This window comes from Jaculus jaculus, chromosome 5 (assembly GCF_020740685.1).
Source record: "Jaculus jaculus isolate mJacJac1 chromosome 5, mJacJac1.mat.Y.cur, whole genome shotgun sequence".
Classification (NCBI taxonomy): Eukaryota; Metazoa; Chordata; class Mammalia; order Rodentia; family Dipodidae; genus Jaculus; species Jaculus jaculus.
This window is the reverse complement of record NC_059106.1, coordinates 119,755,634-120,909,066: the sequence shown is the minus strand read 5'-3', so window position 1 is coordinate 120,909,066 and position 1,153,433 is coordinate 119,755,634. Positions and strand designations below refer to the sequence as shown.

Here is a 1,153,433-nt window from a genome sequence, read left to right as displayed (position 1 = left end):
TGGACTGAATGCATTGTATTTTACATCATATATGGTTATCAGTTTATGGGGGCCAGGGGTGGAATGTGGTGGTTTGATTCAGGTGTCCCCCATAAACTTAGTTGTTCTGAAGCTAGGTTCCCAGTTGATGGAGATTTGAGAATTAATGACTCCTGGAGGGAGTGTATGGTTGGGGGCGGGCTTATGGGCTTTCTAGCCAGTTTGGAATGCTCTCCTGTTGCTATTGTCCAGCTTATGTCAGCCAGGGGGTAATGTCTACCCTCTGTTTATGCCATTGTTTTCCCCTGCCATCGTGGAGCTTCCCCTCGAGCCTGTAAGCCAAAATAAAACTCTTTCCCAGAAGCTTTTCTTGGTGGTGTGATGTCTATCAGCAATGAGGACCTGACTGCATGTATGCATGGCTAATATGTTCCAAGCCCCACAATGCATGTCCAAAAATCAAAGAATATCAAACTCTATAAATACCACAAGTTTTCCCATATATGAATTCATCAGATAAATATTAATTTATGAGTTACATACATTAAGAGATTAATAGCACTTATAACAGCCATTGTGATAGTCCAACAGTGTGCTAACCAGGACATTTACTAAGTAGATACCTGTACAAACAACAGCTGACTCATATCCTGAACAGGACGGATATGTATGGTAAAAGATTTCATCATGATTTTCAAAATGATAGAGAATGTATAGTCTGAAATGTTTATTTATTGACTTTTCATTAAATAATGTTGGAGCACTGATGACTATGGTAACTGATATCTGAGTAAGGAAAACTTCTGTACTGACAGCTAACAGGGTAAAGCAATTGTCTTACAAGCATGAGAACCTGAGTCAAATCCCCAGAATTCACATAAAATAACAGGTGCTGCAGCACACATTTCCTTGTCTTACTAGCCAGTCTGTTTAGCATGCTTGATGAGTTCTAGGCCAATAAAAGACTTTCTCTCAGACAAAGGATGGATAGCACCTGAAGACCAGTACCTAAGGTTGTCTTCTAGACCACATACACATATGTGCTCCCATGCCCTCCCCCACAAAGGTAGATAAAAGACAGAACAAAAGAATATCCCTAATAAGAGGGCACTACCATGAAATACATTAAATGACTTGACAACAAACTGATTGTTTTGTAGTTCTGAGATGAAAGTTTGGTCAGGGGTGGCCTCTTCTGAAGGTTCTGGGACTGTGCTCCCTTCCACTCTCCCAATTTCAGACCTCTGCTCCTCATTGCTGGCATCACTGGCTTTAGCTGCATGGCCTTGGCCTCCATCATCACAAGGCACTGCCCCTGAATGTGTGCCTATTTCCAACATTCCCCCTTTTAAAAATATTTTTGTTTGTTTATTTGTATGCTGAGATACAGAGAAGAAAGAATGAGAAAGAGAGAGAGAAAAATACTGGGCACAACAGGGCCTCTAGCCACTGCATACAAACTCCAGATGTATGCGCTACTTTGTGCACCTGTCTGGCTTCACACAGGTAATGGCAAATCAAATCCAGGTTGTTACACTTTGCCAGCAAGCACCTTAACTGCTTAGCCATCTCTCAATCCCACAAACTGCCTTTCTTATAAGGGCAAACTTCACGTTGGATAAGATATAATGCTAATCCAACTGGCCTCATAATATATTAACAAGTTATGTTTTCAATGATACTATTACAAAACAAATTAAGGTTGCAACATGGTAGGGGAGACACCATTCAATGCATAATTTGAGGAACTTACCATTTTACCCAATTGCCTGAAAAATCTTACCAACCTGATTAGATAACCAGTAATTTCAGTAGAGACATGTTTTTGATAAATGCATTCACATCACAGGAAAAAACTGACATGGATATATACAAAGTTATGCTTCTCCCTATGTTACCCAAATACTTCACTTGTATATTGTTAAGTATACTTGCTTACCAAAAAGGAAAGAATCATTTGTGTGTGTGTGTGGGGGGGGGGGTGTATGTGTCTAGGTAGTGATCTATAGAAGGTCATAACAAAAAGGAAACACATTCTATTCAGCTGTCATTGGGGGACACCTTTACTAGCTCCCCACTGTCATAAATAGCAAGAGTCAGAGATAGCATTTACCAAGAGAATGTTCTATATTATATAATGTTCAAGATCTGTGAAAGTTTATTCTTGTTCCTAAAGATGTTAGCTGTTTCAAACACCAAATAAAATTGGACATCAGTAAATAACATGGTTTTCGGTGTGACAAATTCAAAGAAATGGTATCTGCTCCTTCTGCTGCTTGACTTATATTCAATTTTCTGAGAAAAGGACATAGTCAAGAGCTAAGCATGTATAGTGTTCACAGAAAGCAGCATGGTGGTGTGGTGGACTGGATGATAAACTAGAAGGAAGAGAAAATGTTCAACTACAATTACAGATAAATGTTTCATACCAAGAAGAAACATGGAAGGAATATATGTAAAGCAAGGGCTTTTCTACAAAGTCTATGTAATACAAAACTGTGCTATGGTGGTTTGACTGTAAATGGCCTCACATAGCCTCAGGTGATTTTGATTAAGATTAAGCTTCCTATTTAGCCTTTAGCAGACAGAGCCCTGCTGGAAGAGGTATGTCACTGTGGGCTGGATCTTGAGCCTAGTCCTATAGGTGTGTGTTCAGAGTCAACATGTGATTGCAGGCACTAGCTATTGTCTCTCTGCTATGGATGTGTGATGAAGTAAGCTAACCTCTCCCATCATAATGAAGCTTCCCCTGGAATCTGTAAGCCTGAAAAAGACCTTTTCTTCCCACAAGCTATTTTTGGTAGAGTGTTTGCCCCAGGAATGAAAAGGTAACTGCAACATTTGTGTTTTATCCACAAAAGTACATGAACATAGAAAGGGAGTGATTTGGGGAAAGGAGGAAGACTAATAATGGAGAGTTAGGAAAGAGATTGTAAAGGGGTGAATATGGTCAAATTAAATGATATACTTGAATGGAAATCTCTTTATTAAATCTATATCAGTGTATACTGAATATACAGTAATCATAAAAGAACATTTAAAATATGAAGAGTAAAGCTGGGAGTAGTGGTTCAAGCCTTTAATCCCAGCACTTGGGAGGTGGAGGTCGGAGGATTGCCATGAGTTAGAGGCCACCCTGAGACTATAGTGAATTCCAGGTCAGCCTGAGCTACAGTGAGACCCTACCTCAAGAAAAAAAAAAAAAAAAAAAAAAGGAATAGTTGTAAGGTGAGGGTATATTATGTGAAATTCTAGGTCACTAGCCATTCATTCCCACACAACCCAGGATAACCTTTAAAAAATTTAAAAAATGTGGATCATGGGCTGGAGAGATGGCTGAACAGCTAAGGCTCTTGCCTGCAAAGCCTAAGGACCCAAGTGTGACTCTCCAAATCCCACATTATCCAGATGCACAAAAATGAGGTAAGTGCAAGGTTGCACATTCACACTAGGTGGCACAAGTGCTTGGAGTATGATCTCAGTGGCTAAGGCCCTGGTGCATCAATGCTCTTTCTCTCTCTCTCAAAATAAAAATATATATTTTAAATGTTGATCAGAGCATGCTGCCTTCCTGACTGACACATGTCAAGTGTTTCTAATTATAATAACAAAGTTCAAAGCCTGTACTCAAGCAGACCCTGCCTGCTTCACTAACCATTGTGTTGTAGTAGGGAGGGAAGCTGCAAAATCCCAGCCCTTAAAAGAACAGTGGCAGCCATAAGGGTGCTCTCTTCAATTGATCCAAAGAATCTTACTATTACAGGAAATTTTCATCACAAAAGAAACAAGAAATTACTCATCAAGAGGAGTCTCCAAGCTTTTCTTGAAAAGAATGAGGCATCCATGGCGCAAATATCAAGGGGATTCTCAGCCCCACAAGTGTATTCCCTTCAGAGCCCAGCTTCTCAAACCCATTTTGAGGGTTGTAAAAACCTGGGCAACAGTGAAAGGTTTTGGAGTGTGCAATAACCAAAACTTAATTCAAACTCGTGTTTAATGAACCTAAGATGTCTCTGACAATGTTCACCCAGCCTTGGTTCTAAACAAGAGACATGTGCACTTGGTATTGTGGATTCTGTTACACCACACAACACCAAACAATGCTGCCTGAAACACTTCAGCTCTGATTGCAGTATTTTTGCTGTATATGAAAAATTCTCTTCCCGTACAGAAACATACTAAGAGCTGGCAAGATTGCTCAGTGGGTATAAGTGTATACTTGCAAAACCTGATGTCCCAGTTTCAATTGCCCAGTACCCACATAAAGCCAGATGCAGAATGTGGTGTAATATGTGTCTACTAGTGCAATAGTGGCATATCTGCTATAGCAAAAACCAAATGCTCTCTGATTGCATTAGAGGCCTGCTCCATGGGAGAGAAATCTAGTCTGATACTAAAAGTCTAGTCAAAAACCTATGGCTAGAAAGGTTATAAGCCCTATTGGGGAAACTACTACTATTATTTGGTTAAATGGATATGTTATGCCAACCCAATTGTCATCTAAATATTTATGCCCACGTATTATTGTTGCTCTCACTTTTGGTTAAGAGAAGCTTCTCTTTTCAGAGGGTGGTAACTACTTGGATGACTCAAAACTCATCAAAGTACTGAGAAGAAGTTACAGTTGACTTTGAAGTACTAAAAACATTTCTTTTAATACCATCCAAGTCCCAGGGACTAAGCCAAAAGATGTGGGAGAAAGAATGTAATTATTAGTAAGTATAAATATGTAATGCTGCTTTCCAAACCTAATGTGGTTGTTGCATTTATGACCTCAGAGAGGCTGCAATAATATGAGGGGTGCAGGGGGAAGCCAACAAAATAGAAGATGGAGCAGAGAGAATGTAAGAGCCAAAGGAATGGTAGTATGCTTACAATGCTGTCTTCCAGACAGAAAATGCCCTTGATATTTATGCCCTCGCTAATACTATCTACACAAGACCTGGATAATAGCACGGAAAAAGTAGTGACATCAAAATAAAAGAGAAACTAAATGGAAAGAGGAAGGGATTCAATAGGGGGTATATTTGAGAGGAAAAAATGGGATGGTAGGAGAGGACCATCATGGTTTATTGTGTATACTTAAGGAATTTGCCAATGAAAAGTTTACATAAAATAGAAGATGTTCCATTTGGAAAGAATAAGGGATTCAGTGGAGGAGAGATGGTGGAGGGAGGAAAAAGAAGGTAGGTGACTATGATAAGGGCACCTTGTGTATATCTATGGAAGCTGTCAATAAAAAGTTTTTAAAAGTTTGAATGAATTTTGATTTGGGATAAGGACATAATTTCCAACAATTTCTCACATGACCCTGGACACAGTGCTGACATTTTTTGGACTACATATTTATGCAAAGTGCTATTCTCAGAGAATGGGTACACCAGGGCCTCCAACTACTACAAAAGAACTCCAGATGCATGCACTACTGTGTGTATCTGGCTTACATGGGTCCTGGAGAATCAATCCTTGAACCAGGGTCCTTGGGCTTCACAGGCAAGTAATTAATCACTAAGCTATTTCTCCAGTCCTAAGATTTATTTCTCTATGTAAAAATAAACACACCTATCCATCTCATTACTATGGAAATTTGATTTCATTTTTAATAAATGGTAGAATTTTATCAATACTAAAGAATTGTTTTAAATGCATGTATTGGGCTGGAGAAGTGGCTTGGCAGTTAAGGCACTTCTCTGCAAAGCCAAGGGACCCAGGTTTGGTTCCCCAGGACCCATGAAAGCCATATTCACAAGGTGACACATGCATCTGGTGTTTGCTTGTAGTGGCTGAAGGCCCTGGCACACCTATTTTTCTCTCTCTATCTGACACACACACTCTCTATCAAATAAAATAAATATTTTTTTTAAAAAGAGAATATTGCATTTCTCTATAGTTTATAGTTTTTATAATTGGTTATTGGGCCTTGAGAGGCCTGGACATGAGGCCTAGTGGAACTTCCTGAGCCTAGCTAAAGTTTGGCCAGCTATGACTCAGCAGGGCAACAAATTGCCTCTGGCCTGCTCCTTCTGCAAAAAAAGTTAGAGTTCCCACGCACTTAGAACCAATAACTTCAAAAGTCACAATATGCTATTGGCCCTTACACCTCATCTTCTCCTGAGATCCCCGCCTTAGTTCTTAATGCTATATAAACACCTGCCTGTTACAATGAAGTGAGATCCTGCTTTGACAAGTCTCCTGACTCAGTGTGGTTTTTATCTGGTGCCTAGGAGAGGGACTGGGTCATTGACACTCACCATCCAGCTCAGCCCCAGGAAGAGACTGGCTGAACCAGCTCTCCTACAGCCCTACCTGCCGGTGAGCCCGGCAGACCTGCACCCAACAGTGGGGCATCTCTCTGACAGAAGAATGCTGACAGGCCAATCAGTCTGCAAGTGAGTGTACCCTCATAAATTATGGGGCAGTCCTCATCCAACCCAAATCCCCGACATCACCTGAGCCCTTGTATCCATCTCTAAACCCCTTTGGAAGTGCTCCTTGGCCCTCTAAGGGTCTTACACCCTTAGATCCCCCTACAAATCCTTTTCAGACAAATCCTTTTCAGATCCTCTCTGCACCTCCTCCAACAATGGGGATGGCAACCCCAGGGAGAAACAACCAACCTCTTCCCTGTCAACATTAACCCCAGTGGTACCCCTGGGAGGCTCATGATCTAAAGGACCTTAAAAAGGCTGTGTCAGAGGATGGACCTAATTCCCCCTGGGTGGATACCATCCTCCAGGGTTTGGATCAACATCAGTGTACCACCCAAGATTGGAAAAACCTTGCTAAAGCCGTTCTTTCTGGCCCCCTGTACATAAAGTAGTGTGCCTTCTTTCAGGATGAGTGCTGTACTCAGGCTTAGTGAAATCAGGCCAGTCAGCCACCAGTCACAATCACCTTCAGCATGATCTCAGGCACTGCTGATGTGTTTTCCATGGGCCTCCAGCAAGCTGCCATCTCTGCTCTTCACCAGGATCAGGTGCAGGCTTTAGGAATGGCCACATGGAGGAAACTGGAAGAAGGCCCATCTGAGCCACTCCCCATCACAGGAATCACACAAAAATCTAGTGAAGATTTGGCTACCTTCATAGAGAGGGTTGAAAAAAGTCTACAAAGAAAATTTCCCCCTGGCCCCCTGCAAGACCAGTTTATTAAAATGCTGGTCTTGGATGGCATGACAAGTGACCATAAGTTGGCCTGCACTGTGCTAAAAGATCACTGTATGAGTAAATGGATTATAGCCACCAAAGACATGGGATCCAGCTCCCATCAAGCGAGGGCCATGGCATCTCCTTACAGAGCACCTGCCATGAGGATATGGCCACTCTGGTCTGTGACCTCCAACAGACCTCAGGGGGAATGGGGATATCTTGTTTTGGGTGTGGCAAAGAGGGTCACTTTAAAAGGGAGTTCCCCAATTGAACCAAAAATACCCCAACAGTACCTGTGGCCCCTAACGTGCCACATACTCCCTGCCCCAGGTGCAAGAAAGGTTTTCATTGGGCCAAGAATTGAAAACCCAAGTTCAGCCTTCAGGGTGAGCCTTTAAACTCCCCCAGGGGCTAGCCCAAGCCCCGTTAAGTAAGGGGAAGGAGGTGGTTAGGACACACTGGACCATACCCCTGATTCTGTGACTAAGGCCAAAAATGTCCCTGAGGGTCGGTGAAAAAACTTTCAAGTTCCTCATTGACAGTGGGGCTGACCATACTATAATTAGAAAGGAGGAAGTCCCTCCTTCATGGCAGTTAGTTCCTGGTCTGTCTTTACTTGGTGTGGGAGGACAGTCATTGTCCTGGGAAACAGCCAGCAGCCCTGGACTGATCTTGATGGTAACCGTGGGAAGGTTCACCCTCTGGTGGTGTCCGGTCTAACGACCAATCTCCTAGGTCAGAATATACTTGGAGAAGCTGAGGCTTATATCACCACTGATCACAAGGGCTTCTATGAGGGGATACTAGACCAGGAAGAATATGAACAACAGTTTGAACAAGGATGGGCCAGCTTCCCGAACCACAGAAATGACCCTCATTTTGAAAAGATTAGACAAAAACACTCTCGGGTCCAACCCCAATTCTAAGGGCCACTGCTCACCCCCAGTGCCAAAAATTCGATGGGTACCTGGGGGCCCTTTGTTTTTTGAGCAGTGGCCTATACCTACCCCTAAACTCCAACGTCTTCATATGTTAGTTAAACAACAGCTAACTTTGGGACATAGATGGCCTTCAATAAGTCCTTGGAATTCCCCTGTTTTTGTTATTAAAAAAATAAAGCCTAATGGCTCTTGCAGACTTTTACATGATTTAAGAAAAATGAATGAGAGGATGATACCTTTTGGGACCTCCCAGAGAAGACTCCCTTGGATTCTGGCCATCCCCAACATTTATTATCTAACTATTATTGATATTAAAGATTGTTTCTTTTCTATCCCATTACATCCAGATGATGTTGAAAAATTTGCATTTTCTATACTCTCAACTAATTTTTGTGGGCCAGACTTGAAGCCTGAATGGACCATCCTACCCCAAGGCATGGCCAATAGCCCCCCTATTTGTCAGTACTATATGTTATATATCTTTTCTTCTTTGATTGGCCATTCTGATCTTCTATTCTATATTTATATGGATGATATAATCTTAGGTTGTTCCAACCCATCTGATCTCCAAGACCTTACTGCCAAATGCCTTGCCATTTTACAGGCCAATGACTTTAAGGTAGCCCCTGAAAAGATTCAGACTGTCCCTCTCTTTAAGATTTTGGGCTTTGTACTATCCCTTGATACTGTTTCTCCTGTCAAACCCCACCTTCATATTCAGGATTATTATACTCTGCCCCAGCTCCAAAAGTTATTGGGAGAAATTAATTGTATGAGGTCTTGTATACCCATAACTAATGAAGACCTGTCCCCTTTGTTTGATGTCCTAAAGGATCTCAACTTCTCCTTTCAGGTAATTTTGTCCCCTTGTCATCAACAAATTTTTCATAAGGTCCAATAGGCTATAGATGCTGCGGTCCTAAAGAGGTTCATTCTTGATTTACCCATCTTTCTCTACATTTTCTCTGTGGAAACATTATGCACCACACTGTTGGCCCAGGAAGGTGAGCCCATCCAATGGGTTCACCTCTCAATCAGTGGGGGTCCCCAGAGTTTATTCTATAACCAACCAGGTTGCTGATTGCATTATCAAGGGCAGAGACACATCTGTCTAGTTATTTGGCACAGAACCTCATCTTATTGTCACTCCCTTTAAGATAACAGAGTTCACCTGGCTTTAGAGAAATAATAACAGAGTTGCTACAGCTCTTGAGGGGTGTCTAGGTAAAATTTATTGCCATTATGGCCCCCACAAATGGATGAGCTCTTTCTCCAGGTTAGAATTGAAACTCCTCAGGCTTTTCCTATCTCAAGCTAACCCTGACTTTCTTACCATGTTTACCAATGGAGGGCACCTGGGAGCTTCCCTAGTCGTTTACCCTCCCTTAAAACAGGAAAAAGAGCCTATGCCCATAAAGGCAGTCTCCCATGAGGTTGAGGGGTCACCACAATTCAAAGAACTAGTTGTTTTCATTCTAGCTTTGGGCAGTATTCAAGAACCTTTTAATTGTTTACTGACAGTCTTTATATTATTAATTTTTTACCCAAACTGGTTGAGGCCCATATAAGACTGGACTCCAATCCTATATCTCCTCTGATGATTCAAGCTCTTTCCCTACTCAAACAAAGAATTAACCCCATTTTTCTTCAACATCTCAGGGGTCATCAAAACATACTGGGATTTCTTTCTCGAGGAAACAATTTGGCTGATAAAATGGCTTCTATGCCTCAGTGTAATACTATTACAGAAGCTACACGCTTTCACTTATTGTCCCATGTCAACTGGAGAGGTCTCAAGCACAGGTTTCCACAGGTACCATTCAAGGACCTTAAAAAAATTGTCTGGACTTGTAAGTCCTGTCAGGCTTACCTCCAAGTACCCCCCCCCCACAAACTACAGGAAGCAATCCTTGAGGGCTCCGCCCTAATCATCTTTGGCAAATTGATGTTACACACTATTCTCCATTTGGAAAGCTTAAATATATTTTTCTTTCAGTTGATACCTTTTCCCGCGCATGCTGGGCATCTGCACATGCCGGGGAAAAATCTAAACATGCTATTAGCCCTATGCTTCAATGCTTTGTCACCCTTGGACTACCTGATGAAATTAAAACAGATAACGACCCCTGCTTCATAAGCAAGGCCTTTGTAGATTTTCTCCAGACCTGGAAAATCTCACATTCCCATACAGCCCCCAGAGCCAGGCTATCATTGAAAGATATAATCAGACTCTCAAGTCTCAATTACAAAAACAAAAGGGGAAATCCTTACCCCCACATGACCAACTTAAAAAGGTATTATTTACCATAAATATTTTAAATTTTTCTAAAGAAGAAAAACAATTATCCCTTTTTTAAAAACATTGACCCTCATCCATTACCTACAGTTCTATTTGGGTAAGATGGAGGGACCCATTGAATGGGGCCTGTCGAGGACCAGACCTGCTCCTTACAGCAGGGAGAGGGTTTGGATGTGTCTTCCCTCAAGATGAAAAAAGACCCATTTGGGTATCAGCGAGAGACCTAAAATATTTGTCCCAACAAGGGGACACTGACAATCACTTTTCCAGGGTGTGTCCCACCCCTGAGGGCTGTTCCTAAAATGGTCTTCACCCTGCTAAACCAAACAACTTCCTCTCTTGTGGAGGATTGCTGACTTTGCCTCTGATCTGGGCCTCCCTGGCTGCTTGCAGTAATCACCAATGATACAACTACAGCTACCCATATGACCCTAAAAAATTGCTCAGCCACCTTTCCCATCCCCATCCAGATTTTCCCAATGTCTTGCATTTGGGCCCTGCCTTCCCCTAATAGCTCCAATACAGATGTGGAATATATTCATCCTTCCTTCGGTACTTTCAACACAACTGAGCCCAGTGCTCAATGCTGCCCACCTTCAGGAATGGTTTATGTTTGTGGAGGCAGGATGGCCTATAACTTTCTGCCCACCAATTAGACAGACCTTTGTGCCCTAGCCACCTTGATTCCAGATGTGGATATCATTCCTGGAGATGAATCCCTCTTACACCCTCTTTTGATTATATTGGAGGGAGACCTAAGAGAGCTGTACAAATGATGCCTTTACTTGTTGGGTTGGGAATAACTGCAGGCATGGCCACCGGGACATCCAAGATGAGTATGGCAGTCCATCTCCACAGAAAGCTCTCTCTCTAGTTGATCAGGGACATAAAAGCCAGGTCCAACACTATCCTTGATCTCCAACAACAGCTAGACTCTCTGGCTGAGGTAGTCCTACAAAACAGGAGGGGACTAGACCTATTAACAGCTGAAAAGGGAGGCATATGCTTGTTTTTACAGGAAAAATGCTATTTCTATGTCAATAGATTGGGAATCATTCAGGACAAGATCAAAAGGCTTCAAGAGGACCTGGAGAAGAAATGGTGGAACCTTCAGGACAACCCACTGTGGACAGGCTTACGTGGCTTCTTACCTAACTTCCTCCCTCTACTTGGGCCCCTCCTTCTCCTTCACCTTATCCTCACTGTTGGGCCTTGTGTAATTAACAAAAGTGCACAATTCATTCACCAATGGCTAAAGGCAATAAAACTCCATCAGGTTGAGATATATTACCATAGGCTTGCAACTCAGGAATTAAGTTCCTCATATGACCCACTACCAGCTCCTCTGTCCTCCATGTGACCAATGACGGGTAAGATCTCAAACTGACTGAGACAGGCCATGGAGTGTGTTCTCTGTGAGCTAAACACATGGTACCCAGTGACAGGTAAGATCCCCAGAGGAGGACAACCTAAGACAGGGACCATGGTGACTAATGCTCTTACAAAAACAAAAGGGGGAGATGTTGGGCCTTGAGAGGCCTGGATGTGAGGCCTAGTAGAACTTCCTGAGCCAAGCTAAAGTTTGGCAACCTGTCTCTGGCCAGCTATGACTCACCAGGGTGCCAAATTGCCTCTGGCCTGCTACTTCTGCAAAAAAATTAGAGTTCCCGTGCGTGCGTAAAACCAATCATGTCAAAAGTCGCGATATGCTATTGGCCCTTATACCTCATCCTTTCCTGAGATCCCTGCCTTTGTTCTCAATGCTATATAAACACCTGCCTGTTACAATAAAGTGAGTTCTTGCTTCGACAAGTCTCCCAACTCAGTGTGGTTTTTCTCCAATGCCTAGGAGAGGGACTGGATCATCGACATTCACCATCCAGCTCAGCCCCAGGCTGAGACCAGTGGGACGGCTCTCCTACAGCCCTACCTGCCGGTGAGCCCGGCAATCAGTAAATATTTGATTTGTACACACACACACATACACATATCTCCAAGATTGTGTAACAATCTCTCAAGTGAACAAAAAGTGGCTAAAGTACTTCAAAGCCTGACTTGGAGTTTTCATAATACATGGCTTTGCTGCATTTTAGCCCTTACTCCCTCACATAGCATGGAGATCTTAAAGTTACTATCACTGGATCTAGATCAATTGCATCCAATGGGCTTCTGGTGGGGCCTGGACCACCCTTTGCAAAAACATTGAGATAAATAAAGGCCAGAAACTTAACTGAAAAGGTTATAGTATCATAAGGAATATTTGCTTAATACTCAGGACACCATGGCAAATTCTCTAACAGAGGTACAAGTGGCCCATGGGGTTGACATGAATAAGAAAGACTGAAGAAAGTTTCATGTGGCTTCCGACAGGACATCACAATGTGAGGGATGCTGACTGAAAGATTTCCTCCCAGAAGAAAGAAGAATATAAGCAAAAAAGTGACATAAGAGTAGGTTTAAGGGGAAAATAATGCATCAAGTAAGAAATAAAAGATTTAAAGGGCATTTTGATCTTAGCCTGTGAATGTCTAGAAATGATCTAAGTACACACAGCTTATAAAGCCTGACTTTACTGTCATTTTCTCTCTAATTAGTAGAGGAGCTAAGCTCTCAAACCTTAATTTTATTCCTATGCCTGTGCTAATGACAAAAGTGGTGATTAGCTGATATAAGAGGTGATTTTCTTCCACATAGGCCATTTACGCTGTGCTCAGGGTTAATTCCTTCATCATAGACTAAAGGAGAACTTCTTTATTCAGACCTAATGAGACTCTATGAAGAAAGGTACTGGGCTTTCTCACACAGTCCAGAGGATTAAATGCACTAATTAAAATGTGATGTGGCCCAAGCTGCCCAGTTTCCAAAGATCAGCAGTGCCAAGAAGCCAATGAGGCTAAAAGTTCAGATTGGCAAGTGGAGCAAAGCTCGGGGCCCCCAGGAGTGAGGACCCTGAATAGCAGCTCCAGCCAGCCAGGCAGTTCTCACTTGGAGAGACGAAATGCTTTCTGATGGCTGCATGTAACTCATAATAACATAATTTTATTCTTAGAAGCAATTTCCATTACAGGCCCTGTTTATTATCACATTATTTTCTCAATAGCAGCAATAAACACACTAAATTCTCCCTGTTTGCTCACATTTTTATTACTGTTCACAGTCGTAAGGGAAGGGTAGCTGTGAAGAATGGGCTCATTATACAGGAGCCCCTGTGTGACTGGCATCACCAGCAGCCCAGAGAGCCTGACTTTGCAGCCTGCAAGCTGGCCAGGAGCCTATGGCCTGGCCTCAGGACCACACCAGGATGTGCTATCCAAGACCATCAGGCCTAAGGCTTCCAACAGACACTTTGTTCCCATCTATTTGTAGTTTTGACCATGTAGAAAAGATTTAAATACTAAAAGCAAGTGCCTGTGCATGGTATTGGGGTTCTTTCAAACTACAGGACACGGTCCTTCAATGGCTTGGTAAAAAAAGTAGTGCACAAGAAGGCACACACATCTGTAGTTTGGTTGCTAGATTCTTTCTCCCTCATGTCCCCCACCCCGCAAAAAAAAAAAAAAAAAAAAAAAAAAAAAAAAAAAAAGGTCTTTCTGTTTGGCTTGCCTCACAACAAAACAAAACAAAACAAAAAGACCATTATGTCCTAAAAGTTGAAAAGGAACAAGTTTGAATCCTGGCCATCTCATTCCTGCTATCTGAGGCTGAGGGCAAATCACCAGCTCATCAAGGCCCAATGGGATCAGTAGAAGGAGCATCAGGGGTAAAATCACATTGGAGCAGCGACTTAGGTATTTTCTGATTCATTCAGCATGGTGGGTAGAGCACTTATCTTTGCTGTCATCGATCTCTTTGTGTGTAACATGTGGGTGATGACATTTATTACTTAGGCTTTCTGTGAGGATTAATGAGATAAAAAAAAAATGTGAGTGTGTCACACGAATGGAAAAAGAACCTCAGATATAAGGGTTTTGTTATTTCTACCTATCTACTGTTATACATGGGCAGTACTATTTTTTTTTAATATTTATTTGAGAGAGAGAAATAGTGGGAGAGAGAGAAAGGCAGAGAATGAGAGAGAACAGGTGCTGGGCCTCCAGCTACTGCAAACGAACTCCAGACACATGTTCTCCCTTGTGCATCTGGCTTAGTGGTTCTTGGAGAATCAAACTGGGATCCTTTGGCTTTGCAGGCAAACGCCTTAACTGCTAAGCCATCTCTCCAGCCTTGGCAGTACTATTTCGAATAGACTCCCTCATCCTTTCTCAGGAGCTGCAAGCTATCACCATAGGCTCTGTGTAGCCAGGTATTTCCTATGATAGTGACAGTGTATCACACAGAAAATCAGGAACTACATGTCTCTCTTTGAGCTTCCTTTATTCTTAAAAGAACTCAAGGAGTTTATATGTGCTTTAATGAACTCCTACTATCTAGGCAAATGAGGCCCCACAAGGAGATAAACAACATCAAACGGAGGAAACAAGCAAGACTCCATCTAAAGTCTCAGGTTACTCAGCTACTGTGTATCCTCTCTGGTGATCCAAGTCTTCCAAAAATAATCTAGTTCTTCTACCTTCAGAACTACAGAGCAGTGCTTATATTCTAACACAAACTAATACAATGTTCTTAGTCTATATGAAAAACTGAAAATGTGAATTAACTAAATAGGATAAATTTAGAATTCCCTGTATGTGTCATCCATTGCTGATAAAATTCATAAAAACCAAGGACTCACTATTCAGTGACCACGGTTGGATAAAAATGAATCCTACCAAGAAATGCCCCAGATTCAGACTATCAGAGCTGAAAAGCACTTGAAATCTCTTCCTTTTGAGGAAACTAAGGCAAAGAGAAGGACCCACCATTGAGGTTACTCATGACCCCAAGTCACTGAAAATTCACTTCAATAAATCTGGATGATGGATGCCTGCCATATTTTTTAATGTACACCAAAGATCCAAGAATAAATATGATGTCTTTGTCTTACAGGAACTTAAAGACTAAGTATGTAGGGGAGAAAAACTGGGAGAGTTTTGATTGCATGGTGAGTTACTGAACAGTTTTCAGCCAAGAAGCAACCTGAGATTACAGAATCATGATGTTAGAGCTGAAAAGAATCGCAGAAGTGCCTCTCAAATGTCCCGATTTTCTGAACTGCCTGAGGAATCTGATGCTTGAGGCTCAGATGGTACCTGATGCCATATTATAGAAAGTACCTCATAATATATGATATTTCATGCTATTCTTAGTAGCAATGTTAGTGTACATGCTAGCCTAGCAGAATTAACCCTGAAGACTTACTGGCATCACCAGAAGACCTACTCATGCCTGTATCCAATGCAGAAAGCCAATGAGAGAAAACTACTTGGAGTAACACATCACTGATCATTCTAAACACTCTTCAGTAATTTTAGTTGGCAAACAAAGCTGAGATTTTAGTTCCAATTCAACCCTTCAGTGAAAAAGAATGACAGCCAGAGGAAGAAAGTGACATTTAGGATCACTCATTGCATTGAAGAGACTAAAAGGACCAGAAAGAGGACCATGCCCACCACCCTTCATCCTTACTCAGAGCTGCCCCACTCTGTGCCCATGTCACACAGGCAGTGGTGCATCCATCTTACTAAGCTCCTTAGAAAATACCAGGAAGCTGAAAATATTATCATGTGAATTTTTCTATCAATAGCTTTTGATGGCACCTGGAAGATTATCCATACTTATTTGTTTAATCTGCATGAATAAGGAATGAAAAGAAAATCTTATGAATTCCCTTTCCTTTCAGGTAGTTTGGTGATCCTATAACAAAATGTGAAGGGAATTTCATAAGAAAAATAATACTCATCTGGCTAGAAATTGAGCTCTCCAATGCATATTTATTTGCATAAGTGCAAATAAATTGGAACTTGAAGCAGTTGGAAACTAGAGTTTTCATTTAGGAAAACTGAATAATATTCCCATTTAATTATTTTTCTTCTTGCTTGGAAGTAATACAGGACAGAACACTGAGCTGCAATTGTACCACTTGAATCTATAGCTCATTCTGTGGGCATGGGCAAGAAGCTACTCTTCAGGTCTCTGTTTTCTCACCAGTAAAATGCAGAAATAGAATGATCTACTCTAATTTGACTACTCAAAACTTCAGTGGTTACAAGTAAAATGGAATTTCATTGGGGGAAACAGCAACTTAATTAAAGCCTGCAAATTATGAATTCATTAGTGGTTAATGCAAAACCTGACAGCTTAAATTCAATTCCCCAGTACCCATATAATGCCAGACACACAAAGTGGCACATGCTTCTGGAGTTCATTTGGAGTGGCAGGTAACCCTGAAATGACTATTCTCTCTCAGCTCTTTCAGAGAAACTGCTTTTTGGTTTTCCAGTGTACAATTTCTCTTCCTTTGGCTCATAACTCAAGTTATATTTATATTTGAAAGACCCAGGGTTGGGCCTAAAGAACTATATTTCCTGCAAAATGCTTTTAACTAAGGTTGATCATGTGATATAATTCTGGCCAATGAGAGGTAAGCAAAAGTCTGCTGAAAATTTTTGGAAAGGCTTTGTTTTCATAATTTAGTGCTCTCCTTGTCACCTAATTTAGATAACTTTTTGTTTCATGATTATTCTTCTTACACATAAAAAGACATTTATAGAATTCCAAACCATGTATCATCAAGTGTCTTCAAGTAGTCATCGTCTACAAATTGGGTATAAATTCCCAGTAAATCCACAACTGCATAGTTACTGGAAAGATCACTGTAACACTACTATAGACAACTTTGGTTAAAATCACAGTCCACTAATTCATCACTAATCATTAGCTCAACAATTTTCCAAGTAACCAATTGCTAAATTATTGGTTCACTAAAAATGTTGTAGCAGCCAATTATAAAATTTACAGAAGCTTTAAATTTCTTTCACAATGATTCATGGTAAGCATAATCTGGAGTTTCAATGTCGTGTGTATTTTGAATTTCACCTGCCAGGCAGGTCACAGAAGTTAAATATTATATAACTGAAACAGTAGGTTATGTCTCCTTCACTCACTGGTTACTGCCACTTCTACTTCATTGATTTACTGACTTGTTTTCATGATTGAGAGAAAAGAGGTGGTAGCAGGTAGAGAGCCAAGATTGAAAATATTTAACTCATTTATCTCCTCATATTACCCACCAAACCAATATATATACAGCCAAACTACACAAACACATATACACCCTCTACATAGGCATGACACCACAGACTACCCATACGTAATAAGCTACTCAAAAATAACTAACTTGGCGTTTTTTGTGATACATAAATCATATGGATAATACTAAAGAAAATGATAAAGATGTAGCATATTAGTGAGTCATATCTGACGAGTGAGATGAAATATAGTGATGCTGTTATACCTATCATAAAATAATTGTAGACCATACAATATATAGAACATTCAATAAATATAAATGTAAACCTCAAAAAGTGTGGACACACAAGTGTTTTACTGAAGCATGGACACTATGTTTGAAGTCCTTTGTGCAAAGTCACTAGACAAAGTGATTGGGAAATCATAAAACCCTAGTATATACAACTCAACAAAGAAAATCTGGGCTGCTGAGATGGCTTAGCAGTTAAGCGCTTGCCTGTGAAGCCTAAAGACCCATGTTCAAGGCTTGATTCCCCAGGACCCAAGTTAGCCAGATGTGCAAGGGAGCACATGCATCTGGAGGACATTTGCAGCGGCTGGAGGTCCTGGCATGCCCATTCTCTCTGACTCTCTTTCTGCCTTTCTCGCACTGTCTGTCAGTCTCAAATAAATAAATAAATAATGAACAAAAAAACTTTAAAAAAATGAAAGAAAATTTGTGGTGTGCTGAAAAAAGTCGGGATGATGGGAGCTTGGATTTAACTTACTGGAGAGAGAGATTGCACCCATTTATTTACAACACCCTTGACCTTCATCCTGTGCATTATAGTGAAGTTCAATATTCATAGCATATGATGGAAAATGCAAAGAACATTGCGTCAGCCTGAATCAAACACAAATAACCACTATTTTTATTCTTTGTTTCATTTTATTTTATTTTGGATGAAGTGTTAAATACATAGGTCCTTCAGAAAAATTCTCCAATGTTCATTTGATATTGGAGAACTGGAGTTGGAACATGTCAAAAACTAGTCTATGATTGAGACTTCTGGCCAAGATGGTGACTGCATAGCTGTGCTGCAAATCCCGGGGAAAGAAAGGCAAGACATTAAGGGTTTTCTAGATCTTCTTGTCAGTGGGAGGGCACAGAGGTAGGGAAAACAGGGAATCACAGATCCCCTTGAAGGCAGGCAGACAACTCCTCCCTCCAAATAGCTGCCAGGCACCACCGCCGTGGCCACTGTGCTCCGATTGGCAACAATCACACACCAGTCACATGCCAATTGCATGCCATTCAATCCCTTCCAGCGGAAGTTTAAACTGCTCTGCGCACTTGCCCACATTACTGCTCCTGCCACTGCATATTCAGTGAGCCCAGCTCCTCAGCAACTACCACACAAGTCCAGACTGTGTCTCTCACTTGTGCCAGCTCAAGTGCCTTTTCTACCTGTCTTCCATGCCGGCCATCCCCCATTCTCCAGTGGCGGGGGAGGGCAGACTGTTTCTGGGTCCCAGTGTTCCCAGCCAGAGTTTGGGCTGCTTCAGGGCTTGGTACCTCAGTCCCCCTCCAAGCTTAAATGCAGGCAGCTTTGGCACATTAATTCTTGAGAACTGAGGCAATTTTGGCACCCCTGTCAGGCAGTAGATATGTGGCTTTGGCAAGTGGGAGCCAAAGCCCAGGCTGCTTGGCAACTGTCCCAGGCTGCCTCAGATTCCTATTGCGCTAGAGCCCAGGCTGATCCAAACACCTATGGGTCCATAAACTGTCATGGGCAGACCATAGTGCCAAAGAAATAACATGAAAAATCAAATGCAATAAAACCCAGTTGGATCACCCAGTCCTACAATGAATACATCTAACCAAAACATAGAAGAGTCATTATGATCAGAACATCAAATTGAAGCTATGAGCAATGAAACCCTGACCAACCTACTGGTAGAACTTGCAGGAAAGCAACAAAGGACCCATAATCGTGTGGATGCTACCATCACTAAGTTAGAATAATTTGATAAGACACTGGAATGAGTTCAAAGAGATTTAAGAGGTTTGAGGCAGAGTGGACAAAAAGAGGACCTTAAAAATCAGCTGGCCATGCTAAATAAAGACAGAAAGAAAAGCAAGGATGAAATCCAAGAATCATCAAGAAAATCAGAAAATGATGTGAAAAGGGAGCTTGACAGAGGGATGGAAACAATACATAGAAAAGTAGTAGAAAATGCAAAAAATAGTCACTCAACCAATGGGATCACATGAAGCTGAAGCGTTTCTTTACAGAGAAGCATACAATAAGCAAAGCCAATAGATTACCCACAGAATGGGAGAAAATATTTGTGGGTTATCCAACTGATAAAGGCCTAATCTCTAGAATCTACAAAGAACTCAAAAATCTAAACAGTAAGAAGTCAAACAGCCCACTCACAAAATGGGACAAAGAGCTGAACAGGCAGTTAACAGAGGAAGAAATACAAATGGCAAACACAAAATTAAGAAAATGTTCATCATCCCTAATCATCAGAGAAATGCAAATTAAAACAACTGAGATTCCACCTTACCCCAATAAGGATAGCAAACATCAAAAAACCAAATGAAAATAAATGCTGGCGAGGATGTGGAGAAGTAGGAATACTCATCCACTATTGGGAGTGTGGGATGGTACAACCACTTTGGAAAGCAATATGGAGACTCCTGAAAAAGCTGACTTTAGAGATAACAACAGACCCAGTTATTCCCTTACTGGGTATGCACCCTAAAACCTTCAAACCAAAGGCCAGAGAGATTTGCTCAACCATGTTTGTAGCAGCTCAATTCATAATAGCTAAGAGCTGGAATCAATTCAGATGTCCATCACTAGAAGAATGGATAACTAAGATGTGGTATATCTATACAATGGAGTTCTATACAGCAGTAAAAAAATGACACAAAGAAATTTGAGGAAAAATGTTTGAACCTGGAACAGCTCATTGGCAGTTTACTTACCTAATCACAGAAAAAAAATGGCCACATAGTCTCACCCATCTATAACACCTAACCTGAATCTACTCAAGATACCTTACATACCTAGCAATCATCTCATGGACTAGGCACTAGGATGGATGGGGATGGGCGGAGGGTACCGAAGGGGTGGGAAACACTAATCTAGACCCAAATGGCAATGTTACCATAAAATTCTACTTCCTAAAAGGCAGACCAAATGGCTGAACCTGCACCAGGCCCTCACAGGAAACACCTGAACCACAAGACACTGGAGAGGGTAGGACCAAGTCTAACCTAAATCTTCTACATCTTCCCTCCTTCCCTCTCCCTGTCCCTCTCTCTCTCTCCTCTCTAACTCTTGTATATTAGTTATCTTTTTCCTCAATGGCAATGGGCAATGACTTGTAACCCCCCAATACCAGCATGGGGCTATCATACACAATGATATTTTGATCAGAGAAACCTACAAGATTTCCTAAAAGAATGACAAATTTTTGTAGGAGTACTTGATGACCCTGCAAAGGTTAGTGGTAAGACCCTATTGCTAAAGACACCATATGCAGCTGACATGTAAAATGGAACAGCATAGTTGGAAACCAAGAGAGAGTCAGTCCCCAGACAGTCAATGTGTCTAGTGCCAGAAGGTGCTACATGGGAAACTGGGGGAAATGACCAATATCTGTCCAAACAACTCATGGTCCAAACTACTTTGCAGAAAATAACCTGTTGTGATGCCCACACAAGTGCAATAGTGGCACACCGCCATGGTGGGGAACCAACTGCTCTTGATTTGGCTAACTTATCCCCTCAGTGGTACAGGACCCATAGCTGGAGCTGAGAAACAAGTCAGAACCATATCCAAACATAAGCCCATTCTCCAATATCAAGCTACCACCAATCATGGGCTACAAGAGAGCATACACCTATTAAACTCTCTATTAAAAAAGTACGTGTTATCTCATTTGTCCTGGTGCTAACTTACTCTCCATTGGAGAATCTGCTTCTCTTTTTCAGATAGATGAAGATCCTAAGGAGAGAGCCACCCTGTCATACCTCAAAAGGGCCCTGGCTGAAACTAAGGAAAATTGGCAAAACAATCAAGGGTGCTGTTTTCCTGATGAACCGCATACCAGCACAAGGGGGAAGGAGACCAACACAGAGAAAAATCAACTCCTACCAAATCAGAAAGCCAGAGCCTCAGAGGCCCCCAACACCTCATCACTGAAGCATACCAAAAATGAACCCAACATGGCTCAGGGAAATTTTGAGAAAGAGCAGGCAGAAAGGCTGTTAGAGCCACATGTTGGGCCATGATATGCAGAGACATTTATCGTACCAATAACTGTGGGCTAACTCCACAATGCACGACCCATATACCTCAACAAGAAGGGGCCAATAGGGAATGGATAGGTCATGGATGAGCCTAATAATGGTACCAAACTGCCTATAATTGCTGAATAGAAAACTAATAAAAAAAGTCTATGATTACAAATAATCTCATTTAGGCTTTGGTATGATATAATTACTATCACTAATAGACTATTTTTTAAGAATTATAGACATTTTCTATTATTACCTATGGCACTATCATTTAAATGACTATTATGAAAACAGTGTCTTTTTTTTTTTAATTTTTATTTATTAGAGAGCGTCAGACACAGGGAGAAAGACAGATAGAGGGAGAGAGAGAGAATGGGCGCGCCAGGGCTTCCAGCCTCTGCAAACGAACTCCAGATGCATGCACCCCCCTTGTGCATCTGGCTAACGTGGGACCTGGGGAACCAAGCCTCGAACCGGGGTCCTTAGGCTTCACAGGCAAGTGCTTAACCACTAAGCCATCTCTCCAGCCCCAGTGTCATTTTTTGGTACAACTGGTTGTTTGATTCCAGCTAATTGGTAATGTGTTTTTCATATTGGCTCATTATGTAGACCAGGCTGGCTTAGAAATCCTCTTAGGTTATATTGATAATCTATAGCTAAAAAACAAGTTTTCTCCTCTCACTCTTTAGATCCAGCAGGTGAGTTCTTATATGTTTATTCCATTTTTTGGGGGGGGGGGATTTTTTTTTTTTTGGAACATTGGAATTGCTCTTTAAGAAGTATTTTGCTTTCCAACTGTAATTGTATCCAGTTTACATTTTATGTAGTATTACAATCAGGTACCATTTTTGAATACAGTCTTTGTGATGGTAAACACAATAACTTATTTCAAAGAGGTCACATGGGAAGAGTACTCTCTGGGCACTGTATAGTATATACAATGTACACTGACCCTGTGAGCTGCCTCGTAGTGATACTCATGCATGTACACATGTGTGTGCAAGGTAGAATGAAACGGGAAGTCATGTTCTTTCTAATAGTAGTAGCAACACTGTAGTTGTCTTCAAAATGAAGTGAATCTCCCAGTATTCTAAAACAAAATCCATCGCCCTCTCTGTATTAGAGTTAGTACCCTTTAAGCTGTTTGTACCTCTATCTCTGGCTCTACCATTTTGGAAGTGTCATAAAGGGGATTATAAATTGTCATTCATCTCTTCAACATCCTCTGGTACTTTCATTGCCTTATAGGACTCCCTGCTTCCCATGTTACTCTTTCATAGTGTTCAGAACTCATTACTCTAAATTTGAAATTTAAATTTATCACAATCCTACTTAAAAATCTCTGACAACTCTCTCCCCTACATAGAAGGCAGACTTCTTTAAATAACAGATCATGATCTGGCTATTTTTGAGACCATCTGAAGATACCCTCTACATCATCCTGACCTCTATATGCCCCACTGTTTGCGGCTTTTTGTGCCTTTGCACAAAAGGTGCCCTGTCCCTGAAATAGTCATTCCATTTCTCCAGGAAGCTCTCTCTTTTTCTCCATTCTCCCTTCTCATCTGTTTAAGAAAGCACCTACTCAGTGGAAGTTTACAAGCAGAGTTTGATGCACTCATATTACAAATGACCATATGAAGTTTAAAAGTGTGTTCATCTATTGGAATTTCAGCTGTATGATCTTTATAGGCATCTCAAAGCTAAGCCTCTAGGTTGCAGGATGTTTGGTTGGTTGGAAGTTTTGTTCTTTGAGACAGGGTCTTAATATATAGCCTTAACTTGTCTGGAATTCATTATGTAGACCAGGCTCGCCTCAAGCTTGCAGTAATCCTCCTATCTCTGTCTCCTTAGTGTGGGATTACAGGCATGGGTTATCTATGTCTAGCCTCAGACTGTGACCTTTAAAATAAGGATAATAATACAATTGGCTCACTGTCTGTCATAAAATTAAATAATACCCCACCCATTAACACATATTAGCCCGAACCAGTCACCATTTCAACAGTATCTCACCCAGATTGGTCTCTATGGTTTCCTTATGTTGAGAAGTAGTTGCCAAAGAACCTTAGATGAGAAATTATTTTTAAGGGAGCACTACAACCTCTGTCCTACCAGGATCTAGACTCATTATAGCCCCATCATGTCCATCTTTGCCTCTAGGTATTATTGGCTCAGTCATTGCCAAACATACAGATGCTGCCTCTGAAGTCATTAGGAAGCCTCTATCATGCCCAGGAAGGCCTAGATGTATCCATCTAGGCCCTGGAATGTGTATGAACTACCAGTTCTACTGGTTTTCAGAGCCTTCCTCCAAGGTAGATGGCGCACTCTGTAGATGCTGGCTGGCATCTCCTTAGTAGTAAAAAGAAGATGGTCACAGAACCCTGTGAGACCCAGTGAAGCTCTTATTCGTTTTTGCACAGCCTCTGTCATGCCTTCCCTTTCATTTCTGTTTACTTTTTGTTATATTTTGCATATGTTTGTGGGTACTGAATGTGTGTGCATGTATGTATGCATGTTCACATGTGTGTGGGTGCATGTGTATTGAGGAGGTATACATAAGAGTGTATGTACAGGTGGAGGCCAAAAGTTGATGTCAGCTGCCTATCTTAGTCACTCTCTACCTGATTATTTTGAGGTCTCTTGCTGAACCTAGAGTTTACCTATTTGGCTGCAGTAACTAGCCAGAAAAGTCCAGGTGTCCTTAGATCTCCATCTCTACTGTGCTAGTATTAAAGCCATGTACCACCATGCCTGGCTTTTCATGTGGTGGCTGGGGATCAGAAACCAGGTCCTCCAGCTGTGTGGCCAAATATGGGGTTGATAAGATGACCCACTAAGTCATCGCTTCAACCCCATATTTTATTTATTTTTAAAGTTTTTTTATAATTTCCGACATGTATTTTAATCAAACTCATCCTATTACTATTTCCTATACCCCTCCTACTCTTATTGAATCCCTTCTTCCCAAACAGTCCCCTTCCTTCATTACAATCATGTCTTTAAATCATGCCTCATGCATGGTTGGGCACATAGTTCCTTATAGAAGCTAATCATTGATATTATCATAGAATGCAAGTTCTTTTAAAGCAGAAATTGTGGCTTGTCTCTTTTTATTCTAGTGTAATGTGAAGACATACATAGGAAATAAGAGCTGAAAATTCTTACTAAGCCAAGGCAACATGAGTTGTGGAATAGAAGTCATACACTGTTAAATTCCAGAGTTTCATGATCTGGTTAATTTTAACTTTTAATTGCTTCTAGTTAGTTCCTTGCAGACCTACTGGCACCATTAGCATAATAAATAACTTGAAGAATGCCTTGTTCCTGCTTATCACAATTCCTCCCTAAAATTATAACAAAGTATGGGACAGCCTGTCAACATGCTAATCTGTTCTTGACCCACACAATTGCTGTAACTCCCTTTCTGTTCTCTTTTTATAAAATAAAGCTCCCTCCCCATCCCCCTCCTTCTCTCTGACATCATTTTGGAACACTTACTCTGTGCAAGTATAATTTGTGATTCCCAATTGCCACCCTCACTTTGGCTTGAATACACTTTGTTCCCACACTTATTGTGCCTCAACTTGCCTTTTTGGTTGACAAGTGCTAACACAATACTTGGTGTCAGAAAGCCCCAATTACCATTGCTTGAGTTAGCAAATTACGATTATAATTAGCAATAGCATAGTAGCATAATACAGAGCTTGGAAATCCATTCTCTTAATTATTTTCAAAATGATGTCGTAGCATAATTTGCCCCGTCTGCACTGAGGACTGTGAGAATCAATGGGGAACAAGCTTTGCCAAGGCTGCAGAATAAATGGCAGAGTCAAGATTCAAACTCATGTGTTGTTTTTCTCTGTTTCCTCTTTGTTGGTGTTGTTCCTGTCGTTTAGAATTTAAATTACTTGGTCTTTTCACTGCATGATGATTTGTTGAATTCATTAGGTAATTTTGACATGGGAATGTTATTCAGACATGTGCTGCCCAAAGAGAGATTTTTGCATTCCCTGTCTCACAGGCAACTCCACAGATGCTTTTCTTAACCCAGAAAATCCCACATAACCATGTTCAGGGTCATAACTAATCTGTAAGCTGTAGTGGCAAGAAGGCGAACACAGAAGAACACAGAAGACAGTATCTGCAAAAAGGGACAGTCTAAAATCACATCCATCAGTGCAATGCCAGTAATCTCAGTTTAATTTCTAGAGGAGCATATGTAACTGGACAGATAGTTGCCAAGAACATTCAAACTTATAACACTTCCAGCATTTAATATATAGGACTGTGTTATTCTTTCAGTAAATTCTAACTGTATTAGAGTTTCAGATGATTAATGTGTACAATGAAAATATCTCTGAATACCCCTTGTTATTTTACTACTTACCCACTCCAGCAAGTTTCAGTCAGGTCATTATTTTGCAGTTTAAATGTCCTCATATACTAAAGGTTCCAAAAACCCATGCCTCATTTTCAAGAACATTCTCATAATTTAGACACAAGCGTTTTATTAAATGTGTAAGGGTGTGAAATTTATAAACCTCATAAAAACCTCCCCACTTCTGTGCTCTAGGTGTCTGACTTGCTTCAGCCCTCTTCATAGTAAGCTATCATTAATGCTGCTTTACATAATGGGGCCATGTAAAAGGCAACCTCTGTGATTTAAATATTTTAAAGCCTCTTTTTAAAAGAGGAGATGTATCCTTTTATGTGTCTAACCAGTGACCTTCTAAGAATTAAAATAAGGACAGCCAGCTCCCTTCACTCTTACATATGGTTCAGAAGGAGTGCACAAGGACTGCCAGATTTCAGTTTGTAGGTCGTTTCTTCAAGTAATGGCTTTTTCTTCCCTTCCTTATTAGCATCTTAACAGCATATGGATTCAAGATAATTGAAAGGCACAGCCATAAGGTCATGTCAAAACTGTCAATAAAGGGACAGATAACTTGATGAGAAATTATGCTACTGTCCTCTGGAGTGGATGGGAAAGGCAGTCACCTCTCAAATATTCCTCCTGCAAGACCCCCTCCAGAAGCCTCAGAGGAATCTTTCCATCACTTTCTGGGAGAGAGTTTGAGAGTTACTATTGCCAAACAGGTTCATATAGCTCATTAGGTGAAACAACATGTGCAGAAACATTACTTTAAAGGTCTTTTCATATTTATTTTTATTTTCACAGATGTAGAGAACTTTTATAAGATTTTCTTATTTATTTGAGAGAGGGAGGAGAGAGACAGAGAGAGAGGAAAAGGCAGAAAGAAAATGGGCACTCCAGGGCCTCTAGCCACTGTAAACAAACTTCAGATGCATGTTCCACCTTGTGCATCTGGCTTATATGTATACTGGGTAATCAAACCTGGGTCCTTGGGCTTCACAGGTAAGTGCCTTAACCACTAAGCCATGTAGAGAGATTTTAGAAATCTATGAACTGTTACATGAATTAAAAATAATTGTCTTATAATAGGAACACTGCCCCTGTTTCCCAATGTTCACAGAAGGTGGAGAAATACATTGTTAGAGTTATACCCTCCTGCTTACAGAGCCTTGGGAAGAAGGAAGGCCATACTAAAAATTTGATCCAGCCCAAAAGGAAGATAAAACTGTGAATTAAAAGCACACTCTTATGGCTCATGCCTTTAATCCTAGCACTCAGAAGGCAAAGGTAGGAGGATCACCATGAGCTCAAGGCCACCCTGAGACTACAGAGTGAATTCCAGGTCAGCCTGAGCTAGAGTGAGCCCCTACCTCTAAAAAAGAAAAAGAAAAAATACACACTCCTAGTCTCTGTGAGAGTGATTAGGGATAAATGAGAACTATTATATGTGTAAATAGATCTCTTGTTACGAACCAATGCATGCCAAGAAAAGGGTTAAGGAAAGAAAGGAAATACAAATTATGTCTTTATCGAATTATTGCACTGGCCTTGGAAGCTAGAACAATCCTTACCGACTACATATATCTTAGAGTTTCTCTTGAATTTATTAAGCCATGTGCTTTGAGAATTATTTTGTGTTTTGAGATTAGTGTGAGATATGAGGACAGGGTTCAGCCCAAGGTTTATTCTCATGCAAAGAAAAGATGAATGAAGATGTGTTTATTTAATTCACAGTAGTTGGTTAACAAATCTTCATGTGTAGATATCTGCCCAGAACTGTCCCCTAAGGTGAAGAAGGGAACATGCATATAGAGGGAAACCAATAAAATAGACATGGAGTCTTCCTGATAGGGCCTGAACCCCATACCATGAAAGGTTGAAAAGAAATGGGTATCTCCCTGAAGTAGATACCCATACTTGTACCCCTGTAATTGATATGGATTGTTTTCCTCCCTAGTTTGCTAAAAACAGTTTACTTAGCATGTACTATTAAGCATGACTTACATTGTTGTAATTAACTTTAGTTACCCCTTACCAGACTAAAAAGACTGAGGTCAATCAAAAAAAATTACATTCATAGAGTTCTGCAGAGTAAATGTTTAGGCAGTAAGGAAGAGTGGTCTCTGTGTGGAATATCTTTCATGAGGTGAGTATGGTAGTTACATTAACTCAGGGAAGGAAAACAGTATCACTGAACTGTAGGTAATGAGCATGAGAAAGTAAGCCTAGGCTCAAAGAAGTAGATCAAAGTTGACTGTCTAGAGGACCAGACCCTCTTCTCACAAGTATTCTAGAGAAAGTTTTCCCTTGTTTACATTATTATCAGTAACTAGGCTTCCTATTATCATTAAAAACTTCCATAAATATTTGTGGAATTGGAAAAATGGGATAATTTGTTCATTCTACAAATATTTGCTTAATGCTGATGCAGAAGATATATAGTATTTAACCTAAAACATGTACCAGCACTCACACTTTCACACACACACACATTTCCATACCCCCATGTTGAAGTCTGTTGTACATATTCATGTATATGCACATATCTACAATCACTCAATGTGCACATACATGTCTATACAGCAGGAAACACACTTCAGATAATTCCATCTCAGACAACATGTGCTGGTGGTCACAGATCCCAAACATTCTTCCCAACAGGAGGAAGAGCCTGACTTCATGTGGTGTGCCTCCCATTCTGTGCTCTGGCTGGGGCACTCACTGCTGTGCTTCCCTGGTAGCATCAAGGCTCACTTAGTCAGGAGAGGTCCTGAGCCAGGATTTTTGAGTCCAAAACTCACTCACAGTAACTTAAAAAAAAAAAAAAAAATCTTATGAGGGCCCCAAAACAAGACAGGTTTCTGTCAAAGCACTCGGTTACCCACCTGAGGATAAAGGTAAGGTCCTATTGCTGAAGAGACCATATGTTGCTTACACAGAGCATGGAGAGATCTGGCTTGAATCTGGAAGAGAGCCAGTCACCAGACAGTTAGCCCAATTAGTGCTAGAAAGTGCTACATGAGCTACTGGTGGAAACTGATCAACAATGATCTAAGCAACCAGAGGTCTAAGCTACTTAGAAGTAAATACCCTGACAGGATGTACATACCAGTGTAATAGTGGCACACAGCCTTCATGGGTAACCAATAGCTTTCTGATTGGCTAACAGATCTGATCAGTGTAAAGGAAATCATATCTGGAATTAGTAACCAGATCAGAATCCTATGGAAACAAAGATAATGTTCTCCAGTGTCACATTCTTACTAGTCTTTGGCTAAAAGAGGGGTTACATGCATCAAATTATCCCTAAATTAATAATGCTTATCCCATTTAAACTCGTCTGACTGCACTCACCATTGGAGAATCTGTTCTTCTTTTTCAGAGACACAAGGAGATAAAGTACCCCTTGCACTTCAGCCAAACCACAGAGGAAATGGGGAGACAAACAAGAGTGCTGCTTCCATGGTGTGCCTGATAATCAGCACCAGAGTGAAGGAATCAGACACTAAGGACACTCAAAACCTACAAAAGCAGAGATCCAGAGGTTTGTAAGAGCTCATCACTGAAGTAAGTTTAAGACTCATCTACCATGACTGGTATCTCATTGTGGAAGTGGTGATGGATAGATTGTAAAAGCCAGAAGTTGAGACATCATGCCCAGAGGCATTCCCTCCCCACAAAAATAACTGACTACTGCTCCTACAATGCATAAACCACAACTCCAAGGGGAATACCTGCAAACCCACTGAAGAGGGTCCCCAGCAGAATGGGGGCAGGGACAAAGGAAAAGAGGGTACCAACACAAGATGTATCCATACAAATTATCTTGTTAATAATAATAATAAATATTTTATATATTTATTTTTAAGCTAAGAGAGACAGAAATAAAAAAAAAAAAAGCATGCCAGGGCCTCTTGCTTCTACAAACTCCAGATATATGTGTCACTTTGTATATCTGGCTTTTCATAGGTAATTGGGAATCAGAGCCAGGCTTTTAGGATTTGCAAGAAAGTGACTTTAATCACTGAGTTATATTTCCAATTCAAAAAAGCTTATCTTTGTCCAAATAAGTTACATTCTTATTTCTGGAACAAAACACCCAACCAGAAGCTGCTGGTGGAATGAAGAAGTTTATTTCAGCTTACAGTTTCAAGAGGAAGCATGTAAAAGCAAAGCGCAAATTAAATGCCTGGCATCTGGGACCTATGATGAAATCTCTGGACTACTGTCGTAGTTACCTTCTCCTTGCTGGGACAAACACTGACCAGAAACACCTTATGGGAGGAATGGGTTTGTTTCAGATTTGCAGATTCTAGGGGAAGCTTCATTATGGCAGAGGAAGCTGGCTCACATCATTATACATCCACAGCAGAGAGACAGCCACCTGCATCAGCAAGCTCAAGCTGACTCTCAACACACCTTAGGGATAGACTCAATATCCATCCCCAGTGACACACCTCTTCCAACAGAGCTCTGCCTGCTGTAGACTTAAGTAAGAAGCTTAATCTTACTCAAAACACTTGAGCCTATGGGGGATGTTTACATTCAAACCACCACAACTACAAATTCCACCCCTATAGCCTTAGCTGCTAGCATTGTGGGCAGATCCACCAAAGCCAGAGTGAGCAGCTTTCCTTGATGGTCACCCCATGGACTTGATGTCTCCAAGATCCAGGGCTTTCCCCTGCAGCCCTCAGTTCATCTTCACAGAGCCATGATATGGCCCCACATGTAGGGATCAAGATCCTGCTCCATACTGACTAGCGGCCTCTCCAAAAAAAATAAAAACTTTTCTGAAAATCCAATGATTCTCTGTCTCCTCCATTTGTTATTCTTGAAAAACAAGTACTAGGTAGGCTACCAAATTTGTTAATCCAGTGAAGAGTAAAGCCAAGTTTGAGGCTCAAGATGCTGCACCAGCATTTTCCTTTCACTGTACCAACATAGAGTAGCTGGTCCAATCTAATGGTGGTAGACTCTCAGACAACTGCAGCCAAAGGAAATGCTGTCTTGGTCCTGAAACCATCCACATTTCTTTCTGTGCCACACTTTACATATTTCAGATCCTCTGCTCTGTGTTGTCCTCTGCCAACCACACCAGTCCACTATTTCTGAATTCAAGTTGCTCAGGTTCTCAGGAAATAGACAGAACTTCATAAGCCAAGCCTCCACAGTCCACATTTCTCTCTGCACTTAGGTCTTCTAAACTCTCACCAGAATGGCCCAGCAAGCACTACACATGGCACCGCAAAGATTCTCTAGTCCAAAGTTCCAAATCCTTCCATATACATCCTGCAAATCAGTTCTAAAAGACAAAAAATACAAAGTCTGTCTTAATGTAGCAACTGCCCCACTCCTCAGTACCAATTTTCCTATTATAGTTACCTTCTTATTGCTAGGACACAATACCTGACCAAAAGGAGCTTGTGGAAGGGAAAGGTTTACTGCAGTGTTCAACTTAAAGGGAAACTTTCACCATGAAAATGAAAGAATGGCATGAGCATAAAATTGCCATATTTAGTAAGTTCTGGGCTTGGAGCTAGGCTAATAAAACTCAAGGTCTGCTTCCAATAACATACCTCCTCAAGGAAATCTCCACGTCCAAAATTACCATCAGTTGGGGATTGAGAATATAGCTCAGACACAAACACACAAGGCTCTGGGAGACACTACATTCAAGCTACCACAGTGACTCAGTCAGGGTTGGGCCCTGTGAGCTATTATGAACTTTTCCTGCCTGCAGTTTCTAGTGCATGCCATATGGTTAGTCATGGATAGTGTTTCCCTAAGACCTGTGAAGGCACAGCTGGAACTAAACAGAGATAAAACTTCAACAAAAAGGAAAATACAGATAAAGTTAGGTAAGGATGCATCTGGAAGAGTGACTGAAAGATCTAAAGGGGAGAGGAGCAATAAGACAATTGTTATATCCAATGAAATGGAGATAGACCCCTGAGTGAATTAAGTAAAAGGTTTAGTATTTGCTGGTAGATGCTGAGAATGCACTGGAGGCATGCATACTTTTAAACCTTGGTGTGTCTTGCCAAAATGGAACTATTTCCTTGAAAGCCCAATAATAGTTTCAACTTAACTGTTTTTAAAAATAAGCATTTGAAGGCAATTAAAATATGTTCAGTCAACAATTTCCCTGTTCCCATTTGTGCAGATACTAAACAGCTAGTGACAAGAGTGAATATTTAGCTAAAACATTTTACCTTCTTTGAGATTGGGGGTCACACAGGCCCAGTATCCATACACCCATTTACTAGGAAAATTTCATACTTGGGAAACCACAACATTCAACCAAATAAAAGGAATGAGGTTTCTGAAAGAGATGAAATTGAGGCTTTGTCTTACAACATACAAACAATATTACTTGAGGAGGAGTGGTATTTGTTCCATTTGAGAGAACAGCAGCATTTCAATATAAGGTATTATATAGGTAGAGGCTCTTTCCACTTCAGCTTCCCTTTACTTGAGGAATTTCCATGAATATGAAATCATTCTTTATTTCTCTGACTCACAGTTCTTTTTTACAATGAAAACTTGTGGTAATTCTCCTAAGGCTACACATATAATCAATGAGTATATAAATGTAATATGACTATAAATAATATGTGACTTAGCTTATGAGATGTTTTTTAACTTGTTTCAACACCTTTTAAACTATTACCCATTACCAGAAACAATTGAGTCCTAACCATTTAATCTGTCCAAACTAGCTTTGGAATGGCTATCTGTTGGTTTCAGAAAATTCTGGTGACTAATCACTTTTAATTATATAGGAACAGGAATATAATAGCCCTGCATTTATTTTCAGCTCTTCAAAATACTTTATAAATGTTATTGTAGATATAGGGAAAAATAGTCCAAGGAAGTCTTGGTTTGTAGAACCAAATTCATAGAAATTATAGGATGATAAATTATGGAAAGCTTACAATCTGTGGGAAAAAAGGGTTCTTTGGATCAATTTTTTCAAGGCTTTTCAAAGGGATGTATACAACAAGCTCTGATTTACTGAAAGCTAAATAATGGAAGGTAGAGAAGTAGAAGAAGCTGAGAGTAAATAAAGAAAGCAATTCATTTTTTATTATATAGTAAGAATTATTTTTCTTTCACTTATTTATTTGCAAGAAGAGAGAGGGGTGGAGAGAAAGTGAGGAACAACAATGAGAGAGAGAGAATGGGTACACAAGGGCATCCTGCCACTGTAAATGGAATGAACACAGATCATATGGCACATTGTGCACCTGGATTTACATGAGTACTGGAGAATGGAACCTGGGTCATCAGACTTTGTAGCAAGTACCTTTAACGACAGACTTATCTCTCCAGTCCTGAATAGTAAAAATTTTTTATATATTCTAGCTATATGTATTTTCCTCAAATGTGCATACTACCAAAAAATCTCCCAGTTTATGATTTGCCTCATTTTCTTAATATTGTCTTCAAAGAATTTTAACTTTGGCATAGTTTCATGCTTTAATATTCATTTATTATTTGATTTTTGACATTTTCATAGTATATTACAGTTTGAGCATAAGTACCACATATGACCCTCCCTTCACCCCTCAGTCCCACGGTACTCCTTCTTCTCATCACCTCCAGTGGCTATGCTGTGAAAGGGAATGACTACTTGTTTCACAACCATTACTACTTTATGACTATATCAGTTAGCACAGTCAGTGTCACACTGTGGTAACACACAACACTGAAGTGGATAGGTCTTAACGTTTCTCACACAGGCAACACATTCAGCACAGGTTGGCAGGAGGCTCTATTAACTGTGCACAGGTACCTTCAGCCCACTGTGTCTTGACTACAACATGCATCTTCACTCACATATGTTTTCTCCATCAGGCTTTCATGGCCAGGACAACCAGGGTGGGATCACAGCTGACTACTTAACCTAGAAGAGCCACCTCTGCTCCTTCATTATCAGAAATATGTGTGACCTGCATCACAATCACCACAGTGCTTGGCTCTGAGGAGCTGTGTGTATAGTCATTCAATTAAGTCTCTTTCACTAGATTACATGTCTTAAAATTGAGAAATCTCATGACCAGAATTTTTATTATTCATATGCAACAGCACACATCTAAGTGTATTTCAATCCAAAGTCATTGAGATCCCCCGTCCCATCTTGCTTTAAATAATCCTACATACACTAAAGGCTCAGGAATGGAGATGACAGATGGCATTGCATATCATCAGCAGACATCACAGAACTGAAAATGTCAGGAAACTGTCTTCAAATAATCAGAGGGCTGAAACAAGGCCTTGATGGATAAAATTATGACAGCTGCTAACCCAGTGCATGCCATCCGCAACTTCAAATCACCTCCTTCTTCACTGTTCTCTTCTAAATTCCAAAGAGTCTTAGAGAACTGCCCTAGAGAAAATGCTGACAGGGAGGTTGAAATGCCTCTAATCTTTTGGTTTCATAGGAATTTAGAGCTCAACAGGTAGCATTTGCCACTATAATCAAACAAGACAACCCTGAGGGAGCTTCTACTGCAGGTCAAATGATAAATTGATACTCTACACACATTATCCCATGCAATTCCATAAACAGACCTATGAGGTAGTTTCTTAGGACTTGATTGGGGAAAAACACTGACTAAAATTTTCTCAATGATAAATTTCCTCCCATAACTTTTCTAAACTTTTAGCTCTTGCTTTTGCTTGTCTGCTGGCAGGCAATAAATTAAATGAACACTGAGCTGATTCTATCTCAACTGATATCAAATGTCTCTGCTCAACAAGACAGGCTCATCTTTTACTGTGCATGTCACACATAGGACTGGGTTATTTTTAAACTGCTCACATGTGGTTTTTATAAGATATTTCATGTGGTATTTCCGGTTTTTTAGAAAGATGAGTATAAAAATAAATAAAATAAATATAGACAGGGGGATTTTTTTCTAGAAAAATCTTTCCTGTTGATATATAGGAAGTTTGAAAGTTTCATTGCATTTGAGATAAAAGTAACAAAATGTCATGTTGTTATAATAGCCAAGCACATCTGAGAACACTATTCTGCCCCCAGCCTTTCATTTAAAGATGAGGAAAGCAATGTTTATAGAGACAAATTAAATTAATGATAAGCTAGAGGTAATTTAATATCAGAGACAAGATCAGAACCCAGTCTTGTCCTTCTAGAGGTTTGCACTCCTATGGCAGAGAAATACAATATTGAGCCTAAGTGCCTAGAATTTATTTTCTCTTACATTTTTTTAAGCACTAGCAATGTACTCAAATTGAATTCTAGAAAAGAAAGGTTTAGATAGAACTAATATAAAATAGATACCACAGAGATACTTACACATCAATGTTTACTGCTACTGAATTATGGAACCAACCTAGATGTCCAACACCATAAAAATAAATAATGAAATATGACACATAAACACAATGAAAATTTCCACAGATAAAGAAGTTGTATCATTTACAGAAAAACTGATGCGAATGAAAATAATAAAAGTAAAGAATTAAATCATCTCAGAAATGTAAATATCATATAAGTTTTCCTTTCTTTGGGGTTCCTAGATTGTATAGAGACATCATTATGCATATGTATATGTATATATATATATATATATATATATACATACACATATATGCACATACATGCATGCATACATACATACATACATACACACAAGAAAATAGAGGTAAAATTGTCTATGGGGCAAAGGGACAATGGGAGGGTAATGGATGAGGGAAAGGAGGGTATGGAAAATGTGTTTAATGTGCAATATATAATGGGTATCCATCTGCAGAAAAATGAAATTAGATCTATGTCTTTTATGCTGGACATATAGCAATTAAAAGGCAATCAAAACCCTTTACCTAAAACTGCTAGATTAAAAAATAGGAAACATACTGCAAGGTACAAGCATAGGCAAAACTTTATGAACAGAATTCCAATAGTGCAAGAACTGACCCCAAGGATTAACAAACGGGACTACATGAAATTAAAACTCTCTGCACTGGGCTGGAGAGATGGTTTAGCAGTTAAGCACTTGCCTGTGAAGCCTAAGGACCTCGGTTTATGGCTAGATTCCCCAGTACCCACTTAAGCCAGATGCACAAGGTGGCACAAACATCTGGAGTTCATTTTCAGTGGCTGGAGGCCCTGATGCACCCATGTGCCCATTCTCTCTCTCTCTCTCTCTCTCTCTCTCTCTCTCTCTCTCTCTCTCTCTGCCTCTTTCTTTCTGTTGCTCCCAAATAAATAAAAGTAAACAACTAAAAAAAAAAAAAAAAAAGCCTGCACAGCCTAAAGAAACCACTAGCAAAGCAAATAAACTGCCTACAAAATGGGAGAAAATCTTTGCCAGCTATACCTCATAATCAGAAATGACAAAAACTTGCAAAAAATTAACCCCTCCTAAAAAATAAAACTACCAATTATCATGTGGCCTAAGGAAATGAACAGTTCACAAAAGAAGAAATGCAAAAGGCTTGTAAGTTCTTAAAATATATTCAACATCCTTACCCATCAAGGAAATGCAAATGAAAATCCTTCTGATATATGATGTTACCCCAGCTAGAATGGCTATTGTCAAGAAAATTAACAACAGCAGGCTGGGAAGATGGCTCAGCAGTCGAAGTCACTTGCTTGCAAAGCTTGCCTGCTCAGGTTCAATTCCAAGCTACTTATGTAAGTATGATGCAAAAAAAGTAACACAAGCATCATCTAGTGTTTATTGGTATGGGCAAAAGGCCCTGGTGCATGCTTATGCCCACACACACACCCACACCCCCCCCCACCACACACATACACAGATAAATTATTTGTCTAAGGGCTGGAGAGATGTGTCAGTGTTATGGAGGTTGCCTACAAAGCCTGAGGACCTGAGTTAGATTTAGGAGTACCCACATAAAGCCAGATGCACAAGGTGGTACATGTATCTGGAGTTTGTGTATAGTGGCTGGAGGCCTTGGCACATCCATTCTTTCTCTCTTTAAGTGCTCTTTCTTTCCCTCACTCTCTTTCATATATAAAATAAAATAAAAATTTCAACAATTGTTTTAAAAACAACTAACAGCAAATGCTTGCAAGGTTGTGAGGAAAGAGAATTCCGCTGGTGAGAATGTAAACTAGTACAGCCATTATGAAAATCAGTATATGAGCATCAAAATAGATTATAACACATATGACATAGCTGCCTCACTCAGGGGCATATACTCCAAAGATGCCATATTCTACTACAGACATTTGCATATTCATGTTTAATGCTTCTCTACTTATAATAGCTAAGAATGGGAATCAGCCAAAATGTTCATTGACACATTAATGGATAATGAAATTGTGGCTCATATAGAAAAATACAAGTATGCAATTTGCAGGAAAATGGATGGACCTGAAAATAATCATATTATGTGAAGTGACCCAAATTAAGCAAGGGTGCTGTTTTCCTGGTGAACCAGGTACCAGCTCAAGGGTGAAGATCAACACAGAAAACTCAACTCCTACCAAATCAGAGAGACAGAGAACCAGAGGCCCCCAACACCTCATCACTGAAGCAGACCAAAACTGAACCCAACATGGCTCAGGGAAATTTTGTGGAAGAGGGGCCAGAAAGAATGTCAGAGCCACATGTTGGGTCATGATATGCAGAGACATTTATCTTGCCCATAACTGTGGGCTAACTCCAGAACGCATGACCCATATACCTCAACAAGAAGGGGCCAAGGGGAGGAGGGGTTAGGTCACGGATGAGCCTAATAATGGTACCAAACTGACTGTATTTGCTGAATACAAAACTAATTAATAAAAAAGAAGATGAAAACCTCCTGTGCTTTCTGATATTTGGATTCCAGTTTTTAGTCTCTGTAAGTCTGTGTATATAAGGGGAAGAGGAAAGGTATTAGGGGGAGTGAAATTGGAGGGAGGAGAAGTAGTTTGAGAAAAGACGGAGAAATGAAAATCAACTAAAATGGTATATGAAAATACCAGAATAAATGATACCTAAACCTCTGTATATATCAACTAAAAATAAAATAATAAAAAATAAATAAGAAACCAGAGAAAATATAATAAAATTTCTTTCAAACTACACAAGAAAAGGAAAAGAAATGTGAAGTACAATTTGATGAATGACTGGTAGGAACTTCATAGCATCAATCCAAAGATTTTGATGTCATTCTTTTTGTCATGTATGTAAGTGAAAACCAGCCTGCTAACAGCATCACCAGCCCACAGAGGTGGGTCACTGACTCCAGCAAGACACCCACCTTATGGAGCAGGAACAGCACATATAGGTAGCATCAGAAATATGGCAGCCCTTTCAGCTAAGCTTAAGGTTTTTCTGACTCATTCATGTCTCTTAAATTGGACATCAGGCAACTCAGCACTCAGTACTGACAGTGAACATGGAAATGGATGGAAGTGTCTGGAGGAAACGATTTCTAACAGTCCTCATTTCAAATTCAGACGTGGAACACTAGGATATTATTTGGACATTACAAACTTCAACTTTTAGAATTACTATGAGATTTAGATGGGTAAGATGTCAGCATCTGGCATGATACTCTGGGGTGTTCAGAGATTTCAGCTATCTACTTTTACTTGTCCTGGGTGTGTGACCCTCATCTTACATCCCCCATGTCACATTCTCTAAACTACATTTTGGGGAAAGTCTTGTTGTAGAAGCAACATTATTATTCCATCAGGGATACCACCCCCCTTAATAATGCCCTGATAAACCATTAAGCCAATGCTGCAATTAACAAAACTACAAGCAAAGTTGAAAGCTGACTCAGGAAATCTCAAGCCTTCTTCCCTGGGTGCAACTGCTAGAGCAGAAACATCTATTAGAAAACCCTTTATTTCCCCAAACCCAGAAATCTCACCTTCTGAAGCCAGAAGAAAAGGCTGATGAGAAATCAATAGCATTTGATTGTAAACCTGTCAAAATGATAGGGATGGGAGTACATTAATGCTGGCTCTTACATATCGATCACTCCCCCTTCCTTTCTCCATCATCGCCCATCACCTTCATACTAATAACAGATTCTTTTTTCTAAATTAATCTCTGAACCAAGAAAATCAATAGCATTTACCATGCGTAAATTTTCCTATCCTCAGAGCCAGCAGTTCCCACTGCTTTGAACTTGAAGACAGTTGCCTCTTCAGAGGTTTCTTATGAGAGCAGATTCTTGACCTTCTGAATGTGGGCTAGTTCCTGACCACAAAAGCTGAACCACTGCAAGCAAATAGCCGAGGGAAAGAAGCAAATTCCATGGGTCCCATGTGTGTTTTAAAAAATAGAAATTCAATCTTCACATAAAAAGTACTTTGGAGAGTTGAAAAAAATAGTCTAATCCCAGTCTAGTAGTTTTTCATGACAGTAATTAGGCCTGGTCGAGCATTCCTTTCTCTCAAATGCCACAGAATTAGACCACAACTTATATCTGGAAGGAAAATGATAAAATTGTAGTTCTCTAAGTGCCATATTTGGGTTGTGGTTTAAAGATGATTTTGCCAATAAATGCCTGTTACTTTGAATACAGTATTTAAATCACTTTTATTTTAAAGTTTACAAAAGAAAAATATGGGCTGGATAGATGGCTTAGCGGTTAAGTGCTTGCCTGTGAAGCCTAAGGACCCTGGTTTGAGGCTCGATTCCCCAGGACCCACATTAGCCAGATGCACAAGGGGATGCATGCATCTGGAGTTCGTTTGCAGTGGCTGGAGGCCCTGGCATGCCCATTCTCTCTCCCTCTCTCTATCTGCCTCTTTCTGTCCCTTTCTGTCTCTCTCAAATAAATAAACAAAAATAACAGAAAAAAAAAAGAAAAATATGAACTTGTTAAAGTAGTGGAAGGGTTTGTGAGATGACTTAATAGTTAAAAGTGTTTGGTTATAAACCTGCTGGTGCAAGTTCGATTACCCAGTACCCATGTGTACCTGGATACAAAATAGTACAAATGTCTGCAATCCCAAGGTGCTGAAGGCAATGGGAGGCAGAAACCAGGAGAATCCAGAAGCTCATGGGCCAGTTAGACTGGCAAACAAGCCAGCAGCATCAACAAGGGAGACCCAGTTTAGTGCAACGTAGAAGGAGAGGACAAATATTTCGAGACTATCCTTGGACCTCCAAACGCAGGTGTGCATGAGCACACACGGGCGCATGCATGCACGTGCATACACACACACAGACACACAGACACTTTTAAAAAAAGGAAGTGTGGATGTCACTGCTTTGAAATCATTTGAAGAACACTGATTTAGTTCAACTCCTCAACCCAATAATGAGGTGTTGGCTTCAGCAGAGTGAGTCCTAAAGTTCACCCTAATGGAAAGTGCCAATCATTTCATAATGACACCAGTAGTACTTAAAACAGCCACTGTAATTGATTGAACATGGACTTCTATCACTACTCTGGAAAGGCTCTTGTTTTTCTAATCCTCAGAGAAATCTCATGTGGTTACCCTTTCAAGCTGTGAAAACAGATCTCTGAGATATAAGGCAATTTATTCGTGATCATGTAGTGAATTATAAGAACCACCACAAAAAATATTACCATAACTTCACCCTCCAAATAATTCATGTACTGTGTCAGGATTGAAGATTGCCTAAAGACAGATTTGTTGGGAAATAAGAGATGATCATACAAAAATTACATAATGTAACACAAATATTTAGTTTCCCATTGAATGTGAAATTAAAGTACATAAGAGAAAGCTTTTAAGAAAGACTGGAGGGTTTGGGGAAGGAGGAAATAAAGTGAGATTATTTCAAATAAAAGTGGTTAATATAAACCATAAAAATAAGAAAATATGAGACATGGTGAATGACTACAAATAAATTCTGGAAATATGACCTCATACTGAAACCAGAAGAAATGAAATTGGCAGAAGAGGATGTGATTGCATGAGGAAGGATTTCAATTGTTCAGTTAAGATCTTACAATAAGAGCTAGAGTGGAGAACAGGGGATCCAGAGATAAAAGAAAAGACTCTAAAAGCTATTTCAATGCCTCTAGATTTTACCAGAAAGACCTAGACTGCAGTGGCTAAAAGACAAGCGGATGGGAGACTATGAAAGGAAAAATGGAGTTTGTACATATTACAATCCCACCACACAGAAGGCTAAAATATAAAGTCCAAGTTTAAGGCCAATCTAGGTTATATAATAAGACCTTGTCTCAAAAGACAAACAAAAATCTTAGTTAGGATCAGGAAAATTTACTATTGGAGTAACAGGATAACTATAGTTGTAGATGCTTCATATGCTCATAGAATATGGGTTAACATAACATCATTAAGGAAATAAGAGTAATATTATAAAGTATATAAAAGTCACTAACTTGTAATGTGTTTTCACTGAGTTTACTTCATGTAAATCTCCTAGAATGTCTCTGAAAATTGGCAAGTTTACTACTCTTATCATCCCATAAATCAGTGTTTAGAACACCAAAGCATTCTAGGGACTTAGGCAAGACTACTCTTTACTCTGGAGTCTGGATTCCATTTTGGTGCCCAGGTAATAAATGTAGTTATGTATGAAGTATGAGGAAATAGCTGAAAGTGTATGTGTAGGGGCAAAAGGTGGAACACAAGAGGCTGGGAATCTTCTGGACAGAAAAACTGAGGTTTGTGATGGGATCATACATCTTGTCTGACAAATAAGCATTTCCACCCATTGCATCACATCTCACTTCCTTTTAGTAGCACCTGGGTACCTCTCAAGTCTTTGCTTCAGTTCTTGCCCCTTCCTGTCTCATAACCATGCAACAGACAGAGGAGCCTGATAACATGCAAGCTCGCATTAGTCCTATGCTCATCAAGGTAGCCCAAGGTTGTTGGGCCTTGAAAGGCCCAGATGTGAGGTCTAATGGAACTTTGTGAGCCTAGCTAAAGTTTGTCGATCTGCCTCTGGTCAGCTATGACTCAGCAAGACGCCTAATGGCCTCTGGCCTGTTACTTCCGCATAGGAGTTGGAATTCCTGCTCACTTAGAACCAATTATTTCAAAAGTCACGGTATACTATCGGCCCTTACCTCTCACATCATCCTAGAATTCCCACCCTCGTTCTCAACACTATATAGGCAACCACCTGTAACAATAAAGTGAATTCCTGCTTTGACAAGACTCCCAGCTTGGTGGTATGTTCCTGGCTGTCCACACTCATCCTCCTCCTCAGCCCCTTGGGAGGAAACAGCCGGCCTGGTCCTTCCTCAGCACTACCTGCCAGGGGAGCCCGGCACAAGGTCAGTCCCACCAATCTGTCTTCTGACTCTGCAACCTTCCTTTCACAGAACTCTACCTTTCTCCTTCTGCCTGAAAACTGGCCCCTGCTGGACTCAAGCCTGCCAGGATGTCTTCCACTTCAGTGCCTTTGATCTACCTGTTCCTTCTGCCTAGAAGTGCTTTCCCTGGAGGGCTTCATTTCTGAGGGCCATTTATACTTCCCTAACTTTACTTAAATAAAAATATCCGTGCACCCTACAGAACTGGCAACGGCAGGGTTCTATACAAAATTCATCTTGTCTATTGTGTCATAGTTATGTGTGTGTTACTTGACCCCCATTCTGGACTGTTTCCTAATGAGAGAAAATTTTGCCATTTAGTTCACTGATATATCCTAAGTGCCTACACTGTTTCTGGTGTGTCACAGGACCTTAAAGCATAGCAAATGAATACTGAATGGATGATTTCTACAGTATTATGGGGATTTTGTTTGTGGCTTACTTTCATAGCAAGAGGGTATAATACTTGCATGGCCAGAAGAGTCCATTTCTTTGTCACTGTGGTACTAGCCAGCACTTAATGATCTCACAAGTGCTAGTCATGGTAACTTCCAAACATCACCCACCTCAGTGTCCTCCTTTTCCTACTGTACCTGTGGTACACCTGGAGGGTAGCAGAAATGAAAGAGAAAGAACAATTTCTTCAAACTCAGACTTAGTCTTGCCGACAGAGCACTAACATGCTCCCAAGTCCAGAAAGTAAAACATAAAAAGCCTCAGTAAAATGGGGACAATCAAAGCTTGGGTACTAAGCTCCCAAGCTTGGGTACTAAGTGGTCTCATGTTTAATTGTAATATGAAAAGCAGTTTTTGAATAAGTGCTGCCTACAGGTTTATACTTCAAATTCAACATACAGAATACATCCAGAGCCACTTCTCTCAGTCATGAAGTTGCTCTCCATGTGGCAGTACTGAGCATGGGCCTGGAATTCCATCTAGTTATATATCCTCTCTATTGCCCTACAAATGAAATTCGAGGAGAAGGATTTTGCCAGTCTCTGGTAAATCAGGCCTTTATTTACTTATTTATTACTTTTTCAATAGCTGGGAATTTCTAGGATGGTATTGTGCATGCAAGCATGACTATAAATTGTCTGTGAAATCAGCTAGCTATAATGATACCTTCTCCTGAAATTTCAAGTTCTTTGGGGAAGGATGGCTATTTGGACCTTTCTCAGGAAGTTTGTTTTCATCAAATTGTAAGCCACTGTTTTCTAGAATCCTGGACTTCTTCAAAGGACAATATAGAGCTCCCCTACTCTTCCCGATAACTCAGGGGAAGTCTTTTGGGTTTAACATACCTGAAGCCAAATCTGGACCATGCCTCACTGAAATGACTACCACAAGTATTTCCTCTGTTAGGCATAAAGTCCTTAGAAACAGAACCTGGATTTCTCCACTTCTTTGTTACTAATTATGGATGACATATAGAAACTCAAAAAATGATCGACGAGGGTAGAAACAGGAGAGAAGGAAGGAGGGGAGTAGAGAATGACAAAAAAGAAGAGAGGAAGGGAAACAGCTGGGATTGATCTTACCTTAAAATTTTAATTCAGCCATTTTAGAAAAAAAAAATTCCATGAGACAATCTGCCTGACTGGAAATACAAGGTACACTGCATATTGGAAAAATTGCAGAAAAAGAAATGAAAAGTACTAGCTGCCATCCCCTTGTGCTGAAAGTGAAAGGATGTTGCCAACAGTTAGAAAATATGTTTGAATTGGGAAGCTTCCTTGGTATTCCATGAGACCTTTCCTCTAGTTTGAGCAGACATCAATAACATGGGAGCGTCTGTCCCTGCAGTGTCTTTACAATTTAGCACTTGTAAAAATGAGACTTTCCAGCTCATTAATTAGTTTAGGCAAATAGAACACAGAAACAGTTAATCCCAGAACACAGCCACTCTATTTTCATCCTTTAATGATGGTTTCATGCCTGGACTTCAGCCCAAGGTAGGGAAAGGCTATCCACAGAGGCTTATCACTTCCCACCCAGGCTGCTCAGGTGGATTTGCAGAGAAAAAAAAAAATCTAACAGAGCATGGCACGTTTCAGGGCACTTTTTTTCTGAGAATGACAGAGGACATCATTATTCAATGTGAAGGCAAGGCTGTGACAAGCAGGTCAAACCAGTTATCAATCAAGATGGGGGCACAGCAAGGTACTTCCTCACAAGATGACATTCCTCACAGCCACAGTCAGATAGGAATCTGTCCCTTATGATATGGATATAGGACCTTCCCAAGGACAATTTTATAAAGTACTCTTTTGTTAAGGGCTATCATGGCAACAGAAACTTGATATTGTATAAACATCATTACTTTCCCTGTCCCTTAAAATGCAGAGATGGAAAGAAATAAGAATTGACACTAGTAATGACTAAAAATTTGCCCTTGAAAATCTCACTTTATAATACCCATTCTGTGTTTCCTGTAGCAAGAAATTCAGAGCCCATCTTCTTCAAAATTATTCTCAAGGCTGCATTGTTTTCATTGCCAAGCAAGACATCTTCTTCTTTACCTCCTCAAATTCATGTGCCAGCCATTCAAGTTAGGCACTATCCTTCACTCCTGCCCACCACTAAATACTGCCTTTGAAGGAGGGTGCTAATTTAGCATACTGGTCATCTCCCATGTTTGCTGTCCAAACCAAGGTTGGAGGGCTTCCATGGTCCTGGAGTAAAAAGTAAAATTAACCACCACTTCTGCTTTCCCACACCATTCTGTTTCTCTCATAACACATGGTTTTTCTTCTCTAAAAGTATTTTTATTTATTTGCAAGGAGGGGATATTCCAGAGTCTCTTGCCACTGCAAATGAATTCCATATGCATGTGCCACTTTGTGCATCTGTCTTTACATGTGTACTGAGGACTCAAACCCAGGCCAGCAGGCTTTGCAAACAAGCTACCCCCTTAGACCATCTTCTTCTTGAAATAATTAATCAGAACCTAGAATTTTTATTTTACCACCACTTAACTGTCCAGCCTCAGAAGGTGCTGATTATTCAGGAGGAGTTCCTCCAGCTTCAAAATCCTTGATCTTGTGGCAGACCCAAAGGCATTTGTTGAAGTAAACCTTTTACTACCTTAGAAATTGTTGACATAAAAGACAGCTCTCACCTCAAAGGGGATAACAGATAGCTTATTTTGAAGCCAAATATGAGTGATCATGGCCTGGGAACACAGATTCTGGTTGCCCCAATTCCATCTTCCAACATGTTAATTTCAGGAAGGTTTTAGTTACAGAACAAAAGAAAGTCAGAAATCAAGGCAGTTTTCAAATACATTGGCTTACCATCAGGTAGGCAGGTTATAGAAAAGCAGGAAAATCACAGGCCTCACACGCTATGTGATGACATTCTTAGCTCTTGGGTTGGTGGAAGCTGCAATCTGTTCTTGCATTCCAAAAAGCATTACATCTGATCAACTGGTAGTCACCAGGATGTTAGTTTAGACATAGAGGTGGGCAATAAATGGGTATTAAGGGGCTAAAAGTAGCCCAAGGTAACTTGGCTATGACTTAGAACATTCCTTCTCTCTGTGATCACAGGAGCTTTATCAGTCCATTCAGCCTTGCTGGAAGTAGAAGCAGCAGTTAGAGCTGTTTTCTGGAAACTTTAGTTCACAAAATCATCCTGGAGAATGTCGGAGCAATCAATTACCCTATAATCATTCACTGCTCATGGTCAATGCAGGAGACTATTGGACCAATCAATTACTATATGTATCAGTTTGAATAGATGGCCCCAAATATATTCAGTGTTGTATTACAGTTTGTCATTTAGATCTGTAGCCACCTGGCTGGAGGAGGTGTCACTGGGCTAGATCTTATACCCTGAGTTTGATGGTGTATTTGAAATTCTAATATAAAATATTCAAAGTGCCTAGAGTTCCTGAAGTGTATTTGTGGTGTGCTTTTAGGGATTTGGTGTGTGTGTGCGTGTGTGTGTGTGCGTGTGTGTGTGTGTGTGTGTGTGTGTGTGTGTGTGTGTTTCCTCTCTCTCTGCTTGGACCTGTGGAAGCAGGACGAGCTTCTTCTGCCATTATGGAACATTCCCTGGATCTGTAAGCTTCAGTACATATACCTTCCCCATTAACTGTGCCTGGTTTGGAAGTTCATCTCAGCAAGCCTGAAGCTGTCTACTACACCATAGATGCTAATAGACAATGCATGTAGGCTGAGACCTAGTGAGCACATGAAAATAAATGATAGTTTCCAAGATGGAGAAACACTTGCATTCCTCTGGTCTCCACATCTAAATCATGTCTCCAGCCTGATCTACTTGTTTATGGAGCCCCTACCTCCTGAGAGAGCAAGCTGAATGAGGACAAAATAGACTTCTTTCATCTATTTTTTTTCTTTTATATCTTTATTTATTTTTTTTTATTTTAAATAAAGCAAGAGTGAGAGATGCAAAGGGAGAGAGAGAGAGAATTGGCATGCCAGGGCCTCAGCCACTACAATGATACTCCAGACATTCGTGTCACCTAGTGGGCATGCGTGACCTTGCACTTGCCTCACCTTTGTGCAACTGGCTTACATGGGATCTGGAGAAAGATCAATCATGAGTCCTTAGGCTTTGTAGGCAAGCGTCTTAACTGTTAAGCCATATCTTCAGCCCTTTTTTATTTTTTTTAAATGGAATTCTTACCCATCTCTCTGTGTCTATAATCCTATTATAGTCAGGATATTTTTAAGGAAGTTATAAATGAAACAAGAACATGGACTTAATAAAAGTAGTATACAACTTATTTGCCAAAATGGAGTCTCAAGTCCTGTGAACTAAAATTTAGTAGATCCTGGCATGGTGGGAGTTGCATCAAAATGATATGGGAATGCAGGATGCCTTTGAGAGCAATGGAGCTTCTCAGCTCTTGGTTGGGCTGTAACTTGGAAGTTGGGGTGTTGGATATTCACAACCACACAAAACTTACACAAATTAAATCCACAGATCATAGAGGGTGAAATTTAGAAAGATTCTTATATAGAGATTTTAGAGATAGAGCTTATATCACGGAGAGAAGGAAAGAAGACAGAGCTCCTGCAAAGAGGCAGGAGTTAGTGAAAAATCCCACTTTGAGACCCTGAATGAGGCCTTTTATGAGAGTTTCATAGATGGGGCTGAGCTGGTCAGGCTATCCCTCACCTAGGGTGTTCAGGTGCCATCAGGTTTCTAGGAAAGGGAATCACCACGTTTGTATTTCTAGGAAAGAAAGAGATAAGGAAAATAAAATGTTCAGATACCTAGTAAATGTATTCATATCCTCTGGTGAGATTTTAGGGGAAATAAGATCAGCTGAATAAAAATAACTGATTTCCCCTTAGAGGCTCAAGGACATTCATCACTGACTTTTGGGGATACCATTTGCACTAAACTGCCTCATTACTATTGCCAGGTCATGAGCATATGCTATCAAAATGTCACTGAAAAAATAATAGACAAAGTAAGGAATTTGTATCTAAAATCATAAAGCTGGGAAGCAGTAACACTGGGATCAAGGGTATATACTTAACTACTATGCCACACTTCCATTTACTGCCAAGTTCTTTGTGATTTTAGACAAACCATTTACTTGAAATAAATCCCACTTTCTGCATGGGTAACATAAGAGGTTTTGGAAGAGCTGTTCTCAAATGTCTTCTCCATTCTCATATTATACATTCCTATCAACTGTAATTAAGGAACATTTGCTTCTGAGCCAACCTCTGTGACAAGAGATAAAATAGTTACCCATTTATGGATTCTTCTCATACCAGCCAGAGAGCCTGTTTTGCAATGTAAAAGCTTGACACTTCTTTTTGAAACCCTTCAGAACTCTTTTACAAAAGCCCAAGCAGAGAGGAGGCAATGATTTTTCTTGCTTAACCCTCAAAAAAATGAAAAAACAAACAAAACAAAAAATAGACTGAATGATAGAAACAAAGGCAACTCAGTAGAATAGAAAATTATATCTAAGCCACTCCCACTTCTATGAAAGCAGAAAAACCCATGTCTTTTATCTAAGATCTTTAAGAGGCTAATTTCTACTGTGCACTTGTGCAGACAGTGCTTTAAGAAGACAATAAAAATTACTTGCCATGTGCATGTTGCATAAAGTTGTGAGGTATAACAACAGCAAGGAGAAGAGAAGGTGAAATGTGTGTGAATAGGGCAGGTGTGAAGAATTGGAAAACAGGATCAGTCCCTTGGAAGCACCTGGATCCAGAAAATACCTGGTTTCATGGATTTAAAATTTTCCCATTTTCCTCAAATTCCTGGAAAATCCTGGGAAGAAAAATCATCAGTAAAATATCATACCACATTCTTACCCAAAAGAGTGACACCTGCTGACCTGCCCTAGGAAAATCATCTAGCCAAAACCTACATGCAAAACCAAGTCAGGTTAACTGTAGATGAAAATTTTAAGTAGAAGCCAATTAACAAATAAAGTAACCATAAACAAAAGTTGACAAGAAAGGGTAATTATGGACCAAGATACGCATGCCACTGTGCAATAAGATATTAGAATTATCTAGCAAAGTTGTTAAAAAATACTAAGAATTGAATTACATCCTTCCAAAATTATTATGCTAATGCTTAACACCCTAAATAACTATGTTTAGAAATAAGGCCTTTATCATTGTACCTATAAATTCACAGCTAAGACTTGAACAAGATAGGGCCAGTCACCATTCAGTCATAGATGAGGGAGGGGCTGTTGAGCCTCCACCAGTCCCTGAGGAGCTGCTGATAGTCAGTGGTTTCTGGGAAAGTGGAAGTCAATACCTCTATTCAAGCAGACCACTAGTATGTGAAATTATCAAAGAACAAATAAATTTTTTAAAAAATTTAAATACAAAATTTTCAATTAAAAAGTTTGAAAAAGAAATAGAGCCTTTATGAAAATCAGGTTAAATAAAGGGCTGGGTCTTGACTTGATAGAATTAGGGTTCCTGCATGAAACTCCCAGGGCTCTTGCTCTTCCTCTCTGCCTGGTAAGATCATAGCAAGAAGAAAGCCACATACCAGCCAGGAAAGGAGCACTGAATCACCTTGCCCTTTTACTTAAGAACCCACCTCCAGAACTGTGAGGAAGTAAATGTATTTGTTTAAACTATCCAGTACATGATAATTTGTGCTGGAAGATCTTCAAGCAGGAATAAGATTGTTTTTTTGTAGTAAGCAATAATCATTCAGACCCTTTACAATCTATAAAATGTTCTCTTGAAACAAATATTAAAAAAAAGAAATTTCACCAATGTAAAAGAAGTGATGAAAATCATATCAAAATATAAGCTAAAAAGACAACATTCTAAATTTGAAAAACTGGATAGGCTCACTGGTAGAAACATGGTAGATAGATCATGGTAGATGTAGTAAATCTTTAGTCAGAACAATAGAATAAACCCAATCTACACAATACAGAGAAGCTAGACTGAGGAAACCATCCAGGTTGAAGACATATACAGAACACCAAACAGACAGGACCAGGGAAGAGATTTCCATATCACATTATAATTAGAACACTAAACACAGAAAACAAACAGAGAGTACTAAAAGATACAAGAAATAAATTAGCTTGTTACATACAAGGGAAACGCAGTAGAATCCCCTCAGAATTTTAATGGAAACTCTCAAAGCCACAAAAAAAATGTGGAATGAAAATTTCAAAAGTGAAAAGACCATGGCTGCCAACCCAAACTGCTATACCCAGAAAAATTATCACTCAGAAGGTGAAAAAAAAAAATTTTGTGATATAAGCCACATTTATGAATATATTAACACTAAGCCAGCCCTACAGGGAATACTGCACAGAATTCTCCACAGTGAAGAGATAAACAATCATTCACATGTGGCTACATGGAGAGAAAAAAAAAAGTCAAAACTAATTACAGATATTAAACTATACAAAGATTAACACAACTTCAAACTCCACAAAGCATTCAACATTACAGGTATTAACACACATTTCACAATCATAAACGTTAACATTAATGGGTTCAACTCTCTAATAAAAAGGCACAGGTTAGTAAGTTGGGTACAAAAGGTGGACCTATCCATTTGCTGTCTTCAAGATATCCATCTTATCATTAAAGACAGAAATCACCTTAGGATGAAAAGTTGAAAAAAATATATTCTAAGAAAATAAGAATATGAAAAAGGCAGGTAAAGCTGTACTAGTATCTGAAAAAATAGGATTTAAGTCAAAGTAGTCAAAAGAGATAAAGAAAGACACTTTATACTTGTAAAAGGAAGACTACAACCAGATCATATTGCAATCATTAACTTATATGCATCAGAAAAGGTGCACAAAAAATTTACAAAGCAAAATCTATTAAATATTAAATCAGAAATAAATCCAAATGCATTAATAGTGCAAGGCATTATTATTTCACTAACAAGACTAGACAGGTTATCTAAGTAGAAAATAAGTAGAGAAATATCAGAGCTAAGTAGAATCAATAGACTATTTGGACTTAACAGAAAATCTACAGAACATTCTAACATAATTCTACAGAATATACATTCTTCTCAGAAGCACATGGAACCTTTTTCCAAACAGATCATACACTAGAGCACAAAGCATATCTCCATGAATTCAGAAAAATTGACACAACAGCTACAGTATATCTGACCACAATGCAAAAAGCTTGAAATCAATAACAGTGACAACAGAAAACACACCACCTCTTATAGACTGAATAATTTACTACTAAGCAATACATGGCTTGTTAAAGAAATTAACAAATTTATAGATTTGAATGACAATGAAGACACCAGATACCAAAACTTATGGGGTGCAATGAATGCATTGCTGAGGATAGCTTATACCATGCCTATATTACAAAAGCAGAGAGATCATAAATAAATTAACTACCCATCTAAAAGAATTGGAAAAACAACAACATTCTCATCCCAAAGGCACCAGATGGAAAGAAATTAACAAGATCAAAGCAGAAATCAATGAACTGGAAATAAAGAAAACAATTTAAAAATTGATGAAACAAGGTGTGTTTCTTCAAAAAAATAAATATTGATAAACCACTGGCAAATTTATGAAAAGACAAAAAGAGAAGACACTAATCAGTAAGATCAGAAATGAAAATGGAGATGTAACAACTGATACCAAATAAATTGGAAGAATCATTAGGACATATTTCAAAAATCTACATTACACAAAACTGGAAGAGCTGGAAGACATAGATGAATTCTTTGATATATACCACCTACCAAAACTAAACCCAGAATAGATAAATCAGCTAAACAAACCTATCACAACTATCAAAATTGAAAAAATAACTGCCCACCACATGATGTTCTATGTCTAACACCTTACCTTGGGCTCAGGAGACACTGCAGAGGAAGCAGAAAGATGAATAGTGCTCCTCACTTCTATATTGACAACAAGCACCAGAGAGGTAGTGACAGATAATATGGATAACCAAAACCCATCAAAGTAGGAACCCAGAAGCCACAGAAAATTCAACAGTAAATCAAAATGATGACAGGCCCACTGTGGCTCAGGGAACATTGCATAAGAGGGGCATAAAGATTCTAAGAGCCACAGAGTGGGTAGGAATATGAGGCATAGTATCCTACATAGAAGGAGACCTTCATGACCCCACAATGACTACCAAAAAACCCCAAGGAGGAGGGCCCACAGGGAAATGGGGTGGGGTTATGGAGCATGAGGGAATCTAGAGTTCAACCATTTATAAAGTAAAAATAAAGAAAAAGAACAATTCCATTTCTAGATTAATACTCAGAATAAGTTAAGCATTGATTGAAGCCAGGTGTGGTGTCACACACCTTTAATCCCACTAAGGAGGCAGAGGTAGTAGGATCACCAAGAATTGGAGGCCAACCTGAGACTACATAGTAAATTACAGGTCAGCCTGGGCTGGAATGAAAACCTACCTCAAAAAATAAATAAATAAATGAAAACCCATTAGCCATTTCAAATAGCTGGGGTGTGGGAACAGAAGTGACCAGGTGACCTGGGAGATAAGGGAGCAAGAAACCAAGACCTGGGATATTATTAGGCAAGGAAGGGATGGTTCCTTAAGGGACGTGTACCCCTCCTGCTGCCTTCAGTAACTCTATTTTTGGGAGTCTGTCTTGACCTAACAAGAACCATTGATCTAACCTCTGGTCACAAAGAATTTCTCCTACATATCATACCAAACTTTTTACTTTTTGTTTTTTAAGGTAGGATCTCATTCTAGCTCAAGCTGACCTGGAATTCACTATGTAGTCTCAAGGTGGCCTTGAACTCTTGGTGATTCTCCTACCTCTATCTCCCAAGTGCTGGGATTAAAGGTGTGTGCCACCATGCCCAGCCATACTGAAGTTTTAAAACTTTAGGTTTTACACTCAAGTCTGTGACATTGCTTGAGTTAATATTTATATATAACATAGCTAGTGTTAAAATTTGTTAAGGAGTATACATGGATGTTCAGTTTCTCCACTATTGGCTACTAGAAATTTGTTTAAGGGTCTGTTTCTCAAGTCACAGTAATATAAGGCCTTCAATTTTGTTCTTCTCTCTCAAAGTTATATAGGTTACTATATCCCTTTGTCCTTCCATTTAAATTTTAAAATCATGTTGACAATTAAAGTGCATGCTGGTGTTGTGACTGAGTTTGCCTGGAATTTATAGACCAATTGACATCTTAGCAATGTTGAGTTTTCCCATTCTGAAATATCATGTATCCCTCCATTTGTTTATAACTTTCATTTACCTACAAACATTTTGTAATTTTTAGTAGATAGCCCTTGTATATATCTTTCCAGATTTATCACACATTTAACATTTCTGTACTTTTATAATGAAATTTCAATATCAAGCTGAAATATTTGTTGCTGGTGTATGAAATACAGCTGATTCTTATATACTGACCACATACTCCACTACCTTACTAATCTTATTTATTGTTTCTATTTTTGTGCCAAGACATCTAGTTTTCTACATAGATGATTATGTCATCTGTGAACAAAGAAGACTTCCTTCTCTCTTTCTGCTCAAGCATGTTTTATTGATTCTCACTTTATGCTACTGGCTAGAACCTCTAGTTAAGTGTCAATGGAAGTGATGCAAATGAAACCTGGCATTACCTCTCTGTCAAGAGGAATGCATGCAGTCTGTCACTTTTCAGTGTGGTATTAGCTGTAAGCTTTAGATAGTCATCACTTATCACATTCCCTTTAATTCTTAGTTTTCTGAAAGTTTTATCAAGAAGACACAGTGTATTTTGTCAAATTCATTTTCTAAATTTGTTGACATAGTCATATGACTTCATATATAAGACATCAATGTAGGTAACTACATTGATTGATGCACAAATGTTAAGTCAATCTTATCTTCCTAGGAAAAATCACACTTGTTCATCATGGAATTTTTTCATTTTATTTTTTATTTTTAATAAATTTACACATGATTGCATATATTCATTATACATTTTTAAAATATAAATTTTCAATAAATTTCTTGAAATATCATTTATCTCACTCTGGGAACCAAGCCAGATTCCCTAGAATAGGAAACCAATAGGTTCCAGAGAAAGCTCCACTGCTCCTTAACAGAGAGTGAATATACATATCAATACATCTCTCTAATAACTGAGCTTATCCACTTTAGTTCAAACTGCTCTCACATTTAGTTGGAGAATCTGTTCTGTCTTACAGATGGAGGAGAACACTGGGAGGACCAGGATACATCAATACATCAAGAAGCAAGAACTGACTGTCTACCATGAGATGGGTCACCTCTACCTCAATTGCCAGACCCAGAAATCATTATAGAGGAAATAGTGACATGATTATTTGTTCTTATGGCTATCCTGAAAATCAGTTATAGAGAAAAGGCGACAGATAGTGTAGTCCTTAAACCTCATCAAAACAGAGATTCTGAGGCTACAGAGAAAGAAACACTGAATCAAATCCCTATCTTACCTCGCAAGGCTCAGGAAGAGGAGGCAGAAAGATTATAAGAGCCTCAGGGTGGACAGGAATAGCCTGATGTACCATGTCTCCCCTTCAGGCACTACAGAGACTCACAGAGGCTTCTTGGTCACCACAATGAATACCAATAACCCCACCAAAGAAGATCCTTAGTAGAATTGGGGCAGGCTACAGGGGGATCTAAGAGTACAACCTTTTCATAGAAAATCAATAAATAATAAATAAAATAAAATTTTTGCAGCTATTAATGAGTGCTATATTATTTATTTTTGTCATTGCTGTGACAAAATACCTGACAAAAGGAACTTAAGGTAGGAAAGATTTATTTTGGCTTGCAGGTTGAAGGAAGGTATGGCAGAAGCAATTCTACCTGTATTGACTCACAGGCGCATGAAGCAGCTGGTCACACGGACTTCACAGTTAAGAATCAGAGAGAGAAGAATGCTTGTGCTCAGCTTTCTTCATCCTTTTTTTCTGTCATTCAGGACTTCAGCCCATGGGATGGTGCCATTCAGCATTAGAGTGGGCCTTCCCACCTTAGTCAACCTAAGCTAGAAGCTCTTTGTCAGGCCAAGATATTTGTCTCCTAGTTCATTCTATATCCAAACAAGTTGACAACTGAGATTGACTACTGTAAGTGCTGTTGGTTTCTAATAATATTTTTAAAGATTTTTATTTGTTTATTTTCAGGCAGAAAGAGGTTAAGAGGAGAGAGACAGACAGAGGTATGGGTGCACTAGGGCCTCTAGCCACTGCAAACAACTCCAGATAAATGTGTCACTCACACTTTAACTGATGAACCATCTCTCCAGCCTAATATTTTTTTTAATTTTATTTATTTATTTATTTGACAGAGAAAGAGGGAGAGAGAGAGAAAAAAAAATGGGAATGCCAGGGCCTCTAGCCACTGCAAACAAATTCCAGACACATGCGCCCCCTTGTGCACCTGGCTAACGTGAGTCCTGGGAATCGAACCTGGGTCCTTCAGCTTTTCAGGCAAACGCCTTAACTGCTAAGCCATCCCTCCAGTCTAGCTAAATATTTTTAATATCTATCTATCTTTCAAAATATTTCTGGCCTTATAGATAGTAATGAAATATTCATTCCTCTTCTGGTTGTCTGGAAAAGTTTGTCTACCAATGACACTATTTTTTTTTTCTTTAAACATTAGTGGAATTCCCAGTGAATGCATCTGTGCCTAGAGCTCTCTACATAGAAAAAATTATACCAGCAGTTTGTGTTTCTAAAATATATATTTAATTCTACTTCTGTGAATTTGATAGCTTGTGTATTTAAAATTCCTATGTCTCACCTAAGTGGTTAAACTTATTGCCATGAACTTGTTAATGAGTCACTAATAATTTAAGATTTGGAGAAACTATAATGATACCATATATATATATATATATATATATATATATATATATATATATATATATATATATATAATTTATTTGAGAGAGAGAGAGAGAGAAAAAAGTGCATGCAAGGGCCTCCAGACACTGTAAAAGAACTTCAGACACATACATTCCCTTGTGCATCTGGCTTACACGGGTCCTGAAGAATCCAACTGGAATTCTTTGGCTTTGCAGGCAAATGCCTTAACCATTAAGCAATCTTTTCAGACCCTTATACAACCTTTTTTTATTATTACTACAGACAATTTGTGCCATGTTCCCCACCATTCTGACTAGAAGTTTAATAATTTTGTAATATGCTTATAGAGAATTTTATTAGCTTTTGGTTTTCTGTTTTTCTTAATTATTTTCTATTGTATTGGCTGCCTTTTCTCCTATTTATTATGTTTCATTTAGTCTTCTCTTAGTTTCTGAACAAATAAATTAATTGGTTTGATACCTATCTTTGTTAGAAAACTGTCCAATAGTACTGCTAGAAATTCACCTCAGAATCCATGTAATAGTTAAATCCTATCACTGTAGATATCAGATTTTGGTAGGTTTCATGCTTAGGTCAATGGATTTAAAAATACTGCCTGCTTTCCCTTCGCATTTCCTTTGGACCCACATGTTATTTAGAAATTTGGTATTTAGCTTCCAAATGTTTAAGAAATTTCCAATTATCATTCTTGTATTGGTTTCTAATTTAATTGGAGTATGATCAAAGTACTCAATTTGTCATAGTTAATTCCTTGTAATTTATTCTAATCATTTTGTGAGCTAATGTAGTCTATTATACAAAGAGTTTCATTTTAACATAAAGAGAATGAATATCATGCTTTTCCTTTTCTAAACTTCCATTGCTTCAAATTGGCCAGCAATCTTTAATTAAGTAATCTGTGTCCTCACCAAGTTTCTACTTACTGATCCTCTCAATGGCTGAGAGAAAAATGCTGAAATTTTTCATAACATTTGCATGCATATCAGCTTTCCCTGTGGTTTTATTAGTTTATATCTTATGTATTTCAGAACAACTTTATTTGTTTTACATTGCATCTTCTTTTAACTCAACAACGCTTCCATTAAAAACTTGCATTTTCTCCTTGTTATAGTGTTCACTGCAAAGGCAACTACAATGACATCACAGCTACTCCAGGAATCTTTTATTTAGCATTAATTTGGAGCAGGATTTACCATCCTTATTCTTATTCATTTTTTCCCTTTATGTCTTCATATTTAACATGTGTGTTTAAATTAGTCAACAACTATTATTATTTTTAAATAATTAATTATTTATGCATTTGCAACCAGAAAGAAAGAGATACAAAGAATGATATAGAGAAAATGGTTGCAGCAGGCCATCAAACCACTGCAAATGAATTCCAGATGCATGCACCACTTTTTGCATATGGCTTTACATGGGCAATGGGGAATTGAACCAAGGTCATTGGACTTTGCAGGCAAATGCCTTAACTTGTAACCCATCTCTATTATTATTCTTGTTATCCAATCTGACAGTATCTCTTTCTTTCCTTCCTTCTTTCTTTCTTTCTTTCTTTCTTTCTTTCTTTCTTTCTTTCTTTCTTTTTTTTTTTTAAGTAAGCCCAACATACTGACCTTTTTATATGGGGGGGGACATGTAGAATTTCATGCCAAGGCCTCGAGCCACTGAATCGATCTCCAGCTGTGTGTGCCACCTTGTGAGCAGGTGCAACCTTGCACACTTGCATTACTTTGTGCATCTGGCTTACATGGGATCTGGAGAATCGAACCTGGGTCCTTAGACTTCATAGGTCAGCTCCTTAACAGTCAAGCCATCTCTCCAGCCCAATATCTGTTTCTTAAGTGGAATGCTGAAACTTTTACTTTTGTTGTTGTTGTTGTTTTGAGATAGGGTCTCAGTCTAGCTCAGGCTGACCTGGAATTCACTATGTAGTCTCAGGGTGGCCTCACAGCAATCCTCCTACTTCTGCCTCCTGAGTGCTGGGATTAGAGGCATGTGCCACCACTCCTGGCTATTTTACATTTATTTATTGATTGATGTTTTGGACATAAATTTTCCACTGGTAATAATTTATATTAGCCTCATTTTTGTGTTTTATTCTTCACTTGTATTCTGTCATCTTTGGATTGAGTATTTTATATGTATTTATAAAGAATGTGGCTCCCTGCCATAGTCTTTGTTGGCCTATCAGCTTTGATATCAGCTTTTGGCCTATCAGTTATTTAGTACTTGGTTTGTGTGTGTGTGTGTGTATTTATACACACATATGTGTGTGTGTGCGTGTGTGTGTGTATATCACCTTCAGATCAGCACCCACCATTATAATTTATGAAGCTAACTACCTTATGTTTCCTCTTATCTTCTCCTATTCTATGTTCTACTACTTTTTATGAATTCTGCACTATATTATTATTATTTTTGTTTAAACAATTGACTTGTTTGAATATATTTAAATTACATGTAAATGACATTTATGTTTACATACTTAACAATCTTTTCTGTGTAGATCAGGATTTTTCCTGGCATTGTTTCCCCTACTCTTGAATTATTTCTTCTAATGCCCTCCATAGTTCCACTCTCCATACAATAAATTGGCTTAACTTTTATATGGTTAGAAAAATACTTTTTCTTTCTCTTTGAAAACTATTTACACTGGATATAGAATGATATGTCATTTTTTAAATTTCAGTACTTCCAACTTGCATCATGTCTGACCATAAACCTGCTTCCACCCTTATCTTTATTTCTCTGTGTTGAATTCCCTCACTACTCACCTTTTGTCATGATAATATATTCTTTAGTCCTGATTTCAAGATATTTGATTACAGTTTCTCCTCATTCTTTTGTTCTGTGGGATAAGGATATTTTAGTTGAGCTTGAATTTATTGTTTCTGCTGCTAGATTTTTTAAGCTTGTTTGAGATAAAGTCTTGCCATGTAGCCCAAACTGGCCTCAAAAATCAGTGTATCCTAGTATGACCTGAAACTCTTGGTCTTTCTGCCTGTCTCCTGTGTGCTAGAACTACAGGGATGCACCACTATGCTGGGTCTAGATAGTTTTAAGGGTTTTTTTTCTCTCCTATTTTCTTTCTCGTACCTACTTTTTACTATTTAGGACTTCAGCCACACATGCACTTAGTTGCTTGAGATTGCTTTTGTAATTTCTTCAGTCTTCTGTCTACAATTAACTTTGAATTAATATTGTGCTTTGACTTTGAATTCACTAATCTTTTTTTCTGCAATGTTTAATAATCTCTTTTTTTTAATTTTTTTTTGTTCATTTTTATTTATTTGAGAGTGACAGAGAGAGAAAGAGGCAGATAGAGAAAGAGATAGAGAGAATGGGCGCGCCAGGGCTGCCAGCCACTGCAAACGAACTCCAGACGCGTGCGCCCCCTGTGCATCTGGCTAATGTGGGACCTGGAGAACCGAGCCTCGAACCGGGGTCCTTGGGCTTCACAGGCAAGTGCTTAACCACTCAACCATCTCTCCAGCCCATTGTTTAATAATCTCTTAAACCCATGCAGGATATTTGTAACTTCACACACTGCGGTTTTTACCTTTATAGTCCTCTTTTTTTCTTTTTTGTATCTTATATGTCTCTAATGTTATTAAATGTTTATCTGCTTAAACCAATGGAATATAGTCTCAGTAATTGTTGCAATTAATTTATCTTTTGAGCATTTGGGGGGAGGGCTAATCTTCATTGATATATGGTTTTATTTCCATCAACAATCATATATTTTTCTCTCGTGCATTTCTGGTAGTTGTTACTATATTTTAGACACTGTAAATATTATTGTAAGAAATACTGGTCTTTTGTGTTGAAATAAATATTTTACAGCTTTGTTTTATAAACGATTATTTTAAAACATTTTAACACTTTTAGGTTCTGTTTAAACTATGTTAGTAAAAGCTATTGCAGTATTTAGTTTAGGAGTAAATTAATTTCTTACAAATTACTTCTGAATACATTATTAATATTCATGAAATATGAGAGTTGCACTGTATGTAGCTCAAGGGAGCAAACACTATTACTAGACCAATGTGCACTGGAAAGACTATTCTCTGAGAGTCTTTCAGTGCTTCATTCTTATTTCTCAAAGTTCACTCATATCCTGTGCTAATAACTAGTAGAGTACATGAGGCAAATTTCTCCAGGTCTCTGGGTTCTCTCTGTGCAGTTCTACTCTCTCTAGTCCTTTGTCCTAATACTCCATACTCTATATACTTTGGCTTTGCAAGACTTTAATGTCTTTTATGTCTTTGGAGAATGCTGGCCCCTTGCTGACTTTCTTCTCTGCATCATCTCCTTAAAACCTTCCACAGAATAGTAAGCTGAAACAAGCATAGAGCTCACTTCTTGGTTTGCCATCACTCAGAAACCACCATCCTTTCTTGTCTAAGGTTTAATATCTTTAAAAATCCCTGTTCATATGCTTTTTAAAAAATTTCTGATTTTGAGTTGTTACAGATGAGAAGAGTAACTAACCATGCATCTTTCCCCTTCATTTTGGTAGATATATGTGAGTATGGTGGTGGATTATGGATTCTGTAATTGTGAATTCACCTACTCATTAAGTACATTTCCAACTCTAAAATGAATATGTATGACACATGTATAGATATACACAGAACAAATTGGAGAAAAATTTGAGTGCCCCAGTGATGTAAATATGCTTAGCCAACACAAATAAAATGTCACTCTTCCTTCTTACTTCCATTCTCATGCTACTACATTCCATGGCCTGTTCAGGACCATGTCTTTCACATATTTGTTCTCTGTCTTGGAATCACTAATTTGCTGCTCAAAATGATCCCAAGCATCACAATGAAGGTTCTCTTGGGTTCCTATCACACCCAGGCTATGATACACTGCTTTATGTAAAAAAAAGAAAAAAAAAATTAGATGAGCTTTCTTCAGCAATGAGGGTAGTACTTGCCTGTGAGTTTTATGCTAATGAATCAATGAGGTATAGTGTTATGTAAAGTGTTATTTTTTACTCAAAAATAAACATTGAAACAAGGCAATGCATCAACTTGTTGGCAAAATTATTGCAACCAGCAGTGCTTCAATACTTAGCACTTCAGAGTTTCTAGTGATTTCATAGTATATGACTATAGCCACACAGAATAATAGTACAGAGTCTCCTTTATCTACAATGTAAAGGGAATCAATATCTACTCTCTAACTGAGGTTTCCGATGCTGTATTCAGTCTGGTGGAGGGAAGAAACAACCAAGGGTAGGTAGATGTAACTGTATTAGTGTTAAGAACTTGGAAAGGTTAAGTAGCAAGAAAGAAAAAACAGACTGAAGGGTATTCAGAATTGTGCATTTGCTGCAGTATTACTGATCCTCCATATTGAAGGACTTTATCTATTAGAAGAGAAAAGTTATTCTACTGGAGTTTCCTCACAAGTTCTTTGGCTAGAAATGGAAACTCCTATTTTGTCCACTCAATAAACATGCCCCTTACCCTTCTTAAATGTCAAGCCCTGGACATAGATTTGAGGTTATGAGACAATAACTAATATTTTATTCTTCACCCTCCGAAGGGTAAGAATGAGGTGTTGTAGTGAGGGTGGGGTAGAGAAGCAACCCTGGTGTGCTGTGACATATCATAGATATAGGAGATGTTCCTAGGGGGTCATAGAAGTGCAGAAAAAGAAAAATCTCCCTGCCAACTTGGAGAAGTGGAAGGCTAAGAAAGAGAACGGGGAACATGTTGAAGGAAGAAATATTTGAATATGTTAAATAGGAGCTTCCCCCAAGGGGCTGTGAGTCCTGAGGAAGCAACATACTGAAGGTGGAGAGGAGTATTAGGGGCCAAAGACAATGGAGCACAGAAGGAAGCAAGCAAGATTATGCAAGAATTTTTATGTCAGGGAAAGGAGATTAGATTTGATGTTGCAAGAACCCAAGTCAGGAAAGAATTTCAGGAAGAAGAGTAATTTAGCCAGATTTGTAATTCTGAATAGTCTTGAGTGTTGTATGGGCTACAAACTTGATGAGGAATAATTCTGGAGGTAAACACAAGGAGAGAGGCTGTAGCAATAGGCAGTAGGTGGTATAAAACTGGACTGGACCAGAAGACATGGGCCCACAATCCCCATCCATTCATCAGTACTTCTGTTGTACAAAGCCTCTGCTACACCTCAGAGGTCATGTCTTCCATGCCTTTTTGGTCTGGTATGCCAGGTTTTTCCTTGCTCACAACTTTACTTCCTCCCTTTTTCTGGTTAGGAAACTTATCTTCATCTTTAAGTGCACTTCTACTTTTCAGCCTTTGCCCATATCTACAAGCAGAGTCCATCTCTTCATCAGCTCTGTTCACCTTCATTATAACACCCTTCAAAATAGATAGTACTTGTTAACTATTTTATGGGTGCAAATAGACTGAAGCCTGCCTGAGGATAAGTATTATATCTTGGACAGCTCCTACATGAGTGAACACAGATGCTGCTGTGATTAGCTGATCTCAATCTGAAAGTGTGCCATCCTTTCCTGGGGATCTGGATAAAACACAAATGCATAGCCTGCAGAGTTTCTTAGTAAGTCTGAAGAGGGCATAGGAAATACATTTCTTATTGGTTTTGGCATGCAATGTTCACATGTGTATGGGTGTGTGTGTGTGTGTGTGTGTGTGTGTGTGTGTGCATGTGTGCATATAGGTGCTTCATAATGATATTATGTATATTTCTCACTTGCCCTGAACTTTATGTACTGAAACAGGGTCTCTAGCTTGAACCAAAAACTCACTGATTCATCTAGTCTAGCTAGCCAGCTTGCCCTGGGGATCCCATCTCCACCTCTTGAGAGCTGAGATTACAGGTGGCCTACCATACCCACCAGGCGTTTGCATAGGTTCTGGGGATATAAACTCAGGTCCCCATGCTGGTACATCAAGCACTTTTCTGACTGAGCCAACTCTGTAGCTCCTAGATTAATTTTTATTGATTTCTCAGCTGATATAGATGCTGCTGGTACAGGCACTACACTTAGACAAACATCACTCAAGACTTGTACACTGTGGACATCTTTGGTCATGAATGTTCTCATCTGCATCTCTGCATAAGTCATGAGAGTCCATCATGAACATGTGTGTTTGTGTATATGTGTACAAACACCAAATTATTCTGTTAGTTACTTTCTCATGGCTCTGATCAATGTCTGACAAGAAGCAACTTAAGGAAAGAAAGGCTCAGTTTGGCTTGTGGCCTGAGGACATAGTCCATCATGGTGAGGAAGGCATGGTGGCAGGAGTTTCTCTTACCTGGGGAAGCAGGGGCACAAGGCTATTTGCTCACATACCAAGGGATCAGGAAGCAGAATGGGGGAAGGAAGCAGTGCTGAGCTATAATTCTCAAAGCCTATTATACTTGCCCACTTCCACCAGATAGATACTTCCTTACAAAGTTCCAGAACTCCCAATTCAGTGCTTCCATCTGGGGACCAAGGGTTTAAATACACAAACCCAGAGGGGATACTTCTCACCTAAACCATAGTTGTTAGGACTCACGTACTCTCCTTCACTTCTTTCCTGTAAGTGCTTCAACATGTTACCCTTGAGAACAAAACTCTTTGGCATAATTTGCTATTTTGATTCTTTGTGTCATTACACTTCAAAAAACCCATTTCATGTGTTTTCTACCACATGCCAACATCTGTTCTGACCACTGAGTTTCCTATAGAGTCCCTGCCTATGACCATGCATCTTGAAATTATACTCATATATTTTCTGTATTAAAAATAACACTAATCACACATCAAACAAAAGATCATTCCTACCTTTAATCAATGAAACATATCACTTATTTTTTTTATTTTTTTTTTGTTTTTATTTATATTTATTTATTTGAGAACAACAGACACATAAAGAAAGAGGCAGATAGAAAGAGGGAGAATGGGTGCGCCAGGGCCTCCAGCCACTGCATACGAACTCCAGACATGTGTGCCCCCTTATGCTCCTGGCTAACGTGGGTCCTGGGGAAGCAAGCCTTGAACCAGAGTCCTTAGGCTTCACAGGCAAGTGCTTAACCACTAAGCCATCTCTCCTGCCCCCTTATTTTTGTAACTAATATTTCTTTATGTATTTACAATTTCATATATAAATATAATATATTAGGTCATATTAGCCCCCATTATCTTCTCTTGTTCCCTCCTTTAGAAGTAGAAGGGGTTCCATGGGAAGGAGACAAAATAACATATCACTTATTTTTAAATTTTTGAATTTTAAAGGTACAAAGATAACCATCTAGAAGAAGCTGCCTACCAGAGTTAATGTCCATACTCATATACTAATGTTAATCTTACTTCTGGTTAGAGAAGCTTGTCTTTTCAGATGTTGATGACCACTGGGATGACCTGAAAAGCAACATAGTACTGAGAAGAAAGGACGGAGGAATGTCCAGCACTGAACCATCTCATACCTTCCAAGAGTCCATTGTTGAAGAGGTGGCGGAAAGAATGTAAAAGCCAAAGGAAGGGTACCATTCCTTACATACAACTGTCCACACAGAAAATGCTCTCAATATCCAAGACCTTGCAGTGCCTAGCAATACCCACACAAGACCCTCATAATAGGAGAAAGAGATGATGACATCAAATTAAAAGAGAGACTAATGGAGAGAGGAAGCGGATATGACAGAGAGCAGAGTTATGAATGGGAAAGCGGGGAAGGGGAGGGAAATACCAGTCTGTAAGTATAGAAATTGTCAAATATATATATATATATGTACCATATATGTATTAAATATATATGTATATAGTACATATATATGTAGTAAAAAAATAAATAAATAAAACAGATAAAAACAAAAGGAAAGGACAAGCATCGTGGCAAAAACTCCTAACTGACCAAGAATTTACTTGCTGCTTTTTTTTTTTTCTTTTGCCCCATGAACAAGTGCTGATCATCGCATTGCATCAACAAAACAGTTCTTTGTAAAATCTATTCCGTTTCATTTTCTGTTAGTTCTCAGATCTCCCTGGGGTACATGTTCTACTCAGTTCATTTATTTTTGTGAAATTCTACATTGCATTTTCTTTTATTTTCATTGTAATCTTCTGATAACCTCATAATTTCTCTGCAAATAATAATAATATTAACAAACACCTATACTAATGAAAGGAATGATTTACATGGTTGTTTGGTTTACTTGGGTCCTGTGAGTGGCCCTGAGGCCCATTCATGTAAATATCAGGGGGGGGGGTTGGCATGCCTACTACTTTCATGAGTCCAAATACAACTTTTTAATTATTCAATTATAAAATGCCCTTTTTTTATTAATTAAAAATATTAAAAATTATCTAGGGCTGGAGAGATGGCTTAGCAGTTAAGTGCTTGCCTGTGAAGCCTAAGGACCCCAGTCTGGGGCTCAATTTCCTAGGAACCACGTTAGCCAGATGCACAAGGGGGCACACTCGTCTGGAGTTCGTTTGTAGTGGCTGGATGCCCTGGCGAGCCCCATTCTCTGTCTCTCTCTATCTGCCTCTTCTCTCTCTGTCTGTCACTCTCAAATAAATAAATAAAATTTAAATATATATATATATATATATATATATATATATATATATATATATATAAATTAGACAGAGTGAAAAAGGGAAAGAGAGAAAAAGAGAGAGAGAGAGAGAGAGAGAAAGAGGAGAGTATGGACATGCCAGTATCTCCTGTCACTGTAAATGAACTCCAGATGCATGTACCACTTTTTATGGGTACTGGGGAATTGATCCTGGGCTGTCAGGCTTTGAAAGCAAGCACATGCAGCCTTTGAGCCCCTTCTCCAGCCCCATTTTCTTATTTTTAAGTAAACATTTTAGAAAGGATGACTACAAAGTCATCAGTCAGCTCAGGGCAACCTTCTTATGCAGCTTCTTTCCTTGGGCTTCTTTGGTAGAGTTGACTCCACGAGGGTGCAAGGTTCTTGCTTACTTAGCAACTTCTAATATAACTAATTATTCATGGTGAAAACTGAAACCCACTCCATGTCTGCTCCTCTTTTGGGTATAAATTGAACTGTTACGTTCATTGTTTCTATAGGATGCTACTTCAGGTAGTACAAGCTTGAATGTCTATAGTTTTTTTTGTTTCTTTGTTTTTTGTTTTTTTTTTTCATAAGATCACAGTTTGACTTTATTGTAAACATAGTCTGCCAGGAACTAGCCATGTGATATAAGCTTCAACTTTTCTGAGGTTTGATTATCTTAGAAACTAAGTGGAGATAATAACAACTGCATTGAAGACAATGAAATAATTCACATAAACAGTGGACATATATTGAATGTCCTGAAAGGTTCATATTGTTTTGTTCCCTCTATCTCTCTCTGTTGGTAAAAATCATGAATTACAGACCATGCAAGATCACACTCTGAGGCAGGAAAAAAACTTTATGTTGGGGGTGTGAGCTGATGGACTATATCACAGGAAGGAGAAAGACAGAACAGTGAGGGCAAGGCTAGATAGTTTGCTTTTTTAATGCAGTTTTTATTTGGGGGAGGGGGATACAGAAGAAAAAGGAGTGAGGAATTCAGGGGAGAGCAGGGACCAAGCTGTGGAGGTAATCAATCAGACAATGGATTGCCACCAGAAGAGAAGCCAGCTTGTCTCTGAGATTATATCAGCGAGAAAACTGTGGTGGAGGGCATCATTAGGTCAGCGGAGTAAGGGTTAGGCAATGTAAACATCTACAGTTGCATCAATCAGGCTGCTGTCATTCTCCTCCTTCGTCTCTTCCCCATCTTGGGCCTCGTCCTATGTAACACTGTCTCTCATAAACACTTGAAATTTCTCAAATTTTAAATATTATATGTTGTTTTACAGTTTTAACATCTTTTACTATGCACATCTTCAATTCTTAACTCATGAATGTAACAGATCAAGTAAAAATAACATATAGAGATACGTATCTCTATATGTTAAATATGTTAAAATAACATATATAGAGCTATATATAATAAAAAACGGTTGAATTAATTTTAGCTGTGTATCTACTTAGTGCTAGACAATAGATTTGCATCTGAAGCAAGGGTTGCCTTCCTCATTTTCATTGAAAAAGAAACAAAATTCAAGGAAGCAATTAGCTGAGCTGTGCATGCTGTGCAAGCACACAGCAGTGCTGCCTGAGAGCAAGCGCAGCGTTCCACTTGAGCTGGAGCCACATCATGCTGCACGAGGAAGCTCACAGCTCCAGAGGTCTTCCAAATCTGGACTCTGGTCAGTGTTTCTTATGCTATTAGGGAAAGTGACATGATTTAAATTTCCTCACTGGGAAATAAAAAATACAAGTAGTGCTTTTCTCCCAAGTTTTTGTGAGGATTAAATATGACAATGCCTCCAAAATGCTGAGTTTGGTGGTGTCAGTACCTAGTGAGGTCTTGAAAAGTAACATCTATTAGCAAATGTGCAAAGCCAAAGAGAGGTCATATCTCCTGTAGAAAATGGATGTGGTTCTGACAAAAAAAAAAAAAAAATCTTCTGCATTTTAACATAAACACCTTGATATTTCTGGTTTTCTCTGCACAGTAACAGAGACATGAAGCAATTAAGTAAGAAGTCTTTATTTCACATTAGAAGTGAAGTGATAACATTCAAAACATGATTCCAACTTTCTCACCTTTCCTTCTGGTAAGAAGAGAATCACCTAGGAAAAATACAAAAGGTACGAGGTACCTTCACAGGTTTTTTTATGCCATTTTTTTCTTTATTAGTTATGTACATACTCAGTGTGTAAACAGCACATGTTGGTACCATTCTTACCCTCATCCCTCTTGCCCCATTCTGCAGGGACCCTCCTCATCGGGGATGCCAGTTATCCCCATGGGGATTGTGGGTTGTGCATTGTGGGGTCAGCCCACAATGGGGAAGAGGCAATGTCTCTGCACATAATGTCCCAAATTGTGTCTATAGCAATCTTTCCACCCCCTCTTCCGCAAATTTCTCTGAGCCACTTTGGGTTTATTTTAGTTCTACTCCAGTAATGAGGTCTTGGGAGCCTCTGTGTCTCTGGATCTCTGGTTTGGTAGGAGTTGAGTGTGCTTTGTGTCTATTTTCTTCACCCTGTGCTGATACCAGTTTTGCCAAGAAAGCAGCACTCTTTCTCATTTCCCCAATTATTCTATGGTTTCAGCTGGGGCCCTGGTGAGGCACAATGGGCTGATTCTCTCCTCAGGTTCTGTGTTCATCTGAAAAAGTGAAACAGATTTTCCAATGGCGAGTGAAGTCAGCACCAGATAAATGGAATACCATTATTAATTTAGAAATAATTTAATAGGTGTAGGCCCTCTTGTAGCCTTCACAGGTATTTTTACAGGAAGTGATGGAGCTGGGTTTTGGATAAAGTTTTAGATAGATGTTCTCAAAGAGAGGAAGTTTTACACCCCAAGGGATACCTAGGACTGTCTGGAGACAATTTGATTATAATAATTAGAAGAGAGATATTGGTATTTTGGTAGATTCTAGGATGGTGGTGAATATCCTACAACGCACAAGATAAAACCCTATCACCATTTCCATAACAAGGACCTGGTTGTGGTAGTTTGAGTGTAAAATGTTCCCATAGAATTATGTGTTTGAATATTTAGTCCCCATTGGTGGCACTGTTCTAGAAGGTTGTGAAATCTTAAGAAGGTAGAGCCTTACTGAAAGAAATGTGTCACTGTGGGTGGGTCTTGAGTTGATATGACCCAACTTCACTTGCCATTTCTCACTCAGTATTTTCTCCTTGCTCATATTACAATACAACACAAACTGCTCCTGCCATTCCTTCCATAGCATGATGAAACTTCCTTTTGAAACTGTAAGCCAAAATAAATTATTCCCTTTCCTAAGATATTTGTGGTTGATTATTTTGTCCGAGTGATGAGAAGCCAATTGATACACTAGTCCAAAATGTCATTAGTATCAAGATTGAGAAACATAGACCTAAATGATGCACAAAGAGTGTCACAAAACAGCAAAGTCCAGAGGAAAGGAAACAAAGTGGCAGTTGCAGTAATCCAGGAAAACTTCAATGAACCAGGTTATGTAAATGACAGAGTGTAGCAAGAAGATATATGGGAGTGAAGGTAATAGGCAAGGGCTTATGTGACTTGGTGAATGATTGATTAGTGGTGAGGAAGAAGCAGCAATTTGAGACACTTTGGCAGCTGAAGTAACCATAAGCAAGAAGTTAGGAGCCCTGCTTCCCTCATCTGGAACAATACCAAATCTTTATTTATCATGATTCTGTTTGTTGAACACTTGTTCTTTGGATTCATAAAACACTGGCTGGGGCACAGGGCAGAATAGATGATGTAAATGGTGTCATTCACAAGGCTGATGATTAGCACTAGTCTATTCATGTGGCTACTTGATCTGACCACAGAAGAGTGGCCAGATTATAAAGGAACACTGCAAGAAGACAAGATTCAGTGTACAAGTGCTTAGCAAGCCTTTGATTGTGCAGTTGTTCAAAGCTAGACATAAACAAAACCCAGAGTTAGTCTGAGAAAAGAGCATCCAAAGATTGCTCATCACAGAATACCAAAATAATGGTCTATCCTAAAACTCCTAGAACATAGCATTTCCATGTCTATTATCCTGAACATTTCTGAGCAGTTATTAATTTACATTATAATATTCTCTAGTACACTACCTTCCATAGAGGGTCAGGACTATGCTGTATTTATAAGACCTCCCACAATAGTATCCGAGATATAGTAGGTATGCTATTACTTATGCAGTGAATCATAGGGAAGGATAGAAGAATGAGAAAAGAAACTGAATGAGGGAAGAAGACTAGGAATCCCAAATGTTCTCATGCCTTTTATTTCTGAGGTACAAAGAAAGGACAAGTTACTTGGTCTCTAGTTACTGTATTTCCAAATGTTAAAATTCTAATTTGTATCATAAGAAACTCTAGAAAAAAAAAATGACAGACTCATTCAAATTAAAACAGGTGGCTAACAAGAAGGCTTAGTGCATTCATCTACATCTGTGATCCATAGCTATTTCACTCAAAAATTTAGTGTGGCATGTCGGCTCAAATGTCATTTAAACTATCAACTTCTAAGAGTTGTTGGAGACTGAACATACGTAGTCCCACTCTGAGTCAAAAATCCCTTGCATTAGGAAAAATTTTCTTAACAGATTCTATCCAACTTCTGACAGTCTACCATGTACAAAAGTCTGCCCATGGGGGAAAACATTGGAAAATTGTGTCAACAATTAATGAGATCTGCAGTTTCTGACTTATAATTTCAAATAGTGGAGTGAATAAGCAACTGTCCAGTCCTCTGGCAGGTAGGGGTGTAGGAGAGCCTTTCCTTGGGGCTGAGCGGGATGGTGAGTGTCAACAACCCAGACCCCCTCCCAGTCATCAGAGAGAAACCACACTGAGTTGGGAGACTTGTTGAAGCAGGATCTCACTTTATTGTAACAGGCAGGTTTTTATATAGCATTGAGAACAAAGTCGGGGATCTCAGAAAAGGATGAGGTGTAAGGGCCAATAGCATATCACGACTTTTGAAATGATTGGTTCTAAGCATGCATGGGAACTCTAACTTTTTTTGCAGAAGTAGAAGGCCAGAGGCAATTTGGCGCCCTGCTGAGTCATAGCTGGCCAGAGACAGGTTGCCAAACTTTAGCTAGGCTCAGGAAGTTCCACTAGGCCTCGCGTCCAGGCCTCTCAAGGCCCAACAAGCAACTCTCTCTGTTCATTTGGCTTTAGAAAACTCAATTACTTCTCTCCTCAATGCTTCCAACTACTTTTTACATATCAGTAATGCCCAAATCTTAAACTCAAGCACAGAAATCTTTTCTCAGCTACAGAGCCATTCTGCTTTATTTACAATGCAATGATCCTTAGGACAGTCTGACCTAGAGAGCAAACCTAAACCTCAGTTTATCACACACACACACACACACACACACACACACACACACACACATGCACACGCACATGCACACACAAAGAAAGCTAATTCATTATGTCTTACTGATCACATACAGCATAAAGACGATTTGCATAGGTAAATAAACTTGAAATTTTGAGATATGCTCTACTTCTTCCACATACTACTGCTCCTCCAACAATCCATCATTGATTTCTTCCTCTGATAATGTCCTTAGTGTTCTTCATGTGTTTCCCAGTGTACTGCCACTATTAGACAACTGGTCTCCCTGTGTTCAAAATCCCCCATCCCATCTCCATTTCTTCTTCTCTAATGTAGACATATGCTTCATCTAAGGCTAAAATCTCAATATCATAAAAATAAAAAATAAGCGGAAATTCCCTGAAGCTTTGGAGGTTTCTTAGGATTGCTCTCCTCTTTCTTCAGCTGTACCTTTATTGCCTCATTCATCTTTGGTCCAGACCTCCAAGCATTTTCTTATTTCCTGTATGAGGAAGAGGTCCCTTCTCTTTGTGTCTCTCTGGCTCATTCTTCAATATTACATCTTAGCATAGCCATATTAAAAAACCATTTGTGTCTCAGCACCCTGCATTCCTGTCCAATAGAATGTATTCTACTGCCTTTTGTCCCCTTTGCATTCATTCTTTCCCACATGACTCTACATTCCCAGAGAGCAGATATCATGTTAAATAATCTTAGTATGCCCCAAGAAAAAGATTCCAGGTCAGCCTGGGCTAGAGTGAGACCCTACTTTGAAAAACAAACAAACAAAAAAATATATCACTTTGGCATTTTAAGAAACTATACCATTATTGTTGTATGCAGATGTATGGATTCAATCATAGCTGCCAAAGTTTAACATGTGGGGGGAAAAAATCTGTATCCTTCACACATTTGAATAAAGCAGAAGCAGCCACAATCCCAGTAGCATCTGGTGGGGTTTCAAAACATAGAAGTGATTCCTTATAATAATTAGTCTCTTTCCTGAGAATAGGAGACATTATTTGCCTTGGGATAAAAGATGGTAGGTTTTTATCCTTTCCTTTGTCACCTTTCACATGGTTGAGACACAATGTTTCCCTAAATCATTTATCAGGGTTACTGTCTTATCATTTAATCACAGGCTGTCACATATTGTCAGGAAAGGGTTTCTATGCCTTGCAGACATGAAGACTCTACTTATCATCACAGGGGTATTCATTACTCAGCACTTAAATCCTTCTCTAACTTTTCCCTTGAAAACTAGTTTCCTTCCAAGACCCTCTTCAATAACTATTATCTTAGATGCCTTCTCACCTATTTCACATTTTATATGTGCTTCATTGTGTATGTTTAACAAATGATATTTCATATGCCTGACTGTCTGTCTGTCTTCTATACTGCACCATGAATATCTTGAGCCAGACAAAATCTTGCTTATGTTAAGATCCCTATTTCCTTGTGTGGTGCCCAGAATATGAAAAAAAAAAAAACCTTAGTGGATATATGTTTAAATGACAAAAAGGGGACTTGTGAAAAAATAATTTGATTAAGAAGAAATATTAGTAGTTTATATCAATGATAGGTGGTTGAATCAAACAAAAATAGACATTGGTAATATATTTGTAAATATATCCTTCTGTGAATTTTAATCACTATGGGTAAGATTTAATTGTTAGACTCACTGTTCCCACCAGGAGAGTGTTAGGAGTTAGGAAAACTCAACAAGTGAAAACCAGAATTCAAAAGTTGGAATGCCAGTTCTGCAGCTGACCCTGGTTATGACTAGAAGCAAATTTCATACCCTGATTTCCTCACTGGTAGGGTACATATGTGCCTGTTGACATCTATCTGGAGTTTTTCTTGCTATACACATTTCAAAACCCATGATCCCACTGTCCCTTTCACACACTGCTGCTGCCACCCATGCAGCCTACATGTCCCAGCTGTCAGCACTCTGCCACCACTTCCAATATACACCTCCACTTGTCCTCCCTCATTGTCTCTGCTCCATCTGTTTAGTCAGGTGTATCTTAAAACACACTCATCTGTATCCACCAACACCATGGAACTGTGATTTCTCTTCAAATCACCTCCTACTTCACACCCAATGAGCTGTCTTCTCACCTTCCTTCAGAAAGTCCTTCAAACTCCTTTCCTCCTAGAAACTCAGATTGGTTCTGAAATGGCCTTGCATATGTAAAGGTATGTGGGAGTATGCATCTTGTAATAATAGCAACACACATTACTAAATCCCAGCCCTTCAAATAGTGACAGCATCCTTCACCTCATTCAGGTTCTCCAGTAATACTATAGCAGTTAGTATTATTAATCATGACTTTGCAAGAAGCTGAGATTCAGAACAGAATTTGGGTTAGGTTATGGGAGGATCAGGACTTAGTTTCAGGTCTTCTGGTTTCAGATATTGTTTTTCTTTCTGCTCTTCTCAGATTCCCTCCCTGCAAGCACAGTCCTCATAGTCCCACAGAGATCTGCCTGTTAAACCTCTGCAAAGCAGATAGTATAGAAATATTACCCCGTAGTATGAGGCCAGATGTCAAAGATGCTTTGGGGTAGCATCCAGAAATGAGCAATTAGGACTTCTTTGTTCCATGGTACTGAGGGAGTTTTGTACTTTTATGAACTTAGATAACATCTGTATTTTTAGGACCAGAAACATCTGCATGTTTTGCCAAGAAATTCTCTACTATAGTCCTTACTTACTAGAAAACTCCCACAAAGTTTTCTCTAAACAGCCTATGTCCTGAACATTCCATATGACTCCACTGGGCTCTTGAGCCTTTCCTCATTCTAACACTTACACTTTTCATCTTGGGCTGCAATTGTCTCTTGTTATTACCATTTACCCATTTGATCCTGTGCTCCACAAGAGCAGGAGTACTTGGTGTGTGTTCTGTTAACTCAGAAATACCTGGAACAACTGAATTGATCAGAATGTGCTTGCAAATGAATGAATGATGCTTCTGGGAATATTCACACAAATCCTCATCTTCCTTTAGAACCCTCCCAGCCCAAACAGCCCAGAACATTGAGTTTTACAGCTGATATGTCAGCTTGATCAGACATGAATATCTCCTCCAAGGGATCTAGGATTTCTACTTCATTATTTTGTCCAAAATCTAGACTTGATTCTTCTGGTTAGTTCCCCTTCCCAGATAATTCCATTAGGACAGGATTTTATCACAGCAGAGGCAAAAAAAAAAAAAAAAAAACACTGGTCTACTTAAAGGAAAGCAATTAAGGATATAACTTAATCTAAGATTTTGCACTCTTCACTTGTTATAAAACTCTAGAATGACATACAAAACTGTTATAAATGTAATCCTACATTATGTCCAAATCTTGACTAGTAATTCTAAAATATAATCATTCCATGAAACTAGTTAGACAGTATTTATTCCATTGAAAGAGGGACAAATTGGGTCCTATGTCAATTAAAACTATGTCCTTTATATTTCTTTGTTATTACTATTGCCATAAGGAATATTCAAAATACTAATTTTGCATTTTACTAGGGAAAGACTTCAGTTATCAGTTTCCCCAAGTTATGTCACTGGCATTCCAATGTTCTGTAGCTGTAGAAATGTAGAGCCAAGGGCTGGAGGGATTGCTTAGCAGTTGAGGTGGTGCATACCTATGAAGGCTAAGGACCCAGGTTTGATTCCCCAGTAGCCATGTAAGCTAAAAGCACAAGGTGATGCATGAGTCTGGAGTTCATTTGCGATGGCTTGAGGCTTTGGTGTGTCTATTCTCCTCTCTCTCTCTCTCTCTCTCTCTCTCTCCCTCCCTCCCTCCCTCCCTCCCTCCCTCCCTCTCTCAAAATAAATAAAATATAAAAATATCTTTAAGAAGAAATGTAGATCCAAAATGAAGGTAAAAGTCATTAATATGGGATGTTCTCAACATTTTCTTGTCTCCTCGAAGAGTCTGATGAGTTGTACATTTCTTCACCCTAGAGAACTGTATATGCACAATATTTGGCATATAATTTTTAGTCTATTTTTGATACATTTCAAAACAACCAAGGACATGAATCTCCAATTAGTCAAATCTAACTTAATCCAATCTACTTTTCTATTTATGGATGAAAATAACATAATGAATATGTGTCTTGTCTACAGTGACAGTTGTTTATTTCTGTGTTCACTTTTCCCTGTCACACGGTGTTCTCAATGAAAACACCAATAAGTGAAACAATTTAAATAGACAAAGAAAATTTTAATGATTAATTTGTCTAGAAATATAAGAATGTACTTAGACATAAGATTATAGACCTTACTTGGAATAAGTCATGTTATAAACATAATCCTATGAAGCTATCATAACATGACACCCAGTAGGCATCAGGAAGCATTCTAAATTTAACCTTTCACATAGTCCTCGTTACTTCCTTCTGAGGGGACAGTGGTGAAGCATCTTCTGACAAGAGGATGTTTGGCTTGAAATGACTCTCCATGAGGTCAGGGCAGGGATTCAAACCCAGAGTCATGCATCAGCACCCAAGCCCTCAACTACCATGGGACACATGACTCTGCCCCAAAAGCAGACAAAGTTACAATACAAGTGTATATTGTAGATATGATTTTTTGAATTAAATATGCTTTGTTCCTGTCAAATATCTACAGGGAGTTAATTTAAGCAAAGTGTGTTGTCTGATGTGTATTAATGAGTAGTTAAGAATGGTTTGCAATTAGTCAATCAATTTTTTGTACCTAAATCCAAGCTCTTCAATTGCTTCAAATTACTGGAAAGTGTTCTATCAAGCATTTAAAATATCCCTCTCTATAATTTCATTTACACTGTTCATTTATGAAAGTTACAAAGAACTTGTTTTACTTGACTGAAGTTTTCATTTCCCCAATATTGGTAACAAAGTTAATAAGAATTATAGTTGGCTTTTCTTTTCTTTTTTTCAAGAGTAGAAATGAATCTCATGGATCATTTAGTCTGACCCATTCAGTTTATAATGAGGAAACAGCTAAAATACCTTGCAACTAACTTTTATTATGGTCTCAGTAAATTGTTAGAAGAATCAGGCCTAAAACACAGATCTGCTATTTTGTAGCAACCCAGAGGTCTACTCCATATCCCATGACAGCTCTCTGGGGTTTTAAACATTTCCAAATGATTCCTTCATACTGTGTAAAATAAAAGCAAAGAGAAGTTATGATTGTAAACGGAGTTGAAATAGTAGCAGGTTTTAGTGCTGAATTCACAAGCATTAACAATAAGGCCTGTGATTTCCCCCTTTTTTCAACCTACAAAATGCATGATTTTTCTTAAAGTTGAGTTACCAGTTGACCACCTTTTCTCATAGAATCATTTAAGTAAAGTTTCAACTTGAGTAGCAGAGCTGAAGAAGACAAAATTCTCTCAGGCTTTCTCTCCTGCTATTTTGCCATAAACTTGAACTCCCAGGATTTGTGGGGCTGATTAGTATTGGGAACACAGGAGATCTTGGCACTTCCAAGATCTAATGGATTCAACTCCTGTACTAGGCAGGCACTCTACAAGCTGAACTTCTTACCATGAGCAAAACACCCATGGCTTAAGTGTCCAAACTGAGCCACAGACCCTGTGAAACTTTCCCAAGCCTCATATGTACTTAAAAAGGGATGGGGCAGGCTGGGAAGATGGTTTTGTGGTTAAAGGCACTTGCCAGCAAAGGCAAAGGACCAAGTTTCAAGTCTCCAAGACTCACATCAGCCAGATGCACAAGATGGCACATGCATCTGGAGTTTGTTTTCAATGGCTAGAGATCCTGGAATGCCTATTCAACTTCTCTCTTTCCCTTTTTCTCTCTCAAATAAATTTTAAATTTTTTTAAAAAATTAAATGCTGAGCCAGGTGCAGTGGCACACTCCTTTAATCCCAGCACTTGGGATGCAGAGGTAGGAGGACTGTCGTGAGTTCGAGGCCACCCTGAGACTCCATAGTGAATCCCAGGTTAGTCTGGGCTAGAGTGAGACTGTACCTCAGAAAACAAAACAAAACAAATTAAATGCTAAAAGTTGATTATCAGTAATTTAAAAAAGAAAAAAATAAGAAGGATGTGTATGGGACTGGAGCGAAGATTTGCTGATTTCAGTGTGTGGGCTCTCTTCATTACAAAATGCTATTTAAGTGTCATAGGTAATTGTCTACTTTCAAGGAGGTAAGGATTAAAGAAAAAAGCTGTAAATCTAAACGTCAATCAAAGTACAAATAAATATCAATGCAAATGAAGTTTTAACAGGTTATTTTTGTTGCTTCAATGCCAAGATATGACACTAAGTATAAAATATAGATGGAACCCAGTAAATATTTTTAGTAGGCAGAAAGAAAGGTAGAGGTAAAAACCAGACTCTCTACCCTTGATATTCAAGTGAGATCCTTGGACCAGCTACAAAGGCATCCTCTGGGAGCTTTAAAAATTCAGACATTCAGGCCCCACTCCAGTCCTGATGAACCAGAGACTGCTTGCTAACAAACCTCCCAGGGCATGTGCTGGCCTAGGGATGTCCAGGAGATCTAGTGTCTGCTAAGCACCAAGCAGCAGGCACAGATGGAATTTCATAAAAGGAGAGAGCATGGGAGCTGGAAGGATCAGAGAAAGAATTGCAGGCAGTGGAACTGTCTGATCTTCTATGAGGGGATGGGTGGAACTGCTCTGAGGAGGTATTTAGAATTCCCCTAGGCAACAAGAAAAATAGGAGAAAAGGAAAAGACCTGATGGAAATGTAGTATTTGAAGATCCATGAGGAAACCATGCTGCCTGAGACAAGGGTGTCTGGAGAGTAATGTCTGGTGTTTTCTTTTTTGTGTGTTCATTCTATGTCCTGTTTACATATTACCACATAGAATATTTCAATTTTCAGAAAGAATCATTAAAGTATAAACATTTGCACCTGGGAGCAATGGGTGTTCATGTGAGTAACCACCAACTAGAATCTTCTGCTCATCTGTATTGATTCAGCCACTTATGCCCCTACCCCAAATGAACACATGGTCACTGCTCCCTGGGGCAATGGTCTAAGCAGTCACATATAGGGGCTCTGGTTACCTGCTGGTGCCACTCACATGAGAATGCTTTCATACTTCAGACTGCATAGGAAGGTGTTCTGAGCGGAGCATCAACCTGCTAAATGTGGTTGTTACCAGTACCATATGATAACTGAGGCTGAGGGCTTGCCTATCTTACGTCTTATCTCTAGACAAAGCAAATTTCACCAGAAGGGAGATGACTCTCTGGGGCCCTAGTGATTTGTTAGATCATTAACTAAATGCTAACCATCTAGAAATCCAATAGTAGATGGCCTTTGAAATGTGCCCCACCCCACCTCTCTGAAGATAGAGATCCATGTGCTCATGAAAGAACCACAGAGATTGGTCTCATGTCTGAGCTTTGCAAGCTACTATGGATTTGGGGCTAGAAATAAATGTTTCTTATATTCAGGACTTTTTTTTTCTTAGCTTTTGGCGATAGACTAACTCTAGTCCAAGCTGACCTGGATCTAACTCACTCTGTAGCCAAGACCGGCCTTGAACATACAGTAAGCCTCCTACCTCAGCTTCCCAAATGCTGGAATTCTGTTTTTATTAATTAGTTTTGTACTAAGTGAATACAGTCAAGTTAGTACCATTGTTAGCCTCCTCTGTGTCCTATCCTCTCCCCCAGCCTCTCCTTGTTGAGGTATATGGGTCATACAGGCAATTTCTCAATAACCTTTCAGATGGCAATTAAAATCCCATGGATAAATGGAGGAAAGGTGGTGTTTAGTGGGAGTTTAGCTAAATGAAAGCTGCACTAATCCCAGAGAATTTAATGAAGCTGCAAAAGGTGAGAATTAGGAAATCAGTAGGACTTGTCAGGTGGGCACAGAGGAATCCCAAGCAAATAGAGCAGTTTAAACAAATTTGCAGGGCTGTGAGTGAGCAAGAAGTGCTTATCCCCTATAATCCATGCTGCTCTTACCCTTGGTTAAAAAATCTAGTTTGTTTATTTGTTTGCTTTTTTGTTTTACAGACATCAGCAAAAACCAGGAAACACCCACATCCATCAGGATGACAATAAAAGATACCCAATTGCCTAGCATAAGATGGCCCACCTCTAGTATAGCTGCCAGGGCCCAGAAAGTCCAGAATTCGACATGAGTGCAACTGTAAGAAGATGATGACAAACACTGAGGACACTTAAAATGTATCAAAGCAGAAGTTCAGAGGTTGCAGAGAGCTCAACACTAAACTAGACTCAAAACATACTCATCAAGGCTCAAGAGACGTTATGGAAGAGGAAACAGAAAGATTGTAAGAGCCAAGAGTAAGAAGGATTATCTAGTCTATGGTTGAGGATAAATACAGAGACTTGCCGGTGATCTCTCCCCTGGGTCAGCTCCATGTAGAACTCTTTCCTCACCATCTCATCAAGTAGTGGAACTCACCAGATGCTGTATCATCCCTCAGTAATGTCAGCGTCATGAGGAGATTATCACGTCACGTCCTCCAAAACGTTCTGTTACCACCTCACTAGTCTTTTCATGGAATCCTGCTGCCTATCAGTCAACTCCATCTTCCACCTGCAATTTCAAAGTGAGATGCCCCCTGACCCTCTCAGGCCCTCAAAATCTGGTACAGTCCCTGTTTCATAATACTTTCCTACTGAAAGCACTTGCCCTCACTCCCAGTGAACATCACAGTCCAACTCATTGTAGACCTGTGCTGGACACCAGCGACAAATCCCCTTCCAAACAAGCCTGCAGCAAGATGACACTGCCCTCATTTACTCTGTACTGGAGTTCAACACTGCATCTAGGAGCAGGATGCACTCAGAGAAGGTTAGTGAAAAAAGACCAGAAGTAGGTATGCTTCCATATGTTATGATTATTTCAATTATATATAGCTCAGCATGATATCAAAAGCAAGGTATGTAGTAGAAACTCCATAAAAAATTTGAGTCATAATAAAACAAAATAGTCCTATGAATTTTTTAAAAAAATCTTCATTATATGCTAGAAGCAAGTATAGGTAGAAGGCTCATGATATTAACACCAGTCTGGACTACATAGAAAATACCAGGTCAGTTTCAGATACAAAAAATACCCTGGAGTTTTGGGATTGGAAACAAATGCTTCTTATATTCAGGATTTTTCCCTAGCTTTTGGGGATAGACTCACTCTAGACCAAGCTGACCTGGAACTCACTCTGTAGCCAAGACTGGCCTTGAACATACATTAAGCCTCCTACCTCAGCTTCCCAAATGTTGGAATTTAAAGGAATTTCTGACCACTCAAAAGCAATCAAACACTAAGCAACAGAAAGAATATTCACATTAATCAATGTTATTCACATGAGTCATGATTAGGTCCCACAAAACATCATTTATTACATTAAGTAGATATAGTTAGTTGGAATTTTTTTCATTTTGTAACTTTATTTGTATTTAGTTGGTAAATACATTTAGATTCTATATCCCTATAAGAATTGTAAACTTTTCATACTTGTGTATGTAGGAGGCAATACTTGGGGATTTTGTGGCTACTTCTTTCTTTTTTCTTTCTTTCTTTTTTTTTGAGAGATACTGACTTTGGTAAGTAATGATACAATGTACATGAACCTCAAGATTCTTACACACCAATATTTAGACTGTAGAGAAACACTAAATGTTTATCAGTAATTAATGGATAAGGAAAACTTATGTGTTAAATGAAATGTTACACAATCTTTAAAAGAAGGATTTTGCCTTATGCAACAGGATGAGTGGGACTGAAAGATGCTATGCTAAAGGAAACAAGGCAATCACAAAGGGAAAATCCCTGTGTGATTCCACCTGTAAAAGGATTTGTTTCAAAAGCCAGGCATGGTGGTGCACACCTTTAATCCCAACAGTTGGGAGGCAGAGGTAGGAGGATCACCATGAGTTCAAGGCCACTGTGAAACTACTGAGTTAAGTCCATATCAGCCTGGGCTACAATGAAACCCTACCTCTAAGCACAAAACAAGACAACAATGACAAAAGATTTGTTTCCATTTTCTCTATATATACCTCTTTCTATGCTTGCAAATAAAAAATAAAAATATTAAAAAAAAATAAAAGAAAAAGATTTCTTTCAAATGACTGGATAGACTCAGAATCTTAAACACCTAATGTAGTCAAACGTGTAGAAACAGAGCACAGGGATGAATGAGGAACTGTTTGTGTAAGATCAGGGAGCTATGGAGAGCTGGTTACAATACTTCTTGTGCATAACAGTACTGGATTTGTAGTTAAACATTTAAGAAAATAAAGTTCACTTCACCCGTTTTCACCAAAATGTAAGTTTTTATTTTGGAAAAAAAGAAATGTAAAGTTTTTAACAGTATTTTATTTATTTATTTATTTACTTGAGGGGAAGCAGAGAGAGAAAGAAATAGATAATGGGTGTGCCAAGGCCTTCAGCCACTGCAAATGAATGCCAGATGCATTTACCACCTTGTGCATCTGCCTTATGTGGGTCCTGGGGAGCTGAACCTGAGTCCTTCGGCTTTGCAGGCAAGTGCCTTAACTGCTAAGCCATCTCTCCAGCCCATAAAGTTTTTGTTAAAGTTAGATATTAGCTTAACATGGAAAATTTATGAAGAGTCACTGTGGCCCCAGCTTTCTTCCTTTCTTTCTTCTTTCCTTTCTTCATTCCTTCTTTGAACCATTCATTTATCCACTTAACATATATTCATTAAGTAATGATTGTGTGGAGTCAAGAATTACCTGTGATGCTGGGTAGATTAATAAGTGAGTTTTTTAGTTGTTCTTCTGCACCTTACCTTTTAGAAAAAGATGGTAGATAAGTAAACTGCTTTGAAAGACAGTTTTAGGGTATAATGTATACATAGAAGGAAGTAAACCAGGTGGTTTATACATGACCAAGGAAGTTACTGTTGCAGTGAGGTTCATATTGCTGGCAGAAATCACCTGACCAAAAGCAGCTTGTGGGAAAAAAAGTTTATTTTGGCTTATAGACTCAAGGGGAAGCTCCATGATGGCTGGGGGAAACAATGGCATGAGCAGAGGTTGGACATCACCTCCTGGTCAACATCAGGTGGACAACATGAACAGGAGAGTTTGCCAAATGCTAGCATGGGGAAACTGGCTATAATACCCATAAGCCTGCCCCCAGTGATACACTGCCTCCAGGAGGCATTAATTCCCAAATCACCATCAGCTAGGAACCTTGCATTCAGAACAACTAAGTTTATGGGGAGACACCTGAATCAAACCACCACAGTTACCTTGGTAGAATGAACAGAAAAGTTTTTGTCACAAAAGGAACATTAGCAATGACACAATCTGAAGAATCAATCAGCCATAAGCAAAAGTCAGGGCAACAGGAAATGCAAGGTAACTGGGGTGACTATCTAGAAAAGCATGGGCAAGGAGGAGTGAGGGGAAAGGTACCATGGTGAGGCTCACTGAGCCTTTAAGCAATTTGAAAAGAATCTATATTTTGACCTAGGTTCAGTGAGCAGTATTTGGAGAGTTCTTTCAAAGAGAACAAAATTGGATTAGCATGTAGGAAAACCACCATAATGGCTATGTGTGCAAAAAATAACATGAATTCTACAAAATGAAGGTGTAAACAAGATGAGTCAAGGAGCTTATTGGAGCCAACCAAGTAAGAAATGCTGATGGCAGCAGTGTTGCAAAGGAAAGGTGCAAAGGTGAATCTGATTAGCAATTGGCAGAGTTGCTCTCCACAGGGCTTGCTGGTGTTTAGTACATAAAAAGGGGAAGACAAGGTAAAGAATCACAGGTGTTTCATAGGTTTGAGGGTTGAGATGAAATGAACCAGCATGTTAATTGAATGAAAGATAGAAAAACATAAGAATTGAACTTTGGATGGTTGTGTATTGGTTATTTTTCTCATCACTCTGAAAAATGCCTGCCAGAACCAGATTAAAGGAAGAAGGGTTGATTTGCAGTCATGGCTCAGGCAGTGCAGCCCTTCCTGGTCGGGAAGGCACATCAGCAGGAGGATGCGGGCACTTGTTCATATCAAAGCAGGTAATGAAACAAAGAGCTGGGATATGAACCTAGGCTGGGCTATGATCCTAAAATACTATGGCTGGCATCTGGGTTCCATGTCCAAAATGTTTCATAATCACCCCAAATAGTGCCACCAGCTGGCAAGCAAGTACTCAAACTCATGAAACTGTGGAGAACATTCCACATTCAAACCAAGACTGGTATAACTAATATCTTTTAGATGCTAATATTATTTTTTTAATATTTTATTTATTTATAAGAGAGAGAGAGACAGATAGAGAGAGAGAATAGGCATACCAGGGCCTTCAGTGACTGCATACAAACTGCAGACACATGTGCCCCCTTGGGCATCTAGCTTACATGGGTCCTAGGGAATCAAACCCAGGTCCTTAGGCTTCACAGGAAAATGCTGTAACTGCTAAGCCATTTCCCCAGTCCCCAGATGCTAATATTATTTTTATATGAAAATGCATAATTAATACTTTACTTTGCCTGGTGACTGATATCATTTTCTTTCTCAAAGAATTAAGAGTCAAAAGGACCTGAGGAAGTCACAGGTCTGTGTTCAGAGTATGACAAGGCCAGGCCTATAGTTGAAGCCAAGGATGGGGGCTTGGGTGAATGGAAGGAATGGGTTCAGTAGCATAAAGGAAAATGACACTTAACTCAGATGGATGTCAATGTCTACATAAACTGCTTTTAACAGTTAACACCTATTTGTTTGTGCTGAACAATAAGAACTTGTAGGAATATGCTTATTTTCTGGTACTGTAAGATGAATGTAAGTACCACACAAAGTATAAGGAAGAAAACGCAGAGCAAGTTGGCTAAGAGTCCACAACCAATTGTCACATTGTTTCCTCACTATTTTCTATCCTGACTACTAAAATAACTACTTTTATGTAATTTTATAGAAAACAAAGCTAAGAAACAAATAGATAAAGTGCTTTTTAGAGAGTTATTACATTTATTTATTTATTTATTAGAGACAGGGAGAGAGTGAGAATGTGCATGTCAGGGCCTCTAGCCACTGCACATGTACCCCAGACACATTCTTCACCATGTGCCTCTGGCTTATGTGGGACCGGGAGAATCAAATCTGGATCCATAGGCTTCACAGACATGCACCTTAACTGCTAAGCCATCTATTTAGCCCCAAAGTGTTTTTTTTTTCTTTTTTTAAGATTTCATAGCTATTTGGTAATTTATCCCATTATCTTCCCACCACACTATTAAAGCTTTACCACACGTAAAAGCTGTTAAATTGATAGAATGCTGGGACAAATGACAAGGATGCTCATGGCCTGATACAGCTCCCTCATGGGCTCTGTTAGCCTCAGCACTGACTTGAGTGTACAAAAACTGAGAGGGTAAGAAGAGAGCTTTGTAATCATTTGGGAAATACTTAGAATATGGAATTCCGCACTCTTCTGAACATATACTGGCTAAATTGCTTTTACTTACAAGTGTTAGGGAAAGACTAAGCAAAACACAGAAAGTTTACAGATTGCTGGAGAAGTATCATATTGAATGTTGGTTAAATCACTGGCTCACCTGTGGCATCTGGGACCCACATGTTATTTTTGTGCAGTCCCATTCTAGGTGTATCAGTGTCTGCTTCATGATGACTCCTCCCTTGTCCAAACATTGCTGCAGCAATTCCTGGCACTAATAGTTTCCACTATACAATATCCACCAAGGCACCTAGGAAAATCGTGTCTGTATATCTTTCTGAAAGTAGGAACTTCTCAGTAATGTTGCCAGCAGCCTGGTATAATTAGTTTAATCAGACTCGTGCAATTAATCACAACTGAGTCATGATCCCACCCTGAAACAAATCAGGGATGATTACCTTGATTGCTTTATGTGACTCATGATTGGTTCCTGGAACTGGAATCACCCTCCCCTGAATCAGATAAAATTGGGTTTTGCTAATGAAGAAGAGTGACATTATTGGATGCCCCATAAACCAAAGAAAAAAAAAATCCTTCAGAAGTTCTAAATCTACTGTAGGATAACCAGGGAGACTTGGAATCATCCCTGGACTAGGGATGGCCACTAGCCCATTTGTATAGCCCATGTATAGAGTAGTGGAACACACTCTCTTTAGGTTACAGAGCCAATGCATGCACTGCTGTACAGAGAGGGTAGCTCTTTTGGAATAAGTAAAGGAACCTGTGGTAGACAGCTCCACAATGCTGGGATGAATATCTTACCAGACATAGTTTATGGGAAGAATGGGATTGTAATGGTTTGATTCAGGTGTCTCCCAAAAACTTAGGTGTTCTGAATGCCAGATTCCCACCTGTTGACAATTTTGAAATTAAAGCCTCCTGGAGGCAGTGTATCTTGAGTAGCAGGCTTATGGGTGTTATAGCAGCTTCTTCTTGCCAGTGTTTGGCACCCTCTCCTATTGCTGTTTTCTACCTTGTATTGGCCAGGGATTCATGTCCACCATCTGCTCATGCCATCATTTCCCCCTGCCATCATGGAGCTTCCTCTGAAGTCTGTAAGCCAAAATAAACCTGTTTTCCCCCACAAGCTGCTCTTGGTCAGGTGATTTCTGCCAGCAGTGCAAACATGACCATAACAGGGATTTATTTCAGGCTTACAGATTCAGGAGAAGTTCCATCAATGTTAAGAAGGTGACTCCCCTTCATAAATCCAAGCTAAAAAACCACCCCAACCTCCTAACAGTCACCCATTAGAACTTATCTAGAAGAGGAGAATAGAAGGATACAAAGAGACCACAGGCAGGACAATAAGTATAAAAACCTTACCATCATTATTACTACTTTTATGTGCAAAGATGATCAGTGTATCTGTACCAGGTAAATAAAAATCGGCATGATATTGTTGCTTTTGTCCCTAAATGATCTGAATTTTTATGTATTTATTATAATTCTTAGGATAATAGGATAGATCACTGGACTGGTAGTCAGGACAATAGATTCTTGCATTGATCCTAATTAGCTATAAACATGTAATAAACATGTGACTGTGTCACCGGGCCTCTCACACTGTTTCACCATGTGGTATGTGATAGATTCAGCCATGTGATAGACAAGATATTTTCACTAAATTGTCTAAATGGTTCTTTCAATTATGACTATAATGATTTAGTCTTTGAATATATGTATATAATAGGGCCACCTTCTACAACATTTAAATAATAGCCATCTCTAATATTTTTGTGAATTGATAAAGAATTCAAATTAGAGCTGTAAAAATCAATAGCAAGTCATCAAATATATATGATAGTTAACATGTCTTAATTATTTCTCTGCATGACCAAGAACTTGGATTTAAATATGCATGATTTCATAGCCAGTTCAGAAATGTGGTCCTTCCAACATACCCTGAATAAAAATCATCAGTGGAAAATAATGTCTCCCATCAGGCTCCAGGCAAATTGGATGCTAAATAGCCTAACTGCAGACACAGAATTTTTTTTTTTTTGAAAAAGCAATCTCCCAACATGAGACTTAAATTTGTAAATACTTAACTAGTCCAATTCTGCCTCTATACCTGTCTATGTGACATTCCTCCATTGTGAATGCTCCATCAGCATTCAAGTCCCACTGCAAATGAGTCATGACATCTCTGGTACCTTCTCGCAAGAAGTGACACATCCTGCCTATGAATTCATTCACCCAAGAATATGCATTATATGGTTATTAAGTTCCTAGTCTACCATATTCCCTGGAGCTAGGAACTTGGTGCAATACTCTATGAAGGGATTTCAAGATGCTATAGAGAGCTGATAGACCAAGGTCAGGATATACATGTAAATGTAGGCAACTTACACAGAGGTAAGTTAGAATTAAGGTAGGTAACTTACACAGACAAAAGAGAAACAGGGGAAGCCATCATTTTGTTCTGGCTACAGCATTTCAGAATCATTGCCCAGAATTGAGAACAATTTATAAGCCAATAGAGAAGGATTAAAAATGATTTGTATAAACTGGCATAAATCTGCCTAAATTTAATGAGTGGGTGGACATGATCAGATTAGTATTTTAGATGCAAAGTCTGGCAATGGCAGGAGGGTTGGATAGAGAAATTTAAGAATACTTCAAGCCAGGCATTGTGGTGCATGCCTTTAATCCCTGCACTTAGGAGACAGAATTAGGAGGATCACTGTGAGTTCAAGGCCACCCTGAGACTCCATAATTAATTCCAGATCAGCCTGGGCTCGAGTGAGACCCTACCTCAAAAAACCAAAAAACAAGAATACTTCAGAGCAAGGAGAAACAGAAGGCTGTGGAATTAATATAGTTTAAGTAAAAAAAATAAGTTCAGGAGGAAGAAAGGAGGAGAATGGACAGAACAATACTCAAAATAAGATTAAGAGGAAAGGACTCAACAATAAAATATTGATTCTTGGCTTGAAAGACTAAGAAGATGAACATACTCAGGGAATCAAATCAGTTAAATCTGAGGTATGTTGAGTTTGAGGTGTCAATATGAAAGTGTGGAAGAGTCCACAAAACATCAGAAAAGTAAGTAGATGCTCAATAAAGTGATGCAAGCTAAAGATGTAGATAGCGTGAGCATCTTTTTGCAATATAAAGACATACATAGGGCAGAAAGAATGTCAGAGTCACATGTTGGGTCATGATATGCAGAGACATTTATCGTACCAATAACTGTGGGCTAACTCCACAATGCACAACCCATTTACATTAACAAGGAGGGTCCAATGGGAGGGGGTAGATCATGGATGAGCCTAAACAATGGTCCAAACTGCCTGTATTTGCTGAAAAGAAAACTAATAAATTAAATTTAAAGAAGACATACATAAAAGTACATGAAAATATATATGCAACTTAATTAATTATTATCAATCAAACATTCATGTAAATAATACTCAGGTCAAGAAACAGACCATTCTTAAATTCCATAAAATAACTTGCCTAAAACATGATTTTATGCTAATCATGTCTTTTTCCTATTTTAGCAACCAGATATACATTCTTAAATTCAGCCTATGTTCACCTTCACCTGAATGGGACTGTATAAAGTATGTTTTCACATGCCTGGTATATTGTTTTCATGACACAAAATGCATCCTTGTTTCTATGTGTTGGCATAATTCACTTGATCTCAATGGAATATGGTAGCTCTATCAATATTGCTGATGAACATCTAGGGTTCTTCAAATCATTTTCTATCATGAATCAAGATGTTATGAGCACACACTTCTCATCTGTACCATCTGGTAGACATTTTTGTCAGATAAATAGCTTGGAATAGAATTGCAAAGTTAGGGGATTTCATGTCATTCCCAACTAGAATGGAAAGATGTTAACAATTTACATATTTCCCAGCAATCAATCTGATCATATTTGCATCATAATTGCCCTTATACATATCAGTATCCTTCTATTCTTGCCATTTTTGATGGATACATAGGGGTCTCACTAATGGAATTTCACTAATAACTTACAAAACGGAGACATTTTCCATCTGGGTATATCAATCATTTGTGGAATTATGGTTTCTGATGTCCTGCCTATTTTTCCACCAGTTTGTATGTCTTCCTTTTGCTGACATGGAAATAACAGCTCTTTGTTACTTACATGTATTCTGACGCTACATACTGTGTTTTGTTTTTAATCCTCTAATGGTGATTGCTAATGATCAAAAGTCCTTACTTTTACTGTATGAAAATTACCATTTTATTTCTTAAGGTTTATATTACATTTCTTGCTGCAATAAATATCTGACAAAAATAACTTGAAGACTGGGTTTATTTGATTTTATGGTTCAAATTTATCACATCAGGAAAGGTAAGCATGATAGCAGGGAAGTCATGATGACAGAGGTGTCATGATGACAAGGAAGTTGTGATTGAAGGAAAGTCGTCGTGATGACAGGGAAGTTGTGATGGAAGGAAAGTCGTGATGACAGGGAAGTTGTGATGGAAGGAAAGTCGTGATGACAGGGAAGTTGTGATGACAGGTAAATCGAAATGGAAGGAAAGTAATGATGACAAGGAAGTTCTGATGACACATAAGTCGAAATGGAAGGAAAGCCATGATGACAGGGAAGTTGTGATGACAGATAAGTCATGATGGAAAGAAAGTCATGATGACAAGGAAGTCATGAAGACAGATAAGTCGTGATAGAAGGAAAGTCAGGATGACAGTGAAGTCGTGATGCCAGGGAAGTCTTGTTGACAGGGAAGTCATGGTGGCAAGGAGAATAAGGCAGCAATCAGGAAGAGGAATCGAATGCTGCTGCTCAGCTTTCTCTCTCCTTTTTGGTCTTCCAGGTCCCCAGCTCATGGGTTTGTGCTGCTTGATTTTAGGGTGGGTTCTTCCCACCTCAATTAATTTAATAATCTAATAAGTCCCTCACAGGCATGTCCTGAGATTGGTTCCATAGTGATTCAAAATCCAATCAAGTTGACAATGGAAGTTAACTATCATAGGGTTAATACTTTTCATTAAAAATTATCTATCTTAGGAGCTGGAAAAATGTGTCAGTAGGTAAAATATTTGCTGAAAGAAGCATGTGGGGGGTCTAAGTTCATGTACCCAGCATCCACCTGGTAGAATGCACCTATAATCCCAGTGCTGATAAAGTGAAGACAAGAGAATCCCAGAGGCTTTCTGGCTAGCTTGTGTATGTGAATAGTGAGCTCTAAGTTAAGTGAGCAACTCTGACACAAAACTAAGGTGAAGAACAATTGAAGTAAATAACCAATGTTTACCTATAGCCTCTACACACATGTGCATCCTCACACACATGCATATACACAAACTTGCACACACACACCCACCACAGAAAATTATCTATCATAAAAATAGAAGGTATTTCTCTAATTTTTTATCAACAAATTTGATTGCTTTGACTTTAATATTAAGGTCTCTGATTTACCTAGAATTGATTTTGTATATGGCTTTAGCTTTAGATAGCTAATTACTGCAACTCCAACAGTCAGGTACTTTTTTTGCATTCGGGTTTTCTTTTCTCATTGTCTATTTTGTTACATTTGACTGTTTGCCAGTGTTTTGTCCTATCTGATATTAAATCTTTAAAATAATTCTTTATGTACCCAAGAGCAAGTTCTCTTAAAGATACTTTAGCTATTAGGAAGTCCTTTCTGAATACCGATAAACATTATAATTCTGTAGGCACACGGACATTGACTCTGGCAGGAGGTTCACATTGAGGTATAGCAATATTTAAGGAAAATTGATAGTTCTATTAGATTGAGTCTTCCAATCCATGGACATGGAATACATCTCCTTTTACTTTACTTTTCAGTCTTTTCCCCAAATTTATCTGTACAAATATCTTACACACCATAGATTCAATTTAGCTCTAGACATTTATTTTCTAGCAACAAGTAGCAACTTTCTCAGTGTTATCTTTCATATAAATCTTTATTATAGTATGTAAAGACTAATTGCTTTTTCTTCTATTGATCTTATGACTAGAAATATTATTAAATTCATTCTTTAATTTTAATAATTCATCTTAGAACATCTTTGATGTGCTGTATAGAAAATCATTTCACTGGAAAATAATGACAGTTTTATTTCCTTGCTTCCATTCTTGTAACTTTATTTATTATTCTCATTTATTTCTGCACTGACTAAAGGTTTTGGGGTGAAGTAATTGAAAATAGTAAGTGTTCTTTTCCTCAAAACTTGAGTGGAGAAACTTGGTCATAGAACAATATGCAAAATTATAAATAAAATATGAATAAATGAACCCTGTATATCAAGATATTCAAAAGGTTAATGCACTATGCTCAAATTGGGTATTTTAGAAAACCATTTTTCTTTGTTTTTTAATGGACACAAGGTCTTGCTATGTGGCCCTGGCTGACCTGGAAAACTCATGGCAATCCTCCTGCCTCTACTCCAAAGCATTGGGATTATAGATGTACACTACCATACCTGGCCAAACAACAAATTCTTGAGTGATAATGGGATTAGATGCTTCTTTTTATAATGTCCTCTTTCAACTCTTTTCTTTAAGCTTTGCTGAACTCCTATGATGACCACTGGGGAAATTTTGTTTGGCTTTGCTCTGGAGAATTTCATGTAATATTCCTACCTTCTGTGCTTGATAGAAATCATTGCAGAAGTCATCTGAGCCTGGAAGTTTCTTTGGAATGTGTGGTTATATGAGTTTATGGCAGTAATAACAATAGAACTACTAATTAGATTCTCTTTCTGGAAGCTTATAAATTTTGTCACCATATATGCTGCTGCCTTTTTTGCATCCATCCCCCTTTGATAATTTTATACATTAAAAACATTTAAAAATATCATTGATATTTTTCAAATTCAACATTTCCCATATTTTTTCATGTAATTTCTTTCAACATTAAAAACCTCTAAATTTTCCAGGACATGAACAAAGCTCTTTTGCCTGAAGAATCCCTTGTATTATTTCCTTCCATATTTACATGGCCTCCTGGTGGGAAATTGTTTCTGTTATTAGACTGAATATGCCTTATATCACTTTAGTTCTCAAAGAATCTACTAGTCTGGTTGTAGAATGTCACATTACCATCTTCACACAAGATCTCAGTTTACCTGAGATAAATGACTGAGATGTAGTTGTGCTTGTCCTATTTTATTTCAACTCTTGTATTTCAATGTGTTTTGCATCTGTGGCCCATGTATTTTGGAAAATTCTCCTACATTGTTACTTTGAATATTTTGCTCCTGCCCATTCAATCTTTTCTCTTTCTCACACCTAAAATACGCCATTTCCTTTCATCCCTCTTAAAGGTCCTCTGTCTCAATATTTTCCATCTAGTATTTTCATCATTCTCTGATCTGGATAGTTTTCTATGCTATTCTTATTATCTCATTGGCTATAGCTGTGTTTAATTTGCTATTAATCTTATTGATTGAATTTTAAGACAGAATGTCACTCTTTATGTCAGGCTAACCTTGAACTCACAATGGAACTCAGGCTGGCTTTGAACTCCTTAAACATTCTTATATGTCAGCCACCCATGTTCTAGGATTACCAGGATGAGCCACCTTACCTTTAAGACTTTATAAAGTTCTAGAACTCATTTTGGTTATCTTTCATACTTGTTTAGCCTTGTATAATTTCCATCTGACTAAAAAGAATTTCTCATTTCTTTTATCTTACAGAATGTACTGAGGAACATCACTATTGCATGTATTTTTCTAATTATTTCAGTGTCCGCAGTTCTTATAAATACATTTCCCAAGTCTATTGCTTTGGCTGGATTTTCTGAGGTATTTTGTTATATTCAGTTATGTGCCAAATTTTGTTTAAAGAGTATTTGTAGAAATATTTGGAGTCCTTAAATGACACTATGTGCTGCTAGAGTTTTTTGTGGGATTTTTTGGTGTGTTTGTCCATATACCTACTGGCATTAGCCACATTAGCTCATTTCAGTATAATATCTAGACACTGGGCTTTCTCTACATTATAAAAAAAAACTTGAAGATAGATCTGAAAGAAGTGGAAGAGTAAAAAGAGAAAGAAGGCTGAGCAATAAGAAGAAGAGAAAAGGAAGGGAAGGTAAGAAGAAGAAAGGAATCTAACATAATAGCGATTAAAATGTCCACTGATATGGCAAATAGAAAGAGAAGGAAGGCAGTATCCATAGAATAGTTTAAAAAATCAGGTTTTAAGTAATTAAAGAAATACTATTAAGATTAAAAGAAGGAAGAGGGCTGGGAACTGTGGCACACCCTGTATTTTTAGCACTTGAGAGGTAGAGGATGATCAGGTGTTCAAGAGTAGCCTGAGTTACTCAAGGATAAGGCAAGCCTGACCTACAAGATACCCTGTCTCTAAAGAAAGGAGAGGACTTGAAAGTGCTTCTAGACTCTTGTCTTTTATGAGAAGAAAAGAGGTAGGCAGTTTGGGACTAGGGACTACAACTCGGTTCAATTGCAATTCCTTTCAGAGATTAACACCATTGAGATTGGACCAGCAGAAAGAATGCTGACTCTTGAACGTAGGAAGTCTGAAGAAAGAATATTGAAGGCATTTTCATGATCTTTCAGTGAATTAACAATTTTTTTTTAGCATACCTGCTACTATAGAAATATAACAAATGCAAGCTAGAGACTAGAAAGAGTCATTGGATTTGTAATGTGGTATTTTGGAGGTAGCCTCTAGTTGATATGAGGCAAGATTGTTCCAGTTCAGAATGAAGACCCAGTGGAGTCATGAGGATAAACTGTGGGTGGCAGTGTAGACATCAGGAATTTTGAGAAGCTAGGACTAAAGAATATTCACTATGAGAGCTACTGACTTGGAAGGGAGTTTTCCCCAAAATACAGGCAGCCTAGGTATGGGGACAGAATTAGAACCTCCCAGAGACTTCATTATAGGACCCAGTGAGCATAGAGCTATAGGATTTGATGTTTTCCCTAATTATTGTATATTTTGCATTTGCTCATTCTTTCCTTGCAATATCATTGTTTGTAGTATAAATGTTTATTCTGTGTCATGATATGACTTTGCTTTTACAGTCTCAGTTAAAAGACCTGGGACTATGGGGATGTTTGAACAGTATAGAGATTGATAAAATATATGAGACTTTTAAAGTTGGACTGAATGCATTTTACATTATGGATGGTCATCAGTTTATGGGGTCAGGAGAAGAATTTAATGGTTTCAATCAGATGTTCCCCATAAATTCATGTGTTCTGAATGTTTGCTGCCTACCTAATGGCAAATTGGGAGGTGGATCCTTGTTGGAGGAAGAATGTTATTGGGGGTAGAATTAGTGATATAATCGCCAGCTCCCCCTTGTCAGAGATCATCTCACTCTTCTGCTGTTATTTTCCACCTCTTGTGGCAGAGGTGATGTCCAACCTCTGTTCATGCCTTGCTTTCCTCTGCCATCCTGAAGGTTCCCCTCAAGAATGTAAGCCAGAATAAAACCTTTCTTCCCTTCAGCTGCTTTTGGTCAGGTACTTAACTCAGCAGTGAGAAAGTAACTACAACACAGGCTACTAGGTATATGTAAGCTATTCTATAACTCTTCAAAGTATGCTTATGTAAAAGCTTACCACCCTACTAGTATATAATCTCACTACCAATAATACAATCTTTATGGCCAGAACTTTGACTTGTATGTACTCATAACTCTAAAATACCTCTTAGAATACAACACATTACAAATGAACTATTAATCTATTTGAACTAAGTACATTATTCATTAGGGAGCCATTGTAAATACTTAATCCCAACAAAATATGCACGCATTTTGTTTTGTGATCTTTATTTATCTCATTGATGCTTATGGGGAAAGTTAATACATTCCCCAAGGACTAATAAGAGCTTAAAAATTTATGAGCATTCTCATGAAGGCACACCTGCAGCCTGGATGTTAGTGAGAAACAGAGGAAAAGGAAGCTGTAGTGATCTATTAGGGGAGCTTCCAGTAGTGCAGACAAACATTCAGGTGTCAGTTTAGATAAACAAAACATTTGCTTTCTAGTTCTTAAAAAACACAGACTTTAGATCACAATATTGCTTTCAGCAGTTGTACTGAACAGACATAGCTCTTTGGCAAGTGCTCCTTTGAGAACTCTCAGGATGATGCCTCCCCTAGATAATTTACATGTACTATTATGTGGTAGCCTATGCTTTACTGCTAGGTTTAAAATTTTATATTGGATTCTTTAAGAGCTTGGCATTGCATTGCAAAATAGGCAATGTGAAATACCTTGGAAATACTTTTATAATATAAGCATTACTCTCTTTCCCTCATGGGAAACTATGGTTGTCTCAAAGATTATAGACTTTTAGAAAGACATTAGCATGTGATGCTTTCCATGTTCATTGATCTCTATGTTTGTAGTCAAAATAGTGAGACCAGGACTACAGAGAAGACCTGTAAGAACATGACTATCCCAACAGGAAAGAAAAAAAATGCCCCAGAGTTAGGGCCAATATTAAAAACAATGAGTAAAGAATAGTGAACACATAAAAGCAAGGAGTAACAGATCCAGGAACAATCCAAGAAGGGATCAAGGTGAACTGTTACCTAACATTCTAAGAGTGAACCATTTTTCTTTAGAGAATCTACATTCAGAGAAGTAGCCTTTGGAGGGTATGATGATTTGAATGTTAAGTGTCCCTCTATAGCCTCTATTTGGGATTGGGCCTCAAGCTTCACCCCTGTCTGATGAAGTTTTTGGAGGTGGAGATTTGGAGGAGGTATGTCACTGGGAACTGGGCTTGGAACTTTGTAGATCAGCCTCATTTATAGTCTGGCAAGTTTACTCTTGCTGCTTTCCTCCCAGCTAATGTGACAAGATGTGATGCCCTAGCTGTCTTTTTTGCTATACTTTATCCACCATGATGAAGCTTCCTATTGAAAGTATAAGCTGAAATAAACATTTTCTTTGCAAAGGCTGCTTCTGATCATGTGTTTTGTCCCAACCATGAAAAGGTAACTGCAACAGAAAGTGTGATGGCATAATTTCTAAAGTCAGAAATAATGAGTTTCCATCTTACTCAAACCTGTTACTAATTATATGGTCTTATGAAGTTAAAACAGAAATGAATAAGAAGTATGTCACCTTTCTAAGTTTAAGTTCTTTATCTGTAAAATTAAAAATGACCAAATTTCAAGGCTGTCCCCATGTGTAAATGAGATAATACATGTAATATTACTTACCACCATGTTGCAGGTAAAATAAACAATCAATTAATGCTGTTTTCTCATTAAGAATAATATTAAGGAAACAGTAGATGCTTTGAAAAATAAATCCTTAACAAAATAAAAATTCTTCACTCAAATTACTGTGGCTGAGTGGAAAGCTTCTCACAAGGTAACTGAAGGACTCACTTCTACCTTGCAGGTTAACCCTAGGTTATGGATGTCTCTCCTATTTGGCCAGTGAGGGCAAAGGAAGGTTATGGAGCAAACAAACTTATATAAGTCTTGTCAGGATCAGTTCCATGCTTCATGAATGCTTGATTTGGGGGCTGTGTTCTTGTCTAACATTCTAGAGCACTCTACTTGTTCCTCTGTGCAGACATACTACATTAACTTCCCTCAAATATGGAAATATATCCTGGGAAGGAACAGGAGGCATCTCTACAATCCCATGTATCAATTATCTACTGGAGACACTGTCAATATCTTTCCATGGCCATTGATCTATTTAAATAAACATTCATGAAAAGATAGACTGAAACAAATGGACTTTAAAAAATTATGAGTGAGAGAAAAAAATTGGTGCACCAGAATCTTAGCCACTGCAAACTAACATCAAACACATGTGCCACCTTGTGCCCATGTGACACCTGTGTGCATGTGTCACCTGCATCTGGCTTATGTGAGTTCTGGGAAGTTAAATCTCGCTCCTTAGGCTTTGCAGGCAAGCACCTTAACCAGCAAGCCATCTCTTCAGCCCCAAATTGACTTTTAATAAATGGATTGTGAACATGAAAGATTTGAAGCAAGTTATATATAAACACTTAAAATTTCTATTTTTTTTAGGGAGGGTCTTGCTCTAGCCCAGGCTGACCTGGAATTCACTATGCAGTCTCAGGCTGGACTTAAACTCATAGCAATCCTCCTACCTCCACGTCTCAAGTGTTTGGATTAACAGTATATGCCACCACACCTGGCTCTAAAATTTCTATTTTTGAAGCCAAGGAAAGTGCAGTTTAAAGAGTTGACCAGGACTTCCAGTTAAGATGGCAGCATAGGTACCATGCCAAAGCAGCCTGGGGCGGTCGGGGGGGAAGACCAAAAACCTCAGCAAAATACACACTTCTACTAAAAAGCAAGGTGTATAGGAAATTGAAGCATCAGCAGAGTACTAGAAGAGATCCAGAGCACCCAGAGCCTGCACAGGCCAACAAAAGTGGCCCTGGCAGGTTTGCTGACCGCAACTGCAGCAGTACACCAGAAAGCCGCCAGGCTCGGCTCGAGCTGCAGGAAAAGCCAAGTGAGAGGAGCTTCCACTCACACTGGCGCAATCTGCAAACTCTAGAAACGTGAAGGGAGAGCACAGTGAACAACTGAGGAGCAGATCACAAGGTAGAAAAACACATGGGCCAGTGAGAGAACTAGAGCAGCTGCAATTCCCTCCATTCCAGCGAACAGAGCAGTGGTCCCTGGACCTGACCACGCCAACTTGAGCCGATAGTGGGACCCAAGCAGGAGCAGAGTCTGGCAGCAACATCAGTGGCTCCGGCACCAACAGCGGCAGCCCCAGCAGCGGCAGATCCAGCAGCAGCATCTTCAGAGGCAGCAGTCGCAGATCCATCAGCAGCAGGGGATCCAGCAGAGGCAGCTAAAGCAGCAGCAGCAGGAGTGGACCCAGCAGAGGCAACAGACCCAGAAGCAGCAGCTTTAGCAGCAGCAGCAACAGATCCAGCAGTGGCGGTTCCAGCAGCAGGGGTGCCAATCTGCAGGGCCACAGTTGCTAGGCTCAGTGTGCCCCACAGGAAAAGCCAGTGCCCAGATCCAGAAATCAAAACAGCAGCCCAACGGCCAAGCCAGCAACTTGACTGAGACCAAAATCATCCAAAAACATAACTGGGATTGCACCACGAAAGGGTCTCACTTGGTCACAAGCTCACTTGGATCCCTCAACAGACCAGAAATCTTAACTTCTTTGTTGAGAGAGGATCTGGTTGTTATAATAACTACTCTTGCATAAATACTTGGGGCTGTTTTTGATTGAATGTGTACAGTGTTCAGTTAAATTTTAGAATCTACCTGTATTTTATTGCACTCAGCCTACTTGAATACTCCCATAGCAGGCAAACTCAACCCCTAAGAACACCTTTGTAGATACTCTGAGAGTCTTAAGAGCCACACCTAACACCTTAAGCTCCTACCCTGATGTTATATACCATCAAATCAATTGATACAGCTAAGAATACCCAGCTAGCTAGAAAATCCAAGCATTAACTTAATCCAAGATGCAAAAATATATACATTATAACAAAAGGACACTAAAAAGCAAGACAATATAAATCCACCTAAAAGTATTAATGTATCAGAAATGACCACCAGTGAGAACGAGTTAGAGGAAATGTCTTTATATTGATTAAGGGTACACTCCAACAGGAGGACATTACAATCCTAAACATATATGCACCTAACATGGGGGCTCCCAAATATATCAAACACTATTAGAACTAAGGTCACAGATAACAAAACACAGTGGAGGTGGGTGACTTAGCACCCCACACTCATCAATTGACAGGCCATCCTGGGAAAAAATAAACAGACAGGCATCTGGACTAAATGAGGTCATAGAAGGAATGGACCTAACAGATATATACAGGACATTTCATCCAAATGCTGCAGAATATGCATTCTTTTCAGCAACACATGGAACATTCTCTAAAATAGACCACATATTAGGACACAAAGCAAATTTTAACAAATTCAGGAAAATTGAAATAATTCCTTGCATTCTATCTGACCACAATGGAATTAAATTACAAATCAGTGCGAGAAAGGCTATAGAGCATACACAAAATCATGGAAACTAAAGAATACACTACTAAATGATGAGTGGGTCAATGAAGAAATCAAGAAGGAAATCAAAAAATGTATAGAGAGACGGCTGGAGAGATGGCTTAGCGGTTAAGTGCTTGCCTGTGAAGCCTAAGGACCCCAGTTCGAGGCTCGGTTCCCCAGATGCACAAAAAATGTATAGAGTCAAACGATAATGAGAACACAACATACCAAAATCTCTGGGACACAATGAAGGCAGTACTAAAAGGTAAATTTATAGCCTTAGGTGTCTATATTAAGAAATTAGAAAGGTCGCAAGTGAACAACCTAATGCTTCACCTTAAAGCTTTGGAAAAAGAAGAACAAGGCAAACCAAAAATCAGTAGAGGGAAGAAATAATAAAGATCAGGGCAGAAATTAATGAAATAAAAACAAAAACAATCCAAAGAATTAATAAAACAAAGAGTTGGTTCTTTGAAAGGATAAAAAAGATTGATAAACCCTTAGCAAATTGTACCAAAAGAAAGAGAGAAGAGACTCAAATTAATAAAATCAGAGGTGAAAAAGATAACATCACAACAGATTCCAGAGAAATTCAAAAAATCATAGGGATATACTATAAAAGCATATACTCCACAAAACATGAAAATCTGAAAGAAATGAATGATTTCCTTGATTTATATGACCTACCTAAATTAAATTGAAATGGATTAATCACTTACATAGTCCTATAACAAGCATGGAGATCCAAACAGTTATCAATAATCTCCCAACTAAATAAAAGCCCAGTCCCAGATGGATTCACTGCTGAATTTTACCAGACCTTCAAGGAAGAGCTAACACCATTGATTCTTAAGTTTTTCTGGGAAGTAGAAAAAGAAGGAATTCTACCAAACTGCCTCTATGAAGCCAGCATCACCCTGATACCAAAACCAGGCAAAGATAGAACAAAAAAAGAAAATTACAGACCAATCTTCCTCATGAACATAGATGCAAAAATTCTCAACAAAATATTGGCAAACAGAATATGAGAATATATGAAAAAGATCATTCACTCTGACCAAGTAGGCTTTACCCAGATATGTAGGGATGGTACAATATATGCAAATCTGTAAATGTAATACATTATATAAATGGGTTGAAGGACAAAAATCACATGACCATCTCATTAGATGCAGAGAAAGTGTTCAACAAAATCCAACATCCCTTCATGATAAAAGTCTTACAGAGACTGGGAATAGAAGGAACATAGCCCAATATAATAAAAGCTATTTATGACAAGCCTACAGCCAACATATTTCTAAAAGGGGAAAAATTGAAAGCATTTCCCCTAAAATCAGGAACAAGGCAAGGGTGTCCACTGTCCCCACTTTTATTTAATGTAGTTTTGGAAGTCTTAGCCATAGCAATAAGTCATCACGGAAATTCAGATTAAAACTACCTTGAGATTCCATCTCACTTCTGTCAGATTGGCTACCATCATGAAAACAAATGATCATAAATGTTGGCAGGGATGTGGAAAAAGAGGAACACTTCTACACTATTGGTGTGAATGCAATCATGTCTAGCCATTGTGGAAATCAATGTGGTGTTTCCTAAGACAAGTAGAAATAGATCTACCATATGGCCCAGTTATAGCACTCCTAGGCATATATCTTAAGGACTCATCTCATTACTTTAGATACACTTGCTCAACCATGTTTATTGCTGCTCAATTCACAATAGCTGGGAAATGGAACCAACCTTGATGTCCCTCAACTGATGGGTGGATGATGAAGATGTGGCACATTTATTCACTAGAGTTCTACTCAGCAGTAAAGAAAAATGAAGTTATGAAATTTGCAGAAAAATGGATGGATCTGGAAAGGATTATACTAAGTGATGTAACCCAGGCCCAGAAAGCCACATGTTCTCCCTCATATGTGGATCCTAGCTACAGATGATTGGGGTTCTGATTGAGAAAGAAAATACTTAGTAGCAGAGGCCAGTAAGCTAAAAAGGAGATATAAAGGGAAGAGAAAGGAAGGGAGGAGGGGTACTTAATAGGTTGGTATTGTGTATATGTAAGTACAATGATTGAGATAGGGAAGTAATATGATGGAGAATGGAATTTCAAAGGGGAATACGTGGGGGGGGGGACATTACCATGGGATATTTTTTATAGTAATGGAAAATGTTAATAAAAATTTTGATAAAAAAAAAGAGTTGGACACTCTCTTATAGGCATCTAGTGCCATGCAGTATGTGGACAAATCAAACTGGAAGCAAAATCCTGGTCTCTGGTCTTAAGACAGTATTTTTCCCTTCCAGGAAGAAGCAGTATTTGGGGGCAGGTGGCAATGTTTACCAGTGAGGAAAAACAACATTTCATCAGGGGTCAGTTACTAAAGAACAAAGCTCAGACTTGAACCCATGACTTCCTTATACTTTATTCACATCATTGTATATGTGGTAACATCAGATAATAGCACAAGGACATAAAATGCTAATTCATGGAGTGGGATTATTCAGGTACCTAACCTATAAGATACTACTTGAGTGACCTTGAATGATTTCCCACCTCTTTGACTCAATGATAAATCTTTACAAAGGTGGTAGTAATGATTTCTGTGTCCTAGTACTCTAGGGAAAAAAATTCAATAAGATAATACACAGAAGGCACTAGAATAGTAGCTGGCATATGGTAAGGACTCCAAAAGTACCATATTTCACTATTATATTGAGTATACATTTGGATTTCTATAACTATTCCATCAATTCTGCTGTAAGGAGTCTCTCTGTTGGAAGACAAACTCTGGAAGAGAACAGCAAACATGGAGATCCTTGGTCTCATACCATACTTTGCTCAAGAAACTTAACATTTACCTTTATTATTCAGCATCTCTTCTTAGATATATTTCCACCAGTAATGGTTTCTGTGTTAAAAGTAGATGGAACCCACCTTGCTTTTACTTGCTGTTGCTTATCACTCTGCTTTCTGCATAGTTTCACTGTTCCCATGTGCAAAATTGTGGGAATTGGTAAGTTGGTAAGAGGCACCTCTAACTCTTATTATAACACTCAAATTATGTGCCCTTTACTCATTCCATTATTTTTTTTTCTTAGTAGCTTCCATCTTTGTGTAAATGAAAGTTGGAGCAACGAGGGTAAAAGACCTAGAAGGAGAAAAGAACAACATAGGAAAACTATGGGAGGTAAAAAAATGCATCCAACCAAAGGGTAGGTATGCAAATAGGAACTTCAGAAAGGAATCAGAATATGAGCAACTAGCTTCATGGTCTAAGTCACACAGATCCTTAGTTACGAAAGAGAGGGGCAACTTAAAACTGTACTCAAAAAGAAATCTCTTATAATGATGAAAAGATCAGTATACTTTAATATTTTAACTTCTCTGAAATAGGAATTGTTTAATCTACTTTATGGTTATTTATCCCTATTTTGACAAGTGTTGGTACTAAGTTAACAAGATACCTTGAAGTTAAAGATGTACTGGAACCATAGAACATATATGTTATATCTATAGTGTGTCTAGGGTTTTCATGCATATTTTCATGGTTTTCTCACAACAATCCTGTGAAGCTTGTTGTATTATCAGTATTATCATCATCATTATCCCCATGATTTTGGGGAAGCTGAAGTTCAGAGACTCTGTGAGTTGTACAAGTTAGCAAGACAGTAAAGAACAAGATTCAGATAGAAAGTTCACTTCACTGTACATCTCTAACTTCTTTTATGAGCTAAACATAGCCATGGAAGAACTTTCTTCGAAGTCTCCTATTTTCAGATGAATATTTTTTTCAGAATCACAGTAGCTGATTCTCAGTTCACCCTTAGAAGGTGAGGTTCTAGTCTGATTAGGAAAATGTCAGAGATTGGTACCTGTGGGTCACCTCACTCTATGTAGCAGGTGAGTTAGGAATTCAAGTTCCCATTCCCATGTGTTCCTTCCTGCATCCCTCTGTCACAGCAGCCATCCTTCACTGGATACAGACCAAGCCATGTTTTCCAACCTACATGCACGAGTAATATGTATCTCACCATCTGTAACTCTCCTCCTCTGTCTGCCTCTCAGGTTATTTGCTGCACTGAGGCAGAAAATATTTGGTTATTATTCTTATATAAATTGCTAATACAAATATGTCTAGAATATATCACAATATCAATAGTAATAACATAATATTATCTTGTACATTCACATATTTACCTAGAATTTCCCCTGAGTTTCAAATGTGGGAATCAAATCCCAGAGATGCTTAGTGACAGATGCTCTCTACTCTGGTCTAAAAGAAATAAGTAGAATTCATGCTTCCAGTTGCCTCGGCAAATATTCTTTTCACTCATTCCATTTAATTATTTACTGATTAAAATATAATGGTCAAATGAGTTTATGTGGTTGAAACTGACCACAGAGGGTATAAGATTTTCTCTTGAGACACGTGGATCATTCTAAGAGATACTGTTAAATGGAATAACTACAAACAACTGCTATCAATATCTATTTGCACTACCAAAAGAATAGATTATCCAAGATGGGCCTAGTCTTGGCATCTCAGCAATATCTACATAATTCAAAAATGGCTTTGCAAAACTATAATGCTAAGAGACTACTAATGAGTCACACATCTAACTGCAACATTCTGGACTAAAACAGCAATGTACACTTGACTGTTTTAGTCACATAAACATCATGCAGCTTTATGCCAAAAGATTGTGAATGGCTTGTAAGCCATTTCAAAAAAAAAATGAAAAGCAAAAGAATAAACTGTATGAGGTTATGAGTGAAATATAAAACCTCCTATTGGGTAAGTGAAGCAAGCTGATACATCGTTCAGTGAATTTATAGGCTCGTCGGTGGTAGGTCAGCCTTTCTGGCCACAGTTCAGGAGTCAGTAAAATCTGCATTGGGCAACAGTAGTTTTCTGAACAGCAGGCAATCTAAATCATTTCTCAACAGCTTCATCTCTGCATCCTACCTATAGGGGGTTGACAGTCTACAGACAGTATGCCATTATTAAGGAATGTCTAAGCAACTAACAGAATAATAGGTATATAAAGCTGTTCTATCTCCAGACCTAGCCAAGGGTAAGCATCTTCAATAGGCGGGGTCTCTAAGAGCCCGGTGTGTCTAGGTGCTGTCCTGGCTCCTCCACTCAATAGTTCAGCAAGTACCACTGATCACTGAGATGCATGTGGACATGCTCTGCAAACTGCAAATGGGTAAGTACAAGTGTGGTTGTCATCAATTGGAATGTTACATAGGCCAGGCACATACTTGTTTTCAATTAACTGAATTTCTCTGCTTCCTCTGTGGCCTCTGAAAGGTGAGCATTTTTAATTGAGTCTTTTAAATTTATTTGTTTGAGTTTTGTTTTTGGAATATTTGCTGTTCTGAAGGAAGATCACCCTTTTTGTTTACAATGTTTTAAAAGTGTTTTCCCATAATAAAAACATACATGAGAGTTTAGGTGAATAATGCTCACTCACAGATTTCAGGAATAATGGTTTCTTTCTGCATGTTCTTTAAAGCTAATGGCGACAGGATATGAACTAAGCAAGAACTAACAAGCAAATTAGATGGAATATTAAATGTCTGTCTGCCGGCCCCACACCAGGCTTAGTGAGTGAGATTTTCTCTCCTCTGTTGGTAACTCTTCTCTGCACTTGGAAAGAGCTCAGCCTTGGGCTGAGCTACACAGAAGTGCTAATATATATATATATGCGCCCAGAGCAACCATCAACTCAAACCAGAAGCCAGCACTCTGGGAAATATTTCAATTTCTTCATCCTTCAGGAAGGTAGTGGAAATAAGTACATTCTGAATGATTATTTGGAAACTTTCCAGAAATTAAGCAAAAGTTACCTATCACAGTAACATGCTCATAAATACATCCTTCCTGCCTCAACTTCCCCTTTCCCTCTCATGTTTTAAGTAATCCAGGACTGTTTTGATTAGTGGAATAAATTATGGTTCCAATCTTTGAATCTGCTTTCAGTGCCACAAGTGGTCACTGCATCCTACTTCTCTACCAATCCTTCTCTGTCCCTCTTGCTTCAGCTAATACTGCTCCTGGTCACCATAGCCTTGTCAGATGCTGTAGTTAACCAATTCCTACCAAACCAAGTCCCCCCCTACAAAAAAAAAGTAGCAAAAGAGATCCGACTTGGTTTCCTAGATATCTGTAAGGTCTTCTCTCTGAGTAGCACTTAATTGCATTGATATAGATCAGTTATCCAAGTCAGGGTGACTTATCTATAGGATTTGTGATGGTTAAGTTCTTTTATCAACTTAATCACATTAGGAATCAAGAGACACTCTTCTTGAGTGAGTCTGTGAGGTTGTTTCCAAAAGGATTAATGGAGGGAGGAAGTCCTTCCTCCATAGTAGATGGCCCTTCCTATATATAAAGAAGCTCTGAGAGAAAGAAAGTAAGAGACAAAGGATAGGGAGGAGTAGTTGGAAAGAATGAATGTGATGGAAGGGAGATGGGTGACAAATGAAAGCAGTGCGAGGGGATTATGATCAAATTACATTATGTGTATGTATGGAAGTTATTAGTTAAAAATAAAAAAAAAAGTGTTGTATGAAAGGAGAGAAGGTTAGCACTCCGCTTGACAAGAATTTTCTGAGGAGCAGAGTTGACCTTCTCCTCGCCCCGCCTAGGACTGTGCTCCAGGTCCTCGGGGTCCCCAGCACATCGTCCTGGGCCCTGCCGCGGAGGGAGACACCACGGCCCAGGCGCATCTGACCAGGATCCGAAATGCCCAGCCATAGGCCCACAGCGAGGACACGAGGAGGAAGACGAGGGGAAGAGGAAGAGGAAGAGAGAGAAAAGAGTCTCATCGTGGAAGGCAAAAGAGAAAAGAAAAAAAGCAGAAAGGTGAACAATGCAAGTGTCCTCTTTACAAAGAGAACTATTTACAGTTGCACAAGGGAAGGGTCAAAAACTGTGTGAAATTGAAAGAATACATTTCTTTTGTTATGCCCAGTTCTAGGTCCCCCCCCCCCCCCCCGTGAACACCAAGGAGAACCAAACAGTATTTAAAGGCAAGGAGCTTTATTTCCGGCTTAAAGTTGGACTCTTGACTTCACCAATGCAGTGGATCCGTGCTGTAGCCCTGAGCAGCAGGGGGGCAGGTTTTTTATAGGGATCTGAACAAAGAAGTAAGGGAATGGTTACATGATTGCTTCTAAGGTGGCGCCCTTGGGGACATCGAGGCCATTTTTGGTTACTTGCTTAACTCTTGTCATCAGACCTCTAGTCAGCAGATTGTTTGCAGACTCTTATCTTTTGCAAGAAGCCAGATGTCCTGCGGTTAGGTATTTCTGAAGGGTTCTGGGGTAGGGGCTTCCCAGAAGTCTGAAGTCTGGGTGGGGGAGTGCTGCAGTTAAACAAGCAAACAAAGTTTACAGAAGCAGAGGTCAGCATGTTAGCCAGTTAGTTCCTTATCTAAGTCTATTTTAAAATGTCTGTACTGCTGTCTGGCTTTAAGCAAGGCTGTAGAGACCAAGTATATATATTTTTAGTCTCTCACTTTCTAAGTAAGAAAAAACGGATGAATTTAGAAATCTACACAAACTGCTTTTCAACAGACCAGGTACAGTGTCCTCATGAAAGAAGAATGTGGGTCAATTCAGTGGCTTTTCATTTGAAAAAGGAAGTACACAATATTAAAAGAAGGAAGAAATGTTGAAGAAATTCAAAAACGTCAGGTTAAAGAGCACCTGTGAAGTTCTTGATTTGGAGAGATCTTGTGTAAATAGTGAGCTAGTGAAAAAGATCTTGAATTTTTTTAATGCATCCAAGGCCTTCTGGAAAACCATTGCCAAATTCTAAAAAATCTTAAACAAAAGCAATAAAAAGGAACAGAATAGTTCTGGGATGGCAAGGAAGGCAAAGCAAACCATGTGTCCTGAAATTCTGTAAGATGAATCTAGTAGTGATGAAGATGACAAGAAAAATAAGGAAGAGTCTTCAGATGATTAAGATGAGGAAAGTGAAGAGGATACAGCCACCAAAAAAGACAACGAAAAGAGAAAAAAACTAAGCAGAAAGCTACTCCTAAAAGTAAAAAGTCTATAAAAAGGAGCACCACCAAGAAGAATCAAAACAGTTCCAAAAAGAAAACTGAATCTGAAGATAGTTCAGATGATGAGCCTTTAATTAAAAAGTTGAAGAAGCCCCCTACAGATGAAGAGTTAAAGGAGACAGTAAAAAAGTTACTGGCCAATGCCAACCTGGAGGAAGTGACAATGAAGCAGGTCTGTAAAGAGGTATATGAAAATTATCCTACTTATGATTTAACTGAGAGAAAAGATTTCATTAAAGCAACTGTGAAAGAGCATATTTCTTGAGATGGAGTGTTCTCAGATTTGAAGATCTGATTTATCCCATTATACCAACAGAGAAGTAATTTCCAAATCCATTCTGGTGGTATAACTCACTGCTGACCTTGAGTGTTATGTGACCTTGCTGTTTTGCATTTCTATGCCATTTTTAAAGTCTTGCATGGCAGCTAATTGTCCCTTGCTTTTATAGATGTGTTTTGTACATTTTGGATTTCTTTATATACAGTGATAAATTCCTAAACTATTGTGGGGTTTAGCACACTTAACATGAGCTTGTTTAATACATACTTTTAGTCAGGTAGAACAAAAACTGTTATAACAGGCATTTAAACATGCAGAGAGACTACTGCAGTATTTAGTATATGACATATTTTGAATACACCCCTCTTCTGTCAAGTGTGGAAAATGAGTGGCAGTGTTATCACACTAGATGACACAAGCTGTGGCTATCCAGGTGATGGCTGGCATTGGAAATCCGCATGTGTACATATGTCAGAATTGTCCTCATGACAGAAGTGACAGATGTTATTTTTATATTTTTAAGAACCAATGTTTTTGTATAGAATGGTTTTTATTTCTTTTTGTGCAGATAAATTTTTAAACTCATGTAGGTAGTTATCTTTATACTTGTAAACTAAGGAATGTCAGTATTTTTAGCCAGTGTGACAACAGTGAAAGTCAGTGATGGGAACTCTGAAGGAACTAACTAGTACTGCTTTGCCCTGAAAGTATCAGCAATTTAGTTGTAGTGTTAACTTCACAAGTGTCATAAATTTTATATTGAAGCACCAAATCAACACATCAGATATTCAAAAATATTGGGAAAGGTGGAATTAAATACAAGCATATCTTGTTAATAGTAAGTGAATCGATAATTTATTAAATGCTTTGACCCACAAAACACACTAATAACTATAGGACACCTGGCTACCTTCATTATTATGATAAGTCTTGAGTGCAATGCCAGAAGGTAATGTGCAAAGTATTTCTCAAAAATTATACTTTTTATATTAAAGAAATTGAACATATTTGTTAAATCAGGGCTGTTGGATTCTACATTTTGGCCAATTAAGACTCGTAAGTGACAAACATCTTGACCACCCCTTAACTTAAAAAACTGTTTTACCTTTTAAGTTGTCTTAACCAGCTTATTAAATAACCAATGTATGAATTGTAAAACATGTTTCTTGACAAAATTAGACATTTGATACACCAACTGAGTGCTTCATTTTTGCAACATGGAACAGAAACATTAAAATGATGAGTGTTACCTGGTTTTTTAACAGATGTAATTTGTTTTATACAGTTAGGGGATTATGGAAAGTTATTCTTAAGAATAAATTGAATAGAGAAGAATGAATTGAATAGACAACTAAGTGAGAAATATAATTGGCCCCTTTAAATATGTTTTTGGCAATAACAATAAAGGATGCCTAAAATTCAAAATAAATAAATAAATAAAAATAAAAAATAACAATAAGACAAGAGGCTGGAGATATGGCTCAGCAGTTAAAGGTGCTGGCTTGCAAAGCCTTCCAGCCCAGAATTAATTCAGCACCTACATAAAGCTGGACAAGCATTTATTTGCAACAAGATACCATGTTGTGCATACACACACACACACACACAAATAAATAAATTTTTGAAATTTGAAACAGAGAAAATGAAGAGACTGAAATGAAACCATCACTTAGCAATGAGGTAATACCAAAATACCTGGAGATTGTGAGAAGAAGTAAAGGAGAGAGGGGGGATTGTTTCAAAGGAGAAAAAGTATCCATCTAAACAAAGCTAAAGTTGGAGAAACAAGAAACTCAATGAGCCTAATTAAGAGGAAAGTCCATCCACTGTTAGTGGAAATACAAATAAGTATAGACATTATGGAAACCTGTGTATAGGTGTCCCAAAAAATTAAAACTTGACCTCCCATTCAAATCTACAACACTCTTGGGCATATACTCTAAGGGCTCTTTACTACAAAGATGTTTACACATCCATGTTCACTGTTGCTAAGAATTGTAATCAGTCTACATACTCATTGATAGATAAATGGATAACAAAGTACATATAAAAATGGAATTCTATTCAGAACTATAGAAAAATGAAATTATAAAAAGCTTGCAAGAAAATGGATGAATCTATAAAGAATCATATTAAGTGAAGTGATTCAAACTCAGAAGACCAAAACTACATGTTTTTTCTATGGAGTCTTATATTATTATCTATCTATCTATGTACCTATCTCCCTCCCTCCCTCCCCACCTCTCTCTCTCTCTCTCTCTCTCAAATGTGGACAAAACCTATAAAGATATAACTGTTTTTGTAACCAAAATCAAACATAAAGAACAGAAGGGAAGGCTAGAGAGATGGCTTAGCAGTTAAGGTTCATGTCTGCAGAGCCTAACGTCCCATATTCAATTCCCCAATACCCACATAAATCCAGATGCACAAAGTGGCAGATGCATCTGAAGTTCATTTGCAGTGGCTAGAGGGTCTGGCATGCCCATTCTCTTTACCCTCCTTGTTAATGAATAAATACAATATTTAATAAATAAAAGAACAGAAGAGAGAGGTATTAGGGGAGTAGACTGGGAGAGACAGAGGTTTAGGGACAGGAGGATGGGGTATGCACAAAAATTGCATTTGAAAATGCCAGAATACCTAAGTCTCTGTGTACAAATTTTAAAAATTTAAATATAAGAAAAAGAAACTTGAAAACTCACAAATGCCCATCATCATCAGGTTGTTAGACACAACACAGAAAGAGAAAAAAGACTACAACTAGAGAGTAGAAAAATACACACAGTGGGAATGGAGATTAGAAAACAGCATTTTTCTCAGCAGAAGCAATACAAACCAGTAAGGAGCAAAGAAACATCTTTAAAATTACTGGAGGGAAGAAACCATCAATTTCAAATTCCACATCCAGCAGAAGTATTTTCCACTCACAAAGGTGAAATAAAAACTCTCTTAGATATATATGACATGTGAGAAAACCCATTGCCAGAAAGCCAGCACAGGAAATAAAACAGTAAAGATGTTAGAAGGAAAATGGAGCTTTTTAGATTATTTTGATTTATACAGAAACAATACTAGAAATATAAATGATGTGACTAAATATACTATTATTTGCCTACTATTTTAAAATTCTTTAGAGATGCAAGCAAAAAATGGGTATAATATGGTAAGGATTTATATCAAATATAGAAGTAAAATACATGACAAGACCAATGAAAAAGTCCAAAGAAGAGAAATGAAAGTATCTTGCTCTGAAATACTTATGCAATATATAATAAAGGGTAATGTCACTCAGATGGCCATCCACAAGAAGTAGCTAAACACACCCAAAAAATTATGATCAAATCCAAAAAGGAACATTAATGCAATTGTTAAAATACATAGTCTAAAAGAAGCAGAAACAGACAATAAGGGGGCAAAACAATGTAGAACAGACAGAAAATTTAAATATTGTGGTAATTCAATCCAGTCATAGCAATTATCATAGTAAATGTGACTTACTAAAGGCAGAGGCTCACTGGGGATGTAGCTCAGTGGTAGAACATTGGACTAACATGTGAATGGCCCTGGGTTCCATCCCTAGCTCAACAACAAAAAAAGACATTTCAGGCTGAATAGAAAAACAAACATTATGCAAACCACACTCACAAACACACACAGGGATAGACACACACACACACACACACACACACACACACACGCACTTGTGTGTATAGACATGTACCCACGTTTTTCAAAAACAAAGATTGGTTAAATTGAACAGATAGGCATATAATATAATAATTATAATATATATAATAATTATAATAATATAATAATTATTATTATAATTATAAATATAATATAAAGCAAAGAAAACCTAGGGGGGTTGTACTATATTAGGGGAAAGAAGATTATTTGAGGATCAAAAGGGTATAATAATTCTATATACAAATGCCTAACAATAGAGATTCAGAGCATATGAAGGCAAAATGGGTAGCAATAAAAAGAACAAATCTCCCAGCCTTCTTTCAATGATTGATGGAACAAGTAGACATAAAATCAGTGAGCATACAGAAGTCCTAAGCAAAACCAAGTGATATTTACACAGCCCTCCAGACAACAAAATCAGAATGTATATTCCCTGTCAAGTGTACATGCAATGTATACAGGATAGACTGCACTCTAAGCCATAAATAAGACAAAGTAAGTTTGCTTTCCATGGCAGAAGACAATTAGAAAGTAATAGGAGAACTACATCAAGAAGATCCTTGAATGCTTTGCACAAAAATTAAATTCAAAATAGTTTGTGAGTCCATAAAATAAAATATATATTGAACTAAAGAAATGAAAACATGACATATCAAAATATGTAAGCTACCAAGCACGAGCAGTAAAGAAGGATATACAGAGTTAAATTATCCTGTTAGAAAAGCAGAAATTGATCTAAAAGTAAAAAAACAGGAAAAATGGGAGCAATGGACTGAGAAGATAGTGCAGAGGATAAAGTGCTTGCCACATAAGCATGGAGATCTGAGTTCAGATTTCCATTTCCCAAGTGAAAATGCCAACAATGATGGCCTGCAGCTGAAAGCCCTGCACCAAAGGCAGAGACCAGGAATCTCTGGGGCTACTCGCTAGGTAGCCTAGTGGAACTCGTGAGCTCCAGATTCAGAGAGAGACCCCATCTCAAGGAACAAGATGGAGCATAATTGAACAAGACCCCCAACATGAATAAGCACACGTACACATGTGGACACATGCATCTGCACATCTATGAGCATTTATATACACACACCACACACAATCATATGCTAAAAGTAAAATTCAGAGCAAATTAAACTATAACTGACTGATCAGAAGGCTAAAACAATATATCAAGATAATTTGCTGATAGAAAAAACTGAGAAAGATTACACATCAAACAAAGAAAACAAATCTGGTTCTTTAAAGAGAGGGATGAAATTTGTAAGGCTGGTGGCAGGGGGGGGATGGCTCAGTGGTTAAAGGCTCTTGATAAAATGTACAACACTCCAGAGCAGGTAGGGGGAACTTGAGTACTGTCAGCTGCTCAGTACTAATCGCCAGGGACAAAGCTACTGTCCCTTTAAAGCAATAGCTAGCAATCCTTTAGTATGGTCTGGTTTGGTTTCAGATGTGCTCTTCAGAGAAAAACCACAAGGGGCTAGCCAAAGATTCAGAATTGTTGAGTTACTCTTGCAGGTGACCTCAAGTAAACTTTGCCAATTGCAATCTTATTGTAATGCCAAGGCACTGGCTTTGGAGTCTGCTAGTTTTGAACATTCATGTGTAAAGAAGCAGGATCTTTAAATGAGCATGTTCAGGAATGTGCATACTTCTACAAGTGATATCCAGTCTTTCCAATATAAGCATGCATGAGTATCTCCATTAAAAGCCCTTTGCAATCTTAGCATGAGAGACACTGCTTTGAGAGTTATGTCCAAAGTGCTTTGTACTGCAAGAGCAACTCTTTATTTACTTTGTCTCCCCTGCACTTCCCAACTTAGCTTTCCCCAAGGGCTAAACCCATTGTGTTCTGCTATCCACCAATGTTAGACAAGCTGTGGGGAATTTCTATATAGCTAAGAGATGCTAAAAAGGATAATGCCAGAGTATCAAGATGTTTGAGTCAAAAAGAAATAAAATTTAGTTGAATAATTTATTCAAAGATAACAACTCACTCAAGAAGAAGATAAAATTTAAGGTGACATATTAATTCTGAGCTAGAAAGATAGCTCAGTAGGTAAAGTACTTGCATCATATACATGAGAACCTGAACCACAGAATCTCTGTAAAAATGCTGGGCTCTGGTGGTGTACAACTGCAGTCCCCACACTGGGGAGGGGGCAACAGGATATCTCTGGAGTGTATGTGCACACACATGTGCCTACAACATGCAAACACACATTCTCAAAAATAATAATTCTGTATACTTTTTCATGAAAAATTACTGAGGGAATCCTGCACAACACTTGATGTTAAGGTAGAACTACAATTATAAGAAAACCTAAAGGAATATAAATCTTCAAAATAATATATTTGATGAGCATAAGATAGAAAACACCTCATTAAAATTGGCAAATAGGCTGCCACGCCTTTAATCCCAGCACTCAGGAGGCAGAGGTAGGAGGATCACCATGAGTTTGAGGCCACCCTGAGAATGCATAAAGAATTCCAGGTCAGCCTGAGCTAAAGTGAGACCCTACCTCAAAAAAAAAAAAAAAATTGGCAAATAGAATCTTAAAAATATTTTAAAGTAGTAAGTACTGTATTAATTCCTTTCTCATCATTGTGCCAACATACCCAACAGAAGCAACTTAAGAGAGGAAAGGTTTATCTTGGCTCATAGTTTTAGGGAATACCAGTGCATCATGGCAGGAAAATCATGGTGGTGGGACCAGCTCAGTCTGTGTCACCAAGAGCATGTAGCAGAGTTTCTGGTCACATTTCGTCAACCAAGAAGCAGAGAATGCAGGTCAGAACTGGAGGTAGATATAACCCTCAAGACACACCTCTAGTAATTCGCCTCCACCAGCTAGAACTCACATCCCAAAGGTTCCATAACTTCACATTACAACATGACTACCTGGAGATCAAGAATTACAATGCAGGAACCCATGGGGGACAGTTAACATTAAAACAAAAAACAGTCATAATCAGGAGAGATTGTGCTAAAAACATGTTTGGCTTGGCCATAGAAAATAAGTAATATAATTTATCTAATTAATAAACATTTTAATAAAGAAATCTCATTTCACCATCTCAATAAATGTACAAAACCTCTTCAACAAAATTCATCATCCACTCATGAAAGAAATTCACAGAGAATTAGAAATAGAAAAGAACTTTATATTCAATGGAATGTCACCTACAAAAATCTCCAAGGTGGGCTGAAGAGATGGCTTAGTGGTTAAGGCAATTGCCTGAAAAGCCAAAGGACCCAAGTTTAATTCTCCAGGACCCACATAAGCCAGATGCACAAGGGGCCACATGAGTCTGGAGTTTGTTTGCATTGGCTGGGGGCCTTAGTGTACCCATTCTCTGTCTCCCTCTCTCTGCTTTGTTCTTTCTTTCTCCCTCCCTCTCTCTCTCTCTCTCTCTCTCTCTCTCTCTCGCTCTCTCGCTCTCTCTTTCTCCCTCTCTCTCAAATAAATAAATAAATAATAAAGTTTTAAAAATCTGCAAGTAGGGCTGGAGAGATGGTTTAGTGGTTAAGCACTTGCCTGTGAAGCTTAAGGACCCCGGTTCAAGGCACGATTCCCCAGGACCCACGTTAGCCAAATGTATAAGGGGGGGCGCACACATCTGGAGTTCGTTTGCAGTGGCTGAAGGCCCAGGCATGCCCATTCTGTCTCTCTCTGTGTCTCTATCTGTTTCCCTCTGTCTTTCTCTGTCACTCTCAAATAAATAAAAATTTGAAAATAAAAAAATAAAATAAATCTGCAAGTAACATTATAGTTAATGGTAACAGGTTGATTCAGAGCAAGGATATATTCAGAGCAAGAGATCTTAGACATGGAAACATAGCTAGAAAAAGAAACAAAACACACAGAAATTAGAAAGATTGTGTGCTTATCTATGTAGGAAATCCTAAGAAATCTGCAAAAGCTAGATCAGTATTCTCACTATGCAAGTGAGATTCAAAAGATTTCAGGGGGGTGGAGAGATGGCTTAGCAGTTAAGCACTTACTAGTGAAGCCTAAGGACCCTGGTTCAAGGCTTGATTCTCTAGTACCTAAGTAAACCAGATGCACATGGTGGCACATGCATCTGGAGTTTGTTTGCAGTGGCTGGAGGCCCTGGTACTCCCAGTCTCCCTCCCTCTCCCTCTCTCTCTCTCTCTCTCTCCCTCCTTCTTTCTCTCTTTCTTTCTCTGTCTCTCTCAAATAAATAAATAAAAATCAACAAAAAATTTCAAAATATTGCAGGATACATGATCAATAAGTGAGCAACCAACAGTTGAAATTAAAAATACATTTTAAAAGGTATCAAAAATATGAGTGAGGGGGCTGGAGAGATGGCTTAGTGGTTAAGGCACATGCCTGTGAAGCCAAAGGACCCCGGTTCGATTCTCCAGGTCCCACGTTAGCCAGATGCACAAGGGGGCTCATGCATCTGGAGTTTGTTTGCAGTGGCTAGAGGCCCTGGCACACCCATTCTCTCTCTCCCTCTCCCTCTCTCTGTCTCAAATAAATAAATAAAATCTTAAAAAATATATGGGGGAGGGAGCTAGGAAGATGGTTCAGTCTGTAAAGTATTTGTGCCCAAACATGAAGACTTGAGGTCATGCTCCTTACACACATAAAAGCCAGGTGTTGTGGCATACATCTGTAATTCCCAGCATTGGGGAAACACAGAAATGATGATCCCCTAGGCTTGTGTCTAGCTTACTAAATTGGTGAGCTCCAGGTTTAATAATATACATTCTTAAAAACATGAGGAGGGGGCTGGAGGGATGGCGTAGCAGTTAAGGCATTTTCCTGCAAAGCCATAGAACCCCAGGACCCACATTAGCCAGATGCACAAGGGGGCACACAGCAAGGGGGTACACACATATGGAGTTCATTTTCAGTGGCTGCAGGTCCTGGTGCACCCACTCTCTCTTTCTCTCCCTGTTTCTTTGTTAAATAAATAAAAACAAAATATTAAAAAAAAACATAAGGAAGCCCCTGTATCCAATCCCAGTCTTGAATTCTATTATTTATATAAAGATAGAATAAAATAATATATATAATTTCATTATGTATGCATATAATTATATTCTGTATATGTTATATAGTATATGCATATACGTATAGTTCTATTTTATATACATAACTACATGCATAAAATATAGGCACATAGTTATATAATTCTAATACATATCCTGGCTAGGTCTTGCAGCTTTTGTGTTTCTGGTACCTACATCAAGTCCAGCATTCCTACATTAGGCTATGTCATAATAGTGGTAGGAAGAGAGGTGTTAGTAGGCTCTAAGAAGAAAATGCATTGCTTATAAGACAAATATTACTTTATATCTTCAAGCAGATGGAATACTAACCTTTAACAGGGAGAAGATGTATTTGGATTCTGGAACAGGAGGTCCAGAAAAATCTGAGTCTTCAAGGTTTCTAGTGTATTAACCCAGATATCACCATCTCAAGTCTCAGAGCACACCTTTTCCTAAACAGAGCATAACTTAAGTCTAAGAGACCTTCTAAGGTTGAAGATTCAGTATTCATAGGCAAACTGTTGGGTTTCTTCTACAGTTTTCTTGGTCTCTTGCTGTAGGAAATGGAAATCTTTATGCTGTTAAGGATATTTCCAACTTCATATTTGACAGGCAATAGCAATCCTCCCTTAGCTTTTGTTGTGCTTTGGATTTGAAAGGCATCCCAAAAATATCATATGTTGAACACTTGGCCTCCAGTTGGTGTTTCCAATCTTGAAATGTGCTTGTATCAAGAAGGATATAATCTAACAAATAAATTAATCCACTGATGCATAACTTGATCACACTATTGGGAGATGGTGGAAACAAAGAGGTAGGCCTGGTTAGAGTAAATAAGTCATTTTGAACATGCCTATGACAGGTATGCCTTTTCCCTGATCTCTCCCATCTCCTTCTCTGCACCTGGCTGCCAAGACAAGCAGCTGTCTTCCATAAGCCCCTTCATCATAATATTCTGCCTCACCATAGGCCAGAAATACAAAGTCAAAGTTATTTCACATATGCTGTCACAGCAACAGAAGGCTGAGTTAAAGAGTCTCTTGCTGTCTCAAATGTACCAATAATACTCAGCAACAATTATCAGATACTACTATCCTTATGATTCTGTTCACCTGAAACTTCCCAAATGCCTATGATATTATACCTTTCAGTGCATTTCCCTAAATGCTACTTGATCTTAGTTCACCACTGCTTAATGTTTTTGAGGTTGTTTAGCTATAGCATTCCAGGGTCTATCACTGCTCTAATTTAGTGCTGACTGTCAGGTAAGTCACAATAAAAACCTTGTTTCATGGTCATCCTCTTTAGGCAGAATAGTTGTCTTAAGTCACCTTTCCCAAAAAGAGACTTCAAGGAGGAATTTTTTCCTACATATAATTTTTCTGGAAATGTTCTTAAGAGAAACATGAAAGGATAGAATTGAAAACAGGGAGGGGGGTTGGTATGCAATGATAGCTCCACAGAAAGCTGTGGAGTTGAGATGTCCTTCATATTTATCTCAAGATTTTCATGAGCTTACACACTCACAATGGACGGTTGTGAATGTGGGAAACAGTATTGGATGGTCAGCTTCCTTTGGCCAATGGTAATTTCCAGGGAGATCTTTTGCTGCATCATCAGTATCCAATATGTCTGGCAACTAGATGAATGGATGGATAGATAGGTCTCCTCTAAACCTGGGGGTCTGAGTGGCACAAACAGAATGAGGTTTAGAACAGTTTCAGGTCCACAGCAAACTGTAGAGAAAACCCCAAAAGTCCTCATGTTCCTGCCTTCCAGTTCTCTCCTCTACTCACTCAATCTCCCACCATAGTGATAACTTTTGCCATTAAATCTGCATTGAGACATCATCTTCACCCCAAATTCACAGCTAACTTTATACTTTACCTCTTTGTGTTATATATTCCTCAGGCTTGGACAAGTGTATAAATGATTGTTATCTGCCACAAAGAGTGTAGTACAAAATAGTTTTAGTGCCCTAAAAATGTCCCATGATCCACTTATGCACACTTTCGTCCCCACCAACCCTCAATAACTATAGCCTGTTGTACTATATACATAGCTTTGCCTTTTTCAGAATGTCATATGATTGTAATTACCAGCATGTGAGCATGTGAGCTTTTGAGATTAACTTCTTTTACAACTTTTTTTTTCATAATTTTGACTATGTTTTTTTTTTTTTTTTAAACACAAAATCACATCAACTCGACATAGCACAGTTTACTTCACCCATGCACTTACTACAGGAATTTTCGGTGCTTCCAAGTGTTGTCAATTCAAAATAAAGCTTTATGAAAACTTTCATGTGTACATTTTTCTGAGGATAACTCAGTGATAGTCAGAGTCTGCAAGGCCTCAACTAGCATACATCCTTCTAGCAAATTCACTCTCCATATAAACAAATTCAGTGAAAGAGGAAATTACAGATCCAAATTACCAATCTCTACCACCATTAGTGGTAATAGTAGTATATTTCCTTTTTGATATCATTTTCACATCTTTTTGTCAAGATAGGAAGAAAAGTAAAAGACAGAAACAAATTACCAACATACTTGACTAACAAAATACAGGGAATATTGTAGAAGAGTAGGGGAAAAGAATGTGAGGAAAATGGGAAAGCATTCTAAGGAATGCTGTCTTCTGGTTACAACATGGCCATTACAGTCATGAGCTCACAGCATCTGTGATTTCCTACACATGATGGAACCTGTCCAACTTCCATCATTGCCAGGCATGGTGGCACATGCCTTTAATTCTAGCACCTGGGAGGAAGAGGTAGGAGGACTGCCATGAATTCAAGGCCACCCTGAGACTACATAGTGAATTCTAGGTCATGGGCTAGAGTGAGACACTCTATCTCAAAAAAAAAAAAGCAAAAAAGCAAAAAAAAAAAAAAAATTCAGAGAGAGATTCCATCATGGATGAGGGAGGGGCCCATAAGGCCACCCCTCCTGAAGGAGATATTGGCAGTTAATGGCTTGTGCTGGGAAAGAGAAAGTCATGCTTTTTTAGTAAGTTAGCCATTGGTAAGTTATTATGCTCCAATGAATTGTCTCTTACAGCACACAGGTTTTGTAACTAGGCTTAGCTTAATTGAAGAAACCCAGAGAGACATCAAAAGAGATACAAATGAATTGAAAGTGAGTTAAGAAATAGAGGAGCTCAATAACAGTTGAAGTTAATTAAGACATGATCCAATAAAAGAATCAATGCCAGGAAATATACTTCTATCTGAAATGGGACATCAATAAACAGATGGACATGACACAAAAGAACACAACAGAAAAGGAAAATCAGATAAAGCTTTTAAAAACCTCTTTAGAAACCCTTAATAACAGTTACTCATGTGTAAGACAGAACCCCTGAACTGGAAGATAAGTCAGAAGAAATTGATCAGGAGTCCAAAAACTTTGCTAAATTCAAAAAATCATGTGAACAAAATACAAGGGATCTGTAGATACCCTAAAATGACCAAACATTGAGATCATGAGTGTACCCAAAGGAGAAGAAATCCAGGTCAGAAGCATAAAGAACATATTAAATAAAATTATTAAACAAAACTTTCCCAATCTTGCAAAGCAGATGCCAGCCCATTACAAGAAGCTCACAGAACACCAAACAGATAGGAACAAAGAAGAAACTCTCCAAGGCACATCGTAGTCAAAACCCTTAGCAATGGGTCTTCTGGCCAAAATGGAGACAGCCTAACTGTGCCACACATCCCCGGGAACGAAAGACAAGGTATTAAGGGTTCTCTGGGTCTTTTAGGGGAGAGAAATCTCTAATAGACCACCAGTGGTAGGACACAGAGGGAAAAGAAAAGGGGATCACTGATTATCTCACTTGTGGGTAGCCCACCAGTCCCCCAATCCCCCCAAGAAGCTGCCATACTCACAGTCCCAGTTTCAGGATACCCTGCATGTACTGTAGGAAAGGGGACCCAGGCCAACATAGTTCCACTTGCCTCACTGCACAGGGGTGATCACCCTGCCACCCCCTTCCACACATGATCTTGGGTAGGCTCCACCAGTTGGCCACCTGGAGCTCAGGCTCCAATGGTCCATTTGCCTGCCAAAGGCACACTGCTGATCCCCCACTTGTGCAAGCTTAGCCTCCTCTGCCCATTTGCCCACTTACTGCTTTGGCCACCACCTATCCACACACAAGCTCAGGCCCATTCCAGCTGACCAAATGAGCTCAGGCTCATTCTGCCTGTCCACTGTGCCAGCCACCTGACAGTGTCCTGTTGTGTGTCAGCTCAGATTGCCTCTGTGGCCCAGTGTCCCACCATGCGAGTTTAGGCTGCTTCAGTGCTTGGTGCTTCAGGTCCCTACAAGCACGAGTGCAGGCAGCTTTGGTACATCATCATGTGAGAGCTCAGGCCACTTTGGTGATGCTGCCATGCAGGAGCTCAGGCTGCTTTGGCATTCTGCCATGTGAGAGCTCAGACGGGCATCAGGCTGCTTCAGCTTCCCACTGTGCTTGAGGTCAGGCTGAATAGCCTTAAACGTCCTAATATCCAGATCATTGGAATACCAGAAGGAGAATAAATTCAGACCAAAGGCAAGGAGATTTTATTTAAAAAGAAATAATTGAAGGGCTGGAGAGATGGCTTAGTGGTTAAGCGCTTGCCTGTGAAGCCTAAGGACCCAGGTTCAAGGCTCGGTTCCCCAGGTCCCACGTTAGCCAGATGCACAAGGGGGCGCACGCATCTGGAGTTCGTTTGCAGAGGCTGAAAGCCCTGGCTCGCCCATTCTCTCTCTCTCCCTCTATCTGTCTTTCTCTCTGTGTCTGTTGCTCTCAAATAAATAAATAAAAAATTTAAAAAAAAAGAAATAATTGAAGAAAACTTTCCCACTCTCTCAAAAGAAAGGCCCATTAAGATTCAAGAAGCTGATAGAACTCCAAATAAATTGGACCAAAGGAGAAACTTTCCAAGACATATTGTCATTAAGACTTTAAACATTGACACCAAAGAAAATCCTAATAGCAGCTAGGAAAAACAGCATAACACTTTTAAAGGTAATCCCATCAGAATTACTTCAGACTTCTCAGTGGAAACCCTGAAAGCTAGAAGAAAGCACTGCAAAGTCTAAGAACCTATGGCTTCCAACCCAAACTACTTTACCCAGCAAAAGTATCCCTCATACTAGAACGTGAAAGAAAAACTTTCCATGACAAAACTCAGCTGTACAAATATATGAACACAAAACCAAACCCACAGAGAGTATTTCAAGAAATTCTCCACACAGAATAATCAAATAATCAACCTCAAATGCCTACAAGAAGCAGATCACAATAACCAAACTCAGAGTAGGCACAAAAAACTTCAAAGTCCATGAAAACACCAAAAAGCATATACCAACACAATATGGCAGGGATCAAATCAAACCTCATTGTCATTACCCTAAATATTAATGGCCTTAATTCACTCATCAAGAGACACAAGCTAACAGGATGGATCAGAAAATTAGACCCTTCAATCAGTTGTCTTCAAGAAACCCATCTCGCCACTAAAGACAGACACCTCCTCAGGGTGAAAGGTTGGAAAACAATATTCCAAGCAAACAGGATTAAGAAACAAGCAGGCATAGCTATATTAATATCAGATAAAGTACACTTCAAACCAAAAAATAATCAAAAAAGAAGAAGAATGCCACTTCATACTTATCAAGGGGATGATCCATCAAGAGGATATTACAATCATAAATCCATATGCACCAAACACAGGGGCACCACAGTTCATAAAGCAAAACCTACTTGACAATAAAACAGAAATAACCACCAACACCATCATAGATGGGGACTTCAATACACCATTATCAGTAATAGAAAGAACATCCAAACAGAAATTCTACAGGGAAGTAAGAGAGCTCAACAAAACCATAGATCACTTAGACCTAACATCTACAGAACTTTCCATCCCAAATCCACAGAAAACACATTCTTCTCAGCAGCCCATGGAACATTCTCTGAAATAGATCATATACTGGGTCACAAAGCCTTCCTCCATATATTTAGGAAGACTGACATAATTCCCTGCATGATATCAGATCACAGTGCTATATTGCTAGAAATTAACAACAAAAAACCCCACCAAGAATCCCATTGGCACCAGGAAACTGACCAGCACACTTTTAAACAATAAATGGATAGTGGAAAAAATAAAAAATGAAATTGTGAAATTTCTAGAAATGAATGATGATGAGAACACATCGGACCAACACTTATGGGACACAATGAAAATGGTCTTTGGGGAAAATTCATAGTACTAAATGCCTTCAAAGCAAAGACAAAGAGATCCCAAGTCAACATCCTAACCATCCACCTAAAGGCACTAGAAAAGCAAGAAAAAATCCAACCAAAAACCTCCAGAAGGAAAGAAATAATTAAGATCAGAGCAGAAATTAATGAAGTGTAAACTAAGAAAACAATTAAGGAAATCAACAAAAGAAAGAGCTAGTTCTTTGAAAAAGTAAACAAGATTGACAAACCCTTGGCCAATTTGATGAAGAAAAAAAGAGATTCTTCAAATTAACAAAATTCAAAATGAGAAAGGAGAGATCACAACAGAAGTAAGTGAAATTGAGAGAATCACCAAGACTTATTTCAGAAACCCCTACTCCATAAAAATGGATAATGTGGAGGAGATGGAAAAAGTTTTGGACACATACCATCTATCAAAGCTAAACTCAGAGCATATTAATCTCCTAAACAACCCTATCATACTCTTTGAGATTGAAAAATTAATAAAGAAATAAAACTCCCCATAAAGAAGAGTCCAGGACCCGATGGCTTCTCAGTTGAATTCTATCAAACTTTCATGGAAAAATTCAAACCAATCTCTCTCAAACTATGCCACACAATTGGAGAACAGGGAAAGCTCTCCAACTCCTTCTATGAAGCTAGTCTCACCCTAATTGCAAAACCAGACAGAGCTGCCACAAGAAAAGAAAACTACCAGCCTGTTTCCCTGATGAACTTAGATGCAAAAATCCTGAACAAAATCCTTGCAAACTAAATCCTACAGCACATCAAAAGCATTATTCACCTTGATCAAGTGGGATTCATCTCAGGAAAGCAGGAGTGGTTCAACATTTGGAAATCTATCAATGTAATATACCACATAAATAAAGTTAAACACAAAAACCACATAATCATTTTGATAGATGCAGAAAAGGCTTTTGACAAAATACAACATCACTTCATGACCAAAACATTGCAGAGAATGGGCATTGTTGGATCTTATCATAACATTATAAAGGCAATATACAAAGTTCCTAAGGCCCAAATAATACTTAATGGAGAGAGAGTGGAGGAATTGCCATTGAGATTAGGAACAAAACAGGGCTGTCCACTCAGCTCTGCTCTTCAATATAGTACTGTAGTACAATAAGTACTACCTCAAGAAATATGACAGGAGAAAGAAATAAAAGGGATACAATTGGAAAGGAAGAAGTTAAGTTAGCTCTATTCGCTGATGACATGGTTTTATGCATAAGGGACCTGAAAAACCCCATGCCAAAACACTTGAAGGTGATTAACTCCTATAGCAAAGTAGCAGGATACAAAAAATCAATGCACAAAAATTATTATCCTTTCTATATGCAAATGACAAAGATACAGAGAAAGAAAGAAGGGACATGGTCCCATTTCCTTTTTTTGTGTGTGGGAAAAACAGATTTATTTTGGCTTACAGACTTGAGGGGAAGACATGATGGCAGGGGAACATGATGGCATGAGCAGAGGGTGGACATCACCCCCTGGCCAACATCAGGTAGACCAGAGCACCAGGAGAGTGTGCATGGGGAAACTGGCTATAATACCCATAAGCCTGCCCCCAACAATACACTGGCTCCAGGAAGCTTTAATTTTCAATTGCCATCAGCTGGGAAACCTAGCATCCAGAACACCTAAGTTTATGGGGGACACCTTAATCAAACCACCACAGGTATATAAGACCCCTGAGTTTTGGCCTCTGCCCACTGCTCCATTTTTTACCACTCCGTCCTTGCTCTCTCTGTCCAAAGAGAATTTCTCTTCTTAAGATTCTGCATGTTCTAACTGGCCCTGTGTTGAGCCGGGCCTCCTCTTGTGCATCTTTTCATGTCAAGTGTTTCCTGTGGAACATCTTTTCAGCTTTATAAAAGTTGCACCTTGATTTTTACTTCTAGGAATGTGTCCAGCCACATGGCTTGGAAGGAGCATGCCAACACTCCAGGTCTTGGCCGTGGTGACTCTACTCAGTAATTGATTATAAAACATGAACCTGGCCTGTGAGCAGAGCCCAGGGTGCTTGCTGGAACTATCAGGAAAGACATTTTTTTTTTCCTCTTTCTCCTGGATAGTCAAGGTATATGCATGCAAGCAGCAATGACATTTTGGGAGTCTTCTTGGTCACTCTCTGACAAAGGCAGCCTGAGAAGAAACCTCACACTGAGGAAAAGCTAACGTGGAAACAGAAACTGTTCACTGCAGTGTCTTTTCAGCATCTAATTCTAATTATGCTTGAAGCAGGAGTCCTGCCCTGTAGTTACATAAGCCAGTACATTCTCTGTTTTATCTTGGTCCTTGACAGTTCAGGTCTCTGTCGCTTGCATTCAGAAGGGACCTGTCCAACACTCTAGTCTTTCTAGTTACAACATAAAGCTCCTCCTTTGAGCCTAGTTTACATCTGCCTGGGTTACAGCTCCCTACCATCTGAGTCATACTTACTGAGCCCCCATTTACTATTCTGTAAGTGCTGGGGACACACAGTGAACATGACAGGTTCCCAAATTTCTCTTCTCAGGGGAGGTACATTCTAGAGAGAAGTAGCCAACAACATAAATAAAATATATGGCTTAGCAATGGTGATAAGGGCTGAGGTGGGGGGGGAACCCTAATAAAGAAGGACTTGCAGCTGAGTGGGAGGGTAGGTGAGAGGAGATTTTGTGCAGAAGGTACAGGGAAGACTCCACTGAGATGGCAATGCTTGACCAAAATCCTGAGGGGAGTATGTGAGGGAATGATCTGGGAGGGGGAACTGTCTGTTTTCCAGAAAATGCAGCAGCTGGTTTAAGATCTGTGATAGAAATGATGAGGAAGGTTATGGTTATGTCTCCATAGTAATTCTTCTTCATCTTTCAGTTATCTGTTGCCTCATTAGATATTCTCTCTCTTTCTCTCTCATTTTCTCCTCTGTGTTTCAGTTTGGATATTTTACTCAGATCCCTATCTGTGATGATTAATTTGCTTTGTCAACTCCACTGGCTTTAGAATCACTCTGTGTGTGAGGGTGTTTTAGATGGGATTAAGTGAGGGGAGAGGAAACATTTTGAATATGAACAGCCCCATCTCAGGGGCTGGAGTCATGGATGGAATTAAAAGGAGAAAGTGAGCTGAGGACAGCATTTATCCACTCAGCCTACAGACTCAGGTGAACTGGGACCAACCACCACATACTCTTGCTACAATGGGTGCTCTGCCATGATAAATGGTACCCTTAAACTGTGAGCAAAAAATAAAAATCCCCCTTTCTTCCTTTTTATCAAGTATTTGGCCACAGATAAAGAAAAACAACTATTGCACTCTTGGAGTTCAATGGTTCTTCTACTCAGCTCTGTTTACCGCCCCTCCCATCTACATCCATTCACTGAATCCTGTCAGTCTCGGAGCACCCTTCTCCTTTGAACTCAAAACTGGAGTATTCTTTTTTAACATTTATTTATTTATTAAACTTTTTTTTAATACTTAAAGCATTTTCCATGATTATAAAAAAAAAAACCAAGGAAATATCCTCCCAGCCCACCCCCCCAAAAATATTCCCCTTTGAAATTCCATTCTCCATCATATTACTTCCCCATCTCAATCATTGTACTTACATATATACAATACCAACCTATTAAGTACCCTCCTCCCTTCCTTTCTCTTCCATTTATGTCTCCTTTTTAACTTACTGGCCTCTGCTACTAAATATTTTCATTCTCACGCAGAAGCCCAGTCATCTGTAGCTAGGATCCACATATGAGGGAGAACATGTGGTGCTTGGCTTTGTGGGCCTGGGTTTCCTCACTTAGTATAATGATTTCCAGGTCCATCCATTTTTCTGCAAATTTCATAACTTCATTTTTCTTTACCGCTGAGTAGAACTCCATTGAATAAATGTGCCACATCTTCATTATCCACACATCAGTTGAGGGATATCTAGGCTGGTTCCATTTCCCAGCTATTATAAATTGAGCAGCAATAAACATGGTTGAGCATGTATTTCTATGGAAATGAGATGATTCATTTGGATATATGTCTAGGAGTGCTATAGCTGGGTCATATGGTAGATCAATCTTTATCTGTTTTAGGAACCTCCACACTGATTTCCACAATGGCTGGACCAGATTGCATTCCCACCAGCAGTGTAGAAGGGGTTCCTCTTTTTCCACATCCCTGCCAACATTTATGATCATCTGTTTTCATGATGGTGGCCAATCTGACAGGAGTGAGATGGAATCTCAAGCTAGTTTTAATCTGCATTTCCCTGATGACTAGTGATGTAGAACATGTTTTTAGATGCTTATATGCCATACGTATTTCTTACTTTAAGAATGTTCTATTTAGCTTCATAGCCCATTTTTTGATTGGCTTGTTTGCTTCCTTATTATTTAACTTTTTGAGTTCTTTATATATCCTAGATATTAATTCTCTATCAGATATATAGCTGGTGAAGATTTTTTCCCATTCTGTAAGTTGCCTCTTTGCTTTTTTCACTGTGTCCTTTGCAGTGAAAAATCTTTGTGATTTCATGAGGTCCCAGTGATTAATCTGTGGTTTTATTGCCTTAGCAATTGGGGTTGTATTCAGAAAAAGTCTTTGCCAAGACCAATATGTTGAAGGGTTTCCCCTACTTTTTCCTCTAGCAGTTTTGGAGTTTCAGGTCTGATGTTATGGTCTTTAATCCATTTGAACTTAATTCTTGTGCATGATGAAAGAGAAGAATTGATTTTGATCCTTCTGCAAATATATATCCAGTTTTCCCAACATCATTTGCTGAAGAGACTGTCTTTTCTCCAATGAGTATTTTTGGCACTTTTATAGAATATCAGGTGGCTATAGCTACCTGGGCTTCCATCTGGGTCCTCTATTCTGTTCCACTGATCTACATGTCTGTTTTTGTGCCAGTACCACACTGGTTTTGTTACTATGGCTCTGCAGTATAGGTTAAAATCAGGTATGGTGATACCACCAGCCTTATTTTTATTGCTCATGTTATTTTAGATATTCAAAAATTTCTTTAATTCCAAATGAATCTTTGGGTTGTTCTCTTTCTATTTCCATGAAGAATGCCTTTGGAATTTTGATAGGGATTTCAATAAATGTGTAGATTGCTTTTGGTAAGATTGCCATTTTCACAATATTGATTCTTCCAATCCAGGAACAAGGGATGTTTCTCCACTTTCTAGTGTTTTCTGCAATTTCTTGCTTGAGTGTTTTAAAGTTCTCATTGTAGAGATTCCTTCATTAGGTTTATTCCAAGGTACTTTATTTTTTTGGAAGCAACTGTGAATGGAAGTGATTCTCTGATTTCATCCTCTGTGTGTTTGTTGTTAGCATATATGAAGGCTACTGAGTTCTGTGTATTTATTTTGTATCCTGCTACATGGCTGTAGGTTTGGATCAGCTCTTACAGTTTGCTAGTAGAGTCTTTAGGGTCCTTTATAGAATCATGTCATCTGCAAATAATGAAAACTTGATCTCTTCCTTTCCAATTTGTATCCCTTTTATGTGTGTCTCTTGCCTTATTGCTATGGCTAAGACTTTCAAAACTATGTTAAATAAAAGTGGGGACAGTGAACACCCTTGTCTTGTTCCTGATTTTAGTGGAAAAGCTTACAGATTTTTCCCCATTTATTAATATATTGGCTGTAGGCTTGTCATAAATAGCTTTTATTATATTGAGATATGTTCCTTCTATTTCCAGTCTCTGTAAGACTTTTATCATGAAGGAATGTTGGATTTTGTAAAATGCTTTCTCTCCATTTAATGATCATGAGATTTTTGTTCTTCAACCCATTTATATAGCGTATTGCATTTATAGATTTGCGTATATTGAGCCATCCCTGCATCTCTGGGATAAAGCCTACTTGGTCATGGTGAATGATCTGTCTGATATAGTCTTGTATTCTGTTTGCCAATATTCTGTTGAGAATTTCTGCATCTATGTTCATGAGGGAGATTGGTCTGTAATTTTCATACTTGTTCTATCTTTGCCTGGCATTGGTATCAAGGTGATGCTGGCCTCATAGAAGGAATATGGTAGAATTCCTTCTTTTCCTATTTCATGGAAAAGCTTAAAAAGCAATGGTGTTAGCTCTTCCTTAAAGGTCTGGAAAAATTCAGCAGTGAATCCATCTGGGACTGGGCTATTTTTAGTTGGGAGATTATTTATAACTGTTCGGATCTCAATGTTTGTTATAGGTCTATTTAAGTGATTAATATCATTTTGATTTAATTTAGGTAGGTCATATAAATCAAGGAAATCATCCATTTCTTTCAGATTTTCATACTTTGTTGAGTATATGCTTTTATAGTATATCCCTATGATTTTTTTGAATTTCTCTGTAATCTATTGTGATATTACCTTTTACATCTCTGAATATTATTAATTTGTATCTCTTCTCTCTTTCTTTTGGTCAGATTTGCTAAGGGTTTATCAATCTTGTTTATCCTTTTGAAGAACCAACCCTTTGTTTCATTAATGTTTGGATTGTTTTTGTTTTTATTTCATTAATTTCTGCCCTAATATTTATTATTTCTTCCCATCTACTGATTTTTGGTTTGCCTTCTTCTTTCTCCAAGGCTTTAAGGTGAAGCATTAGGTTGTTTACTTCCGACCATTCTAATTTCTTAATATAGGCACTAGAGGGTATAAATTTACCTCTTAGAACTGCCTTCATTGTGTTCCAGAGATTTTTGTATGTTGTGGTCTCAATATGGTTGGACTCTATAAATTTTTTGATTTCCTTCTTGATTTCTTCATTGACCTATTCATCATTTAGTAGTGTATTGTTTAGTTTCAATGATTTTGTGTACGCTCTATAGCCTTTCTTGCTACTGATTTGAAGTTTAATTCCATTGTGGTCTGATAGAATGCAATGAATTATTTCAATTTTCCTGAATTTGTTAAGATTTGCTTTGTGTCCTATTATATTGTCTATTTTAGAGAATGTTCCATGTGCTGCTGAAAAGAATGTATATTCAGCAGCATTTGGATGAAATGCCCTTTATATATCTGTTAGGTCCATTCCTTCTATGACCACATTTACTCCAGATGCCTCTCTGTTTATTATTTCCCAGAAACCTGTCAATTGATGAGAGTGGGGTGTTAAAGTCACCCACCACCATTGTGTTTGGTGTTATCTGTGACCTTAGTTCTAATAGTGTTTGTTTGATGAATTTGGGAGCCCCCATGTTAGGAACATTTATGTTTAGGATTGTAATGTCCTCCTGTTGTAGTGTGCCCTTAATCAATATAAAGTGACCTTCCTTATCTTTCTTGACCAACATTGGACTGAAGTCTACCTTGTCAGATATTAGGATAGCAACCCCTGCTTGTTTTCTAGGCCCATTTGCTTGAAACACCGTTTTCCAACCTTTCACCCTAAGTTAATGTCTATCCGTTGTAGAAAGGTGAGTTTCTAGGAGACAACAAATTGTAGGATCCACCTTTTAAAACCAATCTGCAAACCTATGTCTTTTCTTTGGGGCATTGAGGCCGTTGATATTAATAGATATTATTGAAAGTTGTGTATTTATGTTTGCCTTTTTTTTTTTTTTTGTGGTTTCGGTTCTACCTTTGCTTTCTTGTGTTAACTAGTATTTGAGTATAGCTTCTTTTTTCCAGGATCCTTATATGTGTGCTTTTCCTTTTCTTCAGCCTGGAGGATCCTATCAAGTATTTTCTGTAGAACTGGTTTTGTCTTCAAATACTCCTTTGACCTGCTTTTGTCATGGAATGCCCTTTTATCTCTGTTTATTTGAATGGGTATCTTTGCAGGATAAAGTTACCTTGCTTGACAGTTGTTATCTTTCAGAACTTGGAATATATCACTCCAAGCCCTTCTAGCTTTTAAAGTTTGTGTTGAATAATCTGCTATAACCTTGATGGTCTTGCCTTTGTAGGTGATTTGATTTTTCTCTCTAACTGCTTTCAATATTTTTTCCTTGGTTTGTTTGTTTGGTAGTTTGATTATAACATGAAAAGAAGAGGTTCTTTCCAGGTTTTGTCTGACTGGTGTTCTAAAGGCTTCCTGTACCTGCATTGGCACCTCTTTCCCAATTTGGGTGAAGTTTTCTTCTATGATTTTGTTGAAGATGCCTACTATGCCTTTGGAGTGGAATTCTTCAACTTCTACTATACCCTGAATTCTTATATTTGATCTTTACATAGTGTCCCGAATATCTTGAAATTCCCACTCATACTTTTCTATAAGTTTGTATTTCTCTTTGTTGGACTGTATTAAATCTGCCACCTGGTCTTCCAGCTTAGATATTCTGTCATCTCCTTCATACATTCTATGGTGAGATTGTCAACAGAGTTTTTTATTTCATTAACTGTGTTGTTCATTGCTAGTAATTCTGACTGGTTTTTCTTTATTATGTCTATCTCCTTATTTATGTCTTGTATTGCCTTCTTTATTTCATTAAATTGGTATCCTGCATCTTCTTTGATTTCCTCTTTGATTCCTTTGATTTCCTCTTTGATTTCTTATTTGATTCCTTTGATTTGTTCTTTGACTTCTTTGTACATGTTTACAATCATTCTTTTGAAATCTTTCTCATGCATTTCCTCTAACTCGTTCTCACTGGAGGTCATTTCTGATGCACTAATTCTTTTAGGTGGATTTATATTGTCTTGCTTTTTAGTGTCCTTTTGTTATAATGTATATATTTTTGTATCTTGGATTAAGTTAATGCTTGGATTTTCTAGCTAGCTGGGTATTCTTAGCTCTATCAATTGGTTTGTTGTTATATAACTTCGGGGTAGGAGCTTAAGGTGTTAGGTGTGGCTCTTAAGACTCTCAGAGTATCTACAAAGGTGTTCCTAGGGGTTGAATTTCCCTGCTATGGGAGTATTCAAGTAGGCTGAGTGGGATAAAATGCAGGTAGATTCTAAAATGTAACTAAACTCTGTATACATTCAATCTTAAAGAGCCCCGAGTATTTATGCAAGAGTAGTTATTATAACAACCAGATCCTCTATCAGCCAAGAGGTTAAGATTTCTGGTCTGTTGAGGGGTCCAAGTCGGCTTGTGACCAAGTAAGAACCTTCCCTGGTGCAATCCCAGTTATGTTTTTGGATGATTTTGGTCTGAGTCAAGTTGCTGGCTTGGTCGTTGGGCTACTGTTCTGATTTCTGGAGCTGGGCACTGGCTTTTCCTGCGGGGCACACCGAGCCTGGCAACTGTGGCCCTGCAGATTGGCACCCCCACTGTTGGAACCACCACTGCTGCTGCTGAAGCTGCCCTGCTGGATCTGTCACCACTGCTGCTAAAGCTGCCGCTTCTGCGTCTGCCCCCTCTGCTGGGTCCACCGCTGCTGCTACTGCTGTTGCTGCTGCTTTAGCTGCCACTGCTGTATCCTCCACTACTGCTGCTGGATCTGTAACTGCTGCCTCTGAAGCTGCTGCTTCTCGATCTGCCACTGCTGCCACTACTGGATCTGCCATTTCTAGGGCTGCTGCTGCTGGTGCCAGAGCCTCTGATGTTGCTGCTGGACCCTGCTGCTGCTTGGGTCCCACTGTCAGCACAAGTTGGCATGGCCAGGTCCTAGGACCACTTCTCTGTTCGCTGGAGCTGGGCACAGGTGGTGGGGGAAGGGAGGGAGCCATAGCTATTCTAGTTCTCTTGCTGTTCCACGTGTTCTTCTACCTTGTGATGTGCTCCTCCGTTGCTCACTGCCACTCTCCCTTCATGTTTTTTGAGTTGCAGAGAGCTCCAGTGTGAGTGGAAGCTCCCCTCAACTCTCTTTTCCTGTGGCTGGAGCCGAGCCTGGAGGCTTTCGGTGTGCTGCCGCCGCTGCAGTTGGTGGACTTGCTGGGGCTGCTTTTGCTGGCCTGTGCAGGCTCTGGATCTCTACTACTTCTCCACTGCCATTTTGATTTCCTATACACCTCACTTTTTAGTAAAAGTGTGTATTTTGCTGAGTTTTTTTGGTCTTTTTCCCCCCTAGGCTGCTTTGGCGTGGTACCTAAGCCACCATCTTAACTGGACCATGGTCCCATTTTCAATAGCAACAAAAAAATAAAATAAAATACCTTGGAATAATGTTAACCAAGGAAGTAAAAGATCAATGCAATGAAAACTTAAAACATTCCATCAATAAATTGAGGAGGATTTGAGAAAATGGAAAGACCTCCCATGCTCCTGGATAGACAGAATTATCATTGTGAAAATGGCAATCCTACCAAAGACAATATACAGATTTAATGCCATTCCAATTAAAATCCCAATAGTATTGTTCACAGAGATAGAAAAGATGTTTTCAAATTTCATATGGAAAGACAGAAAGCTTCAGATATCCAAGCATATCCTCAGCAAAAGAAATACCTCTGGAGTCATTAACATACTTGATCTAAAGCTATATTAGAAAGCAATAGGAATAAAAACAGCATGGTACTGGCATAAGAACTGGAGTATAGATGATGGAATAGACTTGAAGACCTAGACTTGGGTCAAGCAACTACAGTTACTTGATATTTGTCAAAGGCCCTAACATTATAGGCTGGAAAGAAGATAGCATCTTCAACACATGGTGGTGGACAAACTGGATAACCATATGCAGGAAATTGAAACATGATCCACACATCTCACCATGCACAACACTCAAGTCCAAATGGACCAAATACCTCAAACTCGGCTATTACTGGAAGGAAATATAGGAGGAACTTTCCATGATACAGGATTACAAAAAATACATCCTGAAAAAAAAACCAGTAGCTCACGATCTTAAACAGTCACTGAACCAATGGAATCATATGAAGCAGAAGACTTTCTTTACAGACAAGCATACAATAAGAAAAGCCAATAGATAACCCACAGAATGGGAGAAAATATTTGCTGATAATTCAACTTACAGAGGCCTAATTTCTAGAGTCTACAAAGAACTCAAGTCCTAAACAATAAAAAGTAAACAACCAGACTGGAGAGATAACTCAGCAGTTAAGCACTTGCCTGTGAAGCCTAAGGACCCTGGTTCAAGGCTCGATTCCCCAGGACCCACATTAGCCAGATGCACAAGGGGGCGCACTCATCTGGAGTTCATTTGCAGTGGCTGGAGGCCCTGGCATGCCCATTCTCTCTCTCTCTCTCTATCTGCCTCTTTCTCTCTCTGTGTCACTCTTAAATAAATAACAATCAACAACAACAAAAAAATTTTAAGTCAAACAACCCACTCACAAAATGGGGCAAAGAGCTGGACAGGAAGTACAAATAGGAAGAAATACAAATGGCAAACCCACCTGTAAGAAAATATTCATTGTCCCTAATCATCAGGGAAATGAAAATTAAAACAACTATGTGATTCTACCTTACCACAGTAAGGATAGCAAGCATCAAAAAGTCAAATGAAAATAAATGCTGGAGATGAAGTGGGGAAATAAGAACCTTCATCCACTGTTGGTGGGAATGTAAGATGGTACAACCACTTTGGAAAGCAATATGGAGATCCTGAAAAAGCTGAATATAGAGTTACCAACACACCCAGTTATTTGCTTACAAGGCATGCATCCTAAAACCATTAAACCTCAGTCCAGAGAGATTTTATTAACCATATTTATTGTTTTTAATTTTAATTTATTAGTTTTCTTTTCAGCAAATACAAGCAGTTTGGTACCATTGTTTAGGCTCATCTATGATCTACCCCCTCACATTGGACCCTCATGTTGATGGAAATGGGTCGTGCATTGTAGAGTTAACCCACAGTTATTGGTATGATAATTGTCTCTGCAAATCATAACCCAACATGTGACTCTGACATTCTTTCCACCCCCTCTGCAGCAAAATTTCCCTGAGCCATGTTGGGTTCAGTTTTGGTCTTCTTCAGTGCAGAGGTGTTGGGGGCCTCTGAGGCTCTGTATATCTGGTTTGGTAGGAGTTGATTTTTCTCTGTGTTGGTCTCCTTCCCTTTTGTGCTGGTATCCAGCTCACAGGAAAAGGTCACCCTTGCTTGTTTTGCCAATTGTCCTTAGTTTCTGTCGGGCCCCTTTTGAGGTATGTTGGGGCAGCTCTCTCCTTAGGATCTGCATCTATCTGAAAAAGAGAAGCAGATTCTCCAACGGAGAGTAAGTTAGCACCTGGAAAATTGAGATAACACTTACCTTTTTGATAGAGAGTTTGATAGATGTAGGCCCTTTTGTGCCCCCTGATTGATGGTAGCTTGATATTAGAGAGTGGGCTTGTGTTTGGGTATGGTTCTGACTTCTTTACCAGTTCCAGTTATGGGTCTAGTACCACTGAGGGGAACCATTAGCCAAATCAAGAGCAGTTGGTTCCCCACCATGGCTGTGTGCTACTATTGCACTTGTGTGGGCATCACATCAGGTTATTTGTTGCTAATTAGGTTAGACAATGAGTTGCTTGGACAGATATTGGTCATTTCCCCCAGTCACCCATATACCACCTTCTGGCACTAGACACGCTGACTGCCTGGGGACTGACTCTCTCCTGGCTTCCAGCCATGCCATTCCATCTTACGTGTCAGCTGCGTATGGAGTCTTCAGCAATAGGGTCTTACCACTGGCCTTTGGTGGGTCATCGAGTACTCTGACAGAAGTCTGTCATTGTTTTGGGAAACCTTGTAGGTTTCTCTGATCAAAAGCTCATTGTGGATGGTAGGCCCAAGCTGGAAGTGGGGGTTACAGCTCAGTGCCCACAAAGAAAATGAGGAAAAAGATAACTAATATACAAGAGTTAGAGAAAAGAGAGACAGAGAGTGAGGGAGAGGGAGAGGGAAGATGTAGAAGATTTAGGTTAGTCTTGATCCTACCCTCTCCAGTGTCTTGTGGTTCAGGTGTTTCCTGTGAGGGTCTAGTGAAGGTTCAGCCATTTGGTCTGTCTTTTAGGAAGTAGAATTTTATGGTACCATTGCTGTTTGAGTCCAGATTACTGTTTTCCACCTTTCAATGCCCTCCCCTCCCTCCCCATCCATCCTATTGTCTAGTCCATGAGGTGCTTGCTGGGTATGTAAGGTATCATGGGTAGATTCATGTTAGGTGTTGTAGATGAGTGAGACTATGTGTCGATTTTTTTTTTCTGTGATTGGGTAAATTCACTGAGAATAATCTGTTCCAGGTTCAACCATTTTTCTTCAAATTTCTTTGTGTCATTTTTTCTTACTGCTGTATAGAATTCCATTTTGTAGATATACCACATCTTTGTTATCCATTCTTCTAATGATGGACATCTGGGTTGATTCCAGCTTTTAGCTATTACAAATTGAGCTGCTACAAACATGGTTGAGCAAATCTCTCTGGCCTGTGGTTTAAAGGTTTTTGGGTCTGTTGGTATTTCTATAGTCAGCTTTTTCAGGAGTCTCCATATTGCTTTCCAAAGTGGTAGTACCATCCTGCATTCCCACCAACAGTGAATGAGTGTCCCTGCTTCTCCACATCCTCGCCAGCATTTATTTTCATTTGATTTTTGCTATCCTTATTGGGGTAAGGTGGAATCTCACAGTTGTTTTAATTTGCATTTCTCTGATGATTAGGGATGATGAACATTTTCTTAAGTGTGTGTTTGCCAATTGTATATCTTCCTCTGTGAATTGCCTGTTCAACTCTGCACCCCATTTTGTAAGTGGGGGATTTGTCTTCTTATTATTTAGACTTTTGAGTTCTTTGTAGATTCTAGAGATAAGGCCTCTATCAGTTAGATAACCTGCAAATATTTTCTGATTTCTGTGGGTATTCTATTGGCTTTGCTTATTATATGCTTGTCTGTAAAGAAACTCTTCAGCTTCATATGATCCCATTGGTTGAGTGACTGTTTAAGAACTTGAGCCCCTGGGGTTTTGTTCAGGAAGTCTTTTCCATTCCTGTATCATGTAAAGTACTTCCTAAATTTTCTTCCAGTAGTATTCAAGTTTCTGGTCTTATGTTGAGGTCTTTGATCTATTTGGATTTGAGTGTAATGCATGGTGAAATGTGTGGATCAAGTTTTAGTTTCCTGCATGTGTTTATCCAGCTTGTCCAGCACCATTTGTTGAAGATGCTATCTTTTGTACAGCCTATATTGTTTGGGCCTTTGTCGAATATCAAGTAGCTATAGTTGCTTGACCCAAATCCTGGTCCTCAAGTCTATTCCATTGGTCTATACTCCTGTTTTTATGCCACTACCATGCTGTTTTTATTACTATGGCTTTGTAGCATAGCTTTAGATCAGGTATGGTGATGCTACCAGAGGTATTTCTTTTGCTGAGGATATGTTTGGATATGCGAAGCCTTCTGCCTTTCCATATGAAATTTGAGATCATTTTTTCTATCTCTGTGAAGAACACTGGAGGGAAATTTAATTGGAATTGCATTAAATCGATATATTGCCTTTGGTAGGATTGTCATCTTCACAATGTTAATTCTGCTTATGCAGGAGTATGGGAGCTCTTTCCATCTTCTCAAATCCTCCTTAATTTCTTTTTTGAGAGTTTTTATATTTTTGTTGTATAGATCTTTGACTTCCTTGGTTAACATTATTCCAAGGTATTTTTTGTTGTTGCTGTTGCTATTGAAAATGGGACTCTGTCCTTTATTTCTTTTTCTGTATCTCTGTCATTTGCATATAGAAATGCTACCGAGTTTTGTGCATTGATTTTGTATCCTGCTACTTTGCTATAGGAGTTAATCACCTTCAGGAGTTTTCAATGGAGTCTCTCGTGTCTCTTACATATACAATCATGTCATCAGTGAATAGAGCTAACTTAAATTCTTCCTTTCCAAATTGTATCCCTTTTATTTCCTTCTCCTGCTTATTGCTTGGGCTAGGACTTCCAGAACTATATTGAAAAGCAGAGGTGACAGAGGACATCCCTGTCTTGTTCCTGATCTCAATCAGAATTCCTCCAGTCTCTCTCCATTAAGTATTATTTGGGCCTTTGGAGCTTTGTATATTGCCTTTATTATGTTAAGATGTGAATCTGCCATGCCGATTTTCTCCAATGTTTTGATCATGAAGTGATGTTGTATCTTGTCAAAGGCCTTTTCTGCATCTATCGAAATGATCATGTGGTTTTTATGTTTAAGCTTGTTTATGTGGTGTATTACATTGACAGATTTTCATATGTTGAACCACCCTTGTGTTCCTGGAATAAATCCCACTTGGTCAAGATGGATAATGCTTTTGATGTGTTGTTGGATTCAGTTTGCAAGTATTTTGTTCAGGATCTTTGCATCTATGTTCATTAGGGAAATAGGCTGGTAGTTTTCTTTTCTTGTGTCATCTCTGCCTGGTTTTGGGATTAGGGTGATACTAGCTTCATAGAAGGAGTTCGGTAGCATTCCCTGTTCTTCAATGGTGTGGCACAGTTTTAGAAAGATTGGTTTGAGTTCTTCCATGAAGGTTTGATAAAATTCGGCGGGGAATCCATCTGGTCCTGGACTCTTCATTTTGGGAGGTTTTTTTTTTTTTATTATTACTTTTTCAATCTCCATGAGTGTGATGGGTTCACTGAGGTGATTAATCTGCTCTGAATTTAGCCTTGGTAAATGATATGCATCCAGGAATTTATCCATCTCCTCCACATTTTCCTGTTTTGTGGAGTAGAGGTTTTTGAAATAAGTCCTGATGATTCTGCCGATTTCACTTATGTCTGTTGTGATCTCTCCTTTTTCATTTTGAATTTTGTTAATTTGGAGTCTCTCCATTTTTTGCTTGATCAAATTGGCCAGAGGTTTGTCAATTTTGTTTATTTTTTCAAAGAACCAGCTCTTTGTTTTGTCAATTGCCTTAATTGTTTCCTTGGTTTCCAATTCATTAATTTCTGCTCTGATTTTAATTATTTCTTTCCTTCTGGAGCTCTTTGGGTTGGATTTTTCTTGTTTTTCCAATGCCTTTAGGTGGATTGTTAGGCTATTGATTTGGGATCTTTCTGTCTTTTTTATGAAGGCATTGAGTGCTATGAGTTTTCCCCTGAGGACTGCCTTCATTGTGTCCCATAAGTTTTGGTATGATCTGTTCTCATTGTCATTCAGTTCCAGGAATTTTGCAATTTCATTTTTTATTTCATCCACTATCCATTTATTGTTTAATAGTGTGCTATTCAGTTTCCAGTTGCTGTTGGGATTCTTGGTGGGGTTTTTTGTTGTTAATTTCTAGCAATATAGCACTGTGATCTGATATCATGCAGGGAATTATGTCAGTCTTCCTAAATATATGGAGGAAGGCTTTGTGACCCAGTATATGATGTATTTTAGAGAATATTCCATGGGCTGCTGAGAAGAATGTGTTTCCTGTGGATTTGGGATGGAAAGTTCTGTAGATGTCTGTTAGATCTAAGTGATATATGGTTTTGTTGAGCTCTCTTACTTCCCTGTAGAATTTCTGTTTGGATGTTCTTTTTATTACTGATAATGGTGTATTGAAGTCCCCATCTATGATGGTGTTGGTGGTTATTTCTGTTTTATTGTCAAATAGGTTTTGCTTTATGAACTGTGGTGCCCCTGTGTTTGGTGCATACAGATTTATGATTGTAATATCTTCTTGATGGATTGTTCCCTAGATAAGTAGGAAGTAGCCTTCTTTGTCTTTTTTGATTGTTTTTGGTTTGAAGTAAATTTTATCTGATATTAATATAGCTACACCTGCTTGTTTCATATTCCCATTTGCTTGGAATATTGTTTTCCACCCTTTCACCCTGAGGTTTCTGTCTTTAGTGGTAAGGTGGGTTTCTTGAAGGCAGCAGATTGAGGGGTCTAATTTTTTGATCCACCTTGTTAGCTTGTGTCTCTTGATGGGTGAATTAAGGTCATTAATATTTAGGGTGATGACTGTGAGATTTGATTTGATCCCTGGCATGTTGTGGTGGTAGAGGTGTGCTGGCATTTCCATGGAATTTGAAATTTTTTCTGTCTACTCTGGGTTTGGTTGCTGTGATCTGCTTCTTGTAGGCATTTGTGTTTGGTTATTTGTTTCTTCTCTGTGGAGAATTTCCTGGAATACTTTCTGTAGGTTTGGTTTTGTGTTCATATAATTTAAATCTGAGTTTTGTCATGGAAAGTTTTCCTTTCACCATCTATTATAAGGCAGATTTTTGCCTGGTAGAGTAGTTTTAGTTAGAAGCCATTGTTTTTTAGAGTTTGGAGAGTTTCATTCCAGGCCCTTCTAGCTTTCAGGGTTTCCATTGAGAAATCTGAAGTAATTCTGATGGGGTTTCCTTTGAAAGTGGTATGTTGTTTTTCCCTAGCTGCTTTTAGGATTTTCTCTTTGGTGTCAATGTTTAGAGTCTTAATGATAATATGTCTTGGGGAGTTTCTCCTTTGGTCTAGTCGGTTAGGAGTTCTGTTTGCTTCTTGAATCTTGATGGGCCTTTCTTTTAAGAGGCAGGGGAAGTTTTCTTCAATTATTGTGTTAAGTAAGTTCTCCATGCCTTTGGTGTGAAATTCTTCTCCTTCTGGTATTCCAATGATTCTGATATTAGGACGTTTAAGTGTATCCCACAATTCCCTCATGTTCTGTTCACAGGAACTTTTGAAGTGACTGAAAGTTTTGGACTCTCGAACTGTTTCTTCCATCCTGTCTTCCAGATCAGAGTTTCTATCTTCCACTTCGCTGACTCTATTCTTGAGAGCCTCTAGCAAGTTTTGGACTTATTCAATTAAGTTTGCCTTTTCTACTACTTTCCTATGTATCACTTCCATTGCTTTGTCCAGCTCCCTTTTCACCTCATTTTCTGATTTTCTTGATGATTCTTGGAAATCATCCTTGCATTACTTTATGTTTTCATTTAGTGTGGCCAGCTGATTTTTAAGGTCCTCTTTTTTTTCACTCTCCCTCAACTCTCTTAGCTCTCTTTGAATTCCTTTCAGTGTCTTATCATATTGCTCTAGCTTAGTGATGGTAGCATCCACACGATTATCTGTCCTTTGTAGCTTTCCTGCAAGTTCTAGCAGTAGGTTGGTCTGGGTTGCATTTCTCATAGCTTCCACTTGATGTTCTGATCCTAAACACTCTTGTATGTTTTGGTTAGATGTAATCCTTGTTGTACTGGGTGATCTGTCTGGATTTTCTTGCATTTTATTTTTCATGTTATTTCTTTTGCGCTGTGGTCTACCCATGTCAGTGTATGGCAGGAAGGTCGGTGGAGCAGCCTGGGATCTAGGTCAATGAGAATCCAAGGCAGCCTGGGGCAGTTGTAAGCAGCCAGGATTTTTGCTCTCTCTTGCCAAAGCCACCTATCTATTGTCTGACAGGGGTGCCAAAGTTGCCTGAATTCTCACCCAGTAATGCACCAAAGCTGCCTGCCTTCAAGTTTGAAAGGGGACTGAGGTAGCAAGCACTGAAGCTGCCCAAACTGTGGCTGGGAACACTGGGACCTGCAAACAGTCTGCGCTCTCCCACCTCAGGGGAGTGGTGGATGGGTGGCAATGGACAGGTAGGGGATGGCACCTGAGGTGGCGCTAGTGACTCAGTGTGGGCTTGTGTAGCCCTTGCTGTGAGACTGGGCCCGCTGCATGTGTAATTGTAGTGCAGAGGCAGCTGATGCAGGCATGGGATCAGGACACAGCAGAGGCTGGCCAGTGGGCAAGCGATTGGAGCACAGCAGCAGGGAGTCTGGCAGCTGCCTAATCACGGCAGAGGTGTTCCCCACGGGCATGCAATCTGAGCACAGCGTGGCTGGCTAACGCACAAGATCAGAGCACAAAGGTGGAGGTCCCCGCATCAGTGCAGCGGGCTGGCGGGCGCGCAATGGGCTGGTGGGTGCGTGATCAGAGCACAGCCACACGGCGGGGGCGTGGGGTGCGGGGCGTGGCAGCTGTACATGTGGGGGTAGACTACCCACCCAAGGGGGGATGCATGCTTCCCTGTTTTTCCCCACTCTGTGCCCTCCCACTAGCAAGAAGACCCTGATAACCCTTAATTTCTTGCCTTTCTTTCCCCGGTATCTGCAGCGCAGCTAGGCGGTCGCCATCTTGGCCCTCATCTTCTGATCAACCATATTTATAGTGGCTCAATTCATAATAGCTAAGAGCTAGAATTAAGACAGTTGTCCATCACTAGAAGAATGGATAACTAATATGTGGTATATCTACACAATAGGATTCTACACAGCAGTAAGAAAAAAGTGACACAATGAAATTTGAAGAAAAATGGTTGAACTAAAACAGATCATTCCCAGTGAACTTACCCAATCACAGAAAGATAATTGTTCCACAGTCTCACCCATCTATAGCACGAAACCTAAATCTACCTGAGACAATGACATACCTAATAAACACTTTGAGGACCAGGACAATAGGCTGGATGGGGCAGGAGGGAAGGGTAAGGATAGGGGTAGGGATAGGTGACACAAAATTGGACCCAAATGGCAATGGTACCATAGAATTCCAGAACCTAAAAGGCAGAGCAAATCGTTGAACCTTCACCAGGCCCTTAGAGGGAACACCTAAGCCACAAAGCACTGGAGAGGGTACAGTGAAGACTGTCCTTTCCACCCCGTCTTCCGCAAAATTTCCCTGAGCCATGTTGGGTTCATTTTTGGTCTGCTTCAGTGCTGAGGTGTTGTCATTTATCATACCAATAACTGGGGGCTAACTCCACAATGCACGACCCATTTTCATTAACAAGGAGGGTCTAATGGGAGGGGATAGATCACAGATGAGCCTAAATAATGGTACCAAACTGCCTGTATTTACTGAAAAGAAAACTAATAAATTAAATTTTTTAAAAAAAGACTGTCCTTAATCTTCTACAGCTTCTCTTTCTTTCTCTTTCTCTCTCTCTCTCATTTCTCTCTAGCTATTTTATATTAGTTAGCTTTTTCTTCCTTCTCTTAGTGGGCACTGACTTGTAACTCACAGTATCAGCATGTGGCTATCATCCACAGTGAGCTATTGATTAGAGACACCTACAAGTTTTCCTAAAAGAAAGACAGATTTCTGTCAGAGCACTTGATGACCCACAAAAGGTTTGTGGTATATCCCTATTCTGAAGACACTATATACAGTTGACAGGTAAAATGGAATGACATGGCTGGAAGCTGGAAGAGAGTCAGTCCCCAGACAGTTAGCAAGTCTAGTGCGAGAAGGTGCTACATGGGTGACTGGGGAAAAATGACCAATATATGTCCAAGGAATTCATGGTCTAACCTATTTAGCAGCAAATAACCTGTCATGATGCTCACACAAGTGCAATAGTGGTGCACAGCCATGGTGGGAAACCAACTGCTCTTGATTTGGCTAACTGATCTCCTTAGTGGAATGGGACCCATAGATGGAGCTGGAAAACAAGTCAGAACCATATCCAAACATTAGCCTACTCTCCATTATCAAGCTACCACCAATCGTGGGCTACAAGAGGGCCTACACCTATTAAATTCTCTATAAAAAAATAAGAAGCGTTATCCCATTTGTCTAGTGCTAACTTTACTCTCCATTGGAGAATCTGCTCCTCTTTTTCAGATAGATGCAGAACCTAAGGAGAGAACCACCCCATCATATCTCAAAAGGGCCCCAGCTGAAACTAAGAATAATTGGTGAAACAATCAAGAGTGCTGTTTTCTTAGTGAACCAGGTACCAGCACAAGGGTGAAGGAGATCAACATAGAGAACAATCAACTCCTACCAAATCAGATATCCAGAGACATAGAGGCTCCAAACACCTCATCATTGAAGCAGACCAAAAATGAACCCAACGTGGCTCAGGGAATATTGCAGAAGAGGGGACGGAAAGACTGTGAGAGCCACAGGTTGGGTCATGACACGCAGAGTCATTTCTCCTACCTATAACTGCACTAACTCCACAATGGTACCAACTTGATTGTATTCACTGAGTACAATTAATTAACAAATAAATTATTTTACAAAACTCTTAGCAACGAAAGCAAAGAGAGTGCTAAAAGCAGTAAGGGAGAGATAACTCATCACATAAAAAGGCAATTTTGTCAGAATTACCTCAGATTTCTTAATGGAAACCCAAACCATGAAAGTCAGACGGGCCTAGAATGGAACACTTCAAAGTATAAAACCTTATGGCTTTCCAATCTACATTACTGTACCTAGTGAAAGTATTCCTCACAATAGATGAAGAAAGAAAAACTTTTCATAATCAAATCCAGCTCTATGTTTACATGAACACAAAGCCAAACTTATAAAGAATAAATCAAGAAATAGACCACACAGAAAATTTTAACAACCAACCTAAAGAGCATACAAGAGGATCAACACAAGAACCAAAACTAGAGCAGCTATGAACAAGTTCAAAGCACCAAACCACACAAACCTTCCATCATGTCAAGGATTAAATCAAACCCCACAGTTACAATGCTAAGTATTAATGGACTTAACTCACCCATAAAAAGATACAAGTTAACAGGGTGTGTCAGAAAAATGGACCCTTCAATCTGTTGTCTTCAAGAAACCCACCTCACCATTAAATAAAGGCACCTCCTTAGGGTAAAAGGATGGAGAATTATTTTCCAGGCAAATGGAAATAAGAAACAAAGTGGGTGTGACTATCCTAATATCTGACAAAACAGACTTTAAACCAAAAGTTACTACAAAGGACAAAGAAGGCCACTTTTTACTTATCAAAGGAATGAAAGGACAAGAGGAAGTCACAATCATACATCTACACTCACCAAACACAGGTGTACCACAGTTTTTAAATCCAAACCCACTTGACAATAAATCAGAAATAAATCACAATACCATCATAATAGCAGACCTCAGTACCCTACCATCATCATAAGACAGATCATCCAAGCAGAAAATCAATAGGGAAATAATAGAGCTCAGCACTACCATATGTAAAGTAGATCTAACAGACATCTATAAAACATTCCACCCCAATTCAACAGAATATACATTTCTCTCATCAGCCCATGGAATCTTCTCCAAAATAGATCATATATTAGGGCATAAGGCATGCCTCCACAAATTCAGGAAAATTGATGTAACTTCCTGTATCAATGCTTTGAAGCTAGAAATTAATATGAAAAACAATAAAAATTGCACCAGCTCCTGTAGACTGAATGACATGTTACTAAATAATGGATGTGTTGGGACAGAAATGAAAAAGGAAATTAAAAAAAATTCTTGAACTGAATGATAACAAAAATACAACATACCAAAAATTATGGAACACAGTGAAGGCAGTCCTGAGTGAAAAGATTATAGCACTAAATGCTTTCATAACAAAGACAGAGAGATCTGAAAATAATAACTATCCACATAAACAACATGTTGCAGTCATGTTCATATTGCTGGCAGAAATCACCTGCCCAAGAGCAGCTTTTTGGAAAAAGAGGGGTCTCCATGCAGGCATCCAGCAAACCTGCTTCACATTGCCCATGGCCATTTCCAAAACACAAGACCATGTTGCAAACTCAATGATGCTCTCTTTCTTGCATTTCTTGAACTCCACAATATCAGGTAGGGTGCCAATTTGTTAACTCAGTGGGGAATAAAGCAGACTTTGAAGAACAAGACACTCCTTGAGTACTCAGGCCCCTTCAAAAGAGTCTACATTTTTTCTGTTGTCCCAACATGGGTCAGATGGCCCAATCTCAAAGGTTGTAATCTCTCAATTGCAACTAAATGGGCACCAGTTCACCCAAACATTTTTTTTTTTTTTTCTGTGTCACATCCCTCTGTTCACACCAGTTCATTTCCATGCAAAGCAACCCTGCACAGCTATTCAGGACATGGGCATAAGAGCAAGCTTCTCAAACAAACTGCTAGTCCAGTCTAAGCAAAGCACCTTTTACCCTCATCAGCCAAACCTCACAGTCCATAGTTCTTACTGCATTCAAATCTTTCAACTCTGACCAGAATAGTCATCAAGGTATATTTATAGCACTGCAAGGCATCTCTTAGGCCAAGGTTTCAAATCTTTCTACATTTCTCTTGAAAATCAGCTCCAGAAGGCCGAAGCTACATAGTCAGGTGTCTAGCAGCAACCCCACTCCTGGTACCACTTTACTGTTACAGTCAGGTTCCCATTGCTTGCAGAAATCACCCAACCAAGAGAAGCTTCTCGGGAAAAGAGGTTTATTTTGGCTTAAAGGCTTGAGGGGAAGCTCCACGATGGCAGGGGGAAACGATGGCATGAGCAGAGGGAGAACATCAGCCCCTAGCCAACATAAGGTGGACCACAGCAACAGGAGGGTGTGCCAACCACTGGCATGGGGAAAGTGGCTATCACACCCACAAGCCCGCCTCCAACAATACACTCCCTCCAGGAGGCATTAATTCCCAAATCTCCATCAGCTGGGAATCTAGCATTCAGAACACCTAAGTTTATGGGGGACACCTGAATCAAACCACCACAAACAGCAACCTAACCCTAAGAGTTCCAGACAGAGTGAAATAATTAAGATCAGAACAGAAATTTATGAATTGCAAACTAAGAAAACAATTAAGAAAATTGAGGAAACAAAGAGCTGGGTTTTTAAAAAAATAAACAAGATTGATAAACACCTGGCCAACTTGACCAAATGAAAAAGAAGTATAAGTCTCAAATTAAGAAAATTAGAAGTGAAAAGGTGGAGGTCACAACAGACATCAATAAAATTGAGAGGTTTGTGGGAACATATTTCCAAAACCTCTACTCCACAAAACTGGGTAACCTGGAGGAAATGAACCAATTCCTAGGCACATGCCACCAAACAAATTTATGTCCAGAAAACATAGACCTTCTACACAAACCCATTGCATCCACTGAGATTGAAAATGGAATCAAAAATCTCCCCCTCAAAAAAGTTCAGAACCTGATGGATTTTTGCCAAATCTCCATTGAGTAGCTGAAACCTCATTTTCTCCAGCTAGTTCACATAATCAGAGAACAAGGAACCTCCCAACTCCTTCTATGAATTTAGAATCATCTTAATACTAAAACCAGAGATATAACAAGAACATTATAGGCCTATATACCTATTGAAATTGAATGCAAAATCCACATAAATAAACACAAGAACCACATGATCTTTCAACAGATGCAGAGAAGGGCATTGACAAAATACAATATTACTTATGGTAACTGGAGAGACTAGGCATGGAGGGTTTATATCTCAACATAATTAAAGCTATACATAAAGCGCCGAATCCCAAATCATACTTAATGGAGAAAGACTCAAGGGGTGCCCACTAAGATTGGGAACAAGACAGTGGTGCCCACTCTCACCACTGCTCTTCAACATAGTACTGTAAATCCTAGTGCAAGCAATAAAGCACAAGAAAATATAAAAGGCATAAAAAATGGAAAGGGAGAAGCAAAACTAGCCTTACTTGCAGATGATATACATGACCCAAAAGACTCTACTATAAAACTTCTAAAAGTGATAAATTCCTTCAACAAAGTGACAGGGTACAAAATCAACAGACAATACATTAGTTGCCTTCCTATATGCAAAAGACAAATATACAAAGAAGGAAATCAATGAGGCTGTCCCATTTTCAATAGCCACAAAAAATCAAATACCTTGGAATAACATTATCCAAGGAAATGAAAGACCTATATAATGAATACATAAAATCACTCAAGAAAGATATTCAGGAGAACATAAGAGAATGGAAAGACTTTCCAAGTTCCTGCATAAGTAGAATTAATATTGTGATAATGGCAATCCTGCAAAAAGCAATAGATAGAGTCAATGCAATATCAATAAAAATCCCAGCATTATTCTTCACAGACACATAAAAATAATCTCAAAATTTATATGGAATGGCAGAAGGTGTCAGATATACAAAAGTATCCTCAGCAAAAGAAACACCTCTGGAGGTTTCACCATAACCAATCTAAAACTATACTACAAAGCCATGGTAACAAAAATGGCATAGAACTGGCACAAAAACAGACAAATACACCAATGGAACAGAATAGAAGCCCTAGCCCTTAATTCAAGTAACCATGGCTAATTGATCCTTGACAGAGGAGCCAACAACATTCACTGGAAAAAGAACAGCATCTTTAATAAATGGTGCTGGTCAAATCGTATAATCACATGTAGAATTGGCAAGATGAACAGGAGTGGTCCTTTATTAGAGAGCCTGTAAACCAGTGCCAGGGTCATGGAGACAGATACTAAGGTTACTCAAAATGCATGAAAGCATAAATCTAGAACCTGCTGAGAGCACAACACTAAAGTAGACTTAAAAACACACCCACCAAAAATCAGGGAATTTTGCAAGAGAGGAGTTAGAAAGAACATAAGATCTATAGAGTAGAAGGGAATGTGAAGCAGGTTTGCTGAGGCACAGCCCTCCCCCTGCCGTAAAATGACTAATGCTCTCACAGCTCATAACTCACAAATCTAGAAGGAATACCAGCAATTCCACTGAGGAACAGAATGGGGTCAGGGAGGAGGGAAATGGTGCTACTAACATATAATGTATCCATACAACTTTATAACTTTCTACTTAATAAAAAAAAAAAAAATAGGGCTGGAGTGATGGCTTAGTGACTAAGGCATTTGACCGCAAAGTGAAAGAACCAAGGTTCGATTCACCAGGACCCACGTTAGCCAGATGCACAAGGTGGTGCATGCATCTGGAGTTCATCTGCAGTGGCTGGAGGCCCTGGGGCTCTTTCTCTCTCTCTCTCTCTCTCCCTCTCTCTCTCTCTCTCTCTCTCTCTCTCTCCTCCTCCTCTCTTCTCTCTCTCTCTCTCTCCCTCCTTCCCTCCCTCCCTCTTTCTTCCTCATGCTTCAATAAATAAATAAATATTTTAAAAAGTAAAATAAAAATAAAAGAATCTATAGGGAAGATCATCTAAAAACTAAAGTGAAACTCAAAGAAATCTATAAGCAGTCCATGTCTATAGTCTGCTCACAAGATAACTAGATTACTTCTGAATATAACATTTATGAGAGGGATGAAATAAAGATCCACAACCAACAGAAACAGTATCAGGGCTCCTCCTAGATCAGAGAAGAGGAGGTAGGCTTCACAAAAAATGGAGGACAGCATCTCCTACTCTGAGTGATGCTGATAGCATCTGCTCAGAAAGGATTCACTCTAACTATGGAAATGCCAGGAGCATGTGTAAAAGAGCTAGGCAAGCTTCTGGAGAAGTTAGAGGAAACAACTGGAAAGTATTAAGTGTGTAGGTGGTTGTTAGGGGAAAGCATGAACTCTGGGACTGAAGACCAAACTAAAAGTTATTCCTTCAGAACCTGTAAACTGATTAACAGAAAACAGTAAAGGATGTTATATAACGAGGAGACACTACCCAACTGCACATATACCTCAAAAGAAAACTTCCATTAATGTTATAAAAACATACACAGAGAGAGAATCCTTGAAAGGACATTTAGTATATATCCCAAATCTCCCCAAAATTTTTTCACATATATACTACTTGATGCTAATCAAAAAAAAAAAAAAAAAAAAAAGATCCCATTGCAAAATCTGTATGAAATCACCCTAAGGTGAAAATAAATTGTGAGCTCAAAAATGTTTTAGCTCATTAAGTATACTATAAACTCGACTTAAAATAGAGGAAAACCCTAATACAAGATACCAGCATGGAGTAAATGAAATTAGCAATGGTTAATTTACAATAAGACAATAAGATAATGAGTTTAAATTCAAACTGAAGATTAAAATGAACATATGAAACATGAACAAGTTAAAAATGAAGAAAAAGCCCAAAAAGATAGAAATAAAGGCTAAATTATTATGTTAAAAAGAACATGAGATTTTGCTGAAACTATAAGAGAGATTAATGTAAACAGAAAAAAAAATGATAAGTTTGTATGCAAAATGAAAATAAGAGATGTTACAAATGACCAGAGTGTATAGCATCCATTTAATTCACATCTTATATATGTATTACATACTGTATGTAAATTACATATGAATATATAATGTAGTTTCTGAAGGAAAGAGAACAATTTTAGAGTTAAGCAGAAAGAACAAAGACTGTGGGGCCCAAAAAGGCTAAAATATCCACTAGTTTCCATTTTATCAGGAAAATAATAGGTGGCTAACTCCTGTCCCAGAGAGTCCATTAAACAAATAAGTGATGCGTTGTGAATGTGCTGAAATGTCTAGTGGTAGAAACAAATCAATATAATACTAAATGTATGAGTAGAAAATGATCAAGACAAGGTTGAATAGATTGCTCATCAGTTAAGACACTTGCCTGCAAAGCCTAAGGACTCAGGTTCAATTCCACAGTACCTACATAAAGCCAGATGCACAAGGTAATGCATGTATCTGGAGTGGCTAGATGCCCTGGCTTGCCCATTTTCTCCTTCTCCCTCTCTCTCTCTCCTTCTCTGCCTTTCTCTCTTTAAAATAAATAAAAAATAGTTTATAAAAAGAAAATGATAAAGACAAAGTGGAAGAAGGGTATGGAAACACTCCAGGTTCAGAAAAGGTAGTATGTGAGAGGGGGAAAAAAAGAGGGAAATGATTCTACTAAGTACTTATTCCCACATATGCATGTGGGTAGAATGGAGAGAGGTGATATCCTCTTGAAAGGACAGAGATGAGATGTATAGAGAGTGATTGGCTCTTTTGCAGCTCCTGACCCATGGTTCAGTTACTTTATGTTCATGTAAACTATGCTGCATCCCCTAGTGCTAATACTTGCCTACATAAGCCTAATATTGGGTTTCATAAGAGATAATAGCAGATGTAAGCACAGTGGTGACAATGAGCATTACTGGTAATATGGTGTAAGAAATGTATCAGCTAAAGTATTTGCCTAATTTCACATTTACATAAATATAAATGAATTTCACATTTACATAATAAAACAGGCATAATAATTTTGTGCTAAGTCCAGAGAAAGAAAATAAAAAGAAGACACAAGGTGTACACATGTCTCTTGTTGACAGGCATTTTATTTAGTCTTTACATTTGTCCTTATTTTTTCCCAAATGAATTTTCATTGTATTTTTAATTGACACTTCAAAGGTTGAATAATATGAAATGGATGCATCACCATGCCATTAATACAAATGTTCCCATTGTGCTTTGTTTTCTTAACCCAAATAATATATTTCAAAGACTTCAATTCTTTTTGTTCATAAAAGCCTTTGCCTACATTTAAGTTGTTCCATATACAAAAAAAAAAAAGCAATGCATCATCTTGGATATTTATGTCATTGTGCTTTACACTTAGAAATTAAAACAGAATTAACCTCTTCCTCATACCCATTGGGGTGGGGATATAACTTGGGAAGAGATTTACAAGGTATGGAAAATGGAAATGAGCAAAATGTCTCACCAAACCTCACTAAGTTTTGGAGATAAGAACAAGAATCCTAACAATGAGTAGGTCCCATATCCATGGATGAATGGGTCAACCTCTCTGGAAATGGCCACCCTTCTTCCAAAAAGCTGTTGGGTATAAAATAAAAAATTTCAATCAGATGTGTAAAAATAGAATGCTGATATCCACTCAGTAACAGGAGAGCAACCTCTTGGTGGCAAAAAAAAAAAAAAAAAAAAATTATGTTCCTAAAACTCACAGCTACCTTGGTTCAGATAATCTCACAATGACGAGTTCACTCAAAAATGTACTCAGTCTACCAGTTCACATGAAAGTGGGCTTCGTGCTCATGCTTCAGAGCAGAGATGAGCTGGAAGTGAAACTGAACACAAAGTGCCCTAAAGGGTTCTGGGAAACCTAAACCCCTCCAACACTAACATCACCTCCTGAGGTTGGTGCACATTTCCACTGACACAGCAGGAGAGCTGTCTATAGTAAAGAGTCACTTTATGTGCATGGCTTTTCATATGCTCCCAGTCACCCAATCAAAACTCTGTTACTTCACCTCAGAGTCACTGAAAAAGAGGATGGGGTGAAAGATAAGCCAAAAAGTAGAAACTCTGTCCTATGTCATTTTTCCTCTTAAAAATATGTCACACAGAATTGAGTGCCTGACATTATTTTGTATTCATGCATGGGACCAAAACACTGCATCTGTGTCCTAATCTAGCTCTAGAGATACTGCAGTGAGCAATATAGCCAAGAGCTCGTCGTCAAGGAGCTGCTGCCATGGGAGGAGTCATCAAATAAGAATGAAAACAAGCTCAGATGCTAATAAGAACTATGAAGGAAATGGAGTGACTCGATGAAACTGAAAGATCACACTGAGCTGTTACTGTAGAAGGTTCCTCAGAAGAAACATTATTTGATCTGAAAGGTGAGAGGATACAAACATGAGGAAACCATGCAGGGTAAAGAGAGGTCAGGCAGGTGAAGCAGGAAGTGCTAAGGTGAGAGAAGGAAGGGTGATTAGAAAGGCCAGAAGAGAGGCAGAATTTTTAATCTTATAAAGGGCCATGTCTGCATGCAACTTGGTGTTTTATGCTTAATGGAAAGTCATAAAAGAAATGTGCATTAGTCAGGATTCTCTAGAGGAAGATAACCCATAGGATGAATGTTATAAAAAGGGGGATTTATTAGATTAGCTTACATAGTTCAGGCTGGGCAAGCCATCAATGGCTAACTACAGGCTGGAGAGTCTGAGAAGTTGGTAGCTGTTTGGTCCATGAGGCTGGATGCTCAGCAGTCCCAATCTGGCACTGAAGACCTGGAAAGCTGTTGTCAATGATGGAAGGCTGGTGAAGCTAGGTCCCAATGTCCAAAGTCAGCAGCAATAGGATAGATGCCTGCACCAGCAAGTAACATGGAAGGGTGGCCAAGAAATAGGTTGTGGCTTCTCTTGGAATTTCTTATATATGTTCCATCAACAGAAGGGCTGCCTACTCTGAGGGAATATCTTCCTTTCTCCTTCAGTCCTTCCTGGAGATGCTTGATTCCTGACTTGATTCCTGACTTGATCAAATTGATAACAGAATTGAATCAACATAATATGTATAATGAGAAATAATACAATATTATTTATGTATACAAATATTGCTCATACTGTTATATGCAGAATGTATTTGTGATGGTAACAAGCCTAAAGATTCAGAAAAAATTCAGATTTTTAGGTAAGAGATAATGGTAATATGTTCAGGAGTATTGACACAAAGAGAAATGGAGGGGGGCTGGAGAGATGGCTTAGCGGTTAAAGCGCTTGCCTGTGAAGCCTAAGGACCCTGGTTCAAGGCTCGGTTCCCCAGGTCCCACGTTAGCCAAATGCACAAGGGGGCACACGCGTCTGGAGTTTGTTTGCAGTGGCTGGTAGCCCTGGCACGCCCATCCTCCCTCTCTCTCTCTCTCTCTCTCTCTCTCTCTTTCTCTCTCTCTCTCTCTCTCTCTCCCCCCCCCTCGTTCTCTGTCTGTTGCACTCAAATAAATAAATAAAAATAAACCAAAAAAAAAAAAAAGAGAAATGGAAGGATTTGAGGTATTTTAGAGTAAAATTTGCTAATGGAAAGGAAAAAATGAATGAGAGAAGAAAAAGAATCAAGGCTGATACCAATCTTTTCCATTTTGGATTGAGTGGTAGTATAGATAATAATGCTCTTTCCTGAAACATAAGATCTTGAAGCATGTAGATGTATGAGTGAGGATGCAGAATCCAGATACTTTGTGATACCTGGGGAGGGGTCTCCTCACTGTCCATTTATTTCCTGTTACAGGGGCTGAGTGTTTTCCATTCTCTATATGTTATATATAACACAGACCTATAGTCCAAAAGTATAAGTGAAATAAGTGAATTTACCAATCAATGTGACCAAAATTACTCAAGGCGCCAAGTTACCCTATTGGATGTCCACCCTACCTTCTATGTTCATTGGTCCAAACTCTAACACCATTCTTTTTGCTCCTCATCTTCCTCTAAAGAGAACACCCAGGGTAAATGAAATGGAAAAGTCAGCTAAACAAAAGCAAAGCAAAGAGATCTGTGCTGAGCAGAATTTCAGGACTGAGTGGATGCAGTTGCCTCTTCATCATTCCCCATGTCAGCAGTTGGGCGCCATCCTCCTGTTTCACACAATTCACACCACACAAGTCCAGATCATCATGAAGTCAATGTTTCCAAAATCATTGAAGAAAGTAAACTATACAAGAGTTAAGGGTATGATTCCTATTTTATTTCAAGTAAAGTCCAAGTTGATAAATGTGATCTCAAAAGAAATTTAATCTTCTTAAATTGATTGACAGGAAAAAGCATGTTTATAGCATACTTCCTTAGAAACCCCATGGAATTTCATAATCCTTTCTGAATATAGTTCTATCAATTGACGTGTGTTTTTTTAATGGCAGGCATTTTAGAATGTTCCCTGTTTTCCAAGATGTCAGTAGGGAGAAATCTGTGGGAAGCACAAGGCAGGGAAGGCAGCAATAAGAAAATGAGAAGCTGTTGTGGCACAACAGATCATGTCACAGCATTGCCTGTTCCATGTTGTCACACCTGCCTCCTGGGAGGATGAGGCCATTTCTGTGTACCCTCTCCCTTTTTCCCAACACCTCAGTCACTCAGTATTCTTATCAGCTTCAAGTTCCATCGGTAGAACACAGCACTTTCTCTGCACAAGTCCAAGCTCCTGTGAGTCCTTTTGTGCACTCCCCTGCCAGGTTCATACCCCGTCTCTGTCCTGAGCAGCTAACAAATCGTTACTGCCTCTTAATGTGAACTTACCTCCTATTACAGGCCTTCCACAGTCTAGCATGACTTGTTTCTGGATGTTACTTTTCTCAAAGTTACAACTGAAAGAATATTAAAGTAGCCATTCCTTCCTCAGCACACAGCATCTTTTCATATCCACACAATCTTGTCCAGAAGAACTATAGTGAGGCCTATGCAAGCAGCACCATGAAGACTTATGCTGAGCTACAGTATTCTGGAATCCAAGATTGACCCAACAAACTGTTTTCTAAAATGCCCAACCTATGACTCTATAAAGGAGTCTGAAGTGTGTGACTGAGGAGGGTATTTTGTTATTGAGGTCAAACATAGATAAATGTAGCTGGCTATCAATCCCAAAGAGAAAAAGTAAAGATATGAGCAAGCAAGCCAGTACTAGGGTCTGATGCCATGACTAATAGTAGAGATGTGGTAGTAGATATTATAGTCATGGGATATATGTGCTTGCTCCTCACTGGCCCTAGTCCACACTTCCCTCATCGTGTACCTGTGATTGGGCATTACTATCTATCCTGAACCTCCCTTCATGCCCTACCACCTCCTGTTCACTTCTTGCCCATAAGGTTCATCCCAAAGCTCTGCTCAGGTAGGAATATCTATTACCCAGTAATTCCCTATGACATCCCATGCTTGTCTCTTGGCCTCCTTTGATAAAATGATGGTATATTCCACTCTTAAAATTAATTGATTTTATTCACAATAACTAAGAAACAGAATTAACTTATATGTCCATAAACAGATAACTGGATAATGAAAATGTGTTACATATACATCAGGGAGCATTACTCAGCTGTAAAGAAAAGTGAAATTATGAAATATGCAGAAGTAAAAAAACAATTACTAAGTGAGGTAACCAAAGCCCCAAAACAAAAATCACATGGTCTGTCTTATTTATGTGGATTCTTACTTTTAGTGTTTGTATATATGAAATATAAGATATGGGACTGGAGAATAGGCTCTGAGACAATAAGAGGGGAAAAAAGTGACAATCAGGAGCAAAAAGACAAAAGGAAACATGTAATATGAATGCATAAAGGAGGCTAAATTGGGGGACAGGACAAAAGCAGGAAATGGAAGAGATAGAAAAGGGAGAAAGGAGATAGAAAGGATATAAACAAAAAAATAGTTTGAAAATATAAATAAACCTAACTTGTATGCTAATAAACATTTTAACTAGTTTTATTAACTTCTTCATATTTTATTTATTTATTTATCTATTTATTTATTTATGAGAGAGAGAATAAGGCAGAAAGAGAAAGAGAAAGAGACAGATAATGGACCTCTAGCCACTGCAAATGAACTCCAGACACATACGCCCCCTTATGCATCTGGCTTTACATGGGTACTGGGGAATAGAACCTAGTACAGTCTTGTGCTCGTCACCCAGTGGTTGGCTTTTATAGTGATTTGTTGAATCTTGAGTGTGTGGTGAATAGAAATGATGGAATTCTGCTGAGCTATGCAGCCTGCGTCTGTTATTTCACACACAGTAGTTGCTCAACTACTCAAACATTTGCTTCATTCACCACTTACACTGACACAGTGCCTCCAACAAAACAAACAAACAAACAAAAAAGGGCTTGGTAATATTTTCCACAAATGTTATTATTGGAAATATTTGTCTGAACTAAGTAACTCAACACATTTTTTTGAGCACAAAAACGCAAAGGGATAGTTTCCAAACCTAAGGCAAGGAAGTATGAAGATGAAAAGAGCTCCTTGCCACCAAAATAAGGCCTCAAAACTAACCTATGATTTCCTCAGATCCAAGGAAAAAGCACAGACTCCCTCAGATTCTTGAAAAATAGAGAGTTTGAAAAGCAGGTGCATAGGCTTGGCATTTCCAGACTTTCCTGAGAAGTTAATGGCAGTAAGTGGTGGCTGGTGGAAGATGAAGACATTGTGGGTGTGGCCACTGACAAGTTGCATGTACTCTGGTAAATATTCCCCCACTCAAGCTCATGGAAGCAACTTAATTAAACTTACTGGGTCACACAAATATACAAAAAAAAAAAGAAGGTGTTAAAGTAGAAGGATGACTAATTTGTAAGTTCAGTGAGAGAGGGATGGGAAGAGGTTACAAGAGAAGATAATGGGAGGGGATTGTGATCAAAATACGTTATATACATGTATAAAACTGTCAAATAAAACAGAAGTTAAAAAAAAAAAAAGAAGTCTTTCCAGACTTAATGTCTAAGCTTGTTAGAGGAGAGGCACTGATTTAGCATGAGATTAGGAAGCAGGTCTTTGAGGGCTGGAGATGTGGCTCAGCAGTTAAGAGCACTTCCTGTGCAAGCATGAGGGTCTGAGGAGACCTGAGAAATGGCTTGAGTTCCAATCCCCCAGGACCCACATAAACATCTGGGTGTGACCACATGCAGACAGCAGAGAATCACCTGAACTTGCAAACAAACAAATAAATAATAAACAAATAAAAATAGCAAGTTAGGGATCAGTTAAAGACTCCAGCTCAAACAAGAATGGGTGGAAGACCACTGGAGTAGGACATCCAACATTCAAATCTGCTACTGCATGCAGGCAAGTATACCACACTGCAGGCAAGTACATGGGATGCCACATGGAAGCATACACGTGCGTACACCACATACACACACACACACACACACCAAAAAATACATACAGGGGGAGAAGCAGGTCTTATAATTACTTGCTGTGTGGATTTGACTAAGCTTGATATAGAGCCCTTCTAAGGTTTATAATCTGTACAAGTTAACAGGCATTTCACTGATGACACCATATACCCCCCCCCCCCACACACAATGACTAAACTAATACTTTATTTAAAATATATATCATAGTGATCTATAAGTATTAATTGTACATATTCCTAAGAAATTAAAATAATTCCACAATATGTGCTCTCAAATAATTACTTTTAGCAATTTATTTCAAAGGCAATGGTGTCTAAATTCTTAACCTACTATTCTTACAAAATTATAGATGTTTTGTCCTTAGGAAGCCTACTATTTGTAAATGCTGATACCTATCTTTTCTGAATCATTTTCCTTCATTTGGAGGGACCGTGAAAAGAAAACTTTATTTTTCATTTCTAAGGATTTTAGATTTTGTTCTCTAGAGCCTAAAGACTCATTTTACAAAGGAGATAATGAAAGATTTTAGCCAAGGAAGTGGAATGTATCATGATGTAAGATGTAAATTTCCATATCTTACACACAGCAAAAAAATAACTTTATTTCAACCCCAGCAAATGGTCTCAGGAAAAAAAAAAAAAACAACAACATACAATGCTTAACATATGGCATATTTCACAAGGTTTAACTTAGCCATACTAAGCACTTCTGCTGATAAGGATATTACTTATGTATTATCTACAGACATTTTCAAATTATTTTGCTGACGCTAAAAACTTACTAATGATAATGGTAATCTTGTCCTCTTAGAATAGCAGGCACCTAAATTAAAGTCTCTATTGTCTTAGAGTTCAGCATCAAAAATATCCATTGGGGCTGGAGAGATGGCTTAGTGGTTAAGCATTTGCCTGTGAAGCCTAAGAACCCTGGTTCAAGGCTCAATTCTCCAGGACCCACATTAGCCAGATGCACAAGGGGATGCACGCATCTGGAGTTCGTTTTCAGTGGCTGGAGGCCCTGGCGTGCCTATTCTCTCTCCCTCTCTCTGTCTGCCTCTTTCTCTCTCTGCCTGTCACTCTCAAATAAATAAATAAAAAATTTAAAACCTTTTTATTGAAAATATCCATTGGTAAATGAAAAAGATTCTTAGTAGCAAATCCTTTTTAGAATAAAAGGATTAGAGTTAGTAATTTTTTTTAAAATGTAAAATTACTCCCTTCTTTCTTGTCAACTTATTCCTTAAGAAAAGAATGATTCTAAAATATCTATAATAGAATTAATATGTCATGTCTATTTTTTGTCAATTGTTCGTGACTCCCAAAATAGAGCAGAAAAAAAGGCAGAACCTTAATAGAATGGAGGACTGGGGAATAGAGACAGGAGTAACTATTCTGTACATAGACGACCCTACTGGGAAAATATTTCCCACGGAATTGATTTAGCACAAATAAAATGGAGAAATCCTGGAAGATGGAACTCGAGATAAAAATGCTTTAAGGCTGGAGGTTCAACTCAGTGGCAGTAAGTTTTCTTTCAATGTAGAAGCCTCTACATTGTGGCCCCAGCAACACATGCACAGAAACTTTAAAATGTTGGATGGTTTTGCTAAAACTGAAATAATTAGGTTAACAGAAAATGTTTCAATTTTCAACATTTCTTTTCCACATGTAGGTATTGAATAGCCCTTAGATATGCATATATAAGAAATATGAATCCTCCTTCATTGAAGGAAAAAAAAATGAACCAATATTGAAGATCACTAAGTGAAGGATTTTGCCAGACATTGTGATTTTCCTCAATTCTCAGAATTACCTGTGCAATGTATACTGACATTCCCACTTAAGACATGAGGAGATGAGTTGCAAGAGCAAGCATAACATCCATACAGCCACACCCAAGAACCAGCACAATTGTGGTGGGACCCTAGAACTGAATTCCCATGCCCATACTCTTCCTGTGAGTCGGCAGGCTGCCTCGGTCCTCTCCCAGTTCTGCAAGCAGACCTGCAATGTGTCATGCCCATCCTCAATCAGCACAACCCAGAGCTTTACCTACTTTCCTTCCAACTCTCTGAAGTCACTGTGGAGGAAAGATGATATGGTATGAAAAGTACTGGGCTTAGTACCAAGTAATTGGGATTCAAATCCAGGCTCTGACTATTACATTCTAACCCAAATCATTTACCCTTCTGTATATGTAACAGGAATTTTTGAGTTGTTTGCCAATATACCACTATGTCAGTATACCAATAAATTTAGAGCACCCAGGATTCATGTCTTATGAATGTAAAAAAATTAAAATCTATAGACCAGAGGGGAATGTTTAGAGACCTTATTAGAATAACAGAAATAAAGAGAAGAAAGTGCATAGAGTTTCTGACTTGTTGGAGGGCAGGAGGGGGTAGAGAGCCTATGTGGAAGTCAGGGCAGGTTCGTGTCCCTTCATCTTGGCCCCGCCAGGCCAAGACAAGGAAGCTTACCAGAATCCGGATGTCTGAGCCAGCCAAGAGAGAGGCTGTCCCCTGGAACACATCTATTTATAATCTTATTGTGGTGGGTTTTACCTTCCAGCTCAGGTGAGCCAGAGTGAGGGCTGATTGGTCTAGGCTAGGGAAAGGACAGGAAGAGGCCAGCCATTATGTCAAGTACTGGGAGCTGAATGTGATCATTCACAATGTCAGGAGGATTAGATTTAAATTTTAGGAAAGGGGTCCTCCCTCTCAGGGGAGACTTGGGTTGTTTATGGAAAAACAGATCTCAGGAACTCCTTTAGGCAAGCAATAAGAGCTCAGCTAATCCTTTGATCTCTAGCAAAGTGGAGATTGTGAGGACAGACAATCCTACCTTTACCTACCTAATAAAGCTACCTGACTCCCTCTCATATAAATTTTTTCCAGTTTCTGAGACAAAATACATAACCAGAAGCAGCTTAAGGAAGAAAATGTTTTATGTGGGGCTTATAGTTTTGAGGGCAGGAAAACCATGGCAGAAAGGGCAATAACTGCTGAATACTCGATAGATAGATAGATAGATAGATAGATAGATAGATAGATAGATAGATAGATGATAGATAGATAGATAGATAGATAGATAGATAGATAGATAGATAGATAGATAGATAGATATAGATATAGATATAGATATAGATATAGATATAGATATAGATATAGATATAGATATAGATATAGATATAGATATAGATATGGAGAGAGAGAGAGAGAGAGATTGGAAGAGGCAGAGGGAGAGGGAGAGGGAGAGGGAGAGGGAGAGAGGCAGACGGAGTAAAAGAATGGGTGTGCTAGGGCCTCTACCACTGAAAATGGAACTCCAGTCACATGTGCCACTTGGTGTATCTGGCTTACATGGGTATTGGGAATTGATCCTGGGTCCTTTGGCTTTATAGGAAAGTGCCTTAACACTAGGCCATCTCCCCAGCCTGAGTTCTCTTTTCTTTCTTTCTTTCTTTTCTTTTTTTTTTTGTAAATGCAGTCCTGGACCCCAGGCCATGGTCAGTGCCACCTAGTTAGAGTAGATCTTTCCACTTCAATTAATCTAATCTAGAAAAGCCATAACTGACATTGCAAGAGATTTGTTTCCATGGTAATTCTAAATCCTGTCAAGTTGACCACCAGTCATCACAAATCCACCCCATCTCAATTTGAAACTCAAAGAGAAACTTTTAAGCCATGAGTTCCTACCTCTTGTCTCCATTATCATGGTTCATAGTCATCACTTCATGCAAAATTCATTCAATCCACTTTCCAAAGTCTTCATAGTTTTTAACAGCTCCAATATGGTTCAAAAATCTAAAAAGTGTCAGATGAGACCTAAGGCAATCTTAATTGTGAGTTCTGTAAAATCCAAACACAAGTTATATTCTTCTAATATATAACTGTGCAGAGCCAGAATTTTCATTTCAAAGGGCAGGAATTTACACACAACAAGGAAATATTGGATTAAAACAAGACTGAAACCCAGCAGGGTAAAAAACAATGTTGCAGCTCCACATCTGGTATCTGTGAGTCCTAATGTAATTCTCTGGCTCCACCCCTACAGCTGTGCTCCCTCTGGACTCTGGCAGGCTGCCTCTGACTGGTCCCCAAACCAATAGCTTTTCTTGACATATACCCAAGGATCCTGACATCCCTAACACCCTGAGATCTCCAGTTAAACAGAGGGTTTGCCTTCACAGCATCACACAATGAAGTCACAGGGCCTATTTGCAGAAAGTCTGACCCTGTTTCACAGTGCTTAGCAGCTATCTGAAATGATGGTGCAATACATGGCCCCTTCCATTTTGTATTTTTCATGCTTCTAAAACTAATATAGCCGAGGCCATACTGCCAAGTTCTGCCACCAGATCTGGGTGCAGTCTGGCCTTGGTCCAAAGGTGTAGTAGTCTCTGTATGCCGACCTTGAAGAGAAGAGACCTCCTTCAGGATTCTCCCTTCAGGTCTTTTCCTTCAGAAGAATTTGTAATGGGTCGAGTCTTGCCCTTCAGGCATCTTTCCTATTACTCCAGTGTGGTAATCTCATTAACAATTACAGCCAAAGTGGTTGCAATCTCAGAGTCTGGAACCTGAAATTTGCTTACATTTCTTTCCATATCAAACATAGCATGTTTTATATCTTTCTGTTCTGCATTTTCTTCTCATTAATTGTAAATCTAAATTGGGGCAACAAAAAGAAGCAATTTTATACACTAAATACTTTTCTCTCTTAACTTTCCTCTACCAAACATATTAGACCATTACTTTTAATTTCAAATTCAGTAAATTCCCTGGGATATGAACAAGATGCAATGAGTTTCTTTACCAAGATCTCATAAGAAGCATCTCTATCCCAGTCCCCAGTAAAGTAACCCCCTCACCTACCATAGCTCTATGAGCCAAGCCTTTATAATCCACATTTCTTTCTGCATTCTGATTTTCCCAGCTTCCACTGGAATAGGCCATTAAGCTCCACTTATAGCATTTCAAGGCTTCTCTAGTCCAAAGTTCCATACTCTTGCACAATTCTCCTGCAAAACAGTTCCAAAAACCTGGGAACCACATGGTCAGGTTTATCTCAGCAACATCGTCATTCATGTTAGTTCTTTTCTATATTAATTTTGTTGTTATTGCTGAGGAAAAATACCAGAAGCAACTTAAGGAAGAAAAGGGCTTATATGTGGCCTATAATTTTGGGGGAACTCCATCAGGGAAGGGGGAGCATGGCAGGAACAGAAAGCCTAAATCATATTGTTGCATCTGCAAGGAGAAAGAGAGAGAGAAATGCTGGTGCTCAACTATCTCCTTTTGATGCAGTCCAGGACCAGTCCAGGCTCCACCCACAGTTAGGATGTGTTTTCCCACCTCAATTAAGCTAATCTAGAAAACTTCTAACAGGCATGCCAAGATATTTGATTCCATGGTGATTCTAAATCTGTCAAGTTGACAACCAGAGAATAACCATCAGACTGCCTACTTGGGCAGCCTAGCCCTGAATTTCAAAGACTAACTCCTAGACTTTTCCTATCCAGAAGTGGGTAAACTGTTTCTAGGAGAAGAACCTGAGAAACAGGCTAATTCTTGGAATTTTCCTACCCCAAGGGTGGGCAAACTGCTTCTAGAAGCAACTAGGGGGAAAGTGAAGCAGAAGAGTAAGCCTAAGTAAGTCTTTAGTAAATGTGCCATGTCTCTGCAGTCACTGCAGTTCTGGTCTTACAGCAGCTGTAGCTTCCTCTGCAAACAGATGCTCATTGGCATTTTTATTGAACAGCCACAAACCAGTATTTGGAATTTGGATAATTCTTAAATACTTGTTAAAGGAAGGGATTTGGGGTTATGACCTGCTGGACTCTGCTGATCCAAAACCCATGTACACTTTAATAACAAATGCAATCACATGAAGGCCACATGCTGTCTTCAACAGATCTGTGGGCCTTTAGTTACTAACCCCATTGTCTTCAACACTGTGGTCAGCACTTTTTTGCATGTATGCTTTCTCTGAGTAGAGTTAAGATTAATTAGTATATCTGAACATTGCTTGTCAATATTGGTCATCTGTGCTATTCAGGCCAAAAATGCACCAAGGCAGAGGAAACTTAGTCACAGTGCTTTAAGTGGGTGGATTACATATGTGTAAGAATTTTAAGGCAAATTACAAGTCAAGAATTTATCATTCTATAGCAAAAATCTCAAAAAAGTTACTTGTAAGACCCATATAAAATATTCCCACAGTTCTTTCCCATCATTCATTCTTATAATTCATTCCCATGTTTGTTCTTATAGTTCATTCCCACAGTTCATCCCCATATCATGACATCATGTCATTAAACCCAGTTTCATCTTTTGTGAAATGAGATTTATACTTTCTTTTAATGTCATAAAGAGGCAAACTTACCAGTATATGCTATCATTGCTTCACATGACAGCATCTAGGAACTGCCCCAATCAATACATTTTTATAAGAGTATGGGGTATAGCTCAATGTCAGAATGCTTTCCAAGGATATACAATACTCTAGATTCAAACCCTAGTCCCACTGAAATGAATGAAATAGAGTAAATAGAAAGTAAACTTAGGCTTAGTAACTGTTCTCAATGTGTGAGTCAGTGTTCAGATGCAAGCAGTTCTCCTGCATATAAGAAAGCCCTCAGTATAGCCAATGTCATTTAGATGGACAGAGTAAATAGAAAAGAAAGAATAATGGACAGAAATCAGTGATGACTTCATGACTCTTCTAGAGGGGTCAGTCACTGATTTTCCATCTCTTTTGCTCTAATCTAGACCCAAAAGGCAATGGTACCATAAAATTCTACTTCCTAAAAAGCAGACCAAATGGCTGAACCTTCACCAGGCCCTTACAGGAAACACCTGAACGACAAGACACTGGAGAAGGTAGGATCAAGTCTAACCTAAATCTTCTACATCTTCCCTCCCTCTCCCTCGCCCTCTCCCCCTCTTTCTCATCTCTCTAACTCTTATATATTAGTTATCTTTTTCCTCATTTTCTTAGAGGGCACTGACCTGTAACTCCCAGTACCAGCATGGGGCTATCATCCACAGTGAGCTTTTGATGAGACCTACAATGTTTCCTAAAAGAATGACAGATTTCTGTCAGAGTACTTGATGACCCACCAAAGGTTAGTGGTAAGACCCTATTGCTGAAGACACCATATGCAGCTGACACTGTAAAATGGAACGGCATGGCTGGAAGCTAGGAGAGAATCAGTCAGTGTGTCTAGTGCCAGAAGGTGCTACATGGGCGACTGGGGGAAATGACCAATATCTGTCCAAGCAACTCATGGTCTAACCTACTTAGCAGGAAATAACCTATTGTGATGCCCACAAAAGTGCAATAGTGGCACACAGCCATGGCGGGGAACCAACTGCCCTTGATTTGGCTAACTGATCCCCTTGGTGGTACGGGACTCATAGCTGGAGCTGGGAAACAAGTCAGAACCATATCCAAACATAAGCCCACTCTCCAATAACAAGCTACCATAAATCATGGGCTACAAGAGGGCCTACACCTATTAAACTCTCTATAAAAAAAAAGTAAGGGTTATCTCATTTGTCCTGGTGCTAACTTACTCTCCACTGGAGAATCTGCTTCTCTTTTTCAGATAGATGTAGATACTAAGGAAAGAGCCACCCCACCATACCTCAAAAGGGCCCCAGCTGAAACTAAGGAAAATTGGTGAAACAAGCAAGGGTGCTCTTTTCCTGATGAACCAAATACCAGCACAAGGGGGAAGGAGACCAACACAGAGAAAAATCAACTCCTGCCAAATCAGATAGCCAGAGCCTCAGAGGCCCCCAACACCTCAGCACTGAAGAAGACCAAAACTGAACCCAACATGGCTTAGGGAAATATTGCGGAAGAGGGGGTGGAAGGACTGTCAGAGCCACATGTTGGGTCATGTATGCAGAGACATTTATCGTACCAGTAACTGTGGGCTAACTCCACAATGCACGACCCATATACCTCAACAAGGAGGGCCAATGTGGAGGGGGTAGGTCACGGATGAGCCTAATAATGGTACCAAACTGCCTGTATTTGCTGAATACAAAACTAATAAAAGAAAAAAAAATAAAAAAAGAAATAAATGACTAATTAATAACACCTTTTTGCAACTTCTCACTGCTGAAATTAAGCACCCTACAAAAGCAGCTAATGGAAGGAAAGTTGCTTATTTTGGCTTACAGTCTCAAGGGGAGTCTTCATGGTGGCAGAGGAAAGATGGTAGAGCAGAAGCTGAACATCACCCCCTTTGCCAGCATCAGGCTGACAATAGCAGCAGAAGAGGGCCCAATTATATCAAAGGGGAGCTGGTAAACATACCCCTAAGCTACACCCCCAAAATAAACCTCATCCAGCAAGGCTTCACCTCCCACACTGCTATCAGCTGGGGAGCAAGGATTCAGAACACATAGGTTTATAGGGACACCTGATTCAAACCAGCCCATACCTTAAAATCACACCAAAGAAGTCTTACAACCTGAAGCCAAGAGACAAGCAGAATTAAACCCTACAATTGTGCTGGAGTGGCCACTCAGTGGAGACCACATAGGAGAACACCTGCACTCTCATCTATACAGTGATACACTTAAGCCCTTCTACCTCTGTCTTGGTTATTGAATTTCAATGTTTTCTTGTCACTAATCATCTGTCTGGGATCCTATTGTTCTTCCTGGATAGAACTTTTGAGTAGGTGACAGGAAGCTCTCCTAGATCTGAGCCTTAGCAGATGCTGCAGTGATTTTCCATTGTTGAGAAAAACACCTTAATAGAAGCAGCTTATGGGAGTAAAGGGTTATTTCAGATTTCCAGAATCCAGGGGAAGCACCATCAATGGTGGAAGAAGCTGGCTCACTTCCATAGACACATACCACAGAAAGACACCACCAACTTCCAGCAAACACCAATATCTGGAGCTCAAACTGCCTCCTTACACACCTTAGGGCTGAACTAAAAGATCTGTCCCAGTGACACCTCCCCTAGGAGGCTGTTGTTGACATAAGTTGCAAACTTAATCAAAAGTACCTCAGACTATGGGGGCACATATTCACACTCAAACCACTATAGCAGATTTTGTATCCTTTGCCATATGACAGCAGCAATTTACCACAAGAATCAGCCAGGACCAGCAACTGGTGGCACACTAGTATTCCAGCTATTATGCAGGTTCTATGAGGACCTTCAGCCAACAGGGACAAATGCCAAAACCCTGGAGTTGGCTTAAGAAGAGTCAGGGCTCTCCAGCCTTTGTCAGGAGGAAGCATAGCACGTGCTGTTATCCTATATCCAAGATTCTTGGCCCTTAAGTAGGGTTGTTTCTGCCACTGTTGCAGTTGTCACAGCTACTGCTGCTGCCTTCCTGGAGTCCTTGGTCTGCTTCTCTTGTTACAGTTCCTCCTGTGCCTCAGCCATTCCTGTGGTCCCACTACTGCTACCATCTCAGCCACCACTGTTCTCACTCACAGCAGCAGCAGCATGTCTGCTCCTGTCCAGGCTGCCAAGTCCTCCACCACTCCCCTCTGCTGATACACGCCCCTTGTTAATGCTGCTTCCTCTTTCTTTGTTTTGTGACTAAACTCACTCTGCTAAAAGTGAAGATCACAAGTAGGGCATGGAGGGGATGGAGGGAGCTATCATGGTTTATTGTCTATAATCATGGAAGGTTTCAATAATAAAAAAATAATAAAGTAGGTAAGAAAAGACAACATAGGAGAAACATTTTATTGAACCTAATTTTGCAATGCTAGGGTACAACATGAAATAATGTCTCTCAGCCAGCTCACAAAGTTGAGCTTTGTGACCTATATATAAACTGAGTAAGCTCTCTTCAGACCTCCATACAAAGAATTGTACTTATACCCATCATAGTACTGTTCTTCTTATACTAGCTACAACAGTCCCTCCGCTAGCACACCAAGGGAAGTGTTCTCCCTCAGTTTTGGTAGAAATTGTTGCTGTGAAAATCCAGGTCTACTTGTTTGAAACAGCTATGGCTAGAACTGCACCTATAGGAGCCAAAACTTGTTTCAGCAACAAGTAGCTGCAATTGTCACATAGCCACCTCAAGGCCATCTGTGTTGGTAGTCCAGCTGAATACCTGATTGACAGTATTTTGCTCAAACCATTCAGGTACCAGAGAGGGTCTAGACATGTCAATTAGGAAGTCAAGATGTTCCATTCCCCAACAGCCCTGTTTATTTGCAGAAGAAAAAAAAAACATCATAAAGGATGCTTACAATAAGAACTTATCATTAATATTAGTAGTTACTTTTAACAAATGGGCACTCCAGGGCCTCTAGCTCCTGCTAGCTCTTAACTCCAGATGCATGTGCCACCTTGTGCATCTGGCTTATGTGATTACTAGGGAATTGAACCTGGGACCTTAGGCTTCACAGGCAAGTGCCTTTACTGCCAAACCATCTGTCCAGGCACCTACATAGTTTTAAGTAGGAAGTTCTGCATCTAATATGTTTGGCTATATTCTGGAAGGATATGTTGACAAGTTATGAAAATATGTGTCAGGTCTTTCCATAATTAATAATATGAAATAAATAAGTGATGGTGAAAGAAAAGTGGAAAACTGTACAAAGAAAAAAATGTTGTACATTATGTGACTCATCTGTAAGCGGTGAGGGTATAGCCAAAATTATCTAAATACTAAATATGGATTTAACCAAAGCCTGGAGTATCATATGATCAGGTACGATGAAAGACAGGAAACATAACCTATAAACATAGAGAGGAGACCAAACCCTTTATTCCACATGATAAAGTCAATGCATGATACATGAATTGACCAATTAAAATATAGCATAATAAGTATAGTATACGGAAATAGAATTAATAACAAAATAAGTAGCTCACAAAATTGAAATAGACTCATTCTAAGAAGTAAGATTTCAGTGTGGGGGAAAGGGTAAAGAACTGTTGTATAGCTGTTATATGCCTTATTATACTAGTTAACTTTTTAAACTATGTAAATGTTATTTTGATAAAAATGTTAATGTTGGGCTGGAGAGATGGCTTAGCGGTTAAGCGCTTGCCTGTGAAGCCTAAGGACCCTGGTTCGAGGCTCGGTTCCCCAGGTCCCACGTTAGCCAGATGCACAAGGGGGTGCACGCATCTGGAGTTCGTTTGCAGAGGCTGGAAGCCCTGGCACGCCCATTCTCTCTCTCTCCCTCTACCTGTCTTTCTCTCTGTGTCTGTCACTCTCAAATAAATAAATAAATAATTTAAAAAAAAATGTTAATGTTGGGATGAAGAGATAGCTCAGCACTTAAAGGCACTTGTGGGCAAAGCCTGATGGCTTGTGTTTGATTCCCCACATAAAGCCAGATGCACAAACTGACACATGCATCTGGACTTCATTTGCAGTGGCAGGAGGCCCTAGTGTGCCCATCCTTATTTTAAAAAGTTAAATGTTTGCAATAGGAGAATAAGAAATTCAGCTTTCTATTGCCAGTAAATCTGGAACAAAATAATTCTCAGAAGAGTAAAACCATTAACACCATGGCCTAACTTGTATAAATTGGCTTCTGTTTCTAAATCTCACAGTGTACTTTTGCACATGTAAGAGGGTATAGCTTAACCCTGACCCTCAAAAAGCCATTATAACCCTAGCTTCAAACTCTCCAAAGATGCTATGTTGTATATCAATGTTCATTGTATTTGAAATATAAAATTATAGTGTATGACCAAAGCTCTTCAAATTTGATAATACACTGCTTGAAATTGAGGAGCAGTGTTATTCTGTTTCTCATAGCAATTTATTTTTTCCCTTAGTCATTCTCTCTCCTATACTCCCACAGTTAACAAATTTTCCTCAGGGTTATGGGGGAGGTTCCCATATATCTGAAAGCTCATCCCAAGCACAAAAAGCCAATTAGTTGCTAAGAAAAACTCTGCCCATTACTCTTGCCATTTCTTTTGACTCAAATCTTGTATATGAATCACAGCCCAGCCTAGAGGAAGTATTGACTGAGTATCAGTACTGCAGAATCCACAGCTTCCAGATTCGCAGGGTCTTGGACAGGGTGGGGAGGGTAAGGGGTGGTCTGTGGGTGATGGTTTGCAGAATTCTGAGGAGGTGGAGGAGAATGGACCATTGTGAGCACCTCTCCTCAATGATAATGTTGTGGGCAACTAATTAGTACTTCACTACATATGTCCCGTGCTTATATAAATTCATACAAAATTTTCATGCAACCCAAAAGAAAAGGAATTTCCTCCAGTTCAGAGATTTCCAAGAGCCCTTTCAAAGTCCCTGGAGCTGCAAGGAAACCCTTCAGGGTCTCTGTGGTTATCTGGGGAGCTAAGTTGGGGACCTTGTGACCTGTGAGCACCGCAATCATGGGATCTTATTTTAAATCGTGGGTATATGTGTATTGTGTATGAACATGTTCCTATGTGTGCATCTGTTATGTATTTACACGTATGTGTGCATGTGGAGGCCAAAAGACAACCTCGGTTGTTCCTTTCAGGAACTGCCAACATTCTTTTTAATTCTTTTGTTTATTTATTTTTATTTATTTGAGAGTGACTGAGAGAGAGAAAGAGGCAGTTAGAAAGAGAGAGAATGGGCACATCATGCAATCCAGCCACTGCAAATGAACTCCAGATGCATGCGCCCCCTTGTGTATCTGGCTAACGTGGGTCCTGGGGAACTGAGCCTCTACCTGGAGTCCTTAGACTTTATAGGCAAGTGCTTAACCACTAAGCCATCTCTCCAGCCCTACCCACTTTTTTTGAGACAAGGTCTCTTACTGGCCTGAAATTTACCAAGTAGACTACCCTGCCTGGTAAGTGACTCACAGGGATCCCCCAGTCTCTGCCTCCCTGGTACTAAGGTTACAAGAATGCAGCTGGGGTTTAATTCACAAGGGATCTAGAGATCAAGCTCAGGTTTATGATGCCTATAAAGCAATTACTTTACCAACTGAGCCTTCATGTCAGCCCATTTCCTCACATTAGAAACAAAGGCCTCTAGGAAGGAGGAAGAATGCCACTCAATTGCCAGGTGCCAAATCTAGAGCAAACAGGTCTCCTCACCCTGGGCTCAGTGTTTCCCCCACTATCTTCTTCTGCCTTTCATATTTTTGGCCCTTGCCTACTTATGGAAACTAAAAATGGATCCCTTTCTAGAGAATTATGGAGATGTTACTCTCTGCATTTTCCCCAAGGAAAGAAGTTTGATAAATTATTTAAATATCCACTTTTTCTCCACCAAAATGTACACTGTTTTTCTCTAAAATGTGAAAACACTTATTTTGCCAAGCCATTTATGTGTTCCATTTTTCTTCTTAAAAGCTTCTCTTCTCCATATCCATAGCTTTGGAAATCTCTGGAGATATAATGAGGTATTGATTGCCCTTTCTCTCATCTCCACCCTAGCTTAATGATTCTTCAACTTCAGAATAATTATTTTTGTCCAGGAAACACTAATTCAGAAGTAGTTTCTGTGCTTTCTTAAGGCTAGTACATGACATCAGGCAGGAAATAGAGCATCAGCATTTCTGCACATCACCTTCTGTTTTCCAGCTCTTCTGTCCACACATAACAACAGCAGGAATGTTGAATTACAGCCTCAAACAAGATCTTCCAGTTCCCAAGGGAGGCCATAGTATGGAAATGGTATAAAAGCAGACTATCAAGTATCCCTTCCTCTCACCCTCCCAATTTCTCCTCTCTCCAGCCCTCATTTTAGCTTCCTTGTCAGTACTACTGATACTATAAGTCAAACTGTTCCATGTCAGGAACCACATATGGGAGAGAACATGTGGCATTTGTCTTTCTGAGACTATATAACCTTACTTAGTACAATTTTTTTTCCAAGGATGAGAAGAGGGAATAGTTGATAAGCAAGTGGAGAGACAGAGTACAGGGCTTTGGAAGGGTCTTGGGGGCACTGGGATAAGGGAGAGTGAGGGGGGGAATATGCAAAGCCAATGATGCCACAAATCAATACCATAGAAACCTTCCTTTTGGTTAGCTAATTAAAAGATATAACTCTTATTAAGGAATGGGGGGGGACGGGTAGTGTGGGCGGAAGTAATCTGTATGAGGAGGAGAAAGCTTTATTCCTAAACCTTAGTTTCTAGCTGATAAATCCCAGCGCCAGAACTGAATTACCCTTCACAATGAGCTGTTGGTCAGAAAGGCCCATGAGGCCCTAAAAACAATGTCATCTGTTGCCAAAGAACTTGGTTACCCACAGATTTAAATAGTAATACACTGTTCCTGAAGATACCACAGGGTGTAGTCACAGGACATTGATAGATCATGCTAGAACTGAAATGGAAGCCAACACTTTGCTGGCTAGCCCCCATAGTACTGGAAAATGCTATGCAAGCTACTGAGGGATAATGGTCACAAATAGTGTGAACAGGCAGGGGATCCGGCAAATGAAAATAAATCAACCATCCAGGCAATATGTATACACCTGTGCAATAGTGGCACGCAGGCTATGCAGATAATCAACTGCTCACTGACTGGACATGAAGCTTGCTCAATGGGTGGAAATTCATACCTGATATTAACAGCCAAGTCGGACTCTTAGGATAGGAAGATTATAGAGTCTGTAATAATACTTCCACTGTTCTTTGGCTAAAAAGATAGGATTTGCCTATAAAAAAAAGTCTTCTAAATTTCTATGATTATACCATTTGACCCATAATGTTCTCACTTTTGATTAGAGAATCTGCTTTTTACAGATGACAGAGAAAACCAGAGAGACCCAACACCCATAAGTACTATAATAAAAGAAAGCCAATTGCCTAGAATGAAACAAATCATCTCTATTACATCTATCAGGGCCCTGAAAACATCACAGAGATCAGTTACTAAATATGAGCACTTCTCTCACCACTAGCTTGAGAAACTCCTCCAGGAAAATGCAATAGAAGCTGAGGAGACTCAAAAGTCATCAAAGCAAAAAGCCAGAGGCTGTTGAGAACTCAACACTAATGAAGTTTAGCATGCCAGTTAAGGCTCTGGGAACTTTGTAGAAGAGAGGTCAGAAAGAATGTAAGAGCCACAAGGTGTGAAAGAGTATCCTGAGGAATTTCAACCCCAAATATACACACATATTGACTGGTGAATTCATGACCCCACAGTGAAAACACATGTCCCCACTAAAGAGTGGTCAATGAAATGGGAAACAGGGGAGAGGGAACATAAGCATATGACTCAAAGGGAATCTGACCAACATGTTACATGTTCATACAGTAAAGATCTCAATTAATCAAAAAAAAAATCAAACTTTTCATAATCTGCACAAGATTCACACAGTACTGGGCCCATCAATATCCTATTATGGGTAATGGAATAGTGAATAATGCTCCCAGTGGAGTAGCAAATATCCCTGAGTAGTTATAGACAGTTAATGGAGGCTCAGGAGAAATTTTCCGCAGTGGTATAGCCCCTGGTAGAACCCAAATGCAGAAATGAATAAGCCCTCATCTGTACCAATGCAGGCAACCCTTAAACTCAGTTAGTAATACCCACACACAATAAAATAGAAGTAGATATCAAAATAGAGGAGGGGCTGGAGAGATGGCTTAGCGGTTAAGCGCTTGCCTGTGAAGCCTAAGGACCCCGGTTCGAGGCTTGGTTCCCCAGGTCCCAAGTTAGCCAGATGCACAAGGGGGCGCACATGTCTGGAGTTCGTTTGCAGTGGCTGGAAGCCCTGGCGCGCCCATTCTCTCTCTCTCCCTCTATCTGTCTTTCTCTCTGTGTCTGTCGCTCTCAAATAAATAAATAAAAAATGAACAAAAAAATAAACAAAATAGAGGAGGGTCTATTTGTTAAGAAGAAGGGGTTGTCAGAAGGGAGACAAATAGAGGGCTCAAAAGAAGATAATGCTATTATTTTATGATCAATATATATTATATACATATATACACATGGTCAATATGTTTAAAAAGTTTTAACAAATGGGCTGGAGAGATGGCTTAGCAGTTAAGAGCTTTCCTGTGAAGCCTAAGGACCCTGGTTCGAGGCTCCATTCCCCAGGACCCACGTTAGCCAGATGTACAAGGGGCGCACACATCTGGAGTTCGTTTGCAGTGGCTGGAGGCCCTAGTGTGCCCATTATCTCTCACTATCTGCCTCTCTCTCTCTCTCTCTCTCTCTCTCTCTCTCTCTCTCTCTTTCAAATAAATAAGAAAATAATAAAGTTTAGCAAATAAGACTAGGGGGGATAGATCTTTCGTGTGTCATACCAATGTGTCATAAGCAAATACTCTCTCCCCTTAAGGTCAGAAGATGAAATAATATGTGTTATTTCAAAGCAGAGATGAGCAGCTTTTCCCATGAAGACTCAGAAAGGGCTCAGAACTCAATGTCCACAGATAGTTATCATGAAGTTATAGCAGTAGAAGTGGCAGATAGTGAGAGGGTTCAAAAAAAGAAGTTACCCTAAAATTCTACTGCTACCTAAGAAGTCACCTTAAAAAAGTCAATGATTTATACAAGTTGAAGAGAAACCAGTGTATAGAAGTCACCTTAAAAACCAGTAGCTTAAAACATTGGTAACATTATATTCTCTTGTGGTTTTGTACTTGGGGCTCAATAGGGATGTTCTCTAGGTCTCACTTGGAGTCTCACAGGGTTAAAGGCTAAATGAGGGGTCACCCAGAGGCTATACTGGAAAACTGGGATGACTGGACCTTTCACCCTTTTCCTGTGCTACCCAGCCTCTCCTTCCACATGGTCTTTCTGGAGGAAAGCTAGACTTCTTCCACAAAGAGGTGCTCCAGGAGGGAGAGAGCAGAGGCTTTAAGGCTTTCTTGCTGCTTCCACACAAAGACCAGGAATGTTTCTTCCTCTGTATTCTGTGGCAAAAGTCCCAGGCCTAGACCATATGTACCAATGGGAACAAAAGAACTTCCTGAGGTCTCAAAGGTCTCTGCTTCACTATCTTAGTGGCTAGTGTTCACAGAGCATTTTCACTAAATAAATGTCAAATGGCTCTTGAACACATAAGTGATTGCCCTTAGTCTTGATGTTTTATTTTCTGTTTTAGTTCTTGGATCAATAAAATCAAGAAGGGTTCAGTCTGTGGTTTGCTCATCTGTAGTGGTTGCCTTTCAAATGCTGTCAGGATTCAGAGTGCAGAATCTTTAGACAACTGATTTTCCATACTGTGTAGCCAGCAACTGTACTATGGGCCATTCACAACCTTCTGAAGGAATCATCACTGAATTTTCCACCCAATATTCTTAAAGTGAGTAAGTCTTGATATAATCACAGCCATCTTATCTTGAAACTGGGTGCTGCTCTCAAAATACACCAAAAACATACATACATACATACATACATACATACATACATACATACATACATACATGGATACATATGCTTATGCCTGTTCTTTCAGTGCCCTTTGTAAGGTAAGATCATGCCTTTCTTCCTTTATGTATATATGAATTTATTTGTTTCCTTTACTTTCTTCTTTTCTTCCTCTCTTTCTCCCATTCTTCTTCCTTCCCTCCTTCCTGTCTCCCTTTTTTCTTTTATCCCTTCTTTTCTTCTTTCCTTCCTTAATTTCCTTCTTTCCTCTTTTTATCCTTTTCTTTGCCTTTCTACTTTCTTTCTTTCCTTCCTTTCACCATCCCAGTGGAAATGTAAATGCTGACTTGCTCTCCTCACTCCTTCTTCAGTCTAATAGACAAGAGACCCCCCACATTCTCTACAAACCATCTTACCTTCCTTGGCTCCTGTTAAAGATGCACGTGCATGATGAGCAAATTAGCAGAAGAGAAGAAATATTTCTGAACCTCTTCATTTATAAAGAATTTTTCTCTTCAAATCAATTCATTAATAATTCTAAAGTAATAGCCTTATATCCAGTGTTCTCATTGATTTGACAAAGTTTTCCTTTATGGAAAGCTGTGCCCCAGGAGATATCAATGCAAAGTCTACACACTTTGGAGAGAAAGAGAGAAACTTCTCAACAGATACAATGAGGTTTGATGAACACAGGAGCCAAGTATATATCAGGCACAGAAAGTAACACAGAAGAAGAAAAGAATAAGAAGCTGGGGAGATTGCCCAGTGGTTAAAAGCTTTTGCTTACAAAGCCTGCATGCCTGGCTTCAATTTTCCAATACCTACATAAAGCCAGATGCAAAGTAGTGCAAGTATCTGGGGTTTGCTTACAGAAGCAAGAAGCCTAGACTTAATCAATTCTCTCTCTCTCTCTCTTTCTCCCTCCCCCCCCTCTCTCTCTCCCTCCCTCCTTCCCTCCCTCCCTCCCTGCCTCCCTCCCTCCCTCCCTCCCTGCTTACAAATAAATTTTTAAAAAACTGTTTGCTTTTTCAAGGTAGGGTCTCACTCTAGCTCAGGCTGACCTAGAATTCACTATGTAATCTCAGGGTGGCCTCAAACTCCTGGTGATCCTCCTACCTCTGTTTCCTGAGTGCTGGGATTAAAGGCATGTGCCACATCTGGCTAATAAAAGATATTTTAAGGAAGAAATTTGCAAAGCAAACATCAGAAGTGTGGGGAAAGGAGGCAGCTCCAGATCAAGAAAATGGGAAGAAGCCTTCCATGGTGTACACAAAGTTCTGAACCTGATACAGTGCATGGCTCAGAATAGTGTCTTGTGGCAGAGATCCATATCAGGTCAGGGCTATGATCACCGACTGCTTAAAGGATTAACTCAGTAGCTAGAATTTGCCAAGGTCAGGAACAAACACCACTGTCCAAATCATATGCAGAGGCATGGCTCATTTCCTGTTCATCTTTAGGGATCAGCAAACATGGTTCCTACCTGGACATCACAAAAGCCATGTGGGCATATATTAAGTGCTTCCTGTGTACCCAACTGTGGCAGTCACTTCACACACATTAGATAGAAGGTACTCAATAAAAGTTTATTTCCTGTGCTAGGAAGATGGCTCAATAGATAAAGTGCTTGCCATACACCTAAATTTGGATGCCAAGCACCCACATAAATGCCAGGCGGGTGTGGTAGCCTGCCTGTATGTAATCCCAGCATGTGGACAATGGCGAGTGGAGACCAGGGATCCTCGGGCAACCTGACCCGCAGGACTCTGAATCAGTGAGTTCTGGGCTCAAGGAAGACATTTGATATCAACCTTTGGCCTCTACTCACATACACACACAAGTATTCCCACACACCTACACACATGAATATACATCGCTCACATATACACATCCCAAGAAAAAGTTTATAATAAAAATTAAGTTGAATTTCAACACCATGTGATCTAGACTAAGTAAAAATAGAAATTTCCAGTATAGCTTTGATAGCAAATTAGAAAGTTATAAGCTTAAAGAAGTCTAAAGAAGTTCAGTATTGAAAGAGGATTGCAACAAAGGAATTTGATTCCCTCTCAGCTAAAGGCCAATCCAGATAGACTCGGGTAATAAAAGAATAGGAAATACTATGTTTTAAGTGGTAAAAGAGCTAGAGAGGATTTTATAAAGACTTTAGGGAAGAAAAAGATAAACCACAGAGGAAAAAAAAAATGGGTCTTCTAATAAATGAGCATGAAAAGAGAATTAACAGTAAATGAGAAGAGTTGGAAAACTAAATTCATCCTTTGCAAGAAAAATGAAAGGAAGTAACTTAGATACTTAGCAAGCAGTAAAACCTTGCAAAATACTTAGTAAGGGTAAAAAAAAAAATCTAGAGAGGGAATATGCATTAAATTTAATTCATCGTTTTTTAAATAGAGAACCCCCAGCTTTCACAAGGTGCACTTGCACCAGGAATCAGATCTGAGTTCTCTCCTTTATCTTCTGCTCCTGAAAGCAATATCCTTGAGGACAGACTAAATGTGCTGTGGAGGAGCAGTGCCATCCTGATAATGTAGCCTTGGGCTGTGGGGAACACAGGAGAGACCTGGCTGAACTCTCACTGTTTTGGCCTCCCCCAAGACAATGCCAAGGGACCCTTTGAGTCACTCAGACTCTGCTCTGAGGCTATGTGGCTGTTTCTGAATTAATTTTTCTTCCTTTTGTAATTTGAAAGTGCTAAATAGTGCAGTGATTAGTTCTGTTTTTTTTTTTTTTCCTTCTCATTCCCACATATCTCACATTTTCTGTGTCTGACATTTTCTGAAAAGATAATGAAAGGAGGAGTGGAAAAATGAATAACAGAAGAAAGGATGGGCAAAGAAAATAACCAGGAGATGATGTAGAGTAATCTAGATTGCAATTAGTAAGCAGTCAATCAAACAAGACAGAATTTCCAAATCAGAAAATCTGAGGGGAGTAGGCTCAACAGAAATAACTCTTCTAGTAGTAAATTAGTAGAGTGGGGTTTGCCAGATAACAATCAGTCACATGGTGAAAACACCATGATATAGCAAAACACAAAGGAGAGAGGACGAGAAGATAGAGTTCCAACCAGTGACAAGCCACAGTCCCAGGGAAAAGCAGTCACTTCAATGGGCTCTGATGAAGGGAGGAAAGAAGGAAGGGAGGGGGAGGGAGGAGAGAAGAATGGTGGGAGGGAGACAAAATAAGCCTTCAAAAGCATAGTCTTGGCATCTTCTTACTAAATTCTCTTCCATAAAAAAAGAGCAATCACTATATTTCATGAGCTGTTTTCAGTGTGGGCCAGCCTTTAGATGAGTGTACAGCGAATCCAGCTGCAGAAGGTGGCTAAATTCAATCTTGGTAGGCACGATCCGAGTGTGTAATAGAGCTTACCTTGCTGTGCATGTTGTGTGTGTAAGTTTTCCAAACATTTAAGTCATAAATTAGTAAAGAAAAAAAAAAAAGAAAAGAAAAGTACCAAGTGATTTCCCAAGTGTTAGTAAGGACTGCATGTATGCAGAAGAAAAGCCCCAGGTGATAAAGTGGACTTGGCACAGATGTTTGAGGAACAGCTACTTCCATGGGACTCTGATCACTTAGAAGGAGTGTATGCTTTGGGTATATAGTTGAAATGTGTGACGCACACAGCTTTGTGGAACCATGGTTAATAGCACAATCCTCAGAGCCAGTGAAAATGAGGCATTTTTAGGAAAAAGTTAAAAAATCATGTACAAAAATCATGTCACTATTTTCATGACAACAGCATAATGATCTGAGGAAATCAAGGAAGAAATGTCTATGTTGGAACAGTGACTTTACAGAAGAGAAAACCAAGAGTTAGGGAAGAATGTCTGTCTCCTTATTGGACATTAGATGGAGCACAGAAGGAGGAGAGAGGATGAGCTACCGACTGCTGCAGGAGAAAGGGAAAGAGGTGCCCAGAGTAGACAGCTGCAAGAATTCCCTTCCTTCCTTCCTTCCTTCCTTCCTTCCTTCCTCCCTCCCTCCCTCCCTCCCTCCCTCCCTCCCTCCCTTCCTTCCTTCCTTCCTCCCTCCCTCCCTTTCTTTCTTTCTTTTTATTTTTTCTTTTGAGGCAAGCACAAAAAATTGGCCTTCTTTTATGTGAGAGAACAAGAGTGAGAATAAGAGAGACCGAATTGGCATGCCACGGCTTGCAGTCACTGCAACCAAACTCTAGACATGTGCACCCTTTTGGGCACATGTGTGACCTTGCATCACCTTGTGCATCTGGCTTACATGGGATCTGAAGAGTCGAACATGAGTCCATAGGCTTCGCAAGCAAGTAACCACTAAGCCATCTCTCTAGCCCAAGAATTCCCTTTCTGTGTCCCCTGCTGAACACTAGAGAATCACAGGCCTTTCTCAATTTGTTTGCTCAGATTGTTTTCCAATACCTAGTCTTTTATTCTTTGTTCTAGACCTGTGAAAGCAAGGACTACATCCTAGTAACTAGTGGGACTGCACAGAGTACTCAAGAAAAACCCTCGGGTACAAGCACAGACTGTAGACTCCAGTAAGTATGTCAGGTCCCAGACATGTAAAGCCGCACCTGCAGCAGGAACCAGGAAGACAAGTGTGGCTTCTATGGGCAGTATACACCCACAGGGAAGCAGACAAGGCCCCAGGTATCCTTGGTGGCCTTGCTGTGCTCCCTGTGGGCTCCTTGGAAAGTAAGGAAGGAACTGGCCAGCCAAGAAGTAATCAAGATCTGTAACATGTTACACATCTATTTTTCTTCCTCCTTTGTGTGACTTCAACAGTGTCACATGGGGGAAGAGTGAGCCAGCAGGAGTGTATTAACACTAGGAAGATTAAAACAAGGCAAATCTTAGTAAAAGCAGCACTGACTGCACATGACTCATGTGGGTGGGAAAAGGATTGCTAAGAGTGTGCTGTCTCCCCATAGAAACCTTTCTCACTCAAAGCTTGTCAAGGCCCAGTGGCAGAGACTTACTTAAAGATGCAGTCTGAGGCACAGTCCACATCTATAAGCCCTAGAGGCCCTCCCTTAGACTCTCTCACAGTCAGTCAGCGCTGCATACTGATGTGTACACATGTTTAGAACTGTAGACTTTTTTCTTCAGACCCATTTTTTTATTCCTGCTCCCTAATTTGCTTCCTAGAACACTCTGTAAGTCAACTTCTTGCAAAAGACCTGAAGAAGAGTTTATCAGCAGACAGTTTCAAAGGACAGAGTCCATCATGCCCAAAAAGCATGGCAACAAGAGCTGAGCACATTCAGTCCATTCAACAGAGAGGAAGCAGAGCAGAGTGATCAATGCTGCTATACAGCCAGTTCCTTCATTTTTATGTAGTCCAGCACCCTGTCCAGTGTTAAGGTGGGTCTTCTTAGGTGATTCTACTTCCCGCCAGGTTGACAATCAATATAAACCCTCACAAAGATAGCAGGTACTCTCATAGTTGTGAGTAGCAGCAGAACTACCAGCAGCAGTAGCAACACCACAGCTGCCCTTAGCTGAATGCCTGGTGTCTTGTCAGGACTTGTGCACAGTTTCCTGTTTTCTATCTACCAGTTTTATCCACTCCTAAAAGCAACTCTAGACAGTAGGTGCTTATTATCCCCATTTTCAGTTACTCACTTACTAGTTAGGGGAGTGGATGCAAGATCAAATGCCTGGCTTGCAAGAGGCAGAGGCAGGATTCATGCCCATTTCTCATTGACACCAGTGTCACTTCTACTAATTGAATGAATGCACTGACCTGGCTGTGGTGTATGCGGAAACACTGATACTCCCTGCTGTGGAATTAAATCCAAAGACACACGCTGTTCCTGGAAGCCCACCTTTTTGCTCTACAGCTCCAATGCTGGCTGCTTTGTCATAGAGAATTGTGGGATTCTAGATTCTTAAGACATCAGAGATGACCCAAATGGGACAGAAGCCCAAGATAGCATGACCCATCCAATAACCCTGAGTGAATGCAGGGCAGAAATGGGCCAGCAGCCTGTGGCCTGACTCCTGGGTTCACTACCTTTCTGTTGGTTTCTAATTTTTCTTATGTTGCAAAAACTGGCTCAATTCTCAATGCAGAGACCCTGTATCCCCACACAAATGTACAAAATAACTTTATTCCATCCTATCCCAAACACAAAGCTGGGGGAACCTCATAATTTAATTAGTAAGGGAGAAGAAAATGACATGATCCTGGCCCATATTCCTTATTACAGTATATCTCCTGTCCTCTCTCCAGAAACTGTTGTCAAAATAGTTTTAAAGTCCCATCCTTCAATTAAAGGCTCTCCATATTATACTTTCTGGGAGCTAAGTATATTAGTTTGTCTTCCATTGTTATAACAAAATATCTGACAACTTATAAAGAAGAGAAAGTTATTAAATACAATTCTCTCTTGAGAACTAAATGGAGACACATAAGAATTACATTAATCCCTTCTCAGAGCAATGTTTCTTTTGGACTGCAATTTACCAGTAAGCCCCTCCTATCGAAGGTCCCACCATCTCTCAATATCACCCCAGGGGAGACTAGCTTCCAGCATAAGAGTTCTAGAGGGAGAAACCATACTTATACCCAGAAAGAGCACAGGACCTGTGTTCCTCCCATGAGACTTGAATGTGACATTCCATCATTGAAAGAAACCAGCGAGGCTAAATAGTCAATACCCATGAAGGAGCCAGTACTGCATAAACACACACTAGAGTAGGTTACAGTTTTTCTACACTTCAAGCTTCCTTAACAAAGCTCAAGTCTAATCACTTTCTCAAGCCCTTCCTGAGTGCCTCCCTCTGCCCCAGTCCAAACTGCGCACATTCCAATGAGCATTTGCTAACCTATCTCTGTATCTGAACACACTGACGTATAAAATCAGGAGAGTGACACAAGAAAAGGCCTTGGTCCCAGAGCAGCATTCTCAAAGCAGCCATGTCAAATCAGTATTGCTAGAACACCTGAAATTTTTGGAAATGCAAACCTTCAAGTCCATTTCTAGACCCAGGGAGCCAGCGACTCTAAACTCTAGGCATGAGTCCCACTCTCCATGTCTGAGAATAGCTGTTATCAAAAGTACAGAAAACATCAAAAATACACGCAAAATCCTGTGTGTAACAATGACTTTTTGTGTGTTCTTTCTGAAGAAATTTCATTTAGCTCTTATTGTCTTCTTCTTAGCATGACAAAGAGACCAGCAGCCCTGAGGAAGCTTCACCCGCTGCACAGCTTCTTTTTCATATAAAATGTCACAAAGGCATTTAATATGAAGAAAAGGACCATGTGACAATTACCATAAACATGGCCTAATTTCCATGCTGAATGAATAGATGAACACAGGGGCAATATGCCAACAAGGAGTCCAGCAGGGAATACCATTTGTGTGAGTCTACCAACTCCTCTGAAGATGAAATTAAATCAGCTTCCCAACATCTTAATGCCAGGACCCCTCCCCAACCTGAAAAGAAAAATCATAGCTTCTCAGAGTGAACAGGCCCAGCAGAGTCCATGTGAGACCTGGATATATGTAGATCCTCTGTGGGACATTGGAGAAGGTAGAGGCCACTCCCAGACTTTCATAATTGGTCTCAGATGGAACCTGATCATCTTGTTCTATAAGTTGTAAAGTAAAGCCAAAACTGAGAACCACTAAATCTACAGAATATTTTTCTTATAGAATAAATAATCCTCTCTGTCCTGGGATGAAATCAGGCCACTTGCATGCTTCTAGTCACCTGTAACTATAGTGAGGTATGCTAGAAGCTCAAAGAGTGACTCTTTTAAGTTAGGTTAAAGTCAGGGACTCTATTTTCTGGCTCTCTTAGCTTATCAGAATCCCATGATCAAAGTCGTTTTCCTACTGTAATCAAACAAACAAACCAAGGTAATTCTGCTTTGGTGAGAGGGAAGGAGATAGTGCTATGAATGGGCCTTTATAAATGACAACCCACCAGATCAAGGTAAAGTCATAAAATAATATGCCTGGGAGGGAACTAAATTACAGAGAGTGGGAAGTTTCTGCTTTCATTGACCCCCTAAGTAAAGACAGCAAGAATGAAGCAGCAGTGTTGGAAAGGGAAGATGATGGTCGCATCCACATGTCAAGCAGCAGGTGTGCAGACAGCCCAGTTGAACTTGGTTTTTCTCCAGCCCTTTGGAGTAGGGGCCACTAAAGAGTTAACTTATTCTACAATTGCTGCTAGTGGGTATTGCCAGTTTCTGGCAGAATTGTTGTTGTTTGTACTAATTAAAAACAGGTGCATTTGCCTGATACTTGCATTTGGTAGTCTTTGCTGTGTCGGGTTGCCCTAGAGACTTCCATCTCCACAGGTAATCAAGTTAGGAGAAGAGCTCTAGCTTCATTTGCATAGGAGAATTTGGGTTTCACCTGAGGTTCATAAAAAGAACAGAAAAATTATATGTGCTTAGTTGTTCTCCAAAAGAGAAAAGTAGCTTGATGGAAGAATTTTTGGCACATGAAGTAAAAAGAGAAGTAAAGGATGAAGCTGACTAGTCAGGGGCTAGGGAAGGGAGGACAATGGCTTTGGCTAAGCCAGCGGCTTGAGTTCTGACTCCAAGGCTGACAAAATGCTTCCGCTGTATGTTATGTTTGCAATCTCCTCTAAACATATGCTTTTAAAAGTATTTTTATTTATTTATTTATTTGCAAGTAGAGAGAGATACATGACAGACAGAGAGACTAGGCATGCCAAGGCCTCCAGCCACTGCAAACGAACTCCACATGCATGCACCACTTTGTGAATCTGGCTGTACTGGGTACTGAGGAATCAAACTTGGCTTATAGACAAGCCCCTTTACAGCTGAGCCATCTCTCCAGTCCTAAATATATGCTTTTGTTTCCATATTAAAGATATGAAAACTGGGGCTTGGGTGGACCTTCGGGTAAAGTGTTTTTTGTGCAAGCATGAAGACTTGAGTTCAAATTCCCAGTACCTCCACAACAGCCTGGCATGGCAGAACATATCTGTAATCCAAGCACTGGGAAGGCAGACAGGATGATTTGTGGGGCTTTCTGGCTAGCTAGTGCAGGTGAGTCAGTAAGCACCAGATTCAGTGACAGCATGACTAGTGGACTTGATTAAGGAAGGCACCCAACCTTGACCACTGGCCTTCACATGTACATGTACACATGTTTACACCCACATACATATAAACACACATACAAATGGACATGCACTCACATATACATACGGACTCGCAAAAGGTTGTGAAACTTAGTTGCAAACAGGAACCATTGTTTCAAGTGTTGCCATTAGATAAGGATGAGCATTCAGTCAGATTCTCCTGAACTTTTGCCCCTGCACCATGTGCTTTTTCTGCTTGGAACTTTGCAATCTTGCACAAAATTTCACTTCTCTAAGCATCTGTCTTGGATCTATAATGTAAGTTCATTTTTTCCTGTGATGGAAGAAAGTATTTTCTTTTCTTTTCTTTTCTTTTTCTTTGTTTTCAATCTCAACCTTCCTTTTAAGCTCAGAAGCACAGCTCCTTAGCAAGTCCAAGCCTGATTTTCTAGCTCCCAACAAAGGATGGAAGCACGGCATAGTGGAGAGACAATGGGGAGACAGAGGGAAAGCCCTGAACAACTGTACTGTACCGAATGAAGGTTTAATTTGATTTTGAGCTTCATGGTTGGGAAGATTGGAGGCTGACATTTGGAGTAGATGATCAGGATGTCAAAACAAAGCCAAAAACTTGATTTATAGTGGTTAGAATCGGTGCCTAAGGACTTAAGATCTGATCCCCCCCACATACTTTTTAATTTACAACTTTCAAGTCAATTTAATTGGATTTATCTTCAGTGGGGCTAACTGTTTATTACCACTTGAGAAGGCAGGCTTTCAAAATTATAAAACCCTTCAAAATTGTATTGGGGGTAGTGAAGAATCAGAAGATAAGAATTCCAATACTCCCTGGTAATTTACCCACACAGCATGCAGCAGCAGAAGGAGGCTATGTTAGTATATTTCCCAGAATGACTTGGCTAGATTACAACTTTGGAAAAGTTCAGCAAAATCAACTTCTCTTCCCCAAGTCAATTACTTGAGGATTTGAAAATGTGTCACTCCTTTGAACAAAGAAACTCAAAGTTACCTTTCAGAACCTTCCCCTCACATTCAGCTTTTAAGATGTGGAAGTAAAGTTTTCAACAATCTAGGAGCTGTTCAAGATCACTCAACTTAGCTGTCACTCAGCAGCTCAGAAAGAGCTATGAAGAACTGGAAATCTCACAGGTCTTGAAGAGTAAATGCAACTTTTGTTTCATCCCCAGACCATTTGACCTTGAATGAGTAACTTCTCCATTGAATTCAAGCATTTGCTCCCCTGTAACTGTAAACTGGTACTTCTTTTCTGCCTCTGGAATCCATAAGCATTCCTTGAGATCATAAAGGTTTCAAGGATGCAGAAGAGAAAAATCTACATTGCTAACCCTTACACAGATGGTACCAGGAGGCAATGACTCCCTCAGAGAGGAGCATGGCTTGTTCAGTGGTGATATGGGACAGAGCATGGCTTGTGGAGGAACACACATGGAGGTTCATAGCCAATTTATACCCCTGGCAATCCTCCCATAATCTCTGTGCCAAAGCCACTTCTACTGTAAAATAAGAGAAAGATAAAATCCATTAAAGCAGTTTAAACACCAATAGTTAATTCTCAGTGAGAAGTCAGTGAAAGCTCTTTCCACAGTCTAGTGGGTAAGCACCCAGATTCTTGAGCCAGATTATCGGACTCAAATCCCAGCTATACATCTTTTTACCTGTACTATAATGGGCAATTTTCTTACCCTCTCTGAGTCTCAGGTTCCTCTTCAAAAATGGAATTTCAGTACCTGAAACATAAAGTTGTCATGAGGATTAGCTAAGTGTCTTGCTGAAAAGTACGTGGGAAGTTGCCTCTAAATAAAACACTCTTATTGTCAGCATTATATACAATTCTTTGCTTCCCTCAAGCAGCATGAGATAAGGTAATAAATTCTAGGGAAGGATGACCCTCAATGTCACCCTTCATTACATCTCATCACAAGTACAAACTTGGGCTGGAGAGATTGTTTAGTGTTTAAGGTGTTTGCCTACAAACTATAACAACCTGAGTTTGATTCCCCAGTACCTATGTAAAATCTGATGCACAAAGTGTTACATGGGCCTGGAGTTCATTTGCAATCAATGGCAGGAGGCCCTGGCATGTCCATTCTCTCTGTCTCTCTCTTTCCCTCTCTGTCTCTGTGTGTGTGTGTGGTTATTCTGTCTTTCTATCTGCTTGCAGAGAAAAGTTTAAAAAGCACAAAGTCCCACTTCTGACCCCAGAAAGAGAGAAAATAAACAAATAAATAAATAATAAAAACTATAAACTACTCTACTTGGGAAAATCTGGCTTTGATGTGCACATGTGCAAAAAGAACAGAGAAAGAAGAGTCCCATCAAGTGAGTACCATGTCAAATGATCCAGGGCCTTACAAGGGAAAGAGGGTCTGGGCTTAGATGGACATGACACTTCTAACTCTAGTTTATCTCTCTCCTTTCCCATTAGTCACTGCAGGGACTAGAAATTCATCCCATGCCAGTCCAACTTTCTTCATATATATTATAGAGTTCTTCAGCTTGTATTCATTTAAAAAAATGCCTCATTAAGGTAATCCCAGGACTCCACAGCAATCATTTTTTACAAGAGAATTTTTACCTAAAATAATGGTATCAGTCAATGTTTTGTTTTGTGCCAGTTCCATATTCTGGTCTGGAGCTATTTTATTTTAAACAACACAAGAGAAACAGACTGAAATTTCCCAAGAGCATTTCAAAGAGCAATTTCTCATTTCCTGCCCCTATAAATTCATGTTCTTAAAATAGAATCGGGCTAAGCGGTTTGTTCTGAAATCAGGTTAATATAAGCATGAAATGGTGGGGAAATAGTTTAAAAGAAAGACATGAGACCTTTGACAAAAGCTCTTCATAAGAAGCTGCACTTCATTCATGAGAATGAAAACAAGACTTTCATGAGCACTGGAATTAGTTAATTTCCATCCACTCATCAATTCACAAATATTTATTGCACACATTTTATTTGCCAGAGGCTGTGATCAGCATTAACATTTGTTGTCTATCAAGAGAGGAGGGCACAGAAAGGAGATAAGTGGACTTGCTGCACATAAGCAAGTGAGTGCAGGAGATGGTTAGAGTTCAGAGCTTGACATCTCTCATCCCTGTAAAAGGATCAAGGAGGAGTAGCCCCAGAAGAAAGTCATTAGGGATGAGTAGGTGTTAAGCATAAAAGGGAAGGGCCTCAACCAACAAGAAAGAATTCAGACCTGACACCAAAAAGATCAAAAGATGAGACTAGAAGGCATGTGTATAAAGCAGGTAGGAGAAGAGTGATCTATGAGGCCAGCCAGAGAAGCTAAGACTAGAGACAGTCATGTGACTATTCTTCACTGAGAGCTCTGGGAAGCCATGAATGGTTGAAGCAGAGTAATATTGTTGTGGTTTGGATGGGACCCCAACAAAATATGCACCAGAAATTTGATCCCTAGTGCATCAGCCTTGAGGGGAATTTAAGGTCAAGAAGGTTCCATGTCTATAAATGAATTCATTTCTACTATCAAAGCAATTAAGGATAGACTTCTTTCTTTCTCTGTTCTGATCTCTCTCTTTCTCTCTCATCTGTCTCATCCAAGTTTACCAGAGGATTATCATTAAGAAGGGCCTTGTCATGGTACGTCCTTCAACACTAGACTTCCCAACCTTCAGACCTAAGAAAACTAAACCTCTGTTATTTATAAACTACCTGGTTTCGGGTATTATGTTACAGTAGCAGTTAACAGACTAAGACAGGTGTTCATGTTTGTATTTTTAGAAACTTAGCCTGAGAGCTATCTGGGTAGTTGAATGTAGACTCAGGAAGAGCTCCATAGGAATCCAAGCTCTGTTCCTCCTTCATGATCTGTGTGACCCAGGGCAGGTTATTTAACCTCTCTGAGATTTGGTATTTCCATCTGTAAAATGGAAATGCTTGTTATGCTATTGTGTTGCTGTAAGGATCAAATCATGATTTATGATACAGAGGAAATCCAGACATCCCCATCCTTCCCACCTGACCTTAGTTTCCCATTTGCTCAACAGGAGATCCTAAACTCATGTACCATGAGTTCTAGGAACATCAAGGACAAATGCTTTTCAATGGTCAACACCTACCAGGAAAGGACATTATATAATTGTTGTAAAAGCATTTAAATAAACATACTGTATATGTATAGAGAATTTCCATTTCTTTAGTTTGCCTTCAAAAAATTCAGAAAGCTACTTATACAATACTAAGATAAAACATGTTTCATTTACATTATATTGTATTGACAATGTGATATAGTGTATGTAACTATAATGCTTAGAGAAGATGACATTCTTTTTTAAAAAAATATGTATATATTTGGGTTGATGGAGGCTGAGGAGTGATTTTTCTCACAGAAACTACTGTAATGTGGCTCAGAAAGCCTCCCTGACAGACTGCTGTGTGATGGTTAGTTGCAAAGTCCTGTTTGATGATTTATTGGCAATTCTTTGTTGTCTCAGCAGATCCTTCATGTGTTCAAACCTAGCTAAGCCCACAGTCTCAGAGTCTGAGGTTACAGTCTTTTCAGTTGTCTCATGAAATGCAGATAGGGCACCATGTATATAGTAGTCATGGATCTATTCCCAGTTTGTTCTCAAGTCCCTGTCTATAAGGTGAGCCAGATTGTAATATCATCCTTCTTTGTCATCCATGAAGAACATTAGAAAACAGACACTTCATGTGTGTTTTTTCATGTGCCTACTGGAAATAAACTATTTCCTTATTGGACCAGAGATAAGAAGCCTATGGATTTGATGTACATATAAAAAGGCAGAAAATTTAAAATGAATGCATTAGATATGTATTTCTGCATCAAAAAGACCTTAAACTCACCAACTAAAAACAAGGTGTAGGAGCTAGCTAGATAGATGAGTAGTAAAGTGCTTGCCTTGTAAGCATGAGAACCAGAGTGTGATCTCTGGAAACTACACCAAAAAAAAAAAAAAAAAAAAAACATGAGTGCTAGCATACACTTGAAATATTCACACTGGGGAGGGAGAGATAGGAGGATCCTTTGAACTCACAAAACAGCCAGATTAACCTCCAGACCAATATGAGACCCTGTCTCAAAAATATAAGGTGAATGGCATACCCGAGGAGCAACACTGAAGGATGTCCTCTGGCTTCAAAACAAATATGGACACACACTCAAGTGCACAGCACACACACAAACATGCACAATGCATGCATGCACACTGTGGTAGTTTGAATTTGAAATGTTCTCCTTAGCCTCATATGTTTTAAATGCTTGGTTTCAAGCCAGTGGTACTTTCGGAGGTAGAGCCTTGCTGGAAGAGGTGTGTTGCTTGAGACCTTGGAGTTTATTAGCCCAGGCCATTGGATGTTTAGAGCTCATTCTCATTGCTTCTTCCCAGCATATATGTGACAAGATGTGATGCCTTCATCTCCTATCATGCTTTTCCCACCATGAAGAGATGTGCCCTCAAATATGTAAGCCAAAATAAACCCTTTCCCTCTTTATGCTACACATGCCATACACATACATAAAAATTGCATGCATTACCTCAGATGCTATGGCTCAAGTATTGAGTGTCATTTAGGTGCTTCCTGAGGTTCATAGTTTTTTATGATCATCAACTGAGGCTAGAGCTCCATCTGAAGGATTTGTAGGGGAAAATCTGCTACAAGGCTCACATCCAAGGTTATTCCTCAAGAGTTATTTGCCCTGAGAGCTCAACTTTCCTCTGAAAGAGAGATTGGTCTCTTTTCCTCGCCTCATCACCATGGCAGCTTGCCTCATTATGTGCCAGGGAGAAGGTCTATAAGCCAGGTGGAAGTCATAACCTGTTGGTACCTAATTATGGCCTTTGGGATACTCTACTAGTTAGAAGGAAGTCAAGGGAGGAGATTATGACTAGTACGAATAGCAGGAAGTGGACATCATTGAGGACCATCTTGGATTTTTACGTATCATGATGAGTACCAAAACTCTGCCAAGGATGGTTAGGTGGTGAGGAATGAAAGGCTATCAATTGCCCTGCTCATCCATACCCAGGAAATCGCAGTTCTTTGGAAAATTAATAGCAGATCTGGGTACCAGAGGGACATTAAAAAATGTAAATACTCCTGACATACTCATTTTACTTAGCAGTCAGTCACCTCAAGCAAACCATGTCCATTCATTTATTTATATGTTCTTCATTTGCTTAGTCATTCCTTCAGGTACTAATTCATCACTACATACCAATCTTGTATTGTTTTGTGTCTAGTCTTGAAATACATACATGTGGCTTGTCTCTGCCCTTTCTGTGAGGAAGCAAAGAGCAGAGGACATGTGTTCACAGCTTGTTCAAATGCAATGGAAATAAAGTGGGCTGATGTGACAGGTGAGTTCACAGGAAGAAATGGCATCTCCTTTACCTATCCCATCCTCTTCTAATGCCCTGGGACAAGGACCTGTTATGCACTCAGCAGTCTTGTGGAGAGATGAACAAGGTCCTTGCTCATGTGAGGCTTACTTTGTAGCAGGGAAGCTTAAATCAAAGCCCACATGAAAGGCAGGGGTTTATCTATGAAAGAATGGCAAGTGAGACTTTCTAGAACAGAAGAACGCATGGCTCAGAATGTGAAAGGGATGTGGTCTATGAGAGCTTACTAATGACCAGGCCAGAGCATAACATGCGTTCTGAAAACTGAGTTCACATGTAAACAGAGCATTCCTCCCTTGTCAGACTACTCATGTGGAAGGAGTTCTCTCAACTTAGCACAGGCAGGGATCCCTCATTATATTTTCATTTATGTTTGCATGTACAAGTGTGTGATGTACATGCAAGTTTGCATGCATGTGGACATACATGAGTGTGAGTAAATGGTGCAAGTACATGTGTGTCAAGGCCAGAAGTCAAAACTGGGTATCTTCCTCAACTCCTCTTTCACCTTTGTTTGTTTGTTTGTTTGCTTGCTTGCTTGCTTGCTTTAGAGAAAAGTTCCCTCATTGAAGCCCAGAGCTCACTAGTTCAGACTAGTTACCCAGCATGCCCTGGATTCCTCCCATCTCCAGCACTATTACAGAAACTCAACATGATGCCTGGCTTTTGTTTGCTTGCTTTGGTTTGACATGGATGCTGAGGGTCCAGGTCAAGTTCTCATGCTTATATGGGAAGGATTAACTGACTGAGACATTTCCCAAATACCTAGGTGTGGTGGTTTGATATAGCTGTCCCCCATAAACTTCGATGTTCTGAATGCTAGATTCCCAGCTGATGGAGAGTTGGGAACTAACACCTCCTGGAGGCAGTGTACTGTTTGGAGTGGGCTTATGGATATCATAGCCAGTTTTCCCTTGCCATGGTTTGGCATACTCTCCTGTTGCTATTGTTCACCTGATATTGGCCAGGAGGTGATTTTCACTCTCTGCACATGTTATCATTTTCCCCTGCCATCATGGAGCTTCCCCTCAATCCTGTAAGCCAAAATAAACCTTTTTCTTCACAAGCTCTCTTGGTCATATAATTTCTGCCAGCAACGTGAACCTGACTGCAACAGTAAAGTTAATATATAGAGTGGGATCATTTACTGATAGACACCTAAACTGTGTGGCTTTGGCCTTTCAGAGCTGATTTTCAAGAAGAATGTGGAAGAATTTGAAACCTTGGCCTAAGAGATGCCTACAGTGCTGTAAGTATAACTTGATGAACTATTCTAGAAAGACCTGAATGCAGTAAGAAATATGGACTGAGAGGTTTAGCTTATGAGTGTGAGAAAGAGGTTTGCCTGGAATGGGCTAGAAGCAGTTTGCGTGAGAGACTTGCTGTCATGCCTGTGTCCTGAGAACTTGTACAGGGTTGCTTTGAGTAGAAATGGGCTGAAGTGAGCAGAGGGATATGCCACAGAAATGAAGTATTCGGGCTGAAACTTCTGCCTGTTCAGCTGCAATTATATAAGAGAGTACAGTCTTTGAGTTTGGGTCGGCTGACCTATATTGGGACAACAGGAAGAATGTATTCTCTTTTGAAGGGGCCTGAATGTTAAAGGAGTGTCCTGTTGTTCAAAGTCTGCTTTATCTCCACCCACACACACCTGATTAACAAATTGGCACCCAGCCTGGTATTATGGAGTATAAGAAATGTAGGAAAGAGAGAGGGTCATTGAATTTGCAGTGCAGTCTCATGTTTTGGAAATGGCCAGGGGTGGTGTAAAGCATGTTTGTTGAATGCCTGCATGGAGATCTGATGGAACCATGAGGATGGACAATGGGTTGCAGTGGAGACCCAGTAGAGATGCCAGGACCATGAGATGGCTGCTAAGGAGAGCTACTGGCCCAGGATGAAGTTTTCTAGGACTATGAGTAGCCTAGCTAGAAGGGTACAATTGGAACTCCAGAGACTTGTTGCTGGTTAGAGGTATTAGACTTGGAGATTCATCACTGACTAGAGTTGTTGGACTTGCAGATACAGTTTGATGTTTTCTCTGGTTGCTTTTTAAATCTTGTATTGGTTGAATATTTCTTTGCTATGCCCAATGCCGTCTTTTGCAGTGTGAATGTTTATTCTGTACCTTTATGGGTATGGTTGGGGATTTTTTTTTTTTTTTACAAGGTAGGGTCTCACTCTTAACTCAGGCTGACCAGGAATTCACTATGGAGTCTCAGGGTGGCCTCGAACTCATGGCAATCCTCCAACCTCTGCCTCCTGAGTGCTGAGATTAAAGGCAGGCACCACCACGCCCAGCTGGGGGAGGGGAATTTTTTGTATTATGGCACAATTAAAAGGTCTTAGACTCTGGGAATGTTTGATCATTAGGATTGATAAAAACTATGGGGACTTTTAAAGTTGGGCTCAATGCATTACATTTTACATCATGGACAGTTATCAGTTTATAGGTTACAGGGATAGAATGTAGTGGTTTGATTCAGGCATCCACGTTAAACTTAGGGGTTCTAAATGCTGTTCCTAGCTGGATTTGGGAATTAACACCTCCTAGAGGCAGTGCAGTGTATTGTATGGGCAAAGCTTATGGGTGTTATAGCCAGTTTCCCCTTGCCAGTGTTTGGCACACTCTCCTGTTGCTATTTTCACCGTATGTTGGCCAGGGGTTGATGTCCACCCTCTGTTCATGCCATCATTTTCCCTGCCATCATGGAGCTTCCCCTCAAGCCTGCAAGCCAAAATAAACCTTTTTTTTTTCCCCACAGGCTGCTCTTGGTCATGTGATTTCTGCCAGCAATGCAAACTTGACTGCAACACTAGGTGTGAATATTTGTAAAAATTGGGAACAAACCAACTTAAAGAGAAGGCTCCAGAAGCAGCAAGGTTTTACATTAATATTTGTAGAGTCTCTATTTCTGCCCTCATCTGGAGCTTTCCTTCACTTAGGCAATTATTTTTCCACATTACACTGAGACATCTCTCTCTAAATCTTTTCACTTATAATGCATTGGTTAGGCTAAGCTATATCTTTTTCCCCATATTCCCAGGATTCTGCACACAAATGTGCATGAAATTCAAGAGGAAAGAGATGCTTGAATGACAAAAATTAAAATCAGTCTAAGAACAACACAATCAAATAAAGTTTGTCAAGGGGTTCTTTCAGAACCTTTATGAAATGTTAAATGTAGATGATTACTATTGAGACAATGGAAGAGATTTCAATGTCCCAAAAGTATATTCATGAATATATGATGTACTAGTTGGTGCCCATTGGAAATTCTTCTTTGGAATAAATGGCTAGAAAGAAGTTGTTTTATATTCATTTTACTACTAGTGCCTCACAATTGAATTCACAGAGCCATGGGCTTGCCTGCTAAATCTGCTCTTGAGATACATGGAAAAAGACTTCCTGGCATGCATTAAGTGATCAGACTTCAACAGTGAAATGTGAGCAAATTTAAGGCAAATCCAAAATGCTGTCCTGGTGTAGCTGAGACATTTTGGCACTGACCTCTCAGAGTCTCAGTGATTTCATATGTAACAATGCCCCTGACCATCTGTGAAAACCAATTCCTATGGGTTTCTTTTGACCAGAAAAAAAAATGGCCTCTTATGAACTTCAAGTTTCATTTTTGTCAAATAAAGACCTATTAATTGAACTAGTAGTGGGCCATTTTAGGAGAGCAGCCAAAGATTTATTTTTTCTGGGGTTCAGAATCGATGGGTTTCTTTCCTCAAATCATTTCTACCTCCTCAACAAGTAACTTCTCCAGTGAAAATCTATGTAGATTCAGAGATCCTTTCTTTCTTTCTTTCTTTCTTTCTTTCTTTCTTTCTTTCTTTCTTTCTTTCTTTCCTTCCTTCCTTCCTTCCTTCCTTCCTTCCTTCCTTCCTTCCTTCCTTCCTTCTTTCTTTCTTTCTTTTTTTTGATGTAGGATCTCACTCTAGCCCAGGATAGCCTGGAATTCACTATGTAGTCTCAGGCTGGCCTCAAACTCACAGTGACCTTCTTATGTCTCCCTCCAGAGTTCTGGGATTAAAGGCATATGCCACAAACCTGCCCAGGGATACTTTAAAAATGCAGTTATACCTACAGAGGGTGATGTTTCTCTAGTCTTCCGCTTTAACCTTAATCATTTTTACTCTGTAATTCTTGGAGGCTTGGCTCAAATGTGCCCTTTCAAAGACTGACAATTTGGATGGTAAAGACATATACAGAATTCAAATAAAAAGAAGGGTTTTTTTTTTTGCTTTTTATTATTCTCATTTATTTATTAATTTTATTAGCATACAAAGTAATGGTTTCACTGTACTATTTGCATTATATTTCATTCTTATTCAACCCACTGCCCTCTTTTATCCCCTCCCTCCATCAACACTAGATCTTCCTCTTTTCATGCCTGATAAATTCCATCCTCCTCCCTGTACACCACTTCTTCCCATCTCATAGTTCCCGTTCTTCTTTCATGTCCTGCACACACACACACACACACACACACACACACACACACACACACACATATATATATATATATATATATATATATATATATATATATATGGAGAGAGAGAGAAATATGGATATATATATATAAATCTACATTTCACATATGAGAGAAAATATGGTATTTTTTCTCCTATTAGAGTCTAGCTTATTTCAGTTATATGATTGTCTCCAGCACCATCCTTTCTAGAAATGATACATTTCTGTCTTCTTTACAGGTGAATAAAATATTATTTTGAAGAGAATTTCTAAAAAGCAACTCCTACTTTCCCAAAGTTTTGTGAAATTAGAAGTTCATTCTCAAAAGAACTTTCACCAATATCCAGTTTCACACTGGGAACCTGATGCCCTGAGCCATGCAGATCAGAAAACATTATGGGGCTCGTGCTAAGTTTGTCACAACCATGAGACCATGATAGCTCCTCAAATCTTTTTTTTAAAATATATTTTATTTATTTATATGAGAGAGAGAAAGAGGGAGAGAGGAAGAAAGAGAGAGAATGTGTGAGCATGCTAGGGCATCCAGCCACTGCAAATGAATTCCAGATGCTTGCGCCCCCTTGTGCATCTGGCTTATGTGGGTCCTGGAGAATCAAACCAGGATCCTTTGGCTTTGCGGGCAAATGCCTTAACCGCTAAGCCATTTCTCCAGCCGACTCCTCACATCTTTACTCCCCATTTCAGTGTGCCAGATTTTCAAAAAGATGACCTCAAGTAGGCTCCCAAGGATCGACTCATTCAGGTATTGTCATTCATATACATATATATATATATGTATATGAATATATATATGTATATATATATATACACACACACACACATGTATATATTGCTCATTTTCCAACATCAGATATTTTTCTACAAATTTCTCAACTAGGAATATTTACAAACCATATATCTCCCTTTTCCTCATGGCATTTGCCATCATAAAACTTGGCTACCAATTCCTACTTACCCAACTATTAATTAAATTATCTGATTGAACCTTGTTTTAACCTATAAAATAAATTCTTTATGAACATAACTCATGAAGATTTAAAATTAGAAGTGTATAAAAGCACTTCATGCACTTCATGGGTTTAAACAACCTGTGCTTTGGCTCATGCAATTCGGTCTTTTTGTTTTGTTTTGTTTTGTTTTGTTTTGTTTTGTTTTTTCAGTAGTGTCTTGCTTTAGCCTAGGCTGACTTGGAATTCACTATGTAGTCTCAGGCTAGCCTCAAACTCACAATCTTCCTACCTCTGCCTCCTGAGTACTGAGATTAAAGGTGTGCACCACCACACCAGGCTAGTCCCATCTCTTTGGAATGGCAAAATCGTATTTACTGTTCAGCATCATTGTGTCAATGAACTATATTCTGACTCCCGCTCACATGAAATGGTTTCATCACTCCTCCCTTTGTGATTCCCAGGTAACTAATTCTTGTGAAAGTTTTGGCTAGGGTATATGTTCCTATTTTCAAAACTACATTATGAACACAAAAGGACAAATATACCTTGTTCCAAATCATCATATCATAAAAAATTAAATTAAATCAAATCTAAAAACTCAGCTAAACTAAATAAAGAATGGGATTAAATTTATTTACTAAAAATTTTAGCCCCTCTTTAAATCATTTTGCCACTGGAATATACTTCTATTACTAGAAGTCAGAGAAGACATAACATCTATTTGTTTGGACTCACTAAACTTTCAGCTTTTTTTAATTGTTGCTTTTTGTGATCTCATCTGGTCTGGGATGCCTCCTAGTGTAGGAAGTCTGAAATGTCAGTGTGTTTAAAAATCCCCTCAAGAAATGGAAGAGCCAAAGGAAGGTTTGCACCACTGCTTACAATGTACTCTTGCAGATACAACATGGTCTTGATATTCATGACCTCATAGTCTCTGACACGACCTACACAAGACCTTCATAACAGGAGAGAAAATTGGATGACATCAAAAGAGAAGAAAGAATAATTTGAAAGAAGGGAATCAATGGAGGATGGATTTGGGAGGGGGAAAATGAGAGTTGTTGGAGGGAATTTCCATGGTTTATTGTTTATACTTATTAAAGTGATCAGTAAAAAGTTTATAAAAATGAATTCTTCAAGAATATGAAATTCTAATTTCTGGGAAGAGGGTAATAGAGCCATAATATTAAAAATATGCTCATTGCAGGCAGGTCCTGAAACAGGGTATGGACTTACACTTGGGGAAGCACAGTCATGGTAATGTGAATGTAGGCCTCGCCTCCAGCTTCACTGAGACCAGACAGCACTGTACTTACCACTGATCCTGTTCTATCCAGCACATGTTCTGTTTCAGGTGCTCTTGGAAAGTGCAAGGCCTGTAAAGCAATGAGCTTCCATGGGAGGGAGAATGACTTTGAGTGACTTTTTTCCACTATTCATAATGTACTGCCATTGGCTCTCTTCTGGAGTATGACAATAAAGCAGAATAGCATCATTCCAGTTGTTAGTTGTATAGATAAGTAAAAATGTAGAGAATAGTCCTTGGTATAAAATTGGTATTCAAAAAGTGAAACTTTCTTCCTTTTTATAAATTGTGGTAAAATATACATGACCTAAAAATTGCTAGTTGGGCCAGTTTGAAATGTACTCTTCTGTGCCATGAGGTGCACTTACACTGTTCTGCCACCATCACCACCACCCATATCCAGAGCATCTCCATCTTCCCCAGTGTATACTGATTCCTCACGTTACCACCCCTCAGTTCCTGGCAACCATCGTTCTACTTTCTATCTCTGTGAATTTGACTACTCTAAGAACTTATGGAAGTGTGTGTTATGATTCGGATACCTGTTCCCCAAAGACCATGTGTTGAAGACTTGGGCACCAACCTGTACTGCTTTTGAGTCGTACAGGTGGGACCTAGAGAAAAGAAGTTAGATCATTAGGAATGTCTTCATACTTCCTCTCTTTTTCTTTCCTGACTGTCATGAGTCATCAGGCTACATGCTACCATCATAAGGTGCTATGTACCTCAGACCCAAGCAACAAGACCAACCAATGCTGGGATGAGAATGCTGAAACTGTGAGCCAGAATAAAGCTTTCCTTCTTTTAGGTTGATTATCTCAGGCATTTGGACAGAAACTGACTTAACTCAATAGGGTTGATACGTGAAGGTTAATATTATGTTTTAAATTGTTTATACCAGTGCCCAAATATTTAATCAAGTGTTATTCTGGATGCTTCTGCCAGAGTCTTTTTGAATGGAATGTTTTACATTCAAATAAATGGACTCAGAGTAAAGCAGTTTGCCCTCCATGATGTGGGTGGGCTTCATCCAAACCACAGAAAGCCTGAAGAGAACAAAGGTTAACCTCTCCTGAGCAGGAGGGAAGACTCCAGCAAACTACACTTGAACTTCATTTGCAGCATCTGCACTTCCTGAATTTCCAGAAGGGCTTTGGACTTAAGCTGCAACTCTTCAAGGTCTCCAGACTGCTGGCCTCCCACACCAGATCAAATCCCTGTCTTGCCAAGCCTTCTATTACAGTCAGGTTCACATTGTTGAAAGAAATCATGTGATCAAGAGCAGCTTGTGCGGGGGGGCAGGGGTTGATTACTTTGGCTTACAGACCCCAGGGGAATTTACATGATGGCAGGGGAAAACAATGGCATGAGCACAGGGTGGACATCACCTCCTCACCAACACCAGGTGGGCAACAACAACAGTAGAGTGTGCCAAACACTGGCCAGCAGAAACAGGTTATAACACCCATAAACCTGTCCCCAACAATAAAATACCTCCAGGAGGCATTACTTCCCAAATCTCCATCAGATGGGAACCAAACATTCAAAACACCTTAGTTTAAGAGGGACACCTGAATCAAACCACCACACCTTTCATAGTCCTTTAAGCTATTTCCTTAAAATAGGTCACTTCCTATACAAATATGTAACTTGTTGGTTCTATTCTTTGGAAAATCCTGATAAAAAGAATTATACAATACAAAGAAGAGTTATATAATATTTGTGATTGGCTTGTTTCACTTAGCATAATATCTTCACACTTTATCCATAATAACAGGAGCCAATTTTTCTTCCTTTAATACTGGAAAACACTGTTTTATCATATTTGTCTTTCCTTAAGGGATACTTGTTTTTGTTTTTCTAATTTAGGGTAACTCTGGATAATAGTGCAGTGGGGCCAGACATGGTGGCTCCTACCTTTAATCCCAGCACTTGGGAGGCAGAAGTAAGAGGATTGCTGTGAGTTTGAGGCCACCCTGAGACAATGCAGTGAATTCTGCACCAGCCTGGGCTGGAGTGAAACCCTACTTTTGGGGAAAAAAAAGTTATTTAAATAATACTATAGTGAATATTAGTGTATCTGTTACTTTCTCATTTCTGTGCCAAAGCACATAGCCAGAAGCAGCTTATGGAAGGAAAGGGGTTTAATTTGACTTAAAGTTTCAAGGGTAAGATTCATACATAGTGGGAGGAAGTCATAGCAGATCAAAGTGGGAAGCTCATGGCATATGTGGTGGTTTGATTCAGGTGTCCCCCATAAACTTAGGTGTTCTGAATGCTAGCTCCCCAGCTGATAGATATTTGGGAATTAATGCCTCCTGGAGGGAGTGTATTGTTGGGGGTGGGCTTATGGGCTTTATAGCCAGTTTCCCCATGCCAATGTTTGGCACACCCTCCTGTTGCTGTGGGGTGATGCCCATCCTCTGCTAATGCCATCGTTTTCCCCTGTCATTGTGGAGCTTCCCCTCAAGCCTGTAAGCCAAAATAAATCTCTTTTTCCCAGAAATTGCTCTTGGTTGGGTGATTTCTACCAGCAAGGTGAACCAGACTGCAACAGTAAAGTGGTACTGAGGAGTGGGGTTGCTGCTAGACACCTGACTATGTGCCTTTGGCCTTTTGGAGCTGATTTTCAAGAGGACTGTGGGAGGATTTGAAACCTTGACCTAAAAGATACCTTACAGTGCTGTAAGTACAGCTTGATGGACTGTTCTGGTCTGAGCTACAAGACCTGAATGCAGTAAAAACTATGGACTGTGAGGTTTGGCTTATGAGGGTGAGAAAGAGCTTTGCCTGGACTGGGCTACCAGTTTGTGTGAGAAGCTTGCTCTTATGCCCATGTCCTGAGAAGTTGTGCAGGGTTGCTTTGTGTAGAAATGAACTGGTGTGAGCAGAGGGATATGGCACAGAAAGAAAAATCTTTGGGTAAACTCTTGCCCATTCAGCTGCAACTGAGAGATTACAACCTTTGAGACAGGGCTAGCTGACCTGTGCTGGGGCAATAAGAAGAATGTAGACTCTTTTGAAGGGGCCTGGGTGCTCAAGGAGTGTTCTGTTCTTCAAAGTCTGCTTTATTCCCCCCTGGATTAACAAATTGGCACCCTACCTGGTATCGTGGAGTGTAAGAAATCCTGGAAAGAGAGTCATTGAGTTTGCAACATGGTCTTGTGTTTTGGACATGGCCATGGGCAGTGTGAAGCGGGTTTTCTGGTTGCCTGCATAGAGACCCCATGGGGCCATGAGGATGAACCATGGCTTGCAGTGGAGACCCAGTGGAGATGCTGGGACCATGAGATGGCTGCCAAGGAGAGCTGCCGGCCCCGATGAAGTTTCCCAGGTCTGTGAGTAGCCTAGCTGGAGGGGCAGAATTGGAATGCCAGAGTCTTGTTGCTGGTTAGAATTATCGGACTTGGAGACTTGTCACTTACTAGAGTTATTGGACTTAGAATTTCAGTTTAATGTTTTCCCTGGTTTTAAATTTTGTATTGGCTAAATGTTTCTTTGCTATGCTCAATGCCATCTTTTGCAGTGTGAATATTTATTCTGTGCCATTATGGGTTTTTTGAGCTTATTTTTTGGTATCACGGCTCAGTTAAAAGATCTTGGACTATGAGCATGTATGAACATCTTTGGGATTGATAAAAACTATGGGGACTTTTAAAGTCAGACTGAATGCATTGTATTTTACATCATGTATGGATATCAGTTTATGGGGGCCAGGGGCAGAATGTGGTGGTTTGATTCAGGTGTCCCCCATAAATTTAGGTGTTCTGAATGCTAGCTCCCCAGCTGATGAATATTTGGGAATTAATGCCTCCTGGAGGGAGTGTATTGCTGGGGATGGGCTTATGGGCTTTATAGCCAGTTTCCCCATGCCAATGTTTGGCACACCCTCCTGTTGCTGTGGTCCACCTTCTGTTGGCCAGGGGGTGATGTCCATCCTCTGCTCATGCCATCGTTTTCCCCTGCCATTGTGGAGCTTTCCCTCGAGCCTGTAAGCCAAAATGAATCTCTTTTTCCCAAAAACTGCCTTTGGTTGGGTGATTTCTACCAGCAAGGCAAACCGGACTGCAACAGTATATCTCACCAAAGTCAGGAACAGAAAGAGAGAACAGCAAGTGGACTAAACTATAAAACCTCAACATCCATGCTCAGTGACTCAATTCCTGCAGCAAGGCTCCACCTCCTAAAAGTTCCATAACCATCCCACACTGTCACCAACCAAGAGACCAAGTATTCAAACACATGAGCCTATGGGGACATATCACACTCAAACCATCGTAGTCAGTGTACAAGTATCTGCTTGAATCCCTGGGTTATACACATCTCCACATTGCTGGGATAAACTTGCATACAGACAGTTAGTGGGAGGAACAGGATTTATTTCAGGCTTTCAGATCCAGGGGAAGTTCCATAATGGCAGAAGAGGCTGGCCCCCTTTCACAGATCCAAGCAGAGAGAAACCACCAGCAGCAGCCAGCACCACAGCATCACCAAGCACAAATGGAAAGTAAACAGCAGGGACTCGGGACGATCTTGGATTGTTCTACATACCTTTAGCCTAGAACTCAGATCCATCCCCTAGGTATGGACCCCAGGATCAGCCCCCAGTGACACCTCTTCCAGACATGGGGCTGGAAATCTATTTTAATAAAATATCTGGGTCTATTGGGGGACATCCATTTAAACTTCCACACCTTGCTTCCAATTCTTTTAAAAGTTTTTATCTGGAAGTAGCATTTCTGGTGCACATATTAATTCTATCTTTAATTTTTTGAGATATAAGATACCATATTCCATTGGCAAAGCACAGTTTCCATATCTTTACCAACATTTCTTATTTTCTTATTTTCATGATAGTAGAAAGCCCAAGGGTGTAAAGTGCCTTGTGGATGTGATCTGCAGTTTCCTGTGATACCCAATTCTCATGTGCTTATAGCCCCCTGTACATCTTTTCTGGAGAAATGCCTATTTCAGACCTTTGCACATTTGTTCTTGGTTGTTAGTTTTATGTTTGTTGTAAGAGTACTGGAGAGACTTCATTATTAACAATATTCTGATTTTTCCATGGTATACTTCATCTAAGATTTACTCGTCCTTTCATCTTTTTCATATTAACTGTTTTCCACTTTATTTATTTTACCCTTTGTCTTTTTTAAGGGAATCAGTAGCCTCAACACTGAGTTTTGTGGGCAATTAGTCTCTTTCCAATAATATTGTGCTATAACTGAGACATACAAATCAGTATTCTTGTTTTCTCAGAAAACTCTTCTAGTTTCCTATTCTCTCTAGTGACCTGCCATAAAGAATTAAGGGCACAGCCCTCTGCTTTGATTCCAAATAAGGTCCAGGCAATACAGCATGCTAGGAATCCCAAAGTGATTATATGTAGCTCTAAGCAGATCACCTCTCATAGCACATGGGAAACAAGTAGAAATCCTTTCACAATGGAGAGAAAATATAGGAGCTAAATATATTTTCATTTGTTATAAATTCATGTCACACTGGGGAAGAGCTTTGGGTATAAAAAATGAAAAAGAACATAAGATCTAGTTATACAAGAGAATGATATAAATAATATGTCTTGGGGGCTGTAAGATGACCCAGCAGTTAAAAAGGATTCCTTGAAAAGCCTGCTGGTCTGGGTTCAACTCCAAGCCATCCATATAAAGCTGGATGTAAAGAGTGGCACAAGCTTATGGTGCTTGTTTGCAACAAGAGGCCTTGGTATGCTCATATATACATAAGTAAATAGATGCATTTTAATACAATACTTAATAATATGCCTTAATAGAATACTTATACATATATAATTACTTATAATATAAATTATGCAATATTTGTATATCTATATATAGAGAGAACATGTAATAATATATTTTAAGATAAAGGAAAATGATCCTTTTATAGTCATACTTGACTATTGATCCTTACCTAAAAATAAACAACAATGAAAGGCTATTTGACTTAAGGAGACAGGCATGTAAAGGTTTTAATGGCTACAATCCAAATCATAAAGTTTTAGGAATCTTATGAGAGTTGGTAAGGACCAAGGGGCAACAAGGCCTCCTGACAGACAGCCATTAAAAGAATCGTACATGGGGAAGAGCTGAGGCTGGAATCTCAGTCATTGCAGGTTCACAAGTGTCCTTCCCATCTGTCCCTTACATCTTCTGGGAAGACAGATTGCATCCAAGAAAAGCATTGATCTCAGCAGAACTTGGCACACATTTGTGCCAGAGCTCTCAGTCATCTTAGACACCTGAAGCGCAGTAGAGACCCTTGAAGCCTAGCCCTGAGAACCGCCTGTGGATGAGGTTCAAAGCAGGCCATCTTTTGACCCAGTCTGCCCTTTCATCCTCGGTATGGCAATGCACTAACCTGGACCCCCACCTCCCTATAAGCTGGAGAGAGCCAGAATTGTATACTGGACTATTTTTGGAGTAGCCAAGGACTAGCTACTTCAGAATGAAAGAGATGAGAAGATTCTATTTAGCATGCAGATTCCCGTCCTGTCCTAGACCTGCCCAGAACATCTGACAATGTTCTGAAGCTGACCCTATCCATACCTATACGTATCCATGTGTGATAATCTCACACATGTGTGTTCCCATTCACATGGTCAATAGCTTTCCTATCATAACAGAGTTCATATGAGAATGAAATGTTATTTTTCTTCCATTTGGATAAAAGACTTAAACAGACTTCTTTTTTGTCAGTTTCTGCTGAAGTTCCTATGCTGAGAACCACAGACAAATACCCATATTTCTTATAGAAAAGCTCTGAGACCTTGCCAAGAGATAGTAACATTAGTTCATCAAACCTCACTTTGTCTTTTCTTTTTTTTTCTTTCTTTTTTTTTTTTTTTTGGTATATCATGAAGTTTTATTGGTCAGTTAAAATTAGTAAATACACTGATATTATTCAAAAATTCTCCATGGCATTAACAAGCAATAAAAAGTTATCAGATGTATATTTACAAGGTGGAGGAGGCTGTGTGGCAGAGGAAGCCATGAAGCAGGTGCTGAGGAAGGAAAGTAGACATGCTGGGTGGAGGACATGGAGAAGAGGGTGTTAGGGAAGAAAATGGAGCTACTCAAGGATATCAGTGTTCATCATTAAAGCTGTTCTTCATAGCACTGTGTACAACAATCTAAGAAAAAAATGTTTACAACAATGTACTATTGAACATGAAATTATGTTATGATAAATTGTTATTCACAACTTTAAAATTCAACAATTCTCAGTGTTACACTTCAAGATTATTTCTTTGTTCTTTTTGATCTGTTGTCTATTGCATGGCATGCAGGAGTCCTGTATGTGGTCAGAACACCAACTCTTATCTGTAACACCCATGTTGGGAGTGAGTTGATGTGACCTGGGTATTTAAAATTTAAGAGACTGAGAGAACTATTCCCTTATAAAAAACTTTTTTTTTCTATTTTGAAATTTATTATTTTAATCTTTTTTTAATAATTAGTTTTACATTAAGCAAATACAGTCAGTTTGGTACCATTACTAGGCTCATCCATGACTTACCCCCTCCCCTTGTCCCTTGCTTATTGAGGTATATGGGTCATGCATTATATAATTACCCTTCATTTATAGGTAGGTTAAATGCATCTGCATATCATGACCCAACATATGGCTCTGACATACTTTCTGCACCCCCTTCCACAAAATTTCCCTGAGCCATGTTGGGTTCATTTTTGGTATGCTTCAGTGATGAGGTGTTGGGGGCCTCTGTGTCTCTGGATATCTAATTTGGTAGGAGTTGATTTTTCTCTGTGTTGATCTTCTTCCCCCTTGTGCTGGTATCCATTTCACCAGGAAACAGCACCTTTGCTTGTTTTGCCAATTTTTCTTACTTTCAGCCAGGGCCCTTTTGAGGTATGATGGGGTGGCTCTCTCATTAGGATCTACATCTATCTGAAAAAGAGAAGCAGATTCTCCAATGAAGAGTAAGTTAGCACCAGGACAAATGAGATTACCCTTACTTTTTTTATAGAGAATTTAATAGGTGTAGGCACTCTTGTAGCCCACAACTGGTGGTAGCTTGGTAATGGAGAGTGGACTTATGTTTGGATATGGTTCTGACTTGTTTCCCAGCTCCAGCTATGGGTCTCATAACACTGAGGGAATCAGTTAGCCAAATAAAAAGCAGTTGGTTCCCCACCATGGCTGTGTGCCACTATTGTACTTTATGGGTATCACAGGTTATTTGCTGCTAAAGTAGGTTAGATGCTTGAAAATATATTGGTTATTTTCCCCCAGTCCCCCATGTAGCACCTTCTGGCACTAGACATGCTGACTGTCTGAGGATTGACTCTCTTCCAGCTTCCAGCCATGCCATTCCATTTTACATGTTAACCACATACAGAGTCTTCAGCAGTAGGGGCTTACCACTAACCTTTGGTGGGTCATCAAGTACTCATACAGAAATCTGTCTTTCTTTTAGGAAACCTTTTAGGTCTCTCTGATCAAAAGCTCATTGTAGATGATAGCCACATGCTGGTACTGGGAGTTACAGGTCAGTGTCTGTCGGGAGCCATAGAGCAAAAGCCTCTCCATTTTGCCTGGGCCTGATCAGAAGCTGACTCATTACTCAGAAAGTTGGGCCATCCAGCTTTCTGTTAGGTACTTCTGGAATGTCAGTCAGCAGACTGCTTACAGAATCCTATCTTTTGCAAAAGGCCAGTTTATGGTCAGGATGTGAAGTCTGGTGTAGTCAGGATGTTAAGCCATTGAGGCAAGATTAGATGAACACCTAATTACATCCCCTCTAGGTTTCCTGACAATTCTACAGCCCTAAATCATGTCAGCCATCTTATCCCCCCCCCCTTTCTTCCCCTATATAACCACTGGGTAAACAATAAAGACTCTGAGGCCTTGACAAACATCTAGCATGGTGTCTTTCTTGTGTCTGTTTGCCTTTTTTCACCCAGGTTAGCTTCTCCTCAAGTCCTTGTTCAACTCCCCGCTGGCCGGGGCAAGTGGTGCCCAATGTGGGGCCCGAGGTATGAAGTGTGACCTGGGCATCGCTCGAGTGGACGGCCATCCTCTCCATTGGATTGCCACCCCACCAGGGTGAGTGAAGATCCACATAAGATCACTACAGGCAATACACCTGTAAAACAGATCTGCTCCATGGTCACCACAGAAGAAACCCACCTGTGATACAGACCCGCTAAGGTAAGACAAGCAACACAGACTTCTAGGCAAATCATTTAAGACTATTTAGTCAGATTTGCGAGATAAAAGAGCTGTAGGTGGTCTTTTTGCACTTCTTTTTCTCCTTTTACTTTCAGTTGGCGCCATCGCATGGACTTGCAACATAGTGACAGGGCAACTGAAGCCTCTTGGCCAGGGCCACCCTCTGGCATTGGCTGAAGTTCCCTAGCTCCCTGTGTGAACCCCAACAGCCCATTCGGGCATTGGCAAAGACCTCCTATCTAGCCTCTCTTCCTATCAACAAAACTGGGTATGCAGCAGCCAGTAAATGCTCTTAGAGCGGCTGCCAGTTCCTAGAATTGCAGTCAGGCTCACGTCAAGCCCATCAGGGAATCCTCCGTGCCATTTCTCTGACTGGGAATGTTGCCCTTTGGTCTTGCCATTTCTCCTCTTTCCTTTTCTATCATGGGACAGACCCTAAGTAAGCATAAATTGTTGAAGGGCTTAAAACTTCTCTGAAGACACAAGGAACATGGGTTAAGAAAAAAAAAATTAACAAACAGTAAAAAGGAGCTAATTGCCATAGTAAGAGATATTTTAAAAACACAAGGAATTGAGACTACTTCAAGTTCTTTAAGCAAATTTTTTATTTTATCAGGAGGATTTGTTCTTTTTATGTGTGTGTGTATGTGTTTATGTGTGCTCATTGTGCTTGCTAGTCGTGTCATGTTTATGACTGTTTGTGACTAAAGAGATGAGACGGATGCAGGTGACACCCTTTCTCATTTAGAGAACCATTTCAAGGAAATCAAAGACCTAAGCATAGGAACTAAAAAAGAAAAGTTAAATGTCTTTTGCAGGAGTGAATTTGCCAGATATTTGTTCTAGGTCAACTTCACCTTACATAGAGGATTATTAAAAACAACAAAACTTCCTCTAAAGAGGTAACTTATAATTTGTCAGATATTTTAAAAAAGATTGTAATGTCCTGTTACTTAAAAGGAGGAGGCAACTGATCTGACTTCTGAGCCAGCCTGCCTCAAGATTACAACACAATTTGCCTTAGTTACTCCTAATAAAATCATCTCCAAGTGTGTTATTGGTATTAATGATATCAATTTGTATTAAGACTACTTTCTTTTTAGTAATAGGATTAATCAATTTGGTATAATTTTTTTAATAGCCCTATAAGAAAGATAATCGCTTCTCGGCCTTTTGGCTAAGATCAAGTGTAGTATCTTTTCTTATCAGTTTAATATCTGGTACGTCCTCTATCTGAGGACAATATATAAAATGGATTTTTGGAGCTTGTATTTGGAATAGGAGCTTGCTTCATCCACTCCATGCATCGACCTGGTATTGCAGTACTTCCAGGAATGGTGCACCCCCTCAGGGGAATAAAAAAAATAAAGAAAAGATAATTAATGATGGGGTAAGATGAATTGATTGAAGGAGCTGGGAAGGAATTTCTCAATGATTACTTGTTAAAAATGCCTTTTGAGTGGTACTTAGATCACAATCACAATGTTAAAGTATATAAATAAAAGTGTGCGGATGTAAAAAAAGAAAAAAAAGAAAGAAATTTTCAGGCCAAACCTAAACACCATGCCAAAAGTTAACAGTTTTTAAACTTTTTACCAACTTTAAGAAACAAACAAAAAGAAAAAAACTAATTTTCAGGTTAAAATATGTTGGAATAGGTTGCTTAAGTTTTATCAAATTTAAGTCATGGATAAAACATAAAATTGTTTTATGTTTATAAAAATTTCTGTGGTACATAAAAGTCAATAGCTATCAAGTTTAAGTCAAAATCATTGGTTGTCAAGTAATGTTCTTTTCTTTCAAAAATTTATCAAGGGCTGTTTTGGCTCAAAAAAGACCAAATTCTACTCTATTGTATGTAAAGTAACTGTCTCAATTTTGGCACCATGATAACATTTTGTTAGATTTGGTTAACTTACATTAAAAAATTCTAACTATACAGAACAGTCATCTTGATTTTGATGCTACTAAGGCTGCTAATGATTTATTTACTACAATTAAGTCTGTGTTGCATGGTTGGAACTCTCTAAGTTCCTGGATAGGCAGCTTTACATCTGTAGGAGTTTGCCTTCTGCTTCTCTTATGCCTATTGCCTTTTTTCTTCAAGTGTTTAATGAAGTCTATTGTAAATGTTCACACAGAGGCCCAAGCTATACACTATAGGACATGTCCTTGGCTCTCTCAGACTTTCTCCTAGTACTCCCTGAATTTTGTCTGGCTGGTGGCCAGAGATGGATAAGTAGGGAGAAGGAAAATCTGAAACAAAGAAACCTACTGGGTCAAAAAACACTGAGGATAAGGTAATCTCCATTGTGATGGGCTAAGCAAACAATGGTACTTTAAGACTTTTAAAATGATAGGTTTATCTAAACAGGTGGTCGGAGGCCAGAGGCCCCCGCAGTGGAATGTTTCTGGAATGCCCTTAAAATGGAGATTGCAGAGACTTCCAGCCAAGATGGTGACCACCTAGCTGCGCTGCAGATACCAGGGAAAGAAAGGCAAGAAATTAAGGGTTATCAGGGTCTTCTTGCCAGTGGGAGGGCACAGAGTGGGGAAAAACAGGAAAGCACGTATCCCCCCTTGGGTGGGTAGTCTACCCCTACACATACAGCCGCTGCGCCCCGCACCCCGCGCCCCGCGCCACATGGCTGGGCTCCGGTCGCGTGCCCGCCAGCCCATCGCACGCCCACCAGCCCCCTGTGCTGATGCGGAGACCTCCGCCTTTGTGCTCTGATCATGTGCGTTGGCCAGTCCCACTGTGCTCGGTTCACACACCCACGGGGCCCACCTCTGTCGTGATTAGGCAGCTGCCAGACACCCCGCTGCTGTGCTCCAATTGCTTGCCCACCGGCCAGCCTCTGCTGTGACCTGATCCAGTGCCCACATCAGCTGCCTCTGCACTACAATTGCATGTGCAGCAGGCCCAGTCCCACAGCAAGGGCCACACAAGTCCACACTGAGTCACTACTGCCAGCTCAGGTGCCATCCCCTACCTGTCCATTGCTATAGTCAGCTTTTTCAGGAGTCTCCATATTGCTTTCCAAAGTGGTTGTACCATCCTGCATTCCCACCAACAGTGAATGAGTGTCCCTGCTTCTCCACATCCTCGCCAGCATTTATTTTCATTTGATTTTTTGATATTGGCTATCCTGATTGGGGTAAGGTGGAATCTCATAGTTGTTTTAATTTGCATTTCTCTGATGATTAGGGATGATGAACATTTTCTTAAGTGTGTGTTTGCCATTTGTATATCTTCCTCTGTGAATTGCCTGTTCAACTCTGTGCCCCATTTTGTGAGTGGGGTATTTGTCTTCTTATTGTTTAGATTTTTGAGTTCTTCGTAGATTCTAGAGATAAGGCCTCTATCAGTTGGATAACCCGCAAATATGTTCTCCTATTCTGTGGATATTCTATTGGCTTTGCTTATTATATGCTTGTCTGTAAAGAAACTCTTCAGCTTCATATGATCCCATTGGTTGAGTGACTGTTTAAGAACTTGAGCCACTGGGGTTTTGTTCAGGAAGTCTTTTTCCAGTCTTATATCATGTAAAGTACTTCCTAAATTTTCTTCCAGTAGTATTCAAGTTTCTGGTCTTATATTGAGGTGTTTGATCCATTTGGATTTGAGTGTAGTGCAAGGTGTTGCCACTGAAGACCTACCACCTGCAGTTGTCGCTCTCCCTTGAACTTACATTCTGTACTCATTTACTATACTGTGTACATTATGCACTCATTTACTATACTGCTGTCCTCTACACCTCTGCTATCCATGCAGTCTACCTGTCATGGCCATATAGCTACCCCTCCTACGGGAGCTGCATTAGGATCCAGACATATGCATGTCAGCTCACAATGAAGTGAATGCAATATGGGCACCAATGTGGGTGCGAGGCAAAGCACCACAAGGGAAGGTCCCTTTCTGACCACTTCCTAATTCCCAGAGAGAAAAAACTTACTTACATGGAGGTTGGTACCATAACTGTTATCACTAAGGCCGTGCCTCACTCTCCGGCCACATAGGCCCTGCCTCCCCTCCCCAAAACGTACCAAGGGCCAAAGATTGTGGGAAAAAACACATCCCATGGGAGGAGTCTAGTCCCTACTCCCCCAGTTGGTTAATACCCACTGCTGCAAAGCAGGCCTCCCCCTCTTTTTGTATAAAAGAAGGGAGGAGATGTTGTGAGCTATGAATCAAACCTCAGCCATGTTAACAGAAACTGCCATATAGCAAGTTAAATTTCTACTTCCTCACCTAATATTCAATTGGCTGAATACTCCCCCATGATGTCGGTAGCTGATGAAGAAACAAAGGCATTGAAGCCCACCGCTGAATATGGGCCACCCCCCCCCTTTTGTATAAAAGAAGGGAAGAAGTGCCCACTAAGAAATGGAAGAAAAAGATAACTAATATACAAGAATTAGAGAGAAGAGAGAGAAAGAGAAAGAAAGAGACGGGGGGGGGGGGAGAGGGAGAGAGGGAAGCTGTAGAAGATTAAAGTTGGTCTTTATCATACCCTCTCCAGTGTCTTGTGGCTCAGGTGTTCCCTGTAAGGGCCTGGTGAAGGTTCAGCCATTTGGTCTGCCTTTTAGTGAGTAGAATGTTATGATACCATTTCCATTTAAGTCTAGATTTATGTTTCTCACCACTCCATTGCCCACTTCTCCCTCCCCACCCAATCTATTATCTAGTCCATGCAATGCTTGCTGTGTATGTAAGGCATTTTGGGTTGATTCAGGTTAGGGGCTGTAGATGAATGAGACTATGTGGCTTTTTTTTTTTTTTTTCTGTGATTGGGTAAGTTCACTGAGAATGATCTGTTCCAGGTTCAATCATTTTTGCTCAAATTACATTGTTTTTTTTGTTTGTTTGTTTGTTTGTTTGTTTTTTTTACTGCTGTATAGAATTACATTGTGTAGATATGCCACATCTTAGTTATCCATTCTTCTAGTGTTGGACATCTGGGTTGATTCCAGCTCTTAGCTATTACAAATTGAGTTGCTACAAACATGGTTGAGCAAATCTCTCTGGCCTGTGGTTTGAAGGTTTTAGGATAGATGCCCAGTAAGGGAATAACTGGGTCTGTTGGTATCTCTATAGTCAGCTTTTTCAGGAGTCTCCATATTGCTTTCCAAAGTGGTTGTACCATCTTACCTTCCCACCAACAGTGGATGAGTGTTCCTACTTCTCCACATCCTCACCAGCATTTATTTTCATTTGATTTTTTTTGATGTTTGCTATCCTTATTGAGGTAAGGTGGAATCTCATAGTCATTTTAATTTGCATTTCCCTGATGAGGAATAGGGATGATGAACATTGTCTTAAGTGTGTGTTTGCCATTTGTATTTCTTCCTCTGTGAACTGCCTGTTCAGGTCTTTGCCCCAATTTGTGAGTGAGGTGTTTGACTTTTTACTGTTTAGATTTTTTAGTTCTCTGTAGATTCTAGAGATTAGGCCTCTGTCAGTTGGATAACCCACAAATATTTTCACCCATTCTGTGGGTAATCTACTGGCTTTGCTTATTGTATGCTTGTCTGTAAAGAAACTCTTAAGCTTCATTGGTTGAGTGACTGTTTAAGATAGTGAGCTACTGGGGTTTTGTTCAGGAAGTCTTTTTACATTCCTATATCATGGAAAGAACTTCCTAAATTTTCTCCCAGTAGTTGTCAAGTTTCGGGTCTTATTTGAGGTCTTTGATCCATTTGGATTTGAGTGTAATGCATGGTGAGATATGTGGATAAAGTTTCAATTTCCTGCCTATGGTTATCCAGTTTGTCCAGCACCATTTGTTGAAGATACTGTCTTTTATCCAGCCTATATTGTTCAGGCCTTTGTCAAATATCAAGTAGCTATACTTGCTTGACTCAAAGTCTGGGTCCTCAAGTCTATTCCATTGGTCTATGCTCCTGTTTTTATGCCAGCATCATGCTTTTTTTATTACGATGGCTTTGTAATATATCTTTAGATCAGGTATGGTGATGCCTCCAGAGTTATTTCTTTTGCTGAGGATATCTTTGGATATGCAAGGCCTTCTGCCTTTCCATATGAAATTTGAGATCATTTTTCTATCTCTGTGAAGAACACTGTAGGGATTTTAATTGGAATTGCATTAAATCTATACATTGCCTTTGGTAGGATTGTCATCTTCACAATGTTAATTCTGTAGATTTGGTTTTGTGTTCATATAATTGTAAAGCTGAGTTTTGTCATGGAAAGTTTCTTTCACCATCTGTTATGAGGGATAATTTTGCTGGGTAGAATAGTTTGGGTTGGAAGCCATAGGTTCTTAGACTTTGCAGTGTTTCATTCTAGGCCCTTCTAAATTTCAGGCTTTCCATTGAGAAGTCTGAAGTAATTCTGATGGGGTTTCCTTTGAAAGTGGTATGTTGTTTTTCCCTAGCTGCTTTTAGGATTTTCTCTTCGGTCAATGTTTAGAGTCTTAATGATAATATGTCTTGGGGAGTTTCTCCTTTGGTCTAGTAGTTTAGGAGTTTTGTTTGCTTCTTGTATCTTGATGGGACTTTCTTTTAAGAGACTGGGGAAGTTTTCTTCAATTATTGTGTTAAATAAGTTCTCCATGCCTTTGGTCTGAATTTCTTCTCCTTCTGGTATTCCAATGATCCTGATATTAGAATGTTTAAGTGTATTCCACAGTTCCCTCATGATCTGTTCACAGAAACTTTTGAAGTTACTGAAATTTTTGAACTCTCAAACTTTTTCTTCCATCTTACCTTCCAGATCAGAATTTCTATCCTCCACTTCACTGACTCTATTCTTGAGAACTTCTAGAGAGTTTTGAACTTGTTCGGTTAGGTTTGCATTTTCTACTACCTTTCTATGTATAATTTCCATTGTTCTGTCAAGTTCCCTTTATACATCATTTTTTGATTTTCTTGATGATTCCTGGAAGGCATCCTTGCATGTCTTTATGTTTTCATTTAGGATGGCCAGCTGATTTTTGAGGTCTTTTTTTTTTTCACTCTTCCTCAAATCTATTAACTTTCTTTGAACTCCTTCTATTTTCTTATCTATTAGTTCTAGGTTAGTGATGGCAGCATCCACACGATTATTGGTCTTTTGTTGCTTTTCTGCAAGTTCTACCAGTAGCTTGGTCAAGGTTGCATTGCTCATAGCTTCATTTTGGTGTTCTGATCCTAATGACTCTTCTATGTTTTGATTAGAGATCTTCATTGTAGGACTGGGTGATCTAACTGGTCTTGCATTTGATTTTTCATATTATTTCTTTTGTGCTGTGGTGCCCATCATGGTGTATGGGCATTTGGGTGGGTGGATCAGCCTGGGCTCAAACACAATGGGAATCTGAGGCAGCCTGAGGCAGTTGCCAAGCAGCCTGGGCTTTGGCTCTCACTTGCCAAAGCCCTTGATATAATACCTGGCCAGTGTTCCAAATTTGCCTGATCTCTCAAGTGGTAATGCACCAAAGCTTCCTGTGTTCAAGCTAGGAGGGACACTGAGGCACCAAGCATTAAATCAGCCCAAACTCTGGCATGGGAACACTGAGACCAGGAAGCAGTCTGCGCCCCACCCCCACCACAGGACAAGGTGGACAGCCAGCATGTCAGACCAGTATGGGGTGGCACCTGAGCTGGCGCAAGCAACAAACACAGTCTCAGCTTGCATGGAAGTTACTGTGGGCCTAGTCTTGCTTAACGTGTGGCAGCAGGAGCAGTAAGTGAGCGAGTGTATGGAGGAGTCTAAGCTTCCACAGGCAGAGATTTATTGGTGAGTGGCGGTGCTGTGGATATAGCAGCTACTTGGGGGGAGAGGTGGGCTACCCACCCATGAGGGAATCAGCAATTCCCTGATTTCCCCCCTCTTGGCCCTCCCACTGGCAATCTATTGGAGATTGCTCTCCCCTAAAAGACTCAGTGAACCCTTAATGTCTTGCCTTGATTTCTCTGGCATATGCAACAGAGCTAGGTGGTCACCATCTTGGCCAGAAGGTCCCAACCTCACTTTATCTTTACCCCCAGTGTATATACATGAAGATGAGAAGATCTACAGAACCCACTCAGTGTGGGTGCTGAAACATTGTACTTCCCCTTCCCTTGGGAAATTGCTTCATACCCCAGTCTGAAGCTGTGAAAGATAAACATCATCCCAGCACTGCATGTTTGAACTGCGTAAGTTCATTCCATGCCTCTATAGAAGAATTTTGACCAATTAATACTAAGGAGAGGCTTGATAACTGTTCCTTATAGTTTGTAGGACATAATGACTGACATCTGATTCTGCTGCTCAAGTCTGAGTATAAGCAGTTGCTTGGAACAATCCCAAAGACACATCTTGGAGGCCCAATTCCTTCCATTGTACCAATCTGTACTTTGGCTAGCACAGGGACAAAAAGGATGTTTATCAAAGCCCCAGCTTAACCAGACCACCAAAAATGATTGCTTGGAAGGACAAGGAATTTTCAGAAGATGGAGATTTTGGGGGGTAAATATCTAGAGATGAGCTAAGAGGGAGATTCACAAATTGGTCAGGGATCACATTGCCTGGGCCAAGGCATCCCAATAGGAAAGATAGGTGGTTCTTTAAATATTACCAAGGGAGGAATTCAGCACCTGAAAATCCAGTGCAGAGCATATGCATTCCAGATGTGATGACATCAGTCACAGAGACTATGCTCTTCCAAATTCTGAAAAAATAGAAGCAGTACAGGAACAATGAAAAAGTATCAAAAAGAAAGACACAGGCAAAGTGAAAACACACCTTACCAACTTGATGGGACTTCAAATTGCAATGGTAACAACCCACTGGACTTGCTAGGAGGGAGTTTCTAGACAAAGTTCTTGAGGTAAGAAGATACACCCTAACTAGAGGTGGCACCATGATATGGGCTGAGTTTCTGGACTACGTAACAAGAATGTACAAGCTGAGCACCAGCCTCATCACTGTCTGCTTCCTGACCCTCTTGCCACCATATGCCTCCACCATAACACATGGCACGCCCTTACCTGTAAGCCAAAGTCAACCCTTCTTCCTACATTGCTTTCCTTAGGGCATTTTGTCACAGTAGTGAGGCAAGTGAGACAAGGAGATAATAGAATGCTGTTGTGAGGCTTCAGACCCAGTCTGAGCAGGGCACAAGAGAAGCATGGACCAGAAAGAGTGATGTGTGTCTTGCCTCACATGGGACTGGACTTTTCAGTGCTGAAAATCAGACTGACCTTACAAAGACTGTTATGTCGAACCCTGCCATCAAAATCACCAAAAGGTAAGGAAGCCACACCTGATAAGATAGGAATGGAGAACAAAATGCAGTAAAATAAGTGCTTTTTTGCTTCTCTGTCTTGAGTCTTACATGTTCAGATGCAATTAACACCCTGTGGTCACCAGAGGCTCACATACAGTTCTAACCAACAGCTTCTGAATACACAGACCTGATTATTGTCTGTGTTGTCACCACTGCATTGGGCAGGTATTGACTTTAGCAATGAAAAGACTTGAGAGAGATATAAGTCATTTTATTGACCCATTCCCTGAAAACTATTGCTATTTATTTATTTATTTTAGTTCTGGTGATTGAAACTAAGGCCTCATGTATAGTAAGCACACATTCTACCATTGAGCTACAGACCCAACAGTCTTTATATTTCTCTTTTGAGACAGGGTCTCAATGCATTCCCTAGGCTAACCTTGAGCTCACTCCATAGCCCAGGTAGTCCTCTAACTTGCGATCCTCCTGCCTTCCAAGTAGCTGAGATGATAGGCCAACTGAAATATTAAATGTGTTACTAATACCAGACCTTTGTAGTTCAAATTGCTTTGTTGTTATTAGTAGTCATATTATCACCATTATTGTAAAATAAAGTTGTAAAAACTGGGACAAAGGTAGAGAGATGAAGGTATATGATGTTTTTATCTCTAATTTCATAAGCTTTTCTGCTAATTAGCTTGCTTTTTTCCAAAAGAAAGTAGGGCATGATCAACTCCGTCTTAGAATAGGGCTTTGTGATACCAGTGGTTGGTACAGGGAATTTTTAAAATATTTTATTGATTGCTATATGAAAGAGACAGAGAGAGAGAAAAAAAAATGGTATGCCAGGGCCGCTAGCCACTGAAAAAACTCCAGCTGCATGTGCCACCTTATGCATCTGGCTTACATGGGTACTGGAGAATCGAGCCTGGGTCCTTAGGCGTCACAGGAAAAGTGCCTTAACCAGTAAGCAATCTCTCCAGCCCAGGTAATTTTTAATTGCTGGCAATGATTTTTGGTGAGGCCAAAGGAGTTCAGTAAATAATGGCTGGCTGGATGCATGGACAGATGGATGTAGAGATGGATAAACAAGCAAGTTGATACCTACGAAGGAAGCTAGGGAACTAAGATTTGTGCATGAATCTGAAGAACCAGAGACCCAAGTAAAGGCAGAACAGTCAGGAGCCAGGAGACAGGAGCAGGGCAAACATAAAGGTCCTGGCCTGGAGCAATTGACTGCCTAAATATTCTTGCCATTTCTTTATTGAAATTGTGAGGGCAAGGTGTGTGCAGGCATCTGGGGGTTAAAAGACCAAGGATAGATGAGCAGCTGTGTCTTTTGACCATTATTACTTCCAGACCAGGCTAAAGTAGACAGAGGAAGCTCCACAGTCCACAGCATTTTATCTTACTATGTGCTTATATGACACTGATGGGTTCATGTGTAGTTGGTTAATTGAGAATGGGATCAAAATAATGAAAAAGTTACAGTTCATAGCAATTTGGCTCAGCACATCAGTTTTCTGTGCTAGAAATAACAGCAGTCAAACACAGCTGTGCACAGCAAGTTTTAAAACACCTGAGAACTCTGCACTGTGTCTGTGGTTTCCTTCCTCATGGTACAGTTTGTCCACATGTTCTTTTGTACAAGACTGCCATGATTCCTCCTAGTCTGTGTACATTTTTTCTCTGTCTCCTGAAAACAATAGCCATGACCTATCCTCACACTCCCTTTTATCAGGGTACGTTCATTGTTTTCTTATTTTAAAATACAATCCTATATAGCCTGCATTTATTTATTAAAAACCAAAGTGACACTACTGTTTTGATTTGCATCAAGGCCACAATTACTTCCTCTAGTATTATAACAATACAGGTAACTCAATATCCTTAGTGCAGTTTTGTAGAATGTGCAATGCTTAAGGATGTTGTGTGTTACCTTACAGTAGAAATCTCTCTTCCTCTGTTTATCTGTTTCCCATCACTATTATAAAATACCTGATTTGATCACCTTATAAAGTGGAAAGTTTATTTTGGCTGATAGCTTTAGATTACAGTTGTTGGGCCATGCTGCTCTGAGCTTGTGGAGAGACTCAGCATGTTCTGGCAGGAGCACACAGCAGGACCTAGTTCAAAGCAGAGCCACTCACCTCCACTGCCAGGAAGTAGAATCAGAGGAAAGGCTGGAGTCCCACAAGCCCCTTCAGGGACATGTGCCCAGTGACCTACAGTCCTTTCTCTTGGTTCCACTTCCTTAAGGGCTCACCAGTTACCAATAGCACCACATTGGGAACCAAGATTTTAACATGTGGACCTTTTGGGAACATTCTAGACACAAACTATTAGCACTTCCCTTGTGCAGAATGCTGGCCAAATGAGGGGCTGGGGAATTTGACAGCACCCCAAAATCATCTCAATCCTTTCAGATGTAGGGAGTATGAGCCTTCACCCTATGGTTCTCGCCCCTGTCCTTGTCAGGAGCTGGCTTTGTGACAGGGTTTGTGTGTCAGGGGCCGGGGTTAGGGTGACTTGACTCCTGAAAGTGAAAAGGCAGGAAAATTTGCACTTGCTAAAAATCCAAGGTGATCTAATTTCTTATCTCTTGCCTAGTTCCAAATAACTGTTTTTACACAAACAGTTAGGACCCCTCATGGGAAGAAGGTCTTTTTTTAGGATTTAAACGTTGTGGTTGGTCAAGTTCAGCTCCCCTAACATGGTGCAGGAGCTACTCTTCCTGAGACAGCCCCTAGCCCTAACCAACCAGCTTGCCCTCTGATTCACCTGGGTCAAAAGACAGCCCACCACCCTAAGGTTAGGAATACCTTTGCAAGGGGAGAGCAGTGGCTCACTCTCTGATCACTTGGAAACTTATAGCAGCTGTGGGTGAGTTTTTTGTCTCCCCCCCCCCCAACCCCAGCTGGGCCTGGGCCCAGCATGGAGGGCCCCTACCCCTTATTCTTTGCATGGGTTATCTCCTCCAGCAGGAGCTCCTTGAACTTTCTTTTCTCTTTTCTTTCCATGCCTTCCCCCAGATCCCTATCTGGTCACTTGGACTCCTGAGCTGCATGTGACCCACCTAGGCTTTTGGGCTCCACGTAGTGTACTTCTCCCCACTTTATCTCCCCTTACCACCCACAGCCTTCCCCTTTCTGCACTCTTTTATAAAACCTGAAAAAAAAATGTGGTATTTTAAAAATCATTCACTTGAATCTGAAATTGCCAATTCTCTAGTTTGTAGATATGAACTCAGGGCTTGGGGTTCCAGGAAGCACCCCAGAACCCCAATTTCTCCATCATAAGGGAACTTATAGCTGTGTTAGCAGCCACCTCATAAAGGCATCATTGGCTGGAAAGGGGAGCAGAATAACAGACAGAAATCCAGGGTCCCTCTCAAATGGTCTGCTGATAGAAGCTTTACTTTGATATCATTCATATAGTGGGGAATCTGAAAATAATTCCAGGTTCTCCTAATTTTCTCATTAACCTCCACTGTGGTGGCATCCTTTCATTGCACAGATGAGAACCACAGGGCATATAGTGAGCTGATGTCTGAGCCAGAAGAGCCTGGGCTCTGACCTCTACCTCCCCCTGTTTCCCTTCTGCCTCTGCTTTACTACTGTACCTTCAAACCTCAGCTAAGAAGAGAGCTGAGGCAACTTGCTGGGGTTTGTATAATATGAGAGGTAACAACAGGACTGGAGCAGCAACTAATTTCCTGAACTGAATCCTTAATCTACATAATAGAGAGACAGGAACTTTCCACTGAGGCTGTGGCCAACTAAGGCTGCTGAAAGTGAAGGCAGTTGCAGAAAAGCCATTATTTATTTCTCCGCCTCTTTCTTTGTTGGTTTGTCTCTAAACCCCTAAAAATGTTAAAGACTCCTTACAATAACTACTGTCACTGTGGTTTCTATAGTTACTTCTGATAATAAAAAAGGCATGTTACCTGAGATTGGAGACATTGTAGGCATGGAACTAATATTCCACTGACTATTATGAAGGCAGGCAGGTGCCTGAAAGCTGTTGTGAAAAGAAGCATACGTTCAAGAACAGCTTCATTCCTGGCTTACTTTACACAGGAGCAGTGGGAATACTGGGGCAGTTTTTCAAGGTCTTCTTGTATAATCCTGTCATTTTACAGAGGAAATGGTTCCAAAGGGGTTGTTTGCCAGATAACACACAACCCTAACAACTGTTTTGGGACTTGCAACTAGTACACAGATCAAAGATTGTCGTACTGGACCCCTAATTGAAGCCACAAGGAACAAAAACATTTTGTGTGGAATATTACCCCTCAAATACCAACAAGTCTATCAAAAATCATCTAGTTTTTCCCTACCCTAAATCAAACTAAGCAAAGAGAAACAGCTGCTTTAAAAAGTGGAGAAAAGCACACTACAGAAACCTGCCATTCAATAAAATAATGAATGGTCTGGGGCGACAAGGTAACTAATTATTAACTGTAACATTAAACAGGCAGTTAATGAGATTAATCTTCCAGGCTGTGTGCAAAGTTCACAGATAATTCATTTATTTGCTAACTCCTCTTAACTTTTTTCTAGTGTCCTGAAGAAATGACCCGGTTTCTAAAAGGAGAAGAAGTAAGGAAAAACCACATGGGAGGGTTTAGCCAACTGGGAATGAACAGCCATCCTTAAAAGGTGTGTAAAGTGAGCAGATGCCATGGAAACCACTCGAAAGGGAAATCCAACTTGGAGCTTTTTTTCTCTTTGTAGGAAAACAAGGCCACAAACCTTATGAGGAGTATGTACTTGGACAGTGTGGAAGCAAACTTTTATTTAAACCCAAATTCTAGTGTGGGACTTTGCAGAAGAAAAGTCAAGCTCATTTTGAATTAAAATGTGTATATTATCAAGTGTTTCTAAAAAATGACACCCAGTCCTATAGGCAGCAACTTTTAACAGCTTGTGGTTAAATCCTTGTGATGTATTAAAATATGATTTAGCCTCTTTTCAATTTTAGACAATCTTTTGAAATTCTAATCTATGGACATAAATGATAAAGAAAAATTAGCCCACTTGTCAAACGCCAACATTTTTTTCCTTTCCCTTCATCCTCTCTCTAACTAGCTAATTAATATTCATACTTTACCAAGTTTTATGGCAGGTAAATTATTTTCTATAACTTCTGTGAGTCATCTATATTGAATTTGCAGGATCATTCAAAAACAAAACCTAGTATGATTTTACCTACAAAGAAGACAAGAGTGTCTGTTACGTAAGTGAGAATTTCCCAAGCACAAGTTCTAAAGCAACCTCTTTTCATTTGTAGGTCTCTCCTGTTGGGCTACACAAAAAGCATCTTCTCTACTGGATACTTTTTATTCTTCTAAAAGATTCCCTAACATCATTTTTTTCATGTAAAATATATGAAAGCAAAACTCTGAAATATTTGTCTAACAAAGTGTTGTATTTCATTTTTATCTTGATAATGATTTGACGATTTGTCTAGATACAGAATTCTAACTTCAAAACTATTTTCTCTCAGAACTTTACAGATATTATTCTGCATCAGTATGCCCAGAACTGCTAATGAAAACAATCTATGTTGGAATTATGCTTGTTTCCTTGTGGAAACATTCTTAGAACCTATAAGATTTCTTTTCATTCTCAGGATCTGAAATATATCTAGTCCACTAATATAGGACGTACCTGATTTTACTAATCTCCTTCAGCCCCCAGTAAGCCTTTCCTTGTGAAAATTCAGTTCTCTCAGCTCAGAAAATTGTTTTTCTGCTTTTATTCTGATTTCATCAATTTTGATCTTCCCTTGGTTTCCTCCTTCTAGGATTCCTGAATGGATGTGGAACGCCCAGATCCAAGCCCAAATGCAGGGATCTTAATTCATGCCTGGGCCTTGCATCGCTTCTGTGCACTGGGCTCAGTCCCTGTCTTGGGTATCTGTGTTTAGCTTTCTTCATGTACTTCTCTTTTTTAATATTTATTTTTACTTATTTATTTATTTTACAGAGAAAGAAGAGGAGGAGAGAGAGAGAAGGAGAGGGATAATGGGCATACCAGGGCCTCCAGCCACTGCAAAGGAACTCCAGATGTGTGTGCCCCCTTGTGCATCTGGCCAACATGGGTCCTGGGGAATTCAACCTGGGTCCTTTGGCTTTGCAGGCAAATGCCTTAACCACTAAGCCATTCCTCCAGCCCTTCATGTACTTCTTTAGGACACTGGTGAACATTTTTATTTTCACATCACATTTTTAATAAAATTTCCCGTGTATAGTGCTCATTTGCTGAATAGCCACTTTGTATACCAGAATGTATTTGATACATTAAGTTTTCACATATAAAGATAATAGTAAGTACTTGTGTTGGTTCATCTGTATCTTAGACAGAATTTTCTGTCTGGTCTGTCATGGTCCTTCTTTGTGCTACTTGACTCCAAATATTTAGTAATTCTTAGTTGTCTGATTATTCTTATGCATTAAGGATAATATGAACTTCTTAACTGGACTGCTGTGGTTTCCCCATAACATTTATGCCAATAATCTTTATTCCTTAAGCAAACTTACAGGCCCCATCACCCACTAAGATGGAATGTGTCCCCAAAGGTGCCCCAGGCACAAGAGATCTGCACTGTCCACCCCAGGCCACTTCTACTACAGGCTTCTGCCTCTATGGGCAGGCTCCTCTCTGCCCACTCCTGGGTTTCAAACTGGGGCATTGGACAAAACAAGAATTTGTTCTCAGTTCATTACTGGACAGTTCAACCTTGTGTGAACAAAGAAGCTCAGACAAATGCACAGACATAACATATCCACTCTACCAAGCCAATTACAGATGATCCTAACTTTGAAATACTTCCAGGTTGTAAAGACCTTGGATTCTACATAAAATATCAGAAGACATAAAACATCTACAGGTACTAAATTGCACCAAAAATAAATAAATGAGCATGTCTCACTATCACTGAAGCAAACATGGGTGGGAAAATCCAAGGCAGAATTTTGGACATAATTCCTGTAGCCCTAAGCAAAATTCTACCTGCACAAACTGATCCAATGTCAATCAAACTCTTACCTGTATATTTTTAATCTTTGGCTGGGGTAAGACTAGAAACCATGCTCCATTAGAAAGCATACTGCGGCTGGACCAGTCAGTGCCTCAGGTGTAACAGCGAGCTTTGGACTTCTATGCCAGGACTTTTGCAGTGCCTCTGTGAGAGAGCTCTGCTTCCAGCATGCTATGAGTCCACTTGGCTTAGTGGCAGACCCTATGGAACAAAGCATGGTGGGGGTACATGGGAGCACCAACTCAGATCCATGGCCACTCACTGCTCCACCCCAGCATGCCCAACTTGAGCAGGGAATTCGTCACTGGATACCACCCTGATAAGTATATTCTTCTCTGCCTCTCATCTATGTCATCAGCAGTAGGACAGATACACAGGAGGATTGATGTAGGGAGGGTTAAGGACATCTTAGAAATAGCCACAGAAGAAGACATTAGAGTGATCCATTTGTCTCTGATAAGTAGTAGAGTCCAGTAGTAGAGTCCAGTGTCCTGGACACAACAAGGCCCAACCTGTCCCACAAAGGTGTGGGGAGAGCCAGCATGGGACAATGTATTATTCCACAGACACCTAGAATGTAATTTGTAGAATCTTGACAATTGAATCTTAGGGCTGTGTGCAAAGATCCATGGCATAAGGTGTTATGAAAATTGTGAGTGGATCTCTTAGAAAAGGCTGCCAGCCTAAGACAAAACTGGCATCTAGTAGATTGTTCATTAAAAAAGGAGACCACATAACCCAGGCCCAGAAAGCCCAGTGCCACATGTTCTCCCTCATATGTGGATCCTAACAACAGATGATTGAGCTTCTGCATGAGAAGGAAAATACTTAGTAACAGAGGCCAGTAAGTTAAAAAGGAGATTAAAGGGAAGAGAAAGGAAGGGAGGAGGGTACTTAATAGGTTGGTATTGTATATATGTAAGTACAATAATTGAGATGGGGAGGTAATATGATGAAGAATGGAATTTCAAAGGGGAAAGTGCAAGGGGGTATTACCATGGGATATTTTTTATAATTATGGAAAATGGTAATAAAAATTGTGAAAAGATAAATAAATAAATAAAAAGGAGACCACAAAGCAACAAGGCAGGGAGGTAGTATGGATAAAAGGAAGAATTTGTAGAGAGACCCCAGCTTGAAGAGTTCATCTTTATATAGAGAGGGAGCATTTGATTTGACTGATTGGTTCTGAAGTAGAGCAGTTAAAGTGCAGATTCCCTTTCCACAAAAGAAATCCTAGTTCTGCCATTTACACTGAAGTGTGATGTGGGTACTTTGTTTTCTGTGCTAGTACTCCTATTGCTGTTAATGCTAAAAGCCTTATACATATACAATGGTTACCAAGCATTATTATAATTATTATTACTAATGAGTATTTATAATAAATGCAAATTTAAAATTCAGCATGAAAATATTTGAAGAATAATCATAGCCATATAAACACAGATTATTTATTGCTGCTATTTATGCAAATACCCTCCAATTTTCATCCTCACTTGATTTTCACTGTAACCCTTAGAAGCAGGGATTATTAGGCCCAGGAGAAAACTGTGGCTTAAGGAAATTAAATGGTTTCATAACAGTTGTTCTTCTCATGGGTTTCTGAATTGAAACCTGATCAGCTTCATTCCAAAATCTCCATTCAATCAAAGAAATAACAAGAGAAAATAGCAAGATGCTTGCTTGGGAATTTAACACGAGATTTCACACTGCCTTGGCCACTGCCAGCCACACATTCTTATTGACATTTTCATGAACTGCCACCTGCATGTATAAAGTTACAAAGCATCTGTGTCCAGGTCACCTTCCTTAACACTGCCAGGCAACTGTAAGTGTGACCACTGTGGTGATCTGTATTACACAAAGAAGTAAGGTTCAACCAGGCATGGTGGCACATGCCTTTAATCCCAGCACTCACGAGGCAGAAGTAGGAGGATCACCATGAGTTCAAGGCCAGCCTAAGACTACATAGTGAATTCCAGGTCAGCCTGAGCTACAGTGAAACCCTACCTCAAAAAAAAAAAAAAAAAAAAAAAATCTTCAATGGGACAAAGAAACTAAGGTTCACTGTGTCAAAGTCCTGAGCTATTAACTCTGAGACCCTTTTAATGCAGTTGTGACTGCTGTAGCCACTCCAGTGATTTAGAAATCGTGACACTGTAGTTCAGTAAAAGCCTCTCACCTTGGCATAACAGGGGAATCCACCGCAATAATAGTTCAGAGAAGCCATATGTGGTCTCACAAGCCCTCTAGGTCCTGCCTTCCACTGTCACTTGTAGTACCACACTGTGTACAACAGACTCATGATTTCCCCGCAGGCCCTGACACTTCAATCCACTGACCCATAGTGTGCAGAAGGCAGAAGTTCAGGAGCCCTGGAAGAGTTAGACGTACTACCTGGGTGCCCCAAATGGAGGGCAGAGTTCTGTCTCACTGCCCTCATGTGTCCATGACCAATGGTTCTGAGTAAAACTGCAGGATCCTGGTAGTCAAGCTTCTATCCCATTACCTGTAAAAGCTGCTGCCTTTTTTCCAACTTCTTATCCCTCCAGGTTCCACAGCTCTGTTTCCATTGCCTGTTTCATTGCCTTTTTCTATCTCTATGTCAAGAAGACATGAAAAGGCATGCTTTATAGTATTTTAATAATTTAATAACTCATTTCCTACTATGTAAAACCTTTCTTTAGTATTCTGATAGTACAGCTAAGAAAGACAGAGTAAAGTCTTAAATAAAAGTCTTCTGCCTCCAGGCTTCACAGACTGTTTATTCATCTGCAATGTTCCAAAAGGAGTGACTCAAGTAATCCTAGCCCAGAGTCTATAGATTAAGGTGGAATTCTTCAGAGGGCTTCATGGAACGAACACTTAAAATAAAATAAGTGCATTTTCCTGGGAAAATGTATAAATTTTTAAATTATTCTCAAATTCCCAAATACCAAGTCACTTTTAGAAATTATAGCCAAGGCCTTGCCTGGCCCTCTCATTCTATAGAAGGGCACAGATAACCAGCCTGAACTGGTTTAAAGTTAGCTTTAGTATGGAACATAGGATTTGGAGGGAAATTTACAAATTATCTCACTCCATAACTAACAACAACAACCAACAACAAAACCTTTGAGACAAATCTTTGGCTAAAATGAAGTCTATCCCATGTCCAAAATATCCAAAACATGGGGCCAGGTCTTGTCCTTTGTCTTTGTCTTTGTATTATCCAACCAATAACCTATAAAATGAACATTCAGGAAACTAAGTTTGAAATCTCTAGAGCACCATGATCTGCCACATTTCCAGGTGCTTTCAGAACCTCCAAAGAAAAACTTGCTACCTTAGAGATCTGACTTATAGAAACTTCTCACTGATATTGAAAAAGGATATGATTTTCTGATGGCTTAGCAGCTATACCTGGTTCGGTCTACTGGGAAAAGCCACACAGGAAACTTATAAAATCTCTTTGCATGACTACTCACTGGGTTTCAAGTGGCTTTCATGTTTGCTTGAGTCAACAGCATGGTGTTTCCTACTGGCCTGGAAAGACATGGTGCCTTGCCTTAGTCTCTTCCTGAAAACTTGCTCTGGTTTTCCAGACTTTTTCCTCATGCCCAGAATTCAATATACATATCATTTTAGAAACATCTGGAATATCACAGAAAAGGCCAGAATTTTCATCTCTCCCATATATCCATCCCCGATCACCATCCACCATGCTGCAATAAATATTTGTTATACAGCAAAATCCTCAAGATAGGAATGAGTTCCCTATTTCTACCACATCTCCAGCACATAGCCCAGTCATTCTAAACATGACTCTACTCTGTTCCAGGTATATATATATATAATTACTAGAGATTCCTCTGTTAAAAAAATCTGACAAAATATTTTCTTTTCTAAAACTTTCATTTCTGAAAGGGATGAGAAGCTAGGAAGAAGAAGGTAATGTTTGCCACAGAGTAAATATCTAATAAATGAATGGAGTCAATCCAAGAGAAAGGAAAAGGAAATTTCATATCTCACAAGAAGGTCATTATGTTCTTTCTATAAAAATCCATGTACCTATGGAAATTATGGAGTGACTAAATTTGCATGAATGCCTCAGAAGGCTCTTGGAGAATGACAAGCCTCCTTTCCACCCACAGCAGAGATGGAGCCTCACTACATGGGCCTCAGCAGGCTTTAGAACAGAAGTGTTGCTTCTTCTATGACTAAGGAAAAATTAAAAGTACTTCTTGGAAACTACTGAGCCTCATTGATGTGGAGAGGGATCCTAGAAGCTTCTAGCATATCCCCCTGGCCTTCAGCCCTGGAATATTTTTGCAGATCAGCTTCTAAGGACGGAGCAAGGCGGAACAGATGGCTGGTAGTGTGCTGGTGCCCTCACAAACACTTCCTGGAACACCAAGAGCAGGGAGGCTACTGTTCATGCTGCTGCCGAGTGTCACCCACTCCCACAGAGAATTGCAGTCAATTTTGAGACTTTAAACTAAGTTGTCATAGCAACAGATTATTTGATTGTCAATATTTTCTGCTGATTTTACTTAGGAATTGGCCTCTTGTTTTGAGGCACAGATTGCTATCAGACTGAATATTTGATGTCTCCATTCCTTTTAGCAGCCTTGCTTATTCACTGCTTTATAGACTCACTTTTCCATATGCAAACATAAAATCTATAGATTCTGCTGGTTTGCAAATGAGCTCAGTGCCCTCACTTCTTTGATTCAATTGACAGCTTTGCTATTTCTCTCAGGCTATTTAGTAGGCCATCCAACAGCTGCTCAGATAATCCCAACCCTAAACTAGTAAGCATCATATTGGGACATGTTGCCTCAAGAAATATTCTTTAAAATCTCTTATTTTTTTAATACAGAGACTAAGATCCAAAAAGAGAAGGTGATTTTGCAAGTAACCCAGACATTGACCATGAAGCCATGATGCGCTGTGCCTCACTGAAGACTGTTTTTCCCAATGTTCAAGAGCCACTGCTACGTTGAGGAGACTCCAAGTTCCAAGTCCCTGCAGGGAAGTGTGCAAGATCACACACTACTATTGACACCTGAAGAAGCCAATGTACAGAAAAAAGAATGGAGAGCAAAGTGATTGAGACCTGGCCCAAGCATATAGCAGGTATTTTTTTTTTTATTGTTGCAGCAAAACACCTGAAAAAGCAACTTAAGGAAGAGAGGTTTCTTTTGGCTCACAGGTCCAGGTTACAGTGCATTGTGGTAGGAAAGGCATGGGAGCAGGAGTGTGCAGTATCTGGTCACATTTTTCTACATTCAGGAAGCAGAGAGCAATGAATGCTACTGCTCAGCTTTTTTTTTTTTTTTTTTCATTTTTGTGTAGTATGAGACCCCAGCCCAAGAAATGGTGCTACCCACAGTTAGGGTGAGTCTTTCCATCTCAGTTAACCTATTAAAGAAACCCCCTCACAGACATTCCTGGGATTTGGTCTCCTAAATTATTCTAGATTCTGTTGACAGCATTAACCATCACAGGGCTCAATTCATAATAGCTAAATCTGACCCTAAGGGAAAAATGACTTTCTCATGTGCTGACGGTGTTGATTGAGTTGTGGTCCTTTGATTTGTGACTTCAAGCAAGCCTCACACTGAACACAAAGGCCTCATTTCTCCTACTGCAAAGCAGAACCAGGGCTGTGTTCACATCAGAGCTGTCTTCTTCACTGAATACACCTCCTCATGGTTTTATTATGGTTAATGAACAACATGTTCTCTTTTTACTCATTCTCAGCATGAGGCTATTCACCCTCCAAACTTTGAAATGCATGCATAAGTTATCAAATGAACTGTTCTAAAGCAAAGCTTCCAGTCATGTTGTTCCTAATCAGAGACTCTCAATGACTCACTGAAGCCTTCTGAATGGAGAGCCACCAGGTATGCTTGCAGCAAGCCTTACTACACCTAATCAGAGAGGCACTTATTCCCTCAATTCCATGCATGAGCAGAACTAAAAAGGCCACTAACAATATAATTTCTTAGCAACTTCAAATTTATTTTCATATTAGAGCCCAAATTAATCCCAGAGGCTAGAAACATTCTTTAATAGCAAATACTGAGCGTATCTGTTGTAAAATTAACTGCTGGTCTTCATTTCTAAAAGCTGCATGACTCCATGGCAGTATCAAGCTGTAACATTCACAGGACCACAGCATATAATATTTGAAATGAAAGGTTTAGGTTAATCTAGACTCACTAATGCACCCCCATGGTAATTAACATAATTCTTTGCACATAGCAAATGTTCAAAATATCTTTCCATAATTACTAATCAATAATCTCCACCCAATTTAACATCTGTGGAAACTGAAATTAAAGTAGTGATTTTCCATGCTCAAATGTGTGGAAACTAAAATGAAAGTAGTGATTTCTTATTCTCACATGTGTGGAAACTGAAATGAAAGAAGTGATTTCCCATGCTCACATGTCAGTTACAACAGAACCCAGGGGCTCAGAGTCTCGGGAAGTATGTTCAGTGGAATCCTATATATTTTTTATTAATTTTAAGTATCATAAGAGAGGATTATTCTCAACTAAAGAAAGTGAAATAGGGACCTGAAAACAATAGGCCCAAAAGAATTAATCTTACCCCAAGAATCCCAGACTCTGGCAGAAAAAGGGCTGGGTGCCAGAGAAGAAGTTTACCAAGAGAAAGAGAGTCCACAGAGTTTTGACAGCTGCTTCACAGCTAAATTAGCATATTCATATGTATATATACTTTTGTTTCATCTTTTCTGTAACATTTTTGAGAATGCTACAGCAAGGCAGGTAGAAACTAGAGTCAGTCTCCCTCTCTCTCTCTCTTTAGTAAGCAAATCCATTTTCCCTTAACAATTTCTGTTTCATAAGCTCTTTTGAAATACAGAAAAACTGAGATGGTGGCTTTGGTGACTGTTATTGTTTCAGTGTAAAATATTCCTCACAGGTTTGTGCATTTGAACACTTTGTCCCCAACTCATAATGCTGCTTTAGGAGGCTATGTAAATTTCTTTGGTACTTTATTTATTAACTATTTTACCTTCAGGGTCCTGTACAAAATAGAAACTCAAGAATATTAGTTGTCAATAATATACATGAAAAGGATTCCCAACTTCCTTCACTGTAACACCAAGGATACATTCTTCCCTTGTGAAACTCCTATATTGACAGGCATAACACCCTTTTAAAAATTATTATTAGTTATGTACACCGTGTGTATACAGTCATGTTGGTACCATTGTTAGCCTCCTCCCTGTCCTCTCCCCTCCACAGGGACCCTCCTCGTTGGGGAATATGGGTCGTGTATTGCGGGGTTAGCCATCAGTTATGGGGAAAAGGCAATGTCTCAGTGCATAATGACCCAACTTGTGGCTCTAACAATCTTTCTGCTCCCTCTTCCACAAAGTTCCCTGAGCCATGTTGGGTTCATTTTAGGTCTACTTCAGTGATGAGGTCTTAGGAGTCTCTGTGTCTCTGGATATCTGGTTTGGTAGGAGTTGAGTGTTCTCTATGTCAATTTCCTTCACCCTTGTGCTGGTACCAGGTTCATCAAAACAGCAGAACTCTTGCTTATATCCCCAATTACTCTATGGTTTCAGCTAGGGCCCTGGTGAGGTGCAATGGGCTGATTCTCTCCTCAGGTTCTGCATTCATCTGAAAAAGAGAAGCAGATTCTCCAGTAGAGAGTGAAGTCAGCACCAGATAAATGGGATAACCATTTTCAGAGTTAGTCCAAGCTAGAGAAGGAAGGTCAATAGTTTGTGGCCTCTAAGTGTTCTATAACCTGGCCCTGCTTCTATCAGAGTCTTTTTGCTTACTTCTGGTTGAGATGTTAGCAAGCAGCTTCATCCTCCCGCCACTACAGACAAATGCCCCATGCTCCATCACAGTGGACTGTAACTGCAAACTGCGATCCAAGATAAAACCTTCAACCCTCAAGTCACTTGTATCAATCATTCTGTCACAGTGATGACAAAAGTAAGTAATGAATGAACCTAAAGTACCTAATGACAAAAGAACAGTGCTTACTCTCTTGCAAGCACAGCAAACAAAGAATGGATACCAGTCACCCAAGTCCAAAGGGAGGAGCCCTGTCAGTTTGTAAAACTCCATTTGTTTCTTCAAGCAGCTAAAACAGTGGATTATGATGCATTCATTCATCCAAAACTGCAAAAGTTTCTGAGAGGAGGATATAGTTAGGGTGACTAGATCCCTGGAAGTAAGAAAGTGTTCACTTGCTAGAAATCAAACATGATGTGACTTCTAATCTCTTGCTAGTTCCTTAGACCTGTTTTTCCACAAACAATCAGGACCCCTCCTGGGAGGGAGGTCCTTCACAGAATTTAAACATTGTAGTTAGTCAACTTCAGAACTTGGGGACACAGCTTATCTCTTCCTGACAGAGCCCCTAGCCCTAAACAACCAGCTTTCCCTCTGGTTCACCTGAGCCAGAAAATAGCCCACCACTATAAGGTTATAAATACCTTTGCAAAGGGAGGGTAGGCTCTCTGACCACTTGGGAACTTCCAGCTGTGGGTGAGCTTTTCCTTCAGCTGGGCCGGAGACAAGGCCTAGCTGGGGTGAGCTTGGAGGACACCCTATCCCTTACTTTCCATATGGGTTCTTTATTCCCACTAGCTCCCCACATGGCAGGAGCTCCTTGAACTTCCTTTTCTCTCTTTTCTTTTGGTGTGTTTTTTTCTCTAGCTCAGCCTTTCGAGTGCTGGGATTAAAAGCATGAGACTTATTATTATTATTATTTTAACACCTTCCTTAGTTATAGACAATAAACCAGAATAATGACCCCACTTTCCCCTTTGAAACTCCACTCTCCATCATTTCCCTCTCCCTCTCAATCAGTTTCTCTTTTATTTTGATGTCATCATCTTTTCCTCCTATTATGATAGTCTTGTGTAGGTAGTGTCAGACACTGTGAGGCCATGGATAGCCAGGCCATTTTGTGTGTGGAACAGTGCATTGTAGGGAGTCCTACCTTTCACTTGGCTCTTACATTCTTTCCACCACCTCTTTCACAATGGACCCTGAGCCTTGGAAAGCGTGATATAGATGCTTCAGTGTTGAGCATTCCTCTGTCACTTCTCTGCACTATGGTGTCTTCCAAGTCATTCCAAGGTCATCTCCATCTGAAAAGAGAAGGTTCTCTAACCAAAAGTGAGAGTATCTTTAATATATGGGTATGAACATTAAGAGAAGTGCTTACTGGGCCGTCTGGTGATGATAGTATATGCATTTAACCATACACTAGCAAACATTATACCCCTATGGCTCATGACTTCCACTTTCATCGATTTCCAGTATCAGGCATGTATTCTATCCTGTGGAGCAGACCTCCAATCCAATTAGAGAACAGTTGTTTTCCCCCATCATGGACATGCCACTATTGAGCCCACTGGCTCATTTGGACTGACTGGCCAAATTTAAGGCTTGCAGTGTCCACTGTTGATTATCTCCAATGGTGATTTCTCTCTCCCAGTGAACTGCATACAGCATAGCTTTTCCAGCTTTCTGTGAGCTGGTTTACATGGAGGAGGTTTTCAGCTCAGCTCTAGCAGGATTTCTCAGTGACCTTGCAGCCCAAGCATGTGGAGTCTTCAGCAATGGAGTTGTACAATCTATTCCTGAAACCAAGAGCCTCAGCAATGGGCTGTAATGTTTTAGGGGCATCAGAGACCTCCCTGGTCAACAACTCACTGGAAGGTATCCCATCCCTGGCACTGAAAATGTTTAATTTTAATTTTTTTTATTATTTATGGACATACTTGGTATGTAAACAGCACATGTTAGTACATCCTTACCCTCATCCCTGCCCCCTCCAAAGGGACACTCCTCATTGGGGATGCCAGTTATCATCATGGGGATTGTGGGTCACACATTGTGGGGATAGCCACAAGCTATGGGGAAGAGGCAATGTCTCTGTGCATAATGTCCCAACTTGTGGCTCTAACAGTCTTTCTGGCCCCTTTTCCATGAAATGCCATGAGCCATGTTGGGTTAGGTTAGGTCTGCTTCAGTGAGGGGCTCTTAGGAGCCTCTGGATCTCTGGTTTTGTACTTGAGTATGCTCAATGTCTATCTCCTTCACCCTTGTGCTGATATCTGGTTTTCCAAGAAAGCAGCACTCTTGCTCATTTCCCCAATTCCTCTACAGTTTCAGCTGGTATCCTGGTGAAGTGCACTGGGACATTTAACCATTGTTAGTATAGAGAGGATTTAATGGGTGTAGGCCCTCTTGTAGCCCAAGATTGGTGGAAGCTTGATGTTGGAGAATAAACCCATTATCTGGATATTATTCTGGCTTGTTTCCCAGTTCCAGATATGGGTTCCTTTCTACTGAGTGGATCTGTTAGCTAATCCAATAGCAGCTGGTTACCCACCATGGCTATGTACCACTACTGCACTTGTGTGAGCATCATGTCAGTTTGTTTGCTTTTGAGTAGCTTAGACCTCAAGTTGCTCAGATAGGCATGGGCCACTTTCCCCCAGTGGCTCATGTAGCACCTCCTAGCACTAGACAGGCTAACTGTCTGGGGACTCACTCACTCCCAGGTTCCAGCCAGGTCTCTCCATGTTCCATACTGATAGAATATGGTGTCTTCAGCAGTAAGGTCTTACCATTAACCTCTGGTGGGTGATCAAGTGCTGTAGCAGAAGTCTGTCTTGTTTTGGGAAACCTTGTAGGTCTCCCTGATCAATAATTCATTGTGGGTGTTAACCACATCCTGGTACTGGAAGTTACAGGCCAGTGCCAAGCAAAAAGAAAAAAACAAAATAAAAAGAAAGAACGAAAACAGGAGAAAATTAAGGTTAGGCTTCATTTCACCCTCTCCAGAGCCCTTTGATCCAGATATTCCCTATAAGGTCCTGATGAGGGTTCAACCTTTTAGTCTGTCTTCCAGGATATAGAATTTTATGATATCAATTCCACTTGAGTTCAGTTTTGTGACCCCCCCCCCCCCCGCCTCCCGTATCCTCCCCTCAAGCCCTACCCTCCCTATTGTCCAGTCCTTGAGATGCCTATTAGGTGTGGCAGCATCTCGGGCTAATCCAGGTTAGGAGCTGCAGATGAGTGAGATCATGTGACAATTGTCTTTCTATGATTATGTGAGTTCACTGAGTATATTCTGTTCCAAGTTCGACCATTTTTCTACAGATTTCATTGTGTCATTTTTTCCAACTGCAAAGTAGAATTCCATCATGTAGATATAGCACATCTTGATTATACATTCATCCAGTAATGGGCATCTGGGTTGATTCCAGTTCTTAGCTATTATGAATTAAGCAGCTATAAACATGGTTGAGCAAATATTTTCTTGCAACAATCTATGGCTTCTGGGTCTGTTATTGTCCAAAAATGTAGGTTTCCATATGACCTATTCATACCTTTTAGATTTTGATTAAACCTCCTTCACCTTTCCTTTACTCAATCTCTTCCCCTGAACTCACTTTTTCTTTACTCAGTCTCTTTCCATGAACTCACTTAGGCCTTTCTACCCCCAAGTATCCTGTTCTTTTATTTACACTATATGCAATGCCATCCCCTCAAGTGCCCCTTTCCTTCCTCCCTTATATCCCCTTTCTAGATTACTGGCTTCTGCTACTGAGTTTTATTCCAACTTACACATAAATCCAAATATTTGTAGCTAGGATACACATATATAAGAGAGAACTGATCTAAAGCCACATGGGTGCCTTTCCTTTGTTCTGTACTTCCCTCAATAAATATAATAATTTAATAATTATCCTTCTCAATCTTTTTAATTCAGTTCTTTGATTAAAATTAGAAACCTAGGGTTTGGTGTTCAAGGACTTCCCTAAGCCCATAACACCCTGTTACATTTGTAATACCCTACTATGAATCAAACACAGTATAAGATGTATCTTATCATACCTGTATCAGTTACTTTCTAATTGCTGGGACATAATACCTAACTAAAAGCAATAAATGAAAGAAAGGGCTTTATTTTGGCTTACAGTTCCAGAGGGTAGAGTCCATCATGGCAGAGAAAGCATGGCAGGAGCAAGAAGGTTGCATCACATTAGCAGGGAAGAAGTAGAAAGAAAGGGAGAGAGAGAAAAAAAAAAACCAGCAAATGGGGCTGGACTACAACATTTAAGACAGGACTAGAAAGATGGCTGAGCAGGTAAAGGTACTTGCTGGCCCAAATAAGCTGGGCACAAAAAGTGGTACAAGTACCTGGTGTTCATTGTTCATTAGCAAGGGCCCTGGTGCTCCCACACTTGCGTGCACACACAAATAAATAAGAATTAAAACAATCAAACCTCAAGGCCTTCTCCCAGTGACAGACTTCCTCCAGCAAGACTCTACTTCCTCTAGGTTCCGTAACCTTCCCAAACAGTATCACCAACTGGGAATGAAGTATTAAAATACATGAGCCTAAGAGAATCATTTTACATTAAAACCACATAGTATTCTCATCTCAGTTCGACAAATTGAATATCATTCTCTCCAGAGTACAATTGACAAAATTGGTAAAAGATATAAATGCATGACACAGCCCATGGCTGGCAAAGCCAGGGCCTGAATCTAGGTCTGAGTGACCTTCTGTTATATGGGTTTACTTCCAGTTTAGTTACTTAAAGGGGGCTTGTGTGGGAGAACTTACTCAAGTAGGGATTATGCAGGTAATGGGTGATTAGAAAACAGCATGCCACATTCTAGTTTGGAGGTAGGTAGGAGTAGAATGCTGTATGAAACATAGAGAAGGTGCCCAAAACTGAAAGCTGAGCCTGGGTGTTAGAGGGTGAGTGGTATAGGATTGTGGAAATCTTTCTGGAAAGGTGACATTTGATTTGAGTTTCCTATATAAAAATAAAGAGACATCTTTCTACTTTAATTGCTGCCCTAGTGAATATCCAAACACAGTTCTGGAACACAATGCATTTTGACTGTCATTAACTTTATTAGGCATGGAGAATTTTAGATGTTTGTCTCCATACTACTTACAGAGGCAGATACTCCTCTGACCTCCTACATAAAGTCTCTGCAGGCATGGAAGTAAAGGTCATTTATCATTGATTAATGTTCTCTGTAGCAGAAAGAACTCATTCTCGTCCTATTGCCAATATGAACTAAAAAAGAATACTCCATTTATACTGGAAAGTCTTTTTCTTTGTATCTTGTTTTCATTTATTTATTCGTTGTGTTGAGAGCTTTAATGTATAAACATAAAGGAATTTGATGTTGTTTCCATACCTTTAAACTTCTTTGTCTCTATCCCCTTTCTCCCATTCCCTGAGAACTTTCCTCTTTCAAGGTAGTCCTTCCTCTGTTTTGTTGGCTTGTGTAGATATTTATAGCCACCGGGATTACTGATGCTTCAGATAGTTTATATTGGGAGGATAGCACCTTCAAGTACACATATGCACCCTGTGGCTCTCACATTCTTTCCACTCCTCTTCTGCAGTATTCTCTGAGCCTTGGAGGGCATTCTCTTTTAAAAGCTCTAAAAGCCTCTTTTTCTCTACTTGGATGAGTTTTGAGTCTCCTCAGTGTCTGCCACCATCTCCACAGAAACATTTTCTGGCTGCAAGTGAGAGCAGCACTCACATTCTTAGCTCCTCCTCCTTCCCTTAGCCCTAGAGGGTGTGATAGAGATGATGTGTTCAGTGCTAAGTCATGAACTTTCTCTTTTTGTCATTTTGATGAGTCTTGGGTCTATCTCCCTGGTATTTTCTTTTTATAAAAAAAAATTTTATTTATTTGAGAGCAACAGACAGAAAGAGAAGAGGGAGATAGAGAGAATGGCACGCCAGGGCCTCCAGCCACTGCAAATCGAACTCCAGACGCATGTGCCCCTTGTGCATCTGGCTGACGTGGGTCCTGGGGAACTGAGCCTTGAACCTGGGTCCTTAGGCTTCACAGGCAAGTGCTTAACTGCTAAGCCATCTCTCCAGCCCCTCCCTGGTATTTTCTGTCATCTGCCAAAAAAATGTTCTCTAAACAAAAGTGGTTAGCACTAATCAAAGGACTTAAATATGCACACTTAGAAGGCTGTTTGATGAGCATAACATTTATGCTTAGCCAAAGGACAGTATAAGCTTTCCTCTGGGGTCTAAGCCATAGGATTTTGACTTAATTCTCAGTACCAGGTGTGAATTCCCTCCCACTATGACAGACCTCTTATCCAATCAGACAACAGTTGATTACCCCTATACAAAGTCTACATATTGATATTAATTCCATTTAATTTCACTCATAAAATCATACCATTTTATATATAGTCATGGGATTGTGTTGCATCCTCAGTTTACCTAAGACAGAAGGAGAAGAAGGCAGAAAAATGTTTCTAAATTATCTTTACAGTAGGGCAGAGTTCCAAATGGGGAAAAGAGTGACCCAGAGATTGAATGAACTACAACATAATCAGAATTCTCTGGTTTTGAGCCAGGACTCCAACCTTGGTACAACCAAAGCCATGGTTGACCATCCTTGCCCACCCACTATCCCAGCCTTCACAGACTTCCTAGTTAAGAGTTTAGGTGTTACATGTCCCTCAAAAGTAATAGTGATTGCTTCCTGTGAAGCATACAATGCAGCCAGCCCAAGATTAGAATCAGCCTGAGGATGCAAGTGCCATTATCCAATGGTTCATAAGTCATCTAGCTCAGTAACCCGTGGATTTAATTTTTTCCAAAATTCAGTATTTCCTTTATTTAAAAATAAACCATTATAGTCTGTATTAGATGGGCAGAAGGCCCCTTCTTATTAAGCCAACCTGTCAGGTGTACCTCTGTAGTAACTGTCTTGTATTGTTACATTTCATCCACAAAGCTACCCAATGAGGTTGAATTCCATAATATAGAGAATGTTAAATCATTAAGTAATTGACCTTACAGCATATAGAAAGCTGCAGGAATGTTTAATGTCTCTTTGGGATACTTTTGAGCCCAGATAGTCTGGCAATAGAACCCTTACTTACTTTTCTATGAGACTGCTCTCACCATACATATTCTGGATATTCATGGAATTCAGTTGAGAGAAAAACATCTCCATCTCATTGCAGTGAACTGTCAACCTTACAACCATCTGATTGTTCACACCAAATGTCAGAGACATCACTATCTGCCTCTGGGAACCAGACCATGCCTCTCACCCATCCCCAGTAAAGTTAATTTAAGGTCTAGCCTTGATCCAGAAACCAGAAACCAAAGTACATTATCAAAGCCTCTGTACTGTTTCTGAAAAGTTGTATGATTGTTGCTCTCAGTCCCTGGAGTTTTGAGTGTAGATACATGATTTCAGGAGAGACATTTTACAAAATCCCTGAAGGTCTCCATCTTCTTTGTTTCTTTTGCCTTCAGGCAGCAGATGTGGGGAGGATAGAGATGTTTGCCTCCTCTCCCTCTGGTTCTATGAAAATTTAATCATAAAAATGTTTGTTTAGCACTCACATTCCAGGCAAGAAGAAGAAGAGGGGGGAAGAGGAAGTGGAGGAGGAGGAGGATAATAAAAAAAGAAAATACCTAAGGATAATTCTGGATCTGGTCAGAAAAAGAGTAGAAATCAGAAAAGTAGACGCTAATCATGGGGTAAGAGCTGTGATGACAGACATCTAAAGTGCTCCAGGTACTTAGAAGAGAAGATAGTTCAGCTAGCCAGCCAGGTTAGAGGTATGTTTTGCAAACCACACCATCCCTGATGATATTGGTAATGCATGCTTTTAAGCAGAGAAATGACATGGGCAATTGTGTTTAGGATGATCTCCTCAGCACTATGCATTTTCATAGTCAGAAACAGCCAGCACCCAGCAGAAAACCTGCCAGAGAGTTCGCTGATTCCAGTAGCAAGTACGAAGTACCTGCTGTGTGCGAGGCTGTGGCCGTATAATGTACAGCAGTGAGTCCCCACCTTGGGAGTTCAGGAATCCAGTAAACAGGTGATTGTTGAACAAGAAGGTGCACTTAGGAGGCATCACTCACCCATCTGGAAGGTGTCAGCCCAGGTTGCCCTGACACAATGGAAAGGGATAGGTCTGACTGGGAAGGGTATTCTGGACAGAAGACACTGTATAGACAAATGCCAAGCAGTCAAGAGAGAGCATTTCAGTTGGGGACTGGCCCTGTGAGAGAGGCTAGAGCTGTCCTGTAATGCTAGAAGTGGCCAGGCCACATTAATGCCACTGAACTGTAACAGTTGCCATGAGATACAAATGAGAGCAAGAGGCACAAAGGTACAAAAGCCATCTGGACTGGAGCAGGATAGATTTGAGCAGGAATGGAAGATACGAGCAGGATAAAAGCAATGAGAGTAGAGATGGAGAGAGGACATCAAACCAGAGTAGGTGTTTGAAGATGGAGTCATCAGGACACTCCAATAAAGGGTTCACTCATTTAATGAACTTTAAGTAAAGGCAGATAGTATCACAAATGCATCTCTACAGCATTCTCTACACTAATGGTGCCACTCACCCTTATGTGTCCAGGTGCTAGCCAAGATGTCACCTGGTCATGAGACTTCACCTGAGTGACCATCCACTGTTCAGTGAAGTGTCAAGTGGAGCTGCATCTACCTTCCCAGAAAGTCTGGCTCAGGTTCCAAGAAGCAGCAGGAAACATTGACCATGGTTAAGACAAATATTTTTTCTGGTATATGCAGACTTCATGCTAGCCTAATGAGAGTCTTGTGAGGAGGTGAGGGCAGTGAAGGAAAAGAAAATCACATGAGCATGAGTCTTTTGAGTTGTTCCGTCAAAGAAGAGGGAAGTACAAGTGGCAGAATGAGATAGAGAAGATAAAGGGATAAAGTTATGGAAAAGCAGATGCCCTCGGAAGATATAGCCTTGGAAGGCAATGCTTCATGGAATATCACATTTTCCCATGAATTGAACAGAGATGGACAAGTATCTCAGTGACAGGTGTCCTGTGCTAAATAAGAATAGTTTATTTCCCTGAACTATAGAGCCCTCATGAATAAAATACAACCAGTAATCCCTACCCTGCTTCAATCCCAAGACTGTCAGAAGAAATAAAAGTGACATGAAGAAAAAGAAAGTGTCTTGTGCATGTCAACCCCATGTTGATTGATATAAAGGCAGAAATTACCTCATGAATCTGTCATCGCTAAGAAAATAGCTACTGAGAAAGTAAAAGTTGAATGCCATAAGTAGAAAGCCTATGTGTCAGGTACTTTACTAGAAATGACTACAATGAATTAATTAAGTCTTCATTTTATGGAATTATGGGAAGTGTTAGTATGTGTATGCACCAGTATGTGTCTGTGTATTATGGAGTGGAGCAAAGAATGCAGAATACATATACAAAGGCAATTACAGCATGAGCACCCGCCATGCATGGGGGAGGGCACCATGGTAACCAGCAAGCAGGATGCTGACTTCTCCCCTGGAAACATTCCTGTGACCTGTATGAGGAATAAAATCTTAAGTATCATAGAATAAATTGTGTCCTCTTAAATCTCATATGTTAAGGGTTGAGCAAATGTCTCACTGGGTAAAGTGCTTGCCAAGAAAGCATGAGGATATGAGTTCAGATCTCCATAACCCACATAAAATGCTAGGCATGGTGGCTTGTATCTGTAATCCCAGCACTGGAGTAACAGAGAAGGGAATTCCTGGGGCTCACTTATTACCAATTCTAGAGGAATTGATCAACTCTAAGTTCATGAGAAGAGCCTTTCTCAAAGAATAAGGTGGAAAAAGACAGGAAGACCCCTAATACTGACTTCTAGTTTCCATGTACAGGTACACACATGTGCACATATTTACATTCACATACCACATACATATGTTAAAAAATTCATACAGTGAAGTCATACTTCCCTATACTTCAGAGGATCACCTTATCTTCCAATAGAGTCTTTGTAAGGGTTCCCGAATTACATTGAGGTCATTAGAATAGACTAATTCAATGGCTAACATATTTATTAAAAAGGGAAATTTGAACACAAAAGTGCTCATAGAGGAAAGATGATCAACTCTGACAACATTTTCATGTCAGACTTCCTGTATCCATAACTGGGAGACAATACACCTAGGTTTGAAGCCTGAAATAAACCCCTCCCTCTTAGAAGCTGCTTTTGGTCCAGTGTTTGTCCAGCAATACAGGTAACTGCAACACAATCTAAGAACAGAAGCCCTGGATGAAACCTCTAGAGACCTGTGAGGGTCACATGCTCCTTTCATCTTGAAGAGCAGCCAGAAGAGCAGCTTCATGCCGACATACCTGTGGCCATGGGAAAAGGAAGTTGTTTGGGAGGCACTTGTTTTTCTGGATGACATAGATCTTACTTGTTCTTCGATAAATACATGTATAATATAGGATCAAATGAGTTTTTAAAATGAAATGTTCTTATTTCTTCCTTGACAATTCACTATAGACTTTAGTTTTTGAAAAGAAGTTCTAAAGAAAAAACATCATTTAGCTTTGTTAAACCTAGGAATTTCCCAAGCTAGTTTAAACAGGAATATCTGTGACCCTGGCATAAAACCCCAGAGGAACACAAAGTTCTCTTCACTAACCAGGACCCTGCATTTTCTTTTAAGTCCATCTAAGGCTAGCATCCTATAAATTAATGGGCCTAATTTCAATAATTTCTCATGGAAAATTCCAAGCCTTCCTCAATCATCCTTACCAATCTTATAGTCACACTCCCCAACTCACTCACTAATACCTTCCCTATAATCATGCTGGCTACCCTTTGAGATCAAACCCAATTTTCACTGCTCCTAGAATCTGACATTGGCCACCTATGAAGTGACCTAACCTCCATACCTGTGTCTTGACTCTGGCCCACCATAATTCTCTTGATGAGTTTGTCTTTTAAACTAACATGTTTTAACAATTTTATCCAGTAATGCTGTGAAATAACAAACTGTGGATTGCACTTCTTGTCATTGCCTCAAAGTCACATTTAGTTTCAATTAATATTCTATTTGTCAAGACAAAAAGCAGAGAAAAGCAGAAAAAAGATCAGAGCAGAGGAGAAGACCAAGGCTGAAGTCAAATGCCATGTGTTCTTGGACCTCCCCTTTTCGTTCATGGAGTCTTTATTTCTTCATTGCATAGGGTAGACCACAGAGGTAGCTAATGTTCCTTGTGATCTGTGATGACTAAATTAGCAGCAGCTCTGAGACAAAAATCCCAAAGGACACAAAAGCTGATGTGCTCACAGACAAGTGTCACAAAACCAGGCAAGTAGCATAAAGCAGGAAGGAAGGAACAAAAGAGAGCCAAATGGTACTTATTAGATGAGTTTTTCTCTCAGTTCTGAGATTTACATAAAAGGAATGAAACATGACAGATGGGAACCAGAAAGACAGCAGACTTTTTCAGGAATAATGCAGCATGGGAACCTGTTATATATCATTCATCTTTAGTTCTTCCTAATGGCGTTTATAAAATATGACTATAGTGATTCTCTTTGGAGAAAATAGACCATGTATAAAGGTTGACAGTGCACAGAGAATAATATGGGAAAGTAGTCAAAGGGATACACACCTACCTTATCTTTTAAAAAGAGCTCTCATTTAAAGAAAAAAAAAAGTAGTCTTCTGGATTTATAAATATTATGGTTTGTGCTGGGGAGATGACTCAGATGGTAGAGTGATTTCTATACCAAACATGGTGGTATGAGTTTAGATCCATAGCATGCATGTAAAAGCCTTGCATGGTAGTAGGTGGCTATAACCTAAGCACTAAGGAGGCAGAAAAAGAAGGAACCCTAAAGCTTGCTGGCTAGGTCTGGAGTTTGTTTGTAGTGGCTTAGTGGCCCTGCCATGCCAATTCTCTCCATCTCTCTCTATCTTCCTATTTCTCTCTCTTGCTCTCTCTGTCTTTCTCTCCCTCTCTCTTTACCTCTCTCTCAAATAAGTATTTTTTTTTTAATTTATAAAAAGGAAAAACAAGGTGAGGGTATTTTCCACTCACATCAGCCTCCCCACAAAGTGAAGAAACCTGAAGGAGAAGTCAGCAGAGACCAGCTGATTAGCTGCTGAAGGAGAACACAAACAAGACCAGCCAAGCAGCTCCAGTGCAACTCCGGGCACCCTGTAAAGTCTCCCATACCCCAAGCATCAGGGCCATGAATAACCAGAGAACTCATTCACTGCTGATCACCTGGCACCAGAGAGATCAAGGTGGTCTCTCAGCACTGGTGAGATTGGAAGCCATCCCACAAAGTAACAGGGCCTACTTATATAAAGCCAGACACATAGGCCTGCACTAGAGATATTAATCTCTCTTCCCAGGTCAGGAAAGGTTATGTAATACATTTGAATGATATATTATTGGTTGGATTTACCCTTCTCAAATAAGCTGTATTTTGGTGTTGACTATTGTTACCTTTAATATTTCTTTTTTTTAAATTTTTTTAATTTATTTATTTGAGAGTGACAGACACAGAGAGAAAGACAGATAGAGGGAGAAAGAGAGAATGGGTGCGCCAGGGCTTCCAGCCTCTGCAAACAAACTCCAGACGCATGTGCCCCTTGTGCATCTGGCTAACGTGGGACCTGGGGAACTGAACCTCGAACTGGGGTCCTCAGGCTCACAGGCAAGCGCTTAACTGCTAAGCCATCTCTCCAGCCCACCTTTAATATTTCTTGATTGTCTTTTTCTTCTGTCATTTTTGGTGGCAGGGACTGGCCCCAGGCTAAATTGGAACCCATTTCAGATGAGAAATCTCAACCTCCTTGTTGACAGGATTAAGGGTGTAGGGTAATACACATTCTCTGGGACTTTGGCTTTACTAGATTATTTGTTTAGTTTAATCCCCATGCTTGTATAAACACTCTGTACTGAATTCAGTCCAATGTCTATATTGCTCAGTTGAGTTTTAGAATTTGCCAGGAATTTGCTTTACCCAGTCTACTACAATATATGAATAGTGGACAGACAACACCTAGGGTCACTTCTGCTGTTTCTCCTGGAGTATAAGAGCTACAACTAGCACCTTAAATTTCTACATTGAAGATAAATATAGTCAGATTTACATGGCTAAAAACACTGCAGATGATTAGAAAATATAAGCATCATATTAATTCAAGACCCAAAAGTCTCTACACTATAATATAAGAAACAAAAAAAAATCAAGACAATGCAATCCTACCAAAAAATAGAAATCCATCAGAAATGACCTCTAGTAAGATTGCTTTAGATGCAATGCCTGACAAAAATTTTTAAAAAAATGATTATATCCATGTTCAAAGAAATCAAACAAGAAAACGACTTTCTGAAGGATAAAACAGGAAATCAACTTAATGAAATAAGGAGGTCATTACAAGACATGAGAAAGGAAATAGAAACACTGAAAAAATGCCAATCAGAAATACTAGAAATGCAAAACAAAGTAAGTCAAATAGAAAATTCTGTAGAAAGTCTTACCAGCATAATGGATCAAAGAGAGGACAGAATATCTAAACTAGAAGACCAGGTGGAAGATCTATTACAGACCAATGAAGAGAAAGACAAACTAATAGGAAGGGATGAAAGGAAATTTCAAGGTATTCAGGACACTATTAAGAGATTGAACATAAGAATTCAGGGCATAGCAGAAGGAGAACAATTTCACTCCAATGGTATTTTCAACAAAATCATAGAAGAAAACTTACCCCAAGTAGGGAAAGTGATGCCAATACAGATATGGGAAGCCTACAGAATGCCAAATAGGCAAAATCAGGAAAGAACTCTCACCATCACATTATGATTAAACTACAAAACATACAAAGCAAAGAAAATATATTGAAAGCATGTATAGACAAATCTCAAGTCACATACAAAGGCAAGCCCATAAGGATAACAGCAGGTTACTCAACATAAACCTTAAAAGCCAAAAAGGCTTGGAATGATGTATTCCAAGTTCTGAAAGATAACAACTGTCAATCAAGATTATTTTATCCCACAAACTATCCATTCAAATAGATGGAGAAATAAGGACATTCTACAACAAAAGCAGGCTAAAAGAATATATTAAGACCAAATCATATCTACAGAAAATACTTGAAAGCATCTTCCATATTGAAGAGAAAGAAAAACACATGCATAAGGAACCTGGAAATATCAAACCATACTCAAATACTAGTTAATACAAGACAGCAAAGGTAAAACTGGAATAACTACAAAATAAGAAAAATGGCAAAAATAAATACATACCTTTCAATAATAATTCTTAATATCAATGGCCTGAAAGCCCCAAACAAAAGACACAAGTTTGCAAACAGGAAGACACAAGTTTGCAAACAGGGTTTAAAAAAACATATCTTTTTATTTGTTGCCTCTAAGAAACTCACCTTTCCACAAGAGATGGACACTATCTTAGGATGAAAGATTAAAATTTGCTTCAAGCAAATGGGTCTAGAAAACAAGCGAGTATCACTATCCTAATAACTGACAAGGTGTACTTCAGGAAAAATAAGGAAGGTCACATTTTATTGATTAAGGGCACACTCCAACAGAAGGGCATTGCAATCCTAAACATAAATGCACATAACATGGGGGCTCCCATTTCATCAAACAAATACTATTAGAACTAAGGTCACAGATAATACCAAACACAGTTGTAGTGGGTGACTTCAACACCCACTCTCATCATTTGACAGATCATCCCAGCAAAATATAAAAGAAATGCATCTTGATTAACTGAGATCATAGAACAAACAGAACTAAGTGATATCTACAGAACATTTCATCCAAGTACTGCAGAACACACATTCTTTTCAGCAGCACATAGAACATTCTCTAAAATAGACCATACATTAGGACACAAAGCAAATCTTAACAGACAGAAAAATTTAAATACTTCCTTGCACTGTATCTGATCACAATGGGATTAAACAACAAATCAATAGTGAGACAAGCTGTAGCGCATACACAAAATCATGGAAACTAAACAATACAACACTAAATGATGAATGGGTCAATGAATAAATCAATAAGGATATAAAAAAATTCATAGAATCAAATGATAATGATAATACAACATACCAAAACCTTTGGAACACAATGAAGGCAGTCCTGAGTGGGAAATTTAGAGCTGTAAATGCCAATATTAAGAGATTAGAGGGCTGGAGATGGCTTAGCGGTTAAGCGCTTGCCTGTGAAGCCTAAGGACCCCGGTTCGAGGCTCGGTTCCACAGGTCCAACGTTAGCCAGATGCACAAGGGGGCGCATGCGTCTGGAGTTCGTTTGCAGAGGCTGGAAGCCCTGGCGTGCCCATTCTCTCTCAATCTATCTTTCTCTCTGTGTCTGTCGCTCTCAAATAAATAAATAAATAAAATTTTTAAAAAAGAGAGATTAGAAAGGTTGCAAGTTAACAACTTCATCTTAAGGCCTTGGGAAAAGAACAATGCAAACCAAAAACAAGTAGGCAGGAAAAAATAATAAAGACTAGGGCAGAAATTAATGACACAGAAACAAAAAAAAAAAAAATCAAAAGAATCAATGAAACAAAGAGTTGGTTCTTTAAAAGGATAGACAAGATTGATAAACCCTTAGCAAATCTGACCAAAGAAAGAGAGAAGAGGCACAAACTAATAAAATAAAATAAAAATGCACCATTAAAACAGATAACAGAGGAATTCAAAAAAATCATAGGGATGTACTATAAGAACATATACTCCGATAAATTTGGAGATCTGAAGTAAATGGATGATTTCCATGATTTACATGACCTACCGAAATTAAATCAAGATGAGATTAACCACTTAAATAGACTTACAACAAGTATGGAGATCCAATCAGTTATTAAAATTCTCCCAACTAAAAACATCTAGGCCCAGATGGATTCACTGGTGAATTTTTCAAGACCTTCATGGAAGAACTAACACAACTGCTTCTCAAATTTTTCCATAGAAGAAAAAAGGAAGGAATCCTTCAAACTCCTTCTACAAAGCCAGCATCACCCTGATGCCAAAACTAGACAAATATAGAACAAAAAGGAATTACAGACCAATATCCCTCATGAACATGGATGTAAAAATTCTCAACAAAAGTCCCCAGACAGTCAGTGTGTCTAGTGCCAGAAGGCGCTACATAGACGACTGGGGGAAATGACCAAGATCTGTCCAAGCAACACATTGTTTAACCTAATTAGCAACAAATAACCAGATGTGATGCCCACACAAGTGCAATAGTGGTACACAGCCATGGTGAGGAATCAATTGCTCTTGATTTGGCTAACTGATCCACTCAGTGGTACTAGACCCATAGCTGGAGCTGGGAAACAAGTCAGAACCATACCCAAACACAATATCAAGCTACCATCCATCACGGGGTATAAGAGGGCCTAAACCTATCATACTGTCTATCAAAAAAGTAAGTGTTATCTCAGTTTTCCGGGTGCTAACTTACTCTCTGTTGGAGAATCTGCTTCTCTTTTCCAGATAGATGCAGATCCTAAGAAGAGAGCTGCCCCAACATACCTCAAAAGGGGCCCAACTGAAACTAAGGACAACTGGCGAAATAAGCAAGGGTGATGTTTTCCTGTGAACCAGATACCAGCACAAAGGGGAAGGAGATCAATGCAGAGAAAAATCAACTCCTACCAAATCAGAGAGCCAGAGCCTCAGAGGCCCCCAACACCTCAGCACTGAAGCAGACCAAAAATGAACCCAACATGGCTCAGGGAAATTTTGTGGAAGAGGGGGTGGAAAGAATGTCAGAGTCACATGTTGGGTGATGATTTGCAGAGACATTTATCATACCAATAACTGGGGGCTAACTCCACAATGCACGACCCATTTTCATTAACAAGGAGGGTCTAATGGGAGGGGGTAGATCACAGATGAGCGTAAATAATGGTACCAAACTGCCTGTATTTACTGAAAAGAAAACTAATAAATTAAATTTTAAAAAGTATTGGAAAACAAAATACAAGAAATATCAGAAAAATCATTTACCCTGACCAAGTAGGCTTTATCCAAGGGATTCAGGGATGGTTTAATATATGCAAATCAATAAATGTAATGCATTATATAAATGGACTGCAGGACAAAAATCACATGATCATCTCATTAGATGCAGAAAAAGCTTTTGACAAAATCCAACATCCCTTCATGATAAAAGTCCTACAGAAACTGGGAATAGAAGGAACATATATCAATATAATAAAGGCAAACCTACAGCCAACATAATACTAAGTGGAAAAAAACTAGGAGCAAAAAGGCAAAGGTATACACTGTCCCTACTTTTATTTAACATAGTACTGGAAGTCTTAGCTATAGCAACAAGGCAAGAGACACACATAAAAGGAATACAAATTGGAAAGGAAGAGATCAAGTTACCATAATTTGCAGATGATATGATTCTATACCTAAAGGACTCTAAAGTCTCTACCAGCAAACTGTTAGAGCTGATAAACACATAGCAATGTAGCAGGATACAAAATAAACACACAGAAATCAGTAGCTTTCCTATATACTAACAACAAATATGAAAAAATGAAATCAGGGCTGGAGAGATGGCTTAGCGATTAAGCGCTTGCCTGTGAAGCCTAAGGACCCCGGTTCGAGGCTCGGTTCCCCAGGTCCCACATTAGCCAGATGCACAAGGGGGCGCATGCGTCTGGAGTTCGTTTGCAGAGGCTGGAAGCCCTGGCGCGCCCATTCTCTCTCTCTCCCTCTATCTGTCATTCTCTCTGTATCTGTCGCTCTCAAATAAATAAATAAATAAAAATTTTAAAAAAATGAAATCAGAGAATCATTCTCATTCACAGTTGCATCAAAAAGTAAATTAATAAAGTACCTTGGAATAAACCTAACCAAGGAAATGAATGATCTCTACATTGAAAACTTTAAAACACTCAAGACAGAAATTACAAAAGGCATTAGGAAATGCAAAGACATCACTTGTTTATGAATTTAAAGAATCAATATTATGAAAATGGCAATCTTACCAAAAGCAATCTACAAATTTAATGGAATATCCATACAAGTTCCAATGGCATTCTTTATGGAAATAGAAAAAAAAATTCTAAAATTCATTTGGAAGCACAGAAAAACCTTTAACAGCCAAAACAATATTGAGCAACAAAAATAAGACTGATGGTATCACCATATCTGATTTTAATATATATTATGGAGCTATAGTAACAAAAACAGCATGGTACTGGCACAAATCCAGACATGAAGATCAATGGAAAGAATAGAGGACCCAGATGTAAGTCTGGGTACCTTCAGCCACCTGATCTTCAGCAAAAAATGCTAAAAATCCTCATTGGAAAAAAGGTAGCCTCTCAAACAAATGGTGCTGAGAAAACTGGATATGTATCTGTAGAAGGGTGGTGAAATAGATCTTTATCTCTCTCTATGCACAAGAATTAAGTCAAAATGGATCAAAGACCTTATTATCAGACCCAAAAACCCGAGATGAAAAAGCAGTGGAAACCCTTCAACATATTGGTATTGGCAAAGTCTTTCTGAGTATAACCCCAGTTGCTCAGGAAGTAAAACCACTGATCACTGGAACCTCATAAAATTACAAAGCTTTTGTACAGCAAAGGACACTGTGAATAGAGCAAAGAGGCAACCTACAGAATGGGAGAAAATCTTTGCCAGCTATCCATCTGGCAGAGGATTAATACCCAGGATATACAAAAAACTCAAAAAACTAAATAATAAGAAATCAAACAACCCAATTAAAAATGGGCTATGCAAGCTGGGTGTGGTGGTGCACACCTTTAATCCCAGCACTTGGGAGGCAGAGGTAGGTAGATCACTATGAGTTCAAGGCCACTCTAAGACTACATAGTGAATTCCAGGTCAGCGTGGGTGAGTGAGACCCTACCTCAAAAAAAAAGGGGGGGTGTAGAACACTTTTTTCAGATGTTGATATGCCATCTATATTTCATCTTTTGAGAATTCTTTATATAGTTCCATTTTTAATTGGGTTGTTTGATATCTTATTATTCAGGTTTTTTTAATTCTTTGTATATCCTAGATATTTATCATCCGTCAGACATACAGTGAGATTCCATCTCACTCTTGTCAGATTGGCTACTATCATGAAAACTAATGACCATAAATGCTGACAAGGATGTGGAAAAAGAGGAACTCTTCTACACTATTTATGGGAATGCAATCTGGTCCAGCCATTATGGAAATCAGTGTGGAGGTTCCTGAGACTGCTAAAAATAGATTTACCTTATGATCCAGCTATACCCCTCCTATGCATATATCCTAAGGACTCATCTCCCTACCCTAGAGATACTTGCTCAACCATGTTTATTGTCATTCTATTCATAATAGATAGGAAATGGAACCAGCCTAGATGGCCCTTAACTGATGAGTAGATAATGAATATGTGGCCCATTGACACAATGGAGTTCTACTCAGCAGTAAAGGAAAATGAAATTATAAAATTTGCAGGAAAAAGTATGGATCTGGAAAGGTTTATACTTAGTAAGGTAACCCAGGCCCAGAAAGTCAAATGTCACATGTTCTCTCTCGTATGGATCCTAGCTACAAATGTTTGAACTACTAAATGAGTAGGAATAAAACTCAGTAGCAGAGGGCAGAAAGCTAGGAAGGGGATATAAAGAGAATAGAAAGGGAGGGAGGGGGAATTAATAAGATGGTATTGTATATATGTAAGTAGAATAGATTAATGGGGCAAAAAGGCCTGAGTGAGGTCAGGGAAAGAGATTTAATAAAGGAAAGGTAGAGGGAGGGCTAATCAAAATCTAAAAGGATATAAATAAGTCATATGAAAACTTACCTTTTTGGACAATGGTACACTCAGAAGCCATAGATTGTTACTAGAATTCTTTTTCTTCTCTTTCTTTTTTTTTTTTTTTTTTGGTTCATTATTTATTTATTTATTTATTTGAGAGCTACAGACACAGAGAGAAAGACACATAGAGGGAGAGAGAAAGAATGGGCGCGCCAGGGCTTCCAGCCACTGCAAACGAACTCCAGACGCATGTGCCCCCTTGTGCATCTGGCTAACATGGGACCTGGGGAACCGAGCCTTGAACAGGGGTCCTTAGGCTTCACAGGGAAGCGCTTAACCGCTAAGCCATCTCTCCAGCCCTAGAATTCTTTTTCATTTCCAGGGATATGATACCTTCTAGTGAGTTGTTGGTCAGGGAGATCACTGATGCTCCCAAAACATTGCAGGCCATTGCCAAGGCCCTTGGCTTCCCTCCAGCAATAGATGGTAAGGCCCTATTACTGAATACTCCACATACTTGGACTTCAAGGTCACTGGAAAATCTTGCTGGAGCTGAGCTGTAAACATCCTCCATATAGAACAGCTGATAGAAAGCTGGAAAAAGCTACACTGCATACAGTTCCATGGGAGAGAGAGAGGAATCACCAGTGGAAATACTCATCAATGGACACTGCAAGCCTTAAATTTTTCCAGCCAGGCCAATGGGTGCAATAGTGGCCTATCTGTTTGGGGGAAAACCAACCACTCTCTAATTTCACTGGAGGCCTGCTCCATGGGAGAGAATACATGTTTGATATTGAAAATCTAGGGCAAGTATAGTCATGAGTCCTAGGGGTATAACATCTGCTGGGGTCTGGCTAAATGTATATACTGTGCTCAACTAACTGCCTGGTAAGCACTTCTCTTAATGCTCATACCCATGTATTAATGCTACTCTCACTTTTGGTTAGAGAAGCTTCTCTTTTCTTATGGCAGTGACCTTAGGATGACTCAGAAGGCACCATGGTGCTGAGAAGAAGTGACAGAGGAGTGTTCAGCACTGAAATATCTCTATTACACCTACTAAGGCTCAGGGTCCATTGTAGAAGAGGTGGCAGAAAGATTGTAAGAACCAAAAGAAGTGTAGGACTCCTTACAATGCCCCCCTTCAGACATAGAATGGCCTGGATATCCATGACCTTACAGTGCCTAACACTACCTACACAAGACCATCATAATAGGAGGAAAAGATGATGACATCAAAATAAAAAACAGACTGGGGAAGGGGTGTGATGGAGAGTGGGGTTTCAAAGGCGAAAGTGGGGGGAGGGAAGGAGTTACCATGGGTTATTGTCTATAATTATGGAAGTTGTCTAATTAAAAAAATTAAATAAAAAAAGCTTACTGGCTAGTTAGTCTAGCCCAATCAGCGCACTCTAGTAGAGAGGGGCTAGAAAGACATCTAATGTCAACCTCTGATCTTCACACAAATATGCACATATAGAAGCATAATGGCACACACAGATGTATACACACTAATACAAACACAGATATACACATGCATGCATACCACACATAAATACATGCAAAAAGAGAAAAAGAGAGAAGAGGAGGGAAGGGGAGAAAGAAAGGAATTAAAAAATAATGAGGCTGTATAAACATGAAGCAGAGGAGCTAGAGCATTAGGAACCAATAGGGAAATAACAGGGATACGTAAGGATGAGCAGGAGACTGGGTGGAGGGATGTAGAAACACTAAAGAGTCTTGGGTAGTCTGACTTTCGAATCTCCTTTCATGTCTTTCAGAATTGTAAAAATCCCTAGCTGGACACATGGTAAAGATCACAAAGATGAGACCCCAGATACCTGTGTCATTGTCCTTTCCCTCTCCACCCCCACCAGTTGTTCTGTGACCTTGAACAAGCCACTTCAACTCTGTAAAGTTGTTCTTCATCTTCAAGGTGAAGCATATAATTTCTTCCTGTTCCAACTGAACTTTCCCAATGCAGGTACAGCCCATCACACACCAAGGAAGCTAAGATTTACTGAGCAGGAAGGAGATGCTCCTATTTACCCTCAATTACCCATCCCTTACCTTACCTTAGTGCAACTGCTTCACATTTTTCAGTTTGACCAACTACAACAGCCATTCCAAAGTGTTCAGGGCTTTTCCTTTCTTGGCATCTCTAGATTGCTTTTAAAGCTTTCTAGGAATGCAAACAAGACCCATTATGACCTGACTAATGACCAGACTTCATGGCTAACTACTCTTAAGCACTTGCTACTGCAATTTCTTTCGCAGTCAAGTTGAACTGTTTGATGTTCCTTAAACACACCTTGCCCTTCATGACTGGGACTCTATACATGCTTGCTCCTTTCCCTGAAGTGTCCTTTCCCATCTGAAATATTCCAACTCACCCTTCTAAACCCAGTTCAAACACAATCAATGCCAAGTTTAAATACAATCTTCCCTGGGAAGCACTCTCTAAGTCCCCCAGGCAGTTAATGTTTCTGTTACCTTTGATTTTTTTTTTTACCAAAACATTTATTTGTTCATGCTGGAATTTCTACTGTTTCCCTTAAGGGGAAAAATATGTTCCATAAACTGTTCTTTCCTTGGTAGCACATAAAATTCTACTTTTTTTGGCAGCTCCAAGGTCAGTGTTTTGGAAATTATATTTCCTTTATCTTACAGGGCTCTCTAGGACTAAATTGTTCTTTAAAAAAATGAATATAATTTGTAGGTCATCATCTTCCATATGGAACATTTCTGTAAATGTAAGCAATTCAGGGGGAAATTCAATTGCATTTGTTAATTTGAGACTCTTAACATCTGAATGAGAATTCCTTTCTGTGCCCACACACTGCTCCAAGCACAGCTGTAGCACATCTTCCACCCAGCGTTTCTCATCTTCATCTCCTTCCCAGCTTCCACATAAAACCCTCCATGCTTTATGACCTGAGAACGTAAATTCATCTCCATATTCCCTAGCAAGAAACTCAGTTTATAAGACATACTACCACTCAATTCAGAAATAGTCACTGAATAAATAATAACAGCCACAGTTATGAATTACTTGCTGTGCATCAGGAACTGTGCTAAACACCACATACTATGTGAGCTTATTTAATTCTCACAACAGCAGAGTGAAATAGGCATTAGAATTACTGCCACTTTGAAGATGACAAAACTGAGATCTGAAGTGAGCATAGAAGTCTGATTTAAACCCAAGACTCTGACAAGAAAAACCCGATACCCACCACTATACCACCCCTGCCTTTCATGTTGAATAAATTAATCACACATTAATCCCGTTCTAATGGAGCTCATTAGTCTTTTACCCATTTTGAGAAAGAGATAAGACAAGTACATCTAAGTGCTGAGTTGCTTTATTCAGTAAAACTTCATCAAATGAGTGTTATACCAAATACATGTCCTGGGTTCTATAAATCTAAAATGAGTTAACCCTTAGTCATGAGCAGAAATATAACCTTCCTTCCAACACTCCTCCAAATCTGTATTTCCAAGTCAAAGTTATTGTGCACCAAGTACGCCAGCCAGAGGCCAACCTTCCAGAACCAGCAGATCGTCTTTCCAGGAACAGATCTAGATCAGTGGTAGCACACTTGCCTTGTATGTGCAAGGCCCCGAGTTTAATTTCCAAAGAGGAAAAAAAAGAAGAACAGAACCTAAGAGATTAATAACTCATATACAGAAGCTATCAACCATCAACACCCAGGACAAGATAGAAGAAGCATCATTCAAAAACCTGCCCAGACTTCCTCTTTGGCAAGTTTTCTTTAGAGGAGTTTAGTCCCTGTGGTATGGTTATCAACTGACCCTCAGTTTCCATAGAGAATTATTGAAGAGGAGAACAAAAAGTTGTCAGCAAACATGAAATGGCAGTGATGAAGAAGGAGGAAAAGAAGAAAACCTGGAAATAGTAAATATAATGATTTTGGTCCTTACAGCAACTCTCTGGCATGGGCACTATTATCTACTTTACAACAGAAGAAGCTGAGACACAGAAAAGTTAAATATATACAAATCTATTTTGCTTAACATGATGACTCAGAAAGACAGTTTCTCTCATATGTGAAAAAGACATGAAAGGAGAAGAGAAGCAGAGAGACTTCTTGGGGAGAGGACAGGATGAGAAGGAGGGGTAATGAAGAATATGAGAGGGCAACAAGTTGCTGAATATGATCAAAGTACAATATACCCATGCTGGAAAATATATAGGGTAATAATTAAATAATTAAATACAGTAAAAATTAATAAGTGTTACCTAAATTAACAGTCCTATGAAAACATAGCCACACTCCCTTGTTATGTGTGGTCAGCTGCTTAGCACAGCAGTGTTGAGTAGTGGAGTCAGGGACTATTTGGCCCACAAAGTTTATTGAATCTGGCCCTCTACAAAAAACAAACAACAACAACAACAACAAAAACCTGAGTGTCAGCACACACAGATGCTTCTCTGTCTGCAGTGGGAGTACACCCCTCAAACCATCATGAGACAAAAATATCTTGTCAAATATGCACTAATTCTTCTGATCTATTTATCATCATAGCTTAGCAACACAGCACACTGAACAGAATCAGTTGTTTCTCCTCAGGAACACGTGGTTGACTTCAAGCTAAAGCTTTCCCTGCTGCCCAGCATCATGAGAGAGTGTTTGATTGTACATCAGTAGTCTGAGGAAAAAAGCACAATTTAAAATTTGAAATATAGTCTCTACAGAACTTGTATCATGGATGTACCATGGAAAATTTGAGTGAATATATTACTAGTCAGGATTCACTTGTACTTGTTAAGTCATGTTGTTTCAAATTATATTTTTCAACAAAAAAATGAAGGCAGACCAAAGATTGGCTTATGATAAACACTTGCTTTCCTTCTGGGAACCTGGAGTTTTGCTCTAGCAGATGACATGACCAGCCCTCAATTAAAGACTTCGATGCTGAGCCTCTGAGCCCTTGTAGGTCTACTCTGAACCTCACTATGTGCGCTTTTTCCCCATGCTTATTTTGCTTTGTGTGGTTCTACTCTAACAAATCCTGGCCGTATGACAGTATGCTGATCATGTGAGTCCTCCTACCCTACTGCTGCCAGCCAGTGTACCACATAATTCATACACACTGGGAAGAGTCCTTGGACAGTAAATGTCTCAGGTGTGGGGAATAATTGGCCCTAGACTAAATAAAAACTATTCCATCTTAGCAAATGAATCTTAAAAACAAGACACAGAAGAAATCAAACTGTTCCTAAGCAACTTAACTGATTCTAACAGCAAAAACCAAGAATATTTATAGGTATACAACACTAAGGTAAAAGCCATAATGTCTAGCATACAATTAAGTTGCAGTACATTTAAAGATGCATGGAAACAGCAACCATCTGATCAACCAATGCAATAAAGCCATTCAGAACTGACACAGCCATTAGAACCATTATATTATTAGAAAAATTATTATAACAATTATACCCCATTATACCCAAAAAGTTAGAGACAGGGGCAATATTAAAAGGAAGAAAATTAAACTTTTTGAAATGAAAACCTTGATGTCAGCTCAAATTAATGGCATTAACCACAGATTGAACTTTACATAAGAAACCACAATGACATAGATATATTAATAATGCAAAATGAACTACAAAAAATGATCAGTTCAACAAGAAGACATAAAATACTAAATATATATTCATTTAATAACAGAATTAAAATACATGAAAGAAAAACTGATGGATTTATAAGGACAATAGAAAAATACACATTATAGTGGTATGTTTCAATATGTTTTCTCAATAATACATAATTAAACAATAAACAAAAAGGATATAAAATATAATAATGATATTGATGACTTGAAATTAAATAACTTTCTCCAACTGACATTTATTAAGAGTGCTACCAAACAACAACACAGTAAACATTTTTAAAATATTTTATTTATTTGAAAGAGAGATAAGTAGAAAGAGAGATAGGATGAGCATACTAGGCCTCTAGCCACGGGAAACAAATTCCAGACACATGTGCCACCTTGTCCATTTGGCTTGCATGGGTACTGGAGAATCAAACCTGGGTCCTCAGGCTTCACAGGCAATTAACTACTAAGCAATATCTCCAGCCCCAGCACACATATTTTTAAAATTACATATAAAAACATTGAAAAAATAGGCTATATTATAAGCCCTCAAAAATATCTCAGTAAAGTTAAAAGACTCAAAGTCACATATTTTCTCTAACTCTTACTGTTTGACTCTGAAATGACTCTCCCAGCCCACACAGGCTCCTGCCTGGATGTTTGCTTCCTAGCTGGTGGTACTATTTGGGGTGGCTCTGGAAATTTTAGAAGGTGGAGCTCAGCTAAAGGATAAGCGTCACTGGCTATGAGTCCTTAGGTTACTTACCCTTGACTACTTCCCACTGATTTCCCTCTGCATCCTCTGTACTATGATGTAAACTACTTTGCTCTGTTCTGCACCATGACAGACTTAAACTTCTGAAATCATGAGTCAGAATAAATCCTTTCTCTCCTAAAGAGGACATGTCATGGTGATGCAAAACTAATGTGAAAATTGGTACTGAGGGAGGAAGAGCATGGCTGTGACTGAAACTAACCTTGTGCTTGTTAGTCCTTTGGAACTGGTTTGGAGGAGCAATTTGGAAGAGTTTGGAGCCATAGGCTAGAAAAGCCCTAGAATTCTATAATCAGAGCTTAGTGGTTGATTGTAATGGAAGCCAGGAAGACTAGTATGCCCATAGTAATGTAAACAGTAGAGATCATGAGATGGAAATAAGGACTTTACTGGTAATTGAACCAAAGGCCATTCATGTTACATCCTAGCACAAAAAAAAAAAAAAGTTTATATTTTACCCATGTCATCAAATTCTTAGCAATGCTGAATCCAATGGTAATGGACTAATTAATTTGACAGAGGAACATTCAAAATTGTCTAGCACTCAGGCTATGGCATGGTTATTGCTGATTGCTTTCTTAGGTATTTATTTAGTGAGGATTGGGATCAAAAGCAGAACAGGGCCTGGTTAAGGTGTTTGCCTGAAAAGCCTAAGGAAACAGGTTTGATTCCCTAGTACCCACATAAGCCAGATGCACATGGCGGTGCTTGCATCTGGAGTTCATTTGCAATGGCTAGAGGCCCTGGCATGCTTATATTCTCTCTCTCCCTCTTTCTCTTTCTCTCACTCTCTATTTCTCCCTTCCTCTCTCCCTCCCTCTCTCTCATGAGTAAATAAAAATAAAATATTTCTGAAAAGCAGAACAGGAAAATGGGAACAACCTACAGTTTGATCAGAAAATGAACCCATTTAAAGTTTCAGACAAAGAGGCCACAGTTATTAAAGAGATTGATTCCATTAAAGATATGCCAAGAACTTTGTACAGGTGCCATAGGAAAGACAACAGGAGAACATTTGAGAAACTGGTTAGACTATTCTCATCAGGGTGTAAAATAAGGATAAATTTATTTGAGAGATTTCACTTTGACAAGATAGCACTTCCAGAGTGTTCTGATCACATATACTCACCTAGGGATATATTTTCCAGGGTTCATATGCATAGGCATTCAGGCCACTACACCATGTTCCATGGGGACCTGGCTACTACTAGAGCTGGTAGCAAGCCATTATTATTGTTTCTGGCTTTTCAGATATGCAGTGATAACTATAGGAAGTGTCCCTCAGAAATTTCCAAAAAGAACTGGAAATGCAGGCAATCTATAGCACAGTCAGATTCAAACTTCTGCAAGATCTAAGGGGGTGAGGTTTGGGAAGTGGGACATAAGCTGAAGTGGAGGCCCCAGAATGACAGAGATATTGTCAATGCAGAACTGTGTCAAAGAAAGCTGCAGGCACTATGTGGAGCCAGTTCAAGAGAGATAGGAAAAAGGGTACAACAAGCAAAAGGCAAGGGCAGGAGTGCTCAGTCCAGCTGGAGTTCAGTTGATGCCACTATGTGATCAGGATGCTGGACACAGAGATACATGATTTAATATTTGCCCTACAAAGCTTTGGTCTTATTTGCTCTGATCTTTCTTTGCTATCCTGTTCTTCCCTTTGGAATAGGTAAGTTTACTCCTTATCATTGTATATTTGAAATATATAATTGTCTGTTTTATAGAGACTCAAAGCTAAGACGTTGCATTTAATCTTAGAAGAAACTTTGGATATGGCCTTTTGAATAGTTTTGTAACTGTTAAAACTATAGGGACTTTTAAAATTGGACTAAATGTTTTGATTATGAGATGTCCATAAGTTTATGGAGTCCAGGGCAGAATGTTGTGGTCAAATATTAACTGTCCCCTTATAGGAAACACCTGAACCACAAGACACTGGAGAGGGTAGGATCAAGTCTAACCTAAATCATCTACATCTTCCCTCCCTTCTTCTCCCTCTCCCTCTCTCTCACCTCTCTAACTCCTATATTTAGTTACCTTTTACCCTCATTTTCTTAGGGGTCACTGACCTGTAACTCCCAGTACCAGCATGGGGCTATCACCCACAATGAGCTTTCGATCAGAGAAAACTACAAGGTTTTCTAAAAGAATGACAGATTTCTGTCAGAGTACTTGATGACCCACCAAAGGTTAGTGGTAAGACACTATTGCTGAAGACACCATATGCAGCTGACACATAAAATGGAATGGCATAGCTGGAAGCCGGGAGTCAGTCCCCAGACAGTCAGCGTGTCTAGTGCCAGAAGGTGCTACATGGGCGACTGGGAGAAACGACCAATATCTGTCCAAGCAACTCATGGTCCAACCTACATAGCAGCAAATAACCTGTTGTGATGCCCACACAAGTGCAATAGTGGCACACAGCCATGGTGGGGAACCAACTGCTCTTGATTTGGCTCACTGATCCCCTCAGTGGTACAAGACCCATAGCTGGAACTGGGAGACAAGTCAGAACCGTATCCAAACATAAGCCCACTCTCCATCATCAAGCTACCATCAATCATGGGCTACAAGAGGACCTACACCTATTAAACTCTCCATAAAAAAAGTAAGGGTTATCTCATTTGACCTGGTGCTAACTTACTCTCCGTTGGAGAATCTGCTTCTCTTTTTCAGATAGATGCAAATCCTAAGGAGAGAGCCACCCCATCATACCTCAAAAGGGCTCTGACTGAAACTAAGGAAAATTGGCGAAAAAAGCAAGGGTGCTGTTTTCCTGATGAACCAGATACCAGCACAAGGGGGAAGGAGACCAACACAGAGAAAAATCAACTCCTACCAAATCAGAGAGCCAGAGCCCCCCAGAGGCCCCCAACACCTCATCACTGAAGCAGACCAAAAATGAACCCAACATGGCTCAGGGAAATTGTGTGGAAGAGGGGGTGGAAAGAATGTCAGAGCCACATGTTGGGTCATGATTTGCAGAGACATTTATCTTACCAATAACTGTGGGCTAACCCCACAATGCACGATCCATATACCTCAACAAGGAGGGGCCAATGTGGAGGGCATAGGTCAGGATGAGCCTAATAATGGTACCAAACTGCCTGTATTTGCACAATATAAAACTAATAAAAATAAATAAATAAAATTTTTTTAAAAAAAGGTTCAGATAAAAAAATATATTTGTTGGGCTGGGGAGATGGCTTAACAGTTAAGGCACTTGCCTGCAAAGCCAAAGGATCCAAATTCGATTCCCCAGGATCCACATAAGCCAGATGTATAAAGTGGCATATGCATCTGGACTTCATTTCCAGTGGGTGTAGGCCCTAGTGTACCCATTCTCTCTATCTTCCTCTGTACTACTCAAATAAATAAAAATAAAAATATTTTAAAATATTTGCTTATTTATTTACTTACTTATTTGAGGAAGAAAGGCAGACAGAGGGATAAAAAGAGAAAGAGAGAAAGAATGTCTATGCAGGCCCTCCAGCCACTGCAAAGGAACTGCAGACACATGCACCACCTTGTGCATCTGGCTTATGTGGATACTGGGGAATCGAACCTGGGTCCTTAGGCTCCCCAGTCAAGCACTTTAATAGTTCAACCATCTCTCCAGCCGTAGATCCTGTTTTGATCATGTGTTCCCCAATGAGTGGTACTGCTGAAGGAGGCAGTGGAGCCTAACCAACAGAGGTATATTACTCGACCCAGGCCTATTGATGTACACCTTTACTTCCAGAAATCAGGAGGCAGAGATAGGAGGATTGTTTAGGCCATCCGGAGACTACCTAGTGAATTCCAGGTCAGCCTGGGCTAGAGTGAGGCCCTACCTAAAAGAAAAAAAAAAAAAAGAGTATGCTGCTATGTTACTCATGGCAAGCCTTCGATACTTAGAGCCTAGCCCCTGGTTGGGGCCTTGCTCCCTTGTTTCCTGTCTGCCATGATGTGAACAGCTGTGTTCTTCCATATACTCCCACTATCATGATGCTCTGCTTGACACAGGGGCTCAAGGAATAATAGACTGCAACCCTCTGAAATCATGTACCAAAATCAATCTTTCCTCTTAAGTTGTTTCTTTCCAATATGATGGTTGCAGTGACACAGAAGTACTTAACACACCACTCAAATGCAATTAAGTTAGAAATCAGTAACTGTCAGATCTTTAAATCCTCAAGTATTTGGAAAATTAAATGAAACACTTTAAATTCTTTAAGTATCTAATAACAAATCAAAAGAGACATTAGAAAATATCCCAAATAAAATGAAAATAAAAGCACAAAATGCAAAAATGACTTATAAACTGATAAAGCAGTACTTGAAAATTTTACAGTTCTTGACACAATTCACAGTACTCATCACAATCTCAGATCAATGATCTCAGACTTAAGAAACTAAGGATGTGATGAGCAAACCAAATGTGAAATCAATAAAGGGAGAGCCAATAAAGATTCTTATAGAGACTAATGAAATGGAAAACAGAAAAATAACTAGTACCAATCTATGTAACTAAATCTTGTATGTAAAAAGCAAGGTATGGCAGCATGCCTCTGTAATCCCAACAATGGGGATGCAGAGACATGAGACTCCCTGGGACTTGCTGGTTAACTAATCTAGCTGAACTGATGAGCTCTAGGCCTAGTGAGAGACCCAGAAATAAGGTAGAAAGTGATTAAGGAAAACACCTGTTGCAGTCCGGTTCGCATTACTGGTAGAAATCACCCAACCAAGAGCAGCTTCTGGGAAAAAGAGATTCATTTTGGCTTACAGGCTCAATGGGAAGCTCCATGATGGCAGGGGAAAATGATGGCATGAGCAAAGGGTGGACATAACCCCCTGGCCAACATAAGGTGGACCACAGCAACAGGAGGGTGTGCCAAACATTGGCATGGGGAAACTGGCTATAAAGCCCATAAGCCCACCCCCAGCAATACACTCCCTCCAGGAGGCATTAATTCCCAAATATCCATCAGCTGGGGAGCTAGCATTCAGAACACCTAAGTTTATGGTGGACACCTGAATCAAACCACTACATTCCGCCCCTGGCCCCCATAAACTGATAATCATACATGATGTAAAATGCAATGCATTCATCTCATTTTAAAAGTCCCCATAGTTTTTATCAATCTCAAAGATGTTCATACATCTCCATAGTCCAAGATCTTTTAACTGAGCCATAATACCAAAAAATAACCTCAAAAAACCCATAATGGCACTGAATAAATATTCACACTGCAATAGATGGCATTGGGCATAGCAAAGAAACATTCAACCAATACAAGATTTAAAACAACCAGGGCAAACATCAAACTTCAAGTCCAGTAACTCTAGCCAGTGACAAATCTCCAAGTCTGATAATTCTAACCAGCAACAAGTCTCTGGCATTCCAATTCTGCCCCTCTAGCTAGGCTACTCACAGTCCTGGAAAACTTCATCAGGGCCAGCAGCTCCTTGGCAGCCATCTCATGGTCCTGGCATCTTCACTAGGTCTCCACTGCAAACCACGGTTCATCCTCATGGCCCCATGGGGTCTCTATTCAGGCAACCAGAAAACCCGCTTCACAGTGCCCATGGCCATTTCCAAAACACAAGACCATGTTGCAAACTCAATGACCCTCTTTCCAGCATTTCTTATACTCCATGATACCAGGTAGGGTGCCAATTTGTTAATCCAGGGGGGAATAAAGCAGACTTTGAAGAACAGGACACTCCTTGAGTACTCAGGCCCCTTCTAAAGAGTCTACATTCTTCTTGTTGCCCCAGCACAGGTCAGCTAGCCCAGTCTCAAAAGTTGTAATCTCTCAGTTGCAGCTGAATGGGCAAGAGTTTATCCAAAGATTTTTCTTTCTGTGCCATATCTCTCTGTTCACACCAGTTCCTTTCTATGCAAAGCAACCCTTCTCAGGACATGGGCATAAGAGCAAGCTTCTCACACAAACTGCTAGCCCAGTCCAGGCAAAGCTTTTTCTCACCCTCATAAGCCAAACCTCACAGTCCATAGTTCTTACTGCATTCAGGTCTTGCAGCTCATACCAGAATAGTCAAGCTGTACTTACAACATTGCAATGCATCTCTTAGGCCAAGGTTTCAAATCCTTCCACATTCCTCTTGAAAATCAGCTCCAAATGGCCAAAGGCACACAGTCAGGTGTCTAGCAGCAACCCCACTCCTCAGTACCATTTTACTGTTGCTGTCAGGTTCATATTGCTGGTAGAAATCACCCAACCAAGAGCATCTTCGGGGAAAAAGAGATTTATTTTGGCTTACAGGCTTGAGGGGAAGCTCCACGATGGCAGGGGAAAATGATGGCATGAGCAGAGGGTGGACATCACCCCCTGGCCAACATAAGGCGGACCACAGCAACAGGAGGGTGTGCCAAACATTGGCATGGGGAAACTGGCTATAAAGCCCATAATCCCGCCCCCAATAATACACTCCCTCCAGGAGGCATTAATTCCCAAATATCCATCAGCTGGGGAGCTAGCATTCAGAACACCTAAGTTTATGGGGGACACCTGAATCAAACCACCACAACATCCAAAATTAACCTCTAACCACCACATGCATGAACACACTTGTGTACATGTACCCCCAAACACACATACATACCTGTACATACAATCTTGCACAAGCACACAGCACACATATATGCATGCAAAAATAAAATCTCCGTGTGATAAGCAAGGTGTTCATCCTTGGGCTCAATGAGACACTGATGTTTCCAGAGCTCATCATGACCTCTACAACAAAGGGGGATCTGTCTATACCAACTGCATATTTTTCATCATACCAAACGCAGAATTATGTTCACAGAATAAACATCACTCATCCTGTCAAATGGTATGTCAAGTCTGTTAAAAAAAAAACAAAACAAAACAAAAAATATTTTGAAAATAAAAATTAACATGTTTTCTGGCAGAAATGAAGCCAAATGGCACCAAATATCAGAATATATATGTCAGGGCCAGTCATTTTCAGATGTGATATCTGATTTATCCTCATACAATGAAAGAAATGAGGTGATTCCTAAGCTAGTAAACCGCATGCAACATGGAGCCACAGTTCTCTATAATTCTGAAAGTTTCATTGCTTTCATTTAGAGTCTTCAAATGGAAGAGACAGGCAGTGGGAGGATGGCAGAGCAGTGGGATGATGGCGGAGAAGCTACAGTTCTAGAAACCCAACATCATGTAAAGCTTGTGCAAAAATCAGCTGTCACTTGAGCCCTTGACCATCTCCAGGGATGACATATTCTGATTTACCAACTCTGAACCCTGTGTGACTGCTTTGGGATTTTGCATGATACAAGTAGGACAAAAAAAAAAAAAATCAGCTGTTACAGTCATAGGAATGACAACCTGGAAATACTTGAACAATGCATCGATTTAATTTGATTTTTAGAGGCATTTTAAAACCAGCTTTGAATATATACATTCCATGAGATTTGTAATATGCTTTTGAAAGACCAAGGTACAGATGCTGAGAAAATAAAATAAGAGTAGAATTTAAAGTGTATGCTGGTTTTGAGACATCACACAAGCTTTATTGACAAACACAGAAGAGGAGTTTCAAACTGCAAACCAGAAACAATGAGAACCAAAGATGAAGGAAATGAGCATGCAGAATACAGCTATTTGGGTATCCTCTCCTCCCTCCCAGGAATATGCTTAGTTTAATACCTGTTGCTAAAGTTTACTATGCACAGTGAGTGACAATCCCATGCCTGTGTTCTTTATAAGTATTTGAATCACCCTGCTTTTGAAGGTCATCTTCATTGTGACACACATTTAGCAGCATGTTCCCTGCTGCTATTGAATCAGAGGCCAGGGTTCACTCTCTTTGGAGTTCTTCCATACAAAAGCACTCCAGAATATTTCTCCAGATTTGTCCCCATAGCACTCTGCCTAAAGTTCCCCCATCACTACTGACCTCAGCACTTCTCGTCTTTCAGGATTCAGAGCAAGGCCAACACCCCTAAGAATATTTCCTAGGCTCACCCAGAAAAGGAAATTATTTTCTATCTTCTTTAATTACCAGGCATCCATCTTATTTGAATACTAATAACTTGTTTTAAATGCCACATATGGCTTTATATAATAATTATGTGTCACCTACTGCTTCCCCTATTACTCACTGAGTTTCTGGAGAGAAGGTAATATGACTCTTTTGTCCTCAGAAACTTTAAATTATCTAGGAACAAAAAGAATTTTGACATAGAAAGTAATGATATAGGAATCGTGGGTTCCTTGTATGCCAACACAGCAAAAACTTGGGGTGTTTCCAGACACTTGTCCTCTGAATTCAAAGAATAAAATCCACAGATTAGAGTATAAGGTTCAGAAAGATTTTATCATAGCTTAAAGCTTTAGTAAGACAAAGAGCATGAACATAAGAGAAGGAAGCAAAGTGGGGCTCTTGCCCAGGATTTTCAAGGGGCGTTGAGAAAGCCCCATGAAGGAAGAGGGCAAAGCTCTTGCCCAGAGAGGCAGAAGGGGGTTTGAGAAGCCCACCGTGGTACCCAGATCTGGGTTTCTATGGGGAGTAGGTACGTGTGGCAGGTTGCTATGGACAAAGAGCAGATTTTACAGCTTTGCCAATAATGTTAGGTAAGGATGAGAGTTTCTGTCTAGTAAGGGAGCAAGCTTAATCTAGAAATATTTCCTGGAGGCTGGAACATCCAGGTTTCTGCAAGTTTAGTGACATTTCCTGCTTTTAGTAAAGTAACTAAAAAAAAAAAAACCATTCACTTTTGGGGTTCTGATACCCTGACTGCCTAACCAATTTCTTTCTCCTGTCAGTAAGGAATTAAAATAATGAATGGATGAAGGCTGTAAAGGTTTGGCTCTGTGATAGTGTTTTCACTAATGCAGCAGAATACCTGAGATAATTTAGAGGCAGGCAGGCTTATTTCAGCTCACAGTTTGGGAAGTTTCCCTTTTTTCTTTTTTTCAAAATCTCTTGGCTTTGAGTGGCTTTTGACTTCAATTCACCAACACATAAGAATGGCCTACTTTATCTTGGTGGTGAAGTGAGGTAGTCACAAACAGAAGTACCCCTTGTAGATACTGCACTATCCCTAAGTATTTTAGACTGTCACCAACAGCCTCGGTTCAGTGCATGTAGATAACTGTTTAGTATCACATGATGGATTATCTTCTAAACTCCAAAGAGACTAACTACTTTCATATTTCTGGTCAGAGATTATTCTCTCATACAAGATAGGAATAAATGTGTAAAGAAAGTCTACGATTTTAGATTCCAGTGTCCTACATGATGCCTGCTTGTGAAGAAACATACCCTTTGACAATGATGAGGTGACTGGCAATAGAATAGCCATCCCACTGCAACCATAGATCTAGGAAACATATACAAAATCACTCTCTTAAGGCATTGACCAAATAAACAGCACTGGATCCGGATTCTATTTTTTTTAACTTTTTTTGTTATTTTTGTTTATTTATTTGAGAGAGACAGAGATGGACAGAAAGAGGCAGATAGAGAGAGGGGGAGAGAGAATGGGTGTGCCAGGGCCTCCAGCCACTGCAAACGAACTCCAGACGCATGCATCCCCTTGTGCATCTGGCTAACGTGGGACCTGGGGAGTCAAGCTTTGAACCGGGGTCCTTAGGCTTCACAGGCCAGCGCTTAACTGCTAAGCCATCTCTCCAGCCCAGGATTGAATTTTTTAAATATTTTAAATTCATTTTTGTGTAGTTGATATAGTACAACCATTATGGAAATAAATATGGAGGTATCTCAAAAAGTTAGAACTCTACACTGTATAACAGAGATACTTGTTCATCTATGTTTATTGGACCAGATTCAAGAAAGTAAGAAATAAAGGGAAATGGGCCTAGTTTGAGGCCTAGCACTGAAGAAGACAGCTTTAGAGCTAGAAGGAAATTAAATTAACAAGTGGAATATAGTTTGAGTCTCTTGATTTTCCTAGTTTTCTTCTGAGAACTGCAGGCTGCAATATAGAAAGATCCCAGTCGAGGCATGGTAGTCTGGCTGAGTGAGGAGATAAGAGATAAGGGTGTAAGACTGGTGAGTTATCCAGAAGGTTCAGGCTGTGATATCATAGAGGAGGAAATAGCAGAGAGAATGATGTACACATATCTGCATAATGGGTTTCCTAAGTCTCTGGATAAATATCAAGTTTTGTACATGAGCAAAGTCTACCAGAAAATAGTTCTGAGGAAAGAGGAACATCTACTGACCATGGTTCACTGAGCTTCCTGAAGATTGCAGGCATTCACCTTGGATCCCACTATCACACTTCTACTTGGGACTATTATAGGCACATCGGTGGTGGAGTGAATTGTTCTCACTCCCCACACGCAAAACAATATGTCTATATTCAAATCTTCATAACCTCTGAATATTACTTTATCTGGAAAAATATTTTTTAAATATTTTTTGTTCATTTTTATGTATTTATTTTATTTGAGAGTGATAGACACAGGGAGAAAGACAGATAGTGGGAGAGAGAGAGAATGGGCGCGCCAGGGCTTCCATCCACTGCAAACGAACTCCAGATGCGTGCGCCCCCTTAGGCATCTGGCTAACGTGGGACCTGGGGAACCGAGCCTCGAACCGGGGTCCTTAGGCTTCACAGGCAAGCGCTTAACCGCTAAGCCATCTCTCCAGCCCCGAAAAATATTTTTAAAGATGCGATACTTTTGCAGATTTGGTCATCCTGCCATTAAGTGCCATTACAAGAGAGACAGAGGAAGAGAAGGGACTGACAGAGAAGGCCTCATGAAGATGAAGGCAGAGGTTGGACATATATGTCCATAAGAGCCAAGTACCAGGTAGAACCTCCAGAAGCTCTAAGAGGCCAGGAAAGACTTCTCTTGGAGCCTCCCAAGCAGTCCCAGCATGGTTCCATCTTGGTTTGGGGCAGGTCAGATTGCTAAGTGGGTAAAGTGTTCATGTGCTCACAGTCCAAGCATGAGAACTTGAGTTCAGATCCCCAGAACCCATGTAAGATGCTGAGCATGGTGGTGCACACTTGCAAACCTAGTGTAGGGCTGGAGGAGACAAAACTCCTGTAGTTCAGTGGCTAGCAGAATTAGTAAGTTCTGTATGACTGAAGAAGACCCCCCAGAGTAACTATCTTACATACATACAGGTGCACACATGTACAAATGGGTATATGCACCCACACATGCACATGCAGCCACATATATACACCCATGAATAACACACACACACACACACACACACACACACACACACACACACACAAATTATGTTTCAGAAATTTAAGACTTGGTGTGTGTGTTTTTGTATTACTACTTTTTGAATTTAGGAATAGTGAAACACTCAAAAAACAAGTGGCTCTCTGCAATTATCAGTACCTGCTGGTTTGTTGTTTGACAGACACATGATGGCCCCCATTCATTGTTTTCTCAAATGTCAATGATTATATGTTGTGGTTCAAGTATGACATGTGTTCTATAAGCTCATGTGTTTAAACAATTGGTCCTCTGGTTCTGTCTGGAAAGGATGCAGAAGCTTTTGGAAATGGAGCTTCATTGGGGAAAGAGGTTATTGGGAGGCTTGAAGTTTTCTTCAGCCTATCCTCACTTGATAGGCACACTCTGCTTCCTGCCTGTGGCTGAAATGTGGCCAACTGGTCTACTCCTGCCACCATGGCTTCCTGACCACAATGGAGAGTATCCACTCCAGTGGTAAACTGAAGAATACCCTTACTTTCTTAAGCTCTTCCTCATCAGGTATTTAGTCACATCAGTGAGTAACATTACTTTACACTATATCACATGTCAGTGCAACTAATCCACACAGAATGCCTTTCATTCCCTTCTTCTTTTACCAAAGTTTCAGGTATTTCTTTGCTGTTCAGTCTAGAGGCCAGCCCTATGGACAACTTACCCTGACATTTTCTAACCAGTAACCCTATTCCTTACCACACTACTCTAGAATTCATCAACATCTTTCATGGCATGCATCTATATATGACTTATGTTAAGACAGCCTACGCATCTGCCTTCTCCCTGGGACTGTTACCTTTGGAGGAACAACAACTGCATGTTTATTCATTTTTGAAACCCTCATTGATCCTGCCTAGGAAAGCAATGCACATAGAACAGTTGTTCAATACTTACTGAATGCAATCAAATTTCATATTAGGAAAGAATAATCTCAAATACTCTTATGTATGTCCACATGAGAACTATAGAGAAAGTTAGAAGAACCAGGGATTTTTTTTCTAAGTTAAGCCCAAAAGGTAAAAGATTGATGGCCTTGACCAGCAAGTACTTTAAAAAAGTGTTTGACATCACTAGCCATCAGGGAAATGCAAACAAAAACAATTTTGAGACACCATCTTATCCCAGTCAGAATGGCTATCATCAAGAAAATAGACAACAAATTCTGACAAGGATAAAGGAGAAAGAGAAATTCTCATTCACAGTTAGTGAGAGTTCAAACTTGTACTGCCATTATGGAAATCAGCTTGACAGTATTTCAAAAATAATAAAAATAAATTTCTCCCATATTACCCAGCTATACCATTCCTGAGCATATACCCTAAGAACTCCACATTCTACTATAGAGATATTTATACATTCATGTTTATTGAAGCTTTATTTAGAATAGGTAAGAACTGAATAAGCTTAGAAGCCCATTGACAAATGTATGATGAATACACGGTACATATACACCATGAAATTCTATCCAGCAATATGGAAAAATAAGATTTATGAAATTTGCAGGAAAATGGATGAATCTGGAGAGAATCATATTAAATGAAGTGACCCAAGCTCAGAAAACAAAGCCACATGTTCTCTCTGATTAACATGTCTTACCTTGTAATGCCTACATGTATATAAAGGGACAAATGTGGATAAAACCTATAAAGATAGATCTGCAACCAGAAATTAATGTAGTCAGATGAACTGGAAGAGGGGTGAGAAATGGGAAAAGGGAATCATGTGACATAAACAAAAAAAGACAAGATACTGTCAGGAGGAAACTGACTGGGGGAGGTCTGAGGAGAGGTGAGGGATTCAACAATACAAAGTGTATTCAAAAATGCCAGAATGAATGATACTTACATCCCTGTACGTCAAGTAAAAACAACAAAAATAAATATCAAGACACACACAGACGCCCACACACACAGAGTGATAGACTTGAGTGTAGCTGGCATATAATAAGTAGACAATTTTCTCTGCTAAATTAGATGGTGAGATCAGTACCCTGACTAGTAATGAAAAGAGTCAAAGACATGTAATTTAGAGAACTGAGGTTCAGAGAGGTTGAGCAATTTAAGTCACATGGCAAATGTTAGCAAGGTTCTCTTTCTGTTGGATACATTTCTTATTTGCAGCTTTTCCTGTGTGTGCCAATAAAATCCAGTTTTCACAACAGTCCATTCCAAAGATATTCCTTCCAGCTTCCTTCACTCCCTTACCCCATTGCATTCAATCCAACACCCTATATCTTTATGAGAAGTCTCCTCTTTAATGTCCCTTTCATGCCACTCTCAGGGTACACAGAGGGATTCATGCTGCAAAACCTGAATATAAGGTTCACAGAGGTGTGTAGAGAGCTATTTTGTGCCAGATTCCATTAGCCATAACCAAGGTTGTGAGAGCAAGTTTTCATTTCTGTGAGTCACTGTTTATCTGTCTATAAATTTAGTAATGAAATGCCTGTGCCACAGGGATGTGAAGAAATTTCATTTTGGCTTATAAAATCCTTAGGGCATGTTTGGATACAAAATGCAATAACAGCATAAAATATTGCCTGATATTGCTACCTCCAAGCCTGGAACTCATTTCTGCATTATGAGAAGCAAAGAAGAAGATTTATGGGAAAGATAAGGAGTGAGCTTTGCTGAGTATTTAAATGAGGTTTTTCTTTAAATAGCCATTGTCTGCTAGCATCCTGGTGTTTGGAACTGACAAAGAATATTTGCTAATATCGCTAGAAATGGTCTGGTTTTCTGCTAGTCAAGACAATGCTTCAATAAGAATAAAAATAAGCTACATTAACAAATAGCTACAACTTACTAAGTCTGACCATGAGATCACTTTCTTTGAGCATTACTTCAAATCCTCAAAATGCTTTTTGTGGAGTGCTATTAGTGTCCTATGAATAAGAAAACTAAGGTTAAGAGAATCTATGCAAATGCTTTTATGTCACACAGCAAGTCATGACAGAGCCAGAGTTTATAGCAAGATCTTTATGACTCCAAAAGCTTGGGCTTTTTCTACTAGACTTCTACACAAGACCAAATGACATGAACCTGTAATCTACTACTCAGTCAACAACTCCTTACTGGTTTAAAATAAATACAGACAGAAGAAAAATGCTCACAGCACATAGTGTGGATGACAGCAAACAGCACTTCTGGCTTAAACTTAAGTGTTTGGGGAAAACACTTAGGCTTGTAGTTATACCCCATAGATATAACCAGAGAGCTAACTTGTAGGTCCCTTCTCATTTCTTTCTCAATACTCTGCTAAGTGATGTTGAAAGAATGACAAGCTATACTAGCCACAAGTGCAAACTAAATAGAAGAGGGGAAAAAGCTATATACAGCTACAAGTGCAAATGGAATAGAAGATAGGATATCAATGTGTAAAGTAGTCCAAACACACAGAAAGGTGTGAAGCAGATGGAAGAGTGATGACAGTATTCACAGCGTGAAGGAAAACACTAGTCACAGATGGGAATACCAACAAAAAAACAAGTGTTTGGGGGAACTACTAGTTGTCCAGAGCAAAGACCTGATGAAAGAATCCTAGGCAGGCTGCTGGCCCTGCTCATCAGCCCTGAGAACACAGGCAATGACCACCTCACCTATACAACTCCAAGATCCTGAGATTTGTCTCTTAGAGAAATAAAACTACAAATCCCCATGCATATGGAGACAATAATCAGATATAAGGCAAATGAAGCACAAGGCTCATAATAGACAGACAGCCCAATCTCAGCCCTCTATCTATGGACTGCTCGTAGAACTCCAGCGCCCTGCTAATCAATCAAGGGGACTAATAGAATCACCTCAGAAGGATTTCCAAGCCCTGGCTTTGGGGAACTTCACAATACTGATGCAAGATTTTGGAGTTCAGGGAAGGTTAATGAACCCCAACTTTCAAGTTCTTATCTCTTTTAACAAAGAATTGAAAAAACACAGTGAGAAGATAAATTATAAATTATTCAATTTATCTAGGGAGAAATTATGACATTTTTTTAGGGAAAATCTGTATCTAGGGAAAGCCTGGAAGAGTTACTTATACATGTGGAAGACAGACCTTTCTAACCCAAAGATGCTGAAAGATTTAGGAGAAATGCTCACACACTCGTGCAGGAACAAAGCATAATGGTACCAGCCCTGTGCCTCCACGTAGAAGAAAGCTAAGGGATTAAAAAGTGAAGGACTCAGAGTTTAAGTAAGGATAACAAAGAGAAAGCACCAAAGCAGGGACTGGAAAATTTAGATGCCTGGGAAATAAGTAGTAAAGAAAGTCAAGAGAGTTGTTACACACACGGTAGTCCCAGGGTGTAGAGGAAAAATCTTAACAAAGTGAAAAGGGTATCTGGCCCGAGCCACAAGGCACTGGAGAGGGTAAGATGAAGACTGACCTTAATCTTCTTCAGTGTCTCCCTTCCTCTCTCTCTCTCTCTCTCTCTCTCTCTCTCTCTCTCTCTCTCTATATATATATATATATATATATATATATATATATATATATCTGTCTGTCTTTTCTAACTCTTTTATATTATTTATTTTTTTCTTCCTTCTCTTAGGGCACTGACCTGTAACTCCCAGTACCAGCAGGTGGCTATCATCCACAATGAGCTGTTGATCAGAGAGACCTACAAGGTTTCCTAAAAGAAAGACAGATTTCTGTCAGAGTACTTGATGACCCACCAAAGGTTAGTGGAAACACCCTACTTCTGAAAACAGCATATGCAGTTGACACATAAAATAGAATGACATGGCTGGAAGCTGGAAGAGAGTCAGTCCCTTGACAGTCAGCAAGTCTAGTGCCAGAAGTTGCTACATGGGCGACTGGAGGAAAATGACCAATATCTGTCCAAGCAACTCATGGTCTAACCTACTTAGCAGCAAATAACCTGTTGTGATGCTCATACAAGTGCAATAATGGTGCACAGCCATGGTAGGAAATCACTCTTGATTTGGCTAACTGATCCACTCAGGGGAACGGGACCCATAGCTGGAACTGTGAAACAAGTCAGAACCATATCCAAACCTGAGCCTGCTTTCCATTATCAAGCTACCACCAATCATGGGCTACAAGAGGGTCTATACTTATTAAATTCTCTATAAAAGAATATGGTTTATCCCATTTGTCCTGGTGCTAACTTCACTCTCCACTGGAGAATCTGCTTCTCTTTTTCAGATAGACACAGATCCTAAGGAGAGAACCATCCCATCATACCTCAAAAAGGGCCCCGGCTGAAACTAAGAGAAATTGATGAAACAAGCAAAGGTGCTGTTTTCTCGGTGAACAAGGTACCAGCACAAGTGTGAAGGAGATCAACACAGAGAACAATCAAATCCTACCAAATCAGATATCCAGAGACACAGAGGCTCCCAACACCTCATCACTGAAGCTGACCAAAAATGAACCCAACATGGCTCAGGGAAAGTTTGCGGAAGAGTGGGCAGAAAGAATGTCAGAGCTACATGTCGGGTCATGATACACAGAGACATTTCTCCTACTCATAACTGTGGGATAACTCCACAATGCATGATCCATATACCTCAACAAGGAGGGGCCAGGGGGAGGGGGTAAGATATGGATGAGCCTAACAATGGTACCAACTTGACTGTTTTCACTGAATACAAAACTAATTAATAAAAAAAAGAGAGAGAGAGAGAAAAGAGACAAAGAAGAAAAGGGTATCTGGAAATGAAGAACATATAAGGAGAAGAGTGTCCAGACAGGTCATGAGAGTTTTTCTTCTCCATGAGCCAGCTGGAAAAGGGAGACACTGATTATTCAGATGAAAGTCTGGTTGCCAAAGTGGACAAGAGCCCCCAGCCAGGCTGGGAAAGGGGGAAGATCAGTGCCCAAGAGTCAGTGCCAGGAGCATTCTGCTGAGGCCAGCCACACTTAGACAAACCTTTTATAGTTCATTAGGACCATTTTTGTCATCAGACTCAAGTATACAAGTGGAGATCTGATTGGTTCTCAGGTTCAGGAAGCTGAGCCAGAGGTCATGCTAGACTGGTGAAGAAGCAGGGGGTGCTACCTCCAGGGTGGAGGAGACCACCTCACTCTGAATTCCAGTTCTGCCAGGACAGGTAGGGTAACATCTCTTTGTTTTCCTTGGTCTTGTGTCCCTAACTGTCTCTGAAAAGCTATCTTTCTCCTGTTTCTCCTTCATTAGGACATTTTGCTGCCAGACTCTCCTACTAGAAGGCTCACCAAAGAAAGTTTCACCAAACCAAGGTCCACAGTGAATTTTTAATGACCAACTTATCAGTTAACTAAGTGTAAATAGGTAGAGAAAAAAATACTACATATTTAAACAGGGACTAAAGTAGGGTATGGAATCTGGGAAAGTATAGAAAAGAGATAAATAAATGGCTTTTAAACATATGATCAATGGGGGGCGGAGTGATTTCTTGGGGTTAAGGCATTTCCTGCTAAGCCTAAGGACCCAGGTTCCATTCCCTAGTACCCACACAAGCCAGATGCATAAGGCAGCGCATGCATCTGAAGTTCGTTTGCAGTGGCTAGTCTCTGGCATGCCCATTCTCTCCCCCCCCCATCTCTCTCTCTCTCCCTCTTCTCTCTTACATAAATAAATAAATAAATAAATAAATAAATAAACAAACAAACAAACAAAATTTAGAAGTTGAAAAATATGATCAATATCTTCAGAAAGATAGTACAATAGGAGTAGTAAGAAGACTGTATTGAAAAGTAAAACCCCTAAAATGAGTGTTTGTTGAAATTCAAAGGGTGATAACAGTTACCTATGAAATCTAGAAAACTGCTGAGACGATTACTTCCTGGGCCCAAAGGCTTATTAATGCCAATAGGGACATGACTGGATTCAGAGCAAAGAAAGTGAGGAGTGAGCTCTGAACATCTAGTAAGAGGAAGGAAAGATTTTTAAAGTCTTCTTATGAAGACGTAGCGTGGGGAGTGTCTGTCCCCTGTGTGGGTTGTCTGTTTCACATGGGGAGGGAATCTCCCTGGAGTTACAGGTAGGAGGTCTTTAGCAATTGAGCTTTGCTGTCTTGTTTTGGGTCTACAGGTGCTAGTTTGAAGGGAGGAGCTGTTTCCTCCCACTCAAGTACAGAAGGGTCTAGGAACTACCGTAACAGGAGGTCTGAATTCCAGGATCGCAGACCAAGCCTGAGTTTACTTACAAGGAGGAATAGAAACAACTCTCTGAAACCTCAATTTCCATAGTAGAAGACAGCATCCTCTGGGAGTTAGAGCAGGGCCAGAGTGGGTGGGGACAGTGAGGGTGAAAGGAGACACTTCTAAAATCTTTAACATTTTTTTTTTTTATTTCAATGAACATGTTGAAAGTAGACCTAAATGTCAAAGAGAAGGGGAAGGTAAGAAAGACAGATAAGGACTTTGGACATAAAACACCATGAGAAGAAATAGCCAGGAAGCTTTGGTAAATAGTCAGTTAGACAGGGAAGGCCTGAGCAGAAGCACTGGAATTCAATATGGACTCTCACCCAATGAGAGCTCTCTCTCTCTTTCTCTCTCTCCAGCACACACCCCACCCAGGTGTGGGTGGATCCTTTCCCTGAGCCTAGGCCAATCAGTTATCACACCTCACAAAGGTATGCCAATCCTTTCGGGGACAATTTCCTGACTCCAAATAAATAATCTTCCCTTTCTAGATCTTTGAACATTCACATCTCCCTCCTCTCTCTGGCAGCCAGAGAGACAAGGGATTATTATATTTTTTTGATATTATTTTTGTGGTCTTTTACTTCTTTGAATGTGCATGCCTTTAAAAAAAAATCCCTTTTCACATTTTTGTTCCCAGGGTCCATGTTTGTTTGATTCCCATATGGGGCTCCAGAACCATATGGGGTATCCATCCCCTTTCCTCAGTTTGTGAACCCTCCCTGTCCCTCATATCCCTGATATTTCTGAATAAAAATGTACAAATTATCCTCCTTAGTCTTGCTCTATCCCAAGTCTTTAGTAAGAATAGACACAAACTCAGAGTTTGGAGTTTAAAGACTCTTTCTGAACTCCTAAAGCCCCATACAACCTAATAAGAGCACAAAAGAGAAGAAAAATTATAAAAGAAACAATACTGACAAATTTATCAAATAAACTACTGATAAATGTATGAAAGAAACAGTAGTGGGCTACAGAGCTGGCTTAGCAGTTCAGCACTTGCCTGAAAAGCCAGAGAACCCAGGTTTGATCCCCAGGACCCACATAAGCCTGATACACAAGGTGACACATGTATCTGGATTTCGTTTGCAGCAGCTAGAGACCCTGGCATGCCTCCCTTTCTCTCTTTCTCTCTCTCTCTCTCTCTCTCAAATAAATAAAATTAAAATATTAAAAAAGAAAAGAAACAGTACTGTATTTTTTTTTATAAATGGGGCATATGTGTCTGAACACGTAAGTCCCCACCCAGTACCTCAGCACACCGGATGTACAGCTCATGTTAATTACTGTAAAATGACACTCAAAAGACCAAACCTCAGTGGATGATCTTCAAAGCATGCACAGAAAGCAAACAAAAGTCATAAATTCTCATCCATTCACAAAGGTTTTCTTGGGCATCTACTACCTGGCCCGGAATTACTGTTCCTAGACTCCTTTGTGTCTGGTTTGGTCATATAACTGGTTATGGACAATAAGATGACAGCAGAAATGATGTGTGACCTTTTGTTCAAAAAGAATAGATAAAAAGATGTTTGCTATTATTCTCTATATACTCTAGCTAAAACAAGTTGTAGCACCCTAGAAGATTGTTCCAGCATGCGAAGGAAGGGAGCCCCAGCATGAGTGGGAAAGAAAGCATGATTGTACTAATAACAATAGTGATGCTGGGGTTCACTTATGGCAGCAGATTACCTGAATGCAGCAGCTAATCTCAAACATGGATCCCAGCTGTTCCTTCCCTCCCCCATTTAGCACATACTGTCTCTCAGAGCAGATGTCTATTCCTTGGACTCTGTACTCTCTTAGTCATTGTGTTAGCCTCCTTTCCATTATTATAATAAGATGCCTCATGTGATAAATTTATAAAGAAGAAAGGTTTACTTAGGCCCAGGTTTTTCAATTTATGGTCAGTTTGCTCCATTGACTTTGGGCCTGTGGTGTGGCAGTATGTCATAGTAAAAATGTATAGTAGAAGAAGATGCTTACCTCCTGGCTTCCAGGAGAGAAGAAATCAGAGAGAAGAGAGAAAACAGAGGCAGAGACAGGCATGCGAGAGATCAGGGCCCCACCACCTGTGAGGACATGCACAGTGACATCAGGCTACCCTACCCACTTCTTAGTTTCCACCCCTCCCCCTCAGCAACACAAACTGAAGACTAAGCCTTTAACACATGGGCCTTTGGAGCACATTACAGATCTAATCTGTACTAGAGTTTTGCTGGAAGACTAGTGTGGAGATGTAGGACTTCCACAGCTAGCAAATGAAAAGGCTTGCAGATGTGTCTGGGCATCGTATGAAGCTCATTCTTGGAATGCTCCCAGTTGCCCTGCTATGGAAAGCCCAAGCTGCACAGAATCCATGTTCAGGTGCTCAAATTTGTTGCTCAAGCTGAGCACCAGGCCAACAGACTGCCTTATCTCCCAGCTGTGGGAGAGCCATCCTCACTCTGCAGAACATACAAGCCCTGTGGTGACTTCAGTGTCATGGCACCCAACCACTGGACTATGTCTTATGACATGGAAGAACAACCCAATTAACCCACTGAACAGTGGGGATTGTGGTTAGCTGGCAATATTTGGGTTGGTTTATGATGCTACAATGGACAATTAGTATACTTACATAACACAGCAAGGGTGCTACTCCAGAAAATGAAGACATGAGATCCAGGACATACATTCTAAGGACATTTGTGGGATGAAAACAAAGGGACACTGCTGAAATGAGACAGTGGAGAAAGATCTGGAAGTGTGGGCTTGCTGCATTACCTCATATATTTGTTCCAGAAAAATAAGAATCAAAGGAGAAAGAACATGTAATAATTACACATAAACCCATTGACAAAATCAAAATTGGAATAGTTACAATAAGGTAAATGCTGATGAATAAGAAATTCTAAGACAACACTTTAAGAATGCGAGGGAGGGCTGGAGAGATGGCTTAGCGGTAAGTGCTTGCCTGTGAAGCCTAAGGACTCTGGTTCAAGGCTCAATTCCCCAGGACCCACGTTAGCCACATACACAAGGGGGAGTACACATCTAGAGCTCTTTGCAGTGGCTGGAGGCCCTGGCACATCCATTCTCTCTCTGTCATTCTCAAATAAATAAATAAAAATAAACAAAAAAAATTAAGGGTGGAGAGATGGCTTAGTGGTTAAGCACTTGCCTTTGAAGCCTAAGGACCCCGGTTAGAGGCTCAATTCCCCAGGTCCCACATTAGCCAGATGCACAAGGGGGCGCACGCATCTGGAGTTCATTTGCAGCAGCTGGAGGCCCTGGAATGCCCATTCTCTCTCTCTCTCTCTCTCTCTCTCTCTCTCTCTCTCTCTCTCTTTGCATCTTTCTCTCTCCATCTGTCTCTCTCAAATAAATAAACCAAAAAATTTTAAGAATATGAGGGAGGAAGCAAAGAAAGAGGTGGGCAAGATAGGCTAAGCACATTTCACATAGAGAAGCTCAGTAGACAATGTCTAAAGGTAGTAATAAGCATATATTATTTAGAAACATGGAGATAGATGTCATAAAAATATGTATTAAAGAATGCAAAGCAGTTGTCTCTGGGAAGTAGAGCTGGCTGTGTGGAGGAGCAGGGCAGAGCCCTACCACATCCACTGTACTCAAGAGCAGGGACCCAGAATCTCTGTGCACACTGCCTGTTCGCTTCACAGCTCTACCAACTACAAGCTCTGTGAGCTCAGGCAACTAAGTATCCAGTGTTCCATCAGTAAGGCAGAGAAAAGTTGTTTTAACTGCTAAACAAGTTTATAGAAAGCACATGTTACATGTGTAAGTTCATTCTATGTGTGTGCGCTCACAAGGACTTCTAACATTTGATTTCAACTCATGAGTAAGAATTACTTTGATAAAAATAAAAATTCACTTAAAAAATAAACATAGATCTAGAGATATCCTGCTTTCAAATCATTCCTATATTACAGCAATCAGTGTAAATCCACAGAAAAGCTCAGATCCAATTTTTTCTTTTATAAGAAGGACATAATAACTTGCCTCATAGGACAAGAAAGAATCAAATAAGGGCTCAACAAACAAAGTCTCCACCCCATTATTCAATTACATAACATTTTGTCCACAACAACAAATATGTACATGTAGAAGAAAATATGTATATAATGAAGAAAAGCTGAATACATTACTATTGTCTTGCAGGGAAAAGAAAATTTGAGGGAGAGAATTAAGAGCAGTCAGATTCTGTATACAGACAATTTGAGAAATCGACAGCTCTCTGTAATCAGAGAAGGTGGCACATGAAACCACACAGATGTGAGAAAAGGAAGTCAGTGCTGTTAATGGGGGCAAGAAGTACTGACAGGGATGGTGGAAGGAGGTATAAAGAGTCCCTTCTTGGGAAGACGTTTCAGGAGAAATTTAGTGGGGAGCTGGTAGACAGAGCTCAGACCCATGGTGTAAGGTGTTTTCCAGGACTCGTGACAACTCAGCAGCGATGGACACTGAGGTTGCTGCTACCAGGACTCACTGAGCACGAACAGTTCACCTGTACAGGCTTTCCCAGAGCATCTGCCATCATTGGGACTGTGATGAGCTAGAACTAGACATGCTGTGCCCTAGGAGCTGATGGTCTTGTCATCCACCCAGGACCTTCTTCTAAGGCCCCCATGAATGTCCGGCTTACTGTCACTTCACATCTCCTCTCCAGTTTGATCCCCAACTCCAAGCTCTGGCTATGGTCCTTTCTACTGGCCCTTCTTGAACTTGGCTTTCCCTCCCCACAATGAGATATTGGCAGTGCTCTCTGGCTGACCACTACTTCAAGGGAAGTCTTTGTATTTCAGCTAGAGGGACAAATCATTAGAAAGTGAAATAATGGCAATGTTTAAGTCAACAACAACAACAAAAAAAAAACATTAAAAAGTACATGCTTGGACTGGAGAGATGGCTTAGTAGTTAAGCGCTTGCCTCTGAAGCCTAAGGACCCCGGTTCGAAGCTCGATTCCCCAGGACCCACATTAGCCAGATGCACAAGGGGGCACACATGTCTGGAGTTCGTTTGCAGTGGCTGGAAGCCCTGGCACGCCCATTCTCTCCCTCTTTCTCCCTCCCTCTCTCTCTCTCTCTCTCTCTCTCTCTCTCCCTCTTTCTCTCTCTGTCTGTGGCTCTCAAATAAAATAAACAAAAACATTTTTTAAAAAGTGCATGCTTTTTATCTTACCCATAACTGTGGGCTAACTCCACAATGCACAATCTATATACCTCAACAAGGAGGGGCCAATGGGGAGAGAGTATGTCATGGATGAGCCTAATAATGGTACCAAACTGACTGTATTTGCTGAATACAAAACTAATTAATAAAAAATTTTTTCAAGTGCATGTTTTCTGAAGGCCTTTGAGTAAGATGCTAAACAAGTGAACTGATGTAGAATTGAAAAGACTCCTAAATAAACTTTTTTGAAAGTAGAAAACATCTCATAGTACAGGTAATAAAATGCTAGGTGGGGGGTCAGGGCCCAGATTTCCTTCTAACCCTGCACTAATTCTCACCTTCTCCCCTTACCTCCTTCCTTGTTGTCCACCCTTATTCTTCAACCCCAGGAGAGTTGATTTGATCACCAAATTTCAGTTTCCACCATGGCTGATCAACTACATACAGCATATATAAGTTCATTAGCAAGGACATAGACATCTGCTCAGCTGCCTCCTTCCAAGTGATGGATGCATAAGTGGACTCATGTTTTAAGATGTGAGCCATCACAGAGGGTGTGTATACTTTTAACAAGGAGAAAAACAATGAGGGCAGCTCTTACAGTATTAGGCATAGACCATCTTTGGGAGTTTGAGATGGTGGAAAACTTCATGAAAGTATTAGAAATCAGGATAGATTGAAGTCTATAATTGGGTAGTGGAATGGACACTGTGTCTGAATATGATAGTATAAAACTCAGCTTTATCAGAGTCAGAGGTAAGCCTATAGAGAGAGCTCCAGAGTCGGTGCATTGACATAACACTATTGATTGGAAAGGAAATATCAGAAACAGGACAACTAGATCAGGTTTGGAAAACATATTTTGTTTCACCTTATAATAAATATGGGAAAACAAAAAAGGAGGGGTGGGGGCATAGCTCATTGGAAATAAGGGAGAGAGAAAGGAAAGGAAATAAAAGGAAGGAAGAGAGGAAGAAGGAGAGAAAGGAGGGAGGGAGGAAAGGAAAGGAAGGAGAGAAAAAAGAAGGAAGGGAGGGGGGGAGAGAGAAACCATAAAACTACATGGAAACACTTTCACTCCTCCCCATAATGTAGAAAAAATAAAGGCAACTGCAGAAGCAGGTTGAAATTTTAAACATACTTGGATCAGCCTGGAAAAACAATAGGAAACAGGAAGAAATGGAGTGCTAGAAACATATTCATTGCTGTAAGAAAAATAGAAGTAATAGAAAAGCTTCTAGTGACAATAACCTAGAAGAAGACAGATAATCTCAACACAACTAAACAGCTAAGAAAAGGCACAGTTTTGGACAAGAGAATAGAACAGGATAAATTGTTTCCCTCTGCACTCCCAGGAGCTCAGATTAAGAAACAATGGCTGTTTCAATTCAGAAAGCTGTGGAGGGAAGTCTCTCTCCCTCCCTCCCTCTCTCTCTCTCTCTCTCTCAATCTCTCTTAAACCACCTGTATTACAGTATTTGTGATTGTTGATTTGTGATTTTTCATTGGCAGAAATTACTAAATTCAATGAATGTTAGATGAATACTGAATGCCTATGACATAAAAGACTTCTGGTGTTTTTGTTGATTTTTTTAAATTTGTTAAATTTTTATTCATTTGCCATCAGAGAGAGAGAGAGAGAGAAAGAGAGAGAGAGGGGGAGCACCTGAGACCTCCTGCTAATGCAAATGATCTCCAGATGCATGCATCACTCTGTGTGTTTGTCTTTCCTTAGGTACTGGCGAATTAAACCTGGGTCCTTAGGCTTTGCAAGGAAGCACTTAAACTGCTAAGCCATCTTTCCAGCCCACCTTCTGTTTTAAACTGCTGAGTCTATTGAAGTTGAGACAAAATAAAAAACAAAAAAAAAAAAACCAAAAACTGCAATGGAATTAAAATCATATTTTAAATTCTGAAAGCATGTATATAATTAGCATGTTTCATATGTGTTTACATACAATATCTATATATTATAAGGGCATTCTTAAGTGTACTGTTGATCTCAAACATTTCTGGCATTATCTATGCAATCTCCTATGATATATAATATTCTTTGGATAAATATAAATGAAACTATAGCCATTCACCTAGGTAATCAAAAAACTTTTTGAATACTGGGCATTTAGGTAGAATTCACATACAATTTACACATGTAAAACACTTTACTAATAAGATACTATTTGAATGTATGTATTAATTAGGCATGATCTTACAAATATCCCAGAGTGAAATAAAGTGGCTCATTTTCAGAACTTTATATCCCTCACAGGTATATCTTGGGGCAGCATAATACAGGGGAAAGCTATTTTCGACCCTCTAAAAAGATATGGATTGGTATGTTCCATTATAATTTCCATAATGGTACCTCCTGCCAACATATAGAATGGCCCATTAAATTCACAACAGTTCAGAGAGAGAATACCTTTAACATTACCAAGTAGAATGTTGTTAAAAAATTAATCTAACACATTGAGCCTTCTTCCCATAGGATACATCACATAAAGTCTACAATTTGCAGAAAAATATCTACAATCAATGGAAAGAAAAGGAGGTTTTGTGCTTAACATAATGGGGAAATTAGGGTTCTGGGGTACTTCCTGGAACCTCAAGCCCTGAGTTCATGTCTCAAACTAACCAAAGAATTGGCAATGCCAGATTCAAGAGAATGATTTTTAAGATACCACATTTTATTTAAATTTTACAAAGGAGTGTGGAAAGGGGAAAGCTAAGAGGTAAGGGGAGATAAAATAGGGAGAAATACACCACGTGGAGCCCAAAAGCCCATGTGGGCCATGTGTAGCTGAGGAGTCCAAGTAACCACACCCATCAGGGGGAAAAAAGCATGGAAAGAAAAGAGGAAAGAAAGTTCAAGGAGGTCCTGCCATGTGGGGAGCTGGAGGAGATGAAGAACCCATGCAGAGAGTAAGGGCTAGGGGTCCCTGCCTGGCCTGGGCCAAGACACTCCAGGGACAACTGAGGGAAAAACTCACCCACAGATGATCAGAGAGAGTGAGATCATGCCCTCCCCTTGCAAAGGTATTTTTAACCTCAGGGTTGTGGGCTGTTTTAGGAAGAGATTAGGAGTTCAGAGGCTGTACAACCACAGTGTTTAAATCCTATGAAAGACCTCCTTCCTAGGAGGGGTCCTGACTGTGGAAAAACAGTTTTTTGGAACTAGGCAAGAGATAAGAAAATCTTTCCTGCCCTTTTTACCTTTAGGGGTCCAATCACCCTAACTCTAGCCACCCCCTCAATTCTATTAGATTTCAATCCCTCATCATTTCATGATTTTTCAAAGGAATCTAACAGAAGTGTTTCTATCAAGACTTTTGTTATGTGCCAGTTTTCATGCACACATGAAATTGAAAATAATTCACTTAATTTGAACAAAATACTCCACAGCTTATAATTTCAATTTATTCCTTCAAATTTGCCAATGAGGTAACCTTAGTGTTTAGATAAACAAGAACTCTTCCTCTGAAAGCAATTTTTTTAAGGTAGCTATTTTAACATGAGAAAAAGAAAACACAAGATCCATTCAATACAGTGAGAATCTTCAATTTACCCAACAGTAAAATATGCCTTAGAAAGGTACAGTTTGATCAATACAGAAGCCTCAAATTCCATAATATAGACCTTAATCAGCTTTAGATTGTATAGATCTATATTTTTATTCTAAATCTTGAAATACCTAAATCAAATGCAGAAATGGCTCCAAGGAAGCCATTAGTTTATTGCTTTGACTACTGGCAAGTTAATGATCTAATTATTCTTTAAATGTAGATGAAAATAGAGATGACATTCTTTCAGACATACCTCTTTAATCTCAGCCATCTCAGATTAATAATGACAACTGATAATAATAATTGATAATAATAATAAACTGGCCAATGAAGTAATATCCTTTAAAATAGTATGTGCATAAATTAAATACTACTTTATCAAAGTGTAGTTATAACAGATATTATTTGATTATTTATATTTTAGAACAAATTGACTTGATACATAGCAACTGTATGTGCTTAAATGTCTGGAGTTCTTAAGTGTGTTAAAGCATAGACTTCAGGTAACACTTCCTGTGTTGACACAGTAATATTATTGATGACTCTTGCTGCATTCCATATAATACTATGTTTTCTGCTTTTTAATTCAGATTTGTTTAGGGACATAGCATGGCTTGAAACCAACAAACATTTAATTTTATGAAAAATATATACATAGATCATGAAAATCTCAGACTGTAGAGCTGGAGGAAACCTAATGCATTAGTTTTCATCTCTTTTAAGAAAGTTATTGTCCAGAGAAATAAGAATGGAGAAATAATTGTACCATACAAAAAAGAAGAATTAGTTCTTTTAATATAACATTTTTTACTTGGTATTTTAAGTAGATGGCTAATAATGAAAACTGGAAAAGGAAAATATGGATGTAAAAGACTCCCTTAGCCATAATTTCACTGCATAAATATTTCCTTATATCCCCAGAGCCAAAATGACAATTCACCTAAATTCTAAGAGTGGGAAAATATTTAAATGCATTGTGATATCTCTCTATACAATACTTTCTATGCACTTTTTACAGTTTGTACCTCGATTGTACCTAGTCCCAGTATTCAAATTTTGATGAATTTTTAAGTGGCTTCCCAGTCCTTTTTCCTTTCTCCTCCTACCAGTTCCACCTCCATGTCTATTAGAATATAACTCGTCAATTCACATGATGAAAGCATGCTGTTTTATACCCGTATGCTCAGACTTGTCTGCTATGGTTCTGAAAACAGGAGTGTTTTGAGGCATTGGTGCCAATCATTCTGAACCATTGCCATGGAAACAATGTATCTGTCACCTCACCCCTCAAATTTTCCTTCAGAACTGGGGGAAAGAACAAGAAATTTTACCCAAGAAATTTTCTAAATTCTTCTCTTGATTTTGCCTCTATCACACAATGTGGTATTCCACTCTGTCAAATGATATAGTGGTCTATGTCCATCCATAAGAAAGATGTCCTTTAATTTCAGGGACTGTATCTACCATTTCTTAACATTTCATTTTGAAATGTAACATATATTGTAAGGTAGACATAGTTACCTACCAAAAGTACCAAGACCATGAACACTTGGAAGTAGGGGCAGTTCTGTCATTAGTGAAAAACAACCATTAAAGAGGACATAATGCTATTTCCCTCTTGATTCAAGAATAGTCATGAAAAGAAATTGGAAATCTATCTGCCTCATTCTCACTGATCACAAGAGTGGTAACAAAATAAGACACAGAGGGATTAAGAGAAAAGTTAAGTAAACAAAAGACAAAAATGAAGAGCAAATTCATAAAAGAATAAAGACAATTGACAAACAATTTTTAAAATACTCAGTTTACTTAGTTATAGATCACATATAAATTTTAAGCATAATATGCACATTTCTACCTGCTAAATTAATAGAAATTTTAAAGTTTAGTTCACAGTGTGTATGAAAATGCTCAAAACAGTAAGTAGCCATTACTGGTGAAATAATAACTTTGCAACATTCATCAGGAAAAATATCACACATATGACATGTAAGTTAGACCTAACAACCTCATTTCTATAAGCTTCTTATAAGAAAATATTCTCACTAAGGAATATCACAGACCAAAATAAACAAATAAAAGTCACAATCGGTATAAATGTCTAGGCATTCCATTGTGCATTTCTTAGTGGACCCTCAACATCTCTGCCACAGTCACTATTAAGACCAACAACTAATATCTACTTGGGAAACAAGTAGATAATAAAATTGTTTGTACAGTATGACTTCAACTGTACAAAAGATGACTCTGTTGCTTTTTGTCTATTCACAAATCAGATAATATATAATTTTCAAAGCAGTATTAAGTACACTAATATATTTTAATATATTAAGTAGAAAAAGTTTATCATTCATGGAAATATTATATACTATCCTGTACATGTACAGAGAAGAACTGGTGTTCACAGGCTGCTTATTAAACAAGACTCTGTTTATTACAGAACCACAGAATCTGACAATAGAAAAAGATATACACTAGTGTCCCAGAAGGTGTTTCAAAGAAAATCTTTTAAAACCCAGAAAAACCTTTAAGCTATACTAAAGTTTGATACTTTGATTCTTACTTAAACTGTTCACTAGTCAAAGACACACAAACTACTGTGAAACAACATTTTTCACCTATGGAAGCAACCATGACTTAAAACTGTATAAGAGAGGAGGGCAATAGCATGGTCACTCTTACACATTGTATAAGTTTGTTTTGTGATGGTCACAAAATGATAAATGATTAGCAATGTGTAACAATGTGGTCAAATGAGTAGCATACGTTTGGGGTCTTACCCACTACAAAAAAACATATATTGATATCAACTCAAGAAATAATTCTTAATTCAGAAAAACAAGACGTCAGCATGAACCCTCACCTTAACACTATTCACTATAGAGAAAAAGACCATAACCTAAGGCTCGGTTGTATATGCAAAGTGTGGTATGCACACTTGAAACAGGGTTATAGGGCCACCAAAAAAAAGATATTCAGAAAAGTAGTAAAGATGGGAGGAAATGATTATGCTACAATTGCAAATAAAACAAGGGCATAAATTCTACACAGATTGGATCATAATTCAGCTTGAACAACACTATGCATAAAACAGACCTGAAAGAAATGTATCAAAAAGTACTCATTGATATTTGGGTGAAGAGACTATGGGTGTCCTCTTTGTCATCCTTTATTCCTTATCTTCTGATGGATTTAATTAATTTGACTAATCTGATTAATTTAAATTAATTTCTCACTAAAATCCTTTAATTCATAAAATAGCAAGACTAGTTGTTGCTCTGTTAATAACTGTAGGACAAATGCATGAACAAGTCAATATTTTGGAAGAACAAACTAAAATTATACTGTGGTATTGCTTAACCATGGGGATATGCCCTAAACATGACTTTTAAAATGCTACATTATTTTGTAAACATCACAAAAGGTACTTACACATATTAACATGGCTATTATATCACAAGATTTCTATGACATATTTGATCCATCATCATGATGTGGTATATGACTATAACAATGACTCAAATGACTATAATAGTATAACAGAACCATCAATGGACAAAGGCAGTATCATGCTTCCAATTTTTCAAAGTATTTTTTGATCATTTGTATTAGCTACTTTACTTGTTTACTCATTGCTTGAGCAAATGCCTGACAAGAACCAGCTAGATGAAGCAAAGGAGCTATTCTGGTTTAAAGAAGTACAATCCATTCATTATGGTGGGGAGCACCTGTTGACAGGAACCAGAAACCAGCTCATCACAGTGTAGTCAGGAAACAGAGGATAAACAGGGACTAAGACCAGGCTACATAAACCTCAAGGCCCAACCCCAGTGATTTCCTCCAGCAAGGCTCCACCTAGTAAAGGATCCACTATCTTCCCAAACAGCATCACTAGCTGGGGATCAAGGGTTTAAATACATGATCTGGATGGAAGGTATTTCACATTCAATCCAAAACATTTCTTCAAAGAAGATGGAGTTATTTCCATTCTTTTTCATTCATATACCAAACCCCTCTTGTAAAGGACACTGTAGTGTGTGTAGTGACAATAAGAAAGGAAAAAAATGGCTCCTGGAGGGAAACTGATCTCAGTCTGGAAGCATCAAATGAAGAAGACAGTGGTGATTACTACAGAGGTGGGACATAGGAGAAGTTAAACCTGCCCAAAGGGAACAGGGCCTTGAAGGCTGAGTGGGAGTCTGGCAGTTGGAGAAAGTCAGTAAGCAGAGAATACGGTGTGCATATCCACCTAGCATGTAGAACTGTAAAGAGGAGCTAGAGGCCACATGCCCTGATAGGGTGGTGGTCTGTCCATGGTGTGAATGGGGGGAGGGAATATGGTGAAAGTGGGTGATACTCATATCAACTTTCAGGTCTGGGAATAGAAACCAGAACCCATGACCAACTGAGATTTATCCATGAGGGGTGGGGAATAAATTGAAATAAAATAAAATCCATACCTGGATTCATATCACAACTCCATGAAGGTCACCTTGGAGAGTGTACTCATCTGAAGAAACAAAAGCCTCCTTCTCAGGTTATAAGCAACTAATGAAATGATAATGAAGTCTTTTGTCAACTCAAGAAATATGAAGTACCATAACACAATTTTTCCTAGTTTTATAGGGAACTATACTTACTGGCCATTTGAAAGCTGGACTGCCATGATACTTGTTCTTCAAGCTTTGTTAAATTTCAGAAATAGTCAAGCACCTTTAACACTGCTGCTGCCCGGTGCTTCTTTCACAGCACCTTGGAAACTCTACAGGTGTGGTCCAGATAGCAAACTTCCTCTGAGATGCCAACTTGCCCAGCCACTTTTGAGTCCTCATGAGAACTTTGACCCCGAAGTGTATAAGCATCACCTAGGTGCCAAATACAAACCCATCCCCAGACCTATGCTGTGAGAATTAATTTAACCAGCTCTCCTGGCAACTGGTGTGCATATTAAAGTTGGAGAAGCACATTTTCTATCCAGATTTATTCATGAAATAAAACATTCTCCAAGTTCTTAGCCCTTTGGCTTTCAGAGAGGAATAAATCCCAAGTGCACCCTCACTCTTAAGCAAGGCATGAAAGCATGTAGTGCTCTGCAGTTACTGAGGAAGGACTTCTTCCTGCAGGAGGGTGGCCATGGTTGGTGGAGGTCAGTGAAGGTCTCCTGCGGGAGAGGAAGGCGACTAGAACATCACCCACAGTGTTGCCAGGTTACCTGTCAAGAGCAGCAGGCTTGTAGTTTGGAGGTTTGAAGCTTAGGAAGGACATGCAGATTGGTGATATAATATGTGTGAGCATGTGTTGTAAGCTGTAAATCATATGCAAATGGAAGTATTTATATTTTCTGTATTTATATTTTCCTTCACAAGTCCCAGAGGATCTTCCTATAGGAATCTTCATAAGATTAAACTTATCCATAGCTAAAAGGCAATCAGAAATTGGGATGGTTACTCACTCATGCTCAATCCTTAAAAATGAGGAAAATGATGCTGGGCCTCACCAGCTAATGTCTGCTCTCCTCTGACCAGAATAGCTGATCAGGGTGACTACACATCCTGCTTTGCTCAGGAAACACTTAATTATACCTGTCATCCCAGCTCAATTTGTTATGGTGCCTTCACTTGCTCTCAGAAATGCCATGCTTAGATGATTAAAAATGTGGTCACCTTCTTTGAACCTAACAGTGCTTCAAAAATGCAGATGGGACTTCCTTACTTTCAGGAGATGGTCCGGTGCTTCAGGGACAGTATTCAGGTTCACATGGAGTTGGCCCTGAAATATAGTATTATGGGCTGGAGAGATGGCTTAGCGGTTAAGCACCTGCCTGTGAAGCCATGAACACTATGTCCAGGGCTTCTTGATGGGCATGTGTCTTCTAGGTCTCCTCTAACCATTGTAGATGTAGAATTGATGAGCAGTCCACATCTTCTGTCTGCCCCTCTTCTCTAGCTGCACACTCTCACTCTTCCTCCAGGTTGTTCTCCCCTTGTGTGGGTTTAGCTTCTCCCACACCCACCTCTGTGGTTATCCAGGTGTCTATTTCCTCATTCGCGACTCCCAGACTGAGACCAGCCCTCTTCAGGAACCAAGCATTATTTTCTCATCTTCCCTACACACACTGCAGAGTCCATTAAAAGAGAGGCTTGGTATATGTGAATGAAAAGGAACAAAAATAACTATCTCCTCTAGAGAGAAGTTTTAAGACTAAAAGTACTTGAAACATCTAAAAATAGCTTGAAAGGGAGATAAAAGAGGAAGAGGTGGACTTAGATGCATTGCTGGGTTCATCATACCAAATTCCTTAGACACCCTCAAAGCTGAGCAGACACCTGGAGAAGCTCGAAGCTGCTAAAATATGGGAGAATTCATCTGCAGGTGCCTGGACTGGATTTGGTGAGGATGGAGCTCCAAACATACAGGATCCCAAAGGCCTCTCCTAGAGCAGGAGGCCTTGTGCAGCTGGTGCTCCTCTTCTAAAAAGATCTATGGAGAGCCACAGCCTGAGAACAACTGCACAGCCATGTCCCCGCATACTAGGAGTGCTACTTCCCAGGCATATCAAAGCCTCCAGCACCTGACATGATGGCTGTTCCTTGCTTTATCTTATTTTCCCAGTCTTAACCAGCACTTTGTCCCACTGGGATCAAGGCTCTCCAGGATGGGGACAGAGGCTCTCCTCCTGATTCTAGGCACAGGCTAAGGGCACTTCACTCCTGAGAACTTGGCATTACCCGGGCAGCAGGCATCCACTCAGAAGAGTTGCTTCATCCCAAGATCTTCACTTGATGGCTACAGTAGTGAGGACCAAACCCTGATCCCCATAACCTAGAGCTGACTCACCACAAAGAATTATGGGTGTACCAAAAATGCTTGGCTCCCATTTGTCCTTTGGGTGTCCCACACATGTGGCAGCAGAATCTGCATTGCCACAATTCTCCACAGACTGTAAGAAGCAAGCAGGTTTTGAGCCTCCATTCCTGCTGAGTGATATTGTACTGCTTCACATGATGTAAGCCCTCTGACCAGGCCCACCCTCATGACTGCTCAGCCTCCCTAGTGAGATGCATCATACTGAAGAGGCTTCCACGCCTCAGCAGGCCACCCCATGCCACACCTGTGCAATGGCTGACGTTTCTCAAGGTGGTGCTGCTCAGCAAATGGGAAACATGCCTGAGCTGAAATAATAACATTTGCCTATCCTCCTGCCCTTACGCAGCTCTCAGCTGAGCTGTGTTGAGCTAGGGACCTTTACTGTCATCTTTGATGCCCAGCCTGACAGCCTAAGTTCCATGTACAGCTCACATCATGATCCCCTCACATCATATTATATATCCATTGCCAGGCCTGTCTTGAAGTCAGGGACATTTTCTGCTATCCTCATCTGGTTAAAAAAATAAGATATAATCTAGGAAGATGGCTCCATTAGTAAAGCATATGTTGTTGGAACATGAGAACCTAAGTTAGAATCCCAGTATTTCCATCAATTCTGTGTGCGCAAGACAGCCAACCTGTAATCTCAGTGCTCAGGAGGCAGAGATAGGACAAGCTGACTAGCTAGCCTAGCTGAATCAGTGAACTCTGGGTTCAATTAAGAGACACTGTCCTAATAAATAAGGTGGAGAGTGATGCAGGAAGATACCTGGCCTCTGTGTCCTCTGGCCTCCACATTCTCATATATGTACACACCCACATACACACATGCCTATATACCACACACACAAAGATAACATGTGTAGTTAAGACCCTGTCGCAGTGTGTGACACATGGTAGATCTCCACTATACATCTTTGGGGTCTGGATTTAAAGAAGGTAGAAGTGACCCTGCTTGCTCTCTCTCTCTAATGATTGGATTCATTGGGACACTTCCTTAGAGGGAAAATAGCTGCTGTCATTAAGTGCTCCTGTCACAGATATCTTTGATGATGTCCCTATGCCTCAGCTTATGGTATCCTGTAGCCTCTTTTTTAGCTGAGTACCATTCTGATTCCAATTTACAAACGGGAAAATGGAGACTGGAAGGTAACATAACAAATTCAGGGTCACAAAGCAGATGAGTGGTGGAGTCCAGATTCAACCTAAGTTGTCCTTACCACAGGCTACAAGCAGCACCAGGCTGATCTCCAAGGTCAAACTCCCTTCCCAATAAGGGGACATCTGCTCCTGCCTTGCCCACCTGCTCATCACAACCCAGAGGGAAACACTTCCACCATAATTGCTCTGAGCTGTCGGGAGATGTTGCTGTTTCCTTGTGATGACAGACGCCCTCGGGTGCTAGGAAGGACATTAGAAACCTTGCCTTGTCAGGGCACAAGTTAATATTGTGGGAAGTAGCTGTCTGCTAGGGACCTCAGAGCCTTGTCCGCGTTCTGAAGGGCAGGACAGCAGATACTGTTCTCATGGGAGAATCACTCCTCAGATAAAACAAGTGCAAAATGTTTCAAGGACTCAGAAGAAAAAAGGGTGTCACCACCCACACAGTTTCTCTCCAGAAGGGCTGTGTGGAGTGAACTTCCCTCTGCTCCACCCCAAATAGCCTGACAGGGGGACAGGAAAATTTTCAGAAAGATACTTATTGAAGCAACAGAAAAATTAACCATGTGGATTTAAGAATGAAACAAAGGAAAAAACAAGCCTGTACTTTAACTTACAAAGTCCAAACTTCAGACCCTATAACAGCAGTATCTCCTTATGTTTATAAAACTTACATGGAAACAAATGATTCTTAAAAATTAAATTGCTTCTCTTCTCTTTCTAATCTAGCACATGACCTTGGTCTTCTGCCAAGTGAATTTTACCCGATTCAGTTCAGTTCATCATTATCCCAATACTAAATAGCCTTCTTGAGCTTTAATTGACAAAAATGTATAAATTTAAAGTGCAAAGTGTGATAACTCGCTGTGTATTGCGAGAGTCACCATAGTCACGTTACTTAACATATCCATCACATCACATAGAAGCCTTTTTATTGCTTGTGTATGTGGCGTACATGCAAGTGTGTATGCAAGTTTGCATATGTATGGGTGCATTGTGTGCACATGTATGCGGAGGCCAGAGATTACTGTCAGGTGTCTCTCTCTCCTCAATAACCTTAGTTATTGTGACAAACTCTGTCACTGAGCCCAGAGCTCATAGATTTGGCTAGACTAGCTAGCCACATTGCCCCAGATATCTGCCTGTCTCTGCCTTCCCAGTGCTGGGTTTACAGATGCATACCTCTGGGCTTAGTACTTACGTGGGTGCTGGGATTCTAAACTCAGGTGCTCATGCTGATGTAGCAAATGCTGTATCAACTGAGCCATCTCCATTGCCCTAGAAGCCTTTAAAAAAAAATTGCTGGCATTATCAATGGTCTACAGTGAACTACAGCCACTATAATATGCATTAGGCTTCCAGTGCTTGACAAAGAGGACACCTTATCAATGTTCCTTGTTCCTTTCCCTCCCTTCCTCCTATCCAAAAAGTCTCCTCTCCAGTCAAGCTATGCCTGGTGGTTGGCTGCATCAGCTTACATGACATTTTACCTTCCAGGTTGTGGTGGCCTCTGGTCCAACTGGTGGATTTGCTGTTTACCTACAAGCCCCAGGGAAGGACAAAAACTCAGAGCCCTTCCTTTTCTTCTAACTTTCCCCCAAATGTGGCACAGCATCCTGTAGTAGTGTTATTCTCCCTCTGACAGAATTGTTCAAAACAAAAACAAACATAAAAGTAAAAAGAGGCCATAGTCAGGTAAGGGAGATGCTCAAAATCATAGAAGCAGTAAGTGCAAGCTGGGGCCTAACCCAGTGTGTCTACTGACAAAGCCAGGTCCCGTTGTCTCCAGGGTCTGGTTGGCTGAGCAAGCACCGGGGGGGGGGGGGGGGGGGGGGGGGGGGGCGGGGGGGGGCAAATGTGGGCATGAAAGAGACTTGTTACAAGACCCTTCTTCATGTAAACCATCTGCCTTGTACTCAGTATCCCTAGACAAATTATCATCTTGCTTACTTGAGGCTAAGGAAAGAGAAATGTTCAAGGAATACAGTTTGTCCCTGCCAGCATGAAGAAAAACTATACACATTAAGAGAAGTAAATCCAGCATCGAGCCTCTCTGAGGGACTTGAGGTACTTTCATCTTCCTAGTTCCATATTTTTGCACACTAGGTTGAGCTTCTTTTTCTCCTCTTATGTATAGGTTAAATGCACAATGAAGCACACACACACACACACACACACACACACACACACACACACCCACACACACACACAAAAGCTTCAGTTGCTATGGAAACCATCCTGGAGAATTTTCTGCTTTTATTCAATTAATATTTTACCCCCACATTCTCTTGAAGTGAAATACACGCACATTCACAGGAGGAGGTGAGGAAAGCAGAGCTGGAGCATTTCATATCAAGCCAAGAGGCTGAATTTCTCCAAATCTGATCCTCTTCCAGGACATTCACAGCATGCTGGCAACCATGGTACCAGCCCTGATTAATGTTCAGGTGAGCAAGCACAGCAGGAACGCTGAGTGAGCCTCCCCTCCTTTTGGCTCTGGGGACAGAAAGACCTCTAAGAACAAGGCTCCCCCACCTTTATTCTGTGGCCCTGAGTCACTTAACCTCCCTGACCTTTTTTAGCCATCTGTGAAAATCTGGAAAGAGGGAGACAGCAAACACCATTAATTCAGGGCTTAGGAGTTTTATTTGTGATGACGCTCTCACCAGGGCTGCACTGGGTTTACCTCCCTTCAGCAGAGGCGGCAGCCTGTAAGTACAGCGCAAAGGGGCCATTAGTGTAAGGTGGCCCATGATGCTGAGGTACCTCAGATGAGACCATTTACTTGTTCACCTGGTAACTGCCAAATAGGCAGATAGGACGATCACTTGAGCTAGAGTGCAGATACACATCATGTTTATCTCTACATTAAATCACTGGGTTGGGAGCCAATAGGCTGGACTTTTTCTCTCATTTCCAACATTTACTGCTTGTATGCATCACCACAAATGTCCTAAATTCCTTGAGCCATACTCACTCATCTGTAAAACAGGGCTAATAATGCACGCAGTGTAAACCATATGATGAGGTAAATGATAAATAAGAACTGTGTGAACTTTGAAAATTGCAAAATGTATGAGTTCACTGGTTTTATTGTACTTATTACCAATGAGGCCACACTTAAGAACAACTTGCTTGCCAAACTGTGAGTATCCATTACGCTGAAGATGTTTTTAGTAAGTGACTAAAATCAGTACCTAGTTCCATGTAGGTAGTGAGATTGGCATGAGGCAGGTCTCAGGTGGCCTAACCTGGTCTGAGGTCATACCTTTCTCATCACTCCATTATAGCAGGACTGCTCCCAGGAAGAACAGTTTTGCTCTAGCTCCTGACTTTCATAGCAAAAGCCATGCACTGAGTGATGTGCTCCTCATTAACTCTGGGCCAGTCAGCATTCACTCCATAAAACCATCCTTCCTGCCACTTACCCCAGCCTTGCAAAGAGCCTCAGAAATGAGTCAGTGCCCTAGAGAAGGCATGAGACTGATGGCTCCCAAAAAGGCAGGGACATGGGCAGTCTAATGAGAACATATAAACCTATATAAAAGCCTATGACAGCTCCTGAGGACCTAGCCATCAGTGATTGCAATTGTTTCAACCTAAACTGAAGCTGATTTTTTTCCAGGGTTTATGTCTTGCTTGCCTCCTTTGAGCTTAACTGCTCTCAGGTAATAAAACTATAATGAATGCCACAAAGAAACTGTGAGGGAGCTGATAATGAATATTAATAAACAATGGTGGAGAATAATAAATAAGCTACATTTATCATTCCATCTCGGGTCAAAATATTCTGTGACAACAAGGAATGTGGGAGGTATTGGAAGAGGCTCCACCCCAGTACAATGGACCAGGGACCTGCAGCTGAGAACCCATTATGCATCAGGCTTCACACCTGGGATCTTGACTGCCATATTCACACACCTTTTAGAATGTCTGAGGAGGTGAGGATTCCTCTCCTTGTAACTTTTGGATTTGCTTCATTGTGAAAAATACATGTGACAACTACTTAAAAGGTGGAAATGTTTGGACTAATGACTTCACAGATTCCAGTCCTTGGTAACTGACCTCATTATTTGAGATCTGTGACAAAATCAAACATTGTGGTGAGGAGCATGTGGTTCAAAACTGCTCACCTCATGACAAGTATGTAGGGGAATGAGTAGAGATGACATTGATAGATTGGTGTTAATGATAGACATATTAGATAGATAGATAGATAGATAGATAGATAGATAGATAGATAGATAGATAGGCAATAGTTTGGACACACAGAGGATACAAAGAGGGGATTCTAATGCACTTCAACCAATTATAAGACAATCTTCCCATGATCTACTTCCTCTAACTAAGCCACACCCCTAAATTTTCTACCATGTTTCACTACTGTCATCAGCTGGGGACCAAGCTTTCTAAGGATGAGATCCTGAAACAATTAAGATCCAAACTATATGGAAATGCTAGCTGGTGTCACTGCTACAGATATCAATATAGAGGATCCTTATAAAACTAAAAGTAGAACTACCCTATGACCCAGATATACTACTCCTGGTTATATACCCAAAGGACTCCAGGTCATTATGCCACAGAGATACTTGCACATCCATCTCATTCATATTTATTCCCGCACTATTCACAATAGCTATGTACAAAACTATCATAGCTGTCAATCAATAACAGATTAATGAAGAAAATATACATAATGGGGTTTTATTCAGTCATAACAAAAAGTAAATCATGACGGGCGTGGTGGCACACGCCTTTAATCCCAGCACTCAGGAGGCAGAGATAGGAGGATCACCATAAGTTCGAGGCCACCCTGAGACTACATGGTTAATTCCAGTTCAGCCTGGACCAGAGTGAGACCCTACCTCAACCAACCCCCAACAAAAAGTAAATCATGACATTTACAAGAAAATGGATGGAATTAAAGATCATTATGTTGAGTGAAATAAGCCAGACTCAGAAAGATAAAAACTGCATGCTTTCTATGATATGCACAGTCTAGATTTAAATTTATATAAATGCATATATATACATACATGTATGACACAAGTGTAGAAAGGGAACTATGACAAAGGAAGACATCTAGAGAATGGGGGAGAGAGGGAGGGAAGAGAGAATAATGGAATATATGTGAAATGGAAGCAAAAGACGATTATTCAAGGAGACCTATAAGACCACCAAGAGAGGGGAGTGTGTGAGGAAGGACAGTGCAGAGGAGATAAAGAACAAAGTATAATGATATATATTATTAAAACGCCACAGTGAATCCCGCCACTTTGTGTTCTGACTGAAAAATTTACATACAAAATAAGAAAACACTTACTAAGAGACCCAGCCCACAACATTAACTAATGTTAAGAGATGTGGACTAATAAATCAGGGAGAAAGCAAATGCAAAATGACATATGTCTGGTGCTAGCACAGTGACCCTTCTAGCTGAGCAGCTAAAGAGAAGAAAACATGCCCTCAATGTCACTCCAATAAAATAGACATTATGACATATGATTCCTGAGAAGGTTAATAACTTTATGAGCATGACAAAGTGGACAGAAGATTCACCAAACAATCTGTCAGCTCCCAAGCCATTAGACAGATCTTCTTCTGTCCAGACTTTCACATCTATCTTATCACACAATGTTTTATAGTATGTCTACTGTATATAATGGAAGATATTACTCATGTTAGATCATTAGAAGATAATATCACTCAATCCTCATCCTCAAGACTTCAGAGCCTAATAAGAGGAGACCTACGTAGTTATAGTGGAAATATAGTTACATTGTAATGGGTTTATTACAGTATAAAATAAAGCTATCACATAATGCCATGTGAAAATTATACTTTGTTTACATATATATATCTCCTAACTGAAGCTGTTCTCACTCTTATTTGGAAAATCTGATTATTTTACAGATGACAAAGAAAATGAAGGAGAACCAAAATCCATCAATAAGACAAGAATATAGCAGACTGCCCACCATGAGACATGCCTCCTTTACCACATCTGCCAGGACCCAGAAGTTGCAAAGGAACTGATGACATAACTACTTCTCTTACTGCTAGCATGATGACAGGCTCCAGTGCAATGGTGGCAGATACAGTGGTCAATCAAAGTGCATCAAAGCAGAAATCCAGAGGCTACTGAGAAGTCAACACTAAATCAGACTGCCAACAGGCCTGCCATGGGTCAGGGAACATTGTAGAAGGGGCGGCAGAAAGATGGTAAGAGCCACAAAGTAGGTAGAAATATCCTGAGGCACAGTCCTCCTACTATCCCCCAGGGGCTAACTGGGGCTTTCATGTCCCCACAGTGAATACTCAAACCCCAATAAGGAGGGCTCCAGGGTAATGGGAGCAGGGGCAAGAGGATAAAGTAATATAACTTCTTATAATATATAATTAATTAATTAAAATTAAATAATATAAAATAATTAAATTTTTAAAGAGGCTGGTGAAAGTCTTCTTCTCCCTAAAAGTAAGCCATTGTAAGGGTTCCATAAAGGGGGTTCATAGAGCCCCCCACCAACCTCCCTCTCCAAGGTTACACTCCAAGCTCATTTGACAGAAACTGAGACTCCAGCTTCCCAGAAGTCATTACCACTTTGTCACTTTTCTGAATTAGGTTCTAAGCAACCAGGACTGAAATATTTATGACAAGATAGTCTTGACTGTTAAGAAGCAAATCACATTATAGCACCTGATATTTCAAAACCATGACTGGATTAGTTTTAATTAGAATTCTCTCCCACTCCTGAATGAAAAACATGGGACATGGTATCAGAGAATCAGCTTTCATCTTGTGACTCATGAAAGATAAATCAACTTGAGAAATTTCCAGTCATTTCCAGATATCCATTTTTCATGCTATAAAAAATCATGATATACTTTAAATTATTTTTAGGGCATTGAAATCTATAATATCTAACAGTATATTTTAGAGCTAAAGATTAGTATGCACACTCACATGTTACCTTCACAAATTAGAGGTCTGAACTCCAATCACTAATAATCAGTCCCTTTAGATATATAAGTTTCTTAAGAGACAACCTTGGGTTATCCTCCCTTGTCTTCTACCTTGTTTGGAAAACCAGACTATTTGGCTTGTGAATTTTGGGATTCTCCTGAGTCCACCTACCACTGACATAGGCTCATTGGGATTACAGATACCTGTAGAACTTTATGTGAGTATTGGAGATCCAAACACTAGTAATCAGGTCTTCAGAGCAAAGTCCCTTAAGCCACTGAGCCATCTCTCCTCATTCCCAAGGTATAGCTCACACTGCCCTCAAACTTCTGCCTCATCCTCCTCAGAAATTGTCTACCAGCATATACCACCACAACCTGCTACATCCCATTTTATGTATGTTTTCTGGTGTGGTTAGACTTTTTCAAAAAGAAATGGATTTTAAACCTAAAAAAAAAAAAATTGGATACAATTTACAACTTTTGAGTATTACAAAAATGACTGAGAGATAAAGAAAGTTGCTACTCACAAATCATATTCTTACCATATTTGTTATTAGATTGCCTTGATTCTTAAATTTGTTTCAACATTTCAAGCAAGGGTTGATTGCTCATGACTAAAATGTTTTTGTTTTTGTTTTGTTTTTTGGAGGCTAGTCCAAAAGACTGGCCTTTTTTATGCCAGAGTGAGAAAGAGAGAACTAGTGTGCCAGGACCTCCATCCACTGCAATCAAATTCCATACACAGACGCCATATGTGCACATGTGCAAGCTTGTGCTTGTGCCACCTTGTGCACCTGGCTTGTGTGAGACCGGGAGAGCTGAACATGCACCCCTGGGCTTCTCAGACAAGCTCCTTAATCACTAAACCATCTCTTCAGACCTAAAATGTTTTATCTATAAGCCAGAAACTCTTTTTTGACCTGTCCCCAACATTTTATTTGTTTCTATGCATATATATTATTTTAGATACCTCATATTTTAAAGAGTGGAAGAACTGTTTACTTAGAACTATTGATTTACTGACAAGCTACTGTATGTCAGTACTAAATCCTTTTGCTTTCAATGTTTCATTAAATCTTTATATCATCACTAAAGGCTGAGCATAACTGGGAAGTAGGTTAAGTGCCACAAGATTGGAACCTAGGGAGGTTCACCTCACACAGAAGGCTTGTCCTTGCCCAATTGATTATGATGCATGCGAAGGAACAGTGTCATAATATTTCTCTCATCTAAATCTCTAAGAAGCCTTCTCTGTCCACCTGCTAGAATTTGAAAAAGAATGTTGTTTTAATTGTAAATGTGTGCGCGCATTATGTTGTGGGGAGCATGTGCTCATGTATGTGCCCATGCAGCACCCCATGTTCTCCCTTACAGCAGGGTACATTTGCTTGCCGTGGCTAGAGTGGGACTCCAGTGTTCTGCTCCATTGCTCTTCCATCCTTTCTTATTTAATCCCAGTCACTTACAGACCCCAGAGCTTACCATTTACACTTACCCTAGTGCTCCACTCTTGTGAGCTCCTGTGATTCTCAGATCTCTGCTACCCTACAGAACTGGGGTTACAGATGCTACACCCAGCTGTTTATGTGGGTCCTGGGGATAAAATTCAAGCAGTCTCTCAGGCCTCCTCAGGTCTTCATGCTTGCACAGAAAGTGATTTTAACTGCTGAAACATATCTCCAGCCCCATCATGGTATTTTAAAGAGAGTTGAAAATAAAATCAAGATGAGAAGGCATAGTTCATCATGTTATATCATATTTAGGGTGTTAGAAGTTTGTTTTTTGTTTTTTGGTTTTTCTACGTAGGGTCTCACTCTGGCCCAGGCTGACCTGGAATACCCTATGGAGTCTCAGGGTGGCCTCGAACTCACAGTGATCCTCCTACCTCTGCCTCCCCAGTGCTGGAATTAAAGGTGTGCGCCACCACACCCGGCCTGGTTTTGGTGTTTTGAGGTAGGACTAGTCCAGGCTGACCTGGAATTCAGTATGTAGTCTCAGGATGTCCTTGAACTAACAACAATCCTCCTACCTCTGCCTCCCGAGTGCTGGGATTAAAGGCATGCACCACTATGCCCGGCGTGTTATAAGTTTTAAGATATATAATTATAAAGATAGTTTCAGAGGGCTCAAGAGATGGCTTACCAGTTAAGGCACTTGCCTACAAAGCCCAAGGACTCATGTTTTATTCTCCAGATACCATGTTAGTCAGATGCACAAAGGTGAGGCAAGTGCAAAGTTGCACATGCCCACTATGTGGTAAAAGTGTCTGGAGTTTTCAGTGGCTGAGGCCCTGGCACTCCAATTCTCTTTCTCTCTTGGTCTCTGTTTGTCTCTCTCACTCTCTAAAACAAAAATATAGCTTAAGAAGGAAATTGTTTATAAAATAACATAGATTCTATACACAACTTTGCTTTAAAAATAAAACCATAGTAGAATAGGAAATAATTACATAGAGGCTAAATATTGTTTATGTTTTGTGGCAAGTCTAGAACTAGTACTTTATTATTCTTTCTATAAGATACAAACTTTCTTTAATAATTACTGCTTATTTTTAATAAACTGTAATCTTTCAAATATCTTTTTCAGCTTGCCAAGAACTTTCTTGGAAAACTCAGATGTCCAGAGATGCCCCTAGCCAACATCAGAACCTGGAACATGCCAACAAATGCTTTCAGGATTGCCCATGTTGTAGGACCCAGGAGGTTTCTGTGTTTTACCAATTCTTTCTGCTGCAGGAGGTGCTCAGTAGTGATGATTCTACTTCTGACATTCACATGTGTTTTCCCTGGGCCTTGATGTTGGTCATGAGCCTCCATTTAGGATCTACTTAAAACATCATTAAACACCACCAGTCCTTCTTTGTCATCATTAAAGTGAGCATTAAACCAGTTAGGAATTCTCAACCACCCCAGGGGTACCTTGGACAAGATGCCAAGCAAGGTCACAGAACCATTTATCATTTCAGTTTACTTTCTTCCAAAAGCATTTTCAATACATGTGCTGATCTTAATTTTCATAGAATTTGAAGTGATTTTAAAACTAAATTATCAGGATACACTAGGTGAGCCAATTATCTAAGGCCAGTCTCTGAGTGCTGCCCTGACCTTTCTTCCCACATAATGGGCAATTTTACTTAGAAGCCAGCAGTGGTGCTGAGACTCATTCAGCCTCATGTTGTGAGATGGGTGGGGAGCCAGTTCTATCAGCAGATCCGACTTTTGTCTTTCAATACTTGTTTCATATATTTGTGATTTTCAAATACATGTATATCTTATAATTGCCCATCTTTGCCAGTGTGATGATTAAACTTGTGCTAATAATTTAATATAGATGGAGATTTCATTTTACATATTGTGGTCATATTCCTTATTAAATTACTTCCCTTGATAGTTACATGTTTTGCCAGGAATCATTAGGTAAAGTTAATGAACTTCTAAAGATTGTTTGGGAGAATTTGTGGTTCTTTTGTTTGAGAGTATGTATGTATGTGTATATATACATACATATATATACATATGTGTATGTGTGTATGCATCATGTATATTAATAAGTACATATAAAACTTCAGATATTAAGCACAACTCTTGATGGGATAGCAGTACAGTCTGAATATCATTAAGTTAAAAATTGAAGCATTGCAAATGAATATAGCTCATGCTTTGGTTTTGATATACATCAAATCCAAGCTCCAACACTTATTGAACTTTATGCCTTTCTGGGTCACCTGGTATGGGTTTCTTTCTCTGTAAAAGGCAGATGATAATACCTGACTTGCATGCAGGTTTTCTAAATTATGTTTTATAAGTATGAAAACATAGTATATAGTTGAATTGCCCAACAGGCAACAGATGTTCCTGCCTTGATACCCATTGACAATTTCTCTATCGGCCCCAGTAACCCCTTCCAACAATTAGGGCACAGAGGCTGACTTCCAGACACAAAGACAATGAGCAGGGGCAACTGCACTCAGGAACAGTACTCTCCCACAGTTGTTGTAATTAAAGAGTCTTCATGGGCCTCATCATCTCCTGCTTCTTGGTCACAGAGACTCTTCTCTCTATCTCTGGGAGAACAATGTACCATTGACTCACGCTGCAAAAGATTCCATCCTATAGTGGATAATTCACTAGAAAAATATTGATTTACCCCAAACTGTCTCCCAGATTTCCCAATGGCAATTCAATTTCATGACAGTTTCATCCTCCCAACAGCCTCTCCCAGGTCTATTCACTCCTCCTGGAGGAACATTAACTATCCCATGAATTTAAATAGCTAGAGGCTTGACCAGAGCCCTCTGAGTTTAATTAGACTCTGTGGCTAGTGCTGTGCTCAAAATATCAATAACTGAGAACATTAAGCTACCATTAGGAATGACCTTTGTTAACTGAAAAACATCTTAAGCAACAGCAAGTAGTCATGTCCCTGTTTCACAAATATCTGTGGATATATACAAGAAAAATGAATATCTTTCCTCAAGCAGGTTCTAGCCATCCAAAACACACATACATGTTCATCTATGTCCAAAGAAATTCTGCAATGAAGAGATCAATGACTTGCAGACTAGTGAATGTGAGTCATCTTCAATATCAAGCTTTGGTGTGTGCTATGGATAAGGGTCCCTATATGAAGCCTGATTTCCAAGTTGAGGGTAGTGAGAGATGCTGTGGAGCTTTTACAGGTGGGATCTACTGGGGTATACTTAAATCATTGCAGGCTGTGCTCTCAAGAGGGTTTGTGAGACCCTAGTCCATGACAATTGTTTTCTGTCAATCTCTCCCTCCAACTCTCTTTTTCTCCCTCCTTTTCTTCCTCTCTTCCTCTCTCCCTCTCCTTCCCATCACAAGAGGTGACAAGTAGCTTCAATGTACTCCCATTATGCTATACTTTCCTCACTAGAAGTCTGAGCAAATATGCCCACCTGATCTTGTACCTGAGCCTCCATGACTATGAGCCAAAATAAGTCTCTCTTTCCTTCATAAATCACTTGTGAGAGAAAGATTATTACAACGAAGTGCTGACTAACACTGTCTAATAAATACTCATTAGGAAAAGATTTATATGTTTTCTAAAGACTGCTGAACAGCAACAACAAAAAGAGTGTCAAACTCTTATCTAAGATTCCTAAAATGAATTACTAAGTATACTTACATATATGTATGTGTGGATATGTGTGTGTGTGTGTGTAAGACTACTAATGGATCACTGCTGGGATAAAGCACCTGAGCAAAAGCAGCTGATGGGAGAAAAGATTTTATTTTGGCTTACAGTATTGAGGGGAAGCTTAATTTTTTATTTTTTTTTTTTTACTTTTTATTATCGGCAACTTCCATAATTATAGAAATAAACCATGACTTCCGGTTAAGATGGCAGCCTAGGTACCATGCCTGGGGGGGGTGGAAGACAAAAAAAACTCAGAAAAATACACACTTTTACTAAAAAGTGAGGTGTATAGGAAATTAAACTAGCAGCAGAGAAGTAGAAGAGATCCAGAGCATCCAGAGCCTGCACAGGCCGGTAAAAGTGGCCTTGGTAGCTCCGTCAACTGCGGTGGCGGCGGCGGCGGCACACCAGAAAGCAACCAGGCTCGGCTCAAGCCACAAGAAAAGCCAGGTGCGGGGAGCTTCACTCACACTGGAGCTCTCTGCAATTCAAGAAACATGAAGGGAGAGCGGCAGTGAGCAAGGGAGGAGCAGACCACGAGGTAGAAGAACACGTGGGACAGCGAGAGAACTAGAGCAGCTGTGGTTCCCTCCCCTCCCCCACCACCTGTGCCCAGCTCCAGCAAACAGAGCAGTGGTCCCGGGACCTGGCAATGCCAACATGAGCCAACAGCGGGTCCCAAGCAGGAGCAGAGTATGGCATCAACATCAGCGGCTCCAGCACCAGTAACAACAACCCCAGCAGCAGCAGATCCAATAGTGGAAGCAGTGGCAGACCCAGCAGCAGCAGCTTCAGCAGGAGCCGTGGCTCCAGCAGTGGCAGCTACAGCAGCAGCAACAGAGGCAGCAGCAGAAGTGGACCCAGTAGAAGCAGGTTCAGCAGCAGCAGCGACAGACCCAGCAGAGGCAGCTTTAGCAGCAGAAGTTCAAGCAGCAGGAGTGCTGATCTGCAGGGTCACAGTTGCCAGGCTTGGTTTTCCCTGAAGGAAAAGCCAGTGCCCAGCTCCAGAAATCAGAACAGCAGCCCAACAACCCAGGCAGAAACTTGACTGAGACCAAAATCATCCAAGATAACTGGGATTGCACCAAGGAAGGGTCTCACTTGGCCACACGAGGACTTGGATCCCTCAACAAACCAGAAATCTTAACCTCTTGGATCATAGAGAATTTGGTTGTTGTAATAACTATTCTTACATACCTACTGGGGGCTGTTTTTGATTAAATGTTCACAGTGTTTAGTTAACTTTTAGAATCTACATGTATTTTATTCCACTCAGCCTACTTGAATACTCCCATAGCAAGGAAACTCAACCCCTAGGAACACCTTTGTAGATACTCTGAGAGTCTTAAGAGCCACACCTAACACCTTAAGCTTCTACCCTGAAAATATATAACATCAAATCAATTGATACTGCTAAGAATACCCAGCTAGCTAGAAAATCCAAGCATTAACTTAATCCAAGATGCAAAAATATGTTCATTATAACACAAGAAACACTAAAAAGAAAGATGATATAAATCCACATAAAAGTATTAATGTATCAGAAATGACCTCCAGTGAGAACAAGTTAGAGGAAATGCATGAGAAAGATTTCAAAAGAATGATTGTAAATATGTTCATCGAAGTCAAAGAAGAAATCAAAGGAACCAAAGAGGAAATCTAAAGAGGAAATCAAAGGAATCAAAGAAGACACAGGACACCAATTTCATGAAATAAAGGAGGCAATACAAAACATAAATAAGAAAATAGAAATAATAATGAAAAAGCATCAGAATTACTTGCAAAGAAGAACACAGATAATGAAATAAAAAACACTGTAGAAAATCTCACCAGTAGAATGGATAAAGGAGAGGACAGAATGTCTAAGCTAGAAGACCAGGTGGCAGATCTAATACAGTCCAACAAAGAGAAAGACAAACTTATAGAAAAGTATGAGTGGGAATTTCAAGATATTTGGAACACTATGAAAAGATCAAATATAAGAATTCGGGGCATAGTAGAGGGAGAATTCCACTCCAAAGGCATAGTAGGCATATTCAACAAAATCATAGAATAAAATTTCCCCCAAATTGGGAAAGAGGTGCCAATACAGATACAGGAAGCCTTTAGAACCCCAGCCAGACAAAAGAACCTCCCCTCGCCATATTATAATCAAACTTCCAACACACACACCAAAGAAAAAATATTGAAAGCAGTTAAAGAGAAAAATAAAGTCACCAACAAAAAGCAAGCTCATCAGGATTACAGCAAATTATTCAACACAAACTTTAAAAGCCAGAAGGGCTTGGAGTGATATATTCCAAGTTCTGAAAGATAACAACTGTCAACTAAAGTTACTTTATCCCGCAAAGCTATCCATTCAAATAGATGGAGAAATAAGGACATTCCATGACAAAAGCAGGTTAAAGGAGTATTTGAACACAAAACCAGCTCTACAGAAAATAGTTGATAGAATCCTTCATGCTGAAGAAAAAGAAAAGCACAATATAAGGAACCTAGAAAAAACAAGCAATACTCAAATATGAGTTAACACAATAGAGAACAGGTAGAACCAGAATCAAAAAAAAAAAAATGACAAACACAAATACACACCTTTCAATAATATCTCTTAATATCAATGGCCTGAATGCCCCAACAAAAAGACATAGGTTTGCAGACTGGGTTAGAAACCAGGATCCTACAATTTGTTGTCTCTGAGAAACTCACCTTTCAAAAAGGATAGATATTATTTTAGGGTGAAAGTTTTGAAGACAGTGTTTCAAGCAAATGGGTCTAGAAAACAACCAGGGGTTGCTATCCTAATATCTGACAAGGTAGAATTTAGTCCAACGTTATTGAAGAAAGATAAGGAAGGTCACTTTATATTGATTAAGGGCACACTCCAACAGGAGGACATTACAATCCTAAATATATATGCACCTAACATGGGGGCTCCCAAATTCATCAAACAAACAATATTAGAACTATGGTCACAGATAACACCAAACACAGTGTTGGTGGGTGACTTTAACACCCCACTCTCATCACTTGACAGGTTATCTGGGTAAAAAATGAGCAGAGAGGCATCTGGACTAAATGAGGTTGTAAACAGAATGGACCTAAGAGATATATACAGGAGTTTTCATCCAAACGCTGCAGAATATACATTCTTTTTAGCAGCACATGGAACATTCTCTAAAATAGACCATATATTAGGACACAAAGCAAATCTTAACAAATTCAGGAAAATTGAAATAATTCCTTGCATTCTAACTGACCACAATGTAATTAAACTACAAATCAGTAGCATGAAAGGCTATAAAACATACGCAAAATATTGGAAACTAAACAATACACTACTAAATGATGAACGGGTCAATGAAGAAATCAAGAAGGAGATCAAAAAATTTATAACATATCAAAATCTCTGGGACACAATGAAGACAGTTCTAAGAGGTAAATTTATAGCCTCAATTGCCTATATTAAGAAATTAGAAAGGTCACAAGTAAACGACCTAATGCTTCACCTTAAAGCCTTGGAAAAAGAAGAACAAGGCAAACCAAAAATCAGTAGACAGGAAGAAATAATAAAGATGAGGGCAGAAATTAATGAAATAGAAACAAAAAAAAAAAAAAAAACAATCCAAAGAATTAATGAAACAAAGAGTTGGTTCTTTGAAAGGATAAACAACATAAATAAACCCTTAGCAAATCTGACCAAAAGAAAGAGAGAAGAGACACAAATTAATAAAATCAGAGATGAAAAAAGTAACATCACAACAGATTCTAGAGAAATTCAAAAAAATCATAGGGACATACTATAAAAGCATACACTTCACTAAGTATGAAAACGTGAAAGAAATGGATGATTTGCTTGATTTATATGACCTACCTAAATTAAACCAAAATGAGAATAATCACTTAAATTGACATATAACAAACATGGAAATCCGAACAGTTATCAATAATATCCCAACTAAAAAAAGCCCAGGCCAGGATGGATTCACTGCTGAATTTTACCAGACCTTTAAGGAAGAGCTAACACCATTGCTTCTTAAGCTTTTCCAGGAAATAGAAAAAGAAGGAATGCTACCAAACCCTTCTATGAGGCCAGCATCACCCTGATACCAAAACCAGGCAAAGATAGAACAAAAAAAGAAATTTACAGACCAATCTCTCTCATGAACATAGATGCAAAAATTCTCAACATAATATTGGCCAAGAGAATACAGAGTATATCAAAAAGATCATTCACCCTGACCTAGTAGGCTTTATCCCAGAGATGCAGGGATGGTTCAATATACGCAAAAGTATAAATGTAGTAAATTATATAAATGCGTTAATGGACAAAAATCACACGATCATCTCATTAGACACAGAGAAAGCATTTGACAAAATCCAACATCGCTTCATGATAAAAGTCCTACAGAGACTGGGAATAGAAGGAACATATCTCAATATAATAAAAGCTATTTATGACAAGCCTACAGCCAACATATTACTAAATGGGGAAAACTGGAAGATTTTCCACTAAAATCAGGAACAAGAGAAGGGTGTCCACTGTCCCCACTTCTATTTAATATAGTACTGGAAGTCTTAGCCATAGCAATAAGGCAAGAGACACACATAAAAGGGATACAAATTGGAAAGGAAGAGATCAAGTTATCATTATTTGCAGATGACATGATTCTATACATACAGGACCCTAAAGACTCTACTAGTAAAGTATTAGAGCTGATCAAAACCTACAGCCATGTATCAGGATACAAAATAAATACACAGAAATGAGTAGCCTTCATATATACTAACAATAAACACACAGAGGATGAAATCAGAGAATCATTCCCATTCACAATTGCATCAAAAAAAATAAAATAAGATAAAATAAAATAGAATAAAATAAAATAAAGTACCTTGGAATAAACCTAACCAAGGAAGTAAAGAATCTCTACAATGAGAACTTTAAACCACTCAAGCGAGAAATTTCAGACCACGTTAGAAAGTGAAGAAACATCCCCTCTTCCTGGATTGCAAGAATTAATGTTGTGAAAATGGCAATCTTACCAAAAGCAATCTACACATTTAATGCAATCCTATCAAAATTCCCAAAGCATTCTTCATGGAAATCGAAAAATCAATCCAAAAATTCATTTGGAATCACAAAAAAGCCTCGAATATCTAAAATAATACTGAGCAACAAAAATAAGGCCAGTGGTATTACCATACCTGATTTTAACCTATACTGCAGAGCAATAGTAACAAAAACAGTGTGGTAGTGGCACAAAAACAGACATGTAGATCAGTGGAAAAGAATAGAGGACCCAGATGTAAGCCCAGGTAGCTATAGCCACCTGATATTCGATAAAAATGCCCAAAATACTCATTGGAGAAAAGACAGCCTCTTCAGCAAATGGTGTTGGGAAAACTGGATATATATCTGCAGAAGGATGAAAATAGATTCTTCTCTCTTACCATGCACAAGAATTAAGTCCAAATGGATTAAAGACCTTAACATCAGACCTGAAACTCTGAAACTGCTAGAGGAAAAAGTAGGGGAAACCCTTCAACATATTGGTCTTGGCAAAGACTTTCTGAATACAACCCCAATTGCTCAGGCAATAAAACCACAGATGAATCACTGGGACCTCATGAAATTACAAGGATTTTGCACTGCAAAGGACACAGTGAAAAAAGCAAAGAGGCAACCTACAGAATGCGAAAAAATCTTCAGCAGCAATATATCTCTTAGAAGATTAATATCTAGGATATACAAAGAACTCAAAAAGTTAAATAATAAGGAATCAAACAAGCTAATGGGCTATGGAGCTAAATAGAGCATTCTCAAAGGAAGAAATATGAATGGCATATAAGCGTCTAAAAAATGTTCTACATCCCTAGTCATCAGGGAAATGCAGATTAAAACTACATATCACTCCTGTCAGATTGGCCCCATAATGAAAACAAATGATCATAAATGTTGGCAGGGATGTGGAAAAAGAGGAACACTTCTACACTGCTGGTGGGAATGCAACTGGGTCCAGCCATTGTGGAAATCAGTGTGGAGGTTCCTAAAACAGCTAAAGATTAATCTACCATATGACCCAGCTATAGCACTCCTAGGCATATATCTTCAGGACTCATCTCATTTCCATAGAAGTACGTGCTCAACAATGTTTATTGCTGCTCAATTTAAAATAGCTGGGAAATGGAACCAGCCTAGATGTCCCTCAACTGATGAGTGGATAATGAAGATGTGGCACATTTATACAATGGAGCTCTACTCAGCAGTAAAGAAAAATGAAGTTATGAAATTTTCAAAAAAATGGATGGACCTGGAAAGGATTATACTAAGTGAGGTAACCCAGGCCCAGAAAGCCAAGTACCACATGTTCTCTCTCATATGTGGGCTTCTGCGTGAGAATGAAAATACTTAGTAGCAGAAGCCAGTAGGTTAAAAAGGAGACATAAAGGGAAGAGAAAGAAGGGAGGAGGGTACTGAATAGGTTGATATTATATATATGTAAGTACAATGATTGAGATGGGAGGTAATATGATGGAGAATGGAATTTCAAAGGGGAAAGTGTGTGTGGGTGGGAGGGAGGGAATTTCCATGGGATTTTTTTTATAATCATTAAAATGCTAATAAAAAATTTTTTAAAAGAAATAATCAATGATAATTCCTTCCCCCCTCACTTTCCCCTTCAAAACTCTACACTCTATCATAACCTTTCCCCCTTTCAATCATTCTCTCTTATATTTTGAAATCATCATCTTTTTCTCCTATTATAATGGCCTTGTGTAAGTAGTGCCAGGCACTCCATGGTCATGGATATGCAGGCCATTTTGTGTCTGGAAGAGTGCATTGTAAGGAGCCCTAACTTCCCTTTGGCTTTTACATTCTTCTGCCATCTCTTCCACAATGGACCCTGCCCTGGGAGGTGTGATAAAGATATTTCAGTACTCAGCACTCCTCTTTCACTTTTCTGTTGGGTGTCATAGAGCAAAAGCCTCTCCATTTTGCCTGGGCCTGCTCATAAACTGACTCATTACTCAGAAAGCTGGTCCATCCAGCTTTCTGCTAGGTACTTCTGGAACTGGTCAGCAGACTACTTACAGAATCTTATCTTTTGCAAAAAGCCAGTTTATGGTCAGGATGTGAAACCTGGTGCAGTCAGGATGTTAAGCCAGTTGGGAAAGATTAGATGAACACCTAATTACAACTCCTCTAGGTTTCCTGATAAGTCCTTGCCCTGGCCATGTCCCCTTTCCCCTACAACTCCTTGCCCTGACCACGTCCCCTTCTCCCTACAACCCTATATAAACCTACATGTAAGAATAAACTCTCGAGGGCATGACAAATGTCTAGCATGGTCTCCTTCTTGTGTCTGTTTGCCTACTTTCATTCAGGTTGATTTTCACCTCACTTCTTTGTTCGATTCCCCACTGGCCAGGGCACTTTTCAGCACTATGGTGCCTTGTGAGTCATCCCAAGGTCACTGCAATCTGAAAAGAGAAGTTAATCCAACCAAAAGTGAGAGTAGCGTTAATATATGGGTATTAACATTAAGAAAAGTACTTACCAAGGAATTCTGGCCAAGATGGCACCTGCCTAGCTGCGCTGCAAATACCAGGGAAAGAAAGGCATGAAATTAAGGGTTATCAGGGTCTTCTTGCAATTGGGAGGGCATAGAGTCAGGAAAAACAGGGAATTGCGGACTGCCCTCGAGTGGGTAGTCTACCCCCCCATACAGCCCCCACACCCTGAGCCCCAAGCTGCTGTGCTCTGATCACATTCAGACCGGCCTGCTGCACTGTATTCTGATCACACACCCACAGGGACTTCCACTGCTGTGCTCCATTCACACACCAGCGGGCACCTCCACTGCTGTGCTCCATTCGCACACCCACGTGGACCACGTCACTGTGCTTTGATCAAGTGCCTGCCGGCCAGCCTCCGCTATGCCCCAATCCCATACCCGATGCAGTTGCCTCTGCACTATAATTGCATGTGCAGTAGGCCCAGTCCAACAGCAAGGGCCACACAAGCCCAGACCGAGTCACTCAGCTTCGGTGACATCCCCTATCTATCCATCACCACCCACCCCCCACATCCCTGTGGTGGGGGAGCACAGACTGTTTGCAAGTCCCAGTGTTCCCAGCCAGAGTTTGGGCAGCTTCAGGGCTTGCTACCTCAGTCCCCCTACAAGCTCGAAGTCAAGTAGCTTTGGGCATTACTGGGTGAGAATTCAGGCAACTTTGGTGCCCCTGTCAAGCAGTAGATAGGCAGCTTTGGCAAGAGAGAGCCAAAACCCAGGCTGCTTGGCAACTGCCCCAGGCTTTCTTGGATTCCCATTGAGCTAGAGCCCAGGCTGGTCCACCCACCTACCTGCCCATACACTGTCATAGGTAGACCATAGTGCCAAAGAAATAACATGAAAAATAAAATGCAAGAAAATCCAGATACATCACCCAATCCAACAAGGATTGAAACCCTGACCAACCTACTTCTAGAACTTGCAGGAAAGCAACAAAGGACCGATAATCGTGTGGATGCTACCATCACTAAGCTAAAGCAATATGATAAGACATTGGAAGGAATTCAAAGAGAGTTAAGAGAGCTGACGGAGAGTGAAAAAAAACAGGACCTTGAAAATCAGTGGTCCACACTAAATGAAAACACAATGAAATGCAAGGATGAATTCCAAGAATCATCAAGAAAATCAGAAAATGAGGTGAAAAGGGAGCTGGACAAAGTGATGGAAGTGATACATAGGAAAGTAGTAGAAAATGCAAACTTAATTGAACAAGTCCAAAACTCTCCAGAGGCTCTCAAGAGTAGAGTCAGTGAAGTGGAGGATAGGAATTCTGATCTGGAAGACAGGATGGAAGAAAACGTTTGAGAGTTCAAAACTTTCAGTAAGTTCAAAAGTTCTTTTGAACAGAACAAGAGGGAATTGTGGGATACACTTAAACGTCCTAATATCAGAATCATTGGAATACCAGAAGGAGAAGAATTTCAAATGAAAGGCACAGAGAACTTATTTAACAAAATAATTGAAGAAAACTTCCCCAGTCTCTTAAAAGAAAGGCCCATCAAGATACAAGAAGTGAACAGAACTCCTAACCGACTGGACCAAAGGAAAAACTACCCAAAACATATTATCATTAAGACTCTAACCATTGACACCAAAGAGAAAATCCTAAAAGCAGCTAAGGAAAAACAGAGCACCACTTTCAAAGGAAACCCAATCAGAATTACTTCAGACTTCTCAGTGGAAATCCTGAAACCTAGAAGGGCCTGGAATGAAACTCTCCAAACTCTAAGAAACTATTATTTCCAACCCAAGCTACACTACTTGGCAAAAGTCTCCCTCATAATAGATGGTAAAAGAAAGACTTTCCATGACAAAAACAGCTTTACAATTATATGAACACAAAACCAAACCTACAGAGAGTATTCCAGCAAATTCTCCACAGAGAAGAAACAAATATCCAAACACAAATGCCTACAAGGAGCAGATCACAACAACCAAACCAGGAGTAGACACAAAAAATTTCAAATTCCATGAAAACACCAACACACATCTACCACCACAACATGGTAGGGACCAAATCAAATCACACAGTCATTACCCTAAATATTAATGGCCTTAACTCACCCATCAAGAGACACAAGCTAACAGGGTGAATCAAAAAATTAGACCCCTCAATCTACTACATTCAACAAACCCACCTTACCACTAAAGACAGAAACCTCCTCAGAGTGAAAGGGTGGAAAACAATATTCCAAGCAAATGGGAATAAGAAACAAGCAGGTGTAGCTATATTAATATCAGATAAAGTTGGACTTCAAACCAAAAACAATCAAAAAAGACAAAGAAGGCTACTTCCTACTTATAAAGGAAACAATCCATCAAGAGGATATTACAATCATAAATCTGTATGCACCAAACACAGGGGCACCACAGTTCATAAAACAAAACCTACTTGACAATAAAACAGAAATAACCACCAACACCATCATAGCTGGGGACTTCAACACACCATTATCAGTAATAGACAGATCATCCAAACAGAAACTCAATAGGGAAGTAAGAGAGCTCAACAAAACCATAGAGCACATAGACCTATGGACATCTACAGAACTTTCCATCCCAAATACACAGATATCATGTTCTTCTCAGCAGCCCATGGAACATTCTCTAAAATAGATCATATACTGGGTCACAAAGACTGCTTTCACATATTTAGGAAAATCGACATAATTCCCTGCATGATATCCGATCATAATGCTATATTTCTAGAAATCAACAACAAAAAAAACACCAAGAATCCCAATGGCAACTGGAAACTGAATAGCACACTCAAACAATAAATGGATAGTGGATGAAATAAAAAATGAAATTGCAAAATTCCTGGAATTGAATGACAATGAGAACACAACATACCAAAACTTATGGGACACAATGAAGGCAGTCATCAGGGGAAAAGTCATAGCACTCAATGCCTTCATAAAAAAGACATAAAGATCCCAAATCTATAACCTAACCATCCACCTAAAGGTACTGGAAAAACAAGAAAAATCCAACCCAAGGAGCTCCAGAAGGAAATAAATAATTAAAATCAGAGCAGAAATTAATGAATTGGAAACCAAGGAAATAATTAAGGCAAAGAGTTGTTTCTTTGACAAAATAAACAAACCCTGGCCAATTGGATCAGGAAAAAAAAAAAAACAAAAAAGAGGCTCCAAATTAACAAAATTCAAAATGAAAAAGGAGAGATCACAACAGACATAAGTGAAACTGGGAGAATCATCAGTACTTATGTCAAAAACCTCTACTCCACAAAACTAGAAAATGTGGAGGAGACGGATAAATTCCTGGACACATACCATCTACCAAAGCTAAACACAGAGTAGATTAATCACCTCAATGAACCCATCACAATCATGGAGATTGAAAAAGTAATAAAAAACCTCCCCCAAAAGAAGAGTCCAGGACCAGATGGATTCCCAGCTGAATTTTATCAAACCTTCATGGAAGAACTCAAACCAATCTTCCTAAAACTGTGCCACACAATTGAAGAACAGGGAAAGCTACCCAACTCCTTCTATGAAGCTAATATCACCTTAAATCCAAACCACGCAGAGATGCCACAAGGAAAGAAAACTACCGGCCTATTTACCTAATAAACATAGATGCAAAGATCCTGAACAAAATACTCGCAAACCGAATCCAACAACACATCAAAAGCATTATCCACATAGACCAAGTGGGATTTATCCCAGGAACATAAGGGTGGTTCAACATACAAAAATATTTCAATGTAATACACCACATAAACAAGCTTAAACATAAAAACCATATGATCATTTCGATAGATGCAGACAAGGCTTTTCACAAGATACAACATCACTTCATGATCAAAACACTGGAGAGAATAGGCATGGTCGGATCACATCTTAACATAATAAGGCAATATACAAAGCTCTAAAGCCCCAAATAATACTTAATGGAGAGAGACTGGAGGAATTCCCATTAAAATCGGGGACAAGACAGGGATGTCCTCTCTCACCTCTGCTTTTCATTATAGTTCTAGAAGTCCTAGCTCAAGAAATAAGACAGGAGAAGGAAATAAAATGGATACAATTTGGAAAGGAGGAAGTTAAGTTAGCTCTATCCACTGACGACATGGTTGTATATGTAAGAGACACAAGAGACTCCATTGAAAACTCCTGAAGGTGATTAACTCCTATAGAAAAGTAGCAGGATACAAAATCAATGCACAAAACTCGGTAGCATTTCTGTATGCAAATGACAAAGATACAGAAAAAGAAATAAGGGACATAGTCCCATTTTCAATAGCAACAACAATAACAAAATCCTTGGAATAATGTTAACCAAGGAAGTAAAAGATCTATACAATGAAAATATAAAAACACTCAATAAAGAAACTGAGAAAGACTTGAGAAGATGGAAAGACCTCCCATGCTCCTGGATAGGCAGAATTAACATTGTGAAGATAACAATCCTACCAAAGGCAATATATAGATTTAACGCAATTCCAATTAAAATCCCTACAGTGTTCTTCACAGAGATAGAAAAAATGATCTCAAATTTCATATGGAAAGGCAGAAGGCCTCGCATATCCAAACATACCCTCAGAAAAAGAAATACCTCTGGTGGCATCACCATACCTGATCTAAAGCTATATTACAAAGACATAGTAATAAGAACAGCATGGTACTGGCATAAAAACAGGAGTATAGACCAATGGAATAGACTTGAGGACCCGAATTTCAGGTCAAGCAACTATAGCTGCTTGATATTCAACAAAGGCCCGAACAATATAGGCTGGAAAAAAGACAGCATCTTCAACAAATGGTGCTGGACAAACTGGATAACCACATACAAGAAACTGAAACTTGATCCACACATTTCACCATGCACTACACTCGAATCCAAATGGATCAAAACCTCAACATAAGACCAGAAACTCGAATACTACTGGAAGAAAATTTAGGAAGTATTTTCCATGATATAGGAATGGAAAAAGACTTCCTGAACAAACCCCCCATAGGTCAAGATCTTAAATAGTCACTCAACCAATGGGATCACATGAAGCTGAAGTGTTTCTTTACAGACAGGCAGACAATTAGCAAAGCCAATAGATTACCCACATATGGGAGGAAATATTTGTGGGTTATCCAAATGACAGAGGCCTAATCTCTAGAATCTACAGAGAACTCAAAAAGTCTAAACAGTAAGAAGTCAAACACCCCACTCACAAAATGGGGCAAAGAAATGAACAGGCAGTTCCCAGAGGAAGAAACACAAATGGCAAACACACACTTAAGAAAATGTTAATCATCCCTAATCATCAGAGAAATGCAAATTAAAACAACAGAGATTCTACCTTACCCCAATAAGGATAGCAAACATCAAAAAATCAAATGAAAATAAATGCTGGTGAGGATGTGGAGAAGCAGGAACACTCATTCACTGTTGGTGGGAATGTAGGATGGTACAACCACTTTGAAAAGCAATATTGAGACTCCTGAAAAATCTGACAATAGAGATACCAACAGACCCAGTTATACCCTTACTGGGCATCTACCCTAAAACCTTCAAACCACAGGCCAGAGAGATTTGCTCAACCATGTCTGTAGCAGCTCAATTCATAATAGCTAAAAGCTGGAAACAACCCAGATGTCCATCACTAGAAGAATGGATAACTAAGATGTGGTATATCTACACAATGGAATTCTATACAGCAGTAAGAAAAAATGGCACAAGAAATTTGAGGAAAAATGGATGAACCTGGAACAGATCATTCTCAGTGAACTTACCCAATCACAGAAAAAAAATCGACACATAGTCTCACTTATCTACAACACCTAACATGAATCTACCCAAGATACCTTACATACCCAGCAAGCACCTCATGAACTAGGATGGACGGGGATGAAGGGGAGGGCATCGAATGGGTGGGAAACACTAATCTGGACCCAAACGGCAATGGTACCATATAATTCTACTTCCTAAAAGGCAGACCTAATAGCTGAACCTTCACTAGACCCTTACAGGAAACATCTAAACCACAAGACACTGGAGAGGGTAGGATCAAGTCTAACCTAAATCTTCTACATCTTCCCTCCCTCCCTCTTCCTCTCCCCCTCTCTCCTCTCTAACTCTTGTATATTAGTTATTTTTTTCCTCATTTTCTTAGAGGGCACTGACCTGTAACCCCCACTACCAGCATGGGGCTATCATCAACAATGAGCTTTTGATCAGAGAAACCTACAAGGTTTCCTAAAAGAATGACAGACTTCTGTCAGAGTACTTGATGACCCACCAAAGTTCAGTGGTAAGACCCTATTGCTGAAGACTCCATACGCAGCTGACACCTAAAATGGAACGGCATGGCTGGAATCCAGGAGAGAGTCAGTCCCCAGATAGTCAGTGTGTCTAGTGCCAGAAGGTGCTACATGGGAGACTGGGGGAAATGACCAATATCTGTCCCAGCAATTCATAGTCTAACCTACTTAGCAACAAATAACCTGGAGTGATGCCCACACAAGTGCAATAGTGGCATACAGCCATGGTGAGGAACCAACTGCTCTTTATTTGGCTAACTGATCCCCTCAGTGGTATGGGACCCATAGCTGGAGCTGGGAAACAAGGCAGACCCATATCCAAACATAAGCCCAATCTCCAATATTAAGCTACCATCAATCACGGGGTACAAGACAGCCTACACCTATTAAACTCTCTATCAAAAAAGTAAGTGTTATCTCAATTTTCCAGGTGCTAACTTACTCTCAATTGGAGAATCTGCTTCTCTTTTTCAGATACATGCAGATCCTAAGGAGAGAGTTGCCCCATCATACCTCAAATGGGGCCCGACTGAAACTAAGGAAAATTGGTGAAACAAGCAAGGGTTCTGTTTTCCTGATGAACCGGATAGCAGCACAAAGGTGAAGGAGACCAACACAGAGAAAAATCAACTCCTACAAAATCAGAGCCAGAGCCCCAAAGGCCCCCAACACCTCAGCACTGAAGCAGACCAAAGATGAACCCAACATGGCTCAGGGAAATTTTGCAGTAGAAGGGTGGAAAGAATATCAGAGTCACATGTTGGGTCATGATATGCAGAGACATTTATCATAGCAATAACTGTGGGATAACTCCACAATGCATGACCCATTTACATCAACAAGGAGGGGCCATTGGGAGGGGGTAGGTCATGTATGAGCCTAAACAATGGGACCAAACCACCTGTATTTACTGAAATGAAGACTAATAAATTTAAAAAAAAAAAAAAGAAGAAAGAAAAAGAAAAGTACTTACCAGGCAGTTGGGTGAGCATAATATATGCATTTAGCCAGACACCAGCAGGCATTATGTCCCTAGGGATCATGTCTTCCCCCATCATAGGTTTTCAGTACCAGGCATGTATTCCCTTCCATGGAGCAGGCTTCCAATCCAATTATAGAGTGTTTGGTTTCCCACATAACAGACATGCCACCATTGCACCTATTGGATCATTTGGCCTGACTGGCCAAACTTAAGGTTTGCAGTATCCACTGTTGTTTATCTCCACTGGTAACTTCTCTCTCTCCCATGGGGCTGCATGCAGCATAGTTTTTTCCAGTTCTTTGTTAGCTGGTGTACACAAAGGAGGTTTTCAGCTCAGCTCCAGCAGAATTTCTCAGTGGCCTTGTCGCCCAAGCATTTAGAGTCTTCAGCAATATGGTCTTACCATCTATTCCTGGTGTTAAACCAAGAGCCTGGGCAATGAGTGTAATGTTTTGGAGACATCAGAGTCCTCCTTTCCCAATAACTCACTGGAAGATATCCCATCAATGGCACTGAAAATTTTCTAGTGTCGATCTATGGCTTCTGGGTGTGCCATTGTCCAAAAAATGTAGGTTTCCATATATTTATTTTATTTATACTCACTTAGATTTTGATTTACCCTCCCTTCCCCCACCCTTCCTTTACCCAATCTCTTCCCCTGACCTCACTTAGGCTTTTCCAGAGGGGAAGCTTCATGATGGCAAGTTAAAGTATGGCATTAGCAGAGGCTGGACATCACCTCTGTCAGAACAGTTGGAAGATAGCAGCAAGAGTGTGAGCTAGTCTCTGGCAAGAGGGAGCTGGCTACAACATCCCTAATTCTACCCTCAATAGCACAGGTTCTCCAGAAAAGCTCCATTTCCCAAATTGCCACCAGCTGGGGACTAAACATCCAGAACATATGAGTATATTGGGAACACCTGATTCAAACCACCACAAATACATACATACATACATACATACATACATACATACATACATACATACAGAGGTAGATAGGTAGGTAAGTAGGTAGGTAAGTATATAAAGAAAGATTAGTAAAAGATTATATTTTAATATTCAGGAATACAAACAGGAGAATAGGGGAAGAATAATAAAGGTAAATGAAATTATATGAGGGAAATGAAATGAAAAGGTAACTATAGATTTTATCTTCATTGCCTCCAGAATGGTAACAAATGTTCCTGTGCTTGGAGACTAATAAAGGAGGAGTGTGAGCTTGAGGGCAGGCTGGGTTATAAAATTAGACCCCGTCTGAAGAAGGAAGGAAGGAAGGAAGGGAGGGAGGGAGGAAGGAAGGAAAGGAAAGGAGAAGAGGAAAGGCGGAAAGAAGAGGGGAAGGAAGGAGAAAGAAAGAATGATATCTGGCTTTGAAAGAAAGAGAATAATTTCTGTTGTCATTGCTATGCTTAAAGAATGTTTTTCTAGAGCTGCAGAGATGGCTTATCAGTTAAGGCACTTTCCTATTTGCCTATGAAGCCTAAGGACTCAGGCTTAACTCCCCAGAACCCACATAAGCCAGACACACAAGGTGATGCATGACCACAAGGTAACACATGCACACAAGGTGGTGCACATGTCTGGAGTTTGGTTACATGGCTTGAGGCTCTGGCATGCCAATTTTCTCTCATGCTGTCTCATAAAAAGTTATTTAAAATATTCTGAAAATAACTTTCTTCTAAAACAGTAACACAACACTATTAGTATTGTGAGGAACTAAGTGCTCTGCCTTGACATATGAATAAAAGGACTGCTAGGCTTTTATCTCCCCCATCTTACTGATGACTTAATCAGTTAACTAATTCTATCAGTCACTATGCAAGAATATTTATAAAGTTTTCTGTTAATGGTATCAGTTTGAACATTATCTCTATACATGATAATTTCTACACACATCCACATAAATCAACCTTTGTTTCTGAGAGTTAGATAAGAAAAAAAGATCTCCTTTTCTGAGTTCACTGAAATGAGGATGGGGATGGGGAGGGAGAATTAGTGAGGGTAATGGAAAGGAGTTATGACCAAATTACAGTATGTTCATGAATAAAATCCCAATAAAAATAGTGCTGCAAAAGTGCTCTTTTACCAAGTAAAAGGTTGTTTTGCATAATATTTTCCTGTTTTTTTTTTAAACATACCCAAATTTTAATAATCTCTCACAAAATATCATGCACATCCAGGAAGGTATTTTATGCAAAAAGTTTTAGCTTTTGAGTGTTGTAAGTTTATCTATCAAATGTGATTATGCATGTAAGGAAATATTCTTTCTGCATTTCAATAAGCTGCAGAATGGTCCAGTCCAAAACATGCAGCTTAATGAACTGGTAATGATTTCATTAATGTATCAAGCCATGTCTAATTCCTTTCAAGGAATATAAGACAATTTACATTCACTCTGAATGCATAATAAGCAAATAGTCAAATTGGCAACCATTTAAATGGGTTCTCTATAATCAGAGTCCTGATGCAGATATTGTTGCAAAATCATCAGAAATTGTTGAGAAAAGCATGAATTGTAGTATAATATTAAAATACTAGAAAAAAAATTTCTGATCATAATTAAACATGAGGTAAACAATTAAGGCAAAATTCATGATCTTATCCACTGTTTTGTATTCACAGCTGCATGTTTGATTCTGGCTCAAAGGACAGAGTAGTTCTTTCTGTGCCTTCATATAACTCACCCTGCCAGTGTGTAAATAAAGGAGAATAATCTAGGGTTGGAGAGACAGAAGGGAATGAGAGTTTAGCAGACATGGAAGTCCAAGGGGCCTGATAAGGCAGTTATGTGGTCTGAAGGCCTCTGTGCTAAGTAAACCATAAATACATCATATTTTTAGCAGATTATCTGTGGTGAAGTGAAAGCTTCACCCTCCTCAAAGTTCACACATTGAAAACTAATAATTGAGGTGACACTGTTTGGAGGTAGGAGCTTTAGAAGTGGATTAGCTTGTGAGAATGGACACCAAAGCGCTTGCTGACCTGATGCTCTGAGAATGGGAGAAGTCTATAGATTGCAGGCCAGGGGTGGAGCTCACCAGAACCAGTGACTGTGCTGGAGATTTGGCCTTGGAGTTTCTACCTGTAGAACCATGAAAAATAGATCTCTGCTATTTATAAACCATCTTAGCCTGAAATATGACTCATCCAGTGTTGCACTTACCTTCTTGTTGCTGGGGGAAAATGCCTGGCTGAAAGCAGCTGATAGGAGCAAAGGTTTATTTTGGTTTACAGTCTCAATGGGAAGTTTCAGCATGACAGGGAAAGGATGACAGAACAGAGGCTGGACATCATCCCTTGTCTCAGGAGCTGGCAAATAGCAGCAAGAGTGAGCTGAACAGTGACAAGGGGAAATAGTCCTAAAACACCCCTAAGCTTGCTCCAAGCAACACTCCTTTTTCAGCAAGGCACCACCTCCCAAATTGTCAACAGCCTGGGACCAATCATTCAAAATGCATGTGCCTATGGGGGACATCTAATTCAAACCACCACATCCTATGTAGTCTTTACTATTGTGTCCCCATTTTAAAGATTAGAAAATAAAGGCTTAGAGAAGAAGCTGTCCAAGGTCATACAGCTACTATCATAGAACTGTAAGGTAAATTCCATTTTATTTAACTCCTAAGATCGTGGTATAGTATATATGTAAGTAGAACAGATTAATGTATGTGAAAAGGCCTAAGTAAGGTCAGGTCAGGGGAAAAGATTGAGTAAAGGAAAGGTAGAGGGGGAACTAATAAAAATTTAAGAGGGCATAAATAAGTCATATGGAAACCTACTTTTTTGGACAATGGAACACACAAGAGTCATAAATTGTTACTAGAAAATTTTCAGTGCCAGGGATAGGCCACCTTCCAGTGAGTTGTTGGCCAGGTAGGTCTCTGATGCCCCCCAAACATTACATGCCATTGCCAAGGTACTTGGTTTCCCACCAGGAATAGATAGTGAGACACTACTGCTGAATACTCTACATAGTTGGACTACAAGGTCACTGAGAAGTCCTGCTGGAGCTCAGATGAAACCTGAAAGAAAGCTGGAAAAAGCTTCACTGCATGCAGTTCTATAGGGGAGAGAGAAATCACCAGAGAAGATAATCAACAGTGGACACTGCAAGCCTTATATTTGGCCAGCCAGGCCAAATGAGCCAACAGGTGCAATAGTGGCATGTCTTTTATGGGGTAAGCCAACTGCCCTCTAATTTGACTGGAGGCCCACTGCATGGGAGGGAATACATCCCTGATACTACAAACCTACAATAGGGAGAGTCATGAGCCGTAGCGGAGTAACATGTACTGGTGTCCAACTAAATATATATTCTATGCTCGCAAAACTGCCCAGTAAGCACTTCTCTTAATATTCATACCCATATATTAATGCTACTCTCATTTTTGACTGTTTTTTAATTTTTTTAATTTTTTTTATTAACAACTTCTATGATTATAAAAAATACCCTATGGTGATACCCTCTCTCCCCCCACTTACACCTTTGAAACTCCACTCTCCATCATACTTCCTCCCCACCTCAATCAGTCTCCCTTTTACTTTTGATGCCTTGATCTTTTCCTCCTCTTATGATGGTCTTATGCAGGTATTATCAGGCACTGTGAGGCCATGGATATCTAGGCCATTTTGTGTGTGGAGGGAGCATGTTGTATGGAGTCCTGCCCTTCCTTTGGCTCTTACATTCTTTCCGCCTCCTCTTCTGCATAAGACCCTGAGCCTTGGAAGTTGTGATACAGATATTGCAGTACGGAGCACTGCGGTCCTTTCTTTCCATCACTATGATACCTTCTGAGTCATCCCAAGATCACTGCCATCTGAAAACAGAAGATTCTCAACCAAAAATAAAGGTAGCATTAATATAAGGATGTGAACATTAACAGAAGTGCTTACTGGGCAGTTTGATAAGCACAGTATATACATTTGGCCAGACAAAAGCAGACATTACACCCCTAGGGTTCATGACTATCCCTGTATTAAGTTTTCAGTATCAGGGATGTATTCCCTTCCCATGGAGCAGGACTACAGTCCAATTAGAGGGCAGTTGGTTTCCCCCATAACAGACATGCCACTATTGTGCCCATTGGCTCATTTGGCCTGGCTGGCCAATTATAAGGCTTGCAGTGTCCACTGATGAGTATCTTCACTGGTGGTTTATCTTTCTCCCATTGAACTGCATGCAGAATGGCTTCTCTCAGCTTTCTGTCAGCTAGTCTACATGAAAGAGGTTATCAGCTCAGATCCAGCAAGACTTCTCAGTGGCCTTGCAGTCCAAGTATATGGAGTCTTCAGCAATAGGGACTTACCAGCTATTCCTGGTGGGAAACCAAGGGCCTTGGCAATGGCCTACAATGTTTTGGGGGCATCGGGGATCTCCCTGGCCAACAACTCACTGAAAGATATCCCATTCCTGGCACTGAAAATTTTCTAGCCACAATCTATGGTTCCTGAGTGTTCCATTGTCCAAAATAGCAGGATTACATATGTTTTATTTATATCCTCTTAGATTCTGATTAGCTGTCTCTCCAATCTTTCCTTTACTCAATGTTTTCCCCAGACCTCAATTGGGATCTTTTCACCCCCATTAATCTATTCTTCTACTTACATATATACAATTATTAAGTGCCCCCCTCCCTTCTTTCTCTTCCTTTCTATCTCTTTTGTAGCTTACTGGCCTCTGCTACTGAGCTTTTTCCTTCTCACACAGAAGCCCAGTCATATGTAGCTAGGATGCACATATGAGAGAGAACATGTGACACTTGGCTTTCTGGGCCTGGGTTACCTCACTTAGATAATCCTTTCCAGATCCATCCATTTTCCTGCAAATTTCATAACTTCATTTTTCTTTACCCTGAGTAGAACTCCATTGAATAAATGTGCCATATCTTCATTAACCATTCATCAGTTGAGGGACATCTAGGCTGGTTCCATTTCCCAGCTATTGTGAATTGAGCAGCAATAAACATGGTAGAGCATGTACTTCTAAGGAAATGAGATGAGTCCTTTGGATATATGCTTAGGAGTGCTATAGCTGGGTCATATGGTAGATCAATTTTTAGGTGTCTTAGGAACCTCCACACTGATTTCCACAACGGATTGACCAGATTGCATTCCCACCAACAATGTAGAAGGGTTCCTCTTTTTCCACATCCTCGCCAGCATTTATGGTCATTTGTTTTCAGAATGGTAGCCGATCTGACAGGAGTGAGATGGAATATCAATGTAGTGTTAATCTGCATTTCCATGATGACTAGGGATGTAGAACATTTTTTAAACGCTTATATGCCATTCGTAATTCTTCTTTTGAGAACTCTCTACTTAGTTCCACATTCCATTTTTTAATTGGCTTGTTTTATTTCTTATTATTTATTTTTTTGAGTTCTTTGTATATATAAGATATTGATCCTCTATCAGATGTATAGCTGGCAAAGATTTTTTCCCATTCTGTAGGTTGCCTCTTTACTTTATCCACAGTGTCCTTTGCTGTACAAAATCTTTGTAATTTCATGAGGTCCCAGCAGTCAATGGATGGCGTTATTGCTTAAGCAATTGGAGTTATATTAGAGAGTCTTTGCCAAGACCAATATGTTGAAGGGTTTCCCTTACTAGTGGCTCTAGCAGTTTCAGAGTTTCAAGCCTGATGCTAAGGTCTTTAATCCATTTGGACTTAGTTCTTGTGCATGGAGAGAGAAAAGAATCTATTTTCATCTTTCTATAGATAAATATCCAGTTTTCCCAGCACCATTTGCTGAAGAGGCTGTTTTTTTCTTCAATGAGTATTTTTGGCATTTTTATCAAATATCAGGTGGCTGTAGTTACTTGGACTTGCATCTTGGTCCTCTTTTCTGTTTCATTGATCTACATGTCTGCTTTTGTGCCAGTATCATGCTGTTTTTGTTACTACGGCTCTGTAGTATAGGTTAAAAGCAGGTACAGTGATACCACCAGCCTCATTTTTATTGCTCAGTATTATTTTAGATATTCATGGTTTTTTGTGATTCCAAATGAGTTTTGGGATTATTTTTTTCTATTTCCTTGAAGAATGCAATTGGAATTTTGATGGGGATTGCAGTAAATGTGCTTTTGGTAAGATTGCCATTTTCACAATATTTATTCTTCCGATTCAGGAACAAGGGATGTTTTTCCATTTCCTAGTGTCCCCTGCAATTTCTCATTTGAGTGTTTTATAGTTTTATTGTAGAGATCCTTTACTTCCTTGGTAAGGTTTATTCCAAGGTACTTTATTTTCTTTGATGGAATTGTGAATGGGATTGATTCTTTGATTTCATTCTCTGTGTGTTTGTTGTTTGCAAATAGGAATGCTACTGATTTCTGTGTACTTATTTTGTATCCTGCTACATGTTTGTAGGTGTTTATCAGTTCTAACAGTTTTCAGGTAGAGTCTTTATTGTCCTTTATATATAGAATCATGTCATCTGAAAATATTGATAACTTGATCTCTTCCTTTCCAATTTGTACCCCTTTTATATGCATCTCTTGCCTTATTGCTATGGCTAAAACTTCCAGTACTATTTTAATAAAAGTGGGGACAGTGGACACCCTTGTCTAGTTCCTGATTTTAGTGGGAAAGCTTCCAGTTTCTCCCCATTTAGGAATATTTTGGCTGTCATACATAGCCTTTATTATATTGAGATATGATCCTTCTATTCCTAGTCTCTGTAGGACTTTTATCATGAAGGGATGTTGGACTTTGTCAAATGCTCTTTTTGCATCTAATGAGATGATCATATGATTTTTGTCCTTCGGTTCATTTACATAATGTATTACATTTATTGATTTGCATATGTTGAACCATCCCTGCATCTCTGGTATAAAGTAAGCTTGGTCTGGGTGAATGATCTTTCTGATATATTCTTGTATTCTGTTTGCCAAAATTTTGTTGAGAATTTCTGCCTCTAGGTTCATGAGGGAGATTGGTCTATAGTTTTCTTTTTTTGTTCTATCTTTGCCTGTTTTGGTATCAGGCTGATGCTGGCTTCGTAGGAGTTTGGTAGGATTACTTCTTTTTCTACTTTATGGAATAGCTTAAGAATCAATGGTGTTAGTTTTTCCCTGAAGGTCTGGTAAAATTCAGCAGTGAATCCATCTGGGCCTGGACACTTTGAATTTGGGAGATTTTTGATTACTGCTTGGATCTCCATACTTGTTATAGGTCTATTTAAGTTATTAATCTCATCTTGATTTAATTTAGGTAGGTCATATAAGTCAAGGAAATCATCCATTTCTTTCAGATTTTCATACTTAGTGAAGTGCATGCTTTTATAGTATGGCCCTATGATTTTTTGAATTTCTCTGGTGTCTGTTTTGATGTTGCCTTTTCCACATCTAATTTTATTAATTTGTATCTCTTCTCTCTTTCTTTTGGTCAGATTTGCTAAGGGTTTATCAATCTTGTTTATCCTTTCAAAGAACCAACTCTTTGTTTCATTGATTCTTTGGATTTTTTTTTTTTTTTTTTGGTTTCTATTTCATTAATTTCTGCCTAATCTTTATTATTTCTTCCCATCTACTGATTTTTGGTTTGCCTTGTTCTTCTTTTTCCAAGGCTTTAAGGTCAAGCATTAGGTAATTTACTTGTGACCTTTCTAATTTCTTGATATAGGCACTTAAAGCTATAAGTTTACCTCTTAGAACTGCCGTCATTGTGTTCCAGAGATTTTGGTATGTTGTGTTCTCATTATTGTTTGACTCTATAAATTTTTTGATTTCCTTCTTCATTTCTTCATTGACCCATTCATCATTTAGTAGTTTATTGTTTAGTTTCCATGATTTTGTGTATGATCTCTAGCTTTCCTTGCTATTGATTTGTAGTTTGATTCCATTGTGGAAAGATAGAATGCAAGGAATAATTTCAATTTTCCTGAATTTGTTAAGATTTACTTTGTGTCCTAATATATGGTCTATTTTAGAGAATGTTCCATATGCTGTTGAAAGAAATGTATATTCTGCAGAATTTGGATGAAATGTCCTGTATATATCTGTTAGGTCCATTCCTTCGATGATCTCATTTAGTCCAGACGTCTCTCTGATTATTTTTTCTCAGGATGACCTGTTAATTGATGAGAATGGGGTGTTGAAGTCCCCAACTACTACTGTGTTTGTTGTTATCTGTGACCTTAGTTATAATAGCATTTGTTTGATGAATTTGGGAGCCCCCATGTTAGGTACATATATGTTTAAGATTGTAACGTCCTCCTATTGCAGTGTGCCCTTAATCAATATAGTGACCTTCCTTATCTTTCTTGACTAACGTTGGACTAAAGTCTACCTTGTCAGATATTAGGATAGCAATGCCTGCTTGTTTTCTAGGCCCATTTCCTTGAAACACTGTTTTCCAACCTTTTACCCTAACATAATGTCTATCCTTTGTAGAAAGGTGAGTTTCTTGGAGACAACAAATTGTAGGATCCTGCTTTTTAACCCAGTCTCCAAACCTACGTCTTTTTGTTAGGGCATTGAGGCCATTGATATTAAGAGATATTATTGAAAGGTCTATATTTATGTTTGCCCTTTTGTTTTTAGTTCCGGTTCTACGTTTGCTCTATTGTGTTAACTACTATTTGAGTATTGTTTGTTTTTTCCAGGTTCATTTTATGTGTGCTTTTTCTTCTCTTTGGCATAGAGGATTCTTTCAAGTATTTTCTGTAGAACTGGTTTTGTCTTCAAATACTCCTTTAGCCTGCTTTTATCATGGAATGTCCTTACTTCTCCATCTATTTGAATGAATAGCTTTGCAGTATAAAGTAACCTTAGTTGACAGTTGTTATCTTTAAGAACTTGAAATACATCTCTCCAAGCCCTTCTGGCTTTTAAAGTTTGTGTTCAGTAATCTGCTGTAATCCTGATGGTCTTGCCTTTTTAGTTAACTTAATTTTTCTCTCCAACTGCTTTCAATACTTTTACTGTGGATTGTGTTTTATGTAGTTTGATTATAATATGGTGAGGAGATGTTGGTTCCAGGTTTTGTCTGGCTGGAGTTCTAAAGGCTTCCTGTATCTGCATTGGCACCTTTTGCAAAATTTGGGGGAAGTTTTCTTCTATGATTTTGTTGACGATGCCTACTATGCCTTTGGAGTGGAATTCTCCCTCTACTATGCCCTGAATTCTTATATTTGATCTTTTCATATTGTCCTGAATATCTTGAAATTCCCACTCATACTTTTCTATAAGTTTGTCTTTCTCTTTGTTGGACTGTATTAGATCTGCCACCTGGTCGTCTAGCTTAGATAGTCTGTCCTCTTCTTCATCCATTCTACTGGTGAGATTTTCAACAGTTCGTTATTTCATTAACTCTGTTCTTCATTGCTAGTAATTCTGACTGGTTTTTCTTTATTATTTCTATTTCCTTATTTATGTCTTATATTGACTTCTTTATTTCATTAAATTGGTGTCCTGCATCTTCTTTGATTCCTTTGATTTCCTCTTTGGTTCCTTTGATTTCTTCTTTGACTTCGATGAACATATTTACAATCATTCTTTTGAAATCTTTCTCAGGCATTTCCTCTAACATGTTCTCACTGGAGGTCGTTTCTGATGTATTAATACTTTTTGGTGGATTTATATTGTCTTGATTTTTAGTGTTTCTTTTGTTATAATGTATATATTTTTGCATCTTGGATTAAGTTACTGCTTGGTTTTTCTAACCAGCTGGGTATTCTTAGCTGTATCAATTGATCTGATGTTATATATCTTCAGGGTAGGAGCTTAAGGTGTTAGGTGTGGCTTTTAAGACTCTCAGAGTATCTACAAAGGTGTTCCTAGGGGTTGGGTTTGCCTGCTATGGGAGTATTCAAGTAGGCTGTGTGGAACAAAATACAGATAGATTCTAAAATATAACTAAACATTGTACACATTCAATGAAAAACAGCACCAAGGATTTATGCAAGAGTAGGTATTATAACAACCAGATCCTCTATCCACAAAGAGGTTAAGATTTCTGGTCTGTTGCAGGTTCCAAGTCAGCTTGTGACCAAGTGAGACCTTTTCCTGGTGCAATACCAGTTACCTTTTTGGATGATTTTGGTCTCAGTTATGCTGCACTCTGCTTCTGTCCCTCTTTGGTGCCCTGTGGGTTCAAGTAGGCTGGCTAGATCAGGGGACTGCTGTTCTGCTTTCTGGAGCTGGGCACTGGCTTTTCCTGTGGGGCAAGCCAAACTTGGCAGCTGTGTCCCCACAGACCAGGCACTGATGCTGCTGGAGCTGCCACTGTTGAAGCCCATGCTGCTGCTGCCACTTCTAGATCCACCGCTGCTGTAGCCACTGCTGCTGTAGCCCCTGCTGCTACTGCTGCTGGAGCTGGAGCTAGAGCTGCTGATACTGCTGCTGTATCCTGTTGCTGGAGCCACTCTTGCTGCTGCTGGAGACAGCACTGCCATTGCCTGAGCCAGAGCCACCACTTCTGCCACCACTGCCACTGCCAGAGCACCTACTTCCAGAGCTGAAGCCACTGCTGTGGGAGTACCTTAGGCCTGCCTGTGTGGGCTCTGGATGCCTTGCATCTCTCCCATTTCTCTGCTGCCATTTTAATTTCTTATACACCTCACTTTTTAGTAAAAGTGTGTATTTTGCTGTGTATTCTTTGGCTTTATCTCCCCTAGGCCGCTTTGGTGTGGTTCTGATCCCGCCATCTTAACTGGAAGTCTCCCTACTCTCACTTTTGATTAGAGTACCTTCCCTTTTCAGATGGTAGTTACCTTGGCATGACTCAGAAGGCACCATGATGCTGAAAAGGAATGACAGAGGAGTGCTCAGTACTGAAATATCTCTATCACAGCTTCCAAGGATTGGTGTCCATTGCTGGAGAGGTGGCAGAAGGAATGTAAGAGCCAAAGGAAGGTTAGGACTCTTTAAAATGTGCTCCTTCAGACACAAAGTAGCCTGGATAACCATGACCTCACAGTGATGACACTACCTATCAAGACCATCATAATAGGAGGAAAAGATCATGACATCAAAATAAAAGAGAGACTTATTGAAAGGAGGAAGGAGTACAATAGAGAGTGGAGTTTCAAAGGGGATAGTGGGGGGACTGAGGGGATTACCATGGGATATTGTTTACAATCATGGAAGTTGGGAACTAAAAGATAAAATAAATAAAGAAAATAATAATAATGAAACAGTACCAGAGGTGTCCCCAAAAGAAGAACCTTTTCCCCCACAACAAAAAGACCATCTGTTTTAAATGAAGACAAAACTTAGAGAGTTACAAATGAACCAGGTATATGAATTTTGAGTGAACAATTCTTACTGGAAAATATGGTAGGAAGAATAACTGGAGCAAACACTCAAGTCATTCTTTCAAGAGTTGTGTGGGTGGCAGCTAACAAAACACACAACAGAAACTGAGAGGAGAGCATAGTTGAAAGAAGCTTGCTTCAGGGAGGGAACAAAGATGAAAGCGATGGAAAACATTGTGAATTTAGGGAGATTATAGGGGAAGGGCAGTGGCCCTGGCTGGGAAGCTTGCCCTGAGGATAATAGGGGCAGACAGAATAAAAGTGAAGTGAAAACAGTTTGAGATGGAGGGAAAGGCAGAGAGTCCTCCATTCCTAGAAACAAGTTCAAAAGAACAAGTCCCAACCATCTTGGCTTAGAGTTTCCAGAGCTAAGAGATGAGAAGTGGCTTTTATCAGTAAAATAACTGTCAGATGGTTATCTCCTTCATGTTGAAACATCGAAAACAAACTTGCTGACAGCACTGGGGATATAACCTCACAAGCCTCCTAGTATTGGATTGTGAAACTATGGAACTTTGAAGTAGAAAGTTACTCACTACTCATCTTTTGTCTACCACAGAATAAAACCACTCACCACTTACCCAGAACTTACTCTGCTCCAGATGCTGTTCAAATCTGACAACTGGCTGGATAGATGCATCAGCTGGCACAGTATTTGCTTGCATTAAAAGTAGGGAGACAAGTTCAATCCTCAGAACTCAAGTAAAAAAAAAGAAAATGCCAGGTTTGTTTAAGGGCTTGTAACCTTACAGCTGGGGAGGTGGAGAAAGTAGAATCACTGTGGATCATTAGCCAGCAACTCTAACCTAATAGTGAGCTCCAAAACAGTGAGAGAGCTTGTGTCATGAAAAGGTAGATGACACCTGAGAGGGAAAAGAGACAAGGTTGTCTCCTGATTTCTTCACGCACATGCACCCACGCACCCTCAGTCACACACACATGCCTGCACACACACATACTCACACACAAACATCTAATACTGTTGGGCCTTAAGAGGCCTGGATGCGAATCCTAGTGGAACTTCCTGAGCCTAGCTAAAGTGTGGTGACCTGTCTCTGGCCAGCTATGATTCAGGAGGGTGCCAAATTGCCTCTGGCCTGCTACTTCTGAAAAAAAAAAAAAAAAGTTAGAGTTCCCGTATGCACTTAGAACCAATCATTTCAAAAGTCGTGATATGCTATTGACCCTTACACATCATCCTTTCCTGAGATCCCCACCTTCATTCTCAACACTACATAAAAACCTGCCTGTTACAATAAAGTGAGATCCTGCTTCAACAAGTCTCGCGACTCAGTGTGGTTTTTCTCCGGTGCCTAGGAGAGGTCCCAGGTTATCGACACTCACCATCCCACTCAGCCCCAAGGAGAGACCAGTGGGACTGGATCTCCCACAGCCCTACCTCCCAGTGAGCCTGGCAGACTCCCACTGCAATGTGAGGCATCTCTCTGACAGAAGAACACTAACGGGCCAATTGGTCTGCAGGTGAGTGTACCCTCATAAATTATGAGGCAGTCCTCATATCTAATGTGCTGACCTTTGCTTCTGCAACTTGTGCTTGCTTGTCAACATCTCTTCATTCCCTTTCTCTTTCCTTTCACTTTAGGTTTGCAGGCAAGCTGCATTTGTGGCGTCTGTATTTCTAAACGGGTCATACGTCCCTGGTGGGCACACCATGTGGACAGACCTGGAGGAGACTTGAGGCATATTGACCCCTCATTTGAGTGGGGACTCCATCCCAGAAAACAGAGCAAACAAACTGGGTAGATCTGCTCCCATCAGTACCATGTTTGGTATCATCGAGCATCCCCTAAGAACAAAGACTTGTCTGGCCATCATGGATCTAAATCTGAACTTAATTCTGTAGCATGTTTAGCTATTTTTTGGGTCCTTTGTGTTTGTGTTGTACTCTTGTGTCTGTGTGTTGCCCTAACCAACCTCTTCACTGTCAAGGTTAATCCCAGCAGTAATCGACCCACTGCCTGGTACCCCTGGAAGGCTCATGATTTAAAAGACCTTAAAAAGGCTGTCTCAGAGGATGGACCTAATTCCCCCTGGGTGGAGACCATCCTCTAGGGTTTGGATCATCATCAGTGTACCACCCAAGATTGGAAAAACCTTGCTAAAGCCATTCTTTCTGGCCCCCTGTACATAAAGTGGTGTGCCTTCTTTCAGGATGAGTGCTGCATTCAGGCTGAGCAGAATCAGGCTGCTCAGCCCCCAGTCCCAATCACCTTTGGCATGCTCTTGGGCACTGATGATGCATTTTCCATGGGCCTCCAGCAAGCTGCCATCCCTGATCCATACCAGGATCAGGTGCAGGTTTTGGGAATGGCTTCATGGAGGAAAATTGGGCCCATCTGAGCCACCCCCATCACAGGAATCACACAAAAAGCTAGTGAATACTTGGCTACCTTCATAGAGAGGGTTAAAAAAAGTCTACAGAGAAAGTTTCCCCCTGGCTTCCTGTGAGACCAATTTATTAAAATGCTGGTCTGGGAAGGCATGACGAGTGACCATAGGTTGGCCTGCACTTGTCTAAAAGATCACTGTATGAGTAAATGGATTATACCCATTGGTCAAGGGCCATAGCGTCGGCCATACAGAGTGCCACTATGAGGATATGGCCACCCTGGTCTATGCCCTCAAACAGACTTCAGGGAGATCTTGTTTGGGGTATGGCAAAGGGGGTCACTTTAAAAGGGGGTGCCCCATTCGGGCCAAAAATACCCCAACAGTACCTTTGGCCCCTAACATGGTTTGTGCTCCCTGCCCCAGGTGCAAGAAAGGTTTTAATTGGGCCAAGGATTACAAATCCAAGTTCAGCTTTCAGGGTGACCTTTAAACTCCCCCAGGGGCTATCCCCAACCCTGTTACACACTGTACCATGCCCCTGATTCTGGACTAAGGCCCAAAATGACACAGGCCGACCACACTGTCTCTCTCGAGGAAACAATTTGGCTGAGAAAATGGCTAAGTAGAAAAATAAAATTACTAATTAGAAGTCCCTCCTTCATGGCAGTTAGTCCCTGGTCCACCTTTACTTGGTGTGGGTGGACAGTCAACATCCTGGGAAATGGACAACTGGCAACCCTGGGCTGATCCTGATGGTAACCATGGGGAGGGGTGCATGCTAGTGGTGTCTAGCCTTAAGGGCAACCTCCTAGGTCAGGATATACTTGGAGAAGCTGAGGCTTATATCACCACTGAAACTACAGGAAGCAATCCTCGAGGGCTCCACCTGAATCATCTTTGGCAAATTGATGTCACACACTAATCTCCATTTGGAAAGCTTAAATATATTTTCCTTTCAGTCAATACCTTTTCCCATGCCTGCTGGGCATTGGCACATGCTGGGGGGAAATCTAAACATGCTATTAGCCATATGCTTCAATGCTTTGCCACCCTTGGATTACCTGATCAGACCAAAACTGATAATGGCCCCTGCTTTGTAAGCAAGGCTTTTGTAAATTTTCTCCAGACCTGGAAAATCTCAGTCCACAGGCATCCCATATAATTCCCGTGGTCGGGCTATCATTGAAAGATATAATCAGACTCTCAAGTCTCAATTATAAAAACAAAAGGGGGAATCATTCCCCCCACATGACCAACTAAAAAAGGCATTATTTACCCTAAATATTTTAAATTTTTCTAAAGAAGATAAACAATTATCCACTTTTCAAAAACATTGGTCCTCATCCATTACTTATAGTTCTATCTGGGTAAGATGGAGGGACCCATTGACTTGGGCCTGGAGAGGAACTGACCTGCTCCTCACAGCAGGGAGAGGGTTTGGATGTGTCTTCCTTCAAGATGTAAAAAGACCCATTTGGGTACCAATGAGAGACCTAAAATATTTGTCCCAACAAGGGGATACTGACAATCACTTCTCCAGGGAGTGTCCCACCCCTGAGGACTGTTCCTAAAATGGTCTTCACCCTGCTAAACCAAACAACTCCCTCCCTTGTGGAGGATTTCTGACTTTACTTCTGATCTGGGCCGCCCCGGCTGCTTGCAGTAATCACCAATGATACAATTACAGTTGTTCATATGACCTTAAAACATTGCTCAGCACCTTCCCCATCCCCATCCAGCTTTTCCCAATATCTCCTTCTGGAACTTGCATTTGGGTCCTGCCTCCCCCTAATAATTCCAGTATAGATGTGGGATACATTTATCCTTCCTTATGTACTTTTAACACAACTGAACCCAGTGTTCAATGCTGCCTGCCTTCTGGAATGGTTTATGTTTGTAGAGGCGGAATGGCCTATGACTTTCTGCCCAGCAATCAGATGGGCCTTTGTGCCCCAGCCACCTTGACTCCAGATGTGGATATCATTCCTGGAGATGAAGTCTTCCCTATATGCTCTTCTGATTATATAGGAGGGAGACTTAAGAGAGCTGTACAAATGATACCTTTACTCATTGGATTGGGAATAACTGCAGTTATGGCCACTGGGACAGCTGGGATGGGTATGGCAGTCCATCTCCACAGAAAGCTCTCTCTCCATTTGATCAGGGACATAAAAGCCACATCCAACACTATCCTTGATCTCCAACAACAGCTAGATTCCCTGGCTGAGGTAGTCCTACAAAACAGGAGGGGACTAGACCTACTAATGGCCAAAAAGGGAGGCATATGCTTGTTTTTTACAAGAAAAAATGCTGCTTTTACACCAGTAAATCAGGAATCATCCAGGACAAGATTAAGAGACTTCAAGAGGACCTGGAGAAGAGACTGCAGGACCCCCAGGAAAACGCACTGTCGATGGGCTTACATGGCTTCTTACCCTACCTCCTCCCTCTACTTGGGCCCCTCCTTCTCATTATCCTCATTGTTGGGCCTTGTGTAACTAACAAAATTGCACAATTTATTCACCAATGGCTAGAAGCAATAAAACTCCATCAGGTTGAGATACATTACCACAGGCTGGCAACTCAGGAATTAAGTTCCTCATATGACCCACCTCCTCTGCTCTCCATGTGACTGATGACGGGTAAGATCTCAAATTGACTGAGAGAACCTAAGACGGGTCATGGAGTGGGTTCTCAGTGAGCTAAACACATTGCACCCAGTGATGGGTAAGATCCCCAGAGGGGGACAACCTAAGACAGGGGCCATGGTGACTAATGCTCTTACAAAAACAAAAGGGGGAGATGTTGGGCCTTGAGAGGCCCGGACGTGAGGCCCAGTGGAATTTCCTGAGCCTAGCTAAAATTTGGCGACCTGTCTCTGGCCAGCTATGACTCAGCAGGGCACAAAAGTACCTCTGGCCTGCTACTTCTGCAAAAAACAGTTAGACTTCCCATGTGCACTTAGAACCAATCATTTCAAAAGTTGCGATATGCTATTGGCTCTTACACCTCATCCTTTACTGAGGTCCCTGCCTATGTTCTCAATGCTATATAAACACCTGCCTATTACAATAAAGTGAGATCCTGCTTCAACAAGTCTCCTGACTCAGTGTGATTTTCCTCCAGTTCCTAGGAGAGGTACTGGGTCATCCACACTCACCATCCTGTTCAGCCCCAAGGAGAGTCCGGTGGGACTGGCTCTCCCACAGCCCTACTTGCAGGTGAGCCCAGCAAATACTATAGAGGAGATGACAACAACAACTCTGGATGATTCAGAGTCCAGAGGTAGTAAGCAATACAGATAACCTGTGACATGCTCTGAAAGAGGAACAATGTAGAGGATGAACAAGGAGCTAGCAGTATTATACCATCTTCAGTGTCCATTACCTCAAGAGCTCTGCATTGCTTTTTGCTGGCTGATTCATCAATTCTACACAGAGGAAAGCTTTAGAGAGGAAGTGGCAGGGCCTAGGCTGTGAAGAAGGCATAGTATCTAGCTAAGCAGAGATGGAGGGCAGGTGTGGGCTATATGTAGTCTGCTCAGGGAGGCTTCTGTAGACCCATAGTTCTTTCCTTTTAATAGTTTGATTTAATTATTTGTGCCCATACACACAAAAATATGCTAATTTTGGAACTAATTTAAGCAGTCACCTTCCTTAATCCTGACTGAAAGGACACAAAGGCTTCCTGAAGATCAGAGATGTCAGTCATGTCAGTCATAGAGAAATACACAGTGGCTCAGCTCCTGACTTCTGGTGTCTGCACAAAGGCTTTGAGACATAGAGGATGGTCCACAAATAAGGACTTTCTGAGAGTTCTCTCAGGCTTTGAGAAAGAATAGTCACCTTCTTCTTCTCCTTCTCCTTCATTTATTTTGAGGTAGAGTCTCATCTAACCCATGCTGGCCTAGAATTTATTTAGGTTTTTGGATCCTGAAGCTGTTATTGTCAAGTAGAGGATCATCATTAAGGAAAGTCAACTACTTACATGAAAACAATGGAAGGATGCCTGAGATGATTCCACCCAGGAAACACCGGATGATAGAAATGCAAACTCTTGTGAAAGGAAGAAACCTGCTTTTCATAATTATGATTTATTTCCTCCCTGGATTGACAATATGATTGTGTCTCTACATATCTATCTAGTGATGATATTGCAAGCATGAAAAATGCATGGAAGTGGGTCATGAAGTACACAGAGTTCCAGAAGTACTGCTGAGATACAAAATACAAAGTAGAGTATGATGTCACTGATAGAGGGACCAGCAAGGTAATTGAAAGGAGGACTTTAGTTTGCAGTGAAGACCCAACAATGCTTTGGATGTACCAGGACTGGCAAAGGCTATGATGGAGTGCTGTTGGGTCAGGATGGAAGATTTCCCCTGGCTACTCAGGCCAACTGAAAGGATGGAAATTGGAAACCCAGAGACTGTCATCACTGGTTATGGGTGCCAGAATTGAACAGCAGAGGTTTGATGTTTACCTAATAGTTATTGATTTTGCTTTGGTTCACTCTACTTATTATGTGTTATAGTGATCAAATGTTTGCTCCATGCCATTATGTGCTGGAAGTGTGTAACTTGTTTGACTTTATAGGACTCACAGTTATGAGACAGTCTTGAATCTCAGATGAAACTTGGGACTTTGGAACAATTTTAAACTTGGTAAAGCTTATGAGAACCTTTGAACTGGGACTAAATGCAATGTTCCGTGTGAAATGGTTGAATTTATGGTGGCCAGGGGCAATATGTGATAGTTTGAATATATGTCCCTCACTGACTCTGGTGTTAAATTAAACTGGTGACTTGGATCTCCAGCCACCTGGCTGGAGAAGGTGTTACTGGGGGCAGATCCTGGAATCCAGCCTGAATTGTGTTTAGGGGCAAATCTGAATTTCAACCCAAAGGTATGCAGAAAGGTCTGAGCTCTTGGGTCCTGCTTAATACCAGTTTGTGCTTGCTGCTTTTGTTTATGGCTGGCAGTGTGCTTGTTTCTTTTTTCATGGATGCATGGAAGCATCTTCTTCTGCCATTGATGGAACTTCCTTCTTGATATATAAGCTTGAAATAAACCCATTACTCCCATAAATTGTGTCTAGTTTTGATGTTAATCCCAGGAACATGAAGCTGTCTGCTAAAATTATGATTTGGCAACTGGTATTATTTGTGGAGGTTTCTCTACATGTTATACACAATGCTTTAATTTCTTTTTAATTTTTTTTTATATTTTAGTTTTATTTAATTAAGAGAGAGGGAGAGAGGAATAGAATTGACACTCCAGGGCCTCTAGCAGCTGCAAACAACCTCCAGAAGCATGTGGCACCTTGTGCATTTGGCTGACATGGGTCCTGGGATTCTAACTTGCGTCCTTTGCCTTTGCAGGCAAGTATCTTAAATACTAAGTCATCTTTACAGTCACAAAACATTAATTTCTAAATATTCAGAAACAAACTCAAATTCTTATACATCATTAGGGTTGTAAGTTTTCATTCAGGAGGCATTCCAAAGCCCTATACTATACATCTAGTTTTATAATTTGTTGGCATTTAACACTATAACTCATCTGGATTATATCTTCATGTGTGATACGGACTAAAAACTAGTTTAAGTTAGGATTTACTTACTTTCTTTCAGATAAATAACTGCATGTGCCATTATCATTTCTTAAATACTAAAATCTCAAAAATATTGGGACCTACTTATATATTCTATATTTTATATTTCATTGACATATTTGTTCACCCATAAACTAACTTGATCTTGGTTCGATTGCACTGACCTTTTCGCATAATTATATTTTATAGGTAAAACCTCTATCCCTGGTTCTTTTAGGTATATCACTTGGATAATTTCTCTCAGACTTTTATTCTTCAACACAAACCTTAGAATCACTGTTTAAATTCTTTTCATCAGAAAAATGAGGAATTAAAATGGTGTGGTATTAAAATTTAATATTAATTTGAGGAAATAAATGGTGGGGAGATGAAGAAATGGCCCAGTCAGTAGAGCACCTAATGAGCAGGTTGTGAACCTCAGTTTGAATCCACAACCCCACCGAAATGCCAGACATGGCAGTGTGTGCCTAATGTCCTAAGGCTGGGTAAACAAAGGTTAAAGATCTCTGTGGCAAGCTGGTTGGCTGGCTATACTAGCTGATTCAGTAAGTTCTCAGTTCAGTGAGAGACTGTATCTATGGTGGTTTGATTCAGGTGTCCCACATAAACTTAGGTGTCTTGAATGCTAGGTTGCCAGATGATGGATATTTGGGAATTAATGCCTCTTGAAGGCAGTGCATTGTTAGGGGTAGGCTTATAGGCATTATAGCCAGTTTCCCATTTCCAGTATTGCTATTGTCCACATGACGTTGATGAGGAGGTGATGTCTACCCTCTGCTCATGCCATCATTTTCCCTGCCATCATGGAGCTTCCCCTTGAGTCTGTAAGCTAAAATAAAACTCTTTTCCCCCACAAACTACTCTTAGTTGGGTCATTTCTGCCAGCAATGCGAACCTGACTGCAACAGTAAAGGTGGCACTGAGAGTGGGGACATTGCTGCTTGAAACCTAACTGTGTGGCTTTGGCATTTTGGAGCTATTTTCAAGAGAAATGTAGAAGGCTTTGAAACCTTGGCCTAAGAGACAACTTCCAGTCCTGTAAGTACAGCTTGATGGACTATTCTTGTCAGATTTGAAAAACCTGAATGCATTAAGAACTAAGAACTATGAAGTTTGGCTTATGAGGTTGAGAAAGAGCTTTGCTTGGACTGGGCTAAAAGCAGTTGGTGTGAGAGGCTTGTTGTTATGCCTGTGCCCTGAGGACTTGTGCAGGGTTGCTTTGCATAGAAACAGACTGATGTGAGCAGAGGGATATGGCACAGAAAAAAATGAAATCTTTGGGCCAAAACTGCTGCCTGTTCAGCTACAATTGTATGAGAGATTATACCCACTAAGACTGGGCCAGTTGACCTGTATTGGGACAACAGAAAGAATGCAATCTTTAGAAGGGGCCCAAATGCTGAAGGAGTGTCCTATTCATCAACTGCTTTATTCCCCCCCTAGATTAACAAATTGGCACCCCATCTGGTATTACGAAATATAAGAAATACAGGAAAGATGGTCATTGAATTTGCAATTCAATCTTGTGTTTTGGAAATGGCCATGGGCAATGTGAAGCAGGTTTACTGGATGCCTGCATGGAGACCAGATGGAGCTGTGAGATGGGCCATGGGTTGCAGTGGAGACCCAGTGGAGATGCTGGGACCACAAAATGGTTGCTAAGGAGAGCTGCCAGCCCTGGATGAAGTTTTCCAGGACTGTGAGTAGCCAAGCTGAAGGGGCCGAATTGGAATACCAGAGACTTGCAGCTGGTTAGAATTATTGGACTTGGAGATTTGTCATTGACTAGAGTTGTTGGACTTGGAGCTACAGAGTTTGATGTTTGCCCTGTTTAAATCTTGTATTGGTTGAATATTTCTTTGTTATGCCTAATGCCATCTTGTGCAGTGGGAATGTGTATGTTTATTCTGTGCCATTATGGGATTTTTGGATTATGTTTTTGGTAATATGCCTCAGTTAAAAGACCTTAGGCTATGGGAATGTTTGAACATCATTGGGATTAATAAAAACTATGGGGACTTTGAAAGTTAGTCTGAATGCATTGCATTTTACATCATGGATGTTTAGCAATTTATGGGGGCCAGGGGAAGAATGTGGTGGTTTGATTCGGGTGACCCCATAAATTTAGGTGTTTTGAATGCTAGGTTCCCAGCTAATGAAAATTTGGGAATGAATGCTTCCTGGAGGCAGTGTATTGTTGGGGGCGGGTTTATGGTTGTTATAGCCAGTTTCCCCTTGCCAGTGTTTGGCATGCTTTTCTGTTGCTACTGTCCACCTGATTTTAGCCAGGAGATGATGCCCACCCTCAGCTGATGTCATCATTTCCCCCTGACATCATGGAGCTTCCCCTTGAGTCTATAAGCCAAAAATAAATCCTTTTTCCCACAAGCCGTTCTTGGTCAGGTTATTTCTGCCAGCACTGCAAACCTGACTAAAACACCATCTTAATATATATAGAGTGATACCACAGTGTAGACAGCTGGCCTCCACATGCATGTGCACACAAGCTTCTGTGCACTTGGTCACACACATTCAACCATGCTTACACACGTGGCCCACACATGACATGCAATATAAAGGTTTGTGAAGAAAATTCTTCATTTGTGGAACTTCTTGTTAAATACATCGAAGATGAAGTTTTTTTCACTCAAACTAAGGTTCTGATTTGAAGATTGTTGTCATTTTTTTAACTTATAATGATTCTTCATTATATGTATAAGATTAGTTCCAGGACTGCTGTGAATGCTAAAACCCTGCAAATACTCTAGCTCCTTATATCCTCTGACATAGAACTTACAGGTAATCTATGCAAATCCTTCTACATCCTTTAAATCAATACAATGTAAATGTCACTGCATTCATTACTTTCTCATTGCTGTGACAAATCCCTGACAAGAAACAGCTCAAGGAAGGAAAAGGTTTCTTTTGGCTTATAGTTCATAAGGATACTTTCCACCATGGTTAGGAAGGCATGGCAGCAGGAGTGGGAAGCAGGATACTCACAGTATATCCACAGTCAGGAAGCAGAGAGAAAGCAGAAAGTGGGGCTGGGCTATAAAACCTGAGGGACTGATTTCAGTGCCCCACTTCCTCCAGCAAGGCTCCACCTCGGAAATATTCCACACCCTTCTTCAACATCACCACCAGCTGGGGACCAAGAGGCATTTACCACATGAGCCTATGGGGGACATTCCATATTCAAACCTCAGCAGCAATGCCAATAATTATTACACTGTATTGCTTAGGAAGTGACAAAGGAGACAAAGTTTGTACAGACAAAAGTTCCCAAATAATATTTATTCATACTCAGATGACTCTTTTTTTAAATTTTATTTATTTATTTTTTTATTTATTTGAGAGTGACAGACACAGAGAGAAAGACAGATAGAGGGAGAGAGAGAGAATGGGCGCGCCAGGGCTTCCAGCCTCTGCAAACAAACTCCAGACACGTGAGCCCCCTTGTGCATCTGGCTAACGTGGGACCTGGGGAACCGAGCCTTGAACCAGGGTCCTTAGGCTTCACAGGCAAGCGCTTAACCACTAAGCCATCTCTCCAGCCCTCAGATGACTCTTAAAAAGGGCTGATCATAGATTTACTGCATTCCCAGTCCTATTTTTATGCCATAAGTACTTTTTATGTTTCAGTACTATATATGAACTTCTTCCCTATCAAATGAAAGGTTATTTAAGTTTTTAAACAGATTCTATATCCAGCTCTTTCATCATAATATTTGTTTTGTTCTCTTGGTTTTGTTTTATTAAGATAGGTCTTGTTCTGCAGCCATGACTCATACTACTTGCTATATAGCCCAGCCTGGCCTCAAACTCTTCGCAATCTCCTTAGCTTAGCCTATCAACTGCTGGAATTACAGGTGTGCACCACCATGTCCAGCACCATGATATCTTAATGATTTTAGTAGTTTTAATAGAGACTTTTGAGCTTTCACATATAAAACATACCATAACCTTAAAAATGTCATTTTATCACAATTATTTCATTTGATGATATTTTACACTCACTAAAACTTCCACAATAATGTGAATAAAGATAACAAGGGTATTTCTCTATATTATTATTAGTAGTAGGCAGGGTGTATCTATGTAACCCAGACTGGCCTCAAATTCATGATATTTCTGCCTCAGTGTCCTATGCTCTCAGATTACAAGTGTGTATCATCTCAGCCAGCTTAGTTCCTGATTTTAACTGATTTTTTTTCCCATTCAGAGTAAAATTTTGCCCTGGTTTCTCATTTCATTATTGCCTAATGGTTTTGTTTGGTCTTTATGCAGTTATATTGGGTTCCTGTGGGGAAGGGCAGGGAGGATTAGTAGGAAATGCTGTTGAATGATGTCAAATGTTATCTAAGCATTTGTGAGAACTGCACAGGTTTTCTCACTTTGTTAACATCATGGCAATGTTTACATATTTCATTGACATTATGCCTAATTTACTGGAAAGCAACTGCCTGTCATCACATATCACTTGCTAGAACCAATTGACTAATATGTATGATTTTTGCATTTATATTCATGAATGCAGTTGTTTTCTGGTTGTGTTGAATAGATCGATCGCCACAGAAGAGACTGGAAAGACAATTAAAGGACTAGCATTGGAAAGTCATCAGGAACTGAAGTGCTCACAGCTGCATTTTATCCAACCTTTAAATAGCAGATAATTGCATTGCTTTCTGACCCAGTGATTTTCAAAGTTTGGTATGAATAAGAATCATTTAGAAAAGTTGGTAGGAAAAACAAAGCAATAACAGAATCCCAGACCTTACTGTAATTCAGTGTAGCTGGGTCTCAGTGCTCTCTATCAGCTTTCCAGGTGACTCTGACACACGGAACAATCTGAGAACTATTGTTCTAAAATGTTCACCAAGCTCCCAGTTCTTTCTATGAAGCCAAAACAAATTTAACACCAATGCCTGATTAAGCTAGACTTTCTTCATCTTTTCAAAGCATAAGTCAGGTTGTATCATCCCCTTCTAAGAACTTTTAAGTAGTTTTGTGTCAATTTCATTCTCTGATCTATGAGAGGCCACCTAGGGTACATAATGCAGTATGCTGTGTTCATCTGACCTCACCTTGTTTTCTAAGCCACAGCTTTTTGGACCTCAAACCCAACAAGTTCTATATAATTATGACCTTTGCAGTTTTCCTATCCTGGAATCCCTTCTTTCAGATGGCAGTGCGTGTACTGGCTCCTTCCTGACATTCCAGGACAAACAGGCCTTCTGCCACTCTTGCTTGATAGTTAACCCCTACTCACTCCCATATTGCCCAGCACATACTGGGTACTGTTTGCAGGGCACTTAACACTGTCTGGTGTTTTCTTCTTTTATGTTCTTGCTCATTTCTCTCTCTCTCTCTCTCTCTCTCTCTCTCTCTCTCTCTCTCTCTCTCTCTCTCTCTCTCTCTCTCTTTCTTTCACCTATCCCACTAAATTCTCAGCACATAGAACAGAGCCTGACACATGGAGTGAATTTATTTCCTCTTGGATCTACAGATTTGTAGAAGATACCACTTGGTCCCATTCAACATCTATAGGTCCAGAGACTGGTATAAAGTATGTGTTCAGGAAATACCTGCAAAAACAGTATGAATATTCATTGATCTTTACTCAGTACCAAAAATGATTCATAAGAAATAATTACTTAAAATATTCCTTTTAGGGTTATGGGGAACTCTCTAAGAAAGAGGTGAGCCTGGCCCAAGGAAGCTCCCATTAGGAGGATGCAGCCACCCATTCTAATTAAAAAACCATCTTCCAAAGGACATATGGTAAACTTTATACCCAGATGACTTGTAAATGGCCACCTGGCTTAGACACCCTGCCTCTTGGGTAGCTCACCATCATTACAAATTTACACATAGAGCTTGTTAGTAACAAAAAGGAATGTGACATTATAAATGGAGAAAATGAAGAAGGAACTAGAGTAATTTCAGTACACTGCTGAGAGAGAAAATAATCTGAAGAAACAAGCTTAGACCACAGGGGCACATGTCAGTGTGTGTTGTGGTAAGATGTAGACACGAAGAGTTACTGCTCTCTAGTCAACAATGTTCTGCTTTGCCAGGCATGGTGGCACACACCTTTAATCCCAGCACTTGGCAGGCAGAGGTAGGAAGATCGCTATGAGTTTGAGGCCGCCCTGAGATTACATAGTGAAATCCAGGTCAGTCTGGGCTAGAGTAAAACCTTACCTTAACCCCGCCCCCCCCCAAGAAAAAACCTGTGTGTGTGTGTGTTCAGGTAATAGCTCACAAAGCAATGTGGCAACAAAGGAGGTGTGAAAGTGGAGTCTGTAATGGAAGAGGTGAAGGAAGGAGGAGGAAGCAGGCCTTTGTGTTCATGAAGGCCGCTCAGGAAAGAATGCCACATGGAATCACCACCTTGTTTCTCCTTTGAGTTTTAAGCATATCAAATGAAGAACAGAACAGGTAAATAACTCCATCAACTCCACAGACAGAGCTGAGGACAGGGAGGAAGCTTCCAGAGTACAGATCTGTCATCCAGCCGGCTTTACCTCCAACCACCTAGCAGACAGGCTGGTGACTTTCCAAAGTGTTCTGTCAGTTGAAGGAGTAGAGTGGGAGGAAGCTGTGTCAGGGGCTCTCAACTCAGACTCCCAACTCAAAAATATGCAATGTTTTCTTAAATGAAAGCTGAAGGGTTAAAGGAAGACATTGCTCAAAGGGACCCATTCTTTAAAAAATGTTAGTAATTTAGCCCTCTGAAAAGCAACCATTTTAGCATGAAAAAAATAATTCCAGCTCACTAACTCCATAGCTCACAAGGGAAGATATGCATCCTCACACAGTTTTTACTCTTAATTAATTTAAGCAGCTGTCTGTTGTCTTCAGAAAATCATCTTCTGGGGAAGAGGGGAAGTTGATAATTTTAAGCCCTTATTTTTCCCCTCTAAGAAACACATAGGATTAACTCAATTGGCAGATGACACCCATGACCAGACTGCTAAAATTTCCATGGACTCAACTCAGGGTAGTTGGATAGCAGCCATCTAACAAGGTGGATGACAGCAGGAAAAAGGGAAAAAAACCCACTAGTTTGAGGCTAGAGATGTTTCTCAGTGGTTAAAGCACTTGCTTTCAAAGCCTGATGGCCCTGGTTCAATTCTCTGCTACCCATGTAAAGTCAGATGCATAAAGTGGTGCATGTATCTGGAGTTCATTTGCAGTGGCAGGAGGCCTTGGCATATCCATACTAACTCTGTGCCTCTTTCTGTCTCTCTCAAATAAATGAAAATATTTAAAATACTAGTTTTCTTGTCAAAGAAAGAAAGAAAACTTTTGGAAACATCTGGGAGAGAGACCCCAGGATCCCACTATAAGAGAGTAAAACTGTGAAGGGTTGGATCCATGGCTTAAGGCAAAGAGAAAGCTTCAGAAAATTTGCATGGTCTTTTAGTAACAGTTAATTTAAAGGAGAGAAACAGAGAGAGAAAGAGATCCCTGTAGCAGCTGCCCTGTTAGAAGGAGGAGTAGTATTCTGGGAAAGTCCTCTAATCCTTACTTGACCAAAAGCCATTTTTAAAAGACCCTTGCTGAGTTGGCAGTGAGGCAGTTGTGGAGGCATTGCTCACTCTGGGAAAGCAGAGCAAATGGTATGAGACTAGATTGTGAGGCCTGGCATACAGAATACCTCCAAGCTAGAATCAGAACCATGCAGTGTTCCATAGTATAGCGATCTGAACAGAGGTACCATCTGGAGTAAGCTACATAGAGGCAAGCCCTGTATCCTGTCTCTGGAAATCACCACACAGAGGCAAGCCCAGTTCCTGTACTCCTGGAAGGGGACCACACAGAGCTAAGACCAGGCATCCCATCAATGCAAAAGACTGCACAGGAAGAGGCCCAGGCCCTGTGCCCAAGTGATTATGAAAAATCTTCACCCCACACAGTTCTCTTTCCTTCATTTGTTCAGCCTTCCCTGTTCTCTTACCTTCCCCACTGTCTTGGACACTCCCAAGGAAAACTGGAGGTCTCTGTGCCTTTGTCTCCCAAGTGTTGGAATTGTCTTCAGTTGTCTGGTTGCTTGTCTTTACGTCTTTCTCTTTTCATGCCTCCTTCAGCTGGACTTGCCTTATCTTAGTCTTTATTGTTCCCCCTTTGATTTGCTTTCCTTTCTTCTACTTTATCTCAGCTGCTCTTGTACTAATCACTAGTCTTACACTACTTATTTCCTTTCTATTGTCATATTAACAGCTAATATCTTGGTACATGCCGTACAATGCTTATTATTTACTCCCCCGCCAAATTATTAGCATTGAAGAAGGAATTGGTTATAATTAGCTATTGCTATGGTGTCATAGCAAGCCCCTGCCATCAGCTGTGCCTGCTTCTGAAGATAATATTCAACTGTTAAAGTATTCTAAACACTGAGCCCAGAGTACTGAGCATGAGGGCTAAGAGTTTAGCTACTGAGCTACAGCTCCAGTCCAGTGGGGGAAAACAACACCTCAATCCTATTACAACTCGGTGCTACTTGAACATTAAAAATATGGTCACTAAGGGCTGGAGGGATGGCTTAGCGGTAAAGGCATTTGCCTGCAAAGCCAAAGGACTCAGGTTCGATTCCCCAGGACCCATGTTGGCCAGATGTAGAAGTGGGCGCACACATCTGGAGTTCGTTTGTAGTAGCTGGAGGCCCTGGTGCACCCATTATCTCTCTCTTTCTCTCTTTCTGTCTCCCTCTTTCTCTGTCAAATAAATAAATAAATAATAAAATATTCTTAAAAATAAGGGGCTGGAGAAATGGCTTAGCAGTTAAGCGCTTGCCTGTGAAGCCTAAGAACCCTGGTTCCAGACTCAATTCCCCAGGACCTACGTAAGCCAGATGCACAAGGTAGTGTGTGCATCTGGAGTTCCTTTGCAGTGGCTGGAGGCCCTGTACACCCATTCTCTCTCTCTCTGCCTCTTCTTCTCTCTGTCTGTCTCTCTCAAATAAATAAATAAAAATTTAAAACAGTAAAAAATTTTAAAAATAATAATATAGTCATTAAAATAATACAGGTGAGAGGCTTAGAAGATGGTTTAGCAATTAAAGGCACTTGCTTGAAAAGCCTACCAGCCCAGGATTCAAATTCCAAGCCACTCACATAAGTCAGACACAAAAAGTAGTATAAGTGTCTGGTACGTGTTTGCAGCAGTGAAAGGCCCTACTGTACACATACACACTCATGTGCACATGTGTGCATGCACACACAAATAAACAAATGAATAAATAAGAAATAAGAATACAGATGATTACAAAAAGAAATCCAATCAACAACCTAATCTTGGATGTATAAGCACCAATGCTAAACCACAAAAAAACATGAAAAATCAAGGAAATGTGACTCATCTAAAAATTACAAATTCTATAGTAATGGAATCCCATGAGAAGGAATTATATGAATTCCTAGACCCCAATTCAAATAAAATCAGAAGAATGATTATAAGTCATTTAATGAAATTAAAGAGCATATGAATAAACTGAATGAATTCAAAGAGAATACAAATAGATCAATGAAATAAGGAAGTCATATAGAATATGATATGACAATTCAATAAATATAGAAATACTGAAAAAAACAAATTGTAATTTTGGAGATGAAAAGCTCAATTAGTCAAATTAAAGAAAAAAACCTCAGTGCAAAGCGCTACCAATAGATAGATCAAGCAGAATACAGAATATCAGAGCTTGAAGACACAGAGAGAATAAGAAAGCATGAGTAGAGCATTCAAGAGATTCAAGAGCTATGAGACATTATTAAAAGAAAATTGTGCAAATTAAGGATATAGAAGGTAGAGAAGATATTCAAGGCAAAACGTATAGCAAATATACTCCCTAAAATCAATGTATGCTAGACATATGTAATTTATGTTCTGATTTTATAGGGACTTATAGTTAGGAAATTGCATTGAGTTTCAGAAGTGACTTTGAACTTTGGACTTTTGAACAATGTAGGGACTGCTAAATAGTATGGAGACTTTTGAAATTAATCTAAAGTATTTTGCATCATGAGGTGGTTATGAGCCTATAAGGGTGAGGGGCAGAATGTGATTTGAATGTAAAGTGTTCCCCATAGGCTCATTTATCTGAGTACTTGCTCCCCAGATGGTGGTGCTGTTTGAGAAGAATGTGTTACCTTTAGGGAGATGCACCATTTTTTTGAAAGTAAGTCACTTAGGGTAAGCCTTGAGGCTTTATAGCCTGACCCTACTTCCTATTCTCTTTCTGACTGTATGCAAGGTGACCAGCTGGTCTCCTGCCGCCATGCCTTCCCTACCACAACAGAAAGGATCTCCTCTAACTGTAAGTCAAAATAAACCCTTCCTTAAGCTGCTTCTTCAGGTCACAGCAATGAGAAAAATACAGAAGGCTTCCTGAAAGTTGTAGAAACACAGATGGAAGAACCTAGAATTTCACCCCTGAATGGCTGAGGACTATAGTACAAGTCTTCAAATGGTTAGCCAGAAAAGGAGGAGAGGGAGCACATTGAATTCACAGTGTAGATCTGAAAGAGCTATGGTGGAAATGAGCCCGTTGGTTCCTGGGACTCCTAAATTAGAAGCAGGAAGTGGCATGCTAGGGTGACAAATACTTGAAAATGTGAAAACAACTTTGGAGAATGAAAAGAGTTTGGGGATTCCAGTTAGAAGACATAGAGAGTTCTGGGAAGGAACTTTTAGAGGCCTTTACACAAGCTGCCTCTTTGTTTTTTTTTTGGTTTTTTTTTTTTTTGTTTTTTTTTTTTTTTGGCTTTTCAAGGTAGGGTCTCACGCTGGTCCAGGCTGACCTGGAATTAACTATGCAGTCTCAGGGTGGCCTCCTCGAACTCACGGCGATCCTCCTACCTCTGCCTCCCGAGTGCTGGGATTAAAGGTGTGCGCCACCACTCCCTGCTAAAGCTGCCTCTTTGAATTGGAGGAGGGTAGAGGACAGCATCTCATTTATAGCAGGCCAGCCAACCTCTGCCCAGAGGTACTGACACCAGGCTGCCAAATGTCTTGAGGACCTGACTCTGCCCAGTAAAACCTTCGTAACTGGACTTCTGCTTGGCAGAGAGCTTTGAGGGTTGAACTCAGTAGGCCTGGATGGTTGATTATTAGACCAAAGTGGACTGTTCTTTTAACAGAAACTTTAATGATTTGGGCCTGTTAGGTTTCAGATTGAGTTGGCACCCATCACTCTTGTCTTCTTTCCCATTTCTCCTGGAACATGAGGTATATGCTTGATGACCTTTGCTCTCCGAAAATATCACCTGTTTCATTTTACAGTTTCACAGCCAAAGAGAAACTTTACCTCAGGTTTATTGTACCTTGAACCTCACCTAGAAATGATTTAAATGGTAGTTTTAAAAAGACATGAAAGAAGCCGGGCGTGGTGGCGCACATCTTTAATCCCAGCACTCGGGAGGCAGAGGTAGGAGGATCGCCGAGAGTTCGAGGCCACCCTGAGACTCCATAGTAATTCCAGGTCAGCCTGAGCCAGAGTGAGTGAGACCCTACCACAAAAAAAAAAAAAAAAAAAGACATGAAAGAGCCAGGCTTGGTGGTTCACATCTTTAATCCTAGCAGTGAGGAGGCAGAGGCAAGAGGATCACCACGAGTTCAAGGCCAACCCAACACTACATAGTGAATCCCAGGTCAGCCTAGGCTAGAGCAAGACCTTACCTTGTAAAAGCAAAACTTATAAATATATATATATATATTAGGGCTGGAGAGATGACTTAGCAGTTAAGGCATTTGCCTGCAAAGGCAAAGGAACTCAGTTTAATTCCCAGGACTCACATAAGCCAGATGCACAAGGTGGTGCATGCATCTGGATTTGTTTGCAGGGACTAGAGGCCCTGGCATGCCCATATTATCTCCCCCCCTCTCTTTCTCTCTTTTTCTCCCTTTCTCTCTCTCTTTCTCCCTGTGTCTTTCTCTCTCTGTCTCAAATAAATAAATAAAAATATTTTTTAAAAATTTAATATATAAAAGTAGGAGAGGGACTAGTTGGAAAGAAGTGGTTTATTGGGAATATGAGGAATATAAGAGTAAAATAAGTGGGGTGAATATGATCAAAATATATTGTATATATGTATGAAATTATTAATAAATAAAAATATTTTAAAACTAAATGTTGCAGTCAGGTTCACATTGCTGGCAGAAATCACCCAACCAAAAGAAGCCTGTGGGGAGAAAGAGTTTACCTTGGTTTATAGACTCAAGAGGAAGCTCCATCATAGCAGGGGAAATGATGGCATGAGCAGAGGATAGACATCAACTTCCTGGCCAACAACAGATAAATCACAGTAACAGGGGACTGTGCGAAACACTGGCATGGGGAAAGTGCCTCTAATACCCATAAACCCACTCCCAACAATACACTGCCTCCAAGAGGTGTTAATTCCCAAATATCCATCAGCTGGGAATCTAGCATTCAGAACACCTAAATTTATGGGGAACAAGTAAATCAAACCACCACATTCTGCCCCTGGCCCCCATAAACTGATAACCATCTATGATGTGAAATGCAATGCATTTAGTCCAACTTTAAAAGTCCCCATTTTTTCCATCAATCCTAATGATGTTCAAACATTCCCATAATCCATGCTCTTTTAACTGAGCCATAACACCAAAACAAACAAACAATAAGCATAATGGCACAAAATACACATTCGCACTACAAAGACAGCACTGGATATAGCAAGGAAATAGTCAGCGAATGCCAGATTTAAACAGGGCAAACATTAAATTCTGTAGCTCCAGGTCCAACAACTCTAATCAGTGACAAATCTCCAAGTCCAGTAATTCTAACCAGCAACAAGTCTCTGGAGTTCCAATTCTGCCCCTCCAGCTTGGCTACTCACAGTCCTGGAAAACCTCATCTGGGGCTGGCATCTCTCCTTAACAGCCATCTAAGGGTCCCGATATCTCCACTGGTTCTCCACTGCAATTCACAGTCATCCTCACAGCTTCATAAGGTCTCCATGCAGGCATCCAGCAAACCTGCTTCACAAGGCCCAAGGCAATTTCCGAAACAGAAGACCATGCTGAAAATTTAATGACCCTCTCTTTTCTGCATTTCTTATACTCCATAATACCAGGTTGGGTACCAAATTGTTAATCTAGGGAGGAATAAAGCAGACTTTGAAGAACAGGAGACTCCTTCAGCATTCAGACCCTTTCAAAATAGTCTGCATTCTTTCTATTGCCCCAGTGCAAGTTAGCTGGCCCAATCTCAAAGGTTGTAATCTCTCATATAATTGCAGGTGAACAGGCAGAAGTTTCAACCCAAAGATTTCATTTCTGTGCCATATTCCTCTGCTCACACCAGTCCATTTCTACGCAATGCAACCCTGCATCAGTTCTCAGGACACACACATAACAGCAGGCCTCTCACACAAACTGCTTCTAGCCCAGTCCAATCAAAGCTCTTTGTCAACCTCATAAGCCACACCTCACAGTCCATAGTTCTTACTGCATTTGGGTCTTTCAACTCTAACCAGAGTAGTCCATCAAGCTGTACTTACATCACTGCAAGGCATCTCTTAGGCCAAAATTTCAAATCTTTCCACATCCCTCTTGAAAATCAGTACAAGAAGGCCAAAACCACACAGTCAGGTGTCTAATAGCAACCCTACACTCAGTACCAATTTTACTGTTGTAGTCAGTTTCACATTGCTGACATGAATCACCAGACCAAGAGCAGACTGTGGGGGAAAAAAAGTTTATTTTGGTTTATAGATGCAAGGGGAAACTCTATCTCGGCACTGGAAAACAATGGCATGAGCAGAGAGTGGTCATCATCCCCTGGCCAAAACAGATGGACACAGCAACAGGAGAGTGTGCCAAACACTGGCAAGGGGAAACTGCCTATAATACCCATAAGCCCACTCCCAAAAATACACTGCCACCAAGAGGCATTAATTCCCAAATCTCCATCAGCTGGGAACATGGCATACAGAACACCTAAATTTATATGGGACAGCTGAATCAACCCACCACACTAAACAAATTTTAAACATAAAAAGTTGAACTTTAGATTTGAGTTGACACAGAACATGTTAAGATTTTAGGATTATTGGAATAAAATAGATATAATGGGCTTGGCATGATGACTAATGCCTATAATCCTAGTCCCCTGGAAGCTGCAGTAGATGGATTTCATGAGTTCAAGGACAATCAGCACTTTAGAGTGAATTCCAGGTTAGCCTAGGATACAGTGAAACCCTGTCATTAAAATAGAATATATTTGGGGGCTGGGGAAATTGCTTAGCTATTACGGTTCTTGCCTACAAAGCCAAAGGACTCAGGTTGGATTTCCCAGGACCCATATAAGCCAAATGCACAAAGTAGTGCATATGACTGGATTTTGTTTACAGTGGCTAAAGGCCCTAGCACACCCATTCTGTCTGTCTCTCTCTGTCTCTCTCTGTCTCTCTCTCTCTGTCTCTCTCTCTCTCTCTCATTCAAAAACAAAATAAATTAATATTCTTTTTTTTTTAAAAAAAAGGAACATATTTTGGGTGTAAAGAGGTCATAGATTTAGGGGACCAGAGGTGAGCCAGTGTTTATGTGCCTAGAACCTGCCCAATTACATGTTTTGGCATCTAATCACGAATGTGAAGGTATTTGTAGGTGCAGCCTTGGGAAGTAGCCATGGCAGCATAGAGCCCTAATAAATGAGACTAGTGTCCTTATAGGAATAAAACAGGAAACATTCCTCATCTCTCTGTTCTTTCTGCTCTTTCTACTGCATGACAGCACAAGAGGGAAGCAGAAATCTGCAACCTGGAAGAAAGCCCTTACCAAACTCAACACACTGGCATCCTCATCCTGAACTTCCAGCCTCTGGAGTTCTGAGAACTAAGCTGCTGTTGGTTTACTAGTTACTCAGTCTGTAGTGCTGTTACAGTAGCCTGAACAACTGCAACACACCTTAGCAACAGCAAAGAAAAATTCCCCACTGCAGCCACTGTCCCATATACTCAGAACAGCTTCCACATGTGAGCCTATGCCCTAGGCATGTAAATAATTAGAGCAGAACTCCAGAGTGCCAGTGAACTACTCCTTAACCTAGTATCATCCTCCTCATCATCTATTTATTGGTTCAGGTAATGCATGAATTTGTAGAATTATTAAAAGTTCAGTGTTGTCTAATCAAATACTATAGGTCTCTTCCAACCACCTCTGTAATCCCAGCCAGTTCTTAGGGGGATAATTATGCCAGTGTTTGATGGTTTCTGTCCACCTGACTCACTGTACATTTACATCCATAGAATCCAAAAGCTTTCAGCTCTGTAGAGGTATGTATGTATGTGGACATGACATCTGCTGCATTTTATTCCATGCTCAATAGAATTACCGCAAGGTCTCTTCATGTCAGCATATATTCATTTTAGTTGCTTTATATTTCACAGTGTGGTTGGACATTGCTGATGAGTGTCTCATGTTTTATTTTTCCAATCTTCCACTATTATAAACAGTGATGCAGTGAAAAACCTTATAAATGCCTCAGAAATTAAACATATAAATATTTAAGTTAAGATAAACACTAGAGTAGAAATGCTGGATTAAAGTTCATGCACATTTTAAATTTAAGCAGAAATTGTGAGAGCAGGGTAGTGGCCACATCAGTCATCCTAGTATGCTGAGGCAGGAGAATGGTGAGTTCAAGGCCAACCTAGACTAGTCAGGGAGACTATGAGTCAAAAACCAAAAATAAAACAAAGAATAAGAGGAAGGAGTTGTGAATTGCCCCCAAAAATCCAATTTATAATCCCACCAACAATGAGAAGAGTAACTCCTCAGTCCTCTAATATTTGATAGTATTAAAATTTTTCAATAGGTCATATTTTTATATCTTGTTTTTATTTTTATTTTCTTGATAACCAGTGACTTTTGAGTCCAGTTCATTCTTTGAATTTTTTATTTTATTCATTTTATTTTTGTTGTTGTTTTCAAGGTAGCGTCTCACTATAGCCCAGAATGACCAGGAATTAACCATGTAGCCCCAGGCTGGCCTTGAACTCATAGAAATCCTCCTACCTCTGCCTTTGGAGTGCTGGAATTAAAAGCATGCACCACCACACCCAGCTCATTCTATGAATTCTTAGTGCCTAGCAGTGCCACTGATATGAAACAAATGCTAAGTACATTTTACAGACTCCCAAAAACAATTATAAGAGCAGAAGACTATACTAAATGATGGGCCAGGAGGTATATCAGGTGCTTTATATTCATGACAAATGTTCTCAAAAATATTCATTATTCCTTCACATATTATAAGGAAGAGATGGAAACCTGAATGATTAAGAAAATCATCAAGGTCACATAGATAATATGACAATATAAAATAACAGTCCACACCCAACTCCAGAAACTGAGCCACATTCTACCCTATCACCTCCAATTCTTGATGGGGTATTCTCTCAGGGCAGAGCTGTAGATCTCAAGATCATTAACACTGCACCCACTCTAGACAGACCAGGAGGATTTGACTAAACACAGAGTATCAGCACAATGACATCTATCACCATAACTACTAACTTACAGCTCCCTAAGTGCTTTTTTCCTCTGTTGCACACTGGAACTCTAGGCAGCTCCTTAAGTACACAGGGCAGGACTGAGGCAAACACTATACATCCCTTTTATGTAGATTTTGAACCTGATTTACACAGGGGTAGTGAGTTGCCCAAAACCACACAGCCAGAAGATGCATAGATGAAAACATTGCTGAGTATCCAACAAGAAATCTGGGCCCAAAAACAATTCAACTACCTGAGGAAGATACCTGTCATCTGGGTATAAAATGAAGGTTCTAAAACAGGAAGGACTTGACTAGAGTGGAAGATGTGAGGGCCTACGGGTAATAGTAGTAGGAGGAAGCACAATGAATCATATGGTGCTTCAAATGTCAAAGGAGCGGAGCATCACTATTCTTTGGAGCTCAAATAGAAACTCTGGCAGGATCAGGATGCTCCAAACATGGAAGAGACTCATGTTTTATTTTTCTCTGTCTCCTTTCATGAGGATGGCTTTAGTCCCAGCCTTGATTTGGCTGTACACAAGAATACAAGTTTCTGAAATATTTCATTTCATATGGTGCCCATGTAACAACAAACTATGACAAACAGGATTATGAACAAATGAGGTTGTATATTGTACCTGCATGTCATTGTCTATATTTTTTTCAGAAGAGAACTCTACTCGACTATTAATGAAAACCAAACATCTCACTAAAACTCCTATTTCATAAATATCTTGACTTTCCCAATAACTAGCTCTGGATCTATACATTTCACACCTCTTTTCTCCTGCTCCACCTGATGGCTGGTGCAACTGGACACCTTATAGTGATCCATAAGCCCTGACTCTGGGCTTTAGTGTCTTGATACCATTTAAACAATAAACACTGAGAGGGTTTATTAAAGCCCTTCCACCACCAAGCCATGGGGCCATAACTGAACTATCCCCAACAGTGAACAAAAGCCATGCTAGTATATCCCACTGAGCCCAAGCAAATTTACCCACATTAAGCCTCATTTGGTCAGTCCCAGAAGGGCCCACAACCACTCCAGGTACCTGGTCTGGGGCAGGAGGAGTGAAAGGGGAAGTTAGAGTGTAACAAGATCATGTTCTTCACCAATTACATTCTCAAAAACTTACAGATTATTTAGGCAAAGTTAACAGAAGGGCAGGGTCATGTTAGCATACACTGATCCCCTACAGCAGTATATCCAGGGTAAATCCTTCTGCTCTGCCTTCAGGCATGGTCCTGGCTCCAAAGAACACCCTAGAACTATGTGTGTATAGCAGCAACCACCTTTATGCGTACAGACTTTGTGAGAATAGGTCTGTTTGCCCACCGACATTCACTCTGTCTGGCCTAGTGTCTTTGTACAACTGACATACTTGCTTTTCAAACTTGACTTTGTAACTTATAAAATGGAAATCATGGTACCAATCCTATAAGACCAGTCAAGTGCAAAATTTGTGGCTATCTGTTCCAGTGCAGTTAAGACTGAATGAACAAGGGGAGATGGAGGCCGGGAACCTTGCTTCCCCAGCTAGCATCTCAGGTGCCTTCAGCCAAGGCATAATGATCCAACATCCTCCCAAAAGAAATTGTAAAATCCCATTTTTATAGGCTAATCTGTGGCTCTGTGTGGGTTAAAGAATATTAAGGGCTCCCAGAAATTCAAAGGCTGATTACCTCAAATCCTATCTCAGGAGTCCTGAGGAGGGGTACCCTACTGCTCAGTTCTCTGTGCACAAGCTAGGATCTTTCAGATAAGCATTTCTGAGGAAACTGATAGAAGGGTTTTCAGAAAGCTGTGACTTTATACAAATCCACTAACTCCCAGAGGACACTATTCTGGCTTCTAAACCAATCAGCCCCTCCATCAGCAGTGCCTGGTTAGCTACATAAGGCCTTTCTGAAAATAAAGTCTCTCTTCAGCCCCTGAAGATTAGGAGAACTGAGACTGGACAGCCCTGAAGGCTGGTCATCCCCTGACTTCTGATTTCCCTAACTGCACCCCCCATCAAGCTCTGCTAAAGGTAAGGAGTGTCTACACTTAATGGGAAACAAATTAGGTGGAAGCTTAGCTCTTGTCAAGTGGGTAGTAATGTGAATGATGTGTCCTGAGCATAGTGATCCATCTTCTCTGCCTGTGGAGGGACACAGAGGAACAGAGAGAGTAGACTGTGCAAGTGTGGACTCAGAAAGAGATTAGCCTGCACTGAACCTGCTCAAATGCTGCTACAGGCTTGGAGTTCCTGCAAAGGATGGGCTCCTAACAGGCCAAGGAGCCCTCCACTTCTAGACTACTGTTGCAGCTTTAGAGAGCAATGAAGCCCTTCTTGGCTCTGGACGAGCTTAGCTTAGGGGTTAGAGTGCCAGACACTCCACAGTCACTAAAATTCCCCAAACCAGTGGCTCCTGAGTTCTTGTCTTGAGATCTGTGAAGAATGACCAGTGCAGACACAGTAGAAGGATGAGCTAAACAAGAACTTATTAGAATGCAATTTAAAAAGTAAAAGTAAGGCAGGGGAGCTCCTGAGCTGGTAGGTGTCCCTAGGAGGTAGCCAGTTAGTGACTTGGAGTGGAGTGTTTTATGCCCTCGCAGATGTAAATTAAGAATCAAGTTGAGGTGGACAGGATTGGTTACTTGGAATCCATGTGGGGACTTCGGATAAACTGATAATTTGATACCCTTGAGGATGTAAATTAGACATCAAATTGGGGTAGATTAAATTGGTTACATTGAGTGTGTGTGAGCAGCTTCTAATGAATTAGACAGAGAACTGTTTATTTTGTATAGGCTAGCTGATATCCTGGGGGATCAGCACAAGTCGGGGTTGTTTTTTGTTGCATTTCTTTGTTGTTTTATTTACTGTTTTTTGTTTTGGAGTTTAGTTCTCAGTCTGATTTCTGGGCCCATTATATAATCCTTGTGCATGTTGGTTCTATCAGGTCATATAGGTATCTGCTTATTCTTTTTGGATATATAACCCCAACTAGCCACCCACAAAGTGGAGCTACCTTACTCCTAATGTTATCACTACCATTCCCAACTGCATGACCATACTGATTGCCAACATTAACTGTGTTCCTTTAATGGGTTGCCCTTGATCCTGTCTAATCACCACACTCTCAACATGGGAAGTATTGGTACAGGAGGGAAAAGTGAGGCCCAAAAGCTGCAGTGACTCAGGCTGGAGAAACAATTCATCCAATAAAGTGCTTGCTATGCAAGGCAACCATATGGACCTGAGTTAGGATCCCAACACCCACGTATAGCTAGATGAGGTGCACTTGCCAATAATCTCAATGCTGAGGAGGCAGAGACAGTAGGACTTGCTAGCTAACTATACTAGCTGACTCTGTGAATTCCAGGTTAGGTAAGAGACCTGTCTCAAAAAACAATGGTAAAGAGAGATTGACAAAGACACCAAACATTGACCTCTGACTTTCACATACATGCATACAGACGTGCATACACACCTGCACACATACATGAAATATGCTCCCACACATATACATGCACAGATACACACACACACGCCATAAACAAGATAAAGTATAAAAAATGTAACACACACACACATGCCATAAACAAGATAAAGGATAAAAAATGTAACAGTGAGTTAAGTTTTCCTGGGTCACGTAGACCTTCAACAATTCACAGATAGGCAGGATCGCTGATGCCCACAAGGCTTTGGCTTCTATGCTGTAATGAAAGAAGACCTTGGGACATTGTGAGGATATATTGATGGAATTGTACACACATGACTAATCCAGACCCACCCACAATTCTCTAATATAAGAGCAACACTTTATTCCAGTAGTCACATCACTTTGTTTGGGCCAAATTGAGCTTCCTTGTGATCTCTGAGCAGAGGACAGGCCTTATCTGTTCTTCTCTATGCTCCCAGGTGGGAGACTGAACCTGGGTGAGAATAGAGAGGTATTAATGGAAGAAATGAAAATTGAGACTCCATGGTGGGAGGTTCAAGGTTCCCCTTGGGAACCAGAGAAGTGAGCAGGTAACATCTGAAGTCCATCTGCAGATAGAATGAGCACCCACAGACCAAGACAAAGAATTGGACAAAGGCCAGGACATGGCAACAGCTGATTTTACCACATTGATTGTGGTGGCTTGAGTCAAGTGTCCCCATAAGCTTAGGTGGTCTGAATGCTAGGTTCACAGCTGATGGATATTTGGGAATTAATGCCTCCTAGAGGGAATGTATTGTTGGGGGCGGGCTTATGGGTGTTATAGCCAGTTTCCCCTTGCAAGTGTTTGGCACACGATCCTGTTCCTATTGTCCACCTTATGTTCGTCAGGGGGTGATGTCCACCCTCTGCTCATGCCATTGTTTTCCCTGCCATCGTGGAGCTTCCCCCTCGAGCCTGTAAACCAAAATAAATCTCTTTCTTCCACAAGCTGCTCTTGGTTGGGTGATTTCTACCAGCAATGTGAACCTGACTGCAACACTAATTCCTTGTGTCCTCAGCTTTTTCCTTTACAACGGAAGCAGCTATAGGGCCAGCAGGATAATATGGCACTGGCTGACTCTGTAGCCCCTGGAGACACAGGGAGATAGCAATTGTCTAAAGAACAGTGATCCACTAGGTCTAGGGCATGGGGGAGATTATAAATTCAACCAGAGACCAAAACAGCCAAGTTACCTGGATGCAACAGGGACACCCAGGGTGAGAATCAGCTGAGAACAGGGCTGTGTGTTCTTCGACTACACAACAAAGAAAGAAAAAATGAGTCCTGAGCAAAGAGAGAAAACCTCCCCTGTACACACACACACACACACACACACACACACACACACAGAGAGAGAGAGAGAGAGAGAGAGAGAGAGAGAGAGAGAGAGAGAGCTATCTAATGGCAGTTGCTGTATGAATAAGTAAGTAAGCAGGCACATCTGGGGTGTTCTACCATCTGTACAGTGAGAGACACACACTGTCTTGTGTGCATGAGTTCTGCCAGCACTGATGTCTCCTCCTGCACCCCCCCCCCCATGCCCACACACAACTGCTCTGATCCCAAATGGAAATAAGGCTTGGGATGGTGGGGTGTTTGTCAGATGAGCTTTAGAACAGGTTTTATTTTAGTGTGTAAAGTAGAGTGAGAAATAAAGGTGACTTGTGTTTAGGCTTCACGTGTCTCACTAAAAATTTACTTTAAACATAGACAATATTTAATAGAACATGCCACTTCTAAATTCTCAGAATGCTTCTGGAGCTGAGAATTGCTAGAGGCCTCACATAAAAATTTAGTTTAAATTGGTTTCCTTTGTAAGAAAGAGAATAACAAGGAAGGAGGCAAACCTGGAAAGTTGTGCCTTTCCCTCACTTCTTTTCTGCTATAAATGTATAATTGCTATCCTCAGAGCTAGAAAATGCAAAGAGATTTGAACCAAAAAAAAAAAAAAAGTAATATTGTCATGTGCTGGCTAGAGCTAAATGCTGGAGTAATAATGACCATAATTTACTTTGTTTCTATTTGTTATTACAGAGGTCATTAATTGGAATAGAAGAAAGAAAATTGCTGGGTGAAGGAAGTAGAGAAACAAAATGACTTCAGGAAACTGAAATGAGTGAAATGACCAATAATCAGGTTTAAATTACTACCAGCCAAGAACAGAGAAGAACAGATTTTTTTTTAATGCAGGAATTCAAAGGAAATCCCCAGGCTATGAAGTCTTCCTGACATCTCTTCTGAGAGATGCTTCAGACTGAAAACCCCTAAGAGGTCTCCATTTGAGAGGAGTGTGCTGGGTTGCAAAGCCACTGAGCCCCCTTCCTTATAAGAAAGCATTGCAATTCTGGTGGAGATGCCCCAACCCTTTGCACATAGCAGTTAATCATAATGTAGGGAACTATTCTGGAATCTTCACATATCAATTCATAATTAAATTTGGCAAGACCACAATCCATAACTTAATTGAAAAATACACTACTTCCACAAAAGGCTAATAATAATAATAAATGTCAGATTTTGAGGGCAGCAGGCTTGCTGGGGGGGGGGGGTGGGTCCACACTGTGGCTGACCTACAAAGACACTGGTGGGAAATGTACGAACACATAAGTGTGGACATGACCCAACAAGAACTGATTGATATAGATAGTCAACCAACTAGCTGCATTTGGTTCCTGGCCCCTAGTCTTTGAGCCCATCCACGTTTTAAATGATAACAGAAAAATCTGTCTGTAATTCTCTGCCACTGAACATTGCTCTCCTTGCTTCATTCCAGGGTCATCTCTGTAATGAGGAAATAGGGTAGAGATCACCAGACTGATGTGACAGATGAGTTAAGTTTAGAGGGGAGGTGTCACAGAAAACAAGTGTATTATACAAGGCCACACCAGGGCAGGAGATGCCCATGCTTCTCTGGCCTGCTTCCTAGTCCTGCCTCCCCTCCCTGTTCAGCACCTCTTCTGGAGCAGCTTGTCTGCATCCCACACTCCTCCCTGGCCACCTCATCTTTCATGGGATGCTTGTTCTCTGCCTCTTCTGACTCCCTCTGGCTGTACCGCTGCCCAGACTCAGACCTGAGCACTCCACACTCCTCTAGAAGCTCATCAATAGCTCCCCACGGCCTGCAGGGGCTCAGGACGCAGGGCTGTCTGAAGCCTCGCCCTACCCTGTAGTCCTTACATGTGCCAGACCCCATGAAGGCTTAAAATATTTAAAAAGTTACCCTGGAACTAGAAAACTGGGGTTCTAAGTCTGGCTGAGCCTGGTAGCCCTCTACTGGCTAGCTGTGCCTCCCATACCTAGCTGAATTGTCTCAGCTGCAGGATACTTTGCAACTCCACTCCATGCTAGGTCTCCAGCGCTAGCTGGATTATAAACCCTACATTGCACAGTCTTCTTCTGTCCATTATCTGAGAGCTTGATCCATTGGGACAGAAATCCTTTGGTTAACCTTTCCACCCTCCAGACAGTGGCAGGTGCCTGAATAGAACAGAGCAATGAGTGTTGATTGACTGAATGGCTAAGCGACTAAATCAGTGAAATGAAACTTATTAAATAACAATACCAAAAGGCTTTGAAAATCTAATTCTTTTTTTTAAAAAAAATCGTATTTATTTGTGAAGGTAGGGAATGGATGAACCGGAACCTCTGCACACCACCCAAGAACTTGAGAGGCATGTGCCACTTTGCACATCTGGTTTTGTGTAGATACTGGACAATTGAACCTGAAGCTGGTAGGCTTTGCAAGCAAGTGCCTTTAACCATTGAGCCTATCTTCCCAGCCCCTGAAAATGTTTTTCTAATTATGGTATTAGTTACTTTTCTTGTTTCTGTGAGAAAAATATGTGACAAAAGCAACTTAAGGAAGGAACGTCTTGTTCTGACTCACAGTTTAAGGATTGTCTACCATGGCCAGAAGATATGGTAGCAGGAACATGAGGTGGCTTGTCACATACATTCACAGTCAGGAGCAGAGAGAGATGAATGCTGGGCTCAGCTTGCTTTCTTTCTCCTTTTTATTCAGTCCAAAACCCCAACCCATGGACTGGTACCACCCACATTGCAGGCCTTTCTACCTCAATTAACTCAATCTAGAAACTCCCTCACAAACATGCTCAGAGGCTTATCTCATAGGTGATTCTAGAATCTGTCAAGTTGATAATCAATATTAACCATTACAAAAAGGGTTAGGCTAAATGGGATACACTCCTTTGCTGACACATAAAATTGTGGCAGTTCCAAAACTAGGGTTTTCTAGAAGTTATGGTTTGAATTGTTTAGACTCTAAATGACAGAATTAACCTTCTGTGATTGCCTGTTCATATGCTGATGCTGTGTGGTTTGCAGGTAAGGGGGAGGGACGCTCTGCATGCTGCATGCGTGAGTTCGCTCACAATGATGAAGGACCAGTGACAGCTGACTTAACAATAAACTGCCGGCCCAGAACTCCCACAGGCCAATTATTTCTGCTATATTCAAGCCTATTGACATGCTCACTCAGAAGAATCAACAGCAAAACTGTATTAATGACGTTTTCCACAAGGTAGAAAAATAAAGACAAGCTGCTACAAAGCATGCTAACAAGGAACTCTGCAGAATCTAAAGCTGAGATGACAGAATAACCAGAAGGGCAGTGTTCTTTCCTGTTATGGCCAGGTAATGCATGGAGAACCTGTGAGTTAACTCAGGTTTTGTCCTGAGTCAGAGGTGCTTATTGAAGACTCAGTTTTTCTGCATGCACAGTAGGCATGGTCGTCTATATACCCTTCTGCCTTACAGAGTTCTTGAGAGCATCTAGTGAGATGAATATCTGAATGGTAAGAACTATAACTAGTATCTTTCATGCTTCTATTCAATCTTGCAATTGTTTCTCACCAAGGAACAACACATGCTTCCCAGGCACACACTTTGAGCACTGAACCTTTGAAAGTTTGAAATAAAACACGAATGTGTTTGCTAGCACCCAAGCACAATTAAAGAAAGGCTAGCACGTGACAAGGAAATGTCACATGCTAATAAGAGCACCCTGAGGGATGATGTATTGAAATCAGATTTCAAAGGAAAGAACCCACTCTGCCTAATTAGCAAAGACTGATCAATTTCTAAATATTATCTTCACCCAAAGTAAATATCAGAATCTCAATCATGTATTTTTCAAGATTCCTGAAGCATTCAAATTAGACAAATCAATCCAGAGAGTTCTAATTGACCATCAACATTACATGGGCCACTGTGTTAGGAGTTAGAAATACAATATGGCATGATCCTGAGCTCAGAGTCTAATAGGCACTGATTGAAAATAGAGCATTCTAGAAGTGTAAGAGAAGCTCATGCTGAGGTCTGAGCAAAATACTGAGGAAGACAGAGAGGAAAATCAGTCTCGTACAGTGGGGACAATAATTTCCCAAACAACAGTAGCATACTGTTCATGGTAGGGGGTGGGGGTCTGGGTGGGTTTCATTTTGCCATCTAATACCAAAGACAGCTGCATCTCTCTCCCTACTCCTCACTCAGGAATTCCTTTTCCAACTTGGAACACAAGATCCTAAAGCCTCTCATAAATGAACACACAGAGACATTTCTGGGTTTTACCATCCTTTCTCAATGGGGCTGAGAGAGGAGGGAAGGGCTGTTTCTTGCTCTGAGCCTAACTCCACTCTATGCAGCACCATCTGCATGAGCTCAGTTAATCCTCATTCCTAGACTGTGATACAGGTGATTCTGATACAGTTACAGAGGACTTGAGCTATGAAAGGTTAAGGGGCTTAGCCGATGAGGCACCTCCAGAAAAGTTAAGGGACTTTACCTCCGAGACACCTCTAGCAAACCCTGGATACTTTGCCCTAAAGCTGGTCTTTCTGTGAACCCTACACAGGCTCAAGTAACAAGCATCTTTTTCATAGGGGAGAAGCAGCTTGAAGAGGTTTCTAGGGTGCCGGCTGAGTGAAGCAGACCTAACATGGAAGCCTTGGTGATATATGAGTGCTTCCAGACAAACCAACTGACAAAATTGTGTATAATAGAGGTGCACAATGGGGTATTTGGATATATGTATGTGTTGTGAAATGACCACCATATTCGTGAGTAAGCACGTCTAATACCTGTGATTGGTGTGACCTTTTAAGATGTACTCACTTGATTAGCAGATTTCAAGTTCACAGTACAGTACTGCAAACATATTCACCAGGCTGTAACTTGTACCTCCACAACTTATTCAACTAAGACCTGAAAGACTGAGCCCTTTGACCACATCTCTCCATTTCCCCTCCTGAGACCTGCCCTACAGCACCTGGAAACCAAACATCCTCTTCTCTCTTCCTGTGAGTTCACCTCTATTTGATGCATGGATCAGTGAGATCATACAGCTTTTCTCCTTAACTTCCTTCACTCAGCTGAGGTTTACCCTGAGGCTCATCAATGTTCTCTAAAGTAGCAGGATCTCCTTCTTCCTGCTGGCTAAGTGATTTTATGCTGTTTGCATACATACACCAAACTTTCCTGATGTTCATCTTCTGTTGATTATTTAGGTTTATTCAATGTCCTGGCAAATGCAAAAACTCTTATATTGAACAGGCTGGTGTCTCTGTGAAGTCCTGGTGTCATTTCCACCCAGAAGTGATTGATGGGTCATATAAGGTTGTTCTAATTTTAACTGTTTGAGACATCTCTATACTTGTTTTGATAAGGGCTATATTAATTTACGTTTCCACTAGTAGAGCGCAAGGAGTCCCTTTTTTCCACATCCTGTTAGATTTTAGGAAATATGGTAAAGGGTGGTTTGAAAGAAGCAAAATGAATTCTCATCCCAGAAAGAGGTTTATTAACAAGGGTTCTGGAGGAGAGTATGAACAGCACCCACCAGACATAGTGATATGTTTGCTTTTCAAAGTGTCTAAGGAAAGGGGGGTCTATAGTGATATGCCTACAGTCAGATAACGTCTGATTTCCCAAGAATGGAGAGTTTTGTGTGAGGGCTGTGCGGGGAGCAAGAGGGAGTAGAGTGTGGCCTGGGTGTGGAGCCTAAAACTGGCCAGTACATACCTCTTGCTTTTTTGATGGCATGACAGAAACCATGCAAGCCAGAGTGGGATGACGTTTCACTTTCCTGGTGATTAGTGATGTGAACACCTTTTCAGGGTGCTTGTTCATATGGCTTTTTTGGAGACTTATCTATTTGAACCATTTGCCCACTTTTAATCAAATTATCTGGGTCATTTTGCTATGGAGTCTACAAGATCCTGATGGAGTTTATAAATTTAGAAATTTGCTTCTCCAAGTGTATGGTTTGAAAGTATTGCCTCCAGTGTCAAAGCTTGCCTTTCTATTTGGTTTTTATGTCCTTTTCTGTTAAGAAATACTTTCCATTGATAAAGATCTTGATGAACAAAAAGAAAAGTGTTCTTGCTGGGCTTGGGATATAGCTCAGTAGTAAAAGGTGCTTGCTTTCAAGTACTGGCCTGGGTTCAGTGCTCCAGTGCCCATATTGAGATTTTAAGACAAAGCCAGGCATGGTGGCGCACGCCTTTAATCCCAGCACTTGAGAGGCAGAGGTAGGAGGATCGCTGTGAGTTCAAGGCCATCCTGAGACTCCATAGTGAATTCCAGGTCAACCTGAGCTACAGTGAAACCCTATCTTGAAAAACAAAACAAAATAAAAATAGGAAGATATTGGGGCTGGAGAGATGGCTTAGTGGTTAAACGCTTGCCTGTGAAGCCTAAGGACCCCGGATCAAGGTCCCACGTTAGCCAGATGCACAAGGGGGCACACACGTCTGGAGTTCGTTTGCAGAGGCTGGAAGCCCTGGCGCGCCCATTCTCTCTCTCTCCCTCTATCTGTCTTTCTCTCTATGTCTGTTGCTCTCAAATAAATAAATAAAAAATGAACAAAAAAATTTAAAAAAATAGGAAGATATTAAGACAGATATACAATGTGGTGTATGTATTTGGAGTTCAGTTGCAGTGGCAAGATGGCCTGGCATGACCCTTCCCACCGCTGTCTCTCTCTTTCCCTCTCCCCTTTTCTTACTCCATTCTCTCTCACAAATGAATGAATTTAAAAAAATACACCTTGGAGGGTTGAAGAGATGGCTTAGCAGTTAAGGTGTTAGCATGCAAAGCCAAAGGGCCCAGGTTCAATTTCCCAGGACCCACATAAACTAGATGCACAAGGGGCACATGTGTCTGGAATTCATTTGTAGTGACAGCAAGCCATGGAATGCCAATTTTCTCTGTCTGTCTCTCTTCTCTCTCTAACTCTCTCTCTCTCTTTCTGCTTGCAAATAAATAGATTTTTAAAAATAAATTTTAAAAAAATAAAAAATTCTTGGAATCCAAGATTAATTTAACATGACTGCCCCTTGGAGGACTGAGGGGTACAGAATTTTCACAAATTCTAATGATCCAAATCTAGCAAGTGCTGTGCTCACAACCTGAGGTGGATATTCATTGAGTATATTACCATCCTATAAACATGTTCACTCAGCTAAGCCTCCCAGACTACCCACACCTCATTGTGACTGTTCTTAATTACATCAGAGCTGCCTTGTAAGTCATTATTTTACAATAAGAGATCTGAGGCCAGAGCAATAATCTCAGTTACTGAAACCTGAAGCCCTAGCCCCTTCTATCACTGGTGTTTTGAAAGAAAAGGCTGGGAATTCTGGCAAGTTCCTGGTTCAGAAGTGCTTCCAGTTTCCTGAAGAATATTGTAGAACTTTTTAAAGACTTATTTAGCCTTGCCTATAAAATGGGGGTCTCTACATTAACTTAGTTTTGCATGTGTCTGTGTGTGGTGCACGTGCATGTGCACATGCTCACATGTGTGGGGGTGCATGTGGAGGCTAGAGGTTAACATTGGGACTTTGGGTGTCTTCCTTGATCACTCTCCCCCTTATTTATTGAGGCAGTCTCTCATTGAACTCACAGCTCACTCAGAACACTGGCGTTAGACAGAGGTCCATAATATCATGTACCTGACATTTATGTGAGTGCTGGGGATCCAAACTCCAGGCCTCATGCCTACACAGAAGTGTTTTAGCCACTAAGCCATCTCGCCAGCCCCTGTTAAATCATTTTTAATACAAGGTGGACAATAATAAATTGGTATAATCATTGTGAGAATTAAGCACACCAATTTTATCAAGATATTTTGGTGCTACTATAATACCTACTATGGTTCAGCTGCCTTCTGCAACAAGCTCCTTTAATGGTAATGAAGAGCCTCTGAAAGTATTCAAAATGTGGGTGCAGGACATAACTGGAAACCCAGATCTGGGGCTGGGGTTCCCTCGCCACTGGGATGTTACTGTTTCAGGCTCTCTCAACAGACAGAGGTAAGAATCTGAGTCTGTATATACTGACAAAGAATTTCTTGTATTTCTTTGTTAAAAATTTAGTAGCATTTCTAATGAATCCACATGAGCCTCTGCATTTTACTCGTAGTTCTGGTCATTTCTTGGCCTCTTGAGAGTGTGTTACTTTTTTAAGCCTTTCTTATACTTCATCACTGTTTTACAAAATCAAAACATTGTTTTAGAAGCTGAGATAATAGATTTTATGTTTGGACATGAACAATGTTTTCTTTTATGTAGATCCTTTGTGTAGATCTGCCTTTATCTAGTCAGGTGTTGAGCTGGACTGGACACATGCTGGTAGAGTTACCTTAAATGTATAACAGTCTTCAAATTGCTCCAGAGATAGCTTTTATCTTGTGTTTGCCAGACCAGTATCTACTGAACTCTAAGTTTTAGTCTTCCCATTGTGCTGTATTTCAGAAAGGGTCCCTGTCAGTATTCTTGTACCTTTTCTGACCCCACTCACAACCATCCTATTGCTAATTTTTTTAAAATCATCTTCTTGGTTGTGAAGCTAATGTGGGGAAACATTAGCATGTCTATAATTCTAATCAAGGCGTTCCCTCAGTCCTGGGCTTCCTCCTGGGTCCTTGGAGTGTGGGCTGGCAGATTCTCGGCCTCTTCTGGACCTGCTATTCTGGGATCAGCACTAGATCTTCCCTCTTCAAGGAACTGCAGTACTCCCCCACCCCACCACCACCTCCTTCCAGTCACTAGTGAGAGTTCACCTGTGCTATGGCCTGTGATGCTACTGCTATAGCCTTGCAGATCAGGGAGGCTGGTCTGCAGTGGAGATCTTGGAGGATGGGATATCTTGTCCTTTCACTTAGCTGCTGTCCTGTCCCCAGCCCCACATTCAGATATTTCACATGAGCTCCCTCAGAGGGTGAATAAGGCTCAGAGGATTCGTAGAAAAAGCCTTTCAGCAAACCCAGTAGTTAGTTTCCTCCTGTCCTGCTGGTCCTCACTCAGTCTTCATCCATTTGTCCATTTGTTAGCTCTTCTTTCTGAACCTCTCCCATTTATGAGTGTTTGCCCCAAGTGAGCTCAGAGTCACATATCTCCCACAAGCAGGCACTATCTCTCCAGTATTTCTTTTGCTTCCTACTTCTATAAATCTCTGAAGGGTTCAAAAAAAGTCATGAATTTGAAATATGCTCAGCTTTTTCATTGCAAGGTGGTGGTGATATTCCTCCCAGCTCTCTGCAGTCTGGGATGGAAGCTGAAGTAGGAATATTTTTATAGCTAATGTTTATTCTAGTTCTTGAGGCTTAATTTGAATGAGCTAAAAACCATCTTAACTGAAATGTCTTATTGCAGTTCATATAAATCCTAAAACTTTTAAGAACACTTTTAAAACTTTCATCATACAGCTAACTCCACAAAATGTCTCTTAACCACCATACACACCTAATTATGGAATTTCAAGGAACTGTCACTGAGACTCAACAAAGTGAACATTCCTTTCCTCTTTAGGCTTCTGCAACAGCTCTATAATGAGGATAATTTGGAGGAGGACAGAAAGAAAACTTCCCTTCTGGAATCACAAAAGATGGTTGTTGTGATGTGAAAATGGAAAGTCATTCTATTTTTATTATATTTATTTTTGCTACTTAAATACTGAAAGTGGTTTTATTTTTGTTCAGTGTACAGAAGAGAATCTGAGTCAGTTCAGGGAAGGGAAAAAATCATTTTCCTCACTAACTTCCTACTAACTACAGTCTGGTAACTGGTGAAGAGATTAACTTTAACTAGTGGCCAGCTCCATACTTGGGGGCACTCACAAATGTGCACTAAGGCAGTTACTGGGTCTTAACACATTGGGTTCTGTGGTGGTTTGACATAGACTCAGGTGTTTGAGAGTAAGCCTCATGTTTAACACGAAGTTGGGGTCTGGGGGAGGTGGAGCATTATTGGAGTCAGGCTTTGGAGTGCTACAGCCCAGCCAGTCCACTTGCCATTCAACTCACTCTCTTTACTTCCTCCCTGCTTCTGTGGAGCTGTGATGCTTGGCTATCTGCTCCTGCAATACTTTCCCCAAGATGAAGCTTCCCCTAGAAATGGTAAACCAGAAAGAATCTTTTTTTCCATCCATAAGCCGCTTCTGGATGGGCTCTTTGTTCCAGCAATGAGAAGGTAACTGTTACAGGATCTGAGCATCAGAATCACAGCAGGGAACTACAAATAGACCCAGGAACTGGCCAAGTGAGTCCAGGTAGTGTGCAACAAGAGAAGATGGGGCCTGCTGGAGGCAGCATCTACAGATCTGCAAAAGAGAGGTTCTTAGTTGTGAGAGTGGGAGAGCTGCTTTCTCAGGCTGCATGTGTTGAGCGAGAGCGATGGAGGTACAAAGAACTCAAGTGGGAGCAACAGAGTCAAATCTCCCTGCAGGCGTTGGCAGTGAACAGGAACAGACAAAGAGATCAGGAGGATAACTTATCTAATTACCTGAGAACAGTGAGCACAGGGGAAGGGTCAACATAGCTACAGTGCTAAAACTCAGCCTGTTCCAAAGATCCAGTCCTAACAAGGACAGATGACTGAGGCAGGCAAGCAGCAAGTAGGGTTGCCTTGCCAACAGCAGGCCTAGGTTGTGTTCCCAACTATGCTACTGATTCTCTGTGTGCCATCAGGCAAGATACCAAATTTTTCTACCCCAAGTTCCTCAAAGCCTAAATTAGGAAACTTGTGTGAGATGCTCAGCATGCAGCTTAGCTCATAGTATGCAATAAGTTGTAATTCTTGACATTTGTATTTAGCAAATAACTACTATAATCTTCACTGTGCTAAGTACTCAGCAGTGGAAAAAGATGCACAGGTTTCTGCTGACCTCTTGAAGATTAAACACACACACACACACACACACACACACACACACACACCCCAAACACTAGAGGGGACAAGATCAGACCCTGCAGCAGGGAGGAGAAGGCTGAGGTGAGGAGGGCAAGAGAAGGCCCTGTGTGTAGTTTCCTTTCAGGTCCATTGAAGCTTGAAGCCCTGTTCCTGCCTTTAAAGTCCCTTATATGTGTGACCTGCCCAGGCCTACACAAAAATAGCCCCATCTTCGCTGCCAACCCTCTCAAAACTCAGACTTTGCCCATCCGCCCAGGCCCAGGACTTCTCACCAGAGACATAGTGCTCCACTATAGCCCCCAACCTAGTGCATCACTGGATCATTCTCTCTCCTGACCTTTAGTCCTAGATCAAGCCCTAACTCATGTTCCATCCTAGAGCAGACTGAGGCTGACCCTGCTCAGCAACCATAAACCACAACCAGTATAGGCTGTGCCCCCTTCAGACCTAACACGGGGTTCCCACCGAACAGCAGCAACTTCTTAATTCCTGAGACAACACTCCCTCAGCACATTAGGATCTGGATCTGAAACATCCCCAGAGGTTTGTATTTGTTCTCTTTGGACTGGATGAGTTCCCCTACGAATGGATTGTTTAAAAGTGAGTTTAGTTAGCATCCTCAATGTTCATATTCTATTTCTCTCTCTCTCTTCCTCCCTCCCTCCTCTCCATTCCTCCCTCCCATGCATGTGCCTTTGGCATTTGTTTCATGTGGTTGTTTGCCTTTCTTCTTCTCAGACTGCCGTGTCACATCTGAGGAAGCCCTGGCTAGATACCATGTTGTTTCAGCTTGTTAAGAAATAAACTTTATTTATGAAGAAGGAGACACAAAAGGAGCAGATGGGAGAGGAGGGAAGAGGAAGGAGGCAAGAATGGAAAGCAAGGAAGGAAGGCAGGGAAGGAGGAGAGGGAGGGAGGGAAGAAGAAAGGGAGGGGAAAAAAGAAGAGAAGGAAGAAAGAAAGGAAAGGAGGGACAAAGGAAAAAAGCCTGATAGCCAGCCTGCTGTGCTACTGGGAGATGATGGTCCTTTTGAAGGTGAAGCCTAACTAGGTAGAATGGACAATTGAGGTTGTGCCTTTGTAGGAGCCTCTCAATCTCCACTTTCAGCCACCATGAGATAAATAGTTCCGTCCTACCATACCCTTCTACCAAGATAATCTGCCTCACCTAAGATGCAGAAACAGTGCAGCCAGCCAAGTATGACCTAAAATCTCTGAAACTGTGAACCAAAATAAACTTTTCACCCTTAAAAAAAATTATTTGCAAGGAGAGAGGGAAAGAGCTAACTACAAGGCCTCCAGCCACTGCAAATGAACTCCAGACTCATGTATCCATGTGCCACCCTGTGCATCTGGCTTTACATGAGGACTAAAGAGTTAAACCAAGGTCATTAGGCTTTGCAGGCAACTGTCTTAACCACTGAATCATCTCTTTATCCTCCCTTTACCCTTTTATTTTATATTTATTTGGGCACATCAGGGCCTCCAGCCACTGCAAACTAACTCAGACACATGTGACACCTTGTGCATCTGGCCTACGTGGGTCCTGGGGAATAGAACCTGGGTCCTTTGGTTTGCAGGCAAGCGCCTTAACCACTAAGAAATTCATCCAGCTCCCTTTTACCCTTTGAAATAGCTTCTCTCAGGTATTTTTGTGACAGAAGCAGAAAACAGGTGTGGTAGTTTGAATGCAAAATGTCCCATAGACTCAGGTGTTTGAAATACCTAATCTCCAGTTGGTGGTACTATTCAGGAAGATTGTGAAACCTCGTGGAGGTAGAGCTTTGCTGGAGGAATTGTGTCATTAGGCATCAGACCTTGAGGTCCCACTTGCTCTCTCTTTACTTTCTCCCTGATGGCATGGCCATGTAATGCCAGCTCCTGCTCATGCTATGCTTTCCCACATGATGGAACTTCCCCTGGAAACTATAAGCCCAAATAAACCCTTTCCTTCCATAAACTGCTTCTGGTCAGATATTTTGTCCCAGCACGAAGGTAACTGATATAGCTGGCCAAACATAGCTTTTCTGTCTTGGTTTCCTGCCCTGTTGGGATCTCCTATTCTTATAGCTCCAAAGCCCCATGCTGCTTAGTTACTGGCCTATTCATTAGGGCCCAGTTGCATAAGCCACTGCCTCCTTCAAGGAGCTGGGAAAGTGATAGCTCAGTGTCAATCATGTAATAAAAAGAAGTGGAGCCTAGGGAATACTCAGGAGAGGTTCCCAACCTGACCAGTAGGGAGCCACCTTAAAGGAGTGGCATGTAGGTGGACTCTCCCAGGAGGAGGAGTTAGCCAAGTATGAAGGCTTTGTGGGAAAGTAAGGACATAATATACAGGCAACTGTGGTTGCTCCATGTGACTAGACCCAGGCCCATCCACTATACCATGCCTGTACCTACAGCCAGCTGCCTGAACTGTGGCTCCCTGCAGAGCTCATGTGTAACCTGCTGCCAGGTTCCCCAGTGCCAGGCTTCAGCAACCTTCAGGGCCACCAATGTCTCCCTCCTGCCAGTCCTCCCACACACAAGGGCTCCCCAACAAAGGGCTACCACTCCTTTGCCACTGTTCATTCTCAGCCTTGTTTGCTACATTCCTTCTAATTTCCAGAGTGTTCCTTCTACACCATGAGTGCTCTGGCTTCTCATCCCAGGACTCAATTCCCAGGATGTGGCTCTTGTGAGTTCCAACAAGGAGAGGAAGGCTTTGCTAGACTACGGGAGTCCAAGCCGGGTGTCAACCTTCCTCCGAGCAATGTCAGCACCTCCAGCTTATGCATCTAAAACAGGAAATTCAAAGCTATTTTTTCTCTAAAATGGTGCTGAGTTACTAGCAGCCATGGGGGTGTGAGAAACAACTAGTTGGGGCTGTTGTCAGGAGAGAGACCAGTGTGCGCAATGCTTCTAGAATGAGTACCCCAGACCAGCTACATGCTCCTATCTTCAGCTGCTTCTGGGGAGAGACTTGTAAACAAGTTGGTGACAGCAATGGCCAGACCAGCAGGTGCCTGGGGAGCTGACAGAGGAAGAAGCACACAAAAGTCTAAACATACCTCTGTCTCTGCATGCATGCCAAGCCCTGATGCCCTAGCTGCAGGTGTTGGCTCTTGGCAGCCCAGATAGCCCACCCTAAATGGAGATATACAGATGGGGAACCTCAGGGGCCCTGACCTTGGAGCCTTCAGACCTGAATTTTAGCCCATCCGCAATTCTAAATGAATATGTGACCTCAGGCAAATTCCCTCTCCTTTCTGAGTTTCAGTGGCATTCCATGTGAATTATCTAAAACTCCAGCTTTCTTCCTCATCTTGATGTCTCTGACTTGCACCCCATTTCTGCTAAGGAGCCTTATCATCTTAATTGTTTCCCAAACCAGAAAACAGCCCTCCTCCTTCCAATTCCTACTACATTAGATATGTTTTAAAAAATCTTTTCTTTGTCTAACCAGGAATACCTGCTACAGGTCTGTTGCAGTCAGGTTAACATTGCTGGTAGAAATCACCCAACCAAGAGCAGATTGTGGGGGAAAAAAAGAGTTTTAGTTTGGTTTACAGGCTGGAGGGGGAAGCTCCATGATGGCAGGGAAAGCGATGGCATAAGCAAAGGGTGGACATTACCCCTGGCCAACATAAGGTGGACAACAGCAACAGGAGAGTGTGCCAAACAGTGGCATAAGGGAACTGGCTATAACACCCATAAGCCTGCCCCCAGAAATACACTCCCTCCAGGAGTCATTAATTCCTAAATCTCCATCAGCTGAGAACCTAGCATAAGTTTGTGGGGGACACCTGAATCAAATCGCCACAAGGTCCATAATGCAAAACCAATGGCTCTTCACAATTCAAACTTTCTTGGCTTTAAAATGGAATACAGTCTATATAATATATACCATGCAACAAACACCAAGCATGGTCTTGAGTAGCATCCACCATCAATCATATGAGCAACAAAGCTCTGCAACAAAGCTTAGGACTGTGAATATGCACCTGAGATGGGCAAAAAGATGGCTCAGATCAGATCGGGAGAGTCGAGCAGGGCTGTGATACTGTGGCAGACAGTGGTGGTCCCCACAGCACAGCAAAAGATGAGTCATACTCTCCTTCAGAGCCTCAGAGACAGGCCACAGGCCAGAATGGATAAGAAGTAGTGCAAGAAGAGTGGAAGCCCCAGCCTTCCCAGTGTATACTGAGACTTTTCTCCCCATATTTCCAGTACCCAGAAAAGTCTTACAAATAAGATATAATAAAAGGTCATTGAATAAACAAATGACACAATGCAATATTGAGGGTGCTCACCAAACTTACAGATATCAATAAACAGTGGACACATCCTACATCTACCTCTGGCCCCAAGATAGCTGCTCCCTGTTTAGCTGGCCCTTCTCCAAGCATCTACCCCCCAACCTGTTATCACCGCCACTGTGATAGCCACAGAATCAGTCACACACAGCCTGAAACCTTAGCAGAATTGTGTAGAGGGAGCCTGTGAGGTGAGAATTTCAGCCACATTGGTGTCTCAGGGAGATGGAGAGAAGTGAAGGAGAAAAGCCCCAGACTGCTGGCAGGGGAACAGAATTCTGAGTCAGACACATGGGGTTGTGAACTTAGCTCTATTGGTTACAAGCTATGGTACTAGCACAAGAGAGCTAGCCCTCCAAAGGTCCTAATGTGTACGTATGTCTGTTTGCATGGAAGCATGCATGTACATATGCATGCAGGTGTACATGTGTGTGTTACTGTGGGTGTGCATGCATGTCAGAAGTCGACATTGAATGTTATATATAACCACTCTCCTCCTCATCCTCTGAGTCAAGGTCTCTCACTGAACTTAAAGTTCACAGATTTAACTCCGCTAAGTCAACCAATGAGCAAGCAGTGAGGATACTCCTGCCTCCACTCTCTACTACCCAGGACTAAGATTACCAGCACCATCACGTCAAGCATTTTACACAGGGCCTAGGGGTCTGAACTCAGAGCTTCATGCTTCATCCACTGAGCCAATGTCCCTGCCCCTCAGTGTCCACTGTGGTATGAACTCTCAGGTTCATATCAGGTTAGACAAAATATGCATCCAGAAGAAAGTTGTTGCCATTACAACACGTGACAGATGATTGCTCTGTAAAACAATGTAGTTGTCCATCAGCTCCATAATTTGGTCCATAGCTTTACTATGTGCTCCTACTAAAATACTTGTATTTATGTCAGACATTTTATTACATCAGTTGATGCCAATCCGAGTCACTGTGAGCTGTGTTTCAGTGAGTGATTGCACACACCAAATGAAGAGCAACCTGGACTAGTTTTTTTTTTCTCAATTTTTATTAACATTTCAATGATTATAAAAAATATCCCATGGTAATACCCTCCCCCCCACCTCCACTTTCTCCTTTGAAATTCCATTCTCCATCATATCCCCTCCCCATCTCAGTCAGTCTAGTTTTATCATTTGGGCATCTTCCTAGAAATATTCTTTCTTATTTCAGAATTTCAATCCTTACTTTTTAAATGACATCTTCCTCATAATAACTTTCTTGTCTCCATCTGTCAAGGCTGTCCTCCTTCCACACCCTAAAAGATCCTGGTCACTTTTGGTAGTTTCATCTTGTTTCATCCCCCTTCTTGAATATGAGCATCTGGGGGATGGAGACCCCATATTCCATGTCTTTGTGCCTGCTGTTCAGCACATAGACTGACACTTAACTTTCATATTTGTAAAAAGAAAAAAAAAACAATATTTATTTATTTGCAAGCATGAAGAAATAAACAAGAGATGGACAGAGAGAATGGGTGCACCAGGGCCTCTAGCCACTGAAAACGGACTCCAGATGAATGCACCATTTTGTGCCTCTGGCTTGACAGGGGTACTGGGGAATCAAACTCAGGTCATTAGGCTCTGAAGGCAAGTGCCTTAGCCACTTAGCCATCTTTCCAGCTGTAGACTGATATGCAAATATCTCCAACAACTAAGTGATCCTGTTACATAAATTTGTGGGGGACAAAAAAGAGACTGCTTCACAAAATGGTAGAAGAAACAAGCAATAAATACAGGTTCTCTGGTACCTCTAAATTTAGTGGGATGCTGATATGATAGGACCACACCCACATGCTTTCCTCAACTCTGATGGGGCAAGAAGAAGGTGATATGCTGGGGAGACACCAGGAGATGTTCCCAGAATGCCCAGAACATGAGGAATAGAGTTGATGTGATCTGCTTCTCAATTCTGCACTTCTCAATACATTTTCTACTATTCTTCCCAAGAGTATTCCTTGGTGCTGACATCATTGAGGCAAGTAAGCACAGGATAGAGCATAGCCACCTAGGACTCCACTTGTACACACAGCCTTTTCCCAACCAAACACCTGCAATCCGTTAGCAACCTGAGACCCTCACCTGCACATTCTCCCCTTTGTATACTTTTACTTCACTTTTTAAAATTTTTATCCCTCTGAATGTGCAGATGTGCATTACATACCTGGAATGCATGCATATAAAGGAAAGCCAGAAGAAAACATCAGATCAGGTGTCTTTGCTTTTTGTTTTTTTTTTTTTTTTGTTTTGTTTTTTTTTCTCTTCCACTTTATTTCTTGAGACATTTGAGACAGAATCTCTCATTGAACCTGGAGCTGCTGTTTTTCAGTCAGACTGGCTGACCAGCAAGCCCTAACAATTTTCCTGTTTTAGGCCCCTCAGGACTAGGTTCACAAGCATGCATGGTCATTCTTGATTTTCTACATGGGTGCTGGGGAAGTAAACTCAGGTCCTCATGCCTCTTCAGTAAATACTCTTACTTACTGAGCCATCTCCACACTCCTGTGTTGCTTTCTAAGAAAATTTCTGGCTGTTTTGTTGTGCGTGCTTCTTCAAGTCTTTGAGTAAAACACCAAGAAGCTGGAAACACCCAAACAGAGACATCCAGTAACAATATGGTTATCATCATGCAGCTCCCAATTCTACAGCCATCCTTCCCTTAGTCTACAAGAATAACATGCCCCTCTCCCATATCAAATATTCCCAAACTGCATTGCCTCTGGAGCACATGGAAATCTTTCCAACAACGGATTCTCAGAAGCATCCAACTCCTGATACTCTGAACCACCTGATCCTCAAGGTATATGTTCCAACACATTTATGTTCTACAGTTAGTAGGTGCACAATACATGAATTTGTGTTCTAGTGAGTTGCATATAAAAAATAATTGCAGGGTTAGAAGGATGGCTTAGTGGTTAAGGCATTTGCCTACAAAGCCAAAGGACCCAGGTTTGATTCCCCAGAACCCACGTTAGCCAGATGCACAAAGGGATGCATGCATCTGGAGTTCATCTGCAGTGGCTGGAGGCTGTGGAGCACTCTCTCTCTCTCTCTCTCTCTCTCTCTCTCTCTCCCTCCCTCCCTCCCTCTTTCTCTGTCAAATAAATAAATAAAAATATTTTAAAAATAAAATAACACAAATAAAAAATAATTATAGGAAAGGAGAGAAGGCTTAGCAGTTAAGGCACTTGCCTATAAAGCCTAAGGGTCCACGTTTGATTCTCCAGATCCCATGTAAGCCAGATGCACTAAGATGAGGCATGTACAAGGTCACACATGCCCATTAGGTGGCACAAGCATCTAGAATTTGATTTCAGTGGCTGAGGCATTAGTGTGCCATTTCTCGCTCTCACTCTCGGTTTCTCTAAAGTAAAAAGAAATAAATAAATAAATTTAAAAATAATTGCAGAAAAAAGTAAAACAACATAGGAGCTTCATCACTGAAGCCACTGGGCTACTCCACTGGACTGTCTGGTAGAGACATTCCTGAGATCTTCTCCACACTGATTTCTGAACATGTAAGAACCTTTCTGTGATCACCTCTTAAATACACTATCTTCTAGCCCAAAGTAACAACAATGGTTGAGAAATACAAATTAAACAAAAAAGGTTGACTATTGCTTTGAATGAAAACAGTATATTAATATCAAAGTCCTACAAGAGGGCAGCTGATGACATTTTATGGTCTTAACCAGAGGTAGGACTGAGTTCAGCCTCTGATTATCAAGTCCAGCTATATGAGCTCATCATGCACACTCAGCTTGTCTGGCTTCAGGCAGTTGTACACAGTGGGAGGTGGGGAGGTCCTTTGGAAAGGAATGACATGGCTAATAGGAAGTAGTATGCATATCAGGGTTAAAGGGACAATATTTAACTTGTGGTTTATTGATCATTACTTTCACAACTGATCTGGCACACCTGTCTTTCCCCATCTGCAAAATGCGGCAAATGTCCTTAAATTGTTTGTCAGTTCCATCCTTGGTCTGATTATTTAGACCTGAACACTCCAAGTCAGGAGACATTAAGGTAGACCTGGGAGACCAGCATCTGATTTTAGCAACAGCCAGATCCTACAGGTTTCCCTGCTCTTTAATATTCTTGTTCCAAAAGCCCTTGCTTCAAACAGCAGCTCAAGTGTCTGTATGCTTCTAGCCCTTCTGTCTGAGCAATGTTTTATCTTTCCACTAACCTTTCATCCTCCATGCCACAAATGCTTTCAGTTTGGCCTCTGTCTTTAGCATCCTCCTGTTTCCTAGACCAAATCTGTCATTAGACTGGGGTCAAAGCCAATTCCCATCCTGCTAAAGGACCTGGACAGTGGAGAGATGATGGGTGTAGAGACAATTTGTAAACTTGAATGTATTCTCCCAATTAGGCTGTTATTAGGACAAGTAGTGTCTCAACCTTGTACACAATTGGTATTCAGAAAATATTCCTTACTGCTGATGAGCTTCAGAGACACAGTATAGGGCAGAAGGGACACAACTAAAGACACCGTGCCTGTTCTTCCAGAACTTACCCACAGAGAGGAAGATATGGTGTCCCCTGAAGCAGCAGAGAGCATGTTGGGAAATTTGTACATGTGTGATAGGCGCATATCCTCCCTGGGCTGCCTCATCTAAAGTTCAGGGCAATTACAATACCTGCAGAACACTTCCTGTCTCCTGATCTGATCACACTCCACTCAGGGTGTTGGGGTTTGCTCTGCATGGGCAAAATAGAGGAAGGTAATCCAGGCCAACACTAGACTGCTCTCCAAGAGCACACTGCATCAAAGATGCTGACCCTAACAAAAAGGGGACTTGCTCTGCAAATGTATTCTTTGAATCTCAGAGACCTGAATTAGAATGAGAAACTTTTTCTCTCAGTTGATGAAAACAAATATCTTCTCCCCCAGATAGGCCACAGATAACAGACCAAAGGATGATTACACCAAAACCAGTTTTAATGAACCAATGAGTTTATTGGAGTTACTTGCACAGCAGGGTTACTTACAGGAGCATGGGTACCTCCAGGGCAGCACCACAAAGTCCCACCCCATCTGGGATGGCAGCCTCATGGAAGCTGCACCATGGAGTCCCTTTATGTGGCTGCACCATTGAGAAATCTCATCTCATCCTGGATATTGACTTTACCATAACCACTTAGCCACTTAGGTAGAGCTTCCTCTGTTGGGATTAATCCTGCAAATGCTCTTTCCTCTGTCTCAGGGTAAGGACTTTTTTGTAGCGCATAGAGACCCAAAAACAGCTAAACCATCAAGAAGTTTCATTTCATCCTGCATGATGACTTCATGGAAGCTACATCATGGAGTACCACTTCTAGTTAACCTTCTACCTCTTAAATAATCTAGCTTTTTCCCAAGATCATTTGCAGCTGTTAAAAAGTCAGGTGGGAACAATTTCTGTGACTTCAGGTAAGAGTCTTTTGACCCTACCTTCCTCTATCTACTAGGGAGTTGTCAATAGCTCTGTAGTGGTTTGATTTAGGTGTCCACCATAAACTTATTTGTTCTGAATGTTTAGGTCTCCAGCTGGTGGCAATTTGGAAATTGAAACCTCCTTAAGGCAATGTGTTGTTGGGGGCAGGCTTATGGGTGATATAGCTACCTCCCCCTTGCCAGTGTTTGGTACACTCTCCTGTGCTGTTCTCCACCTGATATTTGCCAGAAGGGAATGTCCACTACTGTTTTTCCCTGTCATCATGAAGCTTCCCCTCAAGTCTATAAGCCAAAATACAACCTTTCCTCCTACAAGCTGCTCTTGTTTCTGTGTTTTCTGTCAGTAATATGAACTTGACTACAACAGCAAAATTGGTACCAAGAAGTGGTACCATTACTTTTGGAAACTTGATTCTGTGGCTTTGGTCTTTTGGAACTGCTTTGCAAGAGGAATGTGGGCAAATTAGACATGTTGGTCTAGCGACACCTTGTAGTGCTGTAAGTACAGCTTGATGATTGACTATTCTGGTCAGAGTTGAAAGACCTGAATGGAGTAAGGGCTGTGAGGTTTGTCTTATGAAGGTGAGAAAGAGTTTTGATTGGTCTTGGCTAGAAGCAGTTTGTGCAAAAGGCTTGCTGTTATGACTGCATCCTGAGAACTTGTGCAGGGTTGCTTCACCTAGAAATTGACTGATGTGAGCAGAGGGATATGGTGCAGAAAAAATGAAATATTTGGGCCAAAACTTCTGCCTGTTCAGCTGCAATTGTATGGAAGATTACAACCACTGAGATTGAGCCTGCTGACCTGCACTGGGACCACAGGAATAATGTAGTGTTTTGAAAGGGCCTGAATGCTGAAGGAGGTTCCTGTTCTTCAGTCTGCTTTATTTCCCCACCCCCCCGGACTAACTAACTGACAGCCCACCTGATACATAGTGTATAACAAATGCAGAAAAGTGAGGGTCAATGAATTTGCAACACGGTCTTGTATTTTGAAAATGGCCATGGGCAGTGTGAAGCAGGCTTATTGGTTTACCTGTGTGGAGGCCTGATGGAGGAATATAGATGAACAATGGGTTGCAATGGAGACCCAATAGAGATGCCAGGACTATGGGATGGCTGCCACAGACAGCAACTAGCACCAGATGAAGCTTTCCAGGACTGTGAGTAGTCTAGCTGGAGGGGCAGAATTGGAACCTCAGACACTCATCACTGGTTAGAATTATCAGACTTGGAGATTTGTCACTGACTAGAGTTGTTGGACTTGAAGCTACAGAGTTTGATATTTTCCCTGTTTCTTTTAAATCTTATATTGGTTGACTATTTCTTTGCTATGCCCAATTGCCATCTTTTTCAGTGTGAATGTTTATATTCTGTGCCATTATGGGTTTTTTGTTGTTATTGTTGATCTCTTTTTTTTTTTTTTTTTTTTTTTTTTTATTACAGCTCGGTTAAAAAACCTTGGACTATGGGGATGTTTGAACATCACTGGAATTGATAAAAACTATGGGAACTTTAAAGTGGAACTGAATGCATTGTATTGCATATCATGTATGGTTATCAGTTTACAGGGGTCAGGGGTGGAATGTGGTAGTTTGATTCAGGTGTCCATCATAAATATGTGGTGGAAATTTGGTAAGTGGAGCCTCTTGGAGGCAGTGTAATGTTGGGGGTGGACTTATAGGTGCTATAGCCAGCTTCGTCCTACCAGTGTTTGGCATAATCTCCTGCTGCTATTGTCTACCTAATGTTGGCCAAGAGGTGATGTCAACCCTGTGCTCATTCCATCATTTATCCCTGCCATCATGGAGAGTCCTCTCAAGTCTATAAGCCAAAATAAACCTTTTCCTTGCACAAGTTGCTCTTGCTTGTGTGATTTCTACCAACAATGTGAAGTTGACTGCAACAAGCTCCACTGTCATTACTATAGTCATTATATCACAGTGTTGTTCTGCTCCAAAGTTGCCATAGCTATCTAGCCAAAACAATTTTTACCTCAAGAAGACTTCATGTTGTCTAGACAAAAAGAAAAAATAAAACATACAACATAGCTGCAGAAGCAGAGGGAGGAAGACAAGACTTCAAGTCAGGGATACAAGGAGCATCCTCTGGATATCTGGAGCCTTGTCATTGGTGACTTATGACAAATATTGTAAACTCTTTTAGCCTCAGTGTTTCCCAAATATACAGTTGGGAGAATATAATAATTCTTTTCTCAGAGGTAGTGGAGGAATTTAAGGAGATAATGCTGGATACAGACTTAGTAATGAGAGTTTAAGCAAGGAACAGGCTACACTCCCCCATCTTCCTGGTAAAAAAATTAAAAGAAAATAAAAAATAATTTTAAAAACCTAGTAAAATGTCAAACACAAAGTGGAGTCCTCAACAGCTACACAATTGATGACAGATAAATGGGTTAAATTGTCCTATAATAATTGCAGAAAAATAATCTTAGTGTTTCCACTTATACAGAAAATCAAGACAGTGAAAAATCTAAAGTAGTTTCTTTCAAGGGAAACTGCACCAAGGTCCAAAGCTGAGCCTGAGGTACTTGGAAACAATCCTACAACTCATTCCCATGATGTAATACATGAATATTTTCCATATATGCATATACTCACAGGCATGTGCTCATGCACACACACTCATGCATGCAAATGCACACCTTGTATATGCTTACACACTCACTTCTGAATTCCCATGTCCAAAATGTTAGCTGAGAGACAGCTGGTTAGGAGAAAGGGCAAAAGTTTTTGAGCCCAAACAACATCCTATCTTGGGGCTTTTGTCTTAGTTTTGTGATTTTAGGCAAGCTCCTTCTGATCCTTATGAGACATTTTCAAAGCTCTCATGTAGCTTAAATCATAGCTGTAAACTGCCCAATATAATTCTTAAAACACAGTGAGTACTCAGCAAATAAGTGTTTTAAGCAGGAGCCATTCTCTGTATTAATGCATGGGATGACATTAAAACGCTTTTGTATAGGGGTAGAAAGGAGGCCCATTTGGCTGACACCCTCAAGGTCACTTAGGTCATGGAGGGTGAGGTAGGTAACCCCTGTTCTGTGTTCCCTTCAACTGTGTGTGGCAATTCCTGTCCCCAGAGAAACATAAGCAGGAGAGACTTCCAAACCCCTCACCCAGGACTCCAAACAATGCTCTGGAAAGCTGTCTTCCAGCTCATCACAGCTCACTGGGTGGTAACAATCCAAGAGAAACCAATATCATTGTTTGCTTATAGGAACCATTAGTTTTCCAAATCCACTTTTTAATACATTACTAACATTCTCAATTTGTAATTATCCAACTATGGTTTCATAGGGGAAGGTAACATGCCTTAAAGAAGAGTGTTACTTTACTGGACCTGTAAAAATATATTGTATTAGCTACTTTCTCATTGTTAGGATGAAATGGCTGATCAGAAGCAACTTATTGAAGGAAAAAGTTTAATGCAGCTTACAGTTTCAGAGGGCATGGTGGGGAAGCATAGCAGGCTGAAGTAGGAAGCTGGTGTCATTTCATACAAGGGAAGAAGCAGAGCAAGTAAAACAGCATGTAGGGCTGGACTATAAAACCTCAAGGCCAGTCCCCAGAAAGCCAGACTTCCTCCAACAAGGATCTACATCCTGAGGGCTCCACAATCTTCTCCAACAGTGCCACTAGTTATGGATTAAGTGATCAAATGCATTAGTATTTTCCAGGGGATGGGGGAGATTTTACATTCAAGCTATATCACAGATTCAGATCAGGAAGGCAGGTAAGAGGAAAAGACAGGTCTTTTTCCACAAAGCAAGATAGAAATCCCCAGGCCCTCCATGATAAACAGCCAGTGAGACCCCAGAAAGCACACTCTAGACCTTTGAAAGGAATCAAGTGCTATAATTCACCAGGGCCATCATTAATCCAGGCAATATTCCCATCATCTTCCACTGAAAGACATGTCCTTCTGGATTCACTACACAAGAATGAAGATGTTGAAGCTGGAGAAATGGCTTAGTGTTTAAGGCATTTGTCTGCAAAGCCTAAGGACCCAAAGTTTGATTCCCCAGGACCCACTTAAGCTGATGCACAAGGTGGCACATGTTCCTGGAGTTTATTTGCAGTGGCTAAGGGCCTGCCATGCCCATTCTCTCTCTCCCTCTCTCTCTTTCTCTGTCTCTGTCTCTCTCTCCTCTCTCTGCCTATCTGCCTCTTTCTCTTTCTCAAATAAATAAAAAATACTTTTAAAAAAGAATGAAGATGTATAGCTTGCCCAAGTTGGAATGATAGCATTTCCCAAGACATGAGCTTTCTTTATACCCTTACTTTGGATAAGAAAGTATGTCCTGAGCCTGGCATGATGGCACATGCCTTTAATCCCAGCACTTGGAAGGCAGAGGTAGAAGGATTGCTGAGTGTTTGAGGCCACCCTGAGACTACATAGTGAATTCCAGGTCAGCCTGAGCTACCGCAAGACCCTGCCTTGAAAACAAACAAAAGAAGAAGAAGAAGAAGAAGAAGAAGAAGAAGAAGAAGAGGAGGAGGAGGAGGAGGAGGAGGAGGAGGAGGAGGAGGAGGAGGAGGAGGAGGAGGAAGAGGAAGAGGATGAGAACGAAAGTATATCTTAACTATCCACCTTAAAGGTTACCACTCAGATGATAATCTATTATTCTGTATTACCACCAAACAGCAAATGTACTCTGTCAAGCTGTAAAAAGCAATGAGATGCCTGGGCTGCCAGTGGGGTTATTCATACTGGAGGAAGAATATGTGAAAACCACATCTCAGTATCTAACCCAGCATGATCATTTTATATGCAATTATCCCCCAGTTTGGCATGAAATCCAAAAAAATGTTTAGAAATGCTTCAACATCCAGATGAAAGCTATAATTAATGTATCAAGGATTTTCTTCTAGAGGGCATACAATCAAAAAGAGGAGCCAGCATATTAGAGCAGTTAATGGAAATTATAGAGAGTGTTAGGAACAATGAGTTTGCATTCTGGTTCCAAACATTGTGAGGATTTAGACACCATTGAGTCAAAAATCTGTTGTGGCTAAAGCTAAAATTCTGATTAGCATTCATGGTTTATGAAGGGCATCACACATACAGGCTGAACCTTCAAACAGTGAAATATGAAAGACAAGGTCCTGCCATATAGATCTTGAAGTCTAAATAGTACGTAAACTAAACAGCAGGTGGAAGCTAGGTGTCCAATCAAAACACTGTGGTCAGAGAAGGAACTGTAGCTTATGCAAGGAGAGAGAGGTTCATAAAAACCGGAGATGAAGATAAGCCTATAAGGCTATGCAGTGCCCAAGACCCACCAATGAACCCTGAGCTATAAGCATGGCTTGTGGAAAACACAGCTGTTCCCCACAGAGAAACTGCAGCCTACTGGTCTGTATTGTAATCTTCCCTGTCTTTCTGATATGGATTCAGTCCTTGACTTACTCTAATGTCACCCTTCTACTGAAATGTGAGCAACTCAGGGCAAAAGTTTGTATTCCCATCTCTCAGCTTGATACTATGAAGAGCAGTTTATGGGATGGAGAACTGGTTTCTCATACCTATTAAATGTTTAGGTAAGATCTTTTAATTTCTGGAAATGCATGAGCATCTCATCCCCACCACTCACCCAAATATCAGTGCATTCAGAAGCTTTCCTTAACTGCTGCAGTTCTCTGCTGAGGCCTAGAATCACTCACTATCTGTTTCTTTCCTTAGGAGACCTTCTTTTATCAGAAAAGCTACTCAAAGATGGAGTCAATGCATCTTTCATGATTGATTTTGTAATATGAAAGTCAGCATTAGTGCTAAATTGCATCTCTTTATAATTCACATGTTTAAGCCCAAATCCTAGCATACCACAGAATGTGACTATATTAAAAAATAGAGCTTTTAAGGAAACAATGGAGCATAAGTAAACTCTTAAAAGTAAGACCCTAATATAACAGGATGGTGTCTTTATAAGAGAAAGAGCTCCCTAAATACTGAGAGAAATGGTTAGGCAAAGACCAGAGAGGAGATGGCCATCTGCAGTTGAGGAGAGACACCTGTGGCAGTTTGAACGGATGTCTCCTAATAGAATCAGGAGTTTATTTCAAGCTTGTAACTTGGTGTCACTGTGGGTGGATTGTAGGGTCCAGCCCTAAGGTATAGGGGTGGATCTAAATTCCAGACTAACATATATAGAGTGTTTGAGTTCTGCCTGGAGGTCCCTAGAGTGTGCTTGCTTATGATGCTGGTTGTATGGGGACCTTTGAATTTGGACTGAAAACAATATACAACGTAAGATGGTTATGAGTCTATTTGGGGCCAGGGGAAGAATAGATGTCCTGCAATAGATTCAGGAGTTTTATTCAAGCTTGTAATTTGGTGGCACTGCGGGTGGATCCTAGGGTCAAGCCCAAAGGTGTGGGGTGGATCTAATTTCAGCTAAGATATGCAGAGTGTCTGAGCTCGTCCTGGGGATCTCTGGAGTGTGATTGCTTATGGTTCTGGTAGTGTTTTTATCTCTCTGCATGGATCTGTGTAAAGAGGGTCAGAGTCTTCAGCCATTATGGAATTTCTCTTGGTCCTGTTAGCTTCAATAAATCTGTTCCTCCAATAACCTGTGCTTGGTATGGAAGTTTATCCTAGTAATGTGAAGCTGACTACAACAATGCCTGAGGGGAAAAAAGTAGTTACTTGGAGAATCTGTTATATTTTATAGATGGAGGAGAATATGGGGGAGAACAAGCATACATCAATACATAAAGAAGAGAAATTTTACTGTCTACCAGGAGATAGGTCCCCTACCCCTCATCTACCCAGGTCTAGAAGTCATTACAGGGGAAGTAGTTAAATGAATACTGTTCTCATGGCTAGCCTGAAAGCAAGTTCCAGGGAAATGGTGACAGACACAGTGGTCACTCAAACCTCATAAAAACAGAAATCCAGATTGTACAGAGAAAACAATACTAAATCAGATCTCTATCTTGCCCACTGTGGTGGGTTGATTCAGGTGTCTCCCATAAAGTTAGGTGTTCTGAATGCTAGGTTCCCAGTTGATGGAGATTTGGAAATTAACACCTCCTGTAGGGAGTATATTGTATGGGTGGTATAGCCAGTTTCCCCTTGTCAATGCTTGGCACATTCTCCTGTTGCTACTGTCCACCTTATGTTGGCCAGGGGGTAATGTCCACCCTCTGCTCATGTCATCATTTTCCCTGCCATCATGGAGTTTCCCCTTGAAGCTGTAAGCCAAAATAAACCTTCTTTTTCCCACAAGCTGCTCTTGGTTGGGTGATTTCTACCAGCAATGCAAACCTGACTGCATTACCCACTAAGTCTCAGGGAGCATCGCAGAAGAAGGAACAGAAAGATTGTAAGAGCCTCAAGATGAGTGGGAATAACCTGAGGCACCATATTACCCCCATCCCTACAAAGACTGACTAGCCCTTCTTGGCCCCCACAATGAATATCCATAATCACACCAAAGACCCTCAGCACAATTAGGATAGGGGAGAAATGGTCTATATGTGCAACTTTTTATTAAAAGAAATCAATAAATTTTATTTTTATTTATTTAAATATTTATTTATTACTTATTTTTTATTTTTGGTTTTTCAAGGCAAAGTCTCACTCTAGCCCAGGCTGACCTAGAATTCACTATGTAGTCTCAGGGAGGCTTTGAACTCACAGCACTGCTTTTACCTCTGCCTCCCAAGGGCTAGGATTAAAGGTGTGTACCACCACAGCTACCAAAAAAAAAAAAATCAATAAATTAAAAAAATCTAGCACTGCAATAAACACTAGCACTACAATAACTTAATCTTTAACTTTTCTCTAGAAATGTGTAAAAACATAGTCTTGTTGTGCATGCAACTTAGTTTGTGGTATTTTTATGGCATCTCTAGCAAACCAATACACAAGTTACTAAGTGCATAACCACCTGTTATTTGTCCTCTCTCCTTGATATAGTTGGTAGTTAAGTGGGGAAATAGAAGAAAAAGTGAAATTCAATGTTGTGTGTATCTGTTAGGCCCATTTGGTCTGTAGTGCTGTTTAAGTCAGATGTCTTCGTATTGATTTTCTGTCTGGATGTTCTGCACAATACTGAAAGTGTGGTATTGAAGTCTCCAACAGAGTAAACCTGAAGTTAGCAGAAGGAAGGAAATAATAAACATTACAGTAGAAATAATTGAAGCAGAGAATAGAAAGATAATAGGGAAAAAAATCAATGAAACTAAGAGTTGGTTTTCTAGAAAGATAAATTTGATAAACCAGTAAACTAGATTAAGAACAAGAGAGCAGACTCAAATAAATAAGAAATAAAAACTGAGAAAGTAAAAGTGATGCCATAGGGGAAAACATTGTAACACCTCATGTCAAAAAATAGGTACCTATAAAGAAATGGCTAAATTCCTAGAAGACTACAACCTACCTAGAAGGAACGAGAAATCATAAAAATCTGACAGAAAAGTAAAGAATAAGGACATTGAACTGGTAATCAAAAGACACCCAACAAAGAATGTTCCAGAGAAGATGGTTTCACTGATTATTTCTACTAGCCTTTACAGACTAATTAGCATCAATCAGTCTGCCAAACAATTGACAAAGAAGGAATATTTTTCAAATTAATGTTCTGAGGACAGCATTATCAAAGCTAAAGATAATACCAAATAATAACAAAGTACAGTCCAACATATTTAATGAACATTGATGTCAAATTCTTTAATAATATACTACAAACTAAATTAAAAATAATCATCATGACCAAAAAAGATTTACTCCTAGCATGCAAGGATGGTTCAACACAAGCAAATCAATTATGGTAATATAAAATATTAAAAGGGTGGAGGTTAAAGATCTCAATAGCTGCAGAAAAGGCCTTTGGCAAAATTCATTGGCCCTTCATGAAAATACCCAACAAATTAGGTTTAGAAGAAATTTACATCAACATAATAAAGACCATACAAAATAAATTAGCTTGAATATCATTATTTCATAATGTATACATGCATTATAATATCAAGTTTGATAAATACATAATTTTATGTTAATGATATCTCAATAAGGCTATCCCAGATAAAAGTCACATATGAAAAGCCTAGACTTAACATTTAATAAAAATAAATAAATAAAACTGGAGCTGGGTATGGTAGTCCATGCCTATAATCTCAGACCTTAGGAGGCAGAGGTAGGAGGATTGCTGTGAGTTCAAGGCCACACTGAGACTACATAATGAATTCCAGGTCAGCCTGAGCTAGAGTGAGACCCTACCTTGAAAAAAAGAAAAAGAAACAGGGACACATTCAGGACTTCCATGTAAGATGGTTGCCTAAGAGTCACACCAATCTTGCCCAGGGAGGGATTTGAGCAAAACCACAGCAAAATACACACTTCATCTGAAAAGTAAAGGTGTATAGGTTTTTATCCACCAAAGCAGGGAAACAGGAGAGACTAAGATCTGTCAGAAAGGAGGAAATCAGCCAGAATCAAACCAAGGAGCTTAATCCTTAATCCAAGTGGACTCATGCAGATCTGTGTGCCTGCCCAGCACCCAGCTGCAGGAGCAGAGACCAAACAAAGGGATTTTCCAACCTCATCAGCCTTTTCAAAGGCAAGAAATCTGAAGGGGACACAGCAGAACACAGGCAGAACCAGCTGAGCAGTTCCAGTAAAAATCCAGGCTTCCTGCACTTTCTCATATGTCAACCAACAGAACCACAACCCTCTGAAGACTGCATTCAGCTCCCAGTGGCAGAGCATCCAGCACAGATGATCAGTGTACCAGATTCAGAGCAAAACACATGGGGATCAAGGTGAGCACTCAGCATTGGTGAGATCTGAAGCCAAGCCAAAAGGTAACAAGGCCAACTGACAAAAATGCAGGTACATAGGCCTGCACTAGAAGTGCTTATCACTCTTTCTACATCACAGCAGGTTATGGGTTACATATTATTGGTTGACTTTACCATTCTCAATTAAGCTGTATTTGGGGTTGACTATTGTTGCCTTTAATGCTTTCAGATTTGTAAGGACTTTGTCTTTTTCTTCTATCATTATTGGGAGCAGGGCCTGTCAGACCCAAGTTGACCTGGAAAATGTTTCCAGAAATCTCAACCTCCCAACTGACAGGATTAAGGGAGTAGAGCAACACACATCCTTAGGGATTGTGGCTTTAAAGGTTATCTGCTTGTTTCAATCCCCACACTTCCATATTCTGGGCTTCATTTTATTGAATGCATATATTGCTCAGTTGAATTTTAGAGATTTCCAGTAAATTGCTCCACCCAGCCCCGTAGAATACTTGAATAGCAGGCAAACTCAACACCTAGGATTACTTTTGCAGTTGGATTAGAGTAAAAGAGCTGCACTTGGCACACTAAACTCCTTCCCTAAAGGTACATAAAGTTGGATTTCCAAATCAAAAGCACCACATATTATTAGAAAACCCAAGCATCAAATCAACTCAGGATGCAAAAATCACAACATAATACAAGAAACACAAAAATCAAAACAATACAATCCTACCAAAAGTTATAAATCCATCAGAAATGGTCCCCAATGAGACTGTTTTAGATGAACTGCCTGAAAAAGATTTCAAAAACAAGATTGTATCTATACTCAAAGAAATAAAAGAAGAAATCAAAGGAACCAAAGAAGTAACCAAAGGAATTAAAGAAGAAAACAAACTTGTAAAGGAATTCCAAGGAAACATAGGAAGCCAGCTTAATGAAATGAGATCATTTCATGACCTCAGTAAGGAAATAGAAATATTGAAGAAAAATCAGGCAGAAATTCTAGCACTGAAAAATACAGTCAGTCAAATAAAAAACTCTGTGGAAAGTCTCACCAGTAAAATGAGTGAAGGAAAGAACAAAATATCTAAACTAGAAGACCAGGTGGCAGATCTAATACAGTCAAACAAAGATAACAAGCTAATAGGAAGGTATGAATAGGAATTTCAATATATCCAGGACACTTTGAAAAGATTAAATATAAGAATTCAGGGTATATTAAAATGAGAAGAATTTCAACCTAGAGGCCTAATAGGCACTTTCAACAAAATCGTAGAAGAAAATTTTTCCCAAATTTGGAAAGAAATGCCAATGCAGATACAAGAAGCTTTTATAACACCAAATAGACAAAACCTGGAAAGAACCTCTCCTTGCCATGTTATAATTAAACTACTAAACACACAAACCAAAGAAAATATATTGAAAGCAGTTAGAGAGAAAAAGCAAGTTGCCTATAAAAGCAAGCCCATCAGGATCACAGCAGATTACCCAACACAAACTTCAAAAGCCAGAAGGGCTTGGAATGATGTATTCCAAGTTCTGAAAGATAACAACTATCAACTAAGAATACTTTATCCTGCAAAGCTATCTATCCAAATTGAAGGAGAAATAAGGGCATTCCACAACAAAAACAGGCTATAGGAATTTATAACAACTAAGCCAGCTCTACAGAAAATACTTGAAGAAGAATCCTTCACACTGAAGAAAAAGTAAAGTATACACATAAGGAAACAGGAAAAAATAAACCATGCTCAAATAAAACTTAAAACAAAACCATGACGGGAAGCAAGAAGCACTACAAGAAGAATGGTAAGAATAAACACATACTTTTCAATAATATTTCTTAATCTCAATTGTCAGACATAGGCAAGGCTTAAGCAAATCTAAGCTGACTTACATGAAGGCCCCAGGCTATGGAGAGATTGCAGCAGCCTGAACCACCACTGACCACTGCTGGTCATATTGCAGGTATGGGACCAGCAAGTGAGTTCCTCCCCCCCATTCTCAGGGGTTTCAGTGAGCCAGGATCCTCCCCCCATTCATGAGCCTGGACCCCAGACAAAATCTCAGACCCCAAGATTAGCAGGAAGTAAGGCCAAGCCCTCTCCAAGCATGGGATACTTAGACATGCAGGTAAGACTTAGGCTTTGCCCATAACCCTGTGGCATTTGGCCAGTTGCCTAGGAAACTCCTTATATGGTATCATCCAGCACCTTTGCACCCCATCCTCCAGCCATTGCCCCATTGCCTATGTGCTGGAATGAATGTCTCCATATGCTAATTAGGTATTAGCAAGCAACCTTGTATATTCAATCCCCTTAGGACCCTCAACTGCTTATAAACCCATTTTATCTGATAATAAACTGAGAGCTATTCACCAAAACTAACTCCTGGCAGTGATACTTTCTCTTATCATGTGCACACAACCTTGGTCTCCATGGTTGCCTGGGACGGCTTCAGAGGAACCACTGCCAGGCCCCAGAGAACCCACATTCAATTGCCTCAATCAAAAAACAGGCTTGAAGACTGGATTAAAAGGTAGAATCCTGCTATTTGTTGCCTCCAGGAAACTCATATCTCAATAAAAGAGAGACCCTGTCTTAGGGTGAAAGGATGGAAAATGGTATTTCAAGCAAAGGGGTCTAGAAAACAAGCAGGGCTTGCTATCCTTATATTTGACAGGATAGACTTCAAACCAACATTAGAGAGGAAATATAAAGGTCACTTTATACTGATTAAAGAAACACTCCAACAGGAGGACATTACAATCCTAAATGTATGCACACCAAACATGGGGTGTCCCAGTTTCATCAGACAAACACTATAAGACTTAAATTCACAGATAACACCAAACACAATTGTAGTGGGTGACTTTAATACCCCACTCGTCAATTGACAGATCATCCCCGCAAAAAATAAACAGAGAGACATATGGATAATAAGATTTCATGGAACAATTAGGTCAAACAGATATGTTCAGAACTTTCCACCAAAGTGCTGCAGAATATACATTCTTCCCAGCAGCACAACATTCTCCAAAATAGATCGTATCTTAGGACACAAAGCAAATCTTAAAAAATACAGGAAAATTGAAATAATCCCCTGTACTCTATCTGACCATAATGGGAATAAACAAATCAGCAACAAGAAAAACTTAAGAGCATAAAGAAATTCATGGATACTAAGCAGTACACTACTGAATGATGTATAGGTCATTGAAGAAATCATAAAGAAAATCAATGAATTAATAGAATCAAATGATGATGAGACTACAACAGACCAAAACCTTTGGGACACAATGAAGGCAGTCCTAAGAGGGAATTATACCTTTAAGTGCCCACATTAAGAAATTAGAGTTTACAAGTAAACAATTAATGCTTCACCTTAAGGCCTTGGAAAAAGAAGAACAAGGCATGATGGCTCAACATACACAAATCAATAGATATAACACACTATATAAATAGACTGAAGGGCAAAAATCATGTGAACATCTCAATAGAAACAGAAAAGTCATTTGAAAAAAATCTAACATCCCTTCATGGTAAAAGACCTACAGAAACTGGGAATAGAAGGAACATATTTCAGCATGATCACAGCTATTTATGACAAACCTACAGCCAACATAATACTAAATGGAGAAAAACTTGAAGATTTTCCACTAAATTCAGGAACAAGACAATGGTATTCACTGTCCCCATTTTATTTAATATAGTACTGGAAGTCCTAGCTATATCAGTAAGGCAAGAGACACTTATAAATGGGATATTAACTTGAAAGGAAGAGATAAAATTATCATTATTTGCAGCTGGTATGATTCTATACATAAAGAACCCTAGAGATGCTACCAGCAAACTGTTAGAGCTGATAAACACTTTTAGCAATGTAGAAGGATTCAAACAGATATTAGTAGCTTTCTTATATACTAACAACAACTATATGCAGCATGAAACCAAGGAATATCTCCCATTTACAATTGCCTCAAAAAAATAATAATCTTAGAATAAACCTACCCAAGGAAGTAAAGTATCCTAAAAAGAGAACTTTAAAACACTCAAGAGAGAAATCACAGAAGACACAAGAAAATGGAAAGACATCTGATGTTCTTGGATTGGAAGATACAATATTGTGAAAATGTTAATCATACTAAAAGCACCAAAAGCAATCTGCACATTTAATGCAATCCCCATTAAAATTACAATGGCATTCTGCACAGAAATAGAAAAAAAAATCCTAAAATTCATGTGGAAGCACAAAAATCTTAAATAGCCAAAATAATATTAAACAACAAAAATAAGGCTGGTGGTATCACCATACCCAATTTTAACCCATATTACAGAGCCATAGTAACAAAAACAGCATGGTACTGGCACAAAGACAGACATGTAGATCGATGGAACAGGCTAGAAGACCAAGATGTTAATCCAGACAGCTACAGCCATCTGATTTTTGCAAAAATATTCATTGGAGAAAAGACAGCCTCAAGGCTGAAAATAGATCCTTGTCTTTCTCCATGCAGAAGAATCAAATTCAAATATATCAGGGACCTTAATATAAGACATGAAGCTCTGAAACTGCTAAAGGAAAAGGTAGAGAAAACCCTTCAACACACTGGCATAGGCAATGACTTTCTGAATATAATCCCAATTACTCAGGAAAGAACTCCACTAATCAACCAATGATACCTCATGAAATTACATAGCTTTTGGACAATAAAGGACACAATGAATACAGCAAAAGGCAACCCTACAAAATGGGAGAAAATTTTTGCCAGCTATACATCTGACAGAGGAATGATATCAAGAATATACTAAGAACTCAGCTGGGCATGGTGGCACATGCCTTTGATCCCAGCACTCAGTAGGCAGAAGTAGGAGGATCGCCATGGCTTCAAGGCCACCCTGAGATGACAGAGTTAATTCCAGGTCAGCCTGGAACAGAGTGAGATCCTACCTTGAAAAACAAACACACACACAAAAAGAATATACTAAGAACTCAAAAAACAGAACAATAAGAAATCAAACAAACCAATTTAAAAAATATGGGCTATGTAACTAGGGAATTCCCAAAGAAAGAAATACAGATGTCATATAAACATCTAAAAAAGTATTCTACAGACCTCCCAGGTGTGAGTTCTTGTGAGACCCATTTCTGGGCCTCTCCAACTTCCAGGGACTGAGTTCCTTGCACAAACCATGTGTGGCAGGCACAATGCTTTGGAGTGAGTAGGCCAGACCCATTTCCAGATTTCTACCACCTCTCTGAGTTCCTTGTGGTGAAAGTATGTGGGTAGACATGGAAGTCTGGGGTGAGTAGGACAGACCCATTTCTGGGCTCCTCCAACCTTCAGGATCTGAGTTCCATACTCAGGCAGTGTGTAGGCAGGTGCAGCAATCTGAGTGAGTAGACAAGATGCATTTCTAGGCTCTGCTCACCTCTCCAGTCTGTGTTGCTTGCACTGGTCTGTGTCCTGGAAGGTGCAGCAGGCAGTAGGCCAGATCCCTCTTCCCTTGTTGCTCCCAGGCCACTGGTCCTGGTAGGTCCCATTGTGCCTTCCTTGGGGAGGCCTGGTCTCTGTGAGTTGTAGAATCAGGCGTTTTGCTCTTGTATCCTGACTGGCCACTAGGTATCAACATACCTGTGTTCACCTGTGTCAGAGGGTTCATGGGCCAAAGGACAAAAACATGCTTCCTCCTCAATAACATAGAGTCTTCCTAAAATGGGTAGACAACAATGCAAAAAAGGCAACAACCAATGAGACCCTAAAAAATAATCACTGAATTGGAAGCAAACTATCAAAGAATCAACAATCATATCAATGAAATTGAAAATAATCATCTCCTAGGTCATTCAACTTTTGACAGTAGGCTTAACTTGATTGAATAAAATGCTAGAACCCTCCAAAGAAATATGAATAAACTGAAGGTAAGTCAGAAATGGAAGACCTCAACAACCATTTGATTAAGCTTAATGAAGATTTAATCAAGTGCAAGAATGGACTATAGAAAGCATCAAGAAAATCAGAATTTGAGTTGAAATCATACATCAAAAAAGACATGGGGCCAGGCATGGTGACATAAGCCTTTAATTCCAGCACTTAGGAGGCAGAGGTAGGAGGATCACCATGAGTTTGAGGCCACCCTGAGATTACATAGTGAATCCATGTCAGCCTGGGTTAGAGTGAGACCCTACCTTGAAAAGAAAAGAAAAAATTTAAAAAGAGATGGACATGATACATAATAACACAGCAGAAAACAAAAATCAAATAGAAATTATACAAACCTTTATAGAAACACTCATCAACAGAGTTACTCATATGGAAATCATAGCCCCTGACCTGGAAGACAAGACAGAAGAAATTGATTGGGAGGCCAAAAAGTGCGCTAAGTTCAAAAAATCAAGTGGACAGAATATGAGGGAACTGTGGGACCCCCTAAAATGAGCAAACATCTGGATCATGGGCATACCAAAAGGAGGGAAATCCAGGATAGAGGTGTAGAGAAAATAGTCAACAAACTATTGAAGGAAATTTTCTCAATCTTGCGAAAGAGACACCCATCCAGACACAAAAAGCCCACAGTACACCAAACAGACAGGAACAAAGAAAAAAACTCTCCAAGACAAATCAGACTTAAAATTCTTTTTTTTTTTTTTTTTTTTTTTTTTTTTTTTTGGTTTTTCGAGGTAGGGTCTCACTCTGGTTCAGGCTGACCTGGAATAAACTGTCATCTCAGGGTGGCCTTGAACTCATGGCAATCCTCCTACCTCTGCCTCCCGAGTGCTGGGATTAAAGGCGTGCACCACCACACCCAGCTTAAAATTCTTTTTTTAAAAAATATTTTTTGTTCATTTATTTATTTGAGAGTGAACAGAGAGAGGAAGAGGTAGACAGAGAAAGAATGGGCACACCAGGGCCTCCAGCCACTGCAAATGAACTCCAGACGCATGTGCCCCCTTGTGCATCTGGCTAACGTGGGTCCTGGAGAATAGAGCCTCAATCCAGGGTCTTTAGGCTTCACAAGCAAGCTTTTAACCACCAAGCCATCTCTCCAGCCCAAGAGTTAAAATTCTTAACAATGAAAAACAAGAGAGTTTTAAAAACAGCAAAAAAGAAGCGATTCACAACATACAAAGGTAATCCCATCAGAATTACATCAGATTTGTCAATGGAATCCCTAAAAGATTGAAGGGCCTGGAATGGAACACGACAAAATCTGAAAAACTATGGCTTCCAACCCAAGCTACTTTACTCAGCAAAAGTATCCCTCATAATAGATGGTAAAAGAAAAACTTTCCATGAAAAAAGTCACCTTTGTGAGTATAAAAACACAAAGCCAAACTGACAGGGAATACTTGAAGGAATATTCCATACAGAACAAACAACCAATCTCAAGAGCCCACAGGAAGAAAATAAGAATAAAAGAATGAACCAGGCTCAAAACAGTACATAACATAAGAAAACACCAAACTCCATAAAACACCTCATCATGGCAGGGATTAATTCAAACCTCACAACTAATAACCTTAAATATTAATGGTCTTAACTCACCCATCAAAATACAAGTTATCAGGATGGGACAAAAGACAGGACCCTTCTATCTGCTGTCTTCAAGAAACCCACCTAACAACTAAAGATAGATACAGTGTCAGGGTGACAGGTTGCAAAATGATATTCCAAGAAAATTAAATTGAAGTACAAAAATAAGCAGGCACTGCTATATTAATAACTGATAAAATAGACTTCACACCAAAAATAATCAGAAAGGACAAAGAAGGCCACTTCTTACTCATCAAGGGAATGATCCAACATGAGAACATCACAAGAATAAATATATATGTGCCAAACAAAGAGATACTACAGTTTATAAAACAAAGTCTATTCAGCAATGAAACAGAAATAAACACTAATACCATCAGAGTTGGAGACATTAAAACTCCACTATCATCAATAGACAGATCATCCAAATAGAAAATAAACAGGGAAATAATAGAGCTCAAAAACATTATATATCAACTAGATCTAACAGATACCTACAAAACTTTCTACCACAACTCTACAGAATACACATTCTTCTCAGCAGCCCAGGGAACCTTCTCCAAAACCTTGACCATATATTAGGCCATAAAGATTGCCTTCATAAAGTCAGGAAAATTGAAGTAACTTCTTGCATCATGCCATGAGATCACAATGCTTTAAAGCTTAAAATTAACAAGAGACACATCTGGATCTCCACCAGCTCCTGGAGGCTAAACACACTTTTTTAAACAATGAATGTGTCATGAAAGAAATCAAAAAAGAAGTTGTGAAATTTCTAGAATTGAATGATAATGGAAACACAACCTACCAAAACTTATGGGACACAATGAAGGCAGTCATAAGGGAAAAATTCATAGCCCTAAATGCCTTCATTACAAAGACAGAAAAATCACAATTCAATAAATTGACTGCCCATCTAAAGGCACTGGAAAAACAAGAAGAATCCAATCCAGAGAACTCCAGATGGAAAGAAATAATCAAGACTAGAATAGAGCTTAATGAATTGGAAACTAAGAAAATAATTTTAAAAATCAATGAAATGAAGAACTGGCTCTTTAACAAAATAAATAAGATTGACAATCCATTGGCCAAACTGATCAAGAAAAAAAAAAAAAGTTACACATTAATAAAATCAGAAATGAAAAAGGAGAGTTCACAACAGACATCAATAAAATTGGAAGAGTCATCAAGGCATACTTCCAAAACCTTTATTCTACAAAATTAAATAATCTGGAAGAAATGAATGAATTCCTGGAAACATACCACCTACAAAAACTAAACTCAGAGCAGATTAACCACCTAAATACATGTATCATATCCATAGACATTGAAAAGGTAATCAAAAACCTCCCTAAAAAGAAAAGTCCAGAACTGGGTGGCTTTTCAGCTGAATTCTATCAAACCTCCATAGAAGAACTGAAACAAATTTTTCTCAAACAACTTTGCATAATCAGAAACAAGGGAATCCTCCTCAACTCCTTTATGAAGCTATCTTCACCCTAATACCCAAATCAGACAGAGTTTCCACAAGGAAAGAAAATATAGGCCTATATACCTAATGAAGTTAGATGCAAAGATCCTCAACAAAATCCTTGCAAAGAAAATTCAGTAACACATCAAAAGCATTATCCACCTTGATCAAGTAGGCTTTATCCCTGGGATACAGGGCTGGTTCAACATACAGAAATAGGTCAACATAATACACCACAGAAATAAACTGAACCATAAGACCCACATGATCATATCAATTGATGCAGAGAAGGCCTTTGACAAAATACAGCACCACTTTCTGATCAAAACACTGGAAAGAATAGGCATGGAGAGTTTATATCTCAACACAATAAAGGCAATATATAAATCTCCTAAAGCCCAAATAATACTTAATGGGGAAAATCTCTAGGAGTTCCCACTGAGATTGGGAACAAGACAGGGGTACCCACTCTCATCACTGCTCATGAACATAGTGCTACCTAGTACTAGAATTACTAGCCCAAGCAATAAGACAAGAGAAAGAAATAAAAGGGATCCAAATTAGAGAAAGAGAAGTCAAGTTAGCTCTATATGCAGATGACATGATCCTACATATAAGTAACACAAAAGTCTCCACCTCAAAACTTCTAAAGGTGATAAATTCCTTCAGCAAAGTGGCAAGATACAAAATCAATGCACAAAAGTAAGTAGCTTTTCTATATCCAAAGGACAAATATACAGAGAAAGAAATCATTGAGGCTATCCTACTTGCAATAGCAACAAAAAATAATAGATACATTGGAATAACACCAACAAATGATGTGAAAGAACTATATAACAAAAACATAAAAACACTCAAGAAAGAAATAGAGGAGGAATTGAGAAGATGGAAAGACCTCCCATGCTCCTGGATAGGTAGAATTATTACTTTGAAATGGCAATTCTACCAAAAGCAGTATACGGACTTAATAAAATACCAATAAAAATTCCAACATCATTCTTCATAGAGATTGAAAAATTGATCTCAGAATTCATATGGAATGGCAGAAGACATCAGATATCCAAACAACCCCTCATCAAAAGAAAGACTTGTGGTGGTATCACCATATCTAAGTTAAAGCTATATTATAAATCCATAGTGGAAAAAAAAAACAGCATGTGTAGCAGACAGCTTCAGGTTCACTAAGATGAACTTCCAGACCAGGCACAGTTATGGAGGAAGGGATTCATTGAAGCTTACAGATCAAGGGGAAGTTCCATAATGGCAGAAGAAGCTGACCTGCCTTCACATACCCAAGCAGACAGAGAGAAGCACAAGCCAAAAGCCAGACAGCACACTTCAGGAACTCCAGCTAGGCACACTTTGCTTATCTTTATATTGAAATCTGAAACCCACCATCACACCTTAAGATCCACCCAGTGACACTGCCTCCAGCCAGGTGGCTACAGATGCAAACCACAAACAAATAAAAAACTGAATATATTGGGGGCCATCTATTCAAACCACCACATTCTGCCCCTGGCCCTTAATAGATTTATAACCATCACACATTGTAAATTGTACTCAGTTCAATTTCAAAAGGTCCCCACAGTCTTGACTAATTTAAGAGAAGAGTAAGTCCTATAAAATCAAACAAGTTAAACACTTCTAGTAAACATTTTTTCAAATGGTATAATGCATAGCAAGCAGAGACTAAAACAATGCAAACTCAACCACAATCAAACAAATATCAAACTTCTGCAGTTTACATTCAATATAACCAGAGACCGCCAGTCTCCAGATTTTCCAATTCCACCCCCCAGATGGGCAGATTTGCCAGGGAACACTTCCATCCTAGGCCAACAGTGAACTCTATGGTAGCCCTTGCCTAGTCCTGGTATATCCAAGATAACTTCTGGTCTTCATGCAAACCACAGTCCATCTTCCAAAGGCTCTTTGAACCTATCAGGGCATCAGGCTCTGCCTCATGGCACATCTCAGCAGCAGCTCCTGGAACCATGTGCAATTCATGACCACTCCATACATTTTTCATGCTTCTGAAACCAATACCAGGTGTACAGGACACAGCCATATTCTTAATTCAGGGAATAAATAAATTATAACATTGAAAAGCAGATTCCTTCTCCAGTCAACTCTTTTCAAAAGTGTTTACATTTCTATGGTAGTCTTTCCTCAGGCATTCTTTCCATTGTTTTAATGGAAACATCTTACTTAATATTGCTAATGTGTCAACAATAGCAGTTTTAGTAACCTAAAACCAGTCTCAGTGCCTGTAATTTTAACATGCTTGAGGTTTTCCAACTTAAAAGCTTAAATCTCTGTCCAATTTAGTGAAGCACATCAGTCCATAACAACTTTAACCTTGACCAAACTCTTTGGGCCTCAGCAGCAGAATGCAGCCAGCCCTTATGCCAGTAGCCCAGTTCCAACAAAGTCCTCTACAGTCTTTCCTTCCCCTTAGAAAGCTCATAAGCCAAGCCTTGAAGTTCAATACTGTCTGCACTTAGAATTTTTAAACTCTCATCAGAATCGTCTATAAAACTTGGCTTACCACTCCAGAAGTCATCTTCAGTTGCAAGCACCAAATCCATGCCTCCAAAACAAAGGTTCTGAAAGATCAACACCCACATGGTCAGGTTCATTTCACCTCACTCCCGATACCAAGTTCTGTGGTAGACAGCTTCAGGTTCACTGAGATGAACTTCCAGACCAGGTACAGTTATGGAGGAAGGGATTCATTGAAGCTTACAGATCAAGGGGAAGTTCCATAATGGCAGAAGAAGCTGGCCTGCCTTCACATGCCCAAGCAGACAGAGAGAAGCACAAGCCTAAAGCCAGACAGCACACGACAGGAACTCCAGCTAGGCACACTTTGCATATCTTTATATTGAAATCTGAAACCCACCATCACACCTTAAGATCCACCCAGTGACAGTGCCTCCATCCAGGTGGCTGCAGATGCAAACTACAAACAAATAAAAAACTGAATATATTGGGGTCATCTATTCCAACCACCACAGCATGGTACTGGAATAAAAATAAAAACATAGACCTGGATCAGCCCAAGTTGCTGACATAACTGAATAGTATCTTGAAGTTTGGAAAATAGGGAGGGTAGGGATTGCGGAAAGGGAAAGGGTGGTGATGGGATACAAAACTGAACCCAACATGAACTGGTACCATAGAATCCTATATCCTAGTCGTCAGACTAAAAGTTGGAAACCTCTTCCTTAGATGGAGCATCTGAATTGAAGTCCATGGAGAGAGTGAGACAAAACCTAACCTCAAATATCTCCTTATTCTCTGGCTTTTTCTTTTTTTCTTTTCCCTTGGTGCTGCCCTGTAATTCCCTGTTTCAGGATGTGGTCTATATCCACAATGAGCTGTTTTTCATAGAGACCTACTAGGTCTCCCAAACAAACAAGACAGACTTCTGTCAGAGCACTTGATTACTCACCAGAGATTAATGGTAAGCCCTACTGCTGAAGACACCAAACACTGTTGGCATGGACCATTGAGAGACCTGGTTAGAATCTGGAGGAGATCCAGTCCCCAGACAATTAGCCCATTTAGTGCTATAAGGCACTACATGAGCTACCAGGTGCAAGTGGCCAACATCTGTCCAAGGAACTCAAAGTCTAAGCAACTCAGAAGCAAACAACCTGAAGTGATGCTTGCACAAGTACAATAGTGGCACAGGGCCATGGTGGATAACCAACTTCTCTTGGATTGGCTAACAGATCCACTCAGTGGAAAGTAAACCATATTTGGAACTGGGAAATAAGTCAGAATCATATCCAGATAATGATTCTGCTTTACATTGTCAAGATCCCACGAACCTTAGACCATAAGAGGGTCTAAACCCTTTTAATTCCCTCTAAGTTAATAATGGTTATCCCAATTAACTGGTGCTCATTCATTCTCTGTTGGAGAATCTGCTTCTCTTTTCCAGATGGGAGCTGGACCTGAGTTGCTAAATGATCCACTGTGCTCCACCCCAGCCCCAGTTAAAACCACAGAGGAACCGTGGAAATGATCAAGAGTGCTGGTTTCTTAGTGAATCTGATATCAGCACAAGGGTGATGGAGAAAGGTATTAAATACACTCAACATCTTACCAAACCAGAGATCCAGAGGCTCCTAAGTGCCCATCACTGAAGTAGAATTAAAATGCTCCCAGCATGGTTCAGGGAATTTTGCCAAAGAGGGGGCAGAAAGATTGTTAGAGCCACAGTGTTGGGACATTTTGCACAGAGGCATTGCCTCTCCCCCCTCCACAATGCATGACCTATAGTTCTAATGGGTTGACCTTCATCCCCTGTGAGAAAGGCTGCTTTAGAAAAGGGGCTGGTAGGAGGGAAAGGATAGTACCAAAATGTGTTGTTTACATACAAAATATTTCCATATCTAATGAAAAAGATTAAATAAATAAATAAATAAAATAATTTTTTACAAAACTAAGTAAAGGGCTAGAGAGATGGCTTAGCACATAAGGCACTTCCTGCAAAGCCAAAGAACCTTGGCCTGATTCCTCAGGACCCATGTAAGCCACATGCACAAAATGGTGCATGCATCTGGAGTTCATTTGCAGTGGCTAGAGGCCCTGGCATGCCCATTCTCAAAAAAATAAAAGCAGAAAAAAAGAATTGTTTTAGATGGATAAAACTATTCACTATAGGACTTCCGGTTAAGATGGCGGTGTACGTACCACACCAAAGCAACTTAGGGGGGAAAAAGACCAAAAAAAACCAACAAAATACACACTTTTACTAAAAAGTGAGGTGTATAGGAAATTGAAGCAGCAGCAGAGAAGTAGAAGGGATCCAGAGCATCCAGACCCCTCACAGGCTGGCAAAAGCAGCCCCGGCAGCTCCAGCAACCGCAGCAGTGGTGGCAGCGGCACACCGGAAAGCCGCCAGACTCAGCTCCAGCCACAGGAAAAGCCAGGTGCGGGAGCTAACCCAATAACCGGTGCGCTTCGCAACTCAGGACACATGAAGGGAGAGCAGCAGTGAGCAATGGAGGAGCAGACCATGAGGTAGAGGAACACGTGGAACAGTGAGAACCAGAGTGGCTGCAGCTCCATCCCCTCCCCCACCACCTGAGCCCAGCTCCAGAGAACAGAGCAGCGGTCCCGGGACCAGCCACGCCAACTTGGGGTGACAGCGGGACCGAGCAGCTCTGGCACTGGTAACAGAGGCCCCAACAGCAGCAGACCCAGGAGCGGCAGCAGCGGCAGACCCAGCAGCAGCAGCTTCAGCAGCAGCAGTTGCTCCAGAAGTGGCAGCTACAGGAGCAGCAGCATCAGAGGCAGCAGCAGTGGTGGGCCCAGCAGCAGCACCTTCAGCAGCAACAGCTATGGAACCAGCAGCGGCAGCTTTAGCAGCAGCAGTTCCAGCAGCAGGGGTGCTGATCTGCAGGGCCACACTTGCCAGGCTCGGTTTTCCCTGAAGGAAAAGCCAGTGCCCAGCTCCAGAAATCAGAACAGCAGCCCGAAGACCAGGCAGCAACTTAACTGAGACCAAGATAAACTGGGATTGCCCCAGGGAAGGGTCTCACTTGGTCACAAGCTGACTTGGATCCTTCAACAGACCAGAAATCTTAACCTCTATGTTGATAGAGGATCTGGTTGTAATAATAACTACTCTGGCATACATAATTGGGGCTGTTTTTGATTGAATGGGTACAGTGTTTAGTTAACTTTTAGAATCTACCTGTATTTTATTCCACTCAGCCTACTTGAATACTCCCATAGCAAGGAAACTCAACCCCTAGGAACACCTTTGTAGATACTCTGAGAGTGTTAAGAGCCACACCTAACACCTTAAGCTTCTACCCTGAAAATATATAACATGAAATCAATTGATACAACTAAGAATACCCAGCAAGCTAGAAAATCCAAGCATTAACTTAATACAAGATGCAAAAATATATACATTATAACACAAGGAACACTAAAAGGCAAAATGATATAAATACACCTAAAAGTATTAATGCATCAGAAATGACCTCCAGTGAGAATGAGTTAGAGGAAATGCCTGAGAAAGATTTCCAAAGAATGGTTGTAAATATGTTCAAAGAAGTCAGAGAACAAATCAAAGGAGTCAAAGAGGAACTTAAAGAGGAAATCAAAGGAATCAAAGAAGATGCAGGGCACCAATTTCATGAAATAAAGAAGGCAATACAAAACATAAATAAGGAAATAGAAATAATAAAGAAAAACCAGTCAGAATTAATAGCAATGAAGAACACACTTAATGAATTAAAAAACTGTAGAAAATCTCACCAGTAGAATGGATGAAGGAGAGGACAGAATATCTAAGCAAGAAGACCAGGTGGCAGATCGAATACAGTCCAACAAAGAGAAAGACAAACTTATAGAAAAGTATGAGTGGGAATTTCAAGATATTCGGGACGCTATGAAAAGATCAAATATTAGAATTCAGGGCATAACAGAAGGAGAAGAATTCCACTCCAAAGGGATAGTAGGTGTCTTCAACAAAATCATAGAAGAAAATTTCTCCCAAATTGGGAAAGAAGTGCCAATCAAGATACAGGAAGCCTTTAGAACACCAGCCAGACAAAACCTAGAAAGAACCTCTCCTCATCATATTATAATCAAACTACCAAACACACAAACCAAGGAAAAAATACTGAAAGCAGTTAGAGAGAAAAATCAAGTTACCTACAAAAGCAAGCCCATCAGGATTACAGCAGATTATTCAACACAAACTTTTAAAGCCAGAAGGGCTTGGAGTGATATATTCCAAGTTCTGAAAGATAACAACTGTCAACGACGGTTACTTTATCCTGCAAAGTTATCCATTCAAATAGACGGAGAAATAAGGACATTCCATGACAAAAGCAGGTTAAAAGGAGTATTTGAAGACAAAACCAGCTCTACAGAAAATACTTGATAGAATCCTCCATGCTGAAGAAAAGGAAAAGCACACATATAAAGAACCTAGCAAAAACAAGCAATACTCAAATACTAGTTAACATAAGAGAGCACAGGTAGAACTGGAACCACACACACACACACACAAAAATGGCAAACATAAATACACACCTTTCAATAATATCTCTTAATATCAATGGCCTCAATGCCCCAACGAAAAGACATAGTTTTGCAGACTGGGTTAAAAAGCAGGATCCTACAATTTGTAGTCTCCAAGAAACACACCTTTCTACAAAGGATAGACATTATCTTAGGGTGAAAGGTTGGAAGATGGTGTTTCAAGCAAATGGGCCTAGAAAACAAGCAGGCGTTGCTATCCTAATATCTGACAAGGTAGACTTTAGTCCATTAGTCAAGAAAGATAAAGAAGGTCACATTATACTGATTAAGGGCACACTCCAACAGGAGGACAATACAATCCTAAACATATATGCACCTAACATGGGAGGTCACAAATTCATCAAACAAACACTATTAGAACTAAGGTCACAGATAACACCAAACACAGTGGTGGTGGGTGACTTTAACACCCCACTCTCATCAATTGACAGGTCATCCCAGGAAAAAATAAGCAGAGAGGCATCTGGACTAAATGAGGTCATAGAAGGAATGGACCTAACAGATATATACAGGACATTTCATCCAATGGCTGCACAATATACATTCTTTTCAGCAGCACATGGATCATTTTCCAAAGTAGACCATATATTAGGACCCAAAGTAAATCTTAACAAATTCAGGAAAATTGAAATAATTCCTTGCATTCTATCTGACCACAGTGGAATTAAATTACAAATCAATAGCAAGAAAGGCTATAAAGCATACACAAAATCATGGAAACTAAACAATACACTACTAAATGATGAATGGGTCAATGAAGAAATCTAGAAAGAAATCAAAAAATTTATAGAGACAAACGATAATGAGAACACAACATATCAAAATCTCTGGGACACATTGAAGGCAGTTCTAAGAGGCAAATTTATAGCCTTAAGTGCCTATATTAAGAAATTAGAAAGGTCGCAAGTAACGACCTAATGCTTCACCTTAAAGCCTGGGAAAAAGAAGGACAAGGCAAACCGAAAACCAGTAGATGGGAATAAATAATAAAGATGAGGGCAGAAATTAATGAAATAGAAACTAAAAAAAAAAAAAAATCCAAAGAATTAATGAAACAAAGAGTTGGTTCTTTGAAAGGATAAACAAGATTGATAAGCACTTAGCAAATCTGACCAAAAGAAAGAGAGAAGAGACACAAATTAATAAAATCAGAGATGAACAAGGAAACATCACAAGAGATTCCAGAGAAAATCAAAATATCATAGGGACATACTATAAAAGCATATACTCCACAAAGTATGAAAATCTGAAAGAAATGGATGATTTCCTTGATTTATATGACCTACCTAAATTAAATCAAAATGAGATTAATCACTTAAATAGACCTATAACAAACATGGAGATCAGAACAGTTATCAATAATCTCCCAACTAAAAAAATCCCAGGCCCAGATGGATTCACTGCTGAATTTTACCAGACCTTTAAGGAAGAGCTAACATCATTGCTTCTTAAGCTTTTCCAGGAAATAGAAAAAGAAGGAATGCTACCAAACTCCTTCTATGAGGCCAGCATCACCCTGATACCAAAACCAGGCAAAGATCGAACAAAAAAAGAAAATTACAGACCAATCTCCCTCATGAACATAGATGCAAAAATTCTCAACAAAATATTGGCAAACAGAATACAAGAGTATACCAAAAAGATCATTCACCCTGACCAAGTAGGCTTCATCCCAGAGATGCAGGGATAGTTCAATATACGCAAATCTATAAATGTAATACATTATATAAATGGGTTGAAGGACAAAAATCACATAATCATCTCATTGGACGCAGAGAAAGCATTTGACAAAATCCAACATCGCTTCATGATAAAAGTCCTACAGAGACTGGGAATAGAAGGAACATATCTCAATATAATAAAAGCTATTTATGACAAGTCTACAGCCAACATATTACTAAATGGGGAAAAACTGGAAGCTTTTCCATGAAAATCAGGAACAAGACAAGGGTGTCCACTGTCCCCACTTTTATTTAATATAGGACTGGAAGTCTTAGCCATTGCAATAAGGCAAGAGACACACATAAAAGGGATACAAATTGGAAAGGAAGAGATCAAGTTATCATTATTTGGAGATGACATGATTCTGTACATAAAGGACCCTAAAAACTCTACTAGCAAACTGTTAGAGCTGATCAAAACCTACAGCCATGTAGCAGGATACAAAATAAATACACAGAAATCAGTAGCCTTCATATATGCTAACAACAAACACACAGAGGATGAAATCAGAGAATCACTCCCATTCACAATTGCATTTAAAAAAATAAATAAAATACCTTGGAATAAACCTAACCAAGGAAGTAAAGAATCTCTACAATGAGAACTTTAAAACACTTCATGTGAGAAATTGCAGAAGACACTAGAAAGTGGAGAAACATCCCTTGTTCCTGGATTGGAAGAATCAATATTGTGAAAATGGCAATCTTACCTAAAGCAATCTACACATTTAATGCAATCCCTATCAAAATTCCAAAGGCTTTCTACATGGAAATAGAAAAAACAATCCAAAAATTCATTTGGAATCACAAAAACCTCGAATATCTAAAATAATACTGAGCAACAAAAATAAGGCTGGTGGTATCACCATACCTGATTTTAACCTGTACTACAGAGCCATAGTAACAAAAACAGCATGGTACTGGCACAAAAACAGATATGTAGATAAGTGGAACAGAATAGAGGACCCAGATGTAAGCCCAAGTAGCTATAGCCACCTGATATTCGATAAAAATGCCCAAAATACTCATTGGAGAAAAGACAGCCTCTTCAGCAAATGGTGTTGGGAAAACTGGATATATATCTGCAGAAGGATGAAAATAGATTCTTCTCTCTTGCCATGCACAAGAATTAAGTCCAAATGGATTAAAGACCTTAACATCAGAGCTGAAACTCTGAAACTGCTAGAGGAAAAACAGGGGAAACCCTCCAACATGTTGGTCTTGCAAAAGACTTTCTGAATACAACCCCAATTGCTCAGGCAATAAAACCACAGATTAATCACTGGGACCTCATGAAATTACAAAGATTTTGCACTGCAAAGGACACAGTGAAAAAAAGCAAAGAGGCAACCTACAGAATGGGAAAAAATCTTCACCAGCTGTATATCTGATAGAGGATTAATATCTAGGATATACAAAGAACTCAAAAAGTTAAATAATAAGGAATCAAACAAGCCAGTCAAAAAATGGGCTATGGAGCTAAATAGAGAGTTCTCAAAGGAAGAAATATGAGTGGCATATAAGCATCTAAAAAAAATGTTCTACGTCACTAGTCATCAGGGAAATGCAGATTAAAACTACATTGAGATTCCACCTCACTCCTGTCAGATTGGCCACCATCATGAAAACAAATGATCATAAATGTTGGTGGGGATGTGGAAAAAGAGGAACCCTTCTACACTGCTGGTGGGACTGCAATCTGGTCCAGCCATTGTGGAAATCAGTGTGGAGGTTCCTAAAACAGCTAAAGATTAATCTACCATATGACCCAGCTATAGCACTCCTAGGCATATATCCAAAGGACTCATCTCATTTCCTTAGAAGTACGTGCTCAACCATGTTTATTGCTGCTCAATTTATAATAGCTGGGAAATGGAACCAGCCTAGATGTCCCTCAACTGATGTGTGGATAATGAAGATGTGGCACATTTATACAATGGAGTTCTACTCAGCGGTAAAGAAAAATGAAGTTATGAAATTTGCAGAAAAATGGATGGGCCTAGAAAGGATTATACTAAGTGAGGTAACCCAGGCCCAGAAAGCCAAACGCCACATGTTCTCTCTCATATGTGGATCCTAGCTACAGATGACTGGGCTTATGCGTGAGAATGAAAATACTTAGTAGCAGAGGCCAGTAAATTAAAAAGGAGACATAAAGGGAAAGGAAAGGAAGGGAGGAGGGTACTTAATAGGTTGATATTGCATATATGTAAGTACAATGATTGTTATTGGGAGGTAATATGATGGAGAATGGAATTTCAAAGGAGAAATTGGGGGGGGGGAATTAACACGGGATTTTTTTATAATCATGGAAAATGCTAGTAAAAATTTTTAAAAAAAGAAAAAGAAAATAATATATTCACTATAAGTTATGTTTCTATTGAATTTATATCCCAAATTCTTTCTGAAATATTGTTTTTCAGGGGTTTCAAAGAGAGAAAGGGAGAGAGAGAATGTTCAGTATTAAAAAATGGTGGATAGATAGAGATATATATGTGGTTTAAATTTTCATTCTTGTATTTTTGTAAGTTATCCATTAGAGTGAAAATATGCTTGACATAAATCAATTTGAGAAAGTAAAGAGTTTGTCTCACAGTCTTAGCAGTTTAACAGTGCTTCTAGGCTGTTACTAAGACAGAAGCATATCATGTGGAAAACAAAGAGGAATGTGCTGTCATCACACGATAGAGAGAAGAACGGTGTGTCCCAGTATCCCCTGTAAGAATGCAAGATAGTATCACGTAATACTGACAGTAGACCACCCCACTGAAATGTACAATCACTCAATAGCACAGCAGCCTGGAAACAAAGCTTTTTGTATAAACAATTAATTTATGCTCCAAACACTGTACAAGAAATAATTATTCTGATTTATGCAACCCTTTATGTAGATGGGGTACTAATGCAAAAGGGCAACAATCTGTTTATTGGAGGATTCTTTTATTTTACACAAATATTATTCTCTTCATTCTGAATTTCATTAAATCCAGAACTGAAAAATTGTGAGCAATTTTATTTATATAGCTAATAAAATGAAAATGGTTTCTATGGCTTTTATTTTTAAAAAGTGTTCTACATCCTTAGCCATCAGGGAAATGCATATTAAAATTACTCTGAGGGCTGGAGAGATGGCTTAGCAGTTAAACACTTGCCTGTGGAGCCTAGGGACCCCAGTTCAAGGTTTGATTCCCCAGGACCCACATTAGCCAGATGCACAAGGGGGTGCATGCATCTGGAGTTTGTTTGCAGTGACTGGAAGCCCTGGCATGCCCATTCTCTCTCTCTCTCTTTCTATCTCTGTCTGTTGCTCTCAAATAAATAAATAAAAACAAAACAAAAAAGTTTTTAATGAACTACTTTGAGATTCCTTCTCACTCCTGTCAGAATGGCTATCATCAAGCAAACAAATTACAATAAATGTTGATATAGTCTGGTACAGCCATTATAGAAATCAGTATGGAGGTTCTTGAGATAGCTAAAAATAGATTTACCATATGATCCAGCTATAGCACTCCTAGACATATATCCTAATGATGCTTCTCACTACCTTAGAGATACTTGCATAATGTTTATTGCTGCTCTATTCACAGTAGCTAGGAAATGGAACCAGCCTAGATGTCCCTCAACCGGTGAATGAATAATAAAGGTGTGGTACATTTACATAATGGAGTTATATTCAGCAGTAAAGAAAGATGAAATTTGCAGGGAAATGGATAGATCTGGAAAGGATTATACTAAATGAGGTGACCCAGGCCCAGAGAGCCAATGTCACATATCCTCTCTCATATGTGGATCCTAGCTACAAATGTCTAGACTTGTGTATGAGCTAGAACCATTTATTGGCTCTGATTATGGTATGTTTGTCTGTTTAGCTTCATGAAATCTCATTGGTTGAGTGATTACTTAATCTTGGGCTACTGGGGTTTTGTTTAGGAAGTCTTTTCCCAATCCTATATCACGAAGCATGCCTACTAATTTTCTTCCAGTAGTTGAAGAGTATCAGGCCTTATACTGAGGTGTTTAATCCATTTGGACTTGATTTTTCTATATGGAGAAATGAGTGGGTCTAATTTCATCTTTCTACATATGGTCATCCAATTTGTCCAACACCATTTGGTGAAGATGCTGTCGTTTCTGGGTCTTCATTTCTGTTCCATTGGTGTATGTTTCTGTTTTTTCCAGTACCATGCTGTATTTGCTACAATGGCTTTGTAATATAGCTTTATATTGAATATGGTGATATCGCCAGACATTGGTTTGATTGATTTTGTTAAGGATATGTTTGAATATCTGAGGCTTGCTACCATTTCATATGAATTTTGAGGTCACTTTTTCATTCTCTGTGGTATTGCATTAAATCTGTGTATTGCTTTTGGTACAATTGCCATTTTCACAATATCAGTTCTACCTATCCAGGAGCATGGGAGGGTATTCCATATTCTCAAGTTCTTCTCAACTTCTTTCTTTTTTTTTTAATTTTTTTTAATTTATTTATTTATTTATTTATTTGAGAGCGACAGACACAGAGAAAGACAGATAGAGGGAGAGAGAATGGGTGCGCCAGGGCTTCCAGCCTCTGCAAACGAACTCCAGACGCGAGCGCCCCCTTGTGCATCTGGCTAACGTGGGACCTGGGGAACCGAGCCTTGAATCGGGGTCCTTAGGCTTCACAGGCAAGCGCTTAACCACTAAGCCATCTCTCCAGCCCTCAACTTCTTTCTTGAGGGTTTTTTTTTTTTAATGTTTTTATTGTATAGGTCTTTCCCATCCTTTTTTTTTTTAATTATTTATTTATTTATTTGAGAGCAACAGACACAGAGAGAAAGACAGATAGAGGGAGAGAGAGAGAATGGGCGCGCCAGGGCTTCCAGCCTCTGCAAACGAACTCCAGACGCGTGCGCCCCCTTGTGCATCTGGCTAACGTGGGACCTGGGGAACCGAGCCTCGAACCGGGGTCCTTAGGCTTCACAGGCAAGAGCTTAACCGCTAAGCCATCTCTCCAGCCCCTTTCCCATCCTTTGTTAGTGTTATTCCAAGTTAATTTTTTGTTGCTATTGAAAATGGGACAAACTCACTGATTTATTTCTCTGTATATTTGTCCTTTGCATATAGAAAAGCTACTGATTTTTGTGCATTCATTTTGTAACCTGCCACTTCATTGAAAGAATTAATCACCTTTAGAAGTTTTGAGATGGAGACTTTCAGGTCACTTATGTACAGAATCATTTCATCTGCAAATAGTGTTAACTTGACTTCTTCTTCTCTAATTTGAATCCCCTTCATTTCTATCTCCTGTCTTATTACTTGGTCTGGTACTTAAAGTAGTATGTTGAAGAGCAGTGGTGAGAGTGGGCACTCTTGTCTTGCTCCTGATCTCAGTGGGAGCTCCTTGAGTATTTCCTCATTAAGTATTAATTGGGATTTAGGTGCCATATATATATATATATATGTCCTATATATATCCTATATATATATATATATATCCTTTACTGTGTTGAGATTTAAAATCCATGCCTATTCTTTCCAGTGTTTTGATCATCAAGTGGTGTTGCACTTTGTCAAAGGCTTTCTGCATCAATTGAGATGATCATGTGGTTCTTATGGTTCAGTTTATTTATGTGGTGTATTATGCTGACCAATTTCCATATTTCGAACTATCCCTGCATCCCTGGGATGAAGCCTACTTGATCAAGGTGGATAATGCTTTTGATGTGTTGTTGAATTTGGTTTGCAAGGATTTTGTTCAGAACCTTTGCATCTATGTTCATCAGGGATATACGCCTATAGTTTTCTTATTAGATCTCTGTCTGATTTTGTTGTTGGGTAATGCTAGCTTCATAAATGAAGTTTGGGAGGACTCCATAGTCTCTGATTATGTGAAACAGTTTTTTAAAAATTGATTTCAGTTCTTCAATGAAGGTTTGACAGCATTTGGCTAAGAAGCCATCCAGTCCTGGACTTTTCTTTTGGAGGAAGTTTTTGATTACCTTTTCAATCTCCACAAATGTGATAGGTTTGTTTAGCAGATTAATCTGCTCTGGGTTTAGTTTTGTTAGGGGGTACATGTCTAGTAATTCATCCATTTCTTCCAGATTACTTAATTTTGTGGAGTAGAGGTTTTGAATGTATGCCTTGATAATTCTTCCAATTTCATTGATGTCTGTTGTGATCTCTCCTTTTTCATTTCTGACTTTGTTAATGTGAGACTTCAGGTGTGTGTGTGTGTGTGTGTGTGTGTGTGTGTGTGTGTGTGTGTGTGATCTAATTGGTCAAGGGTTTGGGGGTTTTTCAAACTTGTTTATTTTTTCAAAGAATCAGCTCTTGATTTCATCAATTTTTTTTAATTTAATTTATTAGTTTTCATTTCAGTGAATACAGGCAGTTTGGTACCATTATTTAGGCTCATCTGTGATCTACCCCCTCCCATTAGACCCTCCTTGTTAATGAAAATGGGTCGTGCATTGTGGAGTTAGCCCCCAGTTATTAGTATGATAAATGTCTCTGCAAATCATGACCCAACATGTAACTCTGACATTCTTTCCGCCCCCTCTTCCGCAAGATTTCCCTGAGCCATGTTGGGTTCATTTTTGGTCTGCTTCAGTGCTGAGGTGTTGGGGGCCTCTGAGGCTTTGGCTCTCTGATTTGGTAGGAGTTGATTTTTCTCTGCATTGATTTCCTTCCCCTTTGTGATGGTATCCGGTTCACAGGAAAACATCACCCTTGCTAATTTCGCCAGTTGTCCTTAGTTTCAGTTGGGCCCCTTCTGAGGTATGTTGGGGCAGCTCTCTTCTTAGGATCTGCATCTATCTGGAAAAGAGAAGCAGATTCTCCAACGGAGAGTAAGTTAGCACCCAGAAAATTGAGATAACACTTACTTTTTTGATAGACAGTTTGATAGGTGTAGGCCCTCTTATACCCCGTGATTGATGATAGCTTGATATTGTAGAGTGGGCTTGTGTTTGGGTATGGTTCTGACTTGTTTCCCAGCTCCAGCTAAGGGTCTAGTACCACTGAGTGGATCAGTTAGCCAAATCAAGAGCAACTGATTCCTCACCATGGCTGTGTACCACTATTGCACTTGTGTGGGCATCACTTCCGGTTATTTGTTGCTAATTAGGTTAAACAATGTGTTGCTTGGACAGATCTTGGTCATTTCCCCCAGTCGCCTATGTAGCGCCTTCTGGCACTAGACATGCTGACTGTCTGGGGACTGACTCTCTCCTGGTTTCCAGCCATGTCATTCCATTTTACGCGTCAGCTGTGTATGTAGTCTTCAGCAATAGGGTGTTATCACTGGCCTTTGGTGGGTCATCAAGTACTCTGACAGAAGTCTGTCATTGTTTTGGGAAACCTTGTAGGTTTCTCTGATCAAAAGCTCATTGTGGATGGTAGGCCCAAGCTGGAAGTGGGGGTTACAGGTCAGTGTCCACTAAGAAATTGAGGAAAAAGATAACTAATATACAAGAGTTAGAGAGGAGAGAGATAGAGGGGAGAGGGGGAGAGGGAGGGAGGGAAGATGTAGGAGATTTAGGTCAGTCTTGATCCTACCCTGTCCAGTGTCTTGTGGTTCAGGTGTTTCCTGTAAGGGTCTAGTGAAGGTTCAGCCATTTGGTCTGTCTTTTAGGAAGTAGAATTTTATGGTACCATTGTCGTTTGGGTCCGGATTACTGTTTTCCACCCTTTGATTCCCTCCCCGCCCTCCCATCCATCTTATTGTCTAGTCCATGAGGTGCTTGCTGGGTATGTAAGGCATCTTGGGCAGATTCAGTTTAGGTGTTGCAGATGAATGAGACTATGTGTCGATTTTTTTTCTGTGATTGGGTAAGTTCGCTGAGAATGATCTGTTCCAGGTTCAACCATTTTTCCTCAAATTTCTTTATGTCGTTTTTTTCTTACTGCTGTATAGAATTCCATTGTGTAGATATACCACATCTTTGTTATCCATTCTTCTAATGATGGACATCTGGGTTGATTCCAGCTTTTAGCTATTACGAATTGAGCTGCTACAAACATGGTTGAGCAAATCTCTCTGGCCTCTGGTTTGAAGGTTTTAGGGTACATGCCCAGTAATGGTATAACTGGGTCTGTTGGTATTTCTATAGTCAGCTTTTTCAGGAGTCTCCATATTGCTTTCCAAAGTGGTTGTACCATCCTGCATTCCCACCAACAGTGAATGAGTGTCCCTGCTTCTCCACATCCTCGCCAGCATTTATTTTCATTTGACCTTTTGATGTTGGCCATCCTTATTGGGGTAAGGTGGAATCTCATAGTTGTTTTAATTTGCATTTCTCTGATGATTAGGGATGATGAACATTTTCTTAGGTGTGTGTTTGTCATTTGTATCTCTTCCTCTGTGAATTGCCTGTTTAACTCTGTGCCCCATTTTGTGAGTGGGGTATTTGTCTTCTTATTGTTTAGACTTTTGAGTTCTTTGTAAATTCTAGAGATAAGGCCTCTATCAGTTGGATAACCTGCAAATATTTTCTCCCATTCTGTGGGTATTCTATTGGCTTTGCTTATTATATGCTTGTCTGTAAAGAAACTCTTCAGCTTCATCTGATCCCAATGATTGAGTGACTGTTTAAGAAGTTGAGCCACTGGGGTTTTATTCAGGAAGTCTTTTTCCATTCCTATATCATGGAAGGTACTTCCTAAATTTTCTTCCAGTAGTTTTCGAGTTTCTGGTCTTATGTTGAGGTCTTTGATCCATTTGGATTTGAGTGTTGTGCATGGTGAAATGTGTGGATCAAGTTTTAGTTTCCTGCATGTGGTTATCCAGTTTGTCCAGCACCATTTGTTGAAGATGCTATCTTTTTTCCAGTCTATATTGTTTGGGCCTTTGTCGAATATCAAGTAGCTATAGTTGCTTGGCCCAAAATCCGGGTCCTCAAGTCTATTCCATTGGTCTATATTCCTGTTTTTATGAAAGTACCATGCTGTTTTTATTACTATGGCTTTGTAGTATAACTTTATATCGGGTATGGTGATGCCACCAGAGGTATTTCTTTTGCTGAGGATATGTTTGGATATGCGAGGCCTTCTGCCTTTTCATATGAAATTTGAGATCATTTTTTCAATGTCTGTGAAGAACACTGTAGGGATTTTAATTGGAATTGCGTTAAATCTATACATTGCCTTTGGTAGGATTGTCATCTTCACAATGTTAATTCTGCCTATCCAGGAGCATGGGAGGTCTTTCCATCGTTTCAAGTCCTCCTCAATTTCTTTTTTGAGAGTTTTTATATTTTCGTTGTATAGATCTTTTACTTCCTTGGTTAACGTTATTCCAAGGTATTTTATTTTTTTTGTTGCTATTGAAAATAGGACTATGTCCTTTATTTCTTTTTCTGTGTCTTTGTCATTTGCATACAGAAATGCTTCCGATTTTTGTGCATTGATTTTGTATCCTGCTACTTTGCTATAGGAGTTAATCACCTTCAGGAGTTTTGGGATGGAGTCTCTCGGGTCTCTTACATATACAATCATGTCATCAGCGAATAGCGCTAACTTAACTTCTTCCTTTCCAAATTGTATCCCTTTTATTTCCTTCTCCTGCCTTATTGCTTGGGCTAGGACTTCCAGAACTATATTGAAAAGCAGAGGTGAGAGAGGACATCCCTGTCTTGTTCCTGATCTCAATGGGAATTCCTCCAGTCTCTCTCCATTAAGTATTATTTGGGCCTTTGGAGCTTTGTATATTGCCTTTATTATATTAAGATGTGAACCTGCCATGCCGATTCTCTCCAATGTTTTGATCATGAAGTGATGTTGTATCTTGTTGAAGGCCTTTTCTGCATCTATCGAAATGATCATGTGATTTTTATGTTTAAGCTTGTTTATGTGGTGTATTACATTGACAGATTTTCGTATGTTGAACCACCCTTGTGTTCCTGGGATAAATCCCACTTGGTCAAGGTGGATAATGCTTTTGATGTGTTGTTGGATTCGGTTTGCGAGAATTTTGTTGAGGATCTTTGCGTCTATGTTCATTAGGGAAATAGGCCGATAGTTTTCTTTTCTTGTGGCATCTCTGCCTGGTTTTGGGATTAGGGTGATACTAGCTTCATAGAAGGAGTTGGGTAGTTTTCCCTGTTCTTCAATTGTGTGGCACAGTTTTAGGAAGATTGGTTTGAGTTCTTCCATGAAAGTTTGATAAAACTCGGCTGGGAATCCATCTGGTCCTGGACTCTTCTTTTTTGGGAGGTTTTTTATTACTTTTTCAATCTCCATGAGCGTGATGGGTTCATTGAGGTGGTTGATCTGCTCTGAGTTTAGCTTTGGTAGATGATATGCATCCAGGAATTTATCCATCTCCTCCATATTTTCCAGTTTTGTGGAGTAGAGGTTTTTGAAATAAGTCCTGATGATTCTGCCGATTTCACTGATGTCTGTTGTGATCTCTCCTTTTTCATTTTGAATTTTGTTAATTTGGAGTCTCTCTTTTTTTTGCTTGATCAAATTGGCCAGAGGTTTGTCAATCTTGTTTATTTTTTCAAAGAACCAGCTCTTTGTTTTGTCAATTGCCTTAATTGTTTCCTTGGTTTCCAATTCATTAATTTCTGCTCTGATTTTAATTATTTCTTTCCTTCTGGAGCTCTTTGGGTTGGATTTTTCTTGTTTTTCCAATGCCTTTAGGTGGATGGTTAGGTTATTGATTTGGGATCTTTCTGTCTTTTTTATGAAGGCATTGAGTGGTATGAATTTTCCCCTGAGGACTGCCTTCATTGTGTCCCACAAGTTTTGGTATGATGTGTTCTCATTGTCATTCAATTCCAGGAATTTTGCAATTTCATTTTTTATTTCATCCACTATCCATTTATTGTTGAAGAGTGTGCTATTCAGTTTCCAGTTGCCGTTGGGGCTCTTGTTGGTTTTTTTGTTGTTGATTTCTAGGACTATAGCATTATGATCTGATATCATGCAGGGAATTATGTCGATTTTCCTAAATATGTGGAGGCTATCTTTGTGACTCAGTATATGGTCTATTTTAGAGAATGTTCCATGGGCTGCTGAGAAGAATGTGTAGTCTGTGGATTTGGGATGGAAAGTTCTGTAGATGTCTGTTAGGTCTAAGTGCTCTATGGTTTTGTTGAGCTCTCTTACTTCCCTGTTGAGCTTCTGTTTGGATGATCTGTCTATTACTGATAATGGTGTGTTAAAGTCCCCAGCTATGATGGTGTTGGTGGTTATTTCTGTTTTATTGTCAAGTAGGTTTTGTTTAATGAACTGCGGTGCCCCTGTGTTTGGTGCATACACATTTATGATTGTAATATCCTCTTGATGGATTGTTCCCTTTACAAGTAGGAAGTAGCCTTCTTTGTCTTTTTTGATTGTTTTTGGTTTGAAGTCAACTTTATCTGATATTAATATAGCTACACCTGCTTGTTTCTTATTCCCATTTGCTTGGAATATTGTTTTCCACCCTTTCACCCTGAGGAGGTTTCTGTCTTTAGTGGTAAGGTGGGTTTCTTGAAGGCAGCAGATTGAGGGGTCTAATTTTTTGATCCACCCTGTTAGCCTGTGTCTCTTGATGGGTGAATTAAGGCCATTAATGTTTAAGGTGATGACTGTGAGATTTGATTTGATCCCTGTCATTTTGTGGTGGTAGAGGTGTGTTGGCATTTTCATGGAATTTAATTTTTTTTTTTTTTTTCTATCTACTCTGGGTTTGGTTGCTGTGATCTTCTTCTTGTAGGCATTTGTGTTTGGTTCTTTGTTTCTTCTCTGTGGAGAATTTCCTGGAGTACTTTCTGTAGGTTTGGTTTTGTGTTCATATAATTGTAAAGCTGAGTTTTGTCATGGAAAGTTTTCCTTTCACCATCTATTATAAGGGAGACTTTTGCCGGGTAGAGTAGTTTGGGTTGAAAGCCATAGTTTCTTAGAGTTTGGAGAGTTTCATTCCAGGCCCTTCTAGCTTTCAGGGTTTCCATTGAGAAGTCTGAAGTAATTCTGATGGGGTTTCCTTTGAAAGTGGTGTGTTGTTTTTCCCTAGCTGCTTTTAGGATTTTTTCCTTGGTGTCAATGTTTAGAGTCTTAATGATAATATGCCTTGGGGAGTTTCTCCTTTGGTCTAGTCAGTTAGGAGTTCTGTTTGCTTCTTGAATCTTGATGGGCCTTTCTTTTAAGAGGCAGGGGAAGTTTTCTTCAATTATTGTGTTAAATAAGTTCTCCATGCCTTTGGTCTGAAATTCTTCTCCTTCTGGTATTCCAATGATTCTGATATTAGGACGTTTAAGTGTATCCCACAATTCTCTCATGTTCTGTTCATAGGAACTTTTGAACTTACTGAAATTTTTGGACTCTCGAACTGTTTCTTCCATCCTGTCTTCCAGATCAGAATTTCTATCTTCCACTTCGCTGACTCTATTCTTGAGAGCCTCTAGTGAGTTTTGGACTTGTTCAATTAAGTTTGCATTTTCTACTACTTTCCTATGTATCACTTCCATTACTTTGTCCAGCTCCCTTTTCACCTCATTTTCTGATTTTCTTGATGATTCTTGGAATTCATCCTTGCATTTCATTGTGTTTTCATTTAGTGTGGTCAGCTGATTTTTAAGGTCCTCTTTTTTTTCACTCTCCCTCAACTCTGTTAGCTCTCTTTGAATTCCTTCCAGTGTCTTATCATATTGCTCTAGCTTAGTGATGGTAGCATCCATACGATTATCTATCCTTTGTAGCTTTCCTGTCAGTTCTAGTAGTAGTTTGGTCAGGGTTGCATTGTTCATTGCTTCCACTTGATGTTCTGATCCTAAACACTCTTCTATGTTTTGGTTAGTTGTGATCCTTGTTGGACTGGGTGATCTGTCTGGATTTTCTTCCATTTTATTTTTCGTGTTATTTCTTTTGTGCTGTGGTCTACCCATGTCAGTGTATGGGCAGGTAGGTGGGTGGAGCAGCCTGGGATCTAGCTTAATGCGAATCCAAGGCAGCCTGGAGCAGTTGTAAGCAGCCTGGGTTTTTGCTCAGTCTTGCTAAAGCCACCTACCTATAGCCTGGCAGGGGCACCAAAGTTGCCTGAATTCTCACCCAGTAATGCACCTAAGCTGCCTGCCTTTGAGCTTGAAAGGGGACTGAGGTAGCAAGCCCTGAAGGTGCCTAGATTCTGGCTGGGTACACTGGGGTCTGTAGACAGTCTGTGCTCTTCCGCCTCAGGGGAGTGGGGGCTGGGTGGCAATGTACAGGTAGGGGATGGCAGCTGCGCTGGCGCTAGTGACTCAGTGTGGACTTATGTGGCTCTTGCTGTGGGGTGGGCCTGCTGCACGTGCAATTGTAGTGCAGAGGCAGATGATGTGGGTACGGAATCAGGACACAGCAGAAGCTGACTGGTGACAAGTGATGTCAGCACAGCAGCAGGGGATCTGGCAGCCACCTATTCACGACAGGGGTGGCCCCCACAGGCCTGTGAACCAAGCACCACGTGGCTGGTCTACTCGCAGGATCAGTGAACAAGGGCAGGGTAGGAGGTCTCAGCTTCAGTGCAGCAGGCTGGCAGGCGTGACTGGTGGGTGCCCGATTAGAGCACAGCCATGCTGGATGTGCAGAGGGTGCGTGGGCAGGTGGGCAGAAGGGGGCGCAGGGTGTGATGGTGTGTATGGAGCAAGTGGAGCACGCGGCGGGGGGGTTCGGGGTGCACCGGGGCACCGGGCAATCAGGGTGGGGTGTGCGGTAGGTGCCAGGGCTCAGGGGGCGCGGGGTGGGGTGCCCTGGAGGGGCGGGGGGGGGTGGGGTGCTCTGATTAGTTAGGGGGCGAGGGGCGCGCTGTTGGTGTGGGGGGTTGCGCATGCAGGGGGGGTGTGCGGGGCGCGGCAGGGTGCGGGGCACGGGGGGGGGGAGCGCAGGGCGCACAGGGGGTCATGGGGTGTGCAGGGGGGCGTGGAGGAGCTTGCGGGGCTAGGGGCATAGGGCACGTGGGGGGTGCGCGGGGTGCACAGGGGGCGCAGGGTGCGCGTGGGGGAAGGGGGTGCCAAGGGATGCCGCAGGGTGCTCTGGATGTGCAGGGGGGGGCGGGGCTTGCGGGGGGGGTTGAGGGGGTCGTGCGTGGGGTGCGGGACGTGGACGGGGGGCGGGGTACACTCAGGCACTCCGGGGCGCAGGACGCGTGGGGGTGGGCACAGGGGCCACGGGGCACGCCTGGGCACGCAGGGATGCGCTCTGGACTATGGGGGTGCCTGGGCTGCCTGCGGCAGGGGGACGAGGGGCGTGCGGGTTGGGGGGCAGGAGGCGCCGGGGCGGGGCGCGGGGGGGGCAGGGCGCAGAGCACGTGGGGAGGGTGGACGGCTAGTAGCGCGGGGCGCTCGGGTGGGCGCGGGGGGGTCGCAGGACGCTGTGGGAAGCCGCGGGGTGCTCTGGACTCGCGGGCGGGTCGCGCGGGGGAGGGGTCAAGGGGTCGCGGGTGTTGCAGGGGGTGTGGAGCACGCTGAGGTAAGATAGAGCGTGGGACGCTGGGGGATGCTGCAGGACACCGCAGGGCACTATGGACGCTCAGCGGGGGTGGGGTGCACGGGGGGGCGGGGGGCTCGAGGAGCGCGGGGGTGGGGCACGGGGGCTCGGGGCACGCGGGGGGTGCGGGGCACACCTGGGCGCCCGGGGTGCGGGACGCTCAGGGGCACTTGGAGAGCGCCTGCTGCATGTGGGTAGGGAGCGTTGGGCGCGCGGGGGAAGCGGGGGCGGGGGTGGGGCTCACGGGGGGGGGCTCGAGGCGCGTGGGGGTGGGGCGTGGGGGTCTCGGGGCGCAGGGGTGCGGGGCACGCCTGGGCGCCCGGGGCGTGGGGCACTTGGGGCGCGCCTGCTGAGTGTGGATAGGGAACGTGGGGCGCGGGGGGGGGGGGCGCGCGGGGGTTGGGGCGGGGGGGGTGTCTTGAGGCGCGTGGGGGTGGGGCGTGGGGCAGGCCTGGTCACCCGGGGCGCGGGAAGCTTCGGTTCGCTCGGGCTGTGCCTCTGCGTGTGGATAGGGTGCGTGGGGTGCGCTGGGGGGGAGGGGCACGCTTGGGGCGGCGGGGGCTGCGTAGGCGTGGGGCCTAGGGGTTGTGGGTGCACGCGGGTCCCGGGGCATGTGGGGCTTGGTGCGCACGGGGCGCCAGGCCGCTGAGGCGCCGGGCCGAGCCCAATGCTGCGATTCGCGGCGGGCGGGGTGGCGGGGCGTGGGTCGCGGGGGTGTGTGCTTCCCTCTTTTCCCGGATCTGTGCCCTCCCTGTTCAAAAAGTTCCTAATTTCCCTTGAATACTTACCTTTTTTTCCCCTTGTTGTTTGTAGTGCAGCTAGGCGGTTGCCATCTTGACCGGAAGTCTCGATTTCATCAATTTTTAAAACTGTATTCTTAGTTTCCAATTCAATATTTTCTGCTCTAATCTTAATTATTTCTTTCTGTCTGGAGCTCTTTGGGTTTCATTCTTCTTGTTTTTCCAGTGCCTTTAGGTGTGGACAGTTTGGTTATTGATTTGGGATCTCTCTGTCTTTATAATGAAGGCATTTAGCACTATGAATTTTACCATTAGGACTGCCTTCATTGTGACCCATAAGTTTTGGTAGGTTGTATTTTCATTATCATTCAAATCTAGAAATTTTACAAATTCTATTTTGATTTCTCTTATGACCCATTCATTATTTAAAAGTGTGTTTTTAGTCTCCAGGAGCTGGTGGATTTCTTGTTGTGAATTTCTAGCTATTTAAAGCATTGTGATCTGACATGATGCATGAAGTTACTTTTGTTTTTCTGAATTTATGGAGGCATGCTTTATGGCCTAATATATGGTCAATTTTGGAGAAGGTTTGGCTGCTGAGAAGAATGTATATTCTGTAGAAATGTGGTAGAAAGTTGTAAATGTCCATTATTTCTAGTTGATCTATGATGTTTTGAGCTCTACTATTTCTGAGTTGATTTTCTGCTTGGATGATCTGTCTATTGATGATAGTGGAGTAGTGAAGTCTCTCAATATGATGGTGTTGGTGTTTATGTCTATTTTGTTGTCAAGTAGATTTTGTCTTACAAACTCCTGTGCACCTCTGTTTGGCACATATAGATTTGTGATTGTGATGTGCTCATGTTGGATCATTCGCTTGATGAGTAAGAAGTGGCCTTCTTTGTCCTTTTTGATTGCTTTTTGTTTGAAGTCTATTTTATCAGATATTAATATACCCACTTGCCTTTTATTTACATTTGCTTGGAATATCAATTTCCATCCTTTAACCCTGAGGAGGTGTCTATCTCTAGTGGTGAAGTGGGTTTCTTGAAGACAGCAGATAGAAGGATCCAATTTTTTGATACACATTGAAAACCTGTGTCTTTTGATGGGTGAGTTAAGACCATTAATATTTAATGATATTACTGTGAGGTTTGAATTAATCCCTGTCATGATGAGGTGTTTATGGAGTTTGGTGCTTTCTTATGTTTTATACCAAGTTGATCCTGGTCTATTTTTGGTTATTGTGATCTTCCTGTTGTTGGCTCTTGAGATTGGTTATTTGACTGTTCTGTGTGGAGTATTCCTTCAAGTATTCTCTGTAGGCTTGGCTTTGTGTTCATATGCTCACAAAGTTGACTTTTTTCATGGAAAGTTTTTCTTTCACCATCTATTATGAGGGATACTTTTGCTGAGTAGCATAACTTGGGTTGGGAGCCATAGTTTTTCAGACTTTGAAGTGTTCCATTCCAGGTCTTTCTGGCTTTCAAGGTTTCGATTGAGAAATCTGATGTAATTCTGATTGGATTTCCTTTGTGTATTGTCAATTGTCTCTCTCTTGCTGATTTTAACACCCTCTCTTTGTTTTCATTGAGCAATTCAGAAAATTTTCTTTGATAATTTTATTGAATATGGTCTCTAAGCCTATGGCCTGGATTTCCTCTCCTTCTGGTATACCCATTACCTGGATATTTGTCTGTTTTAGGGTATCCCACGGTTCTTTCATATCCTGTTCACTTAATTTTTTAAGCTTAGCAAAGTTTTTGGCCTCCCGATCAATTTTTTCTGTCTTGTCTTCCAGGTTAGCAGTTATGTCTCCCACATGAGTAACTCTGTTGGTGAGGGGTTCTAGAGAGGTTTTTTTTATAATTTCAGTTTGATTTTTTTTATGATGTGTTATTTTACATCATGTCCATCTCTTTTTTGAGGTATGATTTCAGTTTGAGTTCAGATTATTTTGATGCTTTCTGGAATTCATTCTTGCATATGATCAAGTCTTCATTAAGCTTAATAAACTGGTTGTTAAGATCTTCCATTTCATTACTCACCTTCAATTCATTCATATCTCTTTTGAGGGGTCTAACTTTTTCTTCAATGAATTTAAGCCTATTACCAAAAGATAAATGCTCTAAGAGATGATTCTATTCAATTTCATTGGTATAGTTGTTGGGTCTTTGATAGTTTGCTTCCAGTTCAGCAATTCTTTTGATTGGGGTTTCATTGATTGTTGTGTTTCCATTTTGAGAATGAATTTCTGTTGATTTCTCTATGATTTCATTAAAGGTTTCCATTGTTGGACTAGCCATCCTTGGTGAAGATCTCTCAGTTTTCTGCCTTTTGTTGGCTTTTCTTTGCATTGTTGTCTACCCATTTTAGGGAGACTGTTTATTTTATTAAGGAGGAAGCAAGTTTTTGTCCTTTGGCCCATGCACTCTCTGACTCAGATGAACAGGAATGTTTGTACCCAGTGGCCAGTCAAGATACCAGACAAAAGGCCTGATTCCACAGTGCACACAAGGACCAGACCTCCCCAAGCAAGGCACAGTGGGACCTACCAGGACCAGGGAACTTGGAGTAACCAGATAATAAGGATCTGGCCTATTCACCCCTTGCCATGCCTGCCCATATACCCTCCCATGCAGTGTACCTGGACCAGGGAGCTGAGAGGATCTGGAAACAGGGATGTGGCCTACTCATTCCAAGCTGCTGTGCCTGCCTACACACAGTCTGGCATAGGGAACCCAGACCATGGAGCTGGAAGGAGCTAGGAAGCAGGAAAATAGCCTACTCACTCCATGCTACCTTGACCAGGCCATGCGCTTTTGACCTAGGTGAACTACTGTGTAGACCTGCCCTCCATCAAGATATCACGCCTGTGGAGAACCCTGACAGCGCCCTTTCTTCATTCATGTTTAGAAGAGCCCTGCTATCTTCTGCCTTGCTATCTTCCATGGGCTTCCCTGAAGGTATTCCTGTACATATTCTCAATCTAGGAGGAAAAAAGTCCATGAAAAGTAGCTATATAATATGTTCCTTAATGCCATCTCCACTGGTCACAGCTGTTTCCTCATTCAACCATTGATAAAACCCTTAATATGACTAGGATGGGCCACAACTCTTCTTGTTTGTACAAGATCCATCCTTGCCCCTTTTGTACCAAAAATAATTTCAAATCCTTCATAAAAGGCTAAAGGATTCCATACTTCTTGCCCTGCAGCTAGAGCTTGCTGCTGCTTTGGGTGAAAATCAAAGTAATCTGGACTTGGTCCTTACCATATACCACCAGCAGCTCACCTGCAATGGCAGAAGTATTGCATGGCTCCTCAGGTCCTTGGAATCCAGGCCCATCAGGTCAAATGTCAATCAAGTTTCCTGCCCTATGGCTAACTGCTTCCTTCAAGATTTCTAATTCCTTTAGATTGACAGCCCCATCCACTCTCATTTTAGAAATGGTCCTTACCTTTAGTGTTCCACACAATACCTGTCACAGAATAGCATCATTAGAACACTATGCATTGTCACATTGTTGCAACACTTATTTGAAAACCCAAAGTATAAAACCAATAAATTTGAAGCTTCTTTGGGAGAGTAAAATGGGTGTCATTTTCCTCTCTGGCTCTTTATCTTTTAGCATCCCTTGTACCACTCTGGCAAGCTCTGTGAAATTCATGGATCCAAAATCAAGTTCTTTGCTTTTTCATTTTGTTTTGTTTTCTTTTTTCAAGGTAGGGTTTCACTCTATCTCAGGCTGACCTGGAATTTACTATGTAATCTCAGGGTGGCCTCAAACTCATGGCAATCCTCCTAACTCTGCCTCCCAAGTACTGGGATTAAAGGCATGCACCACCACGCCCAGCTTCAAGTTATTTTTTAAGATGGAAAGATTGATTCCCAGAGGAGAGAAGAACCACCACACAGTAGGTCAGCAGCAAGCAAGTATGGCAGATGGTAGTGTCAAGTTGGCCACTGAAATATAACCCACTTCACATGTTGCTCACACTATGTCCCATGGATACACAAGGAACATCTATGTTCCTACCCAGGTGAACGTGTAACCCTTCCTCTTAGTAAAGCCAATATTTGAGACCAGTGTTTCTCTACAAGGAGCAATTGGCCTACCCAAAAGGGCCACTGGAGAACATCTGGAAATAATTTGCCTTTCTTGTAGGTATGTCACTGCAACAAAACACCTGAACAAAATCAACCAGTTGGAGGGAAGGGTTTATTTTGGCTTATAGTCTGGAGAGGAAGTTTCAGCATGGCAGGGAAAGGATGATGAAACAGAGGCTGGATATCATGTCCTGCCACCACAGCTAGAAGGCAGCAACAAGAGAATGAGCTGAGCTCTGGCAATGAGGAAGCTATCTATAACACCCCAAAGCCCACTCCTAGCAACATATCTCCTCCAGCAAGGCTTCACCACCCAAACTGTCACCATCTGGGGACTAAGCATTCAAAACACATGAGTTTATGGAGGACATTCCACATTCAACCCCCCACAGTTTTTCACCAGTATTTAAGAGGGCCAGGGATACTACCACCATCCTGCAGTGTACAAGACATACCCAGAACAAGGAACCATCCAAACCCAAATTTCAACAGCGTGAATGGTAAGAAACCAATACTTTAAACCATTTCAGACAATAGGTCAGCCTCAAGCAGCAACAAGGATGGACAAATATCCAAGTAGCATTAAAGAGAGGACAGGTATTTTTCCTGAGTGGTTCAAAGGGCTTGTTTTCCTTCCTGAGTAAATGAGCCTTTCTCATCTTTTGACTTCTAAAGATGCTTGGTGGTATGTAGTTTTATAAGTATGTAATTACATAAATATTTAAATATTGACACAATGTGGTAAGGCAAATGATAAATTTACTGTGCTAAAAGGAGTCACAGATAATAGAAACTAATGAAATATAACATCCCTCATCTGAGAGTGAAGATACCTCCTTATTTTATGTATGAGTTTTGTCCTCAGTCGACTTTTTAATTAAAAATAATTACCAACATCTAAGACATACTGATGAGTACAAAGAACATGATAGAGCTAAGTCTCTTATATCCTATCTCTAGAAAATCAGTCTCAGGAGAGGTGAAAGAACATATGTGTACCCCTCCCTTGGCTGTATCCTCTCTCTCAGTTACTGTGAGCAACGAAAATCCTATATTATGCTCTTGCCATTCCACTTAGGTTTTTTTTTTTTTTTCATTTTTACTATCTGTATATGTATTCATAGTATTTCATGTTATTGACACATAGAGATACAAACACAACATAGTCATCCTCTGTCATATATTCTTTTTCTTTATATTAATCTTGGAAGAATCCTCCTGGTGCTACAGAAAATACCAAAACATCTTTTTCCTCAGCGCACTTATATATATTTTAAAACATCATTTTATTAGTAGTATGGCAAGATCTGATGTTTTTAGCCTTTATATACAATGCTGCTATTAATATTCTTGTACCTGTCTCTGCCAAAAATAATTTCAAAAATCAGTCAAAATTTCAAAAGAACATCAGAACAAGTTGTGATGGTTTTCCAGTTTATGAAAAAGAAACACTTTTAAAAATCATGGAAAATGAGAAAAATATTGTAAATGATAGGTAAGACTAAGATCAGTTAGCAAAATATAAAGTTACACTAATGGAAACAACATATCATTGATTCAGGACTAGACAGAGCTGCAAGATGGCTCAAAAGCTCAATAGCAAATTATGTCCATATGAAAGCATGTGTAATGTTAAAAGAGATACTGTAAATCCATGATAAAAGATGGCTTCATCAACACTGCTATCACAATCAACTAGCCATTTGGCAAAATTAAGCTGGGTTCATATCATGTTCCCATGTAAAAATTAATTTGAAAGAAAACCAAGAAGTCTATTTCAAGCACCACATAGAGACACAATTAAAATGGTCTATGAGGGCTGGAGAGATAACTTAGCCATTAAGGTGCTTGTCTGTGAAGCCTAAGGACACATGTTCGATCTCTTTTCAGATCCCATATAAGCCAGACATACAAGGATGAGACAAGTGCAGGGTTGCACATGCCCACTAACTGGTGCAAGTGTCTGGAGTTCGAATTCAGTGGCTGAGGCCCTGGCACATCAGTTCTCTCTCTCCTTTCCCTCTGATTCTCTCTCTGCGTGTGTGTGTCTCTCTGAAATAAAACTTTAAAAAACAAAGAAGAAGAAAATGGCCTATGTACATTCTAGAATGGCTAACTTAACTCACAGTAAAAGAAATACAATAGATGCATGGTTATCTATTAGAATGGTAAGGATATAAATGATTCAATGTTGAATGATGCTAGATCAGAAAGTTGTTAGTAGATTAAAGGGTTTGGTAATCTGATAATATTTATTGCCATTAAAATACACATCTTCAAATAAATAATTTACTTCGATTTAATTTTACTGGAAGACTATTAATGCTACAAGAAACTTTATCTACAAGAAGGTTCATTGTAGAGAATTGGGGAGAAGTCTCAGCAGGTAAAAGTGCTAGCCGTACAAGTATGAGGGTTTGAGAGGTCCTGAGTTTGACCTCTAGCACCTATATGAGAAGCTAGACATGGCTACACATGCTTGTAACCCTAGTCCTATCAGGGATGGACAATGGAAAATTGCTAATACTCAATGGTCAGTAAGTCTGGCCAAAAAAAAAAAAAAAAAGAGGCAGCTCCAGGTTCAGTAAAGATTGCCTCAAGGAAACAAGACAGAAGAGCAACATAAAGGGCCATCAGACACTCTACTCTGGTGTCTGCATGTATGTGCATAGGGCACACACACATGCATAAACAGCACACACACACACACACACACTACATCTACACATGTCAGAAAAAAAAAAGATTTCTTGTGTCACTGTTAGGTATTATATTTAAAAACTAGAATTAATCCAAATGTTTGTAGTAGACAACTAGATAAACAGTGCATGGCAGAATTAAACCAATCATACTTAATTTATTTTTTAAATTAAACCACAGTTGGTATTCAACTAATGATGGGATTTTGTATTGCTTAACCCTAAACTGAAAATGTATTTAATACCCCTAACTTAACATCATAGCTGTACTAGCTACTTTCCTTATTGCTGTATCCAAATACCTGACAAAAAGCAGCTTGAGGGAAGAAGGAGTAACTTTGGTTCATGGTTTCGTAGGGCGTAGTCCACCATGGTGGGGCACGCATGGCAGCAGGCATGGAGCAGGAGCATGGGACTGCCTCACACTGCTTTTGAACCAGAAGCAGAGAGGTGGATGCTGGTGCTCAGGTGGCTTTCTCCTTTTATTCAGTCCCAGAACCCAGTCCCTGGGAAGGTGCTGCCCACATTCAAAGCACTACTACTGTCAGGATAGTTAATCCTCTCTGGAAATACCCTCAACACATGCACAAAAGTGTGCCTTAGTTAGCTTTTTATCATATAATCAAATCAACAATAGGAATTAACCCTTACAATACCCTAGCAACCATAAATGTACTCAGAACACTTTCATGAGCCCACAGGTAGGCAAAGTTACCTAACCTATTTTGTAATAAAGCATTCTATATTGTGTAGAATTTATTGAATATGGGTATTCAAACACTAGAACCCTTATTTTCTGACTGGGAGCTGGGGTCACTGCTACCATTCAGCATTGTTCCATACATCAGTAGCCAAAGGAAAGATCAAGTTTCAAAACTCAAAATATGTTTTATCCCAAATATGTACCAATTGTACCACTGTAAACTTCTAAAACCATAAGTTGAACCACCTTTACATCTATAAACCTATGGTAAATTGTTAAACTTAAAAACCAAGCTACAAAATATCATATTCCCTAGAGGTCCATTCTTTATCTTCTGCACCCCACATTCCCCTCCATACATTCAAGCTTCCTGTTCAACTGAGCCACTGGTGTCCTGCAGAAGGGGAAGCATTTATTAGCCTGGTTTTCACAGCAAGGCTGCTTCAGGCAGGATGTGCCTCTCAGGTAGCAAGCAGCATTCTATTCTACTAGACCCTCCCATCATTCCAGGAGACACTCTGTTCCCCATATTTCTCCAGACAGAGTTGCTAACATCCCTGAGCCCCCAGCTACAGTTTCCTGCTCTATCCTTTGGGACTCCAAGATAGAACAAATGGCTGATTGAGGTTCTTTTTCTCTATTTGGATAGAAATTTGAAAGAAGCAAAGAGTACCCCACTTAGTGTTAGCAGCCCTGAGCTTGATATTCAGGGCCCATAGACTTGTTGATGCTTGGATATGCAGTATTCCTCAAAAGGTAGATGTTTTAAAGACTTTATTCCCAGTTGGCCACATTGTTTCTGGATGTCCTGCAACTTCAGGGATGGAATCTAGTTGGTGTAAATAGCGATGTGTCCTTGGAGACTGTATCTTGTCCTGGCTCGCTCTCACTCTCTCTCTCTCTCTTCTCTCTCCCCTTCCTACTTGACATCAGATGAGTAGCCTCTGCTATATGCTCCTACAAACATAATATTCTTCCTCAACACAGGCCCAGAATCAACAAAACCAAGCACTAAAATAAATCTCTTTTCCCCTTACTCTCTTATTTATGTCAGGTATTATGCCATAGAAATAAAAATCTGACTCTAATACAGGGATACAGGGTTGAGGTGATAAACCCCAGGACATATAGCTCCAGACCCTGAGACCTAGAGATTGTGGCTACAGGTGTTAATATCCAGAGACTAATAGCTTGATGCTAAGGTTTTATCAAGATCAAGACAAAGCCAGAAGCTTATAGTTCCAGATGCTCAGGCAAGAGATTTACCACTCTGAGTTATTAGTGCCAGCAGATTTGCACCCCTCCAAGCTGCAAGTATCAGGACAATTTCTCTTTTATAAAGAAAACTTACATGGACAACTCCCATATTCATAGCTAATACATCATAATCATAATCCCCTTCCACCACCCTTTTTTCCCTCCCCCTCCTAAGTCCTCCTTGCTTTAAATACTTATTTTCCATCTAATGTCTCTTCTGATTTGATGTCATCATTTTTTCCTCCTATTATGCAAGTCTTATGTCAGTGACTGTGAGGTCATGATTATCAAGGGCACCTTGTTTCTGGAATAGAGCATTGCAAACACTCCTCCCTTTCCTTTGGCTCTTACATTCTTTCTGCCACCTCTTCTGAACAGCAGACCCTTTCCCTTAACAGCAGCTAGTTTCACTATTCCTGAGCTTCAGCTGTGAGGACCCTTGGCTCTTAACCCTTGGAACCTGTATAGCAGGCAGAGCTCATGAGTTTGGATTTTGGAAATCTCACCTTCCCTGAACTACTGTACTCAAGGCCACTATATGGAAAGGCTTCAGGTACTGTTGTCCCTGCTGCTGCTGAAACACCAAGATCTTGTCTGCATTTTTTGCAACCAGCACAACCTTCTCTATCCATGTGGTATGGTTTATACTGATTGCTGACTTGAATCATCTGTAAGAGTCTATCTAGACTAGGTTAGCCTCTGAGCATGCTTATGAAGGATTACCTTGATTAGGCTAGTTGAGATGGGAAGACCCACACTCACCATGGGTGGTGCCATACTATGGGCTGAGATCTTGGACTGTGCAAAATGAAAGAGCTGGCTAAGTACCAGCATTCATCACAATCTGCTTCTTTACTGGGACCTGAATGTGATGAGCTGTTTCAAGCTCCTGCCATTATGTTTTCCCTGATGATGAACTGAAACCTGGAACTGTAAACAGAAATAAAAACTTACTCCCTTAAACTGATTTTTGTGATTTATTTTTTCCCAGAAACAAAAAGATAACTAATACACTATGGTAAAGACCATAAGTAGGCAAAGATACCACTTGAAAGAAGACTTTGAGGGGGGGCTTATGTTGAAATATTATGTTGAAAACAGTATGCTTAAATAGTCAGGAGAAGGATTTGTTACACTCATGCATAGATTATAATTTCACCACAGTACACAGCTTCTAGATCCACTAATCACCAGCCTCACATAAACACCAATCACATCATGAGTGAGAATAGCTATAAGATGATCAAGGTCAACTCAGGTTCACCAAAGCCAGTAGCTGTGTAAGTTATCTGAAATAGTAATGACTGGAGCAAGGCCCGCGAAGGCAAAGTTGTGGCTTCAGCAGCAATTCTGTTTGCAGTGTCCCTTACAACTGTGGTACTATAAGAGTTCTCATAGAACATTCAAAGCAGCCACACTACCTTGAGGTCAGTATAATCAGTTGCCAAAAAAAAAGAGTATCTTGGCTGAAAGCTTCTCTCTCAAAGCAGCCAAACATAAGACAAGGTCTGTCAGCTGTCAGTCAATATGCCAAAGGTCCTACTCTTAACAGTTTCTCTCACTCATGAGAAAAAAAAAAAAAAAAAAAAAAGTTAAAAAGGCCAGCCTGGATAAAAAAGAAAAAGAAAGAAACAAGGTCAGCTTGGAGCTACAGAGTGAGTTCCAGGTCAGCCAGGGCTAGAGTGAGACCCTGCCTTGAAAAAAAACCAATAAATAAATAAATCAGAATATAAAATAAATGTCCAGCTTCAAAGAGCACTTTAGTAAAGTCTTACAAAATTAACATTTGTAATATATTTAGCAATTTTGAACCATTAACCATATGTCTTTAGAAAGAATTGAGTCCATGTGACCTGTCTCATTATCTCTGTAGATAAGCTCATTGTAATTAACTACAGTTTATTCAAATTACCCTAATTCAGAAGTGTCACTGAGACACTGATACCTCTCTATAGGATGCTGCTACCGGTATACCCCCCCCCCCAAATTGCTACATGCTTGCATGGATACACACAAACACATGTGTATAGAAAATGCCTGAAATGACACACAGAAAACTATGAGTTATTACCTCTAGATGGTAGAGTTGATCAATAAAATTTAGGAATAATAGGTGCTTTTATATTTTACTTTAAGGAATTGGTGCTAATTGAAGTTTTTCCAGACAAATAAATATATATTACTCTGGAAATATAGAGAGGTATTGACGAATACAGAATTGAAAGTCGGCCACTCAGGCTTCAGTCTCTACCCTGCTAGTTGAGATATGACTTTGGGTATTCAACCTCCACGGTCATGAGCACTTCTATTCTAAAAATCTGTCTTCTGATAGCCTTTTCTGTTAGACACATAATTTTGAAGCTTGCAGCCAGCTAGTCTCTTTGCTCCTCTCCACACCAAAATAAAAATTGCAAAAATGAGTTTACTTAATCTCAGGAGTCTGGTCATGGCATATTTAAAACATCAGAAGCTAAAGACTGGGAATAAGACTATAACTCAAGGGTAGAACGTTTGCCTGGCATAAGTGAGACCAGACATGGTGGCTCACGAATGTAAACTCAGCACTTGGTAGACCAAGGCAGAAGTACTTTTATGAGTTTGATGCTATAATTTTTAGAATTTATTTATAGTACCCCTTATCCTGATAATGCGCCTTTTTAGCAAGACTAATTTAGAGAAAACTGAAATTTTGAGAATATAAGGAAGATCAGCCTATATATTAAAAAAAATTAGTAAGTCTCCCTGAGATTAGTCCTAATCTGGGGCTGGGCTGAAGTCTATCCCAAGAGAAAGATGGGACCTGAAAACAGAAACACAAAATTCATTCCAGAAACTACAGACACTATTCTCAGTGTTCAGAGAACCAGATTCTCATCTGAAGTTACCTCCTGCAGTTTCTAAACCATTGCAGCATCAGTTCTGAGACATCTACACACAAGGACTGCTTGGGAAGAGAAGAGTTCTCAGGAGGATGGAGGTGAGGTAGGCAGACAGCAGAGAGTAACAGGACAGAAATGGGATCAAATTGCAGTGTGTTCATGTGCTAAAACTTTCATGAAAGGCATTTTTAAAAAATAATATTTTGCATATTGGGGAAAAGTTATTTTCAAATTAAAAAAAAAGATGCACACACAGAAAACTAAAGTAGGGTCTTTCAGTTAACCTCCTGGTGATGAATTTTTCTATTTTCCATATTTCTAATCACATTTGTATTCCAACATCAATTCTAGAGAAGATTAGATCTCCTTTTCTAAAATTAATGATTTTTTAAAATACTGTTTGACGTCCAACGAGATGGCTTAGTGGTTAAGACAGTTGCCTGTGAAGCCTAAGGACCCAGGTTCAATTTCTCAGCACCCACATAAGCCAGATACACACCGTGTCACATGCGTCTGGAGCTCATTTGCAGGGGCTAGAGTCTGACGTGACCATTCTCTCTCTCTCTCTCTCTCTCTCTCTTTGTCTCATGAGTAAGTAAATAACTAAATAAATAAAAATTTTTTTAATTTTATTTATTTATTTATTTATTTGAGAGTGACAGACACAGAGAGAAAGACAGAGGGAGAGAGAGAAAATGGGCGTGCCAGGGCTTCCAGCCTCTGCAAACGAACTCCAGACGCGTGCGCCCCCTTGTGCATCTGGCTAACGTGGGACCTGGGGAACCAAGCCTCAAACCGGGGTCCTTAGGCTTCACAGGCAAGCGCTTAACCGCTAAGCCATCTCTCCAGCCCTAAATAAAAATTGTTAAAACTAAAAAAAGCACTGTTTGAAAAAAAATCAGTAAAATATCAAAGTAGAATAGAGACCAGTTAGAAGAATGTATTCATTGAAGGGAAGGAGGAGAGAGGGGACAAGAGAAGGTAACACAGAGGGGATTATGATCAACAGACATTTTATACATGTATGAAAATTGTCGATACAAAAAGTTAGGAGCTGTGAAGAGTACTCACTGGTTAAAGACACTTGCTTGCAAAGCCTGCCAACCTGAGTTTGATCCTCCCCAGCATTCACATAAAGCTTGACCTAAAAATGTAGAAAATATTTAGTCTACCTGCTATGCCCACCACTAGGAATACTAGGCCACTTGGCACTGGTCCAGTTCTCCTGTACACACAGCCCAGACGTGTGTGTACAGCACCTGGAGCAAGAAGGAATAGGCCCCACTGAGCCCTGCACAGGTCCTCAGTACCTAAAATCACAGGTACCTATTAGTCAGCTCTGTGTTGCTGGGATGAACTTCCAAACAGATACAGTTTATGGGAGGATTTATTTCAGTCTTACAAATACATGGGAAGTTACATTAATGGTGGAAAATGCTGGCTCCCATTCATAAAGCCAAGCAGAGAGACACCACCAAGCAGCCAGCACCACAAACAAGAAGAAAACTGGCAGCGAAAGCAGGGAACTGCAGCAAACAGCAGGACCCTGGCAGAGGTCAAACTGCTCTCCACACCTTTTGGCCTGGAATTCATATCCACTCCTAGTAACACCTTAGGGCTGGACCCCAGGGTCCATCCCAGTGATAGCTGGAGACAAGCACCTGAGTCTACTGGGGGCATATATTCAAAGTACCACAGTACCATAGGCTCACATCTGAACCCAGCCCAGACCCACATGTTGAACACTTCCTACCTCCTAGAGCAAGATGGACCAGGTCCTTCAATAAAGGTCTCAGTGGAGCCATTGTTGCTGCATTCTAGGCAATTTTTTATTATCTCCATATGGGCAAAGCAAATAATACAAGAAACCCCTACCAATGATGCCTAACGCCATAGTTGATGCCTCCAATGAGAACCATTTAGAGGAAACTCCAGACAAAGAATTCCAAAAGGCATTTATAATAAGCATTAACAACAAACTTAAAGAGGACGTGAACAAATGGCTGGATGAAATGTAAGATAATCAGCTAAAAGAACTCAGTGGATACCTGAATGAACTCAAAGAACACAAATGCCTGAATGAACTTCAAAAAAGCACAGCCAACTAAATGTAATGAGAAAGTCAAATCATGAAAGGAAAATGAAACCAATGAAGAGGTAGAGAAGCTGAAGTGAAACCCAATGAAAATCAAAACTGAGATAACTGGGCTGGAGTGATTGCTTAGTGGTTAAAGCACTTGCCTGTAAAGCCTAAGGACCTATTGGATTACCCAGTACTTACGTAAGCCAGATACACAAGGTGGTGCATGAGTCTGGAGTTCATTTGCAGTGGCTAGAGGCCCTGGTGTGCCCAGTCTCTCTCTATCTGCCTCTTTCTCTCTCTCAAATAAATAAATAAAATATTTGAAACACTAAAATAATTTTATTAAAAGGCTCCCAAGAACACAATATGAACAGAATAGATCAAGTGGAGGACAGAATATCAGGGTTTGAAAACAAGGCAGAGGAAATAGATCAGGAGGCCAAAAATCAATGACAAGTTCAAAACAGCATATGAACAGAAAATGAAAAAAAGTTGAATCATGGGCCCATAAGAAGAGAAGAACTATAGGTCAAAGGCATAGAGAATATCCCCAATAAATCTATGGCAGAAAACTTTCCAAATTTTGTGCAAGAGAGGTCCATCCAGACATACAGAACACTAAGTGAATCAGGACCAGATAAGAAATTCCCCATATCACATTACAGTTAAAACACTAATCACAGAAAATGAAGGAAGAGATTTAAAAGCTGCAAGAGGAAAAAAAGAAAGACAGACCATCACTTACAAAGGCAAACCCTTCAGAATTACAACAAAATTTTCAGTGAAAACTCTAAAAGCTAGAAGATCTTAGAATACAGTATTTTAAATATTGAAACATCATGGCTGCCAATCCAAAATACTATGTAGCAAAATTATCCCCCATAACATAAGGTTAAAGAAGAGCTTCCACAACACATACAGCCAACTATATGAATATATAAGCACCACAGAGAATACTGGACAGAATACTTTGCACTGAAGAAATGAATAAACATAGTCAAGAAGCTACAGGAAGGAAAAACAATAATCAAAACTAGAACATAAGCTGGCAAGATGGCTCAGCAGTTAAAGGCACTTGCTTGCAAAGCCTGATGACCTGGGTTCAATTCCCTAGTCCAGACATAAAGCCAGATGCACAAAGTGATGTGTGTGTTTAGAGTTCATTTGCAGTGGCAAGATGCTGTGGTATGACCATACTCCCTCGATGCCCCACCCTTGCAAATAAATAAAAATACTTTTAAAACCATTTACAGTGAAATAAAGATTAAGAAAATACCCAACTCTATAAAATTGTCAACCTGGTAGAGATTAGCTCATATCTTTCAATAATAACTGACTATCAATGTACTCAACTCTCCCATCAAAGATCCAGGTTAGCAGGCTAGATGAGAAAATGGGATCCCTCTGCTATCTTAAATAAACTAACCTTACCATTGAAGATAGATATCACCTTAGGGTAAAAGGATGGAAAAAGATATTACAACTAAATGGAAATAGAAGACAAGCATTTGTGGCTATACAAATACCTGACAAAATAGACTTTAAACCAAAAGTAATCAAAAGATATAAAGAAGGTCACCTTATACTCATTATAGGAACAATTCAATAAGAGGATATTACAATGCTAAACATATATACACCAAAAACAGGTGCACCAAGTTCTATAAAGCAAATCTACTAGACATAAAGTCATAAAATAATTCCAATACAGTAATAGTCTGTGACTTTTAATACTCACAATCATCAATAGGCAGTCATCTAAACAGAAAGTAATGAAACAATGAAGCTAAATGACACCATGATCACTGAACTTAGCAGTACACTCTCCAGAATTAACATTCTTACCAGCAGCTCATGGAGCCGTCTCTGGAATAAATCATATATTAAGACACAAAACAAGTCTCCACAAATTTAGGATAATTAGCATAACTTCTTGTATTATATATCTGACCACAATGCAATAAAGCTAGAAATCAACAAGAGAAACAACAGTAAATATACCAAATCTAAAACCTATGGTTTGGAAAATCATAGACCCTAGAGGGAAGCTTCTATTATTCTTTGGCTAAATGGAGAGGTTATACCCATTAAAAAGTCTTCTAAATGTATATCTCCTTTGATCAATGCTGCTTCTTGGCCCCCACCAAAATGGGTACAGGGATGAGAGATACACATGATGTATCCATACTAAGTATGTCCATAACAAAAAAATAAATTTTAAAAAATGACAAGAGAAAGCTGTATGCCTATCACTGGATGAGTCACCATATCATACCTATAAGGACTCAGGGAACACTGCAGAGGAAGAGGTAGATTAAATATCAGTGCTTCTCTCAGTGCTAGCCAGAGAACGTACTCCATGGAGGTGACAGTAGACATTGAAAAGATCCAAAACTAAACAAAGCAGAAAATAAGGTTGCTTAGAGCTCAATACTAAAGAAGACTTCTAACATGTACTCCAGGGCTCAGGGAACGTTAAGTAAGAGGGGTCATAAAGAGTGAAAGAGCCACAGGGTGGGAAGGCACATTGTAAGGTGTTGTCCTCTCCACAAGAACCAACTGGTACATTCATGATCCCATTGTGATTACCAATACCTGCACTGAAGGAGGCCCTCTGTAGAAGGGGAGCAGGGAAGAGGGGACAAAACAGGATAACCCAATGGGAATATGACTGATTTACAGTTGTTTATATATTAAAGTTACCAGTGAAAAGTATTTTAGAGCTAGAGAGATGGCTCAGCGGTTAAGGCACTTACCTGCAAAACCTAATGACCCAGGTTCTATTCCCCAGTACCCACATAAAGCCAAATACACTAAGTGGTACATGTTCCTGGAGTTTGTTTGCAGTAACTGGAGGTCCTGATATGCCCGTTATTGCCCATTCTCTTTCTCTCTCTCTCCCCTTATCTTGTTCTCTGTTTGTAAATAAATAAACAAAATATTTTTAAAAATAAAAATGTTTTCATTGCCAGGCATGGTGGCACATGTCTTTAATCCCAGCACTTGGGAGGTGAAGGTAGGAGGATCGCCATGAGTTTGAGGCCACCCTGAGACTACATAGTTAATTCCAGGTCAGCCTGGACCAGATTGAGATCCTACCTCGAAAAACCAAAATAAATAAATGTTTTCAGATACAATTATCATTGTTGACCAAGTTCACAGTCTATTTGCCACAGAGACCTTCAATTCAAAGTCCCCCCTCCCATACAGCAGAACATCTCTCACTACCCATCAGAACTACTGAATGAGAACAATGGTTGTGTCTGCAATTGGATGTTTGGATAACTCATCTGTGACTCCATTTCTTCCCAGTGTCAGTTTCATTGACACATGGAAAAATTCACCATTGTTAGAACTTTCAGTATGCATGGTCAGGATTACTATATTATAATTCAAGCAAGCAAGGGTTAAACTAAGCCATATTTATTTCAACTAAACTGTCTATTACACAGAATAAACTTTATCCCCCCCCCATTGCAGTATTTGCCCTTCTGCATGAATCAAGATTTACACTGCTAGGATCCTGATGCTCATCTTGAATTCAGTTCAGCAGTTCAGTTCAACCATGTTCCTTGGTGTGAATCTCTATGACAACCATTTGCCAAGAATACAGTGAGAAAATTACTCTGTCTTTCCCATTGAAGACATTGAAGCCAAGGTGAGAATACAGAAGAGCAACCAGCCCCTTTGTTTCATGTAATAGTGGGAATAGGCATAAGGTTCTAATGGGATACTGAAGTGTGTGATTCATTCAGGTGAGGAAGAGAGGCCCAGGAAGGCTCACAGAGGAGATCTCTGGGTGGAGATGGTTTTGAAGATTGCATAGATTTCTAATGTGTACCAGAGGAGAAAAGATGTTTGGACATACAGCCAAACGTGTGTACAGCCTTTGAGAAATAGTTGGGCTTGCTGAGAATGCTGAGAGAGAAGGCAGCTAATCATTTGTATTCCTTAAGACAAAATTGGATTTTGTCCTGCAAGCAATCGAGATCCCTGAAAGCACTTCCAGCAGAGGATTAACGAGGTCAGATATGTGTTTCCCTGTGGTGGTTGGTATGAGAACTGGCCTGGCTAGACTATTGCAATGTTACCCTGATAAACAATAGGCAAATATCAATAAAGCCAGCACAGCACTTGTCTGTTTAAAAACACCTTCTTTTACTGCTTGAAATAAATAACACTTTACTCCACATCTGTTCTTTCTTCTACAAAGTTCAAAGAAACTCCAAGACTGTCTCTAATCTTTTCCAACATGTCTCAGAGACAGGGGTGAGGAAAGGAGCACTTCTAGGTACTCACAGATGCATTTCAAACCTGGTGTTTGTGAATTATCTGGAAGAAGGGGTGTTGATCTCTGTCAATTTCACCCACTCTTCTTCAGAGAAAAAGTCTATCCCTGAACCTCCTGGGTTGACACAGGATTTGAAGACTAGACCTGACATACACACTGCCAAATGCAATATTTCTAAATAATGGGCTTTTCATTATATAAAGAAAAATGTGGTTCACATAGAAATCCATATACATAACTTGATATAAAATCAGAGATTGTTTATAATGCAAAAGTGTTATGCTATCACGTGTTTCCTCCTGATATTTTTGAGAACATATAAAAGTCAAGATCCTGGCTAGAGACACAGATCAGCGAATAAGGCCCTTTCCTGCCAAGCCTAACAACCTGGGTTCAATTCTCCAGTACCCACATAAAGCCAGATGCACAGACCGGTACATGCATCTGAAGTTTTCTTTCAGTGGCTAGAGTCCCTGGCTATTCATTCTCTCTTTCTCTCTCTCCCTCTCTCTCCCTTCTTCCTCTTTTTCTCTCTTTGTTTGCAAATAAATAAATAAATAAAATATTTTTAAAGAATACAGATCAGGGAGAAAGTATAGTTTGGAATCTCAATAAATGTAAGTCCTAAGGAAGGTGGAGTGAGGCATGAGGACAAGTACACCCTATGAGGAAGGAGAAAGGACCGTGCCTTGTGTGCTGTTGTGACAAAGGAGGTCAGAAAAACAGGAAACTGACGAGGAGAGACCATCATGCCACTGCCACTTTGCTAATCGCCTTTCGAAGTAGGAAAAGTGCAACGGCATTTTAAGCTACGGCTGAGGTGACCTCAGAATGCCCTCCAAATCCTGGATTATCTGACTGTAAGACTCTGTAAAATGACAAAGTACCAGATTAACCTCAGGGCTTTAGCACTGGACCAACTTTCCCTCTTGTGAAGAAAGCAAATGTGAAGTTTAGAACTAATTCAGGCTAAAAGAAAAAACCGGCTTCAGCCAGTGGCTAGTCCCATGACCTTGATCAAAACTTTGAACTACCCTGACTCAGTTTCCTCATATCTGAAAAGGGAAGTGGTATGTGCTTCCTCATAAATGCTTGGGAATTTTCAAAAAGGAGCGCAGAATCCTACAGTCAGCACTCTCAGTCACACACTTGCATAGGCGCAGAAGCCACCACTCCTGGATGAGACATTTGGTGGGATCAGCTGTGCCACCTTTGTGCCTCCCTTCCACACATTCCCAAGAACACAGGCCCCTCGCTCTGTTCACCACCAACCTGAAATTCTCTCCTCACCCCTGCCATGACCTCTGAAAAAGTGGAGGCTGAATTATAACAGATTCAGTACTTGACGTTCTTTAATTTCCATTCTACCTGGACTCTTCAACCCATGTCCAAGAAGCTCTTAACAGCTGTCCCTTTCCTCCCCAGTGGCCCCTGGCACTGTCCTTCCTCCCCAGAGCCCCTCGCTCGCCGAGGTCTCAGTGCTCTTACAAGTCTTAGTCTCCTAGCAGGCAGGGAGCTCTTTGAGGGGAGTTGTTTCTTGGTCCCTAACTCCAAGAGCAAGATACACTTATAGAATCTCATTTTGCATGAAATTTTTTATAGCTGTTATATTAGAAAAGTAACAGTTCTCTTCTTCACAATCATTTGATTTCAATATAAAAAAGAAGACTTTCATTTAAACCTAGAGGTTCATAGAAGAGAAAGCCAGAAACAGACCCCGCCCTACCCTAGAAACCAGTCCAGGCACACAGGGCTGGCTCCTTCAGTGCCAGAGCTAGGAAAGCCCCGGGCAGGACGAGCACTGCCCTTTCTCGAATTCCAGAACCACCACGGCTCTGACAGGTCAGCACTGTTCTTGTAAATCACGGAGGATTCCTGCACAGTCCACTGGTTTCTTAGGTTTGAGATGGCACCTTCTACTTCAAAGCCACCGCTGTCGTATAAGCTCTGGTGTCTCAGTTATACCCTTGCTCCAGAAAAAGCATTCTTGTTTGACCAACACTCAAAACCCTTCTTTATACAGTCAAGAAGAAAGATGGATGATTATTTTAGTTATCTATAAGTGTAAAACTCTCTCCAAAAGACAATGGTTTTTAAAAAAAATGCGGCCATCCTAAAATTTCTCATAACTTCATGGCCCAAGAACTTGGGTAAAACTCAACTGGGCAGCCTTCTGCTCCACACAGTGTCAACTGAATTCGCAGAGAGGAATTCAGCTGGGAATAGTTTGGTCTGGAGGACTAGATGACATTCTAGCATAAAATAGCAATGTTAAAAGAAACTTGTCTTGGGTTATAGAGCATCCCACCCCCAACAGGCTAGAAGTTACCCACAGAGAACAGAGATAAGTCCCTGGCCTCCCTTGAGCCACCCACAGGGAGACACCAGGAAACAGAGAGATAAACTCCTGCCTGTCCACAAGTCTTCATGGGGGAGACAAGAAAGCAGAGATAAGTTCCTTGCCCACAAGGAACCACCAGGGAATGAAGATAAGTTCATTCACTGCTGCAGGTTACTGATAGTTTTGGGCTGAATGGAACAGAAATTACAAGAAAGTTAAACTATGTAGCTATGTAGGTCAATCCACTAATGTAAATAAGTCTTCCTTTCCCCTGTCCCTTCCTTTCTGAATGACTGTGAGTCTCCTTCAGGAAATTCCTGCAACACTGGTGAGGGTGGCTGGGAGATCCCTGGCCTGTGGGACTGAAGTGTCTACATGTAGCCTTTCAGCCTAACCATCTCAGAGCAACTAGACTTCCATATACATGATGGCTTGGAAATCTCAGAGAGGTCTCCGACTCAGGACACACAAGCCCCAATATCTTTGGGAGTATAATAGCATCACTCATCTACACTGTTTCACTGGTCACAAACCTCACCTGGATTTAGGTGGTCAAGAGATTATCCTAGACCTTGATTAGAGAAATGCCAGAAAACCCATAGCCACCTTTTATCTAGATAGAAGAGGCCTGAACTGTCTGATTGTGGATTCACACAAAATTCTCCCCAAAGGCTACTGTGTTTGGATACTTAGTCCCTAGCTGGTGACACTATTTGAGATAATCACAGAACCTTTAGGAAGTGGAGACTTACTACAGGAACTGAGTCACTGGAGGTGGGACTTGAGCTTTTATAGCCCAGCCTCACTTACTGTTTAATCTCTGCTCTTGACTACCAATGTGACTAGTTGGCTTCCCACTCTGTCAAAAAGCCACTACAACTGTGGTCCATGGGAACCCGGCTCCCAGGACTGTCCCACCATGAGCCAAAAATAAATCTTTAACTTCTTTAAGCTGCTTCTAGTCAGGTGTTTGTTGACAGCAACAGGAAGGTAACTAACAGAGGATTGGTATCAGAAAATGGGACTGGGCCAGGTGTGGTGGCAGAGGTAAGATGATCTCTGTGAGTTCAAGGCCAGCCTGTTACTACAGAGTGAGTTCCAGGTTAACCTAGGCTAGAGTGAGACCCTACCTTGAAGGAGAAAGAAAGAAAGAAAGAGAAAGAGAGAAAGAAAATAAGGAAGGAAGAGAAAGGAAAGAAAAGGAAAGGAAAGAAAAAAGAAAAGAAAAGAAAAGAAAAGAAAAGAAAAGAAAAGAAAAGAAAAGAAAAGAAAAGAAAAGAAAAGAAAAGAAAAGGGAACTGTTGCTATAATAAACCTGACCATCTGGTTTCTAGGCTATTGAAATTGGGTTGCAGAAAGAATATGAAAGAGTTTAGAATTTTTACTAGAGAAGTATTCCAATGTTATAAACAGAGCTCAAGGAGTAATTCTGGTGGGAGTTTTGAAAATAAGAAAGCTGAGAGAAATGTGGACTGTGGAGGTTTCATAGGGCAACAATAACTCTATTAGGAAATGGATTAGAAGCAGAATACCATTTGATATTCTGTCAAAGAATTTGGTTGCATTCTGCACATATCCTTTGAACTTGAGTGAGGTTATATTTAAAGTTAAATGTGCTGGTAGAGGACATTTCAAGACAGCCCCCATGCTGGGTATGGCATGGATTCTGTTGATTGGTCTTATTCAGATCCATAGTGAAAGAAAACAAAATGAAGAGCAGAAAGATAAGAAAAATGTGAAATTTGTCAAGAAAGAAAGTTGAATAAATTTAAAATTCCAAGCAAGGAGACTATAGCCCACAGAGCTTTGGTTGTTAAATAGACTAAGACCATTTAAGAAAGGGCTACTACTCCACATTGGAACGGCGGGAAAGATGCCCTAAGGGCAGGACCCAATCCATAGAAGGGTATGGCTAGTAAGAACATAAATTCTTATGAAAGGAAAAGGTCTAAAGGGAAAATGGCATAGATAGGGTTCCCTGCTCAAAATCAGCTGCCTAGAAGAGTGTTTTAACAGATTCAGCAACCAAGTCCTACAAAGGCCACTACAACTGTGTTCCATGGGAGCCAGCTTCACCCCATACTAGCTACATAACTTGGCAAAGTTGTACAGGTGGTACTTGTTTTATAGACATAAAGAATGTAATATTGGGGCTGGAGAGATATCTTAGCGGTTAAGCGCTTGCCTGTGAAACCTAAGGACCCCTGTTTGAAGCTGCTTCCCCAGGACCCACCTTAGCCAGATGCACAAGGGGACGCATGCATGTGGAGTTCGTTTGCAGTGGCACGCCCATCCCCTCTCTATCTGTCTCTTTCGCTCCCTATTCTCTCTGTCAAATAAATAAATAAAAAATGAACAAAAAAAATTGAAAAAAAGAATGTAATATTGAGGAGGATCACAGCATTTTCTCCATCATTTCGGAGAGTAGCTGAGGCCAGGCAATGTGAAGGATGGCTAGATTCCCTTCAAGGAAGCTCAAAAAGGCCATTGCATAGAGCTATGAAGATGAAACCTTAAAATTCTATAAACAGGGCTTAAGAAGTAATTCTGGTGAGAGTTTGAAAGACAAGAATGAAAGAAATGTGGACTGTGGAGTCTTGGCTCATGAGGTTTCATAGAAGAACAATGACTCTATCAGGAAATGGATTAGAAGTAGTCCACGTGCTTCCCCACCATTCATCAGGTACCAAGGCACCCTTTGTTTGCTCTTCCAAGTGAGTAAAGGCTAGCAGCCATCATCTTCACTTTAGATCTGAAGAAACTGAGTCATAGGAGTCACCTAAAATCAGCTAATGAGTGGTAGTCACAGCTCAGATGTACATGTTCATAAGAATTGAAGATCAAGACCAGATGTGAATAAAGCTACACAGAAAATTAATGGATAGCTTTCCCCATTGGGGGAATAATGACCCTTTCAGACTATCTTCATTTGCACATATCTTCCCATGGTAGGTTGGATGGTTAATTAATAGATCAGCTGTTTGAAGAATATAGCCAATATGTGGGCTAGAGAGAAGAGGACTCCAAGGAAACCCTTGAGGCATAGGGACCAGCAACTTGCCAAAGAACCCCTCATGCCCTAGGGCCTGGCTGGGCAATGATTTCCCTCAGGGCCTTGTTGTGCTTGAGCTGGTCTGAGGCATTTCTATGTTTTGGGACCATGCATTCTAAGTCAGTTGCTACAACCAGACAGAGCCATCTTTGTCTCCTCCTTATCTTCCCAGAGTCTAGCCCTGTGCACAGAGGTGCCCAAAATTGATGACTGATTATAGAACAGCTACTTTTTAAAGACTTTAAAGTAAAAATTGGGCTTTTATTCCTTTTTCCCCCCAGGTTTGCTTGGAAGGAACAAAACGTCCTTGTGTATTCCACATGGAATATGTACCTTTTTCAACATCATTTGCAAAAGTGTTATAAAATGGAAAACTGTTGTGGTCTAAAATTGTCTGCCCTGTTCTGCATTTTTATTCAGTCTCAGAATAATGCTGTGATGAGGAGTGAACAGATGTTTGATGCAGGTAGAGCCTGCTTTTACCAACATCACATACAGAATCATCAAACCATTTTCATCCATCACAACAAAATCATAGCCTTTCCAAACTAGTATGGATGGATCCACAGGAGAGGAGTAGTCTGTTAAGAAGTCTTTGGAAATGACTGTATAGCCATTAGCTTATTCTCTCACAGTAGAAATCACAGAGGGGGAAGAGCAGAAACGTAGAGGTCAACAGACCGGCGTGTCATTCTCGGCTCTGGGCTTCCCAGCTCTGCCACCTGCAAAAGGCGGTTTAATGTCTTTTAGCTGCAGATTTAACATCTGTAACTGAAAATAAGAATGAAGCCTGTAAGTCTGCTGATTAGGGTGAATAAGAAAATATATATAATAGCTATCTTAGTAAATAACACACTGTAAGCAGTAAACAATTGCTTTTACTTTTATTCTCAGAGAAAGGATGAAAATGATTCCTTCATTAATTCATCATTCAAGTGGTTTATTCCTAGGAAAACCAATGTTATAAATAGACCAGTGGCCTATTTGTAGGGGCCATGTCTTACTGGCTAAGAGCCTGCTACCCAAGCCTGAGGACTTGACTTCAGATATTCAGAACCCATGGAAATGCTGGATGTGGTGGTTCACACCTGTACTCCTAGCACTGGGGAGACAGAGACAGAATCCCTGGGACTCAATGACATGTTGGCCTAGCTGAATTGGTGAGCTCCAGGTTCAGTGAGAGACCCTGTCTCAAAGTATACAGTAGAGAGCAATTGATGAAGGCCCCTGAGATTAACCTCCACATGCATGCATGAACACATGCACATGCACCTACATACATGTGTGCTCACATACCTACAAACACTTACACATACACACATATATACCCAACACATACATATACAAAAAAAGGCAATAAAAAGAACAAATATCCCAGAATGAAAACTCTTGCTGTAAGAAACAGTTAAGAAGGGCAGTAGTGCATTCCTTGGACAAGATGTGTGTGGTCAGGCTTTCTCCCTCCTCAGTCTGCCCTTCATCCCTAACTAGTCAGACCAATGATGTTTAACCACAGCATTACAGATAAGAAAGACAAAGTGGCCAGCCAGCTCACCTCACGAGTACACTCAGGAAGGAAAATAGGAAATGCTCTCAGAGAACTCATCAGCAGCTCAGCCTCTGAAGCGTCAAGGAAAGACACCTTGAAAGTCTGATGTCTAGTCTGGCAGGACACTGACCAGCCCTGTGTGACTGTGCTCTGAAAAATAAGGGCTACTTACCAGCTGCACCACGAGCAAGAGAAAGAAAGGTAGGATTAGCAGGTGAGAAACAGGACAGTCAGGAGAAAATCACTGGGGACTCTTGGCATGGATAGCACTAGTTCCCTTTAACTCTACTACCTCTCAGTCATCCATTTATTTATTCACTCCACAGACACTTGTTGAGCCTTCACTGTGTCCAAAGCCCCCGTGTCAGGGGCTCAAAGTGCTAAATCGGTGGCTAAATAGATGGCACTGGCGTTAAGAAAGGCAAATATAGACTGAGAGAAAATCCTTAAATCCTTACTGGACAGCAAACAGATGTCAAAGACAGGGAGAGAGCCAAGTGCAAGGAGTCCATGGGTGGAGAGCGTGTTCAGAACAACCAATCCCTGGCAGGGAAGGCCTGTGAAGCTAATCTTTTCTTTCTTGTATTTCCTTTAAATTATTCCTGTTTCTCTGGAAAGGCTCAGTTGCTGAATACCAGAGTCTCTTAAAAGTGAAGACAACGGAGACAAAAGACACTGATAGGTACTTGTGTGGTAGAGTCCTTGGTATATGTATGATTCCTCCCCCCACCCCCAATTTAACTTTCTTGAAACCAGAAACCATGGTACTATCACTGGAGCTCTGATGTTCCCTAATGTAATTCTCAACTCAGGACTTACCAGCTCTATAGGCTGGAAAAAGTAACTTACTATCTCTAAGCTGCAGGTTCAACATCTGCAAAATGATAAAAATTCAGGCTATAGGTCTGCTGGTTGGGTTGAATAGTCAAACATATTAAATTTCTATCATTGTAAATAATACATGGTAAGCACTGAGCAATTGCTTTTACTTTTTACCATATAAATAACAAAATGGTTATTTATTAATCAATTAATTCTTCATTCAAGTGCTGGTTCTCAGAAAAAAACTTTTAGAAATAACTCAGGATATCTGGTGCTACTGAAAGGTAGTTCAAATCTTGAGAGATATGGCCTGGTAAGAGACTTTCAGGTCACTGGTAAAATGCTTTGAGAAAGGATTATATGGCTTGTCCTTTCCTCACTCTTTGCTTCCTCACTCCACCAACCCCTCCCAGCTATGGTTGCTGCCTCCACATTCTCAAAGACAGCAGCAGCATCACCTGATCTTATACTGAAACCTCCATAACCCAGAGCCAAAAGTAGACTACTTGTCTTATTATGTTGGCTTGTCTGTGGTATTTGTTATAGTAACAGAAAACTGATTCACACACAACTTGATGAGCCCCAGTGTCTGTGTACTGCCCTCTACATTCTGCAAAGCCGCTGTCTGGGGCTCTCTCCTAGACTGACTCTTAAATTTCTTATAGAACATAATGATAGGAATAGGAGCCCCCTCTTCCCATTCCCAAGCCCTCATGATCAGAGCCAGCAGCAAACAAGGCTTGGAAATCACTGGGCACAAGCTGTTTTGTGGCTGTTCTCATCCCACCCTATGGCAGCCCCAAGTTCCATTTCCCCACAACCTGTATGGCAGCAAGGGAAATTAAGCCACCACCCTGGTTGGGAACCCTTTTCAAAAGGCTTTCATTCTTCATTCATGGTTCAACAAGCTCTCATCTTTTCCACTTAATTTGTATATACTTAGCCAAATCAGAACCCACCTGGGCACAGTTTCTCTCCTGATGTCCTGCTCCCAAAGTCGCACTGGTCTTCTTGATGCCTGACTGTCCATTGGTAACCTGCTATTCATCTCCAGGGCAGACCCACTCTCTGCAGACCTGCTTTCCACTAGCTAGACCACTCACTTGCACAACCAGCTCCTACTTCTCTGGGGCCAGATTTCCAGTCTGCTCCTGTCACTCACTTTTGTTGATCTGCTATCTAATGCTAGACCCACTCTCCACAGGCCTGTTCTCCACAGATCTGTTTTCTGCTTTTCAACACCACGCTCGCTCCTGCTATTTAGAGGTAGGCCCACTCTGGTAGGTATCCTGTCACTGCCAAGAACTCTGAGCAGTCACTTCCTCTGTGGAATTGTTTCTCCAATGAATAAAGTCCTCCTCACTTTGTTCACTTATTTGTGTTAGAACAAGTCATTCTAGAGCCAATGTGGTGGTGCACACCTTTAATGCCAGCACTCTGGAGACAGACGTAGGAGGATCACTGTGTGTTTGAGACCAGTCGTGGACTACAGAGTGAATTCTAGGACAGTTTGGACTAGAGTGAGATCTTATCTTGAAAAAAACTGAACAAGTCATTCTTCAGGGTAGCCAACAATAACTAGCTGGAGGAAATACCCCCATTCTAACAGAGGCAGAAAGAGAGGGTCATGAGTCTGTGACAGGTCCAAAGGAGGACCCAGGCAAGGTTCAGGCCTTGGTTCAGGTTCTCCTCACACCCAGAAACCACTTGGGATGGGAGAGAAGCTAGGAGGATTCCAGTCAATAATCAAGCCCATAAAACAGACAGGGCCATATGAACCTGGGCTGGACTGGCACAGCCAATATAGGACAAACACAAATTGCACTTGCTACCTGACATTATCCCCATCATGGTGCCTCCTGGGCAGCTGAAAGGGTGGAGAATAATCACACAGCCAAGCTTCTCATGTCCTAATTTTTCACCAAGTCCCTCAAGTTCTAGAAGACTTACAAGTGGCTTTATGAATGCTTCATAAATTTTAGAGTTCTTCAAGGACAAAGAAATAGGATTATCTACTAATATATATCAGAAATATTTTAAAATTTCTAATCACCCCAGAATCATGAAATCTGAGATTTAGGGCCCTATTGTATCCAATTCCTCATTTTACCTATAAACGAACTCACATCTGCAAATGCAAAATGACTTGCCCAGACTAATGTTCACAGCACTGGTTTAAAGCCAGGGACACCAGCTCAGAGAGCCACAGACGAGGAGTGGACCAGTGTGGGCTGATCCCACCATGTGTAGTCAAGCAAAGTTAGAAGGATGCATGGGAGAAAATGCAACCCTTAGACCCAGGTGCAGGGGCCAGGCACTGAGACCAGTCCATACTCAGTTCTACAGCGTTGACCATGAGAAATGCCAACCAGTTCAGTGTTGCCAGGACATTTTTTTCTAAAGAATCCAAGAGTAAGATTTTTAGGTGAAACTGCTGCCTTGGTACAAGGTTGATGATTGAATTTAGATAGGTCAACATTCTGCAAGCTAAGAACACAGGTAGGACTCCTACCTATGATGCCTGGTACAGGCAATAGAAGCTTGGCACTGGTCACCATCACCTCCTCTAACCTCTTACATGTTTGAGGTAAGCTGGGAATGTGATTGGAGATGGCCTCTCTCTATTGAGGTCCATGCACCAAGATGGAGATCACTCCATTCTCTGAGCAATTCACTTTGGCTCCATAAAGATTTCCCCAGATGTGGTATTCAGCTTTCTATTACTGTGACACAATACCTGAGAAATTCTTTGGGAAAGGAGGAAAAGTCTATTTTGGCTCATAATTTTAGAGGTTTCATTCCCTAGTCAGTTAACCCTGCCACTTTGGGCCTGTGGTAAGGCAGAATAGCACATCATGGAGTGTGTGTTGGATCAAAACTGCTCACCCTGGGGCTAAAGAGATTGCTTAGCAGTTATGGCACCTGGCTGTAAAACATAAGGACCCAGGTTCAATTCTCCAGATCCCACAAAAGCAAGATGCACAAAGGTGAGGCAATCGTAAGGTTGCACATGCCCACTAGGTGTGACAAACATCTGGATTTAGATGACAGTAGCTGAGGCCTTGGAACACCAATTTTCTCTCACTCTCTCACTCTAAAAAAAAAAGATAGAAAAGAAAAGCAATTAAAGCAGAAAAAAAGATGGCCTCCTCTCAGAGTGTTCCCTGCTTCTTAGAACCCAGGAGCCTGGGGCTATGAAATCTCTCCTGATAGGGAGCTCCAAGGCCAACACCCAGCTACATGTTTACATTGATGGCAATGCTGAGAAAATCTCCTACTCCTAATTTGAAAAAGTCATAGGAAGCAAGAGGTCTTTATTTGGAAGCCCTGTGCATCACTGGGTAAAAGGCATTTCAGATGGTTTTCATGCTGTAGCCTTGTGAAGCTTCACGACTAGATTCTGAGTAGTCCTTATAGCTGTGTCACCCTGCATAGAATTCTCACACAGACAGTGGAGTCTGCTAGGTCCTTCAGAGGCCCTGAGCCCTGGAAAGGTAATAGTACTCATCCCCTTCCTCTTCTGTAACTGTAATTAAAACAAATTATGATAAAGCTTTTTCCTAGATTTCTAAGGTTGAACAGCTATGAAAAGTCTATGAAGCATAACTGTCTTCACTGTTTAGCTTCCTACGCCAGGTTCAGGCTGTGGATTGATAGTGACACAACCCCGCCACTGCAGAAATAAAAGATCACTTACCACTTACTTTTCTCTTTTCTGTGACCAAATCCCTGACAGGAAGAAGCAGAAGGAAGGAAGGAAGGAGGGAGGGAGGGAGGGAGGGAGGGAGGGAGGGAGGGAGGGAGGGAGGGAGGGAGGGAGGGAGGGAGGGAGGGAGAAAGGAAGGGCAAGTTTCTCCTGGCCTACATTTCCAGGGTTATAGCCTATCATGGCAGGAAGGATGTGCCGGCAGAAGCAGGAGGCTGCTGGTCGCGTTGCATGTGCAGGCAGGAGGCAGAGGAGAGTGAAGGATGTTGGGCCAGGCAATATCACCTCAAGGCTCGCACCAGTGGCACACTTCCTTCAGAAATGCTCCAACTGTTAAATGTCCCACCACTTCCCCAAACAATCCACCTAGTGTTCAAATACATGCACGTTAGAACACACGTGGTCTGGACTGGAGAGAAGACTCAGTGGTTAAGCGCACTTCCTGTGCAAGTATGAGAGCCTTGAATGCACCCAATTCAAGTCCCCAGAACCTACATAAGCACCTGGGCATGGCCACTCTTCCCACATGCTCCCACAAAGGTTAGCAGAAATCAGAGAATCGCCAGACTTGCAGAGAGCTAACAGTCGCTGAGGTGTCACTGCATGACTCCAGTTCAAACAAGAACAGGTGGAAGAGCGATGGAGTGGGACACCTGATGTTCTGCTTTGCCACCACTGCAGGAAAGTGCCTGCAGCTGCTACAGGCGGGGGCACTGGGCACACACTGATGCCAAAGCCCTCTGGTGTGGTCTAGCCTTTAAGGGGTTCCATTCATTCCTTAGGGCAAACAAAGGGATTGAATACCCCAGCACAGAGACTCAAGAGTTGTGAACAAAAATGAAGGTTTATTACTAACAAAAGCTCCAGTCAGGATGGGAGGGGTTCTAGAGCTAGGAATCTATCTGAGTGGACCCCAAGATCAGGGTTTTATATGGTGGCCTACTTCCCTCCCCCTGTGAAAAAGATGTATTTGCTTCCTGCTCTTCTCTTTGGGCCCTTTGTCAAGGAGCTTCTTCTCTTAGACAGGTCTGGTGTATATTTGCATCCCATTCTCCTCACCAGGGTTGCTTCCTTGACTTCCTCCATCATTTCCTCGGTGCATCGGGTGGGGAAGGGAACTTCCCCAATTTTCAGATGCCCTTGTCTCAGCCTGGGATGGTGGACATAGGCTCCATGTGGGCACCACTAAGGCTGCCCCAGTAGCACAATGCCGTTCACCTAGGGGCACCAGCACTGGGACCAGGGCCAGGCTCTCACATGGCAGCTTCACCTTGGAGCCCAGTGCCATCCTCATGCCTGGATGCCAGGAACTGTGCCCATGGCCCCTCTTAGCAGGATGCCAGGATTCAGGTATAGGCAGCAACTGTGCACCCTTGGGGGTAGGTATGGTCTCTGATTGCCTTGCCCTGCACCGTGCTCTGCAGGCTGGAGGTGGTCATTGCACAGTCATCCCTGATTCCCTGCCAGCACCAACAGCACACATTATACTCTCCATTGGAGAGTGTTTTTCTTTTACAGAAGGCAACAAAAACTAAGAACAAACAAAAGCTATCGATAAGAAAACATAGCTAACTCCATGGCAGGAGGTCAACCACCCCTTACACAGTGGCGAGGTGAACAAGAGCACTGCTTCCATGGTGAGCCTGAAAACCTGCGCCAGGGTGATGAAGACACACTGAAGATGCTCAAGATGCACCAAAGCAGAAATCCAGAAAGTGCTGAGAGCTCAACACTAAAGTATACATAAAACGCACCCACTAAGGCTGGGGGAATTGTGTTGAAAAGGGGCCAGAAAGATGGTGTAGCAGACAGTTTCAGGTTCGCTGTGATAAACTTCCAGACCAGGCACAGTTATGGAGGAAGGGATTTTTATTGAAGCTTACAGATCCAGGGGAAGTTCTATAAATGGCAGAAGAAGCTGGCCTGCCTTCACAGGACCAAGCAGAGAGAATAGCACAAGCCAAAAAGCCAAAAGCCACAACACACTTCAGGAACTCCAGATAGGCACACTTTGCATATCTTTAGATTGAAATCTGAAACCCACCACCACACCTTAAGATCCACCCAGTTACATTACCTCCAGCCAGGTGGCTACAGATGCAAACTACAAACAATAAAGAACTGAATATATTGGGAGCCATCTATTCAAACCACCACAGATGGTAAGAGCCACAGGATGGAAGGGAATATCCAGAGGCATTGTCCCCTCTACCCCACAATGACGGACTGCTGCTCTCACAACTCATAATCCACAACACCATGGTGAATACCAGCAATTCTCAGTGGAATGAGGGCAGGAAGAAAGGAAATAGTGCCAACACATAATGTATCCATACAAAGTTTCTACTTAATAAAACAAAAAGGGAGAGGGAGAACGCCTGTGGTCATTTTTAAGGTCCCATTCTGCCCATGCTGAGCTGAGGTAACCTTGAATGACAACTTGCTCTCTTTGATGTGCTTCCCTGCCTCCACCAACCCCACTCCTGCTGCAGCAGGACAGGCCCTGTTGCCAGACAAACTGCAGTGCACCTGAGCTATATGGCCCTGGGTCCTGTCTATTGCATGGGCAGCTTTTGACACAGGGACTGAGTCATGGATTCAAACTTTCCTCTCTCCCCCAGAAGTTATAAATACAAAGAGCTGTCTTTGTCCTTAAGCAGCTGAAACCTCTCTGTGGTTTTGGCAAACCCCACCATAGTCTTTCATGGCACATTAATCCTCTCTTTACCCCAAAATAAGAAATCCATGGGGGAGGGGTAATCAGAATCTAAGAGGGTATGAATAAATCATATGGAAACTTTCCTTTTTGGACAATGGCACACCCAGAAGCCATAGATTGCTACTAGAAAGTTTTGAGTGCCAGGAATGGGATACCTTCCAGTGAGTTGTTGGCCAGGGAGGTCCCTGATGCCCCCAGAACATTACAGGCCATTGCTGAGCCTCTTGGTTTCCCACCAGGAATAGGTGGTAAGATCCTATTGCTGAAGACTCCACATGCTTATGCTGCAAGGTTACTGAAAAATCCTGCTGGAGCTGAGCTGAAAATCTTCTCCTTGTAGACCACCTGACAGAAAACTGGAAAAAGCTATGCTGCATACAGTTACATGGGAGAGAGAGAAGTCATCAGCAGAGATAAATAACAGTGGACACTGCAAGCCTTAAATTTTGTCAACCAGACCAAATGAGCCAATGGGTGCAACAGCGGCATGTCTGTTATGGGGGAAACCAACCGCCCTCTAATTGGACTGGAGGCCTGCTCCATGGGAGGTAATACATGCCTGGTACAAAAAACCTATGACAGGGGAAGTCATAAACCCTAGGGGTGTAACATCTGCTGGTGTATGGCTAAATGCATATGCTTTGCTCACCAAACTGCCTGGTAAGCACTTCTCTTAATGTTTATACCCATGTATTAATGCTATTCTCACTTTTGTTAGAGAAGCTTCTTTTCAGATGGTAGTGACCTTAGGATGACTCAGAAGGTACCATAGTGCTGAGATGAAGTGACAGAGGAGTGCTTAGCACTGAAACATCTCTATCACACCTTCTAACACTCAGGGTCCATTGCAGAAGAGGAGACAGAAAGAATGTAAGAGCCAAAGGAAGGGTAGGACTGCTTACAATGCACTCTTCCAGACATAAAATGGCCTGGATATCCATGACCTCACAGTGCCTGACACTACCTACACAAGACCATCATAATAGAAGGAAAAGAAGATGACATCAAAATAAAAGAGAATGATTGACAGTGGGAGGAGATACAATGGAGAGTGGAGTTGCAAAGAGAAAGTGGGGGTGGGAGGGAATTACCATGGTTTATTTAATTATTTAATAATTATAGAAGCTGTCAATAAAAATAATTTTAAAAATCCATCTCAGGGTTTATACTAAATGAGCCCTTGTTTTTAATCAAGCTTTCTTTTATTAGTTTTACAATGAACCTATGGGGGATTTTTCATATGCAAACCATAATAGTGAGGAAATTCAGGCCAGACATCCTATAGCCTGGTTACGTGAGTCATCAGAGATGATCAGGTTCACTGATCACCACATAGGTGCAGATAACTATGAATCAAGGACATGAGGCCCTGGTCACAGTAACACAGAGTGAATTTGAGCTCAGAAATTTCAAATGCATAGCATTGCTTCAATTCAACTGCATCTCACTGTTTCTCTATTTGAACCACATGTCAGTAAAAGTCCACCTACCTAGACTCCCAGTTTTAAAGAGCTAGAGCCAGGGAAAGGGCACATCTAATGCTTCCTCCATAGCAGTCAGTGACATGTATTTTAAAATGAACCTTGACTAAGATGATTTCAGCATCCCCAATGTGATGAATTACGCACCCTTGCCCAAGTAAGGCACTGCATGTTCTAATTAATTAGGTGTGCAAAACGTAACGCCGACTGGACCTGAAACAAAGACAGGACTCAGAGAGTTCAAGGTAAAGATTTATGAATTAGTTTCCAAACAAATGAATGAATTGTTTCTGCTTTTTACCCCTCGGCCCTCCTATTTCATTCTGCAAATATGTTACAGGTCTTTGTTTTCCTTCAGGCTTTCACTCGTCTGTTAAGTTCCTCCTTTCTGTGGTAATGTGCTCTCCTCACCTAGCTGGATCCTCCAACCTACAGATTCAGCCAGAGCTTCCTCCAGTTTGTTGAATTCATGAGTACTTAGTCCAAACTGAAAACTTAATCTGCTGAGGGTAATTAACTCTATATGAAGGTGTCTTTAAAATATATATATATCTACTTTGGGCTTCAGGGATTTGCATATGACACAACTGCTTCTTAAGTCAAATTGAAATCATAGGAAGTCTAATTCCTTTTTACATCTTCTATCTGTTGGATCACCACTAGCAATTCTAATGGTGGAAGGAGGAAGCAAAATCAATGGCATAAGCATAGCACTGTATTTTTTTAAGTGCAGAATGTAAGTGAAAGTATTCTAAAATGGTCCTGGGGATAGAACTACTCAAACCCAGCAAGATGTCTGTTTGTCTCACTGGAGGTAATCAAGGCCTCTGAGATCTCCATCACTGCGTAGGAATCAAAGACACAGACTAAAATTAAAAGGGTCTATTACATTTATGCCTAGTAAATACTCAGCATAGCCAACTATATATACTGTATGTGTTCGTAGGTGAAGTACGAGTTGCTACAAACTTGCTAGAAAGTGTGTTGCCAATAATTTTAAAATACTGTGATTGGTAATTTCACTCTCTGAGTTGATTCCAGGAAACTCACCAGCAACACTCAGGCACTTTCACATTTTGGGTACAGAATAACCAACAGGAACAACTCAAGGGTGAAAAGGCTTCAGAAATAGTTTCAGAGGCATTTCAGTTTGTCAGGGTGGGAGAAGCATGGTGACAGAAGCAGTACCGTCTGTGGCAGGGGCTGTGAGGTGACAGGTGCTCACCAAGTGGGAGACCAGGAAGCTGGGAGCAAGGCCTGAACCAGAGGCAGGTATAACACTCAAAGGCTACCCCTAGGGACCAACTTCCGCCAGCCAAGCTACACGACCTAAAGGCTCTACAGCCTTCAAAATAGCATTGGAAATTTGATCGTGTGGGCAACATTCAAATTGAAGCCATAACAAAGACAAACCAAACCTTTCTATAAAGAAGTTTAATGACATTATCTACAGAAATAGGAAACTTGTAGAAAAAAATGCACATTAACAAATGTATTAAATAAATTATATTGTATCCTAAGGCAACATAACATAAAATTCTTTTAAATATTTTCTATTTAAAACATTTATTTGGGCTGGAAAGATGGCTTAACCGCTTATCTGTGAAGCCTAAGGACCCATGCTTAACTCTCTAGATCCCACGTTAGCCAGACACACAAAGGTGAGGTAAGCACAAGGTTGCACATGCCCACTAGGTGGCACAAGCATCTGGAATTCGATTGCAGTGGCTGAGACTCTGGTATGCCAATTACCCCCCCCTTTCTGAAATAAAATAAAACATCCATTAGATGTGGATGCTCTAGGCATGAGGAGTCAACACTATCCTTTTTTAAAATAGAAAAATGATGTTTTTTCCCAATTTATGAGAGTGAACAATATATTGCTCTTATTATAGAAATATCCTTTTCATGAATGATTATCACAATATTTTACCAAAATAAAATGCTACTTAATTATAATGGATTTTTAAAATAAAACTCATTGCTGGCGACTAACTTGAGAAATTAATCAAATGACTTTTGTTCATTGTTAGTAGAAGTTTCAGAAAGATATTTTCAGTCTTTTTCCAGCCAAACTAGGAAGTCAGCCTCACATTTGATGGATCTCATTTTAAAACATACAAAAAGCAACTGCTATAAAGCCAGGCCCATAAAAAAGTCATTTGCCTAGACCTCCCATTCATGTCCAGTTCAACCCTCACTGGCTATTAAGGTAGTTTGGAAAGAACATATCCCCCTCTCTGGTAATCAAAATGCGTCTTCTTCTCCATCTGCCTCATAATGAGAAGTCATAATCCTTTTTTATGACATCATCATAAAAGACATCAATAGAACAAAAAAAATACATTGCTCTGGTAATAATAGTGTTTGTTATGGAAATGGTGGAATGTTCCCAGATAGGTGCAATCTCCTTTAATTAAGCTTTGTCAAAGAATACATTTTCAAAACATCTAAATCAGATATTGCAGAGCTGTGAACTTGCTGTAGTGGCGGAAAATGTACCTCAGGGATTAAACCTGGGGCTGGATCAATTTTCTTATTAAGAGCCTGCATGGTTCAGGGCATTTGTAATAGAAGCTAAGCCAAGCCTCTGGCTTTAAGTTCAAACCTGGCAGTCATAGACTGGCAGTTTTTTGTGCTTAGAAGATGGGAACGGATGGTCTACAAGACAGTGGCCAGCCTCCCTCAGGCATCTAACCCTGTGCTTCCCACAATTCTGAAGTGCTTTTTCAGGTTTTCTGCAGTCTCCATGATGAACTTGAACTTGAACTTGAAGCAGAAAGATAGAGCAGATAGCCTGTGGGACAAGCCAAGACTCAGGTCCAGGAAGGATCCAAGCACAGGAAGATGTGGCAGTGAGGACCCTGGACACCTTCACAAGAAGCAGCCATGATTCATAGCATATAAGTGTTTGTTAAATTTCTTCTAAAAATTTGTGAAAATAACATGTGTGCTCATAAATATAAAAAAATTATTACTGTGTGATGGCTTCTGTTGATTGTCACCTTGACGGGGTTTAGAGTCAGCTAGGAGACAAATCTCTGGGTGTGTCCATGAGGTCCTTATGGAGGGGTTTCCCTGAACTGGGAAGATCTTTCCTGAAAGTGGGCAATATAATCCTGGCTGAGGTCCTAGGGTGACTAAAGGGGAGAAAGTGAGCTGAGCACATTTGTCTCTCCTGATCCCTGACTCTAGATGCAGTGCGGCCAGCTGCTTCACTCTCCTGCTGCTATGTCTTCCCACCATGGTGGACTGTAGCCTCAGACTGTGTGCCGGAAGAAACCATTGTGTCATAGTGAAGAAAACATAACTAAAACCATGTGCAATAAAGAACAATCTATAGCCTTTGCCATACATTGTCCCTCTGTCCCCCTTGAGCAACCAATGACAATAGTCCAGTGGGTTTCTGTCTACTCTCTCTTCCATAAAATGTATACAGAATTGTACTGTTCATTTTTATTAAAACAAGAGCATTTCATGCTCTGCAATGGTTTGAATGTCCTCCAAACAAAATGCATTCATATGTTAATGCAGTTTGGAGGCGGAGCCTGTGGTAGGTACTAGGACTAGATGAGATCATGAGGGTGGGACCACCCCTGAGATGGCATTAGTGGCTTTCTAAGAAGAGAAAGTGAGATTGGAACTAGAGTGCTTGATCAGTCTCACCATGTGACACCCTCTATCATGTTATGATGTAGCAAGAAGGCCTGGGCAGGTATGAAGCAGATGCCCCTACCATGATCCTGGAATTCCCAGCTTCCAGAACAATGAGCAAAACAAACCTCCATTCCCAATAGGTTTCTAGTCTATCCTATTCAGTTAGAGTGACATAAAATGGACTATGACACTGAAACTTGTTAACCTCCTTGCTCTCCAGGTCAGCCACTGAGCTCTGAGATTTTGAGTGCTCACTCTGCAGCAGGTCCACAGTGTTGATCTGCAAAGAGGAACCTAATGAGGCCTCTACCACCACAGAGCTCACAGCTTAGCTGAGGAAAGATAGGCCAGCACTGAGAAAGATCCACTCTCATCTCCCCCAAAGAAGGCTAAGGGGTGGCTCTTCAAACAAAATAATATTAAGCTATGTCTAGAAGGATGACAAGGACAGAAGAGCATTCCAGTATGCTGGGACAGCATAGATGAAGGCACAGAGGCATTAAAAGACAATGAAGACTGGAGAGACGGTTTAGCAATTAAGGCACTTGCCTGCAAAGCCTAAGGACCCATGTACAGATCCCATGTAAGCCAGATGCACAAAGGTGAGGTAAGCGGATGGCCACCTATCTATTACTACAGGCCTGTGAATTAACACTTGAATGGTTGGCAATGAGGAGCCACAGAAGGTCTGAAGCAAAAAAGGGCCACCATCAGATTTAGCCCATAGGAGACACGAGTAGAGGCTGAAACACATGAAAAGGGGCACCCTGCTTCCCTTGCATATCTGAATGTGGCTGGATGTCCTTCCTGGACCCAATGCCCACCAGGTATCCCTAGACCTCATCTCACTTCTACACACTCGTGGTCTCCTCCAAACCCACAATGTCCTTCCAGTTTTCAGGCTAGGAGTGGATTCTTGCTGTAGCCCTCACTCTTCTACTTGGCTTCTCAGTCTTCCTTCACCCATTTAAATATCACTTAATGTCCAAAAAGAGTTTGGAGGGTTGTACCCCAAGATATTAGGTGATGTTTCTAAGAGCTGTGATACTCCCCCCCCCCCAAGAAAATGGCTGTAACTGGCAAGTTAACCAATGGTCATAGACATGAAGCAGATGTGTCTCTAAGTAAAGTTGCTTTATGATTTGCAACCAACTCTTTAGAACAGTCAAACAGAAGATTTTTTTTTTTCTATGTGAGGTTGATACTCTACTGATTACACAATCAATATACTTTTGTGTGCCACACTGGTAATAAACACATATTGTTTGATTTTATTTTAAAAAACATTTATCTATAGGCCAGGTGTGGTGTCACATGCCTTTAATCTCAGCACTCAGAAGGCCACAGTAGGAAGATCACTATAAGTTCAAGGCCACCCTGAGAGTACTTAGTGAAGTCAACCTGGGCTAGAGCAAGACCCTACCTCAAAAAATCAAAAAAAAATTATTATTTATTTACACATGTGTGTATGGACATGCTAGATTCTCTTGCCACTGCAAACAAACACCGGACACTTGCATCACTTTTTGTACCCACTTTTACGTGGGTGGCTGGGAAACTGAACCTGGACCAGCAGGCTTTGCAAGCAAGTGCCCTTAGCTGATGAGCCATTTCTCCAGCCCTGTTTTGGTTTCATTAATCATCTCCTTATTTTTTTCAAGGTAGGGTCTCACCCTAGCCCAGGCTGACCTGTAACTCACTTTGTAGTTGCAGGCTGGCCTTGAACTCACAGCAGTCCTCATACCTAAGCCTAATGAGTGCTGGGATTAAAAGCATGTGACACCACGTCCAGCTCATCTATTTTTTTAGTATTTTTATTGGCAATTTTCATACATGTACATAATATATTTTGATCATGATTTAATCATCTACTTTTCATTAATTTATTTATTTATTGGCAAGCAGAGAGACAGAAGCGAGACAGGGAGAATAGGCACACCAGAGCCTCCAGCCACTGCAAATGAACTCCAGGTGTAGGAGCCATTTTGTGTATCTGGCTTTATGTGGGTGCTTGGGAATCAAACTTGGGTCATTAGGCTTTTCAGGCAAGTGCTTTAATTACTAAGCCATCTCTAGAACCCCTTTACTTATTTTTAAATGTAGTTGTTTGCGTGTGCGTGTGCATGCATATGTCAGGGTCTCTTGTCCCTTCAAATGGATGTCAGTCAATTGCAACATTTTTTCATCTAGCTTTATCTTTTAAAGACTATTTTTATTTATTTATTTGAGAGAGAGAATGTGGGCATACCAGGGCCTCTTGCCACTGCAAATGAATCCCAGATGCATTTGCCACTTTGTGCATCTGGCTTTTACATGAGAATTGAATGTGGGTCAGCAGGCTTTGCAAACAAATGCCTTTAACTATTGAGCCATCTCCCCAGCCCTTATTAGCATTTAGTTTTATTCCCCATACTGCAATAGGAAAAAAAAGTCATCTTTTTTTAATAAAGTTCAACTAGGCCTACTGGCCCAATTATTCAGGAGGCTGAGGTAAGATGATTGAAAGTTCAAGGCTAGTCTTGTGATTTAATAAGACCCATCTTAAAATAACAAGTAAAAAGTGGCTGGAAATAAACTCAGTGATAAAGTGTCTGCTAGCATGTATAGATCCCTGAATCCAACCCCCAATAGTAGAGAAGAAAATATTCAGATAATTTTACAGTTGTTTCTTGGCATCCTGTCTCCTTAAAGACAACTATCTTAAGTGTCTTTTGTGTGTTTTTTAAAACTTTTAAAATATTTTTATTTAATTTAGTTGCAAACAGAAAGAGATGGAGAAAACATGGGCATGCCAGGGCCTCCAGACACTGCAAACAAGCTCTAGATGCATACTCAACTTTGTGTACTTGGTTTTATGCGGATTCTGGGGAATTGAACCTGGGTAGTTAGCCTTTGTAGGCAAGCACCTTAATCACTAAGCCATCTTTCTAGTCCCTTAAGTTTTGTTTTAATTTCTTTATGAATTTTATTTAGTGCTTATGGGTATTACAGGCTCTCTTGCAGCTATAAACAAATACCAAATGTATATACCACTTGACATTGGACTTTATATGAGTACTGGGGAATCAAACCCCAGCTGGTAGACTTTGCAAGTAAATACATTTCTTTCTTTTATTTTATTTATTTGAGAAACAGAGAAAGAGTATGGGCATACCAGGGCCTCTAGCCACTGCAAACAAATTCCAGATGCATGTGCCACCATGTGCATCTGGCTTACATGAATCTTGGGGAATTGAATCTGGGTCCTTTGGCTTTTTAGGCAAATGCTTTAACCACTAAGCCACCTCTCCAGCCTTCTTAAAAACATATTTTTATTAGTTTATTTACAAGGAGAGAGAGAGAGAGAGAGAGAGAGTATAGCATACCAGGGTCTCTTACACTACAAAAGAACTCCAGATGCTTTCACCATTTTACGTATCTGGCTTTGCATAGCTACTAGGGAATTGATCCCAGGCTGATAGGCTTTGCAAGAAAGTACTTTTAACCACTGAGCTATCTCTACAACCCCAAGCAAGTGCCTTTAACCACTGAGCCATATCTCTAACACAAGTTTAAGTTTAAATTTTCTTCTTCTCTAACTGCATACAAAAATTGGCTCTAAAATAAAGTCACAAAACAGATGTGGTGGCACATGGCTTTAATCCCACCACTTGGGAGGCAAAGGTAAGAGGATCTCTATGAGTTCAAAGCCAGCTTGGGCCACTGAGTGCGTTTCCAGGTCACCCTGACCTAGAGTGACCTGTATGACCTAGAGTGACCTGTATAAGCAACAACAACAAAACTTAACACATTTGGGCTGCGTCTGTCCCTCAGTGACAAAGTATTTGGTAGTGCTGCAAAAATAAATATGAACAAAAATTACATATTAGAAGAATCTATTTGTAAAATACAGTGTCAAATTTTTCTTATAATACAGAAACATCATTTTTGCTGCTTAAAAAGAAGTGAGAGAGAATCAGGCGTCTTCCTAGAGCGGTCTTCTCAGGCCTATTATGAAATCCAACAGTCTACAACATAACCTCCCTTAATCATACAGAAAATACACTAGCCAATGTAAAAGAAAACCCAGATTCTAGACGTAGACATCTATCTTCTCAGCCAGACATGGTGGCTCATGACCTCAACCTCAGCACTGGGCAAGCAGAGATGAGAGGATTGCTTCAATTCCCAGGCTATCCTGGACTCCAAAGCTACCATAATTCCAGGTGAGCCTGGGCTAGCGTGAAGCCCTGTTTCAAAAAGGAAAGGAATGTTTTCAAATTATTCTTTCCGTCTTTTATTTTCCTTTTGAGGCAAGAACTTGCTATACTGTCAAGGTTGGCTGTAAACTTCCCATCCTGAGTGCTGGGATGACATAGTCATGTACCCCCACACCAAGCCCAAGTTACTCTGCTTCCAATTGGATTCAGTCCCAACTGCAGTATGTACCAGTGAGTAATTTCTTCTGAGAGCAGGCTGGAGGACTTGTACTCCACTGGAGGGGTGCTAGCCTCCTGCTGCCCTAGCAGGGAGTTAACAAAGAAGGTACCAAAATTTTCCCTCAATAATTGACGGATTCATTATGAGGGGATCACTGACATAGGCTATACCTTGGTTTTCCATGTCTGAAAGTGACACTTGAAAATTTTCTGTTCTATTAATTTTCACTTCGTAAAAATTACTCTAGAAATCAAGTTACTATATCTTCTCAAATAGGAAGAAAAACTATCAATTCTTCATAGGAGTTTTTCTCTTTCTAACTATATATATTTGCAAGAGAGAGAAAGAGAATGGATGCCTGTGCCAGAGAGTGTGCCACCACATAGGAAATCCAGACACGTGCCACTTTATGCGTCTGATTTTACCCTGGGTGCTGGGGAACTGAATCCCGGCAGACCAACCACTGAGCCATCTCTCCAGGCCCTTTTTGGACCACGAAAACTTCTGGCTTCTCTCCACGGTAGACTTGTACTGAGGAATATGATACTGCTTTGACTTCTGTTCCCTGGGGGGGGGGGGGGTTGGGGGATAGTGAAAAATCTTCTCCCCACCCGATTGACCACATTTCCCAATTTCTTCAATCAATATTAAATAATTTCACTTCCTTGAGCTTCTGTTTCTACTTTAGGAGTGGCTCCACAGTCCCAGTGAGTGTCGGGTGACCACAAGGCCGCTGCGCGGAGCTCAAACGCTTGGCCAGTTTATCTCCCCATGCGTGTAACTGGACATGCGCTGTGTGGTCCGAATATTCCTATTTCTTTCTCTTTTTTAATTTTAGTGAAAGACTTTATTTTTATTAGCACTTTGTTTTTACAATATGAAAGGAAAAAATCTTGAAATTATGCAATATCTAACAGTATAAAGCTACCAAGCCATGTGCCACATGATGTAGAGAGGAAGAACGGTACTTTACACCGCTTCACACCTTGAGGCCTTGGTGGCCTTTTGCTGTGCAGTTAAATTGTAATCTCTCACGTCTTCCTCTTCTTGAGCCGTGATTGGAAAATTGGACAGTCCACTTCCACCAGTCATCTGCTGAGCTTCTGCCCTGGTAGTAAGTATATTCTAATTATACTGATTATCTCGGTGGTCTACTTCAGCAGCCTTCTCTTGTTTTGTGTACAATTCTTGAACCAATTCCTTCCTTGAAGGGGTCTTCATCTCTTTTATATGATTTATTAAATTCTAGGCCTTTAGCTCCAAGGGGGGATCTCTATGCCACCCAAAACTTTTATTTTTACTTATTTAATTTTTATTTAATTTTCTTGAGACAGGGTCTTGATAGGTAGTCCTGTCTAACCTGGTACTTACTATGTAGCCTAGCTGGCCTCAATTTTTCAGTCATCCTCCTGCCTCAGTTTCCTAAGTACTGGGATTCCAGACCTACGCCTCAATACCTGGCCTCACATTTTGTGAATCTAGAGGTATTATCTTCCCCTGAAAAGTTGTGCACCCAAAGTACTATTCCCTCACCCCTTTATGCGTATAGCTTACTGCCACTGTCTTAACTGATCCCTCATTCTTCCGCATCACAGCATGCATTCTAAAATCTCAAGAAGTCAGTCAATCAAACTCATGAAGGCTAACAAGTGGTATTAGTCAGCTCAGAACTCAAGTTCTCTAGGCCTCAGTCAGGACATACAAGATCGTATATGCTAACATTTAGACCCAGGGCTCTAAGGAATTCTCAGACCCCTCCTCTGCCCTTTGCAGAATCTCTATGTGTAAATGAAGCCATGAACAGTGAGATTTTAATTGGAAGCTTTGGTAAGTGTTTAAACAGCCATCTTTCCTTCCTCACTTGTCTGCATTATAACTCTTCAGCTGACAGGAAAACTACCCCATCCACCACAGAAGAAAGGCAGTGATATCAAGACTAGAATGCACTGAGTTGGTTTCGTATACCAAGGAACTATGAAGGCTAGAGAAAAGGACTGGGAGGTGACTGACTATGGTCTTTTGGTCTGGGGCTAAGTCCTATATAGGATGCTAATGTCTCCAGCTGTCCTTGGGCGAGGACTCTACCTGGTAACACATGCACAGAGGGTGGGTATTGGCTATGTTTTCACATTCACATATTTTTCTCAACTTTCCAAATAGTCTACAATGGACACATGTAACTGTCATGAAAATAAAGTCTTAACTATATTCTTAAATATCATAGGGACCAGGAGGAACACAGAGGAGGAACTGAACACTCACTGATATCTGAAATGAGATATACCCATCTTAAACTGCTCAAAGAACAAAACATAAAACTCTTACTCATTTTCCTTAAAAATATGGGAGACTCTCCACTGTACTAACTTTATGTTTGAAATGACCCTGGCCCCCTCTCTCATCCATATGATGCATGCTACATCCAGGAGACATGGAATCTTGCTTGATATCAGAGTTCTCAAGCATGGTAACCAATCAAGGTGCCCATGCTCACTTGATTGTTTTGCCCTACTCCAGAACACATAGCCTTTTATTGCATCTTCTGTGTACCCAGATAAGTAATAGATTATATTTTTATTTATCTTTCTTTCTTTTTTCATATTTTGAGATAGGGTCTTGTTCTAGCACAGGCTGACATGAAACTCACTATGAATTCTCAGGGTAGCCTCGAACTCATGGCAATCCACCTACCTCTGCCACTTGAGTGATGGGATTGAAGGCCTGTGCCACCACACACAGCTAATATTTTTTCATGAACAGAGCATAAAAAGATTCATGGAAGAAACATCCAGACAAAGGCAACCCTAAGCCAAACATGAGCTCAAACAAACAAGGACTACAAAAATTGGTGAGTGTGAGCTCCTTTCATTTACATTACAGGTGATGCTTGACAGTGGGCTTTCCAAAACTGGCACAGGAGCTCAGCCAAAATGCAATGTCTCAGCTACAAGCCTTCCAGTCAAAGCGTTAATTTTCAGCTGCTGTTATAAAGATAACCATCATGCCCTTAATACACATACACTGGGCTTTCAGAGTGATAACTATCCAGAATATGGGATTAAAAACCTATTTCATCCTCCCTGCCATGTTTAACATGGCTAAAGTTAAATATACTTATATACTGTCAATAAATTTAAATGAAGACATACATTTTTCAGAAACACATGTGGAAGACATACAAAAATATTCCATGTGGTGAAGCAAGATACCTGAATACTAGAATGTGTTATCAAAGTTGTGTCCAGGAGTTGACTTAAAGCACAGGTTTTTCCAATACATGCCATTTTGTGGGTTTGTAGTGTTTTATTCCAGTGATTTATACAGTTAGTTGTGCAGGCTATACATTGCACATTTCAGGTTTTGTTCACACTGCTGTGTGTGGCATGCATCTCTGTGTTGTACACACTGTGTGTGTCGGGGGGGGGGGTAGCTGGTTTCTGATGTGCTGGCCCAGTGAGACACATGTGAAGAACCACTTTTGTGTAAGCCTTGAACAAGAAGTCATGTTACAGAAGCCAGAGTCTCCATAGCTCATTCCTTAATAGTTAACTGGGTTTCAGAGGAAAGCTACAGAAACATAACCTTTAGAATTTTAAAAAGATCCCAGAGCAAGGTTAGAGAGATAGCATCACATATAAAATTCATTCACAGTGTCACTTATAGCCAGGCTATTACAGAAAAAAAGTATAGCTGAAGGTGGACATAGTGTCACTGATGGGATTGCACATAAGCAGAAACAAGGAAATTTAAATGGAAGAACTTTCACAAGATTTCAGAATGATACAGAGTATAGCTGTGAGCTTCTTTAGGAATGTGCAGTGCATTTGAAATAGTTATTGTAGTTGAAGATGGGTTCTGCATTTCTCCTTTACAGAGAGGGCATCAAAGCTGGGGACCTTTTCTGTAATGACAAATAGCTCTCACAGTGTGACACTGGAAGATATATTTTTTTAAAAATCTGACCCTTCAAGGTGAAGAATGAGAAAATGACTCTTTTTCTAAATAAATTCACGTACCGAAGATTGTTTTAAAGACATTTACATCATTATATATCAGCTATATAATAGCACTCATATATGTGCACTTAAACTTTCTAGAATGCTTAAAACTTTTCCAGTGAAGTTTCAGTGGATTTGGGCCCATTTGTTTAAAGATGTGAAAATGAAATATCTTCAAATTAGTTTGCAAGAATAACTGTCTGACATGGAGAAGATGGAAATTTACTAGCCAATTTCAACAAAAACCTTTGCTTAACTGGTGGATGACACTGAAAAATGAGAGCCATGATTTAGTAAATACAGCTACCAATGCCCTTGTTCCATAGAGATCGACATCACTTTAAATTCTCACAGCCATTAAAAATAAAGTTTTTTAAACTAAACTTAGAACTTCAATATCTTGCTGTATTGACTAGTAAAATTTCATAAGTAATGTTGTATATTCTATCTTAATGCTTAGTGTAAATTATTATTAATATACCAGTGATAGCAAAAGAAGTAAAAGCCAAAAAGGATTTTATAATATGTGCAATTCAGAATACCCTGTGTCATCTGTAATTTGAACTTTTAGAAGATCTATTTTGGTGTATGCAAGATAATCGAAATGAAAATTGCATCTATATTTGTGTATCATAATACATATATGTATGTTTACTAGATTAATATATATAAATTAAGAATAACATACACACATGCATAACAGAAGTAGATATACATTTAGTAAAAGCAAGTCATGATTTTCATCCCACTTGACTTTGAAGTGGGGCTTCTGAAAGGGGTTGCACTGGGCCTCAATCAACAGCAGCACTGAAAGAATGATTGTAGTTACAGTGTGGACAAAAAGACACAGTTTTTTTTGTTGTTGTTTTTTTTTTTTTTTGGTTTTGTTTTGTTTTTAGAGGTAGGGTCTCGTTCTAGCCCAAGCTGACCTGAAATTCACTCTATAATCTCAGGCTGGCCTTGAACTCATGGCAATCCTTGTACCTCAGCCTCCCAAGTGCTGGAATTAAGGTTTCCTTTTTCCTTTTGTGTGTAGATTATATGATGTGGTATATGAAAGTATGTGTGCAGATGTGCACAGGCCATGTGTGTGTAGTGACCAAAGGAGAACTTGGGGTGCTCTTCTCTATGGCTCAGACACATACTTCCTTGAAATGGGATCTCTTCCTCAACTTACAGCTGCTGTTGGTGAGCCCCAGTGATTTTCAGGTCTCTGCTATGTGTACAGACATACTCAGCTGTTTAAGTGGGTTCTGGAGAGTCACACTCTGGTGATCTCAGGTCTTCCAGGTCCTCATGCTTAAGAGGCAAGCTTTCTTAGCTGCTGAGTCATCTACCCAGCTGGAGACGCAGTCTTCTAATCTCACCCTAGTCATTCAAGATCAATCAAGTGGGTTTAGCATACAGCCAAGGATGCTCTCCTCTGGATAACAGGCAGAAACCCCATGTCCCAGTTAATGGATGGTAGAAATAGATAAAGACATATGACCCTCCATCTTTGGTGACTAATCTGCAGGGTCCATTTCTCAGGGTTCAGATCTTGGAGGCAGCTTCCCTGCACCCCCAGAGGCTGCAAGTTCTTGGCTAAGCAGAAACATTTCTCATGTTCTGCCATGGTATGGATGTGTGTCTCCATTGACCTAAGTGTTAAAGTTGAACTTGTAACTTGGCTCACCAGGTTCCTGGTTGGAGGAGGTGTCACTGAGGTGGGAAGGGGGGGGGAAGGACCTAGAATTTCAGCATAAGGTATCTCTGGGGGTGGCTCTGATTTCAGCCCAAAGGTATGCAGAGAGGTCTGAGCTCTGGGAGTCCTGCTGTTGCCAATGTACTTACTACTTTTTGGTGTTTGCTAGCTGTTTGGAAGCTCCTGTCTGTGAAAAGGAGCCAACTTTTCCTCCATTGGTGGAACTGCCCCTGAATTTGTAAATTTGAAATAAACCTGTTCTCCACAAACTGCGTCTGCTTGGAAGTTCACCCGGCAACACAGAGCTGACTAGGACACGTGGTGAAGAACCCCCAGTCATCAAGACCCAGCTTGGGTTAGAGAGCAGGTCAGTGGGTGCGGTGCTTGCTGCACAAGCATGAGGGCCTGAGTTGGGATCCCCAGTACCCATGTAAAAGCCAGGCATGTTGGCATACAACTGTAATCTCAGGGCTGGGTAGGAAGAGACAAGAGTATCTCCCTGGGACTGGCTGGCTAGCTGTTCTAGTCCAATCAGTGAGCTCTAGGTTTAGAGTGAGACTCTGCCTCCAAAAAATTAGGTGGAAAGTAGCTGAAAGAAACATTTCATGTTAACTTTGAATTCCACCCATGTGTGTATATGCACGTACACACACAAGCAAAAGAGAAAAGAAGCCAGAGTGGTGGTACACACCTTTAATCCCAGCTCTCTGCTCATGTTTATCTGGGTCAAGAATGATCTCCAAAAGAGATACCACCAGTGGATATACTCAACAGTGGACACTGCAAGTCTTATATTTGGCCAGCCAGGCCAAGTGAGCCAATGGGTGCAATAGTGGCATGTCTGTCATGGTGGAAACCAACTGCCCTCAATTGGACTGGAGGCCCGCTCCATGGGAGGGAATACATCCCTGATACTGAAAACTTAAAACAGGGGTAGTCATGAGCCCTAGGGGTGTAACATCTGCTGATGGCTGGAAAAATGTATATACTGTGCTTATCAAACTGCTCAGTAAGCACTTCTCTTAACATTTATACCCTTATATTAACACTGCTCTCACTTTGAGTAGAGAATCTTTTCAGATGGCAGTGACCGTGGGACGATTCAGAAGTTATCATAGTGCTGGAAAGAAGTGACTGGAGTACTGAGTAACATCTCGATCACACCTTCCAAGGCTCAGGGTCTAATGCAGAAGAGGTAGCGGAAAGAATGTAAGAGCCAAAGGAAGGGTAGGACTTCTTACAATGTGCTCCCTCCAGACATAAAATGCCCTGGATATCCATGACGTCATAGTGCCTGACACTACCTACACAAGACCATCATAAGAGGAGGAAAAGATCATGACATCAAAATAAAAGAGAGACTGATTGAGATGGGGAGGGGATATGATGGAGAATGGAATTTCAAAAGGGAAAGTAGGGGGAGGGAAGGTATTACCATGGGATATTTTTTATAATCATGGTAAATGTTAATAAAAAATTGAGGAAAGAAAAAGAATGATCTCCATATATCTGTTCATGTGTCCCTGGGTCAAGAATGTCCTCCCTACATTGGCCCATGTGTTCCTGGGTCAAGAATGTCCTCTCTATATCTACCCATCTACCCATGTGTCCCTGGTCGAGATTGTTCTCCCTACATCTGCCCTTGTGTCCGTGGGCCAAGAATATTCTCCCTACATCTGTTCTTCTGTTCCTGAGTCAGGTATGTCTTCCTTATGTCTGCTCACATGTCCATGGATCAAGAATGTCCTCTCTACATCTGCCCATGTGTCCTGGGTCAAGAATATCCTCCCTACATCTGCCCATGTGTCAAGTTTTCTTTCTTTTCAGGAATGTGCTGAAAAGCTTCACTGATGCCCCCACCAAAAATGAGCTCCATATTTATCTCATGATCTCCTAGGAGTCATATTCAAATTCAGAGTCCCAGGCCATACCCCAAAGTAACTGAGTCTTTAAGACACTAAATCCCATCCATTCAACAAAATACATCAAGCCATCTCTGCCCTCCATCCTGCTAAGTTTTTTACAAACACTTCTGACAATAGTTTTGTTGCTTTATAATGGCTCTATTGTAAGTTTCACAGGAGGACTAACCATCATGGAAATGCCTGGCACAGAGATGTGTCTCAATCAATATTTTTAGTTATATTGTCATATAATGTTTCAGATTTCCCAGAGAAGCAAAATTTTTGCACCCATGATTTTCATCAAAATGCTTCATATAGGAAGCTGACGCCTATTTAAGGTTTATAGCAGAAAAGCAGATATTGTCTGATCCCAGGGGACTATCATCTCCATGGTCACAAAACTTATGCACCTAATAATTCAACATGAAAATTAGATTCACCAAGGACTATATTAATCTATTATTATTGAGCTGATAATCAACTATGAATCTCAAACATTTTTTTATTTCATCTTAAATCCTGTTTTTACTATCTCTTCCACTGAGGACTTGTGAGAAATGACTTTTGAATGTAAGATTTGTGATTATGCATCCATTCAAGAGTCTCCTATTTTCTCTTTGACCCATCTCAGCAACCTCCCAGGATCAAGATTCAAAAAATGAATGACATAAAAATCTTCCAGAAGCAAACTATGTAACAGGATCATGTATCTTATATTTCAAAATGAGTGAGGATGACAGAGCATAGGAAATTTTTTTGACACTACTTCTGTCACCCAGTGTTTCTATGGTCCCATCTAGCTGACCACCATTACAGAGTCAAAGAATTTCATCTATGAAACTACCCAAGTCATTATTTGAAATGGGTAACAATTCAGGCCCAAAGACAAAAGCCTTTCTGTGTCTGGAAACAGAAGTTCAGGTTCAGTTTAATCCAAATATTTAATATCTCCCTGCCTTGTAGAGAAGGAATTCAGGTATTATTCAGGCAAACTTCAGTCCCCTACAAACATGGTGAATGTGGTTACAATGGGGACACTTCACACAGGTACAGTATCATGTGGCAGTGGTCACTAATTACACCCATGCATTTCTCTGCTGGTCTTCCAAGATCTTTGGAGATTTGTCTGTCATGCCCAAGTCATGCATACAGAAAAGCCAAGACTTGTTTGAAATACAGGATGGAAAATATTTCAGAGATTACAATTCCCTTTTGCCTTGGGCTACGTCTGTCCAAATTGAATTTACTTGAACAACGGGGTAGCTATTACAGCATACTCTTTCAGCACTGTAATCTAATGAGATGGCTTTGGATACTATTAAAAGTTAGATCCATCGAAACATGAAATATTAAAATCACCATAGAATTGGCTGAATGTACAAAATATTAGCACTGCAAGCTCTAAATCAGACACTGAACATGAGTTTAGTCAGAGTCATTAATGAAAGTCTATAGGCTCTGCCCTGAACTCTGGAACTGTGTCAGAAGAGAGCTTTGGGAGGCTCCATGTTCCCTCTTATTGAAGCAGTGGTGAGAGGAGCTGCACGCTGAGGACTCCTGAGATGTAAACACAGAACGCTTCTCTGGGAATGTGCAACACTTAGGAGAGTTAAGTGTCAATAACCTTCCATATCATGATGTTCTGGAGAAGAGAGAATAGGATCACTCTATTTTGTATGCTCATCATATTCCCTGTCATATGCATGTTTCCTCCCTCCTTTTCTCCCTTCCTGCCATCCTTCCTTCCTTTCATAAAAGGTCTGGCCTCAACTCCCAACCCACAGTCTCTCTGCCTCAGCCTCCATTTTATTCAAGAGTTTAACTCTTTTGTTGCTGTTGTTATGAGACAGGATCTTGCTATGCAGTACAGGCTAGCCTGGAGCTTTCAACCCTCTTGCCTCAGCATCCCAAGTGCTAGGATTGTGAATGGGTACCACCTTGCCTGGCTGATTTTATTTTTGTTATTTTGTTTTGTCTTGTTTATTTGAGTCAGAGTCTCTCTATGTTGCCCAGACTGGTTTCAAACTCCTGGGTTCAAGTGATTTTTCTACTTCAGCCTTCCAAATATCAGGACTATAAGAAAATCAGAAGTCCAGGGGCTGCCTGGACAACAGAGTAGTTGTGACTGTAGGTAAATACATGGTCCACATGCTTGTGAGACTTTTTCACATATATGCATAGGTCTGATTTTTTTCTTTGTTAAATCTCATGTGTGTGTGCACACATGAAGGCCATAGAGAGGAGATGAGAATCACTCTATTTGTATGCCTAGTCATTCATTCATACCTCTCTCCCTCTCTCTCCCCTCCAGTGTGTGTAAGATTTACCTGTCAAAACTGTATCACCCTTCAAGGCAGTAAGAATCTCCTAAAAACTTTCTCTGAAACCTGTGCCAGGATTTTCTTTCCTCAGTTGCTCCTTCATCTCATGAGCATTAGCCCCTTTTCCCCAATCTTACCTGAATTATAGTTACCAGAGTAGAACTATCTCTTTCTCAGAATCACACCCAGAAACAAAGATTCACATGAAAATGATAGTGGGAACATAGGGAGGGAAAGCAATCTAGTGATGTTGAGGAGGGATTTATTCAATTACAGCATTTCACACCAAAGATGGACTTTGACACTTGGACCAGCCTCTGGAAACATGAGGCATAAACATTTTTGTTTTAAGCCCCTACTCATAGCATTTGTTATGATGTCAAGCCACATAAACAGGGCAAGAAATACATAATTTTAAAAACTGGGTAAGATGTACTAGAAGGTAAGAGGAAGGTGAGACAGATTTTAAGACTCAAATTCAATCTTTTCATAAGCCTGGGAGCTAAGGCATCAGCATAAGGCATTGGCCAGGTAATGCTATCCCACATGAAAGTCACCACAAAACACAGGGAAGCAACCTATATTAAGCACTTACTGGATGCCACATTGGGCCAGATATTTAATAATAAACTTTATTAATGTATCATTTATTTGCATATATAGATGAGAATGTAGAGAGCTAGGGCCTCTTGCTACTATAAACTAACACCAGATGCTTGAACATCCAGCATAAATGGAGAGCTTGAGAAGTAAACCTGGGCCAGAAAGCTTTGCAAGCCAGTACTATTGACTAGTGAGTCATCTTCACAGTTCAAAGTATCATTTACATACAATAAAACACCTGCATTTGAAGTGTACAGTTGTGAAAATTCTAATCATTGTGTATTCCCATAAACCTACCACCATGATCAAAACATGGAAATAATTCTATCATTCAAAGATTTCCTTGGAGCCCTTCCTAGTTGACTCCCTCACCTGGCCCTGGGTTACCATTAATCTAGTGATTACAGTTTCCTAAAATGCCTGCACATTCATACTGTGGGCTGTGTCTTCTTGCTCTCAACATAGCACATTTGAGTCGACCATGTTGGTACATGTATTACAGTCAACATACCTTACTGCTGAGTAGAATTCCATTGAGTATAAAAATGCTACCAACTTACAATAGAGTTATGTCCAGATAAACAGATGGTAAGTTGAAGATACAATAAAGTTGAGGTTGCTGTTATTATGAATGCACTCAACCTGCCAAACACTGTAACGTAGAAACGTGGGATACTGCAAGCTATTGATGGTTTGTCCATGATTGCATGACTGACTATGAGAGCTATGACATAGAGTAGAGTGTCACATATGACCAAGCCAGAAAAAAATATCTAAATCAAAATATTGTTTCTACCAAATGGACATTGCTTGGTACCATCATAACTTCAAAAACTCATTGTTGGACTAGCCTAAGTCAGGGACCATATGTTCCACAATTTCTCCATTGACCTGTTGCTGAGTTGGGCATACTTACAGTTAGAACTATTATTTATTTTTTTAATTTTTTGGTCGATTTTTATTTATTTACTTGAGATCTACAGGCAGAGAGAGAAAGAGGCAGAGAGAGAGAGAGAGAGAGAGAGAGAATGGGCGTGCCAGGGCCTCCAGCCACTGCAAACGAACTCCAGATGCGTGCGCCCCCGTGTGCATCTGGCTAACGTGGGTCCTGGGGAATCAAGCCTCGAACCGGGGTCCTTAGGCTTCACAGACAAGTGCTTAACCACTAAGCCATCTCTCCAGCCTTAGTGCTATTATTTATTAAAGCTGCTGTCAACATTTGAGTATAAGCTTTTGTGTGGATATATATTTCATTTCTCTTCCAAGGAGTAGAATTGGTGGGCTATATGGAATGTGTAATATTTAACTTGATGTGAAACTGTGTGCCAGTATTCTCTTCATTTGATTTTGTTGACAACAATGAGTGTTATTATTGATTATCATTATTATTACTAGTACCACTACTTTTTGAGAACCCTGAAGTTTACAGAGGAGAAATGCCTAATCTATGGTCATCTAGCAGTAAGGCTGGTTAGTATATATGAGTTTTCCTACCCCAAAGCTGTATTCTTTCTACAATACCATATTTCATATTTTCTTTTATACAATAAACAAAAAATACTAGATAGTGAATCCAAGTAAGTATATAGAGTTAATTAAAGACTTCTAATCTCTACAATTACCTGGTCCAGAAAAGTCTGGTGGCAGAGTGGAGCAATGCAGCCCTAGGGAGGCTACAGAGAAAAGTAACGTAGCTGGTCCTACCTGGGCCAAAGCTCAGAGCTATCACCACTTATCATAGCAGCTATGAAAGAAGGCTATGAAAGGAGGAACTCACACCTACAAGTGTGGAGTTCATACTTTCAGAAGCTATAATGGATTGTCAAAAGTCTGTCAGGCTAGAAATACAATCAGAAATAAGCACAAAAAACAAAGCTATTTTGGTCAATGTCTGAGAAGGGCTTTTAAGTCTTAGCATCCAGGTGAGGTTAGGATATCACATAAAATCAACCTAATGCTGACCAAGGCAATCCATTCAATTAAAACTCAGACTCCAGAACTCAAAAACTAGAGAATCAATTCACTGGAATGAGGAAATTAAGAAACTGTAGGGGTTGAGGTCAAATCTTTAGCAGAATTCAGAAGGGAGGAATTGGCCTGTAGGGCAAATCTGTTAGTGCTAAAGATGCAAACTTTGGCTAATGTCCAGAAATGGAGGCTATTAAAAATGCATTAGAGGGTTCATGTTTACATTTCTGTAGTGGACTAAAAGCCTCCACTCATAAAATGGTGTTTCCTCTGCATAATAGAGTCTTTAATGCCTGTCAATAACAGAGGTGCTTGAATTTCAAAGAACTGCAATTCTTGGAAACAATGCAACATATTCCTTGAGTTCATGGCCAGCATATGGGATGAAAGCCAGAACAACCACAAGTCCCTTTGCTGCTAGCCTGGAAGGGCCCTGTGAAGGCATCTTGGGTGACTTCACCTCCTGACAAGGGCAGTGGGCACATGCGTTCCCCTTCTTGTAGCTCATTAAGATCTATGTTTGCTTTACAAAGTTTTCTGCACTTATATGTTACTTAGCAACAAAATTTAAAAATAATATTTCCAATTATGATGGTAAATACCTAAAGAAATATCTAAGTGAGTTAGAAGTTGCCTATGAAAGGAAAGGAGACTGGGCCTCCCCCTGTTGGAATCCGAACAAAGCCTGTTTTCCCCAATATGCAGTATACTGATCACCTCAATCACAAGACAGAGAGAGAGAGAGAGCATTTGCTAGTCCACAAGCATGCCATGAGTGTAAAAGTCAGAGGTTGATATCAGGTGTCTTCCTTAATCATTCTTGACCTTATTTTTTGAGACAGGGTTCCTGACACTGGACCTGGAATTCATGGATTTGGCCTGTCTAGCTAGCCAGCCAGCCCCAGGGAACCTCTTGTCTGTCTCTGGTTCCCCATTGTTGGGATTATATAGGCATGTGTTTCACCTGGCTGCTTACATAGGTGCTGGAAATGCAAACCCAGGTACTCATGTTTGCGTGGCAATCACTTTATTGACTGAGCCATTTCCCCAGCCCTTGACCTGACAAGTTCTACAAAATGAAAAAGGTTTGTTCATGACATATCCAGGCCAAGGAGACAAGAGAACTAATCTCAGTCTGATTCCTAAATAATAGGGTTTGTGAACACATGAGGTAAAGAAGCAGGATGTGCAGAATTTAGTGGTCTACACAGGTACAAACTCCAGGGGGTACTCACCTCCTCTGAGGGTTCAGTCTGTCTTTTGATGTCAGAAAAATCACTCAATGGCACTTGTGTCTTCAAACCATTTGAATGAGACAAGAGCAGTTTCCACATTCCCCCCAAAAACCACATGAACAGCTGACCCACAAGTCCTAGTGTTATCTACAGCCAAACTAGTGAGAATCTAATAAATATATTAATATATATATATATATATATATATATATATATATATATATATATAGTAACTACATGAGCTCTAAGGTTGGTGGTTTTTTAAGGCAACTGAAAACAATACCTAGCAGTAAGTAAAATCAAGTTAAGTCTATATGTAAGTTTTATTCTAGTTTCCCTTTCTTTTCACTCACATATTTGTATAACACCTGAAATGTAAGCATAGCATATCCATGTCAACTACTGGAACAAGTAAAATAAATTAAATACAAATGTGTTTTACTACAAAGAACTGTGTGGACCCCAATGTCTTATTCAGTCCTGGGAATATAATACACCCAGTAAACAGGCTCCTAGTGGATCAAAACTTGATTTCATCCTAGAATGAGAGAGTCAGTATCTAAACCTAGGCCTACCTGCATACCTTGGAAAAGTGATATTAACCCCTCAAAACATAATGCCTAAAACCAGAGAATATACAACTAAGAAATAAGATGCTCAGATACACAAGTAGTTGGATTTAAGACTTACAATTGATTACTAGGCAAATCGACTTCATAAATGATATTTGGGGGAAGACCTGATTACACTAAAGTAAAATCAGATGGAAGATGTGCAAAAGAAATTTATTGTAATTATTCATGAAGCTATCAACCTAGGGCCTTTGTGAATGAACCTTACCCTAACCATTGAGGAGACCTTGGCCAAAGCTATGTTTAACTGACTCACAATCCACACAGGGCTACTTCAGGGCTCATATCTACTTTTCACTTGTTTTGGTGATTGAAAAGCAAACCTAATAACTCATTAGTTCTTATGTGACAATGAACATCTGCAGAAAGCAGGCCAAGTTCCCAGCCCTGGAGGAGAGAGAATGTTGTAAAGAGGAATGGTATGTGAACAATACAGTTCTGGGAGTTTAAAACAGAGAGGAAATGGGGGAGCTCTCCAGGGTCTCTCTTTGTACAAAGAAGCCAGTTCTATTTGACTAGGGCCCCATCCTTATGATCTCACTTAGCCTTGATTACTCCCTTAGATCCCTATATCTAACTATAACTAAATATAGTCACAATGGTGGCTAGGGCTTCAATATAAGAATTGGGGGTATAAGAATTCAATTCATAGCATTAGTAGCCACAATAAGGTAATGATAGCTTGTATGTATACACTATTTTACAGTTCACAAAGTGCTTTCACAACTCAAGAATCAGCAGAAGAGAAGCAGTAATGCAATTACTACAGTACATTTGCAAATGAAAGAGTGTTACTATTTTTAATGATGCAATTAAAACAAGTACCCTTTCTTCTTCATTTCAGGAGCTTCTTCATTTAATACACATATATGCACACATATGTGTGTACATATTGATTTTTATAAGTATAAAACAAATCAGTATATATATATATATATATATATATATATATATATATATAGAGAGAGAGAGAGAGAGAGAGAGAGAGAGAGAGGGAGAGAGAGGGAGAGAACCAATTTACCATTCTGGCAGAGAAGATATGGAGAAGTAGAGTAATTATTTCCTTTTCTCTCTCTTGAATTCTCTTACTTTTTTGTTTTTGTTTTTGTTTCTCTTTCCCATCTGAAGCTAACGAGATCCAGTTTTCAAGGCAGTGTTTCACAGGAAGATAGTACAGGAAGCTGAGCCCTTTTCAATACATATCCAACCTCACATGGCACACTGTGAGATCTGTCTGGCCCGCCTGGCAGAGGTTATAGGGTCAGAGGTCACTACTAGGAGACAAATATACTCTTTCATCTCTAGTACCATACCCACTGGGGTCAACAGAGCCTTCCAAAAGTAGCTCTGCACTGGAAACCAGCCCATTCATAGTGTCAGACAGGAAGATAAGCCATGGGAGCTCCAGATCAAACTTTGGAACTCAATCCTGCCTTGACTTCCATCTATCCCTTCTGGACCTGGGCAGCAGCTGACTCTATTCTTGGTTCTGCTTTCCTGTTTTGGGGCTGATGACAAGGTCTAACCTCCAAGCTTGCCTATCAAAGCTCTTACAATGCTCAGAATATTGGTCCTGAAACTTGCCCTGAAGAAGAGAAATTGTATATACCAGTAAGTCTAGAAAATGCCTGTATGCATGTGAACCAACATGGGAATTGTCATGGTTTGGATATGGCATGCCCCCAAAGACCCATGCATTTAAGACCTACACATCTATCATTAAAGTCAGAGCCTTCATGACCCAATCATCTCCAAAGAAGCTTTCTTCCCCTTCTTTTTAAAAAATAATTTTATATTTTTATTAGCATACAAATAATTAGGTTTCATTATAGCATTTTTCCAAATAAAATTTGCTTTTGTTATTTCCCTTCCTTGCCTTCTCCCTCATCCCCCCTTCCTATCTTATGCTCTCCCCCACCAGTCTCCTTTCTGCTTTTGCACATGTAGCAGATGCTATGGTAGTTTGAAGGTGAATGTTTGTTTCCCATAGCCTCAGCTTTTTTGGGCAGGGGCAATTGAGATAGGGTTTTGCTTCAGCCCAGGCTGACTTGCAATTAGTCTCAGGGTAGCCTGGAACTCATGGCAATCTCCTACCTCTGCCTCCCAAGTGCTGGGATTAAAGGCGAGTGCCACCACAGTTGGCTGCCTTGGGCATTTTTTAACGTTAAACTTCCAGCATAAGTATCACTGGGGGCAGAACTGAATTCTAGTGCAAAGGTCTGATGAGAGTAGTTTTAAATGCTGGCTGATCATGCTGGCTGCTTTGGGTGTTTGCTGGCTGTTTTGCGGTTCCTCTCGGCTTGGATCTATGAAAGGAAGCAGCTTCTTCTGCTATGGCACTTCCCAGAATCTACAAGCCTGAAATAGATCCTTTCCTCCCATAAACTCTTTCTGTTTGGAAGTTCATCCCAGCAATGTGGAGCTGACTACAACATATGCCTAAGTTGGTCTTTAGAAACCTGGGGGACACTTTTATAGAGCTCATACTTGTTGAACCCCTTCAAACCCCTTCACTTGGGCCTGGACAAATGTCCTATAGGTGACCTTGTGAAGTCGAGAACCAAAACTCTACCCTCAGAGACTATGATGCGACTACTTTCTGAACACATGTCCAGTAAAGAGCTATGAAGTCTGAATATACACGTAATATCACCACTTATTGCACTTTTCCCCACATCTCAAACCACCATGCTTCTTTGTCCCATAAATGTCTCTTAACATTGTCCTCAGAAACAAAGGACTGGAGACATGTTCTTCTATCTCCATGCTTGGTTGCCTCACAAGTAAACCTTTTGTCTTTTATAAAAATTGTTATTTCCATGACAATCAGAGTACAACATAACCAAGCAGACCTGGTTTGCTCACAGTGATATGCTGCTAAGCTAAAGAAAAACTTTGAGTATGTGCTTTCAAGGTGTGCCCATGGGTACAATAATAGCATGTAAATTATTGGGGTGTGGCTAACCAACTGCTCTCTAATTGGATTTGAAGACTGCTTGGTGGGAGGGAATTCATACTTGGTACAGAACACTGAGTCAAAAGCCTATATCCTGAAAGATATAGATCCTAGAGGGAAGCTTCCACTGTTTGGCTAAATGGATATGTTATCCATATAAAATGTTTTCCAAATGTATATATTTATGCTCTTTGATTAATGTTGTTCTTTACAGGTGGTGGTGAATACTGAGGGGACTCAAGACTCATCAAGATGATGAGAAGAAGAGAAAGCCCAGTGCTTAGCCCTAGATGAGTCATCTCTAGCACATCCCCCAGGACTTAGGGAACACTGTAGAGGAAGTGGCAAGAATATGAGTGCTGCTCTCACTGCTAGCCTGAGAACCTTCTCTATCGAGATGGCAGATACAAAACTCACCAAAGCAGACAATAGGAGGCTGTTTAGAATGCCACTCTCAATGAGACATCTGTTACACCCTCCAAAGCTCTGCAAATATTACAGACAGAGTGGGCAGGAGTTCTCTGGGGCATTGTTCAGGCATGAACTGACAGATGCACTCATGACTACAGTTGTTGTTGGTATACTCCAGAAGACCTGCCAAGTTCTAAACCCATAAACATTTTGACATGGAGGATGGAAGAGGACAAAAAGAATAAGCCATCAAAACAGATGAAAGACTACTTGGAAAGAGGAGTTTCTTTACTGGGATGAGCTGCGCCAGGGGGGCAAAAGATGATAATGGGATGGGAATACAAATTATAATATGTTCATGTATTAAAGTCCTCAATAAAAATAGAACAAAGAGGACTGGAGAGATGGCTTAGCGGTTAAGCGCTTGCCTGTGAAGCCTAAGGACCCCGGTTCGAGCCTCAGTTCCCCAGGTCCCAGGTTAGCCAGATGCACAAGGGGGCACACGCATCTGGAGTTCGTTTGCAGAGGCTGGAAGCCCTGGCGTGCCCATTCTCTCTCTCTCCCCCTATCTGTCTTTCTCTCTGTGTCTGTCGCTCTCAAATAAATAAATAAAAATGTAAAAAAAAAAAAATAGAACAAAGAGCATCATATAAAAGGGGGTGGAAAGAATGTTATAACCACATATTGGGTTGTTATATACAGAGACATTTCCTCCTACCATAACTGATGGTTAACCCCCAAAATGTATAACTCATATACCCCAACAAGAAGGGTCCCTGTTTAGGGGGGAGGCTAATAATGGTACCAACTTGACTGTATTCACTGAGTAAAAAACTAATAAAAATAGAACAAAGATAGATACACGCAAAAAAAAAGTTAAAAAACAAACATAATATGTGTTTTCTCTAAGCTTGTTATTCATGAACCCCTATGGCCCACCACTGTGCACCAAAGCCAAAGGGCATAGAAGGCTCTGGGCTTTTGTTTACTGGGTTTAAATATTCTGCTACATATCAGAAAGCCCCTCAGAGAGCCAGGAGATGCCAGAGCTCTGTTATCATGCCATCCCTTGACTTTATCAAGAACAGGCTTTATTAACAGGAAAAAAATTTGTTATTGACTCAACATAGATATTCTCTGCTCTTGCTCTCCAAAAGCCCTTCCCCACTCTGGCAGAGGAGGCTCCAATGGGAGCTGCACAGCCTCAGGGACTATATAGACTATCATGTCTCCCTTATGGCTCCCTCAGTCTGTCACTATCATTAACAAGAATTGCAGGGCAGCTGCTGCTTTCATTAGTTTATCAATGATGGTCATTGGTAAGAGTCTTAGGGAAGCTTCCACATGGGTTAGACACAGGCATGCGGGTTTACTCTCCATCATGAAAAGACATGGAGATGGAGAACTGCCATGCCCTGTGTGACAGACACACTTGTTCAGACCATTCCCCTTCCATGCCAGATATGAACTGCTCTGTATGGCTCCGCAATGCATAATGCAAAAGACAAACTGCTTTGCCAGCTTTAGGCCTCAGGATGAGTACCCCTAAGGACTCTGCCCTTATCATTCAAGAAGCCTCCAACCACCAAACAATACACAGTCTGGCTGTCCTATTGAAGAGGCAAGTTAAAGAACCCATGTGAGACTTCCGGCCAAGATGGCGACTGCCTAGCTGCGCTGCAAATACTGGGAAAAGAAAGGCAAGACATTAAGGATTTTCTGGGTCTTCTTGTCAGTGGGAGGGCACAGAGGGGGGAAAAACAGGGAATCATGGATCCCCTCTCAGGTGGGTAGACCACCCCCCTCCCCAAAACAGCCGCGACACCAGGGCCTGCCACCACTGTGTTTGATCACATGCCCCCTGGGCCTGCCGGCACTGTGCTCCAATCGTGGGCCAGCCACCACTGCCTCTGCTCTCCAATCGCAGGTTCAGCAAGCCCAGTCCCACAGCAAGGGCCACACAAGCCCAGACTGAGTCTCTCACTAGCTCTAGCTCAGGCGCCATCCACTACCTGTCTGTCGCTGGCCATCCCCCACTCCCCTGTGGCAGGGGAGTGCAGACTGTTTCCAGGTCACAGTGTTCCCAGTCAGAGTTTGGGCAGCTTCAGGGCTTGGTACCTCTGTCCCCCTCCAAGTTCCAACACAGGCAGCTTTGGTGAATTACTGCTTGAGAATTCAGGCAACTTTGATGCCCCTGTCGGGGCAAGTGAGACCCAAAGCCCAGGCTGCTTGGCAAATGCCCCAGGATGTCTCAGATTCCCATTGCACTAGAGCACAGGCTGATCCACCCACCTACCTGCCCATACACTGTCATGGGTAAACAACAGCACAAAAGAAATAACATGAAAAGTCAAATGCAGGAAAATCCAGTTAGTTCACCCATTCCTATAAGGAATACATCTAACCAAAACATAGAAGAGTCATTAGGATCAGAACATCAAATGGAAGCTATGAGCAATGCAACCCTGACCAACCTACTGCTAGAACTTGAAGGAAAGCAACAAAGGACAAATAATCATGTGGATGCTACCATCACTAAGCTACAACAATTTGATAAGAGTTTTAAAGGAGTTCAAAGAGAATTAATAGTTTGAGGGAGAATGAAAACAAAGAGGACCTTAAAAATAAGCTGGCCACACTAAAGAAGACATAAAGAAATGCAAGGATGAATTCCAAGAATCATCAAGAAAATCAGAAAATGATGTGAAAGGGGAGCTTGAAAGAGTGATGGAAATGATACATAGAAAAGTAGTAGAAAATGCAAACTTAATTGAACAAGTCCAAAACTCTCTAGAGGCTCAAAGAATAGAGTCAGCAAAGTGGAGGATAGATTCTCTGATATGGAAGACAAGATGGAAGAACAGTTCGAGACTTCAAAAATTTCAGTAACTTCAAAAGTTCCTGTAAACAGAATATGAGGGAATTATGGGATACACTTAAACATCCTAATATCAGAATCATTGAAATACCAGAAGGAGAAAATTTCAGACCAAAGGCATGGAGAACTTATTTAACAAAATAATTGAAGAAAACTTCCCCAGTCTCTTAAAAGAAAGGCCCATCAAGATACAAGAAGCGAACAGAACTCCAAACAGACTGGACCACAGGAGAGACTCTCCAAGACATATTATCATACATACTCTAAACATTGACACCAAAGAGAAAATCCTAAAAGCAGCTAGGGAAAAACAGCGCACCACTTTCAAAGGTAACCCCATCAGAATTACTTCAGACTTCTCAATGGAAACCCTGAAAGCTATAAGGGCCTGGAGTGAAAATCTCCAAAGTCTAAGAACCCATGGATTCCAACCCAAACTACTCTACCTGGCCAAAGTATCCCTCATAATAGATGGTGAAAGAAAAACTTTCCACGACAAAAAAAACAGCTTTACAATTATAAGAACATAAAACCAAACCTACAAAGAGTATCTCAAGTAATTCTCCACAAAGAAGAAACAAATAACCAAACACAAATGCCTACAAGAAGCAGATCACAACAACCAAGCACAGAGTAGGCACAAAAAACTTCAAAGCCCATGAAAACACCAACACACATCTGCAACCACAATAGGGCAGGGATCAAATCAAATCTCAGAGTCATTACCCTAAATATTAATTCACCCATAAAGAGACACAAGCTAACAGGATGGATCCAAAAATTAGACCCCTCAATCTGTTGCCTTCAAGAAACCTACATCACCACTAAAGACAAACAGCTCCTCGGGGTAAACGGGTGGAAGACAATATTCCAAGCAAATGGGAATAAGAAGCAAGCAGGTGTAGCTATATTAATATTGGATAAAATAGACTTCAAACAAAAATAATCAAAACAGACAAGGAAAGCTACTTCCTACTTATCAAGAGAACAATCCATCAAGAAGATATTACAATCATAAATCTTTATGCACCAAACACAGGGGCACCACAGTTCATAAAACAAAACCTACTTGACAATAAAACAGAAATAACCACTAACACAATCATAGCTGGGGACTTCAATACACCATTATCAGTAATAGACAGATCATCCAAACAGAAACTCAACAGGGAAGTAAGAGAGCTCAAAAAAAACCATAGATCACTTAGACCTAATGCACATCTACAGAACTTTCCATCCCAATATCCACATCTACATGGTTTTCTCAGCAGCCCATGGAACATTCTCTAAAATAGACCATATACTGGGTCACAAAGACTGCCTCCACTTATTTAGGAAAATTGACATAATTCCCTGCATAATATCAGATCGCAATGCTATATAGCTAGAAATCAACAACAAAAGACACAGCAAGAATCCCAATTGCACCTGAAAACTGAACAGCACACTTTTAAACAATAAATAGATAGTGGATGAAATAAAAAATGAAATTGCAAAAGTCCTGGAATTGAATGACAATGAAAATACATCATACCAAAATTTATGGGACTCAATGAAGGCAGTCCTCAGGGGAAAACTCACAGCACTCAATGCCTTCATAAAAAAGACAGAAAGGGGGCTGGAGAGATGGCTTAGTGGTTAAGCGCTTGCCTGTGAAGCCTAAGGACCCTGGTTCGAGGCTCGATTCCCCAGGACCCATGTTAGCCAGATGCACAAGGGGGCGCACGTGTCTGGAGTTCATTTGCAATGGCTGGAGGCCCTGTCGTGCCCATTCTCTCTCTCTCTCTGCCTTTCTCTCTCTGTCACTCTCAAATAAATAAATAAAAATGAACAAAATTTAAAAAAAAAGACAGATTACAAATCGATAACCTAACCATCCACCTAAAGGCACTGGAAAAACAAGAAAAATCCAACCCAAAGAGCTCCACAAAGAAGGAAATAATTAAAATCAGAGCAGAAATTGATGAATTGGAAACCAAGGAAACAATTAAGACAATTGACAAAACAAAGAGCTGGTTCTTTGAAAAAATAAACAAGATTGACAAACCCCTGGCCAATTTGATCAGGAAAAAAAAGGAGAGGCTTCAAATTAACAAAATTCAAAATGAAAAAGGAGAGATCACAACAGACATCAGTGAAGTTGGGAGAATCATCAGGACTTATTTCAAAAACCTCTACTCCACAAAACTGGAAAAAGTGGAGGAGATGGATAAATTCCTGGATGCATACCAGATATCAAAGCTAAACTTAGAGCAGATTAATCACATCAATGAACCCATCACACTCATGGAGGTTGAAAAAGTAATAAAAAGCCTCACAAAAAAGAAGAGTCCAGGACAAGATGGCTTCTCAGCAGAATTCTATCAAACCTTCATGGAAGAACTCAAACCAATCTTCCTAAAACTGTGCCACACAATTGAAGAACAGGGAAAGCTACCCAACTCCTTTTATGAAGTTAGTATCACCCTAATCCCAAAACCAGACAGAGATGCCACAAGAAAAGAAAACTACTGGCCTATTTCTCTAATGAACTCAGATGCAAAGATCCTGAACAAAATACTCATAAACCAAATCAAAAAACACATCCAAAGCATTATCCACTTTGACCAAGAGGGATTCATCCCAGGAACACAAGGGTGGTTCAACATATGGAAATCTGTCAATGTAATATACCACATAAACAAGCTTAAACATAGAAACCACATGATCATTTCGATAGATGCAGAAAAGGCCTTTGACAAGATACATCACTTCATGATCAAAACATTGGAGAGAATTGGCATGGCAGGTTAACATCTTAACATAATAAAGGCAATATATAAAGCTCCAAAGGCCCAAATAATACTTAATGGACAGAGTCTGGAGGAATTCCATTATGATCAGGAACAAGACAGGGATGTCCTCTCTCACCTCTGCTTTTCAATATAGTACTAGAAGTCCTAGCTCAAGCAATAAGACAGGAGAAGGAAATAAAAGGGATACAATTTGGAAAGGAAAAAGTTAAGTTAGCTCTATTTGCTAATGACATGATTATATATGTAAGAGACCCGAGAGACTCCATCCCAAAACTTCTGAAGGTGATTAACTCCTATCGCAAAGTAGCAGGAAACAAAATCAATGCACAAAAATCAGTAACCTTTCTATATGCAAAGGACAAAGATACAGAGAAAGAAATAAGGGACATAGTTCCATTTTCAATAGCAACTAAAAAATAAAATAAAATACCTTGGAATAACATTAACCAAGGAAGTGAAAGATCTATATAACAAAAGGATAAAAACACTCCAACAAGAAATTGAGGAGGACTTGAGAAAATGGAAAGACCACCCATGTTCCTGGATAGAAAGAATTAAAATTGTGAAGATGCCAATCCTACCAAAGGCAATATATAGATTTAATGCAATTCTAATTAAAATCCCTACAGTGTTCTTCACAGACATAGAAAAATGATCTCAAATTTCATATGGAATGGCAGAAGGCCTCACATATCCAAACATATCCTCAGCAAAAGAAATACCTCTGGTGGCATCACCATACCTGATCTAAAGCTATATTACAAAGCCATAGTAATAATAACAGCATGGTACTGGCATAAAAGCAGGAATATAGACCAATGGAATAGACTTGAGGACCCAGATTTTGGGTCAAGCAACTATAGGTACTTGATTTTCAACAAAGGCCTGAAAAATATAAGCTGGAAAAAAGACAGCATCTTCAACAAATGATGCTCAACAAACTGGATAACCACATGCAGGAAACTGAAACTTGATCCACACATTTTCCCCATGCACTACACTCAAATCCAAATGGATCAAAGACCTTAATATAAGACCAGAAATTCGAATACTACTGGAAGAAAGTTTAGGAAGTACTTTCCATGATATAGGAATGGAAAAAGACTTTCTGAACAAAACCCCAGTATCTCATGATCTTAAACAGTCACTCAACCAATGGGATCACATGAATCTGAAGAGTTTCTTTACAGACAAGCATACAATAAGCAAAGCCAATACATTACCCACAGAATGGGAGAAAATATTTGTGGGTTATCCAACTGATAGAGGCCTAATCTCTTGAATCTACAAAGAACTCAAAAATCTAAACAGTAAGAAGTCAAACACCCCACTCACAAAATGGGGAAAAGACCTGAACAAGCAGTTCACAGAGGATGAAACACAAATGGTAAACACACACTTAAGAAAATGTTCATCATCCCTAATCATCAGAGAAATGCAAATTAAAACAACTATGAGATTCCACCTTACCCCAATAAGGATAGCAAACATCAAAAAATCAAATGAGCCGGGCGTGGTGGCGCACGCCTTTAATCCCAGCACTCGGGAGGCAGAGGTAGGAGGATTGCCATGAGTTCAAGGTCACCCTGAGATGACAGAGTTAATTCCAGGTCAGCCTGGACCAGAGTGAGACCCTACCTCAAAAAAACAACAAAAAAAAAAAATCAAATGAAAATAAACGCTGGTGAGGATGTGGAGAAGTGGGAACACTCATCCACTGTTGGTGGGAATATAGGATGGTACAACCACTTTGGAAAGCATTATGGAGACTCCTGAAAAAGCTGACTATAGGTATACCAACAGACCCAGTTATTCCCTTACTGGGCATCTACCTTAAAATCTTCAAACCACAGGCCAGACAGATTTGCTCAACCATGTAGCGACTCAAGTCATAATAGCTAAGAGCTGGAATCAATCCAGATGTCCATCACTAGAAGAATGGATAACTAAGATGTGTTATATCTACACAATGGAATTCTATACAGCAGTAAGAAAAAATGACACAAAGAAATTTGAGGAAAAATGGTTGAGCCTGGAACAGATCATTCTCAATGAACTTACCCAATCACAGAAAAAAAATCGCCACTTCGTCTCACTCGTCTACAGCACCTAACCTGAATCTACCCAAGATACCTTAGATACCTAGCAGGCATCTCATGGACTGACTAGACACTAAATGGATGGGGAGGGAGAGGAGGGCATCAAAGGGGTGGGAAACACTAATCTAGACCCAAACAGCAATGGTACTATAAAATTCTACTTCCTAAAAGGCAGACCAAGTGGCTGAACGTTCACCAGGCCCTCACAGGCAACACCTGAACCACAAGACACTGGAGAGGGTAGGATCAAGTCTAACCCAAATCTTCTACATCTTAGCTCTCTCTCTCTCTCTCTCTCTCCTCTCTAACTCTTGTATATTAGGGTTTGTTTTCCTCATTTTCTTAGTGGGCACTGACCTGTAACTCCTAGTACAAGCATGGGGCTATCATCCACAATGAGCTTTTGATCAGAGAAACCTACAACATTTCCTAAAAGAATGATGGATTTCTGTCAGAGTACTTGATGACCCATCAAATGTCAGTGGTAAGATCCTATTGCTGAAGACTCCATATGCAGCTGACACCTAAAATGGAATGGCATGGCTAGAAGCCAGGAGAGAGTCAGTCCCTAGACAGTCAGTGTGTCTAGAGCCAGAAGGTGCTACATGGGCGACTGGGGGAAACAACCAATATCTGTCCAAGCAACTCATGGTCTAACCTACTTAGCAACAAATAACCTGTTGTGATGCCCACACAAGTGCAATAGTGGCACACAGTCATGGTGGGGAACCAACTGCTCTTGATTTGGCTAACTGATCCCCTCAGTGGTACAGGACCCATAGCTGGAGCTGAGAAACAAGTCAGAACTATATTCAAACATAAGCCCACTCTCCAAGATCAAGCTACCATCACTCATGGGGTACAAGAGGGCCTACACCTATTAAACTCTCTATTAAAAAAGTAAGGGTTATCTCATTTGTCCTGGTGCTAACTCACTCTCCATTGGAGATTCTGCTTCTCTTTTTCAGATAGATGCTGATCCTAAGGAGAGAGCCACCCAATCATACGTCAAAAAGGCCCCAGCTGAAACTAAGGAAAACTGGCAAAACAAGCAAGGGTGCTGTTTTCCTGATGAACAGGATACCAGCACAAGGGGGAAGAAGACCAACACAGAGAAAAATCAACTACCAAATCAGAGAGCCAGAGCCTCAGAGTCCCCCAACACCTCAGCACTGAAGCAGACCAAAAATGAACCCAACATGGCTCAGGGAAATTTTGTGGAAGAGGGGGTGGAAAGAATGTCAGAGCCACATGTTGGGGCACGATATGCAGAGACATTTATTGTACCAATAACTGTGGGCTAACGCCACAATGCACAACCCATTTACATCAACAAGGAGAGGCCATTGGGGAGGTGGTAGGTAGGTCAAGGATAAGCCTAATAATGGTACCAAACTGCCTGTATTTTCTGAATAGAAAACTAATTTAAAAAAATAACATGAAAAAAAGAACCCATATGCGTTGGTCACATGACACTAAATAGACATGACATTCCAGATTAGCCCATACTTGCAGACACTTTGGCCAAGGCACCAGGTGAGTGGAAACCTGTCCCAGTCCCTGCAGACATCATAGGGAATAGTGATACGCCATCTCCAACCACACTGCTGTGCTGTTCTGTTTCATCACTGCTGTGGACAAATTCTCAAGATTGCAACTTAAAGGAAGGATTATTTTTGTCCATGGTCCATAATGCTGGGCTCTGTTGATTTTAATGAAGGATTGAATTTAGATCCCTGGAATCCACATAAAGCCAGATGTGGTAACACAAACATCTGTAATCCTAGTACCTATAGCACGATGGGAGGCAGAGACAGAAGAATCCCAGAAATTCTTGGGTCAGCTAGCCTAGTGTATGCAGTACTAAATAACAAAATAACTGATTCAGCCAAGATAGAAGGTGAGGAGGGACCTCAATACCTGAAGTTGTACACACACAAACACACACATTGTACATAAACATACACCTTACCTCAGTGTGGACTCAGTGTCAACAGAACCAAGAACTATGGACTGAGACCACTGAAGCCATGCTGTGATAATAGAGATCAGGTCAGCCTGCTTACCTCATGGCACACAGGAAACAGGAAAGGAACAGAGACCAGGTAAAACCTTCCAGGACATGCCCAAGTGGCCTTTTTCCTACAGCTAGTCTATACCTCCTAAAAGAGGGTCACTAGCTGTTCAACACATGAGCTTGTAAGGGATATTTCATATTCAAAACCTAACAAGTGACTACCTGAATCCTGATCCGCAAAACTCCTAGGGTTGGCCCTGCATTTGGGTGCAGCTGATGAAGCAGCATAACAGAGTAAAGATATCATGCTGTTCCGGGGTTTGCAGTCCAAGCCTCACAGAGTGGAGATAAAGCGTGTGGCACCCATGCTGAGGGATGCCATCCAGACAGACAAGGCTGGTGCTGCAGTTAGGTGAGGGTTGCTAGCAGAAAATACCCAATCAAGAGCAGATTGTAGAAGGAAAGGGTTTAATTAGACTCAAAGAGAAGTTCCTTGATGGCAGGGGGAAACAATGGCATGAACAGAGGATGGACATCACCTCCTGGACATCAGATGGACAACATCAGCGGGAGAGTGTGCCAAACACTGGCAAGGGAAAGCTGGCGATAACACCCATAAGCCTGTCCCCCAATAATATACTGCCTCCAAGAAGTTCCAGTTCTCGAATTGCTACCATCTGGGGACCTAACCATTCAGAACACATAAGTTTATGGTAGATACCTGAGTCAAACCACCACAGCTGGTGTGGGGAATACTGAACCATCAACTATCCTAGAAGGAAATTCTCCCTTCAGCAAAGAACTCCTCCAGTGTTTCTGGCCCAGTCTGGGAACTAAGCTGGAAGAGTGCCTGCTGCTGTGTATCTGCCATTTGAAAGGGCAGTTACAGCTCAAGCAGAGCATGGCAAATGGTAAAGACTCTAAATTCTTGCCACAGAGGCCCTGAGGTCTCTGGAAACAAGCACAGCAAAGCTCATGTGCAAAAAGTGTTCAACACAAAACACTTCTACATACATACCAAGTTGAACCACACCCCAATCCTGGTGGATGGTAAGACCATCATTCCTCTTTATGGCATAAGAACTAAGGACTCAGGCATTTATAGGCTGAAGTCTCAGGTGCAGTTCAAAGACATGGTTGGGGTATCCAGACTATTGTCCTGGGTGGTCAACTTAAGGCAAGCCCCTGAGCATCCCTGGAATTGGTGATGAAGACCCTCCATACTGCTTCCTGAGAATGAGAGGGAGATGTTACTGCCAGGAATGGGTGTGAAGTGCAGTCATCTCTCCCTTTGAAGTAGATAGAGCAGGGCTGAGGATGGGCTCAGTGGGTAAAGTGCTTATGATATTAGTGTGATCACCTGAGCTCAGATCCCAGAACCCCCATAAAGCCAGACACAGTAGCACCTATGATAAGATGGAAGGTGGAGAGAGGAGAATCCCAGAAGCTGGCAGGCCAGATTCACTGGTGATGAACAAGAGACCCTGACTCCAACAAGATAGCTGGCATTCAAGGTTGTCCTCTGACTTCTACACTGTAGCATGTGCATACACACACTCACACACATACACACACAAGCTTATTAAAAATGGCTACTGTAGACACAATACTTTCAATCCCAGTTCACCACTGACATGTTGTTGAGCCTTGGACATATTTCACCTCTTTGGATCTTTTTGTTTTACTTTCATCTGTAAAGGGAGAAGAGCAAAGTGCTTATATTTAAGGTGGACTCAGATTGAGTATTTGTGAACTACTTGCAGCAATGCCTATGTGTAGTAAGTATTGTGAGTAAGCACACAGCTATAAGTACTTTTTGCATAGTATTTGTGAAACAGCAACCAGTTAAGAGCTTCCTATGGCTAGATACACTCACTAGCTCCTAACATCATTTGAGATGGGGAAAGTGTGCACTTTTCTTGGGTGAGGCCACATCCCTCTATTTGTCAGTGGCGGTTGGGGGGGATGCAGTGTCCTGTAAAGACTCCCTGAAAACACCTTGTTCTGGAAGACACCTGCCTCATCCCCTGGAGTGCAGACCCAACTACACAATGTGCTCCTGGGAAACCTCAGTTCATGAAAAGGGTTCAAAAGTCACTGAAAGTGGGAGATCTGATCAGTAAGATCCATCCTGTTTCACTCACTTGTGTGAAAGGCCAAGGATGATTCACCTAGCCTCTGAGACCAGATGTCCAATTGATATGGAAGGTCCTTCCTATGAAGGATGTTTCAAAGCCATTATAATCACCTTCTCCACTCTTTCTGGAAGGTAGGGCAGCTAGAATACAGAATCATCTAATGCCATTATCATTATAGTAATGATGTTGTACACCATCATTGTGCTCTCCAGGACAGTGCACAAAAGCCTTAGAGCTCTCCAGATGGTGGCAATTTGGGAGGTGGAAACTTGCTGGATGAGGTGGTGTTGGGGATAGGCTTAGGGGGTTATAACCAGCTACCCTTTCCTGGAGGTCAGCTTACTTTCCTGCTGCTATTTCCACCTGCTATTGGCACAAAGGTGATGTCCAGACTCTGTCCACGAATGTCATGCTTATCCCTTCCATCATAGCCCTTCCCCTTGAAACCATAAGCCAAAATAAAACCCTTCTTCCCATTGGCTGCTTTAGGTCAGTGGTATTTTGTTTATTTGTTTGTTTTTGTTTTGTTTTACATTATGTAATTGAGTTGTGTGCTTTATTTATTTTCATTTTATACAAAGTTAAACTCTAGATTCCCTCACCTCCTAGTCCCCACTTCCCTTTCCCAGAGGGTCCCTCTCCTTGGGGTTGTTGGTATTCACTGTGGGGTCATAAAGGCCTCCTTCAATATAAGGAACTGTAACTCAGGATATTCCTACTCACTCTGTGGCTCTTACAATCTTTCTGCCCCCTCTTCCACAGAGTTCCTTGAGGCACCATGGGCCTGTTAGCAGCCTGATTTAATGTTTAGTCTTCTGTGGCACCTGGATTCCTGATTTGATGGGTTTTGATTGACCATGTTGTCTGTAGCCATCTTCCTTGTGCCGGTTGTAAAGCTAGCAGTGAGAGCAGTATTCATGTCCATACTTCCCCTCTAGGATCTCCTGAGCCCTGGGTGAGGGTTAGATGAAGGACACCTCACGCTGGGCAGTCAGCTATCTTTTCCTGTTGTGTTGGTAGATCTTGGATCTCCTTATTACTCTTTACCATCTTTAAAATAGAAGATTCTCCAACCAAAGTGAGAGCAGCCTGGATTAAAAGGGGTATGCATAGTCATCTGAGAGACTTTCTGGTGTAAATGCTCATTCTTGTTATCTAGAGAGCAGTGATAGTTTTTCTCTGGAGTCTCTAAGTTTCCTGTACATGGGATACCAAATTGTTTCCAGCACCAGATATGAGTTATTATCTCCTTAACATGTCCCATGTCCAAGCATAGAGCAGTTGGTTACCCACACAGGCTGTGTGCCACTATTGCACAGGTTTGTATTCCTGGCTTGGATGGATTGTAGCTTGCTAAGTCCCCCAATTATTCACACTGTTGGTAACAAAAGTCTCCTGGGCAGCTCCCGGAGCACTTTCCAGTGCCATGAGGTCAAGCCAGGAGGGAACTGACTACTCTTCCAATTCCAGTGTAGTGACTGGGTGTCCTGTTGCCACAGCCTGTGGTGTCTTTAGCAATTGGGCCTTATTTTTTTTTTTAGCTCAGGAAGGTAATCAAGTCCTTTGTCAATATTATTTTGGGGACATCATGGGTCTCTCTTGGTCAGGTGTTTTGATCCAGCAATTTGAAGGTAAATATAACAATATTTAATCCCCTTTCTTGTCCACAGTGATTCTATGGGCACAACCTATTATTATCTGTATCTCACAGCTGAGGGATCTAAAGTCAAGGATAAATAATATGCATACACTACCAGAGTTGTCACTCAATACTATTGAGTTCATTCTCTTATGTATCATGTTATGTTATAGCTAGTAATAAAGATAATACTAATGGAAAAAAATAGCAATTGGGTAGGGGGCAAGGTCTGCAGGATTTAGCAGAGCTATAGATCACCCTGGGAAAGTCTCAGAGGAAGGGAAACTGGCTCACCAAGAGGCCCCTTAGAATCCATAGAAGTTGTGGAACTGACTGCCTCTCAGGTTTCTGAGGCTTTCTTGACCTACACTATCCATACCCTCACCCCAACAAAGTGGAAATTGCAGTTCCTTTTACAGATTAGGAAACCCATTAAGGACACCTTCAGTAATCAGCCAAGCCAGGACAAAAGTTCAGGAAGCCACTGTCTACAAATCTATATGGTATCTGTCTATACCAGCTGCCCATGTGGCTGGGTGACAAACTTATGTTTGGAGGTCCTGATGAGCCATAATGTGTAAAACAAAATATGGAATTGAACCTGGTCATGCACACCTGTAACCCAGCTACTCATTTCATGGCTGAGACAGGAGACTCTCAAGTTCAAAGCTTTCCTGAAAAGCTACAGAGTCAATTCAAAGCCAGTGCAAACTAGTGGGACCTGGTCTCAAAATAAAAATATTGGCCTAATATGCACAGGACACTAGGCTTACTACCCAGTACCATCAGTGAAAATAAAATCCGGGGCAGAGGGAGTTGGGTCTTCATTGTCACAATCAACTTCTGTATGGTAAGGAAGTTTGGGAAGGTAGCCTGGCACTGGAGCCTGTACCTCTGTACCCTGCATAGACTCAGATACACTAGAGAAATCGAGTACCTGAATAGATACATCACCAAAGACTTACTTTTTATTTTCAGTATAAGTACTGAATGTCTATAGCATGCCAGGATGAGCAGATAGCCTTCTTATGTTTAATCCCCACAACAAACTGGCACTATGGATGCTGTCATTCCTATTCTACAGCCAAAGAAACAGATGTTGAGAGAGACTGAGCAATGTTCCCATGCCTGCCCCACTCCAATCCACTCTTTCCACCCAAGTATATCAGGGGGATAAGAAAGAGCAGGTGGCTGACATCACTGTCATCTATGGCAGTGTATTTCTTGTGTAAGGAACAGAAGGAAAGCCAGGTTTGCGGCTTAAAATCCCCAGATAGGAAGTGAAGGACATCAGATTTGAACCCAAATCATTTTCTTTCCTCTTTGGAGGCAGAGTCCTTACTCTTAGTGGGTAGAGAATCTGCTCATCAAAGAGCCCTTCATAGGAAAAGGACTGAAGTGAGCAGCTGTGCCCCCAGGAAGAAAAGAAAAAGGGACCTCAGGTGGGGATAATATTGCAAAGTGAATGAAGGCATGAACAGAATAGCAGCCCAGCAGCTGCCTTTCCCTCCACCTCACAGTGTGGGGCTGCAAGAGGCCCCCTGGGGGCATATTGTTTCCACACACTCAGTGTCTCTGGGACTGTTTCTTTCTGCATATGACCTTTTTCCCCACCAGGATGCCTTTGTCACTCTCTAATGGCCTATTCACAGATTTCCTCCGCCTCTTTTATTCTTTCTTGGCCCAGGAACATCTATTTTTCACTCAGCCAATAATTTTGTTCAATATCTAATTCATCTTCTGTCTTGAAGTAAAGCCAAATGGGAATGGGATACAATTATCTGTCGATTTCCAGCCAGCCCATATGTCCACCAACGTGAGAGTTAGGCTTTCCTCATGGGCAATCATGCTTTTGAGTGGAATTACATTCTGGGACAGGGACATCCCAAAGTACAAGTATGATGCATCTTTTGTCTCTCTGCATTTCAGCCAGTATGTTTACATACCTTTTGCAGCTAAGGACTGAGGACAATGCTGGTGCCATCACCAAGACAGTCCTCAGGTGGCAGTGATGGGGCAGTCATGCTGAGTACTCCACTCAGCCCTCATTCTATTGGCAAGGAGGGAAATTCTTATTGTGGTTATCAAAGATGGAGAAAGTAGGAGCTAGCGAGATGGCCCAGTGGATAAACTCTTACTGCACAAGAGTGAGGACCTGAGTTCTGACCCCCAGCACCCACAGAAACAGTGGGTAGGACAGAAAGCCAGCCTGTAAACCCAGTACTTAAACTGATGAGTTCTAGGTTCAAATGAGAGACTCTGCATTGGTTAATGAAAAGGGGGAGGGGGCGGTGATTAAGTAATAAACAGCCTCTAGCCTGCCCAGGCATCTGCATACCCACACAAGTGTACCCACAGGCATCTGCATACCCACACAAGTGTACCCACAGGCATCTGCATACCCACACAAGTGTACCCACAGGCATCTGCATACCCACACACATGTGTACCCACATGCATCTGCATACCCACACACAAGTGTACCCACAGGCATCTGCATACCCACACACAAGTGTACCCACAGGCATCTGCATACCCACACAAGTGTACCCACAGGCATCTGCATACCCACACACATGTGTACCCACATGCATCTGCATACCCACACACAAGTGTACCCACAGGCATCTGCATACCCACACACATGTGTACCCACATGCATCTGCATACCCACACACATGTGTACCCACAGGCATCTGCATACCCACACACATGTGTACCCACATGCATCTACATACCCACACACAAGTGTACCCACAGGCATCTGCATACCCCCACACAAGTGTACCCACAGGCATCTGCATACCCACACACAAGTGTACCCACAGGCATCTGCATACCCACACACGTGTGTACCCACAGGCATCTGCATACCCACTCACACGTGTACCCACATGCATCTGCATACCCGCACACGTGTGTACCCACATGCATCTGCATACCCACACACGTGTGTACCCACAGGCATCTGCATACCCACACACGTGTGTACCCACATGCATCTACATACCCACACACGTGTGTACCCACATGCATCTGCATACCTACACACATGTGTACCCACATGCATCTGCATACCCACTCACACGTGTACCCACAGGCACCAGCATACCCACACCCATGTGTACCCACAGGCATATAAACATGCTTATACATACACCAGGCCAAAAAAAATACCAGAGGAAGGTTCAGTGTTCCCATCAAACTCTAGTGTAGGTGTATTTTTGTATATGTATGTATATGTTTGTATGTGTATGTGAGAGAGAGAGAGAATGTGTGTGTGTGTGTGCGTGTGTGTGTGTGTGCGCACGCGCGTGTGCCACAATGCATATGTGGAGGTGAGAGGACAACATTGCACTGTCTGTGCTCTTCTTCCACTGACTTTGAAACAGGGTTTCTGGCTACTGCAAGTGAATGCCAGTCTAGCTGGTCTGTGAGCTTCAGATGTTCCTGGTTATACTTCCCACTGTGTAGGTGCATTAAGATTATAGACCCATGTGTGCTTTGAATCCAGCTCTACATGGGTTCTGGGGAATTGAACTCATGTCAGCAGGCTATGCAAGAAAGTGTAATTAACACAGCCATCTCTCCAGCCCCAGAACAGATGCTTTTAACAAAGGTCAGCAGATAGAAATCAAGCAGTCCTAAAACAGGAAGAGAAGAAATCTTCAATTTTGTTCATCTCTAAGTGAAATATAGCTCTTCTTCCAATTGTGAAGGCAAACGAGAAACCAGAGTGGTATGAATCGTAGCAGGATTTTATCACCAGTAGATCCAGACATGTTTACAGTGGTTGCTAATATATATGACACTGTTTATGCCCACTGCTTCAAGTATTACCAAAGGTATAGCTGCATTAGATCTTGTTTTAAATTCATTAGTAGAAATCAGAGATAGAGCTAGATAATAAATTGAGGTTTTAAAAGGTTTTTAAAAAATATATCACTAGAATAAGACATTACTTAAATTTATGTTTTGCCTTTATAATTATGTACTTCATTTTATGCACTAACAACGCTACCTTTGAAGGGGTGTATAGGATCCATGAGGCTGCCAAAGCATCCCTTAAGATGCTTTACCCTATGGGAAGCCTGTGGCTCTTTATATCCTGTTCTGTATTGGCAGTAGAGAAAGGAAAAGGTGAAAGTAAAGAGCAAGAGAGAAAGAGGAGGAGGGAAAAAGAGAACGAGTTCCCAAAATCACTTCAAGAACACACCAAATATTACCAAATAACTGAAACAGAAAACTGAAACAAAAAAAACATGAAAGTAAATTTCAAAGTTGTCACCATTCAAACATCTGTTGCTAGAAAACACTGAAATACTGAACAGTGACATCTTACTGAAGATCTGAGTGCCCTGCTTCTGAGCCAGGCTTCTATGGAATCATCTCAGCCTGGGACTGCCAAAGCAAGGACCAGAGGTGAAAATTCCCAGATCCTCATGCCCTCTTCTCAGTAGAGGAAGAAGTCCAGATAGTGAGACCCCTGATGCTGGCATGAGCTCAGACCCCTGTGACATCCCCCGGGAAGTGTTCAGTGCTGGTGAGGCAGCCTGAAGAGCAGCACAGCACGCTCGAGTTCATGTACTCAGCATGCTGGATCACAGTGGTAAAAAAAAGTAACTAATAAAAGGGACATTTTCATTTTCACATTTGAACTGTAAATTTCATATCCTGACTCAGAGTCTTACCCATACAAGTTCTAATTTCCTCCAGAAATGAATCTGAAACTCACACGTGGCCAGTAAAGATGTGAGTGACTCCACAGAATTAATTAAAAATTCCCTGACACTTGGATAATAATTTTCCACCCTAATGTTACACCAAGAATTAACAGGTGATAATGATTTAACAGTGTACTCCCAGCAACAAAGACTGGCCAAATTCCTTCTCAAAAGCCCTAGCTGTTACTTTAATCTCTTCACTTCTTCTTTATGCCCCAGCACAGTGGTTAATGACCTGCAATAAATCCAAGAAGCTGTGATTTGAAAGCTACCAAGACCAAGCTTGTAAACAAATCTATATTTTCATTGAGAGGTGGTATCTAGGTTACCTGGGCCCAGCAAGGATTCCCCGATATTAAGGCTGTTCTTCTTTTAAGGCCTAAATCGACAACTCTATTGTCTCCCCCAGAGACTTGTATTTTTTCTTTTAATCACGCACACCTACTCTTGTATCTAGCCTTTACAGACTGCTTGATCTTTAAAGTACAATACCTGTATTATTAGGCAAAGGTGATCATGGTGTTGAAGGGAAGGCAGGAGCTAGCAAGGACCCCGAAGCTTGATGGTATGCCCCCTGAAAATATGTTCAAGCTGCACCTGCAGAAATCACCCTTAACACCTGAGCCTCAGACTCCCAGCACAGACATGTATGCAAGTGATGGCTGGTGATGTCACAAAGAATATTTTGGAGCCATTAAGAGTTAATATACATGTGTATTGTTATGATTCCTGATTCAGTAAAACTGTCTCTACTTGTAGATGATCACAGCTGACTTTGTGCTTTTCTTTGTTTTTCTTGGGAAAGTAGAAAAGCAAACTCTTCTATCTCAAACAGTACTCCTGGAGAAACCTAAGGGAGTTCCTTGGGAGGGACAGCTTAGTGATCCTTGTCCCCATTTCCAAAACCCAAACTCTGAACTGAACTAAATAATATCTTCAGTTTCCCCTTTTACATCTATAGCAGAATGTCATTCTTGACAGAGACTTGCTGGAGCAATTAGATATACCATAGCACCTTCCACAAGTGTGAAACATCCAGTTTTACAAAGCACATCTATTCTCTGGAATTTGGGCCTTCCCTTGCCTTAACATAGCATTCACAAAACATTCACAGTTCAGAGCATGAACCAGGCACAGCTGTCTGTGGAAGAGAGTATGAATCTGAGAAGAGATATAATATAGAATAGACAATTATCCTCAAAGTAGGACACGATCATGTCTGGCTGGAGGAGCCTAGGAGGTGCTCAAGGAGGAGTTGTCACTGATGTAAGAAGAGCTCATGAAAAGTAGAAGTCACTGGGTATGCAAAGGCTCAGTGGCAGGAAGCTTCTGTGCCCGTTTTACAGAAGCAAAAGGCCTAAGGGAGAACAGGACAGGAATTTGGAAACGCCACCTGAGTCACACTGGAGAGGAGGTCTACACCAAGGAAAGCTGGGTGGGGTAATGGAGACTGTGCTTTAGAATGGTAAGATCTGACAAAGCTGAAAGCCCATGGGGGTATCTCACTAAGGAGATATGAAGAGTACAGGTAAAGATGATGAAGTGGGCACCTCCATGTGGCTTTGGAGTCAGGAAGATGACAGAGGCACCCAGGACCATGTACACAGTGGGAAAAGACCACAGGGATGTGGGAAGCTGTAGGTCTCAAACACAGGAGCTAGGCATTTGAGCAGGGGCCTGGGTGGGTCTGGGGTATCTAAAGGTGGACTTCCCTTTCTGCCCACTTCACTCCATAGATGGTACCCATGCTGCATCTCCTTGGCAGCAGCAGGTCAGGCTCAGAAAGGAACCATACCTTTTTCTCATTTGTATTTCTCTTCTAGCCTACCCAGAGAGGCTTAATTATTTAAATCTCAATTAATCCCCATAAGGGTGCTTGCATGAGAAGTTTATTTAATTACCTCCTTTAAGCTCCCTAGTTGCACATGGCCTTGTTTGGTTTATTGATCATTCAAGCGCCAAACTTCTGGCTAGGAGCTGACAGCCAGGGTAGCTCAGATGCAGCGCTTCAGGAGCAAATGCCCAGGGTCACCATGCCCCCCTTTTCCTGGCCAGGTTGCACAGTAGCAGAGAATAGGGCTCAAGACAGTCACGGAAGAGACAGAGGCCTCATTGGAGCTCTCCTGGGTCTTTCTGTAGCCTCACTAGCTGTTTGCTATCAATTACTTTCAACATGGATAGCTTCACTAATGGAAGCCAGAGCGGAAGCATGCAGCACTCTCACAGCCCCTCAAACAGGAAGTGCTCTGACGCTGCTTTTGTTTCAGTGATAAAATACATACAGCATAAAGTTCATGATCAGCAGCATCTTGCACCTTGACAACGTTGTGTATACACCCCCTATCTAATTCAGTCATCCCAAAAGGCACTCCTTAACCCATGAAGTTCTCACTGCCCATTCTCTTCTCACACACCCAGCCACCTGTTTTCTGTCACTGAATGTAGCAGTTATGTTCCTGCTGCTGGGACAAAATATCCAACCAGAAGCAGCTTGTGGACGAAAAGTGTTCATTTCTGACTTGCATTTTCAAAGGGAAGCCTCATCCAACAGGGAAAGCATGACAGGCCTAAGCAGGAAGCCTGGGTCACATCTTCACAGCAGCAAGACTGAATTCAGCTAGCACTAGCAAGAGAGGCAGGGTTAAAAAGTTCCAAAGCTCACCCACAGTGGCACACCTGCTCCAGCAAGGCTCCACTGCCAAAGCCTCCACCACCCGGAGATCAAAGATGAGACTTAGTCACAAACACACAGGCTATGGGGGCATTTCACATTCAAACCAACACCCTGAGAATCTGTCTATTCAGGCTACTTCTTCTGAATGTGATCATAGAGCATGGGACTCCCTGTCTTGCTTCTTTCTTGGAGCAGAGCAGAGTCTATGTTACTTCTCTAGCTGGGTAATATTTTCTTACACTATCACAGCACATTTTATCTCTTCATTCATCAGCTGATGGGTGTTTGGGGTCACCCATTGCTTTTTCATTATGAATATTCACTTCTGGTTGTGTTCAGTAGTTCCAACAAAGAGTCATTCTTTACAGATTACATGGCACAAATGGGCAAACAGCAAGTGCCAAGCATCAGAAAATAAGTAAAAAGCCCCTCCTGAGCCCTTTGTGATCAATGGAGGAGGCTTGGAGGACAAAACTCAGCCTATCTCACTTCATCTGTGCAACAACTCTTTGAGGCAGGTCTCATTTCTGTACTAAACCAATGAGGCAACAAGCTCGGGGAGGAGGATGGAGCTGGGCACACCATGGGGCAGACTGAAGAGCTGAGATTCAGCCCTTACCCTCTCCTTTCTGCTGTGCTGGCTGCCTTCATGACCCCGGAGCACACGGTGTTCCCTTGCCCATCTTGACCTCCATCCTTCCTAAGGGGCCTCCCCTTCTCTTCCCACATTGTGCCCTGGCTGTTGTATCTTCTTCATTACTAACTCAGGGAGTTCCAAGTGGGTGTGGGGGCTCAAGGAGTCACTGGAGTGCAAAAAGAAAATCTCAACTCTTATACCCAACTCACTCATCCTAGGTACTGGACTCATTCTTCTTGAAATTACCCATGGCAGCAAATAACCAAAATACAAATTATTATATAAAGAAAGTACAAAGTTAAAGAGAAAGTGTGGCAAATCCCCTTTCCCTTCCCACCCCTCCCTCAAAGGCTAATGATGGCACTTTGCTCTGGCTGAACTTAGAATATCTCCAAAAAAAGTATTAAAAGTAGTACACTTAACAAAAAGAAGTTTCAAATAAATGTCCCAAAAGCTCCTTAATATTTGCAAGTAAATGCTAAACAAGAGGCAAGTTACTTGATACCAAACCAATTTGAGAGCCCTGCACTGCAGCGTTCTGCAAAGCGAGCCAGACGAGAAGCTGGTGTGGTGTCTACTGACGGCAGCAGAGCGTCCTCAGGCGGCCAAGTAAGGAGGCGGTGGTTCTTTCTCAGGCATCTTCATGGCCATTTAATAGGTTGGCAAAACTTACAGTGGGGGAGCTTCAAAGGCAAAGTACACGGCGATCTCCAGCACATTTCTGTTGTTGATATATTTGTAGCAGTTCAGACACAGTTGATGAGGTAAGCCTTAAAAATGGCAAAGACCACAAAGAACCAACCAACTTTGAACACAAGGCAGCTGGAGTCCAATGCCAGGAGGTCATCTTTGAGGGGAAAATAGATAACTTGTCCAGGGATTCCTTAATTTTGGGCAAGTAAGTAAGAGAACTGATGGCAACCAGGCAACTGAGAACAAAGTCAAACAGCCGGTAGCAGAATGGAATCAGCCAACCCACCTGATACTGTGAGAACACTCATTACAAACATGAACCACCACCACCCAGAGAGATAAAATTTTAAAGCTGGAAATGTGGAATACGCACAGAAATCTCTCCATACACCAGCACTGAACTGATTGTAAACACAAGAACACAGATGATGAAAAGAAGGCAGGCATGACCTGTCATCCTCTGAGATGAGTAGTAATTACCAATGACTTCACGCAGAATGTTGACAGTTTGCATGACATGACAACAGGCACGGCACCAACAGCTAGAGAATGTGTCTCTGCTGCTCTGCTTGATAAAGTCACCGGCAATGTCCGAAATCTCCTGGGCTTCATTCTTGGCCAGACCCCTGACAAAAGTTTTCTGATGAGCGCCTGAACCCAGATGGGTCTGCCAGTCTCCAAAGCCAAACTGTGCATCTTCCAGCCCACCCTACTCTACCACTGCCAACTCTGTCTCCCTTTCTATTTTGGATTATGCTTGACAGTGAGCACAATACATGCTATAGTATTCCGAATATGTAATTTGAATAAATCACATACACATACTCGATGTGTCCTCAGTTTTTTGAGTATATCATATGTGATGGTGGTGGTGATGTGTATGCACACAAGCGTGTGTGTTTGTATGCACAGGTACATGCAGAAGCTCTCACAGGCATGGAGAGGAGAGGAAAACAACAAGTGTTTTCTTCTCTTGGCTCATCTGCGTATTTCCTTGAGATTGAATACAGCACTGTATTTTTGATGATTCCCTCTGATTCTCCTGACTCTGACCCCCACAGAAATGGGGTTTTACAGACGTGGCAATGTTCATCTGTTTATCTCCTTGATCTCTAACCCTAATTAGTCTCCATATTCACAACTCTTGAATAGAACCTGACACATAAATTTTTAAGCAGTAGAAATGTCTTCAAGCCTTCGAGTGTTTTAATTTTTTTGAAAGAGTAGATTGCAAAAGACCTGTCTAGTCTACTTGTATGCAGTGATCCACATCGAGCTGAATTCTGCTCTGAGCCAGTCTGGAAGGAAAGTTGCACTACATGGCCACTTCCTCCAGTGCCCTGTGTCCTTGGAAGACACTTTGACATAACACTTCTTGCTGCACCTGGGCTCCAAAGAACTGACATTGGCCCATGTCTGTGCTTCTTATCCGGGTCCCATAGCTTTGAGTTCACTACGTTACCACTTCACTGTCTAAGCTTCAGTTTCTCATGTTGTCTACTTCACAGTCTGCAGGAACTTCACATTACAGGTACATGAATGTCTTTCAAAATACACAAGGTTGAGTTGCTGATTCATGCCTATATCTCAGCAGTAGAGAGGCTAACGAAGGAGAATCATGAGTCCCAGGCCAACCTGGGTCATAAAATGAAATCCTGCTTCAAAAAGCCAAATAAAAAGAAAAAGGAAGGAAGGAAGGAAAGAAGGAAGAAGAAAGAATGTCACATATGGAAACCATGAATTATGTTTTTCTTTAACTTGAGGCAAAAAATTATAACATTTAAAGGTCTGCAATGCCTTCTTAGAATTTATGCAATGAGTTGAAAATTATGTCCATAAATCCTGTACATGATGTTTAAAGTGGCATTGTTTAAAACTGCCAAAACTTGGATGTGACCAAGAGGTCCTTCAGTGGATACATAGTCAGACTGTGGACATTCAGATAGTAGAGTATTATTCAGCAGTGAAGAGAAATGAGTTACCAAGCCACAAAAACATAAAAGAACATTATATACACACAACTAAGTGAAAGAAGTCATCAAATGAGGTCAACTTCTTTATGATTTCAACTCTGTGACATTCTGGAAAAGATCAAACTATTGAAAGAATAAAAAGATTTGTGGTTGCACCCTTTGATCAGAAGAGATAGATGAATAGGTGGGACACTTTGGGACAATGGAATCTTAGAGTAATAAAGTACTTTTTATGACACTATAGTGGTAGTTATTGTGTCATTAATATAACTGTAAAAACTCATAGAATATCCAACACCAAGAATAAGTCCTAATGTCAACTGGATGGTAGGTGACTTTGAACATCAATTATGACCAACACACCATTGGGGCAGGGGGAATGTTGGCAGCTCGTAAGGCTGTGAGGATAGGGGCATAGTAGGTATGAGAGAACTGTGTAAACCTTTTTCTGAATTTGGCTGTGAAATTCAAAATGTTCCAGAAATAAATTTACTTTCAAACACTGCAGAACATGTAATAACTAGAGCTCCTGTGGACTGGTGACATGGCTCACTGGGAGAGCACTTACCCAGAAAGTGCAAGGCTTGGGCTTACTTTCCAGCAGTAAAAGAAGTGGGTAAGGTGCTTGCTGGTTAAGACCCAGGTTCAACTCTCCAGATCCCATGTAAATCAGATGCACAAAGGTGAGGCAAGCACAAAGTTGCACATGACCACTAGGTGGTGCAAGTGTCTGGAGTGCAATATCAGTGGCTGAGGCCCTGGCATGCCAATTCTCTCTCTTTCCCTGTGTCTCTCTCTTAGACATACACACATGTGCTCTCTCTCTAAAATAAAATAATAATAATAATAAAGGAGCTCCTTCATGATTTTTAAAATAAAGATAGAGGGCTGGACAGATGGCTCAGCAGTTATGGCACTTGTATTCAATGCTTAAGGACTGGGGTTCAATTCCCAGTACACATGTAATACAAGATGCACAAGATAGTGCATGCGTCTACAGTTCATTTACAATAAAAAGAGGCCCTGGCACACCCATTCTCTTGCTTTAATTTTAATTTTATTTACTTATTTATTTGTTTGTTTGAGAGTGAGAGAATGAGATAATGGGTACACCAAGGCCACCAGCCATTGCAAATAGACTCCAGATTCATGTACCAGCTTATACAACTTCTCTACCTGGGTACTGGGGAATTGAATTTAGATCATTAGGCTCCACAGTCAAGTGCCTTAACCACTGAACCATCTTTCCAGCCCTACTCTTTCACTTTCTACCTGCCACTTTCTCTCTCAGATAAATAAATGTTTAAAATAAACAAAGATAGAAAACTACACACATATACCTCAGCATTGACAAGTAATGAACTGATTTAGTTCTAATGATCTCTAGATAGTAAGGTTACAGAACTTACCAAAAGTATATTTTATAGTTTGCAAGATTTTCCAAGTCATGGATAATAAGAAAGTATATATTGTATTCAAATAAGACATGTGACACTGTAGGGTTGGGGAGATGGCTCAGGGGCTGCTGTGGTTTCAATGTAAAATATTCCCCATAGGCTCATGTATTTGAATATTTGGTCCTTGGCTGGTGGCACTGTTCAGGAAGGTTGTGGAACCTGTAGGAGGTTGAGTCTTGCTGGAGGAAATGGGTCACTGGGGGAGGTCTTGAGGCTGCATAGCCCTGTTTCACTTGCCATTTGCTGTGAGTTTCCTGACTTTGGTTGCAGTGTGACCAGCCATCTTTCTGTTCTTGCTGCCATACCTTCCCCACATAATGGAATATATCCTCTCAAAACTGTAAGGCAGAATAAACTCATCCCTTCCTTAAGTTGCTCCTATTTAGGTATTTTTGCCTCAGCAATAAGCAAAGTGGCCAATAAAATGGGTAAAGTGTTTGCCATACAGGCATGAGGACCTAAGTTCCAATCCCCAGAACCTCTGTAAAAATGGTGGGAATGTAAGCTGGTACAACCAATGTGGAAATGAGTGTGGAGGTTCCTGAGACAGCTAAAAATAGACTTACCATATGACCCAGCTATACCCCTCCTTGGCATATGCCCTAAGGACTCTCTGCTCATTACTATAGGGATACTTGTCCATCCATTTTTCTTGTTGTGCTATTCACAATAGCTAGAAAATGGAACCTACCTAGATACCCTTCAACTGATGAAGGGATAATGAAGATTTGGTATATTTACACAATGGAATTTTATTCAGCTGTAAATAAAAATGAAATTATAATATTTGCAGGGGAATAGATAAATCTGAAAAGGATTATACTAAGTAAGGTAACCCAGGCTCAAAAAGTCAAATGTTGCATGTTCTCTCTCATATGTGTATCCTAGTTTCAAATGTTTAGACTTGTGTGTGAACTGGCATAAGATTCAGTAGGAGAGCCAGGCATGGTGGTGCATGTCTGTAATCCCAGCACTCAGGAGGCAAAGGTAGGAGGATCACCATGAGTGTGAGACCACCCTGTGACTACATAGTGAATTCCAGGTCAGTTTGGGCCAGAGTGAGACTCTACATCAAAGACACAAAACAAAACATTCAGTGGAGAGGCAAGGAAGCTAGAAAAGAGCTATGAGGGAGGTAGGAGAGGGGACATCTTAGGAGGAGATATGTAAGTAGAAGGGCAGAATACTATGGTTGGAAAATTCTAAGTGAGACCAAGGGAAGGGATGGAGGAGAGTATAAAATAAAAGTATAAAATGTTGGAGATGACACAATAGTTAAGGCACTTGCTTACAAAACCTAAGGATCCAGTTTCAACTCCCCAGAACTCACATAAGCCAGATGGACATGGTGACACATGTGTCTGGAGTTTGTTTGCAGTGACTAGAGTCTCTCTCTCTCAACCTCTCTCTCTCTCATAAATAACTAAATAAAATGGTTTGTTTAAAAAGTTTAAAATAGCGGCTCATACATCTGGAGTCCATTTGCAGTGGCTGGAGGCCCTGGTGTGCCCATTCTGTATGTCTCTCTTCCTCTTTCTCGGTCACTTTCAAATAAATAAAAATAAACAATAAATAAATAAATAAAAGTATAAGATGTTATGAGTAAGCCATATGTAAATCTACTCCTTCCCTGGATAATAATATGCATGTTAAAAAGGAGTTTGGGCACAAGTATTCTGCAGAGGTGAATAATGGTGTGTCCAGAAGCCATAGATTGTTATTAAAAATATTTCAGTGCCAGGAATGGGATACTTTCCAGAGAGTTGCTGGCGAGGGAGTCCCACAATACTCCCAAAACATTACAGGCTATTACCAAGGCTTTTGGTTTCTGAGCAGAACTAGATGGTAAGACTTAATTGCTAAACACTCTTGGGCTTGGACTGCAAGTCACTGAGAAATCAACCTGGAGCTGAGCTGGAAGCCTCATTCCATTTGCCTAGCTGTCAGGATGCTGCAAAGACCTATGCAGTCTTTAGGAGTAGAAAAATCATCAGCAGTGGACCCTGCAAGCTTTATGGCTGGCCATCAAGGCCAAATGTGCCAACTAGTGCAATGGTGGTATTCCGGTTGCAGGAGAAAATATCTGCTTTTTGATTGGATTTGGTAACCACTCCATGGGAGGCAATTCATACCTGGTACCAAAATCCTAATCAAAAGTCTATGGCGACATCCAGCCAAGATGGCAACCGCCTAGCTGTGCTGCAAATCCAGGGGAAAGATAGGCAAGAAATTAAGGTTTTTCTGGGTCTTCTTGTCAGTGGGAGGGCTCAGAGGGGAGGAAAACGGGGAATTGCGGATCCCCTCACAGGCAGGTAGAACACACATTCCACCAAATAGCTGGGTGCCGGGCCGCCACACCCTGTCCCGCGCCACATTACAGTGCCCCATTCTGCGCCCATCCAACACCCCGTCCTGTGTCCATCACGGCATACCCCATCCCCCACTGGTACCATGCCCCATGCAGCACACCCCATCCCACGCCCCTTCACAGAGCCCCGTCCATCCCCCCATCCTACACCCCCATCCTGCAGAGCCTCATCCTGCGCCACATCCCACGACCCATCACAGCACCCAGTCACGCCACCCTATCCGACGCCTGTCCCACACCCTGTCATCACTCAGTCACAATGCCTCCTCCCACACCCCATCCTGCGCCCCATCACAGTGCCATCCCTGGCCGTCCCTCATTCTCCTGTGGCAGGGAGCACAGACTGTTTCCAGGTCCCATTGTTCCCAGCCAGAGTTTGGGCTGCTACAGGGCTTGGTACCAGAGTCCCCCTCCAAGCTCAAATGCAGACAGCTTTGGCACATTACCGCTTAAGAATTCAGGCAAATTTGGTGCCCCTGTCAGGCAGTAGATAGGTGGCTTTGGCAAGTGGGAGCCAAAGCCCAGGCTGCTTCGCAACTGCTCCAGGCTGCCTCAGATTCCCATTGCACTAGAGCCCAGGCTGATCCACCCACCTAAGTGCCCATACACTGTCATGGGCAGACCACAGTGGAAAAGAAATAACATGAAAAATCAAATGCAAGAAAATCCAGTTAGATTACCCAGTGCTACAATGAAAAATACATCTAACCAAAACATAGAAGAGTCATTAGGATCAGAACATCAAATTGAACCTTTGAACAATGCAACCCTGGCCAATCTACTTGTAGAACTTGCAGGAAAACAACAAAGGACCGATAATCATGTGGATGCTACCATCACTAACATAAAACAAATTGATAAGAGATTGGAAGGAGTTCAAAGAGAGGTAATAGTTTGAGGAAGAGTGAAAGAAAAGAGGACCTTAAAAATCAGCTGGCCATACTAAATGAAGACATAAAGAAATGCAAGGATGAATTCCAAGATTCATCAAGAAAATCAGAGAATTATGTGAAAAGAGAGCTTGACAGAGTGATGAAATGATACATAGAAAAGTAGTAGAAAATGCAAACTTAATTGAACAAGTCCAAAACTCTCTAGAGGCTCTCAAGAATAGAGTCAGCAAAGTGGAGGATAGAAACTCTGATCTGGAAGACAAGATGGAAGAAACAGTTCAAGACTTCAAAAATTTCAGTAACTTAAAAAGTTCCTGTGAACAGAATATGAGGGAATTGTGAGATACACTTAAACATCCTAATATCAGAATCATTGGAATACCAGAAGGAGAAAATTTCAGACCAAAGGGATGGAAAACTTATTTAACAAAATAACTGAAGAAAACTTCCCCAGTCTCTTAAAAGAAAGGCCCATCAAGATACAAGAAGTGAATAGAACTCCAAACAGACTGGACCAAAGGAGAGACTCTCTGAAACATATTACCATAAAGACTCTAAACATTGACACCAAAGAGAAAATCCTAAAAGCAGCTAGGGAAAAACACTGCACCACTTTCAAAGGAAACCCCATCAGAATTACTTCAGACTTCTCAATGGAAACCCTGAAAGCTAGGGCCTGCAGTGAAAATCTCCAAAGTCTAAGAACCCATGGATTCCAACCCAAACTACTCTACCTGGCCAAAGTATCCCTCATAATAGAAGGTGAAAGAAAAACTTTCCACGACAAAACACAGCTTTACAATTATAGGAACACAAAACCAAACCTACAGAGAGTATTTCAGGAAATTCTCCACAAAGAAGAAACAAATAACCAAACACAAATGCCTACAAGAAGCAGATCACAACAACCAAGCACAGAGTAGGCACAAAAAACTTCAAAGTCCATGAAAACACCAACACACATCTGTAACCACAATACTGCAGGGATCAAATCAAATCTCAGAGTCATTACCCTAAATATTAATGGCCTTAATTCACGAGACACAAGCTAACAGGATGGATCAAAAAAATGGACCCCTCAATCTGTTGCCTTCAAGAAACCTACATCACCACTAAAGACAAACAGTTCCTCAGGGTAAATAGGTGGAAGACAATATTCCAGCAAATGGGAATAAGAAACAAGCAGGTGTAGCTATGTTAATATTGGATAAAATAGACTTCAAACCAAAAATAATCAAAAAAGACAAAGAAGGGCACTTCCTACTTATCAAGGGAATGATCCATCAAGAGGATATTACAATCATAAATCTTTATGCACCAAACACAGGGGCACCACAGTTCATAAAACAAAACCTACTTGACAATAAAACAGAAATAATCACCAACACCATCATAACTGGGGACTTCAATACACCATCATCAGTAATAGACAGATTATCCAAACAGGAAAGTAACAGACCTCAACAAAACCATACAGAACTTAGACATAATGGACATCTACAGAACTTTCCACCCCAAATCCACAGACTACACATTCTTCTCAGCAACCCAAGGATCCTTCTCTAAAATGGACCATATACTGGGTGACAAAGACTGCCTCCACATAATTAGGAAGATTGATATAATTCCCTGCATGCTATCAGATCATAATGCTATATTGCTAGAAATCAACAAAAAAAGACCCACCAAAAATCCCAACGGCCCCTGGAAACTGAACAGAACACTCTTAAACAATAAATGGATACTGGATAAAATAAAAGAAATTTCAAAATTCCTGGAATTGAATGACAATGTGAACACATCATATCAAAACTTATGGGACACGATGAAGGAGGTCCTCAGGGGAAAATTCATAGCACTCAATGCCTTCATAAAAAAGACAGAAAGATCCCAAATCAATAACCTAACCATCCACCTAAAGGCACTGGAAAAACAAGAAAAATCCAACCCAAGGAGCTCCACAAAGAAGGAAATAATTAAAATCAGAGCAGAAATTAATGAATTGGAAACCAAGGAAACAATTAAAACAATTGACAAAACAAAGAGCTGGTTCTTTGAAAAAATAAACAAGATTGACAAACCCCTGGCCAATTTGATCAGGAAAACAAGGAGAGGCTTCAAATTAACAAAATTCAAAATGAAAAAGGAGAGATCACAACAGAAATAAGTGAAGTTGGGAAAATCATCAGGACTTATTTCAAAAACCTCTACTCCACAAAACTGGAAAATGTGGAGTAGATGGATAAATTCCTGGATGCATACCAGATATCAAAGTTAAACTTAGAGCAGATTAATCACATCAATGAACCCATCACACTCATGGAGATTGAAAAAGTAATAAAAAACCTCCCTAAAAGAAGAGTCCAGGACTTCTCAGCTGAATTCTACCAAACATTCATGGAAGAACTCAAACCAATCTTCCTCAAACTGTGCCAAACAATTGAAGAGCAAGGAAAGCTACCCAACTCCTTTTATGAAGCTAATATCACGCTAATTCCAAAACCAGACAGAGATGCCACAAGAAAACTATCGGCTTATTTCCTTAATGAACTTAGATGCAAATATCATGAACAAAATCCTTGCAAACTGAATCCAACAATACATCAAAAGCATCATCCACCTTGACCAAGTGGGATTCATCCCAGGAATACAAGGGTGGTTCAACATAAGGAAATCTGTCAATGTAATACACCACATAAAAAATGTTAAACATAAAAACCACATGATCATTTCAATAGATGAAGAAAAGGCCTTTGACAAGATACAACATCACTTTATGATCAAAACCTTGGAGAGAATTGGCATAGTTGGTACATATCTTAACATAATAAAGGCAATAAACAAAGGTCCGAAGGTCCAAATAACACTTAATGGAGAGAGACCGGAGGAATTCCCACTAAGATCAGGAATGAGACAGGGATGTCCTCTCTCACCTCTGCTTTTCAATATAGTACTAGAAGTCTTAGCTCAAGCCATAAGACAGGAGAAGGAAATAAAAGGGATACAATTTGGAAAGGAAGAAGTTAAGTTAGCTCTATTCGCAAATGACATGATTGTATATGTAAGAGACCCGGGAGACTCCTTCCCAAAACTCCTGAAGGTGATTAACTTCTACAGCACAGTAGCAGGATACAAAATCAATGCACAAAAATCAGTAGCATTTCTATATGCAGAGGACGAAGATACAGAGAAAGAAATAAGGAACATAGTCCCATTTTCAATAGCAACAACAACAACAACAAAAAAAAAAATACCTTGGAATAATGTTAACCAAGGAAGTGAAAGATCTATACAATGAAAACATAAAAACACTCAAAAAAGAAATTGAGGAGGACTTGAGAAAATGGAAAGACCTACCATGCTCCTGGTTAGGCAGAATTAACATTGTAAACATGACAATCCTACCAAAGGCAATATATAGATTTAACCCAATTCCAATTAAAATCCCTACAGTGTTCTTCACAGACATAGAAAAAATGATCTCAAATTTCATATGGAAAGGCAGAAGGCCTTGCATATCCAAACATATCCTCAGCAAAAGAAATACCTCTGGAGGCATCACCCTACCAGATCTACAGCTATATTACAAAGCCATAGTAATAAACACAGTATGGTACTGGCATAAAAGCAGGAATATAGACCAATGGAATAGACTTGAGGACCCAGACTTTCGGTCAAGCAACTATAGCTACTTGCTCTTTGACAAAGGCCCGAAAAATATAAGCTGGAAAAAAGACAGCATCTTCAACAAATGGTGCTGGACAAACTGGATAGCCACATGCAGGAAACTGAAACTTGATCCACACATTTCCACATGCACTACATTCAAATCCTATTGGATCAAAGACCTCAATATAAGACCAGAAACTCAAATACTACTGGAAGAAAATTTAGGAAGTACTTTCCATGATATAGAATGGAAAAAAGACTTCCTGAACAAATCCCTCATAGGTCACGATCTTAAACAGTCACTCAACCAATGGGACCACATGAAGCTGAAGAGTTTCTTTACAGACAAGCATACAATAAGCAAAGCCAATAGATTACCAACAGAAAGGGAGGAAATATTTGTGGGTTGTCCAACTGACAGAGGCCAAATCTCTAGAATCTACAGAGAATTCAAAAATCTAAACAGTAAGAAGTCAAACACCCCACTCACAAAATGAACAGGCAGTTCACAGAGGAAGAAATACAAATGGCAAACACACACGTAAGAAAAGGTTCATCATCCCTAATCATCAGAGAAATGCAAATTAAAACAACAATGAGATTCTACCTTATCCCAATAAGGATAGCAAACATCAAAAAATCTAATGAAGGACTTCCGGTTAAGATGGTGGCATAGGTACCACGCCAAAGCAGCCTAGGGGGAAAAAAAGACCAAAAAACTCAGCAAAATATACGCTTTTACTAAAAGGTGAGGTGTATAGGATATTGAAGCGGCAGCAGAGAAGTAGAAGAGATCCAGAGCATCCAGAGCCCACACAGGCCGGCAAAAGCAGCTCCATCAGCTCAGCTAACCGCAGCAGCAGCAGCGCACAAGAAAGCCGCCAGGCTCAGCTTCAGCCGCAGGAAAACCCAGGTGCAGAAGCTTCCCCTCACACCGGTGCTCTCCGCAACTCAGGAAATGGGAAGGGAGAGCAGCAGTGAGCAACGGAGGAATAGACCACGAGGTAGAAGAACATGTGGAACAGCGAGCGAACCAGAGCAGCTGCAGCTCCCTCCCCTCCCCCACTCCATGAGCCCAGCTCCGGCAAACAGAGCAGCATCCCGGGACCCAGCCACGCCAACTTGAGCTGACAGTGGGACCCAAGCAGGAGCAGAGTTCGGCAGCAACATCAGTGGCTCCAGGACCGGTAACAGCGGCCCCAGCAGTAGCAGCTCCAGTCGCAGCAGCAGCGGCACACCCAGCAGCAGAAGACCCAGGAGCAGCAGCAGCAGCAGACCCAGCAGCAACAGACCCAGGAGCGGCAGCAGCGGCAGACCCAGCAGCAGCAGCTTCTGTGGGAGCAGCAGCAGTAGACACAGCAGAGCAGTTCAGCAGCAGTAGAGGCTCTAGCAGTGGCAGCTACAGCAGCAGCAGAGGCAGCAGCAGTGGTGGGTCCAGCAGCAGCACATTCAGCAGCAGCGGCTACAGACCCAGCAGCGGCAGCTTGAGCAGCAGCAGTTCCAGCAGCAGGGGTGCTGATCTGCAGGGCCACACTTGCAAGGCTCGGTTTGCCCCACAGGAAAAGCCAGTGCCCAGCTCCAAAAATCAGAACAGCAGCCCGATGACCCAAGCAGCAACTTGATTGAGACCAAAATCATCCAAGGTAACTGGGATTGCACCAGGGAAGGGTCTCACTTGGTCAAAAGTTGACTTGGATCCCTCAACAGACAAGAAATCTTAACCTCTTTGTCGATAGAGGATCTGGTCGTTATAATAACTCTCTTCCATACATACTCGGGGCTGTTTTTTATTTAATGTGTACAGTGTTTAGTTAAGCTTTAGAATCTACCTGTATTTTATTCCACTCAGCCTGTTTGAATACTCCTATAGCAGGGAAATGCAACCCTTAAGAACATCATTGTAGATACTCTGAGAGTCTTAAGAGCCACACCTAACACCTTAAGCTACTACCCTGAAAATATATTACATGAAATCAATTGATACAGCTAAGAATACCCAGCTAGCTAGAAAATCCAAGCATTAACTTAATCCAATATGCAAAAATATATACATTATAACACAAGAAACACTAAAAAGCAAGATGATATAAATGCACCTAAAAGTATTAATGCATCACAAATGTCCTCCAGTGAGAATGAGTTAGAGGAAATGCCTGAGAAAGAGTTCAAAAGAATGATTATAAATATGTCCAAAGAGGTCAAAGAACAAATCAAAAGAAACAAAGAAGAAATCAAAGAGGAAATCAAAGGAATCAAAGAAGATGCAGGACACCAATTTAATGAAATAAAGAAGGCAATACAAGACATAACTAAAAGGAAATAGAAATAATAAAGAAAAACCAGTCAGAATTACGAGCAATGAAGAACACAGTTAACAAAATAAAAAATTCTGTAGAAAATCTCACCAGTAGGATGGATGAGGACAAGGACAGAATATCAAAGCTAGAAGACCAGGTGGCAGATCTAATACAGTCCAACAAAGAGAAAGACAAACTTATAGAAAAGTATGAGTGGGAATTTCAAGATATTCGGGACACTATGAAAAGATCAAATATTAGAATTCAGGGCATAACAGAAGGAGAAGAATTCCACTCCAAAGGGATAGTAGGTGTCTTCAACAAAATCATAGAAGAAAATATCCCCCAAATTGGGAAAGAAGTACCAATGCAGATACAGGAAGCCTTTAGAACCCCAGCCAGACAAAACCCGGAAAGAACCTCTCCTCGCCATATTATAATGAAACTTCCAAACACACACACCAAAGAAAAAATATTGAAAGCAGTTAGAGAGAAAAATCAAGTTACCTACAAAAGCAAGCCCATCAGGATTACAGCAGATTATTCAACACAAACTTTTAAAGCCAGAAGGGCTTGGAGTGACATATTCCAAGTTCTGAAAGATAACAATTGCCAACCAAGGTTACTTTATCCTGCAAAGTTATCCATTCACATAGACAGAGAAATAAGGACATCCCATGACAAAAGCAGATTAAAGGAGTATTTGAAGACAAAACCAGCTCTACAGAAAATACTTGATAGAATCCTCCATGCTGAAGAAAAGGAAAAGCATACATATAAGGAACCTAGAAAAAACAAGCAATACTCAAATACTAGTTAACTGAAGTGAGCACAGGTAGAACTGGAACCACAAAAAAAAAAAAAAAAGGCAAACATAAATACACACCTTTCAATAATATCTCTTAATATCAACGGCCTCAATGCCCCAACAAAAAGACATTGGTTTGCAGACTGGGTTAAAAAACAGGATCCTACAATTTGTTGTCCCCAAGAAACTCACCTTTCTACAAAGGATAGACATTACCTTAGGGTGAATGTTTGGAAGATGGTGTTTCAAGCAAATGGGCCTAGAAAACAAGCAGGGGTTGCTATCCTAATATCAGACAAGGTAGCCTTTAGTCCAACTTTAGTCAAGAAAGATAAGGAAGGTCAATTTATATTGATTAAGGGCACACTCCAACAGGAGGACATTACAATCCTAAACATATATGCACCTAACATGGGGGCTCCCAAGTTCGTCAAACAAACACTATTAGAACTAAGGTCACAGATAACACCAAACACAGTGGTGGTGGGTGACTTTAACACGCCACTCTCATCAATTGACAGGTCATCCCAGGAAAAAAATAAACAGAGAGGCATCTGGACTAAATGAGGTCATAGAAGGAATGGACTTAACAGATATATATAGGACATTTCATCCAAAGGCCTCAGAATATACATTCTTTTCAGCAGCACATGGAACATTCTCTAAAATAGACCATATATTAGGACACAAAGCAAATCTTAACAAATTCAGGAAAATTGAAATAATTCCTTGCATTCTATCTGACCACAATGGAATTAAACTACAAATCAGTACCAAGAAAGGCTATAGAGTGTACACAAAATCATGGAAACTAATCAATACACTACTAAATGATGAATGGGTCAATGAAGAAATCATGAAGGAAATCAAAAAATTATAGAGTCAAACGATAATGAGAACACAACATACCAAAATCTCTGGGACACAATGAAGGCAGTTCTAAGAGGTAAATTTATAGCCTTAAGTGCCTGTATTAAGAAATTAGAAAGGTTGGAAGTAAACGACCTAATGCTTCACCTTAAAGCCTTGGAAAAAGAAGAACAAGGCAAACCAAAAATCAGTAGACGGGAAGAAATAATAAAGATTAGGGCAGAAATTAATGAAATAGAAACAAAAAAAAAAAAAATCCAAAGAATTAATGAAACAAAGAGTTGGTTCTTTAAAGGATAAATAAGATTGATAAACCCTTAGCAAATCTGACCAAAAGAAAGAGAGAAGAGACACAAATTAATAAAATCAGAGATGAACAAGGTAACATCACAACAGATTCCAGAGAAATTCAAAAAATCATAGGGACATACTATAAAAGCATATACTCCACAAAGTATGAAAATCTGAAAGAAATGGATGATTTCCTTGATCTATATGACCTACCTAAATTAAATCAAAATCAGCTTAATCACTTAAATAGACCTATAACAAACATGGAGATCCAAACAGTTATCAATAATCTCCCAACTAAAAAAAGCCCAGGCCCGGATGGATTCACTGCTGAATTTTACCAGACTTTTAAGGAAGAGCTAACACCATTGCTTCTTAAGCTTTTCCAGGAAATAGAAAAAGAAGGAATTCTACCAAACTCCTTCTATGAGACCAGCATCACCCTGATACCAAAACCAGGTAAAGATAGAACAAAAAAAGAAAATTATAGACCAATCTCCCTCATGAACATAGATGTAAAAATTCTCAACAAAATATTGGCAAACAGAATACAACAGTATATCAAAAAGATCATTCACCCTGACCAAGTAGGCTTTATCCCAGAGACGCAGGGATGGTTCAACATACGCAAATCTATAAATGTAATACATTACATAAACGGGTTGAAGGACAAAATCACATGATCATCTCATTAGACGCAGAGAAAGCATTTGACAAAATCCAACATCCCTTCATGATAAAAGTCCTACAGAGACTGGGAATAGAAGGAACATATCTCAATATAATAAAGGCTATTTATGACAAGCCTACAACCAACATATTACTCAATGGGGAAAAACTGGAAGCCTTCCCACTAAAATCAGGAACAAGACAAGGGTGTCCACTGTCCCCACTTTTATTTAATATATTTCTGGAAGTCTTAGCCATAGCAATAAGGCAAGAGACACACATAAAAGGGATTCAAATTGGAAAGGAAGAGATCAAGTTATGATTATTTGCAGATGACATGATTCTATACATAAAGGACCCTAAAGACTCTACTAGCAAACTGTTAGAGCTGATCAAAACCTACAGCAATGTAGCAGGATACAAAATAAATACACAGAAATCAGTAGCCTTCATATATGCTAACAACAAACACACAGAGGATGAAATCAGAGAATCACTCCCATTCACAGTTGCATCAAAAAAAAAAATAATAAAGTACCTTGGAATAAACCTAACCAAGGAAGTAAAGAATCTCTACAATGAGAACTTTAAAACACTTCATGTGAGAAATTGCAGAAGACACTACAAAGTGGAGAAACATCCCTTGTTCCTGGATTGGAAGAATCAATATCGTGAAAATGGCAATCTTACCTAAAGCAATCTACACATTTAATGCAATCCCTATCAAAATTCCAAAGGCTTTCTTCATGGAAATAGAAAAAACAATCCAAAAATTCATTTGGAATCACAAAAAACCTCGAATACCTAAAATAATACTGAGCAAGAAAAATGAGGCTGGTGGTATCACCATACCTGATTTTAACCTATACTACAGAGCCATATTATCAAAAACAGCATGGTACTGGCACAAAAATAAACATGTAGATCAGTGGAACAAAATAGAGGACCCAGATGTAAGCCCAAGTAGTTATAGCCACCTGATATTTGATAAAAATGCCAAAAATACTCATTGGAGAAGAGACAGCCTCTTCAGCAAATGATGTTTTGAAAACTGGATATATATCTGCAGAAGGATGAAAATAGACTCTTCTCTCTCGCCATGCCCAAGAATTAAGTCTAAATGGATTAAAGACCTTAACATCAGACCTGAATCTCTGAAACTGCTACAGGAAAAAGTAGTGGAAACCCTTCAACATGTTGGTCTTGGCAAAGACTTTCTGAATACAACCCCAATTGCTCAGGCAATAAAACCACAGATTAATCACTGAGACCTCATGAAATTACAAAGATTTTGCACTGCAAAGGACACAATGAAAAAAGCAAAGAGGCAACCTACAAAATGGGAAAAAATCTTCGCCAGCTATATATCTGATAGAGGATTAATATCTAGGATATACAAAGAACTCAAAAAGTTAAATAATAAGGAATCAAACAAGCCAATCAAAAAATGGGCTATGAAGCTAAATAGAGCATTCTCAAAGGAAGAATACGAATGGCATATAAGCATCTAAAAAAATGTTCTACGTCACTAGTCATCAGGGAAATGCAGATTAAAACTACATTGAGATTCCATCTCACTCCTGTCAGATTGGCCACCATCATGAAAACAAATGATCATAAATGTTGGTGGGGATGTGGAAAAAAAGGAACCCTTCTACACTGCTGGTGGGTATGCCATCTAGTCCAACTGTGGAAAACAGTGTGGAGGTTCCTAAAACAGCTAAAGATTGATCTACCATATGACCCAGCTATAGCAATCCTAGGCATATATCCAAAGGACTCATCTCATTTCTTTAGAAGTACGTGCTCAAGCATGTTTATTGCTGCTTAATTTATAATAGCCGGGAAATGGAACCAGCCTAGATGTCCCTCAACTGATGAGTGGATAATGAAGATGTGGCACATTTATACACTGGAGTTCTACTCAGCAGTAAAGAAAAATGAAGTTATGAAATTTGCAGAAAAATGGATGGACCAGGAATGGATTATACTAAGTGAGGTAACCCAGGCCCAGAAAGCCAAGCACCGCATGTTCTCTCTCATATGTGTATCCTAGCTACAGATGATTGGGCTTCTGTGTGAAAATGAAAATACTTATTAGCAGAGGCCAGTAAGTTGATAAGGAGACATAAAGGGAAGAGAAAGGAAGGAAGGAGGATACTTAATAGGTTGATATTGTATATATGTAATTACATTGCCCTTTGGGTCTAGATTAGTGTTTCCCACCCCTTCAATGCCCTCCCTTCCCTCCCCATCCCTCCTAGTGTCTAGTCCATGAGATGCTTGGTGGGTGTGTAAGGCATCTTGGGTAGATTCAGGTGAGGTGCTGTAGATGAGGGAGACTATGTGGTGATTTTTTTTCTGTGATTGGGTAAGTTCATTGAGAATAATCTGTTCCAGGTTCAACCATTTTTCCTCAAATTTCTTTGTGTCATTTTTTCTTACTGCTGTATAGAATTCCATTGTGTAGATATACCACATCTTAGTTATCCATTCTTCTATCTATTAGCTATTACAAATTGAGGCGCTACAAACATGGTTGAGCAAATCTCTCAGTTCTATTGTTTGAAGGTTTTAGGGTAGATGCCCAGCAAGGGAATAACTGGGTGTGTTGGTATCTCTATAGTCTTTTCAGGAGTCTCCACATTGCTTCCAAAGTGGTGGTACCATCCTACATTCACACCAACAGTGAATGAGTGTTCCTGTTTCTCCACATCCTCGCCAGCATTTATTTTCATGTGATTTTTTTTTTAATTTTTATTAACATTTTCCACGATTACAAAATATATCCCATGGTAATTCCCTCCCTCCCCACCCCCACACTTTCCCATTTGAAATTCCATTCTCCATCATATTGCCTCCCCATTACAGTCATTGTAATTACATAAAATTCTACTTCCTAAAAGGCAGACGAAATTGCTGAACCTTCACCATCCCTTACAGGAAACACCAAAACCACAAGACACTGGAGAGGGTAGGATCAAGTCTAACCTAAATCCTCTACATCTTCCCTCCCTCCCTCTCCCTCTCCCTCTCTCTCTCTCTCCTCTCTAACTCCTATATATTTGTTACCTTTTTTCCTCATTGTCTTCGTGGGCACTGACCTGTAACTCCCAGTACCAGCATGGGGCTATCACCCACAATGAGCTTTTGATCAGAGAAACCTACAAGGTTTTCTAAAAGAATGACAGATTTCTGCCAGAGTACTTGATGACCCACCAAAGGTAAGTGGTAAGACGCTATTACTGAAGACACCATATGCAGCTGACACGTAAAATGGAACAGCATGGCTGGACGCCAGGAGAGAGTCAGTTCCCAGACAGTCAGCACGTCTAGTGCCAGAAGGTGCTACCTGGGCAACTGGGGGAAATGACCAATATCTGTCCAAGCAACTCATGGTCTAACCTACTTAGCAGCAAATAACCTGGTGTGATGCCCACACAAGTCACGAATGAGCCTAATAATGGTACCAAACTGCCTGTACTTGCTGAATAGAAAACTAAAAAAAAAAAAAAGTCTATGGCTGGGGAGGTCATAAGCAATATAGGAGAAACTACTACTGCTGCTTGCTAAATGGACATATTGTCCCCACCAAATTGCCCTTTAAATACTTATGTTTATGTCCATATATAAATGTTACTGTCACTTTTGATTCGATAAGCTTTACTTTTCAGATAGTAGTGACCACTGGGGAGACTCAAAACTCACCATAATGCTTTGAAGAAGTGAGAGTGGAATGTTCAGCACTAAATGAGACATCTCTATCATACCCTCCAAGGCTCAGGAACCATTTCTGAAGAGGTAGTGGAAAGACTATAAGAACCAAAGGAAGGGGAGGAGTGCTTACAATGCTGTCATCCAGACACAATGGCCTTGATTTTCATGACCTCACAGTGACTAACACTATGTGTACCAGACCTGCACTACAGGTGGGAAAAAAAAATGATGACATCAAAATAGAAGACAGACTAGTTGGAAAGAAGAGGGTATTCAGTGGAGAGGGGATTTGGGAAGGAGAAACTGGTATTGTGGGAGGATTACAATCATGGTAATTGTAATTATACAATTATAAATAAATACAATTGTAATTATACAATAAGTTATCAATAAGAACTTAAAAATAAAACAAAACCAAAAGAATGATCAAGGAAGAGACCCAATGTTAACCTCTGGCATCCACGTGCATGTGTGTCCATATACCATGGGCATATATGTGCATATATATACATCTGAGCACACAATACACATATGCACCACAGACACATAAACATGCAAAAAGAAAGAAGATATTGTTTTAGATAATTTGGCTACCATCTTTCTTTATTTTCTTTCTTTACTATTATTATTATTTTGGGGGGGGTTCAAGATAGGATTTCACTCTAGTCCAGGCTGACCTGGAGCTTTCTCTGTAGCCCAGGTTGGCCTTGAACTCACAGCAATCCTCCTACTTCTGCCTCCCGAGTGCTGGGATCAAAGGTGTGCACCACCACACTTGCCTTCAGCTACCTTTTCTTAAAAAATACAGTCTACAGCCAGGTGTGGTGGCACACGCCTTTAATCCCAGCATTTGGGAGGCAGAGGTAGGAGGATCGACGCAAGTTAGAGGCCACCCTGAGACTACATAGTGAATTCCAGGTCAGCCTGAGCTAGAGTGAGACCCTACCTTGAGAAAAAAAAAAAAAAAAATCTATCAAAATGAAAAATACAGTCTTATCTGGTGTTTTGAAGTGGAGATATATTTAAATATATGTATATATTAAATTTATATATTTAAATTTGGGTGCTTTATTCTTTGTATTAGCAAATATAAGACCTGTGACATGCCCAAGTCTTGCTGTGGAGAGCCTAAGAAAGAACAGAAGTCTGCTGGTCCTATATTCCTTGGCTTTCACAGAAAAGGACACTCATTCGGATGGGGTGGGATGGGAGAGTAAAGTTAGGAAAGGTTTCTTGTTAAGTAGAGATTCATGAAATGGTCTTAAAAGGAGAGAATTTTGTCTTCAGACCTGTAAAGAAGCTGTCCAGGTAGAAAAACAGTCACACAGAGGTGTCAAGTTGGGAAACCAAGCCATGGGTTGAAGAAAGTCAGTGGTCTAGTAATTCATCTGGACTTCAGAATTTATGCCCAACACTTTGACAAATAAGACAGGAAACTGTATCTGACTCACCTTGTGACGGTAGATGAATGTTGAAATGAGAAGTGTGAATTTCTCTGGCAATGAGGGGCTGATGAAAGCTTTGAAGGCACAAGACAGTCAGGTTGGCATTGAACAGGTTACAAACCAGTACAATACTTTGCTTGCTTTGGTGGGTGTGATATGTGTATATTTCCAAATATGATCTAAATGTAATATGTACATAGTACGTATTATAGCATAGCATAATATAGTGTGTAGTACCTATTGTTAGGTCAGGACAAGCTCCCAAGATGGAGTCACCATGGTCAGCAGAATGGTGACAGAGGCATAGGGAAGGGGATTATTCACATTCTTCAAGAAACCACCCAGTCATTATATCTCCTTGCCTGACAATGCCCGAGGTCATGGTTTCCTATCCCCTTATCTTGGAAGTCACCTGGTCACTGTTCTGGTGTCACAGCCTAGCTATTTTAAATAGTTAATGTAATGATCTCCCCTAAGGAAACTTTTTTTATTCAACTAAACAAACGAGTTCTTGTTCCTTCCTCACCTTCCCCCAACTAAAAGCCCACTACCTGAAAACTCAGGTTGGCTGGGCTCCTCTCTTGAGAGTCAGCCCTGGAAGCTCATGCTTTTCCCAGATAAAAGTTTTTATCTTTGCCTCAGAGTGGTTTGTGTGGTCTTGGTCACTCCCAAACCCTACATATTCTATGTATACATATTATGTATTATGGTGAAATACTGTGGTTATTTCTGGCTTGGGGGGGGGGGCTCACTGGTCATCTTCCAGCTTAAATGGTCACTCTTTAAGAATGTAAAGAATGGAATAAGACAACAAAGAAGAGGAAGGACTACCTTGAAAGAGGAGGGTCCTCGGTGGAATGAGGTTGGGGAAGGGACAAAAGAGAAGTGATGAGAACATCACTAAATTACTGAACATTCATATATTAATGTTCCCAATTGGGGGCTGAGGAGATTGCTCAGTGGTTAAAAGTGCTTGCTTGAAAACCAAACAGCCTGGGTTTGACTCCCCAGTACCAATGTAAAGCCAGATGCACAAAGGGATACATGCATCTGGAGTTCGTTTGCAGTGGCACAAGGCTCTGTCATGCCTCACTCTCTTTCTGTCTGCCTTTTTCTCTTTCTCTCACACTCTCTCACAAATAAATAAATAAATAATTTTTAAAAAAGAATATAAAAAGGATGGGTTGGAGGAAACAGACTACAGATTCGCCAGACAAGATCTGCTTACAATTTGAACAAGTGTTCCAGGGATTGTGGGAAAATCTCAACTTCACATCCCTACTACTGATTCTATTGTACATACACATGCAGCTCTCTTGCTCTCTCTCTCTGTCTCTCAATCTCTTTCCCCATGTGTGTGGCAGGGGTAGTTTTAGAGGGAAATGTTAGTCCATCTCCTAGATTCATATGTTGAAATCCTAACTCCCAATATGACAATTTTAGGTGTAAGGCCTTTGGAAAATGATGAGGTCATAGGGGTGGAGCCTTCATGATGGGATTAATGTACTTATAAAAGAGATCCCAGAAAGCTCCCTACACTCTTTTCACTAAATGAAGCAATAAATCAGCCTCTGCCAGAAGGAAGAGGCCAACACTGGAGAACAATTCTCCCATCCTGGCACCCTTGTCAGAACCATGAGAAAAAAATACTTATGGTTCACAGGCCTCCTGCTCTGTTCTATAGTAATCTTGTTAATAGCATCCTGAATGGATCCTCTCTGTGTGTCTCTGTTTCTCTCTCTCTCCCTCTCTTCTCAGAAGTTCAAGAGAAGAACCACCTCCTAGGAGATGGCATTCAGATGAAGTTCCCTTCCTACCTCGTGGCATGCGCAGTCTCTGCAAAGCAGACCAAGGCCACAGATGGAGACAGGTGTTCTCTATTACACCCCATTTCTGCATGATACTTCCCATCTCAGGCTTTCTACTCTTTCATCCAGAGTTTCTCATCTCATGTTCACACTGATGCTACTGAAACTATTTGCTTCTTTGTGGCTCTTCTATCTACTCCTTTTCTAATAGTCTATTTAAAGCAGGAAGATGAACCTCATTTTTTTCAAATGTAATTTGAGGGAATTTGCATGATCCATGCAATAACAAGTGAGTCCTGAATTATGCATGATCTCCTCTAATGGGCTGGAGCTTGTTTGGAAAGTGTGATCTTATAAACTACTGGGTTTGCTTTTTATGGCAAATTGAACACTATTCTCCCCCCACTAGCTTTACATATTCTCCTAATTAGGGGAGATAAAATAGATTTTAGACCTGAAAAAGCGATTTCTTTCTGAGAGCCCACATTTGTATGGAGAATTAAGCTCATTCCAGTCAGCTGCACCCTCTAATTTAGAGCTGTTGTCAGCATAAAGTATAATCATAAAAGATTTCTCCACTGGGAGCTCTTATGCAATCTATTTCTTAAGGTGACATTTTAAAGCTAAGGAGGGGACTGTTAGGTTGGCCCCTCAGGGAGTTGGGGAGGTACAATGAGACCTGGCTTCCCCCCAAGGAGGTTTACAATTGCTCTGCATTTTGCAGCTCTAATATTGAGGAAGAATGACTTTGAAATTAATAAAACTGCCATCCATCATTGGGCTGGAAATATTGCTTAGTGCTTAAGGCACTTGCCTTCAAAGCCAAAGGACCCAGATTCGATTCCCTAAGGTCCACATAAGCCAGATGCACAAGATGGTACATGTGTCTAGAATTCGTTTGTAGTGGCTGGAGGCCCTGGCATGCCCATTCTCTCCTTCTCACTCTCTCTTGCAACCTCTTTCTCTCTCTCAAATAAATAAAAATTTAATTTAATTTAAATTTTAACAAAGAATTGCTATCATTTATTGAACCGTGACATCATGCTGGGTGCTTCTATGACTCAGTCTTGGGCAGGAGAGGGTGTTTTGGGTTAAATATAAAAGAAACTTGGACTTTTGATTGAACAGTGTTGGAGGTGTTAAAACAATACATTTTTATATATTAAGATGGCTGTGAAGCCTATGGGTTTAGGGGTGGAATGTTGTGTAGGCATGAATACTTGGTCTTTAACTGGTGGCACTGTTGGGAAAGGTTGTAGAACCTCTTGCTGGAGGAAGATCATCATGGGAGAGGCATTGAGGGTTTTTAGCCTGGCCCCATTTCCCGTTTTCCCTCAGCATCCTCACTGTGCCATAATGTGAGTAGCTCTTTCCTGCTCCTGAGGCCATGCCTTTCCCACTATCATACTGCCCTTCAAAAATCATTTCTTCCTTAAATTACTGCTGATCGGGTATTCTGGCCCAGCAAGAAGAAAATAATAAGCCGAGTAGGATGCCTCTAATCCCAGCACTCGGGAAGCAGAGGTAGGTGGATCGCCATGGGTTTGAGGCCACCCTGAGACTACAGAGTGAATTAGAGGTCAGCCTGGGCTAAAGGGAGTCCTTACCTAGAAAAAGAATAAACTAACTGATACATATCTGTCATTTTGTAGTGAGCCAACAATCATGCTGGGAGTTTGGTGGGAGCCTGCCTGGGAGCTGTCAGTAAAAAATGACAGGTTTCCTCCTTCTTTGCAGCTGAGGGAAGAGTAAGACATAGATAAGAAATAAGAAGTTAGGCTGGAGGCCATGGTGATATGAGAGCAGGGCATGTAAGGAAAAGTAAGAGGGGCAGAAGCGTCAGGCCCTATCTGAGCAGAGCCGTGCGGAAGTGTCACAGATGCACATAAGGACAGTGCCTGCAGAAGCACCGTTGTCCTGTGTAAGGACAGCACCTGCAGAAGTTTCCTGGTGCCTCCAACTTTCTTCAAGATCTGTGGGGGTGGGTCTTAACTTTACCTTTGTCCAACTAGAGAGCCTATCCAGAAACCTCTGTTCTGAACAGAAGCATGTCTATGGCCGCCCTACCATGAGCATACTATCATCTGAACTGAAGCATTCTCTCTGCTCAGAGAAATTCACTTCTCTGTCTCTGAGCTGAAGAAATGTGATCAGTGTCTGACCAGGCCCTAGCCTGCTCTGAGACAGGAAAGAGATTTAAGGGAAGAGATGGGATCTTAGGCACTTATGGAGGGCAAGAAAAGTTCAAGTAGGTTGAACAACACTGCTGCTTCTCTCCTAGAGGGAAGTAAGAAGCCAGAACCTTCTAGAATTTGAAAGAGGTACAGTAAGGCTGGAGGGAAGAATCCAAGGAAAGTGCAGGCCAGATCGCCAAGGTCCAGGTTGCTCAGATGGGGCAGAGATGGACGTATGAAGCATTTTAAACACAGAGGTGATGGAATCAGATCGACTACATGGAAATAGCAGTGGTTAGAATACACAGAGCATTTTGCTTTGCTCCAGGAGCCACACTCTAGGCTTCCAACATGCCACCTCATTTATCCTCAGGAGCAGCCTGGCAGCATGATAAAGAGCAGGGACATGAGGGGCTGATGACTAGGTCACGTATCTGCCCAGGAGCCCCACTTCCTGAATCCCTTTCCCATTCAGACCTCAGGACAGAGCCTGCAAAACACTGACTTAAAAACTAATAATAAATAAGCACATAGAAGGGGGAAAGGTGATAACCAATATTCAGGAGATGCTCATTTTATGGCTAATTTCTTCAGACTCAGAATGTATTGCTTTTACATGGCTGCTGAAAGGGACTCGATCAAATAAAGAGAATTTAGATGCTGTGAAGAATGAAGAGTGGAGTAATTAAGACACATTAGCAAGCTCAGTGGGAAACAAAGAAGTCAGCTCAAAGAAGCCACACTTTTCTTGAAAGGAAGAGAAAGAGAAGGTAGCATTTTGTTTTTTCCCCATTTGCCTTTGAGATGTCAAACTTATTTTTCACATCTTGATTTTTCTGCTGATTTTTTTGTTTGTTCTTGGAGGGAGGAGGGCAGAAGGTAGGCAGGGTTTTCTCTCAAGTACCCCAGATGAGATTTTGTGTAAGAGTCTAGTGGAGCTGTTGACAGTAAGGAGCATTCTCCCTCCCATGGAGGCTTTTGCCACACACTGACAGCAACCCCAACTGCACACCTCCAGTCCTCTAAAAAGTCACTAAATGGGCTATTATCTTTTTTTAAGTAAGAAGGGCTTTTTTGCTGCTTTATTTTGGTATGTGTATGAATGTGTGTGTGATGCAGACATGTGTCCTTACATGTGTGGAGGGGCACACGTGAGTGAGTCCTTGTGCATGTATATATATGTGTTGGAGGGGGGAGGCCAGAGGTCGCTTCTCCCCCTTATTTTGTAACACAGAATTTCTTTGTGGCTTTAGTTTTTCAAGGTAGGGTCTCACTCCAACCCAGGCTAGGCTGGAATTCACTATGTAGTCTTAGGCTGGCCTCAAACTCCTGCCTCTGCCTCCTGGGTGCTGGGAGTAAAATTGTGCCCCTCCAAGCCCAACAAGACAGAATTTCTTATCTCACTGATTCAGCTAGACAAGCTAGCCAGCAAGCCCCAGGGATCCTTCTGTCTCTGCCTTTCCAGTGCTAGGATTACAGACACATACCAGCTCATCCAGCATTTTACATGGGTTCAGGATCCTGAGTGAAGTCTTCATGTTTGTACAGCAAGCACTTTACCCTCTCAACCATCTCCTCAGTCCAGAAAGCATGTTTTTGAGCTGGGTATCATGGCACATGCCTTTAATCCCAGAAGAAGCAGGGATTGGAGGGTCACCATGAGTTCCAGGCCACCTTGAACTACATAGTGAATTCCAGGTCAGCCTGGGCTAGAGTGAGACCCTATCTTGAACCCTCACCCCCCACAAAAAAGAGAAGTTTTGTTTTTGTTTTTGTTTTTGTTTTTAATTATTTATTTATTTATTTGAGAGCGACAGACACAGAGAGAAAGACAGATAGAGGGAGAGAGAGAGAATGGGCGTGCCAGGGCTTCCAGCCTCTGCAAACGAACTCCAGATGCGTGCGCCCCCTTGTGCATCTGGCTAACGTGGGACCTGGGGATCTGAGCCTCGAACCGGGGTCCTTAGGCTTCACAGGCAAGCGCTTAACCGCTAAGCCATCTCTCCAGCCCTTGTTTTTGTTTTTAAGTACTGAAAAGCCAGGGGTAATTTGCTGCCTCTAAGTCTTCTACAGACAATGATGGACGGATAATATGACAACCCCCACCCCCTCCAATTTGCCCTCTTTGCTTTGTCTTAAAGGAACCTAAGAGCTTAGCCCTTCTGCCCCCATATTGAGATTCTGTGATTTTGTGTTTACATACATGTTGTTGATTCCTTCAATAGAGTACACAACAGTTGGGTTGTATTTTGTAAAGACAGGCACAGTAGCATCTTCCCTGACACCTGCTATTCTAATGCAACTTGGGTATATATCCAATAGGGACATAAGCTTCATTTCCCTTCCCACAAATGTAACATATGTTTGGTTATCTTCTAACTCAACTTATTCATTCTTCCAATAAAGAAATGGGCCCTGTTTTTCTTCCCCCAGGTATGTAGACAGGTGTGCTACAGTGCAACTGATGCCATCTAACTTCTCAGACTGGGTCATAACATGATATACCTACCTCATTTTGGGACATTTGCTATTAGAAATCAACCACCATGTTATAAGGAAGCTCAAGTAATCCAGAGAGAGGACTGTGTACATTCTCCCACCGGAGCCCTCACAGGGCTCGAGGGGATAGCCAATCCCAACCATAAGACTGAGTGATGAGCCTTTAGATAATTCTTCCCTCTGGGAGCAGTGACCTCAGCCTTCCAGTCTTCCAGAGAAGCTCTAGGCAACACAGAGCAAAGACAGTCCCTTGACAAGCATCTACCATCTAGGATCACTGGGTATAATAGGTGAGCCATCATTGGACAACACTCAGGTTGAGGTCATTTGTAGGGAGAAAGAACAGCAAACTTGAATGCTGTGGTTCCAATCCCACAGTAACTATCTGGCCATCTCAATTCACTTGATCTCAATCGTTCTCAGGCTCCTCATTGACAAATGTAATTAGTATGGGCCTCATAAGACTTTATTTAATATTACATACAATTTTGTATATAAAAGCTTTGTAAATATCAAGAAATATTACTCAAATATGAAGGAGTGATCTTTGCTTATTTTTTTTTTAATTTGGCATGTGTGCATATGATACATACGCGTTTGTGTGTAAGCATGGCCATACATACCATCGCGCACATGTGGAAGTCAGAGGACAACTTCTGGTGTCAGCTCATGTTTTCTACCTCATTTGCTGCTTCGTACACCAGGCTATGTGGCCAATGAGCTTCCAGGGATTCCCCTGTCTCCACCTCCCATTTTGCCATAGCACACTGGGATTACCATTGCTCACACTACTATGCCTGACCTTATGTAGGTTCTGGGAATCTGAACTCAGGTCATCAGATTGTGTAGCAAATGTGTTTACCCACTAAGCCATTTACCCAGCCCTATTTTTAATGTCTTGTGTCACCCAAAGGTAGATTTATTAGGAGTCGTATCTATTCCCAGGTAAAGATGCAAGGTAGGACTCTTAGGTGAAACTTCTGCTGCTTTAACTGTGATGTGAAAGGTAGTCATAAGAACTAAAGAAAGAAAAAGAAGGTGCATATAGCTTTCTACTACAGCTAAATATGGCTGTTCTGAGTATTAAGGAGTGTAATATGCTCTTATTAAGGTTGAATGTGTAGCATTTTTTAGAGAATTTCTCTGTTCTTAATTGAAGAATAGGATTGTCTCCACCCCATGGAGAAAGCTGGGAAATTAGACTAGAGAAATGTCCAGATCATGGCATTTAGTAAGTGACTAAGAAATGTGCTGGGCGTAGTGGTGCATGCCTTAAATCCCAGCACTCAGGAGTTCAAGGTTAGCCTAAGACTCCATAGTGAATTCCGTGACATCCTGGGCTAGAGTGAGACCCTACCTTGAAAAACCAGGAATAAAAAGAAAGAAAGAAAAAAGAAATGTGAGCTTTTATTTATTATATAACCTGAAATGGCCTTATTTTTGTGTAAACTATTTATTTTGACTAAAGAATCTCTCTTGGAATTTTTCTGGATAAATTGGGTTTCTATCTATCTCTTTTCTTTTTCTTCTCCTCTCCTTCAGGTCTTTGAGTTCTGAGTTGGCACAGACATCTTCTGTGAAATTTCCTCTGTTCACACTCAGCCTATGTTTGTGCAATGCCCTTTCTGAGCTTAGTCTCTCAAACACACACACACACACACACACACACACACACACACACACACACACAGAGAGAGAAAGAGAGAGAGAGAGAGAGAGAGAGTCATTTATTCCTACTAATTACCCAAGGAGACAGCAAACATGGCCTCTGTTTGTTAGATGGGGATAGTGAAGCCCAGAGGTACACTTAACCTTACCCAGGTTATCCAAGTGAGGTCGAAAAGTGGGGCATAAGCCAGCTTACTGCAAAATTAACTTATAAGAAACACTTGTTGGGCTAGAGAGATAGATAGCTCAATGCTTAAAGGCACTTGCTTGCAAAGCTTGAGGACCTGGGTTCAAATCACCATGTACCCACACAAAGCCAGATGCACAAAGTGACACATGTGTCTGGTGTGTGTTTGCAGTGGCAGGAGGCCCTGGCATGCTCTTTCTCATCTCTAGCTCTTGTTCTTTCTCATCTCTCTCTCTCTCTCTCTCTCTTTCTCTTTCTGTCCCCTACCCTCTCCTCTCTCTGGTTGCAATTGAATAATAAATAAAATACATCTTTAAAAAGAAACACTTGTTAGTAAAGAAGAAGACTGAATAATCCCCACACTACACAACACACACACACACACACACACACTGCCCTGCTGCCCAGCAGAAGTTGATTAGAACTGATTGGAGCCACTGGTACAAGTGCAGAGGCACTCCAGAATGTCTAAAATTGACCTGTATCTCATAATGATGGAATGAATACCCATGGTGGAGATTTAAGATGCTAACGAGGCATGCTATGCATGAAGTTATATGTATAACTGCATGTAATAGATGGTACATGTGCCAGAAACCTGTGCAATATCCCATGGTAATTCCCTCCCTCCCTCCACTTTCCCCCTTGAAACTCCACTCTCCATCATATCCCCTCCCCATCTCAATTAGTCTCTCTTTTATTTTGATGTCATCATCTTCCTCCTATTATGATGGTCTTGTGTAGGTAGTGTCAGGCACTGTGAGGCCATGGATATACAGGCCATTTGTTTCTGCAGGAGCATGTTATAAGGAGTCTTACCCTTCCTTTGGCTCTTACATTCTTTCTGCCACATCTTCCACAATGGTCCAGGAGCCATGGAAGGTGTGATTGGGATATTTTGGTACTGAGAACACCTCTGTCACTTCTTCTCAGCACCGTGGTGCCTTCTGAGTCATCCCAAGGTCACTGCCATCTGAGAAGAGAAGGTTCTCTAGTCAAAAGTGAGAGTAGCATTAATATATGGGTATGAACATTAAGGGGAGTGCTTACAATATATACTTTTAGCCAGACAGCAGCAGAGGTTACACTCCTATGACTCATGAATACCCCTACTGTAGGTTTTAAGTATCAGGATGTATTTCCTCCCATGGAGCAGGCCTCAAGTCAAATTAGAGGGTGGTTGGTTTCCCCCATAACAGACATGACACTATTGCACCTGTTGACTCATTTGGCCTGGCTGGCCAAATATAAGGCTTGCAGTGTCCACTGTTGGGTATTTTCACTGGTAATTTCTCTCTCTGCCATTGAACTGCATGCAGAACAGCTTTTTTCAGCTTTCTGTCAGCTGGTCTACACAAAGGAGGCTTTTAGCTGAGCTCCCACAGGACTTCTCAGTGACCTTGCAGCCCAACTATGTCGAGTCTTCAGCAATAAATAGGGTCTTACTATCTATTCCTTGTGGGAAACCAAGGACCTCAGAAATGGCCTGTAATGTTTGAGGGGCATCAGGGACCTCCCTGGCCAACAACTCACTGGACAGCATCCCATCCCTGGCACTGAAAAGTTTCTAGTAACAATCTATGCCTCCTGTGTGTTCCATTGTCCAAAAAAGTAGGTTTCTATATGACTTATTTATATCCTCTTAGATTTTGATTAGCCCTCCCTCTACCTTTCTTTACTCAATCTCTTCCCCTGACCTCACTTAGGCCTTTTCACCCCTTAAATCTGTTCTTCTACTTACATATATGCAATACCATCTCATTAGGTCCCCCTGTGTATCCCTTTCTATTCCCTTTATTTTTCCTTTCTAGCTTACTGGCCTATGCTACTGAGTTTTCTTCCTACTCAGACAGAAGTCCAGCTATTTGTAGCTAGAGTCCACATATAAGAGAGAACATGTGATGTTTAGTTTTATTGGCCTGAGTTACCTCACTTACTATAATCCTTTCCAGAACCATCCATTTTCCTGCAAATTTCATAACTTGATTTTTCTTTACTGCTGAGTGTAACTCCACTATATAAATGTGCCACTAAAAACACAAACCAAAGAAAAATTTTGAAAGCAGTTAGAAGCAAACATCAAGTAGCATAGAAAGGCAAGCCCATAAGGATAACAGCATATTACTAAACACAAACTGTAAAAGCCAGAAGGTATTGGGATGATGTCCTTCTGAAGGATAATAACTGTCAGCCAAGATCAGTTTATTAAGAAAAGCTATACATTCCAAAGAACATTCCACAATAAAACCAAGCTAAAGGAATATATGGCCACTAAGCCTTCTACTATGCAGAAAATACTTGAAGGAATCCTTCATGCTGAAGAGAAAGGAATGCACATACATGAGGAAACAGGAAAAATAAACTATAGTCAAATAATATTTAATATAAGAGAATAAATGAAAAACAAAAATCACTATAAAATAAGAAGAATGGCAATAATAAATGCATACCTTTCAATAATATTTCCTAATATCAATGGATTCAATGCCCAACCAAAAGACAGAGGCTTTCTGACTGGATTAAAAGACTTCTGTTTTTGCCTCCAAGAAATTCACCTCTCCATAAAAGACAGATACTATCTTACGATGAATGAGTGAAATATGGTATTTCAAGAAAATTGGCCTAGAAAACAAGCAGGTATTTCTATCCTTACACCTGACAGGAGAGATGTCATACCAACAAGTTAAGAAAGATAAAGAAGGTCACTTTATATTTCTTAAAGGAACAATTCAACAGGAGGACATTACAATTCTAAACACACATGCATACATGAGTGTTCCCAATGTTATCAAACACTATTAAACTTAAGGTCACAAATAATACCAAACACTTCAATTCCACAGTCTCATCAATACAGGTCATTCCATCAAAAAAATAAATAAATAAACAGAGAGACAACTGGATTAAATGATGCCATAAACAAATGGACTTAACAGATATCTACAGAACATTCCTTCCAAATGCTGCAGAATACACATTCTTTTCAGCAGCACAAGGAACATTCTCTAAAATAGACCATATATTAGGAAACAAAAAAATCTTAAAAAATACAGGAAAATTGAAATAATTCCTTGTACTCTATCTGATCACAATGGGATTAAACTACAAATCAACAACAAGAAAAACTATAGAGCACACACAAAATCATGGAAACTAAACAGTACACTACTGAATAATGAATTGGTCATTGAAGAAATCAAAAAATTCATGGAATCAAATTATAATGATAACACAACATACCAAAACCTTTGGGACACAATAAAATGAAGATAATCCTAAAGGAAAATTTATAGTTATTTTGTTTGTTTGTTTTTTTTTTTTTTTTTTTATTTTTCGAGGTAGGGTCTCACTCTAGCCCAGGCTGACCTGGAAGTCACTATGGAGTCTCAGGGTGGCCTCGAACTCACAGCGATCCTCCTACCTCTGCCTCCCAAGTGCCGGGATTAAAGGCATGTGCCACCACGCCCGGCCCAAAATTTATAGTTTTAAGTGCCCTATATAAAGAAATAAGAAAAGCCACAAATATTGCTTTACCTTAAGGCCTTGGAAAAAGAAGAAAAAGGCAAATTGAAAATCAATCAGGAAGAAATAATAAAGATTAGGGCAGAAATTAGCAAAATAGAAAAAATAAAGAATCAATTAAACAAAGAGTTAGTTCTTTGAAAGGATAAGCAAGATTGATAAACCCTTGGCAAATTGGACCAAAAAGAGAGAGAGAAGACACAAATCAATAAAATTAGAGATGAGGGCTGGAGAGATGGCTTAGTGGTTAAGGCATTTGCATGCAAAGCCAAAGGACCTAGGTTTGATTCCCCAGGATCCACATGAGCCAGATGCACAAGGTGATACATACGTCTGGAGCTCATTTGCAATGGCTAGAGGTCCTGAAAGATATTGCTGAAGATTCCACATGCTTAGGCTGTGAAGTCACTGAGAAATCCTGCTGGAGCTGAGCTGAAAACTTCCTCTGTGTAGACCAGCTGACAGAAAGCAGGAAAAAGCTACACTGCATACAGCTCCATTGGAGAGACAGAAGTCATCCATGGAAATAAGCAACAGTGGACACTCCAGGCCTTAAGTTTGGCCAGCCAGGACAAATGAGCCAATGGGTATAATAGTGGCATGTCTGTTATGGGGTGTGGTGGTTTGATTCAGGTGTCCCCCATAAACTTAGATGTTCTGAATGCTAGGTTCCCAGCTGATGGATATTTGGGAATTAATGCCTCCTGAAGGGACTGTATTGTTGGGAGCGGGCTTATGGGCTTTATAGCCAGTTTCCCCATGCCAGTGTTTAGCACACACTCCTGTTCTGTTGTTCACCTGATGTTGGCCAAGAGATGGTATCCACCCTCTGCTCATGCTATTGTTTTCCCCTGCCATCATGGAGCTTCCCCTCGAGTCTATAAACCAAAATAAATCCTTTTCCCCTCAAGCTGATCTTGGTTGGGTGATTTCTACCAGCAGTGCAAACCTGACTGCAACAGTAAAGTTGGTACCATGAGTGGTGTTGCTGCTAGACACCTGACTGCGTGGCTTTGGCCTTTTGGAGCTGATTTTCAAGAGGAATGTGGAAGGATTTGAAATCTTGGCCTGAGAGATGCCTTGCAGTGCTGTAAATACAGCTTGATGGACTATTCTGGTCAGAGTTGAAAGATCTGAATGCAGTAAGGACTATGGACTGTGAAGTTTGGCTTGTGGGTAGTCCTAAAGGAAAATTTATAGTTTTAAGTGCCCTATATAAAGAAATGCAAACCGGACAGCAACAGTAAAGTGGTACCGAGGAGTGGGATTGCTGCTAGACACCTGACTATGTGGCTTCAGCCTTTTTGGAGCTGATTTTCAAGAGGAAAGTGGAAGGAGTTGATACTTTGGCCTAAGAGATGCCTTGCAGTGCTGTAAGTACAGCTCAATGGACTATTCTGGTCAGAACTATGGACTGTGAGGTTTGGCTCATGAGGGTGAGAAACAAACAGCTGTGCTTGGACTGGTCTAGCAGTTTGTGTGAGAAGCTTGCTTTTGTGCCCATGTCCTGAGAAGTTGTGCAGGGTTGCTATGCATAGAAATGAACTGGTGTGAGAAGAGGGATATGGCACAGAAAGAAAAATCTTTGGGTGAACTGTTGCCCGTTCAGCTGCAACTGAGAGACTACAGCCTTTGAGACTGGGCTAGCTGACCTGCACTGAGGCAACAAGAAGAATGTAGACTCTTTTGAAGGGGCCTGAGTGCTCAAGGAGTGTCCTGTTCTTCAAAGTCTGCTTTATTCCCCCCTGGATTAACAAATTGGCACCCTACCTGTTATCGTGGAGTATAAGAAATGCTAGAAAGAGGATCATTGAGTTTGCAACATGGTCTTGTGTTTTGGAAATGGCCATGGGCAGTGTGAAGCGGGTTTGCTGGTTGCCTGCATAGAGACCCATGGGGCCATGAGGATGAACCGTGGCTTGCAGTGGAGACCCAGTGGAGATGCCGGGACCATAAGATGACTGCCAAGGAGCTGCCGGCCCCGATGAAGTTTTCCAGGACTGTGAGTAGCCTAGCTGGAGGGGCGGAATTGGAATGCCAGAGACTTGTTGCTGGTGAGAATTATCGGACTTGAAGATTTGTCACTGGCTAGAGTTGCTGGACTTGAAGCTACAGAGTTTGATGTTTGCCCTGGTTGTTTTAAATCTTGTATTGGTTGAATGTTCCTATGCTATGCCCAATGCCATCTTTTGCAGTGTGAATATTTATTCTGTGCCATTATGGGTTTTTTGAGGTTATTTTTTGGTATTATGGCTCAGTTAAAAAATCTTAAAGTAAGGGGATGTATGAACATCATTGAAGTTGATGAAAACTATGGGGAATTTTAAAGTCAGACTGAAAGCATTGTATTTTACATCATGTATGGATATCAGTTTATGGGGGTCAGGGGCGGAATGTAGTAGTTTGATTCAGGAGTCCCCCATAAACTTAGGTGTTCTGAATGCTAGGTTCCCAGCTGATGGATATTTGGGAATTAATGCCTCCTGGAGGGAGTGTATTGTTGGGAGCGGGCTTATGGGCTTTATAGCCAGTTTCCCCATGCCAGTGTTTGGCACACCCTCTTGTTGCTGTGGTCCACCTTATGTTGGCCAGGGGGTGATGTCCACCCTCTGCTCATGCCATCGTTTTCCCCTGCCATCGTGGAGCTTCCCCTTGAGCCTGTAAGCCAAAATAAATCTCTTTTTCCCAGAAGCTGCTCTTGGTTGGGTGATTTCTACCAGCAATGCAAACCGGACTGCAACATGGGGGAAACAAAATATTCTCTATACTGGAGGCCCACTCCACATGCCTGATACTAAAAACCTATGATGGGAAAAGGCATGATCCCTAGGGGTGTAAAACATGCTGGAATCTGGCTAAATGGACATATTATGCTTACCAAACTACCCAGTGAACACTTCCCTTAATGTTCATACTGACATATTGATGCTACTCTCACTTTTGTTTAGAGAAGCTTCTCTTTCCAGATGGCAGTGATCTCTAGAATGACTCAAAAGGTACCATGGTATTGAGAAGAAGTGACAGAGGAGTGCTCTGCACCGAAACATCTCTATCACACCTTCCAAGGCTCAGAGTCCATTGCAGAAGAGGAAGCAAAAAGGATGTAAGAGCCAAAAGAAGGGTAGGCCACAAAATGGCCTGAATATCCGTGTCCTTGAAGTACCTAACACTAGCTACACAAGACCATCATAATAGGTGGGAAAGATGATGACATAAAAATAAATAAAAGAGGAGACTGATTGAGAAGGGGAGAGGATATGGTGGAGAGTGGAAGTGAGAAGCATAAAGTGGCTGGGGGAGTAAATTACCATGATTTTTTGTCTATAATTATAGAAGTTGTCAAAAAATAAACTAAAAAAAAGAAAATCTGAAAGAAATGGACAATTTCCTAGATGTATATGACCTACCAAAATTAAATAAAGATGAGATAAACCATTTAAATAGACCTATAAAAAGTATGGAGATCATAGCAGTTATAAAAAGAAAACTCCCAACTAAAGAAAGTCCAGGCCCATATGGATTTACTGGTGAATTTTACCAGACCTTCATGGAGGAGCTAACACCAATGTTTCTCAAACTCTTCCATAAAATAAAAAATGAAGGAATACTATCACACTACTCCTTCTACAAAGCCAGCATCACCCTGATACCAAAACCAGACAGACAGAACAACAACAACAAAAAAAAAAAAATACAGACCAATCTCTCTCATGAACATAGATGCAAAAATTCTCAACAAAATATTGGCAAATAGAATATAAGATTACATCAAAAAGATCTGTTATTCCAACTAAGTAGGCTTTATCCCAGAGGCACAGAGATGGTTCAAATCAATGTATGCAAGTTGATAAATGCAATACACTATATAAATGGACTGAAGGACAAAAATCACATGATCATCTCAATAGATGGAGAAAAAGCATTTGACGAAATCCAACATTCTTTCATGTTAAAAGTCCTAAAGTAACTGGGAATAGAAGGAACCTATCACAATGTGACAAAGGCTATTTATGACAAACCTACAGCCAACATAATACTAAATGGGGAAAAACTTGAAGCATTTCCACTAAAATCAGGAACAAGACTAGGGTATACATTGTCACCATTTTATTTAATATAGTATTGCAAGTCTTAGCTATAGCAATAAGGCAAGAGACACACATAAAAGGGAAAGACATTGGAAAGAAAGTGATCAAGTTATCATTATTGGCAGATGATATGATTGGATACATAAAGGACCCTAAAGAATCTAGCAGCAAACAGTTAGAGCTAATAAGAACTTTTAGCATTATAGTAGAATAGAAAATAAATACACAGAATTCAATAGCCTTTCTATATACTAACAATAAACATGCTGAGGCTGAAATCAGGGAATCATTCCCATTCCCAATTGCATCAAAAAATAAATAAATAATCATGGAATAAACCTGACCAAGGAAGTGGAGGATCTACAAAGAAAACTTCAAAATACTCAAGAGAAAAATTATAGAAGACACTGAGAAATAGAAGTTCATCCTATGTTCTTGGGTTGGAAAAAAACAATATTGTGAAAATATCAATCTTGCCAAACCAATCTACACATTTAATGCAATCCTCATCAAAATTCCAATGGCATTCTTCATAGAAATAGGAACAAAAATAATGATAAAATTCATTTGGAAGTACAAAAACCTTGAATAGCTGAAACAATTTTAAGCAACAAAAATAAGGCTGTTGATATTACCCTACCTGGTTTTAAGCTATACTATAGAGCCATAGTAACAAAATCAGCATGGTACTGGCACAAAGACAGACACATAGATCAATGGAACAGAATAGAGGACCTAGATATAAATCCAGGCAGCTAAGCCATCTGATTTTTGACAAAAGTGCCACAAATATTCATTGGAGAAATGACAGCCTCTTCAATAAATGGTGCTGGGAAAACTGGATATCTATATGTAAAGGATGAAAATAGAACCTTATCTCTCTCCATGTACAAGGATCAAGTTCAAATGGATCAGAGACCTTAATATTAGACCTGAAACTGAAACTGCTAGAAGAAAAAGTAGGGGAAACCCTTCAACATTCTGGCATAGGCAACCAACTTTCTGAATTTAACCCCACTTGCTCAGGAAATAAAAATACGAATCAGCCACTACGACCTCATGAAATTAAAAACCTTTTGTACAGCAAAGAACACTATGAATAGAACAAAGAGGTAACCTACAGAATGGGAGAAAATGAGGATTAATATCTAGGATATAGAAAGAACTTTAAAAAGTAACTAATAAGGGCTGGAGAGATGGCTTAGTGATTAAGCACTTGCCTGTGAAGCCTAAGGACCCCAGTTCAAGGCTCCATTCCCCAGGACCCACATTAGCCAGATGCACAAAGGGACACACGCATCTGGAGTTCATTTGCAGTGACTGGAGGGCCTGGCACGCCCATTCTCTCTCTTTCTCTCTCTCTGCCTCTTTCTCTCTCTGTCACTCTCAAATAAATAAAAATAAACAACAACAAAAACCTTTTAAAAAAAGTAACTAATAAGAAACCAACCCAATTTAAAAATTAGCTATAGATCTAAACAGAGAGTTCTCAAAAGAAGAAATACAGATGGCATATGAATATCTAAAAAATGTTCCATATCCTTAGCCACCAGGGAAAAGCAAATTAAAACTATTTTGAGATTCCATCTCCCTCATGTCAGAATGGCTATCATCAAGGAAACAAATGACCATAACTTTTTGTGAGGAGTGGAAAAAAAGGAGCACTTCTACACTTTTGATGGGAATGTAAACTGGTATAGCCATTGTGGAAATCAGTGTGGAGATTCCTGAGACAGCTAGAAAAGATTTCCCAGATGATTCAGCTATCCCACCCCTAGGCATATATCCTAAGGACTCATCTTACTGCCTTATAGAGACTTGCTCAACCATGTTTATTACTGCTCTGCTCACAATAGCTAAGAAATGGAACCAGCCTAGATGTTTCTCAATTGACGAATGGATAATGAAGATGTGGTATGTTTATGCAGTGAAGTTCTATTCCATGGTAAAGAAAAATGAAATTTGCAGAGAAATAGATGAATTTGGAAAGGCTTACAGTAAATGAGGTAACCCAGACCCAGAAAGCCAAATGTCACATGTTCTTTCTCATATGTGGACCCTATCTACAAATGTTTAGATTTATATATAAGTTGGAGTAAAAATCAGTAGCAGAGACCTGTGTGCTAGAAAGTGGCTACAAGTGGAGGGGCACTTAAGGATATGGCATGGTATATATGTAAGTAGATGAACAGATTATGGGGGATGGAATGGCCTAAGTGCAGTCAGAGGAAAAGATTGAGTAAAAGAAGGATTGAAGGAGAATTAAAATTCAAGATGTTGGGCTGAAGAGATTACTTAGTGGTTAAGCACTTGCCTGTGAAGCCTAAGGACCTGGGTTCATTGCTCAATTCCCCAGGACCCACGTTAGCCAAATACAAAAGGGGGCACATGCGTCTGGAGTTAATTTGCAGTGGCTGGAGGCCCTGACATGCCTATTGCCCCCCCCCCATCTCTCTATCTGCCTCTATCTCTCTCTGTCTGTGGCTCTCAAATAAATAAATAAAAATGAACAAAAAAATTTCAAGATGTTAAGAAGAAGACATAAGGAAACCTACTTTTTTGGGTAATGGTACACCCAGAAAGCATAGACTGTCACTAGAAAAGTTTCAGTGCCTGGGATGAGATACCTTCCAGTGGGTTGTTGGCCAGGAAGGTCCCTGATGCCCCCAAAATATTACAGGTCATTGCCAAGGCTCTTGGTTTCCCAACAAAATTATATGGTAAGAATATTGCTGAAGACTCCACATGCTTGGGCTGCAAGGTCACTGAGAAATCTTGCTGGAGCTGAACTGAAAACCTCCTCCCTGTAGACCAGCTGACAGAAAGCTGGTAAAAGCTACAATGTATGCAGCTCCATGGGAGAGAGAGAAGTCATTAGTGGAGATAAACAAGAGTGAACACTATAAGCCTTAAGTTTGGCCAGCCAGACCAAATGAACCATTTGGGTACAATAGCAGCATGTTTCTTATGGGAGAAATCAACAACCCCCTAATTAGACTGGAGGCCTACTCCATAGGAAAGAATGCATACCTGATACTGAAAACATAATCAAAAGCCTAAGCCTATGGCAGAGGAGGTCATGAGCCTTAGGAGTGTAACACCTTCTCTTGTCTGGCTAAATGCACCTATTATGCTCACCAAACTGCCCTGTAAGCACTTTTCTTAACATTCATACCCATATATTAACATATTAACACTACTCTCACTTTGGTTAGAGAAGCTTCTCTTTTCAGATGGTGGTAACCACTGGGATGACTCAAAAGGCACCATCATGCTGAGAAGAAGTGACAGAGGATTGTTCAGCACTGAAACATCTCTATCACACCTTTCAAGGATCAGGGTCCATTGTGGAAGAGGTGGCAGGAAGAACATAAGAGCCCAAGGAAGGGTAGGACTGCTTACAAAGCAATCTTCCAGACAAAAAGTGGCCTCAATATCCATGACCTCACAGTGCCTAGCACTACCTTCACAAGACCCTCATAATAGGAGTAAAAGATGATGGCATAAAAATAAAAGGGAGACTAATTGAGAGAGGGAGAGGATATGATGGAGAGTGGACTTGTGAAGGGGAAAGTGGGGGAGGGGAGAGGGTTATCATTTTTTATTATTTTATTGTCCATAATCATGGAAGTTGTCAATAAAAAAAAGTTTTAAGAAAACCTCACTCATTCTGGCATAGAAGTGAGATATGTGTCATGTTGTCATAATGTTGATTATAAACAAAGCCAATTTTTTTCAGAGTAGGGTCCGTTTATGTACTCAAGCATAGTGGAAAAATTTGAAGTTAATGTTCATTTTGCCAAATTACTTGCCTTCTTCAATACAAATGAGGCTGAGAACACCAGAGAATAGTTCAATCCTCAGCAGTGACACTACCCACTCCAAAACCCCAGCAGATGGTAGTATGCTTGCCTGGCTTCTTTGCCTTCCCCTAGAAAGAGAAATAATGCACTTGAAATTCAAATTCCCATTGACTCTAAAGTAATAAACTTATTTTAAGGTAGTGTGGACCTATGACATTTATAATGACCAAATTCATATCAGAAAATAAATCTGGAATGATCTACACTCAGTGAACCTGGAACATCCATCCATCTCTATCCAGGTGTTTGGGGACACAAACTCCAGAAAAAGTAATGTCCACACAATGCTGAGAGGTCTTCATACCAGCTCTTAGACACTACAAATGCCCAAGACTAGTGGTGGCAAGGAGAGAATGAGCATTTGAAAGCCATGTCTTTTTTCAATTGCCACCTGGGACAGGCAGGGCACAGGTGTGCAGGCTGAGTTCAGTAAATAGAATGTCACATCTGGGAGGAGCTGCTCTCAGCCTGACACTCTTCCACAACTACACCCCCTTCAGGCTCCTGCCTATGATGTCAGGAGTGCTTAGCTGCTGCCACTACAAGGGGACAATCTATTGAAGAGCTAAAACCGCTCACCTTCAAGAGGCTGGCAGGCAAATGTTTGAGGACATGCTTCACTGGCTACATACCAGTGTGAAGAGGCATGTGCCAGCACTGTTGATAAGCATCCTTCTTGTGTTAGTAATTTTTCACAGCCTTGCTAAAATCTCTTAAGTACAAGTTTACTCATACCCCTGCATCATATTCTCTGGGGGGCAAGCCCCAGATGCTTACTGTGAAGGCTTCCTGTCGGTTTCCTCTCAAACTGTCTTTGAAGAACATGGGAGAGGAGGAATTGGAAAGCCTCCGCGGTGGAGGTGAACATCACTGTCAGGTTAGCTCCAGAGCATCATTGTCTGGTTTTTGAAGCTACATGTAGCACACAGATGAGAATAAAGGAACTCTTGGTGATTCTGAAGCAACATTTCTCCATATTGCTAACAGAGAAAATAGTGTCTAAGTGTTCACCCTACAATCACTAGGTAATTGTTTGCATGTTAGCTTCCACACTGAGCAAGGGAGTGTTCTCTGAACTATGTTACAGCAATTTGAAAAATACCCATACTTATTTTCTTTTTAAATTTTTATTTGTGTGTGTTTGTTAGGGGAGGACACACATGTGCCATGCATGTGCCATTTTGCATCTGGCTTTACATGTGTGTTAGGGAATGAAACCCAGTAGGACAGGAATGCAAGCCCCTTTAACATTTGAGTCATTTCCTCTGCCCCAATCCATGATAATTTTCTATTTTCAAAGTGTGCCTATATTAACACCTCAAATAGACTGGAAGGTTACAGAAGCCTACTGATTTTGTGACTCTTTGTTGCCTCCCATGGGCTAGACTAGTAGCTCAGCCCCCTTATAGCATTTAATATCTCACCTAGCAACCCTGTGAAAGAAATTAGGGTCTGTGTTTTACAAATGACAAATCTCAGGCTGGTCCAGCATGTGATCCCTGCCACAGTTTGCATATGAGTGTTTCCCAAAAGCTTGTGTGTTGAAGGCTTAGTCCTCCACAGCAGTGTTCAGTCAGAGGTGGGAATTTTGATGGGCAATTCAATTGTGAGGACTCTTCTGTGGTGTCATTCTTTGATAAAGTCATAAGTTGGGAGCATTATTGGAAGGAGATGGAAACTTTAAGATATGGGGCATGGTTGGAGACATGAATTCCTGGGGGTGTGTTTGGGTAGGGTCTATTTTGTGTTAAGCAACTCTGCTACAGTACCTACTCACTTCCATGATGTTTGGCTTCATCCTGGGCCCAAAGCAACCTCTGAAATAATGAGCCAAAACAAATCCTTCTTTTATATTGTTTTTCTTGGGTATTTGTTACAGCAACAGCAACCTGGTTAACACAAGAACAAGTGAATGATTGTGAGCTGGGGCCTTGGCTAGCCCTTGGGTTGCCCCTCTGAGGTTTGTGAGGGGAACTCCCTCCCTGCATTCAGGTTGTGTCAACACTTTCCATGCCTGGTCCCCAGAGGTCATCCACACTCCTTCCCCTACACACACATGTGCGCGTGTGCACACATTCTCAAGAAAATGCACATGCCGTGTGATATGGCTGTGTTTTAAACACCCACCCCCAGCTCTTGCTACCATGTGCCAGCCAAACTTTTCTGAGCTGCATATCCAAGGCTATTCCAGAACTCATCCCAAGGAAGCCTGTCATAGGCCATAGTGTCAAGAATGTGGCTATCTTCCACCACCAATTTCCCAGCCTAGTAAAGAAATCCCAGCATTTGCTTACCAGCAGACTAGCTCTGATACTTGTCTTGTTCACATTACTGCTGATCCCAGAGCAATTCAATGAACAAAGTGGGTGCTGAGACGTACTTGGCATGAGGTGCTCTAGGTGCCATGAGGGGTGTTGAGGCCACAGTACAAGCCCCACATCCAAGATGTCCTGTAATAGTAGAGGTTCACTTGAGTATCCATGCTGTTGGCCACTCTTAGCATTTTTTAAGACAGGGTCTCACTGGGTAGTTCATACTGGTCTTGAACTCACTATGTAGACAAGTCTGGCCTCAAACACTCAATCATCCTGCTTCCCAAATGCTGAGATTATATGCATAAGACAAGTCCAGCCTTGCTGGGCATGTTTATCCAACCCAACCCCACGGTGCACATTCATTTGTTTTGCTTTTGCATACTTATCACAGAAGAATAACATGAAAATTGTATGGATCTGAGTCAAATCTGGGACTTACTAAGTCAGAAACAGTTCCATGTGTGTTCCAACATAGGGAGTACTTCGTTCAGGAGATCTATTTTTAGCTTAAGTGTTTGAAGGGCTGGAGGCAGCTTTTCCCCAATCAAAGAGCAGGTCATAGCAGACAAGACAGCCTTAAATAAGAGCTGAGAATTTGCAGAAGTGTCTTTCTCCACCATGAAGAGGCTGGCTCAGAGGGCACTTGAACTGCAAAGCCTTCCACAAGGTTAAGCTGGCTGGTGTGGCTGTGAGTGTTAATGATCCTGCTATATTAAAACTATGGATTAATGAAGGAGGTTATACCCTCAATCAGATTTTTTTATTTGAATTTTTAAAATAAATAAATAAAAAGAACAGTCTCTAGAACCTAATCTCAAAGGAGGACTTACCTACCCCAGGGGTTTAGGCTGTAAATAGTAGACTGCTGTTGCTGGGTACAGTTACCAGGGAGGTTACGCTGGCACTCTATAAGCATTCCATGATTAATTTCTATTGATTGTATCAGCTTCTGGTAAATAGGTGCTGAGAGCTCTATCTTTATCCCTTGTTTTTCCTCTAAGTCTTATTTTTATTATACAGTTTTAAAGCACCCTAGAATTTTTAGGGCCATGTACAGTACCTAGGGTTTTATAAAAATGCAGAGACATGGGTGCATTCGTACAGGCATCTCCATGCCTGGTGTGCAGTACTTGATTTGCAAATGGAAGCTTTTGTTGTGGTTTGGCCTCTGCTCTGCGGAAACTTGGCTAGTGCATTGGCCAGGTGAGTCTCATCAGACATGCTGTATGCATAAGAGTGTGTGAGTTCTGGGCTTTACTTCACCTGGCCGGAAGTGGGCACTGGTAGCTGGATCCTGCCCTCTCACCAGGGTCCCCGCTTTTGTCAGCCACAGCACCTGCTGAAAAAGTGTGAGGAGATTTTACTGCAAACCAGAACTTCTCAAGAAGGGGTGCCCTGTTCACAGCCCCTAGAGACCTTTAGGAATGGACAGCCTCAGTTTGACACACACCCTCCCGCCCCGCCCATGAAATTCTAGGGTAGGAGACCAGCCATATGTATTGCAGCAAGTCTTCTGAGGGATTAAAACACATTTGAAATGTAAGAACCACTTGTAAATAATTACTTCTCTGTGAGAGTTCCTGGGTGGGAAATACCATTCATTTGTTCTATTTTTCAAGTGCTTGTTTAAGAAAAATGTATTGTCTCCAGTGAGCTAGATGCTGTCTTGAGTCACTAGGCATAAGGCAGAGAAGCATCCCACCACCTTGGACCAGTAGAAAGTAATGGCTAAGATTCCAAACGCTGTGTCAGACAACCTGGTCTAGCCTCAGCTGCCATATTCCAGTGCTGTGTGACCTCACACAAGTTATTCAGATGCTGGTGCCTCAACCCTGCATCTGTGCAATGAAAATGATAATGGTTCCTGTTTCATGGGGCTGTGGCAAGGATTCAATGGGCTAGAGGGCTCGTGGTAAGCACAATTTCGGCCAAATACATCATATATTCTAGTGGGGCAACAAGGATCATTTTGTATAAAATCTGAGTTGAGAGTGAAATGTGATATGTGTCTTCTACAAGGCCAGGAAGAATCTTTGCAACCGTGAACTTCAGGAAATACACTGCGGACATAGGTGGTTGTGGTGGTTTAAATCAGATGCAGTCCTCCCTATCGATTCATGTGTTTTGAATGTTTGGTCCCCAGCTGGTGGCAAGTTGGGAGGCAGAGCCTTGCTGGAGGAGGTGTGCTGATAGGGGTGGGCTGCAGGGGCATTCTAGCCAGCTCCCCCTTGCCAAAGGTCAGCTCACTTTCTGCTGCTTTCTGCCAGCTGCTATAGCATGAAATGACATTCAGCCTCTGCTCTACCATCCTTGCCCTGCCATAATAAAGCTTTCAATTGAGACTACAAAATAAATAAACCAACCCTTTCCTTGTTTCATCAATGAAAAGGTAATAAAGACATTGCATTTTAAAGATAACTAAACAAGAGCCCAACACATCCAATCAAACACAGACAAAAGCAGTCAGGGGATGGGGAGATGACTCCATCGGTGAAGTGCTTAAGGGTCTGAGTTTGAATCCACAGTACTCAGTAAAATGCCAGACATTACGGTACACACCTGTAATCCTAGCACCAGGGAGGTAGAAGCAGGGAATCCCTGGGATTCACTGGCTAGCTAATTTAACCAACTCTATGAGCTCTAGGTTCAGTGACCCCGCCTTAACAAATAAGGTAGAGGGCTGGAGAGATGGCTTAGCGGTTAAGCGCTTGCCTGTGAAGCCTAAGGACCCCGGTTCGAGGCTCAGTTCCCCAGGTCCCACGTTAGACAGATGCACAAGGGGGCGCACACATTTGGAGTTCATTTGCAGAGGCTGGAAGCCCTGGCGCGCCCATTCTCTCTTTCTCCCTCTATCTGTCTTTCTCTCTGTGTCTGCCACTCTCAAATAAAAAAAAAAAAAAGAATAAGGTAGAGAATAATAGAGGAAGATACCCAAGTTCTACCTCTGCCTACTACAAGCTAACACACACACTAATGATCACATACATATGAACATACCTACCCAGATGTGCCACACACATACCATACACATAAAATGAAGCAGTCAGTATTTGAGTAGTTGCCATGAGGACAAAAGGAGTTAACCACCAAGCTAGGACCCTGCCCTGCTTGACAAGAATACACCTGTAGGTAGAATTCCCAGGCATCCATCAAAAGACCTAGAGCCAGAGCCATACTGATGACCTGGGAATAGACTGATGGGGAGCATCCTCAGAGGCAGAGCCAGGGGAAGGGTAGATGACTGGCTGTGGCCAGTTCTGTGCTAGGCCAGGCCTTGCAGAGTCCCATATGGTAATATCACTAGGTCTGTCAGAAGTCCACCAAGCATTGAGCACATTAGTGTGTGTCTGGGAGAGGTGATTGCCTTCATGGATCCGCGCCGCTCCAGGAAGCCTTCCTGCCTAACCCTGTCCCAGGGCTCCTCTGCTCTTGCAGGACTAGACATGGGCTCAAAAGGGCCCAAGTCTAGTAACTAGATGCTAGCCAGAAGCAGGGACCGTAAAGTTCATTGCACACAGCCCACAACAGAGCCATGTTCATTGTCTATGAACAAACATGAATAGAGCTTCTTCTCATGGGGTGGAAGGCTGAGGGGTCTGGGAACTCAGAAGTGCATTGGTCCAGGGGACATAACAACTGACCAGGAGCCAGAACAGTCTGAGTTCAAGGTTTTTTCTACCAGCTGCAGGGCCTCAGGCAAGTCAAGGGGCCTCCTGTAGTCCAGATTATCCCTGTGTGGACTTCATATTTTCCCAGACTCTTATCTAAAGATGTCCTGTGATTGTTGTAATCACCCTCTCTCTTGAGATAGTCTCAAAGTCAGGACCTTTCCTAGGGCTTCAACTCATAGAAAATAGTCCACAAATGAGAATTGCACTGAGACTGGGAACTCTGAGTGGGCTGCAAGGTGGGGTGCTAAGCTCCACCACAGAGCTGAGTACAGCCAACAGTGTCCTCCACTAGAGGGCAATCAGCAGTGACACCCTGCCTTTCCAAGACAAACCCCACTCCTGATGCCTTAAAGCAAGCTGCCATGGCCAGAGGAGCCCAGAGCATACCATTCATTCTTGACATAAGTGGCGCAAGTTTTAGAAGAGCCTGGATAATTCTGGCACAGAGGAGAAACCATGTGGACACCCTTGCCCAGCCCGGCCAAGGCACACTTTCTTAAATTGCACCAGAGACACCATATCAGCTGTCTCACTGTTGTGAACAAATACCTGAACAAAAGCAACTTAGGCAAGGACAAAGCTTACTCTCAGCTTACAGTTTTGAGGGAAATTCCATGGTGAGGAAGGCAAGGCAGGAGCAGTCTCCAGATCACGTTATCCCCTCAGCAGGAGGAGACAGGAAGAAACCACATGGAGTCAGGCTATAGCACCTCAAGGCCTGTCCCCAATGGCCCCACTCCTCCCACAAGGCTCCACCTCCTAAAGGTTCCACAACCTTGGGAGGAAATTTTCAAATATGTGGAACTAAGAGACAGTTCAGGGCATAAGATGTTTGCTGAGCAAGCATGACGACCAGTTTAGATCTCCAGCACCCACCTAAAATGCAGGGCACTGTGAAGTGTACTTGCACTTCCAGCGTTGGGGAGGTGGAGACTGGAGGGTCCCCGGGGCCCACAGCCAAATCAATGAGATCTTGCTTCAGCAAGAGACCTTGTCTCAAAAACTAAGATGAAGAGTGACCACTGACCTCCACACACTTGTATACACACGTTCCCACACATGTATGAACACACTTACACATAAAAATACATATGTGCACACACACACACACACACACACACACACATGCAAAGATTTTAGAACTGTGCTATTCCCACAGAGAGCTTCATGTTGCTGGTCACAGGCTGCCTGCTGGGAAGGCCTATGGTGAGTAAGAGAAGCCAAAGACAAGGCTCTCCTTCACCAGTGATCACTTGCGTGATCTTGCAAACCTGCTACACTTTACATTGTAGCATTCTTTGACATAAAAAGGTAATTCTTTTAAGGGAAGTTGTGGCCGGGCATGGTGGCGCACGCCTTTAATCCCAGCACTCGGGAGGCAGAGGTAGGAGGATCACCATGAGTTCGAGGCCACCCTGAGACTCCAGAGTGAATTCCAGGTCAGCCTGGGATAGAGTGAGACCCTACCTCAAAAAACCAAATAAATAAATAAATAAATAAATAAAGGGAAGTTGTAAGAGAAATGCTATAAGTCATACATTAAATGAGATAATATCCATAGGCAGGTTCATAAAGGAAAGAGTGTTGTACTAATGCATGTTATCATTAAAATTTTAAGAACCTAAAAATAAAGGACTCTCTAGGCGAGTCATGCTCAGTACAGATTGCAGGGTTCAATACAGGCTCTGGAGCCAGGGTAGAAATAAAGTTCTGTGAAGTGTAGCATACCAGCACCAGCATGCAGGGCCAGATGATCTCATTCAGGTCTAATGATTATTTCCAAGCATCAAGGATGGGCTTGGGCATCTGCTTGGAAGTTGGCATGTTTTTATTCCAAGTTTGAGAAATAGTTTATTAGATGCTGTCTAGGTCCAGAGAGATTGGATGAAATTCCCTACCTAATTAAAGTAGTTGACAGATGGAAATGAGTGTTATGACATTGCATCCCAGCTCACTGCTGGACTTACAGTGAGGTCACTGGGGCTGTTCATCAGAGGCCCCGGAGGTGAGTGGCACCACAGCAGGCAGGTTGCTCCCCAATTTGTTCCTCTTGAGGGCTGCACAGATGCTGGTGGTTTAAGGTCCTTTTCTTTGCTATAACTTCCAACTGTCTGCTTCCTTGTTCCATGCCAGAGCTTTAGCTGAAAATATGTCATTTCATGATGCCTAGGGACACAAATTCATTTCACTCACACTTACTATTTGTGATGGTTTACATCTGCTGTCAACTTGACAGGATCTAGAATCACCTGGGAGGGATTATCTTGATTAGGTTAACTGAGGTAGGAAGATCCACCTTAACGGTGGGTGGCACCATTCTATGGTGGGGGTCCTGGACTGTGTAAAAAGAAAGGAGCTGGCTGAGAACAAGCACTCATCATCACACTGCTTCCCCACTGTGCCCTGAATGTGACCAGCTGCCTCAAGCCCCAGCCAACATGCCTTCCCTGCTATGATGGACTGTGACCTGGAACTATAACTGAAATAAGCCCATTCTGCCTTAAAGTGATGTTTGTCAGGCATTTTGTCCTGGCAACAAGAAGGTAATTAATTACTCACTACACCACTTCTGCTCTTTAGTGTGTGATTCAGTAGCAGCAAGAAAAAATTTTTTGAGGAAGGGTCTCACATTAGCCCAAGCTGACCTGGAATTCACTGTGCAGTCTCAGGCTGGCCTCAAAATCAAAGCGATGCTGCTACCTCTGCCTTCTGAGTGCTGGGATTAAAGGCATACGTCACCATGCAAGGGGGCTCAAGAATTTGTTGAGCAGCTATTCTGAGAAGCTAGCCTTCTGCCTCCACTGTGAACCAGAGCTAGACCCACTTTGCTCTACAGTCTGGCCTCCCCCTTCCTCACATCACCAAGCCAAGCTACATTTATCACTATGAGCCCCCTGATCTGTCATATGGCACCCATTGACATGGTTTCGGAAAGTCCAAGATCACAGTCACTGCTCACAACCAGTGCCTTTTCACACATCTTCGCAAGGCAGATGAGGTAAGCAACATTAGTGCTAGATGGGACCAGAGCTGTGTCAGTCTCAGAGCTCCCCTTCCCTTCCAAACTGGAATATTTCTTCAAAGAGGCTGCTTAGGACTTCTGGCCAAGATGGTGACTGCCTAGCTGTGCTGCAAATCCCGGGGGAAAAAAAGGTAAGACATTAAGGCTTTACTGGGTCTTTTAGGGGAGAGCAATCTCCAATAGATTGTCAGTGGAAGGGCACAGAGGGGGAGGAAACAGGGAATCACTGATCTCCTCCCCACAAATAGATGCCATATCCACGGTACTGCCAAACACCCATCCATCCCTGCTTTCAGAAGCTTAGACTGCTCTGCCCACTCGCACTCTTACTGCTCCAGCCACCGCACGTTCAGCAAGTCCTGGCAATAACAAGAAATCACAGATTCTCTCACGGGCGAGTAGTTCACCCCTCCCCCCAAGTAGCCGCTGTACACATGGAGCCAGGAGTCACCGCGCCCCAATCCCAGTGAGCCCAGTCCCACAGCAATTGCCACACTAGCTCAGACTGTGTCTCTCACTTGTACCAGCTCAGGTTCAATCTACCTGTCTGCTGTGCAGGCCTTCTCTCATTGTCCTGTGGCGGGGGTGCGCAGACTGATTCCAGGTCCCAGTGTTTGCAGCCAGATTTTGGGCTGCTTCAGTGCTTGGTGCCTCAGTGTGCCTCCTAGCTTGAACACAGGCTGCTTTGGTGCATTACCACTTGAGAATTTAGGCAACTTTGGCGCCCCTGCAAGGCAGTAAATCAGGCGGCTTTGGCAAGTGAGAGCCAAAGCCCAGGCTGCCTGGCAACTGCCCCAGGCTGCCTCAGATCCCCATTGTGCTTGAGGCCAGGCTGATCCACCCATCTACATGCCCATACACTGTCATGGGGAGATCACAGTGCAATATAAATAACACAAAAAATCAAATGCAAGAAAATCCACTTAGAGTGCCCAGTTCTACAATGAATACATCTAACCAAAACATAGAGGAGTCATTAGGCCCAGAACATCAAATTGAAGCTATGAGCAATGCAACCCTGACAAGCTACTGGTAGAAGTTGCAGGAAAGCAACAAAGGACCGATAATCATGTAGATGCTACCATCACTAAACTAGAACTAATAGATAAGAAATTGGAAGGAGTTCAGGAGAGTTAATAGTTTGAGGGAGAATGAAAAAAAAGACCTCAAAAATTAGTTGGCTATGCTAAATGAAGACATAAAGAAATGCAAGGATGAATTCCAAGAATCATCAAGAAAATCAGAAAATGATGTGAAAAGGGAGCTTGACAGAGGGATGGAAATTATACATAGAAAGGTAGTAGAAAATGCAAACTTAATTGAACAAGTCCAAAAATCTCTTCAAGCTCTCAAAAATAGATACAGCCAAGTGGAGGATAGAAACTCTGATCTGGAAGACAAGATGGAAGAAACAGTTCGAGAGTTCAAAAATTTCAGTAAGTTCAAACGCTCCTATGAACAGAATATGAGGGAATTGTAGGAAACACTTAATCATCCTAATATCAGGATCATTGGGATGCCAAAAGGAGAAGATATTCAGACCAAAGGCATGGAGAACTTATTTAACAAAATAATTAAAGAAAACTTCACAAGTCTCTTAAAAGAAAGGCCCATCAAGATACAAGAGGCCAACAGAACTCCAAACAGACTGGAAGAAAGGAGAAACTCTCCAAGACATATTGTCATTAAGACTCTAAACATTGACACCAAAGAGAAAATCCTAAAAGAAGCTAGGGAAAAACAGCACACCACTTTCAAAGGTAACCCCTTCAGAATTACTTCAGTCTTCTCAATGGAAACACTGAAACCTAGAAGGGCCTGAAATGGAACACTGCAAAGTCTAAGAACCTATAGCTTCCAACCCAAACTACTCTACCCAGCAAAAGTATCCCTCATAATAGAAGGTGAAAGAAAAACTTTCAATGACAAAACACAGCTTTATAATTATAGGAACTCAAAACCAAACCTACAGAGAGTATTCCAGGAAATTCGCCACAGAGAAGAAACAAATAACCAAACTCAAAAACCTACAAGAAGTAGATCACAATAACCAAACTCAGAATAGGCACAAAAAACTTCAAAGTACATGAAAACACCAACCCACTTTACCATCACAAAATGGCAGGAATCAAATCAAATCTCACAGTCATTTCCCTAAATATTAATGGCCTTAATTCACCCATCAAGAGACACAAGCTAACAGAATGGATCCAAAAATTAGACCCCTCACTCTGTTGCCTTCAAGAAACCCACCTCACCACTGAAGACACACACCTCCTCAAGGTGAAAGGGTGAAAAACAATATTCCAAGCAAATGGGAATAAGAAACAAGCAGGCTTAGCTATATTAGTATCAGATAAAATAGACTTCAAAACAGAAATAACCAAAAAAGACAAAGAAGGCCACTTCCTACTTATCAAGGGAATGATCCATCAAGAGGATATTACAATCATAAATCTTTATGTGCCAAACACAGGGGCACTGCAGTTCATAAAACAAAACCTACTTGACAATAAAACAGAAATAACCACCAACACTATCATAGCTGGGGAATTCAATACACCATCATCAGTAATAGACAGATCATCCAAACAGAAACTCAACAGGGAGGTAAGAGAGCTCAACAAAACCATAGAGCACTTAGACCTAACACACATCTACAGAACTTTCCACCCCAAATCCACAGACTACACATTCTTCTCAGCAGTCCATGGAACATTCTCTAAAATAGACCATATACTGGATCACAAAGACTGCCTCCACATATTTAGGAAGATTGACATAATTCCCTGCATGATATCAGATCACAATGTTATATTGCTAGAAATCAACAAAAAAGACCCACCAAGAGTCCCAACAGCACCTGGAAACTGAGCAGCACACTTTTAAACAAAAAAATGGATACTGAATGAAATTGCAAAATTTCTGGACTTGAATGACAATGAGAACACATCGTACCAAATTATGGGACACAATGAAGTCAGTCCTCAGGGGAAAATTCATAGCACTCAATGCCTTCATTAAAAAAAGAAAAAAGAAAAAGAAAAAAATATCCCAAATCAATAACCCAACCATCCATCTAAAGGAACTGGAAAAAAACAAGAAAAATCCAACCCAAAGAGCTCCAGAAGGAAAGAAATAATTAAAATCAGGGCAGAAATTAATGAATTGGAAACCAAGGAAACAATTAAGACAATTGACAAAACAAAGAGCTGGTTCTTTGAAAAAATAAACAAGATTGTCAAACCCCTAGCCCATTTGATCAATCAAAAAAAAGAGAAGCTTCAAATTACCAATATTCAAAATGAAAAAGGAAATATAACAAAAGATATAAGTAAAATTGTGAGAATCATCAAGACTTATTTCAAAAACCTCTATTGCACAAAACTGGATAAGGTGGAGGAGATGGATAAATTCCTGGATGCATGTCATCTATCAATGCTAAACTCAGAGCAGATTAATCACATCAATGAACCCATCACACTCATGGAGATTGAAAAAGTAATAATAATAATAAAAAAAAAACTCCCCGAAAAGAAGAGTCCAGACCAGATGGCTTCTCAGCTGAATTCTACCAAACATTCATGGAAGAACTCAAACCAATCTTCCCCAAACTGTGCCACACAGTTGGAGAACAGGGAAAGCTCCCCAACTCCTTTTATGAAGCTTGTATCACCCTAATTCCAAAACCAGGCAGAGATGCCACAAGAAAAGAAAACTACCGACCTATTTCCCTGATGAACGTAGATGCAAAGATCCTAAACAGAATCCTCACAGACCGAATTCAACAATACATCCAATGCATTATCCACCTTGAGCATGTGGGATTCATCCCAGGAACACAAGGGTGGTTCAACATGTGGAAATCTGTCAATGTAATATACCACATAAACAAGTTTAAACATAAAAACCACATGATCATTTCGATAGATGCAGAAAATACAACATCACTTCATGATCAAAACATTGGAGAGAATTGGCATGGCTGGTTCATATCTTAACATAATAAAGGCAATATCCAAAGCTCCAAAGGCCCAAATAATACTCAATGGATGCAGACTGAAGGAATTCCCATTAAGATCAGGAACAAGACAAGGTTGTCCTCTCTCACCTCTGATTTTCAATATAGTACTGGAAGTCCTAGCTCAAGCAATAAGACAGGAGAAGGAAATAAGAGGAATACAATTTGGAAAGGAAAAAATTAAGTTAGCTCTATTCTCTGATGACATGATTGCATATATGAGACCCTAGACATTCCATTCCAAAACTCCTGAAGGTGATTAATCCTAATGGCAAAGTAGCAGGATACAAAATCAATGCACAAAAATCAATAGCCTTTCTATATGCAAATCACAAAGATACAGAGAAAGAAATAAGGGACATAGTCCCATTTTCAATAGCAACAACAACAAAAAAATACCTTGGAATAATGTTAACCAAGGTAGTGAGAGATTTATACAATGAAAACATAAAAACACTCAAAAAAGAAATTGAGGAGGACTTGAGAAAATGGAAAGACCTGCCATGCTCCTGGATAGGCAGAATTAACATTGTGAAGATGACAATCCTACTAAAGCCAATATACAGATTTAATGCAATTCCGATTAAAATCCCTACAGTGTTCTTCACAGACATAGAAAAATGATCTCAAATTTCATATGGAAAGGCAGAAGGCCTCACATATCCAAACATATCCTCAGCAAAAGAAATACCTCTGGAGGCATCACCATACCTGATCTAAAGCTATATTACAAAGCCATAGTTACAAAAACAGCATGGTACTGGCATAAAAACAGGTGTATAGACCAATGGAATAGACTTGAGGACCCAAACTTTCAGTCAAGCTGCTATAGCTGCTTGATATTTGACAAAGGCCTGAAAAATATAGGCTGGAAAAAAGACAGCATCTTCAACAAATGGTGCTGGACAAACTAGATAACCACATGCAGGAAACTGAAACTTGATCCACACATTTCACCATACACTACACTCAAATCCAAATGGATCAAAGACCTCAATATAAGACCAGAAACTCGAATACTACTGAAAGAAAATTTAGGAAGTACTTTCCATGATATAGGAATGGAAAAAGACTTCCTGAACAAAACCCCAGTAGCTCACTATCTTAAACAGTCACTGAACCAATGGGATCACATGAAGCTGAAGAGTTTCTTTACAGACAAGCATACAATAAGCAAAGACAATAGATTATGCACAGAATGGGAGAAAATATTTCCAAGTCATCCATCTGACAGAGGCCTAATCTCTAGAATCTACAAAGGATGCAAAAATCTAAACAGTAAAAAGTCAAACACCCCACTCACAAAATGGGGCAAAGAAATGAACAGGCAGTTCACAGAGGAAGAAATAGAAATGGCAAACACACACTTAAGAAAATGTTCATCATCCCTAATCATCAGAGAAATGCAAATTAAAACAACTATGAGATTCCACCTTACCCCAATAAGGATAGCAAACATCAAAAAATCAAATGAAAATAAACGCTGGTGAGGATGTGGAGAAGTGGGAACACTCATCCACTGTTGGTGGGAATATAGGATGGTACAACCACTTTGGAAAGCATTATGGAGACTCCTGAAAAAGCTGACTATAGGGATACCAACAGACCCAGTTATTCCCTGACTGGGCATCTGCCCTAAAACCTTCAAACCACAGGCCAGAGAGATTTGCTCAACCTTGTTTGTAGTGACTCAAGTCATAATAGCTAAGAGCTAGAATCAATCCAGATGTCCATCACTAGAAGAATGGATAACTAAGATGTGGTATCTACACAATGGAATTCTATACAGCAGTAAGAGAAAATGACACAATGAAATTTGAGGAAAAATGGTTGATCCTGGAACAGCTCATTCTCAATGAACTTAACCAGTCACAGAAAAAAAAATCACCACATAGTCTCACTCATCTATAGTACCTAACCTGAATCTACCAAAGATATCTTACATACCCAGAAAGCATCTCATTTACTAGATACTAGGATGGATGGGGAGGGAAGGGAGGGCATCGAAGGGGTAGGAAACACAAGTCTAGACCCAAATGACAATGGTACCATAAAATTTTAATTCCTCTCCCTCTCCCTCTCCCTCTCCCTCTCCCTCTCCCTCTCCCTCTCCCTCTCCCTCTCCCTCTCCCTCTCCCTCTTCCTCTCTCTCTCTCTCTCTCTCTCTCCTCTCTAACCCTTGTATATTAGTTATCTTTTTCTTCCTTCTCCTAGTGGGCACTGACCTGTAACTCCCAGTACCAGCATGTGGCTATCATTCACAATGAGCTTTTGATCAGAAAGACCTACAAGGTTTCCTAAACGAAAGACAGATTTCTGTCCAAGTACTTGACAACCCACCAAAGGTTAGTGGTAAGACCCTACTGCTGAAGGCACTGTGTATGGTCAACACATAAAATGGAATGTCATGGCTAGAAGCTGGAAGAGAGTCAGTCCCCAGACAGTCAATGTGTCTAGTGCCAGAAGGTGCTACATGGGCAACTGGGGGAAAATGACCAATATCTGCCCATGCAACTCATGGTCTAACCTACTTAGCAGCAAATAACCTGTTGTGATGCCCACACAAGTGCAATAGTGGCACACAGCCATGGTGGGGAACCAACTGCTCTTGATTCGGCTAACTGATCCCCTCAGTGGTATCAGACCCATAGCTGGAGCTGGGAAACAAGTCAGAACCATATCCAAACATAAGCCCACTCTCCATTATCAAGCTACCATCAATCGTGGGCTGCAAGAGGGCCTACATCTATTAAATTCTCTATAAAAAAGTAAGGGTTCTCTCATTTGTCCTGGTGCTAACCTACTCTCTGTTGAAGAATCTGCTTCTCTTTTTCAGATAGATGCAGATCCTAAGGAGAGAGCCCCCCCATCATGCCTCAAAAGGGCTCCAGCTGGAACTAAGAACAATTGGCAAGACAAGCAAGGGTGTTGTTTTCCTGATGAACTGGATACCAGCACAAGGGGGAATGTGATCAACTCAGAGAAAAATCAACTCCTACCAAATCAGAGAACCAGAGTACCAGAGGTCCCCAACACCTCATTACTGAAGCAGACTAAAAATGAACCCAACATGGCTCAGGGAAATTTTGTGGAAGAAGGGGTGGAAAGAATGTCAGAGTCACATGTTGGGACATGATATGCAGAGACATTTATCCTACCCATACTGTGGGATGACTCCAGAATGCATGACCCATATACCTCAACAAGGAGGGGCCATTGGGGAGGTGGTATGTCACGGATGAGCCTAATAATGGTACCAAGCTGACTGTATTTGCTGAATACAAAACTAATTAATAAAAAAGAGGAAAAAAATAATAATTTAAAATAAAAAAAAAGAGGCTGCTAAAATCTACTGGGGGACGCAGACAACCTGGTTCCTTGAGCTCTACCTCTACCAACTACTTCCCCCTGGCCAGCCCCTCATGCCCCAGGGAGTACAAAAGCCCTGCTGCCACTAGCTTGGCTTTATCATTCTTCCCACCCCCACATCATCGCAGGCATATATTTTCCCTTTACGTCCCCTCAGTTTGTAGATGTCTGTCCACCTCTGCTTATCCTACTCAGGAGACACCTTCTGTCTGTCTTGCTCTCATTTCTCATTTCTCTCTCCTTCCCTCTATTCTCTCTAACTCTCTCTCCTTCCCTCCCTCTCTCTCTCCTTTCCTCCCTCTCTCCCTCCTTGCCTCCCTCTTACTCCTCCCTCAGCCTGCAGTATGTGTGCACTCGCTCAGCAAGTTCTTTCATGATGAGGGTCCCTTGGCCAAGTTCCAGGCAGGAACTCCACCATGGTATCTCAGGTGAATACTCAGACACAGGTTCCCACCTCCCACCTGAGTGCATGATCCACAACAAAATATATCTTCATACCCACTGTCTCTGGCTCTGTCCTGTCCTAAGCATGGCACACTTTTGTGATGGCCCCTTCTCCCTCCTTTTCTTTCTCTCAAAGCTACAGCACTGCTCCAAATTTGAAATGCATTAATAAAGTACTTTGATTCATAACACCCATGTTTCTAGTCTCCAGCCTGCCTTCTCAGACCTCCCCCAAAACACCTGACAAGGGGAATTTTCATTTTCCACTGGCATGCACGCACGTGTGTGTGTGTGTGTGATATTGTGTGGTATATGCATATGTGTGTAGATGTGTGTGCCCATGCACACAGATGTGGAAGCCAGAGAAGAGCATTAATTGTTTCCTCCTCCATCACTCATCCACAGTTTCCTTGAAATAGAGCCTCTCCTTGATTTCTGAACTTCCCATTTTCATAAGCCCTGGTTTCTGCATTTACAGGATGGGGGTTACCAACTTGCATGACCATGTCCAGCTATCTATGTGAGTTCAGGGGAAATAGAGTCAGGTAGTTTCTGATTCCCTCAGGCCCTTGTGTTTGCATAGGACATGCCTTTACTCACTGAGCTGTCATTCCAGCCCAAGAGGTGAAGTTTCCAAGGATCCATCCTCTGACATACCTCCTTATTGCTGGAATAAAACAGCTTCTGGAAGAACAGGATTTATTTCTGGCTCACAGTTTCATCATGGTGGAGAAAGCATGGCAAGAAGAGACAGCAGGGTTTCACATTTTGTCACTTCAGCTGGGAGGAAGCAGCAAGAGTGAGCTATCCCTGGCAAGGGGGCTGGATTATAAAACCCCAAGGCCCACCCCAACACTATTCCTCCAGCAAGAATCCACTCCCAAAGGCTCTACCATCTAGGGATTAAGTATGAGGCTTAATCACAAACACATGAGACTAAAGGAAACATTTTACATTCAAACCACCACACATTCTCTGCAGAGATGGAATGGGGACAACCTGGAAACATAGGCACTTCCTATGAACACTCATGAGAAGAAAGGGCCAGCTTTGGGTCATTGCCCATGAACTAGCTGAATGTCTTTGGGCAGGTACATACATATATATATACATATATATATTATATATATATGTATATAATGCATCTGGCCTTTTAGGCTTTGCAAGAAAGCACCTTAACTGCTGAGCCATCCCTCCAGCCCCCAATACTTTTTTAATTAACTATTTTCACTTAATTATTTACAAGTGAGTGGTAAGGGTGCATCAGGGCCTCTTGCAAATGAACTCCAGATGCATGTGCCACTTTGTGCATCTAGCTTTAAGTGGGCAATGGGGAATTGAAACCAAGCTTGCAGGTTTTTTTTACACAAATGCCTTTAACTGTTGAGCCATCTCCCTAGTCCGTTGGGCAAATACTTAGTACCTCTGAGGCTCTATTTTTCAACTATAAATTCAGATAGAAGTCTTCACCTCCCAGAATTCAAGTCCTAGATGAAAATATGTATCTTAAGCTCCTTAAAGCTTGTCTCACACATAGTAGGGATTCAACAAATCCTTCCTTTACATCACTGAAAATAACTATCATTTTCCTTTTTTAAAAGTGTGTGTGTGTGTGTGTGTGTGTGTGTGTGTGTGCTTTGAAGCTGAAGGTAAGCCTAGGTGTCACCTCAGGAACACCATTCACCTCTTTTTGAGACAGGGTGTCCTATTGGCCTGGAGCTGACCTGCTAGACAGTGAGCCTCAGGAGTCCTCTTGCCCTATGCCCCTAGTACTGGGATTTGATAAACTTACGTGCTTGCCATCATGTTCATTTTTTTTTTAACATGGTTTTGAGGATCAAACTCAGGTCTTCATGTTTGTAAGGAAAGCTTCTTACTAAGTTATTTCCCTAACCCTCTTCACCACCACCTTTTTGTGATTTTTCCCCCACAATTTCATGCATGTATATAATGAATGTTTGATTCAGGAATTTTGGGGTTCTGTTTATGTACCAATGTATACCAACACACTAATACTTTTGGGGTGTTCTTTGATCCTTGCATTATGAATTGAAAGAATGAAATGCACAGACTGGAGGATAAGATTCAGGAAGATTTTATTATAGCTTAGAGCTTTAGGAGGGAGAGTTTTTAAAGAAGGGGGGCTTAAGGGAAGGAAGGAAGGAAGGAAGGAAGGAAGGAAGGAAGGAAGGAAGGAAGGAAGGAAGGAAGAAAGGGAGGGAGGGAGGGAGGGGAGGGGAGGAAGAGAGGAAGAGAGGGAGGGAGAAAGAGAGGGAGGGAGAGAGGGAAGAAGGAATAGCTTTTGCCCAAGAAGGCAATATGGGTTTGGGGAAGGCCTGAATTTAAGAGGAGGAAGCAAGACAGAGCTCTTGCCCAGGGAGACAAGAGTGGGTTTGAGAAGCCCATCTCACAACTCAGATTGGGGATTTTTATGAGCCCTGTGGGTGGGTGTCTGGTTTAGCCACTTTAATGCTGGAATCAAACTCTGGAGTCAAGCTCTCTGTAAACAGGTTTAATTCTCTAGGAGGGAGTGGAAGGACTCCCTCAAGGGGAGAGATTTAAAACAAAGAAAAAAAATGCACATCCTTCGGATGTTTCTAACCTGTGGTAGATTTTTCCCCTACTGCCCAACGTCAATGTGTTCGTTGAGATAAGAGAAAGCTATTCACTTTGGGGTCCTGTCACCATAACCTGCCTAACCAATTTCCATCTCCTACATTTTGATCATATTCACCCTAGATTATCCTCTCCTAGCCCCTTCCACTCTCACTAATCCCTTCTTCCCAACTATGGTAGTTTGAATGTATGTTCGTCATAGACACAGACTTGGGTCTCCAGCCCTAGCTGGAAGAGTTATCACTGGGGGGGGGGGGGGACCCGAATCCCAGCCCTAAGGTGTGTTTGGGGTGGACCTGAATTCCAGCCTAAAGTATGCCAAGAGGTTTGCTCTGGGGGTCCCACCAGAGTGTGCTTGTTTTTTAGTGTTTGCTGGTTCGTCATGATTTCTCTCTCTTTCTGCCTGAATTTATGAATGGAGCCAGCTTCTTCTAACATAGCTGGAATTTCCCCTTGGATCTGCATGCAGAAATAATTCCCTTCCTCCCCTAAACTGTGCCTGGTTTGGATGTTCATCCCAGCATTGTAGAACTGACTACTATGCCAACTAACCCCTTTTCCTATTTTCTTTTCTTCTTTCCTTTTCCGCAGAAGGAGTGAGGACTCATTTATAGAAAGCGGATGAGAGTGAAAAAAAAAGAAGCGAGAGCCCTTCTGGGTGCCATCTACTCCAACCTCCGAGAAGTTTCCAAGGCTACCCACTTTGCAGCCAAGACCCCTCACCCTCCACTCTGCCTCGCCTTTCCCAAAAGCTGCTGTCCTTTCTCGGGGTTGGGGAGGGTCGAGGGGCCCCAGGAGCCCTCTCCTGCACTGGGAAGTAGACTGTGTCCAGCCACTGCCTTTCTACTAAGCCGTGTTCCGGACGCTGCGTTTTATGGTGTAATATTCGCAGGGCTCTGCGTTTCCAGACGTAGTAAATCTTCCTTTCTTGTCCTGCAGAAGTAATTGCCACGCATGCATAAAACTGCCTGCTGAAAAACTTTCAGCCCGCGTCTCTGCTCGCTTTCCACCACGTAAGCATCCCGCCGGAGCTGGCTCCCGGCGCCCAGATGGTCTGCAGAGGAAATCACCAGCTACTCCACTCATCACCGCCGCGCAGCGTGCCAAGACACACAGAAGGGTTATGCCTCGCCGTGGAAAGGTAAGCATCTCGAACGAGGCAGACCCTGGGTTATAAAACTCCTTTTATTTCATACTCTCTTTCACAGTGGTGGGTTTTATTCTGAACCTCACCAGCCGCTTGACAGGCATAAAAAAGCAACAATTTCCTGCCCCCCAAATGTTGCCTTCCTAGGCTTTTGTTTCCTTGAACCGAGCCTGCCTAAGTAAGGCGGCTGCTCTCCAGGGGAGGGCAGGGAGGCTGGCAATGCCATTGTTCTGATAGAAGAACAGCTCTGTGGGGGCCCTTGACTGCCCCCCTCCAAGCTGCTTCTCAAAGGCAGGTGGGGAGCTGAGCCTTTTGTACTAGGGCTGGGCACAACTGTCACACCCACGGGGCAGGGCCCACTGCACAACTTGTTTCTGTTTCCCTCCCCCACCCCCCCCCACCCCCATTGCCTGGGTAGAATTCTGCCTGCCTGCTGCAGGAAAATACCAGAGACGAGATGAGTTCCAAATACAGCAGAGTATGTGCTTGTAGCTTTGGAGGCCCGGAAGTGCCAGATGAAGGCGCACTCAGCTCCGGTGTCCAGCTGATGGCCTTGCTTCTGACCCTGTTCTCACTTGGGGGGACGGGGCGGGGACAAACTCCCTCAGGCTTCTTAGAAGGGTGCGCTCCACTCCCATGAGCTAATCAACCCCTCAATATGGGGTTCTGACATTCAGGATGAGCTTCTGAACCCCAATCTTGAGGTCCTTGTCAGTTTAACAACGAATTGAGATAAACAAACTGAGAGGGATAAATTTCAAATCATCAGATTTATTCAGGGGAGATTATGAATCCAGGGATAGGGCTGAAACGGGTATACACACCTATGTGGAGGAAGGACCTGAGAGCCTGTTCCGGAAGCTGAGCATGAGACAGGAGGTTAACCATGCGGGAGTTTCCAGGGAAAATGAAGAAGGGTCAGAGCTTAAAGAAACGCACCCACTCACACACCAGGAAGTGGAGCAAAAGGCCATTCGCCTTTACAGTGGAAGAAAAAGCTAAGAGGTCAGTTAGTAAGGGGGGCCCCTGCAGGTTCAGGCATCAGGAGAGATTAACAGCCAAGAAGAGGCCTTGCCCACCTCCTAAGCCCCTCTTGTACTTTACTGGAATGGACTTTACCCTCAGACTCCTCTGAATCTGGGAAAATGCTGATTGGTCTGGACTCAAGGGCTGACCTAGGTAGTGTTCTGGATTGGGGAGCAGTAGGGGGCGCTGAGGCCACCAAGGATGCTGAACTCCATTTCTGCCACTACAGACAGGGGAGACATCTTTTGGTTCCCTCTCCAGGCCCTCCCCTAGCTGCCTATTAAAAAAAAAAAAAGAAAAGAACTACTTTGTTTCTATTTCTCCCTTACCCCAAGGTCTCATTTCTTTTATTTATATATATATTTTAAGAATGAGGAATGACAACTCTTTTTTTAAATATTTATTTTTATTTTTATTTATCTATTTGAGAGCAACAGACAGAGAGAGAAAGAGGCAGAGGAGAGAGAGAATGGACGCGCCAGGGCCTCCAGCCACTGCAGACTCATGCACCCCTTGTGCATCTGGCTAACGTGGGTCCTGGGGAATCGAGCCTTGAACCGGGGTCCTTAGGCATCACAGGCTAACCGCTAAGTCTCTCCAGCCTAAGGCCTCATTTCTTAATACCATTACTTTGGAGATTAATAATATGTGAAGTGGGGGCCTCAAGGACCCTCAGCAGATCTAATCTGACCTGGGCAGCTGAGTCTATGCCCATGACTGCATGCTGTCAGCTTTCCTTGATTCAGGCTCTGTGCCAGGTACAAGCTCCCCTCCTTTCCCATTTTTTTTCCTTCTCTCTTCTCCTTCTCCATCCTCTTTTAATTTTTCCTGATTTGTTTGCAGGCAGAGAGTGAGAGGAAGGGAGAGAGAAAGAATGAACCAGGGCCTTTAGCCACTGCAAATGAACTCCAGATGCATGTGCAACCTTGTGCATCTGGATGTATGTGGATACTGGAAAAGTGAACTCTGGTCATTAAGTTTTGCAGGTAAATGCCTTAACTGCTGAGTCATCTCTCCAGCCCTCTCTTCTTTTTCTTCTTTCTCCTCTTCTGCCTTCTCATCTTTCTTCCTGTTCCTTTTCTCTGTCTCTCTCTCACACACACACCCATATACACTGAACAATTTTGCATGCAATTTCATGAAATTCTTAGACTCCCTGAAGCCCATTCATGCAAATCCAGAGGGGTAGGGGAGGCAGTTGATCCCTAAGATAAGAATTTTACTCTAGGGGTTGGGGATTTAGCTCAGTGGATGAGCGCTTGCCTAGCAAGCGCAAGGCCCTGGGTTCGGTCCTCAGCACCGAAAAAAAAAAAAGACAAAATCATAAAAAGACCAAAAAAAAAAAAAACAAGGGAACTAGAATTTTACTCTAGATTTTTGCCCAAGATAAGAACTAACCCACTGCTTCCTATAAGCTGCCTGAGGACCAAGGTAGAGTGGATTTCTTCCCACATTCCCAAATACAAATCCAGGACCCAGGGGCAAGACATCCATTCAAAGTCCTCTTCAGAATGTGCTGCAAGACCTATCTCCTAGCTGCTCCATTCACCATGCCTACAGAGCACAGAATCAGCACAACTGGTAAGGATGCCTCATCCTCTGCACTCCAAAGCAGAGTCCAGGGAACACAGATACCTCTGGCCTTACAGTGCCTGGCTCTCTCATGCAGTCCTACATCTTCACACACTGGAAGACACCATCCAGAATGCAGTCCCTCATCCTCATCCTCACACACTGGACCACACCACCCAGAGTGCAGGCTCTCATCTTCACACACTGGACCACCCCATCCATAATGCAGTCCCCCATCCTCACACACGGACCACACAATCCAGAATGCGGTCACTCATCATCACACAATGGACCACACTGTCCAAAATGCAGTCCCCATCCTCACACACAGGACCAAACAATCTAGAATGTAATTGCACATCTTCACACACTGGACCACACAATACATAATGCAGTCCCTCATCCGCACACACTGCACAATGCCATCCAGAATGCAGCCTCTCACATTCACACACTGAACCACAACATCAAGATGCACTCCTTCATCCTCACACACTGGACCACACCATCCAGAAAGCAGTCCCTCATCCTCACATTGTGGACAACACCATCAACAATGCAGTCCCTCATCCTTCCACACTGGATTACACAATCTAGAATGTAATTGCACATTTTAACACGCAGGACCACACAATATATAATTCAATTGCAAACCACACACACTGGACAATGCCATCCACAATGCATTACCTCATCCACACATACTGGACCACACTATCCACAGTATAGTTCCTCATCCTCACAATTTGAACCACACCATCTAGAATGCAATCCCTCAACCCCCCACACTGGATCACACCATCGAGAATGTAGACCCTTATCCTCATACACTGGACCACACCATCCAAAATGCAGTTGCCCATCCTCACACACTGGCCCACACCATCTAGAATGCAGTCACTCACCATCCCACACTGGACCATACCATCCAGATTGCACTCCCTCATCCTGACACACTGGACCATACCATCTAGAATATAACCCCACATCTTCATACACTGGCTCACACCATCCAGAATGGAGTCCCTTATCCTTATACACTGGACCACTGTATCCAGGATGCAGACCCTCATCCTCACATACTGGATGACCCATCCAGAAAGCAGGCCCTTACCCTGCCACACTGTACCACATCATCCAGAATGCAGTCTCTCATCCTCACACACTGGAGTACATCACCCACAATGCTGTCCCTCATCCTTACACACTGGACCAGAACTTCCAGAATGCAGTTGCTCATTCTCACACACTGGTCCACACCATCCAGAATGCAGTCCTTCATCTTCCCACAGTGCAACAAACCAGGAAAAATGCAGTCCCTCAACCTCACACGCTGGACCACACAATCTAGAATATAATCCCACATCTTCACACACTGGACCATATCATACAGAATGCAGTCCCAAATCCTCACACACTGGACCACACTATCCAGAAAGCAGTCCTTCACCCACACTTACTGCACCACAGGATCCAGAATGCAGTCCCCCATCTTCACACACAGGACCACAACACCCAGAATGCAGTGCCTCATCATCACACACTGGAAACACCATCCAGTATACAGAAATTCATCATCACACACTGGACCACACAATCCAAAATGCAGTACCACATCCTCACTCACTGGACCACAACATCCAAAATGCAATCCCTCACACACTGGACAACACGTCCACAATGCAATCCTTCATCCTCATACACTGGACCACAACATCCAGAATGAAGTCCCTCATCCTCACACACTGCACCACACCACATAGAATGCAGTCCCTTAATCTTATACACTGGACCACATCATCAAGAATGCAGTCCCACATATTCACACACTGGACCACACCATCCAGAATGCAGTCCCTCATTGTCACACACAGGACCACACCATCTAGAATGTACTCCCTCATCCTGACACACTGGATCATACCATCTAGGATATAATCCCACATCTTCATACACTAGACCACACCATTGAGAATGCAGTCCCTCACCCTCCCACACAGGACCATACCATTCAGATTGCAGTCCTTCATCCTCACACACTGGACAACTATCCAGAATGCACTTCCTAATCTTCACACACTACAACACACCATCCAGAATTCAGTCCCACATCCTCACACACTGGACCACACCATCCAGAATTCAGTCCCTCACTTTCTCACACACGACCATACCACATAGATTGCACTCCCTCATGCTCACACACTGTACCACACCATCCAGAATGCAGTCCCTCATCCTCACACCCCGGGGCACACTATCCAGAATGCAGGCCCCCAACCTCACACACTGTACCACACCATCCAGAATTCAGTCCCTCATCTGCACACAGTGGCCCACACCATCCAGAATGCAGTCCCCTGTTCTCACACATTAGACCACACCATCCACAAATTCAGTGCCTCATCACCACACATGGGACCACAAAATCCATAAATCAGTCCCTCATCCTCACACTGGATCACACCTGCTGGAATGTAATCCAACATCTTGACACACTGGACCACAACACCAAGAATGCAGTTCCTCATCCTCACACACTGGACCAAACCACCCAGAATGCCATCCCTCATCATCACACACTGGAACACACCAACCAGAATTCATAATGCAGTCCATCTTCATCATACACTGAACACAACATCCAGAATGCAGTCTCTCATCATCACACACTAGACCACATCATCCAGAATGCAGGCCCTCATCTTCACTCACTGGAACACACCAAACAGAATAGTCTCTCATTCTCACACATGGGACCACACCATCCAGAATCCATCACTCATCCTCACACACTGGAACACACTGTCCAGAATGCCACTCCTAATCCTCACAACTGGAACCCACAATCCAGAATGCAGTCCCCCATTCTCACACACTGGACCACACCCTCCAATCTACAGTCCCTCACTGTCCCACACTGGATTACAATATCCAGAATACAGTCTGTCATCCTCACACCATGGCCCATACTATCAAGAGTGCAGTCCCCAATCCTCACAGACTGGACCACACCATACAGAATGTAGTCCCTCATCCTCAGACACTGGGCTACACAATCTCGGATGTAATCCCACATCCTCCCACACTGGAACAAACCATCCAGAATGCAGTCCCTCATCCTCACACTGGGCCACACTATCCAGAATGCAGTTCCTTGTCATCACACAGTGGACCACACCATCCAGAGTGCAGTCCCTCACACTCAAACATGGGAGCACAACATCAGGAATGCAGTCCCTCATCCTCACACACTGGACAACACATCCAGAATGCAGCCCTCATCTTCATACTCTGGACCAAACCATCTAGAATGCAGTCGCTCACTCTCAGACACTAGATTGCACAATCTAGAATGTAATCCCACAACCTCCCATACTGGAACACACCATCAAGAATGCAGTCCCTCATCCCCACACTCCAGACCACACAATAAAGAATGTAGTCACTCAGCCTCACACAATGGACCACTCCATACAGAATGCAGACCCTCAACCTCTTACACTGGACCACACCATCAAGAATGCAGTCCCTCATCCTCAGACACTGGACTACACAATCTAGGATGTAAACCCACATCTGCCCACACTGGACATCACCATCCAGAATGCAGTCCATCATCCACACACACTGGACCACACCATCCAGAATCCATCCCTCATCCTCACACACTAGAACACACTATCCAGAATGCTGCCCCTAATCCTTACAATTGGAACCCAAAATCCAGAATGTAGTCCCCGCCGGGCATAGTGGTGCATGCCTTTAATCACAGCACTCGAGAGGTAGAGGTAGGAGGATCACTGAGAGTTCAAGGCCACCCTGAGACTACATAGTTAATTCCAGGTCACCCTGGACCAGTGTGAGACCCTACCTTGAAAAAACAAAAAAAAAAACCCCAAAACCAGAATGCAGTCCCCCAACCTCACACACTTGACCACACCCTCCAATCTTCAGTCTCTCACCGTCCCACACTGGACTACAATATCCAGAATGCAGTCCGTCATCCTCACACCGTGCTCCACACCATCAAGAGTACAGTGCCCCATCCTCACACACTTGACCACATCATCTAGATCGTACTCCCACATCTTCACACATTGGACCACACAATCCAAAATGCAGCACCTCACCCTCAAACAATGGACCACACCATCCAGTTTCAGTCCCTCACTCTCACACAGTGGAGCACAACATCTAGAATGCAGACCCTCATTCCCACACACTGGCCCACACAATCCAGACTCCAGTGCTTTATCCTCACACATTTTATCACACCATCCAGAATGCAGTCCTCATCCCAACACATACTGGACCAGAATCTCCAGAATGTAGTCCCTCACATTCACATATTGGACCACACCATCCAGAATGCAGCCCCTCCCCCTCACATACTGGAGCACATCCAGAATGCCGTCCCTCATTATCACACACTGGACACACCATCCAGAATTAAATCACTCATCATCCCACAGTGGACCACAACATCCAGAAAGCAGGCCCTCATCCTCACATACTGGAATACCTCAGCCAGAATTCAGTCCATCACCCTCACACACTGGACCACACAATCTAGAAAGTAATCCCACATCTTTACACACTGGAACACACCATCCAGAATGCAGTTACTTATCCTCACACACTGTACCACACCATCCAGAATGGAGTCCCACATCTTCACAAAATAGACCACACCATCCAAAATGCAGTCCCTTATCCTCACACACTGGACCACACCATACAGAATGCCATCCCTCATCCTTATATTCTGGAACACACCATCTAGAATGCTGTCCCTCACCCACACCCCATGGACCACATCGTGCAGAAAGCAGTCCTTCACCCCCACACACTTGACCACACCATCCAGAATCCAGTCCCTCATCATCACACACTGGAACATACCAACCAGAATTCAGTGTCTCATTCTCACACACTAGACCACACCATCCAGAATGTAGTCCTTCATCCTCACACACTGAACATCACCTTCTAGAATGCAGTCCCTCATCCTCACACTCTGTACCACACCAACAAGAAAGCAGCCCCTTAATCTAACACAATGGACCACACCATCCAGAATGCATTTTATCATCTCACACACTGGACCACACCATTTATAATGCAGTCCCTCACCCTCACACACTGGACCACACAATCTAGAATGTAATCCCACATCTCCACACAGTAGACTACTTCATCCAGAATGTAGTCCCTCATTCTCACACACTGGAACACACTGCTGAGAATGCATTCTCTTATCACCACACTGGAACACACCATGTCGAATGCAGTCCTTCATTCTCACACACTGGACCACATCATCCAAGATGCCCTGACCAATCCTCACACACTGGACCATGCCATCCTAAATGCAGTTCCTCATCATCAAACACTGGACCACACCATCCAGAATGCAGTCCCTCACCCTCACACACTGGACCCCTCCATCCAGAATGCAGTCTCTCATCATCACACACTGGACCCCTCCATCCAGAATGCAGTCTCTCATCATCACACACTGAAACCCACTATCCAGAATGCAGCCTCTCATCATCACCACACTGAAACCCACTATCCAGAATGCAGTCTCTCATCATCACACACTGGAGCACACCATCCCAAATGCAGCCCTTCATCCTCACACACTGGACCATACCATCCAGTATGCAGTCCCCTATCCTCACCCACTTAACAACACCATCTAGAACATAATCCCACATCTTCACACATTGGATCACACCATGAGAATGGAATCCCTCATCCTCACATACTGGACCACACATACACAGTGCAGTCCCTCATCCTCAGACACTGGACCCCACCATCCAGACTGCAGTCCTTCATCCTCACGTGTTGGACCATGCCACCCAGAATGCAGTCCTCCATCCCCACACCTTCCAGAATGGAGTCCCTCACCCTCACACACTGCACCACACCATCTGTAATACAGTCCCTCATCCTCACGTACTTGACCACACCATCCAGAATGCAGTCTGTCATCCTCTCACACTGGACCACACCATCCAGAATGGAGTTCCTCATTTTCACACACTGGACCACACCATCCAGAATGGAGTTCCTTATCTTCATAAACTGTACCAAACCATCCAGAATTCTGTTTCTCATCCTCACACAGTAGGCCACACCATGTAGAATGCCCTCCATGAATCCTGGGATATTCAGTAGGCACCAAGTTGAACTTGCCACCAAAGTTAAGGGCTGTCCTTTCCCACCAGCAATACAAAATCTGACAATTTCACAGGATGTGGCATTATGCCTGTGTCTGCCTTATAGAGAAGTAAACTACAAACATTACTTCTTAAAACCAAGTTTTGTCATTGGAGTGGACCCGGAAAACAGAGGAAGTGGAGGGAAGAGAGCAGCAGCAGAAGATCTGGGTTCCCTGCCTGGCTTTGCTGCGTATAAGCTGGGTGACCTGGGTATGTCTCTTGGTGCTCTCTCTGTGTCTCCATTTGAGAGGAAGATGACAAGCATGTGCCTCACAAACTGTGTTAACATGCAGAATATGCATGGTCTTCCTACTAGCTCTGCGTGCCCCCATTCTGCCTGCTTGATGAGTGTGGGAACAGTGTCCATTGGAAGCTGGGGATTATCTGGACATAATTTGTCTCCCATCCCTTAACCTTAAGGCTATTCCCTAAGTGGACAGTCCTAAGTAATAGAACTGATCCCAGTGACCTGCAGATGACCCAGCTCAAGGCTGACATTAAGCAGGATACCCAGTATATATCACAGTTGTTTTACTGGGGAAGCCTCTTGGCTCCAGAACTGGCAATGCCACCCTCCCACCATGATTTGATTGCCAGCCAGCCAGAGAATGGGTTTGAAGAGCAGGATGTTGCTATGGTAACCCCTTACAAGTGTTTCTAGAAGGAACAACAAGGCCAAAGACTTAGGTTGCTTTTTCACTTCCTTTAGGCAAGTCTGAAAGTGAGAAGGGTCTCAGGGTGAGAGCTCTCCTAATGCCAGCAGACACAAGGCCCTGGGTTACTCAGGTAGTGAGAGGCAGTGTTGGGGCATCCTTGAATCAGTTCTTCCCTGTGCATAGGCTGCCACTGGGCAAGTAGCATACCTTGAGGAAATACTGCTGCATACGCCTCCCACTGTCCAGCCCTGGTTTATTTGCTGGCTCTCCTGTTGTTACCTTCAAATTTCCACCAGCACAGTTTAACTCTTCCCTGGCTCCTCTAGGGGCAAGCCGTAGCCCCAGCCAGAGCTAGTCTCAGGTCCCACTGTTTACCAGAGGAAGTGGCATCCTTTCCTCCCTGGTGGTTGAACCAGGAAGATGAGTGCCTACCTCACAGAGAAGGTCGTCTGTAAGAGTGAGCCAGTAGCAGAGAAGCACAAGGAAAGTGTCTGTGTAGGAAACACAATAGTGTCCAAGTCCCAGATCCAGTGTTGCCAGGTCCTGCCCTTGAGTGCCTGGTTATCAAAGTAATGAATTACCTCTTCCATGGCCTTTCTATAGCTAGCCTGTCCCTGGAATCCACATTTATGCCACCACTTGTGGCAGATCACCCCATCTTCTCTTAGAGATCTTTTATCCTTTTCAGGCTCTTCTGGTCTGACAATCTCCACTCTTCCACACAGATTCCCAGGAGGAAGCAGGAACACTTAAGCAGGGAGGGATCTGGACATGGGGGTAGGAATGAGCAACACACACACACACACACACACACACACACACACACACACACACACACACGTGTAGCCCTTCAATATGCAGAATGTCAGAGGCATCACCACTTCTGAGCGAAATAACTTCAGCCCTTCCAAGTTGGGTGGTTAGGCCTCTCTATGCTGTAGCACCTTCATCTGTAAACTGAAGACTCAGAATACCTCACAGGATTGCAGTAAAACTTAAATGAGACAACACATTAGAGCCCAGGGAAGACAGTCAATGAGTCACTTTGGTCAGTGTCAGAACAAGTGTCTTAACTACCAGTTTAGCCCAGCCACTTATTAGAATGCCCAGAGACTAACAGTAGAGGGAGGGTGCCCACAGGGAAGGGCACTTGTCAGAGGCTTGGAGAAATTCAACACTCTTCTGGAGTAGATGGCTATATGTCAGCCAGGGCTGGGGTGAGGAAAATGGAAAGTTGTCTAATGAATATACAGTTTTAGTGTTGCAAAATGACAAAGTTCTTAAGCTATTTCATGCAACAATTTTAATGGGCTTTAAAGTACTGAACTGGGGGCTGGAGAGATGGCTCAGTGATTAAGGCACTTCTCTGAAAAGCTGATGACCAGGGTTCAGTCCCCTAGTAACTATATGAAGTCAGATGCACAAAGTGGTGCATGTATCTAGAGTTTGTTTACAGTAGCTACAGGCCCTAAGGCACCAATTCTCCCTGTTCTCTTCTCTCTCTGCATGCAAATAAATAAAAATATTTTTAAAGTACTAAGCTGTATTATTTATTTGAACTTTACTCTTACCATGGGAAATATATTGAATATTTTTTTAATTTTAAAGAGAGAGGAAGTGAAAGAGAGAGAGAGACAGAATTGGCATGCCAGGGCCTCATCCACTGCAATTGAGCTCCAGACACTTGCACCACCTAGTGGGCATGTGTGAACTTGTGCTTGCTTCACCTTTGTGCATTTGGCTTACCTGGGATCTGGAGAGTAGAACATGGGTCCTTAGGCTCCACAGGCAAGTGCCTTAACCACTAAGCCATCTCTTCAGCCCAGTAGTTTTTTTTTTTTTTTTTTTGAGTCAGAGTCTCACTGTAGTCTGGGCTGACCTAAAACTGACTCTGTGGGTCCTCAAACTTATAGCAATCCTACTACCTGTGCCCCCTAACTGCTGGGATTAAAGGTGTGTGCTGCCACGCATGGCTTACATGTTGATTTTTATATTATACATTTTACCACAACTAAATACACATACTTCTTAAAACATGGAAATACAGGGCTGGAGAGATGGCTTAGTGGTTAAGCACTTGCCTGTGAAGCCTAAGGACCCCAGTTTGAGACTCAATTCCCCAGGACCCACGTTAGACAGATGCACAAGGGAGCACACGCATCTGGAGTCCTTTTCCAGTGGCTAGAGGCCCTGGCATGCCCATTCTCTCTCTCTCCCTGTCTGTTACTCTCAAATAAATAAATAAATAAATTTAAAAACATGGTAATATAGGAGTTTGAGTATAAGGGACAAGAAGGTACAAATTTTAGTTCTGCTGACTTCTGGCTATGATTTTGCTTCATTGTTGACATCCATGAATTTCTGTGTCCTACAAAATGCCTGTAAAATGTTATACAATACGGTTCTGATGAAGTTTACCCAGATACATGTTACATCAAAAGTAGCTATGTAAAGTGTGATGTGATAAGCTTTCACTGTCATGATAAGGAGCTTATCTTGTAGAGCAGAGAACCACCACGGGGCTTCAGGTGGAGGATAACAAGGTAGATGCCCACATTAGAAAGGTGGCAGAGGTGGTTGCAGGGAGGGGTCCTGGGATGGTGATCAGGAGGTTGGGTAGGAAAGTGTGAAATCCAGGGAGACACAAGTGAGGGCAGCTTAAAGGAACATTTAGAAAGAAAGGATGGGGCCTAATGCACGGTGGGTGGTGAGGTGAGAAAGGCAGTACTCAATGACTCTCAAGTGAGATCCCAGGTGTAGTAGTTATGCTCCCTTTGCTGGGACAAGCACCCTACACAGGTAGTTTATGGGAGGAAAAGGTTTATTTCAGATTTACAATTTTAAGGGGAGGTGCCACCATAGTGGAGAAAGCATGGCAGAGCAGAGATTGGGCATCATGTCTTATCATATCAGTTAGAAGGTAGTAGCAAGAGTCATCTGGGGGCTGGATAGATAGCTCAGCAGTTAAGACAATTGCCTGCAAAGCCTAAGGCCCCGGGTTTGATTCCCCAGTACCCATATAAAGCCAGATACACAAGGTGGCACATGTATTTGTAGTTCATTTGGAGTGACTAGAGGCCCTTGTATGCCCATTCTCCCTCCCTCTTTTTCTCAAATAAATAAATTAATTAAAAAAAAAACTTTTAAAAGGGTGAGCTGGCTCTGAACAACAAATAGGCAGGACTAATATAGAAGGTCCACTCCCAATAACTCACCTCCTCCAGCAAGGTTTGACCTCCCAAATTGCCACCAACGGTGGACCAAGTATTCAAAACACATGATCCTATGGGGGCATTTCATTCTAACCACCACACAAGGTAAAGTGGCATGCCTGGAACATAGTGGGCACCTTGTGGTGGGAGGGAAGATATGATAGACAAGAGGAGAGATCATCCCGTGTTGTATATAAGAAACCCAACACAGAGAGTATTTTTCAAGGCTTCCTTAAGAGGGACAGTCATAATTTGAATTGTCAACCTGGTTTCAGAGCCAAGCTTTTGTGAGATTCTGCACTCCTTGAGAATTCTGGCTCTATGTGTCCTATTGGTAATCTCCAAAACCATGCACTTCAAGATGGGGCTATGATAATTCATCTTGTCAACTTTATTAGATCTGAACTCAAGTATAAGTCCTCTTGGAAGGCCTGTGAGGGTATTTCCAGGAAGAATTAATGAAGGAGGGAAACCCATCCTCCAGAAAGGGCTAGAAGTTACAAAGAGGTCCAAGTGAGTGTATCTACCCCGTTGTCGCTGCTGCCATCTTTGCTGACATCAAAACCCAGCTTCCTCAGCCTTCCAACACTGACTGAGGACCAGCACCTCCTCTCTAGGAATCCTCCAGCATCAGAAGGGGATGATCTCTTCTCTACTTTTCTTTCTGGAGTGGTTTGTGGCTGTCCATATATACGAGACTCAATATAGAACACACATACAGGTGCTTAGTATATTGTACTTACACTGTTTTGTTAGAATTAGCAAAATGTGTTCTGGTTAAGGGAGTATAAAAGATATGAGTTATAAGTAATCTACCCAAATAGCAGAAGCATACCTTTTCCTATCTCTTGAGGACAGGTAAGTTGCAAATAGCAGGACCAGTGTGAACACCAGATCCTAAAGGAAGTGAGCCTGCTAGGAAGACCTCCAAGATAGAGCTAGTAATGTGAATGGAAACTTTAATTATCCAGGACAACTTGATCCCTTTCCTAAAGGCAAAGCAAGCAGTGTTTGTAGGGCACTTCTGTCTCAGGAACTTGGCATCTTACACATCAGAGCCTTACGCTCAACTACAGAATGGGATCCCTTGGAAATGGACAGAATGGGTTCATCCAGCTCAACTCTGACAGCTTTTCTTATTGACTGTTGTTATTGGTGGCCTCAGAGGGTTTCCCAGTTCTTGGTGTTTTATTCAAAGAATTGAAGAAAGGCACACATAAGTAGTGAAGTAACAAGACACATTATTAAGATCAAAGCAATAGTGAGGGCTTGAAGGGGCAGAGGGCCACTTGAGTGGAGAGAATTAAGAGCATCAGGAAGTGGGCTGGAGCTTCTCTTTATAGGATTGTGAGGGTAGGATGGATCAGTTACTGGGGGCACAGTTTGGTAGTCTTCTGGCTTTCAGTTACAAGTTTGTATTATATAACATTTTTTCTACTGCATATATTCCTTTTCATGACACATTTGACTTTAATCATTATGAATACTCAATTATGCATAGGCATAAGATGTTAAGTAAGGGTTTTTCCCCTAAAATTCAACTAAAGTGTTCTATGGCTCAGGCCCAAAGGTTAAATTTATAATAAACTGATGTACTTGACTAAAGATACTGGACTGAGAGATTTAAAATTTTAAGTTAAAAAAAAACTCAAATAAGTTAAAATTAGACATTAAGACAGGATTTAACTTACTAAAGCTGCCATTGTCAAACACATTAACAATCTTAAGAAAAATAGCCCAACTGCTTTACATTAAAACAATTAAAAAATGCCTAAAAAAGACTATGATAAAATTACAAACTCTTTTTTAAAAAGTTAACTAAAAAAAATGCTCTTCAAGGTCATAATTTATTTCCTCCCTAAATTAAAAATATGTCTGCATCCTACATACATGGTATTAGTTTCAAAAACATAAAATATATATAAAATGTCCATAAAATACATATGGTTCCAAGTGCTGCTGCTGAGATACAACATATAGACAGGACATGGTAATCCTCATACATAGGCTAAAAGAACTTTTAAAAAATACACTGTAGTTTACATAAAGACCCAAAAATATTTAAATATGCCAAGACTATACAAAGACTACAATGGAGACTGTTGACTAGAGATAGTTTTCCCTGGCCCAGCTAGAGGGACAAAAATTTAAAAATCCAGAGACTGTCAGTCACTGATTATATCAGACTTAAACTACAAAAGGTTAATGTTTACTTAATGGCTGTTAAGTTTACATTGTTTTAATCTTTCCTTTCTCTACCTTATAACAATTAAAAATGTTTATGCTCCCAGTACTCAGGAGACAGAGCAGAGGAGGATTGCCATGAGTTTGAGGCCACCCTGAGATTATGTATTGAATTTCAGATCAGCCTGGGCTAGAGTGAGACTGTAACTTTATAAAAAAAAGTTTATGCCTTTAAATGATAAAAGTATATAACTTGTTTGATTTTACAGAACTCACAACTAAGAAACAATTTTAAATCTCAGATAAGACATAAAAAGTATCTTACTTCATAAAACCTGTAAAATACTTTAAAATTAGCCTAAGTACAATTTGCAATGTAAAATGGTTTTAAATATATTGGGGACCAGGGGCAGAATGTGGCAGTTTAAATAGATGCCCCCAATAGAGTCAGGAGTTTGTTAAAACTTCTTAGATTTCCAGCCACCTGGCTGGAGGAGGAGTCACTGGGCAGATTTTAAGGTATGGTGGTGGATTTGAAATACCAGTCTAAAAATATACAAAGTGCCTAAATTCTGCCTGGAATTCCTAAGTGTATTTGTGTGTGGTGTGGTGTGGTGTGTGTGTGTGTGTGTGTGTGTGTGTGTGTGTGCGTGCGTGTGTGTGTGTGTGTCTTTGGCTTGGCACTTCTCTCTCTCTCTGCTTGATCCTATAAAAAGAGGCCAGCTTCTCCTGCCATTATAACTTCCCCTGGTCTGTAAATATCAGGAAATATCCCTTCTTCCATAATTGTGCCTAGTTTAAAAGTTCATCTCGGGCTGGAGAGATGGCTTAGCGGTTAAGCGCTTGCCTGTGAAGCCTAAGGACCCCGGTTCGAGGCTCGGTTCCCCAGGTCCCACGTTAGCCAGATGCACAAGGGGGTGCACGCGTCTGGAGTTCGTTTGCAGAGGCTGGAAACCCTGGCGCGCCCATTCTCTCTCTCTCCCTCTATCTGTCTCTCTGTGTCTGTTGCTCTCAAATAAATAAATAAATAAAATTATTAAAAAAAAAAAAGTTCATCTCAGTGACCTAAAGCTGTCTACTATAGTAGTCTTCTGGCTTGAGTGACAACTTTGTTTTATGTAACATTTATCTACTGCTCTGATGCATCTGATTTTAATAATTATGAATAGTCAGTTATGCATAGGCATAAGATGTTAAGTTAGGGTTTTTCCCTAAAAATTCAGCTAAAGGACACTATTTGCCTTATTGTGCATGATTGTTAGGATATATGTCCTCCATAGTCTTATGTATTTTATTTTATATTATTATTATTTTTGATTTTTCAAGGTAGGGTTACACTCTAGTCCAGGCTGACCTGGAATTCACTATGTAGTCTCAGGGTGGCCTTGAACTCACAGCGATCCTCCTACCTCTGCCTCCCAAGTGCTGGGATTAAAGGCGTGCGCCACCACACCCAGCTTGGCTCATGTATTTCAGATTCAATTTCCTACTTAAGTCTCCAGCAGCCTGCTGGAGCAGGTGTGTCACTGGGGGCAGATCTTCAGGTCCAGCCCTACTAGATGTGTAGAAAGTCAGTATGAGCTCTGGTTGTTCATGCTTGCTGGTGTTACCTGCTCTTTCTCTGTGCTGTGCATAGTGGAGTGAGCTAGCTTCTGCCATAATGGAACTTTCCCTGGAATCTATAAGTCTGAAATAAACCCTTTCTCCCTTAAGCTGCTTCTGTCCAGGTATTTGTTACAGCAAGGAGAAAGTAACTGCAATACCGAGAACACAACCCAAAGCAGTTCCCACTGGAGGGCCCCTTGCGGTTCTGATCCTAGGCCCAAGAACATAATTGAATGGGTAATGAGCACGAATGATAGTTGCTAAGCAGGGAGGTTCACTGTGTGGAACAAGGTGTAGGTGCAGCTGCGAGAGGTGGGGGTCCAGGGTCCCAACACTGTGTCAACACAAAACACAGAGCTCTCACCTCAGAGGGAATAAGCAATAGTTAATTCTGTAGTCAATGATGAGTGATGTGACCTAGGAATACAGATTCAGGTTACCCCAAAGTTCTATGTTCCAATATATTAATAATTTCATGGAGGTTTTATAGTTACAGAGCAAGAGAAAGTGATAAACCATGGCACTTTTCAAATACATCAGTGGAGACATCATGTAGGCAGGTTACAGCAAAGTGGCTTTAGGTGTTAATCTGATGACATTCTTAGCCTGGGTTGGTGGAAACTGGCAGTCTGCAAGTACATTCCAGAAAGGTTTCACCTGATCATCTGATAGACACAAGGATGTTAGGTCAGATGCAGAGGTGGTTGATAAGTGGCTAATGAGGGGCTAAAGATAGGTAGCCCAAGGTACTTTGGCTCTGATCCTGCAACATTCCATCTCTCATGATGACAGGAGTTCTGCCAGTCCATTCAGCCTTGTTTGAGGTAGATGCAATGCTTATCAGGAACAAGTGTTTAGGGAAAGGGTATGTTTACTGCCCAAGCCAAGCAGTCTCAGGTGCCCAAGTTATTCCTGTGTTTGGCTGCCTTACTACCCTTTCTCCTGGACTGCAACTAGGTAGCTGTCTTCCTCCTAGGAATGTCTTCCTCCTAGTCTAGCTTAGGCATAATAATAATAATCTTGATGTTTTAGGTGGCAATAGAAAGATGCACAAAACAAAGAGGGAAATGAAGGGTGTCATCTTTGATTTAAGTTTCCTTGTCTGGCCATATTATGTGGGACGAGCAAGGCCAATACCTGGGTTCATCTTCTCCTGGCTTCCTCTCCTCCAGCTGCTCCCCTTCTCCTGACACACCTTCACCTTTCCGTCGCAAACTTGAAGCCTCACAGTAGGGAGGTGTGGCAGCCAAAGTTGTCTAAGGTCATATACATAACTCAGCCAGGCCAGCCTCAAACCCACAGGCCTGACTCTAGTCGGTTGTGGTCTCTTAAACCTGGCTGCTAAATAAGAGGCGGGTCCAGACCACACCCACACCCCATCAGCTGAGCTAAGGATGAGCCAGGACAGAGGGCAAGTCCCCTCTAGCCCCTTCCCTGCTGTCCTTCAGCATCAGAATAAACCCCGACTTAAAACTCCAAGGTTGTCTGAACCACACATTTCTGGCTTTCCTCACACACTGAACCATTGTGAGGACTCTACTTTCTAAAATGAATCTCCATGCCTGCAGGCAGCCTCCAGAGCTCTGAGTCACAGAAGGGAAACATGCTCTGGGAGTGGGGCACCAGCATGGCAGTGGAGTGAAGTCTCTCTTTTCCTAGCAGTAGTCTTGTGTGCATGGTCCTGAGGCTCTTAGCTGAGCGCAGGTTGCAACTCTTGCTTGCTGATGTGCAGGTTTGATCTTGCTGAGTGGCTACTACATAGGCTTGGAACCATGGAGGATGGAACCCTCCCTCATGACCACCTTTGGACACCTTTCCTTTCCCTGTTCAAGGGGGAGGGTGGAGGCATCAATTCTGTTAAGAGGAACAGAATTTGAGTTTTACTTTTGGCCAGGTAAATGACTTTCTACCCAAAACATAAGTTTACAGAAACATATTATTGTACCTTCCCAGGAAAAGTTAATCCAATTGAGCCTGTTGATTACCTGGCCAAGAGACCATCCCTCACCTAAAGACATGCTAGTGAGGTGAGAGGAGAGTTCATCCTGGTAATGAGATAATGTACTGCCCCTCCGTCCAGGTAGTGGCTTGTAGATCCTATGAAGCCTGCCCATTTTTTTGAGTTCTAACTCCACAAGTGTAAATTTTCCTTTTGTTCCTTTCTATCTCTTCTTTGAATGTCAGCCAACACCCTAAGCAGGTTTGCTCAGACACTCTGGGGTTTTTCAAAGTTTCCCGGAAAATTCCCTTACCCCACGCAGCTGCTTGCCCACCTGCTTGCTGAGCCTTCCCGTTTTCTGGACCTAACTCAAAAGGCATGACTTTCTCTTTTCCATTATCCACCTCCTTCCACCAAGCAATTGCTGGGATTTACCACCTTCCCTCTGGTTTTTCTCTCAAGCACTAATTGTCCTCAAGCTTTCTTCTGAGTTGGTTGCTAAGTTCTCTTATTGACAAGACTAAAAACACACAAAGGGAACTCCACTTCCCCAGTAACATCGGGTCTAAGAGATTCACAGGAGTAGCAAACCAGCCTGCAGGGGACATCTCCCTGACTGTGGGGAGAAAACCCTCTACATGGGTGTATGCAAACTACAATAAGTCTCCTTTACTTCCCTTCAAGCTCTGGAAGGAGGCCTAAGTCTTTTTTTCCTATTTCCTCATTGTATAAGCCATCTTCAGTTTATAATGGGTCTGGAGTTATGAAGGAGAGGTACTGAATCCCCAGCTATTGGAGCTAAATGAGAAGGAGCTGCAGCATTTACTGCTACCTAGAGAAATCCACAGCTCTCTGCAAGGAACAGGGTGAGCTTGCTTTGAAATGTGTTCCTGCTACATTTATCATAATGAGTGTTCTTTGCAGAAAGATAAGTAAGACCTATTCCTTAAGATGAGGGGGAACTTAACATACCGCACCTCCAGGGCTTCCACTATTCAGACTCAGGGGATGCGGTCAGCTAACTGAACAAAAAGTCCTGAATTCTAGATCTAAATTTAGCTGGAGGTTATGGCTTTCCAGCCAGTTCTCATGCAAGCTCACCTGAGAGCCAGGAGAGAACTGGAGCTACCAGATGGCTCCTGACATCAAGAACTCCAGCTCCTTGCTTGTTAGTATTTCTTCCAGAGTGGGACTGCTGGGAGATGGAGGCCAGATTTAGGTCCTTTCCCTGTTTGAGTCTGGATGAAGGCAAGTGAGCCGAGTCATGGCCTCCATGAGATGAGAAGCAGCCCAGAGGTTCTCAATCAGGTCACTAGTCAGTATAGAGCATAGGGGTGAGGCACCAAGGGTTCAGGCTTCTTGCCCATGGAAACCACTGGCCCATGTAATCTTCAGAAGTCCCATCCCCTACTTTTAGTAAACTAAGGGATGCCCCAGTAACAGCTGTCTGCAGAGAATATCAATGGTGATCAGATCACACATACCTCTTGGCACATGTCATCATCAGGAAAGGTTTGTACCTTCAGTGGTGAGAGATGAGAATTGGGGAATTTCACTGTCACATTATTTATTTGCTTTAGATTTGAGACAGTCTCTGTGTAGCCCAGACTGGCTGGAACTGTTGCTCAAGTTGAATTCTAACTTGAGATTCTCCTGAATACTAAGATTATAGTCATGTGCCACCACACATGCATGGCTTGTGTCATAGCTGTTGATCAGAGAAAACTGATCATACTAGGGAAAACTGAGGCATTGTAGGAAGTTGGGAAGTGTCAAAGGGTGGTTCGTGGACTCCTTTGGGCATGGCACTGTCAGTTTTGGGACAGAAGGGAGAGATGGAAAACTGAGCAACATCTAAAACTTCACCCAGGTTGGACCTATATGTTTCATAATGAAGTGAGCCAAGCACTATGGACAAGTTCCTAAGCCAGTCCTGAGCTTTTTGTCATGCTGCTGTTACTTCCTATAGTTGTTACTTTCAGAAAACTGCTTATTATTGACTAATAGCTGAGGAAGGCATTATTAACCCTGTTTATGGATGAGAAAACAAATGTTCACATAAGTAACTGGTTTGGTCTCCCAGTGTTCATACCTAGGTTTATCTGATACCAAAAGCCAATCCAGGGTCACACTGCCTCCCCTTTGGGTCTGCTCTCCAAGAAGCCACACTGTAGAATCTAAGTCTGGTTATACTGAAGTCATTCTTGTTCTGATACTTTTCAGGAGAAAAATTTGGAATAAATATGATTTAAAAAAGAATCGGAAAGACAAAATGTTATCAAAAATTTATAGTTGACTTTCTTAGTACCAACTCAGAGATCAAATATTCTGGACTATCTATGCAACTGGTATCAATCTGAAATGAATATTTTGCTTTTTGTCCAACCACCCCCCCACCCACGGAAATTGCTTAGACCTTTCAGATTTGGCTTCTGATACGTGAGGACATAGAGTCAAAGCTCAGCAGTTTATGTTCTATGAATGGGGGGCTCAGAGTGTGGCGGCACTGCTGTCCTCAGTAAGCCGCTGCAAGCCTTGAGCCTCTGCACTGAACTGAGGTCAGGGTGCTCTTATACCCACACTACTCCAATGTGAAGAAAAGTCTCTCTGCAGGGATTCAGACTGTGGCTCTCTGAAGTGATGGAGGTTAGCTGTAAGGCTACAGAAAGCTCAAGTTATTGGTGGGCACACTTTTTTGGGAACATAATGCCACAGCATCCAGCTGGTACAGAGACCTTGGAAGCACTTTTGGCCTCACGGGGATGGCTGGACAAACATTTTCTAGAGTGGGGGAAGATATGCTGTCCTCTTTTCTAAGAAGTGTTTGAGGCTATGCCAGCCTTTCCCACACTTCAGTGCTGCTGAAGGCTTGGACAAGGAACTCAGTTCTGGGGTAGGCCTACAGCTACCACTTGGGAGAGTGAGCTTATGCAGAAAGTCTCCAATGGTGACTAAACTTTGTCAGAGGATTCTGGTTGTATCTAGAAGGGTAGGAGTGTGTGTGTGTGTGTGTGGAGCGGGCAATGGTGGTACAGACTATCACTTAAGTGGTGTATTTCTTAAAGCATAAAACCAAACAGGAATACTTACATACGGAATGTGTCGAATGAGATATAAAGACTCTGTTGCCCAAGTGTGCTACATGGCAGAAACCCATTTACTGAGTACTATTATGTACATAGTATAGAAGCTGCTGAGAGCAGTATCTTCAAATTACTGGTACTTAAAATTATTCTTTATGTCAAAACACTACCTTATATATAGCACCTCACCTACTAACACTAAACCTATTCATTCCCAGCCTTGCTCCCTCCAAATTATTTCTTTGGGGTGGGAGTGAAAGAGCACTGTGCTTTCACCTAGACGGTGGCCTGAGAGGCAGTGGTCTCTGTGTGGGTGCATTCTTTTCCCTACCTCCCAGTTGCTACCCAGGCCATTGCTGTGGCCTGGACTTGTAGTAGGTCTCTCGTGCAATCAAGTCTAGAGTAGTAAGCCAGAGCTTCTGTTCTCAAGCACATGACTGGGCAGAGGGAGTGAATGCCAGTGAGCTGTGTGTCAGGATCCTTATCTTCCACAGCAGACAAATACCCCTTCTGTGGTTTACGGATGCAGGTCTTGACCAATCATGGTGATCACTAATCAACAGCAGCCCCCCGGGTTGGGGCTAATCATCTGGCTATGCCTTACCCAGCAGCATGTAAGACAAAAAAACAAAAAAAAAAACAAACCTAAAGAAGGGCAGCCTACAGGTCAGTTAGACACAGCTTTATTTGCAACTTAGAGGACTGAGAATACGCTGCAGCTCCAGTGCTGCTGGCTGGAAGGGTGCTGGGTCCAGAGTTCTTCCGCCAAGAGCAGGGTTGTGGCTCGGGCAGGCGTGCTCACATCCAGTGTCGTGCTGCGCAGAGGGCTGTATTGAAAGTTCTCAAGGCCCGGTGAGTCCCACGCACGGCCAGCAGGAGTGACCCAGCTTCAGCTTCATGGCCAGCCTCCTGCAGGTCTGCGGCCAGCCCCTCAGCATCCCAACGGCCTTGCTGGGCATTAGCCACGAGGTGACCAATTACACGTGGATAGAAGGGAGTGGAGACACACTTCACCAGCAGCCTGGCATCCAGGAGCAGGGAAAGCAGCTCCTGGTCACAGTTGGAGTCACTCACCTTCAAGAAAGAAAACAGGCAGAACGTGAGCGAGCATGTGCATACCCTCTCCCACACTCACTGCGTTCTCCCTGGGCTGCCACGTGTTCACCTTCGCCATCACACTGAGCCTGGTCTGCTACAGCACCTGCGCCTGAGGGAAGTGAGCAGACCAGGGCAACAGACAGGGCTTCCTTTCAGCAGACCTGGCCTGAAATACTGTTCCAGCAATTATGCTTCATACTGTGTAGTCATTACTTCACAGAGCCTCCCAACATCAGCCTGGGAAACCCGCACTTCCACTTCTCAGTTTTTCACATAAGGAATTAAGATGCATGAACTTCCTTAGTATCTCAGTCAGTAGGTTGTAGCACCTGAACAGAATTCAAGTCCAGTCTTCAAAGTGTGTGTCCTTAACAATTACATTTACTATTTCATTTGTCTTTAACCCTGACTTTCTTGTGAATGCAGGTCTCCATGAAAAAGATCTTCTTGGGCTGGAGAGATGGCTTAGCAATTAAGCACTTGCCTGTGAAGCCTAAGGATCCCAGTTCAAGGCTCGATTCCCCAGGACCCACGTTAGCCAAATGCACAAGGGGGTGCATGCATCTGGAGTTTGTTTGCAGCGGCTGGAAGCCCTGGCGTGCCCATTTTGTCTCTCTCTCTCTGCCTCTTTCTCTTTCTGTCTGTCACTCTCAAATAAACAAATAAAATTAAACACAAAAGAAAAGAAAAAGATCTTCTCACAACAAGAATACCTTCTTGTACTCTGTTGAAAGGAGCATGTCCTGAAACCCCACTGACATAAACAGGATGACCAACAGTGGGGTTTAAATTGTTCTTGTAGAAGCCAGTGGGAAGCCTGGCACCAGTGCTACCACAGTAAAGCACGTTTATGTGATGTGCTTTGTATCTTAGGGAGTCTCCACAGTGTCTTTATACTTAGTCTTATCTTTACAATAGATATATATGTATTTCAAAAACAAGTAAAGTAGCCAGGTGTGGTGGCCCATACCTTTAATCCCAGGACTTGGGAGGCAGAAGCAGGAGGATCACTGTGAGTTGGAAGCCACCCTGAGACTATATAGTGAATTCCAGGTCAGACTGGGCTAGAGCGAGACCCTACTTCAAAAACACAAAAATAAGTTAATTAATTAAATAAAATTTATTTATTTGCGTATGCACATGTGTATGTATGGGTATGCCAGGGTCTCTTGCTATTGCAAATGAATGGCAGACACTTGTACCTCCTTTTGAATTTGACTTTATGTGGGTGTCTGAGGACTGAATTTAGGCTGGCAGGTTTTACAAGCAAGCACCTTTAACCGCTGAGCCATCTCCCTAGTGCTCCTGCTCTTTTAAGTTAACACACGTTTTTTCATAGCTTTTCCATTTTGTTTAATTTTTTTCTGTTTTTCATTATTATATTTTTGCAAGGAATTAGTACTGATCACAAATCAGAAATTCTCCTTTACCTTGAATATCAGGAAATAGCTTCATGACACTTGCTGGCATTGTGCAAGTCTAACAACTATGGTTGTAAGAACCTTAAAAGTGATGTGGTATTTCAAAGCTAATTCTCTCAAGCTAGGCCATATATACATGTGCACATAAAACTCTGTCGGGCACTGCTAGGTACAGGCTTGGAGCCTTCAGAAGAGGGGCTTGAGCTGCCAGGCATGGCTAAGGACCCCCAGGCTATAGGAGGCCACTCCCTCTCCAAGCCCTGCACACCAGAACTTAGGTTCTGCCCATAACCCTGTGTGACCTTTGGCCAGTTTCCTAGGAAACTCCCTTATCAGCCTTCACACAGCCCATCCTGCTGAGACCCTAGATCACCTGAACTCCCCCCTCCCCGCCATTGCCTATGTGCTGGAATGAATGTCACCATATGCTAATTAAGCATCAGAAATGAACGTGTACTAGACCTGACCCTGGGTGAGTGCCCAGGAATAGGGCGAGGCTGAAGCCAGGCAGGGTTGATTTAAGGTGCATACAAGCCCCGCCCAGCAGCTGCACTGCACCAAAAATTGGCAAGAAAGAAAAAAAGAAAGGTCATATTTAACTAAAGCTTATGGTGAACTGAAGTTTTACGTAAAGAATGTCATACTTTGTTACATGATATCATAAATATAATTACTGAGTTTATGTTCTAGGTCAACTTCAACTTACATAGAGGATTACTGAAAACAATAGAATTTTCTCTGAAGTGGTAACTTATAATTTATCAGGTATAAAAATAAAGTTTGTGATGTCCTGTTACTTAAAAGGAAGAGGCAACTGACCTGACTTCTAGGCCAGCCTGTCTCAAGATAGCAACAAAATTTGCCTTAGTCACTCCTAATAAAATCATTTCCAAGTGTGTTATTGGTATTAATGACTTAAAATTGTCTTTAGACTACTTACTTCCTTGTTAGGCAGTAATAGGATTAATCAATTTGGTGTAGTTTTTCTTAATAGCCTTATAAGAAAGATGGTTAATAATGGGGTGAGATGATGAATTGATTGAAGGTACTGGGAAGCAATTTTTCAATGTTGGGACATAGAATGGTCATTAAAAATGCTTTTTGAGTGGTACTTAGATTAACATGTTAAAGTATGTGAATAAAGATGTGCATGTAGGAAAGAATTTTCAGGCTAAACCTAAACATCATGCCTAAAGTTAGAGATTTTTTTTTTTTTTTTTTTGATTTTTTGAGGTAGGGTCTCACTGTAGCCCAGGCCAACCTGGAATTCACTAAGGAGTCTCAGGGTGGCCCCAAACTCACAGTGATTGATCCTCCTACCTCTGCCTCCCGAGTGCTGGGATTAAAGGTGTGCGCCACCATGCCCAGCAAGTTAGAGATTTTTAACTGTTTACAAGCTCTTAAGGAACAAAAAAATGAGTTTTCAGGCTAAAATATGCTGGGATAGCTTGTGTAAGCTTTATCAAATTTAAGACATGGGTAAAACATAAAATTGTTTTATGTTAATAAAATATTCTATGGTACATAAAATCAATAGCTATCAAGCTTAAGCCAAAATAATTTATTGTCAAATGTTGTCTTTTCTTTCAAAAAAGATTTATGAAGGGTTACATTAGAATTTAGCTAGCTGTTTTTGGCTCATAAAAGATCAGATTCTGCTATATTGTATATTAAGTAACTGTCTCAATTAAGTCCAGTGCTTATAACAAAATTAACTCTTAAGATATATTCCTTACTTTAGGGAAAAACCTCATGCTCAAACAATGGTCCTCATCTGAAAAAAAAAAAAAATTCAAGCTCTACAGTTCTGTTTCCAATGTTATCTGGGTAATTGGTACCCACACAGGTATCTGAACTAATCAAAGATGTTTGCAAACACAGGTGCTAAGACTTTATACCATCTTATTTGTCCTTTTCTGACAATTTCTAGGTTAAATTAATTAGTTTGTTTGTAAATTAATTGGTACTGTTTTCAAGACTGATAACAGGTTCTGCCTATAATTATAAATAGTAGACATTTAAAGTGTGAAATATGCCTACTTCCTGTGCCTCAGATATATGGCTTATGTTGCCACAGGACAAAAAAAAAAACTTTAAAAGGTTGGACAAAATGATTTTAGAAGCTCTTGTGCCATTCTTTAACTAAATCTACTTCAGTAATCAAATGTGCTCTGTATGTACATACATCCAGGTTGGTGTTACTTCCTTTCTAAGTGTGTTACTTGCCTATGCAGAAGCCAAAGCCAGTTGGAATCATCAGAGCAAAAGGCACCAATATTTTGGCCTGTGCTCCCAGGTCATGAAGCCACTGGAGATAATGGGACATTTTACACTGGACCTCTGGTAAGTCACCTGTCTTCCTGAGTAGGGAGGATATGGAGACCCAAACAAAACTGGTGTACTGTCTGAAACAGGAGAGTCACAATTGAGGAGCAATCAGTCCTCCTGACTTCCCAAAGAAGGGAAAACTACTTGGCCAGCATGGCCCTGACTTATTCTAACATACAGAAAACCAGTAAGCTATAAGGCTACTCCTGGGTCCCTAAAATCTCTTAGGAGAGCCATTAGTGACCTCCAAAATTAATCCTTAATTTGGGCTATCTGCATGGTCTTAAACACTCAGAAGTGTATAACCAAGGATAAAAATACCTTAAATATGTGAATGGTAAGCTGGGTGTGGTGGTGCACGCCCTTAATCCTAGCACTTGGGAGGCAGAGTAGAAGGATCACCTTGAGTTCGAGGCCACCCTGAGACTCCATAGTGAATTCTAGGTCAGCCTGGGCTACAGTGAAATCCTACCTCAAAAAACAAAAACAAACAAACAACAAAAAAAAGTGAATGGCCTATTAAGTAATACAACAAGAGCTTTCCAAGAGGGGAAACAAACATTAAAACATCTTTTCCCCATAGTTCTAATTCTATAATATAAAATAAAACAACTATAGATGTCAAAAGGGTTATTTTCAAATCTAGAATATATAAATAAGTTCTGAGAATAAAACAATATATTTGGCTGGGAGTGGTGGCGCATGCCTTTAATCCTAGCACTCAGGAGGCAGAAGTAGGAGGATTGCCGTGAATTCAAGGCCACACTGAGACTCCATAGTGAATTCCAGGTCAGCCTGGGCTAGAATGAGACCCTACCTCAAAAAACCAATATATCTATATCTATATCTACATATCTATATATCTATATCTATATATACTTATCTATACACACACCTACATATATGTGTGTATATATATGTATGTATGTGTGTGTGTATGTGTGTGTGTGTGTGTGTGTATGTATGTGTATATATATATATATCTTTGGTAACACACACACACACACACACACACACACACACACACACACACATATACATATATATATGGACAGCCTTTAAGGACACCCAATAGCTCTCTATTATCACGGTGAAATATTGTGTATATGTTTCTGATAACTCTGCTAATATCTCATCTTTTTTGCAAACCATGTAGAGTACTACTGTGTCATTTAATGAACAGTTCTGGAAGAAACTCTCAGTCAGCTCATCCTCAGATGGTCCTGAGACAATATAAGCCTATCTACCTGGATTCCCTTGACCTCAAAAAGGACGAGATTTCCCTGTCCTGACTTGTCAGTAACTCCTTACTTTTATTCTTTCTCCCCAATGTTCTCTTCCAAGAGTATCTTCCTACACTCTGGGGTCCATTAGAAGAGTTCCCCTCTCTGGGAGAAACTCTCTTAACTGCCACAAGTCTCCACTTCATGTCACATTCAGCAGGAAATACTAAGTGATCTGATGTCTTTGTCCCAGTCCCCTAAAAGCAGTTAAAGTGTCTTCTCATGAGAGGGAGAAATAAAGGGGGATAGAATTAGGGTGACTGGACTCCTGAAAGTAAAAATGACAAGAAAAATTTTCTTATCTCTTGCCCATTTCCAAAGAACTGTTTTTCCATGTGTGCTCTGAGTCCTTGGCTCTACAAAGGACAGGCCTCACCCTCTTTGATGGAGGTCAAGTTATGTCTCTCTGCCTGTCCAGCTCTAAGCCAACCAGAGCTAAATGCCCACTCAATATTTCCATAATCAGGACCAGTTGTGTCAAGACACCCACTCTCCTTTGGTGCAAAAGGAGTAAACACCCCATATTTCCTCTCCCACTTATTGTTCCCCAGTCTTGATTGCTTCAAGTGTTTCTCTACAAGAAAAAAATGTACAAACTCTGCCTGCGCCAACCACCAGTGTCAACTGAAAGAGATCTTCATCCCTCTGCTGGTGGGCCTCTGTGTGACCTTTCTCTAGGTGCCTCCAGTGACCAACAGCCTCAAGTCTCTCCAGAGACAATGAACTTTCTTGCAGGTGTGGTACTTCAAAACTATCTAGTCTTAGACTTCATTATTGTTGAACTTGGGGGGGTAAGTATGGTCTTGGGACAAAAAATATTATTTTCTTTGTTAACCAATCAAATATTATTAAGCTGCTTGACTGCTACAAGCCTGAGGACCCCACCACCTGGTTCTCTAACCTCTTATTTACTTGGCTTCTCCTTAGCGCCTTACTTACTATAGAAACCCTATTGCTTGTAGCCCCCTGTCTCATCAAATTTCTCAGATAACAAATAACTAATATTGCTAAGGTTGCTAGTAATCAGGTCCTCGTACACCGCCTAACTCTATCTGGACCTATGGAAAATTTTTAAAAACTCATTTGGGATGACACTGCCCCATTATAAAAACAAAGGGGGAGTTGTTGGGCACTGCCAGGCACGGGCTAGAGCCTTCAGGAGAGGGGCCTGAGCTTCCAGGAACAGCTAAGGACCTCCAGGCTACAGGAGGCCACTCCTGCTCCAAGCCTTGCACATCTGAACTTAGGCTCTACCCATAGCCTTGTGACCTTTGGCCAGTTCCCTAGGAAACTCCTTATCAGCTTTAACACAGCCCATCCTCCTGAGACCCTAGATCACCTGACCGTTCCCCCCCCCCCACCGCCACTGCCTACATGCTTTAATGAATGTCCCCATATACTAATTAGGCTTCAGAAATGAACGTGGTACATCCAGTCCCCTTAGGACCCTCCCCACCACCATTCAGTGGATGAGCACTATGTGCTGCTCCATGGTGGAGCTGGGCTGGAGCTGGTCTGTAGCTAGATTTTTCTCTGTTCCCCTCCAGATGTTTATAAACCCATTTCACTGACAATAAACTGAGAGAGCTGTTGAACTTTCTTCTGGGAGTGTTTAAACCTTTTGTCATGTGCTCACCTCCCTCGCCCTCCACCCCCCCCCCCTGTTGCCTGGATGCCTTGGGGGGAGACCCTGGCTGCCCCTGGAGCAAGAATCCAGGAACCCACAAAACTCTATGCACAACACTCCTGCTTGTTCTTGACGCAAAGGAGAGTGCTGTAGAGAAGACTGCCTGCTGGCTCCAAGATTTGAAACAAGAAAAGTCCTGAGAATTGAAGTAACTGCCACCATCGCCATCGTCTATCTTCCCTAGAACACAAGGAACATTCATAAACCAACATATATATGTCAACTTCAATGTCAATTTCTTGGTGACATTTTCCACAGCTATTGGTCAGGCTCATTACTCCCTCTGTGCTCCTTACACACCTGACACACACCTCTTCACACTGTACTAAGGATACTTGTATGTTTGCTTTCCCTGCCAATAGGGAGAATCTTGGGAACACAGGGGGTTTATGGTTTTGCTCTTTCAACAATCGGTGAAGTTACCATTGGTTAAATGGGAAGATGAATCAACATTACTGTCTATCAGTTTAATAAAAGTATGTAACAGCATCGGTTTTAGCAGGGAGTGCTAATATCAGGGCATGTCTCCACACATCCCAGGTGCCCTGCCTCTGGCTTCTTATTTCACAAACATTTTATTCTTTATTCTATTCTAGTTTAGTTTGAGATAGGGCTTCACATTGTATTTCAGGCCTGGAACTCACTATGCAACTCAGGCTGGTCTCAAACTCAAACTTGGCAACAATCTTTCTGCCTCACCCTCCTGAGTGCTGGGATTCTCGACACAAGCCATCATGCCCAGTTCTCATTCCACAAACCCTTGAATGTATAGCACACACTCCTACACTCCTTGATGTGCATGAGGACATTTATCTGGACTCTGAACTTTGGGAGGCTACATGCAGGAAAGACAACTGGTGTTAAGTGGTTCTCCTGCCCATAGAAGCACAAGAGCTCCCACATGACACCCAGTCTGGCTGGTGGCTTCCCTCTATCCCACTTTCCCTTCTCCTTAATCCTGTCAAACATGAACCTTAACCACACAGAGCTCCTGCCCCACTGCTATATAACGTAGCCTCAGCCTTCACATAGTCTTCATGATGGACAAAACCTGACTCAGTGAATGAGTACTGTGTGCTGCTCCATGGTGGAGCTAGGCTGTAGCTGGTCTGTAGCTAGATTTTTCTCTGTTCCCCTCCAGAGCATAAACCCCTCTTGGGCATGACCTCATCTCTGTTTTTCACCTCTGTGTCCTCCATGCTCAGAGAAGTTGGCCACATGGCAGTACCCCAACATTTGTGGGTCACACTATTTCACTCTACACTGCTTCTTGTGTGTGCATGTGCATGTGCATGCACACACACTCAAATGCATCTGAGTTACTGTACATGTTGTTATTTTGGTTTACTTAAAAGTAAAGCCTCCTTGTACCTCAGCCTCCAGCAAAGCACAGTATGTAGCCAGGAGGCCCCAGGCATGTTTGATAAAATACCAGGAGGAAAGGCTGAGTCCAGACATCATGGGGCAGTTCTTTCTTTGTTACCTTGAGTAAGGTTTCAAGGAATGGACATCTTTGTTGTCCTCCTGGTTTGCTCATACTCTCTCTGGGGCCCAACAAGGGAAGGGATTGAAGGACACACAGTGCTTTCAACAGAGTGGCTGCTGTTCTCACTCCCCACTCTGGTCATGGCATCCTTCACACATGCTTTCTGCAGGGAGGAGCCCAGCTTTCCAGGACCTATGCATGATCTGGTAGGATATGAGCAGGGATGGGAGGGACAGTACAGTCTTCCCCAGCTTGGGCTGAGAAAGCCAGAAGCTGAGGCTATGACCAAGCACAGTGCTCTCTACTGAAAGACCCCTAGGGAAAGGAGAGGTGGGCACCCTGAGCTGCACGGAGCTTGGACAGTGACAGGCAAAGATTTCAAGTGATATTTTGGTCTTGCTTCTTATAAATAGGTGCTGGGAACATAGAAGTGGCTGCCTTTATTTTATTTCCTTTCTCAGATTTTCTGCCTAGGTCTGTCTTCTTTGCATGAAATACACAATGGTCAGAGTATACTTCACAATTGTTACTTGTAAAACAAATAATGCTGAGACAGTTACTTTGTGCCCACCCAGGACAAAAGAGAATGAGAAAGTAGAGAAGAGCCAGGCATGATGGCCCATGTCTGTGATCCCTGCATTTTAAAGGCAGGAACATGGGAAGCTTAAGGCCAGCCAGGGCTATATAGTGATTTCCAAACCCTATCTAAAAAAATAAGAAGAAAAAGGAGGATGTAGGCTTTGTATAACACATGCAACAACTGCATTTTAAAGATGACTCTGAGGGTCAGAGAGAGAAGAAAGAATCACCCAGGTCATAGTCTCTCCACATGAGGCCTCCAGCGAAGCAAAGGGCATACAGGTGTTCGATACCACACCACGTTGCTGAGCAGCTGGGCTAATTTGCTAGGCTTCAGATTTTCTTCATTTTTCCTCGTTTTTCACCACAATTCTACCTGAAGAGTCTAACAGTATGGTATTATCTATCACAGAAGGCAGTTTCTGTTTTGTTCTACCCATTATCCATTATAACGACCTTTTCTTTTTAAAATTAAGAGTAGAAAGAAAACCGTGAAAAAGTTTGAAGTCAGTCCAAAACAATTTTTTAAAAGTCATCCAAATCTGCATTTCTGTGAGACTATGACCATCCTCTCCCTCTCCACTCCAGACCTGTCCACTGACAGATACTTTTTCATGTGATACCTGTATTCACAATATAAGCTAAGAAGTCAAAGAATTTTAAAAATAGTTTTCACCCCTAAAAAATTTTAATGGCTGCAAATAAAGTCTACTGATAGGATGATACCACTTATTTAACTTCTGTTATCAAGTTTTTAATTGTCTGAGACTACTGAAAGACTACAGAGAATACTTCTTTGCACCTATGTTCTTTATTTGAATTCTTTCCAAAGGATACATTTCCAGGAGTGATATTTTTGGAGTATTATGAGCTGAATTGTGACCCTTTCAAAAAAAGAAAATGTTGAAGTGCTAACTCTCAGGAGCTCAGACAGTGACTACATCTGGAGATGGGGCTTTTAAAGAAGGTGTAGAGAGCTCAGCAGGGTTGGTAAGACAGGTCCTAGTTCGCAATAACTGACATCATTATAGGAGCACAAGACTGGGACACATAAGCTGAGAGTTACCCATGTGAGACACCAGGAGAAGACAGTCCTCCAGCCAAGGAGGAAAGCCTCAGAAGACAGCAACCTACCAATGCCTTGATATCAGACTCAGGCTCCAGAACTGTGAGAAAAGAGCATTGTTTTTTATGTATTTGCACACATGCATGCACACATACATGTGTGTGCACAGGGCAGGGTCTTTTGCTACCACAAATGACCACCATATGCTTATGTCACTTTTGTGTCTGGCTTTACCTGGGGAAATGAGTCCAGGCTGGCAGGTTTTGTAAGTGCCTTTAATCACTGTGTCATCTCCCCAATACCAAACAGTAATTTTCATTTCATTTATCTCCTTTTCTTTCTTCCTTTCCTCCTTCCCTCTCTCCTTTTTCTTTGTTTTCCTCCTTCCTTTCTTCCTTCTCTCTCTCTTTCCTTCTTCCTTCCTTCCTCCCTCCCTCCCTCTTTCTTTTCCTTCCCCTCCCTCCCTGTCTTTCTTTCTTTCCCCCCTCCCTCCCTCCCTCCCTCCCTCCCTCCCTCCCTCTCTCTCTCTCTCTCTCTTTCTTTCAAACCTGGATGCTGTGGGTAGAACTCAGGTCCTCATACTTACATAGCAAATGCTCTTACCCAAAGAGCCTTCTTCCACATTGAAATGTCTGTTGTTTAAACCACCCTTGCCTGTGAACTTGTAGCCCTAGTGAAGTACCCTAGCACATGCCGCCAAGTGGTCTGAACCTTCACATACCCAGTCACAGTGGTGATGTGTGTGTGTGTGTGTGTGTGTGTGTGTGTGTGTGAGTTTTACCACAAAGTTTTCAGAAGTAATTGTTGAAGAAGAAACTTAGTTGTTCATTTTGGATATAGGCGATGGTACCTCTTGGCTGCTTTATACTGAATTTGCCAAGATGATTTTTTTCTCTATTTTCTATTACTTTTTGTTATTGCTGTTGGAGGAATGATCAAGTCCTTTGCTCATTGAATAGAGTTGGGACATCTTTCATTTATATGGGGGAGTTCTTTGTATGACTTAAAAATTAACCTTGATTTTAACTATAATAGACATTTGAACTATTGCCTGCATTTTTGCTTTGGTTATATTTTGTTGTATGGAAACTATTTTCCTGGTTTAATTTTCATTCTACTTTAATTTCAGAAAGAAAAAATAGTTAGCATGAATACTGGGTAGTGGAAAACAGAAAGTGCCTTCTGTGGTAGTCTATTGTTTTATGATTTGTCCTGCTGCCTTAAAACTCAAGTTTTCAATTGCCAAAGAATGTGCATGTTATATAGCTATATAATATAATCTTATATATACACTTATTTAATTTTATGACTTTCAAGAATGTTTAAGAGAAAATATACTCTTGTCATTCTGTTTGGCTGTTTGAAGTAATCAAGAGTCAAGTTCAGAGGGTCAGTTGATTTAATTCCTCTGACTAAATAAATGAATTGGTGTGAGAACCAGTCCGGTATGAAAGCAAGGCAGTCTTTTGGGTTAGAGACCATCCTAGTTACTTCACCAAACAGCTGTGGGACCTTGCTAAGGACAAGTTCTCTGTGCTCCATTTTCCACAGAAACATGCCTGAATGCAGAGCTTGAAAACATAACAGGCTTTTCAGTGCCTTACACCATTGCCTCAGGCTTGGTAAACAGCTACAGTTAATATAGTCAAGCAAACCAGGAGTAAAGGATCTTCTAGAAGGAAAGAAATCATACTATTCATCACAGGATGAGTGAAATGCTTACCACTTCTGCCTGAGATGGGTCTCTGTATGCATGCCAGCGATTAGCTTACGAAAGTAAATGAAACTTTGCAGATCTTAGGGAAGAAATCTACTAAAGCACAAAGCACTACTGTCTTCCAAACCATTAAAATGTTATCTGTTAAGTTCCTGTTTCAACAATAGGTAATGAACCTTCCCTGAATTAAAATCTTTGATTTTATGGATCTACATCAAGCTAAGAGTAATTATAGTAATGAGGTAAGCTAAAATTCCAGTAGAATAATGCATGCAGGGTTCCATTTCAATTAACTTTAAAGAAGATTATTTAATATTATTCCACTGTTTATTTTAGGGAAAGACATTTGCCTCATTTTTATATACACTGTTGCTTAATATGTTAAGAATATCAACCCATGGCAAAAATTAAAAGAGCAACATGAGTGTCTAAGTGAAATAAGAAAAACATCCAGTGATAATTTTCTGCATGAGAGTGTGATATTCAGATTCTATTTTCACTAGTACATTCTCTTATACCAACTAATCCTATACCTTATCTGATCCCAAATTTAGAACAAATCTTCTGAGCTGTGATATTACAAGGTGGAGGGAACCTCTGAAAAGCCAAGCTAGATCATGTCTGTGACCACAGCCAGAGGCTGGACTTGGGGCCCTGTGTCAAGTTAGGTCCACCTCCCTGCTGTGTTGCTTAACTCACTGTGCTATTTTTTTCATCATTCTCTCCTAGAATTCATTCCTTTAAACACAGTGGTGATGCTGTTGTGTTTCTTCTTTACAAATATCTTACTAATTCCTCACTCCACACAGCACTAGGCTGAGCACATAGGTGCTCCATCTGCCTATTCACACCAAATGGGTCCACCAACCACAAGGGCTGCTGAGAAATCAAACAGGTTCACCCAAGGAGTGATTTGAAGCCCTTCACTGAGACCCATGAGCTGCTGCTGTTGGGCTTATTTCATCAAGAAGACTGTGTTCAGGTGCGGATGGTGAGTGAAAGGACTAGCATTTCATATGCTGGGGTTAAAGTGACAGGAAAGAATAGATATGCCTCACATTCAAGGGAAGAGCCTCATGGTAAAAGAGATGGAACAGCAGTAATTGTTGCAAGCAGTTAACATGACAGTTCTCCCTGGTTCTCTGCATTACTTGAATCACTTACACCTGACTTGGTTAAGATGCACTCAGAACAAAGTCAGCCAGCACTGAAGAAAACACCAAAGAAAGACTTTGCAGGCATGCAACCAGGTCATTAAGCTCACATCCAATCTTCGTGTTATTTCAGGACACTGAGATATGAAGGAAAAGTGTATGGGAAGGGGCCAATGCTGTGAGCAATCCAGAGTGAAGATATTCCCACTAGGGAGAGTGAAAGGGGGAACAAAGATAGAAAGGCTTCTGGGTTTTAAGCAAATGTGCTAATCTACATGGCTTTTCTGAGCATTCTTAGGGTTCTCCCTACAGCCTGGCCATTGGTCACTGTGAATAATTTCCTTGGCTCTGATATTTTCCTGGGGAAATCAAAGGGGGTAAGAGTCACACTGATTAGCTATGTACAGACCTGTGGTGAGTGGAAGGTCCTTAGTAACTGTGTAACTCCTACGGCAGAACTGAGGCCTACATGCAAAGAAAGGGGTGCAGACTATATTAAGGAGGTGCTCTGGTTCCATGAGCCCTACCCAAAATGGCAGAGTCCTTGAGGTATGGTAGTAATCCATCTGCAGCAGTCCTCAGCTTTAGCCTGGGTGACTGAACGGGCTCAAAAAGTAAACCTGGTAGGTGAGTTGTTGGACAGCTCTGCTCTAGTCATTCTCAGTGCTAATATTACATGCTTCATGGTGATTTTCACAGTCTCATTTCTCTGGAGATAACTCTTTTCAGTGTGACACAGCCTTCCTTGTTATAACAAGCAAAGCAAAGCAAAACAAAACAAAACAAAACAAAAAACAACAACAACAACAAAAACCCAGCATGGCTGAGTATGACTTTGAATATCAAGTCTGGCTGCTGACAAGCTGTGTGACATCTGAGTCTCAGTGTTTTCATCTGTAAAACCAAAATGATGTGTTTAGAGGATAATTCAGAGATAAAGTGAAGAAAATTACCTATTCTACCACCTGGCAAAGAGTAGTATTTGAGAGGTGGTAGTCAACATTAAGGGAGGGACCCTTAATCAGGTACTAGATGTCAGAAACCCTTCCCACTAGGCATAGTATTAATCCGTATGTCTGCTAGGACATGTGGGGACAAGGCATTAAGCAGCATGGAAGAGAAGGAAGCAATGGACAGTGTGAAACAGGAGTGTTTTCAGAACACAAACTATAAATGCACAGCTACTTACTTTGATGAAATGGGTTCAAAGATTGGTCTTGAACAGAACATAGCCTACAGGAGAGGCTAAAACACAGCTGGAATGGCCTGGGTGAGAACACAGTGTTCAGGGTGAGTGCTCCATCTCACTAAGACTGAGGGAGACCTAATCTAGTAGCCTGTCTGCACAGGACTTTAACTGTTCACTGAAAATACCATCTCAAGGAAGGACTTTACATTTCCCAGCCAAGGAAGAGGCTGCTGGCCATCTGTAAAAGGTTACATGCTAAACACCAGAGGTGCGCCGTTCCCAAAGAGTGTAGAGGGAGAAATGAGTCCTGCTTTTGGAGGGAGACTGGTACATCTTCTGGCATCAGCACTTAAGCTTCTCCCTGTAACTTCAAACACCTATAAAGCTGTCAGCACCTGATGACCAACAATGGAATAACACATGCCATCTGCAAACAAGTAGGGGTGTTTTCCCTTGGATCTGCACAATGAGCTCGGCCAACTGCTATTTGGAGTCCCTTTGCCAGATGTTGTTTCTTTTAATGTCAACAGGAACTACCCTCAACAACCAATAAGGGGAAAACTAAAGTTAGTGATGAACTTCAGCTAATGGACAGAGAGTCAAAAAGAGAGCAAAGTAAGATACAAAAAACGGAAGCACAAGTTACATATTTTTCTCTACACTACAAGGACAATTCTAGCCAGAAGTCCTGCCACACTACCTGACGCTTCTCTCAGAAAGTGTAACATGACCCTTTGCTGGTGTTGGGAGAACAGTGATTAACTATGCTAATTTCATATTTTATTCATATATCATTCTTTTTGGAAACTTTTTATTTTTATTAATTTGAGAGAGAAGTAGAAAGAGATAGATAGATGATAGAGAGAGAAAGATGGATGGATAGATGACACAGAGAGAGAATGGGTGATCAGGGCCTCTAGCTACTGCAAACAAACTCCAGATGCATGTGACACCAATGTGTATCTGGCTTATGTGGGTACTAGGGAATCGAACCTGGGTTCTCAGGCTTTGCAGGTAAGAGCTGTAACAGCTAAGCCATCTCTCCAGCCCCTCATATATTATTCTTGAAATGACAAAATTACAGAGATGAACATATTAGATTGCCAGGGACTATGGGGGCTGAGCAGGTGAAGGTGGCAGAGGCTTTGAAGGCACAGTTTACAGAACAGTTTCAAAGTGGAGTCTCAGCGCATTGCCACACATCATAGGGTAAGATGACAGTTTTATGGAGGTCTACTAATGCCATTTAAAAGCAGTGTTCTGGGCTAAAGAGATGGCTTAGCAGTTAACTGCTTGCCTGTGAAGCCTGAGGACCCTGGTTCAAGGCTCGATTCCCCAGGACCCAAGTTAGCCAGAAACACAAGGGAGCACATGCATCTGGAGTTTGCTTACAGTGGCTGGAGGCCCTGGAGTGCCCATTCTCTCTCTCTGTCTCCATCTTCCTCTCTCTGTCTGTTGCTCTCAAAATAAATAGATAAAAATAATTTAAAAAAATAAATAAAAGCAGTGTTCCCTATTGCTGAAGAGGGAGCAGAAATACTGTTATACTGTTATGAGCCACAGGATGGAACAGAGTATCCTGAGGCAATGTTCAATTCCCCCCTCCAGACTGACTGATGCATTCATGACTCCATGTTGAGGACCAGTAACACTAATGAAGAGAATCTCAGTGGATTGGGGGTAGAGGAGAGGAGATTTAAAAGGATAACCTAAGAGGAATATGACCAACACACTATTTTTCCATACAGTGAGCTTCATAATTAATAAAATAAAACCAGTGCTCCTATTTAGCTTCTTATTGTGCAAGTTGCTGCATGTGCAGGCAAGGTTGTGATCTGGGATCTCTGCTCTGGATGTGGGTCTGACAGATGTATTTGATAGAAAGAATTGTTACAACTAAAGCTGATTTACTTAGCTTGTAGGACTACAAATAGAAGAGGACCAGGAAAGCTATGAGCATGACAAAGAGGGAAGGCCAAGTACAGCACTGCTATTTTGTTCTCTAGGCAGCCCAAGGCCTCACCCAACCAGGGCCTAGCACAGTGTGCCAGAGCAGGGAGGAAAATGAACTAAATTAAGATGTGTGGACTGATTTTGTTCAGCTTCTTCCTGACTTCTGGGATTTACAAACAAAGAAGTTCCAATGCTACAAAACTTTTCCTTCACCAGAGATAGGCAGGTAGTTTCCAATAGACAAGCCCCTTTATACTTCATGGTGGCTTCTTGGGAGGGTCCATCACCAGTGATCATGGTAGAGTTCCCCAACCTCTGCACACACTTATGGCTTTTTAGAAAACACAGCTAAGGAGCTGGAGAGATGGTTTAGCAGTTAAGGTGCTTGCTTGCGAAGTCTAAGGACCCAGGTTTGATTACCCAATACTCATACTCACGTAAGCCAGATGCACAAGGTGGCACATGCATCTGGAGTTCGTTTGCAGTGGCTAGAGCCCCTGGTACATCCATTCTCTATCTGCCTCTTTCTCTTTCTCAAATAAATAAATAAATAAAACTATATGAAAAATATACTACCTAAAAGTGACAGATTTTCTCATTATGTTCGACATTATTGTTTCTAAATATAATTATGCTCTATTTCTGTAAACATTTATATAACTTTCTGCACATTTTGCTACTAACATTGTATCAAAGGTCTTTTCGTCTCTATTTCTATAGTCATCGGCAGTATGTATAAGGCCCTGCACTAGGATCTTCCCTCATTTTCTGCTCTCCAGGAGACATCTTGCCATGTTTTTGTTTAAAAATTGGGCAGAGGGCTGCAAAGATGGCTCAGCTGGTAAAATGAGGACCTGAGTTCAATCACCAGTACCCACGGGGGGAAGGACAGGCACGGTGGCATGTACCTGCAATTCCAATACTGGGGAGGTGGAGACATGCAGATTCATGGGGTTTCCTGGCCAAGCAGACTAGCCTACTTGGTGTGCACCAGGCCAGTGGAGCCTATCTCCACACACACACACACACACACACACACACACAAAGTCAATGGCACCTGAGGAATGACACTCAAGGTTTTCCTCTTTTTTCCATGTGCACATACAAAAAATAGGTAGGCATGAGCTGGCAAATGGCTTAGTGGCTAAGGTGCCTGCCTGCAGAGCCTAAGGACCCAGATTTGATTCTCCAGGTCCCATGTAAGCCATATGCACAAAGTAGTGCATGCACCTGGAGTTCGTTTGCAGTGGCTAGAGTCCCTGGCACTCCCATTCTTTCTCTCTCTCTCTGTCTCTATTAATCAGTAAATAACAAAAAATACTAAAATGTAGATAGATAAGGCTGGAGAGAGAGCTTAGCGGTTAAGGCATTTGCCTGAAAAGTCAAAGGATCCTGGTTTGACTCTCCAGGACCCATGCAAGCCAGATGCACAAGGGGGAACATGCATATGGAGTTTGTTTGCAGTGGCTGGAGGCCCTGGAATACCCATTCTCTCTCTCTTTTCTTTCTCCCTCTTTTTCTCAAATAAATAAATAAAATATGATTTAAAAAGTAGGTAGGCAGATTATATGTATGTATGTATGTATGTATGTATGTATGTATGTGTACATATATCATATGTATGTCTGCCTTTGGGTATGGGGGTAATGCAAACACACTCCATTCAAAGGAAAGTATGATTCTTTTCACTACAAAAGGATTTCGGGAAGGATCAAAAGATAAGAGTTTGTTAAAACACAACCCCGACAGGTGACTTCTTGTCAAGACAGCATCCTCCTAATCATGTTTCAGCTCCCAGGGTATTCCTGGGGACGATATGTGGGGCTCTAGTGTGAGTAACTCTTAGCAGACCTCCAGTGTGCAGGCATAGAGGGGCACAGTTGGAAATCTATTTATTTCCATGCTCTCTGATAACCCACTAGACCCTGTGTCCCCCCACCACAACCACTCTACCCAGCCACCATGCCCAAGTCCCAGACCAGGTTCTTTGCTGCACTAGCTGCAGGCTCCACTGACCATGGCTGCACACTGTTCATGTCTCCTGGAGAGACCCCCCCCACACTGTCTACAGTGACCCACATGCCTTCCCAATCTCCCAAGCAACCCCCTCCCTGCCTCTACTGGAGGCCTGCACAGCATGTGTTGGTGGCCTGTGCACCTTCCCTGTTTCCCAGAGCCCCAATCCTCACTGCGTCTGTTGGGGATCCACATGCATCTGTAGGTAGCCCAAATGCCTTCCCTGTTTCATGGTCTGTGCATACATACTTGTTTCCTGGAGATCCACAGCCCATGGCGAGTGTAGGTAATGCATGCACACTGTGTCTGTCGGTGGTCTGCAAGCCACCCCAGTCTCCTGGAGGCCCTGCCTCACTGCCTCTGGCCAGTGCTTGGCCCCTGCAAGCTGTACTATCTGAGCCCATAGCCAACCTGTGTTCCCATCTCCTGCTGTACTCTCCTGTTTTGCATCCTTGGTGAGCTGGCCTGAAAAATGCCTCTGTCCCCCTGATCACAAACCCATAATACCCTGTGCTGCCTACACGTGCTGTTATGAGTGCCCCTTGGCCAATTCCTCTACCTCTCCCATACTAGCCAACTCCCTGATCCAGCCTGGGCTGTGGAACCCAACAACCCCAATCATCTCTCCAATACCCCCAGTCTCTATCTGGGACATCACATCAGTCCCAAAAAGGGAACACAGGAAAAAAGGTAAATCACCTGCCAGGGGAAACCAGTGAGTCCTCCATAACCTGCCCATCTGGGTTCAATAGGAGAGCAAGGGCAAGTGCTACGGCCCTGGAGCCACAGGCATGACACAGCCAAGACCAAGTTAAAGGGATCCCAGACCTCCAATCCCACCTTTGGTATTAAGCACCAGCCCAGAGTGCACTTACGCCCTTCACAACCTGTGCATCCCAAAAGACAAAGCCATTATTAGCATATTCTATAAAAACATAAGGCCGGGGCTGGAGAGGTGGCTTAGCAGTTAAGTGTTTGCCCGTGAAGCCTAAGGACACTGGTTAAAGGCTCGATTCCCCAGGACCCACGTTAGCAAGATGCACAAGGGGGTACATGCATCTGGAATTCATTTGTAGTGGCTGGAAGCCCTGGCGTACCCATTCGCGCTCTCTTTCTGCCTCTTTCTCTCTCTGCCGCTCTCAAATAAAACAAAAAAAAAAGTAAGAAACACTCACAGAAGACACTATAAAAGAAAACTCTTGCTTCCTCCTTAATTAAGATTTATACACTGTGATGGACAGACCACAGCACATAAGAAACAACATCAAACAGAGGGAGCTCTAACAAGACTGCCTAGTCCCACAATGGAGGTCTCCAATGAAAACATAGAAGACACAATAGGAATAGATCCCCCAAACGAAGATACAAAATATATGGCCCTGACCAAGGAAATGGCAGAACTGGCAGAAAACCAACAACAGCAGCATAAAACAAAAAACAAACAAACAAACAAAAACAACAGTCACATACAGACAGCTGTCTTCACTAGGCTTGACCTAAAAGACAAAAACCAGAGGGACCTCAAAAGAGAGTTATACAAGTGAACTGAAAGTGAGCCAAAAAATAAAGAAACTCAATAACCAGCTGGCTAAGCTTAATGAAGAGTAAGTGAATGCAAGAATGAATTCCAAAAGGCATTAAGAAAATCAAAACATAACCTGAAATTGGAATTTGAAAAAGGAATGGATGTTAAACAGAAAAAGGCAATGGCAAATACAAATCAGATTGAGGTAGTGAAAACCTCTCTAGAAACCCTCAAGAACTGAGTTAATCATATGAAGGACAAAACAGAAGAAACAATTCAGGAGTTCAAAAACTTTAATAAGTTCAAAAATATCTTGTGAACAGAACACAAGGGAACTGTGGGATACCCTTTAATATCCTAACACTTGTATCATGGGTATACCAGAAGGGGAAGAAATTCAGACCAAAAGCATGGAGAACGTTTTCAACAAAATTATTGAAAAAACTTCGCAAACTCTCAAAAGAGTCCCATCAAGATACAAAAAGTTTACAGAACTCCAAACAGACTGGACCAAAGAAGAAACTCTCCAAGGCACATCCTTGTTAAAACTCTAAACAATGAAAACAAAGAGTGAGTGCTAGAAGAAGCAAAAGAGAAACAACACATGACATACAAAAGCAATCCCACCAGAACACCTCAGGTTTCCCAATGAAAATCCTGAAAGCCAGAAAGACCTGGGATGGAGCACTTCGAAGTCTAAAAATTATGGCTTCTAACCCAAACAACTAAACCCAGTGAAAGCATCTCTCATAATAGATGGTGAAAGACACTTTACATGATAAAACACAGTCATATAATTATATGAACACAAAGCCAAACCTACAGAGAATACTTTAGGGAATTCTATACATAGAAGAGTGAAACAACCCCTCAAGAGCCAACAAGATCACAATAACTAAAACTAGAGCAGACTCAAAACAGTACAAAGTCCAAGAAAACACCAATCCCCACAAAACACCCCAACATGACAGGATTTATTAAATCAAGCCTCACAAATATAACCTTAAATAGTAATGGTCTTAATTCATTCATCAAAAGATACAAGTTAACAAGGTGGATCAGGAAAATGGACCCTTCAATTTTCTGTCTTCAAGAAACACACCTCACCACTAAAGATAGACACCTCTTCGGGGTGAAAGGAAGGAAAATTAAATTCCAAGAAAGTGGAAATAAGAAACAAGCAGGTGTTGCTATATTAATATCTGATAAAATAGACTTCAAACCAAAAGTAACCAAAATAAACACCATCATCATAGTTGGGAATTTCAATACTCTATTATCATCAATAGACAGATGATCCAAGCAGAAAATCAACAGGGAAATAATAGAGCTCAACAACACCACAGATCAACTAGATCTAATGGACATCTACAGAACAATCTACCAAAAATCTACAGATTACAAATTCTTCTCAGCATCCACTGAACCTTCTCCAAAATAGATTATATATTAGGCCATAAACCACGCCTCTACAAATTCAGGAAAATTGATGTATTTCCTGTATCATATCAGATTGTAATACTGTAAAGCTAGAAATTAACAAAAAGACACTTCAGGGATTCCACCAGCTCCTGGAGAATGAACAACACACTTTTAAATAATAAGTGGGTTGTGGAAAAAAATATCAAAAGGAATTGTAAAATTTATAGAGTTGAATGACAATGAAAACACAACTTACCAAAAGTTATGGGACACAATGAAGGCAGTTCTAAGGGGAAAAATTCATAGCACTAAATGCCTTCATAAATCCAGACATAGAAAGCTGAAATTAACAACCTAACCACACACCTCAAAAGGTTGGAAAAATAAGAAGAATTCAACCCAAAGAGCTCCAAATGGAAATAATCAAGATCGGAGAAGAAATTAATGAATTGGTAACTAAGAAAACAATTAAGAAAATTGATGAAAAGAAGTGTGGGTTCTTTGAAAAAATAAACAAGGTTGATAAGCCCCTGGCCAATGTGATCAAGTGAAAAAGAGAAGTCTCAAATTAACAAAAACAGAAATGAAAAAGGAGAGGTCATAACAGACATACATGAAATTGGAAGAATCATAATGACATACTTCTAAAACATCTACTCAAACAATTGGATAATCTGGAAAAAAATGGATAAATCCTAGCCACATACCACCTACCCAAACTAAACTCAGCAGATTGATATCCTAAACAAACCTATCAAATCCATAGAGGTTGAAAAGGTAATCAAAAACCTCCCCAAAATGAGAAGTCCAGGACCAGATGGGTTCTCAGGCAAATTCTATCAAATCTTCATTAAAGAACTGAAACCATTTTTTTTTCTCAAATTGTTTCACATAATCAGAGAATAGGTAATGCTCGCTAACTCCTTTTATGAAGATAGCATCACCCTAATACCCAAACTAGACAGAGATACAACAAAAAATGAAAACTAGAGACCTATATATATGATGAAATTAGATGCAAAGATTCTGAACAAAACACTCGCAAAACAAATTCAACAACACATCAAAAGCATTACCCACCTTGATCAGGTTTTATCCCAGGAACACAAGCATGGTTCAACATACAGAAATTGATCAATGTAATACACCACATAAATAAACAACCATAAGAACCACATGGTCATCTCAGTAGATGCAGAGAAGGCCACTGACAAAACAAAACACCACTTCATAATCACAACACTGGAAAGAACAGGCACGGAGGGTTTACATGTCAACACAATGAAGGCTATATATAAAGCCCCCAAAATACTTAAAGACTCAAGGAGTTCCTACTAAGATCAGGAATAAGTTTTGGGAACCCACTCTTACCACTGCTCTTAAACACAGTACTAGAAGTCCTAGCCCAAGCAATAAGACAAGAGAAAGAAATAAAAGAGATAAAAATGGGAAAGGAAGAAGTCAAGTTAGCTTTATTTGTAGATGACATAATACTATACATAAGTGAACCAAAAGTATCCATCTCAAGTACAATAGTGTTACACAGCCTTGGTGTCTAACTAACTGATCTTGGATTGGCTAAAAGAGCCATTCAGTGGAAAGGAACCTGTATCTGGAACTAAGAAACAAGTCATAATCATATCCAGATAATGATTTTGCTCTCTAATATCAAGCTCCCACTAATCTTGAGCTATGAGATGGACTATACCCATTAAATTCTCTCTAAATTAATAATGCTTACTCCATTTAACCTGTGTTGACTTCATTCTTGTTGGAGAACCTGCTTCTCTTTTTCAGATAGGAGTGGACCTGAGTTGATAAATGACCCATCACACTTCAGACTGACCCCACCTGAAACCATAGAGGAATTAGGGAAATGAGTAAGAGTGCTGTTGTCTCAGTGAACCTGATAATCAGCACAAGGGGAAAGGAGATAGACACTGAGGACACTAAACACCTACCAAAGCAGAGATCCAGAGCCTCATAAGAGCCTATCACTGAAGTAGACTTAAAACACACTCCCAACATGGCTCAGAAAATTTTGCTAAAGAGGGGGCAGAAAGATTGTTAGAGCCACAACTTAGGACATTATGCCCAGACCCAAAACACATAACTCACATTCCCCCATGGGGATAACCTGTGTCTCCAACGAGAACTGCCCCTTCAGAAAAGGGGCAGGGATGAGGGAAAGGACGGTTACCAACATGTGTAGTTTCCATACTAAGTATGTCCATAATTAATAAATTTTTAAAAATTTTCCATCTCAACACACAAATCAACACACAAAAATCAGTAGCTGTTCTATGTGCAAAGGACACATACAATCAGTGAGGCTGTCCCATTTTCAATAGCCACAAAAGACATAATGAAATATCTTGGAATAAGACCAATCAATGATGTGAAGGACCTATATAATGAAAACATAACAACACTAAAGAAGGAAACTGAGGAGTTGAGAAAATGGAAAGACCTCTCATGCTCCTGGATAGGTAGAATTAATATTGTGAAAACAGCAATTCTACCAAAAGCAATATATAGATTTAATGCAATAACAATAAAAATTCTAGCATCATTCTTCACAGAGATAGAAAAAAATGATCTCAAAATTCATATGGAATGGCAGCAGGCTTCAGATATCTAAACATATCCTCAGCAAAAGAAGCACCTCTGTAGGTATCACCATTTCCAATCTAAAACTATATTACAAAGACACAGTAACAAAAACAGCATGGTACTGGCATAAAAACAGGAATACAGACCAATGGAAAATAACTGAAGACTCAAACCTTAGGTCAAGTAACTAAAACTACTTGATCTTTGATGAAGGAGCCAGCAACATAAACTGGAGAAAAGGTAGCATCTTCAACACATGGTGCTGGACAAAATGAATAATTATATGTAGAAACTAGGAGAGGTGGCTTAGCAGTTAAGGCACATGCCTACGAAGCTTAAGGACCTAGGTTTGATTCTCCAGGTCCCAAGTAAGCCAGATACACATGGTGGCACATGAGTCTGGAGTTTGTTTACCATGGGTGGAGGCCCTGGCATTCCCATTTTTTTTTCTCTTTCTCTCTAATAAATAAATAAGTAAAAATAAATCTTTAATAAAAAGAAAAATGAAACTAGATCTACTCATCTCACCATATACAAAAATCAACTCCAAATGGATTGAAGACCTCAATAATGACTCAACCAATGGGATCTCATGAAGTTAAAAAGCTTTTGCACAGACCAACATACCATAATCACAGCCAATAGATTATCCACAGAATGGAATGGGAGAAAGTTTGCCAGCTGTCACTGACAGAGGTCTAATATATAGAATCTACAAAGAACTCAGAAAGTAAAGAATAAAAAAAAAAAAAAATCAACCCACTCAAAAAAAAATGGGACAGAGAACTGAAGAGAAAGTTCTTAGAGGAAGAAATACAAATGGATAATGCACATTTAAGAAAATGTCAACATTCCTAACAATCAGGGAAATGCAAATTAAAATAACTATGAGCTTCTATCTTATTCTAGTAAGGATGGCAATCATTAAAAAAAATCAAATGACAATAAATTTTCTTGAAGATGTGAAGAAAGAGGAACCCTCATTCATTATTGGTGGGAATGTAAACTTGTACAACCACTATAGAAATAAATATGGAGATTCCTGAAAATGATGAATACAGAGCTGCCAAAAGATCTAGTTATTCCCTTACTGGGCATTTACTCTACATGTTCCATGCTTCACTACAGAGATATTTGCTCAACCATGTTTATAGCTGCTCAATTCATAATAGCTAAGAACTGGAATCAACTCAGGTGCCCATCATTGGATGAATGGATAACAAAGTTGTGGTACATTTACATAACAGAATTCTACTTAGCAGTAAGAACGAAATGACAAATGAAATTTGTAGAAAAATGAACACAGACTTATAATAGATCATGCTTAGCAAACTCACACAATCACAGAAAGACAATCACCACATGGTCTCACTCATCTTCAGTTCCTAATCTAGATCAGCTGGAGTTGCTGACATACCTGATAGGCAACTTGAGGCCCAGACAATAGGGATGGAAGGCTTTGGGCGGGGAGGGGAAGGGGAAAAGGAAGGGGAATGTGGTAGACAGAAACATAAAACTAAACCCAAAATAACTGGTATCATAGAAACCTTTATCTTTGAAGATATATTAAAAGATTAAACCCTCAACATGAGTATGTGGGGAGCACCTGAAAAGAGCGTCCCTAGAGACAGTGGGATGAAGTGTAACCTTAAAACATTTTTTTGGCTCTGAGCTATATAACTCCCAGTACCAGGAGGTGGTTGCTATCCACAGTGACTTATTGATTGGAGAGATCTACAAGGTCCCCAAAAGAAGACAGGCTTCTGTCAAATGACTTGATTACCTGCCTGAGGTAAAAGGTAAGACCCTGAAGCTGAAGATACCATATGCTACCAGCACAACACACGGAGAGACCTGGGGAGAGACCTGGCTGGAATCCAGAAGAGAGCCAGACCCCAGTTAGCCTGTCCAGTGCTAGAAAGCACTACATGAGCTGCCAGGGGTAAAGTGTCCAACAATGGTCCAAACAACCTGGTATCTATGGTACTCAGTAGCAAACACCCTGACAATGTGTACACAACAGTGGAAAAGTGGCACACAACATTGGTGGGTAACCAATAGCTTTCTCATTGTCTAATAGATCAGCTCTGTGTAAAGGAACCTGTATTTGGAATTGGGAACCAGATCAGAATCTTATGGAGACAAAGATTATGCTCTCCAGTGTTAAGTTCTTACTAGTCTTTGGCTAAAACAGGGATTACATACATCAAGTTCTCCCCAAATTAATAACTCTTATCCCATTTAACCTATGCTGATTTTACTTTCTGTTGGATAATCTGCTTCCCTTGTTCAGAAGGACCTGAGGACACCTCATGCTTCAGCCAAGACCCTGCTGAAACCACGAATTGGGGAGACGAGCAAGAGTGTTGCTTCCTTGCCAAACCTGAAAATTAGTGCCAGAGAGTGAAGGAGATGGATGCTGAGGATAGTCAACACCTACCAAAGCAGAGATCCGGAGGCTCCTAAGAGCTCACCACTGAAGTAGATTTAAAACTCACCCACCATGGCTCAGGGAATTTTGTAGAAGAGGAGGCAGAAAGACTGTAAGAGCCACGGGTTGGGTCATCATACCCAGATGCATTGCCTCCCCCTAACAACTGAGTGCTGCTCCCACAACCCCATGGGGAATACCTGCAACCCCATTAAGGAGGGTCCCTAGAGAAATGGGGGAAGGACAAGGGAAAGGATAGTGTCAAGACATGATGTACTGTTACTCAGTATGTCCATTAAAAACAATAAGGTGAGCCGGGTGTGGTGGTGCACGCCTTTAATCCCAGCACTTGGGAGGCAGAGGTAGGAGGATTGCCATGAGTTCAAGGCCACCCTGAGATGACAGAGTTAATTCCAGGTCAGCCTGGACCAGAGTGAGACCCTATCTTGAAAAAACCAAAAAAAAAAAAAACAAAACAATATGGTGCCGGGTGTGGTGGCGCACGCCTTTAATCCCAGCACTCGGAAGGCAGAAGTAGGAGGATCGCCGTGAGTTCAAGGCCACCCTGAGACTTCATAGTGAATTCCAGGTCAGCCTGGGCTAGAGTGAGACCCTACCTCGAAAAACCAAAACAAACAAACAAAAACAAACAATAAGGTGGAAGATGAGGCTAGATACCCCAAAGATATCTTTTGACCTCTATACATGGACAGGCATGAAAAAAAGAAAAAGAAAAAAACACAACCCTGAGCTTTCTAATGGAAAAGTGTATTTTTAAGAAGGAAAAAGAGAGTCCCATCCCTCCATTCCAAGAAGACAAGCAGCCTTGAAGGAAGAATCCAGACTTCACTTTAGCATATCCATCTTCAAGGTAGAAAGCTGCTTTAGGGATGGCTAAGGTGCCAGAGGATAGGCACTCCACACCTCAGCTACCAGAGACAATCCCACCTCCACCGCCTGTTACCTGTTGCTACGTGTGCCCTGGACTAAAATTCCAAGTAGCACAAAGACTGAGACTGGTCTATGAGAGTAAAATGCTGCTTCTCTGGAGAAAGTGTTGCCCCATGTGTTTGTGTTCTCAGCAGAATGTGGTTCATGAGAGAAGGGGTTTAGTTAAATGTTTGCAAAACTAACAAAGCTGCCCTGCCTGGACAGAATGTAGATAGCTATGGTAGCCAGAGAATACTGCAGATAAATTAATCATAGTTATTGTTAATGAGGACATTCCCCTTTATGAAACAAAGGAGAAAAGTAAATTCAACTGGGCATACCTTAGCGGCAGCTGAGATTTGCTGCAGGGCCATGGCCTGTAGAGTTTCATCTTGGCTCTCGAGCAGAAGCTTCAGGGATGGCAGCAGCAGGGACTGGTGAAGCAGCAGCAGGCACAGCTCCTTCACGGCCTAAAACACACAGGCAAAGTGGGTGGGTAAGCAGCCCTTGTGGGACCATGGCAGAGCCGTGTGTGTGTATGTGTGTGTGTAACTGGAACTTAGTGTTAATGAGATATAAATATACAATGCTGAGCACATAGTAGAGGTTTAATAACAGCTGTTATCAAGTCCTGATAATGTTAAGACTATCTAGTTAACCCTAAAACAAAGGATATCAGTAAATAAAAATTTTAAAACCAGATTTAAAATTCTAATGTTAAGATGAGCTGAATCCTTGATATATTTAAGATATTCTATCTGCATAAAAACTGATACAGAAAAAAACTTACAGATCTACACAGGAGTGCCTCAAATATTTTATTCTCAGCTTTTTATTATACTAGATGAACTTGTCACTAGAGAACAGGACTTTGAATAAGGTAACATGATAGCCCTTTACAATGAAAGTAACCAGAGTATAAGATATACAACAAAAGTATAAAAGAATAAAGAAACTGCAAGTGATTTTGCCTTGCTGAGCTTGCTACCTTTGATGGCTTGACATTAGTTGTGATACAAAGAACAGAACATTTGGACCAAAGAGCAGTCAAGGAATGTAGTCCCATTATACTAAAGCAAGGGTTGTTTTGGAAACATAAGCCAGAATCTAATGCCCTCCATGAGACTGGGCTTGTTCTTGTGCCATTTAAACAATAGCAGATCATAGAAGAAAAACCCAAAATCCCTTCCCCTTATTATAAAGCAGAGAAGAAATAAGGATGACACAAAGAATCTGCAGATAAAGCTTAGAGCAAAGACCTCATTGGTACTTCAGGAACCAGGCTTCCCCCTTCCCCTCTCCTGGAACTTAGGAAGGCCTTATTTCAGAGTAGAAGGTTGTGCCATGAAACTGGTCTAATGATGATAAGTGCAGCAGGGTGGCAAAGTATAAAATGTGTACTCCAGGCACTGTGGTTTCTAACTAAAACAAAAATAAAAAACAAACAAACAAACAAAAAACTAGGTGTATCTTGGAGAAGACCCCTCACACAAGAGCCTCACCAAGGGTTAGGACCAAAACCAGATGATGACTTTTCATGTGGGATGATGAAACCTGCAGGAAGTATTTGGGAACATGAACACAGTGCCTCCTTTTTGCAGGTCTCAGCAGTGCTCTCCACCTGAACAGACTGCAAAGGGCACAGTTTAGAGATTTTCTGCCACAAGGGAACCATTCTGAATCAGCACTGCCCAATACCGAAACCACAGTTTAGATGTGGCTAGTGCACTCGAGGAGTTGCACTTTTAATAGGCCCACATGTTTACTAGACGGGCAGAGCAGCTGCTGGGTGCTGGATCCTCTCAATACCTCCAGGTCTCTGTGCATGGGATAACCTTTCTCTTTATGACCCAGATCAAAAAACAAAAACAAACAGAAACAAAGCACATTCATCTGTTCTGGGGAGGCATCTTTGAGCAGTCCAGGTTAATTCTCTATGTTCTCACTGTACTTTGTATGAATTTCCTATATTTTGTCCCACATTACTGTAATTATCCATCTATCTGCATCTTTACAGGGCAAGAATATTTTTCCCTTCTCTGTATTCAAAAGTTACTTGGCACAGGCTGTACCTAAAAGCACTTGTATATAAGTTACTCTCTTAACAGTCATGTTTGCTCAATAAGGTATCAGCCACTGATAAACAAGATTCTCAGCATTTCATGTGGCTTAGACTAAATAAGACCTGGATGACCTTAGCTTTAATGACAAATATTATAAAACAACCTGGATGCCTCTCTGAAAAGATCTAGTGGGTTGATGGAATGTGGCCAGGCAAGGACTCTTATATGAGCCTCTGAGTCCTTTTTATCTCATAGCTAACAGTTACTGGCCAGACATTCCATCTTTCAATGCTATGTGTGTTGTACCGAAGAAGTACCACTTACTAGAAAATTTACAAAGGGATTTGGGGAACTGCAAGAAGTAGATCTCTATGGGATTAGAACTCCCGCACCAACAGCTCTTATCTCAAGTTCTTATTCATGTTAACAAAAAATTGAGAATAAAGACTCAAGAGAAGGGTAAATTATGAGATTTACCTTAGGGAGAGTTAAGATGAGACAGGAAAGCTCCCAAGGCAAAAGTAGTTCTTTCCCTTCCCAGCCTGGCAGAGGCGACAGAGAATATCTCCCTCACATAGGGAACAAGAGAGGAAGAGTGACCAGACATCCAGTCAGAATGAGCCTCATCACCAGGCTATGGTATAGGGAAGGGACCTGATTGGCTCATGGGCACACAAGGAGTATTGGCTCCAGAAGGGACCACACACTGGGCTAAGGCCTATGGCACTAAGGAAGAAATAGGAAGCTGTTGGTGTTGCTGAGGAGAGATGAGGAAGTGGTTGTTATCTGAAGCCATCTGGAATTAGACTGAATCAAATGAGAGTTCTAGTCTTGTCAGAGAAGACATGGTGACATCCATGTTTTTGTTGGCCAGTCTCTAGCTAACAGACACATGTGTCTACCAGACTGGCAGAGCAGCTGCAGTGTGCTGGATCCTCTCAATACCTCCAGGTCTCTCTGCATGGGATAACCTTTCTCTTTAAGATCCAGCTCTAAGACTTAGCTCCTGAAAAAGCTACTTTGCTCCTAATCTGTATCAAGAGGACCACAAGACACCTCATTGGATTTTTACAACTCAATCTTACCAGACCATCAAACTCAAAACAACATGAGACAGACAGACCTTGACTGAGGAAGTTTAAGTGGGCCAGGGCACAGAGCCTAGAGGAAGAATTAACACAGGTGTGAGAGGGTCAGGTAGGCCAGAAAGCATGCTGTACTCACTCTGCAGTAGGTCCCAGATGGACCAAGCTCCCACTGCAGTAGCCTCTACTAGATCTGCAAGCCCCATTCAGTCACAATGTCAGCTGCCTGGACCTCACAGGTGAGGACTGTGTTACACACAGGCCAGATGTCCCAGGAATATCTTCAGTCTATTCTCTAGAGCTTCAGAGGATGTGTTGGGCCTGGACCTTGGTTTCTAGGGTACTGAAAGTGCCTCTTCATATATATCTCCACCTGAAGATGCAGGCTTTCCATACTAAACACAAATGCTTGCTATACTGTGTTTTTTAAAATATATTTTTAATTTTTTATTCATTTTTATTTATTTATTTGAGAGTGACAAACAGAGAAAGAGGCAGATAGATAGAGAATGGGCGCCAGGGCCTCCCGCCACTGCAAATGAACTCCAGATTCATGTGCCACCTGTACATCTGGCTTACATGGGTCCTGGGGAATCAAGACTTGAACAGGGGTCCTTAGGCTTCACAGGCAAGCGATTAACCGTTAAGCCATTTCTACAGCCCATATACTGTGTTTTAATACACACCATTTCATTTAGTTTTCTCCCAAAATCCTTTGATGAAGATATTATCCTAACCTTGCTAATGAGATGAGATGAGGGAAGCAGAATATAGAAAGGACAGACAAACTGAATGTCATCTTATTCTAAAACTCAAGTTCCTGGAATTATCAAAAGTGGCTCTACCATGAGGGAAGACAATCATATTTGAGATTTTGAAGATGGGGGTTAGCCAAGCTCATTCATTACCAGTTCACTCACTCCTACACAAAGCCCCTTAGCATCTGTGACTAACTCATGCTGTGCCTCTACAAAACCATGGGCTTTCAGGGTCAGTTACAAATCGCTGTAATTTGATATTGTAATTCTGTAAATTCCAAAAACCTGTTCCTTGCCAATTTTTAATTCTACATTCCTCAGTTCTTGTGAAGGCTTCACATATTGCCATGGATATAAGCTGACAATGATCCATAACTTTCAAGATGGATTCATGGCCTATGGAAAACGATTATTTTTATCTTGCTATAATATTTTCCATGAGGATAACTATCATGGTCATAAGTAACCAAGTGCCATGAGCAATAGCAGGGGATCACGAAAGATGCATTTTGAAGTCATGGGAAGAAGAGACTATAAATACAAGAGCTTAATGGGGATGGGAAATGGGAATAAGGAAATAAAGTAAGCCCCTTAAGTACCCTGTCATAAGCAAGTGGACACATACACTTCTTTAACCATGGCACAGGGCAACCAAAAATGGATTAACAGGAGTCATCAATAATTTTATCACTACAGTGACATAAAACATTGTGGGAGCTGGAGAGATGGCTCCGTGGTTAAGGCACTTGCCTGCAAAGCTCAATGACTCAGGTTTGATTCCCTAGTGCCCATGTGAAGCCAGATGCACAAAGTGGCACATTCATCTGGAGTTCATCTGCAGCATCTAGAGGCCCTGGTACACCTGTTTTCTCTGCCTATCTCTCTCCTTCTCTCCTTGCAAAAAAATAAAAACATTTTTAAAAATTGTCAAACTTTAAAATTTAGCTATACAACTTTGAAATGTGATGAAATAAACTTGATATTTAAACTTTGTAATAATAATGACTTCTCCTTTATAATATTTAATTTACTTATCAGGTATTACTTTATTACACTTTAAAAATATAATTAAATAGCTAGGCATGGTGGCGCACACCTTTAATCAGAGCACTTGGGAGGCAGAGGTAGGAGGATCACTATGAGTTCAAGGCCACCCTGAGACTACATAGTGAATTTGAGGTCAGCCTGGGCTAAGTGAGACCCTACCTTGGGGAAATTTTATATATATATATATAAAATATTTTAAGAAATATTTAAACATTATTTTAAAATATTAAAAATATTTTAAATTTACTTGAGAGAGACACAAGACACACAGAGAGAGAGAGAGAGAGAGAATGAGAGAGTGTGTGAACATGGGCACACCAGAACTTGCTGTCACTGCAAATGAACTCTAGATACATGTGCTACCATGTGTTTCTGGCTTTGCGTGGTTCTTGGGGAATAAAACCTGGGCTGTCATGCTGTGCAAGCAAGTACTTTTAATCACTAAGCCATTTCCCCAGTACCTTTAATTTTGTTACTTCAAGGTAGGGTCTCACTCTAGTCTAGGCTCTGTAGTCCTAGGCTGATTTCAAACTTACAACAATCTTCTTACCTCTACTTCCAAGTGCTGGGATTAAAGTCATGTGCCATCACACCTGGCTCCTCAATCCCTTTATAACACTTAATTTGTGTATATTTATCCATTAGTAAAAATAACACATGTCATTTGCAAACTTCTTCTAATCAAAACACCAAAGAAAAACTTTAGGTGGGCTTCATCTGCTCCTGGGCATGGGCAGGAACTCTTCATACTCTTTTCTCTCCTTCTCTTAAGAAGTTTATAAATGTGCCCAATTTAGACAAAGAAATCCAGGCACCATAAAGACAATGGAGATAACACTTCTTGAATAATTAATCTTTCATTTAATCAAGTTGGAACAGAGAAAGTGATAATAATCTACTCTGGAATGGGGCTTATTTAATCTGTCTAGGAACAGTGGCGATTATGTGCTGGGCAGGATATCAGCACACAGCCAGCCTCAGCTCAACCTCCTGAAAGGCTGGAGATACTGTGGAAGAGACAGAATTGGTGTCCCCTCCAAAATCAGCTTTTGAGACCAGAAAAAGAAGGTGTGAAGAACTGTTGATTTTCTCATGGTCCCAGGCCAGGATGCTGCTGTGGCCTAGTCCCACAGGAAGAGTGCAGGGCTCCTTCTCTCAGATAAGAAGCTACCTGGGGAGACATTATCCCAGACCAGAGGAAACCTGCTCTGCAGAGCAGTGTGAAGACTCTAGCAGATGTGTGTTTTAGCCTCTGAACTACTATTCTGAGTCCCCCAAACATGCAGGAATTAAGGAAGTTAGGGGTGACTGCCCCCTCCCAGAGTTAAAGTAAGGAATGCCCTTGAGCTGCCCTTGCAGCCTTCACTTTGCTAGAGGTCAGAGGAAGATCTGGCTTCTCCTTATCTCTTGCTATTTAAGTGAATTCCCTAGATCTATTTTTCCCACAAATGAGCTCCCTAGGCAGGAGTCCCCATTTCTTAGAATTTAGCTTCCTTGAAAGGATTAAACCTGAACCTGGCATTTTGATTAAGCTCAGCCCCAAAACTTTGCCTCAGGGCTGGTTAGCTTGACAACCATTCAGAACCTATAAATGACACCAATTTGGGTTTCTGGGTGGGCTCTACCCCTCCTGCCTTCTCATGGGCAGGAGCTCTTTATACTCTTTCCTTGTTCCTTCTCTTAATCTAACAAAGACTCTCTAAACTTTACCCTCTGGTATGTGCATTTCAATTCTTTGAATTCGTAAGAAAAGAATCTGAGAACACTCTAAAATTCCTGTATCACATGGGTAAACTGGCGAGGAACCCCCAAGTTTCTGTTTCAGAATCACTGAGCTGAGACTCTGAGATCCACAGGACAAATGCAAATAAACCACACAAATCACTACTTCTCGAAGCATGCTAGGGAGCTGGGTCATCACTGGTATTTCACTTCCATCCAACCACAAGTCCAGTTGATTGATAAATACCAGAATGTACAACTTGTGACACATTAGTCAATAAAAAGAACAAACTTTCCTTTTGATGTCCTAGAAGGTTTCCCTAAAATTTAAACCAAATGCCAACAATGCTTACTTCTACTATGGACACACAGAATCTGTTATTTATGTTCAGGTAGACAAATAACAGAGTCATAGTGAAGGAGACGCAGAAGAAAACTAGCTTCTTTTAGGCGGTTTCAGGGTTTCAGTTAGAGCCTAACGAGGGAACCATTGCTTTGGCAGCAACGGAATTTCTGTCTCATCCAATTTCATCCATAACAGCACCAGTGACCCCTGCTGCCTCCACAGTCTACACATGACCTAGGTGGGCCAGCCTTTGGGTCAGCCCCCTTAATCCACAAGCCAATCAAGTCTTCCCCTTACATACTTGGATCTGACAGAAAAAAAGAAAATCCAAATTGACTATAAAGGCTTGCCCATGGTGATCTCTGCTCTCTCCCCCAGGGATCTCATCTGGACACATGTAAGTCTGCCTTTCTTCCCCTTAGTTTTGCTGAGAAGGAAAGAAGGCTCCTCCTTGGCCTGAGCATTTCCCTGTTTGTCTTCCAACTGTGTCATGCTTGGGGGTACCTTTTCACTTTGATTACAGGTATGATTTATCTTTGATCTCTGAATCTACCACGTCTCCTTCGTCTAAACTCTAGATCTACCACATGGGTACTTCCTCTAAAGTCTGGGCCTGCTTTGTGTGTAATTTCTTTAAACTCGGAGTAACCATGGGTTTAATAATGCTTTACTTCTCCTTTCTCATCTGAATCTCTCCCACTCTGATTCAGTACTTTCCCTCTGTTACTCTTCCTTAAGTCTTCAGCACACTCTCTCTCAGCTTTCTTTCATGTGGAGGCTCAGGGTGGGTACTGGGCTGCCCACGAGTGTGTGTTTCTTCTGTTTCTTTTTTTGCATGTGCTTCTAGATCTTGTCTTTCATGTACTTAAGAAACTGGCCCACCCTTTCCCTAGGTCCTAATCCCTACATAAACCTCCCAATTTATAATTTCTCCCTAAGTAAACAACAATTAATAATTTATACTTCTTAAGTCCATTTTTATCATAATTCTTTGTTGAAATAGGATAAGAACTCAAAATTGGGGTTCAAAAGTTTTAGAAACCCCTCTAGAATCCCAAAATCCTGCATCAATAATGGCAGTAGTTTTATCATCAGCCAATTTACATTCTTTGTCTTAAAAATGTTACCATAAAACAACCAATAAACTGCTCTAGGAAATGGCAGAGAGCCTAGCAAGCTTATACCTAAAACATTTGTAATCTAAATGTGAGATAGGATAGGCCATTCCTGAATAACTCTGATGGAATAAAACCTATGCATCTGTATAAGACACAGACATTGCACACAGATCACAAATAGAATCCCAAATATATATATATGCATATATATACATACACATACATTTATGTGTGTGTGTGTGCACACATAACCAACAACTCTGTGAGAGTCAAATCATGGGATCAATAGAGAATGAAAGTCAAAATGTAGGTGGCTGAATATTTGCTATAGTTTGCATGAAATTATTATCATGGTTATGCAATCTGATTACAATGATGCCAACAGGACACAAGAATCAGTGATTGCTTGGTTACCTGTTAAGGCAACTGCTCATGCTCACTACTACTTCACAATTGGCTTGGTCCAGGTAGGTAACACAGGAGTTACTGTCATACCTTGTAACATCAACGTGGGTTGGCCATCAAAGGGATCCACAGGGAACTGAAATGGGCTATACTCTGGGACTTGTAAAAGGAACAATGCTTCAGAGCTCTAGTAAAAAGAAAACTCCTGCCGGTTAAGATGGCGGCGTAGGTACCACGCCAAAACAGCCTGGGGGGGGAAAGACCAAAATAAACTCAGCAAAATACACACTTTTACTAAAAAGTGAGGTGTATAGGAAGTTGAGGCGGCAGCGGAGAAGTGGAAGAGTTATAGAGCATCCAGAGCCTGCACAGCCGGGAACAGCGGCTCCGGGGCGGCTCAGCTACCCGCCGCAACCGCGGAGCGGCAGAAAACCGCCGGTCTCTCGACTCGAGCCGCAGGACAAGCCAGGTGCGGGATTTTCCCCTCACACCGCGCTCTCCGCAACTCGGGAAACGTGAGGGGAGAGCGGCAGCGAGCAACGGAGGGAGGAGCAGACCGCGAGGTAAAAGCACACGATACAACCAGAACAGCCGCGGCTCCCTCCCCTCCCCTGCCGCCTGAACCCAGCTCCAGCGAACACAGCAGCGGCCCGGGACCCGGCCACGCCAACTTGGGCTGACGGCGGGACCCAAGCAGGAGCAGAATTTGGCAGCAACTTCAGCGGCTCCAGCACCGGTACCAGTGGCCCCAGCAGCAGCGGACCCAGGACAGCAGCGGCTTCGGGGTGAGCAGCAGCGGTGGACACGACAACGGCAGCTTCAGCAGTGGTGGGGGCTCCGGCGGAGGCACCTACAACAGCTGCAGAGGCGGCAGCAGCTCAGTTTGCCCCGTAGGAAAAGCAAGTGCCCAGCTCCAGAAATCAGAACAGCAGCCCGACGACCCAGGCAGCAACTTGACTGAGACCACAATCACCCAAGGTAACTGGGATTGCACCAGGGAAGGGTCTCACCTGGTCACAAGCTGACTTGGATACCTCAACAGACCAGAAATCTAAACCTCTTTGTTGATAGAGGATCTGGTCATTATAATAACTACTCTTGCATACATACTCGGGGCTGTTGTTGATGGAATGGGTACAGTGTTTAGCTAAATTTTAGAATCTACCAGTATATTATTCCACTCAGCCTGCTTGAATACTCCTATAGCAGGGAAACTCAACCCCTAAGAACATCTTTGTAGATACTCTGAGAGTCTTAAGAGCCACACCTAATACCTTAAGGTCCTACCCTGAAAATATTTTACACCAAATCAATTGATACAGCTAAGAATACACAGCTAGCTAGAAAATCCAAGCATTAACTTAATCCAAGATGCAAAAATATATACATTATAACACAAGAAACACTAAAAAGCAAGACGATATAAATCCACCTAAAAGTATCAATGCATCAGAAATGTCCTCCAGTGAGAAAGAGTTAGAGGAAATGCCTGAGAAAGAGTTCAAAAGAATAATTATAAATATGTTCAAAGAGGTCAAAGAACACATGAATACAACCAAAGAAGAAATCAAAGAGGAAATCAAAGAGGAAATCAAAGGAATCAAAGAAGAGGCAGGACACCAATTTAATGAAATAAAGAAGGCAATACAAGACATAAATAGAGAAATAGAAATAATAAAGAAAAACCAGTCAGAATTATTAGCAATGAAGAACACAGTTAATGAAATAAAAAACTCTGTAGAAAATCTCACCAGTAGGATGGATGAGGGAGAGGACAGAATATCTAAGCTAGAAGATCAGGTGGCAGACCTAATGCAGTCCAACAAAGAGAAAGACAAACTTATAGAAAAGTACGAGTGGGAATTTCAAGATATTCGGGACACTATGAAAAGATCCAATATAAGAATTCAGGGCATAGTAGAAGGAGAAGAATTCCACTCCAGAGGCATAGTAGGCATCTTCAACAAAATCATAGAGGAAAATTTTCCCCAAATTGGGAAAGAGGTGCCAATACAGATACAGGAAGCCTTTAGAACCCCAGCCAGACAAAACCCAGAAAGAAACTCTCCTCGCCACATTATACTCAAACTTCCAAACACACAAACCAAAGAAAAAATATTGAAAGCAGTTAGAGAGAAAAATCAAGTTACCTACAAAAGCAAGCCCATCAGGATTACAGCAGATTATTCAACACAAACTTTTAAAGCCAGAAGGGCCTGGAGTGATATATTCCAAGTTCTGAAAGATAACAACTGTCAACCAAGGTTACTTTATCCTGCAAAGTTATCCATCCAAATAGATGGAGAAATAAAGACATTCCATGACAAAAGCAGGTTAAAGGAATATCTGAAGACAAAACCAGCTCTACAGAAAATACTTGATAGAATCCTCCATGCTGAACAAAAGGAAAAGCACACATATAAGGAACCTAGAAAAAACCAGCCATACTCAAATACCAGTTAACAGAAGAGAGCACAGGTAGAACAAGTAACACACACACACACACACAAATGGCAAACATAAATACACACCTTTCAATAATATCTCTTAATATCAACGGTCTCAATGCCCCAACGAAAAGACATAGATTTGCAGACTGGGTTAAAAAGCAGGATCCTACAATTTGTTGTCTTCAAGAAACTCACCTTTCTACAAAGGATAGACATTATCTTAGGGTGAAAGGTTGGAAGACGGTGTTTCAAGCAAATGGGCCTAGAAAACAAGCAGGGGTTGCTATCCTAATATCAGACAGGGTGGACTTTAGTCCGAAGTTAGTCAAAAAAGATAAGGAAGGTCACTTTATATTGATTAAGGGCACACTCCAACAGGAGGACATTACAATCCTAAACATATATGCACCTAACATGGGGGCTCCCAAATTCGTCAAACAAACACTATTAGAACTAAGGTCACAGATAACACCAAACACGGTGGTGGTGGGTGACTTTAACACCCCACTCTCATCAATTGACAGGTCATCCAGGGAAAGAATAAACAGAGAGGCATCTGGACTAAATGAGGTCATAGAAGATATGGACCTAACAGATATATACAGGACATTTCATCCAAAGGCTGCAGAATATACATTCTTTTCAGCAGCACATGGAACATTCTCTAAAATAGACCATATATTAGGACACAAAGCAAATCTTAACAAATTCAGGAAAATTGAAATAATTCCTTGCATTCTATCTGACCACAATGGAATTAAACTACAAATCAGTAGCAAGAAAGGCTATAGAGCATACACAAAATCATGGAAGCTAAACAATACACTACTAAATGATGAGTGGGTCAATGAAGAAATCAAAAAGGAAATCAAAAAATTTATAGAGTCAAATGATAATGAGAACACAACATACCAAAATCTCTGGGACACAATGAAGGCAGTTCTAAGAGGTAAATTTATAGCCTTAAGTGCCTATATTAAGAAATTAGAAAGGTCGCAAGTAAACGACCTAATGCTTCGCCTTAAAGCCTTGGAAAAAGAAGAACAAGGCAAACCAAAAAGTAGTAGACAGGAAGAAATAATAAAGATTAGGGCAGAAATTAATGAAATAGAAACAAAAAGAACAATCCAAAGAATTAATGAAACAAAGAGTTGGTTCTTTGAAAGGATAAACAAGATTGATAAACCCTTAGCAAATCTGACCAAAAGAAAGAGAGAAGAGACACAAATTAATAAAATCAGAGATGAACAAGGTAACATCACAACAGATTCCAGAGAAATTCAAAAAATTATAGGGACATACTATAAAAGCATATACTCCACAAAGTATGAAAATCTGAAAGAAATGGATGATTTCCTTGATCTATATGACCTACCTAAATTAAATCAAAATGAGATTAATCACTTAAATAGACCTATAACAAACATGGAGATCCGAGCAGTTATCAATAATCTCCCAACTAAAAAAAGCCCAGGCCCGGATGGATTCACTGCTGAATTTTACCAGACTTTTAAGGAAGAGCTAACACCATTGCTTCTTAAGCTTTTCCAGGAAATAGAAAAAGAAGGAATCCTACCAAACTCCTTCTATGAGGCCAGCATCACCCTGATACCAAAACCAGGCAAAGATAGAACAAAAAAAGAAAATTACAGACCAATCTCCCTCATGAACATAGATGCAAAAATTCTCAACAAAATATTGGCAAACAGAATACAAGAGTATATCAAAAAGATCATTCACCCTGACCAAGTAGGCTTTATCCCAGAGATGCAGGGATGGTTCAACATACGCAAATCTATAAATGTAATACATTACATAAATGGGTTGAAGGACAAAAATCACATGATCATCTCATTAGATGCAGAGAAAGCATTTGACAAAATCCAACATCCCTTCATGATAAAAGTCCTACAGAGACTGGGAATAGAAGGAACATATCTCAATATAATAAAGGCTATTTATGACAAGCCTACAGCCAACATATTACTAAATGGGGAAAAACTGGAAGCTTTTCCACTAAAATCAGGAACAAGACAAGGGTGTCCACTGTCTCCACTTCTATTTAATATAGTTTTGGAAGTCTTAGCCATAGCAATAAGGCAAGAGACACACATAAAAGGGATACAAATTGGAAAGGAAGAAATCAAGTTATCACTATTTGCAGATGACATGATTCTATACATAAAGGACCCTAAAGACTCTACTAGCAAGCTGTTAGAGCTAATCAAAACCTACAGCAATGTAGCAGGATACAAAATAAATACACAGAAATCAGTAGCCTTCATATATGCTAACAACAAACACACAGAGGATGAAATCAGAGAATCACTCCCATTCACAATTGCATCAAAAAAAATAAAATACCTTGGAATAAACCTAACTAAGGAAGTAAAGAATCTATACAATGAGAACTTTAAGACACTCAAGCGAGAAATTGCAGAAGACACTAGAAAGTGGAGAAACATCCCTTGTTCCTGGCTTGGGAGAATCAATATCGTGAAAATGGCAATCTTACCTAAAGCAATCTACACATTTAATGCAATCCCTATCAAAATTCCAAAGGCTTTCTTCATGGAAATAGAAAAAACAATCCAAAAATTCATTTGGAATCATAAAAAACCTCGAATATCTAAAATAATACTGAGCAACAAAAAAGAGGCTGGTGGTATCACCATACCTGATTTTAACCTATACTACAGAGCCATAGTAACAAAAACAGCATGGTACTGGCACAAAAACAGACATGTAGATCAGTGGAACAGAATAGAGGACCCAGATGTAAGCCCAAGTAGCTATAGCCACCTGATATTCGATAAAAATGCCAAAAATACTCATTGGAGAAGAGACAGCCTCTTCAACAAATGGTGTTTTGAAAACTGGATAAATATCTGCAGAAGGATGAAAATAGATTCTTCTCTCTCGCCATGCACAAGAATTAAGTCCAAATGGATTAAAGACCTTAACATCAGACCGGAAACTTTGAAACTGCTAGAGGAAAAAGTAGGGGAAACCCTCCAACATATTGGTCTTGGCAAAGACTTTCTAAATACAACCCCAATTGCTCAGGCAATAAAACCACAGATTAACCACTGGGACCTAATGAAATTACAAAGATTTTGCACCGCAAAGGACACAGTGAAAAAAGCAAAGAGGCAACCTACAGAATGGGAAAAAATCTTCGCCAGCTATATATCTGATAAAGGATTAATATCTAGGATATACAAAGAACTCAAAAAGTTAACTAATAAGGAATCAAACAGGCCAATCAAAAAATGGGCTAAGGAGCTAAATAGAGAGTTCTCAAAGGAAGAAATACGAATGGCATATAAGCACCTAAAAAAATGTTCTACATCACTAGTCATCAGGGAAATGCAGATTAAAACTACATTGAGATTCCATCTCACTCCTGTCAGATTGGCCACCATCATGAAAACAAATGATCATAAATGTTGGCGGGGATGTGGAAAAAAAGGAACCCTTCTGCACTGCTGGTGGGAATGCAATCTGGTCCAGCCATTGTGGAAAACAGTGTGGAGGTCCCTAAAGCAGCTAGAGATTGATCTACCATATGACCCAGCTATAGCACTCCTAGGCATATATCCAAAGGACTCATCTCATTTCCTTAGAAGTACATGCTCAACCATGTTTATTGCTGCTCAATTTATAATAGCTGGGAAATGGAACCAGCCTAGATGTCCCGCAACAGATGAGTGGATAATGAAGATGTGGTACATTTATACAATGGAGTTCTACTCAGCGGTAAAGAAAAATGAAGTTATGAAATTTGCAGAAAAATGGATGGACCTGGAAAGTATTATACTAAGTCAGGTAACCCAGGCCCAGAAAGCCAAGCGCCACATGTTCTCCCTCATATGGGGATCCTAGCTACAGATGACTGGGCTTCTGTGTGAGAATGAAAATACTTAGTAGCAGAGGCCAGTAAGTTGAAAAGGAGACATAAAGGGTGGAGAAAGGAAGGGAGGAGGATACTTAATAGGTTGATATTGTATATATGTAATTACAATGATTGTAATGGGGAGGTAATACGATTGAGAACGGAATTTCAAACGGGAAAGTGTGGGGGTGGGGAGGGAGGGAATTACCATGGGATATATTTTATAATCATGGAAAATGTTAATAAAAATTAAAAAAAAAAAAAAAAAAAAAAAAAAAAAAGAAAACTCCTTCAAGGCGTCCTTTCAGCGCTGCTTTTCTTCATTTGGTCCATTAGAAATTACAGGCTTTTACCAGTAATGGCTTAAACTAAATGCTCCTCAAGTACAGTCACTGCAATTGCTTAGAATAGAGGGCTGTGATTACAGAAAGGATACCCACAGAAACACCATTTGAAATCTACACTCACCTCCACAGGCAGCATCTGCTCGGTGTTATACAGACAGCGGCAAATCTTCAACACTTCATTCCCTAGTTCCTCCTTGTTCTCCTCTGTGCATCTGGTCAGCATCATTGTTGCCAGTCTCACCCAGGGATTACTGGCTATACTGGTTGTTGTGGAGAAACATTGGAGCTAATTAAGGCTCTCAAAACAGTGATAAGACATTTAGAAATAAAAACAAAATCTCACTTATGAAACAAAATACCTAGGACGAATTGCACCAAGAGTCAAGAGATGTGTTCTCCAAGTCAGTCTGTAAACAGACAACACATGGAGGCATCCACAAGCAGCTCACAACACAAGAGTGGGAACAGTGGGTGTGCGAGTGAGCCCAGGCTCTGTAACCATATCTCAGGCTCAAATTCTCACTTCACAAGTTCCTGCTTTTGGAAACTTGTTTTAGCCTCTCAGCCTAAGTTTGTGGTTCTGGGGATGCCAACTGGTCCTTCATAGCCCAGAGCAGTATGACAAAGTGAGGCAATGTTTTCCTTGAGGAGTTGCTGGATTTAGGAATGAGGGGCAGAATTGCACCATAAAGCCCACCTTACTATTGCTTCTGGAAACTCTGGCACTTGTAGAACTTGTTATTGGCAGTGCTGCATGGGGTGAGGGCTGTGCATAGCCAGGTTGTCTTAGAAGCATTGGCCAGGGAAGTGACAGAAGAGCAGTAGAAAGACTACACCATGCTTCTGGTGGTTCCTTACATTTGAAGCATAGTTTGCCCTCCCCTCCCCAACCACTGCCATTACCCATGTGACATACAAGCATCACGCTTTATGGGCAAGGTAAAAGTACTGATTTTACATATGTTTGCCAAACACTTTACTATTTAATAAGAGCCTGTTGTCTCCTTAGCACAACACTAGAATCCACACATTGAACAGTGAGGGGTGGTCCTTTGCTTTCATGAAAGAAATCTATTCCTTGTCTCCTGAACCAGTCCAACAGTGGCAAGTGGACTCAGGCCAGACTATACTGTCAGTGAAGACAGAATTTCCAACCTCCATAGTACAACTCTATCATATTTTCACTACTTTCTTACAAGAAACTAATTAAATCTCAGGTTGCTACATGGTGCATTCAGGGTGCCAATGGAGCTCCAGGACAGAGTCCATAGGCTGGGTCTTCTAAAAGTCCAGGATGTGCTAGTTCTCGTCTTTCAAGCTCTAGGTTGTGTAGGGTTTTTCTCTACCAGGCTTACTCACTTCAGTGGAAGCATTAGTCTGCCCACACTGTGAACCAATGGCAATAAATCATAAAAGTAATTTTCACCAGCCAGCTGTGGCACACTACCTGACAGCTACGAGTCTTCCATAAGTGCACACCTACCATACTTCTCAGAATATTCCTAGAAGAAATACAAAAATAAACACTCGACTTGGGGGACAGGTTGAACATCTCTTTTTTGGTATAGGTAGTGTGTGTGTATGGATGTGTGCACGCACACACACGTTCACACACTTTGTGAGCATAGATGTGGAGGCCAGAGGATGATGCTGAGTGTTCTCTTCTTCTCCTCTATCACTCTTTACTTTTATTTCCTTGAGACAGGGCCTCTCACTGAACATGGAGGTTATTTCTTGGCTATACTGGCTAACCAGAGAGCCTCAGTGATCCTCCATGTCTCTGCCTCCCTCAGCACTGGGCTTACAGGAATGTATGACCACATCAGCTTGGTGGGTGCTGAGGATGAAACTCAGGTCCTGCTGATTATACAGCAAGTGGTCTCACCCACTCAGCCATCCTCAGTGCCATATAATCTGAAATCTAAAATCCAAAAGGCTACAAGCAGGAGACTTTTTGAGTTCTGACATGATATCACAAGTGGAAATTTCACATCTGACTCCATGTGAAAGGTCACAGTCAAAGTGTGAGCATTAAAAGTACAGAATAATATTACCTTCAGGCTATATAAAGAGTATAAATGAACACAAATGAACTGTGTGTGTAGACTTAGGTCCCTCTCCACTATGTAAATATCTTTTAATTTGAATTTAGGAACATTTCTGTTCCTAAGCATTTTGGCAAAGGCATACTCAACTTGTACTAGTACACTGGAAGTCATAGAGATCAAGTGAATTCTTATATTTTAAACCTTATTTTGTTAACTGGAAATATGCAGTCATTCTCACTCTACCCTTTCCTTCATTCTCTACCAGTCTGTCTTTATACTGGATTGCCTGGGGAAAAAGTAGTACTTCTAAGAATCTGTTTGGAAGAATCTCAAAATATATTCTGTGCTGAGAAAGCAGAAACAAAGATAGTTCTGACTAGTCTGGTTTTCCCTTAGGCAGGGAGGCAGGCTGGCAGAGGGGTGTCACTGTCTAGATTCTAATGATGTAACAAAGGAGTTTTGTCATACAAACATACGCAATTTACTAATCTCAGCTATATGTGATTTTAAAAGATAGAATATACTTATAATAATTTATAATGTTGTATCAATAAATGGATTAACAAATTTTTTTTTCAAGGTACGGTATCACTCTAGCCCAGGCTGATCTGGAACTCACTCTGTAGTTACAGTCTGGCCTTGAACTCACAGTGATCTTCCCTTCCCCTGCCTCCAAAGTGCTGGAATTACAGGTGTATACCACCATGCTCAGCCTGAATTAAATATTTTAAATGCAACACAATGTTTTAAGTGAAACTGATTTGGGAACCAAAGGAAAGTCTACTGTCACAGTGCCACAGAAGGGCTTATGATGAGCCAGCCATACCATATCTGCAAACAGTACGGGTAAGGTACTTGGGCATGGTGCCAACACACCTTTAATTCTGCACTTGGGAGGTTGAGACTTACACGTTCAAGGCCAGCTTAAGCTATGGCATTAAACCTTGTCTCAAACAACAATGCTCAACACAACAAAACAAACAAAAATTCCCAAATCAAACAGTGAATCTAAGAACCTGTTTTTAAACTGCAAATCAGTTCTTATGATTATAAGATACAAATGAAAGAGACTTAACAAACACTTTTTTTTTTTCCTGTCTAAAAATACTTGGTTAAAAACAAAACAAAAATTCCAATCTCTTTGTTCCAGAAATTTCTAATATGTCTAAGTGGAAAAAAAAAAAAAAAAGCATATGTAGAGGTTGATACTATCTAGAACTTTAGAGTGCTTGTAACATAAGCTCTTCAGATAAGGGAGTGCTTGATACCTTGAAAAAAAAAATATATATATATACATATATATATATATATATATATATACACACACACACATATATATATACATATATGTATATATACATATATATATATACATATATATATACATATACACATACATACATACATACATTATATATATTTTATGTTTATACAAACCTATCTATATGCTAGATATGCACACAAGTGTGTGCTTCATTGGCTCTTTTGAAAATTTCATTTTTAGAAATGATAGCCAGGTTAAGGGACTCTAATTAAGTTAATCATTTAAAAAAAATTATTTATTTATTGGAGAATGACAGAAAGAGAGAGAAAAAGGAAGTTAAAGAGAGAAAGAATGAGTGTGCCAGAGCATCCAGCCACTGCAAACGAGCTCCAGACACAAGCGTCCCCTGGTGCATCTGGATAATGTGGGTCCTGAGGAATTGAGCCTTGAACCAGGGTCTGTAAGCTTCACAGGCAGGTACTTAACTGCTAAGTCATCTCTCCAGCCTGCTAATCTTGTTTTAATACTTACACATATTCACTTTTCATGGGTGGCCAAGCTTGCAAGAGCAAAATCAGGTGCTGAAATTCATCTTCATGGTAACTAGATTCTAGGAGTTCCATGAATAGAGAGCAACGGTTCTCTTCGTTCTCAATGTCAGTTATGTCCACCTAGAAGCAGAAACACATATTTAAAACTGGCAGCAGAGACTGATGAATGGTTTATAGAAATTATAAATTTGATTAATTTTATCAAAAATTCTCTTGGGAAATTTTACAATATGCTGAGTAAAAATTCAACAACATCAAAAATAAAACCAAGGGCTGGAGAGATGGCTTAGCAGTTAAGTGCTTGCCTGGGAAACCTAAGGACCCCGGTTCGAGGCACGATTCTCCAGAACCCACATTAGCCAGATGCACAAGGGGGCGCACACGTCTGGAGTTAGATGCAGTGGTTGGAAGCCCTAGCGCGCCCATTCTCTCTCTCTCTCCCTCTTTCTCTCTCTGTCACTCTCAAATAAATAAATAAAAATGAGCAACAACAACAAAAATAAATAAAAAAAAACAACCAAACTAAAACTAGCTGCTATAATTTGAATGCCACTTGTCGCCCTAAGGCTCATGTGTGGGAGCCCCTTTCTTCAGCACTGCAATTTTAGATGAAATAAAACCTTAAAGAGGTGGAGGCTAGGGTTCCTAAAGCCCTTGGGGTATGGCCCTGGAAAGGGACTGTGGGACCTCACTTTGCCTGAACTTCCACTAACCAGGCAATCTCTCCCTTACATAACTGCTCTTCATCAGGATGTGACAGAGTTAAGAAGGCCCTCCCAAGGTCACACAGGTGAAGAAAGACAAACACCACATGTTCACTCTCATCTGTGGTTCCTAACTAGGACCTACTGGTGATGAGTATAAATGGTAGTATGCATCAGGAATATGGGCATAAAACTAGAATGAGAGCAGAAGAAAAATGAAGTAGGGAGGAAGGAGAGGAGGAAGTACTTAACAGGCTAAGTGAGGGGCAGAATAAAGAGGGTGGAAGGGTAATGGAGGGGTAAGGGCTAGGGAGGGTGAGGAAGGGAATAACAGTTAGGATGACATTAATCGGTTCCATAAAAACCCTCCTTCAAGATATCATACTACGCTCTCCTTGAGACTTGAGTCCTACAATCTCTAGAAACTTCTTTCACAAGTTCTGTATCTTATTTGATTTTAAAACATTGCATTAAAGGTTGTTTAGAACTATAAAAATCACAGGAAAAAATTAAACTTTCTTTTCTGAAATAAATTTGAACAGATAGGCTTCTACATAGCTGGCTCACTGGTATTTAAAATGTTAAAATAAAAATTTTAGATTTGAAACTATAATATTTCTGCATACTTAATATTTGAAGTGATTTTTTTAAAGAGTAAATGACCTAAATTAATTCCTAATTTTCATTAGGAAATTGCTAGCCTACATGTACCTAGAAAATTTCTTTAACTTGAAATTAAATTTTACTAATGTGTATCCATCAGATAATGTTTTTACTATAAAACAGAATATACTTCATTCATGTGTAATGCAAGCTAAGTCTCTGTCAAATACAGAAGAGTCATTTTCTTCCCAGTGAGTAACAGAATGACATCTGTTTGACATCTATGCAGTTCCAAAAGTCCAGTGTCCAGAGCCTGTGGGAAGGTGAAGAGCCAGACCGGGTTCTCCTCTGTTCTAGTGTCTCTCAACACAGCTTCTCTCTATGTGGGTACACAGTCAGTCATAATGGTAAGTTCATAATGATTTGTTTGCACAGGCATTCAGGTGACAGTACCTGGAAAGGACAACAAGAATGGATGTTTTTCTGTATTTGCTAAATTGTCTGCACTAATGCACTTCCAAAACATTTATTTAATGGTCATCCTGGCTCTGAGCCCATGGAGCCATCTGAAAAAGTCACACCATGAAATCTGCATTTTCACAAATGGTCATATGTACCATGAAATTATCAGTAATTGCTATGGGAAGCCTTGCTCACTCAGTGACCTGTCGAATCTTTCAAATTCTGCCCTCAAACCCCATGGCACCTGTCTGTGGAATAATCACCCATAGCACTTTAGTTTTTAAAGTAATTTCACAATACAGCAACTCGGTTGACCCCTGCCACAGTATTGTGTGGAGGACACTCAGGTGTTAGTAGCCTTGCTGTACATATGGAAATAGGTTCAACTGTCCTGGTAGCAGGGTCCATGTGACAGAAACAAAATATAAATAGATCAGTATGTTCTGACACCAGAGGACTCAATATGCTGGACAAGTTTGGAGTTACTGAAGCTGGACTTCTAATAGGGAGTGTGGTGATATTAACCTATTTATAAAGTAATGAGATTATAAAAAATTTTAAAGCCACCCTCAAGGCCTCCTGGTGGATCCAAGTACACAATCACACACACTTATGCCTCAGAGACCTTGAGAGGTTTTCTTGGCCTATCAGAGTCTTCCCCCAGATATCTGAGCAGTTTAAGCCCTGCTTCCTTCAAGTGACTTGAGTGTCACCTTACTAGCAAAGCCCTTGCTTACCTGCCTGACTTACAGAGGATCCCATGCCTACCTGCCTTCCTTATTGCTTCATTTTTCCTTCTTAGTACTAAAAACTATGTGGCTTATTATATTTAGCTAGTGTTACAGTCAGGTATGCATTGCTGGTAGAAATCACCCAACCAAGAGCAGCTTGTAGGAAAAAAGAAATTTTGGCTTACAGGCTCGAGGGGGAAGCTCCATGATGGCAGAGGTAAACAATGCATGAGCACAGGGTGGACACCATCTCCTGGCCAACATCAGGTAGACAACAGGAACAGGAGAGTGTGCCAAACACTGGCAAAGGGAAACTGACTATAACACCCATAAGTCTGCCCTCAACCATACACTGTCTCCTGGAGGCATTAGTTTCCAAATCTCCATCAGCTGGGAACCTAGCATTCAGAACACCTAATCAAACCACCACATTCCACCCCTGGCCTCCATAAACTGATAACTATCCACAAATGTAATGCTTTCAGTCCAACTTTAAAAGTCCCCATAGTTTTTATCACTCCTAATGATGTTGCAACATCCCCATAATCCAAAGTCTTTTAACTGAGCCATAATATCAAAAAAATCCCCACAATGGCACAGAATAAACATTCACACTGCAAAGATGGCACTGGGCATAGCAAAGAAATATTCAACTAATACAAGGCAAACATCAAACTCTGTAGCTTCAAGTCCAACAACTCTAACCAGTGACAAATCTCCAAGGTCATTAATTCTAAACAGCAACAAGTCTTTGGAGTTCCAATTCTTCCCTTCCAGCTAGGTTACTCATACCCCTGGAAAACTTCATACAAGCCGGCAGTTCTCCTTAGCAGCCATCTTGTGGTCCCGGCATTTTCACTGGGTCTCTACTGCAACCCACGGTCCATCCTCATGGCTCCATGGGGTCTCCATGCTGGTATCCAGCAAACCTGCTTCACACTGCCCATGGCCATTCCCAAAACATAAGATCATGTTGCAAACTCAATGACCCTCTCTTTCCTGCATTTCTTATACTCAACAATACCAGGCAGGGTGCCAGTTTATTAATCTGGAGGGTGGAGGAAGGAATAAAGCAGACTTTGGAGTCAGACACGCTACCGTTGCACCACAAGGTCCCTAATAAAGCAGACTTTGAAGGAGAGGACACTTCTTGAACACTCAGGCCCCTTCAAAAGAGTCTACATTCTTCCTGTTGCCCTAGTACAGGTGAGCTGGCCCAGTCTAAAAGGTTGTAATCTCATATAATGGTAGCTGAACAGGTAGAAGCTTCAGCTCAGATTTAATTTCTGTGCCATAACCATCTGCTCACACCAGACCCTTTCTATGCAAAGCAATTCTGCACAAATTCTCAAGAGATGAACCTAACAGCAAGCCTTTCACACAAACTGCTTCGAGCCCAGTCCAAGCAAAGCTCTTTCTCACCGCCACAAGCCAAACTTCACAGTCCATAGTTCTTACTACATTCAGATCTTTCAACTCTGACCAGAATAGTCCATCAAGCTGTATTTACAGCACTGCAAGGCATCTCTCAGGCCAAGATTTCAAATCCTTACACATTCCTCTTGAAAATCAGCTCCAAAAGGCCAAAGCCACACAGTCAGGTGTCTAGCAGCAACACCACTCATGGTACCAACTTTACTGTTGCAGTCAGGTTTGCATTGCTGGTAGAAATCACCCAACCAAGATCAGCTTGAGGGGAAAAGGATTTATTTTGGCTTATAGACTCGAGAGGAAGCTCCATGATGGCAGGGGAAAACAATAGCATGAGCAGAGGGTGGATACCATCTCTTGGCCAACATCAGGTGAACAACAGAACAGGAGTGTGTGCTAAACACTGGCAAGGGAAAACTGGCTATAATACCCATAAGCCTGCCCCCATCCATACACTGCCTCTAGGATGCATTATTTCCCAAATCTCCATCAGCTGGGAACCTAGCATTCAGAACATCTAAGTTTATGGGGGATGCCTGAATCAAACCACCACAGCTAGTGTCTTTCTTTTTCCATTACTGCACACAAGGTCACACATGTACACACGGTGGAGCATGCATGCATCTGGAGTGTGACTGCAATGGCCAGAGACCCTGGCACATCAATTCTCTTTCTCTCACACACACACATAAAAAAAAAAATACTAATAAAAGAAGAGTACAGGCTCCTAGAAAGAGAAAATAATGAAAACAAGACTTGCTATTTTGAGTAGCTATATAAAAACTTATCAAGTGAATGAACTGAATGAACATACTAATGAATAGTGAATGATGGTAATGTATCACTTGTAAAATAGCATAAGTAATATTAAATACTTATAGAGTTGTCATAGAGTTCTGGTTTGTATTGTTATTGGATATACATGGAATATTTAAAAAGGAAATGCTACTATGAGGGAGACCACTACAAAAGACTAAAGGTAGCAGGCTTATTGACAATGTATCTATACAAATGATATCTTGTGATTAGCTTTAGAATTTTAGTAAAGTCTTTGTATTAGGGTTTGCTGTGGTTTGAATGGATATCCCTCTATAGATTCAAGAGTTTTGTTATTAGTATTAAAGCTTGAAATTTAGATCTCTAGCAACTAAGTGGAGAAGGTGTCACTGTGGGTGGACCCTAGGTACCAGCCCTAAGATATATGGGTGGGTTTGGAATTCCAGTCTAAAGATATGCAAAGTGCTGGAACTTGGCTGGAATTTAACTTCTTCTGCTATTATGGAACGTCTGTTTTATCTGTGAGCTTCAGTAAATCCCTTCTTCTCCCCATGAACTGTATCTGGTCTGGAGGTTCATCCCAGCAACATGAGGCAGTCTACTACAGGACTTCACTTTCCTTACTTGAAAAACAGACTCTAAAATTAGGTAAAGTCTAGTGTTCCCAAAGGGTGGTCTCAGGTCTAGCTCAGGAAGAAGGGTGAGTTATGGGCTGAGCTTTTCTTCCTGTACTGCTATCACAGTTTCTATGTAAGAGTTTATTTGAGCAAAAATTTGTGCTTACAAATATTTAAGACCTGGGGTTGGGGATGGTTCAAAGGGTAAGAGTACTTGCTACTCAAGCATGAAGGCTTGAATATAATCTGATTCCCCATATCCATGCAGAAAGGCAGGCATGGCCACCTGTAACCCTAGTCCTGTGGGAAGTGAAGACCTGAGAATCAACAACAGTTCCAGGTTCAGTAAGTGACTCTGTCTGAAGGAAACAACACAGGCAAGCAACTGAAGAGGGCAGCCAACATTTTTTTCTGCTCACAGATGTGCATACACTGTACACACACCATATATACTACACACACATACACACATGCCAAAATCATTTAATAACAACTGAATGATATACTGCTGACATTCCTAAAGCATCATTGTTCTAGATTATACTTAGATGTAATACAGTTAAGAACAAGCAATTTTCCTTTCTAAGAAGGGCAGACTCAATGAATGTTACCTTTGGCATGTGACATATCACATGAGGATAAAGAGATTATCCAAAACAGTCATGTTTTCATTATCTAGAGATTATAATAGCTTGTGAATTTTGAGAACATAAACTATATTAAAAGGAAGGAAAACCAAATTATAAATTAAACCTTTATATATGTTTTTGTATCAGTCTGTAAATGATAGTTTCCATTTATAAAGTTTAAAAATTTTTTAAGTATTTTATTTTATTTGAGAGAGTAAAAGGGAGGGAGGGAGAAGGGAAGACGGGCTTGCCAGGATCTTTAGCCACCGCAAACAAACTCCAGATGCATGTGCCACCTTGTACATCTGGCTTACAAGGGTACTGGATAATCAAGCCTGGGTCCTTAGGCTTCACAGGCAAGTGACTTAACCTCTAAGCCTTCTCTCCAGCCCTATAAGGAGATACTATTTTTGTATATAATCCTTTCACACATGGACAGACTTGTAAGTATGCTTTGTCAAGTGAATGCTCACCTAACTAGTTCACTTTTCAGAGAATGCCCTCAGAAGGAGCAAGTGACTTCAAGAAAAACAACTGACAGTATGTGCTGTCAATGATACACTAGGAAGTTCTAAGAGAAACTTTGCATTCTCAAAAACTGGTATCTGTCATAACAAGTACAATAGTTTCCCAGTAGCTTCCAGGCATTAATGGTAATTGAGTGAGTGTGGATTCTTCATAATGACATGAACCAGTATTTATAAGCACTTCATAACATAGCAAACAAATATGTTCTCACTAGTCAACATATGTATGTTTATACATATGTATGTTTATACATATGTCATATGTATATGTAAGTATATGTATGTTTATACATATGTCATATGTATAAAAGAGATACTCAAGGTGTAAGACAGACCAATATGTTTCTTCTTACAAACATGATAAAAAAATATTGGTGTGGCTTCAAATTCCACACTGTAACTGATCTTTAAGAAAATACCATTGGCAGTTTGGTGTAACATCAAAGAATAATGACTACATTATTCTTGGGAGGCAATGATCCCTATTTAGGACTTAATCACTTATCATAGGCCCCAACCCCTCCTTCTAAATTTGGAAAGAGAAAAATCATATAAAGCAATAGTAATGTGTTAAAAAAAAAAGATGCTGTGCCAAGAATGTGAGGATATTGAATGCTTGGGAACATCATGGCATCACATACATGCTCAAAACAATGTGATTATTGACTTCAGTTCTTAAGAAGCAAGGGAAAAAATAAAAATACTTCTTATGAAATATATGTCCCTTTAAGGATAAAGAATATTTTTTTACACATGCTACATACCAGTCATTAGATGTTTAGTTGTTATATATGTTTATCATCAAAGCCAAATCAGATACTTTTAATCCAAAGATAATTTTTAATAAAAGAAACAAGATTGATAGAGAAGGGATTTTAATAGAATGAAGTGAGAATTTAAGAAATGGATATAATCAGACCTACCACATCCAGGGGTTCCTGACATTTCTCCTATATTCCTAATGCAACACATGGAGTACATATGGAAGCTACTATTTGTGGTGGTTTGATTCAGGTGTCCCCCTTTAACTTAGTTTTCTGAATGCTATGTTTCCAGCTGATGGAGATTTGGGAATTAATGCCTCCTGGAGGCAGAGTACTGTTGGGGACGGGTTTGTGGGTCTTATAGCCAGTGTTCCCTGGGCAGTGTTTGGCACACTCTCTTGTTCTGCTGTCCACCTGATGATGGCCAGGGGGTGATGTCCACTCTTTGCTTATGCCATCATTTTCCCCTGCCATCATGGAGCTTCCTCTCAAGTCTGTAAGCCAAAATAACCCTTTTTCCCCAAAAGCTGCTCCTGGTCAGGTGGTTTCTGCCAGCAATGAGAACCTGACTGCCACACTATGTGAAAAATCAAAAGACATATTTCCTAAGTTATCAGAATAGAAATGAAGAAAATGTGCTCATTTATAAGAGCACATGTTCAACTGGTAAAGTGAACATAAAGCAATACACAGACACTAAACTTCCATCCAGTAATTAATCATTAACATGAGTGACCTTAGCTTCCCATAAGGCCTCTAGAATCTTCTTGTTGGAAGGTAAGGCAGCAAGGCTTGTGAAGATCTCTCAAAACTCTGTTATCTGAGAGAGGAACAGATAACCAAGTACTGTCAGGATATACTGGCATTCCTTCCTGGCTTACAGCAGATGAATGGACTGACTACTGAACTACTCAGTAACTCACTAGTTGGTTAACCCTACAGCTGAGCCTGGATTCCCAACAATAATATGGTAGGGTGAGGATATAACAGAGCTTCCTTGAAGGTAGGATTTAAAAAAAAATTATATTTTTCAGTTCCAGCTCCCAATGTGTTCAGAATAGAAACCCCAACCCCATACATACAATCTCCTGCATGTGACACCTGTGGTGGTGGTGGTGCACCAAGAACCTGAAAAGCCAGAATGAAACCAGACTTGTGACTCTGGATGATTTCTTTCACAGCTCAACTTATTTGGACCCACAGCTGAATCTACACATACCTTTGTTTCTTCCTTTTCATAAGTTGTAAGACTGCTATGGAAAGGCAGAGACAGATGGAGAATGACTCTAAGTTTTGGCCAAAACTATCAATAAATCCATTTTCCACTGTATCTAATTTATGTTTTTTCCCCCTCCCAATGTAGATAAGGAGCCAAATCCAACATTTGAGTCCTGATGGCAGATCTCTGGTAATAAGTGGCGAACCCTTTGACAAAGCAACTAGAAAAACTACCATGGAGAATATGAGGCACAGTGCTGGATTCTAGCTAACTATTACTACCTGACACTTTACACTGCTTGTTACCCAAGATCTGCTCCATTTTTTTCCCCTCCACACTGAAACCATTTGTGAAAATGTTTATCTGGGTCTTACAGCAAGAACATTAGCTTGGCTTCTCCGTAAGAGTTAGAGCTCATCTCCTTTGAAAAAAGGAAAGTGAGAAGTGACAAATGACTAAAAGAAAATTACCACACAAAATCACTATCCAGGCCAACCTCATTCTTGAATGTAAGGTGAACTAAGGTCTAAGTGTATATGAAAATGGGCAGGGCATGCTTGTCCCTCTGTGCCTTGTAACTGGAATGAGATACTGGAATTGATTCTGAAGTACATACACTGAGAAGGAGAGTCTTTGTGCATTTTACCCTCCTGGTAAGCTAACAAGATAGCCTATCTAGTCTGTCATATGTTAATCATCTGGGCAGGAGACAAGAGATAGCAGAAGAGCATTAGTATTTCCTTGTGCTAGTTTCCAGAGTCCCCAGGCCCATAGGCAAGCAAGGGGAAATGACAGACATATGCAGTGGGCTCTATGACTAAAGAGCCCAAGCTTAGGGAGAGTGAGTCTATTATGTGATAGCAAGTATGTGTGCCTTTTGTCCTCAGGGAGACAGTATTTCCATTTTCCTGGTGGTCTGCTGTAAAAAAAAAAAATACTCTTGGCAGTTAATACACTTGCCTGCAAAGCCTAATAACCAGAGTTTGATTCACCAGTACCCACATAAATCAGATGCACAAAGTGGCACATGCATCTGAGTTTGTTTGCAGCAGCTGGAGGCCCTGGTACAGCCATTTTCCCCATCTCTCTACATCAGAAGTGGCAGTGCATGCCTTTAATTCTGGCACTAGGAAGACAGAGGAAGAAAGACTACTATGAGTTCAAGGCTAGACTGAGACTACATAGTGAGTTGCAGGTCAGCCTGGGCTACAGAAAGACCCCACCTGGAAAAACCATAAAGCTCTTGGAAAGGTCTGGAACAAAGATGCCTCTGCTTATCCACTTGCAGAAATTTGAGATCTGCTTTTCACATACCTGCAGCCATCTCCCAATAGCTTTTTATTATGCCTGTAATCCTTCCATTGGAAAATAGTCTAAGACTATCTCAATGCAATTAAATTCTTTAGAAAAGAGTATTAAGTAGAGGTTTCTAAACATAGCCTTCTAGATGAAAGCAGAACATACTTTCCATTGAACAGCAGTATTTACTATAAAATTGGAGAAAAAGATGGCACACTATGTTTGAAAAGTTAAGTCTCCATGCCTAGAGTCATATTTACTCATAAGTCCCCATACCACAGATGTGTAAGCTATACTCACATATACTGTCATATGTAATCATTTTTAAAAATATTTTATTTACTTACCTATTTATTTATTTGAGACGGGGGAAGAGAAAGAGGCAGATATATATATAGAGAAAATGGTAATGCTAGGGCCGAAAGCCACTGTAAACAAACTCAAGATGCATGTGCCACCTTGTACATATGGTTACATAGATATAGGTACTAGAAAATCAAACCTGGGCCCTTTGGCTTCACAGGAATGCACCGTAACTGCTAAGCTATCCCTCCAGCCCCTATACATATTCTTTAATCATATTAGCCCTTTTAATATATTCTCAGGATTCTCCTTCGGTATTCTACAAATGTGAATAACATAAGCAAATAAGGGCAATTGTGACTGTTTGAAAGTAACAAACCCTGTTTGCTTTTTTTTTTATTACACTTGCTAGGACTTGGGGAGCAATGTTTAAACATAATACTCATGCTAGGTACTCCTGTGCTGTTCTAAATTTTAGTGAACATTCCCCAAATGTTCAGTGTTAAATTTTTAAGCTATGATCAAATCTTAGTGGTCAGTAAATATGGAGCACCAGTGATCAATCTGTCTCTTTTGTACAATAAAAAGTGATACCTATATGTTTTCTAAAAGCTCTATCCCGGGCTGGAGAGATGGCTTAGCAGTAAGCGCTTGCTTGTGAAGCCTAAGGACCCTGGTAAGAGGCTCAATTGTCCAGGACCCACATTAGCCAGATGCACAAGATGACGCACATGTCTGTAGTTCATCTGCAGTGGCTGGAGGCCCTGACACACCCATTTTCTCTCTCTATCTGCCTTTCTCTCTTTGTACTCCTGCTCTCAAATAAATAAATAAAAATAAACAAAAAAGCTCTAGCCCTACATATGTGCACACTATATCTAGTAATGCTGCTCACTAAGAGTAGAAACATTAAACAGTCCTAAGTTGAAGAGTACTATGTCATAAAACTAGCAAGTAATAAGGAAAAAAAAATATATGAGGGAAGAACTACCCTAATGGAGAATAGGAGAAAGCTAGTTTCTTTTTAGCAGTCTCAGTTAGAAATTAAGGTCCAGAGAGAACTAGGAGATGCCACCCCACATACAACATAGCCCTGGCACAAGAATGGAACTCTTGGCGGGAATGGTGTCTGACAGAGACTGATCTACAGTGGCCCTGCTGCCCACAATCTAGCATGCTACCTAGATAGATGCTCCAGGTGGGCTGGCCCTGGAGATCACCCTTCAAATCTACAAACCAATGGGGTCATCCCTTTTATATACCTGAATCTGACAAAAGACTAAGTTTTCTATGCTATGAAAGGCTTGGGCCTTCTTCCTGTCTGCTCTCTCTGGATTGATTCCCTCTCATCTCTGCTTGGATACACATGAGTGGCATTCCCTCTCACTCAGCCTGGTTGGGTAGGTAGGGGTGGGCATGACATAACATTGTTTCTTGGTCTGGATTTTTCTGTTTGCCTCTGCTTTATAGTTTGGAGTAACTTCTCACTTTAATTACCTGTATGATTTTCTTCTGGTCTCTGAATCTACCACATGTGTATCTTCCTTACACTCTAGATCCATCCTATGGGTGCCTTCTCTAAGTCTAGGCCTGTTACCTGTGTCATTACTCTAAACTTGGGGTAACCATGGGTGTAATACTTTTACCTACTCATTTCTTATCTGAATATTTTCTCTTTGCTACTCTTCCTTAAGTCACCGACATTTTCCCTTTTCACTTTCTTCCATGGGGAAACTCAGGGTTGATGCCATGGATGTTTCTTCTAGATGTCCCTACATAACTCCTAAATTTTTTCTCCTATGTGTTTATTCCCTAAAAACCTTAATTTATCTTAAATGAATCTCACAGACTGTGCTGTATGTGTTTCCTGCTTCCCATGTGATTATGACTCTGCTATATCCTTCTTCTCAGGTCCCAATTTCTCTTAAATAAACCCCTCCTAAACCCCTAAATCCTGCATCACTAAGACCACAAAAGTTAAAACAAAGTGGGTGCCAGAGGCTCACAAAAGTGTGAGAACTCCTGATTGGTATAAGCATAGTGAGAATTTAAATTCTCTAAAATTTTCATGAAATCAAACTACCTGGTTCAACCTTTATGTTCACCTAGAAAAGAACTGGGAATCTAATTTTCTAGTCTATAATATGGTCTACATCAAATCTCTATTGTAAACATCTGACCTTACAACATATGAGAAACACAGAGAACTAGATTGTTCTCCAAACCTTTACAATGTGAAATGATAGTGTAGTACCCTGAAACATGGAGGAACAAACGACTTTGAGTGGCTATCAAATGTTTTGTCATTAACTCACTAAAGAGAAAATAGAGCAGATTATAGTCAATTTGATTAAATATGCAGCTTTTAGAGATGAGGAAGTCAAAGTGCCATTGAAGTATTCTTCGTTTAGAGACAATACTGACCTTGCTGAGGTTCAATTTTCTCTTTTCTGAGTTAATGAGAACATATGTCATGCTTATGAATAATAAGGAAATAGGAATAAAACAACCAAATGGGATGGAACACAGAAGGTACACAATAAATGGCATTTTATGTATATTGTCATTCATAAATGCTGTAACAAACATGAAAAGCAGAAAGTTGGACCTGTGTTTATGAGCAAAGCATGGAAGGAGAAGAAAACAGAAACATGGCTGTTTAAAGAAAATGGAATTGCTGGTTAACTTTGACTTCCTTCAAAATCTCATTTATTTGTCAATAACTATGCTATTTGAAATGACTTCTAAATATACCTTCCATAGATTACAGGAAAATAAAAGGGGAACTTATTTTTTCCTATATTTTTACTTTGTCTTTTCTTTTTTTAAAAAATTATTTACTTACTTGAGAGACAGACAGACAGACAGAGAGAGAGAGAGAGAGAAGCACTGAGAGAGGGAGACGGTGGGCATGCCGGGGCCTCGAGACACTGTAAACAAACTCCAGACACGTGTGTTACCTTGTGCATCTGAATTATGTGGGTACTTAGGAATTGAACCTGGGTTCTTTTGCTTCATAGGCAAGTGCCTTAATCGCTAAGCCATCTCTTCAGCCCTACTTTGTCTTTTCTTGCAGTGGACTTTTAAGAAAGTCTTTGTCCCATTGAGTATCAAAGAAAACGTGGGAGGTGAGAATGCCCTATATTTTGCAAGCACCTGAATGGTTAGTGATAGTTACTCCTGATACTACTAATTAAATGTTATGCGATTTTCAAAAGCAAACTATAAATGTGTCTAACACAAGTACCTTTATTGGTCTTTGCAATGCTATTTCTTCCTCACTGAACTTGTGACTTCAGCCTTTCTCAGAAGTACTTAATCAAGTGCTGTAGCATCGTAATCATAGACTTGCTGTCCTGGAGAGCAAGAGCTCTCTATGTCACCAGTTCTCAATTGAAGCCATTTTCTACCTTCAATTTCTCTGTGGCTCCTAAAAGTGAATCCAAATACTTCAAACTGGCCAGCTCTCTAGATAGCAGTCATTCAGATATTTACAAATATGACATACTTATTAGTGCATATAAAAGTATTTTGTAAGTAGAAAGCTATTATAAACTTTAACAAGATTGTTATTACTAGCAGTGATATTAGTTACTAGTCTTCTTGTCCTTAATGTTGATGAGCCTTCACACTTCTCAGGGATTATGGATGAGAACTCATTTAAAGTTGCAAAGTGTCTATGCAATTCCTTTTGAAACATGATCAAGTTAAGTCTGAGATGTCCATATGCAGGGCTTAAAACTACAAACACAACAGAAACTATAGATTCAGTCAGAAAAACAAAAGCAGGGGCTGGAGAGATGGCTTAGCAGTTAAGTGCTTGCCTGTGAAGCCTAAGAACCCCGTTTCGAGGCTCGATTCCCCAGGACCCACATTAACCAGATGCACAAGGGGGCGAACGCACCTGGAGTTCGTTTGCAGTGGCTGGAGGCCCTAGCATGCCCATTCTCTCTGTCTCTCTCTCCCTCTCTCCCACTTTCTCTCTCTGTCACTCTCAAATAAATAGGTACATAAATTTTTTTTAAAAAACCCACTTAAAAAAAAAAAGCGTAGAAAACGCTAATGAAGTTGACCTCTGGCAACACTGGGCCTGGGACTATGAAAGCTCTTCTGTAAGAAGAGGTGGGCACATGTGGCCTCTTGCTCATAATGAACTCTGGGAATAGAATATTGTGACGAATATAACCCACCACAAAGTGTGGGCTAGCAACATGTCCCACTGATCTAAGTAGTACTTAAAGCAGTACCTGGCAAGCAGTAAGCACTCAATAGCACTGTTATTATTCTTAGTTATTAGTATCATTACTACTAGACAAGAACATATAAGTAGAAGAAGATCATGACTTGTTTTCCCTTCTAAGTTATGAGTTTTGTTAAAAAGAAAATATGCCATGGTGGAACATTCCTTTAATCCCAGCACTTGGGAGGCAGAGGTAGGAGGATCACTGTGCATTCAAGGCCACCCTGAGACTACATAGTGAATTCCAGGTCAGCCGGGGCTACAGCGAGACCCTACTACACACACACACACAAAGAAAATATAAAATTATGAAAATACTACTAAAGTTTAAATATTAAAAGGATAGGCTTTTTTTTTCTGGTAAGTTTTCACTTTTAAACAACTAAAACCCATATGTAGATATTGAGAGGCTTTCAAACATGTCTTCACTTTATATTAAATGTGAGCATGTTGAGACAGCCTGATGCTCCAACAGCCATCCCTAGCCTGCAATAACAAAGAATAAAGGAGATGCTGAATTCCTTCCTATTTTTAGATCTAGGCATGGTATGGTTTGAATTAGGTGTCCCTTACAAACATACGTGTTTTGAAAGCTTGATCCCAAGCTGGTCATAATTTATCAAATGGAGTCTTGCTGGAGGTGTTGTTGGAGGCAGGCTGATGGGTGTCATAGCCAACTTCCCCTTGCCAGTGTTTGGCACACTCTCCTGCTGCTGTTGTTCACCTGACTTGATATTGGCCAGGAGATGATGTCTATCCTCTGCTCTTGCCACCTTTTCCCTTGCCATCATGGAGTTTTCCCTCTAGTCTGTAAAAAAATAAATTTTTTCCCCCCACAAGCTATTTTTGGTCCTGTGCTTTGTACCAGTTATGAGAGGGTAACTACAACTTGTGGTGACTAGTGAAGCCTTTGCTTCTCTCTCTAAAGGCCTGTGAAGTAAGTAAGTTGCTTGAGAAGAAAGGGCGTTCCATGGCCTTTTACAATGCGTATCCTTGGGCATGGTTAGTCTGCCTTTGGGATGGGGGCTATCAATGTAAAAATGAGGTACCTTTCTGTGAGTCCACAGACATATACAAACACATAGAAGAGGCCAATAACTATAATTTTGAACCATTTTTTTCACAGAATTGTACTATTTGATTATACTTTTCAACTCAGAAATTACACATTAAAATGTGTCATAATCACTCCCCATAAGTATAACTTCAATACAAACAATACACATCACCACATGGCTAACATGTAACTTTAATGCCTAATACATGGCAACTATGTAATTTCATTATATAATACACATCACTACATGGCTAACTATAACATTTTATGAAACTTTTAAAGCAAAACTTAAGATAGAGGAAAAATACTCTGTTACCTAAGAGGAAAGATTTTTGCCTAACAAATTTCTTTTCAAGGACAAATGACTGGTCATGCCATAGGAACCCTCATAAATACACATGTGTTTACTTGTACGAGCTGTTCCCAAAGATAACTTTTAAATGCTTGCTCTGTTTTTAAGATAAATTATTAATAGAATAAATCATAGAGCTAGAAATGTTTTTACCATAGCATATCATTCAGATTTACATGCAAATGTTTACCTTGCCACAGCTGTGTCACCACACAAAATGACCTGTCTGAGCAGTGTTCATGAATAAAAGTAAATAAAATAGCTGAAGGAGGGTATGTCACCACACAATATATATATCTGCACACCCATGTTCAGTGTAACAGTATTTACAATGCTCAAGGTGTGGGATAAGCTTTGATAACCATCAACGGATAGATGGATATGAAAATGTGACATACACACAATGGAGAAGATCTATTTAACTATAAAAGAAAAACAAAATTCTATCCTTGATAGAAAAATAGATGGAACCAGAGATCATCATCTGGTTAATTTAGCAAAATAAGCCAGTTTCAGAAAGAGAAATTTTGCATATTTTCTCTCATATGCAGAATCTACCTATTTATCTATCTATCTATCTATCTATCTATCTATCTATCTATCTATCTATCTATCTATCTATCTATCTATCTAATCTACCTACATTTAATTATATGTGTATACGACATGAAAATAAAGAAAATTTATTTGGGAAGAGGACCCCAATAGGAATGGGGGGGAGAAGAGGGTAATAAAAAGGGGTAGGCATGATCAAATATCTCAGTGTATAAAAGTGGCACAATAAAACCTATTTTTTCCAATGAATACACACCAATAACATTTATTCATATTTATTTGCAAGCAGAAAGAGAGGGGGGTGGGAGGGACGAAGGGAATGGGTGTATCAGGGCCTCTAGCCACTGCAAACGAACTCCAGATGTATGTGCTGCTATGTGTATGAATACTAGCGAATGTAACCCAGGTCGTTACTCCTCTCTTGTCTAACAAGCTGAGTAGCACCACTTTCCTGCTAAAATGTGCAACTGCAAAACAGCAATCTCCCAGTTCCAAGAAGCCACCAAGTAAACTGGAACTAACTTCTCAAGCCCTCTTTTCTGTCCTTAACTGGCTTCGTTGCAGGTGCTAAATTCAGTCAACTAGACCACTGCTTTAGTCTTTTTCGCAGTATCCCAACAGCCAGGCTCCACAGCCCATTATTCACACAGGAGCCAGAGGGCTTCTCAGATGGAAATCTGCTCCCATTCCTCTGTGGCATCACTCTCCCAGCCTGTCTGAGCATATCTCCTGGGGCTCCCACAGTCCATCCCTGCCACCTTCATCTCATTCTCCTGCTCTTACACCAAAGACCAGTTGTGCTGAATTGGATGCCAGAGAGTCTTTCCTCATTGTCTCACCAGAATGACTACAGGTCTAGCCTTGAGCCTTGTGCTTTGTGCAGACTTCTGTCCTGATGCCCAAACACTTTATGCTATTGACTTCTTTGGTAGCATTTCTATGAGCTCCTCCTATGAGGAGGGCCATACCAATAAGAACTATTTACTTGATCTGAAATTAGAACATTACAAATATCCCTCTCAATCTTCATAGTATTTACATATTCTCTCCATTTTATAGATGAAGAGACTGTCAATGGCCATACCACCCTGAATGCACCTGATCTTGGAAGCTAAGCAGGGTCAGGCCTGGTTAGTACTTGGATGGCAGATGAGGCAACTAAGGAATGTGAAAGCTTTATAGCTTTACTACCTTGCCCCAGCTCACAGATAGTGGGTAGTGAAACTGACCTGAACTCAGGTCTGTGTATCTGAAGAGCTCATAGACTTAGTGGCACCCTGCCCACTTTTCTGTCCCCATAATACACAGTTCAAGGCATATACTATATGCCTAAAGCATCTCTGATGATTACATCATCAGGGTTCATGTAGTTACCCTCTCATTGCTGGGACAGGACACCTGACCAAAACAAGTAAATGGGAGGAAATAGTTTATTTTGGCTTGAGTCTTCAGGGGAAGCTTCATGATGGCAGGGAAAGGATGGCAGAGCTGAGAGTAGACATCCTGACTTGCCATAGCAGCTAGCAGAAAGCAGGAAGAATGAACTAAAGTCTGGCGAGGTAGAAGCTGGGCTATAACAATCCAAAGTCCATCCCTAGTAACATACTCCTTCTTTAGGAAGTCTCTGCCTCCCAAACTGCCACCAGCTAGGGACCAAGCATTCAAAACACATAAATTTATAGGGGACATGTGATTCTTGCTCATGTCTGAAAAAAGATACTTATGACATGCTTGCTTCTGGATAAGAAGCAATAAACTGGTGAGAAATCACTGTCAACAAGGCATGGCAAACTTATACAACATTATCACTCTAACAGCAACAGGCCACTCTGTAAGGACATTTATACATTATTCCAAGCAGTCATTTTGCCTGCAGATAAAAAGGAAGCAGCATGGTTTAACACTTCAGCATTAATGGCAAAAAACACCACACTGAAAGTCAGGAGTCCTGGCCTTGCCATTCTAAGGGTGACCTTGAACAAGTTTTTAAAGGCTTAATATTCATTTATCCAACAAATATTTAGAGTGTCGTGAGATTCCTGTTCTCATGCAATTTACATCCTAATGGAGAAGGACATCATATAACAAAGAGATAAAAGGATAGGATGGTAAATGGATAGATAGTGGTAAGTGATTTAGAGAGAATAAGTTAGTTATGAAATACGCTGTGACTAAGTAGTTAGTCTGTGTAGTGATTTTAGGAAGGTGACATTTAAGCTAAAACCTGAGTAAGTAACTCCTCATTTCTGGATATCTATATCTTTTCTTAAAAGATGCTTATCAAACAGGAAAGCTTTTAAAACTCCCAGTTTCAGATTTCACAGCTGTTAGAGACAATACCTGTATCTGTGTACTCACATTCCTAATATCAACTATCAGCCTGTATTTGGTTAAGCAGATCATATCTGTGACCCTTGATTTTGAAGACATCTGGGACAATAGTAAATTACTTTTAAGGAACTATACACATAGCTTTGCATATTGAACTTTTGTTATGTGTTTTACTCTGATAAAGAAGTACATATTTTACTCACATTTTGGCAAATGAAGCCTGCTGGTCTCTAAGCAAAAGTGTTAAAATGGACTTGCACATTTTAAAATAAGTAAAATACATGATGATATGATGAGCTTAGAAGGTATCTTAAACTAAATCTTTCTGGTGATCATTTACATCCACAAATTCAGGCATATTAAAAACCTTTAAGCCGCATGTTCTCCCTTTACATAAAAATGTGGAAAAGAAAGTCTGGGATGTTGAGGTATGGACATCAGTATTTTGACTTACATTTTTCATGCACCAGTTAACAAGAAAATTACAAGAGCTGAAAAACTTAGATAAACTATACCAAGGTGATGAATACATTTATTGCCTCCTCCTTCCCATAACATCCCCTCTTATTCCCCTCATCTTGTGCTGGGGTTCATTTCTAATTTAGAAATGAAAGCTTTTCAAACTACTAAAAAAATGGGTCTCTGAATTTTTAATTGTGTTAACCAATCATTGGAAAACTAGAAATCACTGCCTCTATGAAGAATACTACTGGGTAGGCAGCTGACAATATTGAATTTTGCAGGAGTAGACTGGTTTCTCAGCAATATGATGATTTGTGGGGCCACTACTTTGGGAACCTCGAAGATTAAATATTAAGTCCCTCTATGATGTATGCAAAGTCTTCTTAAGAGGATTATCAGCCACAGTGATGATAGAAGTCCCACATTTTCTGGTAATTGAACACTGTAATATAATTATCTATTCTGATCTTTAGTCAATAAGAATGATCTTTATCATTAAGATTACTGGATGAAGAGAGCCACTGAAGATGGACTTTGAGATTTTATACCCTGCTCCCACTTCCTGTGCATCTTTTGCTTTCCTCACACGATGGACTGTATCTCTTCTTAAACTTATAAGACTCCTCCCTTAAATTGTGAAGTATTTGGTCACAACAAATAGAAAAGTAACTAATAATCTAGATTAACACAGGCAGAACATATATATGACATGAAAGTAGGGGACTATGGGGAGAAGAAGGCATCAAAAGGGAAGGGAAGGAAGGGCTAGAGAAATAGCTTGGTAGTTAAGGAGCTTGCTTGCAAAGCCTGATGACCCAGGTTCAGTTCTTCAGTGCCCACATAAGGCCAGTTGCACAATGAGACACATGCATCTGGAGTTTGTTTGCAGCAGTGAGAGGCCCTGGCACAGCCATACTTGCTCATTCTGTGTTTCGCTCTCTGTCTCTCTCCCAAATAAATATTTTTTAAACAAAGAATAAATAAAGGGAAGGAAAGGGTAGCTCAAGGGAGGGACATGGCAGAGGGTGAAAGACAAATACTATATGTTTTTTCATATATGAAATCAAGATTTAATATACATATTGAACTCAGAAAAGAGACACTGGCAAGATTAAGGGGGCCAGTGAGAAGAACAGAAGGTAATGAAGTGTGAAAAAGAGCAATGTACAATGATGTTCAGGAATAAAAGTGTCATCTTATTTTGAAAAATAAATTACTGAAGGCACCTGGAGAATGAAACAAGGTGATAGGGAAGAAGTGAAGAAAATGGGAGGCCATGAAGACTCTCAAGGCTCTTGGGCTTCTCTGGGGATTTGGGATACATGAATGTGACTACTATCATGTGTGTAGAAATGGCAGGTGAATCATCCATGTAGGTTTCATTTTATACACAGTAGCCAAGGTACACAATATAAGCATCTTCCCCAAGGTTACATATCTGGTAGTAGTGCTAGTTAAGGTATGCACTACCCACCAGTACCGTGATCTTCCTGTTGTTTGAAAGAAAGAAAGGTGACATGATTTTAATGAAAACAGAAATTTAAGAGATGGTTTGAACTTTGGACATACTCTTGCAACATCCAAGAAGTTACTGGTGCTTCCATTCTGATTTTTCTGTGTTCATTTCTCAGGGAACAAGAATTTATTTCAATTACATGGTAAATCTTTAGCAAGTTCACTTGTTCTCTCCAAAAGATCTGAATTAGCAGTTCCAAGAAGACACAAGACACTCAGTTTCCAATGGAAGGAAAGACGCTGAGCAACACTTTTTGGAGGAGACTGAAGACAAACAGCATTATGAAGCCAGTTGGAGAGCTTTCTTATATCTACCACATGTTTAAGAAATCATTATTAGCTGCCAATACCAGAGCAAGTATTCTTACCTGGGAGGAAAATAGAGGCAGGAGAAAATAAGAAGTGAGAGGGGACATGAGACAACATTCACTCATCCTTCTGAAACTTCTGGGACAGATATTTTCCAAAAAGCATGAATGCCTGTGTGCTCCTCTTCAGAGGAAACACTGGTGGAATGCAGTTACACATGGGCATCACAGATAGAGAAAACAGTTTGTGCTCACAGCAATAATGTCAAGCCAGTTTAGAAAAGTACATGCAGTAGGAATATTAACAGAAGCTTGGCTGCCTTATGTTCTTTTTTTTTAAAGTTAATTTATAAAGAAATTAAACACTCAAAAATATTGAGATATTATTGAAATCATATAGAAGTTGTAAGCTATTTGAGAAATTGGAACACAGAGAAAAGCTTAAAAGAATAAATAGTGGTAACACATTATGAAGAGCTTGAGTTAAAATATGAAATGTATGGTTGAGAATTTCAACATGACAGATGGATATGTCCCCTTTCTCAGCTCCCCTGTGACACAGTATTTTCAGCATCCTGATCTGACATTGCATGAGGTAAAGCTCCACCCAGAGAAGCCAGCTTCATGATGGCCCTGCAGCTCTAGGAATCATGGAGATGAACACAACCAATGGAAGTTGTATCAGAAGGTGTCTTGTGTACAGTCAAATTCATTTATTAAATTAGGCCAGGAGTCAGAATGGAAGTTCCACTTGGCAAAAATAATGTATTTTGATTTAAGGTTGACATGAGCCTTCTTGCTTTTTGAGAACAAGCCACTTTTAACTTCTACATTATCTGCCTGGGATTTATCGTGTGGTCTGGTCTGCTGTAACTGTTCTCCAGGTGTCTATTTAAGGAGGCTACAGGTGGTGTCTTGATGTTACTCAAGGCACAGTGTAGAGACTGGAAATACTGGTGAGGTCACACTGCTTCAGAATGTACTAGTCAGGTGTTAGAATTCTTTTTGTTACACTCCATGTCAGTACTCAGGTAAGACTAGATAATTTCATGGTTTTAGGATATCAGTTTCTCTAATCTTGACAAATAACAATGGTATTTACTCATTTAACTCAGAAGAAAAGATAAATAAAGATGATGATGGTTATGAAGACAACCATAAAGGAGCTGTAAGATATTCATTTCAAGAAGGAGCTCAGTGACGGAGCACAGCCTCAGCATGCACAGGCCCTTTGATTCAACCCCAGTGACATTTCCCCCTGGAAAACAGGAAGGGAAGGAAGAAACCCCTTGTTTCTCAGATTGACAAATAGGAATACAAATAAAAAGCATAAATTAAAAAAATTGCAAGTCAAATAAAATTGATTTGGAACCAGACCTACAGAAGACTCTTTTCCAGACAAGATTATCTGGGATGTTGTGACAGGATGACCTACTCTGCATGGTCAAGCACTTGATTAAGGTTGCTCCTTTGGATTCCTTCCTGCTCCTTTGGATGCATCAATTTGCCATTTAAGATAAACTTCAGCATACCAATTTACAATTTAAGCTAAACTTTGAATCCTTCATTTTTAAAAAATTTTAGAATTAGCAGTCACACTCAATCAACAAGTATTTTAGCATGCATATGCACACAGAATCTTAAAAGGATTCAAAAGATAAGCACATTTTCCAGGGCTTCAGAAGTTTTCATGGTAGTAGCATTTGCAATAATGACAGGTATTTTTAAAATGTCATGTATGCAGAATTCAAAGTTCAGTTAAACTTGCAGTGATCAGGGAAGATTCCACAAAGGACTGAGTCAGCCTTGAAAGAAAGTATGGAGAAACTAAGACATTGTGTCTGCTACATAAGTCCATGTAGGTATCTTAAATGAGTAAGGGCAGGACACGAAAGGTATGAATAGCTATACTGCACCCCACATTTCTCCTGGAAAGGGTGAGCCACCATAGTTAATCAGCATTGTGACAGTCCTATCACCTATGAAGAGACAAATGATCAACATGTGTTTGGTGTGAGAATGACCCAGTATGTCCAGTCATGTTCAGCCATGTAAAAACTCAGAAGAAACTTTCTGCACGTACTCAGTCACTACGCAGCTGGCGTGCCAAGCATACTGGCAAGTTTGCACTACCAAACTCATTATTCCCTTGAAGGGGGCTGAGAGTGATCAAAAGCTGCCTCTCATCGTACTGGGAAAAATTTGACATCAGATGCTGCTTACCTGTCTCTGTGGCCATGCGGTCCTGAGAATGGCTTCTGTTCTGAAGAATACCAGGAGCTTGCTGTCGTCCTCACTCAGGTGGAAGGACCGCCCCAAGATCTGCAGTGCATGGATGCGGGCCCTCACGGGGCACGTGTCATCAGCGCAGAAAGGCCGCAGCCACTCCAGCAGGTCCTCAGCAGTCACCAGCTCCTCTCTGCAGGACAAAATCAAGGCATAAAGAAAAACTCTCAAATCATTTTTTTAACCTCCTAGTACTCAAATTTCATTAATAATCGAGATACTTGTTAGATAACTATTTTTTTTTCTTTTTGAGAGAGAGATAATTTTTGATAATTTTACAACTATGTAAATTGTTTTTTTAAATGGTATCCTATTAAAATGAGTTATATAAAACAGATAAAAATAACCATTAACCAATTCATTCTTAGCTAGTTTCTTCTAGTACAAAACTTAATATGGGGCTGGAGGGATGGCTTAGCAGGTAAGGCACTTGCCTGCAAAGCCAAAGGACCCAGGTTAGATTCCCCAGGACCCATGTACGCCAGATGCACAAGGTGGTACAGGCTTCTGGAGTTCATTTGCAGTAGTTGAAGGCCCTGGTGCACTTATCCTCTCTGTGTGCCTCTTTCTCTCTCAAATAAATAAATAAATAAAATTTAAAAATAATAAACAACTTAGTAAGTAGTAAAGTTTATCTTTACTAATCATACTTATCGTGCCAGTACCTCTCTGGTAAATTTATATCTCTATTACTAGGTGGCAATAACTATGCAAAGTGGAGGTCATAAATTATATTTGTTAGATAAGAAACAGGCTTAGGGAGGTGATACAAACTGGCCATAGATATCTGCAATATGAAAAGTTTGATCCCACAGTCCCATACCTTTTCTTTCAACTCTCCTCACTGAAAAGAAAGTCAGTATGTGGTTATAGTATCACATCTAATAAAACTGTAAAAATAAAATACAAATGCCTGCTTACCATAGGACTGTGAAGTCTAAACAAATTCAGAGAAGGGGATAATTTGCACAACTTTCTGTCAAGCATTAGGATCTCCTCTGCTGTAATCCCAAATGGGCCATTTAGTAAACAACTTATTTGGTGATGATGTCAATGAATCACTATTAATAATGACTGTTAAGACCCTATCTCTATAGCAGACCCCCCTCTAATGAGGCCTTGGGGATCCAGGTGAAACACTGAATTGTACAAGTGTTGTTATAACCACCTCCTTTTATGGCTCTTAGCTATAAATCATTTAGAATGAGTCCCTGATTAAACTACCTTAAATCAAATTCCTGTTCTAACAATATTATAAGACACTTTAAAAAATACTCCTGAAAATAAAGTTCCATGCCACTGAAATATGCCACTTATCACTTATTATCTGTCCCATAACATATTTGTCAAATTATATCTTATGGTTAAATTACACCTGAAATAAAATGTATTATTTAAGAATAAAGGCAGCTGGGCATGGTGGCACATGCCTTTAATCCCAGCACTTGGGAGGCAGAGGTAGGAGGATCGCTGTGAATTTAAGGCCACCCTGGACCAGAGTGATTCCCTATCTTGAAAAACCAAAAAAAAAAAAATAATAATAATAATAAAAATAAATAAATAAATAAATAAAATAAAGGAAATTATAAATGTGGAGAGTTAAGATTATACACTTCTAAATATATGAATTCATTGATTAGTCTTACCAGTAACTATCCTTAACACTTAACAAAAATGGGAAAAATGGTATGCAAAAAAATACAGATTTGCAGGTATTTTCCATATACCTGCTTTCTATAATGGTATATAACAGAACAATTATTTTTAGACCTAATTGATTCATGAACCCATCAATTCATAACACTTCAGAAAAAAACATGAATGTCAAATGTCATCATTCTTACTTAATAGCTGAGTAGATAAAATTCCCAGGAAAGTATGTGGGGTCTATATGCAAATGAGACAATGTACGGAAAAGTTGTCTTGAAGAGTAGAGGCACAGAGAAGTATTCACTAGAGCTTCATCCTTAACAGAATCCTCTTTCTAAAAATAATTCTCATCAAAGCACTACAGCTTGTGCTTGGTGACAGAGAGTTAAAAGTTACATGCTCTCTGCCCTCAAAAAACTAATAATGCTAGGCTGGAGAGATGGCTTAGTGGTTAAGCACTTGCCTGTGAAGCCTAAGGACCCCAGTTCGAGGCTTGATTCCCCAGGACCCACGTTAGCCAGATGTACATGGGGGCACACGCATCTGTAGTTTGTTTGCAGTGGCTGGAAGCCCTGGCGCGCCCATTCTCTCTCTCACTCTCTGCCTCCCTCCCTCCCTCTCTCTCTTTCTGTCTCTGTTACTCTCAAATAAATAAATAAAAAATAAAAACAAAAAAATTTAAAAAACTAATAATGCAATGAAAAAGAAAGATCTCTAAAGTGCCTACTGTCTACATTAATGTGATATAAATGTGAACCATTGTTTTAGAAGAACAGGTGTGGCATTGGACAGAATTGTCAAGAACAAGCAGGATGTACAGAAATGGAAAAGTAGAAAAACCATCTAGAGGAAGAGAATAGGAAAAATGCTGAATACTTCAAAGGACACACAATGTTCAGAGAGAGATGGACACCTGGAAGAGCAGGATGTGAAGGAAGAAGGGATGGCAGGGCAGGATTTCTGGCCTATGGTAACTCACACTGAGCACAGCTGAGAAGGCGACATGGCTGAGCCCTCTCAAAGCAAACTCTCTCAGCTCCAGGCTCACATTTACTGCTTTCCAACAGTGTGCCTCTGACTGAGCCACTAAAGAATTCGGAGCTTCAGTTTCCTTGTTTGCCAACACAGATAGACAAGAGTGCCTCCCTCATGGAGTTCTTTGGAACTAAACAGAAATATAAGATAGTAAGTGTACAAAGTGTACATACAGCATGTACTATTCTAGCTCAGAACTGGTATCTCTACTAAACAGCAACTCTTATTACAAAGGCCTTTACAGGACCATGGAATAGGAAGAATGATGGATTTCAAAGCAGGTCAGAGATTTAGAAAAAACATATAGGCTGGAGAGATTCAGGCCCTTCCAGTGTAAGCCTACAGCTCCCTAAGCACAGGAAGGAAGGTTTTTAAGGACATCACTGAAAAGGAGTCCAAGGCAGTTTCAGATACACGAAGCTGACTATTTTACCCTCTCAGTCAAATCCCAAGATGAGTAGGATAACCTACAATGTGAGTGAGCTGAAGTCATGAAGACCAAGTGAAAGCTAAAATAATAACCCCTGATCATGGTGAACAGTAAGAATGATAACTCCCAAAGGCTTACTTCATGCTGTGATATCACGTCCCTACGACTACCTTTTCTGTGTATTCAGCTGCCATGTCTATTGTATTTGAGGAAATGAATACGAAGAACTTTAACTGGTCAATATTACTAAGTAGTAGAACCTATCTTATTGCCTTGGACTATCTGACTACCATGTCAATAACTATATAATGCTATTGAAACAAGCTGGGGACATATTCCATAACTCTTGCAGTGGACTAAAATTATCCAGTTACTGATGAGACAGATTACTATACCATTTCCTAAGTTAATAAACTGAGTTAGACTCCTCTTACTCCTAGAGCTTATTATGTAGTTAATAACATCTGACATTTTATAAAGACATGTTCTAATTTTCAGTTGATATTTCAAACAGACAATCAAGTTATGAAAACTCCTTCCTAAAACAAAAGCACTGTGTGCAGAAGTGCCGTGTTCTGGATAAGTTTGTCCATCTGAACACACAAGCTCAGAAACATGCAGTGAAAGGCCCTCTTCAGACAGCAATGTCACGGACACGCCAGACACTATCTCCTGAAGACTTCAGCTACAAAATATCTTACATTTTGATTTCAATTTGAGCTGGTAAATTTCATAGTACTTTTTGTAGTTCGGCAAGTATAAACACACACACACACACACACACACACACACACACTTGACAAAACTAAGGAAAAATGAATATATAGGCACTCCCCTTTTCTGAGGTCGGGTGTCACTCTAGCCCAGGCTGATCTGAAATTCACTATGTAGTTTCAGGGTAGCTTTGAACTCCCAGAGACCCTCCTAACTCTGCCTCTGGAGCTTAAGCTCCTTTTAAAATCCTTGCAATCTTTTTTTCAGATTTTGGGTCTGAATTTTTTCAACATAAACAGGTGGGCGCAAAACAACAAGAATGTCTTTTATAATGTAAATGTACAGAATGTGAAGAAAGGAAAGCAAGTCCATTGCAGTAGTCTTTGATGAAAGGAAGAGGATTTAATGAGCAAAATATATTTACTTTGTTGTAGGAGCCCAATCTTTTATAACAAAGGTATTCACATAATTATTGAATCAAATTATTAGTAAAAGTTATTATATATACAAAAAGAGAAACCATAGTTTTACTATTCATGCAAAGGCAACTGCCTCTACTTTTTTCCTAAAATAGGATGGAAGCAGGTATTATGAATAAATCACATAGAAACCTACTTTTTTGGACAATGGCACACCCAGAAGCCACAGATTGTTTCTAGAAAATTTTCAGAGCCAGGGATGGGATACCTTCCAGTGAGTTGTTGGCCAGAGGAGGTCTCTAATGCCCCTAAAACATTACAGGCTATTGCCAAGGCCCTTGGTTTCCCATGAGGAATAGATGGCAAGACCCTGTTGCTAAAGACTCCACATGCTTATGCTGAAAGGTCACTGAGAAATCCTGCTGGAGCTGAGCTGAAAACCTCCTCTGTGTAGACCAGCTGACAGAAAGCTGGAAAAAGCTGTACTACATGCAAGTCCTATGGGAGAGAGAAAAATCACCAGTGGAGATAAACAACAGTGGACACTCCAAGTCTTAAATTTGGCCAGCCAGGCCAAATGAGCCAACAGATGCAACAGTGATATATCTATTGGAGGGGGGGGGGAACCAACTGCTCTCTAATTGGACTGGGGGCCTGCACTATGAGAGGGAATGCATGCCTAATACTGAAAACCTATGAAAGGGGAAGCCATGAGCCCTAGGGGTGTAATGTCTGCTGGTATATGGCTAAATGTATATACTATGCTCACCAAACTGCCTGGTAAGTACTTCTCTTAATGTTCATATCCATAGATTAATGCAACTCTCATGTTTGGTTAGAGAAGGTTCTCTTTTCAAATGGTAGTGACCTCGGGATGACTTAGAAGACACCATAGCACTGAGATGAGGTGACAGAGGAGTGCTCAGTACTGGAACATCTCTATCATACATTCCAAGGTCCAGGGTCCATTGCAGAAGCTGTAGCAGGAAGAATGTAAGAGCCAAAAGAGTGTAGGATTCCTTACAACGCACTCTTCCAGACACAAAATGGCCTGCCTATCCATGACCTCACGGTGCCTGACACTAACTACACGGGACCATCATAACAGGAGGAAAAGATGATGACATCAAAATAAGAGAGAGACTGATTGAGATGGGGAGGGTACGTGATAGAGAATAAAGTTCCAAAGGGGAAAGTTGGGGGGGGGGAAATTACCATGGTTATTGTCTATAATTATGAAAGTTGTCAAAAAATATATAAAAGAAACCCTGGGGCTGGGCGTGGTGGTACATGCCTTTACTCCCAGCACTCAGGAGGCAGAGGTAGGAGGATCGCTGAGAGTTTGAGGCCACCCTGAAACTACATAGTGAATTCTAGGTTAGCCTGGACCAGAGTGAGACCCTACCTCTAAAAAACAACAACAACCAAAAAAAAAAAAAAAAAAAAAAAAAGAAAGAAACCCTGGGGCTAGAGAGATTGCTTAGTGGTAAAAGTGCTTACCTGCTAAGTCTAAGGACCCAGGTTTGACTCCCTAGTACCCACATAAGCCAGATGCACAAGGTGGCACATGCGTCTGGAGTTCATTTACAAGAGCTAGAGGCCCTGACATGGCCATTCTCTCTATCTGCCTTTTTCTCTCTCAAAATCAGTAAATAAATAAAATAAAAATTAAAGAAATAAATTCATTAGCATAACATAGGAAATACACACACTTACATGATCAGACTTGAACCAAAAGAGTAGTCAGCTGGGACATTCGAGTGTCTCTAATAACGGGAAGGAGCAGCAGTAGCACTGGTGACAACACAGTATGCTAAGTGGTGACTTTGAGGATGTGCTGCTCTGGGTGGGGAGGAGTACTCACATACCCAGCTCATCCACGTATGAGAACTGGAGGGAATGTCAACTAAACAAAGGCAATTCTTGAATCAAAACAAGAAGACAGATTTTCAGAAGGTAAATCCTTAGTAAAAGAATTGTCGGATGTCTGGAGAAATGGTCTAGTGGTTAAGAGTGTTTGCAGTGCAAGCATGAGGGCCTGAGAAGGCCTGATCTGTCCTGAGTTCCATTCCCCAGTACTCACACAAACTGCTGGGCATGCCATTCATGCCTGTAACCCAAGTCCTGTGTGAAGTGGACGCAGGAGAATCACTGGTGCTCACAAGTCAGCCAGCCTGACTGAAAATAGCAGCTCTAGGTTCAGAGTGAGACCATGCCTTGAAAAGGTATGCAATAAACAGTAGTTCCCCCTCAGCTTCTGCATATGCATGCATGAAGCACTTGCATCTGCATACACACTATGGACACATATACTACACATGTGAAAAAAATTTAAAAACTGAATTTTCAGATTCTATGTGGCATATACATGTAAACATACTTAAATCTAAACTTAAATAAATATTTGAAGTAGATTACAAGAGATAATAAGGGTCAAAAGCATTTTATGAATCAATACAATAATAAAAAAAAACATTCTTTTTTGAAAACAGGGGAATTAAAGGCTACACAAGACCATTTGGTATTTTCCAAATTTTTAAGTATCTGATAATAACAACACTTTCACGACAATGGGCTGGGCCAAGAAGGTAACAGCCTCCTCTTAGCTTTCTAGCTTCCCTGTGTTCCACCACTAACTGCCTCTGCTGAGGCCCAAGCCATTTCACCATGCCCACTTCTTGTCTGGCCTCTGAGGAAGAAGGAAATTCTCAAGCTCAATCTCTATGATGCAAAGGAGGGAAAAGGGGAAAAGAGGAAGCTCAGGTAAGTGAGCTAACAGAGACTTAAACACACATACTTTACATTCCTCTGCCTCAAAAATGGATGGAGCACACATGCACACTTCCCTCACTATACAGGGAGCTGAGTGGAGTGGACATTTCTTTCCTAGGAGGATGCCATTACTTACCTTCAAAAAACGTGCCAGGCATGGTGGCTCACGCCTTTAATCCCAGCAATCGGGAGGCAGAGGTAGGAGGATCACCATGAGTTCAAGGCCACCCTGAGACTACAGAGTTAATTCCAGGTCAGCCTGGACCAGAGTGAGACCCTACCTTGAAAAAACCAAAAAAAAAAAAAAAAAAAAGAAAGAAAAAGAAAAAAAAACCACGAGTAGCAACTGGCAAAGAATAGGACATCTTCACACGAAGGAATACATACTGTGCTAGTGACATTGCAGTATTATAAAAGGTGTAATTTTACAAAATCAGAATCAAGCAAGGTGAGAAGACTTACACCTACAAAGTCAGGCTTCACATAGGCTGACATAGGAAGGAGTACTGTGAGTTTGAGGCCAGCCTGGGCTACAGAGTGAGTTGCCAGAGCTGAGTTACACACCACCTCAAAAGAATAGCAGCAACATAAAAACTGTAATTGAGTTCTAGTAAAAGAAACATCCCTACAAAGGCAATGATTCTGTATGCAGTTTTTGGCATGCAATCCTAGTCACTACCTTTTTTAAAAAAAGTATTTTAAAAAATATTTATTTATTTATTTGAGAGAGAATGAGAGAAAATTGGCATGTTAGGGGCTCCACCCATTGCAAATAAACTATGGACGCATGCACCACCTTGTATATTTGGCTTACGTGGGTCCTGGGGAATCAAACCTGGGTCCTTTGGCTTTACAGGAAAGTGCCTTAACTGCTAAGCTATCTCTCCAGCCCAGCCCCAAACTTTTGATAATGGCTAAGAGCATCTTTGTGTCTGATCTCAATGTATTCCAGTTCAGAATATCTTTCCTGCTTCACTTGGTGGAGACACCTTGCTAAGGTGCTGCTGGGTGGCATGGACATGGCAGAAGTGACCCCAGAAGCAGTGTAGCAGTGGCATGACGCTTCCATGCTGTTTTGTGGCTGAGCCTTTAGGAGGTTCAGAATCGTGGCAGAAGTCTGGGCTCAGTGGTGCTTAAGAGAATGCTGGCTGATTTGCTTTGCTCAGGGCAGAAGAAATCTCATTCAATTTGTGCTAGCAGTGTTTCTTTGGCTTTTCTGTGCTTTAAAAACAAAGTGTAATCCCCAGGCAATAACTAAAAGGCTCAAGGAAGTCAGAATTATTTAACTCTGCCTTAACACTACAGTGATGTTAAGTATCAATTTACACAAACAAAACCCTCAAATATTCACTAGTTTTAAAGAAAATCTTTGTTAGTATTGCACAGAAGAATTTTTTGTTAATTCCATGCTATCTTAAAATGATGGGCATAAATTCTAATATATCTTTCAAGCATCAATAATATCTTGCTTCTGTTGGGCATGGTGGTACATGCCTTTAATCTCAGAACTCAACTGGTGAGGCCAAGGTAGGAGGATCGTTGTGAGTTCAAGGCCAGCCTGGGTTAGAGAGAGACCTTACTTTGAACCCCCTTAATAATAATAATAACAACTTGCTTCATGAATTCTTTTTAGAAAACTTTTAAATATATGTGAAGATGAGAGTAGCAAAATAAAAAAGGCAAAGGCAGAGAGAAGCCAGGCAAAAAGATAAAAAAACAACTCTAGTTCATGGATTAAGTGTCTCTTGGGAAATGGATAAATGTGGAAAATCTTCATGGCCCATCTAGATCCACCTAATCCTGCTATAGCCCCCCAAAATTCCTACGCATAGGGAAGTATGGGTACCACCTTACTCCCCAGTACTGACTAGTTGAAAGATGATATGTAAAAGAAATTCAAGCCGGGCATGGTGGTGCACGCCTTTAATCCTAGCACTCGGGAGGCAGAGGTAGGAGGATTGCTGAGAGTTCAAGGCCACCCTGAGACTACATAGTGAATTCCAGGTCAGCCTGAGCCAGAGTGAGACCTTACCTCGAAAAACCAAAAAAAAAAAAGAAAGAAAAAGAAAAAAAAAAAGAAAGAAAGAAAGAAAGAAAAGAAGGAAGGAAGGAAGGAAGGAAGGAAGGAATTCACAGCACATGCTTACTGACTGGCCTTGCACAAGTTACATAACCTCTTTAAGCCTCATGTCTTAATCTATAAAATGGATACTGATGTCTGTGTGATAGGATTGTTCTGAGTAGCAAGGAACTAAACAACACCTTGCCAAGGTCAGACAGAGTAATTGATATTCATTACAGGGGGCTTTTAAAAAATTAAATGATAGTAGTATTTTATTAACTCTAGGTCTAACAGATACATTACTTTAGAATATTATTTTTACTATTGATTTTTAAAAACTTATTTATTTATTTATTTGCAAGCACAGAGAGATAGAGAGAGGAGAGACAGAGAGAGAATGGGCATGCCAGGGCCTCTAGCCCTGTATACGAACTCTAGACGCATGTGGCCTTGTACATCTGGCTTATGTGGGTCCTGGGGAATTGACCTGGGTCCTTTAGCTTCAGAGGCAAAAGCCTTAACCTCTAAGCCATCTCTCTAGCCCAGACTATTGATTTTTTTAAAAGGCTTATTCTTCCTTAAGCTACTCAATAATCTAATTCTTAATGCAAGAAATTTAAGACTATATTCTCAAAATATGATATTTCAGACATACAAAAATGGGGGGCCAGATGTTGGCACTCACCTTTAATCCCAATATTTGGAAGGCAGAAGTAGGAGGACTGCTGTGAGTTCGAAGCCAGCCTGGGAGTATAGAGTGAGTTCCAGGTCATCCTGGGTTAGAGTGAGACCCTACTTTAAAAAAAAGAAATGGAGCCGGGCATGGTGGCACATGCATTTAATCCCAGCACTCGGGAGGCAGAGGTAGGAGGATCACCGTGAGTTCAAGGCCACCATGAGACTGCATAGTGAATTCCAGGTCAGCCTGGGCTGGAGTGAGACCCTACCTCAAAAAACCAAAAAAGAAAAAGAAAAAGAAAGAAATGGGGGAAAGCATACACACTCCCAGAGTAAACTTAAAATGTACAAGCCTTTGAATAATCGATTACCTTTTCCTACTTTGCAGATGTTATCAAAAGCCTGTGGCATGATTTAAAACCCTGGAATACTTAATCCTGGTAACTGCAGACAGGAATGTAGATAAACTGTGGAAGAACAGTTCTGGTTTGAATATGAATATCCTCCACAAGCTCAGGTGTCTCCAGCTGGAGGTACTATTTTGGGAAGGTTTGGAACCATTAGGAGGGGGAGCCTCACAGGAGAAAGCGGTTACTATTAGTGGGTCCTGAGGTTTGCAGACTGGTCCTGTTTCCTTTATGGTCTCTGTTCCCTGATCTGTTCAGATGTGAGCAAGCAGTCACATGCCCTTATTGCCACAGCCAGGAGCTATTCCCACCAACAGGCCTTCCCACTAAGATCAGACTCTGCCCTCAAATGATGAGACCATGAGCCAAAATAAATACTTATTCCCTTAAGTGCATCTATCAACTATGTTGTCATATTAATAAGAAATAAAAAACTTGTATAGATAGCCATTTGGTCAGGTGGTTAAAGGTGGCACTGGCAGTTTGTCTGAGTGTTTGGTTTATGGTTTTTAAAATTAGCATAGATAAGAGGGAGGGCTCCTGAGAAAGAAGAAGATATAGTTACAAGCAGTGACACCTGTGCTAGCATGAGATATCAAGAGTCCATGCTACCATGGCATGTACTGTTTGCCTAGAGCAGCCACACAGTCAGACACTTGTTTGTGTAATCTCCCTGCCAGGAATACTGCAAGGTGGTGTACACACATCTCAAGAGCTTATGAACATGTGTTGTGTACTTAGATATGTGTGTACTTGTGTGGTGGCTGACAATTTGCATGAGCAGAGGCTATGTACCATGAAAACAGTCACTACTGAGGTAACTGAGTGCCAGACTTAGTGATGGGACTCAAGGAGACCTAACATGTCAATAAGAGGAAGGGTTAGAGACACAGCAGGCCTGGTACTCTTCTAAGTAGAAGTTAGGCAGTAGAATCAGATCAAGAAATAAGTCACCTGAGACCACTGTTTTGGAGGGGCTGGAATCCCCATCTCATTCCAAAGACCCTTCTTAGAACCACCTGGAACACAGAGTAGTTTCCTTGTGACTCTGCCAAGCACATAGGAAGGAAAATCTATGCAAATAGCATCAGGTTGACCCAAACCAATTCAAAATTCACTGCTGGGAAGAAAGTTATGATTTTATCTTTCTTCCTTCCTTTGTTAAACAAAACTTGCGCACTGTTTTTTTGTGCATGTATGTTAGTGCATGTGTCCCTGATGGTGAGTGCCACTGCACATATGTGGAAGTCAGAGGACAACTTCTGTGCTGGCCCTGGCCTTTCCACCAGGGTTTCCCTCTCTGGCTCATACTCTGCTGCTGCTGTCTTCTTCTGCCCTCACAACAAGCTTCTGGGAAATTCTTCCATCTCTGTCCCCCATTCTACCATCAGTGTACTTGGACTACAGAAACTCAGCATAACTTCTGGCTTTTTACTCAGGCTCTGGTGAACTAACAGGTGGGTACTCAAGTTTGTGGACAGCACTTCATCCACTGAACCATACCCCTGCCAATTTTTTTTTTTTTTTTTTTAAAGAGGGCTTTGTTATGTCTCTGGAACAGAAGGAAGACTTTTTTCTGCTTCTACCCTCCCTAAAGTCTTATTCAAAAACAACACCCTATATTCCAAAGACCCAGGCTGATTCTTTGGAATATCTGGCTGGAAATCCATGATGAAAAATACTGCTTTCTAGTTGTGAGATGGCTTCAGGAGAAGACTCAGGAGCTCACTACAAAGTGCCTATCAGTATCTCCTAGATTCTTTCATCTTGGGAGGCCAGAGCCCAGAGTCAGCCTCACCTGAGAAGGTGTGTGTCACTCCCTGGGGGGCTCTGACCAGGCAGCTGACTCCCATGCTGAGGCTGAAACAGCCATAGCTGGGGTAAACCCTAGGAGGAGGCAAAGTGCACCTTGTGCAGTGTCTTTACCTGTTCCACCTGTAGTGGCCCAGCCTGAAATACCAGTGCCCACCTCCTCCCAAAAGATTAATTTCAGAGACCAGTTCTCTACTAACCCACTGCATGTCCTGCTCTGAGAGGGTGAAACCAAAGAAACCCTTCCCTGCACCCTGCAGTAGCACTTCTCAGTCTATACAATTACCACAGCTATGAAAACCTTGTCTCCCCTATAAAACCATGAGTTACTGGGGTTAGATGTTATTTCTTATCCACATGTACCTCCTTATGACTTATCACAGCATGGAACACAGCCAACATACAGAATAATTACATGTGTTTCTAGATGAAGGGATCTAAATCATCCCCTGTTGGAGCTATTTCCTTATCTGAAGACCCACAGGTGAGGGGGTTTAGAAAACTGTATGAGTAAAAGGCAGAGGAAATACAGGGTCCTGCTTGCAATGTTTCTTCATATTCACTGATATAGCTTATCTCATATTCTTTCTCTCAAACCTGGAGCAAAAGCAGCACAAGAAAATATACTGTGTCAGCACGTACATACTAAATGAGGATTTAGAGCAGGATAGAATCCTGGTTTCACATCCCAAGTCTGTAACACTGGTAAGTCAGTGAGCTTTTATCTCCTCTTCTGAAAGTAACCACTAGCCCATGTTGCCATAATAACCATCATAAGATTGAATCTACAAAGATAAGCAGGAAGTGTTATAACAGCATGTAACTAAAGTAGAATCCATAATTGCCTATATTTTCCATTGAAATTATGTAAATTACATGTAAACTGGAATAGTAAATGGAAAGTAATAAAGAAAAAGAAATAACTTATTATTAAGTGGAATATGAAATACTATGGGGAACTTCCTAAAACAGCTCTTCATTATTAATATTATATCAAATTTTTAATTTAGAACAGGCTAAAGAGAGGTCAGGCTGGGTTGACACAGATGCCAGGCCAGTGAAAGACTGCTGTAAATGCCAGGAGCAGCAAACTTGTCAGCTGGCAGTTTCCATTGTTTTTATCAATATCATTGCTTCAGAGTGAAACATTCTAAAACTGGTGATAGAAGATGACAGCCACTTTTCTAACTTCCAGCCTACATACTTTGAGTCCTCAATTAAAACAAACTTTACTTATATTTTCTTCCAAGAAGCTCAAAGCAGTTTCCTTCCCTGGCCTTCCAGTGGAGGAGGCAAGAGATGGTGTTTTCCCATGTCAGCAGGTCTGGCTGGAGCTGATGGGGCAGCACAGAGCTGGGCCCCCTTAGCCATGTAGAAAGATCCTAACAAGTCCTTTCCAAACGCCTGCAAATGTTACTTTGTATAGATACTTTGTGAATATGAATACTAAAAGCAATTCTGAGATTAAGGAAAGTCAGTGGGTGGAGACGCAGAGCGCCTAGACTTACCCCTTGTCCACACTAGCATGGACTGCAGCAACCACACCTTCCAGGACCTGCAGGGGGTCCTTTGGCCCAGTGAGGTCTGCACTGCTACCACTGTGAAAAGAAAGAGACAGTAACAATGTGACTACACTTTGGGACTGGAGAGATGGTTTAGTGGTTAAAGCGCTTGTCTGTGAAACCTAAGGACCCAGGTTCAATTTCCCAGTACTCACATAAGCAAGATGTACAAACTGGCTCATGTGTCTGGAGTTCGTTTATAGCAGCTTGGAGGCCATGGAGTGCCCATTCTCTCTCTGTGTCTATCTGCCTCTTTCTCTCTCTTAAATAAATAAATAAATACACATACTTTGTATTTACGCATGCAGTTGAGCCCAGCTGAATTGTGGCACAGTACATTGCCAACTCATAGCAATTTATGTTATGCATGTCCCAACATGAAAGCGCTAAGAATATGAAAAATTTGCTTCCCTTAAGGAGCTCATGGTCCTATATATGCAAGTGTTTCTATCAAGAATAAAACATTGTATCTGTGTCATTAAAAAAAATAACTGAACGTTCAAACATTTTAAACATGGAATACATAAAAATCTTCTGAACCCTACAGGCAATACTTTTTTTTTTTTTTATAAAATTCACTTGCTGTGTGAAAAACTAGCAAATTCTGAAAATGCAAAAGAGACAAAAGTAGTTTTACAGATGTTTTCAGAAGAATTTAACTCCTTTTGTAAAACATAATATATTTTAATTGTTAATGAAAATAGACAATTTATAAGAAGTAAACAAAACTCACCAAATCACTAATTTTTCAAATTGTTTATTTTTGTGAGCTTCATCTAATTTGTTTGAAGAATAAAAAGTTAACTAGAATAAGTGGTACAAAATATGGCAAATAAATGTCTATCATCATTTGAAAATGAGTGGCTCATACAACCAAGAGCCAAAAAAATCATAACGGCTAATAGTGAACAAAGCTTTATTAATTTAGTATTTGTTATTTCTAAAATAAAGTGCTATCATATTTTCTGTGTCTCTATATACAAAATTATTAGGTACCTCAGAGCATTGAGGTGAAAGCTGTGTGAGGCTAGGGTAATTAAACTGATAAAGGCTCATTTGGTTTCAGTTCAGCTGCAGAAAACTGACATGCATTTAATCAAAAGTTCCTCAAGAGCAATAGAGAATTACAAAGAATGCTTTAAAGGAAAATAAATTAAGTACAAGCAGATTTCCTACCTAATTGCATTATTTACTGACAGCACTTGATGCCTCCCTATTCCCTGAGCTTTACTTCCCCTTCCCACCCCGTTGGATACAGCTCTCTAGAGCACCTGCACACTGGTGTAAGCACAAATGGCCAAGTTTACACTACTCACTGCAGGTAGACTGCCCTAAGCCTTCAGCAGATCCTAACCCCTGTGTACGATTGCCCTGTCTTACATATACCAAAAGAGCCTTTGGGAACTATTTTTCCAATGCCTCCAAGAATAGGAATTAGAAAAGGTAGGATGTGAGCAGCCATATTAAAGCCAAAGTGAAGTCCAGCTTTTAGCCACTGCTATCTGGCCTCTTATTGCTCAAAAATCCTGTAGAGGTGAAGGTGTCCAACCAGAATGCGTTTCTACACACATTGAACACAATACCAATGAGGAAACACTTGCACAGACCTCCATTTTCCAGATATTTTAAGACTTAAGACTTTTAGAACTCTAACAATAGGCTCTCACTTTGTAAATTATTTAAAATAAAAAGTATCTGTGCATACTTGATGGGAGCTGAGCTCCATAATGATTATAAGGACTATGACTGTGAGATAGTGAACACTATTATTGGCAAAATGCCACCACAAGTTTTCCCCAAGGCTTACTTTATAACTCACCTTAGGGCAGAAATAATTTTCATGATTGCACAGTATACTACATCCTTGGGTGAGATGTCCAGAGGACCGACAGCCACCTCTAGCAGCTGCTGAATCATTCTCAGAGGTTGACCATCTAAACACATGGCCACTGCTTGATCATGAAGTTTCCCTTTTTCTGATCGGGACAGATCATAGAGGTAACTATATTTCTGCAGTGTTTCCTGGAAAGACACGTTAATCAATAGCAATATGTTAACTGGAAATTAAATGTGTCTGCATTACAATGAAACATATTCAGAAGCTCCTTAAACCAAAGACGTTACAACCTCCAGCTCCAATCCAAGAGTCATGAATCAGTTACAAGGCCTTAGGGTCCATCTAAATTTATTGCTGTACCATTTAATAGGATATTAGGCTTTGTGATCTGAAACTACAGCCTCTGTAAAATGAGGATGAGGGCAAATGAGTCTTAATTCAGGGCACTGTGAACATTACTGAATTTTAAAGCATAATAGTTATATTGAACATCATCTGTATAAATCTAGGTGTTGCACACATGGCATTTAATTTAATATTTAAATAATAATATGCAAGTAGTTTGGATCAGCCCCATGTCATCAAAAAGGCAAGTGCAAATCAAAGATCTATTTAGTAACATGCCGAAAGTCAAGACTGCTAACAATTAAAGGAGCGAGGATCAAAATCTAGAAGCCTACTAAGAACTGATGTTTCAGCAAGTAGTAAACAGGACACAAGCTACTGTCTTCAGCATGCCATGTGACTACTGAATGATGTCACTTTTTAGGTCTAGAATATTATGTTTTGTTTTTCAAAACTACCAAATGAAATCAGAACATTAACCGGATTTTATTGACATTAAAGAATTGTTAGCACTTATTTTTGTTGTGGCATGTTGTAGTGATTGTATTTCGATGTAAGTTTTTAGAAATATATTTAAGTTTTTATGGGAAAAATGAAAGGAGGACTAGAATTTGCTTTATAACAACACAGAGACAGAGGATAGAAAAAGGGTATGAACAAAAGAAGACAGGCCATGTTTGGTAACTGCTGATACTGGGAGTTGGGCAAATGAAATTTTACTTTGTTTTTTTTTCTTCTCAGAGTTTGAAATATTTTGTTAAAAAAAATCCTATGCATTAGGAAAAGCAATTAATTATTAACATCTTCACCTACAAGTCGAGGGAGCCAAGGGTCCCTCTTCCTAGGTACAATATGTGCTAAGTAGCTGAAATTCCTTTTGAAAGAGTAAAAAGTGAATTGATAATGCATAGCTATTCAAGACTATTGTGAGTCTTAAACCCCATCAAACTATCATTATAGGTGAGATCTTAGGAGTTTGGTCCCAGGTGATATGTGTTAGACAGTGATGGAACCTCTAAGAGGTAGGACATAGTGAGAGATTGTCTTCAGATCACTGGGGTGGGGGGTGACCTTTAAGGGATTCCAGCCCCTGGCCAAGAAGTGAACATCTTTGTTTAGGCCATCATGTGCCACCATAGGCCCAACGCCGTCACATGACACCATAAGCCCAAAGCTGCCATTTGTCTTTAAAGGCCCAAAACAATGGGACCAAGTGATGGCAAAACATGACAACTATAAGGCAGCAATAAGTATTTTCCCTTTGTAAAATGATGACCTCAGGAATCTGGTCACAGGAATGGAAAGTTGACTAACACAATTACTAAATAGCTTTGAAGGAGAAATGAAAGAATATTCCATGCTGCCTGAGTGAACCCTAATTCAAAGGCATCTACTTCATTACCTGCTTGCTGTTCTTTAGAGAAACAATGAAGCTATGGCTGAGGGTCTCAAGGTGAGCAAGAGATTTCTCCAGGTGATGCAGAGCATCTGCATAGGTAACCTTCAAGTCAGAAGCTTCTTGCATGCCTTCTTCAGAATTTCTTTTCCTCAGTTTCTCCATGAAGTGACTGACGCTCTTAATGGCCTTTCTAGTCATCTCTTCACGTGCTTCCACTGATAGCTGAAAAAGGTTTTAAACAAAAGATTGGCAAACAAGCCTGCATTGGATATGGAAATACAATAAGGCATAAGTGAGAAAGAGAATGAAACTAAAATTATAATTTAGTTTAACTAATGATTAATAATTTTACTGGCTATTCTCTTGTGAGGAAAACAAAAACAGTGAAGTACTATTTATATTATTAAGTTAGTAAGACAAATTAAAAAAAATAATCCAACCAGGAAATAGAGAAAATTATGAAACTAGTATTCATACTGACTTCTGGTTACAATGCAAAAATGAGGAGTCATTTTACAACTATAGCTTTCTGGTCATTTCTTATAAGAAAACATCCAATAGAAACATAGGCTATTTTGGGCTGGGGCACATGCCAGTAATCCCATATTTTAGGAGATAGAAGCTAAGAGATTAGTAGTATTCCAGCCTGGTTTTATTAGTGAGACCCTATTGCAAATAACAACAAAAACAAAAAAAAAAAATGAAAATACAGAAAAAGAGGGAGAAAGAAGTATAGGAATGAAGATTTTGACTAGAAAAAAGAACATATAAACAGAACACTTCAAAAGCAATCTAATTGACAAGATGAATAAACTAGCCTGTCATAAATTATTGGTTAGCATATTATACAGTCATTAAAATTAGAATCCAAAGTTAGTACAGCAATTTTGGAAAATGTGTTAAATTTTGAAATCAGAAGATAAAATGGTTTATATCACAATTACATTAAAATGTAAAGTATATCTATATATAAAATAGATGTGTTTTATAGTTTGTTTCTATGTACCCATAAATGTGTATATAAACCATACAAAATATATACATTCAACCATTTTTACACATGTAATACAAAAAATAATGATTATTAAGGTATTGAAATTATGAGTAATTTTTTTCTCTACTTCCTGTGTTACTTGAATAATGCTGTCTTCTTTCATTTAGACATCTTTATCAGTTAGGTTCTGCATCACACAGGCATAGACTATATTTTTCTCATAATATTAAGCACCTTTAGTTTTCCCGCTGGCAAGAATATAAGTGAAAGTCTAAATGTCACCCTTTGTGATGGAGGAACCAAGAAACTGAGAGATGCTAGGTGCTCCGCAAAGTCTTGCCAATTTGTGCTCCTTTGGAGTCTGGACTTTAGCCTCCTGTTGACCACTCGAAACAGTCTTACTATATCCCAAAGGGACTTTATGTTGATTTTTAAAAGACATAAAAGTCCTGGACTGGAGAGATGTCTTAGTGGTTAAGCTCTTGCCTATGAAGCCTCAGGACCCCAGTTTGAGGCTCGATTCCCCAGGACCCACAGTAGCCAGATGCACAAGGGGTGCACGTGTCTGGAGTTCATTTGCAGTGGCTGGAAGCCCTGGTGTGTCCATTCTCTCTCTATCTGCCTCTCTCTCTCTCTGTCACTCTTAAATAAGTAAAAATGAACAAAAATATTTTTAAAAAGACATAAAAGTCCTATGACAAAAACTTAATTTTCCTTATTATTTTGTAAAATTAGTCATTGTTAAATTTTCTCAGTTTTCCTACTGAATTTGCCACAAAATTCTTCTACTGAATCCTCCTCCCCCCATTTTGTTTAAATAAGCTCCTCAAATTCCTTACCATGGAACTCAAGGATTTTCCTAACTTTGCTCCAAGCTAGCCTTCTAGCCACATGATCTAATAGTAACCTATACCTAAGACTCCAGTCTGACATTTCATCATTCCCAGGTGTCTTTATTTTTGCTTCAGTGAAACGCTCCCTTCTCCCTTCTTGGCAAAGCCAATTCCTAGTCATTGAAATAGCAAACCCTTGGGATGAAGCAAGATTCATCTGGTTGTTCAGCCCCAATTTCAGTCTACAAGCAAGTCCTCTGTGCTGACATCCACATACATGACCTGCCTTTTTAAATGCACAGAGGTTCTGCTTCCTCAGCATTACCCATTTTGGCCCTCATTTGCTCCCATATAATGTGTGCTGTTGCTCACAACAGGAAATTGACTGTGGTGAACAGCCTGAATTGTCTGAGCTTAGCACCACAGCAACATCACAAGTGGTGTTTTCTCTTTCCTTCTCTAACAGTTCCTTCAAAATAACAATCACAAAGTATCTAAATGAAATGATAGTTAATGTAAATAACCCTAAGTCAATTTTTCTGAGATAGTCAGGACCTTTAAGAAGCAGAATGATTTATAACAAAAGACAGAAAAGCTTTTATTTGATGAGGCATTTGACGTAATACATGTTTCTCATCACTTTGCTCTGTGAAAACAGCATCACTGTTGAAAGACTCCAGAGTGTGACTAAGAAGTATAAGTTTAGGGCTGGAGAGATGGCTTAGCAGTTAAGGCATTTGCCTGCAAAGCCTAAGGACCTTGGTTCAATTCCCCAGGACCCATGTAAGCCAGATGCACAAGGAGGCTCATGCATCTGGAGTTTGTTTGCAGAGGCTAGAGGACCTGGAGTGCCCATTCTCTCTCTCTCTGCCTCTTTCTCTCTATCTCTCAAATAAATAAAAATTTAAAAAAAAGAAGCATTTCTAAGTAGGATCTGCAAGAATGAGCAGGAAAGGAAGACTCTGAAGAAGAAAGAGGAGAAATGAAGAAAAAGAAGGAAGAAAGAAGAATGAAGATGGAGAAGGAAGGAGGGAGAAGAGGAGGAAGGTGGGAGGAAGAGTGAAGAAGAAGGAGGAAGGAGGATGAGACAGGAAGAGGAAGAAGGAAGGAGAGGAAAGAGGTAGGGATGACATGACCAGGGCCAGCCCGATGACACTGTTCTTATCATCTTTCTGCCTTGGAAGACAGGAAAGCAGGTGAAGCAGGAGTCTGACACAACCAGTACCAGTTTTCAGACAATGGCCTGATTCAGAATTCACTGAGACAACTCGTGTCATCTGTGGACACTAAGGATGATAAATCCCACCAACCTTTTTCTTTTAATGGTCAGAGTATTAATTGAACCTAACGTTAACATTTAGGAAATGGAGATGACTTAAGAAAACCTTGTTGCTACCTGCAGAGTAGAAAAATCAAAACTTACCTACTGTTCATGCTGTGAACAACAACTATATGAGCCTGTTATGGTGGCACATGCCTTTGATTCCAACATTCAGGAGGCAGAGGTAGGAGGATCGCTGTGATTTTGAGACCAGTCTGGGACTACAGAGTGAATTCCAGGTCAGCTGAGACTAAAGTGAGACCCATCTTTGGGGAAAAAACAGAAAAAACTATCTAAAAGAGGAAAGCCAAGAAAAAACTGCGTTTTATTCATATATTCTTAAGTTCACAGTTAATTTGGAAGATTGAAAACAATTGCCTTGACTAGTCAAGGATAGACAGTCTTTTCCTTCTCATTCCCATTCATGAATTTACCCCACCTTCCGTCTCCCACCTTCTCCTCTACATGCGCAGCACTGCTTCACTGACATGTACCAGGCCTCGTCTCAGCAAAGAGGATAAAAGGTCAAGGAAAGTCTCGACCTTTGGAGAACACACACACCGACAGAAAAGCCAAGACGAGAATGATATTTATACAACGTGACAGAGATGTAAGTGAAGTATGTGGATAGTAATGGAGACAAATTCTGCCTTAGAAAACAAAAGTCTGTATGTAGGAGGTGACAGATGACTAGCACATTCTGGGGGAACAAGAGCCCATGGGAGGGAAAAGGAAAGGTGGATTTCAATAGAAAAAGCAGCCTGAGGAAAACTGGCAGGAATAAAAGAGAATGGTCTATAGCCACAACCCTTAGTCTTTCATTGTGCTCTACAGCATTACAGGGATATAAGACCTCTCATCACAAGCAGTGCTTCTGGACTTCAAGGAGTCTCCTGGAGTTGGGGGTGGAAACATAGCAGCAACTGACCATGCAGTTGGGGAGAAAGGGAGATGGTTGATGAAAAGGTCAAAATACCTGAGCTTGATCCTCAAAGCTAACCACTGTTCCTCCCCAGTCATACTTCATCTTGCAGACTGTGCATGCAAGCTTGTGCGTGTGAGTGTTTAGGGAACAGAAGGGATACAAGGGAGCGCTAAGGCAATTAAGCATTAGGCCAGCGGACTTCAGACTAACGTGCATGTGCATCTGATCTAAGGAGATTACATATCTGGAACACCCAACAGAGAGACAATTCAAATACTGGTATATAATAGGGTTCTACTGACAGATAAATTAACTTTTCCATGTTACAAAGTTCCAATTCTTTGCTTATGGTAAAATTTATGAAAGATCATGGCAAGTCACTAGAATAATTTTTAATAATGGTGCATCTTTGTAGTCTGTGCCATGGAGGATATTCAAAGAACTGAGTGGCCCTGCAATGAAAAACCTCTTTCTGCACCCACTTGTTTATAGCAACAAAATGTTTAAGTATTCATATCTATAAAAATATAATATAATTGATAATGAACTTGATCTCAGTCTAGCAATCAGTAATAATCATGCCATGGCATATAAGCTGATTAAAACCAATACTTAAATATTTATCCACCTCATTAAGATGCATGTTTGGAATACAATTTTATTTTTATTCAACTTATTTATCAAAAACTTAACACATCTAGCTGGGCATGGTGCTACATGCCTTTAGTCCCAGCACTCGAGAGGCAAAGGTAGGAGGACTACCATGAGTTTGAGGCCAACATGAGATTACATAGTGAATTACAGGTCAGTCTGGGCTAGAATGAGACCCTACCTTAAAAACCAGCCCCCCCAAATTTAAAACATCTATGTTATTTTAACCAAACATATACTGTAGTAATTGAAACAATAACTCAATATAGGATAATTTTTAAAACAATCGTAGAGGCTTATGATCACAGAAATTTTAAGTGTTAATTTCTATTCATGTCATGACTTCTGATACAGAAAAAGAGACACTGAAGCATAAAAACACACTGCATCATGATAAAATTATATGAAAGAGTAGACTGAAAAACTTCTGGTCTTTAAAATGTCTGGTGGTGCAGACTTCCGGTTAAGATGGCGGCGTAGGTACCACGCCAAAGCAGCCTAGGGGGGGAAAAGACCAAAAAAACTCAGCAAAATACACACTTTTACTAAAAAGTGAGGTGTACATGAAATTGAAGCGGCAGTGGAGAAGTAGAAGAGATCCAGAGCATACAGAGCCTGCACAGGCCGGCAAAAGCAGCTCCTGCAGCTCCGCCAACCGCAGCAGCAGCAGCACAACAGCAAGCGGCCAGACTCGGCTCCAGCCACAGGAAAAGCCAGGTGCGGGAGCTTCCCCTCACACCTGCGCTCTCTGCAACTCAGGAAACATGAAGGGAGAGCGGCAGTGAGCAGCGGAGGAACAGACCACGAGGTAGAAGAACACGTGGAACAGCGAGAGAACCAGAGCAGCTGTGGCTCCCTCCCCTCCCCCACCGCCTGAGCCCAGCTCCAGCGAACAGAGCAGCAGTCCCGGGACCCAGTCACGCCAACTTGAGCCAACAGCGGGACCAAGGCAGGAGCAGAGTTTGGCAGCAACATCAGTGGCTCAGGCAACGGTAACAGCGGCCCCAGCAGTAGCAGCTCCAGTCAAGGCAGCAGCGGCAGACCCAGCAGCAGCAGACCCAGGAGCAGCAGCAGTGGCAGATCCCGCAGCAGCAGCTTCAGTGGCAGCAGCAGCAGTGGACACAGCAGCAGCAGCTTCAGCAGCAGTGGTGGCTCTAGCAGTGGCAGCTATAGCAGCAGCACAGGCAGCAGCAGTGGTGGGCCCAGCAGCAGCGGCTTCAGCAGCAGCAGCTACGGACCCAGCACTGGCAGCTTTAGCAGCAGCAGTTCCAGCAGCAGAGGTGCTTATCTGCAGGGCCAATTTGCCAGGCTTGGTTTGCCCCACAGGAAAAGCCAGTGCCCAGCTCCAGAAATCAGAACAGCAGCCCAATGACCCAGGCAGCAACTTGACTGGGACCAAAATCATCCAAGGTAACTGGAATTGCACCAGGGAAGGGTCTCACTTGGTCGCAAGCTGACTTGGATCCCTTAACAGACCAGAAATCTTAACCTCTTTGTTGATAGAAGATCTGGTCATTATAATAACTACACTTGCATACATACTTGGGGCTGTTTTTGATTGAATGTGTATACTGTTTAGTTAAATTTTAGAATCTACCTGTATTTTATTCAACTCAGCCTGCTTGAATACTCCCATAGCAGGGAAACTCAACCGCTAGGAACACCTTTGTAGATACTCTGAGAGTCTTAAGAGCCACACCTAACACCTTAAGCTACTACCCTGAAAATATATAACATCAAATCAATTGATACAGCTAAGCATACCCAGCTAGCTAGAAAATCCAAGCATTAACTTAATCCAAGATGCAAAAATATATACATTATAGCACAAGAAACACTAAAAAGCAAGACGTAATAAATCCACCTAAAAGTATTAATGCATCAGAAATGTCCTCCAGTGAGAACGAGTTACAGGAAATGCCTAAGAGTTTAAAAGAATGATTATAAATATGTTCAAAGAGGTCAAAGAAAAAAATCAAAAGAAACAAAGAAGAAATCAAAGAGGAACTCAAAGAGGAAATCAAAGGAATCAAAGAAGATGCAGGACACCAATTTAATGAAATAAAGAAGGCAATACAAGACATAAATAAGGAAATAGAAATAATAAAGAAAAAACAGTCAGAATTACTAACAATGAAGAACACAGTTAATGAAATAAAAAACTCTGTAGAATATCTCACCAGTAGGATGGATGAGGGAGAGGACAGAATATCTAAGCTAGAAGACCAGGTGGCAGATCTAATACAGGCCAACAAAGAGAAAGACAAACTTATAGAAAAGTATGAGTGGGAATTTCAAGATATTCGGGACACTATGAAAAGATCCAATATAAGAATTCAGGGCATAGTAGAAGGAGAAGAATTCCACTCCAAAGGCATAGTAGGCGTCTTCAACAAAATCATAGAAGAAAATTTCCCCGAAAATTGGGAAAGAGGTGCCAATGCAGATACAGGAAGCCTTTAGAACCCCAGCCAGACAAAACCTGGAAAGAACCTCTACTCGCCATATTATAATCAAACTTCCAAACACACACACCAAAGAAAAAATATTGAAAGCAGTTAGAGAGAAAATCAAGTTACCTACAAAAAGCAAGCCCATCAGGATTACAGCAGATTTTAAAGCCAGAAGGGCTTGGAGTGATATATTCCAAGTTCTGAAAGATAACAACTGTCCACCAAGGTTACTTTATCCTGCAAAGTTATCCATTCAAACAGACGGAGAAATACGGACATTCCATGACAAAAGCAGGTTAAAAGAGTATTTGAAGACAAAACCAGCTCTACAGAAAATTCTTGATAGAATCCTCCATGATGAAGAAAAGGAAAAGCACACATATAAGGAACCTAGAAAAAACAAGCAATACTCAAATACTAATTAACAGAAGAGAGCACAGGTAGAACCAGAAGAACACACACACAAAAAAAAAATGAGCAACATAAATACATACCTTTCAATAGTATCTCTTAATATCAACAGCCTCAATGCCCCAACAAAAAGACATAGGTTTGCAGACTGGGTTAAAAATCAGGATACTGGGCTGGAGAGATGGCTTAGCAGTTAAGCACTTGCCTGTGAAGCCTAAGGACCCCGGTTCGAGGCTCGGTTCCCCAGGTCCCACGTTAGCCAGATGCACAAGGGGGCACACACGTCTGGAGTTCGTTGGCAGAGGCTGGAAGCCCTGGCGCACCCACTCTCTCCCTCTATCTGTCTTTCTCTCTGTGTCTGTCACTCTCAAATAAATAAAAATAAACAAAAATAAAAAAAAATCAGGATCCTACAATTTGTTGTCTCCAAGAAACTCACCGTTCTACAAAGGATAGACATTATCTTAGGGTGAAAGTTTGGAAGACGGTGTTTCAAGCAAATGGGCCTAGAAAACAAGCAGTGGTTGCTATCCTAATATCGGACAAGGTAGACTTTAGTCCAACGTTAGTCAAGAAAGATAAGGAAGGTCACTTTATATTGATTAAGGGCACACTCCAACAGGAGGACACTATAATCCTAAACATATATGCACCTAACATGGGGGCTCCCAAACTTGTCAAACAAACACTATTAGAACTAAGGTCACAGATAACACCAAACACAGTGGTGGTGGGTGACTTTAACACCCCACTCTTATCAATTGACAGGTCATCCTGGGAAAAAATAAACAGAGAGGCATCTGGACTAAATGAGGTCATAGAAGGAATGGACCTAACAGATATATACAGGACATTACATCCAAAGGCTGCAGAATATACATTCTTTTCAGCAGCACATGGAACATTCTCTAAAATAGACCATATATTAGGACACAAAGCAAATCTTAACAAATTCAGGAAAATTGAACTAATTCCTTGCATTCTATCTGACCACAATGGAATTAAACTACAAATCAGTAGCAAGAAAGGCTATAGAGCGTACACAAAATCATGGAAACTAAACAATACACTACTAAATGATGAATGGGTCAATGAAGAAATCAAGAAGGAAATCAAAAAATTTATAGAGCCAAACGATAATGAGAACACAACATACCAAAATCTCTGGGACACAATGAAGGCAGTTCTAAGAGGTAAATTTATAGCCTTAAGTGCCTATATTAAGAAATTAGAAAGGTCGCAAGTAAACGACCTAATGCTTCGCCTTAAAGCCTTGGAAAAAGAAGAACAAGGCAAATCAAAAATCAGTAGATGGGATGAAATAATAAAGATTAGGGCAGAAATTAATGAAATAGAAACAAACAAACAACAAAAAAAAAAAACCAATCCAAACAATTAATGAAACAAAGAGTTGGTTCTTTGAAAGGATAAATAAGATTGATAAACCCTTAGCAAATCTGACCAAAAGAAAGAGAGAAGAGACAAAATTAATAAAATAAGAGATGAACAAGGTAACATCACAACAGATTCCAGAGAAATTCAAAACATCATAGGGACATACTATAAAAGCATATACTCCACAAAGTATGAAAATCTGAAAGAAATGGATGATTTCCTTGATTTATATGACCTACCTAATTAAATCAAAATGAGATTAATCACTTAAGTAGACTTATAACAAACATGGAGATCCAAACAGTTATCAATAATCTCCCAACTAAAAAAAGCCCAGGCCCAATTAGATTCACTGCGCAATTTTACCAGACCTTTAAGGAAGAGCTAACATCATTGCTTCTTAAGCTTTTCCAGGAAATAGAAAAAGAAGGAATGCTACCAAACTCCTTCTATGAGGCCAGCATCACCCTGATACCAAAACCAGGCAAAGATAGAACAAAAAAAGAAAATTACAGACCAATCTCCCTCATGAACATAGATGCAAAAATTCTCAACAAAATATTGGCAAACAGAATACAAGAGTATATCAAAAAGATCATTCACCCTGACCAAGTAGGCTTTATCCCAGAGATGCAGGGATGGCTCAACATACGCAAATCTATAAATGTAATACATTACATAAATGGGTTGTAGGACAAAAATCACATGATCATCTCCTTAGATGCAGAGAAAGCATTTGACAAAATCCAACATCCCTTCATGATAAAAGTCCTACAGAGACTGGGAATAGAAGGAACATATCTCAATATAATAAAGGCTATATATGACAAGCCTACAGCCAACATATTACTAAATGGGGGAAAAACTAGAAGCTTTTCCATGAAAATCAGGAACAAGACAAGTGTGTCCACTGTCCCCACTTTTATTTAATATAGTTTTGGAAGTCTTAGCCATAGCAATAAGGCAAGAGACACACATCAAAGGGATACAAATTGGAAAGGAAGAGATCAAGTTATCATTATTTGCAGATGACATGATTCTATACATAAAGGACCCTAAAGACTCTACTAGCAAACCGTTAGAGCTGATCAAAACCTATTCATTCATTTGGAATTCATTTGGAATTCATTTGGAATCACAAAACACCTCGAATATCTAAAATAACACTGAGCAACAAAAATAAGGCTGGTGGTATCACCATACCTGATTTTAACCTATACTACAGAGCCATAGTAACAAAAACAGCATGGTACTGGCACAAATACAGACATGTAGATCAGTGGAACAGAATAGAGGACCCACATGTAAGCCCAAGTAGCTATAGCCACCTGATATTCGATAAAAATACCAAAAATACTCATTGGAGAAGAGACAGCCTCTTCAGCAAATGGTGTTTTGAAAACTGGATATATATCTGCAGAAGGATGAAAATAGACTCTTCTCTCTCGCCATGCACAAGAATTAAGTCCAAATGGATTAAAGACCTTACCATCAGACCTGAATCTCTGAAACTGCTACAGGAAAAAGTAGGGGAAACCCTTCAACATATTGGTCTTGGCATAGACAACCCCAATTGCTCAGGCAATAAAAGCACAGATTAATCACTGGGACCTCATGAAATTACACAGATTTTGCACTGCAAAGGACATAGTGAAAAAAGCAAAGAGGCAACCTACAGAATGGGAAAAAATCTTCGCCAGCTATATATCTGATAGAGGACTAATATCTAGGATATACAAAGAACTCAAAAAGTTAAATAATAAGGAATCAAACAAGCCAATCAAAAAATGGGCTATGGAGCTAAATAGAGCATTCTCAAAGAAAGAAATGTGAATGGCATATAAGCATCTAAAAAAAGGTTCAACGTCACTATTCATCAGGGAAATGCAGATTAAAACTACATTGAGATTCCATCTCACTCCTGTCAGATTGGCCACCATCATGAAAACAAATGATCATAAATGTTGGCAGGGATGTGGAAAAAGAGGAACCCTTCTACACTGCTGGTGGGACTGCAATCTGGTCCAGCCATTGTGGAAAACAGTGTGGAGGTTCCTAAAACAGCTAAAGATTGACCTACCATATGACCCAGCTATAGCACTCCTAGGCATATATCCAAAGGACTCATCTCATTTCCTTAGAAGTACGTACTCTACCATTTTTATTGCTGCTCAATTCACAATAGCTGGGAAATGGAACCAGCCTAGATGTCCCTCAACTGATGAGTGGATAATGAAGATGTGGTACATTTATACAATGGAGTTTTACTCAGCGGTAAAGAAAAATGAAGTTAGGAAATTCGCTGAAAAATGGATGGACCTGGAAAGGATTATACTAAGTGAGGTAACCCAGGCCCAGAAAGCCAAGCACCACATGTTCTCTCTCATATGTGGATCCTAGCTACAGAGGATTGGGCTTCTGCGTGAGAAGGAAAATACTTGGTAGCAGAGGCCAGTAAGTTAAAAAGGAGACATAAAGGGAAGAGAAAGGAAGGAAGGAGGATACTTAATAGGTTGATATTGTATAAATGTAAGTGCAATGATTGTAATGGGGCGGTAATATGATGGAGAATGGAATTTCAAAGGGGAAAGTGTGGGTGTTGGGAGGGAGGGAATTACCATGGATATTTTTATTGTAATCATGGAAAATGTTAATAAAAATTTAAAAATTAAAATAAAAAAAAATGTCTGGTGGCAAAGCTCAAAGCTTCCAGTAGAATTACTGCTTATTCTAGAATTTACTGCTGATTGACCTTTTGATAGGTCAGTGGTCCCCACAACTCTTCTTAACAGCAGTACTTTAGAAAGCATGCAATTGTAACTATGAAAGCATGGCAGGAGCAAAGACTGTGAATAAGAGAGTTCTCATTCACTGCCTGGTCCTATGGCAGAGTCGACTAGAGGAGGTCCTTGCTTTAAGTTCCACAACTGTCAAAGACACAAGATGTTTGTTTCTTCTCTCAGTAAGGTCTTTTAGCAAACCCAGACCATCTAGTCATCTGAATGTCTCTGCAAGGCTAGCTTTGGCCAAGAGGGAGCTGGGCAATAGCTTTCCAAGTCAGACAGCAAAAACACCTCCTCCAGCAAGGTTCTACCTCTTAAAAATGCCATCAACTGAGGATTAAGTATGAGGTTTAACCCCAAACACGTGAGGCTATAGTGGACATTTCACAATCAAACCTCCACATAATAGTTTCTCTTTGTAATGTGACTCTTCCACCACCTTCTCCCAATGTACCTTCCCCTAAGGAAAGGGCAGCTTCTAGGAACATTCAAGAAGATAGTTCTCATTCACTGTCTGGTCCTATGGCAAAGTTGGCTCGGGGAGGTCCTTGCTCCAAGTTCCACAACTGTCAAAGACACAAGATGTTTGTTTCTTCTCTCAGTAAGGGTCTTTTAGCAAACCCAGACAGTCACAATGTCATTCAGTGACTTTCCTTTCACACACCACACTCCAGTATTTTTTTTAATTAATTAATTTATTTATTTGAGAGCGACAGACACAGAGAGACAGACAGATAGAGGGAGAGAGAGAATGGGCGTGCCAGGGCTTCCAGCCTCTGCAAACAAACTCCAGATGCGTGCGCCCCCTTGTGCATCTGGCTAACGTGGGACTTGGGGAACCGAGCCTCGAACTGGGGTCCTTAGGCTTCACAGGCAAGCGCTTAACCGCTAAGCCATCTCTCCAGCCCACACACTCCAGTATTTACAAACTCAAAGTGGGCCTCAATACGTGCTGCGTGCTTCCCTCTGTGTAATTATTACCAAGTAAAATTCATTTTTATTGTTTTGCTTACATTTCAGCCTTGTTCCTTTTTGCAAAAGAAATAGGAAAAATAGTTTGAAAAAGGAAAGCTACAACTGTCCTGAATGCTACTGATGGGTTTGTCTGGGTGCTTTAAAAAGGTACAGATTCCAAACTGCTGTATTACACAACTTTCCCTGATACAAATAGAATACAATAGTTTTCATACAAATCAATATGTAAAATATACTGGGTATTATGTACTCTTTGTAGTCACTTATAATAATGGTAAAATTTTCAGACATGAAGGGTGTGAGAAGATAACCAAATTAGTGTAATTCTTTAGGTACATGAGTAAACAGGTTCACGACCAGTACTTTGAGACCTGCTTTCCTGATATGTGCTTTACTTTTAATTTTTTTAGAAAGAGCAAGAGGAAGACAGAGAAAGAGGATAGAGAATTGTCAGGCCAGGGCCTCAGCCATTGCAATTGAACTGCAAACGCTTGCACCGCCTAGTGGGCATGTGTGACCTTGTGCTTGCCTCACCTTTGTGTGTCTGGCTTATGTGGGATCTGGAGAATAGAACATGGGTCCTTAGGCTTCACAGGCACTGCTTAAACCACTAAGCCATCTCTCCAGCTCTGACATGTGATTTTTAAACCACTTGTGTCAAAATCAGCCAAGCCTGACTTCAAAAAGACACATTCACTCGGCCATGTCTATGGCTCAGCAGATAAAGGTGCTTGCTTGCAAAGCCTGATGACCAGGGTTCAATTCCCAAGTACCTGTGTAAAGCCAGACACACAAAGTACTAAATGCAACTGGAGTTTGTCTGCAGTGGCAAAAGGCCCTGGCATGCCCATACACTCCTCTCTCTCAACAAACAAGAAATGATTATACTTTTTAAAAATACACATTTTGGGGTTCTCACTGCATTCAAACTGTGGAGATGGGAAACATACTAACATTAATTTTAACAACAAAAACCTGGCTATTTCTAGTGGCAATGGAAGTGTGCTGACTTATGATAACGTCTAAGTGGTTGAAGTTTCTTAGTGGACCAACAGCTTCACCAGTGGTAAATGTGAGAGATGGCTGGAGGTGGCACCTGGGACTTGAGGCAAAGGAATATTGGGGAGGTCACTGCAAGAGTCTAGACAGGGTGGGTGGGGTTGAAGGAAGAACCATCTTGGGCTAGAAATGGAAAATGTAAAAGAAAAAAATGATACTTGTGCTAACTTCTCAGGTATGCTTTGTATATGATGTATGTGGCCAGATGCCAGTCAGCTGACCCAGAAGTTTTCAAATACTTGTGTCCAAGATTCAGAACAAAAAAGACTATGCTGCAAAACTTAATTACAGAGCTGAAGAGATAGCTCAATGAATAAAGTACTTGCCCTGCAAGCATGAAGATCTGATTTTGATCCCAGAACACACATAAAAGTGTTGGGCATAGGATCCTAGCACTGGGAAACAGTGGAAAGAGAGTATCTGGAGCTCACTTCCCAGTACTATAACCTATTTGGTGAGCTCCAAATCAATGAGAAACTCTACCTCAAGCTGGGCATGGTTATGCATGCCTTTAATCTCTGCATTCATGAGGCAGTGGTAGGGGACCTGCTATGAGTTAGAGGCCAGCCTGAGACTACATAGTGTGTTCCAGGCCAGCCTGGGCTAGAGTAAGGCCCTACTTTAAAAAATGCACCCCTCAGGCTGGAGAGATGGCTTAGTGGTTATGCGCTTGCCTGTGAAGCCTAATGACCCCGGTTTGCAGCTTGATTCTCCAGGACCCATGTTAGCCAGATGCACAAGGGGTGCATACATCTGGAGTTCATTTGCAGTGGCTGGAGGCCCTAGTGTGCTCATTCTTTCTCTATCTGCCTCTTTGTCTGTCTGTCTGTCACTCTCTAATAAATAAATAAAAATAATTTTTTTAAAAAGATGCACCACTCAAGAAGAAATCCTGTCTCTGAAAGAGGTAGATGGGTGTTACTGAGGACAATAACCACGGATATCCTCCAGTCCCTGTATATATGTGCTCACATCTACATGCCCTCCTACATACATGCATACATGCACACCACAGCACAAAATCCTCAACAATATACATATTTTCAGACTAAAAGCAAAAAAAAAAAAAATCTAATGAAACATAACCCTTACTAAATGAGATAAATCTGATAATCTTATTATTCTAATCCATGGTGTAGTGCTCTCTGTTTCTTTTTTTTTATTGCTGACTATAATGTTTTAAATTAACTACAGGACCCTCTGATGTGTTATAATGCGCAATTTTTAAAACACCTCTAAATCAAGTCTGATGTCAGAATAATTTTCAGAGCTAGTAAATCTGGGGGCTACAAAGGAGACATCAAAGTACCCCAGCTACATTTTCTGACTGTACAAAGATCACTTTCTCCTCTGCTCTAGTCAAGAGGCTCATCTTTGTGTCATCAAGTGCTGCATATGGCATTGGTTGTGATTAAGCTTCTCTCACATGCCAACACCCATCACTAAGGTTACTATATCATATCAAACATTAGAAATTAGATATATAATATGGCATCCAGGGAAACAACAACTGAACATTAAGTCAACATTTTTGCTTTAATATGGCTAAATATTCAAACACAAAACTAAAATGCCTGTTTTGTCACATTAATTTATATACTTAAAAATTGTCATTATAAATGCACTTTTGGGGGGATAGAAGCAAATTTATCTTTGTCCTTTGCACTGCACAGTAACCACAGAAATAGGATTATTCTTCAACAAAGTGCAAATGAAACTTTTGTTTATTTTTTTTAAATTTTATTTATTTATTTGCAAGGAGAGAGAGAGAGAGAAAGAGAGAGAGAGAATGGGCACTCTAGGGCCTCTAGCCACTGCAAATGAACTCTAGATCCATGTGTCCCTTGTGCATCTGGCTTACGTAGGTCCTGAGGAATTGAGCCTGGGTCCTTTGGCTTCGCAGGCAAACACCTTAACAGCTAAACCATTTCTCCAGCCTAATCCTTTTGGTTTTAACTGCCCACTTTCAGCAACATGAGAAGCTAACACATCCCAAAGTCATTCAGTGGCTTGAAGGTCATCTTTATCTTAAAGGAGGCCTGAAGAAAGCTAGAAATGAATCAAATTTGCAATCTGTAATAAATGTTGTGCTCCATGGTTGTGGTGCATATACAAATTTTAACAAAATTTAAAAGCATTAATTCATATCATCCACTTACCAAAAAAAACTTCCATTATGGCTGGAGAGAAGGCACTTGTGTCCAAAGCCTATTGACTTGAATTTGATTCCCCCAAACCCACACAGCCAGACGCACAAAGCGGCACATGCATGTAGAGTCTCTTTGTAGTGGCTAGAGGCCCTGACATATCCATTCATATTCTCTTTATCTCTGTCTTTTTGCATACAAATAAATAAAAATATTTAAAAAGCTTCCATCACATGCATGTACATGAAACCCATCATAAGCTGATGACTGAGATAATTTACATCAGGTGTACATATGAATATCCGATTGTATTCCAACTTAAAATTATTTTTAATCATCAGTAAACAACCTAATCTGTTACTAGATGTTTGAAATTGAACCTAAAGAAGTTCAAATGACTTTTTTTTTAATAAACTTTGTTGGATATTTCAGCAGAGGTGATCTGAGGACACCTGCACAAAAGTTTGATATACACTTTCATTTAATCTTCACAATGACTATTCATGGCAGTATGTTCCACATGTTCTGGTTGTGCCCCTGACAACCACATTGTCCCTACAAATTGCCCCTACAGCATGTGTATGGTAGACTCAATGTTACTCCAGGGTTTGGTCCAGATCATCATAGCCTTCCTGACACAGAGGCTACTTTAGGCTATCAAGACTGGAGCTAATTCGCAACTGGCAAACCAAGGACCACTGGGATTGGTTCAGGGTGAGCAAACCTGCATAGAAACTTCCTGTTTGATGTTTGTGGGAGGAGCTCTCACTTTATCTGGCAGGGCATGAATTTTGCAACCCAGTTACTACTGAACAACATCTTGCAACTATTACCATTATGAGGAGAGAATCTTAAGATGCATCTAACATCATAGACAGCAAACAAAGACATGGAGAACAGGTATCCTGACAGCACATGCTATTGAAATAGCCAGGCTCGAAGTCAGTCCCACATCTGAGTTAGTAAATGTTCTAGTCAGTGAAGGTCATTCTGAGTTTACCTGCACCTAAATACATTCTAAGGTTAATCTATATTAATATAGTAAAGATTATTGTGCCCTATTATGTACAGGAGACAACTGACCTCTGAAGATACAGTAACCTTCTCAAGGTCAAATCTAGATGGGAAGTCAGGAAAAGTCTGACTGTGCAGACAATACATTGTTGTGCCACAGTGACAGTCACAAATGCAGGCCTTCTCCTAGCCCATCAATACCTGTCCCATGAAATGCTGTGACAGCCTTGACACTGGGAGTTTCCTGGACTCTGGGCTGATGGTTCTGTACCTTTATTCAACCACCAGTGATCTTTCAGAAGAGAAAATCAAACACTGCCACTAAAAATCAGCCTTAAAGTTGACTTAAAATTAGTCAACCCATTCCCAGGATAAAGTCTACATCCTTTAATGAGGCTCTTTCTCATCTCTTGAGCTTCATCCCTTTACTTCCATTGACCATGATAGTTATAGTTAACTGGTAGCATCCCATTATTTCATGAGAAATCTGCCTGCCTTATTTCTTCCCTTGTGATTTCATGGCACTTTATTGCCATAGCTCTTCTACCCAGAACCTTTGCGGCTTCCACATCTGGCCCATTGATTCAATTATTCACCATTGCTACTTTCTGATGCCAAAACACTCACTGATTTTTTTTCTTAAACCAACTTCATCTATGAAGAACTCCCCTAACTATCAAGTAGTGAAGGACAAGTTGTGGTTACAAAGAACTTTCTTATTGGTGTCAAAATCGCCAGCATTCCCAAAAGGAGAAAGCAGGGCTCTCTGTTACAAATTCTTTCACCATCAGACCAAAGAATGTATTCGTAAAATAGCAACTAGGAGATAATTAAGTTATAAGTGTGAAAAGCACTTAAATAGCAGGAAGGGAGCTAACAGGATGAACAAAGAATGAAGAAGTAAGAGGTCCAGGTTGCTGAAGATTTACCACTGAATAATAAATGTCTGCTAGACAGTGAAGTCTGCTGGGAAGAGAAGACCATTTCAGGAGGCAGGTCATTTCAAGATGCCTTATCCCCTACTACCTAGTTCATACTAAACGTGCTTTAATATTGGCTGCACATTATCCTGAAATGGTTTATTTATTCCTCTGCCCTCCCTAAGATTTACAGCTTCTATGAATCCAGAGCACCCAAGCTTCACAGGAAAGGGAATGTCCTCCTTCTAGCTTATTAATGAAAGTCCTTAGACTAGCAATAGAAAGACATTAACAGCTCAGTAGCCCATTAGGCCCCTCCTCAGGAGAGGAGGCACTGTCATTTATGACTACACACCGCACATAGTCTTTTGGCCAATTCTCAATCTCTTACTCGAGTATTGCCTTAGTAAATTTGAAATAATTTTCCAAGAACAAACAGAAAATGAGTTTTCTGCTTGCTAGTCAGGCCAATAATTACAATTATTGGGCTCCTGCAGCCAAATATCTCAGACAAGAGAGGGGATGGGAACAGAACTTCTAGGGCAGGTCTCCATATGACTGACTGTCACTTATAGATCCGAAAACACGGAAGCAGTTAGTTGACTCCTTTCAGACTTAATTTTCATGTCTGTTCAGGTGATAATAAAGCTATGCACTTTATAGGATTGCTGCCACAATTTACAGAGAAATATTATAACATTCTCTCCCTGATCTTAATAGTACCTGAATGTGAAGAGTAAGTTGAAGGAAACCAATCTTCTCTATTATTCAGATGCAGCCTGAACAACTAGGATTGACTTTTAGAAACATGAGGTTATTTTCATTATATACCGACACTCACACAATGAGGGCCAGCTTTTAACCTTCTCCACAGATCACAATACAAAAATTAAATGCAATATTCCTAAGTCTCTTTTGAAAAAGGAGCTAACCAAATCCTTCCTAAGATGAACATGGGTGACGGGACCAGGGTCTGGTATAGCAGTGAAAGGCTGGACCCATGACCTATGAAGAAGCTATCCAGAGTCCTGTCCTGCATAGCTCCTACATTAGAGTGACTCTAATAAGGTTGTAGGGTACCGTGGACAGGGAGCAGAAGGAACAGGTTCATGACTTGTCAGTTGTCTGGAAAACCTTGCTCACTGAGATGCCTCTCTTTCACTCTCACTCTCTATGTGGATACCTTGTTACCTTGTTATTCCATCAACTGGGTAACAAAACTGTGGGAGGTTCCTTACAGGCTGAGAACCAGATTATCACATATATTACAGGATAGAGCCCCACGAGTGTTTTTGCCCAACGAAAGGCAAAAGTGTGACGACTGTTTCTTCAGCCTCTGAGCTTGCACTTGTTAACTCCCACACAATGCTGAAGCATCATTCTGTGACATGTAGTGCACACATTTACAAGGAGAAGCTATGCAATGTTAGAAGACCTGCAGCTCATACCCAGTTCCTTCCAAATGTTTTTTGCATGCTCAAGAAACTTTACTACCTCGGATCTGTGCTTCTGATTACTGTCCCCAGCAGTTCTTCTAGCCTCTGCAACACACACACACCTCACTTGACAATCACATAACTCAAACTACAGTGAACAGGGAAAATCTCCATGCATTTATAAAACAGAACTTAAGAATTTGAACATACAGCATCCCAGAATGAGGTTTCCGAACACATGACAGACTTGGTGTATGTCTAGTCTCTTCCAGCTACAAGCTAGTATCTTGGGAAAAGTCCTTTAACTTCTTTCAGCCTAAATCTCAAGGCCCATGAAAAAGAGGTTTGCCACCTAGCATAGTAAAAATTTATAAGACAAAGTGTGCAATGGACTTAGCACATCTGATACACTCAAATTTTACTTCCTTTCTTCATCTTTAAATTGCCAGGCCTGGGATGATGGCTCAGCAGTTAAAGGTATTACTTACAAAGCTTGTTGGCTAAGGACTGATTCCCTAGTACCCACATAAAGCGAGATGCACAGAGTGGCTCACGTGTCTGGAGTTCATTGCAGTGGTAAGAGACTGGGGCACGCACATCCATTCTGTTTCCATCTCTCAAATAAATAAGTACAAATATTCAATAAAAAGTTTAAATTGTGCTTTCCCTATTTCATTCCATTGTTCACACACACTTGACTTAATGGGGGAATCTCTATAATATATGGTCCACTTGGGCCAAATTTCCCACTTTACCAAGTAAGAGTTTCAAACCAGGCCTCAGGGTACAAACCTGTAATCCTAGCTCCTTTTGAGGCTGAGACAGGAGGAACATATGATCAAGGCTTCATGATCTACTGAGTGAGGTCAAGGCCAGCCTAGTAACTAACAAAACCCTGTCTCCAAAATAAAAGTAGAGAGCTGGGCATGGTGGTACATGCCTTTAAGCCCAGCGCTCAGGAGGCAGAAGTAGGAAGATCACTGTAAGTTCAAGGCTATTCTGAGACTACATGATGAATTCCAGATCAGCTTGGGCTAGAGTGAAACCCTACCTCAAAAAACCTAAATAAATATAAAAGTAGAGAAAACAGGCTGGAAAGACAATGGCTCAGTGGTTGTATGCTTTCTGTGAGGCTTGAGGAGGCCCAAGACTACCAAGTTCAAGTCTCCAGAACTCATGTAAATAGCTGGGTGTGGCCACACACACATATAATGCCATCATGTGGGGAACAGAAGACAGGCGAATCACTGAGGTTCATGAATGGCAAGGTTCTGAAATTGGTAAGAAACTTCTTGGTAAGTAATAACAGGCAGGTGATTGGGGGGGGACACCTGATGTTCTTCTCAGCTACAGGTGAGTCCTCAGACGGTCAAGGTGAGCTCACAGGATGCCACAAGAACACGTACAACACCACACACAAACATATATACATACCACACCACACATACTACAAAAAAAAATAAATAAATAAGTGCTGGGTTTACAGCTCAATGGTAGAGAACTTGCCTAGCATGTGCAAGGCAGTCCCTGAATTCCATCCCAAGTGCTACAAAAAAACAAACAAACAAAAAAAAAAAAACCAAGAAAAAGAGTTTTCAAAAGTCTTATGTGTTCATTTCCATGTACCACAAAGCATTTAGTTATCTCCTGTACTTTATCTACATGGTTATTTTGAGCTACAATAACGCTGCTTCTTTTCAAAGGCTTTATAGCAGACTCATGTCATGCGATCACCATCACATTTGGCATCAGGATATTTGCATCTGAAAAAAGAATCAGATACTTTCTGCTTGATAAACTCTGGGCAGTCACCTCATAGCAATCTAGCCTTCAGACTGGAGATAAGAATACCTACTTAATAACCACCCTCAGACTATGAGTGAAAATATCAAATGGCATAGCTATGGAAATTTAGACCCTTAAATTCAGTGTTCATTTTAATGCTCTGTTGTATTCCTGATTTGTTTTTATAACTGCTTGCCTTATATTCCTAGACAGTGTGCCTGACAGGAGGGAGCATATCTCAAGTTTCCTTTGGGCTTTTTCCATAGGACTGGAACAGAATTCAGTAACAACAAACACAGCAACATTAGCTTAAAAAATAAAATAGCAACAATGCAGCAGTAGCAAACATTTGTTTTCACACTTACCATGGCCCTTATGTGATTTAAATCACTACAGTCTTAGTTCTAAGCTATTTAAATAAGGGACTTAATATATATGTATCTGCAAATCTAGAAACACTTGGATTGAAAACTGAAATACTTGCATACTCTAGTGAAGAGATGAATTTGAATAAGAGTAAAAAGAGTAATTGGGAGCCAGGCATGGTGCTGCATGTCTTTAATCCCAGCATTTAGGAGGCAGGGGGATAGGGGACCATTGTGAGTTTGAAGCCAGCCTGAGACTACATAATGAATTCCAGATAAGCCTGGGCGACAGCAAAACCCTACTTCAAAAACAAAGAAACTAGGCATTGGGAAGAGGACAGCAAGCAGAGGAGGATTTTTAACCAAGAGTAGCTCCATCTTTACTGTTATCCAAACGGCCTGTCCAGGATTACTCACATGTACCCTCATATCCCCATCACGTTCATCAGCAAATCCTTTCAACTCTATGGCAACTCTGACTACTCCTCCCTATTACCTTGCTACCACCCCAATCCAAACTGGCTTCATCTTTTACAGTAATCTCACTTATCTAAAGTTCCCTTCCTGTTATTTAGGTTATCTATAGTCAACCATGATCAAAAAAATATTAAGTGGAAAATTCCAGAAATAATTTATAGGTTTAAATATCTTAATGTGGTATATTGTTTTAATATAATTTTATAATTTAATATAATTTAATAATTCTTATTATTGTTGGAATTAACCTCTTACTATGCCTAGTTAATAAATTAAAATTTATACTAGGCAAATGTGTACATAAGAAGCAACAACACAGGGTTCAATTAGATGTGCAGGCATAGGTCTCCACAAAGGGTATCAGTGCGCCCTCCATGGATAAAGGGGACTGCTATGGTTGGATAACGGACATTGCCTCCTACGTGCTCTCCTTGCTTCTGTCATTACCTCCAGTACAATTTTCATCACAATGGCACAGTGATCCCAACAGAATGTCAGCTCAGATGAAAACTATTCTCAATCATGCAAGGTCCCGTTCAAGCTCTCGCTACTTCTCATAGTTATGACCTGACCTCAGGTCTCATTCTCTTCTCTTACCCCATATCAATACATTTTTCCTCAAACTGTCATAGCATGCTCCAGGACAGAAACTGCACTGCACCCCCCATTATCCCTTTGTCTCCAAGTAGCTCAAAGTGACCCGCAATGTCCTGGACCTTTGTGCAGGTAGTGCTCTCTCAGTGACATCTACGTGGACCATCTTATTTTAAACTGAGCAACCTGGTTGCCCTGCACTCCTGAGTCCTTGCATGGCATATTCTTTGCTTATATTCATTACCATTTCACATGCTGAAATGAATCATTTTGCTTATGGTCTAGTTTAGTTTTGTTCTCTTCCCAGATACATTTCCTAATGCTTGAGATGTTTGTCTATTCTGTTCAGTGCTACACATCTAGCACCAAGAATAATTCCTGATGTGTAAGTAGATTTGCATTATTCATTATTAAGTTACAAATAACCCAAATTCAGAAGCTTAAAATACTGATTATCTCACAGTTTCTGTGAATCATGAATCTGGGTATGGCTTAAGATAGATGTTTTAGCTGGGTATGGTGGCACATGCCTTTAGTCCTGGCACTTGAGAGGCAGAAGCAGGAGGATCACCATGAGTTCAAGGCCATCCTGAGACAACATAATGAATTCCAGGTCAGCCTGGGCTAGAGCGAGACCCTACCTCAAAAAACTAAAAACAAACAAACAAAAATTTCACAAGGTTTCAAACAAATCCCTTCCATGATTATTCATGCGGAGGTAGCAGCCCTGCTTCCCAATCAGGTGTCCTCTTTAAGGAGCTGTCAAAGGTCCAGATGGATTCTGCAGGGGAAGGAATTAGAAAAAGAGAGAATGAGAAGAGAGAAAAAAGGCAGAGACAGAGAAAGGGGAATGCCAAAAACAGAAGCCAGACTATAGCCATGCTAGGGATCTGGGGGTGAAATCAGAAGACAGTGAGAACCGAGCACAACCAAAATCTATCAACAAGACAAGAAAAGATGGCTGACTGCCTGTCAGGAGATGAATCACCCGTGGTACATCAGCTAGGGCCAGGTGAAACTACAGAGGAATTGTCAAGATAAGCAAGAGTTCTGCTTCCATGGTGAGCCTGACAACCTGCACCAGGGTGAAGGAGACATACTGAGGATACTCAAAATGCACCAAAGCAGAAATCCAGAAGCTGCTAAGAGCTCAACACTAAAGTAGACTTATAATACACCCACCAAAGCTCAGGGAACTTGAGGAAGAGAAAAGCAGAAAAATTGTAAGAGCCACAGGGTGGGAGGCAATATCCAGAGGCACTGCCTACCCCTCCCTCTACCCAATGACTGACTGCTGCTTTCATAACTCATAATCAACAACCCCATGGTCAATACCAGCAATGCTGGTGAGGAGGGTCATGGGGGCAGGAAGGAGGGAAATGTTGGTACCAACATCTGAGGTGTTCATACAAAGTTTCTACTTAATAATAATAAAAACTTAAGCCCTCATCTTTGTGTAACCTAATATTATGAGTGGCTTTTCATTACTTCTGCTCTAAGGCATATCAGGAAGTCCAGCATAAATACAAATGAATAGGGATCATGGATAGCCATCTTAGAAGTTGCCTATGGCAATGATATATATTGATTCAGGGTTGTGGATATAGCTTAGTGGTCTCAGAGTGCTTGCAGAGCTTAGCATGTGCAAGGCCCTGGGTCTAATTCCCAGTGTTGAGAGAGGGAGGAAGAGAAAAATAGTGCTAAGACAGAGGAAGGGAGAGGGAAACAGAAAAGATGAACTGAAATATCTGACCTTCAATGAAAAAAGATAAATTAACAAATGATACATACTTAGGAAAATGAAAATCTGAGCCAAATAGAAAACTCAGATAAAACTTACAATTTTTAAAAAAATTTAAATGGAAAAAGGGGGCTAGATAGATGGCTTAGTGGTTAAGGTGCATGACTGTGAAGCCTAAAGACCCAGGTTTGATTCTTCAGGTCCCACGGAAGCCAGATGCACATGGGGGCACATGCATCTGGAGTTCATTTGCAGTGTCTAGTGGCCCTGGCACGTCCATTCTCTCTCTTTCTTTCCCTCTCTCTGTCTCAAGTAAAAGTATAAACTTTGAGGAAGCAAAAGGTAATCTCTCATATTCTGATTGGTTACTTTGACTTTGTTAGGCAAAGTTTAATTAAAAGAAGCCAAAAGTTAGTGGAAAAAAAGGTAAACTAGACAAGTAGTCACCTTCTGACATATAGGTAATAATATGCAAATCTTTTATAAGAGAGCCTTCCCATCTTTAGACCTGTGCAAGAAGATTTATGCTTATTTAAGAGTCGACTATGTTACATTACATTGTGTCTCAAAGACTGCATTCCCTATCCTTCAAGTATTCTTGTTCCTATCCATCCTTTCTGGCATTAGGAAAGACATTTCCTTTTGGATTTGCTCTTCTATGAGTATCTCCTAAGGTGGTGGTTGCCTGTATGTTTGTTGATATATGTTAAACTCCTGAAACAGAAAGTTATAAGTGAATATGATTATACCCCTTCCCCAATATCCATGTTCTTTATCATTGCAGTTTTTAGCCCAGTGAAACATTAGTCTGATGGTCAACATATAGAAATATAAAGCAATAGAACCATGACATTTAGGCCACTAAATACTGTCTTATGAGGAACACCTAAGACAAAAAGAATCAAAAAGGTGGGTAAAATTAGAAATATTCTGATAATTTAAAGAAAAAGAAGAAGAAACACTGATGGAAACTCTTGAGGAACGTAGAGTATTTTTATTCCATTATTTAAAAACTGTCATACTCAGGAGGAGGTGACACTATTTCTTTGTTGTTACAGAAAGGAAGACAAATTGAACAAGCAGATGTAGGCTCCATATAAAGAGAATAACAAATAATATATCCAATAAATGAACAGGTTGCCTTTGAAAATTGTAGTCTCCTATGTAATGATGAAAATGATGATCATTTGCTGAAGACTTCTAACACCTGAGCAGGTAAGGCTAGAAATGGAATTCTGGCTCAGCTACCAACTTGCTTCTGACCTTGAACAAATTACCTCACCTCTAACCTTCAGCTCTCTCACTTCTCAACAGAAATTATAATGCCCACATTGCAAGGCCCTTGTAATGTTTACTGGAGATAAGGTTTTATGCCAGTGCTGCCTGGCATATAAAAGGCAAGCAATAAGTGGTAGCTATTACCTGCACATTATATACCACATACTGTGATATCTGTAGAAGACAGATACCTCTAGTGTCTTATAATTTAGTGTTAGTGTGACATTCACTTGGATCTATGTGGGAGGGACTACTTTAGCCTTCTTCAGAGCACTTCCCTAAGAACCATAAAGCAGGTAGTTTCTCTTACAGATCCAAAGAAGACAAGTATTGTTTGATCCCCAAGAGCCCCCCACCCACCCTTTTTGAGGTAAGGTCTCACTCTGGCCCAGGCTGGCCTTGAACTTATGGCTATCCTCCTACCTCAGCCTTCCGAGTGCTGAAATTATAGATACACACCACCACACCTGGCTAAGTACTGGCTGATACTTAACCATCTCATTTTTCAGAAGAGGAGTAACATCTGGTAAGTAACATGTGACAAAGAAACTAATGAGGCATGGATAGCTCTCTTTCTTATAGAGACATACCTAGCTATTTGAAGAGAACAGTCTTGTTACTTGTGTTTTCTGTTGGCAACCCTATATGGGTCACAGCTACACTTTTGCTCCAAAATAGAGTACCTGTTCAAAATGCTTATGGGCATCTGAAAGTTACTAGTTGAAGAGAATGTGTGATAAAAGTACATACTATCTTTCCAAAACCTTAAAGAGACAACAGAGGGCTGAAGACATGGCTTAATGGTTGTGGTTGTTTGATTCAGGTGTCCCCCATAAACTTATGTATTCAGAATGCAGCTGGTGGCAATTTGGGAACTGGAGCCACCTGAAGGTGATGCAGTGTTGGGGGCAGGCTTATGGGTGTTACAGCCAACTTCCCCTTACCAGTGTCTGGCATACTCTCCTGTTGCTGTTATCCATCTGATGTTGGCCAGGAGGTGATGTTCATCCTCTGCTCATGCAATTGTTTTCCCTGCCCTCATTAAGCTTTCTTTTGAGTCTCTAAGTCAAAATAGACCCTTTCCTCCCACAAACTGCTCTTGGACAGGTGTTTTCTGCCAGCAACATGAAGCTGACTGCAACAATGGTTAAAGCACTTGCCTGTGATGCCTAAGGATCCACATTTGATTCCCCATTACTCAAATAAGCCAGATGCATATGGAAACACATACATCCGGAGTTCATCTGCAGTGGCTAGAGGCCCTGGTGTGCCCATTCTCTCTCTCCAATCAATCAATCAATAAAATAAAAATAATAAAAAAGGAGAAGGCAAAATATCTCATTAGTAGTTTTTAGTAATCACATGTGGAATTTCCCCTTTTTTAAAAAATGTTGCTACTAGAAAATGTCCAGCTCCACCTATGTCACAGGGTAATTTTGCTGGACATCCCTAATCAGGGGCTGCCTCTGCAGTGTCCATGAAGAGGAAAGAAGTGGTCCTTCTAACCTATCAAGTGTGAGCTAAAGATCTCCTTGTGTGCCTGGTAGGGCTGGGTGGGTGAAGACTTAGTGCAGGGGCAGCAGGAGGAAGGCTGATGTGCAAATTAAGCCACATTCTCCTCTACAATGATACCAATTACAGAGCCAAAATTTGATTTGCATCTACCTGTTCCATTCTCTGACTGTAGGAAGGTCAGATGCTTCCTCTTAGTCTTGCTTTATGATACTGTAGAGATATGTCTACTCTTACATTAAACAGTGCAAGCATGAAGTCAGTGGGCATCACACAGCACAGACAGTGGTCTTGCTCGGGCCCACATGTGACAGGAGCATCTGCACTAATTTCAGCTGAGGGCTTACTTAAACATATGGTGTTTTTCTGATTAAACAAATGTGGGCCTTAGTGGTAAACTTCCTGTGTTAGCAGGTGCATCAGTCAAAGGGCATTCTGCAGCACAAAGGCAGTAGTGGTCACTGTGACACTTGAGAGGAGGATAGGGTACAAATGAGATAATAGTCATGAAGAAGGATGAGTGACTACAGATAGGGATGTATAAAACCAGCCAAGATTTCATTTCCTCTTGGTGAGCATGCCATAGTGAACCTCTTCAAGGTTTGCTTTCCAATCTCTTGACAACTAGCTTGACCTAATATCCAAGGAAAGCTATACCAAGGAAGATGTTCCTCTACCTAGTCTCCTGCTGTCTCAGCAAGGAGCCACTTCCACGGGCTCACTAATATGTGTCTGGATTGCAGTAAGAACAGATGCTGAGAAACCTGCTTCAGTGCCCATGATTGGCATGTGCATTCTAACTGCACATGAGATTGGTGCTGATGAACTATTATAATCTTTAAAAATCATTAAAACTTGGTGTGGGATTAAGCTAGCTTCAGATCTGCTGAAGAAGCTGTTGTACTCTAGTGAAAGATCAAAGGAGACCTACTCTACCCAAACTCTCAAGGCAACCTTCCTGGCTTGCATGGAACAGACACCAAGAAAAATGATCCATAGGACATATTTTGGACTTATGAACTTTGGATTTTAATTTAATTAAGTTTTAACTGAAAGAGCAAAAGGATTTGATGTCTGGGCTATTAATATTTCCCTGAGAATTTAATAATAAGAACTAGAATTTGGGGAATTTAAATGTTGCTGACCTTTAGAATTTGGCTTATTTTCTACTCTCATTCATTAAACTCATTGTAAAGCTTCTGATGGATTTTAATAATCAATATAGTTGGGAAAATTTAAGAGGGGAAATGGAAATTTTATTGAGATTATTGGGTATTAAAAGAATGTGCTTTTTGACATATTTTAGAATTTTCAAGAAGCAGAGGCTGACTCAGGTAACCCAGTGAATTAGTGGATATTCAGGAGTCACCCATGAAGGGGCAGCATCAAATCCAGGCCTTTTCAGGTCCTGGGTGGCAACATGTCATATTCAGCAGCAAAGGTGGGACAAAGCTGGTCCTCCTCGGCACAGTTTCCATCAGGAGGAGATATTTTCACTCGGATGCAACAAAAAAGTCATCTTTCTTCCTTCCTGCCATATACTATACACAGTATGAGGACTCTCCCTTGAGCAACCTGGTTCACAGCAGGCACTCACAATTGCTTCCTCACAAAACTACTTTCTACAGTCGTCTAGTTTCATGCAAGTGTGAAGATACAAGGGGGGTGGGCGGGGAATCTATTTATGGATTCCTAACCCAATGGGTCTAGGAAGAACACCTTTGCTAGGTAACTAGGTTCTCTCTTTGTGCTTTCCAGCCGCCAGGAAGTGAGTCATTTGTACCAACAAATACTTCTTGGCATTAGGTTCTAACAAACCACAGACCTAAAAGCAATGCAGCCAATCATCCATGGTCTGAAATCTCAGAGACCATGAGCTAAAGTAGGTATTCATTCCTGTAGGTCAATTCTACTCAACATGTCTGAGCAACACCAGCAGGCTAACACAACTATCTTTTATGCAATTACCATGACATGCTTTCATTAGAATTTCTGGTAAGAATACGTAGAAAGTTGAAATTATCATATAGGCATAAAAATAGACGTGGTATCTTTAGAAATGATAATTTATAATGGACCAGGAGTCCTAAAATTACTTCAAGGAGTTTTCATGGTCAAAACTGTTTTTATGGGCTGGAGAGATGGCTTAGCGGTTAAGCGCTTGCCTGTGAAGCCTAAGGACCCCGGTTCAAGGCTCGGTTCCCCAGGTCCCATGTTAGCCAGATGCACAAGGGGGCGCACGCGTCTGGAGTTCGTTTGCAGAGGCTGGAAGCCCTGGCGCGCCCATTCTCTCTCTCCCCCTCTATCTGTCTTTCTCTCTGTGTCTGTCGCTCTCAAATTAAGAAAAAAAAAAAAAACCTGTTTTTATAACAACAATGAGATACTATTTACCTTTTATACTGAGTTGACATTCGTACCAAGAGGGAAACATAATCATGGGGGAAACTTGGAATTTACCACAAATCAAATAATACCAAAAGTCATTAAATTGCTCATTTCTGTTTTTACTCAAGTGTTCTAGATGAAAGAAAAATGATTAATTTTATTAAATCACAACCACAGATATTTGCAATATATTTTGTGCTTATATTTTTAACATTTTATGTGCAGAGTGAGATCTGTGGATAAAGTGCTTCACTGTATACAGATGTCAGATCAGGAACATGACCATATGCACTTATTGAATCATGAGCTAAACTGTCTTAACTTTTATACTCAGCTCATCGTGCCTGAAAGAATAACTGAAAGACTGACTGAAACAATTCAGACTTGGAGAGTCAGCAGGTATTTTCTCCACATTGAACAAAATGAGCCCACCACTTCAAGGTAAGCAGTGTACACTATTTGTTTTCAAAAACAAAATTTTGCTACATAAAATTATAAGTATGCATAACTTGCATTTGTCCCTATAAGTGTGACACCATCCCAATAGAGATCTGATGAAAGACTGGTGCTCCTATTAGTGCATGTGACCTAATACTGCATAATTCAGTGTATCAACATTTGAATGATCTACACAATAGAGTATTCCAATATTTCCTAATGCCTAATGCAACTATATTGCTAAATCATACCTGGGTAAGAGATCCATTTAAAGTAAAATCTAGACCAAAAGTGTAATAGAGTACAAAAAGTTTAAAAAGAATTTTCAGGTTCCACATTGCAACTAATCTTTCAGAATCTACTCTGTGTTAAGTTTCAGTGTACTATCAAAGTATACCACAAATTACAGGCTACTAAAGTACCCTGTCTTTCTCAATCTCTTATTTGTGTATGGCTGGATTTTCTTCATGTATTTCAATCAAAATAACCATAGTTAATTGCAGGAACACATGTGAGAAGCCAGTCATATTATATTGAACCAGAGAGATAAGTGTAAAACAATGCTATCCTTTCACTGTTTTTTGTCTAATGTTAGAAATGCAGTGACTTTTCAGTAAAATACATTTATATCAACCTTTAATAGGTATATTACTGGCAGTTTTAGAATAAGTAATAAATATTTTAAAACTATGTTGCTAACTCCTAATAGGATTAACATTAATAGAGATAACGCATACAAACAAAAGCTCCCTAGGATCCTCAATGGTTTTTAAGAATGTCAAGGCACACTGAGGTCAAATGGTTTGAACACCTACAATCTATATAACAATTATTTTAAATGACTATGTAACATAAGTAAACACAAAAACATCTTTTCCTTCACAGAACTCTAAGTTCAGCTGTCTTATTTACCATGAGTGCCCTCTACTATGTTATCATACAACAAGAAGGCTCTCATCAGAAGCACAGCAAATGTTGGTAATCCTACTCTTTAGAAGAAAAAGCCAGAAAACAAAACTCTCATCCAAAGCTAATAATTAATGACAACAAAACTGTCTTCAAAAACAGATAAATAATGCAAACAAAAATGTTTTCAAAAACTGATAATTAGCTAGGCGTGGTGGTGCATGCCTTTAATCCCAACACTTGGGAGGCAAAGGCAGGTGGATCGCCATGAGTTCGAGGCCACCCTGAGATTATGTAGTGAATTCCAGGTCAGCCTGGGCTAGAGTGAGACCCTACCTCAAAAAACAAAACAAAACAAAAAAACCTGATAATGAAAACAACAACAAAAAAGCTGAAATAGTGTCAGGATGACTGTATATGCCAATCTGAAGAAATAACTGCATAAAATGAAGGCAGAACTCAAATTGGAGAATTGGCATATGAAAGGAAACAGAAAGGTGCAGGTTGTTCAAACTTAGAAATTGATGCGTAAGTGTTGGAGAGATGGCTTAGTGGTTAAGGTGCCTGCCTACAAAGCCAAAGAACCCAGGTTCGATTCCCCAGGATTCACATAAGCCAGATATACAAGGTAGCACATACATCTGGAGTTCATTTGCAATGGCTGGATGCCCTGGCACACCAGTTCTCTTTTTCTCCCTTTGCCTCTTTCTCTCAAATATATATATATATAAGTTGATGCATAAAACAGGAATCCTTTGGGAAGAGATGGAACATGTGTGGACCTTTTGCTCTGGGCCCTGGAATAGCACAGTGCCAGCCATATTGCTCAGCAATACTAGAGAAGACAAGCTGTATTGAATGGAACTTAACTGCAGCTCTGGAGTTTGGCCTCAGAGTTCTCAGGATTCCAGACAGCAGGGAAACTCAGAACTACTATCTGAGGCACTCACTCAGTCTTAAGAACTTCTAGTGGGAAGAAAGAACTCTTGGTACATAATTACTATTCTTAGACACTGGGATAAACTGAGGAAAATAACTGGGTTCATGTGGAGCCTGGAATATTCCTTAGAAAGAACAGCAGAAACAAGAAGAAGCAGAGTTCTGGAGAGGACACGGACAAGGAAATGCAAAACGATTGCATATGGAGAGGCCCTCAGCAACCCAGTTATCCTGGGTCCTTTCCTCTGGTATTCTGGAGACAGGGATTAGAACATTTTGTAGCATCACAGGTAACTAACTCATCTACAAGTTATTGATTTGGGCCTTTCCAGGCAAAGTCTAGTAATTTCACTTTGCCTGTTATTTTAGTTTTTAAACCTTAAACTTGGATTATTCCATGGGGGAATTTAAGGTTTCCTTATATTTTAAGTTTTGTTGGGAAGAAGTATTTTGTGTACTTGTAAATATTTCTCTTATTCTTCCTCTCAAAAACAGTTACTTAATTAACAGTTTACTTAATTGTAGCATTAAAACTTCAACGATTACTATAATGTCTGATTCTGGTCTACCCAATGTGACTGTAGCAAAGAAACATTTGAGAATGACAAGTGCTTAGTAGGAATAAGATATAGCTATGTTCTAGTCTAGATCCTGCCTGTTTCTCCACTGACCCAAAGCGGCTCCAGTCTGAGGAAGTGGTAGACAGGGAAGGTCACTGGCTAAATGTCGATCATTGGATCACTGGAGACTGTGAGAGTCTAATCTCTTCTTCCTTCTCTCTTTGCTTCTGGCCATGAAGCAAGCAGTCCTGTTGCACCAAACACTCCTGCTATGATATGTGACTTCACTACAGGCCCAAAAAGCAAGGAAACCAACTGATAGGCTCTGGAGCCTCCCAAACTATGAGTCAGAATAAATTTCCCTTTATAAGTTATTATCTCATATATCTCTTACATAAATGTGCAGCTAACATAAACAACCAACATCATGCATACACAGTGAAGCTTTAATAAATATTGGCTCCTGCTTGTGTTTGTAAAAATAAATTCCAATTGATTCTCAATTATAATTTGAAAATTGTTTTACTGTTAATAAAAAAGCAAACTTCATATAAACATTCCTCTCATAGCTTGCTGTCTCTCCTATAGTAACTAATAGCATATATGACACATAGCTAACCCTAATAAAGAACTCATAAATCAATTTGAAACTAGAGAAAATTAATTCATGTATCTGAAAGTCATATGTTATTCAAGGCAGTTAGGTAGTATATTTTATCTGTACAATTTTACATAGCTCTCCTCTAACTGATCATTACAGTAAAATACTGCCATGTGTTATCTATGTGGTAGTGGAGTTGGAGAATGGCTCAGTGGAGACAGCTCTTCTAATTCAGGCATGAATACCAGAGTTCAGATTCCCAGCATCTATGTAAATGCAGTGTAGGCCTGGAAGCTCGCCTGTAATCCCCATGTGTGGGAAGCTGAGAATGGGACTCTGTGGGGGAAAGCTGGCTGGCTAGACTAACTGAACTGGTAAGCCCTGGGTTCAAATGAGAGACTCCGCTGGTGAGGAAGACACCCAATGTCAACCCATGTGAATGAGCACCCACATACTTGTACCCACATGCATATGAACAATCACATATACATACATATATACTTGGAAAGAAGAGCAGTATTAGTCCTGTAATGACCCTGAAATTGCAGTTATAATGCAAGTTTTGATTGAGATTTAAGCTTAAGAATTAAACCTTGGCCAAATGAGCCAATGGGTGCAATAGTGGCATGTCTGTCATGGTGGAAACCAACTGCCCTCCAATTGGACTGGAGGCCCACTCCATGTGGAGGGGGAACACATGCCTGATACTGAAAACTTAAAACAGGGGTAGTCATGAGCCCTAGGGGTGTACCATTTGCTAATGTCTAGAAAAATGTATATACTATGCTTATCAAACTGCCCAGTAAGCACTTCTCTTAATATTTATACCCTTATATTAATGTTACTTTCACTTTGAGTAGAGAATCTTCTCTTTTCAGATGGCAGTGACCTTGGGATGACTCAGAAGTTATCATGGTGCTGGAAAGAAGTGACTGGAGTACTGAGTAACATCTTGATCACACTTTCCAAGGCTCAGGGTCTAATGCGGAAGAGGTGGTGGAAAGAATGTAAGAGCCAAAGGAAGGGTAGGACTCCTTACACTGTGCTCCCTCCAGACATAAAATGGCCTGGATATCCATGACCTCATAGTGCCTGACACTAATTCCACAAGACCATCATAATAGGAGGAAAAGATCATGACATCAAAAGTAAAAGAGACTGATTGAGATGGGGAGGGAGTATGATGGAGAGTGGAGTTTCAAAGGGGTAAGAGGGGGGAGGGAGGGTATCACCATGGGGTATTTTTTATAACCATGGAAGTTGTTAATAAAAAAATTAAAAAGAATTAAACCTTAACCTTATTTTTTAGGTACAAGTGTGCTTTTTGCAAAAACCAAATTTAGTCTTCCAGATTTTTTAATGCTAAATATCCTGGAAAATAGAATGAGGTATAAGAAATTAGCTTACTTCAGGAAACTGAAGAGAAATGATATGAAACAGAGGATGTCCTTATACTATTCACACAGCCCCAGAAGACAGAACCAGAAGGAGGGAGGGAGGGAGGGAGGGAGGGAGGGAGGGAGGGAGGGAGGGAGGGAGGGAGGGAGGGAGGGAGGGAGGGAGGGAGGGAGGGAGGGAGGGAGGGAATGAATGGTTATAATTATCAACAGCAGTGATGCATGGAAGAGAACAACTAGATAAAAGATTTCAGTAACTTTTCTGTTCCAACTCAAAAGAGGCAACACATTAACACTCATGAGGTCCTGGTTTGAATCCCAACAACGCAAAAGACATCCCCAAGGGGAACAGTCTTTATAACCTCAATACAACACAAATGATGGGAGCTAGACATGTGAGGGGAGCAGGAAATTCCTATCCACTTCTAGGTGAAAAAGATACTATAAAGAAAGCCCCTTTAAAATCTATGATCACCTCAGAGGTTTAAAGAAGTCCAGCAAACTTTTTTTTTGGGGGGGGGTTTCTTTTTTTTCCGAGGTAGGGTCTCACTCTGGCCCAGGCTGACCTTGAATTCACTATGTAATATCAGGGTGGCCTCAAACTCACAGCGATCCTCCTACCTCTGCCTCCCGAGTGCTGGGATTAAAGGCGTGTGCCAGTGTGCCTGGCTTTTTCTTTGAATTTTTGAGACATCATCTTGCCATGTAGCTTAGCTTGGGTTGGCCTTGAACTTGTAGGGAGCCTCCTGCCTCAGCCTCCGGAGTTCTGGTATAATAGGCAAGTACCACCATATAAGGTTCTCTAGCAAACTTTCTGATGAAATTTCATAAATGACAGAAGTAACTTCTATGATAAGCCTATGGACATAGCTGTATGGGCAACTGAAAGCAATTGGGAAGTAGAAAACATCTTGGCTGATATACATATATGCTCTTATCTGACCACATCATGTTTGAACCAAGCAAAAACAGGTTTGATATGCTTTTCATCTCTATTACATTTTTTCTGGATTTTTAAAATACTTTATTTTTATTTAATTATTTGACAGAGAGAAAGGGGGGGGGGAACAAGCAAAAAAAAAAAAAATGGGTGTGTTAGGGCCTCTAGCCACTGCTAACGAACTCCAGACGCATATACCACCTTGTACTTCTGTCTAATGTGGGTCCTGGTGAATTGAACCTAGGTCCTTTGGCTTTGCAGGCAAGCGCCTTAACCGCTAAGCAATCCCTCCAGCCAATTTTCTCTGGATTTTTAACCCATCAACAAACTTGCTGTCTGTCACTTCAACAAAAATGTATCTAACTGCTAGAATGGATGAGCAATATTAATCTGACTCAACTGAAAGAGGTCAGACTGTAGCAGATATACTTTAAGCATTTTTATTCTTTTCTTGTCCACATAGCCATCACTTCAATGTCATAAAAAGGTAATCCCTGTTAAATACTATTTGGTAAATAATTTCCCCCAAATTGCTGAGAATTCTGTTAATATAAATGTTAAACAACTGTGAAATGAGTACAAAAAGATATTCTTGTACTTAATATGGGTTGGGCACAACATGCAGACTTTGAGAAATTTGCCTGAATGCTTTATGTCTTTTATTTTTATGAGAGAGAGAGAGAGTGAATGAGCAAGAAAGAAAGAAGGAATTGGCATGCCAGGGCCTCCAGCCACTACAATCGAACTCCAGATGTTTGTGCCACATGAATATGTGCAACTTTGCACTTGCATCATCCTATACAACTGGCTTAAGTGGGATCTGGAGAGTCAAACATGGGTCCTTAGGCTTCGCAGGCAAGTGCCTTAACCATTAAGCCATCTCTCCAGCCTTGTCTGAATTTTAATATATGAAAAAAATGTTTATTGTTTCTGTTAGACACTCAAAAATAAGCTTACCAGTTCTTTCTAAAAAATTTCATTCTGAATTGAATGTGAGTATACATCTAAAACCTTGCACTGTGCATGAATAATACATAATTATTTTACATTTCTAATATTGTATACAAGCTGTGGAAACATCTGGTGTTTGGAAAACTTGGGCAAATCCAGCTGTTTCCTCTTCTGAATGTGTTCTCTAACATACGTGACTTGTGTTTCACTTTTTTTCTCTCTTTCTTTCTCAGCATTGTGTGCTTTCAAACATGCAGTTCATCTAAACCAAATGCTTACCAATTAAATAAAAGGAAGTCTGTCAATTAAAAAAATGAGGGGGAATTTTTATAGACTAAAGGTATTTAATCATTAAATTTATATTAAGTTTAAAGGTAAACCATTTTGCCTCCTAAAATTTATCTAACCTGGCTCTTAAAAATAGTCTACAAAAATACACAATATAAATATAAACAAATAAGATCTTAGTAAGAAATCCAAACTGTGTTTGGATGATACCATCTGAACTGAGAGGAAGCAATACAAAACTCACTGGCTCTTTACTGAGTCAGCTATACATATTTCCCTCAGAAAGCATTCATGTGAGAACCAGCAACTGGACCATACATTTTCAGATGGCCAGATGATATCTTACAAGTACAGATTAAGATTGGTCTACGCAATCAGCATGGACTATAATTTAAAATTCCAGGACTTAAAATATAAACAGCAGATAAATCTAAGTGAATTGAAGCTGCCACTCAAGTTTCATCACGAATAATTACCTATAAAAGGTCTACATATGTTGGGGGATACACCTCCATATCCATGCTCACAATTAGCACACTGAAGGTTTCTGGCCTCACATAAAATATTTAACAACTCTCTCAGCCTGAGGGTGGGTTGATAAGGAAGCTTCCTCTGTCTTCTAAGCTGACTTGCTTGCCTTCAGCCAGTATTAAGGCCTCAGCTCTTGACCATTTCCTTGGGCATCAAACTTGCTGAGTGGACTGCTCCATCCCCAAACCATCACCTTCTTGGCCTCTCTCACTTAGATGCAGCCCTGCTGTGTACAACCCAGGAGAGGGTGCTCCTCTGGACCTGCAGGGTTCAGGCTCTGGTCCCAATGCTGTCCTTCAGCTTTTAAACTGGCTCCAGGTTCCTTGGCTCCAATGACTTGCCAATGAATTATTAAAGGTAGTACAGTACAGTTCAGTGGCTAGAGGAAAAGACCACATAGGCTAAATCTCCTAGAGCTCAAACTATGGCTTTGCATTACCAACTAAACTTTGCCTATAAACTCAGGGCAATGATAGTACTTCCCATAAAGATTACTTATATCTAGCCTCCCTTGTGGAAAGCAGAAGTGTAGGCTACTACACCACACATCTGATGAATGACAAGTTCAGAGTTCAAAGTTGTGTTTGTACAATTCCAAACTTAGGCTCTTTTCAAGTGTTTCATGTTATCTTTCTTTAAAATCATTCTGATTTTCTTCCTTAAAACAGTAGTAAATATATATATATATACACATTAATTTTTTCCCCCAAGGTATGGTCTCGCTCTAGCCCAGGCTGATCTGAAATTCACTCTATAGCCTAAGAGTGATTTCAAACTCACTGAGATCCTCTTACCTGTGCCCCCAGAGTGTTGGGATTAAAAGTGTGTGCCACCAAGCCCAGAAAAACAAGAAGGATTATTTACTTTTTATATTGGTGGCTAAAAAATTTAAAGTCTCTTGGCATGGTGGTATATACCTTTAATCCCAGCACTTAGGAGGCAGAGGTAGGAAGATCATTATGAGGTCAAGGCCAGCCTGAGACTACAAAGTGAGTTCTAGGTCAGCCTGGGTTAGTGCAAGACCCTGTCTTGAAAAACCAAAAAAATAAAAATAAAAAATTAAAGTCAAGTAATGATTCTAATTACTTGGCTTGCAATAATAAAGTGCAGACAACCCTAGTTATCTACAAATAATTAATTTAGTGAGGGAAAAATCTAACATTCTGTACAGAGGTACAAACCTTTACCTATGCCACCTCCAAATGAATGTTTTGTAAACCTTTGAAGCTATCTTATGTTCAAAATAATACTAACTATAACAAAAATATTCTGGGGGCTGGAAAAATCGTTCAGCAGTTAAGAGCACTTCTTGTGCAAGCATGAGGGCCTGAAGAGGACTGAGAGGCAGCTTGAGCCTAATCCCCAGGGCTCACATAAACAACTGAGTATGGCCACACTTGTTTGTAACCTCACTCCCACGGGGAACAGAGACCAAAAAATCGTCTGGAGCTCCACCCATTAAAATAAAAACAAAGGGCTGGAGAGATGGCTTAGTAGTTAAGGCATTTGCCTACAAAGCCAAAGGATCCCGGTTCTACTCTCCAGGACCCACATAAGCCAGATGTGCAAGGGGCACATGCATCTGGAGTTAATTTGCAGTGGCTGGAGGCCCTGGCATGCACATTATCTACTTCTCTCTCTCTTTCTCTCTCTCTCTCTGCCTATTTCTCTCTCTCAATAAATAAAATATATTTCTTAAAAAACCTGGTTAAAAGAACTTGCTTGCAAAACCTAATGGTCCAGGTTCAATTCCTCAGTACTCATGTCAAGCCAGATGCACAAAGTGGTGCGTGTGTCTGGAGTTTGTTTACAGTGACAAGAAGCCTGTCACACTCATATTCACTCTATCTGCCTCTCTGTGTCTCAAATAAATAAAAATAAAAATAAATAAATAAATAAACCCAGCAAGTGCCAGGACCACTAAGAGACTCTAGGTTAAGAAAGAATGGGTGAAAAAGTGATGGAGGGGACACCCAATGTTCTGTTCCAGCCACCACAGTTGAGTGCATCACACAAGAAGCTCAGTGGGCACCATGAACATGCATGCATGTACTGTAAATACTAAACACACTACTTACATGCAGCATATATGCATGCACACACTGCACACACTACTTATACTCACAATCATATGTACACAAATACATATACATGAGCAATTAAAAAAATCTAATCAAGACATTGGAAACATTTGCTGAGTTGGAAGAAGAAGGGAACAATCATGATTAGCAAGAGGAAAGAAAAGAAAATCCCAATGGCAAAACAGTTCTAGAGGTTTTCTATGAGAAATAATGGCCTGGGCCCAAGCAGTGAACAAGTGACAATTACCTAGCAGAGGTGTCAGGAGAGAGGACATGGAGAGAAGGGCCCAGACCATTTGTTCTGAGTGAAACTACACATTGCTAAGAGACTGAAAGTAGGTCTTAGAATGGAGTCAAGAGCTCAGACCTGACCACAGAGCACTGGAAAGAGTTATACCAAATCCTAAATTATGTCATATTCATCTAAGAAATTTAAAGGGTTCAAGCCTAGGACTCTGTATTAAGGTAATCAGTGTGGGCAATGGAGCTCTATTGTGCCTGACAATTCGAAAAAACACGATGGTGTATTTACTGAAAAATTACATACATGAGTCTACAAGATTCAATGTAAATGCAAATTTGAGAAGGTATATATGATTTTACTACTTGCACATCTGTACAAGGAAAAAATGCTTAAAATCAATTAAAACTCCTGAGTTTAGTAAAAAAAAAAAAGTTGAATTTGTAACCTTTTTTCACTATAAGAAAGAAAACAAACACAAATCTATCAATTATAAGAATACTTTTCATTTCTAAAATAATCTACTTTGAGCTATATTTTCAGTCACCTTAGTCACAGCCTTTGAAGAAAAGGTAATTGCATCCACCACAGTGATGAGGTCACCTGGGCAGAGGCGATCAAAGTACTTCAGGCAGATACCATAGGCATGAAGCCACTCTGACGAGGACTCTGGCATCTGCTTGATGAGGTGAGGGTCTCCAGTCCAGAACAACTTCTGTAGCCAGACGGTATATACAGAGCTTGGGGAAAGCATCTGCCCACCCTTCTCAGGGATTTTGGGAGCAAGTTTGGAAATAGATAAGATGTTCTGACTTGACAGCACTGGCTCCAGTGCTTCAAGAGGATTCATGTTTTCATCTGTCAACTTCTTATAATTAAGACCTATTGGAAAAAACAAAGACAGACATGGCTCACTACAACTTACACATGAGGTGATTTCAAACACTCACACAAGCCCCTCTATACAGCTGGATGAAAAGATCAAAAACTCATTTAGAGTAGAAGATCTGAATTCTACTCAAAGCCTGAACATATACTGTGCAATCTATGTCATTCAACTTCCATGTGTCTCAGTTCCCACATCTATATATTCAGTGAGACAGATGTCCTTGCCCCTTCCATTCCCTGCATCACACATGCTGCCCCCCCATCAGTGCACTCACCAAGCTGCCTTATGCTTATCTGTTACTGAGGTGGAATCTCACCAGCTTCTAGAAAGCAGTTATTGAATCTTAATCCTCACCACTCAATAAATACTTGATAATCTGAAGTACATTCTCACAACTGTTTTGAATACCAAATTACCATAGACTTGAAAGTACCATGTAAATTATAAACCAGCATAGAGATTTTAAAAGTATCAGCATCTTAATATCTAAATTAGGAGCACAATGACATAATTTTAAAGATTTCCACAATTCATCAAAGAGGCAAAGGCTCTTACTGCATGCACTCCATGAGTATTTTAAATAGATGGGCTCTACGGAAGTGAAATTCTGCCAATTGTCTAAGGACAAGTGCCCATACCACACTTATATACAAAATATGACAAATGAGAGTAGGGAAAAACCTCTGAGGTAGTGGGTCAAACCTGACTGAATATCAGGACTACCAGGACTCTTAATAGGTTTCTTACTTTTTCTGACACTGGAATGCTGCAACTATAAGTGAAAGAGTTGGAAAGATAGTAAGTAAAGATGATGAGCTTCAAAATTCTGTGACTCCGATCTGTGCCAGTGACAATTTACAAACACAATTATACTCATAAAATCAATCTCTAGGTTTATTTTAGATGAGTTTGAGCAGGAATACCAGCATCCTACCTGATGCAACTACTTTGAATTTCTTCAGCAGCCGAATGTGGGTTTCAGGTTTCATGATACTTTCCCCAAAGTCTGCACAGCCACAGTGTTCCAGAAGAGTGAAATAGTACAGCAGCCGTTCATGGTCGAGACCACCAATAGTGGGGTAAACATACTTGACCATATGCTTATGAAGGGATTCAGGATCAGTCTTCAAAGTGTCAAAGAGATGAAGGGTCTGGGCACGCTTTTCTATTTCTTCTGTAGATAAACTGAAATTGGAGTCAGAACCAAAATTACATTTTTTTCTGTTAATAATTAACATTATCTTTCCAGAGCCCAGAAAGAAAGTCTACTTTTGTGGATACTTCTCCCTATATGATAAAAGATATTAAGCCACTAGAGCTAGCCAGCTTCTATAAAGGGAAGAAGATATGTGAGATGTCTATTCTCACACTATGTGGTTTTTATGGGTTATCTTGGGGTTGGGACTACAGGCCTGTGAAAAATGCATTCTTGAAGTTGGAAGAGTTGGCCAGTGTTTACCAGATAAGCAGTAAGCCCATCTGCCAGATTCTACTCTAAAATATATATATCTGTGCAGAAATGCTATAAGTGACCTTATTATTTCAGCAATTCAGAAAATAGTGAAGCAAAAACCTAAGTCATTTAGTTATGTCTTATGTTCAAGAGTTTGAATTGATTTTCAATAAACCTCTATTTTTTTTTACTTTGTTAAAACAGAATTAAGCTGGGTGTGATGGCACAAACATTTAATACCAGCACTTGGCAGGCAAAGGTAGGAGAATGGCTGTGAATTTGAGGCCACCCTGGGAGTACACAGTGGATTCTAGGTTGGCCTGGACTAAAGCATGACCCTACCTCAAAAAACAAACCAAAAATATAGACTTAGGGTTGCAGAGATGGCTTAGTGGATAAGACACTTGCCTGCGAAGCTTAAGGACCCAGGTTTGATTCTCCAGATCACACATAAGCCAGATGCACATGGTGGCACATGCATCTGGAATTCATCTGCAGTGGCTAGAGGCCCTGGTGTACCCATTCTCCCTCCCTCCCTCCCTTTCTCTCTCTCTCTCTCTCTGTCTAATAAACAAATAAAAAGATAGATCTTTAAACAATATAATTAAAACAGGAAAGAAGAAATTACTTTCAGATGAACTACCTATAGAAATGTTCCTTGAATAAAAGACATATCTTAATAATTTCATGCCAACTCTTCACACTAACTCAAATGTGTAATGTATTTTTTAAAGACTTATTTAAGAATAATCTATTGAGTGAAAAATGTCAAGGCATTTTCTTTTGGTTGGTTGGCTTATCTGTGGAGGAGTTAATTTTGGCCTTGCTTCTCCCCAGACAGAAACCTGTACTCTAGTGCAATCCCAGGGTCTTATATTCTCCAATTGTAAGGGACCTTCACACATCCCTCCACAATACCATAACTGCTCAATTCCCAGGGCTGCCCCAACAGGTCAAAAAGTGAGGGACCTGGCAACATAAAGTGTGGCTTCATAAAGTTTAAAAGCAGTACCTCTGAAATATGCTGCCATGTTTACTGGAATTGCTCTTTCTAAAAGCACTATTCCTCTAGTATTCATTGATTTATTTGTGGGTTTGGTGGGCAGAGGGGGGTGGGATGAACATGCCAGAGCTTCTTGTCACTGCAAACATACTCCAGATGCATGTGGCATTTTGTGAATATGGCTTTATGTAGGCACTGAGGAATGGAACCTGCATTGAATATGGGCCAACAGGCTTTGCTAGCAAGCATCTTTACTGAGCCATTTCCCCATAAAGTGGCAAATGTATAGTTTTTTTTTTAAAATTTTTGTAGATAAAACTAATATAAATTGTGTTGAAAATTTTTATTTTAAAATAACAAGTAAGTTTTAGAAATGGTTTTTAACTTCCCTTTAAGAGCAAACTATTTCCATTAAGGCACAGTATAGCTATTGGTTACCCTGGTATTCCCTCACTAGACAGTGCTGCTTGATAGTGTAACCACATTATATCTGGTTCATCTCTGTTTTCTTAACACCAAGGTCTAAGGTGTGATACTAAAGAAACATTCAATACCCATCTATGACTACCAAGCAGAAGGGTGGATATGCAAGCAGTTTACATACAAAACACACCTTGTCTGGGAAGGATCAGAGGATCGGTAGCTCAGAAACTGTCATCTAGGTTCAAAGCCTGAGCTGAGTTAGAAGCATACAGAGTTAAACAGAAACCCAAAGCAAGAGTATTGGCTAACAAAAAGGATGACTTCAGAGGATGTAGAAAACAATGACAATGGAAGATTTCAGGAAAGAAATACTTGAATTTGGCACTGAAAAAAAGGGCCAAAGCACAAATGAAATGAATGAAAGTATGTCAAGAAAATAGCCTGTGCAAGGAACAATGAGCATAAATGGCTGGCTGGTTCAAAAATATTCCCATTATTATCAGTACTCTAAGTAGGCCATGCTATGACTATGGCAGATGCCACACACCTAGTGGGGCAGGATAGGGACAACAAAAGTTCTTGTATTTCTTCATAGTTTGAAAAATGAGATCCAAAATCAATGTGGTGAGGACACACCACTAAGGTGGTTTACAGTGATGGAGGTGTATAGATAGAAAAGGCACAGAAGGGAGGAAGGGCTCATTGTGTTTACAATGTTGAGTACTACACTTGTAAGTTAAAGCTAAGTAATTATCTATTTACAGATGCATAAGTGTCATTCTGGTGAGTTAAGAGATTTGCTTATAAACATCCAGATCTACCTGTATTCAAAGTGCCTTTGTTCACCATGTCACTCAGTAACCTTGAATCATTAAGGTCAAGCACCCACACCAACAACTACTTCAAACACAGGACTGTTTGCAACAGACACATTAGCTTTCCCCAGCACCAATAATCTAAAAGAATTCTCCTGTTATATTTCATCCTTAACACCCTGATAAACAGAGTATTCAAAACAGATTCATCTACAAAATGGGCAATGACTAAATCACAAGACTTTATTCAGCTCATCTGTGTTTGACTTGATTTTGAATCTAGACTCTCTCAACCAGCATTACTTTCTCCTTGCCCACCCAGTTACTCTTCTGTGCCTATAATTCAGTTTGCCTCTTGTGCAATTTTGCCTAAGCATCTTGTCCAGACAGATCCTGGAATACCTTTACTGATAACATGATAAACACCCAAACCTACCCCTCTAGTAATTGACAATGTGCTGTGATCTTTTATACATGCTAGTAATCAATAGCTCATTTTCACAGCTTCCTTGAAAGAAGCTGTTAGCTTCCCTTTGGTATAAGAAATGAAATCTTTGTTTAGAAAACAATTCCAAAGAACCACATTCAAAAGAATCAAAGAAATACCATGAACTGTTGTGGACTTTTCTCTAACCAAATTAATGATCACCCTGAAAATGGTTTAAGTGTTTTTTCTTGAATCAAGTTTTAGCTATAAAGCAGCTTATGTTATATATAATTCCTACTTAGCCTTCAATGATTAACTACAAGACAGAAGCTAGCATTAGGTATATTCATGCACAGGAATAAATTAGTAGGATGAATCCTCAGATTAAAGTGCTCTGTAATGGCTTCAAGTTGACAATCACCCAAAATGTGATTCTTCAACAATAGCATGTATTATAATGACTTATATTTGTATAAGAAAAATTTAAATGCCTTTGCTTTATTCCCTATGAGATTAGGTGACAACACAATTCCATTAGCTGACTGAAAGAACTACTTGGAAGAGGAAGGGAAGGAAGAGGGAAGGAGGAAGGAGAGCAGAGGAGAGGAGGCAGTAAAGGATGCAGAGGACCTGGCTGCACACTGCCTCTAATGTCTCATTCAACATCCATAACAACTCTAGAGTGATTCCTGGTCTCCGAGGGAAGCCAACATTCAAAAATTACATACCTATTAAGAGGAGTTGATTTTAAGTTGCGACTTTAAAACCCAGTATTATTTGTACTCAATAAAGCAATTATTTTGCCATTTGTATTTGGAAATTTTATGTTAGGCACAATTCAGATATAGTAGCATGCAGGATTTCACATAAAGATTGATGCAAAAGCTATGAAGACATAAGAATCTGGAGGAATGACCACCAATCTGTTAAATAAAAGTGGCTTTCCCAATGACTACTATGAAATGATAAATGTATACACTCTGAATTACAACCACCCCTAAGAAGAGGTCAAACCAAGGTATTCAACATATATATGAATGTCTTAGGATGAGCCTGATGTAACAGAAAATGCTACCTGACACCTCAATGTATGCTTGCTCAGGGAAATCATGGGGAAGAAAATTTAACTAGCTTTTCAAAATCACCTAGATAACTGATGAAATGGATAATAAGCATCTCAGATTCAGATCTATTTCCTGTAACACTAATATCCAGTGATTTTCTTTATAGAATGTTTCATGATATAAACACAGTGGTAATATTAAAAGTCTTTTTTCTTTCTTTCTTTTTTTTTTTTTTAAGATTGAGTCTTACTCTACCCCAGGCTAATATGGAACTCTATAGCCCCAGACTGGCCTGAGACTCATGGTGATCTTCCTACCTCAGCCTTCTAAGTGCTAGGATTAAAGGTGTGTAAAATGTCAATTCTGACGGACCTCTACAGCTTCTTATTATATATCATATATTATTATATCTCTAATAAAAAATTTAAAACAACTTGTCACAATTGTAGAGCATCTGACTCCAAAAAGATCTTCAGAAACACCATACCACTGACATAGTAATATTCAACACTAAATAGCATTGAATAATTCTTACGTGCTAAACCCTGTTTCATATCACTTAATTCTTATAAAGCATTAACTGATATCCATACTGATTTAAACAACAGTTCAAAAATCCTAGAAGTTCAATAATGATCACTATATGAATTAAAAACAAATCTGGACTGCTTCTAAAATTAGCAATAGTAGTGTATTTTGAAACATTACATGCCAAGTATTTTGTTTAAAATCTAACTTCATAGCAGTTCTACAAAGTCAGGTGAGTGTGGTCCTTCTACAGCAGAGAAAATAATAGCAGGAATAAGAATAATAGCAATAAAAGAGCCACCAGGTTAGACATTTCCCACAAATATCTTTCCTCTATGCCTCTCAACCATACAGGTAAGAACAATGATCTCTTTAACTGAGAAAAGTGACTCCAGAGAATTAAGACACATGCTCAAGGCTACACAGTTAGTGGCTCTGGCCATTAGCTTTGAATCTTCTTTTAAAAATATTTTTATTGATTTGCAAGGATGGGGGAAGAGAAAGAACATGCCAGGGCCTCTTGCTCTTGCAAATGAACTCCAGATGCATGTACCATTTTTGTATCTAGGTTTACATGGATAATGGGGAATTGAAACTAGGCTAGAAGGCTTTGCAAGCAAGTGCATGCTTTTACCACTAAGCAGCATATTCATTAGTAGTTATTGTCATCAAAGTTCCAATTCAAGTCTACAGTGAGGAACATAGGAGCCTTGACCCTGAAGGCAGAATATGTGTCTTCTGGGTGAAGTGACTCCAGGCACTCATATCAAGCAAAAACAGTGCTCTTTAAAACTAATAAAAAGGAAGGGAAAAAAGAGAGAAAATGGGGGAATGGGGAGGAGACTGACTAGAATTCAAGTGTAGGTATTTAGGAGAATTATCTTCTGAGAGAAATTAAATCCTAGAAGTAACTGCTTATTAATTAATTATACTAGGTTAACATTTTTACTACTGATCTACTTTCATTTTGTGTTTGAGTGTGGTGTGTGTGTGTGTGTGTGTGTGTGTGTGTGTGTGCGCGCGCGCGCGCGCGTGTTTGCACACATGTGAAATCCAGAGGTTAATGTTGGGCATCTTCTTCCTCAACTTCTCTTTAGTAAGGCAGGATGTCTCACTGGACCCAGAGCTCACAGATCCAGCAAGTCTACACAGCCAGCTTCCTCTGGGTCCCAAGCACTGGGATTAGAGGCACATACCACTATGTTTGGCATTTATGTGGGTGCTGGGAAGCCCAACTCAGGCCCTCATGCTTGCATGGCAAGTGCTTTATCACCTGAGCCATCACTCCAGCCCATTAGTCATTTGATTTCTTATCTTAAGAAATTATTTGCGGGCTGGAGAGATGGCTTAGCGGTTAAACGCTTGCCTGTGAAGCCTAAGGACCCCGGTTCGAGGCTTGGTTCCCCAGGTCCCACGTTAGCCAGATGCACAAGGGGGCGCACGCGTCTGGAGTTCGTTTGCAGAGGCTGGAAGCCCTGGCACGCCCATTCTCTCTCTCTCCCTCTATCTGTCCTTCTCTCTGTGTCTGTCACTCTCAAATAAATAAATAAATAAAAATTAAAAAAAATTATTTGCAAGCAGAGACATAAACAGAGAAAGAGACAAAAGGAGGGGGCAGAGTGGGCACCCCATGGCCTCAAGCCACTGCAAATCAATTCCAGATACATGTGCCACTTTGTGCATCTGGCTTTAACACCCTGAGTCATTCCTCAGCCCCTAATCATTTAATTTCTATTTATCCTTTCTTACAGTTGAGGAAAATGACCTTGACAGAAGTGGATAATCTGGTGCAAGGGCACATGGCTAGGATTGACATACACAGGAAATGGTCCAGTCATCATGATGTGAGCTATGTTTTACTATAGAATGCTATTTCACTTGCACTTCTTGGTACATGTGTGGTTACAGACATGTCTCCAAATACAACCCAGCAGAAGAAAATAATGCAATGACATGGAAATGAACTTCATGAAAGGTAAAAGACTTTTTTAAAGGAATATTAAAATCATACTCTAAAAGAAAAAAAAAAACTATTCTCTTGTGACTCAACTAGTTTTCTTCCCAGTGGCACTGACTCGACTCATAAATACTGAACTATTTTTATTGTATTTACAAGTCTGATTTCTAATAACCAGTTACTGAGTATGATGAAGGAGTAAGGCAAACTGGTGCTTTTAATGTAAAGAATAGAGTCTCAAATATCATGAACTGAATCAATATTAAGTGCTTTGCCATTCTCCAGTAATGACACCAGGACGTAATGATTTCCTGCTTAGTAATTGTCATGCATCTGCATAATCACAGTGCTATCAGGTATAATGACATGCCAGAAACAGTCTCACATGTTACTCAACTGCCTAATAATTTATAATATATTCAGAGACCAATGATGCATCCCGTTTGCACAGATATAACTTTTTTAATGGAATAGTCAATGAAAGCAAAAGATATTTAATAAAACACCAGGATTTTTTAAAAAAAAAACATCAACACATATACCATAGAAAACATGTACTTGGATATATTGCTGTACCTGAAAAATGATGAATTCAAGGCAATCTTTAATACCATCACCACATAGCAATTTGACAAATATTTAAATGTAGATAGATGTTAACATTTCAGCGATTTATAAAACTTAAATCATAAGCACCTTGGTACTCTAGAAGGACCTGACCCCATTTAATTATTCCTCCCCTTCAGAAACACCCCAACCATAGCTTCCCTACAGTAAGATTCCTCCCTCTCCTGCTGCTCCCACCTTGCCTCATTTGCTAGCAGGTCATTGTCTAGTAGCACATGTGGAAGGACCTCACTGTCAGCTTTAAGTCTCTTTCTTCTCCTGATATTCCTTCACAGAGTTCATCCACAACACAGCTTTTGTACCATCTATGCACAATGGACTCTAGTCAGTACTTCTCTCCTTCTTTTGGAATTCCAGGTCTCTATGACCCAACTGCTGACTTACCCTATCCTCTTTGAATTTAAGTGAGAAACTTCCCTTGCTTTTTCTGCATCCTGCTTCATCTGAGTAGAGCTAATTGTCTAGCAGCTATCATCCAACAAATAAACCAAAGTAAAATCCAGAGATGAGTCCTAACATCTCCCCTCCCAGTGCCCTAGCCTGTACTTTATCCTCATTCACTAGCACATTAAGCAAATCTATTTTATCTTTGGAGTATTTCTAAAACCTATTCTTGCCTTTCCTGCAATTTTCAAAGCTCTACTGCATGCCACAGTCACTTGTCAAGTAGTCTTTTATTGCAACAGCTCTGTAATGTACATGTCCATGTCCACTTGTCAAAGTGACCTTATCAAAAATGAAAATCTGGCTGCATACTCTCTTTCCATCACCCAAATCTTTAAATAGGATATTCTTCTTCTCAGGATGATGTCAATTGCCTTTGTTGGGGCCTCCATGATGGCACTGCATGGTCTGACTCCTACAATTCACTTCACAGGCTCTCCCAACTTCTGGCCTCACTACACTGTTTCTCTGCCAGGGCTTCAGACTCATCCCATTCTTCATCAAAGGTCCTAGTAAATACTGCACTATCTACTGTTTATACCATCTAGCAGAGTTTGGAAGAAAGTGAAATGAACATACAACATAAAATATCATTTAAAGGAGGGTTTAAAGGTCCCCTGGAGACAGAACTCCATACTGACTGTACTTGCAGCTCTTATTTGAGGTTAATGAATAGAAAACTATTTTTCTATTTTTAATGAAACAGAAGAAATGTTTATAATTTATGACATATGACAAATTATGAGTTCATCAACTCCTGTATGTACCCATAGATTATCAGTTGTTTAACTTGTGCTTACAGGTTCATATCATATGCTTATCAGTTTGGATTAGGCTTATTTTATCAGGGAAACTTTGGAGGAGCTATGAGTTCCTGCTTTCAAGAAGCTCTAGCCAAGGTACACAGCCTTCCATGTCTTCAGGTTTACTTGTGTAAAGATTACCCTGTTGTGAATTAACTTGCTGTCCATATTTGATAACCACACTCTACCCACAAACTCATTCTCTTACCCTGGTAATACAGTTAAATCTGACTTGATATTTAAGTCTGGGCTTGTAAATAGTCTATTTTGCATCACTGTAGTGAAATATCTGAGCAGAATACTACAGAGTAAAAATAAGCTTTTTTACCTTACTGGTCTAGAGTCTCAGGTTGCCACATCTCCTGATTGCCTTTTTGCTGGCAGAGTCCCCATGCTTGTCACCATGTGGCAAAGAATAGGTAGCCCACTAGTGTGTCAACAAATGTGTCAGCATCCTCTGGGCCCTCTTTTCTTATATAGCTACCATATGGAATGAGGGAGGCGACATTCTGATGATCTTATCCAACACTAATCACGCCACCAACCCCCACCCAGTCTGAGGTTGCACCACTAAACCATAGCAGGATTAAGTTTCAGCATTCATGATGCCTTTAATGGGGATTAAATTTCAACAAGTGGATATTGGGGGCACTGCAACCTTATCTAAATCATGGCAAAAGCGATATGCCCTTACCAAAGCCTTCCCTAAATATGCAGATCCCCTAACTGTGCTTGCTTACAAAGAACATATCAGTTTTGACTTAATATTTGCTTATGTCACAATTCAATTATCATCTATCTACTATTGTAAAACATAAGATCCAAAACAGCCAAGGTGCCCACCATTGTAACCCCAGAGTCTAACACTATGAACAGATTTTCACCAAAACTATTCAATGAACATATAAATGAACAGTAAAGTATCTAAATCAATGCTGTGGCTGCAAAACTAAATTTATAGGTGTGTGCTAGAATACTGATATATCAAAAATTGAAAAGGAAAAATCAAGATATTATACAATGACAGCAGAAAAGGAGCACTCTAAACTTATACTCTAAAACTTAAAATTCTTCTAAAATTAACTGAACAGAAAAGCATGATCATGGCATATTGTCTATACACAGAGAGGTCATCAATAAAAAGTTCAAAAAAAGACATAGGCATAGTTGTGCATATGAATCATGTACTTACCCACTATCACTGAAAAGGAACTCCAAATGGGTCATAAAGACTTCCCACTGGGAGACACTGTACCGTTGTGCCAGAGAAAGGGCGATGCTGTAGACATTCTCTTCAAGGGTTCTTCAGGAGCATCCATTCAGCACAGGGAAGGGTTAGAAAAGAAGTACATGGTCCTTATCAGTATAGAAAATACTCAACTGGTGGCTCTGCATTTGCACAGTCCCCCTGGAGACAGCTTTAGGGAACATAGGGAAAAGAACTGCAAGGTTCCCAGGCCTTCTCTACCAGAGGCTCCCAGCCAAGGGTAAGTCTGGCCCTAGGGGCCACTTGGCTCTAGATACTAATACACATTCTACAAAGTTTAAGACAGCCCTCCTACAGGATATAAGTACTTCCCCCAAATGTCAATAGTGATGAGCTGAAAAAACAGGATCTTGTCTAGGTGCTACAGCCTACAGGAAAAAGTAAAACCTTAGGGTCCTTAGGCCTAAGGGACCTGCACCTTATTCTACAGGCAACAGAGACCTGGTAGAAAGATTCAGCTAGAGAATGACATCATCAAGGGAGATTAAGAACTACAAGGAGGGCTGGAGAGATTGCTTAGTGGTTAAGCACTTGCCTGTGAAGCCTAACAACCCTGGTTCGAGGTTCGATTCCCCAGGACCCACATTAGCCAGATGCACAAGGGGGCACACGTGTCTGGAATTCGTTAGCAGTGGCTGGAAGCCCTGGCACGTCCATTCTCTCTCTCTCTCTGCCTCTTTCTCTCTCTGTCTGTTGCTCTCAAATAAATAAATAAATAAATAAAAACTTAAAAAACTCCAAGGAAATGGTTCAGAACAGGCATGGTAGGGTCTGCTGCAGAGCCCCTAGTTAGCAGTAGCAGAGAAATGAAAGATAGAGCTTTTCATTGCAAAATCAGTAAAGTAGAAATGGAGTCTCTTATTACTAATACTGCTAGGACTACATTATTCTAAGTAACCAGGATATTTACATGTATCATGATCAGGAATTGGTGGTATTTTCTGGGAAGGACCACAAAGTAAATACTTTGGTTTTACTCCCATACAGTCTCTGCAGTACAGTCTTTTGTGTTATTTGGGGATTTTTGTTTGTTTGCTTGTTTTCCCTTCCCCCCCAATTGGAAAGCTATTCTCTGTTCTTGGACTTTATAAAAGAAATTGTTAACCTATACAGCTGGTCATTTTCAACCCAAACTTTTTAATTTATTGAGTACAACCCCCCATTACTACTTCACTGGCTGTACTACACTAAATATATATTGGTAAGTTTATCAGATGTTGAAGATGAGGAAAAAAAAAAAACTACATTATAACTATGGTTGTAAAGCTATCCTGCCTGACTAAGGATGGGTCAGCAAAAACATATGGACCCCTCCCCAAAAAAGACAGATGTAAGTAATATGCTTACAAAATGCAATGTTATAAACAGAGATAAGGAATAAGAAAAATAAAAAGGTCATACCCTGTGACCAAAAAGTAGAAAGTCAATTTTGCAATTCTACCCAATATACTGAAACCCCAACTCCAAATCAGAACTGCTAAGCTACAAATACATGAAAACTTTGAGGTGTCTTAAACAAGTCATCCAAAGACCGCTATATATTTTCTAAGCAACAGAATGTAGAGAAGACTCTATTATATATTTATCAAAAGCATAAATTTATCCTCAAGGACATACTTCAAATAGCATATGCTAGCTAGATCCTTAGAAAATGAGACAAAAACTCTACCAAAATGTAACTAATGACATGAGGCAAGCATTACCTTATAAACTTTTATTCTGCATAAGAACCCTCTTCTAAGAAACCACAAATGTGGCACCAAGGATTACAAAATGCCCAAAGGAAAAGCACATTAAATTTAGACATAGGAAAACAAGGCTGAGGTCCTGACTCTTTGACCTTGAGGAACTCCTTAAAAGTATCTGGTTCTTAAGTCTCTCTTCTAAAATGGAAGAAGATTGGCTTACACAATGTCTTTCATTACTTTCTAATCGGATATTGGCTCTCATTGGACTTCAAGAGGAGTGATGGGGATAGAAAATATTGTATATTTTGCATGTGCATTTGTGAAGAATGTGTGGCTTGGTATGTATATGCACATGTATGTGCAGATGGTATACCCTGTGTGCAAATGGAAACTGCAGAATAATGTTGAGTGCCACCTCCATAGTTTATCTGAATGTTTTCTTGGAATAGAGTCTCTCACTGATTATGGAGCTTGTCATTGTGAATCTGTGATTCTCCAGTCACTGTTCCCCACAGCACTGTGCCATGCCCAGCTATTTCACATGAGTGCTGTAAAATCAGACTTTGTAAGTCTAACGTCCCCTCAGGTTCCCATACTTCAGTAGGAAGCACTCTTAATCACTGAGAAATCTCTCCAACCTCTTATTTTTTAAAAAAATGTGTTTGTATGTGTGTGGTATGTGTGTATGGTGTAAGTACATAAGTGCATGCAAATCTGCATGCCCTGTGCACACACATATGGAGGCCAGAGGAGGAAATCAGGTGTCCTCTTTGACTTCAATTTTTCCTTAAGACCATCTCACTGAACCTGCAGCTGCCAGTTTGAGCCCCAACTATTCTTTTGTCACCCTCTCCCCTCTCCTTTAGTAGTGGGGTTAGAGGCATGTGTGGCTATGCCTGGATTTTTATATGGGTGCAAGGGATCAAACACAGGTCTTCATTCTTACAGAGCAAACACTCATACTCATACTCATGTTTCTCTTCTTAATTAAGAATAGCCATGGATTTTTCCCAGTATTTTTCTTTTGAATCCTCCATGCTGGGCTTATCCTAAAGATCCTGGAGCTTTCTAGTACTATAGAAAGTACAGGCTAATATGAAGTTATCAGAGGTACTAAGATGACTTTGCCATTTTCTTGAGGATTTAAATGATAATGATGAAAAATTACATACCATCAACACAATCAGGATCACTTCTATTTTAATATTTCAGGAGAAATAAATAATTACTCATTGTAGGCACACCTTGACTTTAGTTTCAAAATTAGAAGCCTAGGCCACATGGCATACCAGCACTCCCTTGAGAATACACCAGGATGTAGGAAGGCAAACAGAGCCAGGGTAACAATGGAATGGCTTTGAACCAATCCAGGTACAAGTCAAACCTGTCAGTTTTACAACCCATGCAAACTTGGTTCAGTTGCTTAATATCCTTTATGGTTCATTTTTTTCTCAGCTAAAAAGTGGGGGTAAGAACATTTCATCTGACATTGTTATGAGGACAAAAGAGACTAGATAATGCTTAAGAAGAACTAGACATAGTACTTTGTGCATCACTCAGGGTACTCAACAAATTGTGGGGTTATAAACAAAATATTTCTCCACTAAAGGTGATTATGCTTTCCCACTTTTTGACAACTAAATACTTCTTATTTAATCTAAACACTCCCTCTCCCTCCAAAAAGAAATTCTAGTATTAAGACCAAGGGGATTCCACAACTTTTCCAATGGGGCCCTGAGATGTACTGCCCTTACACACAAGGGCATGCTCTTTCCTCAAGAAAGGAAAATGATAGGTTCTCCTGCCACTGTCACAAGAGCTCACCAGACCTAAATGGCTTTCTCTGGAATGTAAACAATGCTAGGTCTTCTTCCTCCTATGTCCTGAGGTAAATGTCTACGTTTGCACAGTGAAGAAGTTAATTTCATGTACTTTGGGAAAGGCATGATTTCTAAGCCAAAGGTAAGAGACAATCTAGCTTTTGAAGTTCTATCACCAGCTTCCCACTTTTCATCCCAATCATATCTCGTTCCTTCTATCATGGTCAAAACCTTGGTATTGGACTACCGAAGTCATGGGAAACAAACAAACAAAAAAATCTGAAGGCTTACTATTTACATGTGTAGGATAACAATATCTATACCTACTGATCTATGTGGGAAGAGATGCACACTTTTCTCACAGGACCAGGAGAAGTGGGCAAAGTCCTGTGAGAACTGTGCATGCAAATCTTCCCAGACTCTGATGGGGAGTCCAAGAATTCAACTTCCCCTTCTTCATTAGAAATTTCCCCCTTGAGAGACAAAGTGATCTCTTACTCTGCCAGGCCAAGGATGGTTTCTCTCTTATACTGATCATCTGCAGTGAACCGCTGCACATCCACACCTTTCCGCAGGCCCTGGAGGAGCTGAGCTTGAGTGAAATCCAGGAGACGCTCATTGTAGTAGTGTAATTGCTTGGTTAGTGACATAAGGTCCTCAGGCCAAGTTGCATGTTCATGTAGAGCCACATGCCTGGTGACTGTCTTGATTAGCTCTTTGGGATCAACCTGGGAAAATCATGGGAAAAATATAGTTTAAGGCATGGAGGAGATGGCTCAGTAGGTAAGAATATTTGCTTCATAAGCATGAGGACCTCATCTGCCCTGAGTCTGATTCCCCAGAACCCACATATCCAGCTGGGCATGTCTATGCATGTCTGTAATTACAGTCCTATGGAGACTAGACAATTGCTAAGGCTCACTAGTTAACTAGTCTCACTGAAAATGGTAGCTCTGGGCTCAGTGAGAGACTAAGTCTCAAGGAAAGAAGCAGATGAATGATAGAAGGAGGACATGTGATATTTTCCTAGGGCCTCTGCACATACACCGAATATTCACATCCACATACATCCAAAAGCATACACCCCACACACACCATATTACACACATGCAATATTTTTTTTTTCAAACATACCACACAAATATGAGTGAGTGCTTCAAAGAGAAGAACATATCTACTAGGAATCTGTGCCCTTCACACTGCTGTCATTTAATCACAGCCATCAAGAAGGAAATTGCAGAGGTGGTACATCACCCATACTGAAGACCTCCAAGAAAGGACATAGAGCTGAATCTACAAACTCACTTCTGGACTCTTGCTCTGATGTTCTTTCCCTTACAAACCACTGCTGATTTAAAAATTAATACTTTCCACCTTTTCCAATTATCATAAACCTACATACCATATCTTTGTCCTGTCCTCCTGAACACTTTTAATATTTCACTGTGGAAGAAATTTTCATCCTTCATTGCCTCTGGGTAAAATCTGCAGCTCACAGTAAAGTGTCTCAGGAAGAACACATTAGTTGAGTAACCCTACCATAAAGGTTAAACAGCTAGAGAGAAGGTTTTCTCCAGAAATGGGTTAGGAAAACAAAAACAAGCATGCACAGTTCACAAAGTCAAAAGTACCTTCTAGTTACATGGGAAATATGCACTCATTTTTATAATTGTTTCATTTGAGTCCCAAAAGGCTAGCAGATCTATTATTCTTAGTAGATACTTAAAAAATAAATAAAATTATTCAAATAGACCAAAATCCAGAATTCCATAGCTGATAGGAAAGAGAACAGGTAATTGCCTGGCCACATCTATTTACAGTAGAGCTAGCTTAAGTGCCAATGAGGCAACCACACCTCAGCCATGATCCTGAACTTACTTATCTAAGCACATGATACCTTAATATCATTAATATATTCATCCCAGATTTCTGGGAAGGTATGACATATATTTTAACGTAAGAAAATTAGAGGAAAAAAAAAACTCAGGCTCTATCTTTAGTTTTCAGAAGCATATTCTTAAATATAATAATCTGTTAGCATTTCTAACATGGAAACCCATTATTCTGAGCTACACATGAGATTTGTCAATGTCAAGTCTACATAACCAAATCTAGGCTGACAGTTTCTCTCTTCATCCTATTAAGAAACAATCTGGGGCTGGAGAGATGGCTTAGCAGTTAAGCGCTTGCCTGCGAAGCCTAAGGGCCCCGGTTCGAGGCTCGGTTCCCCAGGTCCCACGTTAGCCAGATGCACAAGGGGGCGCACGCGTCTGGAGTTCGTTTGCAGAGGCTGGAAGCCCTGGCGCGCCCATTCTCTCTCTCTCCCTCTATCTGTCTTTCTCTCTGTGTCTGTCGCTCTCAAATAAATAAATAAAAATAAACTAAAAAAAAAAAAGAAACAATCTGGAAGCACAGATAAAAACCTATTAGAGAAATCCTGGATTCCAGCATGTGGTGTTACTATACTTCATTTTCATTTTCCAGACCTCTACTCACATACTGAGCCCCATTCCCAAAAATCACAGATACGAAAAAATTACAGTTACTTTTCTTAAATCAAAAGACTTGGATTAGCTTTGAATACTAATTCTACAATTGTAACTTACAGAACCATCTTTAATTCATTCAAGAATTTTTTGTTTTTTTGCACTATGTGCCAAGTGGTATACTAAGAGGAACTAAGAGGAAGTATCCTCTTCCTCCAGAAATACAATCTACTAAGAGAAACAATGAAGTAAAAATGCTAAGTAGTAAATCACAAGTGAGCATGAGATTCTACAAGAATACAGAGGAAGACAAATTGGGCTCAAGGAAGTCTCAGAAGAATTAACATCTAGGCTAACTTTCATGTAATAGTAGCAGAATGGTCAATGTGATGTTTAATCTCTGATTATCAACTTGACAGGATTTATAATCATCGTGGAAATAAACTAATTCTCTATCTTATCTATAAGGGATTTTCTACTTTAGATTAATTGAGGTGGGCTGTGCCATGGTCCATGGGCTAGGGGTTCTGGAAGGAGAAAGGTTGCTGAGCACCAGCATTCATTTCTCTCTACTTACTTACTCCCTGCTGGTGTGATGATATGATACCAACTTACTGCTCTTGCCATGATTTCCATACCATAATGGAATCTACCCTCTGGAACTATAAGTCATAATAAATTTTTTCCTTCCCTAAAGTGCTTATAATTGGGCATTTTGTCTTAATAATGAGAAAGTAACTGATGGAGTCATAAAAGATAAATTCTAGTACAGGTTAGAGTAGTAAATGCTAGGGTCTGGGTGACTAACATCAAAAGGAAAGATGGAGGGCTGGAGAGATGGCTTAGCAGTTAAAGGATTTGCATGCAAAGCCAAAGGATCCCAGCTCGATTCTCCAGGACCCATGTGAGACAGATGCACAAGGGGTATATGCATCTGGAGTTCATTTACAGTGGCTGAAGGCCCTGGAATGCCCATTCTCTCCCTTTCTCTTTATTTCTCCTTGTCTCTTTCTCTGTATCAAACAAATAAATAAATAAAATATATTTTTTAAAAAAGGAAAGATGGAATAAACACATCAGCTCTCATTGCAGTTACAGAGTTATGGTACACTAATAGTGATTGTCAACTTGGTAGGATCTAGAATTGCCTAGGAGACAATCTCTGTGCATGTTTTCAAGGAGTGTCTAAATGAGGCCAACTGAAAGGAAAGACCTACCCTAAATGTAGGCAGCACCATTCCATGGGCTGAGGTCCCAGATAAAGTAATGAGAAAGCTAGCTGAGTACCGGCATTCACCTCATGTTGCTTTCTGATGGCATCAAAAAAAAAAAAAAAAAAAAAGAATAAAGTGACATCATGAAATAAACACAGACAAGCATAACTTACTAGCTGGAAGGCCTTGTGAATGTTACTGAATAGCTATGAAAGCCACTGTCTTTTCCATAGTCTAGAGGCAATACTACAGAGCTTTCATGGTTATTAAAAAAAAAAAAAAAAAAAAAAAAACCTCAGAGAAAATATGTAAACCAAGCTCTGTACGAAGCAAGTACTTCATAAATGAAAGGAACATGGAACTTGCTGAAAACCATTAAAAAGTTCTTACTGCAATTATACTTTTTTAAAAAATTTATTTATTTATTTATTTATTTATTTATTTGAGAGCGACAGACACAGAGAGAAAGACAGATAGAGGAGAGAGAGAGAATGGGCGCGCCAGGGCTTCCAGCCTCTGCAAACGAACTCCAGACGCGTGCGCCCCCTTGTGAATCTGGCTACCGTGGGACCTGGGGAACCGAGCCTTGAACCGGGGTCCTTAGGCTTCACAGGCAAGCGCCTAACCGCTAAGCCATCTCTCCAGCCCTGCAATTATACTTTAATTGCATAATTTACATTGCCTTCCCTTGATATTATAGTTTCTGGAAGACAGACTATGGGTACTTCATGAGTTCACCATTTCCAGAACACAGTAAATCTTCTGCACTCATCAGGTGCACGGTAAAGGTGGGGTTTTAATGCAGCAGTTCTAGTTCATATTCCATTTCTACCAACTTGATCACAACACTCATCTGTTTCTTCATGTATAAAAGAATATCACTAAGCATACCTTCCTCACAGACTGTTGAAAAGCACAATATAAAATATTTTTGGAATGACAAATTATAGCCAACAGATTCTCACATAGCTTAAACTCTTCTTTGTTACACAGTAGAAACTGTCTACCCATTTGTGAATAAATTTTGTTTCCTATTTTTGTACATTACACTCACTATCTAAGATGAAATATATAATATTTAAGTCATCAAGATAAAAAGGCCTCATGCTAAATGTCCATGTGCTGAGTATCAGTGAGCACTAATGGACTTCAAGGACAGGTATCTCTTTAAATTGTCTGTTTCATAGGTGGAGAAGGAGTTAAGTAAGTTGCGTTATGGTCATTAAGCTGGTAAGTGGTGAAGCAGGGCCTGACTTCCAAGCAAAATGCCTTGAAGAACCTTCCTTTTATATTTGGTATGCTGAGACTGGTTTCCCTTAAAACTGTAAGATCAATGTATACACAATTCCTATTAAATGTAAGTGAGACTTGCCATGTTATAGTTCTTTTACTAATGACAGAGTTGGGAGTTGGAAATAATGATTTTTACATTGTTGCTGTATACTATTATTACAGGTAGATTTATTTTTACATATACAGGTATTATATCTTTTTATTTTATTTATTTGAGAAACAGAGAGAGAGAGAGAGAGAATGGGTGCACCATGCCTTCAGCCACTGCAAATGAACTGCAGAAGCATGTGCCACCTTGTGCATCTGGCTTATGTGGATCCTGGGGAATCGAACCTGGGTCATTTGGCTTTGCATGCAAGTGCCTTAACCACTTAGCCAAACCTCCAGCCCTGCACATGTATAAATACAAATACTTCTAGTATGTGACTGGATATCTGATTTAAGTCAACCATTTCCTTCTCTAATGATAACAGTGTTTAAGACTCATGACTGATAATAGTATTTTGTGTCCAACTCTTTATGAGAGTATCTTAATAGAACGGTGAATAGGGGCAACCTACTAGTTACTTGATAAAAGATTTCTAACATGTTGACATAGATATTGAATACTAAATATCTCTTAAGTATAGAAGGATTATGGAAAATGTAACATTATCAAGAAGAGACTTTTCCTAAAGGCTGCTAAAAAACAACTGAATTGTCCCCAAAGACTGGTATTTTCCTCCTGAGTACCTAAAGTTTCTAGTTTTAAAATTAAAACAATGTTGTCAATAGTAAGTTCTCGTGCGGCGCGGCGCCCCGGGTGATGCTGCTACCCCCTGCATTGCAGGCCCGTTTGGCCCGGGCGCCCGGAGCAGCCGAGCCGCTGCCAGTGCAGCGGGACTCCGCGGCGGGGGCGGCACCCTTTCTGTTCTCGCCGCCACCGGTGCGCTTCCCGCGGGACCACCAGTTCTTCGAGGATGGGGACGTGCAGGGGCACCTCTTCCTGCAGGAGGTGCTCACACAGGTGGCGGAAGAGCCGGAGAAGTCCAGGGTGCCCGAGTTCACTTGTCAGGTGGCCGGCTGCTGCCAGGTGTTTGCGGCTCTGGAGGACTACCAGCACCACTACCACATGCTGCATGGGAATACCTGTTCCTTCTGTAACCGCGCCTTTCCCTCCGGGCACTTGCTGGATATTCACATCCTGGAATGGCATGACTCCCTGTTCCAGATACTGGCCCAGAGGCAGGACATGTGCTTGGTCGAAGGCTACCCTGAGAAGTTCAAGACCAGCCAAGACCGGAAGGATCACATGGTGAAGCTTCACCTGTACCCTGCGGATTTCCGGTTTGATAAACCCAAGACAAACAGAGGCCCATCTAGTCCAGGAGCTGCAGTCGAACTGTCAGCTAGACCTCTGCGGGATGATGAAGAAGCCATGGAAGTCTGCTCTGAGCCAGCAATGCTGACCCCCTGCAGGCGGACCTACAGTCACAGAATACCTTCTACTATCTGTTTTGGACAAGTTGAGAGAAAATGGGTGTGCCAAGGCCTCTTATCACTGCAAATGAACCCCAGACACATGTGTCACAGTGTGCATCTGGCTTTACATAGGCGCTGGAGAATCTAACCTGGGCTGTCAGGCCTTGCAAGCCCAGCCCTCAGCTCACTACAGAACTGCCTGAACAGCAAGGTAAACAAGACAAAGCATCTACAACACACCACTCTTCCTCCTGGCAGATTCCAATAACGGAGGACCCAAAATGAAGCCTCTCCAATTTTTGCCTTTGCTTACCCGCCCCACCCTTTGGCAGGGTCTCACTCTAGCCCAGGCTGGCCTTAAACTTACAGTGATCTTCCCTCAGCCTCCCAAGTAATTAAAGTCATGCACCACCACAAAAAAAAAAAAAAAAAAAAAAATAGTAAGTTCTCACAAAGACTGAATAAAATGGATAGCTGAGTGTGTTGTTAGCACTGGCTGTCTTTGCAGATTACTTCCTTAATTCTGCTATCATTTTATCTCCTTTCAAGAAACTTTCTTCTACAACTTAACTTCAATTTTAGTTTAAATTTCCCCATGACTTCATCACTTTTCTCAAATATTTCAAAATTTTTCCTATTTTCGCCAACACTCATTTCATGCATGCACCAACTCACTCCATAAGGGCACAGTTTCTAAAGTGTTTTCACATGATTTCCACCTGACTTTCACTAAAATCCAGTAATAGAAGAGGGTTATAGCTGTTTTAATGAAAAATGTTTTCCATGGGCTAATATATTTGAACATTTTGATCTCCAACTGTTTGAGAAGGCTGTAGAACTTTTAGTGTGAGGCCTTGCTGGAAGTAGTGTGTCAGTGGAGTCAGGTCTTGAGGTGTTATAACCTAAGCTGTTAGTTGCGTGTGTTTGGTTCAAGTTCTTTGCATTCATATTCATTTTTCCTCCCTCCCTCCTTCCCTCCCTCCCTCCCTCCCTCCCCCCCTCTCTCCCTCCTTCTCCTCCTCCCTCCCTCTCTCCCATATGATATGACATATGACTAGCTTCTTGCTCCTGTGATGCTTTTTCCCACCCTCTGGAACTGTAAGCCAAAATAAACTCTTTCCTTCCCTAAGCAGCTTCTGGTCATGTATTTTGTCCCAGAAATGATAAAGTAACTGATACAGGGAGTGTTTGCTATTCTTGTCTTCTAGATGTCTGCTCTGTACTTTACAAGCCCATAGCTTCTGTAGCTGGGAAGAGTGTCAAGCCACCCCATCTCCTGACCACGCTTAGCAGGTCTCCATCTGTGTTCTTCACTCACCCTCAAACCTAATGTCACTTGGGAATTGTTGTTTAGGGTCCATCCAAACCTTGATCCCTCTACTTCCCACTGAAGTTCAATGGCATGGCTCGTAAGTGTGAAAGGGTTTATCCTCCAGGAAGACTGTGGAGGGCTTTAAGTGTAGCTTTGGAGTCCTTCATGTAAGTATTCAAAGTGATATTGCATAATATGCACACAGGCTGTTAAAACTTTATAGCAAGAAAAGATATTGAAAATGTCAAAAAGAAAAGTATGAAAAGTTAGCCCATTTACCTCTTAAAATAGCAATTCTTCAGAGGAGTGAGTAAAATATAATTCTTTTAAAAATTTGGTCAAATCACTAGAAAAACAACTATGTATAAATATTCATAACAGAATTCACAGTGACTTAATCTACTCTTTGCTAGTAGAAGTGATAAATCTACTCTGGTTTAATAGTCTCCATTTTCGTGTTGATATTGTTTTTGAAGTTTTAAACAGGTGTTATGTTTCCCCTCTAGGGTTGTTATTTTGCTTGAGATAATTTTCTACTTAGTATTTTCAATTAGTAGCTTTAAAAAAAATATTTTAGAAACAGTATAGCATAAAGTTTTGAATTTCATTTCTGCTGGGTTTCCTTCCCAAGCCTATAAAACTTTTCTTTCTAAACTGATTTCATATTCTGAAAACTTTAAAGAATAATGCTAGTAAATCACACTTCAAGACACAGTTACAATAATTATACAGGTGTGTGTGGCAGAAACAAGGTATAGTAAAATACATATAGCTTACTTACATTTATCTAAAAGATACTGTATAAGTATGCCTATCTGCAATCTTTGTACTGTATGCCATTTTCTCCACCTGAGTTTTCTGTCCACATAGGCATTGTGTTTTGAACATAAAGAGCTAATTAGGGGCTAGAGGGATGGCATAGCAGTTAAGGCACTTGTCTGAAAGCCAAAGGACCCAGGTTTGATTCCTCAGGACCCACGTCAGCCAAATGCACAAGGTGTTACATGCTTCTGGAGTACATTTGCAGTGGGTAAGGCCCTGGCACCCCATATTCTCTCTGTCTCTCTCTCTCTCTCTCTCTCTCTCTCTCTCTCTCTCTCTCTCTCTCTCTCTCTCTCTCTCTCTCTCTGTGTGTGTGTGTGTGTGTGTGTGTGTATGTATGTAAAGAAAGAGCTAAATAGGATAAACATCAGACTAGAAAATGATCTTGTATTAACCATTTGCCAATCAACATTATATAAAACCCAAAAGAAAATTGAAGGATTGGTGGGCTGCTTTAAAGACCACCTAGGAGAGCTACTGAGTTCCAGGAGCCCCTGCTGACTGGCTCAGAGCCCTTTAAAATGCACAGGCCTACATCAGAACCATGCAGCATATTCTATCCATCTACCTACCTTAGCATCCTACAGTGCTTCACCACAGGGGTAGAAAGAAGATGTGAAATGATTGTGGAATTAGAATCAAGCTTCATGACAAGTGAAAGAAAGCTAAGCTTCACTGGGTGTTATGTATAGGCAACAAATTGAAACCACTTTGGTTTCAATTTCCAAGATGATTCATCAGGAGTTTGTCATATTTAAATCCAAACTCAGCAGTGCTTTTTAATGCAGAGGCAGATGCTAAAAAGACTCAAATAATGAGCTATTAGGCAGTCAATGGAAGGTCTTGTGTAGTTAATAGATCTAGTTATGGTGCTACCTTTACCTCCTTCCTATCCAAGTATATCAGGACTCATAAACTGCAAATCGGAAATGTCAAGGTATCCTAATGTACTGCAATGCAAAGCAGTTGACAAGACAAGGACAATTAACAGTCATTGTGTCAGCACAGTGACTTACTCCTGGAGATACAGGAAGCAGTGAGGTGCACACTGATAGGAGAGTCACAGGCATCAGCTCTAATACCCCGGAGAACTACTTCCCTGAGTGACACACAAAGATAAGAGAAATACAGCAACGTCTGTGAGGAAGGCAGGGAGGAATGCAAAGGAAGCACCTCTGGACTTCCATTTATTTGTCCATAGTAGGGAAGAGATAGTGGGCATCAGGATTACATCTACATGCCCCAGAGGCACATGAAAGAATTGTAAATTCAGAGAAATTTACATTCTGAACAGTAAGAACATAAACTTAAAAAGTAGTATCAGGGACTTCCAGTTACGATGGTGGTGTAGGAACCATGCCAAAGCAGCCTAGGGGAGAAAAAGCAAAAACAAACAAAAAAGGAAATAAATAAAACCAAGCAAAATACAATCTTCTACTAAAATGTGAGGTGTATAAGAAATTATAAGCTGCAGCAGAGAGGTAGGAGAGATTCAAAGCATCTAGAGCCCACAGAAGCAGAAGCAGCTCCAACAGCAGTGGAACCAGGTACACATGGCCACAGCCACAAGGTTCAGCCTGAGCCCAAGGAAGAGCCAGGTGAGGGGATGCTCCACTCACACCAGACTGCTCACCAACTCCAGAACAATGAAGGGAGGATGGCAGGGACCAACGGAATGCTAGTAAGGAAGAAGATCTCGAGAACCAGTAGGTGAACTTCAGCAACCATGTACAACCTCCCTTCCCATCCCCCACCAGGGTAAGCACCAACAAACACCAGACACCTGGGGAAGGGAGCTCATCACCTACATGGCACCCAGCACAGGCAATCAGAGCAGCAATCCACCCACCCAGCCAGTCTACGTGAGCCCACAGCACAGCAAAGACGGACCAAAGTAGAAGAGAAGTATAATTGAGACCAAAATCATCCCAAAAGGTAACTGGGATTACACCAGGTCACTACCTCCCAAATAAGCTGCTTTATAGGCTTTAATTGGATGTGCTAATTATACCTTATATGTCAGGATAAATTATATGTTAAATCTGATGGATGCTAAGATTGGCCATACCTATATAGTACAACAAAGAGAAATAGGAAACTATGAATGGCAATCTCAAGATACTCGAGACACTATGAAAAGATCAAACATAAGAATTCAGGGTATAGTAAAGGAGAAGAATTTCACTCCAAAGGCACAGTAGGCATTTCAACAAAATCATAGAAAAAAAAAGCTTCCCCAAAATTGGGAAAGACATGCCATGGCAGATACAGGAAGCCTTTAGAACACCAAACAGAAAAAAACCTGAAAAGAACCTCCCCTGCCATATTATAATTAAACTACCAAACATATAAACCAAAGAAAATATATGGAAAGCAGTTAGAGAGAAAAATCAAGTCACATACAAAGGCAAGCCCATCAAGATCACAGCACATTTTTCAAAACAAATTTGAAAAGCCAAAAGTGATTAGAATGGTGTTTCCATGTTCTGAAAGATAACAACTGTCAACCAAGGTTACTTTATCCTGCAAACCTATCCATTCTAATATACGGAGAAATGAGGACATTCCACAACAAAATCAGGCTAAAGGAATATTTGGAGACAAAACCAGTTCTACACAAAATACTTGACAGGATCCTCCATGCTGAAGAGAAATAAAAGCACACATATAAGGAACCTGGAAAAAACAAACCATATTCACATACTAGTTAATACAAGAGAGCAAAGGTAAAACCAGAAGTGTGTAGGTTCCTGAGACAGCTAAAAACAGATCTACCATATGACCCAGCTATAGCACTCCTAGGCACATATCCTAAGGACTCATCTCACTACCTTAGAAATACCTGCTCAAGCATGTTTATTGCTGCTCAATTCACAATAGCTAGAAGATGGAATGAGCCTAGATGTTCCTCAACTGATGAGTGGATAATGAAGATGTGGCATATTTACACAATGGCTTTCTACTAAGCAGTAAAGAAAAATAAAGTTATGGAATTTGCAAGAAAATGAATGAATCTGGAAAGTATTATACTTAGTGAGGTAACCCAGGCCCAGAAAGCCAAACATCACATGTTCTCTCTCATATGTGGATCCTAGCTACAAATGATTGGATTTCTATGTGAGCAGGAAGAAAATTGAGTAGCAGAGGCCAGTAAGCTAGAAGGGACATATGAAGGAACTAGAAAGGGATGGGGGGAGGTACTTAACATGATGGTATTGTATATACATAAGTAGAACAGATTAATGGGGGTGAAAAGACCTGAGTGAGGTCAGGGGAAGAAACAGAATAAAGGAAAGGTGGAAGGAGGGCTGATTAAAATCTAAGAAGATTTAAGTGAATCATACGGAAACCTACTTTTTTGGACAATGGTATACTGAGGAGCCATAGATTGCTACTAGAAAGTTTTCAGTGCCAGAGATGGGATACCTTTCAGTAAATTGTTGGCCAAGGAGGTCCATGATGCCCCCAAAACATTACAGGACATTGCCCACCAGAAATAGATGGTAAAATCCTATTGTTGAAGACTCTACACACTTGCTGCAAGGTCACTGAGAAATCCTGCAGGAGCTGAGCTGAAAACCTCCTCCATGTAGACCAGAATGCTGGAAAAAGCCAAGCTGCATGCAGCTCAATGGGAGAGAGAGAAATCACCAGTGGAGATACTTAACAGTGGAAGCCAAATGAGCCAATGGGTGCAATAGTGGCATGTCTGTTATGGGGGAAACCAACTGCCTTCTAATTTGACTGGAAGTCCACTCCATGGAGGGGAATACATCCCTGATATTGAGAATCTCCAACAGCAGTAGTCAAGAACCCTAGGGATGTAACGTCTGCTGGTGTCTGGCTTAATGTATATACTATGCTCATCAAACTACCCAGTAAGCACTTCTCTTAATGCTCATACCCTTATATTAATGCTACTCTCACTTTTGGTAGAGAATCTTCTCTTTTCAGATGGCAGTGACCTTGGGATGACTCAGAAGGCACCATGGTGTTGAGAAGAAATGAGAGGAGTGCTCAGCACTGAAATATCTCTAACACAACTTCCAAGGCTCAAGGTCCATTGCAGAAGAGGTGGTGAAAAGAATATAAGTGCCAAAGGAAGGGTAGGACTCCTTACAATGTGCTCCTCCAGACAGAAAGTGGCCTGGATATCCATGAACTCACAGTGCTTGACACTACCTACACAAGACAATCATAATAGGAGGGAAAGATCATGACATCAAAATAAAAGAGAGACTAATTGAGAGTGGGAGGGGATAAGATAGAGAGTGGAGCTTCAAAGGGAAAGTGGGGGTGGGGAGAATTACCAAGAGATATTGTTTACAATTATGAAAGCTGTCAATAAAAAATTATATATAAACAAAAAATCAGTAATAAAAAGAAAAAGAAAAAAATAGTAATATCAGGAAACATACCTGGAAGGATAAGGAAGAGCTCAGTACACTGAGGTTTATCTGTCTCACACAATTCGGATTTTACCCTCAGACACTGTGGTGGTTTGATTCAGGTGTCCCCCATAAACTTAGGTGTTCTGAATACTAGGGTCCCAGCTGATGGAGATTTGGGAATTAACGCCTCCTGGAGGGAGTGTATCATTGGGGGCCGGCTTATGGGTATTAAAGCCAGTTTCCCCTTGCCAGTGTTTGGCACACCCTCCTGTTGCTGTGGTCCATCTTCTGTTGGCCAGGGGGTGATGTCCACCCTCTGCTCATGCCATTGTTTCCCCCTGCCATCGTGGAGCTTCCCCTCGAGCCTGTAAGCCAAATAAACCTCGTTTTCCCAGAAGCTGCTCTTGGTTGGGTGATTTCTACCAGCAATGCGAACCAGACTGCAACAGAAACGGAACAACACATAATATTCTGCTGGGAGTGTCCCATTAGACTTACCTGCCACCAAGATCACTCAGGTTCAAACACAAGTGGCACTTATTCTTTTGAAACAAAGCCAGAGAGGCAGCATGGTCAAATAATAGACAAAACAAAACAAAACAAAACAAAAATACCCTGAAATGGGAACTCCAGGTGGTAAGGTGTCACTTTCTACTGAAGTAACATTGAGCAAGTCACCACATTTGAGTCATTTTCTACAATAGGGGACAGCTCAACAGAGCCAATGACAGTCAATATGAAAGGGACTTCAAAGCAGACAAGTACAGTATAGGGTTCATTTCTCATTTTTACTGTCATCAGTAACTCCTACTAGCAAGTCCCTAAGATGACTGTTGCTGTCATATCCCTTTCTGACATCTTCAGAGCCAGCTAGAAAGGCTCCCCATCTGGTCACAATGAAAGCTGGACTATACTTATATCCTTAGCATCTAGTCAGGAACCTCATGAATGTTTTGAGTTATATATAGTAACATTTTAACACCAATTCAAATACCTTGTGATAAGATGCCATAGCACATACAGCAAAACAATGACACTTCTATGACTTTGTTATCACGGTTTTCTGTCTGGAATGTTTTTCCTACAGAGATCTGTGTGATCCTGCCCATGTCTTTTTTTTTTTTTTTTAATCTTTACTCAAAGATCACTTTCTCAAGTAAGGATTTTCCTGAGCCTACTTAGTACTTACACACACACACACACATACATGAGACACACAGAAGGAGAGAGAGAGGAGAAATTTTAATCTTCCCATATGTATAGCAGAATTATTCATGAATTTTCAATCATTTATCTTGTAAGCATTTATTAATATCACTGTATAGTCCAAATATGCTCCAAGCATTGAGCAATCCAATAAACACAACACAGACACAACCTGCAGCTAGCCCATTGTCTAGTGAGATGTAAAGTATAAGAATCTAAACATGAGAGAGACAAGTGCATGAAAGTACACAGGGAGTTTCACACGACTCCAGGGTGCTATGAAGGCTTCCAAGGTGACATAATGCCTGATCCAAGTCGTTATCGCTTCCTCTTTCTCTCTCTCTCTACACCTGACTGTGAATGCAATGTAACCAGCTACTTCACTGACCTGTCACCATGACTTGCCTGGAACTGTGAGCCAGTTAAGTTGTTTATGTAAGATGTTTTACTGGAGCTAGGGGAAAAGTAATCACACCAACCCAATCCTCAGTGGTAGAACACAGATTAATAAAAGCTGTTCAGGTATGTTTGGTGAGAAACAGGCTGACTGACTGAGAGCCTTATATCCACTGTATTCAAGAAAGGCTCAACACAGTGTTATACATAGTAGGTCTTTAATACAGATGATTGGAATGATTAATTTTGTCAACTTGACTAAATTATAAAAATCTTAGGCTATTAGTCATTCTCACTACTGAGTTTATCTGTGAGGTTGTGTTTGAACCTGAGTGATCTTGGTGGCAGGTAAGTCTAATGGGACGCTCCCAGCAGAACATTATCCTTCTAGGTATGTTTCCTGATATTACTATTTTTTTCAGAGAAAACTAACTAAAGGATATGGTCTGCCTTGATGGGTGTGCCAATATCCCACATTCTAGAGGCCTAATAGAATAAAAAGGGAAAAAGAAACAATTCCATAATATAATCACACTTTCAGGCTGCTGTGAGGTAACTAGCTTCTGCAATGTTCTCTTGCCACCATGATATTCTGCCTAGCTTCAGGCTCAAAGTAATGGAATTGCCAACCATGGACTCAAATCTTTGAAACTGTGAACAAAAACCTTCCCTCCCTTAAGTTGCTTATATCAGCTATTTTGTCAGTGTTGAGAGAAGTCTGACTAAGAAAATTGGTACCAGAAAAGTGGGGCTATAGCTGTGATCTAAGTGCCTTTGGAATTAGTTTGTGGGAGAAACTTGGAAGTATGCAGAAGCACAGTAGAGAAGCACTAGAAGGCTATATGCAGAGCTTAATGGGCAATTCTGGTGGGAGCTCTGAAGAACAAAACTGCTGATAGGAACATGTAAAGAAAGTGCACCAAGATTCAGAAGAGAAGGAGAACTTTGTTAGAAATTGTACTAAAAGCCATTTACATTACACTCTTGTGAAAGGCATGTCACAAAAGACCTGGTGGAAGGCTCAATTTAAAGGTATGGACTTTAGGAAATGAAATTTATTTTTTTTTTGTTGTTCATTTTTTAGTTATTTATTTGAGAGCGACAGACATAGAGAGAAAGACAGAGGGAGAGAGAGAGAATGGGCGCGCCAGGGCCTCCAGCCACTGCAAACGAACTCCAGATGCGTGCGCCCCCTTGTGCATCTGGCTAATGTGGGACCTGGGGAACCAAGCCTTGAACCAGGGTCCTTAGGCTTCACAGGCAAGCACTTAACCGCTAAGCCATCTCTCCAACCCGCAAATGAAATTTAAAGAAAACCCAGCATTCAAGCTGTAGCATATATTCTGGTGGCTACCTCTGGCCATGTTTCTAATGAGAAGTAGGAGCAAAAACCAGAGCAGAAGGAATTGAAGAACTTGCAGTTTACCCAGCAAAAGAGGGCACTGAAGGTTAGGACCAAGAAAGTTGCACTTGTCAAAAAAAGTAGGGTCATTAAAAAGAAGCAAAGTATAGAAGAATAGATTAATGGAGGTTAAAAGGCCCAAGTGAGGTTAGGGGAAGAGATTGAGTAAAGGAAAGGTAGAGGGAGGGCTAATAAAAATACAGGAGAATATAAAAATAAATCATATGGAAATCTACTTTTTTGGACAATGGAAAAGACGTAGATTGTTGCTAGAAAATTTTCCAGTGAGTTGTTGGCCAGGGAGGTCCCTGATGCCCCAAAACATTACAGGACATTGCCCAGCAGGAATTGATGGTAAGACCCTATTGCTGAAGACTCCACATAATTGGGCTTCAAGGCCACGGAGAAATCCTGCTGGAACTGAGCTTAAACCTCCTCCATGTAGACCAGCTGACAGAAAGCTGGAAGAAGCCATTCTGCATGCAGTTCAATGCGAGAAAGAAAAAACACCAATGGATATACTCAACAGTGGACATTGCAAGCCTTATATTTGGCCAGCCAGGCCAAGTGAGCCAATGGGTGCAATAGTGGCATGTCTGTCATGGTGGGAACCAACTGCCCTCTAATAGGACTAGAGGTCTGCTCCATGGGAGGGAATACATCCTTGATACTGAAAACTTAAAACAGGGGTAAGCATGAGACCTAGGAGTGTAAGGTCTGCTGCTGTCTGGCTAAATGTATATGCTAAGCTTATCAAACTGCCCAGTAAGTACTCCTGTTAATGTTCAAACCCTTATATTAATGCCACTCTCACACTTGGTAGAGAATCTTCTCTTTTCAGATGGCAGTGACCTTGGGATGACTCAGAAGGCAAGATGGTGATGGAAAGAAGTAACCGGAGTGCTCAGTACTGCAATATCTCTATCACACCCTCCAAGGGTCTGGGTCTATTGCAGAAGAGGTGGCGAAAGAATTTAAGAGCCAAAGGAAGGATAGGACTTCTTACAATTTGCTCCTCTCAGACACAAAATGGCGTGGATATCCATGACCTCACAGTGCCGGACACTACCTACACAAGACCATCATAATAGGAGGAAAAGATCATGACATCAAAATAAGAGAAACTGATTAAGATGGGCAGGAGATATGATGGAGAATGGAATTTCAAAGGGGAAAGTGGGGGGAGGGAGGTATTACCATGGGATATTTTTTATAACCCTGGAAGTTGTTAATTAAAAAAAAAACAAAAAAACAAAAAAAAAACTTTCCTTGCTGGCTGCATTGGTACATGGCTTTAATTTTAGCATTGAGCTATTATTTAAATAATAAGCAAAAGTCATATTACTTGGAGTCAAAAATTTAAAGTAGGGCTGGAGAGATAGCTTAGTGCTTTAAGGCACTTGCCTGCAAAGCCAAAGGACCCAGGTTCAATACTTCATGTCCCATGTAAGCCAAATGTACAAGGTGGCACATGGGTCTGGAGTTCATTTGCAATGGCTCGAGGTCCTGGCATGCTCATTCTCTCCCTCTTTCTCTCTCTCCAGTAAATAAATAAAATATAATTAAAAAAATAAAAGACGCAAAGTAGCTTGCACATGAGCAATAGGAAAGGCACCTTAAGTCCATCTCAGAAATTGACTGGACCACCCCAAACCAATATAGCAAGTTCAAGGGTATATAGGTTTTAATTGATTTGAAAGAGGTATGGAATGTCCTGCTGTCACAGGGCAGCCTAGGAAGGTGGTTTCCTCAAAATCAGCCATCTAGGCCCTTAGCAGCCACATGGTACACAGGGTTTGACTATGACTCATGACAGTGGCAGTCTATGTTATGGAAAATATAGTACTTACAGGTTCATAGGAACATCCGTCCTGAATTTAAAGGGAAGTCTGCAAGGTCAGGCAATGTAGGACAGGGTTAGGATCCCTGCAGACAGCCCCTGGGAAGGTGATGTGTGAAGCTCTAGATGCAAAATTGAAGAAGAAATGCAGCCCTACAGGAAATTAATGATGTAGGAAAAGAGAAACACATTCTGAGGAATACTGCATGCAACAAACAGAGCTATTTGAGAAAGGAGTCACATGAGATACAACTGACAAGGTCTTAGGGGCAAAGCTGCCAAAGCCAATGGAGCTCACACATGCTACCACATGTCCCAGATCATAAGCATGGAGCTACGGGATGTAAGGTTTGAAATGATCAGGTCCTTTCTTGTTATTATCCTATTCCTCGATTTGAGAACAAGAACATTTACTCTGTGCCAGTGACTATTAGAAGAATAGAGCTTGCTTCTTTCTTCTTAAAAGGGCATATCGCTAAGAGTATCTATAGGAGATTTTAAACTTGGAATTTTGGACAATACTAGAGCTGGTAAGACTACTGGGGACTCATGACAATGGAGTGAATGGACCTGGCATTACAAGGTGGATGTAAGCCATGATGAAATGTTACTGTTAAGAAGGTATGTTTAGCTATCAAATAGAAAAGAGGTAGAGTTGTGACAATTAATTTTAACTGTTAACTTGATTAAATTACTAAATCACATTGAAGATTTTTAGCAAAGCACACCTCTGGGTGTGTCTGTGACGGTTTCTCTGGAGAAGATTAACAAACACTGAATGTATCTGACTCTATCCAATAGCACAGATATATTCTTTCATTCATATCTCTACCCCATCCGTTTGTCGCCATGTGGTAAGGTTGCTGTTCTCCCACCACCATAACATTCTGCTAGTCTACTTCACTTTATGCCCAAAGCAGTGGAGGTAGCCAATCATGAACTCAAAACCTCCAAAATTGCAAGGCAAAAATACTTTCTTCAATACTGCTTTTCTCAGATACTTGCCACAATGACCAAAAGCTAACTAACACAATGACATAACTGAAATGTCAATGGGATCTCATTTTAGCATCGGCATTACATGTCAATGATAGCCACTTAGAGAGTCCAGTCAAGTATATTTTGAAAATTCAACTGATTGTTTGGGAAAAATATTCATGTTTACCACAAGGTATAATGCATTTGGCAAAGTAAAACTTCATTGTGTTTCAACTAATTGGTGTTTTAGAGGCAACTGCTTGTTTTTGTGTGTATATATACAAAGGACTAATAAAAAAAGAGAAGTACAGAATAAGCTTGTGTTTCATTGCCTTAGCTACTTTTTTTTGGTCACTATTTCAAAATTCCTGGCAGAAGCAACTTAAGGAGTGAAAAGTTTACTTTGGCTCATGATTTCAGACTGTACTATTCAACATGGCAGGTAGGAATAGTGGCTGGAAGTGCAATGTCCATGGAGTCAGAGGTTTGTGGAGTGGCTTATAACTTGGCAGATCACAAAATAAAGAATTTGGACCAAAATCAGAAGCAGATATTACCTTCAAGGCCAAACCCTTAGCGAACACCAATTCCACAAACTAGACATAGCCCCAAGAGTTCTACAACCTCCCTAAGTAGTGTCAGATGAAGTATCCAAACACAGGAGTCTGTGAGGGCACATTTCACAGTCACACTATAATGTCCCTGGAATAGTCATGTAACTTCTTCATAACACAGTGGATTAATATGCATTTCTTGTTTCACATATAATATACCTGATATAAAAACCACACAAAATTAGAGTAATTTTATGTGAAATAGATAACTGTGGAAAATAGCAGTAACTATCAAAAAAGAAAGTCAAAGGCCCCCAAAATAAATACTTCATATTTACAATGTAAAAGAAGAAGGCCTATTTCTTGGCCAAACACTGTAAATGTAAGTAAACCACACATAAGAGGAATAATGACTGTGCCCTTTGGTGGATGAACCTGTGTTGTAGATGTTAATCCATTCTCTCTCCTCTCCTTTTAAATAAGCATCGATAGATGAAAGCAATAGTAATCACAAATAGAATGTGTTCTTTTACATACTTGGAGGTTCTAAGATTGGTTTTGGATGGTTAAGGCATCACGAACTTTGATACACATGTACAATTATTCCCTTATAGCCTGCCTTGGGTTAGAAGATGAATAATCTGACTCAATAAAATTTGGATATTAGGTGTGTGCACATAGCAGATTGAAAGTCTACTCTATTCACTTATTGCTGTTAACATCGTTTCCTTAAAATGATGCAATATAAAAAGTAATCGTTTCTCAATGCTGACCATTATCAGTGGCCTACACAACTAAACCTGGAGGGCTGTGGTTTCCTAGAAACAATGGTTACACATTTGTGTCCAACATAAGGCTATGGTTAGGTGCTTTATCTCAAAAGTTAACATTAAGAATATAACCAAAGCTCCTGACAAGTATGGCCATGTTGTTTCAACATCCCCTCTGGACAATTACACTTTAATTTCTCCAGATCATCAACAAAGTGTAGTGGGTAATCAGAGAATCAATTTAGAGAGATAGCTTCCTTTTGGGAAGTAAAACAAAGAGCAAATTCTCCTTTTAGTCTTTCATAAGAACTTAATAAAAATCAAGAAAACAGAATCAGTGAAGCAAATTTAGAGGAAAGAATGAAGAATCACATTAGTGTTAGGCAATTTATCTGTTATCAATATTTGGAAATGCAACTATGCCTAATAGAAAAGGAGAGCTGTCTGCTGGAAAGCCTTCTGGATACAGAGGGAAATTATGTGCTTTGATTGTTTTAGGTAAACTTTACGTATTAGAAAAGTGGAAATCACCAGGACTCACCCTGTAAAGAGGATGGCACTTGTCTCTAAAGCATGGGACCAATCGGGCATAGATCTGTAGGCTGTAGTAATATGCGGCCAGTTGGAGAGACAATGCCGAGTGAGACTGCTTCTCAAAGCACTTGTTAGCATCTAGTACCTAGGAGAGAACACAATAGAATTAATTCAATGGAAAGGAAACTAACAGGACAATGGTAAATCATTTCATTTCTAATAATTAACACAGATTTTGATTCATATTTCTTATCATATCAATTCAAACCCAACTCTGCATGCAATATGAAAATTTAGAACATAGTAACAAGAAAATCTTCCATATAAAAATGGATTTAAAGATCCACATTATAGGTAATATAGCATTCACTCACTAGGTAATTGCTAGGGTCCTTGGCGAGCTAAAAACTATCAATCAGAAGGATATATAATTTTACTAATAAAATTCACAGCATAGAATTTTAGTTTATTTAGTTTAAGTTCTTTACTGGCAAGGGTAAACATACCTGTGGTAAGGCAAGAAGATAAGCAAGAGCCAAGGTCATGTCATTTGGTAAAGCATCACTTGCTAGTTGTAAGAGAACTGAAGACAGAAGAAAAATTAACATAACATTGTATTATTTTCTTTAACAATCCACATGACACTCAGTTACTAGCAACGTGCTTTCAGGCCTGTATGACTTGAATGCTCCAGAAGCTGTTTTATGATCTTTCATGAATACCTAAACACAAATTACATGAAACTATGTTAAACAGTAATGGGGAAAAACTATAGTGCATGTTATCACACATGAGGAAACCCGGCCAAGGCAGTTGTAGAGTTGGAGCATAAAAACATCCGTAATTGTTTCTTAAAATCAAACCTTAGACTGGGGTTATGCTATAAAATTATGCGTGTCAACAACAGCTAATATGGGGGATGACCAAGCAAGTATTAAAGATCAGAACAGTAAAACAGATTTGTAATTTAGAAGGAATCTTTGGATTACTATAATGATGGTAAGGCAGTGGTTTTGTTCCTTCTGAGAACACTCCTCCTCATTGCACTCCACAAAAAAGAATCAGCCTTTTGCTTTGCTCATGTTTTAAAATACTCCAACTTCATTAACTTTTCCACAAGAACTTCTATACAAATAACATACTGACAGCGTTGAAGATTTAAAAAACCGAGTACATTGACAATAAAGTCTGTGTTTAGGGCTGGAGGGATGGCTTAGCGGTTAAGGCATTTGCCTGCAAAGCCAAAGGACCCAGGTTCAATTCCCCAGGACCCACATAAGCCAGATGCACAAGGGGGCACATGTATCTGGAATTCGTTTACAGGGCTGGAGGCCCTGGCATGCCCATTCTCTCTCTCTCTCTCTCAAATAAATAATAAAATATTTTAAAAAGTCTGTGTTTATATGCAATTTGTTATAAAAAGAATGCATTCTATTTATTTGTGGCCTTAGTACAAATATCAGGTAGTCATATATAATCACAATGCAAATCCATTAATTTCAAAATACAGGATTCATGAGCAGTACTAACAAAAGAGAATAGTACATGAACAATAACCCAAATGAGTTTTGACTTAAAATATCTCACATAAAATTTTTCCAGAAGGTTTGCCTATAAGGACATCTATTTAAGCTATTTATATTTTAACTGAAAGGGTGGGCAAGGAGGAAGCATGAGGGGAACCTACAAGAGGGTTAACTGTCAGAAGCTGACCAAGAGTTCAATATTTCCTATAGATAATTCATAGAAAACGACACTAAGCTTTCCCTACTGTGCCTGCACAAGGATAGCAGAGATGCTGAATGATTGTTTCCCATGTATCCTCCAAGTCTTAAAACCAATGGGCCTCAGTAAGCTTCAGGCCTCCAAAGAAACCACAGAGATTTAAACACACTCCTTAATAAAAAGCTATTCATTTGAAAACTGTTTCTGAACTCACTCCTTTCTTCAGCATCAGTGAAAACTGTCACTTAATTAGACATGACTCTAAAGTAAAAATCAAAGTCCTTCATCTTCAGGAACAAATGGGCTAGGACAAGAAAGAGTCTCTAAACAAATAACTTTAAGGTACAATATAAGGACTCAAATTAGCATTTGTCCAAGTACTAATGAGAGCAAAGCAGAAGTATGAGGCTGGCAAATGTACCCCTGAAGATTATGCAAAGTGAAGGGTAAAACTATACATTTTGGACAACTGAAAACAAAGCATGCTACAATTTTTGAATTCTTTAAGGATTTTACCACTCATTACACACACACACACACACACACACACACACACACACACACACCCGTAAGGACTGTTATTTACACTTATGTCCTCCTTACATATTCAATGCATTCTGATATCTGCAGGACTTTTATTTTGAAGAAAGAAAAAAATTCAGCTGTTTCAAATTCTAATAATGCTTCCTTATTAATTTTCCATATTGTAGTCTTTTGGAAAAAATGGACTTAAATTGCAATGTTGTCTAGTTTGTTTCTACTTCCACTTTTATTTTCTTCTGATTATTTTCTCTTTATGCAAAAAAAAAAAAAAAAGACCAGTTTTCAAATAAGCATGCCAGAATGCACCCATCACAATCAGCAGTATCCTCACAGGGATTCACTCAGGAGCCCTTATTTCAGGCCCTATGGCTTTTTTCCAGCTATGGCAGCACCTTACTACTCAAAGACATGGCTGGAGCTAATTGCAAGCCCACATGGAAAATTAAGTCCCATGACTGACAGTAGTTATGCAAAATATTGTAACATCAACTCAACTTTTTGCTTTACTTAATGTGCTATTTCCAAAATGAAAAGCTCATATAGGGATGAAATGAAGCCACCACAGAGGATATGTCTAATAAAATGCTCAAAAGATAAAATGATGCCACCACAGAGGATATGTCTAAAAAGATCCTCAATGGAAGAAATGATGCCACCACAGAGGACATTCCTAAGAAGATCCTCAAGGGAAGAAATGATGCCACCACAGAGGACATGCCTAATAAGATGCTCAAGGGAAGAAATGACGCCACCACAGAGGATATGTCTAAGAAGATCCTCAATGGAAGAAATGATGCTACCACAGAAGATATGTCTAAGAAGATGCTCAAGGGCAGAAATGATGCCACCACAGAGGACATTCCTAAGAAGATGCTCAAGGGAAGAAATGATGCCACCACAGAGGACATTCCTAAGAAGATGCTCAAGGGAAGAAATGATGCCACCACAGAGGACATTCCTAAGAAGATCCTCAATGGAAGAAATGATGCCACCAGAGGACATGCCTAAGAAGATGCTCAAGGGAAGAAATGATACCACCACAGAGGACATGCCTAAGAAGATGCTCAAGGGAAGAAATGATGCTACCACAGAGGATATGCCTAAGAAGATGCTCAAGGGAAGAATAGATGGCAACACAGAAGACATGCCTAAGAAGATGCCCAAGAATGAAGTGACGCCACCACACAAAATATGCCTAAAAATATACTCAAGGTATGAAATGACATAACCACAGAATGTATGGCTAAAACTATACTAGATGTAAAGATATTCCAAAACAATAATAAAAAGCAACAACATCATAGATGGAAGAAGTAAACCATCCTCAGGAGACCCTCTAAGGGGAGTCTTCATCTAGTTACCTGTATTCTGGAAGGTGTGTTCTAAAATTAGTACCTTCAAAGTTGTTGCCAACAATTCTGAAGTTACACAGTTCAGTATAAAAGTTTAGAACAACTCCTCACCCCAATACAAAATTTATACCAGCCTCTCACCCTCAATACAAAGTTTTACCAGTCCCTCAGCCCTCAAAAAACAGAATGAAATATATAACTTCTACAGACTCACAGTAATGATATAAATCACATTTATCACACTTTTCTAAGGATCTATTTTTTTTTTTCAAGGTAGGGTCTTACTCTAGCTCAGGCTGACCTGGAATTTACTATGTAGTCTCATCTCAGGGTGGCATTGAACTCATGGCAGTCCTCTTACCTCTGCCTCCCGAGTGCTGGGATTAAAGGCATTTGCCACCATGCCCAGCCCAGGGTCATTATTATTATTTTTTTTAATCAAGCAGTGAAAATCATCTATGCAGATACAAATCTTTGCTCTAAAACAACAATGCCCATAGACTTCAGATATAGAGCTCTACGAATTATATTTTTGAAGTTTTTGTAGTTTGTGATACTTTCACATTCTGGGGGCCTGGTTCATCCTGGAGAAGCTGCCCTCCAAGCGCTACCTACTTCCCAGAGCTGGTGAACAACTGTCTGTAAGTGCAACCTCGACATAAAAAACAAATCCACAGTCCAGATTCCATACCACTTACCCATCTTGGCTTTTATACTCCAAAAGGCAATGATCTGTCTTAATTGCTACAAAGCCAAGCACCAGACAGCTAGAGACACCTCTACAGCCCAAGACTATCAAAATTATCTACTCTATCCAATGTGAAACTTGCCCAAGCTCACCTACTCTGCCTGGCCCCTCTTTCTACAAGAGCCCTATTGAAGGCTTCTACACAAGTTTTTGCTGACTCCTGCCACTGAACCCCAGATGCTTTTGGGTGGGGGGGATAGCTTGCCATGCTCATTAGGTTAGGGACCTGTTTCTACTTCTTCCTTCATGACAATAACTCCCATACCCATGTTTCTCCCTATGGCTGAAGAAGCAAAATCCCAGATACATTTAAAACACCAATGCAAAAAACTATAAATATAAAATAAAACTCAGGCAAAATGCTAGAGCAAGAAGGACATCCTCTTTGGAACTAGTGGGCCCAGAGCTCAACACTCAGGCTCTTTGATGGTTAACTGTATAACTGAGCTTCTTCAGAACCTCTGGAATTTAGGAGCTCTGCTGTACACTTATGATGTATCACAAGATATGCTCGTCAGCAGAGTCTTGGAATACCCACTAACCAAAGATAACAGCATGCCTGCTGCAAACCCTCTCAATGCTCTTACTAGTAGGCAAAGGCAGTAGTAGCTTTGTCATTTCAGTTCAGGTTCTGACACCAAAAGTTACAAAAAACCTCCTATGATCTGCAAAGCATTTTGGATCTTGAGTCTGAGTATGTTAACCTCATATATAGATTACGATTAAATGAAGTAAAGCTTTTAAAGTGTACAGTAGCTTTCAAGCATTCAGAAATAACCAGTAGGTTCCTTTCCTCCCTCTACAAATTACTAGCTTAAGGAGGGGAATGATTTTCTTCAATTGTGACATATTTTGATTCCCCCCTAAAAATGATTATTCTTCCCTTAATTGCTACCACAGAGGCGATTTTTTCCATTTTATATAAATCATAATTATTAATGAATTCACTGCTGCATATAAGCATGAAGAATAATTTCACTGAGAAGAAACTACAGACTCAATCAGTCACACCTGATTAACTGGTACACTTCTGCTACTGTATTTCCTGTTACTTACTTGGCTTCTCATGAAGCACTCAACAGTCATTTGAATTAGTTTCTACCCACATCCTCTCCATGGAAAAGTTTGCTGGGTTTTTTTTTTTGTTGTTTGTTGTTTGTTGTTTGTTTTGTTTTTTTTTACATTAATACAAAAAATTCAGAATTGCAGTAAGCCCTTCTTTTCTATGTTCCTGGTGATGACAGACAAAGAAATCATAGCACTCTTGAGCAACAGGCCACTTAACAACTCAAAAGCCCCATTCCTTTTCAATGCTAAACTTCCTAAGTGAGTGGTCCACCCCACTGTTTTCCCTACCATGATATTCATCCTCTGGGTCCTGCTGTCTGTCTATTCCAACTGACGCTGCACCAAAGTTTACCAAAACTAATGGGCTTTCTCCCCCCCACCCACCTTTTTTTTTTTTTTTTTTTTTTTTACATTTCACTGGGTGTTTAGCATTGGTACATGATTCTTTCTGTGGGCTTCGAGGACATGACTTCTCCTATACCTGTCCCCAAATGATCTTCTTCTTGTGTGGCCAGATCCAGTGCTGTATGAGTGTTTGGTTACCATCTCTTAGCCCCATTTGATCTTTTCTTCCCCAGAGAATATCACACTCTTGACTTGAACAGACATTATGGTCTATTTTCCCAAAGTTTATGTCTTTATTAAACATATCTCACAAGACTAGCATTATCAAGTATGTGTTGAACACAGCCACACAAATTTGGGCTGAAACTAATGTACTTTACCTAATGTTTTCAATAACTCTGAAACTGTACAGTATTCATCCTGCAGGCCAAACTTAGGAGTCCAGCAACATGGTGGGTTTCAAATCTCTTGTTGACTCCTAACACAAAGGAAGCTATCATCAAGTCTCAGGAATCACCCCTCAAAACATTCCTATATATCTTTTGTTTTTACTCCCACAAACTCCAAATTAGTTTTCATCATTTCAATATAGGATTCTTCACACAATCTCCAAATCAGGTTAAGTCTTTCTCCTTCCAGTCCCTTTACAGTAACTGTAATCAAGCCCTGCACAACTGTGTCACTCTTCACCTTAGAAATGAAACAAATCCTTCACTAACTTCCCATTTTTTAAGAATAAAAGTTACATTTTCCTTTTTGGGCCAGAAGCATAGTGACACACATCAGTAATCCCACTGGCTGAGACTGAGGCAGGAGGAGTTCAAGGCACAACTGAGATACATCTTAAGATTCTGTCTCAAGAAATACACACACACACACTGTTTGTCATGTAATGTTTGAAAATTTAGGAGCCAATCTTGGTTTATGGCTTTAGTGGCCCCTCTCCTTATCTTATATTTCAGCTCAATTAGTCTGACATCCAGATGAAGACACATACAGGATAGTGTCAAGGGCAAACATGCACTGCTATCTGCAATTTACCTTGAAATACATAAGAAAATTAAGTTAGCTTTGGCAGATAACTATAGTAGTTCAATGCAAAAGATTTAAAATTTCTCAGTGAATTTTAAATTTCCTAAATAAAATGTTAGGGAAAGAAAAGAGAAAAAGGTCCTCTCTGACAACTAAGTCAAAGGCTCAGTCACCCTGTCAGTCATTTATTCCCCAAAGGAAGTTTCTTTCTGGCTAAACTGTGCATGCCTGGTCTCCAGTACTCAGCCAGCTAAGATGACAGCTTTCTAGTTCCTGCAAGACTGGAAGAGTCAGCATACTACAACCAGTCTCAGTCCAGGTAGAAGGCAAAGTGACCATAACTTCTGAATCACTACACAACTGCTTAATTATCACATGACATATTTTTATTTCCTTCATATAGGATCACAACTCAGTAATCCCTTCAACCTATGTGCCTAGTCCTGGGAACCTCCTAACATGCACTGTTATGTCTGACTCCAACTACAGCATCAGACTCAAGGTCTCCCAAAGTGGTAATCAAGCCTCACAGTCTTGGAATCTCCAAAAAAATTGAAACAACATATAAACTAATTTCAGAAAAGACTATACACTGATCAAGGTGCTTCACAGGGTTACACAAAATATCATATTCACTGGGGGATGAATCACTGACACTTTCTAGCACCCTTTAAAATGTACATTTTTTTTTTCTTTTCAAAAATGCTATGCTACTTTCAGTAGTGTGTACGAGTTTAATTTGCAATGCTAGTCCTCAAACCTAGAAGGCAATACATTTTTTAAACAAGTTATATAGCCAGAACCAGATGAAATCTATGCTAAGGGCTCCAAGCACTAATTCTGTGCAAAATGAGAGCCTCTGGAAAGCACTCTGCGATATATTTCATCCCAAACTAAATTCACCAAGGAAGTTGCCCATATTATTGACTTAGAAATCATTAACTATTAAATCATTCATTTAGCTAAATAAATAATGATCAATGTTTTTTAGCTGGTCTCAATAAAAACCTTCAGATCATGTTAGAAAGCTTAATTTATATTATATCCAGAAGTACCAGAAGTAGCATATTTTTCTCACATATTTTCCCCCTTACACATGAAGCGGGAAAGGTGGAAGATTATAAAGTGAGATCCTCACTTCATCCACAAATTCAAAACTGCATGAGGTGTAGCCATTTCTCACAAGGATAATATTCAGAAAGATCTGCATATTATGTATATAACTTCTCTGTTTTGTATGTTGATGGCTTTGACTGATGGTCACTTTGGCAGTCTATCAAAACATCAACTCTATATTCTTTTCAACAAGCTGTTCCACTGCCACCAACCTCATTAGAAGACAGATAGATATTAGATCAAAATATTTCAGTTATCTTAAGTATGTATCTAGAGAGAGAGAGAGATGTTAAGAAAATAGTGCACTTTGTCACAGGGCTAAGAAGTAGAGAGCCAGACTTTCACCCCTCACATCACTACATTGTATGAGGCAGTGAGTGTGGATGGATTTTGGGTGGTCATGACCCAACATCTGTGTGTTCCTCCCAGGGCATGTTGAGATTTGTGGTGAGGAAAGGGAGGAGAACAGGAAAGTATTATGTATACAAGACAAGGTGGGTCAGAAATTTATAACAGCAACAAAAAATGAGAGGAAAATTATGTGTTATCAAAGGAGGGTATTATATAGGAAAATATTTTCATTCATCAAAGAAAACATTACTTTAACCAATTCTCACTGCTATTCATCTGGAGACATGAATCTCTACTCTAAAGACTCTAAATGAATGTGTAGTTAGTCTCATAACATTTCTCACTCTGAAATAAGATGGGGTGTGGCACTTCCAATGGCAATATATTTGTCTCTTTCATCAAAGAAAATCCCTATTAATGTGTGTTTGATGGATTGGTACATCTCTGAAATTTTAAACAAATGAGAAGGAAATTCTTGTAATGTTACCCAAACTAGGAAATGAAGGATTTGGTGGCTCCTGCAGGGTGGGATAATCCAGAGCACTTTAAAGACCATATGCCACATGCTTTAGGAATCCTGGCATTTCCTGCATGCTCCAGAGTTTCTATGAATCACAGATGCTACACTAGCATTCAAGAGGCCCTTAAGCCAAATACTAGTCCTCTTGTGATTCATTTGTTTATCTACTTAAGGAGGGAGAGAGTAGAATAAATGATCTAAATGATCTCTCCAGAAAAAAAAAAGCAATGAAGTATCACATAAATGTAGGTGGGACAAAATTTACATAATATGAGGTAAAAGATGATGACATCAAAATAGCAAAGAGACTAGCGAGAAAGAAGAAAAGGTTTAATGAAGGGGTAATATGGGATAGGAGATAAAGGAGGTGTTGGAAGGGAATTATGGTCAGGGTACAGTATGTATATGTACAGAGATTGTCAATAAAAAGTTAAAATAGATGGAGATTGATGGAGAGAGAGATAGATGAAAGATAGTTTGATTCAGGTAAGACATACTCTAATTTAAAAAAAAATGGGTAAATAAGCATGTACCTCAGAAATGAAGAAAAACTGTCTACTCTGGGCCCACATATAATGGATGGGAAGCAGCTACTGCCTCTTCCCTTCTCTAATGCACTAAATACTGATTAAAGAAAATGATTATTTTTAGAAAAGCTATAGAATCTGGTGAAGGAGGGAGGACCAGCATTTCCATTTTCAATGTGTATTTCTCCAAATTTTTTTCCAGTCACATGCTTGGTTAGCCTGGATGGCTCCATGCAAGCCTCTTGACAGCTACTGCTGAGAAGTAATATTTAACTAGAAACTGCGATAGGTCCTCCAAGAAAACACTGTTCCCCCTCACCCTTTTTCTCATCCTGATGACCAGGAATACAAACCAGAACCCTAGCAGCCTTTGAATCTTGAGGTACTCACTAAGGACAACAGAGCAGAGAGAGAGAATTGGGGGTGGGAGGAAAGCCTGCACTCAAAAAGTATTAATAAGAAAGCTAAAAAGAAAAGGGGTCAAATAGCACATTGTCTTTGATAAACTTAAATACATTTACTTTTAATCTCCAAAAAGTCCACCTAGAAATGCATGCCATGATAAAGAAACTGTTAAGATCAACTAAAGATTTCAACAAAGCACAAAAACAAAAAAGGGTACATGGATCAGGTGAGGTGCTCTTACGTTTGAGGCTTGTGTGCTGGAGGTGGGTGGGGTTCAAGCCACTCTTGGGGCCTGTGCTCTCAGACCTGGAGAGGTACAGGTGTGTTTGGGGCCTGTGCCCTCAGACCTAGTGAGGTGGCATTGTCTTTGGGGCCTGTGTGCTCTGGCTCAGTGATGTGCAAACTGGTTTGGGTCTGTGTGCTTAAGACCTGGAGAGGTGAAGTCATATTTGGGGTCTGAGCTTGTTTGGGGCCTGTGTACCCTGGGCAGGCAAGGTACCACGTTGCTTGGGACCTATGCACTGAGGGTAGGTGGGGTACAGGTGTGTCTGGGGCATGTGCGCTCAGACCACCATGCTTAGGGTCCTGTGTGCTCAGGGTGGGTGAGGCACAGGCATATATGGGGGCCTGTACACTGGGACTGGGTGAGGTGCCAGCAAGTTTGGGGTCTCTGGGCTCAGGGTAAGGGAGATGCACAAGTGTTTAGGCCTTGTGTGCTCAGACCTGCTTGTTTGGGGCCTGTGTGCTCAAGGCTGGTGAGGTGCAGGCATTATTGGAGCCTGTGTTCTGAGATCTACTGAGGTGCCCGGGAGGTTGGGGCCTGTACACTGGGACCTGGTCAGGTGCTGTGATATTAAGGCCTGTGTGCTCAGGACAGGTGGGGTGTGCAGGCAGGTTTGGGAGAGGTGCAGGTGTGTTTGGGACTTGTGTTCTCAGACTGGGTATGGTGCTGGCATGTTTGGGGCTTGTGGCTCAGACCAGGTGAGGTGCAGGTATGATTGCAGCTTGTGTGATTGGACTCACTTGCTTGGGGCCAGAGTGCTCATGCAGATGAGGTGCAGGCTTGTTTTGGACCTATGGACTGAGACATGGTGAGGTGCCACCTTGATTTGGGCCTGTGAATTTAGAGCAGGGGAGGACTACTAATGTGTTTGGGGCCTGGACAGGGATGGGTTAGATAGTGATAATTACAGGGATGTTTGGTATCCCCACACATGAGGTTCCACCAACTTTTCCAAGCTTGAAGAGAACACATTAGACTGGGATACCTAAACCCCCAAGCCCGTGGCTACAGCCCTAGTGCCCACATGCTCTTGCGACAGACTGTACTTCTAAACTCCATGACTTGTGCTTCTGTGGATAGAATGCCATACCATTCTAAGCTAGTTAAAACCACAAATAGAACACTCATTGAAAATCCTACAGGGGCAAATTCTTACTTCCTCCTTAATAAAACAAGACTTACATCCCCAGATAGGTAGGCCTCAATGCAAAAAAAAAAAAAAAAAAAAGAGAGAGAAGGAGAACAAAACCAAGAGACCTCCACCAAGGCTGCCTAATCCCACAATGGGTGTCTCCAATGAAAACACAGAAGACAGAAATTGAGTTGCAAAATTTAAAAAGAAAAGAAAAGAAAAGCAATAATCTATGTGATCCTGACCAGGCAAGCTGCTGAACTGGAAGCAAATCATCAAAATACCAATAACTGCATAAATGAAATTGAACATCTCTTACAGCACACAACTTTCATGACTAGGCTTAACTTAATTGAGGAACACTGGAGAGAACTCAAAATAGAGATAAATAAACTGATGGTGAGACAACAAATAGAGGATCTCAATAACCAGCTGATTAATCTTAATGAAGACATGATGAAATGCAAGAATGTATTCCAGAAAGCATCAAGAAAATGAAACCACAACCTGAAATTGGACCTCAATAAAGGGATGGATACTACAAAGAAAAAGGCAACAGAAAGCACAAATCAAATTTAGCTTATAAAAGCCTCTTTACAAACTCTCACTAAAAGCGCTAATTATGCAAAGAGAAAAGACAAAACAAAGGAAGTTGATCTGGAGTTCAAAAAATTTGATAAGTGCAAAAAATCATGCAAACAGAATATGAAGAAATTGTAGTATATCTTAAAATGACCAAACATCTGGATCATGGGCATACCAGAGGGGAAAGAAGTTCAGGCCAAAGGCATGAAGAATATATTCACACCCTCTCATAAGAGAGACCCATCCACATACAAGAAGTGCACAGAATACTAGACTGGAGCAAAGAAAGAAATCTCCAAGGCACATCACAGTTAAAACTCTAAAGAAAACAAAGAGATAGTACTTAAAGCAACAAGAGAGAGACGATTCATTATATAAAAAGGTAATTCCATCAAAATTACTTCATATTTTTCAATTAAAAGCCAGAAGAGCTTGGAATGGATCACTTCAAAGTCTAAAAAATGATAGCTTCCAACCCATACTACTGTACCCAGTGAAAGTATGCCTCATAATAGATGGTGAAAGAAAAACTTTCCATGATAAAAGCCACCTCTGATTATATGAACACAAAGCCAAACCTACAGAGAATACTTCAGGGAATACTCAGAAGAGTCAACCAACCAATCTCAAGAGCCTATTAGATGGCTAGAGAGATGACACAGCAATTAAGGCACTTACCTGCAAAGCCTAAAGATTCAGGTTTGATTCCCCAGTAACCGCATAAAGCCAAATGTTCAATGTGCTGCTTGCATCTGAAGTTCATCTGCAGTGCCTAGAAGCCTTGGTACACCCATTCTCCCCTCCTTCTCTTTATCTCTCTGACTCTCTTCTATCTTCCTCTGTTTGCAAATAAATAAATAAAAATATGAACAAACAACCAAATACACACACACACACACACACACACACACACACACACACACCAATAACCAGAACCAGAACAAGCACAAAACATACAAAGCACAAGAAAGCACTAAACCCCATAAAGCCTCCAACATGGCAGGAATTAAATCAAACCTCAGTTATACCATCAAATATTAATGGTCTTAACTCACCCATCAAAAGACACAAGTCAATAGGGTAGCTCAGAAAAATGGGCCCCCATCTGCTATCTTGAAGAAACCCACCTCAAAATTAAAGATAGACTCCTTCCTCAGAGTGAAAGAATGGAAAATGGGAAATGCAAAAGCAAGGAAATAGAAATAAGAAACAAGCAGTGAGGCTACATCACTATCTGACAAAAGACAATTCAATCAAAAAGTAACCAAAAAAAGACAAAGGTGGCCACTTTTTAACTCATCAAGGGAATAATCAAGCAAGTGGACATCACAATCATACCAAATGGGCCAAACACAGGTGCACCATATTTTATTTAAAAAAACAGAAATAGGGCTAGAGAGATGGCTTAATAATTAAGGTGCTTACATGTGAAGCCTAGGGACCAAAGTTTGATTCTCCAGTACCCATGTAAAGCCACATGCACAAGGTGGTGCAGGTGTCTGGAAATCACTTGTAGTGGCTAAAGGCCCTAGCACACCTGTGTTCATTCGTTCGTTCTCTCTCTCTCTCTCTCTCTCTCTCTCTCTCTCTCTCTCTCTCATCTGTCTCAAATAAATAAATAAATAAATAAATAAATAAATAAATAAATAAAATATTAAAAAAAAACAGAAATAAACCTCAATACCATCACAGAAGGAGCCTTCATTACCCCACTACCATTAATAGAAAGATCATCCAAGCAGATAATCTACAGGGGAATAGTAGAGCTTGACACCACCATAGATCGACACCACCATAGATCAACAAGACCTAACCTATATCTACAGAACATTCCACCCTAATTCTATAGAACACCATTCTTCTTAGCAGTCCTCAGAGCCTTTTCCAAAGTAGATCATGTATTAGGGCATAAAGCATGTGTTCATAAATTCAGACAAACTAAGATAACTTCCTACATCTTTTTTTTTTATTTTTTTTTTAATTTAATTTATTAGTTTTCTTTTCAGTAAATACAGGCAGTTTGGTACCATTATTTAGACTCATCTGTGATCTACCCCCTCCCATTAGACCCTCCTTATTATTGAAAATGGGTCGTGCATTGTGGAGTTAGCCCCCAGTTATTGGTATGATAAATGTCTCTGAAAATCATGACCCAACATGTAACTCTGACATTCTTTCCGCCCCCTCTTCCGCAAGATTTCCCTGAGCCATGTTGGGTTCATTTTTGGTCTGCTTCAGTGCTGAGGTGTTGGGGGCCTCTGAGGCTCTGGCTCTCTGATTTGGTAGGAGTTGATTTTTCTCTGCATTGATCTCCTTCCCCTTTGTGCTGGTATCCAGTTCACAGGAAAACATCACCCTTGCTTATTTCGCCAGTTGTCCTTCCTACATCTTATTTGACAACAATGCATTAGAGCTAGAAATCAACAGCAAGAGAAACAACAGAAATTGCACCAGCTCTTGGAGATAGAACAAACTATTAAATAATGAATGGGTTGTGGAAGAAATCAAAAGGGGAAATTATAAAATTCCTAGAACTGAATGATAACAAAAACACAACATACAAAAACTTATGGGACACAATGAAGGCAGTCCTTGTAGAAAATGTATAGCAATACATGCCTTCATAACAAAGTTAGCAATCCGCCTAATAGCGTTTGAACAATCCAACCCTATGAGTTCCATACAGAAAGAAATAATTAAGATTGGAACAGAAATTAATGAATTGGAAACTACGAAAATAATTAGGATTGATGAAACCAAAAGCTAGTTCTTTGAAACCATAAGCAAGACTTAGAAACCCCTTGCCAATTTGATCAAATGACAAAGAAAAAGAAATTTGGAATTAATAAAATTAGAAATGAAAAGAAAGTGGTCAAAATAGACATCAATAAAGTTGGAAGAATCATCAGGACATATTTCCAAACCAATATTCTACAAAATAAAATAACCTGGGAGAAATGGATGAATTCCTAGACATATACCACCTACCCAAAATAAATTCAGATCACATAAATCTCCCAAACAAACCTATTACATCCATCAAGATAGTAAATGTAATGAAAAGCCTCTTCAAAAGGAAAAGTCCAGGACCTAATGAATTATCACCCAAATTCTACCATACCTTCATCAAAGAACTGAAACCATGTTTTCTCAAGCTTTTTAACATAATCTGAGAATAGGGAAAGCTCTCCAGCTCCTTCTATAATTACTCCAATACCAAAACTAAATTGAGATACAGAAAGATAAGTATAGGCCTATATCCCTGATGAATTTACATGCAAAAACCCTGTACTAAATCCTCACAAACCAAATTCAACAACAGAATAAAAGCATTATCCACCTCTATCAAGCAGGCTTCTTCTCAGAGATGCAAGGATGAGTCAAACACAGAAATAGTTTAAAGCAATATATCACAAAAATAAACTTAAACACAAGAACCATGTGATCACTTCCATAGATACATAGATGGCCTTCAATAAAATACAACATCATTTCATAATAAGAATGCTGGAGAGGCTAGGCATGAGGTTTATATCTCAACACAATTAAGGCTATATACAAAGCTCCTAAAGCCCAAATCAAACTTAATGGGGAAAGATGCAAGGAGTTCCCATTAAGTTCAGGAACAAGACAGGGGTGTTCACTCTCACCACTGCTCTTCAAACAAGTCAGAATCATATCCAAAAAATAAGTTTGCTCTCCAGTATCAAGCTCCCACCAATCTTGGGCTACAAGAGAGCCTACAGTTATTAAATTCTCTCTAAACCAATAATGGTTATTCCATTTATCTGGTGCTGACTTCATTCTCCACTGGAGAATCTGCCTCTCTTTTTCATATGGATGCAGAACCTGAGGAGAGAATCAGCCCATTGCACCTCACCAGGGCTCCAGCTGAAACCATAGAGTAACTGGGGAAATGACAAGAGTGCTGCTTTCTTGGTGAACCTGGGACTAGCACAAGGCTAAAGGAGACAAAAACAGAGAACACTCAACTCCTACCAAACCAAAGATCCAGAGACACAGAGGCTCCCAAGACCTCATCACTGAAGTAGACCTACAACAAACCCAACATGGCTCAGGGAAATTCACAGAAGGGTGGAAAGATTGCTAGAGCCACAAGTGGGGACATTATGCACAAAGACATTGTCTCTTCCCCATAACTGATGGCTAATACCACAACGCATGACCCACAATCTCCATGGGGATAGCTGTTATCCCAAAACAGGAGGGTCCCTTTGGAGGTGGGAGGACAAGAATGAGGGTAAGGATGGTACCAACATGTGCTGGTTACACACTAAGTATGTATATAACTAATAAAGAAAACCCAGCATCATTTCTCAGAGATATAAAAAATAATCTCAAAATACATATGGAATGGCAGAAAGCCTTGGATATCCAAAAATATCCTCAGCAAATAACACCTCTGGAGGTATCACCATACCAACTCTAAAGCTATACTACAAAAAAATAAAAATCCACAGCAACAAAAACAGCATGATACTGGCATGAACACAGACATATAGACCAATGGAATAGAATTGAAGGAGCAGCCATCAATTTAAGTAAATATAGCTTCTTGATCTTTTACAAAGAAGTCAATAATGTACACTAGAGAAAAGTCAGTATCTTCAACAAATGGTGCTACACAAACTGGATAACCACATGTAGATAAATGAAGCTGTATACACTCTTCTCACCATAAAAACAACTCCAAATGGATTAAAGACCTCAATATAACTCTCCACAATATAGGAGGGGGAAAGAATTTTCTGTACAATACCCCAGTAGCCCAAGAAATTAAAAAATCACTCAACCAGTGGGGGGTCTCATGAAGTTAAAAGGCTTTTATACAAATATACCACAAACACAGCCAATAGACTACTCACAGAATGAGAGAAAATCTTCACCAGCTAAACCACTGATAGATGTCTAATATCTAGAATCTACAAAGGACTCAAAAAAAAACCTAAGCAAAGCAATTAAAAAATTAAACAATCCACTCAAAAAATATGGTAAAGACCTAAATATGGAATTAATTAAGGAAGAAATACAGGTGACTAATACTCACATAAGAAGTGTTCAACAACCTTAGCCATGAGGGAAATACAAATTAAAACTATGAGAGTCCATATTACTCCAGGTCAGGATGGCAATCATTTAAAAAAAATCAAAAACAGGGCTGGAAAGATGGCTTAGCAGTTAATGCAATTGCCTGCAAAGCCTAAGGATGCATGTTCAACTCCCCAAATTCTGTGTAAGTCAAACACGCAAGGTGGTGCATGCATCTGGCACTTGGTTGCAGTGGCTGAAGACCCTGATGCGCCAATTTTCTGTCTCTCTCTTGCTCTCACTCTCACTCTCTCATTAAAAAAAAAAAAAAAAAAAAAAAAGAGGCCAGTCTATTGGGCTTGTCCCAAATGAAAAAAAAAAATCAACAATAAATTTTGGCAAGAATGTGGGACAAAAGAAACCCTCATTCACTGCTGAAGGAAGTGTACACTTGTACAATCACTATGGAAATCAATATGGAGATTCCAAAAAAAGGATAAAAACAGCAAGCAACTGACCCAGCTATTATTCTACTGGGCATCTACCCTAAAGGCTCCATTCCTCATTGTAGAAATATTTGCTCAATCACGTTTATAGCTACTCGATTCACAACAGCAAAGAACTGGAATAAACCCAGATACCCATCGTTTGACAAATGAATATGTGGTACACATACACAATGGACTATTTGACTCAGCAGTAAGGAACAATGACATAATGGAATTGGCAGGAAAATGGTTGGACTTGGGGCTAAAGAAATGGCTTAGGAGTTAAGGTGCTTGTCTGCAAAACCAAAGGACCTACGTTTGGATCCCCAGTACTCACATAAGCCAGATACACACGGTGGTACATATATGTGGAGTTCATTTGCAGTAGCTGAAGGCTATGGCATGCCCATTCTCTCTCTGCCTCTTTTTTTCCCTCTCTCTCTCTTTCTCTCTGTCTCAAATAAAGAAATAAGTTTAAAAAATATTTTTGAAAAATGGTTGGACTTGAAACAGATCATACTAAGCAAACTCACATAAGCACAGAAAGACAAATGCTGCATGTTCGCCCTAATATTTGGTTCCTAACCTGGAATAGCTTGAGTTGCAGGCATACCTGACAGGCAACTTGAGGGACAGGTAATATGGATTGGAAGGGCTTGAAGGGAGGGGAGGGTTAAGAGTGTATATATATACAAAACTAAATCCAACATGAATTGGTACTATAAAAACCTTCCTTCGGGATAGTAAACTAAAAGTTATAAGCCTCAATAGCAGTATGGGGGATCATCTGCTAAGAAGGTTCCTAAAGAGGGTGGGATGAAGACCAACCCGAAAACCTTTGTCTTGAAATTGGTTACAACCTACATTGAGCTGTTTATCAGAGAGACCTATGAGGTCCCTAAAACAAGACAGACTCTGTCAAAGAACTTGATTACATGCCTAGGATAAAAGGTAAGACCCAACTGCTGAAGACACCACATCATGCTAACACAGAACATTGAGAGATACAACTGGAATGTGGAGAGAAGCCAGTTCCCAGATGCTTAGTCCATATGGTACTAGAAAGTGTTACATGAGCTGCTGGGGGAAAATGGCCATCAATGTCAGCAAGCCGGGGACATTGCTACCAGCCTGGCAAGATATACATACCTGTGCAATGGTGGTACCCAGCCTAGGTGGGTACCCAATGGCTTTCTGATTTGCTAAGCAATCCACCCCATCAAAAGGAACCAATAGCTGGAACTAGCAACTGAGTGAGATTCCTATGGAGACCAACTTTTTGGACTTCAAGGTGAAACTCCCACTAGGTTTTGGCCAAAAGAGACACTACACCCATCAAAATCTCTCTAAATTCACATTGCTTATCCCCTTTAACCTATAGTGATCTCATTCTCTGTTGCAGAATCTGTTTTTCTTTTTCAGAAGGCAGTGAGAATCAAAGACAACCAAAATCCATCAACAAGACTAGAAAAGACAGCTGACTCCCTGTCAGGACATGAGTCACCCCTTGCACACTGCCCAGAGCCCAGGTGAAACCAGAGAATTGGCAAGATGAATAAGAATATTGCTTCCCTGGCAAGCCAGACTAGGCTGATAGAGTCAGACACTGAGGACACTCAAAATGTACCAAAGCAGAAATCCAGAAGCTTCTGAGAGCTCAACACTACAGTAGACGTAAAACACATTTACCATGACTCAGGGAATTTTGTGGAAGAAAGAGCAGAAAGATTGTAAGAGCCACACAGTGGGTGGGAATATCCAGAGGTATTGCCCCCCACTACCACAATGACTGATTGCTGCTCTCACAACTCATAACCCACAACCCCACAGTGAATACCAGCATTCCCACTGAGGAGGGCCTCCAGTGGAATAGGGGTGAAGAAGAGGGAAATGATGATACCAACACAGGATGTGTCCATACAAAGCTCCTACTTAATAAATAATAAAAAAGAAAAATAGAAATAACTACTTATTGAATATATTATGCTCTTCACTATGACAATTAGTAACAAAAGATAGGAATTATATCTAACTTAGCCTTCTTTTTTTTGGGGGGGAGGCTTCAAGGTAGGGTCTCACTCTAGTCCAGGTTGACCTGGAATTCACTATGTAGTCTTAGGGTGGCCTCAAATTCACAGCAATTCTCCTTTTTTTGCCTCCTGAGTGCTGGGATTAAAGGTGTGTACCACCACACCTGGCTAACTTATCCTTTTAAGTATGTGTATCAAGAATATATGTACCAGGCTCACAATTAATGCTTTTAAACAAATGAATAAATAAGTGATGGTGTTGAGTTAGGTAATTCAAAATTATAGAAAATTTTATTTTATGTTCCCAACTGTCCACTCATTCAATATATTTTAATTGCTATCTTAACATGAGATACACTGCCATTCATACATTCTAATTGTCATCCTAACACAAGATGCTCTGTCACGAATGCAGAACCTTCTTTCTTACCTTCTGTGGTTGGAAATACTTCTCCTTCTGTTTCAGCCTCTGCCAGCTTCCCAGTTCTCAGCAATACTTCAGCAAAGCTTTCTATTGGGACCTGCTGACAGGGGTCATGCATGGGTCACTTCAGAAGACAAAAGCAGTATTTTGACCACCAAATAAGTTGTCTATTTTTTTTATTCTTAGAACATATCATTGGAAAACATAATGGTACAATTTTATAGCTTCTGCTCACGTGAATAGTAACTTCACTCTAATGCACATCATTTAACATTTTCATAGATTTTTCATCTCATACTAAGTCATGCTGTATGTGAAACAAGGTACATGGAGCCAGTGGCCAACATGAGTGAGAACCAAGCCCAAGAAGTACATTATCAGGAACATTTTACTATTTGTTTATACTGTTTATCACATGACGGCTAAATGTGTTTTCTTTGGTACACTGTCCTTACCTCAGTGACAAAGGGATTAGAGATGACAGATTCATAAAAGGGATGACACCCTTGTTTTTCTATGTCTTCATTGGCTCCAGTTCCCATTGGATATGTACCACCAAATTCTGGCCCCTAAAAAGAACAAAATGAAGAATAAAAACAAAGAAGAAGAACAAAGCAGGGGGAAAATGAAGAAAAGGTAGAAGATGTAAAAAATGGGAGAAGAGCCTGATTTCTGGAGAAACAGAACAACCTATTTTCTATGACCAAAAGACCGGGCATCAGAGTGATATATATATACAAACCCAGCAGAGGACTTCAGATAATAATAATAATCATATTTTATAAGCAACACTTCAAGCCCACGCTGAAGTTTCATGGTCATTCTGACATCACTGAAATCAGAAATACGAAAGCAATCAGTGTCACACAGAGTGGGTTTCCCATACCCCAGTCAGAATTGCCATCCTAGAGCATCACTGTGGTGTATTTCCTGGTTCACAAAGCTTCCAGTAGCATCAAAGAAGGCAGATGAGCCAGGCATGGTGGCTCATGCATCCGATCCCAGCACTCGGGAGGCAGCGGTAGGAGCACTGCCATGAGCTCAAGGCCACCGTGAGACTTCATAATGAATTCCAGGTCAGCCTGGACTAGACTGAGACTGAGACCCTACCTCAAAAAACCAAAAAGAAAAAAGAAGGCGGCAGACAGCCACTATGTAGAGTAACAGTTTGATCAAATGTTAACTAACACCAAGGTCTGTGCCTTTACACCAGTCACACAGAACTAATTTTTACATGGTACATAAACGCCTCTGTACTTTTTTCCCAGAGAAAAGCTCCCTTTCAGGTTGGCTGCCTCTATGAAGTCCAACTTTTCCTCCAGCATCAACTCAGAACTTACCTGCTATTACCAAATCATAGCAAGACAACAAGACTGTGTCCCTTACATTATCCCAACCCCCCAACCAACTTTAAGATTTATCTCTAGTCCTGATTAGCATGCATTTTAGTGTCCATACTAGAGCTAATTATAGTTGTTTGCTGTCCTCACACTTGACAACTGCTTAGGGATAGGGTCAAGTAAAAGACTGCTGCACTTACTTTCTGTCAGGCAGGGATATGGAAACAACAAAGCTGCTTCCAATTATGATGACAAAATTCTCACAGCAAAATCCACAGGTATCATCACTTCTACATGAGGCAATCAATGCTGGCCTGAGCCGCCACAAACCACACTTGGCCTCTGTATGCTCTCCAGAATTGTCAGACTGTTTCCCACTATGTTCTATTTTTCTCAATTTGCACTTAAAGTAATTCCTTTCTGAGAAACCTTCTCAGTCTGAATTTTATTCACCCATATCACTCATATTCCTTAACTACTGAAGTTATTTTTTTAAATTTTCCTTTGTCTTTAGTGATTTTCTATTACCACTTATTAGTTGTGCAAAGGTAGCACAAATGGGTTTCATTGTGACATTTCCATAGGGTCTTGATTATATGCATTCCTCCTATTATTCTTTATTATCTCCCCTTCTCTTCCCATTCCCCTTCTAAATGTTTTAGTTTCCTATTTCCCCATGATGTTCACAAATGACATAAAACATGTGACATTTATCTTTCTGAGTTTGTCTTATCTTCACTTTCATTCTTTTTCCTAAAAATATCAGAGTGCCATTCTTTATAGATGAGTAAAATTCCACTACTTCATATAAGCCACATTTTCTTATTTTATTTATCTGTTCATCTGTTGATGGGCACCTAGGCTGATTCCATCATTTGGCTACTGTGAATAGAATCATGCACATAAGATTATGCAGGCATTGCTCTAGAGAGCTGATTCTTCTAGGTATATTCAGCGATGGTATGACTTGATCTTACTGAATTTTCCATTTTTACTTTTGTGAGGAGCCTCCACACTGCATTCTCTAGTGGATAGACATTGCCAGCAGCAGTGTAGAACACTTCATTCTTCCGCACATCCTTGTCAGCATTTGTTTTCTTTATGATAGCCACCTGGGCTGGGGTGAGAAGGAATCTCAATGTAGATTTGATTTGTATTGATCTGATGGCTACAAATATTGAACATCTTTCAGGCACTTATTCGCTTTATTTGAAAACTCCCTATTCATTTTCATTCTGCATATTGATTGTACTATTAGCTTTTTGTTGTTTCATTTTTGGAGTTCTTTATGCAGTCTAGGCATTAATTCCTTGTCACATAAATATTTGGTAAGGATTTTCTCCACTTTGTAGGCTGTTCCTTCATTCTGCTTATTGTTTCTTTGAATGAGCAAAAGATTTTTAATTTGGTGGATTCCCATCACATCAATGATGGCTCTTAGCTCCTAAGCAAGTGAGGGCCTATGTAGAAAGCATCAACTATGTTTGATTTCAAAGTGTTTCCAATGAGTCTTCCTCACTGAGTTCCCAATTTTCAGGTCTTATATTAGGGTCCTTCATCACTTATGAATTAATTTTTGTACAGGGTAAAAGATGAGGACCTACTTTCAGTCTGGTACATGTGGATATATAGTTTTCCTAGCACCTCTTGTTAATGGGTTACCTTTTTCCCACCATGTGTTTTTGATACCTTATTCAAGAATCAGAAAGACTGTGCAATTAAAGTTTTGCCACAAGGCCTTATGTCTGGATCTTCTGCTCTCTCCCACTGGATTTTGTGTCTGTTTTGTGTCAGTACCATGCAGTTTTTGTTAGTATAGCTCTGTGGTATATTTGTAAGTGAAGTATTATTCATCTGTTCAAGACTATTTCAGGTATTTGAGGTCATTTAGTTATCATATAAATTTTAGGGGTTTTGATGGATTTCTGTAAAAAATGTCACTGGATGGGGGACTCCATTGAATCTGCATATTACTTTGATGATAGGACCATTTTAATAATTATTATTCATGGAATTCAAGAACTTTCTACCCCCCAATGTCTTCTTCAATTTCTTTCACAAATGCTTTATAGCTTTTAGCGCATGGGTCTTTAATGTCTTTGGTCAAGTTTATGCTGAATTATTGTTGGTTGTTGTGGGTTTTTTTTAAGCAATAGTAAATGGAGCTGTGTCCTGAGGTATTTTTTTTTTCCCCTTCAGTGAGTTCATTGTCATTATATTGAAAAAAATTACTGATTTTCGCATGTTATTTTTGTATCCTGCTACTTTGTTAAATGTGTTTATCAGACTTAGGCATCTTCTGATAGAATCTATTAGGTCTTTTAATTACAGGATCATATAATCCACAAACAAAATTAATTTGACTTCATCTTTTCCTATTTGTATCCCTTTTTTTTCCTTGCTTTATCTTTGTAGCTAATGTTTCAAGCAGTACATTGAATAAGAGTGGTAAACTGTGTTTCATTCTGATTTTGTTATGAGTACTTTCAGTTTTTCCACATTCAGTATAATAGTGGTTATAGGTATGCTCAATTGAAGTTCTTTTGTTGTTGTTCTTGTGTTTTGTTTTGTTGTATTTTTTTGAGGTAGGGTCTCATTCTAGCCCCGGCTTCACAAGGTAGTCTCAGGCTGGCTTTGAACTCATAGTGATCTTCCTCCTTCTGCCATCTGAGTGCTGGGATTAAACATATGTCCAACTATGCCTAGCTCAACTGAAGTTCTTTATACAGTACTTAATGCCACCTACAATTATGTTACACAGAGGAAGGGAATTACAATGATATACCCCATACACACTGCATTCCCAGTGTTTAGCATTGTATCTGATTCATAGAAAATGACAACTAACCATTTTTTGGATGGATGGATGGATGGATGGAAGGAAAGAAGGGAAAGAGGGAGGAAGGGAGGGAAACTGCAGGAGTGTTTTGGGTGAATAGGTACCCTTGGCACATGTTTCTGATTCTTTTGTTTTCTAGTGAAAAATCAAAAGACTGCAGTGTGACAATGCAGAGAAGGCAGCAGAGAAAAAATAAGCTAGGATGCCTTCCACAGCAATCTAATTGCTCTACTGTTAACCCTGATCTCTATTCCAAAGTAGAAAAGAGTCTGCTAAACTGCCCAAAGTTGGTGCCAAACTTCCCCAATTACAAGCTTGAAGAAATTTAGCAAAAGCAACTCAAAAATGATGGAATCATTTTCTTCTTGTGTCAGTAAATCGTAATTCTGATAGGTAAACCAAAATTACCAAAATGAGTACCAATGTCCTTTGCCAGAAATCCACAAGAGTGTATTACACTCTATAAAACAGACTGATCATTCTGTCTGATGGAGGACTACATCATTTAAGACATTATTTTAATAATCAAGATGAAAATATAACAGTGCTAAAGAACTGATGTACACCATAAAATTGATTCTAAAAAGAAGGCTTACTTGGAGGGGTCGGAGGTAAGCTAAAGACTTCTTCCACCATTGCCCATTGCTGATGGCCTGCAGCACAGCTTTGGTAGTAGTTGTTGTGTTAGAAAGAACTTTCATGGTGGTAGCAGTAGTCCAGTGTAAGAGGTCAGCTGAATTTCTGTCTGCAGCACTCACTTCATCCTATTTTCAAAAAGAACAAAAGGTAAGAGCACAGGAACGAAGACAGCAGAGATAATGTGACTTGTGAAATAATGAGAGATGGCCTAGACACACAGATAAATAAACTTAAAGACTTCCGGTTAAGATGGTGGCGTAGGTAACACGCCAAAGCAGCCTAGGAGGGAAAAAGACCAAACAAATTCAGCAAAATACAAACTTTTGCGAAAAAGTGAGGTGTATAGGAAATTGAAGCAGCAGTAGAGAAGTAGGAGAGATCCAAAGCATCCAGAACCTGCACAGGCTGGCAAAAGCGACTACGGCAGCTCGGCCAACCGCCGCGGCCACGGCACACCAGAAAGCCACCAGGCTCAGCTCAAGCAGCAGGAAAAGCAAGGTGCAGGAGCTTCCACTCACACCGGCGCTCTACGCAACTCAGGAAACTTGAAGGGAGAGCGGCAGTGAGCAACGGAGGAGCAGACCACGAGGTAGAAGAACACGTGGAGCAGAGAGAACCAGAGGAACTACGGCTCCTTCCCCTCCCCCACTGCCTGAGCCCAGCTCCTGAGAACGGAGCAGCGGTCCCGGAACCCGGCCACTCCAACTTGAGCCAACAGCGGGACCCAAGCAGGAGCAGAGTTTGGCAGAAACATCAGTGGCTCCGGCACTGGTAACAGTGGCACCAGCAGCAGCAGCTTCAGTGGGAGCACCAGCAGTGCACACAGCAGCAGCAGCTTCAGCAGCAGTGGTGGCTCCAGCAGTAGCAGCTACAGTAGCAGCAGAGGCAGCAGCAGTGGTGGGTCCAGCAGCAGCACCTTCAGCAGCAGCGGCTACAGACCCAGCAGCAGCAGCTTGAGCAGCAGTTCCAGCAGCAGGGGTGCTGATCTGCAGGGCCACACTTGCCAGGCTCCGTTTGCCCCTCAAGAAAATCCAGTGGCCAATTCCAGAAATCAGAACAGCAGCCCAACGACCCAGGCAGCAACTTGACTGAGACCAAAATCATCCAGGGTAACTGGGATTGCACCAGGGAAGGGTCGCACTTGGTCGCAAGCTGTCCTGGATCCCTCAAAAGACCAGAAATCTTAACCTCTTTGTTGATAGAGGATCTGGTTGTTATAATAACTACTCTTGCATACATACTCGGGGCTGTTTTTGATTGAATGTGTACAGTGTTTAGTTAAATTTTAGAATCTACCTGTATTTTATTCAACTCAGCCTGCTTGAATAATCCTATAGCAGGGAAACTCAACCCCTAAGAACATCTTTGTAGATACTCTGAGAGTCTTAAGAACCACACCTAACACCTTAAGCTCCTACCCTGAAAATATATTACATCAAATCAATTGATACAGCTAAGCATACCCAGCTAGCTAGAAAATCCAAGCATTAACTTAATCCAATATGCAAAAATATGTACTTTATAACACAAGAAACACTAAAAAGCAAGATGATACAAATGCACCTAAAAGAATTGATGCATTAGAAATGTCCTCCAGTGAGAATGAGTTAGAGGAAATGCCTGAGAAAGAGTTCAAAAGAATGATTATAAATATGTTCAAAGAGGTCAAAGAACAAATCAAAAGCATCAAGAAGAAATCAAAGAGGAAATCAAAGGAATCAAAGAAGACACAGGACACCAATTTAATGAAATAAAGAAGGCAATACAAGACATAAATAAGGAAACAGAAATAATAAAGAAAAACCAGTCAGAATTACGAGCAATGAAGAACACAGTTAGTGAAATAAAAAACTCTGTAGAAAATCTCACCATTAGGATGGTGAGGGAGAGGACAGAATATCTAAATGAGAAGACCAGGTGGCAGATCTAATACAGTCCAACAAAGAGAAAGACAAACTTATAGAAAAGTATGAGTGGGAATTTCAAGATATTCAGGACACTATGAAAAGATCCAATATAAGAATTCAGGGCATAGTAGAAGGAGAAGAATTCCACTCGAAAGGCATAGTAGGCGTCTTCAACAAAATCATAGAAGAAAATTCCCCCAAATTGGGAAAGAGGTGCCAATGCAGATACAGGAAGCCTTTAGAACCCCAGCCAGACAAAACCCAGAAAGAACCTCTTCTCGCCATATTATAATCAAACTTCCAAACACGCACCAAAGAAAAACTATTGAAAGCAGTTACAGAGAAAATCAAGTTACCTACAAAAGCAAGCCTATCAGGATTACAGCAGATTATTCAACACAAACTTTTAAAGCCAGAAGGGCTGGGAGTGACATATTCCAAGTTCTGAAAGATAACAACTGTCAACCAAGTTTACTTTATCCTGTAAAGTTATCCATTCAAATAGACGGAGAAATATGGACATTTCATGACAAAAGCAGGTTAAAGGAGTATTTGAAGACAAAACCAGCTCTATAGAAAATACTTGATAGAATCCTCCGTGCTGAAGAAAAGGAAAAGCACACATATAAGAAACCTAGAAAAAACAAGCAATACTCAAATACTAGTTAACAGAAGAGAGCACATGTTGAACCGCAACCACAAAAAAAAAAAAAGGCAAACATAAATACACACCTTTCAATAATATCTCTTAATATCAACGGTCTCAATGCCCCAACAAAAAGACATAGATTTGCAGACTGGGTTAAAAAGCAGGATCCTACAATTTGTTGTCTCCAAGAAACTCACCTTTCTACAAAGTATAGACATTATCTTAGGGTGAAAGGTTGGAAGACGGTGTTTCAAGCAAATGGGCCTAGAAAACAAGCAGAGATAGCTATACTAAGCTGGCTTTCTGTTAGTCACAAGAACAATAAGATCTGGGATTAGAAGACTAGGCCTTAATTTTCCTTTCACTTAGCTAAGATACAGAATTAGTAGGCTAGAGAGATGGCTCAACAGTTAAGGCACTTGGCTATGGAGCTAAATAGAGCATTGTCAAAGGAAGAAATATGAATGGCATATAAGCATCTAAAAAAATGTTCTACGTCACTAGTCATCAGGGAAATGCAGATTAAAGCTACATTGAGATTCCATCTCACTCCTGTCAGATTGGCCACCATCATGAAAACAAATGATCATAAATGTTGGCGGGGATGTGGAAAAAGAGGAACCCTTCTACACTCATGGTGGGAATGCAATCTGGTCCAGCCATTGTGGAAAACAGTGTGGAGGTTCCTAAAACAGCTAAAGATTGATCTACCATATGACCCAGCTATAGCACTCCTACGCATATATCTAAGGACTCATCTCATTTTCTTAGAAGTACGTGCCTAACCATGTTTATTGCTGCTCAATTTATAATAGCTGGGAAATGGAACCAGCCTAGATGTCCCTCAACTGATGAGTGGATAATGAAGATGTGGCACATTTATACAATGGAGTTCTACTCAGCGGTAAAGAAAAATGAATTTACGAAATTTGCAGAAAAAAAATGGATGTATCTGGAAAGGATTATACTAAGTGAGGTAACCCAGGCCCAGAAAGCCAAGCGCCACATGTTCTCTCTTATATGTGGATCCCAGCTACAGATGATTGGGCTTCTGTGTGAGAATGAAATACTTAGTAGCAGAGGCCAGTAAGGTAAAAAGGAGACATAAAGGGAAGAGAAAGGAAGGGAGGAAGATACTGAATAGGTTGATATTGTATATATGCACGTGCAATGATTGTAATGGGGCGGTAATATGATGGAGAATGGAATTTCAAATGGGAAAGTGTGGGGGTAAGAAGGGAGGGAATTACCATGGGATATATTTTATAATCATGTAAGATGTTAATAAAAATTAAAATAAATAAATAAATAAATAAAACCTCATCTTTACTAGCATTAAGTAAGTGTGAAAAAAGTGCAATAGTGTATTATTCCTCCATAAGCCCTTTACAAAGGAAGACATGAGAAAGGAAATACATCATGGCACATTAAGTCAATAAACACAACAAAGTATTATTTACAAAGTAAACAATGTGTTCTTTCTTTTTACCAATCTACTAACAACAGCATTTAGAGTATTTTTAAATTAAGGAAAAAATTATTCATATGAACTATGTTTCTGTGTCCCCCACAATAGCAGAAGATTCCAATAATCTACCTCTTAATGCTAAAAGGCATTTTTTTTTTTATCCAAGCAACTGAATGATAAACAGTTTAAAAGGTGTAGCAAATGCATCCTGATAATCCTACACAATGATCAAAACATTTAACTCTCCACTAACCTGGAAGATTATATAAGAAAAAAATTCTACATATTAACGATCTTTTCAACAAAAATAACAAAGACTCCATCTGCTTTTGGTCAAGTCGAATTATTCTACAAAAAAACCCTTCTTGGTTAAGTGTCTACTTCTATTTATTTTTTAAGTCAAGTGTCTAATTCTATTTATTATTTTATTATCATTATTCATTTTGGTTTTTCGAGGTTAAGGTCTCACTCTAACCCAGGCTGACCTGATATTCACTATGTAATCTCAGTACAGCCTTGAACTCATGACAATCCTCCTACCTCTGCCTGCCAAGTGCTGGCATTAAAGGAGTGCACCACCACACCTGGCTATTTTTAATTTTTATTTGTTTATTATTATTTTTTGTTTGTTTTTCAAGGTAGGGTACTTTTATTTATTTATTTGTAGGAGGTGATACAGAAGGGAGGGAGGGAGGGAAGAAGGAAAGAGAGGGAGGGAAAGAGAGAGAATGATGGGCATACCAGGGCCTCCAGCCACTACAAACAAGCTCTAGATACATGCACTACTTTGTGCATCTGGCTTCATGTGGGTCTTGGGGCATGTAAGCATGTGATCCTGGCATGCAAGTGCCTTAACTGTTGGAGCCATCTCTCTAGCCTACTAATTCTGTATCTTAGCTAAGTGAAAGGAAAATTAAGGCCTAGTCTTCTAATCCCAGATCTTATTGCTCTTGTGACTAACAGAAAGCCAGCTTAGTATAGCTATCTCTGCATCAAATCATTCATTAAGACACTAAGTAATAAAAAATAATAATCATCCCACTAAAAAAATTTATGTGAATGTATTTTTAAATTCACAAGATACCTGCCATAGTCAGTATAATGACAGTCTGAGATGACCTGTTTCCAAGCCTGCTGATATAGGAAATTTGGGTTCCTTGTATGCCAATGCACCACTAATTGGCAGTGTTCCAGATCTTTGTGCTATGAATTCAAAGAATGGAATCCACCGACTAGAGGATCATGTTCAGAAAGATTTTATTATAGCTTAAAACTTTAGAAAAAGGAGAGAAGGGTGCTTAAGCCTGGAACATAAAAGAAGGAAATAAGGAGGAAATCTTGCTCAGAGTGGTAAGGGGGGGGGGTTGACAAGCCCACTTAGAGACTCAGATCTGTGTTTTTTTTTTATGGGGAGTGGCTATGCGAGGAAGACGGGGTCAGTGGGTTATTATGAACAAGGACCAGATTTTATCACTTTCCCAGTAATCTTAGGTAAGGATCAGAGTTCCTGTCCTCTAGGAAGTATATAAACTTAATCTACCAATCTTTCCTGGAAGATAGAATATTCAGGTTTCTGTAAGCTTAGTGACATTTCCTGCTTTAGTCAAGAAATTTAAAAAAATCATTAACTTTCGGGGTTTTGTTACCCTGAATGCCTAGCCAATTTCTGGCTCCTATCACTGTCACCCATAAGTAGTTGATACTTCATGGCAAGTGGACTTTATATATGATTAAGGGCATAGCTTTGGAAGTAAGAAGACTATACTGAAATATCTTACTTGACCAGTGTAACATGTGAGCCCTTAAAGCAGAAAGCCTGTCACAGCTAGGGTCAGAAAGCATGTGAGAAAAAGCCATGGGAACAGATGAAAGAGATTTGAAGCCTAAGGACAGTCAACCCATAACTGCTGGCCTTGAAGATCAAAGAAGGGGACCACAATCCAAAAAACCAGGGAAGATTCCAGAAACAGAATAGCATGCAGGTGACCTGCATGGTCATAAGCGGCTCAGTCTACAACAAAAGGAATTAAATTCTACTCACAACATGAATAAGTATAGAAACAGGTTCACCTTTAGAGCCTCTAGAAAAGAGGACAGCCTTGTGGGTATTCTGATTTTGGCCTTGGAAGACCATAAGCAGAGACTTAGCCATGGCTACCAGATGTCTTTCTCATGAGAAATATAAAACAATCAGTTGCATTATTTTAAAAGTGCAACATTTGTAGTAATAGTAAATGAGCATATCAGTTTGAATTACTTAAATTAAGGCCTATTTTATTCTTTCTTCTAAAAGAAACTAACAGAAACATATTTAAGGTAAGTTAACCAGTACTCACAATGTATTTAATAACCTGTTGTTATGCCTACCCATATGCATTCTAAACTGCTATTAACCTGCCCTGAACAGAAAAGAGGCTTCTGGTGGGCTTCTGGATATTACAAAATGTATTCCAATGAACTCAAAGCACTATTACATATTATAAATTAATTATGAAAGCAACATAGATAAAATGGATAATATATTAATAGAGGAAAAGTTATGCTAAATTGCTCATATATTATAAGGTAATCATGTTAAAATCAGTTATTGGATGTATAGGAGGCAACAAAAAAAATAGAGCTTCTCCTAGGCTTGTGATTGTGGCTGATAGCCCAGATATGGCGTCCTCGCAAAGTATCCTACTGCTGTTATCCTAAGGTGACAAATCTAAAGAATATGTTTCCTAGTTTTCCTTATGACTGATGCTTAACACACACACACATTCTCTCTCTCTCTCTCTCTCTCTCTCTCTCTCTCTCTCTCTCTCTGTGTGTGTGTGTGTGTGTGTGTGTGTGTGTGTGTGTGTGTGTGTGTGCAAGAAATCTGGGAGTGCATGAGATCCTGGAGGCAAAATTATAATACAGGCTATAGTTTTAGCATCCCCGTAGCATTTCTACTGGTGAGGAGCATTGCTGATGTCTTTCTTGTAGTAGTTCTAAAGGACAAGTTCTAGAGGACAAGGTACAAGTTCTGCCAGCTTGCACCTTGGAGGAGTTGTCACCTAAGGACAACACTGAAACTCATTTGCTAGCTCCCAGAGAAGAATTTACCTCCCTTTAGAAGCAACTTCTGAATCAGGATTTTGAATGTCAAGGGTTAACTATTAACAACATTCCCAAAGATTCATGTCCTTCAAAGATTTTCTAAGCCATTAAAAAAATCACCTTCTCCTTATAATAAATAACTAGAAGGTTTCTATGACCCATGACTAAACTTGGCTATTAACAAAACAGTAATATCTCCAGGTGTGGTGGTGCATACTTTTAATCCCAGCACTCAGGAGGCAGAGGTAGGAGGATTGCTGTGAGTTTGAGGCCACCCTGAGACCCTGAGTGAATTCTAGGTCATCCTGGACTATTGTGAGGCCCTACCTCAAAAAAACAACAGCAAAAATAAATAAATAAATAAAAACAGTAATATGACAAATATAACTAAGCGATAAAATATTTTTATTCTGGAATGGAGAACATGGCTTAAATCAACAGATCTAATTAGACTAAAAACCTATCTGTAAGTTTGTTAGTGGAGTAAGCTTTTCAAGTAGCTGGGTCAGCAGAGGATACAGGTCCAGTGTTAATTATCAATGGGTGTGGGAACTGAATGAAACATATATCCAGAATTGCCTTTAACCTGTTCTGCCCAACACAACAACAGCTAGTCCCTGGGACCTTGAAGCACTCAAAATGTGCCCATTCCAAATGTAGATGGGCTGTAAATGGAATATATACTGAGTTTTGAAGACAGGAAGGGCAGAAAATAGGAGTAATACGCATTTGTTTAACCTTCATGAACTGGAATGCACTTAGAGCAGAATGCAACCTTCCTTCCTAGTTATGGAGACTGTCAAGAACCTAGTGGACTAACTTCTTTCTACATTTACAATCAAGGAAGTTGTTCATCCTGTTCTGTGGAGAAAATGACAGACCCATCACCTAATATTTCTGTAAAGGCCAGATATAAAGGCCTTGATAGGAAAACATGTACATCTCCCCTCAAAAGCAATAGCAATAATAGTAAGAACTACCATTTTAAAATGTTTGCTATGTGCCAGGGCTTCACAATGTGCTATATATGTACATAGTGTGTAGAAACGGAAAGAGAACATAAACACCAAAGTAGTTATTTTAAAGGTGGCCTTACTGGTGCACACCTGTTATTCCAACAGTTGAGAGATAGAAAGCAAGAGGATGGACAGTTTGAAACAAGTATGGACTACATGGGGCTTTCTGCGATAGCCTGGACTACATAATAAAGAACTGGTACTTAAAAAAACTAAAAGACATTCAAAACAGTACATATATAAGTGTACAGTTTAATCAGTTTTTAACACTGATGTTATCAGTCCCCAGAGAATTTGAGAAGACTCTCTCAGGCAGACTTGGATACACCAGTCAGATTCAACACCCTCTTGACCTGCAGCGATGTGTATTTCCTCACCTATTTTCATGCTACATGAGGGCAGGTATGTTATTGTGAATATATATGCAAATATAGCACATATAATTAGTTAATTTAATTGTGTGTGTGTATTTTTACTTAAACCTCCAGAGCTGGGGACTGAACTAGAGCTTTGGCCATGCTAGGTAAGCAATGTACCATTGAGCTACATCATTGGCTCTCTTTTCATTTTTATTTTGTGACTAGCTCTCAGTAAGATGTCTAGGCTGACCTTGAGCTCACTCTGTAGCCCAGGCAAGCCTTGAACTTATAGTCCTCTTGCCTCAGTATGCTAAATAGCTGAGTTGATAGGTTTGCTCCACCAGGTCTGGCTATTTATTTTTTTTTGTATAGAGGAGTACATGGATAGCCTCTGGAGTGAAGCTAATGCCAGCAATGCTGCCTGGGTTGGGTGTTGAACATATTGTATGTTCAAGCGCATCACTCACAGAGAAATTGCTACAACATAGAGGATATAGAGGTCCAGACCCAGCAATGCAGCTAACCATTTTCTCAAGTGGCTACACCAACTTAGACTCTAATCAGTAATAAGAGTCCACCTGTCCCACTCCCCCGACACACTGAAACGTCATTTTTACTTTAATGATTACTATTGGTATATAGTATTATCTTTTGTGATTTAAATCTGCATCTTGGCAATGATTAATGAAAATAACCACCTTTATGCATATTTTTTAGTTATCATTATGTTGCTAACCTTCTACTGAGTATTCATCTCTCTTGTTCAGCTATAAGAGGTTTTGTATGCATTGTGGATACACTTGCCTTATTCAACCTATGAATTATGCATATTACATGTGGATTATATTTCATTTTTATTTATGCTGTCTTGTGATAAACAGCAATTCTTAAGTAGTGCAATTGATCAATTTTTTAAATTTATGTCTATTCTGTTTCAAATTTAAGAAACTGATGCCTACTCCAATGGTGTCAAGATGGTCTACATTATCTTAGCATGTAATATTTTTGCTTTAAGTTGCATCTTGTTAAGATCATGTAGCACCCTTCTGCCAACTCACAGCATTATATAAAAACTTTTAATATACTTCCACAGCACACTGACATGATTGTTCTGTCTTGGTGACAGAGCAAGCTATTCAAGAGCCATGGCCTGGTTTACTCATTATCATATCCTTAGAATGTGTGAGACTCTCTGAAACTCACAGCTCTTTACATGAAAGAATGTAGTTATTGCACTGTTTAAATGTTTGAAGATGTATTTTCAAATTACTATATCTAGAATAACATGACTCAAATGGAATTTCACATCACATTTTCAATCCCTGTTCACCTGTGGAATCTTCTTAATTGAGAAGGCATATCAAATGATTGGAATATCAACTAATCCAAAACCAGAACTAAAAATATAAACATGCTAAGAAATACAGCACTAGCTGGGTGTGGTGGCGCACACATTTAATCCCAGCACTCGGAAGGCAGAGGTAGGAGGATCACCATGAGTTCAAGGCCACCCTGAGACTACATAGTGAATTACAGGTCAACCTAGGTGAGAGTGAGACCCTACCTCGAAAGAACAACAACAACAAAAAGAAACACAGCTCTTAGTCTTGGAGGTAATTCAAATCAAGTGAAAGGTATCAAAATATGCATGACATAAAACCATTATTCTCCTTCAAAAAACAAACCTTAAACATTACTTCTATTCATATGGATGGATGGGCTAAAGATGAGAAATTTAAGACATGAAATATAAAAGATTATTTCAGAAGATAAATGAAATTCACATGCTCATAAATGTATGTGAATAAAGGATTTCTCCTAAGACCTTCCTCTATGGAGAACTAAAAAAAGAGAAAATGAAATGCAAGGCTCGTTTGGACCACAGAATAAACATGCAATTTGGGAGTGGTCTACCAAGATCACAGTGCAACCAGAGTTGTTAATAAGTAAAATATTTTGCTTTTGACTATATATAGCATGTAAAGAAAAAAAGAGGTTAGAGAAAATTTATTCCTGAAATGATTCCTACTGACACTTTTTCTATTTGTAGTGGCAAAGTGCTAATTTAGAGTATAGAATAACAAAAATAGATTAGACACCAAAAGCAGATCAACAATTCCCAGCATAAAATTTAATATGAAATCTAATGAATGTCAAGTACACTATGTAGCTCAAAGGTTAACTAAGTACTTATAACATCTTCCAAATGCTACAACAAAAGATAGCATGACTAAAGTGCTTCACTAGAATAGAACAGCTCTACATATCCAGTATGTTACAAATAAATTCTCATTGGTCATCTGCCATGATAAATAATTGTGTCTGACAATATAAGGAAAACATGATGGATTCCTTTAAAATAATCTGGTGGTTGACACAGCCTACGCAAGAATAATAAATAGAACTCAGCCTAGGCTCAACCACAACATGTTCTCTAATATATCCTTAAATAATTCAAACACTTTCCTGACTCTTAACACTTATAAAAATTTTCATCCTACATTCAGAATACTAAGAATGGAGTTTTCAAGGGCTGGGAAGAATGTTCAGGGTTAAAGGCACTTGCTTTCAAAGCCTAACAGGGATGTCTGTGTAAGATGGCTGCATAAGAGTCACACTAACCCAGCAAAAACACACCAAAATACACTCTTCCTCTGAAAAGGCCACAGCAGAGAAGCAGGAGAGACTAAGATCTATCAGAAAGGAGGAAATCTGCCAGAATCCTACCAAGGAGCTTATGGACCCGAACTGATCTATATGAACAGGCGTGAATATACATGCCCACCAGGGGCTCAGCTACGTGAGCAGAGACCAAACAAGGGAATTTTCTAACCTCAGCCTCCTTACAAAGTTAAGAAACCTAAAGGGGAACAGAAGAGGAGCTGCTGAAGGGGATAGAGGCAGGACCAGTTGAGCAGTTCCAGTACAACTCCAGCCTTCCTGCACGATCCCATTCGCCAACCCACAGCACCACAACCCTCTGGAGAACACATTCAGCTCCCAGAGGCAGGCCATCCAACACAGCTGATCAGAACACCAGATTCACAACACAACACAGAGGGATTGAAGTGGGCACTCAGTATTGGTGGGATTTGAATCTACCCCAAAAGGTAACAAGGCTGGCTAACAAAAAAGCAGGTACATAGGCAAGCACTGGAAGAGCTCCTTCTATGTCAGGGCAGGTTATGGTTATCTTATTCTTGGTGGGCTTTACCATTCTCAATTGAACAGTATTTGGGGGTTGACTATTGCTGCCTTTAAAGCTTTAAATTTCTCAGGGCCTTTGTCTTTTTCTTCTGTCATTATTGAGGGCAGGGTCTGATTCAAAACCAGGCTGATCTGAAACCCATTTCAGAACAGAAATCTCAACCTCCCAGCTTAAAGGATTAAGGGTGTAGAACACATGCCATTAGGAATTTTGGCTTTATAAGGTTATCTGTTTGTTTCAATCCCCACACTTGCATACTCTGTGCTGGTTTTATTGGCTATGTATATTTCTCAGTTGCATTTTAAAATTTGCCAGTAAATTACTCCACTCAGCCCACTAGAATACTTGAATATCAGGCAAAGTCAACACCTAAGATTTCTTCTGCAGTTGGATTGGATTACAAGAGCTACACATGGCACCATAAATTCCTACTCTTTGAAGGTACATAAAGTTGGATTTCCAAATCAAAAGGCGGGCTGGAGAGATGGCTTAGCGGTTAAGCGCTTTGAGGCTCGGTTCCCCAGGTCCCACGTTAGCCAGATGCACAAGGGGGCACATGCGTCTGGAGTTCATTTGCAGAGGCTGGAAGCCCTGGCATGCCCATTCTCTCTCTCTCCCTCTATCTGTCTTTCTCTCTTTAATTTTTGCATTCTGAGTTGATTTTATGTTTTGGATTTTCTAATAATCTGTGGTGCCTTTTTTAAAAAATTTTTTTTTATTTATTCTACCTGTCACTCTCAAATAAATAAATAAATAAAAATTAAAAAGGCACCACAGATTATTAGAAAATCCAAACATAAAATCAACTCAGAATGCAAAAATTATATTATAATACAAGAAATACAAAGAATCAAGACAATACAATCCCACCAAACATTATAAATCCATCAGAAATGGGCCCAATGAGACTGTTTTAGGTGAAATGCCTGACAAAGATTTCAAAAAAAAAAAAAATTGTATCTATGCTCAAAGAAATCAAAGAATAAAACAAACTCCTGAAGGAATTCCAAGAGAACACAGGAAACCAGCTTAATGAAATAAGGAGATCATTATAACACATGAGTAAGAAAACAGAAAAAGAAGAAAAACCAGGCAGAAATTTGACCACTGAAAAACACAGTGAAATAAAAAACTCTATGGAAAGTCTCATCACTAGAATAGATGAAGGAGAGAACAAAACATAGTAAGGAAACATAAGGAAGGTTACTTTCTACTAATTAAAGGAACACTCCAACAGGAAGACATTATAATCCTAAACGTATATACACTTAAGATGGGGGCTCCCAATTTCATCAAACAAACACTATTAGACTTAAGATCACAGATAACACCAAACACAGTCGTAGCCAGGGAATTCAATAGCCCACTCTCATCAATTGACAGGTCATCATGGAAAAAACTGACAAAGAGACATCTAAATTAAATGATATCATGAAACAAATGGACCTAACAGATATATATAGAATATTCCATCCATATTCTGCAGAATATACATTTTTCTCAGCAGCACATGGAACATTTTCCCAAATAGACCATATATTAGGACACAAAGCAACTCTTAACAAATATAGGAAAATTGAAATAATCCCTTGTACTCTATCTGATCACAATGGGATTAAACTACAAATCAGTAACAAGAAAAACTGCAGAGCATATAAAAGTTCATAGAAACAATAAGGTATAATAGTGAATGATGAATGGGTCATTGAAAAAATCAAAAAGGAAATCAACAAATTCATAGAATCAAATGATGATGACAAAACAACATCCTAAAACCTTTGGGACACAATGAAGGCAGTCCTAAGAGTAAAATTTTTAGCTCTAAGTGCCTATATTAAGCAATTAAAGAGTTCACAAGTAAACAACTTACTGCTTCACATTAAGGCCTTGGGAAAAGAATAACAGGACAAACCAAAAATCAGTAGAAGGGAAGAAATAATAAACATTAGGGTAGAAATTAATGAAAATACTGGCAAACAGAATATAAGAATATATCATAAAGATCATTCACTCTGACCAAGTTGCCTTTATCCCAGAGATAAAGGGATGGTTCACCATATGCAAATTGATAAATGGAATATATAAATGGACTGAAGGACAAAAATCACATGATCATCTCAATAGATCCAGAAAAGGCATTCAACAAAATCCAATATTCCTACATGATAAAAGTCCTACAGAAACTGGGAATAGAAGGAACATATCTCAACATGATAAAAAGTATTTATGACAAACCTACAGCCAACATAATACTAAATGGAGACAAACTTGAAGCTTTTCCACTAAATTCAAAAATAAGACAAGGGTATCCACTGCCCCTACTTTTATTTAAGGTAGTACTGGAAGTCCTAGCTATAACAATAAGGTAAGCGACACACATAAACGTGACACTAATTAGAAAGAAAGAGATCAAATTATCATTATTTGCAGATGATATGATTCAATACATAAAGGACTTCTAAAGACAATTTCCAGAAAACTGTTAGAGCTAATAAACACTTTTAGCAATGTAGCAGGATATAAAATAAACACAAAGAAATCAATAGCTTTCCTAAATACTGACAACAAATATGTGGAGGATGAAATCAAGGAATCTCTCCCATTCATAAATGCCTCAAAATAAAGTACCTTGGAATAAACCTAACCAAGAGAATGAAGGAACTCTACCATGAAAACTTTAAAACACTCAAGCAAGAAATTGCAGGAGACAATAGGAAATGGAAAGACATCCCATGTTCTTAGAATGGAAGAGTCAATATTGTGAAAATGTCAATCTTAACAAAAGCAATCTATAAATTTAATGCAATTCACATTAAACTTCGAAAGGCATTCTTCCCAGAAGTAGAGAAAAACAATCCTAAAATTCATTTGGAAGCACAAAAAATCCTGAATAGCCAAAACAATTTTGAGCAATAAAAAGGCTGGAGGCATCACCATATCTGATTTTAAACTATATTACAAAGCCATAGTACCAAAAATAGCATGGTACTGGAACAAACACAGACACATAGATCAGTGACAAAGAATAGAGGACCCAGATGTTAATCCAGGCAGCTATCTGATATTTGACCAAAAAAAAAAAAAAAACCCACCCAAAATATTCATGGAGAAAAGACAGCCTCCTTAACAAGTATTGCTGAGAAAAGTGGATATCTACATGGAGAAGGATGAAAACGGATCCCTGTCTTTCTCCATGTACAAGAATCAAATCCAAGTGGATTAGGAACCGTAATATCAGACCTGAAACTCTACTAGAGGAAAAGGTACGGGAAGCCCTTCAACATATTGGCATAGACAATGACTTTCTGAATATAACCCCAATTGCTCAGAAAATAAAAACACTAATCAACGAATGGGATCTCATGAAATTACAAAGCATTTATATAGCAAAGGTCACTATGAATAGAGCAAAGAGACAACCTACATAATGGGAGAAAATCTTTGCCAGTTACACATCTGACAGAGGATTAATATCCAGAATATACAAAGAACTCAAAAAACAGAACAATAAGTACTCAAACATCCCAATTTTAAAATGAGCTATGGAACTAAACATGGAGATCTCAAAGGAAGAAATACAGATGGCATATAAACACCTAAAAAAGTGTTCTACATCATTAGCAGATCATTCTCAGTGAACTTACCCAATCACAGAAAAAAAAAATCACCACATAGTCTCACTCATCTACTACAGCACCTAACCTGAATCCAAGATGTCTAACACACCCAGCAAGCTTCTCCTGGATTAGACAATAGGATGGGTGGGGAGGGAGAGGAGGAAAAAAGGGGAAGGAAACACAAATCTAGACCCAAACAGCAATGGTACCATAAAATTCTACATCCTAAAAGGCAAACCAAAAGTCTGATCCTTCACCAGGCCCTTAGAGGGAACACCTGACCCACAAGACACTGGAGAGGGTATGATGAAGACTAACCTTAATATTCCATAGCCTGCCTCTCTCTCACACACACATACTCTCTCTCTCTTCTCTCTATCTCTTTTTTATTAGTTATCTTTTTCTTCATTTTAGTGGTTACTGACTGGTCACTCCCAGTACCAGCATTGGGCTATCATCCACAATGAGCTTTTGATCAGAGAGACCTACAAGGTTTCCTAAAAGAAAGACAGATTTCTGTCTGAGTACTTGATGACCCACCAAAGGTTAGTGGTAAGACCCTACTGCTGAAGACACTTTATGCGATTGACACATAAAATGGAATGGTATGGCTGGAAGCTGGAAGAGAGTCAGTTCCCAGTCAGTCAGCGCGTCTAGTGCCAGAAGGTGCTACATGGGCAACTGGGGGAAAATGACCAATATCTGTCCAAGCAACTCATGGTATCACCTACTTAGCAGCAAATAACCTGTCATGATGCTCATAAAAGTGCAACAGTGGCACATAGCCATGGTGGGAAACCAACAGCTCTTGATTCAGCTACCTGATTCCCTCAGTGGTATGGGATCCATAGCTGGAGCTGGGAAACAAGTCAAAACCATATCCAAACATAAGCCTTCTCTCCACTATCAAGTTACCACCAATCGTGGGCTACAAGAGGGCCTACACCTATTAAATTCTCTACAAAAAAGTAAGGGTTATCTCATTTGTCTGGTGCTAACTTACTCTCCATTGGAGAATCTGCTTCTCTTTTTCAGACAGATGTAGATCCCAAGAAGATAGCCACCACATCATACCTCAAAATGGCCTCAGCTGAAACTAAGAACAATTGGCAAAACCAGCAAGGATGCTGTTTTCTTGGTGAAACAGGTACCAGCACAAGGGTGAAGGACATCAACACAGAGAAAAATCAACTCCTACCAAATCAGAGATCCAGAGACCCAGAAGCCCTCAACACCTCATCACTGAAGCAGACCAAAAATGAACCCAATATGGCTCAGGGAAATTTTGCAGAAGAAGAGGTTGGAAGAATGTCAGAGCCACATGTTGGGTCATGATATGCAGACATTTATACTACCCATAACTGTGGGCTGACTCCATAATGCATGACCCATATACCTCAACAAGGAAGGGCCAAGGGGAGGGAGTAGGTAATGGATGAGCCTAATAATGGCACCAAATTAACTGTATTCACTGAGTACAAAGCTAATTAATAAAAAAAGGAAAATGTAAATTAAAATTACTTTGAGATTCCATCTCACACCTGTCAGAATGGCTATAATCAAGAAAACAAATGGCAATGTTAGCAAGGATGTGGAAAAAGGGGAAGCCTTCTACACTTTTGGTGGGAATGTAATCTGGAATAGCCACTGTGGAAATCAGTGTGGAGGTTCTTGAGACAGCTAAAAATAGATTTGCCATATGATCCAACTATAGCATTCTTAGGCATATATCCTAATGACTCTTCTCACTACTTTAGAGATACTTGCACAACCATGTTTATTGCTGTTCTATTCACAATAGCTAGGAAATGGAACCAGCCTAGATGTCCCTCAACAAGTGGATGGATAATAAAGATGTGGTACATTTACAAGATGGAGTTTTAATTTGCAGGGCAGTAGATGGGTCTGGAAAGGATTATACTAAGTGAGTTAACTCAGGCCCCAAAAGCAAAATGCTGCATGTTCTCTCTCATATGTGGAGCCTAGCTCCAAGTGTTTAGACTTGTGTGTGAGCTGTACCAAAAATTGGTAGCAGAGGCCAGTAAAAAGCTAGAAAAAGGCTATAAGGGAGAGAGGGGAAGGAAGTACTTAAGGGGATGGTATTATATATGTGTAAGTACAAGAACAGATTACAGGGAGTGGAATGGCCTAAGTGAGGTCAGGGGAAGATATTGAGTAAGATAAGAAAAGGATGGGGGAGGGTCAATCAAAATTCAAGATATTCTGAATAAGACATATGAAAGGCTACTCTTTTGGACAATGGCACATCCAGAAGCCATAGATTGCCACTAGAAAATTTTCAGTGCCAGGGATGGGATACCTTCCAGTGAGTTGTTGGCCAGGGAGGACTTTGTTGCCTCCAAAACATTACAAGTTTTTGCCAAGGTCCTTGGTTTTCTACAAGTGCCAGATGGTAAGACCCTATTGCTGAAAACTTCACACGTCTGGGCAGCAAGGTCACTGAGAAATCAAGCTCATACTGAGCAGAAAACTTTCTCCCTGTAGACCAGTCAACTGAAAGCTGGGAAAAGCTGCACTGCATGCAGCGCGACAGGAGACAGAAGTCATCAGCAGTGAAAACAGAGGACACTGGAAGCCTCAAGTTTGGCCACACAGGCCAAATGACCAAATGGGTACAATAGTGGCATGTCTAATCTGGGGGAAATCAACTCCTCTCTAATTGGACTGGAGGCCCACTCTATGGGAGGAAATACATGCCTAGTACTGAAAACCTAATCAAAAGTCTATGGCAGGGGAGGTCACGAGCCTAAGGGACATAAAGCCTGCTCTTGTCTGGCTAAATACATATATTAGTCTCACCAAACCGTCATGAAAGCACTACTCTTAATGTTCATATTCAGATAATAATGCTACTCTCACCTTTGGTAAAGAAACTTGTATTTTCAGATGGCAATGACCACCAGGATGACCCAATAGTGCTGAGAAGATGTGACAGAGAAGTGTACCACACTGAAACAAGTCACCCTCCAAAGCTCAGGGTCCATTGCATAAGAGGTGGTGGAAAGAATGAAAGAGCCAAAGAAGGGAACCACTCCTTACACTGTCCAGACAGAAATTGGCCTCAGCCAGACATGGTGGCACATGCCTTTAATCCCAGCACTCAGGAGGCAGAGGTAGGAGGATCGCCATGAGTTCAAGGTCACCCTGAGGCTACATAGTGAGTTCCAGGTCAGCCTGGGCTAGAGTGAGATCCCACCTCAAAAAAACAAAAGAAACAAAAAGAAAATAAAAAAGAAATTGGCCTTGATATCCATGACCTCACAGTGCCTAGCAATGCCTTCACAAGACCCTCATTAATAGGAGAAAAAGATGATAACATCAAAATAAAAGAGAGACTAGGGAGGGGATATGATGAAGAGTGGAGTTGTGAAGTGGTATATGGGGGAGGGGAGTAAATTATCATAGTTTATTGTCTGTAAGTATAGAAGTTGTCAATAAATAGAAATAAAAACAGACCACAGCCGGGCATGGTGGCACACACCATTAATCCCAGCACTCAGGAGGCAGAGGTAGGAGGATCACTGTGAGTTCAAGGCCAGTCTGAGAGTACATAATGAATTCTAGGTCAACCTGAGCTAGAGTAAGACCCTACTTCGAAAAACAAACAAACAACAAAAAAACAGATCACAAAACAAACAATAAAACAACAACAAAAAAACTTGACAGATTAAGTTTGATTCTACAATAACATGTAAAGCCAGATGCACAAAGTGGCACATGTGTTTAGAGTTCTTTTGCAATGGCTAGAAGCCCTGGGTACAGCCATTCTCATTCATTCATATTCTCTCTCCCCTTGCAAATAAATATTTTTTTAAAGAAAAAAAGCAAGCATGTTTTTGTTTGTTTTTACTTATTTAAGAGAGAGAGAGAGAGAGAATGAGCATGCCAGGACCTCCAACAATGCAAACAAACTCCAAATGCTTGTGCTACCTTGTGTTTCTGGCTTTATGTGGGTGCCAGGGAATCAAACCTGGGTCCTTTAGCTTTGCAGCCAAGTACCTTAACCACTAAGCTATCTCTCCAACCCAAGAATGTAGTTTTATTACTACTGATGATACCCAGAGATTGGCCTAGTCTACATAACGAGACCCCATCTCAAAAGAAAGTACAGGGGCTGGGATTACCACAAAATGCAAGTACCTAAAACCTGGAACAAAGGCTAGAACCATAACACAGGAATCTTAAGCACAAAGGTGGTATCTAAAACCACTGAGGTAGTTGGTAGCTCCTCACTCTAGCACAGACTGACCTGAAGATGTAGTCTTAGGCTGGCCTCAAATTCACAGCAGTGCTCCTGTCTTTACCTCCCTAGTGCTGGCATTAAAGGCATGCACCACCATGTCTAGCAAAACATTCTTGATTAAGCTGCTTCATATTTTAAAAAAGCAGAAATCAGAAAGTTGCTGTATATATCTATGTACCATTTACCAACCAGTAACAAATGCTAATAACTTATCAGAGATGGTTCACAACTAATTCCTTTCACTCTTAAGAAATAAAATTTCCAAGATTGTAAAATCCATTAAGAATGGACAAGCTATCATGAAACATTAAAAAAAAAATTGGACGCTCATAAATGAAGTTCTGTGTATGGTATAAGGTCATGTTCTAAATTCTTCCTTTAGCATGTAACTATACCCCTCAAGCCCCTACTTGTTTGATACAAAAAACAAGTGCCCTATTAGCAGTCACTCATTTATCAATAACTGTAAAATTAAAGCTTCTCAGAAAAAAATGCACATTGCTATAAAACTAAATTAGGCACAGATTTCTTAGATACATCATTAAAAGCCTGACAATAAAAGAACATGGGGATGGAAGGGTTTAGGAAATGGAAGGGCGGGGAAAGATACACACAAAACTAAATCCAAAATGAATTGTTAGAGAAACCTTTCTCCTGGATAGCAGACTGAAGGATGTAACCCTGCAGGAGTATACAGAAATGGTTTGGTAAAAAGGGTCCTGGAGAGGGTAGGATGAAACCTAACGCCAAAACATTTGGCTCTGGCTTGTATCTCCCATCACCAGAAATCAGTTACAACCCACACTGAGCTGTTGATTAGAGAGACCTATATGAGGTTCCAAATCAAGACAGGTTTCTGTCAAAGCACTTGATTAGCTACTTGAAGCAAAAGGACTATTGCTGAAGACACCACATGCTACCAACTCAGAACACTGAGAGATCCAGCCGGAATCCAGAAGCAAGCCAGTTCCCAGATGTTCTGCCTGGATAGTGCTAGACATAAGTTACTGGAGGAAAATGGCCAACAATGTTATATGCAAGCAGGAGACACTGCTATATGAACCAGCCTCACAAAATGTACACACCTGCGCAATGGTGGCACCCAGCCTAGGTGGGTAACCAATGGGTCTCCAGTTAACTAAGAGACCCACTCAGTGGAAAGGAACCCATAGTTGGAACTAGGAACAGAGTCAGAATCCTACAGAGACCAGGATCATGGACTCCAACAAGAAGCTCCCACTAGTCTTTGGCCAAAGGAGAGGCTACACCCATCAAAGTCTCTCTTAATTAACAACGCTTATTCCATTTAACCTATACTGACCTCATTCTCCTTTGGAAAATCTGTTTTTGTTTATTTGTTTGTTTCAGAAGGCAATGAGAACCAAGGAGATAAACCACCCTTCACACATCAGCGAGGGCCCAGGTGAAACCACAGAGGAACTCAAAATGTACCAAAGCAGAAATCCAGAAGCTACTGATAGCTCAACACTAAAGTAAACTTAAAACACACCCACCATGGCTCAGGGAAATTTGTAGTAAGAGGGGACGGAAAGATTTTAAGAGCTATAGAGTAAAAGGGAATGTCCAGAGACATTGCCTACTCCCCTGACAATGACTGATGTGGCTCTCACATCTAATAACCTACAATCCCATGGTGAATACCAGCAATCCCAATGAGGAGGGCCTTCAGCGGACTGGGGGCAGAGAGGAGGGAAAATGATGGTACTTACACATGAAGTGTCCATATAAAGTGTCTACTTAATTTAAATAATAATAAGTGCTATGGGGAAAAGTACAGAAACAAGAACTTTAACATATTCCTAGAAGAAAAAGGAGGTGTCACAGTTGGAATAAGAAGATGGCTCAGTGGATAAAGTGCTCACCACAAGTGAGAGAATTAGAGTTTGAAACCTCAGAACTATGTAAATGCCTGATGAGTGGGTTCTTGTGATCCTAGTGCTTGGAAGGCAGAGATAGGAGCTCCTCAAGACAAGCTAGCTAGGTAGACTCGCAGAATTGGCAAGTTCTGGATTTAAGCCAGAGAACCTGTCCCAGTAAATAAAGTGGACAGTGACGGAAGAAAGTGCCCAGCATCAATCTCTGGCCTTCACACACATGTACACACAGAAGCTCATATGCACACTAGTGTATCCACACACAGGAATATACACAAATGCATATATACACATGCAAAAAACACCATTATAAGCCAGGTGTGGTGGTGCATGCCTTTAATCCCAGCACTCAGGAGACAGAGGTAGGAGGATCGCCATGAGTTCCAGGCCACCCTGACACTTTGCAGTGAATTCCAGGTTAGCCTGGGCTAGAGTGAGAACCTACCTTAAAAACAACAACAACAACAAAAAAAAAAAAAAAAAAAAAAACCCATTATAGTTATGGTTTGGATATTGTGTTACCCCAAATGTTTATGTCTCCAAGCTTTAATCTCCAAAGCTATTTTCAGAGGTGGCCTTTTGGGAAATAATTGGACCATGAGGATTCTGCCTTCATCAGTGGGTTAATTTACTAATGGATTCATAACTTGATGAGACTAGTGGAATTGGTGGGGCCTATGGAGAAGGCAGCCAGTGAGGAATGTTCCTGGGCTGAATCTTGTTTCACACCATGATTTCCTCTCTAATTCCTGTGTTCCAGGGGGTAAGCAGCTTTGCTCTAGCACACATTCTTCACAGTGATGTTCTGTCTCACGACCAAGCCAGAAGCAATGTAACCAAATACCAAAAGCTGAAAGGTCTAAATCCATGAGTCCCTCCCTCACCAAAAAAATCTTTCTTCCTCTTAAGTTGTTTTTCTTGGAAATTCTATACCAACAATGAAAATATTACCAATACAAATTGCAGCCACTTTGGAAAACAGGTCAGCAGTTTCGTTAAATATTAAATATAAACATATTCTACTCCAAGGTACCCAGGTAGGAAATGAAAACAACAAAGACCTGAATGAATGCCACTGCTCAAGAAGCATTTTCCATAACAGCTACAAAGTAGAAACAATTCAAATACCAATCACCTAACAAAGGGAAAATGTAAATACTAGGCATAATAGTGAAACCTAATGGCCATTTTTCTCACTTTTATTCAAGACTTTTCTAAGTAATCCTTTATAAATTCAAATTAGCAGTATGCTAAGGACATGGTTGAGTTTTAAACATTAATTAGTCCAATTTTATAAATCTGTAGCCACTTAAAATGTTCATAACAAGTTTTCCCACAGAGAAATGATTTTTGAATGGGAACCTTGTATACAATCTATAACTCTACTAAGATTTATCTGGGGCTGAAAAGATGGCTTAGTGGTTAAGCACTTGCCTGTGAAGCCTAAGGACCCAGTTCAAGACTCGATTCCCCAGGACCCACGTAAGCCAGATGCACAAGGAGGAGCACATGTCTGGAGTTCTTTTGCAGTGGCTGGAGGCCCTGGCGCACCCATTCTCTCTCCCTCTCTATCGGCCTCTTCCTCTCTCTGTCTGTTGCTCTTAAATAAATAAAGAAAAATAAACAAACAAACAAAAAAGACTTATCTGGAGAAAATACAGATATAATGATATAAGTAACACTAACTAAGCAAAATGTTAATATATTCTGAGTGATAGAATACTGTTCCATCTAAAAAAAATAACAACCAACATCAATAAGAAATTGGAAATATGTTATTTTGTATTAATTCAGAGTCTGCATTTTGTTCCATTTACAAGCAAATATATTATTCACAAAAACCAATGTCTTGTCTTTTTTTTTTAAATAGTATGTTTTTATTTTTTTTTAAATTTTTTATTTATTTATTTATTTGAGAGCGACAGACACAGAGAGAAAGACAGATAGAGGGAGAGAGAGAGAATGGGCTCGCCAGGGCTTCCAGCCTCTGCAAACGAACTCCAGACACGTGCGCCCCCCCTTGTGCATCTGGCTAACATGGGACCTGGGGAACCAAGCCTCGAACCGGGGTCCTTAGGCTTCACAGGCAAGCGCTTAACCGCTAAGGCATCTCTCCAGCCCCAATGTCTTGTCTTTTAATGTGTGATATCCACTTGTTTAATATGAATACTAGTTTAAAACAACCACATCTTTATTTTGGTGGAATATATAAATAATTTTTACAACTGAAGTAATGAAAGTCTTAAGTATTAAGCACTCATATGAGTTATAATTTAATGTGATTATTATATCTATTGCTACTGTGTAGTACACAACTTCTTATGTCTAACCACTTACATTTTAGCCTAATAATATAGCTATAACACTGAAATGTGCTTCATGAATCAAAGCTGTAATGTGCACATTGAGGGCTTAGATTAGCATTTCATGAAATCTACATCTATCACAACTAACAGAGGACAGAAGACAACAGGAAAGCTTTTAAGAAGAAGAAAAAAAGCAGCAAAAAATCACTTTGGTAGGATTTGTTTCCCACTAAGTGGAACATACTGATGGTGATCATCATTTACTGATGAGATTCTAATGGGGCAATATGTGCTGACTGGTGGCAACATAGCAGGGACCAATCCAGAATAGTCACCTGGAGCCAGGCTGACATTTTCATTGTAATAATGGAAAACAGAAAACCCAAAAGTCATAAAGGACTTTTCATGGATTTCTTAAAGAATGACAGGGACTCAAAACAAGCTCATGGAGCTAGCTCAGCAGAAATATGCTCCACTTCTACACTCTCAACAGAGGGATGCTACTGCATCCCTTAGAATGCTCCAAGCAGAACAGGACGTCACCAACCACTATGGACAAATGAATTAGGATAGAAATCCTGTATACCTCATGTTATTTATTTTATAGCTAAACTCTACTTCCTAACTTGCAGTGGTGCTTTGAACTATGCTCTAGCAAGCCTATACTAGGCATTCATTATGCAACAAGCACTTTAAAGAGAGTGCAAGCCTAACTGACACAGCTTCACTTACCAGACAAAGTAATGAAATGGAAAATTAGTGAGAATATCTAAGGTATGCAAAAGAGGGAAAAATTAGAAGACTCAAAGGAAATAGTAAAAAGAAATACTTTGGATGAAAAAAGTAAGAGTCAGAGAAGACAAAATGGTAGTGCAGGCATAAAAAGCAGAACCACAAAGAATGTTAGAAAGACATTCAGAGCAAGAGATGTATTGGGTGGGGGTAGACCACAGAAATGCAAAAGATCAATGTCTTGGGTTAAGAAGATCTCATGAAAAGTAAACCTACAACTGAACTCTGAAAGAAAACTCCTCCTTGACCACAGGCTATTAAAGAACTGCTATGAGTCTATAAAGAATCATCATAGAGTTTCTAGGTGTTGAAAGCCAAGTAACTACTACAAGTTGTAGATACATGTAAGAATGAAATGTACCCATAGTACTGCAGGCCCTGGAAAACACTTTGTTATCCTTCCAGAAAGAGTCTAACAGCAACAACAAAATTCCACTGTCTTCACTGCCAGTCACCAAACAGTTTTCTACTGAATGCTGAATGATTAAAAGCTGTGGTCTCCAACATGAAAACCAGTGACCTCTTGTGGCTACTTACACACAAATGAATCAAAGTTACATGTTTCAAATCATGAGGCAAATGCTCTGTAGGTACATGTGGCTAGTGACTACTACACCGGACAGCAAAGGCACATTACATGTCCCTCACTGATGAATGTCCAATGGCCAGCAAGCAGTGTCACCACTGCAGGAGGGAGAGGCAAACTCTATATTATGGACAAAAAGACATATCACATACTTCTCTGAGATCTTTAGGTCATTTAATACTGAGTTGGGAAAACACACACACACACATATGTGTGTGTGTGTATGTATGTATGTATGTATATGTGTGTGTATGTATGTATATGTGTATACACACACACACACACACATATACATACATACATATATATACATGCATACTCAACATATTTTTAACAAATTGGAAAAGGTAAATATGCTATATATACTACTATGGACAAAAACTAAATATTTTCCCCTTAATTACACAAATGGATTCCATAACTTCAGGTTTAGTACCAGGGTACTAAAGGCAGTACATAGTACAAAGTACTAGTGAAGTAAGATGTATACATTCAATTAAAAACAACAAGCCAGGCATAATGGTGCATGCCTTTATCCCAGCACTCTAGAAGCAGAGGTAGGAGGGTCAAGAGAGTTTAAGGGCACCATAAGACTACATAGTGAATGTTCCATGTCAGCCTGAGCCTGGGCTAGAGTGAGACCTTTCCTCAAAAAACAAAAAAACAAAGATGAAGAAGAAAGAAGGAAGATGAAAGATGGAGGAGGAGAAACATAGAGGAGGAGGAAAGGAGAAGGAGGAAGGGAGGGGAGGAAGAGAGGGGAAGAAAGGAGGAAAGAGGAAGGAAGAAGAAAAGAAAGAAAAGAAGAAACACAGGCCTGAAGAGGTATACAAATTTATGCTATTTAATACCATGCTGAAGCCAAAAAGAAAACTAGCTGCCTTCTGGATAGCTCTAAATAGTCCTGGAAAGCACTATGGGAGCCACTGGAAGACAATGGTCACCAACAGCATGAATAAATAGGGGACCTTGAAGAGTATGAAATAAACCACCTGACAAGAAGTACATACTTGCGCAATGGCGGCACACAGCCTCTTTGGATAACCAACTGTTCTCTGATTGGAAATGTTCAAGGAACACTGTGAAAGGGGGGGGCAGAAAGATCGCAAGATCCACAGAGGAGTCATGGTCCTGTCCGACCCCCCATACCACTACACCACAGAGACTTACTGGGTGGGGACTTCATGACTTCATAGTAAATTCCATAACCTCACTGAGGAGGGCCCCCAGGTAAATGGGAGTAGGGGGTGAGGGGATAGAAGCGTATAACCTGTTATAGTATACATAAAATTAAATTAAATTTAAAAAATGATATCACTTAGCAGCTAAAGCTGAAAATAAAGCAATATTAATCACCATTATAATGAATAAACCATAACATATATGTACAATTCTATATGGCAAAAAATGAAAAATACTCTAGTTATGCATAACAGTATAAGTGACTCTCAATCATAACATAGTTTTGGGCTGAACAGATGGCTTAGCAGTTAAGGCATTTGCCTGCAAAGCCTAAGGACCCATGTTCAATTCCCCAGTACCCATGTAAGCCAGGCACATAAGGTGGCACATGCTTCTGGAGTTCATTTGTAGTGACTAGAGACTCTGGCATGCTCATTCTATCTGCCCTTCTCTCTCTCTCTCTCTCTCTCTCTCTCTAAATAAAATAAAATATTAAAAATACAGTTCTAAGTATATCAATTGCTATAAAGTATAAAACAGGTTAATATTAAACTATCATATTAGGGTATGTGTGTGCGTGTGTGTGTGTGTATGTGTGTGTGTATGTGTGGTGTTACAGTTATTTAAAACATAAAGGCCACAAGGATGAATTGTTAAGACACGTCATGACAGTAGTGACCTGTGGAAGGAGAGAGAAAGGTCAGAAAACAACTGGAGGAGTGGTAGCAAGTTGGCATGTGCTTGTTTATGTATGTACTAGTTCATGGGTATCTCCCTTCAGATAATTTCTTGAGCTCACCTGAACATGAAAGTAATCTATACATATGTACACATACACACCCCTTCTCCCACGTGAGATTAGGTGATGGAATTCACTCCATTTTCTTACAGTCTCCTTTCCAAACCTTTTCTCACATGTAACTCGCTTACCTCTTTTAGCACTTTACTAACTACAGGTGAGACACCGGCATTTTCTCCTCCTTCAGGAGAGATCTGGAAATTCACTCTTTGATAAAGAATCTGAAACAAAACAGGTTATCTTATGAAAAATTGTATTTTTAAAAATTGCTGGTCTTCACAATGTAGTTTTGAAATTTAGAAAATACTCATCCTTTTGAGGGAAACAATTGCTGTTTTATAATAAGCAGTTTGGGACAACAGGATTACACCAAGACTTCAAAAGTTTCATAAATGGGTATCAACTGTTAAAACCTAGCACAAATGTAATAAGTGACTATGCAATGAAACTGTGGGTTCCATGGTCTCCTCACATCTTAGGATTTTTCAACCAGGGCACTCATTACTTATCCTCTCCAGATCCAGTCTGATTTTAGAAAATTTATATCAGTCTAAAAAAGGCCCAGCCTACTCGCAACTTCTAAAGGACTCTACAGGGAGTATGTGACCACTTGCTTTCACTCACACTTCCCATGTATATTATTTTTATTTATTTATTTAGTTTTATTTTTTATGTTTTTTGGCTTTTTGACGTAGGGTCTCACTCTAGCTCAGGCTGACCTGGTATTCACTAGGTAGTTTCAGGGTGGCCTTGAACTCAGGGCAATCCTCCTACCTCTGCCTCCCAAGTGCTTGGATTAAAGGCATGTGCCACCACACCCAGCTCCATATACATTATTTTTGACAATACTAACTTTCCCCCACACATTCAATCATTCATTCCTTAATTAAGTTCAATTTTTCAAGCCTATCTTACATCATTTTCTTTCTTAATATAACAAAACCATTAACACTGTTTAATAGCCTTTCAAATTCCTTCTTATAGGAATAGAGAGATGTTTACGTGGGTAAGAGCACTTTTCACACAAATATGAGAGAGCAAGTGGTCCAGATTAGCCTTGAGCTCAACACCGCAGCACCCACATTGTGGTGGTTTGAATGTAAAATTCATAGGTCATATATTTGTGCTGCAGCCTTATACATATGCCCTAGGTGGTAGAGCCTTTGGGAGGTGCAGTCTTGCTTTAGGAGTTGTGACACTGGGACTTTGTAGTTCAGCCACCTTTGCCAGTAGAAACTAGGTTATTCTTCCTGTTTCCTCCCAGGTGGTGTGACAAGATGTGATGTCATGCTCTCTGTTCTTTCCATCCCTTTCCTGACTTCCGCTCAAAGCTATGATGTGGAAATAAACCCTTTCTTTTCATAAGCTGCTTCTGGGTATGCTGACACTGCATGTCTACAATCCCAGTCCTGGGGGGAGTAGAGACTGGAAAATCACCAAGGCTCATGAAAACACCAGCTCCGGGTTCAAAGACAGACTCTAATTCAAGGAAACATGTAGTTGACTGCTAGATGAAGCACTCAACATTCTACTCTGACCTTCACATTTGCACACAGGGTGCATGCAAATGCACATACATATGCATATGCTACATAGTGCACACAGGCATACACACACAATCTCTCATGTAACAACCTGTTTTTCTTCTATAACATTGTCATGCTACTAAAAAAAAAATTACCAAAACTCTCATATCCATGCCCCCCCACCACAACCAAATGCACTTTATACAGATCAGGGTTTATTGTATTTGGAAGCACTTACTTGTGCCTGTAGAGAACTGCTCACTGCCAAAAGAAGTTCAATGTTGCTAGGAGGGCAATGTGTCAAAGCAAATGCCATGAGCTCCTGACGAGTGTCCAAGTCCTGGTAACCTTCTGATTGTCCTAACTGGCTACAAACATCCCAACTCTTTGAATATCCTGAAAAATTGACAAGAAAAAAAGAATGATATTCAAAAGGAGAAAAGAAAGTCCATGTAAGGTGTGGAACACAGGGCTGGAGGGAAGGCTCAGGGGTTAAGGCACTTACCTGTAAAACCTAAGGACCAGAATTGAGTCGTCGGTATCCATATAAAGCCAGATGCACAAGGTGGCACATGTACCTGGAGTTTGTTTGTAGTGGCTGGAAGTCCTGGCACACTTGTTTGCTCTCGCTCTCTCTAACTCACTCTCACTCTCTCTCTCTCTCTCTGCCTCTTTCTCCCAGACTCTCAAATAAATACATAATTAATTATTTTTTTAATGTGAAACACAAAACATTCCTACTCAGGTCTTGTGGTACCAAAGCAAACCTAGTCAGTGACACATCACATAGAAAGGCATAAGAATCCAAGCCAGTAAAGAAAGATTAGACTGATTTATTATCTATCAGGTTTGCTGCTACTCCAGACACATGTTTCTGACAAGACCCTTGAATTTCAGAATAACCAGAAATGAATGCAAATACACTGAGCTTTGATGTTGACTAGAAAGGAGGACATCCAAATTAATAATACTAAGGGTATGACTCTACCCACTTGCTTAGCAGTCCTGTGAACTTATAAAAGTTCTAATGCCACACCTTCCTTTACTAGTACAAAGGGATAATAGTACCATCTTCCTCTTGGGTTGCTGAAAAGACTAAGTAACATCAGTATATAAAAATATACCAGAAACTGGGGCTGGAGAGATGGCTTAGCGGTTAAAGCATTTGCATGCAAAGCCCAAGGATCCTGGTTCAATTACCCAGGTCCCACATAATATGCAAGGGGGTGTGCATGCATGCATTCTCTCTCTCTGTGTCTCATAAATAAATAAATAAATATTTTTTAAAAAGAAAAAAGTACCAGAAACTGTAAAGTGCCAGATTAAGACATTAAGCTAGGTACCCACTCAAAATCATCCACTTTATAGAAAAAGACAGTCATCTAAGGTCAGTGCCAAAAACTGAGCCAACTCCTGATTCATAGCAGATATCTTCCTACTAGACAATATGAATTTTTAAACCACACTTTTATTCTTAGTTGAAGGAGAGTGTTCCAGCTCAAAAATATGATTTTGTTGTAACGAACAAAGGTATCATGTGGTCCAGCATAGATTTATATATAAAGTAAAAATTATTTACTTCAGGTATTATAGGAATAAAATTATTACAAAGAGCTCTAACTAATTTTGCATTGATACAATATTGATACAAAAAATTATTCTGAGTTTCATTTGGAAAAGTCCTTTGGTTAATATCATTTTTTTGTATTTATTTATTTGAGAGAGAGAAAGATAATAGGAAGAAGGGAGAGAAGAAGGGAGGGAGAGACGGGGGGAAAGAGGGAGGGAAAGAGAAAAAGAACAGGCACACCAGAGCATCTAGCCACTGCAATGGAACTCTAAACCCATAAGCCATCTTGTGTGTCTGCCTTATATGGGTATTCAGGAATTGAACCTGGGTCCTTAGGCTTTGCAGGCAAGCTCCTTTACCACTAAGCTATCTTCCCAGCCCTGAAATCAATTTTCTAATGCTGAAATGTTTAAGTGAATATTGCCAAAGATTATCTTCTTGACCAAAACTTCCTCAAGGCTCCTGAGGCTTCATCTCAACTAGACCTCAGCCTTACCTCTCACACTTATGGGGACAGCAAACCTCGATCTTAGCCAAATTTCTGTTGAAGTCAGTTGCACTAACATTTGTATATCCTCAATGCCAGATTAAATCCTTCCTCTTACAACCTTCAAATCTTTTTACCTTGGCCTACCTACAGAAAAGGGCCCACTAAAACAGTTATCAATATAGCAATAACCCCAATTCCTTTCTTAGTAATTTTCAATCAATAAACCCCCTCAGATTGCTCACTGATGGTGCTACCAACACCATTTGCTCTTGGTATGTTAGCAGGTGAGTACAATCTCTCTCATACAATAATACTGACAGTAGACATTAAAAAGTGTACAAATCAGTCTAGTGGTAAAGATTTAATCCAGCATACACAGTTTCTGATTTTATGATGAGCAGCAAACAAAAAAGTGCATGAACACAAGTGAGGTACATGACTTATCATGAAGTCAAGCACTATGCTTTCACTGGAAGAGGCAGTGGGCTTTCCATGCAGATTCAAGCACAAGCTTAGGGGAAGAGTGTAGTGCAGAGCTGCTTATTATCCAAGAACAGAAATTTTAATATGGAAAGTATTTACATTTCAATACCCTCTCAGTTTTTCAACATTAGTTTGAAAAGCACTGGTTTTAAATATACCAATGCTAACTATGTAGTCACAACCTATGTATATTCTTGAAATTTTTAGTTTTACCCAAATGAAATAGCTTTAAAAGAGTTCATGTAATACTATTCCTAAAATTATAAACACATTTTAAACAGGAAATAGAAAGTAACCAAAATCTTACAGAAATTAAAACTCTATTAAAAAATTAATACTAATATATAAGCAGACACCATACATACTTGTCAGTGCTAATAAAACACATCGCAGGCAAAAATGGGGCTAACTTATGAATCAGGCTAACTGATTTCAGAATACAGTTTTTCTATTACTCATCTTGTGAAGAGGACCTGAGCACAGTGTTCAGGAAGCCGTCTACTCACCTGCGGCCATCAGCTCCTGACAATGCATACTGGCTGCTTTGTAGTCATGAACATAAAGTGCCTGCTCTACCAGAAGAATAAGAACCTGCCCACGCCGTTCCTCTGCATCTTCACCTGGAAACATATGGAAATAACTTGACAATTATTGTGGCATCAATTGATGAAAGAACTCATGAATAGCATGTTTCAAATTAATTCTAAAGTAAAGCAGAGATTTACATGAACTTGAAATAACTAAAGGAAAAATGGTTGCAGTAATTGTGGCCTTTCAATCTACTTACTGTGCATGGAAGTAGCCCTATATCTCTGAAAAAAATTATTGATTAATATCAGTTCTTAATTAAATTGCTCACAAAGGGCTGGAGAGATGGCTTAGCAGTTAAAGTGCTCATCTGCAATGCCTAAGTACCTGGGTTTGATTCCCCAGTACCCATATAAAGCCAGATGCAGAAAGTGGTATGTGTATCTGGCACTCGTTTGCAGTGAACAGAGGCCCTGAAAAACCCATTCTCTACATCTTGCTCTCTCTCTCTCTCAAATAAATAAAATATTTTTAAAATGTTCACTCTAAAATTGAAATCAAGAAGTACTATAGTCCCATAGTCTATGCCTTTTCCTTACCAAGGTAAGGGGGAGAGAAGAAATATATCCTTCAAAAGCAAACAGGAATTATAATAGCTTGAGAAATCATGAATTGTAAAATAAGTTAAAGGATACAGGTGAAAAAAAAAAGTTATGTAAGTTATTTTCATTATTGTTATGTTGAAATTCCTGACAAAAGTAACTTAAGGATTTCAACCTACAGTTTAAGGGGTATAGCCCCTCTTATTTAGACCTGGACCTTAGCCCATAGAATGATGCCACCCATGTTTAGGATGAATCCTCCCACCTCAATTAATCTAATCTAGAAACTCCTTTCGAAACATGCATAGAGACCTGTCTCCTTGAGCCTTCTGAGTTTACAATATTAACTTATCACAAGTCTACCCCTTATGCAGTTGACACCAAAACCTACCACTTTTAAACCAAAGACTTACACCCCTTGTTCTATAGGCACATGGAAATATCATAATGCAAACTATATTCAGGCCAACTTTAAAAGCCCCCACAGTCTTTAATTGTTCCAACTACTCAAATGTGTTAAATGTACAGAGATTCTTCTATGACAAGGACAATCTCTTACCTATGAGCTTGTACACAGTTCAAAATACAAATCTATACTTCCAATATATACAGTGGCCTCTCAGGGATGCCAACCCTCCCACACATTTACTGGCCTCAGTGGCTTTCTAGATCTATGCATAAGACTCTATAACCCCTTCAATTTTGTATCTTTTATGCTGGCAAAAATAGAACGATATGGATGATAGGGACGGAGTATAGTCCCCTTAGACCATGATGACATGGGTGTCTATGTACTGACCTTGGGGGAGCCCTTTACTAGATTGTGCTGTTTGAACAGGGAACCCCACAGCAGCATTCTCAGTTAAAGCTTTCTTTCAGTAAGTATTTTTACCCTTTGGTACGCCACTGTCTAAAAAGCAATGACTTGCTCACAGATGCTCTATGACACCTATAGTCAAATATGCTGATCTTCATATAGGTTATGTTAAGAAACACTTTAATGTGTAGCTTAGCATTCAAAAGACTTACCTGCAACCCTTAGTAACTCGGCAAGATCTAGAAGCTTTAAAGACTGTTTGTAGGAGGTGGAAGACTGGGAAATGCATTCCTTGATGAGGGTGATGCGATCAGAACACAAGCGCACTACAAAAAAATATTTAACAATCAGCTGGGCACAGGGGCACACACCTTTAATCCCAGCACTTGGTAGGCAAAGGTAGGAGGATTGCCGTGAGTTCAAGGCCACTCTGTGACTACGTAGTGAATTTCAGGTCAGCCTTGGCTAGAGTGAGACCCTACCTCAAAAAAACAAAAACAGGGTTGGAGAGATGGCTTAGCGGTTAAGCGCTTGCCTGTGAAGCCTAAGGACCCAGGTTCGAGGCTCAATTCCCCAGGACCCACGTTAGCCAGATGCACAAGGGGGGCGCATGCATCTGGAGTTCGTTTGCAGTGGCTGGAAGCCAGGTGCGCCCATTCTCTCTCTTCTCTCTCTCTCTCTCTCTCTCTCTCTCTACCTCTTTCTCTCAGTGTCTGTGGCTCTCAAACAAATAAATAAAAATTTTTTTTAAAAATTTCAATAATTATAACTGGGGACATCACAAAAGGGTATCATGACTGCCTAAATGTAAGGCAATCAAAATAAAATTGTTAGTTTCCAACAGGGCACAGTGACAGACTCTATAACCCCAGGTCTTGTTTTTGTTTTCAATTTTATTATTTTTTGCATGTACATGTATGTTTGTATGTCTTTGACTGCATGAGTATATGGAAGTGCATGTTTTCTTGATTGCTAATCACTTATCCTTTGAGACAGACAACTCTCCTGACCTCCACATATGCACCACAGCATGTGCAAGCCCATAGACACACACACATACATAAATGCACATGAAATAAATGTTTAAAAATAAAATAATGACTTTAAATAAATAAGTTTATAATAAAATGTTGGCTTTATTTTTTTTACTTGGTTTTTCACTTGAGATTTCATTGGAAATATGATGAAAGAGAATGGATCTACTGCTAATGGATGAAATTTCCAACATTACTCTTTAAATTTTTTGTTTATTTTATTTATTTGATAGTGACAGAGAGAGAAAGAGGCAGATAGGGAGAGAAGAGAAAGAATGGGGACGTCAGGGCCTCCAGCCTCTGCAAACGAACTCCAGACACATGTGCCCCCTTGTGCATCTGGCTAACATGGGCCCTGGGGAATTGAGCCTTGAACTGGGGTTCTTAGGCTTCATAGGCAAGCACTTAATCACTAAGCCATCTCTCTAGCCCCCAACATTTCTCTTTAGTTCTCCCAAGAAATGAAAAGGGGCTTCAATTAATCCATGTAAAATAAGCTAACCGCAATGGAATACAAAGCAGAAAATTCACCTTGCAAAGGCAAGATCTTTACGCCAAATTCTTCAAGATAACCAAGGGCCTCGATAAGGTCTAACTCCTCTTGAATGGCAGCAGGCCTGTCTGTCATCAGCTCTAAGCAGCACCTATGAGAAGTTGGGCACACAAAACTAATGGCAAATGAATCAATACCACAAAAACCTTCCTCATGGATGACATTATACACGATATAACCCTCAATAGGGAGTGGAGGGGACAGCCCAAACAAAAGTACCCCGTAGAAGGTGGAAAAAGCTTAATACTAAAACCATAGGGTTTCTGGCTGACCAATCCCAGGGCAAGAACTGGGTTACCATAATGAGCTGTTCATCAAGGAGACCTATGAGGTCTTCAAAACAATACAGATCATTGCCAAAGCATTTAGTTACCTCCAGAGCTAAAAGTAAGGTAGCAGCAGTCACAAGACATCAAGAGACCACACTGGAACTAAGGAAGAAACCAGTTCCCTCCTAACAGGCCTTCATAGTGTTTGAAAGTACGATGGAAGCTGTTGGGGGATAATGGTTACCAACCATGTGAATAAGCACGACATCCTACAAACTATGAAATCAACCAATCAAGCATGAAGTACATAACTGTGCAATACTGGCACATAGCTTTTGTGGGTAATCAATAGTATTTGGATTGGACATGAGACCCACTCAGTGGAAGAAAACTCATACCTGGTACTGGGAACCAAGACAGAATCCCATGGATAAAAAACTCATAAACTGGACTGTAGGGATGGATTAGTGGTTAAGGCATTTGCCTGCAAAGCCTAAGGACCCAGATTCAATTCACCAGGACCCACGTTAGCCAGATGCACAAGGGGGTGCACATGGCTAGTGTTTGTTTACAGTGGCTGGAGGCCCTGGCATGCCCATTATCCCTCCGCCCCGCTTTCTCTGTCAAATAAATAACAAATATAAAACTTAAAAAAAAGAAGAAAACTCATAAATTCCAGACATAAGTCTCCACTGCTCTTCGGCTAAGAACAGTGGGTGTACAATTCAAAACATTTATCTCCTTTAATCCAAACTGCTTTCACTCTTGGTTGAAGAACCTGTTTTCTTTTCACAGATGGCAGAAAATACCAGGGAGATCCAAGATCCATCAATATGACAAGCAATGGCAGCTGACTTTCTACCAAAGGGTGGGTTGCCATTACCACATTTGCTAGGGCCCAGGAGTCACGGCAGAGGGAGCAGTGACATGAGTACTGCTCTCATTGCTAGCCTGACAACCAGCTCTGGGGAAAAGTGGATGACAATGCAGTCACTCAAAACTTATCAAACCAGAAACTGAGATGCTACAGAGAACTAAGCTAAATCAGACTTCTAATACATCTGCCAATGATTCAGGTAACATTGCAGAAGAAAGGGTGGAAAGACTGTAAGAGCCACAGCGTGAACAGGATTAGCTGCAAGCATGTACACTGCCCCCACCACCACAGACACGGACTGAGCCTATCACAACCCCACAGTGAATACCAATAACCCCACTGAGGAGAGCCCTCAGTGGAATGGAGGTAGGGAGGGGGGATATAAGATATAACCTTTAAAAAAATAAAAATTCAATTAAAAAAATAAAATAGGCACACTTTTGAAAAGAAGCAGCATATATTTGGTTACCTTTCTATGCAGAACAAAAGGAGATCCAACACACTTTTATCAAGAATCTACCACATTTCAGATATTCAGCCAACTGCATGATTTTGGTTATATTACTCCTCATAACCAGCCCATCAGGAAATATTAGCATCTGTTTTTAAGTAAAAAAGGCTTAAACAAACTCAGAGAGGTGAAGTGACTTGGCTGCAGTTACAGTGACAGGATGTATTGCATCATGATACAAAGCATCTTAACTCTATTAGTAGTGTTTTTCCTAATGAGGAAAAAGAAAGTTTCCTTGGGAAAAAATTAAGAGAATTTAAAGGACTTCTCATCTAGGAAAGCAGGAATGTCTCTATTGGGTCCAGTTTGACATTCCATAAAAAATGAAATAAAAACCTGTACAATAAAACAATTTCTAATTTTAAAAATATAAATTGTAAATACAGTACTAAAACAAATCACAAGAGAATGTGATTTGTTAACTTCAGGTTGTGTGACACCTATAGAGTGTTTTGTTTTCTTTTGTTTGTTTTGAGAATGTTCTTTGCTATATTTTGCAGGTAGTTCTATAGCATCTGGACTCCAGTGATCCTCCCAACTTATATGTAGCCCTGTGGAATGATTTAAACTATTTTTTTTTAATGAGAGAAACAGAGAGAGAGAGAAAGAGAGAGAGAGAGAGAGAGAGAGAAGGAGGGAGAGAGGGAGAGAGAAAGGGCATGCCAGGGCCTCTAGCCATTACAAACAAACCCCAGCTGCATGCTCCATCATGGGCTTTATGTGGGTACTGGGGAATTGAACCCACGTCCTTAGGCTTTGCAGGCAAGCATCTCTCCAGACCAGTTTAGATTATTTTAAGTCAGATAAAGTGAACTTCATAAAAATCTTATTTAGTGAATAAACTTATTTTCTGAAAGGTAAATGTCAAAGAACAATGACACCATGGGTCACCAGATGAAGGAAGCTAAGCACCAGTAATGTCACTGCTATGAATGAATGAAGTGAGCACACCTACTTTTTCTTGCAAAATGATAGGACTTAAAGCTGTTGAACAATACATTCTGCTGAAAGACTTTTTAAGTTTTCTACCAATATTATAAATGCATTTAACCAGGAAGTCAGGAACTCTAGCTCTAGAAATTCATGCTACAGAGACTCACTTATTTTCAAGGACATGCATGTATTATATTCCCACTACTAGATTGTTCTTAAACAACAGAAAATACAGTAAATTTGGAGATAATTGGGCTATAGCAAGACTATCTCAAACAACCAAAATAAATAAATAAATAAATTCATAAATAGATTCTATAAAAATCAAATAATGGAATATTATACAACTGTCATTAAAAGAATGGAATAGATGAGTATGATTCAGGAGAGAATTTAAATGGAAAATCAAAGTATAGAAAAGTATATATATACACTAAGAAATTACTTGCTTTTTAAGAAAGAATAACTTTAATAAAATATTGTATTGGCATGCACAAGAAGTTGAATAAAAACAGCTAAGGAGGAAAGGGACAAGAATTAGGGTGAAGAAGAAAACAATCAATTGATGTTGTACTGTGCTGTTTGAGTACTTGTTGCATCCTCAATAAAACCAAGTTAACAATGAGTTAGTGAATGAAGAATGCAGAAATTATTTTCTATGCCCAATACAGTGGTGCAAATCTGACCAAAAGAAAGACAGAACAGACAAAAATTAATATAATTAGAGAAAAAAGACATCATTAGAACAGATACCAAAGAAATATAGAAAATCATAAAGATATACTTTAATAACATATACTCCACTAAGTTTGAAAATCTAAAGGAAATGGATGCCTTCCTATATTTATATGACCTACCAAAATTCAATCAAGATGAGATAAACCATTACAATAGACCTATTACAAGTACAGAGGTCCAAGTAGTTACTAAAAAAAACTCCCAGCTAAAAAAAAGTCCAGGTTCAACCATTTTTCCTCAAATTTCTTTGTGTCGTTTTAGTGAACTTACCCAATCACAGAAAAAAAAATCGTCACATAGTCTCACTCATCTACAACACCTAACCTGAATCTACCCAAGATACCTTACATACCCAGCAAGCACCTCATGCACTAGACAATAGGAGGGATGGGGAGGGCAGGGAGGGCATCGAAGGGTGGAAAACAGTAATCTGGACCCAAATGGCAATGGTACCATAAATTTCTACTTCCTAAAAGACAGACCAAATGGCTGAACCCTCACTAGACCCTTACAGGAAACACCTGAACCACAAGACACTGGACAGGGTAGCATCAAGACTAACCTAATCTTCTACATCTTCCCTTCCTCCCTCTCCCCATCTCCCCCCCCACCTCTCTCCTCTCTAACTCTTGTATATTAGTTATGTTTTTCCTCAATTTCTTAGTGGGCACTGAGCTGTAACCCCCACTTCCAGCTTGGGGCTACCATCCACAATGAGCTTTTGATCAGAGAAACCTACAAGGTTTCCCAAAACAATGACAGACTTCTGTCAGAGTACTTGATGACCCACCAAAGGCCAGTGGTAAGACCCTATTGCTGAAGACTCCATATGCAGCTGACACGTAAAATGGAACGGCATGCCTGGAAGCCAGTAGAGAGTCAGTCCCCAGACAGTTAGTGTGTCTAGTGCCAGAAGGTGCTACATGGGCGACTGGGGGAAATGACAAATATCTGTCCAAGCAACTCATCTAACCTAATTAGCAACAAATAACCTGATGTGATGCCCACACAAGTACAATAGTGGCACACAGCCATGGTGGGGAACCAACTGCTCTTGATTTGACTAACTGATCCCCTCAGTGGTACGAGACCCATAGCTGGAGCTGGGAAACAAGTCAGAACCATATCCAAACATAAGCCCACTCTCCAATATCAAGCTACCATCAATCATGGGCTACAAGAGGGCCTGCACCTATCAAACTCTCTATCAAAAAAGTAATTGTTATCTCAATTTTCCGGGTGCTAACTTACTCTCCGTTGGAGAATCTGCTTCTCTTTTTCAGATAGATGCAGATCCTAAGGAGAGAGCTGCCCCAACATACCTCAAAAGGGGCCCAACTGAAACTAGGGACAATTGGTGAAACAAGCAAGGGTGATGTTTTCCTGATGAACCGGATACCAGCACAAAGGGGAAGGAGACCAACACAGAGAAAAATCAACTACCAAATCAGAGAGCCAGAGCCTCAGAGTCCCCCAACACCTCAGCACTGAAGCAGACCAAAAATGAACCCAACATGGCTCAGGGAAATTTTGCAGAAGAGGGGGCAGAAAGAATGTCAGAGTCACATGTTGGGTCATGATATGCATAGACATTTATCATACCAATAACTGTGGGCTAACTCCACAATGCACCCATTTACATCAACAAGGAGGGTCCAATGGGAGGGGGTAGATCATGGATGAGCCTAAACAATGGTACCAAACTGCCTGTATTTGCTGAAAATAAAACTAATAAATTAAATTTTAAAAAATAAATAAAAATAAAACAAAACAAAAAAAATGTCCAGACCCAGATAGATGAACTTGTGAATCTTACCAGACCTTCATGGAAGGACAGCAATGCTTTTAAAACTGTTCCAAAAAATAGAAAAGGAAGGAATACTACAAAATTCTTTCTATGAAGCCAGCATCACCCTGATACCAAAACCAGGCAAAGACAGAACAGAAAACAAAAATTACAAACCAATCTTGACCTCATGAACATAGATGCAACAAAATATTGGCAAATAGAATATGTCAAAAAGATCATTCACCCAACCAAGTATGCTTTATCCCAGAGATGCAGGGATGGTTTAACACATGTAAATTTATAAATGTACTGAACTATATAAATGGACTGAAGGACAAAAATCACATGATCACCTCAATAGATGCAGAGAAGACATTTGAACAAATCCAACATCCCTTCATGGTAAAAGTCCTACAGAAAGTGGGAAGAGAAGAAACATATCTCAACATAGTAAATGCTATTTATGACAAATCTACAGCCAACATGATATTAAGTGGGGAAAAACTTGAAGCTTTTCCACTAAATTCAAGAACAAGACAAGGGTGTCTACTGTCCCCACTTTTATTTAATTTAGAACTACAAGTCGTCCCTATAGCAAGAAGGCAAGACACACACATAAAAGGGATGCAAATTGGGAAGGAAGAGATCAAATTATCATTATGTGCAAATAATATGATTCTACATATAAAGGACCCTAAAGACTCTACCAGCAAACTGTTAGAGCTGATAAACACTTTTAGCAATGTACAAAGCACACACAGAAATCAGTAGCCTTCCTATGTACTGACAACAAATATATTGAGGATGAAATCAGGGAATCACTCCCATTCACAATTGTCTCAAAACAAATAAAGTACCTTGGAATAAATCTAACAAAGGAAGTGAAGGATCTCTACGAAGAAAACTTTAAAACACTCAAGAGAGAAATTACATGAGATACTAGGAAATGGAAAAACATTCCCTGTTCTTGAATTGGAAGAACCAATATTGTGAAAATGTCAATTTTAACAAAGCAATCTACACATTTAATGCAATCCATACAAAATTCTAATGACATTCTTCACAGAAAAAGAAAAAAAAATCCAAAAATTAATTTAGAAGCACAAAAATACCTCAAATAGCCAAAACAATTATGAATAACAAAAATAAAGTTGGCAGTGCACCATACCTGATATTAAGCTATATTACAGAGTCATAATAACAAAAACAGCATGGTACTAGCACAAAGAGAGACACATAAATCAATGGAACACAACAGAGGATACAGATGTAAATGCAGGTAGCTACACTCAACTAATTTTCTACAAAAATATTCATTGGAGAAAAGACAGCCTCTTTAACAAATGGTGCTGGAAAACTGGATACCTATATGGATAAGGATGAAAATATATCTTTATCTCTCTCTATGCACAAAAATCAAGTCCAAACAGATCAGAGACCTAACATCAAACCTGAAACTCGGAAATTGCTACAGGAAAAACTAGGGGGAAAACTTCAACATATTAGCATAGGCAACAACTTTCTAAATATAACCGCAGTTGCTCAGGAAATAAAACCACTAATAAACCACTGGGACCTCATGAAATTAAAAAGGGTTTGCATAGCATAGGTAGATAGCCTATAAAAACAACTAAAAACATGTTCTAGGGCTGGAGAGATGGCTTAGCAGTTAAGCACCTGCCTGTGAAGCCTAAGGACCCCAGTTCGAGGCTCAACTCCCCAGGACCCACATTAGCCAGATGCACAAGGGGGCGCACGCATCTGGAGTTCATTTGCAGTGGCTAGAGGCCCTGGCATGCCCATTCTCTCTCTATATATATTTGCCTCTTTCTCTCTCTGTTTGCCTGTCACTCTGAAATAAATAAATAAATAAATCACTTAAAAAAAACATGTCTGCACCCTTAAGCCATCAGGGAAATGCAAATTAAAACTACTTTGAAATTCCATCTCATTCCTATCAGACTGGCTATCATCAAGAAAACAAAGGAGAGTAAATGCTGGCAATGATATGGAAAAAGAGGAACCCTTCCACACTCTTGTTGAGAATGTAATCAGTACAGACATTGTGGAAATCAGTGTGGGGAGAGCTAAAAATAGATTTACCATATGGAAGAGCTATACCATTCCTAGGAATATATCCAAAAGACTTGCTACAATACCTTAGAGATATTTGCACATTTATGTTTACTGCCACTCTATTCACAACAGCTAGGAAATGAATCCAGCCTAGATGTCCCTCAACTGATGAGTGGATAATGAAGATACGGTACATTAATACAACGGAGTTCTATTCAGCATGGAAATGGATGGCTCTGGAAAGGATTACAGTAAGTGAGGTAATCCAGCCCTAGAATGCCAAGCACTGAATGTTGTGTCTCATATGTGGATCCTAGCTACACATGTTTGGACTTGTATGCGAGTTGGAATGAAACTCAGTAGCAAAGGCCAATAAACTAGAAAAGGGTTATAAGGAAGGGAGGATGGGGGGGGTACTGGAATTTAAGAAGATGATATTGTATATATATAAGTAGATGAACGGATTACTGGGGGTAGAATGGCCTAAGTGAAGTCATGGAAAGAGATTAGGTAAAAGAACGGTTGGGGGAGGGTTACTCAAAATTCAAGATGTTATGAATAAGCCATATGGACACCTACTTTTTTGGATAATGGGATACCCAGAAGCATGGACTGTTATTAGAAAAACTTCAGTGCCTGGGATGAGACTGCTTACAGTGAGTTGTTAGAGAGGTTTCTGATACCCCCAAAATATTACTAGTCATTTTCAAGGCTCCTGGTTTCCCACCAGGAATAGATGGTAAGACTTCACATGCTTGGGTTGCAAGGTCACTGAGAAATCAAGGTGAAGCTGAGCTAAAAATCTCCTCCGTATAGACCATGGTGGTTTGATTCAGTTGTCTACTATAAACTTAGGTATTCTGGAGGTTAGGTTCCCCAGCTGATGGCAATTGGAAACTAAAGCCTCCTGGAGGAGTGTATTGTTGGGAGCAGCTTATGGATGTTATAGCCAGTTTCCCCTTGCCAGTGTTTGTTTGACAACGTAAAACAGGGGTAGTCATGAGCCCTAGGGGTCTAACGTCTGCTGTTGTCTGGCCAAATGTATATACTATGCTTATCAAACTGCCCAGTAAGCACTTCTGTTAATGTTCAATCCTTTATATTAATGCTCCTCTCACTTTTCGTTGAGAATCTTCTCTTTTCAGATGGCAGTGACCTTGGGATGACTCAGAAGGTATCATGGTGATGGAAAGGAATGACCACAATGCTCAGCACTGCAATATTTGTATCACACCTTGTAAGGCTCAGGGTCTAATGCAGAAGAGGTAGCGGAAAGAATCTAAAAGCCAAAGGAAGGGCAGGACTCCATACAACATGCTCCCTCCAGTCACCAAATGGACTGGATATGCATGGCCTCAAAGTGCCTGACACTACCTGCATGAGACCATCATAAGAGGAGGAAAAGATCAAGACATCAAAAGTAAAAGAGAGACTGATTGAGATGGGGCGGGTGTATGACGGAGAGTGGAACTTCAAAGGGGTAAGTGTGGGGGGGATGGGAGGGTATTACCATGGGGTATTTTTTATAATCATGGAAGTTGTTAATAAAAAAATTAAAAATTAATAAAAAAAAGAAAGGTATGTTTATGAAAACCAATTTCAGGAAAAAATTCAAATCATGAATAAATTCTTCCATAAAAATGAATATAATTCTGAAGAACAATGAGAACTCAGATGCTGACTAAACCTTCTTTCTCATTAAATAAGAAGATTGGACTAATGTAAGAGGTCAAGAAAGAGACTTAATTTACACTCTAGAAAAATATACCTGTGAAGGATTTCACGGCTTTATTGCCTAATCAGGTACCTTGTCTCTAAACAGAGCAGACACTAAGCAAGAGTTACATACTACCTACCTATACATGCTGAATTTTCAGAACTTGAAGTTATAGGCTACTGTATGAATTTCTTCCAACAAAAGAGAAATACAGACTCATAAATCATCAGAAAAAAAAAAAAACATGTTTTCACGGCTAGCCTGAGAACTTCCTTTAGGGAGAGGGCAGTAGACACTGAGGAAATTCAACACTCATCTAAGCAGAAAATTAGAGGCTACAGAGAGCTCAACACTAAAGGAGACTTTTGACACACCCTCCAAGGCTCAGGGAACACATGGAAGAGGGGGTGGAAAGAACTCCAGAGCCACAGGGTGGGAAAATTTACTCTAAGGCATAGTCCCCCACAGGGACTGACTGATAAATTCATAACCCCACAGTGATTATAGATAGCCCCACTGAGGATGGGACCTCAGTAGAATGGGGTAGGGACAGAGGACACAATATAACTCAATGGTATATGAACAACTTGCATTATTTTCTTATATTAAAATTCTCAATAAAAATTTAAAACCTCAGGCTGGAGCGATGGCTTAGCGGTTAAGCGCTTGCCTATGAAGCCTAAGGACCCCAGTTCAAGGCTCGATTCCCCAGGACCCACATTAGCCAGATGTACAAGGGGGGCGCACGCATCTGGAGTTTGTTTGCAGTGGCTGGAAGCCCTGGCGTGCCCATTATCTATCTATCTCTCTCCCTCTCTCTCTCTCTCCCTCTCTCTCTCTCTCTCTCTCTCTCTCTCTCTCTCTCTCTCTCTCTCTCTCTCTCTCTCTCCCTCCTCCTCCTCCTCCTCCTCCTCCTCCTCCTCTCTGTCACTCTCAAATAAATAAATAAACAAAAAAATTTTAAAAAAATTTAAAAACTCATCAGCAAAAAGTAACTTAGAAAAATCATGCTAGGAAAAGGGATCAAGAAGAATTCAACAATGAAAACTTAATATCACTGTCTCCAATGTTCAAGGAACATCATAGAACAGGTGGGGTGGAGCAAAAAGAACATAAAAGGAGGTATTATGGGACTCTCTCCTCTAAGCCTCATGTGGCTGTTGCACTCGAATCTTCAGCAGCTATGATTACTACACAAGACCTGTACAAACCTGGACCCTGTCAATAGTCTGTCATAGAAAAGGGATAGGCTCACACAAGGCTCTGCCCCTCCCTGAAGCTGTTAATGGCTGCTGGGGGAAAGAAGAAATTTCTTCAGTAGTGGTTATGACCTTTTAAAAATTTCACCTTTGACTCTGTAAGTATTTCTAAATTAACTGGTTCACCAAAACTGAAAAGGAGATATGACAGCAAAAGAGGACTAGATCAGCAGGAAGAGGAGAGGGTATAAATGAGGGAGGGTATATAAATTTATCAATGGACATTATCTACATGTTTGAAAACATCACAATGAAACTCATTATTATATAATTAATATATGCAAATAAAAACTTTACATAGGAAGAATTCAACAGATATTTATAACTTGGTTTTATTTCTCAATCCTAGCAATAGCCATACCCCATATATTAGAGTCAATCTGTGCTTAAGATAATCTGCAGCTTTTGTAAAGAATAAACACATATGAAGGAATGTATTCATTCAGATCTACATGCCCCCTGCTCTTAGGGAAGAACCCAGAGCTATCTTACCTGGCCAGATCCATGCAGCTGTCAGTCAGGTTAGTGGAAGAGTTAAAGTACTCTCTGCTGGCAGCCAAAACCAAGTCAATACTCCTATCATAGCTGACCCTGTACTGGGCTTTTCCTTTCTGGGCTGCAATAGCTGAAGGATTTATCCAACACATACTGCAGTGCATCATCTGCCCTGCCAAGTGGATGTTTTCAAGGCGACTGGAGCACAGAAGGCTTTCTGCAAATAACTGGAGAAAAGAAAAACCTAGAATTACTGATGAAGAGGGAAGACTAAGTTCTCAACAAAATAAAAGCTGTGAAATTCAAATGAAATAAACTGAAAGTATACCCATTCTAGAATTGGAAGTTAAATAACAATGACACCTGAAAATGGCTAATTTTATCTTATATATATTTTACCTTGATAAAAATTTCAACTTTTAGGTAGAATGAAAAAAATTTTAGAAAATATAAACCAAAATGAAGCATAACATTTTAAGCCAATACAATAAATAATTGGGTAAAGTATTTAAAATCCACATTCATTAAAGACAATTCAATCCAGATGTGGCAGCACACGCCTGCTATTTCAGTACTTGACAGATTGAGGAAGGATAACTGAGAGTCCCAGCTAGCCTAGACTACATAGGAATACCCTGTCTCAAACATAAACAAACCTATTAGTCAACTATAAGGGCTTTCTGATGCTTTATTAGCAAAGGAATACTCATGCATACAGCCCCTTAAAATATCAATCTGAGCAAAAAAGATACTAATATTTTAATGTAATATGTCAACCTGTTACCTTAAGTGTGACATACTTATTGTTAATTTTTATAGAATTAGTCATAGAAAAAAGAAAGGAGTGCCACTCTAAGTAAAACCATTACTTCAAACATACGATGGCAGTTAGGCTTCAGAAAACAGGTGCACAGTTTTATTTTCTATGAAGGTGACTTCAAGTTTTGCCTTAGTTGCAAAAGAAAATGTTATTGGCAGCTCTATATGGTCTGTGACAATAATCATCAACATGAACATTACAGCCATTCATGCATTTTAAAACCTAAAATTCAAATACTAACCAGTCATTTCAACATTTTGCATTAGTGCTCTTGTGTTAAAATCACTCTGAATTAAAAGCTAAGCATATTCACAAAGGAGAGACCAAATTTTACAATTCCTGTTCCATCAAAGCATCATACTTTGTGATAGCACAGCAAAGTAACATAAGCCTTACCTTATGTGGACTTGTCCCTGGCTTATTTAACAAGAATATTCAACTAAGCAACTGCTTTTAAATTGCTACCTATGTAAAATAAGTTACTTGGATTATTTCCCATACAAACCATGAGAAATGTATTGACAGTATACATGCTTTCCACAACAATTAAATCCCCCTGGATTATACCTCCAGTCAAGGGGTTATAATTTCTTATGTATCTTTGATATTCCAGACATTAAGAGATGCACTAACAGACATGAGCATAGAACATGATAGGAACATGCCTCCCCAGGAGCTCAAAAACAAATCAAAGGAACACTTGTAAACAAAAACTGTATTTTAAAGAAAAGCTATCAAAAAAAGCAGGTATCCTGGAGGGCATAATTAGTGAGCCTAGTTATGAAAATTGACTAGGAATTTTGCAAGTAAGAAAAAGAAACCTATACTAGAGGTAAAGGCCCCAGGCAATGGCACGTTGGGTGCATGGCCTCTTGACAGACTTGATGGAGCTACTGGACTAAACAGTACACTGTGGACAATGACAAACGGAGTGGCCAGGCAAGCTGCCATCTGCTGTGTATTCCTATGTAAAGACTGCAGGTCCTTTCTGCTAGCTAAGCAACAGATTGATTATAAGGAAGGAAACTTCATGTCATAGAAAAACCTGAAGAAATAGGAAGTAGAAAGAGATATGAACATAGGGAGCCATGTAGAGATTGTTGCAGTTTAACAGAATGAAGGAAGACAGAACAGATTTGGAAGCCTGTCCTCTGGTGCATTAAATATGCTCTCAGTTGTTTTCAGTCTGGAGTGTTCTTTATCCTTTTGTTTGATTGTATGTTTCAGGGCTAGGACTGAAATCAAGACTTGGCACAAGCTAAGCATGCACTCTACCAATAAACTCAATCCACAACTCATTACATTTTGGTAACCACAAAAGCCATGGAAATGAAAGATGTCATGTATAGTCAGCGCTTTCTGAGGACTGATGCACTAAGGAGATGGCATTGCAATAAACCAGAGGGAAGGTAGAGGGTAAGTATGAAAGGGCTTAAACAGTAAGACACTAGTCAGTTATCAGCTGTTATTCCACAGCACTGTAGTACAGCTTACGCTTTCTCCCTTGTGAGAAAGTATAGTTATAAACATTTCACAATAAAAAGGAAGCATGTTCCACCTGCAGTTACCTCATAGCACGCATTGGACTCTAGACATGAGTATACATTTTGCTGCATAGTCAGCATGTCCTGCAGCAAAGCTCTCCAATGAGACTCGCTAGCTGGAGGCTGCCTGTAGGGAAAAGAGGGAAAAAAAGGAAAGTGCATGAGATCCTTATTTGAAAACCATCTGCTGCCCACACTCTACATACCACAGTTCCCAAATGATCACCTTTGAGTTCCCAGGAAAAATCCTAAATCGAACATAGAGGGCAGGAGGCCAGAGAGCTGGTTCAAGTAGAAAAAGCACTTGTAGATTCCCAGAACCCACATAAAAGCAGGCTTCTGGAATCCTACCATACCAATGACAAGAAAGGAGATGGCATCAACAAAACTTTTCAGGAGCCGGGTGTGGTACCGGACACCTTTAATCCCAGCACTCAGGAAGCAGAGTTAGGAGGAGCACCATGAGTTTGAGGCCAGCCTTAGACTACATAGTGAATTCCAGATCAGCCTGAGCTAGAGCAAAAACCTACCTCAACCCCCCGCCCCCGGCCCCGAAAAAAAAAAAAAAATTCAGAAGGTCATGGACCACCTAGGCTGGCAAATGCAGTGGTGAACAACATCAAGAATGAAAGACACTGCCTCCAACATAGTCCTCTGACCACAGTGAGCCACAGTACCTGCATCTGTACTCACATACATGAACACACCCAAAACTTATGGAGGAAAAGTGGGCTAGCCACAGACGCTGTCACAACTGCTTGATCATGGCTACTTAGACACAGAAGTGGGGTAACAATAAACCTTAAATGACAATGGGAAACAAGCTTGTATTCTGAGAGTGTTTCAGTTTACCTTCGTATTTTTGACACAAAACTCCCAACCAAAAACACCTCAGGGAAGGATAGGATTTGTTTTGGCTTACAGTCTCCAGGGGAAGCTCCATGGTGACAGGGGAAAGGATGGCACAAGCAGAGGCTGGACATCACCTTTGCCATAGCAGGTGAAAATAGCAATAGGAGAGTGAGCCAAACTAACACTGGCAAGCTAGGGGCTAATAAACACAAGAGCAAATCATCCAACTCCTATCCAGAACATGTTTCTACTTTCATCCATGTTAAGGGATCTACAAACTGTTCTACACAGATAATAGGCCCTGGATATCTGTTGCATCAGAGACATTATATGTTGATATCCAAAATTACAGAGTAGAGAATTAATAGTTGGATTCTCCTATAGCAGGGATCAGGGCTTTGCTAACAATTTCACCTATGGACACAAATCTGTTGTGTGATTGTAAGCAAGTCACTTATTATTTCTGAATTAAACATTTTTTACTCAAAGCCCACCTCAAAGAGACATAAGGAATACTCTGGCCAAATGAAGACAAAAGAAGAAGATATGCTCCTAAAATAAACAGAAACTTGCCAACTGGTACAGATTACAATGTTGTAATCTCTGAGTTTCAGACTCCTTTTCCTAAATTATTAAGATTAAATTAAGGTAGAAGAAATGAAGAGGTCCCCAATTTTTCTGTTATGCAGCCATGTGACAAATGTAAATGAGTGAATTCCAACTTATGAAGATGTTTTAGTGTTTTTTAAGTTACATATGTATTAATATCTAGTAGGAGTGGGACACTGTAGAACAAAGACTGTAGTGAGTGAGAATAGCCTGAGACACCATGTTTCCCCCATCCTTGCTGAGACTGACTGAGGCCTCTTGGTCCCCACAATGAATACCAATACTACTGCCAAAGACCTTCAGCAGAATAGAGGTGGGGAAAAGGGAATCTATGTATACAACCTTTTTATTTAAAATATATATATTCCTTTTTTTTGATTTTTTGAGGTAGAGTCTCACTCTAGCCCAGGATGACCTGGAATTCACTATGTAGTCTCAGGGTGGCCTCAAACTCACAGCAATCCTCCTGCCTCTGCCTCTCTGCTTCTGCCTCCCAGGTGCTGGGATTAAAAGGTCATGTCATCCCAGTGAATATATTTAAGTTTGGGATTATCACTATGCTTCCTTATAATTATGAAATTCTATACAAAAATGGATCTCAATGTAAAAAAGGATAGATTCTGTTCTGTATTTGTCAAATTCCAAATAGCTGATTCTTTGACATTCATCTTTTTCTTTTTATTTTATTATATATTATTTTTAAAATCTTCACTAGTTCAAGACCTAGGGGTGCATACCCATTATCTCAGAACTCAGGAGGCTAAGGCAGGGAAATCATGAATTCAAGGAAGCTTGGACTACACAGTAAGATGCTATCACAAAATAAAATAACTATTTCTAAGTACTACATATTAAAAATGAAGGTAGCATCCATGTATATGACAGTCATTGATATGGAAAAATATCTTTTTAAGGGAAGTAATTCCTGGACAAATATAATTTTAAAAATATTTTCCTCCTACCTCGTGCACATGTGTGCATTTAAGATTCTCATTAAGTTGCCCAGGTTATTCTCAAACTCCTGGGCTCAAGCAACCCTTCCATCTCAACCTTCCAAGCATCTGAGACAAAAGCATCAGCCCATCATTCCCTGTTTCTACTAACGCTGTTAATAAGCATATGCTTCATTTACTACAGCAGCTTGGAATTATTGTACAAAATAAATAATTATCCTTGTTCCATATACAATAAGACATAAAAGAACATACTTTTAGCACACAAATATACAAAACAGCCTGAAGTATCTGTTAGTATTTGAAGATAATCAATAAAATACTTCTATTACTTTGACCTTGGTGCTGCAACCCTTTGGGTGAGCTCTTTTCAGATATGTCTTGCAAGCAGAGAAGTAACAGGTAAAATGTTCAGCCCAATAAAATCAGACCTTGGTCTTGTCTAGCTGAACTCGAGTTCTCATAGCCCAGCTGTTCAGGAAGCCATCAACACTGCAGCATATGGTATTAATGCTTCCTCACACATGGCTAGCCATAAGTAAAGATTCTAATAAAAATAAATGACACATAATTTTCAACAGCCTTTATCAGTAAGTAAGAATCAAAAGTAGAATTTGAAAATTCCAGGATTTTGCAAATTAATGGAGATTCCTGACCACACAAAGGATCAGGTGCAGTTTTAGAAAGGAGGTGGATTTTCAGGGAGAAATAGTACCACACTCAAGAGAGTAAACCTGGCTGCTAAACAGATTTCATAAGGTCTAGCATCACTTACAATGTGCATAAGTGAATACAAGTAGAAGTGAGGGCTAAGATATAACAATATACATAAAGTTCTTAAGTTTGGGTCAAGCTGACCACTTTCAAAACAGGTGCTGTATTCTCCTGCATGGTCATAGTAAGTAGATCACCATGAGTAGAATTTAACATCAGGAACATCAACAGCCTGTGAAGAACTCAGCAGGAGGACAGAAGGTGAGCCAGCAGCAAAAGCCAGGCTTTCCAGTGGACAAGCAGGCTGTAGGAGCATACTGGAAACTTTTACTACCCCTTAAACTCATTTAAAAAAAAAAAAAGTTTTGAGACTTACACACTAAAAATTTTATAGACCAATCACATCAAGGCCACTGATGTGTAAACTTTCATTTAAAGTATACATTGGCCCTATCATGTATACTGGAGAACTTATGATCTAGAAGGTAATTTAAAGCACATATGTTGGTAAGGATGCTATACTTTTTCAATGACAGATAACAGTGACAAGTGAAGACACAAAATGCTGGAAAATTCCCAGGACCAGAAGTTGAGTTGTACTTGGAAGAGTTGAACAAGGTTCCTAGAAGAGGTGGAGCTAAGTCTTAAAAAAGAGGAAATGCTGACGCTGTCTTAGATTTTCCTTTTTTTTTTTTTCAAACCAAAAACAACAATAACAAACAAAAAAACTTATTACCGAATTCTACTGGGAATGAGCCTACTCCTTCAGCATTTGGACTTGAGAGTTTTTCCCCAGTCTTCTTTATATTTTTATACTTTCCAAAGTGATAATTTTTCAGACATATGTAGGAATCAGCCTCAAATTCCTAATTCCATCTAAAAACATTCTCCTGATTACACTATCCACCTTCACATCAGGATGTCCACCTACTGTCTCAAAACCACTACAGACTTTTCCAGCAAGGCTTTGCTTTATTTTTCAGACTAAAAAATCTAACAAAATAAAACAAAACCTTACTAGTTTGTTTACAGACCTTCTAGATAAAACTTACTTTGAAAAGTCTGGAAGCCTTTTTGCTAATTTTTCTATAAAGCTATCTGTTAGTTCACTCACAGTCTTTATAAGTCCTCTGTCAACATTCTTCATTAGTTGGACCTATCTCCAACCAAACCAGGGGGATACTATATTTCTATCTGATATGCATGTCTGACATCAAGCACAGTAACAATATAATGCCTGTCAAAACCTACAAAAACAAAATGTGCCAAAATGTGAACAAAAATTCACAAATACATGATTAATAAGTGTGAATATTAACAAAGTATTCATAAAGTAATGTGAACTGAAATGTGTAAATATATGCATGGTTAAATATGTGAATGCTGAGTATGGGAAAATACAAATATTAACTAACCAGTTCATTCTCCCTTGTAACTAACTCTAAATACACTTTTAAATAAAAGCTCAGCAAAATTTCTATTTCTACCAGAAAATATTCTACTTTAAATGCAAAGAGGCAAAAAAATCACTGTAAACATGAATATTCAACATCTTAAAAATTGGTCATTACTATCTTTTCACACACTTATTCAGCTATTAATCTGAAAACACTAGGTAACTCCAAATTGTCAGAAATGCCTGAAAGCCATAGGAATAAAAAACAAATGAGTCACACATTCATCAAACTGCTTTCAGTCACTCAAGAATATTCTCTGAGCATAATTTCTACTATCAGACATAACATTAGAACTGAACAAAGATTCCATACACATGCATGTCCCAATATAACATATGTATATGCTGGAATTTCCATTGGGAATGCAGAAAAATAGTAAATCAGCTTGGAAAGAACTGATATTTTTACAGTATTGAATCTGCCTTTCTACAAATATGAAGTATTCATCCACTCATTAAGATCTTTAATTAACAAAAAAGTATCTATAATTTTCAATAGTTACTTTATACATTTTATTTTAGGATTATTCCTGGGAATATGATATATTGACCCTATTAATAAATTCTAGATGTCATCATTCACCAGGGAAATGCATATTAAGACCACAATCCAATGCTACTATGTATCCAGCTGAATGGTAAGATGAGAGAAAAGAAAGTCAGTATCAAGAGTAAGTTTTATCAAGTGCTGGGAGGAAAACATCAGCAAAAGAGTGTTGAAAAAACTTGTCAAAATATCCTAAAGCAGAACTCAGGCTTACACATCTGGGTAGATGATGGGTATTGCAGAGAGACAGAAATATTCATACCAAAAGCAGATAAGCATAAAACTATTCATTACAAAAAAATATTTAATAAAAGTAAAAGCAGATAAATAATCCAAATGTCCATAGCACAGAATACATACTATATTCATAAAAACGAAATATTGTACAATGAAAATGAGCAACTTATTGTCTTAATATGAATGAATTCAAAATATATTATTTAGCTGTATTTAGCATTCTTTGTCAAAATCAAAATTCAAAGTAACTACAAGCAAGAGTACATGCAATAGAGGTTTACTTATATAAAGTAACAAAAAGAGGCGAAGTTATACTGCACTGGAGAAAGATACTGAGTGTGAGGAAATGAGATATGACTTAAACAGTCCTGGCTAGCACACACTACCACTGAGAACCCATATGTCCCCTGGTCTCAGGCTTTCATACACACAGACAGCTTTCTACATCAGTACTGAAGACCAAAGAGTCATCAAGAAAAAACATAAAACTAGATTAATATAACAAAACCCAGTTGTTAGCTGGGCATGATTATTAATGCCACAATCCCAGCGCTCAGGAGACTAAGGCAGGAGAATCAGAAGAACTGTGAATTTAAAACAAACCTGGGCTGCATAAAGAGACTGAATAAAACACACATACATACATAACATACATGTATGCATAAGTAAATCCATCTATCATTTGATAGTATCCCTCCACTCTAGGATTAGTAATGTAAAAACAAAGAACATTCTATTTACAGTACACCAACGAAGAATAAAATAGTAATAAATTTCATAAAACAATTATGAATCTATAGCACAAATCTATAAAAACACTGAAAGAAATTGCAACCAAATAAATATGAAGGAATTACATATTCATGGAATGGAAGACTTAAAGACTGGTTTGGGGAAGCAGCACTCCCCATACTGACTTGTAGATCTGATGCAACTCCAATCAAAATCCCAAATGAATCGAGGTGTGGTAGCATATATCAGCAACCTCAGTGCTCAGGAGGATGATGAGACTGAGCCCATCTTGAGCTGCATGTGGAGTTCAAGAACAGCTTAGGTTATATCGAAAAATACTGTCTCAAAAAGAACTTTGGAGGCTTAGGGGAGTTCTGAGTAAGATGGAAGCATAGGAGACATGCCAAATCAGCCTAGGGAGAGATGTAAGCAAAACCCCAGCAAAATATACTTTTCTCAAAAATGAAGGAGTATAGGTTATTCTTAGACACAACAGAGAAGCCAGAAAGACCAAGACCTACCAGAAAGAAGGAAACTGGCCAGAGTCCCACTGAGATGCTTGCTGTCTGCCAATCAATGGATTTGTGCCAAAACTGCCCCACCAAGCACACCAAGTGGTGGCAGCAGCAGAAACCAAACAAGGGGATTTTCAACTTCATCACCCTTCTTGCAAAGTTAAGAAATCTGAAGATCAACTGAGGAGCTGCTGAGAGGGATACAGGTGGAACTGCATGAGAAACTCCAGAAGTCGGAACTGTCCAATCTGCCACCATCAGAACCATGAACCTCTGGCATTCAGGCCCCAGTAACAGCGCAGCCAGCATAGCTGATCAGAGCTTCAGCTCCACAGCTCAACACAGAGGAACAGAGGTAGGCACTCAGCATTGGTGAGAATGGAAGCCATTCCAAAAAACAAAAACAAAACAGGGACATAGGCCTGCATTGGAAGAGCTAATCTCTCTTTCGTCAGGGCAGGTTATGGGATATATATTCTTGGTTGGCTTCACCATTTTCAAATAACATGTATTTGGGGATTGAATAATGTTGGCTTTAATGCTTTCATATTTATAGGGCCTTTATCTTTTGCTTCTGTCATTACTGGGGGCAGAGTCTGATCCAGATCCAGACTTAGAAGAAATTCAGAACAGAAATCTCTACCTCACAGGTGACAAGATTAAGGGTGTAGAACAACACACACCATTAGGGATTTTGGCTTTATACAACTATCTGTTTTAATCCCCACAACTGCATACTTTGTGCTGGTTTTTATTGAATGTGTATATTGCTCAGTTGAAGTTCAGAATTTGCCAGTAAATTGTTCCACCCAGTCCACTGGAATACTTGCTTAGCAAGCAAACTCAACACCTAGGACTACATCTGCGGCTGAATTGGGGTATAAGTGCTGGCTGGCACCTTCAACTCATATCCTGAATGTATACAAGGGTGGATTGCCACATCTAAGAACACTGAAGATAAGCAGAAAACCCAAGCATCAAATCAATTCAGGATGCCAAAGTTACTACGTTATAATACAAGAAACTCAAAGAATCAACACAATACAGCCCCACTAATAATTATAAATTCATCAGAAATGATCACCAATAAGACTTTTAGATGAAATTCCTGGTGAAAATTTCAAAAAAAATGATATTTATACTCAAAAAACCAAAACAGAAATGAAAGGAATCAAAGAAGAAAACAAACTTCTGAAAGAGAACACAGTAAAGTAGCTTTAAAAAAGGAGGCCATTACAAGACAGGAGTAAGGAATTAGAAATACTGAAAAGACTAAGCAGAAATCGTGACTCTGAAGAATGCTGCCAGTGCAATATAAACCTCTATAGAAAGTCTCACCAGTAGAATGGATGAAAGAGAGAACAGAATATCTAAACTAAAAGACCAGGAGGGCAGACTTAATACATTCAAAAAAAAGACAAGCTACTAGGAAGGTATGAATGGCAATTTCAAGATATCCAAGACACTATGAAAAGATCAAACATAAGAATTCAGGGTAGTGTAGAAGCAGAAGAATTTCAAGTGTTTTCAACAAAAACATAGAAGAAAATTTTCCCCAAATTGGGAAAGAAATGCCAATGCAGATACAAGAAACTTTCAGAAAACCAAACAGACAAAATCTGGAAAGAAACTTCTCTCCTCACCATGTTATAATTAAACTACTAAACATGTCAACAAAAGAAAATATATTGAAAGCAATTATGGAGAAAAAGCAAGTCATATAAAAGCATATTACTCAACACAAACTTTAAAAACCAGAAGGACTTGGAATGATGTATTCCAAGTTCTGAAAAATAACAACTGTCAAATAAGATTACTTTATTCTGCACAGCTATCTATCCAAATTGATAGAGAAATAAGGACATTCCAACAACAAAAACAGGCTAAAGGAATTTATGACAACTAAACCAGCTCTACAGAAATACTTGAAGGAATTCTTCATGCTGAAGACAAAGCAAAACACACAAAGGAGGAAATAAGAAAAAATAAACCACACTCAAGTAACAGTTAAAACAAATGAGTAAAGAGAAAACAGGAAACACTATAAAATAAGAATAGCGAGAATGAATGCATAGCTTTCAATAATAACTCTTAATATCAATGGCCTCAATGCACCACAATGGATTAAAAGTCAGGATCCTGCCATTTATTGCCTCCAGAAAACTCATCTCTCAAAAGAGACAGACACTGTCATAGGGTCAAAGGATGGAAAACGATACTTCAAGCAAATGGGCCTGAGAAACAAGCAGGGGTTGTTATCCTAATATCTCACAAGATAGATTTCAAACCAACATTAGTAAGGAAAGATAAAGAAGGTCATTTTGTACTGATTGAAGGAACTCTACAATAGGAGGGCATTACAATCCTAATCATATATGCACCTAACAGTTAAGACTGACCACACTGAAGATGCTGAGGATGTAGAAGAATTGAAACATCCACACTAGATACTTTGGAAAATAGTCATCATTTGTTTTTTCTTAAATTAACTATATTATCCTGCCATTCCACCTTTACGTAATTACCCAAGAAAATTAAATCATACTCCATATGAACATTTGTATATAAATATCCATAGGAGCTATATTTACCAAAGTCCAAACAATATAAATGTCAACTACAAAACAGATGGGGAGATAAAAAAAAGAGAGATATGCCATAACCTGAAATGTTACTAAGCAAATGAAAGATATAAGCTACTGATCTGTGATACAACATGGGTGAACCACAAACCATTATACCAAGTAAAAAAAGCCAAATAACACAATCCTGTATCACTTCACTTAAGTGTACAAGATTCTAGAAAGTCAAAGGTACTATGTAAAGGGACAAGAATCAACCAATAGTATCCTAGTGAGTGGTTGAGGGCTTGATAAGGGGCAGCTGAGGAAAGGGGTTATAAAGTAACAAAAGGCAACAGATGTAGCTTATTTATTATTATTATTTTAATAATAACAATAACATCATTGTTATTATTTATCCTAAGTGTAATAATGATGATTTCATGAATAAATGCATATATCAAACTTTTAAACTGTAAATTTCCACATTTTCAGTTTGTTACCAATTATAATTTATTAAAATTGTCAGGGAGGTAAAAAAGCAATAAAAACAAATCACACAAGTATCAATTAACAGTGTCTAGGACTCACTTCCGGGCAGTATGCCGGGTCAGTCTCACCATCAGCCCTCGTGCCTCTTCTGGGCTAGACTGAGTGCTCTTAACAAATGAAACCGGTTTCTCAAGTCCATGTTTTTCTAAAAGCTCTGACACACTACAAGGGAAAGAAAAATTGGTTAAATTCTTACTGCCAAAAGAGAATATTATTAAGCATATAAATAACAGGTATTTACAGTAAAAAAAAAAAAAGTTATCAAATACTATGGTAAATTTTATATGCTGCATTGATTCTCCCCCCAAAACAGAACCCATATATTAAATTCCATTTACCCTACTGCCTTTTATTAGAATGCAAATGTACTGAATAACATACTCTCAAAAACAAGATGGCTGGAACTCAAAATTTTATTTTTCAACTTCCCTCTATTCTAAAAGCAGTGTGTCAGTAAAATATTTCAGGTGAATAAATTCAATATTCAGCTGGAACTCACAGCAATACTCATTATGATATATAATGTATTATGGTATTTTAAAAAATCCTGTTTCTTTAAGTGCAGCACATAACATTTTGCACTAAAGTTTATAATCTGAATAAATGTAATTTCTAATTACTGACCTCAAAATAACTATGCTTTACTACACATATAACTATTACTAAAATAATGTTATCTATAATTTCTATAATTATGTGTTAAATAAATAGTTTGTTATTTTCCTTTTTGCTGTTGTTGACAGAGACTTACCTTCTACACTGGCCCCAAAATTTCTGTGTAGCCAAGGATGACCTTGAGTTTCTTATCCTTTTGCCTCCTCTCAACTGTTGCATTTAAAGGCCTGTACTACCACACCAAGTGCTGAGGACTGAGCACAGGGCTTCATGCGTGCTTGGCAAGCACTCCACCAACTTAGACAAATCCTCACCTCCTAGTTCATTATTTCTAAATTTTCATTTATAATATACTATGAAAAATTTCTCTAGCCAGGCATGGTGGCACATGCCTTTAACCCCAGCACTCGGGAGGCAGAGGTAGGAGAACTACCATGAGTTCGAGGCCACTCTGAGACTACATAGTGAATTCCAGGAGAGCCTGAGTTAGAGTGAAACCCTACCTCGAAAAAAAAAAAAAAATCAGTATTTATAGAGTCATAAAAATGAATACCAGTAAGGAAAACTAGCATCCTGTTTTTAAATATTGTTTATTTATTTATTTATTGCAAGGGGAAAGAGAATGAGAAAGAGAATAATAGAGAGGAAATGAGAAAGTCAGAGAGAATAGGCCCACTAGGATCTCTTACCACTGCAAATGAACTCCAGACACAAGCACCACTTTGTGCATCTGCCTTTACATGGATACTAGGGAATCAAACCCAAGCTGTCAAGGTTTTCAAGCAAGCACCTTTAACCACTGAGCCATTTCTCCAGCCCCCAAAACTAGATTTCTTAACTGGAAAGTTAAGAATGTTTAAATCTCAGAGAAATAGCTCAACGTTTTAGTGTACCAATAAGCAAAACCATGACAAGGTTATATGTAAATTTCTGTACAGTTTGCTATTACCCATATAGTCAATCCATGTATTATTGTGCCCAAAATCTTAGGAGTACAATAATATTGTTAGTTGATAGGTATAATGATTGCTGTATAAATTAACATTTCTTATATGCCTTTTAAGTATGAAAGATTTTAATTGCTTAATGGTACTTCCAATATATCATAAATTAAATATTATAGATAAGGAAATAATTAGTAGGCTGCAATGTCTTGATTTGAACACAGACTTTGCCAGGCACAGTGGATCACATCTGCAATCTCAACATGAGGAGGCTGAGGTCAAAAAGCACTGCAAGTTTGAGGGCAGCCTGGGCTACACAGTGAGAATTATTTCTCCAAAAAGAAGTCAGACATGGTGGCACACGCCTTTAATCCCAACATTTGGGAAGCAGAGGTAAAGCGGACAGCCATGAACTTGAGGCCAGCCTGGAGCTACAGAGTGAGTAGCCCCTGAGCTTGAGTGAGATCCTACCTCTTAAAAAAAATAACAAGAAGGAAGGAAAGAAGGGAGGGAAGGAGGGAGGGAGGAAGGGAGGGGGAGAAAGAGAAATAAGAAAAAAGAGAAGTAGAGGAAAAGGAAAAGAAAAAGTGATCACAGGATTATGAGTCTTCAAAGTCCATGTTCCTATTCTACTGTTCTCTTCTATTAAAGCCATAGTGCAGTCATCATTGAGACAAAACACTCAAAAGAGTCAATAATTATGCATTCTAAGCAGATACAATTAGGAACAGGCAAAAACTATCTTTTATCTCACCTGAGAATCTGCTCCAGTTGGTCTACCATGTCATGAAGAGATGCTGTTAACTTTGTCTTATGACTAAAGAATTAAAAGAATAAAAATTAAAATTACATTTAGTAGCAGCTATTTTTAGAAAAAAATAAAAATAAAACAATGCTGGGCATGGTGGCACACACCTTTAATCCCAGCACTCAGGAGGCAGAGGTAGGAAGATCACTGTGAGTTAGAGGACACCTTGAGATTACATAGTGAATTCAAGGTCAGCCTGGACTAGAGTGAAACCCTACCTCAAAAAAATAAATAAATAAAACAATTATATGGTAGAAACAGAATGTTTCTTATATGCATAACATAATACTCTCCAAGCAAAATTTCAGGCTTATTGCCTATGCACCACATAATAATATCTATAGGGTATGCCATTTCCTCGGGGTACTGATGGCATAAATGGGACTATCAGGACCATCTCTGAGTATACCACAGATAATGAAATAAATTGTGCCTATTTTACTAAATTTATTCAATAGTTTGCATGATTCAATAGAATAATACTTTAAAAACAAAACAAAACAGAAGGCTTGAGAGATGGCTCAGCAGTTAAAAGGCACTTGCTTACAAAGCTTGATGACCTGGGTTCAATTCCTCAGTACCCATGTAAAGCCAGATGCACAAAGTGGTGTATGTGTCTGGAGGTCATTTCTTCCAGCCAGCTTGAATAAGCAAGCTACATAGGTAATAGGCACAAAACTTTAATTGTTAATCAATGATTGTTCTTTTCTTTTTTTTTTTTTTTTTTTTTTTTTTTTTTTGGTTTTTTGAGGTAGGGTCTCACTCTGGTCCAGGCTGACCTGGAATTAACTCTGTAGTCTCAGGGTGGCCTTGAACTCACGGTGATCCTCCTACCTCTGCCTCCCGAGTGCTGGGATTAAAGGCGTGCGCCACCACGCCCGGCTGTTCTTTTCTTAAATGAAGTTGGAAGCCAATGACTGACACAGGAACAAGACAGACACACAAAGAAAGCTAAGAAGCACTCACTGTCCCACTCATGACTGTACTGTTCTAGGTCAAGAAGGGCAGGTGTCAGGGGAGAGCCTCTGCATCTCACTGCTGTGTAGAGAGAGCAGCATGACTACTAGTGCCCTGACATACCAGGCTGAGGGTTTTAAACAATCAGTACTGCATCATTTGTACAAATGATGCACACTCACAGAGCCTTGTTTTTGCACTTTGCTGATTACTAAAGGTCATGGCTCCCAGAGGTCCACGTTCCATATTCTGCTGCCTTTTACTAAGGATGTGAGCTAGCTTGTGACCACTTCGATACAAGTTTGGGTAACAAACACATGTTGATTCCACTGTGTAATTTCCCTTTCCTTATTAAAAAAAAAAAAAGAAAAAAGACTGAGGAAGTAAAACCCTAAACACTCCATGGTTTCCATCAAGCTTTACAATTAGCAAGGCTAATGCTAAAATTCTTTCTTAGTAGCCAACACTTAGAATACTGACAATAAGAGGGAAGGAGCCAGATCTATAACAGAATAGATCTTACATTTAAGATCCCACACCCCAGCAAAAAATCAAAACTGATACAACACTGGTACTTGAACAACAAACAGTCTTATAATGAAAAGGCTTGAGCTTGTCAAAATTAGTTAACAGAACATAGAGGTACAGAAACAGATTTAAAGGGATATGTAATTAAGTATGGCAGATGAAACTTACACCCCGATCTCTACTTTCCAAAATCACTTAAGTGTAAAAAAACAGAAAGAATATGAGGGAGTGAGAAAAGGAAGACATTCACAAAGAACAAAGAGAATGAAAGGAAATGACAGCAGATCAAAGATGCAAACAAAACATGGAAGACACAAATTAAATGGAAACATACTTAACAAAATTAATAAATCGTCTGGAATACAGCAACACATAGCAGAGGACAGCAAGACATGTGTGGACAAAACAAGAGATGCCAAAGAACCAAAAGTAAAGGATGGTTCTCAAAACCAAGACTATGCTAAAAACAAGAAGACAGTTTGCAGGTTTCTGATAAGCCAATTACTTATACATACACATATGCACACCCTTTATTTACCATCCTTTATTTCACAGGGCCAGGCAACTCTCCCAAGCCTGGAAGAAATAGGGACTTTGTTCTCTTGATGGTTAATCTACTGAAACACTCAAAACAAACAAACAACAACAAAAAAAAAAACAAAGCAAGCCACAACTGGTAAAGATAAGAAAGGCACCATTATGAATTAAGATATGCAAACCCAGTTCCTCTCCTAATGCTCACATCTAAACTTACTAATGCAACAACAAGGAATCCTTAAAGAACAGAATACATAAAGAAATTCACTTAAGATAAAGTATATGGGTTCCACCCATAAATATTCTTTCTACTGGCCAAGTAGTTGTAGGGCTTACCTGGAAACAAGCTTTCCCTCCACAAGATACAAGGTTTCTAGTCAGTTTCTTAGTACCTGTAGTGGGTTGATTCAGGTGTCCCCCATAAACTTAGGTGTATTTTGGGGGGCAGGCTTGCGGGTATTATAGCCAGCTCCCCCACACCAGTGTTTGGCATACTCTCCTTTTGCTATTGTCCACCTTATGATGGCCAGGGGGTGATGTCCACCTTCTGCTCATGCCACTGATTTCCCTGCCATTGTGGAGCTTCCCCTTGTATCTGCTAGACAAAATAAACCCTTTTTTCACAAAAGCTGCTCTTGGTTGGGTGCTTTCTGCCAGCAATACGAACCTGACTACAACAATAATGTTGGTACTAAGGAGTGGTGTGATTTGCTGCTAGATACCTGACTGTACGGCTTTGGCCTTTTGAAGCTGATTTTCAAGAAGAATGTGGAAAGATTTGAAACCTTGGCCTAAGAGATACCTTGCAGTGCTGTAAGTACAGCTTGATGGACTATTCTAGTCAAACTCAGACCTGAATGCAGTAAGAACTATGGACTGTGAAATTTGGCTTGTGAAGGTAAGAAAGATCTTTGAGTGTTCTGGGCTAGAAACAGTTTGTGTGAGAGACTAACTGTTATGCTGAAGTCATGAGAATTTGTGCAGGGTTGCACTGCAAAGAAATGGATTGGTGTGAGCAAAGGGTTATAGCACAGAAAGAAATCTTTAGGCTGAAACTGCTGCCTGTTCAGCTAAAATTATATAACAGATTAAACCACTGAGATTGGGCCAGCTGACCTGCATTGGGACAAAAGAAAAGAATACAGTCTTTTGAAGGGGCCTGAATACTGAAGAAGTACCTGTTCTTCAAAGTTTACTTTATGCCCCCCCCCCCCCGGATTAACAAACTGGCACCCTACCTGGTATTATGGAGTATAAGAAATGCAGGAAAGAGAGGGTCACTGAATTTGCAACACAGTCTTGTGCTTTGGAAATAGCCACGGGCAGTGTGAAGCAGGATCGCCTTCATGGAGACCCGATGAAACTATGAGGATGATCAGTGGGTTGCAGTGGAGACCCAGTGGAGATGCTAGGACCACTAGATGGCTGCTAAGGAAAGCTGCCACCCATGATGAAGTTTTCTAGGACTGTGAGTAGCCTAGCTGGAGGGGCATAATTGGAACTGCAGAGACTTGTTTCTGGTTAGAATTACCAGACTTGGAGACTTATCATTGACTACAGTTGTTGAACTTGGAACTACAGAGTTTGATGTTTGCCCTATTTAAATCTTGTATTTGGTTGAATATTTCTTTGCTATGCCCAGGGCCATCTTTTGCAGTATGAGTGTTTATTCTGTGCCATTATGGTTTGGGTTTTTGTTTTTGTTTTTTTTTTTTTTTTTGTATCATGGCTCAGTTAAAAGACCCTGGACTATGGGGATGTTTAATCATCATTGGGATTGATAAAAACTATGGGGCCTGTTAAAGTTGGTCTGAATGCATTGTATTTCATATCATGTATGGTTTTAAGTTTATGGGAGCCAGGGGTGGAATTTGATTCAGGTGTCCCCCATAAATTTAGGTGTTCTGAATGCTAGGTTCCCAGCTATGGTGGTTTGAATAGATGACCCCCAATATATTCAATTTTTTATTGTTTATAGTTTGTATATGCAGTCATCTGGCTGGAGGCAGTGTCACTGGGTGGATCTTAAGGTGTGGTGGTGGGTTTCAGATTCCAATCTAAAGATATGCAAAGTGTGCCTAGCTGGAGTTCCTGAAGTGTGCTGTGGCTTTTGGCTTTTTAGCTTGTACTTCTCTCTCTCTCTGCTTGGTCCTGTGAAGGCAGGCCACCTTCTTCTGCCATTTATGGAACTTGCCCTGGATCTATAAGCTTCAATACATCCCCTCCTCCATAACTGTCTCTGGTCTGAAAGTTTATCTCAGTGAACCTGAAGCTGCCTGCTACACCAGCTGATGGAGATTTGGAAATTAACACCTCCAATAGGCAGTGTATTGTTGGGGGTGGGCTTATGGGTGTTATAGCCAGCACCCCCTTGCCAGTGTTGGCACACTCTCCAGTTGCTATTGTCTACCTTATATTGGCCAGGGGATAGTGTCCAGCCTCTGCTCATGCCATCATTTTCCCTGCCATCATGGAGTGTCCTCTCGAGTTTGTAAGCCAAAATAAAACTTTTTTATTCCCCCAAAAGCTGTTCTTGGTCAGGTGATTTCTGCCAGCAAAGCAAAACTAACTTCAACAGTATTTTAATTATAAATTAGTGGGGAAGAATCACTGACAGTGGAGGAGAATTCCTAAGATTGAATGTCCACATTCAAACAGAGTATGTAATACCAGACCTGACGGTGGGGCTGAGCTAACAGAGGGAAAGACATTTTCTACGCATCTGTAGACTAAGTTAAGGATTTAGAGATGGGGGAGAAGGAAGAAAAAATAGCTCCTGGGATTAAAACAAAACTCCAAAAATAAACGCTAAAATTCAAAAGTGGATTACAAGGCAAAAACAAAAGAAATCTTGGCTATCATTTAACAAAAGGTCAAAACACAGGAAAGGAAACCAAATGGGAAATAAATATATAAATAAGAAATATAATTATGTTTTTAAAATCTAACCGGCTCAGACTTTAAATAACAAGAGTGGAGAAGGAAGAATACAAATTAACTGATCAAGGAAATTAAAAAACAAACAAACAAACAAAAAACCAGCAATGTTCTTTCAAGACTGGAGAACAGGCATATCCGGGACAGAAAGACCCGTAAAAAACAAAATGGATTTAGACTCACAGCAGAACACAAGATATTAACATCTCCCAAAGGGTTTTAAAAGTCATATACAAAGCTCCAAATTCAAAATGGCATTTGATTTCTCAATGATGTTGGAAAAGACAAAAAAATGTTTTCAGACCTTATAGGGAAAGGATAACAAACTTAGAAATCCATAAGGAGTCAGTCCACATTGGCAGAGAATGCAATTGTGATATTTTTGTGGCATGTGACACTCTTAAAAAATAATACCCAGGGCTGCAAAGATGGCTTAGCAGTTAAATGCTTGCCAGTGAAGCCTAAGGATCCCAATTCGAGGCTTGATCCCCCAGGACCCATTTTAGCCAGATGCACAAGGGACACATGTGTCTGGAGGTTGTTTACAGTAGCCGGAAGTCCTGGTGTGCCCATTCTCTCTTTCTTTCTCTCTCCCCCCCCCCTTCCTTCTCTCTGTCACTCTCAAGTAAATAAATAAATAAATAAATAATATTAAATAATAATAATAATATCCATACAATCTTTAAGAGCAAGCTATTAGAGATTAAATACCATCAAAATGGGGAGTAAGTAAAAAGAAAAAAACAAGTAAAAATTCAAGAAAAGGCCAGGCATCATGGTGCATGCCTTTAATGCCAGCACTTGGGAGGCAGAGGTAGGAGGATCACCCTAAGTTCAAGGATGTGCTGAGACTACATAGTGAAATCCAGGTCAACCTGGACTAGAGTGAGACCCTACCTTGGAAAAAAAAAAAATTCAAGAAAGGTAATAGATAGCTCAAAAGTCCCAGGAGAGAGTGGTACAAAGAGAGATGCAAACAACTTCTAGTTCCAGGACTGTGTTTCCAAAGCTGGAGGAAAGGTGGGCTGAAGGAAAAGGGAAGAAATAGAGATATTGTCAATGGTTTCAGGCTGAAGTCTGAGGGAGATAATAGGAAACAAAGAAAACAACCAAAAAAGAATTATCCAACCCAGAGAAAACAGAAAACTGTACAAAAGGAAACAGACCACATCTAGTCCTTATAGGTACCTGGCATGCACCCCTAATGTCATATTTGTCACAACATCCCTTAGGACAAAGCAGTCTTGCTGAAATTGTTTACTGTGATTATAATCAATCGTTTAGGCTAAATTTCTGGTTTACAGTTAATTCCAGGAAAAGAGGAAGGGCTGAACACCATGAGGAAAGCAATCTGACAGACAATTGGTATTTTCCTTATGAAAAGTTAGTAAAATTCAGATAATTAAATTGTTGAAACAATACTATTATAAAACAAAGGAGCCCGTTATTTGTTCATTTTTTTAAATTTATTTTTATATTGTTATTTATTTGAGGAAGAGAAGGAGGGAGAGAATGGGTGCACCTGGGCCTTTCAGCCACTGCAAATGGATTCCAGATGCATGTGCTATCTTGTGTATCTGCCTTACCTGGGACCTGGGGAATTGAACCTGAGTCCTTTGGCTTTGCAGGCAAGTGCCTTAACTGCTAAACCATCTCACAACCAGGATTTCTTCATTTTTAATATAAAGTAATATGTGAATACTGTTGAAGTCAGATATAATGAACATCTCTTTGCTGCCCACTTTACTTGTCTCCAAAAGGCAAATATTTCACATTATTTTCTTCTTGTCCTTCCCCACTTCCTTTGGAATATTATGCTTATATTCTTATTTAATATTTTATAGTTAAACATGTAAATAATTTAAAAGTCACTATTTCTTTTTTTTTTATTTTTTTTTTATTTATTTTTTTTTTTTTTAAATTTTTTATTTATTTATTTGAGAGCGACAGACACAGAGAGAAAGACAGAGGGAGAGAGAGAGAATGGGCGCGCCAGGGCCTCCAGCCTCTGCAAACGAACTCCAGATGCGTGCGCCCCCTTGTGCATCTGGCTAACGTGGGACCTGGGGAACCGAGCCTCGAACCGGGGTCCTTAGGCTTCACAGGCAAGCGCTTAACCGCTAAGCCATCTCTCCAGCCCTTCTTTTTTTTTTTAAATGGAAAGCATTGACCTTCCCTGCTTCTGTTCCACATTTTCAGTATTTCCACAATCATGATTAGGTGAATATTGTTGAAACAGATAATCAAGTGCTTTGACAGAAGCCTGTCTTGTTTTGGGGACCTTGTAGGTCTCTCTTATCAACATCTCAATGTGGATTGTAACCAATTTCTGGTGCTGGGAGTTGCAAGCCAGAGACAGTTGTCTTAAGGTTAAACTTTATCCCATCCTCTCCAGTACCCTTCTTACCTGATGATCTTCCTCTAAACTGAGCCACTTCCAGAGCCCTAATTAGTGTTTTTAACTTGATTTTCATATATATTGACTAACTGCATTTTATCTCAATATTACTTGTTTTTGGTCTTAAAGTAATTTTTAACTATTGACAGGTGAATATATGTATATTATATATGCACATATAGTTAATTATTTTTATTTAAATGTAAACAGGTAGTATGCTTTCATCTTATTTAGTTATTAGCAGATCACATTTATATTTTCTCGTTAGATGTCAGGTAATAGTCATTTTCTTATTCTTTCTTTTCAATCTGGTGCTTCGGCATCATATGTGGAAAAGAGCACAAGGTGTTCATAGTCCACAGGAGAGCACTTCATGAAAAGTCAGTGCACTTGTTTCTAGGCCTTTGTTACTTCCACCAAGCTGCTCAACACTTTTAACATCAATTTCTTCAACAGTAATATTAGATCTTTATATTACAAGACTTTCTTGCTTCAGCTTCTCTCTTTCTTTTTGCTTTTTTTCTTCTGTCCTTATTTTTTCTTTCTTCTCAAGTCAAGGAATTCTTTATTGTTTGAAACTATGGAAGCCATCGCTTTTCAAGCCACTCTGAAACAATTGTTCCCATAGACTTAACTACAGGAAAATGATGAATGGGGAAAGGATATATTTGCATGTGCAAAGTATTATGTAAGTAGCTTATTCTTTGTACTTTCACAGGTGAAATTTATCTGCAGATTGCCATCACCTTCACACAGTTCTCAAAAGAGCATATGCCTGAGGTAAAAGATAACACCCTATTGCTAAAGACACCATATGCTACTGACAGAAAACATCAAGAAATCCTGCTGGAATCAGAAGGAAGCCAGCCCCTAAAGTGCTGGAAAGTATTACATAAGCTGCAGGGGGAAACAGACAACAATATTGTATTTTAGCAGGAAACACTGCCATATGGGAAAACAACCAGGGTGACAAGATGTACACACCTGTGCAGTAGTGGTACCAAGCCTAGGTGGGTAATCCATGGCTCTATGATTGACTAAGAGATCAGCTCAGTGGAAAGGAACCCATAGGTGGAACTGGGAACAGAGTCAGAATCCTAGGAAGATCAAGATCATGGACTCCAAAAATAAGCTCTCAGTAGTCTCTAGCCAAAAGACAAGCTACACCTATCAAAATCTCTCTCAATGAACTATGCTTATCCCCCTTTAACCTATGCTGATCTCATTCACCATTTGGAGAATCTGTCTTTCTTTTACAGAAGACAGGAAAAAAAAAAAAAAAAACCCTAAGGACAACCAAAATCTATCAACAAGACAAGAAAAGATAGCTAACTCCCCATCATGAGATGAGTTACCCCTCATATTAGCTACAGCCCAGGTGAAACCACAAAGGAATTGGTAAGATGAGCAAGAGTGCTGCTTCTATGGCAAGCCTGACAACCTGTGCCAGAGTGATGGACACAGAACACTGAGGATATTCAAAACATCTAAAAGCAGAAATCTAGAATCTATTGAGGGTTCAACACTACAGTGTACTCAAAGCACACCCACCTTGGCTCAGGAAATGTTGCAGAAGCAGGGCAGAAAGATTGTTAAGAGCCACAGCGTGGAATGTGAATATCCACAGGGATTGTCTCTAACCCCCACAATGACTGACTACTGCTCTCACAACTCATACCCCACAAGTCCATGGTGAATACCAGCAATCCCACTGAGGAGGGGCCTCAGTGGAATAAGGGCAGGAAGGAGGGGAATGTTACCAACACATTAAGTGTCTATACAAAGCTTATACTTAATATTTTTTTTAAAACCTGTGTTTAAGCCTCAATTTTTTTTAAAGACCTGTGTTTAAGCCTCAAAATTCACGTAAAAGAAAGCCATGTGGGGGTGATGCCATGTGCTTGTAATCAGTGCTGGGGAGGCAGAGACAAGTGGATCTCTGGGGCTAACTGGCCAGCCAATCTAATGTAAATGGTAAGCCAACAAATGCTCCTGTCTCCAAAAAACAAAAGATGGATGGCACCTGAAAGGAATGATGCCTGAGGTTATCCTTTGGTCTGGCCTCCACACATATAAATGAATACATACATACATGGACACACATATATGCACACACAAAAAAAACACATCAAAAACAACACTTCTATGCACTTAAAATATTTAGTTATGGTTGTGACATTCTTTTTCAATTTATAATGGTGAACTTTAACAAAACAATAGCAGAACTTAATTATAATTATAGAATTGCATTATAGAAGAACAAACTATAACAGAATTTCACTTGTACTGCTAGGAAAAGAATATTTATAGAACCCAGGACGAGGGATATTTTTGTTATTTTTGTTTATATATGTTCATCTTTATTCTTTCCAAAGCTAAAGGATGAAACTCAGGGCTCCATGCATGCTGAACAAGTAACCTACAACCAAGCTTTGCCCTCAGACCTACATTTTTCTCTTCTCCTTAAATATTTCTTTGTTTTGTTTTGTATTGTTTTGTTTTTTTTGTTTTTTGAAGTAGGGTCTTGCTCTATCCCAGATTGACCTGGAATTCACTATATATTCTCAGGGTGGCCTTGAACTCACAGCGATTCTCCTACCTCTGCCTCCGGTGTGCTGGGATTAAAGGCATGTGCCACCATGCCTGGCTCCTCAAATATTTCTGCTCATGAACACGTAGAGAAATGTTAACTGAGAGAATAAAAAGACTCAGTAATATTAGCATATTGTGATTCTTACCCATATCCCCTTTGTGGCAGACATTCTAAGATTTCATAGCAGAGAGAGAGCTGGTCATTCCGCTCACAGTTATAGATGCACTCTAGTGCTATTGCCATTAACTGGTCCTGATCAGGAATAATTTTTTGCTGCAGCTAAAGAAAATAAAGCATGTTGTACTAAATGTCACCTTCTTCATATCACAGTGCCACTGTCAACAGAATATTAAACAGTACAATTAATCAGCCATAGAAACAAATCTTGAATTTTTTTCCTTAGCTTACAGACTTTTGGGGTATTTAATAATTCTAAATGAAATCACACTTTAATTACAGAATCAGCTAGAAAAGATAATTTGTAACCCATAAGCTTTGCATCTGCTGAAAACAGACTCTTCAATTTATGACCCATTCAAGATAAAGTAGATTGGGAAAGCGCAGTGAATTAATAAGACAGTTCATTAAAAATACCATTGCTAACCCTAAAGCCAAATCCTGCGTGCTTCAATTACAAAAGTACATAAAATTCCTTCATTAAAATCCATAACCATTACAACTTATCATTTTAATATGGATTATATATTACTCATTTAACTACACCAGACTGACATTCTGTTCAGAAGTCTGATTATGATGCAGTGATACACAATCAACAAAACCCTCTTGTTTATGATACATAATGATAGCCACTACTGGCCACTTTCCATATGGAACATTCATTTCTCACTGCAGACCACAGTTACCTATTTCTTGAGTATTTTTTGAAATCATAAAGTAACCAACTGACACCTTGCTTTTCTCATGGATAAGACCAAGTTCTCTCTGTCAGCAAAGTTTAACAAACCTTTTGAGTAATAATGACCTACTGGAATTCAACATTTCATTAAACACAAGTATACATAAAAGCAATGGAGAGAAGTTACCAGACAAGGGAATTTTCTAGTAGAAAAAAAATCACATGAGCAGGTATAAATTAAAAAAAAAAAAAAAAAGCAAGGCATGGTAGTAGACACCTTTAATCCCAGTACTCAGGAGGCTGAAGTAGGAGGTTTGCCTGAGTTTTAGGCTAGCCTGGGCTAGGTCATCCAGGGGTAGAGTGAGACCCTGCCACCAAAAAAAAAAAAGCTGCCAGGCATGGTGGCGCATGTCTTCAATCCAAGAAATCTGGAGGCAGAGGTAGGAGGATCACTGTGAGTTCAAGGCCACCCTGAGACTACACAATGAATTCCAGGTCAACCTGAGTTAGTGCAAAACCCTACCAAAAGAGAGAGAGAAGGAGAGAGAAGGGGAAGGGAAGGAAAGAAAGGAAGAAAAATTCAAGGCTCCAGGGAAATAAAGTATACTAAAGTACCTCAGTTAAATCACTTCCACAACCATCTTCAATTTATTATGAAAATGTATCATTAACTTAGCACTAACATTAGTATTAAGTATCTAAAGGTTACCCATAACTAGCTGGTGAAATATGGTGCAATAAAAAATAAATCTGCTAGAAATTAATAAAAATAACTAATCTGGGCTGGAGAGATAGTTTAGAGGTTAAGGTGCTTGCCTGAAAAGCCTAAGGAATCATGTTTGACTCTCCAGGTCCCATATAAGCCAGACACACACTGAAGCAAGTGCAAGGTCGTACATGCACACAAGGAGTCGCAAGTGTCTGGAATTCAACTACAGTGGCTGGAAGACCTGGCATGCAAACTCTCTCTCACTGTGTCTCACTCTCACATTAAAAAATAAAAAGCAGTTTGGTGGGCTTACCTCAAAACAAACAATGCTAATTTCTCCTGATTCTTATTTTGTATAGGGGACAACTCTTAGGCGATAAGCTCACACAGGGGAAAAAAAAAAAAAAAAAAGTTCAGGCTTTCACCAAGAATAGCCTGTGAAGAGGTATGAAATAAAAGCCAGATCCTCAATGTTTTCTTTCATCTCCCTACTTCCTGTCTTTCCCTCTCTGGAACACTGAAGAGCCACTTTTAAATTCGATGTCCTAAAGTTTGTATTTGATCTTAAATGTTCAGAAGCTTGTACTGAAAGTCTTTTAACAGTAGTTTAATGTGGATGAATAAACTTTTGCCTTCCACTCAAACTCACCTTGGCCTTGTACTGAATTAGGATTTTCTTTATGAGTTAGGTCTCATGGTGTTGCCCCACAATTAACTCAAATTCCTGGGTTCAAGTAATCCTCCTGCCTCAGCATTCAAAGTAGACAAGAGAACAAACAGTTGCCATGGTACCACACTCAACCATTTTTCTTGATCCTTGAAGCAATTTTCTTTCATAAGGATTGATTTTTCCCAAACTACATCATTACTTGCAATCTGATGGGGATTTTTTCCAGGACCTCACAGATAGCAAAATCTGCAAATGTTCAAGTGCTTCATATAAGGTGACACAGAATTTGCATGTAAATTGCACATACCCTGCTCTGTATTTTATTTCTTCTTTTCGTTACACATAAAAAAATAGAATATAACTACTGCACAGTAAATATACTATAATGTTTTGGGAACAAAAACAAGAATGATTTTCTCCGCATCTAATGCAGACGCAAATTTTCTTAATATATTTTGATCCAGGATTAATTAAATCCATTAGTTGACCCTAGGAATGGGAATGCTAAGGACACAAAGGGTCAAATGTACTTCTTCCTTAGGAAGAGATAATGCTTACCTAGATATTTCTCAAGAACTTAGACTTGCTATGTCTAAAACCCACCATGTAATCCAGTTTTATTCCATTTGATTTAGACTTCATTCAGACTTTCCCATATTTCTCTGGTCCCTAGATAAGTTCTATGTATATGCTAGATCAGAGGGGGGGAAAGTTCTTCTACTATTGACATGTAGATCCCTTTACCTAAATGTATTCTTATTTGACTTTTAGTGTCCTCTTCTTATACAATCTATGTAAAAATGAATCATAATACTTAAATTTTAATACATACATTTTAGGGCAACAGAGATGGCTTAGTAGTTAAGGCACTGGCCTGAGAAGTCAAAGGACCAAGGTTTGATTCTCCAGTACCCACATAAAGGCAGATGCACAGGGGCCACATGCATCTGGAGTTTGTTTGCAGTAGTTAGAGGCCCTGCATGCCCATTTTCTCTCCCTCCCTCCCTCTCTTCCCCCCCCCCTTTCTCATTTTCTCTCCCCCTCTCTCTCACTCCCTCCCTCCCTCTCTTTCTCATAAATAAATAAATAAATTTTTTAAAGACCTTTAATCCTTGCCTGTCACAGTTCTTACATCACATGTAATTTTATACAGCCTAAGACATAATTTTTTTTTATTTTCAGCATACTTCCATTAATGTTTTGGTGGTCATTATGAAATCAACATTTCTACTTTCTCAAACCAAAAGAAGAATGTCTATCTAGACTTTCTATGTAGTCAATAAATTCAATCTTCCACCATGGAAACATAATTTAGGAAAACGCTTACACACTCACGATAACTAGAAAAGACCATCTGAAAAAAATAAAATACTTGAACAACACCAGAGACCCAAACAACAAAAGAAATCAATGAAGTCACAGAAAGCAAAACTAACTAACATACAAGGGCTAGAGAGATGCCCTAGATGCTAAGGCACTACCCTACAAAGCCTAATGACTCAAATTCAATTCCCCAGTACCCATGCAAAGCCAGATGCACAAAGTGGTGCATGCATCTGGAGTACATTTGCAGCAGTTAGAGGCCATGGAGTGCCTATTCTTGGTCTGTCTCTGTTCTATCTCTCTCTGCTTACAAATATACAAAATAAAATAAAATTTATTTTAATAACTAACATACAAACAACAGTTTATATATATATATAAGTAATAAATGAAAGAAATGAAATTGGAGGCAACTTCACTTGTAATATTTGAAAAAGAAGGGGTGATGAGTGTGCCAAGGCTTCCTGCTGCTACAAATGAATTTTAGACCCTTGGTCCACTTTGTGCATCTGGCTTACATGGTTACTAGGGAATCAAACCTAGGTCTTTGGGCTTTTCAAGCAAGTGCCTTTAACTGCTGAGCCATCACTCCAGCCCAAGACATACTTTTTCATAAATGCTTCTGGGACAATTAAGTAGACATTTTGGAAAGCATAAAAGTCTATTTATATCTCATACTATACAAAAAACAGACTTCAAATTAGTTAAAGATTTAATGACAAAATGAATTATGCAAGCACCTGAGGGGCGTATGGACCTATGAGGAGAAAACACTTTCCAAGCAGGACTCAAAATACAAAGGAGAAGAGATGACTGATCAACCTGATTACACAAAAACTAAAAATAAAAGCTTACATAATATAAAACTGAAAGGGAGACTTCCCAATTTAAAGAATTATTCATAATATGTCACAAAGAATTAATTACACTAACAATTATAGTACAAACAATGAAAACCCTTATGAAAATGAACACATGACAGAAAATATTTCCAACAAAAAATAAATACACTAATGAATAGGAAACTGTCCAAATTCACAAGATGACTATAGATTAAAGCATGAAAATAACATGTTGCATGTACTATTTTAGAAAATATATGCATTTTCCAATTAAATTTTAATCCATTTTATTACCATATTATAATTGTACAAGATGGGTTTCATTCTGACATTTTCTTATATGTTTACTAAATACTTTGATCACATCCATCACCCACTACCTTCTTTGATTCTTCCTCCACTCCCCCAATCCTTATCTTCTTCTCTATTAGTTCTAGTTTTCTTTATATTTTCTTTTTTAATCTAGATTCCATATGAGAGAAAGCATTTGAAACTTCTCTTTCTGAGTCTAACTTATATCCCTTAATACAATGATCTATGGTTCAATGCATTTTCCTACAAATGACATAATTTCTATCTTTATGGCTAAATAAAACATTTCCATTTTTCTACTTTCATTGTCACCTTCTTTGATCTCATTCGTTTACTAGTTCCAGATTTATCCTACTTTTTTTTTTTTTTTTTCAAAGAAGGGTCTGCTATAACTTAGGCTGACCTGGAATACACTATGTAGTCTCAGGCTGGCCTCAAACTGACAGTAATCCTCCTAACTCTGCTTCTTGAGTGCTGTGATTAAAGGCATGTGCCACCATGCCAGGCAGAGAGGAGAGGGGGTGGGGTCCACCAGACCCTCTAGCCACTGCAAATAAACTCCACATGCATGCAACACTTTCTACATCTGGCTTTATGTGGGTGCTAGAGAATCAAACTTGGGTTATTAGGTTTTAGTAGAAAGCATCTCAACTGCTGAGCTATCTCTCCAGCTCCAAAATAATTTTATTTTGTTTTTGTTTTTGTTTTTGAGGTAGGGTCTCACTCTAGCTCAGGCTGACCTGGAATCTACTATGTTGTCTCAAGTAGTTTCATAGCAAATCCTTTAATAAATTTCCCATTTTCTGGCTTATGGTCATTGGTAATGTTTTGGTGGGTATTTATAGAGTTTCAGTGCATATCCTTATCTTGTGCTGCTATAGCCATTTTTTTTCTTCTCAGAATAGTATGGGGGACTGGGTCCTCCAGAGTAGGTGGCAAGAATAGGTAAAAAGCCCCCAAATAGGGCAAGGGAAATGACTCAGTGAATACTGCACTTCCCGCTCAATTCTGAATACCTGAGTTCAATTCCTCATATCCCATATCAAAAGCAGGATGGGCTTCTGTAATCCTAGCATACTGATGACAAAATGGGAGGTGGAAACAAGAGGACCCCCAGGGCTTTCTGGTTAGCTAGTCTAGTTGAATCAATGAACTCTAGGTTCAGTGACAGATCCCATACCAAAACTCAAAATCAATTCAAGAAGATAAAACATCAATCTCTGGCATCCACAGGGACAAGTGTGTGTGCATGAACACACACACACACACACACACACACACACACACACATAAACACACAAAAACACATACCATACACACACACAAACACATACTACACACACATACACATATAAACACACCCACACAAACACATACTACACACACACACAAACACATACCACACACATAAACATACACACACACACACAAACACACACATACCACACACACAAATGGAAAAGAGAAATATAATACATATGTAAAATTAAATCATGACAACTACAGGAAAATAGATACAACTAGAGATTATTATGTTAGCAAAACAAGCCAGACTCAGAAAAATAAATACCATGCATTCTGTTCCATATTCAGACTCTGGATTGAAATTTATATATAAGTGTGGGAGGGGAGAAGGAGGGAAGGATAAAAAATGAATAGGTCATTAATGTAGAAAGTAGACCATAAGAGGTATTACAGTAGCCTTCATGTTGCTAAAGAAGCAGCTTATGGGAAGAAAGGATTTATTTCACGTTTACAGAGTCCAGAGGAAGTTCCTTCATGGCAGAAAAAGCTGGCTCACTGTAGCATCCACAACAGAGAGAGAGATAAACTCCAGTAAGCACTGACAGCCAGCAAAACACACTGCCAGAGCAGCAAAAGGCTCTGAAAACACCTAGTAGGGTTGGACTACAAGATGTGCCTCCCAGTGACACACCCATCATCAACAGGGTTTCACCCACTGGAGACTCAAGTTGGCACTTACATGAGCTACCAGGGCAAGGTATCCAACAAAGTTGTGAGCAAGCAGGGATCAAAGACACTCCAAACCCACCAGCCTGATGCGATGTACACACCAGTGCAATGGTGGCACATAGCCTTGATGAGTAACCAATGGCTTTCTAATTGGCTAAGATACTAGCTCAGTGGAAAAGAACCCATACCTGGAACTGGAAACCAGGTCATTATCCTCTGGAGACCAAGATTATGGCCAAAAGAGGGGCTATATCCATCAAATTCTCCCTAAGTTAGCAATGCTCATCCAATTTAACCTATGCTTACTTCATTCTCCATTGGAGAATGTTTTCTTTTTCAGATGGTAGTGAGACCAGAGGATAAACCATCCCTCACACTTCAGCCAAGGCCCAGGTAAAACCAGAGGAACTGGTGAGATAAAAAAGAGTGTTGCTTCCATAGTGAGCCTGACAATCAGCAAAGGTAAAGGAGACAGAGGCAGACACATACCAAAGCAGAAATCCAGAAGTCCCTGAGAGCTTTCACTGAAGTTGCAGGCTCAATCTTATGTATGTATGTATGTGTGTGTGTGTGTGTGTGTGTGTATATATATATATGTATGTATGTATGTATGTATGTATGTATGTATGTATGTATGTATGTATGTATATGGCTGAGTCTATAGGGTCATGCAATCAATTTAAGGGGGAATGGGAGTGGGATAAAGAGAAACAGAATACTTGTGACACTAAGTAGAAGGGGAATGCTCCTTAGAAGAAGGTGAAGGACTAGTACGAGCAGCAACAGGAGGTAAGGGAGAGTGGGATGAGTATGAACAAAGTAAAATAACATGCATGTGTGTGTGTATGTGTGTGTGTGCGCACATGTGCCATAATAAAATCCCTTACTTCATATAACTTAAAAATTAAAGAAGAATTCTAAATTTAAGAGTTCTAACTTAAAAATTTGAAACTAATATCATCACCATTCAACACCTGAATAATAATACCTAAGACCATGAACAATATATAGAACTCCCAATTCACTATTTTCAGCCTTACCTTTACTATCCTGATTTTTGATGATTGTCAGAAAGCCTGCTAATATTTTCCTCTTATTTACTAAGATTTCTAAATATAATTTCACCATTTTTTTCCTCACTCTCCAACATTTCCTCTTTACTTTCTTTTTGAATGTATTTTTTTTTCTTCGTGAAGCACATCCTACAGTAATTCTTTCAGAGTATCTCTATAAATAATGCAGTTTACATTCATATGTGTGTGTATAGGGTGGGGGTGTATGTGCTTGTGTTAGTTTGATTCAGAAGTCCTCCCTCCTCCAATAGACTCATGTTTTGAATGCTCGGTCCCCAACTGGTAGCAATTTGAGAGGTGGAGTCTTGCTGGAGGAGGTGTGATGTTGAGGGTGGGCCAGGGTTGAAGGCAAGTGTCCCTGCAGCTGGCTTTACATTCATCTTTAAAAGGGCTTTTTTATTCTTATGTTTGAATAACAATGTAACTAGGTAAAATATACTAGGTTAGTCAGATTTCCGATCACTGTAACAAATACCTGGAAGAAAAATTTCAATAATTCAGAGATTTATTTTAGACCTCATCAGTACGTGCTTGGCTTACTCCAATGCTGTGGGCCTGAAGTAAGGAGACCATTATGGAAGCAAGAGCACAGGACAAGAGGAAATTTATTGCCTCATGGCAGTCAGGAAGCCCAACAAGTGGAGGAAGGAGCTCTAAGGGCAAGGTACAGCTGCAAGAACACACTCACAGTGACCCTCTCACCTCTGAAAGTTTCCACCACCTCCCAATACTTCCATGACATTATGAATCCATTAAAGGATTAAGTCTATAGATTAGGTCAGAGCCCTCATGAGCCAATCAGGTCCTCTCTACTTTCAATGTGTCCTAATACATGATACTTTTCATTTCTTCACCTTTATATACTACATTCCATAATAATTATTAAATTGCATTCAACTTGTTAATTCTTTCTTAAATTGCATCTTGTATGACTGGAACCTATCCAATTAACACTACAACTTCAGCTCCAGAAGTTGTATTTCATCTTTTCCAAATCTTATACTCCTCTTTTCAGTTTCTCTATCCCACACCATTTTCTTTCTTTACAACTTAAGTGTTAGAATCATCATTTTATCTCCTGTGTCTGACAATCTATTATCAGGAGAGGGAAGTTTTATTCACTCAACTTTGGCTCTTAAAACTATATTCCTTTATGTCATGTAGAATTTGATTGCAAGCTCATCTTCCTTGGGCTTTATCTAAGGAAACTTTGTATACTCTGGACAACTGTGAGTCTCTTAGGGAAATTCTACTATCTCCCCACTGAGCAAATCAGACATCACTAGCTAGGCTCAAGTTTATAATAGATCACAGAGGAGTGTTAATTCCATCCACACATTTATGTTGGACAAGTCTGTTGCTATAAATTCTCAAAAAGAAACTCTCTACCCTGGCCCCTAAGTTTTCTAATGTAGAATACATGCCAAAAAAGTCATGCTTCTTTTATTACCTTTATGTACCAACGAGGACTAAATGTTCTATTCCACCCTTCTCTTGACAATGGAACTGTCAGCATAGAAATCTGTAACACTCTTCCTAGGCAGCCACTGCCTTTTTCTAACAAGTAATTTCTGTTATTCTCCCTCTTTTCTTTTAGGCAACAGAAATTTTCCTTGCATTTGTAAAAGTTCAGTTATGCAGCTAAGCAGATTTCTAACAATTTAAGGAGTGCTTCCAGACTTTTTACAGTAAAAGGGATTTCAGAATATTTAAACAATAATAATGCCAAAAAGCTATTTCTATCTTTATATTTTCCTGTCTTCTCCATATTATACAGTAAATGTCAAGTTAGAAAACAACATTTTAAAGCTAAAATTGTTATTCAGGCATGGTGGTGCACAACTATAATCCCAGCACTCTAGAGGCCAAGAGAGAAAGATTGTTAAGAGTTGAAGGCCAGACTGGGCTATACAGTAAGATCCTGTCTCAAAAACAAATGAAAACATTAAAAGAGTATACTGAAGTATGTAAGTAGAAATGAGCTAGTAGGAAGTCACCTCACAAAGCTAGGCTGAGTTCTAACTATTCATTTGTTAAAAGAAGAAGTGGACATTCAATGCAGCTCCTCTCAGCCCTGCCTTTCCATCACAATCACTGAATAAACTGTTGAAGGTACACTCCAAACCCTTATGCCCTAACTATCAATTTCTAATCAATAATATGTGGACTATGCATGGAAAATCCTATTGTGTAAAATATATAAACATATACATATTACATATATTATATATTGTGTATATACACAGACACATACACACACATATACATACATACATACATACATACATACATACATTAAGGCTCAGATGCACAGATACACTCATAGCCTACTAGTTCAAAAGACAGAACAGTAAGACAAAGCAGAACACTCTGTCATGGAGTCTGTCTATCTAGGACCTGTCCAAGTTTCTGTAAAAGCTTTCTATTCAAAGCTATTTCTATTCAAAGATTCAAGCAAAGAGCAATGTCCCAAGTCCGAGACAGTGCTTTTGTGTGTCCAAAATTAGAAGAAAGTTTGACACAAAGGAGGGTTCAAAAGAAATTTTCAGACAAGTGCAATAGTAGCACACAGAGAAGTATGAAGACTTGCTTATTTTCATTATGACTCTGGTCATGTGTATCATCATTCCCAAGTAGTCTCTCCATTTTTCCTGTGACAGGATTGCTCTTCCCTTGCTCTTTAATAACAAGCTTGGTCTTGAGGCTTTCATCTGTGAAATGTGAGGAAGTAATTTGAGAGTCACTTTGGAGCTAAGGCTTTGAAAGCCACTCCGTGGTTCTACTGTTCTTTTCCTGGGTCCACATGAAAAAAAAAAAAAGACTGCTTTTTCTGTCTGAGTCACCAAATGAGTAAGACAAGGAAAACAACAGGGGCTAAAACACCAACAGACATGGCAATTATAAGAAATAAAGAGTTTCTGTCATAAGCCACTAGGATTTAGAGATCATTTATGACTGTATGTCCAGGTCTAAACTATCTGATAGAGAAGTCACTGTTCCTGCTGTTACTGAAATATGCTATGCAAGATTCATATATAAATTCAAAGCCATACCTCAAACTCTAATAACATCTAACCAGAGCATAGAAAAGTATATTTTATGAAAAAGGCATGCATGGTTCAGATGCAGAGAAACATTCAGAGCTTACTAGCCTAAAAGACAGAACAATAAGAGAAGGAGAAGGCTCAAGACTCTGCCCTGAAGTCTGTCTTTCCAGGACTTGTCCACATTTCTACAGAAGATCCACTTTTCAAAGAAGGATTCAAGCAAATAATTGCAACACAATGTGATAAAGAATACAAAAGAGGCAGTATAAAAACCTGCCATAATACAGATAAATCCTGGACAATGTCATAGTAGAGAGACTCTAAAAGAGGTGAACCCAAAAGAAAAGGCAGCTATTCATAAATTAAATGAAAGGGAAGGAGAGGATTGCCATTTTATTTTTTAACTTATTTATTTATTTATTTATTTATTTATTTATTTATTTATTTATTTGCAAGCAGAGAGAGAGAGAATAGCCACACCAAGGCCTCAGCCACTGCAAACAAACTCCAGATGCATGTCCCCCTTATGCATCTGGCTTATGTGGGTACCAGGGAATCAAACCTGGTTCCTTGGGCTTCCCAGGGAAGCACCTCAATTGCTAAGCCATCTCTCCAGTCCTGGAATTTCCATTTTAAATAAAAGAAATAATTCATAAAACACAGAGATAATAAAGACCACTTTTGTAAAAGCATTCAGATGTCCCTGTGAAGGGCCACATGTGCTCAGGACAGAAAAAGGCTTAAGATGCAGCCTGGAAGCCAAGACCCATCCACACCACTCTAGGGAGCCCACTTCTGCCTACTGAAAACTTGTCCATAGATTATGACTTAGTCAAATCTGTGCTGCAGACAGAAAACAGGGAGAGAAATATGATGCATTAGAGTAGAAGAGCTCAAGAGCATCAGTGGTCCCTGCATGATGCTCACATATTTCAACAAAGGCAAATGGCTGTATGTTTTATTCAAAAGCACATGCTAAATTGCCAGGTAAAAACAACAAACTGACTATCTACAAAGGATTTACAAGATTGTGCATGAAAGAACTATCACAAACAAGATTGCCAGAAGGAACTTAAAATGAATGCTTTCATCCTCATAAAATATTTATATTCAATCCATCCTGTTTTTCACACAATATTCTGCAGCCATAAGCAACCCAAGTAGGCTCAAGGGAACCACCCTAACTTTAAAACCAGAAACTAAGAGCAAACTGATTATGAGAAGATGGAAAAGTTTAAAAATACCAATCAGCATTTACATCTCAGGTAGATAACACTTCTATAAACCCCAATGTCTAAGATGTAGCAATGCTTTCTTTCCTACTTTGACTGTATTAGTCTATGACTACATCTTACTGGAGTTCACATTGCTAGCAAAGACAAAAGCATGGCAGTAGACATAATCACAACGGATAATTGCAAATGCTTTATGCTTGACTCTATCGTCATGTCAGTGCCTCAGTGACTATCATCCTACTTGAGTCCTCTCCAAAGAAACTGGAACTTCTTTTGCTTGAAAGTCATTGTATTTGATCTCTAACTAAATTAAGAGATTTTCACAATGTAAAAGTATGTTGTACTCTACCAAAATAACTTCATGACCAGCATATCTGAATCCTTTAGAAATAAAGTTATCAACAGAATAGATTTAAGTAAACATGAATTATTAGAATAACCACAAAAATTCTTATAAGAACCTAAAAATGTTCATAAGCTATTTGGATATCCTCAAGGGAAGAAACTTTCTCCTAATGCCAATAATATAAAATATACTGGAAAAGAACACAGGCATGTAATTAGAATACTATATTTGAATCTAGTTTTATCTATCCACTGTCTAATCCTGGATAATCACATAAACACCTTATAGCACTACTTTCCTTTTCTCTAATACTAAAATAGTAAAAGCATACAATTATTGAAAGAATTAAGTGACTTAACATCTGTAGTGTGTATATCACAAGAATTCAATACTTAGCAATTTTTTATATGACAGTTTCCAACATGCTAGAATAGTAAACAAATTCTGGATGACAGAGTGAAAATAACCATAATTATATAAAATTTGGACACAATTATGGAAAATACTGTCAGAAGTTTTTAAAGAATAAATGACCATTACTTTTTCTACTTAAAGAGAAATTACTAGCAAAGTTATTATAAAACATCCTAAGTAAAACCTAATTTTATAGAGAAATAAGTGAGGAAAATATTATATTGTAATTTCTACTTACATCTGGTTTGGAATGCTGAAATATCTTCAGAGGAAACTTTAGGTTCTCCTTAGCCAAAGTTACTAAATATTCCTTAAGTAGTTCATTAGCCACACCAGGAGACTGTTTCTCACAACGATGAAGAAAGGGAACCATCCATTGGTAGGCACTGGTCACATAGTTTTCCTCAGAACACTGAAATTATAATTGATCAAAACACACAGATTAAAGATCTCATTATACTAGACAAGTCAGACTTACGTCAACAGTGGAAGACCCACACTTCCTAAACCACTGTAGGTCACTACTCACAGGGCCCTAGCAGGTGAAAAGAGAATATAACCCTTCTACCAGGGCAAGGCTACAGTGGCCATAACCTTGCACATAATCTCTGCAAACAATAACCAACCCCTCATGGCCAAGGCCCAGCTGTGGAAGTCACACACACCACTGCTATTCCTTTGCTATGAGATTCTTCAGAGCAGAGAGAAGTTCTACCCAGAGAAAGAACAACAAAAAGATTGTAGAAAAAGAGACAGACAGGTAACTTTAGACCAACCAAAGTATGAAAAAGGGAAAAGCACAGGACAGAAAAAGAGAGATGAACACAGACACTACAGAAAAGGGAATCTCACTTATGAAAGCCAGAACCCTCTCCCTGTGCTTCTTTCTCCATCATCTGTTTTCCTCCATATTTCTCTTCACAACACTCCAAATGGCAATGCCAATTCCATTAATTATCCCAAGATTTAAACCACTGCTTCTCAATTACTGATCATAAGTCTTTTAAGAGGAATCTTACACACACAAAACCATTTTCTTACTGGTGGAGTATAGGGAAAAGAAATGAATGAGAGAAAAAGAAGTTAAAGCAAAAGAAAGAAAATAACAATGAATAAGAAGGGACAGATGATGAAAGAGAAACCAAAGAAAAAAAAGTACAAGGGAGAGACAAAGGATGGCTGAAAAAAAACAGGAATAAAGAGAAAGCAAAGTTAATAATAGAAACTTTTGTATCCCTTCAGTAATTCATCAAACACCAAACTTTGAAAGTTTACTGAGTTCTCAGGCTCAAAGGCACTATATATTTGGTTTTGAGACACACAGTAATCAAAGCACACAGATAATCCTGAAGAAGCAAATTATAATTAAGCATACACTATTCATCAGCAATTTCAGTTTTTCAATGTCTTTCATCTGCTGAAGCTCTTTCAAAGTGAGGGTCACATCACAACCAGCTTCATAGACCAGTGTTTCCAGAGTCACCAAGTCATCACAGAGAGCCACCAAGCCAGGAATATGCCGTTCCATCCCAAGGCGAGCCAGTGACAATGCACAGTCAACCTGGAAATTAAAGGTGACATTGAGTACCTGAACATTACATATTTCTTTTATATTCTAAAGAAAAGTCTCCAATACAGAATTCTAGTTCTTATATCTATTTTTGTAACAGTTCATTATCAGAAGCATGTATTTGCTATTTAGTACAGAAATGTTTACAGTTCCTTAGCAGCTAGATCAGTATCACTCTGCTTCAAAGGAAAGGCGCAGATACTGAGAAAGAAAACTGTCCTAAATTTGTAGAGCATAACTGTTTTACATGTTTTTCCCATTCAATTCTCACAACAGTGTAACAAGTAAAGGAAAACAGAGTTGATTTATAGTGACAAAGACAAAATAACCTTGCTTGTGCTGGGCCACTCTACTTCTAACATGAAGGCTTATTCAGCGCTTACCCATTTACAGCCTCCCTTATAGAAGACACTCAATAAACATTTACTAACTGCCTAACTCCAGTGTATTTTATGTGAAACAATTAAAATACTTACACTCATCAGAAAAACAAATGGTTTCCTCTACATGCTCAGTAGACTGACATTTGCCCCCTTTTCTCTAAACAAACTTATGAGTTGACATATTTTATGATGAAGAGATCACACACTGTGCCTACACTTAACTTTCTCACACTACCCTTACTCTCCTCTTCCTAGAGTAAAAATCGAGTAAGGCCTACTACTATAAGCTAACACCAATCCAGGTACTGGGAATTCAGAGAAGAGCAGGTAAGGTCTCTGCCACTGAAGACGTCTCAGTCTGGGAAACAATGGCACTTGAAAATTCAATAACTATCACAGAGGTAAGGGATATGTCTCGCTGGCATCCAATGACAGCCCACCTGGCCTAAGCTAAGGGGTTCATGGAGTTTTCCAAAGGAAGGAACACTTAAAATGGGCCCTAACAAACTAATGGACATTAGCTGGGTCAAGAAAATCATTAGGGAAACCTAGACGGTAGAGAGGCACGGTGCCCAGTGAAAGTATAAATTAGATCTATGTGACTGAAAATATGTGAAGTAATAGCTTTGATTATTAGGGAAAGCCAGAAAATGAAGACTAATGTACACCAAGATAAGTAATTTGCAGTTTATTCTGAAATGCATCATCGAAGATTTTCTACTAAAGCAGTTTTCCCCTGAGGAGACATAAAACATCTATTCACTCCACATAAGGGCACTTATGACAGACCAAGAAACAATTCTACTCAAGTCTAGCTTGGTAACCCGAATAGTTTAACTTACATCCCCTGATGCAAGTGAGGGATTACTTATAGGAGTACGGGTAACACAGGATAGCTAAACTACCAGGGTGCCCTTCTCACCCAATGACTGCTTACTGCTCAGATATCCTCAGGGAGTGGGAGGGCCTACACTATCACTTTGAGCCCTTTTCCCTTAGCAGAAGGAAATTCTAATGGGTCCACTCTTATAAAGGTTTCACAAAGTAATCATAGTTGCTCTGACTTTTAAGATGTAGCTCATCATCTTGTGCCCAGAGGACACAGTTCCGAAATGTCATGAAATAAACAGATTTCTACTTTGGAAATAATACTCATCATAGAGTCAATGGTGAAGAATGAACAATCAGAAATGGCCTGAAAGTAGAGAGACCAGCCAGTAGAACTGCAGCTCTTAGTACTAGAGCCATCCTGACAGAAATAGCACTGCATCACCAGTCACTCATGAGTACATTCATTTACTCACACAGATTAAGTATCTGCTGAACATTCCCTGGGTACTGCAGTGTAGCTCAAGATATACATGTGAACAAACACAACACTTATTAGAAGACATGAAATTTGGTCAGACCAGATGAGGAGCCTATGTAAGGAAGAGGAGTCCGAATGATGGTCTGACTTCTGTATGCCAGAAGGTAAGGACAAGAGAACACTCACACAGGTACCAGAGAGCTCTGTACTGAGCAGCTGCTGAGGAGCCTATGAGTGTCTCAGTGTAGGTGTCCAAAACAGGAAGCCTAAATCTGGAGTTGATATGAATGTACTTGGCAGAAAAGTATATCTAGAGTTGTCAGCACATAAATCATGGAGCAATATTTGGGGAGAAGATCTGAGTGGACCACACATATAGACATAATTAGTGACAACAGAGGCACCCTGGGGAGCAGTGATAACAGACAAGGCAAGACATGAGACATGGGAACAGATTAAAATGAATGGTTACCTCAAGGGCAAAAAACTTGAACTGGTATCATAGGAGCCCAGGAAGAGGAACATTATGGAAAGAAGAAGTAAACAGTGTCAAAGGACAAGATGTTGAATTAGAAGGGGAAGGACCCAAACTTAAGAGGTATAGTGTCAACAGAGTGATAATAGTGGCTAGGCTCTGGGGAAAGCAGGAGGAATTAAAACCTGAGAAAGGGGCTCCAAGAGCTGAGAGACTATTTCTAGGCTATAATGAAAACAAGGCAAAAACAGGAGTCAGGAAGAAGGTTCTTTTATTTTCTGCAGCTATGAACAAAAAGGATTTGGGCTTATGTTCTGAAAGGAATGGGGAAAGGAGTAGATCCAATGAAGAAGTTAAAGATCCAGGCTGAGAAAACAATCTTAAACAAATACAAGTACAGGATCCTGAACACAGGGAAATAAGCTGTGACCTCCAGAAGAGAGACCGGGTGTCTAGGAAAAGCAGGAAAGTGCAGAAGGAAAGGCACTTTTAAATCATCTAATGAAAATAAAACCAGTCACTTTCTGGGAATGGTGAGAGTGGTGGGGTAGGATGAGTGGAGTAGCAAAGAGGGAGCAGGCACACAGTGTAAAGGAAAATGCGGGTGACAAGAAAGGCTTCCCAAAGCCCTCAGGACTGACAGGTGGAGGTGAGCGCCAAAGAGAAGGAGTGTGGTGCACTGCATGGAAAGAGGGGAGTAAATAACAGTGGGTAAAGCACAGGCAGAGGCCGGAAGTATGTGGTACTACTACCATAAAGACATGTTTCAGTATGTGCTGGGGAGGCAGCTCAGCAGTTTAAAAAAATGTTTTAATTGATGCCTAGTAATAAAAACACAATGTGTTTAGAAGGAGAGTTCTTGTTTCATAACAAGTTAAATCCTATCTCAGATCAATTTTCAGAACATTATGGAACACTGATGCAAACATGGGTACTGTATGTGTTTGTTTCCCCAAATGCTTACTAAGGTAATCAAGTTTTCACATCAAGTTACTGAAACTTAAAATGAAAGCAGATGCTAATGCAAGCTACATAACATATTCCAAGCCTTCAATGAATGAAACCCACAAATACAAACATTTTCTTAAACTATCAAACAGGTTTTGCTTAAGGCATTTATAGGCACTAAGGAAAAAGAAGTCCCATATCAATTAAATCTGAAAAAACTGAAAACATAAAAACTATGTCAGATATCACTATGACTGCAACATAAATGACAAAAGGCATCAATACCTTACATGAATTTAAAAATAAAAAAGCCTCCTATTAAGCTAAGCATGGTAGTGTATGTCTTTAATCCCAGCACACCATATGCTGACATAGGAGCATCACCATCAGTTCTGTGTCTGACAGAGCTACAGTGGGACCCTAGCTCAAAAAGAAAAGGAGAAAAAAAAAAGAAAACATTCTATTGTTTTTAAATAAATGAAATGCATAAAAGAATATAAACCAAATAAAGTACCCCAAATACTTTATTTTCTTTACAATTATCCACAATTTACTCAAAAAAGAATTAAAGATGCCTACAAATTATAACTTTTAATGGACTTTATCTTTAATAGACTTTATCTCAGAAAAAAAATGGGAAGAAATCAGAATCCCGCAACTAACAGACACTCTCTGTTCCTCTCGCATACACACACGCATGCGCGCAAACACAGGCATTCACACACCCCAACATCCCCCACTAGAGAGGTAAATTTGTTAATACCAGTGAGCATACATCTTTGTCATCCAAGGTCCACAGGTGACATTAGGGTTCACTCTTGGCATTATGAATTCGATAGATTTTGGTAATTTTACATGACATATATCCACCATTACAATATCTCATATAGTAGCTGCATCATGCCAAAAACGCTAAATTCTGCCTGGTTATCCCTATAACCCATGACAACTATTTACAGATTTGATCTTTTCTAGAATACCATCGAATTAGAATCTCACACTAGGGAACTACTTCAATTTGCTTCTCTTTTATTGTGTGTGTATTGTAAATACACGTGTGCCACATATGCACAGACGCAGAGGCCAGAATACAGGGTTGAGTGTCCTCTATAACTCTTTCCCTTTATTTCCTTGAGACACAGTCACTGAGCCTGGAGACTGGTGGACTGGTGACCTCCCATGATTCTGTTTCTACCCCCTCAGGACTGGGGTACAGATATACATGGCCATGTCCAGCTTTATACAGAAACTAGAGATTAAACTCAGGTTCTCATTATTTGCATTGAAACATCTTCACAAATCCCCAGAATTCATTTTTTCACTTAGCAATAGATATCCAAAGTTCCAACACGTTCCTCATCACTTGGTAGCTCGCTTTGTGCTAGCTCTGAGTCATATTCAGTTGTCTAGATGTGTTACAGTTTAATTATTCAATAAGGAAAACTTGGAAAGGTAGGTAGTGAGACACATAGGAATTCTCTGTAATATTTTCTATTCAATTATGCCATAAACCTAAGCTCCTCTTTAAAAAATACAAAAATATAAACAAGAAAATATTTTAAAAACTTAAGTGAGTTTAGTTTGCGTATCAGAACCTGATCCTTTTTTGCAACTGTTTAATTAAAACACAAATAATGTTTAAAATTTTGGTTAAAATATTTAAGACTTGTTTTTATTACCAATCTATTTTAAATACATATACTTGTTGCCCAACATTTTTTACAGAGATGAGACATTCCCATTTCTACCTCAACTAACACAACTATGTAGAAACTAGTCTTTTAAACATACTTGCGGAGACACTCTTCCTTTGAATCTCAAAAGCCTCTAAATACCAGTTCAGCTAGAAACTAAATTTTCAAGCAAAACTCACCCATTAAACAGGATCATCTTCCCATCAGCCAGGGGTAAAAGTAAGCTCCATCAATTTGTAAAACTCATGCAAATCATATAATGGTCTTAAAAATGTCTAGGTGGGGCTGGGGAGAAGACTCACACCATACAAGTGTGAGAACCTGAGTTCAGATTCTCACATTAAAACTGTGTGTGGCACTACATACCTACGAGCACTGATCTGGGAAGACAGAGACAGGAAGATCCCTGGAGCTCCCTGGCTAGTTTTTCTGGGCAAATCAGTAAGCTATACATCCTATTTCAAACAAAAAGGGGTCAAAGAAGACAAATTGGCCTGCACACACACACCATTACTATCTGACCAAATCTCAACCTCATTTAAAATTCAAAATTATTTTTGGCATGGCTTACTTTATAGTAAATTTTCCTATAATGTAGCTACAGGATAAGTCAGGGAAAGACTTGACTTTGTTTTGTTAATACATTTTGCCATGAATTATTTGTTGACATCTCAGTCAGGAATCTATAGTATTTAACTTATCAATAAAACATACTTGCATATAAAATTTCATATATCATATTCAAAGTAATTTCTCACTGGCTTTACTTCCTAGTGTGTTCATGACCTAGTGTTGGGCCTTAAGAGGCCCAGGCGTGAGGTCTAGTGGAACTTCCTAAGCCTAGCTAAAGTTTGGAGACCAGTCTCTGGCCAGCTAGGACTCAACAAGATGCCTAATGGCTTCTTGCCTGCTACTTCCATGCAGATGTTGGAATTACCATTTCAATAGTCACAGTTTACTATCGGCCCTTATCTTTCTCCCCATCTTAAAATCCCTGCCTTCCTACGCAACATCTTATAGGCAACTGCTTGTAACAATAAAATGAGTTCCTGTGAGTTCCTGCTTCAACAAGACTCCCAACTCTGTGGTTTTTCTCCAGTGACTAGGAGAGATTCTGGGTCGTCCAACATCTACCCTCTTCCTCAACCCCTTGGGAGGAACCAGCAGGCCTGGTCCTTCCTTAGCACTACCTGCCAGCCGGGGAGGAGCCTGGCAACCTAGCATTTACATATGATACTTATCCTGTATATTTCAACTAAAATCTTAATTATTTGAAATTACTTCAGTAGATGAAATACCAGTAATTTTCACATCAAGATGGTAAATATTACAAAAGGTGTGCTGTCAAAATACACTGAGTTTTTTAGTATGAAAGGAACCACATTTTTTATAGGTTTATATATTTTGTTCTTATTAAGATGGGTGGGTTGGAGATATGGGCTCAAATGGTTATAGGCACTTGCTTGAAAAGCCTGGTGGTCCAATTTTGATTACCCAGTACCCACACAAGCCAAATGCACAAAGTAAAACATGAATCTGGAGTTCATTTGCAATGCCAAGAGGCCTTGGCACACTCATATTCTCTTTGACTCTTTTTCTTTCTTTCTCTGTAATAAATAAAAAGATTTATGCAGTTAACCCTTTTTATGTATACTAGTTAAGAAACATGATGCAAAACATGGATTTTATCTGGTTCGGCCATAGCTGTATATGTTGCTCACACTCCTTTCTAAGTTTAATTATAAAACAAAATTATATTATCTCTAAAATTCTTTTCATTATAATATCTTAATGTTATTCTAAGTATTTTAAAATATACTAGGCCCATAGCCATCTTCAAATACTGGAAGCAAATGATGAATTGGTAAATTTTCTTGGATACCATCCAAAACTTGGGCCCACAATATTCTTATCAGCTCCTGAATATTAATTTACCTTCAATCCTTATGATTATTGGAGGCAGAAATCAGATTAAGTAGAAATTCAAAAGGCTATCCTACAGATACAGGGTCATGGCAGATACATTAAGTAGAGACTTAACAATGGGCCTCATATTTCTTTCCACAGTACTATTGCTTCCCAGATCCTCTGAATCAACCCTCCTGTGAAATAAAAGGCTAATGGTATGAGGGATACACCAAAGCCAACATAGCAAATAGAAAGGAAAGCTTATCCACTGGCCAAACCATGAATCTGAGTTCCAAGTGTATCCTGCCATACTTTGCTCTGAATCAATAAACTCTGTTCTGAAAGGTAAAGTCAGCTACTGCTTATAGTCATAGAGTACTCAATTAAAGGAGTTTTGTTTTGCTTTGCTTTGTTTTGTTTTTTGAGGTAGGGCCTTGCTCTAGCCCAGCTGACCTGGAACTCACTATGTACTCTCAGGGGAGCCTCAAACTCACAGAGATCTCCTACTTCTGTCTCCTGAGTGCTGGAATTTGAGGCAACCACCACCACACCAGGCTCAATTAGCAGTTCTTAATACTCTCTCAAGTATATTCTTTGATCTTATCAACTTTGGTATCATAACTAACCCCATGACAAAACCAAGGTACATATAAGAAGATAGGGAATAACTGGAGGAAAATAATCCAACATCTATACATCCCTAGAAGGCTTAGGCAACATTACAGAAGAGGAGATAAAGAAAATGTGAGAGCCAGAGGAAAGAGTAGAGTGTTGTGTACCTATTTCCTATTAAATGACACATTACCTTATGGAGGGAAACTTCTTAAGACTCAAGAAGTAAACAACACTTGCAAAATTTGGGCAGTAAAAATTAAGGCTCAGGAAGTTCCTAAACCCTATAGGAACTAGGAACCACAAGTTCCCTCTCTAAGGTTATAGAAGCAATTAGAACTGCTTCTTCTCTGATTGGATAAGCTGCCTGCAAGTTGTATAGGGTGATGCAGATTTCATGAGTTATCACCCACACATACTTTCCAGTGATGCAGCTGCCTTTGGGTCATTCATGCTCCTCTAAGTAAACCTTCACCCATAGTCCCCTAAATATCCCCAATAAACTCATAGGCTTCCCAAGTTGCTTGGGTGAGATCATTAATCTGGTCTGTCTGTCATAAAAGCCCCGTCTAGGGCAAATAGACATTTGTTCACATATCCCCAGGAAAAGTCACTCAGCATCTAGGGAATGTGCTTAAGAACTGAGAAAAGTCAGGCATGATCTTAAGAAAAACAGCAGAATCAGATTTAACAGGGTTCCTAAAAGGCAAAATCACAATCAACTGTATTAGCACACAATAATAGGAGATGAATCAAGTATTTCTTTCTATGTTGATATAATCTTTTAAATTAATATGGTAATAAGCCCATTAAAATAGAGAAAATCAGGAGAATTACCATATTTCTAGTTTATATTATAAAGAAAGATTATGAACAGCTTTTCTTGCATTTATTTGCTCTATAAGAATCCAAAAGTTACAAAAGCTACTGAGGCAAAGAATAATGAATAGAAGTGGTAGGAAATATTCATTTCTTCCATTGCAAATTATACCCACAATTCCTGGAGACTGTCCACATCCACTACAGGTACCGAAGCCTAAGACCCTGACCCAGGACCATCACTGAGCAGGAATGCTCTGTTCTTACCTGCCCAGAATTATGCTCTATCTCCTCTGCTCTGCTCTGATACCACTCCATAACTTTCTCCAGTGGCAGTTGGGGTGCCCTGAATGATAGTAACTCAGGCTGAGAGGCATACAAGAACTCACTTTCATCTTGAAGACTTGGCTCTACAACCATTCTGAAAAACACAAAGGGAACATGTAGTATACAAACTGACTGGAATGCTGAAAAAGATTCAATTTTTTCAGGGAAACAGAGATGAGGGGAGGGCAGGTTTTAGAGAATGCAAAGGAAGTAAGGATGAAAGGCGAGAAAGGCAGGTAAAGGAGAGGGAGAGACAGAAAGTATCAGTATTCATGTGTTTCCTCATGTGTATGGAAAACTTATAGGATAAATGGTACATTTCTGGAAACAATATTTCCCAGAGATTTCCTGAGTTGAAAATTCCGAATGGAGGACTGGAAAGATGGCTCAATGTCAAGAGCATTCTGGATGCAAGCATGAGGGCCTGAGGAGGCCTGGAAGCCCATTTGAGTTTGATTTCCAAGAGCCACATAAACACCTGGGCATACCCAATGACATTTGAAATCCATGTCTCATAGGGGAGCAGAGATCCAAGAATCAAAGGAGCTTTTGGAAAAAAAAAAAATGACAAGCTCTGGGATCAGTAAGAGCCTCTGGACCAAGTACAGGTCGAGTGACAGGCATTCTGCTCAGTCACCACTGACAAAAGCACCCAGTCATAGAAAAGTGGATGGGGACATACATGGGTATATACTACATACACGCCATACCACACATACATACACAAATATACCATGCCACACACACCATACCAAACACACATCACACATCCAAACACACAAAAAAATCACCAGGCGTGGTGGCACACACCTTTAATCCCAGCACTTGGGAGGCAGAGGTAGGAGGATCAACTTGAGCTTGAGGCCACCCTGAGACTACATAGTGAATTCTAGGTCACTAGAGTGAGAGCCTATCTTGAAAAAGAAAATCAAAATGAATAATAAATCAAAATAACAATGCAGAGAGCCAAGTGTGATGGTGCACACCTTTATTCCCAGCACTCAGGAGGCAGAAGTAGGAGGGTCACCATGAGTCCAGGACTACCCTGGGACTATGTAGTGAATTCCAAGCCAACCTGGGCCAGAGTGAGTTCCTACCACAAAAAAAAAAAAAAGCCCACAAATCAACCAAATAAGCATTAACGAAGCTATAGTTGCCCTGAAAAGCATTTACAAAATTCAAAGAGCCAAGTGCCTACTGTAGGCACTAAACCAAGACATCTATGTTGGCCAGGCAGGCAAGGATTCAAAAAAGTTCCCAGGTGAGTCCAATTTGAATTAGAATTAAAAAGTCTTGTTTTTAGTTTTCATAAGAAGAGAAATATACCTTATTTATGCTGATAACATACTTCTACTGAGTACCAGAAAAATAGAACAGCTGACATTTGTATAACACAGGACTCCTTCACACCTTCCCCACACTAGCAAGTATCAACAACCACACCTCAAACTGGCTCTTAACACGCCCAAGGGCTGGACTCAAGATCCACTCCCAGAGACACACCTCTTGCAGCAGGATGCTGGAAACTTAAGTAGAAAGCATAATCCAAAATCCCTGAGTGTGGGCTGGAGAGATGGCTTAGTGGGTAAGTGCTTGCCTGTGAAGCCTAAGGACCCTGGTTCGAGGCTTGATTCCCAAGGACCCACGTTAGCAGATGTACAAGGGGGCACATGTGTCTGGAGTTCATTTGCAGTGGCTGGAAGCCCTGGCACGCCCAATCTCTCTCTCTCTCTCTCTCATTCTCTCTCTCTTCCTCCTCTTTGTCTGTCACTCTCAAATAAAATAAATTTTAAAAAATCAAAATCGCTGAGTATAATGGGGACATACAGTCAAACCACTACACCAACTATCACATTTTTAACATACCTAAGTTCTCTTAATAGTTTGTTGCTACTGAATACAGTCTTGTGGCTTTTTCTTGTTTTTTTTTTTTCTACAAATATAGTAACTTATATCTCCTGAATAATACTGATTATAATTTTTGAAATATTCCTCTTTTTACCTGGGGTTGTTTTTGTAGCTGTAGTATATGTTTATTTTCTTCATCACTTGTTTGGTCAGTCTATGATGGAGTCTATGCTCAGGTGCCCCAGCAGCTCTGTGGTGGGGGTGGCAGAATCTATTCACTTTTTAGCTGCAAGTGCATCTTAAACTTTGAGAACCGTACCTCAGACTCTAGAGGAGTCTTTTCTAAAGCTCCTCTATTTCTCTGGAAAAGAATTCTCCAAACTACTATGGTAGAAAATGTCCCTGAGAAGAGAGGAGGAAAACAAACCCACAGTTCTAGCACTGGAACATAAATTTTATAAATTCCTGGATTTTCAAAACCAGCACTTTGCCCTCATCTATGACATACAGACATCCATGAGTATGGGAGCTTTGTAGCTCATCTATAGTTTGAGGCCCTGCCCCCCAAATAAAGCTCAGGTATTATGGCGGGAAATACAGAAGGAGAGCCAGTTAAAGGGTACATTCCTTGTTTCAGAAAGTGGAGGACAAATGAATTTAAATGCTCCCCACACAACCCTCAATAATCTGCATGTACATTGATATGTAATATTTGATGCCTCTTGTGATAGTTAAGGTGTTGTCAACTTGATCTGTTTAGTAATCCACAGGCTGCTTCTAGGAAGGATCAACTAAAGGAGGAGGTCTTTCTCCCAGGGTGAGCCCTTCCCCCAGAGTGGGTGGCCCCGCTCAGAGAGGGACTTGATATAAGGAAGCTCTGGGTAGAAGAGTTCCCTTTTCCTTCCTTCCTTCCACTTGGCTGCCGGAGCTGCTCCCTACCTTCTAGCGTGGATTGAAGACCAGTACGGACTAAAGACCAACATCAACTGAAGACCCACGTGGATCGAAACCCAGCGGCTCCTCAGGAAGCCTCCAGGCTTTCCGGCACCATCTGCAGTGCCGGGTCAGGACTGCTGAGGCATCTGGCCACGTGGACAGAGCAGCTACCAGGTTCGGTGATTCTCGGGCCTGCAACTGCTATTGGATTACTGTAAACTAATCCAATAAATTCCCTTTATAAAATAATTCATTCTAGTAATTCTGTTCCTCTAGAGAACCCTAATACACCTCTCTTTGAACCAAGAACAAAATTCCATGTGTGCCACAAGAAATATATCTGTTCATCTTACTATATTAAAAAGAATACTTAACATTTAAAATGTAAAGTTGGAATAATTATCATGTGTAAAATAATTCCCTAGCATTTGATATTTTCTCATTTAAAAATTAATATAGGGCTGGAGAGATGGCTTAGCGGTTAAGCGCTTGCCTGTGAAGCCTAAGGACCCCGGTTCGAGGCTCGGTTCCCCAGGTCCCACGTCGGCCAGATGCACAAGGGGGCGCACGCGTCTGGAGTTCGTTTGCAGAGGCTGGAAGCCCTGGCGTGCCCATTCTCTCTCTCTCCCTCTATCTGTCTTTCTCTCTGTGTCTGTCGCTCTCAAATAAATAAATAAATAATTTTAAAAAAAATTAATATAATTAAGTCAACAGTGTTATATAAAACTTCTCTAAAACCAGGTGTGATGGTGCCTTTAATTCCAGCAACCCGGAGGCAGAGGCAGAATGATTATTATGAGTTCAAGGCCAGCTTAGGACTAAAGAGTGAGTTCCAGCTCAGCTTTGGCTAGAGTGAGATCCTACCTTGAAAAAAAGAAAAGAAAGAAAAGAAAAGAAGAAAAGAAAAGAAAAGAAAAGAAGAGAAGAGAAGAGAAGAGAAGAGAAGAGAAGAGAAGAGAAGAGAAGAAAAGAAAAGAAAAGAAAAGAAAAGAAAAGAAAAGAAAAGAAAAGAAAAGAAAAGAAAAGAAAAGAAAAGAAAAGAAGAGGTCAGACACATAGTCACACATATCATTTATTTATCAATCCCACAAAGTAATGAAAGTGCCTTGTACTGGCTCATACCTGCATTCCAACTCCTCACACCAATCTTTAGCTCGGTGTTTATGTTCAGCCCAAGGAATGATCCTCAAGGAGTCACCACTACAACTTAAAAGAAAAAATAAATAAATTAACAAGTAAGGCATGGGCATTTTAAAAACATACTAACTGGCTTCCTAAGTACTATAAACTAGAAATATACAGAAAGTTTTCTCTACAACCCTAATCACCAGCATTCCAGCATAACATATTGCATACAACATATAAATATGTTTCAGATCAACATAAATGGTCCTCTGCCAACAGAATTTACAATCTATAACAGTGGCTTTAACCAAGTATCTTCTGATCACAGAAATGCTATGTCTGTATCATCGAATAGAGCAGCCCACTAGCTACATGGAAGCACTAGAAATATAGAGACCAAAACAGTGACCTGAACATTTTTTTGCTTTAATGGTTCTAAATTTAAATAGGCACATATGCCTCATGGCTACCATATGAGACAGTGCAGACCCAAAAAAACAGGGAGCAGCAAGAAGAAATGACTTTACAGGCTGAAAAATATCATTGAAAGGTGAACAAAAAGAAAATCTAAGCTGGGCGTGGTGACTCCCATCTCTAATCCCAGCACTCAGGACACTGAGGGAGGAGGATCATCATGAGTTCAAGGCCAACCTGGGCTAGAGAGTTAGCTTCAGGTCAGCATGGGCTACAATGAGGCCCTTGAAATGCCAAAGAAAAAAGAAAGAAATACTTAAGAGGCAAAGATGAAAACTGATTAGACGATTAAGAATTAATTTAAAAGGCAAGTAAACACAGCATGTTAATATGGTGGAGCAATTTCCCAAGAGTCACAGGAAGCACACAAACCCATCTTTTAACAAGCTATGTACTCTATGGAAAATAACTTTCTGAACTGAAGTACTTTAAATATTATCTATACTGGCCCTTTTAGCTCTAACATTCACAAACTCAAGTAAACAATTAAATCACTCTGAACTAAGAATAAAGACAACTTTTAAAAACACTTCAATTGCTTCATTTTTAAAGTTCATTAAAAGATTCTCTCTCACATTTCCAACTACCAATGATGAAAATTCTGAAAACTTGTCATAGTCCCAGAAAAGGAACTTAATGTTCCAATATTAAGAAACATACAAGAAATAATAAGTATATGAAAATTGTGTGAATGAAGAGCTTGGTGTTTATGTGAGAAGTGGAAGGGTTTTAAAGGAAAGGAAAGAAGCTAAGGAGGTCTGAGAAGAGACAATATTAAACAACAAATGATGTGGATATTGGAGCAAATTATCCAAAGCTAAAGTCCTCCACTACTAAATAAGAAGTTTATTATGTGCTATACAGCTTTTCAGTTACCACATAATGTAGTAGTAAGCTATGTGCCTGGGACACATTTTGAAGGTGTTTGTGTTCAGACTTAAACTTTTGAGTCATTCACACAATTATTTAGAAGAGATGGCACAACAGTATTCATTTCTCACCAAATAAACTATTTTATTTCCTTCCATGTCAATAATATTTATCAAAACTGCTTGAATGAAAAGTTAAAAAGATAACACTTTGGATTCAAGGATGATGATAATATTCACTCTTGTAACATAGTAACAAATTAAAACAATGAATTAAGAAAGAGAAAAAAAATAAATCTATCAAACCATTGTGCCTGCTCTAATCAAAGCAGATATGTATCCTGAAGCTGTATGAAATATTTTCTAAAAGAATTTTAGAAAAATGTACCACAATTGAGAAATGTATTTTATATACAAAGTGCATATAAGAGTTATACTGAAATAATTAGTAATGGTATAGGATCCTCAACAAAATGAAATGTCTTAGGAATTTAGCCTAGAATGTTGTTAAACATAGCTATGGCTCTTGATTGAGCAGAAATGAGTAAGAAAACCCATGTACACATTAAATATCAGTTCTGCTCAGAAGCCCACATTGAAAGGCAGAACTGAACAGCCATGGCTATTAATAAAGTATTTCTTCTGCATTTTCAGAACATGTGCAGCCAACCTATGTCAAAGGTGATAACAATGAGCATATCAAGCAGTGACAGCAACAATACTCCTTAACATTGACTGAATTCTAATTATGGAACAAACAGTATACAATGCTCTCAACATATAAATAATACCTATATATAAATATAAATAATGCCATATAAATAATTCAGTCCTATCAAGCCATTGAAATTGGTGATATTACGTTCCTCATACGACAATGAGCAAACTGAGGTTTTTTTTATAACTTAACCTGTTCATCCTTATAAAGCTAATAAATGACAGAGCACCAATGTGATGAATAGGATCCAAAGCATATGCTATTAATCAGCAAACTATTCTGCCTCTAAAAAGGATAGAAGACTTTAGTCTATTTCCCAACTTTGTACATAAAAGTGACCACTAAGATGTGTATACAGCAGGAGAAAGCATTTCACCTTCCCAACTGAATAGAGCCAGCCCAACATGTTTAAACATATTTAACCTTAAGATATAAATCCAACTGAACTAGTCTTAGGAAATTAACTTCTACCAAATGTAGCTTAGTTTAAGATCAGATCACCAATATTTACACAATAAAAACAAAAACAAGCAAAGAATGGTGCACATAGCTGTCATCCCAGTGCTCAGTAGACTACGGCAAAAGTATCTTGTCTTGGGGACTAGGGACATGGCTCGGCAGGTTAAGGCACATGCCTGCAAAGCCTAACAACCCAGGTTTGATTCTCCAGTACCCACATAAAGCCAGATGGACAAGGTGGCACATGCATCTGGAGGGCCTGGCACATACATTCTCTCCCTGCCTCTTTCTCTTATCCCCTCTTTCTCCTTGCACATTAATAAAATATTAAAAGGACCTTGAGGGCTGGAGAAATGGCTTAGAGGTTAAGCGCTTGCCTGCAAAGCCTAAGGACCTTGGTTCGAGGCTTGATTCCCCAGGACCCATGTTAGCCAGATGCACAAGGGGGGGTGCATGCATCTGGAGTTCATTCACAGTGGCTGAAGGCCCTGGGGTGCCCATTCTCTCTCTCTCTCTCTCTATCTATCTATCTATCTATCTATCTATCTATCTATCTGCCTCTTTCTCTCTCTGTCTGTCACTCTCAAAAAAATAAATAAAAATTTAAAAAAGAATAAAAGGACCTTGACTTCAAGACTAGCCTGGCAGCTTGGTATATTCTAGGCATTCCTGAGCTACTGAATGAGAATGAAAGGAAGGATGGAAGGAGAGAGGAAAAGAGAGAGGAAGGGGAAAAGGAAGAAAAAGAAAAGTGCAAAATCAAAACTACTTCTGTTTCATTTTCTTGCAGTTGTTTGTACAAATTATTTTCCAATTACATTTTTGGAGATTAAGTGCTTGCTTAAAAAAACTCCAAAATGTTTGGGCTGGTGATATTGCTCAGCAGTCAAAGGCACTTGTTTGCAAAGCCTGATGGCCCAGGTAATTTTCAAGTACCCATGTAAATCCAGATGCACAAAGTGGCACAAGAGTTTGGAGTTCATTTGCAGTGCAGGAGGCCCTGGCACACCCATACTCATTCTTTATCTGTATCTTCCTCCGTCTCTCCCTCTCAAATAAATAAAAATATTTTTAGATGTACTTATTAAAAAGCACCAAAATTCTTAATTTTGCTACTAATAACAACATATAAGAGAAAAGCAAGACCTTCTCCAAAACCAGTATTAAGACTCCTAAGAGGAATTGTATACCGTCAATTCCTTAGCACCTAAAATAGTGCCTGGTGTTTAGTAGACCCTTTAAAAAATGATGGTTGTACTAAATTATACAGGCAGTAATATAAAATTTGAAAAGTAATCTCATATTTAATAATAAAAGTATAAGACTAGAATGTGGTGAAAGGGCACTTTAATCATAAAAACCAGGTACATCAGAGATTTATGCATTCACAATACAGACTCTTTAGATGTGCTAGACAGAGAAAGAATAATTTCCCAGTACATATTATTATGCTTATAAAAGGACAGGTCAAGGGCTGGAGAGATGGCTTAGTGGTTAAGGTGCTTGCCTGAAAAGCGAAAGAACCCAGGTTCAATTCCCTAGGACCTACATAAATGAGATGCACAAAGCAGCACATGAGTCTGGAGTTCCTTTGTAGTGGCTAGAGGCTCAGGCATGCCAATTCTCAACCCCCCCCCTTCTCTCTCTCTCACTCTTTCTCATAAATAAATAGATAATAAAAGGACACACAACATAGGCTGAGGATCTCTTGTCTTAAATGTTTGAGAGCAGAAGTTTTGATTAATGAGTTTTTTAGATTTTTGGATTTGCATTGACTTTAAAAAGAAGTAAGCACTCAAAGTTTGGGACTTTGGAGGAATATTCAACCTATACAAATACAAATAATGGTAGACATCTAGTGATTTAGTGCTTGGACAGTCAGACATTTCACTGCATGTCACATGTACACACAAAGAGAGACAAGATTAGATAGATATATCTCTAAACTGCACTGCTATTGTTTGGATGTAAATGTTCCCCCGTAGGCTCATGTACTGGAACATTTGGTACCAATCTGCAGATTAACTGTGTTGGGAAAATGTGGGTGGTACCTAGCAGGAAAAACTGTGCAGCTTGGAGGCAAGCCTAAGAAGTTATAGTCCTGCCTACTTTCCAGGTATTTGTGTCTGCTTCCTATCTCTCCCCATGATACAGACACGGCCTCATATTCCTGCAGCCATGCTTCCCACCATGATGGACTGCATCCCCTGAACTAGGAGTGAGAGTACATCCTTCTTCCTCAAGATGTTGCTTTCATGTATTTGATCATAGTGACAAGAAAAGTAACTATAATAACATTCATCATTTTTTATAATTCAAATAACTGATTAGTTCTATTCTTATAAAATTAAGTCAAATTTAATTACTTGTTCCTTCAGACAGTAATCAGACAAAATACTCAAGAAAATTCAGAAAAGTCCTCTTTCATTCTTTTTTTCCCCTTATAATGTTAATCATGTGAGTTATTCACAATTATGTGAAATTACAGTCCAAAAAACTAGAAATACTGTTATAGACCTTTATAAAGATTAGCTAATTGTAAAGTTGGGCATGGTGACACACCTTTAATCCAAGCACTTAGGAGGCAGAGGCAGGAGGATCACTGTGAGTTCAAGGCCACCCTGAGACTCCATAGTGAATTCCAGGTCAGCCTGACTGAGCTAGAGCAAGACCCTACCTCAAAAAAATAAAAAACAGGAAAAAAAAGGTTAGCTAATTGTAAAACTTTGAATCTAAACTTCTAAAGCTATAAATCTACATTTGCATATGCTTTAGTTCATCTTATTCTTTGTTTCCAACTCTACTTGGGAAGTTCTAAAATTTCAATGTATCATTTTCACACTCACAAAAATAAAAGACCACCATAGTAAATTGAAATTATCTCTTTACAAAATAATAGCTACTTTTGATTAACTTTAGGATTTTTTAATTTAGAGCCCTGCTCATTATTTCTTTCTAAACAATAAGCTATGCCTGTTTCCTTTGAAGGTAACATTTATCTGACAGCAAGAAAGGAATGCATATACCAAGTACCATTATATTCACCAATTTTCTCACCAATTATTTCTTTAAATCCTGGCCTCCATTTTTTTATTATTTTTTATTTATTTATTTATTTTATTAGTTTTCTATTCAGCAAATACAGGCAGTTTGGTACCATTATTAGGCTCATCCGTAACCTACCCCTCCCCAGTGGCCCCTCCTTGTTGATGTATATGGGTCATGCATTGTGGAGTTAGCCCATAGTTATTGGTATGATAAATGTCTCTGCATATCATGACCCAACATGTGGCTGTGACTCCTAGCCCCCTTTTTTATTCTCCCTGAAAAAAAAACCTTTACATTTCCCCCTACTCCCATGCACAGCTTACTTCATGGGCTCCTGAATAAATGTGATTATTTATAATCTATCCTCAGTTTATTTCAATTCTTTGTTCAAAATAGACAAAAACCTAAAGATTTGGAGTTCACAAACATTTCCTGAACCCTAAAAAGCCATTTCTCCTTTAAAGCTAAGGCTTGGCCAAGTTTTGAACACTGGCATTCAATCACGATGGAAGAAATGAAGGTCTCAGAAATGAAAAGGAAGAGGTTCTGGTAGAAACTCCATAGGCTGTGGTTAAACAGATAATAGTCTAAGTATCTGTAGTGCAGGTAGTTCTGACACATGACTACTGCTGATGAAGCTTAAAGTTGCATTAGAGATTGGAGATAGAAAATGGTGCAATGACCAACTACCTAGTCAGTCCCCACCTTCCACACTCCCACCACCTTCTATAATATAAAATTTGAACCACCAATAAATCAATCCATTCATGAAAGCAGAGCTGTCACAATTGTCACTTCCCAGAAGTCTATCAGCTAGAACAAAACCTCCAATACCTGAGTCTGTGGAGACATTTCATACTTAACTCGCAATAAGGTCTCAGGAAAAAAAAAAAAAAATTATATATATATGTATATTTTCCCCCCCACTGGAAATAGGAGGGACAGAAAATAATAATTAAGAAATAATAATGAATTTTCTGAATTTGGTAAGAACAATGAGTCCAAAGCTCAAAAATAAACCCTCAATAACCACCAATTATAAGCATCAAGCCACATGGCTACAAGAACACAGCATAATAAAATATCCCAAAACTATTTATAAATAAAACAAAATATAAAAACAAAGTAAGACACAATGCCAAAAGACAAAATAAGCCAAGAATGACAACTGACTTCTCAGAAGCAACAGTTTAGGAGACACAGGAGAGGCACATGCCTCTGAAGATCTCAAAGAATAGAATCAGCAGCATAGAATTCTACATGTGCCAAAAATAACTTTCTAAACAAATGTAAAATAAAGACTCATCCAGATGAAGAAAAGTGATAAATTTCTCACCAACAGACTAGCATTGCAGGAAATACCAAAGAAAATCTTTCAAACAGAAAGAAACTTGACACCACTTACAAATTTGTATGCATACAAATCAATGCATTGGAAATGATAAATACATATGTAAATGTAAAATAAATTCTTGATTTAGGACAACACTGCTGATTAAAGCAAGAACAATAAAGGAGAATTCATGACACATATAAAAGTTAAATGCATGACAGCAATAGTTCAAAAGTCAAAAGAGACAAAATGGGAAACTATGTTGAAAGGTTCTTTCATTTACAAAGTCATGTTAGGTTATTGAAAAGTAGACCTATAGACTTTGAAAATCACACTGTGTTTCCAGACTCTAGGCAAAACAGTCCGCACAAAAACCTCTACTGTTTAACTATCACATTGTATTGGAAATCCAAGCAGGAATTCACTGACTAAGATGACTACAATGAGTAAAAGGAGAGAGAACACAAGAATGCTGAAAAAGAATTTTTTACTCCAGTTTACTTTTTTTTATTTTTTTGTTTATTTTTATTTATTTATTTGAGAGTGACAAACAGAGGAGGTAAAAAGACAGAGAAACAGAGAATGGGCACACCATGGCTTCCAGCCACTGCAAACAAACTCCAGATGCATGCACCCCCTTGTGCATCTAGCTAACATGGGTCCTGGGGAATCAAACCTCAAACCGGGGTCCTTAGGCTTCACAGGCAAGTGCTTAACCACTAAGCCAGCTCTCCAGCCCACTCCAGTTTACTTTTAAAGAACTGTTAAGTTGTTCATTTTCTTATATCTATAAGCAAATAAAAGGATGTTTGAAAATAAAAGCAAAAACCTTTTATTTCATTTAAAACAATGCTCCCCTTACAATTTTTTTCTTAGTAATTGGTAATATCAGGTACCTCTGACCAGCAAAAGAAAGCTGCCCCAGATTAGAAATCAAATGCTTATGCCACCAGGAAGAAGTACCCTGCCTTAGTCTGTTAGACCGGCTTTAACAAAACCTATATAACTAGTTCACTTACAAACAAAAAAGGGGATTGTTCAGAGTTCTGGTGGTTAAGAAGAGTCCAAGATTACAGAGTTGCAGGTATGGTATCTGGTCAAGGGCCAAACTCAGCTCCCTGTTGCTGTGCCCTCCCAAAGAGAGACTGCAAAAGGGTAGGAAATGCAAGAAGGAGCTCCATTGACGATGAGTATTTTTTAGAAGAACATTACTCTCATTCAGGCAGGCACTCCTATGAACATCTACAAACCACCCTTGGAATCTCTTTCCATCACTACATCATCTAGTACCCCAGCTACCTCCATTAACTGACCACCACAGAAATACTCAGAACTGGGACTTTCAAAAGCAATGCAACTAACACACAGCATTACTTTCCACTTTGCTGATTATAAGCTTTTGTTCTTTTCAACATACCATCCCCCATGTCTCTACATCAAGTAAAGATCAACGTATCATATGATCCCAACATTCATGTACACCATAGGCTCTTTACATAACTTTTATTTACAGTATCCCAATTTTTACAATTAAACAAAATAAGTTCAAACTGAGTCAAAGTATTTCTTAAATTAATGCATCTTTTATTATAAAATATGAATTTGATTCTTGGTAACATTTTTTTTTCCTTTTACAAATACATGGTTTAAAGATGCTTGCCCACATCAGAAATTAGAAAAAGTGTCTCCCAGTGTTATTTATATGCTAATTAAATATAATGTGATAAAGACAGATTGCAGTTACAGACAAGCATTTACATATTAATGAAATCTTGACTGGCAAAGACACTGTGTGATCAAAAAGAAATACAGGGACTATATCCCTACAGCAATTCCACCATTCAGAATGTTATAATCTACTTAAAGGATCACATGCGCTTAAATTATTAGTCAAAGTATTTAAAGTTAAGAAGAAAATGAACAATGAGAGATGTCTTATCTCCCATGGAAAGATGTAATTTTGTTGAAATCAGTAGTGCTGGATATCTTTTTAGGGAAAGACATCAATTCAAAAGCAAAAATAGAAAACTAGATGACCTCTCAGACATTTTTAAGTGCAAATGATAACAAACTTTACACTAAGCCACATTATAACCATTTGATAACAGTGCCTTCCACACTCAACAGTACTGCAATGAAAATTATTCATTAAAATAATTTAATTCAGGGACTGGAGAGATGGCTTAATGATTAAGGCACTTGCCTATAGAGCCTAAGGACCCATGTTCAACTCTCCAGATCCTACATAAGCCAGATGCACAAGGTGACACAAGTGCTCAAGGTCACACATGCACACAAGGTGGCACATACATCTGAGGCTCAATTATACTGGCTGGAGGCTCTGGCATATCATATCTCTCTCTCTCTCTCTCTCTCTCTCTCTCTCTCTCTCTCTCTCTCTCTCTGTCTCTGTCTATCTATCTCTTGCTCTCACTCTCTAGCATAAAATAAAAGGCCAGTCTATTAGTTTTGTCTCAAAAAAAAAAATTCCTATTTCAGATCATATTTCACTAACACCTCTCAAATGTTTGCCTTTAGAGCAGGATAATCCCTTTTCTTCTTATTCCAAGAATGTGCTGTGAGAACTAGATGTGAAACAGAAAATTAGATTATAAGCTAAAAAACAAATGTTCTTTACTCAGTGCTGAGATATTTGTTGAAAAAAAAGAGAAAATGAATTAACCATTATACTTACATCTCTTCAGTATTTATTCCAGACACCTAACAAGAAGTAATATCAACATACTTCTAAAGGCTATAAATCCTATCTTATAGTATTAGTTTCCACCTTCTTAACTAGAGAAAATATCCTAAACTTGGTGTTTTCCTTTAAATAGGACAAGAATGAATTCAGCCAATCTCTAAAGCAAACCAATCACCACTATCACCAGATCCAGATCCAGATCCAGATAGCTGAGGGAAACAAGATGCTTAAAAATATGTATATATTTAATTTACAAAAGAGAGAGGGAGAGGTGTGTGCACCAGCGCCTCTTGCTAATTGCTACAAGTTCCATATGCATGCACCACTTTCCTTTATGTGGGTACTAGGAACTCGAACCTAGGCCACCCACTGAGCCATCTTCCTAGCCCAGCAGGATGCTTTTCTCTTGCTAATATAACTCCCAGTTCTTGGATTCAGAAACTGCCAATATATTACATTTTATAAAACATACTCCTGGGCAGGAGACAGGGCTTAGGGATTAAGGTGCTTGCCTGCAAAGCCTAAGGATCCATGTTCTACTCTCCAGATTCCACATTAGCCAGACACACAAACATGAGGCAAGCTGCAAGGTCGCACATGCCCACTAGGTGGCGCAGCATATGGAGCTCAGCTTCAGTGGCTGAGGCCCTGGTATGCCAATTCCTTCTCTGTGTCTCTCTTAAAAAAAAAAAAAAAAAAAAAAAATCCTTTCTACTTACAGTCACCTCAAAGGACAATCCTTCTCCAAGCCCAAACTACAAAGGCCATGTTGTCCATTACTCACATAAACTCATAAATAAATGGTACAAATGTAAGTTGAATTATCAGATAAATAATGAACTGCTTAATTTTAAAGGAAAAAGAAACACTTCTGTGTTGCCCTGATAATTAAAATGAAAGAGTGAATATAATGCCTTGAGCTTATCATAATCACATCATTTATTTACCCTACATGTTAGATGAAGTCTCATTACAACAATAAAATAATTATTAGAACTAGGATAACATAAAAAATCCTTTTTAAAAAAAGAAAATCATTTCTTCATTTGAGAGACACTAAAAAAAAAGGGAGTATCTGGGCACACCAGGACCTCCAGCTGCTATAAACAAACTCCAGATGCATACACCACTTTGTGCATCTGGCTTAACATATGTGTGTGTGTGTGTGTGTGTGTTAATATACTGGGAACATATATACTGGGAAATCAAACCTGGGTCAGCAGGCTTTGCAGTCAACTGCCTTTAATGACTAGGTCAAATCCCCAGACCAAAAAGTGAACTTATAGATTTCAAGGCAGAAAATGTTTATGAAAAAGATTAGGATCTATAAAATGCATAAGTAAGGGCTGGAGAGATGGCTTGGCGGTTAAGCGCTTGCCTGTGAAGCCTAAGGACCCCGGTTCGAGGCTCGGTTCCCCAGGTCCCACGTTAGCCAGATGCACAAGGGGGCGCACGCGTCTGGATTTCGTTTGCAGAGGCTGGAAGCCCTGGCGCGCCCATTCTCTCTCTCTCCCTCTATCTGTCTCTCTCTCTGTGTCTGTCGCTCTCAAATAAATAAATAATAAAAAAAATTTTTTTAAAAAAATGCATAAGTAAAAAAGATGTCATATTTCTTTACTGAAAATCAAAAGAGTGGGTGGGTGGGTAGATGGGGCTTTTGACACAATGTGTGACTCTATTGCCCAGGATGACCTCAAAGTCATGGTACTCTGCTTGTCAAAGTCTCCCAAGTGCTGGGATTTCAACTATGACCTATTAGTTCATTTTCAACAAAGTAGTTAACTGGCTACATCACCAGTACACTGAATAAGCAATATGATATTGCCGAGTACATGAACAACTTCAGATTAAACATTTATTCCAACTACTGCTTTTCTTATCAAGTTTCCCAGAATGAAAATTTATTCAATTTCCAAGGGCCACTCCCCAACTTTATCCCTTCTAAGAAGTCCTTCTTCATTGTGGTAGTTTGATTCAGGTGTCCCCCATGAACTTACATGTTATGAATGCTAGATTCCCAACTTATGGAGATTTGGGAATTAATGCCTCTTGAAGGTAGTCTATTGTTGGGGGCAGGCTTATGGGTGTTATAGCCAGTTTCCCCTTACCAGTGTTTGGCACACTCTCCTATTGCTATGGTCCACCTTATGTTGGCCAGAGGGTGATGTCCACCCCTGCTCATGCCATCGTTTTCCCTGCCATCATGGAGCTTCCCCCTCAAGCCTGTAAGACAAAATAAATCTCTTTTTTCCCCACAAGCTGCTCTTGGTTGGGTGATTTCTACCAGCAATGCAAACCTGATTGCAACAACAGATACTAATCTCTCCCCTCTCTAAACCTCTCTATATGCTTCATTTGAACTATAAGTTAATCTTATGGCAGTTATATCCAACCTATTGCAGCTTTTCTTCTAGATTATACTTTATCTGAAGAAAAATATGACATTTTATTCATATTTATAGGCACCTATTCAAGCTAATAAGATTCCTTTAAATAAAGCACATGCTCTCCAAGTTTACTGAAATAAAACAAAATGTTACATGGCTCACATATTTTTAAACTAAATTTTCAAATGAAAAGAAATATAAAATAATTTAGCTATAAATTTCACTTACATAATTAAAAGTAAAAACGCAACATCTGCTTTGCAAGATGCCATTAATTTGGTTCTTATAGCAGACATCTTAAAGATTATCCACAAAACTGAAATTAAGGTAACACTAATTAATTGTGGGACTTTCTCATGTTGTATTTCAATTAAAAAGTAATAGTTTCTTTCTGAAATGACTTCAATGAAAAAGTTCAAATTATTTCATTTTAGAAAAAAAATACAAACTAACATAAATTATCAAAGATCACCAATTTGAAAGTAGAAGTACAGGGCGGCTGGAGAGATGGTTTGGCCGTTAAGGTGCTTGCCTGCAAAGTCAAAAGACCCCGGGTTGATTCTCCAGAACCCGCATAAACCAGATGCACAAGGTGGTGCATGCATCTAGAGTTTGTTTACAGCAGCTGAAGGCCATGGTGCACCCATTCTCTATTTGCCTGCCTCTGCCCCCTCCCTCCCTCCCTCCCTCCCTCTCTCTCTGTCTGAAATAAAAATAAATAAAATTTTTAAAAAGTAAAAAGCAGTGAAGAAGTAAGGTTCCAATTTTTTTAAAGGTAAAGATAATCAAACTTATTTGTTCTGAGAATTTTAATAACAGGCATATTGATGTTTTGTTTTTATGGCATAAATTTTATACTGTGGTAACAAAAGTCTCATATTTGACTCTAATAGTTATTTTAAAAAAATGGACAACACAGAAGTTCTCTCTGGTACAGAGACCCCATTTATTACCAAGAGATGAAGAAGTTCTATGTAAGGAGTCAGACAAAAACAGTGCTGTGACCTCTCATTACCCTTCCTATATCACCAACAAAAACATGACTCAAGCCAGATATGTTGGCACACACCTTTAATCTCAACATTTGGGAGGCAGAGGTAGGAAGATCACCATCAGTTTGAGGCCACCTTGAGACTACATAGTGAATTCTAAGGTCAGACTGAGCTAGAGGGAAACCCTACCTCAAAAAAAAAAAAAAAAAAAAAAGAGAAAGATGAAGAAGAAAATGACTCAAATGTAGAAAGCCACTCTAAATTTTATTTAATCATGATATTAATTTGACTAAAAGCATTTCATGCATTGTGTATATTATAGTAAATGAAATTTTTAAAAATCCACTGTCTTTCAACTTATATGAAATACCAAGAACAGTCAAATTTGTGGAGACAGAAAACACAATGGTGACTGACATGGACCAGGGAAGGAGAGAAAAGGCACAGTGCTCCTGGTCTATAATATAAAGAGTTCTGGAGATTAGTTTCATGGTATTGGTATGTAACAATGCTGAACTATATACTTTAAAAAGGCTAAGATGCTAATATATTTTGAGCATTTTATCACAATTAACTCTTTACAAAATTGAAAGTACACTGCAGCAGACAGCTTCAGGTTCACTGAGATGAATTTCCAGACCAGGCACACTTATGGAAGAAAGGGTTTATTGAAGCTTACAGATCCAGGGGGAGTTCCATAATGGCAGAAGAAGCTGGTCTGCTTTCACAGCACCAAACACACAGAGAAGCACAAGCCTAAAAAGTCAAAAGCCACACAGGACAGCACACTTCATGAACTCCAGCTAGGCACACTTTGCATATCTTTAGATTTAAATCTCAAACCCACCACCACACCTTAAGATACTGCCTCCAGCCAGGTGGTTGCACATACAAACTAATAGAACACTAAATATATTGAGAGCCATATATTCAAACTACAAATGATTGTAATGAAGCACATGCTTAACAAAAAAAAAAAAAATACTATTATTTATACATTTACAAAAAATTAATTTACTTTGTGTAGTATTCTAGAACACCTTACTTACCACCATTGAAAGTACAAAGACAGGTTTTCTTTCCACATTCTGCTTTACTCTACCATACCAATCACTTGTGTTTTCAAACCTCCTCACTTAAGAACTGCTTATTCATTCAAGGGTTACAAACCATTATTGCATGCATGAAGAGTAGATGAATTCTACATGCAATTTGGTATCGTGGACACAATCTTCAAACAGAAAATTAGGAAATCAGTAAAAATAAATAAACAAAATAGATCCAAATACATCTATAACCTATTCACAGTACTGTACCATCAGTTTTGCTACAATGGTTTAAAATATAATGGTAAACTTCAGCTGCAGAGATGGTTTAGTGGTTAAGGTGCTGCCTGCAAAGCCAAAGGACCTGGTTCAATTACTCAGGACCCCCATAAGCCAGATGCACAAAGTGGCACATGTGTATAGAGTTCATTTGCAGTGGCTAAAAGCCCTGGTGTGCCAATTCTCACTCATTTTCTTTCTCTCTCCCTCTTTCTCTCTCTCCCTCTCTCTATCAAATAAATTATAAATGAAATAAAAATATTTAGGGGCTGGAAAGATGGATTAGCAGTTAAGCACTTGCCTGTGAAGCCTAAGTTCCCTGGTTCAGGGATAAATTCCCTAGGACCCACATAAGCCAGACATGCAAGAAGGTGCATGCATCTGGAGTTCGGTTGCAGTGGCTGGAGGCCCTGGCACACCCATTTTCTCTATTATATATCTGCCTCTTTCTCTTTGTGTCTGTCTGTCGCTCTCAAATACATAATACAACATTTTAAAAAAATATTTAGAAACATAAACTTACTCCAGTGAGCTGATGTACTAGGAAGCAACTTACAGATAACATGAATTTCACATTTGCTGCTTTACTTTTCTCTGTGAGGATCTTTACAGTAACACATAAAACTGCACAAAGCCAAACCAAGCCACACTGGATTTCCAAGCACATGCATGTATGTATACTCCCCAACATCCACAGCTACCTTTGTTCACCAGGTATATCAGAAGGTACTTATCTGGAGTTATCAACCTTATCTGGAGTTTCATGTTTCCATCAGATCTGTATTCCTCCTTCCTCAACTTCCCAAGAACTTGCAAACCACAAGTACTCTGACACTCAGTTCTAAAAGAAAGATTCTTTTCAGCTCTTTTTCAAAGTACCATGCTTGAGTATGCTTCACCATTGAACACATGTGAAACTATGGTAAGAGATTTGTTAGGTTCCTTCTTTCATCAGAGGACCAAGTGCATGTAAAATCATTTCTCTAACATGCCCTGCAGGTTTCTCTCAATATTCTACATAGTTCAAAGATTATTAGGAGTGGACATTTCACAATACAGAACTGAGTATTCAGCAAACAAATTTCTTATTTTGCAGATGTGCTATACTTACAGAAGAAATAAGAATCTAGTTAACAATATACAAAAATTATCTGTTACCCTTGCAACTTTTCTGTAAATAAAAATTGATTCCAATAACAAGTCTGAATCAGTAAATAAACAAAGTATGTAAGTATTTAAGACCAAACTTTAGATGGGATTCAGTATTAGCAACAACTGCTAGCAGCTGACACTTCAGGAACATTTACTTGATACCACGCACTGTTCTCAGTGGTGCATTTCTGTACATGAGCTGATTAGTCATTCCCACAACACTATGAACCAAATGCTTTAATCACCAAAGTGTAGCTCCGAGCCTAACCCAACATTATAAAGCTCTTCCAACGTGCTATATCATTAACACCAGCAACTAAGCCATCTCAATTACAACGTTTTTACCAGATTATATTTATCATTCTGGAAAGAGTTTACATTCAGAAAAGACACTAAAATAAAGAAATCTAGTCTCTCTGAAATGTACTAAAAGCACTAACACTATTACAAGAAAATTTAAACATGAATATGGCAACAAAAACTACAAAAAGTGCTTGTATTTTAAAACAGTCAATGGGAGGGAAAGATGGCTTAGTATTTCAGGTGCTTCCTGTGAAGCCTAAGGACCCATGTTTGACTCTCCAGATCCCACATAAGCCAGATGCACAAAGGCAAGACAAGTGCAAGGGTGTACATGCCCACAAGGTGGCACAAGTGTCTGGAGTGCAACTGCATTGGCTGAGGCCCTGTGGCATGCCAAATCAATCCCTCTCTCCCTCCCCCCCTCCCCCCCTCAAATAAAATTAAAATTAAAAAGTTTATAAAACAGCCAACTAGAATAAAACTGTAAAAATTTTATAAAAATGACAAACTAAGAATTGGTAACTAATAAAATTATATAACTGTGACTAAGAAAAATGAAAGTTCAAGGCTTTACAAACACTTAGTCACATTTCATCAATGTCATATACACATGAACATGTAGCAATGACAATATAAAACACAAAATGACACATACCACACAGAAGGTTCCCAGCACCTCTCTGAGGTCCTTCAATAACCTTGCTGAGATCCGTCAGGGTGAGGTGAAGGGGAACACACACTCCTCTCACAATCTTTCCCTGATATGACCTACAGAAAGATTCAGCAAGCAGAGGCCAGACTGCAGAAAGTGGCAAGCATACTGTGAATAGTTCTTTTTCTTGGGACACTTCCTTGAAAGGAAAAGCATATGATCATCTTGCACAGACTTCATATGGAATGGAAGAAGGCCTCGGATATCCAAACATATCCTCAGCAAAAAAAAAAAAAAAAAAAAAAGAAGGAGAAGAAAAAGAAACATAGACCAATGGAACAGAATTGAAGACCTAGGCCTTAGGTCAAGTAACTATAGCTACTTATCTTTGACAAAGAAAGGTGCCAACAATGTGGACTGGAGAAAAGACAGCATCATCAAAAAATGGTATTAGGGGCTGGACAGATGGCTCAGCAGTTAAACACTTGCCCGTGAAGCCTGAGGACCCCGGTTCGAGGCTCGGTTCCCCAGGTCCCACGTTAGCCAGATGCACAAGGAGGCGCACGCGTCTGGAGTTCGTTTGCAGAGGCTGGAAGCCCTGGCGCGCCCATTCTCTCTCTCTCCCTCTATCTGTCTTTCTCTCTCTGTCTGTCACTCTCAAATAAATAAAAAAAAAAAATTTAAAAAATGGTGTTAGACAAATTGTATAACCATATGTAGAAAAAATGAAATTAGACCCACTGATTTCTCCATACACAAAACTCAAGTCCAAATGGATTAGAGACCTTAATATAAGACCAGAAACTCTTCAACTACATGATGTAAGACTAGGAAAAGACTTCCTGAACAAAACACATGATGTCAGAGTAACTGTAACTGATACATAGGCCCCTATGAAAATACAACAATAGCCAAATAAAAACAGTTGCCCCTCAAACTCCAACAATTTTTGAAGACTAAAGGAAATGATTAGTATGGTTTCTACTAAAATATTAGTTACTAAGGGTAGAGATGGAAAGAAAATAAATTGAATTAGGTTAGCAGTTAGTATTAAAGTAACAGAGAGTAAATAGATAAGGTAAAAGAAATTAGAAGGACTTATCAATAAATGCCTTCTGTTATCAGAGTAGGTTGTTCAAGGAAAGGTCTGAATGCCAATTCAGTGATGTCGGCAGTGTTGGCTGTGGTTTTTGAGTGTGATTTTTTTTTTTTTTTTGCATTGTTTTGGACTCCCTAAACCCAGTGCAGTATGCTAGTGGTACTATCTTCTATTGCACACCATCTCTCACTTTCTCGGGCTCTCTCTTACTTTTCTATAAGTTACCTGGCACTGGAGTGGAATGTGAGTTTTCTGACTCTGTCTTAAGCCATAATTTTAGTCCTCTGTAGTTTTTATCACTCCCCACTGGGATTTTTTTTTGTTTGTTTGTTTGTTTTGAGGTAGGGTCTCACTCTAGCCCAGGCTGACCTGGAATTCACTCTGTAGTTTCAGGGTGGCCTTGAACTCACAGGATCCTCCTACCTCTGCCTCCTGAGTGCTGGGATTAAAGGCGTGTGCCACCACACCCGGCTCCCACTGGTATTTTTATTGGTATTGTGTTAAATCTATGTATTGCTTTTGGTAGAATTGCCATTTTCATAATATTAATTCTACCTATCCAGGAGCATGAGAGAACTTTCCATCTTCTCAAATCCTCCTCTATTTCTTTTTTGAGTACTTTTATGTTTTCATTATATAAGTCTTTTACATCCTTGGTTAGTGTTACTCCAAGGTATTTAATTTTTTTGTTATTGTTGCTATCGAAAATGGGACAGCCTCACTGATTTCTTTCTCTGTATATTTGTCCTTTGCATATAGAAGACCTACAGATTTTTGTTCATTTATTTTGTATCCTGCCAATTTGCTGAAGGAATTATCACCTTTAAAAGTGGCAATCTTACCTAAAGCAATCTACACATTTAATGCAATCCCTATCAAAATTCCAAAGGCTTTCTTCATGGAAATAGAAAAAACAATCCAAAAATTCATTTGGAATCACAAAAAACCTCGAATATCTAAAATAATACTGAGCAACAAAAAAGAGGCTGGTGGTATCACCATACCTGATTTTAACCTATACTACAGAGCCATAGTAACAAAAACAGCATGGTACTGGCACAAAAACAGACATGTAGATCAGTGGAACAGAATAGAGGACCCAGATGTAAGCCCAAGTAGCTATAGCCACCTGATATTCGATAAAAATGCCAAAAATACTCATTGGAGAAGAGACAGCCTCTTCAGCAAATGGTGTTTTGAAAACTGGATAAATATCTGCAGAAGGATGAAAATAGATTCTTCTCTCTCGCCATGCACAAGAATTAAGTCCAAATGGATTAAAGACCTTAACATCAGACTGGAAACTTTGAAACTGCTAGAGGAAAAAGTAGGGGAAACCCTTCAACATATTGGTCTTGGCAAAGACTTTCTGAATACAACCCCAATTGCTCAGGCAATAAAACCACAGATTAACCACTGGGACCTCATGAAATTACAAAGATTTTGCACCGCAAAGGACACAGTGAAAAAAGCAAAGAGGCAACCTACAGAATGGGAAAAAATCTTCTCCAGCTATATATCTGATAGAGGATTAATATCTAGGATATACAAAGAACTCAAAAAGTTAAATAATAAGGAATCAAACAAGCCAATCAAAAAATGGGCTATGGAGCTAAATAGAGAGTTCTCAAAGGAAGAAATACGAATGGCATATAAGCATCTTAAAAAATGTTCTACGTCACTAGTCATCAGGGAAATGCAGATTAAAACTACATTGAGATTCCATCTCATTCCTGTCAGATTGGCCACCATCATAAAAACAAATGCTCATAAATGTTGGCGGGTATGTGGAAAAAGAGGAACTCTTCTACTCTGCTGGTGGAATGCAATCTGGTCCAACCCTTGTGGAAATCAGTGTGGAGGTTTCTAAAACAGCTAAAGATTGATCTACCATATGACCCAGCTATAGCACTCCTAGGCATATATGAAGGACTCATCTCATTTCCTTAGAAGTACGTGCTCAACCATGTTTATTGTTGCTCAATTTATATAGCTGGGAAATGGAACCAGCCTAGATGTCCCTCAACTGATGAGTGGATAATGAAGATGTGGCACATTTATACAATGCAGTTCTACTCAGCAGTAAAGAAAAATGAAGTTATGAAATTTACAGAAAAATGGATGTATCTGGAAAGGATTATACTAAGTGAGGTAACCCAGGCCCAGAAAGCCATGCGCCACATGTTCTCTCTCATATGTGGATCCTAGCTACAGATGATTGGGCTTCTGTGTGAGAATGAAAATACTTAGTAGCAGAGGCCAGTAAGTTAACAAGGAGACATAAATGGAAAAGAAAGGAAGGGAGGAGGGTACTTAATAGGTTGATATTATATATATATACACAAAGTACAATGATTGTGATGGGGAGGTAATATGATGGAGAATGGAATTTCAAACGGGAAAGTGTGGGGGTGGGGAGGGAGGGAATTACCATGGGATATATTTTATAATCATGGAAAATGTTAATAAAAATTAAAAAATTAAAAAAATAAATAAATAAAAAAGTTTTGAAATGGAGACTTTCAGGTCACTTATATATAGGATCACATCATCTGCAAATAGGGCTAACTTGACTTCTTCCATTCCAATTTGAACCCCTTTTATTTCTTTTTCCTGTCTTACTGCTTGGGCTGCTACTTCTAGTACTATGTTGAAGAGTAGTGGTGAGAGTGTGTACCCCTGTTTTGAAAACAAATGTTGGTGAAGATGTGGAGAAGTAGGAACACTCATTCACTGTTGGTGGGAATGTAAGATGGTACAACCACTAAGGAGATCAATATGGAGACTCCTGAAAAGAATGAATATATTTACCAATAGACCTTTTTATTTCCTCACTGGTCATTTACCCTAAAAGATCCACATCTCAGTTCAGAGACATTTGCTCAACCATATTAACAGCTGCTCAATTCCTAATATCTAAAAACTGGAATCAACCCATGTACCCATCACTGGATGAATGGATAACCAAGATGTGGTATATCTACATGAAGGAATTCTACTCAGCAGTAAGAAAAAAATGACACAATGAAATTTGTAGAAAAATTGTCAGACTTGGAGCAGATCATTCTAAGCGAACTGACACAATCACAGAAAGACAACCATCACATAGTCTCACTCATCTGCGGTTCCTAATCTGGATCAGCCCAAGTTGCTGATATCCTGAATAGCATCTCAAAGCTTGGACAATAGAGAACATAGTGGCTTAGGGGAAAGGGAAGAGTGGGGGGAGGCAGGGGATTATACAACACTGAATCCAAATTGAACTGGCTCCATAGAATCCTATATCCTGAAAGTATGACTAAAAGGTAGAACCCTCAAGTGGACCTTAGGGACAGCACCTGAATCAAAGGGCCCTGGAGAGAGTGAGTTGAAACCAAACCTTAAATTTATCCTGTTTCTCTTTCTTCTCTGTCTTCCCCACGACCTGCTTGGTACAGGATGTGGTTTATCCACAATGAGCTATTGATCAGAGAGACCTACTAGATCTCCCAAAACAAACAAGACAAATTTCTGTAATAGCACTTGATTACCCACAAGAGGTTAATGGTAAGACCCTACTGCTGAAGACAGACCTGGTTGGAATCTGGAAGAGAGCCAGTTCCCAAACAATTACTCTATCTAGTTCTGGTAGGCACTACATGAGCTGCCAGGGAAAAGTGGCCATTATCTATCCAAAGTCTAAATGACTCAGAAGCAAACAACCTGATGTGATGCAATAGTAGCACACAACCATGGTGGGTAAACAAATGTTCTTGGATTTGCTAACAGATCTGCTCAGTGAAAAAGAAATCATATCTGGAATTGGGAAAAATAAAGTCAGAATCATATCCAGATAATGATTCTGCTTTCCATGGTCAAGCTTCCACTAATCTTGGGCCATAAGAGGGTATACAGCCTTTAAATCCTTCTAAATTAATAATGATTATCCCACTTAACTGTTGCTGACTTCACTCTCCGTTACAGATTCGGTTTTTCTTTTTCAGACAGGAGCTAGACCTGAGGAGATAAACGACCGAGTGTACTCTACCCCAGTCCCAGCTGAAATCACAGAGGAATTGAGAAAATGAACAAGAATGCTGCTTTCTTAGTGAAACTGATATCAGCACAAGGGAGAAGGAGATAGACACTGAGGACACTCAACACCCACCAAACCAGAGATCCAGAGGTTCCTAAGTGCCCATCACTGAAGTAGACTTAAAATGCACCCAACATGGCTCAGGGAGTTTAGTGGAAGAGGAAATGGAAAGATTGTTAGAGCCACAAGTTGGGTCATTTTGCACAGAGACTTTGCCTTTTCCCCCCATAATGCATGACCCACAATCCCCATGGGTTTGGCATGCATCCCTAATGAGGAAGACCTCTTCAGAAAAAGGGCAGGAAGAAGGGAAAGGATGGTACCAACATTTCTTATTTATATACTAAATACATCCATATCTAATTAAAAAAAAAAAAACACCTACTTGTTGCTGGCAAGAGACACATTCACTGGATAACATGAAATGGAATTTGAGTGAAAGCATAGAAATGGCATTCTACATGGATGAGCCTAATAATGGTACCAAACTGCCTGGATTTGCTGAATAGAAAACTAATTAAAAAAAAGAAGAAGAAGAAAAGAAAAGGCATTCTAAGCAAGCAGGTAGTTATGCTACTATCTGAAAAAAAAAAGGATTTCAAAGCAATGTTAACTAGAATAAAGAAAGCATCTAGCAAGAGGAAATTATAATTTTAAGCAGGCACTAAACATCAGTACATCAAATTTCACTGATAAATCTCTACTGGGTGCTGGAGAGATGGCTTAGTGGTTAAGGTACATGCCTGTGAAGCCCAAATACCCAGGTTCAATTCTCAAGGTCCCCTAAGCCAGATGGCATAAGCATCTGGAGTTTGTTTGCAGTGGCTAGAGGCCCATTCTCACTTACTCTCTCTCTGTGTCTAATACATGCATACAAACATACATACATACATACATACATACGTACATACATAAAATCTTCAAAAAAAAAAAAAACACTACTGGATATAAAGGCAAAGCCTGACCACAAGAGAACAAACAATATTGAGACTTCAACACCCTATTTTCACAATATATGTCACCTTGCTCCCCTCCCCCACAAAAAATCAATCAGGAAACATCAGTGTTAAGTTACTTTATGTATCACATGGACTTAAAATATTTATAGAATATTCCATACAACACTGCAGAATACACATTCTTCTCGGCAGATCATAATCTTTCTCTAAAATATACCACATTTAGGACACAAAGCAAGTTATTAACAAATACACAGACATATAAGTAATTTGTTCCATTCTATCTGATTACAAAGAATATAGAAATCAACAGCATAAGAAACTACCAAAATAAGCCAAGACTGAACAACACACTGTTGAGTGGTGAATGAGTCATTGAAGATATCAAGAAATTAAAAAATTCTTTAGTTGGGAAAATGGTTCACTGTTTAAAGGCACTTGTTGGTAAAACCTACCAGGTTCAATTACCTAGTACACACATAAAGCCAGATGCATAAAGTGGTGTGTGTGTATGGAGTTCATCTGCAGTGTCAAGAGGTTTTGACACACTCATGTGTGTGCACGTGCTCTTGCTCACTCGCTCTCTCTCTCTCTCTCTTTCTCTCCTTGCAAATAAAAAAGTAATAAATATGTAAATTCTTAGCATTGAAAGAAAAGAAAATAAAAAAAATACCAGAACCTGTGGGATACAACATAAGTGGCTTTATGAGGGAAGATTACAACTAGCAATGCTCATGTCAGAAAATCAAGCATTTCAGCTGGACATGGTGGTGCACACCTTTAATCCCAGCACTTGGGAGGCAGAGGTAGAAGGATCACCATGAGTTCAAGGCAACCCTGAGACTACATAGTGAATTCCAGGTCAGCCTGGACTAGAGTGAAACCCCACCTAAAAAAAAAAAAAAAAAAAAAAAAAAAAAAAAAAACAAGAAGAAGAAGAGAAAAGAAAAAGAAACTCAAGCATTTCAAATACATAATGTACCCCAAAGTCTTAGAATAATTACAAGCTGATCGTAAACATTGTAGACTGAAAGATCAGGGAAATAGAAACAAAACCAACAGTAAAAAAACAAAGAAGCCAATCGTGGTGGCATAGGTCTTTAATCCCAACACTTGGGAGGCAGAGGTAGAAGGATTGCTATGAGTCCAAGGCCACCCTGAAACTGCATAGTGAATTCCAAACCAGCCTAGACTAGAGCGAGACCCTACCTCGAATAAAAAAAGAAAGAAAAAAAACAATTAAACAAAGGATTACTTATAAAAAATGACTGAGAACCCCTTAACCAAAGTAACCAAATGAAAAACAGAGGAGATCTAAATTGGAAAAATGGAGACATTATGCCATAAATCAATGACATTCAGTGGATATTCAGCACATATTTTGAAAACCTCTGTTCCAATAAATCATAAAATCTAGAGAAAATAGATAAATTTATACACATATATGACTTAACAAAATTGAATCCAGAGAATATCAACAACATAAACAGTCTTATACACCAATGTGAGCAATGAGATCAAAGCCTAATGTAAAATTCTCTGTCCTACCAGAGCTGACATTTTAGAAGAGGATTTAGACAATAGATAGAATAAACAAGTAATACACAAAACATCAGTCATAAATTCAAGAAGATAAAGACACAGGAAAAGGGATTTAAAGTAGAAGAAAACCTGTAAATGTAAAACTACCATGTAACAAAGACAAATCACCATATGGAATAAGTAGAAGCAACATGAAGAGAAAACAATAGAGTAAGAGGGAAAAGATGAGAGGGACGTGATGGAAGTCTGAAAAAGTGTGATCATGAGCAGAAAGCATGACTGAAATAAGAAACCTAGTCACATGAGGCATGGAAAGAAGAGCACACTGCAATCGTTTGAATATAAAATGTCCCCACAACTTCCTGTGTATGAATACTTCAACCCAGCTGGTGATGCTGTTCAAGAAGGCTGTGGAGGGGCTGGAGAGATGGCTTAGCGGTTAAGCGCTTGCCTGTGAAGCCTAAGGACCCCGGTTCGAGGCTCGGTTCCCCAGGTCCCACGTTAGCCAGATGCACAAGGGGGCGCACGCATCTGGAGTTCGTTTGCAGAGGCTGGAAGCCCTGGAGCGCCCATTCTCTCTCTCTCCCTCTATCTGTCTTTCTCTCTGTGTCTGTCGCTCTCAAATAAATAAACAAAAATTAAAAAGAAGGCTGTGGAGGGCTGGAGAGACAGTTTAGCAGTTAAGCACTTGCCTATGAAGTCTAAGGATTCTGGTTTGAGGCTCGATTCCCCAGTACCCATGTAAGACAGCTGCACCAGGTGACGCATGCATCTGGAGTTCGTTTGAAGAAACTGGAGGCCCTGATATGCCTACCCATATTCATTCATTCTCTCTCTCTCTCCCTCACTCTGTCTGTGGCTTTCAAATAAATAAATAAAAATTTTTAAAAATATATTTTAAAAAAAGAAGGCTGTGGAACTTTTAGAAAGAGGTGAAGCTTGATGGAACATATGTGTTGCTTAAAATGGGCTAAAAATGTTACAGCCTAGAGCTGAAGAGATGGCTTAGTGGTTAAAATGTTTGCCTACAAAGCCAAAGGACCTATGTTCAACTACCCAATACCTACATGAGCCAGATGCACAAGGTGGTATATGTGTCTGGAGTTGGTTTCCAGTGGCTGGGGGTCCTGGAGCATGCATTCTTTCATTCTCTCTCCTCTCCTCTTTCAAATAAATAAAAATAAATTTTTTAAAATATTTACTTATTTATTTGAGAGTGACAGACACAGAGAGAAAGACAGATAGAGGGAGAGAGAGAGAATGGGCGTGCCAGGGCTTCCAGCCACTGCAAACGAACTCCAGACACGTGAGCCCCCTTGTGCATCTGGCTAACATGGGACCTGGGGAACCGAGCCTTGAACCGGGGTCCTTAGGCTGCACAGGCAAGCGCTTAACCACAAAGCCATCTCTCCAGCCCAAAAATAATTTTTTTTTTATGTTACAGAATAGCCCAATTGTCTTCCCCTCCCTCTCTCATACACACACACACACACACACACACACACACACACACACACACGCACTCTCTCACTCTACTTCATCTCTGCCAATATGACAATGTGACAGTGGCAGTCTCTTTCTGCCATGCTTTCCCTCCCATGATGGACTCTACCCTGTGGAACTGTAAGCCAGAATAAACTTTTTGTTTCCGTAAGTTGCTTCTGGTCAGGTATTTTGTACCACCAATGATAAAGTAACTGATACATGCCCCAACAGATAGCCCTCATGGAGCGTACAGCTGTGGCAAGCTCAGGGAGCAGCAAGAGGCCTGTATTGTGGGCTTGAAGAGAACAAGAGATCATATGCCATTTTCCTAACACAGTTAAGCAGACACTCTACTTTCTAGCATTCATTCACACAGTTTAGTAATTTGCTTCAAATCAATTCCACAGATTATTAAACAGTGACTATTATTTGTAAAATGCAAGTGACAAAGGTAAAGGGAAGAGAAAGCAGGATGAATCACAGTCCATGCTATGAGCAATGTACCTAATATGTCCAAAGAAAAGCAGGTCATATACACACACGAAGTTCAATGACATTCAAGACAATTGAAAAGAAAATGACAAGATCATTAGTTTTCAATATTGCTACTGAAGAGGAAAAAGAGAAAGTAGAAAAGACTGAGAAGATTTGTATACAGCATTTTGTTAATTTTTTTGTTTATTTTTATTTATTTATTTGAGAGTGATAGAGAAAGAGGCGGAGGGGGGGAGGGAGGGAGGGAGGGAGAGAATGGGTGTCGCAGGGCATCCGGCCACTGCAAACGAATTCCAGATGCATGCGCCCCCTTGTGCATCTGGCTAACATGGGTCCTGAGGAATCAAGTCTACAACCTAGGTCCTCAGACTTTACAGGCAAGCACTTAACCACTAAGCCATCTCTCCAGCCCTGTGTACAGTATTTTAAACCTATTTCTTCCTCAGTTTAAGGCATTATACTACAAGGACAGCATTCCTACTAATTCCTACTAATTCTCATGTGGAATGCCCAATACAGTGTCAGGCATGTTCCAGGTGCTTAGCAAGTGGTGAGTGGTTAAGTACAGAAAAAAAATTATATTTCAACCAATAAACCATCTGTGCACCTGGCCAATTGGTTCCAAATTATGGGAAATGAATAACAAATATTCAGTGAAGAATTCTCATTTCAGAAATAATTTCTAAATCTATATTATTGGTCTCTACATCCATTAGTACAAAACTGTGAATCAGGTAAAAGAATATAGATCTTTGCAAGAGAGCACAACCATTGAACCTCCAGGCCATGGAAGCCTGGATGAACAGTCAAGAGGACTCCAATGGCCTCTTTCTCAGGAAATCAGAAGAAAGCCAGTCCCCAGACAGTTAGCCTGCCTAGTGCTGGAAAGTGCTACATGAGCTACTAGGGGTAAATGGCCAACAACAGTCTCAGAAACCAGAGGTCTAAGCTACTCAGAAGCAAACACCCTGAATGATGTACATGCCAGTACAATAGTGGCACACAGCCTTGGTAGATAACCAATAGCTTTCCAATTGGCTAAGAGATCAAACCACTTAGTATAAAGGAACCCATATCTGGAATTGGGCACAAAATCAGAATCTCATGGACACAAAAATTATGTTCTACAGTGTCAAGCTCTCATCAGTCTTTGGCTAAAAGATGGGTTACATACATCAGATACTCCATAAATTAATAATGCTTGTCCCATTTAAACTATGCTGACTTCACTCTCCATTGGAGAATCTGTCTTTTTCAGAAGATAGTAAGACTAGAGGAGATAAACTAACCCTCAAACTTCAGCCACGCCACAGCTGAAACAACAAAGGAATTGAGGATATGAGCAAGAGTACTGCTTCCATGCTGAACCTGATAATCAACACCAGGGTACAGAAGACAGACCCTGAGGATATTCAACACCCACCAAAGCAGAGAACCAGAGGCTCCTAAGAGCTCATCACTGAAGTAGACTTAAAAATCACCCACCATGGGCTGGAGAGATAGCTTAGCGGTTAAGCGCTTGCCTGTGAAGCCTAAGGACCCTGGATCGAGGCTCAATTCCCCAGGGCCCACATTAGCCAGATGCACAAGGGGGTGCACACATCTGGAGTTCGTTTGCAGTGGCTGGAGGACCTGGCACGCCCATTCTCTGTCTCTCTGTCTCTGTCTCTGTTTCTCTCCCTGCCTCTTTGTCTGTCACTTTCAAATAAATAAATAAATAAAAATAAACAAAAAAATGTTTTTAAAAAAGCTCACCCACCATGGCTCAGAGAAATTTGCAGAAGATGGGGCAGGAAGATTGTAAGAGCCTGTTGGGAGCTGTAGCTGCTCTTTGACCATGAGAACTGAAACTGTTTTTGGATCTCCGGGCACAGAGACCTTATCCTATGGCCTTGGCAACCAGTCTTCAGGCACAGAGGCATTTGTGGAGCAGACTTTAGGCACGTAGGCACTGTCTGGAAAGTTTTATTTTCTGTATATAAAGCTTGTGCTTGCCTGAATAAGTCTGAGACCTTGATCAGAATATAGACTTGGTCTCCTTCTTTGTGTCTCTTGCCCCCCATCCAGGTTACTTTCCCCTCATGTCCTTGTTTAACTCCCCACTGGCCGGGGCAGAGCCATCATGTCCAGAGGCATTCCCTTCCCTGCAAAATAACTGACTAATACTCCCACAATGCATAAACTACAACCCCATAGGGAATACGTGCTACCCCACTGAGGAACAACAGAATGGGGAGAGGGACGAGGGAAAAGAGGGTACCAACACATGATATATCCATATGAAATGTTAATAATGATAATAAAAAAAAAGATTTTCTAAAAACAAAGATTAACCAAAAAGGAAATAAATTATATTTTTCACAATGTGTTTTAAAATGAATGTAACTTAAGACCTCATAAGAAATCCTAGTCTTGGGCTGGGAAGAGGTGGCTTAGCAGTTAAAGGAACTTGCCTATGAAGCCTAAGGACGAAGGTTCAATTCCCTAGTATCCACGTAAGCCAGATGCACAAGGTGGTGCATGCATCTGGAGTTTGTTTACAGTGGCCAGAAGCCCTGACATACCCATAGTCATTCTCACTCTCTCTCTCTCTTTATTTCAAATAAATAAATACAATACTTTAAAAAATAAATCTGTCTTTCTAAGTTTTTCTAAGAATAATAAGAGAGCTTTATCTTCTAATCAACTCCTGCTACAGGATGGTAAAGCTAAAGCTGTTGCCGTCATTTCAATCAGCCCCTCAGGCAGGCCCTATAAATAAACTAGGGGTATTCAAAGGTAGCATAGCAATGCACATTGTCAAATTATATTCAAACCATTTCTAAAATTTCAGAATATAACAAATTTTTAAGCAATCATCAGAAAACAGTAATAATAAATACATTCAAAACTAAGAAGGGCTATCATTAAAAAAATAAAAACATGAGATGGGGCTGAACAGATGGCTTAGTACTTAAGATGCTTGTCTGCAAAACCTGAGGACTCATGTTCAACTCTCCAAGTCCCACATAAGCCAGACACACAAGGTGACACAACACACAAGGTGATGCAAGTGCACAAAGTCGCACATGCGTAAAAGATAGCATATGCATCTGACGTTCAATTGCAGAGGCCGGAGGCCCTGTCACACCAATATTCTCTCTCTCTCTCTCTCTCTCTCTCCCCCCCTCTCTCCCTCTCCCTCTCCCTCTCCCCCTCCCCCTCCCTCCCTCCCTCCCTCCCTCCCTCCCTCTCTCTCTCTCTCCTTTCGCTCTCTCTCTCTCTCTCTTCTCTCTCCTTCTCTGTGATAATAAAATAAATTAAAAAAAAAAACTTGAAAGGCCTGAGAGATGGTTCAGGGGTTAAGATGTTTGACTGCAAAGTCTAACAGCCCAGTTCAATTCCCCAGTATCCACATAATGCCAGATGCATGGAGTGGCACATGCATCTGGAACTCATTTGCAGTGGCTAAAGGTCCTAGTGGGCCCATTCTCTCTCCATATGTCTATCTCTCCTCTGCTCTCTCTTGGCTTGCAATTAAATTAAATAAACATTTTTTAAAAACAACCTGAAGACATTAGCCCTTTTCTCTAACTTTCAGATTCATTCCATTCAGCTTCATCTATTCTGCAATAGAAAGAAGTATATGCCGAAGTATTTATAAATGTGCAATTTCAAAACATATTTACCTGTCACTGTGTATATCTAAAATTTTCAGAAAAGTAAAATATATACCAAGGGTTTTTTCACTTTTATCAAAACAAAGATTTAGATTTTTAGTATAAAGGGTAATGTAAAATAAGAAATTTGTATGTTATATTTAGAGCTAATTTAAAACACTTAACAAACACATGTTCAAATCCTGGCTGCACACAGATAGACTTTAACATGCTAGTAAACCTCTTTAAGTCTCAGTTTTCAATAACAAGGATAATACCATAATTGTTAGGAGACCAGATACAAGTATATACAAATACATAACACTACTCTACTGACCATCCATCCTCATTATCCCCAAGCTAGAAGCAGCAAAGTTAGAATGAGGAAGACAAATGGCTCCCCAATTTAATAGCATCTCTTAACAATGTAAGTTCAAAGACACTACAGCTAATAATATTTAGGCATTACTATACAATTTCTTAAAGTATCTTACAGTGTTTAAGCAGATATATGTGTAAATACATCAGTTACTGAAAAGATGCAATTTGAAGGTGCAACACAGAGACTATGTACACATTTTAAAGATGAATAAACTCAGAATCAGAAGACAGAGATGACAGCATTAATAACTGAGCCTTATTTCCTAGTGGGCTAGCCACTGCATGTAAAAGATCTCACAAACAGACTTGTCTCATTGCTTTTTTGCTTTCTGCCATGATGGAGTAACTGACCTAAGCATGGCGTGAACTGCCCTCTGCCCTCTGGATAGTCAAGATAGGACTAATGAGCTTTGAGCTAAAGGAAATGAATTCTTGTTTAATCCTCAAGAAGAGATATTCTAACCAGATTATATAGTACATGCCTGTCATCTCTATGGCTCAGGGGGAAGAAGCAAATAGACCACTGTAAGTTCAAGGTCAGCTTGGTCCACACAGTGAAGAAAAAAAAGGGGGGGCTACTTAGGAAGAACCTGTCTAAAACACAAAATTATTAAAAAAAAAAAACCAAAATAATAAACATAAATAAAAGAGATAGTCTGGCCTCCAGACGATAATGAAGTGGTAACACTGGGATTTACTATGTAAGCTTGGAGTGTAAGTAACCAGCTGCAACCCACTTATCAAAGAGCCTTGTCCTGAAATAAGGAGCGCTAGTCAACAGTAAAATGGAAATTTGTCTTTGTGCTCCTTGGATTTCAGATAGAGAGAAGTTGTTGAGCAATGCAAGGAGCTGATATTCCTGGGTCCCTAATTATGTTAGAACCATAATTCAGGTTCTGAAAGAGAGAACACTTTCAGACAGACATGTTTTTGTCAGAAAAAAAGTTAAATGAAGGTGATCTTATTTTGGTAAATACATATTTGCTCATTTAAACGATAAGTTAAAACTAATTTTATTACTAGATAAAAAGGTTAAATAGGTTATATTAAATCATTACTCTAAAATGTAATATTCTTTATTATTAAATAATAAAATAGAGGCACATACCAAGCTTCAGGAAGCAAAACAGAATATTCATGTGGAGAAGTAGTTTCTGGAAAGTTGGAGAGAATGGCAAGACGATGAGGAAGAAGGTCAGAGCCATGATAAGTGAACAGAATTTCCAGTGCCTGTACATTACTTTCCTGTACGAAATACAAGAGACAAGTTTCTAACATAAGCCTTTTAATAAAGGACTCATTTTGATGATGCCATTCAAAAACTTAAAATTAACTTTTTAATATAGTTCTGATATGAGGTGCTTTGAAATATACCTGATTTTTCCTAGCCTCAATCTAACACTACAAAATTGTTAATGTTAGGACTACAAATGGGACTGGAGAGATGGCTTAGCAGTTAAGGCATTTGCCTGCAAAGCCTAAGGATCCATGTTCAATTCTCCAAGCCCCCACATAAGCCAGACACACAAAGCGACACAAGCATGCAAGGTACCATATGCACACAAGGTGGCACATGTGTCTGCAGTTCAATGGCTGGAGGCCCTGGTGCTCCAATTTTCTCTCTCTCTCTCACTCATAAAAAAAATTACCAAAAAACCCACAAATGATGAATTTAAAAAAAAATAAGATTATTTTCGGGCTGGAGAGATGGCTTAGCGGTTAAGCACTTGCCTGTGAAGCCTAAGGACCCCGGTTTGAGGCCCGGTTCCCCAGGTCCCACGTTAGCCAGATGCACAAGGGGGCGCACGCATCTGGAGTTCGTTTGCAGTGGCTAGAAGCCCTGGCACGCCCATTCTCTCTCTCCCCCTCTATCTGTCTCTCTGTCTCTGTGTCTGTCACTCTCAAATAAATAAATAAATAAAAATGAACAAAAAATTTTAAAAAATAAAAATAAGATTATTTTCTCTGAATCTATGACTATTGTAGTAGGAGATAAAATGCAATGCCATATATATGTAATGCCATTAACTATATAGCTTAAATATTTAGTGTTAATAACCACAAATTACTCTATTTACAAAAAAGAAATTACCCGAGCATAAGTTCTTGCTGAGAGAACAATATTCTGGCTTCTAAACTTCTTGAAAAATTCAGCATCATATCTCTGCTCAGATGCATGAGGCACCCCTAGGATCTCCTGGGGGAAAAGAGCAATGTAATAAATAGGCTTTTAAGTATGGGTGACAAGAAAATATTAAACACTTTCACAACACTGCCTGCCTAAATAAATAATGCCTGAATCAGTTTATATCAGCTATCAATTGTTAACCAAAGCACTGCTTCAGCACACTTGCTTTTATTTTCAAAGGGGCTATACTTATTTGTAAGTGCTATTAATTCTTTTAGATCCACAAATAAATAGTGAAAAGAACCTGTTGACAGATAACTTTCTATTCTACGTAGAGGATTCTCAGGCATCCCCAGAAACAATTTATCATTTCTCTCTACTATGCTTCCTCATCAATTCTTCAGAACTTTTATCATCACGTATTGTTTGCACACTGAGGACTCCATGAGGACTTCTCTAGAAACAATATAACACCTGATATGTAATAAGCATTCAGGTAAAAATGTAATGAGTTTTGGGGGGAGTGGGATTTTCGAGGTAGGGTCTCACTCTGGTCCAGGCTAACCTGGAATTAACTATGCAGTCTCAGGCCTCAAATTCATGGCAATCCTCCTACCTCTGCCTCCAAAGTGCTGGGATTAAAGACGTGTGCCACCACGCCTGGCATGAATTTATTTTTAATCTCATTTATCATAGAAGTAATAAAATCAGCTATACCCTATGCTGAAAATGCAGTAACAACCTTTACCCCTATCTAACTGGTAATCCATTATAACTGAACATTTTCATTTCAGTTTCAGTAGCTATACTCACCCAAGCTACCACCTTTCAAAAGCTTAATTTCTTTTTTGTTGTTTATTTTTTATTTATTTATTTGAGAACAACAGAGAGAAAGAGGCAGAGAGAGAAAGAGAATGGGCACGCCAGGGCCTCCAGCCACTGAAAACAAATTCCAAACGCATGCACCCCCTTGTGCATCTGGCTAATGTAGGTCCTGGGAAATCGAACCTCAAACTGGGGTCCTTAGGTTTCACAAGCAAGCACTTAACCTAAGCCAACTCTCCAGCCCCAAAAGCTTAATTTCTTAAAAATACTGAGCTCAGAAAAACATTTAAAATGTCACCATCATGACATAATAACATATGTATTTACTACCATCATACAGAGAATAGCAATTCAATAACTAAATAATGAAAGAAAAATTGGATAGTCAAACTAAGAAGTGAAAGCATATTAATGATATTAATCATGAAACTAAAATAAATATAATAAATAACAAACTATCTGTACAGACTTGGGCAGTTCACAATATGCTTGTTGTATACAAAGCTAAACTAGTCATACCTATAAATGAAACTTACCAGGAATTCTTCATAATTTGTTTGTATTAGGTATGCTAATTTCCATTGGTTTCCACATAAATAGTTTTTATTTGTTTTTTTTTTTCTTTTTCCTTTTTTCTTTTAGTATTTTGTTTGAAAACAACTCAACAGAGTGGTGAAATCAAAGGCTTTTGAGTTTGCATATATGGTCAGAAACACTAAATAATTCCATCACTCTTGAGATGTGTACTACATTAACAGAAGAAACACTAAGGACTACTATGTAATGCCATTGGCCACAAAGGATACACTGAGAGAATGGAGGAATACAATAGACTGACTGAAGGACAAATCTTAAAGTGAAGTCAAACTCCAAGTTAGAAACTGACTTTAAAACATGGATGGGGTTGGGGATCTTTTCAGTGCTAGGGTACCCACCTAGCATGTGGGAGACCTTAAGGTGATCTCCAGACTAAACAAAAAACAAAACCTGAGCTGAAGAGACAGCTTAGCAGTTAAGGCATTTGCCTGCAAAGCCAAAGGACCCCGGTTCGATCCTCCAGGACACATGTAAGCCAGATGTACAAGGTGGCACATGCATCTGGAGTTTGTTTCCAGTGGCTTAAGGGCCTGGGGTGCTCATCCTCTCACCCCCTCCCTCCCTGACTCCCTCCCTCTCTCTCTCTCTCTCTCTTTCTCTCTCTCAAATAAATAAAAAATTTAGAAAGAAAAAAAGAAAACTACTATTTAAAAGACACAGAGTGAAAAAAGAAAAAAAGAGTGGGAAGTATTAACCTGAGACATAACCCTCCCCCCCAGAACACAGAGACTGACTGAGGCCTTCAGGACCTCACAGTGAGTACCAATAACTCCATTAAAGAGGGCCCTCAGTGGAATTAGAGGTAGGGAAGATATAAGAGTATAACCTTTTATAAAAAAGAAACTTTAAATAAAAAAAAACAAAAATACTTAACAAAAACACCTAAGCAATTCCAACTGTCATGAGAAAAACTACTAAAAACTATGTATAGCTATTGAAAAACAATTCATTTCTACTTATACCTTTTGTTATTTTATCTATATTTTGGTCTTTTGAGACAGGATATCACTTCTGGGCTTATGGCAATTATCCTGCCTCAGACTCACAAATATTAGTGTGGGCCACATGTGGCTTCCACTTAACAGTATCTAACTTGTTTTATAGCACAGGAAAGTAATGACATTCCCAACATGAGGACCATTGTGCTTCTGTCCCCAAGGAACCAAATGAAAACCATATTGTTCTTGGGGCTTGAGAGATGGCTTAGCAGTTAAGGCACTTGCCTGCAAAGCCAAAGGACCACAGTTTGATTCCCCAGAACCCACGTAAGCCAGATGTCCAAAAGGGCACACGCATCTGGAGTTTGTTTACAGGGCTAGCGGCCCTGGCATGCCCATTCTTTCTCTCTCTCAAATAAATAAAAATTTTAAAAAAAAGAAAACCATATTATTCTTAAATTCAAGTGTAGCTCTAATAAAAAAATCAAAGACCAGTCAAGTATATCCAATCCATTTACAAATCAATAAAATAAGTGAGAAATAATTCATACTAAAAATATTAAAATTCAGTATATACTAAAGTTTCATGCTAGAATCAGCTGTTTCATAGTACCCAAAAGTAAAAGGACTGGAAATACAGAAAACATAATAACACCTTCTTATAGCAACTTGTGGCCTTTTACAATCTGTAGTTTTTACCAAAACTAGGTCAATAATCCAGAACTCGCTTCTCAAGAAATTAGTTATTCCCACCACATAAATAGCTTTAAAAGAACAACAATATCAGATATTATGGCAGCTCATAACATTTGTTATGACAAATCAAATGAATATAATTGGTCAGATTAAAATTATTCCTTACCTCATATGTTGCAAGTCGATCTAAGTAAGTTAATAATTTTATTCTACAACGGCAGAGTTCCTTTTGTTCCAGGGTCAACCTATTATTAAAAACTCCATTAACCTACTTATATTTATACAGAGGTTTATTTCTCTAGGAGTTAAAATAGAAAGAAAATGATTCATATTCTACTGATCCCAAAACTTTTGGAATAATATAAAAAAGTACAAGTGTAAAACAATATTTAATGTACTTAAGTTTCTAAAATAACAGATAAATTAACACTAGTAAAGAACTTAGAGAAATTAGTATTTTAAAGAAATTTCTACATTAATAGTAATAAATCATTTACTCGGAAAAGTTCACTAATTTAAGTAGCTCTTGTCTCCTCTTAAGCACTTTTTCCTTTTTGTTCTTAGCAGGCTCTTCAATGTGTGGGGAAAGCTCTTCATAGGCAATATTGTCAATGTCTACCTCACCAGGTAATGTAAATCTGCAAAAAAAGAAAAAAATGCATCCATAGGATGAGCACTAATAACAGAAATTTTCAAACAAAGAAAATAAAAAATAGGAAAATGTGTAGGGTTATATTCACTCCTATGAAATGGAGTTTACCAGTTGAATCATTTCTATACATAATCTTAAAATAGTAACAAATGTTAGTCTCACTTAAATTATGTATTTATCAGATATGCCATTATTTATATCTCAAAAGAAGTCCCATAAGTATAATAAGCAATGACTTGCCAAATAATTTTATTATTACTATCACTTACTGGCATTTGGATAGTGCTTAAAAGTTTATGATGTGCTCTGACAAGATAATAACACAACCACTGAAAGAAATCAAGTATGACTGATTTGAAACTTCCAAACTCAAAGCATGCATTGTTACCATTTATGTGGTTTAAGACTATGAGCTCCTGGATGCATTTGTACCCATTCTTTGGCCTTTTCTTTTTCTTTCATTTTTTTAAAAATTTTATTTTTATTTATTTATTTAACGGAAAGTGGGACAGAGTGTGTGTGAGAATGGGCGCACCAGGGCTTCCACCAATGCAAATGAAACTCCAGACATATGTGCCACCTTGCGCATCTGGATAACGTGGGTCCTGGGAAATCAAACCTGGGTCCTTTGGCTTTGCAGGCAAACTCCTTAACTGATAAGCCATCTCTCCAGCCCTCTTTGGCCTTTTCTGCAACACATAAAGGACTGTTGTGGTCTCTGAAGGAGCTAAGAGGCATCTGAAGATAAAATATTAGCAAAGGTTTTCTATGGGGGGGGATATTAAACTCAGTCAAGTAAGTAGCTATTAAGAGTAAAAGAATCATACTAGTGATACTTAATACTAGCACTAAGGCCAGACTGCCACAGAGCCCTTTGAAATTGTCAGCATTTAGTAAAGATATGCAGGACTAGGGGAGATGGCGAGGTGGTTAAAGGGACTTACTTACACAGCCTGCCAACACTGATCCAATTCCCCAGGATCCACATAAAGCCAGATATACCAAGTAGTGCTTGCATCTGGAGTTTGCTTGCAATGGTAAGAGGCCCTGGTGTACCCATGCTCATTCATTCTCTCTCTCTCTCTCTTAAATAAAAATTATACATACACACACACACACACACACACACACACACACACACAGTGTGTGTGTGTGTGCGTGTGTAAATTTTAACTTAAGGAGAGAGAGCAATGACTGAAGATTTAAAAAAAAAAAAAAAAGAACTGGTCAAAGGTGGTCGCTTTCACACAGTTTATATGTCAAACATTTCACCTTAAAAGTTTTCCAACAACACCTTGGCTATGAACTCAGACCTTTAACCAACCTGCCATCATCATCTCTGTTCCCTAAGGCAACAAGAGCCTCCAGGTCTGTGCCTTTCAATCCATACTGGAGCAGTTCTTTTGCAGCATCCACATTTTCAGGAACTCTCTCCAGGCACTCATGGAGAACCCAGGATCGCTTCTTTATTTTACTCTAGATATAAGAAAAAACAAAACACAGAGACACTAAAAAACACTTGCAACTTAAAGCATCTGACAACTGCTTTTCAGAATTATAATGCTAGATGTGAGTAATTATAGTTATTTAGGAATGTGGCTCTCAATAGCTTCTCAAGAGAAGCTCAGCATAAAAACAACTAACTCAGGCTGAAGATAGCGGTGAAACGCTTGCCTGTGAAGCCTAAGGACCCTGGTTCAAGGCTCGATTCCCCAGGACCCACGTTAGCCAGATGCACAAGGGGGCGCACACATCTGGAATTCATCTGTAGTGGCTGGAAGCCCTGGCGTGCCCATTCTCTCTCTCTCTCTCTATCTCTCTCTCTCTCTGCCTCTTTGTCTGTCACTCTTAAATAAATAAATAAAAATAAGCCAAAAAAATAAAAAAAAAAAAACAGCTAACTCCTGAATAGGGATTCCAACTGACAAATGACATGTGATTCCAACAGCTTGCTTGTTTACTTTTTTACATTTTAACTTAGTTGATAATGCATTTCTAATGAAATACAAGGTGCTCTCTTTTTAGAAAAATAAGATAAACCTTATAAACCACTATAGTTGTCTTTGATTTGTATCATGTCCATGTAAGACAATATAGACCAGAAAAACAAAATAAGGTTATTTCCCATCTCATAAGTACACTCAACTTTGAAACCAACTAAAAAAGTAGGGTATATCTATGTTCCATCTTTATTTGACCATGAGCTTCATTATATAGTACAAAGATAAATTAATCATAAAAAGTTAAGGGCCTATTCTATACTCCCAAGTGCTTACTCCATCTCCATTCAAAATCACAAACTTCCCTCTTAAGTGTCTCACAGTAACAAATTTGAGGTAAAATTTAGCTCATAGCCTGTACTTCTTTACACATTCTACCATATCACCTTTTGTTTTTATCAAATGTCCATTAACTCATTTCTCCATTTTCATATGTGTAGCCTCTATACCAATCTAAGTCATCAAAACATAATGGAAGGAACACTCAGGGTCCATTGCCCCTAGCAGGATTTTCTATACCCATTTCCTAGTATTATAGTTCTCTTCTGCACCATCTGCATAAATCTTTCACAGCTCTTGACTGCCCTAATATAAAGCCAAGCTTTCAAAGATCTCTTTATCCTCCCTAGCCTAAATTAGACTATCTTTCTCAATAGTCATGTTTCCCAGTGCTCACTCTCAACAACTGTCAGCTCTCACAAACTAGCTGGCTTACAAAGCTCATTTATCCACAGAATACTCTACTCATTACCCACTGGGATCCAGACACTGACCTAGGCCTGAGATTTGGTTGTTACCTTATGAATCATGATCATTCTCTTTTAATTTGCTCATAGCATTTACCCACTTGAGTCTGCCTTCTTTTCTGACATAAGATCTACCTGTCCAAAACATTTTTATCATATGAAGCCTTCCTTTATAACTTGAGACTAAAACAACTTCAATCTTCACAAAACTACCACAGTTTCATCTAAAACCTTCTGGTATGTATAATTCCTTACACAGCAAATACTATCTGTACCCCTTAACTTATATTTCCTGTATTTCTTCATGGTCACTACTGTTATTTTTTTAGTTTTAATAGCCTACTTACCTGAGTTAAATATCTTCTCCCCCAACCAAAAAAACATTGCTAATTGTATCTCTCCTAATGCCTCTTAGCTCCTTCAGAGATTAAAACAGTCCTTCACTGTGTTGCAAGAAAGTCCAAAGAATGGGTATAAATGCACTCAGGAGCTCACTGCCTTAAACCACAAAAATGATAACAATGCAGGCTTTAAGATCTGAGTTTTCAAAGGAGCCACAGAAATTTTGCCTTCCTTCTCTGATTCTCTCATCTCTGGTTCTTATGTTAATTAAATTAACAGTTAATCATTTTATTTAGTTAGAGTACTAGCTTTTTCCAAGCACCTTTTTTTTTAGATCATACTTTTATTTTTATTTATTCATACACATGAACACTTTATCATAAAATTCTCCCAACATTTCTTAGAAATATTCCTAAAGGCAAAAGTATTTACCTTTCTAAATATCAAAACAGAAACATACTATTTTTAAGTGAATCCACACACTCCTTTACAAAGGTGTCAAAGATCAAAACATACAGGTGTGCTATGAGCTGAGTGCATCAGTTGAAGTTACATACTGAAAACCCTTAAGTGATAAGAAAGTCAAAAGAAGGATGCAGGGCTGGAGAGATGGCTTAGCGGTTAAGCGCTTGCCTGTGAAGCCTAAGGACCCTGGTTCGAGGCTTGGTTCCCCAGGACCCACGTTAGCCAGATGCACAAGGGGGTGCACACGTCTGGAGTTCGTTTGCAGTGGCTGGAGGCCCTGGCGCGCCCATTCTCAATCTCTCTCTCTCTCTGTCTCTTTCTCTCTCTCTGTCACTCTCAAATAAATAAATAAAAAATGAACAAAAAAAATTCAAAAAAAAAAAAAAAAGAAGAAGGATGCAAGGTGCCAGGAGGATGAAAGTGGAAATAGGGTGAGGGGATGGGGTAGGAAGATGGGACAGAGAAGTCGGGGAGAGGGTTAACTAAACAAAGTACAGTCATTAACAAAGAATATACGTAAATAAAAGAATAAAACCTAAGCTCCGTGTGACAGGGTTTCAAAAGTCAGCCTTTTGGGAGTAATCAGGTAATGAGGGTTGAGTCCTTACCATAAGACTAGTACATGTATAAGAGACTAGTAGGAATTACTTCCTCTGTCTCTGTTCTCTGACATACAAGGGCACAGCGATATCGAATCCATCTGTGGACCAGAATGAGGACCATCACCAGGAACCTCATTAGCTGACACCTTACTTGTGGACTTTTCAACCTCCAAATTTGTAGGAAACAATTGTTTTCTTGCTTTTCTTATGTCAGCCACTGAATCTGAGTTATAGCAACGCAAAATGACTAAAAGACGACTCCATAACAATTTTAACATGGGAGGCCTATGGCAGAAAGGATCCAATTGTGGATGCAAGCAAAAAGGAAGAATTTGGCAAGTGTATATGTTAGTTATCCAATCATTAAATTATCTCTCAGTTCCACAAAGCTGGCCTTGTGTTCGTGTTTCTTACCTGCACCTACATGGTCTAAGCTGTATGACTGAAGGACGCTGAAGAGCCACTCTAAAGGAAGCTCTTAATGTACTTTGGTTCTGTTGTTTTTGCCTATCTGGCTGGGCAAGCAGATGGAGGAAAGGGAAGGGGAAGAGATGGATGCAAAACACATTTAATGGTACTTCATTCACCCTTCTTCCTGCCACAACTCCCCATTGCATTTCAGGGGCATTCCTACGGACAGACACCTTGCCAGTGAACCTCGCAAGCATGTGACTGGGAAGCTTCCCCAAAGTGACCTGGCCACAGGAATGGTATTCTTGCCAGGTTTGGCCATGGTTCTTTCTGTATCTAGCAAAACTGAGATGGGGGGGGGGGGTGCTTCTGATGCTGCTGCCAGGAGTTTTCCTGCCTGCTAATTTCTAAAGCTTTCTGTCCCACAACCTCAATTTACTGGTACCATAGCAACAGACAATCAAGCTTTCCTCTCTGTCAACCTGGGCAACTATGGACCAGCCCTGGACCAAGACAACCCTAAGAACTTCTCATTCACCCAATTTGCTCCAACTATTCATCCTCCAATAATGTTGGAAATTATTCCAGCTCTAAGGGGATGAAGCAAGACTTCATCCCAAATATAATCCTTCCAAGGGTAAGTTCCTTCACCCTGAGAACATTCTCCAAGTTCTCTGTACCCTTTTATAGTTACTCTCTGATTACTAAAAATAACAACTCTCCTCACTGGCGCTTCCCTGTGGCTCCTGGTCAACCTTAACAAGGATGAAGAGAAATAAAAATAAAAAAATAAAGGAAAAGAACTTGAATAAGACCAGATGGTGGCTGGTTTAGCAGAGACTATAAATTCAAATATTTTCAACACCAAAGCCTATCTGCAGAGGCAGAAGACTGACAGCTTTTCTAAGTGAGAAAGGCCCTTTATCAGCCACAGATAAATTCATGATATGCTCTTATTTAAATCTGTAAGCAAAAGATAATCCATGAATTGAATTTTATCTTGTTGTCAAAATATTTAGACATACCAAGTAATTCTGAATTGAAGCAATGTTGACAGCTGACTTTCTCCACTGCCTCTGATAGACAAGGTCAGTATCCAGGCCATAAGTGTGAGCCAAAGACAAGGCTTCCTCATATTCTTCACTCTCAATCTTTAAACAAAAAAAAAGAAAAAAAAAGAGAAAGAGAGAGAGATGATTATTCAAGAGGCCACTATGATGACAGGATGAATAAGGATAATATCCTAGACCTTTATAATAAGTTATGAATGCATTTGCACCGTAATATCAGAAGCTCACAGACACTGTGAAGAATGGGTAAGTCAGGAATTCTTCTAGCATTTGAACAGGAGTGGTCAAAAGTTCTTATTAAGATAGTCAAATGGCAAAACAAAGAGTAGAAGCAGTACCCATCCTGATTCTAGGTCCAGGGCTCCTTCAACCCTGACTGCTTCCCTCGTCATGTGCAGTCTGAGTAGACACCTGTATTTATATACAGGCGAGGGCAGAGCTGAAGGCACAGGGAAGGGTATAAAAACTAGGCTAACCCACAAAAGGGATAACTGGTCAGAGCAAATCATTCATTTACCCACTGCTATGATTTTGATTACTCAAGTACAAAGCTTGAAGTACTGATTATGTCTAACAACCTCTCCTTCTATTTCTTCTTTTATTGAAGTATTAGCTTTTCTCAAATAAGAGTAAAAGCTTAATGCCAAGCCTTTAATCCCAGCACTTGGGAGGCAGAGGTAGGAGGATCGCCGTGAGTTAGACGTCACCCTGAGACTACATAGTGAATTTCAGATCAGCCTGGGCCAGAGTGATACCCTACCTCAAAAACCCAAAAAATAAAAAAAAAAAAAATTTAAAAAGCTATTCTCACCTTTCTCTGAAAAAGCTCCTCTGGAGTCGTGGAACGCAAACTCACAAGGCGGTAGTTTTTAGTGACAGTCCGTGGCCGCTTCCGTGGAGGTGCAAATCGCTCCATCTCAGTCACTAAGTAAAGGCCCTGTTTGATGTAACCAAAGTAGCGAGCCTTGGCAGAAGTTTCATGATCAGAGTCAGAATCATCATCTCCTTCATCCTCTTCTCCAGCCCTCAACTCCAAACGAGATCGTTTGGGGGCCAATTTAGTCTCACACTATATTGGAAAGGGAGATGTAAAATAAGTGGTAAGTAGCCAGGTGTGGTGGTGCATACCATTAATCCCAGCAACCAGGAGGCAGAGGTGAGTTCGAGGCCACCTTGAGACTACACAGTGAATTACAGGTCGGGCTAGAGTGAGACCCTACCTCGAAAAAAAATAAATAAAAAAGTAAATAGTAAGAAACTAGACAGCCTTGTAAGAGCTAATGAAAACATATTGTTAATTCTACTCTAATTTATTTCACTATGTGTGATTCACAATGGAATTCAAGAGAAACAAACTGCAAACATAAAAACCAAAGATATGACTATCTGTGTCATCTCCAAATCTTTAAAACAAAAACCTATGTTAATCAGTAGCAAGATTAACATGGTCTTATTTTAGGAAATAAAGAAGTTTGGAATGTTAATTTCTGCCAACATTACTATACTTGCTGCGGAAGAACAAAATGATGACTTGAATGTGAAGGTGTTTGCCTTGCTGAGAATAGCCTTCCTACATTACTTTCCTTTTAAAAAGTCCACCTGCTTCAAAAAGTTTTGTGGCCAAATGCCTGGCTGCCAAAGATAACTTTCATTCTAGACATAACACAAGTGGCTTTAAGTTTAAAACATAGTGTTCTTTAAAGAACATGTTAAGGCTCCACGATAAAGTTCAGACTAAAAATTATTGCTACATTGCTGAAGTGAAAGCTACTGAAGACCACACTCTGAAAAGACTTAAAAAGGGTTTTCAATAACCAAAACATAGCTCTAAAGAACTAGCCACTTTTTCAAGTCTTTTATCATGACAAACCATTTTTTGTTACTAAAATTACCAAAAACTTTAAGTTGTTACACTACAGAAATAGGTTAATTATTAGTTAATACCTAAACAAGAACTCATGACACCATTCTACGTATATATCTCAAAGCAAAATGACTCGCCAAGTGTTCTTGTTCTTTTATAGTGCAATGTGTCATTAACCCACTACACAATGGAAATTTATGACACTCATTGTCTTATTCCAATAAGATTTTTATTTTCAAACACAGGACGAGACCATAAACAACTAAAAGAAAAACCTATATCTTTAAAATTTTGGTGAAATGCAATTTACTCTCAAAGGAGAAAACCATTACCTCCAAACTTAAAAATCCTCCATCATGAGTAGCAGTAACTTGAGGCGATGGCTCAAACCATTCACAGGATTTTCCCAGTAGATTTTTCAAGGTCTTCACTGATGAAACAGTTAAAGCACCAGAGCATCGAGCCAAAGTCACCGCACCATCTGCCCACCAATTCACATCTATCAGTGGGTAAAAGGACTCCTTATCTAATGAGGGAAAAGAAAACAAATGCATCTATGAAAGCAATCAAATACATTATATTTACTATAACAACTTAAAATCCAAATTCATATTACTTGGCCATAAAGATATCCTAAACAATGAAAAGAAATAAAATTCAAGTAACTATATAAACTTTTACTCAAGAAGAAGATACAAAATGATGATTTATTGGGCTGGAGGGATGGCTTAGCGGTTAAGGCATTTGCCTGCAAAGCCAAAGGACCCAGGTTCCATTCCCCAGAAATTAGCCAGATACTCAAGGTGGTGCATGAGTCTGGAGTGTGTCTGCAATGGCTGAAGGCCCTGGCATGCCCATTTTCTCTCTCTCTCCCCCCCCCACCTTTCTCTGACAAAATAAATAAGAAAATAAATAAAAATATTTTTAAATGATGATTTTTTAAAAGAACAACTAATTGGAACAATTGGCCTAAGTCAACAGCTCTATGAATATAAAGGTAAATAAATTAAGGTCTTTCTTCTCCCAAAAAGTAAATGTGTCTGGTAGTAGTGATAGTGGTTGCCTAGCATGTGCAAGGCTCTAGACTGAATTCTCTGGGAGGGAGGAAGAAAGGGAGAGAAGAAGAGAGGGAAGAAGAATAGAACATCTTGTCAAAACCCTAATTATAAAACTCAGGAAAGAGATAGATCATTATTCTCAACATAGCAAGCTGAAAGGTAGATGTGTATAAATCTCAAACGTACTAGGTTATAAAAGTTTCAAAAATGTATGTTAGCCAGGCATGGTGGGACACGCCTTTAATCTCAGCACTCAGGAGGCAGTGGTAGGAGGATTATCATGACTTTGAGGCCACCTTGAGACTACATAATGAATTCCAGGTCAGCCTGAGCTAGAGTGAGACCCTACGTCAAAGAACCTAAATAAATAAACATGTATTTCACTTTCAGACAAACATGGAGAGGATTATACCCTTTGAAAAAATTTAAGACAGTCATATAATAGCTTCCAGGGCTGATTTCCTCCCTTATATTTAACAGAGCAAAAACATTCAGACAAAAGGAATTTTGAAATTAGCATGAATTATGGCATATCAAACAAAAATTCAAAAAACATCCATGATATTATGCTATAATTTCAGTGCACTTTTTCTAACCTAAACTGATCCACAATGGCTATGACTGGCTTAATGATAATTCAATAAGCCACTAATTTAAAAACACTTAAACTAGCCTGGGAGATGGTTCAGTGGCTAAAGGAACTTGCTTGCAAAGCATGTGAACCCAAGTTTTATTCCCCAGCACCCACAAAAAGCCAGATGCAGAGTGGCACATGTGTCCAGAGTTCATTTGCAGCAGCAACAGGTCCTGGCACACCTATACACTCTCCCTTTTGCTTCCCTGCTTGCTCTCATATGTCCTCCCCCCCCCTCCTTTCTCTCTCCCTCCCTCCCTCCTGTAAATACATAAAAGATATTTAAAAATAAACTATTTAAACTAAGGAAAGGGAAATTTCCAAATTAATGGTTTGATAATGCATAAATAACTTACTAGATTAATAAAACAAATACTATACACAATTTATCCAGTGGAAATCTAAGGAAACTCGTACAAGTCAGGGATTCCAAGAGCTAAAATTCTGCAGTTTCCTCAACATTCTGCTTTGATGTATAATCCCATTTTATCAAAAACAACAACAGTAGCCAGGTGGGTGTGGTGGCACATACCTTAATCCCAGTACTTGGGAGGCAGAGGTAGGAGGATCTCTGAAAGTTCAAGGCCACTCTGAGACAACATAGTGAATTACAGGTCAGCCTGAGCTACAGGAAGACCCTATGTCATAAACAATACAACAAACATATAAACAAAAACAGTTAATTCAAAGCACAGAATCTGATACAAGTGATATTAATCACTCAACATTTTCAATGCTCTTTAAATGTGAATTAAAAGCATATAATAGTGCAAATTTTTTAACCCTGGATTATTGTTGACTTTGAAGGATACACTTACAAGGACATTTATCTTTAGATTTTTGAGTGAATTAAAACAAGCATGGCAAACTGGAGAGATGGCTTAGCAGTTAAGGCACTTGTCTGTGAAGGCACTTGCCTGTGAAGGACCCATGTTTGACTCCCCAAAGCACACATAAGCCAGATGCACAAGGTGATGAATGCACAAGGTCACACATGTGCACAAATTGTAGCATATGTCTAGAGTTTGATTGCAATGGCTGCAAGCCCTAGCATGCTAATTTTCTCCCTCCCCCCATCACATTCTCGTTCTTTCTCTCATTAAAAAAAAAAAATGGCCCTGGGATTGACAGTGCAGTTCAATGGTAAAACATCAATCCAGTTGCACAGACCCTTGGAAAGAATGAAGGAAAGGAGGAGGGAGGGAAGAAGGGAAGAGAAAAGCAAAAACGACCCATAGTGAAAAATCTAAAAGTAAAGCAAAAGATTGTCATAAGCCAGGAAGCCTGGAGACAAGCACAGACAGCCCCAGGACAAGAAACAGCGTCAGCAACTCATGGAGAGGGAGAAGGCCAGACAGCAACATGCCAGAATCACCAGGTGGCAGGATGCTCTGCTTGGATGATGCAGGGTATAGTAAGTAGCTGGCCCTACCCTCAATAGTTAGGAATTGAGCCCATCACCTGAAAGTAACTGTAAAATATGGGAGCCCCAAAGCTGAGTTCTCTAGAAGCACTAACCTCAGAAACCACCTCTCTGCTACAAGGTTCAATACCATAAGAAGTGGGAACTCTGAAACTCCAGCATAGAAACTGCCATAGCCTCAACCTTCTAGCAGTGTGTTTAATGCTGAGTAGATTTTGAAAATATGCAAGACTAATCTGCCTGTACAGATCTCAAAGTGTTGTGTTTACTTTCCCCATTCCCAAAACATTAATGAGACAGTCACTGGCTAGAGGCATCATCCACCCTAGAATGGATGACCTGGAGAATCTCAACAGCATGGCAAAGCCTGCCAGTCCACAGACTGCCAAACCAAAAGTGGCCAATAGAAGTTGCCAGCATACAATGAGAAACTTCTAAAAGGAACAGAGCTTAGAGCTCTGATAAACGTCATGCTGTTGCAGGCACAGTAGTTTTTCTTCTGTCTAACTTACTAGATAACGAACCCTCAAGGGTAGGCCGCTCACTGTGAAGATCCTCAAATAACAGCAGAAGACACATTCAAACCCACAGATGCAAACTGTTACACATACACACACAAAAAAAAAAAAAAAAACTCAATGAACTAGGAGATTTTCATTTCCCAATTATCAAGCCTAAAGATAATGAAATATTTGAAATGCCACACAAATGGCTCAAAAATCTACTTCTAAAGATAATTCTTCTCAAAAAGAAAAAAAAGGCAGATAAGTGAAGGAAAACAACTCACCATGGTTGAGAACTTCAGCAACATAGAAAGGAAACAGTATAAATGAGAAAGGGTGTGTCAGGGCCTTCAGCCAGTACAAATGAACTCCAGATGCATGTACCACCTTGTGTATCTGGCTTACATAGGTACCAGGAAATCAAACCTGGGTCCTTGGCCTTTGTAGGCAAGCACTTTAACCACTAATCCATCTCTTCAACACCAAGATAGCTTTTTTATAGGAAGTCAGTCAGCAACAGAGGCAAAAAGAGAACATGGATGCCACCTGGCCTTCCCTGGCTAGACTAGAACCTGTATCTGATTCAGTCGCATTAAAGATGGTTGTAACACATCAACAGCAGCTTCCAGCTTCTTCAAATTTTCCCAGGCCTGGCATACTGGCTGGGCTGGCCCCTCTTGAGTTTGCCTCTTTTTTTTTTTTTGGTTTTTCAAGGTAGGGTCTTACTTCCAAGTCCAGGCTGACCTGGAATTCACTCTGCATTCTCAGGATGGCTTCAAACTCATGGCGATCCTCCTACCTCTGCCTCCCCCAGTGCTGGGATTAAAGGCATGTGCCACCAAGCCCAGCTCCTGAGTTTGCCTCTTGGGTCCACCAACCAATCAGGTCTCTCCCTCACATACCTGAGTTCCATGCAGAGGCTCATCCTAATTAGACTTCTGATCTATATAAAGGAGCCTAATCACATGTATAATCAATCTTGTGTTTTCACCTAAACACAAGTATGTAAGTCTCTCTCTTCCCCACGCGTGCATGCACACACACACACACACACACACACACACACACGTGTGTGTGTGTGTGTGTGTGTGTGTGTGTGTGTGTGTGTGTGTCTTCTCCAGGGGCTTTCTCCCCTAGGAAGATTTATCTGGGAAGGAGATTTGCTACAATTCCCTCTCCCATTCCAGATGGAAATTCCCTACTGGCTAGAGTCTTTCAGCTAGCCTTCTCCCTGGATCCTATGGATCCTAATTCTACCAAAAAGAAACCTAAAACTTCACAACTTACCTTTTTGGAGTCCTTTTTTTTTTTTTTTTTCCAATTCTTTGCTAAATTGAGTAAGTTGAGGTCCATGAGCCTGGTATCTTCTGCAACTTTATGGAATTTAATCCCCCCCTGGATCCAAAATTTTCTTCCAAGGTAAAGCAACAATACCTAGAGATTTTTTTATCATCTAAAAGACCATCTAAAGAAAGACCACCTGGACTGGAGAGATGGCTCAGCAGTTAAAGGTTTTCGTTTTCAAAACATGACAGCCTGGGTTTGATTTTCCAGTACTCACCTAAAACCAGATGCACTTAAAGAAACACATGCATCTAGAATTCCTTTACAATGGAAAGAAGCCCTGGTGTACCATTTTCTCCCTCTCTCTCTCTCTCTCTCTCTCTCTCTCTCTCTCCTTTCTTTCTCCCCCACCCCACCCCCACAGCAAATATATAAATAAATATAATTTTTAAAAAGAAAGAAAGAGGGCTAGAGAAATGGCTTAGCAGTTAAGGAGCTTGCTTACAAAGCCTAAGAACTCCTGTTCAACTCTCCAGGTCCCATATAAGCCAGATGCATAGTGACACAAGCATGCAATGTGGCACATGTGCACAAAGGGGCAGACACACACATGTGGAGTTCGTTTGTGGCAGCTGAGGGTCCTGGCATGCCCATTCTCATTCTCTCTCTCCCTCAATCAAAATAAAGAAATATTTTAAAAAGAGAGAAAAAAAAAGAAAGAATGAAAGAACATCTTACATAGTAAGAGGAGTTTCTGGACCTTGTACTGACCATAGTTCTTACAACTTACCTTTTATTTTCTTTCTCTTCTCAGGAGAAAGCCTCCAATCAGGATTAAGTTCATCGTAGCCAGGCTAAATATGAAAATGTACACACAACTTATTGAGTCAAGCATTGAAGAAAATTTTAGAAAATCACCAAGATTTGTGAAATTATTAAATAGTACAATATGGAAATGATGCTTTCCCTTGATCTCTGTTACAATTAACCAAAGTCTTCCTCACCGTAACAGTCTTGGAAGGCAATTCTCAGTACACTTAAAATGTTCACAGGTAAGAATTATGACTCAATTATAAAGATAAGAGAGAAAACATACAATTAATAAAAATGAAAGCCAGCCATACTAAGAATTCATTCTGTATACATACTCACACAGAGGAGGCAACAGCTATCTGCTGTGAGTAAACACTGGCCTGGGCACAATCCAAGCCCTACCCCTTAGTAAACTGAGCAAGCCTTGTAGACCTTGATTTTCAGAACCTAAGGTTTTAGCATGCTGGAGAGATGGCTCAGCACTTAAGGTGCTTGACTGTACAGCTTAATGACACAGGGTTTGTTTCCCCAGTACCCACATAAAGCCAGATGTACAATATGGTGCATTTATCTGTAGTTCATATATCCCAGCTGGAGGACTGCTGCACCCATTCTCTCTGTCTGTCTCTATTCTATCTCTTCTCTGCTGGGAAATAAATAAAATTTTCCATGACTACAAATTTATTAAAAACACATAGTCATGTCATCTTCAACTAGATTCACTAATGTTCTAAACTATTGGCAACAGAGTTCATGCTGGCTCACCTATACAAATCTAATGTTGTATCAGTGATACCTGTGAAATATCATAAAGAAACTGAGATTAAACCATTGCCAGACACCCTATTGGCTTAATTAAGCCCCAAAATTATACAAGCATGGGGCAACTATTAAAAGTTTGTCATTTGGATATTTAAATAAAATACTAAATTTTTAATGCTGCAAATAAGACACTATAGTTTATAAGAATACCATATTCTATAAAAACTAACAGGAATCTTAAGATGTCCAATACAAAGCAATAATAAATGGGGGCTATACAGATGGCTTAGTGACTAAGGCGCTTGCCTAGAAAGCCTAAGGACCCAGGTTTGATTCCACAGAACCCACATAAGCCAGATGCACAAGGGACACATGCATCTGGAGTTCATTTGCAGTGGCTAGAGGCCCTGGTTTACCCATTCTCATTCTCTCTGCCTCTCTTCTTTCTCTCTCTCAGCTTGCAAATAAATAAATGTAGTTTTAAAAAAAGAAATAATAAATGTTTATATATTGTACACCTATACTGAAATATCACACTGTACCCTACCAATAAATATAATTATGAATCAAACTACTTTAAAATGCTGTAAAAAGAAATCAAATAAATGTTTAAAGTATTGCTATGCTTGCATAAAATTTGTTTTTTTCACTTGATGCAGCAAAATAAGTGTGTTTTTTAAGCACGTGTATTTCAGTAAGTTTCTAGTTACTCCTATTTCAGAACATTTCTTTTGACAGCCTGAAATTCCTACAGTCCATAAATCACATAGCAGTACCTGAGGACAAAAGACAAAAACTTTAAACTTTATCAGAAAAAAAAAAAGTCCAAGACAAATATGGCAGCACACACCTATAATCCCAACATTCAGGAAGCTAAGGCAGGGAGATCAAGAGATCAAGGAGAGTTTGGGCTACATAGCAAGACCCTCAAACACCCATCTACCAAAGGTAATTTATATGTCAAACTAAGGAAAAGGGAAATTTCTAATTTAATAAGTCATAAAAAGGTGATGATGTTTCAAAGTACAAAAATATAACAAAGTAAAAAATAATTATAAGAAACTAAATCTCTGTGCCAATTTGGCATTTATGAGGCACTTGAGACACTCAGTTCCTCTGAACTACTTTGTTAGGCCATGTGCATTGTATTATTTATGTAAGAAGTATATATATATGTATCTATCTATCCTTCCATCCAACTGTCTATACATCCAACCATTTATTCACCCATCTATGTATTTACTTTGGGTTTTCTGTAAGGCAAGGTCTTTTTACATATGCCAGTGTTGCAATTACCTTCTCATTGCTGGAACAAAACTCACCACAAGCATGACCATGCTCTGCCCTCAACATACTCTTGCTTCCATATTTGCCAGCAGACACATCACTTCATAATGTACCAGTAGTTCAAAGAAGGATGACCGACAAATATGATGTTAGACTGCTTTTATATGAATGAACTTAAAAGCTTTAATTGATAAAAACAGTATTTTCTTAGATTTAAGGGTTTTATTTGCTGATTTTTACCACTAAAATCTAAATGAAATGTCCCTAATCCGCACAAAAGCAGTATTTCAAATATTTATTCATTCCAAAATTATTTATTAGTATTTAATATGCTAATTATATGGAAGAGTGTATGGGTAAAATGTATGTTCAGTGCTGAGTCTCAAAGCTCACAGGTTAGCAAAGCTGTGAAAACAGTTGTTGCTTCCATCAAGATTCACAACATACATTGTCATCTTCCCACTCGGCCTTCACTGACTCAACCATTTAACAAATTAGTGTAGCACCTCGTATGTATCAAAGATAATATAAAAATTGAAAAGATAAGTTTGTATTCCATATTTTACATCTATAGATGTACATATTGGCAAGTGATAAAATTTATTCAGAGAAAAATTAAGGCCAAAAATGAGATGTAAGCATGTCATGAACAAATTTAACACTCACAGACTTTCAGCCAGATGGATTTTCATATTGACAATGAAAGTCAAAGTATTTCATCAACTCAAAAGTGGATAGAAGTTAATCAGAATAGGTACCCTATAACTATCTCTAATAATTAGTTCTTCGAGGAAAATGGTCAATCACACAAAGTATACCATAAAACCTCATTAAGGCAGCAAACTACATAAAGAAAACCCCAAATGTGCCAAATTCATAATTTCAATACAGAACTTTAACAAAGTATGGGGCAGTATAAAATTGTTTCTTCTCAGGCAATGTCTGAGCTAAAGTTACAAGTTGACTACATTGCATATTGCAGATACACTATTATAAATTCACTGGTCTGTTCATCCATTTCCTAGAGCAGCCATAAAGTGAGGCAAACCCTACCTGTTGCACCAGTTCACATAAGTACTCTAAAGGAGTGAAAAAAGTGCTGCTGTCAAAGTGTTTTGCAGAACCTGGGATTTCTCTTTAAAGTTATTCCAATGATGAGTACACACAGACACACATTTGGTAAATGACATATTACACCTCATGCTGATTACTACTCTATTTAGAACATTTGTAGTATCTCTGCATAAGCAGCCACATGATAGTAGTGGGTGTCACTCACATCATCTACAAGGTGATATCCCTTCCTTTAATTCCACTAATCTCATATACTAGTCCCTCATGTTAGAAAAAAGTTAGCACTAGTGTTAGTAAAATACTCTGGTGGGAGAGGGGGCTGGGAAGGACTCAACTTATGTAATAAAATCTGACTCAAAGCTAGGGAAATGACTCAGTGGTTGAAGACACTTGCTTGCAAAGCTTAACAGCCCAGGTTCCATTTCCCAGTACCCACATAACAGCCAGATGCACAAAGTGGTGCATGTCATGTGTCTGGAGTTCATTTCCATCAGCCAGAGGCCCTGGCGTGCCCATATATTCTCGTTCTTGTTCATTCTCTCTCTTTTTCTCTTTCTCTTTCTCATCTTGCAAATAAAAATAACTACATATTTGAAAATAAAATCTAAAAAAAAAATAAAATCTGACTCAGACTGGACCTGGATTCTAACACACTATGATCTTCATTTTGTACAATTTCCCACCTATTAAATTAGGTATGAAAATATTTTTATTCAAAAACTTGTTATGAGATAAAAAATATCAAAACCTCCATGTGAAAAGCCACACCTTAATATAACAATTTTCTTATAAAATTATTTTCCTCATACTACCAATAAGAGCCATGCCTTTCCTCTGAACTTCTCTTTTCATAATATAAGGAAGTTATTTTTTTTAATTAATTATTTATTTTATTTATTTATTTGAGAGCATCAGACACAGAGAGAAAGACAGATAGAGGGAGAGAGAGAGAATGGGCGCGCCAGGGCTTCCAGCCTCTGCAAACAAACTCCAGATGCATGCGCCCCCTTGTGCATCTGGCTAACGTGGGACCTGGGGAACCGAGCCTCGAACTGGGATCCTTAGGCTTCACAGGCAAGCGCTTAACCGCTAAGCCATCTCTCCAGCCCTAAGGAAGTTATTTTAAACTTTCCTTTGTAAGCCTATAATATCCTAAAGAGACTGAAATAGAACATAATTCCTATCCCTGAATTCAGTGGAGACTCAAATTGTTAAACTTTATTATTTTAGAATTATGTTATCTTGGATATACAATCTATTTGCCGGGTGTGGTGGCACATGCCTTTAATCCCAGCACTAGAGAGGTAGAGGTAGGAGGATCGCCATGAGTTGGAGGCCACCCTAAGAATACATAGTGAGCCCGGCGTGGTGGCGTACGCCTTTAATCCCAGCACTCGGGAGGCAGAGGTAGGAGGATTGCCATGAGTTCAAGGCCACCCTGAGATGACAGAGTTAATTCCAGGTCAGCCTGGACCAGAGTGAGACCCTACCTTGAAAAACAATAAAAAAAATTTAAAAAAAAAAAAGAATACATAGTGAATTCCAGGTCAGCCTGGGCCAAAGTGACACACTACCTCAAAAACAAAAAGACTCTTTCATGGAGCAGTTACGTATATAACAAGTTGCATGACTATGGTATACTAGACTAGCAACACATATGCTAAAGTACCAATCTAAAATATAAATGTAATGTGATTAACTCCCAGAACACAAGTGAAAGAATCAAAAGTGCAGTTGTTCAAACTTGCGAGAAAAGTGACCAGCTTCACTTCAAGCTCCACTGTCTCACAAATCCTCTAGTTGTCTATGAAGAACATACTAAAATTATTCAAGAGTTAAGCACATCTTGGAAGATTGAAGAAAACTGTTACATCCGCTAAGAAAAAAGGTTTGTCCCTGTTGCAGTCAACTTCACATTGCTGTTAGAAAATACCCAACCAACAGCAGAGTGAGAGAGAAAACGGTTTATTTTGGCTTACAGACAAGAGGGGAAGATCCATAATGGCAGGGAAAACAATGGCATGAGTAGAGGGTGACATCACCTCCTGGCCAACATCAGGTGGACAGCAGCAACATGAGAGTGTGCCAAACACTGGCAAGGGGGAGCTGGCTATAATACCCATAAGCTCACGCCCAGCAATGCATCACCTCCAGGAAACTCCAATTCCAAAACTGCCACAGAGACACCTGAATCAAACCACATTCCATACATACATGCAAATAATAAAAATCCTGTCATCTCAACGTACAAAAAATGACAATGTTTCAGCTTTTTTCTTTATCTTTTAGCTATTAAGCTCTGAATGAAAAGAAGGTGCAGTTTGAATTTGTGTTCCCCAATAGATAGTTTTTTAAATTATTTTTTTTCTCAAATTTTAATTAACATCTTCCATGATTATAAAAAATATCCCATGGTAATACCCTCCCTCCTCCTCCCACTTTCCCCTTTGAAATTCCATTCTCCATCATATCCCCTCCCAATCTCAATCAGTCTCTCTTTTATTTTGATGGAGAGACAGAATTATTAATGATCTTTTCAAGCTCAAATGGCTTCATTGGTAAGACAGTGGCACATTGAAAGAATTAATGCCAGTTATTACTCACAAATTCTTCTCAGTCACAGGCAAACCCCAAGTTTACACAAAACTAAGAATAACAGGTGTTTGCTCAGGGCCATTTTTGGAGACCAGCTTCCAAATTTCTATTGTGTGAGATCTGCTAATAGAAGAGGAGACTATTTGGTGCAGGAAGGAGACCAACAGGAAGAGGGAACAGTGGTAGAGGTGGGAGAATATGAGCAAGGTATAATCATAGAAATGTATGCTGGGCATGGTGGCACGCCTTTCAATTCCAGATCAGACTGGGCTAGAGTAAGACCCTAACTCAACAAACAAAAACAAACAAAGTAAGAAGATGTTATCATGAAATCCATTATTTTGTATACTAGATAATCAATAAAATGTAAATGAGTGAGAAAAAGAGATCTGTTTATAAGATAGTAAACTCATTTCACTGAAAGTTCCTTAGCTAGAGGGTTTCCATATTCAGGTTTTCAATCTTGATGAATGTAAAAGTTCTTTGTAGAAATAACACCCTAGGCTGGAGAAATTGCTTAGTGGTTAAGGCATTTACCTAAAGAACACCTAAACCAGAGTGGCTAGAGGCCCATCCTCTCTTTCCCTCTGCTTCTTCCTCCCTCCCCCAATAGACAGTTTTATTAAAGCTGTAACATGAGTTTGAGCCACATGGCCAGAAGAGGTATAACTGTGGGAGGATCCTGGTATCTATCCCTAAAGTGTTACTGGGGGAGTAAATCAAAATTCCAGCCTAAAGTATGCAGAGTGAGTTCTGCCTGGGTCCTTTCTTTTTTCCTGCTGGTGTTTTGTTGCTGGTTGTTTGCCTTTGTTGGTGGTTTTTCTCTCTGTGTGGATTTAGTTAAAGGAGCCATCTTCTTCCACATATGGGACTTCCCTGGATCTGTAAGCTTCAACAAATCCCTTCCTCCTACAAACTATGTCTGGTTTGGAGGTGTGTCCCACGGGTGCGGAGCAGACTCTGACAGAAGGCAACTTCCTGCAAGCCTTAGGTAAGCATACTGCTAATGCAACAAGGTTTTGGAAAGAACCATAACCCTTTAAGGATTTGATCCTCAAATGTTTGATAAAATTGACATTTAATGATTTTTAATATCTTTATTCTGCATTTTTTAGATGTTAAGGTGGAAAACAAATGAAGAGTTCAAGACATTACACTTGGTATACACAGTATGTGTTACCTTAGGAAATGAAAATGATTGCCCAGTACTATATTCTTAACTTGTCCTGATGTACTGAAATCAATATCGTAACAAGTACGAAATGAATTTGGAATGAGTATAAACAACAGTTATGTACAACCAAAAAACATCAAGACAATGAAATTTACATTCTCACAACTCACCCTTGCCAGAGTGATCATAGCAGACAGCCCCATACCTGCTCATTTTGATCCCAAGCCCCTTGTTGCTTCAAAGATGGAATGGCCCAGATGCTCAGCTTCCCTGAGAAGTGAATGGCCGCAAGGAGGCTTCCATCTGGAGAAAGGCTCATCTTAAAGATTCCATCCTAAACAGGAACCATAACATCAGAACTAGGACTCAGAGTAGGAACAGCTTTCAGAACTAAAATGGGACTCACAGGCAGGAGAGATGGGATAGTGGTTAAGGCGCTTGCCTGCAAAGCCTAACAAACCAGGTTCTATTCTCCAGTGCCCACATACAGCCATACGCACAAGGTAGAACAAGCATGTCTGGAGTTTATTTATAGCAGCTAGAGACCTGGCATGTCCATTCTCTCACAATTTGCCTCTTTGTCTCTCTCAAATAAATAAATAAAAATAAAATGTTTTTTAATTTATTTTTTTCAATTATTTTATTGTTGTTGTTGTTTATTTATTTGAGAGCGACAGAGAGAGAAAGAGAGAGAGAGAGAGAGGGAGAGAACAGGCGCACCAGGGCTTCCAACCACTGCAAACGAACTCCAGACGCCTGAGCCCCCTTGTGTATCTGGCTAATGTGGGTCCTGGGGAATTAAGCCTCAAACCAGGGTCATTAGGCTTCACAGGCAAGCGCTTAACTACTAAGCCATCTCTCTAGCCCTTATTTTTTTCAAATTTTTATTAACAACTTCCATGATTATAAAAAATATCCCATGGTAATGCACTCCCTCCCCCCACTTTCCCCTTTGAAACTCCATTCTCCATCATACCCCCTCCCCATCTCAATCAGTCTCTTTTATTTCAATGTCATGATCTTTTCCTCTTCTTATGATAGTCTTGTGTAGGTAGTGTCAGGCACTGTGAGGTCATGGATATCCAGATCATTTTGTGTCTGGGGGAGCACTTTGTCTTTGGCTCTTACATTCTTTCCACCACTTCTTCCGCATTAGACCAATGTTTTTTTTAAATGGGACTCACCAGGATTGACATAATACTAAAAATGCGCACCAGCACACAGAAACAAAACTTCTATCTTAACAAGTATCTTACCTGCTTTATAGTGTTATAATTTACATACAACCCTAAGTCTAAATATGTAAGCATTATAAAAAGGCTTCTTCAACCTAACAATTACTGTGATTTCTCAATAGCTTTCATGAACACATTAACATACTGTGAATTCCTTGAAATTTGGACCCACAGTTGTGAGTGATAGTTAAGAGATACGTGGTATTTTTCAAAGTGAAAAAACTGTAACTAAAATTGAGACTACTGAGCTGATGATACAATTCTGTGAATATGCTAAGAACCAGCGAGTCAGTTTAGATGAATGAAGTGTACTGTATGTGAATATTATTTCAATAAAGTAGTTCCAAAAATGTCATTAAGCCACACATTAGCTTCATGTAATTTTATGTGTCTTCCTCCTTAAGGTACTCACTCAAATGTCCATTTGATCTTTTCCTAATAAAAACACTAATTAAAACCTTTGACTGCTGACAGCAATATTTAAAGCAGGAACTGTACTTTCTCTCAAATACTGTAATAAAATTCCCAACTGCCCTTTCTAAGAGAGGCTCCTTGTAATGCTGAATAGATCTTTGTACTAATATTAGCTTAAATAGCTACATTTTCTTCAACTGCTTATCATCTATAGGGAACAACTAAAAACAAGTAACTTCCTACAGCTTTCAAGTGCACAAGCTACATTAAAATCAAAGTACTGATTTCTACTGCCTGCATTCAAAATCTTCTGAGTAACTACATATTCTTAAAGAAATGTCAGATCAATAAAAGGTAATTTTAAAAATACTGTTCTTCCAACATTTCACAAGCACTTACTATTACATATTCAGTAATAAATACTGCATGCTACAAAGTGTTTTACATTCTAAAAAGCTGGCAATAAACAAAACAAGTAGAGGGGTAGGGATGTATCTCAGAGGGAAAGCCCTTGCCTAGTGTGTGTGATGCCCTGCAGTTTGTTTCTTGGCACTGAAAAAAAATTTATATATATATTTTTTAGCCCTCTGGTTTAAAAGGGAGGGAGAGAATAAAAGAAAAAGAAGGGGTATATCTTTCAAATTAAAAGAAAGTCACCCTCAATAGCCAAAACACTAAAAATATAAAAGATCTTTAAAAATATTAAGACATTATCATTTATAAATATAAATAATTCTAATTAATAATACAGTTTTGAATAATTAATAATATAGTTTTAGTCATATGCCATATGACCAAAATACAATTATCTAATGCCAGATAAGTTTTATCCATATTCACCCACAATTCAAAAAGATGTATAGGATACTAATTATTTGTTCTACCATTACAGATAGAAAAAAATGAACAGCTCAGTACTAGCCATCACTGTTATCAGTTACTGTTAGCAGCATGACAGATGCTGCTTTAACTGGTTCACATATTGCTGATCTGTCAGATCTCAGTTCTGATATTTTATAGTCTGATAAAGAATAAAGAAAAAAAGAACTAAATATTAACAATATGGTTCCTATAAAGAAAGGCAGATTAATCTTTAAAATATTAATAGTTAAGAACACTGTTCGTTGTTGTTTTTGAGATGGTGTCTCACTCTGAAGCTCAGGCTGGCCATAATCTCATGGCAATCCTCCTGCATCAGCCTAGGAGCACATCTTAAAGGGGGAAATACAACTTCTGTCCAACTTGAATGCTAAAATTTTTCTTTCTGAAATAAAACATAAATTTTAACCTTGGCTATTTTTACATACAGCTCAAGTTGGTTTCTATCTCTTCAACTTTCCAAATACAGCCAAACACATGCAGTAAAAAACCATGGCACTGACAAAGCAAAGCTATCTCTGGTACTGTCTAGGTAAGTGAACTGGCTAAGCCATTTGTCTGGAGGCTTCAATTTCTTCACCAATAACATAGGCATTATCATGCCAGTAACAGAAGTATCCTGTGAGATCATGTTAAAATACCTGCTAGTTAAAAATGTTCACAATAATAAGAAATTCTCAGATACTCTATGAGCCCAGTCAGCTCTAAAATTAAAACATGAAAAACTCTATGAAGCATAATTATTCCTGGGCTGGAAACCCAGGTACAAAGAGGATAACAAACACAACGTTCAGATGCCTACTGGAAACCATAGGTTTTACAACACTAAGTGCAAAACATGCTTTTGGAAAGCCCAAACAGTTAAGTATTCTGGAGCAGTGTGTCACAATGAAGAATCAAAATGCAAGGAAAATTAATTGATTGCTTCTGTCTGCTTTTGTTCAATCACACCAGATCCTGACAGGAAATAACCAATAGCACAGGAGTCAAGACAACACACAATCTAGAGCAACGTGTAGATGAAAGAACAAAAATACAATCTCTTTATACTCAAACAGGTTTACACCACCCTAATAATATACTAAACTAATAAAGTTTCTAATATGTATCAGATATGACACAGAACAATCAGCCCCCAAATAACTTTCTCTCTCTAAATGTTGCTATAACTACAGACGTCTAGGTAAAGAAACAAAAAGACGAAAACCAAACTCCTATAGATTCTATACCCCAACAAATGGTATGTTCCAATGGCATTATTTGACTCATTGGTATAACTACACACATCCTACACCCAGACCACATACACCCAACTTTCCCCTCCCTGTCTGAAGAACTTACTTTAAAAAAAAAAAAAGTATTTATTTATTTGAGAGACACAAAAAGAATGGGCACACCAAGGCCTCTAGCCACTGCAAACAAACTCCAGACACATGTGCTACCATGTGCATCTGGCTTACAGGCACACTGGGGAATTGAACCAGGGTCGTTAGTCTTCGCAGGCAAGACCTTAAGTACTAAGCCATCCCTCCAGCCTCTGAAGGACTTTCTTACTTCAGGATTCATACCATCAGACACCTCCAAAGTTGAATGCTTTGGCTTCTGCAGTTTAGCGGCACAATGAATTGCCACAAAGGACAAGTCACAGAGTGTGGGAACCTGTCATGCTTTGACCCTGCTTCTAGGTCTGTCCTCCTATTATACTTGGGCTTCTTGAGGAAGTGGTCTACATTTCCTCTATCTAGTCTCAGCCCTTTTTAGCTTAAAGTATACATTTACTTGCAAAAAATAATGAATACTAAAATTCCATGTTCATGGTTAATTATAGTGAACAGCTCTTTAAAAAGAAAAACAACAACAACCCTGGCGTGATGGCTCACACCTTTGATCCCAGCACTCGGGAGACAGAGGTGAGAAGATCACTGTGAGTTCAAGACCAACCTGAGACTACATAGTGAATTCCAGGTCAGCCTGGGCAAAAGAAGGACCCTACCTTAAAAAAAAAAAATTAAAAATTTGTTTAAGAAGGCTGGAGAGATGGCTTCACAGTTAAAGGCCCTCTCTCTCTCTCTCTCTCTCTCTCTCTCTCTCTCTCTCTCTCTCTCTGTCTTTCTCCCTCTCCCTCTCTCTCACTCTCACTCTCTCTCTCTCTCTGTGTGTGTGTGTGTGTGTGTGTGCATGCATGCACACATGCACACATCTTTGTATCTCTGTCTAATAGATAAAAATATTTTTGTTAAAGATAAAATTATTAAGGGGAATGTAAAGGAGATCCAGGAGAAAGGTAAAGCAACATTCCTGAGTACTAATGTGATAACAGAGAGACCAACAGAAGCAACAAAGGAATTAGGAAAAAAAAAAAATTAGACTTCAAGGTAGAGGTAGGTAATTCGGTGGTGCATGGGTTTGGTTGTCTGTAAAATGAAAACAGTATAAAACTACAGACAATACTAACTAGAAAACAATGCAAACATGCAAAGGATTATAAATAAAAACATGTTCAAGACACAAGAAGCACTGTTATTTTTCAACTCCACAGACAGAATGGGAAACTTATCCTGAATACATGATTTTGCTTAAGTCAATGTCCAAGAAGTAACTAGATTTAAGATTTAAAATAAAGGGCTAGAGCTGTAGCTCCATTGGTAGAGGGCTTGCCACACTTAGCATGCATGAAACCCTTGGTTTAAGAACCAGCAACATATAAATCAGATGTGTGAGCCCATGCTTATAATACCCACAACTAAGAGGTAAAGACAGGAGGATCAGACATTCACAATCCTCCTTGACTATTATCAAGTTCAAGGCTAGCCTTGGATACATGAGATGGAGGGGAGGGGAGGGAAGACTAATGAAATAAGAGAATACTCACTACATGACTTCTGATGGTTTAATAAGGAAATAGAGAAAAATAGAAAGACAAGGTCATCTGAGTCTCTTCAAGACAGGAATGATGTGACGGTCCCATGTAGATCGAGCCTCTTGTAAGAGTCTAATAGACAGCAAATATAAGCAGTACCCTCAGAGGCAGTTCCTGTGTGTATCACTTACATTCCAAGCGAAACTGTACACTTCCTGCCATGGCTCCATGCTGCTTCCACCAACAACAAGGAGTGAAGCAGTGACAATGGAAATGACTTAGTTCCTCTGAGGTCAGCAATAACCTCAAATCTGAGGAGAAGTCTTTTTATTTTATGATACACATACAAAAAGATCTATTATGAACATCAAAAGATTTTTGAGAGAAATAAATTCATAGACATATAATGCTTTTAGGAGAATTATTTCAGTCATATCCTTGGATCCCAAAAGAAATATGTAAATTCTTTCTATTTTTCTTTAAATTATTTGGTTATGATTAATATATGTAAAATACATAAAATTTTCAGTGAGAAGTTCTATAAGTTCTTATTGTGGTTTACAAATACATGATATCTTATTATGAATATACCTGGATGAACTTCTAGAACATTCAAAATTTTTCATGTGCAAATTTCATTACCAATTTGATTAAATTGAGAACCACGTAGAAGATGAGTGAAGCACAGTTCTGGGTATGTGTGAAAGTATTTCCAGAGATTATTAGATCATGAGAGTTCTGATCTAATGAATGGTTCAATCCACTGATGGCTTCAACCTCTGAACAGAGCAATAGAAGGTGACTGACTGTGAAAGGTAGGGTCTAGATGGAGAAAGTAGGTCACTGAGTGAGTGTTCTTAGGGACTGAAACTGCACTTGCCTCTTTCTGGTACTATTCCACTGTGTTTCATATCCACTGCTGTGGTTTGAATGTAAAGTGTCCCCCATAGGCTAATGTGTTTGAACGCTGGGCTCCTTAGCTGGTGGTACTTTATGGGAAGGTTGTGGAACAATGCTGGTGGAAGTGAGTCACTAGGGGTAGGTTTTATAGCCCAGCCTCACTTCCTTCTTACTCTTTTCTAAAATAACAAGAGGAAAAGATGCTAACATCAAAATAAAAGAGAATAAATGGAAGGGAGAGGGGACTCTACAGTGGATATGAGAGGGACAGAATGGTGGTACTGGAGGGAATTATGATAGCTTATTGTCTATACTTATGGAAGCTGTCAATAAAACATTAAAATAAAATAATATATATGCCATATATTTATTCATGTGTGTGTGTATAAAACAGAACCTCTTGTTTTTGCAAATGAATGCCAGACAAATATATCACTTTTTGCATCTGGCTTTATGTAGGTGACCGGGGAATCCAGGCCATCAAGCTTTGCAAGGAAACCACTGAGCCATCTCCCCAGCCGTCCTGTTCACTCTTTCTGCTTCTTGACTGTGGATGCCAATGTGACCAGCTGGCCTGCTCCTGCTGACATGTCTTTACCATTATGATGGTCTATACCTATAGAACTGTAAGCCAAATAAAATTTTCCTTTCTTAGGCTGCCAGAAATTTGGTCACAGCAATGAGTACAGTAACACATTCACCATGAAGAGAACCAGTCTGTACTTGCAATGATGGTCTGGAACTTTTGAAACCATGAGCATTGTTTATCGTTCTTCTATTAAATTGCCAATTTTTTGGTTACAGTGATGAGAAGTCTAATCAAATCTCTACACAGCCTTAATCTTAAAGGACACAAAAGACTAAGCAAATTTACATTACCTGTTCTTGTCCCTGACGAGTATAAAACTTGACATTTAACATTCTTAATAATCCTAATGTCTTTGGCACCTACAAAAGTAATAATAAACAACAAATAAATATTAATGGAATGATTTACCATTGTCTAAAGCCCTTTTATCATGAAATGAAGTGTAGCAAATATACTATGTCTAAAAATTGTCAAGAAAATCAGCAATGGGAATGAGGTAGCCCAGTAGAAGAGAATTTGTTTAGCATATTCAAAATTGCATCCCTCCCATCACCACAATTAACATAAGATAAAGCTTCGTAAAATTTCAAAGGGACTAACAAGGGCTAACTAGCACAGCCTTAAATAAATAATATACTCTTTAACAAACACACATATGCTCTCTCATCTGTAGTTCCTAGCTGGGATAAATTAGAGGTGAGGAGCTGGAGAGATGGCTTAGCGGTTAAGGTGCTTGTTTGAGAACCCTAAGGACCTAGGTTTGACTCCCTAGAACAACATAGGCCATATGCACATGGTACCACATGCATCTGGAGTTTATTTCCAATGTGAGGAGGTCCTGGTGAGCCCATTCTCTCTCCCTGCCCCCCACCTCATAAATTTAAAAAAAAAAAAAATGAGGGATTGGAGAGATGGCTTAGCAGTTAGGCACTTGCCTACAAAGCCAAAGTCCCAGGTTCAATTCCCACGTAAGCCAGATGTACCTGGTGTCCATTCACATGGAGTTCATCTTTACATCTATTCTACCTCTCTCCCTAATAAATAAAAATAAAACTTTTAATTAGAGATGAGTGCAAATGGTAGTCAGCACCAGAAATATGGGTATAAAATTAGAATGAGACCAGGAGAGAGAACTAGGGAGAGAGGAAAGGAGGAGTTACCTGAAAAGACAGGGGAGGACAGAATATTGGGGGTGCAGGATCTTGGAGGGACCAGGGATAGGGAGGGTAAGGAGAAAATTACAAAAAAGTTAAGATAACATAAATCAGTCCCATAGAAATCCTAATTCTAACTAACATCCTACAAGATATAACAACCAATAAAGAGGGAGGGGGAACAATGCAAACAAAAGTGGAAAAAGCTTAACCTTCTTAAAACCACAGACTCTAAAAGGCAATTCCCAGGTCCAGAGTTAGGTTGCTCTCCACGGTGAGCTGATGGCCATGGAGACCCATGAAGTCCCTACAAAAAGGTAGGCAGGCCATGGCCAAAACATGTTGGTGGTCTCATTTAGTGTTTTTTTGTAGTTGTCATCTGCTCAGATTATAAACCAAACTTTTGTTAAAAAAGTGAAGCCATGAAAAAAAATTAAAGTTTTATGTCACTGATACTGTTGTTTTGAAATATATACTACACAATGAACACAGACCTATTTGGAACCATGTTTTCCTGAGAAATCCTTTCTCTGAGAAGATGAATGTCAGCAGAAGAATGTTTCCATAGGGTTCCACTGACCCTGGGCATTGGGTCTTCTCTTGTTAAGGCTACTGTGCTTGCTCCAGCTAGGGCCAAGCCTCTCTTTGTCATCTACTAGCATATCCTAGATATCTGAAAGCAGTTTCTTTCTCTCTCACTGTGATTTTTCAAAGTATTTTATTTATTTGTTTGTTTATTTATTTATTCATGAGAGAGAGGGGAAGATAGAGAATGGGTATGCTAGGGCCTCCAGTCATTGCAAATGAACTCCAGATCATGCACCACCTTATGCATCTGGCTTATGTGGGTACTGGGGAATGTAACCTGGGTCCTTAGGCTTTGTAGGCCAGTGTAGTAACTAGTTAGCCAGCTCTCCAGCCTCACTGTGAATTTTTTTCTCTCTCAGATTTATCACAAACAAAATGCATTTATTTCTCCCAGTGCACCCCTTTAATCTCCAGCTCTGACCTGCTTTCTTTCCTTTCTTTAAACCCTTCAGGTATGGTCTGCTTCTAGTTCTTCCCATTCTTTTCTCTCCCCAGTCCTTTCACATGGGAATATATCTCCATTGTTTTGTTTAAACTAAGTGATTTATCTGTACACTCCAATGCCTTCTCAGTTTGTCATTTTGATTACTATTCTTTATGTCTTACTAGTTGCTAATACAAAGTAAGTCAGTTTATTCTGTACTTCTTTCTCCCTTTCCTTTCTTCTCTTTATATTTTTTAGTTGTATTATTTCTGCTCTGGCACAGCACATAATATTTGCACATAATTTGTCTACTTGTCTTTAGTCTTAGATGTCTATTTATATATTTTTAAATGCTCAACCAATTCTTTGACTCATGCTTTCCTGGTCTTCTCTTCACTGGATGAGGTCATTCTCTGATAGAGGTCTTAAGGGCTTACAGAGGATACAATTTCTTAAGTTTATTCTTTCTTATTATTATTGCTGTTAAGAAGCAGGGTCTCTCTTAGCTCAACTTGATCTTAAACTATCATATAACTGAGGATGTCCTGCTTGCCTCTGCCTTCCAAGTGTTCATATTACATGTTTGTGCCAGCACACCTGGCCATTTTCCTAAGCTTTTATATGCTTAACAGTGTTTTTTCTGGGGTGACACTGAAGCTCAGTGGTAAAGATCTGCCTAGCATGTGTGAAGCCCTTGGATTGAGCCCCTGCACTGCAAAACAAACAAACTCTCTATTAGAGAATCTGTTCTTTTTCAGAAGGTAGTGAAACCTGAGAAGATAAACTACCCCTTGCACTTCAGCCAAGCCACAGCTGAAACCACAGAGGAATTAGGGAAATGAGCAAGAGTGCTGCATCCATGCTATGCCTGATAATCAGAGCCCAGGGTGTAGAACACAGACCCTGACGACACTCAACACCCACCAAAGCAGAGATCCAGAGGCTCCTAAGAGCTCATCATTGAAGTAGATCTAAAACTCACCCACCACAGCTCAGGGAATTTTGCAGAAGAGGGGCGGAAAGATTTTTAAGAACCATCAGCTGAGACATCATGCCCAGAACATAACTGACTACTGCTCCCACAATGCATAAACCAGAGCCCCATGAGGAATACCTGCAACGCCACTGAGGAGCATCCACAACGGATGGGGGCAGGGACGAGGGAAAAGAGAGTACCAACACATGATGTAACCATCTGAAACATCTTGTTAATAATAATTACTATTATTAATATTTTTAAAAAGAAAATGGGCATGTGGATCATAAATGGATGGAAAACATAATAAGCACAGTATTACATAAGGTAAGCTACAAACATAAAACAGTATTACTGTTTATATCTAAATTAGCAAGCCAGGCATGGTGGTGCACACCTTTAATCCCAACACTTGGGAGTGACAATAGGAGGATCAATGGGAATTTGAGGCCACCCTGAGACTGCATAGTGAATTCCAGGTCAGCCTGAGCTAGAATGAAACCCTACCTCATAAAAACAAAACAAAAGGAAAGCATACAAATATCTAAATTAGAAAATGTAGATAATGGAACTATGGGTAGACAGTTTTTGTAATCTATGAAAAAAATCATTATTAAAAATGAAGCCAAATTAAACTCAAAATACTTTACTAAATTTGATACTTGAAATAAGTACTAAAATTATACTAGCATTAACTTTCTCATTTATGACAAAATATCTTCTAAGCCTTAGAGAGAGTTGAATTATCTAAGATCAATTAGACCAGTAAAATGTTCTAACTAATGCTTACCACAGTAACCCTGTCACCACCATTAGTAACCAGTTTATAATAAGGTGATCCTGAAAGAACTCTCCATGCAGAAAGACCACAGCTGGCAGCTTTAGAAATGCCTACTTCAGCAACTTCACATCCACCAACCAGTAAAAGTCTAAAAATGAGAAAAAGAGAATAAATTGCAAATATGGTATCAACAAAACAATGTAGAAAGCCACCTTATAAAGAATGCTATGTTAAAATTAACATACTTTAAACCTAGAAGATTAGTATATTAGATGAGGCAACCAGAAGAAAATCAAGTGGATTTTCAATTAGAATTTCAACTTCATTTATGCAGAAATAAAGCTGAAACATTTAAATACCAAAAACTCAGATGGTAACAACAAAATGAGGAAAAATAGGTTAAGATTACCAATACATTCTGAAGACACTGCCTCAATCAGCCTTAACAAACAGATCTGTAGCTTCATACATATAGGTATGTATTAATTCCAGCACAGTATCACAGGCAATCAGAGCACAATTATAATACACTAGAAAGAAATGGCAGCTGGGAACGCTCTTTGGGAAAGAACCATACCACAATAATAATATGTCCAATGATAACTTCTTATTGAGAAACAAGATTCTTAAGCAGATTAGCAGAACACTATGATTGGTCAACTTTTCTGTTTGTCATACTCCACTAGCAACTAAAGGCCAGTTACAAACAGCCTAACATATACTAAGAGGTAAAGGGCACTGCCATGCAACCACTTTATGAACTACATAGACTGTTAATAACAGAACCCAAGCAGCCCTGTTCTTCAAGTTAAATCTGATTCAGCACATTAAGAAGGGCCCTATATATCTGACATCACAATGACTGACAGGGAAAAAAAAAAAACTAGGCAAGGTGACATACGCCTTTATTCTCTGCACTCAGGAGACTGAGGAGATCACGGCTAGCTTGGGTAACAGAGTAAGTTCTAGCAGAGCTGGGACTAGAGTGAGAATCTACCTCAAGAAAGAGAGAGAAGAGCTGTAGAGATGGCTCAGCAGTTAAAGCACTTGACTGTAGAGCCCAACAACCCAAATTCAATTCTCCAGTACCCACATAAAGCCAGATACCCAATATGGAACATGCATCTAGAATTCATTTACATTGGCTACAAGCCCTGGCATGTCCATTTATTCTCCCCCTCTCTCCCTCCCCCCCTCCCCTCCGCCCCCCTTCTCGGGAGAGCTGTATGCTTACAAATAAATCAATGAAAATAATTTTTAGATTTCAGAGTGAGAGGGCAGCATAGTAGCCACACTAAAGCAGGCTAGGAGGGTAAATAAGCAGAAAAACAGCAAAATTCACTCTTTTACTGAACAGTGAAATAAGGATTTTCAACCTGTGCAGAGAAGTAAAAGAGACCCAGAGCTGCTAGCAAGAAGGCAACAAGCCAGAATTGGCTCCTGCCATGGCGCTGGTCTGCACAGCCTCCTCATTCTGCCTGAAACAGAAAGTTGGTTCTTTGAAAGGATAAACAAGGGCTGGTGAGATGGCTTAGCATTTAAGGGTTTGCCTGTGAAGCCTAAGGACCCTGGTTCAAGGCTCAATTCCCCAGGGCCCACATTAACCAGATGCACAAGGGGGCACACGTATCTGGAGTTTGTTTGCAGTGGCTAAGCAGCCCTGGTGCGCCCACTCTATCTCTCTCTCCCTCTTTCTCTGTCGCTCTCAAATAAATAAATAAAAATAAACAAAAAATTTTAAAAAAAGAAAGGATAAACAAGATTGAAAAGCCCTTAGCAACTCTGAGTAAAAGAAAGAGAGAAGAGACACAATAAATACAATTAGAGATAAGAAAGGCACCACGACAACAGATACAAATGAAATTCAGAAAATCATTAAGGACATACTTTAAGAAAATATACTCTTCCAGCACTCGGGAGGCAGAGGTAGGAGGATCTCCGAGAGTTCGAGGCCACCCTGAGACTACATAGTGAATTCCAGGTCAGTCTGAGCCAGAGTGAGACCCTACCTCGAAAAACCGAAAAAAAAAAAATATATATATATACTAAGTTTGAAAATCTGAAAGGAATGCACAATTTCCTTGATTTATATGACTTACCAAAAGAAAATTAAGATGAGATAAACCATTAAAGCAGGCCTATAACAAGCATGGAGATCAAAAGTTATATAAAAATCTCCCAACTAGAAAAAGTTCAGGCCCACATGGATTCACAGGTGAATTTTACTAGACACTCACAAAAGAACTAACACCAATGCCTCTCAAACTTTTCCATAAAATAGAAAAGGAAGAAATACTACAAAACTCCCCCTATGAAGCCAGCACTTCCCTAATACTAAAACCAGACAAATCAGAACAAAAACAAAAAAACTACAGAGCCATGTCCCTCATGAACATAGATGCAAAAATTGTCAACAAAATATTGGCAAAAAGAATACAAAAATATATCAAGAAGATCATTCACCCCAACCAAGAAGGCTTTATCCTAGAGACATAGGAATGTTCAACATATGCAAATTGATAAATGTAATACACCATATAAATGGACTGAATGGAAAAAAAAATCACATGATCATCTCAATAGATGAAGAAAAGATATCTGAGAAAATCCAAAATTGCTTTGTGGTAAAAGTCCTAAAGAAATTGGGAATAGAAGGAACATATCTCAACATAATAAAGGCTATAGCCAACAAAATACTAAATGGGGAAAAACTTGAAAACTTTTCACTAAAATCTGGAAAAAGACAAGGGTATCCACTGTCCCCACTTTTATTTGATATAGTACTGGAAGTAGTACCTATAGCAATAAGGCAAGAGATACACATAAAAGGAATACAAATTGGAAAGGAAGAGAAAAAATTATCATTATTTGCAGATGATATGATTCTACACATAAAGGACTTCTAAAGACAATTTCCAGCCAACTGTTAAAGCAAATAAACACTTTTAGCAACACAGCAGGATACAAAATAAACACAGAAATCAATAGCTTTCCTATATACTAACAACAAACATGCTGAGGATGCAATCAGGGAATCTCTCCCACTCAAAATTACCTGAAAAAAATTAAGTACCTTGTAAGAAATCTAACCAAGGGCCAGGCATGGTGGCACATGCCTTTAATCCCAGCACTTGGGAGGCAGAGGTAGAAGGATCATCATGATTTTGAGGCCACCACCAGGTCAGCCTCAGCTACAGTGAGACCCTAACACAGAAATACAAAAAAAATACAAAAAAAAAAAAAAAAAAAAAAAAAACACCTAACCAAGAAAGTGAAGTATCTCAACAATGAAAACTTTGTAACATTCAAGACAGAAATTGAAGACACTAGGAACTGGAAAGAGATCCCATGTTCCTAAGATTGTAAGAATCAATATTGTGAAAATGTCAATCTTAACAAAATAATCTACACATTGAATGCAATCCCCATCAAAATTCCAATGGCATTCTTCATGGAAATAAAAAAAAATTCCTAAAATTTATTTGGAAGCACAAGAAACCTCAAATAGCCAAAAAAAAAATTGGGGGCAACAAAAAAAAGACTGGCAGTATCACCATACCTGATTTTCAGCTATATTACAGAGGGTTAATAACAAAAACAGCATGGCATGGCACAAAATCAGACACACAGATCAATGGAACAGAACAGAAGACCCAGATGTAAGTCCAGAAAGCTACAGTCATGTGATTTTCTACAAAAAAAATGCCAAAAATATTCATTGGAGAAAAAGCCTCTTTAACTAATGGTGCTGGGAAAACTGGATATCTATATGTACAAGAATAAAAATACATTCTTATCTCTCTCCATGCAAAAGAAGCAAGTCCAAATAGATCAAAAACATTAATATCAGACCTGAAACTCTGAAACTTCTAGAGGAAAAAGTAGGGGAAACTCTCCAACATACTGGCATAAGCAATAACTTTCTAATATAACCCCAGTTGCTCAGGAAATAAAACCACAGATCAACCATTGGGACCTCATGGAATTAAATAGCTTTTACACAGCAAAAGACCCTGTGAATTGGGCTAGAGGGATGGCTTAGCATTCAAGGCGTTTGTCTGCAAAGCCAAAGGACCCAAGTTCAGTTCCCCAGAACCCACATTAGCCACATGCACAAGGGGGCACACGCATCTGGAGTTAGTTTGCAGTGGCTGGAGGCCCTGGCACACCCATTCACATTCACTCTCTCTCTCTCCGCCCCCCCCCCAACCTTTCTCTGTCAAATAAATAAATATTTATGTATTTTTAAAAAGACCCTGTGAATAGAGCAAAAAGGCAATTTACAAAATGGGAAAAATCTATGCCAGCTATACTTCTGAGAGAAGATTAATACCTTGAATATACAAAGAACTCAAAAAACTAAATAGTAAGAAATCAAACAACAATTAAAAAGTGGGCTATGGCACTAAATAAAGAGTTCACAAAGGAAGAAATACAAACAGCCTATAAACATCTAAAAAAAATATTCAACACCCTTAGCCATCAAGGAAATGCAAATTATAACTACTTTGGGATTCCATCTCACTCCTGTCCGAATGGCTATCATCAAGAAAACAAATGACAACAAATGCTGGCATGGATGCAGAAAAAGAGCCCTTCTACACTTGTTGGTGGGAATGTAAACTGGAACAGCTATTGTGGAAATCAGTGTGGAGGTTCCTGAGACAGCTAAAGATAGATTTTCCACATGACCCAGCTATACCACTCCTAGGTATATATCCTAAGGACTCATCTCACTCCTTAGAGATACTTGCGCATCCATGTTTATTGCCGCTCTATTTACAATAACTAGGAAATGGAAGTAGCCTAGATGTCCTTCAACTGATAAATGGATAATGAAGATGTGGCACATTTATACAATAAAGTTCTACTCAGCAGTAAAGAAAAATGAAATTATGAACTTTGCAGGGAAATGGATGGAACTGGAAAGGATTATACTAAGTGAGGCAACCCAGGCCCAGAAAGCCAAGCACCGCAGGTTCTTTCTCATATATGGATCCTACCTACAAATGTTTAGACTTGTATGTGAGGAGTAGTAAAAATAGACAGCAGAAGACAGTAAACTAGAAAGTGGCTATAAGGGAGGCAGGAGAAGGGAGGACTTGAAGTAATGATATTGTATATATGTAAGTAGATGAACAGATTACTGGGGTGGAATGGCCTAAGTTAGGTTGGGGGAAGCAAATGAGTAAAGAAAGAATGGGGCTGAGGACTAAGCAAAATTTAAAAGGGTATTAATAAGCCATATGGAAACCTACTTTTTTAGACAATGGCACACCCAGAAGCCATAGATTGCTACTAGAAAATTTTCATTGCAAAGATGGGATACCTTCCAGTGACTTGTTAGCCAGGGAAGTGCCTGATGCCCCAAAAACATTACAGGCCATTTCCAAGGCTCTTGGTTTCCCACCAGGACTAGACGGTAAGACCCTACTGCTAAAGACTCCATATGCTTGAGCTGAAAGGTCACTGAGAAATCAAGCTGGAGCTAAGCTGAAAACCTCCTCCCTGTAGACCAGCTTTCAGAAAGGCGGAAAAAGCCACACTGCATACAGCCCTATCGGAGACAAAAGTGATCAGTGGAGATAAACAACAGTGGACACAAAAAGCCTTAAGTCTTTCCAGCCAGGCCAAGTGGGCCAACAGGTAAAATAGTGAAATGTCTGTACGCAGGGGGAGAGGGGCAACAAACCACTCTCTAGTTGGACTACAGGTGCATTACACAGGAGGGAATACATGTCTGGGCCTGAAAACCTAGTCAAAAGCCTATGATGGGGGCAGGGAGACTTCATTATCCCTAGGGGTGTAATGTCTGCTGGTTTCTGAATAACTGCATTTATTATGCTTACCATACTGCCTGGTAAGCACTTTTCTTAATGTGCGCATCCATATATTAATGCTACTCTCACTTTTGGTTAGAGAAGCTTCTGTTAAGATGGCAGTGACCTGTGGAATGATTCAAAAGGCACCATAGTGCTAAGAAGAAATGACAGAGGAGTGTCAAGCATTAAGACATCTCTATCACACCCTTCAAGGCTCAGAGCCCATTGCAGAATAGGTGGCAGAAAGAATGTAAGAGCCAAAGGAAGGGTAAGACTGCTTACAATACAATCTTCCAGACAAAATATGACCATGCACTGTCTGGTAATACCTACACAAAATCCTCATAATAAGAGGAAAAGATAATATCAAAATAAAAGAGAGACTAATTGAGTGGGGGAAGGGATAGGAGGAAGAGTAGATTTGTGAAGGGGAAATGGGGGGAGGAATTATGATGGTTTTTTATCTATAATTATGGAAGTTATCAATAAAAAAAGTTTTAAAAAAATTAGAACTGAAAGAGAAGACCTGAGAGAGGGAGGGATGAAAGGAGGGAGGGAAGGAAGGAAGGAAGGAAAGAAGAAAATTAAAGGGAAATTTATTTGCAATGAGTTAACTATGGGTACCAATGACAAAAAGAACCATGCACTTCTCAATGAATAAACCAATACTGAAGAGAACAGTTTCCTAGGCTTTAGGAATTACCCATGATCTGAGAAAGACAAAAACTTCCAAGCAGAAGTTCCCTGTCCATGCCCACGTGGTACTGTGCCCACACATTCTACCACTGCCCAAATGACGAGATATTCTATCTTTATTTCAAGACTTATAAAACACCTATCATGACAAGGCTCCCATTTTGAAAAGAGAATACACTTCATCATGCATATAAGTGACTCAACTTTTTCTGCACCATAGTCAAGAATGTTTGTTTTTTTGTATGAAAAATAGTTTAATGTAGAAATTGGAAGATAAAAAACTCAGCAGTTCATAAGGTTGCTGAGAGTTAGAATATCGACAGAGTGAATTATATAGCTACATTAGCTAAACCAATTTTTGAGACAATGTCTCACTATTTAATCAGTCTCACTATACAGCCTCAATGTCACAGTGATCGGATTACAGGTATGTACCACCACCCCTGGTTTTAAACAAGACTGCAAATATGAAGACCTCATGCTATAACACTATGATATTCAATATTTTTCCATTAAGAACAAAAGTAGGATGTGCTCAAGGATTGTAAAAAGAACTATACTAGTGGAAAAAGCAGCAGATATCTTCCACTCCTTCTATACACCTTTGTGCTAGATACAAAGCACCCCATCCTCAAATACCTCCATTTTTACAATCACAAAAATACTGAATAGTTAAAGAAGGTAGGATGAAGACACATGAGAAAGATTCAACTGGCTCCTGCCAGCTTGAAGGTGGAAGGGGCCATGAATCTGAGAAGTCAGAAAAGAACACAGCCCTGCTAATAACTTTATTTAGCCCTCTAACAACCCATTTCAAACTTCTGACTTCCTAGAACTACAAGAAAAATAACTTGCTTTATGTGCTGAGCTTGTGGTAACTTGTTAGAGCAAATGCGCGAAACTAAAACATGCCTTTCTTTATACTGAATTCCAAAATGACCCATTAGACTACAACTGAACGGACAGCTCTCATTCAACAACTTCTTTCCTAACATATTTCTCAAATAAGGCAACTTTTTAAAAATTATTCTCTTACGTCCAAAAACTTAAAAACTACATAAAATCCCTTTAGGTTTAACCATACAGATTAGGCAGAATCAAAATCCACGAAGCCATGTGTTCCATTACTGGTAGTAATCACCCAACCAGAAGCAGCTTGTGGGAAAAAGAGGTTTACTTTGGCTTACATGCTTGAGGGGAAGCTCCATGATGGCAGGAAAATGATGGCATAAGCAGAGGGTGGACATCAACCCCTAGTCAACATAAGGTGGACAATAGCAACAGAAGAGTGTGCCAAACACTGGCAAGGGGAAACTGGCTATAATACTCATAAGCACGCCCCCCAAAATACACACATTCCAAGAGGTGTAAATTCCCAAATCTCCATCTGCTCAGAACCTAGCATTCAGAAGTACATGGGGAACACCTGAATCAAACCACCATACCACATAAGCACTTACTGAGAAAAATAAGACTTCAGACTTCACTCATATCTTTTTTCCTGTTGATTTTATAGATGGCTCTAACAAGTTCATGTCAACAAATCAGAAGCAAAAAGTTTGAAACAATAGCTCAAAGAGACCTATTTATACTGGCTCTACCCTAGGCAAATATTTACAGGTAAAACATAATTAACCTTATTCACAAGAGCAAGAGATATTTTGGTCCACAGTTAAGCTGGCAGTACAAGTACAAATATTGCCCAGAGCATTCATTCTGTTCAAATAATTCAGTTATAATAAAGTATTTCACCTCAAACTTTATCTAGCACAGATAAAACTGTATTTGTATCACCTTTCAGAATCTACCAATTTACACAAAATATAGATTAAAAATATAAATACTTCAAATAACAATACAAATATGTAATCAACAAAATCAAAGCAGTGAGAAGAAGCAAAAAAATGTTATCTTCAAAACATACATATATCTGGGTGGGGGCCAGCACTTGGGAGGCAGAGAGAGAATGGTCATGAGTTTGATACCAGCTTGGGCTACAGAGTGAGTTAAAGCAAGAAAGGGAGAGAGCAAAACAGAGAGAGGAGGAAGGAAAAGGAAAGGGAGGGGGAAGTGGAGGAGAGGGAGGGGAAAGAGAAGAAGAAAGGAGAGAAAAAGGAAGAGGTCAATGACTTCAAAGAAACCAATCTGCAAGTTTGAAAATGTTGATACATTTACACACACACACACACACACACACACACACACACACACACACACGTAGGTTTTTTTGAGGTAGGGTTTCACCGTAGCTCAGGCTGACCTGGAACTCATTATGTAATATCAGGGTAGCCTTGAACTCATGGTGATCCTCTTACCTCTGCCTCCAGAGTGTTGGGATTAAATACGTGCACCACCACACCTGACCTTTATTTCTTTATAGGCAGAGAATTTATTTTATTTTTTATTAACATTTTCCGTGATTATAAAAAAAATCCCATTGTAATGCACTCCCTTCCTGCCACACTTTCCCCTTTAAAATTCCATTCTCCATCATATTTACTCCCCATCTAAATCACTGTAGTTACATATATACAATACCAAACTACTAAGTACCTCTTCCCTTCCTTTCTCTTCCCTTTATATCTCCTTTTTAACTTACTGGTGTCTGCTACTAAGTATTTTCCTTCTCATGCAGAAGCCCAATCATCTGTAGCTAGGATCCACATATAAGGGAGAACACATGGCACTTTGCTTTCTGGGCCTGGGTTACTTCACTTAGAATAATCCTTTCCAGATACATCCATTTTTTTCTGCAAATTTCATAAATTCATTTTTCTTTACTGCTGAGTAGAAAACCATTGTATAAACGTGCCACATCTTCATTATCCACTCATCAGTTGAGGGACATCTAGGCTGGTTCCATTTCCCAGCTATTATAAATTGAGCAACAATAAAGATGGTTGAGCATGTACTTCTAAGGAAATGAGATGAGTCCTTTGGATATATGCCTAGGAGTGCTATAGCTGGGTCATATGGTAGATCAATCTTTAGCTGTTTTAAAAACCTCCACACTGATTTCCACAATGGATGGACCAGATTGCATTCCCAACACCAGTGTAAAAGGTTTCCTCTTTTTCCACATCCCCGCCAACATTTATGAGCATTTGTTTTAATGATGGTAGCCAATCTGACAGGAGTGAGATGGAATCTCAATGGAGTTTTAATCTGCATTTCCATGATGACTAGTGACATAGAACATTTTTTTAGATGCTTAAATGCCATTCTCATTTCTTCCTTTGAGAATGCTCTATTTAGCACCATAGCCCATTTTTTGATTGGCTTGTTTGATTCCTTATAATTTAACCTTTTAAGTTCTTGGTATATCCTAGATATTAGTCCTCTATCAGATATATAGCTGGGGAAGATTTTTTTCCCATTCTATAGGTTGCCTCTTTGCTTTTTTCACTGTATCCTTTGCAGTGCAAAATCTTTGTAATTTCATGAGGTCCCAGTGATTAATCTGTGGTTTTATTGCCTGAGCAATTGGGGTTGTACTGAGAAGGTTTTTGCTGCTGGGTGTGGTAGCGCACGACTTTAATCCCAGCACTTGGGAGGCAGAGGTAGGAGAATCGCCGTGAGTTCAAGGCCACCCTGAGTCTACAGAGTTAATTCCAGGTCAGCCTGGACCAGAGAGAGACCCTACCTCAAAAAAAAAAAAAAAAAGAAAAAAGAAAAAAAAGAAAAGAAAAGAGAGAAAGTCTTTGCCAAGACCAATATGTTGGAGGGTTTCCCCTACTTTTTCCTATAGCAGGTTCAGAGTTTCAGGTCTAATGTTAATGTCTTTAATCCATTTGGACTTAATTCTTATGCATGGAGAGAGAGAGAAGATTCTATTTTTATCCGTCTGCAGATATCTATCCAGTTTTCCCAACACAATTTGCTGAAGAGGCTGTATTATCTCCAATGAGTATTTTTGGCATTTTTATCGAATATCAGGTGCCTATAGCTACCTGGGCTTACATCTGGGTCCTCTATTCTGTTCCACTGATCTACATGTCCGTTTTTGTGCCAGTACCATGCTGTTTTTGTTACTATGGCTCTGTAGTATAGGTTAAAATCAGGTATGGTGATACTAGCAACCATTCTAATTTCTTAATATAGGCACTTAAGGCTATAAATTTACTTCTTAGAACTGCCTTCATTGTGTCCCAGAGATTTTGGCATGTTGTGTTCTCATTATCGTTCGACTCTATAAATTTTTTTATTTCCTTCTTGATTTCTTCATTGACCCATACATCATTTAATAGTGTATTGTTTAGTTTCCAGGATTTTGTGTATGCTCTATAGTCTTTCTTGCTACTGATTTACACTTTAATTCCATTGTGGTCAGATAGAATGCAAGAAAATATTTCAATTTTCCTGAATTTGTTAAGATTTGCTTTGAGTCCTAATATATGGTCTATTTTAGAAAACATTCCATGTGCTGCTGAAAAGAATGTATATTCTGCAGCCTTAGGACGAAATATCCTGTATATAACTGTTAGGTCCATTCTTTCTATGACCTCATTTAGTCCAGATGCCTCTCTGTTTATTTTTTCCCGGGATGACCTGTCAATTGATGAGAGTGGCGTGTTAAAGTCACCCACCACCACTGTGTTTGGTGTTATCTGTGACCTTAGTTCTAATAGTGTTTGTTTGATGAATTTGGGAGCCCCCATGTTAGGTGCATATATGTTTAGGATTGTAATGTCCTCCTGTTGGAGTGTGCCCTTAATCAATATAAAGTGACCTTCCTTATCTTTCTTGACTAACGTTGGACTGAAGTCTACCTTGTTAGATGTTAGGATAGTAACCCCTGCTTGTTTTCTAGGCCCATTTGCTTGAAACACCATCTTCCAACCTTTCATCCTAAGATAATGTCTATCCTTTGTAGAAAGGTGAGTTTCTTGGAGACAACAAATTATAGGATCCTGCTTTTTAACCCAGTCTGCAAACCTCTGTCTTTTGGTTGGGGCATTGAGGCCGTTGATATTAAGAGGTATTATTGAAAGGTGTGTGTTTATGTTTGTCATTTTTTTTTTGTGTGTGTGTGTGGTTCTGGTTCTACCTTTGGTCTCTTGTGTTAACTAGTATTTGAGTATTGCTTGTTTTTTCCAGATTCTTTATATGTGTGCTTTTTCTTTTCTTCAGCATGGAGGATTCTATCAAGTATTTTCTGTAGAGCTGGTTTTGTGTTCAAATACTCCTTTAACATGCTTTTGTCATGGAATGTCCTTATTTTTCCGTGTATTTGAATGGATAACTTTGCAGGCTAAAGTAACCTTGGTTGACAGTTGTTATCTTTCATGATTTGGAATAGATCCCTCCCAGCCCTTCTGGCTTTTAATTTTTTGTTGAATAATCTGCTGTAATCCTGATGGGCTTGCATTTGTAGGTAACTTGATTTTTCTCTCTAACTGCTTTCAATATTTTTCCTTTGGTGTGTGTATTTGGTAGTTTGATTATAATATGATTAGGAGAGTCTTTCTGGTTTTGTCTGGCTGGTGTTCTAAAGGCTTCCTGTATCTGCATTGGCACCTCTTTCCCAATTTGGGGGAAGATTTCATCTATGATTTTGTTGAAGACCCCTACTATGCCGTTGGACTGGAATTCTTCTCCTACTATGCCGTAAATTCTTATATTTTATCTTTTCATACTGTCCTGAGTGGAATAAAATACAGCTAGATTCTAAAACTTAACTAGACCCTGTACACATTCAATCAAAAACAGCACCGAGTATTTATGCAAGAGTAGTTATTATAACAACCAGATCCTCTAGCAACAAGGCGGTTAAGATTTCTGGTCTGTTGAGGGATCCAAGTCAGCTTGTGACCAAGTGAGACCTTTCCCTGGTGCAATCAATCCTAGTTACCTTTTTGGATGATTTTAGTCTCAATCAAGTTGCTGGCTGGGTCGTTGGGCTGCTGTTCTGATTCCTGGAGCTGGGCACTGGCTTTTACTGCGGGACAAACCGAGCCTGGCCACTGTGGCCCTGCAGATCGGCACCCCCGCTGCTGGAACTGCCACTGCTGCTGCTAAAGCTGCTGCTGCTTTGTCTGTCACCTCTGCTTGGTCCACCGCTGCTGCTGCCACTGCTGCTGCTGCTTTAGCTGCCACTGCTGCTGCTACTGGATCTGCCGCTGCTGGAGCCGCTGATGTTGCTGCGGGACTCTGCTCCTGCTTGGGTCCCGCTGTTCATTCAAGTTGGCGTGACCATGTCCCAAGACAGCTGCTCTGTTTGCCAGAGCAGGGCTCAGGCAGTGGGGAGGGGAGGGAGCCGCAGCTGCTCTGGTTCTCTCACTGTTCCACGTGTTCTTCTACCTTGTGGTCTTTGTTGCTCACTGCCGCTCTCCCTTCATGTTTCTTGAGTTGCAGAGAGCTCCCGTGTGAGTGGAAGGCCCCCCCACCTGGCTTATCCTGCGGTTCGAGCTGAGCCTGGTGGCTTTCCGGTGCACTGCTGCTGCTGCAGTCTGCGGACCTGCCAGGGACGCTTTTGCTGACTTGTGCAAGCTCTGGATCTCTTCTACTTCTCCACTGCCATTTCAATTTCCTATACACCTCACTTTTTTGTAAAAGTGTGTATTTTGTTGAATTTTTTCGGTCTTTTTCCCCCCAGGCTGCTTTGGCGTGGTACCTAAGCCACCTTCTTCTATAATTATTTTTGATATGATAATAGCCTCAAGTTTATGTTTTTAAGGAAAATAAGACGTTGTTGAATGTTGTTTTTCCAACAAAAATTTTTATTTTATTATTTATTTATTTATTTATTTGGCAGAAAAACAAGGGGACAGAAAGAGAGATAATGGGCGTGCCAGAGCCTCCAGCCACTGCAAACGAACTCCAGACACATGCACCCCCTTGTGTATCTGGCTAACATGGGTGCTGGGGAATTGAACCTGGGTCCTTTGGTTTTGCAGGCAAACTAAACTATCCCTCCAGCCCCCAACCATAATTTTTAACAAGACTTTAATATTATATGCTTTAACTTTATTTGGGCCAACAACTTTAAAGCTGAATAGTGAGCTCTTTCAATTTGCCTACTGTGTCTGCCAGGTACATTAATAAAGGCAATCCTGCAACTTTATGTGACAATTTTAACTCCTCTTTTACATTTTCTTTAAGAGCTGTGTTTCAGTTGAGACTTTAATATATGAATATTTAAACTGGTCACATTCCTATTAGGTAACCTCTCCCCCAACCCCACTTCACTGAGAGCAGTCCTCAGTGAGATTATTAGTAATTACTGTGCTGTAAAATCATGAATGTACAAGTCAGTCTCTGTGGTGGGAGGGGCAGAATGCCCCAGAACACTTGTTCTCATCCTGTGACTCATACATTCTTTCAACCCAATGTTCTACAATGTTCCCTGAGCCATGGCAGGCATGTTATAAGTCTCTAGTAGTTGTGCTCTCAGTAGCCTCTAATTTTCTGATTTTCTGCTTTGATGAGTTTTGAGTCTCTTCCATGTCTATTGTCATCTCTCTGGAGTAGGTTCTCAGAGCAGAGAAACACAGTAAAGTAGTTCCAGATGAGATAATATACAGTGCAAAATTTACTTCAACATAACCCAGGGAAAGGTAAAGGAAGGGACAATTGGATGAAGATGAAATGAGCCTGGCCATGGACTGACTGTTGATATAAGCAAGAAGTTAGTATACTAGTCTCTTGCTGCACACATTTCAAACTTTTCAAAAAATTTTTTTTCAAAACCCCACTTGCTGTCCAGGCATGGTGGCACATGCCTATAATCCCAGCAGTTGGGAGGCAGAGGTAAGAGGACTGCCAAGAGTTTGAGGCCACCCAGGTGAGCCTGAGCTAGAGTGAGACCCTATCGCAGAAAACCAAAAAAAAAAAGAAAAGAAAGAAACAGAAAATCTACTTGCTAGGATAAACTTTTGTAAAGAAATACAAACAAAATACACAATCTATATTATTTAGAGGTCAAATTTCATCACAATATTTTTTAAACAGAAAATATGTTATTTATAAAAACATACCTTCAGTGGGCTTGAGAGATGGCTTAGCAGTTAAGCGTTTGCCTGTGAAACCTAAGGATCCTGGTTTAAGGATCAATTCCCTAGGACCTATGTAAGCCAGATGTACAAAGTGGCACATGCATCTGTAGTTTGCAGTGGCTGGAGACCCTGATGCACCCATTATCTCTCTGTCTGTCTGCCACTCTCAAATAAACACAAACAAACAACAACAACAAAAAAAAACCTTAAAAAAAACATACCTTCAAAAAACAATGATAAAAGTTTTCTTGAGCCTGAGGACCTGAGTTTGATCCCTAGTTCTCATGAAAATGTCAGGACAGGGCTGGAGAGATGACTTAGATGTTAATGTGCTTATCAGCAAAGCCAAAGGACCCAGGTTTGTTTCCCCAGTAACCACATTAAAGCCAGGTACACAAGGTGGTTCATACATCTGGAACTTATATGCCATGGCTAGAAGCCCTGGCATGCCCATTCTGTCTCTGTTTCTATCTCTGAGCCCCCCCACACACACATAAATAAATTAAAATTGAAAATAAAAGTCAGAGCATGGTGGTATACATCCATAATCCCAAAATTAGGAAGGCAAAGACAAGGGGAGCTTGATGGCCAACCAGACTAGGCTAATCTTAGGTGAGCTCCAACCCATCAGAGATTCTGTCTCAGAAAAATACCTCTGTCTCTGCATGTCTGTCTCTTAATCTCTCTCTCTCTGAAAAATATACTAATAATAATAACTAGGCTGGAGAGATGGCTTAGCAGTTGAGACGCTTGCCTGTGAAGTCTAAGGACCCATGCTTTACTCTCCAGATCCCACATTAGCCAGATCCCATGTTAGCACAAAGGTGAGGCAAGTGCAAGGTCACACATGCCCACTTAGTGGCACAAACATCTAGAGTTTGATTGCAGTGGCATGCCAATTCTCTCTCTCTCCTTTCTCACTCTTGCTTTCTCTAAAAATTAAAAAAAAAAAAAAAAAGATGGCTGTCTGGGCTGTAGAGATGGCTTAGCGGTTAAGGTGTTGTCTGCAAAGCCATATTCAATTCTCCAGGTCCCACATAAGCCAGACAGACAAAAGGTGACAGCATCACACATGCACACAAGTTGTGCACACATCTGGAATTTGATTACAGTAGCTGAGATCCGGGCCACCAATTCTACCCCTGTCCACACTGCACATTAATGAAAGGCCAGTCTGTTGGGCTTGCCTCAAAAAGAAAAGAGAAAAGAATGTAACAGCCAAAGGAAGGGTAGGACTCCTTGTAGCATGTTCCTCTACACACAAAATGGCCAGGATATCCATGACCTCACAGTGCCTGACGCTAACTACACAAGGCCATCACAATAGGAGGAAAAGATGATGATATCAAAATAAATGGAAGACTGATTGAGAGGTAGAGGGGATATGGTGAAGACTGGAGCTTCAAAGGGGAAATTGGGAGGAAGGAGAGAGTTATCACGGGATATTGTTTAGAATCATGGAAGTTGTCAATAAAAACTAAATAAGTAAATTCAAAAAGTAAAAATGAAAAAATAAGCCGCGCATGGCGGCACATGCCTTTAATCCCAGCACTCAGGAGACAGAGGTAGGAGGATCACTGTGAATTTGAGGCCACTCTGAGACTACATAGTGAATTCCAGGGCAACCTGGGCCAGATTGAGACCCTACCTGTAATAACCACACAAATAAAAACATAAAATTTTTAAAAAATAAATAATTTTTTTAAAGGGCTGGAGAGATTGCTTAGTGGTTAAGGTGCTTGCCTGTGAACCCTAAGGAACTAGGTTCAACTCCCCAGAACACACACAAGCCAGACAACAAGGTCACACATGTGCACAAAGTGGTGCACATGCCTGGAATTCAAGTGCAGTGGCTAGAGCCCCTGGCAGGCCACTTCTCTCTCTCACTCTCTGTGTCTCTCTTGCTCTACCTCTCTCTCTCATAAAAAATAAAAATAGGGATGTCCTCTGGTTTCAATACACACATGTGTATGTGTACCAGCACACATGCACACATGTATGTACACCCACATACATATAAATAGGCAAACCAAAAAATGACCAATGATGACTGTAAAAATAAATTTCAGAACTCCATAAATCCACAAAAGTTACCAAGAAAACAGTTCTTTAATGACGGAAATAGTAAGATGGCAGCGTAGGTGCCACACCAAATCAGCCTGGGGGAAAAAAGACCAGAAAACACAGCAAAATACACACTTTTACTAAAAAAGTGAGGTATATAGGAAACTGAAGCGGCAGCGGAGAAGTAGAAGAGATACAGAGCATCCACAGCCTGCACAGGCCATGAGAAGAGGCCCCAGCAGCTATGCTAACCACGGAGGCAGCAGTGCACCAGAAAGCCGCCAGACGCGGCTCCACCCGCAGGAAAAGCCATGTTCGGGAGCTTCCCCTCACACCAAGGCTATCCACAACTCAGGAAACATGAAGGGAGAGCGGCAGTGAGCAATGGAGGAGCAGACCACGAGGCAGAAGAACATGTGGAACAGCGAGAGACATAGAGCAGCTGCGGCTCCCTCCCCTCCCCCACTGCCTAAGCCCAGCTCCACAAACAGAACAGCGGTAGGGCCACGCCAACTTCGGCTGACAGCAGGACCCAAGCAGGAGCAGAGTCTGGCAGCAACATCAGCACCTCCGGCACCAGTAACAGCGGCCCCAGCAGCAGCAGACACGGGAGCAGCAGCAGCAGCAGTGGACCCAGCAGCAGCAGCTTCAGCAGGAGCACTGGCACCAGAAGTGGCAGCTTCGGCAGCAGCAGCAGCAGAGGCAGCAGCAGCGGTGGGCCCAGCAGCAGCAGCTTCAGCTGCTGACATACCCAGGAGAGGCAGCTTTAGCAGCAGCAGTTCCAGCAGTGGGGGTGCTGATCTGAAGGGCCACAGGGGACAGGCTCAGTTTGCCCAGCAGAAAAGCCAGTGCCCAGTTCCAGAAATCAGAACAGCAGCCCAACGACCCAGGCAGCAACTTAACTGAGACCAAAATCATCCAAGGTAACTGGGATTGCAACAAGGAAGGGTCTCACTTGGTCACAAGCTGACTTCGATCCCTCAACAGACCAGAAATCTTAAACTCTATGTTGACAGAAGATGTGGTTGTTATAATAACTACTGGGGCATACATACTTGGGGCTATTTTTGATTGAATGGTTACAGTGTTTAGTTAACTTTTAGAATCTGCCTGTATTTTATTCCACTAAGCCTACTCAAATACTCCCATAGCAGGGAAACTCAACCCGTAGGAGCACCTTTATAGATATTCTGAGAGTCTTAAGAGCCACACCTAACACCTTAAGCTCCTACCCTGAAAATATATAACACCAAATCATTTGATACAGCTAAGAATACCTAGCTAGCTAGGAAATACAAGCATTAACTTAATCCAAGATGCAAAAATATATACATTATAACACAAGAAACACTAAAAACCAAGACATTATAAATCCACCTAAAAGTATTAATGCATCAGAAATGCACTCCAATGAGAATGAGTAAGAGGAAATGCCTGAGAAACATTTCAAAAGAATGATTGTAAATATGTTCAAAGAAGTCATAGAACAAATCAAAGGAGTCAAAGAGGAACATAAAGAGGAAATCAAAGGAATCAAAGAAGATGCAGGACACCAATTTCATGAAATAAAGAGGGCAATACAAGACATAAATAAGGAAATAGAAATAATAAAGAAAAACCAGTCAGAATTACTAGCAATGAAGAACACAGTTAATGAAAGAAAAAAACTCTGTAGAAAATCTCACCAGTAGGATGGATGAGGGAGAGGACAGAATATCTAAGGTAGAAGACCAGGTGGCAGATATAATACAGGCCAACAAAGAGAAAGACAAACTTATAGAAAAGTATGAGTGGGAATTTCAAGATATTCAGGACACTATGAAAAGATCACATATTAGAATTCAGGGCATAGTAGAAGGAGAAGAATTCCACTCCAAAGGCATAGTAGGTGTCTTCAACAAAATCATAGGAGAAAATTTCCCCCAAATTGGGAAAGAGGTGCCAGTACAGATACAGGAAGCCTTTAGAACCCCAGCCAAACAAAACCTGGAAAGAACCTTTACTCACCATATTATAATCAAACTTCAAAACACACACACCAAAGAAAAAATATTGAAAGCAGTTAGAGAGAAAAATCAAGTTACCTACAAAAGTAAGCCCATCATAATTACAGCAGATTATTCAACACAAACTTTTAAAGCCAGTAGGGCGTGGAGTAATATATTCCAAGTTCGGAAAGATAACAACTGTCAACCAAGGTTACTTTATCCTGCAAAGTTATCCATTCAAATAGATGGAGAAATAAGGACAATCCATGACAAAAGTAGATTAAAGGAGCATTTGAAGACAAAACCAGCTATACAGAAAATACTTGATAGAATCCTCCATGCTGAAGAAAAGGAAAAGCCCACATATAAGGAACCTAGCAAAAACAAGCAATACTCAAATACTTGTTAGGGGAGCACAGGTAGAAAAGGAACCACAAAAAAAACAAAAAAGGCAAATATAAATACACACCTTTAAATAATATCAACGGCCTCAATGCCCCAACAAAAAGACATAGGATTGCAGACTGGGTTAAAAAGCAGGATCCTATAATTTGTTGTCTCCAAGAAACTCACCTTTCTACAAAGGATAGACATTATCTTTGGGTGAAAGGTTGGAAGATGGTGTTTCAAGCAAATGGGCCTAGAAAACAAGCACGGTTTGCTATCCTAATATCTGACAAGGTAGACTTCAGTCCAACGTTAGTCAAGAAAGATATGGAAGGTCACTTTATATTGATTAAGGACACACTCCAACAGGAGGACATTACAATCCTAAACATATATGCACCTAACATGGGGGCTCCCAAATTCATCAAACAAACACTATTAGAACTAAGGTCACAGATATCATCAAACACAGTGGTAGTGGGTGACTTTAACACCCCACTCTCAACAATTGACAGGTCATCCCAGGAAAAAATAAACAGAGAGGCATCTGGACTAAATGAGGTCATAGAAGGAATGGACCTAATAGATATATACAGGACATTTCATCCAAAAGCTGCAGAATATACATTCGTTTCAGCAGCACATGGAACATTCTCTAAAACAGACCATATATTAAGACACAAAGCAAATCTTAACAAATTCAGGAAAACTGAAAATAATTCCTTGCATTCTGTCTGACCACAATGGAAGTAAACTACAAATCAGTAGTAAGAAAGGCTATAGAGCATACACAAAATCATGGAAACTAAACAATACACTATTAAATGATGAATGGGTCAATGACGAAATCAAGAAGGAAATCAAGAAATTCATAGAGTGAAATGATAATGAGAACAAAACATCAAAATCTCTGGGACACAATGAAGGCAGTTCTAAGAGGTAAAATTATAGCCTTAAGTGCCTATATTAAGAAATTAGAAAGGGCACAGGTAAACAACCTAATGCTTCAACTTGAAGCCTTGGAAAAAGAAGAACAAGGCAAACCAAAAATCAGTAGATGGGAAGAAATAATAAAGATTAGGGCAGAAATTAATGAAATAGAAACAAAAAAAAAAAAACACAATCCAAAGAATTAATGAAACAAAGAGTTGGTTCTTTGAAAGGATAAACAAGAATGATAAACCCTTAGCAAATCTGACCAAAAGAAAGAGTGAAGAGACACAAATTAATAAAATCAGAGATGAACAAGGTAACATCACAACAGATTCCAGAGAAATTCAAAAAATCATATAGACATACTATAAAAGCATACACTCCACAAAGTATGAAAATCTGAAGGAAATGGATGATTTCCTTGACTTATATGACCTACCTAAATTAAATCAAGATGAGATTAATCACTTAAATAGACGTATAACAAACATGGAGATCCAAACAGTTATCAATAATCTCCCAACTAAAAAAAGCCCAGGCCCGGATGGATTCACTGCTGAATTTTACCACACCATTAAGGAAGAGCTAACACCATTGCTTCTTAAGCTTTTCCAGGAAATTGAAAAGGAAGGAATTCTACCAAACTCCTTCTATGAAGCCAGCATCACCCTGATACCAAAACCAGGCAAAGATAGGACAAACAAAGAAAATTACAGACCAATCATCCTCATGAACATAGATGCAAAAGTTCTCAATAAAATATTGGCAAACAGAATACAAGAGTATATCAAAAAGACCATTCACCCTGACCAAGTAGGCTTTATCCCAGAGATGCAGGGATGGTTCAATACATGCAAATCTATAAATGTAATACATTATATAAACGGATTGAAGGACAACAATCACATGATCATCTCATTGAACGCAGAGAAAGCATTTGACAAAATCCAACATCCCTTCATGATAAAAGTTCTACAGAGACTGGGAACAGAAGGAACATATCTCAATATAATATAAGCTATTTATGACAAGCCTACAGCCAACATATTACTAAACGGGGAAAAACTGGAAGCTTTTCCACTAAAATCAGGAACAAGACAAGGGTGTCCACTGTCCCCACTTTTATTTAATATAGTTCTGGAAGTCTTAGCCATTGCAATAAGGCAAGAGACACACATAAAAGGGATACAAATTGGAAAGGAAGAGATCAAGTTATCATTATTTGGAGATGACATGATTCTGTACATAAAGGACCCTAAAAACTCTACTAGCAAACTGTTAGAGCTGATCAAAACCTACAGCCATGTAGCAGGATACAAAATAAATACACAGAAATCAGTAGCCTTCATATATGCTAACAACAAACACACAGAGGATGAAATCAGATAATCACTCCCATTCACAATTGCATCAAAAAAAAAAAAAACTAAGGTACCTTGGAATAAACCTCACCAAAGAAGTAAAGAATCTCTACAATGAACCCCCACTTCCAACTTGGGGGTACCATCCACAATGAGCTTTTGATCAGAGAAACCTACAAGGTTTCCCCAAACAATGACAGACTTCTGTCAGAGTACTTGATGACCCACCAAAGGCCAGTGGTAAGACCCTATTGCTGAAGACTCCATACGCAGCTGACTTGTAAAATGGAATGACATGGCTGGAAGCCAGGAGAGATTCAGTCCCCATACAGTCAGCGTGTCTAGTGCCAGAAGGCGCTACATAGGCGACTGGGGGAAATGACCAAGATCTGTCCAAGCAACACATTGTTTAACCTAATTAGCCACAAATAAACGGATGTGATGCCCACACAAGTGCAATAGTGGTACACAGCCATGATGAGGAATCAATTGCTCTTGATTTGACTAACTGATCCACTCAGTGGTACTAGACCCATAGCTGGAGCTGGGAAACAAGTCAGAACCATACTCAAACACAAGCCCACTCTACAATATCAAGCTACCATCAATCACGGGGTATAAGAGGGCCTAAACCTATCATACTGTCTATCAAAAAAAATAAGTGTTATCTCAATTTCCCAGGTGCTAACTTACTCTCCGTTGGAGAATCTGCTTCTCTTTTCCAGATAGATGCAGATCCTAAGAAGAGAGCTGCCCCAACATACCTCAAATGGGGCCCAACTGAAACTAAGGACAACTGGCGAAATAAGCAAGGGTGATGTTTTCCTGTGAACCGGATACCAGCACAAAGGGGAAGGAGATCAACGCAGAGAAAAATAAACTCCTACCAAATCAGAGAGCCAGAGCCTCAGAGGCCCCCAACACCTCAGTACTGAAGCAGACCAAAAATGAACCCAACATGGCTCAGGGAAATTTTGCGGAAGAGGGGGCGGAAAGAATGTCAGAGTCACATGTTGGGTCATGATTTGCAGAGACATTTATCATACCAATAACTAGGAACTAACTCCACAATGCACAACCCATTTTCATTAACAAGGAGGGTCTAATGGAAGGGGGTAGATCACAGATGAGCCTAAATAATGGTACCAAACTGCCTGTATTTACTGAAAAGAAAACTAATAAATTAAATTTAAAAAAAAAAGAATCTCTACAATGTGAACTTTAAAACACTCAAGCGAGAAATTGCAGAAGACACTAGAAAGTGGAGAAACATCCCCTGTTCCTGGAATGGAAGAATGAATATTGTGAAACGGCAATCTTACCAAAAGCAATCTACACAGTTAATGCAATCTCTATCAAAATTCCAAAAGCATTCCTCATGGAAATAGAAAAAACAATCCAAAATTTCATTTGGAATCACAAAAAACCTCGAATATCTAAAATAATACTGAGCAACAAAAATAAGGCTGGTGGTATCACCATACCTGATTTTAACCTATACTACAGAGCCATAGTAACAAAAACAGCATGGTACTGGCACAAAAACAGACATATAGATCAGTGGAACAGAATAGAGGACCCAGATGTAAGCCCTGGTAGCTATAGCCACCTGATATTTGATAAAAATGCCAAAAATACTCATTGGAGAAAAGACAGCATCTTCAGCAAATGATGTTGGGAAAATTGGATATATATCTGCAGAAGGATGAAAATAAGATTCTTCTCTCTCGCCATGCACAAGAATTAAGTCCAAATGGATTAAAGACCTTAACATTAGACCTGAAACTCTGAAACTGCTAGAGGAAAAAGTAGGGGAAACCCTTCAACATATTGGTCTTGGCAAAGACTTTCTGAATACAACCCCAATTGCTCAGGCAATAAAACCACAGATTAATCACTGGGACCTCATGAAATTACAAAAATTTTGCACTGCAAAGGACACAGTGGAAAAAGCAAAGAGGCAACCTACAAAATGGGAAAAAATCTTCACCAGCTATACATCTGATAGAGGACTAATATCTAGGATATACAAAGAACTCAAAAAGTTAAATAATAAGGAATCAAACAAGCCAATTTAAAAATAGGCTATGGAGCTAAATAGAGCGTTCTCAAAGGAAGAAATACAAATGGCATATAAGCATCTAAAAAAATGTTCTAGGGCTGGAGAGATGGCTTAGCGGTTAAGCGCTAGCCTGTGAAGCCTAAGCACCCCAGTTTGAGGCTCAATTCCCCAGGACCCACGTTAGCCAGATGCACAAGGGGGCGCACGCAGCTGGAGTTCGTTTGCAGTGGCTGGAAGCCCTGGTGCGTCCATTCTCTCTTTCTCTCTGCCTGTTTCTCTCTCTCTGTCTGTCGCTCTCAAGTAAATAATAAACAAAAAAAAAATGTTTAAAAAAAAATGTGCTACCTCACTAGCCATCAGGGAAATGCAGATTAAAACTCCATTGAGATTCCATCTCATTCCTGTCAGATTGGCCACCATCATAAAAACAAATGCTCATAAATGTTGGCGGGTATGTGGAAAAAGAGGAACTCTTCTACTCTGCTGGTGGAATGCAATCTGGTCCAACCCTTGTGGAAATCAGTGTGGAGGTTTCTAAAACAGCTAAAGATTGATCTACCATATGACCCAGCTATAGCACTCCTAGGCATATATGAAGGACTCATCTCATTTCCTTAGAAGTACGTGCTCAACCATGTTTATTGTTGCTCAATTTATAATAGCTGGGAAATGGAACCAGCCTAGATGTCCCTCAACTGATGAGTGGATAATGAAGATGTGGCACATTTATACAATGCAGTTCTACTCAGCAGTAAAGAAAAATGAAGTTATGAAATTTACAGAAAAATGGATGTATCTGGAAAGGATTATACTAAGTGAGGTAACCCAGGCCCAGAAAGCCATGCGCCACATGTTCTCTCTCATATGTGGATCCTAGCTACAGATGATTGGGCTTCTGTGTGAGAATGAAAATACTTAGTAGCAGAGGCCAGTAAGTTAACAAGGAGACATAAATGGAAAAGAAAGGAAGGGAGGAGGGTACTTAATAGGTTGATATTATATATATATACACAAAGTACAATGATTGTGATGGGGAGGTAATATGATGGAGAATGGAATTTCAAAGGGGAAAGTGGCAGGTGGGGAATTGCAATGGGATATTTTCTTATAATCATGGAAAATGCTAATAAAAGTTAAAAAAAAAACTGAAATAATGCTGGGGTGGAGAACGTTTTACTTTGAACCTATAGGTTGCTGCTGGCAAATCCCAGTGCCAGAGACAAATTTCCCCCCTCCCCCAGCCCACCCACCCAGAGTGAGCTGCTGGTCAGGGAGGCCCATGAGACCCAAAACAATTCAGGACATTGCCAAACCTTTTGGTTACCCACCAGAAGGAAAGAAGATGGTAAGACCCTGTTGCTGAAGACACTACAGGCTATGGTCGCAGAGCAAAGAGAAATTGAGCTGGAACTGACATTGAAGCTATCTCCTTGATGGACAACTACCATGGTAATGGATGGTATTGTGTGAGTACTGGACAAGAAAAGTCTACAGCTCAACAGACAGAGGATCCTGCAAGCTACAAAATCAACCAGCTAGGCATGATGTGCTTATATAATGGGGGCTACTCTCTAACTGTCTGAGGCCCCCCACTAAGTGAGAGAATTTACACCTGGTACTGAGTGAAAAAAACTTTTGGCTTGGAAGGTCAGAGACCTTGGAAGGAGGCTTCTACTGTCCTTTGGATAAATAGAGACATTATATCCATCTAATAGCCTTCTAAGTATATTTAACCCTTTGATTAATCCTGATCTCACCTTAGGTAGAGAACCTTCTTTTTACAGATGGCAGCAAATACTGGGAGACCTAAGACTCAGCAAAATGGCAAGCACAGAGAAAGCCTAGGGTTTAGCACTGGACAGTTATCTCTACCATACCTGTCAAGGTTTAAGGAACAATGCAGAGGTAGTCATGGAAGGAATATGAGTGCTACTCTCACTGCTAGCCAGAGAACCATCTCTATGAAAATACTAGTAGACACTGAGCAGACTCAAAACTCATTAAAGTGGAAAATAAGAGGCTGTTAAGAGCTAAACACTAAAGGCGATTTCTACCATGCCCTCCAAGACTCAGGAGGCATTGCAAAAGAGGGAGCAAAAAGAATGTAAGAGCCACAGGGTGCATAGGTGTACTTTAGGGCACAGCCCTCTCACCATGAATCAACTGGTACATGCATGACCACACAGTGGTGACCTATACTGCCACAACATCAGCATAGTTATGAGCCCGTCAACAGTTTAACATGGAGGGTGAAGGAGGAAAGAAAGAACACAAAGTTTTATGAATTATTAGGGATTACATTTACAAAGTAAAGTGGAGAAAATATTTAAGTATATAGAGGTCACACACCAAAATCATGAAAACTGCCTCTTGTGAGGTAAAACATATGAAAGCAGATTTTAGTTGTACTATTTGTATCTCTCATTTATATATGTTTACACACACATATACACACATACACAATATGTCATCGTAGGTAAAAGATGTCAAGCAGTATTTATTAGTCATGGGTATGAGGTGTTTAGGTGGTTATTACCTCTGTCTCACACTCTCTCAATCAAAACCAGGCCTTTGCACATACTCCACTGTACCATTAATCTCTAGCCTCTTACTATTCCATTAACATAAGAAGAAACATCAAGATAAGATACACTATCCCAAATTATGTACGAATATAAATGTATGGAGTTAATGAAGTCCAAGAGAAAAATTTGAAGGAAATGCCCTCATCACTTTGTACCAACCTGTAAGTCTAATCACATATTGAAAAGGAAATTAACATACAATTTGCTTGTCATTTTCGTGTTGCTAAAACATTAGCATCTATAGCTTAACCACTCTCTGATTTGCTAGTAAAATAACCACAGTATTGTATTTTTATAGAAATTAAGTCCACAAGCAGAAAGTATGGTATAAAATAATATATATTGAGAGACCAAATATAACCAATTTAAGTTAGAAAAAAAAAAAAGGCCCAGGCCTGACTTAAATAGAGAACTAGCTGGCCAAGATGCTGACCTTTTCTTTTGTAAACTTTGCTTGCTTAATTGCTGCCTTTCCCCCTAAAGTTTCTGAGGAATCTCCACTTCAAGGACATTGTAGAAACACTCCACTGCAGGGGGGGGGGGGGGCCTTCAGGCCTCCTACCACCTGCTTAGATAATAAACTGAGGAATTTCCACTTCAAGGACAATGGAGATGACTTCATCTGCCTGGAGTGCCCCTAGCTCCTGCCCCCAACTTTGCCCACTGAAAACCCAAGCCAAGCCAATCAGAACTGTTTAAATCAACCAATCATGCATCTATCCCCTACTTCTTTGTTTGAATTCCTATATGAACCCCCTCCCCCAAAAGAAAGAGGCTCTCTCCCTCACTACCGCTGTGCCGGACTGTGGGGACGGAGCCCAGGCCTAGGCTTGCAATAAAGAAACCTGTTGCTTTTACATTCAAGTGTCTCTGCTTCTGTTGAGGTTCTCTGGGTGACTCCTGGGTGACTGGGGGACTTGGCTCCTGGTCAGGGGTCTTGGCAAAACAATATATCTCATTAATTTTATTTATATGCAGTTTTAACCATTACATCCTTATATACATAGGATACTTGGTTAAGTGCTTGAATTTATATTGAAGTAACAATATAAATTATAATTACATTTATATCATAAATGTGTAATTTTAATTATATGACTTATATACTATAAAACAAATTTTTACATTATAGATTAAATGTTCTACACTAAAGCAATAGTTATGTTGCAATCCACAAAACTACTTTTCCTACATAAAAACAAAAGAAGAAAAAGAGACTATCTTTCCTAATAATGTTCAACTTCAAATTTTGTGGAAAAGAAAAAAGGAAATATGATAATTCTGGAAATCAGAGGTATGAGGCTCAGACATCTTTGCAGCAAAGCAACTAAGTAATCTGGGGACATTCCTTGCACTTCATTAATATTTACTACCAACAAATTATACACTAAGCAATGAGGAATATCTTAAACAACTGAAGAAATGTCCTAAGAGACCATTTCTAGTTCTCTTGGAATCAATTTGTACTCAAACTCTCCCCTCTCACAGTTAAAGAGAATCCTATGGTGGTCTGCTTAGAGGGCTTGGATTCTGTCTATGCCTTCCTTCTGTCGCACAGTTTTTTGTTTTGTTTTGTTTTGTTTTGTTTTTCTGGTTTCGACGTAGGGTCTCACTCTAGCCCAGGCTGACCTGGAATTCACTATGTAGTCTCAGGGGGGCCTTGAATTCACAGCACTCTCCTACCTCCGCCTCACGAGTGATGGGGTTAAAGGCATGCGCCATCACGCCTGGCTTCACACAGCTTTTGATACATGCCCATATACAGAAATGAGCATCATCCCAGGCCACAACAGGTCCACCCATTAGTCAACATTAGGAAACACTGACCACTGCTTCACAGGACCTTGGCAGCAATCAGGGAGTTAGGAACAAAACAGCATCAGGGACAGTTTAAGGGCATAAAAGAGCAGGGACGACTTCACAAGGGAGTGCCAGTGACAGATTTATCCTTTAAACAGTGTGCCAAGTAGATAAGGGAGTTAAACAAAAACACTTGAAGCCAAGGGAACACCAAGTACAAGAACAGAACTGAAGCTGTAATTGGTGTACAGAGAACCAGAAGAAATGCAATGTCTGCTTCTAGACTCTAAAGAGCAAATGGAGTATCAGGAGGGAAAGTTCAGACAGCTCCTAGCAACACAAATATTTTACATCTTGCTCACTTTCTGAGTGCTTACCACAGTCCACTGCAGCAGTTATTTAAAATGTAATTCTACACTATATTTGGGGCCATTTGAGTGATAGCATGTTTATCCTTTATAACAATTACTACTCCAGTGTCACTCAAGAAACATCTACCTGGGTACAATATGCAAAGAATTATAGCTTCCAATAGATAACACCTAGTCTTTGTCCTTAACATCACCTCCTTAAGCTCAGTTCTCCTATCTGAGATATGAAGGGGTTTAACAATGATGGGTGAATCCAGATATTCTGAGTCTAAACACAGGTATCAGACAACAAAAATAAGCTGATCAATGGAGAAACACACACACACACACACACAAATTAAATGAGCTTGAATAAAGTCAGAAGACAGACACAAAGGGGGCAGTGATATAGAGGTGGTTATGATGGTCTGAGGAAATAGGAAATAGGCAAGACAGGGGCCCCTAAGCATCATACCTCATGTACTAGTGATGAAATCAAGTTAAGAGGTACACAAAATAATTGATTGCAAGAAAAATTAGAAATGGTTTATTATGGTGCTTCAATCTATAATTGTTAGAAGAATGTGCCATCTAGTGGCATAAAAAATCCTTCCAGTTCCACAAAACAATCCTGCAATAAACACTTCCAGGTGTTCTGTGCAATGATCAGAATGCTTAAGGTATACCAAAGAGGAAGAAGAGCCTGGAGAGATTGCTCAGTGGTTACGGTGCTTGCCTGCAAAGCCTACAACCCAGGTTCAATTCCCCAGTATGCACATAAAGCCAGATGCCTAAAGTGGTGCATGCTTCTGATGTTCTCTCCCTCTCTCTCTCCCCTTGCAAATATATAAATAAACTATATTTTTTTAAAGAGAAGGAAAGGATCCCCAAATTTTAAAATGCTTAAGGGAATATGGATAAAACTCATCACACAGAAAGTACTGGGTTAGAATCCAAGCACCAGAGAAATACAAAATTGCTTAAGACCAGCTAAGGAAAGGATTTTTTTTGTAATGTTATGTAATACTTCATACAAAAACAGCCATTCCCAGTGACCTCAGAAGGCATCATGGTGCTGGAAAGAAGTGACAGGAGTGCTCAGCACTGCAATATCTCTATCACACCTTTCAAGGCTCAGGGTCTATTGTGGAAGAGGTGGCGGAAAGAATGTAAGAGCCAAAGGAGGGATAGGACTCCTTACAACATGCTTCCCCCAGACACAAAATGGCCTGGATATCCATGACCTCACAATGCCTGACACTACCTACACAAGACCATCATAATAGGAGGAAAAGATCATGACATCAAAATAAAAGAGACTGATTGAGAGGGGGAGGGGATATGATGGCGTATCAAAGGGGAAAGTGGAGGGAGGGAGGGCATTACCAGGGGATAGTTTTTACAATTATGGAAGTTTTTAATAAAAAAAATTTTGAAAAAGAAGAAAAACAAAACAGCCATTCCAACCAGGCCTGATGGTGCACACCTTTAATCCCAGCACTAGGGAGGCAGAGGTAGGAGGATTGCTGTAAATTCAAGACCACCCTGACACTACATAGTGAATGTCAGGTCAGCCTGGACTAGCGTGAGACCCTACCTCAAAAAACCAAAATAAAACAAACAAACAAAAAAAAAAAAGCCATTCTTTTCTTGGGAAAATCCAAATATTCCCAATTATTGCAGTTACCTTCACATTGATAGCACAAAGCACATGTTGCAGTCGGGTTCCCATTGCTGATAGAAATCACCCAACAAAGAGCAGCTTGTGGGAAGAAGAGGTTTGTTTTGGCTTACAGGCTCAAGGGGGAACCTCCATGATGGCAGGAGAAACAATGGCATGAGCAGAGGGTGGACATCACCCCCTGGCCAACATAAGGTGGACAATAGCAACAGGAGAGGGTGCCAAACACTGGAAAGTGGGAGCTGGCTGTAACACACATAATACACTGCCTCCAGGAGGCTTTAATTTCCAATTGCCATCAGCTGGGGAACCTAGCATTCAGAAAACCTAAGTTTATGGGGCACACCTGAATAAAACCACCACATTGCGCCTTTAGCCCCCATAAACTGATGTAAAATGCAATGCATTCTCCCAACTTTAAAAGTCCCCATAGTCCAAGATCTTTCAACTGACACATAATACCAAAAATCTCAAAAAAACCATAATGGTACAAAATAAATATTCACACTGCAAAAGATGACATTGGGTATAGCAAAGAAACATTTTGCCAACACAAGATTTAAAACAACCAAGGCAAACATCAAACTCTGTATCTTGCAAATCTAACAACTCTAGTCAATGACAAATCTCCAACTCTCATAATTCTAACGAGCAACAAGTCTCTGGAGTTCCAATTCTGCCCCTCCAGCTAGGCTACTCACCATCCTAGAAAATTTCATCAGGGCTGGCAGCTTTCCTTAGCAGCCATCTTATGGTCCCAGCAGTTCCACTGGGTCTCCACTGCAATCCAAGGTTCATCTTCATGGCCCCATGGGGTCTCCATGCAGGCAACCAGCAAACCTGCTTCACACTGCCCATGGCCATTTCCAAAACACAAGACCATGTTGCAAACTCAATGACCCTCTCTTTCCTGCACTTCTTATACTCCACAATACCAGGTAGGGTGAGAATTTGTTAATCCAGGTGAGAATAAAGCAGACTTTGAAGAACAGGACACTCCTTGAGCACTCAGGCCCCTTCAAAGGAGTCTACATTCTTCCTATTGCCCCAGTGCAGATCAACTAGCCCAATCTCAAAGGCTGTAATCTCTCAATTGCACCTGAACGGGCAGCAGTTCACCCAAAGATTTTTATTTCTGTGTCATATCCCTCTGCTACACAAAGCAACCCTGTACAAGTTCTCAGGACACAGGGATGACAGCAAGCTTCTCATACAAACTGCTAGCCCAGTCCAAGCAAAGCTCTTTCTCACCCTCATAAACCAAACCTCGCAGTCCATAGTTCTTACTGCATTCAGGTCTTTCAGATCGGACCACAATAGTCCATCAAGCTGTACTGCAAGGCATCTCTTAGGCCAAGGTTTCAAATCCTTCTACATTTTTCTTGAAAAACAGCCCCCAAAGGCCAATCCCACTCTTTGGTATCACTTTACTATTGCAGTCAGGAGGTTTTCATTGCTGGTAGAAATCACCCAACCAAGAGCAGCTTGTGGGGGAAAAAAAAAAAAAAAAAGGTTTATATTGTCTTACAGGCTTGAGGGGAAACTCCAGGAAGACAGGGGAAAACAATGGCATGATCAGAGGGTGGACATCATCCCCTGGTCAACATAAGGTGGATAATAGCAACAGGAGAGTGTGCCAAACACTGGCATGGGGAAACTGGCTATAACACCCATAAGTACACCCCAACAAAATACTCCCTCCAGGAGGCATTAATTCCCAATTGCCACCAGCTGGGGAACCTAACATTCAGACCACCTAAGCTTATGGGGGACACCTGAATCAAACCATCACAGCACCTGACCAAAAGCAGCTTGTAAAAGGAAAGAGTTTATTTTGCCTTTACACTACAAAAGGAAACTCCATGATGACAGAGGGGAACATGGCATGAGCAAAGGCTGGACATCACCTCCTAGCCAACATCAAGGTTGACAACAGCAGCAGGAAAGTATGCCAAACACTGGCAAGGGAAAGCTGGCTATAACATCCACAAGGCCTCCCCCAACAATACACTTCCTCCAGCAAGGCTCCAATTCCCAAACTGCCAACAGCCAGGGACCTAGCATTCACAGAATATGAGTTTACGGGATACATCTGACTCAAACCACCATACCAATTTAATTCATTTTGGTAAATCCTAAAGTCTTTTCATAATCCCACTAGTCCAGTATACTAAATTTTGCTAATCTTTATTAAGTAGATAAGAAACATATTGGAGAAAGACATGTACGATCTTAATTCTTTAAGTGAACTACATTAAGTATGCATCAGCACTCAGGAGACCAAAGCAGGAGAATTACTACGAGTCTGAAGCCAACCTAGGCTACATAGTGATTTCCATGCCAAACAGAGCTACATAGCAAGACCTTGTCTCACAAAAGAAAACAAAAATCATGTATCAGAATCACAGGAGGGCTTGCTATGACAAATTGTTGGGGACTCCCTGACCAACAACTCATTGGGAAGCATCCACCGCTGGCACTGGGAATTTCTTGTAACAATGTATGGTTTCTGGGTATAGTATTATCCACACCTGAAAAGTACTTTTGCCAAAACTCTTAAATTTTTTAATTACCTAACAAAGAAGTGGATTTCCATTCTGCTTCTTCATAAGATTTTAATTTTAGTTAACCTTCACCCATCCTGAGCCACCACCACCACCCCCCAAAAAATACAGGCTGTTGCTAATGCCCTTGGTTGGCATTAGCAACTAAATGGTAAGACAGTATTGTGGAAGAGACCACATGCTTCAGTTACAGAATACTGACAAATCAAGTTGGAACTAAGCTATAAGCTACCTAGCCATTATAGAGCTAGAAAGTGTCATGCAGATTGCTGGAAGAGAAAAGGTACCAACAGCTTTAACTAGCAGTGGACCCTGCAAGCTATACAACTGGCCAGCCAGAAAAAGGTGCCAAGTGCAATGGTGGCATGACTGTTATGGGTGAAACCAACCTCACCCTAAGTGGATTTGAGGCACACTCTATAGAAGGGAGGTAATGCTGGGGACTGAAATTCCATTCAAAAGCCTAAGGCTTGAGAAGTCCACAAGCCCTAGCAGGGAGCAACTACTGTTGTTTAGATAAATGGATATATAGTGCCCTTCAAGTTGCCATAGAGTTTGGGTTTATGCACATACATATGTGCTGCTTTTACTTGTGGTCTGATAAAGTTCCTTGTGCAGCTAGTGGTGACTTCTGGGAAGATTGAAGCCTCACACACACATAAAAAATAAGTAACTGTTTAGTGTTCAGCACAGTTGCAGGAAACTTTTCCCCTGGAGAGCCTAGAACACAAGCCCACCTCAAACAGGGCTCAGACAGCAGACAAAAGTACAATTGTACCAACAGCAGTTCAGTGAACCAATCTGTTTACTGGGGTTACTTATAAATCTTGGAGAGTTGTTACTTATAGGAACATGGAGTCCCCAGAGCAGCCACTTTGATGGGGCTCCCTGTGTCAAGATTACTCCTTGGATGCTCCTTCCTTAGCTGCAGGGTGAGGGCTTACTTATAGAGCATAGGGACCCCAGAGCAGCCATACCACTGAAAAGTCTCATACCACCCTGACAATCTTCCCCTTGGCCACTTCCAGAAGCAGCATGAGTGGGCCTCACTATGTTAGGATTACTACTGCAGATGCTCCTCCTTCGGCCTAGGGGTGAGGATTTACTCACAGAGCATGGAGACTCCAAAGAAACCACCTGGGTGGAACTCAGGGTTCCTTGATCTTTTCTCCTCTATACATGCCATCTTCCCCTGAGGTCAAGAGACCTCATAAATTATTATAAACAGCTGGCACAGGGCAAGGGTTGGGTGAGGAGGTGAAGGAGGTGGACCTGAGATCTCAAGTGAAGATCTGATGACCCTCCCCATGCTTTCTTGCATGAGTTGTCCCAGCTGCTTTTGATAAGGCTAGCAATAGTAGTTTAGTACTTTCAATGCACAGGAATTTTGCCATAGAACAAGCACTAAATGAGACATCATACTCTTCCAAGGCATAGGGAACATTATGAAAGAGGTGGCAGAAAGAATATAAGAGTCAGAGGATGAGGGGGAATACTGTAAAACATTGTCTTTTCTGACCTGAAGTTGCTATCCCATTTATGACTCACAGCAACTGTCATTGCCTGCACTAAACCTGCACAACATTGGCCCATCCATATTTTATCATGGTAAAAAATAAGAGAGAGAAAAAGACACAAAAATAAAACAAGGGAGCTGGAGAGATGGCTTAGTAGTTAGTCGCTTGCCTATGAGGCCTAAGGACCCCGGTTCGAGGCTCGACTCTCCAGGACCCACATAAGCCAGGTGCACAAGGTGGCGCATGCATCTGGAGTTCGTTTGCAGTGGCTGGAGGCCCTGGCATGCTCATTCTCTCTCTCTCTACCTATCTGCCTCTTTCTCCCTCTGTCTGTCACTCTCAAATAAATAAGTAAATAAGATAAACAAAAAGTAAATAAATGAAATAAAACAGGGACTGCTAAAAAGAAGAAGGGATTCAGTGGAAAGAGGATGAGGGAAGAGAGACAAAAGAAGGAGGGGATTATAATCAAAATACATTATGTACATATATGAAAACTGTCAATAAAAATTTTTAAAACTGTGTAGCTACTCCTCCAGACCATGTGACTCAATAGGTATAGGGTAGCATGCAAGATTTTGCATTTATAGTAATATTTCTACTGGTCCTAATACTTTGTAGTTCAGGACCATATTTTAATAACCACTGCTTTACGCTGCACTTGAATGTAAGAGCACCAGAAGACAGAGTTCACTACAAATCAAACACACAGCATCAGACTATTTATTCAACATATGCATAAGGATGATCATGAAGAGTGGTTACTGATTAAAGACAAAACATGGACAGCCTCTTTACTTTTATCAGTAATGAAATAATTCTCTGGCAACCTGATAATTGGCCATTTCATATACATAACATCAAGTAGTACCTGTAAGTTCCTACAGGAAATCTATAAAGGTGAATCCTTCTTACTGTGCACTGCCCAAGAACTCATATAGACTGACTAGTCTATATGAGTTTCTCCAAAAGGACATATATTCTCAATCCTCCACCCCCATGAGGGCAAGTATCCATTAGGGTGAGGTTGTACCAAGGAGCAGAAGTAATAATGTGAAAACAATTTTGTCCTCTTAATCAAAAGTGACTTCCTGGGACCATCAAGCAGGACAAGAGATAAGGTGATGATCAAGAAAACCACACCTAGGCCAGGACTACCTAAATATGCATACCTCTAGCACCTTGCACTTTTTGCCCTCTTGTTAATTTATTATTATTTATTATTATTCAAACCTAAAGCCCATATACCCTGAAGAAGAAATTAGGATCACTAAGCCCCTGTTCTTCTTCCTAATGTGCCACAATGAATAATCCTCCTGTTTTTTCTTTTTTTTTTTTTTTTTTTGGTTTGTTTGTTTGTTTTGGTGTTTTTCAATGTATGGTCTCACTCTAGCCCACGGTGACCCGGAATTCACCACATAGTCTCAGGGTAGCCTTGAACTCACGGCGATCCTCCTACCTCTGCCTCTCGAGTGCTGGGATTAAAGGCATGCACCACCACGCCTGGCCCTCCTATGCTTTTCACCATACTCATCTCTTCAGGTGGCACACTGGGACAGGTAGCTGAACCTTGCCTGTTAGGGCTACTGGAACCCAGACGTTGGCTCAAAAAAAAACTTGTTACAGCACAAGCAATTTAATTTATTTATTTACTACAGAATCTATATAGTCAAGGCTGACCACAAACTCTCAACCCTCTTGCCTCAGCCTCAAGAGTGCATACCAAGTTTAATTTTTTTAAATATTCAAAATCCCTGTCCAGGAAAGTTAAGTCTTTACTTGGAACACTAGCCCACTTTCCACTGAAGCATGTGAACTGTTGCCTAGCAGGTATCTCTGAACATAGATCCTCCACAATGCCTGCTGCCAAACTTTCCACCTAACTAATAATTATCATTATTCCCACAACAAAGCTTAAGAAAATAATAAATTAGATTCTATTTAACTGGCAACCAGCTAATGACTGCTCAGGACCAAGCTGCTGCCAAGTCTGCCAGGCCAAAGCCATGACTCTCTACTTCCCAAAAAGGTAGTCAAGCCTCTTCATTCCCATGTAAAACAAATGTTCACTACTATCAAGACAGCAGTACCCTCTATAGACAGTATCTCTTCAATCCTTTTCAAAAGCTAACCTGTGTTTATGGCAGGACTCTTCTCATGTCAGAGGAGTAAGAAATTAAGAAGCAAAAATGACAACTCCTTAATACAAGGTCAACCCAATTACTGACACTCATACTTCCCAAGTACAATACTGTGTTAATCTCCTCAATGCCAACAGCCAATATAATGTCACAGGGTAAATGCACTCCCTAACTGCAGTGGGAGATAAACAGAAATTATTATGGCTGAAGTATCTTTCCTAGGAGCAACCCTTTAAAAAGCTTTCAATCTTATATAATTAGAATTTATGAACTTTCTCCTAATGTACTTTGTACCTAGCTGCTCTTCCAGCTATCAATACAGCATATTTTCTCACATGTTACTGTCCTGAGTCTTACCAAACACCTGAGATTTGACAAACCTGATAGAAAGATGGGAAGTTTTTCAGCAACATAATGGCTATAAAAGTCTAGTGATTAGCTTGCAAAAATCAAAGTACAGGGAACATGTACCTTATGAAGAACAAACATTGCCAATGCCCTAGGATAAACCTCCCAAGTAGGGAATCATCAACACTTATCTTCTCAAGATAAAATTTAAACATTTGTTGAACCAGCCTATATTTCCTTGGAAAAGAAAAATGTATTAAGTTGTTTTCTTTTTTTTTAATTTTTTTTTTTGTTTATTTATTTGAGAGTGACAGAGAGAGAAAGAGTGAGAGAGAGAGAGAGAATGGGCGCGCCAGGGCTTCCAGCCACTGCAAATGAAGTCCAGACGCATGCGCCCCCTTGTGCATCTGGCTAACGTGGGTCCTGGGGAACTGAGCCTTGAACCGGGGTTCTTAGGCTTCACAGGCAAGCACTTAACTGCTAAGCCATCTCTCCAGCCCAAAAAACATATTAAGGAGAAATTGTAGCACTGGTGTAGCCAGCTTCCCTGTTCCAGAGTTCAGCTCACTCTATTGCTACTTTCTGCCAAATGCTGTGACAAGATACATCTAGCCTCTGCTCAACCATCCTTTCCCTACTATGATAAAATATCCCCTCAAAATGATAAGCCAAAATAAGCCCTTTCCTCCCATCAGACTCTTTTGGTCAGGTTGTTTGTCCTAGCAACATGAAGGTGACCACAATAGGCTCTCTACAGACTCTGCTGTATCTCTTCCCAGTCCACTTCCAGAACTGCCCTCCATTCTAAATCAGAGAAGTTATCACCATGTCACCTAAAAGTTCATTCAAAAATAAACATGTCACCCCACCCCCACAAAGTAGTAAGGAAGTTACTGTTATGTCACTAAGAGCTCATCCACACACAAATATGTCATCCTACCCCACCCTATCCCAACAACATGAAAATGACCAAAACAGGCCCTCTGTATAGTCTACTGTATCCCTTCCCAGTCTATTTCCAGAGCTGCCCTCCATTCTGTAACAGTGGAAGTTAGTATCATGTGAGATATTTGTGCAGACTACTCCTTTATCCTTTAAGTTTAAATATAGGACTTGTGTATTTAAAATGTGGAAGGTTTTTGTTAAATGTGGAAGAAAAGAGTAAGCCTTCTAAGATGACCAAATCGCTATTATACCTCTGTAACACTTCAGCATGCCATTACTTAAAGATATTTCTGAGCCAGTTATGGTGGCACATGCCTTTAATCCCAGAACCTGGGAGGCTGAGGTAGGAGGATCCTCCTGTGTTTGAGGCCACCCTTAGACTACATAGTGGATTCCAGGTCCGCCTGAGCTAGAATGAGACCCTAACTTGAAAAAACAAAAAATAAAAATAAAAATAAAAGTAAAGGTATTTCCCAGTTTCCCCTAAAGCAAACAGTTCCTAAAGACCATGTTCTAATCATCTCTCCAGCCTCACCAAAACAGTAGTGGCCCCTTATCAGTGTGCTTAGGAGAATGCAAAGACCTAACTACTCTTACATGCTTTAGTTTACACCTCTCTGACAGTAATCTATTTAACAGCAAACTATATCCCAGCTACTAACCTCTATAATGTTATCTCAAGTTTGGCTTAAAACAAAATTGGCTAAAAGAACAGCATGTTTTCAATCATCCAAACATTTGAACTCTCTCTTTGCACAATGGTGACATATAGTATTCATCAGTCATGGTATTTCCCCAGAACTGTGTGAAGCATGCATATCAGTCTTAACAGAAAGATTAACATGTTCAAATAAAAACATAAAAGGCCTTTTTTTTTTCTTCTTGAATCATTCATTTATAAGTGCAGTACAATGCTATGGTTTGGATATGGTTTGACTGCCCCTCAAGGCTCCATGTGTTGAAATCTGATTCCAAAAAGGACAGAAATTTAATCTTACTATGGTACTAAGGGATGGAGCCCTTAAGAAGTATTTTGGATTAGATAAAGTTTAAGGTAGAACCACCATGGTTAAATCCTAGCGATTTTAGAAGAGGAAGAGAGACAAAATGGGCATATACACATTCATATTCATACATATTCTCTCTCTCTTCACTCTATCCTTCTCTCTCCTTTTCATTCTTTTTCTCTCTCCTCTCTCTCTCTCCCTCTCCCCTTGGCATTAAGCTGCAACAGGGCTCTGCCAGCAAGAAAGCAAGCTACTAGATGAGACCTAAAGACTGTACATCTCTAAGACTATCAACTAACATAAATTCTCTTTCCTCTGGCATTTTTCAGTGTGGTTAGAAAAACTGGACTAATACAAACAATTTCACTTAATGTAAATCCAAAACACTCATAAACAAATATCAAAACTGACTTTAGCAGTAATTGCAAAATTTTATATATTTAGTAAAGTATTGAAGCATACACTGAAACTGTGATCAAGGTCATCAAAGCTCTTGAACATATATGTAAGTACATTCTCCTAAAATAAGGTAGTAAGTAGGTACTTTCTCTGCTTTTCATCCTTGTTGAGATATAAACTGGGCTCTAGAAGTAGTCAGTTCCAAGCAGTAATTGTGTACTTATCAAAGAAGTGTGGGAGCAACAAAGCTCAACCTGTCATATATACCCAAAGATATTTGCAACTGAATTAGTAACAGAATCTTTAAAAAAAGAAATCAAAACTATATACTGTTAAAAGAGTCAGTGGCATTTAAAATCAGTTTACAGTGTCTACTATATGAATTTCCAGTACATATCTTATTTGTGAATACACAACTACAAAAGCTGACTAAATTCCTGAAGCTATCTGTGGTTGCTTCCGTGTGAAATATCCTCCACAGGCTCACACATTCTGAATGCTTGGTCCCTAGAGGTGGCAGTTTGGAAGGTGAAACCTTGCTGGAGGAGATGTGTTGCTGGGGGCAGGTTTAGGGATTTGATAAGCTACTTTCCCCCTTGCCAGAACTCAGCTCACTTTCTGCTGCTTTCTTCCAGCTGCTATGGCAAGAAGTGATGCCCAACCTCTGTACTACGGTCCTTTCCCTGCCATGACAAAGCTTCCCCTAGACACTATAAGCCAAAATTAACCTTGTGCTCCCACTAGCTACTTTTGGTAGGGTGCTTTGTCCCAGCAATGCAAAGGTAACTACAAAACCACCTCTGAGTCTCCGGCAGCAAGCACAGAGCCGACCATATGCTAACAGTTCAATGCCACCTGCTCTGAGGATGCTCAGAAGATAAGGGGTCTGGGAGGCTAGAATCAGGGTATAATCTAAAAAAAAAGTCAACAGATCAGAGGAAAGAATGGGAAAAGAAAAAGGAAGCCAGAGAGATGTTAGGGTGAGTAGAGAACAGAAGCAGGACTAGGTATGAGATACTCAGAGTACTTAAGAAAAATAAAACACATTCATTAGCTAATTTAGAATATGTAAATGGAAACGGTCAAAATCAGCATATCCACTGAGTCTATTCCAAATTTGCTCAATTAATTTTTGTTTCACATCACCCAATTTACCACTTGAATATCTCTTTTTCACCAGAGCTCAGAGTAAAATAATGAATTTTATAAAACCGTGAGATTATATATTATCAACCCCAACTCAACTCTGGCTGATTTATTTTACATTTATAAAATCCATGTAGATGGTAAGTGTCATATGCTCACGTTAGTAGAAAAAGTGAAACAAAAATGTGATGAATACTTTAGCTTCTTTCATTTACAAAAGACCAGCCAATGGAATATATAAACAATGTAGCAAAACTTTTGTCACCTACTACAGGATATTTACATATATCCTTACTTTATAGCAGTTTTCACTCTGAAACCTTAATGTAGTCCTATATCTCCAAGATGACTAGAAAAAAAAGAACACCTTCTTCCCTTCATGAATATATCTAACTTTCTAAAACTTATTTAAAGAGACTACTTGAACAAAAAAAATACCATTAATTGCTTAAATTCTGGACCAAAAAGAGATAAATATAATCTTAAAATAATTTATCATGTAATCAATATTTAGTATGTGACAATTCTAAACCTATAGTTTGCAAATGAACCCACTTACCCTCCTAAAGACTAATGCTGACTTTTGAAATAAATCAAGACAATAGCTAGCATAAAATAAACTGAACAAAAAAGAAAAAGAAGCCCAAAATTAAGATATAAAAAGACCTGTTAGTGGTTTAGATCTTAACTATCTCACAAAGCCTTGTATGTTAAATGTTGGGTCACCAAACTGTAACATTACTGGGAGTAGTGAAATCTTTACGAAGTGAGGCCTAGTGGAAAGAAGTTAGGTTATTTAGGCAGTACTCTACAGGAAGACATTGAGAGCTTGCCTCTTTCCACCCACTCACCCATCTGTTGGTCTGTCTGTCTCTATTGCCCTTCACTTCCCAGCCACTATAAGCTGAGCAATTTCCTCTACTACATGTTTCCACCATTTCTGTACTGCCACAGAGTCAAAAGCAATGGGGCCAAGTGATCACTGACTGAAATGTCTACAGCCATAAGCAAAAATCAGCCTTTCCTTCTTCATGTTGATTCATTTCAGGTATTTTGCCACAGTAATAGACATCTAACTAGTACAATAGCCTCCTTTTTACAAGGGGATAATAAAAAACAAAACAGAGAATGAGATCAGAATACAAAAATGTAAGAGAAATATAAGGAAAAGAGCCCGTCATGGTGGCACACACTTTTAATCCTAGAACTTGGGAGGCAGACGTAGGATTGTGATGAGTTTGAGGGCACCCTGAGACTACATAATGAATTCCAAGTCAGCCTGGGCTAGAGTGAGAACCTACCTTTTAAAAAAAAAAAAAAAAAAAAACAGGGCTGGAGAGATGGCTTAGTGGTTAAGCACTTGCCTGTGAAGCCTAAGGACCCCGGTTCGAGGCTTGATTCCCCAGGACCCACGTTAGCCAGAAGCACAAGGGGGCGAACACATCTGGAGTTCATTTGCAATGGCTGGAGGCCTGGCGCACCCATTCTCTCTCTCTCTCTCTCTCTCCCTCCTTCTCTCTGCCACTCTCAAATAAATAAATAAACAAATAAAAACATAAAAAATTAAAAAATAAAGAGAATAATCAAGAAGAAGCATAATTTTTCTCTTTGCTCAGGAAATGAGTTATATATTCAGGTTCCATGGAGGGTGAAATATCAATTAACAGACAGAGCCCTAATACCAGACACTGTGGGTTTTACAAAGATGTACACTCCATACTCATTGCCTTCAGATATCTGACATTCTAATTAGAGTTATATATTATGTCTCAGTCCATTGATGATAGAAATTACTCAGGACTGGGTTGGAGAGATGGCTTGGCTGTTAAGTGCTTACCTGTGAAGCCTAAGGACCACAGTTTGAGGCTCGATTCCCCAGTACCCACATAAGCCAGATGCACAAGGTGGTGCATGTATCTGGAGTTCATTTGCAGTTGGCTGGAGGCCCTGGTGTGCCAATATTCTCTCTCCCCCCTGCACCATCTTCCTGTCTCCCTCAAATAAATAAATATATTCTTAGGACTGATCAACTTACAGTTACTATTTTCCTTCTGTTCTAGTGCCTGGGGATTCTAAATTAAAGGGGCCAGTAGGTTTGATGGGTTGGTAAAGTCGACTCTCAACTTCAAGATGGCACCAAGTTGCTGTATACTCCAGAGAAGAGGAAGGGTGTTCTCTCTCTCACTCTCTCTCTCACACACACACATGGAGGAAAACAAAACAGCACCACATGAACCCACTCTTCTAAGGATCTTAATTTCATTCATGATGGGGGAAAATTATGACCTGATATTTCTTAAAGTCCCTAACTCTTTTAAAAAATTTTATTTAGGGGCTGGAGAGATGGCTTAGTGGTTAAGCGCTTGCCTGTGAAGCCTAAGGACCCCGGTTCGAGGCTTGGTTCCCCAGGTCCCACGTTAGCCAGATGCACAAGGGGGCGCACGCGTCTGGAGTTCGTTTGCAGAGGCTGGAAGCCCTGGCGCGCCCATTCTCTCTCTCTCTATCTATCTGCCTTTCTCTCTGTGTCTGTCGCTCTCAAATAAATAAATAAAAAAATTTTTTTAAAAATTTATTTATATAAGAGAAAGAGAGAACTGGCACACCAAGGCCTCTTGCTGAAGCAAATGTACTCCAGATGCATGCACCACTTTGTACATCAGGTTGTAGGTAAGCACTGGGGAACTAAAACTGGGCAGGCAGGCGTTGCAAGCAAGTGCCTTTATCCATTGAGAAATTTCCCCAGTCCCAAGATCCTATCTGTCCTACACAGGCCACTATATTTCAACACATGAATTATGGATGGAATATATTCAAATAATAAAAATATACCGAAAAGCAGCAAAGTAGAAACAACAGAAAATAAAAAGGAGAAAGAAAAGAATAAGCTGTGTTAGAGAGATGGCTTATCAATTAAGGCACTTGCCCACAAAGGCAAAGGACCCAGGTTTGATTTCCCAGGACCCATGTAAGCCATAAGGTGGTGTATGTGTCTGAAATTCATTTACAATGACTACAGGCCCTGGTGGCACCCATTCCATCTGCCTCTTTCCCTTTCTCACTTTCTCTTTCTCTCTCTCTTACACAAATACAATAAAAGATTTTTTTAAAAAAAAGAATAAACCGTTTTTTGTACAAATAATGCTGTAAATGAGACACAAACAGAACAGCAGCTTCCCTGGAAAGGAACAAGAGGTGGGATACACCAAGACACTAAAATAACCCAGGAAAGGGTATGCCACTAAAGACAAATATGAATCAATCTCAGGATGAAGGTAATAATCTAAACTGGAACAGATCAGAACATTTGGTGAGACCTCCCCAAGAACATGAAACTCCCAGAGAACTAATATGTGTGATACACTGAGGGAGATTTAACAAACAGGACCAAAGAAGAAACTTCCCAGGCACATCGTAGATAAAACTCCTTAACAAGGAAAACAAAGAGAGACTTCCAAAAGCAGCAAGAGAGAAACAACTCACAACATGCAAAGGTAAGCCCATCAGAATTATCTCAGATTTCTCAGTGGAAACCCTGAAAACCAGAATGGCCTGGAATAGAACACTTCAAAGTCTAAAATCTATGGCTTCCAACCCAAGCTACTATACCCAGCAAAGGTATCCCTGATAATAAATGATGAAAGGATGGGCTGGAGAGTTGCTTAGCACTTAAGGTACATGCCTGCAAAGCCTATGGACCCAGGTTCAATTTTCCAGGTCACACGTAAGACACATACACATGGTGGCACATGCATCTAAAGTTTGCTTGCAGCGGTGTGCCCACTCTCATTCTCTCTCTCTCTCTCTCTCTCTCTCTCTCTCTCTCTCTATCTCGCTCTCTCTATCTCTATCTCTATCTCTATCTCTATCTCCCTCATTCTCTCTGTCTCTAATAAATAAATAAAAATAAATCTTTAAAAAATATTTTTTAAAAAATGGTGAAAGGAAATCTGTCCATGAGAAAAGTTAACTCTATGATTATATGAACACAGAGCCAAACCTACAGAGAATACTTCAGGGAATAATCCAAACAGAAGCATCAAGCAACCAATCCCAGGAGCCTAAAAGAAGATCACAATAACCAAAACTAGACTAGGCTCAAAAAAATACAAAGCGCAGGAAAGCACCAAACTCCAAAAGCACCCATCATGGCAGGAATTAAGTTGAACCTCACAATTATAACCTTAAATATTAATGTACTTAACTCACCCAACAAAAGACACAAGTCAGAAAACTGAACCCTTCTATGTGCTATCTTCAAGAAACCCACCTCACCACTAAAGACAGATACTTCCTCAGGGTTAAAGAAGGGAAAATGATATTCCAGGGAACTTGAAAGAAGAAAGAAGCATGTGTTGCTATATTACTATCTGCTAAAACCAAATTGGGCTGGGAATGGTGGCACATGCCTTTAATCCCAGTACTTGGGAGGTGGAGGTAAGAGGATCACCATGAGTTCAAGGCCACCCTAAGACATACATACATAGTGTATTCCAGGTCAGTGTAAGCTAGAATGAGACCCTACCTCCAAAAAACAAACCAAAAGAAAAAAAAAGAGACCTCAAACCAAAAGTAACTAAAAAAGGACAAAGAAGGCCACTCCTTACTCATCAAGAGAATGATCCACCATGAGCACATCACAATCATAAACCTATGTACACCAAACACAGGCACACCACAGTTTAATAATCAAAGCCTACTTGACAACAAAACAGAACTAAACACCAACATCATCATATTGGGAACTTCAATACTCTACTGTCATCAATAGACAGATCATCCAAGCAAAAAATCAACAGGGAATTAATACAACTCAACAACACCATAGATCAACTAGACCTGACAGACATCTACAGAACTTTCCACCCCAATTCTACAGAATACACATTCTTCTCAGCAGCCCATGGAACCTTCTCCAAAATAGACCATGTATTAGGCCATAAAGTGTGCCTCCATAAATTGAGGAAAATTGAAGTAAGTTCCTGCATCACATCCAATCACAATGCTTTAAAGACAGAAATAAATAACAGGAGACACATCAGGAACTCCAAGAGCAACAGGAGACTAAACAACACACTTTTAAACAATGAATGCTTGTGGAAGAAAATGTAAATTTTCTGGAATTGGATGATAATGACAACACAACATACCAAAACTTATGGGACACAATTCAGGCAGTCCTCAGGGGAAAATTCATAGCACTAAATGCCTTCATAACACAGACAGACAGATGCCAAAATAATAACCAACAGTCCACCTAAAGGTGTTGGCAAAACAAGACTCCAACCCTAAGAGCTCCTGATGGAACAAAATAATCAAGATCACAGTAGAAATTAATGAATTGGAAACTAACAAAGCAATTAAGAAAACTGATGAAATGAGGAGCTAGTTCTTTGAAAAAATAAACAAGATTGATAAACCCTTAGCCAATTTGATCAAGCAAAAAAAAAGAAAAAGAGAGAAAAGTCTCAAATAATTAGAAAAGAAGAAATCAAGTTAGCCCTATTGGCAGATAACTTGGTCCTATACACATAAGTGACCTGAAAGTCTCCATCTCAAAACATCTAAAGGTGATTAATTCCTTCAGTGAAGTAGTAGGATACAAAATCAACACACAAAAATCAGTAACCTTTAAGTACGCAAAGAACAAAGACAAATATATAGAGAAAGAAAACAGCAAGGCTATACCATTTTCAATAGCAGCAAAAAAAAAAAAAAAAAAAAATTAAAAACCTTGGAATAATACTATCCAAGGATGTAAAAGACCTAGACAATGAAAACATAAAAGCATTCAAGAAAGAAATTAAGGAGAACATCAGAAGATGGAAAGACCTCCCATGGTCCTGGATAAGTAGACATAATATTGTGAAAATGGTAATTCTCTCAAAAGAAATATACAGATCTAATGCAATACCAATAAAAATTCCGGCAACATTCTTCACAGTGATGGAAAAAATTATCTCAAAATTCATATGGAATGGCAGCAGGCCTCAGATATCTAAACATATCCTCAGCAAAAGAAACACCCCTGGAGGTATCACCATACCCAATCTAAAGCTGTATTACAAAGCCATAGTAACAAAAACAGAATGGTACTGGCATAAAACAAGAATACAGACCAACAGAACAGAATTGAAGACCCAGACCTTAGGTCAAGTAACTGCAGCTACTTGATCGTTGACAAAGATGCAAAAAAGTAGACTGGAAAAAAGACAGCATCTTAAACAAATGGTGCTGGACAAATTGGATAACCATATGTACAAAAATGAAACTGGACCCACTCATCTCACCATACACAAAAATCAAGTCCAAATGGATAAAGACCTCAATATAAGACCTGAACCTCTTCTCCTGGAAAAAAAAATAAGAGGAACTTTCCATGATATAAGTGGGGAAAGATTTCCTGAACAAAACCACAGTAGCCCAGGAAATTAAATAATCACTCAACCAATGGGATCTCAAGAGGCTGAAAAGGTTTTTCACAAACGTACCATAAGCAAAGCTAATAGATTACCCCACTGTATGGGAGAAAATCTTCACCAGCTATACCACTGATAGAAACCTAATATCTGGAATCTACAAAGAAAAAACTAAACAATAAAAAATCAAGCAACCCACTCTAAAAGTAGGACAGAGAACTCAATAGGGAGTTCTCAGAGGAAAAAATACAAAAAGCTGGTCTGGAGAGATGGCTTAACAGTTAAGTGCTTGCCTGTGAAGCCTAAGGACCCCAGGTTCGAGGCTCAATTCCCCATGACCCACATTAGCCAGATGCACAAGGGGGCGCAGGCATCTGGAGTTTGTTTGCAGTGGCTGGAGGCCCTGGTGCGCCCATTCTCTCTCTCTCTCTCTCTCTCTCTCTCTCTCTCTCTCTCTCTCTCTCTCTCTCTCTCTCTCTCTCTCTCTCTCTCTCTCTTTCTATCTCTGTCTGTCGCTCTCAAATAAATAAATAAAAATGAACAAAAAAAATATTTTAAAGAAATACAAATAGCTAATATACACTTAAGAAAATAATCACCATCCCTAAGCATTAAGGAAATGCAAAGTAAAACAAGCATGAGATTCCACCTTATGCCAGTAAGGATGGCAAATACTTTTAAAAATCTGGTGGGCATAATAGTGCATGCCTTTATTCCCAGCACTCTGGAGGCAGAGGTAGGAGGATCACCATGAGTTCAATGACACCCTGAAACTACATAGAAAATTCCAGGTCAGTCTGAGCTGGAGTGAGACCCTACCTCGAAAAAAAAAAAAAAATCTAACAAGAAGAAATATTGTCAAGGATGTGGGGAAAGAAGAACATTCATCCACTGTTGCTGGGAACATTGTTGCAGTCAGGTTTGCATTGCTGGTAGAAATCACCCAACAAAGAGAAGCTTGTGGGGGGGGGAGGGGAAAGAGGTTTATTGTGGCTTACAGGCTCCATTATGGCAGGGAAAACAATGATATGAGCAGAGGGTGGACATCATCCCCAGCCAACATAAAGTGGAAAATAGTAACAAGGGAATGTGTCAAATACTGACAAGAGGAAACTGGCTATAACACCCATAAGCCTGCTCCCAACAATACACCCCTCCAGCAGACGTTAATCCCCAAATCTCCATCAGCTGGGAATTTAGCATTCAGAATACCTAAGTTTATGGAGACACCTGAATCAAACCACCACAAACAAATTTGTACAACCACTATGAAAATAAATTTGGAAATTCCTGAAAGGGATGAACATAAGAGCTACCAACGGACCCAGTTATTCCCTTACTGAGCATTTATCCTAAATGCTCCATGTATCACTACAGAGATATTTGCTCAACCGTGTTTATAGCTGCTCAATTCATTTTAGATATGAATTGGAATCAACCCATGTACCCATTTATTGATTAAATGGATAATGAAGTTGTGGTATATTCATTTACACAATGAAATCCTACTCGCCAATAAGAGAAAAACAATAAAATAAAATCTATAGAAAATGGACAGACTTAGAACAGATCTTAATTAGTAAATTCACACAACCTCAGAAAGACAAACACCACATGGTCTCACATATCTGCAGTTCCTAACCTGGACCAGCTAGAATTGCTGACATAACTTATAGGCATCTCAAGGCCCAGACACTAGGGATGGAAGGGCTTGGGGGCAGAGGGAAGGGAGGATAGGTAAAAAGAAAAACCACAAAATTAAATCCAAAATGAATGGGTATTACAAAGATTTTGTACTGCAAAGGACACTGCGAATAAAAGAAAGAGGCAACCTACAGAATGGGAAAAAATCTTGGTCAGCGATATATCTGATAGAGGATTAATATCTAGGATATACAAAGAACTCAAAAAGTTAAATAATAAGAAATCAAACAAGCCAATTAAAAAATGGGCTAAGGAGCTAAATAGAGAGCTCACAAAGGAAGAAATACAAATGGCATATAAGCATCTAAAAAAATTTTCTGCGTCACTAGTCATCAGGGAAATGCAGATTAAAACTACATTGAGATTCCATCTCACTTCTGTCAGATTGGCTACCATCATGAAAACAAATGATCATAAATGCTGACGGGGATGTGGAAAAAGAGGAACTCTTCTACACTGTTGGTGGGAATGCAATCTGGTCCAGCCATTGTGGAAATCAGTGTGGAGGTTCCTAAGACAGCTAAAGATTGATCTACCATATGACCCAGCTATAGCACTCCTAGGCATATATCCTAAGGACTTATCTCATTTCCTTAGAAATACATGCTCAACCATGTTTATTGCTGCTCAATTCATAATAGCTGGGAAATGGAACCAGCCTAGATGTCCCTCAACTGATGAGTGGATAATGAAGATATGGCACATTTATACAATGGTGTTCTACTCAGCGGTAAAGAAAACTGAAGTTATGAAATTGGCAGGAAAATGGATGGATCTGGAAAGGATTATACTAAGTGAGGTAACCAGGACCAGAAAGCCAAACGCTGCATGTTCTCCTGCATATGTGGATCCTGGCTACAGATGATTGGGCTTCTGTGTGAGAAGGAAAAAACTCAGTAGAAGAGGCTAGTAACTTAAAAAGGAGATATAAAGGGAAGAGGAAGGAAGGGAGGAGGGTACTTAATAGGTTGGCACTGTATCTATGTAAGTAGAAGAATAGATTAACGGAGGTGAAAAGCCCCAAAGTGAAGTCAGGGGAAGAGATTGAGTAAAGGAAAGGTGGAGAGAGGGCTAATCAAAATCTAAGAGGATGCAAATAAATCATATGGAATCCTCTGGTTTCGGATAAATGAACACTCAGGAGCCATAGATCGTTGTTAGAAAATTTTCAGTGCCAGAGATGGGATACCTCCAGTGAGTTGTTGGCCAGGGAGGTCACTGATGCCCCCAAAACATTACAGGCCATTGCCGAGGCCCTTGGTTTCCCACCAGGAATAGATGGTAAGACCCTATTGCTGAAGACTCCACATACTTGGGCTGCAAGGCCACTGAAAAATCCTGCTGGAACTGAGCTGATAACCTCCTCCATGTAGACCAGCTGACAGAAAGCTAGAAGAAGCCAATCTACATGTAGTTCAGTGGGAGAAAGAGATACCACCAGTGAAGATACTCAACAGTAGACACTGCAAGCCTTATACTTGGCCAGCCAGCCCAAATGAGCCAACGGGTACAATAGTGGCACATCTGTCATGGTGGAAACCAATTGCCCTCCAATTGGACTGGAGGCCCGCTCCATGGGGGGGGAAACACATCCCTGATACTGAAAACTTAAAACAGGGGTAGTCGTGAGCCTTAGGGGTGTGACATCTGCTGATGTCTGGAAAAAAATGTATATACTATGCTTATCAAACTGTCCAGTAAGCACTTCTCTTAATATTCATACCCTCATATTAATGCTACTCTCACTTTGGGTAGAGAATATTCTCCTTTCAGATGGCAGTGACATTGGGATGACTCAGAAGGCATCATAGTGCTGGAAAGAAGTGGCTGGAGGGCTGAGTAACATCTCAATCACACCTTCCAAGGCTCAGGGTCTAATGCAGAAGAGGTGGCGGAAAGAATGTAAGAGCCAAAAGAAGGGTAGGACTCCGTACAACATGCTCCCTCCAGACATAAAATGGCCTGGATATCCATGACTTCATAGTGCCCGACACTACCTATACAAGACCAACATAAGAGGACCATGACATCAAAATAAAAGAGAGACTGATTGAGATGGGGAAGGGATATGATGGAGAATGGAATTTCAAAGGGGAAAGTGGCAGGGAGGAGGGAGGGTATTACCATGGGATACTTTTTATAATCATGAAAAATGTTAATAAAAATTGACAAAAAAAGCCCATTCCCCCCCCCCCAAAAAAAAATGAACTGGTACCATCAAACTAGTACCTTTATCCTTAGATAGACTAAAAGACATAACCCTCATCAGGGCAGCACCTCACTAGAAGGACCCTAGGGAGGGTAGAATGAAGTCTAAGATTAAAAAAAAAAAAATTTTTAAATCTCTGGCCTCCAACTCCTAGCAGCAGAAATTAATTGCTCCCCCCAGTGAGCTGTTGATCAGAGAGACCTACAAAGTCCCCAAAACAAGACAGGTGTCTGTCAAAGCACATGATTACTCACCTGAGGCAAAAGTAAGCACTTATTGGTGAAGACACCATATGCTGCCAACACAGATCACGAAGAGACCTGGCTGGAACCCAGGAGAGCACAAAACCCCAGACTGTTAGCCCATCTAGTGCTGGAAAGTGCTACATGAGCTACTGGGGGAAAGTGGCCAACAATGAACTGAGCAACCAGAAGTCTAAGCTACTCAGAAGCTAACACCCTTAAGGGATATAGATGACAATGCAATAGTGACACACAAACTTGGTGGGTAACTAATTAACTTTCGCATGGGCTAAGCATCTTTCTCATTGGCTAAGAGTGTAAAGGAACCCATATCTGGAATTGGGATCCAGATCAGAATCCTATGGAAACAAAGACTATGCTCTCCAATGTCAAGCTCTTACTAGTCTTTGGCTAAAAGAAGGGTTACAATAGAAAGGGAGGGACTGGGGACTTAACAAATGGTATTGTATATATGTAAGTAGAAAGATTAATGGGGGTGAAAAGGCCTAAGTGAGGTCAGGAGAAGAGACTGAGTAAAGGAAAAGTGGAGGGAGGGCTAATCAAAACCTAAGAGGATATAAATAGCTCATATGGAAACCTAGTTTTCTTGACAATGAACACACAGAAGCCATAGATTATTACTAGAAAATTTTCAGTGCCAGGAATGGGATACCTTCCAGTGAGTTATTGGCCAAGGAGGTCCCTGATAGCCCCAAAACATTACAGGCCATTGCCAAGGCCCTTGATTTCCCACCAGGAAAATGCTAAGACCCTATTGCTGAAGACTCCACATACTTGGGCTGCAAGGTCACTGAGAAATCCTGCTGGAGCTGAGCTGCAAACCTCCTCCATGTAGACCAGCTGACAGAAACCTGGAAAAAAGCCATGCTACATGCAGTTCAATGGGAGAGAGAAAAATCACCAGTGAAGTCACTCAACAGTGGCACTGCAAGCCTTATATGTGGCCAGACAGGCCAAGTGAGCTAACAAGTGCAATAGTGGCATGTCTGTTATGGGGAAAACCAACTGCCCTCTAATTTGACTAGAGGAACACTCCATGGGAGGGAAAACATCCCTAATACTGAAAATCTAAAACAGGGGTAGTCATGAGCCTTAGGGGTGTAACGCCTGCTGCTGTCTGGCTAAATGTATATGCTATGCTCACCAAACTGCCCGTAAGCACTTCTCTTAATGTCATACCCATTTATTAATGCTACTCTCACTTTTGGTTAGAGAAGCTTTTCTTTTCAGATGGCAGTGACCTTAAGATGACTCAGAAGGAACCATGGTGCAAAGAAGATATGACAGAGGAATGCTCAGCACTGCAATATCTCTATCACACCTTTCAAGGCTCAGGGTCTATTGTGGAAGAGGTGGCGGAAAGAATGTAAGAGCCAAAGGAGGAATAGGACTCCTTACAACATGCTTCCCCCAGACACAAAATGGCCTGGATATCCATGACCTCACAATGCCTGATACTACCTACACAAGACCATCATAATAGTAGGAAAAGATCATGACATCAAAATAAAAGAGACTGATTGAGAGGGGGAGGGGATATGATGGACAGTGGAGTTTCAAAATGGAAAGTAGGGGGAGGGAGGGAATTACAATGAGATATTGTTTGCAATTATGGAAGTTGTCAATAAAAAAATAAAGTTAAAAAATAATAAAAAATTTAAAAAATGAAAGAAAGGTTACATATATCAAATTCTCCCTAAATTAATAATGGTTATCCCATTTAAACTATGTGGACTTCACTCTCCTTTGTAGAATCTGTTCTTCTTTCTCAGAGGGTAGTGAGACCCATGGGAATAAACTACCTATCACACTTTAGCTAAGCCATAGCTAAAATCACAGAGGAACTGGGGTGATAAGCAGAAGTACTGCTTCCATGCTAACCCTGATAATAAGCAACAGGGTGAAGGAGACAGACCTTGAGGGTACTCAACATTTACCAAAGGAGAGATTCAGAGGTTCCTAAGAGCTTACCACTGAAATAGACTTAAAACTCACCCACCAGGCTCGTGAAATGGCTTAGTGGTTAAGGCGTTTGCCTGCAAAGCCTAAGGATCCCTGTTTGATTCCCCAGGATCCATGTAAGCCATACATACAAGGAGGCATATGCAACTGGAATTCATTTACAGTGGCTAAAGGTCCTGGAGCTCTCATTCTCTCTTTCTATCTGCCTCTCTTTGTCTCTCTCTCTCTCTCAAATAAATAAAATAAATAAATAAAAGATGTGATTTACACTGTCACCTGACAACTAAACTTATATATTAATCAGAATGATTTTAACTATTGTGTCATTCTTTAACCAGATCTCTTTTGCTAATCAGCTATGTTCTGCACACTTTTAACTATTCTGTTTTGCTAATCAGAAATGTACAGTCCTCTCTGAATGATTAATAACCATATATAGAAGCCAAAATCAACCAGAAACATTGGAATTAAAAGGATAACCAATATTTTGGTTCCCACTCCCAGGTCAAAAGGCCACAAGAGATGATGGGACACTTGAACTTCTATCCTCTGGTAAATTACCTGTCTTCTTGATCAGGGAGGATGTAGAGACCCAGAAACAAGTACAAGTCAGTGTATCTGCAACAGGAGAGTCACATTGAAGGAAAATCAGTCCTCCAGGCTTGCCAAAGAGGGAGGGCTACTTGGTCAGCATGGCCTTGACTTACCCTAGCAGATAACAATGCTGAGAGTCATAGTACTCCTCATAGGTCCCTAAAAGTCTCTCCTATAGCACCATTATTGAGCACCAAAACATATAGTTAATTCTGGCAGTCTACATGGTCTTAATTACCCACTAAGAAAAATACAACTACAATACAATGATTCGGGCTAATAGACTCCCCTGTCTGATGGTGACTTACAGTATTGGACTCTAACATTAACTCAAGTCTTCTGCCTCTGCCTGTCCCTGATTAACTTCACCTACCTTAACCCCAGCTCCTCCCACTTGCCTTAGCCAGATTCAGAACTATTCCTCAGACACCCTCCTTCCTTAGCCCTTACCCTTTCTCATCCTGGGATAAGTATACTGACACCCCAATGGGCACTCTCAAACTTAAACTCTCTTGTGTTCCTACTCTTCCCATGATCCCAAAATGCCCTTCTGCCTCCTCTCTCTTGCCCCAAGCCCTCTATCTCTTGTCTCTAAATGCTCATGCTCCCTTTACACCTGGCATTTTGACAAGCTCCTTCTGTCTTCTCATGTGGTGCACAGAGCCCATCTCCCTCACCTGCTTCACAGGTATCTGTCAGCAACTGCCCCTGGCCAGTTCAATACAGGGATGGTATTGAGAGACCAGAAAGAAATAACACGTAACTAATTAAACAATGACACTGCCATTGTAGGACAAACCATTGTGAACAAAGGAGGATCCCCAGCTCGGCTCAGATAAGGAACTAACTGATTAAAGTGCCGACCTTTGCTTCTGAAACTCATGCTCGCTTGCTCAACAGGACATTCCAGAAATACTTAGCTCTGGGGGCCTCTGGCCCCTTGCAAAAGATAGGATCTGCAAGCAGTCTGCTGACCAGAGATGAGCAACTAGAAATGTTCCCGCGCGCGCCTTCTTGGAACCAATCATTTTAAAAGATACTATGTGATATAACCCTTTTGCCCCCTTCCCACTCTTTTCCTTTATAAACCCCTACTTTTAGAAGGTCGAGGCTCTCTCCCACTCCCGCTGCGTCGGTCTGTGTGGATTGAGTCCCTGCTTAAGCTTGACATTAAAAGAAACCTGTTGCTTTTACATTTGAGTGTCTTGGCTTCTGTGGCGGTCCTCTAGGTGACTCCTGGCTGACCAGGGGTCTTGGCTCCTGGTCAGGGGTCGTGGCACAACAGTATGAGAAAAGACTGCTTCACTCAGGACCAAGTCATAACAACATGCTACACTGGCACTACTGATCTCACCACTCTGTTATCTCTAGCCACCATGAAACTGCCTCCTTATCACCTGCCCTGAAGGGAGACCCATCAACTACATTATCCAGCTTCTCCCATAAAAACTCATTGCCCTTATGGTCAGCATGAAAAGTTAACCTTCATCTCTTATCATTAACAGAAGACTGGAATGTTAGGTCAGGACAAAATGGAGTCAGCAGGATGGCAACAGAGACATAAGGAAGTAGGTCATCCACATTCCTCAAGAAACCACCCAGCCATTATCCTTTCCTTGACTAACAATGCCCCAGGTCTAGGTTTCCTGCCTCCTTATCTCCCACCTGGCCATTGCTAGTCTCGCACTCTATGGCTAAAGTAAAGAACAAAGGAGTTATTTTGCCTTCCTCACCTTCACCACCTGAAGAACTCTATAGCCCACTATCTGTAATATCAAAGTTGGCTGTGCTCCACTCTTAAGAGTCAGTCCTGGCAGCTCATGTGTTTCCTGAATAAAAGCTTCCATCTTTGCCTTAAAAAAAAAAAATAAAAAAAACCTCACCCACCATGGGTCAGGGAATCTTGCAGAACAGGGGACTAAAAGACTGTAAGAGCCACAGATCAAAACATCATGCCCAGAGGCATTCCTCCCCCAAAAAATAACTGACTGCTGCTCCCAAAACATATAACCAACAACTCCATAGGGAATACCTGCAACCCCCCACTGAGGAAGGTCCCCAGAAGAATGGGGGCACAGATGAGGGAAAGGAGGGTACCAACCACATGATGTATCCATACAAAATATGTTGTCAATACTTTTTATAAAGTAAATACCTTTCTTTAACTAGGAGAAGCCAATAGTTAACATAGAAAATTGGAAATCAAAAGGTAACAGTATAAGCACCTTATTAATATTCTTGAAAATAATCAAAAGAATGAATTCTTTTTTCTTTATTTTTATTTATTTGTTTGAGAGTAACACACAGACAGAAAGAGAAACAGACAGATAGAGAGAGAATGGGCACACCAGGGCCTCCAGCCACCGCAAAAAACTCCAGATGCATGTGGCCCCTTGTGTATCTAGCTTACATGGGTCCTGAGGAATCAAGCCTCAAACCATGGTCCTTAGGCTTCACAGGCAAGTGCTTAACTGCTAAGGCATTTCTCCAGCCCAAAAGAATCAATTCTTGTTTACCTTGAGAAGGCAAGAACTTGGGTAAAGTAGCTTTTAGAACTATGATAGGAAAGGCAGGAGAGATAGCTCAGCAGGTAAGGTGCTTGCCTCAAAGCCTAAGGATATGAGTTTTATTCCCCAGTTCCCATGTAAAGCTAGATATGCACAAAGTGGCACATGCATCTGGAGTCCATTTATAACAGCTGGAGACCCTGGAGGGCCCATTCTCTCTGTCTCTGTTCTATCTCTCTCTGCTTGCAAATAAATAAATAAAAATATTTTTTAAAAGAACTACTATTGGCTGGAAAGCAATTAAGGCACTTGCCTCAAAGCCTAAGGACCCATGTTCAACTCTCCAGATCTCACATAAACCAGATGCATAAAGGTAAGGCAAGAGCCAGGTCACACTTGCCCACTAGGTAATGAAAGTGTCTGGAGTTCAACTGCAGTGGCTAAAGCCCTGACGTGCCAATTCTCTCTCGCTTTCTCACTCTCTTGCTCCCTCTCTCTCTCTTGCTCTCTCTTGTGCGCGCTCTCACTCTCTAAAAAAAAAAAAAAAAAATTTAAAAACTGTAGCACTTAAAGTTATGTACAAAGATCACCAATAAAATAAAAGGCTAAATGGAATGGGAAATGTATTTATTAGCCATATCTAAGGAGAAGATTTCACCATGTATGTAACAGATTAATATGCAGAATATACAAAATGACAAGATCAAAACCACTCAATAAAAAGACACCATATGAAGACATAACTCATGAAGAGGAAACAACAGCAACCAGCTAACATATGAAAAGCTGTGCAAGGGGACTGGGGAAATTGCTTATTGATTACGGCATTGGCCTGAGAAGCCTATGGAAGCAGGATTGATTCCCCAGGACCCACATAAGCCAGATGCACAAGGGGGCACATGTGTCTGGAGTTCATGTGTAGAGGCCCTGGCATGCCCATTCTCTCTTTCTCTCTCTCTCTGTCTCTTTCTCTCTCATATATAATTAAATATTTTTTAAAAAGCTATACAACTTCATCAATAACCAAAGAAATGGGGATTTTATTTACTGGTTTATTTCAGTAGGATCAAACCCCAGGTCCTCACACGTGCTCTGTCACCGAGCTACACCTATCACATCTCAAGAGACCTTTTCACACAAGACATTTAAAAGTCTAACATTAATTCTAGCTTCCAGCATCAAGTAGTACTAATGAGACCAGGTGTGCTGGTACACTCTTTTAATCCTAGCACTCAGGAGGTGAAGGTAGAAAGATCACTGAGTACCAGGCAGCCTGAAACTATGTAGTGAATTCCAGGTCAGCAAATAAGAATATGAAAGAAGAGAATCATGCTTATGGCACTGTAAGCTGGTACAACTCTCAGGAAAATACCTGACATGATGTAATAAAATTGAAGATGTATTTCCCAACAATTCAGCGACTCCATAATGTATACTGTAGAAACTCTTGCACATGTATGGCAAAGTGATATATAGTAATTTTTATCATAACTCTGCTTTTACAACCAAAACAACTTGGAAACAAATCCTGCTTCAATCTACATGAGAATGAATAAATATGTTTGTTGCATTATATTTATAAAATGAAACGTCATCAGAGTAAATAAAAACAAATGAAATAGAGCAGCATAAATCAAAAAACAAGTTATAGAGTAAGATTTGTATCTTCTGTGTGGTTCTGTTTACATACATTCAGAACAGCACAGCTAAGTAGGACTGCATGAAAACATGTAAAGAATGAAACAGAATAATGCACAATTCAAGCCAGTACATTTCTCTGTAAAGACAGAGACTAGGATCAGAAGATCAGTGTGGAAATGTATTTAGAAGTACCATTATGAGCTGTATATTTTGTTGTATGGCTTATGGTGACTGTGGGGCCAGCAAGCAATCATCCTCAAATGATAAAGAAAGAATAAAGAAGGGAAGCCACACCCACAGAGGCCTTCCAGGGAAAGCTCTGTACATGTATACCAATGCTGAGTCAAGCACTACACTTATTTTACAGAGGAAAGAAACATGGCCCCACAGGCTAAAAGAGAAGAAGCTTCTCAATAAAATTCCCAGTGTCCATGTGGCTTGGAGAGTTGAATGCAGCAGACACATAAGCACAAGTGATCAGAAGATGACTACAATAATGTTACAGGTACTAAACACAACTGCACAAAAGAATACTAAAAATTGGAATGGACAGTTTCTTCTCTCTGAATCTATACTAAGATTTCTATATCCAGTATTGCTATGTGGAGACCAGTTGCTTACCTATGACCAGGGTGGTAAATAGCAGTATTTATTCCATGAGGATAATGACAACTGAAGTTGAAACTATGACTCTCTTGGTAGCTCTGATTTGTTCCAACACTAAGTTTTAAAAAAAAAAATAAATATTAAACTACAATCAATATACACTAATACTGAATAAAATATCTATAATTTAAAAGACAACATCAGATATTGTTGAGGACATAAAACAAGTATAAGCCAGAAATACTACATGGGGAATATAAATGACACAACCATACTGGTAAAAAGCCTCATAGGTATTTTTGTTTGTATGTATATTTATTTGTTTGGTTTTTGTTTTTTGTTTTTTAAGGTAGGGTTTCACTCTAGCACAGGCTGACCTGCAATTCACTATGTACTCTCAGGGTGGCCTCAAACTCATGGTGATCATCCTACCTCTGCCTCCCAAGGGCTAGGATTAAAGGTGTGCACTGCCATGTCCACCTAATAATTTCTTATAAAAATAAACTGTATTTAACCTATGACCTAGCAATCCTAGATGGAATGAAAATATATATCCATATAGACTTATTCAAGAATGGCCAAAGTCCATTGCTGAGGGCTTTGGTTTCCCACCAGGAATAGATGGTAAGACCCTATTGCTGAAGACTCCACATACTTGGGCTGCAAGGCCACTGAAAAATCCTGCTGGAACTGAGCTGCAAACCTCCTCCTTGTAGACCAGCTGACAGAAAGCTGGAAGAAGCCATTCTACATGTAGTTCAATGGGAGAAAGAGATACCACCAGTGAAGATACTCAACAGTGGACACTGCAAGCCTTATAATTGGCCAGCCAGACCAGATAAGCCAACGGGTACAGTAGTGGCACGTCTGTCATGGTGGAAACCAACTGCCTTCCAATTGGACTGGAGGCCTGCTCCATGGGAGTAAACACATCCCTGGTACTGAAAACTTAAAGAAGGGGTAGTCATGAGCCCTAGGGGTGTGACATCTGCTGATATCTGGAAAAAAATGTATATACTAGGCTTATCAAACTGTCCAGTAAGCACTTCTCTTAATATTCATACCCTCATATTAATGCTACTCTCACTTTGGGTAGAGAATATTCTCCTTTCAGATGGCAGTGACTTTGGGATGACTCAGAAGGTATCATAGTGCTGGAAAGAAGTGACTGGAGTACTGACTAACATCTTGATCACACTTTCCAAGGCTCAGGGTCTAATGCGGAGAGGTGACGGAAAGAATGTAAGAGCCAAAGGAAGGGTAGGACTCCGTACAATGTGCTCCCTCCAGACATAAAATGGCCGGGATATCCATGACCTCATAGTGCCTGACACTACCTACACAAGACCATCATAAGAGGAGGAAAAGACTATGACATCAAAATAAAAGATACTGATTGAGATGGGGAGGGGATACGATGGAGAATGAAATTTCAAAGGGGAAAGTGGGGGGGGGGTATTACCATGGGATATTTTTTATAATCATGGAAAATGTTAATAAAAATTGAGAAAAAAAAAAGAATGGCCATAGTAAAGTCCATGCTATGGTTCAATGGTCAGTTTGTAATCGCTCCAAACTGGAAATTTAGAAACCTAGAAACAAAGGAATGGATAAACAAACCATGAGTTATTACTGTACCCATATGTGTATATGGTTTGTGTGTGTTAATTAGAAAAAATGAATAATTATAACAATGTACATAAAATATTTATAAATTTTAAAATGTGGTGATGAGTGAAGCAAAACTTAGGCAAAAGATTATATACTAAATAATTACACTCATGTGAACTATTTCTTTTTTTTGTGATAGGTTCTTGCTGTAGCCCAGGCTGACACGGAATTAACTACATAGTCTCAGGCTGGCCTTGAACTCACAGTAATCCTCCTACCTTGGCTTCCCAAGTGCTGGGATTAAAGGCTTGCACCACCACACCCAGAAAATGTACAATAAACTAATTTACAATTTAAAAGAAAAAAATTTTAAATAGTAGCAGTTTTACAGTGAATGTGGATGGGAAGAGGAATGAAGTAATTTTCTAGCATGACACTAATGCTATGTATCTTGACAGAGGTCTGAATTGTACAAATGAATGTATCTGTGAAAACTTATTTGGAAATATATTTATGAACTATGCATTTTGTTGTATGCAAATTTTACTTAAAAGGAAAAAGTATGAGAAAACAGTAAACTCTAATAATATGTATTCTAAGTTATTTGAGTATAGACGTCTCCAACTTACCCTAAAATATATTACAATTTAAGATAAATAGTTAACAGAGAGATGACTAGATGGACATAAATATGATATAGCAAGTATAATTAAATCCTAATTATAAACTTCAGTCAGAAGCATATGGTTATTCACCACACAAATCTTTCAACAATCCTACTATTTGGCAATTTTTCACAACATGGTAAAAAGAAAAGAAATGCAAATATCTGGTACTAAATCAGAAAAATAAACATATCAAACATGACTTCCCAAGGTAGATTTTTACCTGACAAGGTAACTTCTAAGTTCTCCTCGGTAACTGATGACCAGGAGTTCTGCAGACCACTGTGCACTTGCTTTGTATTCTAAAAATATCAACCCAGCAATGGCATAGCTCAAATCACCCGCAAAACTAGATGCCTATAAAAGAGAAAGAAATTAAGTTACTTAAAAGATATTAGATAAATGTAGCACATATATAACTGGAGGGTATCCTGGATGGTGGCTTTGCACAAAATCTAGATAAGGCTTCCCAAGCACAGTAGCTTCTTTGAATGAGAAGTTCACATAGATAAGTACATTTGAATGAGAAGTTCACATAGATAAGTATATTTCTATTCAAAATATGCAAAATTTTCTATTCAAAATATGCAAAATAAAGAGGGAAAAGTAATATAACCATTCAGTTTTAGAGAACTCCAAGAATCTATTTCTAGACATAAGTTTTCAAATATTAATTTCCACTACAACAATCTATGCTAAAAAAGATTTCAACTATTTTCCATTTGTCTAATCAGCACCTTAAAGAAAAGGATATTTAAAACAGTTACCCAATGTCAATCTTTTTCTATCAACTAAACATCAAACTATATGGCTAAAGATGTGAACACCCTGGAAAGCTTATATCACAAGGCTTATCACTCTTAGAGGTGATCAGAATATACCACTATCAAAATATGCCACCTTGGCATGAGGAATATTTTATACTGAGGGCAAACTGAGAATAACAGATCTAGGAAACACTCTCTACCTTGCCCTTATCTGCTGAAAAATATAGCATAAACCTCTAGCTACAGTGCCACTCTCTAACAGGAAGAGAGAACTGGGAGTCACAGCAAGATAAGTGTACAGAAACAGACCTTACTGAAGATATATTAGTTTTCTTCATGTTTACATATTGCTTTCATACACTTGATTACTCCTAGAAGCCCAAACTCTTTCCTCTGTCTAGTCACTGCTCCACAACATATAATACTCTAAAATAGTAGGCATGCTTTTGCTTTTCTGTAATACTCATGCATGTAAAGGTAGTAACTTGAATAAACATTGTATGCCTTTTGTTCTGTTAGTCTGACTCCTGTTGGTTTACCTAATTAAATATCATAGAAAAAAAAACTTTTCTTCAGTTGATTTCAACCTACTCCTCATGATCTAGGACAATATAATGAATACCTAATAAATGCCTAGTCTGAACCAAGATATGCTATAAACATAAAAATATACATGAAATTTAAGACTTAGTGCCATGTAAAAAATCTCACAGCAATTCGTGATAATTACATATTGAAGTAATAATATTTTGGATATATTAAAATTTACCCACTCATTATAGCTACTTGAAAATTTAAAATTACATTTGACCACATAGCTCACTCTCATTATATTCTCATGAGATAACAGTAGCCTATTACATAGCAATCTGAATTTTAAGTTTGGCGCTGTAGAACTTCTAGGATATGAGCCTAGTGCAGTTTTTCCACTCATTCCTGAAAGAAAATCATTCTCTATATCATTGGTTCTCAACACTAACTTCTTAAAATAAGCAGAAAACTTTGCAAATAATATGAATGCCCAGGTCCTATTCACACCAAATAAATACAATCTGTGTAGTATGCTGAGAAATTTAGTAATGTTACTGGTTTTGTGCTTTATTTTTTGTCATAAAGCTCCCAGGTGGTTCTGCAAGCTATAAGTAGAAAATGCTTTTGCTAAAGCACTGACTCCACACTTGAACACACAAGGTAACTAAAATCAGGATAGAAGCCTAGCAACTTGGCCTTCATTTTAACTTTATTTTTATTTATTTGAGAGAAAGAGGCAGAGAGAGGCAAAGAGAGAATGGGCACGCCAGGACCTCCAGCCACTGCAAACAAATTCCAGACGCATGTGCCCCCTTGTGCATCTGGCTTATGTGGGCTCGGGGGAATTGCACTGAGGTCCTTTGGCTTTGCAAGCAAACGCCTTAACCTCTAAGCCATCTCTCCAGCATTCAGTCTTCATTTTTTATCTGCCACCTTTCCTTAGAGTTACATTCTTGCTGTACGCATGTTATTCACCTCTCATTCCTCTTCAAGACTGAAAACACAGAACTAAGAACAACTGAAGTAACATACTGTCTGTTTTTACAATATCCTGTTCCACACCCCTTAAGAGATGACTAAAACTCTTCAGTCATTGGGTTGGGTGTGTAGTTAAGCAGTAGAATGCATAGGACCAAAAAGAGAGAGAGAAGCCCCACGCAAAAAACAAAAAGCAAAATACAAACAAACAAAAAAAAATCCAAAAGCAACACCAAAAACAAGTACACTTTAGGAACTCTAAACACTTTATATATTTTTAGATTAAAATTACAAATCTACCACCACATCTTAGGGCTAAACCTTAAGATCCTCAAGCAAGTGGCTAACAAAATCTAAAAAGTTTTAATAAAACTAAATATATTGAAAAACATCTGTTTAAACAACCACGCATACTGTCCGTTTTTACAACACCCTGTTCCACACACCAAAAGGGGTACCTGAAACTCTTCAGTCATTGGGTTGTGAATGTTAAGTGATAGAATGCTTATTTAGTATGCACAAGACCCTGAGATCAATAGCCAGTATCAGAAGAAAATAAATCTCTAGTCATTGACCTGAACCTGCAGTCAACTGGATTCAGGAAGAGCACAGCCAATGAGACAAATCATTCCAAGGTATCACCTCCTAAATGGAAAACATTACCATGACTGAAACAGAGGCTTCCCGACTTAGCAGAACTATCAAAGACTGTCCCTTAAAATGAAAAAGAGTTCTCCAGAGTCACTCTACAGAAGCAGGTTGGAAATAGGACCAAACAGATCATGGTTTGACCATGATAGATACTTAGGCATTCCTCTCACCCAGTGCCCAATTTTTCTGTGTTTAAATTTAAATTTCATGTCAGTACTCAAAAGAAGAAGAGAAATGCTTGCCCTCAAACTTTCAAACATGGCAATTTTGATTAAAATCCTTTCCTGCCTTTTCACCATTATTTAGAGTTTGCTTATTTTTCTCTTCCCTAATCTATGCAAAGAGTGATCGTGAATACTGCATAAGAATATATATTAAAAATATTGGGCTGGAGAAATGGCTTAGCGGTTAAGCGCTTGCCTGTGAAGCCTAAGGACCCCGGTTTGAGGCTCGGTTCCCCAGGTCCCACGTTAGCCAGATGCACAAGGGGGCGCACGCGTCTGGAGTTCGTTTGCAGAGGCTGGAAGCCCTGGCGCGCCCATTCTCTCTCTCTCCCTCTATCTGTCTTTCTCTCTGTGTCTGTCACTCTTAAATAAATAAATAAATAATTTAAAAAATATATATTAATAAAGTGCAATGGTTAATACTGACAGCCAATTTGATAGGATCTAGAATCATCTAGGAGATAAATCTCTAGGTACATCTGTGAGGGAGTTTCTAGGTCAGGTTAACTGAGAATTAATAATTAGGGTAATTGAAGACTCACACTAATTAGGGGATCCTGAGTTGGACATGAAAGAACCATAAGCCAAAATGACCTATTCTTCCCTTAAGTCACTTTCTGTCAGGTATTTATTTACTAACTGAAACGATAAGAGTAGCTAATCCAGGTGGGCCTGGATATGTGGCAATTTCTTCCCAATTGAAATGTTCTCTGTAGAGGAACAGAGAGAGGCTGGGGAGACTTAGGAGGCAAAACAAGCCTGGGAAAATTGAACCTCCCAGGGTCACAGGACCCCTTCCCAAGGCTATAGGACCAGTAAACAACTGCTTAAGAGGACACTGTCTAATGCTGTGCAGCAATTTCCTAACTGAAACATTCCCTCTTCCAAGAAGGAAAGAAGTTCTTTTGACTTGGTAAACAAGTCTGGGAAAGCTGAAACTCAGAGGTCATAAGACACTCCCCAAGGTTATAGAAGCAGTAAATAAGTGCAGGATGGGGAGATGCTGACCAACAGAGCTGCCAGCAAGTTTGCACTGTGCTCTAGAATGCAGCTACTATGAGTGGTCACCTACGGTAGGATGTGCTTTTTGGTAATGCTTTTGAGTCATCCATGCTCCTATAAGTAATCCGTATAAATTCTTTGGATTCTGCTGCAATCAACCCATTCTTTCCTTTGTCTGTCATTTGTGCCCTAGCTGAGGTGAATAAAAGTGTATTCACTCCCCAAGGTAAAAGGCTCATGAAACATACACAAATACAAGTAAACATACACAAATACAAGTCATTGGTATCACAACTTTTTTCTCAGCTCTCCCTTTCAATTCTTACCCTTTTGAAGATAGCAAAGTCTAGTTTCTCTAGTAGTTGTTTCTGTTTTAACAACTCATAAATTTCTTCCCCTCACTGGAACCTTATAACAATTTATTCCATAAGAAAAGAAAAAGCAAGATGTCCTAAATATCATAAAGGCCAAAGGATGAAAGACTGGGAGAGACAGAAGGAAAGGTAATCAGTTAACAAGTATGGGTACAACTAATATAAGGCATGAGGGAAATAAAAGGTGGGCTGGAGAGGTGATGTAGTGAAAGGCCCAAGAATTCAGAAGCTCAGAAATACTATCACGCTCCAAAGGGAGCTTAAGCGGGCCCCTGCATACCTCAAACTCCAGGCTTTACTCTCTGTTGGAAGCAAGTAAAGAATCCCTCTTCTCACTATATCAGAGCCCGCTCCTAATATAAAACTAGGTAAAAAGGGCATGAGATAGCCCTCAAGGATGGGAAATGAGTAATGAAGTGAACTACTTATTTGGTTTCTGTAAATAGCCTGAACCATAAGCCTTAATAGCCCACACCGGAAGCCTTAGTAGCCCGCACCATAAGCCGTAGCAGCCTGCCTCAGACCACCAAGGTCATAGGAGACTGATACCACACTCTGCTACCCCCACCCAAGGACCTGCGCAAATGCTGACCTCCAAGGTTATAGGAGACTGATACCACACTCTGCTACTCCCACCCAAGGACCTGCGCAAATGCTGACCACCAAGGTCATAGGAGACTGATTGGTCCATGAGGGGCTTGAACAAATTAAACTAATTGGCTTAGAAACTATGGAGTGGCACAAACTGACTGGCTCACACCTCGCGGGCTCCTGATGTTAAAAAATGATTGGTCTAATGCACAGGCTTTGTTAGAAACCCTATAAAAACTGTCCTGTTCCTGCATTCGGGGCTCTGCAGTCCTCTACCCCTGTGCGGTGTACGACTGTGGGCCCCAGCACGCTTGGAATAAAATCCTCTTGCAGTTTGCATCAAGACCGCTTCTCGTGAGTGATTTGGGGTGTCGCCATATCTGGGCAGAGCGTGGGGTCCCCATCTTGGGGTTCCTTCAGTAGTGGTTAAGGAATTGCCTGCAAAGCCAAAGGACCCAGGTCCTATCCCCAGTACCCACATAAAATCAGATATGCTAGGTGGCACTTGCATCTGGAGTTCATTTGCAGTGGCTTAGAGGCCTTGATGTGCCCATATTCATTCTCTCTCTCTTTTTCTCTCTCAAAAGTAAATAATTATTTTTAAATGTTAAGGGCTAGAAAGACGACTTAGTGGTTAAGGCAGTTGCCTGTGAAGTCTTAGGACCCAGATTTGATTCCCCAGAACTCATATACCAGATGCACATAGTGATACATGCATCTGGACTTTGACTGCAGTGAGTGGCTGGAGGCCCTGGCATGCCTATTCATTTCTCTCTCTCCTTATTTAATAAATAAATATATTTTTAAAAACATTTTAAAGAATTATTTTAAATTGAGGATTTCAAATAAGGATTTACTCTTACATCTGTCAGCAGAGTTCTAACAGGCTTGTGGTCAACCTAACTACCTAAAGTCACCCGTCTTGCGCTTTTTCCCTCTTAACAAGAACTTGTACTCAGACAGAAAGAAATTCCACATATTCCTGGGGACTTACCAGTTTCTTCTAACTTGCCAATTTCTTATAAGTTGCATATGTTGAGCCTTTATCTGTTAGACAATCAGTATGTAAGTTGCCTTTTTACTGTAATCCCCTCCCAGTCCAAGTTATAAAATGTGACAGCTTCTTCCCTTCAGGGACCAGTCTTTGAGATGTTAGTCCAGTGGACTAGGCTGCAGCCTGAATAAAAGCTGCTTCCCAGGCTAGAGAGAGCTTAGCAGTTGAGGTGCTTGCCTGCAAAGCCTAAGGACCTAAGTTCAACTCCCCAGCACCCTCGTAAGCCAGATACATATGATGGCACTTACATGAGTTTGTTTGCAGTAACTAGAGGCCCTGATGTGCCTATTCTCTCTCTCTCCCTCTCTCTCACAAACCCCATAAAATAAATAAAAGCTTTAAAAACAAAACTGCTTCTGGAATAGTCCTGGTGTCTTGCCTCATCATTTCAGCAACAAATTGGACGCACTATGTAGATTGAAACTTACTTAAATCACAACATGACCTAACCCAGGCACAGCATGATTTGTTGCTTGAACTTTGTTAATCCCAGCCAATTCAAAAGCAATTATTCTCCTTGGGGACCTCAGTTTTCCCTGCTTCACATTATCCCACCCCTCCTCTCTATGCCAAAGTAGATTCAATCTAGACAGAGACATAAGACATAGTGGAAAAAAAAAATAAGAAAAACAAAGGGCTGGAGAGATGGCTCAGCAGTTAAGGCACTTGCCTGCCAAGCCTAACAACACTGATTCAATTCCCCAGTACCCACGTAAAGCCAGATTCACAATTGGTACATGCATCTGGAGTTCTTTGCAGCAACTAGGGGCCCTGAAATGCCCATTCATGACTTGCAAGTGTCTCTACCTTTCACACCAAATTGAGCCATCCCACTAAATCAAATACAAATCCTGCCTCCAAAAAGAAACAACTATTTTTACTGGGCCTCTTTAACTGCTTCTACATATGGATATCTTATTTTTCTCCCTGCTAAAAGTTAAAACCACTATACAGCTTCTACCATATTGTTCCTTTCTTTTCCCTTTTCCTCTGCTTTATGTTGCAAGCCACCAAAGAAAAACTGACAACAGAGGCACAGCAATCAAGTACACAAAAACGTAACCTTAGGGGGACATAGTAGCACACACCTTTAATGCCAGGACTCAGGAGGCAGAGGTAAGAAGATCACAGTGAGTTCGAGGCCACCCTTGAAAAAAACTAAATAAATAAAAGTAACCCTTAAATGACTAGAAAAACTAGTGCCTGCTACACAGTAAGATAAAATAAATAAATGAAGGCAAAAGCCAAAAATAAATCCTATAAACCCCAGCTCCCTTACATATGGCTAATGACCACAAAAGAAAAAATTACCAGCTTTCCAAAGAGGCACCCTACAGGATGAGAAAAAAATCTTTGCCAGCTATATATCTGATAGAGGATTAATATATAGAATATACAAAGAACTCAAAAAGTTAAATAATAAGAAATCAGGGCTGGAGAGATGGCTTAGTGGTTAAGCGCTTGCCTGTGAAGCCTAAGGACCCCGGTTCGAGGCTCGGTTCCCCAGGTCCCACGTTAGCCAGATGCACAAGGGGGCGCACACGTCTGGAGTTCGTTTGCAGAGGCTGGAAGCCCTGGCATGCCCATTCTCTCTCTGTCCCTCTATCTGTCTTTCTCTCTGCGTCTGTCGCTCTCAAAGAAAGAAAGAAGGAAGGGAAGGGAGGGGAGGGGAGGGGAGGGGAGGGGAGGGGAGGGGAGGGGAGGAAAAGCAAAGAAAAGAAAAGAAAAGAAAAGAAAAGAAAAGAAAAGAAAAGAAAAGAAAAGAAAGAAAAGAAAAGAAAAGAAAAGAAAAGAAAAGAAAAGAAAAGAAAAGAAAAGAAAAGAAAAGAAAAGAAAAGAAAAGAAAAGAAAAGAGAGAAATCAAACAAGCCAATTAAAAAATGGACTATAGGGCTGGAGAGATGGCTTAGCGGTTAAGCACTTGCCTGTGAAGCCTAAGGACCCCGGATCAAGGCTCGGTTCCCCAGGTCCCACGTTAGCCAGATGCACAAGGGGGCGCACGCGTCTGGAGTTCGTTTGCAGAGGCTGGAAGCCCTGGCGCGCCCATTCTCTCTCTCTCTTCCTCTATCTGTCTTTCTCTCTGTGTCTGTCGCTCTCAAATAAATAAATAAAAAATGAACAAAAAATATTTTTTAAAAAAAAATGGACTATGGAGCTAAATAGAGAGTTCTCAAAAGAAGAAATACGGATGGCATATAAGCATCTAAAAAAATGTTCTACGTCCCTAGTAATAAGGGAAATTCAGATTAAAACTACATTGAGATTCCATCTCACTCCTGTCAGATTGGCTACCATCATGAAAACAAATGATCATAAATGCTGGCGGGGATATGGAAAAAGGAACTCTTCTACACTGTTAGTGGGAATGCAATCTGGTCCAGCTATTGTGGAAATCAGTGTGGAGGTTCCTAAGACAGCTAAAGATTGATCTACCATATGACCCAGCTATAGCACTCCTAGGCATATATCCTAAGGACTTATCTCATTTCCTTAGAAGTACATGCTCAACCATGTTTATTGCTGCTCAATTCATAATAGCTGGGAAATGGAACCAGCCTAGATGTCCCTCAACTGATGAGTGGATAATGAAGATATGGCACATTTATACAACGGAGTTCTACTCAGCAGTAAAGAAAAATGAAGTTATGAAATTTACAGGAAAATGGATCTGGAAAGGATTATACTAAGTGAGATAACCAGGCCCAGAAAGCCAAGCGCCGCATGTTCTCTCTCATATGTGAATACTAGCTGCAGATGATTGGGCTTCTTTGTGAGAAGGAAAAAACTCAGTAGCAGAAGCTAGTAAGATAAACAAGAAATATAAAGGGAAAAGAAAGGAAGGGAGGAGGGTACTTAATAGATTGGTATTGTATATATGTAAGTAGAGGAATAGATTAACGGGGGTGAAAAGGTAAGGTCAGGGGCAGAGATTGAGTAAAGGAAAGGTCTCAGAGGGAGAGCTAATCAAAATCTAAGCCGACATAAAGAAATCATATGGAATCCTCTGATTTGGGACAATGGAACACTCAGGAGCCATAGATCATTGCTAAAAAAATTTTCAATACTTAGTAGCAGAGGCCAGTAAGTTGAAAAGGAGACATAAAGGGTAGAGAAAGGAAGGGAGGAGGATACTTAATAGGTTGATATTGTATATATGTAATTACAATGATTGTAATGGGGAGGTAATATGATGGAGAATGGAATTTCAAATGGGAAAGTGTGGGGGTGGGGAGGGAGGGAATTACCATGGGATATATTTTATAATCATGGAAAATGTTAATAAAAATTTTTAAAAAAAACCAAAATAATAATAAATAAATAAAATTAATATTTACTATAAAAAAAAAATTTCAGTGCCAAGGATGGGATACCTTCCAGTGAGTTACTGGCCAAGGAGGTCCCTGATGCCCCCAAAACATTACAGGTCATTGCTAAGGCCCTTGGTTTCCCACCAGGAATAGATGGTAAGACCCTATTGCTGAAGACTCCCATACCTGGGCTGCAAGGCCACTGAGAAATCCTGCTGGAACTGAGCTGCAAACCTCCTCCATGTAGACCAGCTGACAGAAAGCTGGAAGATGCCAATCTACATGTAGTTCAATGGGAGAAAGGGATACCACCAGTGAAGATACTCAACAGTGGACACTGCAAGCTTTATAATGGGCCAGCCAGGCCAAATGAGCCAACAGGTGCAATAGTGGCACGTCTGTCATGGTGGAAACCAACTGCCCTCCAATTGGACTGGAGGCCTGCTCCATGGGAGGGAATCCATCCCTGGTACTGAAAACTTAAAGAAGGAGTAGTCATGAGCCCTAGGGGTGTAACATCTGCTGATGTCTGAAAAAATATATACACTATACTTATCAAACTGCCCAGTAAGCACTTCTCTTAATATTCAAACCCTTATATTAATGCTACTCTCACTTTGGGTAGAGAATATTCTCCTTTCAGATGGCAGTGACTTTGGGATGACTCAGAAGGTATCATAGTGCTGGAAAGAAGTGACTGGAGTACTGACTAACATCTCGACCACACCTTCCAAGGCTCAGGGTCTAATGTGGAAGAGGTGGGAGAAAGAATGTAAGAGCCAAAGGAAGGGTAGGATCCCTTATAATATGCTCCTCCAGACACAAAATGGCCTGCATATCCATGACCTCACAGTCCCTGACACTACCTCCACAAGACCATCATAATAGGAGGAAAAGATCATGACATCAAAATAAAAGAGAGACTGATTGTGATGGGGAGGGGATATGATGGAGAATGGAATTTCAAAGGGGACAGTGGGGGGATGGGGGTATTATCATGGGATATTTTTATAATCATGGGGAAAAAAAAATTACCAGCTTTAAATTCAAACCACTGTCAGTTGCCTTGTTAAGATTATGTCCTCACAAATTTATGGAAGACAAAAGTCATCAGCAGTAAAAACAGTGGACACTGGAAGCCTCAAGTTTGGCCACACAGGCCAAATGACTGAAAGAGTGCAATAGTGCCATGTCTGCTCTGGGGGAAACCAACAGCTTTCTAATTGGACTGAAGGCGACTCTATGGGATGGAATGCATGCCTGGTACTAAAAACCTAATAAAAAGTCTACGGCAGTGGAAGTCATGAGCCTTAGGGGTATAAAGCCTGCTCTTGTCTGGATAAATGCATATATTACTCACCAAATTGCTCTGAAAGCACTACACTTAATATCATACTCATATATTAATGCTACTCTCACTTCTGGTTAGAGAAGTTTCTCTTTTCAGATGCTGATGATAACTGGGATGACCCAAAAGGCAACACAGTGCTGCGAAGACAGGATGGAAGACTGTCCAGCACTGAAACATCCCATACCCTCCAAGGCTCAGGGTCCATTGCAGAAGAGGTGGCAGAAAGGATGTAGGAGCCAAAGGAAGGGTATAACATCTTACATACAACTGTCTGGACAAAATTTGTCCTCAATATCCAAGACCTCATGGTGCCTAGCAATACTTACACAAGACCCTCATAATAGGAGAAAAAGATGATGACATCAAATTAAAAGAGACTAATTAAGAGAGGGAGGGGATATGAAAGAGAGCAGAGTTGTGTAGGGAAAAGTGGGAAAGGGGAGGCAAATACCATGGTTTGTTGTCTGTAAGTACAGAAGTTGTCAATAAAAAAAAGTGGTTGTGGTATTTAAACTGAAAAAGGTTTAAACTGCCTAGGTTAGCTTATAGGTTTCATTCTCCATATATTTTCTCACCTTAATTATTCATATAATTCAGATTTCAGATTCATTTTTAAAGAGTTTTTGTTTGCTTGTTTAAACTTTAAATGTAAAATAAAAGTCAAAACTATGAAGTTAATATAACTGACCTTTTGCATATTCAAAAAAGGGGTGGAGCCTAAGGGACTGCTGACTCAGGGAAATGGGAAGATAAGACAATCAGAATCTAGACAGTCTGGGGGATAAAGAGATGGCTTAGTGGTTAAGGCATTTGCCTGCAAAGCCAAAGGACTCTGGTTCAATTCTCCAGAACCCATGTAAGCTAGAAGCACAAGGGGTCACATGCATATGGAGTTTGTTTGCAATGGCTGGATGCCCTGGTATGCCCATTCTCTCCCTCCCTCTCTCTGCCTCTTTCTCTTTCTCTCTCTCCCTCAAATAAATAAAGAAAAATAAAGTTTAAAAAAAGACAAGAATGTAGACAGTCTGTTTATAATTAACCACAGGGACAAAAACTGTAAAAGCAGAAATTAGAGGAAAGAAGTGAAGTTTCTGATTAAAATGTATTTTAAAATAAAGCAAAAAGTATGACATAAGCATATTATTATTTTTTTTTAATTTCACAGGTGAAAAATTCAGGTCTTCTGAAATTTGATTCTGCTCTTAATAATGTTTACAAAATGCCTGATTATCTATTTATGACAATAGTTCTCCTACATATTATTCTACTTTTATGCTAATGTTCACAAAATAATTTACAAGCAATTTTATGTTAAATGAGATACTTAACAGCTTAAAATTGAATTATATCCAAGTGCTAAGTTTACATGTTTTCCAATGGATAAAGTCTTCATTTTGTTTGTTAGAACATCTGCTTCTCTATTTACAACAATAGATTGCTTACATATATGTTTATATGTTTACCCATTAGATAAAAATTTGTTTAATAAAATTTCATTGTAATAGATTCACAAAACATTATTAAGAAAGACATTTAAATGGTCAATACATGTGCAAAAAGGTATGAAGATGTAAACAGTAAGATTAAAAATTCAGCAGATGGTCTTGATGCATAACTAAAAAGTGGTAAGACATCAAACAACCTAGATACTCCTGATTACAGCTTCTCCCCATAGACTCTGATGGTTTCCAGAAACTATTAGCTGACAGAGAGACAGATCAAGGGAAATGTTGTAGCTATTGGGGAAACTGAATTTTAAGGTAAAGGTGCACTTATTGACGTTTAATTTCCAAAGATAAGGATCTCATACTAAGAACATTAAAATTTTAAAAATAACTACTATTTTATTTAAGCTAAAAATGTTAATTATTCAACAGTGTCTTCTCTTTAAAAAGAGATTTATGAAAGACTGCATTAGAGCTCAACAATTTTAGTCCAATAATGATTAAATTCTGATTTTTTTAATTTTTTTTTAATTTTATTTATTTATTTATTTATTTGAAAGAGAGGCACACCAGGGCCTCCAGCCACTGCAAATGAACTCCAGATGCATGCGCCCTCTTGTGCATCTGGCTTATGTGGGTCCTAGAGAATCAAACCGGGATCCTTTGACTTTGCAAGCAAACGCCTTAACCGTGAAGCCATCTCTCCAGCCCAAATTCTGCCTCTTTTTGTTTAATTTTTATTTCTTGATTAGTGACAGGGAGAGGGACAGGAAGAGAATAGACATGCCAAGGCGTCTAGCCATCCAAATTAACTCCAGATGCATGCACCACCATGTGCATCTTGTTTACATGAGACCTAGAGAATCAAACCTTGGTCCTTAGGTTTTGCAGGTATGCACCTTAACTGCTAAGCCATCTCTCCAGCCCCAAATTCTGCTTTTTTAATGTATCATCAAAAAAGTAAATAACTAACCAGGCATGGTGGTGCACGCCTTTAATCTCAGCACTTGGGAGGCAGAGGTAGGAAGATCACTGGGAGTCCAAGGCCGCCCTGGGACTACAGAGTGAATTGCAAGTCAGCCTGGACAAGAGTGAGACCCTACTTCAGAAAAAAAAGTAAATAACTGTCTCAGTTAGTCTGTCTACTGCTGAGGGCACTACATGAGCTACTGGGGGAAAATGGCCAACAACAGTCTGAGCAACCACAGGTCTAAGCTACTTAGAAACAAACACCTTGACAGGATGTACACACCAGTGCAATAGTGGCACACAGCCTCAGTGGGTAACTAAGAGCTTTCTGATTGGCCAAGAGATCTGCTCAGTGTAAAGGAACCCACATCTAGAATTGGGAACCAAATCAGAATCCTATGGAGACAAAGATTATGTTCTCCAGTGTGTCAAGTTCTTACTGGTCTTTGGCTAAAAGAGGGGTTACATACATCAAATTCTCCCTAAATTAATAACGCTTATCCCATTTAAACTACGCTGACTTCACTCTCCATTGGAGAATCTGTTCTTTTTCAGAAGGTGGCAAGACTGGAGGAGATAAACAAGCCCTTGCACTTCAGCTAAGCCACAGCTGAATCCACAGAGGAATTGGGGAGATGCACAAGAGTGCTGCTTCCATGCTGTGCCTGAGAATGAGAATGAGGATGAGGATGAGAATGCCAGGGTGAAAGAGTCAGAACCTAAGGATATTCAACACCTACCAAAGCAGAGATCTGGAGGCTCCTAAGAGCTCATCACTTAAGTAGACTTAAAACCCACCCACCATAGCTCAAGGAATCTTGCGGAAAAGGGGTCAGAAAGATTATAAGACCTACAGGATGAGACATCATGTCCAGAGGCATTCCCTCCCCCCAAAAATAGAATGGACTACTGTCCCCACAACACATAAACTACAACCCCATGGGGAATACCTGCAACCCCACTTAGGAATGTCTCCAACAGAATGGGGGCAGGGACAGGGAAAACAGTTTAACAACATATGATGTATCCATATTAAAATCTTGTTAATAATAATAATAATAAACATTTACAATGTAAATAACTGTCTCATTTTTGTCATGCCTACCCCGCAGTTCCTGCCCATACAGTCCGCCCCAAAGTGCCCCATTCATTCTCAGTTCTCCCCAATCATTTTTATTCTTCCATAGTCTGGACTGAAGGGTTAGTAGCTTTCCCTGAAAATCAGAGGGAAATAAAGAGTTAATAACTGTTCCTAACACTAAAAGGTCTTGAAGGAACTGAAGTCTGGGACACTCTCCCTTAAGCAATTCTTGCTGAAAAAGCCTATTCTGAGCAAGGATACAAATAGCTACAAGTTCCTTATCTACTGCATCTGGTCTAGTTGGTTTTCTTAGGACCTTCTTTATAAGCTTGAACCCCAGCCTAGCTCAATACTTCAGCCTTCATCCGGCAGAAAGGCCACTGCCCCTTGCTGTACCTCAATAAACAGTCTGTAGAGATCAAGTCCAGTGTTTTCTTTGCTTTTGTCTTACACTTTCCTTAGACCAGTCCAGATGGAAAAGACAGCAAAGAAAAGAAACAATTTTGCCAAGTTTGCTGGAGGACAACTGACCAGCTTATGCTCCACTTTAGCCATGTTGCCAAGACTACCCAGGCAACAAGCCTCAAGATCCTCACCCCAAGGCCAACAGATGACAGGCCCAGGACATCAGCCACTACTTCCTTGTCAACTCTAGAGGCTCCCACACTCCTTAATGACAGGACAAGAGCCCAACCTAAGTCTTGAGCCATCCAGGCAGAGGCACTCCAGATGCCCCTAAGGGAGACTAAGGGGCAAATCTATTATGACCATGAAGGAAGTATGTGGGAAGACAATGCACTTTCATGTACCTGCCTTTCACCTGCTAAACACATTGTTTCAATATATAAATGACTTACTACTGGCATAGACCATTGAGGGGACTGCACAGAGGGAACCCAGCTGCTTCTTGCTCTCCTATACAAAACTGGCTTATAAGGCCTGAGAGAAAAAGGCACAAATCTGCCAAGACAAAGTCAAATACTTTGGCATCCATCTAAACCAGGGACAGATACAACTTGTCCCAGGGAGACAACAGGCACTATGTTAGATCCCATGGCAAGACCCCTCTATAAAGCCATAAAGGAGGATGTTATGGGACCCAACACAGCAACCAATTTTCAAGGACATTAAACAAGGGCTCTCACCAATGCCCCTGGCCTGAAACTTAGAAAAATCACCAAATCCTTCCTTGTCATCCACCTTTCCTGCCCAGATAGTCACACTATTGACACCTTGGATCCTGAGGTCTTCCTGAATATGTATCCAGAGCTGAGGGATTCAGACCTGCATGCCAGCACAAACTGTGATTTTTGGCCAGTGGCAGGCAAGCCATCACTATAGACTGAAAAGCCCAGTTACTCCTCCCTATCCCAATCCTCAGTCTCAGGGAACTCTGGGAAAGGGAAAGTCCCCAGAGCTACAGGACAGCCATAGCGACGGCAGCACCAACGGAGCATTGGGTATAGTAATCCAGCCTGCATCTTGACACCATGCTCAACTGGAAGCAACAAATAGGGGGTGTTAACCAGGGCCAGGATGACAGTGGCATTAGCCTGGCCCAGAATTCTGAGGGAAAACTTGAACATCCACATTGTCACTCAGCCTTGGGATACATCAGTCTCCTAAACCCTGAAGTCCCTGAGGAGGAAGATCCAGCTGTGGTGATATTCCAGGGACAACTAAAACAGACAAGCTCTGGAGGCACCCTAGAAAAAAATAAGTCCTTTGACCTTGGTCCCAAACTCCCATAGGAATACAGGCTAAAGCAGGCTGGTACAAATAAATGGTGGTGTGAGAATAGCCAGACAGTTGTGCTGAAAGCAACTCCCAGAAAAGTACACCCTAGCTGTACCTCCATGACACACCTGGAGAAGCTGAAGTGAAAGTGTCACCTCAAGTGGTAGTATGAATGAAATGGTTTAAATGTATGGCCCCACAGACTCTGGTGTTTCATTAAAATTGAGCTTGCAATGTGAGCCTCTAGAAAGCGGGTGAGGGGAGGGGAGTGTCACTGCTGATAGATCTTAAGGGTCCACCCCTAGGGTGTATTTAAGGGTGGACCTGAAGGTCAGGCCCACCAGGTGTGTTCAGAGCAGTTTTGAGCTCTGGTGGTTCATGCTTGCTGGTCTTAGTGCTGTTAGCTGTTTGGTAATGTCTCTCTGCTTGGTTCTATGAAAGTGAGTCAGCTTCTTGTACCATTGATGGTGTTCCCCTGGAATTTTTAAGCCTGAAATGAATCCCCTTCCTCCCATAAGCTATGTTTAGTTAGATGTTTGTGTGTGTGTGTCTCTCTCCTTGAAAATAATTTTTAAAAAGTAGATCTTTAAGTGAGGATTTAATTTTTTCACTCACTACTAGTGGCATGTCTACTCTGGGGAAACCAATTGCTCTCTAATTGGACTGAAGGCCCACTCTATGGGATGGAATACATGCTTGGTACTGAAAACCTAATCAAAAGCCTATGGCAGGGGAGGTCATGAGCCTTAGGGGTATAAAGCCTGCTCTTGTCTGGATAAATGCATATATTATTCTCACCAAATTGCCCTAAAGGCACTACACTTAATGTTCATATTCATATATTAATCTTTCACTTCTGCTTAGAGAAGTTCGTCCTTTAAGATGGCAATGACCACTAAGATGACCCAAAAGGCAACATAGTGCCCAGAAGAAGGAATGTAGGAATGTCCAGCACTGAAACATCTCATACCTTCCAAGGCCCAGGGCCCAATGCAGAAGAGGTGACAGAAAGAATATAAGAGCCAAAGGAGGGGTACCACTCCTTACAATGCTACTATCCAGACAGAAATTGGCCTCGACATCCATGACCTTGCAATGCCTAGCAATACCTACACAAGACCCTCATAATAGGAGAAAAAGATGATGACATCAAATTAAAAGAGAAACTAATGGAGAGAGGGAGGGGATATGATGGACAACAGAGTTATGAAGGGGAAAGTGGGAGGGGGGAAATATGGTTTATTGTCTATAAGTATAGAAGTTGTCAATAAAAACATATACATTTTTTTAAAAAAAATCTGCTGAAGGCTTGTGGTTAGGTACAGCTACCCACCTTTTGTTTCCCCCTCACTTTAACAGGAGCTTACTGTTTTTGAATGCCTCAGAGAAATTTTACATCTTTTTTCTCTGTTCCAAAAGAAACCTACTTCTTATAAAACCATCTAGATGTTGAGCTCGCTTTACATAAACTCACAACCCAAACAAATGTAAGAATTTCCTCAATTTGAAGTTCAAACTTTGGACTTAGGTCTCTGAACTAAACTGTAACCTAAATAAAACCTGCTTCCTGAACCTTCCTGGTATCTTGCTTTATCTTTCCTGCAACAACAGTACTTTCCTTCCCAAAAGTTTATAAAAATGTCTCCTAACTCTAGGAACAGAAAACATTTTGCAAGTAGAACCTAGAACCTTGTTCCTAAAAGTAATGTGACTTTATCTCAGGTCCTGGTTCTTGCTTTTTCTGGCTAGTCTCTCTAATGTCTCAATAAACCCTTTTATGTCAGACTTCTGGTCTGGAAAGTCCAGGTTTGACAATTGATTTAGTTGTTTCTATGAGGTAGCTGGTAGCTGAATAGTGCATTACAAAAGGCAAATAACAACTACTACCCAGCTATGATTCTCTAGCTAGATGCTAAGTGTATTAAGTTCACAACTTATAATTCCCATTCATATTTGTATTTTCCTTCTCTTTATAATCACCCGCTGAAACATCTGTACATAGAAAGCAATAAGTGTGTGTGTATACATACATATATACATACGTACATATGCACGTACATACTATGGTGGTTTAAATGTAAAGTCTTCCCCATATACTCATGTATTTGAATACTTAATCTCCAGTTAGTGGCACTGTTGGACAAAGTGCAGAGTCTTTGGGAGGTGGAACACTGCTGGACAAAGTGTGTGATTGGGAGCAGCCCTTGGAGTGTTATAGTTCAACCCCACTTGCCACATTCAGCTCACTGTTGCTGCTTTATCCTTGCTGATGTGAAGATGTAGTGCTCAGCTTTCTGCTCCTGTCCTGCTTTCCCCACCATGATGAAACTTCCCCTCAAAATTATAAACCATAAATAAATCCTTTATTTCCATAAGCTGCTTCTAGTCATGTGCTTTGTCCCAGCAAAGAGAAAGTAACTGCTACACATACACATACACATACACATACACAAGTCATCAACTGAGGTATATACATACCGGGGAAATGACGAAGAGCTCACTTCCCGTGAGATCAAACACCCTCACAGTTCCTGTGCTTTCAGCATAGGCCAGCAGTGTGCAATCATAACTCCATGCTATCTGTCTCCACTGGGGTTTGGGGTCTTTTGGAACTATAACAAAAAGAAAATAAATGCCTTTAATAGCATCTTCTGAAGACAGTTAACAGTTTTAAACTATTGCAACTAAAATAACTACTCAAGTATACGGCATCACCTCCTCAGGATTCAATGCTTCAGTCAAACAAAACAGTTTCCTCAATTGAGTCTACTTTAGTAAAACAAGTAAGCAAATCTGGGCCTTGCACTTTGCTGCTTGTGCCTGAGTGCTTCCTCTCAGATTTTACTCCTCCTTTCTTGACACTCTTCAGATTTGACTATGCTCTTCCATGACTCCCAAATGAAATGTGATGAATGTGTATCTTTCATAGCATTCACCATATTTCTTATACACAAAGTACATATTTATTATGTGTATAAGAAATCTTTTTAAAAGTACATGAGAAATCTAAAACAAGAAAAGGAAAGGAACAAAGAAAAAAAGAAATCAGACATCTAAGGGAGGTCCTTGAACATAGAAGCATCTAGCAGGTTGTATTGAACCTTAACTCTACAGGCCTCTTTTTTTTTTTAATGGGAGTAAAATGAAAATAAGTTTCTTGTTTTCCAACAGTTAAAACATCAAACATGGAAGGAGACAAATGCAAAATTATAAACACTACAGAGATCATGAAAAAAACTCTGCATGTAGACATATGCTACTTAACAACTTAGCTCAGAAAAGTATTTATGTACTAAGGAAACCCTGCAGTTTTCCATTATTATTGTTTTACCTATCATAACAGAATTTTCCTCATCTACTTTGATTGGATAAATAAATCTACACATAAGTTCATTTCTGTCTGAAGTAAGTTCCATCTTTCGGGTTCTGCTTTGACTATAACTTCTGATTATAAAGAGCAACTCCAAAAAAGAAAACTCAGGATGTGTTTAGACCCAAATAAAGATATCTTTAATTAGAATATATCACATAAAAATGTGAAACTACTTTATCACTGCTTTTTCCAGCCACCTGAGTAGTTCGGGAAAGAATAAACAGTATACATTTTCACAAAACAATTGTCAGCAAAACTAACAACAGAAATTTTGAAGTACTTATAAATACTGGTAGTAAGACTTGAGCCGGACATGGTAGAGTTCGCCTTCAAACCCAGCACTCCAGAGGCAGAGGGAGGAGGATCGCCATGAGTGAGAGGCCTCGGAGACAACATAGTGAATTCCTGGTCAGCCTGAACTACAGCAAGGCCCTACCTCCAAAAAAAAAAAAAAAAAAGCTGACTGCATCCTAACAACTGAAACTTCATGATGAAACTATTCAGTCCTTTTACAGCTTCTTACCAGCTATAGTCCCTGAAATGTGTAGCCAAGATTATTCACACCTCACTCTCTTTTTTTTTTCTCTGCCTGTTACTCTGAAACCTCTGCTGACTTCTCATCTATCAAGCTTCTTTTTTTTTGTTGTTGTTGTTTTTTTGGTTTTTTGAGGTAGGGTCTCACTCTGGTCCAGGCTGACCTAGAATTAACTCTGTAGTCTCAGGGTGGCCTTGAACTCATGGCGATCCTCCTACCTCTGCCTCCCGAGTGCTGGGATTAAAGGCGTGTACCACCACACCCGACATTCAAGCTTCATTTTAAATCTACCTTCTTTAGGAGGGACTTTCTGGCCTAAGTAGTCTCCAAACCCATCTACTCTTCAGCACTGCAAAGCTTTCATTTCCCTTACATATCTAATCCCAAATAGTAACTATACATTCGTTTTCCTACTTTTCATTATTGGCATTATTTATTAGTCTATGAGTTATAAAATGTAAGGAACTGTGTCCACCTTGTCCATGACTTTCATCTAAGCCTAGTATAATGGTGATAGTAAGATACTCAATGCTGAGAGAGTAAATTTCAGCCCAGTGCCCATTATATATATTATAAATGAAAATGATGAGAGTTTAAAAACAGCAAATACTGAGATCTACGCTAAGAGCTGCCAAAAATGGCTGGGTATGACTAGTCACTGAGAACTGAGTTTTCTCAGCTACAAAATGAAGAGTTCAAGAAACAATCTTCAACTTCCAAGTGAGGAATCAGAGAGCAAGAACAGCTAAGTGGCATGAAGAGACATGTGGAAAAGCTAAATATCTATGTAACGAAAATCATACCATTGCTGGAGGCACAAAAGAAAAATGTTTACAATTCTAAAACATGAAAGAATTAAGCATAAGAAGTCCTCAATTTATAAATAAAGTACAATTACCAAGAAAAGAAAAATGAGCGAGGAAGGAAAGATTCAAACAGCAAAGAGAAAATCTCTAGTAGCGAAGGATGCAAACAATTTTGAGATGAAATCAAGTGGGTAAGAATATTTGTAATACATATGATAAGTGGTCAACCTTGATGCTATATAAAGATAATACAAACCAGTAAGAAAAAGTCAACTAATCTAAAAAGAATACAGAAGAAAAGATCTAACAAGTCATACAAACTAAACATAACCATGGAACATATGTTCTGCCTAATAAGTAAAGATATGCAAATTAAAATGAGATAAATGAGGGGGGGAGGGGAGGGAGGGAGGGAGGGGGGAGGGAGGGGGAGGGGGGAGGGGAGGGAGGGAGGGGGGAAGGAGGGAGGGGGGAGGGAGGGGGAGGGGGGAGGGGAGGGAGGGAGGGAGGGGGGAGGGAGGGAGGGGGAGGGGGAGGGGAGGGAGGGGGAGGGGAGGGAAAGAGAGAGGGAAAACCTCAGAGTAGAGGAAAGGGGATTGGAGAAGGAGATACACAAAATAAATGGCAACATGAATCAATTCAACAAAAACCTTCTTCCTGGATACCATGCAAGTCATTACCCTCAATAAAGGAGAGAAGAGACTTGAACCAAAGAGCCCCATAAAAGGTAGAGAAAGCATAACCTTAAAATCATGGGCTCTGGCTAGTAATTCCCAAGGCTAGAATTGGGTACCCTCCACTGCAACAATGGTCAGGGAAACATGAGGTCCCTGACATGACAGCATGTAACCACAGGACATCAAGTGACGATGCTGGAACTGGGAAGGAAACCAGTTTTGTCTTGGTTAGCACTCATAGTGCTAGAAAGTGCTATAAGAGTGGCTGGAGATCAACAGTTGCCAAATAACTGATTAAGCAGGACATCCTGCCAGTTACAAAATCAACCCACTGACAAAGAAATATACATGTGTGCAATACTGGCGTACAGTCAAGGCTGGAATCCAACAGCTCACAGACTGGACATGAGATCCACCCAGTTGAGAAGAACTGGTAACTGGATTTGGGAACCAGGCTATACAATCCCTAAGACAGGAAACCAACAGGCTCTAAGAGAGAATCTCCATTGCTCTTTAAGTAATTAGAGTGACTGTACATGTCAATATATCTCTCTAATAACCAGGCTTATCCCCATTTAGTCAAACTGTTCTCACTTTTGGTTGGAGAATCTGTTCTATTTTACAGATAGAGAATACTGGGGAGAACAAGGCTACATCAATACAAGAAGAGACAGCAACTATCTACCAGGTGATGGGTCACCTCCACTTCATCTGCCCGGGGCCCAGAAGTCATTACAGAGGAAGCAGTGACATGAATACTGGCTATTACAGCCAGTCTGAAAACCAGTTGGAGGGAAACAGCAAAAGACACTGTGGTCACCCAAACCTCATCAAAACAGAGATTCAGCTGGATATGGTGGTGTATGCCTTTATTCCTAAATATATAGGAGGCAGAGGTAGGAGGATCACCTTGAGTTCAAGGCCACCCTAAGACTACATAGTGAATTCCAGGTCAGACTGGGCCAGAGTGAAACTGTGGTGTCCCCCATAAACTTAGTTGTTCTGAATGCTAAGTTGCCAGTCAATGGAGCTTTTGGGAATTGGTGCCTTCTGGAGGGAGTGTATTGTTGGGGACTGGTTTATGGGTGTTATAGACAGTTTCTCCAAGCCAATGTTTGACACACTCTCCTGTTGCTGTTGTTCATCTTATGTTGGCCAGGGGGTGATGTTCCACCATATGCTCATGCCATCATTTTCCCCTGCCATCGTGGCACTTTCCCTTGAGCCTGTAGCCAAAATTAACCTCTTTTACCCAGAAGGTGCTCTTGGTTGGGTGATTTCTACCAGCAATGCGAACCTGACTGACACAGTAAAGTGGTACCAGGAGTGGGGTTGCGGCTACACACCTGACTGTGTGGCTTTGGCCTTTTGTGACTGATTTTCAAGAAGAATGTGGAGGGATTCGAAACCTTGGCCTAAGAGATGCCTTGCTGTGCTGTAAGTACAACTTTATGGACTATTCTGGTAAGAATTCAAAGACCTGAATGCAGTAAGAACTATGGACTGTGAGATTTGGCTTATGAGGGTAAGAAAGAGCTTTGCTTAGACTGGCCTAGAAACAGTTTGAGAGGTTTGCTATTATGACTGTGTCCTGATAAGTTGTGCAGGGTTGCACTGTGTAGAAATGAACTGGTGTGAGCAGAAGGATATGGCACAGAAAGAAAAATCTTTAAGTGAACTGTCGCCCATTCAGATGCAATTGAGAGATTACAACCTTTAAGACTAGGCTAGCTGAACTGCACTGGGGCAACAGGAAGAATGTAGATTCTTTTGGAGGGGCCTGAGTGCTCAAGGTGTGTCCTGTTCTTCAAAGTCTGCTTTATTCCTCCCTGGATTAACAAATTGGTACCCTACCTGGTATTGTGGAATATAAGACATTCTGGAAAGAGGGTCATTGAGTTTGCAACATGGTCTTGTGTTTTAGAAATGGCCATGGGCAGTGTGAAGCAGGTTTGCTGGTTGCCTGCATGGAGACCTCATGGGGCCATGATAAACCATGGATTGCAGTAGAGGCCCAATGGAGATGCCAGGACTACAAGATGGCTGCTAAGGAGCTGCCAGCCCTGATGAAGTTTTCCAGGATGGTGAGTATCCTAGCTGGAGGGGCATAATTGGAATGCCAGAGACTTGCTACTGGTTAGAGTTATCGGACTTGGAGATTTGTCCAGCTAGAGTTGTTGGACTTAAAGCTACAGAGTTTGATGTTTTCCCAGGTTGTTTCAAATCTTGTGATGGTTGAGTATTTCTCTGATACACCCAATGCCATCTTTTGCAGTATGAATGTTTATTCTGTACCATTATGGGTTTGGGGGAGGGGAATTTTTTGGTATTATGGCTCAGTTAAAAGATCTTGGATTATGGGGATATTTGGGCATCACTGGGATTGATCAAAACTACGGGGACCAATAAATAAATAAAAATAAACAAAAAATATTAAAAAGGGCTGGAGAGATGGCTTAGTGGTTAACCACTTGCCTGTGAAGTCAAAGGACTGTGGTTCGAGGCTCAATTCCCCAGGATCCATGTTAGCTGGGTGCACAAGGGGACACATGTGTCTGCAGTTCGTTTGCAGGAGCTGGAGGCTGTCATGTGCCCATTCATTCTCTCTATATATCTGCCTATTTCTCTCTCTTTCTGTCACTTTCAAATAAATAAATTAATTAATTAATTAATTTTAAAAAACTATGGAGACCTTTAAAGTTGGACTGATTGTATTGCATTTTACATTTTGAATGGTTATCAGTTAATGGGGGCCAGGGGTGGAATGTGGTGGTTTGATTCAGGTGTCCCCCATAAACTTAGTTGTTCTGAATGCTAGGTTCCCAGCTTATAGAGATATGGGAATTGGCGCCTCCTGGAGGAAGTATATTGTTTGGGTGGCCTTATGGGTGTTATAGACAATTTCCCCAAGCCAATGTTTGGCACACTCTCCTGCTGCTATTGTCCACCTTATGTTGGTCCACCCTCTGCTCATGCCATCGTTTTCCCCTGCCGTCATGGAGCTTCCTCTTGAGCCTGTAAATAAACCTCTTTGTCCCAGAAGCTGCTCTTGGTTGGTGATTACTACCAGCAATGCTAATCTGAATGCAACAGAGGCCTTACCTCAAAAAAAAAAAAAAAAAAAGTTTTAAAATAAATAAGGAAAAAAAACTTAAGATACATTTTTGTTTGTTTTGTTTTGTTTTGTTTTCCAAGGTAGGGTCTCCCTCTAGCCCAGGCTGATCTGGAATTCACTCTGTAGTCTCCAGGTGGCCTCAAACTCATGGAGATCCTGAGTGCTGGGACTAAAGGCGGGTGCCACCACGCCCAGCTCAGATACAATTTTTAAAAGTAGTTTAATAAAGCTATAATAATTCTTATTGATAAATGCTTTTAATATCTATTCAAACTTTAAAGAAACATTGTAAACCACTGCATATTTGAAATTCTCATTCTGCCCAATGTTCTTGAAGCACTTACCTTGACATTTCCCAATAACAGATGTAAAATCATCTTTTGCAGACCTACAAAACATATGAAAAGTCAAGACACAAGTTTTACCCTAACAAGAGTGATATGTAAATCAATGAAATGCCAGAGGTGCTGTGGAATAGACAGTGTCTATATACAACAGTTAATTATTCCTTCTCCTACAGACATGGGCTATTTAGAGACATTTTCTCCCAACTTTCTTATTGTTACAGAAATGAGTCTACACCAGGAACACAAGTGCTACAGAAGTGAGCTTAAGTATGGTCTTTTAAAACCATAGAAATCTAGCTCATTAATTCCGAAGGTTCTTGGGTAGTAATTATGGGATAAGGCCCAAATAAAACAAAATATTCCTTAAAGCTCTACAGGTTGATTCTAGTTAATAACCATATATTATATCATGAAGTTTGATCACATAGGAAAGAGACTTATTTTAACAAATTACATAGCCTACATAGTACATGATGTATATAATCAGTGACCTACTTAAATTTGTGATCCTGAAATACAAATCAAAAGAATACATTATGATAATCTATGCCCCAAAATGAAGAGTGGTGAACACTCCAGAAATTCATGTAATAACATTAACTAAATCTTTATCATCAATAGCCTTTGACCTAGCAATTTTACTTCTAGAAGTATTCTCAGGACCAATTACACATTTATATAGATAGCAAGGAAATTAACAAGTCTAATATATAAAGGAGAAAAATATAGCCAATATAAATAGACTAATTTGTTGTACATTCAATGAAATGATACATAATTACTGTATCTGGCATGGAAAGATGTTCATCATATACTAATTTCAAAGGTTATCAAGAAAAAGGTAATATAAAATAAAGAATAAAGGAGGGAATTACCATGGGATATATTTTATAATCATGGAAAATGTTAATAAAAATTAAAAAAAATAAAAAAGAAAGAAAGAAAGAATATAAGTTAAACTTATAAATTCTAGGGACAATTTACAAATTGTAATCAAAAGTATATAGAATATTATTCATTGGTTATATAGTATACAAATATACACATACACAGAAAAGTGTCACTGAACACAGGCCAAAATATTAATATTAAAAACTAGAAAACTGAATCAATAAGGTCTAATGCCTTTCTACCTAATAGTATTTTCTAAAATCCTAAGTGATACTACTTTTTAAAATTTTTGAAGATTCTTACTATTTTAGTCCTTTTTAAACTGTTATGTTATAAAGACATTGAATTGTTCCACTTCCACATGGAAGAGGTAGAAAGGTCTCCCTGTTTGAAGTAAAAATGTCCTGTTTGCTGCTCTATGTGTGACAAAGACCAAGGATTTCACATAATTTCCTCTAAATACCATGGGATGAAAGTGCCCTCACACAGCTTAAAGAAAATAGTAAATGATGCCTTAGTAAATTTTTTTTTTTTCTTTTTGGTTTTTCGAGGTAGGGTCTCACTCTGGTCCAGGCTGACCTGGAATTAACTCTGTAGTCTCAGGGTGGCCTTGAACTCATGGCGACCCATCTACCTCTGCCTCCCGAGTGCTGGGATTAAAGGCATGCGCCACCACGCCCGGCAATAAATGTTAATTTCATATTTAAAATAACTAATGAATAATTGTTGCTATTTTTCTGGGGAGGAAGAAAGAGGAAGATAAAACATTTGGTTTTGTTAAAACTTCACATACGGGCTGGAGAGATGGCTTAGCAGTTAAGGCACATGCTTGTGAAGCCTAAGGACCCTAGTTCGATTCTCCAGGTCCCACGTTGGCCAGATGCACAAGGGGGCACGTGCATCTGGAGTTCATTTGCAGTAGCTAGAGCACGCCCATTCTCACTCTCTCTCCCCCTCCTTATCTGTCTCTAATAAATAAATAAATAAGATAAAATCTTTTTTAAAAATTTATTTAAAAACACTTCATATATGATTCACTCATAACAGCTAAGCAAACTTTGGGGGTAGGAATATTAATATATTTTTCATAACAGTCTTGGTGTTTTTTGTTGTGTTCTATTACAACTTCCAATTCATTCTCAAATTTATAGAAAACTATAATCATAATTAATTATTGCTTTGCTACTTAGGAATAAGAAAGCACATACCACTTACAGGCTGCAGCTGTTCCCACATTACAAATTAAAGAAGTACATTTCACAGGCTGGAAAGGAGACTTAGCAGGAAGGCACTTGCCTGCAAAGCCAAAGGACCCATGTAAACCAGATGCACAAGGTGGTTCATGCATCTGGAGCTTCTTTGCAGCACCTGGAAACCCTTGTATACCCATTCTCTCTCTCTCTCAAATAAAAAAATTAAATATTTAAGCCAGATGTGGTGGCGCACAGCTTTGATCCCAGCACTCAGGGGGAAAACATAGGAGGATCACAGTGAGTTCAAGGCCACCCTGAGAATACATAGTAAATTCCAGGTCAGCCTGAGCTAGAATGAGACCCTGCCTTGAAAAACAATAAAGAAAAAAAAATTAAATATTTAAAAAAGAAGCAATTCACAAGTTGTTGTTTTTTATATATCCAAAGACAAACTAGGGATGTAACACTATAGGAAGTGCTGAACATTATTTAACACAATAAAAATAAAACTGGAAAACAACTCAAGTACAATTGCAAAAGGAAAAGCTGTCTCTTAAGAACAATTCTTGATAACAGCAAATAATGACCTATAGTTTGGGAACCATCTTTCATACTCACACGTTCTTCTCTGTGGTGAATAAGACAAAGATAGAATAGAAAGAACAAATGTCTGTAAAATTCAAGAACAGCCCAAGATGGTAGCACATAACTGTAATATCAGCACTAGGCAGGCTGAGTCAGGAAAATGAAAAGTTTCAAGCCAGCATGGCCTACAAAGCAAGATCCAGGTTCAAAATCAAAAGAAAAACAGAACAAACATGATTCATACACTTTACTTTGATGGTCTGCCTTGTCCTTTCTCTTTGTAGGTCACATCAGGCATTTGCTAAAAAAAATTTTCATTTCAGCTTAATGCAAAATCAATATATGTGCTTCTGTGTATTCCACAAAAGTGAGTTCTGAGCAATGTTCTGGGCTATGCCCCATAATGCCCTCTTAGCATTTTCCTCTGATCTCTGTTGTCACATAAAAACTATTAATTCTTACAAGGTTCATGAAAATAGTCAGGCAGGGAAGTTTTTTGTTTGTTAGTTTGGAGGCTTGGGATTGTTGCTCTGTGATGGGTGTGGGGTGGTTTTGCAATACTGGGGATTGAATTCATTGCCTTGCACGGGATAGACAAGAGCTCTACCACTGAGCTACATATCCAGCCCTCTATTCATGTAAATTATCTTAGAAGAAGGAACAGTCCCTGCCTGCAGAGAACACACACTATAATGAGAGCTGCACACTCCAAATCCCAGTCAGGCAGAGATCCTGGTAAAGATCCTGGTAAAAAAAAAAAAAACTGGAGTTGCACAAAGCAGAGGTCCTAAGCACAACAGGGTTACACATACATACCTCTGGCTAAGTACAGAGTAATGAAGCACAGAGCACAAACACCAAAGCTAGAGGAGTGGATTTCAAATATTTGGGCAGGTTATTTAACTATATTGTGCCTCCTTCCTCATCATTAAACACTGCCAATGGAAGGCTTAAGGGTGTAGTCAAAAAAAAAAAAAAAAGAGGAGTACTTCCGGGTAAGATGGTAGCTTAGGAGCCATGCCAAACCAGCCTAGGGAGGGATTTAAGCAAAACCCCAGCAAAATACACTCTTCTTCTGAAAAGTGAAGAAGTATAGGTTATTCTTAGACAAAGCGTAGAAGCTGGAGAGATCAAGACCCACCAGAAATTAAGAAAATGGCCAGAGTCCCACTGAGGCAATCATGGCCCAAGAGACCAAGCAACAGATTTTTCAACTCCATCATCCTTCTTGCAAAGTTAAGAAATCTGAAGGAAAGACAGCTGAGATCAACTAAAGAGCTACTGAAAATGCGAGCAACTCCAGAAGACTGAACTCTCCCATCCCCCACGATCAGAACTATGAACCTCCAGCATTCAGCCAGAAGTGGCAGCGCAGCCAACAGAGCTGATCAGAGGTACAGCTGCACAGTACAACTCAGAGGGATCGAGGCGGGCACTCAGCATTGGTGAGATTGGAAGCCACCCCCAAGGGTAACGAGGCTGACTGACAAAAATAAAAAAACAGGTACATAGTCCTGCAAGAGCTAATCTCTCTTTCCTTGGCAGGGCAGATTATGGGTTATATATTCTTGGTTGGCTTTACCATTTTCAAATAACCTGTATTTGGGGGTTGAATTTTATTGCCTTTGTTGCTTTCATATATATAGGGCCTTTGTTTTCTGCTTCAGTCATTACTGGGGGCAGGGTCTAATTCAGATCCAGGTTGACCAGGAACCCAACTCAAAACAGAAATCTCTACCTCCCAGCTGATGAGATTAAGGGTGTAGAACAACACACACCCTTAGGGACTTTGGCTTTATATGACTACCTGTTTGCTTTAACCCCCACAATTGCATATTTTGTGCTGGGTTTTTTTTCTTTTTTTTTTTTTTTTTTGTTTATTTGTATTTATTTATTTGAGAGCAACAGAGAGAAAGAGGTAGATAGAGAGAGAGAGAATGAATGAGCGCGCCAGGGCTTCCAGCCACTGCAAACGAACTTCAGATGCATGTGCCTCCTTGTGCATCTGGCTAATGTGGGTTCTGGGGAATCGAGCCTTGAGCCAGGGTCCTTAGGCTTCACAGGGACGTGCTTAACCACTAAGCCGTCTCTCCAGCCCTGTGCTGGTTTTATTGATTGTGTATGTTACTCTGTTGAAGTTTAGAATTTGCCAGTAAATTATTCCACCCAGTCCACTAGAATACTTGCTTAGCAAGCAAACTCAACACCTAGTATTACTTCTGTGGCTTGATTGGCAGACAAGAGCTACATTTGGAACTTTATAAACTCATATCTGAGGGGATATAGAGGTGGACTGCCATATCTGGGAACACTGAAGATAAGTAGAAAACCCAAGCATCAAATCAACTCAGGATGCAAAAGTCGCTACAATATAATACAAGAAGCTCAAAGAATCAAGACAATACAAGCCCATTAAAAACTATAAATCCAGGCTGTAAAGATGGCTTAATGGTTAAGCACTTGCCTGTGAAGCCTAAGGACCCTGGTTCAAGGCTTGATTCCCCAGGACCCATGTTAGCCAGATGCACAAGGGGGCAGTCGCATCTGGAGCTCGTTTGCAGTGGCTGGAGGCCCTAGTGCGCTAATTCTCCCTCTCCCTCTCCCTCTCCCTCTCCCTCTCCCTCTCCCTCTCCCTCTCCCTCTCCCTCTCCCTCTCCCTCTCCCTCTCCCTCAAATAAATAAGAACAAAAAATAGTTTAAAAAAAAAGCTACAAATCCATCAGAAATGATCACCAATGAGACTTGTTTTAGGTGTGACAAAGATTTCAAGAAAATGATGGTATCTACACTCAAAGAAATCAGAGAAGAAATGAAGGGAATCAAAGAAGAAAACAAAGGAATTAAAAAAGAAAACAAACTTCTGAAAGAGAACACAGGAAACCAGCTTAATGAAATAAAGAGGTCATTACAAGACATTAGTAAGAAAACAGAACTATTGAAGAAAAACCAGCCTGAAATTCTGAAATTCTGGCTCTGAGGAATACAGTCAATGAAATTTAAAAAAATAAAAATAAAAATAAAAAAAAGCCTCTGTGGGAAGTCTCACCAGTAGAATGGAGAAAACAGAATATCTAAACTAGATACAGTCCAACAAAGAGAAAGACAAGCTAATAGCAAGGTAAGAATGGGAATTTCAAGATATCTGGGACACTATGAAAACATCAAACATAAGAATCCAGGGTATAACAGAGGAGAAGAATTTCAATCCAGAGGTTTAGTAGGTGTTTTCAACAAAATCATAGAAGAAAATTTTCCTCAAATTGGGAAAGAAATGCCAATGCAGATACAAGAAGCTTTTAGAACACCAAAAAGACAAAATCTGGAAAGAACCTCTCCTCACCATGTTATAATTAAACTACTAAACACACAAACCAAAGAAAATACATTGAAAGCAGTAAGAGAGAAGAAGCAAGTCACCTACAAAGGCAAGCCCATCAGAATAACTGCAGATTACACAACACAAACTTTAAAAGCCAGAAGGGCTTGGAATGATGTATTCCAAGTTCTGAACGATAACAACTGTCAACCAAGATTACTTTATCCTGAAAACTATCTATCCAAATTGATGGAGAAATAAGGATCTTCCACAACAAAAACAGGCTAAAGGAATTTACGACAACTAAACCAGCTCTACAGAAAATACTTGAAGGAACTCTTCATGCCAAAGAGAAGGCAAAACACACACAGGAGGAAATAGGAAAAAATAAACCACACTCAAATAACAGTTGAAACAAATGAGTAAAGAGAAAACAGGAAACACCACAAAATAAGAATGGTGACAATAAATTCATACCTTTCAATAATAACTCTTTAACATCAATGGCCTCAGTGCACCATCCAAAAGACACAGGCCTGTACACTGGAATAAAAGGTAGGATCCTGCCATTTGTTGCCTCCAGGAAACTCATCTCTCAATAAAAGATAGACACCGCCTTAGGGTGAAAGGATGGATAGTGGTATTTCAAGCAAATGGGCCTAGGTTGCTATCCTAAAATCTGACAGGATAGACTTCAAACCAACATTAGTGAGGAAAAATAAAAAAGGTCACTGTATACTGATTAAAGGAATGTTCCAGCAGGAGGACATCTTAAACATATGTGCACCTAACATATCATCAAACACACACTATTAGACTTAAGGTCACAGATAACATCAAACGCAATTGTAGTGGGAGAATTCAATTCCCCACTCTCATCAACTGACAGGTCATCCAGGCAAAAAATAAACAAACAGAGAGACATCTGAATTAAATGATGTCATGGAACAAATGGACCTAACAAATATCTACAGAACATCCCAACCAAATGCTGCAGAATATACATTTTTCTCAGCAGCACATGGAACATTCTCTAAAATAGATCATTTATTAGGACACAAAGAAAATCTCCAAAAATATAGGAAAATTGAAATAATCCCTTTTACTCTATCTGACCACACTAGGATTAAACTGCAAATCACCAACAAAAAATGCTACAGAGCACACAGAAATTCATAGTATACTATTGAATGATTAGTGGGTCATTGAAGCAATCAAAAAGAAAATCAATAAATTCATAGAATTAAATGATGATGATAATACAACATACCAAAATCTTTAGGACACAATGAAGGCAGTCCTAACAAGGGAAATTTATAGCTCTAAGTGCCTATATTAAGAAATTAGAGAGTTCACAAATAAACAATTTAATGCTCCACCTTAAGGCCTTAGAAAAAGAAGAACAAGGCAGACCAAAAAAATGGGTAGACAAGAAGAAATAATAAAGATTAGAGCAGAAATTAATGAAATAGAAACCAAAAATCAACAATCTAAAGAATCAATAAAACAAAGAGGTGGTTCTTTGAAAAGATAAACAAGATTGAAAAAACCTTAGCAAATTTGACCAGAAGAAAGAGGGAGACAAAAATTAATAAAATTAGATTTGAAAAAGGCACCATTACAACAGATACCAAAGAAATTCAGACAATTATGAGGACAAACTTTAAGAATATATATGCATCTAAGTTTGAAAACATGGAAGAAATGGATGATTGTCTTGATTCATATGACCTACCAAAATTAAATCAAGATGACATAAACCATTTAAATAGACCTATAACAAGTACAGAGATCCAAGCAGTTATAAAAAGTCTCCCAACCAAAAAAATCCCAGGCCCAAATGGATTCACTGGCAAATTTAACCAGACTTTCATGCAAGAACTAACAGCACTGCTTCTCAAACTTTTCCATAAAATAGAAAAGGAAGAAGTTCTATCAAACTCCTTCTAAGAAGCCAGCATCACCCTGATACCAAAAACAGGCAAAGACAGAACAAAAAAGAAAATTATAGACCAATCTCCCTCATGAACATAGCTGTAAAAATTCTGAACAAAATATTGGCAAACAGAGTACAAGCATATATCAAAAATATTATTCACCCCAACCAAGTTGGCTTTATCCCAGGGACTTAGGGATGGTTCAACACACACAAATCAATACATGTAATAATACATCATATAAATAGTCTGAAGGACAAAAATCACATGATCATCTCAATAAATGTAGAAAAGGCATTTAACAAAATCCAACATGCTTTCAAGGTAAAAGTATTACAGAAACTGGGAATAGAAGGAACATATCTCAACATAATAAAAGCTATTTATGACAAATCTACAGCCAATATAATAATAAACGGAGAAAAACTCGAAGCTTTTGCACTAAACTCAGGAACAAACAAGGGTGTCCAGTGTCCCCAGTATTATTTACTATAGTACTGGAAGTCTTAGCTATAGCAACAAGGCAAGAGACACTCATAAAAGGGACACAAATTGGAAAAGAAGAGATCAAAGTATCACTATTTGCAGATGATATGATTCTATACATAAAAGATCCTAAAAACTCTACCAGCAAACTGTTAGAGCTGATAAACACTTTTAGCAACATAGCAGGATACAAAATAAATACGCAGAAATCAGTAGCTTTCCTATATACAAACAACAAACATGCAGAGAATGAAATCATGGGATCTCTCCCACTCACAATTGCCTCAAAAAAAGATAAAGTACCTTAAAATAAACTTAACTAAGGAAGCGAGGGAGCTCTACAATGAGAACTTTAAAACACTGAAGCAAGAAATTGTAGAAGACACCAGGAAATGGAAAGATATCCCATGTTCTTGGATTGTAAGAATCAATATTGTGAAAACTTCAATCTTACCAAAAGCAATCTACACTTTAATGCAATCTCCACTAAAATTCCAATGTCAAACTTCACAGGGATTGAAAAAATAATCCTAAATTTCATGTGAAAGCAGAAAAAACTTCAAATAGCCAAAATGATTTTGAACAACAAAAAAAAGGCTGGTGTTATCACCATACCCAATTTTAAGCTATATTACTATATTACAAAGTGATAGTAACAAAAACAGTATGGTATTGTAACAAAGACAGACATGTAGATCAATGGAACAGAATAGAGGACCCAAATGTTAATCCAGGCAACAACAGCCACCTAATTTTTGACAAAAAATGCCAAAAATATTCATTGGAGGAAAAAAACAGCCTCTTCAACAAGTGGTGCTGGGAAAACTGGATATCTATATGTAGAAAGATGAAAATAGAGCCTTGTCTTTCTCCGTGCACAAGAATCAAATCCAAATGGATCGGGGACCTTAATATCAGACCTTAAACTCTAAAATTACTAGAGGAAAAGGTAGGGGAAACACTTCAACATATTGGCATAGGTAATGACTTTCTGAATTTAACCCCAAATGCTCAGGAAATAAAACCACTAATCCACCACTAGGATCTGATGAAATTACAAAGCTGTTATACAGCAAAGGACACTGTGAACAGAGCAAAGAGGCAACCTATGGAATAGCAGAAAATCTTTGCCAGTTACACATCTGACAGAGGATTAATATCCAAAATATACAAAGAACTCAAAAAACAGAACAATAAGAAATCAAACAACCCAATCAAAAAATGGGCTATGGGACTAAATAAATAGAGAGTTCTCACCAGAAGAAATACAGATGGCATATAAACATCTAAAAAAGTGTTCTACAAACCCTATCCATCAGGGAAATGCAAATTAAAACTACCTTGAGATTCCATGTCTCTCCCATCAGAATGGCTACCACCAAGAAAACAAATGACAATAAATGTATGTGAGGATGTAGTAAAAGGGGAACCCTTCTACACTGTTGGTGGGAATGTAATCTGACACAGCCACTATGGAAATCAGTGTAAAGGTTCTTGAGACAGATAAAAATAGATTTGCCATAAGATCCAGCTATAGTACTCCTAGGCATATATCCTAATGACTCTTCTCACTACCTTAGAGATACTTGCACAACCATGTTTATTACTGCTCTATTCACAATAGCTAGGAAGGGAACCAGCTTAGATGTCCATCCACAAATGAATGGATAATAAAGATGTGGTACATCTACACAATGGAATTCTATTCAGCAGTAAAGAAAAATGAAATTATGAAATTTGCAGGGAAATGGATGGATCTGGAAAGGAGTATACTAAGTGAGGTAACCCAATCCCAGAAAGGCAAACTTCGCATGTTCTCTCTTATATGTGTCTTCTAGCTACAAATGTATAGACACGTGTGTGATCTGGAACCAAAACTCAGTAGCAGAGGCCCATAAGCTAGAAAAAGACTATAAGGGAGGGAGGAAAGGGAAGATCTTAAGAGGATGGTATTGTATATATGTAAGTAGAAGAATAGATTACAGGGAGGGGAAAGGGCTAAGTGAGGTCAGGGGAAGAGATTGTATAAAAGAAGGGCAAGGGAAGGGTCAATCAAAATTCAAGATATTCCAAATAAGACATATGAAAATCTACTTTCTTAAATGATGGCACATGCAGAATCTATAGATTGTTACTAGAAAATTTTCAGTGCCTGGGATGGAATACCTTCCAGTGAGTTGTTGGCCAGGGAGGTCCCTGTTGCCTTCAAAACATTACAGGCTATTACCAAGGCCCTTGGTTCCCCATAAGAAAGAGATGGTAAGACCATACTGCTAAATATTTCACATGCCTGAGAGGCAAAGTCACTGGGAAATCAAGTTGGCACTGAGCAGAAAACCTTCTCCCTATAGCCCAGCCAACTGAAAGCTGGAAAAAGCTGTACTGTATGTATGGGAGACAGAAGTCATCAGTGGTGAAAACAGTGGACACTGGAAACCTCAAGTTTGGCCTAACAGACCAAATTACTGAACGAGCACAATACTGGCATGTCTGCTCTGGAGGAAACCAACTGCTCTTTAATGGGACTGAAGGCGCACTCTATGGGGCGGGGAGGGCGGGGGTGGCAGGAATACATGCCTGGTACTGAAAACCTAATCAAAAGCCTATGGCAGGGAAGGTCATGAACCTTAGGGGTATAAAGCCTGCTCTTGTCTGGATAAATGCATATATTACTCTCACCAAATTGCCCTGAAAGTACTACATTTAATGTTCATACTCATATATTAATGTACTCTCACTTCTGGTTAGAGACACTTCTCTTTTCAGATGGTGATGACCACGGGGATGACCCAAAAGGCAACACAGTACTGAGAAGAACAAATGAAGGAATGTCCATCACTGAAACGTCTCACTCTCACCAAGGCTCAGGGTCCACTATGGAAGAGGTGGCGGAGGCAGAAATAATATAAGAGCCAAAGGAAGGGTACCACTACTTACATACAATTGTCCAGACAGAATTTGGCCTCGATATCCAAGACCTCACAGTGCCTAGCAATACCCACACAAGACCCTCAAAATAGGAGAAAAAGTTGATGACATCATATTAAAAGAGAGACTAATGGAGAGAGGGAGGGGATATAACAGAGAGCAGAGTTATGAAGGAGAAAGTGGGGGAGGGCAGAGGAGGGGAGGAAAGGGAAATACCATGCTTTGTTGTCTGTAAGTATAGCAGTTGTCAATAAAAAAATATTTTTAAAAAAAATAGAAAAAAAAAGAGCTGGTTATGGTGGCGCACACCTTTAATCCTACCACTGGGAGGCAGAGGTAAGAGAATCACTGAGTTCAAGGCCACCCTGACACTACGTAGTGAATTCTAGGTCAGCCTGAACTAGATTGAGACTCTACCTTGAAAAACCAACAAAAGAGAGACAGAGAGATCAGTAGTAAACCCACACCAGGTTAAATAATTTAGGACTGAAAACCTGCATCACTGCCATCCTGGTGACTGTAGAGGAATCAAAAGCCTCCTCATCTCAAGCAGGTGCCCAAAGACCTGCTGTCTACTTGTCACAAAGGCCAAGGGGTCTAGTCTGGCTCAAATAAGGAGGAAAAGAAAACATCACCAGCAAAATCTAACACCAACAAGGTAACAACTGAATGGGCATTAATACTACATTAAAGTTCTCTCTCTCTCTCTCTCTCTCTCTCTCTCTCTCTCTCTCTCTCTCTGTGTGTGTGTGTGTGTGTGTGTGTGTGTGTGTGTGTCATCACCTGTGCACGCACATCAGACAGCCTATGGGTGTTGGTCCTTTCCTTTCACCTTGCTTCTGAGACAAACTCTCTTTTTGTCTTTTTTGCCACTAGAGAGGCCAGTCTAGCCAGCCTACAAGCTTAAGGATTCTCCTGATGCCAACTCCCTTTGCTACAGGCATGCTAGGATTAAAAGCATGCACTGCTCCAGGCCTGGCTTTACATGGGTGCTGGGGATTGAACTTGCATTAAAGTTCAGCTTTAATTGCTGAGTCATCCTCCTGGTCCCCATTAACAGAATTGTAGTAAAACATAATGAAGCAGCAGAAAATATTTTAATTAGTATTTAAGTATCTTTAAATTTCTTCCTCTATACTGATTTTTTCAGAACCAAAAATTAGTCCTTGCCTGAAAACAAGGAATGACCTTCAGTTTTAGAGATGCCATACATTTGGTCTGCTGATGCACATTTCACAAGGAAGCAAATAGTTCTGAGTCACCTGCAATTGCTGCTATTTCTTACACAACTGATGTAGCATTTCAAAAGTATCCAGAAAGCCCAGCTTGCAGAAGTCTTTTAAATAAGTTTGTAATACCAATGATTGCCTTGAGTAGACAGACAATACAGTTGGGTCCTAAGTAATAATGTAATCTGGGTCTTTCACTCATCCATACTTGATTCACAGCTTTGAACCAACAGAACAACTTCTGTACTTTTGTGCATTTTCCTGAGCATCTGACTTTCTAAGTGACCTTACTGTAATTAGTCAAACAACAGTGATTCACAGGCTTCTAAATCTTATCCTTATTTGCTGAGAGAGAAGACAGCTGAGTAACTTGGGAAGTAGAGAAATGATCAAACTAGTCTGAGAAACCATTGTTCATATGTTGATATTTGATATTTCATAAAACCAAATGATTTAACTGTAAAGCCATTTTAAATATACCACTGTTGAAAAGATTAAATACTTGTGTGTGTATGTATAAGAGAGAAAAACAGAGAAAATGTGTGAGTGCATATACACATACGCCACAGCTCATGTGTATATCACAAGATAACTTCAACCCTTGCCTTCCACATTGTTTAAGCAGGGTCTCTAGTTGTCCATGTGGTTCACTGCCACATTCACCAGACTAGCTGGCCCACACACTTCTGGAAAATTCTGTGTCTGCCTCCCTTTTTGCCCTATGCACACTGAGATTAAAGACACTAATGCTACAGGGTCCATACTATTAGGAATTACCTGATCTCCACACACTGGTCCTGAACAGCAGCCAAAAGTTTTCCATTGCTTCATAAAAGAAGAAAAAAAAAAAAACCTACTGTCATATTTGTAGTAGTCTTTAGTACAGGTGAAATTATTTTAAGATCATTTTTAAGTATTTTGCTTTAACTATCCACTTTTTGACTTTACAATTATATAGGTACAAAAGCATAGAAAATAATTTAAACACCTTGAATTAACATATTTAAACAATATTGATCATACATAACAAATGGAATTTATATACAATAAAAATTAAAAATAAAAGGCATAAGAATCCTAAATTCCTGTCCATATTGAAATTAGAAGTTAATTCTGATAGAAAAGAATTATATGAAATTTTACACATACTTACCTTGCAAGTACTAAATGCCAGTTTATCTGTTTATTAACCAAGCGAACCAATCCATCAGGGAGCACAAAAGGTGCAGGGCTGAAACCACAACATATCAGCTGGATTAAAATCCAATCATAGAAACCATAAATAAGTAGGTGATTATTATTTCCAGAGAGAATTTCAGTATCAGCAAACTCAAAGCTAAAAGTCACTAATCTAACATTTGAAGGTGGGCATAGTGGCACACATCTTTAATTCCCACACTTAGGAGGCAGTAGGAGAAGGACTACCATGAGTTCAAGGCTGAGACCACATACTGAATTCCAGGTCAACCTGGGCTAGAATGTAACCCTACCTCAAAAATTTAAAAAATTGGGCTGGAGAGATGGCTTAGCAGTTAAGCGCTTGCCTGTGAAGCCTAAAGACCCTGGTTCAAGGCTCAATTCCCCAGGACCCACATTAGCCAGATGCACAAGAGGGCACATTATATATAGAGTTAACTGCTGAGGAGCTAAAACTTATCTTTGTAAGCAGATGGAAAAACCCAGAAGAAGAACTATCCAGAAAGGTCTAAACTATCCCAAAGGGATGATAAGAAAGAAAGACAGTTCAGGCTAAAACAAAGTAAAATGGAGTTCACTGTTAGGTGGCCTCACTACAAAACTGACTGATATGCAAATTGCCACATCTTGTTTATTCACTGACCCCTCCCATTGCCTTTGAAAACTATAAAATGGAAATAAAATCTCAGCTCAGGGCCAGAGCTTTTTTGGAGGGCTTCTTGGCCCCTGGGTAATAAACTCCTTTACATTCATACTGATGTTGCTCCAGTCTCTGAAAGGAGCTAGATCAGGGTTATGAATGATTAAGAAAAACTGATTAAATTCTGAATGAATGAATGTGGGGGGGGGGGAAGAGGGAGGGAGATGGCCACCTGGAGTCTGTATGAAAAGTGCACTTGATATGAATGTGTGAACAAGTCTGCACATGGCTCACAGGCCCAAGGCTACAGAATGGCTTTGTCTTTGTGTCTGTTCTGCAGCACCAACACAGTGGGAATTTCATTTTGCAGGAAGTCCTTCACCAAACCCACTGTCCCAGACTGCATATCAAAAACAAACCATATTTCAGAAGGGAATATGCAGGAGATCAAAATACTAAGATGACACCAGAAAAATTAAAGACTTCTGTAAATTAGGAAGGCAGTTTTTAATGTTGAATGGCCCCCAGAGGAAAACAATGAAAATAAGTAAAATTATAGGCAGGGAAATATGCAAGATTCTCCTACTCTTAAAAGTTATAAGGCTGAAGACAGGCTTAGCAGTTAAGGCATTTGTCTACAAACCAAAGGACCCCAGTTCAACTCTCCAGGACCCACCTAAGCCAGATGCACAAGGTGGCGCATGCAACTTGAGTTTGTTTGCAATGGCTGGATGCCCTGGCATGCTCATGCTCTCTCTCGCTCTCTCGCTCTCGCTCTCTCTCTCTCCCCCTCTTTCTCTCTCTCTCAAATAAGTAAATAAATAAAATATATTTTTTAAAAAGTTATAAATTGGCAAGATCAGGGAGCATGTAGCCCAGAGAGAAATCCAAAACTCTCCCTGGGGGGGGGGGGGGATAATGTTCAACTAGAGTCAAAACAGAAGCTTCAAGGCCAGAGATCAGCCCCACACAGCTGCCTCCTAAAACATTCTCCAGTAATAAGATCCTTGGTGGCAGAACTTAAAAATGGCAAACCCAAAGCCACAGAAAGGGGAGCAGGGTAAAAGGAAATAATGTTGTCTGGGCTACTTGGAAAGTCCACCCTCTTGGGCCTGACACTAAGGAAGAAATTAAATGATAGAAAAGACAAATCAAGGAGAGACTTCCGGTTAAAATGGCGGTGTAGGTACCACGCCAAAGCATCCTAGGGGGGAAAAAGACCAAAAAAAATGCGGCAAAATACCCACTTTTACTAAAAAGTGAGGTGTATAGGAAATAAACAGCAAAAGAGAAGTAGAAGAGATCCAGAGCATCCACAGGCTGGAAAAGCGGCCCCAGAAGGTCTGCCAACCGCGGCGGCTGCAGCAGCAGCATACCAGAAAGCCGCCAGGCTCAGCTCCAGCAGCAGGAAAAGCCAGGTGAGCTGAGCTTCCACTCACACGGGCGTTCTCTGCGACTCAAGAAATGTGAAGGGAGAGCAGCAGTGAACAACGGAGGAGCACATCACAAGGTAGAAGAACACGTGGAACAGCAAGAAAACCAGAGCAGTTGCGGCTCCCTCCCCTCCTCCACCTCCTGTGCCCAGCTCCAGCGAAAAGAGCAGCGGTCCCTGGACCCGCCACACCAACTTGAGCCGGCAGCGGGACCCAAGCAGTAGCAAAGTCCAGCAGCAACATCAGCGGCTCAAGCACCAGCAGCAGCAGCCCCACCAGCTGCAGATCCAGTAGCAGCAGCAGTGGCAGATCCAGCAGCAGCAGCAGTGGACCCAGCAGAGGTTACAGACCCAACAGTGGCACCTTTAGGAGCAGCAAGCGGCACCAGATCCAGCAACAGGAGCTTCAGGAGCAGCAGTGGCGGGTCCAGCAGCAGAGGTGCCAACCTGCAGGGCCACAGATGCCAGGCTTGGTTTGCTCTATAGGAAAAGCCAGTGCCCAGCTCCAGAAATCAGAACAGCAGCCCAACGACCCACCCAGCAACTTCACTGAGACCAAAATCATCAAAAAGGTACTGGGATTGCACCGGGGAAGGTTCTTACTTGCTCACAAGCTGACTTGGATCCCTCAACAGACCAGAAATCTTAACCTCTTTGTTGATAGAGGATTTGGTTGTTATAATAAGTACTCTTCCATAAATACTTGGTGCTGTTTTTGATTGAATGTGTACAGTGTCTAGTTAATTTTAAAATCTAGCTGTATTTTATTCCACTCAGCCTACATGAATACCCCCATAGCAGGGAAACTCAACTCCTAGGAGCACGTTTGTAGATACTCTGAGAGTCTTAAGAGCCACACCTAACACCTTAAGCTCATACACTGAAGATATATAACTCCAAATCAATTGATACACCTAAGAATACCCAGCTAGCTAGAATATCCAAGCATTAACATAATCCAAGATGCAAAAATATATACATTATAACACAAGAAACACTAAAAAGCAAGACGATATAAATCCACCCAAAAGTATTAATGCATCAGAAATGACCTCCAGTGAGAATGAGTTAGAGGAAATGCCTGAGAAAGATTTCAAAAGAATGATTATAAATATGTTCAAAGAAGTCAGAGAACAAATCAAAGGAGTCAAAGAGGAACTTAAAGAGGAAATCAAAGGAATCAAAGAAGAGGCAGGACACCAATTTCATGAAATAAAGAGGGCAATACAAGACATAAATAAGTAAATAGAAATAATAAAGAAAAACCAGTCAGAATTACTAGCAACGAAGAACACAGTTCATGAAATAAAAAACTCTGTAGAAAATCTCAAGAGTAGAATGGATGAAGGAGAAAACAGAATATCTAAGCTAGAAGACCAGGTACCAGATCTAATACAGTCCAACAAAGAGAAAGACAAATGGATAGAAAATTATGAGTGGGAATTTCAAGATATTCAAGACACTGTGAAAAGATAAAATATAATAATTCTACTCCAAAGGCATAGTAGGCATCTTCAACAAAATCACAGAAGAAAACTTCCCCCAAATTGGGAAAGAGGTGCCAAGGGAGATACGGGAAGTCTTTAGAACCCCAGCCAGAAAAAAACCTGGAAAGAACCTCTCTTCGCCGTATTATAATCAAACTTCCAAACACACACACCAAAGGAAAAATATTGAAAGCAGTTAGAGAGAAAAATCAAGTTACCTACAAATGCAAGCCCATCAGGATTACAGCAGATTATTCAACAAAACATTAAAAGCCAGAAGGGCTGGGAGGGATCTATTCCAAGTCATGAAATATAACAACTGTCAACCAAGGTTACTTTAGCCTGCAAAGTTATCCATTCAAATACATGGAAAAATAAGGACATTCCATGACAAAAGCATGTTAAAGGAGTATTTGAACACAAAACCAGATCTACAGAAAATACTTGATAGAATCCTCCATGCTGAAGAAAAGAAAAACCACACATATAAAGAACCTGGAAAAAACAAGCAATACTCAAATACTAGTTAACACAAGAGACCAAAGGTAGAACCAGAACCACACACACACACACAAAAAAAATGACAAACATAAATACACACCTTTCAATAATACCTCTTAATATCAACAGCCTCAATGCCCCAACCAAAAGACAGAGGTTTGCAGACTGGGTTAAAAAGCAGGATCCTACAATTTGTTGTCTCCAAGAAACTCACCTTTCTACAAAGGATAGACATTATCTTAGGATGAAAGGTTGGAAAACGGTATTTCAAGCAAATGGGCCTAGAAAACAAGCAGGGGTTACTATCCTAACATCTGACAAGGTAGACTTCAGTCCAACGTTAGTCAAGAAAGATAAGGAAGGTCACTTTATATTGATTAAGGGCACACTCCAACAGGAGGACATTATATTCCTAAACATATATGCACCTAACATGGGGGCTTCCAAATTCATCAAACAAACACTGTTAGAACTAAGGTCACAGATAACACCAAACACAGAGGTAGTGGGTGACTTTAACAACCCATTCTCATGAATTGACAGGTCATCCGGGGAAAAAATAAAAAGAGACGCATCTGGACTAAATGAGGTCATAGAAGGAAAGATATATACAGGACATTTTCTCGAAAGGCTGCAGAATATACATTCTTTTCAGCAGCACATGGAACATTCTCTAAAATAGACCATATATTAGGACACAAAGCAAATCTTAACAAATTCAGGAAAACTGAAATAATTCCTTGCATTCTATCTGACCACAATGGAATTAAACTACAAATCAGTAGCAAGAAAGGCTATAGAGCATACACAAAATCATGGAAACTAAACAATACACTACTAAATGATGAATGGGTCAATGAAGAAATCAAGAAGGAAATCAAAAAATTTATATAGTCAAACGATAATGAGAACAAAACATACCAAAATATCTGGGACACAATGAAGGCAGTTCTAAGAGGTAAATTTATACCCTTAAGTGCCTTAAAGCCTTGGAAAAGAAGAACAAGGCAAACCAAAAATCAGTAGATGGGAAGAAATAATAAAGATTAGGGCAGAAATTAATGAAATAAAAACAAAAAAAAAATCCAAAGAATTAATGAAACAAAGAGTTGGTTCTTTGAAAGGATAAACAAGATTGATAAACCCTTAACAAATCTGACCAAAAGAAAGAGAGAAGAGACACAAATTAATAAAATCAGAGATAAAAATGGTAACATCACAACAGATTCCAGAGAAATTCAAAAAATCATAGGGACATACTATAAAAACATATACTCCACAAATATGAAAATCTGAAAGAAATGGATGATTTCCTTGATTTATATGACCTACCTAAATAAAATCAAGATGAGATTAATCACTTAAATAGACCTATAACAAGCATGGAGATCCAAACAGTTACCAAAAATCTCCCAACTAAAACAAGCCCAGGCCCAATTAGATTCACTGCGCAATTTTACCAGACCTTCAAGGAAGAGCTAACACCATTGCTTCTTAAGCTTTTCCAGGAAATAGAAAAAGAAGAAATTCTACCAAACTCCTTCTATGAAGCTAGCATCACACTGATACCAAAACCAGGCAAAGATAGAACAAAAAAAGAAAATTACAGACCAATCTCCCTCATGAACATGGATGTAAAAATTCTCAACAAAATATTGGCAAACAGAATACAAGAATATATCAAAAAGATCATTCACCCAGGCCAAGTAGGCTTTATCCCAAGAGATGCAGGAATGGTTCAACATACGCAAATCTATAAATGTAATACATTATATAAATGGTTTGAAGGACCAAAAATCACATGATCTTCTCATTACATGAAGAGAAAGCATTAGACAAAATCCAACATCCCTTCATGATAAAAGTCCTACAGAGACTGGGAATAGAAGGAACATATTTCAATATAATAAAAGCTATATATGACAAGCCTACAGCCAACATATTATTAAATGGGGAAAACCTGGAAGCTTTTCCACTAAAATCAGGAACAAGACAAGGGTGTTCGCTGTCCCCACTTTTATTTAATATAGTACTGGAAGTCTTAGCCATAGCAATAAGGCAAGAGACACACATAAAAGGGATACATATTGGAAAGGAAGAGTTCAAGTTGTCATTATTTGCAGATGACATGATTCTATACATAAAGGACCCTAAAGACTCTACTAGCAAACTGTTAGAGCTGATCAACACCTACAGCCATGTAGCAGGATACAAAATAAATACACAGAAATCAGTAGCCTTCATATATGCTAACAACAAGCACACAGAGGATGAAATCAGAGAATCAATCCCATTCACAATTGCATCAGAAAATAAATAAATAAATAAAGTACTTTGGAACAAACCTAACCAAGGAAGTAAAGAATCTCTACAATGAGAACTTTAAAACACTCAAGCGAGAAATTGCAGAAGACACTAGAAAGTGGAGAAACATCCCTTGTTCCTGGATTGGAAGAATCAATATTGTGAAAATGGCAATCTTACCAAAAGCAATCTACCCATTTAATGCAATCCCTATCAAAATTCCAAAAGCATTCTTCATGGAAATAGAAAAAAACAATCCAAAATTTCATTTGGAATCACAAAAAACCTCGAATATCTAAAATAATACTGAGCAACAAAAATAAGGCTGGTGGTATCACTATACCTGATTTTAATCTATACTACAGAGCCATAGTAACAAAAACAGCATGGTACTGGCACAAAAACAGACATTTAGATCAGTGGAACAGAATAGAGGACCCAGATGTAAGCCCAAGTAGCTATAACCACCTGATATTCGATAAAAATGCCAAAAATACTCATTGGAGAAAAGACATCCTCTTCAGCAAAATGTTGTTGGGAAAACTGGATATATATCTGTAGAAGGATGAAAATAGATTCTTCTCACTCTCCATGCACAAGAATTAAGTCCAAATGGATTAAAGACCTTAACATCAGACCTGAAACTCTGAAACTGCTACAGGAAAAAGTAGGGGAAACCCTCCAACATATTGGTCTTGGCAAAGACTTTCTCAATACAACCCCAATTGCTCAGGCAATAAAACCACAGATTAATCACTGGGACCTCATGAAATTACAAAGATTTTGCACTGCAAAGGACACAGTGAAAAAAGCAAAGAGGCAACCTACAGGATGGAAAAAAATCTTCTCCAGCTATACATCTGATAGAGGACTAATATCTAGGATATACAAAGAACTCAAAAAGTTAAATAATAAGGAATCAAACAAGCCAATCAAAAACTGGGCTATGGAGCTAAATAGAGCATTCTCAAAGGAAGAAATAAGAATGGCATATAAGCAAATGTTCTACGTCACTAGTCATCAGGGAAATGCAGATTAAAACTACATTGAGATTCCATCTCACTCCTGTCAGATTGGCTACCATCATGAAAACAAATGATCATAAATGTTGGCGGGGTTATGGAAAAAGAGGAACCCTTCTACACTGTTTGTGGGAATGCAATCTGGTCCAGCCATTGTGGAAATCAGTGTGGAGGTTTCTAAAATAGCTAAAGATTTATCTTCCATATGATCCAGCTATAGCACTCCTAAGCATATATCCGAAGGACTCATCTCATTTCCTTAGAAGTACATGCTCAACCATGTTTATTGCTGCTCAATTTATAATAGTTGGGAAATGGAACCAGCCTAGATGTCCCTTAACTGATGAGTGGATAATCAAGATGTGGCACATTTATACAATGGAGTTCTACTCAGCGGTAAAGAAAAATGAAGTTATTAATTTGCAGAAAAATGGATGGATCTGGAAAGGATTAGACTGAGGTGACCCAGGCTCAGAAAGCCAAGCGCCACATGTTCTCCCTCATATGTGGACCCTTGCTACAGATGATTGGGCTTCTGCGTGAGAAGGAAAATACTTAGTAGCAGAGGCCAGTAAGTTAAAAAGGAGATATAAAGGGAAGAGAAAGGAAGGGAGGAGGGTACTGAATAGGTTGGTATTGTATATATGTAAGTACAATAATTGAGATGGGGAGGTAATATGATGAAGAATGGAATTTCACAGGGGAAAGTGCAGGGGTTGGGAGGGAGGGTATTAACATGAGATATTTTTTATAATCATGGAAAATGTTAATAAAAATTGTGAAAAAAAAAAGAAAAAGAAAAGACAAATCAAGATAAAAGTCTCCCTGCAAGGTTTTTACAAATGCTTCTGAGTTAAACAAAGTGATGAAACTCACTCAAGCCCTAAACCCAACCACATACCTACCAGAAGAGGAGGAAATCCCCTCCACATTTGCACAGGAGGGTTATGAGGTCCTGCTGTGTTTCCCAGGGGCAAAAGGTCACTCAGAAATAGCTAAATTCTGAGGTCAGTCCCAGGTAAATGCTAGAAAACTAGCGAAACTCATCTGTCTTGCTCTCACATGCTACAGCTGGGGCAGCTCTCCAAGGCAAGGATGAAATGGGGACTACACAAGACCTACATGATGGCCAGATGGCCTTGGTACAGGAAGGGGAACCTGACACACAAGTCTCATTGTTGGACAGGGAGTCAACACACAGACCTCTCTGGGCTATGCCACCCCAGGGAAATCCCTGAAGGCTCTGCTTTCCTGACTTCCATTCCTTGCAGAGCCAGGGGGAGGTACAGGCACAGAGAAACTCAGGGTCCTGGACCCAACATGATGTTGGGGACTCCCAAATTGCTGTGGACAGATGGGGACTTCATGTAAGACATTTGTAACTGTTTTAAGTTTGCTTTCTCTTTATGCTTCTAAGAAACTGCTAACAGACAAGAGCTCCAAGGTTTGGGTTTGGATTGAGAAGTACTCAATACTGAGTTTGTCATTGTCAGAAAATTTCGAAAACTTCTAATAATGTTCTAATCTGATTTTGTATTTTTGAAATATATGTATCAGAAAGCAGATAAAAAGAGGTTCCAAAAATCAACAAATGATAAAAACCTATATGTATATTCTAAGTAAATAATGTAAGTCAAGTCTGGTCTACTCTTATAAAAGATTATTTCACAAAGCCTTTTTTTTTTTTCTTTTTTGGTTTTTCAAGGTAAGGTCTCACTCTAGCTCAGGCTGACCTGGAATTCACTATGTAGTCTCAGGGTGGCCTCACACTCACAGTGATCCTCCTACCTCGGCCTCCCAAGTGCTAGGACTAAAAAGGTGTGCATCACCATGCCTGGCTCTCACACAGCCTTTTGAGGGCCAGAAAAAAAATTGAATGGTCATATTAAAAGGTCTTCTGGGTGAAAAGACAGCCTCTTCAGCAAATGATGCTGGGAAACTGGGTATGTATCTGCAGACAGATGAAAATAGATCCTTACCTCTCTCCATATACAAGAACTAAGGCCAAATGGTTCAAAGACCTTAATATCAGACCTAAAACTCTGAAACTGCTAGAGGAATAAGTAGGGGAAACCCTTCAACATATTGGCCTTGGAACGGACTTTTTTTTTTTTTTTTTTCCTTTGGTTTTTCGAGGTAGGGTCTCACTCTAGCCCAGGCTGACCTGGAATTCACTATGTAGTCTCAAGGTGGCCTTCGAACTCACGGCAATCCTCCTACCTCTGCCTCTCAAGTGCTGGGATTAAAGGCGTGCGCCACCACGCCCGGCTTGGAAAGGACTTTTTGAATATATTGCTCAAGAAATAAAGTCACAGATCAACCACTGGGACCTCATGAAATTACAAAGCTTTTTGTATGGCAAAGGACACTGTGAATAAAGCCAAAAGGCAACCTACAGAATGGGAGAAAATATTTGCCAGCTACACATGTAATAGAGGATTAATATCTAGGATATACAGAGAACTCAAAAAATTAAATAATAAAAAATCAAACAACCCAATTAAAAAATGGGCTATGGAACTAAATAGAGAGTTCTCAAAAGAAGAAACACAGGTGGCATATAAACATCTAAAAAAATGTTCGACATCCCTAGTCATCAAGGAAATGCAGACTAAAACTATGTTGAAATTCCATCTCACGCCTGTCAGACTGGCTACCATCATGAAAACAAATAACCATAAATGCTGGACAGGATGTGGAAAAAGAGGAACCCTTCTACACTGTTGGTGGGAATGCAATCTGGTACAGCCATTGTGGAAATCAGTGTGGAGGTTCCTGAGATAGCTAAAAACAGATCTACCATATAACCCAGCTGTACCACTCCTAGGCATATATCCTAAGGACTCATCTCACTACCTTAGAGATACTTGCTCAACCATGTTTATTGCCGCTCAATTCACAATAGCTAGGAAATGGAACCAGCCTAGATCTCCCTCAACTGATGAGTGCATAATGAAGATGTAGCACATTTACACAATGGAGTTCTACTCAGCGGTAAAGAAAAATGAAATTGTAGCCGGGCGTGATGGCGCACACCTTTAATCCCAGCACTCAGGAGGGAGAGGTAGGAGGATTACCGTGAGTTCAAGGCCACCCTGAGACTATATAGTGAATTCCAGGTCAGCCTGGGCTAGAGTGAGACCCTACCTCAAAAAAAAAAAAAAAAAGAAAAGAAAAGAAAAATGAAGTTGTGAAATTTGTAGGAAAATAGATGGATCTTGAAAGTATTATACTTAGTGAGGTAACTGAGGACCAAAAAGCCAAACATCAAATATTCTCTCTCATATGTGGATCCTAGCTACAGATGATTGGATTTCTGTGTGAGTAGGAATAAAACTCAGTAGCAGAACTCTCACTTTTGGTTAGAGAAGCTTCTCTTTTCAGATCACAGTGACCATGAGATGACTCAGAATGCACCATGGTGCTGAGAAGAAGTGAAAGAGGAGTGCTCAGCACTGAAATATCTCTATCAGAGGGTCTATTGCAGAAGAGGTAGCAGAAATAATGTTAAGAGCCAAAGGAAGGGTAGGACTCCTTACAACGTGCTCCTCCAGACACAAAATGGCCTGGATATCCATGACCTCACAGTGCCTAACACTATCTTCACAAGACCATTATAATAGGAGGAAAAGATCATGACATCAAAATAAAAGAGAAGGCTGGAGAGATTGCTTAGTGGCTAAGTGCTTGCCTACAAAGCCTAAGGACCCTGGTTCAAGGCTTGAATCCTCAGTACCCACATAAGCCAGATGCACAAGGTGGCACATGCATCTGGAGTTCATTCACAGTGGCTGGAGGCCCTAGCGCACCCATTCTCTCTCTATCTATCTGCCTCTTTCTCTCTCTGTCACTCTCAAATAAATAAACAATAAACAAATAAATAAAATAACAGAGAGACTGATGGACAGAAGGGGATATAATGGAGAGTGGAGTTTCAAAGGGGTAAGTGGAGGTAGAGAGGAACTTACCATGGGATATTGTTTACAATTATGAAAGTTGTCAATAAAAAAAATTTAAATAAGATAAAATACCTGTCATGTGACCTATTACAAAGGGGGGTTGGAGAGATAGCTTAGTGGTTAAGTGCTTGCCTGTGAAGCCTAAGGACCGAGGCTCAATTCCCCAGTACCCACATAAGCCATCTGCACAAGGTGGTACATGCATCTGGAGTTTGTTTGCAGTGGATGGAGGCCCTGATGCATCCATTCTCTCTCTCTCTCTCTCATCTGTCTGTTGCTCTCAAATAAATAAATATTTTTTTAAAAAAATTCAGCAGCAGAGGCAAGTTAGCTAGAAAGTAGATATAAAAAGAATAGAAATGGAGGTGGGGAGGTAATAGGATACTATATATATCTAAGTAGAAGAACAGATTAATGAGAGTGAAAAGATCTAAGTGAGATCAGGGGAAGAGAAAGAACAAAGGCAAGGCGGAGGGAGGGCTAATCATAATCTAAGAGGCTATAAATAAATCACATGGAAACCTACTTTTTTGGACAATGGAACACACAGAAGCCAAAGATTATTACTAGAAAATTTTCAGTGCCAGGGATTGGATACCTTCCAGTGAGTTGTTGGCCAGGGAGGTCCCTGACAGCCCTAAAACATTACAGGCCATGGCCGAGGCTCTTGGTTTCCCAACAGGAATAGATGGTAAGACACTATTGCTGAAGACTCCACATACTTGGACTGCAAGGTCACTGAGAAATCCTGCTGGAGCTGAGTTGAAAACCTCCTCCATGTAGACCAGCTGACAGAAAGCTGGAAAAAGTCACGCTGCATGCAGTTCAGTGGGAGAAAGAGAAATGACCAGTGAAGATACCCAACAGTGGACCCTGCAAGCCTTATATTTGACCAGCCAGACCAAATGAGCCAACAGGTGCAGTAGTAGCACATCAGTTATAGGGGAACCCATCTGCCCTCTAATTTGACTGAAGGCCTGCTCCATGGGAGCAGTATCCCTGATACTGAAAACTGACAACAGGGTCATTATGAGCTCTAGGGGTGTAACATCTAGCTAAATGTATATACTACACTCACCAAACTGCCCAGTAAGCACTTCTCTTAAGGTTCATACCCATATATTAATGCTACTCTCATTTTTGTTTACAGAACCTTCTCTTTTCAGATGGCAGTGGTCTTGGAATGACTCTGAAGGCAGCTTGGTGCTGAGAAGAAGTGATAGAAATATCTCAATCACACCTTCCAAGACTCAGGGTCCATTGCGGAAGAGGTGGCATAAATAATGTAAGAACAAAAGCAAGGGTAGAACTCCTTACAACATGCTCCTCCAGACACAAAATGGCCTGGAAATCCATGACCTCACAGTGCCTGACACTACCTACACAAGACCATCATAATAGGATGAAAAGATCATGACATCAAAATAAAAGAGAGATTGATTGAGAGGGGAAGGGGATATGATGGAAAGTGGAGTTTCAAAGGGGAAAGTGGGAAGAGGGAGGGAATTACCATGGGATATTGTTTACAATTATGGAAGTTGTTGGCCGAGAGTGGTGGCGCACACCTTTAATCCCAGCACTGGGGAGGCAGAAGTATGGGGATCATTATGAGTTCGAGACCACCCTGAGAATACTGAGTGAATTCCAGGTCAGCCTGGGCTAGAGTGAGACCCAACCTCGAAAACAAAAAAAAAAAAAAAAAGTTATAGTTGTCAATAACAAAAATAAAAATTTAAAAAATAAATAAATAAAATTAAAAATAATAAAGAAAACTTTTAAAAAGGTCTCATGAAAAGGACAATATAAGTTTTGCTGGTAATTAGAATGAGATAAACTAGATAAATGGATAAACTGAAGAAACTTTAAATGTTGGATAATAAGTGTTACAGAATGGTTACAAAGATTGTAAGGTAAAAGTTTGTAAATGAAGGTATGAGTAAACTTAAACAGAAGGCTTAAAGATGAAGTTGATTAAGTCTTCAAGTGCTTAATCAGATTACCAACTACTTGAGGTTAAGATGACTATTAGCCTAGAGCTTTTATCACACTAACAAAGGATGGCCCTAGCTGGTAGCAGGATGTTATGATATTTAGGTTGTAAATTTAAAACTGTAACTTACTGATGTTAATCTGGTCATAAAAACAATTTATAAGGTGATAAAAGACTGGCTTTAAACTTCACAACCAAGTTTGTTGTGTTCCTCTATTTGTCAATCTTTTGATATTTAATGAGGTTACTATATCTTTAAAAAGGGGGGGGCTAAAGATGACTTAGCAGTTAAGGCACTTGCCTGCAAAGCCAAAGGACCTCGATTCAATTCCCTAGGACCCACGTAAGCCAGATGCACAAGGTAGCACGTGCATCTGGAGTTCGTTGGCAGTGGCTAGAAGCCCTGGCGTGCTCATCCTCCCTCTCTCCCTCCCTCCCTCCCTCTCTCTCTCTCCCTCTCCTTCTTAGCCTCTCTCAAATAAATAAAAATATAAAAAAAAGAAAACAGGCCTGGAGAGATGGCTTAGCAGTTAAGGTGTTTGCCTGCGAAGCCTAAGGACCTGGTTCAATTCTCCAGGACCCACATAAGCCAGATGCACAAGGCGGCGCATGTATCTGGAGTTTGTTTGAGGTGGCTGAAGGCCCTGGTGCATCCATTCTGCCTCCCTCTCTCTCTCTTTCTCTCTCAAACAAATAAATTAATTTAAAAAAAAAAAAAAAAAACATTGTAACCTTAAGATAGTCCCTGTCTTGTTCATGCTGTTTTACTGGGTGATTATCACTGAGATTATTGTCTAAGTCTTATAAAAGGTGATTTGGTCATTATGACTTTGTTCTTAGGGATACTGAGGTAACTCTACCTGTTCTAGGAATGCCTGCAATATACAAACAATGTTAATATAGTTTGTCTAGGCTTCATATATTCTACCAGTTGTAAATATTGCCTTATGTTAAAAATGGTTCAATGAGGGCTGGACAGATGGCTTAGCAGTTAAGCACTTGCCTATGAAGCCTAAGGACCCTGGTTCGAGGCTCGATTCCAAAGGACCCACGTTAGCCAGATGCACAAGGGGGCGCACATATCTGGAATTCGTCTGCAGTGGCTGGAGGCCCTGTTACGCCCATTCTCTCTCTCTCTCTCTCTCTCGCTCTCTCTCTCTCTCTGCCTCTTTCTCTCTGTGTCTCTCTCAAAATAAATAAATAAATAGTTCAATGAATGAAGGTAGTTAATAATGAAATCACTATAGGTTTACCATAATGTCTCTAATGCATGTTAAAATCAGACTAATTTAGCTCAACAATGACCAGGTTAAGCTTTATTCTTAAACTATATATAATCAGTGTGGTGGTTTGATTCAGGTGTTCCCCATGAACTTAAGTGTTCGGAATGCTAGGTTCCCAGCTTATGGAGATTTGGGAATTTATGCCTCCTGGAGGGAGTGTACTGTTGGGGGCAGGCTTATGGGTGTTATAGCCAGTTTCCCCCTTGCCAGTGTTTGGCACACTCTCCCGCTGATGTTGTCCACCTGAGTTTAGTGAGGAGATGATTCCACCCTCCGCTCATGCTATTGCTTTCCACTGCCATCATGGAGCTTCTCCTTGAGCCTGTAAACCAAAAGAAAAACTTTTTTTCCCACAAGCTGCTCTTGGTCAGGTGAATCCTGCCAGCAATGAGAATCTGACTGCAACAATAAACTAAGATTCAAACAGACTGTCCAGCCTGATGCTGGCTGACAGTACTAAACTATTAACTTATGCCTTCTGCCTCTGCCTGTTCCAGCTTAGTTAGTCACTGTGTGCCAAAAACGTCCTCTGATTATGTTTACCTGATGGTTATTGATTTATGTTAGTCCAATCTCTCTTTGACATGTCTTACTAAACGGAGGTATATCACTAAGGACATATCTCAGAGCCAAGCCCTAAAGTACATTTAGGGCAAATCTACAGCCTAGCTCTAAGATGTAAAATCAACCTAGAATTCTGGCTTTTTATACTTGCTAATGTTGGTGGTACTGGTTGTTTGATGGTATCTTTGCTTAGATTTATAGAGGTAAACCCAATTCTGCCACTGGTGATGCTTCCTTAAAATTTGTAACACATAGGGACCCACATACCCTTGGGAAATTTGGCCCACACCCATCAGCCAAGTAATATAAACTCAGCACACCAGAATCAAGAAGAAAGTATCCTCAGCCAATTGTAACAGTTAACAGGTTGCCAGGGACCCACAGGGCCCCCTCAAAATCAAGCTTGGGAGGACATCTGTCCCTGCCAAAAAGACTGTGGTCCTGCTCCACACATGACAAAAGCCTGAGGACTTAAACATGAGATGCCAAAATACCAGACACACAGGTAGCAGCCTAACTCCTTTCATTTGTTGGACCAATCACCTCATTTGATAACCTCATAGGATCCATAGAGAAACTGTGCTTCCAAGAAACTCTTATGTCTTTCACCCCTGAGCAGATACAGTTCTTTATTATTGCCCCATATTACAACTTTTTTTTTTTTTTTTTTTGGTTTTTCAAGGTAGGATCTCACTTTAGCCCAGGCTAACCAAATTTACTATGTAGTCTCAGGGTGGTCTCAAACTCAGGTTGATCCTCCTACCTCTGCCTCCCGAGTGCTGGGATTAAAGGTGTGTGTAACCATGCCAGGCAAAAACAAAAATATTCTTTAAAAGAAATACAAAAGCAGAAGTCACCATGACTTAATCCTTATAATGACTATGGGAACAGAAACTACTGAGTCCACTGAAATCTCTTCATTTTATAACCAATTGTTTCAAGTGTCTATTTTCAAATCCAGGTATGCCTCAATGTCAGTATCTACATGATTTGTAATTTAATTATACAAGCTTAAATCACCATAAAGTAACAATGTTTTTATGTGGTGTTCATACTGTTTCTTTGAAAAAAATTATGCTTACCTACCTGTACCAGATGTATTGACGTAAAAATAATAAATGATCTGAAATTTAAGAAAAAGAAATAGCAAAGCCAAATATAAATTTGATGTTCTTTAGGAACCATTTTCAAAGCAACTTTTAAATGAAAATAACTTAAACACAAGATTATATATCTGCTTATATTAAGTTCCAAATTTAGAGCTAGAAAGTTTAGGGTCCAGCTCAGCAGGTAACAGCACTTGCCACACAAGCATAAGGGCATGATTTGCACTGATTCTAATTCTCCAACAACAACATAAACAACTGAGTGTGACCATACATGCCTGTAACCCCAGTCCTGTGGGAAGCAGAGACAGGAAAATCACTGAGGCTTTCCACTTGGCTAATCTGACCAAAACCAGCAGTTCCAGGTTAAGTGAAAGATACCATCTAAACCAAACAGGTAAATGACAATAGAGAAGTTCTCCTCTAGCCTCTGCATGCATGCACATGGGGTGTATACATCTGCACACACATGTGCACACATCATACATATACCACACCACATGTACTACACACAAAAAAACAAACTGCAAGTTTGTGTTACTCAAAATTTTAAAATATTGCTTGCTTGGCGTGGTGGTGCACACCTTTAATCATACCACTCAGGAGGCAGAGGTAGGAGGACCACCGTAAGTTCGAGGCCACCCTGAGACTATATAGTGAAACCCAGGTCAGCCTGGGCCAGAGTGAGACCCTACTTCAGAAAAAAAAAAAAAAATTAAAAAAAAACATTGACTAAGAAAACCATGTTTTGCATATGATCATAAAAATTACCCTGTAAAAAGCTATTATATAAAAAATTAAACCAAGGGCTAGAGGAATGGCTTAAGGATTAAGGTACTGCCTGCAAAGCCAAAGGGCCCAGTTTCAATTCCTCAGGACCCACATAAGCCAGATGCACAAGGTGGAACATGCATCTAGAGTTCATTTGTAGTGGCCGGAAGCCCTGATGCCACCATTCTCTCCCTCCCTCCCTCTCTCTCTCTGCCAAACAAATAAGTAAAAATTAAAGTATCTTTTTAAAAAATTAAACCAAGTGCCAGGCATGGTGGCATATGCCTTTAGCCCCAGCACTAGGGAGGCAGAAGTAGTTCTTGAACCATGAGTTCGAGGCCACCCTGAGACAACATAGTGAATTCCAGGTCAGCCAGAGATAGACCTTGAAAAAAAATAAATAAACCAAGATAGTAATTTGAATTTTGTATAAATATAAATATGAAATATATAAATAATAACAATATGCAAAGTGGAAAAGTGTATAAAATAAAATTTTCCTAACATCTTTTATGCATGTGTATGTATAGGTGTATGTATGTGTGGTATACATGCATGTGTGTACCTGTACACATTCATGTAAAGACCAGAGGCAGATATCAGGGACTTTCCTCAATTACTCTACACTTCATTTGTGAAAGCAGGTTCTCTCACCCAGGGCTCATCAATTTGTCTAATCTAGTTAGCCACCCTGCTTCAGAAAGCCCATCTTCATCTCCCAAATGCTGACATTACAGATGGGCCACCACACCCACATGTACATAGGTGCTTCAGACCCAAACTCCAGCTCTCATACTTGCATGGAAACCACTCTGGCCTGTCTATTTAGCCTTCTCCCCATTATTTCTAATATACTTTGAAAAATATGCTTAGGGGCTGGAGAGATGGCTCAGTGATTAAAGGCACTTGTTTGCAAAGCCCAGCTGCCTAGGTTCAATTTCCCCTGGTGCCCACATAAAGGTAGATGCAAAATGCAGCACAGGTGTCTGGAATTCATTTGCACTGGGAGGAGGCCCGGGTGTGCTCACTATTTCTCTGTCCTCCTCTCTCTTTCAAAGAAGTAATTAAAAAAAAAAAATATATGTGAGCTGGAGAGATGGCTTAGCAGTTAAGGCACATGCCTGCAAAGCCTAGGGACTCATGTTCAACTCTCCAAGTCCCACACAAGCCAGATGCACAATGACACAGCATGAAGCATGCAAGGTCACACATGCACACAAGGGGATGCACACACCTAGAATTTGATTTCAGTGGCTGGAGGCCCTAGCATGCCATTTCTCCTCCACCTCCTCTCCTCTCTCTCTCTCTTTCTCTGTCTCTGCCCCCCCCCCTCTCTGTGTGTGTGTGTGTGTGTGTGTGTGTGTGTGTGTCACATAAAAAAAAAGGCAGTCCATTTGGCTTGCCTCAAAAAAATTGTTTAATCACATTGTGTGTATTCCTGTGTATGTTGTTATATATATAGTAATGGGGAAAAGTGAAGAGTAGTATTTCTGGTTGTAAAATGAGGAAAATTTTATTTATTTATTCTAGTGTGTGGTTATATTTTTTCTACAATGACTTTTCATCAGATATATGTATTTTCAAAATAAATCAAAATCTCACAGCATTTGTGATAACATTGCATCTACTAGTACTGCTTATATCAAAAGATAATACTACAGTTAGATATAAGCACTTGACTACTTTAAATCTTAAACCGGGCATGGTGGCACACACTTTTAATCCCAGCACTCAGAAGGTAGAGGTAGGAGGATGGCCATGAGTTCAAGGCCACCCTGAGACTCCATAATGAATTTCAGGTCAGCCTGGGCTAGACTGAGACCCTACCTCCAAACAAACACACGAAAAATAAAATTGTCAATAAAACTAAATCTTCTCTTTATAAGAAACTCAAACCCACCATAAGGGCAGACTTAGGAGCTGGAAAGATAAGCAGTCACATTCCCAAATGATGACTTGGGCAAACAGTATGGGTTAACAGCACCTACCTAGCTGCTCTGGTAGGAGTCTGTTAATATAATCAAGCCTTCATAGCACAATAAAGTTAGTGCTCAGTTCTTTCTCAGATTCTTGCCCTAGCACATATGTAAAGTCTGTCAGCACATAAATGAGTGCCCAGAATAATTAAATTCGTAATTGGGGCATTTTTGACCAGATGTATCTGAAAATGATATCACAATCTTGCACCTTTAACATCCATAGATTCTCCAAGACTCATGCTGAGCTTCCTTCTTCATTCTTTGTAGAACACATCTATAAAGACTAAGCCTAGATTCTAGTTTAGCTACATGCTGCATTAAGGCTGTGTAAGTATGAGAGTACATATACATATAAACAGGCATCCAGAAATATAAATAATTCAACTCAGAATACATGTGTGCTACTTACTTTTATTGGACTCCTTATCAGAAGCCTGTAGAGCTCAGCTTTAAATCTTTAAGTGCTCTAAAATTGTGAAGTTATAACTAAATAGGGAACAAACTGTCCAGTAACTGTATAATACGTAAAAATAACTGTTTACCTCTGATTGCTTTTGTGATGATGAATGATGCTCCATGCTTTCTGTTTCCTCTGGGCTACAATTAAACAAAATATACACTTGAGAATAGTATAACACTTAAATAACATGCAAAGACACGCTTCTTTGATAATACTCACAGAACTGAGCACAGGGTATCAGTATCATTAAAAATTATTACTAACTGAAACAACATATAATCAGGACTGAATTCAGTGGGGAAAAAAATTTGAGAATGGCAGGCAGTTACAAGCAGATGTCAGGATGAAACTTTCAGAGGAATACAAGAATTGGGGCTAGAAACTATTTCCAAATCTAACATAAAATCAAGGGCAGAGCCAGGAATATAGCTCAATGATATAGCACTTGCCTCGCATACACAAGGCCCTAGGTTCTATCAGACAAAGACCATACTGGTTGCCAATTCAATACAGTATATTTGGGCAGGCAACAAGAGACCTACAAGAAAATTTGCTCACAGAAACAAAAGAAAAAGAGATATTTATTGTATTCCCAAAGAGACAATGCTATTAACAAAACACAGATAAATAACTGCTATACTAAATAATTCGATTCCATAAATGTTAGCTGAATAGTACTGTTTGTATGTTAAAGAGCATCAAGTACTTATTTACCAAGTAAGATACACTCAAGTATTTTCAAAAATACAATAAAGAAAATGGTATTTATAGATATACTACTGCCTGAAACACTCTTTCAATCAACAAATAAGAAGTGAAGGAAACAAGTAATTATCAAGACACAATATGGCCCTGGGGGAGAGGGATATAAACATGAATCAGGGACTGGAGAGATGACTCAGCAGTTAAAGGCACTTGCTTGCAAAGCTTGACCACCAAGGGTCAACTACCCAGTACTCACGTAAAGCCAGATGCACAAAGTGACATGTGTCTGAAGTTCATTTGCAGTGGCAGGAAGCCCTGGCATGCCCAAATTCATTCTCTGTCTGCCTCTTTCTAACTCCCTTTTCTCAAATAAATAAAATAATTTTTAAAAAGCAGAAACATGCTTGGAATGGTGGCTCATGCCATTAAGCCCAGCACGTGGAAAGCAGAGGTAGAAGGATCACTGTGAGTTCAAGGCCACCCTGAGATTACATAGTGAATTCCAGGTCAACCTGGACTAGAGTGTGACCCTACCTGGGTGGGGGTGGGGGGAGAAGAGACACAGGGGCTATAAAGATGGCTTAGTGGTTAAGTGCTTGCCTGTGATGCCTAAGGACCCCAGTTTGAGGCTTGATTCCCCAAACCCACGATAGCCAGATGCACAAAATGACCCATGCATCATTTGCAGTGGCTGGAGGCCCTGGTAAGCCCTTTCTTTCTTTCTTTCTTTCTTTCTTTCTTTCTTTCTTTCTTTCTTTCTTTCTTTCTTTCTTTCCCTCCCTCCCTCCCTCCCTCCCTCCCTCCCTCCCTCCCTCCCTCCTCCCCTCTCTCTGTCACTCTCAAATAAATAAATTAAAATAAAAGCAAAATTTTAAAAGCAGAAGCAGCTGCAACTACCCTCCAAGGGTCTACAGTTCAACAGCTTAAATGAACTGAAATAGAATTCAATAAATCAAAGAAAGAAAGAGCAACAAAGTAGCATGAGATTTCAAGGTTAGTTATTGCTGTACTTATTTTTTAAATCAAGTTATGTTAGGCATTCTAAAATAGTACTGTAATAAACAAAAATGTTAGTTAAATATCCAACAGACAGCAGCAATTTCTTAACTTCATAAAATACAAAATATTCACATAAGCAATATGTGCAGATCTTTACCTGTCTATAAAATATTGTCATTGAAACTAAGTAGAAAGTACAAAGGAAGAAATTTATAGAGAAAAATCACAGCTGCAGAGTCAAATACACTAAAGAATGGGCACTTGGACTGGAGAGATGGCTTAGAGGTTAAGGCGCTTGCCTGCAAAGCCAAAGGACTCTCCAGGACCCACATAAGCCAGATGCACAAGGGGGCGCATGCATCTGGAGTTCGTCTGCAGTGGCTTGAGGCCCTGGCGTGCCCATTCTCTCTCTCTCCCTCCCTCTTTCTGTCTTCCAAATAAATAAATTAAATTTAAATTTAAAATGGGCGTTCAATCCAATATAATCACAAAATCAAAATAAACAGAAAAGATGCTAAAAGAGAGTGAATGGGCTGGATTCAAGAATCTTTAATAAAAATTCTTCTTGATCCTGCTGCTTCCTTAGAGTCCAATACAGTGACAGACGAGTGTTAAGCACTCACTGTCTGCTGAGTCAGTGTTCCAGATCTTCACCCTTTAACAGGAAGACCCTGGCTACGAAACTGGAGAACTCCTGGTCACTGGCTTCTTCCTCTTCATTCCATTGCCACTTTGCTCACACAGCTGCTGTCCAGCGCAATAGCCCAGGTAATGAGCCAGGTTCACAAGGTTGCAGGATGTGGAGTCCGGGACAGAGACAGACAGGCACACACACACGCTTTTTACTGAAACACACAAAAAGCTCAGCGATGTGACCGCACTGAGGAGCAAGGGTCCGAGGCCGCCATCCGCAGCGGCTGAGATCAGAGTCCAGGAAAATTCCACCTTAGAAGAGGCACCCCAACCAGCACGGCGGGACCACGATAAGGACCCTGAGAAAGGCGGAGGGAGGTGACAAACAGGGTGACTAGACCCCCTCACACACTCAACCCCTGCAAGCCCCAGACCCCCGCAGCCCGGGGCGCCGTTGCCCCGGCGACCGCACCAGCTGCCAATCACCGCTCCACTCCGCTACGTGGCTTTGACTACGTGGCTCAGCGGGCCAGATGCCTGTGCCTAGGTGGTCGCCGCCATATAGGAACCTGGTTCACCTGTACTTCTGTCTCCAGTGGCCACTCGGTGTTGACCAAGAGATCGTAGAGAATCGTCTCCTCCTCATCTCCAGTGCCTGTGCTCGGAGCCCGTCGGGACCCCGGGGCCGCCATGTTGGGGAAGGACTGAACAGCTGAGGAGTGGAGCTACGGCATCTCACAAGGGACAAGCTTCCTTGGCCGCGGCCGTCTTTGAGTCCCAAGAAAATGAAACAGATTGGCCTTTGAAAGGAAATGCTAAATTAACACTTTTCTGATTTTAAAAGGAAAGTGACCATTGTTGTCTGAGATGTGGCTTGGGTTCCAGTCCCAGTTTACTCCTTGTTCAGTTTCAAACTCATTGAACCTTGCTGATCAGGTCTGCTTCTACAGAACAGAACCAACGCAAATACCTCCCCAAAGCTCCTGCTGTTTACCTAGTCTTATCCTAACACAGAAAGAATGTTCAAATAATGGTTCTTCAAAAACTGACTTTTAAATACACATCAAATAATTTATTCAGCTCAACAGATTAAGTTAAGGGAAGTATCAGGAGGGGTTCTTTAGGACACCAGAAAATGCAGTGAGGGCCAAAGTGTCTGGCAGGGATTTCCCATAGCAAGTGGACCTTTTCTGTTAACACAGGGGACTTTGGCCCTTCAAAACCATTATGTAGGGGCTGAAGAGATGGCTTCATGGTTAAGGCACTTGCCTGCAAAGCCGAAGGACCCAGGTTCTATTCCCCAGGATCCATGTAAGCCAGGCACAAGGTGGCTGATGGGTCTGGAGTTCATTTGCAGTGGCTGAAGGCCCTGGATCACCCATTCTTTATCTATACACATATATATTTTTAATTTGGGAGTATTTTTTAATTTTTTTGTTTATTTTTATTTATTTATTTGAGAGCAACAGAGAGAGAGAAAGGCAGATAGAGAGAGAGACTGAGAGAGAGAAAGGCAGATAGAGAGAGAGCTAGAGAGAAAGAGAGAGAGAGAGAGAATGAGCATGCCAGGGCCTCCAGCCGCTGCAAACAAACTCCAGATGCATGCACCCCCTTATGCATCTGGCTAACATAGGTCCTGGGGAATCGAGCCTTGAACTGGAGTCCTTAGGCTTCACAGGCAAGCACTTAACTGCTAAGCCATCTCTCCAGCCTGATACATGTATTTTTAAAAACAAAACATTAGGCTTCCGGTTAAGGTGGCAGCCTTACACGCCACACCAAAACAGCCTAAGGGAGAAAAAGCCAAAAAAATAAAGAAAGAAAAATTAAAAAGAAAGAAAAAGAGGGGGAAAAAAAGCTCAGCAAAATACACTCTTCTACTAAAAAGTGAGGTGTATAAGAAATTATCAACTACAGCAGAGAAGTAGGAGAGATCCACAGCATCTAGTGTCCACAAAAGCAGACAGAAGCAGCACCTGCAGTAGTGGAACCAAGTCTGCGTGGCCCCCCCATAAGGCTTTACCAGAGCCACAGGAAAAGCCAGGTGAGAAGATTACATCAGGTCAGTACCGGACAAATAAGCCTGGTGTATAGACTTGAATTGGAAGTGTTAATTGCACCTTCCATATCAGGATATGTAAATCTGATGGATGGTTAGATTCTTAAATAAGCTATATTTTGGGCTTGTTATTTGTTGCTTCCTGATTTATAGTGCTTTTGTTTCCTCTTCTGATGTTCATTAGGTAAGGGTCTTACATGGTCACAAGCTGACTTGGAAACCTCCTCAGACCAGAATCTTAGCCTCCTAGTTGACAGGATTAAGGGTGTTGGGCAGCACACATCATAAGGGACTGTGACTTTGTTTGAGGATCTGGTAGTCATAATACCTACTTTTACAGAAATAATCTGTGCTGTTTTTCATTGAATGTGTACATTGTTTTGTTACATTTTGCCTGTATTTTGTTCCACTCAGCCTTCTTGAACACTCCCATAGCAGGCAAACCCAATATCCAGGGTCACTTTTGTACTTACTCTGAGAGTTTTAGGAGCCACACCAAGCATGTTAAGCCATGCCTGGCTCAAAAATAACTCTTAATATCAATGATCTCAATGCCCCAACCAAAAGATATAGTTTTGCAGGCTGGGTTAAACAGCAGGATCCTTCAATTTGTTGTCTCCAAGAAACTCACCTTTCTACCACAGATGGGCACTGTCTTAGGGAGAAAGGTTAGAAAATGGTGTTTCAAGCAAATGGGCCTAGAAAACAAGCAGAGGTTGCTATCCTAATATCTGATAAGGTAGACTTCAGTCCAACATTAGTTAGGAAGGATAAAGAAGGTCACTTTATATTGATTAGAGGCACACTCCAATAGGAGGACATTATAATCCTAAACATATATGCACCTAACATGGGGGCTCCCAACTTCATCAAACAAAGGCTATTAAAATTAAGATCACAAATAACACCAAACACAGTTGTAGTGGGTGACTTCAACACCTCACTTTCACCAATTGACAGGTCATCCCAGCAAAAATAAAGAGATGCATCTGGATTAAATGAGATCTATGAACAAATGGACCTAACAGATATATACAGGACATTTCATCCAAATGCTGCAGAATACACATTCTTTTAGCAGCACGTGGAACATTCTCTAAAATAGACCATATATTAGGACACAAAACAAACCTTAACAAATACAGGAAAATTGAAATAATTATTGCACTCTATCTGATCACAATGGGATCAAACTATAAATCAATAGTAAGAAAAGCAATACAGCATACACAAAATCATGGACGCTGTGGTGGTTTGATTCAGGTGTCCCCCATAAACTTAGATGTTCCAAATACTAGGTTCCTAGCTGATGGATATTTGGGAATTAATGCCTCCTGGAGGGAGTGTATTGTTGGAGGTAGGTTTGTGGGTGTTATAGCCACTTTCCCCATGCCAGTGTTTGCCACACCCTCCTGTTGCTGTGGTCCACCTTATGTTGGCCAGGGGCTGATGTCCACCCTCTGCTCATGCCATTGTTTCCCCCTGCCATCATGGAGCTTCTCCCTCGAGCCTGTAAGCCTAAATAAATCTCTTTTTTCCAGAAGCTGCTCTTGGTGGAGTCATTTCTACCTGCAATGTGAACTGGACTGCAACAGGCACTAAACAATACACTACTAAATGATTAATGGGTCAATGAAGAAACGAAGAAGGAAATCAAATAATTCATAGAGTCAAACCATAATGAGAACAAAACATACCAAATCCTTTATGATGCAATGAAGGCACTCCTAGAGAGAAATTTATAGCTTTAAGTGCCTATATTAAAAAATGAGGTAGGTCCCAAGTAAACAACTTAATGCTTCACCTTAAAGCCTTGGAAAAAGAAGAAGGCAAAACAAAAATCAGTAGATGGGAAGAAATAATAAATATTAGGGCAGAAATTAATGAAATATAAACCAAAAAAAATCCAAAGAATCAATGAAACAAAGAGTTGGTTCTTTGAAAGGATAAACAAGATTGATAAACCTTTAGCAATTCTGACCAAAAGAAAGAAAGACACGAATTAATAAAATCAGAGACAAAAAAGGCACCATCACAATAGATACCAGAGAAATTCAAAAAATCATAGGGACATACTACAAAAACATATACTCCACAAAGTATGAAAATCTGAAAGAAATGGATGATTTCCTGGATTTATAAGACCTACCTAGATTAAATCAAGATGAGATTGACCACTTAAATAGACCTATAACAAGAATGGAGATCCAAATGGTTATCAAAAATCTCCCAACTAAAGAAGTCCAGGCCCAGAATGATTCACTGGCAAATTTTACCAGACCTCTGTGGAAGAACTAACACCAATGCTTTTTATTTTGTTTTATTTTATTTTTATTTTTCGAGGTAGGGTCTCACTCTGGTCCAGGCTGACCTGGAATTCGCTATGTAGTCTTAGGGTGGCCTCAAACAGACAGAGAACCTCCTACCTCTACTTCCTGAGTTCTGGGATTAAAGGCATGCAGCACCACACCCAGAATTTTTAATTAGGGTGGGTTTTGTTCTTGGTTACACCAATGCTTCGTAAACTTCTCCATAAAATAGAAAAAGAAGGAATACTGCCAAACTCCTTCTACGAAACCAGCATCACCCTGATACCAAAACCTGGCAAAGAACAAAAAAAGAAAACTACAGACCAATCTCCCTCATGAACATAGATGCAAAAATTCTCAACAAAATATTAGCAAACGGAATACTGGAGTACATCAGAAAGATCATTCATGCCGTCCAAGTAGGCTTTATCTCAGAGACGCAGGAATGGTTCAACATATGCAAATCGATAAATGTAATACATTATATAAATGGACTGAAGGACAAATATCACATGATCATCTCATTAGATGCAGAAAAAGCATGTGACAAAATTCAACATCGCCTTGTGATAAAAGTCCTACAGAGACTAGGAATAGAAGGAACATATCTCAACATAATAAAGGCTATTTATGACAAGCGTACAGCCAGCATAATACCAAGTGGAGAAAAACTTGAATCTTTTCCACTAAAATCAGGAACAAGAAAAGGATGTCCACTGACCCCACTTTTATTTAATATAGTTTTGGAAGGCTTAAGCATAGCAAATAAGGCAAGGGACACACATAAAAGGGATACAAATTTGAAAGGAAGAGATCAAATTGTCATTATTTGCAGATGACATGATTCTATACATAAAGAACCCTAAAGACTCTACCAGCAAACTTTTAGAGCTGCTAAACGCCTATAGCCATGTATCAGGATTCAAACTAACTACACAGAAATCAGTAGCCTTCATATATGCTAACAACAAACACACAGAGGGTAAAATCAAAGAATCGCTCCCATTCACAAATAGGAAAAAAAAAATCCAAAATTCATTTGGAAGCACAAAAAAACTCAAATATCTAAAATAATTTTGAGCAACAAAAATAAGGCTGGTGGTATCACCATACCTGATTTTAACCTATACTACAGAGCCATAGTAACAAAAACAGCATGGGACTGGCACAAAAGCAGACATGTAGATCAATGGAACAGAATAGAGGACCCAGATGTAAGTCCGGGTAGTTATAGCCACCTTATGTTCTACAGAATTGCCAAAAAATACTCACTGGAGAAAAGACAGCTTCTTCAGCAAATGGTGCTGGGAAAACTGGATATGTATCAGCAGAAGGATGAAAATAGATCCTTCTCTCTCTCTCCATGCACAAGAATTAAGTCCAAATGGATCAAAGACCTTAATATCAGACCTGAAACTCTGAAACTGTTAGAGGAAAAAGCAGGGGAAAAACCCTTCAATATATTAGTCTTGGCAAGGACGTTCTGAATATAGCTCCAATTGCTCAGGCAATAAAACCACAGATTAACTGCTGGGACTTAATGAAATCACAAACCTTTTATATGGCAAAAGATACTGTGAATAGAACAAAGAGGCAACCTACAGAATGGGAGAAATTATTTCCCAGTTATACATCTGATAGAGGAGTAATATCTAGGGTATACAAAGAACTCAAAAAATCAAATAATAAGCAATCGAACAATCCAATTAAAAAATGGGCTATGGAACTAAATAGACTTCTCAAAGGAAGAAACACAGATGGCATGTAGACATCTAAAAAATGTTCTACATCCCTAGTCATAAGGGAAATGCAGATTAAAACTATGTTGAGATTCAATCTCACTCCTCTCAGATTGACTACCATCATGAAAACAAATAACCATAAATGCTGGAGATGATGTGGGAAAAGAGGAACCCTTCTACACTGTTGGTGGGAATGCAATCTGGTACATCCATTGTGGAAATCAGTGTGGAGGTTCCTAAGACAGCTAAAAACAGATCTACCATATAACCCAGCTGTACCACTCCTAGGCATATATCCTAAGGACTCATCTCACTACCTTAGAGATACTTGCTCAACCATATTTATTGCCACTCTATTCACAATAGTTAGGAAATGGAACCAGCCTAGATGTCCCTCAACTGATTAGTGGAGAATGAAGATGTGGCACATTTACACAATGGAGTTCTACTCAGCAATAAAGAAAAATGAAGTTATGAAATTTGCAGAAGAATGGATGGATCTGGAAAGGATTATACTAAGTGAGGTAACCCAGGCCTAGAAAACCAAAATTGCATGTTCTCTCTCATATGTGGATCCTAACTACAAATGATTGGACTTTTGTTAATGCTACTGTCACTTTTGGTTAGAGAAGCTTCTCTTTTCAGATGGCAGTGACCTTGGGATGACTCAGAAGGCACCATGGTGCAGAGAAGTGACCGAGGAGTGCTCAGCACCGAAACATCTCAATCATACCTTCCATGGCTCAGGGTCCATTAAGGAAGAGGTGGCAGAAAGAATATAAGAGCCAAAGAAAGGGTAGGACTCCTTACAATGTGCTCTTCCAGACACAAAATGGCCTGAGTATCCATGACCTCACAGTGCCTGACACTACCTACACAAGACCATCATAATAGGAAGGAAAGATCATGATATCAAAATAAAAGAGAGACTGATTGAGAGGGGGAGGGAATATGATGGAGAGTGTAGTTTCAAAGGGGAAAGTGGGGGGAGGGAGGGAATTACTGTAGGATATTGATTACAACTATGGAAGGTATCAATAAAAAATATATTTAAAAACATTATATAGCCCTACTAACCTTGAACACACAGTCCACCTGCCATAGCCTCCTAGGTACCACAATGACAGACAAGCACCAGTCCAGCCCTGAGGTGTTAACTTCAGGTAGAAATTGAACTCAATGGAGAAAGTCTGGGAAGAGTATTTCAGTTAGAAGAAAACCTAGAATTATATAAAGACCTAGAATAGGTAGACAATTTAAATTGAGAGAACAGAGGCTGAGTAGAATCCAAAATGAGAAAGTTTGAAGGACAATAAGCATAAAACAGTAGACTGGGGAACCCTAGAGGGAAGACCAGCATTTTTTGTTCATTCATTCATTTAGTAAGTGCCTCTCCATGGAATTCCCTGTACTCTAAGCAGAGCCAGGTGTAATCTAAATGACTATACAGTATCCAAGATATTAGTATTGTGTCACAGCCAAAAGATCCACAACTTTCCAGATAGCTTAAGGAAATTATATTGTACAATATCTATCAAGTTACATTAGGTGCAATTAAAAACCACTACTAAAGAGCCTCTAATGGCTCCTGTTTCTCTCCATGTTAAATGAGTTCAACTCCTACATCGCTGACCTGTTCTCCATACTGTCATACCTATGCTCTTATTGCCACCCCTTCCCAAACTTCAGCCTCACTGGCCTTACTATTTCTGAGACACTAGAAACACTCAAACAGCGGGAACTCCATCAGAGTTATTCCTTCTGTGTGACGGGTTTCTACCTTCCCTGAGACTCTAGCTTCCCACATCTTCCCCCAGGCCTGCCTTATCTTTTTTTTTTTTTTCTCATAATGTGACATCATCTAAAATGCTATATAATGTATTATTATATTTTTGTATTGTCTGTCTACATTCTCTAAAATGTAAGCTCTATCAATATACATAACAGACTTGATACACCTCCTTGTTATATACCCAAAGCATTTAACAGTGCCCTGCACAGAGCAGAGAACAAAATATATATTACTTGTTATATAAATGAATATTTGAAAAACAACTCTTTGCCTCTTTGACTAAAAGGATTCCAATACTGAAATTTGCAGTATTAGGTTAAGAATGATTCCTTGGGCAGATTGGACATGCCTGCTTGCCTGCCTGCCTGCCTGCCTGCAGGGGCAGATCATTGTTAGATAAGGATGATTCCTTGGATTTTCTTTTCTTTTTTTTTTCTTTCCTTCTTTTTTTTCTTTTTCTTTCTTTCTTTCTTTCTTTCTTTCTTTCTTTCTTTCTTTCTTTCTTTTTTTTTTTTGAGATGAAAGTAGAGGAAAGGACTTCTTGTTGTGGTGGGGGGGGGACACAAAGTTTGAAGAATACAAACTGAGCTTATCAACAGCCACCTTATGTTCAGTATAAAGCAAAAACCTTCCTGGTAAGAGGATAAATCAGCACATAATAAAGAGAGAAGGGAGAAGCTTCATTTGACACAAGCATGCCTAAAACAAGCGACACATATATGGTTCCATCTTCTCAGGTTAATATCCCAATGAGCTAATTGGAATTGAGCTTTTGTACATGGAAAACATGCCTCCCTTGATGTTTGCACAGTGGTTTTTTACAGTCTTATCTAATGTATGCAGAGTATGAAACTCTGCATTCCTGATTCTGAGTTAACAGAGCAATGCTATATTAAAAGTATATGGACTGCATTTTTAGTTTATAGTTTTTTCATCTTTATAGCATTTGCTTAGATGGACAGACAAAAACATGGGATTAGCACTTGAACTTCCATTCAGAGACAAGGAAACGAGCTCATCAAACTCCCTGATCATAACACAGCCAGGCATAGTGGCTCACACTTGTAATCCCTGATCTCAAAAAAGCTAAAACAGGAGGGTCTTCCTAATTTGGGGCCTCTGTGCTACACAGCTCAACCATGTCTAAAAAAGAGGGGTAGGGGACAAAACAAATGTGAGACCAATAGGGTAGGAAAGCACACTGTGAGACACTTTTTCCACATAGGAGGGGCAATGGTGCATTCATGAACCCACAGTGACTATTATACCCCCACTGTGGAGGTCCCTCAGTGGAAAGGGAGCTGTGAGAGGAGACGTAAGAGTTTGTTTGCAGTGGCTGGAAACCTTGGCATGCCCATTCTCTCTCTTTCTCTCTCTCTCTCTCTCTCTCTTTCTCTCTGTGTGTCACTCTCAAATAAATAAATAAGAATGAACAAAGTGCAGGGGGGAGGGAGGGTATTACCACGGGATATTTTTTATAATCATGGAAAATATTAATAAAAATTGTGAAAAGAAAAAAAATTTTTTAAATGAACAAAAAAAATTTTAAAAAATAAACAACTGCAGTTCTTAGCTGGGCATGGTGGTGCACGCCTTTAATCCCAGCACTCAGGAGGCAAAGGTAGGAGGATCCTCATGAGTTCGAGGCCACTCTAAGACTACATCGTGAATTCCAGGTCAGCCTGGACTACAGTGAGACCCTACCTCAAAAAAAAAAAAAAACAAACTACAGTTCTTAGGCCAGGCGTGGTGGTGCATGCCTTTAATCCCAGCACTTACGAGGTAGAGGTAGGAGGACTATCATGAGCTCGAGGTCACCCTGAGACTACATAGTGAATTCCAGGCCAGCCTGGGTTAGAGTGAGACCCTACCTTGAAAAAAAAAAAAAAAAGGTATAGTTCTTGAGGTTTTGATCCTTGTGTTCTTTCTTCAAACAATAGCACATCAAAAAGAACTGAATGCAAAAGCTAACTAAGTGATGTCAATGAAACACTTAGATGGTTGAAAGAGAAGATGAACAAGATGGATGACCAGAAGGTACATACAAACAGGTTGCATTGTACTATCAACCTGTTCTGTCATGGCAAAACTAAAGGCAGGGCATGGAAGTGTTTGGTTTCCATGCACAATATGTCGTCATCTAACATTATCGTGTGGTTGAAAGTCCACCTCTGTGGTCTGACTGTATATACTCTGACGGGTTAATAGCCTTCCCTGAAAAGTAGAGGGAACTAAAGAGTTAATAACTAACCTTCAGATGAGAAGGCCATAAAGAATGGAGACATCCAGTCCTCCCTAGTCAACTCTGCTAAAGAGCATCTGGAGTTTGTTTGCAGAGGCTGGAGGCCCTGGCATGCCCATTCTCTCTCCCTCTCTCTACCTATTTTTTTTCTCTCTCTCTCAAATTAAGAAAGAAAAATAATTTTCTTTTAATCAAAAACTAAAACTGACTGTAGAGATCAAGTTTGGTGTTCTTTCTTGCTTTTCTCCTCCTTTCCTTACATTTTGGTGCCATGACTGGTATACCTTTGGGGCTTTCAGGCTCCAAACCCTCCTCTTTTCTTTCCCTCTTCTCTTCCTCACCTCCCTGCCAGTGTTATCACTCCTTCGGGAGCATGGACACTTGCCAAGCTCACGATTTGGACTAAAGGTCACCAATCTGGCCTGAGGCCTCTGGTCTTTTGTGACTTTTGTCTATGTGAGTGGTGCAAGTTCTGTTCAGCCTTGTGACTCGGAGCTTTTTGGTGCTCTGTGTAAACCCAGCTTGATACCAGGCAGCTTTCTCCTCTTTTCCCTCTCACCTCTGACCCTCAGATTGTGTGAGCTAGGCAGCTGGTTTGTGGCAACTGAGGAATTCTGACCAGGGATATACTCTGGCAAGTGTCCAAAATCCCTCTGTGAGCTCAGCCAAGTCTCTGGTAGTCCTTTGGGTATTCCACTGGGTCAAATTGCTCTCTCCTTCTCCATCCCCTTTCCTACTGGACTTTTTAACTCTAGATAAGAGGCCTCTCACTATGTGATCTGCTGCATCCACACCCTCATCAAATTACAGCTTCAGGACAAGATATTTGTTCTTGGTCTGCCTCAGACCTTAGAAACTCTGGGAGCTTCTCACTTTTTGATCTGTTGATGATCAGATACTCCAGGAGACTCCCACATATTGTTCCACCAGACACCCCAAGCATTATGAATGCAAGGATGCTCCCTCATAACCCTTGGGGATTTTCTTGCCTTCCCTAAACCTGAGAGACATCCCTGGTGGTAGGATTGGCCACTCTAGTCCTTGTCTTCCAAAATGGGCTCTAACTTACCTGTTCCAAAAGACACTCCATTGGCATGTCTCAGGCTAATTTGAAGGGCTCAAACTTCCTGAGTTCCTGCCTGCCAAATTACTCCAATGCTCTATCTGAGTTCAGCCACAGTATTCTCTAAACAATGGTCAATGTTGGCCTAAATTTGATATTTTGAATTTCATCATTTTCATTGGTCTTGATAGCTTTTTCCAATGACACACCAAAAGGTATGCAAGTTTCCCTACCCTGCTCCTGCCCTGCCTAAAACTATATCTCTCACACAGTTCTGTCAGCCAGCCATGACTTGCCAGGGTCTCTCCCTTTCATACCAAATTCAAGCCATCTCACTAAATCAAACACAAGCCCTGACTTCTTAACAAAAACTCCTGTTTCTACTGGGCTTCCTTAGCTCCTGCATATGGATACCTTATTTCTCATTCCTTGTTTTTTCCCTTTCCTGCCAGTGGAAAAACCTGCAGGGGAGGTAGGACAATCCCAGTAAACCAATAACTGCATCGCAGCTACATAAAATAGGGAGGTCCTTGCCTGTGGCTAATGGCTAGTAGGAAAAAAAAAAGTCAATTTTAAAATTCAAACTAAGGACAGCTATTGCCCTGTTGTTATGGTGGCTGCCTGTCCCAGGCCCAAACCCAAATCCTATACAGTTTCTGGTATTGACCCTCTCTCTCTCTCTCCTTTCATTATGATAAATTGCTTGATAATTCCAACTCCCCTGGGCTCCCAAAACGCCCAGATGGTTGGAACAGATCCCCAATAGCCAAATAGAATAATTCACCTACCCGACCTCCAACCATAGAGAGGCCATTTGCCCATATCTATTTCATTTTATCTCTAAGAGGGGGTGAGTAAGCATCCACCTGTCTGTCTTCCTAAGAAGACCTACCTAGGAAGACAGACCTGGATTCCTTGTCTTGTGCTTGGAGGACTGCCCTGAAAGCCTCCAATAAAAATGCCTGCTTGCCTTCTGAACTCCCTGACCTTCTCTAGAAGAAGGTCTCCAACCTCTGTCTTCAGATCAGGGACTCCTGATCGTCAGACAGATGCTCTGGCACTTCTCACCTCTCTATGGGTTCCCAAATTTCCAAAACTCCACTGGTCTCCCTGTTGGGTTGTCTCCTGACCAATCTTAAGATGACATATTTGGCTTCAAATTCTTAAAGATCTTGATAACTTCATAAGCTAAATTGGAAACTGGCTCTATTATTCTACCCCTGATCTCTTCTCTGTCAGTTCTGCTCTCTGACCCAGCCCTCCTGGGGAAACAATTTTCCTTCCATCCCATTAAACATTTCCAATTAGTGACCCATGCTTTCTTAGCCAAAGAAGATGTGCTGTTTAAACATTACAGATCATTCTAATATTATTCAAAGACAGATAGATAAAATCAAACAAGAAATTAATAGAATCCATGAGAGCAACTTTTGGTCAGATTTAGGGCAATGGTTTCCATGGTTAAGGCCCTTACTAGGCCACATTGTTATGATTCTGCTAATTCTTCTTTTTGGCCCTTGCATACTCAGATGCCTCACTGAATTCCTCCAAGACAGAATACATACCTTCACTTCACAGCGACTCACAGAATTCTTCATGGCCACTGAATGTCAGCCCCTGGACATCCAACTTCCACAGATCTGCGCAGGACACCCTGAGAGATCTACTCTCCCCCCCAGTAGGAAGTAGTCAAAGAGGGCTCTTCATCCCAATTCTGGCCCATGCAGTCCTCCCCTAAATGCCCTACTCATCCCCAGTTCTCCCCAATCTTTTTTATCCTTCCAGAGTCTGGACTTAAGGGTTAATAGCCTTCCTTGAAAAGTAGAGGGAACTAAAGAGTTAATAACTAACCTTAAGATTAGAAGATTAGAAGGCCATAAAGAATTAAGACATCCAGTCCTCTCTTGTCAAATGTGCTAAAGAGCCTATTCTGAGCAAACCACTTTGATGCCTTATTTACTTCCTTTGGACCTGCAGCTAATTCAAACTTATAAGGATCCTCCTTATGAGTTTGAACTAATTCAAATTTATAAGGATCCTCCTTATAAATTTGAACCTCAGCCTGACTTGGTGCTTCAGTCTTCATCCCATGGGAAGGCTGCTGCCCCTCACTCTACCTCTCAATAAACAGTCTGTCTGTAGAGATCAAGTTTGGTGTTCTTTCTTGCTTTTCTTCTACACTTTCCTTACATACCCAAAATTTATATGTTCAAACAATTGGCAATGGGGTGGTACAACTGAGGGAGCTGGTTCATCTCTTCCTGCCACTATGTCAAGGCATGGGAAGAAAGTGCCATCTATGAGCAATGCAGCCTCACCAGGCACCTAATTTTTTTAGTGCTTTGATCACAGGTTTTTCAGTATTTAGAACTATCAGCAATTAATTTCTTTGGTTCACCAATTTAGGGTATTTTATTGTAACAAACTAGGGGACAAAGAATATAATTCTATTCTGAAGATATTTAAAGTCATGAATAAGTCATTTTAAAAGAGATATTATTCCAAAGCCGGGCGTGGTGGCACATGTCTTTAATCCCAGCACTCGGGAGGCAGAGGTAGGAGGATCACCATGAGTTCGAGTCCACCCTGAGACTACATAGAGAATTCCAGATCAGCCTGAGCTAAAGTGAGATCCTAACATGAATAAGATTTAAAAAAAAAAAAAGATATATTGTTCCAAATACCCAACATCCAAAGTACTTAAGGAAATAAGACAAAAATGAGACAATTCATAGCAGGTATCATCATCATCCTCAAAGCTAAATTTGTGTGTGCCAGCTCTCTTCAAAGTACTTAGTTGTATATTATCTTAGCTCCTCTATAGTGTTTCTTTTTTAAAATGTATTTTTTGGTCATTTTTTATTTATTTATTTGAGAGTGAGAGAGAAAGAGAAGGGGTGTGCTAGGGTATCCAGCCACTGCATACGAACTCCAGACATGTGCGCCCCCTTGTGCATCTGGCTAACATGGGTCCTGGAGAATCAAGCCTCGAACTGGGGTCCTTAGGCTTCACAGGCAAGCGCTTAACTGCTAAGCCATCTCTCCAGCCCCTCTACAGCGCTTCAAAGAAAAAGATCAGTGTCTATATCTATATCTGTGTGTTATGCATATACATAAGAAAACTGAAGTGCTAAATCATAGTAACCCAAACAAGGTCATCTGCTGGCAATGGTTCAAATTATTGACAGAAAAGTCATGATGACTTACTCATTTTGCAGAATGGTGATCTGATGTTGATATAAGCTTCTGATGAAGAAAAAGGAGAAAAAGAGGGCTGTTTTCCTATTTCTTCCTACCTTAGCCACATGCCAAGTACACCTCAATGAAGTAAAATCTAACACTTACTTACTGTGGCCAAATATGTTTATACCTTATAATCAGACAGAAATTGTTTAGCAATATCTCAAATGGCATCATTTTCTTCTGTTAATTCTTCCTTGTAGACCTATCATTAACTGATAGATTCATTTTATGAGAACTCGGCTTTTTAGTTTCTAACAGCTAAAAGGTCCATTAAGCTAAAAGCCATTAATAATTCAGCATTTAACCCTTTTATGTTTCTGCTTATTAGAGACCAAAGAGATTACTTTGTTATGTGAAGTGGCTTCCATTTTAAATTTGAAATTGTGTAATAAAATTGGATTGAGAAATTTAAATCTTACCCATTATAGATGTCATATATTCATACTTGATTGGGTGGTGCACAAGTTCTTTATGAAGACTATAAATTTTAATCAGAATAATAAAATAATATTGAGAATATTGAGAGCAATTCAATAAATTCTATTTCCTCCTAGAGCCTGGAATATCACGTCAATCTTTCCATAAATATAGTAAGGCTCCAATAATATCTCATGGCAGCCAAAATACATATCATAAAGTTCAGGCATAATTATAGCCAAGAAGAAATCACCAGCCCCTTACCTAACACTCATTTACTCTAGCTTGCAGTGCTTTCAAACAGGTCATTTCCTCCCTCCATTTTCCTCATTCAGAAATTATATGAAGCATTCCCACCTCGAAGGATGTGCCTCCAGCCTTGCCAGGCATGGTGGTACACACCTCTAATCCCAGCACTTGGGAAGCAGAGGGAGGAGGATTGCCATGATTTCAAGGCCACCCTGAGACTAGAGAGTGAATTCCAGGTGAGACTGGGCTACAGTGGGACCCTACCTTGAAAAACCAAAAAGAAGAAGAAATTATATGAAGCAATAACTTGGAAAACTGACTCTCCCAGAACCACAGTCAATAACTAATGCAAAAATGAGCATGTACTATGCAGTGCTGTTTCCAAGATAACTAATGATTATTACTGTTTAACAACATTTAGCTAGTATTTGTGGTTTACTGAGTTCTTTCATCCTCACTACTGTTGTGAGGTAGACAGATAGAAACGTGGGATTGAGACTTGGATTTCCATTCACAAACAATAACCAAAGCTTGCAGAAGTCCAGTACCACAGCACAGCAAAACCCAAACACAGTTCATGTGGGTCCTATGATCTTTCTTAGGATGGCACATCAGAGAATTGGATGGCATGCAGAACTTTGATGGTTGAATGATGAAATGAACAGTTACGTATTGCCAGGAACAAATACATCAAGTAGACAGATAAAACTATATTGGTAAATTAACAACTGTTGGCTTATAACTGAAAATGGCCTTTTAAAATTTTGTGTAAAAACAAAGGTAAGTGATCCAGAATATACTTGGAAATATAACAAAAAGAAAATGCATTAGTGGACAGTATAAGGAACCAAAATGAAAGACTATATGAAAAAAGTATCATAAAATAGTAATAAGATCTCAATGTTGAGTATGAGTGTCCATGATAAAATTATTTCAACTTTATTATATATGAAAACTTCAAAATCAAGCATTGGAAAAATATACATCTACAAAAATCAGGGATGTAAGATGATGAGTCTGCTATAGGAATAGTGAAATGGTCTCTTTCAACTTAGGAAGATTATTGAGATGCTAAATTTTATTAGAAAATACACTGTTGGGGCTGGAGAGTTTGCTCAGTGGTTAAAGCTGTTTGTTTACATAACCTGACAGCCTAGGTTCCATTCCCCAGGACCCATGTAAAGCCAGATGCACAAGGTGGTGCATGCATCTAGAGTTCATTTGCAGGGACAGGAGGCCCTGGTGTGTCAATTTTCTCTCTCATTCCCCTCCCCACTTCTTGCAAATAAATAATAAATAAAATAACAAAGAAAATTCACTGTTAGTTATATATTTGTTAAATAGAACTCTCTCTCCTTGGCTCTACTGTCTTTCGACTTTGTTTCAGCTTATAAAAAGCAGTTTTGAAAATCTGGAATATAATTTCTTCCTTGCCTTCTTCATTTTCAAAATTACTTACAGAAAATTCTGTTGTATCTTTAGATATTTCCTGTATACCATGTCACGACCTCTCTCTCACATTTTATAGTTCTTTGTCTTCCTGTTTGTACTCAATGTAATTTTAAGATACTTCTTCCCACTAATTTATTTTTCTGTTTTGTCTATGTTTAATCTTTTCATAAAATATTTATTATGAGGGCTGGAGGGATGGCTTAGCCATTAAGGCATTTGCCTGCAAAGCCAAAGGACACATGTTAGCCAGATGCACAAGGGGGCTCATGTGTCTGAAGTTCATTTGCAGTGGCTGGAGGCCCTGGAGTGCCATTATCTCTCCCCCGCCCATCTTTCTCCATGAAACAAATAAATAAAAATAAAATATTTAAAAAAATTATATATATATATATATATATATATATGTATGTATAAACTTTTAGAAACATAACTATTCTTTTTTTTTCTTTTTCGAGGTAGGGTCTCACTTTAGCTCAGGCTGACCTGGAATTCTCTATGTAGTCTCAGCGTGGCCTCAAACTCACGGTGATTCTCCTACCTCTGCCTCCCAAGTACTGGGATTAAAAGCGTGTGCCACCTTGCCTGGTTTAGCATAGGTATTCTTTACCTGGTATTTCTAATTCCTGAAATCTTTGATAATCTATTTTCTGCTAACTCTTATATATGATAGCATTTTTCTTTATGGAGAGCAAGAGAGGGAGAGAAAAGAGAGTGTTTTGGAATCGCATTTGTGACTATTTTTTTTGGGAGGGGTGGGTTCGAGTTAGGTTCTTGCTCTAGTCCAGAAATACCTGAATTCACTATGTAGTCTCAGGGAGGCCTCAAATTCACAACAATCCTCCTACCTCTGCTTCCTGAGTGCTAGGATTAAAGGCATGTGTCACCAGACCTGGTTTATGATAATTCTTGAGACTTGGCCCATGGAGTATGCTCCCAGGAATGATTTTACCTCTACAAGGCATCTGAGAGACTTGGGGTCACTTTAAATTATTAAAGGAGAACTAGAGAGATGGCTTAGCAGTTAAAGTGCTTGCCAGCAAAGCCAAAGGACCCAAGTTCAAGTCCCCAGGACCCATATAAACCAGATATACAAGGTGTCACATGTGTCTGAAGTTTTCAGTGGCTAAGAGCACACCATTCCCTATCTATCTATCTATCTATCTATCTATCTATCTATCTATCTATCTATCTATCTATCTACCTACCTACCTATCTATCATCTACCTTCTTCCCTCTCTCCCTACCCCTCTCTCCCTCTTTCTAAAATAAATAAATAAAATATTTTCAAAAATTATTAAGTGGGCTGGAGAGATGGCTTAGCAGTTAAGCACTTGCCTGTGAAGCCTGAGGACCCCGGTTCAAGGCTTGATTTCCCAGGACCCAAGTTAGCCGATGCACAAGGGGGCGCACTAGTCTGGAGTTCATTTGCAGTGGCTGGAAGCCCTGGCATGCCCATACTGTCTCTTTCTCTCTGCCTCTTTCTCCCTCTGTCAGTCTTAAATAAATAAATAAACAAATTTTTTTTTAAATTATTAAGTGATTTTTAGATGATACACAAGTATGAATTCAGGTCTTTAAATTATCAGAAAGGCAGGCTATAGCCAGAAATTCTCAAAGAATACATATATATGCACTCAGATTTGTTTTTATGTTAGTTAGTACTCTTGAAATTTTGAGACATCTTTTAGGATATGTCATCTGACAACCTGCCTGAAAATAAATACAATGAACCTTGCAGACTGAAATAGGAGAAAGCTTCACCCCAGCTTTGCCAAAAATAGCCACACAGCTCACAGATAGTCAAGACCACATCAAACCATAAAGGTTCCAAGAGAAACAACTGGCAAAGGCCTAAATAAATTAATTTCTTTGGCAACATGTACCAGACACCTCTGAGGTTCCCCAGCAGCATTTAATAGGAGATTTTACAAATGACTGAGGTCCTGTATCACCAGCTGGGAGCAAGGTCAGTGTTTCAGATCACAATGACTGCCTCTCATGTCCACAGATGTGTGGAAGCCTAATAAGTTTTAAATAACACCAGTAATTCAGAAATTCAAAGAGCAAATTTTAAACCAAAATACTGTATTCCTTTGTGGATGGGGCAATGGCTTTTTAATCGCTCAACACTCATCTTGAAGATAGGTCCTAAATAAATGTGTATTGCTGACATGATATATCCATGCCTGTCTTGATGCAGTTGTAAATTAGTCTTGTTGCTTAAAAGATCATTCTTAAAGCCATTTCTCCTACAAAATAATATAGATTTAATGAACATCTCTCAATAAGCAGACATTCATGGTTTATTTTCTCTCAGTTATTCTTGAATTTCCTCTTTTAAAAACTACAATGGAAATATTAGCAAAAGTTACAAGGATTCAATAAAGCTAAAGAGCAATTATGTGTTTTGAACGTATGAAGTATTAACTGAAAATGTGGAAGCTATTAAAGTATCAGTACCAAGCCAGGTGTGGTGTCGCACACCTTTAATCTCAGCACTTGGGAGGCAGAGGTAGGAGGATTACTGTGAGTTCAAGGCCACCCTGAGACTCCATAGTGAATTTCAGGTCAGCCTGGGCTAGAGTGAGACCCTACCTTGAAAAACCAAATAAATGAATAAATAAATAAAATATCAGGACCAGACATTTTCTGCTACATAGGATAGCTAAATTAAACAGCAAGGATTAAAATACATTATAGGAGAAATTATGAAATGTCTGTCTGTGAAATAGTTTTAGCTCCTCCATTGAATTTTATGCAGTAAAGATAGCTTCTTATTCAAGTCTTTATCACTATATATTTCCATTTAAATATATACATATAGGGCTGGAGAGATGGCTTAGCGGTTAAGCGCTTGCCTGTGAAGCCTAAGGACCCCGGTTCGAGGCTTGGTTCCCCACGTCCCACGTTAGCCAGATGCACAAGGGGGTGCACGCATTTGGAGTTCGTTTGCAGAGGCTAGAGGCCCTGGTGCGCCCATTCTCTCTCCCTCTGTCTTTCTCTCTGTGTCTGTCACTCTCAAATAAATAAATAAAAAATTAAAGAAAATAAATAAATACATACATATAGTATATGTAAATACTCATATATACTGTTAAGCTCTTAAAGTTCTTTTAAAGTTTAAATTGTCATATTCTGATACAGACATAAAATAAATGATTAAAAACAGAAACTTTACAATTTAAATCCTGAAGGAATTAACTACAAGAAAAATTGAAGGCATTTAAGTAAGGGATGATGCAAATCTTAACCAAATTTAAGTCATCATAGTATGTTAAATCATATGCATCACTATGCCAAAAACTGCTCTATACCTAGAATTTACATTGAACCAAAGACATGAAACATAATTGTTTTGCAATCAATATATATTTCTGGTGTTATGTCTTCTACCTTTTCCATGGATTTTTGTTAGACAATCTTCCAGTTCCTTCTTCCTCCAAACTCAGAAAGGCCTTGGTTTCAATCACAACTCTTTTGCTACCTAGTGTGCAAAATTGTTTGTTTATTAGTGTCTTGGTTAAAGGACCACCTTGAGATGTCTGTGCACTTCCACTCCATCTTCTTTAAGACAGGGTCTCTTGCTGCTACAAAGAAACAGCAATCTCCCATTGTCATGGATGTGCTGAGATCACAGTTGTATGCACCACTTAGCATCCAATTTTATGTGGTGCACGCAACTGAGTTGGGAGGATCCAACTCAGATTAGCACTATTTAGAAGCAAGTTCCTTTAATCTTCTTCCCCAGCTTCTGCATACCACTTTTCATGTCATCAAATTCAATCCATTTTTTAAGTTACAATTTATTAAAAATAAATTTAATTTTATTTTTTTTTAATTATTTGACAGAGACACACACAGAGAGAATGAGAACACCAGGGCCTTCAGCTACTGCAAATGAACTCCAGAAGCATGCACCCCCTTATGAGCATGCACAACAATGCATGCTTGCATCACTGTGTGTCTGGCTACATGGAACCTGGAGATTCAAACATGAGTTCTTAGGCTTCAGAGGCAAGCACCTTAATCACTAAGCAATCTCTCCATCCCTAGTTCAAATTCTTTTTTTATTAAGTAGAAACTTTGTATAGATACATCATGTGCTAGTACCTTCATTTCCCTCCTCTCTGCTCCAACTCCACTGAGAGCTATCATTAGTAGGATTACTGGTATTCACAATGGAGTTGTGGGTTATGAGTTGTGAGAGCAGCAGTAATTATTGGGGAGGGGTATACCTCTTGATATTCCCTCCTACCTTGTGGTTCTTATGTTTTTTTTCTACCCCCTCTTCCACAAAAGTCCCTGAGCTTTGGTGGGTGTGCTTTAAGTCTACTTTAGTGTTGAGCTTTCAGCAGCTTTGGGATTTCTGCTTCAGTATGATTTGAGTATCCTCAGTGTGTGTCTCTATCACCTTGGCCCAGGTTGTCAGGCTCACCATGGAGTAGTACTCTTGCTCATCTCACCAATTCCTCTCTGGTTTCACCTGGGCCCTGGCTGCTGTGTGAAGGGTGGTTCATCTCCTGTTAGGGAGTCAGCTATCTGTTCATGTCTTGTTGAGAGATTTTAGTTGTCCTCAGTTCTCACTGCTTTCTGAAAAAGAAAAACAGATTCTCTAACAAAAAGTAAGATCAGGATAGGTTAAAAGGGATAAGCACTGTTAATTTAGAGAGATTTTGATGGGTATAACCTCAATTTTGGGCAAAGAATAGTGGAAGCATCTCATTGGAGTCCATCATTTTGGTCTCCATAGGATTCTGACTTGGTTCCCAGTTCCAGTTATGGGTTTCCTCTCCACTGAGCAGATCTCCTGTCCAGAGAGCCTTTGGCTACCCACCTAGGCTGGGTGCCACTATTGCACTTGTCTGACTGGTTGCTTTCATACAACCATGTCCCCTGCTTGCTTACAACATTGTTGGCCATTTTCCCTCTGCAGCTCATGAAATCTTTTCCAGCACTATATGAACTAACCATATGGAAACTGGCTTCTTTTCAGATTCAGCTAGACCTCTTGATGTTCTGCACCAGCAGTATGTGGTGTCTTCAATAGTAGGGTCTTACCTTTTACCTCAGATGGGTAATGAAGTGCTTTGACAGAAGGCTGTCTTCATTTTGGGGACCTTGTGGATCTCTCTGATCAACAGCTCAGTGTGGGTGATAACCGTACAAGCCAGAGACAAATGTTTTAGGCTTCCTCCCACCCTCTCCAGGGCCCTTCTTACCAGACAATCCCTCCATGTTTCTATTGAGGGTTATATCTTTTAGTTATATCTTTTTATCCAGGAGAAGGTTTCTATGGTACCAATTCATTTTGGATTTGGTTTTGTGCGTATTTCTCCCCAACCTCCTGTTCTCCTCCCCCCAAACCCATCCAACCCTTTTATTTGTCCCTAGAGTTGTCTGTCAGGTGTGCCTACAACTCAAGCTGCTCCGGTTTAGGAACTGCAATTGAGGGAAAACATGTGGCATTTGTCTTTCTGTACTTGTGTGAGTTAGCTTAGTATGATCTGTTCCAAATCTGCAAATTTCATTGTTCTTTACTGCTGAGTAGAATTCTTTTGTGCATATGTACCACATCTTCACTATCCATTTGTCAAATGATGGACATCTCGGTTTTTCCAGTTTTTAGCTATTGTGAATTGAGCAGCTATAAACATGGTTCAGCAAATATCTCCACAGTGAAAAGTGGAGTCTTTAGGGTAGATGCCCAGTAGAGGAATGGCTGAGTCAGCTGGTAGCTCTATTTTCATGTTTTTTAGGTATCTTCATAGTGGTTTCCATAATGGTTGTACCAGTTTGCACTCCCATGAGCAGTGAATGAGAGTTCCTCTTTCCCCACATCCTTGCCAACATTTACTATTGTTTGATTTTTTTAATGATTGCCATCCTTTCTGCAATCCATTTAATTTTTTTTTATTCATTTGCATGCAGAGAGAGATAGAAGTGAGTGACAGACAGATAGAATGGGCACAACAGGGCCTCCAGCCTCTGCAAATTAATTCCAGATGCATGTACCATCCCATGCACCTGGCTGTATGTGAGTACTGAGGAATCAAACCCAGGCCACTAAGCTCCGAGGTAGGTGCCCTAACCACTGAGAAACCCTTCCAACCCCATCAATCCATTTTTTAAGATTCCTTTTTGGTCAGCTTCACATTGCTGGGATGAACTTCCAATCCAGGCACAATTTATAGGAGGAAGAATTTATTTCAGTTTATAGATTTGAGGGGAAGTTACATCAATAACAGAAGAAGCTGGTTCCCATTCATGAATCCAAGCAGAGACACCACCAAATAGCCAGCACCACAAGCAAGCACAAAATGGGCAGCAAAACAGAAGAGACCCAGGTAGAGCTCAGACTGTCTGCATACCTATGGGCTAGAAACCACATCTGCCCCCAGCCAGACCTCCTCCAGCCAGGTGGATGGAAATCCAAGTTATGCCTTTAATCCCAGAAATTGAGAGACAGAAGTAGGAAGATCACCATGAGATCAAGGACACCCTGAGACTATGCAGTGAATTCCAGGTCAGCCTAGGCTAGAGCAAGACCCTATCTCAAAAACAAAACAAAACAAATATCTGGGTCTATGAGGGTGGGGGTAATATACATTCAAATTACCACAGTATCACTTCTTGACAATTTTTCCTTGTTTCTTCCAGTCTGGTTTAGCTGCTTGTGACAGTTTGAATAGAGGGCCCCCAATATATTCAGTGTTTTATTAATTTGGAGTTTGGATCTGTAGCCACCTGGCCGGAGGAGGTATCACTGGGTATATATTAAGGTATGGTAGTGGATTTGAAATTCCAGTCTACAGATATGCAAAGTGTGCCTATCTGGAGTTCCTGAAGGGTGCTGTGTGGCTGTGGCTTTTGGCTTTTGGCTTTTGGATTGTGGGCTTGTGGCTTCTCTCTCCCTCTGTCTGGTCCTTTAAGAAGGGTCCAATTTCTTCTACCATTCTGGAACTTCCCTTGGATCTGTAAGCTTTAATAAAATCCCTTCCTCCATAACTGTGCCTGGTCTAGAAGTTCATCTTAGCAAACCTGAAGCTGTCTGCTACACTGCCACTTAGTATTTTCATGATACTCTGACTATGTCTCTACCACTGCATTTATGCCTTGTATTATAAATATGCAATTACATTTAGTCTTGATTAAAAAAAAACTTGGGGGGCTGAGAGATGGTTCAGCCGCTAAAGGAGCTTGTTTGCAAAGCCCCCTGACAGTTCTGATTCAATTCTGCAGGACCCATGTAAAGCCTGATTTACAAAGAGGCGCATGCATCTGGAGTTGGATTGTAGTGGCAAGAGATCCTGGTGAGCCCATTTTCACCCCTCCCTTTCTCTCTCTCTCATTCTCTGTCTCCTCACAAATAAGCAAATAAAATTTTATAATAATAATAAATAATAAAATCAACCATTTTAAAAATATTTTATTTTATTTTTCTTTATTTATTTATTTGACAGAGAAATAGGGAGGGAGGAAGAGAGAGAGAGAGAATGGGCACACCAGGGCCTCCAGCCACTGTAAACAAACTCCAGTCATATGTGCCCCCTTGTGCATCTGGCTAATGTGGGTCCTGGGGAATCAAACCTAGGTCCTTTGGCTTTGCAGGCACATGCCTTAACCACTAAGCCATCCCTCCAGCCCAAAATCAACAATTTTTAAAGAAAAACTTAAGTATAAATGAATGCAAAGCTGCATGCCTCATTCATCTCTGTATCCTCAGCACTCCCTTAGTTCTTGGCAGAAGGAAGGCACTTGATACACTTGTTAAGCAAACAGTAAATAGAAGATCATGATGAAGACATCCAAGATATCTTGTGGAAAGTACCTAAAACATAGTGCCTGTTCACTTCCAGGCTTTAATATACTTATTTCTTCCCAAGGTATAGATAGCTTCCAACCTAGAAGATTTAATATATCACTTAGGGCAGATTGCATTTTTTCATGCTCTGAGTCATTGTTCAAAATATAATGCTTTTTCTCCCATAGCCATGATTCATAGTCCAGAGGTCAGAAAGGTAGAGATGGGAGTGGCAGTATGGCTCATAGTAACCCATTAGCAAAACTGTTGCTTCCTGTTCTCACAGCTATATGCTATGCTAATCTAGATGTCTTAGTTCCAAAGGGAAGAGTACAGAATACTTCCACCAGGAGACTCAACAATAATTCCAGTGGGTGAAAAGTTACAACAACCACTTGACCATATCCAGAACCTCTGCATTTGAACCAGCAGGCAGAAGGGAGACACTGTGTTGGCTGGGTGATGGGTCCTGACTACCAATAGGAAATTGGAATACTATTCTACAATGGAGATGAGGAAGAGTCTTTCTACAATAGAGATGTTTCCTCTTTTTTTTTTTTTTGGTTTTTCAAGGTAGGGCCTTGCTCTAGCCCAGGCTGACATGGAATTCACTATGGAGTCTCAGGGTGGACTTGAATTCATGGTGATCCACCTACCTCTGCCTCCTGAGTGCTGGGACTAAAGGTGTGCACAAGATATTTCCTTGAAACTGGGCTGACCTTTGTAAATGTCTCAATCATGAGAATGAAAAGGAAATGCCCCTACTTGCCTTCTGTCATAAATGCCACACGACCCTTGGGTTGCTCCTTTGGAATATAAGCACTACATTTTGTAAAGTCCAGGCAACATGAGATGCCACATCTGGCCAACAGCCCCAGACAAGGGTTCATGAGCATGACCATCAACTACACCACGGGAAGGACTGAATCTTCTCATGATTCCAGCCCCAGCTGTGGAAATTTTTGGTGGAACAGAGGTAACACATTCATTTTGTGCCTTCCCTAGGTTCCTCACCCACAGAATCCATGAGCAAAATATATGAATGTGTTAAGCTATATTTAAGGTCACTTATGCAGCCATGGAAACTGGCACATCACTCAGAGCTACACTTGAAGCAGCCTTTGCACATTCCCATTCTTATGATTATAACTTGGAAATATATTGTAACATAGGCAATATAAACTTCTATGTTCAGAATTATTTCTTCTAAACATTTTGAAATATTCTTGACCGTCTTGTTTATCACCCACTCTCTTGTACTATACCAAACAAATTGTCTTGTTTTGACCTGCTAAGTCATCATAGGCCTGGTTAACACAAATGCCTGTGTGATCAATGTCACTGACAAGACAGGAGGTAGAGTAGCTAAGGACACTGGGAGAGAAGCTAAGAAAACAAGCTGTTAATTATGAGGACAGGCACAAAATAGCCCACTTCCAATGGTAATGGAATGGCAGATCCAGGCAAGTCCTGGATTACCATATTTATAAAATTTGTCAGATATACAATCTGTTCTGAAACACAGCCCCCAGGCTACATTCTTTTGCTCAGATCCCAAGTGCAGCACCATTTCCTCAAGAGTTGTCAGCTTCATTCACTGGGGATGAAGAGCTCCCAAGATGGTGAATAGGGGAAAGAGAAAGTTGCAGTCCTGTCTGCCTACCGGGCAGCACCCAGTCATAAATCTGGTCCCTGCCTGGCTTGCTTATAATGAGACCGACAGTTAGTAAGATCTCTTTTTCTGTTTTACAGTCCCTCTGAAACTTCTCCAGGCTGCCCTTTGACTACCTCCCTCCATATATCTGGAGTGAAGGACTTTATGGCCACTTCTTCAGGGGATACAGAGTTATAGATCTCTGGATTTATGTGTTTTTACCAGACCCCTCTGGTCCCTGTACCATAAGGTGAATGCCAGGGCAGCGAGAATGATGTTGCATTCTAATAGATCTCAACCAGTTTCTGACAGCTTATTTTGACAAAAGCATAAAATTCAATGATTGTGGCTCAGAAAGCTGTAGGAAATACAGGGTGGGAAGAGGGTATTTAAATGAGAGCCTCCCCATGTACAAATTGCTCTCTAAGTCAGGTAAATTGTGAAAAGCTTGGAAAGCTGAACCAAGAAATTTAATGACAATTGATTATTTAGAAGCAGCAAGAGGATGTTGTGTGAACATTCGTTTCCATGAAATGGAAGGATTACTGCTTTCAAGATGAATTCAACAGGGGGTTTATAAGAGAGATAGGGGCATGTGGTGGCCAGACTTTAAGATGCTTCCAGAAGGATCCTTTACTTGGCACTCATACTGCTGTGTATGTTGTCTCCTTCCACACTGAACAGACCTGTGTGGCCAAGAAGAGATTGCAGAAGTGACTCTATGTGGTTTGATAGCAATGTAAATAAGGGTATCAGTCATTCTATTTTCTTTGGGATTGCCCACTTTGATGGTGCGGAGGCAATAGTAGACATTCTGAGATATCGCTAGAGCCCAGTTAGAGGTACATGTGAAGAACAGAGGCCACCTGCTAACTGAAAGCATAGTCATATGAGTGCTATGCCCTTAAAGCCAATCCTCCAGCCCAGACAGCCCTGATACTGCCAATACCTGCCAGCACCTTGACCAGTGGTATAAGAGGGACCAAAGTAGAACTGCCCAGTCATGCTGCTGCTGAATTCCTTTTCTACAGAAGCTGTGAGAGGAAATAAACTCGGAGTGTTTTACATCATAAGATTTTGGTGGCAACTTCTTTTATAGGTAACTAGGAAAGGTATATAAAATAAAGAGTACAGGGTACACATGCATGTGGATGTGTAGTGTAAATGCACAGATATGTGTGTTCATATATGTGTGGGAGAACTGTGAAACCCTTAGGAATTAGAGCCATGCTAGAGGAAGTGGGTCACTTGAGGATTTATAGCCCAGTCCCACTTCCTGTTTGTCTCTGCTTTCTGACTGTTAATACAATGTGATCAGTGGGCATCCTGCTTCTACTGCCATCCCTTTCCTGCCATGATGGAATGAGGGATGCCATGATAGTTTTGAGGGAATACACAGAACAGTTGTTTCTAAGGTCAGCTTTTTGATCCCAGCAATGAGAACAATAACTAAAACAAATATCTCCACCTTCTTAGAGATCCAGTGGGTTTCACATCACTATATTATGAATAATTTTTTCTCAGAGATCTATTATATGACATCCATAATGATGGGTGTTCCATTTCCTTTCTTTTCTGTATTTCTCAGTATGTTGGGCTGGAGGACAGAGAAAATTTAAAGTAGCTTGTTGCAGTTACCTTTGTTGTTGGGACCAACATCCTACCAGAAACAGCTTATTGGAGGAAAGGGTTTATTTCAGGTTTACAGAATCCAGAGGAAACACCATCAATGGTGGAAGAAGCTATCTCACTTCCATGAATTCATAGCAGAGAGACACAGCAAAGAGCCAGAGCTCAAACCTGGCTCTTTATACACCTTAGGGCTGGACTAAAGATCCATTCCCTCACCCAGTGATACCTCCCCAGTAAGGCTTTTCCTGCTAGAGACTTAAGTTATAAGCTTAATCAAAAATACCTGGTGAGGGCTGGAGAGATGGCTTAGCAGTTAAGGCACTTGCCCAGGTTCAATTCCCCAGTACCCGTGTAAGCCAGATGTACAATGTGGAGCATATGTTTGGAGTTCATTTGCAGTGGCTAGAGGCCCTGGTATACCCATTCTCTCTATCTACCTCTTCCTCCCCCACTCAAATAAATAAAATATTTTAAAAAAAATACCAGCCAGAAGCCAGATGTGGTGGTTCATACCTTTAATCCCAGCACTTGGGAGGCAGAGATAGGAGGATCACTGTGAGTTTGAGGCCACCCTGAGACTACAGTGTGAATTCCAGATTAGCCTGGGCTAGAGTGAAACTGTACCTTGAAAAATAAAGCAACAAAAACAAAATACCTCAGGCTATGGGGGGACCTACATTTGCACTGAAATCATCACATTCCACTCCTAGTTCCCATAGACTCAGGCATTATTTATTAATATTGAGCTTGTGGGGCTGGAGAAATGACACAAAGGTTGAGACATTTGCTTGCAAAATCTAACACCTTGGGTTTGATTCCCCAGTACCCATGTAAAGCCAAAAAGTGGTGTATGCACGTAGAGATCCTTTGCAGCTAGAGGCCCTGGCACTCCCATTCTCTCTCTCTCTCTCTCTCTCTCTCTGCTTACAAATAAATAAATAAATAATATATATTTTTTGTTTTGCTTTTTGAGGTAGGGTCTTGCTATAGCCCAGACTATCCTAGAATTCACTATGTCATCTCAGAATGACCTTAAACTCATAGCGATCCTCCTACCTCTGCCTCCCAAGTGTTGGGATTAAAGGTTTGTGCCACCATGCCAGCATATATATATGGTTTGTTTGTTGTTTTTGGCTGGGTCTTGCTTTTTGCTGTAGATCAGGCTGACCTAGAATTCACTATATAATCTTAGGGTGGCCTTGAACTCATGGTGCTCCTCCTACTTCTGCCTCCTGAGTGCTGGGATTGAAGGAGTACACCACCATGTCCAGCCTTAGATAAAAAAAAATTTTAAAAGGTCTGAAGAGATGGCTTAGCAGTTAAGGCACTTGCCTGTGAAGCCTAAGGACCCAGGTTTTTCCTCAGTCCCCACATAAAGTCAAATGCACAAGGTGGCACATGCATCTGGAGTTGGTTTATAGTGGTTGGAGGCCCAGGTCCACCCATTCTCTTTCTCTCTCTCTCTAATAAATAAGTAAAAATAAAATTTAAGAAAGATTGAGCTTGCAACTTGACTATCCATCAGGCAGAGCCCTGCTGGGAGAGGTATGTAACTGGGGTGAATCTTAAGTCTAGCCCTAAGGTGTGTAAAGAGCCAGCTTGAACTCTGGCTACTGGTGCTTACTGGTGTTGCCCCCCCCCCACTCCTGTCTCTGTCTCTCTATCTCTGTCTCTCTCTCCTGCCCCCTGCTGTGCATGCTGGGAATAAACTGCTTCTTCTTCCTCCAGGTTGAAACTTCTCCTGCATTCTGTAAGCCTTAAAAATAAATCCTTTTCTTGCATAAACTGCTTCTGGCCAGGTGTTTGTCACAGCAATGAGAAAGTAACTGCAATATAGCTCAACTAACTGAGATATTCTTAAGCCACAAGAGTCCTAAAGGAAGAAAGACCTGGTTTGGTAACTTACCCATAATCATGAGGAATTTAGTCTTGGGCTGGAGAGATGGCTTTGTGGTTAATGCACTTGTCTGAAAAGCATAAGGACCCAGGTCCTATCCACTATGACCCACATAAATCCAGATGTACAAAGTGGTACTGGAATTCAGTTGCAGTGTATGGAAGCCCTGGTGCACCATTCTCTCTCCTTCTCTTACTTTGTTCTCTCTCTGCCTCTTTCTCTCTCTCATAAATAAGTAAAATATTTTTTAAAAAGAATTTAGTTTTTTGTAACATGTTAAGTGAATTAATCCAGTTTCAGAAAGATAAATATCATATTTTTGCTTATTTGTGGCTCTTAGATTTTTTTTATGTCAATACAAAAAAAAAATCGTAGTATATAGACTGTGAAAATAAAAGGGAAACTAACTCAGGGACCAAAAGGGAGTACTGTAGAAGAAGTGATAAAGGGAGAGTGGAGGATATAAGGGGCACCTGCTTAATGTACAACACATATTGTATGAATGTGTCTGTATGTGACACAGCACCATATACAATGACTATACACAAAGAAAGCTTAAAAATGAAGAGCAAGTACTAGAGTGATTGCTCAGTGGTTAAGGCCCTTGCCTGCAAAGCCTAAGAACCCAGGTTTGATTCCCTATTACCCACATAAGCCAGATGCACAAGGTGGTTCATGTGTCTGGAGTTAATTTGCAGTGGGTAGAGGCCCAGGCATGTCATGTCCTTTCTTCTCTCTATCTGGCCCTCTCTCAAATAAATAAAGAATTTTTTTCCCCTGAGGTAGGGTTTTGCTGTAGCTCATGCTGACCTGGAATTCACTGTGTAGTCTCAGGGTGGCCTTGAACTCATGGCAGTCCTCCTACCTCTGCCTCCTGAGTGCTGGGATTAAAGGCGTTGCCATGAGTTCAAGGCCACCCTGAGACTACATAGTGAATTCCAGGTCAGCCTGGACTACAGTGAGACCCTACCTCAAAAAAAGAAAAGAAAAAAATATATATAAAAAGAATACTGAAGTTCCATCCTCAGACCCTATTTGGGAGAATAAAGAACAAAAAGAAAGCAAAAGAAAAGAATCCATCCCCAGACCCTACTTAAGAATAAAGAACAAAAATAAGGCAAAAGAAAAGAATACAGTCTCTATATTCACTTCAATACCTTACTATGAAGTGTTTATCTCCCTTGATCATTACTACCTTTCTAGGCATGTGTCCATGGTCTAAGAAGAATAAGAGTATATTCTTTTAAAGTTTATTCCTGGAAGTCCCATTCTGGGACTACCATTTACATCTGTCTCTGTACACAGAACCGGGTCAGTATCCTGCTAGTGAGGTGATTTTCCCCCCACTTCTTCCTGATCCCTGTAGTGGGGAAGTTGAACAATGCTTTGGTTTGAATGCAGATCCACCAAATTCAGGTGTAATCAATGTGATAGCATTACAGGGTCTGTAAAAGTTTAATGGGCCATGAAGATTCCTTCCTCATGAATTGTGGGTATCAGATCTTTATAAAGCGGTTTCATACAGCCTTTGGTCTCTTTCCCTATCATCTCTCACTATGTGAGGGCACAGCGTTCAAAGTACCATCTCAGAAGCAAAGACTGGATGTTTGCTGGACAAACTCACCAGCAGCACCTTGTACTTGGGCTTCTCAGCCTTCAGAACTATAAGATAATTTTCTGCTCCTCATAGATTGCTGAGCCTCAGGTAATGTTACTGTAACACAAATGGACCAAGAGCAAGACTTTTTGTGGACTTGAGGTGTCAATCTAGAGTTTTTCATGAGGTCCAGGGTTAATGTCCTGTTGTAATGGGGTGCTCAGGGTCCAGGAAAATCCTTGAACCTCAGACCCTAGGTTCATATCTAATTTTAACCAAATAATTGAATAAAAGAGATTGAAAATAATAACTAATAAATTATTACATTTATTGAGGGAAGTGTAGAGGCAAGGAAAGGCACCCACATAGCTAGAGATCCATAATGGAGGGCCTAGAAAAACTGTGGAGAGAAAAGAAAGTTCAAGGAGCTCCTGCCACATGGGTAGCTGGAGGGGTAAAGAACCCATGTAGAGAGTAAGGGCTAGGGGGCCTGCCCCTTGGCCTAACCTGGCTGATCCTGGAGGCCCAGCTGAAGGAAAAACTCATCCACAGCTGGAAGTTCCCAAGTGGTCAGAAAGCCTGCCCTCCCCTTGTGAAGGTATTTCTAACCTTATAGTGGTGGGCTGTCCTCTAGCTCAGGTGAACGAGAGGGACAACTGGCTGGTTAGGGTTAGGAGCTGTCTCAGGAAGAAGCTAGCCCTGAAACCAAGTCCAGGGGCTGAAGCTGATCAAACTATGTTTAAATCCTATGGAAGACCTCCCTCCCAGAAGAGGTCCAAGTTGTTTGTGGAAAAACAGGTCCAGGGAGTTGGGCAAGAGAGAAGTCAGATCATCTTTGATTCTAGCAAGTGCCAACTTCCCTGCCTCTTTTACCTTCAGGGGTCCAGTCGCCCTAACTGTACCCCCTCTTGTTGTCCTGGGTATCTGAAGGCCACTTATTTTTCTTTTTTTTTTTTTCTTTTCTTTTTTCTTCTTTCTTTTTGGTTTTTCGAGGTAGGGTTTCACTGTAGTCCAGGCTTACCTGGAATTCACTATGTAGTCTCAGGGTGGCCTCGAACTCATGGCAATCCTCCTACCTCTGCCTCTTGAGTCCTGGGATTAAAGGCGTGCGCCACCACGCCCAGCTATTTTTCTGTTTTTTTTTTTTAATTTATTGACAACTTCCACAATTATAGACAATAAACCATGGTAATTTCCTCTCTCCCACCCCAATTTTCCTTCCTCAGGCTTGTCTTTACAGAACCCTGCTCTATAATGGGATATAGCTTACTCAGCAAATACTTAGCACAATCTCACTGATGGATTGATATTATAATAAGATTCTACTGTACCGAGATTAATGGGTCCAAGCAACCCAATTACATAAAATGTGGGTTTATCATAAGGTTGGAGAAATTAAATGTTAATGGAAAACTCAGGTTATAAGTTTTGAAAGTCCAACAGAAATTTTTCCCTGTCTAGCTGCCATTGCATTAGCCAGTGAGTAATAGCTGTTCCTATAACAAGCTTATGATGGAGATAAGATTGAGGAAGGCAGTGATAGAGAAATAGCATAGCAACTCAGGAAAGTACTTGTTTGGGCAGCAAACACACCCCTATTGGCAACCTTGGACCTTCTCCCACCTGCATTGAGCTTCACGTACACTTCAAATGATAAAATAAGTCTCTCCTCCTCTACCGATCATTACTAACTATTCTGTGTGGTCAGTTTCCATTCAAACATATTCCAGGATATACCTGGGATGGGGAGATAGGGTCAATTCAGCCAGGACTGGTTTTGAATGAATGTATAATCACAATAAGGCAAATATTACTGTCACCTTTCAAGGAAGACCAGACAATGACCTGAGAGATAAGGGAGCAGGAAACCTAGACCTGGGGCATTGTTAGGCAAGGAAGGGAAAATGGCTGGGTCGTTCCTTGGGGTCTGTGGATGACCTACTTCTTTATGTCTCTGTCACCCTCCTGTTGTAGCTCCATTTTGTCCTGACCTAACATTCCAGCCTTTTGTTAATGATAAGAGATGAAGATTAATTTTTCATGTTAACCATAGGACATTGAGTTGTTATGGGAGAGGCTGGATAATGCAATTGATGGGTCTCCCTTCAGGGCAGGTGATGAGGAGGCAGTTTCATGGTGGCTAGAGGTGACAGAGTGGTGATATCAATAGTGCCAGTGTATCATGTTATGACTTGGTCCTGAATGAAACAGGGACTTTTCTCATACCATCCCTCTATTGAACAGGCTTCAGGGCAGTCGCTAGCACACACCTGGTATAGAGAATGTGAGGGAGATGGGCTCTGTGCACCACATGAGAAGACAGAAGGGAGAATAAAGAAGCTTGTTACTCTTGTCAAAACATCAGGTGTAAAAGGAGGATGAACATTCAGAGGCAAGAGATAGAGGGCTTGGGGCAAGAGAGAGGAGGCAGAGGGGCATTTTGGATCAGGGAAAGAGTAGAAACACAAGAGAGTTTAAGGTTCAGAGTGCACATTGGGGTGGTAGTACACTTATCCCTGGATGAGATAGGGTAAGGGCTAAGGAAGGAGGGGGCCTGAGGAATAGCTCTGATTCTGGCTAAGGCAAGTGGGAGGAGCTGGGGTCAAGGTAGGTGAAGTTAATCAGGGACAGGCAGAGGTAGAAGTCTTGAGTTAATGTTAGAGTCTAACATTGTAAGTCAGCATCAGGCAGGGGAGCCTATCAGTCTAAATCATTATTTATATTGTAGTTATATTTTTCTTAGTGTGTGATTAAGACCATGTAGGTTTCCAGAATTAACTGTATATTTTGGAGGTCAATAATGGCTCTGTAGGAGAGACTTGCAGGGACCTGTGAGGAGTACTATGAATCTCAGCATTGTCATCTGCTAGGATAAGTTAAGGCTGTGCTGACCAAGTTGCCCTCCCTCTTTGAGGAAGCCTGGAGGATTGATTTTCCTCTGATGTGACTCTCCTTTTGCAGATACAGTGACTTGGAATTCATTTCTGGGTCTCCATATCCTCTCTGATCAGGAAGACAGGTAATTTACCAGAGGCTAGAAGTTTAAGTGTACCATCATCTCCTATGGCTTTTTGACCAAGGAGCAGGAAGCAAAATATTGTTTATCCTTTTAACTACAATGTTTCCAATTGATTTTGGCTTCTACATATGGTTATTACTCACTCAGAGATGCCATACATATCTGATTAGCAAATCAGATTAGTAAAATGGGCACAGAACATATCTAGTTAACAGAGAAGATCTGGTTAGAGAATGACATATTAGTTTGAAATCATTATTTAAGTTTAGTTGTCAGGTGACAGTATAAGCTATATCTGGGACATAGAACGTATATACATTCTATTTTTAAAGTATCAGTCAGTTATAAGTATAGGCAGAACATTTTAGTAGCCCTGAAAAACAAGATTTTAGCAATTATTTTATCAATAACTTTAATCTAGAAATTATATACCAGGAAGAAGACAAGACAGTATAAAAACTTAGCATCTGTGTTTCAAATCAACTTTGGCTCATCTGTGTATCAATGTAAGTACCAATTACCCCCAAATTGGAAGTAGAACATCAATTTTTTTTTTTTGGCTTCAAAACTAGTATATTTTTAAATTTGATGCTGTTTATTACTCACAATGTGCACAGTCAAGTATTAAGTTGGCCAGGACAATGCATGGCTCCTAGGCAAAACCAGTATATATTTTTTTTAATTTTTATTAACATTTTCCATGATTATAAAATATATCCCATGGTAATTCCCTCCCTCCCCACCCCCACACTTTCCCGTTTGAAATTCCATTCTCCATCATATTACCTCCCCATTACAATCATTGTAATTACATATATACAATATCAACCTATTAAGTATCCTCCTCCCTTCCTTTCTCCACCCTTTATGTCTCCTTTTCAACTTACTGGCCTCTGCTACTAAGTATTTTCATTCTCACACAGAAGCCCAGTCATCTGTAGCTAGGATCCCCATATGAGAGAGAACATGTGGCGCTTGGCTTTCTGGGCCTGGGTTACCTGACTTAGTATAATACTTTCCAGGTCCATCCATTTTTCTGCAAATTTCATAACTTCATTTTTCTTTACCGCTGAGTAGAACTCCATTGTATAAATGTACCACATCTTCATTATCCACTCATCTGTTGAGGGACATCTAGGCTGGTTCCATTTCCCAGCTATTATAAATTGAGCAGCAATAAACATGGTTGAGCATGTACTTCTAAGGAAATGAGATGAGTCCTTTGGATATATGCCTAGGAGTGCTATAGCTGGGTCATATGGTAGATCAATCTCTAGCTGCTTTAGGAACCTCCACACTGTTTTCCACAATGGCTGGACCAGATTGCATTCCCACCAGCAGTGCAGAAGGGTTCCTTTTTTTCCACATCCCCGCCAACATTTATGATCATTTGTTTTCATGATGGTGGCCAATCTGACAGGAGTGAGATGGAATCTCAATGTAGTTTTAATCTGCATTTCCCTGATGACTAGTGATGTAGAACATTTTTTTAGGTGCTTATATGCCATTCGTATTTCTTCCTTTGAGAACTCTCTATTTAGCTCCTTAGCCCATTTTTTGATTGGCTTGTTTGATTCCTTATTGGTTAATTTTTTGAGTTCTTTGTATATCCTAGATATTAATCCTCTATCAGATATATAGCTGGCAAAGATTTTTTCCCATTCTGTAGGTTGCCTCTTTGCTTTTTTCACTGTGTCCTTTGCGGTGCAAAATCTTTGTAATTTCATTAGGTCCCAGTGGTTAATCTGTGGTTTTATTGCCTGAGCAATTGGGGTTGTATTCAGAAAGTCTTTGCCAAGACCAATATGTTGAAGGGTTTCCCCTACTTTTTCCTCTAGCAGTTTCAAAGTTTCCGGTCTGATGTTAAGGTCTTTAATCCATTTGGACTTAATTCTTGTGCATGGCGAGAGAGAAGAATCTATTTTCATCCTTCTGCAGATATTTATCCAGTTTTCAAAACACCATTTGCTGAAGAGGCTGTCTCTTCTCCAATGAGTATTTTTGGCATTTTTATCGAATATCAGATGGCTATAGCTACTTGGGCTTACATCTGGGTCCTCTATTCTGTTCCACTGATCTACATGTCTGTTTTTGTGCCAGTACCATGCTGTTTTTGTTACTATGGCTCTGTAGTATAGGTTAAAATCAGGTATGGTGATACCACCAGCCTCTTTTTTGTTGCTCAGTATTATTTTAGATATTCGAGGTTTTTTGTGATTCCAAATGAATTTTTGGATTGTTTTTTCTATTTCCATGAAGAAAGCCTTTGGAATTTTGATAGGGATTGCATTAAATGTGTAGATTGCTTTAGGTAAGATTGCCATTTTCACGATATTGATTCTTCCAATCCAGGAACAAGGGATGTTTCTCCACTTTCTAGTGTCTTCTGCAATTTCTCGCTTGAGTGTTTTAAAGTTCTCATTGTATAGATTCTTTACTTCCTTGGTTAGGTTTATTCCAAGGTATTTTATTTTTTTTGATGCAATTGTGAATGGGAGTGATTCTCTGATTTCATCCTCTGTGTGTTTGTTGTTAGCATATACGAAGGCTACTGATTTCTGTGTATTTATTTTGTATCCTGCTACATTGCTGTAGGTTTTGATCAGCTCTAACAGGTTGCTAGTAGAGTCTTTAGGGTCCTTTATGTATAGAATCATGTCATCTGCAAATAATGATAACTTGATTTCTTCCTTTCCAATTTGTATCCCTTTTATGTGTGTCTCTTGCCTTATTGCTATGGCTAAGACTTCCAAAACTATATTAAATAGAAGTGGGGACAGTGGACACACTTGTCTTGTTCCTGATTTTAGTGGAAAAGCTTCCAGTTTTTCCCCATTTAGTAATATGTTGGCTGTAGGCTTGTCATAAATAGCCTTTATTATATTGAGATATGTTCCTTCTATTCCCAGTCTCTGTAGGACTTTTATCATGAAGGGATGTTGGATTTTGTCAAATGCTTTCTCTGCATCTAATGAGATGATCATGTGATTTTTGTCCTTCAACCCATTTATGTAATGTATTACATTTATAGATTTGCGTATGTTGAACCATCCCTGCATCTCTGGGATAAAGCCTACTTGGTCAGGGTGAATGATCTTTTTGATATACTCTTGTATTCTGTTTGCCAATATTTTGTTGAGAATTTTTGCATCTATGTTCATGAGGGAGATTGGTCTGTAATTTTCTTTTTTTGTTCTATCTTTGCCTGGTTTTGGTATCAGGGTGATGCTGGCCTCATAGAAGGAGTTTGGTAGGATTCCTTCTTTTTCTATTTCCTGGAAAAGCTTAAGAAGCAATGGTGTTAGCTCTTCCTTAAAAGTCTGGTAAAATTCAGCAGTGAATCCATCCGGGCCTGGGCTTTTTTTAGTTGGGAGATTATTGATAACTGCTCGGATCTCCATGTTTGTTATAGGTCTATTTAAGTGATTAATCTCATTTTGATTTAATTTAGGTAGGTCATATAGATCAAGGAAATCATCCATTTCTTTCAGATTTTCATACTTTGTGGAGTATATGCTTTTATAGTATGTCCCTATAATTTTTTGAATTTCTCTGGAATCTGTTGTGATGTTACCTTGTTCATCTCTGATTTTATTAATTTGTGTCTCTTCTCTCTTTCTTTTGGTCAGATTTGCTAAGGGTTTATCAATCTTGTTTATCCTTTCAAAGAACCAACTCTTTGTTTCATTAATTCTTTGGATTGTTCTTTTTGTTTCTATTTCATTAATTTCTGCCCTAATCTTTATTATTTCTTCCCGTCTACTACTTTTTGGTTTGCCTTGTTCTTTTTTTTCCAAGGCTTTAAGGCGAAGCATTAGGTCGTTTACTTGCGACCTTTCTAATTTCTTAATATAGGCACTTAAGGCTATAAATTTACCTCTTAGAACTGCCTTCATTGTGTCCCAGAGATTTTGGTATGTTGTGTTCTCATTATCATTTGACTCTATAAATTTTTTGATTTCCTTTTTGATTTCTTCATTGACCCACTCATCATTTAGTAGTGTATTGTTTAGTTTCCATGATTTTGTGTATGCTCTATAGCCTTTCTTGCTACTGATTTGTAGTTTAATTCCATTGTGGTCAGATAGAATGCAAGGAATTATTTCAATTTTCCTGAATTTGTTAAGATTTGCTTTGTGTCCTAATATATGGTCTATTTTAGAGAATGTTCCATGTGCTGCTGAAAAGAATGTATATTCTGCAGCCTTTGGATGAAATGTCCTGTATATATCTGTTAGGTCCATTCCTTCTATGACCTCATTTAGTCCAGATGCCTCTCTGTTTATTCTTTCCCTGGATGACCAGTCAATTGATGAGAGTGGGGTGTTAAAGTCACCCACCACCACTGTGTTTGGTGTTATCTGTGACCTTAGTTCTAATAGTGTTTGTTTGACGAATTTGGGAGCCCCCATGTTAGGTGCATATATGTTTAGGATTGTAATGTCCTCCTGTTGGAGTGTGCCCTTAATCAATATAAAGTGACCTTCCTTATCTTTTTTGACTAACGTCGGACTAAAGTCTACCCTGTCTGATATTAGGATAGCAACCCCTGCTTGTTTTCTAGGCCCATTTGCTTGAAACACCGTCTTCCAACCTTTCACCCTAAGATAATGTCTATCCTTTGTAGAAAGGTGAGTTTCTTGGAGACAACAAATTGTAGGATCCTGCTTTTTAACCCAGTCTGCAAATCTATGTCTTTTCGTTGGGGCATTGAGACCGTTGATATTAAGAGATATTATTGAAAGGTGTGTATTTATGTTTGCCATTTGTGTGTGTGTGTGTGTTACTTGTTCTACCTGTGCTCTCTTCTGTTAACTGGTATTTGAGTATAGCTGGTTTTTTCTAGGTTCCTTATGTGTGTGCTTTTCCTTTTGTTCAGCATGGAGGATTCTATCAAGTATTTTCTGTAGAGCTGGTTTTGTCTTCAGATACTCCTTTAACCTGCTTTTGTCATGGAATGTCTTTATTTCTCCATCTATTTGAATGGATAACTTTGCAGGATAAAGTAACCTTGGTTGACAGTTGTTATCTTTCAGAACTTGGAATATATCACTCCAAGCCCTTCTGGCTTTAAAAGTTTGTGTTGAATAATCTGCTGTAATCCTGATGGGCTTGCTTTTGTAGGTAACTTGATTTTTCTGTGTAACTGCTTTCAATATTTTTTCTTTGGTTTGTGTGTTTGGAAGTTTGAGTATAATGTGGCGAGGAGAGTTTCTTTCTGGGTTTTGTCTGGCTGGGGTTCTAAAGGCTTCCTGTATCTGTATTGGCACCTCTTTCCCAATTTGGGGAAAATTTTCCTCTATGATTTTGTTGAAGATGCCTACTATGCCTCTGGAGTGGAGTTCTTCTCCTTCTACTATGCCCTGAATTCTTATATTGGATCTTTTCATAGTGTCCCGAATATCTTGAAATTCCCACTCATACTTTTCTATAAGTTTGTCTTTCTCTTTGTTGGACTGCATTAGGTCTGCCACCTGATCTTCTAGCTTAGATATTCTGTCCTCTCCCTCATCCATCCTACTGGTGAGATTTTCTACAGAGTTTTTTATTTCATTAACTGTGTTCTTCATTGCTAGTAATTCTGACTGGTTTTTCTTTATTATTTCTATTTCCCTATTTATGTCTTGTATTGCCTTCTTTATTTCATTAAATTGGTGTCCTGCCTCTTCTTTGATTCCTTTGATTTCCTCTTTGGTTTCTTTTTTGATTGTTTTCATGTGTTCTTTGACCTTTTTGAACATATTTATAATTATTCTTTTGAGCTCTTTCTCAGGCATTTCCTCTAACTCTTTCTCACTGGAGGACATTTCTGATGCATTAATACTTTTAGGTGGATTTATATCGTCTTGCTTTTTAGTGTTTCTTGTGTTATAATGTATATATTTTTGCATCTTGGATTAAGTTAATGCTTGGATTTTCTAGCTAGCTGTGTATTCTTAGCTGTATCAATTGATTTGATGTAATATATTTTCAGGGTAGGACCTTAAGGTATTAGGTGTGGCTCTTAAGACTCTCAGAGTATCTACAAAGATGTTCTTAGGGGTTGAGTTTCCCTGCTATAGGAGTATTCAAGCAGGCTGAGTGGAATAAAATACAGGTAGATTCTAAAATTTAACTAAACACTGTACACATTCAATCAAAAACAGCCCCGAGTATGTATGCAAGAGTAGTTATTATAATGACCAGATCCTCTATCAACAAAGAGGTTTAGATTTCTGGTCTGTTGAGGTATCCAAGTCAGCTTGTGACCAAGTGAGACCCTTCCCTGGTGCAATCCCAGTTACCTTGGGTGGTTTTGGTCTCAGTCAAGTTGCTGCCTGGGTTGTCGGGCTGCTGTTCTGATTTCTGGAGCTGGGCACTTGCTTTTCCTACGGGGCAAACTGAGCCGCTGCTGCTGCCTCTGCTGCTGCTGTAGCTGCCACTGCTGAAGCCACCACTGCTGCTGAGGCTGCTGCTGCTGTGTCCACTGCCGCTGCTCCCCCTGAAGCTGCTGCTGGGGGATCTGCTGCTGCTGCCGCTCCTGGGTCCGCTGCACTGGGGCCGCTGGTACCAGTGCTGGAGCCGCTGATGTTGCTCCCGAACTCTGCTCCTGCTTGGGTCCCATTGTCAGCCCAAGTTGGCGTGGCCGGGTCCCTGGCCGCTGCTCTGTTCGCTGGAGCTGGGCTCAGGCAGTGGGGGAGGGGAGGGAGCCGCAGCTGCTCTGGTTGTCTCGCTGCTCCACGTGTTCTTCTACCTCGCGGTCTGTTCCTCCGCTGCTCGCTGCCGCTCTCCCCTCACGTTTCCCGAGTTGCGGAGAGCGCGGTGTGAGGGGAAAATCCCGCACCTGGCTTGTCCTGCGGCTCGAGCCGAGAGTCCGGCGGCTTTCTGCCGCGCCGCAGCTGCGGCGGTTGGCCGAGCTGCCCCGGAGCCACTGTTCCCGCCTGTGCAGGCTCTGGATGCTCTATAACTCTTCTACTTCTCCGCTGCCGCCTCAATTTCCTATACACCTCACTTTTTAGTAAAAGTGTGTATTTTGCTGAGTTTTTTTGGTCTTTTTCCCCTCTAGGCTGCTTTGGCGCGGCACCTACGCCGCCATCTTACCCGGAAGTCCAGAACATCAATTTTGTATGTCCATCTTTTCCAATTCTTTGAACAAGGTACAAAGAACCTGGAAACACCCAGATAGAGACCATCTGTATTTTGTAGATGAATAAAGTGATGCTCAGGGAAGTTTCATGATTTCAATATTATACAGCTAGCCAGTGGCCAGGCTAGAATTAAAACCAGGGAGTATGGTTCTCAAATCTTTATTTTTAATCCTACCCCTATTTTGCTGAAGAGTATCCTGTTTTTGTCCCTGGCTTCCCTGTGGGCTATGGAAAACACAAAACGGGTCTTGGTGTTAGGTAGAAGTGTTTGTCATTTAGTAGCTCTGTGGTATGACATAAGTTATTGACATGATCCTAATGTCCTACAGAATTATTGGGAAGGGGCATCCATAATTCCTTTACCCTTCCCATCTCTCTAAAAAGAGAAAGGAGTCAAAACTACTTGGAAGTCAAACCTGAAATTATCAATGCTAATGAAATTATGAATGCTACATTAAACACAACTGAAGGGAAGGGAGTTGTGGCACTTTGAATGTGTAATAGCTTAATGTTTGGCTCATATACTGTGTGTTTTTCTTTTCTTTCTTTCTTTTTTTTTTTTTTTTGTATTAGTCAGGGTTCTCTAGAGGAACCAAATTCTAGGGAATTTATTGGATTAGCTTACAGCAGTCCAATAGAAACTGTAGACATGAAAATCAAGGAACCCAGTAGCTGCTCAGTCCATGTGGCTAGATGCCTCAGCAGTCCCAATCCAGTACTGAAGACCTGTAGGCTTCCTCAGGAACCTGGTCTTCAATTTATGCTAGTCTTCAGTTCATGCTGGTCTTTAGTCCACACCAGAAGGCAGCAAGCAGATCCAGCAGCCAAGTGGAAGTAAGGGGCTCTTTTCACCCAGAGCTTCCTTAGATAAATCCCCCCACCGCCTAGAGAGGCCACCCACTCTGGGGAAAGGGCTCACCTTGGGAGAAGAACTTCATCCTTCAGTTAATCCTTCCTGGAAGCAACCTCAGAGACCTACCCAAAAGGGATGTCTGTGGATTACTAAACAGATCAAGTTTAGGCAACAACCTAACCATCACAACCCCATAGACTCAGTCTTTATTTTTTCATTTTTTGTTTTTTTTTGAGGTAGGGTCTCATTCTAGCCTCGGCTAACATGGACTCACTCAGTAGTCCCAGACTGGCCTCAAACTCACAGCAATCCTCCTACTTTTGTCTCTCGAGTCCGGGGATTAAAGGTATGCACCACTAGTCATTTTTTTTATTTTTGTTCATTTTTATTTATTTATTTGAGAGTAACAGAAAGAGAAAGAGGCAGATAGAAGGAGAGAGAGAATGGGTGTGCCAGGGCTTCCAGCTACTGCAAACGAACTGCAGACGCGTGCGCCCCCTTGTGCATCTGGCTAACTTGGGTCCTGGAGAACTGAGCCTCAAACCAGGGTTCTTAGGCTTCACAGGCAAGTGCTTGACCACTAAGCCATCTCTCCAGCCCACCAGTCATTTTTTATTAAACTTCCTATGTGACTCCTAGCAGGCAGATTCCTGCTAGAGGGTGCATGTTACTGAGGGCAGATCTGAGTCCGGCCCTACTAGATGTGTTTACATCTGAGCTCTGATGGCTCATGCTTACTGTTGGTGCTGGCTGGCTGGTTGTTCCTCTGTGCTTGGATCTATGAAGGGGAGCTAGCTTCTTCTGCCATTGATGATGTTTCCCTTGACTCTGTAAGCGTGAAATAAACACCCTGTAGTAGACAGCCTCATATCATTGAGATGAACTTCCAAACCAGGTATAGTTATGGAAAAAGGGGCTTACAGATCCAGGGGGAAGTTCCATAATGACAGAATGAACTGGGCCCTTCTTAAAAGACCATGCAAAGAGACAAACCCTCTCAGCCAAAACCAAGCAAACAAACAAACAAACTAAAAGCCACAACACATACAAGCACATTTAGGAATTCCAGGTGGAACTCAAGCATTTTGTTTATCTTTAGACTGGAATTCCAAATCCATTACAACACCTTAGGGCTACATTCTAAGATCCATCCAGGGACATCTCCTGCAGCCAAGTAGCTGGGAATCTAAGAAGTTTTAATAAAACTCCTGCATCTGGGCTGGGGGATGTCTTAGTGGTTAAGGCGCTTGCCTGCAAAGCCAAAGGATGCAGTTGGATTCCCCAGGACCCACATAGGCCAGATGCACAAAAGTGGCACATCCATCTGGTGTTTGTTTGCAGTGGCTGAAAGCCCTGGGGCACTCATTCTCTTCCTTTCTCTCTCTCTCTCTCTAGTAAAAAAAAAGAAAAATTAAAAAAATAAAAACTCCTGAATCTGCTGGGGAGCATTTATTCAAACTAACCCCTTTCCTTTGGTTGGAAGTTTGTTCCAGCAAGGTGGAGCTGACTGCAACAGGAGGAAAACTGCATCATTCCTTGTTTACATTAAAAATACATAGCAAAGTGGTCATAGTGCTAGAAAGTGCTATGCAGGCTGTTGGGAGGAGGGGATAGCTATGAATAATTTTACCCATCAGCAGATCCTGCAAGGTACATAACCCATCAGTGAGGTAAGACATATCCACTGGTATAATAATGGCATGGCTGCTATGGAAATAATGAACTCCTGTCTAATTAGATTAGGAGTCTGCTCTGCAGAAGGGAAGTCATGCTTGGTACTGAAACCCTAGTTGAAAGCTGATGGCTGAGAAGGTCATAGGACCTAAGAGGAAAGCTACTACTGTTATTTTGCTAAGTGAATATGCTATGCCTACCAAATTGCCTTCAAGGTAGGTCCTCACTCTAGCTCAGGCTGACCTGAACTTCATTATATAGTCTCAGTGTGGCCTCAAACTCATGGTGATCCTTCTACCTCTGCTCCCAAGTGCTAGGATTAAAGGCATATACCACCATGACCAGCTTAAATATATTTATGCCCTAGATTAGTGCTGTTTTCACTTTGAGTCAGAGAAGCTTCTTTTTGCAGTTGGTGGTGATGACTAGAGAAACTCATGAAAGTGCTTAGAATAAGTGACTGTTGAGTGGGGCTAAATAAAACATCTATAACATCTCCTGTAAGGTTCAGGGGACATGATTGAAGAGTAAGTGGGAAGAATATAATAGCTAGAGGATGGTGTTGAATGCTTTGAAACACTATCTTCTGGACATGAAGTGGCTGTTTGTTCATGACCTTACAGCAACTATCTACACAAGCCCTGCACAATATTGGACCCATAAGCATTTTTTCATGAATGGTGGAAGTAGGTGGGGAAAGGCATCAACATAGAAGAAGGATTAGTTAAAAAACTAAGGGGAAAACAACAACCAAAGAAAACCCAAAGGGGTACAGTGGAAGAGGGATGGGGTAAAGGACAAGAGAAAATAATGGGAGGTATTGCAGTCAGGATCGCATTGCTGGTAGAAATCACACAACCAAGAGAAGCTTGTGGGAAAAAAGAGGTTTATTTTGGCTTACATGCTTGAGAGGAAGCTCCACAATGGCAGGAAAAAATGATGGCATGAGCAGAGGGTAGATATCATACCTTGGCACACATAAGGTGGACAACAGCAACAGGAGACTGTGCCGAACACTAGCAAGGAGAAGCTGGCTATAACACCCATAAACGTGCCCCTAACAATACACTGCAACAGGAGGAAAACTGCATCATTTCTTGTTTACATTAAAAATACATAGCAAAGTGGTCATGGTGCTAGAAAGTGCTATGCAGGCTGTTGGGAGGAGGGGGTAGCTATGAATAATCTTACCCATCAGCGGATCTCCTCCTACAGGAGACATTAATTCCCAAATCTTTATCATCTGGTAACCTGGCATCTAGAACACCTAAGTTTATGGGGGAATACCTGAATCAAACATTCCACCCCTGGCTGCCATTAACTGATAACCATCCATCATGTAAAATGCAATGCATTCATCCAACTTTAAAGGCCCCATAGTTTTTATCAATTCCAGTGATGTTCATACATCCCCCAAATCTAAGGTCTTTTAACTGAGCCATATTACCAAAAAATAATCTCAAAAACCCATAATGGCACAGAATAAACATTCACACTGTAAAAGATGGCATTGGGCATAGCAAAGAAATATTCAACCAATACAAGATTTAAAAAGGACAAACATCAAACTCTGTAGCTCCAAGTCTAACAACTCTAGTCAATGACAGATCTCCAAGTCTGATAATTCTAATCAGCAACAAGTCTTTGGGATTCCAAATCCGCCCCCACCCCAGCCAGGCTACTCACAGTCCTGGAAACTTCATCCAGGGCTGACTGCTTTCCTCAGCAGCCATCTCATGGTCCTGGCATCTCCACTGGGTCTCCACTTCAATCCATGGTTCATCCTCATGCCCCAAGGGGTCTCCATGCAGCATCCAGAAAACTTGCTTCACACTGCCTATGACCATTTCCAAAATACAAGCATGCTGCAAACTCAACAACCCTCTCTTTCTTGCATTTCTTATACTCTACAATACCAAGTAGGGTGCCAATTTGTTAATCCAGGGGGAATAAAACAGACTTTGAAGAACAGGACACCCCTTGAGCACTCAGACCCCTTCAAAAGAATCTATGTTCTTCCTGTTGCCCCAGTGCAGATCAGCTGGCACAACATCAAAGGTTGTAATCTCTCAATTGCAGCTGAACGGGCAACAGTTCATCCTAAGATTTTTTTTTTTCCTGTGCCCATATCCCTCTGCTCACACCAGTTCATTTCTACTCACAGCAACCCTGCACGACTTCTCAGGACACGGGCATAACAGCAAGCCTCTCACATAAACTGCTAGCCCAGTCCCCCAAGCAAAGCTCTTTCTCACCCTCATAAGCCAAACCTCATAGTCCATAGTTGTTACTGCATTTAGATCTTTCAACTCTGAACAGAATAGTCCATCAAGCTGTACTGACTGCACTGCAAGGCATCTCTTAGGCCACGATTTCAAATCCTTCCACATTCCTCTTGAAAATCAGCTCCACGGGCTGGAGAGATGGCTTAGTGGTTAAGCGCTTGTCTGTGAAGCCTATGGACCTGGGTTCGAGGCTCGATTCCCTAGGACCCACGTTAGTCAGATGCACAAGGGGGTGCATGCATCTGGAGTTCATTTGCAGTGGCTGGAGGCCCTGGTGAGCCCATTCTCTCTTTCTATCTCCCTCTTTCTCTCTCTGTCTGTTGCTCTCGAAAAAATAAATAAAAAGAAAAAAAAAAAAAAAAAAGAAAATCAGCTCCAGCCAGGCATGGTGGTGCATGCCTTTAATGCCAGCACTCAGGAGGCAGAGGTAGGATGATTGCTGTGAGTTCAAGGGTCACCCTGAGTCTACAGAGTGATTTCTAGGTCAACCTGAGCTAGAGTGAGACCCTACCTCAAAAAACAAAAACAAAAACAACAACAATAACAACAAAAAACCTAAAACAAAATCAGCTCCAAAAGGCCAAAGCCACACAGTCAGGTGTCTAGCAACAACCCTATTCCTGTTACCACTTTACCATTGCAGTCAAGTTCGCATTGCTGGTAGAAATCACCTAACCAAGAGCAGCTTGTGGGAAAAAGTTTTATTTTGACTTACAGCTGAAGGAATCCCAAGATGGGGACCCCACGCTCTGCCCGGATATGGTGACACCCCAAATCACTCACGAGAAACGGTCTTGATGCAAATTGCAAGAGGATTTTATTCCAAGCGCGCTGGGGCCCACAGTTGTACACCGCACAGGGGTAGAGGACTGCAGAGCCCCGAATGCAGGAACAGGACAGTTTTTATAGGGTTTCTAACAAAGCCTGTGCATTAGACCAATCTTTTTTTGTTTGTTTTTTTTTTTTGTTTGTTTTTTCCAGGTAGGGTCTCACTCTAGCCCAGGCTGACCTGGAATTCACTATGGAGTCTCAGAGTGGCCCTGAACTCATGGCAATCCTCCTACCTCTGCCTCCCGAGTGCTGGGATTAAAGGTGTGCGCCACCACGCCCGGCTCCAATCATTTTTTTTAACATCAGGAGCCCACGGGGTGCGAGCCAGTCAGTTTGTGCCACTCCATAGTTTCTAAGCCAATTAGTTTAATTTGTTCAAGCCCCTCATGGACCAATCAGTCTCCTATGACCTTGGTGGTCAGCATTTGCGCAGGTCCTTGGGTGGGGGTAGCAGAGTGTGGTATCAGTCTCTTATGACCTTGTGGTCTGAGGCAGGCTGCTACGGCTTATGGTGCGGGCTACTAAGGCTTCCGGTGTGGGCTATTAAGGCTTATGGTGCAGGCTATTTACAGAAACCAAATAAGTGGTTCACTTCATTACTTATTTCCCATCCTTGAGGGCTATCTCATGCCCTTTTTACCTAGTTTTATATTAGGAGCAGGCTCTGATATAATGAGAAGAGGGATTCTTTACTTGCTTCCAACAGAGAGTAAAGCCTGGAGTTTGAGGTATGCAGGGGCCCGCTTAAGCTCCCTTTGGAGTGTGATAGTATTTCTGGGCTTCTGAATTCTTGGGCCTTTCACAGCCTCGAGGGGGGAAGCTTATTGGTGGCAGGAAAAATGATGGCATGAGCAGGGGGTGGACATCAACCCCTGGCCAACATAAGGTAGACCATAGCAACAGGAGAGTATGCCAAACACTGGTATGGGGAAACTGGCTATAACACCCATAAGGCCACCCCCAACATTACACTCCCTCCAGGCGGCTTTAATCTCCAAATCTCCATCAGCTGGGGAACCCAGCATCCATAACACCTAAGCTTATGGGGGACATCTGAATCAAGGCTCCACAGGAGGGGACCATGATCCAAAGATATTATGTACATGCATGAAAATGTCAATTAAAACTTTTAAAAATATTTTAGCAAATACTTATAGGTGTAAGCACTCACTAATCTTGGTTCTCTGAATTCAGTACCATTCTCTCCAAGTTATTCCCACACTGCAGGGCCCTTCTTACTTGCGTGAGGGTGAGGGACTGAGTGATATAGCCATGAAAGAGCACAGTTTTGCTGTCAGGTCAGCTTGGGCCTATTGATCATATTCCTCAAACATTTGCTTCCTTAGCTGAGGAAAAATGATCCTGGTGGCATGCAAGGTGCTCAAAATGATTACTATAAGGACAGTTAAGGATGACCAGACCTAGCTATTTAGACTAATTTTTAAAAATATTTTATTTATTTGAGAATGACAGGGAGAGAGAAAGAAAGGGGAAAAAAAAAGGAAGAGGCAGAGAGAGAGAATGGGCACACCAGGGCCTCCAGCCACTGTAAGTAAACTCTAGAGGCATGTGCCACCTTGTGCATCTGGCTTACATGGGTCCTGGGGAGTTGAACCTGGGTCCTTTGGCTTTGCAGGCAAGTGCCTTAACCTTTAAGCCATCTGTCTCCACCCCAGACCTATCTATTTATAGAAAAGCAACTTCAGGCTGCCCAGAGTGTAACCAGTCAGGTTGGTCGGCGACCACTGCGTGGCCAGGGAGGGTGTTTACTGGCTCGGAACTATTGTCTCAGGCCTGGTTTCCGCCCGGACTCGGAAAAGCCGAAGGCTAGTGCCGGAAACGCGTGTACCTCAGCCCCAGCGTGTCAGTTCGGAGAGGGGGAGGGCGCTAGGCGAGCCGGGGACTGTGCGAAGATGGCGGCCTTCTCCGGTGCGTTGGTGGAAGCTGAGGTGGTGCGGGCGGGTCGCTGCTCGCGTCTGCCCGGGGGCGGCTAGTGGGGAGCTTGGCGGTAGCAAGTACCCTGGAGACCGGAGGGCGCTGGCGGCTCGCCGCAGTCCCCGGGGCCGGGCGGTCCGGGGGCCCCGGCTTGCCGCTGCGCCAGGAGGTCTGCTTCGTTTTCGACCCCGGCGTCGGCGCTCCTGCCGGGGCGCTCCCGGGTGCCGAGCGAGGCGGTGGCGCCGGGGCCTCGCGCCGCTGGGACGAGAGCGCATTTGGGAACCCTTTCCTGCCCGCAGCGCGTGCCGGTCTTGGCCAGGCCGAGAAGCACCTGGGCCTGTGTGGGGAGGGGGTTCTTGGGGAGGGAAAAGGTGATTTTTGCCCCTGTCCGGTATTTTTTTTTCCCAAGCCTTTCCACAACTAAAACTCCGAAACACAAATCAGCCCTTTATTTGTTACTAGACGCCATAATGTCAAAATTAACATTAATTGTTGTGGATAAAGAAAAAGCATTTCCACGCACGACACAGGGTTATTCGTCACATGATACCACACAGGATTTGAGGTAGTTTATTGAACCCAGAAATTGATGTTTTTCTCTATTCCTTTATCATTCCTTTATGCATCCACAGGTCTGCCAACTTCCAATTCTCCTTAATTATATAGTAATAAATAAATGCCTATCTTTTAATGTTAGTAACCTATTAAAATGATTTCACATATTATGGTATGTTTTTTCAGTTTTCTCCTGTAGGAATATTAGGAATTCCACATCTCAAGTCATGAGAAAGTATGTCTGACTGTTAAAGTCCTGTCTCCTAATAGGACACATGAGGACATCTACTCAGAATGGTTATTGGTTTTCTTTTCCCAGCTCTCACCCAAATCTGTGGAGTAGTTCTGCTTTGTTACTGTATAGAGGCACGTTTTTGGGGAGCATGCAGAAATAGGAGTGTTAAGGTGAAGGACTGCAGAAAGAGTTTGTAATGTGATGAAATTAAAAAGAAAGTAGAATTAAAGAACATGAATGTGTACCGGCTTTCCCTTAACTATTATAAGTGTTAAACAAGATGTTTTAAAGGAAAACATGCACAGTATGACTACAATAGGACAGGACGTGATCTGTGATTTACCACTTCTATTATTGCTTGTGATTAGCCAAAATTTGCAATGTTCTGTGTGGTGCATATTGAAGACTATCACTCCCATTTTTTTTTTTTTTACTTTTCTTTTTTTTTTTTTTGGTTTCTCGAGATAGGGTCTCACTCTAGCCCAGGCTAATCTGGAATTCACTCTGTATTATCAGGGTGGTCTTGAACTCATCTACCTTTGCCTTCTGAGTGCTGGGATTAAAGGAGCCAGAGGTAGGAGGATCACCATCACCATGAGTTCAAGGCCCCCTTGAGACTCCATAGTGAATTCCAGGTCTTTCTGAGCTAGAGTGAAACTCTACCTCAAAACAAACAAAAAGAAAGACAGACAGACAACAAGGGCTTGAGAGATTGCTCAGTGGTTAAAGTATATGCCTGCAAAGCCTAACAACCCAGGTATAGTGCCCTGGTACCCACCTAAATCCATATGCACAAAATGGCCCATGCATCAAGAGTTTGTTTGCAGTGGCAGGAAGTCTGGCATGCTCTCATTCTCTCTCTCTTGTTCTCTTTCCATATAAATAAATAAAAATATATTTAAAAAGTTTAAAACAGAATTCTTCCTCTTATGTGATCAATTTAAAAAGAAGAAAGACAATTCTCAAGGTTGAGTCCAGTATAAAGCTGTAAGATGCCTAGGAGAAACGAACACTTTGATACACTTGGTGTTACATGACCAACACTCTACTTTCTATACTTTTTAACAGTTTGGGAGTTTCTAATTAAGTTTTTAATTAATTTTTTTATTGAGCCATACTATTTGTACATAATTACAAGGTAAAGTGTAAAGCTTTTTTTTTTGTTTATTTTTATTTATTTATTTGAGAGTGACAAACAGAAAAAGAGGCAGAGAAGGAGAGAGAATGGGCACGCCAGGGCTTCCAGCCACTGCAGATGATTTCCAGATGCATGTGCCCCCTTGTGCATCTGGCTAACGTGGGTCCTGGGGAATCGAGCCTCAAACCGGGGTCTTTAGGTTTCAAAGGCAAGCGCTTAACCGCTCAGCCATCTCTCCAGCCCCAGTGTAAAGCTTTGATCCATAAACATTGGATAATGATCAGCTCAGGGTAAGTAGCATATTCATTTCCTTAAACTTATGATTTGTCTGTGGTGAGTACATTCAAAGCCTCTCCTCTGTAATTCACAATGTGTTATTATTAGTGAACCAGAATTTTGATGATGACTATCAATAAATGTGGGCTTTTCTTTTTTATCAGATCCTTGACGGTATTTAGGTGGTCTTAGAATAGCAGAACACATGGGTACTGTATTTATCATTAAGACCATTGGGAAGTGGGTGTTGATCCACTGTTACTATAGGAAGTAAACAAGCACTGGTGGTTATTATGTATTAGGGGACAGCTATGAGGCAGATATGTTGTTATTTCTAGTCTTCCTTTATCCCTACAAAGTAAATAACAGAAGTCCCATTTTGTGTGGAGAAAACAGGCTTCTGTTCTTGTCCAAGGTCAAGTTGTAGTCTATGAGAGCGTGGATTTCAAATCTGTCTGTGACACAACATTTCCAGCCTTGTCATACTCAGGAATAGTGTAAGAACGCCACTGCAAAGCCTTTCCCCAGTGCTATAATAGGAGACATGTTAAATTTGGTATGTATCGGGCTGGAGAGATGGTATGTATCGGGCTGGAGAGATGGCTTAGCGGTTAAGTGCTTGCCTGTGAAGCCTAAGGACCCCGGTTCGAGGCTGGATTCCCCAGGTCCCACGTTAGCCAGATGCACAAGGGGGCGCACGCGTCTGGAGTTCGTTTGCAGTGGCTGGAAGCCCTGGCGCGCCCATTCTCTCTCTCTCCCTCTATCTGTCTTTCTCTCTGTGTCTGTCACTCTCAAATAAATAAATAAATAATGAACAAAAAATATTTTAAAAAAATTGGTATGTATGGTTTCTAAAATTTCTTTTAATTTTCAGAGATGGGTGTTATGCCTGAGATTGCACAAGCTGTTGAAGAGATGGATTGGCTGTAAGTACATAGAACTTAAATGCACTTGTTATAACAGTGCTATTATTTATTCACTAATTCAGTTTATTTAACAAAGCTTAATGATTTTATTTTTTAAAAATATTTTATTTTTATTTATTTATTTGACAGAGAAAGAGGGAGGGAGGGCGAGAAGAGAGAGAGAGAGAGAGCACGCATGTGCCAGGGCCTCCAGCCACTGCAAATGAACTCCAGACATCCCCTTGGGCATCTGCCTAATGTGGGTCCTGGGGAATCAAACCTGGGTCCTTTGGCTTTGCAGGCAAATGCCTTAACCACTAAGCCATCCCTCCAGCCCTTTTTTTTTTTTTTTTTTTTAACTAATAGTATTTCTTCAAATGTGATTCTTTCAGTCTCCCAACTGATATCCAGGCTGAATCTATCCCATTGATCCTAGGAGGAGGTGACGTACTTATGGTATGTTTGTATTTAATGAGGTGATTGGGAGTTTGGGACATAGTTCTAGGGCTTTCTGTGTGTGACTCACTTTAATAAAATCCCAAAGGTTTAGAAATGATATGTTTCACTAAATTAATTTTATACATTCATCAACATAACACATATACTATATTCAGAATAGTAGATAGAAAGCTGTAGGGACAGCCTTGAAGTGGAAAGTTGTAGTGTTTGCCTTTGAGAAGCTTGAATCAAATAGAGCAGTAGATATGTACAAAAATTATATAGCAGAATGGGACACCTGACTGGGAGATTCAAAGGATTACACTTAGGATTCACTTGGGAGACTACTTACTCTGTGGTTTGGAGAATGAGGAAGGATTGCTTGAAGGAAGGGAAAATGAAAGAGTAGTGCTGTACGTAGAGAAAGCATCAAGAGGAACTGTGAATAGGAGAATGCAGTGTAAGACCTTGGAGTAGGTCAGGTAAGTAGTAGCATGAAATAAGTATGTCTTGAGTAGAAGGTGTAACTTCTGATGAAATGGGAAATACATAGTGGGACAAATTATTTGGCGTCCTCTCAAGTATCATGTTGTATTTGTTGGCATTGGGAAGCATGAGAAATTATTAAGTAAGTATACTATATAGTTATAATTATGGTTTTTGTGGAAACTGGTTTAATAGCAGATGGTAGTATAACTGTAGGGCTATCAGGATACTTTTCACAGTAATCCAGATTAGAATGATAAAGGCTGCAATTTGAATTGTGATGACAAAGAAAGGGAGGGCTGATTCTTAAAGCTTTGGTATAGGTGACCTGATTGGCAAGAGACAAGGTTTACTGAGGCAATTTGACTAATCTTGAGACACTAAAAATAAAGGTAGCTAGTCAAATGTTAAAATGTTCTATATGGTATCATGTTAAATTTGATCTCCAACAGATAAAACTAAAATCACTTTCCCCCCTATTTAGGCTGCAGAAACAGGAAGTGGAAAAACTGGTGTAAGTAATCCATTTATTTAATTATTTATGTTTGTATTACAGAGAGGATTTATTAGATTAGTTTATAGGATGTGGGCAGGGCAGTCCAACAGTGTGTATTTGTAGGCCAGGGAGTCAGAGAACTCATTGTAGCTACTCAGTATATAAGCTTGGATGCTTCAGGAGTCCCATTCTGGCATTGAAGAAGGTCTAGAGGTTTCCTGGAAGGCTGATGAATGTGGGTTCTAGTATCTGAGAAGGATAGCAGCAACAGGATAGATGCATGCACCAGCAGATGGCATGGGCTTCCTGGCTCAAGGTTAAGTTATACACTTAAATTTAAGTAAAAGTTGGATCTTAGAGTACCCTTGAACAGTAGCTTCTATTTTTAGTTTGTTTTTTCAAGGTAGGGTCTCACTCTAGTCCAGGCTGACCTGGAATTCACTATGTAGTCTCAGGGTGGCCTTGCACTCATGGGAATCCTCCTACCTCTGCTTCCCTAGTGCTGGGATTAAAGGCATGCGCCAGCACGCCCAGCTTAAATAGTAGTTTCTATTTTTTAAAAATATTTTTATTTATTTATTTGAGAGACAGAAAGAAAGAGGCAGACAGAGGGAGAGAGTGAGTATAGGCACACCAGGGCCTCCTGCTACTGCGCTCCAGATGCATATGCTACAAGAGTCGTCGTCTTTTTTTTTTTTTTTTTTGAGTTAGGGTCTTGCTTTGTTCAGGCTGACCTGTAATCACTCTGAGGCCTCAGGGTGCCTTGAACTCATGGTGATCCTCCTACCTCTGCCTCCCAAATTCTGGGATTAAAGATGTGTATCACTGTGCCTGGCTGACCAGATTCTTTTATTGTTCATACTCAATTTAGAATTTTATATGTTGGCTCTTATGATAGCCAGTATTGTAACCAAAAAGTTCTTTATGTTGTTGGCCTATACTGGAGAAACAGTTTGTCTGATGAGATGATATTTTTCCTTGTTAGTTCATTCTGGGGGTCCTCATTCTTTATGTGTTAGGCCATCACCTCTCCTGTTTTTCTTTTTGAAAAAAAATATATTTATTTCATTAGAGAGAGAGAGAGAGAGAGAGAGAAAGAATGGGTGTGCCAGGGCCTCTAGCCACTGCAAATGAACTCCAGATACATGCACCCCCATGTGCATTTGGCTTACATGGGTACTGAGGAATTGAACCTGGATCCTTAGGCTTTGCATCAGTAAGCCATCTCTCCAACCCTGTTTCTTTCATTCACTCAACTCTGGTATTTTTGTTTTGTGCAAATGTAATCGGAGCAGCCATCTAGAATATGTATCATTATTTAATGTACATATGAACAACTTGTGTTATTTATCTTGATTATTAACTACATTAATATCTGAATACTAATAAAGATAACTTGTTTTTTTGGTAGGCTTTCAGTATTCCAGTTATTCAGATAGTTTATGAAACTCTGAAAGACCAACAGGAAGGCAAAAAAGGAAAGGCAACCATTAAAACTGGTGCTTCAGGTAATTTTATATTGTTATTTCTTTTTGTATAAATCAGTTCTTTGGATTTAGAAATGTGATGTTTAGGCATGCAGTTTTTTTGCCCATATATGCAGTATGACGTTAGAATATGGTGCTCTGAAAAGCAAATATAAACTGCATTGTACAAAAGCAGTAGAGGAAATGTTCAGATAGTTAATGGAGTAAAAGTCTATGATGGTGGAAAGTATTGACTTACACAGTTTGGAGAAGAAATTTTTCTTTTTTCTTTTAAGGTAGGCATTAAGGATCCCTGAAGTTTGAGAAAGTATAAATTTTGTTTTGTTTTTCGAGGTAGGGTCTCAACTCTAGTCCAGGCTGACCTGGAACTCTACACTATGTAGTCTCAGGGTAGTCTTGAACTCATGCAATCCTCCTACCTCTGCCTCCTGGGTCTGGGATTAAAGGTGTGCGCCACCATACCTGGCTGAGACAGTATGGATTTTAAAGTACAATTGTTATTTTTTATCTTATTTTTGTGGGAGTTGGTTCTTTTATTAGGATTCTGAACCAGTCTTTATTATGTACAATCTTAGTCTAAATTTCTTCTTTATAAATTATGTTGCTTTTGTTAAATTCTAAATTCTTTTCTGTTTTAATAACTTCTTTTGTTATATTTTAACAAGTTATCCCATACTTTTTTTTAGGTTTTTCGAGGTAGGGTCTTACTGTAGCTCAGGCTGACCTGGAGTTCACTGTGTAGTCTCAGGGTGGCCTCGAACTTATGGCAATCTTCCTACCTCTGCCTCCTAAGTGCTGGGATTAAAAGCGTGCACCACCACACCTGGCTTATTCCATATTTTTAAAGACTTTTTAAACTTTATTTTTATATTTGTATGTATGAGTGCACATGCATTTCTTGCTACTGCAAACAAACTCCAGGTACATATGCCACTTTATATCTGGCTTTACATGGGTACTAGGGAATCAAACCTGGGCCAGTAGGTTTTACAAGCAAGCAGCTTTAACTGCTGAGCCATCTCTCCAGCCCCTTATTCCATATTTTGAAATTACTTGTTTCATGATACACACAGGATTGTGATAAAATTAAGCTTAAATGGTATACTTGGTATATCAACATTTTCTTTTTGACTTGAAAGTAATAATATTACATAGTTTAGTGAATGAGCTAATTTTTACATGAATTGTGATATGAGGTAAATAATAAATTTAACTGCCTAGACTGTTACCGTATTCTAAAGTAACTTCAGAACTTGTAATAACTGTATGGCTGAGTACTAATAAGAGAACCTGTTTTTTTGGTAGAGATGAGAGACAGTAGAAGAGAATGCTTCTGAAGGAGGATTATCAGAAGGGTGATGGTTCTAAAATTGTGTCCTATGAGAAATAAAGAAGCATAGATTTATAAACATGAAGAAATATAAAGTAGAAGGTGATTATTGAGTTAGTGAAGAAATATGCACAGAAAATAATTTTTCTAGAAAATACCAATTAGAAATCTATATGATTTCTGTTTAAGTACTTTCTAGATTGAGCCAACGATAGAAGGAAAATTTGGGGAAAATTATTGCTCCATTGTCTGTAACAGTTAAACTGATGATGGGTAGTAGATAGCTCTTTTTTTTTGAGTGTGTGTGTGTGTGTATGTGCGTGTGTGCGTGTGCGCACGCATGTTGGTATGTATGTCAGCTCATGTGTGTTTGTATGTGTAGAGGCTAGAGGTTGACTTCAGATGTCCTCAGTTGCTACTGGTCTGTACCTTGCTTACCAAGGCAGGATCTTTCAGTTGAACCCAGAGCTCAAAACTGTAGTCTAGCTAGCCAGCTTATCCTGGGACTCCATTTCTGCCACCCGATCACTGGAATTACAGGCAGATTACCATGCTCACTTGATATGTATGTAGGTTTTGGGTCTGTAGGATTCTCTTTAGTTATTACAATTCTTTGATTATCTTTTTTTTTAAAAACCTATTTTTCTCCACTTAATTTTACTGTGGAGTATCTTTTTAAATTTTTATTTTTAAATATTTTTATTTATTTATTTATTTGAAAGAGGGAGAGAGAGAGAGAGAGATAAAGAGAATGGGCAGGCATGCCAGGGCCTCCAGCCCCTGCAAATGAACTCTAGATACATGTACTCCCTTGTGCATCTGAGTAATGTGGGTCCTGGGGAATCAAACCAGGATCCTTAACTGCTGAGCCATGCCTTCAGCCCTTTTACATTTTTTTTAAATTGATAACTTCTGTAATTATAAATAATACCCCATGGTAATTTCCTCCCTCCCCCTACTTTCCCCTTTGAAACTCTACACTCCATCATATCCCCAATTCCCCCCTCACAATCAGTCTCTCTTTTCTTTTGATGTCAAGATCTTTTCCTCCAAATATGATAGTCTTGTGTAGGTAGTATCAGGCACTGTGAGGTCATGGATATCCAGGCCATTTTGTATCTGGAAGAACATATTGTAAGGAAGTCCTACCCTTCCTTTGGCCCTTATATTCTTTCCGCCACCTCTTCCACAATGGACCCTGAGCTTTAGAAGGTGTGATAGAGATATTTCAGTGCCGAGCACTCCTCTGTCAGTCTTCTGAGCACCATGATGCCTTCTGAGTCATCCCAAGGTAACTGCCATCTTAGAAGCTTGTCTAATCAAAAATGAGAGTAGCATTAATATATGGTTATGAATATTAAGAGAAGTGCTTACTGGGCAGTTTGGTGAGCATAGCATATACATTTAGCCTGACACCAACACACGTTATGCCTGTACGGCTCATGACTACCCCTGTTGTAGGTTCTCAGTATCAGGGATGTATTCCCTCCCATGGAGTGGGCTTCCAGTCAAATAACAGGGTGATTTGTTTCCCCCATAACAGACGTGCCACTGTTGTACCTGTTGACTCATTTGGCCTGGCTGGCCAAATATAAGGCTTGCAGTGTCCACTGTTGAGTATCTTCGCTGGTGATTTCTCTCTCTCCCATTGAATTTTATGCAGCATGGCTTGGTTATCTTTAAGCTATTTAAATACTTAAGAAAAGGAAAAATGCCAGTACTGTAAAATAAAAGCAAGAAGAGCCGGGCATGGTGGCACACACCTTTAATCCAGCATTTGGCAAGCAATAGTAGAAGGATTGCCATGAGTTTGAGGCCACTTTGAGACTACAGAGTGAACTCCAGGTCAGTCTGAGCTAGAGACAGACCCTACCTCAAAAAAAAAAAACCCCAAAAAACAAAAAAACAGGCTTGTGCATTCTGTATTGGAATTAAGATAAAGGACTTACTATATTGGTCATTTATTTCCTTTATGCTTAAAATCAGCTTACTTAATCATCTGAACTTCCATTGTCTCTGTGACCAGGTATAAGAACAGAGATCAGCGCCATCTCGTACATAGTACACTGAAGCAAGGAGGAGATAGGGCTTTAGCCTAGACAGGACAGTGATTGTTGTATTTGACATGTTTCCATTTTTAGGGTTAGTTTTGCTTTTAATAAAAATAACTCCCTATATGTGTATATTCTAAGTAATGAGTAAAACCATATTGAATTTAGAGGAAGGTATAAACTATAAAATATTTGCTGTTTTTTTATAGATCTATTAATTTCATGTGCTTATGGATAACTTTTTAAAATTTGTTTAGTGCTCAACAAATGGCAAATGAACCCCTATGATAGAGGATCTGCTTTTGGTAAGTAGATAAATTTTTATTTTTACTTTTTTATTTTTTGGTTTTGGTAGGGTGTCACTCTGACCCAGGCTGACCTGGAATTCACTTTGTAGTCTCAGGGTGGCCTTGAACTCATGGCAATCCTACATCTGCCTCCCTAGTGCTGGGCTTTGAGGTGGTATTTTATAGACTTGGTCTACATTCAAGTGCTCACTATGACTTGCACACATGAATTGAGGTAGAAGTTACTGTTCTTTTCCGTACAACAAAAGCTAAATTTGTGCTAAAAGGCCAGGAAGCACTTATTATATGAAATCACAGTATATGAATGGTGCATACTGTAAAATCTCATCTTGCAGAGCCTTAATATTAGCTGAGATGTGATTACTTTGTTGTTAGGATTTCCAGTTCTATGGATTGGGGAACAAGCCAGAGGCAGTTACCGTCTTTTTTTTAGTCTTTTTAGATCACTGAAGCTGTAGTTTTGTTGTGTGTGTGTGTGTGTGTGTGTGTGTTTGTTCTGAGAAAGTTCAGGCTGACTTGGAACTTGCTATGTAATATCAGGATGGCCTTGTACACACGGTGATCCTCCTACCTCTGCCTCCTGAGTGCTGGGATTAAAGGCATGTTGCCACCACAGCTGGCAATGTGTTTTTTTTTTTTTTTTTGTTTGCGTGTTTTTGTTTTTGTTTTGTTTTTTTCAAGGTAGGGTCTCACTTTAGTTCAGGCTGACTTACAATTCACTATGTAGTCTGAGGATGGCCTTGAATTCATGGTGGTCTTCCTACCTCTGCCTCTAGGTGCTAGGACTAAAGCTGTGTACCACAACACCTGGCTTGATTTTCTTTTTTTAAAAAGGTGTGTGCCACCTGGCTTTATATAACTTTTAAAAAAATTTTTTGTTGATATTTTCTTTCTTTATTTATTTTTAATTTTTATTAGCATTTTCCATGATTATAAAAAAATATCCCATGGGTAATTCCCTCCCCCCCACACTTTCCCCTTTGAAATTCCATTCTCCATCATATCACCTCCCCATCACAATCATTGTACTTACATATATACAATATCAACCTTTTAAGTACCCTCCTCCCTTCCTTTCTCTTCCCTTTATGTCTCCTTTTTATATAACTTTTTAAAAATTTTATTTATTTGAAAGAGCATGGGTGTGACAGGGCCTTCAGCCACTCTAAACAAACTCTAGACACATTCACCACTTTGTGCATCTGGCTTACATGGGTCCTGGGGAATTGAGCCTGGGTCCTTTTGCTTCACAGGCAAATGCCTTAACTGATAAGCCATCTCTGCAGTCCTGAAGCTGTAGTTTAAGTATAAAATTGAGGCACAAATAATGATGAATGGGTGCTGCATCATCCTGGAGTGCCAGTTTCTTCTCTAGAACTCTAGAGAGTGCCTGTCTAAACACTTGCAGCATAGACAGGGACATCTAATAAGGGATATTACCTCTAGAGACAAATACTGTTGTTACCCAGGAATCAGCAAGCCTCAAATTCTGGAGCACTCTAGCAAAGAATAATTAGTGAGACAGACTAAATAGCATAGTAGAGTACATGAACTATAAAGCTTGTCTTGACATTTTTGGTTTTGTTTCCTTTCTCTCAAATCCAGCAATTGGGTCAGATGGTCTTTGCTGTCAAAGCCGAGAAGTAAAGGAATGGCATGGGTGCAGAGCTACTAAAGGATTAATGAAAGGTATTTGAAGAGCATTTATACTTCTGTAAACAGTTTTTATGGCTGTGTGTGATATCTGTGCATGTATGTACAGAAGCCAGAGGCTAAGGTTATTGAGAAAGGATTTCTCATTGAATCTCATAGCTCACTGATTCAGCTAGTCTAGCAAGCAAGCTTGCCCTAGGGACCCACCTGTTTCTTTCTCCCAAGCATTAGGATTGCTGGTATGCACTGCCACACCAAGTACTTGAATGATTTTTGGGGATTCAAACTGAGGTTATCATACTTGTATGGCTCTTGTATAAGTTTTAGAGGCTGTATCAATAAATCAAAGATCTGAAAAGATTTTTTTAATTCAAAATTTATGAATTATTTATTTCTCAAATTTTCCATTGACTTTTTTCCACATTAAAAAAATACATATATATTTTATTGACAACTTTTATAATTACTTTTTCTATTATTATTATTAATTTGTTTTGTTTTTTGAAGTAGGGTTTCACTCTAGCTCAGGCTGACTTGGAATTTACTATGTAGTCTCAGGGTGGCCTCGAACTCACGGCGATCTTCCCACCTCTGCTTCCCAAGTGCTTGGGATTAAAGGCGTGTGCCACCACACCCGGCTCCATTATTTTTTGAAAAGATTTTTAATGGAACAAAAAGACCCTCATTTCCTCTTGTTGCATACAAATTCTGCTTCATATTAGTTAATGATACTCTTGTGTTTTGTATAAATCTTACAGGGAAACACTACTATGAGGTATCCTGCCATGACCAAGGGTTGTGCCGAGTGGGGTGGTCTACCATGCAAGCCTCCTTAGACCTAGGTAGGTGCTGCAAAAGTGACTGAATTGATCTATATTTGTGGATTGTTATAAATATCTGCACTGGAATAATTTGAAGTAACTTACCTCTCTTCCAGAAACCCATATTTTAAGGTTTTATTTTTATTTATTTATTTATTAGAGAGATAGAGTGAGTGTGTGTATGAGAGAGAGTGTGAAAATGAGAGAGAGAGAGAATGGGCATGCCAGGGCCTCTAGCCTGCAGACGAACTCCAGATGCATGTGCCACCATTTGTATCTGGCTTACATGGGACCTGAACTTGAACCTTGGTCTTTAGGCTTCAAAGGCATGCGCTTTAACCACTAAGCCATTTCTCCAGCCCCAGAGACCCATATTTTAAAAGTTAAAATTAGGGAGAAAAAGATTAAAATATGAATGCAGTCAGGGTAAAATTAGTATGCATGATACATAACAGTGTGGTATAAATACTTCACATACTATAAATTTGCAACCGAATTTCTTAGTGACCAAAGCAAAGACAAACACAACATCATATGTGTCTCTAATATTGCATATTCTTCATAGGCTTTAAATGCTTTAGATATTTCAGTGTTCAAAGCATAAGGGAAGCTTTTTTTTTCTATAACAGTTTGTCCAAGTGGAGATGCAAATTATTTCTTTCACAGAACTACTTTTACCACATAAGTAAACCACTTCTTGAATCCAGGTACCGACAAGTTTGGCTTCGGCTTTGGTGGAACAGGAAAGAAGTCCCACAATAAACAGTTTGATAATTATGGAGAGGTGAGCTGTGATGTTGTTGACCTAGCCAGTATTGGTAAGCCTTCTTGCATACTTGATTGGTGTGACATGACAGAGGGTATAGAAATGATTTTCAAGGTCATTCCACAGAACACTCAGATTTGGGTTTTAGAAAACAAATATTACAAGACTAAATAACTATAATTTTTCAGGCCACTTATTAGTCTCTTCAAAATCTATTGTATTTCCTTTGTCCCATTTTGATTTTGGACATTTATTATCCATGTTACTCTCTTTTATCAGGTTTGATCATAGAGCTGAGCCTAAATCAGTAATCAGGAGCTTTGCTATCATGTTGGTTCTAAGAAGTCTAACAGATCTATCTACTGTTACATGCATTGTATGCTCTGATAGGTTTGCTATTTGTTTAAAAATTTTTAAATACATTTTATTTTTATTTATTTATTTGACAGAGAGAAAGGGGAGGGGAGAGAGACTGAGAGAATGGTTATGCCAGGACCTCCAGCCTCTGCAAACAAACTCCAGACATGTGTGCCACCTTGTGCATCTGTCTTATGTGTGTCTGGGAAACCAAACCTGGGTCCTTTGGCTTTACAGGCAAGCGCCTTAGCCACTAAGCCATCCCTCCATCCCTGCTATATATTTTTTGAGATAGGGTCTGACTTTGTATTTCAGGCTGGCCTGAGTTCAAGGCAGTTCTGTTGCTTCGTCCTCTTTAGTACTGGGATTATTGGAGTGAGCCCCCACATCCAGCCTTAACAGGCATTTTTATTTCTATCTTATCACAGAGAAATTATTTTGAAACCCTAGGACATGATTTTGGTGTTATGGTACATGATCTATTAATTTGATTTAAGGTCACTCTCTGTTAATCACACTTCACTTTCTGGATTTCTAGGAATTCACTATGCATGATACCATTGGCTGTTACCTCGATATTGATAAAGGTCATGTTAAATTCTCTAAAAATGGTAAGATCTCTGGTTGTTACTAGCAAAAAAAATACTCAATATTTGTGAACCATTTGTCTGCTTAACTCCTTTGTCTCTCACACCCTACTTTCATTATTTGCTATGTACAGTGTCCACTGGTTAAGTGCTAGAATTATAACAAAAAGTGTAATAGACAAGCAAAGTTACTACCTCTAGGGGTTTATATACTGATGAGGAAAAGCAAGAATAAATAATGGTAGGTGATACTAAATTAGTGCTCGAGAGGATAGTGTGGGTAAACGAGTGGACAGTGATGAGTGCCTTTCTGTAGGATGTTCAGAAAAGTTTTTGTTGATGAGCTGATATTTAAATAGAAGTAAAAGCCATGGTTAGGTGATTGTGCTGATATCTTGGAAGAGCATTTCAGGCAGAGGGAAGAGTAACAGTGAAGGCTCTGATATGGAAGTTTGTTTATGGTGCCTTAGTGATAATGTGGAGGTGCATGCGGAGCCCATTGAGCTTGGAGGAGTGGTAGAAAATGCCATCTTGCCGGGCGTGGTGGCGCACGCCTTTAATCCCAGCATTCGGGAGGCAGAGGTAGGAGGATTGCTGTGAGTTTGAGGCCACCCTGAGACTCCATAGTGAATTCCAGGTCAGACAAAAAAAGAAAATGTTATCTCAGTGAGGTTGGCTGTAATGCAAACCTTATACCCTCTGGAATTCCTAATAGAGGAGTGACATCATGTCTTTAGTAGACTGTGTTGAAAACAGTCTAGTGGCTAGAGGTGGGTTGAAACCACCTAGGGAGTGAGAGGATAAAGAATAGAAGAGACCCAATGCCTGGGCTCCTGTGCTTCAAAGTCAGCATACTGCAGAAGAGCCAACAGAGGAGAATGGGGAGGAAAGCCACAAGGAGAAAAAGAATGCATGGACTTGTGTCACCCTAGTGAAGAAAGTTTTGTAGAGAGCAGTCACATTGTACCCTGAGTGGTTGAGGGGTCTTGTCTAAAGAGACAGGAGTGACAGTTTACTGCTACTTTTCGCAAGTGGGAAGCATTAGTGTACTCGGTAGCTGATCTGGTGGGGCACAGGTGCGTGTGGTGGGTAAACAGTGGTGAATGAGTTGAGTCTGCATGAGATCAGCAGAGAGTGGGATGAAAGGAAGTGGTCATACAGAAAAAGAAATCAAGAAGTTGTACTTCGTAAGGGAGGAGGAAATTTAAAGATAAGTGGAGGAGAGATGGATTCAAGGGAGGATTTTATGTGTCTATAATATGGGAATAGGTTTATATGCTGTAGGATGTCTAGAATTAGAGATCTAGATGAAATAATAAAAAATTTATAGGGGAGGAGGGAACAGTTTAGGAGTAGAGTGAAAAGATGAAGAGGTTGGCCCGGGGCACTTCAGGCACTTCAGTTTCTCCATGGCTTCTAGAGGGAAAGAAAGCATGGATGTAGGCAAAGGTGGTTGAGTTGATAGTGTAAGTATGGAAGGTATTCTCTGTTTACTTCAATTTTTCTGTTTTGTTTGCTTTTTAAAGGAAAAGATCTTGGTCTGGCATTTGAAATACCGGCACATATGAAAAACCAAGCCCTCTTTCCTGCCTGTGTTTTAAAGGTAATTAAAGTCCATTTAAAAGATTTGCTATGTTTGTTTTTCATTGTATTGTATTGGGCAGTTTTACTATTAGGTCAAAAATTTATTTTTTTCCTTTCTTCAATGCTAGAATGCTGAATTAAAGTTTAACTTTGGAGAAGAAGAATTTAAGTTTCCACCAAAGGATGGTTTTGTTGCTCTTTGCAAGGCACCAGAAAGTGACGTTGCCAAATCTCAGCACACAGGTATTTACTTCACCTGTAAGGGTTTCGACCATGGGAACTGAAACAGAGCACTATATGTAGGGCCTCTCATAATAATGTCTATTTGGCTGCAATCTTCTGCGTTTTTTGGCTTTTCGAGGTAGGATCTCTGTAGTCCAGGCTGACCTGAAATTCACTGTGTAGTCTCAGAGTGGCCTTGACCTCATGGAAAACCTCTTAACTCTGCCTCCTGAGTGCTGGGATTAAAGGTGTGTACCATTATGCCTGGCCCTCCCATTACTTTTTGGCCAGATACCTACACTTAACAAATCTGTAAATTTCATTTGTGAACATAATTCATAAACTTTTGTTTCTGTAAAGGCATTTAGGCCATTTCAATCGTGATGGTAATGATATCAAACATTCTTGGACTGTACTTGTTGAGTATCCGGACAGCATGTTAAATGCTTTCCACATAACAATTCTACAAGGCAGTACTTGTCACATTTACAAAGAGCCTGAGGAAGAAAGCTTTGAAGGAATTTGGCCAAGGTGTTTTATTGCTCTTTCACCTCATTGGCTCACTAAATCTGGAGTTTGCTATAACTGCCTCAGTAGTGGTAGTTTCAGTTATGTGTTACCATGCCTCCTCCATTTTTATGTGGGTGCTAGGGTTGGACTCAGATCCTCATGCTTGAGCCTTTCTCCCAGTCCTTGTCTTCTATACTGTGTGATAGCAATTATTTAAAATTTTGACATTGATAGGCCAGGCTTGGTGGCTCATGTCTTTAATCCCAGTACTCAGGAGGCTGAAGTAGGAGAATCATAGTGCGTTCTAGGCCAGCCTGGGCTACAGTGAGACCCTTCCTCGAAAAAGACAAAATAATAATAATTTTGACATTGGACTATTGACACTCATGTATTTTTTAGGTGGTGATTAAAGCATCTTCCTTACTCTTCTAAGGTAATACACAGGTGGCACAAACAAAGTTTCTTCCCAATGCTCCAAAAGCTCTCATTGTTGAACCATCCCGGGAGTTAGCTGAGCAAACATTGAATAATGTCAAACAGTTTAAGAAATATATTGACAATCCTAAATTAAGGTAAGTCTTCCTTTTGTGCTCAAATACATGTTGCCTTTAGGTTCAAAGTATTTTGGGAGAAGAGTAAAGTAGAAGAAAATTGAACTTGCACACATGTATGGTTGATTAAATATACTTAACTTTGATATGTAGTAACAGTAATTCTGTTTTTATTTTTTTGAAAATTTATTTGAGAGGGAGAGAAAGAGGCAAACAGAGAGGGAGAGAGAGAGAAAGAATAGGCATGCCATGGCCTCCATCTACTGCAAACAAGCACCACATGCATTTGTGCCATCTTGTGCATCTGGCCTAGTGGGTACTGAGGAATCAAACCTGGGTTCATAGGCTTCTCAGGCAAGCGTCTTCACTCTAAACCATCTCTCCAGCCCATTTCTTTATAAAACTTTCTTTCATAAATTTATTTATTTTGAGGTAGGGTCTCTCTATCCCATGCTGACCTGGAATTCACTGTGTAGTCTCAGGGTGGCCTTGAACTCTCTGCCTTCCAAGTGCTGGGATTAAAGGTGTGTGCTACCATGCCTAGCTTGGTTTTGATTTTTTATTGTGCCTGTGGTAAGATAGAGGAAGATAAACCCTTCCTGATTGCATTCCTAGTGATCTGCTTCCTCCACTTTCCAGTATTGACATCTAATGATGAGTCCATCAGTGGATCGATCATTGATTAGGTCAGAATCCTCAGAGATTGGATTCACAAGCTGGCAACACAGTCTTACACACAAGAGAATTTTGGGAGTTACTTTATATGTAAACTACAATACCCAACTTATATTTACTCTCTTTAAGGGTTTTTTTTTTTGTTGTTGTTTGTTTGATTTGGTTGTTCAAGGTAGAGTCTCACTCTATCCAGGCTGACCTGGAATTCACTCTGTAGTCTCAGGGTAGCCTTCAACTCATAGCAATCCTGCCTCCCCAAGTGCTGGGATTAAATTGTTGTTGGATAAGAAATGATAGAATTAGGATAACAGTTTCCAAATGTAGGAACTTGGCTAGAGTGAATTTCCAGGGAACAGGAGTTAGATAGCATCAGCTCTATGTGATTATTCTGGCAGTGTCTCTGCTGTTGGCATTGCTCGACTTAGGGAGCTGGTTGTGGGGTGGTAGGTAGGTACATTTAGACCGTGCCAACATAATGGACATTCGTGGGCTAGAAAGGTTTTTGTCTAGTTTTCAAATGGTCTAAATTGATTAGTATAATGGTAGGTAACCATACTGCTGATTTTTAAGGAGTTATAGAATGATAAACCTCACTACTAAGTCATCCATTTTCTCGTGTATGTGTGTGTGTGTATTTGGTTTTTGAGGTAGGGTCTCGCTCTAGCTCAGGCTGACCTGAAATTTACTCTGTAGTCTAAGGGTAGCCTTGAACTCATAGCAATCCTCCTACCTCTGCCTCCCGAGTACTGGGATTAAAGGCATGCGCCACCATGCCTGGCTTCATTTTCTAGTATTTTTTAATGATCAATCAGATAAAATAATAGAATTAATTAAGAGTTGTTGCCTTACAAAGTAGTCTACTATTAAAAGGAGATAGTTTTTTCTAAGCAGCTTTAAGTAGCACACTAAATTCACTCTTTATAATGTAAACTGTTTTTGTTTTGTTGGTTTTTGTTGTTTTAAGGCTGATCTCATTATGTAGGTCAGGGTGACTTGTAATTGCTTTGTAGCCCAGGTTGTCTTTGGACTCTAGGTCCTTCTCCCTGAGTTAGTTCTGAGTGCTGGGATTACAAATATACATGACTGTGCCTGGCTTAACAGGTTGTTTTAGTTAGATTGTATTTATAATTTTTTTTTTTTTTTTTTGGTTTCTTGAGGTAGGGTCTCACTCTAGCCCAGGCTGACCTGGAATTCACTATGGAGTCTCAGGGTGGCCTCAGACTCATGGCAATCCTCCTACCTCTGCCTCCTGAGTGCTGGGATTAAAGGTCTGCGCTACCACGCCTGGCTTGTATTTATAATTTCATTGTAATAATCACCACCCCAAATCTTATTTTAGTACATTTTCATCATACTCAAAGAAACTTTCCTCATTAGCAGTCCGTTCCACTTATGTTAACATTGCCATTTCTAACCAACTTTTTATTTTGCTTACTATAGATTTTCCCATTCTTGTCCTTTTATGTAAATATAGTTGTACAATTCATGATCTTCTTTGCTCTTTCACTTTGGATTATGTTTTCAAGGTTCCTTCATATCAGCGTACATCAGTACATCATTTCATTTCATTGCCAAAGATACTGTGTTTTATGGATATATAACTTTTTTTTTTTTTTTGAGGTAGGGTTTCACTCTAGCCCAGGCTGATCTGGAATTAACTGTGTTGTCTCAGGGTGGCCTCAAACTCATGGCTATCTACCTACCTCTGCTGCCCGAGTGCAGGGATTAAAGGTGTATGCCACCACGCCCCGCTAAATATACCATATTTTTAAGAATTATTTATTTAAGAGAGAGAAAAAAAGGCAGATAGAGAATGGACATGCCAGGGCCTCCAGCCATTGCAAACTAACTCCAGATACAGTTGTCACCTTGTGCATCTGGCTTACATGGGTACTGGGGAATCAAACCTGGTTTCTTAGGCTTCACAGGCATGCCTTAACTGCTAAGCCATCTGTCCATATTTTGGTTTGTCCATTCATCAGTTGATGAACATACAAGCTGTCTAGCACCATGAGACAGGCTATGATGCTATGAGAATTTAAGTCCAACTTTGTATGGACATATGTTTTTATTTCTCCTAGACATATTTAGTGGAATTGCTAGGTCATATGGTGACTTAATGTTTAACATTTTTAGTAATCACCAAACTGTTTCTCAAAGTAACTGTACCATTTTTGTTCTTACTAGAAAAATAGGAGGAGCTGAGGAGCTGGTTCAGTGGTAAAAGGTGCTTGCTTGCAAAGCCTGAAGGCCCATATTTGAATCCCTAGAACCCATATACAGCCATTTGTACAATGTGGTACATACATCTGGAGTTTGTTTGCTGTGGCAGGAGGCTCTGGGTGCACCCATCCATCCCTCTCTCCTTGCATATAAGTAAATTAAAAAAAAGAAAAATAGGAGATTGTAGTTTCTGTACATCCTCACTACACTACATTTATTTTTTTGTATATTTGAATTGAGCTATCATAGTATGTATGAAATGCCATCTTGTGGTTTGGAGTCAATCATTAGAATAGTTAATAATGTTGAACATCTTTCGTATATTTTTGACCACATATCTTTGGAGAAATAAATGTCTAAAGTCTTTTGTTCATTTTTATATTGAGCAATCATTGTATTGAGTTGTAAGAGTTCTTTGTACATTTTAACATATATTACTTTGTGTATTGGATTTATGAGTTTTAAAATTTATGAGTTTTAAAATTCTTAATTTTCATAAATTCCAATTTGTTTTCTTTTGTGACTGATTTACAATTGTAAGTTAGGTAGGATTTGCCTATAAACCAAAATCATGAAAATTTACTCTAATATTTTCTGAGTTTTATGGTTTTGGGTCCTACCTTTATGTGTCTAATCAATCCATTTAATGTTGAATTATGTGTGATATGAGGAAAGGGTTGGAGTATAGTGTTAACATGTGCATATCCATTTTCCTATCACCATTCTTGAAATGGAAAAAAATTAAGCCACTTGGAGAGTGTTTTGTGAAATTAGCTTCTTTTACTGTATCTTAGTTCTCTAATTATACTTCCTAAAGTCAACCTTTTTTTTTTTTTTTGGTTTATTTTTATTTATTTGAGAGCGACAGAGAAAGAGGCAGAGACAGAGAGAGAGAGAGAGAGAATGGGTGCGCCAGGGCTTCCAGCCACTGCAGACGAATTCCAGATGCGTGCACCCCCTTGTGCATCTGGCTAACGTGGGACCTAGGGAACTGAGCCTCGAACTGGGGTCCTTAGGCTTCACAGGCAAGCGCTTAACCGCTAAGCCATCTCTCCAGGCCTAAAGTCAACCTTTATATGTTGATTTTTATACATTTAAAAGTACTTTATACACTTCTAAGAACATATAGCTTTAAAGGTACACTGATGAGTTTGAATTATCCCAATGTATCATATGTAGATGAGGACTAATTGTTTCTATGCTCTAATCTGAACACATTCTCTTCAGTACTTCACCACAACTTAGCATTGTATATATATTGGGGATGAAGTTCTTGTGTGTAGCCTTCTTAGTACTTTATTGTGGAGTTCTTTCTCTGACTTATTCAACCTTAGTTTCCATCTGAAATGAATACTGATCCAGCAGTGTCAAGCAGACTTTAACCTTCTTCCTACATTATCACTCTGTTGTGTGTTTCAGGGAGCTTCTGATAATTGGAGGTGTTGCAGCACGGGATCAGCTCTCTGTTTTGGATAATGGGGTAAGTTGTACTTTGAATTTGGCGATACAATTCAGTCTTTCTAAGAAAAATAAATGAGGCAGAAATGAGAAGTCAGAAGAGTGCATTTTTCCAAAGACATTTTCCAGAAGTATACAAAGCAGTAGTCTTTTAAAACTTCTTCATGCAACTGAATTTCTACTATGTATAATTTTTATTTAGTTTTTTGTTTTTTCAAGGTAGGGTCTCATGCTAGTCCAGGCTGACTTGGAACTCACGTTGTGTTCTCAGGCTGGCCTTGAACTCACAGTGTTCCTCCTACCTCTGGCTCCTAAGTTTTGGCCTTAAACGTGTCTACCACCTCTTTTTAAGTTTTGAGTGCCTGAGAATGTCCATCTAGGTTTACTTCTGTTTTTAGATACTTGAAACTGGAGATGGGGTGGTTACAGAGGAAAGTAGTTTTGATGCTAAGTGTTGGTGGTTCCATTGAGGGACACTTGGGGTCAGATCTATGTGAAGGAAGTATGACTATGAGAGACTAGGTTCAGGCATACTGTCTCATAAGACAAGCAAGACTTTGTGGTCCCTATTCTTTTTTTTTTTTTTTTTGTGTGTGTGGTCCCTATTCTTGAGGAAAAGGTTTAGATAGCTTTTTTTTTTTTTTTTTTTTTTTTTGTTAAAAAATTATTAATTGTGTATGTGTTGTGTGTGCCAGGGCCTCTTACTACTGCAAATGAATAGCAGGTGCTTACTCCATTTTCTGCATTTGGTTTATGTGAGTAGCATAGGAATTGAGCCCTGGCCAGCAGGCTTTGTGATCAAACGCCTTTAACCACTGAGACAGTTTCCCAGCCCCAAGAAAAATTCTTAACTGTGTTCATCAACTATCTGAAGGTAGAAATTTGTAAAGTGTTTGAAATAAACTTTTCCTAACAGATTTTTATTTCCCTTCTTGAATATTTGATTATTTCATTTAAACCACCTAATACCAAGTTGTGATGAGCACTTATGTTCCCCTTCAGTTCCATTCCTGTCAAACTAAAATTTAAGCTGACTGGACTTTAGAGTTGACTTTAAGAGCAAGCAATCCTGTGAATGTACTTGCTAATACTATAAAAATGAATATTACTGTTTTTGATATATGCTTAGTGTGTCATTGTTTATTTTAGTGGATAACACGGGATTTAATAGGTTCATTCTTAGCTTTCATTACTCAAACTCAAATCATTCTTCTCATAGCATCCTAAAATGTTCAAGCTACATTGTATTTTCTAGTTAAGAACTTTTAGGGAATAGATCTGTTTTCAACAGTCAAATCTCAAAAATTGATACTTAAGCTGGGTGTGGTGGCACACCTTTAATTACTACTCAGGAGGCAGAGGTAGTAGAATCACCATGAGTTCAAGGCCACCCTGAAATTACATAGGTCAGCCTGAACTAGAGTGATACCTTATGATACTTAAGCTGGGCATGGTGTTGCATACCTTTAACCCCTGCACTCAGAAGGCAGAGGAGGATTGCCATAAATTTGAGGCCACCCTGAGACTACACAGTGAATTCCAGGTCATCCTAAACTAGAGTGAGACCCTGCCTTGAAAAACCATTGAAAAAAAAAAATTGATACTGAACCAGCAAAGTAAAGGCAGTGTTATTCCATAATTTTCTTGGCAGCATTTAATTCTCTCTTGCTTTTTAGGATATCTGATGTGCTATCATTCTGCTGCTTTTTCCATCCTACATTTTCTACTGTTACCTCCTGTCATCCTCTGGGTCAGCTTAGCTCTGTGTTTCTTATGCTGAAATATAAGTTGACCTTGGAAATGTAGAATTATGTTAGTTTCTGATCTTGTAAAGATGCTGTGTTACACAGCGTGTGTAGTTGAACCTGATGGAGTAGTGTTCTTACATCAGTACTTTTTGCAGACTTTTCCAACTCATTCAGCCTGTGATAACTTGCATCTGTTTTCATACTGAAATTGAGGCAGAGAGAAACATACTGTTTGATTAGAATCCTATGCCAAAGAAATGTTACACACAGACCCAAAATGGCATTTTGTTCTCTGCTGTGTAAAGTAACTGTCACTGTGCTTGGCATATAGTAGATATTAATACAGTGAACAGATTTTATCTTTACATTTTAGACAGTATTCTTTAACTTGAAACATGTGTATAGTTACCTGTATAGATGAAACTGTAGCTTCATAAATCTGTTTCCCCCCTTTTCTTTCTTCTTTGCTTACTGTCTCCTTTCCTATCTTCCTTCCATACAAGTGCTTTACCACTGAGTTTCAGCCTTATCCAGTGTATAACATAATAGCCCAGTGATATGGTACTCTTCCCTATTTTTATACACTAAGAAAAGCGCTTATACCAAATATTATGTAATCTGTACAAGAGTGAGCAACTCACAGGAAGAGCTTTACCTTGATGCCTGTGTTACTAAGGTATCAGTCTTGTGGACTTGGCTACAGGATATTTGTAGGGGAGTGCAAAGTGTTAGTGCTTTGTACTGGTATAGGGTTTAGTATTATTGTCATTTGTATATGCTTGAAATTTTAAAAAATATTTACTTATTTGCATGCAGAGAGATAGAAAAGAGAGAGAGAGAAGAAAGAGAAAGAGAGAGAGAATGGGCACACCAGGGCCTCTAGGCAGTGCAAACAAACTCCAGATGCATGTGCCACTTTGTACATCTGACTTTACATGGGTAGTGGGGAATCAAACCTGGGTCATCAGGTTTTGCAGGCAAGTGCTGAGCCATCTCTCCAGTTATTTAAGTTATATCTTTTAGACTTTTTTTTTTTGGTGTGTGTGTGTTTTCAAGGCAGGGTCTCATTCTAGCCCAGAGTGACCTTGAATTCACCATGTAGTCTCAGGTGGCTTCAAACTCATAGCAATCCTTGTACCTCTGCCTCCCTCTTATGTTTAGACTCAGACTTAAACACCAGAGTCGGTACTCATTTAAAAATAGAACTAGAGGCTCCTAGAGATATGGCTCAGCAAGTATAAGCACTTCTTATGCAGGCATGAGAGCTTGAGGGGACCTGAGACTACTGGAGTTTAATTCCCCAGCACCCACATAAATAATGGGTGTGGCCACACCTGCCTGTGTCCCAGGCCTGTGGGAACAGAGCTGGAGAATTGCTGGGGCTTGTGAAAACAGCAAGCTATGAAGTCAGTGAGACTATCTCAACAAAACACATGAATGAGTGATGAAGGGGACACCTGAATTTCTCTAGGTTCCATGTGCTCATGGGGTACATCTGCATGCACACACATGCATACACCACACATACTATGCTCATACAAAAGAACAAATAAAAACTGAAAGTAGGAGTGGAGGGATGGCTTAGTAGTTAAGGTGCTTGCCTGCAAAGCTAAAGGACTGTGGTTCAATTCCCCAGAACCCACATAAGCCAGATACACAGGTAGTATCTGTGTTCGTTTGCAGTGGCTGGAGGCCCTGGAATGCCAATTATCTCTCTGCCTCTTTCTGTCCCTCTCTCAAATAAATAAAATAATAAAAATATTAAAAAATATTATAAAAATGAAAATAGAAATAATAGTTGTATTTACTTTAGTGGTGACATGAAATAAACTTGCAAGACATTTAGCATAATACATATGTACTATAAGCATAAATAATAAATTATTATATGTTATAATTGCTAATTTTTCAGCATACTGATTACCATTACTTTTTAAAAAGGTTTTACTTACTTGAGAGAGAAAGAGGCAGAGAGAAAGAAAGAATGGGCATGCCAGGACCTTCCAGCCAATGCAAACAAATCCCAGATACATGCATTACCTGGTGCATCTGGCTTATGTAGGTCAGGGGAATTGAACCTGGGCTCTTAGTGTTCCCAGGCAAACGGCTTAACTGCTAAGCCATCACTCCAGCCTGTTTTTTAATTTTGAGGTAGGGTCTTGCTGTAGTCCAAGCTGACCCTGTAATTCGCTGTAGTCTCAGGGTGGCTTCAAACTCACTGTGATTCTACTACCTTTGCCTTGCAAGTGCTGGGATAAAGGTGTACGCCACCATGCCCAGCTACCATTACTGTTAATTATAACCAAATTTATTGAGCACTTGACATACCAATGGTTCAAGTTTTTGATGTATCTTTTCTTCTGGGTCTTCAAGTTACGGTCTCACTCTAGCTCCGGCTGACCTGGGATTTACTATGTAGTCTCAGGTTGCCTTGAACTCACATCGATCCTCCTACCTCTGCCTCTCGTATGCTGGGATTAAAGGTGTATGCTCCCAGGCATGACTGATGTCATATTTGTCAAAAACATTTTGTGAAATAAAAGGTTTCCCCCATTTTAAAAATGGGAAAATTGGTACTAGAAGATATTAAATCATTCAAGGTAAAATAGCTGAATAATGATGGAATAGGGTTTTGAGTCTTGGGTTAATTTCCAGATCCATGTAAGTTTTTATTCTTGGAGAATACAGATATATATATACATACATACATACATACATATATATCATATCTCCATTCTAATATATATCTTAAATATTAGTCAAAAATCAATAGCCAAATTTTCAATTAACTTCAAGCCATTATCTATAATTCCATTTTAATAAATTTAGCATTAGCTGTGTAAATTTCAGTATGTTCATTTTATTTTATTTTTGGTTTTTTGAGGTAGAGTCTCACTCTGGCCCAGGTTGATCTGGAATTAACTATGTAGTCTCAGGGTAGCCTTGAACTCACGATGATTCTCCTACCTCTGCCTCTCAAGTGCTGGGATTAAAGGCGTGAACCACCACCACAGTATGTTTATTTTTGTTAGAAATAGAAAATTATTGGCTACTACTTTAAAGTAATTGTAGTGATTTTTCAATTTTAGCATGTGATTCTTTTGCTATTTTTCAGGTAGATATTGTTGTAGGTACTCCAGGAAGACTAGATGATTTGGTGTCAACTGGCAAGCTGAACTTATCTCAAGTTAGATTCCTGGTCCTGGATGAAGCAGTATGTTGAAATAGTCATGCTTTAATTATATATATATATATATTTTTTTTTTTTTTGCATACTTTATTTGTGGAGAAAATGAAGAAAAAATATAATTCAACCATGATCCCACTGCTTAGAGATAATCATAGTCTGTAATATTTTTAATCTGTTTGTATTGATATAAATACAGATGACTGGAATCAATCGAGTTTGAAACAAAAATATTTGAAAAAAATTGCATCTGTATTGAACATTCAGAGTTTTCTTTTATCATTGTTCCCTAAATAATGCAGTGTGACCACTGTCTACATACAATTTATATATTTATGTATTAGTAATCTAGAAGGACTTAAACTTTGTGGGAGAATGTGCATAGGTCCTATGAAAGTACTATACATTTTCCCCAAGGGCCTTGAACATCTGTGGATTTAGGGTCCTGGAACTAATCATCAGTGGGGCTGTGGGTATTGAGGGATAACTATTCTTTCATGAAGTTGACAGCAAGTTTTGAGGAATTATAATCTAGGGAAATCTTTTTTCTCATGTAATATTGTAAGTATTTCATATGATTATTTATAAGTAATCTTTGGAGGTTGTTTAGTGTTCTGTTATATTGGAACTTAATGGTTTAACTACTCTCTGACCAAATATGTAAGTACATTTGCTTTTTACTCCAAATCACTCTTTGTGCATAGATTATTTTTACACACTACAAATTATTTCTTTGGCAGGGTTGTAAACTAGTCCATCTGGAAGGATATAAACATGTTTGAGGATTTTTAGATATTCCTCCACAGTATTCTCAAGATGGTTGAATTAATCTTATGGACATGGATTAACAACTATTGTATTTGTTCTAGAATTCTAGAGTATGGTTTTGGATTACTTACTGTAGTTTTTTTCATACTATACTCATAAGGAACTTAAGAGTAGAATTTGTAACTTATTTTTACTTTTATTTGTTTTTATTTATTTTTTTGTTTATTTTTATTTAGTTATTTGAGAGCAACAGAGAGAGAGAGAGAAAGGCAGATAGCGAATGGACATGCTAGGGCCCCCAGCCACTGCAAAGGAACTCCAGATGCATGCGCCCCCTTGTGCATCTGGCTAATCTGGGTCCTGGGGAATTGAGCCTCGGACTCAGGTCCTTAGGCTTCACAGGCAAGCGCTTAACCCCTAAACCATCTCTCCAGCCCTGTTTTTATTTTTTTAAAGAGCGAGAGAGAGAGAGAGAGAGAGAGAGCGCACATTGGCACAGCAGGGCCTCAGCCACTGCAATTGAACTCCAGATGCTTGTGCCACCTAGTGGGCAGGTGTGACTGAGGGATCTGGAGAGTAGAACATGAGTCCTTAGGCTTTATAGGCAGGCACCTTACCGCTAAGCCATCTTTCCAGCCATTTAACTTATTTTTAAATGCCCAATAGAAAACAGTCATTTTGCAGCCAGTCATGGTGGCGCACGCCTTTAATCTCAGCACTCAGGAGGCAGAGGGAGGAGGATCCCCATGAGTTTGAGGCCATCCTGAGAGTACAGAGTGAATTCCAGGTCAACCTGGACTACGGTGAAACCCTACCTCAAAAAATCAGAAAAGAAAATAATCATTGTGCATATACAAGGATATGTATGTGTATAAATTTATTTTCTTATTTTGCGTTTAAAGTTTGAAGCGAAAATAAATTTGAATATTGATTAAATACATTTTCCTTTGCTTCCTGCAGGATGGGCTTCTTTCTCAAGGTTATTCTGATTTTATAAACAGGATGCACAGTCAGATTCCTCAAATCACCTCTGATGGAAAAAGACTACAGGTACAAAATGGCTAACTGGTATGACTTGAAAATATAGACTATTGTTATTATCTCCAATTTTTTTGTATCAATAGCTTCTGTTTACCTACGGTATACAATATTTTCTTTGGTACCAGACTAAATAATACAAAGATGACAGTCTGAAAACCTGGTTTGAGAAATGAAAGAAAAGGTAATTTCTTTAATGTAATGATGGACCACAAGGAAAAATTTTCAGTTGTTCTTTTTTAAACTTCTTTTTATTTATTTATTTGAGAGACAGATTGAGAGAGGGAATATATAGGTGTGCCAGGGCCTCTAGCCACTGCAAATGACTTCCAGTTTACATGTGCCACCATGAGGATTTGTCTTACATGGGACCTGGAGAATCGGACCTGGGTCCATAGGCTTCAGGCGAGCACCTTAACTGCTAAGTCATCTCTCCAGCCCTCAGCTGTTCTTTCCTACAGAGCAGTTGGAAGTTACATTCCAAATTATCAGTACTGCTTCTCTGTTGGAAGGAGAACAACCTTAGTTATTGAGAAATGTTTATGTGCGTAGTAATTACTCCTGAAAGTATTGCTCTTACTTTCTTGTCCTTCCTTCTTCCTTAGGAAGCATTTGAGAAGGAGAGGATCTTGAGAAAAGGGGGATGATTTGTAACTTCAGAATTTCAAAAGCATGTTCATGTTAGTTTTTATAAGACATTGAAGAAGAGATGGCCTATGTGAGAGGGGATGGAACCTCAAAGATATTAGCCTCTGAGCCACACTGCTATCTGTTGCTAGTCAGTCACTGAACTTGTCTACAGATTCCAGGCTACCGTACTAGGTTCCCATGTCAATATTAGTGTGATGTGATACCAGCTCTTACATAATAACAGATTATCTAAATTTGGCTTTTCCTATTCTTAGGTGATTGTTTGCTCTGCTACTTTGCATTCCTTTGATGTAAAGAAGCTATCTGAGAAGATAATGCATTTTCCCACATGGGTCGATTTGAAAGGAGAAGATTCTGTTCCAGATACTGTGCATCATGTTGTTGTTCCTGTGAATCCTAAAACTGACAAGCTCTGGGAAAGGCTGGGGAAAAACCACATTAGAGTAAGTGATTGGTGACATGAACATTTGTGTAGAACAAAGCAACTCATGAACAAGTTATCCTTGGGATCTTAGTGATGCTTAAAGCATTCAATATGTTGACTAAGAATGAGAGCTTGGGCCTTTAAAAAGCACTGATTAAATGATAGGTTGCACCTTTTATTTTTCTCTTTTTATAAAATTGCTTTTGTAATTAGCTTCCTTGAATTTTTACAAATAAGATTATATATATCTTATTTCAGATGCAGTGGTTTTAATTTGTAATTTTATTTATTTTTTATTTGTGGTTTTTTGAGGTAGGGTTTCACTCTAGCTCAGGCTGACCTGGAATTCACTATGTAGCCTCAGGGTGGCCTCAAGCTCATGATGATCCTCTGCCTCCTGAGTGCTGGGATTAAGGCATGTGCCATCATGCCTGGCAATTTTATTTTTAATATTTTCTTTTCCTTTTTTTATTTGAGAGAAAGTGAAATAGGCAGAGAGAAAGAGAGAGAATGAGAATGAGTCTTTAGGGTCCTTTATGTATAGAATCATGTCATCTGCAAATAATGATAACTTGATTTCTTCCTTTCCAATTTGTATCCCTTTTATGTGTGTCTCTTGCCTTATTGCTATGGCTAAGACTTCCAAAACTATATTAAATAGAAGTGGGGACAGTGGACGCACTTGTCTTGTTCCTGATTTTAGTGGAAAAGCTTCCAGTTTTTCCCCATTTAGTAATATGTTGGCTGTAGGCTTGTCATAAATAGCCTTTATTATATTGAGATATGTTCCTTCTATTCCCAGTCTCTGTAGGACTTTTATCATGAAGGGATGTTGGATTTTGTCAAATGCTTTCTCTGCATCTAATGAGATGATCATGTGATTTTTGTCCTTCAACCCATTTATGTAATGTATTACATTTATAGATTTGCGTATGTTGAACCATCCCTGCATCTCTGGGATAAAGCCTACGTGGTCAGGGTGAATGATCTTTTTGATATACTCTTGTATTCTGTTTGCCAATATTTTGTTGAGAATTTTTGCATCTATGTTCATGAGGGAGATTGGTCTGTAATTTTCTTTTTTTGTTCTATCTTTGCCTGGTTTTGGTATCAGGGTGATGCTGGCCTCATAGAAGGAGTTTGGTAGAATTCCTTCTTTTTCTATTTCCTGGAAAAGCTTAAGAAGCAATGGTGTTAGCTCTTTCTTAAAAGTCTGGTAAAATTCAGCAGTGAATCCATCCGGGCCTGGGCTTTTTTTAGTTGGGAGATTATTGATAACTGTTCGGATCTCCATGTTTGTTATAGGTCTATTTAAGTGATTAATCTCATTTTGATTTAATTTAGGTAGGTCATATAGATCAAGGAAATCATCCATTTCTTTCAGATTTTCATACTTTGTGGAGTATATGCTTTTATAGTATGTCCCTATGATTTTTTGAATTTCTCTGGAATCTGTTGTGATGTTACCTTGTTCATCTCTGATTTTATTAATTTGTGTCTCTTCTCTCTTTCTTTTGGTCAGATTTGCTAAGGGTTTATCAATCTTGTTTATCCTTTCAAAGAACCAACTCTTTGTTTCATTAATTCTTTGGATTGTTCTTTTTGTTTCTATTTCATTAATTTCTGCCCTAATCTTTATTATTTCTTCCCGTCTACTGATTTTTGGTTTGCCTTGTTGTTCTTTTTCCAAGGCTTTAAGGCGAAGCATTAGGTTGTTTACTTGCGACCTTTCTAATTTCTTAATATAGGCACTTAAGGCTATAAATTTACCTCTTAGAACTGCCTTCATTGTGTCCCAGAGATTTTGGTATGTTGTGTTCTCATTATCATTTGACTCTATAAATTTTTTGATTTCCTTTTTGATTTCTTCATTGACCCACTCATCATTTAGTAGTGTATTGTTTAGTTTCCATGATTTTGTGTATGCTCTATAGCCTTTCTTGCTACTGATTTGTAGTTTAATTCCATTGTGGTCAGATAGAATGCAAGGAATTATTTCAATTTTCCTGAATTTGTTAAGATTTGCTTTGTGTCCTAATATATGGTCTATTTTAGAGAATGTTCCATGTGCTGCTGAAAAGAATGTATATTCTGCAGCCTTTGGATGAAATGTCCTGTATATATCTGTTAGGTCCATTCCTTCTATGACCTCATTTAGTCCAGATGCCTCTCTGTTTATTCTTTCCCTGGATGACCTGTCAATTGATGAGAGTGGGGTGTTAAAGTCACCCACCACCACTGTGTTTGGTGTTATCTGTGACCTTAGTTCTAATAGTGTTTGTTTGATGAATTTGGGAGCCCCCATGTTAGGTGCATATATGTTTAGGATTGTAATGTCCTCCTGTTGGAGTGTGCCCTTAATCAATATAAAGTGACCTTCCTTATCTTTCTTGACTAATGTCGGACTAAAGTCTACCCTGTCTGATATTAGGATAGCAACCCCTGCTTGTTTTCTAGGCCCATTTGCTTGAAACACCGTCTTCCAACCTTTCACCCTAAGATAATGTCTATCCTTTGTAGAAAGGTGAGTTTCTTGGAGACAACAAATTGTAGGATCCTGCTTTTTAACCCAGTCTGCAAATCTATGTCTTTTCGTTGGGGCATTGAGACCGTTGATATTAAGAGATATTATTGAAAGGTGTGTATTTATGTTTGCCATTTTTTTGTGTGCGTGTGTGTTACTGGTTCTACCTGTGCTCTGTTCTGTTAACTCGTATTTGAGTATAGCTTGTTTTTTCTAGGTTCCTTATATGTGTGCTTTTCCTTTTGTTCAGCATGGAGGATTCTATCAAGTATTTTCTGTAGAGCTGGTTTTGTCTTCAAATACTCCTTTAACCTGCTTTTGTCATGGAATGTCTTTATTTCTCCATCTATTTGAATGGATAACTTTGCAGGATAAAGTAACCTTGGTTGACAGTTGTTATCTTTCAGAACTTCGAATATATCACTCCAAGCCCTTCTGGCTTTAAAAGTTTGTGTTGAATAATCTGCTGTAATCCTGATGGGCTTGCTTTTGTAGGTAACTTGATTTTTCTCTCTAACTGCTTTCAATATTTTTTCTTTGGTGTGTGTGTTTGGAAGTTTGATTATAATATGGCAAGGAGAGGTTCTTTCTGGGTTTTGTCTGGCTGGGGTTCTAAAGGCTTCCTGTATCTGTATTGGCACCTCTTTCCCAATTTGGGGGAAATTTTCCTCCATGATTTTGTTGAAGATGCCTACTATGCCTCTGGAGTGGAGTTCTTCTCCTTCTACTATGCCCTGAATTCTTATATTGGATCTTTTCATAGTGTCCCGAATATCTTGAAATTCCCACTCATACTTTTCTATAAGTTTGTCTTTCTCTTTGTAGGACTGCATTAGGTCTGCCACCTGGTCTTCTAGCTTAGATATTCTGTCCTCTCCCTCATCCATCCTACTGGTGAGATTTTCTACAGAGTTTTTTATTTCATTAACTGTGTTCTTCATTGCTAGTAATTCTGACTGGTTTTTCTTTATTATTTCTATTTCCCTATTTATGTCTTGTATTGCCTTCTTTATTTCATTAAATTGGTGTCCTGCCTCTTCTTTGATTCCTTTGATTTCCTCTTTGGTTTCTTTTTTGATTGTTTTCATGTGTTCTTTGACCTCTTTGAACATATTTATAATTATTCTTTTGAACTCTTTCTCAGGCATTTCCTCTAACTCTTTCTCACTGGAGGACATTTCTGATGCATTAATACTTTTAGGTGGATTTATATTGTCTTGCTTTTTAGTGTTTCTTGTGTTATAATGTATATATTTTTGCATCTTGGATTAAGTTAATGCTTGGATTTTCTAGCTAGCTGTGTATTCTTAGCTGTATCAATTGATTTGATGTAATATATTTTCAGGGTAGGACCTTAAGGTATTAGGTGTGGCTCTTAAGATTCTCAGAGTATCTACAAAGATGTTCTTAGGGGTTGAGTTTCCCTGCTATAGGAGTATTCAAGCAGGCTGAGTGGAATAAAATACAGGTAGATTCTAAAATTTAACTAAACACTGTACACATTCAATCAAAAACAGCCCCGAGTATGTATGCAAGAGTAGTTATTATAATGACCAGATCCTCTATCAACAAAGAGGTTTAGATTTCTGGTCTGTTGAGGTATCCAAGTCAGCTTGTGACCAAGTGAGACCCTTCCCTGGTGCAATCCCAGTTACCTTGGGTGATTTTGGTCTCAGTCAAGTTGCTGCCTGGGTTGTCGGGCTGCTGTTCTGATTTCTGGAGCTGGGCACTTGCTTTTCCTACGGGGCAAACTGAGCCGCTGCTGCTGCCTCTGCTGCTGCTGTAGCTGCCACTGCTGAAGCCACCACTGCTGCTGAAGCTGCTGCTGCTGTGTCCACTGCCGCTGCTCCCCCTGAAGCTGCTGCTGGGGGATCTGCTGCTGCTGCCGCTCCTGGGTCCGCTGCACTGGGGCCGCTGGTACCAGTGCTGGAGCCGCTGATGTTGCTCCCGAACTCTGCTCCTGCTTGGGTCCCATTGTCAGCCCAAGTTGGCGTGGCCGGGTCCCTGGCCGCTGCTCTGTTCGCTGGAGCTGGGCTCAGGCAGTGGGGGAGGGGAGGGAGCCGCAGCTGCTCTGGTTGTCTCGCTGCTCCACGTGTTCTTCTACCTCGCGGTCTGTTCCTCCGCTGCTCGCTGCCGCTCTCCCCTCACGTTTCCCGAGTTGCGGAGAGCGCGGTGTGAGGGGAAAATCCCGCACCTGGCTTTTCCTGTGGCTCGAGCCGTGTCTGGCGGTTTTCTGCCGTGCCGCAGCCGCGGCGGTTGGCCGAGCTGCCAGAGCCGCTTTTCCCGCTTGTGCAGGCTCTGGATGCTCTATAACTCTTCTACTTCTCCGTTGCCGCTTCAATTTCCTATACACCTCACTTTTTAGTAAAAGTGTGTATTTTGCTGAGTTTTTTTGGTCTTTTTCCCCCCTAGGCTGCTTTGGTGTGGTACCTACGCCGCCATCTTAACCTGAAGTCTTGTAATATTTTAATAAGAGTTTCATTGTATCTTTTTGTTTGTTTGTTTGATGTGCCTGCTGTCTTGAAAGCCAGTTTTATTGCCCATCTAGTTATTTTTTCCCCTACTCCCATTACATGTACTTTCCTATAGCAAGGATATGTATGTTATAAATATGAGTCTGAGAGCCACATTTATATTTTTTATGTGTATGTTTTTTATAGGTAGGGTCTCACTCTAGCCGAGGCTGACGTGAAATTCACTAGGTAATCTCAGGGTGGCCTTGAACGCACAGCAATCCTCCTACCTCTGACTTCCGAGTGCTGGAACTAAAGGCGTGTGTCACCACGCCCAGCCACATTTGTATTTTTATTATTTGAAAAAGATTTTTTTTTTAATTTTTTTTTTTATTATTTATTTATTTGAGAGCAACAGACACAGAGAGAAAGACAGGTAGAGGGAAAGAGAGAGAATGGGCGCGCCAGGGCTTCCAGCCTCTGCAAACGAACTCCAGACGCGTGCGCCCCCTTGTGCATCTGGCTAACGTGGGACCTGGGGAACCGAGCCTCGAACCGGGGTCCATAGGCTTCACAGGCAAGCGCTTAACCGCTACGCCATCTCTCCAGCCCTAAAAAAGATTTTTTTATTAGTTTTCTATTCAGCAAATACGAGCAATTTGGTACCATTATTCGGCTCATCCGTGACCTACCCCCTCCCCATTGGCCCGTCATTGTTGAAGTATATGGGTTGTGCATTGTGGAGTTAGCCCACAGTTATTGGTATGATAAATGTCTCTGCATATCATGACCTAACATGTGGCTCTGACATTCTTTCCGCCCCCTCTTCCACAAAATTTCCCTGAGCCATGTTGGGTTCATTTTTGGTCTGCTTCAGTAATGAGGTTTTGTGGGCCTCAGGCTCTGGCTCTCTGATTTGGTAGGAGTTGACTTTTCTCTGTGTTGGTCTCCTTCCCCCTTGTGCTGGTATCTGGTTCATCAGGAAAACAGCACCCTTGATTGTTTCGCCAATTTTCCTTAGTTTCAGCCAGGGCCCTTTTGAGGTATGATGGGGTGGCTCTCTCCTTAGGATCTGTATCTATCTGAAAAAGAGAAGCAGATTCTCCAACAAAGTGTAATTTAGCACCAGGACAAATGAGATAACCCTTATTTTTTTTATAGAGAGTTTAATAGGTATAGGCCCTCTTGTAGCCCATGATTGATGGTAGCTTGATAGTGGAGAGTGGGCTTATATTTGGATATGGTACTTACTTGTTTCCCAGCTCCAGCTATGGATCTCGTACCACTGAGGGGATCAGTTAGCCAAATCAAGAGCAGTTGGTTCCCCACCATGGCTGTGTGCTACTATTGCACTTGTGTGGGCATCACGACAGGTTATTTGTTGCTAAGTAGGTTAGACCATGAGTTGCTTGAGCAGATATTGGTTATTTCCCCCAGTCACGCATGTAGCACCTTGTGGCACTAGACACGCTGACTGTCTGGGGACTAACTCTCTCCTGGCTTCCAGCCATGCCGTTTCATTTTACGTGTCAGTTGCATATGGTGTCTTCAGCAGTAGGGTCTTACCACTAACCTTTGGTGGGTCATCAAGTACTCTTGACAGAAATCTGTCATTCTTTTAGGAAACCTTGTAGGTTTCTCTGATCAAAAGCTCATTGTGGATGGTAGCCCCATGCTGATATGTATTTTTATTATTACATTTGTTAATTACCTTAGTTAACGGATCCTTTTGAATCTGAAAAACAGTTTCATGTATCATTACAAAGGCGTGTTCCTGAAATATAGTTCAAAGACAAATATAGTTCTCCCTTAAAAAACAGTGACACCTGTTCTGAATCATACCTTAACATTGCCATCCTTCTCTTTTGTCCCTTGCTTTTGATAGACTGATGATGTACATGCAAAAGATAATACAAGACCTGGTGCTAACTGTCCAGGTAAGTTGAAAGGATTAGTAAAATGAGTTGAAAGCTGTTGGTTTGCTCTTTTGAACTTATGCCCTGTCTATTCTCATAAAGGATGCAAAATTGAAACAGGAAATTTGAAAATAAAAGCATCAAAAATAAAGAAATGGGGAATAAGCAAATGCAGTTAACTAGAGGAGGAATATTAACCATTGTCCGTAGAAGTTAACAGTGGTGTGTCTTAATCTGTGCTACCTGTAACGTAGTAAAGTCTTTAGGAGAGTTAAGCAATAAGTCTGACTAATTATGTGTTCATGACAGCTTCAATCTGAAGTTCTGTTGCTTTTTTGTTGTGATTTTTCAAGAGATGTGGTCAGAGGCTATTAAAATCCTGAAAGGGGAGTATGCTGTCCGGGCAATCAAGGAACACAAGATGGACCAAGCAATTATCTTCTGTAGAACCAAAATTGACTGTGATAACTTGGAGCAGTACTTTATGCAACAAGGAGGAGGTAAATTTTCCTTACTTAAGTTGTGCTTATTTCTGTGTTCAGTAGATTATTAGCCTCATATCTATATAATCTAGAATGCATGCACAAAATTTAAAATAGGGGCGAAGCATTATAACATGTTTGTGTTTACCTAATACTTTTCCATAGCATAAACCCTAGGAAAAACATGAAAACACATTTCATCCCAATGAACCCGAATCACAGCATTTTAAGGCTTGAGATCTAAAGTATAATCATTAAAATAGCAGAATGTATCTCTTTTAAATCAGTAAATAGGGAAAGGAGGGATGAGGAGAAAATCATAAGTAAGAATAAAGGGATAAAGAAGTGGGGATAGCAGTACATGCCTATAATACGAGCACTTGGATGGCATAGGCTGGAAAATTGTGAGCTTAAGGCTAGCTGGGCTACATACTAAGTTCCAGGTCAGCCTGAGCTGTACAATGAGACATTAGCTCAAAAAATCCAAGGGCTGGAAAGGTAAGTATCTTCTGTTACAAGGAACATACCAAAAACCTAAGTATATGGAAAAGAAACACATGGGTCCTTAGACTGCAGGCAAACACCTTAACTGCTAAGCTACCTCTCCAGCCATGTTTGATTCTGTAGGTCTCACATAAGCCAGACACACAAAGGTGAGGCACGTGCAAGTTTGTACATGCCAACTAGATGGTGCAAGCGTCTGGAGTTCAGTTTCAGTGGCTGAGGCCCTGGCATACCAATTCTCTCTTCCCCCTCTTGCTTTCTCTAAAATTAAAAAAAAAAAAAAGATGCACATTATATTAGTTTCGTAATTATACTTTAAATTTTAATAGTAAAAGTAATGCATATTTATATGCATGTTATGTTACACATATGTATGTGTCAGTCAAAATAATAACCTAGGGCTGGAGAAATGGCTTAGCAGTTAAGGTACTTGCCTGCAAAGCCTAAGAATCTAGGTTTGATTTCCCAGAACTCATGTGAGCCAGATGCACATGTGTCTGTAGTTTGCAGTGGCTATAGGCCCTGGCATGACCATTCTCTCTTTCTTTCTCTCTCTCTAATAAGTAAATAAAATATTAAAATAAATAAAATAAATATTAAAGTAATGCTAATATAAATAGAATCAGTATAGTTATAGTAAGTGATGAAATGGACTCTACCACACAAAAAAATACTAGAAATAAAAAGGATCAAGCCAGGCATAGTGGTGCATGCCTTTAATCCCAGCACTTGGGATGGAGATATAGGAGTATCACTAAGAGTTCGAGGCCTGGGTTAGAAGTGAGACCCTACCTTGAAAATCCAAAAAAAAAAAAAAAAAAAAGAAAGAAAGAAAGGAGGTGATCACTATTGTAATAAGAGAATGTACAATGAAGATATGATAACTCTAATATGTCTATAATCAGTTATTAAATGTAAAATGTGAAACCACTGTACATTGTTAACAAAAAATTTTTTTTTACAAGGATGTGGAGTATGCTTATGTTGTTGTTGATGAGGATTTTTTTGGGGGTGAGTTCAAGTTAGGGTCTTGCTCTAGCCCAGGCTGAGCTGGAATTCACTATGTACTCTCAGGTTGCCCTTGAACTCATGGCGATTCTCCTACCTTTGCCTCCCGAGTGCTGGGATTAAAGACATGTGCCACCATGCCTGGCAATTGTTGATGAGTATATTAAGTGATAAAACCACCTTGTGGGCATGGTGTTACATGCCTGCTTGTGATCTCAATCGCTTGGAAGACTGAGGTAGGAATTTGAGTCACACTGTGCAACATAGAAAGATACAGTGTGGCCTTACATGTTAGCAGTTTAACTCCTGCGTATTTACTCAGGATAAATGAAAATATTTATTAATAAAAGGTATGTATGAATGGTCTTACCAGTTTTATTTACAGAGTCCTATAATAGAAAACACACTACCCATTAATAGGAAAATGGCTATTTCAAATGCTTGCACAATAAGATACTAATAACCACAAAAAGGAGTGGACTACTTACAGAACAGCGATGAATGAAATTCAGAAACACGGAGTGAATAAAGGAACTCGTACACAGAATATTATTATATACAGTTAATTGCATGAAATTCTGAAATATGCACAACTAATCTCTGATGGGAGAAAAACTAGACCTGTTATTGTCCCAACGAGAGGTAACAGATACTGACTGAGAGAGGTTACGTGAGCACTTTGTGAGGTCTGCTGATGCTCTCTGTCTTGTTGGGTCTTTAGAGCTCAGCACATGCATACTGTAAATCCACTTCCTTGCACTCAGTTTTTACCTCAGAAGAGAATATCTAAACAAGTATATGGAGTTCAGTTAATGACAACATATGTTGAACCACTGATACGTGTAACTGATATGAAATAGATTAAAGATGAGTTGTTGGAAAGGTTGAAGCACAGATATGTGGAAAAGCACATATGGTAAAATGGAACTGCCAGGATCTGGGCAATGGATAGGTAATCTTTCACTATTAAAAGTTTTTTCGAGAGCTGGGCATGGTAGCACATGCCTTTAATCACAGCACTCAGGAGGCAGAAGTAGGAGGATCACCTTTGAGTTCGAGGCCACCCTGAGACTACATAGTGAATTCTAGGTCAGCCTGAGCTAGGATGAGACCCTACCTCAAACAAACAAACAAACAAAAAAGGCCAGAGAGATGGTTTAGCGGTTAAGCACTTGCCTATGAAGCCTAAGGACCCTGGTTCAAGGCTTGATTCCCCAGGACCCATGTTAGCCAGATGCACAAGGGGGCGCACGCATCTGGAGCTCGTTTGCAGTGGTTTGAAGCCCTGCTGCACCCATTCCATCTCTCTCTCCCTCTTTCTCTGTCTGTCTGTCACTCTCAAATAAATAAAGAAAAAAAAATTTTTTAAAGTTTTTTCAGTTTTGTTATGTTTCAAAGGATTGATTTTGCAAGAATATATAAAGTAGGGCAGGAAAGATGGCTTAGTGGTTAAGGCGCTTGCTTGTGAAGCCTAAGGACCCATCTTCGACTCTAGATCTCATGTAAGCCAGAAGCACAAGGTGACACAAATGCACAAGGTCACACTTGCGCACAGTCACACATGCGCACAAGGTAGCACACACATGATTAGAGTGGCTAGAGGCCCTGGTATGAAAATTAGGCTAGTCTGTTGGGTTTGCATCCAAAAAAATACATAAAGTAAGAATTGACGTGTACAAGGTAATATTACCAATACCACTCTTTATGGTAGGGGAAGTGAAAGTCCTGGCAGAAGACTTGTCCAGTTTTGTTATAGTGCCTGTTGTGTAGCATTGTTGTCACATTTTGCATGGAGAACTTGGCAGGAATGCTGTTGATAAAGTTTTAACTTTCTTGAGTCCCCTTTGTTCTCCTTTCTGAAATACTCTGGTTGCTTCAGCTTAGGAAACTAGTTTACTAAATAACACTGAAACTAAGTCACAGTATGTCCCAGATCCTGGGACCTTGAGGGAGAGGACAGAGAATCATCTCACCATGCCAACCAGACAGCATGTTTCTAAATCTCTTCAGTGTGGAAAAACCTCAGTTGTTTGTCTTTGGACCTTCTGGTTTTTATCTCTTTCCACCCTTGTTTTATTTTTTTGAATTTGTATATGATGAACTCTGTGTATTTTTTGCTACTTAGTTTTATACCTCATGATAAGGTTCCTGGGGGACACAAATTTTAGCTGGCACACTTTATTCCTCCTACAGATGGAGAAGGGCAACTTAAATCAATTTTAATGTTTCATGGAGTTTATTTTAATGGCATTTTGCCTGTGACAAAAATTTTGTTAACCTTCATTTATATCAAATTGGATTATAGATTTTTTTATAGAATTATATTGTATTATAGTCTGAATTTTATTGGCTTTTTAGTACAGACTTAGGTATAATCTTTTCCAAGATTAAATGTTTAATATGCTTTTCACTAGGGCCTGATAAGAAAGGACACCAGTTCTCATGTGTTTGTCTTCATGGTGACAGAAAGCCTCATGAGAGAAAGCAAAATCTGGAAAGATTTAAGGTACTTATGCTTATTTAGCTACATTTACTTAGTAATTAAGGGAGTTAACTATATTTTTCCTTAGTGCCACTTATATTGTTGAACAGTTCTTCTCCTAGAAGTTTTAAAGTATACCTTCCTTTACTGGTTGATCATTATCATGGCAGGGTTAGTTATCTTTGACACTCAAGTGATAATTTTCATATTCTTTGTCAGCATAGTCCTACTGTGATAAAAATTTTCAACTTAGGAAAGCTTTAATTGAGTTCTTCCAGGCAGGTAGGCAGTACTATAGTTGCTGGCCAGCTTACCGCTCCCTTGCAGTATACTCGATAAGTTTATTAAAAATCTCTCAGGTAGATATTTTTAGAACTACTTAGATAGGTAAGCCATGTCTCCCGTTTGTGAAGCTGTTTTTCTTTTTTTGTTTTGTTTTTAAATGAAAATCTGGGGTTCAGATTTAGGTATGACACAGTAGTGCATTTCAACTCTGCCCACCCTTAAACTCCTCACATTCCAGAAGAGCAAAGTTGCCTCTATTTTGTGTGATGTCAGGGTTTACTTGCTGGGCTATATCTGGTGGACAACAAAGGTTGTCTTGGGAATCTCTTTAGACAAGTGGGGCATGTGGCCAGTGGACATGCATAGTCAGAGCTGGGCAACTGCACATTCCCTTCTCTGCAACAGAGACCTTAACTGCTGGCACTCTGTGAATTGAGGCATAAATACCTCAATTCCATAGAACACCTGAAACCTTATATTTGATACATTCTTTCTGTCAAAGTGACAATCATTCTTTTTTTCCATTAACTTTATTTAACGGGTACCCCTATGTACCAGAGAATATATTTCAGATATTGCATTTCTGCCATATTTTTTTCCAAAACATAGATTACTAAAACTAAACATCTGCTTAGAAATCCAATGACTATTTACATGTTAAGACAAGTTTTTTCTTTGCTGTTAATATGAGAACCTCTTTTCCTGAGATTAGAAATTAACTCCTTCCAAGGTTTTCTGTGTGTCTCATGATCCTAGTGCTAATAAACAGTGTACCACTGAGGTCAAAGAAATCACTGTATAAAGAAAGGGCTTTTTCCAGGTGTGGTTGTACACGCCTTTAATCCCAGCACTTGGGATGCTGAGGCAGGAGAATTGTTGTGAATTAGAGGCCAGCTTGAAACTAATTCCAGATCAGCCTGGGCTAGAGCAAGACGCTACCCTGGAAAGCTCCTCCACAAAAATGTTTTTTGGTGACTTGCAGCCCCTCTAATACCTGTGTTTTGTAGCTGCAACATTGGGAGACAAAATGCAAACCATACAAATAATCCATATCCAAGGTTACTTACAGAGAAAGGGATCTATTCATGAAACATATCGTTCACATTCTGGGGAAAATCATGTTATCTTTGCAGGGGGAAAGCCTGAAAATCTTGTTCTGTAATTCAGTTTCAGGCAGGGGGAACATGTTCCAGGTCTTCCTTAGCATTCCTCCAAAAGTAAAATCTGAAACACAGAGAGAATTGTTGGTCACATTGAAACACTGGTATTTATTAATTCTACATGGAATGTGTGGGACAATCATGGACATGATAAAAGGATAGAAATGAACTTCACTGGCGGGAGAGCTTAGAGAAGAAATACTGGAAAAAGAAAGATCTATACTCGTGCTTTTAGAGAACTTAATTTACAGGTTAAATGAAGTTAGGCATTAAAGTATTGTTTTGTGGAATTACATATGTTTTGTTTGGAGTAGAACCTTGCCTGTTACGTGCTTGCTGCATACAAATGGGGTTTAGAGCTCCAGTGGATGGTGTAGGGCATGAATCGTTTAGAGTCTACAATTACTCTCATTCACTTTCCAGTATATTTGTTCCAATGAGTATATGTACGTCTTCTCTGGAACCCATGGTATGAAAAAGGTAGAATGCACTGGGGTTGCTTAGCATTGGATTATGTTTCCAAACTGAGCATAACTGCTGTTGCCTTTCCTCATTTCACCATGCACACCACTATTCTCTCCTGGGGTTATACTAGATCAAAAGTCAGTATGCTTTTCTCCCCTCCAAATCTAATTTTGCTGGACATAAGTGACATCCAAAAGCTACTTTGTATTTACTTTGTAAGCACTGAAGGTCCATTCTATATGTGTTCCTTTTTGGGATATTACCTGTTGTTACAAAAAGTATAACCTCAAGGTAATATATCTAGTAGTTTAGATTTATTTTAATATAAGAGAAAAGATAATACTATACATACATACACACACACGTGTGTTCACCTTCATCTTCAAGACTTGGCCCAGGGCTGGAGAGATGGCTTAGCGGTTAAGCGCTTGCCTGTGAAGCCTAGGGACCCCGGTTCGAGGCTCAGTTCCCCAGGTCCCACGTTAGCCAGATGCACAAGGGGGTGCACGCGTCTGGAGTTCGTTTGCAGAGGCTGGAAGCCCTGGCGTGCCCATTCCCTCTCCCTCTATCTGTCTTTCTCTCTGTGTCTGTCACTCTCAAATAAATAAATAAAAAATTTAAAAAAAAAGACTTGGCCCAGTAAATTATGTATCTAAATGTTTAATTTGCAAGTAACATTTAGTTATTAAGGCCTCATTTAGTTGAAAGATGGTATTTTGTTTTTATTTTTTAACACATTTGCTAACAGATTTCTTTTTCTCTCATTTCTTTTTAGAAAGGAGATGTAAGATTCTTGATTTGCACTGATGTAGCTGCCAGGGGAATTGATATCCATGGTGTTCCTTATGGTAAAAAGAAACTATATATATGCCTGCAGTTTGAATTTTGTAGCATCTACTGTCTAATGTTTCAAAAGCCTACAAAAAAGTGGCAGTTGTTAATTATTAATCATTGCTTGTGTTTGCAGTTATAAATGTCACTCTGCCTGATGAAAAGCAAAACTACGTACACCGAATTGGCAGAGTAGGACGAGCTGAAAGGTATTGCTGATGTTTCTTTCCCTTTAAGCTCCTGTGCTTCTGAAGTAAAATCTAATAAAAGTTTCTCATGTCTTCTAGGATGGGTCTGGCCATTTCCTTAGTGGCAACAGAAAAAGAAAAGGTAATCTTTTTAGTGCTCTGTTGCTTTCATCAGGTGCTATGCTATGATTTAGCATGTTAGAAATTACAGCAGTTTGATTTTTCCATGTAAACTTATCAGCTCCAAAGGGAAGGGTATTTTTCCTCTATAGCTATTGAATAGACACATAATAGGATTAAATTTAGAAAGAGAAACTGTAGAATATGGTTTTTCTTAATAGCCTTAGTATAACTTTTTCTAAACTGTTTAAATACTTATTTATCTGAGAGAGAGAATGGGCATGTTAGAGTCTTCTCCCACTGCAAATGAACTCCAGATGTATGCACCACTTTGTGCATCTGGCATTACATGGGTACTGGGGAGTCAAAACTGGGCCTTCAGGCTTTACAAGCAAGCAACTTTAACCACAAAGCTATCTCTCCAGCCCAATGTAACTTTTTTTTTTAATTATTTGTTTATTTATTTGAGAGCAACAGACATAGAGAGAAAGACAGATAGAGGCAGAGAGAGAGAATGGGCGCGCCAGGGCTTCCAGCCTCTGCAAACGAATTCCAGACGCGTGCGCCCCCTTGTGCGTCTGGCTAACGTGGGACCTGGGGAACCGAGCCTCGAACCGGGGTCCTTAGGCTTCACAGGCAAGCACTTAACCGCTAAGCCATCTCTCCAGCCCCCAATGTAACTTTTTAAATTTTTTTTTAATTTTTATTTGTTTGAGAGGGACAGATAGACATAGAGAGAGAATGGGTGCACCAGGGCCTCTAGCCACTGCAAACGAACTCCAGAGGCATGTACCACCTTGTGTATCTAGCTAACTTGGGTCCTAGGGAATCGAGCCTTGAACCAGGGTCCTTAGGCTTTACAGGCAAGCGCTTAACCGCTAAGCCATCTCTCCAGCCCTCCAGTGTAACTTTTTAACAAATATTTAAACACTTTATAGTGTACCACAGAATACTTTGAGTTGAAGCAATTTATTTTAGTATAATTAGAAATTTATAGGAAAGTTGCAATTATAAGGTACGCTTATACACCTATTGCCTACATTCTTCACTTGCACATTTTACCTTTTATGCCTTATTATTTTCTTATAGAAACATTTTTTCATATTTTTATATTTCTCATACTTTGTTTTATATCAGTTTATATTAAACATGAATTGTTTATATTAATTAACCAAGTTTTAAAAATCTGCTTTTTCAGAGAATTTCTTTCTATAACTGAGACATCAATTTTAGGAAAACTGTGTACTTTTAAAATTCAGATCTAATTTAATGAGCCACCAAGTAGTAGCAGTCATTTGATGACATATGTAATCTTTTTTTTTTTTTTAGCATTCTAAGGCAGTAAAATGTTTTTGATAAGTGGAAGTAATAGTATTTAATATGTTTCTATCTGTACTTGCTCATATTTTTTTCCCTATTCTATGTAGGTTTGGTACCATGTATGCAGCAGCCGTGGAAAAGGGTGCTATAACACAAGACTCAAGGAAGATGGTGGCTGTACCATATGGTACAATGAGATGCAGGTGAGACTTTGTGTAAGACTCCCACAGTTTTCTGAAGTTGATTAAATAGAGCACACTGACTTAGAAAAGTTATCTCTCTGGCTGGAAGGATGGCTTAGCGGTTAAGGCAGTTGCCTGCAAATGCCAAAGGACCCATGTTCAATTCCCCAGGACCCACGTTAGCCAGATGCACAGGGGGGCTCACACATCTGTCTGGAGTTCGTTTGCAGTGGCTGGAGGCCCTGGCGTGCCCATTCTCTCTCTCTCTCTCTCCCTCCCTCTTTCTCTGTCAAATAAATAAATTAAAAAAAGAATAAAAAGAAATCCTTTAAAAAAAGTTATCTCTCACCCTTTATCAGTTATTATAGTAATAATTGGTAATAATGTTGGCTGCAACTTGTGAGGTCAACATAACTTTCATTATCCTAAGCTTTCTGGCTTTCCTGGTTTTATTTAATGTTGTTAGAACAAAACTTCCAAAGTGTTTTTTTTTTTTTTTTAAGTATTTTAACTTTCTCATTCTTTTTCAGCTGTTGTCTGAGATAGAAGAACACCTAAACTGTACCATTTCCCAAGTTGAGCCAGATATAAAGGTTCCAGTGGATGAATTTGATGGGAAAGTTACCTATGGTCAAAAAAGGGCTGCTGGTGGTAAGCTTTTGAGTTATTTCAAAGTCTGTTTTAACGTGAATATGTGTCCTTACCACCTCCCCATGCACATACAGAAACACTTTATAGCTCAGGCTGGCTTCAAACTCAAAAGATTCTCCTGCCTTTGAGTGCTTGGGAGTCATGATCATGTACCACCACACCTGGCTGAATGTGCACACTTGGTTCCCAGATTATAAAGACAGTAATGTTTTTTTTTTTTTTTTCCAATGTAGGGTCTCACTCCAGACCCAGGCTGACCTGGAACTCACTGTGTAGTCCCAGACTGGCCTCAAGGTCACAGCAATCATCCCACCTCTGTCTCCCAAGTGCTGGGATTAAAGGTGTGCAACACCATGCCCAGCTAGCAGTGATTTTTTTTTTCCCCCGTAAATGTATATTATTCTCTACTAATTAGTCTCCTAGCAGTTTGTCCAGACTTATAGCATTTTTACCATGTTATCTACATGAGAATGAGGAAAAACAGCTCAGCTGTTTTTCTTGAAATTCAAATGTCATCAGTGTATTCAAACCTTTAGTAGAATTATTAGGAAACAAATACAATAGGTTATTTTGACTCTGAAGTCTTTAATGTAGCTCATGCCTGAATAATTCAGACTAAACTAATGTTTTGCAAACCAAGAGAATGGTAGGGGTCAGTGAGGCCTAATCATTTATTGTGAATAATTGATTTAAAAACTTAGAGCTGAATATTCTGCAGATAGCTTGCCTAGTTCTACATTTTTACTGCTAGAAGCAATGTTTGAAGTAAAAGCCAAGTATTACTGACAAGTATTTCAAGCATGTCGTTTACATTACTTTGGGATTTGTATGTGTGCTGCAGGTGGAAACTATAAAGGCCATGTGGATATTTTGGCACCTACTGTTCAAGAGTTGGCTGCCCTTGAAAAGGAGGCACAGACATCTTTCCTGCATCTTGGCTACCTTCCCAACCAGCTGTTCAGAACCTTCTGATTTTTCTGTAGATGGAATAAGATTGGAGTAATAAAGGCTGTAGTCTTAAAACTAACAGTTGTATCGCTCCCAAGTAGCAGTATTCCTAATAATGAAGCTATTAATGCTGATTCTTGCATGTCAAGAAAAAGAAATATGAGTTTTAGAAATTGTTCATAAAATGGCAGCCTCATGAAAATAAATTTGACAACTATATTTTCATGAAGGTTTGTGTCTTTAAAAATTACATTGTCTTGCTTGTTTTTTTCACAATGGGCTTATGAAGTAAGGTTTATGGATAGAGTTTAGCAGAGGACCTACATGCTATGACAAGCAACTGTCTTATGACTACTGGAGTGGTCCAAAGTGGAGATGATTTTCAAATGGCTAAGGTTCTGCAGGTACATGTTGAAGCTGGAGGAAAACTGTAACATGGAAGAAATCAGATAAGTCCTAAGGCGGAAGGGCTGCTTGATCAGTTTGGAAGATTGAGCAGTTTTCAGTAGTTTGAAGAGGTTTATGGTGTGAGGGTTAGTGACTATTGTGGGTGACAGTGGAGCTCTGTCTCTGATTGATACCCCCCCCACTCACACACACTGCCCTTGGTTTTTTTTTTTTTTTTTTTTTCGAGGTAATGTCTAACTCTGGTCCAGGCTGACCTGGAATTCACTATGTAGTCTCAGGGTGGCCTCGAACTCATGGTGATCCTCCTACCTCTGCCTCCTGAGTGCTGGGATTAAAGGCATGCACCACCATGCCTGTGATTCCCTTATTTTCAGGAACCTTTCTTCTAAATGATGCACAGAAGACAAACTAATCTACTGCTCAACTATTGGAGGATACATAGCATAGCAGCAAAGAGGTATGAAGCTCAGACTGACTACATAGTAGAGCGGATGCTCTCATCATGTCTTGTTTAATAGGGGCAAGAGTTGAACTTGGAGAAAGCTGTGTTCCCTTGACCAAGAACTGGAAACAGAACTTTATTTCCTGGTTTTCGTACTCCTTGGGCTACTTTTGGAAGGTGATGCTTAGATTCAGATGGGCAGGCCAGAGAGCAATGCTGAGTTGAGATGCATAACAGCATTCAGTTCAGTTTGTCGTCTTCAAATTGCTGTCCTTCTGGAGTTTCCCAGAGAAAGCCACATGTAGGTAGACCAGAAGGGGGCTCCTTGGAGACCTGTCACCCACCTCAGTGCTAATACTTCCCTTTACCCTTACTCTCACTTGAGATGCTGTTTCTTTTTGGACCTCTATTAATACTGAGGCCCTGGATAGCTTGTTCAAGGCTGGTTACCATGCCATGGCTGAGCCTGAGCTGATTGCCGCATTTTCCTTTTAGTTAGAACATCTTGAGTTTTAATAGCTGTACTACCTTCCCAAGATCTGGTCAGTG

General features: G+C 40.1%; 3 protein-coding genes, 1 non-coding gene and 3 pseudogenes across 6 annotated transcripts; 5 read left to right on the top strand and 2 right to left on the bottom strand.

The window, feature by feature from the left end:
• The first annotated feature begins 8,297 nt into the window (after positions 1-8,297).
• LOC101601351 lies at positions 8,298-106,472 on the top strand (annotated as a pseudogene).
• Positions 104,694-104,742, top strand: LOC123461375 (annotated as a pseudogene).
• A 98,980-nt stretch (positions 106,473-205,452) lies between the features above and the next one.
• LOC123461017 lies at positions 205,453-205,643 on the top strand. The gene has a single exon (XR_006637348.1). It is a non-coding gene; the product is annotated as a U2 spliceosomal RNA (small nuclear RNA).
• A 297,612-nt stretch (positions 205,644-503,255) lies between these two features.
• On the bottom strand, positions 503,256-504,123 carry LOC101601051 (annotated as a pseudogene).
• Positions 504,124-586,475: 82,352 nt separating this feature from the next.
• Nbas (NBAS subunit of NRZ tethering complex) lies at positions 586,476-1,057,421 on the bottom strand. Of its 3 annotated transcripts, none has more exons than XM_045148869.1 (52): positions 1,057,293-1,057,421; positions 1,054,460-1,054,514; positions 1,051,148-1,051,184; positions 1,034,836-1,034,913; positions 1,034,460-1,034,507; positions 1,021,115-1,021,158; positions 1,014,743-1,014,876; positions 996,425-996,558; positions 993,941-994,039; positions 936,243-936,381; positions 932,601-932,669; positions 925,639-925,767; positions 918,519-918,582; positions 913,159-913,352; positions 911,774-912,031; positions 910,918-911,043; positions 906,651-906,802; positions 905,172-905,312; positions 904,841-904,919; positions 901,583-901,687; positions 900,599-900,735; positions 869,398-869,481; positions 865,432-865,585; positions 856,822-857,007; positions 855,685-855,858; positions 842,788-842,921; positions 832,639-832,701; positions 830,365-830,487; positions 820,622-820,724; positions 818,231-818,460; positions 807,548-807,660; positions 806,195-806,308; positions 804,542-804,655; positions 801,731-801,888; positions 800,098-800,187; positions 772,792-772,959; positions 768,472-768,585; positions 768,023-768,116; positions 748,800-748,876; positions 748,301-748,438; positions 728,133-728,362; positions 724,052-724,162; positions 714,250-714,500; positions 712,974-713,308; positions 673,103-673,321; positions 671,338-671,540; positions 669,465-669,554; positions 655,915-656,110; positions 632,786-632,925; positions 629,064-629,202; positions 614,048-614,176; positions 586,476-586,882 (listed from the first exon to the last, which is right to left on the bottom strand). In XM_045148869.1, the coding sequence occupies exons 1-52, from the start codon at positions 1,057,404-1,057,406 to the stop codon at positions 586,607-586,609; spliced, it is 7,086 nt and encodes a 2,361-aa protein (XP_045004804.1). In that variant the 5' UTR covers positions 1,057,407-1,057,421; the 3' UTR covers positions 586,476-586,606. The 3 variants fall into 3 exon arrangements, with proteins under 3 accessions (XP_045004804.1, XP_004665733.2, XP_045004805.1); XM_004665676.3 differs by having other exon boundaries at positions 768,023-768,113; XM_045148870.1 differs by lacking the exons at positions 1,021,115-1,021,158; positions 1,057,293-1,057,421 and adding an exon at positions 1,056,705-1,057,015.
• Positions 733,433-734,397, top strand: LOC105944578 (zinc finger protein 511-like). Its single transcript, XM_045148871.1, has 2 exons — positions 733,433-733,860; positions 733,980-734,397. Exons 1-2 carry the CDS (start codon positions 733,433-733,435, stop codon positions 733,987-733,989), a joined length of 438 nt encoding a protein of 145 aa, XP_045004806.1. The 3' UTR covers positions 733,990-734,397.
• A 48,057-nt stretch (positions 1,057,422-1,105,478) lies between the features above and the next one.
• Positions 1,105,479-1,152,284, top strand: Ddx1 (DEAD-box helicase 1). The gene is made up of 26 exons (XM_045149596.1): positions 1,105,479-1,105,581; positions 1,108,666-1,108,717; positions 1,109,089-1,109,152; positions 1,110,105-1,110,134; positions 1,111,528-1,111,624; positions 1,115,242-1,115,289; positions 1,116,898-1,116,981; positions 1,117,704-1,117,787; positions 1,118,474-1,118,550; positions 1,119,428-1,119,500; positions 1,121,003-1,121,079; positions 1,121,189-1,121,303; positions 1,122,226-1,122,364; positions 1,126,661-1,126,721; positions 1,131,563-1,131,661; positions 1,133,363-1,133,452; positions 1,134,346-1,134,534; positions 1,141,378-1,141,429; positions 1,141,762-1,141,908; positions 1,145,817-1,145,908; positions 1,148,570-1,148,642; positions 1,148,762-1,148,834; positions 1,148,913-1,148,955; positions 1,150,361-1,150,456; positions 1,150,966-1,151,086; positions 1,151,928-1,152,284. The coding sequence occupies exons 1-26, from the start codon at positions 1,105,566-1,105,568 to the stop codon at positions 1,152,056-1,152,058; spliced, it is 2,223 nt and encodes a 740-aa protein (XP_045005531.1). The 5' UTR covers positions 1,105,479-1,105,565; the 3' UTR covers positions 1,152,059-1,152,284.
• The last annotated feature ends 1,149 nt before the right edge of the window (positions 1,152,285-1,153,433 follow it).

Bases quoted from the DNA above. Each gene is read 5' to 3' on its own strand.
- LOC105944578 (XM_045148871.1), top strand. From the start codon at position 733,433: ATGCTGCTACCCCCTGCATTGCAGGCCCGTTTGGCCCGGGCGCCCGGA.
- Nbas (XM_045148869.1), bottom strand. From the start codon at position 1,057,406: ATGGCGGCCCCGGGGTCCCGACGGGCTCCGAGCACAGGCACTGGAGAT. The intron at 905,313-906,650 runs GTTGGTTAAAGG...CTTTTTTTGCAG, and splicing joins AACAGAGATGATGATGGCAG to ATTTACATTACCTGGTGAGG. The intron at 748,439-748,799 runs GTATGTTTACCC...GTTCTCTCCTAG, and splicing joins ATCTTCTTGCCTTACCACAG to GTACTAGATGCTAACAAGTG.
- Ddx1 (XM_045149596.1), top strand. The intron at 1,117,788-1,118,473 runs GTAGGTGCTGCA...TCTTGAATCCAG, and splicing joins GCAAGCCTCCTTAGACCTAG to GTACCGACAAGTTTGGCTTC. The intron at 1,148,956-1,150,360 runs GTAATCTTTTTA...TATTCTATGTAG, and splicing joins TGGCAACAGAAAAAGAAAAG to GTTTGGTACCATGTATGCAG.